Consider the following 1,153,433-nt stretch of genomic DNA (forward strand, 5'->3'; position numbering starts at 1 on the left):
TTGTGCTCTCAGGGGCCCAGGAAGCCCCTTGCCCCCACAGGCTTGAAAGTGCCTGCTCCTGCTGTCTGGCCTCTCCCTGCTTCTGGGGCAGAGCAAAATTGTGGCCAAGCTCAGATGCTGTCACAATCTGGCAGGTGCATGCATGCTTGGGGCAACATTGACATGCTAGCCCGCTGCCACCTCAGCCCCCTCTGGACTTTGGATGCTGATGAGCATGGGAGGAGAAACTGAGGGGGTACTGAGGGCAGCTCAGTGTGGGCCTGCAGACTCCCCTTGGCCCAAACAGCCTGGGTTCCATGGACAGTGACATGAGGTAGACAGACTCCTGGGCAAAAAGGGGTGGGTCCTCAGTGAAACCCTACCTTTACGTAACTGACAGTCTGAAGCTTGGGGACTGGGCTGCCAGGTCCTCAGACTGGAGTGAGAACTTATGGTGCTTTTTCTGCTGCCCATGGACCAATCAGCAAGCACTTCCTCCCTTTTGAGCCCATAAATACCCTAGGCTCACCCAGCCAGACTCAAGAAACATGGGGACAATCTGCCTGCATGTAGGAGCTGCCCACTCCAGGTCTCCTCTCCGCTGAGGGCTGAGCAGACATCCTGACCACCTGCCTGCAGAAAGCAGCCACCCACTGTGGGTCTCCTCTCAGCTGAGAGCTGGTCAGACATCCGGACAACCTGCCTGCAGAAAGGAGCTACCCACTTAGAGTTTCCTGAGAGCTGCACTGTCACTCAATAAAGCACCTCTTCACCCCTACTCACCCTTCAGTTGTCTGCATACCTCATTATTCCTGGATGTGGGACAAGAACTCGGGACCTGCCAAATGGCAGGACTGAAAGAGCTGCAACACAAACAGGGCTGAAATACCCCCTCACTCCCCGTGTTGCAAGCGATGAGAAGCAGAAAAGAGAGAAGGACAGAAAAGCTGTGACACTTCCGGGAGCCCAGACCTAAGAGCTCCCTGAGCCAGGACTGTAACACCCTCTTTGGAGCTCTGCATTTCCTGGCATCTCAAAGCTTCCAGGTGCCACCACGTTCCCTGGTACCAGCAGTGGAAGTCGCTTGTGGTACTCCGGGTCCAGCCACAGCTTTGCAGGAGCCGGCACCCATGCTGGCACCTGTAGCCACCCACCCCGCCACAGCTGGTGTGCCTGGCTGTGCACAGCGGCCACACCTCATGCTCACTTGCTCACACACCCCTCACCACTCTGTCTGGCTCGTCCTTGGCAGGCATGGGATCTGGGCCAGTAGCGTGAGCCGAGTGCAGCCTGCAAGGTCAAATGGGCAGAACAAACCCAGTGGGCCTGAGCAAAACTCAGGCAAAGGAGCCACTGGTCACAGAGGTTTCTGGCTGGAAAAGCAACACTCCAAGGATATAGGGAACTATATGTGACTATATGAGGAAAGGAGCAAGAGATTAAGAGTTTTTTGGCATATGCTGTTCAATTTTTTCAGGTTTATTTGTTGAAAAGATTATCTTTTCCCCCATTGAATTGCCTCAGCGTATTTGTCGAAAATCAACTGACAACATGTATATAGATACATCTCTGGGTTCTCTATACTGTTCCATTACTCTATCTATTTTCATACCTATACTATACTGTGTTGATTAGCTCTTATTATAATGTCTTGAGATCAGGTAGTGTAAGTTCCAAAACTTTGTTTTTCTTGATGAGATGAAAGTCTTGACTATCCTAGGTCCTTTGCATTTCCACAAAAATTTTGGAATTAGTTTGGTCATTTCCATCAAAAAGAAATCTGCTAGAATTTTTATTGAAATTTCATTAAATCTGTAGGTCAATTTAGGCAGAAATGATATCTTAGAAATTCTCAGTCTTCTGATTCATTAACATAATGTATCTCTATTTAGGTCTTCTTTAATTTCTTTTAACAATGTTTTTTATTTTATTTTATTTTATTTTATTTTAGATTCAGGGGGTACATGTGTGGGTTGGTCACTTGGGTATATTGAATGATGCTGCGGTTTAGGCTTCTAATGATACAGGTCACCCAAGTGGTGAACGTAGTACCCAATAGTAGTTTTTTCAACCATTTTGGAATCCCCAGTGTTTATTGTTCCCATATTTGTGCCTGTGTACTCAATGTTTTGCTCCTACTTATAAGTGAGAACATACGGTATTTGGTTTCCCGTTTCTGTATTATTTTGCTTAGGACAATGGCCTCCAGCTGTATTCATGTTGCTGCAAAAGATATGACCTAGTCCTTTTTGTGGTTGTATAGTATTCCATGGTATATATGTACCACATTTTCTTTATCCAATCCACTATTGATAAGCACCTAGGTTGATTCCATTTCTGTGCTATTCTATAATATTTTATAGTTTTCAGTATATATGTCTTTCACATCTTTGGTCAAATTTGTCCCTAAATTTGCTACTTTTTTTTTTTTTTTTTTTGCTGATGAGATATTTTAAAATTTTCCATTTCTAGTTGTTCATGGCTAGTATATAGAAATACAACTGATTTTTGTGTATTTGATTTTGTATCTTGCAACTTTTGTAAACTCACTTTTTAGTTCTAATAGCTTTTTTTGTAGTATTCTACAATTTTCTTATGCAATTAAATGCAGTGCTACAACTTCATTTCCAGCTTGGATGCCTTTTATGTATTTGTCTTGTTTTATTTCATTGACCAGAACTTCCAATATAATGTTTAATTGAAGGCAATTTTTATAGAGTGATATTTCTAACTCCCAGGCCCGGATTAGGCTGCACTATGGAATCTTGTATTTGATATCTTTTGGAATTTAGTAAATCATTATTTATACTTCATTTTTAAGCTTTTCCCTTTTCCACTGTTCAAATATTCATCACGTGTTGAAATATTGAACCACCACTATGCTGGCTGTCAGGGAAATAATGGTGCGCAAACAGGCATGAACCTAGCCCTAATAAAGTCTTACCATACTATGGAGGCAGTTTGAAAGAGGAATTAAAAACACAGGTTCAGGGTTCTGTCTGCTTGGGTTTGAATCTGGCTCTGCTCCTTAATGGTTGTTTGACCTTGGAAAAGTTAATAGACTTTTCTAAGCCTGTGTCTTAGTGAAGGTATTAATAACACCTACTCACAGGATTGCTGTGAGGATTAAACGAATTAACACCTTTAAAGTCCTTAAAATAGGGTTTATATAGTAAATGGTCAACGAATATTATTATAAGAGGGAAGAATTAGCTCTTCACAGGGTAAATCTACAAGTGACTGGTGAAGGAGGGGTGTCTAAATATTAAGAAGCATAAGAAGCCGTTTAACTACTAAGCATAGAGGCAGCAGTGTCAGCTGTACCTGGATTAAAATCCTTGCTCTGCTGTTTATTGTCTAGGCAACTTTGAGCAAACGACTTAAACAAGAGCAATGTCTGTAAAGTGCCTAGTGCAGTATTTGGCACACAACAGATGCTTAACAGACAGCAATTATTGATTCAGACGTCCCGAAGAGCAGCAATATCATTAATATGTGTTCATCATCATATCTATCATTTATCAAAGCTCAGGATTTTGAACTTTGTAATTACTTTTCATACATTCTCTTATGCTTAACAACTCGGCTAGGTGAACACAATCCATCTCCTGATAAAGAAACAAGATGATCTTTGTGTATCTATGATCAGTGGAGAGGCTAGAGGTCTGGGAAGTGGTATCTTGGAGCCCAAACCAGGGCTCTCAGTGCGGCCTTGGTCGCCAGCGGGGCGCTCGACTTTCCGCTCCGGAGATGGCACCAGGAGAGATGAGAGCCGACCAGGCCGTTTCCAAGGCCACCTCGTGAAGCCCCTGCTCCGGGAGCCTGACAGGCTAGACTGTCCTTCGCCGCCCCCTCTCCTCTCAGATGGCCATCTGGGCTCGGAAGCCCTCAGGAGCTGCAGAGCGCGGGTCGGTAAGGGCGCTGGAGAGGAAGGTTGGGCGCCGTCTCCAGGCAACGCGCTGGGGGCGGGGCTTTGCGTCACAGAGGTGCGACCGAGTCCCGGGCTGAGTCGCCACCACCGGCAGGTCTGAGCTGCGGGCCGAGGCGGCGCCGCCGCTGCCGCAGGGTGCGCGATGCCTTGAACCTGGGGTGAGCTCCGCGGCGCTGTCCTTTCGTGTTTCCCTTGCTAGCTGCTCCAGGACCCTGGGGCTGGGAAGAGAAGCCCCAGCTGGCCCTCCGCTGCCGAGCCAGACTTCCCCGGGGAGATAGGCCCGGCCCCGCCGCCCTCCCCGGGCCTCGGATTGGGGCGTGGGGCAGGCTGGGGAGGCCCTTCTGTGGCGCCCATCTTCTGCCCGGCGGGTTCCGGTTGCCCGGGGTGGCGGTGGTTGTCCCGCTGGGGGTGGTTCTGAGGGACCCGAAGAGAGTTTTTTCTCCTCTGTCCCAGAATGGTGGTTTGAATATTGCCGCCGGCTCAGTCATTCGGCCACCGGACTTAGCTGTTGGTTAAATGTCCAGGTGCGCTTGAGGAGGGGCTGAGGCGGCGTAGCAAGAGCCAGCGCTAGGGTGGCCCGCAGGCTTGGTCCCCGCCGGGCTGGATACTCCAAATAAGAAACCTTTTGCCTGGGAAGATAGCTCAGAAATAGCCACGTCGATCTACTTAGCCTATCTACCCCACACTTCTGAACTGACTTAGGCTGCTACCCCTCCCAGAGATCTTTCCTCGTTAGACTTGCTGCTACCTTGAGACCCGTCTAAGAAAAGAACGTTTTCTTGCTAATAATAAGGTAGTGATTACACAGCAGGAGCATAAGGCTTCTGTGTTCGCTTTTGAAATTATTCCTTCAGTTATTTGTCTCGGGTTACAAAATGTGGATTTACGATTGTTATTGAAATCGATCCCTATGCCCCTTATTAAAGGTAGTGTACCCTTCTGTATTCTGACACTGCTCTATTTAGCGGTGCCAGATAATACAGTTCTTGCCTCTGGCATATATGTAAAGCTGCTGGAACACTTCCAGTTGTTTATAATTCTTACATCTTCAGCACGAATTTATTCGTTTTCGCTCCCTTCCACCCTGTTCTTCTTGATATAAAATAACCTCTATCCATCCAGAATTTTGTCTGGAGACATGAGCTGCCACCGGCCGACGATCCTAAATTAGTCACCTCTGTGTCGAAGTCACCCATCTGAGAAGTGATGCTTTCTGAATTCAGAGCTCAAAAGTAGTATGGATTTTTCTCCTTTTCTTTCACATTGCCTGACTTCAGTTTCTAAAACTTTTTCTCAAGAATACGACTGTATGTTTCAAAAATTAATATTTGTCATTTGGTGTAAATGAACTTCATATTTGATGTGTGTAGCCTGATCCTTCTTGGTTCCCGTCTAAATACAAACACACTTTCCTTCCCCTTCCCTTCCCAAACTGGCAAGGAAGGTCCAGAGAGAATTCTTACAACTCTAGCGTGCTTTTTCCAATATGAAATGCATTTAGTAAACACACTGGTACTGTTAGAAATCCATATTCTTAATCTCCTAGTACAGCACTCTATCCTTTTGTAGTTTCTCCCTCTCTCTCTCATATATATATATCTTTTTCTGGTCAAGATCTTTGATCCTGGAACAGGCATACCAGACTCTGTAGTGACTCTGGTCTAATTATTTCGTTATGTATCTATGTTAACTTGTCTTGAAAAAAAAAGTTGATATCTGTTTACAGATCTGCAGTTCGAGTAAACAATGAGTAATAAAGTAAATAGTATCCTTAGGGACCCAGTACTTGGTATTTATTACTGATGTTAAAGTTGACTTGACAATGAAAATCATTGATGTTTATTTCAATTAAATCTTTTTAAATGAGGTTGATACAAAATTTGATGGAGAACTGGTTTCAGAGAAGTTTTTAAAATACTACAGTACAGTACTTGTCATTTAGTCATTTTGGTGCATTTTCAGCCTTTTCCATTTTGCTTTAGTTATTTTATGAATGAATTATGGTTTAAATTTTTAGGAGTTTTTGAGCAGTTTTTTCGTTTTTGCTTGGCCAATTACCCATGATGTAATTTTTATATTTTTATAAAGAATATTTGAACTACCACAATTCATTTGTTAGAAAAATAAGTGATTCTCTGTATGTACCACCCACTAGAGAATGTGGCATTTTTGGAATCCTTGATCTTGTGCATTTCAAAATAACAGTTCTTTATTTAGAAAATCCTTCAAATGCTTTTTGAAAGCATGTTTTTATCTTGCAAAAAATGACTGTGTTATAGGTGGCACAATAATATGAGAGCTGCTAGTTCTTTGAGAAACCTTAACTGGAAATTTGTCTTTTGTTGAATTCTATGCCAGTGGTCTGCAAATTATGTTCCTATGCAATACCACTGTTGCATGATCTAGGGGGAGGTATTTTGTTAATATCAAATAGTGAATGTTTCTCAGTTTACATAGCATTAATTTAATGATAAATTTTCACAGTTTTACATTTTCTTTCATATGTATTTTTAACTTCCGCTTCTGCCAACCTAGTGCTAATAGATGGCTGACCAAATTAACAAAAGTCAAAAGAATGCTAAGTGTATAATAAAAAAACAAAAACTGCCAATGGTATTTACTGCATTTATTCAGTAAACATCTATTGAGTGCTTTTGTATCTGCCAGAAGAGAGACCATGGCTGCTCTCCTCAAGAAGCTCACTAAAGGGAAATGGCTGCTCTTCTCAAGAAGCTCACTAGAGGGAAATGGCCAAGTGACTTAATGAATGTCGTAGTATGATAGAAATATGTGCAGTCACCAAAGAGGGACAGTGAAAAGCTGTGGTGGGTGACTGACTAGAGGATGGCTTCAACAGATTGTCTTTGTGAACATGTACTCTGTGTTGTGGTTTTATATTGTATGTAGATCACAGAGTCATATCTTATTTTCACACCCATATAGTGATAGATGTTAATAGTTATCAATATTTTATAGTTTTCAAAATAAACTAAATTTCAGGCCCTCTTTCTTGAACCAGGTTGAGAACCACTTTTGCAGGCTCTCTCAGTCTCTAGATAGTGTTGCATTTTAATCCAAGGAGTTAGTGATGAAGTTTCCCAGATACCAAGTACGGTTACAAGATAACAAGTTAATATGCTGCCTCAAATTATAAACCTTACTCAAAGTTAGGGCAGCAGATGAAAACAATGCTGAAACAAAGAGGATCATTTTCTATTAATAACTCAATAAATAAGCAACTAACTCTTCTTTTCAAATATGGTTTTGGTGGGTAATGTAGGGTAGCAAAATACGCCACTTTGGCATAAGGATTATTTTGAGTAAAGGCACATTGAAAAGCAACAGATGTAAGAAGGGCCCTCTGACCCTCCTTATTCTTCCGGAAGGCTGGAGATAAAACAGCCATGTGAAAGATGTCCTCCCTATGCCAGGAGGAAGACATTATCATTACTAGAGGTGGGCAATCAAAGCTGAGAGAAATCTGTTCAAACAAGCCTTCTTAAAGTAACCCTTATCTTCCTAGTCACTTTTCTACAATTAACTGCCCCAACCCAAACCCTTATGTCTTGTCATGTTTTCACAGTTTACTTCTCCTTCGTCCAATCTACTATGTAAGCTTTTGGCCTTAATTAGTTTTTTTAGTCCTTATTTTTCTTGAGGGCTCCTATGTATAAAAATTACTAAATAAAATCTGTATGTTTTTCTCCTGCTAATCTATCTTAGGTTAGTTTAATTCTTGGGCCCAGCTGAGACCTTAAGAGAGCAGAGGGAGAGAAATTCTATCTCCCCTATACCACATTGGTTAAATTATCATAGGTATTTATATTAAATATTGAGACTATATATTTCAAAAGTTCAGTTTTTTCTTTGTTAAGTAATGTAGATATTATTTAAAGTTTCAACCTGGTTGATTAGAATCTTTTTTTTTTGTGAGACGGAGTCTTGCTCTGTTGCCCAGGCTGGAGTGCAGTGGCACAATCTCGGATCACTGCAAGCTCCTCCTCCCGGGTTCACACCATTCTCCTGCCTCAGCCTCCTAAGTAGCTGGGACTACAGGCACCTGCCACCACGCCCGGCTAATTTTTTGATTAGAATCTTGATTACATTTTCATTGAATTGGTACAGGAATGTTAGAGGAAGGTTAAGTTTCATTCTGGGAATAAAATGTTAGGTTAGAGGTCACCTACTCCACTTCCCACCCAGGTAAAAATCCCTGTAACGCTTATTAGATGTACTTCTAATCTTTACCTAAACACTTCCATACTTCCAATGAGAGAGGCTCACATGTAGCAGCCATTTCCACTTCTGGATGCTGGGACATGCTTATAATCAACTGAAATCTGCCTTTCTAATTTATACTTACTAATTTATACTTATTGGCCATCCTGTTCTCTATAAATGAATCTTGTTTTTCCACATGACAGCTCCTCAAATATTTAAACAAACTTATGTTGCTTCATTGTTACCAAACTATGACTGTCTAGAATAAACCTCTTTTTTTTTTTTTCTAGGCCCATGAATATGTTCTAATTTATTAGTATCCTTTAAAGCCAACTGTTTAGAGCTGAATACAGACTTTTCAGTGTGGCCTGACCATTGCAGAGCATAATGGACTAGTAGGCTGCTTGCTCAACACATCTATTTCTAGCAAGAGTTTAGGATTATTTTAGCATACTTGTTGCCCCTGTTATACTGTTGACTTATTTTGATTAAAAACCCCAGATTTGGCCGGGTGCGGCAGCTCATGCCTGTAATCCCAGTGCTCTGGGAGGCCGAGGCGGGAGGATTGCTTGAGCCCAGGAGTTTGTTACCAGACTGGGCAACATAGAGAGACTCCATTTCTTTAAAAAACACAAAAACAAAAACCCAGACCTTTTATATTTTGACTGTTTTTGAGCACATCTTACATACATGTTTTTGTGCAGTTGACTCTTCAGGATTTAACTTTTAGTCATATTAAATATAATTCATTTAAGCATGTAAGTATCTGTTTTAGTCTTGATCCTATTATTCACTGGATATTATTCATTTATTCCAGTTTTGGTCATCTGCAGATTGGACAGGCATACAGTCTTCAGGTCATCAACAAAAATGTTAAACAGCCCAACTCTTGGTGCCAGTTTCCCTCTCCCTTTGCCTCTCTGCTTTAGTCATTGTGGCCTTTTTAAAAATTACCTCAAAGTCACCATGCTGCTTCCTATCTCAGGCACTTTTCATAACCTCTGCCTGGAGTGTCCTCCTTTTGCCATGTCCCTAACCTGTTTTTTAATCCCTGACTCTGACCGTTCTGACCTCAAGTAAAATGTTGTTCGCCCAGGCACTTCTTCCCTGATACAAAACTAGGTCAAGTCCCTCTTTTATGGGCTTTCATAGCACCTGTACTTGTTCACCTAGCACTTCTCATTTTGTAATTACACATTTATTTGTATGGTTACTGTCTCTTCTCCACTGTATTGGATGCTCTAAAGTGTTTCTTTTGTTCACTGTTGTAGCTCCAGAACATAAGCACTAGGCATGTGCTACTTGTTGAGTTTAATTTTTAAAAAGTCCTGTAACACAGTGGCTCCCTAATACCCGTCTGCAACCCTTGACTCCTGATGATTTTTCACAAGTTTGGATTCAGTCAAGAAAAATAAGGACAATGTATAGTATACCTGGTAAATACATGGTATACCTCATTGTGAAGTTACTGCCCTTCTTGGGAAAGATTTTTTTCTAATATTATATCCTACTTTTCAGGTTATAAGTTCTTTTTAAGATTTTGTTAAGTTTTGGGGAATTTTTGTTTATTTTTGGAAACTGTGCTTACTTAGAATTAAAAGAAGTATCCAACACCATGGTGCTTTGCGATTTTACTAGTCTTTGAAATTCAGCAATCACTGATGTTGAGTGCCCTAGAGACCTCTTCTAAGCTAAGATATTTAATTGTTTCTTCTTGGATACAGTTGCTGTAAATCCACTTGGCAATATTTACATATAATTTGACTTCGGGGATTTTTTTGGTTTTTTTTTTGGCCTGGATCTTCCTCATCAGCTTCCTTATCTCTATAGTGTGATATTTACTATTACCAGGTAGGCTCAGATTCAAAATTGTAATTGTTGTTTTTTTTTTTAATTACAATTGTCCTTTTCCTATTTTAGGTAACTAAAGGAATAAACTTCAAATATAGTACATTAAATTTTAATACCTAAAGAAAATTTTACATATTTTTGGGTTAATAACTTCATAAAGTTATATATTTTATATTTTACATTTGTAACTTTATTTTTTGATTAATGATAAAGCAATCTTCCTACAAAAACTTTTTCCATAAGAGTATTACTGTTTCACCTGCTTTATGTGATGTGAGTATTAATTTGGATGAAATAAAATGATAGTCTTTGATGGATAAATAAAATAGAATTTCTTGGGGGGGCATCTGATTTTGGGGGCATTTAAAAAATTGATAATTAGATATATATTTTGGGGGTACCTAAAAGACTTAATGAACAAAAGAGCTATCTTTTTCCAAGCAGAAAATGTGAGGTGGTTAAAATATCTAACATTTTAATTTTCTTAGGTTTTTCAAGCCACAAGTCTGTTTATATATTTTTAAAAATTAAAACTAAGGTACATGTCTATAAATCAAGTAATTCAACAGCAGAATTATTTAGCTGATGTAAGTATATTGTAAGTCAGTATGTCATAGTGGATAAGAATGTAAGTACTAGAATCTGAAAAACAAATTCAAAGTTCACTTTCACCACTTACAACTGTGTAACTTTAGTCACCTAGCTCAGTTTCCCTGTCTATGGGAAATAGGTAGGGGTATAATATTGTCTGTCTCAGGATTGTTGTAAGAAGTAATTGACACAATATATGGAAAACAGTTTGGAGCCTGACATGTGATAAGCAGTCAGGAAATGTTCTTAGGAAAATTATAGAAGATAGACAAACTTCCTCTTAAATACAATTACTTGAATATGTGTGTGTGTGTGTGTGTGTGTGTGCAAGTGCACACGTGCTTTAGTGGTTTTCGACGTGATAAAATTATAAGAATTAGAGGTTCATCACCCTCCCAATAATATATAAGTGAATCCTGTTTTCTCATTTGGCTATGTGAATCTGAAAACAGAGTCATTTAAATTCTACCTTAGACTCATGTAGGTCTACTCAACTCTCACTTAAAGGTATTCCTAGTTTTTCTTTATTTTTTTGAAAAATGAGTATGTTGCCATTTTTGTATTATATGTAAAAGTAACTTTTCTGTATATTTGACAGAAACTATGTGAAGCAACACTCTTTCTGGATTTTGAAAGACATCATTTCATCATGGGACAGCAAATTTCGGATCAGACACAGTTGGTTATTAACAAGTTACCAGAAAAAGTAGCAAAACATGTTACATTGGTTCGAGAAAGTGGCTCCTTAACTTATGAAGAATTTCTTGGGAGAGTAGCTGAGCTTAATGATGTGTAAGGCTTGCTCTTTTTGTTTTTCCCTTTGTTGTATGTATGCCCCATATGTCATGGCTGTGTAAGATATAACCAGAGGTATTGATTGGTAAGACTTAATGTTTTCAGTTAGCATTAACAAATACTGTTGAGTATTTATTATAAGTTGACTTTCTATGTAGCTTTTTAAAAGTATATAATGGGGACAGAAGAGATGGAAAGAACTTAAAATGGAATCTGGAACACAGCACAGGCAGATTGAAGCAATTCTAGGATACAGTAGTAAAACCCAGCATCTCAATTTTATACCAATAGACACTTGTTTGAAGGCACTAAAGGGGTGCATAACAATGGAATATGAGAATTAGCCACTTGAGAGAAAGACTCCTAGAATAGTCAAAGGTAACACAGAAGGTTTCTGTACATGAAGCAATTCATTCGTGTGTGTGTGTGTATGTACACACATACATACATATATACTGTTTTTTTAATGAGTCATTATTTTGTCAGAGGAATACATATGTAGTAATAGCTTATTTTCATCACTGAGAAATAATATATTTCATTTATTAATATTTTCTAATTAGCTAACATCTTTAAATTTCTACTTAACACTGACTAAATTTCTAAAATGAAATATAAAATTCTCTGCCTTCTTAAAGAGCACACCTAATACAACTTAGTCTTTTATTTGTTAATTTATTTATCAATTTTGGTATTGATCTATGTAGGAGCTATAAAAATATATAGGGCTCTTTGTCTCTGAATGCCCCCAGACCACTGTGCTTTTAAAATATGACTTTTTTGCTGTTTGTTTTCTCCCTTGGTGACAATTGGTCAGATGTCATGTCTTTCTTTTAAACGTGCCTCTGGCAACATCCACATCTACCTTTATTTATATATCTCTTCTAACCCCTGGGAGTATAATTAGAACCTATGGAGTCACCTCTTAAATGAGATCTTAAAGGTTCTCTGTTTAGTCTCTTCAACTTAGCTAACATTCACTGAGCACGTAGTATGTGCAGGCACTCTACTAAGGATTGGACCTTTGAGGGCTAAGTCGATTACCCAGGTATTAATGGCATGTCCACCTCTCTGAATCTCAGTTTTCCTGTTATCCCACATTACCTTTTCTTAAACCTTAAAAAGGCTGAATGAAATCGACTAGCAGTTCAGGACCCCTTAATATATAGACTTACAATACTGTAGTCACTAATAATAGTTTAAGGTAAGATATATGAACCCACTCCCTAGGCATTATAACCATGGTGTTAGGTGATAAGAGACATACCTGGCAATCTGGAACACATTAGATAAGCTTGATATACTGTCTTTATGTGAAGACCTACTGTCTTTATTGGGAAGAATAAAGACTGTCTTAAAAGTTATCTTAGAAGATGGTTTCTTTTAAGAAGACTGGATTTCATTCATTAAAACAAAACTAAACAAAACAAAAACCTGTATATAGATGTAGGGTGTGTGTGTGTGTGTGTGTAGAAAACGAACTAAACTATTCCCAGTGCTTGTCTCTTGGTTGGGAGATGGTGGGAAAAGAGGGCAGAGAGGGAGATTTTACATTTTACTGTGTGTATTTATGTATTATTTTTTATGATAAAAATATAGTTGGTCTTAAAAACTCTAGCATTTTACTTATTTTTTAAAATTATCCAAAGGGTAGTGTGCGAAGCATTACTTCTGGGACCATATTCTTAAAGAATTTTAAAAATAGGATTCTGAATTTAGTAATATAAGAGTGGAATGCTTTTTTATGTTTATGTTTTCAACTCTTATGAGCAGTAATCAATGACATTTACCATTCCTTTAGAGTCTTGAAATGTATATTCATAAACCCAGTCTATTATATAAAATTTTGCCCTTTCGCCTAAAGATACAGGTATTAGATAAAATGTACCCTATAAAACCATCCACAAACTAAGCTTACCGTGTGATACAGATGTCTTCCTTTTAATTATTTAGCACAGGACATTTCTGACTGGATTTGATTCTTAAAACCAATTCCCATGAGTCAGAGTTGGCATTTCAGACATGCAATGATCTCCGAGAACTGTAGAATTAAACCTATACAGGACGAAGCTTGGCAGCTAGAAAACAGAGCTGGAAACTGGCACTGCTGAATTATTTTCACCGAAGACTTTGTTTCCTAAGCCTAGTTGCTTAACTTTCAGTGGCCTCATTTTATTTAGCTGTTAGTTGAGTGTGATATCCCCAGTGGTGCTCAGAGAGAGTTGTTAGTAATGATAAAAGGAAACTGCAATACTTAAGCATGTCTTTGAACTAATTTAAATTAATGTTGATCGCATGATATTGAATTATCTTCTCAAAGTGATATATTTTTATGTTAAAATCCTGTAGCTCTCTAAATTAGGGGAGGATGGTAGAGCTATATAAAAAGTGTCTCAAATCATTTGTTTTACTTGATCCAGCCCCAAATTATCTGAACAAAAATTTTCAAGAGGTTTGTTAATATCATTGTTTAAACAAGGACTGATCCAAGAGCAAGATATTTTTCATGCTTTATATACATCCGAGGCAACAGTCAAAAAATTTTGATAAATGACACTAGCTAACCTTTTTTTTTTTCTTTTGAGACGGAGTCTCTGTCGCCCAGGCTGGAGTGCAATGGCGTGTTCTTGGCTCACTACAACCTCCGCCTCCTGGGTTCAAGCAATTCTCCTGCCTCAGCCTCCTGAGTAGCTGGGGTTACAGGTGTGCACCAAGCTACTTTTTGTATTTTTAGTAGAGATGGGGTTTCACCATGTTGGTCAGGCTGGACTCGAACTCCTGACCTCGTGATCCGTCTGTCTTGGCCTCCCAAAGTGCTGGGATTATAGACTTGAGCCACTGCCCTCGCCAACCTTTTATTTAATTCCCTGATTTCTCAGACTTGTTTTTCCTAAATGTCTTTGTTAGAAATTTAAAGACCATTGAGATATAGATGTGACAAAGAGAGATTTATAAATATCATCTCACCAAGCTGTTGACTTTAAAAACCTTAGAAATTAAGTTGCATGTTTATGTTCAAAATATTCTCTATCCCTGTTTTAAGAATCCAGTTATAATTATTATTTGTCTTTTTGTGTTTCTTTGTATTTCCTTCTCTGAAAGTGTTTTTTGAATCTAGTTTCATGGCTGTATTATTTTATTAATATATGATTTTTCATAAAATTAACATGTTCTTGTGTCTTTTCAGAACTGCTAAAGTGGCTTCTGGCCAGGAAAAACATCTTCTCTTTGAGGTACAACCTGGGTCTGATTCCTCTGCTTTTTGGAAAGTGGTTGTACGGGTGGTCTGTACCAAGGTGAGACTGATGGACGCTCTTCTGCCTCTGAGCTTAAGCTATTTTGGTGGCTAGAACCATATTTAATAGTGTAAGATAATATAATGCATATAAATTTTAATAACTTGGTGGTTTTGTAAAACATAGTTTTGATACTGTTATTGCCTTCTAGCTAGCTGTTTGAATCTTAGAGTTGTCTAATTGCTATACAGCAGGGGTTTTTATAATCAAATTCTTTTTTGCCTCAATATCTGTGACCATTACATCATACTAATCTTCTATCTCTGTTTTTGGATTTTTAGCTGGCTGTGGAGTGCTAAGGTGACATCCTATTTAGCTCTAGGATGATACCTTAAAAATTAATGTTATCTCAAGATCTTTTCTTTTGAGAATACATTCATTCATTAAAAAGAAAAAAGATAAAGGGTTTTTTTGTTGTTTAGTAATTTTTAATTATGGGATAGATTTTTTGCCAGCTGTCATTGAGTATTAAAAAGCCTCAACCACCACTGAGTGGATTCAGATAGAAAGTTCTTAACCGTTTTGGGGCCACAAACTTTTGATTAAATGAAGGCATGAATTTTATTAGGCCACCTCCTGTCCCCATCCTGCCTCTAAAACAAAGAACAAAATCATCCATATGCATATAAACCATAAATTCGGCATTCATGAGTGCTCTGAAGTTCATTCCTGACCAACCCATAAAGACTCCTTGGGTTAGGAGATTTTTCCTTTGAGTCACGGACCCTGGAGGTTACCCAAATAATATGCGTTATTTCCTCAGTAGATTGTCAGTTTTACCCATACTATGTTTCTCTTCCAGTTTATTCAAATAAACATTTGAGCACAGGTGTGAGAGGCACTAGGAATATATGATAAATAAGACAGATTTCATGCTCTCAAGCAGACTGATCTCTCTCTTCTGATCCAGATTACCACAGATTTTGTATGAATCTCTATACTTCCAGACTCTTCTCCAAATTCTAATTTATGCTGCTGTGAGATTAACCTTTCTAAAGCACAACTTTCATCAGATTACTGCCTTGCTTAAAATTCCTCAGTAATTCCTTCTTGCCCACCAAATAGTCCCAACTCCTACGATATAACTCTAAACTATCTTTTCTGCATTAGTCACAATTACCTTCTTTTGCTCTGCATTCTTATCAGGCTTAACTAACTTAAGACTGTATCATTGTTACTTTTCTTTTCCAGTTCATTGCTTCTGCTTATTGTGTTTTCTCAACTAGGATGTCCATTCCTTCCATTAGGAAGTCACGGAAAATTCCTGTTAAACCAGTTTAAACAAAAACAATACTTATTTTCTCACTTATCGAGAAATCCTAGCTCCATAGACTAACTGCAGGATTGGTTAAATTAAAGACCCAGCAGATGTTGCTTCTGAACTCACTGATCAGTATTGGGTCATATCCCTTTCATACACCTACACTGACAGAGGGAATATAATTAGCCTGATTGGTTTAGATTAGACTAACCAGGATTGACTCCTGAGTCATTTCAGGGAATGATGGACACGAAAACAAAATCAGGTTCTGCTGGCAAGGAAAAGAAGGAACAGTATTTGGATAATCAGCCAACAGTTTCTGCCACACCTTTTATTTCTGCATATCTAAACCTGATGTCTCTTTAAAGGCCCACCTCAAATACCATCTCATCCATTAAGTCTTCCTGAATAGGAGTTCTCTTGTCTCTTCCAGATTCCAACAGCACATTATTTATACTTTATAATTCTACGATACGAAAAAAGTTTTTTAGGTTCTTAGCTCCCCTATAGAGAGTAAGCTCCTGAGGGCAGAAACTATGTCCAGATTAATTATTGTATCTCTTATAGCCTGTAATGCAGTGCTTTGCACATAGTAGGAACTCAGTATATATTAAGTGAACAAAAAAAATCTGTTGAAATAATACTCTCTTTTTAAATGACTGGGATAGGTTGAAGCTTGTTTATTGATGCAGTATATTATCTAAATTACACTTACTGTGTGTTTGTATTTCATAAAGTACTCAGCTTACATTGAAGAGGCCAATATAAATTGTAGAAAGCTAAGGGAATATGAATATGTCAAGCTTTTCATTCCTTAGTTTTTTGTTGCTCTTCTTTGACAAACACAGACTTAAGGTTTAATTTTATTAGTAGTCAAATTCCTTTTCACCTCAATATTTTTAACATCTGTATGTGATTAGTTTAAACATCTTCCTTAAAATAAGATTCTAAGTAGAGAAACAAAAGTACTAAAGGCAGAGGCAATTAGATAATTTTTTTGTGTGATTTTTCTTGATTTTAGAGCTACTCTAAAGAAATTTTTTTATTTGCATTCCTTAGGTTCTTTCTGAAAGAATCTGAGAGGTCAGTGTTTATATTAGAAAGAGGTCAAGTCTACCATGAAAAACTGATAGGAGACTGAGAGTTTCACATTTCTTAATGTTAAACAACTTTTAAAAAAATTGTACTTTAACCCTGTATATTTACATTCAGTCTTTATCTTGACTCTGCCATCTGCTATGATGATCCTTAAATAATATTTAATCCACTATAAAAAATGATCTAATATGTTTAAGTGGAATATTTTATGGAAATAATATTAGAAAAATAAGAGATTAATTAAAAATTAGGTACTAAGGTGACTGTTAAGAACTGCATGAATTATATTATTTCATCCTTCTTTTTTCTTAGACCAACTTCTTAGAGTCATTCTGGGCTTTTCTTTGTCTCTCATACCTCACAATCAATCCGTAAGTGAGTCCTGTCACATCAAAACGTATTCAGAATCTGGCTAGTTATCACCATCTATGCTACTACCACCCTATTCCTAGTGACCATCCTCTCTCATCAGGATTATTCCAGTAGCCTCCTAACTGATCTCCCTCTTCTCTTGCCCTGCTTCTGTCTGTTCTCAGCACAACAAGAGGTCTATTCCAAGCACAACAACCAGCCTATTCCACATCACAATTTGAAATGTAAATTAGATCATATTACTCCTTGGCTCAAAACCCCCTAGTGACTTCTCATGCACTTAGAATCAAAGCTACAGTTATTACTGAGATCAGCAGAGTCCTATATATTCTGTTCCCACCTCACCCTCTATCTACCACTCCTTCCTCTGTCCCTCTGTCACTCTGTTCCAAACATTCTGGGCTTCTTGTGAGACTCTTTGTGCTCCTTGCCAGGTACACGTCTATTAAACAGCCTTTGCATTTCCTGTTGTCTCAGCCTGGAATGATCTTCCCCCTAGACATCTATATGACTCATTTCTGCACCTTTCAGTTTTTAAATGTCAGCTTCTCTGTAAGGCCTTCCCTATAACCCCTCAGCATTCCTTCTCCCCTGTTTCATCATCTCCATTACACTTATTTTCATCTAACCTAATCTGTATCTGTATTTTATTTGCCTGTCTCTCCTACCTATCATGTAACTTGCTTGAGGGCAGGGATTTTGTTTTATACACACTGTGGCTAGTGCCTAGAGTAGTACACATAATACCAATAACATCCACATAATGGTACTCAATAAATACTTGTTTCAGGAATCCTGTGATGAGAATAGTTACAGTGTGATACACTTTGCTATTTCTGTACTAACCTTATATGGATTATTCCATAATTTCTTCTGTACTCTGCAGTTCCAAAGGACTACCCCAATTTCCTCAGCTCTGAAGATCTATTTTGTAAGCCTCTTAAATTCCTGTTACTTTTTAATTCTGTTTTTTCTGTAACTCATGTACAGTCTCTTATTTCAAAGAACCTTTTATATTTGCATCTCCAGATAGATTTTACCTTCCCAAAATTTAATCAACTTTCTGATTATTAGAGATGGTTCTAAAATTTCTTAATATGGTATATGATGACTCATTCTGTTTTTTTTTTTTTTTTTTTTTTTTGAGACCCAGTCTTGCTCTGTCACCCAGGCTGTAGTGCAGTGGCGCAATCTCGACTCACTGCAACCTCCACCTCCTGGTTCAAGTGATTCTCCTGCCTCAGCCTCCCAAGTAGCTGGAACTGCAGGCATGTGCCATCATGCCCAGCTAATTTTTTGTACTTTTAGTAGAGATGGGGTTTCACCGTGTTAGCCAGGATGGTCTCGATCACCTGACCCCGTGATCTCCCCACCTCAGCCTCCCAAAGTGCTGGGATTACAAGCATGAGCGACCGCGCCCGGCCCTATGACTCATTCTTGTGTCTCAGTATTTTTTTCACTGCCTTTTCAAATAGTAAGCAATTAATAAATGTGTTACAACTATTATTTTCATTCAAAATATTCATATGTATAATAATATTTTTCAATATTTTCACTTTCTGATATTCTTAGTTCCATCAATGCATTCCAGAATCTAACTTAAGTCACAATTTTATGGCCCTGTATCTTTGTCTGTCTCCTATATTCTTCATTTCTTTCTAAATATTTTCTGATTTTGCTTGTTCCACTTACTCTTATATGCACTTAATAGATTTCATGGCTTACTTCTTCTTCCCCAGTCTTCCATCCTATGTCTTGTGCTGAAAGGAAGTCTTTCATATCTCTAATCTTTCTCTGATTACAAGTTCTTCATCCATGAACATTATACCTTCACCTTACTGGCCTCGGTCATTTCATTATGCCTCACTCCATGGCTCCCCAAAGCTCATGAAAGCAGTCCCCTCTACTTGCCCCAAATATCTTCTACATTAGATTGTAAACTGGATGGGGGAGAGGTGCAACCTGTAAAGGTACAACCTTTGGGCCACTGGTTTCACTTCGTATTAAATGAGTTTTTTGGTAAAGCTCAAAATGGCCTTCTGGGAAAAGTCCAACCACCTTTTGTTAGGATTTATTTTAAAGTAATTTTCTTGCTTTAGTTTAGAAGTTTTGCTACAAAATAGAACTTAAAGATATTTAAGAAAGTACTTGTTTGAGCTGTAGAATCTCATGCGGTTGTTGGATTCAAATGAATCCTTTGGTTAAGAAATTCTTTAAGAAATTAAAGTGAAAGAATTGTTAATACTGATCTCTAAAATTTATTTCTTAACTCTGAGAAAGTCACTTTACCCATCAATAGGATAATGCCTAATTAATCTTAAAGGGTTATTTTGAGTATTAGATAAATTTGTATAAGAACTTTGAACCCCACAAAGGTAGGGGACATGGTATTATTTATTCAGACTCTTGCTTTCTTATGTAATTTGCAAATCCTGAAAACTCATATTTCCTAGGATGTTTGACTAAATATTTGTTCCTGCTTTTTGGGAAAAATTGGTCAGAGAAATTATCAACTTTTCTCTTTTTCATGTGCTTTGTATCTTTAGATTAACAAAAGCAGTGGCATTGTGGAGGCATCACGGATCATGAATTTATACCAGTTTATTCAACTTTATAAAGATATCACAAGTCAAGCAGCAGGAGTGTTGGCACAGAGCTCCACCTCTGAAGAACCCGATGAAAACTCATCCTCTGTAACATCTTGTCAGGCTAGTCTTTGGATGGGAAGGTATATAATGCATAAGTACTGTATTTCACCTATTTTCTAATATGAAAACAACTAAAATCTTATTAATATTTTTGTTGGTGTTCATTGTAGCATCTTAAATCTTTTTTTTTTCTCAGTTGGTATTGTATCTGAGATCAGTTTTGGGGTTATTTTGTGCTTCGGATGTTGTTACAGTGCTAAATTAAAGTGGCTCGGTGGGGCCACTTTAATGTTACTGTTTCTGTCACACTGGTCTCCAGGAATCCACTCTATATGCATGCATTTGTTGACAAAGGAGATAGTTAACACCTTCCTTATAATAGGTATTTAGGTTCTTAAACAGTCAAAGCTTTTTAGGGAATTAGGTCCAAGAATTTGGCAAAATTATCCGAATTTTTCTTAAAAATGTCTAATTGAAGCATTAAAATTTTAAATATTGGCTTCAGGACTTGGCAGTCCATTCAGGAACGAACTGAATGCATATACTGAGTTACCAGAAGGAAATGAAGTCAGCCAGAGTTTTCTCTGATGATGCCTGTTTACCCAGGCCTAATACATTATTGTTCTCTCTAAACTCTTTTCCTTCTCTGTTATGCTTTTGGCACATGAAAGCTCCTACCTCTTGACATTTGACAATCATGATCATAATTTAAATTTGTAAATGTCTCATTGGAAAAAGATTTACGTAGGTCCAAACATGTTGACCTCCTGTCTTACTGTCATACTGGGTAGATAGCAGAAATCTATGTTCACCGTGTCCTTTACCTTAAAGTTAAGAATGTATGTAACAGTGATTTCTTTTCTTTTTTTTTTTTTTTTTTTTTTTTTTTTTTTTTTTGGTTGAGACAGTCTTGCTCTGTCACCCAGGCTGGAGTGCAGTGGTGCGATCTTGGCTCATTGCCAACTCCACCTCCCGTGTTCACGCCATTCTCCTCCTGCCTCAGCCTCCCCAGTAGCTGGGACTACAGGCGCCTGCCACCATGCTCAGCTGATTTTTTGTATTTTTAGTAGAGACGGGGTTTCACCGTGTTAACCAGGATAATTTCAGTCTCCCAACCTCATGATCCTGCCCTCCTGGGCCTCCCAGAGTGCTGAGATTACAGGCATGAGCCACCACGCCCAGCCAGTGATTTCTTTTTTTGTTTTTTACTGCTCTATTTACAGTTGCAATTTCTGGTTCATTCTTAACCAACTGGGTTTCAAGTACTATGTTACAGTTAAACTGTATTTTCTATTTTTTATTTCCTGATTATCTTTAATAGAATTACTTGGTTTTCTAGGTTTGGTCTATACAAGTGTTACTGATATGCCAAGTGACTTTTAGAACATGGTAGGCAGTGTTTAGGCTTGTCTTTCCTGTATTCTGTAATCTTTCAAAGATGGATCTGATTTTTCTGCTTTTCCTCTCCCTCTTCAGAATGGTGGTGGTGGTTTTGTTTAATTGTTTTAAAAGCTGAGGATGGTGTTTGCCAGTGTATTCAAGCTATATGGTTGCACATGAAAAGGAAGTATTGTTTTTTCTTGTTGCAATCTTCCTAATGAAGAAGGTAAAGGTGTTATCCATTTTCATGTGCCCTCAAAACTGGAAATTCAGTTCCTGGTTAGTTTGTTAGGAGTGCTTCTTGTTTTTGTGTATTTTTCAGTTTATAATAATACCCTTATACACTAGTTCATAGAAGGAGTCTTTCTAAATTGAAGGAGGTCTTAAGGGATATTTATGTAGTTCAACTTTACATCTGATGCATAATTCCATTGATGGTTTACATGTATTGATTACTTACAGGGTGTAGAATTGTGATGAGTGTTGTATAAGTATAAACTCATTAAATTCTCACAACCCCATATGGGAGTACAATTATCGGCCCATTTCAGCCAAAGAATTTGAGATTTAGCTAAGTAAGTGTCATGATTAGAAATTGTCCTAGCCAAGACTCACATTCAGACCTGTCTGGCAATACAGCTGTGCTAACCTCTGCATTATTATTACTTTATGGTGCATAAAGATCTTGCTCACAGAGCTTCTCAAACTTTAATACTCAGTGGTTTTGAGGAGGAGCCTGAGAGTCTGTTAAGTTCCCAGGTGGGGCCAATGCTGCTGATCCTCAGTTAACACTTTGAATAGCAAGACTCTGCTTACCCACATTTTGCCAAGTCTGACTTGCAAGTACGAGTAACACTTGCAGTTATGTGAGACTCACTGCCTCAAAAAACCAAGCCTTTTCATACTCAGATGGCTGTAATCACTATGAAGTTTTTCCTATTGCTTCATTTTCCTCAGAGTATCCAAAATCTTTCTTAAGGCAGCACAGCACAGACTCTCGCAGCAAATTGCCTGTGTTTAAATCCTGGCTCTACTGTGTGATTTTTTTGACAAATCAGACTTTGTCTTCAGTTTCCTCATCTTCTAACAGAGGTTGATAACTATAGTGTATGCTTTATAGGATTTTTGAGAGAATTAAAAGACATGAGATGCTTAGAACAGTGCTTGGCACATAATAATTTGTCTATAAGAGTTAACTGTCATTATTATTGTTACTATATTGTATTTATTGTTTTCAATGGCTGTGCCCTCTGGAATTCTTCCAAACAAATCTGTTCTCTCTTCCAGCCTTTCAAATATTTGAAAACAGTCATCAGATTCTCACTGAGACTTCTGTTCTCAAGGATAAACACCCCCAGTTCCTTTGGCCTTTGTTTATGTGGGTCTTGTCTACATACTGGAGACTTTCCCAGATGATCTTTTCTCTGTCAGTATGTGTGCCTTTCAGAGTATGAGGCATAGAACCAAATACTCCAATCTACAAGTGATCTAACAGGAACAAACAGCACAAGACTCTCCTTCCTTCTGGTCACTGTGCTGCTAAGAAGGTAGCAAAAAATTAAGAGAACTTTGTACTGGTTCCGCTGGCTATTTCTGTGTCTCCCATTCTTTTATCTCTCTTCACAATGCTCTTCTTGGTAGTCCGCTGCTTCTCACTTTTAAACTCCAGCCTTCAGAATATTCTGTCACTCTGTACGGATTCAGTTATATTCTCTGCTACTGAGAAACTCAGGTACATTAGACCCATATCCATCTAGGTTTCTATTCAGTTTTCCCATTCCAATTCAGTGGCTTCCCTCTTTTCCCTGTTACTAAAGCATAACACTTAATCTATTACCACATAAAAGATTTGTCTTTTATAATGCTTCTTAGACGTAATTATCTCTCAGAAATTACTGAAATAAGGTCCTAACCAGTTTTCCTCTCTCTAGACTGTCCCTCATACTGCACTCCCAATTAATCTTCCTAAAGTACTATATCAGTGGGAGTTCACTTCCCCTTGATTATACCTGATTGTAGGTTGCTTGTCAGAACACATTCAAACTTAATATTTTGACATTTAAGCATGAGATTATCTCCACTTTCATCAATTTTTTCCCTCAGTTTTCCATACCAAAGCATCATGCCAGCTTCCTGGTTGCATATACACAGACATAAACACACATGCTTTTGCTTTTTACCTCTACAACTTTGTTTATGCATCTAGAATGTCCTCTATTAAAATCCTATTATTTTTCTTTCTAATCTTTTCAACAAGTTTGAGATATATTCATCTCTTCCTTCTTTACTTAGCACTTACTATATTTAATATACATTTGACATTTTTATGTTCAAATCAAAATTTTAAGTACTATCTCAGTATCTTATATACAGTGCTAAAAACACAGCAGGGAATGGAAAACATAGTAGTGATAGCTCCTATCCTTAAGAAGTGTATAGTCTAGTGGCTGTACTTTGGAACATTCTGTTTTTATATGATTACAAAAGTAATACATGTCTGATGAAGAAAACCTTAAAAATTATAAAAAAGCACAAAGGTTAAAAGAAATTAAAATCACTTCAAGAAGTATTTATTGAGAATCTAAGACAAACGTCCTGTATTCAAAGAGTTTACAGTTTATGGAAAGGCCAGCCAATCGATATGCAGTATTTAAATCCTTTCATTGAGGCAAATGTTGATTTTGAGAGATGATGATGTTTTGAGCTGAGTTACCAAGGTTGGAGCTTACTAAACTCACAAGGGCAGTTTCAGGAAAGGAAAATACCATATGCAAAGGCATATGGCTCATTCAGGGGCTCTCTGAATTGTGACCGGAGCAAAAGGTTTGAAATCTTTTTTCTTCCCAAGAAGATAAAAGAGCTCCTGGAGGACAGAAACTGCTTTTTATTCCCTTTATGTCTCTCATAGCACCTGATACTTAAGACCAAACTCTTTCACTTATATGCACATTATCAATGTCAGCATTGTAAGGCCCTGATGGCAGGATCCGTATTTTGGGGAGCTTTGTGTTACACATAGTGAATAAATTATATAGCCATGCATCACCTAACAATGTTTTGGTTAATGACAGACTGCATATGTGATGGTGGTCCCGTAAGATTATAATGGAGCTAAAAAAATTCCTGTTGCCTATGGACATCATAGCCATCCTAATGTTGTAATGCAATGCATTACTCAAATGTTCGTGGTGATGCTGGTGTAAACAAACCTACTGTGCTGCTCATAGCATAAAAGTATAGCACTTACAATTATGTACAGTAATATTCGACAATTATGTTACTGGTTTATGCATTTATTATACTATACTTTTAAATCATTATTTTAGAGTATACTCCTTCTACTTATTAAAAAAAAGGTAGCTGTAAAACAGCCTCAGGCAGGCCCTTCAGCAAGTATTCCAGAAGAAGGCATTGTTATCAAAGGAGATGACAGCTCCGTGCATGTTACTGCCCCTGAAGACCTTCCAGTGGGACAAGAGGTAGAGGTGGAAGACAGTGATGGTGATGATCCTGACCCTGTTTAGGCCTAGGCTAATGTGTGTGTTTATGTTTTAGTTTTTAAGAAAAAAGTTTAGAAAGTAAAAAAGTAAATAAAACTTAAAAATAGAAAAAAGCTTATAAAATATTTCAATACAGCTGTACAATGTGTGTTTTAAGGTAAGTGTTATTACAAAAAGAGTCAAAAGTTAAAAAAGTAAAAAGTTTGTAAAGTTAAAAAATCTATAGTAAGTTAAGATTAATTTATCATTGAAGAAAGAAATATATTTTTATAAGTTTAGTGTAGCCTAAATGTACAGTGTTCATAAACTCTGTACACTACTGTGCAAGTGCTATATAGTAATGTCCTAGGCCAAGCTTGTTCAACTCACGGCCCACGGGCTGCATGCAGTCCAGGATTGCTTTAATGTGGCCCAACACAAAATCATAAACCTTAAAACATGAGATTTTTTTTTTTGCATTTTTTTTTTTAGCTCATCAGATATTGTTAGTGTTAGTGTATGTTATATGTGGCCCAAGAAAGACAATTCTTCCAATGTGGCCCAGGGAAGCCAAAAGATTGGACACTCCTGTCCTAGGCCTTCACATCCACTCACCACTACTCACTCACTGACTCACCTAGAGCAACTTCCAGGCCTGCATGCTCCATTTGGTAAGTGCCCTATACAGGTGTACCATTTTAAATCTTGTATACCATATTTACACAGTACCTTCTCTGTGTTCAGATATATTTAGACACACAGGTACCTACCATTGTGTTACTGTTGCCTACAGTGTTCCATACAGTAACATGCTGTATGTTACTGTAGCCTAGGAGCAACAGGCTATGCCATATAGCCTAGGTATGTAGTAGGCTAAAGCGTCTAGGTTTGTATAAGTACACTATGATATTTACACAGCAGTGAAATCACGTAACAATGAGTTTCTCAGACCGTATCCCTGTCTTTCAGTAATGCAATAACTATATCGGTTAAATTTGTTTATATAAGTCCAATATGATTAAAATGGGCTAAGTTATTTCCAGAAAGATTTGACTATTTACACTTTTGCCTGTTTTATCACAAAATGTATCTTTTATCTAGTCTTTCTTTATGAAATGTACCCCTCTTAATACTTTTTCCCTAATATATTTGCTATTCCTAAAAGATAATGTTAACTTTAGTCTGATTTTGCACATGAGTCATACTGTGCTTTATACTGTGGGCATATAGATGTTTAATAATGCTTTTTAAAGCAACAAAAACAAAGTATAAAGCATAATGACAGAGAATATAATTGTTTCAGTTCAGTTTTCACATTGCAGGGTGAAGCAGCTGACCGATGAGGAGGAGTGTTGTATCTGCATGGACGGGCGGGCTGACCTCATCCTGCCTTGTGCTCACAGCTTTTGTCAGAAGTGTATTGATAAATGGTAAGTCACCTACTGCATTCATGGGCTAGGCCAAGGTCAGTTGGGATAGTGTACATGAATAAACTTTGAAAAGTGCAAAAATACTGTGGTTAAGTATGAGAGAGATTTTATTCTCTAGTACTTTGAATTTTATGGCATGTCTTCTGCTGGTTAAAACTATTTTTATTTTTACACCTAACATTTATTAAATGTGGGGGTGTACCTTAGTTTTGACACTTTTCTTTTGCTGTATGAAAATTTGTGCCTGACTTAAGTCTAAAACATTTCCCTTTTTCCTCCTTTTTTCTCCTCATTTCTACATTTATTCTGTATATGTGTTTAGAAGGAATACATTCTGGAATACTGGACCTGAGGGGACTTTAGAGATCAACTAGTCAAGTTCATTATTTTACAAAATAAGACTTGAGCATTTAGGAGAATTTATAAAATACATGCAATAAACTACATGTGTTTAATATACAATTTAATATGTTTCAACATATATACACACCCATAAAAATTATGAATTTTTATAAATGGAATCATATGTGCTTTTTTGTCTGGCTTCTTTCAGTCTAATTGTCTTGGTATTTATCCATGTTGTAGCATGTATCAATAGTTCATGCCTTTTTATTGCTGAGTAATGTCTGTTATGTGGATACCATAGCTTGTTTATCCATTCACCTATTGAGGGAAATTAGATTGTTTTCCATTTTTAGCTATTACAAAATCAAAGTACTAGATACATTCATGGACAAGTCATTTTATGGATGTATTTTGGTTTTTGGTTTTTTTCTTGGGTGAATACCTAGATGTAGAATGGCTAGATCATATGGTAGGTGTGTGTTTAACTTTTTAAAAAGCTGCGAGCTATTTTCCCAAGCAGTCTTGTGCCATTTTACACCCCCACTAGCAGCATATGAGATTACATTGAATAAATATATCAATTTAGGGAGAGTGAATTTCTTACTAATAGTCTTCCCATCCACATACACCGTATATTTCTCCATTTATTTAGGCCTTAATTTCTCTCACCAATTTCTGTAGTTTTCAATGTTGGGTTTTTTGTTTTGTTTTGTTTTGTTTTGTTTTTTTGTTTGTTTGTTTGTTTTGAGACAGAGTCTCGCTCTGTTGCTCAGGCTGGAGTGCAGTGGCCCAATCTCGGCTCACTGCAACTCCACCTCCCAGATTCAAGCAATTCTCCTGCCTCAGCCTCCCGAGTAGCTGGGATTACAGGCACCCGCCACCAGGCCTGGTTAATTTTTGTGTTTTTAGTAGAAATGGGGTTTCACTATGTTGGTCAGGCTGGTCTCAAACTCCTGACTTTGTGATCCACCCACCTCGGCCTCCCAAAGTGCTGGGATTACAGGCGTGAGCCACCGCACCCGGCCAGTTTTCAATGTTGCATATCTTTGACATCTATCCCCAAATATTTCATATTTTTATGCTATTTTAAACGGTATTTAAATTTTCAATTTATGATTGATACTAGTGTATGGAAATACAATAGATGTTTGTATATCAACCTTGTATCCTGCACCTTTATTAAAATCATGTATCAGTTCTGGTAGTATTTTTGTAGATTCCATAGGCTCTTCTTGAATGTCTGAATATCATTTTTCAAAGACTTTTTTTCTGATTCAGAATTCTAGACTTGAGAGTATTTTTTCTTTCAGTATGTTAATAATGTTGCTTCACACTCATCTTGCTTGCATTGTTTTTAATGAGAACTCTGTCATCCTTTTTTCCTCTGTAGATAATGTGCCATTTTTTCCCTTTGTTTTTAAGGTTATTTTCTTTTCGTTGGTTTTGAGCACTTTGATTATGATGTGCCTTAGAGTAGTTTTTTCATGTTTCTTGTGCTTGGGGTTTATTGAGCTTCTTGGATTTGTAGATTTATAGTGTCATCAAATTTGGAAATTTTTCAGCCATTTTTTTCATATATTTTTCTATCTTCTCTCCCATCTCCTGTGATTCCAATTACCATATATTAGCCCACTTGAAGTAGTCCCACAGCTCACTGATGCTACTTTTTTTCTCTCTTTTTTGAGTCTTTTTCTGGGTTTCATCTTGGATAGTTACTATTGCTATCTCTTTTCATATTCACCAGTCTTTTTTTTCTTTAGTGTCTAACTTGCCATTAATTCTATCCGGTGTATTTTTTTAACCTCAGATAATTTTCATTTCTAGAAGTTTGATTTGAGTTTTTATTATCTTTCATGTCTCTTCTTAGTATCTTTGAGCTTTCCTCTAGTTTTTTAACTATATAGAATATAGCTATAATCACTTTCCATTTTGCCTGCTGATTCTAGTATCTGTGTTAGTTCTGGGTGGTTGTGATTGATTTTTCTCTTTATTAAAGGTTATATTTTTCTGCGGCTTTTTTGTATGTCTGGTAATTCTCAACTGGATGCCAGACTTTGTGAATTTTACCTTTTTGGGTATTGGATATTTTTGTATTCCTATGAATATTCTTGAGCTTATTTCTGGAATATAGTTAAGTGACTTGGGAACAGTTTGATTCTTTTGGATCTTGCTTTTGTGATTTGTTAGGCAGGACCAGAGCAGTATTTAGTTTAGAACTAATTATGTCCCACTAATAGCAAGACCCTTTAGAGAACTGTACTAATGCCCCAAGAGTTATGAGGCTTTCCAATCTGGCTGGTGAAACAGGCAGTTTCCCAGGCCCAGTGAGCTTTAAGGGACTATCCCCTCAAAGCCCTTTGATTGATTGTTGAGCCTCAGGTAGTGTCCTCACATGCACACACTGATCAGTACTCTGCTGAGTATTCTGGCGGGGACACTTGCGTGGACCTCTGGAATTTCCCCTCTGTGCAGCTTTCCATTACCCTGCCCTGTAAACCCTAGCTGTTTGGCCCCCCAAGATTCTCAGCTCTGTGTGTTCAGCTCAGGAAGTTTGTCATGTTCCATCAAGGTTCCCCCTTCTTGATCAGGGGCTAGAAACTCTCGAGGCTGTAAGCTGGGGCAAGTATAGGTCTCACCTTCTTTGACCCCCATGTCCCAGGGATCACTGTCCTTTGTTGTCTGATGGCCAGTGCTTTATTTGAAAGATTATATGAAACCATTGTTTTAGTAATTTTAGGTGGGAAGATAAATCTAGCCTCTGTTGGTTGGAAGCAGAAGTTGACTATTTTTAAATTGTGATGTTTTGTGCACAGAAGAGCATACATATAATTATCTTGTAAAATATCTCTGAGGAACCAGAAATCAACCTAAATAATATATGCCAGCTCTAGCTTTCACATTTAGTTTTTGGAACAGAGTTTGAAATTTTTGTGTAAAAGCCAAAGAGCAGTTGATATAAATAATTACTTTGGTCCCAGATTTCACTGAGAGATGAATAGAAAAACATTTTTCCCTGCATGATATGTTTCTGGCTCAAATATGGTATTTTTTAAATTACCAAAATAATGTTTGACAAGAAAAAAATCCTTTTTGAAAACATAATCTTAAAGTGATCATATATGAGTTCTTTCCCTGTCAGAAAAATTATTGTGCATGTAAAGTTTGTCTTTTATTTTAACTTTGTATGCTCCATTTTTATATAAGTCTTCCTGTTGCTTATGAGCCATAGGAATTTTTTCAGACCTTTAAGCAAGCAACAGGTACAAATAGTGTTGAAAGTCATGTAGATGTTATTTAGAAAAATAATTAATAATATTCTTTCCTCTTGTCATATTCCCCTGCCACTGCCAAGAAGTTATTCCTAGAGTAATGGCTTCCATTTAAATAATCACAAATAAACATTTATACTTCACACTTTGACCAAATCTTCCATTGGTAGGAGGGAATTTCCTCTTAGGACTCAGAAGGAATTTTTATTATAAAGGAAAACTTTACCTGTTTAGGTATGGGGATGTGAATTGCTGCATTGTTGGTAGCAACAAAAGATGGAAAAAAAAAACCTAAATGTCCTTCTGTGAGAGACTAGTTAAACAAATTATGGCATAGCGATACAGTGTATGTTAAAAAGAATAAACAGCTCTAACAGGTGCTGATACATAATAGTCTATAAGATATATTGACAAGTGGAGCAGTGATGTCTGTGCACATGCATGCTTGTGTGTACATATAAAGCTTAATCAAGCTTAGTCTATCTCTAGAGGAATATATAAGAAACTGGTAACTGTGGTTGCCCCTGGGAAAAAGAATTGAAGATTGAGATAGGAGGGAGAGATTTATTTTTCACTGTATACTTCTATGCTATTTCCTTTTTTAAAGCCATGTACATGTATTAGTTTAAATAAAATCCTTTTTTTAAAAGAGAAGAAAAAGCAAACTGTTCTTGTTTTGACTTCTCTAATAGGAGTGATCGACACAGGAATTGCCCTATTTGTCGCCTACAGATGACTGGAGCAAATGAATCTTGGGTGGTATCAGATGCACCTACTGAAGATGATATGGCTAACTATATTCTTAACATGGCTGATGAGGCAGGCCAGCCCCACAGGCCGTGACCTTGGAGTGAAAGTCTTCTGTTGCTATTGTGCGCTACAAATATTTGGTCATGGGGGAAGAATGCAGGGTTATGGCACAGACACAGAAAAATCCATTTTGCCCACTCTTTTATTTTTGCAATTCTGATCATTTGTGCCCCTTTTAAAAATAAACTTCCCATGTCTTCCATTTGTGGTACTAAAATTTGCTACTGTTTTAGACCATATTTTCCTGTTATTCATCTGTTCAAATTTGTATTATTACAACTAATAGCTCTTGAATTCTTTGCTAAAGGTAACAGCAGCACTTCCAGAGGCTTCTGAAACACTCCTGTTTTGCAGGGCAGGAGTATTCTGGAATCTTTTTACTTAGATATAAAATAAACCTCGAATATTAAAAAGTTGTAGCCATTGGAGAGAGGAAATTTTAAGTGACTGAAAATGTAGAATACTTCAAAGTGCATGTTACTACTTAAAACTCGTCTTTCTGCTGGAATCTAAGGAGTATATATGCCCCCTTGTGGTTAATTATTGCTCCTTTAATAATTTTTACTTGAAATGATCCACAATTATTTCATAACTTTAACAGTGTGTTTTGGAACTACTGTACTTAAAGATTTGTTTGTTTGTTTTTGCCATACTGTATAATTTGGGTGAGGTCTACAAAGTTGGGTGTGACTTTCCTTTGCAAATGGATTTCTCCTGGGAAATTTTCTTGGCTGTTCTAGAAGTGCTTTCCCACAGCTGGGTAACTGTTCTAAATGGCTTTGATAATGCTCACACATCTTGGAGTTTCAAAAGGAAATTCTTCTGCATCACAAATACTAAATTTTATATTTCTAAATTATTATAAGTCATTTAATATTTGTTTATGGTGCTTTTATTTCCTTAACTTGAAAACATCTTTCTGAGATTTCAGAGTCCTCAAATTTCTTAGATTAAGAGACAAGAGGCAAGTGCAGCGGTTCACACCTGTAATCCCAGCACTTTGGGAGGCCAAGGTGGGCGGATCATTTGAGGTTAGGAGTTTGAGACCAACCTGGCCAACATGGTGAAACCCTGTCTCTACTAAAATAACAAAAATTTAGCTCTACTAAAATACAAAAATCGTGGTGGCAGGCGCCTGTAATCTCAGCTACTCGGGACGCTGAGGCAGGAGAATCGCTTGAACCCAGGAGGTGGAGGTTGCAGTGAGCTGAGATCACACCACTGCACTCCAGCCTGGGAGACAGAATGAGACTCCGTCTCAAAAAAAAAAAAGACATGAAAATAGAGTGAGGCTTTTTTACCGTATATACATAAAATACTTATGAAAATTAGAAGATAATTTGGCATTCTTACTGTTTCACTGTACTTCCATTGAAATACTCTTTCCATTAAAATATTCTGAAAGAATATAGTAATAATGGAATTGTGATCTTCAGTCGCACCTCAACCATTTTTTTTGCTTATGAACTAAAATTTCTAAAATTAACATTTCAGCATGTAATAAAGCAAGGGCCTGTCTCCTTTAAAATTTAACATTCCATATAATTTTTTGACTTATTCGTAAGTTGCAAATATTACTATTTTCCTAAACCAGGGTACACAATTTAAGTTGCCACTTATTGATGACAGAATTTCTGGATAATAGGATTTTAATAGGCAAGCAAATAAAATTAATTTCAAGGAAAAACATCTGGCCAGAGGTAGCTTGATTTTGCCCCCCAAAATACTGAAGACTAATCCATTGACATTCATAATGGGACAGCTAAATACCAAATAGCTAACTACTCCCCGTGGAGGTTTATGCAAGCAGAGTACCAGGGGCTCCATCATATCAACCTGGCAATGCACTTGGTGGTTGTGCGACCTTGAGAAAGTCTCTTACTCTTGTTTGTAGGTTCCTACTTTAGAAACTGAGACTTTATTTGTGGTTTTCACACTATTTCAGCAGCAAAAACTTTTTCAAGGAAAATCTTACAGAACCCTTAAACACACGGGCATACACACATACCCTGCACCCCACTATATAAAAGTCAAATTAATATAAATTTCCTTATTTATTGTATAAACTTTATATACTATAAATGTGATTAAGTCAATGAATAAAAACATATTAATGCATTGGTGATATCCAGCATGTTTGAATTTGGTGAGTAACACATATAGTGGGAGTCGTTTTTTTAAAAAAAAATTTAATTAAATTCAAGTCAAATGTGCAGAACCCTGTATCTCCTCCATAGATTCTTAGTATTTCATGGAACGTATTTTGAAAACCTTGGGATAGATGATCCACTGAAACCTTTTCCAGCTCTAAGATTTTAAATTGTCCTTTTAGATTAGACTTGCTGAGTTTAATTCAGTTTGCCTAATTTTAAAATGTTTCTGGAAAGTGAACAAAGTTACCTTACAGAGTTTTGGATCTTTCCAGGGATAGCCAATGATTTTATCCCCCAGAATCCTTCACCTTTCAAGGAATTATTTAACATTGAGCCCAGGGACTCAATAGGGCCCAAACCTTTTTATTTTACAATGTGAGCTCCAAGACACTTACTGATCTACTGTGAATATAAAATGTTATTATAGCCTTAGCAAATAAATGAGCACAGCTCTTTGTTCGCTCTATTAAACTGGGTGATAATTATTTAGATGTGAATGTTAGGTCATTTCTACTGTAATAACTAATCGTAGAAGTTGTAAATTTGTTTAATGGATGAAATGTACACTTTTTGTATTCTGTACAGCTTTGTCTTTTTTAAATATGAAGTACTTAAATGTACTTACCATGATAGGAAATATAATGTGTGCCTTCTAGGATTTGTGAAGTGGTTTCATGAACTCAAGGAATTTGTTTTCCCTATCCTAACTCAATAACAGGGTTTACTCTGATTATGTATAGAACCTTAGTTTGAGAAAATGAATTTTACTATGTACTGAATTTAGAGGTTGAGAATAATAGTATCTGTGTTATTCTTAGTACCCACTGATAAATTGTGCAATAAATAATCTTTCGCAAGTAATTTTAGCTAATTGAAGAGATTCTTTTCTTACGTAATTTCACATTCTAATATACTAAATGTTTATATTCCGTAGAGAACTATTTTATATTGTGTGCTGGGGGCTTGTAATGTTTGTGTGCTGTTTTAAAATTCATTTCAAAATGGACTTGATTTCCTTATATCTAATATATATCTGGGAGAAAAGGCTGCTTGAAAATATCTTTTGATTTGGTGATTTTTAACATTGGGAAGTTGAGTTTATTAAAAGATAGCCTAAAGAATTTCCATTTTAACTGTTATTGTATGAAGTCAAGTCCAGGAATAAGAAGAAAACTACTTGGAGATTAGAGAAATCAACAGGTCGCTCACATTTATGCTGGGCCACGCAATGACAATATAATATAAACATAAGCAGCTGACAGCAGACTCAATCTTATGTCTTTTCACCCTCCCGTAGTGGTCCTCAACCTTTTTGGCCCCAGGGACTGCGTTCATGGAAGACCGTTTTTCCACAGACCAGGGGTGGGGTGGGAATAGTTTTGGGATGAAACTGTTCCACCTCAGATCATCAGGCATTAGTTAGAGTCTCATAAAGTGCATGCAACCTAGATCCCTTGTATGTGCAGTTCACAACAGAGTTCACGCTCCTTGAGAATCTGATAGTGCTGCTGATCTGGCAGCAGGTGGAGCTCAGGCAGTAATGCTCACTCGCCTGCGGCTCAACTCCTGCTGTGCAGCCTGGTTCCTAACAGGCAGCAGACCAGTACTGTCCACAGCCCAGGGGTTGTGAACCCCTACCCCAACAGACAGTAAAAATAAAATGCTCAACCCTATTGTAGTTTGTTTACCATGTAAAATTGTTAACAAAATATAAGAATGTAATTAGAGAAACATCGTAGAATCTCAGTGCTGAAAAGTGCAACGACATAAGAATGAGTGGCAGTTGGTAAATTGACTGTATCATCATACTATGGAGAAATGCACATTTTACTGTCAAAAGACATAAAAGCCTTTGCAGAGATAGGTTTTGACACTCTTGCAGCTCTGTCATCTTCTACCTTACTAATTGCAAAAATTTCCAAGGAACTATGTTTATCTGGTTAGTATTCCTTTTATTGGAATTAGTTACACTTGTTCTTTGTAACTGTCATAGTTTAGGCAGAGAGTATTTGGGTATATCACCTTCAGTCATGTCTCAAACCCGGGAAATTAAGAATGTTGTTTCACCAACACTCAGAAGTAAAGAGAAAGCAGGAGAAATGTGCTTTCAGCTCTTTTTTAATCCAAGAGGCCATGAGAAATATCAACCCAGGAACTGTGATTTGTTTCCATGAGGCAAAGAGCAATGATGGCAATCGTTTCAATGGTACAATTTGAAGTAACACATAAAGGGAACTTGAGCCCTTAAGGATAAGGAAGGGAAAACCGCCTCAAAAACTGTTCCTTTCGAAACCTGAGCCAGTATGCTATTAATTACCTTTTATTCCAATTGCAAACACAAAGGAAAGTAGGGATTTGTCCCCCAAAAGGCCAATTAAGTATAACAATGTAATAAAAGCACAAAGTGCTATAGAAAAGATGTCGGAAAAGCTTGCAGGACAGGTAAAATCCAACATGGTGTTAGCTGGACAGACTAAAATAATATCCCGGGAAACGGAAATGAACGTGTGTAGCTTTGCTCATGAACTATAACAGGGTAGAAGTTAGAGAAGATAACAAAAGATTTATCTTTCGGGTCTAGTGAGCTTCAGTTTGAAAATTTTGAGTTTTCCTAGTGAATGTCATTCATGTCTGAGTCTTAGTAAAAGATAAATTAGCTATTATTATTGATAGCTTTTCATGGTGCCCAATCTTAAGAGTAAAAAAACTTTAACATTTGCTTTAAATATGATTATCTTTAAGTAGTTTTAAATTATTGAGCCACAGTCCTAGCAGACTTTATTTAACAATTAAAAGAAAAGATACTTGATACAGATAAAACGACAATGAGAAACTACACAATACTTCCTATGTTAGGGCAAATGTATACAAATAGGAGCTTTTCACAACTAATCCCTAAGATAACAATGGATTTTCACTCAATTTCATAATTAGCTGCAAGATAGCATATATATCTGCCTAATAAAAAGACTGCATTTGTAGTTCCATATGCTGAATTGACCAGGCATTGTAAAGTCACAAGATGAGACAGTCTAAAGTCAGATAAGTTCACAGGCAGAAATCGGGTTCTTCTAAATATAATGATTCAAAAAGACCTCCTGTAGTCTGAATTTGACCACAGAAATAGATAGGAAGGTCCTTGAGCAGCCTCTTGAGTACTAAGAGCACATGTCCTTAAAAAGTTGCCAAAAGAAATTCACTTATTCAATATGCATTTATTGAGCACCTACTACATACCAGGCACTAGTAACACAGATGAAGAGCACATTGATAAAGCTTAATTCAGATTGGTCTTTAAAATGCTTTCTACCTGGCCCCTGGGACCATTGTATCTTCTGAAGTCATCATAGTAGGTAAGGGAGAAATTTTGCCTTAAAAAAATGCACCCGGTTACAGTGATTTAAAAAAAGCACACGCACACACACACAACTAACATTTGTGGGGTCTAATGGAATAGTGGGGAAAAGACAGGATTTGGAATAAGAAAATCCAGTTGTAGGCCTATTACTTAATAGCTGTGTGACCTTCAGTTAAATTTCACTTATCTGGCCTAACTCTTAACTGGTAAAGTGATAATTGGCCTACAGTTGTAGCATATTAGAGCCGAAAGGAACAGAGGTCATCCAGTCCTGTGCTTTTTGAAGTTCTTCATTCAGACAAAAGTATTATGTAGCAGTTCCGGTGTGAAACTGATGAACTAGAGTCAGTTTGACAGCCCCTGAGCATCACTCACTCCCTTCCGTCCCCCACCCTAAAGTATTCATGAGGGGATTCACAGAACACCCTGAAAGCCACTTGTCTAGTCCAAACCCTCACTTTCTAGGTGAAGAAACCAAGACTTAGAATAAGAGTGGCTGCTTTGGGAGGCCAAGGTGGGCAGATCATGAGGTCAGGAGATCGAGACCATCTTGGCTAACATGGTGAAACCCCATCTCTACTAAAAATACAAAAAATTAGCCAGGCGTGGTGGCGGGCGCCTGTAGTCCCAGCTACTCGGGAGGCTGAGGCAGGAGAATGGCGTGAACCCGGGAGGCGGAGCTTGCAGTGAGCCAAGACCACGCCACTGCACTCCAGCCTGGGCAACAGAGCGAGACTTCAACTCAAAAAAAAAAAAGAATAAGAGTGGCTGTTTTCATGAGTACATTTGGCTTCCAACTAGAAATAGGGGAAGAGGGCTAAATAAAACGGTTTAAGAAATTCACTAAAAACACAAATTATCAAGAAGGAAGTCTTCCATCTTAACTCCCTTAAAGTAGCCCTTTTATGAAATGGAGCTTTGAAACTGATTGTGTTTAAGGCAGCCAGCCATCCAGAGGCTGAAATGAACAACTACCAATAAGCCTACTTGGGCCAATGGAGAAAAGTATGGCAGAAAACCACACAGACCTCATGTTACTTGGCATCTGACCATGGAAAATCCTGGCCCCAACAGTTCAGGCACTGGCAGTTTCAAGAGAAATAATTGGAAAATTGGGAACAAGTATAGACAAGTGCTCAGCTCCCAGATCCCCAAGGAGAAGTCACCATCTTGTTACTCAGAAATACAAGTGAGCATGTTAAATCTTAAAGTGAGCAGTGCAACCAAAATCACCAGTTTAAAATTTCTTCAGAGGCATCCTCTCAACAGAGGAAAGTCCTAGTTTAGAATCTTGACCACTATTAGCCACAGCAGACTTGAAATTGAACCAAAAAGTTAAAATGCATGTCAAATGCTGGACCTATTTGGTCAAGGCAGTGATCTCTTCTGATTTCATAGCATCAGACAGGAAGCTGAGCTCATTGCATAAGGTCTCATATCGGAATGCCATCCGGATCTGAGCCACATTTGTCTTTCGAATATCATTCCCTTCAGGTCCTTCTTTATAATAATTTTGTCCCAGAAACTTTTGCTTTTCCTGTGGACCAAGAGAAATACAAATGAAACGATGTACTTTTGATTCACTTTCTATAGCCATGTAGGCAGCTTTGACATCAGTCACAGCAAATCAGACTAGTCCCCCTGAAGCAGATCTTTAGTCAGGACATCTTATCCCCACAGAACTCGTAAAATTCCTCCTGGCCTCTGTGTCCTCAAGGATGTCACCCTGACAACCTCAGTCATCCTCAGACAACCCTTCATTCCTGGATATGCTTTCCAGGAATGAGAGGAAAGATAAGGTCTTCAGCAGCTGCTGGGGATGGGAAAGGCAAGGGGAAGGAGGTAAGACTAATTAAGAAGTCCCTCCTGGCTGGACGTGGTGGCTCACACCTGTAATCCCAACACTTTGGGAGGCTGAGGCAGGCAGATCACGAGGTCGGGAGATTAAGACCATCCTGGCTAACGTGGTGAAACCCCATCTCTACTAAAAATACAAAAAATCATCTGAGCATGGTAGCAGGTGCCTGTAGTCCCAGCTACTCGGGAGGCTGAGGCCAAAGAATGGCGTGAACCTGGGAGGCGGAGCTTGCAGTGAGCCGAGATCTCACCACTGCACTCCAGCCTGGGCGACAGAGTGAGACTCCGTCTCAAAAAAAAAAAAGAAGTCCCTCCTGAGAGCTGACAAGGACAGACAATGTTTCTGGGGAGGGCCAATCCAAGGCACCATACTGCACATGAAAAGAATCTTAAGCCTTTAACTCTGCTGCATCATCATCTGACAAGCACAGGCCCTAATGCAACCTCTCCCTAACCAGTGACATCACCCAGGGAGGTGTCGGGGGACCTAAGATACATCAGAACATGGGTCTCAGTGCTAGCTCCACATCAGAATTACTTACGGGGCTTTTTTAAAAATGACGATGTCTAGGTCCCATAGTCTAGATTTTTATTCAGTCTAGATACTGTTCATCTATTCAAGAAATATTGAATGCCTGCTATGTGCCAGGGACTATCTAGGGCTCAGGGATATAATTCTGAACAAGCCTCTGCCCTCACAGAGCTTACATTCTAGAGGGAACGACAGAAAAACACATAACTAAATATCTGCAGGAATAAATGGTATGGAGAAAAACAGATTAAGGGGATAGAGAATAATAGCAAGTGTGTGACTACTTTAGAACGGGCAATCAGGGAAGGCCTCTCCAAGGAGGCATAGAGGTCTGAGAAGGGTGAGGAAGCAACTATGAAAACGCAGGAGGCTGCCACGTTTTCTCTCCCTGTGCCTGAGTGTCTCAGAGGCCCTGCCTGCTGTGTTCATCACAGATCCCCAGTGCCTGGAAGGCTCCTGGCACACAGCACGCAGCCTTCCCAGGAGGGACACAGGCAGCACCGTCACACTCCATACCTGATGCGAGAGGCCGCTCTGCAGCACGCTGTTCCTGGCAATCTCACACAGGTCGCAGGTGCTCAGCTTCCACACTTGAGCTGCAATGGCATATTCTTCCATAAGTGCTTCCTAGACCCCCCAACAAAGCATGTGGATTAGACAGGAGGATTTCCATGTCAATCGTTCACACATGTCCAAAGCTAACAACATCAGACACTGCAGGTTTAACTTTTCCTCACTGAGTGACACCTGGATCATCAAACATCACACCTTCAACACCTAAGATCTTTTCTTCCGTGAAATCATGGGTTGTCAAAGAGAAATCTGAACTCACGCCTCCACATTTGTTCACTGACCAGCACTGAGAGCTCATGTTGAAGCCCTGTGCCAGTCATCAGGGATGGCAGTCTCTGCTGTCCTGTGACAAGCCTCTCGTCATACCACTTTTAGCACTTGCCCTCTAGCTTTTCTAACACACTATTTTCTTAAGTTCACCATAGATAGACAGACAGACAGACAGACAGACAGACAGATAGATAGATAGATAGATGAGTAAAGTACTAAAAGCAGAGATAGAACATCAAAAAAAAAAAAAAGAGAGAGAGAAGTGATCATAGGATAAGCGGTAAAATAGTGTAATCCCAGAAGGATCTGGGTTTGAGCTGTGGTTTTACTTCCCTTCCGGGATGTGAAGTGTCTATTCATCACAAACCCACTGTGACCCCTTCCCCGCCCCACTGCCGCTGTAGCCTACAGCAATGGTTCTCAAGCACAGGTCAAGGATCCCTGAGGGTCCTAAGACTTTTTGAAAGGTCTTCTCTTTTCCAATTATGTATTTTCATGAGGCAAGATTTCTATTTTTACATATTTTGATTAAAAACAAATTGAATGCAAAAGTGGCTAGGAGAGTCCTGCTGACTTCCATTAAGACATTAAAGAGGCTTAAAAATGCAACACAAAGGCAGGGGAAACTTACTTTTCAGGAAAAAAAAAGTTGTTATTATGTAACATTGCACTGGTTTATTGATGTGGTTTTTAAATGAGATAATAAATATTTTTAAATTTCTTATTCATTTCTAACATGGTAAATATCAGTAGATATAACCCACATAAACAACAGGTCTTTGAAAGCTTCAATTCTTAAGAGTATAACGGGGTCTAGAGACCAAGAGGTTGGAGAACCTCTGTCCTAAAAGACTCTGGTGCTTCTGTTTTTGTTAAGCAATGGCTGGTCTTGTCAACACTATCAAAACATGCTGGGTGCACTTGCGGCTGGTACCCATGCATGACACCACTTTTACCTTCCTCTTTTCTTTTCCCAGAGACCCAGTGTAGAAATTATAATAGCATTGACTTAAAAGGTAGCAACTATTTTGAATATATGCAAACACTATATTAAATCCTTTGATTCATTATCTTCATGAATCCTCACAGGGTAGGGATAGAGACAATTTTATCTCCATTTTACAGATGAAGAGAAACTTGATCCAGAGGTCTAATAACTTTACCAAGGTCACAGAGCTCACAAATGTCAAAGAAAGGAAAAATAGAGGAAGGCAAAGATACTAAATTGTGCCTTTGAGGGTTCAAGAACCCCAAAGAAAGGGCTCCTGGAAGGCAAAATTTTCCCCCAACAGTGGCTTCCTTTTTGCCTTCACTGGGCCACCAACCCCACCCCAAAAGCAGAACTGAGCCAAGGGCTCGGGTCCCTAAAATGGGAAGACAGGCTAGGACTGGTGCCTACTGAGGCACTACTGTCCTCACCCCAAAGTCCTCACCTTTGTGTAGTGGAACTGCATAGGGTCATCGGTGGAAAGAGAAACGTGCAGTCCCTTGTGCAGGAATTCCCTCAGAGGGTTCTTGGAATATTCGAGGAACAAACTGTTATTGCTAAGAGGAGACATAGCAATGGGGATCTGAGCAAGGTAGTAGAGATACTGCAATACCGGACTCTGCAAAAGAACCACCAAACTCATGTGACAAGTGCCAGAGAGGGGAGAAGGGAAAAGAGAAGGGAGAAAGGGAGGGAAGAAGCATTCACCAGTGGAAACCAGGGGTCTGAACAGTGTCTGCCCAAGTCCTCAACCCGAGTTCCTGGAAGCAAGGACACTCAGACCCACTCTCCCTCTTCCCCACTGTTCATCTCGTTCCTGCATTGCATGCCAGCCCTCCCTGGTGCCTCTACCTATTTTTGGAAGCGCTCACTCTTGCTCCAAACTGGAGGCAAGGCTCAGGGCAGGAAGGGCAGCCCACTCCAGCCTATACCTTCAGCTCCTTGCCTCTAGGCATGGACCTAGTCTAGAAGATGCCCCACTTTAGTTGTTTTGTTGCTTTGACTGCAAACAGCCAGGTTGAGACTATAAACACTCCAGCTCCCGGGAGATGATCCCTGGAGGGATGGGAAGGGCGGACCTGCCCAGGATAGAGTGGTTTTCTACTGTAGCACCCACCCTACCCAGAAACGTGACCCATGGTTACACCTCACCAGGATCAGGGAAAGGGAGCATTTTGATCAAACATCGTGCCAGTGGAAAGTGATCCAAAATATGGAGAAGAATGCATGCACAGAGCTCAAGGGTACACCAGTGAAAAGGTGGATGGACTCTGTGTCCAACTAGTGTGGACTGGCTGAGTCAATTACAGATAAAGTGGCAGACCCTTCATCCTACAACAGCCTTTGGAAGGAAAAGCATAGACATTATGTTGCAGCGTCAAAAAATGCTTGTCATACAACAGTAAGGGACAAGGCAGGAACCAAATTCTGTGTTCATTATGATAATAAACACATTAAAAATATGCTGTGGATAAAAGATGGAAATTAGATATACTAAAAAGCTAATAATGGCTATTCCTATTAAAGTAATAGCAATAAGGGCTGGCTTTTTTTCATTTCTCCAGTTTTTGGAAAATCGAAATTTCGATGAGTTTGATTACATTACTTTCATAATTAAAAATAAAACCAAGATAAGGACAGACATCCCAGCCCAGAAGAGGGCCCAGCCTTCTGGCCTCACTGGCTGAGCCTCCCAGAAGCCCAAGGCAGGGCAGTCACTCAGGGCAGGCTCCCGAAAGTGGCCTGTTTACCTTCTTAAGGAGCAGCCCATGGGAAATGTTGTCAGCAGTGAGGAAGGCAGACACCAGGTGGGTGATGGAGCCGGCCTCCCCACAGTGCGGCCGGAACAGGAACGTGCTCAGGCCGCGCTCCCTGTAAGAGAAGGGGCCCCGAATCAGGAAGGCCCCCCCAGTTGGCTCTGCCTGGGGCCTGCAGCCTCAGCTCAGGGTCAGCTCCAGGGGGAATGACCACCTACAGTCAGCTGTGCTGACCCAGTGCACCCTGGAAACTACCTCTCCTAAAATGCAGAGGCCCAGGCCCCAGGACCCCTTAGAACCAAGAAGCATCACCTCTACTGGACCCTGCTGTGCCCTCCAGCCACTCTCCTGTCTTCCTCTCCTGGCCTTGTGTCCCGCATTCGCAGAACTCCAGGGCAGGGAAGGCCATGAGAAACCATGGAGTCTGACCTCTGTGTTATGGAAATGAGCAAACCAAGGCGCGGAGAGTGAAGTCTATGTTCCATGCCACTGAACAGGTCAGTGGCAAAGCCAGAACCAGAGCCCCCATCTCCAAAAGCTCAGCCCAGGACGGCCTCCACCCTGCCAGGCCATTTCTTTCAGTCAGGACCCCATTCAGAACCTCCACACCCACCAACTAGCACCAGTGTAGGCTGAGCTAGAAGAGGCCCCAGGGCCCAGCAGGGGAACGTGGGATGCAAGACTTGTAGGGAAGGGAATGGCTTGGTGTCCTGCTGCCCTAGGTAGCTAACTCCTGGCCACATGTGCCTCGTCTGTGTGCATATTGGTGGGAGCCTCTGCCTGTAAGGACGTGCATGGATTTAGTCTGTTTTTTTCCCTGTTATTTGTCCAGTGCCCAGGGTAGTGCCTATCGCATGCCAGTGATTTGCTGAACAAAAATATGCACATGGGGATATTGTTGGTGTGGCAGTAAGTGAACGTGCATGTGTGTGATAGCATGTCCTATGCTGCTGTTATCTCAGGGATGTACAGGTACACATGGAGTGTGCACTGGTGTGTGTACATATAAACGTGTAGACACGTGTGGACTGTGGCTGCACTGCATACTGTACATGACATATGTCTGTGCTGGTATGTGTGTTATGGTGGGCATGTCTGCATGTGTGTGAGCGTGTGGAGACACGCCTCAGAGCAGGCTGGAAAGTGCTGTGTGTTTTGAGGTATGTGGGCACATGGACATGCGTGTTGGTTCAGGTGCACATGGACACAAGGATCACATGCATGAGTGTGTGCATGTGTGCACATGCTAACACATGAACCCAAGCGTGTGCGAGGGCAGGCCTCACGCACCTGCGGAGGTTGTTGAGCACCATGATGTTGGCATACATGTAGTACAGGTAGTAGCTGTAGGGTGGGTTCTGCTCGCTGGTCCAGACATCCGGACTCGGGCTCTTGTCAGAAAACATGTGATCACTGTGCTTGGACTCATCATCCACGCTGTCGAACCCCGTCACCTGGGCAGGAGGAGAGGTCCTGAGCACCAAGGACTCAGTCTTGGCTCAGCTTCCCGGGGCTCATAACTGCCAGAGGCCTGGGGGTCTGGGCCCCTCAGGTTCACACCTCAGCTGGGGACCCCTTAGCCTAGCTGAGGCCACATTCTTCCCAGGGATGAAAAGTGAGTGCAACACCAAGTTCTGCCCCTTCGGAGCATCCATAGGTACTCTGGAGGTGAGACAGGAGAGTGCCAAGCCCCTGTGTGGTGGTGGTGACAGTGGGGGAAACTGCCAAGCCAGGTGAAGGGTGAGCCAGCCATGCCCACCACCTGCCCCTCTGCTGTGCCGAGGTCAGCCTGCAGGGAGCAGCAGTCACTGCCATCAGCAGCAGCGACAAGCTGTGAGGGGGAAGGGTCCTAGTACACACCACACATCAGGCCCTGCTCGAAGCACTTCACTCACATCAGTTAATTCATACTCAGAGCAACCGGGGAGGGAGGGCTTGGCTGCCAGCCCCATTTTACAGTTGAGCAAACCAGGGCCAAGGCAAGTAAGAAAGTCGCTCAAGAAACCAGGTTCAGCCAGGCACGGTGGCTCACACCTGTAATCCCAGCACTTTGGGAGGCTGAGGCAGGCAGATCACAAGGTCAGCAGTTCAAGGCCAGCCTGCCCAACATGGTGAAACCCAGTCTCTACTAAAAAAAAACACAAAAATTAGCCAGGCATGGTGGCACACATCTGTAATCCCAGCTACTAGGAGGCTGAGGCAGAAGAATTGCTTGAACCCAGGAGGTGGAGGTTGCAGTGAGCCGAGATTGCACCACTGCATTCCAGACTGGGTGACAGAGCAAGACTCCGTCTGAAAAAAAAAAAATTGGTTCTGGTCTCTGGGTCTGCACTCTTTGGGGCTGTAGTTGGAGGATACCCTAGGGCATGTCCAGGTGAACCCAGGAGAAACCACCCAGCTGCCTCACAGACAGAGAAGAGGGTCCTTGCTGGGCTAAGCCGTGGCTCCTGGGAGGCAGCTCTGCTCTCCGATCCCCACTGGGAGCTGCCCTCTGAGATGGGTCTGAGTAGCCTCAGGAAACCCCCACCCTTCCACTGCAGTTCTACCTTAGCTGAGACCCCTGGGGGCCCCTCCCGAGTCACTGGAGCCTTCTGGCTGATCCCAGAGGTCATCCCCCACCAAGACCACATGCATGGAGCGTGCGGGCTCTCAGTGCAGAGGGGAGGCTTGCTACCAGGCCACGGCAGTGCTTTGCAAAGGGGCCTCTGAATAGCAGAAGGGAGAAAGAGACTGTCCCCCTTAATCCACAACTGGCCCAAACTGGGGGGCTCCCAGCCCAGGCCCCAGGCCCCAGCCAGGTCTGCCGGCTTCTCCTGTTCCTACTGGGGGCAGCAAGGGCCTAGAGGAGCAAGGCAGCATGAGGGTCTTGGCCAGAATCTTCCATGTCACAGAGCCCTGTGTGTCAAAGGAAATGACAGGGTCCCTGCTATGACCCTAAGCACACCCTAGATGGGTTTGGGGGGCCAGGGAGGACCGTGAGCTCTGCTCTATGCTTACTAGCCCCATACTTTACCCAAACTTTCTGGGGCCTGACATGGGGATAACTTTAGCCTCTCTTCTGAGCTCTATCCAGCTGAAGCAGGGCCTCACCACTGCATCTCCCACAGCCTCCGGCGCAAAATACGTTGTCTCCTCCTCCTGCTCCTCCTCCTCCCCACACCTGCTCTTCTTCCACTGCTGGCAGCAACCTTTGAACAGTGTGCCAGCCATGCTCCTGCAAAGCCAGGCACCTGGGAGGCATCCTAGACTCCCCCCAATGCCTCCTTCAGTCTCTGTCCAGGTCCTGCCAGGTCTACACCCACCCCTTCTCACCAAACCCCACACTCTGTGCAGAGTCCCTGCACTGCCACACCTCAGAGACACAAGCTGGTAGCTGCTGTGCACCTCACTGTTCTCACTTGGGAGGCAACATAGAATAGGGGTTCGGGGCACATCGCTGGAGTCAGCCTGCCTGGACACGCATTCCAGCTCTGCCACTTTTAGCTTTATGATCTGGTTTAATTTCCTTGTGTGTCAATTGGAGCTAGCAACTTCATAGGGCTTTGGCGAGGATTAAATGAGATAATCCAGGGAGAGCACTTAACACCATGTCCAACACACACCAAGCACATAATAATTCTGCTTATTGTTAACAACAAAATGGTGATAGTAATGGGGTAATTGTGAGGCTTAGGTGAGATCACATCGTGGCGTCTGACCAGGCCAGGCAGCACACACGCATGTGAGCTGTTTCCAGTGGGTCAAGCTCCCCTCCTGTCCCCAGGCAGGCCCCTGACTCTCACCCTTGCCCCCACCTCCAGCTACCTTCTCTTCTGGGCCATCTCCACACAACAGCCAGAATATGTTTGTCTAAAACATAAATTCGATGATGTCCCTCAGCTTGTCCAATCACTTTCTGGGCACACAGACTCAATCCTTCCCCTGTGCCCCAGCCCTCGGGCTCCCCCCTGCACCTCTCCCTGTAGAAAGTCATCCATCACCGGGCACTGGCCTGTATCACCATCTGATAACCCCTGGATGCCAGGCATCAGAGGGAGGGACTGGCTCCCGCCCCCTCTCCCTCCCTCCCTGGTTAAGTCTCTCCCAGACTGCTCCTCTCCTTCTCCTACAACTAACTGAATCTGGAAAGCAAATACATTTTGGGGGTTTGTACTGAATCACACATGGTGTGAGGACCTTTGTTGCTGGTAAAGCAGGTGAATTAAAGTGATTGCATTTCTAAAAAACAAACAAAAAAAAACAAACAAAAAAAAAACAAAACCTGAGGCTGCTGCTTGGTGCTGTCGGGGGCTAGATCCAGCCTTTCCAGCCCCACCTGGCAGGAACCGAGTTCCCAGTCTTTGTCCACTGTTGCCTTCCTCTCTGGAAAGGCCTGCCCCAAGACCCCCCCACCCCGCCACTCACGACTCCCAGAGCTGCCCCTGAGGGGAAGGGGACTTTTTAGAAATCCAGCTTCTTGGGGCTGGTGACCCCATGCCTGGATCACAGGTGGCAGGACCTGAGATACCTCGGTGAAGGGCGGGAGCAAACCTGACCAGCTCACAGCAAATCCATTCCTGCCTCTGCCACTATGAGCCCTGCCTGGGGCACCATCCACACTTACATATTTAAGGAAGAGGTGAAGCTCTCGATGATCTTGGGGGTTGATCGTAGCCTCGAAAAGGGGCAGGAAGATGTTCTCCAGCATCTTCCCAAAGTTTGGCAGCAGCTTCTTTGACCTAAATATGTCACTGGGGGACAGCAAAGACTCGCTTATCAGGTGGATCCAACAGCCCGCTGCCCTGTCAGAGAACAGCCCCAGTCACTTCCTCAGGCACCCTGTGTCCCCATCAAACACCCAGAGTCAAGTCAGATGTGGCCTGAACACAGATCCCTCCTCTCTCCTCTCCCAGCAATGTCTGCAATACTCTGCCTTGGTTTGCAAGCTCCACACCTACCCACGCCCATCAGAGCACTTTCTCAAGCCAGAAGCCACTGGGAGTGGGATGGTGGCATTCTGGCTGACCAACAGGCTGAGATATGAGTCCTCAAACTCCCAGTGACCCAAACATTCTGTTACTCAGCTCTGTTTCCCTAAGCCACATACCCCAGTCCATCCTGGAGCCATGGGCTCCACCCTGGCCAGCCACCTGGAGAGGACAGCAGTCATCTGAGTGACATCCAGGGAGAGGGCCAGCAATGTAGACCACTACCAGCTCTCCCCATACTCCAGGTCTCACCAAAAGGACAATTCATCCTCAACCCACAATGAGAAGAACGTGAGGATGGTTGTTCCCCCAAGGCTTTTGCACTGCTATATTTTTCAAAGATCAAGAGTTCTAGTGTCGGCTGGATGCGGTGGCTCACACCTGTAATCCCAGCATTTTGGGAAGCTGAAGCAGGTGGATCACGAGATCAGGAGTTCAAGACCAGCCTGGCCAAGATGGTGAAACCCCATCTCTACTAAAAATACAAAAATTAGCCAGACGCAGTGGCGGGTGTCTGTAACCCCTGCTACTTGGGAGGCTGAGGCAAAGAATTGCTTGAACCAGGGAGGTGGAGGTTGCAGTGAGCCAAGATCACACCACTACACTCAGAGCCTGGGTGACAGAGTGAGACTCTGCTTCAAAAAAAAAAAAAAAAAAAAGAGTTCTAGTATCATGCAGACATCTTTGCTTATCACTCCTTCTATGGAAAAATCCCTGGAAAGGACAAGCCTAAGCTGGCACCAGAACAGGCCCTACCCCTCAGGAGTGCAGATTCAGCAGCCCACGAGGGACAGACTATCACCTCCGTAGGGCACAGGGCAGACAGCGGGGCCACCTGACTTACTAGATCCGGGGCACCTGGATGATCCAGCGCATGTTGGGAGAGTAGACCTTGTGCTGGATGAACCAGCGGGCCAGGTTGGGCCACTCCTCGGGACTGCGGCCGTAGATGGAGAGCCGTGGCTCTGAGTACTGGTACTTGCTCTCCTCCAGCTCCCGGGCAACCTCCTGGCATAAGAAGAGCTTGGGTCAGCCCCAGTGCATCCCAGCTACATAGGAGACCCTCACTCTCCATCACCAGCAGGGTCCTGTGGCTCCCCCAGCCACCTTGTTCCCAGTCTGGAAGCACTGATCTAAATCCCCAGGGCTGCCTGCTCCTGTAAGCTCTTGTTCCACTTTAGCAGAAGCTCCCTCTCGGGAGGAAGGCCTTGGGTCTGCAGAACCAGGCCACAGCAGAAGCATCTCCACACGGAGCTCATCTGCACCCAGCCGGGTTCATGCTGCAGAGATAGGAAAACCAGGCCAGGTGCTGTGAGCTCGTCCAAGGTGGATACCCTTCCCTCCTCTTCCCTGCAGTTGGCACATGCAGCACTGCCTGGAGCAGACAGCCAGGCCACAGCACTGGGCACCTGGGCACCTCACCCTTGCCCGAGTTGATGGTGGACAGAGGGAGGCGAAGGGGCCAGGGGCACACAGGGCCCCCACACTCTGAAGGCCACAGCACTGGGCACCTGGGCACCTCACCCTTCCCTGAGCTGATGGTGAACAAAGGGAGGGAAAGGAGCCAGGGGCACACAGGGCCCCCACTCTCTGAAGGCAGATGTTGGCAGGCACCTGAGAGGCCTTAGAGAGACTGAGGGTTCACTTACCTTGACCATCCGAGCAAAGTACTCTCCTCCCAGATAGTTTTCAGTTTTCAAATACAGGTCACGCAGCTCACTGGCCCCCACAGGGTTGTATTTGGAGTTGAACTTGTCAAAGCGGTGGAATGTCTGCCGGCCCTGCGGGAGGAGACCACACCAACAGACGCATCATTCTGCAGCCACCACGCACATTCCCCTCTCTAGACCTTTACGAGACGGCCTTCTGTATGGCCACATCGAAAGACATCTTCTATGTCAATTCTTGCATGAAACCTTAGAAACTCCTGGGAACCAGGACCATGGATCCTTACTCGGTCAGCTTGGGATCCTTTGGCAAGGCCCCCTGTGAAGGAACAGCAGGGGCCCCATCTGCAAGTCACCACAGCTCAGCTTGGGACACGGCTGGCTTAGTGAGCAGAGAGGCTGGACCACTGAATAATAGAGCATTCCCTATCACTGCTCACATTTTGTAAAGCACTTTCTCCATATTATATCATTCAATGTTCTGTTTAACAAAGGTATTTTTTTGTTCTAATAAAGCATGCACAACACAACATTTACCATTTCAACCATTTTTAACTGTACAGTTCCAGTGGCTTTAAGTACATTGACACTGGTGTGCAACCATCACCACTAACCATTTCCAGAACTTTTTTATCATCCCAAAGTCTATACCCACTAAACTAACTCCCCATGCCTTCCTCTCACCTGCCCCTGGTAACTTCTATTCTCCTTTCTATTTCAATGAATTTGCCTATTCTAGGTACCTTATATCAGTGGAATCACAGGATATTTGTCCTTTTGAGTCTGGCTTCGATTTAGTGTAATCTTTTGAAAAGTTCATTGATGGTTGTTGCATGTATCAGTACTTTACTCCTTCTTATGGCTGAATGATATTCCATGGTATGGATATACCACATTTTGTTTACCCATTCATCTGTTGATGAACACGGGCTGTTTCTATCTGTTGGCTGCTATGAATAATACTGCTATGAACATTGGTATGTGAGTATCTGTTCAAGTTCCTGCTTTCAGTTCTTTGGGTATATACCTAGAAATGAATTGCGGAGGCATAGGTAATTCTATACATAACTTTCTTAGGAACTACCATACTGTTTTCCATAGCAGTTACACTATCATTTAGTGTTTCAATATTTTTTTTTTAAGTTAATAAGGCACATGGCTGTCACCATTTTATAGGCAAGGAAATAAAAGCTTCTGTGAGTTGCCTAAGGGCACAAAACTCCTAAGTGGCAGGAGTGGGATTAGTGCTTAGACCTGTCAGACCCCAAGCCACACACCCTCTCTCCCTGCCCTATGGCTGCCCCAGACCTGTTATTCTCTGAGGCCACATGATCTCTTAGTCAGATAGAAGAGAAAGAGTTGCTTCCATAGCGCCTCCCCACAAGCACAATCACGGTGGCTTTCCAGGGGGCTGAGTCCCCAGCCAGGGCTGCTGTCTGCTGGCCGCACTGGAGCGGAAGCTCACTCACCGCGTGGACATCCAGCGAGTCCACAGTGAGGTCGTAGGGGTCCATGTGCAGGCTGTCAAACACCTGCCGCAGGGTGATCTTCTGGCCCCACTTCTCCGCCACAGTCCTGTCAGGCTCCGTCTGGTACGTGTGCTTGATGAAGCGCAGCAGATGCTTTTGGTTCATGCAGGCAGCCGCATGGATGTGCGTGTCCACCTGGAACACAGCACCCACCAGGCCCTGAGTCAGGCCACCTCCCCCAGCAACAAGAGTTAAGACATCCAACCCTTAATGTGCACAGAACCCCAGCACCTCATGGGCCATCGGGGCGGCCCCACCAATGCCTGGATCCCACTCCGCATTTCTCCTCAGACTTCCAAACCGGCATCCCTCCCTTTCAGCCTTGCTGCCCATTCCACCTCCTTACAGCACCAGGAAATCTTTTTAAAATGCAGATTGGATCAGGCCATTCCCCAGTCAACAAACGACCTGTGGGCCCATCAGCCTCAAGATACAGCCCAAGTGCCTTGGCCTGGGATTCAAGGCTTATTTCAAGCCTTAACTCTCGCCTTGCCACTGCCCCATTCTGTGCTACAGCCGTGACAAACCACTTACGGGCACACAAGACACCGAGTACAGTACACTGTATCACTTTGCCTATGTGTTTCTTCAGTCTGGAATGCCCTACTTTCTCTCCACCATCTCATCCACCTAGAAATTTCCCACAACCTCCTCCATTTGGGAGCCAACCTTGTTCCTCCAAGCACAACTGAATGTTCTTTCGCTTGCCCAACCTCAAAACCTGGCACAGGCATCCCATTGCTGTGCAGACCCTCCTGATCACTCTAATGTCTGTGTGTCTACTCTTTCACTAGACTGGGAGCTCCTCAAGGACAAAGGCCATGTTTGATGCCTCTAAGTCTTCAGCACCTACCCGAGAGCCTAGTACAAAGTCGAACCAATGGATGAATGAATGAACAAATTAAGAGGTGTGGCAGGTTCTCATGGTTTCAGTGATAACTCTGAGGGCCCATCAAATCCCACTCTTCCCATTGATCCCTCTCAGAACCCTCAGAGCATTCCCAAAGCAAACCTCCAAGTAGGAAAGAATGAGAACAGATACTAGAGGCCAACCCCCGAAACATACCCTTCCTTGACTAGTTACACCTCACCCAAACTCCAGGGCATCCAAGTCCCAAGAAGAAGCCACTCTACTGGAAGCCACTCTAGTGACCCTAAGCCAACATATGGACTCAAGCCATGGGGCCCAAGGCCAAAGATCTTAGAGTAAATCCTAAAAAATGGAAATGAACAGTCAGCTTAGACTTCTCCCCACATTGCAGGGAAAGGCAGTTTTTTGCAGAAGGCACCTTTGCGGAAGGAGCCCAGCAAGATCTCGAAATATGTCCTCTATATCGTGCTAAGTCCTGTGATACCAGACTGACCCCTTGCATCTCTGTCCTCTCCTTTTCAGCCTCCTTAGTCAGCTCATCCTCACTACCAGACCTCTTAATAATGGAATTTCTTGATGCCTGGTCCTGGGCTCTCTTGTCCTCTCACTATAAACTCTCTCCAAAGGTGATCTGTTCCATTTCTGTGTATTTAATTATTTTACTTATACCAGTTCCCAAATTTATGTCACCAGCCAAAAGCTCCAGAACTGTACATACTACTGCCTACTTGACACCTCTATCTGGATAATCCAAAGGCAGTTCAAACTTAATATATCCAAAAGTGGACTCTTCATCTCTGACCCCAGCCCAAGCCTGATGATTATCTCCCAGATTTTGGAATCCTAGGAAATGGAGTGTCCTGAATCCAGTTGGTCACGCTGAAAAACTGGGAGTCATCCTTGGCTTTCCTACTACTCCCTTCCCTCAGTGAGTCTCATCAATTCTGCCTTCCAAATGGATGTCAAATCCATACAATATTCTCCAACCCCACTGCCACCACGGGAGTTCAAGCCTGCATGTTCTCAGGCCTGAATTCACAGTGACCTCCTAACTGGTCTTGTTCCTTTTTCTTGTGCTCTGGTTCAATTCATTCTCCATACACAGAAGCTAGAAGGGATTTTTTAAATGTAATTTGTTTCTGTTACTGAACCCTCTTCATTAATCTTAGGATGAGGGCTCTGCTAATATTACCTGGATCCTACCCATCTCCCCATCCCTCATCCCCACTCGCCCTTTTCACTGTGCTTCACTCACAGGACAGCCATAAGCCCTGAGAAATGAAGCCCCAGCTAAGTTGAGGGATGGCCTGAAGTCACTGTGGGCAAACTGGCTCCCCCTCCCTGAGCCCAAGGGACCTACAGGAGCTCCCGGGGAGGATGACAGCAGCCTCACAGGCCAGGCTGCTGACAGCCATTAGACCACACTCTGGAGCTACTGTTGCGGCCGACTGGGCGCTCAGCCTGGGCTGGGGTGAGGAGGCGGCTGACCTCAGGGCAGGGAATGCTGTCCATGGCTGGCTGAGCATCTCCAAGTCATGCCAAATCAGATATTTGATCCACTGGACCTCTGTGAGCATTATGCCAGCCAGCCCATGTCATTAGCCACAGCCCTCATTCATCAGGGTCCTTCCTGCCATTAATCTTGCCATTCTTACCAGAAAGACAGACCACTGGACATTGGGGAAACAAAACAAAGCAGAAAACTAAAACATCCCCAAAATCCAGGCTCCTCAGAGATGAGGCTGGGCTCACGTGGGATGCACAAGAGAAGGTCAGCCTGGCTCAGCTCAGCTGGACACAGCTTGGTGCAACGAACTCAGCATGACTCAGCGGATTCTGGGCTTTCTGATCCTGTTCTCTAGTTTACCAATGACACACCACAGGAGGGTCAGCCTATGCTTACCCCCATGAGTCACAAGATAAATGAGGAAAACAACTGGACAATCCAGGAAGCACCCCATCCAAACTTCAGAATCTCAAGGGTGATTATTTTAGGAACAAAATAATTGAAGGTCATTGGAGGTCAGTGTTTTCAATTCACCAGAGGATCTAAGTGCATTCCCCATGTTCACCTAAGATTCAGATGTAAACAAAGAGCAGAGTTTCCAAACCTAGGATCTAAGCCAACACTGACCATTTCCATACCCATGGCAGGCACTGATAATCGAGGACAGCACTCTTTTCACTAAGCTTTAGGAGTGGCCTCTGGTAACTACCCCTAATTGGTCAGATTTAGTAAAGAAGATAAAACCTATTTGCTATTCTTAATATGACACTTAAACCACAGTAGACATCACCTATTTCTACCCAATTCCCAAGCAGCAAACACACTCAGCCCTTCTATCTTGCTTCCGCATAGAAAACAAGTGTCTCAGTCACACAGTCCTGCTGGCTGGGCCTCGGGGTATCTCAGCCCTTCACCTGCTGCAATGTGACGGGTCCCTCCACAGACACCACCCACACAGATCCATGGCCACGTCACAGCTCCTGCCTCAGACCACAGCCCTGTTCTGCCCCTGGGACACCAACAGCACTTTAGACAGATGGAGGCCACCATCCAGCCCATTCTGGATTTTAGAAAGCAGCTCTCCTCCCCATAGTAGAGGCTATGAGAGTGCTATCAAGGCCAAGTGTGGTGGCTCATGCCTGTAATCTCAGCACTTTGGGAGGCCAAGGCAGGCAGATCACCTGAGGCTAGGAGTTCGGGACCAGCCTGGGCAATATGGCAAAACCCCATTTCTACTAAAAATACAAAAATTAGCCAGGCGTGGTGCCAGGCACCTATAATCCCAGCTACTTGGGAGGCTGAGGCAGGAGAATCGCTTGAACCCAGGAGGCGGAGGTTGCAGTGAGCCGAGATTGCACCACTGCACTCCAGCGACAAGAGCAAAACTTCATCTCAAAAAAACCAAAAAAAGAGAGTGCTATCAGGTAGGCAGTACCCAGGGGCGGGCACAGGCCTGGCTCATAGCAGCCCTGCACCCATGTTTATGGACTGACAGTGTGCCTAAGAACAGGCCACTGTGTCATAGGTATCAAGGTTGTCTCTGTCCAGAGAAAACATTAACCCCAAGACTGCAGGAGAACCCTGGGGATAGGCTCTGATTTGTTACCCTAGCCCCACGCCAGGACTCTTTCTCATGTTGTGACCAGAGAGCAGTTGGTAGACCCAGGAACACCCACGGGGGCCCCACCTTAGAAGCAAACAGTGTCAGTGCCAGCACAGTCAGTAAGGACACCTTGGCCCCAGGCAGCAGGAAGCAGGTAAGCCCAGGGCATTCACGTATGCGCGGGACAGGACTGCAACGGACTGGGAGAGGCGTTTCTTTGGACATGGGCCTGGGCATGTGCTAGGCATGTGAAGTTCTTTGGGCAGGGCTGAGAGGCGTTCACATAGTGATAGAGACATCCACCTGTCTGAACACCTAAGGCTCACAGAGAAGGAACAAATGGTGCTTGAAGGTAAAAATGCCAGGGTGCCCACGTAAGTGGTGTCTAAAACACCTTTCACTTCTGCCTGGAAATCGCCAAGACACTTCCGTAAGCCTCTCAGGGCACATGAGCTGAAGCCAAACACTTCTTAAAGCTCTTGATCCCATCCAAGTGGGAGTCTGTGTTGGACCCCCTGACGTGTAACAGAAGTGGGCTTAGGGCCTCCAGATATAGTCTTCCATCTGCATTGCTGAGTGCTCCCAGTCAGGAGGTCAGGGAGCCTAGAGCTGGGCTTTCCCAGAGGAGCCACATCCTCCCCTGGCCTATCTTCCCTTATCAAAGCTGACCCCAAAAAGAGGAAGTCCCCAGGAGGTCCCAGCTGGGACAGAGCTCCTGTGGAGATGACAACCCCACTGTGACTCCATTCAGCTTTGGCCATCCCTCCTCCAAGCAAAGCCTGATCCCCACTCTTCCCCAAGGAGCTTCTCTCCCAGCTCACCACACACCCCAGCCCACCTCCCTGCCTTCTGTGGGAACCCCATAGCCCCTGCATGATCCAGGACCTCCCCACATATCTGCAGCCTTACTCTCCCCACAACCCACGGCTCCCTGCTCCCGATGACTGCGCTCCAGCCACACTGCACTGCTTGCAGTTACGTCAATGCGCTGTTTTGACTCTCTCATATCATCCCTCCCTCCTGACATTTGCACATCACGTGCCTCTACCTGGAATGCCACCACTTCCATTCCCCTACCACACCCTCTGCCTGGCAAGCTCCTACTCACTCTAAGCCAGCTCAGTTCTGGCCTCTCCCTCAAACCACCTGGTTGACAGGAAGTGACTCTTGCTCACCATCAAACGCCCCCTGCCTAGCACTGACCCTGTGCCTCACTGCACAGCACTCCAGCAGAAGAGAATAGAAAGGCTGGGGCCACGATCATTTAACCTTCACTCCTACCACAGCTGCAGCCCCTGCAGGCGAAGACTGCCAGGAGCCCCAGGCAAGGCTGCCATCCCCTCGGTGGGAGAAGAGAGGCAGAGATCTGAGCATATCAGAGACTTTTCTTTAAATCCACATGATCCTGAAGGATGCAAAACCACAAACTCCCAATTCCAGAGACATTTTTTTTTCAGGGAATTTAAATTTTATTTTATTAACCTATTTATTTTACTTTAAGTTCCAGGATACATGTGCAGAACGTGCCAGTTTGTTACATAGGTAAATGTGTGCCATGGTAGTTTGTTGCACCTATCAACCCATCACCTAGGTATTAAGCCCAGCTGGAAGCCATCATCCTCAGCAAACTAACACAGGAACAGAGAAATCAAACACTGCATGTTCTCACTCATAAGGGAGCTGAACAATGAGAACACGTGGACACAAGGAGGGGACCAAAGAGATCTTTACAGCTGTGTCTTTCCTTGATGACTCTCATACATCCCCTACCTTAAAAGTAGGCTGTGCTCAACTTTTATGACCAATTAATAGGCTGTGCCCTATTTTCCAAGGAAGAGGGCACATCCCAACAGATATACAATGAGGACAAAGGTTTCCACCTAGAGTGATTCAAGTGCTGTCTGAGACCCAGCCTGACACAAACATAGCTCACCCATCTTCCTTCTGCATGTATGCTTCATACCCCTCTGGCCACGAAGGCGGCCCTCAGCCAGGAGCCCTGACATTCTCACAGGGGACAAACCTCAGCCTGGCTCAGGGCATCCCATGGGCTGGGAGGGGGACCGGGAGGGGCAGCTGTGAACACTGGCCCCTAACGCACCTTTCTCACGTTATAGAAGTCCCGGTGGGGGTTACTCTTCAACTCTTTGAACTCAGACATTTCGTTTAACATCTCATGAAGGCTGAACTTGGATTCCAGAAAGTTCAGTCGTCGGTGACAATAGGTTTTCCTGCAAGTTGGAGATGGGGAGAGACCATAGTTGAGCAGAAGTCACATCGAGCTCTCCAGTTTGGAGGCCCCCAGCATCTGCAGGGGCCAACCCTGGCTGGAAGGGTCAGGATGGACCAGGGTAGAATGAGGAGGTTCCGGCTTTCTGCACACCCTGCTGAACTGTTGAGTCACACAACAGACTCTATAAAGTCAGTGGAGAGTCAGGAGATGGGGCAATAGCAGGCCAGCTCTGGGACCTCATACAGGTGTTTTGACTTCTAGTTTACGTGTTTAGGGAATTAACCGCAAGCCTCCATTTCCCATGAGTAAATATCAGGTGGTAACACCCAAGGCTGAAGTAAGGGTTAAACTGGTTTACGCCTGGGAAAGGGCCTGGCTTCAAGCACAGTGGATACTCAGTGGAGGTCTCCCTCCTTCATCCCCTCCTTTCCTTCCTCTTTTCTATCCTCAGCCACTTGTCATTCCTTGAAAAAGGAATTTGTTGCCCGGAGGACTGATAACACAGTCAAACTCCAAGGCATGACCTGCCCACCTTGGGTTGCAGAGGAACCAGCCCCCCAACCTAATGGCCATGGCCCAAGGACCTCTCAACTCTGAGGCTTCACGACAAGAGGAGGATGTTTTGCATCATGGGCAGGTTGGGACTGTAGGGATATTTGTTACCAAGACAGAAATCTCTGTAAGGACTGATGCACCCAGATTCCCACCAACTCAGAGAAGGGGTTTTTTATGATTTATCAGCCAGTAAAGGCCGCTGGGGATGGGGATGCTCACTGCTGTGGCCAACCACCAGCCCACACCCAGCCCAGGTGCCTAGCCACACACCTGCATCCACAGCCACACAGAACCTTTGACCACAATTCATGCTACCCTGCTTCCTTGTGCCACCAGAACAAACAGCAGCTTCCTTGGCATCTAATCACGTAGACTTCCATAAGAGCATCTGTCAGCGCTGCAACAGCACAGTCATCCATCTGCCCAGACAAGCCCCAGAGTGGACGGAGCACAGGACAGCCTCAGAGTCGGAAGGGAGTTTAAACGCCACCTCACTCAGTCTCTCTCCCCAGGCAGGATCCTCACAACCTCCCAGATGGGACAGCCACTGCCTGCACACCCGGCTGAGGACAGCCTCCAAGGAACCGCCCCTGCCCTTCCCATGCCTTAGTTCTGCCCTCAGATCAGGGAGGACTAAGAGTCATGCTGCCCATCAACCTTGGGCTCACTATGCCACTTTGGAGACTGGCATCACAGGATTCCCAGAAAACCAGAGAGAAGGTCCTCAGGAGTGACCAGCACCTCCCCTCACCCAGACTCCCACTCCCAGCACAGCCACTCTGAGGCTCACAGGGTCCGGGCTTTACTGATCAGCCTAAGTGCCCACCAAGAAGTGAGGGGGCCAAATTCAGAAAGATGGCTGCCCACCAGGTTAGCTGGAGCCAAACCCACAGGCACCATGGGGCATCATGCCCATGCGCAAAGTTCCCCAGGCTCGCTGCATGCTCCTCTCCAGAAACCCAGAAAATCCAAGGCCTGAAGCAATGTTTTCATCACTCCTCACCAAATACACTTATGCTCTGGGCTGGTAACTCTCTACAAGGCTGCTGTCCTGCCTGGGGAGAGGAATGACAGCCATTCAGAGGCGCCCGGGTGGCCACCAGCAAGCAGAGGCTCCACATTATGCATGCAGAAGGGACAAGGAGGCCGGGCATGGTGGCTTACATCCGTAATCCCAGCACTTTGGGAGGCTGAGTTGGGTATATTACCTGAGCTCTGGAGTTTGAGACCAGCCTAGGCAACATGGCGAAACTCCTGTCTCTACTAAAAATATAAAAATTAGCCATGGTGGCATATGCCTGTAGTCCCAGCTACTCGGGAGGCTGAGGCAAGAGAATCACTTCAACCCAGGAGGCAGAGGCTGCAGTGAGCCAAGATCATACCACTGCACCCCAGCCTGGGCAATAGAGCAAGATGCTGTCTCAAAAAGAAAAGGAGGTGGGGACAGGGAGTACCAAGTCTAAGGCTATGCCAGCCTATGAAGGAAAACTGTTGCAGAAACCCACAAAGCACTGAGGAAAGGAGAAACCGCACTCTTTCTGGGATGCTTTAAGTACAGAGGATCCCAGGGCAGAGGGGTAAGGCCTTTCTTATCTCCTTCCTACAGAACAGCACCTGTGCAAAGAAAGGCAGCTGCAGAGAAGCTGGCTTACGTGGGGCCATCGGTGATGAGAGCCAGGATGTGGCTCATGTCCACTGTGTACGTCTCCAGGTCAGGGTAGGGTAGGCTGTGCGGCTCCTGGCGCTCCAGCATCTTCTTGTTATCATACACGAAGAGAATGCCCCCCTGCATGTGGACCAAGTAATCCAGGTTGGGGGGTGCATCATCCAGGCAGTAGGGGTCTTCCTGGGGCAGTGGAGGAGGGTGGAAGTCTGCAAAACAGGATTGAGGGATGGCAAAGTGCCCCCCATGGACTCAAAAGACACGGAGGCCTGCCCTGGTCTTCCCGCCCAAAATCCAACCCCACACCGGCCCCGCATCTGATGGGCTCTTCCCTGCTTCCTTCCCAGCACTTACGACCATGTCAAACCATGTCACTTCTTTATCTCAGATGTGACGTCTTCTCCACTCCAATAGAAACTCCATGCAGGCAGAGACTAATTTGTGCTGTTTACTGCTACGTGTCTAGAACAGTCCCTGGCACATGGCTAGCACTTCAACAATTTTTTAAAATTTAACTGAAATGGGCTTCATTTTCCTCAGCACTTCAGAGATCCCAGGAATATTAAGAAGGGCAGCAGTGTCTTCTCCCAGGAAGAGAACAGATTGCACCTGGACTGCCCAGTGGGAATAACTGTCCTGGGCCCAGGCCAGCTGAGGGGCTAAAGAAGCTACTCCCTCCCCAAAGGAGCAAAGGATAGGGAACTTGTCTCCCTCAGAGCGGGGAATGCCAATGATAAAGCCTTCTGCTCCCCACCACTATAGGTTAAGGTTAGAATTAGCCAACAGGAGGCAGAAAACTCCTCTATGCAATTTCCCTGCTGTGAGACTTTCAGCAAACTCCTTTACCTCTCTGAGCCTATCTCCCCATCTGAAGATAACACCCCTTGCCTTAACAGGCTGCTGTGAGGGTTGCAATAGTGTGTATAGAAAATTCTTCATAAAGAGTAATGTACTACGAATAATGAATTATAGGATATTATTCTTATTATTCTCATAATTAGTTTTCCTGACTCTTGATAAACTCTGTCCCTAAGGAATGTATTGATGCTAAATATCAGTAGAGCTGGAGGCTTCAACTCCATGCAGCTCAGTCGGCACCATCCAGGATCAGCTGCTCAGCTGCCGGCATAGGCAGGAGCAAACCTCAAGATCTGCATCAAAGGAAGTTGCCAAGGCAGAGTGACCTGCCTGGGCCTCCTCCATCCATGCTTGGAAGGAACAGACCATCCCTAGAGCACATGTAAGGAGCCACAAAGGGGCTGATGCAGGCAGAGGTGGAGAGGGACGTGCCCCATCAGCTATGGTCACAGGCCAGCTCAGGAGGCCCTAATGCGTGTAGCGGTCTGCGAGATGCAGGCAGTTCAAGCTCCAGGTAAAGCTACAGCCTGCATACTCGGAAGTTGCTCCTCTTCCCCATACTCATGCCCAGAACACGGGGGTCCTCTGTCCACGTAAAGTACACATTTGACAGTCATTTCTGTCTGTCTTTGCCAAAACCGAGATGGTAGGATCCACTTCCCTCAGATAGGGAAATGGACCCAAAGGGCTGAAATTTACCTCAGGCCCCAGATGTTCAAAATACAGGACTTGAAATTCAAGGAAGCCAGAGACTGGGGCAACTTGGCACCACCAGCTACCCCCAGAGGCAGCCGGGGTCCCAGGCACTGATGGAGACCACCAGGGCCCTTATGTGTCCCCCCACCACCAACTTTCAGGAGTGGGGTTTCCTATTGTCCTCATTACCGCCCCTGCTGCTGTTAGGTCCTTCACGGCGAGGCTTCATGAGGAAACCACCCAGCCCTCTCCGATCTCCCGTTCCCTGAACTCAGCAGCATAAACGCAGCTACCACTTCCTGAACACTCACTAGATGCCAGAACTGAACTAAGTACTTGACATGCATTCTCTTGTTTAATCCTCACGACAGCTCTTGGAGATAGATATTATTTGCATTTCCATTTTATAGATTACATTTTACAAAGTGAGGCTTGGAGAAATATCTTTCCCCAAATCCCAAGAAATTGATGGAGGCCAGATACAAATGCAGCTGTGTTTGACACCAGAGCCTACATCATCTTCCCAGGAAACATGCCCTCTGTTCCTACTCCCTCCCCAATCCACCCTACCACCAATTTGGCATTTACTGTGTGATTGTGTTCTTTTAAATATGCCACATGAGGCCGGGCACAGTGGCTCACATCTATAATCCCAGCACTTTGGGAGGCCAGGGCAGGAGGATCACTTGAGTCCAGGAGTTTGAGAACAGCCTGGGCAACATGGTAAGGCGCCCATCTCTACAAAACATAATAATATTTTTTTTAATTAGCTGGGTGTGGTAGTGTGTGCCTTTGGATACCAGCTACTCGAGAGGCTGAGGTGGTAGGATTGCTTGATCCCAGGAGATTAAGACTGCAGTGAACAGTGATTGCACCACTGCATGCCAGCCTGAGCAACAGAGCAAGACCCTATCTCAAAAAAAAAAAAAAAAAAAAAAAATCCCACATAAGACTGCCTGTCTCCCTGATGGACTCCCAAGAACAAGGACTATCTTTTACTTCTCTCTCTTAACTTCAACAGTTCAGCTCTGCACAGGTGAGGCATACAGTACACATACAATCAATCCTTGGGGGAACCATCAAACATCAGTGTGGGAGAAGTCAATGCAAGAACACTGTCCTCTTAAAATACCATCAGGGGAAATAGATCAAGCCAGCAAAACGCCCTGAGTAGCTCTCGGTCCACCCACACTTGGGACCCAACCTCCAGCCAGAGCTCTGTACCTGGAAGGCCCTCTTCCGGAGGTGCAGTATCTGCCCGCGGATGACCCAGGTACTGGGATGTGATCCGCGGGAAGCGGTGGTAGGCGAGCCTTGCATACTTCTCCCGGATCATTAGGGCCTTGGCCAGGCTCTTGGCTGCCTGCTCGTAGTCTTCCAAAGTGATCTGCAGAAGGGAGGCAGGCAGGAAAGGGTTCACGCAGCAGGCCTGAGACTGCCATCCTTGGAAAGACGTGCTTGTAAGACTGGCCCTTGCCTGGTATCTGGGAACCTGGATTTCAGGAGGGTTCTCACCACTCCTTGACCAGTAGGAGTGGTTCACTGCACCTAAACTGTTTGTGCAAACAATATGGTTCATGTTGGACACCTGCTTTCCTTCTGGGAGCCTGGAATTTGAGATCTGCTATGCAGATGTATGACCAGCCTCAGTGAAAACCCTGGGCACGGAATCTCTAATGAGCTTCCCTGGTAAACAGCACTTCCCACGTGTGCTGTCACAATGTGATGCTGAAGGTATTCGGTATGTTCTGATGACTCCGCTGGGAGAGGACCTTCGGAAGCTTGCACCTCGTATCTTCCAAGTATCTCTCCCTTTGCTGATTTGCTCTGTATCCTTTACTGTAATAAATTAAAGCTGTAAGTACAGCTATATGCAGAGTCCTGTGAGTCCTCCTGGTGAATCATCCAACCTGGGAATGGTCTTGGAGACCCCCAACACAGGAGACACGGGAGGAGTGAGGGTCATTGGAAGAGAGACAAGTGCTCCAGCCTGCACACCCAGAAGCTGGCTTCACATTCAGCTAATTAAGCCAAAAGTCTGTTTTTGCACCAGGCCCAAGAAGGGACAAAGCCTGAGTCCTACCCTTGAAGGCGATGAGCGCCATCATTTTCAGTTGATAAAATTCATGTGTCCTTCATATGTCAAAACAAAACAAAAAGCAAAAGCAAATTCTGCATGCTCAGCCTGCTTCTTTGCCAACCCCACACTTCTGATTAAATCTGTTAATCACCCAACTCATCCAGGCCACAAGACCCATTGTCATGTGTTATGTGCCAGACCTTTCCATAGATTTCATTTTGCTCCTTACTGCAACCCATTTTGCAAATGGGAAAACTGAGGCCCAGGGAGGATAAATCACTTGTGAAGCTACAAAGTCAAATTTCAGACTCTAACCTGATTGAGTCCCAAAGTCTAAGGATGTTCTGCTTTACCAGAGCAGCCTCATATTCAAAGATGAAGGAGATAAATTCCCACCTTCCAATGGGCTCATTAATCTTAATCTGTTTGGGAAGGATGAGAATCACAGAAAAATGCTTGGGGAGACAAGTGGCCAAAAAGACATAATGCGGGGTAAGGGGTGCAGCAGAGGGAAGCACCACATGCTGGCATAGCCCAGAGTGGGGAGGGCTGGGGCCTGAAAGTGTTCCCCTCTGCTTTAATAAAATCATCATTTTAAATTTTGCAATATTTTAAACATACACACAGGCACCAAAGATAATATAATCTACCTTCTAGAGCTGACAATATTAATATTTAGCATAATTCTTTCAAATTTCTCACAAGTTTAAAGAAATCAATCATCACAGATACAGCTAAAACTCTACCCTCCTCCCTACCCCATCCTCAGAGGGAAGAAGTCTGAATATATTTTTCCTATGCATGTTTTTATACTTTTACTAAATACTACTTCTTGCTTTTTGTTACGGTGGTAGATTCTCCTTTCCTGCCTCTAAATGTCCCCATAGGGTATGTTAATTCCTTTTATACCTTCCAGTGAATGGCTTCTGAGAGCAGCAGGAATAGGTGAGTAGACACAGATATCTTAGACAAAAATACGTCCCAGCCAACAACAAAGCCAAACACTTTCTCTGGGCAACCAATGGACTCAGCATGACAGGGGCTCAGGCCATGGCTAAGGACATCAGAGAGGATGCTCAGGACCCCTGTGGACTAGTGGCCACCAGCCAAACTTATAGGCATCACAGGACCCATGGCTGGCAGCAGACCTACTGCTGCCAGGAGATCTGCAAGATCAGCCTGCCTCTCATGGACACTTAGCTTTCTGAGGACCAATTGCCCAGTTCAGGTGCTCCATGTACTACTCTGTGCCAGCCAGGAGACTAGGAGAAAGAAGCTAGTACATGTTAGTACATGGTACGGGCTGATGTCCTCCCATTCAGCTGGTGGTCGGCCCACCTTGACTCTTGCTTTCCAATGCTCTGCCCACCTGCCTGAGGCTGGGTGAACACCAAAGACTCATGGTCAAGATGCTAATCTCCAGACAAGGCCTGCATTTTTCTCAATCCAATCTAAACTCCCAACCACGGGAACTTAATTAAAATAAACTATGATACATCCTCACAAAGGAATACTATGTACATATTTTTTAAAAGGACAAAGAGGTTATGTATATATTGATATGGCATTATCTTTAAGATGTATTGTTAAGTGGAAAACGCAAGATGCAGTACAATGTATATTGTAAACTACGATTTTTGTAAAAACAAGTAAAATAAACTATGTATGCATAAATAATTGTAGGTACATGTGAGAATACATAAGAAACCAAAACTAATGGTTGCCTCTGAGGAGGAGAATGGGTGAATTGATACCATTTTTGTATCTTTTAAATTTTGTACCATATGCAAGTGTTCTCCATTACATATAACCAAAAAACTTCTGAAAGCTAGGGGAAATTTTATAGGAAGAGCAATAAGCTGCATTGCTGTCTCAGATTCACCATATTTTCTCAGCTACTGTTAAAAAGAGAGACTAATGAAGCCAACTGAGGCGTAAGTAGTGAGTTGGGGCCAGGGCACTGGAGCCAAACTTAACCCTGGCACTAACTCAGTGATATTTCTCTCCAAGAAGTAGGCATGCATAAAAAATGCATCATCCAATCAGGTGAAATTAGCACATTTTCAGTGACTGCATTAACTCAGTTAGTGTAAACCAATTTGCTCAATTTCTAAACAAGATTCTCTCTTCCCAGCTGAGGGGATCTAGCCTATGTTTAAGGGTACTGAACCTACATGTAAGAAGAGATGATTTAGCAACAACTAATTTCACACAAACCATTCAGTACCATGACTTTGAATCTACTAAACATTTGGCAACACCGAAAGGCCCAAGCTGCCACCTTTCTCATCGGGCTACAGGGACCAATTCCAGCTTTCTAGACTTAGAGAACATGTGGAAGTTACAAGCCACAGACACAGTGTGCCAGCCTGCACCCTGGGGCCCTCCTCACAGGGAACAGGCAGCCACTGAGACACCACACCCACACCCCACAACCTCTGCTAGGACCCTCCTTGCCTCCTGTGCCTCCTCTTTACCTTCTCCCAGACACCCACGGACAGGACCAGGCTCCAGAGGTGGGCACGACCCTGTGGCCCATGGGGGCCCTGGCCTCTGCACGCAAGGCACATTCAACACTCCCACCGACGCCTTACCCCGGCACAGTAATCTCCGCTGATGGTGACCCGCTGGAACTCAGGCATGGCATAGGGTGCTGGCGTGGGCTGGGAAGTGGCTCCAGTGACCACAGGGGTTGTGGGAGACATGACCGGACTGGCTGCCGGGGGGCCCTTCCAATCTTGCTGTGTCGGCATTTGCAGAGACAGGGACTGGGACCGAATCATCTTGAAACTTTTCTTTCTAAGAGCCAAGGACAAGGAAAAGTGGGAGACATCAGCAGCTAATTGGGGCGAGTGATAAAGACTCTTTGCTATGTGTGTGGCAGGAGAATTTTGCTATGATTAATCACTGGTGCTGGCCCTAACATTAAGAAGTTTCTAATTATTCATGCCTTCCTCTTACACATGTCTGCATGAGACAGAACACAGCCCTCCAGACACCCCTACCTGTGGTCACCATGCACCACTCAGGGCTGTTTGCACAGCCCACAGAAGATTAAAGCAGGCAAATGCCCCAGGAGACAGACAGACAAATGGCAGACCACACTGCATGGGCTCTAAAACCACAGGGCACTAGAGGGGAGGACAATAGCAAATCATGTGGGCTTTCCCCACAGTGTGGACAGCATGCTAGCTTCAGATAACACAAACTCTCAGTCCCAACATATGAACAGTCTCAGAAAGGACCAGGAATAGGGTCACAGAGAGACAAGCACACTGCATTTCACACAGTTAGACATTTGGGGCATTGGAGCCAGAAGAGACAGGGATGCTCAATGAGTCCAATCTCCTTGTTTTACGAAGAAGGTGTAGAGAGAGTGCTCAGGACCCCCGTGGACTAGCGACCGCCATCCAAGCTTACAGGCATCATAGGCCCCATGGCGGGCAGCAGACCTACTGGGTGCCAAGGAGATCTACAAGATCAGCCTGCTTCTCACAGACACTTTCCCAGAGATAGGAAAGGGCTGGCACAAAGTCACACGGCACAGTGGCTGCTTCATCCAGCCTCCACCCCTGCTGCTCCCTCCTCTAGCCTGCCATGTGCCATCCTGGTTGCCGTTGCTGGAGCAAGCACAGATATGTACCTCTGTTTGGGGAGAGGGATTGATCAGCACCAAATGCAGGTCCCTCTGGACCTGTTGCCTTGGCACCAAAAGATGAGTACACTGGCTCTTGGGCCCAAGGTTGGTTTAAAATGCCACAAGCCCATGCTTATTTGCAAGGCTGATTTGTGATGACTCCACCTTCCTCATTCATGAAATAGACATCACATGATGTCACCGCAAGTCTCTTCTGCAGGAAGAGAATTACCCAGCATTAAGATGAGGCCATCAGTACTCTTCTCCCACCTCGTGTTTCTTTCTGCCTCCAGTGGAACCCGGCCTCCCCACAGTGCCAGCCCACAGTGCCCAATGCCAGAAACCAGTTAACTACCTGCCCTACCTTGTGCCATGGGCCCAGTAGCTTCCTAAGTGCTTATTCTACCACAACCACAGCCACTAGCAAGGACTCAGTAACAACTGTGACCCACCAGAGCCCTTCTCCTCCCCAGGTACTAGTGTGATACCTACAGGCCTGGAGAAATCGGTTGATCCCCAAATAGGTTTCAGGACTCACCTGGAAGCAGCTCTCCTCCTCTTGGCCTGTGGCCAGGTCTCCTCACTGACGAGTTTTCAAGAACCACAGTTTTCCTCCTGTGTTTACACACCCAGTGCTTGCCATGGTCCTCTGGTTCTCACCTGCCTACACCGTGTTATCACATCTTTGGGACAAGGCTATTTTAACCTGAAAGACAGAGGTGGCTCCTTTTCAGGAATTTACCTTCCCCTTGCCTCTGGTCTTGCTAAGAGATGCACTGGGCTGCTTCGGGAAACTTAACCTGAGCCCTGGGAGCCCCCAGCCTCAGCTTTCCCTGGTCTGTCCTCCATCAAATGGAGCTCAGTCAAGCATCCTGCCCCAGGGATGCCACCTTGTCAGTCACTCCTCACAGGCGGATTCACCTTGAGGATGAGGTTCTCCCTTTGGCATCTTTTGGATGTTCACACCCAGAGGAAGAGCCATTACTTCGGGCTTCCCAACACATTCTGACCTCAGCTGAGACGCATGAGATTCTGGTTTCTGTGTCACTCAAATGCCTGCCAGATCACTGTTTTTATTTCCATGCAACCTCACCCCCAAATGCCTTAGCCAAGGCTGCCTGAGGTCTGGCCCTACCAACAAGAAGCAACAGGTGACATCTAAGGTGAGCAACAGCTAAGAAAGGTTAAAACACACACACACAAACACTACAACCCAAACGCTGGGAGGCTGCCTAAGCCAACGGCCTGCCAGGCTTATCCTGGGAATGTTCTTCTGCCCCAGTGAGGAAGTTAGGCCCCACAAACTGGTGCCCAAAGAATTCTCCTTCCTGGGGATATCCATTATGGCGACAACCTTGGTCTTCAGATGAGCTCCAGATTGTCACGTATGAGCATCTGCAGGCCGGGAGCTCAGACTTTGCAGGCACGAGGGATAGGTTTAGCCACAGATGGGCTAACTCCTCAGGGCTCACTCCCCTTGGGCTTGGAAGAACCGGAAGTTAACCACAGCTTGTATCTCAGAAAATTGGAAAAGCTGTGTGGAGCCCAAGGATGACCCTGGATTTGTTTTCTATTGCTGCAGAACAAATTGCCACAAACTTGATGGCTTAAAACAACAGCTACTTATTAGCTCACAGTTCTATAGGTGAGAAGTCTAGGTGGGCTTGGCTGGGCTCTATGCTCAGGGTATCAAAAGGCCAAAATCAAGATGTTAGCCACACTGTGCTCTTGTCTGGAGGTTCTGGGAAAGAATTCACTTCCAAGTTCATTCCAGTTGTTGGCAGAATTCAGGTCTAGTGGCCATAAGGCTGAAGTCCCAGGCTGCTTGCTGGCTTTGACCAGGGGTCGCTCTCAACTCCTACTGACCTCACGCCAATCCCTGCACATAGCCCCCTTCATCTCCAAAGCCAAGAGTGGTCATTGTGCTGTTGCTTTGACTCTCTCTGCCCTCCCCTCCTACTCTCAGAAAGCTCTCTATTTTTAAGCGCTCATGGGATTAAATCAGGCCTACCAACAAACCCCCATCTTAAGGTCAGTTGTGCCATGTTCCATAACATCATCACAGGAGTGATGATATTCACTCATCTTATTCACCACATCTGGAGATTAAGGAGGGACATCTGTGTGGGCCGTTTTAGAAATTCTACCTCCCCTAGGCCCAAATCTAGCATCCATTCTATACAACCAAGGCCCAGCCAGTAAAGGCAGAGGGTTGGAGCTGAGTGACTGGGTGTGTGGGTGTAAGCGTCAGAGGGTGCGTGCGTGACATGGTTTGCATCCGTGTCTCTGCCCAAATCTCATGTGCAATTGTAATCCCCAGTGTTGGAGGTGGGGCCTGGTGGGAGGTGATTGGATCATGGGGGTGGATCCTTCATGAATGGTTTAGCACCATCTCCTTGGTGCTGTTCTAGTGATAGAGTTTTCATGAGATCTGGGCATTTAAAAGTGTGCAGCAGCTTCCCCTACCCACCCTTGCTGCCTCTTCCTCCTGCTCCCACCATGTAAGACAGCTGCTTCTAGTTTGCCTTCACCATGAGTCAAAGTTCCCCGAGGCTTTCTCAGAAGCAGATGCTGCCATGCTTCCTGTACGGCCTGCAGAACTATGAGCCAATTATACCTCATTTCTTTATAAATTACCAGTCTCAAGTATTTGTATAGAAGTGCAAACTAATACAGTGAGTGAGTGTGTCTATGAGTGTATGTGTGAACAAAACTGATCTGGTGCCCCTGTTAGAAAGTACTTCCTTCTGATGGGCCAAGGTCTGTCTGTCCACTGTCTCACCTGCTGCACCTTGCACTAGCCCCTGGGGCACCAGCATTTGCTGGGCCACAGCTGGCACACCCCTCCTTCCCCCACCCACATTTGCACCTGGCAGAAGCACACTCCTGCCAAGGAGCCGGCAGAGTGTGGGGCTGTGAGGACACCAGCTCCAGGCCAAGCCTGAGGGCTCAAAGGGCCAGAAGCAGTTTTGTCATCCCTGAAATAGATGGTCCTCCTGACACACAAGCACATTCTTGCTAACCAGGTCCACAAGACAAAGAGTTGATCAGGTCACCTGGGCTGTTGTTACAGCATCTCGCCTCCCAGCACCTGTCTGGTGCTCCACCTGCTCTATGGCCCTTGGTTGCCCCTGATAGTCACTAAGTCCCCTCCCTTACTCTGCTCGACTCCCCAGACCTCCTCCACTCTGGGTAATCAGGCTCCCAGGGTCTTCCCTATATAGCACTCATATGCTAAAGTGAGGAGTCTTTCTGGCCCTCCTTGCTCTCCTAGAGAATATCCAGCATCTTCCCAGGGGCCATCTGAAGCCCACTGCCCTGTGTGGTCTGTCCAGATGACTAACAGGCAGGGAGGGGCACTGAAGCCAACCTTTCACCAGGCTCTCATATGTGCACTATGAGCCGGGGGCCACACCTGGACCCCACTTCATTCAATAAACTACTGTGTGCCAGTCCCTGGGGGTAGAGGAGTAGATAAAATATAACTCCTGTCTCCAGGGGCTGACTGATGGCCAAGATGAACCCAGACCCTTCCACAGATTATCATACAATGTGGTTGGGGTAATGAGATGACCTGGATATTTTGGGACCCCAGAGGAGGCACTTAATCCAGACTGGGGTGGGAGCAGTGGAGCAACGGGGTCAGAGGGGGGACATTTCAGAACATGGAGGCTGGTTTGAACTCCTCCCCCACGCACACTCAGCCCATTCTGGCAGCCCCTCCACATGAGAATTGTTACACTAAAGGTTGGAATCAGGAGTCACAAACCAGCACAGGGTTTTGCGAATACTGGGAATCTGAATGCCATTAGGTGGGACAGGCATCCTCCACTTCCACAGGCTCACACTGCTACTGCTGTCCCTGCATGGGCTCACTTGGAATTGGGACCCCCATCTAAGGAGGGAACTAAGAGGAGGTGGCACCTCCTCTGTACTTGAGACCAGAGGTCCCAGCCTATCTGGAGAATATGCTGCACAATGGGTACTATAAGAGGGGTCCCTACAGAGAGAGCAGAGGCCCACAGGGACCCCTCACTCTGCATGTGCAGCCAGATGACCAGCATCCTGGCCAGGTGGGTGTAACTTTGATTTTCACACTTTGCAGCCAGTCAGGTGTGGAAACCCACAGCCCCACCCTGTCTCTCTCCCTGAGCAACCCTCTGGAAACCTACCCCGTCCTTCTCCATCCTCCCTTCCCCCCAACCCCTCCTGGCCTACTATAATCTCCACTCATCTTCTGCCACTCACCTTTGCTTCTCCCTTCCTCAATCCTTCCCAGCTGCCCTTCCTCCCTAAAGACACGGAGATCAAAATGAAGTATAATCTGTACTATCTGTTAACTTAAGTGTTACAATCTCTCTCCCCAACTTTATTTTTATTTTTACTTTTTTTTTGACACAGGGTCTGGCTCTGTCACCCAAGCTGGAATGGAGTGGTATGATCTCAGCTCACTGCAACCTCCACCTCCTGGGTTCAAGCAATTCTCGTGCCTCAGCCTACCAAAAAGCTGGACCATAGGCGCACATCACCACGCCTAGCTAATTTTTGTATTTTTTGTACAGACGGGGTTTTGCCATGTTGGCCAGGCTGGTCTCAAACTCCTGGCCTCAAGTGATCCACCCACCTTGGCTTCCCAATCTCCCTAACTGTTTTTTGTTGTTGTTGTTGTTGTTGTTTGTTTCTTTTTTTTGTTTGTTTTTTGAGACCGAGTCTCCCTCCCTCAGCCAGGCTGGAGTGCAGTGGGGTGATCCTGGCTCACAGAAACCTTTGCCTCTCAGGTTCAAGCGATTCTCCTGCCTCAACCTCCCGAGTTACTGGAATTACAGACGTGTGTCACCACACCCAGCTAACTTTTATATTTTCAGTAGAGACAGGGTTTCTCCATGTTGGCCAGGCTGGTCTCCAACTCCTGACCTCAGGTGATCCACCTGCCTCGGCCTCCCAAGGTGCTGGGATTACAGGCGTGAGCCACTGCGCCCAGCCCAATCTCTCCCTAACTTTAAAAGGGGATAAACTGACTATTTCAAATGAAGCTCCTTTGTCAATGACCCTGAATTTTTAAAAAGTTCCCCATTCTTATTTTCACAAGTTTCATAAAATGAAGTGACTTAGCAACGCTTTAGCTGTGCTATGCTCAGTTCATAATGCACATATGTTTCTCAACTTCACTCAAAACATTCTAGGGAAGTGGCTGTCCTAGATAGCCAAATTTTTCAATGATGTTTGTTCCCTCTATATCCTAATTTTTTTCTTTTTTTTAAATTACACTTTAAGTTCTGGGGTACATGTAAAGAACGTGCAGGTTTGTTACACATGCCATGGTGGTTTGCTGCCTCCCATCAACCCATCACCTACATAGGTATTTCTCCTAATGCTATTCCTCCCCTAGCCCTCCACCCCTAAACAGGCCCCAGTGTGTGATGTTTCCCTCCCTGGGTATATGTGTTCTCATTGTTCAACTCCCACTTATGAGTGAGAACATGCAGTGTTTGGTTTTCTCTTCTTGTGTTAGTTTGCTGAGAATGATGGTTTCCAGCTTCATCCATGTCCCTATAAAGGACATGAACCCATCCTTTTTTATGGCTGCATAGTATTCCATGGTGTGTATGTGCCATATTTTCTTTATCCAGTCTATCATTGATGGACATTTGGGTGGGTTCCAAGTCTTTGCTATTGTGGATAGTGCTGCAATAAACACACGTGTGCATGTGTCTTTATAGAATGATTTATAATCCTTTGGGTATATACCCAGTAATGGGATTGCTGGGTCAAATGGTATTTCTAGTTCTAGATCCTTGAGGAATTGCCACACTGCCTTCCACAATGGTTGAACTAATTTACACTCCAACCAACAGTGTAAAAGCGTTCCTATTTCTCCACATCCTCTCCAGCATCTGTTGTTTCCTGACTTTTTAATAATTGCCATTCTAACTGGCATGAGATGGTATCTCATTGTGGTTTTGATTTGCATTTCTCTAATGACCAGTGATGATGAGCTTTTTTTCATATGTTTGTTGGCTGCATAAATGTTTTCTTTCAAGAAGTGTCTGTTCATATCCTTTGCCCACTTTTTGATGGGGTTGTTTTTTTCTTGTAAATTTGTTTAAGTTCTTTGTAGATTCTGGACATTAGCCCTTTGTCAGATGGATAGATTGCAAAGATTTTCTCCCATTCTGTAGGTTGCCTATTCACTCTGATGATAGTTTATTTTGCTGTGCAGACGCTCTTTAGTTTAATTAGATCCCATTTGTCAATTTTGGCTTTTGTTGCCATGGCTTTTGATGTTTTATACATGAAGTTCTTTGCCCATGCCTATGTCCTGAATGTCCTAGGTTTTCTTCTAGGGTTTTTATGGTTTTAGGTCTTATGTTTAAGTCTTTAATCCATCTTGAGTTAATTTTTGTATAAGGTGTAAGGAAGGAGTCCAGTTTCAGTTTTTTACATATGGCTAGCCAGTTTTCCCAACACCATTTATTAAATAGGAAATCCTTTCCCCATTGCTTGTTTGTGCCAGGTTTGTCAAAGATCAGATGATTGTAGATGTGTGGTGTTATTTCTGAGGCCTCTGTTCTGTTCCATTGGTCTATATATCTGTTTTGATACCAGTACCATGCTTTTTTGGTTACTGTAGCCTTGTAGTATAGTTTGAATTCAGGTAGCGTGATGCCTCCAGCATTGTTCTTTTTGCTTAGAATTGTCTTGGCTATACGGGCTCTTTTTTGGTTTCATATGAAATTTAAAGTAGTTTTTTTTCGAATTCTGTGAGGAAAGTCAATGGTAGCTTGATGGGGATAGCATTGAACCTATAAATTACTTTGGGCTGTATAGCCATTTTCATGATATTGATTCTTACTATCCATGAGCATGGAATGTTTTTCCATTTGCTTTTGTCCTCTCTTATTTCCTTGAGCAGTGGTTTGTAGTTCTCCTTGAAAAGGTCCTTCACATCCCTTGTAAGTTGGATTCCTAGCTATTTTACTCTCTTAGTAGCAGTTGTGAATGGGAGTTCACTCATGATTTGGTTCTCTGTTTGTTCATTATTTGTATACAGGAATGCTTGTGATTTTTGCACATTGATTTTGTCTCCTGAGACTTTGCTGAAGTTGCTTATTAGCATAAGGAAATTTGGGGCTGATATGGTGGGGTTTTCTAAATATACAATCATGTCATCTGCAAACAGAGACAATTTGCTTTCCTCTTTTCCTGTTTGAATAGACTTTATTTCTTTCTCTTGCCTGATTGCCCTAGCCTGAAATTCCAATACTATGTTGAATAGGAGTGGTGAGAGAGGGCATCCTTGTCTTGTGCTGGTTTTCAAGGGGAATGCTTCCAGTTTTTGCCCATTCAGTATGATATTACCTGTGGGTTTGTCATAAATAGCTCTTTTTATTTTGAGATATTTCCATCAATACCTAGTTTATTAAGAGTTTTTAGCATGAAGGGGTGTTGAATTTTATCGAAGACCTTCTCTGCATCTATTGAGATAATCATGTGGTTTTTGTCATTGGTTCTGTTTATGTGATGGATCACGTTGATTGATTTGCATATGTTGAACCAGCCTTGCATCTCAGATATGAAGCTGAATTGATCGTGGTGGATAAGCTTTTTGATGTGCTGCTGGATCTGGTTTGCCAGTATTTTACTGAGGATTTTTACATCAATGTTCATCAGGGATATTGGCCTGAAATTTTCTTTTTCTGTTGTGTCTCTGCCATGTTTTGGTATCAGGATGATGCTGGCCTCATAAAATGAGTTAGGGAGGAGTCCCTCTTCTTCTATTGTTTGGAATAATTTTAGAAGGAATGGTAGCAGCTCTTCTTTGTATCTCTGGTAGAATTCGGCTGTGAATCCTTCTGGGCCTGGACTCCTTTTGGTTGGTAGGCTATTCGTTACTTCCTCAATTTCAGAACTTGTTATTGGTCTATTCAGGGATTCAACTTCTTCCTGGTTTAGACTTGGGAGAGTGCATGTGTCCAGGAATTTATCCATTTCTTCTAGATTTTCTAGTTTATTTGCATAGAGGTGTTTATAGTATTCTCTGATGGTAGTCTGTATTTCTGTGGGATCAGCAGTGATACCCCGTTTATTATTTTTGATTGTGTCTATTTGATTCTCCTCTCTTTGTCTCTCTTTATTAGTCTTGCTAGCAGTCTATTTATTTTGTTGATCTTTTCAAAAAAAAACCCAGCTCCTGGATTCATTGATTTTTTGAAGAGTTTTTCGTGCCTCTATCTCCTTCAGTTCTGCTCTGATCTTAGTTATTCCTTGTCTTCTGCTAGCTTTTGAATTTGTTTGATCCTGCTTCTCTAGCTCTTTTAATTGTGATGTTAGGGTGTCAATTTTAGATCTTTCCTGCTTTCTCTTGTGGGCATTTAGTGCTATAAATTTCCCTCTACACACTGCTTTAAATGTGTCCCACAGATTCTGGTATGTTGTGTCTTTGTTCTCACTGGTTTCAAAGAACATCTTTATTTCTGCCTTCATTTCATTATTTACCCAGTAGTCATTCAGGAGCAGAGTGTCAGTTTCCACGTAGATGTGTGGTTTTGAGGGAGTTTCTTAATCCTGAGTTCTAATTTGATTGCACTGTGGTCTGACAGACTGTTTATTATGATTTCCATTCTTTTGCATTTGCTGAGGAGTGTTTTACTTCCAATTATGTGGTTAATTTTAGAGTAAGTGCAATGAGGTGCTGAGAAGAATGTATATTCTGTTAATTTGGGTTGGAGCTTGGTCCAGAGCTGAGTTCAAGTCCTGAATATCCTTGTTAATTTTCTGTCTTGTTGATCTGTCTAATATTGACAATGGGGTGTTAAAGTCTCCCACTATTGTTGTGTGGGAGCCTAAGTCTCTTTGTAGGTCTCTAAGACTTGCTTTATGAATCTGGGTGCTCCTGTGTTGGGTGCATATGTATATTTAGGACAGTTAGCTCTTATTGTTGCATTGATCCCTTTACCATTATGTAATGCCCTTCCTGGTCTCTTTTGATCTTTGTTGGTTTAAAGTCTGTTTTATCGGAGGTTAAAATTGTAACTTCTGCCTTTTTTTTCTTTCCATTTGCTTGGTGGATATTCCTCCATCCCTTTATTTTGAGCCTATGTGTGCCTTTGCACGTGAGATGAGTCTCCTGAATACAGCACACTGATGGGTCTTGACTCTTCATCAAATTTGCCAGTCTGTGTGCTTTAATTGGGGCATTTAGCCCATTTACATTTAAGGCTAATATGGTTATGTGTGAATTTGATCCTGTCATTATGATGCTAGCTGGTTATTTTGCCCATTATGCAAAATGCAGTTTCCTACTTATTGATGCAGTTTCTCATAGTGTTGATAGTCTTTACAATTTGGTATGTTTTTGCAGTAGCTGGTACCAGCTGTTCCTTTCCATATTTAGGGCTTCCTTCAGGAGCTCTTGTAAGGCAGGCCTGGTGGTGACAAAATCTCTCAGCATTTGCTTGTCTGTAAAGAATTTTATTTCTCCTTCACTTATGAATTTTAGTTTGGCTGGATATGAAATTCTGGGTTGAAAATTCTGTTGAGAATGCTGAATATTGTCCCCCACTCTCTTCTGGCTTGTAGGATTTCTGCAGAGAGATCCACTGTTAGTCCAATGGGCTTCTCTTTGTGGGTAACCTGACCTTTCTCTCTGGCTGCCCTTAACATTTTTTCCATCATTTCAACCTTGGTGAATCTGATGATTATGTGTCTTGGGGTTGCTCTTCTCAAGGAATATCTTTGTGGTGTTCTCTGTATTTCCTGAATTTGAATGTTGGCTTATCTTGCTAGGTTGGAGAAGTTTTCTGGATAATATCCTGAAGAGTGTTTTCCAGCTTGGTTCCATTCTCCCTATCATTTTCAGGTACACCAATCAAACGTAGGTTTGGTCTTTGCACATAGCCCCATATTTCTTGGAGGCTTTGTTCATTCCTTTTCATTCTTTTTCCTCTAATCTTGTCTTCTCATTTTACTTCATTAAGTTGATCTTCAATCTCTGATATCCTTTCTTCCATTTGATCGATTCAGCTATTCATACTTGTGTATGCTTCATGAAGTTCTCATGCTATGTTTTTCAGCTCCATCAAGTCATTTATGTTCTTCTCTAAACTGGTTTTTCTAGTTAGCAATTCATCTATCCTTTTTTCAAGGTTCTTATCTTCCTTGCATTGGGCTAGAACATGTTTCTTTAACTCAGAGGAGTTTGTTATTATCCACCTTCTGAAGCCTGCTTCTGTAAATTGGTCAAACTCATTCTCTGTCCAGTTTTGTTCCCTTGCTTGCAAGGCGTTATATCATTTGGAGGAGAAGAGGCATTCTGGTTTTTGGAATTTTCAGCCTTTTTGCACTGGTTTACCTCCCCATCTTCGTGGATTTATCTATCTTTGGTCTCTGATGCTGGTGACCTTCAGATGTGGTCTCTGATTGGACTGCTATTCCTTTCTGTTTGTTAGATTTCCTAACAGTCAGGCCCCTATGCTAGAGTTTGCTGGAGGTCCACTCCAGACCCTGTTTGGCTGGGTATCACTAGCAGAGGCTGCAGAACAGCAAAGACTGCCGCCTGTTCTTTCCTCTGGAAGCTTCATCCCAGAGGGGCACTTGCCTGATGAAAGCCAGAGCTCTCCTGTATGAGGTGCCTGTCAGCCCCTACAGGGAGGTGTCTCTCAGTCAGGAATACACAGGGATTAGGGACCCACTTGAGGAGGCAGTCTGACACTTAGCAGAGCTTGAACGCTGTGCTGGGAGGACTGCTGGTCTCTTCAGAGCCTTCAGGCAGGAACGTTTAAGTCTGCTGAAGCTGTGCCCACAGCTGCCCTTTCCCCTGGGTGCTCTGTCCCAGGGAGATGGGGGTTTTATCTATAAGTCCCTGATTGGGGCTGCTGCCTTTTTTTTCAGAGATGCCCTGCCCAGAGAGAAGAAATCTGGAAAGGCAGTCTGCCCACAGCGGCCTTGCTGAGCTGCTGTGAGCTCCACGCAGTTTGAACTTCCTGGTGGCTTTGTTTACACTGTGAAGGCAAAACCTCCTACTCAAGCCTCGGCAATGGCTGACGCCCCTCCCCACACCAAGCTCGAGTGTCCCAGGTTGATCTCAGACTGCTGCTGTGCTGGCAGTGAGAATTTCAAGCCAGTGGATCTTTTTTTTTGAGATTTGTTTTGCTCCTGTTACCCAGGCTCAGTGCAATGGTGCAATCTCAGCTCACTGCAACCTCCTTCTCCTGGGTTCAAGCGATTCTCCTGCCTCAGCCTCCTGAGTAACTGGGATTACAGGCATCTGTCACCACACCCAGCTAATTTTTGTATTTTTAGTAGAGACAGGGTTTCACCATGTTGGCCAGGCTGATCTCAAACTCTTGACATCAGGTGATCCACTCGCCTCGGCCTCCCTAAGTGCTGGGATTACAGGCATGAGCCACCACATCTGGCCACCAGTGGATCTTAGTTTGCTGGGCTCCATGGGGGTGGGACCTGCTGAGCCAGACCACTTGGCTCCCTGGCTTCAGCCCCCTTTCCAGGGGAGTGAATGATTGTATCTCACTCATGTTCCAGGCACCACCGGAGTACAGGAAAAAAAAAAAAAACAAACAAACAACTCCTGCACCTAGTTCGGTGTTTGCCCAAACAGCTGCCCTGTTTTGTGCTTGAAACCCAGGGCCCTGATGGTGTAGGCACTGGAGGGAATCTCCTGGTCTGCAGGTTGCAAGGACCGTGGGAAAAGCACAGTATCTGGGCCAGAGTGCACAGTTCCTCAGGCTCAGTCCCTCATGACTTCCCTTGGGTAAGGAAGAAAATTCCTCCATCCCTTGTGCTTCCCAGGTGAGGCAATGCCTCACCTTGCTTTGACTCACCCTCCATGGGCTGCACCCACTGTCCAACTAGTCCCAGTGAGATGAACCTGTACCTCAGTTGGAAATGCAGAAATCATCCACCTTCTGCATTGATATCGCTGGGAGCTGCAGACCAGAGCTGTTCCTATCTGGCCATCTTGCCAGCCTTAACTATATCCTAATTTTTTTAAAATCAATTTTGGTCTGGCTTCTTAAAAAAATACATAATTCCTGCATTCTTCCTCAAAGCATGCTGAACATAATTTAAAGTTTTCTCAATGACTCAGGATCATCACTGTATTATCCAGTTATGATCTCAGAGGTGTGTTATCCCTAAACTACTGTGCTTCAAATTCTTGTGTCTGCTTTTTGTAATTGTTTCCTCTCTCACTGTTGACTGTCAAATAACAACAATAACAAAACAGGAACATTAATGGTGCTCCAAGCACTGTGCTAAGGATTTTTTGTGTATTAGCTCATTTAATTCTCACAAGGTACGTCTTTTTATTATTCCAATTTTGCAGTTTAGGAAACCAGCTCAGGCAGTCAAGAGCTTTGACCAAGGCCATTTGTAGTAAGTGACAGGGCTGCCACTTGAATCCAATAAGTCTGACCCCAAAGCCCAGGCTTATAATCACCACACATCATCTCTGTGACCCTGCCTATAGGAGTCTCTCTCTCTACTTCTAATTTGCTTCTTTAAATCTGTCACAGGATAAGAAACAAGATAGCCAGATTTACAGAACTCTGTGTAAAGTAAGAATAAATAGGAGATGGGATGGGAGGTGCCATGGACGGAGAGGGAGCTGGGGAGAGGGTGTCCTCCATGAAAATGTTAACTTTTGAACATTTACATATAAAGGCACCTCTAGTGAGAAGAGAAACTAAAAGACAAAATTGGGTGTGCATGGACTCCAGAAGAGGATGCTGGGGCGTCTGACAGTCCAGGCACCAGGCTTTCTTTCAGGAAAGAAGCTAATGGACAGAGCAGAAGCTTTGGCCAGTTTCCCTCCATTTCATTTAGAAGCAACAACTACTTTCTAGGGAGCAGCACCTAGTGTCATTCCAGGGTCTACAGACCAGGGAACCGAAGACTCTACCCCTGCCTGAAGAGGGGATAGCCTTGTGGTTGAAGTATAGGGTCTAGATTCAAAAGATGTGGGCTCTAGTTCTTGCTCTGTCATTTACTCACTATGTGTCTTTGTGAAAGTAAATTCAACTTCTCTGAGCCTTCATTTCCTAATCTGCAAAATCAGAATACTAAGAATATCCACTTGATAAGCTTGATATGAGAATTAAGGAATGAATCCAACCTACACAGGCCAGTACTTAGTCCACAGTAAGTATTCAATGGCAGGAGTTGCTATTGCTCCCTGTCTCAGCAGCAGGAACTCAGAGAAATCACTTACATTTACTCGGGATGGACTGTAACCAGACACCATCCTAAGCCTTTTACCTGTGGATTCCCTCATTCCTCACAACACCCCATAAAGTGGACAGCTGTTAGCATCTCCACTTTATAGATGAGGACGAGGCCGAGGCCCAGAGAGGTTTCCTAATTTGCCCAAGACCACAGGGCATGCCAGTGAGTGGCAGAACACAGAGGTCCAAGAAATTGCAGCCACTCTGATGTAGTGTCTGTGGTGGCAATGAGGAGGCAGGATGTCTTCCTCTGCTGGATATCCACTGCCCACCAACAACTAAGTTCCACACTGGATCTAGTCCTCAAGAAGCTTCTAGTCAAATGGGGCAGACAGATACAAACTAAGACAGCATAGCCTAGGCAAGGACAGAACAAAGTTTTTGGAGAGAAGTTTGCAGGGGACTTTCTGGAAACCACAGAGCACCATTCGGACTTAGAATAAGAAAGCTTTCATTTCGTCCTGAGTCTGGGCATTGAAAGAGCATGGTCTCTTCAGCAGATGTCAGGCCCAGTGTCGCTCTGTAGTGGAAACTGGTCCTAGAAACTTCCTGTTCCTGGAAATAAAAAATGCCAGGATTCCTTTTCCTCTCATTGTTAAGGGTCTGAAATGCTCAATTCGTAACACACAGAAGGCCCTGCAGACCATCCAGTTGATGAAGTCAGCCCTTCTGTTCCACCCATGGAGTGTGAATGAGAGTCTCTACAGTCATACTCTTCTTGACCCTCCAGGGATGAGCACACTGCTGGGGCCGGGGCCACCCCACCCTCTCCAACACAAGACTGGCACTCAGAGGTTGACCAATGGCACCAATGACTCCTGCCTTTATGGGCTCACCGTCCTTTCAAGGAAGGAAAGCACTGGTCTTATGAGTGGTGAAGCTCTGTTCTTGGCTTTACACCAGTAGTCAGCTTTTTACTTCTTTCCAAACGAGTTAAGGAAATGCTGAGCTTCTACATAACCAAGACAGGAAAAGACTTGCCTTTAAAACTGAGGCAGTATCTACTGTGATCACGGACTAGGTCCGAGAGGGTTCAAAGGTCTACCATGTCAACTATTGATGTTTGCAGGGTGGAAGACCAGGCGGAAACTTAGATAAAGCCCGGGGTGAGATAAACTGTGAAAGGATGAGGGCTTCTCATTACACTTAGACTCCAATCCAAACTTCTTATCAGGGAGCACAAGGCCAGTCTGATCTGGGCCCCACAAGTCCTCCAACCCTGGTCGCAGCACTTCTTCCTTTAACAGACCTCTAACCACATGAGCCTCCTCGAAGAAACTGGGGGGCCTTTGCCCTAGCTGGTTCTTCTACCTGGAAGCCCACAAAGCTAGCTCCTTTATACCCTGAAGCATCCGCTAAGATGTCACCTCCTTGGAGAGACCTTCCCTGACTTTCCAGTCTAAAAAAGGATTTTCTCTCTCTCTTTCCCCACCTTTCTCTCCCCCAACCCCTTTTCCTCCTTATTCATCCCTTTCATAGCACTTGTACTGCTCCTGGGCCTGTATGCCCTCAGATCCATTCCTTATCCTCTCCTGTGTTTCCCAAGGGTGCCAGCAGGATTCTGGCTAGGTTTGGCCCATGGCAGCCACTGGGAGAACCTCGAACGTGCAGGAAGGGTCAGGCTAGGTATTGCCTGCCTCCATCTCTGCCTTGAGAGGCATCTCTGCAGCTGCCACCTCTGCCCCTTGGCTCCAGTTTCCACTGGAAAGGCCACCACAGTTCTACCTTCCCCAGTGCGATCCCACCTTGCCACCAGCAACACTACTGCTTTCCTTGTCACTCCTGTCCGGGGTAGTAGCTGCTCCTTACTGTGTCTAATCTCTGAGCTGCCTCTCTCTCCCCTGTTTGGTTTCTCAGCTCTCTATCACCTGTGTAACCAATTCCCTGCATTAAAATTCTAATACTTCATTGGTTTCTGATCTTCTGATTGGACCCTGACTGATACAGCACTTATCATCACTTGTAATTTTTAAGTTAATTTGTCCAGTTACTTAATTATTGTCTAGACCCAGGGACTTTATCTATCTTGTTCATTATAACATCTCCAGTCCCAGCACAGCACCCGGCAAATAGTAAGCTGCGTTCATTAGTAATGCAAAATGCTTGTCAAGTGATGAGAAGAAGTACAATTGCTGTCTCCTAAGAAATCCTCAAATTTCCAAAAAGGAAAGAGAAATGCCATTTGGAAATGGCGTGTATTTTTACACATCAGCAGCAAAGTGGGTTTTGATCTTTTCAGTGTAACAGAGGCACCGAGACATCCCTCAATAAATAAGAGGTGAGTTAAGTGGTCTTGGTTAAGAAACCAACACAGCTCCAGGGACATCCCAGTCTCCAGGAGGTGCCTCATGTCAGGACACACACCCACCGCCTGCCTGGGTCTGCATGACTCTCTATGTACACAAAAACCAAGCCTTGGGAACAAACCTTTTTGCGGTCTCCACAGACTTCTGCTCCGCCAGCTCCTTCTGCAGCTCCCTCTCCTTGGCTTCCTTTTGCCCGATGGGGCAGTCCTCTGGGACAGTGAACAGGGACAGTGCATCTTTGCTGTCCTCTTCTCGGAGCACTTTAGCAAACACCTTCTCCGCCAGGAGCCGGACTTGCTCATCCACTTCAGAGATGTTCAGCTTGGGAAACTGCCGCGGCATCTCGGCTAGCAAAGAAAGAACAAGCATTAACTTAATGAATAGCGGGATGCCCTGAGTCAACAGCACCGGGGAGGAGAAGGCACTGAAGTTAGGGCCAGGCCTACCTGGTACTTGGGGTCAACTGTCTACTTAGGAATTCCCCAGACCAAACCCAGCATGCCAGTTTCAAAATTAGCTCAATAAGTAACTGGATGTGAAGCATGTAGGGCCACTTACGCGTCAGGAGACAGCAAGTGTTCAAAATTCAAAGAATGAACAGTTCAACTAGGTGGGCTTCCATTTTCCCAAACTCAGGGAACCTGCAGCACCTGGCAGCCCTGCCCTCCTGACTCTGTTCCCATGTTTGAGAAGGGACAAGAGAGTGTTCAGCTCTCCCTCCTCCAGACTATGAGGATACTGTTATAGCTGCAACAATAATCAAACCTCACTCCCCAACTTCACAGAGGGGAAGTCCACAGGCTTTAATAGCTAAGGTCCTACAAGATTACAGCAGAGCCCTGGGAAATCCAAAGCTGCATTCTTCATTACATAAAACAAGGCCTTTTGCTGAAGAGAAAGAATCTGCTGTTGCAGTTTCAAACCCTCTGGAACCCCCTAACGAGACACAGCAAATAAAGGTTTTAGGACAGGAACACTCTTTACCCAGCTGAAAACTCACTCTCTCAAAGGAGCTTTCTCTATCTACCTCCTCGCATACTGATTCCCTACTAACAGTCACTGGCCTTAATCACCTGCTTGGTTGGTTGGGTTTCATTCTTGCTTGCTTGCTTTCTTCATTTCCTTATTTCTTTTCTTTATTGCAATTACTTATATAGCAGTTAATATGTACACTCTGGCCAGGCACAGTGGCTCACGCCTGTAATCCCAGCATTTTGGGAGACCGAGGCGGGCAGATCACCTGAGGTCAGGAGTTTGAGACCATCCTGGCCAACCCTGTCTCTACTAAAAATACAAAAAAATTAGCTGGGCGTGGTGGTGGGCACCTGTAATACCAGCTGTTTGGGAGGTTGAGGCAAGAGAATCACTTGAACCCGGGAGGTGGTAGTTGTAATGAGCCAAGATTGAGCCACTTCACTCCAGCCTGGGTAACAGAGTGGGACTCTGTCTCAAAAAGAAAAAAAAAAAAAAGTACACTCTGGGGCCAGGTGTGGTGGCTCATGCCTGTAATCCCAGCACTTTGGGAGGTCAAGGCGAGAGGACTTCTTGAGCCTAGAAGTTTGAGACCAGCCTGGAAAACATGGCAAAACCTCATCTCTAAAAAAAATTTTAAAAATTAGCCAAGTATGGTGATGCATGCCTGTAATCCCAGCTGCTAGGGAGGCTGAGGCAGGAGGATCTCTTGAGCCAGGGAGGTTGAGGCTGCAGTGAGTTATGATCATACTACTGCACTCCAGCCTGGGAGACAGGGTGAGACTTCATCTCAATTTTAAAAATAATATATATATATGTGTGTATACTCTGCAAAGAACTTCATACTTAATAACTCAGTTAATCTTATTATTCCCACTTGACAGATGAGAAAATGAAGGCATAGAGAGCTAACACACCCACAGTCACACTTTTAATAAGTTAGCAGAGATTTGTGCTGTTCTCAGCCTTCCTTCCTCATCCCTTTCCTCTCCGATCCTCAGCTCAGGGATCTGAACCCAGGCATCTGGTTCCCACCTCTGTGCCCTCACCCACCATGCTGTGCTGCTTCTTTTTGTCCATGTACGTGTCCGGGCAGGGGCTCCTCACAGTCCCTGGCATAACACTCGTGGAATGGATTAATACTGCACACTTTTCGACAAGCCACCTCGCTGGAAGCAGCTCTGGAAGAGGAGTTTCCCATCTACCTATGACCACAGTTTCTTTAAGGTTGATTTAAAGAGAGAAGTGGTTTTGTGGACCAGACAGACAAGGATGAAGGTGAGACAGATCTCCGCTGCCGTCTGGCAGGGAGAAGTGCAACTACAGGGGAGAGGAACATACTAGGCCATCTTGGGGCATTCTCCGGCCTCACAATGTTCTCATCTGTGAGATAAAGGGATTGAGCTAAGTGGTCTCTAAGGCCCTCTCAGCTCTAAGTGGCATAATTCTAGGTACCAGAGAGATTTCCAGTGCCTGAAGAGGGCTTGCTGCTCTGAGTCTGAGTGGCTTGTGGGACTAAGTCATGACACAGACAGGAAGGAGGAAAGCAGGCTAGTAACAGGCAATCAGAGCGAGGTCTGTGGCTCCCTTAACTCTGAGACCCAAGGACCTGCCACTCCCTGATGAGGGGAGTGGGAGGGAGCTGGTGGGGAAGAACCTCTCAGCACACAACTGTCTGGGGAGCAGACACCAAGACAGTGAGGCCTGGCCTCTGCAAAGAGGAAGAGGAACAGAGCTGACTGTGGAGATTTTCATGTCTTGATAGCAGAGAGTGGGGAAGTTGGAGGCCATCAAAGGAGGTGACAGGGGACAGAAAGTCTGGAACAGCACAAAGAACCAGACCCAGGAGGCTCCATCAGGCTGAAACGAAGCTGGATCCTCACCTCCCCCTCTTATGCCAAGGCCACAAGTCAAGAGCATTGTCCCAAAACCTCACATTGCATCTCAGAAGAAGACATCCAACAGGCCCAGGCAAAAGGCCGCAAATGCCACAAAGCACCACACGATTTGACTAAGCAACTCCACTTCTAGAAATTTCTTTTAAAAAAAGAACCCTAGGAATGAAAAGCACAAGGATATTTACCTGCATTCTTTACATAAATAGCTTTAAAATGCCCAAATTAGAGCATACTCACTTGAAAAAGATGTTAAGTAATGAGAATTATAATTATGAGGATGGTGCAATCACATAAAAAAACATAAAAATACAGTAAATGAAAAAATTAATACATAGAACTGTACCCATACTTTATTTATAGTGATAGGAAAATGCATCCCTTTATGGGCAAGACCTGCAAGAGATTCACGCACTCAAAATGACCAGGTGGCAGGGCTGCCTGTGTGTGAGAGGATATTTTATTTTCACGATGAGTGCTATTATAATGCCATTTTTAACAAACACAAAGAGAATAGAAAGAAAATGAGTAGACTTAAGACTCTATGAAATGAGAGAAAAATAGGAAAGCAAATCAAACTTCTTTTTCTGGCAGGTTTTGGCAATTAGGGCTCCCTCCTTAATTGCCAGAGGGAGGGAGGGAGCATCACCATACCTGGCTAATTTTTTTTTTTTTTTTAAGAGATGAGGTTTTGCCATGTTATCCAGGCAATTTGGGAGGCCAAGGAGGAAGGATCACCTGAGGCCAGGAGTTCAAGATCAGCCTAACCCACACTATTGAGAGACCAGGCCAAAGAGAGTTTAACCATTGTGACCTATCTCTGCGTTAGCTCCTACCCTGGACAGAAGCCGTCCACCACCACCAGCACCTTCCTACCTCCTCCATGCCCTCAGACACACACAGGCCTGACTCAGACACCCCAATCAGGGTCCCTTGGCAATGGGTATTTGGAGGGGGAAGGAAGTCCTTGATGTCTGAGGGCTCTTATGCCAGATCTTGCCATGTTTGTTCACGACGCATTTATCTATTATTTATTTATTTAGAGACAGGGTCTCTGTTGCCCAGGCTAGAGTGCAGTGGCACAATCCCAGCTTACTGCAGCCTGGACCTCATGGGCTCAGCTACCTCAGCCTCCTGAGTAGCTGGGACCACAGGCACACACCATCCCGCCCGGCTAATTTTTGTATTTTTAGTAGAGATGGGGTTTTACCATGTCAGCCAGACTGGTCTTGAACTTCTGGTCTCAAGTGATCTGCCCGCCTTGGCCTCCCAAAAGTCTAGGATTATAGGTGGGAGCCATCACATCGGTGCACAAAGCATTTCTAGCTTGCTCCAATCAACTAAACATACTTTTCAGGACACAGCTTTCTATAAAAGATCTTCCTTTCTCTTTAGCTTAAATCAACCTTTCCCAAACTGGATGCCATAAGAAATTGATACCTGTTGCTGATAAAACAGGTCCTGTAGTCAGTTATTGGGAGATGCTGCATTCCACAGCCCCTCAACTCACATTCACAAAGCTCATTAAAAATCAAGGATCAGAGAGTAGTGTTACCATACAGAACGCTTTTTGTTTTACGGAACCCTTTTTGTTTTACAGAACCCGTAAAAGTCTTCTGCAGAACTACGACCAGTGTCTTAAATAGTTGGTAGATAATTCATTCCAAGGCCGGGCACAGTGGCTCATGCCTATAATCCAAGCAATTTGGGAGGCCGAAGAGGATCGCTTGAGGCCAGGAGTTCGAGATCAGCCTGGGCAACATGTTGGAACCTCGTCTCTACAAAAAGTAGAAAAGAAAAAAATAGCCAGGTGTGGTGGTATGCACCTGTAGTCTCAGCTCTCTGGAAGGCTGAGTTGGGAGGATTGCTCGAGCCCTGGAGATGGAGGCTGCAGTGAACCATGATGGCACCGCTGTACTCCAGCCTGGGTGACAGAGCAAGACCTTTTCTCAAAAAAGCAAAACAAAGCAAAAAACAACGGCAACAACAACAGAAGAATTAATTCCATATCTTAGCATGGACCAAGTAATCCCCTTGGGGTGCTGCAGGCCTTAGCAGCTGCCCGCATATCTGCTGCCTTCTGGATGTCCTTGGCAGACAGGTACCACCTGCCAACCTGTCCCTCCAGAGTATCTCTCCTCTCAGACCCTCCAGACACCTGCCAGGCCAGGCATGACAAGGAAAGCCCACTCTGCAGATGCCAAGCAGAGCTTCAGCTCCAGCTGCCTGTTCGCGCCTGGCTTCTAACCATTTGTCAGCTAAAGCCAGCAGGCTTGGGAGGCTCAGCTGTGAATTCACCAGCATCAGTCAGCCAGTGATACAGCTTATCTCACTGTTACATGCAACACGTTCCGATGAACTTGAAGAAGAGTCCCAAAGTTAGAAAGTTCTAAAACACTGCCAGTTTCAACAAACAGTAACTTTTCATGGTGCCACACTCCCTCCAGAAAGGAAACCCAGTGCCACTGAAATTCCCTCCTTATACAAAGGAAGCTGGTTGCTACTCTTGCCAGACTCCCCTCGCAGAAGCCCCGACACAGACCTGAGCCTGGCTCCATGACTGGTCCTGAAGATGCCACTCAAGCGATGCACCCGGGCCAGGTGCTGCCTGCCGCCCAGGAGGCTCAGCTGAGTCAGTGCGTGCGTGCAGCTGGCTAGGTCCTGTCTGCCGGCTGGAGTGGGAGGTCTCTGTTTTGCATATCTGTGAGCAGCAGTGAGCCAGAGCAGGAAAAGCCTGGGCTGGAAATTCTTTCGTGAAAATGGAATATGAGTGGAAAATTTCCAAGACCCCTGAAGTCCCCAGGTAATGCCAGTTATCTAAGGCAAAATGGCTGTGGTATCCCGAATGTGGTGTTCTGGCCCTCTTCACAGCCCTCATAAGAAGAAACTAAAGCGGCGGCTTCCTCATTACAACAGTAAACTCAGCCGTCCTGCCCAGCTGCAGGAGATAAGCCACAGCCTCCCTCTAACGCCCGGCCTCCTCCTGAAAGCTGAGTAGCAACGAGCGATATCATCACCTTTGCTGCTTCCGTTCTGAACGTGCTTCAGGCCTTGCCAAACAACTGGGTCCATTTTATCAAGGGGATTTGTCTCAGAAAAAAACAGCCCGCCTTGCCTCTTCTCAGAAAGCCCCCCCAAAAGCAACCCTCCCGAGGGCACCCCAGAACTGGCAGGGGGAGCTTCAATCCCAGTTGCTAATACAATTTTCTCCATCCCCTCCTCCTCTGGAAGGGAAAGACCATGAACTGCTTCCACCTTTCCCAGGAAAGCACTGCAGGGAGACTCAGGGAGCGGGAACTGCCTCCGCAGAGAGGCCGACAGCGGACAGGGGCAGGCTAGGATGAAAAGCTGACAGCCCCATCCCACCCCTTCCTTTCTTCCCAGAAGGAAGCCCACATCACAGGTGACTGCGAAGCCTGACAAGCTTTACCAGAACCCCCACCCCCATCCACACACACAGAAAAGGAGTACACCCCAACTGACCCACCGGAACCCACCCCAAACCCTCCCCTGCTTACAGCTACTCACGGCTCCCACATGGGCCTCCAGCTCGGAGTGCTGGCTGGACTCTGCCACTCCTCCTAGAGAAGGTGGAGCCTGCCTCAAGTGACCCACAGGAGTAGTCCTCTAAAACCAAGCAGGGTTAATTAGAATGGCATCACAGGGTGCAAAGCTCTGATCTTCATCTGCCCTTTAGAAGAGTGAGAAGGCTCAGAACAGACACACAGCCTCCCAGTGACTTAGGCAAATCGCGTGGGTCTGGGAAATAACCATGAGCAAAATGGCTATTTCTGTGGTGCTGTTGAAATCCTGGGGAGAAGAGCCCAGGAAGGATGGGTCAGTTGTTTACCGGGAGGCTAGCTGTAACCCTGACTTAGGCCTGAGTCACCTCTGCATGTCCAATCGTGAGGCTGTGTCTTACTGAGCTCACATCATAATTCCTTGGTGCACAGAGCAGTATTACAGGGTTGACACATGATCCTCGGGCTGCTGCTGGGCTTTAGCTACCCAGAGATTATGACCCACCTGTCCTCACAGCTGTTTCATAAACAGTGCAATCAGCAGGCTACAAGCAACCTAGAGGGAAGGTAATGTTTATTCATTAAACAATTAAATGAACTTACAGTATGAGAAAAAAATTCAAGCCCTTAGTACTATTCTGCCAGAAGGAGGAGGGGCAGATGATTTTTTTCTGCTCGTGTTTTGGGGAAGGGGGAGGTAGAGTGGGGACTGCAATGGAAGGATTCCAGCCCAAGGATTTAAGTCCAACACATTCAGGGAATTTTATTCTGCACCTTTAACCAGATCCCAACTAGCCTTAGTCTAAACAAGCATTTTTCAAAGTGCAGTCTGCAGAACATGAAAGGTCAGAAGACTTCGAAAATACTGCACCCCTTAGTCCCTTATGGGTATTCATGCACAATTTCTACTAGCAGGTTCAACACCTGAGAATTTCTGCAGTAAAGAAAGCTGCTTAACTTTGTTTAACCCGACCCACTTATTAGACCATCCTAGAACTGCTATCGTAGGAAAGAAACACCTATTAATATCTTGTGGCATGGGCTTTGGGAAACACCCTCCACCTTGAGTCTTCATTTTCCAACTTAGAGAAAGCTGCCTTCCTGGAGCCAGTTTACAGATATGAGACCCATTGCATCAGGTTCAGACAGAAACCAGCAGCAGCTCCACTAAGATGACACAGGTTGTAACAATGGCCAAGGGTCCTGCAGAAGCCAAAAGGAGGGAAGACTCTCCAGAACATGAGCAGTTTAGAAGAAAAATACAGTTCTGTCCCGGAAGAGCAAGCTCTTCTCAGGACCTCACAATTCCACCTTGCGCGTAACTTGTTGCTGCTCCTTGCAGCCAAGATGTCTCTGTGGACTGAAGACCACTGATCCCAAGCTAAAGCCTTATTTCCATTTCGAACAAACACCAAGACAATTTATGATAACCAGACACAGGGCCTGCTTCTCCTGCCCGAGAGACTAGATTGCATCCCCTTTTATCACTTAAGCACCCCTTACAAACTCTAAAAGACAGAGAGGATGGAATCAAATTGTGTCTCATCAAGAAAGATAATGGCTGGGCTATGGTGGCTCATGCCTGTAATCCCAGCACTTTGGGAGGCCGAGGCAAGGGGATCACGAGGTCAGGAGATTGAGACCATCCTGACCAACATGGGGAAACCCCATCTCTACTAAAAACACAAAAATTAGCCCGGCGTGGCAGTGGGTGCCTATAATCCCAGCTACTTGGGAAGCTGAGGCAGGAGAATCGCTTGAACCCAGGCGGTGGAGGTTGCAGTGAGCTGAGATTGTGCCACTGCACTCCAGCCTGGGTGACAGAGTGAGACGCCATCTCAAACAAATAAACTCCAGCTAGACTCCCTGCATTTGAATCCTGTTCCACCACTTAGTTGCATGACCTTGGGCAAGTTAAATAACTTTTCTGTGTCTCAGTTTTATTCCCTATAAAGTGGGGATAATAAAAAGCCAATCTCATAGGTTACCATGACAACAAGCATACGTAAAGTGTTTAGACTGGTACCTGGCATAGAGTATGTGTTTTATAAGCATTATCTGCCAACATCATTGTCATTATCATTATATCAGATACGAGAGAGATAACTAGGAAAATGAACATGAAGTTTTATCTAGACACTGAATCCTTTTATTCAACCTTATTTATTGAGCACCACCATGTGCCTGGCACTCTCCATTTCTATTACCTGGGTGCAGGAAGAAGGAAAACATATTTAAATGTGAAGCCAGATCAGCAGAAGGAACATCCTTCTCCCCTATGAATGGTACTTCTCAGTGACTATACACAGCCAGGACTCCAGCATGAGCTCATCTTCCCATGCCCCAGTCAGTTCCTTACAAATCAAAAGCCCAAAGCAATTGTCTGTTGTCCTAGATATGCAACCAGCATACAGAAGAACTAAGAGATTATTATACTTGGTGGAAGAATCATGGAGGCCAATGGGCAGCTTTAGGGGAGAAAGGGTATCTCCCTGTTAACCTGAAGGCTACATATTATCTGCCCACGACATTTTCAACACCTGAGACAGATTTTGAGGTCATTTGAAGAGTGATCCAGTCAGTGTAGAGGCAAAAAACTAAAAAATAAAAAATTTTAAAAAGCCTTATCTCTCAAAGAGCTTCTCGACCTAGCTGAGAGCTAGGAGAACCTTAGAAGACTGAGGCTGAGCTAAGGATGGGGCTGAGAGGTGAAAGAGTCTCCCAGCCACCACCTATGCAAGAGTCATCATTCCTAGAGAGGGCAGTCCCATACCATCATCTTCAGAGCAAGCCAGGCCCCATGGAGCTGCAGCCAGGCCAGGTCAACTACCCCCAGACCTGCTGTCAACAGTCCCAGAGGTGTGAAGTGACAGAGGCTCTGTCTGCCTGGCTCAACGGCTCCACTAACACTCGGCCTTAATGCTGCACAGCCAAGAAAAGAATTTCTCCTCTGCAGGTTCCAGCTGCAGGCAGCTTTTCCATGACGATGGCCAAATGTTGGTCACCACATCCAGAGGAAAACCAGCAAGGGCTCAAGACCATGCTAAAATCCCTCCTTGTTCTGCCTGCTTTGGCCCCGCTCCTTTTTTGATGTGTCGACATCAAGCTGTCAGCCACATACAGTTTGAGGAAATGATACTCTAGTTAGCAAGCCTCTCCTACTCCAAGGCCTCTCAAAACTCTCCCCAACGACCTCTGCCAGCCTAGACCAGCCATTAGCAGCTCTGCTGGCAAAGCAGCTACCAGAAGATCAAGGGCAGAAAGCAGACTGCCAGAGCCCAAGGCTGTACACCTCCCTTGCCAGGAGACAGCCAAAGAGGTAAGGATGAAGGCCTCAAATGACCTCATCACCCTATCATCCAGTCTATCCTCCGCCTCCAGGTAGAAGTCCACCTCAGCTGTCCACATCCAGCCAGCCCTCAAGCACCTAGAAACTTGTCCAGGCGCTTAAGGGGCGGCAAGTCCCAGGTCCCTTTATTTCTCTAAACCTTGCGATTCCATTCTAGGCCGCCAGGGAATCGGGATGCTGCCGGCTCACCTGAGGCTGCTGGGGCTCCGGTCACCGCAGAGGCAGGGGCAGGGACAGGGACAGGAATAGGGGACAGGGCAAAGGATGAGACCGGGGTCGGCGCCACCGCCTCTGCGAGCAGGGAAGGCGGAAGCCGCGGTTCAGACCCCAGGGTGCTGCCGATTCCCGCCTGGGCCGCAGGGTCCGCGGGGCTGGCCCAAGGTCAGCAGCGCAGCCGCGGGCGCACTCACCGGGTTCTGAAGACAGGGCCATGCCGCGGGCCGAAGGGGACGGCCGCAGGGCTGGAGCAAAGGGGATGCGCTGGGCAGGACGGAGCGGGGCTGCCGGGCACTGAGGCCAGCTAGGGCCGGGGCCGGACCAGGCCGCGCTCCGCAGCAGGCGCGGGGGCCGGGCGTTCAGAGGGTGCAGCGCTGCGGATCCCCGGCCGGGCGGGCCACGCGGGAGCCGGGAGGGCCGCCTCCGCAGGGAGGAAGCCGGCCGGCCGCGTGTAGCCCCCGTCGGTGCCCTACCTGGGCGCGGAGCAGAGCAGAGAGAGCCGAGGGGCTACCTGAAGCGCCCGGGCCGCGCGGCCAACTGGAAACTTGAGAGCAGCAGGGGCGCGGCGGCCGCCAGGGCCCTTGGCCGGAAGCACCCGCCGTCTCCTGGGCTCCGCCGGGCCGCGCCGCAGCCCGGGGCAGATGCCAGCCGGGCTCCCAGACCTCAACTGCGCTGGGCTCCCACACAGCTCCGCGTGCCGCCCGGGCTTGCCCGACGTCCTCCCCTCCCCACACAACTTTTCCCGGGGCGAGACTCTGGGGGTCTCGGCCCCACACAGGTGACTTACTCCCTGTAGCTGCAGCAACCCGCAAGCATCGGTTTCTTCCAGGCGTTCTTCTGGTCACTTAGACACACACACACACGCACACGCACACGCTCCCTCTCCAACCCTCCGCGCTCTGCCTTCACCCGCCCCTCAAAGTCTGAATGACCTCCTAGTTGCCAAAGTCACTGGGTGCCGTGCAGCCTCCCTTGCTCACCTCTTCCTGGCATCTGAGCCTGCTGACCACGTTTTCCTTCCTGAAACTCTTGGAGTGCAGTTTCCAGAGTTGGCACCCGCGGTCCCCACCTCCGAATTTTTCACATACCTGGGTACCTACAGCTTCTCCACCTCCGCGGTCTGGCTTTTCTTTGTGGTCCCACCCCAGGGTCCCACTGTGCCAGCCCCCTCTCCCACTCGGAGGCCCACTCTGGGCATCTCAGCCACTCCCATGGTTTTAACAACCTCCTGCCTGATGATGACTCTTGAACTTCATCTGCAGTCCAGAATGCCCCCGAGCTGCTGAAGATGGTGAATCTAACTGTCTAGGGAACATCTCTAGCGCTTCCTAGCCCCGAGGAAGCTGTCCAGACCCAAACTCCTAATTGCTTCCCAGGAAAACGCCAGAGCCTGCTTCTGTGTTTCCAATCTTAGTCCAATCGGCTTCTGTGTTTCCAGTCGGCACCACCGCGGGGCCACAGTTGGGAGCCATTCTTGACTCGGTCTCCCTTTCCTCTCTCACCAAGAAAGTCACCAAGCTCGGAGAGGAAACTTCATTAGTGAGCCCCGACTGTGTGTCCTCACTGTGTCAACCACTTTCACAGAGTTGTCTCATGTAAGCACCAAGTTTTATTCTTTCTACCCCATAGTCTGATTAGTCTGGTATTCACAATTCATGTATTCATAAACGTTTTGCACATAAGACTGCATTAATGAGTTACATATTATAAAGAACACTAAAAAAATTAAAGGTTGTGGTAAAGATGAAACAATTTTAAATTACTTCATTTTTATGAATGGTACAATATACCTTTTTCCTTTCACTTTGAAGTTATTAGCAATAATCTGTTTAGTGAGAGTAACATGGTTAAAAATGATTTAAATAAATCTTAGTTTAATACTTTATGAGACCAGAAAGTGTGCTTGTAAGTTCAGTTAATGGTAGTACTTGGTCCTAATGGCTATTCTTTAAATAAATATATACATATATATATATATATATCACAAAGATTAAATAAGATTAAATAGGCCTGAATAGGAGAACTGTATCTTTGCACTTATTAAATCAAAATTCTTACTGTTTAAATTTGATCTATCAATTTTGCAAATGTGAAAACTCTTCTTTGTCCATGAAAACAACATTCTCAATGTGTTTTCCTCAGCTGTTATTGCAAATCGTTTTAACAAATGGGACTTTTAAAACACTTGAAATTCTGCATTTGGAATATTGTAAAATGGATTTAGAAGTATGCTTCTACATTTTGCAGATTGTGACCGTGAGAGTATAGGTGACACTGGGGCATGCTTCATTTTGGCATTAAAATCACATGATAATGGAAACAGTTCCAAATGTCAATTTTCAAAGTGCCTTCCCTGTAACACAATTCTTCTAAAGCACATTTGTTATATCAGTTCATTGCTGAAATATCACATTTACCCAAAAGGGCACTGTGTGTATGTGTGTGTATATACGTGTGTGTGTGTTTCTTTCTGCTATGTATCACACTTGTGACAATCGCAGGCCAGCACATCGGAGGTCAGCAAATTTGGAGCACTTGTTCTTTGTTAAAGAAACTCATCTTTAAATTCACAACGTTCAAGTTGTTTGCCTTGAGATAATCAGTAAACCTTTGAATCATAAGAAAGATTTTTAGTCTCATTCCACGTCTCAATACAAGGTGCTATGAAGATTCTGCTATATTTTAATTTTTAATTAACCATATTATTGACATCCTATAGTATTTTGTGCTCTTCTTGCTTCAACTTCTTGTTGTACTTTGTAAATGAATAATGTAATTGCTGAATTTCACATGTAGTCCCCATGGACCAGAACATGAACCACTCCCCAGTTTTGGAGGAGACATTGGTGGTGCTGCTACTGCTTGGGGTTGGATGAGGGTGACAGCGGCAGTGAGAGATGGAGGGGGTGAGGGATAGAGGAGGTGGTTGTACTGGCAGAAGACTAGTTAGGTGGTATTCATGTTGAACTGAGGCAATGAAAGGGTTACATTAAATCAGTAGTCTTCAAAGTAGAATGTGTAGAATGATCCACTGAAATGTAAAAGAAAAATTTAGCCGGGTGTGGTGGCTCAAGCCTGTAATCCCAGCACTTTGGGAGGCCGAGACGGGCGGATCACGAGGTCAGGAGATCGAGACCATACTGGCTAACACAGTGAATCTCCGTCTCTACTAAAAATACAAAAAATTAGCCGGGCGAGGTGGCGGGTGCCCGTAGTCCCAGCTACTTGGGAGGCTGAGGCAGGAGAATGGCGGGAACCCAGGAGGCAGAGCTTGCAGTGAGCCAAGATCGCGCCACTGCACTCCAGCCTGGGTGACAGAGCAACACTCCGTCTCAAAAAAGAAAAAAAAAGAAAAATTTAAACTTTTATTTCTACTTATTTTTTAGTCTAAAAATAGAAAAAAACAATTAACATTCACCAATGTTAACTACGTGGAACTCTTACTCAACTCATGCGTCAGGTGACCATGCCATGTGTCATATCAGAGGCATAGTCAGGGACGAGAGGAGGTTGTGCAACATGGGGGACAGAGAATGGTACCATGACACCCTTGCCTTCAAAGTCTATTACTAGGCCTTATGAACTATTTGTATCCTGGACAGTAGATAGACAGATTATGTTATCTGGTTTTCACTAAACTCTTCTCACAAAAGAGACAAGTGGTAGAACAAAACATTTACATGTCTTGCTGAGTTTATAGCATTTACATGTCTTGCTGGTCATACAAAACATGAACCACCCCTCGCTTTGTATTCCAGAGAGGGCAGCCACTCCCTCAGTGGTTTACTTTTACCCATAAAACCACAGCATGTTCTACTAAGTTGTTCACTGTTATGAACATATCTATCTTTCCTTTAGTAGGTCACAGAAAATATTTCTTTATGCATGTCATTATCAAAAAGCATAGCAAAGACTCAAGGTGAAACATGTTAGCAACTTGCATCCAACCATATAGCCAACCTCCACAACACACCATGTGTTCTAAAACCTATTTTTCAAACTTAAAGTCTGTGTGTCTTCCAACAGAATACTTTTTTATGTATTGCCATCTGCTCTCTGTATTAACTCAGTCACTTTAACCACAGCAAATGCGACAGCTGTTTTTTCCAGTGATATTGACTGATATTTTGTCTTTTACTGTTAAGTAAGAAGCCTCAAAAGAGATTTCTGAGCATTTTTATGCACTCAGTAATAGTTCACAAAAGCATGCAACTAAGTATTCAGGCGCAGTGAAGTGTGACTACACTCCCAGCTATTTGGGAGGCTGAGGCAGAACCTAGGAGTTCAAGTCCAGCCTGGGCAAATGACATATTTAAAATAATTTTTTTTGAGACAGAGTCTCGCTCTGTCACCCAGGCTGGAGTGCAGTGGCGTGATCTCAGCTCACTGCAATCTCCGCTTCCTGGGTTCAAGTGAGTCTCCTGCCTCAGCCTCCCAAGTAGCTGAGATTACAGGCATGTGCCACTATGCCCGGCTAATTTTTTTGTATTTTTAGTAGGGACAGAGTTTCACCATGTTGGCCAGGCTGGTCTCCAACTCCTGACCTCACGTGATCTGCCCACCTCCGCCTCCCAAAGTGCTGGGATTATAGGCATGAGCCACCACGCCTGGCCAAAAAATAATTTTTAAAAAGTACACAACTAAGTATTGCACGACTTGGAATATCCCTGAAAAAAAAATTGTAGAGGTTTGTCTTCTTGCCCTGAGTTTAGAGCATTTACATGTCTTGCTGATCATGATGTCATATTTATATTATTATTAGCTAATACCTCAAGGGCCAATATATGGTGGTGTAAATCCATATTTCAAGTAGTCTTTTTTATAAAGGTGAACTTCTTAGTTGTCAGAGCTGACTACTACTGAGCTGACTAATCACAATGGATATCATATTAGTAGTACGAAATTGTCAGCTTTGCCATTTTCTGAGTTTGCTTTTGCTTGCCTTATTCATATTATTTTCAGTCTATGGGTTCCTTTGAGGAATGTCTTCAAACCACTTGTCTCTCTTGTGAGAAGAGTTTAGTGAAAACCAGATAATATGTCTATCTACTGCCCAGGACGCAAATAGTTCTTAAGAACTAGCAATACATTTTGAAGGCAGCTGGGCTGGGGAGGGTGCCATGGTCCCCTTCTCCATCCCCCGTGTTGTAGAACCTCCTCTCTTCCCTGACTTGCCTCTGATACGATGCATGACATGGACACCCGATGCATGAGTTGAGTGAGGGTAAAATGTATAGTAGTAAACATTGGTGAAGGTTAATTTTTTTATTTTTAGACTAAAAAATAAGTAAAAATAAAAGTTTTAATTTTTCTTTTACATTTTAATGGATCATTTTACACCTCCTGTGAAGACCACTGATTTACTGTAACCCTTCCATTGCCTCAGTTCAACATGAATACCACCTAACTAGTCTGCCGATACAACCACCTCCCCAACCCCTCACCCCCTCCAGCCCTCACTCCCACTGTCACCCTCACCTCACCCCAAGGAGTACCACCAGTCTCTCCTCCAGCTTCACACCAGGGACAGACATTCTGTGCCATCGGCTCCTCTCCTCCAATCGGCTTGATGCTCCACTCATTCACACCTTTGAACACCTAGGAAAGCACTTGGACCAGAGCTTCAGGTTACCTCCAACAATACTCTGACTTCTAATGCACTGGGGGATGCATTTTTGGAAGCCAATATCCGTTTGGGGTCTCTGTTCCCATGCCCTGACTTATGCTCCCTTCTGAATAATGGTTGCACAATGCACACATATATACAAGATGGGCATGGCAGCCTCCGAAAACCCAGTTTCTCTATCACCTTTACAGTGTTCTCTGCTACAGAGGTCCAAATCTCCCCCCAGGAGGCAACAAGAGAAGGACTCTGCTTCTGAGAGTGCTTAGCAAAGCCTCATCAGATATAGCCAGTTTTCAAACCAAAGTGCCCTGGGGCCTTCTGCTAATTGAGTGGACAGAAATCATGGCATATGGCCTGACACTAGGATAGAAATAGGTCACCACTATCTTGTTTCCATGTTTGTGTATCTTTCATAGTCTCCAAAATGCCACCAGCAACCTCAACATTACATTATTCTGGTGAGACTCTGCAGCTGAACATCCATAGGTGAGAGTCACAGCTTCAAACAGAATTTCCCAAACTCTCTGCCCTCAATCTGCTTCAACTCTTTTGCCTTATCATCTGAAATTCAGGCTTCAAATTCTAGCCTGACCATAGCTGTCTAACATTTTTGGGAGCAGGGAGGGGGAGGTGAGTAGAGTGGAACTCAGGTGAAGCTATGACCTCTGTCTCCCAGAGATGCAGTCTTCCCCATTGCCGCCCACCTGCCCACCACACACACTTTCCCCTTAGGCCATACTCTTTCCCAAGAGTGCTCCCTGACTGTAGTTTCCAGTTTTCCTAGTCTCAAGCTACCTTCCTCCCGGTGCCTTGTTCAGAACTGCTCACCCAACCATTCAATGGGCAACAGGGTCAAAAGCTGAATCTGAAGTGAGGGTCTGTAGACTTCTTGTCCCATGGTGTTTTCTTCCCAGTTGAATGTCAGACTCCAGGGGCTGGCCACCATCAGCCTTCCACAGTACCATCAACACTCAATACATCCACAACTCTGTGCATTCTACCACGGACATCTGGAGGAAGGGGTGGCTTAAATTATACCAGAGAAAAGCATGGGGATTTTTCAAGTTCCTGAATTCCTGTTATTTAAAAAGGAGCCTAACTATGACCTCACTGGGGCTACTACATCTCTGGGTCAGGAAAGAGGACTCTACTTAAGAATTTAATTTGGTAGAAGCCTAAACCTCAGCATTACACAATGTGCCGATGTAACACACCTGCACATGTACCCCCTGAATCTAAAATAAACTAAAATAACACAAATTTTTTTAAATGTTTAAATATTTTTTAAAGAATTTAATTTGAGAAATCAAAAAATTGTGATGATTGTATGACATTGTGAATGCAATTAATGCTGCTGAATTGAAAATGGTTAAAATGGTAACTTTTATATTTATATATATTTTGACTACAGTAAAAAATTATCAAAAGAACAACAAAATTAAAAATTGAATTTTTTTTAGAAACTGTTATTTCAGAACTCTACTATTTCTTTGGAACATTAAGTATGAACAGGGCAGGGCATGTGGGTCTCTATCCACCATCCAGTGTTCCCAAGCCTTCAGGCAAAGCAATTTAGCTGTGTTCTAGGGGAACACAGAAGAAAGAGCCATGTTGCACACTCGCAAGGCTCAGAAGAGGAAAGGAGGGCAGCAGCCAGAGAAAGAGTATAAACACCAAACAAGGACTGAGGCTCCATAGTCAGAATGAGGACTCTGACACAGAAGCTCCAGCCAGGTCCTCAGAACTCTTGAGAAGAACACAAGCCCCAAACAACTCAGGGTGAGCAATCGCTTCCATAGCTCACAATTCATCCAAACGATGAATCTTTAAGAAAGAGGAATAAATCAGCTAGAAATCATCGGTATCTATCACCTGTCAACTGCTCCCAAAAGGTAAGCCCCCGTCACTGGCCCATCTGCACATTTCATGTCTCGATCACATTCCAGACAATCCCCACTGAAGCCAGATCACTACCAGTCACCTATGGCAAAATTCAGATCCCTATCTAAATGAACATGGTGAAAGCTTATGATGCACCAGTAATTTAGTATTCACAAATATATTCACGGGAATTAAGTTCAGCTGATAGTCACAGAGACCCACAATAAACAAGAGAAAAGTTTCTTTCTCATTTCCTTTCCCTAAATATTGCAGAGTTGGACATTACAGGCTGTTCCACAAAATCCCCACACTTCTTCCAGCCATCACTCTACCATCCCTCGAGTGTGGCCCTCATGCTCTGTGGTGGGGGGTGGTGGGGAATTAGCTCTTCCTTTGTTATGAAGAGGCGGAGGCTAGAGCTTCAGCCATTACACCCATGTGTCATGGAGCAGAAAGGAGGAAGTGATGAAGAATAACAGGCAGAGGGCACAGGCCAGAGGCCTTTTAATTAAGCCACCATATCACACCTCCCACTGGCCTTACTAAGCTGCTCTCTAACATCACTGACCAGTGACATCAGTATTTTTTGTATCTCACATATAATTTCACCAGGGCATAGTCGTCCTTTCCAAATATAACCGCCATTGGTTTTTGTGGTTAACTTGAGTATACCAGGCCTAGAAGCTTGCATCAAAGAGAGCAGATAAAAATATCAACACAGCACAGTTTAGATATCCTCATAACCTCAGAATCTCCAGCTTGGTCTTGGTGCGCCACGATATTTGCATAGTTGTAGCAGCCACTGAAAGGTCCAAAGACCTATGAGTTCAGCAAGCACCTTTTGGCAGTTTCAGGGAGATCAAAGAGAAGTATGCCTCTCCTGCTGTAAAGGTAAGATTTTATCTGATTAAAATTTTCACCCCCCTTCCTCATGAATTCCTGACATCAGCAGGACTCCCTCCTGGTAACGTGTCAGAAAAAGGTCTTTACCCAGAGAAATGGAGGCAACATAGGCCTGAGGTTACCAGGATTATATTAATATAGTATGTGTCACCTTCTCTAATTTGGGAAGCTAGTCTCAACTTGACATGCTTTAAAAGTCCTTCATGCAGTCATCCATGAAAGATCTATTGGGCATCTAGGTGTCAGCCACTGGGTCCTAGAGCAAGAATGGTGAGCAGAGCACCATTCTTGTCTTCATGGAGGTCATCAGCTAATGGGTCACATGGGACATTAATCAAATGACTTCCAACTATGATAGAACTGTGAAGAAAAAATACGAGAACCATACCAGAGCATAACAAGAAAACTCAAACTTCTTCAGGATATGAGGAAGGAGACATTGGGAATGGCATGTGCAAAGGCCCTGGGAGAATTGAGGGGAATAATACCTGAGTCATTTCTTCCCCTACTTTACTTCTATCACATACTTGTGATTGGACATTCTGTTAAGTTTACACATTAAAGTTTGGTTTTCAATGTGTATAAATTCCTTATTTTACCAAAGGGAAGTACCAGATGGCCTGGGTAAATAAAACCAGATTCAGTGCTCCAGGGTGGTGCTGTTTTTCTGTTAACTTTTCCAAATCCTGTCACTTTTCCAGCATTTATTAAATATATAACAAACCTATTTTAAGATTCCTCAGGCCAAAGCCCTTGTGTTTGCTCAACATTTCCAGCTGTGTGTCTCATGCATTCCTTCCACGTGAGTATGTTCTGAACGTCAGAGGGGAAGAAAGTCCATCTCCCCACAGCTACTCTGTAAGCACCTTGCCTCCTTCCATCAAAGTTGCAGAGGTGCCCACTCATGCCACTCCCTGTGCAGACACTCTAGTGCCAGGTCCCACTCATTGCACCCCACCCCTTCTTCAGGGGACACTTCAACTTTAATGCCTCTCTTCCAGGGTCTGGCCTTCTGTTCAGCTCCTCTCCATAGAGCAAGAGTGATGATCATGGCCCTGGGCTGAGGTCTGACTGTAGCTTTCCTGTCCCCTAATGCCACCACCCCATTCCTGCCTCAAATCAGATCTCTTTAATCTCTACTCATCCTGATGAGTTAGGCTGCCATGTATTACCAAATTTCTACCAGGGATCTCTGAATTATGTCAATGGAGTCAGTCACAATCTGTATCCTTAGTTTTATGTGATATAAGGGGTCCACCATTTAAACTCCAGTCCCTGTCTTTTATCTCCAGAGCTGGTTACTGAGAGCCAGCGTTCCAGAGGGTCTCTCTGGAGCCATCAACAGAATGGCTTCTGCGTCAGTAGAGTCCCAGCAGCAGGCAGATGGTGCATTCATATTAGGCTAATTGATTTAACAGGTCATTTAATAGAAGGACTATTTTCAAAGGTGTGGCAAGTGTGTAGGGAAACAATGAGAGTCTGTGCAAGATTCAAGAGCTAATATCAGGGCTGTTACTTTCTGGGCCTAAAGGGCCAAGGTGAGAGAGAAGCTACAGTGATTATGCAGCAAGCTTCCAATGAAGCCAGATTCCAAGTTATTTATTTGTATCATGTTCCCTGGCTAACTCCTGTGGTCCTGATAGGCCTTTTTAATCACTACCCTATCCTGTATCTTCAGATCCCTTGCAAGATCTCACAAGGCCCCTCTCCAAGTTTTACTCTTCAGCACAGGATCTTCCTGCCACTGACCTGACCTCAAGGCCTCCTGTGAACCTAATGGCTACAAGTACCTGGCCAAGCCCACCTGTCCCTCTAGCTTTTCTTTCCTCCTCAGTGAGGATCTGTAAACAGTGCTAAGGGTCACAACGTTTGCCCCCTGACCTTTCTTGCCTTTTTTGTAGCTGGTGACTTGCACTCAGTCAGGCCATATGGCTTATGGCCTTAAGGCTCAGCAGTTGTGTCCCAGGGTTTTCACCATGAAGGGGAGAGATCCCTACCACTATCACCTCCCTGTCGCCTGTGAATCACTATTACTGAGAACACAAAACACGGTGACCCTGTACTCTCACAGCAATTTCAGTGAACTGCCCTGTTTTTATTCACCTTCTACTACGGCCCCTCCCTCTGAGGCTGGGCCAGAGTGAACAACATTCACAGGCTAGACTCTTTCCCAAGAGGTTTCCAGATCCTCTGCAAATAGACTTCTGTCACCACAATTGCTCTGGACCATCCAAATGCACGTGAATCCAACAGCCCTGGTGCTCAGAACACTAGGCTGTCCCACTAAGACCATGCCTCTGGCATAGTCTTGCAAGGGACAGCTCTGTCCAAGCAGTCTCTCCACAGACATATTTAGAAATATTCTTTCTGTCTAGCTGTCAGCAGCCGAAATCATGCAGCCCAATTTGTTAAATGTTTCTGCCCAGGGGGTAGGATTTTGGGGAGTTGCATGTTCTTCTCATATCCTTTAGGACTGAAAATTATATTTTTAAATAGGAAAAAATGTGAATATAAAACAGATGTTTCCCAATATTAGTCAGTAATATGGTAAATGCTTATGATAGAACATTAAGTTAGAAAAGCAGGCCACAAGAACATGATTTCAACTATGTAAAAAATAAAGCAAATGAAATAAAATCAATAAAAACCTGAGCATAGAAATAAGTAAGTAGCAGTACAATAAAGAAAAATACCACTCTAGATTCTGGGGGAAAACCCTCTCAGCTCAGGAGGGCCTGCCCTGTTTCTCCAACAGTCTTCCCACTGCTCCATTGCTGCCTCACAGACATCTGAGTATGCATTGGTCAGCAGAAAAGAGACCTTGAGTAAGAATCTAATTTGATCCAAGGTAAAGAAAAGCTATAACGGCAAAGCTGGAGAGCTTTGGGTTGCTTTGGAATAGGACAGATGGGAAGAAGCGAGAATATGGAATGTGAGGAAAGAATTTAAATAGAGAAGGAGACCTTAAAACTTGACAATAGGTCAGGGCCAAACCTGAAAGACAGGCAATGAAAAATTCCCTGGGAGAAGGAGGGGAATGTATATTAAATTAAAATTGTTTTGTCTCATACACAATGCTGTAATACCCCTCTGTTAACTCCACATCTTCAGGAAAAACACTTACAACAACAATCTCCTAATATTGATGTTTGGGGAATCAATGGGCAGTCTTGGCAAACTGCAATATGGACAGATAAAAGAGCTGATGTAAAACAAGCCCTCTTGGCCTATCCTATCCTAGCAAGCCTCTTAAGAAAGAAACAAAGCAGTTCAACACATCAAAGTTATGTTTCTTGCACATATTACAAGCCAGTGCATGTGAGGCAACTCTCCTGCACGGCTGTCCTCCAGACAGTGACTCAGAGATTCATGCAGATTCATTCTGCATTTCCATCATATCCAGAAGTCTTTCACTACTGGATATGAGTGGAAAAGAGAAGTAATGTGGTCAGTAACACTACTAAAGCAGTGTCTAGAAGGAAATATGTATCACTAAGTCCATATATTAAAAAATAAGAAAGGTTAAAAACCAATGATCAGGCCGGGCGTGGTGGCTCATGCCTGTAATCCCAGCACTTTGGGAGGCTGAGGCCGGCAGATCATCTGCAGTAGGGAGTTTGAGACCAGCCTGGCCAAAATGTTGAAACCCCATCTCTACCAAAACTACAAAAATTAGCCGGGCATGGTAGTGGGTGCCTGTAATCACAGGTACTTGGGAGGCTAAGGCAGGAGAACTGCTTGAATCCAGGAAGTGGAGGTTGCAGTGAGCCGAGATCGTGCCACTGCACTCCAGCCTGGGCAACAGAGCAAAACTCTATCTCAAAACAAACAAACAAGCCAACAAACAAAAAACAACCAATCATCTAAGTTCTCAAATTAAAAAGCTAGAAAAGTTGTCAGGCATGGTGGTTCACACTTGCAATCCCAGCACTTTGGGAAGCCAAAGCTGGAGGATTGCTTAAGCCCAGGAGTTTGAGACAAGTCTGGGCAACACAGTGAGACCCTGTCTCTATGTAAGAAAAATCTTTCTTAAAAATATATTTTAAAATAATAGGAAAAGTGCTATAAATAAATAAATAAAAACAGAAAATTAACCCCCTCAAAAAGTAGAAGAGAGGAATACAGAGCAGGATCAATGAAACAGAAAACAGACATTTAATAGAGAAAATCAACAAAGTCAAAAGTTTATTCTTTGAATAGATTAGTACACTTAATAAACTCCTAGCAAGACCATTCAAGAAAAGAGAGAGCAAGAGAAAGAAAAAAACGTAAATACAAAAACCAGACTTGAAAAAGAGAGTATCACTACCAGCCTTACAGACATTAAAAAGATAATGAGAGGATGTTAGAAAACACTTTATGCCAATAGATCTAGGCATTCTATACACCAATATTTATGCCAGTAAATTAGAAAATCTAAGTGAAACATATGTTTCTTAAAATACAATTTGCCAAAATTGCCACAAGAAGAAATTTTAAAATACCAATAGCCCTATATCTACCAAAGAAATCAAATCTGAAGTTAACACTGTTTCCAAAAAAAAAACTATATGCCCAGATGACGTCACAAAAATTTAGGGGATAATTAATACTGGCATGCAGAGGTGTGTCCAGAAAATAGAAGAAGGGAAACATTCAAACTCATTTTATAAGGCCCACAAAACACTGATACCAAAAGCTCAGAAAGATATTACAAGAAAGGAAAGTTACTGGACAACATCTTATACTGGGAAATTCAGAGAAGCACATGGTGAGTCAACTTGGTGAGCAACAACAGTCTCCACTGCGGTTCACTCTTCTGGCCATGAAATATCCCTTTGTTCCCTTCTTCCTGAAGGTAGAGCATCTTCCACCACCCCTCACGGAAGACAATTCAAAGTCCAATCTATTATAGCATTGCATTTCTTAGTCCTCTCTATCAGGAAAACACATGGCTTCTCTTACATCTGTGAACTGAAAAGGCAAGATGTCTGGCTTATATCCATGTGATATGGTTTGGCTGTGTTCCCACCCAAATCTCATCTTGAATTATAGCTCCCGTAATTCCCACGTGTCATGGGAGGGGCTTGGTGAGATCTAATTGAATCATGGGGTTGGGTCTTTTCTCAGGCTGTTCTCATAATAGTGAATAAGTCTCACAAGATCTGATGGTTTTATAAAGAGGAATTCCCCTGCACAAGCTCTCTTGCCTGCTGACATGTAAGATGTCAGTTTGCTCTTCCTCTGTCTTCCGCCATGATTGTGAGGCCTCCCCAGCCATGTGGAACTGTGAGTCCATTAAGCCTCTTTTCTTGTAAATTACCCAGTCTCTGGTATGTCTTTATTAGCAGCATGAGAACAGACTAACACACCATGCCAGCATACAAATATGCGATAATAGAACAAGAATAGGGTAACAGGAACAGGAACAGGATAACTCCCATTCAGAAAGGGGAAGACTGTGAGACCCACAGTAGTCACTGCCTGTGACAGTGCTGAAATACCAATGGGCAGATGTTATAAAGACTACCTACCCTAGAGCAGGAACTCCCTCCTCCACTATTGTTTGTGATCCTTGGCACCACACTCTAAGGTGCTTCCTCCTGGACCCTGATTCTGCTTGACCACATGTAAAGAGGGAGTTAGGGAGAATACTCTCTTTAGGGGATGTGCAACTTCCTACCAGAGGTTGCTTTAAGGCTTAGCTAACGGACTGGTGCTTTTTATACAGCCTTGTGGTTTCTTTAACAATACTGTTTCCTCAAAAATTTGGTAAGTATCTGATCTATTTGCCAATATCCACATCATTCAAGATTGCTTTTGTAAGATACAGTTTTTTGGCACGTATCTGATCTATTTGCGAATATCCACATTCAAGACTGCTTTTTGTAAGATACAGTTGCTTTATCTTTCACCTTCTTGTCCCCCTGCTCACTCTCTCTTTCAATGTGATAGAGTCTAGAAGCTAGCTAGAACAAAGGAATGCACCTTTAATCAGATATTTTCTTTTTTCTTTTTCTTTTTCTTTCTGAGACTGGATCTCCTCTGTCGTCCAGGGTGGAGTGCAGTGGCACGATCATGGCTCACTGCAATTTCAACTTCCCGGGCTCAAACAATCTTCCCACCTACACCTCCCAAGTAGCTGAGACTACAGATGTGTACCACCTTGCCCAGCTAGTTTTTAAATTTTTTTGTAGAGACGGGGTTTCACTATATTGCCCAGGCTGGTCTTGAACTCCTGGACTCAAAGAATCCTCCCACTTCAGCCTCCCAAAGTTCTGGGATTATAGGCATGAGCTGGGATTTTAATCAACTGAGGCATTTTCTTGGGCCTTATTATGCAAAGCCTTTTAAATTTCCATCTCTTACTATCTGGAAACTAGAAACAGTCAACTTTTTCAATTCTACAGGTTATATTCTGGATTTTCTCTATTTTAGTTAATTTCTACTGGCAAAACAGGCAACTCTTTTTTAATTTTTAAAAATTTACACATAATTCACATACCATGATATTCACTGTTTTTGAAGTGTACAACTCAGTGGTATTTACTATATTCACAAAGTTGTGCAACCATCACCACTATCTAATTTCAGAATATTATCACCAGCCCCAAAAGAAACCTTAGAACCATTAACAGTCACTCTCTATTTACCACTTCTCCTGTCTCCTAAAAACCATTAATCTACTATCTGTAGATCTGGATATGGATTTGCACATCCTAGACATTTCAGATAAATGAGATAATATAATACACAGCCTTTTGTGTCCAATTTCTTTCAGTTAATGTTTTCAAGCTTCAGCCATGTTGTAATGAGGATTAGTACTTTATTTCTTTATATGAATGAATCATATTCCATTGTATAGATATACTATTTTTTTATCTGTTCATCTGTGGATGGACATGGGGATTGTTTCCACTTTTGAGCTATTATAAATAATTGTGCCATGAAAAATTATATACAGATTTTTATGGGGATGTGTTGTTTTATTGCTCTTAGTTAGATATCTAAGAGTGGAATTGATGGGTCATATAGAAATTCTGTGTTTAACATTTTGAGGAACTTTCAAACTGTTTTCCAAACTGACAACACCATATGACTTCCCACCAGCAGTGTATAAGGGTTCCAATTTCTCCACATCCTCACCAGCACTTGTCATTGTCTCTATTTAATTACAGTCATGTTAGTGATCAGGAAGTGGTATCTCATTTTAGGTTTAATTTGCATTTCCCTAATGACTAATGATTTTGAGCATCTTTTCATGTGGTTCTTGTCTATTTGTATATCTTATTTGGAAAAAACATCTGCCAAATCCTTTGTGCCTTTAAAAATTAGGTTATTTCTTTTTATTATTGAGTTACATAGTTCTTTTTATATTCTGGATACTAGATGTTTATCAGATATACATGACTTGCAAATATTTTCTCATGTTCTGAGTTGTCTTTTCACTTTCTTTATAGTGTTCTTTGAAACACTGAATGGTGTCCTCTAATTTTGATGAAGTCTACTTTTTCTTTTGTTGCTTGTGCTTTTGGTATCATATGTAAGAAATCATTGCATAATCCAAGGCCAGGTATACCTAAGATTTCTTCTAAGAGTATTATAGTTTTAGCTCTTAAGTTTAAATCTTCGGTAAATTTTGAGTTAATTTTTGTGTACAGTGTGAGTAGTAGTCCAACTTCATTCTTTTGCATGGATATCCAGTTTTCTCAGCTCCATTTGTTGAAGAGACTATTCACTCCCTATTGAATGGTCTTGGCACCTTTGTTGAAAATCAATTGACTATAAATATGTGGGCTAATTTCTGGACTCTCTGTTGATTGATGTATGTATCTATCCTTATGCTAGTACCACACTATCTTTATTATTACACTTTGTAGTAAGTTTTGAATCTGAAAGTGTGAATGCCCCAACTTTGTTCTTCTTTCACAAGATGATTTTGGCTATTCTGGATCCCTTGCATTGCCACATGAATTTTATTATCAGCTTGTCAATTTCTGCAAAAACCTGGCTGGGATTTTCTAATTTCATTCTGTTATGGTGAGGGAACATACTTTATATTATTCAAAACTATACATCAGTTTGGGGAGTACTGCCATCTTACAATATTGAGTCTTCAAATTTGTGAATATGAGATGTCTTTTCGTTTATTTAGGTCTTCTTTAAATTCCTTTACCAGTGTTTCATCTTTTTTTAGTGTACAAATGTTGCAATTCTTTTGTTAAGTTTGTCTCTACATGTATGATTCTTTTTGATGCTACTGTAAATGGAATTATTTTCTTAATTTCATTTTTGGATTGTTCATTATTAGTGTACAGAAATACAACCAATTTCTGTATATTAACCTTATATCCTGCAGCCTTGCTGAACTCATTGTTAGCTCTAAGAGCTTTTTTGTGGATTCCCTTGATATTCTATATTCAATAAGATGTTATCTGCAAGTAAAGATCATTCTACTTCTTCCTTTCAAACATGGATGCCAATTTTTTTCTTGATTAAGTTCCCTAACTAGAACCTCCAGTGCAATGTTGAATAGAAGTAACAAGAGTGGACATCCTTGTTTTGTTCCTATCTTAGGGGGAAAGCTTTTATTCTTTCACCTTTAGGTATGATATTAGCTGTGAGGTTTTCATATATGCTTTTTAGAAGATTGAGAAAGTTTCCTTCTAATTCCTACTTTATTGTGTGTTTTGACCATGAAAAGGTGCTGGTTTTTGTCAAATGCTTTTTCGTCATCTATTGAGATGATAATGTGGTTTTTGTCGCTTATACTATTAATATAGCATATTACATTTATTTTTTTTATGTTGAATCAATCTTGCATTCCTGCCATAAGTCCTACTTTGTCATGGTATAAAATACTTTTTGTATGTTGCCGATTCAGTTTCCTGATATTTTTATGAAGATTTTGCATCTATATTTATAAGGAGTATTGGTTTCTGCTTGTGATATTTTGTTCTGCCCTTGGTATCAAAGTAATACTGCCTCATAGAATGACTTGGAAAATGTTCTCTCCTCTTATAATTTTTGGAAGTATTTGTGAAGTATTGGGCTTAACTCTTCAAATACTAGGTATTATAAAATTCCCCAGTGAGGCCATTTGTCATCTACTTTTCTTTGTGGCAAGTATTTTTAATCACTAATTCAATCTCTTTACTTGTTACAGGTCTGTTCCAATTTTCTATTTCTTCTTGAGTCAACTTTATCTAGATTATCTAACTCATTAACACACAAACGTTCATAATATTTCCTTATATTCCTTTCTATTTTTGCAAAGTCGGTAGCAACATCGCCTCTTTCATTCTTGATTTTAGTAATTTGATTCTCTTCTCTCTCTCTCTCTCTCTCTCTCTCTCTCTCTCTCTCTCTCTCTCTCTCCATCAGTCAAGGTAAAGGTCTGTTAATTTTGTTGAACTTTTCAAAGAACCAACTTTTGGTTTTGTTGATTTTCCCTATTCTTTTCTATTTACATTTGATTTCTTTCTGCTTTAATCTTTATTAGTTTCCTCCTTCTGCTTGTTCTGCGTTTAGTTTTTCTAGTTCCTTAAAGTAGAAGTTTAGATTACTAATTTGAGGTCTTTGTCCTTTTTTTCAATTTGGGTGTTTATAGCTATAATATTCTCTAAGCACTGCTTTGGTTGCATCCCATAAGTTTTGGTATGTTATGTTTTCATTTTTATTCATCTCAAGGTATTTTCTAGTTTTGTTTGTGATTTCTTCTTTGACTCATTGATTATTCAGAAATCTTGTTTAATTTCCATATATTTGTGAATTTACCTCTGTTATTGATTTCTAATTTCATTCTTTGTGGTTAGGAAACATACTTTATATTATTTCAAAACTTTTAGATTTATTGAAACTTGTTTAATGACGTGACATACAGTCTAAACTAGAGAATGCTCCTTGTGCACTTAAGAAGAATGTATATTCTGCTGTTTTTGAGTGAAGGGTTCTATTGCTATTAGGTCTAGTATGTTTATATTGTTATTTAGTCTCTATTCCCATACTGATTTTCTGTCTAGTTGCTCTATCCATTATTGAAAGTGGAGTATTGGAGTCTTCAACTATTGTCATATCAATTCTGTCAGTTTTTGCTTCATGTGTTTTGGGTCTCTGTTATTAGGTGCATATATGTTTATAATTTTTATATCTTCTTGACAAATTAATTTATTTATAATTATAAAACTGTTATTTGTCTCTGATAACAATTTTTGCCTTAAAGTCTATTTTGTCTGATATTAGTATAGCCACTCCAGCTTTCTTTTGGTTACTGTTTGCCTGATATATCTTTTTCCATTCTTTTACCTTGAACCTATTTCTGTTTTCAAATCAAACATATGTCTCTTATACGTAACATATAGTTGGATCATGTATTATCCATTCTGCAAGTCTATGGCCAGTCCTATTCTGAGGTTTTCTTTTAATACTTGCCAAATGCAGAAATAGTAGCCAACACATCTACTAATGTTCTGTTTTTCAGTCTTTTTTCCTAGAGATGCCATATAAGTAAACACGAAGCTTGCCTCCCAAGTTAGATTGCTTAATAATATTTTGGCACAACATAACATACATTGACATATTTCTGGTCTCCAACATCAGTCTTCCTCTCAGCACACCATCAGCTATTATAGCAGTGCCTTATTTCAATGTACCTATATCTGTCTTAGTATGATATTTATATTAGTCATAGTATGATAAACTATACCCTAGTAATAAATTAACTCAAAAATCTTAGTGTCTATTCACAATAGCCAAGATTTGGAAACAACCTAAGTGTCCATCAATAGACAAAGGGATAAAGAAAATGTAATACATATACACAATGGAGTACCATTCAGCCATAAAAAAGATTAGATCCTGTCATTTGCAAAGATGTGGATAGAACTGGAGGTCATTATGTTAAGGGAAATAAGCCAGACACAGTTAGACGAATTTCACATGCTCTCACTTATTTGTGCGAGTTAAAAACTAAAACAATTGAATTCATGGAGATAGCAGAATAATGGTTACTGAAGGCTGGGAAGGGTAGTTGGTGGGGTGAGGGGGAAGAGAGATTGATCAGTGGGCACAAAAAAATAGAAAGAAATAAGATCTAGTATCTGACAGTAGAACAGCGTGGCTATCATTAATGATAATTTAATTATATAGTTTAAGTTACCTAAACTGTATAATTGAATTGTTTGTAACATAAAGAAAGAATAAATGCTTGAGGTGATGATACTCCATTTACCCTGATGTGACTATTATACATGGTATGCACATATCAAAAGACTCTATATATCCCATAAACACATACACCTACTATACAGTCATGAAAATTAAACATTAAAAAAAAATTTTAAGTTTAAATATTAGCAGTCTAACACAACAAAGGTTCATTTCTCACTCATGTCACCATTCAAGGCAGGTCAGGTAACTCTTGTGTGGCTTTCTCCAAGCAGTAAAGGATGCTCACATCTGGCAATTTAGGCATTTCAGAGCTCTTCATTTCTGGAGCCATAGAAAGGAGTGAAGAGGAGTGGTTGATAATGCGGCGGGGCCAGGGGTCGGGGGTGTTATTTCCAGGATAGAAAATGGCACAAATTTTTCTGCTCACTTCTGATGCGCTACACATAATCACATAACTCCAAATCAACTGCAACAGAAATAGGACTTTATAGGAACACATTGGTATTTGGTGATCACTAGTAGTCTCCACCACACCTCTATTCCATAAACAAATCAAAATTTCGCCTTTGAAAGGGGAGAAGACTGTCTAGAGTCAACTATTTTATGAATACAGGCCATGTAGGGTTCTAAGAAGCATCATGATTAAGTGGTATTAGCTCTAGAGCCAGTCCATCTCGGTTCAAATCTTGGATCTGCTGTCTATTAATTATGTCACCTTAGGCATTCTTAAGCCCTATAAGCTTCAGTTTCTTCATCTGTAAAGTGGGGATTAAATATTACCTACCTCCTAGGTTTATTGTCAACATGAAATGAGACATTCCAGTGCAGTACCTAGCACACATTAAATGTATAACAGATATACCTATTATTAGCTAAAGAGCTAGAAAATAATGGGACATGAAATAAAACCATACAGATAATATTATAATTGTTAATGATATTTCCCTCTGCATGCCTGATTGGAAGTGCTCTTGTCTGGGGGCTCTAAGCAGTGGCAGGAAACAGGAGGCAAGACAGATGAGGCGCTAATAGGCCTACTTATATGAGATGAACAGGCATCTGATAACGGTATTAGCTCTCAGAAGTGCATTAGTCCAGGCCTGAGAATGCCCCCCTGAGGACTAAGAGAGGAGAGACTTAATTGAAGTTCAATTTAAATCTCAATCACATCCCTCCTCACAGGAGAGTAGAGCTGCCTGTCTGGTGGCGAGAAGCTTGGACTCTACTTGGGCTGCCTCTGATATTTCTAACCACTCTGTAGATCTGTGAATCCCAGTGGGAGAGCCTAGAGGGAAAACGGCAAGTGTGAATTTTGCAGCACCATTCTGGGCAGCAGGACTAGGAGCTCTTGTTGCTCCCACAGCTAAGAGGTGATACTATAGGGGGATCTGTGAGATAACATAATTCATCTGAGCTGTGCACAGTCAATCTGCTGTCTGATTTCAGGGTCTCCACCTGAGAGGTGATAGAGCCTGGTGGTTAAGAACACAGGTTCCAGAGTCAGACTTACTGACTTCAAGTCCTAGCTCTTCCCTTGAGTTGACTCTGTGAATCTAAAGAAGTCACTAAGTCCTTCGAGCCTTAGATTATTCATCTGTAAACTGGGATTTGCATTATTGTCTCGGTTGTCTTCTATGTGCCCTTCCATATGTGCTCTCATCCCTCTCTACCCTGACCTGTGTCCCAGGAGGCTGACTTATATGAACCATATCCAGTGACTCCTTTGCTCTCTGGCTTCCAGTTGCACCCATGAAACGGGAGGGTGGGAGGAGAGTGACATCTTGGTGCTTATTCCCCTGGTACCCACACCACTGGGTTGCTTGAGGGTTGCTTATGACTCTCTCCCAAAGACTGAAGCTACTTTCAGGCAGCCTTTTGACAGCTCTTTCCATAGGTTCCAGAAGCCACTACCTCCTCTTTCCCCTTCAGGCCTGGGATGGTAACAGCTCCCACACTCACTAGCCCCAAGATACTTCAACATCCTTTGTTGCTTTCCCTAAACTCTTCTTACTTAATCCCCTTATTAAATGCTCTTCAATTACCCACTTTTGAGTGTGCCAAAACCCTGACTGATACAACTATGTGCTTGTAGTTATCACTCTTTGAGTGACCAATCAGCTCACAGGGATTCCATTTCTCTGAGCACAGCTCCTATATAAAGCTGAGAGCGCCTGGTGGCCATGCCTATGCTACAGAGTCCTTCAACCTGGTTGGTCCAGGAATATATACCTGACCCAAGATAGGCCAATCAGATTCTCCCATCCCGAAATGTGGTATTTGTAACAGAGCGATAATAGGGACTAGGAGCCAGTAGTGCTGCACCAGGTTTATTCCCAAATCCACCTTCTAAGGGGACAAGATCAGGAAAGAATGGGTTCTTGTCCTTCCAAGTTTTGATTGTTCAATCCTTCCTCTGACAGGGTATCCATTAGATACTCTATCATCCTTTCAATTCATTTCTTCTTTTCCTAGCTAGACTTGGTTTCTGTTGCTTACAATCTAAAGAACCTCAACAGACTCAGCACCTCATGAAATTTTTATTAGATATGTGTAGGGCAAAGTGTTTAGTTTATGGCAAGCTCTCATTAATGTTTTGCATTTATTATCTGTAGAAGTAGAGCTAATAATTGCCTTACAGGTTTTGTGAAAATTAAGTGAGTCTGTACAGTCTCTACTAAAACCTGATGGGCACCCACAGAACTCAGGTCTGGAAAATTAAGTAGAGGTTCTGAACGAATCTCAATTGGTTCTAACGTTCTTCAAGAGTAATAATATTAACAATGCCTCAGACTGATACAGCCTTGGAATGGACATGTTATTTGGTCTGCTTGTGTTTCTTCATTTAGAAACTGTTCTGTCCCTGCTTCCAAGGGAGACTTGTGGGACTACCACTCAAGTAATAGGGAGGAAGAGGGGCAAATATGATAAGCTGGCCAGACAGAAAACCCATCCCCTGGACACAGGGATGCCCAAGACACCCAAGCAAGGAGCAGTTGGAGTCCTCTGAGGAACAGGCTGGGTCTCTAGGAGGAGTCTCTTCTTCTGAGGTCACAAGCTTAAGGATTCTGAAAACCTGGAGTCTTTGAGATTCTTTCAACATGTGGGAAAAGTGTGCTAGGGAAGAAATTCATCATAGAGAGAAGCAGGCCCACAAGACAGGAAAAGAGAGAAACAGATTCCTGGCAAAATTTTTGGGTTTCCTGAGCCAGCTACACTTAAAGCTGAAAACTAGAGTTTTCAGTTATGACCGCCAATATATTTCCTTTCTTTCTATGTTGATTTAGATGGATACCTGTTAGGTGCAATTGAAATAGTCCTATTATATAAGCCTGTCTTCTGAAAAGTTTAGACACTGTCAGAGTTATTTCCTTTGTCTTAACAAAAGCCCTGGGAAATGAACAGGTACAGAAATTTTTCTTCTCATTTTTCTGGCAGAAAAAAAACTCTTATGTTAAGAAATGTATCCAAATTTACACAGCAAGTCCATGCACCAAAATGACCAATGAGTCAGGGTCCTATCAGGGCCACATTATTTATGGCTTTCATGAGCCCCCAATACTTTTGTCTTCCTGAGGTCCTTCCTCCATAAAATAATACTTAAAATTATATTTTATGAGTTCATGAGTATAAAGACACATATAATCCAGTTTGCGTTCATTGTTACATATTTTATATTCATTTTTCTATATTTAAAAGAAATTAAAATTAATACTTTTGTATAGGTCTTGGTCCCTAATGTGCCTAATGGATAAGCTTTCAGTCTTCTTTGCAAAAGAAATTAGAAGAGAATATGGGGAAGTGGTGTTTTGGAGGGAATCAGGGGCAAGCCCAACTGCAGTTCCACTGGAGAGACATGAGGCTTGCAGTCCTGGGCCTGGCCAGGTTGCAGCGGCTGAGCTGGAGGTTAAGGATGCATTCCAGGAGAGTTCCATAAAAATATATCATCAGCTCCAACCTGATGTTTGACCAAACCGTGGAAAACCTCATTGGCTCCTTACTAGATCAAAGCATAGCTGGCACTCTTAAAAACTCTTCCCATGAAAAAGTATCAGGAATGAAAACTTAAGATACATTCCTACCACTTCAAGATGTTCTTATACAAGTCAACAGTCTAGCAGATCAGCTAGTCTCTTTCATCAAGCTGACATACTCGAGGCACCAACACAGCAAAGGGCACAATATGTCTCTCTGTGAGTATTTTTTATACTATGTGTATGACCCATTAGTGAGGCATGAAATCAATTCTGTGAGTCACAATAAACTTTTTAAAAAAAAAACATGTAGGTGGCTGGCAAGATGGTTGACGGTTGAATAGGAACAGCTCCAGGCTGCAGCTCCCAGCTAGATCAACACAGAAGGCAGGTGATTCCTCCATTTCCAACTGAGGTATCCAGCTCATCTCATTGGGACTGGTTATACAGTTGGTGCAGCCCACAGAGGGTGAGTTGAAGCAGGGTGGGGTGTCGCCTCACCTGGGAAGCACAAGGGGTCAGGAAACTCCTTCCCCTAGTCAAGATAAGCCATGAGGGACTATGCCATGAGGAATGGTACACTCCAGCCCAGATACTACACTTTTCCCACAGTCTTCGCAACCCAGGTGAGATTCCTTCAGGTGCCTACACCACCAGGGCCCTGGGATTCAAGCACAAAAGTGGGCAGCCATTTGGGAAGACACCGAGCTAGCTGCAGGAGTTTTTTTCTATCCCAGTGGCACCTGGAATGCCAGTGAGACAGAACCGTTCACTCCCCTGGAAAGGGGGCTGAAGCCAGGGGGCCAAGTTATCTAGCTTAGCAGATCCCACCTCCTTGGAGCCCAGCAAGCTAAGATCCACTGCCTTGAAATTCTCGCTGCCAGCCCAGCAGTCTGAAGTCCACCTGGGATGCTTGAGCTTGGTGTGGGGAGGGGCATCCACCATTACAGAAGCTTGAGTAGGCAGTTTTCCCCTCACCATGTGTACAAAGCCACAGGGAAGTTCAAACTGGATAGAGCCCACCACAGCTCGGCAAAGCTGCTGTAGCCAGATTGTCTCTCTAGATTCCTCCTCTCTGGGCAGGGCATCTCTGAAAGAAAGACAGCAGAACCAGTCAAAGGCTTATAGATAAAACTCCCATCTCCCTGGTACAGAGCATCTGGGGGAAGGGGCAGCTGTGGGCGCAGCTTCAGCAGACTTAAACGTTCCTGCCTGCCAGCTCTGAAGAGAGCAGCAGATCTCCCAGCCCAGCACTTGAGCTCTGCTAAGGGACAGACTGCCTCCTCACGTGGGTCCCTGACCCCTGTGCCTCCTGACTGGGAGACACCTCCTAGCAGGATGGACAGAGACTTCCTACAGGAGAGCTCCAGCTGACATTTGGCAGGTGCCCCTCTGGCACAAAGCTCCCAGAGGAAGAAACAGGCAGCAATCTTTCTTGTGCTGCAGCCTCCATTGGTGATAACCAGGCAAACAGGGTCTGGAGTGGACCTCCGGCAAATTGCAGCAGATTTGCAGCAGAGGGGCCTGACCGTTACAAGGAAAAGTAACAAACAGAAAGGAATACCATCAACATAAAAAAAGGACATCCACACCAAAACCCCATCCGAAGGTCACCAACATCAAAGACTAAAGGTAGATAAACCCACAAAGATGAAGAAAAATCAGTGCAAAAAGGCTGAAAATTCCAAAAACTAGAATGCCTCTTCTCCTCCAAAAGATCACAACTTCTCGCCAGCAAGCGAATAAAACTGGATGGAGAATGAGTTCGACCAATTGACAGAAGTAGGCTTCAGAAGGTATGCAATAAAAAACTCCTCTGAGCTAAAGGAGCATGTTCTAACCCAATGCAAGGAAGCTAAGAATCTTGAAGAAAGGTTAGACGAATTGCTAACTATAGCAATCAGTTTAGAGAAGAACATAAATGACCTGATGGAGTTGAAAACACAGCACAAGAACTTCGTGAAGCATATACAAGTAACAATACCAGAATCAATCAAGCAGAAGAAAGGATATCAGTGATTGAAGATCAAATGAATGAAATGAAGTCTGAAAATAAGATTAGAGAAAAAAAGAATGAAAAGGAAAGAACAAAGCCTCCAAGAAATATGGGACTATGTGAAAAGACCAAACCTATGTTTGATTGATGTACCTGAAAATGATGGGGAGAATGGAACCAAGTTGGAAAATACTTATCAGGATATTATACAGGAGAACTTCCCCAACCTAGCAAGACAGGCCAACATTCAAATTCAGGAAATACGGAGAACACCACAAAGATATTCCTCGAGAAGAGCAACCCCAAGACACATAATCGTCAGATTCACCAAGGTTGAAATGAAGGAAAAAATGTTAAGGGCAGCCAGAGAGAAAGGTCAGGTTACCCACAAAGAGAAGCCCATCAGACTAACAGCAGATCTATCTGCAGAAACCCTACAAGCCAGAAGAGAGAGGGGGCAATATTCAACCTTCTTAAATAAAAGAATTTTCAACCCAGAATTTCATATCCAGCCAAACTAAACTTTATAAACAAAGGAGAAACAAAATCCTTTACAGACATGCAAATGCTGAGAGATTTTGTCACCACCAGGCCTGTCTTACCAGAGCTCCTGAAAGAAGTAGTAAATATGGAGAGGAACAACCAATACCAGCCACTGCAAACATACCAAATTGTAAAGACCATTGACACTATGAAGAAACTGCATCAAGTGATAGGCAAAATAACCAGCTAGCATCATAATGACAGGATCAAATTCACACATAACAATATTAACCTTAAATGTAAACAGGCTAAATGCCCCAATTAAAAGACACAGACTGGCAAATTGGATGAAGAGTCAAGACCCATCAGTGTGCTGTATTCAGGAGACCCATCTCACTTGCAAAGACACACATAGGCTCAAAATAAAGAGATGGAGGAATATTTACCAAGAAAATGGAAAGCAAAAAAAGCAGGGGTTGTAATCCTAGTCTCTGATAAAACAGGCTTTAAACCAAAAAAGATCAAAAGAGATAAAGAAGGGCATTACATAATGTTAAAGGTATCAACGCAACAATAAGAGCTAACTATCCTAAATATATATGCACCCAATACAGGAGCACCCAGATTCATAAAGTTCTTAGAGACCTACAAAGAAACTTAGACTCCCACACAATAATAATGGGAGATTTTAACACCCCACTGTCAGTATTAGATCAACAGATCAACAAGACAGAAAATTAACAAGGATATTCAGGACTTGAACTTAGCTCTGGACCAAGCAGACCTAACAGACATCTACAGAATTCTCCACCCCAAATCAATAGAATATACATTCTTCTCAGCACCACATCACACTTATTCTAAAATAGACCACATAATTGGAAGTAAAACACTCCTTAGCAAATGCAAAAGAATAGAAATCATAGCAAACAGTCTCTCAGACCACAGTGCAATCAAATTAGAACTCAGGATTAAGAAACTCATTCAAAACCACACAACTACATGGAAACTGAACAACCTGCTCCTGAATGACTACTGGGTAAATAACAAAATTAAGGTGGAAATAAATAAGTTCTTTGAAACCAATGAGAACAGACACACAACATACCAGAATCTCTGGGACACAGCTCAGGCAGTGTTTACAGGGAAATTTATAGCACTTAATGGCCACAGGAGAAAGCAGGAAAGATCTAAAATTGACACCCTAACATCACAATTTAAAGAACTAGTGAAGCAAGAGCAACAAATTCAAAAGCTAGCAGAAGACAAGAAATAACTAAGATCAGAGCAGAAATGAAGGAGATAGAGACACGAAAACCCATTCAAAAAAATCAGTGTATCTAGGAGCTGTGTTTTTTTAAAGATCAACAAAATAGACCACTAGCCAGACTAATAAAGAAGAAAAGACAGAAGAATCAAATAGACACAATAAAAAATGATAAAGAGGATATCACCATTAATCCCACAGAAATATAAACTACCATCAGAGAATACTATAAACACCTCTACGCAAATACACTAGACAATCTAGAAGAAATGGATACATTCCTGGACACATACACCCTCCCAAGACTAAACCAGGAAAAAATCAAATCCCTGAATAGACCAATAACAAGTTCTGAAATTGAGGCAGTAATGAATAGCCTATCAACCAAAAAAAGGCCAGAAACAGACAGATTCACAGCCGAATTCTACCAGAGGTACAAAGAGGAGCTGGTATCATTCCTTCTGAAACTATTCCAAACAATACAAGAAGAGGGACTCCTCCCTAACTCATTTTATGAGGCCAGCATCATCCTGATGCCAAAACATGGCAGAGACACAACAGAAAAAGAAAATTTCAGGCCAATATCCCTGATGAACATTGATGTGAAAATCCTCAATAAAATACTGGCAAACCAAATTCAGCAGCACATCAAAAAGCTTATTCACCACGATCAAGTCAGCTTCATCCCTGGGATGCAAGGCTGGTTCAACATATGCAAATCAATAAATGTAATCCATCACATAAACAGAACCAATGACAAAAACCACATGATTATTTCAATAGATGCAGAAAAGGCCTTTGACAAGATTCAACACCACTTCATGCTAACAACTCTCAATAAACTAGGTATTGATGGAACGTATCTCAACATAATAAGAGCTATTTATGACAAACCTACAGGCAATATCATACTGAATGGGCAAAAGCTGGAAGCACTCCCTTTGAAAACCGGCACAAGACAAGGATGTCCTCTCTCACCACTCCTATTCAACATAGTATTGGAAGTTCTAGTCAGGGCAATCAGGCAAGAGGAAAAAATAAAGGGTATTCAAATAACAAGAGAGGAAGTCAAATTGTCTCTCTTTGCAGATGACATGATTGTATATTTAGAAAACCCCATCATCTCAGCGCAAAATCTTCTTAACTGATAAGGAACTTCAGCAAAGTCTCAGGATACAAAATCAGTGTGCAAAAATCACAAACAAATAGAAAAACATTCCATGCTCATGAATAGGAAGAATCAATACCATGAAAATGGCCATACTGCCCAAAGTAATTTATAAGTTCAATGCTATCCCCATCAAGTTACCACTGACTTTCTTCACAGAATTAGAAAAAACTACTTTAAATTTCATATGGAACCAAAAAAGGGCCCATATAGCCAAGACAATCCTAACCAAAAAGAACAAAGCTGGAGGCATCATGCTACCTGACTTCAAACTATACTACAAAGCTACAGTAATCAAAACAGCATGGTACTGGTACCAAAACAGACATATAGACCAATCGAACAGAACAGAGGCCTCAGAAATAGTGCCACACATCTACAGGCATCTGCTTTTTGACAAACTTGACAAAAGCAAGCAATGGGGAAAGGATTCCCTATTTAATAAATGGTGTTGGGAAAACTGGCTAGCCATATGCAGAAAACTGAAACTGGGCCCCTTCCTTACAGCTTATACAAAAATTAACTCAAGATGGATTAAAGACTTAAATGTAAGACCTAAAACCATAAAAACCCTAGAAGAAAACCTAGGCAATACCATTCAAGACATAGGCATGGGCGAAGACTTCACGTCTAAAACACCAAAAGCAATGGCAACAAAAGTCAAAATTGACAAATGGGATCTAATTAAACTAAAGAGCTTCTGCACAGCAAAAAAAAAAAAAAATCCTATCATCAGAGTGAACAGGCAACCTACAGAATGGGAGAAAATTTTTGCAATCTATCCATTTGACAAAGGGTTAATATCCAGAATCTACAAAGAACTTAAACAAATTTACAAGAAAAAAACAAACAACCCCATCAAAAAGTCAGCAAAGGATATAAACAGACACGTCTCAATAGAAAACATTTATGTGGCCAATAAACATATGAAAAAAATGCTCATCATCACTGGTCATTAGAGAAATGCAAATCAAAACCACAATGAGATACCATCTCTCACCAGTTACAATGGTGATCATTAAAAAGTCAGGAAACAACAGATGCTGGAGAGGATGTGGAGAAATAGGAATGCTTTTACACTGTTGGTGGGAGTGTAAATTAATTCAACCATTATGGAAGACAGTGTGGCAATTCTTTAAGGATCTAGAACTAGAAATACCATTTGACCCAGCAATCCCATTACTGGGTATATACCCAAAGGATTATAAATCATTCTACTATAAAGACACTTGCACACATACGTTTATTGCTGCACTGTTCACAATAGCAAAGACTTGGAACCAATCCAAATTCCCATCAATAATGGACTGCATAAAGAAAATGTGGTACATATATACCATGGAATACTATGCAACCATAAAAAAGCTTGAGTTTATGTCCTTTGCAGGAACATGGATGAAGCTGGAAACCATCATTCTCAGCAAACTAACACAAGAACTGAAAACCAAACACCACAGGTTCTCACTCATAAGTGGGAGTTGAACAATGAGAACACATGGACATAGGGAGGGGAACATCACACACTGGGGCCTGTTGGGAGGTGGGGGGCTGGGGCAGGGATAGCATTAGGAGAAATACCTAATGTAGACGATGGGTTGGTGGGTGCAGCAAACTACCATGGCACGTGTATACCTATGTAACAAACCTGCATGTTTTGCACATGTATCCCAGAACTTAAAGTATAATTTTAAAAATGTAAAATATCAATGTGCTTTGCATGGATCCTTTGTCTGAATTGTGAATGTTGCAAGGAATACTGAGGTCAATTTCAATATGTGAGAAAGGTATTTGATGGAGGGGATATGATGAATAGAATGTATACTGGCTAAGAAGTGGTTTTCAGTCATTTGCTCTTGGATGTCTTGCTTGGTTTTCATATTAGCAAAGTTAATGTTGTGCAGTCAAGTTTTATATTACAATGACTTGAAACTAGAGATATTCAGCTGAGATTCAATTGCAAACTTGGAGTGTAGTTTTTGAAAAGATGTCATTTAAGCTATATATATGTGTGTGTATGTGTATTTTTTCTTCTTTTTTGAGTTAGTACCAATTATACCATTTTAATCAAACTGGAACAAATTGCTATTAAAATGCATAATTTCTTTGTTAAAAGAAAGAGGAATCATGAAATGAAATATACAGAAGTATGTTCAAGTTCATCCGTTGTATTTGGAAGTGTGAGTAGTGACAATACAGAGAAAAACACAGACTCTAATCTGCAAACTTAAACTTCATTTGAGCCTCATTTCAAAAAGAAAAACTTAAGTGCAAGACACTATTATGAAGATTACTTAAAGTATGGCTTTATCAAATGTGAAAAACCCATTGAAAACGACAGACCTCAGTGTGTTATTTGTGATAATATTCTTGCAAATGAAATCTTAAAACCTAAATTTAAAAGGCACTTAGAAATTCAGCATGCTAAACTTATTGATAAGTAATATTTTCAAAGAAATAAAAAAGACATAAAATTATCAACACAATTTCTTAGTTGCTCTACTACTGTTAGTGAGAAAGTCTTATCATCATATCTAGTTGCATATCATGTGGCAAAAAGAACATAGCTAACACAGCTGCTGAAATAATTATTCTTCCAGCATGTTTGGATACGATGCATACAATTTTTGATGAGAAATCAGTTGATAAATTAAAAACTATACCTAATGATAACACAATTATCTCTTTGGGTTTGTACTACTGCAGAGCATTTAGAAACAATGCTTATTACTCGGTAACAGTCTGGTATAGATTTTGCAATCCAGTGTGATGAAAGCACTGATGATATTGGGAGCTGCACAAGACATTCAGTTTATGTCAGATATGTGTGGAAAGATGATTTTATGAAGGGTCTTTTGTGTTTTTTAAATTTAACCTCACATCCAAGTAGATTAGATCTTTTTACAGGATTAGAAAGGCACATAGTTGGTCAATATAAATTAAACTGGAAAAACTGTAAAGGAATTGCAGGTGACAGCACAGCAAACGGAACTGGAAAACATAGCAGAGTAATTTAAAAATTACTAGAAGTGACTAATAGTTGTACTGTGTGGAATCATTGTTTTCTACATCATGAAGATTTAGCATCCAGAGAAATTCCACAGAATCTCATGGAAGTATTGAAAAATGTAGTGAAAGTTGTCAGTTTTATTAAAGGAAACTCACTGAACAACCAGCTTCTTGAAACATTTTGTTCAGAGATTGGAACTAATTGTACCCACTTTCTGTGTCATACCAAAGTTCATTGGTTGTCTCAACGGAAAATACTAAGCAGGGTTTATGAGCTCAGAAATCAGATTTACTTTTTTTCTCATTGAAAAAATATCTCATTTGACAAATATTTTTGAAGATGACATTTGGATTAAAGAATTGGCATATTTAACTGATATTTTTGGTATTCTTAATGAACTGAGTTTAAAACCACAGGGAAAAAATGTATTGTGTTCCCCTGTGATGTATTCCAACATGTCAAACATATCCAGGGATTTTGAAAGACATCATTGTTATGGCAAGCAAGACTTAAAAGTAACTGTCCTAGCTACTACATGTTTCCAAGATTTTTGCAACATATTGAAGAGAATATTATTAATGAAAACATTTGAAAGAAATAAAATTAGAGAATCTAATTTTAGTTGAATCTAATTTAGTGAGATTCTAGTTGAATCTCACTTCTCTATCTCAAACTTTTAAACATTTCTTTCCAGAAGAAAAATTTGAAACATTAAGGGAAAATGGTTGGGTAAAAGATTCACTTGTGGCAAGATGTGGTGGCTCACGCCTGTAATCCCACCGCTTTGGGAGGCTGAGGCGGGCAGATCACGAGGTCAGGAGATCAAGACAATCCTGACCAACAAGGTGAAACCCCGTCTCTACTAAAAATACAAAAATTAGCTGGGCTTATGGTGCACGCCTCTAGTCCCAGCTACTCGGAAAGCTGAGGCAGGCGAATTGCTTGAACCTGGGAGGAGGAGGTTGCAGTGAGCCGATATTGTGCCACTGCACCCCAGCCTGGTGACCGTCTCAAAAAAAAAAAAAAAAAAAAAATTCACTTGCTTTTTGAAACCCGGAATCAATAATTGGGCTTAATTAATAACTGGTGCCTGAAGAAGAGAATGAATTATCTCAGCTTAGTCATTCATATACATTGAAGAATGATTATGAGACCTTAAGTTTATCAGCATTTTGGATTAAGGTAAAGGAAGACTTTGCTTTGTTAAGTAGAAAGAGTGTCCTACTATTACTACCATTCACAACTAGTTTGTGTGAACTAGGGTGTTCTATGTTAACTCAGTTAAAAGCAACAGAAAGAAATGTGTCGAATGGTGCAGCAGCTGTGTGGGTAGCGTTACCTTCCTGTGTCCAGGCTGGAAGGAACTTATGAACAGGCAAGCACACCCATCATAATTAATAAAATCTTATCTAGGTTTTGGCCAGACAGATCTAGGCCAAGGGAGAGCTTTAGAAACAAGGCTGGAAATAGAGTTTTTATTCCAGTTGCCATAAGTGGAATAGAACCAGCAGCATGGATCAAATGTCAGGTGCAAAAGACAAGGTGAAGCCAAACATGGAACAGTGCCAGGTCAGGAACGGGCAGGATTAGGAACAAGCCAGAACACAGTGTGTGGAGCTGTCAGGTGAGGTTCAGGTCCAAAGCTATCAAGCAAAGAATATTGAGACCCATGTTAGTGTCATGCTGGCTTTGTGACCCAAAGGCAGTCCCTGGTATCTTAAGGAACCCATGCAGAGCCAAACATACTGGATAAAAGTAAACTTCCTCAAAAACATGACTACTGGGCCTGGAGCAGTGGCTCACGCCTATAATCCCAGCAACTTAGGAGGCTAAGATGGAGGGATTGCTCGAGGCCAGGAGTTTGAGACCAGCCTTGGCCGGGCACGGTGGCTCAAGCCTGTAATCCCAGCACTTTGGGAGGCTGAGACGGGCGGATCACAAGGTCAGGAGATCGAGACCATCCTGGCTAACACAGTGAAACCCCGTCTCTACTAAGAAATACAAAAAAATAGCCGGGCGAGGTGGCGGGCGCCTGTAGTCCCAGCAACTTGGGAGGCTGAGGCAGGAGAATGGCGAAAACGCGGGAGGCAGAGCTTGCAGTGAGCTGAGATCCAGCCACTGCACTCCAGCCTGGGCGACAGAGCGAGACTCCATCTCAAAAAAAAGAAAAAAAAAAAAGAGACCAGCCTGAGCAACATAGCGAGATGTCTATAAAATATTAAAAATTACCTGGGTGTGGTGGCACACACCTGTAGTCCTAGCTACTTGGGAGGCTGACACGGGAAGATCACTTGACCCAGGGAGGTCGAAGCTGCAGTGAGCCATGATCACCACACTACTGCATCTGCCCTGGGTGACAGAAAAAGACCCCCTCTCTTTAAAAAAAAAAAAATAGCTATTGAAGATTTTCTCCTTTACTGTGAGCTTTCAGCACCTGCTGATGGAGAGACTGAGAATTCCCTACTATTGATATTAAGACCCTTTTTATTTGAGATGGAGTCTCACTCTCTCTTGCCCAGGCTGAAGTGCAGTGGCACAACCTCGGCTTACTGCAACCTCTGTATCCCGGGTTCAAGCAATTCTCCTGTCTCAGCTGGGATTATAGGCATGTGCCACCACACATGGCTAATTTTGTATTTTTAGTAGAGATGAGATTTCACCATGTTGACCAGGCTGGTGTCGAACTCTTGACCTCAGGAGTCCTTGGCCTCTCGAAGTGCTGGGATTACAGGCATGAGCCACTGCGCCTGGCCAAGACCCATTTTAAGAAAGCAAATCATTTCAATGCAGACAGTATGGCATGCAGACAGCTTGAGATGCAGAAAAGGACTTAGAAGCAAAATCAGACAATAAATGAAGAGGATGCTGACAGAATCAGGACAGAGATAATCTCCTGGCCACATCTGGCTACAGCTGTCACAGTCCCCTAGAGAAGAGGGACTGGCATCAATAACTGAACAGCACTTCACCCTTTTTGTGATGATTTTGTGTCTATACATTTGCTTAATTCCGCTTGTATAGTTCTCATCTCCTAGTGCCAGTATAGTCATTCTGGACTGACCTCTGTGTTGCCGTTGTCTTTACAGAGTTCAGGAGAAAACAAAACTCCTCTCTGCGTATGGTAATAAAAAATACTTGTTGTTATTTAAAAAAAAAAAAAAAGATCCCTAGGCCAGGTGGATTCCAACAGGTAGTCACTGTTTAGGTCCTGCTGCCCGAATGGAGCCAACCAGATAACTGCTGTCCTTGCCCCCTTAGCAAATGTGGGACAAGCCAGAACATTAAAAAACATAGCCTAAACATGCCTCATGGCTATGTGGGTGTGCCACATATTACACAAGGACATAAATTAATTAAGAAGCAAGGAAGGGACTAAGGACTGGGTAAGACATGAAGGAGTCCAAGAAACAGCAAGAACTCCAATCACTGAGAACATGACCTGGGAACCTGCCAGCCAACTGTGCCATCAAGTTAATAAGAACGTGCCAGGCGCGGTGGCTCACACCTGTAATCCCAGTACTTTGGGAGGCCGAGGTGGGTCGATTACAAGGTCAAGAGAAAGAGGCCATTCTGGCCAACATGGTGAAACCCCGTCTCTACCAAAACTACAAAAATTGGGTGGGTATGGTGGTGTGCGCCTGTAGTCCCAGCTACTCTGGAGGCTGAGGCAGCAGAATCGCTTGAACCCAGGAGGCAGAGGTTGCAGTGAACTGAGATGGCGCCACTGCACTCCAGCCTGGCAGCAGAAGGAGACCCCGTCTCAAAGGAAAAAAAAAAGAGAGAGAGAGAGAGAACGTGTCGCTGAGAGATGCCAAGTCTCTGCAAGATGAGTGAGCGTTTTTCTCATGCCGCCTCTTTTCTAAGAAGCTAAAGAAGAGGCGATCACAGCTCCAGGACTGCAGGCACATCAGGAAGGAGGTGGGAGGTCCTGGGGAAGCTGCCGCCAGGGCTCGGTCGGCTCATGCTCTTCTCAGGGCAGCAGGAGTTGAGGTTTAGCATGCTGAGGTTTCAAAAGTTTGGCTGACTCCAGTCTTCCTTAGTTCTGTAAAAATTCCACAGGAGTGCTGTGATCCCCCTGGAGCCTCCAGTCACTCCTAAAGGAAATATTTTCAGGTACCTGACTCCCCTCTTTCCTCTCTTCCAGATTTTAAGTTTTAGCTCTCTTCTTTGTTCATAAATATGTTGCTATTTTTGTTTTTGTTGTTTTTCCCCAAGCCAAAAACTTCAATAACACAAAGGAAAGGAAACTGTGATAAATAGCCATTGCCCACACTCCAGTCCAAACTCTTAGGGAGAGTGTGCTCTTAACATCTGCTCTGAGCTATAAACCACAGATATTAGTTTTAACATGGAGGAAAAATATGCTTCTTTAAAAAGAGCCACAAAGGAACATCCTGTATGTCACAGTCTAGGAGCCTCCTACACAAAGGGGAGCTGGGAGTCAGTGCCGGGTGCAAATGACACACGTCTTCCCTGTCTGATGGTCTTGGGGCCTCCCAGCCATTGTGAGTCCCACTCCTCACCATTGCACTTGATGGAGCTGGCTGACCACGTGGAAAATTACCCAAAGGCTGTAAAAAAACAATTCACAGAAAGTTACAGAATGTCACAATGAAAATGCTGTGCCGCTTGGGACAAAAGAATGGAAAAAAATCTTTGCAGAGCAACACCTACTGCACCTTCACTGAGCCGTGCCACGCTCCCCACACCCACTGCCCCTGCCCTCACCTTTCCCTTCAATTTGTGCTTGCTGATCCTTTATAAAATTAGAAGACTTTGTGTCATATTCTGGCCTAGAATGAAGCAAAAGTTCAAGAGACACACTGTGGAATGCCTGTTCTACCCACATCCCCCTCTCCAGGGACTGTCTTTGCTCCTAGTCCCTTTAGCTTAACTGGTCATTCATTCATTTAGAGTACAGGTATGTACTGAGCACCTATTGTATTCCGAGCACTGTGGTAGATAAAGATATGAAAAATGAGCAATACAGACAAGGACCCTTTCTCACAGAGTCCATTTTTTAATGGGGAGAGTTAGCTGGTATGCAAGTAAACAAATAAACAAAATAATTTTGGATAATGATACCTACTATGAATTTTTTAAGACAAGCAAAACAAAGTGATGTTCTAGAGCACAGATCCCCAGGGCTATGAACCAGTACCTGTCCATGGCCTGTTAGGAACTGGGCTGCACAGCGGAGGTGAGCCGTGGGCCAGCAAGCAAGTGAAGCTTCATCTGTATTTACAGCCTCTCCTCATTGCTCACATTAGCACCAGAGCTCCACCTCCTGTCGGATCAGTGGTGGCATTAGATTCTCATAGGAGTGCGAACCCTATTGTGAACTGCACATGGAGGAATCTGGGTTGTACGCTCCTTATGAGAATCTAATCCCTGATGATCTGAGGTGGAACAGTTTCATCCCAAAACCATTCCTGGAAAAATTGTCTTCCATGAAACCAGTCTCTGGTGCCAAAAAGGTTGGGGACCACTGTTCTAGCAAATGATTTGGGAGAAGGGGTTCCTACTTTAGATAAAATAGACTAAGAGAGCCTCTCTGAGAATGTATGAGCTTGCACCTGAGTGATGAGGAGTTGTGGCTGCAGTGAGAGTCAAGATTGTGGCTGCAGTCTTCCTTCTTGAACAGAAGGAAGAACAAGTATAAAGGTCCTGGGGTAGGAATCGGAAAGGACCAGAAAGGCCAGAGTGGCTTAAGCCTGTAAAAAAAAAAAAAAAAAAAAAAAAATTTAGGCTGGGCACAGTGGCTCACACCCATAATCCCAGTACTTTGGGAGGCCAGGAGTTCAAGACCAGCCTGGGCAACATAGTAAGACCCAATCTCTTTTTTTAAAATTAGCCAGGTAAGCTGGTGTACGCCTGTTGTCTTAGTTACTTGGGAAGCTGAGACAGGAGGATCACTTGGGCCTGGGAGTTTGAGGCTGCAGTGAAACATGATGAAGCTGCTGCACCCCAGCCTGGGCAATAGTAAGACCTCATCTCTAAAAAGAAAAGAGAATGAGTTTGCAGAGTAGCAGAGGCCTTGGCAAGAAGTGTGAAATTTATTTTAAGGGCAACAGGAAATCACTGGAAATTTTTAAACAAAGGAGTGGCATAACCTGATAGACATGTTCAATGGAATCATTTGGGTACTATGTGGAAGGTGGATCCTTGGAGGGCCATAGTGGAAGCCAGGAAACCACTCAAGAGTCAATTGCAATAGCCCAGGCAAGACATGATGGTGGCTTTGACAGGAGCAGTCAGTCAGCAGTGACAATGGAGAAGTAGACTCACTAATCATATATCATGGAGGCACTGACAGGGCTTGCTGATACAGTAAATGGGAAAGGAGAAGGGAAGAGCTGAGTGAAGCATGATCCTGAGTTTTGGCCTTCAGCCACTCAGTGTATGAGCATGACTTTGATGGAAAATACTAAGAAGGAACTGGTTTGGAGGTGAAAATCAAGAGTTCAAGTTTACCCAGTTAAGTTTAAGATTAGGCATCCAAATGGAGATATCTGGGAGGAGCAGGTAGTTGAGATTCAGGGAAGCTATCAAGGCTGCAGATAAATATGTGGGAGTCATTGGTATATAGAAGGTGTTTAAAGCCCTAGGACTAGATGAGATCAACTAGGGAAAGTGTATAGATAGAGAAAAGAAGAGGACCAAAGAAAGAGTCCATGGGAATTCCCAAAAGAGGGTGAAGCATGCCCAAAGGATGTAGCAGACAAATCAGAAGCATGTGTTATCATGAAGGTCAAAAGAAGCAAGTTTTTCAAGAACGGGGTGGTCAAGTGTGTGGAATGCTGCTGAGAGACTGAGTATTATGAAGACAGACAGCAAAGTGACCATGAGATTTGGCAACATGGAAATGATGGTTTCCTTGACAAGAATAGCTTCAAAGGACTGATGGAGCCGAGAGAATGTATTGAACAGTGACTAGAACTTCTAATGAAACATAGGGGTGTAAACATATGTGGTATGTCCATTCCATCCTGACACCCATTAAAGTAAAAGTAATGAAAGTTTGTTAAAAAGAAAAAGAGCGAGCCCACAAGAGCAAAGAGAATGGCATGAACATGACAGAGGACAAGAGAAGTCAATAATTATTGGAAGAGGTAAGAAGCTAGATGATAACCAACTTAGCAAAGCAGAGAGAGCTGAAACCAAGGTGAATGCAAAGAAAAATGTTAGCAAGAAGCAAGCAAGCTCCAACCACCAACCCCACAAAGCCTCATACATTGGAGCCAGGGTGAGAAATGGGGCTGAAAACAGGTGGATAGGGCAGAAGTGTTTATAAGAAAGTGTTCCTACCCCAGTCCTCCTCCCAACCCTACACGGCCTGGAAACTACCCTGGTAGGCTATAGATGATTTCATCTCCAGATAAATTGATCTAGAGAGACTCAAGGATAAGCAATACCTGGCAAAGAGGAAGTTAAAGAAGCACTTTCCTGAAAGCAGGGAGATTAAGTGAAATCTACATATGGGATGGTAAGACCCTCCCATCTTCCCCAGTTCAGCAGCCAGCCCTGTTGACAGTCCTCTCTGGAGGGGACTGAGGGGCTGTGGGTTACTCCCACTCTAGCTGGTAGCCAAGTTGTCCATGTACAGGCAGAGGAAGCCAATCAAGATGAGAGGAGAGAGAAAGCAGTAAAGAAGAAAGATGCTGCTGTCCCTGGGAGATGTGGACAGCTTTGGGTGCTGGCCTCAGGCCAGGAGCAGATAGCTCTTCCAATCTCATGACCTGGTGCATGCTCACAACACCTTTTCCTTGAGCCGCTTGAGTAGCTTCCAACCTCCTAGGCAGATGATCTATAGCAAAGGCTGGAAGCATCCAGAAGAAGGCTGATTTTCCAGACCTTGTCCAAGCTCCACTTGCAGTGCTCTCGGTATTTGTTATGCAGAGGTGGCCAACTGAGCTGCAGACTTCCCTTTCCCCCAGGGACTCCAGAATGTCCAAGAAGAGCCCATCTACAGGTCTGAAGGTTCTAGAAAGGCAAGCAGTGGTCCCACATCATAGAAGGCCAGGCTGTTAGGCAATATCTTGTGTAGCTACCACATGTTACAGATAGGGAAGGTAAACCCAGAGGCATTAAGCCATTTGTCTAAAGTCACAGAGCTTTATTATCCAAAGAACTGGTTAAAGGTAAATTCCAGTCTCTTGACTTTCAGCCCCTAACTCTTTCCACTACCCCATATTGCCTCCCACTAGACTTGATTAATTTGAAACATGGGCTGTGCCCAAAGACTACTTGGACAGTTGAGATTTGCTTATTTCCATGGCACTACTGATGTCAAAATACTAAAGCATGAAGCTCTAGATTCACTATTGTGTAGCAGGTAACATGCTGAATGCAGAGCCCAGCAATGTGGGTTCCGGTCTTACCCTTACCTCATTGTTCTGTGTTATCACACAGGCAAGTTGCTGACGCACCCCTCCAGACCTTGTTTTTCTCATTCGTAAAATATAGACATAGTGACAGTGCTAAGGAAAGAGGAAAGAACATGAATTCCAAGGGTCTGAGAGCATCGCCTAAATATGCCTCTAAAACTCGAAATTTCTCTCCAGGCTCCCTATTTCCTTAAATATATATCTATGCAAATTCAGTATTTTTGTTTTATGTATATTTTTTGTGTATTTTGTTTTATGTATATTTAGTATATTTGTTTTAATATAAACATAGGTGGGGGTGCTATTCCCCTCCAATGTTCACATCAAATTGATGCTCCAGGAAGATGACCCATATTTGTCCGAACTTTGCTTGTCCTTCATATAACCTGATGCTAAAAGGCCTCCTTTTAATGTCCTTTGTGAAGAAAAGAATAAACATGTTAAAGACTCAAGCAGCAGTGTCAGCTCAGGCCAGGGCCACGCTGTTATGGTCCAGTCGACCATTTCTCCAAGGCTTCAGGGGTGCCTCATACTATCCACAAAACAATGGGGCCCAGAGAGATCCCCTTCCTTCCACCTAAAATTGTCCTTTCCCACAGCAGGTATCCTCTGGCACCCACAGCAGACAAAATCTGAGAGGTGAAATCCCCTCTTATAAGAACCCAGGAGAGTTGTGAGTTTGAGTCTCCAGTGCTCAGTGATCAGTCCCCAGGGATGCCAAGGAAGCTCTCACATGCCTGTAAGGCATAGCTCTCCCTGCGAGGCATGGGAGGCATCCAGCTTCTCTCTATCCTTCCCAGGAAGGGAAGGCCCCACAGGAAACCCACATCTCACTCCCCCTGCCCTCTGCTTCCTGCTGTCTCTGCCCCTGCCCTATGTCAATGCTCCTACCAAAGTCCCTTTCTGTAACTTGACCTTGTCCCCAAGTCCATCTCCATCCCTCTCTGCCCTGTGGTGTTACAGGACTCCCTCCTTGGTCCCCATCCCACTCCACCCCTCAGATTCCTTGTTAGTAAACATGACAAAATGTTCTGCAGTGTAGCAACAGGCAGGCATTCTCGGTGGCTGAGGGCCCCTGAGGACAGGGCAGGAGGGACTGGCTACAGCTCCCAGTTTCTAGCCAGGCCTGGGCAGATTCCACTAGTGAGCTGCTGATTCAATTCCAGACAACAAATGTTATCAAGGCCCACTCTGGGCCCAGCCCTGCACTGGGTTCAAGAGGGGCAGCTATGAAGCACACACAGCATGGCACAGCCTCTGGGTTGGGGTGCAGGCTTGAGAACCCATAATTACAATCTGTGGGTTACACAGACAAGATGCCTGCTGAATGGAGAAGGGCAGAGCGGGTGAGGGAAGGGAGCAGAGAAGAAATCAGGGAGGCCAGCCCTCCCATAGCCACAGCACACCAGCAGCAGGACTCTGATGGCCAGCTCCCAAGAGGCCACTGTAACACACAGACCAGCAGTCAGGGCTGCCTGGGCTGGGGCAGGGGAGGACGTGAAAGGAACCAGGGCTGTTATCCAGCTTAGCTAGTCCTGGTTTTGTTTTTTGTTTTTTGTTTTTTCTTTTTTGTTTGTTTGTTTGTTTTTTGAGACAGAGTCTCACTCTGTCACCCAGGCTGGAGTACAGTGGAGCAATCTGGGCTCACTGCAACCTCCGCCTCTGCCTCCCAGGTTCAAGCAATTCTCATGCCTCAGCCTCCCGAGTAGCTGGGGTTACAGGTGTGAGCCACCACACCTGACTAATTTTTGTATTTTTAATAGAGGCAGGGTTTCACCATGTTGGCCAGTCTGGTCTAGAACTCCTGACTGTGACTCAGCCTCCCAAAGTGCTGGGATTATAGGCATGAGCCACTACACCCAGCCAGCTTACTATTCCTGAGCCAAACTGCCATTTTCCCTCACTCAATTCACAAACATTGGGCTCAGGAGAGCCCCACCAAGTGACCAGAGTGGGAGGGCTGGGAGCTGTCCAACAGCACCACCCTGAGGTACCAACTCCTGATTTCAGCAAAAGCTTCCAAGATCAAGACCAAAAAGACAGTGTGTGTTGTAACAAGGAGGAGGAAAAGGGAATTATAGAAGGAAGGATCCAGGGATGCAGAATGAGAGTGAGACGTGGGACTCAGGAGGGAGAAGACAGCAAGCAAAAAGCAGAGTTGGCCATGGATAGCCACAAGTGCGGTCAGAGCTAAAGCACACCTGCTGAAGGTGTGCAGGTGTTCAGCATCACACAAGGCCGGAGAGAGGCCCAATCCCACTCCTTCCCACAGGGCGTGCCTGCCCCGGTACCAGAGGAAGTAACTGCAATGCACCCTTGTTCCACTGTCAAATTAGCTACTGATAGTGGTATCTCGAGGGGCTCCCATCCTGGACTTTATCCAGGTAGTCACCCCACACACATCTTTTTTTTTAAGCTCTCAAAAACACAGAATTTGACTATTCATAACCATTAATTCCAGGCATTCCATTGTATGACCCTCTTTTATTATTTCACTTATGTCATGCCTAATGATTTCTGAAAACTTCTTTGAAGGTCAAATTCAAATGACTGAAGGTCAAAAAATACATCTGTATTATGGATGGGAGTTTTATAACTGAAATATATTAGTGCCTCCAGGGGCTAAGAGAACTTCTGGGTTCCATACAAAACACACAGGAACTGAAAACATCCTAGAAAAGCTAAATGTGATTGCTTCTTTAGCAATGCTGACACTCAGAATTCCAAGAGCCACACCTTTCCCTAAGTCCTCCACCCTCAGGACCCCCCACACTAAATACACAACTCTAAACCAGGAGTTGGCAAGTGATGCCCCAACAGCCAAATTAGGCCCACCACCCGCTTTATGTGCATGATGAGCTAAGAATTATCTTTACATTTTTTATGCCGGGTGCAGTGGCTCCCAGTCTAAAAACCCCGTCTCTACTAAAAATACAAAAATTAGCCAGGTGTGGCGGTGTGTGCCTGTAATCCCAACTACTCAGGAGGCTGAGGCAGGAGAATTGCTTGAACCTGGGAGGCGGAGGTTGCTTGCCACTGTGCTCCAGCCTGGGCAACAGAGCAAAACTCTGTCTCAAAAAAAAAAAAAAAAAAAAATTATCTTTACATTTTTAATTGTTGAGAAAAAAAATCTAAAGAAGAGTATTTTGTGACACATGAAAATTACATGAATTCCAATTTCACCATCCATAAATAAAGTTTTCTTGGAACATGACCACATTTATTCATTTACCCATTGTCTTTGGCTGCTTTTCCACTGCAATGGCAGAGTTGAGTAGTTGTGACAGACACTATACGAACCCACGAGCCTCTACAGGAAAGTTTGCCAACACTTGCTCTAGACCAAAGCCCAGAAAGAGAATTTAAGACCCATCTGGCTGACCACTCTCACTTCTCTTCCCCTCCCACTGCAATTCTCCTTGCATTGCCCCTGCCACCGCCCTCCACTCTCCACCATCTCCCGTCCTCCCTCCTTCTTCCTCCCACAATTCCCTGGGACCAAGAAATGGGTGCTTATTTACTTCCTTTATGTCAGATCCTCCCCCTTTCTACTCTAACCTCACAAGTAAGCCTTAGGGACAGGCACAGGTACCTTCCCTAGGCCAGAGCTTCCCCATGGAAGTGCTTCAGATGGGCCACAGGTGTGCAGCACAATGGTGATGCCTTGGGTCCTCAGGTGAGAGAGCAGCCGGAGTGCACAGGTTGGGTATCTCTAGGGAGAACCTCACCTACAGCTCTTTGGAGGGCAGCCAAGAGTGGGCCCCATCAAACAGCAAGGACAGTGATCTCATCCCAAGCGGCGAGGGAGGCAGCCCCACCGGGACACGTCCTTTGGCAGCTTACTGCATAGTGTGCCACCCCCACATGGACAGGGCCAGAAACCCACTGGAGGAGTGTGTGTCCCTTGTGTCGAGTGAGCACAGAGCACAGGCCAGGAGGGATGGGGCCGGGGGCAAGGAGAGAAGGAGGGAGCTCCTGACGGCCACAGTAGCAATGGCAGGCCTGAATCCGTCTTCATGCATATGTACAGAAACCATATCATTCATGGTCCAAAATAGTACAGTTTCTTTTTTCAAATTGACTTTAATGAAGTATAATTTACATACAATAAAATGCATCTAGTTTAACTATATATTGGTATGAGTTTCTGCAAATGTATACAAGGGTGATCCACCAGTGTCACCACTCCATGATCAAGATACACAATGTTGTCACTACCCCCCAAAAGCCCCATGTTCCCCACTGCGGTCACTCACCCCCACCACTGCCTGAGATGACTACTCATCTGTCTTCCATCACTACAAATTAGTTTTGCCTGTTCTGGAATTTCAAATAAATGGAATCATACAGCATGTACTGTTTTGTGTCTGGCTTCTTTCATTTGGGGCAATGTTTTGAGATTCATCCACACTGTGTATCGACACCAAGCTGGCGTACTTCTTGTTTGTTTTTGAGCAAAAGGAAGTGCTCTGAATAGTCATGTCATGTCAGAAGAATGAATCAGAGCCCTTCGGGACAAATCAGGACAACAGTCACTAGATGTATATGGGCTATTCCTGTCTTTCTCGGCAGGTGAGCCTCTTTAGTCACATCCACACTGGCTGCAGGATATCTGATGAAAAGCGCATGTGTATTCTGCAGATTAGGGCTTCACCACTACCCAAGTGCACTTGAATCCAAAAGGTTTGAAGGGTGCTAAATCCAATGCGCATCGCAAGAAAGTTCAACACCACATTTGTTGTTGAAAAAAAAGAAAATGCCGTTACAGTCTTTATATAGTGTCAACTGGTATATATTTTTTAGTAGGTGCAAAATTGTTTTTTTAATCACCAATCTGTACAAACAAAATTTCCTGTTAATGATGATTATGGGTACAATGTACACTATTCACGTGATAGTTACAGGAAAAGCCCAGAGTTCACCACTTTGCAATATATCCATGTAACAAAATGGCACTTGTACCCACTAAATCTATAAACATTTAAAAATTAGAAACAAATAAAATTTGAAACAAGAATTTGAAGAAACCCTTAAAAATCTTGATCAGAAATTCCATGTAGCCATTTCAAGCCTAAAACTACATTAAAAAAAGCATATGCTAATTTGAAGCAAGCTCATGTTTAACAATACAATATTTAAATGATTTTATTTAGAATGTTATATAAATTCAATATATAATAATTTGTTTCGTATATTATTGTAATAATATAACATGAAGAAAATGTGAATCTTTTTCACTAGCTCCCATGTAGGTGTTCCCAAATGCCCTTTAGCTAACCCCAGTGTGCCACACGCATATTCTCACTTTCTAAGTGTGTTGTGAACAGGGAAGCACTAGTCAGCACTGCCCCCACACTACGGGAGAAGCCAGTACCCTGGGCTAGGACACATGTTTTCTTGCTAAAGAGACCTCTCCTGCCCTCTAGTGATAATTTTTGTAACTGGGTCTCAGAGGGAAAACAGTGATGTATTGAGTAATTAAACATACCTGCTTTATATTTGCAAAACTGCCATCCCTGTCACATGCATTATACCTATCTTGGGTCCTGACAGATAAAAGCTTTCACAAGCATCCTTCTGTTGCTCCATGGGGCCTGAGAGGTCGAGCCTGTGGCTTCTCTTCCATGATTCCACCACTTCTCTCTGCCCTCCTCTTCTCCACTCCTGTGACATGGCAAAGCCTCCACCATCCCCAGCCAGTGACACCACCCTTGCCATCACCTAGGACCATTGGCCCCTGAACCCCCTTCCCACCCTTACCAGATGCAAGGACTGTAGTGGTGGAGAGGGGAGCATGGGCCTGGGAAGCAAACACCCAATTGTTCATTGTACAACAATTTGTTATCAACAGACAACTCCAGGCATTCAGAGAATTTGGGATTCTCTTGGCACACAGAGGAAAGGGGGGCAGCTCTACCGTAAATGCTTCCCATACCCCCTTGTCTCTGTAGAAACCCAGCCTTTTATCCCCAAGCAGCAGCACGTAGCAAGTGGCCACACAAGAGTGAAGGCAAAATCACCATCCGTCAACTAAAGGATGAAGTATCTGTTTGAGTTATCAGTATATAGTTACAGAAGTGAAAAATATATGAATGAAAATTATGTGAAAATTGGAACATATCAAAGTTGAGGATCACCTGTGCAAACAACAAAAAAAGTTGTTGAGAACAGCTGAATTTCCATCTGAAATGAGAACTATAGAATATTTTGTACTGAGGTAATTTCTGTTCTGTTGAGTAGAAATCCAGCAAACAACAATTTTTTTTTTTTTTTTTTTTTTTTTTTTTTTTTTTTTTTTTTTGAGATGGAGTTTCTCTCTCGTTGCCCAGGCTGAAGTGCAATGGTGAGATCTCGGCTCACTGCAACCTCCGCTTCCCAGGTTCAAGCGATTCTCCTGCCTCAGCCTCCCAAGCAGCTGGGATTACAGGTGCCTGCCACCATGCCCAGTTAATTTTTGTATTTTTCATAGAGACAAAGTTTCACCATGTTGATCAGGCTGGTCCCGAACTCCTGACCTTAGGTGATCCATCCACCTTGGCTTCCCAAAGTGCTGAGATTACAGGCATGAGCCACTGCGCCCGGCCACAAACTACAATTCTATATCTACTTGGCCCTCCATATCCAAGAGTTCCATAGCCATGGATTCAACCAAATGTGGATGGGAAATGTTCAGAAAAAAAGTGGCATCCATCCTAAACATATACAGACTTTTATTCTCTTCATTATTTCCAAGAAATAGAGTATAACAACTATTTACATAGTATCTACATTTTATTAGCTATTATCAGTACATTAACAACAGGGATATGGTCTGAGAGATGTGTCATTAGGTGATTTTGTTGTGCAAACATCACAGAGTGTACTTCCATAAACCTAGATTGTATAGCCTACCACATACCTAGGCTATATGGGGTAGCCTGTGGCTCCCAGGCTGCAAACCTCTACAGCATGTTCTGTACTGAATACTGTAGGCAACTATAACACAATAATAAGGATTTGTGTATTTAAACATATGTAAACCAAGAAAAGATACAGTAAAAATACAGTATAAAATATTTAAAAATGAACAAATGGAGCTTGCAGGACTGGAAGTTGCTCTGGGTGAGTCAGTGAGTGATCGGTGAGTGAACGTGAAGGCCTAGGACATCACTGCACACTATTGTAGACTTCACAAACGCTGTAAAATTAGGCCACACTAAATTTATTTTAAAAGTTTTATCTTTCTTCAATAATAGATTAATCTTAACTTACTGCAACTTTTTTACTTTGTAAACTTGTTAATTTTTGCAAATTGTGACTCTTTTGTAATAACATTTAGCTTGAAACACATAGTATAACTGTACAAAAATTCTTTATATCCTTATTCTATGAGCTTTCATCTATTTTTTATAAACTTTTTTTTTTTTTACTCTCTAAAACTTTAAACTTTTTTGTTAAAAACAAAGACACAAACACACACATTAGCCTAGGCCTGCACAGGGTCAGGATCATCCATATCACTGTTTTCCACCTCCACATCTTGTCCCACTTGAAGGTCTTCAGGGGCAGTAACATGCATGGAGCTGTCATCTCCTATCCTAACAGTGTCTTCTTCTGGAATACCTTCTGGAGGACCTCCTGAGGCTATTTTACAGTTAACAATTTTTTATAATTAGAAGGAGTACACTCTAATGATAAAATGTATAGTATAATATAGTAAACACATAAACCAGTAACATAATCATTTATTATCTTATCAAGTATTATGCACTGCACATAATTGTATGTGCTATACTTTTATGCAACTGGCAGTGCAGTAGGTTTGTTTACACCAGAAACAATGTGAATGGTTGTTTATCATCACAACACATAAATGATGCATTGCACTATGACTTTATGAGGGCTACGATGTCACTAGGCAATAATAATTTTTCAGTTCCATTTTAATCTTATGGGACCCATTGTATATGTAGCCCATCGTTGACTTAATCATCATTGTGTGGCACATGACTGTAATCAAGAGATGATTAAAGTATACAGAGGATGTGCATAGCTTATAGGCAAATACTGTGCCATTTTATACCAGGGACTTGAGCATCCTCAGATTTTGGTATCTGTGGGAGGTCCTGGAACCAATCCCCCATGGAAATCAAGGGACAATTGTAGTATGTTCCAGTGTTCAGTTCCATCTAATCTTCATTCTGCTCTGCTACATTTTCAACCTCTGCAGGCCAAAAGCCCTGAATTCTCTGCCTAGCCCTCTTTTGTCCAGGTAGAGACCCAGAAGCCCATTTGGGGAAGAGCTGTCAGAAGGGTAAGTCATAGACAGGAGTGGCAGCTTGTATGACTATGATGGACATCAGAGGGACACAGGATTTCTCTCCTAGCCTTTATTTCTAAGTAGACCCCTTTCAGAAGCACCCTCCACCCCAGATGGGTTTGCCAAGTCCTAGTCCTGATGTCTAACTAATCCCTTTCCCTGGACTATGTGAGCCTACTGGGCTATAGAGCTAGGCAGTAACCAGCCAAATCTCTTCTTAGTTACAGATACATGTGGCACAACAAGGCAGGTGCCTCGGTATCCAGGTGGACAGATTGTGATCATACTCATTTGGAATCAAAGAGCAGCTGTATTGGGCCCCCAGACTGTTGGTCTCTAGATCAGTGGGGCCCCCATTAGATCCCACACAAGATGGCAGTCATCAACAATTGAGCTCCACCAAGTCCCTGTGGGACTGAGGTCTGACGATCTCTTGAGGACTCTTCCCCTATCACACTGATCTTTCTGAAGACAAATTTTATCATCGGATATGTGTCAGGTAGGACTCTTCTGGTTGCAAGTGAATTTTTTAAAATTCTAATTGGCTTAAGCAAAAAAGAGCATATGAAACTAAAAAGGACCAGGGTCAGCTGGCTTCAGGCAAAACTTCACACTAGGTTCAAAGAATGGCATCGCCCAGTTTAGCTGTGCCTCTGCTCTGCTGTCTCTGTTGGTTTCAATCTCAGACTTCACATCTATGGAAAAATGGCTACCAGCAATTCCAAGCTTCATCTTCCCAGATACACGTCCAATGAGAAAAGAACAAGTCTCTTCCCCAGTGCTCAGGATCAATTCCTGGAATTCACTCAGAAAGAGCACTCTTGGGCCATGCACCTGTCCCTGAACTAATCTCTACAGTCATAGCGATGGAACAGGACACAGTCCCAACACATCCAAGCTGTGCTCTCCTCTAAAGTCTGGTCACCAAGGCAGCAGCAACCTCAAGTCCCAATTTCTCAGTCAAACCAATCTGCCCATGTCCACTTCCAGCTCTCAGCTTCTACAGAACTCTTTGTCCTCCCATCTTTTTTTTCCCCTGGGCTGTCCACCCAGAGGCTACCTCACTGAGCCTGTTGGCCAGCTGGCCCTCCCTGGTTCTTGATATAGCCTACTCCTCGGTGCCCTCTCTTCCACCTCCAAGTTTAAGCCTGAACTCAGGAACTGGAAAATCGTCTTTCAAAACCCTAAATCTGTTAGCACCAGGCAGCCAGAGTTCCTAGAGAAAGACAGAGCTTCCCTGTGCTCAGGTGCCCAGAGTGTGCCCCTGCCCGGTTGCCTGGCACAGGAGACCAGCTGTGGTTCCAGATGAGGCGTGTGAAGAACTGGTAAGACAGAGGGCAGAACAAGAGCCATTCAGGAAACAAAACCTCTAATCCAGCTTCCTCCTAGATGGTACAGACTGTGAAGGGCCTTAAATGCTGTGTCAAGGAGCTGAGACTTGATCCAACAGGAGGTGAAGAGTAGTCAAAAGGCTTGCTGGATGGGTGAATGGGTGGATGAACACACAAACAAGTAACCTTAGCTCAGAGATGGAAAGCGACTTGCCCCATATCACATAGGAAGCAAGTGGCAGAAACAGGACCAAACTCCAAGCCTACCTGTGCCCATCCTAGGGCTCTAGTATCAGCCCAGGCTGCTTCCATCTCAACAGGGCAGCCTGGGAAACTTGGAGATTGTCAGGCACTTCTCAGAGGCACCAGACCTGGGCTTCTGAGCTTGGAGCAAAAACAGAGGCCTGGGCATTAGAAATGTGGACACTGGGAAATTTCAGGAAGGCTTGAGCTGGTGCCTGAAGTTGAGGCTGGGGAATTTGAGTAAGACTGAATTCTCTAAGAGTGAGGTAGAAGAGGGGCAGGGGAGCCTGCCTGAAGCTCTGCTATGCTTTGCTCTGGGAGAGTCTGGCCAGATCCCCAGAGGGCAGCCCATCCCTGACGAAGCCCAGAACTCAGCAGGAGGGGACCACGACTCCTGGGGAAGAGTTGGGTGGAGATGAGGGGTGTTATCTTTGGCTTCCAAAGGCCTTGCCAGTGTTCCTGCTAAGCCTGGCACTTTGCCCCAGGGCACAGAGCTGTAATTTAGAGACAGCAGGGACTGGGATCCAGGGCAGAGGGGAGGAAACCTTCTGGCCCTTGGTTTAGGGGAGGCTAAAACTAGTTTAGGACAGGATACGTCAGGATATCAGAGGTGAAGAAAGATCCAGGATTTTCATGAGAGCAAGAACTTTGCTGTCTGGCTCACCATTGTATCTCCAGAGCCTGGAACAAACCCTGACACATAATAGGTCCTCAATAAATATTTGTCGAATTAATATTTTTCACTCCCTTTTGCTGCCCACAATTTCCTCTCTACTGGATCTCCAGCATATAATAAAAAGTCTGCATAGAGTCAAGTCAGCACATTTACAGTGGTTGGCTGATGACTTTCTGTGCCCAGAGTGGCTGCACATCCCAACTAGAACGGTTTGCCCTTAGCTCCATCAAACATATTTGATGGATACAAAAAGTATGAGGCTGGAAATCAAGAAATTTAGGTCCTAGGTACAGCCCACTGTTTATCAATGACAGATGTGAAAAAACTTTCAGAACATCTTCACAATTAATTCTCCTCTTGTTATGCCCATTTCATAGATGTGAAAACTAAGTTGAGGCTGGCACTAGATCACACAGCCTTGGAGTGGCAGAGCAAGCCTGACATCCCAGGAACTTGCTGTGCAACTATCAGTAGCTTCTTTCCCCTCTCTGTGCCTGTTTTCTCACCTGCATTATTGAGGTTTCCAAAGACAGTCCCAGATCTCCTACGGTAAAGGCAGGAGGCAACTGTCCGAGTACCCCGCCACCCCTGCTAAAGGCTGGTCCAGCTTAAATGTACTGCAGAGAGGGGTCCACAGGGCAAGATCAGGCCACAGTGGATGTCTGGGGCTGCTTGGGCCCAGCATGTCTGAGGCCATCTTTCGTTTGGATCTTTCTATTACCTCTTCCTAGAACAGAGTAGAAGACCGGAAAGGACTTTTCAGGAGAAGTGAGAGGTGAGGTTAGAAAGGCAGGAAAGAAAGAAAAGGGAAAACAAAAGTAAAGAAAGATACACTAGTGCCCAACAGGTAAAATAAAAGATAAATCAAAACCACAATGCAAATCAAAACCACAGTGAGTGATCACCTCACACCTGTTAGGCTGACTATTATCAAAAAGACAAGAGATGACAAGGGTTGGCAAAGATGTAGATAAAAGGTAACCCTTGTATACTGTTGATGAGAATGTAAATTGGTACAACCATTATGGAAAACAGTATGGAGGTTCCTCAAAAAGTTACAACGATCTGGTAATCCTACTATTGGGCATATACCCTAAAGGAAATGAAATCACCACCTTGGAAAGATAGCTGCACTCCCATGTTCATTGCAGCATTATTCAAAACCACCAAGATATGAAAATGACCAAAGTGTCCATCAAGAGATAAATGGTAAAGAAATCATGATATATATGTATAAAGATATGTGTGTATATATATTTCTTTGTGTATATATAAACATATATATGTGTTACATATATTTATATATAAATGTAAACACACACAAAGAAATATTATTCAGCCTTGAAAAGAAAGTTATCCTGCCATTTGTAACAACGTAGATGAACCTAAAGGACATTATGCTAAGTAAAATAAACCAGACACAGGAAGAAAGAAAAATACTGCATGATTTCACTTATACATGAATCTAAAAAAAATTGAATACATAAAAACAGAAGAATGATGATTGATGGGAGGGACTGGACAGATGTAGGTCAAAGGGTTGAAAGGTGTAGTTGTATAGGATGAATAAGACTAGAGATTAAATGGACAGCATGAGGACTATAGTTAATAACATTGTATTGCATACTGGAAATTTGCTAAGAGGGTGGATTTTAAGTTCTCTCACCAAAAAAAGAAAGAAAGGTAACTATGTGAGATAATGGAAATGTCAATTTCCTCGGCCATAGTAACTGCTTCGGCTACTGATAGAAAGAAGCTACTGATAGTTGCACAGCAAGTTCCTGCCTATGTATATTATGCATACAAATGTACATTAAAACATCATGTTGCATGTTTTAAGAAAGGAAGGAAAGTCAGCACTCCTCTTGACAATGACAGAAAAGGCCCTGCAGCCTGACAACATGCATACAGTTAAGGTATCGCCACCTACTTCAAGGCATCAACTACTTCCACTAACCATCCTTTTTAAAACGCAAAAGGTTTGCTTTGGGGGAGCTTCCTGGTAGCTGAACACCTGGAGGCTCCTGGAAGGTGGTGCATCCAGAGAGGGCATGGAGCCCCTCGCCTCTTCGCACATCTCTTGCCCTAGGCATCTATTCCATCCATCTGGCTGTTGTTCATCTGCATTCTTTGTAATATCCTTTATAATAAATTGGTACACTTTTTTTAAAATTATGTCCTTCACTGGCTCCTTTGTAAACCCACTGGCAGGAGTATCCCACTCAGAACCTAACAGTTCAACCTCCATAGCAAGGCTGCAATCAGCTGTACCATGCTCAGGGGACCCATGGATGAGAGACAAGCCTGTCCCCCAGGAAGTCCAGTCTCTGGTTGGGGGTGGGGGTAGCAAGCACACACAATCACCAGCAATCCAGCCTGCAAAGTGCTTTGAGGAGGCAAGCCCCGGGGCTGTGAGAGCAGGGAGGAGGAAGTGACTGGTTCTGCTCTGGAGGTCACAGAAGGACAACAGCCTGGGGCATGACGCCAAGCACGTGTATGAAGGAAGATGGAGTGTTCTAGCCCCAGGGAAGAACATAAACAGAGGCACTGGGCATGGTCACCGTGAGGAAGCAACTGTTCCTATGGAATCCCCCTTAGTGATCACAGCCTCCGTCCTTCCCCTGATTTCCCTGCTTTGGCTTAGCCTACCCTTGACACTCGGCAAGCCCTCAACCTCTGACCTCTCCCAGTTCTCCTCCTGCAGTGGAGACTTTCAGTCCCCTCTTCCCTGATCCCAAACCATTTGCCCACGAGGACTTCAGGAGAGTATCTTCCAAGAGAAACCTGGCCCCACTGCAGAGTCAGGCTGTCCATCTTCCAGGGAGTCTTCCTGCAGACCCTCATTCAACATAGGTGTCTCCCCAATTCTCTGGCCAACAAGCTACCCTTCTTTTCTCCCCTCAGACCCCAAAGCCTCTTTTGCCAAGCTCAGCATTTGCAGAATAGCCTCCCCCTGTAGCAACAGGCAGTGGTCATTTAGCTGCCACTCCCTCCATTTCTCTTCTTTCCACTCCAAATCCACACTCTCTCATCTCCCATTCTTTCCTCCTGACTCCCCCTCTCCAGCCTTACCCATCTCCTGTCCATGCTCCACCTAACTATCTGATATACAAAGATGACTATCTGATATACAAAGTTGTCCATGTCACCCATGCTTAAAATGTTTTCTAACTCCCTATCATTCGCAGGAGTAAATCCAGACTCCTCAGTTGGCATTTGAAGCCCCCCACACTCTCTCCAGGTGAATTCTGTACCGGTCCCTCGCATACCCTAAGATCCAGCTTCTTGGCCTATCCCGACCTGCCCTGCATTTTATCATACCTGTCACATCCTGAAGAAGCTGCAAGGTTGGGAAAGGCTGGGTGCTGGTGGTAACTCAAGACTGGAGGGAGAGGGATTAAGCATTGGGCACCTCACCCACAGAATAGCGGTCTTGGCATTTTGGGGGTCACCTACCTTTTTTTAGTGTCTCTTAGAAGCCATAGGTCCCCTTCCTACAAAAATTAATATATAATGTACCTAAACACAAATTGTATACCACATGTCTGGGAAGTTACAGACCTTTCCCTTACAGTCTGATATGGTTTGACTGTGTTCTCCCCATCAAATCTCATCTTGAATTATAGATCCCATAATCCCCACGTGTCATGAGAGGGACCAGGTGGAGATAATTGAATCATGGGGGCAGTTCCCCCTTACTGTTCTTGTGATAATGAGTGAGTTCTCATGAGATCTGATGGTTTTATAGACAGCTTTTACCCCTTTTGCTCGGCACTTCTCCTTGTTACTGCCATGTGAAGAAGGATGTGTTTGCTTCCCTTTCTGCCATAACTGTAAGTTTCCTGAGGCCTCCCCAGCCCTGCAGAACTATGAGTCAATTAAACCTCTTTTCTTTATAAATTACCCAGTCTCGGGTACGCCCTTATAGTGGCGTGAGAACGGACTAATATGCAGTCCATCCACGAACCCAGGTTTTAAAAGTCCTGCTACAGAGAGCAGGCAGGAACTGTGAAAGCTGACCTAGCCATGCCTTGCAGGTCCTTGTGCCACCAACATCCAGCAAGGATCTGAAACTGAGTTGGTGTCCATAAGAACTTGTGGAACTATGCTGAATTCAACAGAAGGCAGGAGCTGCCTCAGAGAGAGAGAAGGCTGGGGCTCAAGATACAAGGAGAGCTGAGAGGCTCAGGTAGAACTTCCCACAGGTATAGCTCATGGGGTTACCAACCCATCGGTGGACTTGCTGATAAAGGAAAGCAGGTGAATTCCAGGCAGCCACTGGGAAAAAGTTGCCCTGTCCAGGTTTCAGCTCAGGTCTGCCTCTTTGAAGCTGGCACCAGATAGGTGACCAGGCCTGACCACATCCCTGCATACCTAAGAGGCATTACAAACCTGATTGCCCACCTTTACCCTCCACCAGCCATTGCTTCTCCCATGTCAGTTAACGAAAGCACCATTCAACAAATTGCCTAGACAAAAACCCAGGAATCTTCCTTCATTCCTCTTTCCTTCATCTGCCACATCCAATTCATCAAAACTGCCTGTCATTTTAACCTCCAAAAATGCACCAAATTTACCTTTTCTTCATCTGCACTGTTGTCACACCGCTCCAAGCCACCATCATCTCTGGCTTAGGTGACATCTCCAACAAGGCATCCTGCTTCCACTCTTGCCCTGTGTGGTCCATTCTCTACACAGCAGCCAGAGCGACCTTTTATAAAATGTGAGATTATAGCATTCTACCACTACAGACTTTCTAGCAGCTTCCTTGAAATTAGAATTAAGTCCCAGGATCCTAACCATGACCTGCAAGACCCCCATGACCTGGCCGTTCTTTCTCTCTGACCTCACCTCGTGCGACTCTCTCTTTCATCATGCACCTAGCAAACGGCCTTCTTTCTGGTCCCCAAGAAGCCTCAGGCTCAGGGCCTTTGCACTTCCTGACCCCCCTGCTCCCCAGATCTGGGCATGACAGACTCCCACACATCCCTCACTCTCAGTTCAAATGGCACCTCCTCAGAAAGGTGAGACCCCATCACTACCAATCCCATTGTCCTGTCTTATTTTCTTCATAGTATTTATCACGGGCTGAAATATTTTTGTTTATTTCTTCATGTTATTGACTGATTTCCAACTAGAATGTAAGCTCCACGTGAATAGGGACTGATTTCTCTCTTTTTAGTCCTGGAGCTCAGAATAAATGAAGTGACAAAAGGGAAAAACGAGGTAATGACTCAGGGCCCCCAGGGATATGGGTTTGAGGTAAGGGTCAGGCCAGAGGAGGGCCAGAACAAGGCAGAATAAGGGGCTTGAGCACCCCCTCCCAGTCCTTCCTGATGGGGCCCCACAGCTCACTAGTGTGACTTGCTGCAGGAGGACTCCACCAGAGGCATGAATGAGACAAGGCACCTTGGCAGCTCCTCCTAATTCTAAGAAACTGTAGCTAGTGGACTGTTCACCAGCATGTGTACTGCTGCCACCGTGAGTCCCTGGGATAGTTAATTCTCTGCACTAGGCTATGGTGGCCAGTTGTTTGATCAAACACCAGTTTAGACATTGCTGTGAAGGTGTTTTTGGCATGTAATTAACATTTAAATCAGTAGACTTTGAGTAAAGCAGATTACACTCCATACTGTGATGGGCCTTAGCTTATAGGTTTAAGGCCTTAAGAGCAAAGACTGAGAGTTCTTGAAACAGAAGGAATTCAGCCTCAAGACTGCAATATAGAAATTTCCTGAGTTTCCAGCTTGCCAGCTTGCCCTACAAATTTCAGACTAGCCAGCCCCGCAATCATGTGAGCCAGTTCCCTAAAACCCACCTCTCTTTCTCTCTCCTTCCCTCTCTCTTCCTCCCTTCCTCCCTCCCCCTCTCTTCCTCCCATATGTATGTATGCATCTATATATTCGACAGGATATATACCCAATAGGGTGGATGGGTAGATATCTTACTGGTTCTGTTTCCCTAGAGAGCCCTGACTAATAATACACTCCTTTCCCCTACTTCATCCGCAGAGAGGGAAGTAGCCTCCGTCCCCGTCTCTTCCTCCCAGATGTATGTGTGTATCTATATACTCGATAGGATATACATCCAAGAGGGCAAACGGGTAGATATCTTACTGGTTCTATTTCTCTTGAGAGCCCTGACTAATAATACACTCCTTTCCTCTACTTCATCCTCAGAGAGGAAGTAGCCAGGGAAAATCAAGTAAGAGTGAGGTCACTGTGGAAGTCCCAGAAGTGCCGTGGTTCTCTTCTCAAACATGAAGGGCCCCAGGGTACCAGCCTGTGCATCACCCTGCGAGCCTGTCCTGCAATCCTTCCAGGAACAGCCTGGTTTGTGGCCTAATGCTCAGGCGGTCCCCTGTACTAATGAGATAATACGATCAGAAAATGAATCTAGTTTTAAAAGAATGTTGATAAATGCGGCAAACACGCGCTCAACAGATTACATATCAATGTTAAAGAGTCACCAAAGCCTCTCTTCTCGTCAGATGTAGTCATTCATTCACTCACTCAACAAATATTTATTGAAAGCCTGCATGTGCCAGACATTCTTCTAGGCATCAGGAATGCAGCAGCAAACAAAACAGTGACATTCAGGCAGAGAGAGATGGATAGTAAAGAGATTGATACAGAATACGTTATGTGGTGATGATAAAGAGCTACAAAGAAAAATGAATCATGGTAAGGGGAGTGGGGGTGTGAGTGAAGAAAGTGTCTAATTGATGTGGGGTGTGTAGAGAAAGCCTCTTTGTTAAGGGATCCTCTGAACGGAGGCCTAAAAGGAGTGAGGGAGTGAGCCAGGCAGCACTGTGCGAGAAGAGCATCCCAACAGAGGGCCCAGCAGATGTGAAGCCCCGAGGCTTGGCATGCTGGCATCTTCCAGGAACAAGGAGGCCAGTACGACCAGAATAGAGTACACAAAAGAGAGTCCAGGAGAAGGGGTTGGAGGCCAAGTCATAGAGGGTCTTAAGTCCATGAGAAGAACTTTCGATCTTACTGAGGAAGTCAGAAGGCCTTTGGAGTTTTTGTTCAGAGGAGGGGTACTAACTCCATAAAACTCATAAGAGGTAGAGAGAAAAGAAAGGGGCAGGGGTGGTTTTACTTCCAGCACTTCTGTGCCAGTCACTCCTGGGCCACATATGCCCCAGAGAAGCCTCCACGATTGAATTTTCAACAGCTACTGCCTTGCCTCCCATTTATGTTGCCTCATCCAAACAGGACCAGTTTTAACTTCAGGGTGACACACCTGGAAGAAGGGCGGTGGAGGGAGGAGGACCATTGGAGCCACACTAACCCCATCTCCACAAGTTTGTGCTGCTGCTTTCAATGCTGCTTTGTCTAATCTTTTTTCATCATCATCTTAACAACTGTCGTGCCACTATACCACCTTGAAAACTGTCTTCCAGAAATAATCCCGTGGAGACAGTGGCTCTCTCTTTCCTAGCCCTCTGGAGTGTTGATCCTCACCCCAGCCCTCCTCTTTCATGCTCAAGACCACAGCCTGGTGGCTCCAAGAAGGACCTTCTGGGTCTAGCCTTTCCTAGGATTGTTTTAAATTCCATTGATTATTCTTTGCTTTGCTCTGGAAACAACTTCTAAGTGCACAGAGCACTTAGAAGCACCTCTGCCCCTTCCTCACTTACTTCCTGTTAATCTGTCAGCATTCTGCAGCTCTGGCCAACGCCATCAGCCTCTACTCAATACGGTGCTTCATTCCACTGTGGGAGGGAAAGTGAGGAAATAAAAATATGACAAAGGAAAAGAGAGCTGAGAGAGAAGGCCAGAGGAGAGGAGAGCCACGATCAGGAAGGAACTGCTAAGACACTTCATCTCTGAAGGAGCTCAGGGATCACTGCATCTGGTGAGCAGGGACAAGGAGCTCATCAGAAAAGACTCTGCTTCCTCAAGTGTGTCCTCTAAAGCCAAGAAGAGTGACAGCAGGAATCTCCATGGTGGGGGGAAGGAGGCGCCTGCGGTCAAGTCGGGGACCTTTTTTTTTTTTTTTGACATGCAGAAGGGTTCAGCAGGTAAAGGGAAAACTGCACCTAAAGAAGTCCTATCCTTTTCACAAGTACCAGCTCAGATGCCCCAAGAAAACAGCCCACATCTCCAAGTGGGAATGAACATCTCCCTCCCTCTCTACCCCAGAGAGCTCAGCCATAGGGAATCCAGAACCCTAGGCAGGAAACATTCTTCCTGGAAGCCAGAGAAGCATGTCGTGTTCTCATGCCACACCAAAGTGACATTTTCTCCTCTCTTTCCAATTCTACCCTTCCTGCCTTGAATATTAGACTGACTGAGTGCCCCTCTCCCTCCACATCATGTGATGCTCTGCGTGAGTTTCTCAGGGGTGAAGGGGTGACTCAGCCTGGCTGCCTGAACCTACTTTCCAGCTCTCTGGCCCACGGCACATCCTCAGCACGGCCTCCACACCGCAGAGCAAGATGTGCCCTCTCTGCCTTCACTGCATTCAAATCCAAAAGAATTTTTCCATGATTTGTCACTTTCAGAGAGGGCTTACATAAAGAGTAGTTGTTTCCAGAGCAAAGCAAAGAATAATCAATGGAATTTAAAACAATCCTAGGAAAGGCTAGTCCCAGTGGAGCCCAGAAAGTTCTCCTGCCCCAGTTGAATCACTATTATGCACAGTTCTGGCCCTGCAGGAACCCAAGAGCTCTCATATTGGAAGGGTATTCCAGGTCCCCTGCGCCCGACATATTTACTCAAGGCTGTTTGAAAGACCTTAGCTTTAGTGCAAGGCTCCCAGGGAAACAGATAAGAGGGTGTCCCTCCTACCTTACCTATTCTCCATATGCTGACAATTCAGCTTTCGCTCTAGCCCAAGCCTCTTCTGAGCTCCTGTCTTATTTATTCAAGTGCCTACTTGATCTTTGCAGATGTCTAATGGAGATCTCAAACTTAACACGCTCAAATCTGAACTCTGGATTTCCTCCCTAAACTCGGAAGCTTCTCTGCTTGTGATCTTCATATCTCAGTTGAAGATGCCACTATTAACTCAGTTTCTCCAGCCAGAAATGTGGCAAAAGTACATGAATCTCCCTTGTCCACCACATCCTACTCTACACCCCAAACACGTCTCCAGTGCCGTCCCATCAGATTAAGACACCGTTATCCCTTGGCTAAAAGACCAGCAGTTCCCTGCTTCCATGTGACCCCCTCTCCAATCTATTTTCCACGTAGCAGCTAGAGCAATTTTTAAAATCAGATCACATCAATTCCTGCTTTAGTCATTTCCTTTTATAACTTCCTCACCGAGGCCAAAAAGCTGGGCATGAATATGTTTCCTGCCTTCTTCCCTGGTCTCATTTTATGCCACTTTCTCACTTGCTGTACTTCAGCCACATCAAGCTTCTTTCCAGTTCTGAAACATGTTTTCTTCTCCACCTCAGGGCCTTAGCACTTGTTTTCCGTTCTCTGCACATTTTTTCCCCTACGACATCCTTCAGATCTTACTTAGCTTAGTCACTTCCTCAGAAAGCCTACTCCTAATACCCTTCCTAAGTAGGTGCCCCCATAATTTGTTGTCATTTTCTTTTGCAGTCTCATTTATTCTTTATATAACATTTAGCCAATTAGCAGTTGACAATTAACTATATGTTTACATGTTTATTGCCAGTCTCCCTGCCATTGTCTGCTATCCCCGTAAGAATGAGCCTAGACTGAAGGCATGTTAGTGAGTCCAGCTGAAGACAGTCCAGGTCCCACCAGAGAGAGGCAGGGTTTGAGGCCTGAGGCAGACACAAGGCTCCTTGCAGGAAGAAACCATGCCTGAGTTGTTTACACAGGACTTGGCAGATACATTGATTGGATGACTGGATGGATGGATGGATGGATGGATGGATGGATGGATGGGTGGATGGATGGATGGATGGATGGATGGATGGATGGGGGAATTTCAGCTGTGGGCAAAAGGCAGTAGAAACCATGTCTGAGGAATGGGAGTTGACTGAACAGAACGGACCCTGCACTGGCAGGAATTCTATAGACCCAAGTTCAGAGACAATGCCATTTTAGCACCTGGATGACAAAGAGACTAGGACAAGTCAGCCTTGCATGTGCTCAGGTAATACCTGCCTGCATCATGAGAGGGAGAATTAAAACCAAAAGAATAAAGAATATATATAGTCTGACTTTCTCCTTCTTCACTTTGGCCAGAGTTGCCTTGACTCAGGTTAATCACATGGGTTGATGAGCTGATGTGGGATGACCCATAATACTCTGGGAGATGTCTATATGAAGAATTTGACTTTGGAGTCAGTAACCCTTACTGGTACATGAGGAGATCTACTCACTGGGGGAAGGGCTGCTGTCCATGGACTCCTAATGACCTTTGCAACCAACAGAAGGGAGACAAATGGAAAGGAGAGAAGACTCCTGGGAGAGAAGACTCTCAGTGGAACAGGAAGCATAGCCCATGCCAAGTGTCATTAGAATGGGCTTACAGAGAAAGTATGTAGGGCCAAGGAGAGGAACAAAGAAAATGGAGAAAGCCTCCTCACTAACCCTGAGCCACGGGTTCCAGCCCAGCTGCAAAATGGGCTGGTAAACTCTTCAGAGGTCATCCCTAGTTAACATCAGTATTAAAGATAGCCAGGCCAGTTGGCAGAGATGATAGAGATGGGAGGTAACATAGAGCCAGGTGAAGGTTCATCACCATGCCCAGGGCTCCCTTCATCAGTGGCTGGAGTAATGGGCCAAAGTTTATAAGCAGGTATAGAGCCCCAGGAAGGCTTAGAACCTGAGTATAGACCCACAGGAAGGGTTCAAGGAAGTATAACCAAGTGAACTAGGACGAAAGGACTAAGGCAGGACCCCAGTCCTGTGGATATACCAACACAGCAAAGCAGGAAGCCCAGCCTGGTGCTACCAGCAGGAAGATGATTCCAAGCCCCATGGAATGGGATTGCGGCTGTTGTCAGGATTGGCTCAGGTTCCCAGATGGGCTCAGGCCTGGAAGTAGGAACATCAGTGACTCCAGCCATGAGGTGCTGGAGAGACAGACGCAGGGATAGCAAGGTGCACATAAAACTGACAGCATCTGGAAAAACATGAGTATCCTTTCCCACACCAAGACAGTGGAATGAGGGAAAGTGTCATTGCTCTGCAGGATTACAGATGACTAAGGAGACACCAAATGTCCTGCCCCTTGTAGTCCTTTAGGAGCTGGCTCTCTGGCCTGCCTTGGGGACCCTTCTCTCCAGCTTCAGAGAAAGGCCTTTTCCCCCAACACCATTTTATGCCTCAGTGTGATTCCTTAGTGTGAGGTGGGACTCAGGAGAGAGAGGCTCTTCCTCCCTGCCTTGCCTGGGCCTTCCCTACATTCTGTCTAGGAAGCAACCTCAGGGTAAAGAAGACCATCCTTGGTAAGGGCCTATCCTTCCCCCAGGATTCTGAACCCTGTGAGAGGTCACCCGGTCTGGGATCTATGACATGCTCCTTCTGATAACCTCCCCAAGGGTTGCAGCTAGCCATACCACTGGTGTTTGGCTCCCGGCTCGTTCCAAGGCCCGCCAACAAAATCCTATTTAATCAACACTGCTCGTTCTGCAGCTGCTCCCAAGGGGAAACCACATAGGCACAGTCCATTTCACAACTGTTGGCTCCACATCAGGACCAGTGGAACAGAGTGTAGTGGAAAGAGCACTGGGCTGGGAGTCAGGAGCCCTAGGTCCAGCCTTACTCTCACACTAATGCCTGGCCGCCATTTCCCTGTCCTGTCTCCCTCCCAAGGGTGGAGTTGCATCAAAGGAGAAGCTGTCTGTGACTTATAGTTCACTACTAAGCACTTTCTATAAACAAGAACCCCCAGGCATGGGACCTCAGGGTGGGCTCCTCTTAGCCATACTCATACATGTGACTCTGAACCCCTAGCCATCGCTGCTTTTACCAATAGTGAGCCTGTCACCCACCAAGGCTAATTAGCACCTTTCCCCCAAGGAACTTGGAGTGGGGGAAGAGAGACAGAGAAAGAGGCTCATGTGGACTCAGGAGCTGTGGGGCAATTGCATTTTCCGCCACGCTGTCAGGAGATCAGAAAAACCTGTTCTGCAAGGAGAGAGAAACATGAAACAAATACGCAAGACTTGCAGACAGAGGTGCAAAGAGAGCCAGTGGATTTTAGTTCTGGTTTCCAGGTCTCCCTGAAACCTGCCTGCACCTTTTTTTCAAGCTGGCTTTTAAAAACGAGTCTCTCTCGGATCCCAAGTCTCCAGACAGCTTCAAAGTGGTGAGCCCTGACAAGCTATCAGGGTCCCGCTCAGCAGTCCACCTGTGTAATGCCTGTCTGTTCGGGCATCTCTCCTCGGCTGCACTGTGCTCCGGCAAGCTGGGCTCAGGCGCTGGTCCACACCTGTGCTTCACCCCTGCCCCATGACACAGCCCAGTGTTTTGGCCAAAGTAGGTGCTCACTCAACTGGTGTCAGGTTAAGACAGAAAATCCAAAGACATCATTCCTCTGTGAGGCGTGTTCCTCAGAGCCACGCCAGGCAGCAACTCCCTCCCTGCACAAGGTTGTCCACAATAAATCCATGACCTGCTCAAGACCTTCCGGTTCTGCAATCCATGGCCCTGCATGAGCCCAGAATTCAACTCCTGATGCAGCCAGCCCACAACTTCCCAAGTTTTATTTTCATTAACCCAACTGGAAAATTGGACCTCACTCAGGATTGTGCTGAAAACCAGATGCTGGAGCTGGGCTCTGGTTTCCTAGATAAACACATTGCAATAATATGCATCTACCCGTGAGATGCTCTGTGTGGCGACACGTGGCAGCACTCCAGAAGAAAGAAAAACAATGTCAAAGCTTCATTTGAGGCTTCTCACTCCCCTTCCTGGCCAGCGGCTGGGAAAATAGCCACATTTTTTGTTGGCCCCATTGCAGGCCAGCTCTCTCTCTCTGCTGGCTACCCTCACCCTGTCCCTACCTCTGGCCCAGAACTTTACAGCTTCTAGAAAGAACTTCAAGCTTTTCCCAAGTGCCCTGTCTGGATCCAGCCCTTTTCCTCTGTGTTCCCACCATGCCCTGTGTCGACCCCATCCTAGCAGTGGAAGACAGTGTTGCGATTGTTGGGGTTGTCTGGCCCCTCTAGAGGGCTCCAGCACAGTCAGTGAACATAGTTCTTAATGTTGTTAAACGAATGAATGAAAATGAGTCATGCCAGTGGCAGTGGGTGGGGGACAAAGTGGGTTGCACATGTGGAGGAGGCATGGGCTTCAGGGATGTCATTGAGGGCTGATTTTCTACAGCCCGAGTATTTTCACTCACTCATCTAAGGTTCACTGAGCTTTCCCCTTGCAACAGACCCTGTGCTCAGTGTGGGGGACAGGCGGGATTCTGACACATTCCTGCCCTCAAGGGGCCTGCCACTTGGGAGAGGAGCGGTGGTAGCAGGATGAGGTTTCCTATTCCCCTTGCCCACTTCTTCCCAACACATAACCCCACCACCCTTGTAGAGAAGGCTTGTCTCTAGATAGTCACCATAGAGTGGCGTGGCAGAAACTCTGTTAGCATTAAAACCCCAAGCGATGGAAGGCAATCAATATTAGAAAGAGAATGACTTGGGTTTTGGGGCACGGGAATTTGAGACAAAGTCTCGCTCTGTCACCCATGCTGGAGTACAGTGGTGCTGTCACAACTCACTGCAACCTCAACCTCTTGGGCTCAAGCCATCCTCCTACCTCAGCCTCCTGAATAGCTAGGAACACAGGCAAATGCCATCACACCCAGATAATTTTTTACATTTTTTTAAGAGACGAGGTCTCCTTATGTTGCCCAGACTAGTCTTGAACTCCTGGGCTCAAGCGATCCTCCCTCCTTGGCCTCCCAAAGTGCTGGGATTGAGAAAGACTTGTTTATGATGCTCCTCTGACTATTTTGAAAGACATTAAGACCTGAAGACCTCAGGATATGATGCTATCACTCTATAATGGAGTAGGAATCCTAGGGGAGGCCAAGGAGTGCAAAAAAGAAACAGGGGGTCATAAGGGAGGCAAAGAGAGCAAAGAGAACACCCATTTGCCTATCTAAGGCTGCTTCTATATGAACCAGTGGATGATTCGCTGAGAAAATTAAATGCTTTGCTGTACCCTTTAGTCTTCACAGGTGTACAGGAATCCCTGACAATCAGAGGTGTTAGAGCTGTGTACAAGAATAGTTAAAGAATTACAAGATACTTCCAATGGGGCATAATTGGGAATGGTACAAGAGCCTGTGTAGCATAAAGGAAGGGAGGGTTTTTTAGGGAACCCATGCCCTCATTCAGGCATGTACGCTATGTGCCATTTGGCTTCGAATCCTGCTGTTGTCCTTCTCATTTATTTCCTTGGCCTCTCTGGACCTCAACTGCTCCAGGTGGATAGTAAAAATCCCATCGTGCAAGGAGGAGAGGCTCATGTCAGGAAAGATGAGCACACGGATTCACAGAGCTGCCAGGGGAATCACAATCACAAACCCAGCTGTTGTTGTCAGGGACATCTCTCTGACGAACTCACAACTCACAGAACTGTGGTTCTGCTCCAGTCCACGTGGTGTTTCTCTCTTCTGAGGCCAGTCAGATCCCAGAGAGGAATTCAGTTGCTGCCCCCTTTCCTGGCCCTTGGCCCCGTCGGGTACTGAAGGGTGGTATATCCTTAGGGTAATCCAGGGAAGAAGTCACATCTCCTTTGAGGAGAGTAGGGAGGGCAGAGCAAATTTCCTAACAACTTCAAAGCCTGACGTAAAAGCAAACAAATACCAAAAAAGGTTTAGTTTAGACAATAACATGTAATCTACATAAATGCAAATTGGGCCACTCTTCTATGTGGAAGAGGATTAAGTCCTTAAATTTTAAAAACTAAAGAAAAGTCAAGGTTTTAATTTAAATTAAATTTTAAAAACTTAGGAAATTGACACAAGCATTATAATGAAACTGTGAAGACTATTTTTAATTATAATTACAAAAATGTGTTGGGAGGCCGAGGTGGGCGGATCACCTGAGGTCAGGAGTTCGAACCCAGCCTGACCAACATGGAGAAACCCCGTCTCTACTAAAAATACAAAACTAGCCAGGCATGGTGGCAGGTGCCTGTAATCCCAGCTACTCAAGAGGCTGAGACAGGAGAATCACTTGAACCTGTGAGACAGAGGTTGCGATGACCCGAGATTGTGCCATTGCAGTCCAGCCTGGACAACAAGAGCGAAATTCTGTCTCAAAAAAAAAAAAAAAAAAGTGAAGACCACTTAATTATAAAGACATTTTTGTGTATTTCAGACTTCTCTGTGACTTCTCTCATACGAAAGGCAGGATATACCTTTTTTTTTTTTTTTTTTTTTTCGAGACAGAGTCTTGCTCTGTTGCCCAGGCTGCAGTGCAGTGGTGCAATTTCGGCTCACTGCAACTTTGCCTCCCAGGTTCAAGTGATGCTCCTGCTTCAGCCTCCTGAGTAGATGGGATTACAGGCGTGCGCCACCACGCCCGGCTAATTTTTGTATTTTTAGTAGAGATGGGGTTTCACCATATTGGCCAGGCTGGTCTCGAACTCCTGACCTCAAGTGATCCACCCACCTCGGCCTCCCAAAGTGCTGGGATTACAGGCGTGAGCCACCGCGCCTGGCCAGTTGTGCCTTTTTGATGGATTTACACTTGCTATATATTTTTTATGAATCTTGATATTTTGTTCTATATACATTGCAAATCTTTCCCATGCTGTTTTTTTTTTCTTCTTTTTCTTTTTCTTTATTGCTTCCTATGAATGAAACTCATCATTTGTCTGTCCAGGACTCGTCTACTTTTCTTGAGGAAACAGATTGTGAGACAACCCAAGAGAAGAGGGAGGAGACAAGATAGCGAAGAAAACCAAAGAGGGAGGATGAGAGATTCAGAGCTAGGAGCTGAAACTCAGGAAGGAAGGAGCCAAAACAGGGAAGGAGGAACAGTCTCTGAGAGGGAGGAGCTGAGACTCAGAGAAGGAGGAGCCCAGACTCAAAGGGGGAGGGGCTGAGACCCAGAGTGGGAGGGGCCAAGTCTAAGTGGGAGAAGCCGAGACTCTGACAGGCTGACAGGGACTGGGGAGAGGCCAGACTTGGAAAGATAGACACCAGAGAGAGGGGACAGAGATGCAGAAAAAGTTTCTTTTGTGTTCTTAATGCTTTTATGGTGTCTTAACTTGCAAAAAAGTTTTCGAGTTTATGTAGTCAAATCTACCAGCCCCTTCTTATTAAGACTTCTCAAGTTTAGAATCTCAGAAAGGTCTTTCCCACTCCAAGATTGAAAAACTGCTCTCAAATGTTGTGTTCTAAAACATTTTAGTTTTGTTCTTTAGTGTTACTTCCGTAATCCATTTGAAAATGTATTTTCATTCGTGTATGTGTGAGATAGGAATTCTAATCTAATTATTTTCCAGATAGATATCTAATAACATCATCTGTTATAATATTCACCCTTATTCCCCTCTTTCTGCCCTGTCATTTCAAATACCGTGTTCATTACTTCTCAGTCTTTTGGCTAAGATCAAGTGTGAAATACCATATTCATCATATACTAAACTTCTACATGTTGGTGAATCTGTTTCTGGAGTCTCTATTCTGTTCCACTGAATTATTTGTCTATAGTGCCAATCCCACAATGTTTTAACCACTATAGTTTTATGGTATATTTTGATATCTAATAGGGAAAATTCTTCACTATTGTTCTTTTTCAAAATGTTCTTGGCTAGACTTCTGCATTTTTTCTTCCAGATGAACTTAAGAATTTGTGGTCAATTTGCAGAAAAAGTTCAGAACCCACCAAATACTTTGTTTCTAAATGTTACTCCTTTTCTAGTTACTGATCTATTTCTCCTTCTTCCCATCCCACCTCCTTTAAGCAGTACATATGGTCGTCAGCAAGGCACTCCCAAAATTCTAAGAAGTAAAAATTTTAAACCCCCACATTATAAATAAAACTAGAACATGCAGAAAGCAATAATCATAGACTATTCTGGGGTCAGGAGTAGTAAGCACAGAACCTAACTGATTCCATTTAACAAACTTACTTTAAAGAATAAAAAATAAAGAGGCTGGGCACAGTGGCTCACACCTGTAATCCCAGCACTTTGGGAGGCTGAGGTAGGAGGATCACTTGAACCCAGTAGTTAAAGACCAGCCTGGGCCACATAGAGACCCATCTCTACAAAAAAAATAAAAATAAAAAAACTACCCAGGCGTGGGGGCACACAACTATAGTCTCAGCAACTTGGGAGACTGAGGTGGGAGGATTGCTTGAGCGCAGGTGGTTGAGACTGCAGTGAGCCATGATCACACCACTGTGCTCCAGCCTCGGTGACAGAGTGAGAACTTGTCTCAAAAAAAAAAATATACACACACACACACACACACACACACACACACACACACACATATAAATAAAAAGAATTGCCCAATCATAAAGGGTCAATGATACAAGTATAGAAAAAAAAAAAAGCGATGAGCTTTTTTAAGCAAAGTCAGTTCATGACTGCCTACAATACAGGGATGGGCAAATATGCGACTTGTGCCCTTCTTATATCCCCTCAGCACTATCCATTTCAGACCCACCAGCACAACTTCTAACCACCACATCTGTTTCTCTTGACCTAAGGACTCTCTGGCCACCAAAGCTCGTTCTTCCCATGTACACAGTAGGAAAGATGTGTTGACAAATTAGCCACCCAATCCGCTCCCTGGTCAGGAGTATCACTCAGTCAACGACTTATGAGAGTTGGTGCATAAAGACCCAGATCTTTGGCTGGGAACAGTGGCTCGTGCCTGTAATCCCAGCACATTGGGAGGCCAAGGTGGGCAGATCATCTGAGGTCAGGAGTTCAAGACCAGCCTGGCCAAAATGGTGAAACCCCATCTCTATTAAAAATACAAAAAGTAGCTTGGTGTGGTGGTGCATGCCTGTAATCCCAGCTACTCGGGAGGCTGAGGCAGGAGAATCACTTGAACCCGGGAGGCAGAGGTTGCAGTGAGCTGAGATCACCCCACTGGACTCCAGCCTGGGCAACAGAGTGAGACTCTGTTTCAAATTTAAAAAAATAAAAAGACCCAGATCTCTGGCCTCTAGGTTGGATTAACATGGGGATGCATATTGTACACTGTCTCCCAGAGTCTCCAGTGAGGCCAAGCTTCAGTTACCCACAGTGGTATCTTGTTTGATAACATACCTGTATTGGTTTCCTTCCTTTCCCTGTTTCATTTCACTCTGCTACCACTGTTTCCGGGAACCACTTCCCAATTAAACTGTTTATACTCAAATCCTTGTTTCAGGGTCTGCTTCTGGAGGAACCCAAACAAAGAGGGGCAGTCCCCTGACCCAAGGCCTTAACCTACCCAGCTTCAAAGGTCAGCCTTCCCCCATCCCAGGCATGGGGGAACAGTTGATTAGAACCTGTTGCCATCAAACCCCACCATCAAAACTGTCACCCCTAAATCTGATTCCAAGCTCACCAAGCAATCTTCTGATGGTGACGTGGTTTCCCAGATGGTTTTCCATTAAAAAAGAGGAGATGCTGACAAGAGGCAGCAAATGCCCAGTCCCCAAGTGGTTTTGCTTCTCATCGCCAACAAATACTTAGCAAGTAGTTTACACAATAAGCACTTGCAAGCTCAGACAATGAAACCCTATTCTGAGTGATATACAGCCACTCTCAGTGTTGACAAACGTGTGTTTCCAAGCCTACCAAGATGAGAACCAGGCTCTGGGCCAAGGAGACTTTCCAACCTAAAAGCTGATTCATAAAGAGCCTAATGGAAGTCAACCAGCCTCTCCTGTCAGCACCTGACCTGGCCACATACCTCCTTACAGGCTCTGGTAGCAGTGTTCCACCTCTGTTAAGGGAAGCAATAACAGATGGCTTCACAATTTTTCAAACCTCTATGCTCCCTCTTTTATGCTTCCTCCTTTTACTAGAGGAAAATCTGTGCACCCTCTAGTACCTTAGTTCCCAGGGCATTCACAATGCCAGGACCTCTGTTTCCTGTTAGACTTCTCTCTTCTACCTGAGTCATTCTAGACTGCTGGTTATGAGCAAGATAAGCATAACTCTGGATTTTCTGGGACAACCCAGATTCCAAATATGCTGAACTTTAGCCTTAAACCATTAAAATATCCATGGAATTCTAAGATTTCTGTGTCCAACTAACCTCTCCCATATTGCATTAATACTGGGAAATAGCCCAAAACAATTTTTGTAAGACAATGTGTTCTCGATGTTGATTTGGTTCTGAAAATCCTGTTATAAAAGATTCCTGAGCTGTGATACACACCCATCCTTGAGCTGTTTCTAATTCAATTACTCAGGCTCTTATATTTAGCCAAAGGTCCTTTATTTGGACCAACTCATTCCTTTATATACATTGGGTATCTTAAAGAATGAAATCTCTTAAATTGGAGCTTCTTACACCACAGTGAATTTTTTAAGAAAGAAAGAAGAACAAAAGAAAGACAAGCCAGTGTTCCCAGAACACCAGTGGCCCAGGGGCCCCACTGAGATGGGGGAGATTCTGGTGGCTGATGGGGAGCTGTCCACTAGGGAGGTGCTGACAATTTCCTGGCGTTTAGATGGGGACCGTCCTCAAGAGTTGTGAAAGAGTCCACTCCATACACCTACTACCACCACATTCCCCAGAAAAAAAAAAAAAAAAATTGTAAAATATTGTGAGGGTTTATGTAAACATAGGCCATGCCCCCAAGTTGGAGTGGGAAAGACAAGAATTGGCCCCGAGAGTTTTCTGAATCTTCTCCACTTTGCTCAAATCCAGATACAATATCTGCCAGGACTCCTTTACTCTGATTCTAAACATTCTGTGTGATGGATGCTATAGATGCCTCCAGGGAGGTCTTGAAGTCCCTACAGATGCTAATTATGGCAGATCCAATAGGAAAAACAAGACTAGCTGCTGAAGAGGGGGAGGTTGCAGTCCCAATCCCCCTCCCATGCCCTAACATTGCCTTTCTTGTCTCTTTCTGTGCTGAGAATAAGGAGCTGAAGCCCTACCACCTTTCCTTACTCATAGGACTTGAGGGAAAATACTGAATGCCTTTGAAGGGACAACTGATTGCCTTTGCTGTGTGTGGCAGGCTGGCTGACTCTGAACAAGCCACTCTTCCCCTCTAGGCTTGCTCTCCTCCTATGTAAGATGAGAAATGCCTGGATTCACAACCCTTTTGCTGTCTCACTGTCCTCTGGCTGTCTTTCCTCCTCTCCTCAGCTGTATGTTTCCCTGCCAGGGTATCCACAGCCTCCTTGCAAAGAATTTCCACCACTCAAGTTCCCCAGCACTAAGGACCCCCGAGCTCTGGAAGCAAAAGCCTCTGGAACAATCATGGGTATTGGGATATCAGATGAACCTGAAAGCCTTGGTTCTGGAGTATATAGGGTGAGGGAGAGTAGGAAAAGCAAGGAAATCCCCAATTGTTTGGGGGAAATTCAGGAGCACTGTCTCCCTCTGTTTTTTTAAGATAATACTTTATTTTTATAAACATGATACATGCTTATTACAAAAAAATCAAACAATATTGTAGAACACAAAGAAAATATTTAAAAATCTTCAATATCCCACCACCACCAAATAATCATGGCTGACACAAGTGAGCATTGTTGCAGATGTCACTCTCCTTATGTGTACAGAGAGAAGGATGGATAGGCAACTAAGAAGGAAGAGTGAATGGATGTATGGATAGTTGAATATAAAAAGTGGTTTAGAAAGAGATCATACCGGCCGGGCGTGGTGGCTCAAGCCTGTAATCTCAGCACTTTGGGAGGCCAAGAAGGGCGGATCACGAGGTCAGGAGATCGAGATCATCCTGGCTAACACGGTGAAACACCGTCTCTACTAAAAAATACAAAAAACTAGCCAGGCAAGGTGGCGGGCGCCTGTAGTCCCAGCTACTCGGGAGGCTGAGGCAGGAGAATGGCGTAAACCCGAGAGGCGGAGCTTGCAGTGAGCTGAGATCCAGCCACTGCACTCCAGCTCGAGCAACAGAGCAAGACTCTGTCTCAAAAAAAAAAAAAAGAGAGAGATCATACCTTACATGATATTTAATAAAAGATATAAAATTTAATTTTCCTTGAATTTAAGAGAAGACAAAGATGTTAATAGAGGTAATGGAATTGCTTAACTTGGTGTATACTCCACAAGAGATATTTTTATTTTTATTTTTTTGAGACAGGATCTCACTCTGCCACCCAGGCTGGTGTGCTGTGGTGCAATTACAGCTCACTGCAGCCTCGACTTCCCTGGCTCCAACAATCCTCCCACCTCAGCCTCCCAAATTAGTGGGGACCACAGACATGTGCCACCACACCTGGCTAATTTTTGTATTTTTGGTAGAGACTGGGTTTTGCCATGTTGTCCAGGCTGGTGTCAAACTAGTGAGTTCAAGCAATCCGCCTGCCTTGGCATCCCAAAGTGCTGGAATTACAGACGTGAGCCATTGCACCTGGCCTAAAGGAGATAGTATTTCTCAAGGATGTTGTACCTCTAAGGTTAAGAAAATACGTTATGAAAAATATTCAGAGACTGGAATAAACTTTTTTACATGCTTCAATTTTAGGCAATATCAATTGACTGACTGCTACAAAAGTTAAGGAAATTACCATTCTTACACTTCCCCTTCCTCCCTTCCCCCACTTCCCAAATATTATGAGTAATACTGTTCTTTCTTTCTGTTTTTACCTCTTAATATGAGTCATTGTCAGTGCATGTGATCAAGATGAAATGGTGAATGTCATGGAGAAATGTGATAACATAGATGTCTATATTTATAGACATGAAGTAATATCAAAAAAATAATAAAAATTTTATTTGGCTACATAATTATAATAATGTCAATGATTTATGTGGACCACTGACCTTATGCACCTAATTACTATGCATCTAATAATTGTGTGTGATTATCTTCAAAGGTCAGATCAGAAAAATAATAATAAAATCAAATGAGCAGACAAACTGGATTATCACTGAGGCTTTTGTAATGCTATGACTTTTGAAATCTATCTTCTTAGAGATCCCCTGGAGGGATCTTTATATGAGCTCTGTGGAAGCTTTTCCTGTCACACAGCAGAGACAGACTTGATAATAATAGCAACAATTGGCCAGGCGCTGTGGCTCAGGCCTGTAATCCCAGCACTTTGGGAGGCCAAGGTCAGGAGTTTGAAACAAGCCTGGCCAACATAGTGAAACCCCGTCTCTACTAAAAATACAAAAATTAGCCGGGCGTGGTGGCATGCACCTGTAGTCTCAGCTACTCAGGAGACTGAAGCAAGAGAATTGCTTAAACCCGGGAAGCGGAGGTTGCAGTGAGCCAAGATCGCGCCACTGCACTCCAGCCTGGGGGACAAAGTGAGACTTTGTCACCAAAAATAATAATAACAATAATAATAGCAACAATTTCTAACATTGCCACTCACTGCCTGCCAGGCACAGGCTTAACTACTTTACATATATTGGCTTATTTAATCTCCCAACATCTCAATAAAGATGTACTATATTCTTAATTTAAAAGTGAGGAAACTGAGGCAAAGTGATTAAGTTACATTTGAGGTCCCACACTAGTGAGTTATAAACCTCAAATAGTCACAGTAAGTAGCAGAGGTGGAATTTGAACACTGTTTCCTTGACCTCAATAACTCACCAAGCCATGTGCCCTTGGGTTAATCACTCATTCTCTCTGGTGCATCCTGTCTTCCATAAGTTAGGTACTAATAAGGACTTCCCTGCCTGTCACCCAGGGCTTCACTGAGGATCAAGTAAGCAGTGCTTGGGAAAGGGCTTTGAAAAGCAGCATTATTATCTTCTTCTCCTCCAGTCCTCACTACGGCATGTGACCAGTGGCCTTGGTCAGGGCTCAGGCAGGAATTAGCCTCTGCTGATGAGAAAAACATTACCATGAGACCACAAAAACAAAACAGTCCTCCTGCCAGAAGACAGTGAGATGGGGTGGGCAGGGAATTCCGATGGCCACGAACACTTAACCAAGTTCGTGTTCAGGGTGAGTTACAGCGAGACACTTCATTTATAAGGTTTGTTGTCAAACGACGATTTCACAGTAGAAGTCATTGCATGGAGAGAATATCAAGAGAGCCATTGGCTATTGTCTCCACTCTTTGGGCCAGCTCTCTTTTCTCAGGTTCTCAACACTTTTTCTCCCCTGAAGCAGACACCCTTTGGCTGGCTGAGCTACCAACCTGCCTCTCTGGATGCGATACCTGAAAAGTGAGGGCCAGAAAAAATGCCTTTTTAAAACTTAGCCAGTGTAAAGAAGAACACCAGGCCAGGATTAGGAGCCCTGGGGGCTCTGGGAGACAGAAAATCTGATTTCTGGCCCTGACTCAAAACCATGACCTCGGGCAAGTCCCTTTTCTTCTCAGGGGTTTTGTTTTCCCATCTGTAATACAAGGGCTTCCTGGATGCTCTCTCAAGGCCCTTCTACCTCTGCCCTCATGCTGACTATTCCAGGGAGAGGTGCAGTGCGGATATGACTGGCTGTGACTTATCTGGGAGATTTCCAGAAAGAGAGCAATCAAGCAAGAATCCAGAGACCACAGAATAAGACCAACTGCAGTTTCAGAACCCACAGCCAACAATGCAAAGTTTCAAAGCCACAGCAGTCGGTTTGTAGGGCAAAAAGGAGAAGATAGTACTGTCTAGAGGAGCATCTGGGGATGGGTTTTTTAACAGACATTGCTGGGATCCTCTATTGTATGCAAGGCACGGGGAGAAGGGGAGGGAAAGAGAAGCTATGGAAGCTCCCAAGACGAGTAAGACATGGTGTCAGCCCTCATAGACTATAAACTAGGGTAAAAGACTGTTGTATACTAAGCTAAGAGGAATGAAAAGGGTATAGGATAGGGCTGTCTGCACTCGCCGTGGGATGCAACAGGAGCCACTTTTAAGTCCTGTGCTAGGTATGGCAGGGTCAAAGGTCAAAGAGAGGGTCCTCTCCAGTCTAGAAGTAGGAAAGCTGGCTAGGCTGAAGGGATACTCTTAAATACTATCCCAGAACCTTGAAAAAGAGGAGAGAGCTCTAAAGGTCTGGGAATCAGTTGTCACTCCAGTTTCATACCTTTAAGTCAAGCCCTGTTTCTCTAAAGGTCTTCCATTTCTCCATGAGCAAATACAAGAGCCACAGCTTCCCTCCCCACCACCCCACTCCCAGCATCTGAGGCCTCATTCCTTTCAAAAGAAGCCAAGATTTCCAAACTTGTTCCCAGACCTGTCACCTTGTCACTGGCAGGGCTTTTCTCTGAGAGATGGGTCAGGGTCCTGTCTCCCAGCGAGCCTGCAGCTAAGTCTGGTCAAGAGAAGAGAGGCTGGATCTTCCCATTAGATAATCAGAATCATGGTGCTGTTTCTGCCTTGCTGGCTTTCTGTGTGCTGCTTCTGGTCTAACATGTAGCCCAAACAGATAGGCACAGAAGACAGCTCATCTGGGACATACACTCAGTCCAGGAATGATGACTACAATGCCAGCAGGTCCATTCATTCAGACCTCCCTCCTGAACAAAAGCTTCTATGATTCAGGACTTTGTAAAGATGACAAAAGGATCATTTGAATGACTTAAATCTCCCTATGATATTAACCATGTAATACGGTTTGTGAATTATACATACATATAGATACACATGCATGCATGCATAAACATACATATACATACACATCCATGCATACATGTATATATACATGTATATACATTTATATGCGTTATGTATACATGTGTGTATGTATATACATGTACATACACATATATACAGATGTGTGTATATATAGCCTATACATATATACACATATGTGTGTGTGAGTACGTATGCACGTATACACATATACAGTGACTTCGAATAAAGTACAGTCATGGCCTAGGGGCCTGGGGTTAACTGCCAATCCCCCTCACCAGAATGAAACTGGCTACAGGTAGAGTTTCTGTGATGGCCTTTTATGGTCTACCTCTGCCTGATCTGATTGTACATCTGCTCCCCCATTTCTCCATCTTGATGATCTATGTCCCACACAAACCCACACTTCCTTGACAGGTCCCATTTACCAACTGATAAATATGGAAAATTATCAGTAATTGATCTGATCTATATCTGTGCAGGCTATAGATCATCACTCCTGCCACAATTAAAAATAAAAATAAAAAGGGAGATGGTCTCCTTTTTTATTTTTATTTTTAATTGTGGCAAAAAAACACAAGCACAATGGAAAATTTACTATGTTAACCATTCTTAAGTGTACAGTTTAATAGTGTTAAGTATGTTCACATTGTTGTTCTCCATCTCCCCTTTAGCACTTACCTAAAAGCCTTGAAGCAACACAGTCTTCGTTTTTATGGTTAGATTGCTTCCAGAAATTTGACTCCTCTTTGCTCCTGCACAGATCTGTGTAGAGCTGAAGTTCAGGAAGTTCATACTTGACCTCAAATGCACTCTGCTAATGGCTATTATAAATTATCTTCACATTTTGCTGACTCTGTGGATAAAAGCAGGTCAGCTTTCTGCAGCCAAGAGTCTTGGGCCAGGCAGTGGCATGGGATCCCTTCCAGGGAATCAGTCTCAAAGAGGAGTGGATCTACTTGTGTTCACAACACAAGAACTGGACTCTTTGCATCAGATGGGGACATCAGAGGACTGTCCCTTTCAGGGTGGTAGGCACCCACCTGTGTGGCCCCAGCTTTGACCTTTGGAGGAGGCACTTGGAAGAAGCAAGTTATGTAATGTCAGGTTCCTCATCTGAAAAATGGGAATAATATTCACCTTATAGATTATTTCAAAGCTTGAAAAAGATGATGCTCAAGATGATTTTCAAGTAGCAAATAGTTTAAAATAGTCATATGGTAAGTGCTTTTTTCCCCAAGTTTAATTTTTCAAATTCATTTCTATCTTGTAGTACACTGTACTTCATAATATGTCCACTCTTTGAACTTCTAGTTACTTAATTGACAAATAAAAGTGTATATATTTGTGTAACATGTACAACATGATGGTTGATAATGAATACACTGTGGAATGACTAAAAATTAACATAACCATTATCTCACATACAAAGAGACTTCAAAAAGTTTATGAAAAATGTGTCTTATGAAAAAACTACGCATGGATTTAAATTTTTTTCTGCACCAACATAAACTCACACTAACTTGTTATAATATGTATGAACAGAATCTAGTTTGAGGCACTAAGGAGGATAAGACATGAGTTTGAAAAGAGCCTCTATCAGAGCAACATGAATTCTGCTAAAATTGAAGAACAAACATTAAACTTATGGTGAAGCTTGGGTGGAAGAATGATAAAATCACTGATGCTTTATGAAAGTTGATAGGGACAATACTCAAAAGAAATCAGCAGTTTGCAAACAGATGCCTCATTTTAAGAAAGGATGAGACAATGTTGAAGACGAAGCCTGCAGTGACAGACCATCCACATCAATTTGTGAGGAAAAAAATCATCCCAATTGTGCCCTAATTGAAGAGGACTGACAACTACCAGCACAAAAAAATAACCAACACCATAGACATCTCAATTGGTTCTGCTTACACAATTCTGGCAAAAAAATTAAAGTTGAGAAAACTTTCCACTCAGTGGATGCCAAAACTATTGCACCCAGATCAGCTGCAGACAAGAGCAGAGCTTTCCATTGAAAGTTTAAATAAGTAGGATCAAGGCCCTAAAACATTTCTTTGAAGAATCGTAATGGGAGATGAGGGGTGGCTTTACCAGTACGATCCTAAAGACAAAGCACAATCAAAGCAATGGCTACCAAGGGGTGGCAATGGTCTACTCACAGCAAAAGCAGACAGGTCAAAAGCAAAGGTCGCGGCAACAATTTTTTGGGCAGCTCAAGGCATTTTGCTTGTTGACATTCTGGAGGGCCAAAGAATGATAACATCTGCTAAGTATGAAAGTGTTTTGAGAAAGTTAGTCAAAACTTTAGTGGAAAAATGTCCGGGAAATCTTCAACATAGAGTCCTTCTCCACCATGACAATGCTCCTACTCATTCTTCTCATCAAACAAGGGCAATTTTGACAGTGTTTTGGTGGGAAATCATTAGGCATCCATCTTACACTCCTGATTTGGCTCCTTCTGACTTCTTTTTTGTTTCCTACTCTTAAAAGCTCTTTAAAAGGTACCCATTTTTCTTCAAATAATAATGTAAAAAAGACTGAATTGTCATGGGTAAGTTCCCAGGACCCCTTGGTTCTTTAGGAATGGACTAAGTGGTTGCTATCATCAGTTACAACAGGGTCTTGATCTTGATGGAACTTATAGTGAGAAATCACGTTTATATTTTGTGTTTTAATTTTTTAATTCCGTTTTTCCATGAACTTTTTGAAGTCTCATACTTATCATTTTTTTCTTGTGAGAACGTTTAAAATCTACTCTCTTAGCAATTTTCAAGTATGTAATACATCGTCATTAACTACAGTCACAAGGTTGATATTGAATTTGTTCTCTGTGTCTAATCTTAAATCCTTTGAACAACATCTCCCAATCTCCCTACCCCAATGGTAAGTGCTTAATAAGTAGATAAATAATATTTGTTGTTATTATTGGACCCCAAATTTTCCCAATCCCTGCAAGCCTGCAAGCATGAGTGAAGATGCTTTAACAGTAATAGATCTGATTTCACCAATGAATGCTCCCCTTTAATAACTTAGGCTTTCACTTTTGTGGAGTGTGTCTCACAGAAGTTATTTTTGCCCATGAGCAAATCTCTCTCTGGGACATCTGCTGTCCCACAGGTTCCTAGTTTTAGATACTGCTCTTTGCACTCAGCACCACCAGAGATGTGTGGAACCTTCTTGGTGTCATGTAGGCTCTCTCCCTGTGTGTCACACCCAGGAAACGTATCCTAAAGAACTGTGGAAGGTGCACCAGTGTTTTGCATTATTTGTAAAATGGCTTGAGTTTTTACTTGGAACTCCCTGTTTAGCACAAGACAGGCCTGTGTGAGTCTTTTGAGTCGGGATCAAGAGAGATTTCTAAGGGATAGACAACAATCTGTATTAGTATTTCTCACCCCCTCCTCCCCTGGGTTGGAGTGCTCTCAGCAACCATACACAAAGACATATGCGAAGCCTGACCCTTCAGGTCACCAGCCATGGTGGCCAAATCTGTCCCAGATCAAGGGACACAACCTATCCTAAGCAGAGATCTAGCATTGTTATTCTACTGGGTTTTGACATCCCAAACGCAATCTCCCAAACACCTGCCCCCTATTAGTTATTTATTGCTGCATAATAAATGACTCCACACTTCGTAGCTTTTGTTATGAGGTCAGGAACCTGGGAGTGGCTTAGCAGGATGGTTCTAGTTCAGGGCTTCTCCCAGGGTTGCCATCAAGGAGTCAGCCACGGCTGCAGGCATCTGAAGCTCAATTGGCCGGCGGCTTTAGTTCTTTGCCACATGAGCCTCTCCACAGCTTATGACATGGCTTCCCCAGAGCAAATTATCCAAGACAGGGTGACTGAGACAGAAACTACAATCATTTATAACCTAATCTGGGAAGTCACATACTATCACTTTGCCATAGTCTACTGATCACACAGACTTACACTGGTACCAGGTGGGAGGGGACTACCCAAAAGTGTGAATATCATGAGGTGGAGATCACTGGGAGCTGCCTTGGTAGCTGCCACCATACGCCCTCTGCCCTCTCCAGCTCCAGCCTCTACAATCTTGCCTGAAAGGAGCCCATCTTTCTTCAAAGTCAAAGAGGGGAGTTTAGAGGCCCTGAGGATAGAACTAAGCAATGGCAAAGTAGCACTGGGACCCAGGGATATGTGTGTAAAAGATAAAAACCAGGAAAAGAAAGAGCAGGACGTAAGAGGACAGAAGTAAATCAAAGGGCACAGAGCTTTGAAGGAAAAAAAAGAAAAAAAAAAAAGCAATACTATGGGACAGTAAAAGCTGAAAATAGACAGAAGACCTCGATCCTCAGGGAGGTATATTGACAGAGATCAGTGCTTTATAACAGCAGAGGTGCTTTCCCTCTTGAGCTACCTGTCCATGGTTGGGACTTCACTCTGCACCTCACTTGGGAGCCCAGGCTGATAAAACAACCATCATTTGAACATCACTGCATGTGAGTGGAAAGAGCACTCTGGAGGGTCTTGTATTGGCAATGAAATATGCTCTGGCCCAGAAATGATTCACGCCCCTTCCATTCACAACCCTTTGGCCACAGAGGGTCACCAAGGAGCCAAAAAGTGCAATCCTATCATGTTCCTGGAAGAGGGGAAAACTGGAAATATTTGGCAACAGCACTCATGACTCCTCCGGGTCTAAGAGAAGAACCAACTTTTCAGAGAGAAAGGTGCGGAAGGGACTACTGGGGACTAGACTAGAGTCTTGCAAATGAGGCTTTTCCAGAGCTGTGCTCTACAAGGTCCTCTGCCTGTGATCCCACCCCCACCTTGGGCTCAGCTCATCCTTTGCTGCCTCACACAGCAGGCCAAAGGAGCAAGCATCTTTTGAGGCCTCTGTCTCAGGCCTGGGTCATTCCCTGACCTTCGCCTTACACTGTTTTCCTCCCTCACCCAGCCCATTGATCCAGGGCAGGATGCCCAGACACCAGGTCACATGTTGCAAAGCAAGACCCAAGCCATGGAATCCGTGGGGGCAGCCCTCAACTCACTTCCCAGAGATGCGTATACCTCTAGCCCTAATCTGACCACCTGACCATGGTTCTTGGTAGATAGAGCTGGGCCAAGCTCCCATCAACCTGAGAGGTCCCTGGAGAAGTAAAGCCCTTTCTTGCCTAAACCCATTCTCTCTCTTTTGACCAGAAGCCCAACTCCTAAGAATCTCAAGTTCTCACCCATACTAGCTGGCCCAGCCTACCCAACCAGGCCAAATATCTCATCTCCCTAACAGGCTTTTCAGAGAAAGATCTGGAGGTGGCTATAAGACAACACATGGTAGCAGTCTGGCTTGTCTCTCTGCAGACTCCATGTGACCTCACACTTTTGTTCATAGTCTTACATCCAACAACTGCTTAGGTTAGTGCTAATTTAGTTATTGGCCATTCTTAAGGACTCCATTGGCTCACTCACAGATCAGGAATATCCATGGTTCATCAGCAGGGCCAATGCCACCTGACCCAAACCTCTTACCCCCATCCCCTAAGCCATCCCTAAAAAGTATGCAGTGTAAGTGAAATCAGCAGGTTTTCCATACAAAATAAGACTTCTAGCTTCCCCTTCCACTGCAATGCCTCCTAACCCCTCCAACATAGAAATGCTGGAGCTGGCAGGGTGTGGTGGCTCACACCTATAATCCCAACATTTTGGGAGGCCGAGGCGGGTGGATCACCTGAGGTCAGGAGTTCAAGACCAGCCTGGCCAACATGGTGAAACTCCATCTCTACTAAAAATACAAAAATTAGCCAGGCATGGTAGCATGTGTCTGTAATCCCAGCCACTCAGGAGGCTGAAACAGGAGAATCACTTGAACTCAGGAAGCAGAGGTTGCAGTGAGCAGAGATCATGCCACTGCACTCCAGTCTGGGCAACAGAGCAAGACACGGTCTTAAGAAAATAACATAAAAATAAAAGAAATGCTGGCGCCAATAGCACCTCTCAGGCTCAGGCACTCAGAGATCAACTCTTGGGGTGGGTTTGGGGAGATGTCCACCAAAACTTAGGACATTCATCACACAAACTTTGACATTAAATTCATTCTCAGGGACCAATCTCATCCAGTTCTTGACTGAAAATAGTTACCATGGCTGTGCTGTTACAGGAGGCAGAGAAAAACCTCTGAAGGGGCAGCCAGGAACTCTTCACGGAGTAGGTCATACTTTAACTTGGGCCTTGACAGTTGGGAAGATTCTCAGTCAAGGATGCTGAGGAGGTTAGTCTGAGTGCAGAGGGAACAGCATATACAAAGAGGTGAAAATTTAGCTGACTAATACTGTATGTGTAACAGAGTAGTGGAGATAAGGCTGGAAAGACAGTTCATAAACTGACCCCAACCTCAAGAGAGCCTTGAATATCAGTGAAGTTACCCTGATTCTCAAGAGAGACACAGAACAATCAGGATAAAGAATAATCTTAACTAATGTATTAGTCCATTTTCATACTGCTATGAAGAAGTACCTGAGACTGGGTAATTTATAAAGAAAAAGAGATTTAATGGACTCACAGTTCCACATGGCAGGGAAGGACTCACAATCACGGCAAAAGGTGAAGGAGGAGCAAAGGCACGTCTTACATGGTGGCAGGCAAGAGAGCGTGTGCAGGGGAACCACTCTTTATAAAACCATCAGATCTCGTGAGACTTATTCACTATCATGAGAACGGCACAGAAAAAACCTGTCCCTGTGATTCAAGTACCTCCCACCAGGTTCCTCCCACAACACATGGGGATTATGGGAACTACAATTCAAGATGAGATTTGGGTGGGGACACAGCCAAACCATATCAACTAACATCTATAGAATATTTACTAGGTTGAGCATTAGGCCAAGTGCTTTATATGCATTATTATCTCACAACAGCTTAACAAGTATATCTATTATTTTTCTGTTTTAAAGATGATAAAACTTGGCTCAGAGATGCTGAGTTACTTGCCTGAAATCACAGAGCTAGTAAGTGGCACGCCCAGAATTCAAACCCAAATCTGCCTGATTCTAGAACCACTAGGTGATATTAAATAGTGATGAACAGCATACTTACAAAAGTGCCTCTCCATGGCCTTGGTCTTAGATGGCATCAGGGGGATGGCAAGGAAGGTGTCAGCCTAAAGCCAGACAATTCTATGCACAGCTCAAGCGTCCCTATCTGGTGTCATTCACAGTTGACAGCTGAACAGAAAGGCTGGACATATACATTGTCTCAGTTAGCAGGGAAGGACAGGAAAGAAGCACACTGGGCAAAGGTCCAGACTGAATGTGATCCCTTCCCCACTCCAGACTTTGCAGAGCTGTCCTGCCCGGCTGTACCAAGCCTTCTCAGAGTTGTCCTTTGGCAGAAATGTAATTCGTGTTCCCCACTGAGGGCAGAGTCCAGGCTTTGGGTCTATTCTGGCACCCCTTTTCTTCAGAGGCAGCCAAAACAACCCATTGCCTCATTGCAGCACCCCCTTCAAACCAGTCACTTTGGAGAACTTCCAAGGGCTTCGAGACATCTGTGAACACTGGATCTGTTGAACAGAGTTCCATTCTCAATGCTTCTGCCTGCGGGAAGTCACGACAAGGACAGATGTTGTGGCTAGAGGGCAGCAGAGAGCTAGAGGCAGAAGCCCAAGGAGGAGCTAAAGATCACAGCTGGGAGAGCTCTTGGAGGAAGTAGGGGGATGGGGGGCACATGGAGAACCTCCATCTGCCAAGGAAATCCCCTCCCTTGAGTTCACACAGAGGCCAGTTCAGGTTGAGCCATAGATGCTAGGGGATCACATTGGGAAGCCAGACCAGAGGAGAAACAGAGAGATGCCAGAGACAATACCACCAAGAGTCAAGAAGAGAGCTGGGAACAAGCTAGAGGTCACCAGAGGTCCTGGAGCAGGTCTGAACACAGGCCAGCCTTGTTCTCCCCAGGCCAGGAGAGCGGAGAAGAATTTGGGCAAAAAAGCAAAGAAGAAAAGCTGCCCAGTTCATTTTACGAGGTTATCATAACCCTGATAGCAAAACCTGTCAAGAACAGCACATACACACACATAAAGAAAAAACAGACCAGTCTCACTTTTGAATGGGGACAGAAAAACATCTGGAAAAAAATTAGCAAACTGAATTAAATCTCATAAAAAAATCATCCATGATAGTCAAGGAGGGTTTAACAACGTTAAGGATGGTTTGACATTAGGAAATGTATTAAAATTATACAGTTCATCCTTAAGAAAATAAATCACCCAAACCTATATTCTGAAAAGCACTTGATAAAGTTCCACATCCATTTCTGGTGGGTTTTATTTTTAACTTTTAAATTCCTAGGAAGAGCAGAAAAATCCCTCAACATAATGAGTGGTGGCAATATCTTACTTAAAATTGAAATACTACAGATTGTTCCATTAAAATCAGTAACCAAAAAAGAATCATCAATGTTATTATTATATTTAATATTGTCCTAGCAGTTAAGGTCAATGCAATAAAGGAAGGACTAAAACAAAAACCAGATGTGGCAAGAAGACAAAATTATCATTACTTATCAGTGCTATACCTTGGTTATAAAAGCTATATTTTAAAATTCCAAGACAACTTCTGGAAATAAAATAATAGTAAACAAGAACTTAAAAATCACTAATAAAAGTAATGTGAATAAAACAATAGGCAATGTAAGTTGTTTACCACGTAGAATGTTAATGGTCAAAAAGTTTGAAAACAATGTTGATAAGGGTTTGGGTAAACAGGCACCCTCAAACGTTGCTGATGGTATTTTGTATAGGGGGACAAAAACGTTTCTTCTCTATACTCTCATAATGTTTCTGGCCACTAAATGTGTGTGAGCTTTTCCCATACCAACCAATTCTCCAATTCTCTGTAGGCACCAACTGCGTATCCTACAATTTAACTCAATTCTGACACTAACTTTCCCGAGTTACTGCAGACCCCACAGGTTAAGGGCTCAGTGCCATAGGACTGCCCCCAACTTCAGACACCAAGTAGGTCCCCAGGTTACCAAATTGAGGGTTGTCACAACCCCCTCCCCAGGTTTGATAATTTGCTACGATGACTCAGAACTTATGGAAACACTTACGTTTACCAGTTTATTATATAATAAAGGATCTGATAAGGATACAGACGGACAGCCAGAGGAAGAGGTACATAGGGCAAGGTCCAAAAGCAGGACAGGCATAGGAGCTTCTGTCCCTATGGAGTTGGGGTGAACCACCCTCCCATCACGCGGATGTGTTCACCCACCCAGAAGTTCTCCAAACCCTGTACTTCAGGGACTTTTATGGAGGCTTCATCACGTAGGCATGATTCATTATTAACTCAATCTCCAGCCCCTCTCCCCTTCCCTGAGGATGGGGTGGGGTGGGGCTGAAAGTTCCAAGCTTCTAATCGTGGCTTGGTCTTCCTCGAGAACAGCCCCCACCTAGGAGCCCACTAAGAGTCATTTTATTAGAACAAAGATGCTCCTGGTACCCTTTCACTTCAGAAATTACAAGGGTTTTAGGAGCTCTGTGTCAGGAACCAGGATCAGAGACCAATAAAAACATATATGTATTTCTTATTGTTTCACAGTATTATATATTGGTACAGCCTCTATGGAGAGCAATTTGGCAATATTTAAAAATTATAAATGCACTTGCTTTTTAGACTAGCAGTTCCTCTTTAGGAATTAATCTGACAGATATTCCTGTATCTATGTTAAAAAGTGTATGTACAAAATTATTTTTTATTTATTGTCATGACATAAGAAAATGGAAATGACCTAAATAACCATCAACAGAAAATTGTTCAATAAATTGTGGTATTCATTCATTGGTATACTATGCGGTTGTAAAAAAGAATGAGGAAGATTTTTATATATTAAAATGGAATGAGCTCTAAGATATAAAGTTAAGTGAAAAAGCAACATACATAAGACCATGCACAGTTTGCTAGCATTTGTATATATACATTTGAAATACAGGAAAAATCATATTTACTAGTTTATGTATAAAATATCTGTGGATGGATATACAAGAAACTAGTAACGTTTATTCAATATGTATACCGTATTCTATAATTTGAGTTTAAAACTAAGTATATATATTACCTGTTATTAAATATATTTAATTTTAAGAAAGAACGGGGGAAAACGTTCACAAAAGTATGGGACATCCTTTGCTTTGCCAGACAGAAAATATATTTTAAAACTACTATTATTAAACACTATGCAACTATAATACTGGCAGAAGTACTGACACAACATGTAAATTAGTAACTTAAAAGACAAAGGAAAAATGAGAAATTAATGGAGAAATATCAAGTTATTCACTCACCAAGTGATATTGTAAAAAACACCACTTTCGCAAAAAATTATATTCCTACCCTAGCCCCATACACCCAAATTAATTTCAGATTATTTAAAATCTTAAATGTACAAAATAGAACTATATAAAAACTAGGTGAAATATATGTAAGTAGTTAACTGATCTTTAGATGTTGATGATTTTCTGTTTCAAATGTTAAGTCTGCCTTCCATTCCTGGAATAAACCCCACCAGGTCATGATATATTTTCTTTTTCAAATATTATTGGTTTTAATTTGCCAAAGTATTACCATTGGTTTTAATCTGCTACCTCTATTAATGAGAGATGTTGGTCTTCAGTTTTGTTTGTGGTATCAAGATAATGCTAATCTCCTAAAACAAGTTGGGTGGTGTTTCTCCTCTACTTTTTAAGTGAGTTTGTATAGAATTGGTGTTATTCCATTCTAATGTATAATAGAATTTACCCGTTAAACATAAAGTTGTTCATAATATTCCTTTCTTTTTTAAATATCTATAGAATCTATAATAACGTCCCCTCTTTCATTCTTTCATTCTTAATGCTGGTAATTTCTCTCTTCTCTTCTCTCTCTCTCTCTCTTTCTCTCTGTTACCCTGGTAAGAGATTTATTATTGACTTTTTTTTTTTTTTTCAAAGAACAGCTTTTGGTTTTATTTACTTTTTCTATTATTTTTCTGTATTCTATTTCATTGATTTTCACCCATTTCCTTACATTCTTAATGTTTTTTACATCGACTTATTTTGTGTTCAATTGCTCTTTTTCAAGTTTTTGTTTTAAGGTGGAAGATTAGATCATTGATTTTTTTTTTTAGACCTTTTTTTCTCTAATACAAACATTTAATGCTCAGATTTATCTGAAAGTACTGCTTCAGCTTCATACCACCAATTCTGTGTGTGGTGGGTGAGGGCGGTTGTTGTTTTGTTTTGTTTTGTTTTAGACAGAGTCTCGCTCTGTCATCCAGGCTGGAGTCCAGTGGCATGATCTTGGCTCACTGCAACCTCCGCCTCCCGGGTTCAAACAATTCTCATGCCTCAGCCTCCCTAGTAGCTGGGATTACAGGCATGGGCCACCACACCCAGCTAATTTTTGTATTTTTAGCAGAGACGTGGTTTACTATGTTGACTGGTCTGGTCTGGAGCTCCTGGCCTCAAGTGATCCACCCACCTCAGCCTCCCAAAGTGCTGGGATTATAGGCGAGAGCCACTGTGCTTGGCCCATACCACCAATTCTAATTTGTTGTGTTTTCATTTTCATTCACTCCAAAATATAATTTCCCTTCTTTGACCTATGAGTTATTTAGAAGAATGTCATTTAATTTCCAAATATTTGTGAATTTTCCAGTTATGTTTTTGTTGTTGATTTCTAATGTAATTTTATTTTTAAACAGAGAACCTACTCAGCTTAATTTCAGTTCTTTTCATTTTACTGAGACTTGTTTTATGGCCCAGAATGTGTTTTATCTTGTTCAATGTTCCACATGCACTTGAAAAGAATGTGTGTTCTGTCGTCACTGGTTGTTAACATTCTACCTACCAATTAGATCAGTGGGTAGATAATGTTCTAGCCTTCTTTATTCTTTTTTTTTTTTTTTTTTTTTTTTTTGAGACGGAGTCTCGCTCAGTCGCCAGGCTGGAGTGCAGTGGCGCAATCTCGGCTCACTGCAAGCTCCGCCTCCCAGGTTCACGCCATTCTCCTGCCTCAGCCTCCCAAGTAGCTGGGACTACAGGCGCCCGCCACCACGCCCGGCTAATGTTTTGTATTTTTAGTAGAGATGGGGTTTCACCGTGTTAGCCAGGATGGTCTCGATCTCCTGACCTCGTGATCCACCTGCCTCGGCCTCCCAAAATGCTGGGATTACAGGCGTGAGCCACCGCGCCCGGCCTCCTTCTTTATTCTTACTGATTATCTGTCTCTTTTACCAGTTACTAAGAATGCAGTGCTCATATCTCCAACCATAAATGTGAATTATTTCCATTTCTCCTTTCATTTTTGTTAGTTTTTATTCATTTTTTTCTTTTTTCTTTAGTTTTGTCTAATTGCAATTCATATATTTTGAAGCTCTGTTATTGGGTATATATATATATACACTTAAAATCTTCTGATTAATTGATATTTTCATCATTAGAAAATGTCCTTCATTATCCTTGGTAATATTTCTTGTCCTGAAGTCTACTTTGTTTAATATTAATATAGCCACTGCACTTTTTTGATAAGTGTTTGTGATGTCTATCTTTTTCTATCCTTGTTTTTTTATTATTATAAATAAATGAGACAGGGTCTCACTCTGTCACCCAGGCTGGAGTGCAGTGATGTGATCATTGCTTACTGCAGCCTCAACCTCCTGGGCTCAGGTGATCCTCCCACCTCAGCCTCCTCATTCGCTGGGACTACAGGTGTGTGCCACTATGTCCAGCTAATTTTTGTAGATACGGGGTTTTGCCACGTTGCCCAGGCTGGTCTCAAACTCCTGGGCTCAAGTGATCTTCTCACTTCAGCCTCCCAAAGTGCTAGGATTACAGGTGTGAGTCACCATGCCCAGCTACTATCCTTTTAATTTTAAACTGTCTGTGTCTCTGTATTTAAAGTGGGTTTCCATAGATAGCACAAAGCTAATCTCTGTTTTTACTGGACTGTCTGGACCATTTATGCTTAATGCAATTATGTATATGGTTAGATTAAGTTTATCATCTTGCTGTTTGTTTTCTACGTGTCCCATTTTTTCTTTTTTTCTCTTTTCCTTTTTTTTTTTTTTTTTTTTTTTTTTTACTTTTTTTTCCCTTATTTTATTTTACTTTTTTGAGATGGAGTCTCACTCTGTTACCCAGGCTGGAGTGCAGTGGTGTGATCTTGGCTCACTGCAACCTCTGCCTCCAAGGTTCAAGTGATTCTCCTGACTCTGCCTCCTGAGTAGCTGGGACTACAGGCACACACCACCATGACTGGCTAATTTTTTTTTGTATTTTTAGTAAAGATGGGTTTTGCCATATTGGTCAGGCTGGTCTTGAACTCCTGACCTCATGATCTGCCCACCTCAGCCTTCCAAAGTGCTGGGATTACAGGTGTGAGCCACCACATCTGGCCTTTTTTCTTTCTTTCTTTCTTTCTTTTTTTTTTTTTTTTTTTTGAGATGGGGTTTCACCATGTTGGCCAGGCTGGTCTCGAACTCCTGACCTCAGGTAATCCACCCGCCTCAGCCTCCCATAGTGCTGGGATTACAGGTGTGAGCCGCTGATGCCCAGCCTCCATTTTTTCTTTTTTGTTGTTGTTCTTTCTGGTTCCTTTTTTTTCTTTTTCCTGACTTCTTTTGAACTATTTGATTGCTTTTTCAGTATTCCATTTTACTTCCTATTTGAGGTTTTTTAGCTGCACTTATTTGGACATGTTTTGTTCTGTTGCTTCTTGTTTTGCATACGCATATTTACCCTACCACAGCCTACATTCAGACAATATTACACCACTTCATGTATAAGATCTTACAACAACATGCTTCTATTTACCCTTCCATCTTTTGTGCTGTTGTGGTCATAATGTTATAAGCATCAGGAAAAGTTGTTATCTTTAAATAGTGAATTATCTTTTAATGAAAGGTTTAAACTAAAAAAATTGCATAAATATATTTATCATTTCCTCCACTCTGCTTTCCTTTATGTAGCTCCAAGTTCCTATGTAGTACCATATTTCTATAGTCTCAAGAATTTCATGGCCAGGTGTGATGGCTCATGCCTGTAATGCCAGAGCTTTGGGGAGTGCCAAGGTGGGAGGACTGTTGAAGGCCAGGAGTTCAGGACCAGACTGGGCAACATAGAGAGACTGTCTCTACAAAATGTTTTTACAAAAATAAGCAAGAGCATATCTGGAAAAAAAAAAAAAAAAAAGATTTCCTTTCACATTTTTGTATCCAGGTGATAGTCACAAATTCTCGGCTTCTATCTGTCAAAAAAAGTCTTTATTTTACCATCATTTTTAAAGGATATTTTTCCTGGGTAGAGAACTCTAGGTTGGCATATTTTTTTGTTTTAATATGTACTTTGAAGGTGTTGTTAGAAACAAGGGCTTATTTTTGCATTCATTCTTATCTGTGTGCCCCTATAAGTATCTCTTTTTCTCTGGCTGAGTTTCAGATTTTTCTCTTTGTCATTGGCTTTCAGCAATTTGATTATGTTTACTTTGGTTTGACTTACTTTGTACTTATCTTGCTTGGGGTTTATTGAACTTCTTAGGTCTGTGGATTTATAGTTTTTGTCAAATATGATAACTTTTTCTGCCATTATTCCATCTGCCCCTTGCCTTTAGGACTCCAGTTATACGCCTGTTATACTTCTTGTTGTTGTCCAGTAAGTTACAGAGGCTCTGAACATCTTTTTCAGTCTTTTCCCGTGCTCTGCATTTTAGTTGGGATAGTCTATTGCTCTGTTTTCAAGTTCACTGATCTTTTCTGCAGTGTCCAATGCATTATTAGGCCCATCAGTGAATTTTTCATTTTATGTATTCTATTTGTCAGCTCTGGAATTTCCATTTCATTCTTTTTGATATCTATCGTTTCCTTCCTTATTATGTTCATGTTACTCTTTAAATACTTAAGCATATTTATAATAACTGTTTTAAAGTTATTTTCTGCTAGTTCCATTAGTTATTTAATATCTACATCTGTTTCTGTTTACTGATTCTTCCCCTGCTTGTGGGTCACACTTTCTTGCTTCTTCTCATAACTAGTGATTTTTTGGATGCTGAGCATTGTAAACATTGTGTTGTTACATGGCTGTAAATTGTTGTCTTCTAATGTAAGTAAATTTATATCCTCAAACAGAAAAGAGACATTAGAGAAAAAAATGGTGAAATACAGAGTCTGTAGTTTAGTTTATAACATTGTACAATGTTAATTTCTTAGTTTGACAAAAACACCATAGCCATGTTTACAATAAGGTAAGCTAGGTGCAGGTCATACAAAAATTATCTGAAATATATTTGCAACTTTTCTGTAAATCTAAAATTATTCCCAAATTAAAAGGTTATTTTGTTCAATTTCTCCTTTTTTCCTTCTATTTATCTTAAGGCATTATTTGTTTTGTCTTCCCCTTCCATTGTCTTCTAATTTAGTCTTCAGTTCTAAAACAATTTTTTCCCGTGGTTTCAAATTCTTTTGTTCTATCATCTCATTTCCAAGTTTTCTGATTCTAATTTACTTTGCTCTCAAATCTTTTGTTTGAAATAGAATGTTATATTTTGATCTCCTTTTTCAGTATGTCTCTCTGACATACATGCTTTTGTTATCTGTAGGTATAATATTGCTTATTCCTTTTCCTCATAGAATTTTTCTCCTTTTTTTTTTTTTTTTGAGATGGAGTCTTGCTCTGTCTCCCAGGCTGGAGTCCAGTGGTGCAGTCTTAGCTCAGTGCAACATCTGCCTCCCAGGTTCAAGGAATTCTCCTGCGTCAGCCTTCCAAGTAGCTGGGATTACAGGCACGTACCATTATACCTGGCTAATTTTTGTATTTTTAGTAGAGATGGTGTTTCACCATGTTGGCCAGGCTGGTCGAAAACTCCTGACCTCAGAGAAGCCCACCTCCGCTTCCCAAAGTGCTAGGATTACAGATGTGAGCCACCATGCCCGGCCTCTTCATAAAATTTTTGACCTTGATACTTTTCTGTGGGTTATGTTGCTATGAGTTTCATTTTTTATTTTTATTTTTTGAGACAGAGTCTCACTGTAGCCCAGGCTGGAGTGGAGTAGCTTGATTTTAGCTCACAGCCTTTACCTCCTAGGCTCAAGTGATCCTCCCACCTCAGCCTCCCAAGTAGCTGGGACTACAGGCACACTCCTTTTGGGATTTTATCATAAGAAAATAATTCAGCAACAACAAAAGGCCAAGCACATAAAGGTATTTATGACAGCATCATCTCAGGCAGCAGAAAAATGGAAACAGCTCATGTGTCCACCAAGGGACAGGCTGAGTAAATTTTGGTATGGAATATTCTGTAACCATAAAAATGATCACTATGAAGATTATGTACCAAAGGTTTGCTCCTCAAGACTACAGGCACACTCCTCAGCTAAGTGTGTGTGTGTGTGTGTGTGTGTGTGTGTGTGTGTGTGTGTGTGTGTGTTTCCTGTAGAGACAGGGTCTCTCTATGTTACCCAGGCTGGTCTCAAACTCCTGGGCTCAAGCAATCTGCCCACACTGGCCTCCCAAAGTGCTGGGATTACAGGAGTGAGTCACTACACCCAGGCTTGAGTTTCATTTTTTTAAGTTTTGTTCAGATAGCCTTCAAAATCTCACAGAGTTCCCTCTTCTGTTGTTTTCATGTAATGTCAAGAAATAGCAGTCTATATTCTAAAATTAAAACGTTTATTTTCAAAAGTTTTCTTTTGAGATTTCCTAGTTCTTTTCTTCTTCTCCACTTTTTTTTTTTTTTTTTGAGACAAGAGTCTTGCTCTGTCGCCCAGGCTGGAGTGCAGTGGCACCGTCTCAGCTCACTGCAACCTCCGCCTCCCAGGTTCAAGTGATTCTCCTGCCTCAGCCTCCCGAGCAGCTGGGACTACAGGCGTGTGCCACCATGCCTAGCTAATTTTTTTTTATTTTTAGTAGAGATGGGGTTTCACTGTGTTAGCCAGGATGGTCTCCATCTCCTGACCTTGTGATCCACCTACGTTTGCCTCCCAAAATGCTGGGATTACAGATATGAGCCACTGCACCCAGCCCTTCTCCACTTTTATCTAAACCTTCTTTCTTTAGTTTCTTCTTTACTTATCTTATTCAATTTTGATTCCCCTCCTAGAAGTTTCCTTAGATGGGAGCCTGTCTTTAAATGGCATACCACAGGCTACTCAGTTTCAAGAGTTCATGTTCAAACAGTTCCCCAGTCTCTTCAGGCCTTACCTTAGCCCTTTGTTCTCCTCCATTATTGAAGTGGACAAACTTCTTTCCAGTTTTAGCTGCTGCTCTCAAATTGACTCTCTGTGCTTCTCATCGTGTCTGATGTTTTCTCGTAATTTCTCAGGTCCATTGGATGTCCTATTGCTTCCCACTGCTTTCTCCCCCTCAGATGCCAATATGTCTGTGGTTGTTGGTGACTGCATTTTGTCACCTAGCTTTATTATAAAAGTTGTCCCCAGGTCTTTAGTTTTGTTAGCTAATTGCTCTGTTTTTTAATGTGGTGATTCAAGAAGATTCATAAACCATGCTGCTCTGCTCCTGCCATCTTCCCAGAATCCCAATACTATCTATGATTTTTTAGATTGGAGCAGGGTGGGGAACATTAGATATTTTGAAGTAAGCTGGGTGCTATGGCTTACACCTGTAATCTCAGCATTTGGGGAGACCAAGGCAGTAGGATTGCTTGAGCGTAGGAGTTCGAGACCAGCCTAGGCAACATAGTGAGATCCCATCTCTACAAAACAATTTTACATTAGCCAGGCATGGTGTTGCATACCTGTAGTCCCAGCTACTTGGGAGGCTGAGGTGAGAGGATCGCTTGAGCCCAGGAGGTGGAGGCTGTAGTGAGCCATGATCATGCAACTGCACTTCAGCATGGGTGATAGAGTGAGACTGTATTAAAAAAAAAAAAAAAGATATTTTGAAGTAACTTTTGTATTATTTTTGGGATTTAACTACAGTGATAGGAACTTGGAAAAAATTATTTGCTTGAGACAAAGAAGAAACATGCAACACATTTGCACTAATAACATATATAGCATTTGGCATACTTCTTTTGACCAAATTATTTATTCTGTGCTTTCTGTATTTAGTACCTAATCTTCACAGTGATCATTTTTAAGGTTACAGAATATCCATACCAAAAATTAGTCAGCCTGTCCCTTATGGGTGGACACGTGAGCTGTTTCCATATTTCTGCTGCCTCACATGATGCTGTCATAAATACCTTTACGCACTTGGCTTTTTGTTGTTGCTGAATTATTTTCTTATGATAAAATCCCAAGAGTAGGATTATTGGGTCAAGAGTAGGAACATCTCTCCAGTTCTGGCAATCTATAATCTGAAAATATTTTTTGAGAATTATTTTTCTTATTATAGGGGAAAGGTTGAAGCTCACTTGGTGGTGGTAAGGATCACATGAGGAAAACGGCCCGTTTCCCTGATCCCGTTAGCCCAGGATCACTGCTAATCTATCTTTTTCCAGCCATCAGCCTTTTCTATTTATTTTATTCAATTTTCATCATTCATTTAACCAATCTTTATTAGGAGCCTACTATGTATCAGGCACTATGATTTCTCTCTGCCACACTGCAGTGAATCCCAGAAGTGAATCTAATACACAGAATGTAAAGAGACCCAATCCAGATGTGCCCTGGCCTATCCTCTCTGAGGACTATGAAAGGTATTGGAGCTTGTCCTCGCCAGGGTTCCTGCACCCCTTCTAACATATCTGAGATTGTTCATGGAACCCTGGAATCTCTTGCCTGGACAGATCTGGCATTAGCAATCTAGCCCATTCCATAGACAGGCTTGGTACCATGGTAGGGCAGGCCTGAGCAGGAAAGGGAGAGCCTAAGCAACCTCAACTGCACCAGCTGATCCAGTTGCCCTGATATCATCTTGATACTTCCGTCCCCAGAACTGGTAAGCTAGAAGTAACCCCAGGGTCACCTAGCCACAGCCTAGCAGCTGTATTGATTCAGTCCATATGCTTGGCTTTCAGCCTCAGTTTCCCTCAGTCTGTCTTTTCAGTGCCCCCCTACCACGAAAACTGAGACTTGTCCTGAACCCAGGTCCTCTTGGCTTGGGTTCTGGTTGTGATTCTGAGTCCCTGCCTTCCCTGGCCAGCATCCTTTCATGTCGGGGCTGACCTTGCTCCACTGGTTGAGTCTGTGTGTTTGAAGTGGACAAACTCCTTCCAGTTTTAGCTGCTGTTCTCAAGCAGCAGATTAGTTGACTCATGGGACTAGTCCATGACCAGCTGACTTGTGGGACTAGTCCATGGTGCTGAGAACCCTATATAACTTGTGTCTAAGCCTGCTAAGTTATTAATAATAATCACAATGTTCTAAATGTGAGGACCCCAAGGGCTATAGAGTAAATGTGACTTTGTGAAAGTCAAATAGCAAGTTTGTACCATATTAGGCCTAGAGCTCAAGGTTTTTGCAATCTAGTCCCCTCCATAGGCAGACTTAGCCCCATTCTAGGGTAAACTGCTCTCCTCCTAGTTTATGCCTAGAAATTTAGGAAAATATTCCAAAGCAGAGGCCCAATTACAAGGCCTGAGACCCACAGGGTGGAGGAGAGAAGACCCCAGGATTTGAGAATAAAATAAGTTCTACTTTTCAAAAGAGGGGCATGAATCAGGAAAGTCCTGAGCAGCAAGACTGATTTTATGTGGAGCCCTAGACTATCAGGCTGGATCTAGTCATCTTAAGATGCTTCTTACATCTCAAGAATGTACCAGGAACCTGGAGCAGTGCTGGGCTCATAGGTGAGAAGAGACAGGGTAGAAAATTGAGGAAGGATATGGGGGCGAGAAACCTGGCTGGACCTGACACAGAGATGCTCAAGTAGCCCACATGTCAGTTGAGACCTCTCTGCTCCATAAGTCTTAGGTAACAATTGGCTTAAAATACACATCCCCATGGCCTTTGGAAGTCTACAGCTTTCTCCAAAATTTCTGTAAATACCCAGGACACATACATTCTCCTGTCCTAGTCTCTCAGGGATAATGTTCTTTGAGTAGTCTCTGCTCTCTGTACTACATCAATCAAAGCACAAATTTAGCTCTTTAACAGAAAAAAATCTTAATATACCATATATGAATTTAAAAGACTTTGCTGGAAATGTTGGGAGGGGTTTCACCGAAAGGGAGTCCTCTCATTCACTGTCCCCTGGACAACCTAAAAGTCTCATTCCTCATTGCACATTCTTGCTCTCTGCAGTCCTGGTCAGCCACCCACTTAAGATGGTTTTCTCTATTGGCTTCAACACTATACCCACCCTCAACTCACTGCACCCACCCTTGCACGCTCCTCTGGTTCTTCTGTCTTCCTTCTCTTTCCTCTTTCCTCTGTTCTTTCTTCTCCACCCAATCTCTCCAAAGTCAGACATAAATTCCTTTCCTTATCTCATGCAGAGAGGCTCTAGTGGGGGAAAGAGAAATTATACCTCTATTGCTTCATTATTAAACACTTTTTTTCAAACAAAAACACTTCCTTCCCATCAAGAATTCTAGTGCCAGATGTTAATTAAGGTAATTCAAAAAATTACTCAATACACAAGTGTAAACAAAAAGTATGTAGAGTTATTCTGATGGATAGTTCATGCCAGACCAAGCACTATGATAGTCCTATTCAAAAAGGACTAATGAGAATGTTTAGAACATCCTATTTGATTTAGGAGTATGCCCTTGACCATAAAAGCTCAGTTGAATCCCAGAATTGATCCTGGGAAAACTTGATTTGTCTCGTGCCCTTTGAAAGTATTTTACAAACTGCTGCTACAGGCAAGACACCCAAAATGGGGTGCTGCTTTTATTAGATAAGACAAAAAGGTACCTATAGTAGCCAGAAAGTTACGAGATTTTTCAGAGCTATGTGGACTCTTAAGGTATTTTCAGCTTGCAGACTTTGAGCTGAACTACGATATCAATCCAGTTGCAAAAATTGGCATGGGCAAAAATGCAATGGTCGTTTCATGTGGTCAAATCAGGTGACAAGCTGAACAATGAAACTTCAAGATATGTGGCTTGTTCCAGTTGCTACCTAATGGTGTAAAACAACAACAGTTTATTATTCTCAAGGATTATATGGGTCAGGAGTTTGGGAAGGACATGACAAGGACAGCTTGTATTTGCTCTACAACATTTAGAGCCTCAGCTGGAAAGTCTCAAGGCTGAGGGTTACTGAATAGCTGGGAGCTGGAATTATCTGAAGGCTCTTTCACTCATGTGTCTTGGTGTTTGAGGTCAGAAAGTCTTCATATGACCTCCTCATCTGGACTTTCTCATAGTGTGCTAGTTAAGTTCTATGGTAAGAAGCCTCTAAAATGGTCCCCAGTGATTTCCACCTGCTGGTATTCACAGCCTTGTGTAATCTCATCCCCTTGATTAACTTGCTTCTAACCCATAGAACATGGCAACATTGAAGGAATATTTCTGCTATCATTAGGTCACAAAATAATCTCTCTCTCTGGCTTTGATGAAGGAAACTGCCACACTGAAGAAGCTCACATGGTAAGGAATTGAGTGTTACCCTGGCCAATAGCTATACAAAACTAATGGTCTTCAGTCCAACAATCCCTAAAGAAGTGAATCCTGCCAAAAACCACAAATAAACCACATAAGTGACTTTGGAAGTAGATTCTTCTCCATTCAGACCTTCAGATGAGACCCCAGCCCTGATCAAAATCTTGATTATAGCCTCGTGAAAGGTTCTGAAGCAGAAGACACAGTTAAACTGTGGTTGAATTCCTAACTCGGAAACACTGTGGGATGGATAATAAATGTGTATTGTCTTAAACTGCTAGGTTTTGGGGTTATTTGTTACATAGCAATAGATATCTACTACAGGTTCCAAGAGCAAGTATCTCACAAGAACCAGGCAGAAACCATAGCTTTTTATGACCAAGGCTCAGTAATTGCATAGCATCATTTCCCCCAAATTCACATGCCTGCACAGATTCAAGCAGATGGAATATAGACCCCATGTCTCACAAGGAGGGGTGTACAAGTGCCAACATGTCATCATAGGAAGAACATGTGGGAGGAGAGATGCTGCTGTGGCCATTTTTAGGGAACACAATCTGCCTCGTGGCTATTTGGCCTTGACATGTAGCATGGCATGCTCTGCTCATGTGAAAATTTCAAGAAAGATTTATGTTGTTTTGCTATTTTGAAATTGAGGTTTTGTTTGTGTTCCTCCTGACATGTCTCCTCTGCTTTTAAGAAATTCTCAAGCAATTCATCAGCATGTCACAAGATTAATGGGAGTTTCCCCTCCTGCAACCAAGGAGACCTCAGAGCGATAATTTCCAAGAATGTGAATGACTATCTGAAGAACAAGATCCTCTCCACTTAAGAGTGACTGCTAATAAATTACAACATTGCTCTGGCTACATGTTCTGAAACATTCCTGTATTGCCCCACATTCCATGCCAGTTGAGGGGAAAGAAGACAGTGAAGGAGGAGGATGTGGTTGGGGGACCTAATGGACACTCAGGCCGGGCTGACTCCAGTGGTATTTCCAGTACCCCATAAACTCACAGAACTTCTGAACATGAAGGCATCTCAAAGATTGATCAATTCAATTTATACTGGAAATGATCGTAGCTACATTTAGTGAGATCTGACTATAATAGTATGTCCTTTATAGCTGAATGAAGTAGATATTAGTGTCTAATAGAACTCAAGTATGTCAGACTTCACCAGTTTGTAAACTCATCCTTCTATGTAATGCACCATTATTGTAGCTTGAGCCTCATCCTACTTGACTTGATGAAATCAGGACTGTTTTTCTTTTCTTTTCTTTTCTTTTTTTTTCTTGAGATGGAGTCTTGCTCTGTCTCCAGGCTGGAGTGCAGTGGCACAATCTCGGCTCACTGCAACCTCTGCCTCCCAGGTTCAAGTGATTCTCCTGCCTCAGCCTCCTAAGTAGCTGGGACTACAGGCCCATGCCACCATGCCCAGCTAATTTTTGTATTTTTAGTAGAGACGGGGTTTCACCATGTTGGCCAGGATGGTCTTGATCTCTTAACCTTGTGATCCACCCGCCTCAGGCTCCCAGTGAAATCAGGATTTTATCCAGTTCTGCTGGGGAACACTTACATGGTCCACTCATTTCCTCTGTACTTTTCATCTCTGCCAGCTGCCTGGCCCCACATGGGGGACTCCTATGTCTGAACACCTGCTTCCTTCAGGGTACAACTTTCCTAACCCCCTGTTGTGCCCCAAAGTGGGCTGTACAGACTCCTCCACCATTTCCCCGTTGTGATAAAGCAGCCTAGGCTGGAACTTTTAACAAGACATTACTAAAGGCTTGGAGAGAAAAGAGAATTGCAACAGAGAGAAATTTGAAACTCAGTACCTTTGCCCAGATTCCCCAGTCTCTGGGTTTGACTTCTACATTGCTCTCTACTGCTGCCATGGAGGAAGGGCCAGCCTGCCTCCCCGCGGTGGGAAGATACTTCATTCTACAAATCTTTGAGGTTCAGATCAAGGAGGCAGTTATCTCCCCCACACTTCAACCTAAGCCCCATGTCCTTAGTCTTTATTTTCTGCCTTAGGATTGATCATGTTCCAGGAGGTCTGAGAATTAACGTGTCTATTTCGTGGAAAACTCCAAATTCTAAACAATAACAGAACAAACATTCTAACCATGGAACACTGTGTGTGATAATAACAGCCCAGTCAATGCTGAGTCCCATAAAGCCCAATTAAGTTATTTTCCTCATTCTCTCCTCTAGCATGATCATGGTTATACAGTTGCCTAGCCATCTTCAGTCTCTCAGCTCTTGAGTTTCTGTGATTGTCTAGTTGGAAAATGGCTTGTTTGGCCTGGCATGGTGGCTCACACCTTTAATCCCAGCACTTTGGGAGGCGAAAGTGGGCCAATTGCTTGAGCCCAGGGGTTCAAGACCAGCCTGGGCAACAGGGCAAAACCTCATCTCTACAAAAAATACAAAAATTAGCTGGGCATGGTGCCCCTATAGTCCCAGCTACTCAGGAAGCTGAGGTGAGAGGATCGCTTGAGCCCAGGAGACTGAGGCTGCAGTAAGCAGAGATCATGCCATTGCACTCCAGCCAGGGCAACAGAACAAGACTCTGTCTCAAAAAAAAAAGAAAAAGAAAAATGGCTTATCCGTTAGAAATGTTCAAGAGCAAGCAATAATAAAGCAACAAATGGCAGTGTAAATACACAGGAAATTTTAGGCTGGGCATGGTGGCTTTCACCTATAATCCCAGCACTTTGGGAGGCCAAGGTGGGAGGATCATTTGAGCACAGGAGTTTGAGACCAACATTGTGAGACTCCATCTCTACAAAAAAATAAAAATAAAAAAAATTAGCCAGGTGTGGTGGCACATAACTATACACCTAGCTACTCGGGAGACTGAGATGGGAGGACTGCTTGAGCCCAGGAGGTCAAGGCTGCAGTGAGCCATGACTGTGTCACTGCACTCCAGCCTGGGTGACCGAGCTGGACCCTGTCTAAAAAGAAAAGAAAAGAAAAGAAAAAAAGAAAAGAAAAGGAGGGAAGGCAGGGAAGGGAAGGAGAGACAAAGAAAGAGAGAAAGAAAGAGAGAAGGAAAGATAAAATGCTCCAAATAAAACCTTTTGAAGAGATCAATTCTGCCTAATATGTTGACAGTTTACACAATTTTGCCAAACATTTTAGTTCTTGGAATCATAGTAGCAGAACTTCCCCATTCCAAGGTAAGATTTTTTTCTTTGTATTTGCGTACAGCTTATAAAAAGCATTTTGTGAGACATTTCCTCTTTTTAGAGACACAAAAATGTGTACGGATTACAAATGACAGTTCTTTTTCAGTCTCTACTTCTCAAGTGATCCAAAAATATTTGGGTCTAATCTCAGCCAAGTTCACCTTGTTATAGCCACCTTATGGACAAAGGAAGCTGAGGTTCTGTGAAATCCAATTTACTGAATTACACAATTAGAAAATGGGGCTGGAAATGGTGGCTCATGCCTTTGGGAGGCCCAGGAGGGAGAATCACTTGAGCCCAGGAGTTAGAGATCAGCCTGGGTAACATAGGGAAACCCCGTCTCTATAAAATATAATAATAATAATTTTTTAAAATAAAACAATAGAAAATGGGAAGGCTGAAATTCAGAACACCAGCTGCCCTGGACGCTCTGGCCCTTGCAACTATACCAGGCCACACTTGATCTAAAAGGAAATGTTACGTATCACAAAAACACGCTTTGTGAAGACTAGCCAAGCATACAACAAATCAGTCTCATTCAGTTTGGGATTACAAGCCGGATGAACAATAGAGCAGGCTTCAAAATAAACTTCCGTTTCCAGGATGAGAAGGAAACATAGGGACATAAGCTCTTAGGAGACACCTGCAGTCAGCAGGGACCCGCGCCAGAGAAAGGGTATAAAGCAGAGCCTGAAAAGAGGGGACTCCGAGGAGGACACCGTGTTCATTCTTCCATCTCACAAACTTTTGCCAAGTGCGTCCTTTGGGCCCGGCTTTGTGCTTGGCTTTGTGCTATGCAGCAGGCACATGCTGTTGAATCAGGTAGAGGCGCCTGCCCCCTCGGGCCTCACAGTCTGATAGAAGGGACAAACAAGTAAACAGAACTTGCATTCCTCTCATTCAAGTGAAAAGGACATCCTGATTAAACTATCGATGGCAGCTCTGAGAACATTTGTGCCCAGTCACAGTAAGGGCCTGAACTGATGGTCATTTCCTTTGTTTAACCAATTCTCTTACACCTGGAGCAGAATCCCTGGGGCCAGCCTGGCTGAGTACCCAACGTGATCCCTCTAGATCTCTGAAGCAGCTTGTCTTCCTCATAATCATTTTACCCTGGGATGTTTCAGCCTTTGAGGTACAATGTGTGACTAAGGCCATGGTCAACAGGCAACGACACAAAGCATCTGTCGTCTGGCAAAGACCAGCTGAGCAAATGCTTAACTCAGAAGGCTGTTACAGTTTTTGTGAAAACAAATTACATCAGCGCCTAACCCAGGAGTCTCCCAACCAGGCTAAAGGGTGTTTTCTTTGGTGAGTATGTGTGCTCCTACCTCACACAGCATGAAGGAACTGTGCATAGAGTGAAGTGGCACAAAGTCTCCATATCTCAGAGCTTGGTGATGCCATCAAGAAGATTCCTTGCAAAATCGGCTTAGTAGGGAGGCAGACATTCTGAGACTTCTTGGCATGCAAAGAACCCTGTGCTGTGGGAAGGGACACACAGGAGGTCAGCCAAGGTCATGGGCTCCCAAGGAAATATTTACTGATTAGCTTCCGTGAGCCAGGTGCTGGGTGGAGATTTAACTTACCTTATCTCATTTAATTATACCCCACGTATGCTCAGCCCCATGGCATTACTGTGGACCTGCCTTAAGGCCAGCACTTCACAAAGATACCTTTAAAGCAATAGTGAATAATGCAGATTCTACCACTAATTCCATGGGGGCATAGAAGGGACATTTATATTGCAGACCACAGGGAAATATTAATCTTCAAGAGATCTATTGTACAACACGGTGTCTATAGTTAATAACAATGTCTTGCATTCTTGAATATTGCTGAGAGGAGATTTCAAGTGTTCCCACCACAAAAAAAAAGTACATGAGGTAATGCATGTGTTAATTAGCTCTATTTAGCCACTCCACAACTTATACAAATTTCAAAAATCATGTTGTACACAATAAATACATACAATTTTATTTGTCAATTAAATACATAAATAGATAAATTTGAAAAAAATACTTAATTTAACGCCTCCATTGTCTTCTCCCTTCTTTCCCTTTCCGTTCTCTCTAATTTCTCTGTGACAGTTTCCTCTCTCTCTTTTTCTCTCTCTCCCCGTTTCTCTCTCTGCCTCCCCATATACACAGCTTCTTCAAAATCCCCTCCACATCTTCCCCGGTCACTTGCCTAACCCCACACACAAAAGCCTAATAATAGCCAAAAGGCAAGAATATCCAATTACTCTTTAAGCAAAATCCTTGTGAGCCTCAGTTTGTCTGAGCCTCAGTTTGTCTCATGCATTCATTTAACAAATCGTTGTCAAGTGTCCGGCCCTGTTTTGGGTACAGGAGATTAGCAGTGAATATGAATATCTGCCCTCATCTAGCCTCCATAATCCTTATAGCAATCCATTTTTATGTATAAAAAAACAGAAGTTTGGACTTAATTTATCCAACCGAATCAGACACTTGGGGCCCAGAGGCAAGTTCCAGCCCAGAGAAAGCATCTGGCAGGACCCAATGAGGGCTTCAGGGACCCAGTCAGCACTCTGGAGTCTGGTGGTAAGACTAGGTGCCTAGAGCCTGGAGAATGAGGGGAAGGGACTCAAGTGTCATGTTACAAGGACAGTCCTTGGAAACAAATACATTGGGTTCAAGTTCAAGCTCAGCTATTTACTTGGACTAGTTACTTAATTCTCTCTAAGTTTTAGTTTTCTCATCTATAAAATAGGGACAAAAATTAAACTTACCTTAAAGACTGTTATTACATGTACACACACTGTGTATACACACACAGACACAATCATTAAATTCTCAGAACCCTATGTTGTGCTAAACATCATATATCTTTCTGTGGTCTCACAGAGTAAATGCTGTAAATATTAGTTACCACTTATTTATTTATATTTGTAATTATTATTAGGTATAAAAATGGGTCTACTTAGTAACAGAGCCCCATAATTTGTCAGCCCAACTCCGTTCTTTTTCTGGGAACAGACTTTCTCACAATCACCTCCCCGCCCATCCTCAACCTCCTGATCAACCAACTCTATCCAGGAGGTTTCCATGGAAGCCACATGTTGGTAAAATATGACCTCTCCCCCAGGCACTTGAACCAAGTTTGGCATATCAGAGTCCTTTCCCAGAATGCTTGCCACTGGAATAGGAAAGAAATTAGTCTTCAGGTAGCTAAAGCTGTTATTACTAGCAGCCATGTTTTCAGCCACGTGAACTGAGGACAGAAATCAGTCTGCAATAAGAACAAAGAATGAAATTGGTGTGCAAATAGATAGAAGTGGAGATAGGATATGGGGAGCTGTACCAGCATCTGAGGGCTTGTTCCACTTCATTGAGTTCCAAGAGACAATTCTGTAAGCAAATACCTCATTTTTCCAAACTGGTTTGATTTAGGACATTATGCCTTGCCATTAATGAGTCTTAACTAACTACAGGTCTAATCCAGCAGACTTGGCCTTGATATATGAGTCACACCAGTCTCTAAGAGAACTTCTCTGAAGAGAAATTCAATTTCTCCTTAATAGTCAGGATTAGTTATCCCAAGCCAGTTTAGTAGCCCTCTCCTTTTCCTGTTGATTCACTGGCATGATGAGCCCAATGTGGCCAGGTGGTCATCTTCACTTCCAGGTTAATGATACAATTGCTGTGCTCCCTGGAGGAAATATTCTTCCCCTGAAAAACAAGACTTCTAAACCAGCAGAGCCTAAAGTTGTAGATAGGAAGATAAAATTTCATAGTGGATGACTGAATGTAATAATAAGAAGAAACTCTCTCATTTCCACTCCTTGATTCCTGAACCCAGAAAAATTGGCTATGGGAAAACAGCAATATATGTTGGTCACTAATTTAGGATGTATGCTACATCCTGAAGGACACTGCCCCAGCTCTACAAGGTGTTTCCACGCAGCTGGCACTGTAACTATGCCTTCAAAAGGTCATTCTACCACTTTATCAGGACAGCCGCTTCGAGGTAATGGGGAATTTTGCAAGACTAGTGAATTCCATGAGCATAAGCCCATTGCCACACTTCATTTGCTGTGAGCTCCCTGGTCAAAAGCACGTGCTCTGTGAAATACCATGTGAATAACACATTCTGTAAATCCCTGGATGGTGGTTTTGGAAGAAGCATTGTGAGCAGGAAAAACAAATCTTTATCCAGTGTAAGTGTCTATTCATTCCAGTGAGAACAATGTTCTGTCCCTTCCATGATGAAAGTGATCCTTTATAATCAATTTTTCACAAGGTGGCTAAACTGGTACTCCCAGGGAATGCTGCCAAATAAATGCTATGTTAATCTCTGCTGTTGGCAGGTTGGACACTCAGCAGTGGTGATTCGAAGTCCATGTTGCTGAGCCCCCAAATAGCCCTATGGACCATTTTATGTGGCTTCCATAGAACAAAAAAAGGGAACCTAGGGAAAGAGGGTAATAAATGTTCACAAAACTGGCAATCTCATCCCCCTACTTATTAAGATCTTCTTCTGATAAGATTGCTGTTTGGTGAGCATTCACACAGGATATACTATCTTCCCATTCTGTGCAAATTCATAACATTCTACCTACAAACCTCTTTCTCAGCTCTCCCTGCCACCAGTTTTTAAATCATGATCCTTCTAAGGTTTGACCACCCAGCCAAACCATTAGCACTATCCTAAGTCAATATAGACTCATACTGTCCACTGGGAAGATTTTCCTTCACCCCGTCTTTCAAGGCCATGCTGTGGTGGAACTGCAATGGTACAACCACCTACTTTTGGGTAGTGCCAGCATATTGGACAGAACCATCTTAAAACAAGGCCTGGAATTTTTCCTCTTCAGCCAACTTGTTATAGGGATCTACCAAAAAAGACACAGATGCAGGTTGAGAGGGAAGAGAAATTAATTAACATAGATTTCAAATTAATACAGATAATCATAACAGATAACATTTACTTAATACGTGATGTGTACCAGACACAGTTCTAGATGCTTTACATGTATTATCTCCTTAATTCTCACAATAATATTCCCATTTTATAGATGAGAAAAGTGAGGCACACAGATTTAGTAACCCGCTCCAAATCACATAGCCATTAGGTGGCAGAGTTGGGATCAGAACCCATGCCTTCTCATTCTAAAACCTGTCATGCAATTCTGCCTCCCAAGGTAAAACAAATTCACGTATGTTTTTGCAAGTTACATTGTAAACTCCCAAAATTAATACTTTGATTGCCATAGGAATCCTAACCCTGGAACTGTGTGTTTTCAACAGAGGGTTATTTTAATATACATTTTTATATATGATAACAAGTGCAATAGGGCTGCTGGAAATGTTATTATGTGCCAATTTCAACTGCTCTTAGATCTCAATGCGATTTTCAACTTAAAATGAAACAATACAGGACAAAAAATATGATGCTTGTTATTCAAAGATAATGTCTCTTCAACAGAACCTACCTTCAAACAACTGAAACTTAACGCAGGAACTCAAAGAAGAGAACTTTACTACAAAAAAAATTGAGTTTCCATATGTTGAAGCCCAGAAACATCATTTTCAACATTCTCTGTCTCTCACAGTTAAATAATCATAGACAAAAAGTTGTATACAAGGTTTAAAACATCTGAAGTGGAAAATTAAACTGTATCAATGAAATATGATTATTCTGATATTTCAGACTACAAAAGACAGGCTAGAAGTTATAGTTTGGATGCTAAAATATTGATATTTTCCAGATATTCTGGTGGTTTATGGAGATAGAAAACTTGAAGTCAGCACTGTCCTGGTTTTTCTGAGTTATACAGCAATGTCACTTCTCTGGTTTCACTTGAATAGTCCCTGCAAGGATTTTTGTAATAGAAAACTAATGTGCATTTGTAGATGCAGAGAGGAGATTTTGAAGAAAGAGGTTTAGCATTCTGAGGATTATGATTCTGCTAGGGATGGGAGTAGAGATGGAGCTGGTTGGAAATGAGAGAACCTATATGCTTCAATTTTTTGAATATAGCTTCAAAACATGTATTAATTACAAATGTATCCAGCTGGAAATAACAAAAAATAATAACAACCAAAAAAGGTGTTTCAAACCACTGGTTCTTAATCTAGGCTACATATTGGAATCTGCTGGAGAGTTTTTTAAATTACTGAGGCTAGGTCTGGGTGCAGTGGCTCACACCTGTAATCCCAGCACTTTGGGAGGCAGCAGAATCGTTTGAGGCCAGGAGTTCGAGGCTGTAATGAGCTATGGTTGTGCCACTGCCCTCTGGCTGGGAGACAGAATGAAATCCTGCCTCTGAGGCTTACGTCCTACCACCAAAAATTCCTATTCATTCGGGGGTATATAGGTAGATCTTAAAACTGAGAACCCTAAGACTCCACAGGTGATTTTAATGGGTAGCTAAGTTTGAGGGCCACTTTACTAACTAGTTGAAAAAAGTAAAGGCTTAGCCAGGTGTGGTGACATGCACCTGTGGCCCCAGCTGCTCAGGAGGCTGAGCGGGGAGGATCGCTTGAGCCCAGGAAGTTGAGGCTGCAGTGAACAGTGATTGCACTACTGCACTCCCACCTGGGTGACAGAGGAAGACCCTGAATCAAAAAACAAAACAAAAAGTAAAGGCTGTTTTTTTTTTTTTTTTTTTTTTTTTGAGACGGAGTCTCGCTCTGTCGCCCAGGCTGGAGTGCAGTGGCCAGATCTCGGCTCACTGCAAGCTCCGCCTCCTGGGTTTACGCCATTCTCCTGCCTCAGCCTCCCGAGTAGCTGGGACTACAGGTGCCCATCACCTCACCCGGCTAGTTTTTTGTATTTTTTAGTAGAGATGGGGTTTCACCGGGTTAGCCAGGATGGTCTCGATCTCCTGACCTCGTGATCCGCCCGTCTCAGCCTCCCAAAGTGCTGGGATTACAGGCTTGAGCCACCGCGCCTGGCCCAGTAAAGGCTTTTTTAAAACATAACACAAAATCCAGAAGTGGGTGGACCAAAACCAGCATAATTGCTAAAGGTTGTCACCAAGGAATCAGGATCTTTCCATCCTACTGCTCCACCACACTTAGCTCTCAGCTTTCATTGTCTTGGTAACTAAATGGCTGCTGCTACCGCATTGGATCAAAACTCCAGACAGGGAGAGGGCAGAATGGCAAAAACTCATTTTTACCTTTTTTTTTTTTAAATTTCAACCCTCTGAAGTAACTAATTTTTTTTGGTTGATACTATTTTCCTAATTTTATTTTTTTAATTTCTATTTTTTATTATACTTTAAGTTCTAGGGTACATGTGCACAACATGCAGGTTTGTTACATATGTATATATGTGCCATGATGATTTGCTGCACCCAAACCCATCATCTACATTAGGTATTTCTCCTAATGCTATCCCTCTCCTAGCCCCCCACCCTCTGACAGGCCCAGGTATGTGATGTTCCCCACCCTGTGCCCATGTGTTCTCATTGTTCAATTCCCACCTGTGAGTGAGAACATGCAGTATTTGGTTTTCTGTCCTTGTGACAGTTTGCTGAGAATAATGGTTTCCAGCTTCATCCATGTCCCTGCAAAGGACATGAACTCATCATTTTTTATGGCTGCATAGTATTCCATGGTGTATATGTGCCACATTTTCTTTATCCAGTCTATTATTGATGGACAATTAGATTGGTTCCAAGTCTTTGCTATTGTGAATAGTGCTGCAATAAACATACATGTGCATGTGTCTTTATAGTAGAATGATTTATAATCATTTGGGTATATACCCAGTAATTGGATGGCTGGGTCAAATGGTATTTCTAGTTCTAGGTCCTTGAAGAATCGCCACACTGTATTCCACAATGGTTGAGCTAATTTACACTCCCACCAACAGTGTAAAAGCATTCCTATTTCTCCACATCCTCTCCAGCATCTGTTGTTTCCTGACTTTTTAATGATCACCATTCTAACTGGCATGAGATGGTATCTCATCATGGTTTTGATTTGCATTTCTCTGATGACCAGTGAGGATGAGCATTTTTTTATGTGTCTGTTGGCTGCACAAATGTCTTCTTTTGAGAAGTGTCTGTTCATATCCTATGCACACTTTTCGATGGGGTTGTTTCTTTTTTCTTGTAAATTCGTTTAAGTTCTTTGTAGATTCTGGATATTACCCTTTGTCAGATGGGTAGATTGCAAAATTTTTCTCCCATTCTGTAGGTTGCCTATTTACCCTGATGGTAGTTTCTTTTGCTGTGCAGAAGCTCTTTAGTTTAATTAGATCCCATTTGTCTATTTTGGCTTCTGTTGCCATTGCTTTTGGTGTTTCAGTCATGAAGTCTTTGCCCATGCCTATGTCCTGAATGGTATTGCCTAGGTTTTCTTCTAGGGCTTTTATGGTTTTAGGTGTTACATTTAAGTATTCAATTCATCTTGAGTTAATTTTTGTGTAAGCTGAAAGGAAGGGATCAAGTTTCAGCTTTCTACATATGGCTAGCCAGTTTTCCCAGCACCATTTATTAAATAGGGAATCCTTTCCCCATTTCTGGCTTTTGTCAGGTTTGTCAAACATCAGTTGGTTGTAGATGTGTGGTGTTATTTCTAAGGCCTCTGTTCTGTTCCATTGTTTTTTTATATATATATATATATATATATATATATGTTTTGGTACCAGTACCATGCTGTTTTGGTTACTGTATGTACTATACTGTAGTATAGTTTGAAGTCAGATAGTGTGATGCCTCCAACTTTGTTCCTTTTGCTTAGGATTCTCTTGGCAATGTGGGTTCTTTTTTGGTTCCATATGAACTTTAAAGTAGTTTTTTCCAATTCGGTGAAGAAAGTCATTGGTAGCTTGATGGGGATGGCATTGAATCTATAAATTACCTTGGGCAGCATGGCCATTTTCACGATATTGATTCTTCCTATCCATAAGCATGGAATATTCTTCCATTTGTGTGTGTCCTCTTTTATCTCGTTGAGCAGTGGTTTGTAGTTCTCCTTGAAGAGGTCCTTCACATCCCTTGTAAGTTGGATTCCTAGGTATTTTATTCTCTTTGTAGCAATTATGAATGGGAGTTCACTCATGATATGGCTCTCTGTTTGTGGTGTATAAGAATGCTTGTGATTTCTGCACAATGATTTTGTATCCTGAGACTTTGCTGAAGTTGCTGATCAGCTTAAGGAGATTTTGGGCTGAGACGATGGGGTTTTCTAAATAAACAATCATGTCATCTGCAAACAGGGACAATTTTTTTTTTTAATTTATTTATTATTATTATACTTTAAGTTGTAGGGTACATGTGCATAACGTGCAGGTTTGTTACATATGTATACTTGTGCCATGTTGGTGTGCTGCACCCATCAACTCGTCATTTACATCAGGTATAACTCCCAGTGCAATCCCTCCCCCCTCCCCCCTCCCCATGATAGGCCCCGGTGTGTGATGTTCCCCTTCCCGAGTCCAAGTGATCTCATTGTTCAGTTCCCACATATGAGTGAGAACATGCGGTGTTTGGTTTTCTGTTCTTGCGATAGTTTGCTAAGAATGATGGTTTCCAGCTGCATCCATGTCCCTACAAAGGACACAAACTCATCCTTTTTTATGGCTGCATAGTATTCCATGGTGTATATGTGCCACATTTTCTTAATCCAATCTGTCACTGATGGACATTTGGGTTGATTCCAAGTCTTTGCTATTGTGAATAGTGCTGCAATAAACATACGTGTGCATGTGTCTTTATAGCAGCATAATTTATAATCCTTTGGGTATATACCCAGTAATGGGATGGCTGGGTCATATGGTACATCTAGTTCTAGATCCTTGAGGAATCGCCATACTGTTTTCCATAATGGTTGAACTAGTTTACAATCCCACCAACAGTGTAAAAGTGTTCCTATTTCTCCACATCCTCTCCAGCACCTGTTGTTTCCTGACTTTTGAATGATCGCCATTCTAACTGGTGTCAGATGGTATCTCATTGTGGTTTTGATTTGCATTTCTCTGATGGCCAGTGATGATGAGCATTTTTTCATGTGTCTGTTGGCTGTATGAATGTCTTCTTTTGAGAAATGTCTGTTCATATCCTTTGCCCACTTTTTGATGGGGTTGTTTGTTTTTTTCTTGTAAATTTGTTTGAGTTCTTTGTAGGTTCTAGATATTAGCCCTTTGTCAGATGAGTAGATTGCAAAACTTTTCTCCCATTCTGTAGGTTGCCTGTTCACTCTGATGGTAGTTTCTTTTGCTGTGCAGAAGCTCTTTCGTTTAATGAGATCCCATTTGTCAATTTTGGCTTTTGCTGCTGTTGCTTTTGGTGTTTTAGACATGAAGTCTTTGACCATGCCTATGTCCTGAATGGTACTACCTAGGTTTTCCTCTAGGATTTTTATGGTATTAGGTCTAACATTTAAGTCTCTAATCCATCTTGAATTAATTTTCGTATAAGGAGTAAGGAAAGGATCCAGTTTCAGCTTTCTACTTATGGCTAGCCAATTTTCCCAGCACCATTTATTAAATAGGGAATCCTTTCCCCATTTCTTGTTTCTCTCAGGTTTGTCAAAGATCAGATGGCTGTAGATGTGTGGTATTATTTCTGAGGACTCTGTTCTGTTCCATTGGTCTATATCTCTGTTTTGGTACCAGTACCATGCTGTTTTGGTTACTGTGGCCTTGTAGTATAGTTTGAAGTCAGGTAGCGTGATGCCTCCAGCTTTGTTCTTTTGACTTAGGATTGTCTTGGAGATGCGGGCTCTTTTTTGGTTCCATATGAACTTTAAAGCAGTTTTTTCCAATTCTGTGAAGAAAGTCATTGGTAGCTTGATGGGGATGGCATTGAATCTATAAATGACCTTGGGCAGTATGGCCATTTTCACGATATTGATTCTTCCTATCCATGAGCATGGTATGTTCTTCCATTTGTTTGTGTCCTCTTTTATTTCACTGAGCAGTGGTTTGTAGTTCTCCTTGAAGAGGTCCTTTACATCCCTTGTAAGTTGGATTCCTAGGTATTTTATTCTCTTTGAAGCAATTGTGAATGGAAGTTCATTCCTGATTTGGCTCTCTGTTTGTCTGTTATTGGTGTATAAGAATGCTTGTGATTTTTGCACATTAATTTTGTATCCTGAGACTTTGCTGAAGTTGCTTATCAGCTTAAGGAGATTTTGGGCTGAGACAATGGGGTTTTCTAAATATACAATCATGTCATCTGCAAACAGGGACAATTTGACTTCTTCTTTTCCTAACTGAATCCCCTTGATTTCTTTCTCTTGCCTGATTGCCCTAGCCAGAACTTCCAACACTATGTTGAATAGGAGTGGTGAGAGAGGGCATCAAACAGGGACAATTTGACTTCCTCTTTTCCTGACTGAACACCTTGTATTTCTTTCTATTGCCTGATTGCCCTGGCCAGAACTCTAACACTATGTTAAGTAGGAGTGGTGAGAGAGGGCATTGTTGTCTTGTGCTGGTTTTCAAAGGGAATGCTTCCAGTTTTCGCCCATTCAGTGTTATATTGTCTGTGGGTTTGTCATAAATAGCTCTTATTATTTTGAGATACATTCCATCAATGCTTAGTTTATTGAGAGTTTTTAGCATGAAGAGCTGTTGAATTTTGTCAAAAGCCTTTTCTGCATCTATTGAGATAATCATGTGGTTTTTGTCATTGGTTCTGTTTATGTGATGGATTACGTTTATTGATTTGCATATGTTGAACCAGCCTTGCATCCCAGGGATGAAGCCAATTTGATTGTGGTGGATAAGCTTTTTGATGTGCTGCTGGATTCGGTTTGCCAGTATTTTATTGAGGATTTTCACATTGATGTTAATCAGGGATATTGGCCTGAAATTTTCTTTTTCTGTTGTGTCTCTGCCATGTTTTGGTATCAGGATGATGCTGGCCTCATAAAATGAGCTAGGGAGGATTCCTTCTTTTTCTGTTGATTGAAGTAGTTTCAGAAGAAACGGCATCAGCTCCTCTTTGTACATCTGGTACAACTCGGCTGTGAATCCTTCTGGTCCTGGACTTTTTCTGGTTGGTAGGCTATTAATTACTGTCTCAGTTTCAGAACCTGTTATTGGTCTATTCAGAGATTCAACTTCTTCCTGGTTTAGTTTTGGGAGGGTGTATGTGTCCAGGGATTTATACATTTCTTCTAGATTTTCTAGTTTATTTGCATAGAGGTGTTTATAGCATTCTCTGATGGTAGTTTGTGTTTCTGTGGGATTGGTGGTGATATCCCCTTTATCATTTTTTATCTCATCTATTTGATTCTTCTCTCTTTTCTTCTTTATTAGTCTTGCTAGCAGTCTATCTGTTTTGTTGATCTTTTCAAAAAACCAGCCCCTGGATTGATTTTTTGAAGGGATTTTGTGTCTCTATCTCCTTCAGTTCTATTTTGATCTGAGTTATCTCTTGCCTTCTGCTAGCTTTTGAATTTGTTTGCTCTTGCTTCTCTAGTTATTTTAATTGTGATGTTAGAGTGTCAATTTTAGATCTTTCCTGCTTTATCTTGTGGGCATTTAGTGCTATAAGTTTCCCTCTACACACTGCTTTAAATGTATCTGAGAGATTCTGGTTCGTTGTGTCTTTGTTCTCATTGGTTTCAAAAAACATCTTTATCTCTGCCTTCATTTCGTTACTTTCCCAGTAGTCATTCAGGAGCAGATTGTTCAGTTTCCATGTAGTTGTGTGGTTTTGAGTGAGTTTCTTAATCCTGAGTTCTAATTTGATTGCACTGTGGTCTGAAAGACAGTTTGTTGTGATTTCTGTTCTTTTACATTTGGTGAGGAGTGCTTTACTTCCAACTGTGTAGTCAATTTTAGAATAAGTGCGATGTAGTGCTGAGTATATTCTGTTGATTTGGGATGGAGAGTTCTGTAGATGTCTATTAGGTCTGCTTGGTCCAGAGCTGAGTTCAAGTCCTGGATACTCTTGTTAACCTTCTGTCTCGTTGATCTGTCTAATATTGACAGTGGGATGTTAAAGTGTCCCATTATTATTGTATGGGAGTCTAAGTCTCTTTGTAGGGGCTGCTCCTGTATTGGGTGCATGTATATTTAGGATAGTTAACTCTTCTTATTGAATTTTTTACCATTATGTAATGGCCTTCTTTGTCTCTTTTGATCTTTGTGGGTTTAAAGTCTGTTTTATCAGAGACTAGGATTGCAACCCCTGCTTTTGTTTTGTTTTGTTTGTTTTGTTTTGTTTTTTGCTTTCCATTTGCTTGGTAGATCTTCCTCCATCTCTTTATTTTGAGCCTATGTGTGTCTCCACATGTGAGATGGGTCTCCTGAATAGAGCACGCTGATGGGTCATGACTCTTTATCGAATTTCCCTGTCTGTGTCTTTTAATTGGGGCATTTAGCCCATTTACATTTAATTTATATTTAATTTATATTGTTTAAATTACATTTTTAAATTTATATTGTTTAAATTACATTTACATTTAAGTTATATTGTTATGTGTGAATGTGATCCTGTCATTATGATGCTAGCTGGTGATTTTGCCCATTAATTGACGCAGTTTCTTTACAGCATTGATGGTCTTCACAATTTGGCATGTTTTTGCAGTGGCTGGTACTGGTTGTTCTTTTCCATGTTTAGTGCTCCTTTCAGGAACTCTTGTAAGGCAGGCCTCGTAGCAACAAAATCTCTCAGCATTTGCTTGTCTATTAAGGGTTTTATTTCTCCTTCACTTATGAAGTTTAGTTTGGTTGGATATGAAATTCTGGGTTGAAAATTCTTTGCTTTAAGAAGGTTGAGTATTTCCCCCTCTCTCTTCTGGCTTGTAGTGTTTCTGCTGTTAGTCTGATGGGTTTCCCTTTGTGGGTAACCCGACCTTTCTCTCTGGCTGCCCTTAACATTTTTTCCTTCATTTCAGCCTTGATGAATCTGATGATTGTGTGTCTTGGGGTTGCTCTTCTCAAGGAGTCTCTTTGTGGTGTTCTCTGTATTTCCTGAATTTGAATGTTGGCCTGTCTTGCTAGATTGGGGAAGTTCTCCTGGATAATGTCTTGAAGAGTGTTTTCTAACTTCGCTCCATTCTCCCCATCACTTTCAGGTACACCAATCAAACGTAGATTTGGTCTTTTCATCTAGTTCCATATTTCTTGGTGGCTTTGTTCATTTCTTTCTACTCTTTTTTCTCTAATCTTGTCTTCTTGCTTTATTTCATTAATTTGATCTTCAATCACTGATATCCTTTCTTCCACTTGATCGAATCAGCTATTAAAGCTTGTGCATGCATCACAAAGTTCTCGTTCTGTGGTTTTCAGCTCCATCAGGTCATTTAAGGTCTTCTCTACACTGTTTATTCTGGTTAGTCATTCGTCTAACCTTTTTTCAAGGTTTTTAGATTCCTTGCGATGGGTTAGAACATGCTTCTTTAGCTCAGAGAGGTTTGTTATTACCAACCTTCTAAAGCCTACTTCTGTCAACTTGTCAAAGTCATTCTCCATCCAGTTTTGTTATGTTGCTGGTGAGGAGCTGCAATCCTTTGGAGGAGAAGAGGCACTCTAGTTTTTGGAATTTTCAGCTTTTCTGCTCTTGTTTACTCCCCATCTTTGTGGTTTTATCTACCCTTGGTTTTTGATGTTGGTGACCTACAGATGGGGTTTTGCTAAAGATGTCCTTTTTGTTGATGTTGATGCTACTCCTTTCTGTTTGTTAGTTTTCCTTCTAACAGCCAGGACCCTCAGCTGCAGGTATGTTGGAGTTTGCTGGAGGTCCACTCCAGACCCTGTTTGCCTGAGTATCACCAGTGGAGGCTGCAGAACAGCAAATATTGCTGCCTGATTCTTCCTCTGGAAGCTTCATCCCAGACAAGCACCCACCTGCATAAGGTGTCTGTCAGCCGCTACTGGGAGGTCAGGCTACATGGGGGTCAGGGACCCACGTGAGGAAACAGTCTGTCTGTTCTCAGAGCTCAAACGCCATGCCGGGAGAACCACTGCTCTCTTCAGAGCTGTCAGACAGAGATGTTTAAGTCTGCAGAAGTTGTCTGCTGCCTTTTGTTCAGCTATGCCCTGCCCACAGAGGTGGAGTCTATAGAGGCAGTAGGCCTTGTTGAGCTGCAGTGGGCTCCACCCAGTTCAAGCTTGCCGGCTGCTTTGTTTACCTACTCAAGCCTCAGCAATGGTATCCCCGCCAGGCTTCAGTCTTGCAGGTCGACCTCAGACTGCTGCACTAGCAGTGAGCAAGGCTCTGTGGGCATGGGACCCACCAAGCGAGGAACAGGAGGGAATCTCCTGGTCTGCCAGTTGCTAAGACCATGGGAAAAGCGCAGTATTTGGGCAAAGTGTACCAGTTTTCCAGGTATAGTCTGTCACTGCTTCCCTTGGCTAGGAAAGGGAAATCTCCTGACCCCTTGTGCTTCCTGGGTGAGGCAATGCCCTGCCCTGCTTTGGCTCGCCCTCCATGGGCTGCACCCACTGTCTAACCAGTCCCAATGAAATTAACCAGTTGCCTCAGTTGGAAATGCAGAAATCACCCGTCTTCTGCATCAATCTTGCTGGGAGCTGCAGACTGGAGCTGTTCCTATTCAGCCATCTTGGAAGTGACCCCAAGTCTTTGCCTTTTTATTCAGAAATGGAAGCCCACCTCAGGGACATGTGCTTACTTACCACACTATATTACACAGCTGTCTTAGATTGTGATGAAGTCTGGGAATTTGTGTGTGTTGTTTGTAGCCTCTATAATAGAAAAAGTCAACAGAGAAAGCAGTTGGGATGGTTATTGAGTGATCCAGTCCACAGCATCTGCCAACCATGAATATACTACTTTTGTCAGTTTTTAAATGTAAATACAGGCTGGATGCAGTGGCTCACACCTATAATCTCAGCACTTTTGGAGGCCAAGGCAGGTGGATTGGTTGAGCCCAGGAGTTTGAAACCAGCCTGGGCAACATAGTAAGACCCCTTTTCCACAAAAAAATAAAAGAACTAGTTAGGTGTAGTGGTGCACACCTGTAGTTCTAGCTACACAGGAGGCTGAGGTGGAAGGATCACTTAAGCCTGGGAGGTAGAGGTTGCAGTGAGCTGAGATAGCACCAGCACCACTGCACTCCAGCCTGGGTGACAGACCTTGTCTCAAAAAAAAACACAAAAATGTAAATATAGTGACGTAAGGACTATAGGGATACTGCCCAAGCATGGTGGCTCATGCCTATAATCCCATCACTTTGGGAAGCTGAGGCAGGATTGCTTGAGCCCAGGAGTTTGAGGCTGCAGTGAGCTATGATTGTACAACTGCACTGAAGCCTGGGCAACAGAGTAAGACCCTGTCTTTAAAAAAGAAAAGAAAAGGCCCTAGGGAAACAACATACCTGGGAGTAATTTCATCATAACCTGGTCTATCTAACACTCCATTTTCTGCTTATGTCATTCTGCCCAAGCCCCAAATCTCTCTGTTACTTTTTCTGAGGCTATGCTAATTGGTTAATACAGCAGCCTTTTTAAGTCTCAGAGTTTCATTCTAGTAGAAAAGAAGCAGCATTTAGTTTAAGCCTGGAGAGTAGAAAGACCACAAAATCCTCCCCAAAGTCCTGGCCTCCTCTTGCCTGATAGTCTCCAAAATAAATTTAATTTCTCTGCTGACCTGAAGTTCACATTCAACTGTTTACTGCCAAGGGTTTGAATTACTGCAAATATGGCCCTTGGGTTTATCCCAGTTGAATTAATAATCACAGCCCCTGCCACAATCTCGTTTGCCAATTACACTTATTCCAACATCCCTCCTGAACTTAAGACTCATGATTTCCAACTTCCTGCTGGACAAGAACACCTCAATACCCCACAGATAAATTAAACTCAGTATGTCAGGGTGATCTCATGATGCTCCCCCTCCAAACTCCTGTATTCCCCATCTCAGTAAATGGCACGACTATTGATCAAGTAATTTGAACTACAAATCTCAGAACTGTGCTCAAATTCTCTCTCTTTTTAATATCATAGATCCAATCAGCAAAATCCTGTCAATTCTACCACATATATATTTTCTAATCTGTTCCTCCTCCTCTAACCCAATTATCTTCTACCTGGACTATTAGCACCTTCAAGAAACGGAAACTGAAGGCTGGATGCCATGGTCACTGTAATCCTAGCACTTTGGGAGGCAAAGGCAGGATAATCTTTTGTTTTGTTTTGTTTCATTTTTGTTTTTGAGACAGGGTCTCACTCCATCATCCAGGCTGGAATGCAGTGACCAGATCATAGCTCACGGCAGCCTCGGCCTCCTGGGCTCAGGTGATTCTTCCATCTCAGCCTCCCAAGTGGCTGGAAATAAAGGCCATCAGACCTGGCTAATTAAAAAAAAAAAAAAAATTTTATAGACATGGTTTCACCATGTTGCTCAGGCTGGTCTCGAATCCTGAGCTCAAGTGATCCACCTGCCTCAGTCTCCCAAAATGCTGAGATTATAGGCATGAGGCACCACACTTGGCCAGGAGAATTACTTGAGGCCAGATGTTGAAGACCAGCCTGGGCAACATAGCAAGACTCCCTATCTCAACAAAAAAAAAAAAGTTTTTTTAATATTAGCTGGACATGGTGTGCATCTGTGGTCCCAGCTACCCAGTTACTCAGGAAGCTGAGGCAGGAGGATTGCCTGAAACCAGGAGTTCAAGGTTGCTATGAGCTACAGTCATGCCACTGCACTCCAGCCTGGGAGACAGGGATGAGACTTCATCTCTTAACAAAAAAAAAAAGAAAAGAAACAGAAGCTCATGGGCTTGGCATAAAGAACAGGGAAAAGAGTGTCAGCAGATGAAGTCAGAGAGGCAGACTGGGTCCAGATCCTGGAAAGCTGTGTGAGCCACATTAAGGAGTGAGTTATTTTGTTTTGTTTCTCTAATAATGGTGAAGGTAAGACACTGCAGGGCTTGAAAATGAAAGGGTACTGACTTAATAAATTTGAACTAGTTCACCTTCCACATTGGCCCCATATCACTTTTGTAAAACACAGATCAAATGGTCTTTAAAACCCATAGTACCCACAACCCCAATCTTGTCATGTGAAAAACATCAGAAAAATTCCAATAAAGGGGCATCCTACAAAATGCCTGGCCAGTACTTCTCAAAACTTTCAAGTTTATCAAAAAAAGAAAAAAAAGTCTGAGAAACTGTCACAGCCAAGAGAAGCCAAAGGAGACGCGAAAAAAGTAGGGTCCAGATAGGGTTCTGAAACAGAAAAAGAACATTAGGCAAAAACGAAGGAAATAATAAATGACAGACTTTAGTTAATAATAGTATATCAATATAAGGCCAGACACAGTGGCTTATGCCTATAATTCCAACACTTTGGGAGGCCGAGGCAGGAGAATCACTTAAGCCCAGGAGTTCAAGACCAGCCTGGGCAACATAGTAAGACCCAGTCTCTATAAAAAATTTGAAAATTAGCTGGGTTTGGTAGTGCATAACTGTGGTCCCAGCTACTCAGGAGGCTGAGGTGGGAGGATTGCTTGGGCCAGAGAGGTCAAGGCTGCAGTGAACCATGATCGTGCCACTGTGCTCCAGCCTACATGACAGAGTGGGACTCTGTCTTAAAAAACAACAACAACAAAAAGTGTATCAATATAGATTCATTAATTGTAACAAATGGATCATGCTAATGTAAGATATTAATAATAGGGGAAACTAGGAGGCTATGTGGGAACTCTCTATATTATTTGCTTAGTTTTTCTATATTTCCAAAACTACTCTAAAAAATAAAGTATATTAATTTTTTAAAACTCTACAGTAATCCCCTAGTTCCCAAAGGACAAAGGACAAACAGCATTTGCTTAGGACATTTTCCCAAGTGAATTTCTTACTCTCTTCATGCTTCCAAATTACACCTCAGTCACACTAAACATTTTACTTTTCCTTGGACATTTTAGACCCTTTTGTGCCTCTGAGCCTTTGCATATGCTGGTCCCTCTACCTGGAACGCCATACTTTGCCCTTCTCAGCTTAGCTAACATTTCAATTATTCAACTCAGTGCTTCCCCACCTCTCCCAGTTGACTTCCCCTTTGTCATCCTATAGCTCTTAAACATTCACACACTCTCTGCTCACAACAAACTCTAGAAGAGCAAGCTGCCCAGGTCAACCATCTCCCCTTTATTCCCAAGGTTCAAGCATCTAGTCAAACCATCCCCATCTTTTAAATTTTCCAGGCAGAAGCCAGATGAAAGTCCAGTATGGACCCTCCCGCCCCACAATGGCAGGAGATATACAACAAGTTCTCAGGGTGGTTCTGTTTAATCCCTTCTCTCTTGACCTGAGGTGATAGGAAAAGCAGTCAGCCTTATTCCTCGGGGGTTGATGGAAATACAACTCACTGCACAACTTTTCCAAAGAAATCCTCTTTACAAATCCTCTCCTTTTTAATGCATTTGATACCTTTGATATAGGAGGGAAGTTTAATGAATTATGTTGTCAGTTTCAGGTGTCTACTCTGAGTACCTACAGATTGGGGACTTGCTTTCATCTGATATCTAGCATACTGTGCTGGATATGTCTGCATGCTTCAGTGTCCTTTCCTGCTCCTTTCTTTGTGTCTTCCTGTGCTACAGAGGCGGAAGGTTAAAAACTTCAGATTCCATGCAGCTAGGATACTAGATTCAATTAAGTGCCCTCACGTGAGATTTGGAAGGTATAACTGGGATGGAGGCCATCACCCTGCTGCCATTTCCTCCTGGCGGTTGAGATCATGGGCACCTGAGATGGGCAGTTGACCTCAGCTTTTCACTGACTCAATTGTGAAGAGGCAGCTATGATGGCCATGGCAGAGCCAACAGAAGAGACATCAGTTTCACAGTCCCCAGACCACAGGCAGTGCATTCTTAAACACATTAGTTCTAGTGGCAGCCCCAACTCCAGCTACTCCAGCTCTTCCAAAGATTTTGAAAGCACCTAACTTCCTATATTAAATCTTTCTCTCCTTAAAATATCTACAGTAGTTTTTTATATTTGTGTTAGTTTGCTAGAGATGCCATAACAAAATTCCACAGGCTGGGTGGCTAAAACATCAGAAATTTATTTTCTCATAGTTCTGGAGGCTAGAAGTCCAAGAATAAGGTGTCAGCAGATTTGGTTTTCCTGAGACCTCTCTCCTTGGCTTGCAGATGGTTGCCTTTTGGCTGTCCTCACATGACCTTTCCCTGTGTGGGTGCATTCTCGTCAACTCTCTGTATATCCTAATCTCCTCTTCTTATAAGGATCCCAGTCACATTGGATTAGGGCCTATCCTAATGACCTCATTTTAACTAAATTTCCTCTTTAAAGGCCTATCAAGATTTTTGTTTTTGTTTGTTTGTTTGTTTAGAGATAGGATCTCACTCTGTCGCCTCAGCTAGAATGCAGTAGCATGATCATAGCTCACTGCAGCCTCCAGCTCATGGACTTGAGTGATCCTCCCACCTCAGCCTCTGTATTAGTCCATTTTGACACTGCTATAAAGAACTGCCTGGGCCAGGTAAGGTGGCTCATGCCTGTAATAGCAGCACTTTGGGAGGCCAAGGCAGGCAGATCACGAGGTCAGGAGATCGAGACCATCCTGGCTAACATGCTGAAACCCCATTTATACTAAAAATACAAAAAAAATTAACTGGCCAGGTGCGGTGACTCACGCCTGTAATCCCAGCACTTTGGGAGGCCGAGGCAGCCGGATCATGAGGTCAGGAGATCAAGACCATCCTGGCTAACATGGTGAAAGCCTGTCTCTACTAAATATACAAAAAAAAAAAAAAAAAAATTAGCCGGGCGAGGTGGTGGGTGCCTGTAGTCCCAGCAACTCGGGAGGCTGAGGCAGGAGAATGGCATGAACCCAGGAGGCAGAGTTTGCAGTGAGCCAAGATGGCGCCACTGCACTCCAGTTGGGGCAACAGAGCAAGACTCCATCTGAAAAAAAACAAAACAAAACAAAAAACAACTGCAACTGCTTGAGACAGGGTAATTTATAAACAAAGGAGGTTTAATTGAATCACAGTTCCACATGGCTGGGGAGGCTTTAGGAAACTTGTAATCATGGTGGGAGGAGAAGCAAGCATGTCTTACATGCCAGCAGGCGAGAGAGAGCATGTGTCAGTGCAGGAAAAGCTACCATTTATAAAACTATCAGATCTCATGAGAATTCACTCACTACCATGAGACCAGCATGGAGGAAACTGTCCCCATAATCCAATCACTTCCCACCAGGTCTCTCCCTAAACACCTGAGGATTACAATTCAAGATGAAATCTGAGTGGGGACACAAAGCCTAACCATATCAGCCTCCCAAGTAGCTGGGGCTTTAGGCATATGCCACCACACCCACTAAGGGCCCTATCACATTCTAAGATGTTGGGAGTTAAGGTTTCAACATACGAATTTGGGGATTGATATGGTTTGGCTCTGTATCCGTACCCAAATCTCATCTCAAATTGTAACCCCCACGTGTTGGGGCAGGGACCTGGTAGGAGTGATTGGATCATGGGGGCAGTTTCTCCCATGCTGTTCTTGTGATAGTGAATTCTCATAAGGTCTGGTGGTTTAAAAGTGTTTGTCAATTTCCCCCACCCTCCATCTAATGCCACCATGTAAGATGTGCCTGCTTCCCTTTCCTCTATGACTGTAAGTTTCCTGAGGCCTCCCCAGTCATACAGAACTGTGAGTCAATTAAACCTTCTTTTGTTTATAAATTACCTAGTCTCGGATAGTTCTTTATAGCAGTGTGAAAATGGACTAATACAGGGAGACACAATTCAGTCCATGCCAATAGCTTTTCCTGAAGGCTGACTGATACACGTATCTCTACTTTAACATCTTTAACAAATGAATGAATGAATGAATGAATGAATGAACACATGTGGTAGAGCTTCACAGCAAAAGTCCTTTCCCTAGTCACTTTCTTCTCTTCATAGAGGTTGCTGGAGTTCCCTTTCAATCTCCCTTCCCTACGATCATTTTTTTTTCTCCTGCAGTTCTTATGGAAGGTAAAAGAGATTAACTATTAGGATATTAATTAACTATTGCTGCTTAGCCATATTACCACAAGTTTAACTGCTTAAAAGAGCCCAAATTTATTATCTCGGTTTCTGTGGTTCAGGAATACAGGTTTGACTTAGCTGGATTTTCTGCTTAGGGTCTCACAGGGTTGTAATCAAGGTGTCAGCCAAGGCTATGATCTCATCTGAGGTTGGTCTAGGGAAACATCTGCTCCAAACTCACTCAGAATTCAATTGGCAGAATTCTGTTTCCTGTGGTTGCATTAATAAGACTCAGGGCTTCAGTCTCATGGTGCTTGTCAACCAGTGGCCACCTTCAACTCTTAGAGGCTGCCCACAGTTCTTTGGCATGTGGGGCTCCCAACATAGCCATCTGCTTCCTCCAAGCCGAGACAGCAGTTCAGTAAGACAGCACTAATATTCATATCATATGCAACATAATCAACAATCACATGTAATTCATCACCTTTACTATATTCTGCTAGGTAGAAAAGGTACAGGCCACATCCACACTCAAGGAGAGGGGATTATACCAAGGTATGAATTCCAGAGGTGAGGTTTCATGAAGGTCACCTTAAGAGTCTTTCTGCTTCTTCATGCTTCCTGTTTTTTGGCCTTTTCCTCTTTCTCCCTCTGTCAGGGTCCCTGTGGTCAGGACCATATGGCCTACCTGATGGCCATGGAAAAAAGGAAGGGGAAGCGGACCCTCACCGAAAGTAAGTGCCTCTTCTATCACACACTGCCCAAGCAGGAGCTGCCTAAAGGCAGAGGGCCCATCAATTTTCCTATCCTAGGTCCAAGAGTGGCAGAAGAACTTTGGTTGTGATGAGAGCCTCAGCTGCCTGAACATCTCTTGGCTACTGCTCCAAGTTCCAGCGAGCCCCACAGGAGAGAAAATTATAGTTCTTTGTATTTAATCAAGGCCCCAGAGCACATGGCATACTCCCCTGTAGTAGACCCTAACACAGAGAGCTTTGTTCCAACACTATAAATGTGCTTATTTTGTGACCTATATCAGATTCCAAGTCTCTGGAGGGCCAGGCCCTTGCCAGTTTTTCTTTTTAATTCCTCAATGTTCTGACACAAGGTCTGACATATGGTGGGTGTTTAATATACATTAGGAAGAATGGATTAGGCTGGGCATGATAGCTCATACCTATAATCCCAGCACTTTGGGAGGCCAAGGTGGGAGGATTGCTTGAGCTCAGGAGTTTGAGATCAGCCTGAGCAATGTAGTAAGACACTATTTCTACAAAAAGTACAAAAATTAGATGGCTGTAGTGGCACCCACTGGAGTCCCAGCTACTCGAGAGGCTGAAGCGGGAAGATCACTTGAGTCCAGGAGGTCAAGGCTGCAGTGAGTCATGTTAGCACGACTGCACTCCAGCCAGGCAACATAGCAAGACCCTATCTAGAAAAAAAAAAAAAAAAGGAAGAATAGATTAACTCCATAATTTGAAAATAAATGATTCTTATGTCAGAATCTAATGAATGTAAACAGATAATGTGTTAAACACTTAGAAGAGACTAAGGTTCATGCAATAAAATTCTACTGAACAATAGGAAGGTAGCCAAAATAGATGAAGTCAAAAAATGAAAAAAATAGATTAAATTTTTAAAATGCACATGATTATGTTTTTTGTAAAAAACAAATTATAATTTTGGGTATTGATAATGATGATAGTTGGTATACTGTATATTATCAATCATAGTTGACATTTTATTTTCCTGTAATGTGTGACATTTTCACTTAAAACAATAAAAATGAATATAAAGAGCACTGAGAGCCCAAGTGGTTCATCAGTGAATCATGCGTCATTTCCTTCTTTTAAATATGTGTTTATTATGCTGATGATTCACAGAATTCAGTTTAATTCCACAAACTTTTATTGAGAGCCTATTACGTGCAAGATACTGGGCCAGGGCCAGGCCGCCAGGGTAGAAATGCTAGAGTCAGTGTAACTTGATTTCATAAAGAAAATACACAATGCATCTCATGATCCAATGATGGATAAGGTGGAGAGGGAAAGTGGTATAAAAGTACCATGAGACCAGGCATGGTGGCTTACATCTGTAATCCCAGCACTTTGGGAGGTCAAGGCAGGTGGTTCACTTGAACCCAGGAGTTCAAGACCAGCCTGGACGATATGGTGAAACCCCATCTCTACTAAAAGTACAAAAATTATCCAGGCATGGTAGAGTGTGTCTGTAGTCCTAGCTACTCAGGAAGCTGAGGTGGGAGGATCACCTGAGCCCTGAAAGTTGACGCTACAGTAAGCCAAGGTCACACCACTGCACTCCAACCTCGGCAACAGAGTGAGACCCTGCCTCAAAAAAAATAAAAATAAAAATAAATATAAATATATATATGTGTGTGTGTGTGTGTGTGTGTGTGTATATACTGTGAGATGGTTTGGCCACTGACCAAATAGCTATACACACACTCACTCCATCCTCACTCCATCACCCAGGCTGGAACAAGGGCAGTGGAGTGATCATGGCTCACTGTAGCCTCAAGCTCCTGGGCTCAAGCAATCCTCCTACCTCAGCCTCCCAAGTAGCTGGGACTACAAGCACATATCACCAGACCCAACTGATTTTATTTTTAATTTTTTGTAGAGATGGGGGTCTCACTTTGTTTCCCAGGCTGGTCTTAAACTCCTGGCTTCAAGTACTGGGGTTACAGGCATGAACCACTGCACCTGGCCCTAGTCAATATTTTTATACATGTCTTAAATGATGAAGAAGGTAAGCATAAAGTTTAGAGTAATAGCTAATAGACAAAATAAGCGAGATGCAAAATATCTGACCAGCATGACTTTCAAGAAGAATCATTGTAAAGTTCTGTATTTGGTTCAAAGAAAATCAACAACACAAATTCATAGGGATTCCTGACTTGGCAGCAGTTCATGTAAAAAACAACTGGGCTTTTAATTGACCATGGATTCATTATGAGGCATTATTGGAATGTGACTGATAAAAACAAGACTAGGGCAATTCTTTACCACAGCCATAAATCTAGTGTCCCGATAAGAGGGTGGCAGCTCAATCCTGTTCTGGTCAGACCACACTGGAGTTCTATTTTCATTTCTAAGCATCCATTTCACAGTTGGAACATGGCACCCTTGACCCACTTTTGTGAAGTAATGTTTTCTCACACTCCTTTTCCATCCTGTGTTCTAGCATACTCTGAAGCGCAGTATGCTAAACTAGGAAAAATGAGCTCTACCCTTGTAATATAGCACAATTGCAAAGCAGTAATGTCATGTGAATCAAGTTCCTTCAGATTTCAGTCATGTCAGCTTTTTGTTAACTTTTTCTTTTATTGCAATCTCCTCTCCCTGGTGACTTGGGCTAAATCTGGGGATAATGAAATGACCGAAATCTGACTTACAGCCACTATGTGTACTCCAAATGATTCCTCCTTTCTATTAGTCATAACATAACCCTTCGTCCTTGAACCAGGCTGCTCTGCCTAGTTTCCTGTTCTTCATGTAAAAACTCCAAGAAACCAGTTTTGCCAACCTCCGATAGGAGTCTAAAGCTACCATTTAGTCTGAAAACTTAGATCTGTTCTACACTTGGATGCAAAGTCATCAGAATTAGCTTACACAAGTTCCCCTTTCTCCCTCTGGCATATACTTTCATTCCTTTGCCATCCCAGCTTTGACTTCCCTTTTGTCTTCAGCCCTAATGAGAACTGGGAGTGAGAAAAAATGTAAGGAAGAGAGAAGGAAAAAGAAGAAAGAGAGGAGAAATTAATCTCAATCCCAAAGATAGGTAGGACCTTTTGTTATTGCACCAGCAAATCATGGCTCTCTCCTTTCTTCCCTCTTTGTCTCCCAACCCTCTTCAACATGTATACTTGCCAAGGGCTAGGGAAACCCCAGGTTATGAGATCTACTCCCTCTAAAGGGACTGATCTTAAAATTAAAGCCAGTCCAGAGGGTCCACCTTTCCAGCCTAGGGAAGATATTTAAGCCTCAAACCAGGTTAAGGTCTTGCTGGAGTCTACACATGCCGTCTTCTTCCCTGTCCAACAAAGGCCTGAGAAATGATGGTCTCCTCCATTAATGCCGTTGGATTGGACGGGCAGGGGTTATATATAAATTCTGTGCTAAATACTACGATTTTTTTTTTCTTCTTTCAGCATGAGACAGATACTGTGAATGCTATATCTCATTTAATACCCATAGTAAATGCTGTGCTATAATGTATTAATTAAGATGACTTCCATTAAAAGGAGCAGAAAGCTCAACTCACTATGGGATACTAAGTGAAGGGGATGACTGGTTTACACAATAGAAGTATAACAGGATTGAGGATGGGTCCGTTTAGGAGTTCAACAACTTTGTCAGGGAGTTCTATTTTCCATCACTCCACTCTGCCATCCACAGTGAGAGCTTCCATCTAGGGCTTGCCCCTGTTTTAGTCTCAGAGTGGCTTTCTATTGCTACTGAGACTGCATATGTCGTGCATTCTTATCTAGCAGGAGAAAGGGAACTTGTTTTTCTGGAAATAAGCCAGTGAACTTATGCAAACTCATCTGCCTGAATTGCTAGTGAGACCACATATGTCTCCCATTCTTATCTAGCAGGAAAAAGGAAACTAGTTTTTCTGGAAATAAGCCAGTAAACTTATGCAAGCTCACTGGCCTGAATTAGGCCAGCACCCATCACTGGATCCTATAATAGTGGCCTTAACATGGAATTGCGCTAGGCCCGAGTCTTCAGGAGTGGAATGGTCTATTGGGGGAGATGTGGATACCCTAACAAAAGTCCTGGTAGTTACCAAGAGAAGAATAAGTGCTGGGGAGGCAACTCCAAGGCTCTCTTAGCTACATATTATCCCATTTTTCAGAGGAGAAACTGAAGCTTGGAGATGCTGCTCTGTGTAATGATAGAGCCAAGATTCTCAACCTTCCCTACACCAGGATATCTTGAAGAAACAAACAAAAGAAAAGCTGGAATGGTCAACCTTCGCTTTCAGCCTAAAACATGTAGATAGGAAAGAGATGCAGGGATTTCATGAGGCTGGAAAAATCTCAGCCACTGTGCACCCAGGAGCCACTGAATCTACCTATTCCACAAAGCTGCAGTAGCTTTGAACCTTCACATCACCTGGGACCATGCCTAGCTCAGCAATTATTTGTAAACTGAAGAGCAGAGACTACAAATGTATTGCCCATAATGATGAGTTCTAGAGCACTGCTTTCCAAGCCCATTCTGGGTTAAATCAGAGGTGTGGGCTAGCCTGGGAACCTTGCCACAGTGCATAACATTGCTCCTCCTGGGGAATGTCTTCCAAGTTCCAAAGGACAGATTTGCAAATAGACTTCTGGAGTACAGCCCCATCCACTGCTGGGAACTGCCTTTGTTTGACTTGTTTATTCAGGAGAGCCGCTCTGGACTTTCACCCAGCCGCTGCCTGGCAGGAGGTGACCTGGCTTTAGCCAACAGTGGGTGGGGACAGCAGGAGAGCAGCTTCTGCTCAGTGCTAACTGGACAGGAAGTTATACCATAGGAAGGGGGAAGGGCAGAGTATTCAAAGGCCGTAAGACAGCTGGTCTTTGACAAGGGACCTCATTTAAGGAGCATGAGTCTCCCTGTCTCACTTCTACCTGATGGAAGAGGGAGACAAAATTAGCTCACATGACTTGAAAGGCTTTTGCAATTTTTGAGGGCCACTGAGTATAAATTTTTCAAAAAGCAACTGTTGGAGTTGGTTCCTGCTGAGGTCTCTCACAAGGCAGCATCAGGTTTGAGTGTCATGGTCTGCCATGGCCACACTGGCCTTGAGGGGTTTCTGTGGCCTATTTTGAGTGATTTTACTGTTCATGGTCCTGGCAAACATATCCATTTTTCTGACAATATTTATAGTCTGATGTAAGTGTGAACCAGATAATGACCTTTCAAGTCATGGCACAATGTTCTGTTTAAAGTTTTCATTTTTTGCTCAGAACATCTGCAAGATCCTTTGACCCTTCTGCATGGCCTCTTGGAGATTTTCCTAACTTTCTGACCACTTGTGGGGATAGAGGGTTGAATGATGGGCAGCATTTTCACGTGTCTTGGGTAATGTAAGCATCTGAGCCTACAGAGAACACTCCTTTTGCTTCTGAAGCTCTTGCAGCCTGTTCTGAGATATGTAATGCTGACCAGCTCATCTCAGGCATTTCTTTCTCTCTGGACATTATAGGATCATCCTCAAAACACGTGTGAGGGCACATACATCATCAGCTTCCCCCAATGAATAGTTACTAGGACTTGGATAACATTTCAAGCTTGACACGGCTAAAACAATACCATATCTGCAGTTAACTTTAGGTGACTCACCAGAAGAGCTATTTTAAACAGAATTTGTAGCGACTAACATTACGTTTGTTCTAGAGAAAACAGACTGAAAGGACAAAAGGCTAATGCAATATTTTTGAAATGCTCTTTTTAAGCTCAATGAAGTCCTGCTGTATTTTCTTGATGGCATCCTAGTTACCAGGCATAACAGGAGGGGCAATAACTGGTATCTAAAATACTCAAGAAACAAGCATGTCTTGACACCATCCAGCAGGAGTATATGTTCATCAGAAGACAGGTTTGTAGAAATAGTAATGGCCATGTTCATGTAGTCATCAGGGATTCTAATATATTCCCCTGCAAAATAATATTGGTCAGGCGAGAGCTCTGGTAGCCTTGTGAAGGGTACGGTTTACCAGTCACCTGGCCTGCCTTAAGGTCATCTTCAGTTCTCCTGGCAATTACTGTACTCTCTTCTCTACCCTGGAGTGCAGACAAAGTTCTGTATTTAGTTCAAAGAAAATCAACAACACAAATTCATAGGGATTCCTGACAGAGCCAGAAGGTCAGAGCTAGAAGCAGACTGGGGCTTCTAGCTCTGACCTTTCTGTCAGGCCTGTAAGCCCAAGCTAAGCCATCATATCCCCAGTAACCCGCACGTATACATCCAGATGGCCTGAAGCAACTGAAGATCCATAGAAGTGAAAATAGCTTAGCTTGATGACATTCCACCATTGTGATTTGTTTCTGCCCCACCCTAACTAATCAACATTCTTTATAATCTCCCCCACCCTTAAGAGGTTTCTTTGTAATTCTCCCCACCCTTGAGAATGTACTTTGTGAGATCAACCCCCTACCCCCAAAATATTGCTCTTAACTCCACCACCTATCCCAAAACCTGTAAGAACTCATGATAATCCCATCATCTTTGCTGACTCCTTTTTCGGGCTCAGCCCACCTGCACCCAGGTGAAATAAACAGCCAAGTTGCTCACACAAAGCCTGTTTGGTGATCTCTTCATATAGATGCATGAAACACTTTCAGCTGAGACAAGATTTCCAAAGGGAGAAGAATGAACAGATGCAAGGAATGGGGTGCTCTCATGCTACTCAAATGAAGCACAGAGGTAAACACCAACCTCATTATTCTCCTGAGAAGTTGCTTCTTTACCTGGGGCGGGCGGCCCGGGGGCAGGCAGAACCTTCAAGGCCTGAGAACTATCAAGAGACTCTCTAGGAGGCAAGGAGAAGCTGAAACCACTATCCCAACCCAGTTCTCCTGAGTTTTCCTTCCTGCTTCGGGTTTCCCACTTCATTTCCCATTGTCGTGGCATCATGTTAGCCCCTACCTCTGAGGAGACACTGATGTTTCTTTAGTGTTACACAAACTCCTTCTCTGAACTCTTATTCACATAGCTGAGATAGGCTGGAACTTTTCCAAAGCCTTTACAAAATTCTAAGGGAGAACAACGGGGACATAAACAAGAAAATACTTGAAGCATAAACATGGTCAAGCTTGTGTAATACATTAACAATCATAATATTTAGAGAATGAGACAAGGAAGGGAGAAATGTTGTACATAATAACCTTGTTTGATAATTTTTAGGAACTGTATATACTTTATAAGTAACACACATATATTTTGACATATACAGTATTAATTTTGGTCCTACCATAGCATTCTAGCTCCTGTGGTTCACTCCACTTACAGATTTTCCACCTGATTAACTCTGAGACTCTTCCTTCTGTTCCTGTCTATCTCCATCCCTCCCCAACAGGTCTCACGAACCTTCTGGGAAGAACAACGGGTGATAAGTTCGATCATTCAGCCAATAAATGTGCCAGCTATAATGCCGGACACAGTGATAAGCCATCACTTACCTTCAATGCTTACGGGTAACACTCAAATGCCTTTTCTCTTTGATAGGAGAAAAGACCAAGGGTCATTTCCTTTAACACTTCTTTCTGTGTCCATCTAAAAAGTCACTTAGAATTACATGAAAACACACTTAATAGACTCAGTAATCTCTGCCAAGAAAAAGATCTTGGTTGAAAGAATTCTCAGCTACAACAATGACCACAATCAAAAGGAACTCATTTACATACAAATGGATCTTCCCAAAGAAGGCAAAAAGGAAAATCCCACTTTCTGATTTGGAGCAGCAACGAGCTACTAATACAGTCAAGGCAAGGCAGCCTCTGTCCTCTGGATGCCTCCAATAAGATGACTAAGGGCTTTATCAAGCCCATCTAAGCTTATAACTATATTAACTCTCCAGTGCTCTTTATTTGAGCTCCGAGAAGCCACTGTTTTTCCTCATCCCTCTCATCATCTAACCTGAGTTCAAGTATTCTCACGTGGGTGTGACTCAAATGGAGCTAGCCTTTACTCTCCTGGGGACCCCTCTTCCTTAATCTGCCTCAGTTTCCTCAAGGAAGACAAAGATGAAACATTTGGAGACACTACAAATGAACCTCATCACAAATGAACCTCAAGCTGAGGAGAGCACTTCTGAGAGGCACTTCCAATACCACCCACTGACACCCAGTGGAGAACAGTCTGTGCTTGGGGAATTTACCTGCTGTTACAGTTTTCAGACATCATTGGCCCATAAGGAAAAGACACTCAAACCTATAAGCCTCCTGGGCTTTGCTCTGGAGCCTCACTGGTCAGAGCCCTGCGTGAACTCCCTTGGAAAGTTGTCTGGGATCAAGGAGTCTGCCCTTGAGTCTCAGCAAGGGATGGGGCAGGCAGGACTTAGTGGAATGAAAGACAGAAGCCACCCATGTGGCCCAACAGTTCATCCTAGGAAATGACAGTCCAGTTGGTACACAACGATATAAACACATATTCCAAAATCCCCCAAATTCACCACTAAGGCACTTGGCTAAGATAAACCGATATACAATCAACCTAGAATCGGTTCAAAAATTTATTCCTAAAGAAACAGCAGGTGGCAGCAAAGTTTTATATTTTTTTTACCCTTTCGTCTGGAATGAAAACAAAGTGTCAAGCAATAATCTCCTCATCTCTGAGTCAGCCAATTGGCCCAGAAACGGGCATATTGCCATCTTGTAACGTGAAGAGTATAGCATCTTCTTGAGTGGGCTCTGTGCATTTTGACAAGAGAATACAATATCACCCGCCACCCCCAGGCCAGAGGCCTGCCTGGTTCTGTAGGCCAAGTAGGAAAGTGACTGCCCCAGAATGACCAGATCACAGAGGCTGTGGCCCTGAGTTTCATATTCATTTTCCCAATATCAAGGTGTTGCTCATTTACAGTGTGGAAGCCCTCTAAGAAAACCGAGTATGATTAAGTGGAAGTATGCCTAGGAACTGAATATACACCTCACAGCATTTTCACCATCTATTATGATACAATCTATGGCAGAAATGTGGGGGCAAAAAAAAGTGGATGAGAAAAGGGGAGTTAATAAAATCTGGTTTCTGGTGTACTTAGGGATTTAGAGATCTCTGAAAACTGCATCGCCACCCCACAGCTGCTGCAGCTTGGGCTCAGCAGCAGGCCGTGCCAAGACCACTGTCTGCTTTGGCCTCAAATACCTTCCTTGACTTAGTATTGTGCTTGGCTCCCAGATTCCAAGTTGTAGCTGGAAAGTTTCCATTGTCACAGTGCAGCACCGGAGTTTGGAACCCAAGTTTTTGCTGAATTGTTTTGCAGAGCAAATCCAGTTTTGCCTTTAAGAAGCAACTGGTCAGCCGGGCGCCGTGGCTCACGCCTGTAATCCCAGCACTTTGGGAGGCCGAGGCAGGTAGATCACAAGGTCAGGAGATTGAGACCATCCTGGCTAACATGGTGAAATCCTGTCTCTACTAAAAATACAAAAAATTAGCTGGGTGTGGTGGCGGGCGCCTGTAGTCCCACCTACTTGGGAGGCTGAGGCAGGAGAATGGTGTGAACCCGGGAAGCGGAGCTTGCAGTGAGCTGAGATTGCGCCACTGCACTCCAGCCTGGGCGACAGAGCAAGACTCCATCTCAAAAAAAAAAAAAAAAAAAAAGAAGAAGTGACTGGTCAGTTTGTTCTATCCCAAAATGGTGATTCAGAACTCTCTCAGACATACCTTAGACTGAGATACTTATTTCTTTTTTCCCTTAGATTAGAGAAGGGGGATTTCCTTATGTTGTCTAGGCTGGTCTTGAACCCCTGACCTCAAGCAAGGCTCCTGCCTCTGCCTCCCAAAATACTGGGATTACAGGCGTGAGCCACCTCACCCACACTGAGATGCTTAATTCCCATCCAAGAGGAAACTTTCTTATCATTTAAAGTAGAAATGGAAGGATGGAGGAAGGTGGGGGTAGGGCTGGAGGATTTTTAATTGTTGCTATTTTTTTAAAATATAAAACTTGTTCAGGAAAAAGATAAAGCTAAGGACCTTGTTTCCAGGATCCCAAACAGACTTTGCAAACATATATTTGTGGGTTTTCTTTTTGGAAGTAGAGATGACAGAAAGTGAGTAGCTTTAACTCTGTAGCAGCACAACTCCCGGTGACCAAAGAGAACATTCCTGAAAGATCCGGTGGAGGTAGAAGACGTTCATTTATTTACATGACATGCAGCCTCAGCCCCAAACATGTTTTTTGTTTTCTTTTTCTGCAGAAAATAAGATTTTGTTTTGACAACTTAAGGACAAACTTCACAGCTTTCAGCCCAGAAAGGGTCATTTAAGATTATCTAATAAGAAAAACATTGTATAATTCCTTTGAATGTAATAAACATCTTTTGGGGCAACTTGCAGCAAATGTTCCAAATTTCACATCAATATTTAATTCCCCCTCTGTGTGTATGTTCTACACTCCACAAAAATGATGTTAAAACATTTAATGCAGAGAATTGACAGCACCAGGAAAATATTTGGGCTGTCTGGAGTTGCCATTATTGGCTTTAATTATGACCTACTGGCTCTTGGGTCCTAAAGCAGCCAGAAAATGAGATATGTGTGCCAAAATATTCATTAGAATTCCCTTCTCAGTCATTGTACAGAAAGAACAAGTTTCCTTCTGGCTCCCATCTTCAGTATTTTAAGTGGAGTTATTAATATGCCAGATTTTTTAAAGGATCAGTCAGTAAACAAAATTATGTGCATACCTTGTATTTTGCATTTTAAAAATCTTGAAAAGGTCAAATGTCCCCTTTGCTCTCATTGTATTACTGCGAAGAAAGAATTGTTTTTGCAGCCATGGAGTTAACCGGTACTCTCCACCCAGGCCTCCTTGTCCAAGCCGTGCTCTGGTGAACTGACTTGATCCTATACACTTTGGAACTGAAAGTACTGATGAAACACAACTTGAGTCTCCCAAGGAACTAGTCAGAAAGATGGTTTTATTTCTCCCGCTTTTCGGTGTCCATTTCTCCGTGAATGTAAGACCTCAGAAGGCTGGAGTCATAGAGGAGGAATCTTGGAGATCCTCGATGCCAGGTCCTCATTTTAGAGATGATTAATCTAAGCAGAAATGGTATATTCACTGCTTTACCTTTGTGTTCTGGCATTGAGAAAGAGCAGGTGCTTTTTTCTCTTTTTCTTTTTTTTTAAACCACAGCATCCTTAGTCATTACTCTTAAACAGAGTTGCCATTTAATGAGCTTATACTACACTGCCAGGCAGGGGTTGTTGCTTTCATCCATGTTATATCATTCATCCTCACAGCAAGCCTATAAGGTAAATATTATTATCCCCATTTTATAGCTAATGAAACTAAGACTTGGGTTAAGAGATAATTACAGGGCTAGGAGGAGGGAGAGTCTGTGTAAACTCAAGGTTGTCTAACTTCAAAGCCTACGTCCTCTACTATACCATTTCCCTGCCCCCATCCTGCCTGCCAAATGAAACAAGGCCAGACTAGAAATCAGTTGGCATATCTTGGGCTCTCACATTGCTTTAATTTTTCAATTAGTGAGGTGAAGAAAGAGTCCTCCATAGTGATAAAGTGGAGAGAGATGCCTGTGCCCAAGCAGTCTTCACTTACCAGAATGTGCAAAGAGATAAACAGGGACCATATAGATGCAACTCTCACCTATTATCTACTTGTCAGGTTTAACATGAGAGTTCACCCTGAAAGCTTTTGCAAGATTTCCCAGTTTTCAATAAAAGTTGGCTGATTTGGTCCTGACAATTTGTCTTTCATTTAATAGAAAATTGGAAGGGCAATTTGGGTCAGATGCTTATTTTGGGAAAAAATAAATTGGAGTTTTGTTTTCTCTCTGTGTGTGTGTGTGTGTGTGCGTGTGTGTGTGCTCAAGGTCATACAGGGCTAAGAGAGCAGATGTGGTACGAATTAAGGAAGTTTATCTGATGGTTGTCTACAGTGGCACAGATGATAGGGATATTGCCTGGAAATGCTTGTGTTTTCCATGGAAACATGGTTTGGGAAAGAAACTCTGATGTTTTAGAAAAACTAACAAAGTTAAGATAAAGTTGAAATGTTATGTGTTAAATTTAAGAGCATGAGATGAAGACATCTGGGCAAACATCTAAGTTTGCTAACCTAGGTGCCAGTGAAAACTGTAAACTGAAAATTTCTTTCTCTCAAAGAGAAAATTCATATACCTGGGTTAGTTATAAATAACCTGCCTGGTCTCTGCTCCCACAGTTCCCTCTCTGAAAATGAAGTTACTGGAACGCTTTGCAAATAGGTACTTGCCTGATCAGTAAGACTTAAAGGACATCACCTCCACAGTGGGTTGTTTGAGTGTCAAATCACCCTAGCCACTGATATCCTCCTAATCTAAATGAACATCATTTTTTATCTGGACCACTGCAATGGCAGGCTACTCAGTGTCTAGAACAGGGCCCTGCATGGAGCAGATTGTTGATCTAAAACATCATTGACTGAATGAATAAATGAAATCCTGTTTGCCCTAACTCAGTTACCCTGTCCTGATTCCCTAACTCTTGTTGCGTGTCTGGTGCTGAAATCCAGCCACAATACCATGTTTCTAGGCCTGTCGCCCTGTGCTGTTCTCACCAATCCCTTCCACAGACGTACATTCATTTGTAAGGACCGTCATAACAAAATACCACAGACTATGTGGCTTAAACAGCAGAAATTTATTTTCCCACACTTCTGGAAGCTGGAAATCCTTTTCTGCCTATTAAAGTCACGTGGGAGAAGCTTTAAAAAAAAAAACCGATACCGAGCCTTATCCCTAACCAATTGAACTGGATTGTCTGTAGGTGGGGCCTAATGTCATTGTGTGATTGTGAGTAACATTTTATCTTTGTGAAGCCACTAACTTTGTTCAGCCTACACATTGTCCCCATACAGCTATTTCAAAAATGCACCCTGGTGGTGCTAACAGACTGAGAACAAGAGTTTATTTATTTACTTGTTTGTTCTAGATTGAGGGTTGTATCTAGTCAAACATTCAGAAATAGAAGGGTTAACTGCAGCCAGCGGGGCAGGTGTTTGGAGAGAAGACAAGCTGCAGGTGATGGGGTCAAGGAGTCAGCAGGTTTGGTTTCTTTGGGAACCTCTCTAGTTGGCTGGCATGTAGCTGCCTTCTCTGTCCTCCTGTAGTCTTCTTATAAAAACACAAGTCATATTAGATTGAGGACCACACATATGACCTTATTTTTCCTTAATGTCCTCTTTAAAGGCCCTATCTCCAAATACAGTCACATTCTGAGGTACAGAGGGTTAGGAGTTTAGCATATGAATTTGGCGTATGGGGGTGGGGAACACAATCGAGCCCATCATAAGGAATAATTCCAGTCCTGTCTGCTGCCTCTGGCTGGACCTCTCTGGGGCCTGCCTATAGTTTGCTCCTAAAATGCATGCTGCTGTTCTCCCTGACATGCCTGATGCCCTGTCATTTCCTGCTGTTCCTCCTTGATGCCAACACCCTGCAGCACAACCACCTGTTGTCTGTTACCCTGCCCTTGGCTGGGGCTGGCCTCCTTCCCATCACCTGCAGCTTGTCTTCTCTCCAAACACCTGCCCCGCTGGCTGCAGTTAACCCTTCTATTTCTGGCTGTTTGACTAGATACAACCCTCAATCTAGAACAAACAAATAAATAAATAAACTCTTGTTCTCAGTCTGTTAGCACCACCAGGGTGCATTTTTGAAAGAGCTGTATGGGGACAATGTGTGGGCCGAACAAAGTTAAGTGGCTTCACAAAGATACAATGTCACTCACAATCACACAATGACCTTAGGCCCCACCCACAGACAATCCAGTTCAATTGGTTAGGGATAAGGCTCGGTATCGGTTTTTTTTTAAAGCTTCTCCCACGTGACTTTAATAGGCAGAAAAGGTTAAGGATCACTGCTTTATCTGGTGGAACAAACCTATTAAATTGAGACAAAAGGTTACCAACTAGCTGAACATAGGAGCAAAACACGGCTGGGGGATCCCCTTCCATCTGTGACTTGTGAATGTAGTAGAGTATGCCTCCCCAGAGTCCATTCCCCACCAAACACAGGGGTGGGTGACTCTTCCTTCAGCTCTAGCACCCCTTTGGTGTTAAGTGCTCTGCCCTTTGGTCTCAGAAGTTGGGGGTGGCTTATTAGTGTCCTCTGCCATGTAGGGCAATGTGGGTAAGGTTCAGCAATGACTCTAGACATAGGCAGGTATCACGTCTGCTGGACCATCTGATCATGACTTGCAGGCTGTTACTGATGAAAGATCTCCAGCAGTAGTAAAAAGAGCAGCTAACATGGCTCTTTGGCTCAGGCAACAGTAGGACTCACTTGGATGGCAGGGGATGAGCTCCAGGCATTTAATTGGCCTCCACAGGTTTGCTGGGACTGATCTGCAGTCTCTCCATGCTGATGTCCTCCTCTCTGTGGGGCTCTTTCCCAAGGCCTCCCTGCAACCTCATAGGTCCCTGCTCTCCCCCAACCCTGGATGAAAGCGGCTTAGTCCAGCTCTCCCTCCAGTCTCTTTCCAGTGTGGGTAAAGCCCAATCCCTGATGCTTCCGGGCCTTCCCTTTTGATTCTCAAGAGGCTTTTCTTCTCTCAACAAAACCTGGTTCTCTGCAAACAAAACGCTTTGGCTTTCAAAACTATTGTTTTTGATGTGGGCTTCAAGAGGCTATTTTAAAGTCAGAAAACGGAACATTTACTGTTTTATTCTGTTTCTTTCTGTTAGCATTCCGGTTGTACCAATCCTAATTCTCCTCAAGGCAATGCCTCTGATTTACTAGGGAAAAGGTCAAGTGGAAAAAGTGTAGCAAAGAAAAGCATGAACAATAACATTTCAAGATACCCTTTCTCTATGTAAGAAATACTGCAACACTGGCCACGCCACACCTCCCCTCAGGCAAGCCCCAACAAGTGAGCAGGCCAGGATGTTCTGGCTGAGTCCACACAGGCAGAGTGAAGAGGAGAATCAAGATTTTTCTTGACAATAAAAGTTCTAAATCACAATTATTAAATCATTGTTTTCTTTAACAAGCCAATGGCTAAAAACAAAAGGTGGGAGGAGCTTACCCTAGATTAAAGAAACACTAGAGATAGAACAATTTTGTCCGGATTCTACTGTGAACAAACCATTGTCAAAAGACATTTTTGAGGCAATCGGGCAAAGTTGATTATGGCATGGGTATGAGATGATACCACAGAATTATTTTTAATGTTAAGTGTGACAATGGCATTTTGGCTACGTAAGAAAATATTATTTTCATTTTTTTAAAACAGATGCATACTGAAGTATGTGTGGGTGATATGATGGGATGACTGGACAAAAGAAAATTGAAGAAAACAAAAAAGTTATTAGGAAAAGAAAGAGGAAGAAAGACGACAAAAGAGAAGGATAGGCAGGAAAGAAAAGAAAAAAACATACTTTGGCAAAAAAATTGTTTAAAAACAAAAAAGAAAAAGGATAGATGAATCAAATGTGGCAACATCATGATAATTATTGAATTTTAATGATAAGTATATGGGGGTTCATTATATTATTATTTCTCTGTTGTTGTGTGTTTGAAAGCTTTCATAATTTTTTAAGTTGTAAAACTGGTGCAGAAAAAGACACACTGAGCAATGGAAGAGATTAAAAGGGCCAGAAACAAATTTAAATATTTACTATTTAAGAATTATTATATTACTGATTTGCAGGAAGATGAATTCTTTGTTCAAACAAAATCTTCAAATAAAATCTGACAAGGAGCTCCAACAAAAAGGAATAAAACAAAAAAGGGATAGAGATGTTCCACTAGAAGCTGGAGAAAGAGACTAGCATTTTTTTCTTCCCCCTTTTCTCCCCAGGAAACTTCAGAAGTAACTCAGGAAAACTCTGTGTCTCTGTGGAACACAGTTTAAAAACCTCTAGTGCATATGATGAAGGAAGATCCTCAGGTCCTACAGAAAATATGCATTACTCAGTATAAATACTGGACAATTGGCTAACAATTTAGGGGAAAATAAAAGTTAAATCCCTACCTCATCAGATGCCAAAATAAATTCCATTTGCTTTAAAATATTTAGCCTGGGTAATATGGTGAAACCCCAACTCTACAAAAAATTTAAAAATTAGTCAGGCGTGGTGGTGTGCACCTGTAGTGCCAGTTACTAGGGAGGCTGAGATGAGAAGATCACCTGAGCCCAGGAGGTCAAGGCTACAGTGAGCCATGATCACCCCACTGCACTCCAGCCTGGGCAACAGGCTCAAAATAGTCTCAGTATGGAGTGAGGCCACTGGTATAAGTTGAACACCTCAAAAACCATTTTTGTCTCAAAAAAATAAATAAAATAAAATGTTTAAAGTACAAAACAAAATTATAAAAATATTAGAAAAAAGAGATGGCTATTCTAAAATATTGAAGTAGAGAAAGACTTTGTAAGCAAGCCAGTAAAGACAGAAATTATAAAGGAAAAGATTGATATATTTGATTATATAAATATTTATAAGTTTTATATGGCAAAAAATAAGACACACTCTACAAAAAGAAAAAAGGTGTGTCACTATGTGACAAAACTTTAGTATTCTTAATCAATAAGAATATTAAAGTATTTCAGATCAACAGAAAAAAAAATATTCCAACAGAATGAATGAATTAAGAACTCAAAAAAAAATGGCAGGGTGTGGTGGCTCGTTTATAGTCCTATAATTACAATCCTATAATTCCAGCACTTCGGAAGGTCAAGGCAGGAGAAACACTCGAGCCCAGGAGTTCAAGACCAGCCTGGGCAACATAGTGAGACCTCCTCTCTACAAAACATTTAAACATTAACCAGGGTGGCACACGCCTGTAGACACAGCTACTCAGGAGGCTGAGGCAGGAGGATGGCTTGAACCCAGAAGCTGGAGGCTGCAATGAGCTATGAGTTATGATCATGCCACTGCATTCTAGCCTGGGTGACAAAGCCAGACCCTGTCTGTTACTAATAAATAAAATAAATAAGTAAATAAATAAACAATAACAATATATGTAAGGGGAAATATAAATGATCATGAGTACATGAAAAATACTCAAGCTACACTAATAATCAAGGAAATAAGTTAAAGTAGTGAGAAGAGTTGATGTTGTTAAATTAAATTTAGCCTAAATCTGCTTCCTTACATATTTTAAGTTTAGCCAAAAGCTTTTTGCATACGTAGTGAACGGTAACCTAACAATGTGAAAACACACTGTAACCTACTCTTGTAATAAGTAGCCAAGTCTCAGCCAATCACAGAAGCCATACTTCGACTACTCACAGGTGGCTAAGTGTTCAAACCTTGTTTTTAAAAGGCAGACACAGAATTGTAATCAGTCTGGCTGTTTCTGTACGTCACTTCCATTTTCTCAATGTCACTTTTGTTTTTCTGTCCATAAATCCTCTCCAACCACATGGCAGCACCAGAGATGCTCTGAGCTTACTCTGGCTCTCCGGGGCTGCCTGATCGTGAATCCTTCTTTACTCAGTTAAACTATGTTAAATTTAATTTGTCTAAAGTTTTGCTTTTTAAACAATGCCGATTCCTCTTTCTGGTGATATAGCAGACCAAGTTGAAAATCCTGCTACTATAAAACATCTAGAAATGTTAAGTAAAATACACTTAATATCCCTTTAAATGCATAGCTGAACCCCATGAAAATACAGCAAATCCACAGAAAACTAAACCAAGGTAACTAAAAACCAGAGTAGAAAACTTGAGCTGAAAAGCAGTTGCCTGGGTTTTGGGGAAGGAGTTTCCTCCTTTTGGTAACAGAAATTTGTTTAGGGACAGAAGAAAAGGAACTGAGATACTCACATAAATCCAAGGATTCTCAAAATGCTACACCCCACATCGCCAGCACAGATGCACTTTTGCATGGTTCATAAACATAACATTAAGAAATTAATATAAAGAATGGTCTCAGATAGGTAATAACCTTGGGACAATTGGCAGAAGCAAACATAAATCTCTCTGAAGGGACTCAACCCAGTTCACACAGAATTACCATCAACTAAGCTTTAAAAAGATGAGCTCGAAACCCCAAATTACAGGAAATAGGAGGAAATACATCACAATGAACAAGAGTCAGCTGATAAAGGTAACAGAGTTATTAGAATGAAACTATAAACTAAATGTTTTAAATTATTAAGGATATAAAATGCAGTCTCAAAAACATGAGAAAAGAATAAAACTTTTTAAAGAACAATAGGAAACACCATGTTTACCTATTAGATGACACAATATTATTAATTGAAAAGAAGAATAATGTTCAGTGTTTCAAAGGAAATAGGAAATTGACTTTTTTTTTTTTTTTTTTGAGACAGAGTTTCACTCTTGTCACTCAGGCTGGAGTGCAATGGTGCAATCTTGGCTCACTGCAACCTCCGCCTCCCAGGTTCAAGAGATTCTCCTGCCTCAGCCTCCTGAGTAGTTGAGATTACAGGCACCTGCCACCACGCCTGGCTAATTTTTTGTATTTTTAGTAGAGATGGGGTTTCACCATGTTGGTCGGGCTGGTCTCGAACTCTGAACCTCAGGTGATCCACCCATCTTGGCCTCCCAAAGTGCTGGGATTACAGGCATGAGCCACCGCACCTGGCCAGAAATAGACTTTTTAATACTGTTAGTAGAAGTAAAAATTGATCTTTCCAGAGGGCAATCTGGCTCAAATGCTTGAACAAAAAAGAAGAAGACCCAATGACCCAATAATTTTACTTGTAATAATTTATCCTAAAAAATAGTCATGAAAGTACTCAAAGATGAAGTGAATGCACATAAAAATGTTCACTGAAGGCTTTAAAAAAATTATTTAGTGATGGGATCCCCCTATGTTGCCCAAGCTGGTCTCGAACTCCCAGTTTCAAGTGATCCTCCCATGGTGGTCTCCTCGTAGCTGGGATTATAAGTACAAGCCACAGCACCCAGCTATACTAGGGGCATTTATTTTATTTTATTTTTAATAAAAACACAGAGGGAAAACCTTGACATTCAGCCAGGCATAGTGGCTCATGCCTGTAATCCCAACACTTTGGGAGGCCAAGACAGGAGGATCACTTGAGGCCAGGAGTTCAAGACCAGCCTGGGCAACACAGTGAGACCCCAGTCTACAAAATATTTTTTAAATTAGTTGTGCATGGTAGTGCAACCTATAGTCCCAGCTACTCAAGAGGCTGAGTCAGAAGGATTGGTTGGGCTCAGGTATTTAGGTTGCAGTAAGCTATGATTGTGCCACTGCACTCCAGCCTGGGACAGAGTAAGAAACACACACACACACGCACACACACACACACACCAAAACCAAAATAACCTTAACATCCAACAGCAGAGAATGGTTAAACAAATTATGATTTGTTTCATAATTTGTTTCATTTCATTTTAATAAAATGAAATAATGTGCAGGAAATTAAAATGATGTTGCATAGATATATTTATTGGTATCAAAAATGCCCAAATATACTGAGAAGTGAAAAAAAAAAGCAGATCAGCAGATCATGGACAAATATGATCTCACTTCTTTTTAATTGTGTAACCCATTAGGAAAAGTTCAAATGATCAATAAATAAATGAAGATATGTCAACATTCACCAGCAACCAGTAATGGAAAGTAAAACAATATTACTTTTATACTCATCAGCATGGCAAACATCAGAATAGGATCCATGCTATATTTCTCACGGTTCTCTAGAGAAACACAATCAGTAGGATATGTATAGATTTGTTGATTTGTTTCCTATGGGAACTGGCTCATGCAATTATGGATGCGGTAAGTCTCAAGATAGGCTGTCTGCAAGCTGGAGAACCCAGAAAGCTGGGGGTGTAATTCAGTCCAAGTCCAAGGGACTGAAAACCGGGGGAACTGATGGTATAACTACCAGTCTCAGTATGGAGTGAGGCCACTGGTGTCAGTTGGAAACCTCAAGAACCAAGAGGTCTGATGTCCAAGGGCAGGACAAGATGGATGTCCGAGCACAAGAAAACAGAGGGGAGAATTTGCCCTTTCTCTGCCTTTTTTGTTCTATTCCAGGTCTCAACAGATTAGATAATGCCTGTCCACATTGGTGAGAGAGCTTCTTTACTCAGTCTACTGGTTCCAATGGTAATCTCCTCTGGAGACATCCTCACAGACATATCCAGAAATATTTTTTTACCAGCTATCTGGGCATCCCTTAGCCCAGTCAAGTTGACACATGAAATTAATCAACATACATATAAATATTGCAAAGACATGGGGAGGTGAGAACTCTCAGGTACTGCTCGTATAAATGCATACTGGTACAGGCATTTTGGAAAGCAAGCTCATACAATTTAGCATAATCTATATGTAGAAGGCTTTTAAGTAAATGATGCCATTTCTGGGTATATATCTTGAAAAAATTTTCATTTAGACCCATAAGAGGACATGAAATGGAATGTTAATTTACATAATGTTTGTGGCAGAGGGGTACTAGGGGCAACCCAAGTGTCCCTCATTAAAATACAAGAAAAGTAAAACGTGGCAGATCCATAAAATAGTGTAATATTCAGCAGTAAGAGGAAACAATCTACCTGGGTAATTTTTTTAAAGTGTTGAGTGAGATTAGGAAACAATAAATATTTTAACACAATGTGTTTGCAGGTTAAAAACATGCAGTTGTGAAATAACAGCAGATTTTACAAGATTGTATACTATAATAAGCACAGATATCAAACACATTAAAGAGGGTTCCTATAAAGGAGATGTGAAGGGATATGGAAATTAAAGAAGAAAAAATAAAATAATTTTAAAAAGAGAGAAGCCTTGCACAGATTGGTAATGACAATTTGTCTTAAACTGAGTAGGTTTAATTCAACTATCTCCACTGAATTCAATTTTTTAAAGTGTGTATATGTATAATATATAAAAATGTCTAAAAGGAAGTTAGCCAGGCATCATGCCTATAGTCCCCCCTACTCAGGAGGCTGAGGCAGGAGGATTGCTTGGGCCTGGGAGTTTGAGGCAGTGAGCTTGATCAAACCACTGCACTCCAGCCTGGGAACTGAGCGAAACCCTGTCTCTAAATAAATAAATAAAAGATTAAAATGTCTAAAATATTAATAGTGGTTATATCTGAAAGTAGTATTACAGGTGAATCTTTTTCTTCTACACTGAATAAATATTGTAAATAAGTAAAATACCTTTTTATGCTTTAAAATTGTATCTTAATACTCAAAACTACTTTCCTAATGTTGGATAAATGTACAAAAACCTACTAAATTCGGCTGCCTGTGTGGCCATAGTCATTTTTATTGTTTTTCCAGAATGTTCCAAATAGCTCTGGAATAAGAACAGTGGGACCACCAGATAGCTATTCTAGCCTCACCCTTCTTCTCATGCACGTGAAGACCAAGCCTCCAGCCTGGCTTTGGCAGAAACCTCTGTGGGACTCAGGATAACAAGGCCTTCTCCTTCTCAGCTGGGGAAAGGAGGAGCCTTATGTTATAGCTCTCTCTCACTCTCTGAGAGTCAGCTCAGAACATCCTCTGAAAAGCTGCTTTAAGCAGCAGTTGCCAAGACAAAAGGTCCCACCTCAAGGGTGGAAACTCTATTTGCAGTTTTGTAGACACAGGTGTTCTTCCAGGCGACTTAAGATCTACAGTGTGGGACTGTATTTGGCCAGGAATAGCTCAGAAGGCCTTCCCCGCTGAAACCAGCTCTTGAAGCTTCAGTGTATATTTTAACTATATTTGGCAATTCAAACCAAAGAGGTCAGTGGCTTAGCTCAGGAGAGGAAAAAGGTTGATTTATAATCCCTTCTTCAAACCAAGACTAAGAATTTAAAACTCAGTTCATTTATTTATTTTGCACTCATTGAGCTTACTGCTGAAGCAGCTCTCCTTCCCTATTCTACCAGCCCTCATGTAAATCTTTCAGAACCACAGGTGTAAATCACCTATACAAGCTATCCCTGTTTTAGAGGACATTTGGGGACATTTGGCTGGAGAATCTAAAAGTTAAAATTATCCCACTTTACTCCGTATGTCTTTAGAGCATCAAAATAGCCTGTAGCACTTGGGTGCAAATCCAGGCTCCAGCGCTTATTACTCACTGTGTAACCTTGCCTGAGTTACTTTATGTCTCTGAGGTTGTTTCCTTATCTATAAACAGATAACACCCACTTCACAAGGCTGTTATAAGAATTAAATGAGATAAGGTATATAAAGTGGCAAAGAGAATATCTGACACCAAGCAAGTGCTAAAAAAAGAATCTGTCTCCATTCCTCCCCATCACTCCGCTTCACCCTTAGCTGTTCAGCCAAGGTGTTTGCTTTTCAAGAAATTGCCTGATACCCTGTGTTTGATTACACTTGGATGGTACCATTCCCATAGCAAGCAACAGTAGCTAAAGATAAAAGCTGTGACTACTCCTCAGCTGTGGACAGGTCGAATCAGCTCACAAATGACTCATCACTGTTGATAAACGATGTGTTCTTGGCATCAGGAGTCCCTATCCTGATAAGCTTCAGCACCTCAAAGAGAAGGGCCCAGGGTTTGATGGTGACCTTCGGTTAATCCTGAACTCATACCAAACTGGTCCTAGGAGGGTCTCTGTCTCCTTGCACATGTCTCCAGTCACAGGATTCTCAGCGGGAAAGACTCCAGCTGAGCAGCTGCCTCTTTCATCTCAGAGCTGAACCATCTTCTTCACTTGCCTTGAATTCCCTGAAGTCATAAGACTTCCTCAGCACAAGGCTAGACGCCTGTTCCCTGCTCATAACCGCCCTAAGCTTGTGCCCAACCTGCCTTTGGCAGCTTTGTTTGCTGGCTGACGCTGTGCCAGGGTGAGGTTTGGCTGGAGTGCTTTGTGGCTACAGGACAAACCTTGGCTCAAGGAAAGGAGTGAGTGTCTAATCTTGAGCCACCGTCTGTAAGGCTGAAGTGTTTGCTGCTCTCTGCAGTTTCTGTAGCCCCTTCAGACCACCCAGAACCCACTCACTGGCACAGAAATTCCATGACAGGAATCTTTAGTCACTTTTTCATTCATACATGCCTGGTACATTTTCGGTGCCCGGCACAGAATTCCCACAAAGTGAATCTTTTTCTGAAAGGCCCTTGAGGACAAGAATGGTCTGTAGCTGCATTTCTAATCCCCTCAATTCTGGCAAACCTCACACAATTATTAAGATCAAGCAGGACAATAAACTATATGAGATTGGCACTGTCAACAGCCAGGTGCCCAAACTGAGGCTTTGTATGGTCTTAAGGAAATTCTGCGTGCTTGAGTTTACTTTCTTCTAAATTGAAACTGCTTTGAAATGAGGTATCTCTGGACCCCAGACTAGGACCCCTCTCTCTCAGTGGGTATGCAGTCCACTCTTCTGCAAGAAACTAAACAACCTAGTCCCTCGGAGGGGGCCTTGTAATGTGCAAAAGCCCTAGAAGGCCGTAGGCCACCCTGGAAACATTTCCATTCTCCAAACTCACCTTCAGGTTTTCTTCACCAGGAAGGTTTCTGAGATCACCTACAAGCACTGACATTGAGGCCAGGGAAGCTTTTTGGAAAGGACAAGTAGCTGATCTCCATCTTGGGTCCTTAGGATATTGGATGAGACAAACGGGGCACCCTGAAATCAAAATCAGGGTTCCTTCTCTTTACTCTCCCCTTACGTCCTAACTATTCCCATGTCCCCTGCCTTTCTAGTCACTCAAGGAGGGCTTAGTGTCTGTCTATCGCCGGAACTGAGATCAACCTTCTTAGAAGATAAGGCATATAAAGAAAGTAAGGAGGAAGGAAGGAAAGAGAGAGAGGAAGGCTGGAGAGAAGTGAAGAAAAAAAATGAAAAACGACTTGGGAAGGAGGAAGGAAGAGGTGAGCGGCTAGGGGAGGCGGAACAATGAAGGTCTCAGGCTGTCGGAGGCTCACGGTTCCGGCGGCACGTCCGTCCCGCCAGCCTCCAGCCGGCAGCTGCACACAGCGCAGCGTGTGGGCGCTGAGTCACTGTCCCAGAACAGGGAGCCACGGTGCAGGTCTGGGGGGTGTAGGGGGACGGCCCTGGCTGGCATCTGCAAACTGTTTCTTTTTTTCTTTTTTTTTTCTTTCTTTCATTAAGGCTATGTGCTGACTCCCACGTAGCAGAACTTATTAAACCGCACGTACTGCTTGGCGGCGCTAGGCCTGTCTCAGCTGCCTGCAGGGGGCGCCACAGCCTCGCCCATGAGCCCGCGGTTCGCGGGCGCTCAGGCCCGGGCAGACCCGGGGTTACTGGGGGTTACTGGCGGTTACTGGGTTTTCCGGAGGTGTCCCAACGCATTGCTGGGGCGCCTTGGAACTTTAACAACCGCGGCAGGCAGGGGAAGCCTCTCTTAGAAGGCCTCAGAGACCACCCCAACTTTTCGAAGCGCGCTTTCGCGCAGGGTTCTGTGAGCAACCCTATAAATCTAGGACTCCGTTGCGCAACCCGAGAGTCCAGGCTTGCCAACCCACTAGGGCTCCCCCTACCCGCGCCCGGCCTGGCCGCCACGCCAGGCGGTGACCTCCGGCGTCTCCGCGAAGCCCTGGTTCGCACCCAGGACACGTGCTCTGCGCGCCCCACACAGAGAACAGAGCTCGTGACAGCTCAGCCCGCTCCGAGTAGAGCCAGCACCTGCGCGCGCTGCCGTCCCACGTTCCTAAGCCCGGCGGGGGGACCCCAAGGCTCCTGGGCGGGCCGGTACCAGGGCACACTCCCTCCCTAGACGCGAGAGCCGAGCCGAGAGAATGAATCAGCATTGAGACAGTTTATTGGTTTGCTGTTCGCATATCACCCATTTCATGTAAATAGATTATACAGAGACTTGGTGTTTCCTTCTTCCAAACAGTAGGTAATCAGTCTTTCTCTTTCATGCACACAAACACAAACACACTCACATTCCACGCAGAGAGCAACTTTACACCTCACTGAGACATTCACGTCTTAAAATAGGGGGAGGAGGACAATATAATTGCTTTTAAAATGCCCTTAATACAATATATAACGTACAAAAATATCTCTATATTTGAAGTTACAAAAAAACTCTTGACAGCAACAAACTTAAATATTGATAGTTACCTCTATATGTATAACACGCATTGCACTTTTCCTCTCTAGGTTTTGGAAAGTTCAAGTAATAGTGAGGCTTGCGCCCTGGTGGGGTGACACGCCGTGAGAAATCAATTTGTGGGCGAACACGGCTGTGGCTCAGACCCCTGCCCCGGGGGTCTCAGCATTCATTTCTCAGTTTCTCCTCTCCTTAAGCCTGGCAAACACTCACTCGGATTCTGCTGCATCCCGCCCCCACGGGGCACCCGCACCTGAGCAAGGCTAAGTAAGCGATGCCCCCAGAAGGAGGGGCCCTTGCAAAGCCAGAGAGCGCCGCTGGACGGTGCTTCCCGGATTCAGGGTCTCTGCAGGGCTGTCACAGCCCGGTACCCACACCGCTCGGGAAGTCCTTCGTCCCGGGAGGCACCAGCGGGATGCTTGCGCGACTGTTCGTTGTGCCATGGGCACCCGAATCCTAAAGAAAGTGGGGAGCACTTCCACTCGGGGGGGGTGGAGCCCCAGGTGCTTGTGGCTTAGAAGACATCAGAGTCCGACCCAGGCCGGCCTCGGGCAGGGAGCGCCGGCGCCGGCGGCCATAGCCCTGGGGGCTGATCTTGCTCCTGGGGGCGACGTTGTCCTTGTCCTTATCTGTGAACTGGTAGATCTGGTGTGCCAGCTTCTGCACCGTGCATGTCCCGAAGCGGCAGCCAAAGCTCCGGAGGCCCTGGAAGTTGTTCAAGCTCTGGCGGTAGCGCTTGACTCGGATGCGGGCGGCATCCGGACTGCTTCGGGGGAGGGAGAGAGAAAGGCAACTTGAGGCCCCATCAAGCAGAGCTTTGGCCCCAACACCGGGAACGGGAGCCATTCTAGGGCCAGTGGGAGCTGGAAACTGCTCGCGCCATCTGAGCTGAGTCCAGCCCCGACGATCCCCCGGGCCGGGGGAGTAGAGACGGAGAGCTCCTCCCGCACACCTTCCTTCCCTCCCGTCCCTGGACAGCACAGGGCGTAGTTACCTGTCTTCGGGGCTTTGAGAGGCACCCTTCATGTCCTGGGGCTGAATAAGAGTCTGGGCAGGCCCGGCCTTCACGTCAGCGAGCCCAGTGGGGTAGCTGCTGGACATCCGCAGTTCCCTCTTCCCACGACTCAGAGCCCACTTATTCCACCTGGAAAACACAAGCAGACCGAGTCGCGTGCGTTCAGGCGATGTCCTGGCCTGTCCCTGCTCCCATTCACTTCTAGACCTTCGGGACCAACGGTCAGTTCCCCTTGCCTGCCAGGTACCAGGACCGGGGACGGGGCTGCCGGGACTCACTTCTTTCGAAACTGCGATGCGACATCCAACCGAGCGGTGTCAGCGCCTAGGAAGGCGAGCGAACCCAGGTACATCAGGGCGACAGAAACCAGCTTCATCCTCGCTGCGAAGCGCAGACCCTGGAGAAGAAGAAAGAGTCGAGCGTGAGCACCCGGGCCAGCTGCACCACCCGGGCGGGGCACGAAGGGCGTGCAGGGGCCCCGGCGAGGCGGGTTTAGCCCGCGCTTTCCCCGGCGCTTATCTCCCTTGGCGCAGAGAGGCGCCAGAGGCGTTTGCACGCGCCGGCCGGGTGACAGGCCCCGCAAGGGAGGCCGCTGCACCCCGCCAGGCTCCCAGAGGGTCTCTGCTCAACTTCTTGGAACTTGGCTGACGGAGCCTAGGGGACTGGGTCTCTGGATCTCCAGCTGTGTGCACGAGCTGGGCCCAGGTTATGGGGTGTATCCCTCAGAGAACCCCCCAAAGTGGGTTGTTCCCCTCACCCAGATATCCCAGTTTAGGGCCTTGGCAAGCACTGCCCCCACTCCACCTCTTAACCCGCAGCGTCTGCGGCACCTACCTGCTAAGAGAGGGATCTGCCAAGTACTTGGAGGAGAAAGTCTCAGACGTCCCACTGGCAATGGCAAAACCCCGAAGTCCAAGCCCAGCTGCAGTGAGAAGCCCGAAGTGGCAAGGCTCGAGCTCTTCTATCTAGTGTCACCAAGAAACCACTGAGTGGCCAGCTCTGGTTCCTGTGCTTTATAAGCGCACGGGTGGGGGAGCGGCGGGGCGGGGCCTGTGCTGCCCAGTTGCCTTCCCTTTCTTTCCTAAGCCACGCGCGCTCCTGCTCTCGGACGCGCGCATTGCTTCCTTTGGGGCTGGGGTTGGGACGGGGGGAGGGGGAGTTGGGGGGAGAGGAGGTCCCTCGTGCCCAGAGGGCTTAGGTATGGGCTCCGGGCGGTTGGTGCAGGAACTGCCACAGCCCTAACTCTTTGGGCACAGGGTTCAGACAGTACGCCGGGGCGAAGGGGCGCCACTACAACCTCTTGAGGTCCTTATCCAGGACCTATGAAGCCCGGAGTGCAAAGCCTCCTGGCGAAAAATAGCAAGAGCCCGCCGGAGGGACCGCGCGGATGGCCTGAGCCCCGGACCTGGGGAGCTGTGGACTCAAGTGGACCGCGCCCCCTGCCGGCTTGGCGCCTGATCTGGCCGCGACCCCAGACTCCCGCGGAGGGTCCGGGCAGGGACCGAGCAGAGCCGAGAGGAGCAGGACTCACTAGTACCCCAGAGGACTGAGACCCCGGGGTTTCGGGATGGGCCAGTAAGATTTCACAGTAGGGACAAAGCTCAGAAAAGCTAAACTGAGAATTGGGATTTGGAGGGGGGAATTATCTGAAATTTCAGAATTTACATTTCTATTTGGAAACATAGGAATAACCAAAATTAGGAGGAAATATACTGTTTCATTTTGCCTCGTTGTAATCCTATTATGCCTTATAAGGTCATAACCTGAGAGTGCGCCTGGCTGCCTTCATTCATCCATCGTAAACGTGAGGACTGACTGCCAGGGAGCACACTAACGCTTCACGTATGCTAATCATTTTACAGTTTACCAAGCACGGCCACATCCCAGTCTGCTTTGAGCTTCACACCCACCCTTGAGTCAGGCAAGGAAGGTAACATTACTTTTCCCATTTCAGCAGGTAGAAAATTCAAGCTCAGAGAGGGGAAGTATCTGCAGAGGGGGGAAGTCACCTTGCAGGTAGGAAGCAGCAGAGTCCCTACTCGGCCCGACACGCAAGCACAGCCGACTGGGGCGCGGTGTGGATTCCTCTAGGCTGGGGTCACCGTCTTCTCAAGGGGGAAAGGAGAGTCCTAGCCCCCGCCCAAACAGTGCCTGTTCATGATGAATCACGCTAAACACGTTTGTCACCCGTTTGTGCTCTTCCATCACAGCTTCTGCTCTTTCTTACTTCTCTCCTGGGGGCCAAATTGGGAAGGAAAGGCTAAGCCACGGGGCTTCCTGCTTCTTGCTTGTGGGTTTCTGGGGTCCTACAAACCACTCCTTTACTCGAATGTCCTGAAGCCCAGCGACTCGACGGAGAGGCCAAGGGTGCAAGACCACTAGCCAAAGAGGCTTCTAGTCCTCACCTCCCGGCAATTCGCTGTGTGAAGGTGGGCGAGTCACGTCCCATCTCTCGTGTCCCCATCTTAGAGCTGGTCCTCAGCAGACCTTTAAGCTTCTTTCCTACTCTGCCATATGGCTCTGAGCTCCGGTGCAAAGGCGGCTGGGCGGTGGGTCTCGCGGACCTTGCCCAGAGTGGTCTGTCTGGGCCGCGCACCGCTGGCTCAGCCGCCTTTTCACTCTCGGGACTCTACAGTGGACATTGCACCTGGGGAAGAAATGGCCGCGCCGAGGTTGTTTATTTTAAGGACTCTTCCTGGAAGAAGCCACCTGAGCGGACCTGAATTCCATCTGAAGACGGAGGACAGATTCCGGGCCCTAACCCTGGCCCTAGTAAGGGGTTAGGACGCAGGGGGTTCGAGGAGTGCAGCACGGAGCACTGGTCGGGATCCGACCGCCTGGCTGGGCGCAGGGCAGTCACCGCAGCGGCCTGGCCGGGCGGCTAGTCCGTCTGCACCGCAGACAGCAGCTATTACTGCACGCCTGCTGGATGACCAGGAGCCTCCCCAGCCTAACTATTGTTCTTCTTCCTTGTCTCCCATTTCCTTTTCCTTTCACTTTATCCTCTGCGAGTCAAGCTCTTCCCACCGATCCAGGACTGGCTATCAGTCTCTCTGAGGATGCGACCTACTTGTCGCCACTTTCCACTTGGGTCCGCGCCAGGACAGGTTTTACTTTCATTTCTCCCGCGCGTGCCTCTGACTGCTGGGGAGGTCAAGGACAGCTAGGCGTCCTTCCCAAGACCAGCCAGGGAAGGTCCCGTGGTCTGGACTCGTTCCTTCCAGTCTCCACCAGTCCTGGGGGGGTGGGGCGGGGCAGGGGTGTTTGTTCTCCAGAGAACTCTGCGACTGTACCTCCCTGCCCTTTAGAAAAGCCCGTGATTCCGTAGGGGAAACTGAGTTGTCGCTCTGCCAGGAGGATCTCGAAGCGAGTGCTTTTGGTTCAAACACCTCTTTGAGCTGCAGGCTTCAAAAAGGAAAGCAAGCCCAGGAGTGGAGGGAGACTCAGAGGCTAGGCTCTGCCAGCCTCGGGTGCCTAGGCCAGCAACGTTGTGGCTGTGCCAAGAATTCCCGCCTGAGAGTCTTTGCACGCACCTTATCAGCCTGGTGCACTTTGTCGCTCTGGCACTTAGAGATCTGTCACTTGAGAACCAAGTCAATTCTTTCTTTAAGTAAAATCTTGGATTGGCAGCTCAAAGGATTTTGCTAGAAAGCCCCTATCTTGGAGGGTGTGTGTGTGTGTGTGTGTGTGTGTGTGTGTGTGCGCGCGCGCTCCCTACTTGCAGGGGCCAGAGTACTCCCCAAAGCGTCGTGGGTTTAAGTCGAAAAAAGATAAGGAATTTGTTAAATCTGGGCATCTATGTTTTTTCTCGTGAAATCTCAAATTTGCTGAATTAATCATCGCTAACGACAAAAAAAATCACTAGAATGCATTTCTGATTCAATGGTTCTATGGGGAAGGAAATGCTGCAGTGGGAGTTCTGATCCTGGGGATTTGTTAACATAAGTTGCATTCATTCAAGTGGCAGTGATTGTAGATTCACATTGAGCAAGGACAGTACAAGGAAGGAAGGAAGTGGAGGAAGAAACATCTTTAAAGTTTCTGGCAAGAAAAGAGAAAGAAAAAGAAAAAAAAAAACCCTTAATGAAGATCTACTTTTTTTGTGCTCCAGAATTTTAAAAGGTCAGATTACAAATAAACCTCCAAAGCACTGTAATAAATGTGTACATCCTGACATTAGAGCAACATACATACACATATGCTAAAGGGTTTTTGCATAATGGTGTTTCAACTTCTTCACATTCCAATTGAATGATTTTTAGGCCCTACATCCAAGCCTGATTCTTAGAAATGTTTGGAGTTTTTAAAAAAAAGTGTGGTAGTGGTTTATCAGCCAGCACTGTGGACACAGTTCCTAAAGCCAGAGTGGCCATACTCAGGTCTTTCAGGGAAGCAATGAAAAATAATAAATATCAATGATATTAATAAGAATAACTAAAATGTAAGTAGCTAAGTGCATTGCATAATTATCTCAGATGCCTCCTTTATCAAACAGGAAATTTTATGATGCATTTATTATTAATATAGTTCAAAATGTCTATTAAGCTGAGGACTTGTTTACAAAGTTCAAGATGCATCCTGAAGTCATAACACAAAGTGATTTAGAGAAAGGACACAATCGGCCTTGTGGATTCGATCACTTACAGGGAGAAGTAAAGCAGGATACAAAGCCCAGGGCACTTTTTTGGGATCTCAGACTTCTCTAACGACCTAATAAAAATATAGATCCTTTCCAGAAAAATGAACATGTACATAAACTAATTAAAGTATAAAATAGGCATACAGTTCTGGGAGGTTGACCAAGTTTAAAACCCTGACACAGAATAAAAAGCATTGTTTCCATATTTTAAATTTCTGTCTGGTTTGCAGTGGTAAGGGCAAGGAGGACAGTTAACCTCCCTCTTTAGGGCATAATATTTTCCAGAGCATCAGCATAAAGAAAAGCAATGCTTTTGCTGCCCCATTTTTGTGCTCCTGTACAAAACAGGCAGAGAGTAACAGTCAGTTCTTGTACCTGATAAAGCCAGAAGGCAAACCTCCCTGAAGCTTAAATAAGGTAAATCGCTGCAGAACAAATAAAAGAGAAGAGATGATCCAGTATAGTGGCTCATGCCTGTAATCCCAGCACTTTGGGAGTCCGAGGCAAGTGGATCCCTTGAACTCAGGAGTTCAAGACCAGCCTGGCAACATGGCAAAAATCCATCCCTAAAAAGAAAAAAAAAAACGAGAGAGAGAAGAGAAAGTAGTAAACCTAAAGAAGCTTGTTACAGTAACACCTGTAACAAGACAAAATGAAATTACTTCAAGAGAAATTTGCTACAGAGGTCACAATAAATGGCATTAATGAATGGATGATAAAAGAGATGATGATTAGGCTATTTGAATCATCCATAGCCAAAGAGAATGGTGTTAATGAGAGCAACCATCATGTAGGGATCTTGTGGTATCAGATTAGAAGCACCTGGAAAGAAGCAATTATTTTATATATGTATATACATTTATATTTTTTCTTTTTTCTTTTTATAGAGATGTGGTTTTATCATGTTGCCCAGGCTGGTCTTGAACTCCTGAGCTCAAGAGATCCACTCGCCTCAGCCTCCCAAAGTGCTAGGATTATAGGTATGAGCCACTGTGCTCAGCCAAGAAGCAATTCTGATGTATAAGCCTGAATGAATTGATAGTGGATTCATTCTTTCAACAGATATTTACTGATTATGTATTATGTACCTAGCACTGTGCTAAGTTCTCAACATACAGTAATCACCAATGCAGTCATCAACAAACTTACCCTCAATGAGCTTACAGCCTAGTGACGTAGCCAGATATAAACAAATCCTTATTGGAATTACATATTTACATGATTATAAACTGTATTAAGTATTCTGAAGGACAAAGCAAGACTGGGGGATCTAACATTCCAAACCGAGGAAACAGCATGTGCAAACACTCATAGATGGGAAAGAACTTGGTACATTAGAAAAAATGAAAGGAGTCCTGTTTGATTAGAATGCATTGAATGATGGAAAAAAGAGGCCTGAAATGAGATTAAAGAGGTCATCAGGGTCAGAGTAAATAGGATGCTTTCAGACATGAAGATTTTGCGCTTTATTTAAGGTGACATGGAAAACTATTGACAGGTTTGAAGACAAGAGAGACATGATCTGATATACATTTATTTAAACGATCGTTTTGGCAATCTGATATACATTTATTTATTTAAACGATCGTTTTGGCAATCTGATATACATTTATTTATTTAAACGATCGTTTTGGCAATCTGATATACATTATTTAAACGATCGTTTAAATACATTTATTTAAACAATCGTTTTGAATGTGGTAGATAGTCAAGAAAGGAGCAAGAAAGGAAGCAGTGCAGTGGTGGTACTCTGGAGAGACTGGAGAGGGTCTAGTCCCCCCATAACGTTGTTTATTATACTCCCTCCCCCGCATACACATACTCATTCCACCCTGAAGTTTACCAGCTTCACTGACGTGCATTCTGTTCAGTAGCACACGGCCTGCTGTCAGAAGAGCCCACACTTGGTGGAATGCTCTGCTAAAGCTGTTTTGAAATTCTCCAACACTTCTGAACAGGCAGTCCTACATTTCATTTTGCACTGGACTCCACATATTATGTAGCCAGTCCTGCTCATCAAACATGCGATCTAAGTAAAAGCAGCCTATAAACTCTTACAGTACCTACCTATACTGTAGTTGCTAATGTCAGGGATACTTCAAATGAATGTTAAGATTCAACCATTCATCTCATCACACATGTGACCTCAACTGCAGGACACTTTCTCTTTTTTTTTGAGATGGAGTCTCACTCTGTCGCCCAGGCTGGAGTGCAGTAGCACGATCTTGGCTCACTGCAAGCTCCACCTCCTGGATTCACGCCATTCCCCAGCCTTAGCCTCCTGAGTAGCTGGGCCCACAGGTGCCTGCCACCACGCCCGGCTAATTTTTTGTATTTTTAGTAGAGACGGGGTTTCACCGTGTTAGCCAGGATGGTCTCCATCTGCTGACCTCATGATCCGCCCGACTTGGCCTCCCAAAGTGCTGGGATTACAGGCATGAGCCACCGTGTCCGGCCAGGACACTTTCTGTGTCATCTATGAAGCTTCTTCTTTGTACCCCAAACACACTCAAGGTAGAAATGGTGTGTTTGCTATACAAATTTAATTTTGAGACAGGTTCAATAACTTGCTTACTGTCCTTAACTTTTACCTATATAGAAAGTTTGGAACCAGCAGTGAAGCTAGGAAAATAGTTAAGAACCTATTGCAATAATGAAGGTAGAAGGTGATAATGGCTCAGACTAGTGGGGTGGCAGTGAGAGTGGAGAGAAGTGGACATATTTGGGAAGTAGGAACAATAGGACTGAGTGATAAATGTGGGGCTGAGAGACAGCTGTCAAAGGTAATATTCATTAAATTTCTTGCTTAGGAACTAAATGGTTGAAAATATAGCAATGGATCAGGGAATTTTCCAACACAGCTGCATAGTCTCCTTTGTTATGCTTTGGTAGAGATGCTCTGAAGAGGCCCCAGCCCTGCTTGCTGACATTTGCTCAAGTCTAACTCTCATACTGCCTCCTTGAACTACTGTGGCTAACCACAGCAAGCACTTGAAATGACTGTACAGATCAAACCACTTACTCCGCAATAGCCCACTAGGAGCAATGGGCTGATACGCCTCGCTCACTGATAATCAGCTCTATTTTGTCTTTTTGTTTTGTTTTGTAGTTTTTTTGAGCTGGAGTTTTACTCTTGTGGCCCAGGCTGGAGTGCAATGGCGCAATCTCTGCTCACTGCAACCTCCGCCTCCCGTGTTCAAGCAATTCTCTTGCCTCAGCCTCCTGAGTAGCTGGGATTACAGGCACCTGCCACCATGCCCAGCTAAGTTTTGTGTTTTTAGTAGAGTCATGGTTTCACCATGTTGGGCAGGCTGGTCTCGAACTGCTGACCTTAGGTGATCCACCTGCCTCGGCCTCCTAAACTGCTGGGATTACAGGCGTGAGCCGCCACGCTCCGCCTATTTCGTCTTCTAAAGCAAAAAAGAAAGGCATCTGCCAGGTACACATCATGAGAGTGTTACATATCCTTCCTCCCTTCCTGCTCCCACCAGCCTTCAGGAAAACAAATCTGGGCTTGCTTTACTCTCTCTCTCTCTTTGGTGAAAGGTGATGGTGGTTATCGTAGGGGATGGTCTGGCTTTCCGCCAACCTCAGTAATCAGGCTGCCTTGTCAGGGCTTATCAGTTTCAGCAGCCTGGCAGCTGTTGGCTGAGAAGCAAAGCATAGCTTTAGTGTATACAAAATATGTTCACATGTATATACAAACATACAGTGCCTTTCTACGTATACCTAGGATATGTTAAAATCTCTATGTGACAAAATGGGCATTTACAAATGGACTGGAAGTCTATTTATGACAGTAACAGATGAAATATGCCTAAAAGCAGATAGCATTTGATTCTAGGCTTAAAAATAACTAAACTTTAATTTTAAAAAATTAAAATAATTTAAATGAGTACTTGCAAATGAAATAAAAGCCAAGACATTTAAAAGGTAAAATAAGACCCCTTACCACTACAAAATTAACTCAAAATGGGTCAAAGTACTAAATAGAAGAACTAAAACTATGAAGGAAACAAGAGTAAATCTTCATCTCACCTTTAATATGGCAATACATTTTTAGATATAACACTAAAAGCATAGAAACAAACTAAAAAATTTGACTTCATCAAAATTAAAAACTGTTTTGCGCCAAAGGACATTATCAAGAAAATGAAGTCTGGGTGTGGAAGCTCATGCCTCTAATCCTACCTAGTACCTTGGGAGGGCTAGATGGGAGGATTGCCTGAGGACAGGAGTTTAAGACCAGCCTGGGCAACATCATGATACATCATCTCTACATAAAAATAAAATGAAAAATAAAATAAAATAGGAAATATCTGGGGGGGAATATGGCATAAAATTTTTAAAAAGAAAATTAAAACACAACGTACACAATGGGAAAATATCTGCAACTCATATATCTGACAAGGACTAGTATCCAGAATATATAAAGAATTCTTACAACTCAATCTCAAAAAGACAAAGAATCAATTTTAAAATGGGCAAAGGACTTGAATAGACATTTCTCCAAAGAAGATTTAGCAATGGCCAATAAACACATGAAAAGATCCTCAACATCATTAGTCTTTAGGGAAAGGCAAAACAGGACCACAATGAGATATCACTTCACACTAAGATAGCTATAACAAAACATAAACAACAGGAAAACAAGAGTTGACAAAGATGCAGAGAAATTAGAACCCTAGTACATTGCTGGTGAAAATGTAAAATGATGCAGCCACTGTGGGAAACAGTAGTAACAGAATTGCTACTTAATCCAGTAATTCCAATCCCAAGAATATATCCCCTAAAATTGAAAACAGGTACTCAAATACATGTACATGCATGTTTGCAGCAGCACTATTTACAATGCCAAAAGGTGGAAACAACCCATATGTCTATATGGGTTGTTACAGATAAACAAAATATGGTATATACATATGATATGGTTTGGCTGTGTCCTCACCCAAATTTCATCTTGAATTGTACTCCATAATTCCCACCTGTCATGGGAGGGATCCGGTGGAAGGTAATTGAATCATGAGGGGCAGGTCTTTCTCGCGCTGTTCTCGTGATAGTGAATAAGTTTCACGAGATTTGTTGGTTTTATAAAGGAGAGTTCTCCTGCATAAGCTCTCTTGCCTGCTGCCTTGCTCCTCCTTGCCTTCCACCATGTGCAACTGTGAGTCAATTAAACCTCTTTTTATAAACTACCCTGTCTTTATTAGCAGCGTGAGAACAGTCTAATACAACATACAATGGAATATTATTGAGTCATAAAAAATAATGAAGTGTTGATACTTCGATGTGATGCTACAACCTTGTACTGCATCTGCCCGTATACAAGCTGAGAACAATATACTAAATGAGAAAACCCAGACACAAAAAGTCACATATTGTAAATATAAACATGAAATATTCATAATAGATAAATCCATAGAGACAAACCACATTGGCGACTGCCAGGGGCTGTGGGATGGGGGAACGAGAATGACTGCTTAATGGTTGTGAGGTTTTCTTTTGGGTGATGAAAATGTTTTGCAACTAGATAGACACGGTAGTTGTACAGCATTGGGAATGTACTTAATTCCACTGAATTCTACATTTTAAAATGGCTAATTTTACGATACGTGAATTTTACCCTATTTTTAGAAAAGTCGGGAAGGAATATGATAGCTGCCTTAAAATTTAATCTATCATATGAAGATAGATTTTATTTTTTTTCTGGATAGTTCCAGAGAGCAGAATCAGGGGAAATTACAGTACGACAACTCTAAAATAATAAGGAAGAACTTTCTAACAAGAGGGCTGTTAAACGGTGAAATGGGCTGCCTCCCAAGGAAGTAAGACTATTCTTTGCTGAAAGTGATCAAGTTGGATGATGAGCTCTCAGGGAAGTTACAGAGAGGATTGCTATATGGTATGGGGTATGACTGAGGTTTTTTATTTTATTTTATTTTTTTTTTTGGTTTAATCTCAGGATCAAGCTATCTTCCCTCCACGTTTGCAAATTCAGCTGATTCAGTTTTACCATTTGCAATTGACATACAGCTCCTGGAGTTAAAGTATTCCTTCAGTTTCAGTTCTAGTGCAACCCAACCCTCCCAATTTGTAGATGAAACAAGTGTGGCAGAGGAAGGGGAAATAGTAAATTACAGCAGAGTAAATCTGCAGGAGCTGAGATGTCAACTCTCTCAGTTCAGAGTTGGAACCACTGCGGCTTCCTGCTGGTCGTTGGGGAAAATCGCACTTTTACTCATTAAAAATATTTGGTAGGCACTTACTACATACTAGACACTTTGCCAAGAGGCCTTGTCTTATATGTAAATATGAAGGATCAAACCCTCAATTAATAGTGAACAGTGATAAGCAACCACAAAGACAACTTCTAAACCAGAGATTTCCAAAACTTTGGTCTACCACTTGTTCAAATTCTCCTACCAAAACTTCGTGAGAGATTAACAAATGACAAAATAAGTTCACCTGAATGTCGCACCACCCAAATTCGAAATGGTCAACATGAGGTTCAACAAAAAAGCATGCGACTTGGATAATCCCCAGACGGAAGGACGGGACCATTTATTCATTTTTGTGCGTGTTTGAGCAGGGAAGTTGGAAGTCACCACCTGTACGGGCTGCGAGAGCCCTGGGACCGCTGCGAGGGAAGCAAGCCGAGGCGGGCGGGGCTCCCCAGGGAGAGGCCAGCCCAGTTCGGGAGGATCCCGGGGATGCCGCGTTCCTCGGTGGAATCTGGCTCCCCGGGGCGCTCCGGAGGAAGCCCAGGCCGACCGCCCCCGGCCCACCCGGCATTGAAACCCGAGGCGCCTTGGAGAATTGCGCAAAAGCCTCTCCCTCCCCCGTCTGCTCGGTGGCATGTTTCTAAAATTCCCATCTACACAACATAAACAGGAAACATGCAACAAAAGCCCTGTCGGTGCAAATTCCTTGCTTCCAACCGAGGGCGGGAGAATTTCATCTTTGGTGGTGGTGGGGAGCAGAGGAAGCAGCCAGCTTTCCAAGTGACCCCTCAACTCTCCACGTCCCTTCTTCCAAATCCAAACAGAATAGAGAAGGCGGAAGGAAGGACCCCCTGCTTTAGGAAAAACAACGAGGGGGAGGGGGCCGTGAAGCAACATCCAGGCCTCAAACCACCTCCAGGGGCCGCATTGGCAGCGCGTGGCGGGAACGCGCCTGGCCGCCCACTCCCCAAGTGCAGCAGTCAGCGAGGCCAGCCGAGGGTTGGGGTGGGCTCGCCGCCCGGGCTTGGGGCAGCCGAGCCAGCGCGGGTGGGGGAGGGGTAGAAGCGGGCAAGAGGCGCCGCGCAAGCGCAGAGCGCGCCTCGGTTGTCAAACATGGCTGAAGCGCTGCCGCTGCCGCTACTGCCGCTGCAGGGAAAATGCTGAGCCCTCTCGGGCCGGGTGGGCGGCGGCGGCGAGGGCGGCGACGGGGACCCGCTTCCCGAGCGCGGCGGCGGCCATGGCCCGGCTGGCTGACTACTTCATCGTGGTAGGATATGACCACGAGAAGCCAGGTAAGGGTGTGGGGCGGCGCCGCCCCCGGGCCTCCCCGCCCCCCGGCCGCTGTCCAGTGGGCTCCGCGGGGCCGGGCATCGGGCCGGGCGTCGGGGAGGGCCAGGCCGAGTCTCGGAGGAGCGGGCGGTCGGCGTCCGGCCTTCTCGGCTGGGCCGAGCCTGGCGGTGGGCGTGGGGGCCGGCATGACGGTAATGGGAGGGAAGACGCCGCGTCTGCCCAGCCCCGGGCGCACCCGCTGGGCCGGCCGGAGGCAAGTTGGGGTCTCGCGACCCTCCCGCTAGAGGCTGCCCGGTACCCGGGGCAGAGCCCTGGGATTGGGCCCAGGACCGCAAGGCTGGGAGGGCAGGAGCCAACTGTGCTAAGTTCCTCAGGGATAAACTTCTGCCCTGCATCCTGAATGAGTAACCAGTGACGCAGGGGGTTGTCCTCTCTGAAAGGAAGTGCTGAGAGTCCAGTGCTACCTCACCCCTGTGCTGTTGGGGGCCTAGTGACCGTCCTAAGGAACGCGTAGTACCAGGGAAGGGGAAAGGATTCTTTGCACTTTTACACCTTTCTAGGAAATGCTCCCTATTCTTTCAGGACAAATGTGACAGTCACTTAACAATGACATGACTTGTCTTTTAACTAGGGACAGCCAGCTGACCGCTGAAGGTGATCTTGTTTCACTCTAATGTGTTTTCATTGTTCTTTTGTCACAGAATTTTCTTAGGAACAATTGGGCAAATGCATTGTATTTTACACTTTAATTGATGGACTTCCACAACTTAAGAGAATTCGGGGTTCATGCACGTTTATTTCTGTATTTGTATTCTTTTGTATTCCTGTGTAGCTAAGCATAATGTAATAACAAATTGAACTGGGGAACCACTTCTATTTCAGGGCAATTCTAGTCCCACATTTGCAAGGAATTTTAGATATCAGCTCTACAGCCCCTTCATTTTTCAGAGATGCTGAGATTGTGTTTTCCTGATGGTTATAGCCATTGGTAGCCTAGAATGCCATTGTTCTACCCACTCGTGGTCCACTGTCTCTTTTATTATTCCTCTCCTAAGAACTTCCTCTCCTTTAGTGGGAACCTTTCATGTTCTTTTGTCTCTCACCAGTCATGACCTGATTGAGGTCAGTTGTTAAAGAGAAGTATTAAATTTTTAAACTTCTGGCTCCAAAATTTTATTTCCTAGTAATTTTGCATAGTCTGATGTTTCTTTTCTATCAAGATTAAGTGTGGGAAATCAGTTTTTTAACCTTGTTTAGTTTGTAGTGACATTGTGCCGCCCCCCCCACTTTTAAACAATTTTTTTTTTTTTTTGAGACGGAGTCTTGCTCTGTTGCCCAGGCTGGAGAGCAGTGGTGCCATCTCAGTTCACTGCAGCCTCTGCCTCCCAGAGAACAACCCCAGCAGTTCTCTGCCTCAGCCTCTGGAGTAACTGGGATTACAGTTGCCTGTCAACACGCCAGCTAATTTTTGTATTTGTAGTAGAGACGGGGTTTCACCATCCTGGCCAGGCTGGTCTTGAACTCTTGACCCTGTCATCCACCTGCCTCGGCCTCACAGAGTGCTGGGATTACAGACTTGAGCCACCACGCCCGGCCAACAATGTCGAAACAATAACAGACTTGCAAAAAAGTTGCAAGAATGGTAGAAAAAATTCTCCCCCACCCCCAACAATTTGAGAGGAAGCTGTTGACCTGATGCCCTGTCATCCCAGAATACTTTAATGTGCATTTTCTGCAAACAAGAATGTTCTCCTACATGATCACAGTGCAATAACCAAAACAGGAAATGAATAGTGATACAGTACTCCATCTAGTTCTCAGACTGGTTCAAGTTCTGTTGATTGTGCTGTTAATCTGTTTACTGGCAAAAGGATCCAGTTTAGCAATATGTGTTGCATTGATGTTATGTCTCTTTTGTCTCCCTCAATATGGAACATTTCCTTTATCTTCTCCTAACTTTCGTGACCTTGACATTTAACAATTACAGGTCAGTTACTTTGGAGACTGCCCCTCAATTTGGGATTGTCTGTTCCTTCATGATTAGATACATACGAATATGTGCTCGGGAAGGATATCACAGAAGTGATACTGCATCCTGTCAGGTGGTGCGCAATTTCACTTTGTTTCATTGTTATTTTTACTTTGATTACTTGATATAAGTAATATTTGTCAGTTTTCTCCACTATAAAGTTAATAGTTAATTGTTTTTGTCATGTACTTTGAAACTATGTAAATATCTTGTTCCTCACTAAACTCTTAATCATTTATTGACATCTACATGGAGTCGTGGTTTTGTGTGTGTGTGTGTGTGTGTGTGTGTATGTGTTTAGTGGATTATATTCTGTTACTATTTGCCTTAGTCCATTCGGGCTGTTATAACAAAAATACCTCAAACTGGGTGGCTTACAAACAATAGAAATTTATTTTTCACAGTCTAGAGGCAGAGAAATCCAAGATTAAGACTCTGACAGGTTCAGTGTCTGGTCAGAGGACCTGCTTCCTCATAGCCATGTTCTCAATTTAACCTCATAAGGCTTAAGGGTCACATGAGCTCTCTGGGGTCTCTTTAAAAAGGGAACTAATCCCATTCACAAGGGCTCCACCCCCATGACCTGATCATTTCCCAAAGTCCTCACCTCATAATACCATTACCTTGGGTGTTAGGATTTTAACATATGAATTTTGGGAGAGTACATAAACATTCAGACTATAGCATTATTTATTTTGATGTTCAAATTGTTCTTTATTTGGCCAATGAGAGCTGTTGAAGCTGGCTTCTGTGTTCTTATGGTACATCCCCATCACTCTTTGAGAACATCTTTTTACTTTTTGGTACAAGAACCTGTACCTGGCTCATCTTGTACCTTCCCTGCCTTAATTCTGGAATCAGCCATTTAGGGATCCCTGGTTCCTTTTAGTGGAGAATGACATTTAGAAACTAAGATCTCAATCAAGGCTAGTATGTTTATTGCTGTTGGGTTGTTACTGCTTTCAGGTCCTGTTAATGGTCAGGGCTGGTAAGTATAGGTATGTATGCATAAACATACATATGCATTTATATCTACATTTATTATCTCTGTATTTTGAAAACTATGAATTCATACTGATACCTCCAATTTCAATAAAATATTCCAGGATCTATTCTAGTTTTCTCCTTTTTCATATTGTAATGTTCTTCTCTGACAGTGAGAAATCTGGCTTCCATTATCCTTAATGTATATACTTATTGTTCAGTCTCCCATCTTCACTACCATCCATTCCTCTCACTGCTGGGACTTGGATTCTTCATTACATCTCCTCCGTCCCCCTACCCCATTCTGGATCTAAGAGTCCATACCAGCATGCTTCAATACAGGGACACCCTCCCCAGCGCTCTGGCTATGACTCCTCATGTTGGTCTCTCCACTGTTGGTGGACACACTTCTTACCCCACTCAGACTCTGACACCCCACGGTGAGCTGCTTCCATTGGAAGACATCCTTCTCACTCTGTTGTACCCCATTGCCCTTTGCCAGTTTCCCCCTCCTGCCTTAATGCTTGGGCTCTGAAGCAAAATGTTTGGCTCTTCCCCTACCACACATTCTCCCTCCTTAGCTCTCTTCGTCTATGACAATATGACAAGCTCCACCCCAGGGATCCACCTTCACCCCAGGGGTACCATGACAACTGCTCTTCTCACAGCAGGAAAAGGGAAGGAGAAGGAAGATTAATTTTTTAAGTAACACAATCCAGAAGCTTGTATAAATTGTAGAATGTCAATAGTGAAATGTGTAACTTTTTAACTTGGGATAATTCTTCTTTAGTCATGGGGAGGTGCGGGCTGTGGTGTCAGGAGCAGCTGTGGGAGCAGCAGTGATGCTGGTGGGTCCCCTGTGCCCTGTGTCCCTGAGATAGCCGACTGTACCGCCCCCGCCCTTGTGCCTCTGGCAGGACCTGCCCTCAGGGCCAGAGCCTCCCGGGCTCCTGACCCTGTGTCACCACTCTTGCCCACCAATGCTGCGGGGAGGGTGTGAGTAGGAGGCGGAGCTGGAGGTGCAGTTTGGGGGTCTGGGGCGGGAAGTGGGAGCAGTGCCTGCTTCAGGGACCTGGCCAGCAGCATGGTCACTGCACCCACCCTGCCGAGGGCACCAGGTTCCTGTGCCTCACAGTGAGGCTCTGAGCAGGGCCGCCCAGGGCCGCATCCCTGGGTTCCACCCTGCATCAGGGTGATTGCCAGGCCTGACACTGCCAAGGGCCGGGCCCAGGACCCACAGTCTGCTCCTGGAGGCATCTCCCTAGGCAGGGCCACAAGCTGGGTGAGGGGGAGCTAGTAGAGATGTTGCCTCTGCCCTGGATACCGGCCTGGGCCCAGCGAGAACCTGGAGCCCCTGCTCCAGGCTACAAGGGGGCACACTCCACAGACCTGACGAAAGCCAGGAGCAGGCAGCAGCCCCGCCCTCCTCGGTGTGCTGCAGCCACCCAAGTCAGAGCTGTGGACCCAGTCCTCCCTGTGTTGTTGGGGGCCATGAGTAGGAGCCCCCCACCCCACACAGCTGCAGCTGCCCAAGTTGGGGCTGTGGACCCAGGCCTCTTTGCACTCTTAGGGGCCAGGGAAGGCATCCCTCCTGCCCTTGTAGGCTTGGAGGTGCCTGCTCCAATCTCAGAGCGGGGTTGGGGCCAAACCAGGGTGCTGTCACAGCCGAGCCAGATGTGTACACACTTAGGTCAGCGCTGACACACTAGGCCCCTGCCTCCTTGGCCCCCTCTGGACTTTGGGCCCTGACAAGCACCGTGGGAGGGGTTTGAGGGCAGCTTGGTGCAGGCCTGCAGGTACCCCTTGACGCAAGCAGCCTGGGCTTCATGGATGGCGGCAGGAAGCAGACAGGCTCCTGGGCGGAAGTGGGCAGTTCTCTGGTGAGGCCCCACCTTCAGGCTGGGGAAGGCTTGAAGGCTGGGGGCCAGGCTGCCAGTCCTATGGACTAGAGTGAGGACTTGTACCTTTTCTGGGCCCACCAATAGACAATCGATGTGCTCTTTTCCCCCTCTGAGGCCCATAAAAGTTGCAGGCTCAGCCCAGAGCAGAGCAGAGAATGGAGAGATGATGAGACAACCAGTTACAGAGAGGAGTTACCCTCTCTGCTGAGAGCTGAAGAGATGATGGGACAATCTGCCTGCAGAGAGGAGCCACCCACTCTAGTCTGGGACCTCTCTGCTGAGAGCTGCAGACAGCAGGACAACCAGCTGCGGAGAGAAGTTGCTCTCTCTGCTGATAGCTGAACACCTATTGGGATGACCAGCTGCAGAGAGGAGCCACTCTCACTGCTGAGAAAATACTTGCTGGGGTGACCTGCCTGCATAAAGGAGCTGCCCTCTCTGCTAGGAGCTGAACACTCATCAGGATACGCTACTACAGAGTAGAGCTGCCCACTGTGGGTCTTTGAGCTGTTCTATTGCTCAATAAAGTTCCTCTTTGTCTTGCTCACCTTCCACTTGTTACCGAGGACCTCATTCTTCCTGGTCACAGGACAAGAACTTGGGACCCTTGAATGGCGAGGGTAAAAGAGCTGTAACACAAGCAGAACTGAAGCATGCCCATTGCTCACCATGTTGCAGGTGAAGGAAGGGGGAGAAGAGCTGTGGCCCTTCTGGGAGCCCAGACCTGTGTATTTTTTTGTAAAGCCCCAAGCTAGGGCTGTGACTCCATCTTTGGGGCCCTATGGTTCCTGGCATCTTCAAGCTTCTGAGTTTCACTACATTCCCCGGTGCCGGCCAGGGAAGCTGCTTGTGGTGCACCTGGTCCAGCCACAGCCTTGCAGAGAGCTGGCACTCATGCCAGTACCTGGAGCTGCCCACCCTGTGGCAGCAGCTGGCATGTCTAACTGCGCAGTGGCCAGACTGTATGCTCGCTTACATACCCCTCACCGCTCCACGCCTGACTCCAGTCTTTCTTGGAGGCATGGGGTCCAGGCTGGTAGCGTGAGGTGAGTGTAGCCTACCAGGCCGAGTGGGCACAACAAGCCTAGCGGATCTGAGCAAAACTCGGGCAGAGGCGCCACCGGCCACAGGTTTCTGGCCAGAAAAGTGACACCCTAAAGATCCCATAACAATGTCTAATAAAGTATAAATTACGTGCAATAAAATTTACTCTTTTAAGTGAACATTTCAGTGAGTTTTGATAAATATATACATTAGTGTAGCCACTACTGCAATCAAGGTATAGATATAGGGCTGGCTGCTGTGACTCATACCTATAATGGCAGTGCTTTGGGAGGCTGAGGCTGGAGGATGGCTTTAGGCCAGGAGTTTGAGACCAGCCTGTGCCACATGGTGAGCCCCATCTTTGAAAAAAAAAAAAAAGTAGCCTGGTGTGGTGGCACATGTCTGTAGTTCCATCTACTTGGGATGCTAAGATGGGAGGATTGCTTGAACCTAGGAGTTTGAACCTGCGGTAAGTCATGATCACTCCACTGTATTCCAGCCTGAGTGACAGATTGAGACTCCGTTTCTAAAAATAGGTAGGTAGGTAGATAGATAGGGAACATTTTCATGCTTCTAAAAAGTCCTCTCATGCCTCTTTGTAGTCAGTTCCCTTTCTAGCATCTGGCAGTCACTGATCTGTTTTCTGTCTGTATGTTTTTGTCTTTTCTAGAATGTCATATAAATAGTATACAGTTTTTTGTGTCTGGCTTTTCACTTAGGATCATACAGTTGAGATTTATCTACGTTGTATTTACTGACAGTTGTTGCTTTTTATTGCTGAATATGATATGATTTATCCTTTCACCAGTTGAAGGACACTTGAATTTCTAGTTTTGGGCTATGGTGAACATAATTGTTCTGAACATTTGCATACAGATCTTTGAATGTTTATATGTTCCTGTTTTCATTTCTCTTGGGTAAATATGTAGGAGAAGAATTGCTAGGTTGTAAGTGTCTTGTTTGTATGAGACTGACAAACTTTCCTAATTGGCCGTTCCATTTTACATTTTCACTAGCAATGTATGAGAATTCTAGTTATTTTTAAATTTAATCTATTACTTAAAAATATTTTTGGCTGCTCTGCCTGTGGAGTAGCCATTTTTTTTTTGTTAACTTCTCTAATAAACTTGCTTTCACTAAAAACAAAAACAAAAACAAAACAAAACAGGCTGGGCACAGTGGTTCACGCTGGTAATCCCAGCACTTTGGAAGGCCGAGGTGGGTGGATCACGAGGTCAGAAGAACGAGACCATCCTGGCCAACATGGTGATACCCCGTCTCTACTAAAAATACAAAAATTAGCTGGGGGTGGTGGCGGGCGCCTGTAATCCCAGCTACTTGGGAGGCTGAGGCAGGAGAATGGCTTGAACTCGGGAGGCGGAGATTGCAGTGAGCAGAGATTGTGCCACTGCACTACAGCCTGGCGACAGAGCAAGACTCTGTCTTAAAAAAAAAAAAAAAAAACTTCCCCTAGCTTTATTGAGGTGTAATTTACAAATAAAAATCATATATATTTATGGTGGACAGTGTGATGTTTCATGTATACATTGTGAAATGATTACCACAGTCAAGGTAATTAACATATCCATCACTTCACATAGTTACCCTGTGTGTGTGTGTATGTGTGTTTATGGTGAAGAAATTTAAAATCTCTCTTGGTAGGGTGCAGTAGCTCACGCCTGTAATCCCAGCACTTTGGGAGGCTGAGGTGGGTGGATTGCTTGAATCCAGGATTTTGAGACCAGCGTGGGCAACAGGCTTTTTTCCTCCAAAAAAGAGATCTACTCTCTTAACATACCTCATTTGTGGTTTTAGTTTGTGTTTTCTTGGTGACTAATGATGTTGAACACCTTTTCAAGTGCTTGTTGCCATTTATGTATTTTTTTGTAAAGTGTCTGATCAAATTTGTGCTCTTTTTATTGGGTTGTTTGACTTCTTACTGTTACTGGTGGAGGGTGTCCAGGTTCTTGGTGTTTTGAAAAAAGAATTGGACAAAATGCACAAACAAAGCAATGACAGAAAAGCCACAGATTTATTGAAATGAAAGTACACTCCATAGGGTGGGAATGGGCTTGAGCAAGCAGCTTGAGAGTGCTAGTTACGGAATTTTCTGGGATTTAAATACCCTGTAGAGGTTTCTCATTGGTTATGCTGTGTACGCCTTATGTAAATGAAGAGGATGAAGTGAAGTTACAAAGTTATTTACTTGGTGTACACCCTATGCAAATAAAGAAGATGTTTCCTGACATAGCTGAAGTGAAGTTACACAATTATTTACTTGGATGTAGAAAGTTGGGGTTTTTCTGTTTGATTTAGTTCTACAAAGTCCTTAGGTTCCCTGCCACCAGACCCTATTCTCCTGCCTCAGTATTATTGGGATTTTTTTTTTTCTAATTCTAGATACAAGTCTGTCCCTCCCTCCCTTTTTCCTCCCCTCTCCCCTCTCTTCCTTGCCTTGCCTTCCCTTTCCGTTTTCCTTTCATTGCACTCTGTTGCCCAGGCAGGAAGGCAGTGGCACAATCACAATTTACTGAAGCCTTTATCTCCCGGGCTCAATTCATCCTCCCACCTCAGCCTGCTGAGTAGCTGGGACTACAGGTGCACGCCACCATGCCCGGCTAATTTTTGTATTTTTTGTAGAGATGGGGTTTCACCATGTTACCCAGGCTGGTCTTGAACTCCTGGCCTCAAGCAGTCCTTTTGCCTAAACTTCCCAAAGCACTGGGATTACAGCCATGAGCCACCTCACTGGCCAAATGATACACTCTTTTTTTTTGTTCCTAAAGTGTCTTTGCAATTAACAATACTTGCAGTTGAATTTTTAAATATTTATATTTTATAATTGGATTAAAAAAAAAAAAGCCAAACTCAGCTGGGTGCAGTTGGCTCACACCTGTAATTGGAAGGCTGTGCCCAGGAATTTGAGACCAGCCTGGGCAACATAGTGAGACCTCGTCTCTACTAAAAATTAAAAAAACGTAAAAATGAATTAGCCAGGTGTGGTGATGGATGCCTGTAGTCCCAGCTGCTTGGGAGGTTGAGGTGGAAGCATTACTTGAGCCCAGGAGGGTGAGGCTGCAGTGAGCTGTGTTTGTGCCATTGTACTCCAGCCTGGGTAAAGGAACAAACTCCAGCCTGGGTGAAAGAACAAGATTCCGTCTCAAAAACAAAAGCAAAAACCCCTTGTCTTTTGAAAAATTTCTTTTACAAACTGGAAAAAAGAGGTAATGCATGCTATTTGAATTATATAGAAAGAAGGGTGCCTGGTACATCATAGGTAGTTAACAAAGATACACAGAATGAACACACAGTTGTTGAAAATATGGGGAAAAAAGCTATAAAAAAAGGAGGTTGGTAGGTGGATGTGGTTATAAAAGGGTAATTGGGAGGAATTTTTGTGGTGATAAAACTGTTTTATATTTTGACTGGGTGGTGGATACATATATCTACATGTATGATAAAATTGCATAGAACTAAATACACACTTAAAACCACAAATGAGCATAGGTAAAACTGAGGAAATGTGAATGAGATTGGTGGATTCTATTTTATCCTGGTGGTGATTTTGTAATTTAATTTTGCAAGATGTCACCAATGGGGGGAACTGGGTAAAAGGTACATGGTTTCTGTATTAATTCTTACAATTATGTGTAAATCTGCAACTATCTCAAAATTAAAAGTTCAATTAAAAAAGCTATAAGAAAGATAGAAAGATACCCTTACTATCTTTTTAAAAACTATTAATGACATAAGGAAAATTTATTTTATAAAATTTTAGAAAAACATAATGTCCAGTGGCTGTATTATTATATAATTTGAGTGTATCATTTTAACTTAGTCACTTTACTATTGGACCTTGTTTCCAGTTTTGTGTTCTTATAATGCTGTTATGCTGAGGAGAACATAGCTTGAAAACCACTGATTTTTTATGACAGTTTGATTTTGATAATTTGAAATTAAGACTTTGTTTTTCTGACTCTGCCTGTGTACTATGACAGAATAATTAGGAAATATCATTAGCTTCTAATATGTGGTTATTTAGCCAATCATATTTTTCTTATTGTTTTTACTTTCTTTTACTGAGATTTGTCCAGAAAAATTGATAATGACTACCTGGGTTAATTATTTTATATGCCTTTACTTTTTTAAATTTTTGCTGTCCATTAATACATTTATAATTCATTTATCTTGGTGGTATTTCATCTGGAGTCAATTATGTTAATCATTTGAAGTTCTTGTATTTTTTTCATATCAATCTGCTTAAGTATATTAGAGAATGTTTGACATGTTTCTTAGGCATTTAATCAGTATTTAAGCAGTATTTATCTAAGCAGTGTAAGTGAGATAAGCTAGAATGTAAATTTATGTATAACACCTGAAATACATTTTGAGACATTGTAAAAATTGATAATTGATTGTTATTAAACCATTGTAATACATAGCTTGAGTTTTTTCCCCTGAAGTAGTTGGTATTTTCTAGTTGCTGTTTGTTGCCACCTGTCAAGAACCATTTGGGATTCACCGATTTAACAGTTATTTATTGCCTTCCAGGCATTGTGCTAAGTGCTAGGCTAGATACAAATGAGTAAAGATTAAAACTCTATCCTTAACCTAGTCATTAGTGGACAGAATCTTGAAACAAGTAATGATAAATTATTTCAGGAGGATGGACCCACTTTACTGAGGGAAAAAGAGAATACTTCTTATGAGAGGTGATGTTTAAACCAAGTTGTATAGTTTGCATAAACATTTGCTATGTGGAAAAGAGGACAGAGGAGATTATAGGCATAGAGGAAAAATGTGTGTGTATGAATGTCTTGTTACAGGAATGGAGAAGTGAATGTAGATGGAAACTGAGATAGGCTTTGATGCCTGAGTGGGTTGACAATTGGGAAAAGCTCTGTACATCAGGCTATAGAATTTAGCCTTTAATCTATAGATGGTAGGGTCTGTTGAAAAACGGTAGCTCTTGAAAAGCAATAAACAACAGAAATGTGACTCAAATGGCAATGAACTGAAGGGAGAAAGACCAGTATGAGAAAGCTCAAGCGTTTTTATGGTGGAAATGGCAAGGAAGGTGTGGATGCTAGAGAAATTTGAAAGTTGAGGTTAGTAAAACTTAGTAATGAATGAATGTGAGGGGTAAAGTAGAAAGAGTGGATGAGGCTAACAAAGTTTGTAGCTTGGGTAATATGTGTCGTGATGCTATGGATACAAATAGGGAATTCAGGAGAAGAAATGAATTTGGATGAGGGAAGGAAATGCTGAGTGAAAGGTGACAGTCTATAATCAAGGTAGAGATGTCATTTAGGTGTTTAAACATGTGAGTCAGGAGGTAAGGAGAAAAGTGAAGATAGAGATTTAACTTGGCAACTGTCGGTAGCCAGCTGATTGTCAAATATGAAGAAAAACGTGAGATTGCATAGGAAATGTGCATAGAGTGAAAAGAAGAGTGGCCTCAGAATTGTACTCAGAGAAAAATCAATATTCAAAAGGTAGATAAAGCAGTGGCAGCCTGGAAACTAAATAGAAGTAGTCAGAGGTATTGCAAAAGAATCAATATAGCATGATATGGTCTCATGGAAACCCTGGGTATAGAGAATTTTGAGGAGGAGGAAATAGCGAATGTCAAATGTGCTGAAAATGTCATGTATAATAAGGACTAAAAATAGGCTTATGGATTTAATAATTAGGATAACTTTAGAACATTATAGTAGAGTTGTGGGGGCCATAGTCATTTTAATGAATGCATGCCCCAAGTCATATGCTATATAAAACTCCTGTAGTCTAGTTTGTTTCATTTCTTTTTAGAAGTTTAATATGACCTGCAACTCATGGCTTGTTGAAAATGGAAAGAGGAGTCAGAGGCAACTTCAAAATTGCAGATCTGGGGATCTGGGGTACTTGTGATGTTGTGACTTAAATTGGAAGAATGAGAATGTTTTTCTTTTAAAATTACTTATTTGTGTTTGTGCACTTGACATAGAATGGTGTTTATTTTGTAGCTATCCAAGTGGAGACTTCAAAAGATGGGACAGGTAAGGACTGGGTGCAAAGACTTGAGAGTCATTAGGGTATATAGAGTTATGAAATTGTGTAGGTGTCCCCAAGAAGTTGGCATAGAGACAGAAGAATAGAGTACCAAGAACCAAGCTTTGGAAACACGATTGATAAGAGGATGTAAAAGAAAAGGAACCACAGAAGGGTTTGGAGAGAGTGGAAGAGACATTTGGTTCTCCATGGCGATTCTTCTCCTTGATGGTTTTGACTAATCATGTGGACATGCCGAAGAGAGACTGTTTTCAAGTTTCTGACAGCTATAAGCAGTGAATAAGTTCTGGTCAGTTGGATGTAAGTGGAAATGATGAATGTAGTATCCTATAAGTGTTCTTAAAGGGTGAGGGTATGCCTTCCTAGCTTTTCTTTTTCCTAAGACTGGCATTCTGATGTGAAGGCTGCAGCCCAGCAGCCATCTTGGGCCAAGAGGGTAAGGCCCAAACCCTAGGTATATCAGAGCAAAGAGCTAGAAAGAACCTGAGTCCCTAATGACTTATAGTGGGATTGTCATAGCAGACCTGGATAGCTACCCTCTGGATTTATTTTATTATTTTAATATGAATTTTAAAATTATTTATTTATTTTGACATGAAAGGCTATAATCTTGTATATTTAAACCACTATAAATTTGAGTTTATTGCTTCATGTGGCTAATCTAAATCCAGATACACAGAAGAAGGCGAGATCAGAAAAGTCATAGAAAGTGAAGGAATATTTCTTAGTGTCAGGTGTGGCAGATAGTGATCAGTGAGATAAGGAGTTAATGAAAAGCTTTGCATTTCACAAAACTTTAGGGCTGAAAGTTAACTGTACACATACTCTATTTCTGTCCAATTTTTGGGTAAGGAGAAACCAGTGAAGGCTGCCCGCCTCCCCCACCCCCAATCCCCAGTTGTTACCTGTGGGTAGTTACACAGCTATTGAGTGGTAAATCCTGTCCTAGAAGTTTTCTCATGCCCATACTCCAGTACACCATGCTGTATCAAGGGTAGTTTTACCCCTAAATTGTTTCAGCTGGAATGTTGTGTTGTAAACCATATTGCAGAATTTTAGCAGGATGAAGAATAGGAAGTAGAGGCAGCATATTAAGATGATTTGTTTCAGTAATCTGATTTTGAGAGGTAAGAGTATCTGGTTGGAAAACTTTGCATGCTTATTCTTCAGGGTAAAAAGACAATTTTTTGTATCCCAGAGTTACCTGGCTTATTATTGCTCTCAGTAACATGTTCGTTGAATTAAATTTCAGACTTAATAAGATCCAATGAGAGTTTTAAAAAATGTGTGGAATAGATGTGACCATTTTAAAGGCAGAAGAGTGGAAATCAATGGAATGAGAACAGTTGATGCTGGAGAAAGTGGGGATAGTATGTATAGGAATAAAGTTCCTTAGGATGTGAGGGTCTCAAGCACATGTATTGGGAATACAAATATATCAGTCCAGCTCTTAGTCATCCCCTCTAGAGTGTGTACTTTGGAAAATAAAATTGTCATTTCATTAATCTTGGAGATACAGGTTGAGTATCCCTAATCTGAAAATCTGAAATACTCTGAAATCTGAAACTTTTTGAGCACTGACATGACACTCAAAGGAAATGCTCATTGGAGCATTTTGGATTTCGGATTTTTGGATTAGAGATACTCAACTGGTAAGTATAATGCAAATATTTAAAAATCCAAAGGAATCCTGAAACACTTCTGATGCCAAACATTTCAGATAAATGATACTGAACACTGTATAATGATGTACATTAAAACATATCACTGATCAGCTGGGCGTGGTAGCTCAGGCCTGTAATCCCAGCAGTTTGGGAGGCCAAGGCAGGCGGATCATGAGGTCAGGAGTTCGAGACCAGCCTGACAAACATGGTGAAACCCCCGTCTCTACTAAAAATACCAAAATTAGGCGGGTGTGGTGGCGTGCACCTATAATTCCAGCTACTCAGGAGGCTGAGGCAGTAGAATCACTTGAACCCAGGAGGTGGAGGTTGTAGTGAGCTGAAATCGCACCATTGCACCCCAGCCTGGGCGACAGAGGGAGACTCTGTCTCAAAAACAAACCAAAAAAACATATCACTGATCAGGTGTAAGGACACTGTGGGAGGTGACAAGTCACATAGGCATATAATAAAACTGGAAATCTACAGGTAAACTTAGCGCTAACGGACAGGGAGGTATTGGGAAGATAGTGGTGATGTGTGCCAAGAAGTTTCAGGGTAAGCTTTTAAATTTCAGGTACTAGTATCTAAATAATGAATTCCAAAAGACTTAACCTCTTGAAATAACTTTTTTTTTTTGAGATGGAGTCTCGCTCTTGTTGCCCAGGCTAGAATGCAATGGTGTGACCTCAGCTCACTACAGCCTCTGCCTCCCAGGTTCAAGCAATTCTCCTGCCTCAGCCTCCTGAGTAGCTGGGATTACAGGCACCTGCCACCACACCCGGCTAAGTTTTTATATTTTTATTAGAGATAGGGTTTCACCATGTTGGCCAGGTTGGTCTTAAACTCCTGACATCAGGTGATCCACCCACCTCAGCCCCGAAAAGTGCTGAGATTACAGGCATGAGCCACCACGGCCGGCTTTTTTTTTTTTTTTTTTTTTTTAATAAGAGACGGGGTCTTGTTCTGTTGCCCAGGCTGGAATGCCTGCAGAAGTGCAATTATAGCTCACTGCAGCCTCAAACTCATGGCCTCAGCCATTCTTTCACCTTGGCTACCCAAAGTGCTGAGATTACAAGAGTGTGCCAGAGCCACTGCACCTAGCCTTGAAATAACTTTTTGAGTAGTTTTATTCCCAATTGTAGGTTAATTTGTAGATTATAGGTTGTTATGCCCAATATGATAAAGATCATTTTTATTAAAAACTGTTAGGAAAGTGAAGGCATTGATTAAATCATTGTGTTGCTGGAATTGTATTTCTTTTTTTTTTTTTTTTTTGAGATGGAGTTTTGTTCTTGTTGCCCAGGCTGGAGTGCAGTGGGGTGCAGTCTCGGTTCGCTGCAACCTCTGCCTCCCTGATTGCAAGCTGTTCTCCAGCCTCAGCCTCCCAAGTAGCTGGGACAGGCGCCTGCCACCACGCCCGGCTAATATTTTTGTATTTTTAGTAGAGACAGGGTTTCACCATGTTGGCCGGACTGGTCTCAAACTCCTGATCTCAGGTAATCCGCCCGCCTCGGCCTCCCCAAAGTGCTGGAATTACAGGCGTGAGCCACCGCGCCCAGCCAAAAATGTTTTAACAGTAGTACTTAGTTAAGCTCCAACACTGTGCTAGTTTCTTGGGGTTGACGTAACAAATTACTACTAACTTGTGGTTTAAAACAAACACCATTCTTTCACAATTCTGGAGACTAGAAGTCTGAAATTAAGGTGACAGGTGGGCCTCAGTCTCTTTGAAGGATTTAGGGGAGGATCCTTCCTTTCCCTCTTCCAGCATCTGGTGGCCCCAGGTGTTCCTTGATTTGTGGTAGCATAACTCTAATCGCTTTCTCTCTCATCACGTGGCCACCTTCTCTGTTACTGTGTCTAAATCTCCCTTTCCTTTCTTTTATAAAGATGCTAATCATTGGATTTAGGGCTCACCCTAAATCCATGATAATTTTCATCAGAAGATCCTTAACTAATTATATCCGCAAAGACCCTATTTCCAAATCAAGTCACGTTATGAGATTCTGATGGACGTGAATTTTTGGAAAACGCTGTTCAACTCACCACAAACACAATGGTTCATGCGGTTTTTATAATGATAGTAGTTTGTAAATATTAGGAAATTTATCTGGATAGAACAGTGCTAAATAGGCTTAATTTTTTATTTTGCAACAAACAAAATTATTCAAAAAGCCGAATATATGAAATAGAAATCATTCTCACAACATTATAAGTTAAATCAGCATCCACTCTAAATACTTCATTGAAAAATATGCTGTAGAAAGTTCATAATTCCTTGGAAGACAGATACATAGCTTTGCATGATTTTTGTTTGTTCGTTTGCTTGTTTAGAGACAGAGTCTTTGTGATGCCCAGGCTGGTCTCAAACTCCTGGGCTCAAGCGATCTGCCCGCCTCGGCCTCCTAAAGTGCTGGGATTACAGTATTGTTTTTGTTGTTGTTGTTGTTGTTGTTTTTGAGACAGGGTCTCACTCGGTTGCCCAGGCAGGAGTGCAGTGGCACTGTCTTTTTAAATGTTTTTGTAGAGATGGGATCTTCCTATGTTACCAGGCTGACCTTGAATCCCTGGCCTCAAGGGATCCTCCTGCCTTGGCCTCCCAAAGTGCTGGTATCACAGGCATGAGCCATTGTGCCAAGCCTGCTTTACACAGTTTTAAGAAAGGCTTAAATTTGTGTTGTGTTCTTTGTTCTAACTTTAAATTACTAGTGCCACCTGTTTTCTCTGTATTATTATATTGATAACCAGTAGATACTTTCTTTGGATCTAGTGTCACAGCCTACATTTATTTCTCTATACACTTGCTTTACAAGCAGAGACTATCAGATTGAATATTCATTCGTTAAAAAAAGTTGAGTGTGTTCACATTATTGCATCGACTCTTCATGATTACACTGAGTTATCCTTGAAGGTGCATAAAGGTTAAATAATTTGCCCATGTTCATACTGATCATGAATGGAATTAAAAGGGATTAAATGAAACTTGAACACAGTTTCTGGCTTTAAATCAAAACTTTTGTCTATAAATACATTGTGGGGACTGGGAGGTTAAGATGAGTAGTGGCAAAGGCACTGAATTGATAAACAATGAGTAGATTCTCAATTTGCCTGGAATATTGGGACCATAAGAGGAAAACTAATAAGTAATAAATGAAGATTATATTAGAGCAGCCAAAACAGGTTTTTTCCCAACTGTTTTACCAGGCCAACCACTTTACATTGTGTTTCGTCTGTCCTTCATCTCTGGGGTTGAAATTCTTGATATTTTGGCAGCCACACATGATAAAATTGATACAAATAAATAAAAGAAAATTTAAAACTTGTTACACAGGAAGGTTTAAAAGTGTTTTCACTTTTGGTAGTGGAAACTTTGGTAGTCAGGAAGATTGAAAATGCTTTTGCAAATTTTTTTTTGTTGCAAAGTATGGTTGCTGTTTTTGGCATAACAGGTAAGTCCAGATTCCTAATTATGGTAGAAAATAATTTTTCCCCTTATCAGTAAAGTATTTTTGTGGAAAGTAAAAAACTATGCAAATTGACTACTGTTAGAAGATCATTCTCAGAAAACATTGTTTCTTTTGAAGCTTCTTGAATTTAATGCTTTGCTTTTAACTATGGTTACAACTCTAGAGAATTTTCAAATGTTGAAACCTGTATAGCATGTTGTAATCTGTAGTGTAGTATTACAACTCTAGAAAATTTTCAATGTTGAAACCTGTATAGTGTGTTGTAATCTGTAGTGTTATGAATACCACATAAATTTAGAGACAGCAATGAAACATCACATTTTTTCCTCACTTTTAAATGTTGTCTTAAGAAGTCACCTAGTAGGCTCCCACTGATATGTATGATTAAAAATGGATAGAGCCTATAGAATTTTATGTTAAAATATTTATTTTGAAATAATGAATAGTTCCCTAAGAAGCAATTTTTGTTTTACCCCTTCTAGTGTATTGGATTTTTTGTTTTGTTTTAAGATTGTGTTGCAGCCTTGGAAATGAGGAGGATTGGGATACTTTTTTTTTTTTTAAATTAATGATAGAATGTTAAACCATAGAATACAAGTTAATGACAAGTCATGTAAGTAAAAAGTAATTTTAGTTTTGTAAGGTATACATGTGTTTTACTGTAGAAACCGAGAACATGAATAGTAAAACAATATTCAGTACATCCTACAAATAACTTAAAATATTTTAGTTTTATCTTGTGTAAGTAGGAAATCATGCAGAGATGAGTGTCATACCCATCAAGATGCTCCAACAGAGAATAAAATATACTTTGGTCTTAGAATTTAGAGTTTTGTCACTAAAGACCTTTAAAGCCATATTGTGCTTTTATAGTTACAAGCACAAATGGGGGCAACACCTTGGGAAAAGTACTGGCTTTCAAAGGAACCAGGTTAATTGCCTTTGCTTTCAGATTGATTGTCTGGTGTTCTTTCTCTTTTTTTTTTTCTCTTCTCTCTCTTTTCTTGGTCTCCTTTCTCTACAAACTGTGTATTTTGTTTTAGTCACATTTGACTTTACCTCCTTATAGACTTAGTTTCTGACTGATTCTTTCTCCCTGGCTATTGAGTTCACGTGTCCATGTGATTTGGAAACTGCTGCTCATCTATTTTTCTACCCAATTTTTACTTATAATTCGTAACCAGGATGGTGGTGGTTCTGCTGCACATTTCTGGTGCATGCTCCTGCATATTCATTTGCATATTGCTTCCACTGACGTGTCTATGCTGAACTGTTTTACTTACTGTAGTAATACATACTTGTTAAAAATTTTAAGCATTACAGAAACTCGCTGACTCTTGAATGTAGTACATATCTCTGCAGATCTTGTCACAATGGATTTGTTTCTAGGTACTTGAACAGAAACTTTCTAATTGTTTTTTTTTTTTTGAGATGGAGTCTTGTTCTGTCACACAGGCTGGAGTGCAGTGGCACGATCTCGGATCGCTGCAACCTCCACTTCCTAGGTTCAAGCGATTCTCCTGCCTCAGCCTCCTGAGTGGCTGAGATTACAGGTGCCCACCACCACTCCCAGCTCATTTTTGTATTGTTAGTAGAGACAGGGTTTCACTGTGTTGGCCAGGCTGGTCTCGAACTCCTGACCTCAGGTGATCTGCCTGCCTCGGCCTCCCAAAGTGCTGGGATTACAGGTGTGAGCCACTACTCCGGCTGAAACTTTCTAATTCTCTTAATAAAATGAAACTTTCTAATTATCTTAATAAAATGAAACCCTTAATAAAATGAAACCCTGTAATTTTAAACACTACAGAAACCTGCTGACTCTTGAATGTAGTCCATGTCTCTTCAGATTTTGTCACAATGAATTTGTTTCTAGGTACCTGAACAGAAACTTTTAAATTCTCTTAATAAAAGGAAACCCTAGTCCTCCAAGGTTGGCAGGGGAAGGAGCACCTGCCTCCGCATGGGAAGGATTGGCTTGAACTCAAAGCTCTAATTCTTCTATTTCTCCAGTGATCTCATGGAGTGCCACTTTTTCCTAACCTTCTGGCCTAACTCCCACTGCCAAATCATTCATCCCTTTATTTGCTGAGGCACAGCTGCAGCAGTGAAATAAAACTTTTCTAAAGGTTAAAAATAAGATAATGAAACCAGAGGATAACTTTTAAGTCAGTTGTCTGGTTTGCAAGGTATAGTTTCCTCCTTTTCAGTCTGTAGTGTCCTAAAGGGATTCCACCCTGCCTAGTTTGTGGTCTGCCGTCATATGATGAAGGTCATCTTGCCTGTCAACATGTTTCCTTAAGTCTAGGCCCTAGATAGTGGCCAGACAGACAGCCCATTCCTGTCAGGTCTATCTAATGAGGTCCATTTTCCTGGTTCTAGTTTTCCATTCAAATGTCTGTTTCTTTTCTGTATGATTGATACCAGGACTATGCTTCAGGAGATATTCCATTTCTTACCCAAGGCCTTAAACTACAGCACTAACTGGTCTGCTACATTATAATTTAGCACAAGAAGAAGAGGTACACACATCCAGCAGTGTGGGAAGGGACATCTTTGTTTTTGTACCTGTTTGCCACCCATGGTCCTAGCATTGACAAAACTTTGATGTTACCTAGAAACGTGGTCATAACATTCATGTACAAATCAAAGCACAGCTAAATAAGCTTTATATTTTCTGTTTCTTTTACAAGAAAAATAAGTTCTCTAGAAGTACGTGGTCATATTTATTTTTAACTGAGTCATTGCAGTCTTTCCTGTTTGATTTTAATCTGAACAAATAATGATACCATTTTTATTACGTAGTAAGCATGAATGTTGAAGCAGTTTTTTAAAAAACAGTAGTTCGAGTTCAAAAACATCTAGATCCTGGACTGATTTAACTTGTGCAATTAAGTTGAAGTAATGATTTCTGAAAGTTGTCCTATCCCTTTCATTTGACTCCGCTTTGTATAATGGGTCTGTTCTTTCTACTAATAATTAAACAGAATAATTAGTTATCAAATAATCTAATTCAAAAACTAAAACAAAACAGTCTTTTATTTACATGTTACATAAAGGCTCACTCCAGGGATTTATTTAGTTATTTTATTATTATTATTATTATTTTTTTTGGAGACGAAGTCTCACTCTGTTACCCAAGCTGAGGTGCAGTGGCGCAATCTTGGCTCACTGCAACCTCTGCCTCCCAGGTTCAAGCGATTCTCCTGCCTCAGCCTCCACAGTAGCTAGGATTACAGGCATGGGCCACCATTCCTGGCTAATTTTTGTATTAGTAGAGATGAGGTTTTACCATGTTGGCCAGGCTGTCTTGAACTCTTGACCTCAAGTGATCCATCTACCTCGGCCTCCCAAAGTGCTGGGATTACAGGCATGAGCCACCGTGCCTGGCCTGTTGTTACTATTATTATTGTTGTTATTTTAAGACAAGGTCTGGCTCTGTTGCCTAGGCTGGAGTACAGTGGTGTCATCTGCAGAGCCCACTGCAGCCTCTGCCTCCCAGGCTCAAGCCAACCTCAGCCTTCCAAGTAGCTGGGACTACAGGTGCATGCCACCATGCCTGGGTAATTTTTGTATTTTTAGTAGAGACAGGTTTTTGCCATGTTGCCCTGGCTGGTCTTGAACTTGTGAGTGCGCACTTTGGTAGTGCTGGGATTACAGGTGTGAACTAGTGTGCCTGGCCTGGTATTTTTTGTTTTTAATGAATAATTTTAAAGAAATGGTGTGGTGAAATCACCGTGTTTGCCCAGGGTTGTTTGTACTTGTGGCTCATGAGGTTTGAAGTTATTGAAGACATTGTTGCAAGACTGAAGGAAATTGTGTGAGTAGCAAGTAACTAGTAAATAAGTAAGCCTTAGCTATAGTGAACTACTTGTCATTCTCCTAAAGAATCAAGATTGCTGTCGTTGATTTTGCAATTGCTACTCCCTTGTTATTCTGTCTTTTTGATCATAACCACTCCAGTGGGTAAGAAGTGGCATACTGCTGACATTTTCACATATGTATTTCCAGAGATTTTTGTGTGCATCCATATACATATATATGTATCTTTAATTTTACTACTTCTTTTTTTCTTTTTCTTTTTTTTTTTTTCGAGATGGAGTCTCGGTTTGTCGCCCAGGCTGGAGTGCAGTGGCACAATTTTGGCTCACTGCAGGCTCTGCTTCCCCGGTTCATGCTGTTCTCCTTCCTCAGCCTCTTGAGTAGCTGGGACTACAGGCACCTGCCACCATGCTCGGCTAATTTTTTTCTGTTTTAGTAGAGACGGGTTTCACCATGTTAGCCATGATGGTCTCGATCTCCTGACCTCATGATCCACCTGCCTCAGCCTCCCAAAGTGCTGGGATTACAGGTGTGAGCCACCCTGCCCAGCCTAATTTTACTTCTTAAATACATATTTATAGCATCTATCCATTTATATAAGCTGTGTTTTTAAAACTTAACTGCATGTTATTGGAAGCTTTCCATATTCTGTATACAGTTGACCCTTCAACAACATGGATTTGAACTGCGTGGGTCCACTTATACACATCTTTTTCTGCCTCTGCTACCCTCGAGACAGCAAGAACAACCCTTTCTCTTCGTCCTTCTCAGCCTACTCAACATGAAGACAATAAGGATGAAGACCTTTGTGCTCATCTACTTCCACTTAATGAATAGTAAATGTGTTTTCTTCTTATGATTTTATTAATAATATTTTCATTTCTCTAATCTGCTTTATTGTGGAATACATTATTTAATACATATAAACATTAACAATATGTATTAATCTACTGTTTATATTATCTGTAAGGCTTCTGGTCAAGAGTAGGCTATTAGTAAAGTTTTTTGGGGAGTCAAAAGTTATATGTAGATTTTCGAATGCACAGGGATTGGTGCATCTAACCCTTGAGTTGTTCCAGGGACAACTTTGTGTATATAAAACATAACAACATTAATTTTTATTAACTGCGAAATGTTTTTATCATTTTAATATATAATTTAAAGTAAATTAGTTTATCAATTAATCTCATGATTAGACAATTTTATTTTCAAATATTTGCTATTATAAATAGTGCTGTGATGAATTGTTCTAGCCAGATTTTTGCATTGATTTTTAATTTCTCAGGATCAGTAGAGAGGCAGTAAAGTTTAGTAGTAGAAAAGTTAGAAGTGTGGGGTGAACTAGATGCGGTGGCTCACTCCTGTAATCCCAGCAAGTTGGGAGGTTGAAGTGGGAGGATCATTTCAAACCAGGAATTTGAGGTTCCAGTGAGCCGTGATTGCACTACTGTACTCTAGCCTAGGTGACAGAGTGGGACCCCGTGTCTACAAAAATAGATAAAGTGTGGGATGGAGCCACATAGTCTGGGCTTGATTCTTGGTTTTGCCTCTTAGTAGTTCTGGCTTTAGACAAGTTACTTAATTTTTCTGTCTCAGTTTCTGCATTCATGAAATTGGATAATAGTAAATAGTAGTATCTACCTCATAGAGATATTGTGAAGATTAAATGAGTTATTTCATGTAAAGTCAAACAGTGTCTGGTACACAATAATAGTGCTACATTTTCATCATAGAAATGGAACTGCTGGGTCAAGGATATGTATGTTTATGTGGACGTATGTGAATGTTCTTCCTGGCATCCCTTCCTTTGGGTACCATGCCTTCTTTTCCCTATGGTTCCAGGGAAAGTTTCAGTCCTAGTTACCCTACCCTCTACTTTAAGGTGGGCCAATTAGAGCTTGGGTGTTTTCTTTTGGAACAAACTGGCACACCTGTCTTTTCCCACTAGGATGACTAAGGTAAGATACTGTGATTAAGTTGAGGCTGCCAGTGTGTGTTTTCCTTATTGTGTTTAGAGAGTCTCTGAGTATTCAACACAAGCTGAGGCAGGGATAGTCAAAAAGTGAAAAGACACATAGCTTTGGAAACACTGTCTAAACTTCTGGTTTCAGCTGTTTCTACATTTTGAATAGTTTTGAGGTATATTGCTAAAATGCCTTTCAGAAAGATGTGTCAGTTTATACTCTCAGTAGTAGTATAGAAGTATACCCACTTCCTTCAGGGAGATTTTAATTAGGAAAAAAAAATCACTTAATGAGGTATTGCTTAAGAAACAACAGAGGAAACTGCATAGCTTCATGGAGATGAAAATGCTAAGGGGCTGGTTCAGAGAGATCAGACCTTCAGATTACATCTCTGAAACATTTTGCTGCTTGTCTTCGGTCTTTATTGTGTCCTAAGAATGTTCGAAACAAGGAATTGGAGTCCTGAAAATTTCAAGGTCTTTCCTTTTATATTTGTCTAATTTTTTTAGACTGAAAAAGAGTTCCTTGAGAGTATGGCCCAAATATATCCCAGTATGTTATCAGTAGAGAAACTTTTGAAACTGGAAAAAAAGTCCTTTCAACAGAGATACTACTATTATTTCAGCAGAATGCTTTACATATTGGGAAGTAAACAATTATTTACTGATTGTTTATTGAGTAGACAGTTGAAGGGATTTTGGCAATTTTCCTAAAGACTGAGTTAGGAGAAAGAATTCGTATTGTTTCTGGAAAGGCCTATTTTCCACTGATGAGACCATTCTATAAATGTCATCTTTTTCCTTGATCCATTGTAGCTTTTTGTGTACTGTATTAATAATTTACAAGATTCACTAATACCATGATTTGAAGAAAACAAATTGTTTGGGAACTTGACATCTCTCTTGTTTTTTCTTCAAGCAAACATTCTATCCTTATAGTAATTTAAAATATAGGTTTAAGAACTTTAAATGGAAGATTCTTGTTTAAAGAAAATAACTGGTTTTGCAGCAAGTTTTTAAGTGGAAAAAAAAATCTGTATAGTTAATGACATCAGCTTGTAGGTAAAACTATGTCCTTTGTTTTTCCTAGCTTAAGTTAATTCTAGTAACATTCACAGAGAGAAATCAAGTGTCAGAACAAACTTGGACAATAATAGTATTAAAATTAATTCACAGTGCAAAGTAGCAGTTGGGACTGGAGTGAATTTTATAAATGCTTCATATACTTGTCCTACATGGTCTTCTAGGGAGTTTGAAAAGAATGTTACTTGTTTTTCTTTGGAGACAGATGTTTTACCAAATCTTAGCCTCAGTAAACTCAAATCCACATGAGATTGGAGTTAATAAAACTCATTTTTTTTTAACAGGAGGAAAGAAATGAGAGGGAACAACAGAATAAATATTCATTTAAGATAGTGAAACACTGAAGATTTTTGAAAATATAAATTACTATATTACCAAAAAACCGTATTACTCCCTTCTCCCTCACCCCGACCTTAAACTCCCTTTCATTGCTACTGTTCAGATTGTGTGTTGGGGGAATTTAGTTGTAGAAGAATAAAGAAAATTCTAAGAGTATAGCACCTGATAAAGTTATCGCAATATGAATTAGAAGAGGATTATATGGTGACAGTCTTTGGCCTTTTTTTAATTGTACGAATGATGGAACACGTAATTCCTACTGTATGCCAGAATTTATCTAATTGTGTTAATTTCTCACAACAAGCTGGTAAGATGGGTGAAGTTATTGTGATTTGGAGACATTAAGTAATTTGCTGAAGGTTATACAGCTGGTACTGGTGATATTGGTAACTGAGTTAAGTCTTTTTTTCTTTTTCTTTTTTTCAGTCCCAGACCCATGCTCTTAATACCATGCACAAAACCTCTGTTGACCTTGGGGGAATCCCCAAATATTATTTAGTTATTTGTTTATTTGAGAAATGTTTATTGACCATTATGTGCATGGCATGATGCCACTAAAATAAAGCAAGTCAGATACTGAATGTGCCTGCTTGCAGATTGGAGTAAGTAGAACTAGCTCATTTAGGAAAAAGTGAGGCTTTTCTCCTTTAAGGAAGAGTTAGCAGCCTTTCGTAAGTGGAGTGCTAAATGACATCCTTTTAGCCATTCAGTCAAATATCTATCGAGTGATGGGGTATTGGCTTTTTTCCTAAGGAATTTATCCAGTTTTGCTAGGTTTAATCAACTTTATTAGCAGAGGAATGAAAAATTCTTCTTTTAAAAGGCTCATATCGGCTGGTTGTAGTGGCCCACACCTGTAATCCCAATACTTTGGGAGGCTGAGGTGGGCAGATCACTTGAGCTCAGAAGTTCAAGACCAGCCTAGGCAACATGGCGAAACTCCATCTCTACAAAAATACACAAAAATTAGCCAGGTGTGGTGGTGTGCACTGGTAGTCTCAGTTACTCAGAAGGCTGGGGTAGGAGGATGGCTTGAGCCTGGGAGGCAGAGATTATGAGATTGTGCCACTGCATTGGAGCCTGGGCAACAGAGTGAGACCCTGTCTCAAAAACAAAACAAAAAAACAAAAAAAAGCTCACATCCATATTATTAATAGTATTAAATCTGCTAAATTTGTAACAATCAGGTGGTTGTGGATAGCTGTGAGGCATCAGGAGGAACTAGCATGGATGTGTAGGTAGGGAATAGGACGTGGAACTACTTACAGAAAAAAAATTCACCTAGATGTTTCATAAGAATGGAAAATTCAGGCTGGGCACAGTGGCTTGTGCCTGTAATTCCAGCACTTTGGGAGGCTGAAGTGGGAGGATTACTTGAGGCTAGGAGTTCAAGACCAGCCTGGACAACATAGGGAGACCCCATCCCTAGAAAAATAAATAAATAAATAAATTAGCCCGGTGTGGTGGTACGCACTTGTAGTCCCAGCTACTTGGGTGGCTGAGGCAGGAGAATTGCTTGAGCCCAGGAGTTCAAGGCTGCAGTGAGCCATGATCACACCACTGCATTCCAGCCTGTGTGACAGAGTAAGACCCTGTCTCAAAAAAAAAAAAAAAAAAGAAAAGAAAAGAAAGAAAAAGAAAAAAGAAAATTCAGCACATTCAAGTATATCTGGCTCATTCAAACCTCTTCCCTTTGGCCATTCGCTCAAGTCAGAAACTTGCCACACTCTTTCCTTTCTCTCTCACCTTCACTTCAAAGTGTTGTTTTTTTTTTCCCCCTCAAAATTTTCTCACATTTCTTTTTTTCTCTCTGTTTTCACAGTCACTGCCATAGTTTAGGCCCTTATCAGTTCTTACTCGGATTACTATAAAGTACACTCTGTTAGGATAGAGGTTTGGCTACCAGTAATAGGGACTTAAGTGTCTTAAACAATATAGAAACTTATTTCTTTAAAAGTTAAAGTCTGGGTGTAGACAGTTTTGGGTTTGTATAGCCATCTGGACCAGGCTGCTTCTAGCTTTGTACTTAGCATCTCGGCTCCATCCCATCTATATTCCAAGTAGGAGGATGGGGGAAGTGGGGAAGAAGAGATAGACCCCTTCCCTTTTTTATGTTATGTTATGTTATGTTATGTTATGTTATGTTATGTTATGTTATGTTGTTTATTTTTGTGATGGAGTCTCACTGTCACCCAGGCTGGAGTGCAGTGGCACGATCTCGACCCACTGCAACTTCATCCTCCCAGGTTCAAGTGATTGTCCTGCCTCAGCCTTCTGAGTAGCTGGGATTAAAGGTATGTGCCACTACACTTGGCTAATTATTGTATTATATTTTCAGTAGAGATGGGGTTTCACTATGTTGGCCAGGCTGGTCTCAAACTCCTGACCTCAAATCATCTGCCAGCCTCAGCTTCCCAAAGTGCTGGGATTACAGGCGTGAGCCACCATGCCCGGACCCTCTTCCCTTTAAAGGCCCAAATCAACTACGTTTCTTTGGCCAAAACTTATCCTGGGAAATGTGGTCCATATCTCTCATGTTAAAATTGGAGCTTCTGTTATCACTGTCATCATCATTGTCATCATCATCATAGCTGTTAGGAAATAACTAATCAGGTGTAGACATCTCTTTCTTTCCTTGCTTTCAGTTAAATTCTTCTCTAGCTAGTTCCATGTTGCCACCAGAGTAATTTTTTTAAAAAAGAATGTTTACGTCACTTTGTATTTAATCTTTTAGTAGTTTGCTACTAGCTTCAAATTCATACTCAGAATGTCTCACAGTATCTAAACAGTGTCAGTAGCAGAGGAAATCTGTATTTACCTGTATCTAGACTGGGTCCTGTTGTCCTGCGTGCAGGGATATCCCCTCCTTCCCACAGTGATCAGTGTCTTCTCGTCCTTTACAGTCTCAGTGCCCTGTCCTTGGCCGAGAGGTCTTTAATTGCACAAATAGTGTCCTGTCCTCTGTAATTCTGCCGTGAAGGTCTGTATGAGGTAGCATGGCGGATTGATTGGTCGCAAGTAGCATAAGTTCTAGCATCAAACAACCTGAGTTTGTGCTTAGCCACCCATTGGAGTGTGGCTGTGGACAAATCACTTAACTACAGAGCTGAGTTTATCCTTTGTAAATCTGGGATAAAAGTACCAATAGTAGCTGCCTCATACGATTGTTATGAGGATTAAATGAACCGATAAGCAAGATCTTCTGCCTAGCAGAAAAAGTACTAAAAAAATGGCAGGTTGGGCTGCCAGGCATGATGGCTCATGCCTGTAATCCCAGCGCTTTGGGAGACTGAGGTGAGAGGACCACTTGAGGCCAGAAGTTCTAAACCAGCCTGGGCAACAAAGTGAGACTCCCATCTCTAAAACACTCCCCCCCGCCAACCCCACACACACAATTAGCCTGGCCTGGTGGTGTGCACCTTTGATCCCATCTACTTGGGAGGCTGGGACAAGAGGGAAGAGTGCTTGAGCCTGGGAGGTTGAGGCTGCAGTGAGCCATGATTGCACCACTTGTACTCCAACTCAGGTAACAGAGTGACACCCTGTCTCAAAAAGAAGGCAACTGTTATTATTTACATATATGCATATATGTTCTTCACGTAAGTCCATAATATTTAGGCATGTTTCACAGAGTTTAAGCTGTGTGTGGTTTTCATTGAGTTCTCTAGATGTTTTTATATTGACTGTATGTTTGTATATTCATTGACATATTTTAAAAAGATAACCTGTGTTGATCACCCCACCCCTACCTCCCCCCCCGATTTCTGCACTTGACTGTGAGTTTTTAAAGATAGGAACTGTTAAATTTACAAGAAAAAAACAACCGCATCAAAAAGTGGGCAAAGAATATGAACAGATTCTTCTCAAAAGAAGACATTTATGCAGCCAACAGACATGTGAAAAAATGCTCATCATCACTGGTCATGAGAGAAATGGAAATCAAAACCACAATGAGATACCGTGTCACACCAGTTAGAATGGCAGTCATTAAAAAGGAAACAACAGAATACTGGAGAGTATGTGGAGAAATAGGAATGCTTTTACACTGTTGGTGGGAGTGTAAATTAGTTCAACCATTGTGGAAGACAGTGTGGCGATTCCTCAAGGATCTAGAACTAGAAATACCATTTGACCCAGCAATCCCATTACTGAGTATGTACCCAAAGGATTATAAATCATTCTGTTATAAAGACACATGCACGCTTATGTTTACTGCGGCACTATTCACAATAGCAAAGACTTGGAACCAATCTAATTGTCCATCAATAATAGACTGGATAAAGAAAATGTGGCACATATACACCATGGAATACTGTGCAGCCATCAAAAAGGATGGGTTCATGTCCTTTGCAGGGACATGGATGAAGCTGGAAACCATTCTCAGCAAACTGTCATAAGAACAGAAAACCAAACACCGCATGTTCTCACTCATAAGTGGGAGTTGAACAATGAGAACACATGGACATAGGGAGGGGAGCGTCACACCCCAGGACCTGTTGGGGAGTGGGGGGCTAGGGGAGGGATAGTATTAGAAATACCTAATGTAGGTGACGAGTTGATGGGTGCAGCAAACCATCATGGCATGTGTATACCTATGTAACAAAACTGCACGTTCTGCACATGTACCACAGAACTTAAAGTATAATGAAAATTAAAAAAATTAACAAAAATAAAAAAAATAAAGTAGGAACTGTTTTCTGCTCATTTTTTTCTGGTACCTGGTACATGGAAGACTCTTGGTAAATACATATTGAATTAATATTGAATGAACAATTTACTAAGATGGATTGGCAGCCTAGATGCTGTCCTTCTGCTCCCATTTTCTTTTCAAGCATGCATCTTCCTATATCATCTTCCCTAAAAGAATTTTTAGTGTACATGGGTGAGATCTTTATTACAACTCTGTCAGTTATTCTCAACATTTTTTCTAACGAGAAGCTGAGCTTAATTTCCCTAAAGTATTGTGATTATTAGGATTAGAGAAGAAGGTGACCAAGTATCACTGTACCAGTTACTGGTAGGAGTGAGAGGAAGATTATGGTTGCTGGGCATTCCTTCCCCATTATAAGGAATACTCAAGAACTATAAAGAGGGCAGTTTAGCAGTAAAACCATCTTGGAATTTGACGACGTAAAGCTTGAAGATGTCCAAGCTGCCTGCTGTTGACAAATATTCCTTAGTAAGCTTTACCTAAGATGGAAGCACATTCACATAAGCACCTAGGATTATCTTGTAGTTCTTATTTTTTAATATTGACTTTATAAATCATGAATATTTTTGTAGTTACCAGGTTATCGTTAAGACCCGTTTGGATAATTTTCCTCAGATAATGCTTGAATTATACGGGTTTTGGATATTGTCATTTTTTTTCGTTAAAAACTTAAAAATGGGTAATTTAGACTGTTCAAGTGTTTCCTTACCTTTCCCATAAGGATTTTCAAATGTGTTTAATATGTTCCAGAGAGTTTAATTTCAGCCAGGATAAAGTTTTCATTTGATATGGTATAGTCTTCGATGTCATTTTCCCAGGTGAATGGAGTTGAGTATTCTCTAATATAGCCAAAGGCTTCTGTTCTTAAGTACAACAGAGATTTTATACAAACCCTTCACTTTGTAAATGAGGAACCTAATGTTTAATTAGGTACTTACTAGGTTTACATGGCAAATTAGTAAGAGTCTCTCACTTATTTAAAGGTCAGAGTTTATTCTAGTAGAAGTTACTGCATGTCTCTTGGTACTAGTAATTAACCTATTGTAGCTTGAATTAACCATAGTTATTATTAAAGTTTTAAGAAGACTATAATTCATTCTCTTGGTCATTCCTACATGGAAGTCAGGGCAACCCCTCTAAATAGAAAGTAGAGTGTAGTTTCTTCCAGCATTATGTCATTATAATTCACATAAATTAAAAAAAAAACTTGGAAAACTATATCTGATAAAAACTGTATCTGATACTTCCAGCTTCATAATTTTTCTTTGGGGGATAAAAATGTGTAATTATTATTAAAATGTAAAATATGAATAATGTGCTTATTTTCTTTTGTCCTTAAATGTTGATTTATTATGCTGATTATTTTTATTTAAAAGGATAACAGAAGATTATTGAATGGTTTATTAATTGGCCTTCAATAGGTATAGAAAGAAGGTATCTATAAGGAGGAGGTTTTAAGATTCTAAATGTATGTAATATTTGAAACAGGGAAGTAGTACAATTTCTTTAGGATTAAATGTATTGAACACTGATAAAATATTTATTAGTTTTAAAGAATGTCATTACTTGTTATGCAAGGTTTTTTTTTTTTTTTTTTTCCCGTCTTATATGGTAGTAAAATTATAGACTCCCTGAGGATCCTTTTATCCTCAGATAAAGAATCTGAGACCTCTGGTGTCACAGCTCTTTGCAGAACATTTAGAGAAAGCATCAACCAATTCTTTTTGCATAGATGAACTATTAAGTTGAATTCAGTAGGTATAGGATATTTCATTAATCAAGGACTCAAAAAAATCAAGGATACTTGGTTAAAAGTTTTTAGCTTTCAATGTGTGTGTGTAGTGTATGCATATACCTCCATGTGTTTACATTTTAGTTGACTGACAGTTGTCTTTTGGAAGTTATGGTTTATAAAATAATTTATATGTACATAGAAAGCATGATAAACAGATCACTAAACTCTTTTCTACCCTCCCATCAGAGAGCAGGCCCTAAGAGGCTTATAGTCTATTTTATAAGGATGAGATGTATATGGAAAGATAATTATCATATTGCCAGATGAGTGCTCTAGGCACTAAGACTAGGGTTCAGAAGGCTGAGGGTGATAGGAAAGGGCTTATGGAAATAGTTGATTTTGAGTTGTACTTTGAAGGATTGGGTGAGGCTTTTTTTCCTCTACAACATTTGATTATGAAAAATTTCAAATACGACAAAGTTGAAAGAATTTATACTGAACACCTGTATACATGCTACCTACACTTTCTACAATTAACATTTTATTATACCTGTTTTATCATATCTTACTCCATCTATTGATTCCTGTATCATCCACTAATCTATCTTTTTTTTTGGATGCATTTCACAGTAGATAATTGATACCAGTGTCTTCTCCCAAACTAGTTTGGCATGCATATAATTAACCATAATGCAATTTTGGGGACTTTTTTATTCTTTTATTCTTTTTTATTCTTTTATAATGAAATCTTAAATTTTCATTCCTGGAATTTTGCACATCTTTGTAAAATAAGCATTTATTAAGATACAATACATTATGTCCCTTCTGAGTCACTTCCTGCCCTGTCTTCCCAGAGGCAGTCACTGCTCTGATTTTTTTGTCTGCCATAGGTTAATTTTTCCTATTCTAGAACATCACAGAAATGGAATCATATGGCATATATTTCTTTATGTAAGGCTTCCTTCACTCAGCATGTTTTTGAAGTATATCCACATTATTATGTCTGTCAGAAGTTTGTTCCCTTTTTTTGCTGAATGATACTCCATTATGTGCATCAACAAGTTTGCATATCCATTCTATTGATGAATACCTGGACTGTTTCCAGTGTTTGGCAATAATGAATAGACTGCTGTGAATATTCTTGTAAGTCTTTTTGTGAGTGTAGTTTTTAATTTCTTTTGGGTAAATACCTAGCAGTTGGATTTTTGGGTTATAGATAGGTGTATGCTTAGTTTTGTAAGAAATGACCACATCTTTTCCCAAAGTGGTATACCATCTTATGTCCCCACTGACAATGGATGAGAATTGCAGTTGTCTGGGCACAGTGACTCACGCCTGTAATCTCAGCACTTTGGGAGGCCAAAGTGGGCAGATCACCTGAGCTTAGGAGTTTCAGACCAGACCAAAAAATACAAAAATAAGTTGGGCATGGTGGCATGTGCCTGTAGTCCCTACTACCTGGTAAGTTGAGATGGGGAGGATTGCTTGAGCCCAGGAGGTGGAGGTTGCAGTGAGCAAAGATGGTCCCACTGAACTCCAGTCTGGGTGACAGAGTGAGACACTGTTGCAAAATCAAAACAGCTACAGCAAAAAGAGAATTTCAATTACTCTATAGTCTCATCAGTATTTGGCATTGTCAGTCTTTTTCATTTTAGTCATTCTGAGATACATGTACTAGTATCTCATTGTGATTTTAATTTCTAGATTTCTCTACTGATTAATGATGTTGATCAGTTTTTTCTTGTGCTCTTTGATGAAGGGTCTGTTCAGATCATTTGCCTATTTTATAATTGGATGGCCATTTTATTACAGAGTTGTTACTGTATGTGTAGTGGTGCTTAAATATTGGCTATTTTTTTCTTTTCTCCCTCCCTCTCTCTCTCCCTCCCTCCTCTTCTTTCTTTTTTGAGACAGGGTCTCTCTGTTGCCTAGGCTGGAGTGCAGTGGCACAATCACAGCTACTGCAACGTCATACTCCTGGGCTCAAGCAATCCTCCTGTCTTAACCTCCTGAGTAGATGGGACTATGGGTACACACCACCCCGCCCATCTAATTTTTGATTTTTTTTTTCAGATGGAGTCTCGCTCTGTTGCCCAGGCTGGAGTGCAGTGGCATGATCTCAGCTCACTGCAAGCTCCGCCTCCTGGGTTCACGCCATTCTCCTGCCTCAGCCTTCCGAGTAGCTGGGACTACAGGTGCCCGCCACCACGCCTGGCTAATTTTTTGTATTTTTTTTTTGTATTTTTTTTTTGAGACGGAGTCTCGCTCTGTCACCCAGGCTGGAGTGCAGTGGCATGATCTCGGGTCACTGCAAGCTCCACCTCCCGGGTTCACGCCATTCTCCTGCCTCAGCCTCCTGAGTAGCTGGGACTACAGGCGCCCGCCACTGCGCCCGGCTAATTTTTTGTATTTTTAGTAGAGACGGGGTTTCACTGTGGTCTCCATCTCCTGACCTTGTGATCCGCCCTCCTTGGCCTCCCAAAGTGCTGGGATTACAGGCGTGAGCCACCGCGCCCGGCTTAATTTTTTGTATTTTTAGTAGAGATGGGGTTTCACCATGTTAGCCAGGATGGTCTCAATCTCCTGACCTCGTGATCTGCCCACCTCGGCCTCCCAAAGTGCTGGGATTACAGGCGTGAGCCACCGCGCCCAGCCTCTAAATTTTTTTTGTAGGGATGGGGTCTTACAATGTTGCCCAGGCTGGTCTTGAACTCCTGGTCTCAAGTGATCCTCCTGCCTTGGCTTCCCAGAGTGCTAAGATTACAGGTGTGTGGCATTGTGCTCTGCAGATATTGGCTCTTCTTTGCATATGCCAAAATATGCCCTTAGTGAATATAATTACTTATGAAAGATGAGTAATAGTCTTACTGAAATAAAAGTAATGCAGACTTCTAATTTTATTAACACATTGTGGGTTGTGGGGCAAATAAGAAAACTATTGTGGCCTTTTAAGTTTTTTTATATTATTTCTAAAGCTGATCTGAATAACTATTTTGCTGTCAGGCAGGAGAACCCAAACTATCCAAATCAGAGGAGAATGATGTAGATAAATTTCTTAAGATAACTGTAAATTGTTCCTAGTAAGTAAATAACTATTTGAATATATGGAGTGAAATTAACACGAATCAGGCATTAGTTGTGTTAAAATCAGCTAATAAATGGTAATGAGATCACTTGTTTTTGGATTTGAAATTGTTTGTTGTTAAAAGACCTCAAGAGAAGCTACTATTTTTTTCTTTTTAATTTTTTGTTATTGTAGTAGGTCTGCATATTTATTCCAAATATAATAATCTTAGAATAAAAAATTATTTTTTATTTTATAAGGTAGACTTACTTTGTTGCCCTTTAAAATTTGTTATGTTTTAGAATCTTTAAAAATGTTGATGCTTTAGATAAGTTATATCTGGTGTTGACGTAACATTTTTATCCTGTTTTGGAAGAATTATTTTGTTATGATCAAACATATTTTCAGAGTATTTAATATTATTAGTTCTATAAAAACTACAAAGGGTGAGAGATTCCCTACGGCTAAGGCCTTGTGGCTACAGTGTACTAATAATTTTTTGAAAAACAATATTTATCAGATATTTACCTCCAGAAATAGGAGTTTTCTTTTTTCTTAGTTACGTTCTAAGGACAAGGTTTTCCCGTTGAGTGAGAGAAAAGAAAATCATGCAGATTAGTAGTGGTAATAGCTAACGTTTATTCAGTGCGTTCTATGTACAGAGCACTTTACAGACAGCTCATTTAATCTTTGCAGCCTTACTGAGGTGTAGATACTTTGATTTCTATTTTATACATGAGAATTGGAGGCTTTAGTTAACTTTCTGCAAATGTTGCATCTTAACAATAAAAGATGTGGGCTTAATTACAGGTATTCTAACTGTACAACCTGTGCTCTTAACACCTGACTGGTACTACTTCATTTCAGTGTAATTAAACTCTCGTTGTTTGAATTTAAATAGTGTTGGTTGCAAGGAAAAGACAACTTCTCAAGCTAGTTAAATCCAAAGGGGTACAATATTATAAGGGTACGACAAAGATCTCATAGAAGTCCAAGGACTAGGTTCCCAGGAGCTAGAACTAGCTCCAAATGTGAACACAGACTCCATCTCTTACTTTTCTCTATGCCTTCTCTGTTCTCTGCCCCTCCCTTTTTTCCGTTGGCCTTTGCTCTGTTCCTTTGCTTATTAGTAGTTTCTTACTCCTTTGTGATTTCCATGGACTGCCCTTTTGTCATGGTATGGCTCTTCGGAACCCTCTGCTGTATTGTTTGTTTCCCATTTTTAAAGGTAGATTATTTGCCCAACTAATCTTTTTGAGGCAGACTATGTAAGTGAATGGGCTATATCCCTTTGGTGACTATTCTGTCCAGTTATCTCAGAATAGGAGTAAAGTTACATGATCCAAAACATGGTCACTGGCCCTCCGCGTGGCCATGACATTTTCATCTAGAAGGGGTGTATGGATGAGCAGTAATCATAAGATTTACTGATTAGTAACTGACCTAGTTTAGTTGAAATTATCAAAGAAAAAGATGGTCATGTGAAATTTTTTTTTACTAGATAAGCATTTTCTAAGGTGCATTCCACAAAACATGAGTTCCAGGCAATGGCCTGTGAAGAGTGGTAACTTTGGCTAAATAATTATGAGAAACTCGGCTTAATATCTTTACTTATTTACTTTTTGGCTGGGCACAGTGGCTGATGCCTGTAAATCCCAGCACTTTGGGAAGCTGGAGGATTGTTTGAGACTGGGAGCTTCAGACCTACCTGGGCAACGTAGAGAGACCCTACCTTTAAAAAATAAAAATAAAAAATTAGCTAGATGTGGTGATGCATACCTGTAGTCCTAGCTACTCTGGAGGCTGAGGAAAGAGGATTGCTTAAGCCTAGGAGTTTGAGGAGACAATGAGGTTTGATCGCACCACTCACTCTAGCCCAGGTGACAGAGGGAGATCCTGTCTCAAAAAAAAAAAAAGTGTGTGTGTGTGTATTTATACCTCTTAGAGATTCATAGTTTGGATTGGCATATTAAAAATACTGATAGGGGGCCGGGTGCGGTGGCTCAAGCCTGTAATCCCAGCACTTTGGGAGGCCGAGACGGGCAGATCACGAGGTCAGGAGATCGAGACCATCCTGGCTAACACGGTGAAACCCTGTCTCTACTAAAAATACAAAAAACTAGCCGGGCGAGGTGGCGGGCGCCTGTAGTCCCAGCTACTCCGGAGGCTGAGGCAGGAGAATGGCGTAAACCCGGGAGGCGGAGCTTGCAGTGAGCTGAGATCCGGCCACTGCACTCCAGCCCCGGCTACAGAGCAAGACTCCATCTCAAACAAACAAACAAACAAACAAACAAAAAACTGATATGTCCTACAATATAGAAGTTTGAGCTCTTTAAAAATTTATTTTTACTTATTTTATTTTTTTGAGACAGTCTTGCTCTGTCACCCAGGCTGCAGTGCAGTGGCAGGATATCGGTTTACTACAACCTCTGCCTCCTGGGCTCAAGCAGTCCTCCTGCCTCTCCTGGCTAATTTTTCTAGTTTTTATAGAGACAGAGTTTCACCATGTTGCCCAGGTTGGTCTCGTATTCCTGGGCTCAAGTCATCCACCCGCCTTGGCCTCCTAAAGTGCTGGGATTATAGGCATGAGCCACTGTGCCTGGCCAAGCTCTTTTTAGAGTACAGTGATGCTATCATATTTCACTGCAGCCTCTACTTCCTGGGCTCAAGTGATCCTCTCACCTTAGCCTTCTGAGTAGCTGAGACTGGAGGCACACACAACCATGCCTATTTTTTTAATTTTAATTTTTAGTAGAGACAAGGTTTCTACTGATAATAGGTGATCCTGAATTTCTGAGCTCAAGTGGTCCTTCCACTTAGGCCTCTAGAAGTATTGGGATTGCAGGCGTGAGCCACTGAGCCTGGACTGTAACGTATCTTATGCCTATTAGGTCATAGAACTTTTTTATTGTATGATATCTCACTCTATAGTATTTTGGGAATCATTGCATTAGAGCATATTGGAGGATTTTTTTGTGGGGAAAGTGTTATAAGTATTATAAATGTTAACAACGTTATAAGTGTCATAAATGCTATACACAATTACCTGGTCCAGGTAATTGTTGCAAAGAAGAATGGCCTCAAGTCAATGTTATAAAATCCTATTGATGATTCTACTTTGCAGTAATTGACAGTATGGGATAATTGTTAAAAACATGAACTTGGGCATCACAGAGATAGAGTTTGAATTTCAGTTGTGCTATCTATTAGATGTGATCTTGGATAAGAACTTAACCTTTCTGGGCCTCAGTTTGCTAATGCGTGATGTTTCCTGTCAAGTGCTTAGCTCAGTGCCTGACATGGTAATAATTAATAAATGGTGATCAGTAAAATTTACCTGTGTTTTTACTAGGAAATGTTTGGATGTACCAATTAGTACAGTCATTCTTCTATAAGAAATAATTATCTTTCATCTGAATAGTTTTGCCTAGCATAATTCTTGTGTCAGATTTCATTGTAGGATAAATATGGAATAAATGCTGGGTCAAAGGGAAATTTCAATTTAGAGAAAAGATTTTGATGAGAGAGAGGCTATTACATTTTCCAGGTCGGGAGTAGAAATTATGGGGGCTGGTGTGAGATGAGATTGCTGTTTTGGATCTGCTGTGAAAGGAGTATTATGTATAGGGGTGACAGTATGAGACTATACCCTGGAGAGGGTAGGCCAGATTTTTAAGTCTAAATTTATCTAATGAGGTTTTGGTTTATAATCCAAATGTATATGGGCAAACAGTGCTCTTAGTGGGAGCTACAACCATAGCTCATTTCTGACTAATGCAGCTTCAAGGGCTTGTATCAGTTGTTATGTTTTGTTATGAGGCCATTCTTCTTTGCTCACAATTACCTGGACCAGGAGCTGGCATCAGTAATATATACATAGGCCAGTGACTTATAGCTTGGCCTAGCCCAAGGACTCTAACGGCTCTGTAAATGATGAATTAATTCAATCTTATCTTTCTTAGGGAATTTCAGTGTGAGATATCAGAGAATGCAGTAAGCAGAAGCTGCAGTACAGAAGAAATAATGTAGTAGAAAGAGAGTAGTCATCGCGGAGAGTAAAATAAAACGACAATCATAATGGCGGCAGAGTTGGGAAGCTAAAGTTTGACAGTAATCAACCAGAATTCCTTCCTATTGGGATACCAATTTTATTTTATTCTGACCAGTGCTCCAGTTGTCAGTGAAGCCTGATTGTGGAGATTTTTCTTATATTTTCATATTCCCCCACATTTTCTTGTACTAAATTTTCTTTATGAAGTAGCTCAAATAAGTCTGCCTATAGTTTGGCAGTTGGAAAGAGTCCATCTTGCGTAATACATCCTGTAAGTAAAGCACAATAATTTACTTAGTTGATGTGAATGGTGTTGACTGATTTGACAGGTGGGAGCCCTCAGTAATGGGGTAAAGAGACCTGGTTTTATGTCTCTGCCATGCATTAGCTATGTATGATCTTAGGTAACTCTTAATTTTATGGATGACCATTTTCTTTCTATAATTTGAATTAGTCAAACTGACTTTTTGATTCAGAAAAAATGCTTTTTTAGGTCATTGTTCATAAGTATTTAGAAATGGTCAGAGATAATAAATCTTAAAAAAGTTAGAAAAAGAGGAACTATTATGGTCAATCTAAGTAAACATTAAAATATTGATGCAGCTGCGCTAGGAAAGCCTAATAGAATTCAGTGTTACTCTACCACTTTTGTTTATGTAAAAGGAATATTTGGAGGATAATGTATCATCACAGAAGTGACAGTAACTTATTTGCTTTTGCTACCATGTGTTTTTGTTTTTTCTCCTTTATTTATATTTCAAATATTAATAACCATTTCCCCCAAAGAACTTGACAAACCAATATATTTGTTTTTTTGTTTAAAAATTTTTATTTTTAATTGACAAAAGTTATGGATATTTATCATGTATAACATAATGTTTTGAAATAATGTATACATTGAGAAATACCTAATCTAGCTGAATAACATATATATTAACTTACTGATTTTTTATACTGAGAACACTTAAAATCTTCTCTTTTAGTGCTTTTCAATACGGTGTATTATTTTTGACTATAGTCACCATGATGTACAATAGATCTCTTGAACTTTTTCTTTTGGCTAACTGAAGTTTTATGTCCTTTGACTATCTCCTCAATCCTCACTTCCTAGTCCCTGATAACCACCATTCTATCCTCTGCTTCTGTGAGTTCAACTTTTTAAGATTCCACATATAAGTGAGATCATTCTCTTCTTGGCTTATTTAATTTAATATAATGTCGTCTAGGTTCATTGATGTTTTTGAAGATAATAGGATTTTTTTTTCCTTTCTTTCTTTTTTTTTTTTTTTTTTTGTTTTTTGAGACAGAGTCTCACTCTGTCGCCCAGGCTGGGGTGCAATGGCACAATCTCAGCTCACTGTAGCCTCCGCCTTCTGGGTTCAAGCTATTCTGCTTCAGCCTCTCGAGTAGCTGGGACTACAGGCATGCACCACCATGCCCAGCTAACTTTTTAAATATTTTTAGTAGAGATGGGATTTCGTCATGCTGGTTAGGCTGGTCTTAAACTCCTGACCTCAAGTGACCCACCCGTCTCTGCCTCCCAAAGTGCTGGGATTACAGGTGTGAGCCATGGTGCCCATCTTTTTTTTTTTAAAGGCTGAATAATATTCAATTGCGTATGTATACCACATTTTCTTTATTCATTCATCTGTTGATAGATACTTAAGTTGATTCCATATCTTTGACTACTGTAAATAATGCTGCAATGAACATGTGAGCACATATATGGCTTTGAGATATTGATTCCCTTTTCTTTGGATATATACCTAGTAGTAGGATTGGTGGATCATACAGGTAGTTCTTTTTTTTTCTTTTGAGACAGGGTCTCTTTCTGTTGCCCAGGCTGGAGTGCACTGTCACTGCAGTCTCGACCTCCTGAGCTCAAGCAGTCCTACTACCTCAGCCTCTCGAGTAGCTGGGACCACAGGCACACAGCACCATGCCCAGCTAGTTTTAAAAATATTGTTATTTTTTGTAGAGATAGGAGTCTCACTATGTTGCTCAGGCTGGTCTTGAACTCCTGGGCTCAAGTGATCCTCCCTCCTGGGCCTCCCAAAGTGTGGGGATTACAGGCATGAGCCACTGTACCTGAGTATTTTTAATTGTTTGAGCAGCCTCCGTACTGTTTTCCATAATAACTGTACTAATTTACACTCCTTCCAACAGTGTGTAAGGGTTCCCTTTTCTCTACATCCTCATCAACACTTGCTATTTTTTATCTTTTTGATAATAACTATTTAACAGATGTGAGGTGACATTTCATTGTGGTTTTAATTTGCATTTCCCGTACTATTAGCGATGTTGAATTTTTTTCATGTATCTTTTGGCCAGATTTGTTTTTCACTCAGTGCTTACCTAGGCTTTTTATCTGGGATCAGCCTGATAAGGGGGCAGAAGACCAAAGAAGGCGTTTTTTTTTTGTTTTTTTTTTTTTTTTTTTTTTTTTTTTGAGATTTGGAGCTTCCTAATGTGTGAATTATGATAAATAACTGACAAACTAAATTATACTGTGATTCATTATAGTAATATCTCAGGGCAATTGTGATTTTTCCTTTATGAGAAAAAGTGCCCCTTTTAGCAAAAACTAATGCAGACTTCCCAAAAGTAATCATTATGGTTTTGTATTGGTAGAGTCTGTGATTTAGAGATTCTTTGCCGTAATATTCTGTTTCTCCACAGAATCAAGGATATATCTAGGAACAAAAAGAAATTAAGAAAAGCGTTTCCAAGCAGTTAAAATCACTGTCTTAAAGGTCATGTACTAATGTGCAGACAGGGTTTACTTTCGATTTTACATAGTTCTTACTTCTATCTCTTGCATCTCTTCCCAAAAAGAAAAAGACAGGCTTTCAGAAACAAGTTGTGGCTCATTTCTGCTTTCCTTTCTCTCATAACTCTTTTTATTTTCATTGTATTATATATGCGCATAGTTTAAAAAGTCAGATAGTTATGTAAAAGCATATTACAGAAACTAGTATTCCTTACCACCACGCTGTAATTCCTGCTATCATTTTCTTTTCTCCAGAGGCAAATTCTGGAAACTTCTAAAGCTGAATTTTTTTTTTTTTTTTTGGTATTTACCTCCTGTGTGGAGGTTGCTAGTTGCCAGTATGTTTTTCCCCTGTTAAAATAAAAACTTAAGCCAAATTAAATCTAAAGGAGTTTAATTGAGCAATGAACAATTCACTAATTGGGCAGTCCCTGGAATCACCGCAGATTCACAGAGACTCCAGTGCAGCCACATGGTGAAAGAAGATTTATAGACAAAAAATGGAAAATGACATAGAGAAATCGGAAGTGAGATACAGAACTGCTGGATTGGTTATAACTCAGCGTTTGCCTTATTTTCTTTTTTTTTATTTTTATTTTTTGAGATGGAGTCTTGCACTTTCGCCCAGGCTGGAGTGCAGTGGCGCGATCTCAGTTCACTGCAAGCTCCGCCTCCCGGGTTCACACCATTCTCCTGCCTCAACCTTCCGAGTAGCTGAAACTACAGGCACCCGCCACTACGCCCAGCTAATTTTTTGTATTTTTAGTAGAGATAGGGTTTCACTGTGTTAGCCAGGGTAGTCTCGATTTCCTGACCTTGTGAACCGTGATCCACCCGCCTTGGCCTCCCGAAGTGCTGGGATTACAGGTGAGAGCCACCACACCCGGCCAGTGTTTGCCTTATTTGAACACAGTTTTAACACTCAGCAGTGTATGAATGGTTGAAGTATGGCCGATGGGATTGGCCAAGACAGCTTATTCCTAAGTTAGGTTTTCAGTCTTGTCTGCATATTAAGCTAGGTTGCAGTTCGTCCACAAGGACTCAAATATGTAAGTACAGAGTCCTTCTCAGGCCATATTTAGTTTGCTTTAACAATTTACCACTTTTGGTCATTTTCTCAATTTTGCGAGATTGACCAAAACTTTAGTTACTGATGTCACTATCACCATTGTAAATGTAGTTATTTGGTCTTGAAACCCATTGGGAAACAGTAGAACAGTGAGTTTTGCAAAGGTAAGAACAAGGACTGAGTAGAGGGTACCTCCTTATGCTGGAACATCCTGTTTACAAGAGAAAAACAAAACCTGGTCTGTTCTAGGACCTAGGTGTTTCCTTGAAGTCTTAAGTTTGATTATGTCACATTTAGCATGATGACTCCATTTTAGTTTGGTTTGGCCTGGTGGGGCCTCTTGCATGAGCTTAGTCCAAAACAGTAGCCTCCCATAATTTTGCTTAAAAAAATTTCCCCATTTTGGTCAGCTTCTCACTTAGGTGAGAGAGTGACCAAAACTTAGGGCCTTAGTGCCACTCTCTGTTTCTATCATTTTGGGTTTCCGGTCTCAGCACATCATTCATAGGTTAAGGTGTCCTCACAATCGCATATTTCTTCCAGCTTTTGTCATTCCAGTTGAAGAAAGACCATTTGGCATTCTAGAGATGGCTGCATGCAAACATTTAAAACCTTTGAGAGAATTCAGCGCACCAGGGAGACTATTATCATGACTATTGGGAGGATAATACCAGGAGTTTGGAGTGTGCTCCTTACCCAGGGTCCCCATAAACCAAACCACCTAACATTAAATAGATTAAAGAAAGAGCTAGATGAACAAATCTACTCGCTTGACTAAGTAGTCTTTTCATTAATCCCCTACAACTGAAGTTTTATAATCTACACTTGGTGGATTTCTCCATAGGCCACAAGTGTCAGTGGCTGCATAGGTACTTTTCTGTTTAGCCAATTCTATTATTTAGCATGTCTTTCACAAGAGAATTTAAAGTCTCTTGTGTAACCATAGCCTTTACAGTAGAATCTGCTATAGAGCCTATTATGAGGGATACATTTTGATTATTGCCTCTTTTATTCTAAACCATGGAAAAAGGATCTAACAAATAATGTCCTTCTAGAAGAGTGAAGGCTTCCTGACGATATTCTCTCTAGCCCATGATGTGGCTTAAGAGGAGTTTTGACTGATTATGAGGCAACATATGTACCATTAAGGTTTCTCATCTACATTGGGCCTTCATCTTTTATCTACCAAAGTATAAGGTTATTCCTGTATAAGGCTGGCTGCAAAATCCTCTACAAATAAGTGCACATAATAGACCCCCTTTACATTTCTATAGTTCATGGAGGCATAAACAAGGAAAAAATATTCAAAGATAAGAGTCTAATGATAGTAGAAGTCTTGATCCATGATCCTGGGAAAAGCTGTTCACATTAAGGATGCCATTTTCTTCTGGGGAGAAACTTGCCTGGTTAGTTTTACCTTAAAGTTTCCAGTGGGTGTACAGTTTCCAAGAGTGTGGAGGGACCCTTCTTGGTTGTGAGACTAACCCAAGGTTCAGGCTTCCCAAGTTTTGTTGCAGTGAGAATGGCAAGGGCAGTCTTTCTCTGATGTTCTCAGAAGTTCTAGATTGTGAAGGGGTTGATTGTCCTTAGTGAACCATAAAAACTTTCTTTATCTGGTAAAAATACACTGTGGCATAATAATTAACTGTTATAACATGAAACATACATTGAAAATGACAATTGAATGAAATCCCTTTATAAATGTTTAAATGACCCATCAGGTAGCCAAATGTACCTGAAGGTTTGATTGTCTTCCCAGGAATATGGAACCGAACATTGGTTTTAAACTATTTACACAATTTATAAGTCACCACATCTACATATTCAATTTGGATCATTTTATCCTTTCCATGGTGAGTCATGGAATGCAGACCTTTTAATAACAAGAGCTTTAAGGACTCAGGAAGGACAAGGCAGCTGTCCTGGTTCTGAGTCCAGGCTTAACATTGGACTTATGTCCTCTTGAATACCACTTGTTTCTACAATTCAGGTGCATAGCACAGATAACTAATGGGTTATCATAGGTAGTTTAACTTAGACCATGGAGTTCAAATTGTGTATCTAAACAATTTTAGTATCAGCTAGTTTAACATGAAAATCTGGCAAAGTATTTTCTTGGTATTTAATTAATTTTTTGGTTCTGCTTGGATTAGCAGTTTTACACAAGGATATTTGGTTATTTCTGCGGTGTACAAAACAATAACCGTAATTATGATTGATAGCATATACTCAGACATATTAGAATTTTAGAAATCCCATACAATTTTGGAGCATACGTTAATATTCACTAAAATATAAAATATAAGATTAAACATTATTTTTATTTTGACAGTGCTTCCCATGTAACTTAACATGTTAAATAATTCTCTTTACCTCTCTTTTAGATGCTTCAGGGAGGGGCCCTGCATAGCATTCCAAAGTTAGAAGTCAGAAGAGACTATTTGGAAGCCAAAATTTGATTTGGGGAAGCTTATTAAGTATGTTAAAGCTTTAAAACACTTGATATTATGAACTAGAATTCCACGTTACTGTAAGTCATTCATTTAGCCAAAATAATGAGTCAAAAATTTTTAAAAAGGCAAAAATGTTTACTCATTGATAGAGGGAAGACTTAGCTTTTCAAGCATTCTTTGTCTTTCCCTTCTTTTTTTTTGTTGGTAGTGTATTTAAAAGGTAAATAAAATTTTCATTATCTTTTAATATTACATGAAAATCTTGTTCAAGAGAGAAGGCCATATTTCACTCTTGCATTAGTAGACTATTAATGTCAACCCCAATTTTTAATAAAATCTTATAGACAAATCTATCCAATCTTAATCAGTTTGACCATAAGGAGAGATTTTTATAAACCTTTTATAACCCTTTAATATTTTTTGTGTTAAAGAACAGATGAGTGATTTAAGAAAACTCTGTTGTGCTTTTATTTTGATGTTCAATTTACAGAAAAACTGGATAATACCCCTTTAAATTTAGTCCATATTTTCACACATAGAATTTCTTTTTTTTTTTTTGAGACGGAGTCTCGCTGTGTCGCCCAGGCAGGAGTGCAGTGGTGCGATCTCCGCTCACTGCAAGCTCTGCCTCCCGGGTTCACGCCATTCTCCTGCCTCAGCCTCCTGAGTAGCTGGGACTACAGGCTCCCGCCACCATGTCCAGCTAATTATTTTGTATTTTTAGTAGTGATAGGGTTTCACTGTATTAGCCTGGATGGTCTCAATCTCCTGACCTCGTGATCTGCCCACCTCGGCCTCCCAAAGTGCTAGGATTGCAGGCATAAGCCACCACTTCCGGCCTAGAATTTGTTTTACAGAGTTAATTTTTACAAACTTTCCACAAGTTGTTTAAACCTTTAAATTTTTCCTATTTCTCTTAAAATAATCTTTTAACTAAAGTTAGGCAAAAAATTCCCATTCCCATGACTTTTAATAATCTTTTACCAAAAACACATTTAACTTTCTTTACATACCTTGCATGTAAAACTGTTTTATCAGTAGTTTCAAATACACATTACACTGTTAACCCTTAGCATTTTTACTTTTGTTGAAAAATCTTGGTAAGTTCAGCATTTTATTTATGTACTAGGTATGGAGCCTAGGACCCAGACAGAAATGCAGGTAAGGTCTGACTCTTTCCAGCATCTCACTCCACAAGTCCCAAGCCTTACCTAACTGGAAAGCAGGCAAGTTGTACAGTTAAGAGTCATAGTGGCATTTTATGAAGAATTTAAGAGGCCTAATCACCTTTAAATTGTACAACATTTCTTACATAAATTCCCTTTCACCAATTATAACTTACACAGACCACCTACAACGTGCTTAGACTGACTTGTCCTAAACATCCCTCTTTTTAAATGACCAGTCATTTTACTTTAGCTTTAGGACAAATATTTACTATACAAGATCCTTTTTTATATAAAATCTCTTTTCTTTAATACCTTCTTTGCCTAGCTAGGGGGCATGGGTAATTTCACATATTGCCAGGCCTTATCTAGAATGTAATGCTCCAAAATAAATTGAACAATTTTTAAAAGTCAGAGAAGCAGCTTATGACCTTAAACTATTTAACAAACTTAATATCCGACCTGCATAATTTAGACCAAATGTTTATACTTTTGAAGACATTTTTATTTTACCAATAATCTTTAAAGCTGGGAAGTGGCAGTGTCAGCAATTCAAGATTGTTCATTCTACCCTCTTCAGTGCCTCTTTGAACAATATGAAGTTAAAACCAGGTACTGTGAGGGCTCACCTGATTTTTGTTTTTTAATGAAGGTGTTTTCTTCTGTGGATAGTTGTTCAATTTGGTGTTCCTATGAGGAGGATGATTGTTGTAGGCTTCTATGTAGCCATCTTACTCTGCCTCCTATTTTGATTGTTATTTTATTTTATTCATTTGTTTTTTCGCAATGGAGTCTTGCTCTGTCATCCAGGCCTGGAGTACAGTGGCACTATCTTGGCTCACTGCAACCTCTGCCTCCTGGGTTCAAGCAATTCTCCTGCCTCAGCCTCCCTGAGTAGCTGGGATTACAGGTGCCTGCCACCACACCTGGCTTTTTTTTTTTGTATTTTTAGTAGGGACGGGGTTTCACCATGTTGGCCAGGCTGATCTCAAACTCCTGACCTCAAGTGATCTTCCCACCTCGGCCTCCCAAAGTGTTGGGATTACAGGCGTGAGCCACTATGCCTGGCCTGATTGTTGTTTTACATTCTTAAATTGTAGTGAATGACAGAGACTGATTTTCAGATGTTAAGCCTATTTTACACTTTTGAAGTAAGTGCAACTTGCTTTGCTATATTATCCTTTGTGTAGTTTGCTTGATTTTGTTTGCTAATGTTTTAAGAGTTTTGTGTGTGTGTTTATGAGTCACGTTGTCTTGTAACTTTTCTTGTGTTTTCCATGTCATTTTTTGGTAATAATGTGCTGGCTGGGAAAGTGTTACATTCCACCCCATTTTTCTTTCATTGAAAGTTTATGTAAGATTGGTATGATTTCTGTCTTCTCTTTTTTAAAGACAGGGTCTTGTTATGTCACCTAGTACAGTAATGTAATCATAGCACACTTTTACTTCAAACATCTGGGCTTAAGTGATCTTCCTGGCCCAGCCTCCCAAGTAACTGAGACTATGGGTGTATACCCCATGCCCAGCACCATGCTGGGCTACTTTTGTAAATTTTTTGTAGAGACAGGATCTCACCATGGTGCCCAGGCTGGGCTTGAACTCCTGGACTCAAGCAGTTCTCCCCCTTTCACCTCCCAAAGTGGTGGGATTACAGGCATGACCCACCATGCAAGGCCAGTGTTATTTCTTTCTTAAATGTTATAATTCAGTGGTGAAGCCATCTGGATTTGGAGTTTTGTTTGTGGAAAGATATTAGATTCATTGTTTTTAATGGTTATAGTATTTTTCAGATTTTTAATTTCTTTATTGACATATGATTGTCTTTTTATCATATATCAATTGTCATGTGATTGTCTTTTTATTGACAGAAACCTGTGCATATCAGCCGGGTGTAGTGGCTCTTGCCTGTAATCCCAGCACTTTGGGAGGCTAAGGCAGGTGGATCACCTGAGGTCGGAGTTCAAGACCAGCCTGGCCAACATGGTGAAACCCTGTGTCTACTAAAAATACCAAAATTAGCTGGGCATGGTGGCACACGCTTGTAACCCTAGCTACTCAGGAGCCTGAGGCAGGAGAATTGCCTGAACGGGGAGGCAGAGGTTGCGGTGAGCTGAAATCGCGCCATTGCACTCCAGCCTGGGTAACAAGAGTGAAACTCAGTCTCAAGAAAAAAAAAAAAAAAAAGAAAAGAAAAGAAACTTGTGCCTTTTTTTTTTTTTTTTTTGAGACGGAGTCTCGCTTTGTCGCCCAGGCTGGAGTGCAGTGGCCGGATCTCAGCTCACTGCAAGCTCCGCCTCCCGGGTTTACGCCATTCTCCTGCCTCAGCCTCCCGAGTAGCTGGGACTACAGGCACCCGCCACCTCGCCCGGCTAGTTTTTTGTATTTTTTAGTGGAGACGGGGTTTCACCATGTTAGCCAGGATGGTCTCGATCTCCTGACCTCGTGATCCACCCGTCTCGGCCTCCCAAAGTGCTGGGATTACAGGCTTGAGCCACCGCGCCCGGCCTCCTGTGCATATTTAATGTATACAAATTGATGAGTTTGGCAATAAGTGACTTTTTAAAGCGTCACTACAGTGTATGCCATAAACATATCCAGGACCTTCAAAAGCTTCCCCCCATTCTTTCTTTTTTTGTGTGTGATAAGAACATAACAGAAGATCTAGTCTCTGTATAATTTTAAGTATACAGTAATGTTAACTATCGGCAGTATGTGGGACAATAGATCTCTAGGATTTATTCACGTGTATAACCGTAACTTTATGCCCTTTGACGAATACCTCCGCAGTTCTCCACCCCCAACTCATGGTAACCACCATTCTACTGTTCTTTTGTGAGTCTGACTATTATAGATTCCCCCTATAAGTGGTATTTGTCCTTCTGGGTCTGACTTATTTCACTTAGCATAGTGCCCTCCAGATAAAATGGCAAGATACCTTTCTTTTTGAGGACTAAATAACACTTCGTTGTATATATATCCCACATTTTTCTTATCCATTTATCTGTCAGTGGACATTTAGGTTGTTTCCATGTCTTGAGTATTGTGATTAATGCTGCAATGAGCATGGGAGTGCAGATATCTTTTTGATATCTTGATTTCTGTTCTTTTGGGTATATATCTGGAAGTGAGATTGCTAGCTCATATGGTTGTTCTATTTTTGATTTTTTGAGGTACCTTCATAATTTCTCTTATAGTGGCTGCACCAATTTATATTCCCACCAACAGTATACAAAGGGTCACTTTTCTCCACATCCTTGCCAAGATTACTTTTTTTTTTTTTTTAATAATAGCCATTCTAATGTAAGGTGATATCTAATTTTGTTTGTTTAAAAATTTTTATAGATAGTGTCCCGCTGTGTTGCCCAGGCTGGAGTGCAGTGGCTATTCAGTGGCAAAGTCATTGTACACTATAGTCTGGAACTCCTGGGATCAAGCAGCATTTTTCTGACTCAGGCTCCTGAGTAGATGGGATTACAGGCATGCACTCCTACACCAAGACTCCATGTGATTTTGATTTTGATGAGTAATGTTTTCCACCTTTTCATATACTTGTTGGTTATTTGTATTTCTTCTTTGGATAAATATCTAATTAGTTTGCCCATTTTAATTTTTTTTTTTTTTTTTTTTTGAGACAGGGTCTCACTCTGTTGCCCATGCTGGAGTACAGTGGTGTGATCTCAGCTCACTGTGGCCTTGACTTCCTGGCCGTAAGCAATCCTCACACCTCAGTCTCCTAAGTGGCCAGGACGACCCGCGTGTGCCACCACACCCAGCTAATTTTTTTTGTGTTTGTAGAGACAGAGTTTCACTGTGTTGTTCAGGCTTGTCTTGAACTTCTGAGCTCAAGTGATCCACCCACCTTGGCCTCCCAAACTGCTGGGATTACAGGCATGCACAACCGCCCCTGGCCTGCCCATTTTAAATTATGTTATTATTATTGTTTGCTATTGAGTTGTAGGAGTTCCTTGTGTATTTTAGATATTAATCTTTTATCAGTTATATAGTTTGCAAATATTTTCTCTCTTCCATAGGTTGCCTTTGTATTTTGTTTATTGTTTCCTTGGATGATCAGAAGCTTTTAGTTTTGGTGTAGTTCCTGTCAAAATCCCATTGGCATTTTTTACAGAAACAGGACAAACATGCCTAAAATTCGTATGGTACCAAAAAGGGCCCAAATACCCAAAGCAGTTTTGAGCAAGAACAACAAAGCTAGAAGCATCACGCTTCCTGATTTTAAAATATGTTACAAAGCTGCAGCAATCAAAACAGTACAGTACTGGTATCAAACAGACTTGTAGACTGATGGAGCAGAATAGAGTACCTAGAAACAAATCCGCGCATATAGTCAACTGATCTTTTACAAGGGTGCCAAGAATATACAATGAGGAAAGAACAATCCATTCACAGATGGTGTTGTGAAAACTGGATATCCATATGCAAAACAATCAATTTGGACCCTTACCTTACAGCATAAACAAAAATCAACTCAAAGACTTAAGACCTGAAATGATGAAACTCCTAGAAGAAAATGTAAGGAAGAAGCTTTTTGACCTTGGCAATGATTTGTTGGATATGACACTAAAATCACAGGCAAGAAAGACAAAAAATCACTTGTCTTGAGTTATGTATATTGGCCTATGCTTACGTCCCAGGAGGGAAGTCCCACTTGGTCATGGTTTATGATCTTCTTAACATGCTGTTGAATTTGGTTTGCTAATATTTTGTTGAGGATTTTTGCATCTGTTTTCAGGGATTTTGGCTTGTAGTTTTCTTTGTCTGGCTTTGATACCAGGTTGATGCTGTCCTTATAAAAGAAGATTAAAAATTTCCTTGTTTTCATTTTTCTGAAATAATTTAAGAACTGGTGATAATAATTCTTTAAATGTTTGGTAGAATTTATCCCTGAAGTCATCTGGTCTTGAGCTTTTCTTTGTTGGTTGGTTTTTGATTATAGATTAAATCTCCGTATTTGTTATTGGTCTTTTTGGCCTTTTCATTTCTTCTTAATTCAGTCTTGGTAGATTATACATTTCTAGGAATTTATCTGTTTACTCTAGGTTGTCCAGTTTGTTGGCATATAATTGTTCACAGTAGTCTTTTATCGTGTTTTTTTATTTAAGTGGCATCAATTGTAATGTCTCTTCTTCCATTTCTGATTCTGAGTCTTCTTTTGTCTTTTTCTCTTAGTCTAGCTAAGGGTTTTCCAATTTTATTTTTTCAAAAAACTCTTAATTTTGTCATTAAAAAATTTTTTTTCTCATCTCTTTTTCATTTATTTTGACTCTAATTTTTATTATTTGATTCCTTTTTTTAACTTTAGGCTTGGTGTGTTCTTTTTTTTCTAGACCCTTAAGGTATAATGTTAGGTTTTTATTTGAGATCTTTTTTTAATGTAGGCATTTATCATTATAAACTTCAATCTTAGTACTGCTTTTGCTGCATCCCATAAGTTTCGAGATATATTTTTGTTTTAGTTAGTCTCAAGGTATTTTCTAATTTCCCTTTTTGGCTGCTTCTTTGACCCATTAGTTGTTCCAGAATATATTGTTTAATTTCCATATATTTTTGAATTTTTTTCTTTTTGTTTTTGATTTAGTTTCATTCCATTATGACTGGAAAAGATATTTGGAATTATTTCAGACTTCTTATATTTGTTAAGATTTGTTTTCTGACCTAGCATGTGATCAACCCTGTAGAATGTTCTGTTTGTACTTGAGGACACTGTGTTCTGCTACTTTTGGGTGGAATGTTTTGTATCTGTCTGTTAGGTTTATTTGATATATATGGTGTTGTTCAAGTTTGGTATTTTCTTTTGATTTTCTGTCTGGATGATTTGTTCATTATTTTAAATGGTGATTGAAATATCCTAGTATTTTTCTATTGCTATCTATTTCTCCTGCAGATCTGTCAATCTTTATGTATTTAGCAGCTTTTCTGTTGCATGCATATATAATTGTTTTATTTTCCTGTATTCCATTTTCCCTTTTATTATGTAATGACCTTCTTTGTCTCTTGTTAACAGTTTTTGACATAAAATATATTTTGTCTGATATAACTACAGTCACCCTTGCTCTCTTTTGGTTACCATTTGTATGAAATACCCTTTTTCATCTCTTCTGTTTCAGCTTGTATGTGTTCTTAAATTTAAGGTGTATTTGTTGCAGACAGCATATAGTTGGATCTTGTTTTTTAATTCCTTTCACTACTTTACCTCCTTTGGTGAATTTTACATTTAACATGATTGATAGATAAGAACTAACTGTAGACATTATTAATTTTTTTCTGTTTTATATTTTTGTTCTCTATTGCTGTCTTCCTTTTGATTTGATGTTTTTTTGTAATAATATACTATTTTTTTCTTTTTACCTTTTTTTTCTACCTACTATGGGTGTTTTCCTCATGGTTATCATGAGGTTTGCATAAAATTTCTTAATAGTTATGACAGTCCGTTTGAAGCTGATACAGTCTTTAATTGCATATAAAAACTCTACACTTATATTGCCTTTGCCACACACTTTATGTTATTTATGTCAGAATGACTCTTTATGTTGTGTATCTATCAGCACATTTTTGTGGGTAGTTTTTATTTTTTTAATACTTTGGTGCTAGGATCAATCCTTGGACCTACTGCTGCCCGTAGACACCAGTGGACCTAACTTGCCCATAGACCCTAGGACCTAACACACCTGCCCTGGTGTCTGTGGGCAGGCGTGTTAGGTCCTAGGGTCTATGGGTAAGTGGGTCTGCAGGGAGTAGGGTCAGCCTGGTGGTGTGGTCTGTAGGTGGACAGGCCTGGTGCTAGGATTTGTGGTGAAGGTAGACACTCACCTTACTCTTTCTCCCATGGGAGAACTTGTGGGCCAAGGGAATCTGCTGGAGGCTGATTTCTGGAGTTCTCTTGAAGGTAATTTTGTATTTAGATGGTTGTTAATTTTGTGTTTCTATGGAGAGATGAATTTTGGAACCTCCTATTGTGCCGTTTTATAGATATCTGCTTCTCAGATTTTCAATTTCTTGAACCAGTTTCAAGAAGTTGTTTTCTAGGAATTTGTCCATTTGATCTAAATTTTCATATTTATTACCATAACATTGTTCATAATATACTTTTTTAAAAAATCTTTTTGATGTCAGTAGGATCCGTAGTGTTTCCTGATTTTGATTATTATTGCCTTCTTTTTTTGTTTTGTGTTGCTGGGAGCTTAACAACCAACTTTTAGCTTTGTCGTTCTTCTCTATTGTATAATTTTTTTCTATTAAAAATTCTGTTCTCATCTTTATTTACTTCCTTCATTGGATTTAATCTGCTGTCCATTTTCAAAGTTCCTTGGATGACTTTTTACATCATTGACTTTTAGCATTACTTACTTTCTTCTTTTTTGTGACAGTCTCGCTCTGTTACCCAGGCCAGAGTGCAGTGGCATGATCTCAGCTCACTGCAACCTCTGCCTCCTGGGTTCGAGTGATTCTCCTGCCTCAGCCCCCCAAGTAGCTGGAAGTACAGGCGCGTGCCACCACACCCAGCTAATTTTTTTGTATTTTTAGTAAAGATGGAGTTTCACCATGTTGGCCAGGGTGGTTTCAAACTTCTGACCTCAAGTGATTCCCCCCTCCTCTGCATCCCAAAGTGCTGGGATTACAGGTGTGAGCTACCGCGCCCGGCCTCTTTCTTTCTTGTATATGCATTTCAAGCTATACATTTTTTTAAGCACTCTAATCTGTGACACAAATTTGTTTAACCTATTAATATTAATTTCTCAAATTGGTATATCTTTAGATATTAGATAAATATTCTTATATTTCTTATGCAAATAATCAGACTTATTGATAACGCAATAAACATTCCCAGATATTTAAACACATATTGCAAACTTAAATACTTTTATTGATTGGAGTAATAAAATTTAATAATAAGTGTTTTTAAGTGATCTAAATACATTAAGAAGCAGGAAAAAAACACACCATATATCTAAATTATTACCCCAAACCAGTTACATCATTAAATACCATGAATTTAGTTTCTTATCCTGATCATAATATAATTCTACTGTTCTAATTTTTCTGTTTTTGTAGGTATAGGTAATTCAACCAGATGCAATTATATTTTGCTTTTATCTTCTCTGGGTTTTAGTCATATCACTAAACTCAAATATAAAGAGCATGTATTCTCAGACCAGCAAAGATACTGATTCTGTGTCACTGACAAGTTGATTTTTGTGTTGCACATGAAAACTGATTTCTTAGTCCATGATGATTCATATTTCAGTTATTGTTCTCTAGGCCAAGTCTACATTTAATCTGAGTTTTATGTGTTATATCATGGTACTTTTAAATTCCCATCTTTCCTATAAATTTATTTTGAAAATTTGTTACCTTTCACAGAAATAAGGAAGTCTTTACATTTTATTTGGCCAGACAAACTTAACAGGTAATCCTGTTTTTTTTTTCTTTATTCTTTTAATTGTATGCATATCTCCTAAAATGATCAGCAACTTATGCCTGCACTTCATTACTCATGTTCATCTCGGGTTTCATCTCCTGAGATAAGGTTTTAAGTCTATATAGTTAGTTTACTTCTGGGGACTTTTGTCTAATGTATTATTGGGACACATTGCAGAATCTTTTAATTGGTTTTTGGATATGACTGCCAATACTGATCAGCTGTGGGACTCACCTTATACTTCGTTACTAAAGGGCGCCTCCAGTGCTGATTGGGTCTTCTTGTTTGTAGCATAATTCCTTCTTTTGGCTAATACTGTTTGGCTCACTACTAATTTTATTCATGCTCTGCTTACAAAGATAAAAACAGACAAATTTATGTGTTTTGTAAATGAACACATAAAACATACTCAATTTTAGAACCCAAAATGTACATATATATCAATACTTTTCAATAAATTATAAAAACAAGCTACTATATTTACCATTAGGTTTACATAGTGTATTTTACGTTTTCTCTTGAGCATTGTTGTGACGTCATGGTCTTTTATAAAATAAAAAACTTAATGATCATTAGTTGGTATTTTTATTTTATGTGCAGTTTTTCAAAATGTAGTTAGTATAATCCCCTATTTACCTTTTCCTCCTTTTTTAGTGATGTCTATGTAAAATTGTTTTCCATTTACAACAGGATGTTATAGACATATCCATTTTTTTCTCCTACTCCATTATATTGTGGTTTGTTTACTGGTAGAGTATTAGGCACCAAAATATGAATGCTAAGTTTTGATATTGTATTTTTAATTGTTTTGTTTAACATATTTTCCAGTTTTTATTGAAATTTAGTTTTTAACCCATGGATTATTTAGGAGCGTATTTTAAAATTTCCAAGTATATGTCAATTTTCTATTTATTTTAGTCTTATTGGTATTAGGTTAATTGAGTTGGTTAGGGAAGAAACTCTATGATTTCAGTCCTTTTAAATCTGCTGAAACTTGCTTTATGTTGCAAACAAATTTAATTTTGGTAAAATTTTGTATGAACTTGAAAAGAATTTTTTTCTGTAGTTTGTGCAGTGTTTTATATATATTCACATACATGCACATATACATATACACACATATACACACGTTTGTTAATATACATACATATTTTATACATGTATATACACATAAACGTGTATTTGTGTATATATGTATAATTCAGGTCAGTTTTCCTGACTTTGTTTGTTTGCATGTTCTCATCAGTTGCTGCAAGAGTTATATTAAAATCTTCTACTGTTATTTATTTATCTTTTGTTTGTATTTTTGAGATGAAGTCTCACTCTGTCGCCCAGGCTAGCGTGCACTGTGGCAATCTTGGCTCACCGCAACCTCTGCCTCCCAAGTTCAAGCGATTCTCCTGCATCAGCCTCCTGTGTAGTTGGGATTACAGGTGCATGCCACCTGGCCAATTTTTGTATTTTTATTAGAGACAGGGCTTCACCATGTTGGCCAGCCTGGTCTCAAACTCCTGACCTCAGGTGATCCACCCACCTCAGCCTCCAAAAGTGCTAGGATTACAGGTGTAAACCACTGCATCCAACCATATTATTTTGGATTTGTCTTTTTATCTTTGTGTCGCTCAATTTTGCTTTATATCTTTTAAGGTTATACTATTAGATACTTAAGAATATGTTAATCTTCTTGTGGAATTCAAGCTTTTTTCAGTATGAAGTATTCCTAAAAGCCCACTTTGAAGTTAATGGAGCTACACCAGCCTTCTTTTGGTTAGTGTTTTCATGTTATTTTTATTTTTATTTTTGAGACAGGGCCTTATTCTGTTGCCCAGGCTGGAGTGCAGTGGTACGATCATGGCTTATCGCAGCCTGAGCTGTCCCAGGCTCAGGCAGTCCTCCCACCTCAGCCTCCTGAGTAGCTGGGATTGCAGGTGTGCACCACCACACCCAGCTGGTTTTTCTATTCTTTGTAGAGATAGGGTTTCAACATGTTGCCCAGGCTGATCTCGAGCTCCTGGACTCAAGCAATCTTCCCGCATCCATCCCCCAAAGTGCTGAGATAACAGGTATGAGCCACCTCACACCAGCCTCCATGTTATATTTTTGAATCCTTTTATCCTTTCTGTGTTCTTGTACTTTAGAATCTGATAGGAGTGTTATCAGAAACAGGCTTCAAAATATTCATACCTTATGTCCATATATAGACTTATATAAGGATGTTCCTAGTAGCTTTATTTGTAATAGCCAAAACTCAGAAACAGCCCAAATGTCTTTTAGTGGATTAATGGATCAACAACTTCAGGTCTACTTACACAATAGAAGTGACCCCCTCCCAAAGTACATACCATTTATTTACATGAAATTATAAACTAATTAAACAAACTAATCTATAGTGACAGAAGGTCCATCAGTGGTGGTTTAGGAATGTGGAGTACTAGGGTAGGAACAGGTAGAAGGCAAGGATTACAAAGGAGCACAAAGAATCTTTTGGGGGTATGGCTGTGTTAATTACATTGACTGTGATGATGGTTTCACCAGTGTATATACATGTCAAACCTCATTTAATTGTACATTTTAAATATGTGCAGTTTATTTAACATTATACCACAATAAACCTGAAGAAAATAACCCTGCTCAATAGATTCAAAGAAATAAAAGACAAGATAGGGGTATTAGTAATTCTGTATCACCTTAATCCAGTGTTAAGTACTGAGATGATTTGAGGCTAGGCAATATTCCCAGGGATAGTCAGTTTATTTTAGGTTTCCTAGGGTAGCCTTCAGTGTATGGTCTCCAAGCATCAGGTATTTAATAACACTCCTTTATTTGTCTCCAATTTTTTTTTTTTTTTTTTTTTTTTGAGACAGAGTCTCGCTCTGTTGCTCAGGCTGGAGTGCAGTGGCGCGATCTTGGCTCACTGCAACCTCCGCCTCCCAGGCTCAAGTGATTCTCATGCCTCAGCCTCCCAGATAGCTGGGATAACGGGTATATACCACCATACCCAGTTAATTTTTGTATTTTTAGTAGAGATGGGGTTTTGTCATGTTGGCCAGGCTGGTCTCAAACTCCTGGCCTCAGGTGATCTCCCTGCCACAGCCTCCCAAAGTGTGGCTCCAATTTTGTTCCACATTCTTTTATGCCTGTCAAAAGCCCTGCCTATCTTCTAAACCTTCATCTGGATTTCAGATGTGCAGATACCCTAGGGGAAAAGTGCCCCCAAATGCTGACTTAATCTCTGGGTTTTCTTTTTTTCTTTCCAGATCTGTGTCCTGTAATTTATTTTCTGTTTTCTTCACTCATTAATGCCTTTAATCAGATTTATCAAGCTTTTCTATTTGTTTGCATCAGAGAAGTTAGTCCAAATTACTGAATACACATTACTAGAAATGATGTAATTTGTTTACATTGAACGCTCTTTAAATTAAACATTTTAAGAGACTCTCGGCTGGGCACGGTGGCTCATGCCTGTAATCCCAGCACTTTGGGAGGCCTAGGCGGGTGGATCAAGAGGTCAAGAGCTCAAGACCATCCTGGCCAACCAACAGGGTGAAACCCTGTCTCTACTAAAAATACAAAAATTGGCGGGGTGTAGTGGCGCACGCCTGTAGTCCCAGCTACCTGGGAGGCTGAGGCAGGAGGATCGCTTGAACCCAGGAGGCGGAGGTAGCAGTGAGCCGAGATCACGCCACTGCACTGCAGCCTGGGCAACAGAGCAAAACTCTGTCTCAAAAAAATAAATAAATAAATAAATAAATAAAAATAAATAAATAAAAAGAGACGGACTCACTCTGTTGTCTAGGTTGGAGTACAGTGGTGCAATCATAGCTCACTGCAGGCTTGAACTCCTGGGGCAAAGTGGTTCTCCCACTGTCAATCTCTTGAGTAGCTGGGACTGCAGATGCATACTAGTATACCCAAATAATTTTTTTATTATAAAAAATTGTTAATAGAGAAGGGCTCTTCCTATGTTGCCCAGACGAGTCTCAAAATCTTGGCCTCAAGCAATCCTCCTGCTTGGGCCGCCCAATTTGCTGGGATTACAGGCATGAGCCACCACGCTGGACCTAAATTGAACATTGTTTCAGATGTTCTTTGTTCATTTTTATTCATTTGTACACTTTCTGGGTATATGAGGACTCCTTTTTTTTTTTTTTTTCTTTTTTGAGACAACGTCTCACTCTGTTGCCCAGGTTGGAGTGTGGTGGTAGGACCACGGCTCACTGCAGCCTTGACTTTCTGGACTCAAATGATCGTCCCACCTTAGCTTCCTGAGTAGCTGGGACCACAGCCACAAATCACCACACTTGGCTAATTGTTTCTATTATTTGTGGAGATGGGGGTCTAACTATGTTGCTTAGGCTGATATTGAACTCTTGGGCTCAGGTGATCCTCCGGCCTCATCCTGGACTACATTTTTAAAAAGCAAATTTGCTACCTATCTTGGATGATGGATATTTGGATGCAGCAATGATTCAATTTTCCTGTTACGGATTAATAAAGTTCGAGGACATTGTCAATGATAGTTCCTCGGATCTGGTCAGTGATAGTCATTGAGAAATTATAATATGAACTATAGAAATGTTCAAAGGGTTGTTGATGTGAAAGTATCTTCCAATTTTTCAAAAAAGGGAAATTTATGTAAATAGGCTTGCTGTTAGTGTTGGTCAAGGTTCTCAATTGAGGTTTTTTGTTTTATTTATTTTTTTTTGAGATGGAGTCTTGCTCTTGTTGCCCAGGCTGGAGTGCAGTGATGCAATCTTGGCTCACTGCAACCTCTGCCTCCCAGGTTCAAGCAATTCTCCTGCCTCAGCTTCCTCAAATAGCTAGGATTACAGGCATGCACTATCGGCTAATTTTGTGTTTTTAGTAGAGATTGGGTTTCTCCATGTTGGTCAGGCTGGTCTCGAACTCCTGACCTCAGGTGATCCGCCTGCCTTGGTCTCCCAAAGTGTTGGGATTACAGGCGTGAGCTGCCGTGCCCAGCCTCAATTAATTAATTTTAAAAAATACTTCACGTTCACTTAAAAGAGGAAGTATAATTAGATATATTCTTGAAAAACAATAAAATGTAAATTAGTTTTTGTTTATTAAATACTCCAAAATGTTGGCAATGAGCTATGAACTTGATATTATCTCATTTCAATCTTTGTAAGTACCATAAGGAAGGTATTTGTATTTGAGGCTACCAGTGCTTACTCATACCTGTTTCTCCTTCCTTGGCACAAACTCTATGTAGTTCTCTTTGTACATAGGAAGTGCCACGTAACTAATTTTAGGCAATGAAATTTTAACAAATTGTTGTGCCATGTCTGGGCTGAGCCATATAAGAGATACTGTACCGCCTGGCCACCTGTATCCCTTTTTTTACCAAGCTGTAACCATGCTGACTTTCTTTTTGTCTAGCCAACACACTAAGCTTGTTCCCCTTGTTCTTCCTATTTTGGATGCATGCATTCTTTTCATCATAGAAATGGAGGATTGTTCCTTTGAGAAGACGACATTTGTGACCTGAATTTGAAGATAATTTTGAAGTAGAGAATTTAAATCCGAATAATATTTGATCCTACCTTTGGATGGGGTAGATGTAACACAAATAAAAGCTGTTATAACAGCACATGGAAAATTTTGTTGTCGATTAAAATCTGATAGGAACACTATCATCTTGACAAAATTTAGATCTGTAAAATTTGACCTTGGAAAAATAGACTTGGTTAGAAAAAGGCAGAAATTGGGCCACTCTCCCAAATTTTACTGTGATACAAGCTAACATTAAAAAAAAAATTGATATGGTTATAAAACAAATTTGTTATAAAATCTACATGAATTGCTTTAGCAATTCAGTGAAATGAACATTTTTTAATAAAATAAATGGTCTGACTATGCTATAGAAAATCAAGATAGGATATTGGCTTAGTGAAATTGGCTCAGGAAAAAAAGATACATCCTTGATGTCAGGGTAAAAGCATTTACAAGATCAAAATGAAGAGTAAAAACAGCTGCCTCAACCAACATCTCAAATCCTCTGCATGCCTGTTTTTAACAGTTTAATATACCCGTATTTTAAAAATTTTATCTGATAATTATGGCAGAATGTAAGGGGGCATATAAATGAGATAAACAGATATTTGTACTAGAATTATAATTTTAAATCTGGATCTTTGTTGAATAATATTCATGTGTCAATATTAAAACATTCTGTCTATTGGGTCCTTTGGGAAGAAGATGCTGATGTGGAATTAGGAGTGCAAGAGGTTGATTGGGGAACTATGTCTGTGAAGGATTAATGAAAACAGCATAGGGCCAGGGGAGTCTCCTCACCATGATGCAGAGCTGACAGTCTCAGCCTGCCCAGTAGGGAGACCAAGAGTAAAGATTGCATATCGAAGGACTCCCATGTTAGGCAGAAGTGACTAGGGACGTCACTTTGTAAATGACTACTTTGTAAGGAAAAATTAAAGAATTCAATTTGTATATAAATATGAAACTTTCAAAGGGAAGACATGATAGAGTAAATGAAAAGATATGATAATTAGTACTAAAAATCTAAAAACAGGTCTTCGTATGTGGCTAATTAGCTTCTTTGGCTGAAAATATTTGCTTAAAAGGACGGTGTAGACCATTTATGTTTTCAGTGTTTTACATTATAGACTGCATTCGTGACCCCTGGCAACTGGGGTTATATAGATGGCAAATTTGTACTGTTGGTTTTCCTGAATGAAACAGCACAAATTCATCACTCCCTATCAGAGATAACAACTTCTCATTCTAGGTACAAAGTAGATGACTTGTCTGAAGGACTCCTTGTTGTTATAGAGGTAACAGAATTTGGTTTGCGGAAGCTTAAAAATTGGCTTGATATTTAGGAAATAAACTTTTCCCAAATGAAAGCATCTTTTCCCTTGTCATAGAAGTAGAAGATGCTCGTTTTAAAAGGTCTAAACTGGTCACAATTGTGTGTACCTGTAGTCCCAGCTGCTCAGGAGGCTGAGTCAGGAGGATTGGTTGAGCCCAGGAGTTCAAGACTGCAGTGAACTGTGATCTCACCAATGTACTCCAGCCTTGGTGACAGCAAGACCTTGTCCCTTACCAAAAAAAAAAAAAAAAAGGAAAACCCAAAAATTCAGACAAAATAAAAATATGAAAAAGAAATGCTACTATTTTGATGTAATTCTGCTAACATTTTGGTCTGTGTATTTCCTGACTTCTTAAAAATACATGTGTACCACATGCAAAAAAATATGTTGTTTCTTAAATATTACTTCATAGTATAATGCTGTTTTGTGACCCCTTTTTTTATTTCTAGTTTTTTTGGGACTTCTTTCTATGCTAATAAATAAAGATATATGCTATTTTTAATAGCTGTACACTGTCTTTTAAAAAATGAATAACCTTTATTGTGACTGGATTGTGACCATGAATATGCCATAATTTATATAAAAAATTGCCAGTGTTAAATATCCAAATGACACATAGGTCATTTAAATTTTTTCAGTGTTTTCAGTTTTATAGTAAACATGCTTATATGTGTCTTCTGGCTGCTTATTTGTGTTGGATACAATTTTAATAATGACAATCCTGGTTTAAAAGGCATGAATATTTTTTACGACTTTAAAAACATACTACCAATCGACTCCTGTACATTTTATTTCAAACAGTGGGGTATATGAGTGCTTTTTTCTTTTTTAAAAAGATCTCATCGGCTGTGGGCATTATCAGTCAATTTAACTTTTGCCAATATTACTACAAATGGTTGAGTCTGAAGTGATGAAATGTTCTTGGGAAGAAGTTGAAATAATTTCCCTTGAGATAGAAGTAAACTGCACAAAATGTTATTTTAAGAACTTTTATGACAGAATGGATGAATGCTTTTGATAGAATTAAATAAATGAAGGTAAAAAACTCAGCACTTTTTTCTTTTTAAAAATGATGCGTCATCTAGAATTTCTGTAAAGATAATACAAGACACAAAAATAGAACACTTATTAGGAAATAAATTTCTATTTATAATAGCACAAATATAACCTCTATGACTACTCTTTAGAGACAGAGAATACTCCTTGTCTGGGATTTAGATGTATACTATTTTCTTAAGAACATTCTTATACACACTTAGACAACTGTTTTTTTTGTTTGTTTGTTTCTTGATAGGAAATTGGGTTTTCAAAATTCTGTCTCTATTAAAAAGATCTTTTTCATTTATCTGGCATAATTTCATGTTCCATTTGTGTCTTTTTTTTTTTTTTTTTTACAGAAGAAGTGTTTCTGTTTGTTGAAACAGTGAAATATTATCAATAATATTCTCAAATTGGTATATTTTAAGATATGAGTTCATTTGAAAGATTGCCAGTGATTTGTTGAGTTTTTTAATTTATATAAGTTCAGTTGTTTTTTATCCTAATTCTGAGTAGCATAGATTATCAGGGACAACAAAGGGAATGTTTTTATGTTCACTTAATTTTTAATAAAAATACACCAAGAGCATTTATCAAATTAGTCTCCTCATACCTCTCTATCTCCAAGATGGCAAACCTATTTAAAATGAAACACTATTTGAAATTTGTGAAAATTTGAGTTTATCTTGAGCTTTCAGTTAATAAAATTTATAAGCACCATCGCTTACTCTTACTGTATTAGCCGTTGGGCATCTTGGTAGATCATGCAGGTGTGGTCCCTGTTTTCGTGGAGCTGTAGGCCTGTAGGGGTCTTAGACAATAAAAGCAAAACAAAACAACAACAAGGTAATTACAATTTGCAACAAGTACTATGAAGGGAAAATATAGTGTTAAGATAATAATGGGAAAATCTGTTTTCAACAGGTGGTCAGGATAGGTACTCTGAAGAGGTGACATACAAACTAACATGTGAAGGATTCGAAGGAACCAGCCATGTATGCAGAAGAGGGAGTAAACCAGTTTGAGGGGGCAGCCTATTAAAAAAACTTTAGGTATGAAAGAACTTGGTATGTTCAAGGAATTGAAAGGAGGCTTCTGTGGCTGGAATGTAGTGGGTGACATTGAGACTAGAACTGGATGAATGAGGTTGTGGATGGAGGTAGGGGCCAGATCATACAGATCTTGTAAGCTTAGTAAGGAGCTTAGATTTTATTAAAAGTGCAATGGGAAGCAAATGAAGTAAAGTGACATGATCTAATTTATTTTGGCTATTGTAAGGATTATGGATGGGGAGTGGGGAGACTAATAAGAAGTGATGGTGGCTGTATCTAGTGTAAAAGCAATAGAGATTGAGGGAAATATATGCATTCAAAATATAGTTGACCATTTAACAACATGAGCTTAGACAACATAGGTCTACTTATACCTGGATTTTTTTTCAATAAATATATTGGAAAATTATTTGGTGATGTGTGACAATTTGAAAAAACTTGCAGACAAACTGCAGAGCCTAGAAATATTGGAAAAATTAAGAAAAAGGTATGGCATGAATACATAAAATATAAGTAGATACTAGTCTATCTTACCATAAAATATACACAAATCTATTATAAAAAGTTAAAATTTATGAAAACTTATGCCACAAACACTGTAGACTATACATGATACCTTTCAGTTAAGAAATGTAAACAAGCCGGGCGCGGTGGCTCAAGCCTGTAATCCCAGCACTTTGGGAGGCCGAGACAGGCGGATCACGAGGTCGGGAGATCAAGACCATCCTGGCTAACACGGTGAAACCCCATCTCTACTAAAAAAAATACAAAAAAAACTAGCTGGGCGAGGTGGCGGGTGCCTGTAGTCCCAGCTACTCGGGAGGCTGAGGCAGGAGAATGGCGTAAACCCGGGAGGCGGAGCTTGCAGTGAGCCGAGATCCGGCCACTGCCCTGCAGCCTGGGCGACAGAGGGAGACTCCGTCCCAAAAAAAAAAAAAAAAAAAAGGAAATGTAAACAAATTAAAGATATAGTATTAAAACTGCATGAAGTGTACTGAAATATGTACTATAGTATTGTAATAATTTTGTAGCTGCCTCCTGTTGCTGTTGTGAGCTCAAATCTTGTATCTGCTTAAAATACCGTGTCATGCCAGTCATCTCCAAGTGAACAGTTTATCTCTCCAAGTAAGTTGCATACGGTAGTTAAAAATGATCTCTCTTGATTATTTTTCATCATGTTTAGTTGAATAACACTATGGGACTCATACACAGTGCCACTAGCGATGCTGGAAGTGTTCCTGAGAAACAGACAAAAGTCACGCCATTACAAGAAAAAGTTTAATTGCTTGATATGTAGTGTAGATTGAGGTCTGCAGCTTTAGTTGCCCACCATTTCAGAGATTCATTTATAAACAGATGACATAAACTTTCAGTATTGATAAATTCAGTGCAATACTATAAATGCATTTTCTCTCCCTTGTGATTTTAAAACATTTTCTTTTCTCTAGCTTACTTTATTGTAAGAATACAGTATATATACACATAACATGCAAAATATGTGTTGTTTATTGGTAAGGCTTCTGGTCAGTAGTAGGCTATCGGTAGATAAGTTGTTGAAGAGTTAAAAGTTATGTGCAGATTTTTGACTGCTGTAGGGGTTGGGGTTCCTAACCCCAAAGTTGTTCAAGGGTCATCTGTGTATTTAGAAGATAAAAATGACAGGACTCATTGAGGAATTGAATGTGGGACAGTAGGGAAACATAATTGATGTTAGTACTTCTAGTTTGTTAGATTTTATATAATCAGTGACTGCATAAAAGTATTTACTTAACAAATAATTTGTTTCTACTGAGTTACTTTTTATTTGTATTCTTGGTTTTATAAAATGAATATGACTTGCAAATACAGTTTGAGAGGTAAATGGTCTAAATATAGAGATCTACCAATAAAACGTCTCTGAAGATGTAGCATAAATTAATAAAAACGATTTATACATAAGGTTACTGAAACTGATTTATTGCCTAAAGGACATTATCTGTCCTGGGTAATTAACCCATTTATACCTAGTGTTCCATTACTGGAATGCTAAGCTTGTGGGAGTTATTTATATCCTACTGCTCAAGGTCTTTTTTCACAAAAGAAATTTGCAACCTCCAACATAAATGGGTTAATAAATATTTGTTGAATTAATGAGTGTATTTTAAGACAGATCTGATGCTTTCTTTCCTTCTGAAGACTTGAGTTTCCATCTAGCAACCTTCAGAAATCTTTTAGCGTTGTATGTGCAGACCAGTCATGAAGCTCTGTTCCTTTTCCTCCCCAATTCGCATTTTTGCAATTCTTCAAATTCAGTAATTTTATTGATCTGTTTTCACGTGTACCTTTTTCTCTGTCATCTACATTCTGCTGTTAAGCCATCAGTGAATGTTTTTATTTTAGATATTGTATTTTTCAGATCTAGAATTTCTACTTTGTTGTTTTTTAGGTTTCTATTGCTTTATTTTTTTTAACTTGTTATGATTGTATTTTTCTCTGCATCATTAAGCAGAATCATAATAGTTGCTTGAAAATCTATGCTGATTCCAACATCTGGATGATCCTGGAGTTAGTTTCTATTGGTTTTCTTTTCTCTTGCAAATTGGCTACTTTTTCCTGATTTTTTTATTAGTCAAGGAATTTTAGATTGTGTTTTGGATATTGTGAATATGAAGTTGTGGAGTCTCTGAATTCCATTATAATCCTCCAAAGAGTGTTGATGCTTTTGTTTAGCAGGCAGTTAACATGATTGGACACAAACTGCAAGCTCTGTCTCTTGAGCGGTAGTTCTTAGTTCAGTTCTTTTATCTCTACCTGGACTGCTTGCAATCCATCCTTTGCATGTTTGGTTCGGGGTCAGCCAGAAATTTGTACAGAGTTTGTACCTAGATTTTGTCTCTCTACCTTTCTGGGTCTCTTCTTTCTAGGGCGTGTTTCTCACTTTCCAGCCACTGTGGTCTTCCTGAACTCTCTCCTTTGATTCTTCAAGATAGTAAAACAGTGGGGTTTATCTTAGAGTTCTAGGCACTTGCTATGGTGCTGACTGGATTCGATCAAGTTTTGCCCTCAGGCCAAAAGTTGTAGATGGGAAATTCACCTAATACCATACTCTTCCAGGTATTGACTGCCCTCTAATATTTGCCTGCTTTTGGTCACTCTTCAGTGCCTTATTTTTATATTTTGATATATGCCTATTTATATATAGGTAGCTGATTTTTATATTTTGTTCAGAATTTGTAGTTGTTACCTGTGGGAAGGTTAATCTGGTAGGTGCTTACTCAGCCATAGCATAAGCAGAATTCTCTCTTGTTCCTTTTTGTGTGGGGAAATTCCCTTCAAGATTGTTCCCTCTAATGTAGATACTAGCTTTGTAGCTGTATGATGCATAAATTAGTTAAGAAATTGTCATTTTGAATATCACTATTGTAAAGTGCTTGACTTGTGAGAAAAGCCACAGCTCTTAAGAAGTAACAGTCTTGGTTGGGCACAGTGGCTCATGCCTGTAATCCCAGCACTTTAGGAGGCTGAGGTGGGCAGATCACTTAAGGTCAGGAGTTTGAGACTAGCCTGGCCAACATGGTGAAACATTGTAATTTTTGTAAAAATACAAAAATTAGCTGGGTATGGTGGCTCATTCTGTAATCCCAGCTACTTGAGAGGCTGAGACAGGAGAATCACTTGAACCCGGGAGGCAGAGGCTACAATGAGCTGATATTGTGCCATTGTACTCCAGCCTGGGCAACAGAGCGAGTCTCTGTCTCAATTGGGAAAAAAAAAAAAAAAAAAAAAAGGAAGTAACAGTCTAGTAAGGAAGGCAAATAGGTAAATAGAAAATAGTAATATAAGTGAAAGGAGCCATGACAAGAGGTATACAGGACACTATGAAGAACACAGAGGAATAGAAGCTTACCCCAATCTGACAGGAAAGAGAGGAGGTGAAAGAAGGCTTTCTAGAAGAGGTGATTCCTGTGTTTTATCTGTGAGAAATAGGATGTGCCAAGTGAGGAATTAAATAAAGGGCTTTCTAGGAAGAAGAGAGAGGAACACAAATATGTATGTGGGGGCCTAAGAATGAATGACCAGTTGAAAGAATTGCAAGTAGTTTTGGTGGGGCCACAGTATAGGGTATATATGGGGAGAGGGGGAAGTGTCAAACTATGAGGCCAGAGAAGTTAAACTGGAGCCAGATGATTAAAGACTTTGAATGTCATGTCAAGGGCTTTTAACTTTAAATTATAGATAGTGGGAAGCCATTGTTGCGTTTTAAATGTGAGTATGATTTCAAATTTGCATGTTAGAATGATTATTTTGGTAGCAATGTACAGGCTAAGAAACAGGAGGTAGGGATACCAAGTCAGGCAAGAAATTATGAAGGCCTAAGGGAGTGGTGGTGGAAAGAGGGATGAACTCACATGAGAATTTATCAATAGAAGCTATAGGTCTATTTAACAGATTTGTTGTATGTGCTGTGAATGTTAATGAACAAGAATCTAGAATGATTGGAGGTATCATTTGACTGTGTCTCCACCTAAATCTCATCTTGAATTGTAGCTCCCATAATTCCCATGTGTCATCAGAGGGACCCGGTGGGAGGTAATTGAATCATGGGCTGGCGGGGCAGGGATGGGTCTTTCCCATGCTGTTCTCATGATAGGGAATAAGTCTTATGAGATCTGATGGTTTTAGAAAGGGGAGTACCCCTGCACAAGCTCTCTTGCCTGCTGCCATGTAAGATGTTCCTTTGCATCTCCTTTGTCTTCTGCCATGATTGTGAGGCCTCTTCAGCCATATGGAACTGTGAGTCCGTTAAACTTCTTTCCTTTGTAAATTACCCAGTCTCTGGTATGTCTTTATTAGCAGCATCAGAACTGACTAAAACAGTAAAGTGGTACTGTGGTAGGGGGGCACTCTGTAAAGATACTTAAAAATGTGGGAGCATCTTTGGAACTGAGTAACAGGCAGTGGTTGGAACAGTTTAGAGGGCTCAGAAGAAGACAGGAAGAGATGGGAAAATCTGGAACTTCCTAGAGACTTGTTGAATGGCTTTGACCAAAATGCTGATAGTGATATGGACAATAAAGTCCAGGCTGAGGTGGTCTCAGATGGCAATGAGGAACTTGTTGGAAACTGGAGTAAAGGTCACCCTTGCTATGCAAAGAGACTGGTGGCATTTTGCCCCTGCCCTAGAGGTCTGTGGAACTTTGAACCAGAAAGAGATGATTAGGGTATTTGGTGGAAGAAATTTCTAAGCGGCAGAGAGTTCAAGAAAAAGCAGAGCATAGAAGTTTGGAAAATTTGCAGCCTGACAATGCAATAGAAAAGAAAACCCTATTTTCTGGAGAGAAATTCAAGCTGGCTGCATAAATTTGCATAAGTAACGAGGAGCCATATGTTAATCACCAAGACAATGGGGAAAATGTCTCCAGGGCATGTCAGAGACCTTTAAGGCAGTCCCTCCCATCACAGATCCAGAGGCCTAGGAGAAAAAAAATGGTTTCCTGGGCCAGGCCTGGGGCCCCCCTGCTGTATACAGCCTAGGGACTTAGTGTCCTGCATCCAACCACTCCAGCCACGGCTAAAAGGGGCCAAGGTACAGCTCAGGCCATGTCTTCAGAGGGTGCAAGCCCTGAGCCTTGGCAGCTTCCACATGGTGTTGAGCCTGTGGGTGCACAGAAATCAAGAATTGAGGTTTGTTGAACCTCTACCTAGATTTCAGAGGATGTGTGGAAACTCCTGGATGTCCAGGCAGAAGTTTGCTGCAGGGGTGGAGAACCTCTGCTAGGGCAGTGCACCAGGGAAATGTGAGGTCAGAGCCCCCACATAGAGTCCCCTCTGGGGCACTGCCTAATGGAGCTATGAGAAGAGGGCCACCATCCTCCAGACCCCAGAATGGTAGATCCACTGACAGCTTGCAACATGCACTTGGAAAAGCCACAGACACTCAACAGCAGCCCATGAAAGCAGCCAGGAGCAGGGCTATACCCTGCAAAGCCACAGGAATGGAGCTGCCTGGGACTGTGGGAGCCCAACTCTTGCATCAGCATGACCTGGATGTGAGACATGGTGTCAAAGGGGATCATTTTGGAACTTTAAGGTTTAATGACTGCCCTGGTGGATGTCAGACTTGCATGGGGCCTGTAACTCTTTTGTTTTGGCCAATTTCTCACATTTAGAATGATGTATTAACCCAATGCCTGTACCTCTGTTGTATCTAGATGAGATCGGGCACGTTCAGGGTGGTGTGGCTGTAGACTCTCCATTGTATCTAGGAAGTAACTAACTTGCTTTTGATTTCACAGACTCATAGGTGGAAGGGACTTGTCTCGGATGAGACTTCGGACTGTGGACCTTTGAGTTAATGCTGAAATGAGTTAAGACTTTGGGGGACTGTTGGGAAGGCATAATTGGTTGGGAAATATGAGGTCATGAGATTTGGGAGGGGCTGGGGTGGAAGGGTTTGGCTGTGTCCCCACTCAAATCTTAGCTTGAATTTTAGCTCCCATAATTCCCACGTGTCATGGGAGGGATCTAGTGGGAGGTAATTGAATCATGGTCGGGGGTGGGTCTTTCCCATGCTATTCTTGTGATAGTGAATAAGTCTCACGGGATCTGATGCTTTTATAAAGGGGAGTTCCCCTGCACACACTCGCTTGCCTGCTGCCATGTGAGATGTGACTGCAGCCGGGCACGGCGGCTCACGCCTGTAATCCCAGCACTTTGGGAAGCCAAGGCAGGTGGATCATATGAGGTCAGGAGTTTGAGACTAGCCTGGCCAATATGGTGAAACCCTGTCTCTACTAAAAATACAAAAATTAACCGGGCATGGTGGTACACGCCTGTAATCCCAGCTACTCAGGAGGCTGAGGCAGGAGAATTGCTTGAACCCGGGAGGCGGAGGTTGCAGTGAGCTGAGATTGTGTCACTGCACTCCAGCCTGGGTGACAGAGTGAGACTCTGTCTCAAAGGAAAAACAAAAAAAGATGTGACTTTACTCCTCATTTGCCTTCCACCATTATTGTGAGGCCTCCCCAGCCATGTGGAACTGTTAGTCCATTAAAGTTCTTTTTTTTTTTTTTTTTAATAAAGTAACCAGTCTTGGTTATGTCTTTATTAGCAGCATGAGAACAGACTAATACAGAGGTTATCCTTCCCTTCACTGATTTTTATAAAATAGAGTAATACCTCTCCAAGGCTTAGAGTTTTTTTCTCTCATAAAAATTATCAGGAAGTAGCAGCACATTTTGGCCTCTGATAGAGGCATCTCATCATCTCTGACTTGTAGCAGTGAACATTTTGTGATTTTATAGCAATGATACTTTAGAACTAATAGAAGAAACTACTTAAAGTTGTCAGGGGTTATTTGCTTTTTATTGTCTTAAGTATGTAATCACAGATTTTCTACTTATTTTCTACCATGTTATAGCATTAGTAACTGTTTTATTAAGCTACTTGTATGTGTGTGTTTTGTTTTTGTTTTTTGTAAACAAAACAGTCATTAAACAGGAAAACATAAAGTAAAAACTCTCCTTTCCAAGAAAAAAGAAATAATCTTCTTGCACACTCAGTCCTACAAAATAAGACTGACTTCTTTTCAGTCAGTTTTTGTTCTGTTGCTGGATGCTTTATGAGCAATGAATATATTGGACAACTTTAGACAGCATCTGTTAGTTCTCCAATATGAAGGATGGGGAATTTTGTATTTTTAATAGTAATCTTCTCCTTCTACCTCCTGGTATCTGTTTGCCATGTTAATATTTAATGTTGTCAGTCTAGAGAATACTTTATTACATTAAACCTCTATTTCTTGAATTATCAAATGTGTACTATCCATTGATTACCTACTATGAAAGACAAGGAAAGTGGTTTACTTTCTATTTTTAGCCCCTGTATTATTTGTTATGATTTTTAAAAATATTCATTTAGGCAATTATTTATATAAGTTAAATCTTTGCATTTTCCTGAGATGAGTTCCACTTTTTATCCCTTTCTACTTTTTTTTTTTTTGAGACAGATTCTCCCTTTGCCGCCTAGGCTGGTGTACAGTGGTGCAATCTCGGCTCACTGCACCCTCCGCCTCCTGGGGTCAAGCGATTCTCCTGCCTCAGCCTCATGAGTAGCTGGGGTTACCAGAGCCTGCCACCACACCCGGCTAGTTTTTGTATTTTTAGTAGAGACAGGGTTTCATCATGTTGGCCAGGCTGGTCTCGAACTCTTGACCTCAAGTGATCCACTCGCCTTGGCCTCCCAAAGTGCTGGGATTACAGGCGTGAGCCACTGCACACAGCCCTCTTTCTACTTTTTAATCCTTTTAGAAGTTCTTACTCTCAACTAATTCTTCTTCTACATTCTTTAAATTGTTTCACTTTAGTTGAACACTATTAAGGATTAGAGCAGTCTAAGATGGGAAAACTAGTTATGTTAGAGAGGATTGGTGAATCATGATTATGGCCTTCAAACAGCTGAGAAGCTATCACTATCATGTTAAAGAAGGAATAGATGCATTTTTTCTTATGTCAGGTAACATCAGTTGGTGAGAGTACTTCAAAAAGATTTTGACTCAGTGTAAGGAAAAAGAAAGTTTCTAAATGATTTAGATCTTTCAACAACAGAATGAAATAATCTCTCAGCCTTCTCTTAGAATCATTTTTATTTTTTTCTTTTATGTCTTAGAGTTAAGTTCTACTGAAGAAGATTACATAACTGTTTCCATTTCCTCCCTTAAGGATTTTGAGTAAGATATTATGGAAGCATAGGGAAGGACCACTCTTAGTCTAGGGGAATAAGGTGTCAGGAAACATTCCTAAAAAGAGATGACACTTTAAAATGTGTAAATGTTAACCTGGTAATGGGAGAAACGGAGGTGAGATTAAAGAGGAGAATGTCCACAGAAGGAACAGTATACTTAAAAGCAGATAAATGAGTTTGAATGGACCTGACTTATTTGGGGAGCTGTAAACAGGTTGTTGAAACTAGAGCACTCTTAAGGACATAGATGAGCATTTGGTAAGTCAGATGGAAATTCAGTTATTATTCTGAATGTGATGAGAAGTCAAGTGGAGTAACATGCTATATAAATTCTGGTACTTTCGGGAAAATGATTTGAAGTGGACAACAAGCGAAGTCAGGGAGAGCAGTTATGAAGGTATTGCAGTAGTCTGGGCAAGAAATGATAAGGATTCATTGTAGTAAGTGTGGGAAAGTGTTGCGGTTCAGAATCACAAGAGGTACATGGTTTTTTGTTTGTTTGTTTGAGTCAAGGTCTTGCTGTGTCACCCAGGCTGGAGTGCAGTGGAATGGTCATGGCTCACTGCAGCCTTGACCTCCTGGGCTCAAGTGATCCTCCCACCTTGGTTGTTATTGATGCAGAGGATTTTCCTTTATGGAAGTCCAGATGATTACACAAAGAGGTTGCTACAAGGTGACATTAACCTTAGTTTGGAATCTATATTCCAGTAATCCAGGCTCAGGAAACCGCATTATTGATAGGTTAAAAATGCAACAGTGCAATAATTGATAGGTTACATCTCTTGGAGAATACCAATTTTTAAGATGACAATGAAAAACATGAGAGTGCCTAATAGTGTTCTTGGCTAGTAAATTTTTTTTTTTTTTCCTGTAGGCTGCATTGTTTTCTGGACATGATTTAGGTTCTACCCTTCGGATGCACTTTGATTTGGAAGTGAACCACCTGGAGAGAGAGGAAGGCTGTGGGCTTAGATTATGAGAAAAGTAGAATGGTTCTGAGCTAGTAGTTTGTGGGGCAGCTTTCTCATTTAGCAGTGGCTTTCTAATTCTGCAGCTTCTACAGGAGCTTCCTGGCTTGCCAGCTTCCTACAATGATGGTACCAGCTTTTGTGATTATGGCTGAGGCAGAGTGGTTCTGTGGGCTAGGAGTTGTTTCTAGGAGTTCAGTCACTCTGAACTCTGCCTCTCTACTTTTTCCAATGATTTTGTGAGCATCTGATTCTTATCTTAAACCCCCTTTTTGCTTAAACTACCTGGAGTGGATTCTGATCCTGGACCATTAAATTGGTGTAAAACTGTTTTGGGCAACAAATCCTCAAGGAATCTAGAAGGGTCGCTGGTAACCAGTTCATGGCACCTACTGTTTTTGATCTGTGGTTACCTGGGATGAAGTACCTGTTGAAGGCAAAGCTTTGCTGAACTAATGGATGATCCATTTAGGAAAGTAAAGATATGAGAGGACTGGCTGTTTTTGTTTGTTTGTTTGTTTTTTGTTTTAGACGGAGTCTTGCTCTGTCGCCCAGGCTGGAGTGCAGTGGTGCTATCTCGGCTCACTGCAACCTCCACCTCCCAGGTTAAAGCGATTATCTTGCCTTAGCCTCCTGAGTAGCTGGGACTACAGGTGTGTGCCACCACGCTTGACTAATTTTTTGTATTTTTAGTAGAGACGGGGTTTCACCGTGTTAGCCAGGATGGTCTGGATCTTCTGACCTCATGATCCGCCTGCCTCGGACTCCCAAAGTGTTGGGATTACAGGTGTGAGCCACCGTACCTGGCCAATTGGCTGTTTTTAACTCCACTGTAGAGTTTAAAGCAGTGGTTCTCAACCTGGGGTGATTTTGCTCTCCAAGGCATATTTGGAAATGTCTGGTAGCATTTTTAGTTATCAGAACTGGGGGAGCAGGGTGCTACTGGTATCTAGTGAGTAGAGACCAAGAATGCTGCTGCACAGGATTGTCCCCTCCCCACCACGACAACAAAGAGTTACCTGGCCCAAAATGTCGATAGTGTTTAGTTTGAGAAATTCTGGTTTAAAGTAAATTTAAACCACAGGGCTAAATTTTTAAATCTTGGCTGAAGTTATGGTTAGAGTACTAAGGAATTTGGTGATTGGCTTAAAGGAGTCTTTTATGTCTTACGACTCCAGGACTGTTATAGTCTAAGGTACGGAGTCTGATCCAACAAGTTATTAAACTGTGTTCAGTGCAGAGTGAACTCAGAGCTTCATCAGATTTCATAGGTGTAAACTGGGTTATTGATTTGGAAAGAGCAAGATTCCAGGAATTGGAATCATGACATGGAACCATTTGAATGACTCCAGGTATTCTTAACCTGTGGTTTGTACTGAGCCTCCCTTGCCAGCAGAAGTAACCCCTCTTCCTTTGAGTGATCCTTAAAGATGCTGTAATTACTTCAGCTTGTTGAGTGATAGCTGTTGAGTGATAGCTCATTCCCACTACCTTCTGACCTGTAGACCAGTAGCTAGAGTCAGATTCCAGGAAGTTCAAGGGGCCAACTTTATGATGAAAGACAAGTTTTATGCATCAAAAGAATTGCAAGAATTTTACTAGTTTATGTTAGCAAAAACCTATGCAATTGATATGAAATCAAATTCAAAGAGATGCTGGACCAGGAAAGGAGGAACCTAATTTTAGTTTGGGCTGAATCTATTAATGTAGATTCATCTATGAGAGATTTTAGATTTGGTTCTTGCTCAAGCAGCTAGGACTGGTTCTAATTGTCTGCTTGTTTGTTTGACTGAAATGTGGATTCGGTGGTGACCTCCATTGGGTAAAGTTGAGATGGCAAACTTGGGGAGTTAGGAATGTTGAGGTGGACTTATTTTGTGCAGCTGGCTTCCTTACTCTGTAAGTACATCCCCCAAGATAGGTGTTCTCTACTACCTTTAAGAAAATACAACAGTGACAGAAACGCTGGCATCCTTAAAAAGTACTCTAGTGGCTGTCTTCTCTGGCCTTGGCATGAATGTAAGAGATGCTGCTACAAAATGAGCTTTCTTCTATAGTGGAATCCTGGAATGGCAGAGGCAAGTAACAGAACTTTTTTTTTTTTTGGAGACAAAGTCTCGCTCTGTTGCCAAGCTGAAGTGCAGTGATGGGATCTCAGCTCCCTGCAACCTCTGCCACCCAGGTTCAAGCAATTCTCCTGCTTCAGCATCCCGAATAGCTGGGACTACAGGCACATGCCACCACGCCCAGCTAATTTTTGTATTTTTAGTAGAGATGGGGTTTCACCATGTTGGCCAGGATGGTCTCGATCTGTTGACCTTGTGATCTGCCTGCCTTGGCATCCCAAAGTTCTGGGATTACAGGCGTGAGCCAGCGTGCCCGACCGCAAGTAACAGAACATAACCATCAGACACAAGATAGGCTTGCTTAATATAGTATGCAAATTGATTAAGGGGTTCCTAGGACTGATGTGGAAGAGTAGCTCACTAAGGTCTTGATCTAGATACTGGAACTAAACAAATGAAAACAGAACACTTTAGGTCTAATGAATGTAGGATTGATTTTAGGTCTCCATAATGTCTAATACCTATAGCTTTATTACTTTACAGATCTAGAACTCCTTGAAGAAAAAAGAGGCAGCATACCTTCCTTTATGGAAGGACCTTGTGATAATATCATGGGTAAGCACAATTAATTTTCTTCATAGCCTTCCCTAAAGAAAGGGGTCTTTTGTTATTTACAAGCATAACTGTTCATCAGAAGGCAAATACTCAAACCTTTCAGGAGTTATTGGAACCTGAGCTAATGATAATTCCCAGTGACTGAGGATACCATTGTGCTCCATGAGGCAGATGGGAGCTTATGGAAATCAGGCATGGAATGGAGCTTTGACTTGAAATTATTTCACAATCCACGAATTCGTACTGTGATTATATCTGGTTTCTTACTGCATGTTTGGAATAAATATGCTCAACAAATGGAAGAATCCCCAAATTAATTCCCATATCCATGAGTTAATGAACTTTATGGTAGGAAGAGCCAAGTGTAACCCCCCGAAGTTCTTTTTACCAAAGCAGTCTTACATCCTGAATCTGAGATTAGTGCCATATTAAAGACTTGAAAGGTTCAGCCTGCTGACTCTTGTTTTACCTATGCAGAAGATAGATACCTTTTGGAGAATGATGATGTATTATCATAAGCTTCTTCTACCCCTCCAGTTGTATCTTTTTTTCCACATGTTCTTTTCTAGAAACAGAACCTGGCACTTGGTAGTTAACTATTGATCTATCAACTGCCTTACTGAATCTAATTAACAGAGAACATCAGAAATACCCAGCAATGCAGTACACTGTCATCATATTGCCTCCATGGTTAGGTCAGCATTTTGGCTCTGTAGAGATTTTGTTCATCTCACTGTCTCACAGTACATCATCCTGGTCCCCTATAGTGATGACATCATGCTGATTGATAGGACATTATGATAGTGAACTAGCAGGCAGCTTAGATCCTTTGTTAAGATGCTAAAGACACAGCTGATGATGGGACATGAAGTCCATAAAAAATTGGAGGACTTGACACCTTAGTGAAGTTTCTGAGGTAACAGTATTTTGGGATATATTGGGATGTCCTTTCTGAAGTGGAAGATAAACTACTGCATCTTATATTCATTGCTACCAAAAAGAAGTACAGTAACTGGTGGGTCTCTCTGGGTTTGAAGTCAGGATATACTAAATTTTAAGTGTACTGCTCCAGCCTCTTGACTCAACAATCCATAAAGACTGCCATCTGGTTGCTATGTGGAATTTGTGGCAGGCTCTGACAGGAGGAGAATCACAGTGAAGGATCCTTCATTTTAGAGCTAACTGTATCTTCTCTGAAAAAGCTACTGGCTTTGTTGTTATATGTGATAGAGAACAAATTTCTAAATACTGGATACCAGTGACATGAGCATGCATAGCAGTATTACATCATCAAATAGAAGCCATATACCTGGGATTGGGCAAAATGGAAGTACTGAAAACACATGTACATTGAGCAAGCAAGAGGCTCTTTTTTTAAAATTTTTTTATTTTTTTATTTTTTAGAGTCAGAGTCTTGCTCTTGTCGCCCAGGCTGGAGGGCAGTAGTGCGATCTCAGCTCACTGCAACCTCTGCCTGCCAGGTTCAAACGATTCTCCTGCCTTAGCCTCCCAAGTAGCTGGGATTACAGGCACATGCCACCACATCCGGCTAATTTTTGTACTTTTAGCAGAGACGGGGTTTCACCATGTTGGCCAGGCTGGTTTCGAACTCCTGATCTCAGGTGATCCACCTCCCTTGGCCTCCCAAAGTGCTGAGATTACAGGTGTGAGCCACCGCGCCTGGCCACAAGAGGCTCTTTCTATACTGTGATTCCTTTCACAACCCCACATCCATGGTTTTATTCCTGGGCAGTCTGCTGTGTTCTTGGTTAACAGATGGTTCTACATGATGTGTTGGCACCTTATCAGACTAAGAGCAGACTCTGGTAGAAATGGCCAGTTGCCTCCTAATACTATTTTTTCTCCTTTAGAAATAAAACTCTTGTTTTTTAGCAGGGCAATTGTCTAAGAGACTGAGAGACTCCCTTGCTGTTGGGTGTAGTCATGTGACAAGGCTTTGGCAAGTGATATGTAAGTGAAATTGTTCTTCCAGAAATTCTCCTTAAAATATTCTATACCTTCCTCCTTCTTCTCTTCCTTCTTCTTCTCTCCCTCCTCCTTTCTTCTTCTTCTCCTCTTCTTCCTTTTCTTCTTTTTTTCTTGTGCAGGGAGCATAGGGTCTTGCTCTGTTGCCCAGGCTGGAGTGCAGCAGGGCAATTTTGGCTCACTGCAGCCTTGACCTTGTAGGCTCAAGCAATTCTGCCACCTCAGCCTCCTGAGTAGCTGGGACCACAGGTGTGTGCCACCACACCCAGCTAATTTTTGTAGAGATGGGGTTTTGCCATGTTGCCCAGGCTGGACTGGAACTCCTGGGTTCAAGTGATCCTCCTGCCTCAGCCTCCCAAAGTGCTTGGGATTACAGGCATGAGCGACTGTGCCCAGCTTCCTTCCTTCCTTCTTGATTTCTACTTGAAACAGGGATGTGATGTTTGGAGCTCCAGCAGACATATTAAACCATGAGAACAAGGGTCTAAACCTGTAGATGGTGGAGTGATGAACCTGAAGAAGCTGGATCTTTGAGACCTTAGATCTAACATTAATCCTGAATGTTGTCTTTGAGACATCTTTTATATGAAAGGAAATGCACTTTTATCTTGTTTAAGCTATTAATGTTTTAGGTTTTCTGTCATATGCAGAGGAACATATTCCTAATGGAGACACTGAATGCTTAGATGGATAACGTGCCATTCTCTGAGATACAGAATGGAGGGAGAGAAGATACAGATTTTGTAGAAATAATAGAAAAATCCCAATTTGGTCATGATTCATTTGCTGTGTTTATAGAAATGCTTAATAGGGGGTACAAACAGCATTGGGATTTTGAGAAATACTCTGTTTTATCTGTTAGGAGAAGGAAATGATTGTCTTCAGGAGATTGAAATGTTAAGGAAAACAGCTGGTAGTAAAGTATATTATAACCAGCCTCATAACTTGTTTGGACAGATAAACAACCTGTAATTCTTTTTGCAGGATAGGAAGTTTGCATTTGAGAAGAGTTGAGCAGAAAACACATGGCTTGGATTATCTGTGGTGTAGATGCTCCAAGGTGAACTTTGAGTTGCAGATCGGAAGTTAGAGATGGGAAAAAAACAGAAATTTGTGGAGAGGAGAGCATTGTACGCAGGGGACATGTTTAAACTGTATTTGGGAAGAAGAAATTTGTCACCTGTATTTCTGTAACGAGAAAGGCCTCATTGATTTTGAAGGCACAGGTTGCTGGAGAACTAAGGATTTTTGTATCTTCTCGTTTATTGACTTAGGGTTAGGGAATACATTGATAGGGACACATTGAATGAGTTTTAATGAGAAATTTATGTGTATCATGTCCATTATGCAACAGATACGAATTTCTTGTTTAAGGAAGATTAACATAATAACCTTTGCTGTTTTTCTTTTCTTTTTTTTTTTTTTTTTGAGACAGAGTCTCACTCTGTTGCCCAGGCTGGAGTGCAGTGGCCGGATCTCGGCTCACTGCAAGCCCCGCCTCCCGGGTTTACGCCATTCTCCCGCCTCAGCCTCCCGAGTACCTGGGACTACAGGCGCCCGCCACCTCGCCTGGCTAGTTTTTTTGGTATTTTTTTAGTAGAGACGGGGTTTCACCGTGTTAGCCAGGATGGTCTTGATCTCCTGACCTAGTGAGCCGCCCATCTCGGCCTCCTAAAGTGCTGGGATTACAGGCTTGAGCCACCGCGCCCGGCCTTGTTTTTCAATCAATAACTTTCCTCCCTAGTTTAAAAAGGTTGTATTTAAAAAATCTATGCTAAAACTAAGCACTTGCTATATACTAGTCTTATCTTCAATTGGAAGAAAATGTAAATATAACTTAAACATAGTGAAAGTGATAGTTAAGTCATAGTAGAGAATTGCGTTTTAAATTTTCAGTTGTCTTTTTATTCTGAAAGGATCAATGTGTTATAGATACTACCAATATATTAATGTTTTTAAAGCTGGTTCCAAGAAATTTGTCTGAAATTTTAATGTGGCAGTGTTTTCTCTGCTGAATTATCAAGGGAGACTAAATATTCTGTGGTACAATGGTAATACATTTTTATAATACATTGATAGGCGTAGATAATACTGCAGAAATTGCCAAAAAACAGCTTCTTTTTTTTTCTCCCTTCTGTCCCTCCACCTATGTTCTTTCCTGCCCCACGTCTCTGCCACCTCCTTCAACCCCTCATTTGTTGTAAACTTACTTTCTCAGAATTACATAATAAGCATGTCTTTGTAAATTTTCAGTTTGTTTCATGATAACTGTAACTAGTTCAGAAAGAGGTTTCTCATTCTACATCATACAAAATAAAAGTGTTTATGAAGTAGCCGGGAGTTCTTTGCCAGCAGACAAGTTATTGAGGCTTAGTTTAAATTGGCATAATTTAAACTGGTGTAGTTTTCTTAACAAGGTAATCTATCTTGGAGGAGATTTTGGTCTGCTTTTCAGATCAGCAGTATTAGTGTTATGCCATCTAGTGGCAGATGTATGTATTTCACTTTTTTTGTTGGTTTACCATGCCTAGAAGTTTAGAGCCAGGAGGGACCTAAGATTACTTTACAGGTGGGAGACCAAGGCTCAGAGAAGTTAGAGGATTTGCTTAAGGTCACCACTTAGTGACAGAGCTAAGATAAGCCTCAGGTCTCCTGATTACCAATGTAGTATTCTTTTCAAAACATGGCAGTGTTTTTTTTGAGGACTCTGTTAGATTAGTTTGAGGATATCAACCATGGGAAGGTATTTATATTTTAGGTTTTTTTTGTTTATTCATAATTACTGTTGATAGCTTTAATGTAGTGGTGTTTTAATAGGCCCTTGTACTCAGAAGATAAGGGAAATGGATATCATATTCACCTTTGATAAAACACAGTTTTCTTTAAGTAGTTAAATAACTGCTTGTGAGAGAGGGTTGAGCTTGTTTTCGATTTGTTACAGTGAGAACAATATTAATTATTGTGTCTTTGGGCTTGCCCTTGTGTGATGTATTTTTTTCTCATAGAAAAGGAAATACTAGGAGAGAGGGCCCTAGGACTCAACTTCTCTGTTAGGGTCATACTCAGATTAAGTTTTGTGTTGAAAAAAGAGTCAATTCTGACAGTGCCTTCTGGTCCCTCCTCACCCTATCCTGGCAACTAAAGGTTGCAGATCAGGCAAGCAGTAAGCTTCAAGGACAGAGAATTTTTAAGCAATCTTAAAGACTGTTGGAATAAGGGTGAAGAATATTGCCCTGGGAAGAGGTTTAGAGCCAATTGACATCAGGACACCAGCTACTGGACTGGAGAAGTGTTTGAGTAGTAGACTGAGGATGACTTGGATTTGCATTTTTGTTTTGCCTCTGATGCTCCAGTGTTGCTTCTTTTATAATTTCTTTTCTGTTTAAACAGCTTTCTTCAGCCAATCTTCATTTGAATTGATGTTTTCCTGTAGGTAAAATGTTTCTCTCTGGCTTCTTTCAAGACTTCTTTGTTTTTAATTTTCAGATGTTTAATTATAATGTATCTTAATGTAAATTTCTTTGAGTTTAGTCAGTATGAGATTCACTCAACTTTTTGAATATGTTTGGTGCTTCACCAAATTTGGGGGTGTTTTAGCCATTATTTCTTTGAATATTCTTTCAGTTCCCCTCTTCCTCTTCTCTTTTCTGGGACTCCAGTGATATGAATAGTGAATCTTTTGTTATGGTCTATGGATCTCCTGTGGGTCCCCAATGTTCTTTTCTTTATATTTTATTTTCTCTCTGTTGTTCAGATTGGGTAAATTCGACTGATTTCACCTCAAGTTCACTGATTCTATGCTATATGCCATTTTCACTCTACTGTTGAAACCATCCTGTGAGATTTTAATTTTGGATATTTTATTTTTTAGTTTTATAATTTCTGTTTGATTTATAACATATTTCTGTGCTGATATTTCTATTTTTCATTTGTTTCAAGATAATTTATGATTTGATGTATTTTTAAGGTAGCTGCTTTAAAATCTTTACAGATAATTCTGACATCTGATTCATGTCTGTGTTGGCATCAGTTAATTGTCTTTTTGTCATTCAAGTTGTGATCTTTTCTGGTTCTTGGTGTGATGGGTGCCTTTTTACTATATCCTGGACATTTTGGCTGTTATGTTAGTTTTTGTGTTTAGAGTTAGTGTGTAGACCATAGTCTAATTTTGTAGGCTGTTGTTCCAGTGGCAGTTTAATTTTCAGAGCCTTTCCAGTGTTATTTTGATTTTCTTGGTTATTTGGTTTTGTTTGTTTATTTAATGCTGGGGCCATTAAATAAAACCTTTCTGTCACCTCAGGCAGCACTAGAGCTCCCACTGGTGCTGCCTGAGGTGGCCGAAAGCATTCCCCAGGCTGAGCTGTGTGATGTCTCTTGGTGGGGGAGGGTACTCTCAGGCTACAGGAACAAAGAGGTTTTGCTGGACCAGGCTACTTTTTGTGGCACGATGTTCGCTATTGGTGCCATTTCACTGCCCTCATGTCACTGGGGAGTACATGAGAGATTCTGACTCATGAGGACGAAGAGGCTCCCTGGGCCAGACTGCTTGTTATGGTTGAGTCCCTCTTACTGGTGTCCACTGACTACCCCAGTGTTTCTGGATTGGGGAGGGAATTCTTAAGCCCATAGAAACAAAATGTCTGCCGAGGTCACTTGATACAGCGAGCTGCCTCTTGCTGGTACTGGCTGGACACCTCAATATCTCTTGGTTGTATAGGAGAGCCTCAGGCCTGTGGGGACAAAGGCTTCCCAGGCCAGCCTGCTTATTGTGATGGGGTCTCTCTTGCTGGTGATGCCTACTTACCAGTATCTCTCTTTAGGGGAAGGGAGTCAGGGCCAGGAGTGAAGGAAAGTGCTTTCCCTGACTGCTTATTATCATTGTGGCTATCTATCCCCTGCTCATGGTTCTGGGCTTTCCCTGTGTTGTTAGTGAAACTTCTGTTTGATCTGGGAGATGAGAGAGCCTACCTTGGCTGCCTTCTGTTGTTAGCTTGGGGACTGGGACATGCTAGGCCTGGGTTGGCTTCTTCTGTTTGGTAGAGATACGTAAGATGTCCTGCCATTGTGTTGTTCCTCCAATCCTAGGGTTACAAAACAGTTTACTTTCCTCTTATCACCTTTCAGAGTTCTCCTTTGGTTGCCTCATGTATTATTGATAGGCTTATACTTAGTCGGGAAGAGCAAGAAGAAAGGAGTCTATACCATTGTGTCTGATCAGAGATTCATTAAAGAAAATCCTTTATTGAGATATAATTTACATACCATAAAGTTCATCCTTTTAAAATGTAAAATGCAGTGGTTTTAGTATATTCAAAGAGTTGTGCAACCATTACCACTATTTATTTATTTGTTTATTTATTTTAAACTTTTTAAGTTCTGGGATACATGTGCAGGACGCGCAGGTTTGTTACATAGGTAAACATGTGCCCTGGTGATTTGCTGCACCTATCATCCTATCACCTACATATTAAACCCCACATGCATTAGCTATTTATCCTATTAATCTCCCTCCCCGCTCCCACCTCCCCGCAACAGGCCCTAGTGTGTGTTGTTCCCCTCCCTATGTCCATGTGTTCTCATTGTTCAGCTTCCACATGGAAGTGGGAACATGCGACATCACCACTATTTACTTAAAATATTTCATCACCCCAACGAAACCCTATATCCATTAGCAGTCACTCCCTTTACCCCCTTAAGCCCTTGTTAGCCATGAATTTACTTTCTGTCTCTTTGAATTTGACTTTTCTGGGCATTTCCTATAAATGGACTCATACAATATGTAGCCTTTTGTGTTTGGTTTCTTTCAATTAGCATACGTTTTCAAGAATTATCCATGATATGTAGCATGTATCAGTACCTCATTCTTTTTTTTGCTTTGCTTTTTTTTTTTTTTTTGAGATGGAGTCTTGCTCTGTTTCCCAGGCTGGAGTGTAGTAGTGTGATCGTGGCTCACTGCAACCTCCGCCTCCTGGGTTCAAGCGATTCTCCTGCCTCAGCCCCCTGAGTAGCTGGGACTACAGGCACATGCCACCACACCCAGCTAATTTTTGTGTTTTTAGTGGAGATAGGGTTTTACCATGTTGCCCACGATGGTCTCGATCTCTTGACCTCATGATCCACCTGCCTCGGCCTCCCAAAGTGTTGGGATTACAGGCATGAGCCACTGCAGCCAACTTTCATTGCTTTTTATGTTCAAACAATATTCGATTATATAGCTATACTCAGCTTTTTTTTTTTGAAGGATATTTTCTCTGGGTATAAAATGTTGGGTTGATTTTTTTTTTTTTCCTTTCAGTATTTTAAAGATGTGGCTCCACTGTATTCTAGCTTGTACTGTTTATAATGAGAAGTCTGCTGTCCTTCTTATATTTGTTACTCCGCACAATGTATCTTTTTTCTCCAGCTGTTTTTAGATATTTATCTGCATATCTAAGTAATTTATTTTGATATGCCTTTGTGAGTTCTGTGTGTTCTTCATGTCTGGGATTTGATGAGCTTCTATGATCAGTGTGTTTATAGTTTTCATCAAATTTGGAAAAGTCAAATTTCATTAAATTTGGCCATTATTACTTCAGATATATCTCCATCTCCTCCATTCCATTCTTGGACTCCTGACTCCTGTTACATGCATATTAGGCCACTAGAAGTTGTTCCACAGCTCTGTTTTTGTTTTTTTGTCTTTTTCCCAGTCTGTTTCACTGTTTCATTTTGGAAGTTTCTATCACTATAACTTCATTAACCTTTTTTTCCTTGTAGTGTCTAATTCATTAGCTATATCCAATATATTTTTTACATTTATATTCCTGAAAATATGCAACATAATGGTAATTTAGAATATGTTTACTAATTAATACCTGCATCATTTTGGAGTCTATTTCAGTTGATTGATTTTTTTCCCTCTTCGTGGCGTATACTTTTCTGCTTCTTTTCATGTCTAGTGATTTTTGTTTGCATGTTAGAGTTGTGAATTTTACTTTCTTGATTGCTGGCTATTTCTGTGTTCCTGTAAATATTCTTGAACTTCATTCTGAGATGTAATTAAGTCACCTGGAAATAGTTTGATCTTTTTGAGGCTCGTTTTCCAGCTTTGTTAGGTAGGTCTACAGCAGCATTTTATCTAGGGTTAATTTTTCACACTGAGGCAATACCCTCCGGGTTCTCTGCCTGATGCCTAGTGAATTATGCAAGTTTTTTTTCTTTTTTTTCCTTTTGGCTGTTGGGAACAAAAACAGTCCCTGGCCTTGTGTGATTTCTAGGGATTGTCCTTTCTGTTCCTTTCATGTGCTTCATTCAGCCTTCTGCAGGTCTCTGAAGTTCTTTCTCCCTCTTAATCTCTCTTCTCTTTGATACTCTGTGAACTCTAACTTCTTTGAGTTCCCTGGATTCCCAACTCAATTGCTTCAGTTTCACCAGGACTTCTGGATTTTCCTTGATTGGACTGCAGTCTAGAAACTGCACCCCTTTCCCACCCCCCACCCCAGCTAAGCATCTAGATCCTGCATGGAAACTCTTACCAAGAAGTAAGCTGGGGACTTTATAGGGCTCATATAATTTGTTTTCTTTCTCTCTGGGTTCATTGTCCTCTATTGCCTGATGTCAGGTGTCTGAAAACCATTGTTTTGTAGATTTTGGTTTTTTAATTGTTGTAGGTTGGAGGGTAAATTCAGACCTTGTTACTTTACCTCGGATGAGGTAGAAGTCCCTAAGGTGATGACTTTGGACAATTTTTTTATTTTTATTTTTTGAGACGGAGTCTCACTCTGTCGCCCAGGCTGGAGTGCAGTGGCACGATTGCGGCTCACTGCAAGCTCTACCTCCTGGGTTCACTCCATTCTCCTGCCTCAGCCTCCCGAGTAGCTGGGACTACAGGCACCTGCCACCACACCCAGCTAAATTTGTTTTTTTTTTTTTGTATTTTTAGTAGAGACTGGATTTCACTGTGTTAGCCAGGATGGTCTCAATCTCCTGACCTCGTGATCTGCCCGCCTCAGCCTCCCAAAGTGCTGGGATTACAGGCATGAGCCCCTGTGTCCGGCCAATTTTGGATTATTTTATTATGTAGCTAGTGGAAGAATTACTGAATTATTTTGATCAGAGAAGTTAGTGTGAGGAAATTCGGTTTTGCAGAGCTTATTTCTAGACTGCCGGAAACTTGAACATGACTATGAGTTGAAGTGAAATAGGAAGCAGGGAGATGATGAGGCTGCTGCTGTTATCCAGGTGAAGATAATGAGAGTTTGAACTACTAGAATGATTGTGAATGATGCTGGGTGTGGGAACACATTCGATGCATATTTGGAGAAGGGACTTGATAAGACTTTCTTTTCTTAAATGTTGATGTACAACCGTATAGTTTTTGCAGCATTCCAGACTGCCAACCATTCTTTCTTCATTGCTGTTAAAGAAGACATTTTATTTAATTCAGTAAAATGACACAGTCTGAAGAATTGCATCAAAATGCTAGATCATATGTTTAGTTTTAATTTCAGTTTGTATTCATTTCTCAGTTTTTCTTAATCTTGACAGTCTCTAAATTGCTGGATTTATACATTCTCAATGAACTGTGAATTTATAAGGATTAAAACTGTAGCGGCTGTTTATTTATTATTTTTAGTGACATACCTTGTTCATTATGTATTCTCGTCAACTTAAAAATGCATTTTTTTTTTTTTTTTTGAGACGAAGTCTCGTTCTAGCACCCAGTGATTGTATTTTTAGTAGAGACGGGGTTTCACCTTGTTGGCCAGGCTGGTCTCCAACTCCTGACCTCAAGTGATCCGCCTGCCTTGACCTCCCAAAGTGTTGGGATTACAGGCGTGAGTCAGTAAAAATGCATTCTTTTTCACTTCTGTAAAAGCCTATGAGCTCTGTGCTAAGTTTAAGTCTGGGAAAAATAGCTTGTGTGTTCCAAATAAACCTTTTGAATAATAGGAGATTGTACTGGACAATCAGAAACTCACATTACATTCCTACCTAAATTTTTAAATAACCACAAAAAAGGCTTGTATCAGTTGAAATAAACAGACTTCTCTCATTAAATGCTAAATGGATCAAATATGAAAGCCTTTTGTAGAATGATTTCCTGCATGCTTTTCAGTGAATGAACAGCTTTTATTTTCCTTTTGAAAGTTGGTCTATACTGGCACAATTAGATCTACTTATTTTGGTGAACTTTGATTTTCTGGCTGTCTTGGCATTATAACACAGGTCTTCTAGAGAACATGAAAATAATATTTTAAAAAAAAATCATTTGCTCAAAAGCAGATTTTCCAAATCACAAATGGGAAACTTGGGACTTGCAAGTTGAATATGGCTTTCATCTTAGTTCTGTCTTTGAACAAATTTCTTTAGATCAGCTTCTATTGTATTAAAATGAGTAAATCAATACATGTACCCGAAAGTCTGATTTTCTAGTGTTGTGCTTTTGCTTTTGCTTTATCCATTTCTTCTGAGATGATATTCTTTTTTTTTTTTGAGACAGAGTCTCGCTCTGTCGCCTGGGCTGGAGTGCAGTGGCCGGATCTCAGCTCACTGCAAGTTCTGCCTCCCGGGTTTATGCCATTCTCCTGCCTCAGCCTCCCGAGTAGCTGGGACTACAGGCGCCCGCCACCTCGCCCGACTAGTTTTTTTTTTTGTATTTTTTAGTAGAGACGGGATTTCACCGTGTTAGCCAGGATGGTCTCGATCTCCTGACCTCGTGATCCGCCCGTCTCGGCCTCCCGAAGTGCTGAGATTACAGGCTTGAGCCACCGCGCCCGGCCCTGAGATGATATTCTTAATGAAGGAGAGGGAAGAACAGGTACCAGGTTACAATGTTGAAGTTCCAAGCAGATTGTTCTGGGATAGAATGGAATAGAAGCACTGGTGCCAATGTCAGTAATGTGTATATAGCATGTTTTGACTAAGACATTTATCCTGAGGAAATTTTGATTATTATTGGGAAATTATAATTGGACTTAGGCCAGTATTGATGAATTCTTTGGGAAGATATTTTCTGGAGGAACTCCTTAAGCAGTATTTTAATATAGCATAATTAATTTCCATTTTCTCCATTTTTGTTTTTATTGTACTGCAATTGTTTTTATTGAGAATTTGTCAATATATATCAGACTGTTAATTTAAAATGGTTGCATTTTGTAGTATGTATCTCTAACTAAAAAAGAGTAAGTTAATTAAATAAAAAATGGATATAAATACACTGGGTAACTGTCATAGGATCCAAAAAAATGCATGTATTGAACTGACTAAAGAAATTTAACAGGGATAAAACTTGAGTCTGAAAAATCTTTTGTACAGGTACACAAAAGCATTAAACATGTTTTAAAAAGGGATTTACATGTTTCATTCAAAAATAACTCCAGTAAATCAAGAGTCCTGTGGCCACCAGGAGACCTTATGTAACACCATTCTTCATTGTTAATAACATAGTTGTCTAGAACAGTAATAGTTTTCTTCTCTACACTGTATTATTCAGACCAGCTCAGTGATCTCAACTATTATGTTCAGGTTGGAGTGCTATTCTGAGAAGCATGCACGTACTCATACTGGTATATATTTTACATGCACATTAACTTAAATTCTTCCTCACAAGAGCTCTAAGAGTTAGGTAATAGTATCTTCATTTTTTGTATAGGGAAAAATGAAGCACAGAGAAGTAATGTAATTTTCCCAGGGTAAAGAAAAGGTGAAACTGGACTAGAGTATAGGTAACGTGGATCCTGAGTCCATGTCCTTAACCCTGTTTCATATGTATATAAAACCTCACATGATAGGTCACAATCAAAACGCAGATAAATGTTAATTTCTCAGTTTTGACAACTCCTGGGCTCAAGCAGTCTTCCTGCCTCCGACTCCCAAATTGCTGGGATTACAATAGCATGCCCCTATGCCTGACCAACATCCTGCTTTTAATTCCTTTGGAAATATACCCAGAAGTGGGATTGTTGGAACATATGATAGTTCTATTTTTAATTTTTTGAGAAGCCTTCGTACTCCATACCTCCATATTCCATATTTTCCATAGTAGGCCCACCATTTGACATTCCTACCAACATTGCACGAGGGTTCCAATTGAGTCTCGAGTAGCTGAGACTACAGGTTTGTACCACCATTTGCAGCTAATTTTTGTAGAGATGGGGTCTCAATATGTTGCCCAGGTTGGTCTTAAACTTCTCACCTCCTCACTCCTGGGCCTCCTAAATCCCTGGGATTACAGGTGTGAGCCAGTGCACCTTGCTTTACTTTTTGATTAAAATTTTCTGACTAAAACTCCTTTTTATAGACAGACATACTTTGTTTTATTCTTTGCTTATTATTTATTATTACTTGTTTATTTTGCCTGACAGATATTGTGGGTGAGTTTTTTTTTTTTTTTTAAACAAATTGAAGATTTGTGGCAACCCAATGTTGAACAAGTCTGTCAGCTCCATTTTGCCAACAGCTTGGGCTCACTTTGTGTCTCTGTGTTGCATTTTGGTAATTCTCACCAGTTTTCAAGCTTTTCCATTATATGTATTTTGGTGATACGTGATCAGTGATCTTTGATATTAGTGTTTTGTTTTGGCATGTCACGAACTACCATGAAAGGTGGCAAATTTAATCCATAAATGAATTATGTATTCTGACTGTACCACTGGCCAGCCATTCCATCATCTCTCTTCCTCTCCTCAGGCCTCTCTATTCCCTGAGGCACACCAGTATTGAAATTAGGTTAGTTGATGACTTTACAATGGTCTTTAAGTGGTCAAGTGAAAGGAAGAGTTGCATGTCTCTCACTTCAAATCAAAATCTAGAAATGATTACATTTAGTGAGGAAGACATGTCAAAAGCCAAGATAAGCCAAAAGCTAGGCCTCTTGTACCAAACAGCCAAGTTGTGAATGCAAATGATAAGAAAATGAGACAGGATTATTACTGATGTGGAGTCTGAGTGGCTTGGATAGATGAAATTAGCCACAACATTTTCTTAAGACAAAGCCTAATCCTGAGCACAAGGCCCTAACTCTCTTCAATTCTGTGTGGGCTGAGAAAGTTGAGAAAGTTGCAAAAGAAGTTTGAAGCTGGAGGTTGGCTCATGAGGTTTAAGGAAAGAAGCTGTCTCTATAATGTGAAAGTGCAAGGTGAAGCAGCAAGTGCTTATGTAGAAGCTGCTGGAAGTTATGCAGAAGATCTAGCTAAGATGATGAGGGCAGCCACACTACAACCACAATGTAGACGAAACAGGCTCTATTGGAAGAAGATGCCATCTAGAATTTTCATAGCTGGAAAGCAGAAGTAAATGGTTGACTTCAAAACTTCAAAGAACAGGCTTACTGTCTTTTTAGCAGCTAATTCTGCTGGTGACTTCAAATTAAAACTATTTCTCATTTACCATTCTGAAAATTCCAGTGCCTTTAAGAATTATGCTAAATCTACTGTCTGCTCTGTAAATGGAACAACAATGCCTGGATGACAGCACATCTATTTATACCATGGTTTATTGAATATTTTAAGCACACTGTTGAGACCTACTGCTCATAAAAATATTTCCTCTCAAAATATTACTGCTCATTGACAGTGTACCTGGTAACATAAGAGCTCTGATGGACGTGTATAGGGAGATTAATGTTGTTTTCATGTCTGCTAACACAGCATCTATTCTGCAGCCCATGGATCAAGAGTAATTTTGACTTTCAAGTTTTACTATTTAAGAAATACATTTCATAAGCCTGTAACTGCCATAGATAGTGATTCCTCTGATTGAATCTGGGCAAAATAAATTGAAAGCCTTGTGGAAAGGATTCACCATTCTAGATGCCATTATAACATTCATAATTCATGGGAGGAGGTAAAAATATGAACCTGTTAACCAGGAGCTTAGAAGAAGTTGATTCCAACCCTTATGGATGACCTTGAGGGATTCAAGACTTTAGTGGGGAAAGGAACTGTAGATGTGGTAGAAATAGCAAAATAACTAGCATTAGAAGTGGAGCCTGAAGATGTGACTGAATTGCTACAATCTCACGATAAAACCTTTAACAGATGAAGATTTGCTTCTTATGGATAAGCAAAGAAAGTGATTTATTGAAATGGAATCTACTTTTGGAGAAGATGCTGTGAATTTTGTTGAAATGACAAAGGATTTAGGATATTACATCAATTTAGTTGATAAAGTAGCAGCAGGGTTTGAGAGGAATGATTTCAATTTTTGAGAGAAGTTGTGGTGTGGGTAAAATGCCATCAAACAGCATTGCATGCTATGGATAAATTTTTTGTGAAGGAAAGTGTCAATCGATATGGCAAACTTCACTGTTGTCTTATTTTCAGTAATTGCCGCAGCCATCACCCTGATCAGTTAGCAGCCATCAACATCGAAGCAAGACATTCTACCAGCAAAAGGATTACAACTTGCTAAAGCCTCAGATGATTGTTAGCAGTTTTTAGCAATAAAGCATTTTTAAATTAAATAAAGCATGTACATATTTTAGACATAATGCTGTTGCACACTTAATAGACTACAGTATAGTGTAAACATAACTTTTATATGCATTGAGAAACCAAAAGATTTGTGTGACTCACATTATTGCAATGTTCACTTTATTGCTGTGGACTGGAACCAAACCTGCAGTATCTCCCAAGTATGACTGTAATTGTTTCCAGATCCTCTACTACTTTGAAAGAACTCTATCAATCAAAGTGCCTCTTACAGTAGTGTGGTCTCATTTAGGTTCTTTTCTTACGAGGAATACACACCAATTCTAGCTTCATGTAAAAGGAAGAAGTATTGTCAGAATGCCTCAGACATTTGCTGACAGCTGCTACAGTGCTGCCACAGTTTACTAGAGGTAGAATCTGGAAAAGAGTATTTTTTCAGGAAAAGTGAGATGAGGATAAAGATTTGTAAATAAAGATGTTTATTGTAGTATTATTTATAATAGTGAGAAACTAGAAAATGTATATTCAACAACATCAAAGGCCCTTTGTAAAATATTAGGTAATAAGCCCGTATATAAAGTTAGGTTTAGTGTGGTATTCATTCTGTAGGAAAAAAATAGGTGTTTATGCAAGAAAACCTAGGAATAAATGGATAGTCCAAAATGTTGATAATAATTGTCTCCAGGTGTGGGGTTATGGGTGATTTCTTCTTTATATTTTTATGTATTTAAAATTCTTTCTGCACTTAACATTACTTTTATAATTAGTAAGAGTTAATGTGATTGGGCTGGGTGCGGTGGCTTACACTATAATCCTAGCACTTTGGGATTCTGAGGTGGGTGGATTGCTTGAGTCCAGAAGTTCAAGACCAACTTGGGCAATGTGGCGAAACCCTGTCTCTACAAAAAAATATGAAAATTAGCTGGTTGTGGTGGTCTGCACCTGTAGTCCCAGCTACTTGGAGGCTGAGGTAGGAGGATCGCTTGAGTCTGGGAAGTCAAGGCTGCAGTGAGCCATGATTTTGCCACTGTACTCCAGTCTGGGCAACAGAGTGAGACCCTGTCCAAAAAAAAAAAAATTAATATGATAAATATATCTTGAACCTACAATACATTAGGTATGGCCTTCAGAGCTGAATAAACAATATAGGGACATGGTTAAACATGATAGAATAAGTACATTAATTTATCTCTTTAAAAAGAAGGGAGGAATAAACTTAACAATTTCGGTCAGTACCAATGAATTTATTAAAGTAAACATTTTGCTCAGTATAGACTATATGCCAGGAATTCAGTATGCCAGGTGCTTGGGGAAACAAGTTCGTTACTGAAAGAAAGCAAGCTTGCTGTCATATCTTCCAGAAAGTTTTGTATGGTCTTTCTATCACTGATTGAGCTTACCATAACATAACTGAAATTATCGGTTCATTTGTTTGTTTCCCTGAATTGATTATGAGTTCCTTTAGGATAGGGACTATGTCTTTTTCATTTGTGTACCTCCAGCACCTAGCAATTTGTTTCATTAACTCTGCTTGGGATGTCGTAAGTGATGATGCTTGAGGTAGATTTTGAAGAATGAGTGCCTATGATAAAAAGTTGGTTTAGTCTTAACAAAATCCTTCATTCCCCTATAACAAGAGACAGATAAGTTACTGTACTGTAGCAATTATTAATTTTGCTTGAGAATATTTTTATTTTGTCTTTTTCAAATGGATTTTGGTTAGACCTCGTTTCAGAATACAGTTCTGAGTTGGTCAGTAAAGTGAATGTCACTTTCCATTTATATTTTAAACAGAAATTTGGCCGTAAATTGGTTGCAGTTTAGGTGAGGGGCAAGGGAGAAGCTGCATTCATAGAGATGAGGTTGAGAAATCATAGTGGATGATTTTTAAAGTATATTAACAAAATGAATTCGTTGTGCAGACTTCCTCAAGTTAGATATACAAAACAAATAATCAGAATATTATTGCCTTCATCTCATGTGAACTAGGACAACATGTGGAATATGCAAGCAACATGAAGATCTTAAAAAACTATAGCAAGAATTAGTTTAGATTTAACATGTACCTTCCATCCCCAGTTTACTCACAAATTACATCCCCAAAGTTCAATGATAAGTTGATTCCTTCTTCATTGTCACAGGATAATTTTATAACAATAGTGATAGACATCTGTGGTTTTCAACCTAGGGAACATTTGGTAACGTCTGGGCACATTTTTCGTTGTAACAACTTGCTGGTGGTAGGGGATGCTACTGGAATCTAGGAATTGAGACTAGGAATACTGCTAAACATCCTACAATGCACAGGACAATCCCCACCCCCGCAAAGAAGTATCCATCCCCAAATGTCAGTAGTGCTGATGTTGGGAAATCCTGCCTAAACAATGGTCAGGTTCCCAGGCCAGCCTCAAAAACTTTAACCAGTAGCAGTACTTACAGCCCATAACTGAAACTTAGTGCTAGTGGTGCCATTTCATTTGTTACTTAAAATTATTTCATCTCCATAGAAAAGTTCTTCTTAAATTTCAATTTGGGATTAATTTCCTTATTGAGGCACAAAGGGTGGTTACTCCCATAATGTGATAGAGACTCTAGATTTCAGTGCCTCTGGTTAGTGTTTTTTAGCTTTTCATATGTATCAGTCAATCTTACAGAACAGTAGCTGGGTTTGGTGGCTCACACCTGTAATCCCAGCACTTTCGGAGGCCAGGGCAGGTGGACCACTTGAGGTCAGGAGTTCAAGACCAGTCTGGCCAACATAGTGAAACCCCGTCACTACTAAAAATACAAAAATTAGCTGGGCATGGTGGTGGGTGCCTGTAATCCTAGCTACTCGGGAGGCTAAGCCAGGAGAATTGCTTGAACTCGGGAGGCGGAGGTTTCAGTGAGCCAAGATCATACGACTGCACTCCAGCCTAGGCAACAGAGCAAGACTCTGCCTCAAAAAAAAAAAAAAAAAAAAAAGGGGTTCATAGACTAGAGGTTGCCTGTTATTTCAGTACAGTTATCCCTGGGTATTTGCAGGGGATTTGTTCCAGAACCCTTATATAAAATGGTGTGGTATTTGCATATAACCTATGCATATTTTCCTATATACTCTAAATAATTTCTTGATTACTTATAATACCTAATACAATGAATATGGTGTGGAAATATTTGTTATACTGTATTTTTAAGATTTGGGTTTTTAAATTGTTGCATTGTTAATTTTACTTTATTTTATTATTTTTATTTATTTATTTATTTTTTTTTGAGGCGGAGTCTCGCTCTGTGGCCCAGGCTGGAGTGCAGTGGCCAGATCTCGGCTCACTGCAAGCTCCGCCTCCCGGATTTACTCCATTCTCCTGCCTCAGCCTCCCGAGTAGCTGGGACTACAGGCGCCCACCACCTCGCCCGGCTAGTTTTTTGTATTTTTTAGTAGAGACGGGGTTTCACTGTGTTAGCCAGGATGGTCTCGATCTCCTGACCTCGTGATCCGCCCGTCTCGGCCTCCCAAAGTGCTGGGATTACAGGCTTGAGCCACCGCGCCCGGCCAATTTTATTTTTTTTAATCCCAAATATTTTCATTTCATGGTTGGGTGTCTCCTGCAGATGCAAAACCCATGGATATGGAGGTCCAACTGTGTAATTTCTAGATGATGCATACTTACGTGTTTTTTAAAACTTGAAAATGTTTAATCAGTTTACCAAATATTCATTTAGAAATAAGTAAGAGTAGAATGAGTATTTGTATTTTTTAGTATCCCATAACTGATTCACTTTGGTTTTATTAACAGGGTCAGGAGAAGGTCTGGGGAAAATAATCCAGAGATTTCCACAGAAGGACTGGGATGATACACCTTTTCCACAGGGAATTGAGTTGGTAAGTGGTTGTTGTATTTTTGCATGTTTATAATGTTATTTTTCTTTTTTGTCACATTGATTTTTACATTTATGTTACATTTGCTGTTAAGTAATTTGATAATTTAATTGTAAGTATTACAGTACTAGAAATAATTATCTTCCCTCCTAGTCCCTCAAGTACAGTCATCTTTGAATATATTAATTCTTGAATGCCTATTTTGCTCTTCTTTTTCACATTTAAATTTGTAATATTAAAGATGAAATTGATGATTTTCATATACTCAGAAGCAGAAAAATTCCACTGATTCTTTAGTAAAAGTCTTAGCCCAGTAACTTCAGGGATACACATATATATTTTTTTTCCTGAAAATGTCCAGGTTATTGTCTTAGTAAAAATGAAACAAAAAAACACAGATAGATAAAATACCAGAAGTTTGTTTAATGTTAACCAGTCATGGTTTGAATTTGATCTTAAAATCACAAATTAGATTTCTTTTGTTTTTAGCTACAAGGTCTGAAGGTTATTTTATAATAGTGCAGTTCAACTCCTTTTGTTGTTGTTGTTGTGGTTAGCCATTTTAAAGGAATTTATTAATTGAACATAATTTATGCTGCCCAAGATATTCTATCTGGTGGTGGATCCATGGTAGTAAAATGAGGGACTAGAAAGGTGATTGCTAAAGTACTTTGCAATATATGTCTATGAAGTTTGGTTCTCCGAATTTACTGGGGGGTGTGTGTGTGTACTTATTTATATTGTGTTTATGGATACGCATACACATACACACATAGAAGCAGTGTCTTCAAGGCAGTCCTGTTGAGAGGCCATTTGGTATAATATGATACTTAAGAGTGCAGGCTGTGGAGCAGAGTGCCTAGGTTAAAATCTCAGCTGCATGGTATGACTTTTGACAAGTTACTCAACTACTTATCTATAAAATGAGAATAATTGTTATATCAATCTCATAGGTTGTTGTAAAGATAAAGTGGAAAAAATACACATAAAATGCTTAGAAGAATGTCTTCCATAAATGAGTTGTCCGGTTGTTTAATTAGTATTGTTGCTGTTTGTTCAGCATCTCTCAGCACCTTACCCACAGGAACAATTGTTCATTCTCTTGTTAGCATGGATCGGAAATATCTATTAGATATTTTGTATTGAAAATTTGAAATTTTCTCATCCTAGCTAATAACTGTCCAATTTTGCTTCACTGAAAATTAAAGATACGTTGCTAAGTCCTTAGTTTTGATTGTTACAACTCAGCCATGTAGAGAAAGCTGAGGGTTCTGTAGGCCTACAGAGGAGATAAATTTTGGCATTAAAAATGGAGAAGGAATGTGAGGATCCAAGGAAAATGGCTTTTTGGAGAGCCCTTTGTATTCCTTTCTCTTTTTCCCCATATGCCTGCAAATACCAGTACTTGGCCTTACAGTGCGAATAACCAGGCATTTGTTCTATAAAAGCTTTTAAACCCTGTTTCAATGTCCCTTTTAGTGTGATTGAGGGGAAATTTTTGGTGCTGGGAACCTGTTAGAACTTTTTGTGGGTTCCTACCTCTATTCACATCAAAGTGTGGAGAGATATAAACTATACCAATTTAACAGTATGAGCAGTGATTCACCTTCATAAGTTTCAAGAACAGCAGACATCATAGAGGGAGAGAGAAATCATGGATTGGCATAGCTATTTAGCTAGGACAGAGAAAGGATAATGTTTTGAAAGCCAAGAGAATAGATACCTATGATGCCTCTCTTGTTTCTCCAGTAGCAAGGGAGAGAAACATACTGGTTTTACTACTTAGTAAATGGATATTTTCTCTTTGTATGACAGACACTGCCGTGTTCAAGTGCTATAAATGTCTCTCCAATAAGTGGAGTCTTCTGCTGCTAGAATAGTGAAATGGAGGTGCTTAAGAGGTAGACAGAACTTTTCCTCCCCAAGATTTTCCTAGATGACATCTTGGCATATTCTTAACATTTCAAGATTCATTGGGCTAGATTAATATTTAAAGAGTAATCTGTTGGATTATGTCAGAAATTTTCTTTTTCCTTTTCCTTTTTCCATAATGGATCATAATTTCAATTCTTTAATGTCTATGATGTTGTCAAATACAAAATAAATTTATCTTTTTTTTTTTTTTTTTGAGACGGGAGTCTCGCTCTGTCACCCAGGCTGGAGTGCAGTGGCCGGATCTCAGCTCACTGCAAGCTCCGCCTCCTGGGTTTACGCCATTCTCCTGCCTCAGCCTCCCAAGTAGCTGGGACTACAGGCGCCCGCCACCTCACCCGGCTAATTTTTTGTATTTTTTAGTAGAGACGGGGTTTCACCGTGTTAGCCAGGATGGACTTGATCTCCTGACCTCGTGATTCGCCCCTCTCGGCCTCCCAAAGTGCTGGGATTACAGGCTTGAGCCACTGCGCCCAGCCATAAATTTATCTTATATCTATCAAAGTACATTTCTTTTCTGTCTCTCAACTTTTCCTATTTTTAATATCTCACAAAAATATACAATTATCAAGAACAGGAAATTAACACTAGTACAATATTACTAACTAGACTATCTACCTTACTCAAACTTTTTCTATCAAAGTACATTTTTAAAACAGAATAAATCACTATTAATTTTTTGTCTAGTCTTTATTGCCGTATTTTTGCATATGTTTAGAGAGTGTGAATAGTCTGTATATGAACAGCAATAACTTGAATAATTGTGATGCCTTATGTGATCTTGAGTAACCCTGTGGCTTCAAGACCAAAAATACATATACTACAATTTTAGTCTAATTGAAGGTGATCTGGCTTAATCCTTAAGTGGTTTGTTGTTTCTGGTGTAGTCATGACCCTTTTCTGATGATTTATGGGAAAAATTCTTACCCCTTCCACAATGGTGGAACAACGTTAGCATATAACATTCATGTTAATATCTGACAGTTGTATAGGGTTAATAAATTATGATGAACTCACGTACATAATGGTAGTAGTATATTAATTCACAAATAAGTAAACAGAGGCTTAGGAAGTTTAGATAACTTTACTGAGATCTAACAGCTAGGATACAGCAGAGCTAGGATTCAAACCCTGATCTTCTGACTCTTAGTGTCAGCCAAGATCTGAGAGATTTCTGGGAGTGACACTTTTAGCTATGGTTAGCATTTTAGTGTAAATGGTTAGTATTTTAGTATAAATGCAGAATCTGAAAACAGAATTCCATGATTTGGAAGAACTAAAGTTGAGAAATGTTAAGAGAAGGCTGTGTTATTGAATAGGGACCAGCTTTATTATTTATTTTATCTGAGAACACACATGGGTTCAGAATATAATATTATATTCAAATTATTTTCTATTGCCACTTCTCCTTCCCAGGGAGTTCTAAATGTATTAAAATTCTAAATGAAAAATAGATATGTTCAGCCTTACAACTGGTGGAAAAGGATTTTAGGCATTCATTCACTAGTTAATCAAATTCCAAATTTAATTTAGAAGATGCCGAATTTCTTTTTCCATTTTTACATAAAGAAATTGCCTTCTGTTTTTCTATTGAAAGATGGTGAACTTTAATTTTGATGGATTTTAAAAATAGAAATATGAAAGTAAGCTAAACTGAACATAATGACTACTTTTCTAGTTCTGGGATATTTTTCTTTCTCTTGTGCTTTTTAGGCATACATGAAAACCACAGACAGTCATATAAATAAAGTTGCAGTTAATTTTAGTAACAGCATTTCAAAGAAAATTAAATTGGTTTTCAGAGGCATTATATGGTTAACAATCTATTCCTGATTATAGGAACAATATTTTTATTGGCTAGATCAGAGACATTTAAACAGCTTAAAGAATTAAAGCAAAATAGTATTGTTTTGACCTTAGCTCCTTTTTTTTTTTTTTTTTTTTTAGACAGAGTTTCACTCTTGTTGCCCAGGCTGGAGTGCAGTGGCACAATCTTGGCTCACTGCAGCTTCCGCCTGCCAGGTTCAAGCAATTCTCCTGCCTTAGCCTCCCAAGTAGCTGAGATTACAGGCGTGTGCCACCACACCTGGCTAATTTTGTATTTTTAGTAGAGACACGGTTTCACCATGTTGGTCAGGCTGGTCTCGAACTCCTGACCTCAGGTGATCCCCCTGCCTTGGCCACCCAAAATGCTGGGATTAAGGGTATGAACCAACACACCCAGCCTACCTTAGCTCCTTTTTAAGATGCCTTGTCTTAGGAGTGAATCTTTTTATATCATGATTCAGAAAATATGCCACAATCTCAATAGGGCATGCCTGTACTAAGATTTTTGTTAGACGTGCCTGATTTTTTTAGAATACTAAAGTACTGTGATAAATAAATTTTGTGTGTTGAAAAAGAGAAGCATTCAGTTAGAATATCTAACTTTAATATTCTTAGGAAATTAGTTCTGTTATTTAAATTATACACTAGCGATTCGACTACCTGCAATGTGAATTAGGTCTTCTGTAAATGTAGATTGAGGAGAAGAGAGGAAAAAGAGCTTGTATTCCACATTGTGCAGGTGTAACATAGGAAAAGTGACTTTAATGTGAGATGTTATTTGAGGGCAGAGAGGTAAATATAAGTACCATGTAATGCTTTAATTCTTTAAGCTGTTTATAATGCAATACATGCAATAAATGGGTAACAATCATCCATTTGACATAGATATAAATGCTATGTCAAATGGTTAGGAAACTGAGTGTAGAAAAGATGGAAGAGACTTTTCCTTTTTGTAGAAGAATATGCTTGAAAGGAGAATGAGATGACAGAATCAGGGTTCACAAACATTTTAAAAGGCAGGAGTTATGGGATGTTTAAGAAAATGAAATATAATAAGTAAAACTTTAAGTTCTTGCATGTGAGTATATAAAGCTAGATTTATAGTAATCATATCCAGCTAGAGAGGCTTGAGAAATACAAGAAGACAGATTTTAAAAAGTTTATAAAAGGTATGTATGGTAGATACTATAGAAAGCATCTGAAGCCTCTGTGCTGAGGTAGGATGCAAGATAAAATACTCAGTTTTAAAGATGGTCCAAAGCTTGGTGTAAACGGTGTGTGGAAGGACTCTTGATTTAGCATAGAGTTGAGGCTGAAAAGAATACTGCTATGAAGTATGAAGACATGGCTTTTAAAACATACTAAGAACTATAAAAAGGATTTTAAAAGTTATGTTCACAACAAAGCAAGTGGATATAAATGGGGGTTAAGCCAGAAAATGGTGGTTTGAGCTCATATTTTTGGTACCCATTTCCAGACTGTTGTTTCTTTGAAGTAATAAAACCACAGGGCAGGGTACCTGATGAAGTCTGGAAGGTACATTTGAGGTAGTAGATTCTTTTATCATCTCTGAGGAAGAGATCAGTTAATCTTAGTGTTATGGTTCTAATACACTTCTCCATACTCACTACAATGGTTTGTTTATCCTGTACTAGAACTAGTGTCTCTCAATTCTGCTTATTTTGCCAGTGCATTGATACCCTCAGTTATGCTAGAAAATCTTTCCCCTACAGTCACATACTTCACTACTGCTCTCAGAACTACTTTAGACAAAATTTTCTTGTCATGCCAGGGTTCTGCTCTACCTGATGCTTTAAGACAAAAGAGAACTTCCTGAGGAAGATGTAGAGCTACATAGGCCTCATCCACTATGTCTGTGTATTGTTTGCAGACAGCCTGGATTTCATTACATGGTACCATACTGCTACTCATCTCTCATGTGCTTGTCTGTCATATCACCCTTATGGCTTATTCTGTACTTCTTAAGTTCCAGTTCCTTTTTGCTACTATTCTATTTCTATTCATCCTATTTCCATTGTACCTATAATTTTAGCGAAAAAAAAAAAAAATTTCTTGACTTTATGTTTTAGCTACTATCCTATTTCTTCTTTATTATAAAATGTTTTCAGTGACTCTTCATTTGCTGTCCCAGTTTCTCTAAGAGACTAATGTGGTTCAGTAGAAAGAATATGGGATTTAAAACTTAAAAGCCTTGAGTGAAGTTAATTTACTCTCTTTGATAATAGTATTTTTCCTACAGGATGTTATTAAGTGATCATCTGTTAATATTTTAATATTTGTAATGTGACAATTTCTTATTTACTCTCATTTCATACCTCTATCTCACCCACATTTCAGGGTGAGGTCAAGAGTTTGAGACCAGCTTGGCCAAAATGGCGAAACCCCATCTCTACTAAAAAATACAAAAATTAGCTGGGTGCAGTGGCAGGTGCCTGTAATCCCAGCTACTTGGGAGGCTGAGGCAGGAGAATCCCTTGAACCAGTGAGGTGGAGGTTGCAGTGAGCTGAGATGCACCATTGTGCTTCACCCTGGGAGACACATCAAGACTCCATCTCAAAAAAAAAAAAAAAAAAAAAAATTATCGAAACAAACAATAGTGAAAACACAGCATACCAAAATCTATGGGATATAGTGAAAATAGTATTAAGAGGGAAGTTTGTAGCTATAGGTGCCTACATCAAAAAAGAAGAAAAACTTCACATAAACAACCTAATGATGCATCTTAACTAGAAAGGCAAGAGCTAACCAAACCCAAGATTAGGAGAAGAAAAGAAACTAATAAAGGTCAGAGCAGAAATAAATTGAAATTAAGAAAACAATACAAAAGATCAACAAAGCAAAAAGTTGGTTTTTTGAAATGATAAACAAAATTGACAAACCTTTAGCCCGAGTAAGAAAAAAATAAAGACCCAAATAAATAAAAACAGAGATTAAAAATAAGATATTACAACCGATACTGCAGGTATTCAGAGGACCATTAGTGACTACTATAACCAACTATATGCCAATAAATTGGAAAACCTGGAAGAAATGGATGAATTCCCAGAGATTTACAACCTACCAAGATTGAGCAATGAAGAAATCCAAAACCTGAACAGACCAATAGCAAGTAACAAAATCAAAGCCATAATAAAAAGTCTCCCAGCAAAAGAAAGCCCAGGACCCAGTGGCTTGACTGCTGATTTCTATTAATATCAAGCTTTTAAAGAAGAACTAATTCAATTTCTACTCAAACTATTCCAAAAAAATGAGGAGAAGGGAATACTTCCAAACCTTATTCTATGAGACTAGTATTACTGTGATACCAAAACCAGGCAAAGACACAGCAAAAAAGAAAACCATAGGCCAACTTTGATGAACATTGATGCAGAAATCCTCTATAAAATTTTAGCAAACCAATTTTAACAACATGTTTAAAAGATCCTTCATCATGACCACATAGGATTTATCTCAGGGATGCAAGGATGGTTCAAGACACACACGCTAATCAACGTGATACATTTTATCAATAGAATGTACAAAAACCATGTGATCATTTTAATTGATGCTGAAAAAGCATCTGATAAAATTCAGCATCCCTTTATGATAAAAACCATTTAAAAACTGGGTATAGAAGGAACATACCTTAACGCAATAAAAGCTATATACAACAAAGTCACAGCTAATATCATTCTGAATGGGGAAAAACTGAAAGCCTTTCTTCCAGTATCTAGAAGATGACAAGGATGCCCACTTTTACCACTGTTATTCAACATAGTACTGGAAGTTCTGGCTAGAGCAACCAGATAAGAGAAAGAAGTCTGGGGCATCCACATTGGAAAGGAGGAAGTCAAATTATCCTTCTTTGCAGATGATGTGATCTTACATTTGGAAAAATCTAAAAAACTATTAGAACTGATAAACAAATTGAGTAAATCTGCAGGATACAAAATCAACATACAAAAATCAGTAGCATTTCTATATGCCAACAATGAACGATCTGAAAAAGAAATCAAGAAAGTAATCTCATTTACAGTAGCTACAGATAAAATATCAAGAAATTAACCAAAGAAGTGAAAGATCTCTACAATGAAAACTATAAATCATTGATGAAAAAAAAACTGAAGAGGACACAGAAAAAAGGAAAGATATTCCATGTTCATGGATTGGAAGAATCAATATTGTTAAAATGTTTATACACCTAAAGCAGTCTATAGATTCAATGCAGTCCTTGTCAAAATATCAATAACATTCTTTACAGAAATAGAGGAAACAATTCTAAAATTTACATGGAGGCAAAAAAGACCTAGAATAGCCAAAGCTATCCAGAGCTAAATAAATAAATAAAAATTAAAAACTGGAAGAATTACATTATCTGACTTCAAATAGTAACCAAAATAGCATGGTACTGGCATAAAACCAGACACACAAACCAATGGAACAGAATAGAGAATCCAGAGACAAATCTGTTTATCTACAGGGGACTCATTTCTGAAAAAGGTGCCAAGAACATACACTGGAGAAAAGACAGTCTCTTCAGTAAATGGTGCTGAAGAAACAGGATAGCCGTATGCAGAAGAAAGAAACTAGACTCCTCTTTCTCGCCTTAAAAAAATAAAATCAAATCAAAATTGATTAAATACTTAAATGTAAGACTTCAAACTATGAAATTACTACATGAAAACATGGGAAAAACTCTAGGACATTAGACTGGGCAAAGACTTCGTGAGTAATACCCCATAAACACAGACAACCAAAGCAGAAATGGGCAAATAGGATCACATTAACTTAAAAAACTTCTACACAGCAAAGGAAACAATCAGCATAAGTGAAGAGACAACCCACAGAATATATAAGGAGCTCAAACAACTGTGTAGTGAAAAAAATCTAATAATCTGATTAAAAGCTGAGCAAAAGATCTGAATAGACATTTCTGAAAGGAAGACATATGAATGTCTGTTAAGATCTGAATAGACATTTCTCAAAGGAAGATATATGAAAGGAAGACATATGAAATAGTTATATGAAAAGGTGCTCAGCATCACTGATCATCAGAGAAATGCAGATCAAAACTACAACAGGATATCATCTAACCCCAGTTAAAATGGCTTATATCCAAAAGACAGGTAATAACAAATGCTGGCAAGGATGTGGAGAAAAGGGAACCCTCACACAGTGTTAGTGGGAGTGTAAATTGGTAAAACCACTATAGAGAAGAGTTTGGAAGTTCCTCAAAAAACTGAAAATAGAGCTACCATATGATCTAGCAATCCCACTGCTAGTCATATACCCAGAAGAAAGGAAATCAGTTTATCGAAGAGATAATCTGCACTCCCATGTTTATTGCAACACTATTCACAATGGCCAAGATTTGGAAGCAACCTAAGTGTCCGTCAATAGACAAATGGATAAAAAAAAATGTGACAATACACAATGGAGTATTCTTTGGCCATAAGAAGAATGAGATTCTGTCATTTGCAACAACATGAAACTGGAAGTCATGTTGAATGAAATAAGCTAGGCACAGAAAGACAAACTTTACACATTCTCACTTATTTCTGGGAGCTAAGAATTAAAACAATTGATATCATGGAGATAGAGAAGAAGGATGGTTACTAGATGCTGGGAAGGGTAGTGTGGCAGGGGAGAGGAGGTAGTGGAGATGATTAATGGGCACAAAAATATAGTTAGGTAGAATGAATAAGATTTAGTATTTTATAGCACAACAGGGTGGCTACAGTGAACAATAATTTTTGTATATTTAAAAATAGCTAAAGGAGTATAATTGCATTTTTGTAACACAAAGGATAAATGATTGAGGTGATGGATACCCCATTTACTGATTGTTATGCATTGTATGCCATATCAAAATATTTCATGTACCTGATAAATATATACACATGTGTACCCATAAAAATTAAAAATTCAAAAAAGATTTCATTAAGAGTACTAACAGCTTCAGGATTTTTCTCCAATTAAATGCTCTTCAAAAGAAAGAAAAACAGTACAATATTATGTACTTACTTTGGAAAGAGGATTAAACTGCTTTAAAACTTGTGTGAGAAATGTGGTCAGTTGGTTAATTTATTGTGGTTTCCTTTGCTTGAAGTTCACTGTCTTTTCCCTTATGCAGTATAACTGCTTTTCCTGAGACTTCTGCACTTTGATAAAAAGATGAGGTGAAACCCTGGATTGTTTTAAATATTTTACTTTCTGACAAGCCAAAGAAGCAGAAGAAGAGACATGTCCTTAGTTAAGAAGTGGCACAGGAAGGCTACCTGCTCATAAATAATATCTTCCCCTCATTCTTTTAACTACAGATTCTTTTAGACTGATTCTAGCCTCTTTAAAATTTCTGGAAGATACATTTCAAATTCACATAAGTATTTACCTGGATTAATATTGTTCTACCTGGGTATTATCTGTAATTTCATCTCGCATAGCAACCTGTTTCCCATTGGTGACAGTGACATCTTTGAGTAGAATGACCATGTGATGCTGATATTAGTAAAAGGGAAGAATTGTTTCTTGAACATGAAACAGGGGTAAGGGTGGAGTCTAGAAACTAATAAGTTAGTTATAGATCACTCACAACTGGCTTCCAGGTACTTAGAGAAAAACAACCTTTTTTGGTCATTGCTCATTTATGCAGAATTTTGCTTTAAAATTTGTAGCCTTTTTGAATATTTAGCAATGATAGATTCTAGTCTATTCATTTAATGATATCTATTTGGTACTTACTATGTGCCAGCAACTGAGATCAGGGTTGAAGATATAACTGTAAACCAGATAAAAGCTATCTTCTCAGAACTTAAATTTCTAGTGGAGAGAGACCAGTATTAACCATAATAAGTTAGTAAATTATGTAGTATGTGATAATTGATAAGTACTCTAAAAAACAATAAAACAGTGATGGATGGAATGTGGCCTATTACTCTGTTTTTGTTTTTTGTTTTGATACAGAGTCTCACTCTGTTGCACAGGCTGGAGTGCAGTGGCAGAATCTCTGCTCATCACAGCCTCTGCCTCCAGGGCTCAAGTGATTCTCCTCCCTTAGCCTCCCAAGTAGCTGGGATTACAGGCATGTGCCACCATGTCCAGCTGATACTTGTAGTTTTAGTAGAGATGGGGTTTTGCCATGTTGGCCAGGCTGGTCTTGAACTCCTGACCTCAGATGATCTGCCTTTCTCAGCCTCTCAAAGTGCTGGGATTACAGGCATGAGCCACCGTGCTTGGCCATGGCCTATTACTCCGTAAATAACCAAGGCAACCAGTTTTCTGCTGCTTTTTGCCAAACAGAGTCTAAGGAAAGCAAATGGTCTAGGTAAAATAACTTTTAGCATTTTTCATATTTCCTATATTACCAAACAAATTGTAACTAGATTTTATTTATTTATTTGTTTGTTTATTTAGAAGACAGGGTGTGCCTCTGTTGCCCAGGCTGGAGTACAGTCTGTGGTCAGGGCTCACTGCAGCTTCGACCTCCTGAGCTCAAGTGATCCTCCCACCTCAGCCTTCCAAGTTGTTGGGCCTATAGGCATGATCCACCATGCCCAGCTAATTTTTTAATTTTTATTTTTGTAGAGACCAGGGTTCAGTATGTTGCTGAGGCTGGTCTGGAATTCCTGGGATTACAGACATGAGCCACTGCGCATGGCCTGTAACTAGACTTTTAATCTTAACAAATTACTGAAGAAAATATCTGTAATGTGAAGTATATTGTGGGAAGTTATGTGAAGTTCATTAATGGTGGACATTAGTTTCTTGCCTTAAATTAACCATTATTTAATGTGTGACCTATTTGTATTTAATACGAAAATTTCAAAAATATTTGTATTTTATAGAAAGGCAGAGAAAAGAGTAGGGAAATACAGAGTCAGATATTTGCAGCTTATTAAGTACAAGTATAAAAATCTTGTGTGTTTCTAAACTAATCCTGTAACTGAACAATTGCTTAACTGGTACTGAACTTTTCAATTAGTAACCTTTTTTTTTTTTTTTTTTTTTTTTTGAGACAGAGTCTTGCTCTGTTGCCCAGGCTGGAGTACAGTGGCATGATCTTGACTCACTGCAACCTCTGACTTGCGGGCTTAAGTGGTTCTCCTCCCTCAGCCTCCCGAGTGGCTGGGACTACAGGTGTGCGCCACCATACCCGGCTTATTTTTGTATTTTTAGTAGAGATGGGTTTTGTCATGTTGGCCAAGCTTGTCTTGAACTCCTGGCCTCAAGTGATCTTCCCCACCTCGGTCTTCGAAAGTGCTGGGATTACAGGAATGAGCCACTGTGCCCAGCTAATTTGCAGCTTTTAAGGAAAAAATAATTCTGTTACTTTCGATACCAGGGATTTTCCCCCTAATTATTAATACATCATTTTTGGATTTATTCTTTAAACACAATTCATAGACCTGTCATTTTTAGATTAACTTTTTTAGTGTCTAAATATAGAAGTATATAAACAAGGTTAATTTATCCTTTAAGATCACTAATGTTTTATGGTTTCTCTTGTGCTTCCTTCCCCCCCCCCCCCCCGCCCCGCACTTGACAGTTATTTGTATAAAAATCCTTACTGGTAGATTATAGTGCATCCTGTGGTTATTGATAGACATGTTTCTAGTAGTCCTTTCTATAATAGAGTATGACCTTCATTTAATACCTTCACTGGCATAGTGATGAAAATGTTATGAAATCTTGGGGTTTAGAAAGCACCTTAAAGATTTCCTGGTCAAATTCTAACCTTCCTTTTACTGATTAAATAAGTTTGTAAACAATACCCTTGTCAAGTGATCATCTAATTTTAGTTTATATTAAATATTTGCTATGATTCATTCAGCCTTATGTATTTTCTTAGTGCCTATTATGTGCTAGTCAAGGTGTTGGGTGCTGGGAATATAGTGGTAAATACAACCAATGTGGCAATGCCCTTGTGGACTTGGTATTGTATGGTTTTTGCAGTGATTGTGAATTTCCTCTTGTATATATACTCACCTTCATTGATCCACATTGTCTTCAAGAGTCTTGTTCTTTTCCGTGAGTTTATAGGATCATTAACTTGACATATGCGAAAAGTACAGTTACTATAATTGAAAATACTGTGAGATCTTTTTCTTCTCAGAAGCCTATTTGCTAAATTTGTATTAAAATACATACATATTCAAATTCCTTTTTCAAGAGTCGAAGGTCCTAATATGTATGGATGTGTCATTAAGTTATAAATATAGAACCCTTAACCTAACACAGATTTCTAGAACTTAGGGCAGAATGTGGAGTATTTCCATCTCATTTAAGTAGATTATACTAAGGGTGAGATTGTAGATACTATCTACTTGAAGTGACTGACATGGAGATTTGGTTCCGTTTAGTGCTGGTACAGTGTACAGTGCTACAATGTACTGGTAGAATCTTAATGAAGTTGTCCTCTGCATTTCAAAAAGAAATTCAACTTCGACAAATCTTTGGACATCATTTTTGGCTAATTTTGCAACAGATCATATTGGAAACTGGAAACTAGTGCCAACTATTGCTAATGGAGCCATGAGCTCTTGCTATTATTCTGGCAGTCATTTTTAGAGATGTTAGCTGTAGTGCTATTAGGGCATGAAAGCATGGCAAGGCATTGGATAATGTAAAGTTGATCTAATCCATATCACACTGGATTAATATCTGTGGCAAGCTTCAAATACTAATAGCAATGTATTTTATCTTATAATCTCACATCACCTTAGCGCTTTGGATCATGTAGCTGTCCCTTGTCTATGGAGGCAAGAGCTCACCTAAAGACTAAAATCATTTATATAGTAAGTTACCCAGGCTGCTAGAAGAGGTATTTCTCCAGATTAAAAATAGAAAATAGGAGGGCCCAAGGTATCGGTCAGAATTAGCCATTGTTTATTTCTTTCTGCCTCTCAAGAGAAAGTACAGAAGACAGCACTTTCTACATCCTGTTGTAAAGGGAGCTGGGAAGCAAGGAATCCATTTGAGGGACCTTCAGAGTTGTTCCAAGGTTTTGGATGACTATCTGGTTTGGAATAGATTAGGATTTATTAATGCTGAGAGCAAATAAATTGTGGTAGTTTAGTGTGAAACTTGATAAGAGATGCCCTGAGGCACTTGGCTCAGCCCTAAGTGTGTTGAGATATTGAGATCTCTGTGAGCAGTCTTGTGATTAGCCGTGGTATGGTGTATAGATAACATCCTCTATGTTGCATGAAGTGAAAAAGGTTGGAGAGCACTGTAATTTATTGTATTCTATGGACTGTTTTTAGCTATTTGGTTATTTCCATTTGGTAGTCTTTTTAGTCTTCAAACTGTCTCAGTGATACTCAGTGGAACCCAAGATAGATTAAAGGAAGCACCGTGCTCCTGTGACAGTTATATAAATAGGGATTTTGGTAATTGAACTAAGAGTGCCCCACTCCAAAGTGTAACTTATGTGTTAAAAAGTCACTTGATTCAGCTACTTTCCCTGCCTATAGATTCTATTAAATATTTCCAGTGCTAAAATCTTAAAGGCTGTGTGTTTCATTTGAATAGGAAATGCGATTGATTTCTTTTAGTTTGCTTTAAAGTTTTGCCTATCCAATTTGTGTTTGGTATATATCTGGAAGGGAGAGTTAATATGTAGGCTGGAATAATGGACTGAAATTAATAAAGTAAATTTTTATGAGGAAATGTAAAATATTTTATTATAATTATGTCCTATAAAATTATGATGTAAGACCTGCAGTTCATGTAAAAAAGACCTAGATGTTTATTAATAAGACTGGCATGAGCTGTTAGCTTATAGAAAAGCTGATGCAGTTTTTGGCTGTGGAATATCCAAGATCAATGACAATAGGAGTGGGAATGGAGTATTTAATTGACAGGGTTTGGTTGGATGACTAATTGAATATGGGATGCACTGAGGGACCAAAAGTTATCTCACTGATTCAAATTTGGATAACTGGGAGAGAAACAGTACCTTGATAGAGTAGTGAGAAGATAGAAATAATTGCAGCTTTGTCCAGCTTGACTCTCTAAATGAACTTAAGGTATAACACTGAGAAAGTAATTTGGTAAAGTGGTCAATATCATGGACTCTAGACCAGTCTTCTTGAGTTTTAGTTCTGGCTTCTCCACTTGGTAACACTGTGACCTTGGACAAATTATTTAAAGGCTCTGTACCTTTTTTTTATCAGTCTAATGGGGATAAACTTCATATACTAAATACCAGGAACCATTTTAAGCACTTTATGTATATTAAGTCATTTGATCCTTATGTATCTATTAAATGTTTGCAGTACTAAAATCTTAAAGGCTCTGCATTTCATTTGAATAGGAAATGTGATTGATTTCTTTTAAAGTGCTACTTACCAAATTTGTGTTTGGTATATATCTGGAAGGGAGACATGTGGATCAAATGACTTAAAACACATAAAGTGCTTAAAATGGTTCCTGGTATATAGTAAGCATAAAAGTGAAAGCTGTTGCTATTCTTATTGTCATTTTTAGGGTACGTTTTCAAAAATAATACTGTGGTTTCAGTATAAAATCTAATGTTACCGAAAGGATTTCTTTCATTAGGAGCAGTTCTAGGAAACTTCATTTTCTTTCCTTACTTGCCACCTCTGCCCTCTCAAACTTGTAGATCCAAGGTGTGGAAAATTAGTTGTGCAATTTTAATTCTTAAATCTTGTCATTATTGTGTATTTTAGAGATGTGAGAGAGTCTTTGAAAAATTTTTTTTTGGCTGTAATTACAATTCTTTTTGAATTTTAAAGAATCATATTGAAAATGTTTATTTCCCACTTTGTTATTCTCATCTGGACACTGTGTTTAGCTTCAGTTCAGAGTTGTGATTTCAGCTTTTTTTTTTTTTCTTACTAGACCTCACTTAATGACATTAGCTTTGTCCCTCAGTGAATTTGTCTAGTCCTTTGGACTTCATGTTTTATGCTGTCTTCGACCCTCATACGTTCCCTGATATTTTCATGAAACATACAGGAAGCAATTTGTATTCTTAGAGGAACTAAAACTAGTCTGAAGACTCAGCTGAAAACGCTGAGTTTTTGGGAAATTTCCAGATGAAAGGGACAGTATGTGGAATGCTGTCAGACTGGAAGAAGCCCCACATATAAACAGGGCTGTTCCTAGTTATTCATGGATCTATAAAGGTCATATAGTTTTGGATATTTCTTCTGATTTCCTTCTGTGTATCACTATTTAAATAAATTATGCATATCCATTTCTGTTCATTCAGTGTTTTAAATAGAGTCTGCCTATTTAACCGCATGTCAGATAAGGATGTTAGAATATGGAAGGGGGTGGAGTACTGGTAATTTGGTTCTGATAATTTGAATGTCAAAACTTGTGACTGTTTTATTAAAAATTTTAAAAAGAGTGCATTTAAGGGTATCTATAAAATAAAGTTGTTTTCACTTTTCTGCATTCTGGTCTTTCTGAATGGAAGAGAAACCAATGCTATTTTAGTTACTGCTCTGGCCTGCAGTGAAGCTCAGACAACATGAAACCCTGCATTCTTATTTCAAAGACATAATAAAAACTCTTTGGGTGCTCAGCATTAGAGTTTGTCTTTTCACTCTTGGCTATATTTATCATGCTCAATTATATTATTCCTTTGCCGCAAGGATAGAGATTTCAGTTAGTTCCACTAGTTATCCTCAGTCTCCACTGAGGCATGTATTCAACTAAATGCCTATAACAGAATACTCACACTATAGTGGAATAAATGAGGTAGGGATGTATTTTTCTGCCCTGTTGGAAAAAGAGACAAGGTAGATAACTTGGGGCTGTTATAGTAACTTTGTGATGTTGTCAAAGATTCATGCTCTGTCCAGCTTTTTATTCTTTCCTATATAGGATATCACTCTTATCTTCATGTTGTCATCCTACACAAAAGGAAGAGGAAAGGGAAACAGTGCTAAAAATGCAACTGAGTCTTTCTCCTATTTTTATTTATTTATTTTTTAGACAGGGTCTCACTCTGTTGCCCAGCCAAGAATGTAGTGGCACAATCACAGGTCACCACAGGCTTGAACTTCTGGGCTCAAGCAATCTTCCTGCTTCAGCCTCCTGAGTAGCTAGGACTAGAGATATGTGCCACCAGTCCTGGCAAATCCTTATTTTTAAATTTTTTCTTTGTAGAGAAGGGGGTCTTGCTATGTTTCCCGGGCTGGTCTTGAGCTCCTAGCCTCAAGCAATCCTCCTGCCTTGGTGTCCCAAAGTGTTGGGATTACTGGCATGAGCCACCACGCCCACCCTCTTCCTCCTTTTAAAAAGAATTTTCCTGAAAGTGTACCAAGTGACTTCCAGTGGTATCTCTTTGGCCAGAACTGATGTGTAACCATGTCTGACTACAAAGGAGGCAGAGAAATTTAATGTGTATTTGTTTGAGTTAGGCATATTGCCATATACAATATGGAAAAATGGATATTGGTGGACAGCCAGCAGTCTCTCCCATATTATCCAATATGGAGAGTTCTTAACAGTGCAGGCTTCAGCTAGTCATTCCTGTGCTAATCATTTGTAGTTAGGAAGTTAAAATTGGTTTCTCTTGTCATTCTTGGCTTTGTAAATTATAACAGACTGCTTTGGCTTGCTTTTAAAGATGAGGCAGTATAATTGGCAAACACTATGAGGCTTCATACCCTATTCATTAGGAGTAGAGTTATTTAGCTTGTTGTGGGAAGAATACATAACTTTCGATGTGTCCATGTTTGTGGCAGCCAGAAAAACAGGATTGAAAACTGCTATTTTCTTATGACCCCCCCCCCCCTTTTTTTTTTTTGAGACAGAGTCGTACTTTGTTGCCCAGGCTGGAGTGTAATTGTGCAATTTAGGCTCACTGCAAATTCTGTCTCCCAAGCTCAAGCAGTTCTCCTGCCTTAGCCTCCTGAGTAGCTGGGATTACAGGCATGTGCCACCACACCTAGCTAATTTTTGTATTTTTAGTAGAGATGGGGTTTCGCCATGTTGGCCAGGCATGTCTCGAACTCCTGGCCTCAAGTGGTCTGCCTACCTTGGCTTCCCAAAATGCCGGGATTACAGGCATGAGCCACTGAGCCTGGCCTCATGTGACCGAATCTTATTTCTATTTAGAATCTCTGATCTTTCTAAGCATGATAATGTATTTTGTTATATGTTTTAATAGAAATGTACTTTTTAACTTTAGAGGCAATTCTCTAGTGTTTGTTTAGTAGCTTTGAAAATTTAGGCCAGGCGCGGTGGCTCAAGCCTGTAATCCCAGCACTTTGGGAGGCCGAGACGGGCGGATCACGAGGTCAGGAGATCGAGACCATCCTGGCTAACACGGTGAAACCTCGTCTCTACTAAAAAATACAAAAAACTAGCCGGGCGAGGTGGCGGACGCCTGTAGTCCCAGCTACTCGGGAGGTTGAGGCGGGAGAATGGTGTAAACCCGGGAGGCGGAGCTTGCAGTGAGCTGAGATCCGGCCACTGCACTCCAGCCTGGGTGACAGAGCCAGACTCCGTCTCAAAAAAAAAAAAAAAAAAAGAAAGAAAATTTAATCAATATCTCTCCTCTCCTCTTCCTACCTTAAAGGTTAATGAGAGAAGAACCCTGTATTTTGTTACTCATCCTTGTATCCTAATGCCAGGCTTATGTGACATGTACTAAATACATGTTTGATGAATAAATGATTGACCAAAGGAACAAGAATGGTAGCATTCTGCCAGCTGCAGTGGCATGCACATGTCATCCTAGCTACTCAAGAGGCTGAGATGGGAGGATCGCTTGAGGCCAGAAGTTGGAGACAAGCTTGAGCAACATAGTGAGACCTTGTCTCTAAAAAGTTAAAAAAGTTAGCTGGACATGGTGGCACCCCCCTGTATTCCCAGCTACTCAGAAGGCTGAGAATTGCATGAGCCTAGGAGTTGAGGCTACAGCAAGCTATGGTTGCACCGTTGCACTCCAGACTGGTGACAGAGTGAGTCATCATCTCTTAAAAACAAAAAAAAAAGGTAGTGTTCTGTTTCATTTTGAACACTCCTGACTAATTGGGAATCTGTTATTTTAGGAAATTAGAGAGGCAAAACAATATGGTTCAAATAATGTTACTTTTGAGTCATTTGCATAACAAATGTTTTTTGATCCCCTACGATGTGTCAGGTACTGTGTTAGGTACTGGAGACAGGAAAACAAAATGTGTTTCCTTTTATCAAGGAAAGAAGAGGACTTTAATTATTGAAATTACTGTGATAAATGCTGTATGTGTACAGTGGGTCCTAAAGATGCACCTAAAAGGGCCATTTAAACAAGGTTTTGGAACAGTGAGTATGGAAACAGCAGGTTTGTGGTACAAGAAGATTTTATGGAGGAGTGGTACACGTGTAGTTTTGAAGGATGAATAGGAATTAGCCAGGTGCAGGTAAATGGGGATAATGTTCTAGGAAGAGATAGCTGCTTGTGCAGAGGTACAGATATGAAAAGATACAAGGGTATGGGGTGTGGCAGGAGATGTATGAACCAGATAATGAAGAGCTTAGAGTTCTTTTAGAATATCATTAAAGACATTTTCAAAACAACTTCTTTTCTCTCTCTGGTGAAAAAGGAAGCAGTTTTTAAGGACAATCTCAGAAATACAGAAAGGTGTATAAAGAAAAATATGAAGATGACTCATAATCTTTTCAACCAGAGATAACCACTGTTAACATTTTGGCATATGTACTGCCATAATTCCTCTATTTTTCCCCCTCTCTTTTTCCTCCTGTCTTTCCTTTTTTTCCTTCTTCCTTTTCTCCTCTCTTTCCCTCTTCTCTGGCCAGATCTTTTTGGCCCTTATGGCAAAAACTTGAAGCACTCACTGAAAATAGAGATTAGGGGTGGAAAGAGGCAGGGTTTTTATCTTAGAGTCATTTTCTGAAATAAATATTATAGAAAAAGATATAATGTTGGGAATGGAGAGTTTGAATTTGGTCATTAGACATGTTTTTATTTCACCAAAACTAATGTAGCATGTAATATGTGTCCACTTCTATTTTAAGAGCTTTAAAAATTACATATTTAAACCTTTTCATGATCATGCAAGGTAAGAGCAGGTTGAATATCCCTTATCTGAGACGCTTGGGAGCAGAAGTGTTTTGAAATTTGGATTTTTTCGGATTTTGGAATGTTTGCAGATACCATCCAGTTGAGCATCATTAATCCAAATATCCAAAGTCTGCAATGCTGCAATGAGTATTTCCTTTGAGTGTTATCTCGGTGCTCAAAAAGTTTCAGATTTTGGAGAATTACAGATTTTGGATATTGGATTTTCATATTAGGGATGTTTAAACTGTATTATTATTCCCATTTTATAGGTGAGGAAATTGAGACACAAAGAGATCTAGTAATTTGTTTAAAGTTAACAAAACAAGTAACTGAAATCCAGGCTCTAGATTTAAATCAGGGCAGTTCTGGCTCCAGAGATCATGCTCTTTACCACTATGCTATGCTACCTCTCAGAATGAGGCCAAAATATATATGAAATAGTCAAGTAAAGATATTCAATAGGCATGCGATTATCCATTGGAAACCCAGGAACAGGTTAGGTCTAGGGATATACATTTGGAAGTAATTTGTATTTTTTCTTTGGAAAAATGTCTATTCAGGTTTTTTTGTTTTATTTTTTGTTGTTGGTTTTTTTTTTTTTTTTTTGCCGTTGAGTCGTTTGAGTTACTTATACATTTTGGAGCTTAACCCCTTATCACATATATGGTTTGCAAGTATTTTCTCCCATTCTGTAGATTGCTTTTTTGTTTTGTTGGTTGTTTTCTTTGCTGTGCAGAAAAAGTTAAATTTGATATAATCTTATTTGTTTATATTTGCTTTTGTTGCTTATGCTTTTGGTGTCATATCTAAAAAATTGTTGCCAAGAACAATGTCAAGGAGCTTTTGCCCTCTATTTTTATCTAGGAGTTTTACAGTTTCAGGTCTTATGTTATATCAAACTTTAATCCAGTTTGAATTGATTTTTGTGTATGATGTAAGAAAAGGGTCAAATTTTACTCTTTTGCATGTGGATATTCAGTTTTCCCACCACCATTTATGGAAGAGACTGTCTTTTGCCCATTGTATATTCTTGGTAACTTTGTCAAAAATTAGCTGACTGTGTATGTGTGAGTTTATTTCTGGCTCCCTATTCCATTCTATTCGTATATGTGTTCATTTTTATTCTAGTACTGTGCTGTTTTGATTACTGTACCTTTGTAATACCATTTGAAATTAGGAAATGTGATGCCTCCAGCTTTGTTCTTCTTTCTCAAGATTGCTTTGGCTATTCAGGGTCTTGAGGTTTCATACAAATGTTAGAATTGTTTTTTCTACTTCTATGAAAACTGCCATTGAAATTTGCATAGGGATTGCAGTAAATCTGTAAATCATTTTGGGTAGTATGGACATTTCAATGATATTAATTTATTCAGGCTATGAGCATGATAAATATTCCATTTATTTGTATCTACTTCAGTTTCTTTCATTGATGTTTTATAGATTTCCAGGTACAGATCTTTCACCTCCTTGGTTATGTTCAATTTCTAAGTATTTTATTCTTTTTGATGCTATCATACATAGGATTGTTTTCTTAATTTACTTTTTTGGATAGTCCCTCGTTAATATGTAGAAACACAACTGATTTTTGTTTGTTTTGAGATGGAGTTTCGCTCTTGTTGCCCAGGCTGGAGTGCAATGGCATGATCTTGGCTCACTACAACCTCCGGCTCCCAGGTTCAAGCAATTCTCCTGCCTCAGCCTCCCAAGTAGCTGAGATGACAAGCACACACCACCACACCCAGCTAATTTTGTATTTTTGGTAGAGACAGGGTTTCACCATGTTGGTCAGGCTGGTCTCGAACTCCTGACGTCAGGCGATCGCCTGCCTTGGCCTCCCAGAGTGCTGGGATTACAGACATAAGCCACCACGCCTGGCCCACTACTGATTTTTATATGTGGATTTTGTATCTTACGACTTTATTGAACTTGTTTATTAGTTCTAACAGATTTTTGGCGGAGTACTTAGGGTTTTCTCTGTATGTATACATAATATTACGTCATCTGCAAAGACATTTTTTACTTCTTCTTTTACATTTTGAGTGTCTTTTATTTCCTTTTCATGTCTAATTGTAACTGCCCAAGGGGTTCACCTTGCCTGCTGCCTAGCCAGAGCCGATTCATCAAGACAGGGGAATTGCAGTAGAGAACGTGTAATTCACGCAGAGCCAGCTGTGTGGGAGACCGGAGTTTTATCATTACGCAAATCAGTCTCCCCAAGAGTTTTTAAGGGTAACTTGGGGGGAAGCCAGTGAGCCCACAGTGCTGATTGGTCAGTGATGAAATCATAGGCAGTCGAAGCTGTCTTCTTGTGCTGAGTCAGTTCCTGGGTGGGGGCCACAAGATCAGATGAACCAGTTTATTGATCTGGGTGGTGCCAGCTGATCCATCAAGTGCAGGGTCTGCAAAACATCTCAAGCACTGATCTTATGAACAATTTAGGGAGGGTCAGAATCTTGTAGCTTCCAGCTGTATGACTCCTAAACCATAATTTCTAATATTGTGGCTAATGTTAGTCCCACAAAGGCAATCTAGTCCCCAGGCCAGAAGGAGGTCTGCTTTGTGAAAGGGCTGTTACCATCTTCTTTTGAACGATAAACTACGTTTCTCCCAAAGTTAGTTCAACCTACGCCAAGAAACAAACAGGGACAGCTTGGAGGTTAGAAGCAAGATGAAGTCGGGTAAGTTAGATCTCTTTCACTGTCTCAGTCGTAATTTTGCAAAGGCGATTTCATAATTGCTTGTCTCTGATGTTAGAGGAAAAACTTTCAGAGGAAAAGCTTTTTGTCATTGAATATGATGTTATAGACTTTATTATTTTGGGGGTACATCCTTCTTACCTAATTTGTTGAGAGTTTTTATCATTAAAATATATTGAATTTTATCAAATGCTGTTTGTGATCTAATGAGATGATCGTGTGATATTAATAATTCTGTTAATGTGGTATACTAAATTTATGGATTTGCATATATTGAACCATTCTTGCACTCCAGGGATAAATCCTACTGGATCATGGTATAGGATGTTTGTAAGGTGCTGTTGAATTCCGTTTGTTTAATATTTTTGAGTCTGTATTCACCAGGGATGTTAGCTTGTACTTTTCTTTTTCTGTAGTCTTTATATGGCTTTTTATGATTTGTATGATTCAGTCTCCTTGCTAATTATTCATCTGCTCAGATTTCCTATTTTGTCATGATTTAGTGATAGTAGGTTTTATGTTTTTAGGAATTTATGCATTTCTTCTAGGTTATTCAGTTTGTTTGGATATGATTGTTCATAGTAATCTCTTATGGTTCTATTTCTGTGATATCAGTTGTTGTGTCTGCTGTTTTATTTCTGATTTTATTTATTTGAGTCTTCTCTTTTCCTAGTCTGGATAAAGGCTTGTCAGTTTTGCTTATCTTTTCAAAAAACCACCTCTTAGTTTTGTTGATTTTTTTCTTTTGCTTTCCTTGTTTATATTTCATTTATTTCTGCTCTAATCTTCATTATTTTCTTTTCTATTGCTGACTCGGACTTAGTTTGCTCTTCTTTTTCTAGTTCTTGAGGTATAAAGTGAAGGTGTTTATTTGAGATCTTTGATTTTTTCTTAATGTAGGCATTTAGTACTATAAACTTTCCTCTTAGAACTGCTTTTGCTGCATCCTATAAGTTTTGGTATGTTATTTTTTCATTCTCACTTTCTCAAGATATTTTTTGACTTCTCTTTTAGTTTATTCTTTGATCCATTAGTTGCTTAAGAGTGTGTTAATTTCCATAGATTTGTGAATTTTCCAGTTTTTCCTCCCATTATTGATTTCTAATTTCATACCAATTTGTTTAGAAAATATTCTCGGTATGATTTCAGTTTTCGTAAATTTATTAAGACTTGTTTTGTGACCTAACTTGATCTATCCTGGAGAATGTTTAATGTGTGCTTAGGAAAATGTTTATCCTTCTGTTGTTGGGTGGAATGTTCTGTATATGTCTGTTAGGTCCATTTGTTCCAGAGCAGTGGTCCCCAACCTTTTTGGCATCAGGGACCAGTTTCGTGGAAGACAGTTTTTTCCTGGATTCTGGGCAGGGGGATGGTTTTAGGATGATTTAAGTGCATTACATTTATTGTGCACTTTATTTCTATTATTATTACATTGTAATATATAATGAAACAATTATAAAACTCACCATAATGTAGAATCAGTGGGAGCCCTGAGCTTGTTTTCTTGCAACTAGAAGGTCCCGTCTTATTGTGGGGTTGTTTGTTTTATTCTTGTAGGTTTATGTTCCTTATAGATGCCGAATATTAGACCTTGTCAGATGCATAGTTTGTAAAAATTTCCTCCCATTTGGTAGGTTGTCTGTTTACTCTGTTGATAGTTTCTTTTGCTGTGCAGAAGCTCTTTGGTTTAATTAGATTCCATTTGTCAATTTTTGCTTTTGTTGCAATTGCTTTTGGCATCTTCGTCGTGAACTCTTTGCCAGCTCCTATGTTTAGAATGGTATTGCCTAGGTTGTCTTTCAGGGTTTTTATGGTTTTGGGTTTTGTATTTAACTCTTTAATCCATCTTGAGTTAATTTTTGTATATGGTGTAAGGAAGGGGTTCAGTTTTAATCATCTGCATGAGGCAAGCCAGTTATTCCAGTGCCACTTATTGAATAGAGAATCCTTTCCCCAGTACTTTTGTCATGTTTGTTGAAGATCAGATAGTTGTAGGTGTGCAGTCTTATTTCTGGGTTCCCTGTTCTGTTCCATTGATCTGTGTGTCTGATTTTGTGGCAGTCCCATGCTGTTTTGGTTACTGCAGCCCTATAGTATAGTTTGAAGTTGAGTAGCATGATGTCTCTCAGCTTTGTTCTTTTTGCTTAGGATTGCCTTAGCTATTTGGGCTCTTTTTTGGTTCCATATGAATTTTAAAATAGTTTTTTCTAGTTCCATGAAGCGTGTCAATGGTAGTTTAACAGGCATAGCCTTGAATCTATAAATTACTTTGAGCAGTATGGCCATTTTAACAATATTGATTCTTCCTCTGATAAGTATGGAATGTTTTTCCAGTTGTTTGTGTCATCTCTGATTTCTCTGAGCAGTGGTTTGCAGTTCTCCTTGTAGAGCTCCTTTACCTCGCTGGTTAGCTGTATTCTTTGGTATTTTATTCTTTTTGTGGCCTTTGTGAATGGGAGTTCATTCCTGATTTGGCTCTGCGTGCTGATTGATCCATGGGTAGCCACGGGCAGGCCTGGAAAAAGCATCATCTGATTGGCTGAACAGTCATCAATGAAGTTCTCACTCTGAGCCCCAGACTTCACCCAGAACTGGCACCCCGACTTCACCCAGAACTGGATGGCCTGGACCCCAGGCTTCAGGCTATCCTTGGCCTTAAGGTGGGGGTTTCACTGGGGACCCGCCCCTTCCTGCCTGGTAATCTATCTGCCTCCCACTGCCATCGACATGCTGTCCATGATGCCCAGGCTGTTCGCACAGAGGGTCAGCTGCAGGCCTGCACCCAGCTGTCTTCAGCACCACCCCAAAGCCTCCCTCCCGTACTCACCGGTTACCAAAGTCCAGAGGTGGGTGAGGCAGCAAGGGGCTGGCATGTCAGCACTGCCCTGAGTGCACATACCTGGCCAGGTGGCGACAGCACCCGGGCTTGGCCACAACTTTGCTCCGAAATCGGAGTGAGCACTGGGAGCGCGGAGAGGCCAGGGAACAGGAGCAGGCACTTCCAAGCCTGTGGGGGATAGGGGGCTTCCTGGGCTTCCAAGAGTGCAGGGATGCCTGGGTCCAGAGCTGCAGCTGGGCAGCTGCAGCTGTGCCTGGTAGCACAGGACTTGTTTGGTGGCGGGGCTCCCACCTGTTCCCCACCCCCACGGGCTCTGTGGAGTGCACAGCCCCAGCCCCACGTCCCCGACTGCAGCTGGCATCCCCACAGTGGCTCTTCCAAACTGACCACTGCCACCATCAATTTGTATTCATTCTTTCAGTAAAGTAAATGATCTGATAGCTTTGATAAGTTGTATCCTTGAAAAGATACAAATAGTATCAAGTGCATGGTAATTTTCCCCATTTGTAACTGTTTCAATAATGTGAAAACACCAGTAGGCATGGAAAAATAAAATTATGAAGACATTTAAAACGTTACTCGATTTTAGAATAAGGTAGAATTGAAAATTATCAGAAATACAAACGTTATTTCACTATTTAATCCTTTATATATGTAAAGTTTTAAAATATGTATGACCTTCCCCTCTGAAATGAGAATAAAATTGGTGGGAAATTTTAACAAAAGAACACATAAAATTCTGGACTATAAACATAAATATTATTGTTTGGCATTACCCCAAAGTTCCCCTTTAAAAAAAACAAATAAATGGAAATAATATATATTTGAGTGTTCTGTCTCTATGTTCTTTGAACCAAGCAGGCCTTATACTTTATGAATTTGTTCCACCCTCTTCTAATGTATCTATCAACAGAACATGGCAACAGTGTTACAAAATTTAATGTTTTAAAATTTTGAACAAATTAAAAACATTAAATTTCTATTTCTCTTACATTTTACTGTTCTCTAATGAGGGAAAATGATTTAAATTTTGGACTAAATGCAACCAGTGTATAAAATAATTCTCTTCTGAGTGATAGTGAAACAATTACTGAATTACAACTATATGCAGAAAGTATTGTTACCTAACGTGTTTTCTGTGTGACTAACATTATAGCTTACTGCAAATGGTTTGTTTTATAATTAATAAAGAAATCCAGTTGTAGTTTAACACAAAATCAAGATAGAGAGCATTTAATTTTTGGGAGAGCTTTCAGTACTAAAATAGGTAGTCAGAATTTTCTGACTTTAATGGAGTCATAAACTGGGTAGCTTTTATTCTTTTAACTTAAATCAGTTTCTGGATTTAGTTTGTCAAAATAGATTATATTGTATGTGTATTGGTGAACTAGAAATAGATAAGCTCTTACTGGGACTGAATCCTAACCTTGAATAATTTTAACTGATTGGATTAAGGCGATTTGTTATTTCTAGGGCCATTAGGCTAGCTGCCTGCTAAAAGAAAACATAAGTTTAATTTGGATGAAGGTAGCACCATTGAGAGTCTCAAGTTATGGCCACATAAAAAACATACAGCATTTAGCATTCAATCAAAAGTAGTCAGACATTCAAGGAGGTAAGACAATGTGATTAAGAAACTAAGAGAAATATTAGTAGAAACAGACTCACAGGGGATTTAGCTAATGACACTATCACACATGGCTGTGCTTAATATGTTTAAGGGGGAAAAAGACTTAGTATGTGGCAGAGAACTAGAAACTAGGAATTACATCAAATATGAGAACTGAAAAGGTATGATAACTGAAATTAGCAACTCAGAGGATTGACTTAGCACATTGGGCGTTGTTGAAGAAAATTAGTGAACTAAAATGTAGGCCAGAAGAAAATACTGAAATTATTTAATGGGGATTTTCTTTAAAAGATAAAAAATACAGAGAAGAGTTGATAAAATGATCCGGTATGTGGAATACTTTCCAGAATCTCTAAACACTACTAAAACTAATTAAGGAGTTCTTAGAAGTTGCAAAATAAAAGATCAATTTACAAAAGTTATTTTTGTATAGGATAACAATAATCTATTGAAATTCAAATTTGTATGTAAATGCAAAAGACCTAGACTAGGCAAAACAACTTTGAAAAGTAAGAATAAAGTTTGAGGACTTCCACTAATTAGCTTGAAGACACATTATAATGACAAAAATAGTTTAATACTATAGACGAGATAGACAATACACAATATTAATTTAATCAATAGTACTAAATAGAGAATACAAACATAGACCCACACATATATGGACAACCGATTTTTTTGAAAAATGTATAAAGATTATTCAGTGGAGAAAGGATAGTCTATTCAACAAATGGTGCAGAATAACTGAATAACCATATTAACAAATGATCTTCAATCCATATCTCACAGTATATTAAAAATGATCCAAATTAATTGTAGACCTAAATGTAAACTCTAAAATTATAAAACTTCCTTCTTTCTTTTTTCCCTGATCAATCTATAAGTTTTGTTGATCTTTTCAAAACCAGCTTTCATTTATTTTTTTCTGTTACTTTTGTTACCACTTTCATTGATTTCCATTCGCAACTATATTATTTTCCTCATTCTGCTTACTTTTGGGTTAATTTGCATTATATTTTCAAGTTTTTAGGGTAGAAGCTGAAGTCACTGATTGGAGACCTTTAGTCCTTTCTGGTAAAAGTGTTTAGTGCTATATATTAATCTTCAAGTACTGCTTTAACTGCATCTCACAAACTTTATTAAATTGTGTTTTATTTTATTCAGTTAAAATATTTTCAAATTTTTCTTTTGAATTATTCTTGACCCATGACTGATTTAGAATTGTGTTTGAGTAGTATTTCCTAATATTGTGAGATTTTGTAGATAAATTGGTTTTGAATTTAATTCCATGGTGGTCAGAAGATGTAGATTTGTATGATTGAAATTATTTTAAATTTTATGAATGCTAGTTTTGTGACCCCAAATTCGTCCATCTTGGCCTCTACTACTTAAATTTAGGGCTCTCATTATCTTTCTTCTTGGTAATCATAAACATTTCTTATCAAGTCTTCCTCTAGTTTATCTTGCTTACATTTCACTGTCACCAGAGTTATTATTCCTAAACAGTAATTTGATTTTGTCACTTTTATCTTACTCCAAAAGTGTCAGGGACATCCCACTATCTGTAGAATGAAATGAATCCTCTTTATCATTGTAGAAAATGCCTTTCATTAATTGCCTATAAGTTATTTTTCTATGAAAACCTCATCTGGTACTATCATCCTTTTCTGCTTCTTCCCAAACATTCTGTATGAGCCATGTTTTATTGTTTTTTTTTCCCCCAGAAAATGTATTATGGATTTTCAGACCTCTGTGCCTTCTATCAAGCTATTCCTTTCTCTTTGCATTCCCCTTTTCTCGCCTTCTTGCTTTCCATTTTATACCTATGGTTGATTCTGCAGCACATGTGGAACATTTTTGATTCCCTTAGTCAGAATCCTTCTTTATCTTTGGTTCATTGTTTGTATGTTTCTTATGGTATACTTTTGGGTGACACTATTTGTGTCATTGTTCTCACCTCTGAGTAAATGTTATTTTTCTACAAATCTTTTAACACCTGAAATACAGTGGGCATTCACTGTATCTCAGTTGTGAGGAAATTAGGACAATATATGGAGTATTTTCTTTTCTTTTCTTTTCTTTTTCTTTTTTTTTTTTGAGATAGAGTTTCACTCTTGTTGCCCAGGCTGGAGTGCAATGACACAATCTCAGCTCACTGCAACCTCCGCCCCCCAGGTTCAAGCCATTCTCCTGCCTCAGCCTCCCAAGTAGCTGGGATTACAGGCATGCACCACTACGCCCGGCTAATTTTGTATTTTTAGTAGAGAGGGGGTTTCTCCATGTTGGTCAGGCTGGTCTTGAACTCCTGACCTCAGGTGATCCACGCGCCTTGGCCTCCCACAGTGCTGGGATTACAGGTGTGAGCCACCGCTCCTGGCCTATTTGGGGTATTTTCTAATTAATAAATGTGCCTTCCTTAATTCAGCATATAGATCAAGGGGTTCTGGCATGAAGAAAATTTTTAAGTTATGTTTTAAGATAAATTGGATTCAAAATCATAGATTCTATACATCTTTTACAAGTCATCTGCATTATGGATAGTTTTTACAACAGAACAGAATTCCCAGTTCAGTTCCACAGGTACAGCAGAATTCCCAGCCTAATTTTTAGTAAATCTTAGAGAAAAACAAAAACTAATTTTGACAATGCTACAGAAAATAATGAATCACAAAAAGAACTAAAAATGTAGTTTATTGGCTGATAGCTATAAAAGTATGTGTTCCTGAAAGTTTAGTGAAGATGACAGTAATAGTTGATTAATGTTGACTATTCACTGGAAAATGAAATTATGGGTGATGTAGGAATCATACTCATAGTGACAGCAATAGACCTATTTAAATAAAAAGAGGAAGATGGCCAAAAATTACCTGCAAAGCTAGAAATTTCTTCTGTGCTAGCCAGAGATCCCCAGTCCATAATTTTATGTTATACTCAATAATTTAGTTTAATTTACGATAAAACAGTAGGAAAGTTATTCAGGAAATCATCACATTTCTTCTAAATCTAAAAGTGTTTTATTGTAGTAAAAGTTGTACATTTATGTTTTAAGCTAAAATGAACAGTCAGAGATGTTTATCATTTTTTCTGATTTCCTGCATTTATCAACTAGTTTAAGTAATCAGATTAACCTGCTGTATACTTCTTGATCTGTAAATAATTATATGAATGGGAGTTATTCTTATAACCAAGAAAATAAGCTCTGTGCAGTAGTAACATTTGAATACCACTTTTACCATTTTCAAAGATATTTTGGGTGTGCCATTTCTTTGACTTTCAACAACTTGGGGAGTAAAGAAATCCTAATTGAAGATATCAATGGATGTGTGGAACCTTGTGCTCTTCTTCCCTAATTCATGAAAAAAGATGGATCCAGATGGCTGAGCAAGCAAAGAGATGCCAAGGGATTTTCTGGTCAACATTATAGAAACTCTTTAGAACTGGATTACTGGATATTTTTAGAGGTATAAAGTATTGTGTATGTATGCATAGATGTTTTCAAATGTCATTGAGTCCCTGAAGGCTAGAGACTGTGTATTTTGGAATATAATATTTGATAACATATAGACATGTTCTCCAAGGGAAATACATGTCAACCTTTAGCATTGAAAGTTGGGAAGAACCTTTTACTTATCTAGGAGTCTTACAAGAAATGCTGACTAGTGTTTCTATAATGATTTCACCCCAGTTCCAGAAGGTTTAAGTCATATGTGATTAATAATTTAATATATTAAGTAATTGCTCCAGTTCTACCTTTATCCTTATTTGGTAATTTATCCTTCCATTTCATTCCTATTCTTGTTTTTACTTAGCAGTTGATCTTTTTATATAGACTTGAGGGAAAAAAACAACAACTAAATGCCTCCATTTATACTTAAAGTATGTTTTTCTTTGAAGCATTTAAGTCTTTACTGTTTTATCCAAGTACAACATGTGGGACATTTATGTTAAGGTAGAACTAAAACAGATGATCAGTTATTTCTTGATAAAGAGTTTTCAACTGAACAGGTTAAAAACTAGCTTTTGGAGTTGATTTCTAGTCAACAAAATATTTTTAATTGTTTAAACAAGACAGATTATTGTAACAAAACAATTTTTTTCTTTGAAATAGATTTTAAAACATTTTAGTCAACTTAAAGTAAATTTAAATATTAAATTATTATATTTCCATTTAAGTACCCCCTCTTCCATCAATAATCCCATTCTCCAGAAATAACAGATCTTGATTTGTTCATCATAATCTTTTATGTAGATATTTGGTCAGGAATGAAAATGGTGTTTTGCCCCTGAAAAAGTAATGAGTTTTCTGTCATAAATTTTATCCAATCATGATTAAGATAATCTATCTTTAAAAGAATGATGATAAAATATTTGATTTGGATTAAGTTCATATGGTTATGTCAGAATTATACTTTACAGTAACTAAATGAACCTATTGAATTCACTTATTTAGTATTCTTCGTCTGTGGGCTGAGAAGGATCTGCTTGAAATGATAGTCTTGGATTTTGGCATAGATAAGAGTATGCAATTTTTGTTCAAGGATAGAGATATGGCAGAGACTGGGTGCTTATTCTTTTATAACCATTTTCTCTCTTCTGTGGCATACTATTAGACTGTACTTCCTTTTGTATTAGGTGGGGCCATGATACTAGCTCTCGAAAGTGGAATGTAGGTGAAAATAATGAACATGACGTTTAGACCTAACCCTAAAGTTTCCTTCAAAACTTTCCATACTCTTCATTGAGGAATATTTAGTGGGAGTTTCCAAGGCCCTAGAATAGACACTAGTAGACAAAATGTCATTGAGTCACATAGTAAAAGATCATCTTTCCCTGTCCCAAATCGATTGTGACATAAGAGGGAGAACTTTTGTTGTGTAAGCCACTGAAGCTTTGGAGTTGGTTGTTACAGCAGAGAGAGTTACTTACCCTGATCAACACAGAAATTGACATTTTGAATTGGATTGCTGCTGTAACAACATCCCAAGGTATATGACATTGGCTTAAGGGTTGGGCAGTGGGGAACACATATAGCATACTGGGATGGCTAGATATCCATGTCATGTGATGAATATTTGCAAAACTCTTACCTTTGGCAACTTGGAGGCCATTCCATGTTTCTACCAAGATTGAAGATTTAAGAAAAGAAGTTGTTAGTAGTATGTGTTCATTGTAATTGCACTACCTTGCCAAATGTAGTCAAGGAGGAGAAGAGTTTAGGAAAGTATTGTTTGGTTTCCAGGAGTGAAAGAAAATAATAACCAGAAATTCAGAATTGGAAAAAAATGACTGTTTTTAAACTCTCAAAAATAAAAGATGGGTTTTAAGAAGGCTTTGAGCAAAAAAGACCCCATAAGACTTCTCAGTTGAGCCGAGTGGCTACACATTGATACAATGGTCAGATTAAGATGTGTGGCTTTCTTGAGCCTGAAAAGTCAAAGTAGCCACCAGTAAATTAACGGAGAGATGAGGCATTGGGAAAAGAAGCAAATAAATAAAGCAGATTTGAGAATGATAAAAAGTAATTTTGGGGTTTGTTATTAGCATTTGGATCTGACTGGAAGCTGCTATGATTCTGATGGAATTTTGTTGCTAGAGAAACTGTGAACTTGGCCTTAGAAGGCATGTGACTGTTCATTGAGTCCTAGCTATCCTCAAGTGGCATACTTCTCAGCACCAACTTCATTTGTGGCCACGAGAAATAACAGGCAAGGAAAACTCATAGAGGGTGAAACCAGGAGCCATGGAGAACAACAAAGGACTAGGGAGTTTCTCCTGGAGAACAAAATTAGGGCCTTAACAAGGAATTTCTTCCTTCACAATGTTCATACATCCAGTGGGATTTCAGAATGCTACAGATTAGCAACCACTAAATATTTTCCATTTTTTTGGCCTTTCTAAATGTGGTTATCCTTTCTTTGTTTTCCCATGGTATGTGTCTTGTACAGAGGGAGATGGGACAGAAAGCTTATCTTTAAGGCATATGTTGTAGGGACATGGAAAGCGACATCTACATCTGATGAAGAAGATTATATATGAACTGGAGATCCTAGATTTTGTCCTGGCTGGGATCTTTGGTAATCTTCCTAGTGGAGAGCTTGAGTGCATTCTGTATCTGGGAGGAAGAATTAAAAAAATAGGTATTTAGTGACTTAAATTAGGGATTGTGGCAGAAACTAATTAGATTCTGTCTTTGCTCTTCTGGGGCATACAGATAGACTCAGATAGCCCTCATGTATGAAGGCTGTGTGACTATTCCTTGTCAATGGAATATTAGCAGAAGTCATTTCAAGGCAAAGGTAGGGTTTGCTTTCTTTTCCCTTTCAATTATGTCCTCAAAAGTAGATCTCACAAGATTTTGGAACTTAGTTCCCTAAATGACCACGTACCAAGTATTCTCTCTCTACTGCGATACTCCTGCTCACCCTCACCCCCAAATTATTGTTTAATGAGTATTAGACTTTCATTGTGTTAAGACATTGAGATTTGGGTTATAGCAGTAAACTTACTCAGTATTATACAATAAAGAACACATATAAAAATATTTTACATTTATAATATTTTGGCGACATTTAGAAAATAACATTTCTTGATTATTTACAATGTTTTAGGTACCATGCCAAGCATTTAGCACATTGTCATCTTATTTGCTCTTTATTTATCACTTATCGGAAGTGAATGTTATTCCTGTTACAGAGATTTAGGAATCTAAAGCTGAGAACATTTATAAGTAACTTGGTCTAGTAGCTGCTATTTATTGGGCTTGTATTTTACCATCATTACTTATTTAATTTCATTCTGATGGACAATAGTGTTTTAAGAACCAGACATAAAGTCTGCCTTATTCACTGCTATTTATCACTAGTAGGTTATAGAATTTGTAGTAGTTGTGGAATAAAAATACACATTTTAACCTTTTGTTATAGTTCAGGGGTTCATGTGCAGATTTTTTATATAGGTAAATTTATGTCATGGGGGTTTGTTTGTACAGATTATTTCGTCACCCAGGTACTAAGCCTAGTACCTAGCAGTTATTTTCTCTGATTCTCTCCCTTCTTCTATCCTCCACCTTCAGGTAGGCCCCCGTGTTTGTTGTTGCCCTCTTTTTGTTCATAGGTTCTCATCATTTAGCTTCCTCTTAAAGTGAGAACATGCAGTATTGGGTTTTCAGTTTTTCTGTTAGTTTGCTGAGAATAATGGCCTCCAGCTCCATCCGTGTTCCTGCATAGGACATGATCTCATTCTTTTTTATGACTGCATAGTATTCCATGGTGTATTTGTACCACATTTTCTTTATCCAGTCTACCATTGATGGACATTTAGGTTGACTTCATCTCTTTGCTATTGTGAACAGTACTGCAGTAAACATATGGGTGCATGTGTCTTTATGATAGAATGAGTTATACTCCTTTGGGTATATACCCAGTAATGGGATCGCTGGGTCAAATGATAGTTCTGTTTTTAGCTCTTTGAAGAATTGCCACACTGCTTTCCACAATGGTTGAACTGATTTAGACTACCACCAAGAGTGTATAAGTGTTTCCTTTTCTCCGCAACCTTGCCAGCATCCTTTTTTTTTTTTTTTTTTACTTTTTCATAGTAGCCATTCTGACTGGTGTGAGATGGTATCTTATTGTAGTTTTGGTTTGCATTTCCCTAATGATCAGTCAAATTGAGCATTTTTCACATGCTCGTTGGCCACATGTGTGTCTTCTTTTGAAAAATATCTGTTTGTGTCCTTTGCCCACTTTTTAATGGGGTTTTTTTTTTTTCCACAAATTTAAGTTCCTTATAGTTGCTGGATATTAGATCTTTGTCGATACATAGGTTGCAAAAATTTTCTCCTGTTCTGTAGTTGTCATTTACTCTGTCGATAGTTTCTTTTGCTGTACAGAAGCTTTTTAGTTTTAATTAGATCCTACTTGTTAATTTTTCTTTTGTTGTAATTGCTTTTGGCATCTTTGTCATGAACTCTGCCAGTTCCTATATTTGGAATGGTATTGCCTAGGTTGTCTTCCGGGGATTTTATCGTTTTGGGTTTTACATTTAAGTTTTTATTCTATCTTGAGTTAATTTTTGTATATGATGTAAGGAAGGGGTCCAGTTTCAATGTTCTGCATATGGCTAGCCAGTTATTGCAGCACTGTTTGTTAAATAGGGAGTCCTTTCCCCAGTGCTTGTTTTTGTTGACTTTGTTCAAAATTAGATGGTTATATTTATGCAGCCTTACTTCTGGATTCTTTATTCTGTTCCATTGGTCTGTGTGTTTGATTTTGTGGCGGCCTGTGCTGTTTTGGTTACTGTAGCCCTGTAGTATAGTTTGAAATAGGGTAACATGATGCTTCTAGCCTTGTTCTTTTTGCTTAGATTTGCCTTAGTTATTCTGGCTCTTTTTTGGTTCCATATGAATTGAAAATTTTTTTTTCTAGTTTTTGAAGAATGTCATTGATAGTCTGCTAGGAATAGCCTTAAATCTATAAATTTCTTTGGGCATATGGCCATTTTAACAATATTGATTCTTCCTGTGATGAGCATGGAATGTTTTTTTCCATTTGTTTGTGTCATCTCTGATTTCTTTGAGCAGTGTTTTGTAATTCTCATTGTAGAGCTCTTTCACCTTCCTACTTAGCTGTATTCCTAGGTATTTCTTTCTTTTTTTGGCAATTGTGAATGGAACTGCATTCCTGATTTGGCTTTCAGCTTGGCTATTGTTGGTGTATAGGAATGCTAGTAGTTTTTGTACACTGATATTGTACCCTGAAACTTAGCTGAAGTTGTTTATCAACTGAAGGAACTTTTGGGCCAAGACTGTGACATTTTCTAGGTGTAGAATCATGTCATCTGCAAACAGGGATAGTTTGACTATAGAATAAATATTGAAAAAATGTATTTGTGACATTAGTATAGAGCACTATACCAGGTGCTGTAATGGGATATACAAATTATGAAGCCCATCTCTCGAGGAACTCCCAATTAAATGGGAGGTTATATTAAGTACCATGATGATAATAACTATAAAATACTAAGAGTATATTGGGAGAATTTAAGTTTGCCTAGGAAGAGTTTGTAAACATTTTCTTGGAGGTAAAAATTTTGCATGATTATAAAAGCTGTGGTAGTTTTTAAACACAGCCCTCAAGTTCTTTTATACCCCTCCCATCAAGATGTATACCTCTTTCTTCTTTCCTTAAATCTGGGTGGTCTCATAACTGATTGGAACAAAAGAATATGCATTTCTGAGGCTGGGTCATAAACGATGATCCGGGTGTATTTCTTTTTCTTGGAATACTTGCACTTAGATCCCTGAGCCTATAGTGTAAGAAGTCTGACTACTCTGAGGTCTGCATTCTTTGAAGAAATCAAGCCATTTGAAAAGGCCAAGGGTTGGTACTCTGTTTGGCAGTCGTAACCTTTGAGTCTCCTAGCCCAGGTACCAGGCGTATGAGGGGACAAGACTTCAGATGATTCCAGCCTCCAACTGTTGCATCATCTTCAGTCTCCAGGTTGTCCTAACTGAGGCCCCGGACATTGTAGAGCAAAGACAAGCCATTGCCTCTTTGTGCTATCTGAATTCCTAATCCCCAGACTCCTTTGACCATGTTAAGATGATCCTTAATTTAAGCTATGTTTGGGATTAATTTATTATGTAGCAACAGTAACTGGTAATTTATTATGTAGCAACAGTAACTGGTAATAAATTACTACATAATTTATTATGTAGTAACAGTAACATAGGTGGAACTCGAACACATGCTAAAGAGAAGAGGCATTTGTACTGCTTTAACAAAAGTCCTGAAGTAGTATGTTTAATTGCTTGACACTTAGTGTTTATTTTGGATTTGGAAGGATGTTAGGTTGTAATAGAAGAGAAGTCTGGAAAGTCATAGGGGCCAATTGTTTATGGCTCCTAATGTTTCATTAATAGGTCTAAACTTCTTCCCTTGTGCCATGAGACTATAAAGATTTTTTGAGCATAGAAGAACATGTAGAAAATGACTGTGGAACTTTCTCACTTTCTTTTACATCATCTCAACTTCCTGGAATGTGTTTGAAGTTTATACTTATATATGTTCACTCAGCAAACATTTCTCGAACATGTACATTCTGCCAGAAGCATAGTTCTTGTAAAGTGAAAATATTTATTTTTTTTCATGAAATTGTTTTGAGTAAGAAAGCCAGATATAATGTTTATTTTATTTTACTTTATGTTATGTTATGTTATGTTATTTGAGATAGGGTCTCACTCTGTCACCCAGGCTGGAGTGCAGTGGCACAGCCTCAGCTCACTGTAATCTCCACTTTTTGGGCTCAAGCAATCCTCCCACCTTAGCCTCCCAGGTAGCTGGGACCACAGGTGCACACCACCAGCTTGGCTAATTTTTGTGTTTTCTTGTAGAGACAGTGTTTTACTGTGCTGCTCAGGCTGGTCTCAAACTCCTGGGCACAAACCATCTGCCCACTTCGGCCTCCCAAAGTGCTGGGATTATAGGCATGAGCCACCACACCTGACCTATTATGTTATTTTTATTTCTAAATAGGGCACTAAAAATTATTTTGGCTATGTGCATATATTAAGTAATCATATTGAATATGTAAAGCATAAATGCAGTAGAAAAGGCTTGAAGGTTAAATGAAGATCAGGAAATATTATTTAGTGGGGATACATATCTCTGTGCTTTTGTCAAAACTCAGTTGTTAATATCTACAAAAATGTGTGCTATAAATTTGGTGAAGATTGCACTGAAATCTGTAGATCAATTTAGGGAGACATGACATCTTACTGATATTGATCTACCAATCTATGAACCCAGAATTTTTCTCCATTTACTGTTTTAGTGTAAGTATAGTAGTAATTAGTATTACTTTCATGTTGTTTCTCATGGGATTATATCACACAGAGCCAGGTGGTTTCTCCCTGCTATGCCTTTCTTTGATTTCATTTTATGGGCAAAAATTCATGGGAGGCCAAGGAGGGCAGATCACCTGAGGTTGGGAGTTCAAGACCAGCCTGACCAACATGGTGAAACCCCTTGTCTCTACTAAAAATACAAAATTAGCCAGGCATGGTGGCACACACCTGTAATTCCAGCTACTTGGGAGGCTGAGGTAAGAGAATCGCCTGAACCCAGGAGGCAGAGGTTGCGGCGAGCCAAGATTGTGCCATTACACTCCAGCCTGGGCAACAAGAGCAAAATTCTGTCTCAAAAAAAAAAAAAAAAAAATTTCATATAATTGACTAGAGCCTGCAATGTCAAATTAATGGGAAGAGTAAGAATGAGGGTCCACTGTGTCAGTATTTTATAGAGTAACCAAAGCAGGTAGAATTGGCAATAATTTAAGAAGAGGAATACTTTCACAAACCTGTTAGCTTTGTAGCAGAGATGTCTACTTAATAGTACCTACCCTTACAAGTTCAGGGGTTTGCAGAGTGATTCCCTAAGAGTGTTTGTATCAATTACATATGCTATCATTGCATTGCCAAGTTGTACCTTTCTTTAGACCATTCTCTTTGGAGACATCTCAAGTTACAAAGTCTTAAAACAGTCAAAATAAATTCCGAGTTTGAATACTTCCTCAAACAGAAGTGAAGTAGTTGTATTGGTTGATTAAAATCAGTCTACAAGTTTTATGTGATTTGTAGGGAAGTGCTAAGTATCAGTGGTTTTATAGAATTATAGCCTATCATTTATGATATTCACATACCAGAAGTCATTTTTGTAGAGAATGGTGACTTCACAAGTTTCTTGTGGTTTGTGGGGAAGTGCTAAGTATCAGTGTTTTATGGAATTATATGCTATCATTTGTTAAATTCACATATCAGAAACCATTTCTGTAGACAATGATGACTTCATGCTAGTTATATTATAAACTCTTCTTTGAGAAAAGTATAATGGGACTTCAGGAATTTGGGTAGAGAGAAGGGAAAAATGTTTTGTTCCAGTATAACTAATCTTGAAAAGCAAGGTTATTCTTACAACCTGTGGCTTTAATGGAAGAGGCTTTCTACAATGATCCCAATTTTTAAATTAGTTGTGAGAGTCAGACCTTGCGGTCCTTTCACATTGCAGGCGGACCTAACAACATAGTTCCCTTAAATATTGAAAAATACAGAGTCAAAATGTATTTCTGAGTCTCTAGCAAATAAGGAAATTAATTTACCTCTAAATGACAGATGCAAGATAAGAAATTATAAGCCTTTGTGCAGTATTTCAGGTTATAGAACTGGTTATCCCTATCCATGCTTCTTTGCTAAGAGAAATGTCTAAAACATTCAGAAGTGGTGCAGTTCATATCCATGACACAGTTTACTCCTCTGCTAATGATGATAACTTTAGTATTTGCTGCCTTCTCAGAACTGCAATATTAGCAGTGAGAAAAATCTAGGCTGAAATATTGGAGGAATGATGTTTCTAAGAAAAGGTGCAGAGCTCTAAGGTTAAGAGCTTAAAGAGGATGGATAACTTTTACTTCTGTTCTTCTATCCTGAATGTTACATCAAATGCTCTACGAAGTCACATTTGAACACATTTAAACTCAGAAATTTTATGACATAGTTTCTTGGTGAATGCAAGTTTTGTAATAAGTTTGATGGTGACTGCTTTTAAGATTATTTTTGAACTGATATATCAGCTGGGGAGTCTTGTTGGAGAACTGGATAGATGCTTCACTATGATTTACGTTCTGATAGGATTTCCAATCCTATACTTACTAGTATTTATGAGAGGGCTATGAAACTATGATATTTATCTGAGGACAAAAGATGTGTGGTAGTTTATCAAGCAACATCACCTTATTAAAAATTTGAGGGAAGCTATAATTTTGATGGTTTAGTTTGATGGATAATAAAAGTTTTAATGTCTTTTGAAAGAAATGATTTCTAGCATTCATACAGACTAGTATGCATATTACATTAGCTAAGGGAATCAAGCCCCATTCTTGTTCTAAAATAAATACATATTTACAGTCTTTTCCAGAGAGGGGGGAGATGGCCTCTGAAGGAATAAAAGAAGGTCAAAACCAGCAAGCACAGAAAGCACTGTTTGAAATGGAAAAATTAACTAATGGCTCCTTCTTTAAATTTGATATTTCTTTAGCTATTCCCATCAAGAGCACAGTTTACATTCAGCCGGAGATAATTGTGTACATAGTGACTTCTAATAATGTAGCTTTCTCTTCTTTCCTGGGTCCCAAGAAACACTGTTATAAACCTTTTCTGAATACAGAACATGATACTGTAGCTATTACATGGGTTCTATGCTTTTATTCACAGGTATAGATTTAAGTCTGTATTTTTGGTAAGAGGAGATCAAGCATTTTTATGTTTGCCACACAGTAAGGATATATGCATCTCTCTGGACTGAGTTGTTTTCATTTACTTATCTTTATTTTTCTTCCTTTTTTCTTTTTTTCTGGGCATATTTTACCACCAATCATCATTTGCTTGTCTTTGAAGAAAGTTATATGAATAAAAAAGGAAAAATAAACTGTTTTCCTATACTTAAAATATTTCTCTTCTGAAAACAGATGTCTGGGAATTTTTGCCACCTCAACCGATTTCCAAGTCTCTGACACCAACTGGGTGTATTACAGTTCAATGCAATTCTGATAGTATATACGTGGGGTTACTACAGACCCCACAAATTAAGGGCTCAGTCCCACAAGACTGCTCCCCACTTCAAATGCCACTCTCAAGTCCAAATTGTCACCTGTGCTTCTGACTGACTAGCTATAAATGGGAAGTTCTCATGACCCCTCCTTGGGCTTGAAAATTTTCTAGAACAGCTGACAAAACTCAGGGTAACACTTTACTTATGAGTGTCGGTTTATTATGAAGAATACAACTCAGGAACAACCAAATGCAAGACACACATAGGGCAATTAAGGGGGAGAGACACAGAGCTTCCATGCCCCAGTTAGGCATACCACCCCTCAGAACCTCCATGTGTTCACCAACCCAGAATCTCTTGAAACCGGGTCCTTTGGGGTTTTATAGAGGCCTCATTGTGTAGGCATGATTGATTAAAATCATTGGCCAATACTGATTAACTCAACCACCAGTCCCTCTTTGTAAGACATCAGGAGAGGAGAGCTGAAACTTCAATGCTCTAATCATATTGTTGGTTTCCCTGGAAGCCATTCTCCAACCTAAGCCTCTTCAGGAGCCTTTAGCCACCGGATATCTCATTAGCATACAAAAAGACACTTCTGAGATTCCAGAGATTTTAGGAGCTGTGTGTCTAGTCACAGACCAAATATTAGAACAAAAGTTGGTCCTGGCACTCCTGTCATTCAGGAAATTACAAGGGTTTTAGAAGCACTGTGCCGGGAACTGGTGGCAAAGACCAAATGTATATTTCTTACTGCAAATCACAATATCAAAGTGAAATACAAGTCTAATCTCCTATATTTACATGTCCAAAGGCCTTTTATTCATGGAAACCACACCTAAGGATTTCCCTTCTGAATCTCCGGATAGCATCTGCATCATAGTTGACTTATACTTCTGCTGATCCGCACCCAGTGGGTAGGAGCAGAAAGATCTAGCAAGTAGCTACACAGGAATGTAGATGGAAGGAGCTATGTAGAAGGCTGGCATTTTCTGTTGATTCTTCCTTGGCAGGGAAACTAATGAGGACAATAACTCTTACTTGGCCGAGATTAGTCATATTTTTGGAATGAAGGCAGGAAGACAATTACTTAACACTATCCATTTTATTGAACAAAAATTAAATAAAGCAAATAGCTAAGATTGGGCAGGAGCTTATATACAGGATCAATTTTAGCCCATGTGATAGAAAATGTAAAAGTAAAATCTGAAGCAGTCTAATGTAAAACTAGGTATCCCAGTCACTCCTGTCTTATTCGCTTTAAATTCAGACAAATCTTGCACAGCTTTAAACAAAGAAGGTGTAATAAATGCAAGGGGCCTGTATTATGTTCTCATGCTACGCCCTCTAATATGGTAGACACTAACCACATGTGATTATATAAATTAAAATTATAAAAATTTATTCTGAAGCATTAGCCACATTTTAAGCGCTCAGTAGCCTCATGATCTAGTGACTACAGTCTTTGAAATCACAGATGAAGAATAGTTCCATCATCACAGAAAATGCTTTTGGATGGCAGTGATCTAACACAAGGAAAAAACTGCTGGAGAGTCTATAAGATACCTGGTTTATGATTCCCTAGAAAGTCTGGACCAACCATAGTCCTTTGTATATGATAGAGTGCTTAGTAAATATTTGTTGATGGGCTAAATAAATGAAAATCTTAACATTTTCCCAAAAGTAAGTAATTTTTAATACTCATGTAAACTAAAAATAATACTCCTTCCCAAATGAAATTTAAATATGTAATTTTCTGGAGTTATTGTAGTAATAGTTTATGATATGAATAATCTCCCCTTCCATTAATACTTTCTTATTATATGGGTTAGTTTCTTACATGGTTTTCTATAGTCACATTTGTTAAAGAGTCCAGTTGATGGGCAAATTAGCAATCTTATCCTGGGATGCATGAACACTTTCCAAGGAAAACACAGACATGGAACATTCTATCCATGAATGTTTTAATTTAATTTAATTTAACTTAATTTAGGAGAGCTAAGTAATTAAACATGAGGCCAAAGTACGTAAGAAAGTGGCAGTCTTTTATTGCAAATATGCACACACTCTCGGGCGAGGTTCTCTGGTCCTCAGGTGTGGGGGGCCAGGGAAGTCGCGCCGGTGCTCTCGGGTGATGTTCTCCGTCTCCGGTCCACAAATGCGGGGCCGAAGAAGTCACACCAGCGCTTACCGGCAGTGGACTTTTATGCCTGAGAGCTGGACGGGGAGGAGTTTGGGGCGTGTGTGTAGGAGTGGCTTCTTGAATTTCGGTGTCCCCGGCTTGACGTCACTCTGCACATGCTCAGTTGATTTGGTTCTTTTCCCGGGCGCGGAAAAATCTGTGATGAAGAACCCGGAAACAACAGGGACTGCTCCATCTTGTTCACCTTCCTCCATCTTGTCCCTTCCCCCTCACCCAAACAATGAATAGCAGAATACACAGTGTTTTCAAATGTTCATGGAAAATATACCAAGACAGACCATAGTCTGAACCACTAAGAAATCTGAAAAATTTTTTAAAATTTGAAACATATAGAGTATGTTCTCTAACCACTATGGAATCAAACTAGATATCAATAATGGAAAGCAAATAGGAAAATCTCTGGACACTTGAAAAGTAAACAGTATGTTTCTAAATAGTTAATGGTTCAAAGAAATAAAAATACATTGAATGAAAGTATAACATATCAAAATTCTGAGATTCAGCTAAAGCATTATTCAGATGGAAGCTTACTGTACTACATACGTATACTGGAAAAGAGGAAAAGTCTAAAATTGATAATCTAAAATCCTGCCTCAAAAAAAAAAAAAAAAAAAAATAGAAAAGAAGCTCAAAATAGTTAAGCCAAGCAGTAAGGAGGAAACAATAAACATGAAAACAGAAATCAATGAAATTAAAACATAGAGAAAAATCAGTGAAACACACAGTTGGCCCTTTGAGGGAATGACACAATTGTTACACCCCTAGAACAAATGGACAAAATGATCAATATCAGAAATGAAATGAGATATCACTAGAGACCTTATAGTCAGCCATCAACAAGTTAATAAGAAACTACTGCAAATAACTCTATGCATGTAAATTTGAGTCACTTAGATGAAATGGACAAATGACTTGAAAAGCACAAACTGCTGTAACTCACCCAATATAAAATAGATAATTTGAATAACTCTATAACTATTAAGAAAGTTGAATTCATAATTTTAAAATTCTCAAAATAGAAATCTCCAAACCTAGATGATTTTACCAGGTAATTATAGTAAATGTTTAAAGACTAATTAACATTCATTCTATACAATTGGTTCCAAAAAAACAGAAGAGGGAAGAACACTTTATTTATTTATTTATGGAGATGGAGTCTCACCCTGTCTCCCAGGCTGGAGTGCAATGGCAGGATCTCGACTCACTGCAATCTCTGCCTCCTGGGTTCAAGTGATTCTCCTGCCTCAGCCTCCCGAGATTACAGGCGTCTGCCACCACACCCAGCTTATTTTTGTATTTTTAGTAGAGACGAGGTTTCACCATGTTGGCTAGACTGGTCTTGAACTCTGGACCACAGGTGATCCACCCACCTCGGCCTCCCAAAGTGCTGGGATTACAGACGTGAACCACCACGCCCGACCTCAATTTATTTTTTAAAGCCTGTGTTACTCTGATACCAAAAGCAAAGACAAAGACAAAAACAGAAAACTACAAAATGTATATAAATGTGGAAAAAGCATTTGACAAAATTCAACACCCATTTATGATTTTTAAAAAATCTTAGAAAGCTAGGAATAGAGGGAAACTGCTTCAACTTGATAAAGAACAGCTACAGAAAGCCAAAGGTAACATTATACTTACTGGTGAAAAATTGAATGCTTTCCGCCTAAGATTGAGAATAAGAAAGGATGTCTGCTCTCATTGCTGCTGCTATTCAATATGCTGTTGGAAGTTCTAGCCAGCTCAATACCACAAAACAAGGAAATAAAAGACATACAGATCAGAACAGAAGAAATAAATCTGTCCATGTTTGTAGTTGACATCATTATGTGTATAGACAATTCCAAAAAGTACACAAAAACACATCTAGAACTAATAAGTGAGTTATATAGATTCATAGGTTATGAGATCATACAGAAACTAATTGTATTTTTGTATATCCTATCAATGAAGATGTGAAAAAAAATTTAAAATACAGTGTAATTTATAGTTTCTAAAAGAAATGATGTATTTTAGGTGTAAATCCAACAAAACATATACGGGACTTATATGCCGAGACTACAAAATGTTGGGGAAAAAATTAAAAGATCTAAGTAAATGGAAATACTGTGTACGTAGATTGGAAGACTCAATACAATAAAGATGCTAATTCCACTCAAGTTGATATACAGGTTTAAAGCAATTCTTATCAAAGTCCCCAAATATTTTTTCAATACATGGACGAGATTATATATACGGAAAGATGAGGGAATTAGAATAGCTAAAACAATTTAGAAAAAGAAGAAAAAAGTGGAAGAATCATCCTATTGTATTGGCAGAAAGATAATGAAAGAAAAACCGTTTCTTTATTCACAACACTTCTTATATCAAACATATGGGTGTTCCACACCAAGCAGTTCCTTAGTTCTCTGTGGATACCAATAGAGTGTCCTATAGTTTAACTCAATTTTTGACATTAATTACCTAGAATTCCCACGAATTAAAGGCTCAGTCCCACAAGAGTACCGTACCTCCCATTTCAGGTGCTAGTTGCAAGCATGGAGTATCCACACTTTTGTCTGACTTGGCTATACAGCCCCCTCCTCAGGTTTGATAATTTGTTTGTTCTCCAAGCCCTGTAGTTTTGGAGGCTTCAGCAGATAGACTTTTTATGGAGGCTTCAGTGTGTACACATAATCAAATACTAACTCGATCTCCAGCCACTCCCTGGAGAATGCAGATGGGGCTAAAAGTCCCCAGCTTCAAATTATATCTTGGTCTTTTCGGTGATCAGCTCCCCATCCTGAAGCCATTCAGGAGCCCACCAAGAGTTTCCTCATTAGAGCAAAGATATGCCTGTCACCAAGGAAGCCTGATATGATTTGGCTGTGTCCCTATCCAAATCTCATCTTGATTTGTAGTTCTCATAATTCCCATGTGGTGTTGGGGGGGACCCTGTGGGAGAAGAGTCATGGAGGCAGGTCTTTCCTATGATATTCTCATGATAGTGAATAAGTCTCATGAGATCTGATGGTTTTATAAAGGGGAGTTTCCCTGCACAAGTTCTCTTGTCTGCCGCCATGTGAGACATGCCTTTCACCTTCTGCCATGATTGTGAGGCCTCCCCAGCCAAATGGAACTGTGAGTCTATTAAATGCCTTTCTTTTGTAAATTGCCCAGTATCAGGTATGTCTTTATGTTGCTGATAAAGCAACATAAAAATGGACTAATACAGTAAATTAGTACCAGGAGAGTGGGACGCTGCAGTAAAGATACCCCAAAAATGTGGAAGTGACTTTGGAACTGGGTAGTAGGCAGAGGCTGGAACAGTTGGGAGAGCTTAGCAGAAGACAGGAAAATGTGGGATGGTTTGGAACCTCCTAGACTTATTGAATGGCTTTGCCCAAAATGCTGATAGTGATATGGACGATGAAGTTCAGGCTGATGTGGCCTCAAATGGAAATAAGGAACTTATTGGAACTGGAGTAGAAGTGACTCTTATTATGTTTTAGCAAAGAGATTGGTGGCATTTTGCCCCTTCCCTAGAGATTTGTGGAACTTTGAACTTGAGAGAGTTGATTTAGGGTGTGGGAGAAGAAATTTATAAGCAGCAAAGCATTCAAGATGTGACTTGAGTGCTGTTAAAGGCATTTAATTGTGTAAGGGAAGCAGAGCATTAAACATTCAGATAATTTGCAGCCTGACAATGTGATAGAAAGGAAAATTCCATTTTCTAAAGAGAAATTCAAGCAGCTGTAGAAATTTGCATAAGTAATAAGAAGCCAAATGTTAATTTCCAAGGCAATGTGGAAAAGATCTCCAGGGTATGTCAGAGACCTTTGTGGTAGCCCCTTCCATCACAGACCCAGAGGCCTAAGAGGAAAAAATGGTTTACTGGGCCAGGCCCAGGGTCCCACTGCTGTGTGCAGTCTAGGGACTTGGCACCTTGCCTCCTAGCTGCTCTAGCAATGACTGAAAGGGGCCAAGGTACAGCATGGGTTGTGGCTTCAGAGGCAGCAAGCCCCAAGCCTTGGCAGCTTCCACATGGTGTTGAGCCTGTGGGTGCACACAAGTCAAGAACTGAGGTTTGGGAACCTCCGCCTAGATCTCAGAAGATACATGGAAATGCCTGGATGTCCAGGAACAAGGTTGCTGCTGGGGCGGGGTTCTCAGGAAGAACTTCTGCTAGGGCAGTGCAAAAGGGAAATGTGGGGTTGAAGCCCCCATACAGAGTCCCCACTGGGCTGCTGCCTAGTGGAGCTGTGAGAAGAGGGCCACCATCCTCCAGACCCTGTAATGGTAGATCCACCGACAGCTTGACTGTGTGCCTGGAAAAGACACAGACACTCAACAGCAGCCTGTGAAAGCAGTCAGGAGGGAGGCTGTACCCTGCAAAGCCACAGGGGCAGAGCTGCTCAAGACCATACAACTTACTTCTTGCATCCCTGTGACCTGGATGTGAGACCTGGAGTCAAAGGAGATCATTTTGGAGCTTTAACATTTGACTGCCCCGCTGGATTTTGGACTTGCATGGTGCCTGTAACCCCTTTGTTTTGGCCAATTTCTCACATTTGGAATGGCTGTATTTACCCAATGCCTGTATCCCCATTTTATCTAGGAAGTAATAAACTTGCTTTTGATTTTACAGGCTCATAGGCAGAAAGGACTTGCCTTGTCTTGGATGAGACTTTGGACTGTGGACTTCCGCATTAATGCTGACATGAGTTAAGACTTTGGGGGACTGTTGGGAAGGCATGACTGGTTTTGAAATGTGAGGACATGAGGTTTGGAGGGGGCCAGGGCAGAATGATATGGTTTGGCTGTGCCACATCCTAATTTCATCTTGAATTGTAGCTCTCACAATTGACATGTGTTGTCATGGGAGGGACCCAGTAGGAGGTAATTGAATCATGGGGGCAGGTCTTTCCTGTGCTGTTCTAGTGATAGTGAATAAGTCTCATGAGGTCTGATGGTTTTATAAAGGGGAGTTTCCCTGCACAAGTTCTCTTCTCTTGTCTGCCACCATGTGAGACATGCCTTTCACCTTCTACCATGATTGTGAGGCCTCCCCAGCCACGTGGAACTGTGAGTCTATTAAATGCCTTTCTTTTGTAAATTGCCCAGTCTTGGGTATCTCTTTATCAGCACCATAAAATCGGACTAATACTAAGTCTAAGGAATTTAGAAGCTTTATGTAAGATGCTCCTATCATTGCTATCAGTCAGGGGTTTTAGGAGTTCTGTGTCAGGAACCAAGGTCAAAGACCAAATATTAGAACAAAAGATGCTCTTAGGACCCCTGTCAGTCACGAAATTACCAGAGTTTTAGGAACTTTGTGTTAAAACCAGGGGCAGAAACCAAATATATTTGGTTTGTTCCATTGACCACTAGGTCAGTGGAACAGAACAGCAAACCCAGAAATAGCCTATCCAATTACAGCCACCTGGCTTTTGACAAAGGTACAAAAACAATTCAAAGGAAAAGAATAATATTCTTCAGAAGTGGGGCCAGTGCGATTGGATATCCATAGACAAAAACATAGACCAAAAAAAAAAAAAAAATCTTGACCTAAGACTCACAGTGGTACCAAAGTAACCCAAAATGGATAATAGATTGAAGTTCAAAATGTAAACTATAAAACTTTTAGGAGAAAACATAGAGCATCTTTGGGAACTAAAGCTTGGTGAAGAGTTCTTAGACATGACACAAAAAACATGATCTATAAAAAATTGCTAAATTGGAATGTATTAAGAACCTTTGCTGTGCTAAATACCCTGTAATGAGAATGAAAAGACTAGGATAAAATATTGGCAAACCACTATCTGACAAAAGACTTGTATATAGAATATATAAAGAACTCTCTAGACCGGGTGTGGTGGCTCATGCCTGTAATCCCAGCACTTTGGGAGGCCGAGGCAGGTGGATCACCTGAGGTCTGGAGTTTGAGACCAGTCTCCAGCCTGACCAACATGGAGAAACGCTGTCTTTACTAAAAATACAAAAATTAGCCAAATGTGGTGGTGCATACCTGTAGTCCCAGCTACTTGGGAGGCTGAGGCAGGAGAATCGCTTGAACCCAGGAGGTGGAGGTTGCGGTGAGCCAAGATCACGGCATTGCATTCCAGCCTGGGCAACAAGAGCAAAACTCCGTATCCAAAAAAAAAGGGGGGAAAAAAAAAATATATATATATATATATATATATATATATATAAAAAGAACTCTCAAATCACAATCTTTTTTAAAAACAACAGTAAACAACAGTTCATTTAGAAAATGGTCAAAAGACACAAAAAGGTATTTTGCAACAAAGGATTTAGGGTGGGAGGAATCTACTTAAGCCCGGGAGGTCAAAGCTGCAGTGAGCCCTGATCATGCCACTGTACCCCAGCCTGGGCGACAGAGCCAGACCCTATCTTAAAAAAAAAAAATTAGTGGCAATATTAAATGTTGGCAAGGAACAGCCACTGGAGTTGGCAAGGATATGGTAATACAGTCTCTCACATATTGCTGGTAGGAGTTGTAAAATAGTATAGTTGCTCTGGAAAATGGTTTAGCAATTTCTTAAAATGCTAACTATACACTTAACCATATGACTTAGCAGTTGTACTCTTGGGAGTTTCTCCTAGAGAAATTAAAATTTATTTCTGCACAGAAACCCATACATGGTTTTATTTTCAATGGACCAAAATTGGAAACAACTGAAATGTCCTACAATAGTAGGAATGATTAAACTGTGGTACATCTGTACTATGGTATATCTCTTAGCAATATAAAGTAATGAACTATTGATACCCTCAAAAATTTGGACAGATCTCAGTCAGGAGCATTATGTAAGTGAAAAAAATCAGTCTCAAAAGGACACATAGTGTATGATTCAATTTATATAGCATTCTCAAAACAACAAAATTGTAGAGGTCATCGACAAATTAATGGTAGTCATGGGATTTTTGTGGGGGCGGGGTTGGGTGAAACTATAAAAGGTGTGGCATGAGGAAACTCTTTATAGTGGTAGAATAGTTTTTATTGATTGTGATTGTGATTACACAAATCTATGCGTGTGATAAAATGGCATAGAACTATATACACATTGTACCAATGTGATTTTTCTGGTTTTGACATTTTATTATAGTTATATAAGAAATAACCATGAGGGGAATTGAGTAAAGAGTACAGGGGACCTCATTGTATTGCCTTGTAACTTGATGAATTTCTGTAATTTAAAGATAAAAACTAGAAAAATTGTTTAAGGGTGTATTGTTAAGAGTGTTAAGAGGTCTATTCTTTTTTTTTTTTTCTTTTGAAATGGTTTCTTGCTCTGTCGCCCAGGCTGGGGTACAGTGGTGCGATCTTGGCTCACTGCAACCTCTACCTCCTGCGTTCAAGTGATTCTCCTGCCTCAGCCTCCCAAGTAGCTGGGACTACAAGTATCCACCACCACACCCGGCTAATTTTTTGTATTTTTACTAGAGATGGGGTTTCACCATGGCAGCCAGGATAGTCTCAATCTCCTGATCTTGTGATCTGCCCGCCTCGGCCTCCCAAAGTGCTGGTATTACAGGCATGAGCCGCCGTGCCCAGTGAGATGTATTAAAATTTAAGACTACTTTAAGTTTTCCAGTCCCTTTTTGGTTTTTTCTTTTTTAATACTTTGAGATTGGGGTCACCTTCTTTCACTCAGACTGGAGTGCAGTGGCATGATCTTGGCTCACTGCAGTCTTGACCTCCTGGGCTCAAATGAGCTTCCCACCTCAGCTTCCCAAGTAGCTGAGATTACAGGTATGCACCACCATACCGCATTAATGTTTGTTTGTTTGTTTGTTTGTTTGTTTGTTTTTTAGAGATGGGGGTCTCGCAATGTTGCCCTGGCTGATCTTGAACTCCTGGCCTCAAGCAACCCTCCTGCCTGGGCCTCCCAAACTGCTGTGATTACTGCCTTTTTATTATATTTGATTAAAGATACTGTCTCTAGGTAAAAAATTTAGAGGCATAATTAATATTTATAAGATAGTTTTTGGGAAAACCATTTTGGTTTACTTCCCAGAAGATTAGAAACTGAATAATTCTTATGTCTGTGTACAAACCCTATTAGAAGTTAGATGATTCCCAACTAATTGCTTTCAACAAAAGTAAAGGAGGATCTAATTAGGTGTGAGCTGATATAAGAGAGCACCTGCCTTACTTATAATTTATTTTTTAGTTTTCTCACTTCTTAAGCCTTGATATATAGCTGTTGATTCTTTTGAAGAAAGGTGAGAAAAATGGCCGGGTGCAGTGGCTCATGCCTGTAATCCCAGCAGTCTGGGAGGCCGAGGTGGGCAGATCACCTGAGGTCAGGAGTTCGAGACCAGCCTGACCAACATGACGAAACCCCGACTCTACTAAAAATACAAAAATTAACTGGGTGTGGTGCTACATGCCATAATCCCAGCTACTTGGGAGGTTGAGGCAGGAGAATTGCTTGAACTTGGGAGGTCGAGGTTGCAATGAGCTAAGATTGCACCACTGCACTCCAGTCTGATGGAGCAAGACTCTGTCACAAAAAAAAAAAAGAAAAAAAAAAAAGGGGGAGAGAAAATTGCATGCAAATAACAAAACCATTTTTCTCAATGCTTCTTATCACCAAGAAAATAGTAACAAAGGAGTAAGAAATAGTATTTCATGGGAAACATGACTCTTTTAGCCTGTAGTCAACTTGTTTGGATACTATCTGCATTGGTGCAGGTGGAAAGGAATTCCTGTTTTGATAGCTGAATGGAACTAGGTAAGAAAACAAGCAGGAAAATAAACATGTATTCATATAAAATTATTAGCAAATGTAGTTTGAAAGAAAACAAACTTATTTCCCCTACATGTTTTAAACAGATGAAATGTTTACAGTTCTCTAAGTTCACTCTCTTTTATTTTGTTGAGCATTCTTTTTTCTACAAATTGAGTTTATAAATTAATAAAACTGCCAAAGTGTACTGTTTCTCATTTTCAGTCTAAACAGCAGTATTTTCTTTAGGACTTCGAAGTTAGTACTGTAGTTTCATCTAATGCCAGAGTCATCAGAGTTTTTAACCAGTGTGTAATGTACAACTACAGATTATTTTTCTTTATCTAGCGTATGTTCTTGGGATTAGACCATGTTGTAAAATAGGCAGGGACTGAAACAGATTGATATTCTATGGTTACCTTTGTAAAAAATGTAATTTCTGCTTTTGCTGTTCAAGAAGGCAGAATCATCTTTTCTTACAGGGAAAAGAGGAAGAGGAGTTGTTGTTAGTAATGTAAGCATCTGTGTTTGAATTTTACAAAATATTAGCTTTTTGATTAATTTATTCAGTAGTTATTTGAATGCCAAATTTGTGTGCAGTATATTTCTCCCAACTTCTGTGTTGGGTGCTGTCTATATGGTAATAGGTAAAACTGATAAAATGCCTGACTTCATGAAGGTAGTGTAGTTAGGAAGACGACTAAAGAACTGGCAAACAAACAAGTGTGTGTTTAATCATATTATTTTCTCAAGTTTGTCACCAGTGTGCTGTAGAGTCACCAAAATCGAGTTTCACTTCTCAGAAATTTGCTAAACATCATTTATGCTAAATAGTATCAGGCACTTCTAATAGTAATACTGAATGCTAACCTTTATTGAGTGCTTATGTTCTTTTAACATTCATTATTTTATGTAATGCTCGTGTAATGTTATAAAGTATAGATACTTTTATTCTTGCCATTTTGCAAGTGAGAAAAAAGAGACTCAGAGATCAAGTAACTTGCCTAACCTCATAACTTGCTTAGCCTCGTAATTTGCATAGCCTATTTAGTGGTAGAACTGGTTTTTGTATTGAGTTAGTAATAGCAGATCTTGAGCTCTTAACCACTGTGTATTCTGTTCTGTATTATTTAGCACTGTGTTAGGCCATGTAGTGATATAAAAGAAACATGACCAAAATCCCTATCTCTTAAGGTGCTTTCGGTCTTATTCCAGTAAAGACAATATATTTAACTGTTAGATGATGTTAATAGATAAAATTCTAAAAGTATAGTCAAGTGACATACTTTGACACAAAAGGATTTTTGGATAGAAAATAGAGATAGAGAACCATCAAGTAGAATTATTGGGAAAGACTCCATGGAGGAGAACTGACCCTTAGAAGATGGTTAAGATAACGATATAGATGGGGAGGTGGACTGCGGAGGCAATGGAGGGTTGTTGATGAGATAACAGCAATAGGAAAGGATGCATTGCAGGAATTAGCATAACTCTTTTAGAAGGTTGTGAGGATAAGACCAGCCTAACAGAGGAAACAGTTTTGCCCATTCATTCTTTAAACTTTGAGAGCCAGATACTTTGTCAGTAAATAGTAAAGCATAATATGTGAAAAACATTTCAAACTAATTATGTAGGATCTTCAATTCCAGGTAGTAAGGAATCTGTATTTATTTAATTTTTAAAATTATGATAAAATATGCATACACATAAAATTTACCATTTTAAGTGTTTTAAGTGTACCATTCAGAGGCATTAAGTGCATTCACATTGTTGTGCAGCTATTGTTGCTATTCATCTCCAGAACTTTTCCTTCATCTGAAACGGAAACACTGTATTCATTTTTTAAAATACTCTCAATTTCCCTTTGCCTCCAACTCCTGGTAATCTCTGTTCCCTTGTATGTCTCTATGATTTGCCTGTTTTAGGTACCCCTTATAAGTGGAATCATGCAATTATTTGACCTTTTGTGTCTTATTTCACTTAGTGTAATGACATCAAGGGTTATCCATGGTATAGCAAGTATCAGAATTTCTTTCCTTTTTAAACATGAATAATATCCTGATATATGATTATAGTACATTTTGTTTAACCTATTCATCCGTTGATAGACAGTTGGATTACTTTCACTTTTTGACTATTGTGAATAGTACGGCCATGAGCATGGATAGACAAGTATCTGTTTGAATTTCTGGTGTCAGTTCTTTTGGATATATACCCAGAAGTAAAATTGTTGGATTGTATGAAAATCCAACAATTTTTCAGTATCTATTTACTAAATACTAGTGTTTAATTTTTCAGTGTCTATTTACTAAATATAATATTTTATTCCCACTTGTTTAATGTTGCTTACATCTATTCTTTTTCATTCCTGCATGTATTATATATTATAGCTAGACCAGATTACAGATTATATGCTCCGTATTTTCCAGCCTTCTGTGGCTGTAGTCATCTGACTTGTTCCCTTTGCCTTCCTCTTTCCTTCTTGCTCTGTCTACATGTTGACCGTTTATCAAGATCTAAATACCATTCCTTTGATACATAATGGAATCAAATAGTGATAGTAAATTAGAAAACCAAAATATAATTTATAATGAAACTCAAAAGATGAACAAATTAGGTATACCCTAAAGAAGCCTAAGAAAAAAGAGAAAGAAAACAGTAATATACAACATTAGGGTTGAGAAAAGCAGTATAATCACAGATTTAGATAATACCAAAAATAATAAAACATTTTGTGCAGTTTTAAACATACATAGTTATTAATCTAGATGAGACAAATACATTTTAAAATAAAATATAAAGTATCAGAATGAAACTTAAGAAGAGAGAGAAAACCTGAACAAACTGATAACAATGGATGAAGTGAAAAGAACTGTTAATAACCAAGTAACCAAGACTCACATCACCAGTAAATAAGTCATGTGGATAGAATGTACCTCCTAATATGATGCAATGAGAAGATCACTTCACCTTTGTGGTATCCTTCCCTAAATCTGTAACACAGTCTAGGCATGAGAACACAGAAAATAAACCCAGATTTTGGAACATTCTGCAAAATTTCTGACTCATACTTTTTAAAATTGCCAAGTTTATGGGAAAAAAAGAAAAGGTTGAGAAATTATCACAGAGCAGAGGAGAATGATTAAAGAGTCACGGTGCTAAATGCAGTATGGTGTCCTGGAAGAGAAAAGGACATTAGTGGAAACACTGGGGAAATCTGGATAGAGTCTGTAGCTTAATTAATAGTGTTACACTAATGCTAACTTCTTAGTTCAAACAACTGTACCCTGTCTCTAAGATGTTAATATAGGGGGATGCTGGGTGAAGGGTATATAAGGACTCTATTCTATATTTACAGTTTTCTTTAAATCTCGAGTTGTTAAAGATCACACACACACACACACACACACACACACACACACAAGGCAGCAGGCTATGTAGTTTTATAGACTTACTGCCCTTTCTAGTGTCGTTCATTAACAAGTAACTGAAAATTCTTAAATTACTATTAAAACTATTTCAAAATATTAAAAATATAGAAAGCATTTCACTGTATTATATGAAGGTGGCATTACTTCAGTACAAAAAAAACTTAATGAAGATACCAAAAAAGAGAAAATATGGATGCAAAAATCCTAAGCAAAGTATTAGAAAATTGAATCTCGTAGTCTGTTGAGAGAGTAATATGCTGTGTAGTTTTCATTCGAGATGTACAGTATGTTTCATTGTAATGAAATGTGTCAATATAATTCATTACATATTGAAAGAGTAAAACTGCATAATCATACTATTCATGGTAAAATTCTAAGTAGAATTTTGTTTTTGTTTTTGTTTTTGAGACAGAGTCTTGCTCTTGTCGCCCAGGCTGGCTTGCAGTAGCAAGATCTTGGCTCACTGCAACCTCCACCTCCCGGGTTCAAGCAATTCTCCTCCTGCCTCAGCCTCCTGAGTAGCTGGGATTACAGGCGCCTGCCACCATGCCTGGCTAATTTTTGTACTTTTAGTAGAGATGAGGTTTCACCATGTTGGTCAGGCTGGTCTCCAACTCCTGACCTCAGGTAGTCCGTCCACCTCGGCCTCCCAAAGTGCTGGGATTATAGGTGTGAACCACCGCGCCCGGCCAGAAAATTTTTTTAATCTGTGGAAAATAGATGAGTGTGTGTGTGTGTGTGTGTGTATATATATATATTATTCACAGTGCAGAGATGGAGGTGACCTTCCTCAGTTAATGAGAAAGCCCAGGTAATTTAAAGGAATAACATTGGTAGATCTATCTACAAATAAATTAAATGTCAGGTAATTTTCATACATTAGAAAAATGACTCTCATGAAAATATAGAATGAACATGTGTCAAAAACTTAGGAACCAGTAAGATGATAAAACTTGATATTAGAGCATTTGAATAATAGAGACTTATATAGTCCACCTTTCCAGGACAATTGAAAAATGATGCCTTCAGAATAATAGTGATTAGATACAAATTTGGTTAATTTTCTAAAAAGTTATAAAACTGTAACCTTTGGATTTATGCTTTCTCTAGGACAGAAATGTACAAGTTACATGGAACTTCACCGTGTCTAGACTCTAATCAGATAGAGTAAGTAGGCAGGTTAACAGTTTTCTAGTATGCCACTGGAAGGATAAATTTTCTTAATATTAGTGTACTGTGGTAGACATTGTCAACCAAGTTAAAAGATAAAAAGGTTGATTACCTTGATCAAAAAGCACCTTAGAACTTAATAGTAAAACTAAACAACAACAACAAAAAAATACAAACTGTCAGTTCACTGAAGAAGTACCTATTACCAGAAACCATGAGAAGCTGCCTCCAATCTCAGTCATAATTTTTAAAAGGCAATCTAAAATAAAAGTGAATGAAGATTTTGGCTATCAGATTGGCCAAACTATAAAATGTTTCTATAACTATTAGTTAGGCTGTTCATATTCACACTTTAATAGTGAGGTTCTAATTTGTTATAAGCATATTCATTGGTGTTTCTTGGAATAGCAAAATACTGAAACCCTTCTCAGTAGTCTTGATGTTAGGTAAATACACCATGTTTTAGAAGTGTAGAAAAGAATGAGATTGTTAAGTGAGAAAAGCAAGATGTGGACAAATGTACATTTTTATTTTAAAAAGCTATTGCATGTGTATGTTTATACCCAGGTCTGAATAATATAGACAATAAAGCTTATTTATGTTAGTGGAAGTAAGGAAAATATTTTTTTTTTTTTTGTAAGGAAGACTTTATAGTCAAGACTGGGGGGAGAGAGATTAAACTTGACTCTGAATACAACAGGAACTAGTGGAGATCTATAACCATTAGGCACTGTTAGAAAGTAGATTTCTCTCACTTTTTTCAAGTAGGGATAAGTGATTTTAATTTTTGTATTTTTAGAAAGAGTTTAAAAAATATAAATACAAAAACTTAAATATCACATTCTCTTGGTAGATTTCTTATTGTTGGGATTTATAAAACTACCCAGATAACAGGGAAATCCTTCCGTTTTTCCTAGTAATTTTAAAGACAGATAAAGTAGAACAAGTGATTAGAGTATATAGTACCTCAAAGTGTCTGTCAGAAATAAACTACTTAGAGAGGAGGAATGAATATTTTGTACTCAAATAAATTGCAAGTATTTGTGAGCTGAACCCTATGTTTCCCTTCTTATTCCAGTTTCTGTTTGTCGAACTCTTCCTCCCTGACTTTCTCTTTCATAGATGAGCACATGGATTCATTTGGTTTTGTAGTGTTTTGTGACACTCTAACTAACCCTGATGTTTCCTTCAGTAGGGAAAATCAGAAGGGTTTTCTATAGTTGAGCCAGGTGATTGGAGTGATGAAACCAAGCAGGGAGAGGTAAAGCCAAAGTAAGAACTGCCTGTGTGGGTGACTCATGAATTGGTTGAGGTTTGAATAGCTTTTGGCAGAAAGCAGAAGAAAAACGGAGACAAGGTATGGGTGTGTATGTGTGTGTGTAACTACACGCTGTACAAGCTATACATATTTCTGAGAGCACATACTAACATAATTTAACCTTTGATGACTAAGGCTATTATATAGAGTTTCAATTCTTGTAATCTACTCTAGTAAATGATGCATACAAGTAATATGTAAGTGTGTAGTTATGAAGGGCTGACCTAGCCTACTGTGCGTGCTGAGACTCCCATGTCTCCATCTTCACCCCCAGTGTAAATGCATTTGTTATAAATTGCAAAATGACTTAGTTGAATTTGCTAGAATTATGGGTAAACTAATAGTATCTAATAACTGAGTGAGTGTCAAATGATTCTCCTATGAGGAAAATCAAGTACCTTTTAATAAAGATTTATGATATCTAATTTTAGTTTTTTATAGTTTGCTTGTTTGGCCTACTTTTAGGACCGTGGCTGTGTGCCACATAATTGAGGGTGTTGAACAAGTGAGATGTTGGAAAAGTCTCATAATTCAAATATTAAGCAAGTTTTTAGGGCCTGTTCTGAGTTCTAGCTGTACACTCTAAATACATAAATATACAGTAGTCCTCACTTATCTGAGGGGTATATATTCCACGACTCCCAGCCTGAAACTGTGGACAGTACCCACTTGATTGCCATCAGTTGGAATACATTTTTATTCCTGTCTTCCACCCACAAATTTAATGCCTTTTTCATCTTAACTAAACACTCACTATACACTGTAGCTGTAACTTTGGCAGCTTGAGATGTGATAGCAAAACTAGCAGGAATTTCTTTTTCCTTCTTCACAATGTCATGGGTAGATGATTTATTCTTACCATAGATCATAGCAGCCTAAGCATATGATTTTTTTCTTTCCTTATTCACTTGAGAATTCACTTTTACCCTTAAAGGAAGCACTTTATGGCTTCTCTTTGGCATATCTGAATTGCCAGCATCACTACTCTTGTACTTTGGGCCCATTATTAAGTAAAATAAGGGTTACTTGAACACAAACCCTGTAATACTTCAGCAGTCATCACAACCAAGGTGATACTGAGTAACAGGTGGGCAGATAGCATACACATTGTGGATTCACTGGACAAAGGAGTGATTTATGTCCAAAGCTGGATGGAGCGGTGGCAGATTTCATCACACTGTGCAGAATGGCATGAAATTTAAAACTTATGAATTATTTATTTCTAGAATTTTCCATTTAATATTTTCAGATCTGAAGGCACAGAAAATGAAACTGTGGGTAAAAGACGACAACTGTAATTTATTCTGCAGGTTCCCAAGTAAATGCTTGGCTTGTACAAAAGCATATTTTTATATTAATGTCGGTTGTTTTTGTTTCTAAAAATCGTCAGTCTTAGGTGAAATAGGGGATCAGCTACTAGTCATATTTAAAATTGGCTGTGAGAATACCAGCCCTGCATACCTCTACCTCGTAGCTAAATCTTAAGGCTTTATCCCATCCTCCTTACCATGTGGTGGTGGGAGGAGGATATATCTTTCCTTTAACAGTGTTAAGACTTTATACATAAATGTCCCTGGGAGAAATAAAAAATGTTCCTCAAGTTATATTAAATCCTTTGTTAAAAGCAGAATTGAATTGAAAGAATATAGAAAAAGGAGAGATTGGAGAGATTTCAAAGAGGGAAGCAGGCTGTCTTAGATGGAAGAAGCAAACCAGTCTTACTTGAAAGTTTTGTCTATCATCTAATTGTATTTCAACAATTACCTCTCTATGCATTATCTTCTGAGTGCTGATCCCATATTTCTGACTGGATATTATTATGTGGATGTTTCTTAACATCACTAATCATTAGAGAAATGCAAATTAAAACCACAATGAGATGCCACACCACACCCATTAGGTTGGATACTATTTAAAAAACAAGCAAACAACCAAAAAAAAAAAAAAAAAGCAGGCTGGGCGTGGTGGCTCAAGCTTGTAATCCCAGCACTTTGGGAGGCTGAGGCCAGGATCACCTGAGGTCAGGAGTTCGAGACCAACCTGACCAACATAGTGAAACCCCATCTGTGCCAAAAATATAAAAAATTAGCCGGGCATGGCCGGGCACAGTAGCTCACATCTGTAATCCCAGCACTTTGGGAGGCCAAGGCAGGTAGATCACAAGGTCAGGAGTTCGAGACCAGCCTGATCAACATGGTGAAACCCTGTCTCTACTAAAAATGCAAAAATTAACTGGGCATGGTGGTGCACGCCTGTAATCCCAGCTACTCAGGAGGCTGAAGCAGGAGATTCTCTTGAACCCAGGAGGCAGAGGTTGCAGTGAGCCGAGATCACGCCGCTGCACTCCAGCCTGGGTGACAGAGCAAGACTGTCTCAAAAAACAGAAAAAAAACCAAATAGAAAACAACAAGTGTTAATGAGGATGTGGATTAAATTAGACCCTTTTGCCCTATTAGCGGAAATGTAACATGTTACAGCCATTGTGGGAAACAGTATGAAGGGTCCTTAAAAAATTAAAAATAAAATTAGAAAAATATATTTACTATATGATCCAACAATTCCACTTTTGGGTGTACTTCCAGAAGAGCTTCAAGGAGAATTGCAAAGATATTTGCACACCCATATTCGTGGCAGCATTATTCACTGCAGCTAAGAAGTAGAAGCAACCCATATGTCTATCAGTGGTTGAATAAAGAAAATGTGGTGTATACATTCAATTGAATATTACCCAACCTTAAAAAAGAAGAAAATCCTATTACATAATATAACATAAATAAACCATAAGAACGTTATGCTGTGTGAAACAAGCCAGTCATGAAAAGACAGATACTTAATAATTTCATTTATAACAGGTCTCTGAAGTAGTCAAATTCATAGAATCAGGAAGTAGAATGGAATTGCCAGGGGCTAAGGGAAGGGAAAATGGGGAGTTGTTCAGTGGAGTTTCAGTTTTTCAGGATGAAAAAGTTCTAGAGATCTGTTGCACAACAACGTACATCTAGTTAACACTACTGAACTATACATTTACAAATGGATAAGATGGTAAATTTTATGTTTTTACCACAATTTAAAAATTTAAAATATTGATTCTAAGGCCTGACTGCCAAGGTATTCTGATTTATACAATTTGAGATGGAGTCTTGGTATTGCAAAATTTAAAAAGCCTCCCAGGTTGATTCCACAGCACAGAGTTGAGAAACACTGAAATAAACATAAAAACATAAGTAATTGTAACCACAAGGTACTAGGTAGGTGATTTTTTTTATGACCCTATAAGTAATTTTATTCCAGGAGATTAAACATTCTTTGGTTCACATACTGTCAGACTCCAATTTACTAAGCAATTATTAATTTAGCCATCAGAGTTTAAATCAGAGAATCATTTTAATAAATGAAGAAATATGTGGAAACAGATATGTCAGATTCTCTTATCAATGATTTTGACCAGTGTGTACAAGATAACAGCATTATCACTTGGTTAAGAACTTTTGGCCCGCTTTGCAGACGCTGCCGCTGAGGAAAGTCCTGTACTACTAGCCATGGTCAACCCTACCGTGTTCTTCGACATTGCCGTTGACGGCGAGCCCTTGGGCCGCGTCTCCTTCGAGCTGTTTGCAGACAAGGTTCCAAAGACAGCAGAAAATTTTCGTGCTCTGAGCACTGGAGAGAAAGGATCTGGTTATAAGGGTTCCTGCTTTCACAGAATTATTCCAGGGTTTATGTGTCAGGGTGGTGACTTCACACGCCATAATGGCACTGGTGGCAAGTCCATCTATGGGGAGAAATTTGAAGATGAGAGCTTCATCCTAAAGCATACAGGTCCTGGCATCCTGTCCATGGCAAATGCTGGACCCAACACAAATTGTTCCCAGTTTTTCATCTGCACTGCCAAGTCTGAGTGGTTGGATGGCAAGCATGTGGTCTTTGGCAAAGTGAAAGAAGGCATGAATATTGTGGAGGCCATGGAGCGCTTTGGGTCCAGGAATGGCAAGACCAGCAAGAAGATCACCATTGCTGACTGTGGACAACTCGAATAAGTTTGACTTGTGTTTTATCTTAACCACCAGACCATTCCTTCTGTAGCTCAGGAGAGCACCCCTCCACCCCATTTGGTCGCAGTATCCTAGAATCTTTGTGCTCTCGCTGCAGTTCCCTTTGGGTTCCATGTTTTCCTTGTTCTCTCCCATGCCTAGCTGGATTGCAGAGTTAAGTTTATGATTATGAAATAAAAACTAAGTAACAATTAAAAAAAAAAAACTTTTGAATCTATTTTTGACCTTGCAGTGACCTGTGTATAGTTAAACATTTATTTAACTTAAACTTTTGCTTTGGGAGATTAAGTACAGTTCAACTGGAATAGTGTTTGTTGCTTATGCCTTTATTGTTTTTATCTGTATATATCTTTAAATTTTTTCTGGATTTTTCCAGAAAAATTGTCTCTACTTTGTTCTTCATACTTGTATTTACTCATGAGAATCATAAATGGTAAATATAGTCCTTGGGAAAAACAAGCGGAACAGGGAGTACTGAGACAAGTTTTATCATATAAAGTTTTAGAAAACATGGTACAAATTGGACACTTAGACACTAAGTGGCAGACTTAGTAAAATATATTAATTAATAATATAACTACCATTTAAATATTCTGAGTATGGAATTTCCACCTTAAATATTTGATCCTATAAAACTATTTTTTTCAAACATTGTTCTATCCTGAGCGTTGCAAAATATCTACTGGCAGGATATGAACTTGGAACAGCAGATTGTTCTTTTTATAGTAGCCTTTTTCCTGCAGATGTGACTTTAACAGAGGAAGATGCTGAGTGTTTTTTTTTGTTGTTTGTTTGTTTGTTTAGTTTTGTTGGTTTTTTTTTTTTCTTCCTTCCGGTACTTCAGGTAATCAGCAGAAGTAAAGACAATAGTTATTTGCTAAATGAACCCTAGTTAATTTAGAGATAGAGGGTGTATACCATTTAAAAATGTTTGAGATTTTCTAAAGTTCTTTTTAAATTGCTTATTTTCTTTGAAATTCCTCTAGGGAAATTTTAGAAATTTTAACTCATTCAATTATGTCATCTCTGATTTTGGGGAGAGCAGGTACATTTAATCCATCTTCTAAAATTGGAGTTGGAAAATTGATGGTAGCAATTTTTACATCTGATTATCACATGACATTAGAAAGAGGATATATGGTACAACCAAATATTATTATAGAATTTAAATTCTTTGTAAATATTTTCTGCTTACATATGTTAGAAACGTGTACCTTCTGGCTATATTTTAAAATTTAATATTAAGCCAGGATTAAATTTCTTTGGGCGAAACTTGATAATATTCTTTGTAATTTTAAAATAAAGATTAATACCCTGGTGAATTTGACCCAGACTTACCTACATATGTGTATGCTTATGGATCTTATTCTGCCTGACACTTGACTTTTTGCATTTTTTCTTTGTTGTACTTTAGTCCCTGTTGTAATCTGGAATGCAAAAAGAACTTCCGGGAAGGATATAAGTATTACTTTAAAAATGTACAAATAGGAATCGAGTCATCAGTCAGTGACTAAGGATAGCTGAACTCAATTTGCTGATGTTTAAATTGTCTAATGTCCTGTCTTTCAGAGAGAACAACATTTGGCCTTCAATATCTGGGATTGTGGGTGAGGTGAAAGGAAAGGTGAATTCTAATAATGAATCAAGGCAGGAACTGAAGGAGGCTTTGTTTGTTTCTTTAACTTGTTTTGTAATAAGATCAGTTGTTTCAGTGAATAACCAAGTTGTAGTGACATGAAGAATTGCACGTTGCTTGTGAGATGCAGAATGACATAGAAACTGCCAAAATTCTTTTCATTTATCATGAATTCCAGAAAAAGAACTTTTGACCAGAAGTATCACATTCTTTGTTTTAACAAAAAACGAAACAGTATTAATTCTTTAGAGAATACAGCATTCCAATTTTACTTGAAATCCCAAATGGAGTCATATTGCATAAGTATAATCAGACCAAAAAAAACCCCAACAACATGGAAATAGCACCCAAGAGAGACTCTTAAGACTGCTTTCCCAAGTTCAAATATGTCTTGTGTCTCTAAGCAAATCCATAATTAATCCTCCCCATCTCCCCTGCTCTCAATCATCACACCTAATTTGTATTGATGTGAACTTACACTTGAAAGTTCATAAACTTTCAGTCTCATCAGGAAAGAGGAATGTCAGTGGATTAACATGCAATAAACAGAAATGTGTAATGGGCCCCATTTGTGATTTTAATTTTTATATTAAGCTAGCTGAAAAGCAAAATAGGACACAGGATTTGATACCTATCTTTTGTTTTGCTCCTTTCTTCATGTATCAGTACTATGGAAGTAAAAGGTCACTAACCTGGGTTTTTGACTAGCTTGAAATATTTAACTATTTGATCTGGGCACTTCACTTAATTTCTCTGAAATTTAGTTTTCTGTCTTTACAATCTCTTTTCTTTTTAATAGAATTTCCTCTAATGAAAAAGAGAAATGATCAATAATGTTTTCCATATTCAACATAAATTTGGAAAAAGTAATAGTTTTGAAACAAAGAATAGACAAATGCCATGGATAACTTACATCATAATGACTCTGACTATAAATAGGAGCTCAAAATGATGTAGATTAAGACTTGAATGGGCCTGAAGGCTGGGCAGGGTTTTTCCTGCTAGTAAGAGGATGACACAGGAAGTGAGGACCAAGGCAGAGTTGTAAGCAAGATGGGTACTTACTTAAAGAGACTGATCTGACTAAAGCGGAGAGCTCATGGAGAATTGTGGAGGAAAAAAAGACAATTAAAATTGCATAAATTGATGAAGCCAGGTAATAGAGGGCCTTGAAAGTTGTGTAGAGGTTTATATTTGAATTAGGAAGCAATTAGAAACCATTATAGATTCTTGAACAGGGAAATAATATGACAAATGCAATGTTTTAGAAAAATAATATATCAATTATTTTTGAAAAATTTAGAAGAGAATATCTTGATTTTTTTCTGATGCATAAATCCTCTCCTGGCATTGTAATTCAGCAACCAGTTCTTAAAGACTTCATGTTTTCCACTATATTTAATTAAATGCCTTACCTGGTATATGACAGTCAACTTTATATGTATAGTCTTACTTTCTGTTTCAGAACAGTATCACAGTATAATCTTTTTAGAAAATTAGACAACCAGGGATTAAATTAATTACAATTCAGTCACAATGACATACAAATGCAAGTACCTCAACCAAAGTATTCAGATAAACAAATATATATATTTTCTTTTTTTCTTTTTGAGAGGGGGTCTCACTCTGTCACCCAGGCAGGAGTGCAGTGGCTTGATTTCCGCTCGCTGCAAGCTCCCCCTCCCGGATTCACACCATTCTCCTGCCTCAGCCTCCTGAGTAGCTGGGATTTCAGGTGCCCACTATCACGCCTGGCTAATTTTTTTGGTATTTTTTTTTAGTAGAGATGGGGTTTCACCGTGTTAGCCAGGATGGTCTCAATCTCCTGACCTCATAATCCGCCCACCTCGGCCTCCCAAAGTACTGAGATTACAGGCCTGAGCCACCACCGCCTTCTGCCCAAATAAACAAGTATTTTATGTGCACAATTGTGTTTACAGTAGTATTATAACTTACTTTTCTACCTGATCATCAGAAAGTTTCCTTTGATATTAATTGAAAGAGATACATCCTGATTGTAGAAACATTAAAGTGTGAAAGGTATTTTTTAGGTTTGAGGTTATATAGTGTTTTCATGATGTCTATAGCATTATGTGTCTCGTAGATTAGGAGTGCTGATTAGTGTTATATGTTAATAATTGAAGAAGTAAAATAGGTGGAAAGAGTTGCAGGATTTAGTATCTAGAATTTAGCAGAAAACAAGAAAGAATAATTACCAATGTGAGAATATCAAATATGTGTACTCCAGATGAACAGTAAGTGGGAATGTAGTATATTTCTGTGTATGCACATGAGACAGTAGGTTTGGATCTCAGATCTTCATGTCTCAAATGGAATTAGTAAACCATGCCCTTTCTTCCCAAGATGGTTGCCAGGAATACATGGAATACACCATTTTTTGAATTTACTTAAAGGATTATATAAACTCTTAGCATACAACTTGAATGTATTTAATATCATTTTTATCACGATTACTTCTAAAAATACATAGCAATATATTGTAGTCCTTTATTAAAAAGATGATTTATAAAAAAGGTTAGAACTGCCAGTACTTGGGATAGTAGTATACATATCTGGTATGATTTGAATATATTGTTCAGAGAAAAACATCTAAAGGAACATTAAATTGTCCACCGAGGCCAGGAATTTCATTAACAATGATGAAGTCATTCATATCAAAATCAAAAATACTGTAAAATAAGCAAAAAATTATGCGTAAGTAAACAATTCCTACAAACTTGAGTTGCATATGAACGAACCTCTTTCCCATATCCCTGGTTGGAACTAATAAGAGCTGCTGGAGCCTGGCAGAAGCAAATGTCCAAATGCAACTGCCCTGTAGATGGGTTTCTGTAGCTCCAGGCACACCAGGCTCCCACAGAATAAACTGACCTTTGCTGACGGTTATAGAAATTATAAACCACAGGAGAAAACAAACCATCAGGTGAAAGAATGTGCAGACATAAGTAAGATAATAAACACAGCAAGAACCGGAGATAACCTCAAAGAGACTGTGAAACAAATTTGTTTGAAATGATTATAGACAAAAAGGACAATAGGATCATAATGGAAAACCTGTGCAATACAGAAAGAACAGGAAGATTTGAAAGAGGTCAAACAATACGTAGAAATGAAGGCATAACAGTAATTGAAATTAACTATTCACAATAGCAAAGACTTGGAATCAACCCAAATGTCCATCAGTGACAGACTGGATTAAGAAAATGTGGCACATATACACCATGGAATACTATGCAGCCATAAAAAAGGATGAGTTTGTGTCCTTTGTAGGGACATGGATGCAGCTGGAAACCATCATTCTTAGCAAACTATCACAAGAACAGAAAACCAAACACCGCATGTTCTCACTCATAGGTGGGAACTGAACAATGAGATCACTTGGACTCGGGAAGGGGAACATCACACACCGGGGCCTATCATGGGGAGGGGGGAGGGGGGAGGGATTGCATTGGGAGTTATACCTGATGTAAATGACGAGTTGATGGGTGCAGCACAGCAACATGGCACAAGTATACATATGTAACAAACCTGCACGTTATGCACATGTACCCTAGAACTTAAAGTATAATAAAAAAAAAAGTCATTGGTTTTCATTCAGCAAACTTTTGAGTTCTTTCTATGTGCCACTGTGTAGTTCCTAGTATAGTATTTTATGATCATGCAAAGACAGACTTACATAATCTGAAGGAAGATTTGAGGATGTCACCTAGAAAACAGCATGTAGATATAAAGAAAGAGGAAAGGAAGAGAAATGTTAAGAACATGGAAGACAGAATGAGAAGCTTCAACTTATGCCTAATAGGAGTTTTAGAACCCAAGAATAGAAAGAATAAGAAATGCCATCTGAAAGGAAGATAAAGCATATATATTTTCCAAAATTAAAGAAAAACATGAGTTCTCAGATTGAAGACAGATACTGAGTTCCAAATAAAGTATATACAAATAAATCTACACTTAAAAATAATACATAACATTTATTGAACACTTACTATGTTATATCCCAGGCATGTTCTAAATACATGCATTATCTAATTTAATGCTTTGGGAGAAAGTATTGTTTTTATTCCTTTTTTAAAATTGAGGAAACTGAGACCCAGAGAAGTAACCTACCTAAGGCCACACAAGTAGTAAATGGTGGAACCAGTGTTTGAAATTGTGCAATCTTCCTGACATTGATCAAGAAATAAGAGAAATACACAGTAACAATATTAGGAATGTGAAAGGCACTTGTTGAGATTTTAAAAATTATAATAGCAGCTTTGAACAAGTTTATTCTAAAATTATGAAAATTTTGAACAAAGAATTTCCAATTTTCTGGAGAAATGTAAAAGCAAATAGAAAATCTTAAAGAACTCTAACCTTTAAAGACATTGACTCATTTTTTTTAAAACTGCATGTAAGAGAAACACCAGTCTCATACATTTTATTTGTGAATTTTCCCAAAACTTCTATTAGTATTTCTAGAAAATGTAAAATTGAATAGTTTTTCTGAGTAGCATTTACCACACATCTCTACCTAATGTCTGTTTCACTGCCCCACTAAAAAGTAACCTTTATAAGGGCAAAAACCATGTTTTTCTTATTTGCCAGCTACATCTTTTGTCTTTATAGTGAAATACCTGGCATGTGTTACGGTCTCAATAAATATTTGCCTGAAAAATAAATATAGTAATATCTTAATGTTTTTAAAATATTTAGAAGTCTTTCATAATTATATTTGCTCTCAATATTTGAACTATCATAATTCCTATAGAAAAATATCAGATGAAACAAGTTTGTTTATATTTTTATATCTTATTATTTATTCTCTGCAAATATTTCAGGTTTAAATACTTAAGATTTTTAATGTGTGTCACTTTGAACATGTATGTTGTTGTTAGAAAATGGTTTCAGCCAGGCGTAGTGGCTTACGCCTGTAATCCCAGCACTTTGGGAGACTGAGGTGGGAGGACTGCTTGAACCCAGGGGCTTGAGATGAGCCTGGGCAACATAGTGAGACCTCATCTCTACAAAAAATAAAAAAATCAGCCAGATGTGGTGTGCACCTCTGGTCCCAGCTACTTGGGAGACTGATATGGGAGGATCGTGTAAGCCCAGGAGGCGGAGGTTGCAGTGAGCTGAGATTGATCCACTGCACTACAGCCTGGGCAACAGAGTGAGACCCTGTCTCAAAAACAACAACAACAGCAAATAAACAAAACGAGAGAATGCTCTCTATGAGATACAAGAGTGCTTTTTGTTTTATTACTTTTTAGAAATAATTCAGGAGAGATGATAGAAAAATTGTTTTCTGTTCTCCATCATAAGTACACATATTTGATGCACTTCTTTCCTATTTATTCTTCATTCTGTTTTCAGCATACTTCAGTAGGTTTTCCTTTTAATAAGGAACATTCTCATATTATTTTCTTTAATGTACTTCTTATTATTTAAAGAGCTGTGTCAGAGTCAGATTTACATGATTTTGCTTTCCCTGATCTTACCTCTTCTGTTTATTCATTTTACTTCTGTGTTCTGTTTCTTGAGCCTTACAAATTTTATTTTCCCCAAAGATATGTTTGCTAACTGACTTATTAAAGGTTGCATTATCCTTGTCTGGTAGTGTAATTGTCCATTTCACACTGCTGATAAAGACATACCTGAAACTGGGTAATTTATACGAGAAAGTTTAATGGACTTACAGTTTCACATGGCTGGGGAGGCCTCACAATCATGGCAGAAGGCAAGGAGGAGCAAGTCATGTCTTACATGGATGGTGGCAGGCAAAGAGGGAGCTTGTGCAGGGAAACTCCCATTTTAAAAATCATCAGATCTTGTGAGACTCAGTCACTATCACGAGAATGGCGCAGGAAAGACTCGCCCCCATAATTCAGTCACCTCTCACTGGGTTCCTTCCACAACACATGGAAATTGTGGGAGTTACAATTCAAGATGAGATTTAGATGGGGACACAGCCAAACCATATCAGGTGGTAAATGCCCTCTTTCCTCTCAGGTTTTTTTATTTTGCTTTCAAGAATTTAAATAAAGACCAGATGTGTTTTAGAAATCAAGGGTTCAAGCTTTATCATGTGTAGAATGTGGCATTTAGTTCATGGCTGGTCTTATTCATACTTTGATTCTTGAAATTAGAGACTACATCTTTCTGTGATTCAGAGTAACTTATGTCATTCAAATTTGATATCTAAATACAGCTTATAACTGGTTTCCTCTGAAATAGGAGATTTGCCCTTGTTAGAATTTGTTAAATCGTAAAACAAAACATCTCTAACAGAATTCTAAGGTTTTTTGTTTGTTTGTTTGTTGCTTCTTTTTGAGACTGGGTCTCACTCTGTCACCCAGGCTGGAGTGAAGTGGTGTGATCTCAGCTGACTGCAAACTCCGTCTTCCGGGTTCAAGAGATTCTCCTGTCTCAGCCTCCCGAGTAGCTGGGGTTACCGGCGTGCACTACCACGCACAGCTAATTTTTCATATTTATAGTAGAGATGCGGTTTCCCCATGTTGGCTAGGCTGGTCTTGAACTCCTGACCTCAAGTTATCTGCCCACCTCTGCCTCCCAAAGTGCTGGGATTAAAGGCATGAGCCACTGTGCCCAGTCAAGTAAAATTTTTGTTCTTAATTTATTTGTATTTAAAATCCAACTACAGTTACTTTTTTCTAGAGGGAAATTCTTAAAGCTCTAGAGTTATTGACACACACCAAAATTATGCATTAAATAAATATGTGTTTATGAAAATGATCTACTTCTGATTTTTTTATAGTATAAAATACTATGTAAATACTTTATAGAAACAAAATACTATTGCTATGATTTGAGTGATTGTACAACTTTACAGAAGCCTAAAACATACATTCTTTTAAAAAAACAAAAAACAAAACAAAACAAAAAACATACATTCTTGCCGACTACTTCGCATGTATTTCTGATGCATATGGGAAACCATCCCTCTTCCATAAATTAAAAAGTAATTATTTATAAAATATTTCTTAACTGGAAAAGTTTCTTCTTTTTGTTTAGAATTTTAATTTTTGGAATAAGCATGAAGTGTTTCTGTGAAATCATTTAAAATCATATTTTTATTAAATTAAAATGGGTTACTAAATTTAAAATATTCATTTTTATGCCAGCATATAATAATTTTAACATTCTTATTAAATCCTTGACAACCTAAGCTGTACAAAAGTTAATTCAGTTTAATGTGGTTGTATGTGTATATTTATATTCTTGTAATTTGCACTGATATATGACTAGCTACTGTGTCTTGGTAAATTAAACAATTTTCATATAAAATAAGTATCGTTATACCTGTTTACAACTATTATAACTAAATAGTATATGTGTACATTCTTTTCCTGGGTAGAATTAAACATTTCAACTAGATCATCCATTTTCCTGATTTGACTTTCTTTAACATTTAAAAAGAATTGTTAAGCGTTTGAAGGATCTCTGGTAGAGGGCAAAGGAAATATATGTGCCAACAGAACCATTTTTGTTTGTTTCTAGTTAGTTGAACTCTTAATATGATGGAGGTTGGTTTTGTGATATTAAATTTATAGCTTTTAAAACTCATGTTATTGGTATTTTAAAGTAATTTGAAATTTTGAGACCATGCAATTAGATCCAGGTGTATTACTAATTTTATTAAATTTTGTTGTGATCATTAATTTGCCAATGTAGATCCGTGTTTTCTCTGTGCATAGAAGTTTATTTTAGATCTTGAAGTCATGACATTTTAGTTAAAACTGAAGGAATAGGCCGGGCGCGGTGGCTCAAGCCTGTAATCCCAGCACTTTGGGAGGCCGAGGCGGGTGGATCACAAGGTCAGGAGATCGTGGTGAAACCCCGTCTCTACTAAAAAATAGAAAAAAAATTAGCCGGGCGCAGTGGCGGGCGCCTGTAGTCCCAGCTACTCGGGAGGCTGAGGTAGGAGAATGGCGTGAACCCGGGAGGCGGAGCTTGCAGTGAGCCGAGATTGCGCCACTGCACTCCAGCCTGGGCGACAGAACGAGACTCCGTCTCAAAAAAAAAAAAAAAAAAAAAACTGAAGGAATACTTTTTAATTTACAAATAATATGAAAGCAAAAATTGTTTTAAAAATTTCTGTTTTAATTAGTATGGCTACTGAATACCGAGAAAAATGGTGGATTATAAAAATGATGTTAAGTTGATTCTGATTTACTAGTAACTTTATTGTGCATTGATAATATGAAAACTACTCTATATGTAGTTTGGTTAATTTAGTAATAATTCAATAAATGATTCCTTCAGAACAGTGGAAGACTCAAGATTTGTAGGATTTCCTTTTTGCTATTTTTATCTAGTGTATTTTTAAGTGGCCTCAAATAAAGGCAGTGAAGAAATGTTTTATTTTTCCTCATACATGTGAAATACATCTGGAAGAATAAATCCACATCTGGTTCGTGGATTTCCTCCATGGAGATGATCCAAATTCAGTGTCAAGATTAGAGCTTGTACTCATGGGTTTGCAGAATCTTGTGAGGAATTTGAAATATTTTGTTTGGAAGTAGTTGGGGAAACAATTGATTCACATGTTTGTGTTAAGTTCTAATTTTAGATATAGTTCTCCCTCATGAAAAATAAAAATGTTTTGTGCTTCATAATATAATCAAGGTATGTGAAAACACGGTTTACATTTAACAAGATGTTTTAGGTGACCATTCTCAAACATTGTTTTATGAAAGGGTGATCAATTAAATTGTTAAACTTATTAGGTAATGATCATTGGTAACCATAACCCTTACTAGAAACATACTTCTAGTACATAATGTTATGTGGTCTGAATTATCCCATCTTATTTCATTGAGTCCATGTAGAAGCAACAACAGTCCTTTTTAAATTATTCTAAGTGTCTACCCAAATAAGATGATAAATTTGGATTTTCACAATATCATGTTGTGTGCACCGAGTGCCTCCCTCAGCCTCCCAGTCGCTAACAAATGTATTTGTATCTGAATGGAGTCCCTAGAGTAGCATAAAGCAGGAGCATTTGTGGGCTGAATCCAAGAAGCATGCGAGCTAAAAATAATATTGTCAAACTTTTGTGAATTATTTGTCTTATGCATTGAGACTGCCAAATCAAGCTGCTAGTCATGTGAATTAAATTCAGTACACTAGAACAAATGGTTACTGCTTAGTAAATCTCCCTCATTAAAGAAGATGTTTGATCTTTCTCCAGGATTATTTTTTGGTCCTTTAATGTGTAATATATTTTTCATATAATAACATTATAAAGTTTATTCACAGATAAATCTACAGCTATTTGCATATATATATATGACTTTGAACTTTCTGTGGAATAGAAAAAAATCCCTTTTGCATATGTATTGTATTTGGCGGTTTCTAAACAATATGGCCGGAATTTTTATGTTCAGCATATTTTCCAGCACATCACCAAATTGTAGGTATTATAAGAGGCTTAGAAGGGGCCAACCTTTGGAGGTTCCTACTCTTTTCGTCTTATTCTTTCTTCTAACTTTTCCTCCTTCTCTAGTCTGCACCATGTAAAATTTTTTTCTTGGCAAATGAGAGTTCAAGTGGAAACCTTAATTTATTTGATCTTATGTTTGCTAATGTTACTATAGAAATCTGGTTTGTCGTACTGGTACATACAGTCCGCTTAAGAAGGTAACTATTACTGTTTGTTTTTGCAGCCTTCTTTGAGGTTCTGTGTGCCTTACTTTGTCCCAACAAGCCCCCAAACTGCCCTGAATCTATAAATACTGCTTCCTAGTTAACACAGGGAACTCTGAATTAGTGTTTCATTGATCCATTGACTCACTCCAGCAAGATTTGTGTTAGGGTCTATATAGAAGACAATGCTTAGGGAACTAATTGTAAACTGTCTGATTTACCTGTCTTCCCTTTTGGGGTAGCAGAACTCGTTCTTCCTTAGTCTCTGTCATTTATTAATTTATAACTCAGTGGTCTGCTATCCTTTCTCAATTCCACATCTTTTTAAAACTATTTCTTCTATCGTGTTGGAATTTATGGTTACTTACTTAGGTTATATTTGATGGTTGTATTCAGAGACTCAGACGTGAGAAATTATGATATTCTTGTCACAAAGTATATACTTTGATAACTTTTAATATACATTTGTATCTACGAAGTCACTACCACAGTCATGATAGTGGATATATCTATCACCCTAGAAGTCTTCTCATGCCTCTTTGTAATTCTTTCCTCTAATCTCTCCCCATCTCCAGATAACCACTGATGTGCTTTCTGTCACTAGAGCTTTGTAGTGGGGTGAATGGTGCCCCCACCCCAAAAGATATGTCTATCCATAACCTGTGAATGGTACCTTATTTGGAAAAAAAATCTTTGCAAATGTAATTGAGGGTTTCAGATGGGATCATCCTGTATTAGGATGGGCCCTAAATCCAATGTCAAATATCCTTAGAAGAGAGAGGAGGAGACATAAAGAGGAGGTGATGTGATGGAGGTTGAGATTGGAATAATGCATTTAGAAGCAAAGGAACGCCAAGTATTGCTGGCAGCCACCAGAAGCTAGGCAAGAGGCACAGAATACATTATCCTTCAGAGCCTCCAGAATGAACCAATCCTGCCACCACTTTGAGTTTGGACCCTGGCCTTTAGAACTGCAACAGAATAAATCTCTGTTGTTTAAAACCACCAAGATTCTGGTAATTTGTCACAGCAGCCCTGTGAAACTAATACAAGATCAGTTTGTATTTTATAGAATTTTACCTAAATGGAGTCATACAATATTCTTTTTTATCTAGATTCTTTAACTTAGTGTAATTATTTTGAGATTTTTGTTATTGCATGGATTAATAATTCATCTTTTATTGCTGAATAGTATTCCATTTATATGTATATGCCACACTTTATCTGTTCACCTGTTGATGAATGTTCGGTTGTTTTAGTTTTTTGGCTATTATAAATTAAGTTACTATGAATATTTGTGTCAAGTGAACACATGATTTCATCTCCCTTGGGTAAATTTGTAGAAGTTGAATGGCCTGGACTTATTTAACTATATATATATGTATATAGTTAACTTTTGGAATAAACTGCCAAAGTATTTTTCAAATATATTGTACACCATTTTACATTTCTTCAAGTAGAGTGAGGTCCATTGGCTCCACATCCTGCTAACATCTAGGAAGGGACAATTGGTGTAATTTTAATCATTGGACTACAGTGTAGTGGCATCTCGTAGTTTTAATTTTCATTTATCTAATGAATTAGAATATTGAGCATTTTTATGAGCTCATTTTCCATCTGCATATCTTATTTGGTAAAGTACTTGTTCAACTCTTTGGCCCATTTTTTAAGTTGGATTTTTATTTTAAATTCGATTTTTCTTGGTTTAGAGATTTTTAAAAAGCTATCTGGATACAAGTCCTTCAGTTATATGATTTGTAAATGTTTTTCTTTCAATCTGTGGCTTTTTTATTACTTTATGTTTAAAAAATACTGAGGTTTAACAATTTCATCAATTTTTAAAATTGTGTGGATTTTTTTTTTTAATCGAGTTGGAGGCTCGCTCTGTCTCCCAGGCTGGAGTGCAGTGGTGCGATTTTGGCACACTGCAACCTCTGCTGCCCGGGTTCAAGCGATTCCCATGCCTCCAGGCACATGCCACCTGGGACTACAGGTTCACGCCACCATATCCAGCTAATTTTTTTGTATTTTTAGTAGAGACAGGGTTTCACTATGTTGACCAGGCTGTTCTCGAACTCCTGACCTCTGGTGATCTGCCTGCCTCTGCCTCCCAAAGTGCTGAGATTACAGGCATGAGCCACTGTGCCTGGCCAGATGTGTTTTTTGGTGTGTATCTAAAGGATTACTGCCTTACTCCTGGAACAAAGGCTTTTCCCTATCTTTTCTTTATTTTCTTTATTTCAAAAAGGTATTCAAAAAGATATAATTTACACACAGTGAACTACACATATTAAAAACTACAGAGGGAAGTGAGGAAGTGGGGTAAGGGTTCAAAAGCCACCTATTGGGTACTGTGTTCACTACTTGGAAGATGGAATCATTAGACGTTCAAACCTCAGCATCAAGCAATATACCCATGTAACAAACCTGGACATGTACCTCCTGAGTCTAAAATAATAATAAAAATAAAAAATAAAACTATACACATTTGAAAAGCTTTGGCATATCTAAACAGCTATGAAGTCACTTCTGAAGATAATGTCATATTCATCAACTCTAATAATTTCCTATTGCCTCTTGGTTATCTCCCGCCTGCTCTTCCCCATGTGCCTCCCTCTGTCAGCTATCACTGATATGCTTTCTGTCACTATGCATTAGATTGTATTTTTAGAGGCTGATATAGCTGTAGAAGCCAGAATGTGCTTTGAAAACTGGATTTGACTATTGCTTCCAGTTACCCATTCATGCTTCAGCTGATGGCTGATTGACATAGGTTAGGTCATGTGCCTTTCCCTGGCTGCAAAGAAGACTAAGAGAGCAAGTGTTTGACATTTACAGCATATGTTAGTGAAATGGCCTTATGTTGGATATTCTCTAAATATAAAAAAAGTGAGCTCTTACTTTTCACAGGCTAAAAGAATATCAAATGCCTTCTCTGTTATTCAAAAGTTACATAGCATGTAGTGATACCATGTTCACATTGTATAAGTGAAGCATGGTACAATCCATTTACTTAATCTATTTACTTTAGTAAGATTATAGCAGTGTGATTATTCTTCATGAAGTGATTGAAAGTTGGAGATATAAATTCCTTGTATGTTTCTATCATCATGTTTTAGTAGCTTATTACCAATGTACCAAAAGTTTCTGAGTTACAGCAAAGTAGGCTGCTTATTTCCTTGGTTTGTTTTAAAATTTCTCATATTTGTTCCCTTAGTTATGGTATTTCTTCACCCCTCCTAAGACTGGCTTTAGCAGGTCAGATTTCACCAACTGTATCAGTCCTCTCAAGACACAGTGTTTTCTTTTGAATCCCTACGGCGCTAATCTATCTGTAGCTGATCGTTCACAGAGTCTTTCAGTGAATAGAGGAGGAGGAATACTTTCCAACTAATTATGAGGCCAGCATTATTCTCACCTTAAAATCAGGCAAACACGTACAGGGGGTGAAAAAGGCCAGTGTTCCCATTGAAGACAATAAAAATATCCTTAACAAAATATTAACAAATTGAATCTAGCAATATATAAAATAGATCATATGCTGTGACCAAGTGGACTTTATCCCAGGAATGCAAGCCTTGTTTAATACTCTGTGAAGAAGAGAAAATAATATAGTCAAACATGACTTCTGAAATGATAGCGTGAGATGCTCAAGTATTTTAAGTCTCTGGAAATGGTCCTAAGGTCATGTAGCAAATAAAGGAAAATTTATTTAAGAAAATCTATTGGAGGATTATGGGAAGAGGCTGAGTAGGAAGCAGTGGGAATCTGTCTCCCCACCAAGACAACAGTTGCACTGGTAGAATCTAATGTGACTATTTTGGAACTCTGGAGACTGTTTAATGCTTACAGTTTCCAGGAAAAGGTTTAGACAATAAATGTAGTTAGTTTTGGTCAGTTTCAGCTCTTAGCACAGTACCAGCTCCCTATCTCTCACACCCAGCCTCATGATGGTCAGCCATGTACATATTCCTGGAGCAGTTTGCACCCACATTGCAGAAGAAATATTGGGGATCTGTCCTCTGATTGCTGATTGCTGCTTCTGATCACAGATTTCCAAAGAAGTGAGCAGCCATTGTTGTTATACCTTCCACCATTGTTTCAAACTGTTCATTGACAAGTGACCTCCAGGGGATTTAAAGGACTGGTACTGTTTCCTTTTTCTTTTTTCTTTTCAAATTCTTCTCAGTTATACATGGAACATTTCCCAGGATAGATCATGTTTTAGGACACAAATTTTTGCCTCAGATTTAAAAAGAGATATACAAAGTATCTTCTCTGACCATAACAGGATAAAGTTAGACTCACTAGCAGAAGTAAAATTGAAAAATTCTCACATTTATGGAAATAAAATGGCACTCTTTTTTTTTTGAGACAGGGTCTCACTCTCTTGCCCAAGATGGATGGAGTACAGTGGTGCAGTTTCAGCTCACTGCAGCCTCCCCCTCCTGGGCTCAAGTGATCCTTTCACCTAAGCCTCCTGAGTAGCGTGGACTCCAGGTGTGCACCACCATGCTTGACTAATTTTAAAAGCTTTTTGGAGTGATGAGGTCTGACTGTGTTGCCCAAGCTAGTCTCAGCTATTGTCTCGGCTCAAGAAGTCCTTTTGCCTTGGCCTCCCACAGTGCTGGGATTACAGGTGTGAGCCACCGCACCCTGCCAAATCATGAGGGAAATTAGAAAATACTTAGAAATGGATAAAAATGACAACAAAACATACCAAAATTTACAGGACGCAGTGAAAGCAGTGCTAAGGTGGAAATTTATAGCTATAGACACTTACCTTAAAAAACAGGAAAGGTCTCAAATCAACATTTTAACTTAACAATTTAAGGCACTATTGAAAAAAAACAAGACTAAACCAAAAGCTAGCGAAGGATGGAAATAATAAATACTGGAGCAGAGATAGTAAAAAAGATAATAGAAAAAATAAGAAAATCCAATAAACCAAAAGTTGGCTTTTAAAAACAAAATTGACAAAGTTTTAGTCAGATCGATTGATTAAGAAAAAAAGAGACAAGACTCAAATTGCTAAAATCAGAAATGAAAGTGGGAGCATTACTACTGATTCTGCAGAAGTAAAAAAGATCATACTGTGAGAATACTATGAACAGTTCTACACCAAGAAATTGGGTAACCCTAGATGAAATATACAAATTCCTAGAAACAAAATCTACCAAGACTAGGTCATGAAATAGAAAATTTGAAAAGACCTATAACTAGTAAGGGATTGTAATAAAAAAAATCTTGTGACAAAAGTCCTGAAGTTAAAGACTTAACTGATGAAATCTACCAAACATTTAAAGAAGACTTAATACCAATCTGTATAGCAAACTGTTTTCATGCTACTGATAAAGACATACCTGACACTGGCTAATTTACAAAGAAAAAGAGATTGAATGAATGGGCTCACAGTTCCACATGACTGGCAAGGTCTCACAATCACGGTGGAAGGTGAAAGGCTCATTCCACATGGCAGCAGGCAAAGAGGGAATGAGAGCCAAGTGAAAGAGGTTTTCTCTTATAAAATGATCAGATCTCATGAGACTTATTTACTACCATGAGAACAGTATGGGGGAACCACCACAGTGATTCAGTTATCTCCCACCAGGTCCTACTCACAACACGTGGGAATTATAGGAGCTACAATTCAAGATGAGATTCGGGTGGGGACACAGCCAAACCATATCACAATCCTTGTCACACTTTTTCAAAATATAGTAATGCACCACATAATGCCTTTCAGTCAATGATGGACCATTTATACGATGGTGGTCCCATAAGATAATACTGGAACTGAAAAATTCCTATTGCCTAGTGATGTCATAGCTGTCATAATGTTATAACGTAATACATTACCTTTAATATGTTTAGGTATGCTTTGATACACAAATACTTATCATTGCATTCAGTTGCATATAGTATTCAGTATAATATGCTATAGAGATTTATAGTCTAGGAGCGATAGGCTATATCACAGCCTTGGATTGTATAGTAGGCTCTGTCCTCTAGATTTGTGTAAGTATACCCTGTGATGTTTGCACAGTGATGAAATCATCTAACAATGCATTTCTCAGAATGTATCCCATTTGTTAAGTGAATCATGCCTATATTGAAGAGGAAGGAACACTTTCTCTTTCTGTGATGCCAACATTACCCTGATACCAATGCTAGACAGAGACACTATAGGATAAGAAAACTATATATCAATATCCTTTATGAACATGAATGTAAAAATACCCAAGAAGATACTAGCACATCAAATTTAGATGTATGTTAAAAGATTATATACCACAACCAAGTGGGATTTAGTCCTGTAATATAAGGATGGTTCAACATTAAACAAATTGATCATGTAATACACCATATTGAATGAGTAAAGGAAAAAAAAATCACATGATCACCCCAAGTAATACAGAAAAAGACTTTCACAAAACTCCACACCCTTTCATGATAAAAACACCCAACAAACCCTTGTGGTTAGAAAAGATACTTGATATGATTTCAGTCTTTTGGAATTTGTTAAGATTTATTTTTATGGGCCAACATATGATATATTCCAGAGAATGTTCTATGTATTCTTGAGAAGAATTTGTATTCTGGTGCTATTGGATAGAATATTCTATATGTATCCGTTGGGTCTATTTAGTCTAAAGTGTAGTTCAAGACCATTATTTGCCTGTTTATATTTTGTCTGGATGATATATTCATTGTTGAAAAAAGAGCTATTAGAGTCTCCTAATATTATAGTGTTGCCTTCTATTTCTTCTTTCAAATTTGTTAATATTTTCTTTATATTTAGGTCCTTCAGTGTTAGGTACATATATGTAAGTGTATATATATATTTTTTGTTTGTTGTTTTGTTTTTTTGTTTTTGGGACGGAGTCTCACTCTGTCACGCAGGCTGGAGTGCAGTGGCAGGATCTCGGCTCACTACAACCTCCATCTCCCAGGTTCAAGTAATTCTTCTGCCTCAGCCTCCCAAGTAACTGGGGTTACTGGTGCCAGATAACACACCCGGCTAATTTTAGTATTTTTAGTAGAGACAGTTTCTCCATGTTGCCCAGGCTGGTCCTGAACTCCTGACCTCGAGTGATTCACCCACCTCGGCCTCCTAAAGTGCTGGGATTACAGGCATGAGCCACTGCCTGACTACATATATTTGTTAAATTGTTATATTCTCTTGATGAATTGACCCCTTTATTATTATGTAACGAATCTCTTTTTCTGTTGTTAAAGTTTCTTACTTAATGTCTGTTTTGTCTGTTTTAAGTATTGCAACCTCCACTCTTAAGGACAACTTGGTGTGTTGGGGGAAGCCAGTGAGCCAGGAGTGCTGTTTGGTCAGGTCAGAGATGAAATTAGGGAGTTGAAGCTGTCTTCTTGCACTGAGTCAGTGCCTGGGTGGGGACCACAAGATCGGAGGAGCCAATTTATCTATTTGGGTGGTGCTAGCAGATCCATTGAGTGTAGGGTCTGCAGAATATCTCAAGCACTGGTCTTAGGTTTTACAATAGTGATTTTATCCCCAGGAGCAATTTGTCGAAGGTCACAATCTTGCAGCGTCCAGCTGCATGACTCTTAAACCATACTTTGTAATATTTTGACTAATTTGTTAGTCCTACAGAAGCAGTCTAGTCCCCTAGTAAAAAGGGATTTGTTTGGGGAAAGGGCCGTTTTTAACGTCTTTGTTTTAAACTATAAACTAAGTTTTAAACTAAGTTCCTCCCAAAGCTAGTTTAGCCTATGCGCAGGAATAAACAAGAACAGCTTAGAGGTTAGAAATAAGATGGAGTTGGTTAGGTCAGATCTCTTTCACTGTCTGTTATATTATTTTGCACTGGCAGTTTCAATTCCTACCTTTGGGTTTTGTTAACACCTTAAACTAAGGTGTTGGTTAATGAAAATGGGAAAAGGGTGAATACTGCTGTAATTTCTTCCTGCTGACCAGGGCATAATGGGGGTAGGTGTTACCCCAAGGCAAGAGTAGTGGAACTGCTTTGCAACTGTCTGAATGTACTCACGCAGGCCTGGCTGGGGTTCCAAGGCTTGCATGACAAAGGAGTTAGTATTGTCATATATAGTTTTAGTACTGCATTTAAGAGAACAGTGTACTATAAGGTAAATCATAAATATTAAGATTAAGGGGTGCAATTCTCAGTTTTAAAAGTAAAGATTTGAAAGCATTAGTATGGGGACTGGTGGCCTGCCAAGAATTTGGGATTTAGTCCAAACTGCAGGAAAAAAAAAAAAAAAAACCTTAAGAACAGCTAAAAACAGATGTACTATAGTTTTTGTAAAGCATAATTGTTCTCTTTCTAGTGCCCATTTTTATTAAACATAAATCATGATAGGACTGATTTATTTGCAAAACAAACTTTAGTCTTATTATACTTGGCCTGATTATTTGCATAAAATGCAGCAAGATTAATCGTTTTCCCCATAGGTTTTGATGGAACTCTGTTCCCTAAGGAATCTCAGATAAGACTTTTTAAAAGCCATGCCCAGCCATGGATTTGTACCCTCAAATACCTCTAAGTTGGGTAAATTCCTCTCCTCTTGAGGTCCGAAGATAACTTGGGGCTCCTGGGCCTGTCAGAAAGTGGCATTCTTTACTTACCACAGGTCAGGAACCCTGCACAGGGACTGTGTAGACAAGGTATGACACCAGTTTTCCCAAAGGGATTTGATTGGCGCTCTAAGTCAAGTTTGATTCCTTAAAGGAAAGCACTGCATTCCACTCAAAGCCTTGGTAAAATAACTAGTTTCTCTAGTTGTATCCTGTTAAGGAAAACAGATTCTTATTTTTTTATTTTTATTTTTTTTATTTTTTTTGAGACGGAGTCTCGCTCTGTCGCCCAGGCTGGAGTGCAGTGGCCGGATCTCAGCTCACTGCAAGCTCCGCCTCCCGGGTTTACACCATTCTCCTACCTCAGCCTCCCAAGTAGCTGGGACTACAGGCGCCCACCACCTCGCCCGGCTAGTTTTTTTTTTTTTTTTGTATTTTTTAGTATTTTTTAGTAGAGATGGGGTTTCACTGTGTTAGCCAGGATGGTCTCGATCTCCTGACCTCGTGATCCACCCGTCTCGGCCTCCCAGAGTGCGGGGATTACAGGCTTGAGCCACCGCGCCCGGCCGGAAAACATATTCTTATTGTACTTATGCAAATAACTATACTGCCATAAGTTGAGAAGACTCACAGTTTTTATATTCTAGAGAAATCAGGTAGAGAGAAGCAAATATGCTCCAAATTTTGTTAACAGGAGTATGTTTTACTCAATGGTTAAAAGTTGTAAATAGCTCAAAAGGAAAGTTCTTGGCTCTGAAAAACAAAAAGGATCAGCAACATTTTAGGAAAAAAGTAAAAAAAAAAAAAGTTTACTTCCATTTTCTTTCTTTCTTTCTTTCTTTTTTTGAGATGGAATTTTGCTTTTGTTGCCCAGGCTGGAGTGCAATGGTACGATCTCAGCTCACTGCAACCTCTGCCTCCCGGGTTCAAGTGATTCTCCTGCCTCAGCCTCCCAAGTAGCTTAGATCACAGGCATGCGTCACCACGCCCAACTAATTTTTGTATTTTTAGTAGAGACGGGTTTCTTGATACTGGTCAGGCTGGTCCTGAACTCCCAACCTCAGGTGATCCACTGCCTCGGCCTCCCAAAGTGCTGAGGTTACAGGCGTGAGCCACCACACCTGGCCTTCATTTTCTGTTAGTTCAGTGCCTTCAGTTAACTCCTGTTTTGCTTGATATTCATTAACATATCAGCTCTCCATGAGAGTCCTGAAAGTTATTTCCCTTCATTCTAATGTCACAATCTTCAAAGTTATCAGAAACCTGCATTTAAGAACATCTGTTAGAGTTTTACAGCTGATTATAAAATCACCATTTAAAGAGGATCAAAGCAAGACAATAATCGTCTGTGTATTACAAAAAGTCTTAGGTTAGCCACAGGTAAAGACAAAATTGACAAGGAAATTTGTTACTTTTGTGGCACACAATAATTTAACATAATTATTACTGGTACCATATACTAAGTTATATTAGAATTATGACTTTCATATAATTTTACAACATACACCAATAACACATTTACACAAATATAGCACAAAGAAAGCCAAACACTATTTCATATTTGAGTGTTTCTTTTATGATTTTTATACCAAATAAATCAAGTGTGTCATTTTTGGGCTTTAGAGGACATAATATCTAAAAGATTAATTAAGTCAGAAAAAGATATACTTCATAATTTGATTTTGGAAAGTTTGTTAAATATCAAAGGTTTAAAACACTGGATATCACAAAATAGAATTTCAGGTCACCATAAGTCATTCGTTTGGCCAAAATGATAACTCAAAATTTAAAAAAAAAAAAAAAAAAACCTTTACTCTGATAGGAGACTCAGCTTTCTAAACAATGTATTAGACCCAATGAAGACACCCTGAGGCCAGCTGAATCTGTTTCTTCTCTCTCCCCCCATTTTTTGTAGTTTATTTAAAAGGCAAGCAAAAATCTTTCATTGTCTCTCAATAGTACATAAAAATCTTTTTCAAAAGAGAAAAATTGTATGTTTTTATTAGTGTATCTTTAATGCTAAAGCTAGTTTTTAAATAAAATTTTATAAATCCATCCACTTTTTATTAGTTTTACCATAAGGTAAGATTTTTGTGAACTTTTTAGATCTCTTTATAATTTTCTGTTAAACAGCAGATAAATTTTCTAAGAAAACCCCGTTACTCGGACACATGGGCCCAGATTCTGGCCCCACATCAGTGTGCCTTTATTTTAGTGTTCAACCTACAGAAAAAACGAAATAATCCCCTTCAAACCTTAGCCAACTTGCTTGTACCCCCAGAACTTTTTTAGAGGATCAACCCTTCACACACCCTTTTCAACTTGCTTAAACTTTGTTTTGTCCCTTTACTCTTTTAGGTTAAGACAATCTTTAAAACCCTCTGAATTACACAAAATTACATTTTCTTTCACAAAACCATATCCCCATGCCTTCTTTTGATCTCCCACCAAAACTTTCCTACTATACCTTGCAACTTTGTATGTCAAGCTGTTTCTCCATAGTCTCAATTACATATTACCGTGTTTAACTCTTAGCAACTTTTATTTTTGGTGAAAAAGCTGATAAATGGGTGATTTTAATTATGTACTAGGTGTGGAGGCTAGGACATTAGTGCAGATGAGATGAGACAAAAGTGCAGATGGAGTCTTACTCTTTCCAGCATAGCTAGGGAACCAGGCTAAATCCACATGTTCCCATGCCTTATCTAGAATCTAATGCTCCAAAGTAGGTAAACTGAACAATTTTCAAAAGTCAGAGAAGCAGTTTAGGACCTTAAAGCATTTAGCAAATCTGATATCTGACGTTAATTTAGACCAAATGTCTAAATTTTGAGGCCTTTTAATTTTACCACTAATCTTTAAAACTGTCTTTATTCCCATAAGATTACTAAAGTCACATGTCTTCTGGATGGTAGAAACCAAGAGAAAGTATCACCACATGGTCACAAGGTTAAGCTCTTAAGGACATAAAATAAGACAAAGACATTTCATCCAGTATTGGTTTCAGGGACCCCTAGCAAAGTTTGCAACTGACCAGCCTGCCAGGCTGGCTTGAAAGGTAGGCTTATAGGGGTCCTAAACCCATGTTCTATCCTGTGATACCCCCCTCTCCATTACAGAATGACACTGAAAGAAAATTCTTAGCACAAAGTGCACCAGATTTGCTACAGCCTAAGACTAGTCTCACAAATCCTTTTTTCTATTAGCCAAACCCTTGCAGAGGAGATAAATACTGACATTTACCCCCCCCCCCCCCCAAACACACACAGTGAGAGATAGAGACACCAGAAACTTTTGACTGGCAAGAATTTCTTACCCTTTTTGCCGGCATACCAGGTTTCCAGGTTCCATTTCTCTGCAGCTTCCAGAAAAATGGAGCGGTTTTTGATGACACTGCTCACTGTGCCATAACTATGGGGTTCAAGCCACTTTACAAAAGGAAATCACCCTTTTCTGTTTTATGGAACTATTGGCAAAAGATTCCCAATTTTGCAAGATGCTGCCCAACAGACTGCATGGGGAACTGAGTTAACATTTTCCATCCCAACTGAAGCAAAATACATAGAACAAAACGGACACTAGTCAACTCATTCAGCACCCCATATTAAACTGACAAGGCTCAAACTTTCTCCTCTTGGTCCCTGTTGCCTTTGGTTCACTCCAGGTGGGGAGGGATGACCTCCAAATAGTAATTCATTGGGTAGTTGCTGGGTAAGACCAAGAATGGATAGTCTCCCCAGGTCAGGCCTGTTGAGATTTCTTAAGGGCTCACTGAATGTGACCAGACAAATAAGGAGGGTTCTCTGAGTTAGGCGTGCAGAACTTGTGTCAGCAATTACTCTAGAGATTCCCTTCACATAAACAAACATGCACACAAAGACACCACAGGCAGAGGGCCTTCCAAATCCAGATCCCTAACCAAGAACTCTAAGAGTATCTTTTCTAAACTATCCTATTTTGTATCTGAGAAATCTCCCTGACTGAGATGTCTGCTGAACCAAGACTCCTCCTACTAATTAGGGAGAGCCCACCAAGACCCCCAAAAGAGCTGGACCAAGATAACCAGCCTGCAGTGGAGCTACAGACACCCCCACACAAGGCTACAAAAAAACCAAGACCCCTGATGGAGCCTAACCAAGACAGACACCATGCAATGGGGCTACAGACAGACACTCCACCATGGGGCTACAGAAAAACCAACACCCCTGAAGGAGCCAAACTGATCTGGAGAAGGAAGGCGGCGTGGGCAGCACCTAGGATACTCACCAAACCAGATACCCCATAATGGGGCTACAGCTATGAGCACTCCATGACCAGGCTACAGACATACACCCTGCCATGGAGCTACAGACAGACACCCTGTGGTAGGGCTATAGTTACAGGGCGTCTCCCCAGTACTGTTTCTCTATTGCAGTTAAATCCATGCACATTGGATCAGCAGCAGCCTGCCAGTGGAGAGATTACCAGAATCAGCCCCCAGTCCAAGACAACTGTGACCGCTTGGGCTGGCCTTTGGATCTGTCACCAGAGAGGGGGCTACTGAACCACAGACAGGCAGCCACAAGGGCAAACCCAGACGAGCCCCCAAATTCGTAACTCTCCAACAGGTTCACCTTGCCCGCTGCCTAGACAGAGCCGATTTATCAAGACAGGTGAATTGCAGTAGAGAAAGAGTAATTAATGCAGAGCCAGTTGTGCAGGAGATTGGAGTTTTATAATTACTCAAATCTCTCTCCTTGGTTTCCATTTTCACGGAATGTCTTTTTCCAACCCCTTTTAGCCTATGTCTGTTTATAAAACTGAAATGAGTCTTTTGTTGGCAACATACAGTTGGGTCTTGTTTTGTTATTCATTCACCCACTCTTTTTATTGAAGAATTTAGTTTCATTTGCAATTTTAAGTAATTATTGATAGATAAGAACTTAGTATTGCCATTTTGTTAAGTTTTTTTCCTGCTGCTTTGTAGGTCCTGTGATTCTTTCTTCCTCTTTTGTGTTTTTCATTGTGACTTAATTTTTTTATAGTGGTATACTTTGATTTCTTTCTATTTTTTGTGTATCTATTAGAGGTGTGTGTGTGTGTGCAGTTTTTGTAAGACATATCAAAGATTTTATAGTTTTAACAGTCTTTTTTAAACTGATAACATCTTTTTTTTTTTTTTTTTTTTTTTTTTTGAGACGGAGTCTCGCTCTGTCGCCCAGGCTGGAGTGCAGTGGCCGGATCTCAGCTCACTGCAAGCTCCGCCTCCCGGGTTTACGCCATTCTCCTGCCTCAGCCTCCGGAGTAGCTGGGACTACAGGCGCCCGCCACCTCGCCCGGCTAGTTTTTTGTATTTTTAGTAGAGACGGGGTTTCACCGTGTTAGCCAGGATGGTCTCGATCTCCTGACCTCGTGATCCTCCCGTCTCGGCCTCCCACAGTGCTGGGATTTGATAACATCTTAAATTCACTCACATATAAAACCTCTGCACTTTTACTCCCCCCACTCCAACAGTTTGTTATTGATGTCACAATTTACAACTTTGTATCTTAATATACTTATTAACACATTATTATGGCTATAGTCATTTTAATAGTTTTGTCTTTTAGCCTTTATACCAGAGTTAAAAGTGGTTTGTGTATCATCATTATAGTATAATATTCTGACATTGACTGTCTACTTACCTTTACCAGTTAGTTTTATACCTTCATGTTCTCATGTTATTAATTAGAATAGTTTTGTTTCAGGTTAAAGAACCCCATTTAGCATTTCTTGTAAGGCAGGTTGACTGTTTTTGAATTCCCTTAGCTTTTGTTTGGGAAAGTTTTTAATCTTTCATTTCTGAAAAACATATTTGCTAGTTATAGTATTCTTGGTTCACATGGTTTTCTTCAGCACTTTGAACATATTATCCCTTTCTCTGGTCCATAACATTTTTAGGGAGAAACTAGTCTCATTGGTGTTTCTTTGTCTCTGATGAGTCAGTTTTCTCATGCTCCTTTCAAAGTCTTACTTTGTCTTTGACTTCTGGTCATTTGATTAACACATGTCTTAGTGTAATTTTCTTTGGGTTGGTCTTGATTTTAAGGATCTTTGAGCTTCATGAACATGAAATTCCATCTCTTTCTCAAAATTTGGATTGTTTTAAGCCATTATTTATATAAATAAGCCTTTTGCTCCTTTCTTTTTGTCTTCTTTTTCTGGGGCTTCTATCATGCATATATATATATATATGGTTCATTTTGTCCCATAAATCCTGCAGGCTTTCCTCACTCTTTTTCATTCTTTTTTTTCTTTTTCTCCTCTGACTGGAAATCAAATGACCTGTTTCTGAGTTTGCAGATTCTTTCTTTTCTTTATCAAGTCTGATATTGAAGTTGTCTGTTACATTTTTATTTCATTTATTGTGTTCTTCAGCTCCAGAATTTCTTGTGTGTGTGTGTGTGTGCGCGTGCATTTTTTATCTTTGTTGATTGTATTTTGTTGATATATTGTTTTTCTGGTTGCATTGAGTTGTCTGTATCCTCTTGTAGCTTGTTAAATAATTATTATGAGTTCTTTGTCAGACAATTCATAGATCTCAATTTCTTTGGTGTTAGTTACTAGAAATTTACTTTGTTTCTTTGGTGTTATCATGTTTCCATCTTTTTTTTTTTTTAAATTTTCCTTGAAGACTTGCCTTGCCATCTTCACATTAAAAAGTGATGTTATCTTCTTTGCTCTGTAGTGACTGGCTTCAGGAGAAAAGACCTTCACCAGTCAGCTGAGGTAGGGATTCTGGAGGTCTTTCAGACCTTTTCTGTGGATATAACCACTCTACTTCTTCCCTTTTTGGGGGGAGAAATCTTAGGTTTATGTTCCTTCTCTCAATTCTGCAAAGCTAGACCCATTGTTGAGAGCCTCCTTTAATTTTCCCTGTGGTAGTGTCTTGAAATGTTTAAAATCAAACCAAGTCTGTGGATGCTTGTATGTGTTGTCTGCAGGGGTACATGCAGGGTGCCATGTACAGGAGAGAGGGGCACATGGTGTGTTAGGGGAACATATAGCCTAGTTGGCAGATGGGACCACAGGTGAGATGTTCTTGGGAATACCTCTTGGTGGAGTGTGGGAAGCAATTAGCAGAAACCATGGTGCTTTGTTGAGTTCTGTGCCATAGTTGTTTTGAGTCCCAACCCTTTTCTCCTGTTTCTAGCTTCTCTCGTGAGTGTTCTGTGTGTTGTGGGTGGGGTTAGAAAGAAGTAGGCCTCTTAGGCAGTGACTCTTAGAGCTGTAGAAGATAGGAACTCACTATGCTTTTACTTTCCTTTCTGGGACAGATCCAAGGCTGATTGGATCTCTGTTGGCACTGGGCTGTGCTGCTTTAGGGGAGGGATGAAGAAATAGCTAAAGTGAACTTGTTCTTACGCTTTTCAATACATCTATTTATTTAAGTTTTTTTTTCTAATGGGTTGCTGGCCATATCTGCCTGACTTTTGGGCTCCCACAAAGCTACTCTCATCTGTGGGTGGTTGACAAAATTGTTTCTGCAGGAGGATGATGGCTGAAATTTCCTATTTCTACATCTCGATGCCAAATTTTTGAGAATTTTCTTTCTAACAACTTTTTTTAAAAAAGTGTTTTGGAATATTTTAAATTGTTTTGTTTTATTGTGTTTCATGGTCTCTGCCTGAATAAAGAGGCACTTGCCTGGAAAGTAATACCGTTTCACTGCCTCTTTTTTACCTGTTTACTCTAGAACCAAATTGGGTCAATGTGTCAGCCTGTTTGTGCTTTTATAACAAAATACTACAGACAATAATTTATAAAGAACAGATATTTATTTCTTCACAGTTCTCAAGGCTGCAAGTCCACACTTAAAGATTCCAGAAAGTTTGTTGTCTGGTGATGGCTTGTTCTCTGTTGTAAAGTCCTTGTTGCTGCATCCTCTGGAGGAGAGAATGCTGTGTTCTCAAATGGCGAAAGTGACAGACGGGGTGAACTCATTTCCTCAAGCTCCTTTTTAAAGGTTGCTAATTCCAATCATCAGGGTTGTATTTTCATGACTTAATCATCTACTAAAGGCCTCACCTCTTAACACTATCACACTGTTGATAAAATTTTAACACATGAATTTAGGGGCCTTTTAGACCATAGCAATCAGAATAGTAGGTTCTAGAGAGAGTCATAGTGACTGAATACTATAAATGTGTTGGTTTATTTCTTCTTTATTCATCCTTTATATACATGTCCAGTTTCCTTAATTTCTGTTGTTGCTGCCTGTCAGAAAAAAATGGATCATTTACACTATAATTTGGAAAGCAAATTATTTTGTACTTTATAAAAGAATTTTTTCCCTTAAGTTTTATGAGAAAAAGTAATGACTCATTGCAAGGTGATAAAAAAGTACATTATTATTGTCACACATGTACTATTGAGGTGCCTTTTGACATTAACAGAAAAGTAATATTTTTAAAAGACCTAAAGAGACTTGTATGAGATTTTGTGAATACTTTGTTCCAGATCTTGAGCAGTTCTGTTATTTTGTACTTGCATAATTACTTTATTCTAAGTCTCATAAGGCTTTTTAAAGTATTGTTATGATAACAATATTGTTAATGCCTTGTGTAATAGACAGCAAGGAATTTAGATTTAAATAACTAATTCCTGATAAAGTAATAGAGATAAGTAAGACCTTTTGCTCATTTCATTGCATTTTTTTTTTTTTTACAGAACTTTGACATATAAGGCTAATCTAATTAAGTTGTTAAAAAGATGTATTTGTAGGGAAATATTTCATTTTGTTATATACCAAATCTTACATATCAATCAAAGTAAAATCTTGATTCACCTGTATTGTTTATTAATGTATAGGTAGTTTTGATTTTAAATCTCTGCTTGTAAACTATACCTAAAACTTGATGATAAACTAACTGACATGTAGAAAAATACAATTATCTTGTTTTAGAAAACCTCTAGCATCTATTTAGCCAAATATTTTTAAAATATTAAGAGATTTGTTTATGAAGGTCTCCTTTGTGTTGAGTCAGTGTGGCATGGTTCATTTGTACTTATTAGATGTTAGGGCATTTTATGGCTCCTGGTTCAGTTTACTTTTGAAATAGTTCACTGGTTATGTCTCCTGATTCAGTTTACCTTTGAATAGTCACTTAGTTAAAGTAACTAAGCAATGGCAGGTTGAAATAAAAATAACATTTGTTTGTTTAGATATGTGCTTCTGATGTTAGCATACTTCTTTTTTTCCTCCGCTCTGAGACTCTATATGGCTGTTTTATTTGGGACATTTTGCTCAGCTGTGTAATAGAAGGTTATTTAAGTCTAGAAACAGGTAATATGTGATTAAAATCAGTATGTGTGGCCATTAGTTTGTTCTCTGAGACAAAAACTTGAATCCTTTTGTTATCCTCATGCAACTTTCTTTTAAACCTTTTAAAAATGGACTATTTTCTTTGGCACATGACTCATCAAATATACCATGTGCTTTCATTTTCTTATTCTATGCCATATTATTACATCTAGCAGCAGTTGATTTTTTAAAAACATAAGCTGGTGGAGTTCAGTGATACTCCTTTTTATTTGGGGAAGAAATGTATAATACCATCATAGCTGGCTGTTGAAAGTACTAACTTGTGGGTTTAAATCTGTTTCCATTAAACTATTTCTGTGTTGTGTATCTTAAGTTTGTGTGCAGGTGATATCTTGCATTCTCTGTACATGTTTAGCCCGCCAGTCTTACATCAGTTGTTGTCATTTTAGTGCTGATACAGACTAAATCCTATTACTTCATTGTTAATAGTATTTTCTTACCGTTTAAATGTTTACAGTAACTTGAAGGTGATATTGTACTACTTAAAAACCAGATATAGGCAGGACACTGTGGCTTATGTCTCTAATCCCAGCATTTTGGGATGCTGAGGTGTGAGGATTGCTTGAGGCCAGCAGCTTGAGATCAGCCTGGGCAGCATAGCAAGACCTTGTCTGTACCAAAAAAAAAAAAAAAAAAAAAAAAATTTAGCTTGGCATAGTGGTACATACGTGTATAGTCCCAGCTACTCAGAAAGCCAAGGTAGGAGTTTGAGGTTACAGTATGCTATAATTGATTGCATCACTGTCCTCCAGCCTAGGAGATAGAGCAAGTCCCTGTCTCTTAAAATGTGCTTGTGTATGTGTGTGTGTGTGTGTGTGTGTGTGTGTGTGTATTTAATGGCTTTGGTGGTTCCTTTTTTCTTTTTTTTCTCAGCTGGCCATAAGCTATGCTGTTTAAAAATGCGATTGTGTAGGATTCCTTTTTATTTTTTTTGTTATGGTTCATGAGTCTAAGAAGGCTTGTCAATGATACTTACTTCCCATTACCACCACCCAAACATCATATGATATTAATACACATATAATCTGTATGTATTTGGGCCAGGCACAGTGGTTCATGCTTACAATCCCAGCACTTTGGGGAGGCCGAGGCGGGTGGATCACCTGAGGTCGGGAGTTGAAGACCAGCCTGGCCAACATGGTGAAACCTCATCTCTACTAAAAGAACACAAAATCAGCCAGGTGTCATGGCGGGCGCCTGTAATCCTAGCTACTCGGGAGGCTGAGGCAGGAGAATCACTTGAACCCGGGAGGCAGAGGTTGCAGTGAGCCGAGATCACGCCATTGCACTCCAGCCTGGGCTACAAGAGTGAAACTCCATCTCAAAAAAAAAGAAAAAGAAAAAGAAAATCTGTATGTATTTGTAGTATGGAAAAAAAAATTTAAATGTATATAGTCACATACCCACAGACTCATATGCACAACCTTTATAGGCAGTTGGGTTTAATTGTTAAAATGCCTGTATGTTGAAAGTGATTCTAAATGAAAGTGAGAAATTCCAGGTCTTATTTTGAATAAAAAGTTTTTATATATACATATATATTTTTTTGAGATGGAGTTTCGCTCTTGTTGCCCAGGCTAGAGTGCAACGGTACCATCTCAGCTCACTGTAACCTCCGCCTCCTGGGTTCAAGCAATTCTCCTGCCTCAGCCTCCCAGGTAGCTGGGATTATAGGCATGTGCCACCATGCCTGGCTAATTTTGTATTTTTAGTAGAAACGGGGTTTCAGCATGTTGGTCAGGCTGGTCTCGAACTCCTGACCTTAGGTGATCTGCCCGCCTTGGCCTCCCAAAGTGCTGGAATTACAGGTGTGAGCCACCGTGCCCAGCCAGAAGTTAATATATTTATAGGAACTTTTAGGAAACTCTGAGAAGTACTTTCCAAATTTTATGCTTTACCAAATATCCTTGTTTGTACTTTTTAATGCTTTTTAATGTTTATGTCATCTTACCATTACTGAATGGGATTGTCTAAACTTTATTGTATCTATTTAACTACTGTATGTAGTTTGTGATTTATATGTGACAAGAATATTGGTATTATTTACTTTTCTTCCCATAGTTTTTCAAGATTTCACTCTACTACAAAATATCCAAAATTGGTGTTTACTGTACACAAAGGTATTTTGGGATAACCTTTCTCTATTTAGAAAAAGAGAACATACTTTAAAAGGTATTATTTTTGAAACAAACAATCACAATTTAGTGGGAGAATAGAAGTTACATATCTATTATTTATTGCTTTAAGAAATAAAACTAGATAGATATTTAGCGTATGTTAACTATCATGCATAGTTTTTAGTACATATGTGTACATCATATGTTATAACTGGGTTCTAAAGTTAACACATAAGGAAAAAAATCTTGTATTTCCAAGGTTGTCTTAAGAAAATGATAAATTATCTGTATAATTACAGAGTTAATATAAGGTTAAATCTTATATCTAAAGCAGCTTATTCTTTCAATATTGGAAGAAATGTTTTGTTTTGTTTTTTTTCCAACTGACTACTGGATGAAGCTGTTAGTATATTTGGAGTTTATGTTGATCAAAAATTATGAATTGTAGGCTGGGCACAGTGGCTCACACCTATAATCCCAGCACTTTGGGAGGCCAAGGCGGGTGGCTCACTTAAGTCCAGGAGTTTAAGACCAACCTGGTCAACATGGCAAAACCGTCTCTACTGAAAATGCAAAAATTAGCTAGGCATGGTGGCATGCACCTGCAGTCTCAGCTGCTTGGGAGGCTGAGGCAGGAGAATCGCTTGAACACAGGAGGAGGAAGTTGCAGTGATCAGGGATCATGCCACTGCCCTCTAGCCTGGGTAACAGAGCAAGACCCTGTCTCAAAAAAAAAAAAAAAAAAAAAAAGAAAAGAAAAAAGAAAGAAAAGAAAATGAGGAATTGTGTGACTTCAATACTTGAATCCACACAGTGTAAATGTATTCTTTTTTTTTTTTTCCTAAAAGGCATTCCTAAATTGAGGTACATTGTGGATAATGCGTTTTTGTTTTGAATCTTATGCTCATTCCAGGGTATAATCTTACTGAGAGGAATATCAAGTAAAATTGCCTACACTGCATTCATGATATTCTGTCTGTCTCACTTGGGTGTTGGTCAAGCTCCATTAGTTAACTCTTGAATTTAAATGCATATGTCTGTGTCATCCCTTTATTTTAGCATTAGTGGATGTTCTTTTTCTCTAAATCATACCCTCTTTCATTCCTATCACCAATAGAAATTACGGCTTCTGTGCAGATAGCAAGTTGACTCAGATCTGCCAGAATTAATTTCTAGTTCTAGAATATTAGAGAAAACAGATCTGTGATAAATAGTTTAGTGGAGCTGTATGATTGCATGGTAGCACAAATGATTAATGATACACTCCTTTCTGATAACAGTATGGGAAAATCAGATTCTGTCTTAGACAAGTCAAAGTTTTTCACTTGTGATTTCGTTCTTCAGCTAATTACAGTCATACATAAGCTGCAAAAATTACAACTTTGACCTTGTATTTACAGAGTCCTTCTTTTTAGAGTAAAATGTTTTAAATGTTTAAAACTAAATATAGGAATAAAAATTACATTTTCTAGGAAAAATTAAAATCATGTATATGTTATCTCCAAGAAAAAAATTAGGGTATTAGCAATCATTTTGATTGCCAAATGATGGATCTTTCTAGGGCCCTACACCCTTACTGTTCCCTTGGGACTTGTTTTAATTTCTATTTCTCCAAATTACTTACTTTGCTTTTGCTCTACTTTTATAAGTGATTGGAAGAGTTATTTTCTCTAAATATTGTCTTCATATCATATTTTGCATTATTTTTCCTCTGTATGGGGAATTTGATTATCTTTGGTAGTCTTGAAATGTTTAATTATTTTAAATTTCTTAAAAATCAGATTACAGTTATTACATTTTACAGTATAAATAAATTCAACTAAATTTTTACTTGACTAATCCAAATTGTACTGATATCTTCTGGACCTCTTCCAAGTAACAGAAATCAGGGAAGCAAAACCCAAAAACTCCCTAGAAATCTACCAAGAACTAACGTCTCATCATAACCAACAACTGTCTTGGTTTTAGATCATTTCATGCTTTCTTTATCTCCTTGTGCAGGAGACCACAAAAGTATGTACTGGGTCACCTAGAAAGTATAGAATTGTCCCAAAATAAAGGCAGCAAGTAGTTGTTGAATGACTGCCATATCCATAATGCTAATACTTTTTGGAGTGGGATAAATGATGAGATATAGTTCCTCCTCTATGCAGCCTCCCCACCCCCAGAATTATCTGTATAACAAACATTAGCTAGTAATTGTTTGCTTTATTATGTACACAGGCAGCATTCCTGAGTGCTTATAACGGAAGCATTCGTTTCAGTTCATTGGGTCTTTATGGAGCACTTTCTTTATGTACAGAATTATACTTAATAATGTACTTTATTTTAGCTCAGTTGTTATGGTGACAAGATGGCTTATAAGAAAATTGAATATAGATTACAGTGTAGAGTACAGCAAATGACATATAGAGGCTAGAATAATTAGGGAAGACTTCTGTGGAGAAGGACAGTAACTAAGTAGAGAATTGATAGTTCTTAAACTCTATAGGCAAGTTTATAGGAAAGTTTGTATCATGTCTGGAGGTTCCTTTCTTGTCTTAGCTCCTTTAAAATCTTTGTTTGTGCCACTCATTTTGAACCTTGTATATGTTGCTTTGTATTGTATATAGTTTTTAATGCTTACCTATCTAGTCCCAAACTGCATTGTATTCCCAGAGAGTAAGGATAGTATTATACTTCATTGTACTTAATTTGTTAGCATAGTATCTTGAGTATAGTAGGTATTCTGTGATGCTTAATAGCTGTATCAATCCCTAGAAGGTGTGCTGATGAGTTTTCAATAATTATTTCTCAGATACCATTTTCTTGGATTTTGGTGTGTAAGAATTGCATTATAAGTTAGGTTTTATAGTAGAAGCTCCTTGTTCATAGCCCCTGGAGCTGGAAATTGAAGAAGAAAAAAGGAATTGCATTTTATTTAGCATACTGGCCTCACACTTGGAACTTAGGAAGAGGGGAATTGTTTTTTTGATTGTTTAGTTGTACTAGGTTCTAAGAGGTTATTTTTTTTGTTTTTTTGTTTTGTTTTGTTTTGTTTTGAGATGGAGTCTTGCGCTGACTCCCAGGCTAGAGTGCTGTAGTGCAATCTTGGCTCACTGCAACCTCTGCCTCCCAGATTCAAGTGACTCTCCTGACTCAGCCTCCCAAGTAGCTGGAACTACAGGCGTGTGCCACCACACCCAGTTAATTTTTGTATTTTTAGTAGAGACGAGGTTTTACCATGTTGGCCAGGCTGGTCTCAAACTCCTGACCTCAAGTGATTCGCCCGCATCAGCCTCCCAAAGTGCTGGGATTATAGGCATAATCCACTGTGCCCCCAAGCCTCTAATAGTTTTATGTGGTTATTGCTTATTTTTCACAGTAAAGTTATATCTGTAAGGTGGGCATGGGTCGTCTGTACCTGGTCAATGTTTGGGTGAGACTTGTCAACTCTTCCTCCACTAAGTTTATATATATAACTGTGTTAAAATATATATAACATAAAATACGCAATTTTAACCATTTTAAAGTGTATAGTTCAGTGGCATTAAGTATATTCTCATTGTTATGCAACCAGCACTGCTATCCATCCCCAGAACTTTTTAATCAGCCCGTACAGATGCTGTGCCCATTAAACAATAACCCCATTTCCCCCATCATTCATCCTCTCGTAATCACCATTCTATTTTCTGTCTCTAGGAATTTGACCATTCTAAGTACCTTATATAAGTGGAATCACCCAATATGTATCGCTCTGTGTGGCTTATTTCACTTAGCGTAATGTCTTTCAGACTCATCCAGGTTGTGGCATGTATTAGAATTTCCGGCCATCTTAAGACTAAATAAATTTCATTGTGTGCTTGTGCCACATTTTGTTTATCCATTCATCTATTGATGGACATTTTGGTTGTTTCCACCTTTTGGCTATTGTGAATAATACTGCTGTGACTATTGGTATACTCACTGAGTTTTTATTGTTAAGTATTTGAATATTTCTCATTTCTCCCCACCTCCTTTCTACTTAATATAATTCTCTTCAGAATATATTTTTAAGTAAATGCCATTAGTTTTGTGTTGGTCTGGCTTGTGGACCAGAAATTTTTGAAAAGATGACACTTTATTGAAATATATGTTAATGTTTAAAATTTTATCTTGGAGAACAGCTTTATTTCTTTCATTTCCAAGCTTTTTTGGTATGTAACTGCCCTGTATACATGTAATATTTGTTTACAAGAGGTATTAAAGTACTCTGGGTATCCATGAATGTAACAAAGTTGTTTTAATTAAGGTAAATCAGGGAATAGAGAAAGTGAGATTGAGCCAACACTTGAACGATTTATACTATTTTGATGAATAGTTGGAAAGTGAGGGAGGCATTCAAGAAGAAACATTTTGAAAGACACAGAATCAAGAAACAGTGAAACTTTTATTGGCATATAGGTTGTTTAGGCCAAAGAAGTACAGTCATGCTCTGCATAATGACATTCCAGTCAACGACGGGCTGCGTATATGATGGTAATTTCATAAGATTAATGCCATATTTTTACTGTACCTCAAGGTGTATATACGGACATACAGTGTGGACTCATAGACGTTGGAGACTTGAAAGGTGGGAGGGGTTTAAAGGATGAGAAGTTACTTAATGGGTTCAATGTACACTACTTGGGTGATGTGTGTTACATTAAAAGTACAGACTTCACCACTATGCAGTGTATCCATGTATCAAAACTGCACTTGTACCCACTAAATTTATACAGTTTTTTAAAGACCATCTTTTGGAGGAGGGCAGGACCCAGATTCTATGTGTCAGTATTTACATAAGCAATGGGAATACTGATGATGATCCTGGGGCTGATGATAATTATTTCACTTAGTTTATGGAATAACCACTATATGCAAAGGCCTGTTTTAGGATCTGAGAATACAATGGGAAAGATAAAATCCTTGCCCTGTGGAAGTTTGCTTTTTGGTGTTTTTCATTATTCTGATTACCATAGTTTGGCTGTTTGTCCCACCCAAGCCTCGTGCTGAAATTTGATCCCAATGTTGAAGGTGAGGCCCTAATGGAAAGTGTTTGGATCATGGGGGTACAATCCCTCAAAAATAGATTAATGCCTGTCTGCAGGGGGATGAAGAGGTGAGTGAGTTCTCACACTATAAGTTCCAGTGAGAGCTGGTTGTTATAAAGAGCCAGGCACCTCCCCTTCAGTTTTTTGCTCTCTCTCTCATCATGTAGTCTCTGCACATGTTGGCTTCCCTTCCCCTACCTTGAGTAGAAGCAACCTGAGGCTCTCACCAGGTGGCTAATCTTGAAGAGTCCAGCCTGCAGAACCATGAGCTAAATAAACTTCTTTTCTTTATAAGTTGCCTACCCTCAGGTGTTCCTTTATAGCGATGATAAACAGATGAAGACACTGTGGATGTAGTGTATAGTAACTGTCTTTTCTGTGGAATGGCTACATCTCTTAGACTACAAGTTTGCAAAGGGCTGGGCATGGTAGCACACGACTGTAATCCCAGCACTTTGGGAGGCTTAGGTTGGTGAATTGCTCGAGTCCAGAAGTTTGAGACCAGCCTGAGCAACATGTCAAAACCTCGTCTTTTACTACAAACACAAAAAATTAGCCAGCCATGGTGGTGTGCACTTGTAGTCCCAGCTACTCAGGAGGCTGAGGTGGGAGGATCACCTACACCCAGGAAGTCAAGGCTGCAGTGAGTCAAGATCATGCCACTGCACTCCGGCCTAGGCAACAGAGTGAGAACTTGTCTCAAAAATAAAAAAATTAAAAAGGAATTTTAAAGCTTGCAAAGGAAATGACATGTTGACACTTCAGATTACAGTGATATCTGACAGAGAACCTACCACATATTAAGTACATAAATCTCAAAAAACACCTGTAACAAAATCATTCTTTGCCTGCCAGGAATCAAATGAAAATAAATTCCAAAATACCAGTTCAAATCATGGCTGAGATTTCAATGGCAGAAACAACCCAGATTTTACTGAAAATGCCGACTGATTGGAATACTCCACAGTCATTATTGTTCTTCAAAACATAGGATACAGTATAACTTGTGACTTGGAAATAAAAATATACATCTAAAGAAAACATGAAATATGACTGAAGCAGTTCAAAATTTGTTAGTTTTAGCCTTCATGAGCTTCATGAGCTTCATAAAAATATGTTTGGTATGAAATACTAACACTGTTTTTGATAAAAACCTGTCTAAACAAGATGAGTATTATTTACCGTAAAAGAAAAACAACGTTTTAGGCAGATATGGGCAGTTAGCTAACTAAATTTAACTTCTGTTATCGCAGTCATTGGGAATATTTACTGCTTGTTTACTTAATGCAACCTTTCTGAGAAAAGCACTTGCAGAATATTCACTGGCTGCTAAACATTATTGTTAGAATCAGCAACCAGAGATGGTTATCTGTTTAAGCTGTTTATCTTTGTCTCTTGAAAAAAAATTACAGCAAATGGAACACAATGTTCTACTGCAACGGCTCAGTCTAAATTGTATCTGGATAATAGCAAAATGGGTGTTTCCTTGGAACTTCAGATTGAAAAGCAGCCTGGAGGAGAAGATTTTCAATAATTACATTATCAAAAGTAAAACGTACAGTGACAAACTTTTCCCTTGAAAATACACATCAAAATTAGCCATCACAGATGAGAGAATGATTGACTGACAAGCACTAGGACCCAGAAGAAGGAAGATTTAAGTGCAAGGTCTGACCTACACACCAAACAACAAAAAAGACAAAATGGCTAAGTGGTCTCCAATTAGATTCACTCAGGAGAAAACTTTGGTATATAAAATAAAATAAAATAATAGCACATCTTACATTTACATAGCATCTTGGCATTTTCAAAGGACTTTAGATCAAAGATGGGTTACTAAGTGAAGTTTTTACTCACTTCCTCAAGTGTTAATTGCTCCTTTTGGAGGGTGGTCTTAATTCATTGTTTATACCTAATTTAGTGTTTACCACAGTCCACATTGCTTTGTTACAACTGATAATAAAACAGGCAATCTGGACCACAGTATTATAAATAACCAAAGGGCTATGCTTCAATTTTTATTTCCCTAGACCTAGCAATATATCTCTGTCCAAACAGAAGCTAAGTAAAACTTTGTTGAATTTCACTGTTTTCCCTGCAGTATCCTCAACAAGTCCATGCTAAAGTGAACATAGACATTATTATACCTGTTTTATAAAGGAGGAAATTGAAATACAAAAGTGCCCAAATTCACTCACCTAGGCTCCAGGACTTTAGACTTCTGGTTTAATTATTCTCCTCTGATTGTACCATAGAGCTTAGAAAACTTGGGGACAGGAATTCGTGGAGAACTTACAGAATTCAGAATGAAGCCAAGCAATTGCACATTATCAATAAGGAAACCAGTTATATATTATCTACTGCAGAGGACCAGCAAGTGAATTACATTAGATTTATCATCCTAACTTTTCCTTGCCTTTCCTTGTCCAGTTAAATCGGTAAGAGTTATGTCAGGTATATTCAAAAATCTACTAACTTAGGAACCTGTCTTCAAATCAGGATGGCATGATAGTGAACCATCAATCACTGATTGCACACAAAAAATATGGCCAGGACATATAAAACATACGAAAAGATAAAAGACAGAGCCAAGTTCAAAAGCAAGATAAACACTTCAATTGCCAATAATTAAACAGAAATTGTATAAAGTAGAAAAAGGAAGTAGCCTGTTGATGATAGAACTTAAACAGAAATGACAGTTTAGTAACACACCAGCACTTGTCTCTAAGAAGGCAGGTTAGAACACACACACACATGCATGCACACATGCACATGTGTGCCAACCTCTATTTACATTTTTTAACAAACTGCTTGCCTGAGTATACTTGGGGGGTTGGGGGGAAGGACAGCTGACATACCTATTAATCTATTAGAAACGGAACCAAAGTATCAAATGTGTCTATGAAAGAGTCTTCCATATGTACAATATAACTGGTGATAGAAGAAGAATTATTTTTGGCAGGGGACAGGAGGGTCAAGATGAAAGATAAGGACAGACAGGTATGAGCAGGGAGAAGGAAGTGAGAGAAAACAACCGCACAAAAACATCTTCCACTCAAAATGAGCCCGTAAAACAATATTCAAAATCATATGGAGAAATCTGCTGCTAAAAATTACAGCCAGAAGAAGAAAAGTCAGAACCTGAATTTGCTTAATATGAAATTAATTTTACAGAAATAAATAACCTTAAAAATATGTGCATACCAAATGTTCAAAAAGACAAATGCAGACAAAACAGATGAAAATGAACAGAAAATGATAAAAACAAAAGCAGGACAGAAATGTATGTATGAAGAGAATCCAATTAGAAACTTGAAAATGAAAAATACAGTCGTTGAAGTAAACATAAATCAGTACATTAAATAAAAGCTTCTCTAGATAGAGTTAAAGAGAGAATTCAGGTAGTCCTGATACATTTACCAGAAACTCAGTATAGGGTCAGAAAAAAGCAATTTAATTTACCACAACTAAAAGACATATAAGGTAGATTGAAAGACTCTAATATGAGTTTGAGAGAAAGGGATTAAAAGAAACAGTGAAGAAACAATAATTGCTAAAAGGTTTTGAGAACAAAAGAAAAATGAATCAAGAAACTAGATGTTTGAAGTCAGCATGAAAAGACGATATTTTTCAAATTGTTTCTTAATCTGTGAATTTCCCATAGATTTGTCTCTACCTCAACATCCTAGTCTTTTCTGTTTTGTTTTGTACTAATTCGTGGAATGCATATGCGATTTCATTATATGCATAGATTATGAAGTCATGTCAGGGCTTTTAGGGTATCCATCACCCAACTAATATATATTGCACCCATTAACCAATTTTTTACCATGCTACCCCCACCATAGCTCCTCACCTGAGTCTCCCTTATATATATAATTCCACTCTCTCCTCCATGTGAACACATTTTTAGCACCCATTTATAAATGAGAACATGTGGCATTTGACTCTGAGTTATTTCACTTAAGATAACAGCCTCCGGTTCCATCCATATTGCTGTAAAATACATGATTATATTCTTTTTTATGGCTGAATAGTATTCTATTGTATATACCTACCACATTTTCTTTATCCAGTCATCCATTCGTGGACACTTAGTTTGGTTTCATCTTTGCTATTGTGAATAGTGCTACAATAAAAATACACAAGTGTAGGCATCTTTTTGATGTCATAACTTATTTTCCTTTCAGTAGATACCCACTAGTGGAATTGCTGGATATAATGGTATACTTTTTAGTTCTTTGAGATGTCTTCATACTGCTTTCCACAGAGGCTGTGCTAATTTACATTCCCACCAACAATGTATATGCATTCTCTTTTCTTTGCATCCTCACTAACATCTGTTATTTTTTGACTTTTTAATAATAGTCATTCTGTCTGGTGTAAGATGATGCCTCATTGTGGTTTTAACTTGTATTTCTCTGATTATTACTGATTTTCAGCATTTTTTCCCATGCTTGTTGGTCATTTGTATGTCTTCTTCTGAATAGTGTCTGTTCTTGTCTTTTGCACACTTGTTTTTTTTTTTTTTTTTTCCCCAAAAGTTCCAGGGTACATGTGCAAGATGCGCAGGTTTGTTACATAGGCAAACATCTTTCCACACTTTTTAATGGGGTTAATTTTTTGTTTTGTCTTGTTCTTAGTTTGAATTCCTCATAGATTCTGAGTATTAGTCCCTTGCTGGATAGATACTTTGCAAATATTTTCTGCCATTTTGCAGATTGTTTGTTCACTCTGTTGATGATTTCTTTTGCTCTGCATAAGCTTTTTAGTTTAATTCACATTTGTTTATTTGTCTCTGTATGTTTTATAGAGATGTGGTCTCACGATGTTGCTTGGGCTAGTCTTAAACTTGTGGCCTCAAGCAGTCCTACTCTATTGACTTCAGAGATGCTGGGATTCCAGGTGTAAGCCACCATGGCCAGCCATTTTTACTTTTATTGCATTTGCTTTTGAGGTTTTATTCATGAATTCTTTGCTTAGGTCAATGTCCAGAAGAGTTTTCCTACGTTTTCTTCTGGTACTTTTTATGGTTTCAGGTTTCATATTTAAGTCCTTAATCCATCTTGAATTAATTTTTGTATATGGTGAGAGATATGGGTTCAATTTTATTCTTCTCCATATAGCACTCCAATTTTCCTAGCACCATTTATTGAATAAGGTGTCCTTTCCCCATTGTATGTTTTTGTTGACTTTGTCAGAAATCAATTGTCCGTAGGCATGTGGCTTTATTTAGTTCTCTGTTATGTTCCATTGATCTGTGTGTCTATTTTTATATTAGTACCATGCTGTTTTGGTTATTATAGCCTTGAGTAATTTGAAGCCAGGTACTGTGGGGCCTCCAGCTTTGTTCTTTTCGCTCAGGATTTCTTTGGCTATTTCAGCCCTCCCTTGATTCCATATGAATTTTAGGATTATTTTTTCTAATTCTGTGAAAAAATGATGTTCCTATTTGGATAGGGATTGCATTGAATCTGTAGACTGCTTTTGTCAGCATCATTGTTTTAATGATATTGATTCTTCCAATTCATGGTGTGGGATGTTTTTACATTTGTTTGTGTCATATTCAGTTTTTTTCATCAGTATCTTATAGTTGTCCTTGTAGAGATCTTTCACCTCCTTGATTAACTGTATTCCTAGGGTTGTGTTGTTGTTTTGGTTTTGGTAGCTGTTGTAAATGGGATTGACTTCTTGATTTGGTTCTCACCTTGGTAGTTATTGGTGTATAGAAATGGTACTGATTTTTGTATGTTGATTTGTATGCTGAAACTTTAATGAATTCATTTATCAAATACAGGAGTCTTTTGGAGGAGTCTTAGGGTTTTGTAGGTATAAGATCATATTGTCAACAGAGATCATTTGAATTCTTCTTTTCCAGTTTGGACACCTTTTATTTCTTTCTCTTGCCTGGTTGCTCTGGCTAGGACTTCCAGTACTATGTTGAATAAGAGTAGTGATAATGGATATCCTTATCTTGTCCCAGCTCTTAGGGGAAATATTTTCATCTTTTTCCCCCTTCAGTAGTGATGTTGACTATGGGTTTGTTTTATATGGCTTTTATTATATTGAGATATGTTCCTTCTGTACCTATTTTGTTGAAGGTTTTTATTATAAAGGAATGCTGAATTTTATCAAATTATTTTTTGTATATGTTGAGATGATCATATGGTTTTTGTTTTTTATTATGTTTATCTGGTGAATCACATTTATTGATTTGCATATGTTGAGCCATTCTTGCATCCTGGGAATAAAACCTACTTGATCATGGTGCATTATCCTTTTGACATGCTGTTGAATTCAGTTTTCAAGTATTCTGTCAAGGATTTTTGGGTCTATGTTCAACAGGAATATTGATATGTAGTTTTCTTTTTTTGTCATCATTGTTGTGTATTTGCTGTGCTTTGGTATCAGGGTAGTACTGGCATCACAGAATGAGTTAGGGAAGTTTCCCTTCACACTAATTTTTTGGAACAGTTTTAGTAGGACTGGTACCAGCTATTCTTTGTACATCTGGTAGAATTTGGCTGTGAATCCTCTGGTCCTGGACTTTTTTGTTGATGGATGAATTTTTATTACTAGTTCAATCTCACTATTAGTCTATTCATCATTTCTGTTTCTTTCTGGTTCAGTCTTGGGAGGTTGTGTGTTTCCAGGAACTTATACATTTCCTCATGGTTTTCTAGTTTGTGAATGAAGAGTTGCTCATCGTAGTCTCTGATGCTCTTTTGTATTTCTGTGGTATCAGTTGCAATGTCTCCTTTTTCTTTTCTGATTGTGTTTATTTGAATCTTCTTTTTTTTTTTTCTTGGTTAATCAAGTGTTCTATCAATTTTGTTTATATTTTATAAGTATCAACTTTTTTATTTTTGGTTGATCCTTTGTGATGTATTTTTTGGTCTCAATTTCTTTCTATTTGCTTGATTCTTTGTTATTTCTTTTGGCTTTGAGTTTGGTTTGTTCTTGGTTTCTAGTTCCTTGAGATACAATATTAGGTTGCTAATTTGCAATATTTCTTTTTTTTTCCTTTTTTTTTTTTTTTTTTTTGAGCTGAAGTCTCGCTCTGTCACCCAGGCTGGAGTGCAGCAGTGGCGTCATCTCGGCTCACTATAACCTCCGCCTTTCAGGTTCAAGCAGTTTTCCTGCCTCAGCCTCCCAAGTAGCTGGGACTATAGGCGCATGCCACCATGCCTGGCTAATTTTTTGTAATTTTAGTAGAGATGAGGGTTCACCATGTTAGCCAGGATGGTCTCAATCTCCTGACCTCAGATGATCAATCCGCCTCAGCCTCCCAAAGTGCTGGGATTACAGGTGTGAGCTACCGCTCCTGACCGTTTATTTAAATGGAGGTATTTAATGTTATAAATTTCCCTCTTAGCACTGCTTTTGCTATATCCCAGAGGTTTTTGGTATGTTGTGTCTCCATTTTCATTCTTTTCCATTTTTGTTGTAAATTTCTGCCTTAATTTCATTGTCAACCCATAGATCATTCAGGAGCATATTCTTTAATTTCCATGTGTTTGTATGGTTTTGAAAGTTCCTCTTGGAATTGATTTCTAGTTTTATTCCACTGTGTTCCAAGAAGATACTTAGTATGATTTTGATATTTTTAAAAAAATTTATTGAGACTTCTTTTGTGACCTAACATATGTACTGTCTTGAAGAATGTTCCATCTGTTGATATATTCCTTGTATAGAATGTTCTGTAAATGTTTGTTAGGTCCATTTGGTCTAAAGTCCACTTTAATTTTCTGTCATGATACTCTATGTAGTGCTGTCAGTGGGATGCTGACATCCCCCACTAGTATTGTATTGCTATCTATATTTTTCTCTTAAGTTTAGTAATACTTGTTTTATGAATCTGGGTGCTGCACTGTTGGATCCATATATATTTAGGATTGTTATATTTTCTTGGTGAATTGATTGCTTTATTATTACATAAAGACTTCTTTTTTTTTTTTTTTTTTACTGTTGTTGATGTAAAGTCTATATTATCTGATGTAAGTAAAGCTATTTCTGCTTGCTTTTGGTTTTCGTTTGCATGGAATATGTTTTTTTACCCCTTTACTTTCAGTCTATACCTGTCTTTATGAGTAAGGCACATTTCTCATAAACAGAATATAGTTGGATCTGTTTTTAAATTCATTCCATGAATCTGTATCTTTTAAGTGGAGCATTTAATCAATTTATGTTAAAGAGTAATACTGATATGTAAGGTTTTTGTTTCTATCATAATGTTAATTATTGTCTACTTGCCTTTGGGATTCTTTTTTTTTTTTTTTGTCTGTCTTTTTAGGTTTAGTAGGGTTTTGTCACATGGCCATATGATTTATTTGTCTTTCTCATATGTATAATTGTTTTATAAGACCTGTGAGTTTTATACTTTTGTATGTTGTTAGAATGGAGAGTGTCAACCTTTTGTTTCCATGTTAAAAACGTCATTGGGTTTTTTTAATAGGACTGGTCTAGTGGTGATGAATTCCATCAGCGTTTCCTTGTCTGGGAAAGACTTTATTACTCCCTTACTTACTCTAGCAGGATATAAAATTTGGGGTTGACTTTTTTTTGTTTTTTTGTTTTTTTTTGAGATGGAGTTTCACTCTTATTGTCCAGGCTGGAGTGCAGTGGTGTGATATCAGCTCAGTGCAACCTCCGCCTCCTGGGTTCAAGCAATTCTCCTGCCTCAGCCTCCAAGTAGCTGAGACTACAGGCACACACCACCAGGCCTGGCTAATTTTTGTATTTTTAGTAGAGGCGGGATTTTACCATGTTGGCCAGGCTGGTCTCAAACTCCTAACCTCAGGTGATCCACCTGCCTCAGACTCCCAAAATGCAGGGATAACAGGCATGAGCCACCACACCCAGCCCACATTTTTTTTTTCTTTAAGCACTTTGAAAATAGAATCTCAGTCTTTCTGGCTTGTAAGGTTTCTGCTGAGAAGTCTGCTGTTAGTCTGTTGGGGTTTCCTTGATAGGTCACTAGATGCTTTACTCTTGCTGATTTTCAGATTTTTTTCCCCCTCTTAATGTTAACCATAGGCATTCTGATGACTATGTCATGGTGAGTTTCTTCTTGCAACGTATTTTCTGGAGTTCATTGAGCCTCTTGTATTTGAATATCTAGATCTTTTGCTAGAATAAGGAAGTTTTCAATAATTATTTCCTCAAATCAGGTGTCCAAACTTTTTTCTTTTTCGGGAGTACCTATGATTTGTAGGTTCAGTCCTGTTTTCATAGTTCCATACTTGTCAAATGTTTTGTTCGTTTTTTAAATCCTTTTTTAAAAAACTTTTGTCTGGGTTGATTTGAAAGACTTGTCTTCAGTTTCTGAGATTCTTTCTTCCATTTGGTCTAGTCTGTTGTTGGAACTGTCAACTGTATTTTGGAATTTCTTCAATAAATTTTTCATTTCTAAAAGTTTGGTTTGGCTTTATAGATAAGATAGATGGATGTAGATATCTTTGGTGAATTTCTCAGTCGTATCCTGTAAATGTAGATACTGATGTAGTTGTATAATATATCTTTGCAGATTTCTCAATTATATCCTGAAATCATTTTCTAATTTATTTGCGTTGGTTTTCTGGTTTCTCCTATACATTGTTCAGAGATTTCTTTTTTGTTAGGCTCCATTGCTGTTAGAATTATGGTGTTTCTTTGAGGTGTCATAGCACCTTGTTTTTTTTTTTTTTTTTAATATTTCCAGTATTATTGCACTGATACATTTGCACATGGGGTGACAGTTGCTTCTTCTTATTTTTGAATTTACTTTTACTGAAAAGTAACTTTTTCCTTCTTCAGGATGCATCTATGATTATGTTGAGTAGGGTCCTCTGGCTTTGCTTCTGGGTGCATTTAGTGGCATAGACTATGTATGATTTCCTTGGTTAAAAATAACCTCAGTTTGGTGGATTTCTTAAATGCTAGTTGCAGTCATAATGTAAGGTTGAGCAAATGGGTTCAAGGTCTCCTGAGTAGCCAGGGTGTGATGTTGGTAGTAGAGGTCACACAAAACTTGTCTGTTTTTCAATTTTTTTAAATTTGTGTTTTATTATTATACTTTAAGTTCTGGGGTACATGTGCACAACCCACAGGTTTGTTACATGGGTATACATGTGCCGTGCTGGTTTGCTGCACCCATCAACTCGTCATTTACATTAGGTATTTCACCTAATACTATCCCTCCCCCAGCCCCCGAACCCCTGACAGGCACTGGTGTGTGATGTTTCCCTCCCTGTGTCCATGTGTTCTCATTGTTCAGCTCCCACTTGTGAATGAGAACATGTGGTGTTTGGTTTTCTGTCCTTGTGTTACTTTGCTGAGAATGATGGTTTCCAGTTTCATCCATGTCCCTGCAAGGGACATGAACTCGACCTTTTTTATGGCTGCATAGTATTCCATGGTGTATACGTGCCACAATTTCTTTATCCAGTCTATCATTGATGGACATTTGGGTGGGTTCCAAGTCTTTGCTATTGTGAACAGTGCCGCAGTAAACATACGTGTGCGTGTGTCTTTATAGTAGCATGATTAATAATCCTTTGGGTATATACCCAGTAATATGATGGCTGGGTCAAATGGTATTTCTAGTTCTAGATCCTTGAGGAATTGCCACGTCTTCCACAATGGTTGAACTAATTTACCCTCCCACCAATGGTGTAAAAGTGTTCCTGTTTCTTCACATCCTCTCCAGCATCTGTTGTTTCCTGACTTTTTAATGATCGCCATTCTAACTGGCATGAGATGGTATCTCATCATGGTTTTGATTTGCATTTCTCTGATGACCAGTGAGGGTAAGCATTTTTTTCATGTGTCTGTTGGCTGCACAAATGTCTTCTTTTGAGAAGTGTCTGTCCATATTCTTTGCCCACATGTTGGTGGGATTGGTTGTTTGTTTCTTGTAAATTTGTTTAAGTTCTTTGTAGATTCTGGATATTAGCCCTTTGTCAGATGGATAGTTTGCAAAATTTTTCTTCCATCCTGTAGGTTGCCCGTTCACTCTGCTGATAGTTTCTTTTGCTGTGCAGAAGCACTTTAGTTTAATTAGATCCCATTTGTCAATTTTGGCTTTGTTGCCATTGCTTTTGGTGTTTTAGTCACGGAGTCTTTGCCCATGCCTGTGTCCTGAATGGTATTGCCTAGGTTTTCTTCTGGTTTTTATGGTTTTAAGTCTAACAAATAAGTCTTTAATCCATCTTGAGTTAATTTTTGTATAAAGTATAAGGAAGGGGTCCAGTTTCAGTTTTCTGCATATGGCTAGCCAGTTTTCCCAACACATTTATTAAATAGGGAATCCTTTCCCCATTGCTTGTTTTTGTCAGGTTTGTCAAAAATCAGATGGTTGTAGATGTATGGTGTTATTTCAGAGGCTTCTGTTCTGTCCTATTGGTCTATATATCTGTTTTGGTGTCAGTACCATGCTGTTTTGGTTACTGTAGCCTTATAGTATAGTTTGAAGTCAGGTAGCATGATGCCTCCAGCTTTGTTCTTTTGGCTTAGGATTGTCTTGGCTATGTGGGCCCTTTTTTGGTTTCATATGAACTTTAAATTAGTTTTTTCCAATTCTGTGAAGAAAGTCATTTGTAGCTTGGTAGGGATGGCATTGAATCTATAAATTACTTTGGGCAGTATGGCCATTTTCATGGTATTGATTCTTCCTATCCATGAGCATGGAATGTTCTGCATTTGTTTGTGTCCTCTTATTTCCTTGAGCAGTGGTCAAACCCCATGCCATTGTATCAGCAGATAATGTAATAAGCTCTATGAGTTGACCTTGCAGCCAGTAGGTGGTGATAGCATGTGAGATCCAGCTGAGGTGGTGGCAGTATGCTTGACCTTTGTTAACCAGAAGTACTGTGGTGTCTTAGGTGATGGACCAGGCTGTGGAACTCCCAGGGGCCCTGTTCCCATGCTCTTCCTCAGATGCAGGTTGATGGGGGCAAGGCCAAGTGGGGCTAGACTGGACAGTCCCATGCTCTGGCATCCCCAGCACCAAGCACAAGTGCTGTCCCCAACAAGGATCAGAAAGCAGTTCTCAGGCCCCTAGGACAATGCTCTAGGGAGGAGCAGAGCAACTGTTGCTGTGTCAAAGAGCCAATACAGAGAAGGGTCGTTTGGTCTCCACATCCTAGCAGGCAGTAGTGAGACCTGCCTGACGTCCACACTTTCAGCCTGGCGGGCTCCCTCCCATAGCCTGCTGCCAGTAGTATGCTAATACAGCCAGCCAGGTTATCAGCAGTCCTTCTTTAGATTGTAAAGTCGACCCAGGTCTCAAAGCTCCCTGCCTGAGACCAAAAACATGACTCCCAGGCCACACCCCTCCTGGTCCTATCCTGCAAACAGGTAATGCCCAACTCCTGTACCCATAGCTGGAGCCCACATATACTCACCTCTCAGTTCTGACCATAGAGGCTTCTGTCCCACTAGAGACTTGATTGCAAATCCTGGTCTGAAGATTCTCCAAACCAGCATCTGCCACCTGTGCTGACTGGCTAGTTTTCATGCAGTCCCCTTAGGATCAAAAATGGTCTGTCAGTACTGGAAGATGGGAGTGCATGTGGAGCACTTTCCACCGCCATTCCTTCTCACAGTCTCCCTGTTGTTCTCCAAGTTAGATCTAGCTCTCAGTAGGGTCACGGAGCTCCCCAGTGGCCTGGATTGCCTTGTTCCTTAGTGGAAATATGTATTGTAAGATATTCTCTCCCTTGTCATACACTGGTGATTCACTCCCAGTTTTCCACCAGATCTACAGCGCAGCCTACTGCCCACTGTATTTTTCAAAGTATTCAATTATTCTCTTGCTTTTATGTTCAGTTCCCATTTTCCTTCTTGGCTAAAAGTTCACCATGTGAATCTGTACACACTTTTGCTATTTTTGAGTGGGCGAGTTATGGTAACAAAGCCTCTAATTTGCCATCTTGAAGAAGAAAAAAAAAAACTACCAGAAATGGTATTCTGTTTCCTCTACTATCCCATCCTTTATGTCTCGGGCTAGAGGTGTCCTCTGTTCCATTCATCAATTACTGTGTTAGTCTGTTCTCACACTGCTGTAAAGAACTACCCAAGACCAGTAGTTTATAAAGAAAAGAGGTTTAATTGACTCACAGTTCCACAGTCTGGCTGTACAGGAGGCATGGCAGAGAGGCCTCAGGAAACTTACAATCACGGCAGAAGGGCAAAGGGGAAGCAAGTATGTTTTCACATGGTGGCAGGAGAGACAGCAAATGAACGGGAAAGTGCTACACACTTTTAAACTACCAGATCTCGTGAGAACTCATTCACTATTATAAGAGCAACAAGGGGGAAATCTGCCCCCATGATCCAATCACCTTTCACCAGGCCCCACCTTCAACACTTGGGATCATGATTCAACATAAGATTTGGGTGGGGACACAGAACCAAACCATATCAACTACCTATTATTCTCTTATATAGCAATAGCAGTAGTAGTGAAGATGTTACTCATTACTTGAGTACTGATTGTGTGATTGGTCATAACTCTATAACAGTGTTTATTAATCACTGATGATGTCTGAGGCAGTATGCTAACCAATTTACATGCATGATATTATTTAATCTTGACAGTAATGATGTATTTTGTGTTCAAGGAAAACTGAGGTTTAGAGAAATTAGGTAACTTACCAAAATCATAACCTAAGTTAAGGGTCAGATCAAGATTCTTGTCTGTCTGGTGGCACAGGCCATGAGATTATCAAGTTTTAGCCTTCTCTGTGAGTCTCTTTTTCAGTATATTTGATAAATTGCCATCCAACTTCTGGTTTAATATGTGAAGTAAGGGATTCTCATTCTCTAGGACATAGTTTATTCCATTGTTTGACAACTTTAAATGTTAACAGGTTCTCCCTAATATTAAGGAAACATTAATATATTTTTCTGTAACTTTTAAACTATTATGTCTTAATAAACCCTTCCAGATATACAGAGGGTAAAATGAATCTATACTTATTAACATTGGCTGTATTTAGCAAATTGTGTTTAATATATGTATAAACAAAACTGGCCTGACTGTAAGCAAGAAATCTCTTTTCAGATGGATAAACTTGTATTTAAAATTGTATGTGTCTGATGTAAAAAGCAAAAACAAAATTACTCCGGGGAGCTTAATGTATACATTTTCAGTTTTCTCTATTCTCTCTAGTCTACACCTACATCTAAACTTCATAAACAGAGATAGGTAATGGAGTTCAGTGCAAATGTTTTTTAATCAGCCTAAGTAAAATAATATAAAACACTTACTTAAAATAAGGAAAAGAGGAATATATAGCTATCACAAACTCTGAGAGATAACTTTGAGAGATAATAAAATCTGCAGAATGAAAAGTCAGTCACATGTGAGAGTTTTATAAAATTCGAAGAACATTTTGTTTCTAATTTTTGTCTTTCCATTTGATCTTCCTTTGCCGGTCTGTGTTTTTGTGAATTCATCATTTCTTACAGATGGACCTTTCTAAGCATATTGATTTAAACATGTTCAACATATATGTTTTTGATATTTATTATTTATAAAATATAGTGCTAACAAGCATTAGGCAAGGCACAGTTGTATAAGGTAGGGTTCTCTTGGTTTTCTTGTTAAAAACATAGAAAAACTAAAACATAAAAATAGAGAACAATGAACTCCCATGTACTCACCATACACCTACCGTAATCGTTAACTCTGGGTCACTCTTTCTTTCCCCCTCTATTATACCTGTATACCTACTGACCTCAAACCCTTCTAATTGGATTATTGTGAAGCAAACTACAGATACTATATTAATTGAATCATATGAAATGGTCTACGTCCATTTATTTTAACCTATAAAATGATAATTACATATGATTCAACTTCATATCATTTTGTTCATAAATATTAGAGTACCTCTAAAAGATCTTTTTTCTTAACACAACCACAGTGTCATTTATCATACCTAAAAAATGATAATAATATCCCCAACCATCTGCAGTCTTTGTATTTCCCCACTTGTAGTATGTATGTGTGCATATTGCTCATTTACTATATTTTCACAGTTGGTTTGTTTGAATTCATATCCAAACAAGGTCTACATATGCATTTAGTTGCATAAATCTTTATCTTTTTTTGTTGTTGTTGTTTTGAGATGGAGCTGCACTCTGTCACCCAGGCTAGAGTGCAGTAGTGCGATCTCGCAATCTTGGCTCACTGCAGCCTCTGCCTCCCAGTTTCAAGCAATTCTCATGCCTCAGCCTCCTGAGTAGCTGGGACTACAGGTGCATACCACCACACCCAGCTAATTTTTGTATTTTTAGTAGAGACAGGGTTTCACCATGTAGGCCAGACTGGTCTCAAACTCCTGACCTCAAGTGATCTGCCCGCCTGGGCCTTCCAAAGTGCTGAGATTACAAGTGTAATCCACTGTGCTGGGCCACTTAAATCTTTATTAATCTATAATTTCTTCTTTGATTTTCTTCCATGTAATTTGTTAAGGAAATTGCTCTTCCTTAATTTCAATTTAATAAGGTATTTGAAAATTTTAATAATATTAAAATGAAAATAATTTTAATAATTTTTATTTCAACTTTACAAGGGATATAGAAAACACATAAATATAACTCATTGTAAGTAAAAGCTTACTTTATTTCTCTTCAGATAACCTTTATTAATTACTTACCTGCTGGGCACAATTCTAAGTACTTTCATATTCACAGCAACCCTGTAGACCCCATATTGCAATGCATCCCATTACTCAGATCACATTATATATCAGCCTTTTGAAGGAGTCAATTGAAAGCAAGATTCCCACTGGGTGTGGTGACTCACACCTGTAATCCCAGCACTTTGGGATGCCAAGGCAGGTGGATTGCTTGAGCCCAGGAGTTCAAAACCAGACTGGGCAAAATGGTGACACCTGTCTTTACCAAAAAAAAAAACAACAGCAAAAAAGAAATTAGCCACATGTGATGGCACGCATCTGTAGTCCCAGCTACTTGACAGGATCATGATTGCTTGACCTGGGAGGGTGAGGCTGCTGTGAGCTGAGATGGTGCCACAGCACTCAAGTCTGGGCAACAGAACAAGATGCCGTCTCCAAAAAAAAAAAAAAAAAAAAGATTCCACTGGGTCTTTTGTTTTTTGAGAACGTAGTAATGCAGCTATTAGTGGAAAAGCCCCAAATGATAGCATCCCTTCTATTTGTTGTCCAGGAAATTAGTAAAATTCCAACGTTTATAATTTACAAGAAAGGAAAAGGAATTGAAATGGAACTCACCTTATTTCCTCTATTTAAGTACTTTTAAACTTATTCTTAAAAATCAAAGAATTCTTATTACTGTTTGTCAATTTCAATTGAAAAAAAAAAAAGAAAGAAAAGTATATCTTCAACTGTTTCCTGAATCATTATACATAAGATTTCTGACTCTTAAAAGGTAGTGAGCTTCAAGAAGTGAGTAGGTTGTTGGGCCTGAGAGATTTTGAAATGTCAACACTTTGTGCTGACTAGAATCTTAAATTTCCCTTAAAATATATAAATCCTTGATGATATGAGTCATATTTTCTTAAACTGTTTGTAAACTTTTGGCTTTAGGAACTATAGTCTTAGTATCTACCTTAAAGGCTATATAAGATATAAAATATATTTTGGTTAAAAATCAAAATTAGGTATTTTTATGTCATGAATTATTGGCAGTTAGTGAATCTAGGTAAGGGTAAATGGGTTTCATTGTACTATTCAAATTATGCCTGAATATTTATATGCACACATACATGTGTATGTAAATGCATACAAAAATATTTGGAAGGAAACACATAAAGCAATTAATAATGATTCATATGACTGGAGGTGAAGGGTAGAGTGCCCCACATCATTGGGTTGGACAGCAAGAACTTGAATGGTTTCCCTACAAATTTCTGTACTGATGCGAAAATCCTCAATAAAATACTGGCAAACCGAATCCAGCAGCACATCAAAAAGCTTATCCACCATGATCAAGTCAGCTTCATTCCTGAGATGCAAGGCTGGTTCCACACATGTAAATCAATAAACATAATCCACCACATAAACAGATCCAACGACAAAAACCACATGATTATCTCGATAGATGCAAAAAAGGCCTTCAGCAAAATTCAATAGCCCTTCATGCTAAAAACTCTCAATAAACTAGGTATTGATGGAACGTATCTCAAAATAATAATATCTGTTTATGACAAACCCAAAGTCAATATCATACTGAATGGGCAAAAACTGGAAGCATTCCCTTTGAAAACTGGCACAATGACCAGGCACGGTGGCTCACACCTGTAATCCCAGCACTTTGGGAGGCCAAGGCAGGCGAATCGCGAGGTTAGGAGATCAAGACCATACTGGCTAACACAGTGAAACCCCGTCTGTACTAAAAATACAAAAATTAGTCGGGCGTGGTTGTGGGCACCTGTAGTCCCAGCTACTCGGGAAGCTGAGGCAGGAGAATGGTGTGAACCTGGGAGGCGGAGCTTGCAGTGGGCCGAGATCACACCACTACACTCCAGCCTGGGCGACAGAGTGAAACTTCCTCTCAAAGAAAAACAGAAAAGAAAACTAGCACAAAACAAGGATGCCCTCCCTCACCACTCCTATTCAACTTAGTGTTGGGAGTTTCACCCAGGGCAATCAGGCAATAGAAAGAAATAAAGGGTATTCACATCGGAAGAGAGGAAGTCGAATTGTCTCTGTTTGCAGATTACGTGATTGTATATTTAGAAAACCCCGTTGTCTCAGCCCAAAACCACCTTAAGCTGATAAGCAACTTCAGCAAAGTCTCAGGATACAAAATCAATGTGCAAAAATCACAAACATTCCTATACACCAATAACAGACAAACAGAGAGCGAAATCATGAGGGAAGCTCCATTCACAATTGCTACAAAGAGAATAAAATACCTAGGAATCCAGTTTACAAGGGATGTGAAGGACTTCTTCAAGGAGAACTACAAACCACTGCTCAACGAAATAAAAGAGGACACAAACAAATGGAAGAACATTCCATGCTCATGGATAGGAAGAATCAGTATCGTGAAAATGGCTATACTGCCGAAGGTAATTTATAGATTCAATGCCATCCCCACCAAGCTACCAATGACTTTCTTCACAGAATTGGAAAAAACTACTTTAAAGTTCATGTGGAACCAAAAAAGAGCCCACATTGCCAAGACAATTCTAAGCAAAATGAACAAAGTTGGAGGCATCATGGTACCTGACTTCAAACTATACTACAAGGCTACAGTAACCAAAACAGCATGGTACTGGTTTCAAGCCAGAGAGAGAGACCAATGGAACAGAACAGAGGCATCAGAAATAACACCACACATCTACAAACATCTGATCTTTGACAAACCTGACAGAAACAAGAAGAAAGGATTCCCTATTTAATAAATGGTGTTGGGAAAACTGGCTAGCCATATGTAGAAAGCTGAAACTGGATCCCTTCCTTACATCTTATACAAAAATTAATTCAAGATGGATTAAAGACTTAAATGTTAGGCCTAAAACCATAAAAAACAGAAGAAAACCTAGGCAATACCATTCAGGACATAGGCATGGGCAAGGACTTCATTACTAAAACACCAAAAGCAATGGCAACAAAAGCCAAAATAGACAAATGGGATCTAATTAAACTAAAGTGCTTCTGTCCAGCAAAAGAAACTATCAGCAGAGTGAACAGGCAACCTACAAAATGGGTGGAAATTTTTGCAATCTACCCATCTGACAAAGGACTAATATCCAGAATCTACAAAGAACTTAAACAAATTTACAAGACAAGAACAACCCCATCAACAAGTGGGTGAAGGATATGAACAGACACGTCTCAAAAGAAGACATTTATGCAGCCAACAGACCCATGAAAAAATGCTCATCATCATTGGTCATCAGAGAAATGCAAATCAAAACCACAATGAGATACCATCTCATGATAGTTAGAATGGCGATCATTAAAAAGTCAGGAAACAACAGATGCTGGAGAGGAAGTGGAGAAATAGGAACGCTTTTACACTGTTGGTGGGAGTGTAAACTAGTTCAGCCATTGTGGAAGACACTGTGGTGATTCCTCAAGGATCTAGAGCTAGAAATACCATTGGAGGCCGGGCGCGGTGGCTCACGCCTGTAATCCCAGCACTTCGGGAGGCCGAGGCGGGCGGATCACAAGGTCAGGAGATCAAGACAATCCTGGCTAACACGGTGAAACCCTGTCTCCACTAAAAAGTACAAAAAAATTAGGCGGGTGTGGTGGCGGATGCCTGTCGTCCCTACTTGGGAGGCTGAGGCAGGAGAATGGCATTAACCTGGGAGGCAGAGCTTGCAGTGAGCCAAGATCCCGCCACTGCACTCCAGCCTGGGCGACAGAGTGAGACTCCATCTCAAAAAAAAAAAAAAAAGAAAAAAAGAAATACCATTATACCATTTGACCCAGCCATCCCATTACTGGGTATATACCCAAAAGATTATTAATCATGCTTCTGTAAAGATGCATGCACATATATGTTTATTGTGGCACTATTCACAATAGAAAAGACTTGGAACCAACCCAAATGTCCATCAATGATAGACCAGATTAAGAAAATGTGGCACATACACACCATGGAATACTATGCAGCCATAAAAAAGGATGAGTTCATGTTCTTTGCAGGGACATAGATGAAGTTGGAAACCATCATTCTCAGCAAACTATCACAAGAACAGAAAACCAAACACCACATGTTCTCACTCATAGGTGGGAATTGAACAATGAGAACACTTGGAATAGGATGGGGAACATCACACACCAGGGCCTGTTGGGGGGTGGGGGGCTATGGGAGGGATAGCATTAGGAGAAATACCTAATATAAATGATGAGTTGATGGGTGCAGGAAACCAACATGACACATGTATACCTATGTAACAAACCTGCACATTGTGTACATGTACTGTAAAACTTAAAGTAGAATTAAAAAAAAATCAAAATTGGATATTTTTATGGGTGAATTATTGACAGTGAATCTAGGTAAGGGTAAATGGGTTTCATTGTACTATTCAAATTATGCCTGATTATTTATATGCACACATACATGTGTATGTAAATACATATAAAAATATTTGGAAGGAAACACATAAAGCAATTAATAATGATTCATATGGCTGGAGGTGATGCATAGAGTGCCCCACATCATTGGGTTGGGCAGCAAGAACTTGAATGGTTTCCCTACAAATTTCTGTATTTGGGTTTTTAACAATACAAATATATTCTTATTTTAATTGTTTAAAAAATTCAAAATAATCAGTATGTATTTTCATTTATCAGCTCCTTGAGGGCAACAATGCTGTGAATTAATTCAAGTTTTGAAGTAGAGAAGAATCAAGTTGAAATTATTTTGAAGGGAGTGACTGGGGGTGAGTCGGTAATAATATTAGTAATAATGATAATACAACAACTACTATTAAATATTTACTCTTTGCTAGGTACTGTGTTAAACATTTTAGGTGCATAGAATAGTTTTTTTATAAAGACTAGGTAAGGTATACCACAGTATTTTCATTAGGATTTTATTAATTAAAGAGTTGTGGGGAGCCCACACAGCTAAGTAAATAGCAATGCTGAAATTTGAATATGTCTTTTATTCTAGAATCCCAAGTCTTAAACCACAGTGCTAGAGTCTGAATAATGAGAATAGGGAAGAAATAGGAAAACAGTATTTCTAAAGTCATAGCTCTGAAAGTGGTTAAAATGGTCAGGTCAGTGGTATGTAGAACCCTTAGCCAGAGGGCTGGACCTTGGATTCAGACAGAAAAGGACCTTGTTTCTCAAACTGACCAAAATGAGGATTCAGGAAAGGGTGAATTGTGATCAGATCTCAATTGCCTATGATTTATTCTTAAAAATCACTTAAGGAAGCACTTAATACTGTATAAATACATGTAAAGTAAAATTTAATCATGTGGGTGCTATGCTGGGGTTGCAGTTGGCAGTTTGCAGGCAGCAATAGATCAGGTAATCCGATCTGCAGGGAGAATTTCTGCTGTCAAGGTACCTTCTCTATTAACACATTGCTTCATTTCATGATTTCATTAACCCCTGCTTTAAGAACACCTAACATTAGTTATACTTTTCTTGAGCAAGTGTTAAAGTTTCTCATTAATGTACAGGGATCAGTTGTCCTTGTATGTGTGGGTTTCTGTGTTTTGTTTTATTTGTCTGTTTGCATTTCTTTTTTTTGGGGGGGTGGGGGAGGGGTATCATTCTGTTGCCCAGGCTGGAGTGTAGTGGCATGATAATAGCTTACTGCACCCTCAACCTTTTGGGCTCAATTGATCTTCCCACCTCGGCCTCCTGAGCTGGATGCACAGGCAGCTAAGTTTTTGTTTTTTGGTTGTCGTTATTTTTTATAGAGACAGGGTCTCCCTGTGTTGCCCAGGCTGGTCTGAAACTGCTGGATTCAAGCAATCCTTCTGCCATGGCCTCCCATGGTGCTGAGATGACAGGTGTGAGCCACCACACCAGACCTTATTTGCATTTCTTTACTCCAGTAGTATGCTGGGCTTTTTTTTTTTTTTTTTTTTTTTTTGTTACTGTTGCTTTACCACAATTCGTGGAATCAGTAGTGTTACTTCTCCAATTTAGTGTTTTTCAGAGTTGTTTTGGCCTTCTAGGTTCTTTACATTTTCACTGGAATTTCAAACTCAGTTTTACAACTTCTACTGTCCTCACTTTCACCCTCCCCCTCAAAAAAACAAGCATACAACCAAAAAACCTGGTGACATTTAGATTGGGATTGCATCAAATCTGTAGATTTATTCAAACAGATTGACTTGTAGGAGAATTGACATCTTGACAATATCAAGTTGTCCAACCTTTGAACAACATACATCTTCCTATTTGTTTGGGTCTTATTTAGTTTTCCTCAGCAATGTTTTGTAATTTTCATTGTCCAGCTCTTTCACATCTTTTGACATATGTATCCTTAAGTAATTCATTTTTTAAAAAATAGAGACAGGGTCCCACTGTGTTGCCCAGGCTGGTCTCAAATTCGTGGCCTCAACCAATCCTTCCATCTCAGACTCCCAAAATGCTGGGATTACAGGTGTGAGCCACCATACTCAGACTAGTTCATATTCTTGATGCTATCATAAATGACATTTTTATTTAAATTTCTGGTTTGCTCATTGCTAGTAGGAAGAAAGGTAATTGATTTTTATATATATTGATCATGTGTTCTACTACCTGGCTGAACTTATTTGTTCTAGACCCTCTTTGTAGATTCCACTCTTTGTAGATTTTCTCTGTAGATTTTCAGCAATCAGTTTCCTTCCTTTTTTTTGCTTGATTGCACAGGCTAGAATCTGGAGCACAAAGCTGAATACAAGTGGTGATAGAGGACGTGCTATCTTGTTTCTGATCTTAGTGGAAAAGCATTCAGTTTTTCAACATTAAGTATGATGTTAGCTGTAGATTTCACATCAATGCTCTTTATTAGGTTAAGGAAATCTGGTTTTTCTCCCAGCGTACTCAGAGGTTTTAACAGAAGTGTATGCTCACTTTTGTCAAATGCGTTTTCTCTTTGTATTCAAATGATCATATCATTTTCTTAGTTTGTTTCTTTTTCATGTAAACATGTTAAAAAGAATTCTGTTGATTGCTTTTCAAATGTAAATCAACCCTGTATTCCTGTGTTAAACCCCACTTGGTCATGATATATTAGTCTTATTACATTGTTGGATTCTATTTGCTAAAATAAAACAAATTGTTTTTTAGTATTTTTACGACTGTGTTCATGAGGGATATTGAACTGTAGTGTTCTTGTAATGTCTTTATCAAGTTTTGGTATCAGGATAATGTCGACCTTATAGAATAGGTTGGAAAGTATTCTGTAGTTTTCCATTTTTTTAGAAGAGTTTGGGTAGAATCGCTATTTTTTTTAAGGAAAAAACCTTAAATGTTTAGTAAAATTTACCAGTGAAGCCATCTGTGGAAAGTTTTTTTTAACTATAGTTTTTTTTTTTTTTTAAATTTATTTATTGTTATTATACTTTAAGTTGTAGGGTACATGTGCATAACGTGCAGGTTTGTTACATATGTATACTTGTGCCATGTTGGTGTGCTGCACCCATCAACTCGTCATTTACATCAGGTATAACTCCCAATGCAATCCCTCCCCCCTCCCCCCTCCCCATGATAGGCCCCAGTGTGTGATGTTCCCCTTCCCGAGTCCAAGTGATCTCATTGTTCAGTTCCCACCTATGAGTGAGCACATGCGGTGTTTGGTTTTCTGTTCTTGTGATAGTTTGCTAAGAATGATGGTTTCCAGCTGCATCCATGTCCCTACAAAGGACACAAACTCATCCTTTTTTATGGCTGCATAGTATTCCATGGTGTATATGTGCCACATTTTCTTAATCCAATCTGTCACTGATGGACATTTGGGTTGATTCCAAGTCTTTGCTATTGTGAATAGTGCTGCAATAAACATACGTGTGCATGTGTCTTTATAGCAGCATAATTTATAATCCTTTGGGTATATACCCAGTAATGGGATGGCTGGGTCATATGGTACATCTAGTTCTAGATCCTTGAGGAATCGCCATACTGTTTTCCATAATGGTTGAACTAGTTTACAATCCCACCAACAGTGTAAAAGTGTTCCTATTTCTCCACATCCTCTCCAGCACCTGTTGTTTCCTGACTTTTGAATGATCGCCATTCTAACTGGTGTGAGATGGTATCTCATTGTGGTTTTGATTTGCATTTCTCTGATGGCCAGTGATGATGAGCATTTTTTCACGTGTCTGTTGGCTGTATGAATGTCTTCTTTTGAGAACTGTCTGTTCATATCCTTTGCCCACTTTTTGATGGGGTTGTTTGTTTTTTTCTTGTGAATTTGTTTGAGTTCTTTGTAGGTTCTGGATATTAGCCCTTTGTCAGATGAGTAGATTGCAAAAATTTTCTCCCATTCTGTAGGTTGCCTGTTCACTCTGATGGTAGTTTCTTTTGCTGTGCAGAAGCTCTTTAGTTTAATTTATTCTATGGATATAGGGTTATTCAGGTTATGTCTTCATGAGTGAGGTTTGGTAGTTTGGATTTGTTTGTTTGTTTGTTTGTTTGTTTTTTGAGAAGGAGTTTCGCTCTTCTTGCCCAGGCTGGAGTGCAGTGGCACGATCTTGGCTCACTGCAACTTCTGCCTCCTGGATTCAAGGATTTTCCTGCCTCAGTCTCCCAAGTAGCTGGGATTACAGACAGGCACCACCACGCCTGGCTAGTTTTTGTATTTTTAGTAGAGACGGGGTTTCACCATGTTAGGCTGCTCTCAAACTCCTGACATCAAGTGATCCACCCGCCTTGGCCTCCCAAAGTGCTGAGATTACAGGCGTGAGCCACCGCGCCTGGCAAGTAGTTTGTGTCCTTTAGAGAATTTCTTTATTTCATCTAAGTTGTCAAGTTTATTTATAGGATGTTTTTCATAATATTCCCTAATGTCCTTTTAATAGTTATAGAAGTTCTAGTAATATCATCTTACTCCAAATATTAGCATATTTTTTCTCTGTGTGTGATCAGTCTGGCTAGAGTTTTTTTTTTTCCATCTCAAAGAACAAACTTTTGCTTTAGTTGATTTTTTATTACTGTGTCTACTTTTTGTTTTATTGATTTCTGTATTTATCCCTATTATTTCTTTTCTTGTTTATTTACTTTGATTTAATTCCCTCTTCATCTAATTTCTTAAGGTGGAAGCTGAGTTCATTGATTGAAACTTTCTATAACATTTTAAGTGTTTAGTGCTATAAATTTCCCCTTACGTACTACTTTAGTAGCATCCTACAAATTTTTATAGGTTGTTTTCATTTTCATTTAGTTCTAAATAATTTCCAGTTTTTCTTTTGACTTCTTCTTTGGCTCATGAGTTATTTAGATACGTATTTAGTTTTTAAATTTATGAATTTTCAAGAGATGTTTCTGTTTTTCATTTCTAATTTAATTCCCTTTGACATAAAAACTTATTTTATGTTGTTTAAATCATTTTAATTGTATTGTGGCTTATTTAGTGGCCTAGTATATGGTCTGGTTTGGCAAATAATTCAGATGTACTTGAGAAGAATGCATATTCTGCTTCTGCTATATGGAGTATTCTCTAAACATCAAATAGGTGAAGTCGACTGATAGATTGTTCAGATCATCTGTATCCTTACTATTTTTCTATTTGTTCTATCAGTTATTGAGAGAGGGTTTCGAAATCTTTGACTGAAATAGAGGATATTTTCTCTTCCCTCTTGCTGTTCTATCAGATTTTTTCATATAGTTCAAAGATCTTTATTATGTACAAAAATGTTTAGGAGTTTATGTTCTCTAGATTAATTGGCCCATATATCATTATAAAATGTCTTCTTTGTTCCTGTTTTTAAAAGTTTCTGAAATCTACATTGATATTAATATAGCCACTCTAGCTTTATTTAATGGTAGCATAATATATCTGTTTCCCCTCCTTTTTCTTTTAACCTTTTCGAGTCTTTGTATTTAAAGTGTTTCTTGTACACAGTATGTAGTTGGGTCTTGGTTTTTTACGTGGTCTTAAAATCTATTTAATGTGATGATTAATATGGTTAGGCTGGAATCTATTATTTTACTGTTTTCTGTTCATTCCATTGGTCCTTTCTACCCTTTATTTTTCAGTCTTCTTTTAGGTTAGTCCTTTGTTGGTTTATTAGTTACAACTCATTGTTTTTTCATTTTAGTGGTTACTTTTGGGCTTCAGCAATAGTTGTATAACCTATGCAGTCTTTAATTTGAATATTCTACTTTCAAGTGATACTGTTTCACTTTTCCTATAGTATAAGAACTATACAGCAAGAGTACTCTTTCATTTCTCCCTTCCCAAATTTTGTGCTATTGTTGACATATATTGTAGTTTTATATATGCTATAAACCCCATGCTGCAGTGTTATTTTTATTTATATAGTCAATCATCTTTAAAAGAGATTTAAATAATAAGAAGGAAAAAGTCTTATGCATTTATCTGTGTAGTTACTCCTTCTGGTATTCTTCATTGTTTTATGTAGAGTCATATTTTAATCTGGTATTAGTTTTTGCCATTATTTCTTAAAATATTTTTGCTCCCCCTGACACCTTAATTCCTGTTACTTATATTTTAGGCCACTTGAAGTTCTCTTACAGCTCACTGATCCTCTTTTCATTTTCTGTCTCTCTCTCTCTCTCTCTCTCTGTATGTGTGTGTGTGTGTGTGTGTGATTTTAGATTATTTTTATTGGTGTAAACTCAAGTTTACTAATCTTTTCTTCCATAGCATCTAATCTGTTGTGAATATCATTTGATTTGTCTTTTATCTCAGACATTATGGTTTTAAACCTTAGAGGTTTGAGTTTTTTTATATTATCATTTCTGACTTTTAACAAATTTTTCACTGGGCACGGTGGCTCACGCCTGTAATCCTGACACTTTGGGAGGCCAAGGTGGGCGGATCACGAGGTCAGGAGATCGAGACCATCCTGGCTAACACGGTGAAACCCTGTCTCTACTAAAAATACAAAAAATTAGCTGGGCGTGGTGTTGGGTGCCTGTAGTCCCAGCTACTCAGGAGGCTGAGGCAGGAGAATGGTGTGAACCCAGGAGCTGGAGCTTGCAGTGAGCTGAGATTGCACCACTGCACTCCAGCCTGGGCAACAGAGCAAGACTCCGTCTCAAAAAAATATATGTATATATTTTTTTTGCTTTAGGTTAGACGGTACATGTGAAGGTTTGTTACATAGATAAACATGTGTCAGGGGGTTTGTCATACATATTACTACTTTACCAAGTTATTAAGCCCAGTATCCAATAGTTATCTTTTCTGTTCTTCTCCCTCCTTTCACCCTCCCTTGTCAAGTAGACCCCAGTGTCTGTTGTTTCCTTCTTTGTGTTCATATGTTCTTATAAGTGAGAACATGCAGTATTTGCCTTTCTGTTCCTGCATTAGTTTGTTAAGGATGATAGCCTGCAGCTCCATCCATGTTTCAGCAAAAGACATGATCTCATTCTTTTTTATGGCTGCATGATATTCCATGTGTATATGTACCAAATTTTCTTTATCAAGTCCATCATTAATGGGCATTTAGGTTGATTCCATGTATTTGCTATTGTGAACAGTGCTGCAGTGAACATTCATGTGCCTGGGTCTTTATGGTAGAATGCTTTATATTCCTTTGGGTATATACTCAGTAATGGGATTGCTGAGTTGAATGGTAGTTTTGCTTTTAGCTCTTTGAGGAATCACCATACTGCTTTCCACAATGGTTGAACTAATTTGCACTCCCACCAACAGTGTATAAGGGTTCTCTTTTCTCTACAACCTTGCCAGCATCTGTTATTTTTTGAATTTTTAATATAGCCTTTCTGACTGGTGTGAAATGGTATCTCATTGTGGTTTTGATTTGCCTTTTCTAATGATCAGTGATATTGAGCTTTTTTCCTTATACTTATTGGCTACATGTATGTCTTTTTTTTAAAAAAAAAAAAGATCTGTTCATGTCCTTTGCCCACTTTTTAATGAGGTTGTTTTTCCCTTATAATTTTAAGTTCCTTATAGATTCTGGATATTAGACCTTTGTCAGATGCATAGTTTGCAAAAATTTTCTCCCAGTTTGTAGGTTTCTGTTTACTCTGTTGATAGTTTCTTTTGCTGTGTGGAAACTCAAGTTAAATTAGACCCCATTTATCAATTTTTGGTTCTGTTACAATCGGTTTTGGTGACTTTGTCATGAAATCTTTGCCTGTTCCTAGATCCATGAGGGTATTACTTAGGTTGTCTTCCAGGGTATTTATAGTTTTGGGTTTTACATTTAAGCCTTTAGTCCATCTTGAGTTGATTTTTGTATATGGTGTGAGGAAGGGGTCCAGCTTCAGTATTCTGCATATGGCTAGCCAGTTATCCCAGTACCATTTAGGGAGTCTTTTCTCCATTGCTAGTTTTTTGTCAGCTTTGTCAAAGATCAGATGGTCATAGATGTGTGACTTTATTTCTGGGCTCTCTATTGGTCTCTTCCATTGGTCTGTGTGCCTGTGTTTGTGCCAGTACCATGCTATTTTTGGTTACTGTAACCTTGCACTATAGTTTGAAATCAGGAAACATGATTCCTCCAGCTTTGCTCTTTTTGCTGAGATTTGCCTTGGCTGTTCAGGCTCTTTTTTGGTTCCATATAAATTTTAAAATAATTTTTTCTAGTCCTGTGAAGAATGTTGTTGGTAGTTTGATAGGAATTGCATTGAATCTGTAAATTGCTTTGGACAAGGTAGCCATTTTAATGATATTGATTCTTCCTATACATGAGCATGGGATGTTTTTCCATTTGTTTGTGTCTACTCTGATTTCTTTGAGCAGTGTTTTGTAATTCTCATTGTAGAGGTCTTTCACCTTCTTGGTTAACTGTATTCCTATGTATTTTATTATTTTATGTGTGGGAATTGTGAATGGGTTGCCTTTCTGATTTGGCTCTTAGTTTGGTTGTTATTGGTGTAATAGGAATGCTAGTGGTTTTTGTACACTGATTTTTGTATCCTGCAACTTTGCTGAAGTTGTTTACCAGCTAAAGGAGCGTTTGGGCTGAGACTATGGGGTTTTCTAGATATAGAATCATGCCATCTGCAAACAGAGATAGTTTGACTTCCTCTCTTCCTATTTGGATGCCCTTTATTTCTTTCTCTTGCCTGATTGCTCGGGCTGGGAGTTCCAATACTAAGTGGTGAGAGAGGGCATCCTTGTCTTGTGCCAGTTTTCAAGGGGAATGCTTTCAGATTTTGCCTGTTCTGTATAATGTGGGTTGTGGGTTTGTCATAGATGGCTCTTATTATTTTGAGCTATGTTCCTTCAATATCTAATTTGTTAAGAGTTCTTAACATGAAGGGATGTTTTATTTTATCAAAGGCCCTTTCTGCATCTAGTGATATAATTATGTGGTTTTTGTCTTTAGTTCTGTTTATATGATGAATCACATTTACAGATTTTTATATGTTAAACCAACTTTGCATCCCAGGGATAAAGCTTACTTGGTCATAGTGGGTTAGCTTTTTGATGTGCTGCTGTATTCAGTTTGCAAGTATTTTGTTGAGGATTTTTGCATTAGTGTTCATCAAGGGTATGGGCCTGAGGTTTTCTTTTTCTGTTGTGTCTCTGCCAAGTTTAGGTATCAGGATGATGCTGGCCTCATAGAATGAGTTAGGAAGAAGTCCTTCCTCCTCAATTTTTGGGAATAGTTTATATAGGAACATTACCAGCTTTTCTTTGTACACCTGGTAGAATTCAGCTGTGAATCCATCAGTTCCTGGGCTTTTCTTTGGTTGGTAGGCTATTTATTACTGATTCAATTTCGGAGCTTGTTAATGGTCTGTTCAGAGATTCAGTTTTTCCCTGGCTTAGTCTTGGGAGGGTATATGTGTCCAGGAATTTATTCATTTCTTCAAGGTTTTCTAGTTCTTGTGTGCGTAGAGGTGTTCATAGTAGTTTCTGATGGTTATTTTTGTTTCTGTGGGTTCAGTAGGAACATTCCTGTTGCCATTTCTAATTGTGTTTATTTGGGTTTTCTCTCTTCTTAATTAGTCTAGCTATTGGCCTATTTTAATAATTTTTTTCAAAAAGCCAATTCCTGGATTATTGATCTTCTGAATGACTTTTTGTATCTCAATGTCCTTCAGTTTAGCTCTGATTTTTGTTATTTCTCATCTTCTGCTAGCTTTGGGGTTGATTTGTTCTTGCTTCTCTAATTCTTCTGTTTTGTGAAGTTAGGTTGTTAATTTGAGATATTCCTAACTTTTTGATGTGGGCATTTAGTGCTGTGTATTCTTCTCTTAACACTGCTTTTAGCTGTGTCCCAGAGATTCTGGTATGTTGTATCATTGTTATCATTATTTTTAAAGAACTTCTTTATTTCTACCTCAATTTCATTATTTACCCCAAAATCACTCAGGAGCATGTTGTTTATTTTCCAAATAATCATATGGTTTTGAGCAATTTTCATTGTGTTGACTTCTATTTTTATTGCACTGTGATCCAAGAGTGTGTTTGGTATGATGTCAGTTCTTTTACATTTGTTGGGGATTGTTTTATGTCCAATTATGTGGTCAATTTTAGAGCATGTGCCATATGGTGATGAGAAGAATGTATATTCTGTTGTTTGGGGGTGGAAACTTCTGTAAAGGTCTATGAGATCCATTTGGTCCAGTGCTGGGTTTAGGTCCTGAATATTTTGGTTAATTTTCTTATTTAATTTAGGATAGTTAGGTCTTCTTGTTGAATTGAACCCTTTATCATTATGTATTGCTATTTCTTGTCTTTATCTTTGTTGCTTTGAAATCTGTTCTGTCTCAAATTAGCATTGCAACTTCTGCTTTTTTCCGGTTTTCATTTGCTTGGTAGATCTTTCTCTATCCTTTTATTTTGAGCCTATAAGTGTAATTATACATGAGATGGATCTCTTGAAGACCACATATCATTGAGTCTTGTGTTTTTTTTTTTTTTTTTTTTTTTTTTTTTTTTTTTTGAGACAGAGTCTCGCTCTGTCGCCCAGGCTGGAGTGCAGTGGTCGGATCTCAGCTCACTGCAAGCTCCGCCTCCCGGGTTCACGCCATTCTCCGGCCTCAGCCTCCCGAGTAGCTGGGACTACAGGCGCCCTCCACCACGCCCAGCTAGTTTTTTGTATTTCTTAGTAGAGACGGGGTTTCACCGTGTTAGCCAGGATGGTCTCGATCTCCTGACCTCGTGATCCACCCGTCTCAGCCTCCCAAAGTGCTGGGATTACAGACTTGAGCCACCGCGCCCAGCCGAGTCTTGTTTTTTATCCAGCTTGCTACTTTGTGCCTTTTAAGTGGGTCATTTAGCCTGTTTACATTCAAGATTAATATTGATATGTGTGGATTTGATCCTGTCATTGTACTGTTAGCTGGTTATTATGTTGGCATGTTTGTGTGGTTGCTTTACAGTGACATTGGTCTGTGTGTTTGTTTTTGCATTAGCTGTTAGAAGTCTTTCCTTTCTATATTTAATGTTCTTTTCAAGATCTCTTGTAAGGCAGGTCTGATGGCAGTGAAGTCCCTCAGTATTTGCTTATCTGAAAAGGATCTTATTTCTCCATCACATAGGAAGCTTAGTTTGGCTGGATATGAAATTCTTGGTTGAAGGTTTTTTCCTTTATTAATGTTGAATATAGGCCCCCAATCTCTTCTGGCTTGTAGGGTTTCAGCTGAGTGGTCTACTGTCAGCCTGATGGAGTCCCCTTTGTAGGTGACCTGCCCTGTCGCTCTAGCTGCCTTTAACATTGTTTCTTTCATTTCAAAAATCTGATGATTACTTGTCTTGGGGATGATCTTCTTGTATAGAGTGTTGCAGGAGTTCTCTGTATTTCCTTAATTTGTTGCAGGAGTTAATGTATTTCCAACTGATTGGCCTCTCTAACAAGGTGGGGTAAGTTTTCATGGACAGTATCCTGAAATATATTTTCTAAGTTGTTTGCTTTCTCCCCCTCCATTTCAGAGATGCCAATGATTCATAGATTTGGTCTCTTTATGTAATCTCATACTTCTTGGAGGTTATGTTCATTCCTTTTTATTCTTTTTTCCTTATTTTTTTCTGACCATCTTATTTGAGAGAACCAGTCTTCAAGTTCTGAGATTCTTTCCTCAGCTTGATTTATTCTGCCCTTAATACTTGTGATTGCATTGTCAAATTATTGTATTGTGTTATTCAGCTCTATCAGACCCGTTAGGTTCTTTTTCATGTCAGCTATTTTGTCCTTTGGCTTCCATATCACTTTATTGTGATTCTTATTTTCCTTGGATTGGGTTTTGCCATCCTCCTGAATCTTAACAATCTTTGTTTCTATCCATATTCTGAATTCTATTCGTCAGTCCATCCAGTTTGGCCTGGTTAAGAACTCTTGCTGGAAAACTGGTGCAGTCATTTGGAGGACATATGGCACTCCCACCATTTGAGTTACCAGATTTCTTGCATTGGTTCTTTCTCATCTGTGTGTGTGGGTGTTTCTTTAATTGCAGTGTAGACTGAGTACACTCAATAGACTTCTTTTCTGGATGTTTTCACCAGGCCAAGACTTTGTGTAGGGTCTTTATTTGAAGCCTACTTCTTGTCTCTGGTTTTAGAAGGGGGGTATGTTAATGAGGTATTTTTGGTGTTGAAGCTTTGGGGTATGATCCAGCAGGTGACTCTTAGGCTTAATGGTCAGTTGGTTGATTCTTGCTTGGTTGTGTGTCTCCCCTATGTTTCCTCACAGTGTAGCCATGTTCCTTCTCAGTGCTGTGAAAGTATGGGTTCCTCTCCCACTTGAAAACTGGCTGTAGTTCATGACTTGGTACTCCTGGGCTGCCCACTGCAACTTTGGGGCAATCTCTGTGTTTATGTTCCTTCTTCAGCTTAGAGGCAGCAGAGGAAGAGATCTTAGTAGTGGTTGTGGCCAAGGGTCATTTGCTTGGCTCCTGGAGGCTCTACCCTAGAGAGATGCAAGTCAGCAATTGCTCAGTGCAGTCATCCCAGGATGGAGAGTTTGTGCTGTGGACCCAAGCCAGGGGTTCCCTTTCTGATGATAAGACATGGGGGGTTTGTGGGACCCGTGGGAGACAGACTAGTCTCCTCTCCTTGGGTCAACTGCCACTTGTTGGAGGTGTGGATAAGGTACTTAGAGTCAGTCTTTGCTCCTTCGTCAGTCCAAGAGTGACAAGGGCAGTTACATTGCAGAGATAGTGGCAGAGAGGCTGTGTCCAGGGTGTTGCTGAGTTGGTACTGGGTTAATAGTTCTGGCAGGGGGTGGCTGGAGGCTTAGGCCTAGAGGACCTGCCCAGTGAGGAGATATGGGAAAAGGCACCCATGTAACAGTCTGACCACTTTTCCATAGGGCTGCTATAGTATGCTTGGGGCCCACAGCAGTCTCTAGTCACCTCAGATTTTCCAGAACCTAGAAGTGTCACCAGCGTAGGCTGTGAAACAGCAAAGATGGGAGCCTATTTCTCCCTCTGGGAGCTTTGTCCCAGGGAGGTACCGATCTGTTGCAGACCCAAAGGCACCTGTAGGAAGTGACTGGAGAATCCTGTTTGGGAGTTCCCGCCCAGTGAGGAGGAATGGGATTGAGACTGCTTAAAAAAACAGTCTGACCACATTTTAGTAGAGCAGTTGTGCTGTGCTGGGGTCCAATTCAGCCCCCAGTTGCCTCAGACACTCCAAAGCCCAAAGGCTGGAACGGTTAAGTCACCCAAACAGCGAAGATGGTGGCCAGTCCCTCCCTCTGGAGCACCATCCCAGGGGAAATTCAGTTCTCTGTTGGCTGGAGACCTTAGGCGGGGGTGGCTGGAGGCCCTGGTTGGGAGGTCCTGCTTAGTGTTGAGGAACAGGATCACCTACCCATGTAAAGCAGCAGTGTGGCCACGTTTTGTTAGAAGTGCTTCTTCAGCTAATAAACAACTTCAGCAAAGTTGCAGGATACAAAATCAATATATAAAAATCACTAGCATTCTTATACACCAACAACAACCACAACTGAGAGCCAAATCAGAAAGGCAACCCCACTCACAACTGCCACACACAGAAATAATATACCTAGGAATACAGCTAACCAGGAAGGTGAAAGATCTCTACAATGAGAATTACAAAACACTGCTCAAAGAAATCAGAGAAGACACAAACAAATGGAAAGACATCCTATGTTCATGTATTGGAAGAATCAGTATCATTAAAATGGCTACACTGCCCAAAGCAATTTACAGATTCAATGCTATTCCTGTCAAACTACCGACGACATTCTTCCCAGGACTAGAAAAAATTGTTTTAAAATTTATATGGAACCAAAAAGGAACCTAAATAGACAAGGCAAGCCTCAGCAAAAAGAGCAAAGCTGGAGGAATCATGTTACTTGACTTCAAACTGTAGTACAAGGCTACAAGTGGCCAAAACAGCATGGCATTGGTACAGAAACTTTTCTTTTGTGATCTTCGTCGTCTTGGAATTATTTTAAACTTATAATTAGTTTGCAGGATATTTTATCTGTTTTGTTTTTTCAAAACTTGAATGTTCAAAGCTATTCCAAATGTTTGTTTTTCTCTTTAATTTTCTTCTTGAAATTTTTATATTCATTTTTAATTTTTTAATTTTTTTATTTCAATAGCTTTAGTGGGGCATAAGTGGTTTTTGGTTATATGGACAGATTATATCATGGTAAAGTCTGGGATTTTAGTATATCCTTTACCAAGATAGTGTACTATGTACCCAATAGGTAGTTTTTCATGTCTTACCCCATCTACCTTCCCCATTTCCCCACTTCTGGGACTCTGTTGTCCATTATACCACTGTAGGCCCTTGCATAATCATAGCTTAGCTCTCACTTAAAACTAAAAAATGTGGTATTTGATTTTCCATTCCTGAGTTGTTTTTCTTAGGTAATAACCCTCCAGTTTAATCCAGGTTGCTGCAAAAGACATGATTTTGTTCTTTTTCATGAGTTAGTAGTATTCCATGGTGTGTGTGTATGTGTGTGTGTGTGTGTGTATCATTTTCTTTATTCACTCATCTGTTGGTGGGCACTTAGGTTGATTCTTTATCTTTGCAGTTGTGAATTGTGCTGTGATAACCATAATTCATGCAGCTGTCTTTTTCATATAATGAATTCTTTTCCTTTTGGTAAGATACCCAGTAGTGGGATTGCTGGATCAAATGGTAGATCTACTTTTAGTTCTTAGAGAAATCTCTTTACTGTTTACATTCCCAGCAGCAGCATATAAGTGTTCCCTTTTCACCACATCCATGCCAACATCTTTTGTTTTTTTACTTTTTAATAATAGTCATTCTGGCCAGGCTTGGTGGCTCACACCTGTGATTCCAGCACTTGGGGAGGCCAAGGTGGGTGGATCACCTGAGGTCAGGAGTTCCAGACCAGCCTGGCCAACATGGTAAAATCCCATCTTTACTAAAAATATAAAAATTAGCCAAGCATGGTGACACGCACACTTGTAGTTCTGGGAGGCTGAGGCAGGAGAATTGCTTGAACCTGGGGGGTGGAGGTTGCAGTGAGCCGAGATCTCGCCACTGCACTCCAGCCTGGGTGACAGAGCAAGACTGTCTCAAAACAAACAAACCAAAAAAAAAAAAAAAGCAAACAAACAAAAATAACGGGCATTCTGGTTGCGGTAAGGTGGTATCTCATTGTGGTTTTAGTTTGCATTTTCCTAATGATTAGTGATGTTGAACATTTTTCATGTTTCCCGGCTATTTGTATATCTTCTTTCAAGAAATATCTGTTCATGTCATTTGCCCACTTTTTAATACGATTATTTGTTTTCTTCTTGCTAATTTAAATTTCTTATAGATTCTGGATATTAGTCCTTGTCAGATCTATAGTTTAAAAATATTTTTCTCCCATTCTGTAAGTTGTCTGTTCACTCTGTTGATTATTTCTTTTGCTTTGCAGAAGCTTTTTTAGTTCAATTAGGTCCCCTTCATTTATTTTTGTTTTTGTTGTATTTACTTTTGGGGCCTTAGTCATGAAATTTTTACATTTAAAGCCTTAATCTGTTCATGAGACTGATATACCCAAATATTCAAAACTTAGAAGTTATGTTAGCTTATCCTTTGTCTTTGAGAACATATTAAGATTACAAATAGGATCTTTTTTCTAATTGCTTATTGCCGGTGTCAAAGAAAACTTTTGATTTGTGTATGTTTGTATGTCTGCCTACCTAATTAAACTCTTACCAATTCAAACAGTGTTTAGTCAGTTTGTATGTATTCTCTAGGCAGACAATCATATTATCTTACACATAATGAAAGTTTTATTAGAGTGGTGAGGACAATGCAAATATTATATGGTAGTAATAAAATATCTGGACGTAAATTTTTGCCAAAAGCAATATAGGTCTCCCATTTCAGTTAAGCTTCCATTTTAAGCAAATAATTTTGGATAGTCCCTTTTAAGTATATACTTTATCAAAAGCTGCTTATTAAAATTGGGCATATATGTGACATGCAGTATTCTGTAAAAACAAAATATTTGAGATTTCACAAACTCTTAAATTGACTTCTCTTCCAAAGTCCTCTGCCCACTGTATTTTCTCTGAATTTTTTTTTTTTTGGTGGAAGAACAGACTGTCGCTCTGTCACCCAGGCTAAAGTGCAGTGGCGTGATCACAGCTCTCTGCACCTTCAACCTCCCAGGCTTAAGCAATCCTCCTACCCCAACCTTCTGAGTAGTTGGGACTACAGGTGCATGCCACTACCCTTGGTTATTTTATTTTATTTTATTTTATTTTTTCAAGACAAGGTCTCACTCTGTCACCAAGGCTGAAGTGTAGTGGTGCGATCTCAGCTCATTGCAGCCTCTTATGCCTAGGCTCAAGTGATCCTCTGGCATCAGCCTCCCAAATTGCTGGGATTACAGACATGAGCCACCACGCTGGGTCTTTTTTCAAACTTTTGAAGAATATCTATATAATGTTCAGAGCACACATCTGACTCTGCCCTGGCCTGGCTTCAGACTTCAGTCTCCTAAAGCTTCTATTACTTTATTCACAAATCAGTTATTCTTTGGTCAGAATATAGTTTATAATAACAGTTCTTTGTTATCACTTCTTTTCTATCCTCTTTAGAAATGTATTAGCAAAAACAAAACAATTTTGGGGTTACTTAACCTTTAAAAAGGAATTCAAGGACAATTAAACATTTTTGTGCTCAACTTGTGCATGCTCTAGAAAACCAGTTCTGTTTCCCTGAGAAAATAAAAAGACATGTCTGGAAATATTTATATACTACTATGCTTATTTCAGCATTAATTATAAAAAATAATAAACATCTTAACCAACAATAGGGAATTGGTTATATTTTATTTATATCTACATGATAGTATAATATTCATGATAAATATATAATATATAAATATTATTCATAATAATATTTATATAATGTTAAAAATATATAAATACATGGGAAAATACATGTTAGAGGAAGTGGAGAAAAACAGGATTCATAAACACACAAACACACGCATACCTTCAGAGATAAATGGTTGCTAGGAAATGTTACATGTTACAGAATTTATTTCACTTTCGTTTTATTTAAATTTTTCTGCCATGTATTTATATTAGTATAAAATAATATGCATAAGGTGATTTATGAAGATAATTTAGAAGTGAAAGAACATGGGTTCTAGAGATGCAGAGACTTGGATTCTAGTCCTGCCAGTGTCACAAACTCTTTATAACCTTAATGTCTAACAGTCTTGGTTTCATTGTTTGTAGAATGAGTCTTGTGAGATATGGTTATATATAAAGTATCTTACCAACCAGAGAGATTATTATATTAGCACGTACCTTTTATTTGCAGATGGATGGCCTAATTGCAGATTATCTACTTCATACATTTTGGCAATTAAACAAGCAAGTAAACGAAGCAGGTGTTTGTAATGCATTAACGTATAGACTTTAGCAATGTCTAACAATTCCAGCCTTGCAACCTTGAAGTGTAATTTGCTTATAGGCTATACTAAGTTCTTAAAGAAAAGTAGACATAAACAAAGACAGAACATCCTGAAAAGGATTCCCCCATTGCCTGTTCCCAGACATGTTGTAACATTTTTATGGGCATGGTATGTGTGAAATGGTGAGGTCAGGGTAGAAGGGAGTTGTCAAAAACATACGTCATTGCTCATACACTCATGCATGTATGAAAACAGTATTATTTGTCAGATTATGTGGTATGTTTTGTCACTTCAAATATATGTGTTTTCTCAGTGACTTGTAAAAAGGAGGGCGCAATGTTAAGTCAGTCTGTTATGAAGTCAGTTCTAAACATTTTGGGTTTTGCACCTGTGATAGCTTTTTTTTTTTTTTCTGTTTGCCTATAAAGACACTGGGGAGAGAAAAATCCTGATTTTTATCCTGTTTGTTTAATGCTTATCATCCTGCTTACTATCTTTTAGTGACTACTCTCCAGCTGTCTAAACATTTTCCTCACGTTCCTGTCGGAAGTGTGGAACCCAGGTTCAAGAATTGGGATGTCCACATCCTCATTGTTTATTTCTCTAACACATTTTTAGTTAAGAATGGAAAAGACTGAGCCAGCTAGCATTATTACATTTGAAATCCAAATTCTATGAGGAGTACTTCTCATTAAATTGTGGGTTTGTATTCTTATACTCCAGAATCTATTATCGCTTAATCTTATGATACAGTGAATTTGAAAAAGAGTCATTTAACTGCAGGTTAGGGTCATTTCTTTTCATCCTTTGAAAAAGAATATTTGTAAACTGAATTGTGTAAATTATTGTTATATTTCTGACTATGTCTGTTAGTGTTTTATTTTATTTGAGAATATAGAATTCAAAATATTCTGTAAAATATGATTCTAATGGTATTTTTTAATGCACAGTATATTTAATGTCATTTACATGTGAAATAGAGGATCTCATATGTAACCAGTGTCTAGTTAACTATCTTGACAACCTCTCTGTCAAAAATGTGGTAAAAAAACATCTGACCAGGCCAACCGTTAATTACTATACTATTTGAGCTGTGGTCACATTAAGCTGAGTTTTGAAGAAGTCTGTTGGATCTGAAAATTGATCCTTGGAATTTCCCTAAAGTTTTAAGGGTAATACTTTTTAATCGCAGAATTATCTTATAGTGTAAACTAACATATTTATGAGGCTATTTAAGTGACTAAGGTGGTCTTACTACCTAAACCCTCACATTCTTTTTTTGGATGTTATATGTTTATTATTTTCTATTAGAAGAAGGAATTTTCTTATAGGCTTTTTAAAAAGAGACACATTTAATTTAAAGGTTATACATTAAAACATGGCTCAATAGCAAAGGTCTTGGGAAATATTGAGAACCTAAAATATTTCATTTCAAGAGATCATTTAATTTAGTCACAATGCTATGGACATCTTTTGTTATTCTGTTATATTTTTCTTATATTGTCTGTGTGTGCAAAGCATTTGAGAAAAGTGGGCACATTAATAGTTATTTTTTCTAGTTTCAGGCAGCAAAATATCTGACTGCCCATTTAAGTAATAGATTTACTGTAGTTTCCCCCTTAATCCATGGTTTTGCTTTCTGTGGTTTTATTTACCCATGATCAACTGAGGTCCAAAAATATTAAATGGAAAATTCTAGAAATAATTCATTGGTTTTAAATTATGCACCATCTGAGTAGTATGATGAAATCTCACACTATCCCACCTGGGATATGCATCATCCCTTTGTCCAGCATATCCACACTGTATACACTATGCACCCATTAGTCAGTAACCGTCTTATCTGATTTACCATCAGAAGGTCAATAGTAGCCTATAGCTGTGTCACAGTGTTTATGTCATTCACCTTTCATCTCATCACAAAGGCATTAAATTATCTCACATCATCACAAGAAAGGTAAGTATAATACAATAATACATTTTGAGAGAGACCCCACTCATATAACTTTTATTATAGTCTAATATCATAATTGTTATATTTTATTATTATTGTTCATCTCTTACTATGTATACTTATAAACTAAACATTATCATTGTTATGTATGTATAGGAAAAAACATAGTACATATAGGGTTCCATATACATACATACATACATAGTACATATAGGGCTCAGTATTATCCACAGTTTCTGGTAACCACTGTGGGATCTTGAACATATCCTCCATAGGTAAGAGGGGACTTATATGCCTATATGTATATGGTTATAAAAAGTTGCATTATTATTTCTGTTAGGTAACTTCAATTTGAGAAGTCAAATATATTTGGTAGAATAAGAACTAAAATGAAGAGATTTTGCTTTTTCTTATTGAAAACCTGTAGTTCCTTTAAAAATGTGAAAATAAGCAGTCATCATTCTCTAGTGTATGTTTTTCGTACCATTTACCAAGCCTAGTGATTAGCTAATGATGATGAATGACAGACTTCTATGCAAATGGAATTATTTGCTGTTAATTCACAGAACTGATTCACTTTTAATCAGAGGGGCAGTTTGTGGTGGTGGTAGAACTGATGATGCAGGCTGTATCATTACATTATGTTCTAACCCAAGCTCACATACTTCTTTCCTGATTCTGAGGCTCATTTTAGAAAGTGATGTACCTTATTCACGAAAGAAGTTTGTTGAGAGAAAGTAAAAGGATTTTGAAAGATATTTTTGGCTTTTGTTGTAGCCTGATAAAACTTTTCAGTTCTACCAAGGATTATACCTTTCTATTACCCAAGCAGTTTAAGCCAAGGGTAGTTACATGTTAACACCCATTCTCATCAAAATAGCAGTTCCCATAATTTTAGTCTCAGTACCCTTTATACTGTCACAAATTATTGAGAACTCTAAAAAAATTTTGTTTATGTGGTTTTATCAGTTCATTTATATATTAGAAATTACAACTAATTTTTTTTTTTTTTTTTTTTTTTTTGAGATGGAGTCTCGCTCTTGTTGCCCAGGCTGGAGTTCAATCACGCGATCTTTGCTCACTGCAACCTCTGCCTCCCAGGTTCAAGCAATTCTCCTGTCTCAGCCTCCCAAGTAGCTGAGATTGCAGACATGTGCCACCACACCCAGCTAATTTTTATATTTTCATTAGAAGTGGGGTTTCACCATGTTGGCCAGGCTGATCTCAAACTCCTGACCTCAATTGATCCACCCACTTCGGCCTCCCAAAGTGCTGGGATTACAGGCGTGAGCCATCGCACCTGGCCACAACTAAAATAATTTTTTTAAAAAATTTTACCCACTTTTAAATAACAAAATCCCATTCCATGTTAACAAAAATACCATGTTTTTATGAAAAATAACTGTCTTTTCCAAAACAAAAAAAATACAGAAAAGAGTGATACTCTGTTACATTTTTGTAAATGTCTTTGATATTGGCTTCATAGAAGCAGCTGGATTCTCATACCTGCTTTTGCATTCAAGCTCTTGGATTTGATTTTTTTGGTTGAAGTATATGAAGCAAATCAAATCTCACAAATATGTCATTGGAAAAGTAAGGAGTATTTAGTAGCTTTTTCAGATAATTACGGATACTCTTCTTTATATACTGCTCCAATATCCAATGAATAGTAGTTTCTTAAAGGTTAGTTACTGTGGAATTTGTAACCACGTCTGTGAATTTTTTATATTGTTACATTAAAATCTGTTGGTGTACTGGGCACTTTGAATGGATCTTTCACGTGCATGATTTTATATCATGCACTGGTCATTTGGCAAATATGGGTTTAATGAGTTATATACAGCTTCCAAATATTGACACATGTCACTATATAATACTTAAAATATAACATTAACTAATAGTATAATATTTGTCATAGAAGTCTTAAAATATTGCAAAACTGTCAGGTACTTGAAAGCTCGTATTTTATCATTGATAACAAATTTTCTTAGATCTTTATCTTGAAGTGACAGGCCCAGATGATTCATGTTGAGAAAATATCTGCCAAATACATGTCTGCCAAAATATGTTTGGCATATATAATGCCAGTTATAATGAAATTAAAATGTTTATTGCCTCATCAAGGGCCTTTTCAATTAAGACTGACTTTTTTATTGCAAATGTGCAGCTATAAAGAATACAGCAATTACTAGTATGGTTTGGTGCCACTGCTTTGATTCCTATTAAGACACAAGCAGTTTTACTCACAGGAAAGAAACAACCAATATCTCAGTTTTATTATGAAAATAATTTTGACATTGGGGACTCTTGATAGCTGCTATTCTAGAATAAAATAGGCTTATTGCAGTCACAAATAAGCCTGAGATATAGGGTTATGGAATTTATTATAGATGGGTTGTTGAGAGAAAAATATATGGGTATCAAGGACAGTTTTTAATATCTGCAGGTTCCTAAGGGCTGACTGTGGGACTTCATTATCTGCAGATTTTGATATTAGTGAGGGGACCTGTAACCAATCCTCCACAGATACCAAGGGACACATAAAGACAATGATGTAGGTTTTTCTTTACCAGATTAGTATCAATAGATAAGAAGTTCTAGGGAAATACAGAGGAGAATAGGTTGTCATTATTATTGTTGTTGTTATTCATAATAAAGATGATTTTGGAGTATAGTAGAGGAACAGCCTGGCCTGATTCTTTGGTTTGGAGAGGGCTAGAGAAGCTAGGAAGTTTCAAAGAAGACTTCATAGAATAAATGATTCTTAAGTGATCAGTAATATTTTGAATAAATTGCTATTTTAAACTGAATATATAATAGAAATGTTTTTACTGATTTGCTAATTAAGGTACGGTTAAGCCTTTCTCTAGAGAAACTGTGAACATGATTAACATCCCTCTCCAAATGTAGGAAATCATGTCAATCTTATTTTCTGATGTCTCTAGACTCATACAAGGTAGGCAATGAGACAGTGAAAGCAGGAGCTAGTTTTGAAAAATGTCTGTGCAAAAGAGGAAAATGTCAAAGAGATGATGATAGAAACATGGGTTGGATTAAAGAGGGTCATGGTCATAATACCTAACATTTACATCCACTGGATTATATGCCAGGGGCTTCTCTGAGCACTTTGCCATGTGTATGTAAGATCAGTTGAATGTATTTATGTAAGTCTACTTCTGGGCTCTCTGTTCTGTTTCGTTGATCTGTTTGCCTATTCTTTTGCCAGTACCACACTGTCTTATTTACTACAGCTTCCTGATAGGTCTCAAAGTTTGGTAGTGTCAGTCCTCCAACTGTTTTTCCCCAATATTGTATTGGCTATCCTGGATCTTTTGCCTCTCTTTATAAACTTTAGGATCATTTTGTTAATATCCATAAAATAACTTGCTGGGATTGTTTTTGGAATTATGATGAATAGGTGGGTCAAAGTGGGATGAACTGACATTTTGTCAGTATTGAGTCTTCCTTTCCATGAACATGGAATCTCTCATTTAGTTCTTTGATTTCTTTCATCAGACTGTTATAGTTTTCCTCGTATAGATCTTTTGCATATTTTGTTAGATTTATACCTAATTATTTCATTTAGTGGAGTGCTAATGTAAATGGTATTATATTTTTGCCTCAAATTCCACTTATTTCTGACATAAAGGAAAAGTGGTTGATTTTTGTATATTAACTTTGTACCTTAGAACTTTTTTTTTTTTTTTTTTTTTTTTGAGACGGAGTCTCCCTCTGTAGCCCAGACTGGAGTGCAGTGGCCGGATCTCAGCTCACTGCAAGCTCCGCCTCCCGGGTTTACGCCATTCTCCTGCCTCAGCCTCCCGAGTAGCTGGGACTACAGGGGCCCGCCACCTCGCCCGGCTAGTGTTTTGTATTTTTTGGTAGAGACGGGGTTTCACCGGGTTAGCCAGGATGGTCTCGATCTTCTGACGTCGTGATCCGCCCGTCTCAGCCTCCCAAAGTGCTGGGATTACAGGCTTGAGCCACCGCGCCAGGCCTTAGAATTTGTTTTTAATTGTTTATTAGTTCCAGGGGGGGTTTTTGTTTGTTTGTTTGTTTTGTCCTTTCAGATTATCTGTTTACACAATCATGTCATCTGTGAACAAAAGCAGTTTTGTTCCTTTCCTCCCAATATATATGCTTTTTATTTCTTTTTCATTTTATTGCTTTAGCTAAGACTTCTAGGATAATATTAAGAAGCGTGGTGAGAGGGGCATCCTTAACTTTATTCCCCTGATCATTTGAGTTTTTCATCATTAAGTATGCTACTAGCCGTAGGAGTTTTTTTTTTTTTTTTTTAAAGATAGTCTTTATCAAGTTGAGGAAGCTTCCCTCTACTTCTAGTGTACTGAGGCTATTTATCATCAATAGGTATTGGATTTTGTCAAATGCATTTTCTGCATCTATTGGTATGATCACATGGTTATTCTTTAGCCTGTTGATATGATGTAATGGTTTAATTGATTTTTGAATGGTTAACCAGCCTTGCATGCCTGGGATGAATTCCACTTGGTTATGATATTCTTTTTATTCATTGTTGAATTCAACTTGCTAATATTTTTGCTTTTATGTTTACGAGCAATATTGGTCAATAATTTTTATTTCTGTAACTGTCTATATCTGGTTTTGGTATTAGTATAGTGCTGGCCTCATAGAATGAAGAAGGTATTCCCTTTGCTTCTGTTTTCTGAAAGAGTTTGCAGATAATTGGTGTACAGTTGTCCTTTGGAATCTGCAGGGGGATTGGTCCAAGAATCCCACACACATACCAAAATCCGAAGATGCTCAAATGTTTTATATTAAATGGTGTGGTATGTGCATATAACCCATGCATATTCTCCTTTATATTGTAAATCATCTCTAGATTACTTATACCTAAGACAATGTAAATGTTATGTAAATAGCTACTACCTGGATTTTTATATATACTATTTTTATTGTTGTATTGTTATTTTTCTTTTTTTTCCCAAATATTTTTGATCCATGGTTGATTGAATCCACAGATGTAGAACCCACAGATACAGAGGGCTGACTGTAACTTCTTCCTTAAATGTTTAAAAGAATCCACCAGTCAATCCATCTGGGCCTGGGGCTTTCTGTTTTGGAAAGTTATTAATTATTCAGTTTCTCTAACAATATAGGACTATTCTGATTGTCCATTTCTTGTGTGAGTTTTGGCAGATTGTGTCTTTCAAGAAATTGGTACATTTCATGTACATTGTCACAGCTGTGGGCATAGAGTTGTCTATAATATTCATTGATTATCTTTTAAAAGTTCATGGGAACTTTTGTGTGGAGGAAAAGTTAAATATTAAATTTGAACTCAACTGAACATGGACACAAACAATGGTCACCAAGTCCTGGAACAGGTTGTGTGAGCCTCTTGAGGCGTTCTTCCAGCACTGTTTCAGAGAAATCTCTATTTCAATCTATTCCTATACCTTGGTTATTGAAAAGCAATAGGCTAGGTGCAGTGGCTCACACCTGTAATCCCAGCACTTTGGGAGGCCAAGGCAGGTGGATCACTTGAAGTCAGGAGTTCAAGACCAGCCTGGCCAACATTGCAAAACCCCGTTGGTACTAAAAATACACGAATTAGCCGGGGACGATGGCGGGCACCTGTAATCCCAGCTACTCAGGAGGCTGAGGCAGGAGAATCACTTGAACCCAGGAGGCGGAGGTTGCTGTGAGCCAAGATCGTGTCACTGCGCTCCAGCCTGGGCGACAGAGCAGGACTCATCCCAAAAAAAAGAAAACCAATAGACAATCATAAAAACAAGTTGACTTTTTTGTGTTCCCTGAGCACAGTCACCAAGGGCCTTCGTGACTGGACCTCCTGCCAAACAACTCGTTACAAAAACAGCTAGGTTCCCACGCTGCACTGAAGCTTCATGAGACCTCTCCTTGTCTGTGTACAGACAAGTGGCTGACTATGGTGCCCAGGCTGTTGCTTCCCAGTCTGGTGGTTGTTAGAAACAAGTGCTCGGAGCCACAAAGTGAAACCAGCACTCAGGCAAAAAGCGTTCTCAGCAAGGCAATTTACTTCTGCCGAAGGGTGCTCCCTGCATCAGCCACGATTGCAAGAGCACACTGAACAAATAGGGTAGATGCGCGATTCACAAGGGAGTGGGTAGCAATTGTTCTTCTGCTGTGGCACAAGACGTGTCTGGACATGTCTGGGCAAGTTAGGGCACGGCAAGAGCAGGAGGGCTGCTTGCAGGCTAAAAACAAGAAAGTACAAGGAGATAGGGCCTTCGAACCAAGGACATTACACAATGAAACCCTTTGAAGAGGAATTCACCACCTCTGGCATGGTGAATCTTCCATAGTCTGGTGAGTGCGGTGTCCAGCTCTGGAGCCCAGGCTGTTGCTTCCCAGTTTGGTGGTGAATCCTCCATAGTCTGGTGGGTGTAAAGACATTTATCTCTTTTTCCCTTCTCCCCTTCGCAATGCAATTTGCTTATTATATCATTTGCTTATTATATCAATTTGCTTAATTTATTAGTTTGCTTATTGTATCATTTACCTGTTAAATCTACATATGGGATAAAGCTTGTTTACCTTTAAAAGTATTGTGTATGTGCCTTTTCTTCTCTCGCGGGTCTCCCGCCCAGAACAATCTGTACTGATATTCCCTCTTTCATTTCATTTGTTAGTAATTGGTGCCTTTTTTTTTCTTAAGTAGCCTAGCTAGAGGCTTATTGATCTTTTCAAAGAAGCAGCCTTTTATTTTATTGATTTTTCTCTACTGAGTTTCTGTTTTTAATATCATTGATTTCAATTTTAACTTTTATTTTCTTTATTTGCTTACTCTGGATGCAATTTGCTCTTCTTTTCTAGTTTCCAAAGGTCAAAGCTTAGATTACTGACTTTAGATCTTTCTTCTTTTCTAATATGTGCATTCAGTGATATAAATTTTTCTGTAAGCACTGCTTTCACCACATCCCACAAATTTTGATGTTGGATTTTCATTTTCAGTTAGCTCAAAATATATTTTAAATTTCTCTTGAGATTTCATCTTTGACTCATAATGTTATTTAAAAAGTATTATTTGGCTGGGTGCAGTAGCTCATGCCCATAATCCTGGCACTTTGGAAGACTGACGCAGGAGAATTGCTTGAGTCCGGGAGTTCGAGACCAGCCTGGACAACATGGAAAGACCCTTTCTCTACAAAATAAAAAATAAAAAATATTAGCCAGATATGCTGGTAGGTGCCTGTGGTTCCAGCTACTCAGGAGGCTGAGATGGGAGAATCGCTTGAGCCCAGGAGGTTGAGGTTAAAGTGAGCTGTGATCATGCCACTACACTCCATCCTGGGTAACAGAACAAGACCCTATATCAAAAAAAAAAAAAAAAAAAGTGTTGTTTAACCTCCAAGTATTTCTGGATTTTCCAGCTATCTGTCGGTTACTGATTTCTAGTTTAATTCTGTCATGGTCTAACAGCAGACATTGTATGATTTCTCTTCTTTAAATTTGTTAAAGTATGTTTTATGGACAAGAATATGGTCTGTCTTGCTGAACAAGATATCTCTTTTTTTGTAATGAATTGAAGACTCTCAGATTCATACGGAAATTTTAAAATAACTCTATTTTCTCTCAGTGATAAATATTTTGCACTTGATTTCCAATTTATTCCATGATTTGTTCTCGTAGTTAGGAGGGAGTCTTTCATTTTGATGTGGTGTTCCTACATATGCCAACCTAGGTCTCAGAAATGGCACCCAGAGTGGCATCTGTGGGAAATCTAGGCTGTCTTCATGAAATATATATGCACATTGGTGAAAGTTTTCAACATTATGAATCTGTACATGAACTTTTTAAAAAAAATATAGGCTTTAGAGTCATACCTCATCAGGTAGGAATTTGTTAAAATGGGCAAACATTTAAAATTTCTCAGAGATTAACTAATAATTAACTTCTATTATTTTTAAATGTTACTTTTTTTTTTTTCTATTTCATTTAGTTTTGTCAGCCTGGCGGGTGGCAACTGTCCAGAGAGAGGAAGCAGCCAACGTTCTTTGTGGTTGTCCTGACAGATATTGACTCAGATCGACATTACTGCTCATGCCTGACCTTCTATGAGGCAGAGATTAATCTTCAGGTACAAAACCCTTTACTAGCTAAAGTACAGTCGAAGGTACAACATTTAGGAATGTTTTTTATATGCCATATTTTTGTTAAAACTGCAAGTTTGAGTTTTATGGGCTAGCTTAAGAAGCATGAAGAAATTTTTATGTTTAAGGTTGGAGAGGAGAGCAACATGTTAAAATTACTTTCCAGATTTAATTGTCCTTTTTCGAAACATTGATCATAATCTGAACATTTCTAAAAATAGTGCATCCTTGAATTGGTTTATTAAGAATATTAATTTCTTCTCTTGGTGAACCTATGATTTTCCCTGCCAGCCCTTCTCCTGGGAGGTCTTTCATAGAATGTGGAACATTGACTCAAAATGTTTGCAAATCATAATTACAATGCCTGACATTATTGTTTAGGCATCCAAATGTTAACTCATTCTTCTTAGGGGTAATGTTATCAACATGATCAGGCAGAAATTCATAAGCTAGAACTATGAAGACTTAGAAAATAATTGCTCTTTCAGACTATTGGTTGAGGTTCTTAATTTCACACTACTGGCTCTACTTTCTCTAAGCAGAAAGGAGTTATAACAAAGTATTTGGCAGCTTATGAAATTTTAGGGGTGAGGGACAAGCAGGGAACCAATTCTGGGTACTAGGAACAGCCCAGCTTGGTGCTAGTCTCATAGAAACCATATTCCTTCCACCTTTTACCACTTGGCACTTATGATGCTGGGTATATATCAGACGTTATAACCTTCACCATAGTTGTGCTAGAATATCCATTCTCCTGCAGATATTCACACTGCTGACTTCTGCTTTAGTCTCACGCTGCTGACTTCTGCTTTTAAGTTTTACATGAGTTGTTTCTTTGGTGGAAGTAAGATTGCATACAGAGCCCATTTTGCCCCCAAAAATGAAGGGATTTTTTTTGTTGGTGCTGGTGGTGGTGGTTTTTCTTTCCAGGCTCTATAATACAAGAAGGAAACTGTAAAGGGGATTTGGAAGATATTGAGTAAGCCAGTTTGCATAATCTGCTGTAGTTTCTGCTACATATAGAGTATCACTACTGGGAGAAAAAGATTGGCCTGCTTTCTGAAATGGCTTAACAAAGGAGTGTTTGGTAGTTTTGATTATGTTTATTAAACTCTAAGATCTGAATTTTTTGGATGCAGAAATGTGATTTTTGAGTAAGAGGAGACAAATTACCTTTCATGATGCAGACTCATTATTCAGGTTCATTAGACTGATGTATTAAAACCAACATGCTAGATTACTAATTTATAGAGAATGTGAAAAGTGCTGAAAATGCATATAGAACAAAATATGCATCATCAGCACGTTGTCTTCCTGTCACCAGATCTTAGTAGAAAGCCATATCAAAGTATGGACTTTTGATTATGGAATCAAACTAAGGGATATTTGATGTTAAATACTTAAAGACTATCAGACTAACATAGCCTGTTGCTTCTATTTGAAATTAGAGATTATGTTATCAATGGGGACAGAAAACTTTAAGTGTGATTTAAAGTCTCCTCTCCCCTGGATAATGTGTGGATGTATGTTGCCAACAAATAGCTAATCAACTTCTCATTTTGATCAATTCAATCTGAATAAGTTAGAGAGTGTTCTCTACCCAAGAACCACTTTGTCTCTTTTATTGGCCTTTCATTTCTCTGTTGATCTTTAGCATTTAAGTTAATGCTGAGAATTCAACATTTTCTGTTATTTACATATTCTTGAGGGTATTGCTTCACAACTCCTTGGAATTATCTAATGAAACTAACTATAATTATTTAGATTCTCCCTCTTCACTATTCACCCCTCTTCTTCTAGACAAACTGTCAGAAAGGCAATATATTGACATTATATTAATAGCAGATGTTTATAAGTAGGTTCTAGGAATTCTTGGGTATTTTTCAAACTTTTAATTTGGAAATAATTTTAAACTTAAAGAAAAGTTGCAAGAATAATGCAAATATGTATATAGCCTTTACCCATATTCACCTGTTATTAGTATTTTGCCCCATTGATTTATTTGAGGTCTTTCTTCCCTACCCTTCCTTTCTCCCTTTATCCCTTTCTCCCTCTTCCCCTCCCTTCCCTCCCCTTCTCCCCCATACACACACACACAGTTTATTTTTTCTGAACCATTTGAAAGAAAGTTGCATGTATCATTTACCCTTACCCTAAATTCTTTAGTATATGCTTCAGAGGTACGTGAACAGTATGTAAACAGTACAGTTATCAACCTCAGGAAATTTAACATCAATATAATAAAACCTTCCATCCATGTTCCAGTTTTGTCATTTGACCTAATAATGTCCTTTATAGCACCCCCCATCCCTTTTTTCTTCCAGTACAGGATCTAGAACATACTACATATATCGCATTTAGTTGTCATTTCTCTTTTGTCTCTTTTCATGTGGAATAGTTGTGCAGCCTTTCTTTGTCTATAATGTGGACGTTTTTAAATAATGTAACTTTTCACCCCCATTTTTAATACAATGTTTCTTATTTTGCGTTTTGCAGTGTCTCTCATTGTTAGTTTCAGGCTCTGCACCAACAGTTGGAATATTACCTGTGTTCCTTCTAAGGGACTCTTTCTTTTTTTTTTTTTTTTTTGAGACGGAGTCTCGCTCTGTTGCCCAGGCTGGAGTGCAGTGGCCGGATCTCAGCTCACTGCAAGCTCCGCCTCCCGGGTTTACGCCATTCTTCTGCCTCAGCCTCCCGAGTAGCTGGGACTACGGGCGCCCGCCACCTCGCCCAGCTAGTTTTTTGTATTTTTTAATAGAGACGGGGTTTCACTGTGTTAGCCAAGATGGTCTCGATCTCCTGACCTCGTGATCCGTACACAATGCCTATCTGTCCTTCATTGATGATGTTAATTTTGGTAACTTGGTCAGATGATTGTCAGATTTCTCCACTTTATAGTGGCTATTTTTATGTTTGCAATTAATAATCAGTCTACTGGAAGGCACTCTAAGACTATGCAAATATCCTACTATTCATCAATCATGTTCCCCTAGATTCAGCATTTACTAATGATTCTTGCCTATAGCAATTTTGATTCTGATAACAAAAAATGATTATTTTCTAACTCCATACTCCCTCTATATTTAGCAGTCAGCAGTCGACCTTTTACTATAAGCTAGAACTCTCTCTTCCTGTCTATTTGAGCTATAGACTCGTGGATTCAGGTTTTTTCCCCCAATAATATATAAATCATTAATGCTTTTTATTATTTTAATGCACAAATTATCCCATATTTGACCAGCGTGCACCACTCAGACAGATTTCCATGTTCTTTTCACAGATCTCCTTTTAGGAAAAGTACTTTTTAACTTTTCATCATAACAAGTTGATCTAGGATCATTTTATTCCTTCCCTGCCTCTGCCTTGAAATCAGCCATTTCTTCAAGGAGTCTGGCTGTTTTGAGTAGGGAATAATATTAGAAGCTAAGATCTGGGTTCTTGTGTAGTTTGAATCTGTATGTCAAAAGTTATTTCTCTTTTTAGCTTAGATATTTTCCTACTTGCTATTTTCAGTGGACCCAGAAATCATAATTTATTTTTTACGATCACCTTACAGAAGGTTACAGTCTGCTTCATACCAGATTTTTCCAAGATTCTGAAAATGTAGACAGATTGTGAGAATTCTGGATTCTATATAATTGCACTTAAGTACTAGCCAGAATTGTAAGACCACTTTTCTGGAAACATAAGTTAATGTCTTTTGGGCTTGGTTGGAAAGAGGGTCAAACAATGAAGCAGAATTTGAAAAAAAAAATAGAACCCAGAAGATGTTTCTTTCTTGGTCATCAGTAAAGTTGTTTTCATTTTTGGCATGAACTGTTTACGTCCCTTTTAAAATGTGTTTTTCTTTTCTTTTTGGATCATATCATCAGTTCAAAATAGATCTTTTAATTCTTGTTTGGTGTGAGTTACTTCATACCAAATATACTATGACACATTATTTGGAATCCTAAAGAGGGGGAACTTAGGGACATACACCATCCAAAATATGATTGTGCAACTTTAAAAATGTTAGCTCTGTTATCTTTCCAAGATACAGTAACACTGTCAGTAATCATAAGCAAACCTTTGGCATTAAACTTTTGATAATATGTTCCCAAAATTACTCAACTAGGTAATGTGATCCTAAATTTTTTTAAGTAATCAGTAAAATATGATAGATTTACATTGACTTTTATGACTTAACTAAATAATAAGTTGATTATCTTAAAATATGTTAAGTATAAAATTTTAAATATCTAAAATTTAAATTTAGTTCTGTGTCTTTTTAAAGTTATTTCATATGTTTATATACTTGTCTCTGAATCAGTGGTAATTATGCAGTTCTCAGTGAGAACATTTGGTATGTCATCAAATTGTCATCAAAGAGAGAGGGAATGAATTTTGTAATTTCGAGAGATAAGATGAGGAAAAAAGAGGGAGAGACATAGAAAGCATGAGATATGTTTCTCCATCTCAGTGGGCTTCAAATCTAGCTTGGGAAGCAGAACCAAAACTTAAGTACAAAAACATTCCAAAGTACCATATGCTAAGTATCATTCAGTGAAATAGATAATAATTGCAGACCAAGCAACTGGAATAAATCATACGGAGTTTAAAAGACTCAGTGGACATTTTAATAAGAGCCAACACCTAGAGTAAGGGAAAGAAAAAGAACAATTCAAACAAAAAGCTTGTGAAAAGGAAAAAAGATTGTAGTGCTTATGCTAAATTAAAGTCTTAGGTTCTGGGCACTGTGCTAAAAGTTTCACAACACTTTATTTCATTCTGTTTTATTTAACTCACATATAGTTTATTCTCACAAAACAGCATTTGATAGGTTTTAACATTTCCATTTTACAGATGAGGCTTACTTAGGGACATTCAGTACCAAGTTGAAGTGCTTGACTGATTCTGTCTCCAAGGACCAGATAATAACCACATTTGCTACAAACCTGCGAAAATTGTATCAGTGTGCTATAGGTTCAAGAATTAAGTGTCAAGGATAAAAACAATTATGGGAACAAAAATGATACTCCAGGAGCAGACTCTATTGTGTATAGATCAGTATCCAACAATAGAAGCTTTATAAATCAATGGAATATGTGTATTTCGACAAATATTATTTAAACAGTTGATGAACTATTTGAGAAAACAAAATAAATTTAAACATAATATCATCCAATTAATTCCAAGTAGTTAAGTAATTACCTGGAAAATGGAGTCATAAAAAGGAATTTATAAATTCATCTCTAGGCCAGGCGCAGTGGCTCACACCTGTAATCCCAGCACTTTGGGAGGCCGAGGCGGGCGGATCACGAGGTCAGGAGATCGAGACTGCCCTGGCTAACATGGTGAAACCGTCTCTACTAAAGAAAAATACAAAAAATTAGCTGGGCGTAGTGACGGGTGCCTGTAGTCACAGCTACTCGGGAGGCTGAGGCAGGAGAATAGCATGAACCTGGGAGGTGGAGCTTGCAGTGAGCCAAGATCGCGCCACTGCACTCCAGTCGGGGCGACAGAGTGAGACTCCATCTAAAAAAAAAATTCATCTCTATATGTTATAAAACGGTGGAGAACACCACATACAAAACATTGTATAGATTTAGCTGAAGTACTACAACCCAATCATTTTTGGTACTCCCCCACCCCCACTGTCCCGCTGTTTATCATAGTAAACTATGCTCGTTGTAGAAAACATAGAACATGCAGGAAAAAATTTGGGAGAACAGAAAAAAATGGACATATTTTCTTCCAATAAAAAGGATTTTTTTTTTTTTTTACAAAAATTGCTATACACTAATTGACCATATGGGTAGGTTTAGTTAATCCCCTGATGGACATGTATTTCCTGTTTTGTCAGTATTATGAATAACTGTGATGAATATCTGGAAAAATCTTGATTCCTTCAAGAAGAACTTAGTCCAAGGTAATACAACTCTTTGAACTAAAAGTTAGAAATAGCGGCGTTTGGGAATTGGGCTTGCTGATATTGTAATCAACTTTACACTTGGTAGCATCCTAGAGACTAATTCTTAGGTCTTATTCAACAAGACTAGACTTTGTTAGAGTCTAGTGAAAACTAGCATGTGTAACATAATTCACACAGAGAAAAAATTGGGAGACTTGTATGTTCTGAGTTTATTCTATAGTTTGATAATTTACAACCTTTGCAAATATCCACATGGGATTCTCCTTAGAGTATAGATGGTGAAGATTATGTTTTTTACCAAAGCATCTGTCTTCTCCTCCCCCTTTTTGAAATGAGAATTGGCAAATGGACAGAATGCTGGATCTTAACAGTCACCTTGGTGTCCCTCACAGTTGTATTTTGTAGGAAAAAACTATCACTGAATTAACTATGATTAATTGGTACTACATGCTTAAAATGATGTAAGACATTAAAACAGCAGGAGAAACTTTTAGGAATAAGTTTCCAGAATCCTTCAACATCAAATACTTTTTCTTAAATTTTGACAACAATTTCAGGCTAGGAAGGGCTGCAGTGAGAATTGTGTATTGTTACTATTTCATTTTAAAACAAAGATTACTACATTCAAATGTAATTAAAGGAAAACAAATCTGAACATCTTTTCAGATTGGCAGTTTGGCTTCTCAGATGTTATCTTAAACAGCTTATTTGAACTAATATGTTATTTCTTACAAAGTTTACACAGAAGAGTATAAGATACTGAAAGGAGAAGTAGCTTAAGAGAAGACTTGGCTTGTTAATCCCAGTTATGCCTTTAATGATCAAATGACTTTGGCAAGTCATTTCATCTCTCTGGGCATGTGATTACTGATTTATAAAATGAAGCAGGTAGCATAGATTTTAAATATCTTCCACTACTGTATTATTTTTCTTATTCTGTCATTTTAACTATGTCTGATTTTAAAGATATATTTTAATATTGTTCATAGCAGATACACTTTAAATTATGTCCCACAGAACACTATTGCAAGTCATCTTCTGAATAAAGTGTACTTTTAAAAAAAAATATTATTATACTTTAAGTTCTGGGGTACGTGTGCATAACATGCAGTTTTGTTACATAGGTATACATGTGCCATGGTGGTTTGCTGCACCCATCAACCTGTCATCTATGTTAAATATTTCTCCTAATGCTATCCCTCCCCTAACCCCACTACCCACTGGCAGGCCCCAGTGTGTGATGTTCCCTGCCCTGTGTCCATGTGTTCTCATTGTCAACTCCCACTTATGAGTGAGAACATGCGGTGTTTGGTTTTCTGTTCTTGTGTTAGTTTGCTAAGAATGATGGTTTCCAGCTTCATCCATGTCCCTGCAAAGGACATGAACTCATCCTTTTTTATGGCTGCATAGTATTCCATGGTGTATATGTGCCACATTTTCTTAATCTGGTCTATCATTGATGGACATTTGGGTTGGTTCCAAGTCTTTGCTATTGTGAATAGTGCCGCAGTAAACATACGTGTGCATGTGTCTTTATACCAGCATGATTTATAATCCTTTGGGTGTGTACCCAGTAATGGGATGGCTGGATCAAATGATATTTCTAGTTCTAGATTCTTGAGAATCGCCACACTGTCTTCCACAATGGTTGAACTACTTTACACTCCCACCAGCAGTGTAAACGTGTTCCTATTTCTCCACATCCTCTCCAGCATCTGTTGTTTCCTGATTTTTTTAATGATCACCATTCTAACTAGCATGAGATGGTAACTGATTGTGGTTTTGATTTGCGTTTTTCTAATGACCAGTGATGATGAGCATTTTTTCATGTGTCTGTTGGCTGCATAAATGTCTTCTTTTGAGAAGTGTCTGTTCATATCCTTCACCCACTTATTGGTGGGGTTGTTTTTCTCTTGTCAATTTAAGTTCTTTGTAGATTCTGGATATTAGCCCTTTGTCAGATGGGTAGATTGCAAAAATTTTCTCCTATTCTGTAGGTTGCCTGTTCACTCTGATGATAGTTTCTTTTGCTGGGCAGAAACTCTTTAGTTTAATTAGATCCCATTTGTCAATTTTGGCTTTTGTTGTCGTTGCTTTTGGTGTTTTAGACATGAAGTCTTTGCCCATGCCTATGTCCTGAATGATATTGCCTAGGTTTTCTTCTAGGGGTTTTATGATTTTAGGTCTTATGTTTAAGACCTTAGGCTGGGCGCAGTGGCTCACACCTGTAATCCCAGCACTTTGGGAGGCCAAGGTGAGTGGATCACGAGGTCAGTAGATCGAGACCATCCTAACACAGTGAAACCCCATCTCTACTAAAAATACAAAAAAAAAAAAAAAGAAAAAAAAGAAATTAGCTGGGTGTGGTGGTGGGCACCTGTAGTCCCAGCTTCTCAGGAGGCTGAGGCAGGAGAATGGTGTGAACCTGGGAGGCGGAGCTAGCAGTGAGCCGAGGTTGCGCCACTGCCCTCCAGCCTCGGTGACAGAGCGAGACTCCATCTTAAAAAAAAGAATTTAATCCATCTTGAATTAATTTTTGTATAAGGTATAAGGAAGGGGTCCAGTTTCAGTTTTCTGCATATGGCTAGCCAGTTTTCCCAACACATTTATTAAATAGGGAATCCTTTCCCCATTGCTTGTTTTTGTCAGGTTTGTCAAAGATCAGATTGTTGTAGATGTGTGGTGATATTTCTGAGGCCTCTTTTCTGTCCCATTGGTCTATATATCTGTTTTGGTATCAATACCATGCTGTTTTGGTTACTGTAGTCTTGTAGTATAGTTTGAAGTCAGGTAGCATGATGCCCACAGCTTTGTTCTTTTGGCTTAGGCTTGTCTTGGCTATGTGGGCTCTTTTTTGGTTCCATATGAAGTTTTAAAGTAGTTTTTTCCAATTCTGTGAAGAAAGTCAGTAGTAGCTTCATGGGGATAGCATTGAATCTATAAATTACTTTGGGCAGTATAGCCATTTTCATGATATTGATTCTTCCTATCCATGAGTGTGGAATATTTTTCCATTTGTTTGTGTCCTCTCTTATTTCCTTGAGCAGTGGATTGTAGTTCTCCTTGAAGAGGTCCTTTTTAGATGAATGTGTGTTGTAGAATTTATTGCATGACACTTGTTTATAACCAAATGTCCTGTTTCTTCATGCAGTATGTTAATATGCCACGTTACATAGTCATTAAACAAGGTTTTGACATTTTGTATCATATAATACTTCATGACAGCATTTCCCAGTATGTGTTCCATAGAGCACCAGGTCTTCTAGATGTGCCATAATGTAGAGATCCAATAATTTTGACAAATACTGTGCTTTGAATTGAACAAACAATACTTTCATATCAAAATTTGAGAAATCCTGCAGTAAAGCAACCTTTTTAATGTATTGTTTCCAACATTATTTGATTAGGAGACCCTTTTGCTCAGTAATGTCTTTTAGGTTCCAGGAGAAAACACTTCCTATTTTAGTGCCACTAAAACCAGAATTCTTTTTTTTTTTTTTTTTTTTTTTTTTGAGACAGAGTCTCCCTCTCTTGCCCAGGCTGGAGTGTAGTGGTGCGATCTTGACTCACTACATGCTAAAACCGGAATTCTTTATGAGCAGCTATATAGTAGACATATAATAGAATTTGTCCTGTCTTCTGAATACTGTAGAGCCCCAGGGCTCTGCTATTGAAGGGGAAAATCTGCAGTATATTCTCTTTGCTAGAGGTAAACTTGATTCTGAACTGAAGACTGGTGGCCTAGATGGTTTGAAGGCTTGTTATCCTAAAATGTGTATTTCTTATGTATTCATTATTTTCCAGACCAATGAAAGGGCAAACCTGGTTTGATCATGTGGACATGTCAACATGATTAAAATATTATTTGGCAAGAAATGAAGGGTTTTGGGGAGAATTTTAGAACTTACAGAATTTTGCAACTACTTAGGCTCCATTATTTCCAATTCTGGAAAATTTTTAAGTTCTTAAATTGCTTTACTGAGACAATTCTATATAGTGGTACAATTGCTATATATTACATTTCAGAAAGGAAATTTAGGACTGAAAATATTTTACTTGTGGAATTAATTTTATCCTCTTTTGATAAGTGATTATTTAAGAAATGCTGTGGGAAGATTTTTACTGTGATACAGTATTGTTAAAAATGAACATAGCACAGAGATGTTGGATGCCACAGTTCCTTTAAGGATAGAAGGGTCAGGACTTGACAGTTATTTTGATATTAAAATTAAGCATCAAGATACAACAAAGATGAGGCTGAAGTGTTCAACCTGAATGGTAAGATAAACTTCCTTAAAGCTTGTGGTGATCTGCTACATCGAGTTATTGCATGCAATCAGCAATCTAGTACTTTCTGTCTCAGGATATGTTTTAAGAGCAGTAGTAGCACTTTTAGTCCAGATTGATATGGTGAGTACTAATTTATCCCATATTATTGAAGCACAGAGACTATGAACTACACATAATATAAGTTATACAGAAGCTGGGAATCACTGGCAAATGTAATCCATAGTAGTAATTGGTAGGCAAAGATATCTGCAAATGGGCAAGTTATGGCATGTGATTATGATATGTATTGACCTTGTAAGTCAATGTGAGATAATTGAGTAAACAGTGTTTAAGTTAAATTTGTATCTTTAATGAGACCTACTAAAAGCAAGGAATAATCTTTAAGTGGCCAATTTAATGAGAAGAAATAATCTTAAGTTGGCAAAGCCTTTAAAATATTGTTCAGCTGGATAAAATATGTGAAACTGTTTTATACTGAAAAATATTGAATTTAGAAGCATTATTAGAGTATCTCATATTCATAAACTATGTTTTGAATTTCCTGCTTATTTTTAAGTTTCTCACATCTTTTCAGTAGGTGAAATCTGTCATTGTAAAACACACACCAAATAAAACTAGTGTCATTATATAATTATTACACAGGATATATCTAGCAGCTGTGTAGAAGAGGGAGTATTCCTCTTACATAATAAATTATTTCTAGAAAAATTTTATCAAAAGTGTCACTTTACCATTCTATAACAAACTTTATTTTACCTAACAAATTTGGGGTTTATTTGGGGTGTGTGTGTGTGTGTGTGTGTGTTTAATCACAGCAGTACATTTTGCTTTAAAAGCAGAAATAAGAATTTTTGTCTAAACTTGGTACATTGCATTCCTAGAGATACTAAAATTAAGAACTAAGAATATTTTAGGATTTGTAGCACATTTACAAAGGAAAAGTCAACATCTATAATAAAAAGTGATATAAATAAAAATTATTTTTTACTTAATACTGATTTTCACTCTATTGGACCTTTTTCTTTCTTTCTTTCTTTTTTTTTTTTTTTTTTTGAGACGGAATCTCGCTCTGTCGCCCAGGCTGGAGTGCAGTGGTGCGATCTCGGCTCACTGCAAGCTCCGTCTCCCGGGTTCACGCCATTCTCCTGCCTCAGCCTCCTGAGTAGCTGGGACTGCAGGCGCCCGCTACCGCGCCCGGCTAATTTTTTGTATTTTAGTAGAGACGGAGTTTCACCGTGGTCTCAATCTCCTGACCTTGTGATCCGCCTGCCTCGGCCTCCCAAAGTGCTGGGATTACAGGCGTGAGCCACCGCACCCGGCCTTTCTTTCTTGTTAATAACTTTTTCTTTTGGTGAGTGTTTAATTGAAGAGCAACTTTAAGAAATGACCAATGGCATTCTATTTTGTGTTTTGGTCAAAGTAAATTAATGGTCATATATTTGAAATGGTTATCTACTTACTCTTGCTGGCTTCTAATGGTACTCTAGGGCATTTATCACAATCCCATAAAAATGTGGATAGCTTTATCTCTTCCAAGAATTTTAGTCATTCTTTTGTCATTTTGAATTTGTTGGTAATCCATGAAGAATATGATTCATTAAGTGTGGAAATCTTTGGTAAATTCATATTCATCACATTTTTATTATTTCTAAGGATTCCAGAAACCAACCAACCTAATTTTTGTTTTTGCTTTGTAATAAATGAAAATCTTTCAAGAGCATATGGCCTTTATCATACATACAAAAAGTAAACAGTTCCCTTTGGATGTGCGCATTCCACAGACATCTAATACTGTTATATTGCATTGTAATAGAAACTAAATGAGCTCTAAAGGAAATAGAGAATATAATTCTTGGCCTCTATGAATAGGGGGGAAAAGACTTCCCTTGATAAAATGCTCAAAAAACTATGCCAAGAAAATGTACTCATGCATGTATGCAATGAATAAATATTAAGTATCAACTATGGGCCCAGCCCTTAGTTTAGGAATTGGGAGATCACCATTGAACAAAACTGAAATCCTGGCCTTTATGGGAGCATGTGCTAATGTGGTTGACAGACAAACTAAAAAACAAGGTAAGTGAAATAGATATCCAATATATTGGATAGTAACAAGTGCCATGGAGAAAAATAAAACAGAGAAAGTGGGGAGAGAGTGTTAGGGCATTGCAGTTTTAAATAACGTTGTCAGCAAAAGCTTAGCAGAGCAGAAGATGCTTGAATGAAAACTTGAAAGTGATGAGGAACTGAGTCATTAAAATATCTGTGGAAAGAGTATTTAGGCAAAGGAATAACACAGAAGTGCGTAGATCAGTGGATGGGGGCATGCCCAGTGTATTTAAAGAGCAGCAAGGAAGCAAAGTGGGGCTAAAGAAGAATAAAGAAGATGAAGGGAGGCTGGTAGAGTAATCCACACAAGAGATTATAGTAGCTCACAGCATTATGGTAGTAATAGAGTAGGTAAGAAATCAGGATTTGTTGACAGTGGGATATAGGCTATTAAAAAGAGGGGAATCAGGATTTTTTTGTTTGTTAAGTGGGAGAATCATATTTTTCCAAGTTTATTAACCCGTGTTTAGTTATTAAAACTTATGTATTGTTTTAAGCCTTTTTTATTGTGGTAAAATATATATATATAAGATTTGCCATTTAGCTATTTTTAAGTATTCAGTTCAGTGGCATTAAATACATTTTGAAATTCAGTTTTGTATGTAAAAATGTTCTCTCAGCCAGGCATGATGGCTCACACCTATAATCCAGCACTTTGGAATGGTAAGGCAGGAGCATCACTTGAACTCAGGAGTTTGAAATCAGCTGGGCAACATAGGGAGACCCTGTCTCTACAAAAACTAAACAGTTAACCTGGCATGGTGGCATGTGCCTGTGATTCTAGCCACTCAGGAAGCTGAGGTGGGAGGATCCCTTATGCCCAGAAGGTTGAGGCTGCAGTGAGCTGTGGTTGTGCCACTGCCCTCCAGCCTGGGCAACAGAGCAAGACCTTGTTTCAAAAACAAAAACAAAGTTCACTTTTCTCAAAATATCAGCATTGTCGCTTATGAACAAAAACAATTTGGAGCCGATTGTGCTTTACTGCCAAGAGCATTGAGCACCAAGCATTCTGCAAGCCTTAGAATCCTTGTTTGAGAGATTGAGACAAGTAGAAAAACCAAAATGAAAATTAGCATCGTATTTCCAAAACAGATCTTCTTCTTTTGAAAACTGACTTTTCATTTAAATATCATTTTTTAACTTTTCATCTAAGTGAGTATAATTTTAAATTGTTTGGGTCACTATTTAAAATAATTTGAACATGTCTTATTTGCCTTTGATTCACTCAGAAAGGAAATGCTCAAATAATGTGTTACATTTCCAGAGCTTAAGGAGCTTTTCAAGAATGAAATAAGTATTCCCTGCTTCATAATTTGTCTACTTTACTTTTAGATTGCTCTTAAAGTCTATTCTTTATTTGTAGTTTGATTTTTTAAATCATATTTTATAATTAATTTTGAATTTGTATAAGTTATGTTTAAGGTGATGTTCATCTTTTGTGAATTATGAGTCTAGGAAATCCCTTCCGTTTGTTGATTTCAGTGTCTCTTTTTCTAGGGAACGAAGAAGGAAGAGATTGAAGGTGAAGCAGAAGTGTCTGGTTTAATTCAGCCTGCAGAAGTGTTTGCTCCCAAAAGCCTGGTGTTGGTATCCAGATTATATTATCCAGAAATTTTTAGGGTAAAGAACACATAGTTATTATTAATTTGTATTATTGTGTGTCTCTTGAGTGAACCATGGTACAAGTTGTTTAGATTGAAAATATTGTTAGATTGATTTAGGAATTCATCTATGAAATACAGTTAGCATGAACAGAAGAAATATTTTCATGTTGGATGAAATAAATACCTGAATAAGTTAATGTGACTACTAAAACTTCTAAGGATAGGTCCCACATTTATTAAATCCAGAATGTATACATCCTAAATAAATAATTTGATTACCTGTAGTAAATGTAAATGCATGAGTGATTTAACAACTTTATGTATGTTTATTCACCTTACGCGGAATCAGGTTTAAGTAAATAGGATGAATGTTTGAGATTTCAAATAATTCTGATCCTACTTCTGTCAAAATACCTTAAAATATTGCTTCCAGTTATTTTCTTGTTTTAGAAACACAGAATTTTCAAATATAAGAGGAAATTTTTATTCATTTGTAAATGTTTGTGCTAACATAAAATTTCTGTAAAACTTTTCCAGAAATTGAGATTATTTATGTTAAGAAAGAATTAATTTAGTGTCAAGATTTCAATGACAATGGGTAACTCCAAGCAAATACTAAGTTTTCAAAGTCACAAATTTCGCTATACTGAAAGAGATTCATAAAGATTGCATTGTGTCTGTTTTACCACCTACCTTCTTCTGAACTCATTGTTAATCTTGCAATCTTGTCTCTGTTTTGCAATCCTTTCTTACAATTCACATGTTACATTTTTCTGTAGAATAAGCATTCCAGATTTGTAAGAACCACCAAACAAGATAAAATTTCTAAGTTTCTATCTTGAGATTTGGAGTTTAACAAACTAAATTGAGGCAAAAACAATATTAGCCCTACAGATTTGCTAAAAGTAGTTATCAGAGCACAGACATCTGTTTTACAAATTGTGGATTTCTGCTTTCCATAAACTCATCTCAGAAGCTCATTTGGAGGTTCTGGTTCTAAGGAAAATTTAATAAACTTAATTTTTGCTGTTTAAAATGTATTCCATGTTCACTGTATAATATACTTTACTAGGTTCAAAGAGAAATTGTCCTAGAACAGATGTCATAACAATTTATTTTTAATGCTTTTTCCATGAAATAATTACATGTATCTATCTTTTTGCAGGCTTGCCTGGGTTTGATCTATACCGTGTATGTGGACAGCCTGAATGTCTCCTTGGAAAGTCTAATTGCTAACCTTTGTGCCTGCCTTGTCCCAGCGGCTGGAGGGTCTCAGGTAAATAGAATAGAAAGAGGGGTGGAGAAGGATTGTTTCTCTTCCCCTCTCCTCCAGTTAATTTAATTTATGGTGAAAGAAAGAATTTTTTAAATATTTTTGTTTTAGGGAAGATCCTAGTTTAGTTAAGCGTTGTCCCCATGGTCTGCCTTCTAGACACTCAAGATTCCGTTCTTTTCTTAGGTCATGAGGTTAATTTTAACACAGGGTTCGTCTTTCACATAGCATAATTAGAAGTCATATTTCGTGTAACTTGAACTGCAGTTTGTATTTTCTTGGAAATATATTAAGTTGAACTTTTAAATGTGCTCTTTTACCTTTCTTACTCCTGTATATAGTTACACCTCATTTTTATTAACCTAAATTGAAAAATGTTGGAGTGATAAAAATTAGAAGATAACGCTAAGAAAACTCTCAACACAGTTCTTTGTTACATTGTAACTACTTATTAATAGATTCATGTATTCTGTATGTCTTGAGATTTTCATATTTGTCTCTAAAGTAGAAAAATAATCTCTGCTGCTATGATTTATTTATTGTTTCTTGGTCAACCACACTTTTAATAGAATAGATTTTTTCCTTAAACCCTAAAAATGAATAGTTGATAATTTATTTTGCTTATTCTTATATAATATTGGGGAAGAGGACAGCCTTCTAAAAATCACATTGTCTTCAATCTGACAAAGATCCTGCTTATAGTGAGATTGGCATTTCTTTTTCTTGCCCTTTGCCTTTTTACTTCTCTTCTGTCTTTCTCATTGTCTTTTGTCTTAAATTTTTATCCTTTTTTTTTCTCTCTCTCTCTTGCTCTCTCCTCCTTCATTCTTCTACCTCTGCTCAAAGGGCAGAACATTAAATGTGAGTTTGATCACAGATGATTCTAAACTTGAATTGCTTTATGAGCGTTTATTAATGTTGTTGACTTTAACATTTCATTATTTTTTAGCCAGTTATGATTATCAATGATTTTTGTGTCTTATCTTTACTAGATTTGCAACTTTCAACCACTGAATTTTCTTATGCCACTTAAGTATACAAAGAACTTAAATGTTATGGGGTATCCATTGTTGCCCTTTGTATCTGTTAATTGGATCTTATATGGTTGTTTGCTCTAAAAATGAACATCAAAGATATTTTTATTTTTTAAAAAATGTCTGAAATCGTGTGTGCGTGTGTGTGTGTGTGTGTGTTTGTGTGTGTATGTTTCTCCCATTCTGCAGAAGCTGTTTTCTTTGGGTGCAGGAGATAGACAGCTGATCCAGACTCCTTTACATGATAGCCTTCCTGTCACGGGCACTAGTGTGGCTCTCCTGTTCCAGCAATTGGGTATGTCTTTTCTCCCATTTTCAATGTCGTCTTGTAGAAACCTGTGATTAAAGGATTTATTTTAAGTTGACATCACCTCACATGAATCAAGAAAATATTTTTTAAACCATTATAATATTTTATATATAGGATATATATATATAATTTTGTGGGTCCTGATATTACCTAGTGTTCATTCTTTTTAAAAATTTTAACCCAGACCCCTTTTTTTCTTAGGTCAGTTAGACTTTTAGAAAGTGGATGGGATGAGTGTGGTAGCTCATGCCTGTAATCACAGTACTTTGCAAGGCCGAGGCAGGAGGATTGTTTAAGCCCAGGAATTTGAAACCAACCTGGACAACATAGTGAGATCCCATATCTACAGAAAATTTTTAAAACATTAGCTGGGCATGTTGGTGCACACTGTAATCTCAGCTACTAGGGAGGCTGAGGCAGGTGTATCACTTGAGCCCAAGAATTCAAGACTGCAGTGAGCTGTGATGGTGCCTCTGTACTCTAACATAGAAAGAAGGAAAGTGGACACATTTTCTTTATGCTAAAAGATGAATAGATGATATATTTAGCATTTCCATAGATGAACTGCTTTTATAGAAACCTTGTCAGGTGGGACTATGAGTCTCATTCTTCTCATCCCACCATCTATATGAGGACTTTATCTCCAATTTTTCAGTAATGGCTAGGATGAAAGATTGGGAGGATTCTAGAAAGTGTCTACTGTACATTGGACAGCTTTTACATTATTTAAGAAAAATGTAACAAAAATGAGGATGTTTCAAACTGGGGCTGCCCAAAGATTCCCATTTACGTTACCTCTGACTTGTCCTTTATATATACCTGCCTATGAGTGTCCCACTCTCATTGTTCTCCATCTGTGTTTGTCTTTTCCTAGTTATGCTGAAATCTTCCCTTTCCCTAAGGTCCATACCCTGCCTTTTCATGAAATTCTTATTTTCTTGCACAGAAATTCTGCCCTCTTGCTTTCCTCTTGCCTCTTGTTGAATTTTGCTCTTAGTTTTGCTCTGTAACTTACCTCCCTTTTCATCAGTGTCCCTGTCCATATTCTTCTGCTTTAACTTCAATCAGTGAAAGTTAGAAAGCCTTAGAGGAAATTAGTATCAATATAAATAGAGTCTTCTAATATCTGAATTAAAATGAATGGTGATCTCAATTTCAAAGTAATTCTTTCCAGCTACATTTGCCTCTTCTTAGGCCAACTCTAAAATATTATAATATTTCCCTTTGGTCAAAGAATACAAAATTTCAATTAGGAGAAATATCAAGATATCTACTATGCAACATGGTGACTACAGTTAATAACAATGTATTATATACTTGAACATCATTAAGAGAGTGGATTTTAAGTGTTCTTACCACAAAAAAAAGTATGTGAAGTAATGCATATGTTAATTAGCTCAATTTAGCCTATCTGCAAAGTGTACGTATTTCAAAACATCACATTGTACACTGTAAATATATAGTTTTTTGTCAATTAGTGCAAGTTTTTACTCATTGAGCAATCATAGTTAAGCCTTAAGATATTTAAAGCTGTTTTCTTTAAATTCATTTCATATTAAATATTTAATGCATATCTATTTAATATGAAATCATAATCCCTTCCTGGTGGCGTATCTCCAAAGAACTCTTGTTGATTACATTCTCCCTCCACAAACTTTTGGAAATTAAAAAAAAAATTTTTTTTTGGAGACAGGCTCTTAGTCGTCACCCAGGCTGGAATGCAGTGGCATGAACACAGCTCACTACAGCCTCCAACACCCTGGGCTCAAGCAATCTTCCCTCCTTAGCCTCTTGAGTAGCTGGGATGATAGGCATATGCAATCATGCCCAGTTAATTTTTTTAATTTTTTATTTTATAGAGATAGGGTCTTGCTATGTTGCCCAGGCTGTTCTCAAACTCCTGGGCTCAAGCAGTCCTACTGCTTTGCACTCCCAAAGTGCTGGGATTATAGGCATGAGCCACTGCACCCAGCCTGGAAGTAAATTTAGTAGATTCATGGACTACCTGCATGCAGCTTGTCCGTGGTCCCTACTAACCATTGACTTAATTGATTTTAGCCAAGCACCATTCACTTGACGTTTTTACTTTAAAAAAAGGTTGCATACCTCTAAAGGGTCAAAGCAGAGATTTACTATGAACAGGAATAGAAGGATATGACACAAATATTTCACAAATGAAATTATTTCACATTTCCAAATGCTACCATTTTTCATGAACTTAATGAGTACCTTATAAACCTCTACGGTCTTAGTTTTACAATGAATTGTGAGTGGGGAGGAGAGGAGAAGGTTGTAACCAGCATTTAGCATCAAGGACCAGGGATATTAAGCATCCTGCAGTTTGTTTGATGTTTAGGTACCAGAAAAAATTTTACCCCCAATACTTTAAAAGAAAAAAAAACTGTAGATAAAGTATACATTTATAAAACCCAGACCTCTCTGCCAGTAATGGTGGCCTGTGTAATTCAGAATAATCCTCTTAACAATGTCAACTTGAAAAGATACACAAATATAAACAACATCTGCTAAACCAGGCACAGTGGCTCATGCCTGTAATCCCAGCACTTTGGGAGGCCAAGGCAGGTGGATCACTTGAGGGCAGGTGTTTGAGACCAGCCTGGCCAACGTGCTGACACCCCGTCTCTACTAAAAATAGAAAAAATTAGCGGAGCATGGTGGTAGGCGCCTATAGTTCCAGCTACTCAGGAGGCTGAGGCATGAGAATCGCTTGAACCCAGGAGGAGGAGGTTGCAGTGAGCCAAGATCATACCACTTCACTCCAGCCTGGGTGACAGAGTGAAACCCTGTCTCAAAATAAACAAATAAAAATAAGATCTGCTTGAAGGCATCAGACCCAGTAAATAATTGCCAAACCACAATCCAAGAGAAAATGAAGTGAGCCAAACATTTGGGACCATTTTTTCCTAAGGGCACATGTTGATTTTTGAAGAAATGGCTGAGAAGCTGATCAGTACTATTGATATCTTACGGGGAAGAGGGAAAATTGGAATTCAAGTTTTACCAAGGTGGATTTTTTTAATGAAGCTGTCATAATTTGAGTTGAGACCATAAAAGGCCACAGCCTAGGACTGGGTAAATCAGAAGTAGATTGGCTCCCTTGGGAACTACATTACAGCCTGAAATAATTTCAGTTTCTTGAGTTGGATTAAGGTAATCCTTGATGCTACTGTCTATCCATCTCATAGAAGTATGTCCTCTCTGAAACAAGATAACTACATTCTAGACCTCCAATTTGTCTTTAAATTTTTATATACCTGCCCTGTACTCAATCAAAAATAACCAGAAACGTGAGAATCAAAACTATATGAAAGAAATGTAAAAGAAACCATAGACAATGTGAAAGAACCACAGGGACTTTAGCAAATAGAGTTATCAGATGCAGTTATTAAAATAACTATATTTAAAATAGTGAAGGAAATAGTCAAGACTGAGAATTTGGGAGTGACATTAACCAGATAAAGGAATAGGAAATTCCAGTCCTCCCTCCCTGACAGAAACACTGATTTAACAAAGATTCACTGACAAAAATCCCTGCATGACAATTCCAGATTCTAGTTAAGAAATTACAGTACCTCAGACTTGCACAAAGCAGAGAATAGCAGCATTGAAATGTGTAAATAGAGCAATTTTATGTTACCTGTATCAGCCCCTTCCTCAACTCTCTAAGGCTTGGGGGTACAGGGAGGAGGGAAGAGTGGAGCTTGCATCCCAAATTCTGGCTGTTGAGCAAGCTGCCTAAGGGATTTGTTTCTGTGTTGCCTCATTGGAAGTACAAGCAGGAGCTGACATAGTTTGGATGTCTGGGGTGGCTGAGAACAAAGAACAAAGAAGGGGCTTGGGGAGACACTTGCTGTGACCTACACAGCTTGGTGTGATTGGAAGAAGGCATACAACTTGAGGCTTATCCCTTGGTGAGAAGGGGGAGGAGCGTTTTGTGTTGAGACTTCAGAGTGCTTCCCTGAGTACTGGTGAAGATGTGAATGAATTAGACCTCTTATTCATGGATAATAGGAATATAAAATGGTACCACTATCTTGGAACACAGTTTGACTTTTTTTTTTAAGTTTAAAAATGTTCATGAAAATATTTGTATGTGAATATTCATAGCCATTTTATTTATGGTAGTGAAAAACTGGAGACAAACTCAATGTCCACCAGTGGTAACGGATAATTGATTATGGAAATGGATAAAACATCTGTGGTATATTCATATGATGCAATACTACTAAGCTATATGAAAAATGAATGACTGATACACGCAACATAGATTAACCTGAAAATAATTATTTTGAATGAAAAATGTCAGAAAAATTATATATCGTATGATTCGGTTTCTCTAAAGTTCTAAAAAATGTAGTCTAATCTATGGTGATGGAAACCATAGATTTCCATGTCACTGGTTGTTTTGTGGATAGGAAGAGCAAGATTACAAAGGGACATGAGGAAATTTTCTGGGTGATATTTGTGTATACAGTCTTGATTGTGGTGATGGTTTTATAAGTATGTACATATGTCAAAACGTATCAGATTCTTAAAAAAAAGAAAAACATATATTCCCACCAAAACTTTTACATGAATGTTCATAGCAGCCTTATTTATAAGAGTCAAAAAGTGGAAGCAATCCAAATGTCTTTCAGCTGATGAATGGATAAACAAATTGTGATATATCTGCACAATGGAAAATTATTCAGCCACAAAATGGAATGAAGTATTGATATGTGCTGCAACCTGGGTGAATCTTGAAAACATGCTAAGTAAAAGAAACTAGGCACAAAAACCATATATTCTGTGATTCTGTTTATGTGGAATGTCCAGAATTAGGCAAACACATAGAGGCAAAGCAGATTAGTGATTATGAGGGGCTTGAGGGATGGGGCCATGAGAAATAACTGCCAATGGGTGTGGGGTTTCTTTTGAGGAATGAAATTCTTCTACAATAGGATACTAATGGTGCTTGTGCAGCCTTGTGACTACACTGAAAACCACTGAATTGTATACTTTAAAATGGTGAATTTATGGTATGAGAATTTAAAAAAAAATTACTGTTAGAGGCTTGTTAAAGGAACTCAGGAGCCATCTTGAAGAGGCTCACAACTGATCTAAGCTGATAGAATTTGAGCTTCAAAAATTACAATAATTGCAGTTGGTTGAAACCCAGCAAATATTTTAAGATCCATGAATTCATAATATTAAAAAGGAATTGTCGGGCCGGGCGCGGTGGCTCAAGCCTGTAATCCCAGCACTTTGGGAGGCCGAGACGGGCGGATCACGAGGTCAGGAGATCGAGACCATCCTGGCTAACACGGTGAAACCCCGTCTCTACTAAAAAATACAAAAAACTAGCCGGGCAAGGTGGCGGGCGCCTGTATTCCCAGCTACTCGGGAGGCTGAGGCAGGAGAATGGCGTGAACCCGGGAGGCGGAGCTTGCAGTGAGCTGAGATCCGGCCACTGCACTCCAGCCTGGGCAACAGAGGGAGACTCCGTCTCAAAAAAAAAATTTAATTTAATTTAAAAAAAAAGGAATTGTCACCTACCTCAGAATATGATAAAGAACAATTTATCTTGAAAACTTATCAGTAAAGAAAAAATCATGATAACCAATAGTAGTTGAGGGCAATTATCTGTTTTAGAAAGTCTTCTAATTAATAAACATAAAAGAAATGATAGAAAGAGTATCATTTTGCAATCCTCAGTGAACCAAGATCTAAGTATCAACAGCTGTTACCACAAAAAGAAAAACAAGCAAGTATTATGTGTCTACCCTTGCCAAACACTACTTATTGTTTTGCCAGAGGGATTAAACCTGAGTCTGATCACAGAAAATGTAGAAAATAGAGGAACAAGTTAAACTGCACCAAGAGAATGTAATTGCCAAAATCCAGGCTGTTGGAAACTCTCTTAGTCAAATGTCCCAGGTTCTTTAACAATCTAGAGGTTCCTCAACCTTGAGATTGAAAGAAATTTAAAAGACATCCAACTTTTTAATAGAGTGAGACTATAGTGTCTACAGATGTACTTTTGGATGATAAAAACTGCCTATAGAAAAAATCAGGAAAGTGGATAATATTAAATAAAAGCATGGTTACTCTTGGCAGTAGAAAGGAGCTTATGATTGGGGGGCACATAAAAGGGGCTTCCAGAGGCTTTTACAGTTGCTGGCAAAGTTCTCTTTCTTGATATGGGTGGTATATTTAAGATAATGTATTAAACCATACATTTGATTTGCGTGGTTTTCTATATATGTGTTTTATAATAAAAAGATTTTTTAAACTTGTAAAATTATTTATCTCCTTTATGTGCATACCTAATATTTTTTAAAAACCTTAAAAATATATATATTTAAGCAAAATACAGATTTTATCCTTCTCACATAACAAAAAGTCTGCTTACAGGTAGGCAGTCCAGGGCTGATGTATATCGGTTCTGGTATATCTTCAGGGATGTTACAGAAATTCTCTCCTATGCTTTTTTCCCCTGTTTGTTTATAAGAAGTTTTTCCTAAAACTTACATGTCTTATTATTGTGTACTCTATATCTGGCATAATGCCTCAGGTGCAAAAGGCATCAGTGTTTATTGAATAAATAAAAGAATGCACTAGCTATGCGGAAGTCATAATCATACTGTAGATTTTTCTGTGTACTGATGAAGTGTGCCAGAATACATAATAATTGCTCATTTGAAGATCAAATTTTGTTATTTTACTCTCTAGTATTTTCAGCTTCATTATCTTTTGCTTGCATGTTGTAAATTCACTTTTTTCTGGGAAAGAATAGGGAAAAGATAAGGAAGGAAAGCAGAAAGAAAGATGCAGTGCAGTGTGCAGAGTTGTTGTTTGCAAAGCATATGGTGGCGATAATTCTATGTAAAGGCATTCTGTTATCACCATTTCGTTTGGACTTTGTCAAAGGCCAATATTAGGCCATTATCAGAGTTCTCGAGCTGAGTTGGGGGTAGTGGTGGTAGCAGATTTTACAAAGCACAGACAGGAAGCAGATAAGACTATAAGATCCTTTTGTAGCCTTGACTAGTTTTCCTGTGAAAGGTCTAAATGTAATGATAGCATTTCCTTTGTTCTTCTCTCTAAGAATTGTTATCATAATGAATTTGTTTTTCACAGTTTAAAAGGTCTCTGTGTTTTTCTGAAATAATTATATGGACTCTGCCGTTCCAAGCTTCACTCCCTACAATTTCCTGTTAATCGCTTTCATCTCGTTTACTGTCTTTTTTGTTTATTTGGGGTTTTTTTTTTGGCAGCCTATGTGAACTATTTTTGTTTACCTGAGGATTAGTGTTTTAAGTGTACTAACAATGCTGGGATTTTTAATGTTAATAAGTTTGTATTCATAGGAACTGGTTTTTATAGACCCTGTGATGTTTTAATCTAATCCTTACCCTTTTAATCTTGGGTGCCCCTCCCTGCCCCAAATAATCTTGTAAAATGCTCTTGACATCTTTTGTCATGTCTGTTCACTTGTAATTTGGATTTTACTAGCACATGTACTAGTTTTAGAATATGTATCCCCCAGTTTTCACAGTGCACAGTATACTGTTTAACAGACATTTTTGAAAACTGACTAAAATGATCCTGGGCCATCAGCTATCAACTCTTTGTTTCTACAGTTAAACCACATTAATCTTGTGTCATTTGTGTTTGTACCTTTTTCTATGCATGCTTTCTTTTTACTTGTCCATGTTTAACTTTGGCCAGTTTTTTATTAGCTATTAATGGGTCAATATGTCTCTATTGATGATCTCTGATATTAAATATAGATTTTTTTAAAGTTCTTAAAGTTTTTGTTCAGTTTATCTTACAAATATTATTCTTACTTTGTACATGAAAGTTATTAAAATGTTGACTGTAGCCATTCCTTGCTATTGTACCTAAAAGTTATTAAAATATTGACTGTAGCTATTCTTTGCTATTCAGAAAGTTGTTTCAGTTTTAAAATGTTTTAATGGAAAACATTTGGTAGTCTCACTTTTGTCTTTCCCTGGAAAAACTTCTGTCTGTAACACTATGTGATTATTTTTGAAGTGATAACGTTACTGGCAGTGAACCCCTAGGGGTCTGCAGCAAAAATTCTCGCCTCCTTAGAAGACAGAATTCAGCCAAGGGGCCTAAGGCAGAGTGAAAGACCAAGGCAAGTTTTAAAGCAGGAGTGAAAGTTTATTAAAAAGCTTTAGAGCTAGAACAAAAGGAAGTAAAGTACACTTGGAATTGGGCCAAGTGGGCAACTTGAGAGCGCAAGTGCACGGTTTGACTTTTTGACTTGGGATTTTATAGGTTGGCATGCTTCTGGGTAGTTGCATTTCTCCTCCCCTGATTCTTCCCTTGAGTGGGCTATCTGCATACACAGTGGCCTGCTAGCACCTGGGAGGGGCTTCACATGCAGTGTGTTTACTGGAGTTGTACACATGCTCACTTGAGGCATTTTTTTCTTTACTAATCCAGTGTTCCTAGAGGAAGGTCATATAGCAGTTAAACTCTGCCATTTTGCCTCTTACTGCACCTGCGTGAGCCCACTCACCCAACTCCTGAGCTCTTATCAGGAAGCTGCTGATCACCAGTTTCAGGTATTTCTATCTATTGGGAAACTGCCCTTCTCTGGCATCACTGTGACCAATTATTATTTTAGAGAGACAGTTTAACAACTTTCCTGACCATCACCTGATGGTCGCCTGACATTGCTGGTTGGGGTTGGGCAGGGGGAGGAGGTTCTCCTGCTCTGCTTATGTCTGCCTGAATACCTACTATAACAATAGGAACATTTGTAGGAACCTTAAAAATAACTTACGTTCCCAAAACATCAAGATGAAAAGATGCCAGAGGTAAAAATGAAGCTTAGGATGTGTAAAAATGTTTTCTTTAAAAAGAAAATACTGATTGGTAAATTGCTGAACCACCCAATTCATGCATCAATTGTAGGATGATTTTTGTCCTTTTTACTTGAATGATCAACATCTAGGGCCTCAGATCATGGTTCTGTCTTCACTTAGTTTTCTCAGCTTATTACTTGTTTTAGTTGTATTCTCACTTATAAGGGGAAAAAATGAAGTAGTCTTTTTTTTTCAATGTTTGACTTTGAAGGAAGCTTGCTTATGTTTCTCATTAATCTGTCTTTTTTTCATAAGGGTCTGTCCCAACAACAAACTTATCAGGGTTAAAAAAATATTTAAAGAAAATATATTTCCTCTGCAATCATAAAAAGATAGTTTGCAAATTTGAGTACACAAGAGTTTAAACTATTACTAATAATGGCATCTTGTGCCCTATTTTACTATATCTATGATTACTTATTTTTTGACAGTTGAATGTCAGCTATGTTCTTTGGGATTTGAAGCAAATTAAATCTCCTTGCTAGTCCATTCTGGAGCACTTTTCTGAAGAAACTGCTTACCACGTATACCATGTGCTTACCTTTAGAGGCCTAAGGATCTCTAACGAAGACAGTTCTAATGTAATTTCTTCTAATAAATGGCATGGGAGTCTGTAATGAAGGCCCCCGTAATGCCCTCCTGCTTATATGATGGTAGAAATATGTTTTTTTCACCAAATGTTTACAAAGCCATTTTTATGTGCCAGCTCCTGAGTTAGTCACTGGGAATATAAAGATGAACAAATCACAGCCCTTATCCCAGATACACTTTTAGCCTAATGGTAAAACAGGTATCGTTTTAAAACTACAGTGCAATATAATTAGTGCAATAATAGAGATACCAAGAGCAAACTCTTACTTGCTAGAAAAGTGGAAGAAGGGCATTCTAGAAGGAAAAGCATATTTAGCAATATAGGAAGTTACAAAAGGCCTTCATGGAATAGTAAGATGTTTGGTGAAGCCTGATCACAGGGTTGTAGGAAGTAGTCAGAATGTTATTAAGAAACTGATTGCTTTAATTTCAAAATTAAAGATTAAATATTTATGCTAGTTCTATAAAGAAACCATTGTAAAAATATCAAAGACTGACAGTCATTGACCAATTGAGTCCATGTGAACTGGTGTACTATGCTTGCTCATATCACATGTGAAGAAAGTATGTAGTTGCTACATGATATAATCTGAGGAAAGTTCAGAAAGATCCTGGTTCAAAACTGTCCTGCCCATTGTCCTTTTATGGCACTTAGGTGCTAATATTAAATAGCTCTATCTTTGTATTGAATTATCTATAAAGAATGTAAATGCTCTAAGGCAAGAGAGTCATTAGGTGTTGTTCTTCCTTGTCACAAAGTTCTCTTGTCTAAAATTTCTGTTTGCTCTTTCAGCATTTTAGTCTTTAATATTTTTATAAAATATGGCTACTCCAGCATTTAAGTATATAGCTTCCAAATGGTGGCAGGATGAAGTACCTTTTTTTTCCTGTGCTCTGTAACATTTGGTACATAGCTCTATTCTTTTATGTTTTAACCGTTTATTTACCAGTCTTTCATCTTCACTGAACTGTGAGCTCCTAAGAGCCTGCCTCATATTTCTTTTCTTTTTTTTTCTTTCTTTTTTTTTTTTTTTCTTGAGACAGAGTCTCGCTCTGTCGCCCAGGCTGGAGTGCAGTGGCCGGATCTCAGCTCACTGCAAGCTCCGCCTCCCAGGTGTACGCCATTCTCCTGCCTCAGCCTCCCAAGTAGCTGGGACTACAGGTGCCCGCCACCTGGCCCGGCTAGTTTTTTGTATTTTTTAGTAGAGACGGGGTTTCACCGTGTTAGCCAGGATGGTCTCGATCTCCTGACCTCGTGATCCGCCCGTCTCGGCCTCCCAAAGTGCTGGGATTACAGGCTTGAGCCACCGCGCCCGGCCTGCCTCTTATTTCTATATATCCATCCCTAGAATTTTATGATTGCTAATATATCTCAGTAGTTCAGTAATAATGTAATACTGTCAGAAGGGAAGAAAGAGGAAAAGAAAGGAGGAAGTTTGAATTAAGAGTTGTTTCTGCCAGTACAATTCCCTCCTATTTGTTACTTGCATAATTCTCCAGTTATTCTCTATTCTTCTTCCCCACTGCTTGTGCTCTACTCACAAGGCTCCTTTTGCTTCCTAATTCTTAAATTTAAAATTGAAAGTAGATTAAAAACCAAGTCAATCAGAACAGACGTAGTCTAGGAATTTGGGTCATTGGAGGTTGGAAAAATCTGATGTTATTACCTTAGAGCTAGAAAAACAATTAGAATGTTCAAGAAGGAAAAAGGTATGCTGTACTTTTTTACACAGTTTTGGTTGAGTTGGCCTTTTACGTATTTGAATTATTTTTAGTCATATGTTTTTGGTAATTGACTTCTTATATTTAGTCTCCCGCATTGCTAAGCTCTATTTATGTGTGTAAAATATATTTAATTCATGTCATAGTCAGGAGGGTAAGCCTGTGTTCATAAGGACTAAACTACACCTCCTTTCAGATGCCCAATTGACCACACTTTTTACTTTTTTACTTAGAATATTTGCCATATCTACCATATGTGGAAATAATGCTAAATTTGTAACAGGTAGTAAACATTACCTCTCAGTGATAAATTTGAAACTTTATATAAAGTTTTAGTTAATCCATGAAGTTAGGGATATTGTCTTCATTCACTGCTATATTCTAGTGCCTGTAGTACACAATAAATGTTGGTTCAGTGAATGAGAAATCTCCTTTTTCATGATTTACATTAAGCTGTGACCAGTACTATACTGTTTTCCCCATTGTGGATTGACCAGAAAGAACTATAATAAATTGTGCAGGCCGGGTGCAGTGGCTCATGCCTGTAATCCCAGCACTTTGGGAGGCCGAGGTGGGTGGATCACGAGGTCAGGAGATCAAGACCATCCTGGCTAACACAGTGAAACCCCATCGCTACTAAAAATACAAAAAAATTAGCCAGGCGTGGTGGCGGGCACCTGTAGTCCCAGCTACTCGGGAGGCTGAGGCAGGAGAATGATGTGAACCCGGGAGGCAGAGCTTGCAGTGAGCCGAGATCACGCCACTGCACCCCAGCCTGGGTGACAGAGCAAGACTCCGTCTCAAAAAAAATACAATTAAATTAAATTTTAAAATGTGCAGGACTTTTTGAACTATATTCTGTTTTGAAACATGGTCTTCTGTTCCACCGTTTTACCCATTTGAAAGCTGACACATAGTCTTCTATTTTGTAACACATCATTATTATTAAAAGAATGGAGGAGTCTGGAGAAAGTTTTTTTTTTTCTTTCCCCCAAAAAGAAACAGATACATTTGTTAACATGTGGTGCAATGAATTTTTGAACTCTAATCTCTCAAGAAAATTGAGATCAGGAAGCCATCTTTCAGAATGTTATACTCTTTGAATAATCAACAGGATGTGTATGTACCATTGTAGTGAAATCACTAGTAATTATCACTGGAATGTCTGCTTTTCATATTTTCTTCTCCTGTGTTATTGTGCAGCTTTGAATGGATGTTGGGCTACAGAAGATGAGACAATTCAAAGTTATATAGAAAACTGATTTTGACTTAGAAAATTCAAAGAAACTGGATTTCTCAATAGCTATGTAACTGTGAATACAGCAACAAACACTGCTACATAGGAATAAAAATCATTAATGTAATTTAAAATATTTGAGATTATTAATTATGTAAAACTTGCTGGGCGCAGTGGCTCACACCTGTAATCCCAGCACTTTGGGAGGCCGAGGCAGGCAGATCACGAGGTCAGGAGATCGAGACCATCCTGGCTAACATGGTGAAACCCCGTCTCTACTAAAAATACAAAAAATTAGCTGGGCACGGTGGCGGGCACCTGTAGTCCCAGCTACTCGGGAGGCTGAGGCAGGAGAATGGTGTGAACCTGGGGGGCAGAGCTTGCAGTGAGCCGAGATCGCTCCACTGCACTCCAGACTGGGCAACAGAGTGAGACTCCATCTCAAAAAATAATAATAATAATTATTATTATTATGTAAAACTTAAGAAAGCATTGACATTTAAGAATAAAGAATGTAAGTGTACTTCAATTGGGCTTGGGTAAATTGTTTTGTATTATACTATTAATTTTCTGGATAATGAAAAACTTACCCTTTAAGCACTAGAATATTGTTCCTATCTCATTTCTACATTATGAGACATATGTCCTCTCAGTAAATATAGTATAATATTGCCTCCCTTGACAACATCAACTGATTGTTTTTACTAGTATGAGTAAGGTAAAGTTCCTCACAACTGCATGCCTCCATTCTTCACAATTTATCTGATACTAAATGGTACTGATTATGAATTTTATTTTCTGATGAACTACTTGTGAATTTTTGTGGGATAGGGCAGAGAGTTCAGATAAGAGCAAAGTGGGGGCCTGGCATGGTGGCTCATGCCTGTAATCCCAGCACTTTGGGAGGCCGAGGCGGGTCGATCGCCCGAGATCAGGAGTTCAAGACCAGCCTGGACAACAAGGTGGGACCCCATCTCTATGAAAAATACAAAAATTAGCTGGAGTGGTTGGGGGGGCACCTGAGGCAGGAGAATTGCTGAACCCAGGAGGCAGAGGTTGCAGTGAGCCAAGATCATGCCCCTGCACTCCAGCCTGGTGACAGAGTGAGACTCCGTCTCAAAAAAAGAAAGAGGGATAAGTTTTTCCCTAGAGTCTTCATTAAAAAGACTAGACTTGACATGACATACAGATTCTTCATAAATTTGTCTTTGGCCAAGTTACTTGTAGGTCTGTTAATGCCGTTTACTTCTTCACTCTTTTGTCAGCTTTGAATGCTATGCTTTTCTTTTCTCCTTAACTAATGCTTCTCTGTCAATATCTACTTCAAGGGTCAGTCCCTTTAGGAAGCTCCCACCCCAGATGGACCCACGATAATCTCACGAGTCATTAAAAGATGAAATAGGGTGGCAAAAGATTCACCTTCAGAGTAGTACAGTATGACTGGCCATTGTCAACTTTGAAGATGGAAGGAAACCACAAGACAAAGAATGTGAAAAGTCAACAGAAGCTGGAAAATTTGATCACAGGACTTCCACAACAGTGAAATAATAAATTTGTCTTGTTTTAAGTCACCAAATTTGCGGTAATTTGTTACAGCAACCATAAAAAACTAATACATGCACAGACTTTAAAAAATATCACTTTTTATTTTAAATAGTTTGACTCACAAGAAATAACTAAATTCATCTGGAGTCCGTATGTATCCATTACCCGCCTTCCTACAATAATATCTTACATAATCATAGTACATTATGGATATCAGGAACTGGCATTGATACAGTATTATCATTATTATTATTATTTTTGAGACAGGGTGTGTCTTGCTCTGTTGCCCAGGCTGGAGTGCAGTGATGCAAACTCAGCTCACCGCAGCCTCGACCTCCCAGGCTCAGGCAGTCCTCCTATGTCAGCCCCGACCCAAGTAGCCGAGACTATAGACACGCACCACCGTGCCTGGCTAATTTTTGAATTTTTTAGTAAAGATGGGATTTCACTGTGTTACCCAGGCTGGTCTTGAACTCCTGGGCTCAAGCGATCTATCTACCTCAGCCTCCCAAAGTGCTGGGATTACAGGCATGAGCCACTGCGCCTGGCCTGCTACAGTACTATTAACTGAGGGAGGGAATGACACTTCTCTAAGCGTGTCTTCCTGAATTATTTTGACTTGTGGCAGCATATTTGTGTCTTATATAAAAAAATTAGGATGAGAAGAAAGGAAAAGAAAGAAAATATTATCTTAAAAGTAAAAGCATATGTAAACAAACTCCACTGTCATTCAAATAATGTAACCACACTGAAGAGAGAAAACTAAGTTACTTTAGTAACTTACGAGTATTTGACTGTACAAACTCAGCTTTGGACAGTTTTGGGAACAGAATTGCAAACAAATAGTGAACTCCATTTTCTTTTTTTTTTTTTTTTTTTTTAGTTGAAATGGCTGAAACAATTCTGAAGCTCTTTTATGTGTAATATAGGATTTAGCAAATGAATAAGTATGTTGATGTTATTAGGACTCAGGATTCTCAGTGGAAGAAGGAACATACAAATATGAATTGGGATAGTGAGGGATACCCTGTGGGGATGGAATGGAATTGAAAGTAATGGCATAGACTCAGGATTTCTCAAATATATAGGCATGTATATGTTCTCATGTATGTATGTGTATGTATATATATATATGCATATATTTCCTAGCTCCATCTATAGGCAAAAGTGGCCTAGAAGCAAAGTCACCCCAGTAAAAATGATCTAACACATGCCCTAACACCTAAAATTTTGGTCTTTGATACCATTTCTCACCAAAGGGAACCAGGACTCTTAGGAGAAATGGCTGGATTGGGGCTAGGACAGGGTAGGTACAATATGAGCCTGGAAAAAGAAAAGAGCTCTGTCTCAAGGACGCAGGAACTAAGTTAAAGGGTTCCTACTGCATAAATCTAGGACATGTTTAGCACCAGAATAATTAAGGATAGTAATGACTTATAGACTGTTAGGAAAAAATAGGTATTCATGAGTCCACACTGCTAATGAATAAATGAATGAGCAAGTAAGTAGAGAAAAAGGGAGGGTTTTGCTATGTAGAATGCCAAGTGCTGACTGGTAAATACAGAGTGAGTGCTGGATTTGGAGAATAATTCTATAATCATTATAGTAAAGATCTATTCAGGCAGAAATTATCAATAGATGCTAAATCTAGCCAGGCATTTTGATGAGAGATGAGATATTTACGTGGTCTTAAAGTGCCTTGCTACAGATTGCTTTTTAGTTGCAGGAAAAATACTAAGTATTCATTGGAGAAATTGGACAGCATTGGACAAAATTTGGGAGAACAAAATTAACATCACCAAAGACAGTACAAAGAGTTTAGCAAATCCTTTCCCCCAAAGAACCAGTATAAAACTAGACAAAATTGTTGAATACAACTATTTCAGGGCTCTGGAAATTGACCAAAAGCAAATGACAAATTTAGAAACGTTTATTCATGCTAAAACTTTGTGTAAAAACAGCAGGAGTCTGCAGCATTCTTATCCGGTGGTTGCCCCCTCTCCCCTACATCCCATCTCTGCCAGTGAGAGTGGTAGTGCCAGAGTAGGGCTGGGTAGCAAACCAGCTTTGCTGCCAGATGGAGTGAAATTTATTTGAGGTAGAGGGCTAAAACCCATGGCATCATTATCAGTATAAGTATTGAACCCAGTAGAAGATGAAAGGAGAAAAACATCAGATGCCTGTCTGAATTACAGTCATAGTTGGGGCTAGTGACACATCAGCCAGAAATTTAACAGAGAAATAGTGGAGAGGAGAAAGTCTTAGAAGGACTAGACAGTGTCTCTGTACATCCCTGGCTGCCTGAGAAACTATGCACATGTGCAGGAAGACCCAATAAAACTCAGCTGGAACTGAAAGCATACTTAAAATCTGGATAAACTGTGAATGCACTTCAACCCATGCAAAATTGGTCAGCAGTACATAGAAGCTTTACTGGTTCAAGGTATTCGAGCACAACCTCTGCCCAAATTATGGACTGACCAAGTGGACCACGCAAACGCAGGGATAACCCCTAGGAAGCCAAGCTAAACAATAAAAATTTTTAAATGAGACATCAGCAGCCTAACATCACAGGCAGATTTTGCAGCTTAAAGCAGTGACCACCCTCCCCCACTCAAAAAAAAAAAAAAAAGCTTTCAGGAAAAAATAATTCAAATATAATGCAGTGTATTATTTATAATGTTCAATTTTTACCAAAAAGCAAGAGGCATTCAAAGAAACAGTAAAGTGTAACTCATACTCAGGGAAAAAAAAATAGTATTAACTGACTTTGAGTGAACACACATACTGGATTTAGCAGATAAGGACTTTAAATCAGCTATTATAAATATGCTAAAAGAATTAATGGTAGCCATATTGAAAGAATTAAGACAAAATATAATGAGAGTGGCTCAACACCTAGGCAATTTCAGTAGTGAAGTAAAAACTGAAAAAGAGCCAAATAGACATTATAGATTGAACAGTGTGATAACTGAAACAGGCCAGGCATTGTGGCTCCTACCTGTAATCCCAGTACTTTGGGAGGCTGAAGCAGGAGGATCTCTTAAGCCCAGGAGTTCAGGACCAGCCTGAGAAACATAGTGAGAACTCATGTCTACAAAGTAAAAAATTAGTCGGGTGTGGTGGTGCACCTCTTAGTCCCAGCTATGCAGGAAGCTGAGGTAGGAGGATCGCTTGAGCTCAGAAGGCTGGGGCTGCAGTGAGCTGTGATTATGCCACTGCACTCCAGCCTGAGCAACAGAGTAAGACCCTTTCTCAAAATAAATAACTAGAACAGAAATTCTCTAGCTGAGCTTAATAGCACATTTGAGATGTCAGAAATAAAAATAAAATTTGGTGAAAGACCAAGAGAAATGATCCAGTATAAAGAACATAGAGAAAAAGATTGAAATAAAATAACAGATTCTCAGAGACCTTTGAGACAATAATACCTTTTAGGTACAGAGCATCTCCACTGGATGGATATGGGGGTGATTAGAAAAGTGTATTTGAAGAAATAATCTCAAAAACTTTCCAAAATTTGTTGAATTTATTAACCTGTAGACCCAAGAAACACAATGAAGCCCAGATTAACAGTAAAAAAATCCCTATGTAGACACAGCATGATTGTGAAACTGGTGAAAGCAAACTCTTGAGAATAGCAAGATAAAATAATTCATCAATATGAATCAAAAGAACTAGAATATTATTACAGTGGGTCTCTCAACAGAAAGAATGGGAGACAGAAGGCATTGATGTGATGTATTAAAAGCACTGAAAGAAAAAAAATGTCAGACAAGAATTCTGTCACTGGCAAAACTATCTTTCAGAAAGATAAAATGAAGACATCTTCAAGTAAACAAAAACAGATTTGTTGCTAGTAGTAGACCTACTCTCTAAGAAATACAAAAGGAAGGCCAGATGTGGTGGCTCACACCTGTAATCCTAACACTTTGGGAGGCTGAGGTGGGTGGATCACTTGATCCCAGGAGTTCACAACCAACATGGTGAAACCCCATGTTTACAAAGAAATACAAAAATTATCCAGATGTGATAGCATACAGCTATGGTCCCAGCTACTTGAGAGGCTAAGTTGGAAGGGTCTTTTTTTTTTTTTTTTTTTTTTAATTTATTTATTATTATTAAACTTCAAGTTGTAGGGTACATGTGCACAACGTGCAGGTTTGCTACATATGTATACTTGTGCCATGTTGGTGTGCTGCACCCATCAACTCGTCATTTACATCAGGTATAACTCCCAATGCAATCCCTCCCCCCTCCCCCCTCCCCATGATAGGCCCCGGTGTGTGATGTTCCCCTTCCCGAGTCCAAGTGATCTCATTGTTCAGTTCCCACCTATGAGTGAGAACATGCGGTGTTTGGTTTTCTGTTCTTGTGATAGTTTGCTAAGAATGATGGTTTCCAGCTGCATCCATGTCCCTACAAAGGACACAAACTCATCCTTTTTTATGGCTGCATAGTATTCCATGGTATATATGTGCCACATTTTCTTAATCCAATCTGTCACTGATGGACATTTGGGTTGATTCCAAGCTGCTATAAAGACACATGCACACGTATGTTTATTGCAGCACTATTCACAATAGCAAAGACTTGGAAGGGTCTTTTAAACCTGGGAGGCAGAGGTTGCAGTGAGCCAAGATTGCACCACTACACTCCAGCCTGGGTGATCAAGTGAGACTGTGTCTCCAAAAAAACAAAAAATCAAAGGAAATCCTTAAGACTGCAGGAAAAAGAGACCAGTAACTTGATTTCACACGAAAAAACAACACTAGAAATGGCAAATCTGTGGGTAAATAGACTATATGTGTATTTTTTTATTTCTTCTCTTAGTTTTTAAAAAAGCTAAAGAAATCACAAGCATTCCTATACACCAATAATACACAAACAGCCAAATCATGAGTGAACTTCCATTCACAATTGTTACAAAGAGAATAAAATACCTAGGAATACAACTTATGAGGGATGTAAAGGACCTCTTCAAGGAGAACTACAAACCACTGCTCAAGGACATGAGAGGACACAAACAAATAGAAAAACATTCCATGTTCATGGATAGCAAGAATCAATATCATGAAAATGGCCATACTGCCCAAAGTAATTTATAGATTCAATGCTATCCCCATCAAGCTACCATTGACTTTTTTTCACAAAATTAGAAAAAACTACCTTAAATTTCATATGGCACCAAAAAAGAGCCCATATAGCTAAGGCAGTCCTAAGCAAAAAGAACAAAACTGGAGGCATCATGCTACCTGACTTCAAACTATACTGCAAGGCTACAGTAACCAAAATAGCATGGTACTGGTAGCAAAACAGATATATAGAACAATGGGACAGAACAGAGACCTCAGAAATAACACATCTACAACCATCTGATTTTTGACAAACCTGACAAAAGCAATGGGGAAGGGATTCCCTATTTAATAAATAGTGTTAGGAAAACTGGCTAGCCATATGCAGAAAAGTGAAACTGGACTCCTTTCTTACACCTTATGCAAAAATTAACTCGATGCATTAAAGACTTAAATGTAAGACTTAAAATTATTGAAAACTCTAGAAGAAAATCTAGGCAATACCATTCAGGACATAGGCATAGGCAAAGACTTCATGTCTAAAACACTGAAAGCAATGGCAACAAAAGCTGAAATAGACAAATGGGATCTAATTAAACTGAAGAGCTTCTGCACTGCAAAAGAAACTATCAGCAGAGTGACAGGCAACCTACAGAATGGGAGAAAATTTTTTCCATCTGTCCATCTAGCAAAGGGCTAATATTGAGAATTTACAAAGAACTCAAACAAATTTACAAGAAAAAAACAACCTCATCAAAAAGTGGGTGAAGGATATGAACAGACACTTGTTAAAAGAAGACATTTATGCATCCAAGAAACATGAATAAAAGCTCATCATCACTGGTCACTAGAGAAATGCAAATCGAAACCACAATGAGATACCATCTCATGCCAGCCATAATGGCAGTCATTAAAAAGGAAACAACAGATGCTGGAGAGGATGTGGAAAAATAGGAATTCTTTTACACTCTTGGTGGGAGTGTAAATTAGTTCAACCATTGTGGAAGACAGTGTGGCAATTCCTCAAGTTTCTAGAACCAGAAATACCATTTGTCCCAGCAATCGCATTACTGGGTGTATAGCCAAAGGATTATAAATCTACTATATTCTACTATAAAAACACATGCACACATATATTTATTGCAGCACTGTTCACAATAGCAAAGACTTGGAACCAATCCAAATGCCCATCAGTGATAGACTGGATAAAGAAATGTGGCACATATACACCATGGAATACTATACAGCCATAAAAAAGGTTGAGTTCATGTCCTTTGCAGGGACATGGATGAAGCTGGAAACCATCATTCTCAGCAAACTAACACAGGAACAGATAACCAAACACCGCATGTTCTCACTCTTAAGTGGGGGTTGAACAATGCGAGCACATGGACACAGAGAGGGGAACATCACACACCTGGGCCTGTCGGGGGATAGGGGAGGGATAGCATTACGAGAAATACCTAATGTAGATGACAGTTTGATGGGTGCAGCAAACCACCATGGCATATGCATACCTATTTGGCAAACCTGCACATTCTGCACATGTATCCTAGAACTTTAATAAATAAAAATATATAGAAAGTAATAATTTTAACTGTTTTACAGTTGTAACATTTTTAAATGTTATATATGACAGTAGGAACATATCCAGACCTCTGGATTAATGATACAGTCCATGGGCAGTTCATTCTTGTGTGTGGTTTCCTTGAGGCATAAGATTGCAGTTGGAAAAGGGATGTCTGCCCTGGAGGAAAGGTTAACTGAGCCCCTAGACTAAATAAAATATTTCTTCCCAAAAGGGGTATGGGACATTCTAGCATCACTAAAAACAAGTGAGAAAAGACAGTTCCCCCAGATAGGCAGCACAAAGGAGGAGTAAACCTCCTGGTTATGGGCACTACATTTATCCCCATTATCTGGCAGGATTTGGAGGATAATTGCCCAGGAAAAGACGTAAGCATTGAGTAGGCTGCTCCAGTGTCCAAAAGAAAACTTATAGTCCTACCTGCCACATCCAAAGCATTCCTTGGCTCTGTCCCTTCAATAGTGATGTTTGATCTGGGAGCCAGCTGGAGTGTAGGCCACTTCAGCTCAAGGTCAGGGATTCTCTGCCAGGAGCCCTCCAGCCCTCAGGGCAGTCCTATTCCCAGTTGCCAGGTTTGTGGTGGAGGGGGGCAAGCCATGCAAGGCTTTTTCCCATCTGTCCCATTGATGCAGTTGGCCTTCCAGTGGCCTGGCTTCTTACACCAATGGCGATTATTTGGGAAGATATTCCTAGGGCAAATTGGAGGGAGCTGGTGGACTTCTAAGACAGCCAATAGTTGGAGCTGCCACTTTTCCATTTGCCTCTCCTTTTCCTGAGCCCTTTCTTCTTCCTCCTGGTCCTTGTTGTAAAAGACCAAGGCAACTGTTTTGAGACTGTCGGGCATAGGGGTATTGGGGTCCAATGGTAGCTTTTGGAGTTTGCTCTGAATATCTGGGGTTGCCTGAGTTAGGAAATGGTCCTGTAGGACCAGTTGCCCTTCTGATGTCTCTGGGTCTAGGTTAGTATGTTTCACTAGGGCCTCTTGTAGCCTCTCTAGGAAAGTGATGGGGTTTTCAAGACGACCTTGATCTGTTAAGGCAAATGTATTATAGTTCACAGCCTTTGTTCTGCTAGCTTTTATCCCTTCTACCAGGCAGAGGAACATGTGGTTCCTTCCCCATATACCTCCCTGGGTATTGTAATCCCACTTGGAGTTAACCTGGGGAACTGTGATGGCTCCTACAGGGTAGCCACCAGGGTCAGTCATGCGCATTGGATTTGCAAATTGTTGGGCCACCTCCGTAATGGAATCACTTTCTCCCTTAGACAGAATTTGCCCTAGTATGACTGAGAAATCCCTCCAAGTGAGTTCAAATGTTAATCCCAGTTTACAGAACCCTTTGATGTATCTGTCAGGGTCTTCCATAAACTCCCCTAGTTCTACTATAATTTGGCTCAGGCCTTACATAGTGAATGGAGTCTGGGCCCTAGTGGGTACACTGGGGCTACTGGCCTCTTGAAGGGGGCATGACCTAAGAGGGTGGTATCCAGATGATAGCCCTGGATATGGAGGGGCTATGGGCCTGGGAGACTAGAATATAATGAGGTAGAAGGGGCAGTGGGGTTTGAGCTGTCATCTTTTGCCCTTCTGGGGCTTGAAACCAGGGTATACCCAATAAGGAGTGTCCCGAACCAACCAGAGGGGGCTGTCTGACTATGGCAGCTATCATCACTAGATCCATTTTACAAGCCCAACAAAGGTCAGGGTTGTTTTACAGGGCTATGAAGGCCTCTACATAGGGGATTTCTATCCATATTCCCTGCTGGTGGCAAAGTAAATCTAGTTGATAGATTATGTTAATATTTTGGTTTTCTGTCCAAGATTCCTGGTCTTGGAGCACAGTTGTATTCAACTCAGGCTGTGTTACAGAAAAACATTAGCCTTTTCCTTTATAGGGTTTTGGAGTCAAACTTTTCCCAGTTCTTGAGAATGCATCTGAGGGTTGTGTCCTGTGGTATGAAGATGGAATTACCCATCTGTAAAGAGAGAATAGACAAGAAAAAAAGTGTCTTCTCTTCCTATTATCCTGAATAGGACACCCCCCATTTGTCCTTAGGGTTCTGGAATGAGCTGATCTTACCATGTACCCTTAACTTCAGTACCCTCTTTTCACAGAAGAGATACCAGAGTGAACAGAGAGCCCTCTCCTGTTCATCCGTGGGGTTCCGGGAAGAACTGGTCTTACTATTTACCCCTAACCTTGCCTTCATCTCTGTTCTAATGATAATCTGTTAACTTGGGACCAGCCTCCGTCTCTGTCCTATGGGTCTCTTGTGCCGGCGGCCTTGCGCCATCCTATATTCTTGCCTCCATGACCTTACAGTGACTCTCACTTGGAGCATTCGAGCAACAAAATGATTATCCCTTTTCTCAGATTCCCATTTCCCTTGTTCTCTAACTAGACAAGAAACCTGTTTTTCAGCTAACTGCTGCAAGGGGGCTGAACTTCCCTCCCTTCAAATATGACCTTGAAGATCTTGATGAATATTGAGAAAGGCATGGAAGTGATTAGAGAAATGGAAGCTCCAGGAGGAAGTAGGAAAAAGCCAGAGGAATAATCATGGAAACCTTTCTTAGGCTTCCAAAAACAGCAATCCCTTGGATTTGAGAGGGCAACATTTATTTGTCTTCTTAACATAAAGTAGTAACCTCTGGAGGACTTAGGGCTTGATGTAAGAATTCACAAATGGCAAAGGAAGAATTTCCCCTCCTCCCGAAGGGGTGCTAACTCAAAAAAAGCAGGTAGATGGGGTCCTTAAAGGGCTAGAATGAGGCCCTATGCGGGCAGGAAACTACTTCAGAAGTCACCGGAAAATTCAGCCCTGGACCGTAACAGAAACGAAAAGCATATGGTAAGTCATAAGGAGCTGACTGGGGATCCAATTAGTGTCTGTCCTAGCAGTGTGCCAACAGACAGAGGAAGGATTAGAGGTCATCTGAGCTGGTAGGGTAAAAACTAGTATAAGTCTCGAGATATCCACAAGGGAGCCCATGTTTTTGCTGCTGCGCAAATTCCGCAAGAGCTGAGGGTGTACCAATAACAGTTACATGGCATGCAAAGTGAAAGCAAAAGAGGCTAACTTGCCTCGAGGTGGACAGTCCGAAGGGTGTACAAGGCCATTTCAGAATACACACAGAAAACGGGAGAATAGGTGGTGTGGGTTTTTGGGAAAGAGCCAATTTTAGTTGAAAAAGCAGAGGAAACCCCAGACATTGCACAGTTTTAGGCTTTAGCCTTACCACTCTCATGAGCCTCTTGTCTCGGAGAACCTTTGTGTCTCAGGTCAAGGATCTTACCTGTGAAGGACTCCAAGGTCCTTCCTACCCCTGTGAGCTACCCATCAGCAGGAGCTGAGAGATGAGCTTGGGGAACAGAGCCACTGTGGCCGAGAAGAATTGTTCTGGGGGGTGGTTAGTAAACCGGAGAATGAAAAGAGCAAACAAAACTGTGTACAAGGGTTAAACACCTCCAGCCAAAGAAGGTGAGGCATAGAGATGTCTTACCACTGCGGAAGCATATTCGAATCATGTGGCACCAAAGTATGTTAATATTAGGGAATGTATCCAAGCCACAGCACCAAAGTATGTTACCAGCAGCAAATCCATACAGGTCTGCAGCAACCTCAATTCTTGCTTCCTCAGAAGAAAGAATTCAACCAAGGAGCATAAGGCAGAGTGAGAGACCAAGACAAGTTTTAGAGCAGGAGTGAAAGTTTATTTAAAAGCATTAGAGCAGGAATGAAGGGAAGTAAAGTACACTTGGAAGAGGGCCAACCAGACGACTTGAGAGATTAAGTGCACTGTTAGAGCTTTGACTCGGGATTTTATATGTTGTCATGTGTTCAGGGTCTTGCATCTCTCCTCCTTGGATTCTTCCCTTGGGGTGGGCACTCCACATGCACAAAGACCTGTAAGCATTTGGTAGGGGTCACATGTGCCATGTGTTTACTGGAGTTGTACGCATGCTCACTGGAGGCATTCTTCCTTTACCAGTCCAAATGTTCCTAGAGGGTCATATACCAGTTAAACTCTGCCATTTTGCCTCTTAGTGCACAGGCATGAGCCCACTCTCCAACTCCTGAGATTTTATCAGGAAGCTGCTAATCACCAGTTTCAGATGTTTCTGCCTATTGGAAGATTGCCTTTCCCTGGCATCAGCTATGACCAATTATTATTTTAGAGAGACAGTTTAATAATCACCTGACCATCACCTGATGGTTGCCTGACATTCTTGGTGGTGGCGTGGGAGTGAGGGGGTCCTCTCCTTCCCTGCTCATGTCTGGCTAGCTACCTGCTGTAAAATGAGACATCAATCAATATGCATAAAATGTACATTGGTACGGTCTGGAAAGGCGGGACAACTCAAAGCAGAGGAGGGGGCTTCCAGGTCCTAGGTATATAAGAGACAAAAGGTTGCATTCTTTTGAGTCTCTGATTAGCCTTTTACTGAATACACAATTTACATGTGAGTGGCAGATAGAGGAATAGTCACTTAAGTCTTAGTCTGGCTTAGTGAAATAATAGGGCAGAGGAAGCAATCAGATACACATTTGTCTCGTAGGAGTACAGGGATGACTTTGAGTTTTGTCTGTCCTTTGTCCACAAGGAATTTCCTTGTGGGCAAATTGTGAGGGAGGTATGGGACGTATGTAGCTTTTTTTTTTTTTTTGAGACGGAGTCTTGCTCTGTTGCTCAGGCTGGAGTGCAATGGTGCAACCTCGGCTCACTGCAACCTCCGCCTCCCAGGTTCAAGCGATTCTCCTGCCCCCGCCTCCCGCGTACCTGAGGTTACAGGTGTCTGCTACCACACTGATTTTTATATTTTTAGTAGAGACAAGGTTTCACCATGTTGGCCAGGCAGGTCTTGAACGCCTTACCTCAAGTGATCCACCTGCCTCGGCCTCCCAAAATGCTGGGATTACAGGTGTGAGGCACCACATCCAGCCTTTTTTTTTTTTTTTTTTTTTTAATCTTTGTAGCTATCTTATTTAGGAATAAAATAGGAGGTAGATTTTCCTGGTGCAGTTTCTAGCTTGACTTCCCTTTGGCTTGGTGGTTTGGGGATCCTGAGATTTATTTTGTTTTCACAACTATATAATCATTGTGCGCCTTACTACCCTCACTCAGTATTATACTTGGGAGAGTTAGTCATGATGATACATATAATGCTAGCTCATTCATTTCCGCTGTTGTTCAAGTGTACCAAAACCTTAGTGGGTTTTTAAAATTCATGTGAAATCCACAAGAATGTATTTTGTGAAATTTGTAGCATTTATTCTTGTGGATTTAATATGAATTTTTAAAACCACTTGAAAATGTATTTAGATTTCTTTAGTCATTATTTCGTTTTTTTCCTTTATTCTAGAAACTATCTGGAGGGTAGCTTTGAAGGGAATAAGGACTGGATTAGGAAAATCACTTATGAAACTATTACATTAATCAAAATGAGCGAAGATTAAAATCTGAACTAAAGATTCTGATGTATCACATGGGATAAGTTGGAAATGATAAGAAGGAATAGCAATTAATAATAGACTGAGGAAATTTGCATGTCACATGAAGAAATAAGCTATGATAAAGGGACAATATAGTATTTTACCTTGAGAAAACAAATGGGGACTCTTGCTTTACTGGATCTGTATGATTAAAGTTGAAGTGATATAAAGAAAGATAATTTGGTTCAGTAATAAACAGGAGAAAATAAGAAATTATGTATTTATTTAACTTCAATGTCATAAGTATGTATGTTGTATTTTCTGGAGTTGCCACTAAAAAAATAGAAAAAGAGTTTATAAATACCATACTAACAGAGGGGATGAAAGAAGAGACAGGAGAAATTGAAAAGAAAGAAAAAAGAGAAGATAGAATAAAAAGCATAAAATAAGATACCACATATATCTCTATATATTAGTGTATATCTCAATAATTACAATAAGTGTAGATGGATTAAGTGAACTAGTTAAAAGACAAAGGTTGTCAGACTAAAATATTTCAGTTACAGACAGTCTCTGATTTATGTTCAATTTAAGATTTTTCAACTTTACAATGGGTTTATTAGGATGTAACCCCATCATTAAATTGCAGAGCATTTGTGTATGCTGTTTACAAGAAGGAGAGAAAGGTTGAAATTAAAAGATGGGAAAAGATATAGTAGGCAAATTTCAACAACAACAAAGCTGGTGTGGTATTAGTAACGTCAGACAAATAGATTCTGCAAGGGTTAGTTTTTAGAACAATGCTAGCATTCTAAAACAGGAACCTAAATACAGGCCTTAGAGATGAAATTGAAAAGAAGGCAATAGTGTATTTCCAAACAACTAATATGTTCAATGAGTATTACCTGATTTGAAGAATAGAGGCAAAACTGGAAGTTTGGGAAAACAAATACTCATAGATTACATGGAATTTACAGTTTAACCTAGTATTTTCCTTCAGAGTCCAAAATTACTGGCTTTTTCTTTCCGTGTATACTGTCTATGATTGTTGACATCACATATAAAATTAAATGCATTTGGTAAGTCCTTGCTCTTATGTTTTCAGGAATTCAAAATGTCCTCAGCCTCTTTTGTGCAGTCCTCACAGAAAATAAGGTTCTCTTCCATTCTGCAAGTTTCCAGAGACTTAGCGATGCTTGTAGAGCCCTGGAATCTTTAATGTTTCCTCTTAAATATAGGTGAGGTTTTCATTTGTTAATTTTATTTATTCCTAAACTACATATCACTTATTGTCGATAAGTCATAATGTTATGGCACAATGGTTTTGAACCACATAGGGGTATTTCACAAAGTTATGCTGTTACATGAGTCATAGTTTTGATAAAATCTAGTCTAGAATTTGAGACTTTCCAAGTTGTCCATTACTGAATGTTGATTAGTGTAAAAATATTTAATTTGAATAGTATTGTCAAAAACTTTTAATTGTCTTTTAACACATTTGGCATAAATGTCTAGTCAGTGCTATTTGATATTAAAGAATTATTAATTTTTAGAAGTTATAATGGTAGAGATTCTATTAATAAAAAGCTCTTATCTTTCTTAGATACCCACTGAAGTATTTATGGGTAAACAATGTGACATCTGGGATTTGCTCGAAAATAATACAGTAGAGAAGAGAAAAAAAGTGGGTAGAGATATATACGTAGCCATGCATTGGTAATTCTCAAAGTTGACAATTACTGCAGGGCTTCATTATAATTTTTTCCTCTGTTTTTTTATGGGATATGTTAAAAAAAATTTCCTAATAAAAACTCAAAAAACAAAACAAAACAGTGATGCCTAATAGTGCTATAACTAGAATAGCATACCTCTAATATACTGTGTAATCAACTGATAATCTAACATCTAGGAAATTAGTTCATATAAACTAGATAAAATTTTAGACTCCAGAATTTCTTTAAAAAATTTTTTTAAATTTAGGTACTTTTCTTAACTTTTTAGATAAGATAGAGAATTATTGGTCCTGGTTTTTTGTTTTTGTTTTTGTTTTTGCCATTCTTATTGAATGCAAAAATCGAGTATAGATAGTGGAATTTGAGTGCTTATTTTATATAGACAAATCATTGCCTCATATTGAGAGTGGAGGCCCTATCAGAGAGTCAGTGTTACTGTCTAATGTCGGGTTTCTATGTAAGGAAAAATGCTTTCAAACAATATTAGAAGACCTAAAGAGACTGCTTGCCTAGAAGAAACAAAGGTTAAGGAAGCAGGCTTGGATTCCATTCACTTTATGTCTTATATCTTATTGTATTTTTCACATGAAGATTTTTAAATCATTTTTTCCAAAATTTTAGTATTAAAAAGCATGAAAACATTATTGATAATTTCTAAACCTAAGTAATATGCAACTTATACAGCATAAAGATGAAAGAAAATATGTTTATGTTAAAGAAAAATATATTTGACACGTATTTTTATTCTTTCCAGTTATCCTTATATCCCTATTCTCCCGGCTCAGCTACTGGAAGTTCTGAGTTCCCCAACACCTTTCATTATTGGAGTACATTCTATCTTTAAAACTGATATCCACGAACTTGTAAGTATTCATCTTTAAAGTTTCCAGTTGAGTCCAGAAGTTTATCATATTACTTTGGGTCCTATAACATTTCAACTAATCACTATTTTCAGATCTGTAGCATTTCCAGTAGAAAAGATTGGATAGAAGAAAAATATCATTGAAAAGTCTGCATATTAATTTTGCCATATACAAGTATAGGAGGTTTTATAAAGGAATTTATTAATATTTTTAAATATCCCTCTTTTGGTGCATTATCTTTATTATTCATCTTACATATGACAAAAGATTAATCTACTAATATTCTATTTATACTTTTGATATTAGTGCATAATTGATTTATATTTTGAAGTGAGGCCTGTCTTGATACCAAATTGCTGATAACTAACAAAGCAGGAAGCATATGCAAAAGAGTGAAGAGTTTTAGTAGAACACAAGTTTGATATGAGCTTCCACCAAATTTTTGTATTCTTAATGCCATATGAATAGGAATACCGAAGAAGGAAAAGTATACTCTACATTCAAGCCAGTTCTGGAATAATTCACTTAGTTCTGTGTGTCACACTTCATGAGGGACTGTAACAAAATAAAGCTTATCAGAAAAGGACATCCAGGATTATCAAGTATTTAGAAACTATATTCTGTAAGGGCCTAAGGAAATTTTCTCAGGTAATAAGCTGATACTGTTTCACAGGTAAAGATAAGTATTTAAGTTACTGTCATAGAAGAAGGGTTGAGATTCATTTTTTGTAACTCTAAAAGGCTGAAATAGAATCAGCGGATAAAGTGGCTATAGAAACGGATTTCTGCCCATTAAAAGTATTTCCAACAATTAGAACTGCCCGGTTATAGAATGGATTTCCTTATGTGAGATGAGGAGTGTACTCTCAAGCACTGTGAGTAGAGTGTAAGGAAAAGATTATGTGACACTTTACAGGGAGTCTGAGAGAAATTCTTTACTGTAAAATTAGGCTGCATAACGTCTGTGTTCCACAGATCCCTAAGATTTTGTAATTTTGCTTCTGTTTTAGTTTTAAATTCCAGCAACTAAGTAATTACAGTTGTAACCAAATCAGAGGTGTCATTTAAAGTAACAAAATATTATTCAACATTATAAACAGGACTTTCATTCGTATAGTCATCATTCAGTTTCTAACTTTAGGTGTTGACACTTAGTTCCTATTTAATTTTGGTATCACCATATAAAAATATGTATAAATCAATAAACATTCAATAAAACCTAATTAATACTAATTAGAAGCATACCCACCTGGTTTGTAGGTAATTTTATTTCTTCTAAATGGAAACAGTCACTGGAGGCCGGGCACGGTGGCCCACACCTAAAATCCCAACTCTTTGGGAGGCCAAGGCAGGCAGATCACCTGAGGTCAGGAGTTTGAGACCACCCTGGCCAACATAAAGAAACCCCGCCTCTACTAAAACTACAAAAAATTAGCTGGGCTTGGTGACGCATGCCTCTAATCCCAGCTACTCAGGAGGCTAAGGCAGGAGAATCGCTTGAACCTGAGAGGTGGAGGTTGCAGTGAGTCAAGATTGCACCACTACACTCCAGCCTGGGCGAGAGTAAGACTCCGTCTCAAAAATACATACATACAAACATACATACATACACATATACATACGTACATACATACAGTTACTGGAGATAGGACAAACCAAGTGTTGCCAAATAAATAAATAAAAACAGTCGCTGGAGGTAGGACAAACCAAGTGTTGCCAAATGCAAATTTCTTAAAATCATAATAAATACATTAGAATGAATTATAATATTGTCAATATAACAGCTTCACTCATCTTGGCTGTTTTCTCTTACATTTTTATGTAAGTTATTTTTAAATAGACTTTTGTAAAATGCTAAAAATCAGATTTTTCTAAGTGGCTAAACAGCACCCTTTTGATGTATACTAATTGCTTTGTTAATTCTTGTAATAAATACTAATTTGTTTAGAATATTACTAAACTACTTGAATAAAGTGTCTGAAATGCAATCCTCTGTGCTTGCTGCAGCCGCATATATAGTAAAATCAGAACAAAATGCAATGGCTGAAACAAAATAGTGTCATTGAACACTCATGCAGCAGTCCATAGACATGTTCCATTTTGCCAGACCAATCTGCTCTATGAAGTTATTCAAGATCCAAGCTTCCATCCTTCTTGTTTCTCCAACAGAATCATCCCAGGCATTGTCATCATGTGTATGCTTGAAGGCTGGTTTGCTGTCAGTTAATAATTTTAGTCTAAGGGAAAAGGAAAGACAGCATAGGAGAGCTTTACATATCCCCTATCTTGAAGGACAGGAATATGTCACTTCTCATGTTTTATTGGCAGAATCTTAGCCACATGCCACATCTAATTTCAAAGGAAGCTGGGAAACACAGTGTTGCTGGGAACTTGTTAGCCCAGAATTGTACTACTATGGACAAACAAGTGTCTCTTCCACACGTGATTCTTCTCATTTTGAATTAGTCAAGGGAAAAATAATTTGCTTAACAACAAATGTATGTCCGTAATTATAGGTTAATTTTTTTTTATCTCTTTCAGTTAGATGTAATCATAGCAGATTTGGATGGAGGCACTATTAAAATTCCTGAATGTATTCACCTCTCTTCTCTCCCAGAACCACTTCTACATCAGACGCAATCAGCTCTTTCTTTGGTATGACATGTTTTTGTAATAGTAACTTTCTCTTTATTTAAATCTGAAGCTAAGATAGCTGAAATTGAAAATGTTTGTCAATACAGTTTGTTACTTTAAAGAGAGCTATATGTTGGAAACATGAACATATGCTCTTATAGTATTTAGAATTATTCATTTACTAGGTAGTTATCTAAAACATCTATTTTGGATCCTAACTGAATATTTGTTCTACATTGCTTCCTTCATTCAGCGTACAGGACCTAGTACTGTCCTAGGTATTGGAAATTCACCTGTGAAAACAAGGCTCTGCCTTGAAATCCCTGATTCCCCTAACATCCCCCATTAGGTGTTGGCTTCTCTTCTCTAGCCTCCCTATTGGCATCTCATTCCTCTTTGGTACCTACAAACACTGTAATATTGTCTTGCCAATACTTTCAGGTTATTACAGAAAGACGTGTCTTACTGATACATAAAATGTCCAACATTCCACTCTAAATGCCATATGAATAGAAATACCAAAGAAGGAGAAGTATACACTACATTCAAGCCAAGTAAAGCTTTAAAACATCTTGTGGGTTCAGTTTTTCTCATTGAAACAGATTGAATTTTTTTTGCAGTTATTTTATCTTAGCTGAATTTTGAAAACATGGTATTTTGTTTTACTGATAGCATTTTAGGTGCTTATCATCAGAAAATTGAAGTGTAGAAATTCTGCATTCCTTTTCAACACATTACTAGAACTAAGGCCTTCATATTCTACTTTAAGAATATTTTATTCTGGGCTATTTAAAACATTTTTTCCCTCTTAAATAGAAACTTAGAAGCCTAGGATAACCAGGAGGGATTTTATTCTCAGAAAACTTTCAACTTTGTGTTAGTCTTTTTTGTTGTCATAGTGGTATCTGTGAAATGGGAACAGTTAGAGAATCTACTAAAAATACAAAAATTAGCTGGGCATGGTGGCACGTGCCTGTAATCCCAGCTACTCAGGAGGCTGACGCAGGAGAATAGCGTGAACCTGGGAAGCAGAGGTTGCAGTGAGCCGAGATTGCGCCACTGCACTCCAGCCTGGGTAACAGAGCTAGACTCCATCTCAAAAACCAAAACAAGGCCGGGCACAATGGCTCATGCCTGTAATGCCAGCACTTTGGGAGGCTGAGGCGGGCAGATTACCTGTGGTCAGGAGTTCAGGATCAGCTTGGGCAACACTGTGAAACCCCATCTCCACTAAAAATACAAAATTAGCCAGGCGTGGTGACACATGCTTGTAATCCCAGCTACTCAGGAGGCTGAGGCAGGAGAACCGCTTGAACCTGGGAGGTGGAGGATGCAGTGAGCCGAGATCGCGCCATTGCCCTCCAGCCTGGGCAACAAGAGTAAATCTCCGTCTCACCAAAAAAAGAAAAAAGAAAAAAAAGAGTTGATTTAAAGACAATTTAAAGAAAAATCTTGACTATATAATTGCATAGATGGTATATGTATATATAGCAAAAGCTGAGAAGGTAGTATTTGAATGACTGAAGAAAGTTTAATGTTTCTAGAATTCCTATAGGGATTAAATCTTATGTGTGGTTACTTACTAGTGATATGAATAGTTATTTAGGGGTTAAGGACCAAAATTAACAGAGTAAGATTGTACTTCTTAAGCCAATGGCTCCTGGTAAGGGTTCTGCTGCATACTCGTATACCTAAACCTGCAACACCTGTGCCACCAAATTTGATCAATGTGTAAAATTCCTTTTTGGTAAAACTGAGTATACGTATTGTTATAGTTACTAAGCACAATGGTGGATTAGGTACTACTTACTGTTCCGTGAATAAGAAATAGGAGCATAGGGCCGGGTGTGGTGGCTCACACCTGTAATCCCAACACTTTGGAAGGCTGAGGTGGGTGGATCATCTGAGGTCAGGAGTTCGAGACCAACCTGACCAACATGGCAAAATCCCATCGCTACTGAAAAAAAAAGACAAAAAATTAGCCAGGTGTGGTGGTGCACACCTGTAATCCCAGCTGCTCAGGAGGCTGAGACAGGAGGCTCGCTTGAACCCAGGAGACGGAGGTTGCCGTGAGCCGAGATCATGCCATTGCACTCCAGCCTGGGCAACAAGAGCGAAACTCCGTCTCAAAAAAAAAAAAAAAAAAAGAAAAGAAATAGGAGCATAATGTATTGTCAAACTAGGACCAAAAAGAAACTAGATTTCATGGATGATTGGGAACATCAACACACAAGCATATAAGCTTTGTTGCATTAGTAAATAATTATAATCAAATGGCAACACTATACTTAAACTGTGTAATAACAATGGATTATTTTATAGACACCAAGATATTTTGTACTGTGCTTGTGATTCAATGACTTGAACTGCCAATATTTTAGTGTTGTCTTTAAGTGTTGTTTTGAGTCTTTTGGTCTGTTCTCAGCATACCATCAAAAATCTTAGCATTTGAAAATGATTCTGCAAGGAGAAAATTTGCTACATACTGATACAATTTCATCTTCTCTGTGTAAGTCCTACACAGGCCCTTCTTTCCCAGCTGCTCCCCAACCTGCTTTCCTTCAAAGCTTAACTCAAATGTTACTTTATTTTTTGTTTAGTTTTCCCTAAGTTGAATTAATTATGCTTTATATTTCACATATTGCACTTTATATATTTTAGCACTTTTGTGACATGGTTTTATACTTTTACCTGTTTAGACTGCAAAGTTCAAAATCTTATTTTCTTTCTCCTCAGTAATTTTTCTTTTTTTTTTTTTTTTGAGACAGAGTCTTGTTCTGTCGCCCAGGCTGGAGTGCAGTGGTGCGATCTCAGCTCACTGCAACCTCTGTCTCCCAGGTTCAAGCTATTCTGCTTCAGCCTCCCAAGTAGCTGGGACTACAGGCATGTGCCACCATGCTGAGCTAATTTTTGTATTTTCACTAGAGACAGGGTTTCACCATGTTGGCCTGGCTGGTCTCAAATTCCTAACCTCAAGTGATCCACCCACCTTGCCCTCCCAAAGTGCTGGGATTACAGGCATGAGCCACTGCACCTGGCCTCTCCTCAGTAATTTTTAATTACACTTAGAACATAAAAACAAGCAGCTGTTTTTAAAAATTCAGCTATATAGATTATTCCCTTACCAGAGATGACTACTATTTTATAGTTTAGTGTATTTTTTTTTCAGAACTTTTCATTCTCATTTCTCTCTCTCTCTCTCTCTCTCTCTCTCTATATATATATATATATATATACCTATGTAGATTTAGGGTTTGTTTTGTTTTATTTTCAAATAAATTAGACCATACTATGTGTATTTTTCTAGAACATGTTTCAACTGAATATTTTGTCTTGGAGATCTTTCTACAGTGGTACATATAGAACTACCCCAGCTAATTGAATTGTATTAATGGAGGGAATATATTATAATTCATATGCTGACATTTTCATCTTAATGTCCCAATAATAGATTTCATTGATACTAAGATATTTTACATAACAAAACTTTTTTGCTTTAGATTTTACACCCAGATTTGGAAGTAGCAGATCATGCTTTTCCTCCTCCACGAACAGCTTTATCCCACTCAAAAATGCTGGTAAGAAGTTTAATATTTAAATTTAATGCTGTTGAAGAGAGCTGTACTTTTATTTGTAGGGTTTTTAAAGAAGCTAAGTGAAGTTAGAGTTAGATGGACAGCAGAGTAAAAAGTGCCCAAAACTAGAAATTAAGAGACTTGCCGCTGACTGTCCTTAGGTCCTTCTCAAGGAGGAGGCACAGGGAAGCACACAGGGCAACAGGCCACTAGGGCTAAGACTGTTGCCCTGAGGAGGCATGAGTTAAGTGTAGGACAGAAAATCAGAGCCTAGATTATAGCCTGGAAAACTGTGCCAAGCATCACATTGAAACAGCCAGGCAAGGATTAAAAACAGAAGAGATGCTTACAAAAATGGATATAAAGAATGTTGGTTATAGGAGAGAATCAAGTTTGAAGAGTGTGTGGATGGAAATAGTTCCAATTAGAAGCCATAGAAGGTTATATATATAACAGAGGCCCCTTTTTTATTTTGCTCAGTGCATTTCTTAGCAGTGGGTTTTGTAACCAATAAGGAACCTCAGGGAGCTGAACACATATACTTAAGCATTCTTGACCTTCATTTCCTGATCAATTAAGTAAGGCATTGACTAACAGAATCTGTCAGTTTTCTTACAGTTCTAAACTGTGATTCCAATAAAAGCTGGATTAAATACAATCTTAAGAGTTTTTTCTTCTTATATTTGTCTTATATTTGGTTGTGACTGTAATTGTTTTGGTGCATATAAAAATCAAAGGACTTGGGATATATGCCAAAGGTCCTTGGGATATATGAAAAGGTCACCTTTTTGACTCGATATTTCATTTGTTTTTAAAAAGTTAAATTACTTAACCTTTCTTCTTGTATTTTTAGGATAAAGAGGTGCGAGCAGTTTTCCTTAGATTATTTGCACAACTCTTCCAAGGATATAGATCCTGCCTGCAACTTATAAGAATTCATGCAGAGCCAGTAATACATTTCCACAAAGTAAGATATAGAGTACTGTATTGTGTCTGTCCAAGAAGTATATTCTAATTTAATAAAACTACTTGATTTTTTTTTCCTAGCCATTTATTTTGACCTTGATTTATCAAATGTGATTATTTAAAATCTCTATGTGGTTAGATATCGGTTCTTAATAATAATATGGAATTCACATACTGTTTTAGAATGTGTTAACTTTAAATCAATTTTTCTTTTAAAATCGAATGTTAATTTCTGATTTCTTCTCCTAACATGGAGACAGATTCATTTTTATTCTTTACAATAAATTAGTATTTCAGAATAACTCTCTTTGAGAGAAATGTATTTTATGACAACACGTATTTATACATGAAGGGATTTATATAGGCCTTGCTCTTTTTATTGTATTTTTGTTTTGACCATTTGTCCATTACCAAGTGATAAATTATTATTTCACGTTTTGTTTTTTCACAGACAGCATTCTTGGGGCAGCGTGGTTTGGTCGAGAATGATTTCCTCACTAAAGTACTCAATGGAATGGCATTTGCAGGTTTTGTTTCAGAAAGAGGTCCTCCTTATAGATCTTGTGATCTCTTTGATGAGGTATAGTTCTTATTAAATGAAGGCATTATTTATAGACATAATTAGACTAGTAGTTAAAAGCAAAAAGTAACATTTTTCATATTTATACAATCATATATAAATTAGGTATTAATCCCAATGTTATTTATTATGCTTATCAAATCTCAATATTTTAATGTGGATTATAAAAATTACCAAAAAAATTATAAGATGCCTTGAAAGTACATATAATTTTTGAACAACTGAATTTTAAATAATTGAACAATGTACACTACTCAGGTGATGGGTGCACCAAAATCTCAGAATTCACCACCATATAATTCATCCATGTAACCGAAAACCACTCATACTCCAAAAACTATTCATATTTTAAACTATTATATTTTTAAAAATAGTTGATTAAAATCTTTTTGAAAAGGTAACAGTGATTGTATAAATAGAACTCTTATTTTTAAGGGCCCTAATACAGTAATTCTTTTGTCAGTGTTATAGGGAGAAAGCTCTAATTTGAAGCTAAGATAGCTGAAATTACTTCAAACTGGAGTTACATTTGGTCTATCAGAATCATAGAGCCATAGTTTAAGTTTGTGGCATTCTCACTAATCAATTTTCAACCCTTCTCTACCTGTCTTAGGAGACATTAAACATATGGAAAACAGATTTCTGTCTCTGTCTTCAAGGAATTAGCCATGTAAAGGGAGAAACAGGGCAGATGTGACTCAAAATAAGAATGCTATTTGCATTTATTGTGCTCTTTTTTAAAAGCACCTTTCCATTTATCATTTAACTCTATATTCACAGCAGCCCACTCTGGTGGGTAGAACAAGAATATTATTCTCATTTCAATTTTTGAAAGAGTACTATATTAGAACCAAAAATCTAAAAAGTTTCTTGATATCTATAAAAGAACCACATTCCTAGATCCCAAGATATTGGAGAATCGTGATAGTGGTCATGTTTTGCCTCTGGTGATTTTCTTTTATATAGGGAAGGTAGGAATGAAGGTCTTAAATATCTTTGGTTCAGAGGAGAAGGATCTTTTTTTTTTTTTAAAGATAGTGAAGTATTCACAGGTATGAATTTTTAAAGAAGAGGCACATGTTTTAGTTCTGTGTAGAATATGTTTACTGCATCAGATGCTTTAATTAATAACACAAAGCATACGAAGATTTAGGAAACATCCTGAGGTGGACAATTTTTTGTAATCAATTATTGGTCATTGATTCTCTAATACTACCATATAACATGATTGGTTATTGATTCTACTAACATATCAGCCTTTAGATTCTGTACTAAGTAATTCATAACATAGTATTTTATAGGTTTAAAATAGATGGTCTCCAAGGTCTTTTCTAGCACCTACATTTTGTTAGTCTTTGAAGCTTTATGAATAGTAACATTGGTTTATATACTCTCTCTTTTCTATTCAAATTTATCTTCCTCTGACAGCTTCATCACAACTAAAAAAGCAAGATTAGTTACTTACAGAAAACTTACTTGCCACAGCCTCTATTTTGTAGGTCTTTCCCGTGCTTGGAGTGCCCTCCTCTATTCTTCATGCTCTGCTCTTATCTCACCATCTCTTCCAAACTCTCCCAAAGTTGACTCTGAGAGCCACTCGACTGCGTTAGGCTTCATTTTATGTCTCTAACTTATGTGCTAACTTATTTTTTATTTATTTATTGTTTATACAAATATACTCTAGATTGGAAACAATGATAAGCCAAGGTTCCTATTGGGTCACCCATTAGTGTTCATCCAGTTCTCTGTTTGGCCTACAGTGGTGACTTTGGGTGTCTTACTTTTGTTACTTGACGGCCAGTGAATCGTATGTATATATCAGTCAAGAGCCTAAGAAAAATGAACCATCAGAACTAACTAAATTCTCATTCTACCCTCTTTGGCCATTTGCATGGGAATGCTTTGGTAGAAAAATAGCATTTGCTCCTGGGAAAGTGATCCTTGTTTTCACTTAGCCTAGGGCAGTCTACCACAATGGGGTATTACGGGGCTTTGAGAGGCAACTTGCATTGTGCATGGCCTTGTCCTCACACTCCCATCAGATAGATGTCTTAGAATGAAAAGAATGTTTGCCCTTGATCATCTTTCTGAATCCTAGCCTAGAATAGGTAAGCCATAGTTTTATATGCCTATGCAGCGAATCTATTAGTTCCTAGAAGAATCCTGTATTGTACCTTTTTATTTTTATTGTCCATCTATTTACCCTCCACAATTTTTTTTCCTGTCAGCCTTCTTTTCTTTACCCTAAGTATACAGACTCACACAGTTCTCCCAGTAAATTAGTTAATAAAGAGACAGTTTGAGACTAGAAGGAATCTAAAGGCCATTTTGTTCTTCCATCTTATTTTAGAGATGAGAAAACTGAAGCTCAGGAGTTTTTAAGTGCCTTGTCCCAGATCACACACTATCAGCAGAGCTAGGACTAAAGTCTGAGCATCCTGACTTGGACATTTGGTTCATGTTTTGTGAGTTAAGGAAGTGTTTAGACACTTTCTGACTGTCTAAATTTCTCTGACTGAGGCCTGTGGAATGACAGGGTCTCTCTGAGTTCCAGAAATGACTTTTCCCTAGAAGAAATAGGGCCCTAAATCCTCAGGGGGGGACCACTATACAATTCAAGGGTTTGATTGACCCTATAACCCCAGAATGGAGGTGAAACCCCAAAACCTAAAATATTTTGTTTTAAAAATAATGTATATGTTGGATTTTTTTGGCTTGCAAATTGTATGAAATTATCACAGTTTTTGAATTTGGCATATTTTGGAATTGATGTTTTGCCTTTTGATTCTTTTTCCTAGTTGGTAGCCTTTGAAGTAGAGAGAATTAAAGTTGAAGAAAATAGCCCAGTGAAGATGATAAAGCATGTCAGAGAACTTGCCGAGCAACTATTCAAAAATGTAAGTAAGTGTATTTATTTAGACAGTCATTAATTTTATTTATTTATTTTATTTTTCCATAAGTTATTGGGGTACAGGTGGTATGTGGTTACATGAGTGAGTTCTTTAGTGGTGATCTGTGAGATTTTGGTGCACTCATCACCCAAGCAGTATACACTGCACCATATTTGTAGTCTTTTATCCCTCGCCTCCCTCCCACTCTTCCCCCCAAGTCCCCAAAGTTTATTGTATCATTCTTATGCCTTTGTGTCCTCATAGCTTAGCTCCCATGTATCAGTGAGAACATATAATGTTTGGTTTTCCATCCCTGAGTTACATCACTTAGAATAATAGTCTCCTATCTCATCCAGGTTACTGTAAATGCTGTTAATTCATTCCTTTTCATGGCTGCACAATATGTGTATGCATATATATATATATATGGCACAGTTTCTTTATCCACTCATCGATGGGCATTTGGGTTGTTTCCATGGTTTTGCAATTGTGAATTGTGCTTCTGTAAACATGCATGTGCAAGTATCTTTTTCGAATAATGACTTCTTTTCCTCTGAGTAAAACCCCCTAGTGTGATTGCTCGATCAAATGGTAGTTCTACTTTTAGTTCTTTAAGGAATCTCCACACCATTTTCCATAGTAGCTGTACTAGTTTATGTTGACACCAGCAGTGTAGAAGTGTTCCTCGTTCACCACATCCACTCCAACATCAATTGTTTTTTGATCTTTTGATTATGGCCATTCTTGCAGGAGTAAGATGGTATCGCATTATGGCTTTGATTTGCATTTCCCTGATCATTAGTGATGTTGAGCATTTTTTCATATGTTTGTTGGCCATTTGTATATCTTCTTTTGAGAACTGTCTGTTCATGTCCTTAGCCCACTTTTGGATGGGATTGTTTTTTTCTTACTGATTTGTTTGAGTTTGTTATAGATTCTGCATAGTAGTCTTTTGTCAGATGTATAGATTGTGAAGATTTTCTCCCACACTGTGGGTTGTCTGTTTACTCTGCTGACTGTTCCTTTTGCTGTCCAAAAGCTGATTAATTAGGCCTCAGTTATTTATCTTTGTTTTTATTGCATTTGCTTTTGGGTTCTTGGTCATGAAATCCTTGCCTAAGCCAATGTCTAGAAGGGTTTTTCCAGTATTCTAGAATTTTTATAGTTTCAGGTCTTAGGTTTTAAGTCCTTAATCCATATTGAGTTGATTTTTGTATAAGGTGAGAGATGAGGATCCAGTTTCATTCTCCTACATGTGGCTAACCAATTATCCCAGCACCATTTGTTGAAAAAGATGTCCTTTCCCCACTTTATGTTTTTGTTTTCTTTATTGAAGATCAGTTGGCTGTAAGTGTTTGGGTTCTCTATGCTGTTCCATTGGTCTATGTGCCTGTTTTCATACCAGTACCATGCTGTTTTGGTGACTATGGCCTTATAGTATAGTTTGAAATCAGGTAGTGTGATGCCTCCAAATTTGTTCTTTTTGCTTAGTCTTGCTTTGGCTATGTGGGCTCTTTTTTGGTTCCATATGAATTTTAGAATTGTTTTTTCTAATTCTGTGAAGAATGATGATGGTATTCCGATGGGGATTGCATTGAATTTGTAGATTGCTTTTGGTGGTATGGTCATTTTCACAATATTGGTTCTACCCATCCATGAGCATGGGATGTGTTTCCATTTGTTTGCATTGTTTATTATTTTTTTCAGCCGTGTTTTGTAGTTTTCCATGTAGAGGTCTTTCGACTCCTTTGTTAGGTATATTACTAAGTATTTTAACTTTTTTGCAGCTACTGTAAAGGGGTTGAGTTCTTGATTTGGTTCTCTGCTTGGTCGCTGTTGGTTTATAGAAGAGCTTCTGATTTGTGTACATTAATCTCGTATCTGGAAACTTTGCTGAATTCTTTTATCAGTTCTAGGAGCTTTCTAGAGGAGTCCTTAGGGTTTTCAAGGTAAATGATTATACCATCAGCAAGCAGTGACAGTTTTAGTTCCTCCTTACCGATTTAGATGCCCTTTATTTCTTTCTCTTGTCTGATTGTTCTGGCTAGGACTTCCAGTACTGTGTTGAAAAGGAGTGGTGAGAGTGGTTATCCTTGTCTTGTTCCAGTTCTCAGAGGGAATGCTTTCAACTTTCCCCCATTCAATATTATATTGACTGTGGGTGTGTTATAGATGGCTTTTATGACATTAAGGTATGTCCCTCATATGCCAGTTTTGCTGAGAGTTTTAATCATAAAGGGATGCTAAATTTTGTCCAGTGCTTTGTATCTATTGAGATGATCATGTGATTTTTGTTTTTAATTCTGTTTATATGGTGTATCACATTTACTGACATGTATGTTAACCTATCCCTGCATCCCTGGTATGAAACCCACTTGATCATGGTGGATTATCTTTTTGATATGTTGTTGGATTTGGTTAGCTAGTATTTTGTTACGGATTTTAGCATCTGTGTTCATCAAGGATATCAGTCTGCAGTTTTCCTTTTTTGGTTATGTCCTTTCCTGGTTTGGGTATTAGGGTGATGCTGGCTTCATACAATAAATTAGGGATAGTTCCTTCTTTCTGTGTCTTGTGGAATAGTGTCAAAAGGATTGGTACCAATTTTTCATTGAATGTCTGATAGAATTCTGCTGTGAATCCATCTGGTCCTCGACTTTTTTTTGTTGGTAATTTTTAAATTACCATTTCAATCTTGCTGCTTGTTATTGGTTTGTTCAGGGTATCTAATTCTTTCTGATTTAAGCTAGGAAGGTTGTATTTTTCCAGGAATTTATTAGTCTCTTCTAGGTTTTCTAATTTATGTGTGTAAAGGTGTTGCCTTGAATGATCCTTTGTATTTCAGTGGTGTCAGGTGTAATATCTCCAGTTTCATTTCTTAGTGAGATTATTTGAACTTTCTGTCTTCTTTTCTTGGTTAATCTTGCTAATGGTCTATCAATTTTATTTATTTTTTCAAAGAACTAGCTTTTTGTTTCATTTATCTTTTGTAAATTTTTTGTTTCAATTTCATTTAGTTCTGCTCTGATCTTGGTTATTTCCTTTCTTCCGCTGGGTTTAAATTTGGTTTGTTCTGGCCGGGCGCGGTGGCTCAAGCCTGTAATCCTAGCACTTTGGGAGGCCGAGACGGGCGGATCACGAGGTCAGGAGATTGAGACCATCCTGGCTAACATGGTGAAACCCCGTCTCTACTAAAAAATACAAAAAAAAAAACTAGCCGGGCGCGGTGGCGGGCGCCTGTAGTCCCAGCTACTCGGGAGGCTGAGGCAGGAGAATGGCATGAACCCGGGAGGCGGAGCTTGCAGTGAGCTGAGATCCGGCCATTGCACTCCAGCCTGGGCGACAGAGCGAGACTCCGTCTCAAAAAAAAAAAAAAAAAAAAAAAAAAAAATTTGGTTTGTTCTTGTTTCTCTGGTTCCTTGAGGTGTGACCTTAGATTGTCTGTCTGTGCTCTTTCAGCCTTTTTGATGTAGGCATTTAGGGCTATGAACTTTCCTCTTAGCACCGCCTTTGCGGTATCCCAGAGGTTTTGATAGGTTGTGTCATTATTGTCATTCAGCTCAAAGAATTTTCTAATCTCCATCTTGATTTCGTTTTTGACTGAATGCTCATTCAGGAGCAGGTTATTTAAATTCCATGTATTTGCATGGTTTTGAAGTTCCTTTTGGAGTTGATTTCCAGTTTTATTCCACTGTGGTTTGAGAGAGTGCTGGATAAAATTTCAATTTTCTTAAGTTTATTGAGGCTTGTTTCATGGCCTATGATATGGTCTATCTTGGAGAAAGTTCCATGCACTGTTGAATAGAATGTGTATTCTGCGGTGGTTGGATGAAATGTTCTGTATATATCCGTTAAGTCTGTTTGTTCCAAGATATAGTTTAAATCCATTGTTTCTTTGTTGACTTTCTGTCTTGAGGACCTGTCTAATGCTGTCAGTAGAGTATTGAAGTCCCCCACTATTATTGTGTTGCTGTCTATCTCATTTCTTAAGTCTATTAGTAATTGTTTTATAAATTTGGAAGCTCCAGTGTTAGGTGCATATATGTTTAGGATTGTGATATTTTCCTGCTGGAGAAGGCCTTTTACCATTATTTACTGTGCCTCTTTGTCTTTTTTAACCACTGTTGCTTTACAGTTTGTTTTGTCTCATGTAAGAATAGCTTACCCAGCCAGGCATGGTGGCTCACGCTTGTAATCCCAGCACTTTGGGAAGCCGAGGCGGGAGGATCTCCTGAGGTCAGGAAATTGAGACCAGCCTTGCCAACATGGTGAAACCCCATCTCTACTAAAAATACAAAAATTAGCCAGGCATGGTGGCAGGCACCTATAATCCCAGCTATTTGGGAGGCTGAGGCAGGAAAATCACTTGAACCTGAGAGGCAGGGGTTGCAGTGAGCCAAGATTGCACCACTGTACTGCAGCCTGAGTGTCAGAGCAGATTCTATCTCAAACAAAACAAAACAAAACAAAAAAACCAACTAAAAAGAATAGCTACCCCTGCTTGCTTTTGGTGTCCATTTGCATGACATGCCTTTTTCTACTCCTTTACCTTAAGTTTATGTGAGTCCTTATGTGTTAGGTGAGTCTCCTGAAGGCAGCAGATAGTTGGTTGGTGAGGTCTTATCCATTCTTCAGTTCTGTATCTTTTAAATGGAGCATTCAGGTCGTTTACATTCAGTGTTAGTATTGAAATGTGAGGTACCATTGCTTTCATCATGCTCTTTGTTGCCTGTGTGCTTTGGTTTTGTTTTTTGTTTTTGCTTTTTAACTTGTGTTTTTGTTTTATAGGTCCTGTGTGATTTATGCTTTAAAGAGGTTCTGTTTTGATGTGTTTCCTGGATTTGTTTCAAGATTTAGAGCTCCTTTTAGCAGTTCTTGTAGTGGTGGTTTGGTAATGGTGAATTCTTTCAGCATTTGTTTGTCTGAAAAATGACTTTCTTTTGTATATGATGTTTAGTTTTGCTGGATACAAAATTCTTGGCTGATAGTTGTTTTGTTTGAGGAGGCTGAAGATAGGGCCCCAATCTCTTCTAGTTTGTAGGGTTTCTGCTGAGAAATCTGCTGTTAATCTGATAGGTTTTCCTTTATAGGTTACCTGTTGCTTCTGTCTCACAGCTCTTAAGATTCTTTCCTTCGTCTTAACTTTGAATAACCAGATGACAATGTGCCTAGGTGAAGATCTTTTTGTGATGAATTTCCAGGTGTTCTTTGTGCTGCTTGTATTTGGATGTCTGGGTCTCTTGCAAGGCCGGGGAAGTTTTCCTCGATTATTCCCCCAAATATGTTTTCCAGGCTTTTAGAATTCTCTTCTTCCTCAGATACAGTGATTATTCTTAGGTTTGGACGTTTAACATAATCCCAGACTTCTTGGAGGCTTTGTTCATATTTTCTTACTCTTTTTTCTTTGTCTTTGTTGGATTAGGTTAATTCGAAGACCTTGTCTTCCAACTCTGAATTTCTTTCTTCTACTTGTTCAATTCTATTGCTGAGAATTTCCAGAGCATTTCCCATTTCTAAAAGTGTGTCCAAAGTTTCCTGAATTTTTTATTGTTTTCTCTTTAAGCTGTCTATTTCTATGAATATTTCTTCCTTCACTTCTTGTATCATTTTTTGGATTTCCTTGCATTGGGCTTTGCCTTTCTCTGCTTCCTCCCTGATTAGCTTAATAACTAACCTCCTGAGTTCTTTTTCAGGTAATCGAGGATTTCTTCTTGGTTTGGGTCCATTACTAGTGAACTAGTGTGATTTTTTGGGGGATATAGAAGAGCCTTGTTTTATCATATTACCAGGGTTGGTTTTCTGATTCCTTCTCATTGGGGTAGACACTGTCAGAGGGAAGGAAGGTCTAGGGCTGAAGACTGTTGTTCAGATTATTTTGTCCCACAGGGTGTTCCCTTGATGTAGTACTCTCCCTCTTTTCCTATGGATGTGACTCCCTGTGAGCCGAACTGCAGTGATTGTTGTCTCTCTTCTGGGTCTAGCCACCCAGCGAGTCTACCCGGCTCCAGGCTGGTACTGGGGATTGTCTGTACAGAGTCCTGTGATGTGAACCGTCTATGTGTCTCTCAGCTGTGGATACCAATGCCTGTTCTGGTGGAGGTGGCAGAGGGTGCAGTGAACTCCCTGAGGGCCCTTAGCTTTGGTGGTTTAATGCTCTATTTTTGTTCTGATTGCCCTCCTGTCAGGAGTGGTGCCTTCCAGAAAGCATCAGCTGTACTAATGTGGAGAGGGACCAGCGGTGGGCAGGGCCCTTGAACTCCCAAGATTATATGCCCTTTGTCTTCTGCTATGAGGATGGATAGGGAAGGACCATCAGGTTGGGACGGAGCTATACCTGTCTGAGCTCAGGTTCTCTTTGGGCAGGTCTTGCTGTGGCTGCTGTGGGGAATGGGGGTGAGATTCCCAGGTCACTGGAGTTGCATACCTAGGGAGATTATGGCTGCCTCTGTTGAGTCATGCAGGTTGTCAGGAAAGTGGGGGAAAACCAGCAGGCACAAGCCTCACCCAGCTTCCACGCAAACAGAAGGGCCAGTTTCTCTCCCACTGTGCCTCCCAGTAGCCCTGAGTCTGTTTCCAGGCGGAGAGCAAGACGGGCTTGAAAACTTGTGTGAGGCTATCCGCCTCCCAGCTGTGAAAGAAAAGTGCTTCAGTTCTTCCCCTGCCTGTGAAGTCTGTAACCCGGATTTTCATCCCCCACAACCCCCGGGGCTTCTCACCCCATTCAAATAGTTACAGAGTTCAACCAAAGAATTCCTTCTCCCTGTGGAGTTTTACCCGCCACTCCTCTGGCCACCCTCCCGAGGGATCCCTGTGGTGCCAGGCAGGAATGGGCTGCTTTGGGACCCAGCGAGCTTCCAGGGCCTTTCTGCTGCTTTCTCTACCCTTGTATTTCGCTTGGCTCTCTAACTTGACTCAGCTTTAGGTAAACCGGAAACTTCTGTCACAAACAGACCTTCAGCTTCTCCACCGTGTGTTCAGGAGAGGAGGGTCTCCCTTTCCCACTTATGCAGTTGGGGCACTCACAGTATTTGGGGTGTCTCCCGAATCCCGCAGGAGCAGTCCACTTCCTTCCGAGGGTCTCTGGGTCCTCTCCGGATTGCTGGTTTGTTCTTGCAGTTGATCTGGAGCTAAAACTCACAATGCAAGCCTCCACATGCTGCTCTATCTGGAGCTGCAATCTAGTCCTACCTTTCATCTGCCATGATCCCCTCTCTTTAGACAGTCATTAATTTTTAAAATATACTGTTAAAGTATTTTGTTGACAGAACTAGAAAGCTTCCTCTTTCTGTGATAGATTTTTTGCTCTAGATTGTAAATTATGAGATATTACAGTTGGTACTGTATATCAAAATAGACCACATTTTTCAAAGTAATTTTCCTGTCAATCAGTGTGTTATGAAAACATGTTAGTCACAGTTTTTTCAGTTTGTCATTTGCCCTCATTATGGTTTTTATTTGGGTCTCTTGTAAGACATAAAGGTGAGACTCACTGGAGACCAGAACCACCTCAAACAGAACTGACCAGTGTGCTCTGCTTTGGCTTGGTACGGTGGTTGTCAGCTAGATCAGGAGTTGCATTGTTTTGAACAGAGAGGGAGTGAAAAGCTGAAAGAAAAATAGCAAATTGGTAAGTGACCACAGAAACACAAGGATGAAAATATTCCATGGATAGAGGAAATACAATAAGTTAAAAGGATTCGGATGTGGTAAAATATGAAATAACTATTTGAACACCAGGAAAGAAAAGAGCCTAAAATGACAGAGATTATATTCATATGGAAAAATGGATTTGGGCTCATGAGTGTTCCTTATTTCTCCTGCTGTGGAGCTTTCAGTCCTAAGAAAAGTAAAGTAAGTGGGAACTGTAGTCCTCCAGGGAAAAGTTGAGGGAAGATTTAATTTTTTTTCATTATGGTTAGATTCTGACTTTAATTTAGTAAACAAAAAAATATTCTGGAAGACAGAAATGTAACATTCTATACTGTTTCTAATCTAAACATTGTCAAAGTAGAAATTTTCTTTTAATTTGTGGTTCTAACATATACTTTATCTGTATAGCAAATAACTTCTGCAAAGACAACTCAACCAGTCTAAAATTAGAGCCATATCATTGATTTAAATAGAGTATTGGCATCCAAAGATTAAAATACAGTAATGGTTATACATTTTCTCATTAGTCTTTTCATAAGGGAAATATAGAATTGAACATTAAAATCTTACTAATAAGATGGTGGTTATTAACTGTATACCTCTTGAAAAAAATAAGAGAAATTATAAATCAAGTAAACTTTTATTTTTGCCTATTTCAAACATTTTTTAAATAATTTCAAGTTTTATTTTAGATTTAGGGGCCACATGTACAGATTTGTTAGCTGGGCTTAGTGTGTGATGCTGAGATTTAGGGTACGATTGATGCCATCACCCAGGTACTGAGCAGAGTACCCAGTAGTCACTTTTCACCCCCTTTCCCCACTCCTTTCCTCCCCTGTCTAGTAGTCCTCAGTGTCTATTGTTGCCAGCTTTAATGAGTACCACTTACTTAGCTTCTGGGGAAGATGTAATTTTAAGGAAATAGTGAAGAAGAATTCAGGGTCAGTATCTTGACCCGCAACAGGTGTTGTTTAATTTAGTGATTTGACTAGATGGACCTTTTTGGACACTGGATTATTAGTCAGTGCTTTGTCACATTCATTTGAAATTTGAGAACCAATTGGATACAAGCAGGGATATTTTTAAAAATGCCTTTTTAAATGTTATTCCATTATTTCTGAGTTTTAAGTTCTACATTTAGAATGTGATCTTTCTTTGAGGGAATATATACTTTTTTGAAAGAGAACAACATAAAGTTCAGAGGTTTCATATTAAAACAAAAAAATCCATCTTTTATTAATTATGCTTATCTAAATTTTGGTAAATAGAAAATTCTTAAGTTCTGTTTTATCAATTGCTAGTGGTTCATTATAAATTCTGGAAATAGATATAGTCTGCCTGTAATATTAAGGGAACAGTAATATTACTAACACATGCAGAAATCATTAACCATAACGTTTCTTGTGCCTGTTAAAAGATGAATTTAGGCTGAGTGTGGTGGCTCATGCCTGTGATCCCAGCACTTTGGGAGGCCAAGGTGGGCGCATTGCTTGAGGTCAGGAGTTCAAGACCAGCCTGGCCAACATGGTGAAATCCTGTCTTTACTAAAAATACAACAATTAGCCAGGCATGCTGGCACATGCCTATAATCCCAACCATTTGGGAGGCTGAGGCAGGAGAATTGCTTGAACCAGGAGGCAGAGGTTGCAGTGAGCCGAGATCACACCACCGCATCCAGCCTAGGTGACAGAGCAAGACTCTGTCTTGAAAAAAGAAAAAAAAATTACATGTGGTGATGGACACCTGTAGTCCTGCCTGTTCAGGAGACTGAGGTGGGAGGATTGCTTGAGCCCAGGAGTTCAGCCAAGGAGTTTGAGGCTGCAGAAAGCTATGATTGAGCCACCGTACTCCAGCCTGGGCAACAGAGCAACACCCTGTCTCCAAAAAAAAAAAAAAAAAAAAAGATGAATTTAATTTCAATTTTAAATTACTTAACACAGAAGTACTTTAATTGACTGTTACTTGTAGATTATTGGCTTCTTTACTATTTCATCTGATGTATTTCAGATTTCTAAATACATCACACGTTAAATCATAATATCGGTTTAGCAAAAGTATAAAGAAATTATTTTTCTGGCAACTTGCATGCCAAGATCTGTTACTTGAATTTATTGACTAATCACATTTTTTTTTTTGAGACAGTGTCTTGCTCTGTTGCCCAGGCTGGAGTGCAGTGGTGCAGTCTCGGCTCACTGCACTCCACCTCCCAGGTTCACGCCATTCTCCTGCCTCAGCCTCCCTAGTAGCTGGGACTACAGGCGCCCGCCACCACGCCCAGCTAATTTTTGTATTTTTAGTAGAGACGGGTTTTCACCGTGTTAGCCAGGGTGGTCTCCATCTCCTGACCTTGTGATCCACCCGCCTCAGCCTCCCAAAGTGCTGGGATTACAGGAGTGATCCACCGCGCCCGGCCGGACTGATCACATTTTTAGTTGTTTGTAACTATGCCCAATATAATAAATGTGTTTCCTGATTAGTATACTAAAACTTAAAAAAGAAATCTGGTAGAATTCTGTTAGAAGGAAAATTTGTGTTGTGTGCTGGTCTTTGCCACTTACGGTGGCTGTGTAGAAGTAATTACAGCATGATCATCTGAGAAATTTTTGTTGACCTATTATAATAATAATAAATACTGAGTTCATATATAAATATACTGCTTTTTTTTCCATGCCCAGCTGATAATGCAGGACTTGGCCCACTTTGGCTTTCAGAATCTTCAGTGTCTGCATGAGAGCACATTTAGCTACATTGTGTCAGGCATGGGATTAAGCACTTTACATACAATGATCTCTAATCCTCATGACAATGTAAGGCAAGTATCATTATCCCCATTTTAGTGGGGCTAATTGACTCAGAATCTTATGACTCTTAAGTGATGAAATCCAGATTTTAAATTAGGAATTTTCATCTATTCATTTCCTAAGCCTGTGTTCTTTCACTATAAGGCTGGATCATCTCCAATTGGAAAAAACAATGATGTTTGCAATAGTTGACTTTAGATGTTGTTCTTTTTGTTTGTTTGAGACAAGGTCTCACTCTGTTGCCCAGGCTGGAGTGCAGTGGCACAATCTCGGCTCACTGCAGCCTCGACCTCCTGGGCTCCAGCAATCCTCCAACCTCAGCCTCCTGAGTAGCTGGGACTACAGGCATATGCCACCATACCCGGCTAACTTTTTTTTATTTTTTGGTAGAGACGGAGTTTTACCTTGTTGCCCAGGCTGATCTGGAACTCCTGGGCTCAAGGGATTCACTTGCCTCAGCCCAGGAGGTCGAGGCTTGAGCCCAGAAGGTTGAGGCTGCGTTGAGCCGAAGTCCTGCCACCACACTCCAGCGTGGGTGATAAAGTGAGACCCTGTCTCGAAAACAAAAACAAACAAAAACACAGACTGTCCCTATCCTTTAAAACTGAGGCTTCAAAAGTGAGCATCATGAAGAATTATTAAGAGATTGTATTACTAGGTAAGAGCCCTTCAAATATCTTCTACATTTCATGGGCCTTACTGGAAATTTTTTTCACATCTAATTATATTTCATTTAATTTAATAAATTCTATTCCTTAAGTACTTATTAGTGCCAGGCATTTTCTAGATACATAATTCTCCTAATATCCTTCAGAAAAGGATACACAGACATGACAAGTAAGAATTTGTGACTATCCCAGTGGATTGTCATTAGATTGTCTGAGATTCATTCTAGTGCTAGATTCTGAAGTCCATGATAAAATCATCATTCATGAAGTAAACACTTCATAAAGTTAAAAAGCAGAACATGACAGTAAAGTTACTTTCATAGGTTATGCAGGAAATTGGGGAAGGGAGGCAGGATGGTGTCAATGCAAGGAAAATAATCCACATGGTTCTATTTTTAACTAGTCAGTCGTTTTGTTATTTTTTTTAATCACATTTCTAAAATTCCCTTTTGGTAAGCAAGAACCAACCATATAATTTGACTCTTTCCTTATTATTGGGTTGGAATTGAGACCTGGTGATTCCATTCAGATGTTTGTAAATACTTTATTGCACTGAAGTCTGGTATGTGTATCTAGGCCCTCTTTTCATTTCCCTTTGAAGCACCTCAAAAATGTACCTTCATTTTGCAGTCTCTTCTCACCACTCCTTTGTATTGCTTTTTAGTGAGATTTCAGGAATGTGAATAGGATGAATTGTAACTGAGCTTAGCTGCTCTTTTAGCTTTCTGGAGCTTCCCAAATAATTAAGAAAGGCATTTGGTGACTTTGGGGGAATGGTTTAGGTGGAAGGAAGGAGAAGGGAAGGACTAAATCCACTAGAGACAAACTTTGTAAGCATTGGCAGGGTTTATACCACAGAGATTATTGGCAACACATCTATGCAGCTTCTTTCCATTTCCAATTGATAATGTAGGGATTCACCTACATTTTTGGCTTTCAGAATCTTCAGTGTCTGCATGAGAACACATTTAACTACTTCCCTGCCCTATCCCTATGATTCTTTTTTTTTTTCTTAAAGAGACAGGGTCATGCCCTGTCACCCAGAAAGGAGTGCAGTGGCTTGATCATAGCTCATTACAACCTTGACCTCCTAGGTTCAAGCAATCCTTCTGCTTCAGCCTTCCTAGTAGCTGGGACTATAGGCACACACCACCATGCCTAGCTAACTTTTTGTAATATTTTTGTAGAGATAGGGATTAAGGGGTGAGCCAGTGCCCCTGACCGCTATGACTCTTGATATGCACATATAAAGAGCCACTAACAAATGTTCTCACAAAGTGAGAACATTAAGATAGGCCAAGATAAAAAGATAGGCCAAGACAATAACTTCATAAAACTTCTACTTCAGGGCATTAAGAAATCAGTTGGACGTGTTTTATTGTTTTACGTAGTACAGTTCTTCTAATTTGTTTTGCATCTGTGATAGTATAAAAATATTTTTTAGATACGTAATTTGACAATTTTTGTTTTGTTGTTTCTTGCTTTTTATTTTAGAGATGGTGTCTCACTTTGTTGCCCAGGCTGAAGTACAGTGGCTATTCACGGGCACAAACATAGTGCACTACGGCCTCAAACTTCTGGCCTCAAGCAATCCTGCCACCTCATGCTGCCAAGTAGCTGGGACTACAGACACTTACCACCATACCTGGCTTTATCTGACAGTTTTAGTAAAAGTTAAAGGAAATATTAAAGAACCTAGAACTCTTTGTAAAATAATATGAGATTTCTGGGCTGGGTGCGGTGGCTCACGCCTGTAATCCCAACACTTTGGGAAGCCAAGGCGGGCATATCGTGAGGTCAGGAGTTCGAGACCAGCCTGGCCAACATGGTGAAACATCGTCTCTTACTAAAGATACAAAAACTTAGCCGGGCATGGTGGCATGTGCCTGTAATCCCAGCTGCTTGGGAGGCTGAGGCAGGAGAATAGCTTGAACCTGGGAGGCAGAGGTTGCAATGAGCCAAGATCATGCCATTGCACTCCAGCCTGTGCAACAGGGCGAGACTTTGTCTCAAAAAAAAAAAAAGAGTAATAATAATAATACAAAATTTCTAATTGTGCCTTATGGATATTTCGTTGCCCAGCATTGAACCAAATAGGTGTTAGAAGTCCTAATGGGAGAAGAAAACTCAAATACAAGAAATAACTAGTGTAAATCAAATAAAATCTACACCCTTTACATTTCTGCAAAATGTTAATTTCACTACCAGGCAAATGCAATCTACACTGATAATATTTATACTGTTTGCCAACTGTGAATAAAGGAATTTTTAAATTATAGGATGGAAGTAAAATATTGTGATTACCTTTAGAGAGTCAAGACATGACATAAATGACTTATATAGATTATGATGATGAAATGAAGCCCTACCCCAAAGCATGGGCTTCAAATTGAACCCCCTGTCCCATCCTATCTGATTTCTTTGTTCACTTATAAGTCAGGTTTATCATGATCTAATTTTTATATACAGTAAAATGTATACCTTTTAATCTACAGTTATGAGTTTTGACAAATGCATGAAGTCATACAACCACTAGCACCACAATAAGACGTAGAGTATTTCTATCATCCCCCAAAGTTACCTAATTCTCCTTTATAGTCACATCTTCCCATCACCTCAAACACTTGGCAACCACTGATCTATTTTTTTGTCTCTGTAGTTTTGCCTTTTCCATAATGTCATTATGTAGTTTTTTGAGTTTAGCTTCATTCACTTAGCACAATGTATTTCAGATTCAATCATGTTGCTTCATACAATTATATATTCCTTTTTCTGAGTGGTAATCCACTTTATGGATGGACTAAAGTTTTATTTACCTGTTGACCAACTGAAAGACAATTTTAGCAGTAATGAATAGAACCACCCCAAACATTTGCATAAGTTTGTGTGTGAATATAAGTTTTCATTTCTACCTACCTAGGAGTGGGATGCTGGAATATATGGTAATATAATATTTAACTGTATAGGAAACTGCCCAACTGTTTCCTCAAGTGTCTATATTATTTTGCATTCTCACCAGCAGTATATTAGCATTTCATTTGCGCCACATCTTTACTCACACTTGGTATTGTCAGTTGTTTTCTTTTTTTTTTAGTCAGAGTTTCGCTGTTGTTGCCCAGGCTGGAGTGCAATGGCGTGATCTTGACTCACCACAACCTCTGCTTCCCAGGTTCAAGCGATTCTCCTGCCTCAGCCTCCCAAGTAGCTGGGATTACAGGGATGCACCACCACACCTGGCTAATTTTATATTTTTAGTAGAGGCGGGGATTTCTCCATGGTGGTCAGGCTGGTCTCGAACTCCCATGATCCACCCGCCGCGGCCTCCCAAAGTGCTGGGATTACAGGCATGAGCCACTGGGCCCGGCTGGTTTCCTTCTTTTCTTTTCTTTTCTTTTTTTTTTTTTTTTTGGTGGTTGGGGAGGGGGGTCTTGTTTTAGCCTTTCCAACAGTTATGTGGCGGTATCTCATTGTGATTCTACTTTGTATTTTAGCAGGTAAGTGAGAGTGTAGGACTCTTAGCTGGTCACTGTATGTTGCCTTCGTACTTGTGACAAGAGTACTTGTCTTAAAATAAGAAATCTCCATCTGGAGTCATGAATTAGAGCATTGGTTCTCAATAGGAGCAACCCTCCCACCCTACTTCATGAAACTCGTCTGGAGACATTTTTGGTGGTCACAGTTGGAGGGACTGTGCTACTGTCATCTAGTGGATAAAGGCCAAAGATACTTCTAAACATCTTACAATATACAAGACACCCACTCTTTATCCCAAATAATTATCAAGCCCAAATGTCAATTAGTGCATAGGTTGAGAAACCCTGAATTAGGGCAACCAGCATATCAGATATTAAAGTCATCCACCAAATGTATTTGTATTAAGGATAAGACATTCAGGCTGGGCGTGGTGGCTCACGCCTGTAATCCCAGCACTTTGGGAGGCTGAGGCGGGCGGATCACGAGGTCAGGCAATCGAGACCATCCTGTGAATGGTGAAACCCCGTCTCTACTAAAACTACAAAAAATTAGTGGGCACCTGTAGTCCCAGCTACTTGAGAGGCTGAGGTGGGAGAATGCCATGAACCTGGGAGGCGGAGCTTGCAGTGAGCCGAGACCGCCTCACTGCACTCCAGCCTGGGCGAAAGACCAAGATTCCGCCTCAAAAAAAATAAAAAAAAAAAAGGATAAGACATTCAATTGAATGTCTCAGTCATCTCACAAGGATGTGATCCTTGAAAGTCCTATAAAGTTGGAAAATTGAGGATGAGTCATTCCATCAGTGTCATGTACACTACCAGGCAACTCTAAAGAGTCCAGTTACATTTTGACAATGTTTAACAGTTTACTCCAGTGATAGTATTGCCATCAACTGTATTAGAAAAAAATTTGTGTAACTTGCTATCCCACATAGCTCTAAGTATAATTGGTGCACATTAAATAATTTCAAATACTTGAATTAATCTGGGAAGCTTGGTAAGCTCTAACAATATCATATTGATTTGTCATTCAGTGCTGAGACCAATGAGTAGGAAAAATTTTCTTTTTCCCATGGTGGCTGTTGCCTACTTTGAATTTCCATTGGGATTTGGGGCTTTTGTTGTGCCTTGCTTTGCTTTTATTTGAAATTAGTTTCAAGCCTTGTATTCTGTAACCCCTAGGCATATTCTCACTTAGTCTACCAAAGCTGGGAGGTTTGGGGGAGTGTTGCAGACTAGATGATATGTGTATATGTCATTTTTTCATGTCTGAAAAAAATCATTATACCTCAAATTACTAAAGTATACTCTTAAAGCAGGATTATAAAGACGATTCCTTGAAAATCGTCATCCAAATTCAAAATTTAAAAGACAGTGCATTCTGCCAAACTTTTTTCAGTAGTTTATTTTGGTTACTTTGGAAATAAATGTTGCCAGATTCACTGTAAGTGTTTGGTTGTCTAGCCCTTGTTTATTACTTTATATTTGCATTTCTCTGGAATCAGAGATGAAAATTTGGCTGCTGCTTTGTACTGTCAGAAAATAATGTATTTCCTTATTTCAACAAGGAGATTCAACCCAAAATTGGGCTGTAGTTTTTAATGAGCTTGGTGACCTTCAAGGGACCAGTCCAAACACGTTTTGTGTTACAAGTAAGAGCAGATGTTTTTAAGTATATGCAAAATACAGTGAGCCCTACCCTAAACCTCCTCTCATTGCTGTTGTCTTCTCAAGAGTCATTTTGTGACCAAATTAGGTTCGAGGTGGCAAATGTGGTCCTTTACATTTGTCATGCTGCCCGTTAGAGGGCAGCAGTATACAGACTCAGGAGCCAGAAAACCAAATACTATTAGATTCTGGGGCATGAGTCTTTTTTGAATCTTCTAAACACAGCTAAATATATCATAATTTAACAAAGTTAACCCCTAATCTGCATTTTGGTGTAAAATATCTATACAACTACAGATATTCAACTTTGAACTTTGTTTTAACATGATCTTTTAAATGCTTATAATTCTAAATTGTGTATGGATTTGGTTTACAATGTTTCTAATTGCTTCTGGGAAGACTATTAATAACTTATAGCAACATCTTTTTTACATAAATGTTTTCTATTTAAAACTTATTGGAGGGCTGGGTGTGGTGGCTCATTTCTGTAATCCCAACACTTTGGGAGGCCGAGGCGGGCGGATCACAAGGTCAGGAGTTCGAGACCAGCCTGACCGACATAGTGAAACCCCATCTCTACTAAAAATACAAAAGAGTTAGCTGGGCATGGTGATGCACACCTGTAATCCCAGCTACTTGGGAGGCTGAGGCAGAAGAATCACTTGAACCCAGGAGGCAGAGGTTGCAGTGAGCAGAGATCGCACCACTGCACCCCAGCCTGAACAACAAAGTGAAACTCTGTCTCAAAAACAAACAAAAAACATATCAGATACTACTACTATAATTACTCAAATATAAGTAGTTGGTAATATGATGGAAATCTTGGAAGAAAGAGATGGCTTTAGTTACAGAAGCATGGTACCATGCCATAGAATATACAGAGAATAAGAGAATAAATACTTTTAAAATGAATGTAGCCAAAATTTTTGGAAAACAGACTTTAAATTCATTCTGGGATGGTGTGTGTGTGTGTGTATGTGTGTGTGTGTGTTCTAACAGCTTTACTGTAACAACTCATTCAATACTCATAAGAACCTTATGAAGTAGGTACTATATTATTATCTTCATTACAGATATGAAAACTAAAACACAGGGTAAGTGAATTGACGCTGCACCAGGTCACAGTGCTAGTAAGTGGCCACGCTAGGGTTTGAAACCAGGCGTTCTGAAATCAGAGATTATGAACTAAAAATACTTTGTTAAACTACCTCTCTCATTGAATTATCTAACCTTTCCCCCTGAATTGTCATGCCACCTATCATATTTTCTCACATAGTCCTGTTTTGGGACTCTCTATTCTATTCCATTCATCCTTTTAACTCTTCACTAATAACAGTTGTTGTACTGTGTTAATTATTAAAGGTTTATATAAGTTTTGATACCTGGAAATCTTAACTCTCCCACTTAAGTCTTCTTCAGAATTTCCTTGACTATTTTTGGTCTTTGTATGCCCCTATAAAGTTTAGGATGAACTACCAAATTACAGGACCAACCCTTTAGAGATTTTGACTAAAAGTGATATGTGCATCCTTCTTTTCTTTTTTTTTTCCTTTTTTGAGATAAGGTCTCACTCTGTCACCCAGGCTATAGTGTGGTGGTGCAATCACAGCTCACCATAGCCTCCATCTCCCAGGCTTAAACTATCCTCTTCCCTTAGTCCCCTGAGTAGCTGGGACTACGGGCAGGCACCACCATGGCTGGCTAATTTTTTATTTTTTGTAGAAATGGGGTCTCACTATGTTGCCCAGGCTGGTCTTGAACTCCTGGACTAAAGTGATTTGCCCACTTCGAACTCCCAAAGTGCTGAGATTACATAAGCATGAGATACTGTGCCTGGCCAGTGCATCCTGCTTTTTCTAAACCACCGCAAGTCATTTTTGGAACAAGACAAGACAGATAATGTAGCGATAGAGAAAAAAAAAAATATATATATATATATATATATATATATATATATAAAACTAGAAAAAATACTGGTGTTACTAAGATTATTTCTACTTTTATTTTCTATGTTTTAAATTTTATTATAATATTTACTTCATGGGAAATATATTTAGAGTTTTAATTTTATTATAAAGAAAGTATAAATAGAAACCAAAGTAATGAATATACTTTAAATAATTAGACCTCAAGATCCACATGAATTACCTGACCTGCCTGGAAAAAAGGTATCTACCCAATATATTTTAGAGAATTGGTATTTATTATTTTTGAGAAGACAGTATGTGGGTAAGAGTCATGCCTAAAGAACAGAGAACAAAAATACTACTTTTTGAAAAGGGCAGTTTTAGACACTATAGGCCAGTGAATGTTAAATGTTGACTTGGTGTTAAATCTAGACAGAATTCTAAAACAGTTTTTCAACACTTGATTCTGAAAGAGTGATTACTAAGAGTTGGACTAAGGATTTACTTACTTATTTTTCCCTGTCTTTGCTAGATATGGGGGAGAAATACAGAGCATGTATGAGGGCTGCTTTGGCAAGAACAGATTTTAAATCTGATTTCACCTTCTGAGGAGCCTTATATAAGATAAGCTTAAGTATATAACTTAGGCAAAGTTGTTTGTCCTGCATCACATAATAAGGAGTAGAGCAAGAACTAGAACCCATGTGTTTTGACACTTAAAGCAGTGGGAGGAAACAGTGTGTTTCTGTTATATTGCTGAGACATACTAACTATATCATCTGCCTCAGCCCAACGTTTTCTTTATCCAGGTCTGGGCCATATAACCAAAAAGAATTGTGGGGAGCAGCCCTCAAAGGTGATGGCAGTTGGCCATTTTAACTATCAAGAGGATGTATGGGATAGTATTGAGTTTAATCTATGCATCAATAACATAGGTTCAGTGGGAATAAGGAATTTTCTTATTGCAAAGGGTAAGTGTTAGAATTGGTCAAGAATAGTTGTAAAGCAGCCTTCCCTAGAGAACTTTATAAAAGAATGGATTCCATTCTTCCTGGAGTGTTTGAGATCTAATCCTGCTTAACTAGATGACTAAAAAGTTCATGCCAACCCCAAGAGTCTATAAAAGTATTAGCTGACACATTTAATTCAATTCTTATAATTCTTATGTGTGTTCAACATTGTGTCCCCCTCATTAAGATGCAGTAGGAAGAGATTTAGAGTGCCTGCTATGTGCCAGGCAGTTTCTAGACGCAGTAGGTATACATCTACCCTCATAGAGCTTTATTTTTTGGAGAGAAGGATAGACAATAAACAAGTTAAATAAAATGTAAAGTATGTGAGACAGTGATAAGTGATATAGAGAAAAATGTAACAGGGATAGGGATTGTGTTGGGGGAGAGAGTATAATTTTAGATAAGGTGATCAGGAAAGGTGGCTTTTGAGCTAAGAAATGCAAGAAAGGAAGGAGGATGCTATACAGATTCATGGGGCACAGGCATTCCAGGCAGAGAGAGCAGTTAAGTGCAAAGGGTTTGAGGCAGGAACAAGAAGTTCTGTGTGTCTAGAGCAGAAAAAATGAAAGAAATCATGGCAGAACACATCATATAGAAAGGCCACATCTTGTAGGGCTTTGTAAGTTGTTTTAAGAACCTTGGGTTTTATTGTGAGTGAGATGACGAGCCATTGGAATGAATAGAATGGTTATGTGATGAATCGACATACTCTTAACTAGATCACGTAGTCTGCAATGTTGAATGAAGGAGTACAGGTGGAAGCAGGGGAACTAGGAGACTGTTGTAGTGCTGTAACATGAGGTGTTGACTTGAACCAAAGTGACTAGCCAAGTTGTAAACATTTTAAAGGTAAAGTCCGCAAGATCTGCAGAGGAACGGATAATTGGGTGTTAGAGAATGGCATTAAAGATAACTCTAAGCTTTTTGCCTAAGTGATTGGAAAAAATAAATGTGCCATATACTGATGTGAGGAAGACTAAACAAAGCAGGGATAGAGGTGGGTGAAGAGTAAGAGCTCCATTCTGGACAACATAGGTTTAGAATTTTTTTAAAAATCCAACTGAAAATATTGTATAGAGAGTTAAACATGTGGGTATGGGGTTTAGGAGAAAGCTTGTTTAAAGAAAAAAACTTGTGAATTGTTGGTGTTTTTATGGTAAAGATAGGAGACTGGAAGTGATCACCAAGGAAGGAGTGTTAACAGAAAAAAAGACCCAAGGACTGAGCCCTGAGGTATTCACATTGTTAAAGAGAGTAGGGAGATGAGAAATAGACAAAGATGTAGCAAGAAGACCTAGAAACCAAGTAAAGAAAGTGTTCATGGAAGAGGAAGACAGATGCCCAGCTGTATCAGATGCTGCTGATAGAGCATGTAAGAAGAAGTAAGATTTTGGTACTTCATGTTTTATGGTGTATGTATGAATGTATGTATAACCACCCAGCTCGTGTCTCTGTAAGCTCCCACTCCCTTCCTGGCGATCTGCCATTGTTAACTTGGAATAATTTTACCTATGTCTGATATTACAGGAGAATCCAAACCCTCATATGGCATTCCAGAAAGTTCCGCGGCCAACAGAAGGATCCCACTTGCGAGTTCATATTCTTCCTTTCCCAAAGATTAATGAAGCCCGGGTTCAGGAATTAATACAGGAAAACCTTGCTAAGAACCAGAATGCACCTCCTGCCACAAGAGTAGAAAAGAAATGTGTTGTGCCAGCTGGTCCACCTGTTGGTATGTATTTGTCTGTCTGTTTTAAGAGTAAACTTTTTATAAAGATGTAAGACCCAAAAAGGAAAAGTGTACAATTTGATGAATTTTCACAAAGTGAACAAACTCCTGTAGCTAGAATCAGAGCATTATCAATACTTAGAAACCCTGTTTCATTCACTGCCTCCCAAAAAGGGTAATCATAACCCAACCGCTGCCACTATAGAATCTTTTCTTTTTTTAATAACAGCTTTATTGAGATATAAGTTACATACCGTAAATTCACCAATGTAAAATGTGCAATTCCTTGATTCTTAGTATATTTACACACTCATTCAACCATTATCACTATTTAATTTGAGCATATATATAGAGAGAGAGATGGAGATTCACTCTTGTTGCCCAGGCTGGAGTGCAATGATGTGATCTTGGCTCACCGCAACCTCTGCCTCCTGGGTTCAAGCAATTCTCCTGTCTCAGCCTCCTGAGTAGCTGGGATTACAGGCATACGCCCCCTCACCCAGCTAATTTTGTATTTTTAGTAGAGACAGGGTTTCTCCATGTTGGTCAGGCTGGTCTCGAACTCCTGATCTCAGGTGATCTGCCCACCTTGGCCTCCCAAAGTGCTGGGATTACAGGCGTGAGCCACTGCACCTGGTGAGAATATTTTTATAACCTAAATAGAAACCTCACATCTATTAGCAGTCACTCCCCATTTCCTTCCCAAACCATCTCCTCCTCAGCATTATACTGTAATCTACTTTCTATTTTCATAGCTTTACCTATTCCGGACATTTTATATAAATAGAATTATACAATATGTAATCTTTTATGACTGGCTTCTTTCATTTAGCATAATATTTCAAAGGTACATCTATGTTGTAGCATGTGTCAGTATTTTGTTTCTTTTTTGTTGTTGTTGTTATTGTTGTTTCGAGATGGAGTGTCGCTCTGTCGCCCAGGCTGGAGTGCGGTGGCGCCGTCTTGGCTCACTGCAAGCTCTGCCTTCCAGGTTCACGCCATTCTGCTGCCTCAGCCTCCTGACTAGTTGGGACTACAGGCACCTGTCACGACGCCTGGCTAATTTTTTTGTATTTTTAGTAGAGACGGAGTTTCACCGCGTTAACCAGGATGGTCTCGGTCTCCTGACCTCGTGATCCGCCCGCTTCGGCCTCCCAAAGTGCTGGGATTACAGACATGAGCCACTGCACCTGGCCTCGTTTCTTTTTAAATGTCTGAATAATACTCCATTGTTTGGATATATATCACATTGGTTATTTATCCATCAGTTGATGGATATTTGAGTTGGTTCTACATTTTGACTATTATGAATAATGCTGCTGTGAACATTTATGTGCAAGATTTTGTGTAGATATGTTTTCAGTTCTCTTGGATGTATACTTAGGATTGGAATTGCTGGGTCATATGGTAATTCTATGTTTAATGTTTTAAGGAGCTGCCAAACCATTTTCCAAAGCGGTTGTGCCATTTTAGATTTCTGTCAGCAGTGTATAAGGGTTATAATTTCAGCCACTGATACTGAACATTTTTTCATGTACTATTGGCCATTTCACTGTCTCTTTGCCCATTTTGAAATTGGGCTATTTGCCTTTTTATTACTGAGTTGTAAGCATACTCTGTATATTCTACAGGTTAAGTCCCCTACCAGATATATTATTTGCAAATTTTTCCCCAATCTGTGAGTTGTCTTCCTTTACTAACTTTTATCCCTTTTTTTCAGCTATTGAGGAAGATATATTAAAATCTCCCATTATAATAGCAGAATTCCCTATTTCTCAGTTTTTCCTGTTTTTCTTGATATATTTTGAAGTTGGTTAATTAGGTGCATGTATAAAATGTGAATTAGTTGGATTCTCCAAAGGAAAAAAATTCCAGATAGTAAACATATTTATTATAAGAAAATATGTTTTCTGGCTGGGTGTGGTGGCTCACACCTGTAATCCCAGCACTTTGGGAAGCTAAGGTGGGCGGATCACTTGAGGTCAGGAGTTCAAGATCAGCCTGGCCAACATGGTGAAACTCCATCTCTACTAAAAATGCAAAAAATTAGCCAGGCGTGGTGGTATGCACCTATAGTCCCAGCTACTTGGGAGGCTAAGGCAGGAGGAGAATCACTTGAACCTAGGAGGCAGAGGTTGCAGTGAGCCAAGATCGTGCCACTGCACTCCAGCCTTGGTGACAGAGCAAGATTCTGTCTTACAAAAAAAAAAAAAAAAGGAAAAAAAAAAGAAAATATGTTTCCTAAAAACTCAGCCTAAAGAAAATTTAAAATACTGCTAAAGATATTTTAGAATTAAAAGTTTATAAACCTAAAGATGTTGCTCTCTCAATGAAGTATGTGTTATTGCAGATTGTAAGTTTTCTATTCTAATATGGATAGATTTTCAGTTTATGCCACCAACCTATGTGTGTGAGAAGCACCAGAGCCCACAATTATGAATGAGCATTTCAGAGAGAAAAGTCATGCGAAATAATCAGTTTAACCAGAAAATTAATGTTACATGATTAAAAATGATTTGAAGAAACTGGTAAAATTCAAGTAAGGGCTATAGTCTCATTCATTGTATTGTGCCAGTTGTTTTCCTGATTCTAAGAAAACATAATTATGAAAGATGTCACCATAGAGGGAAGCTGGGTGATGAGTACAAGGATCTTCTTTGTATTATGTTTGCACCTTATTGTAAACATATAATTATTTTTATAAAAATGTTTAAGGCTGGGTGCGGTGGCTCATGCCTGTAATCCCAGCACTTTGGGAGGCCAAGGTGGGCGTATCACCTGAGGTCGTGAGTTCAAGACTAGCCTGAACAATACGGAGAAACCCCGTCTCTACTAAAAATACAAAATTAGCCGGGTGTGGTGGTGCATGCCTGTAATCCCAGCTACTTAGTAGGCTGAGGAAGGAGAATTGCTTGAACCCGGGAGGCAGCCAAGATCGCGCCATTACACTCCAGCTTGGGCAACAAGAGCGAAACTCTGTCTCAAAAAAAAAAAAAAAGTTTAAAACATTATTTGAAGAATATAAGTTTGGTATTGATGAGATGAAAGGAATACTAATGAGTAAAATATGATAGTCTTTCTTCTTAGGTATGGGAGAAGGTAAAAGGATTGGGCCTTTAGAATCCAAAGAGTAGCCTTAAAGTATAAGTAGTCTTTTTGGCTTGAGAACCATTGATACTGTTCTCACTTATAAATGGGAGCTAAATAATCTGTACACATGGACATCAAGTGTGGAATAATAAGACACTGGAGACTCAGAAGGCTGGGAGGGTGGGAAGGGGTTGAGGGATGAGAAATTACTTAATGGCTACAATATACATTATTCTGGTTGATGGCTACACTAAAAGTCCAGACTTCACCACTATGCAGTACGTCCATGTGACAAGGCTGCACTTGTACCCCTTAAATTTATACAAAAAAAGAATTATTGATACTACCTCATTTAAACAAATGACATAGTGTAGTTCTTTGTGAAAGTATAAATTTTGTATAAATAGTACTTTGATTTATATCCTTCTAATATTATTTTAATAAGTTAAATTTATTTAGGTAACCAGCTTAGTAGCCTAGGTAATACCTTAGAATTTTCTAACCCTATGGTAAAAGGTGAAAGGTGCTAAGTTTACATGACTAAAAAGTGACTTTCCTAAGCCAGTATAGCAGTTCATTGATCATGATTATTTCTCTTTTTTGCACTACTTCTTTCCTTCAAGTCACCTCTACTCAAATATGTAATATCTAATATTTTGTGGAATGTAGTTTTTCTTTAGTAATATCTTAGAAATATTAACAATATTACTAGTTACAAAGTTTCAAATAGATGTTTGCCCTTGTTTAATATAACTTTACTTTGCAATGTGAATTAGTTCGCATAAAAGTTAAGTGTCTCATTAGAATCTATCCTGTGAAATTATTAATCGACTAGCCTGATACTTCAGCACTGCAACATGTAATCAAAATAATGATGTGGAATATTTTCAATGCTCTGTACTAAGGGAAAAAATAAAGTGTAGGTCATATCAATAGTTTTTGTTTGTTTGTTTTCTAATAAGAAATGTGGTCTCACTCTGTCACCCAGCTGCAGTATAGTAGTGCTGTCCTAGCTCCCTGCAGCCTTGGACTCCTGGGCTCAAGTGATCTTCCTACCTCAGCCTCCCGAGTCACTGGGATTACAGTGCAAGGCACCATGCCTGGCTAATTTTTGTATTTTTTGTAGAGAAGGGGCTTGCTATGTTGCCCAGGCTTGTCTCAAACCTCTGGGCTCAAGGGATCATCCCACCTCAGCCTCCCAAATTGCTGGAATTATGGGCGTGAGCCTCCACACTCAACCTACAGTCTTAAAGTAATAGTCTCTTTGCTTTTGTAATTACCAAAGGAGTTTAATTTATTTGTGCTTTCTTTATATTCTTTTACTAGTTTCGATAATGGACAAGGTGACGACAGTTTTCAACAGTGCACAGAGACTAGAAGTTGTCAGAAACTGCATCTCATTCATATTTGAAAATAAAATTTTGGAAACTGAAAAGGTAATGAAATATCATCTTTCCCAAGTAAGCGTTTATCATTTCCCTTTCAGATTTACATGCTGAAGTTACCAGCTTTCTCTTCTTTTCTTCAACGGAGTCTCCCTCTGTTGCCCGAGCTGGAGTGCAGTGGTGCAATCTTGGCTCACTGCAAGCTCCGCCTCCCGGGTTCATGCCATTCTCCTGCCTCAGCCTCCCCAGCAGCTGGGACTACAGGCACCCCCCACCACGCCTGGCTAATTTTTTTGTATATTTAGTAGAGACGGGATTTTACCATGTTAGCCAGGACAGTCTCGATCTCCTGACCTCATGATCTGCCCGCCTCAGCCTCCCAAAGTGCTGGGATTACAGGCGTGAGCCACCGCGCCCGGCCAGCTTCTCTTCTTTAATTCTGCCCCTTTTCCTAATAAAGTCTCCTCTCATTGTTTGGATCATTTTAAATGAATAGTGTCTAAGATATAAAGCTGTTGGGCCAAGCTTAATTATATGACCAGCAGAAAAATATTCATAGTAATTTTTTCTCTCAAACTTTTAAACATTGTTCACTAAACACTATTTTGGCATATTACTTAGAAACAACATTTTATTTATTTTAGTTTTTATTTTTGGAGACAGAGTCTTGCTGTGTCACCCAGGCTGGAGTACAGTAGCGTGATCTTGGCTCACTGCAGCCTCTACCTCCCGGATTCAAGCGATTCTCCTGCTTCAGCCTCCGGAGTAACTGGGACTACAGGCATGCACCACTGCACCCGGCTCATTTTTGTATTTTTAGTAGAGATGGGGTTTCATCATGTTGGCCAGACTGGTCTTGAACTCCTGGCCTCAAGTGATCCAGCCACCTTAGCCTCCCAAAGTGCTGGAATTACATGTATGAGCCAACACGCTTGGCCAAAACTTAACATTTTAATATAATTTTATGTATTGCAAAGAATCTAGTTAGAATATGTAATGGATTATAGGAACTGTAGTATTCAACTTAAATGTGCCTCTTTAGAGCATGTTTTCTTGCCTTGTTCAGTGAAACATGCTGAACATAATATAACCCTTTCTTACTGACTCATTGTCATAGTTCTGAATATCTATTTTCAGAGACTGGTAAAGCTTATAGAAATGTTTACCTTTACCCTAACTGACCCAGTGCCCTTTACATTTTGTGCTTTTTGGTTTCTGTGTTTTCTTATAGTTGGAGTCTTTCACTTCTCTTGCTTTCAACTTCCACATCCTATTTCTTATGCCTACCTTTAGTGATATCATGCCCTCCTACTTCCTTCTTATTTTCTCCTTTGTTCTGATTTTTTAGCTAAATAAGCTTATTATTATTATATGTGAAGTAAATTAACTAAATCCTACATGGTGAACTGAAGGAGGCATCTTTATGGATGTTCTTGTTGTAAAGTGAAAAGAGTTTTAACGCATACACCTAGAGATAATCTATTTTTGCAACTCCGAGTCCTTTTTCTTTCCTTTTTTATGATATTTAAATGAAAAGAGATTGTAGAACTTTACAGTCATAAATTAAAGCTGAATAGTGATTAAGCAGCCAACCAGTTTAAAAGTATGAAATCACTCGTATTTCTTATTGTTTTAATTTTTCTTTCTGTTCTTGCCATGGAAAATTGACTAGTTATAGAAAGATGTCTTACGTATCTGTGGCTTTGACTCATAATCTGAAGCAACAGTCAATTTGGTAACCAAAGTTTTATTAAGTTGAAGAAAAAAGTGAAATTAAATGTTTTTCAATTTATCACATAATTCTCTTATATTTCTTGCTGGTTTACGTATAAAAATAACTACAAATCTATTTTATCATTGGTCTTACTAATAAATCACCTCTTCCCTAGGAGTTTAATTTTATTAATAATTGTGTTAAATAAATTACAGGGTGCATTTGAATTTTCAAGATGATTGTTTGAAAGTTATTGTTTCCCCCAGTGGTACCATTTGGTCATTTGTACCTCTCTTGTCCTCAGACCCTTCCTGCTGCACTCAGAGCCCTTAAAGGAAAGGCAGCAAGACAGTGTCTCACTGATGAATTGGGTTTGCATGTCCAGCAAAACCGAGCAATATTAGACCATCAACAGTTTGACTACATAATAAGGATGATGAATTGTACTCTACAGGTAATTTGTAGTTCCTTCAGATTATTCCTCTCATTTGAGAATACTTTTCATTTTTCCAGAATATTTTGTAATTACCAGTATATCAGTTCTTGAACCTACCACAGCTAATAGGATGAAGCGTCAGTATCTATATCATTTCTGTCAAATACTTTTTATTACTTGGCATAAATATTAAGAGTTTTTTGTTCTTTCTTTGTTTTCTCTTTGAAAATGCTAGATTATTTTACTAGTTTTGTAATATAAGCAAGTTCTTTGAAAATGAGAAGTCGTCTTTAAAGCATTCAGTTGTATATTAATGTCTGTAATTACATCAGCCCTTTTCAGTCAGTTTTCAGTTGTACTGTTCAGGCAGAGGACAATGAATGGTGGATAATCCAAATGATAAATGAACTACTCAATTAAGTATTTAAGTACTTTGTTTGTAAAGCACAACAACAAAATTTCCACTTGGCTTCAAAATATGTATATGATCTTTCAGAAACAAACTTCCCACAAAACAGTGAAGACAATTTAGGAGAAGCTAATCTTGTTTCCTCATCCTGCCTCCCTTGTTAGATAGTCTTTAACATTGGCATTCTGCCAAGATGTAATGTCAAGTTCCTCTCTCAAACATTTTGCCCAAGATGGAAATGTAATTAAATATTAAAACTGTGGGATCATCTGTGGGACTCCAGAAAAAGTAAATAAATGCATGTTAAATATTGGTACATTGGAAAGCAAGAATTATAGGATATAATTAATCAAATTTATGAATGAAACAAGGCCTAAATAAATGAGATTTATAAATGTGCATGGAATGGAAGACTCAATATGTTAAAGATGTCAGTTCTCCCCAAAACAATCTACAGAGACAATGCAATTCCTATCAGAACCTTAAATAGAAGAATAAAAGCCTTAAAACTACCAACACACTCCTAAAGAAAAACAACAAAGTGTAGCAGTTTACCTTGTCAGGTATCAAAAATTTAGTTTAAGATTATATTACTTGGCCAAGTGCAGTGGCTCACGCCTGTAATCCCAGCACTTTGGGAGGCCGAGGTGGGCGGACCACAATGTCAGGAGTTTGAGACCAACCTGGCCAGCATGGTGAGACCCTGTCTCTACTAAAAATACAAAAATTAGCCAGGCGTGGTGTTGGGCGCCTGTAATCCCAGCTACTCCGGAACCTGAAGCAGGAGAATCGCTTGAAACCGGAAGGCGGAGGTTGCAGTAAGCCGAGATCACGCCACTGCACTACAGCCTGGGTGAAAGAGTGAAACTCCGTCTCAAAAAAAAATTGTAATTATTATTAATATTATATTATTTAAGACAGTGTAGAATTGGCACACTCATAAACAAATTGACCGACAGAATAAAATAGAAAGCCCAGAAACAAATGCACACATATATGGAAACATGATTTATGACAAAACTGGCACCGGCAGTGAAAAGATGAGCAGTTTAATTAATAGTGCTGGGACATGTACACATAATATACCATTGATACAGAAAATGCATACATACCTCCTACCACACACAAGAATCATTTCCACATGTATTAAAGACTTAAATATGGAGAGCCAAAAAAAGCTAATCTATAAGGCTTAAGAGTTTTCAAACATAATACAGGAAATATCCTTATGACTTTGGGATAGGGAAAGATTTGTTAAACTAGTCACGACTAGTGCCAGTGTTAAAAGAAAAGATTGATATATTTGACTACATTAAAATTAAGAACTTCTGTTCATTAAAAGATAACATAAAGAGAGTGAAAACATAAACCTCAGAGTGAGAGGTTAGTGCTCAGATTACAAGAACTGTAAGTCAGGCATAGTGGTGTGCGTCTATAGTCCCAGCTACTCAGGCAGCTGAGATAGGAGGATCGTGTGAGCCCAGGAGTTAGGCTGCAGTACACTATAATTGCATCTGTGAATTGCCACTGAACTCAAACTTAGACAACTTATCAAGACCCCATCTCTTTATAAAAGAAAAAAACCCTACAAATCAATATTTTTTCAAAAAGACAACCTAATTCGAAAATGAGCAAAAGATTTAAGTGTCTTAATTAAAAGGATACAAAGGTAGAGCTGAGAATGGGAGAAGAGCAGAGTTTCTGAGCAGCACAGCGGCCTCCCCTCCTCTCTCCTCACCCTACTCTCGCAGCCTACCTTTACCTACCTGCCTGCTCAGTGCCCAAAACACCTTCCACCATGACCACCTCAGCAAGCTCCCACTTAAACAGAGGCATCAAGCAGGTGTACATGTCCCTGCCTCAGTGTGAGAAAGTCCAGGCCATGTATATCTGAGTCGATGGTACTGAAGCAAGACTGTGCTGCAAGTCCCAGACCCTGGACAGTGAGCCCAAGAGTGTGGAAGAGTTACTTGAGTAGAATTTTGATGGCTCTAGTACTTTGAAGGTTCTAACAGTGACATGTATCTCATGCCTGCTGCCATGTTTTGGGAGCCCTTCCACAAGGACCTCTACAAGCTGGTATTCTGTGAAGTTTTCAAATGCAATTGAAAGCCTGCAGAGACCAATTTGAGGCACACCTATAAATGGATAATGGACATGGTGAGCAACCAGCACCCGTGGTTTGGCATGGAGCAGGAATATAACCTCATGGAGACAGATGGGCACCCCTTTGGTTGGCCTTCCAATGGACTCCCTGAGCCCCAGGGTCCGTATTACTGTGGTATGGGAGCAAAGTCTATGGCAAGGATATTGTGGAGGCTCATTACCGGACCTGCTTGTATGCTGGAGTCAAGATTGCAGAGACTAGTGCTGAGGTCATGCCTGCCCAGTGGGAATTCCACATTGGATGCTGTGAAGGAATCAGCATGGAAGATCATTTCTGGGTGACCTGTTTCATCTTGCATCATGTATGTGAAGACATCAGAGTGATAGCAACCTTTGATCCTAAGCCCATTCCTGGGACTGGAATGGCTCAGACTGCCATACCAACTTTAGCACCAAGGCCATGCGGGAGGAGAATGGTCTGAAGTACACTGAGGAGGCCATCAAGAAACTAAGCAAGTGACAGCAGTACCACATCCGCATTTTTGCCCGGCCTGGCACCTAATTGGATTCCATGAAACTTCCAACATCAGTGACTTTTCTGCTCTTATAGCCCATTATAGTGCCAGCATACACATTCCCCAGACTGTTGGCCAGGAGAAGAAGGGTTACTTTGAAGATCACTGCCTCTCTGCCAAATGCGACCCATTTTCGGCGACAGAAGCCCTCATCTGCCTGTGTCTTTTCAAACCGGAGTTGAGCCCTTCCACTACAAAAACTAAGTGGACTAGACCTCCAGCTGTCAAGCCCCTCCTAGTTCTTCCTCTCACTCCAACTCTTCCCCTCTCCCAGTTGTCCTAATTGTAACTCAAAGGATGGAATGCCAAGGTCTTTTTTTTAAATTCCTTGTGCCCAGTTAATCTTGCGTTATTTGTTTGGCTGGGATAGAGGGGTCACATAATTAATTAATTCACATCTTTACCCTCCTTTTTTTCCCTATCACTGACGCTTTTTAGTACATTAGTGGGGAGGTGGGTGGTAAAACATAACCACTGCTTCCATTTAATGGGGTGTGCCTGTTCAGTAAGCGTAGCTATCGGAACGGAGTGCATGTTTGCAGGATGGGAACTTTTTCTTTGAAGTACCTGAGAGGGGAAGACCTGACTTAACTCTGGTTAGGTTAGGACTTCCCTTTGTGGTGGAAATGTTTCTTAAGAGGTTATAACCAACTTTCTATTAAAATTAGGGATTAAGAGAGAAGGTAGGGATTGGGGATCAGGGAGGAGAATGGCCTTGGTCTCTTGCTTGTGTGGAACTAGCCTGGCTTGGGGTGAAATGCCCTCAGAACACAAAGCTCAGTATAAACTGATGGATATCCCTACCTTAAAAAAAGAAAAGGTTCTTTTTGCTTGGTCCTCTATTTATCACACAAAACAGAGCAGTATTTTTATATTTAAATGTAAAAACAAGGGTGGGGTGCGGTGGCTCACACCTGTAATCCCAGTACTTGGGAGGCCGAGGCAGGTGGATCACGAGGTCAGGAGATTGAGACCATCCTGGCCAACATGGCGAAACCCTGACTCTATTAAAAATACAAAAACTTAGCCAGGCATGGTGGCAGGCATCTGTAGTCCCAGCTGCTCAGGAGGCTGAGGCAGGACAATCGCTTGAACCTGGGAGGCGGAGGTTGCAGTGAGCTGAGATCATGCCACTGCACTCCAGCCTGGGCGACAGAGCAAGATTCTGTCTCCAAAAAAAAAAAAAAAAAAATGTAAAAACAAAAAATTTATATATATAGTTGCGTGTCTTATGTGTATTTTGCTGAAGGAAAACAACATACAGGTCACGGGGTACCAAATTCGAGGCAAATAGTCTAGATCGAAATCAAGTAGCCCCTTTTGAGTAAGGAATGAGGAACGTAGTGCTTGAAAAGTTGTTGATTTGCGGTTAGTCCCTCATGACCACTTTAGGGTTTCTGTGCCCTGCCCACCCTCTGGAGAAGATGAATACTGGTCAGTTAACAGATGACATGTTACTAGCAGTCACTTGATCCCCATGGCTTTGGTTTAAAAGACATATACTTGTCCACATGAGTTTACAGGTAAGAGTTAGCTGGTCAACTTGAGCATGTTACTGATAGAGGGGATATTGGGGTTATTTTCTGGTGGGAATAACATGTCACTAAAGCAGGCCTTTTGATATATTAAATTTTTAAAAAACAAAATAGAAGTTAAATTTTAAAATCTAAATCTGTAGGGTTTCTAAGTAATTTTTACAGAATTGCTTGTTTGCTTTAACTGTCTCCTCCCTCTGCTCTTGAAGGATATGGGGACAGGGCTAGAGTCAAAACACTTGAAATTTTGTATCCCAATGTCTTTTCTCCCAGTGTGAAATATTCCATTCTTTTGTTAAGACTACTGAGGAGTTATTTTTTTCTTTTGTAATAAGAAACAAACCCCACCTTTATCTCTACTTTTCCCCTACCATTCTCTGGTTTTTGTGTTTGCTGCAGGGGGCCAGCTGTGGTTTTCTCTTGCCATGATGACTTCTAATCGCCATGTGCAGTATGCTCAAAGTCAGACAACTCCTTACTGTAAACAAATTGTGTAACTGCCCAGAACAGCACTTATAAATCAGCCTAACATAAGATCTCCAAAAAAAAAATATATATATATATAAGGAAACCCACTTGGATAATAATTGAAGAAATACAAATTAAAATTATAAGGAGAGCCTTTTACACTCACTATTTGGCAAGAATTAAAAAGTCTGATAATATCAAACAAATGTTTGGAACAAATAGAGTGTATAAACTCTGCTAGTGAGTGTGTAAGTTGGTATAGCTACTTTAGCAAATTTAATAAGATATGAGAAATAAGATTATTTGTCATTATCTTATCAAGTTGCATATGAAGCATACTGTATCACCTAGTGATTTCATTCCTAGAGGAGCTCTTGCCCACATACCTCAGGAGACATGTACAAAAATGATAGTGGCAAGATTGTTCAAAATAGCAGAAAACTTGAAATGACTCATATGCCAACCAGCACTAGAATGGATAATTTATAATATCTTCTTACACTAGAATATTTTTTATCAGAGAAAATAAATGAACTGCAGTTACAAGGGATAATGTAGATGAATCTTAAAGGAGATAATTCTGTACAAAAATTTAAAAAATATTTTAAAAAATATTTTAAAAGGAAAAAAGAAAAAAAAGGACAATTCAACTATAATATGGTTCCACTTTACACAATTCAAATGCATGTTATATACTATCTAAGGATATTTAATGATACAAACATATGTGGCAAAAATATTTTTTAAAAGCTAAGGTAATAAGAAAATATTTAAGAAAATTACCTCTGTTCGACACAGAGGAAGAGCAGTGAACATGGGGATCTTCCAATGTGATGGTAATATTCTATTTAGGTACATGGGTGTTCATTGTATCATTCTTGATAACCTTGTAGCTTATGCATATTTTATGTCTTAAAGTACTGACTGCTATTAGATTTTTTACAGGACATATTTATCTTCTCAAACTCACATCAAACAGTTTGTAGATTGTATAAGTTGATTGACAAGTTAGAGGATGAGTCACTTTTACTGGATTTCTTTAGAGTATGGATATTCTCTATTTCTTTAGAGTATGGATATTCTTTAGCATGTGAGACAATAGATATAATACTTTATAATGACAAAAATCGAAAACAACCTAAATGCCTACCACTTGGCTAGTGATTAAATATGGTGCAACTCTTCTTTAGAACACTGTTCAGCTACTAAATAGAAACAAGTAGATCTATACATGTACTGATATGGAAAAATTTCTACTATATATTGCTAGGTAGGCAAAAGGGAAGTTACATAAAGTAGATATGAATCTATTTTTGACCTAAAATTATATGTATGTATGTATGTGTGTGTGTATGTATGTATATGATAGTAAAAGTCTGGAAGGATATTTACACTAAACCCTGTTAAGATTATCCTGATAAGAGAGATACCAATGATTATCTCTGGGATATGGATTAGAAGAGTTTTGATTTCCATTTTAAACCATTCTCTACTTGAAACATACACATATAACTACATTACATAAGATATATAACAAGCGTATATTACTTTTATGATTCGAAAAAAGTCCTCAGTTTTTTAGAAAGGAAATTTTAACATCCTATGAGAAGAACTTGCCCTAAGAAAAGGCCCCGTCTTTTGTTACTTTATTACAGTTACTTTGTTACCATTGTTATAGAGAATAAAGCAATAGAATTAACAGATGAAGGTCTCTAGAAGTCCTAAAGTCAGGTGATTTCCTGATTCCCCAATAATTGGAATTAAAATTACAAAAACTATTTTGGAGCTTTTTGCTATTAGTGCTTTCTGTGCTGTTTATTAGCTGAAGAACTAACTTTTAAGACTTTCTCTAAACTTAATTTTAGCATTTACAATTATGGCATTTACAGAATAGCAGATACCCTTAGGCTACAAATATTTTTCATTTGACTAATCATATTTCTAGAAACAAAAAAGACATGGAGTTTTTTTTGCAGCTTTCAAATACAATTGATTTACTCAGGAGTTGTTTGAAAAAAACCAAGTACATTTGGATTGAGGGGCACTTAATATTTTATAATTCACTATTTCATATATACATAAAAAGAGATCCTGTGGTTCATTAAGCACATGCTGTTGTTGAATGTTATATAAAGGCCCTTCCCAGTTATGAATGGGCTTATATGTGATGTTCTTACTTTAATGTGTTATTTGTTTAATGTGTTACCCACTTGGGATTTGTTAGTATTTATATTCTTGATGCAACAACATGCTTATCAACAGGGATTTGACATGACGTTCTGAACATATTTTTACAAAAGCATAGAGTTTCAAGGCAAAGTGGCCAAACATCTGTGTTGATGTTTTAAGAAAGAAACATTAACTAAATGAACTGATTTTTAGGTAGTGATTCAAAAACTTTAGTAATTTTTGCTTTTCATGACCTAGAAGTTATTCTTGTGTCTTTCCTGTCCACAAGAGAAAATTAAATGGAACATGAGTACTGCCAAAAGGCTGTTTATCAGGTTATTTCAATGCCAGTGTAATTTTTTACAGCACTGTTTCATAGAGGTTATAGACTATTCCTATATATCATTTCATTTCAAAGAACTGATCATATTTTAGTATTTTTTGAAAATGAGATTACTAAAAATCTCTCCAAAAATATCATGGCCTTAACTTTTTACTTTGTCAAATATATAGTTAAAGCTTTTTATGTGTCTAGATCCTAGCTAAGATCTTTTGAGAATAAATTATAATTTGAAAACCCAGTGAAGTCTTCTATTTCCAGCATCATGTTAAATTGCATATACTATAAGGAATCCTCTCACTAACATAGAAATAGATCTCAGAAAATTACCATTATAAACCATTATTTTGTTACATTGCGTCTCCCAAGAAGAAAAGAAAATCTCTAATGTATACCTCCTTATACTCTGAAGAAAAGGACAAATAGAGAAAACCAAGCCCTGAGCAGTTAGCAGTTGGGGCAATCATATTTGTGAGTACACCCGTGGCCTCTATAAGTCTTGGCCATCTGGTTGAACCTGAAAGTTTTGCATCAAGCTGGAACACTGGAAAAAGAATATTAGAATAATAGTCTCCAATCTCATCCAGGTTGCTGTGAATGCCATTAATTCATTCCTTTTTATGGCTGAGTAGTATTCCATCATATATATAAGCCACGGTTTCTTTTTTTTTTTCTTTTTTCTTTTTTTTTTTTTTTTTTTTTTTTGAGACAGAATCTCGCTCTGTCACGCAGGCTGGAGTGCAGTGATGTGATCTCGGCTCACTACAACCTTTGCCTCCCAGGTTTAAGCAGTTCTCTGCCTCAGCCTCCCGAGTAGCTGGGATTACAGGCGCATGCCACCACATCCGGCTAATTTTTGTATTTTTAGTACAAATGGGGTTTCACCATCTTGGCCAGGCTGGTCTTGAACTCCTGACCTTGTGATCCACCTGCCTCGGCCTCCCAAAGTGCTGGGATTACAGGCATGAGCCACCGCGTCCAACCCAATATGCCACAGTTTCTTTATCCACTCATTGATTGATGGACATTTGGGATGGCTCTGCATTTTTGCAATTGCAAATTGTGCTGCTAAAAACATGCATGTGCAAGAATCTTTTTGGTATGACTTCTTTTCCTCTGGGTAGATACATTGCTGGATCAAATGGTAGTTCTACTTTTACTTCTCTAAGGAATCTCCACACTGTTTTCTATACTAGTTTACATTCCCACCAGCAGTGTAGAAGTGTTCCCTGTTCACCACATCCACACCAACATCTGTTATTTTTTTATTTTTTGATTATGGCCATTCTTGCAGGAATAGGGTGGTATCATATTGTGGTTTTGATATGCAGGAAAGAGCCTGTGTTTTGAAAACTGAAGAATATTTCCATATTAGTGAGTATGGTGTAGAAATGTGGTTGGAGAAGAGATGAGAACAGTAGATGGAGTAGCCTATGGTTAAAGTAAGCAGATTGTATATGTGCATTAATCTCTGCTACCACCCAAAACCCCATTATAACAAAAGTAAACCACTTTAAAAAAATACATAAACCCACAGGCAAAACAGGAGAGGAGACAACAGCAACATCTTAGAAACTAGAAAGCTGATAGATGAGTGATCTTTACTTAGCAGACCCAAGAAAGCCTTTTCCTAAGTAGCAGCGGGAAGAGCCTTGAAGTAGCCCAGTTTACAAAACCCCAAAAGGCTCAGGAATTAGTAGCATCATGTATCTCTTGGAGCAGAAGGACAAGGTGGGGCTAAAACATAAAAATAGAGGATTGGTTGAAAGCTGCTTAAGATTCTGTTGGATTCCCCCTCCCAGATCCTTTCTTAATTCAGTATAAACAGCCAGCTGCCTCTCCTTTACCATGGCAAAAGATTAGATGTTTGTTTGTTTGTTTGTGTATTTATTTTTATGAGAGAAAGGCTGTCATTGGCCCAGAAGATACTAGGTCTGGTTGAGGGAAATTCTGTCTTGCTGTAAACAAGGAGGTTATATGAGTGCCAAATACTGAGAATGCCAGTGGGCTTTCCACCTTCAGCTTCCAGAACTCTGGCAGCCCACCCTCAAGGCAAGAGATTGTAAACCTGTTCTCTGAGAAATGTGACCAGCCAAAGAGAAAAACACTTTATTAAAGATGTGGAGATTGATGTTTTTCAGTAGAACAGCTCTCCCAGGCCATACTATAATGAAGCTGTCACTCACAAGTTTCATCCATGTGGACATTATTTTCTTTTGTCATTCTTTGGTTTACTTCTCCTTTCAGGAAATAACCTAAACAGAAGGGACATCAAACAAAGTCAGTTGCTGTTCCACACCATTGTTCCCCCAAGTCTGCTTTCATTTTCCATTTTTCCTTGTAGAAGAACCATTCAGTCAGCATTTATAATTGTACTATCCTCTTCCTCTTGGGTGCCTGTATCACTCTGTACTGCCTCAGATAATCTCAGCTTTTATTTGTCCATGAAACTGGGTAAGCCACAATCATGGTAATAGACTTAAAGAAATTAAGTACATTTTTGAAATCACACAACTAGTAAATTAAAGCGATGAATTCTAAATGAAAATCTGGTATTTTCATTTGCCTCTTTAGATCTATCTTTAGATCTTCTCTCAGTCTAAAATTCTCCCTATACAATCTTACTCATCTGCATTACCGTCTCTTGCTTCTGCCTTCCAAATCTCAAGCCTAAATTCATCTCCTAAATTATTCTGCTACTGCACCAACTTCTTAACTGATCACCCTACCTCCATCCTGACCCATTTCTATAATATAATTGTTCTCCATTTCACCAAAGTGATACTCGTATATTTCAAGTTGTATCTCGTCACTTCACAATTTAAAATCCTTTGCCTTCAGAGCAAATTCTGATCTTATCTTGGCCCCTGCCTGTATCTATAGTCTCATCGTTCACTGCTGTCAGACCCCAGGCCTTACACATCTATTCCCTTTGTTTGGAACACTGTTTCTTCCCCCTCTCCTTTCTCCTCCCTGCTCCCTCAATCTTTCCTTTCCCTTGGCCTACTCCTCCTCATCCTTTAATTTCAACTTGGATGTCATTTCTTCCTATAAGCCTTCCTCAGCCCATGAAGCCTGGATTGGTAGCCACTCTGTGCCTCTACTTCTTCTTGTACTTCCCCTATACTATCCACCATGATCCTGCAGTAGCACTTACCACATATAATGGTATTGCCTGTTGACGTCTGTATTCCCGTTTTGTCTGGCATGGAGTAGTCTCTCACTAAAAATTTGATGAATTAATAAATGAATGTATTGTAAGTAGCTGCTTACCTCAGCTGGTTAGAATTTTAGTCCCTATACTGAGTTTCTATCCCTTCACAGGCCAGTAGCTTTTGCCCCTTTCTTGGCTATAATCTAATCATCAACCCAAGCCAAGCTCTATTCACCTTTGTGTCTTTGTGTAAAGTAATATCTAGGTTAGAGAATGTTGATGGATATGTTGATAATTCATGACCTAGCTTGAAAGTAAAACTTAAAGTTTGCATACAGCTGGTCAATATTGTGCCAGTGGACAGTAGTGTCATTGATATATTTAAAGTGCAAATGTTCATACTGCCAAGTTACAATTACCATAGCTAAAGCTTACACATCTGTATTTTTTTAATGTCCCACAAGTAAATTTGATATATACCTAGAGTTGAAATATCAGTGCCCTGTTATCTGGAGTAGTCATTTTTAAAACTTTTCATGTTCATTTCTGGGCCTCATCATCAGATGTTCTGATTTGGAAAGTTTGGGAAGGGGTAGATCAGAGCTAACATTTGAAACTTTTCAACAGTGAAATGAGCAGCTTTGTAGAAATGCAATCCCCATCTCATAGAGTGTGCCATCAAACGCTCTTATAGTCATTTGTCAGGAAAACTGTAAAGGATTTCTACATTGTCAGGGAGATTGGACTAAGTGCCCTCTAACTGTCTCCTCCTCTGAATTTCATGATCTCAGGACCCTTTTTTTTTTAATCCCTGCTTACGAGAAGCATTCCTGGTTCTCCAGTTCATAACACATTATCATCTTTGGTCCCTTCCTTCTTTTATTTATTTGTTTATTTTTATCAGCATGCTCCCAATCTCCCTCAAGTGTTTAAATGTGCTTTTTTAATTGACAGATAAAATTGTATATTTATCATGTGCAACATGATGTTTTGAAGTATGTATATATTGTGGATATTTTAATGTGTTCAATGTATTGTTTTCTATGCAGGTGTCCTTGAAAAATGTATGTTGTTTAGTACACATGTATTTTAATTTATGTAAATGGTGTGTTATATATTTCATTCTGTTTATGTCTTTTGTCAGTCAGTATTATGTTTTTAATAAAACGTGAATCTCGAGTAAATCTGATTCCAAAATCAGATCGATACAATATAAAGAAAGGCAAAAAAGCCCGTTTTTCTTACGAATGTAAATGCAGAACTCTTAAGAAAAATATTGGCTAATCTAATCTAGTAGTGCATTAAAAAAGTAAAATGCATAATATAGTGGAGTTTAACCTAGGATTCTTTCAGTGTAATGCACCCCATTAATAGATTAAAGGAAAAGAATTACGATTATCTCAGTCAGTTAAGAAAAGACATTTAATAAAGTTTAGTCCTATTTATTTTAAAGTTCTTAGAAGCTATTATTAGAAAAGAGCTTCCATGTTTGGTAAAACCTAACAGCAAGCCTTGTAGTTAATGAAGAAACTTTATATGCATTCCTTTAAAATCAGAGCAAGACAAAGATGCTTACTATTACACTATTCACAATATTATTAGTGTGTCAGTAGCTGTCATTATTTTTAGATAGAAAATCAGATTTCTGATCCTCTACCTAGAAAATGTATCAGATAGAACACAAACTATTTTTACTAATAAGATGATTTAGTTAGGTTTTCAAATATAAGGTTAGCCTATAAAAATCAATAGCATTTATTTTCATCAGCAAAAAACAACTAAAAAGTAAAATTTTTTAGAAATTGTGCTTTCTACCTTTCCTCTTCCCCCTCCCATTCTTTCTTTTCTCCCACCTTTCCTTTCTCCTTCCCTGCCTTCTTTCCTTCTTTCTTTCCTTGTCCAGGCACCATTCCACAGGCTCAGAGAGAGAAGTAATGGCAGCCAAATGGTAGCTGGGCCTTATACTTACAAACATTGAGTTTAAATGAGGTAGTATAAGTGGCCTAGTGAAGTCAGGGTATTGTTTATACTCAGAAGACAAAGCAAATACGTAAATCTACTGAGGATAATGGTAGCCAAGTTTTTCACACATAGATAAGTGAGTTCAAATATGGAAAAGGAGAAAGCTAGAATGAATCATACAGTTTTGGATGAATTTAAGCTAATGATGCTTACCTTTTAATAAATACTGAAATAAATACAGGTGGAAAATGTGGGTGTGTATCTATGTGTATATGAGGGGAGGAGTTAGGAATGCATATATGTATTTCCTGGCTCTGTTCTGAGAGTCTGGCAACAGACACCCTATGGCAATAAGCATATCTAGTGTCCAGATGTTGGTTTCTAAATATGAGTCTACTAAAAGGAACTAGGATTCCCTGAAGAAATGGCTAGCAGTAGGGGTGGGGCAAGGAAAATATAAGCAGGGCTTGAACATCTTTTTATTTCAAAAAGTACAGAAGTGCTTAAAGAATCAATGAACTCTAGTTGGATTTTTAAAAACTGTGGTTAAATGTATATAACATTAAACTTACTGTTTTAACCATTCTTAAGTATACAGCTTAGTGGCATTACATATATTTATATTGTTGTGCAAATGTCACCACCTTAAATCTCCAGAACTTTTTCCATCTTCCTGTCCCGTCCCGCGGGATCGTCAATGTGGACCCTAGAAGAGGGAGTGGGAACTCGCGGGGACAAGAGACACAAGAAATGGAGACAAGACAGTATCCTGATCAAGTCTCGTTTATTGGTGGCAGCGTAATGCCTTATATAGACCAGCAGGGGCGGAGGTTGGGCCAGGGCGATGACGGTGGCCCTGCGATGGGCGTGGCCAGGTAGATTTCGGTTTCTTCGGTCGGACGTCATGTTGCGCCTGCGCCTTCGGCTGGTAATTTTCCTGGGCGTGGGAAGATGGGTGGTGAAGAACCCGGAAGAGCGCCATTTTGTACTGGCGTATGAGACAGCAGAACAGGGAAGAAAGTAAATCTAGGGAGGAGGCATAAAGTGGAAATGTATAGAGCTCAGGCATCAGTCGTCAGTTATTATCGCTATGGCCGGGCCACACGGCTCCGGACATCTTCCCAAACTGAAACTTCCTATCTATTAAACGGTAACTCCCATTTCCTCCTGCCCCCAGATCCTGACAACCACCATGCTACTTTGTGTCTCTATGAATTTGGCTACCCTGAGTACTTAATGAAATCATACATTGTTCTTTTGTGACTGGCTGATTTAGCATAATATTGTAGCATGTATCAGAATTGCCTTCCTTTTTAAGGCTAAATAATATTCCATTGTATGTATATACCATGTTTTGTTTACCCATTCATCTGTCAGTGGACACTTTGGGTTGCTGTCACCTTTTGCTTATTGTAAATAATGCTGCTATGAACATGAGTATGCAAACATCTCTTCGAGCTCCTGCTTTCAGTTATTCTGAGTATATAGCCAAAAGTAGAATTACTGGATCTTATGGTAATTCTCCTTTTAATTTTTTGACTAACTGTCATACTGTTTTGCATAGTAACTGCATCATTTTACATTCCCACCAGCCCAGGGGTTTCAGTTTCTCCACATCCTCACCAACGCTTGATTGTTTTTTTTTTTTTTTCAGTAGTAGCCATCCTAATGTATGTGAACTGGGTATCACATTGTGGTTTTGATTTGCATCTCCCTAATGGGAGTGGTGTTGAGCATCTTTTTGATTAGTGACAGTATGAGCAAGCTGCAAGAGTACCTGACCCTACATTGACCTCTGAGCATAAGCGTAGATGCCGCTTCGCTTCCACCTTCCAATCACGAAGTGACACTAACAGCACCATACAGAGAAAGGAACTAGAGATAATGTAGTACCAGCTTAGTTAAATTGACAGTACATAGTCACCACACTCTTCTTCCCCGTCAGTATCGAATTTAACCTAAAAGACCTGTAAGGTTGTGAACTCAGTGTGTCTCAGCTGAGTCAGCTAAAAGATTAGACTTTGTATATTATATTTAGACATCTCAACACTGCAGCTTCTGTATCTTACTTGATTTATCTTTTAGAGCAGTCATAGACATTTCTCTGTTCCCTTACCTGAAACTTGTGATAGGAATCTAAAGCCTGAGCTCGTTGTGGTCTTTTTCAAAATTCTCTAGCACACTTTAAAACAATGGACTAACCCCATTGTTCTTATTTCAACTAAAATATTTTATGGCAGTAACTATTTGGTTATCTATAGGCACTTGATTATAGTTGTCCATAGGTGATCATTTATTTCATGAATTGTTTTGCCATTGCATACCATGGACTACCAGTTTCTCATTAACCGCTGGCAAAAAACTTATTAATGCTTTTGAATCTAATTAGATCAAATAACTAATTCTAGATTCCAATCCTTAAGTTTCATTTCTCCTAAAACAACTTCTGTTACAGGTTAGGAAATTCCTTAAGTAACACTCTTTATTTTCTGCAAGTCTTTATTATACTTATGCCAGTTATATCTGTCTAAGTGTATAGAAAAGACCCACAGTAATTTCCAAATATTCTGGATAATTGCTTTTGCAAGTGGAATTTAAAATAGTATCTTACCTAGTTATATCAAATTGTATTAAGTGTTTGTTATACAAGGGACATTTAATATAAATATAGGCTGGACACAGTGGCTCATGCCTGTAATCCCAGCGCTTTGGGAGGCCGAGGCGGGTGGATCACCTGAGGTCGGGAGTTCAAGACCAGCCTTACCAACATGGAGAAACTCCATCTCTACTAAAAATACAAAATTAGCCAGGCATGGTGGGTCATGCCTGTAATCCCAGCTCCTCGGGAGGCTGAAGCAAGAGAATCGCTTGAACCCAGGAGGCGGAGTTTGCCATGAGCCGAAATCGCACCACTGCACTTCAGCGCGGGCAACAAAAGTGAAACTCCGTCTCAAAAAAAAAAGAAATATAATAGCCTGTTAGCAGTTGTAGATTTGGCATTTTTTCCCCCAACTTTTATTTGAGGTTTAGGGAGTGCATGTGCAGACTTGTTACGTAGTTAACTTGTGTGTTGCTAGATTTTGTATAAAAGTGTTTTTGTCACCCAGGTAATCAGGATAGGACCTAATAGGTAGTTTTTCAGCTCTTACCCTCTCTTCTCAAGTAGGCCCCAGTGTCTGTTGTTCCCGTCTTTCTGTCCATGTGTACTCAACATTTAGCCACCACTTATAAGTGAGAACATGTGGTATTTGGCTTTCTGATCTTGCATTAATTTGCTTAGGATGGATAGTGGCCTCCATCTCCATCCATGTTGTCAATCATTGATGGGCATCTAGGTTGATTCCATGTCTTTGCTATTGTGAACAGTGCTGCAATGAACATACAGGCATACTTGTCTTTTTGGTAGAGCGATTTATATTCCTTTGGGTATATACCCAGAAATGGAATTGCTGGGTTGAATGGTGGTTCTGTTTTAAGTTCTTTGAGAAATCTCCATACTGCTTTCTACTGTGGCTGAGCTCATTTACATTCCCACCAGCAATGTATAAGCGTTCCCTTTTCTCCACAACCTCACCAACATCTGTTTTTGTTTGTTTGTTTGTTTTTTACTTTTTAATAATAGCCATTCTGATTCATGTGAGATGGTATCTCATTGTGGTTTTGATTTGCATTTCTCTAATGATTAGTGATGTTAAACATTTTTTATATATTTGTTGGCCATGTATATGTCTTCTTTTGAGAAGTGTCTGTTCATGTCCTTTGCCCATTTTTTAATGGAGTTATTTGGGTTTGCTTGTTGGTTTGTTTAAGTCTCTTTTAGATTCTGGATATTAAATCTTTGTCAGATGCATAGTTTGTAAATATTTCTTTTCCGTTCTTTAGGTTGTCTGTTTACTCTTTAGATAGTTTCTCTTGCTGTGCCAAAGCTCACTATTTAGATCCCACTTGTCTATTTTTTATTTTGTTGCAATTGCTTTTGGAGAATTCACCATGAAACTTCTGCCAAGGCTTGTGTCCAGAATGGTATTTCCTAGATTTTCTTCTAGAGTTTTTACAGTTTTAGGTCTGACATTTAAGTCACTAATCCATTTTGAGTTTATTTTTGCATACAGTGAAAGGAAGGGGTCCAGTTTCAATCTTCTGCAAATGGCTAACCAGTTATCCTAGCACCGTTTATTGAATAGGAAGTCCTTTCTTCATTGCTTGTTATTGTCGACTTTATTGAAGATCAGATGGTTGTAGATGTGTGGCTTTATTTATTTATTTATTTATTTCTCTAACCTGTCCCATTGGCCTGTGTGTCTGTTTTTGTACTAGTACCATCCTGGTTTTGGTTACCATAGCTTTGTGTTGGGTAGTGTGATGCCCCTGACTTTGTTTGCTTTGGCTGTTTGGGCTTTTTTTGGTCCCATATGAATTTTATTTTTTTGAGACAGAATCTTGGCACTGTCACTCAGGCTGGAGTGCAGTGGTGCAAGCATGGCCCACTGCATCCTCAACCTCCTGGGCTCAAGTGATCCTCCTGCTTCAGCCTCCCATGTAGCTGGAACCACAAGCATGTGCCACCACACTTGGCTAATTTTTTTTTTTTTTTTTTTTTGTAGAGACAGGGTCTCACTTTGTTGCCCAAGTTGGTCTCAAACTCCTGGCCTCAAGCATTCCTCCTGCATCAGCTTTCCAAAGTGGTGCGATTACAGGCATGAGCTCCCACTCCTGGCCCCACGTGAATTTTAGGATTTTTTCTAATTCTGTGAAAAATAACATTGGTAGTTTGATAGGAATAGCATTGAATCTATAAATTGCTTTGGGCAGTAAGGCCATTTTAATGATATCGATTCTTCTAATCCTTAAACATGGACTGTTTTTTCCATTTATTTCTGTCAGCTCTCTGATTTCTTTGAGCAGTATTTTATAATTCTCATTGCAGAGATTTTTTTCACCTCCCAGGTTATCTGTATTCCTAGGTATTTCACTCTTTTGTGAAAATTTAATATTCTATGTGTTTGGCTATTTGAGAATATCCATAATATGTAGTAATTTGTGTTTTTGCTGAAGCAGAAATTTGGGTTATACATGTAATGCCAGTATGTGCTAGTGAAACACTAGTGTGTAAACCTTGCTAATCACTACCCATTCTGCATCTCAACTTGGCATTGTTTTCTAGTAGTCATTGTATGACCTATGAAATGAAATACATAGTATTTATTAATATATGTTTTGTTTAAAGAATAATAACAAAATATATCTGTGTACCCAACACCCAGTTTAAGAAATAGAAGATGGGCATTGAAGTCCTCAAAGCTGCACTGCACCTGCCTTCATTCTTCCTCTCCTTTAGAACCACTGTCATGAATTTGGTTTAATCATTTCTTTGCTTTTTCCCACAGTTTCACCCAATAAGGATGTACTCTTAAAATATAATTCAGTTTAGTTTTGCCTGATTTTGACCTTCTTGTGATTGGAATCATCCTCTTTATTCACTGATAAAATAAGTGTTCATTGAGCAACTGCTTATAATATTCATACATGTTGATTCATGTAGTTATGGCTTATTTATTTGCTCTGATGTTTAAGTCCATTCTACTACTGTTATTGCATTGCCCTGGCAATGAAAACGGTGTTATAACTAAACACAGTGTTGTAATGACCATTCCTAATAGATGTCTCCTGATGCCCTTGTGCAAGAGGTTCTCTTGGATAACTACATAGGAATGAAATCAGAGTCAAGAGTATGTGCAACTTCAGCTGTGTTTGATTATAACAAATTATTTTCCAAAATGGTATTACAAATTTATACTCTGACAGCAATATATGAGAGTTGCTATTGCCTCACATCCTTGCCAACTTTTAGTGTTAAAAATTCTGGATTCTTAAATTCTACGAGTCTAGTGATTATAAAAGGACATATCATTGTGATTATCATTTGCATTTCCTTGATGACTAATAAATGGAACAATTTTTCATGTTCATTGGCTTTGCATGTTTTCTATGTAAGGAAATGCCTTTGCTGCTTTTGCCCTTTTTTCTTTTGCATTGTTTGTTTTTTTCTCATTGATTTATGGGAGTTTTAGTATGTTCTGAATACCAGTCCTTTGATACTTATATATGTAGCTGGTATTTCTTCCTGGTTTGTGGTTGTCTTTTCTCTTTCTGATGTCTTTTGGCAAATATGTTTGTAATTTTAATGTCATCAACTTCATTAATCATTTCCTCGATGTTTTGACACTTCTTGTGTCTTGTGTAAGAAATCCTTCACTATCATGAGGCCATAAAAATATTCTCATACTCTTTTAAAATGTTTAGTTATTTTACCTTTCCTATTTAAGTCCTTAATCTGTCTGAAATTGATTTTTGTGAATTGTGTAAGGTAGAGATCCAGTTAATTTTTTGCAAATGAATAACCAGTTGTCCCAGAACAATTTATTTCATACTGTGTCTTTTCACCACTGATTTGCAATGACCCCTTTTTTATACATCAGACTTCTATAAATGTGTGACTCAGTTCAGGATTTCTATTCAGTTCATTCATTTGCCTATTTATGTAAGAGCATCACAATCTTTTTCTTTTTCTTTCTTTCTTTCTTTCTTTCTTTCTTTCTTTCTTTCTTTCTTTCTTTCTTTCTTTCTTTCTTTCTTTTCTCTCTCTTTTTCTCTCTCTCTTTCTTTCTCTCTCTCTTTTCTTTCTTTCTTTCTTTCTTTCTTTCTTTCTTTCTTTCTTTCTGTCTTTCTGTCTTTCTGTCTTTCTGTCTTTCTCTCTTTCTGTCTTGACTTTCTTGACTTTCTTGACTTTCTTGTCTTTCTTTCTTTCCAGAGTCTTACTCTCTTACTCTGTCACCCAGGCTGGAGTGCAATGATGTGATCATGGCCAAATGTAGCCTCTGCCTCCTGGGCTCAGGTGATCCTCCCACATCAACCTCCCTGGTAGCTGGGTCTACAGGTGCACGCCACAATGCCTGGCTAATTTTTTGTATTTTTAGTACAGACAGGATTTCACCATGTTGCCCATCACATAGTCTTAATTAAAGTTTTATAATAAATTTTAATACCTGCCGGGGCAAGCCCCCATGCTGTATCTTCCTAAGAAATATCTTGCATATTCTTTCCCCTTGTGTTTCCATATCATTTTAGAATAACCTTAGTTACTTCCGTGAGAACCTCTATTAGAACTTGAATTAAAATTACGTTGAATCCATAGATTAATGTAGGAAGAATTGACATTTTTGCAAGTCTTCCTATCTCTAAACATGGTATTGTACATCTAGATCTTGAATGTCTTTCATAACATTGTATGGGCTGGGCACAGTGGCTGGGACCACAGGCATACGCCACCATGCACAGCTGAAATATTTTTTAATTTTTTTGTAGAGACAGGATCTCGCTTTGTTGTCCAGGCTGGTTTTGAATTCTCAAGCAGCCCTCCCACCTTGGCCTCCCAAAGTGCTGGGATTACAGGTATGAGCCACCACATCCAGCCTTTGGGAGAATATTTTTAATTTCTAATTATAGTCTATTCTGATTTTCAACTTTTCTTGAGTTCATTTGGTAATTATTTCCTAAGAACATTTCTATTGATTAGTGACTTTTTTCTTTGTTAAAATTAGTTTTGTCCATTTCATTAGTCTATAAACGCTTTGCCTTTGTATGTTTGCTTTCTGTCTAATTAATTTCTTTTCTATCTTTATTATTTCCATTCATCTAAGTTTTTCACTTGTTCTGTTATTTTTTACTTCTTTGGTTGCAGGTTTAAGAGGTTCCCAAATTTTCTGAGTTCACAATGAGTCCTTAGTATCTCAGCAGTATTTTCTTGGTGCTCCCTGGGCCAAACCGAATACATAACAGCTTCATTTAGTAAATCTTTCAGGCCAAGTAATATGTATTATATTCCTACAACTTAATAGCCATGTGGGAAAAAATATACACTTAAATTTTTTCAAAAATAGTAATATTTTTATTTCATTTAAAAATAACTACAATTGCTTACTAATGGTATATGTGCTCCTGTTGAGTACACACAGCTGCTCAGACTTTGGTATTAGACTGGCTGCACCACCAACATTTCTATCCTTTAGCATAGTATGCACTTTTTTTTTTTTTTTTGAGATGGAGTCTTGCTCTGTTGCCCATATATACAAACATCCTTGTACATATGTCTTTATTTACTGGTACCTGTAGTTAATAAGTATTGGCAGGTTGCTGTCCAGAAGGCTAGGTTTCATATCACCACCAGCAGTTTTTCAGAGTATCTCCTTTCCCACATCCTTACCAACAATCGGTTCAGTTGCTCTTGTAAATATTGTTTGCTATATAGGCAAAAAAGATGGTAGAAGTACATATAAAGAACTTGTTTGGTTTGCTTCTGATCCCCAGCACCTAAAATAGGGCCTAGCCCATGAAAAGTTTCAGTAAATATTTGTTGAGTGAATGGATGCAGGAATCAGTCAACTAACTTATGTTATTTTTACTTTGATTTGTAGTCCCTGGAGTATTAATTGAATTTGAGCATTATTTTAAATGCGTGTTTAGGCCGGGTGCAGTGGCTCACGCCTGTAATCCCAGCACTTTGGGAGGCCGAGGCGGGCGGATCACAAGGTCAGGAGTTCAAGACCAGCCTGGCCAAGATGGTGAAACCCTGTCTCCACTTAAAATATAAAAAAATTAGCCAGACATGGTGGTGGGCACCTATAATCCCAGCTACTTGGGAGGCTGAGGCAGGAGAGTTGCTTGAACTTAGGAGGCAGAGGTTGCAGTGAGCCGAGATCATGCCACTGCACTCCAGCCTGGGCGACAGTGCGAGACTCTGTCTCAAAAAGTAAAATAAAATAAAGTAAAATGAAATGAAATGAAGCGAAGAGTGCTTGTTTGGCCTTTCTATTTTTCTTTGACTTGCTTATGCATATTTTTTGCCTTTTTTTCTTTTGGGTTAACTTTTTCTTGCCATTTTATAAGAGCACTTTGTTTAGTTTAGATATTACCCTTTACAATTTTTTCCCAAATACATTATTTATCTATTGACTTTGTATTTTAACTTTTGCCATAGAAAAACTTTTAATTATACTTGCTCATTTTGGCTAGCCTTTTTTAAAATAGCCTCCATATTTTCAGTCTGTTTAGAACATTTTCTTCATCAAGATATATATGTTGTCTGAATTTCTTGCAAGGTTCTTATTGCAGCTGGAATTTATAACTGTATATTATATTAGAAATACCCAGTTTATTTTCTTCTGAAAGAATGGCCAGTTATTCTGGCAAAATTTATTAAATAATTTGACATTTTCCTACGGAATTGAACTATAATATTTGTCATATATTGGAGTTTTATACATACTGGGATTTATTTCTGGATTGTTATTCTAATCTATGGATATTTATTTCTAAACAAATACCATATTTATTTGATTCCAAAATAACATTATGTTCCAAAAGCAAATTATCCTACATTGATTTCTTTTGTACTTTTTAAGCCATTCCTGGGCATTGATTATTTAATGAAAACATTAAGACAATACTGTTCTGTTCCCTGAAAAAAAATCCACTGGAATTGAGAGTGCAAACCATTTGGAATTGCTTTCTATTTATATGTTAATTTTGAAAATGTAATATTTTCTTAAACTTGTAAGTCTTCCCATCTAATAACATCCAGTTTTCACTTTTTGTTTGTGCCTTTCAGTAAGCTTTTAAAGTTTTCTTACAAGTTTTTTGCTTTATTAGATGTATTCTTTAGCATGTTATAGTTTATACTGATGTTGTGAGTGAAGCATTTTTTAAATTTCCATTTTCAGTTGTTTTTTGCTATAGTAAATCAAATCTATTGCTTTTACATATTTATTATCTATCCATTTTACCAAATTTTCTTATTAATTTCAGTTTTCTATTAGAGTGTCTTGGGCTTTCTAGGCATGCAATAATACCAGTTCAAAAGAAAGTTTTGTGTCTTTTTTGCCCGTTTTTATACAATTTATTTATATCATTTTCTTGTCGTATTATATTTGCCAGAACCTCCACAACATAGTTAAATAAAAATCTGATAAAAATTATCACTCTCTTAATCCTAATCAAAATGGTGTTTTGTTATTTGGGATAATTATTTTTTATTTGGCTTTAGTAAATAATTATTATCTTGAACTAGTTTTCTTCTGTTCCCATTTTACTTGTTATTTGTATTGGTTGATAAATATTTTTCAGTTGCTTTTCAGCACTCATTATAATGTTTTCCTCTTCCTTAATGTCCTGATTTAATAGATGAAATTGATAAATTTTTTACACTGACCCATGATTGCATTCCTTTACGCTTCCCACAAAACTTTGTCTTTTCTCTGTGGAAGCCTGTAGGATCTTCCCTTTGACCCCAGTCTTCTGAATTGTTATAGTGATGTCTGCTGATGTCATTGGGGTATTTGCATATATTGTGCTGAATATGTGACAAGCCCTTTTAATCTGGAAGCTTTTGTCCTTAAATTCCGGGCAATTTCATCTTCCTTCTTTTTCTCATGTTGCTCTTCTGGGATTTATACTATTCAGATGTTGGCCCTTGCTAGACTTTGAGTGTGTTCCTCAGAATTCATGTGTTAGAAATTTGACCCCTGATGTGTTGGTGTTGTGAGGTGGGACCTTTAAGAGATGATTATTAGATCATTGACAGGAATTAATGCTACTCTTTTATAACTGAGTTAATCCTCAAGGGAGTAAAGGAGTTCTTGCTGTCTTGTGCCATGTTGGTTTGCTGCACCTCTCAACTCGTCATTTGCGTTAGGTATTTCTCCTAATGCTGTCCCTGCCCCAACCCCCCACTCCCCGACAGGCCCCATTGTGTGATGTTCCCCGCCCTGTGGCCAGGTGTTCTCATTGTTCAATTCCCACCTATGAGTGAGAACATGCAGTGTTTGGTTTTCTGTCTTTGTGATAGTTTGCTGAGAAGATGGTTTCCAGCCTCATCCATGTCCCTGCAAAGGACATTAACTCATCCTTTTTTATGACTGCATAGTATTCCATGGTGTATATGTGCCACATTTTCTTAATTCAGTCTATCATTGATGGACATTTAGGTTGATTCCAAGTCTTTGCTATTGTGAATAGTGCCGCAATAAACATATGTGTGCCTGTGTCTTTGTAGCAGCATGATTTGGAATCTTTTGGGTCATACCCAATAATGGGATTGCTGGGTCAAAGGGTGTTTCTAGTTCTAGATCCTTGAGGAATCGCCACACTATCTTCCACAATGGTTGAACTCATTTACACTCCCACCAACAGTGTAAAAGCATTCCTATTTCTCCACTTCCTCTCCAGCATCTGTTGTTTCCTGACTTTTTAATGATTGCCATTCTAACTGGTGTGAGATGGTATCTCATTGTGGTTTGGATTTGCATTTCTCTGAAGACCAATGATGATGAGCATTTTTTCATGTGTCTGTTGGCTGCATAAATGTCTTCTTTTCGGAAGTATCTATTCATATCCTTTGCCCACTTGTTGATGGGGTTATTTGGTTTTTTTCTTGTAAATTTGTTTAAGTTCTTTGTAGATTCTAGATACCAGCCCTTTGTTAGATGGGTAGATTGCAAAAATTTTCTCCCATTCTGTAGGTTGCCTGTTCACTCTGATGGTGGTTTCTTTTCCCATGCAGAAACTCTTTCATTTAATTAGATACCATTTGTCTATTTTGGCTTTTGTTACATTGCTTTTGGTGTTTTAGTCGTAAAGTCCTTACCAACGCCTATGTCCTGAATGGTATTGCCTAGGTTTTTTTCTAGGGTTTTTATGGTTTTAGGTCTAACATTTAAGTCTTTAGTCCACCTTGAATTAATTTCTAATAAGGTGTAAGGAAGGGGTCCAGTTTCAACTTTCTACATATGGCTAGCCAGTTTTCCCAGCACCATTTATTAAATAGGAAATCCTTTCCCCATTTCTTGTTTTTTTCAAGTTTGTCAAAGATCAGATGGTTGTAGATGTGTGGTGTTATTTCTGAGGCCTCTGTTCTGTTCTGTTGGTCTATATATTTGTTTTGATACCAGTACCATGCTGTTTTGGTTACTGTAGCCTTGTAGTATAATTTGAAGTCAGGTACCATGATGCCTCCAGCTTTCTTCTTTTTGCTTAGAATTGTCTTCACATTGCAGGCTCTTTTTTTGGTTCCATATGAACTTTAAAGTAGTTTTTTCCAATTCTGTGAAGAAAGTCATTGGTAGCTTGATGGGGATGGCATTGAATCTATAAATTATCTTGGTCAGTATGGCCATTTTCACAATATTGATTCTTCCTATCCATGAACATGGAATGCTTTTCCATTTGTTTGTGTCCTCTTTTATGTCGTCAAGCAGTGGTTTGTAGTTCTCCTTGAAGAGGTCCTTCACATCCCTTGTAAGTTGTATTCCTAGGTATTTTATTTTCTTTGTAGCAATTGTGAATGGGAGTTCACTCATGATTTGGCTCTCCGTTTGTCTGTTATTGGTGTATAGGAATGCTTGTGATTTTTGCACATTGATTTTGTATCCTAAGAATTTGCTGATGTTGCTTATCAGCTTAAGGAGATTTTGGGCTGAGAAGATGGGGTTTTCTAAATATATAATCATGTCATCTGCAAACAGGGACAATTTGACTTCCTCTTTTCCTAATTGAATACCCTTTATTTCTTTCTCTTGCCTGATTGCCCTGGCCAGAACTTCCAACACTAAGTTGAATAGGAGTGGTGAGAGAGGGCATCCTTGTCTTGTGCTAGTTTTCAAAGGGAATGCTTCCAGTTTTTGCTCATTCAGTATGATATTGGCTGTGGGTTTGTCATAAATAGCTCTTACTATTTTGAGGTACGTTCTATCAATACCTAGTTTATTGAGAGTTTTTAGCATGAAGGGCTGTTGAATTTTTTCAAAGTCCTTTTCTGCATCTATTGAGATAATCATGTGGTTTTTGTCATTTTATCAATTTTGTTGATCTTTTCAAAAAACCAGCCCCTGGATTCATTGATTTTTTTGAAAGGTTTTTTTGTGTCTCTGTCTCTTTCAGTTCTGCTCTGATCTTAGTTATTTCTTGCCTTCTGCTAGCTTTTGAATTTGTTTGCTCTTGCTTCTCTAGTTCTCTTAATTGTGATATTAGGGTGTTGATTTTAGATCTTTCCTGCTTTCTCTTGTGGGCATTTAGTGCTATAAATTTCCTTCTACACACTGCTTTAAATGTGTCCCAGAGATTCTGGTACATTGTGTCTTTTTGTTCTCATTGGTTTCATAGAACATCTTTATTTCTGCCTTCATTTCGTTATTTACCCAGTAGTCATTCAGGAGCAGGTTGTTCAGTTTCCATGTAGTTATATGGTTTTGAGTGAGTTTCTTAATCCTGAATTCTAATTTGATTGCACTGTGGTCTGAGAAACAGTTTGTTGTGATTTCTGTTCTTTTACATTTGCTGAGGCATGCTTTACTTCCAACTTTGTAGTCAATTTTAGAATAAGTGTGATGTGGTCCTGAGAAGAATGTATATTCTGTTGATTTGGGGTGGAGAGTTCTGCAGATGTCCATTAGGTCCACTTGGTCCAGAGCTGAGTTCAAGCCCTGGATATCCTTGTTAACCTTCTGTCTCATTGATCTGTCTAATATTGACAGTGGGGTTTTACAGTCTCCCATTGTTATTGTGTGGGAGTCTAAGTCTTTTTGTAGGTCTCTAAAGACTTGCTTTATGAATCTGGCTGCTTCTGTAATGAATGCATATATATTTAGGATAGTTAGCTCTTCTTGTTGAATTGATCCCTTTACCATTGTGTAATGGCCTTCTGTGTCTCTCTTGATCTTTGTGAGTTTAAAGTCTGTTTTATCAGAGACTAGGATTGCAACCCCTGCTTTTTTTTTTTTTTTCTTTCCATTTGCTTGGTAGATCTTCCTCCATCCCTTTATTTTGAGCCTTCATGTGAGATGGGTCTCCTGAATAGAGCACACTGATGGGTCTTGACTGTATTCAGTTTGCCAGTCTGTGTCTTTTAATTGGGGCATTTAGCCCGTTTACATTTAAGGTTAATATTGTTATGTGTGAATTTGATCCTGTCATGATACTAGCTGGTTATTTTGCTCGTTAGTTGATGCAGTTTCTTCATGGCATCGATGGTCTTTACAATTTGGCATGTTTTTGCAGTGGCTGATACTGGTTGTTTCTTTCCATGTTTAGTACTTCCATCAGGAGCTCTTGTAAGGCAAGCCTAGTGGTGACAAAATCTCTCAGCATTTGCTTGTCTGTAAAGGATTTTATTTCTCCTTCACTTATGAAGCTTAGTTTGGCTGGATATAAAATTCTGGGTTGAAAATTCTTTTCTTTAAGAATGTTGAATATTGGCCCCCACTCTCTTCTGGTTTGTAGGGTTTCTGCCAAGAGATCCACTGTTACTCTGATGGGCTTCCCTTTGTAGGTAACCCGACCTTTCTCTCTGGCTGCCCGTAACATTTTTTCCTTCATTTCAACCTCAGTGAATCTGACAATTATGTGTCTTGGGGTTGCTCTTCTCAAGGAGTATCTTTGTGGTGTTCTCTGTATTTCCTGAGTTTGAATGTTGGCCTGCCTTGCTATGTTAGGGAAGTTCTCCTGGATAATATCCTGAAGAGTGTTTTCTAACTTGGTTCCATTCTCCCCATCACTTTCAGGTACACCTGTCAAACGTAGATGTGTTCTTTTCACCTAGTCCCGTATTTCTTTGGAGGCTTTATTCATTTCTTTTTACTCTTTTTTCTCTAAGCTTGTCTTCTCGCTTCATTTCATTCATTTCATCTTCAATCACTGATACCCTTTCTTCCACTTGATCGAGTCAGCTATTGAAGCTTGTGCATGCGTTATGAAGTTCTTGTGCCATGGTTTTCAGCTCCATCAGGTCATTTAAGGTCTTCTCTATACTGTTCATTCTAGTTAGTCATTTGTCTAACCTTTTTTCAAGATTTTTAGCTTGAGTTTGAACATGCTTCTTTAGCTCGGAGGAGTTTATTACTGACCTTCTGAAGCCTACTTCTGTCAACTCGTCAAAGTCATTCTCCATCCAGCTTTGTTCCATTGCTGGCAAGGAGCTGTGATCGTTTGGAAGAGAAGAAGCACCCTGATTTTTAGAATTTTCAGCTTTTCTGCTGTGGTTTCTCCCCATCTTTGTGGTTTTATCTACCTTTTGTCTTCAGTGTTGGTGAACTCCAGGTGGGGTTTTGGTGTGAATGTCCTTTTTGTTGATGTTGGTGCTATTCCTTTCTGTTTGTTAGTTTTCCTTCTAACAGTCAGGTCCCTCAGCTGCAGTTGTGTTAGAGTTTGCTTGAGGTTCACTCCAGACCCTGTTGGCCTGGGTATCACCAGTGGAGGCTGCAGAACAGCAGATACTGCTGCCTGATCCTTCCTCTGAAAGCTTCATCCTAGAGGGGCACCCCCCTATATCAGGTGTCTGTTGATCCCTACTGGGAGGTATCTCCCAGTTAGACTACATGGGGGTCAGGGACCCACTTGAGAAGGTAGTCTGTCCATTCTCAGAGCTCAGCCGCCATTCTGGGAGAACCACTGCTCTCTTCAGAGCTGTCAAACAGGGACATTTAAGTCTGCAGAAGCTGTCTGTTGCCTTTTTTTCAGCTATGTCCTGCCCACAGAACTGGAGTCTGTAGAGCTCCACCTTGCTGAGCTGCGGTGGGCTCTGCCCAGTTCATGCTTCCTGGTCACTTTGTTTACCTACTCAAGCCTCAGCAGTGGTGGACGCCCCTCCCCCAGCCAGGCTGCCACCTCACAGTTCAATCTCAGACTGCTGCGCTAGCTTGCAGTGAGCAAGGCTCCATGGATGTGGGACCCTCCAAGCCAGGCATGGGAGAGAGTCTCCTTGTCTGCCAGTTGCTAAGACCTTGGAAAGAGCACAGTATTTGGGTGAGAGTGTCCTGTTTTTCCAGGTACAGTCTGTCACGTCTTTTCTTGGCTAGGAAAGGGAAATCCCCTGACCCCTTGCGCTTCCCAGATGAGGCAACGCCCCACCCTGCTTTGGCTCACCTTCCATGGGCTACACCCCCTGACGAACCAGTCCCAATGAGATGAACCAGGTACCTCAGTTGGAAATGCAGAAATCACCCGTCTTCTGTGTCGATCACCCTGGGAGCTGCAGACCAGAGCTGTTCCTATTCGGCCATCTTGGAACGAATCTCCCCAGGTTAATAACTTTTTAACATGTTATTTGAAACTATCACAACAGGCCAGGCACAGTGGCTCAAGCCTGTTATCCCAGACCTTTGGGAGGCCAAGGCGGGAGGATCACAAGGTCAGGAGATCAAGACCATCCTGGTTAACACACTGAAACCCCATCTCTACTTAAAATACAAAAGATTCACTCGGCCTGATGGTGGGCACCTGTAGTCCCAGCTATTCGGGAGGCTGAGGCAGGAGAACGGCGTGAACCCAGGAGGCGGAGCTTGCAGTGAGCTGAGATCGCACCACGGCACTCCAGCCTGGGCCACAGAGCAAGACTGCGTCTCAAAAAAAAAAAAAAAAAAAAAAAAAAAAAAAAAAAAAAAAAAGGAACTATCACAACAATCAACATAATGAACAAATTCATTATCCCCAAAAGTTTCTTGTACTCTCTTGCACAAGAAAAGGGACACAAAGGGTACTCTCTCCTCTTCTCAACACCCTGCCTCTATACCCATTCCCAGGTAACTGCTGATCTTTTCTCTGACACTATAAATTAGGTTGCATTTTCTAAATTTTATGTAATGGAATCAAATATGTAATTTTTTTGGTCTAGCTTCATTTACTCAATGTCATTGTTTTGATGTATGTAGTATGCATCAATAGTTCATTCCTTTTTAATGGTGAATAGTACTGTTATATATTGTATAAATATTAGGTTGGTACAAAAGTAAATGCAGTTTTGAACCATGAATTTTACATCATTATAGCTAGTCTCAAACACATTTTTTTCACCTGTTTTTACTTTTTTTGAAACTTTTTAAATTAATTTCTGGGGTACATGTACAGTATGTGCAGGTTTGTTACATAGGTAAATGTGTGCCATGGTGGTTTGCTGTGCCTATCAACCTATCACCTAGATACTAAGCCCAGCATGCATCAGCTCTTTTCCGTAATGCTCTCCCACCCCCACCATCCCCCAACAGGCCCCAGTAAGTGTTGTTCCCCTCCCTGTGTCCATGGGAGCTGAACAATGAAAACACATCTTTATTAATCACACTAGGAACCATTACAATCAACATATTTTTGCCAAAAGAAATAAGTTTCTTTATTCCTATAGTATAAATATCTGTGCTTCAAGATTCAGTGGTCTTTTGGAAAGCATTTTCTGCATGCTGCTGGTTGTGGAAGCATTTTCCCTGCAAAAAGTTGTTGAGATGCTTGAAGTGGTAGTCATTTGACAAGGGGTTAGGTGCATATGGTGGATGAGGCAGCACTTTGTAGCCCAATTTGTTCAACTTTTGAAGCATTGGTTGTGTGACATACATTGTCATGGAGAAGAATTGGGCCCTTTCTGTAGACCAGTGCCAGCTGCAGGCCTTGCAGTTTTCGGTTTATCTCATCGATTTGCCAACTATACTTCTGAGATATATTGCTTTCGCCAGGATTCAGAAAGCTGTGGTGGATCAGACTGACAGCAGAGCACCAAACAGTGACCATGACCTTTTTTTACTACAGGCTTGGCTTTGGGAAGCGCTTTGGAGCTGCTTCTCGGTCCAAGCACTGAGCTGGTCATCACTGGTTGTCATATAAAATCCACTTTTCGTGGTGCATCACAATCTGATTGAGAAATGTTTTCTTGTCGCATAGAGTAAGAGGAGATGACACTTCAAAACAATGAGGTTTTTTATTTGTTTGTTTTTGTTTTTGGCTCAGCTCATGAGGCATCCATTTATCTAGCTTTTTCACCTTTCCAGTTTGCTTCAAATGCCATATGACCATAGAATGGTCAATGGTGAGCTCTTCGGCAACTTCTCGTGTAGTTGTAAAAGATGAGCTTCAATGATTGTTCCCAATTGGTTGTTGTCAACTTCTGATGGCTCCTTTGCAAAACTTCTTGAGCCACCACTGCACTGTACATTCATTAGCAGTTCCTGGGCCAAATGCGTTGTTGATGTTGCAAATTATCTCCGCTGCTTTATGACCCATTTTGAACTCGAACAAGAAAATTGCTCCAATTTAATTTTTATCTAACATCATTTTCATAGTCTAAAGTAAACGTAAAATGAACACCAAGTAATAAGTCATTAACAAAAGAAAAATAAAGTGAGAAATGCCCATTAAAGAGATGTATAAAACATAACCACATTTATTTAAGAATGTATTCCAGTATCAAACGGCAGCTTGCAACAATGCAAATACCTCAGTTACTTTTGCTTATGCATTCTCATGTTAATGAATATTTGATTCATTTCCAGTTGGGGCCTGGTACAAGTAAAACTGCTGTGAACATTCATACATAAGTCTTTGATGGATATAATGTGTTCATTTATCTTGTTTAGAATCACAGGAGTGTATTGGCTGTACCCTATAGTATGTGTACTTTTAACTTTTTAAGAAATGTCTAAGCTGTGTTTCAAGCGGCTGTATCATTTTACATTCCCAAAATGAGTATATGAAAGTTCCAGTATTTCCACACCCTCTCCAACACTTCCTGTAGTCAGTCTTTTGATTTGAAGCCATCCTATAGTGGTGTCTTATGTGGTTTTAATTTGCACTTTCCTAATGACTGATATTGGACATCTTGATTTATACTTATTTACCATCTATATATCTTTGTTGATGTATCTGTTCAATTATTTTGCCCTTTTTAAGTTGGGTTTTTTGTTTTCTTATTACCGAGTTTGGAAAAATTTTTATTCTGAATACAAGTCCTTTCTCAAATATATCATTTTCAATTACTTTCGGATATTGTCTTATGTTTTTATTCTCTGAACAGTGTCTTTTAAAGATCAGAATCTTTTTATTTTGATAAAGTCCAGTTTATCAATTTTTTCTTTATGGATAGATATGCACTTGGTATCATATCTAAGAAGTCCTCTCTAAACCCAAAGTGACAAAAATTTTCTCCTATTTTCTTCTAAAAATGCTAAATGTTTAGGTGTCGTATTTAGGTCTCAGCTGTTTCTAGTTTATCTTTTTAATTTGGTACAAGGTGTAGGACCAAGTTCATTTCTTTTACAAACAGGTATATAGTTGTTGCATCATTTGTTTCCTCACCGAATTGGCTTTGCACTTTTGTGAAAAATAGTATAGATTTAAGTGCAGACACTAGCTGTAGAGTTTTTTGTAGATACTCTCTTAACTGTTTTTGGAAGTGTCCTTTGATTCCTAGGATATGGAGGAATCAAATAATTTTTATGGTATTTTGTCAGATTTTTTTTTCTGTATCTTTTAAGGTGATCAAATAGTTTTTCTCTTCAGTTTTTTAACAGAGTGAATTACATTGGTTGATTTTCTAATGTGAAACCATCTTTCCATTCCACTTGATCATGATGTATTTTTTATTTTTTTATTTAAGTTTTTATTTTATTAGAGACAGAGGACTTGCTATCTTGCCCAGACTGGCTCCAGTGATCCTCTTGCTTTGGCCTCCCAAATAGCTGGAACTATAGGCGTGTAATACTGCATCCAGTTTAACTTGTTGGATTTGATTTGCTAATTTCTGTGTCTAGTTTTGGTAGCAGGGTATTGCTGGCCTCGTAAAATGAATTGGGAAGTATATACTCCAGCTCGATTTTCCAGTAGAGTTTGTCTAGAATTGGTATTATTGCTTCCTTATTTGGCGGAATTCACAAATAAAGCCATCCAGGCCTAGATTTTTCTTTATGAGAAGATTTTTAACTTCAAGTTCAATTATTTTATAGTTGTAATGTATTAGGGTTATTTTGTAAGAGGTCTTTAGCAATTGGTATCTTAAAAGGAATTTGTTCATTTTGTCAAAATTGTCCAATGTATGGATATAACATGTTCATCCTAGTTCTTTATTGTCTTTTTTAATATCTATAGAAGCTAGAGTAATGTCATCTCTCACATTCCTCATGGCAATAATTTGTGGTCTCCCTTTTTTATCCTTTTCAGTCAAGCTAGAGAGTTATATGTTTTATTAAATTTCTCAGAGAACCAGTTTTGGGTTTCATCGATTTTCTCTCTGTTGTTTTTATGTTTTCTGTTATTGGTTTCTACACGAACTTTTATTTCCTTTCTTCTGCTTTATATTTAATTAGCTCTTTGTCCATTTTCTTAAAGTAGATGCTAAAGTGATTGATATGAAACTTTTCTTCTTTTCTAACACAAGTATTTAGTGCTATAAATTTCTCACTAAATACCGCCTTATTAGCAGCCAACAAATTTTTATATGATATATTTTCATTTTTATTCATTTTTAAATATTTTCTCATTTCCCTTTTGATTTCTTCTTTGAACCCTTAGGTTATTTAGAATTATGTTATCTAGTTTATATTATAATCTTTGTGTGGATCTTTCAGAGGTTTTTCTCTTAATGCTTGCTAACTTCTATCGTGATCAGATAACATGCTTTTAAATTCATTGGGAGATGTTTTATGGTCCAGTGTATGGTCTAAGAAAAGAATGTGTGTTCTAATATATGAATTTTGATAGGTGTAGCATTATGAAATTTCAAGTAGGGGCCATCCTTTTGTTTTTTCCCTACTTAAGATTTTCAGTCGTTCCAATGATAGTTTGTTAAAAGGAAAAAAAAAAAGACAATTTTTTTTTTATTCTTAAGGCTAAACTTCAATTTTGAATTGTCACCAGTGAGAAAAAGGTTTGCAAGTTTCTAATAGCTACAGGAAAATCAAATACAGTCTACCCCAAATATTTTTCTACTTATGCAGTGTGGAAATGACCAAAGTTCAATATGAAAAGGGAAAAAAACCAAGGAGACTAAAACACTTTTATAAGTACAACTTAAGCCAGAATACAGATAGTCTGCAATGGAGACAGCCCGGTTTCATAACAAAGTCAAAGAGGAAACATCCACATATCAGTCTTTGAGGCTGTCTGACTTTGATACCCTTTGAAGTTCAAACTGTTCTCTCTTTTTTCTATAACTAATTTCATGGAAAAGATGTTATTACATGGTTCCAAACCTCTTTTTTTTTTTAGCCTGGGGAGACTGACATTTTCTAGTTGCCCTATAACAAGTTCAGTGCCCTGATTTGATGTCCCCTGCCATAATTTTCTAAACAGTATTCCAAAAATAGCAGCCAAAAGCCTAAGGAAATGGCAGTTGTGGGAAGAAAAGAGATAGAAGATCACACTTTCTACAACTTCAGGACTATGAGACCTATATTTTAAGGGTATTGTAGTCTAATGTAGTCCAAAATCTTCATATGACACATGTGGAACTAGATTCGACTAGTGAAATGTGTCTAGTTCAAACTGAGATGTGCTGTTAGTGTGACATACACATTGGATTTTGAGGACTTAGTCTAGTAAAGGAGTATAAAATATCTGATTAGTGGCCGGGCGTGACGGCTCACGCCTGTAATCCCAGCACTTTGGGAGGCCCAGGCAGGCGGATCACCTGAGGTTGGAGTTTGAGACCAGCCTGACCAACATGGAGAAACTCCATCTCTACTAAAAGTACAAAATTAGCCGGGCTTGGTGGCACATGCCTGTAATCCCAGCTACTTGGGAGGCTGAGGCAGGAGAATCACTTGAACCCGGGAGGTGGAGGTCACGGTGAACCAAGATCGCGCCATTGCACTCCAGCCTGGGCAACTAGAGCAAAACTCCATCTAAAAAATATATATGTATCATTAGTGATTTTTATATTAATTTTAAGTTGAACTATCATATTTTAGATGTGTTTGATTAGATAAAATATATTATTCTATTTAATTTTACCTGTTTCCTTTTACTATTTTAAATTAGGCTACTAGAAGATATTAAATTACACATATAGCTCACATCACACAGATCCTGCTTGACTTAAAGTGGGATTACATTCCTGATAAACTCTTTGTAAGTTAAAAATATCCTAAGTTGAAAGTGCAGTTAGGCCGGGTGCAGTGACTCATACCTGTAATTCCAACACTTTGAGGGGCTGAGGAGGGAAGATTGCTTGAGCCCAGGAGTTCAAGACCAGCCTGGGCAACATAGTGAGACCTCATGTCTATGAAACATAAAAAAAACTAGCTGGACGTGATGGCCTACACCTGTGGTCCCAGCTACTTGGGAGGCTGAGGTGGGAGGATTGCCTGAGCCTGGAAGGTGGAGGCTGCAGTGAGCTGTGATCATGCCACTTCATTCCAGCATGAGTGACAGAGCAGGAGCCTGTCTCAATCAATAAATAAATAAAAATAAGAAAATGCATGTAATACACCTAGCCTACTGAACAACATAGCCTAGTATACTTTAAACATGCTCAGAACACTTACATTAGCCTACAGTTGGCCAGAATCATCTAATACAAAGCCTATTTTATAATAAAGTGTCAAATATCTCGTGTAATTTATTGAATACTATGCTAAAAGTGGAAAATAGAATCATTGTATGAGTACTCGAGGTATAGTCCCTACCGAATGCATATCACTTTCATATCATCTTTGTCATGCACGTCCATGTGAAGAGACCACAAAACAGGCTTTGCGTGAGCAATAAAGCTTTTTAATCACCTGGGTGCAGTCAGGCTGAGTCTGAGAGTCAGCAAGGGAGATAAGGGTGGGGCCTTTTTTAGGATTTGGGTAGGTAAAGGAAAATTACAGTCGAAGGGGGTTGTTCTCTGGCGGGCAGGAGTGGGGGAGTCACAAGGTGCTCTGTGGGGGAGCTTTTGAGCCAGGATGAGCTAGGAAAAGGAATTTCACAAGGTAATGTCATCACTTAAGGCAAGGACTGGCCATTTTCAATTCTTTTGTGATGGAATGTCATCAGTTAAGGCAGGGGTGGGGCATTTTCACTTCTTTTGTGATTCTTCAGTTACTTTAGGCCATCTGTGCGTATATGTGCAAGTCACAAGGGATGCGATGGCTTGGCTTGGGCTCAGAGGCCTGACAATCTTTTGTTTTTTTTTTTTTTTGAGACAGAGTCTCGCTCTGTCGCCCAGGCCTGACAATCTTAAACTCAAAAAATTGTAAGTTGAACCATCATAAGTCTAGGACTATCTGTATTTCAGTCAGACATCATTGCTCTAGAATCCCGTGCTCAAACTCAAGCTTAAGACACTAGTCTTGCTTTCCTTTTCCACCAGTCGTTTTCCTTTGATCCTGATGATAGAAGCCCCTGAAGTAGTGGTGGATGTAAGTGAGAACAATTGAGAGCATCAAAGCCCTTACAGAGATGTAGCAAAAATTGCTTTTTAGGTAATGGAACTAGCATGAAATTCAACCTAAGCTAATAAATCTGGTCTCTAATTCTCTGCCTCTTTCACTTTATACTTCAGTGAAATCCACTTAGTTTGGATTTTATTGCAATATTTGATTGAAGTTTAGGTGGCTGTTTGGGGCCTGGAACTAGAGATTCTTTTTTTAAAGGGTAAAGAAAATCAATTAGGTACAGATACTTTGCCAGTAAGAGGTTACATTCCAAAGTTTACTGCTAAACCCTTCCTCCTGCAATTCACAGCATGATCTGCATGTGCCAGGAGGAGCCTGCATAGAAAATGGTGAAGATCTACAACCATTTATTGTTTTAGAGTCAAGAAAATACGTCCCTTTGTAAATAGCTTTCCATTCTTTAAGGTTACTTACTCAAACAACTTTTGACAGATTCAAAATTTCATGACCATATGTAAACAGTGGCCATGATGTTTCTAAGAATTGCATTTAGGCTTGTTATACCCAGACCGTTTGTTCCCCAAAGAAGACCACCAGAGTCCAGAGTCAAAGCTGGAGAGGCTGGAATTGGTTCCTGAGAAACAGTAGGGAAACTTCTCCTGACTGGGGTTTAGGTATAGGGGCATGTTTAGGATAGGGGCATATGAGAGGTTTCGGAGGTTGTTAGCTTGGGCAGAGGTAGAGGATCCCCATGGCAGAGGGACAGCGGTTAGCGGTGGATGCCCTAGGGTGGCACACAGAAAGCAGCCAGACAGGCTGTGAAGTCCTGTAAAGTTAGCAAGCTCTAGTCCTTCTTGTAATAATTTTAACCAGGAGAAAGGACGTAAGTCTTGTGTTAGTCTGTTTTCCTGTCGTTGGATATTCCCGTGGACCAGGGGCAGTACTTGCACTAGGCCTCGCCACAGATAGAGGTGACTACTAGGCCATGTGGAGGAGGGGGAGTAGTATACAGCCCCATGTTGAGGCGTGGTCCAGCGGGAGTTCCAGGGGTCTCTAACTATCCATGTATATGAAAAGTCTCCATCCCGTCTACGATGGAAGGGCCACTTAGGGTCCAACTGTTCTTCCTCTCCCCAATAACAGGACCTATGGATGTTACAATAGTTATAAGGACAGCCGGCATTTTGGTGCCACCAATAGTGTTTACAATTGTATTCAGTCTGATCAAACTCAAAACATATTATTGGTGTCACTGGTTTGGCTATTTGAAAGCCAGTAAAATTTAGTAAGATTGGGCTATTGCACCCTGAGGAGGGGCAATCAGCACTGGCCAATAATTTCCCGGGCTTATGAGGTTGTCCAGGGTGGGTTCGATTTTCATAAAGCCAGAATCTCCAGACAAAGGGATTAGATGCTGGTTTGGTGTTTTCCCCAGCGGCCACTAGGGCGGCTAACGTTAGGGCTAGACTTCCTAACTGCATGTTTGCAGTGAGCTATGTTGCCGGCGCAAGGTGAGTTTTAAGGGGTTGTTCTTAGCTCTGTCCACAGTCCACATGGCCGGTGCTTCAGCCGCTGCCGTGATTGGTCCCAGAAGGTCGGAGGTTGGGTCCACTGGCTTGACGTGGGTGTAGTGGATCCACGACGCAATGCCTTCTACCTTTAGGGCGGTGGGTGTGGTCAGGAGTACCTGGAGTGGTCCCTTCCACCTGGGTTCTAGGGTCTCTTGTCGGTGTCGCTTAACCAGGACCCAGTCTCCCAGCTGGTACGGATGGGGTGTCGGTGGGGGACCGGTCCCTTCAGCTTGGGCCAGATTTCTTGATGAATTTTCTGCAAGGCTTGTAGGGAAAATAAGAATTCAGAGACATTTTCTGTTTCAGACTCAAGCAGATCATCTTTTAAGCTGGGAACCAGGGATGGAGGTCTGCCATACATGATTTCATAAGGGGTAAGGCCCAGTCTGTAAGGGGTATTATGGGCCCAGAACAGAGCGTAGGAGAGAAGGACCACCCAATTAGCGCCAGTCTCCATAGTCAATTTAGTTAAGGTCTCTTTTAAGGTCCGATTCATCCTCTCTACCTGTCCTGAACTCTGGGGCCTGTAAGCGCAATGTAGTTTCCAATTTGCCCCAAGGATGGAAGCCAAATCCTGACTTACCTTAGTGACGAAGGTGGGCCCATTATCTGACCCTATCTGGACGGGGAAGCCATACCTGGGAAGGATATCTTCCAGAATTTTCTTTGCTACGACCTGAGCAGTTTCTCTTTTGGTTGGGAATGCTTCAGTCCACCCTGAAAAAGCATCTACAAAGACAAGTAAGTACCGATACCCATACTTTCCTGGCTTTATTTCAGTAAAATCTACTTCCCAGTAGATACCGGACCTGGTTCCCCTGAGCCTTGTTCCCGCTGCAGTCTGGGATTGGGGGTAGGCGTTGTTAAGCTGGCAGACTTTGCAACTTGCCACGATGCTGCTGGCCTTCTCGGCTGTATGTCTGAATTTGAGCTTAGAGCGTCTGATCAGGTCTATCATCCGCCGAGCACCCAGGTGGGTGGTTCGGTGGATGTGTTCTAATACTTGTTGTCCTAATTTTTCTGGTAGGATGGTTTGGTCATTAGTATCAGTCCACCACCCATTCTGGATCTGTTTCAGGGGAAGTTTGTCAATCCACTGGAGATCTTGTTCTGAATATTCAGGGAAATATGGCAAGTCCCGGGGGCCCGGGTCAGGGAGCTGGAGTGCAAGGAGTTGGCTGGGAGCCTTTGCTACATTTCTTGCAGTTTGGTCTGCCAGAAAGTTGCCTTGAGCAGTTGGAGTGGTTGGTTTCTGATGCCCTGGGCAATGCACAATGGCTAACTTTTCTGGCTTCCATAGCGCTGTTAACAGGGCTAGGATCTCTTGCTTGTTTTTTATCTCTTTTCCTTCAGCCGTTAGTAACCCTCACTCCCTGTAAATGGCCCCATGTATGTGCGCCGTAGCAAAAGCATATCGGCTGTCTGTATATACTGTCAGCTTCTTCCCTGCCCCTAAGGTAAGAGCTTGGGTGAGCGCTATCAGTTCGGCCTTCTGGGCCGATGTCCCTGGGGGCAGGGGTTCCACCCAGATTACCTCAGTCTCTGAAGTCACTGCCGCTCCAGCGCACCTCTGGCCTTGATGCATGAAGCTGCTCCCATCAGTGAACCAGACGAGGTCAGCGTCAGGGAGTGGGCAGTCCTGCAGGTCCTCTCGAACTCCGTGCACCTGAGCTAGTATCTCGGTGTAATCATAGAGTGGCGCGTCCAGGTCCGGGTTGGGCAGCAGCGAGGCAGGGTTTAAGGTCGTTGGGGACAGGAAGGTTATCCTGATAGGATTTAGTAGTAGTCCTTGGTAGTGGGTGAGCCGGGCGTTACTTATCCATCGATTAGGTGGCTGTTTGAGTACACCTTCGATGGCATGTGGGATAACGACCCGCAGTTCTTGACCCATGACAAGTTTATCAGCATCTTGTACCATCAGAGCCGTGGCCCCAATCATTCTGAGACAAGGGGGCCACCCGGCAGCCACTGGGTCTAACTTCTTTGACAGGTAGGCAACCGGCCTCCGCCAGGGGCCTAAGTTCTGAGTTATTACTGCCTTGGCGACACCCTTACTCTCGTCCACGTATAAGTGGAAGGGCTTGGTGACATCAGGTAGTCCCAGTGCAGGCGCAGAGAGTAGGGCGGTTTTGATCTGTTGGAAAGCCGACTTGGCTTCGTCTGTCCAATTAAATGGCTGCTGCCCCCGTGTTGCCTGATACAAGGGTTTAGCCAGTTCTGAGAACCCAGGTATCCATAGTCTACAAAATCCCGCCGACCCCAGGAATTCCCTCACTTGTCGGGTGGATTGTGGCCTGGGGATCTGCAGAACAGTCTGCTTCCAGGCGTCTGTTAACCAGCGCTGCCCTCCTTTTAGCAGGTATCCCAGATATGTTACTTCTGGCTTACAGATTTGAGCTTTCTTTGCCGAGGCTCGGTAGCCTAGATTTCCCAGAGCTTGTAAGAGACTTTTGGTCCCTTGAATACAAGCTTCTTGGGTCTCAGCAGCAATCAGGTGGTCATCAACATACTGTAGTAAAGTTATTTCAGGGTGTTTACGTTGGTACTCACCCAGGTCTTCATGGAGGGCCTCATCGAACAGGGTAGGAGAGTTTTTGAATCCCTGCGGCAGCCTGGTCCATGTCAGTTGGCCACTTATGCCCCTTCCAGGGTCATTCCACTCGAAGGCAAAGAGCTTTTGGCTCTGAGGGGCTAAAAGGCAAACTGAAGAAAGCGTCTTTCAAATCTAAAACAGTGTCCTGATTTACGAAAGACATTACAACAGCTGCCTGACTTCCTGGAGCCTCTGGGTCTATGGGGGTGTACTGTCTAAAAGCTTCCATTAATCTTTCTAAGTAGGTAGCCGGGCTCTCTGTCTTTCCCTGCAGAACAGAGTATACTTTAGCCAAATTAGTGGGCTTGCGAGCAGCTGCCCGGAGACCCGCCATTAGAGTCTGGCGATAAAGGCGTAGCCGTCCCCTACCTTCTGCCGTGTTGTAGTCCCACGCTGGCCTGGTCAGAGGAAAAGTCGCATTTATGAGGTCGGGGTTGGCAGTCGGTTGACTGTCGTCCCCCGGGACCAGCTTTCTAGCTTCTACCTGTATTCTCTCTCGCTCCTCCGTTGTGAATAAGATTCGGAGGAGCTGCTGACAATCATCCCAAGTGGGCTGGTGGGTGAACATGACATTATCCAGTAAAGCCATTAAATCTTTGGAGTTGTCTGAAAACCGAGCACTCTGGGTCTTCCAGTTATACAGATCACTGGTAGAGAATGGCCAGTGCTGGAGCCTGGGGATTCCCATGTCATCTGGGGGTCCTATTTCCCGAAGGGGTAGAGCCACTGTAGAGTCAGGCGGCTGGGGGGGGCTAGCCCACGAAGTGCGCCCTCGCGTCCGCCCCACCGGCCCTTCAGAGTTACTTTCACTCTCAGCGGGTCCGTGTGTGCCGGCTGCCTCCCGTCCGCCTGCTCCCTCCCGCGGCTCAGCCTGGGGGGCGGGAGCCTGTGGCCCGGAGGGGTACGGAGGGGGTTCTGTGAACAGTGGGTCCCCGCTATCAGGTAAAACAGGATGGGGGGGCAATCGGCTGCTTGGATTTTAGCGGCCGAGCAACCAGTGCCTTACAAGGTTCAGGGGCTAATTGGAAAGGTGACAGCCAAGGAGGTGGGTTCTCAACTAGGTCCTGCCATATGAGGATATATGGGATTTGATCCAAGTGGCCCGCACGCCCAGGTAGGAAAATCTTGGACTTTACTCTAGTGATGACAGCAAGTCGGAACGTCCCTTCGGGTGGCCACCCCACATCAAAGGCAGGCCATTCAGAGCGGCACAGAGTAATTAGCTTTCCCTTCCTGATCTGTATACTAAGGTCATGGCCCCTCGCTCTTACTTCCTTGAAATTACTTGTAAGGAGAGATAGAGGAGTGCTCTGGGTATTACCCATCCTGTAATAATTTGTAGTCTCTTCCTGTAAAGGAAGGTCGGTTAGAATCCCTGTAAAGGAAATCTGACTTATTAATGATATCTAGTTGCAAGCGCGCTCAGGCAGCCCGGGTCAGAAACAGCTGCTGCCCAGATCGCAAACGCGCTCCGGCAGCTCAGATTGCGAGCGCACCCCGGCAGCCCGGGTCAGAAACAGCGGCTGCCCAGATCGCAAACGTGCCCCGGCAGCCCGGGTCAGAAACAGCTGCTGCCCAGATCGCAAACGCGCCCCGGCAGCCCGGGTCAGAAACAGCTGCTGCCCAGATCGCAACCGTGCTCCGGCAGCTCAGATCGCGAGTGCGCCCCAGCAGCCCGGGTCAGAAACAGCTGCTGCCCAGATCGCGACCGCGCTCCGGCAGCTCAGATCGCGAGCACGCCCGGCAGCCCGGGTCAGAAACAGCTGCTGCCCAGATCGCGACCGTGCTCCGGCAGCTCAGATCGCGAGCACGCCCGGCAGCCCGGGTCAGAAACAGCTGCTGCCCAGATCGCGACCGTGCTCCGGCAGCTCAGATCGCGAGCGCGCCCCGGCAGCCCGGGTCAGAAACAGCTGCTGCCCAGATCGCAACCGCGCTCCGGCAGCTCAGATCGCGAGCGCGCCCCGGCAGCCCGGGTCAGAAACAGCTGCTGCCCAGATGGCAACCGCGCTCCGGCAGCACAGATCACGAGCGCGCTCCGGCAGCCCGGGTCAGAGTCAGCTGCTTGGATCGCAACCGCGCTCCGGCAGCACAGATCGCAAGCGCGCTCCGGTAACTCGGGTCAGAGTCAGCTGCTCGGATCGCAACCGTGCTCCGGCAGCACAGATCGCAAGCGCGCTCTGGTAGCCTGGGTCAGAGTCAGCTGCTCGGATAAAAATCTAGATCAGACGAGAGCCAGGGGACATCTCCCACCGGTCTCTGCTGACTGTCCTATAGCGCGTCCGCCAGGACTGCGCCAGCTTCAGTTTCCAACCTCGCGAGTCACAGATTCAGGTTCAGAACAGACACAGACAGACAAACGGAGACGAGCCAGCTCACCTATCAGTAGATCGATCCTAGTAGATCCGTTGACTAGGGGTCTGGTGGGCTTGGGGAATCCCGGACGAGCCCCCAGATGTTATACCCAGACCGTTTGTTCCCCAAAGAAGACCACCAGAGTCCAGAGTCAAAGCCAAGCGGCAAGGATCTTTACTACAAGTTCGAACTTGGTCCCTCCATTCCACAGCATACAAGAGGGCTTCGAACAATGCGAGTGCTTGCTTTTTATAGCCCGATGTAAACAGGATATGTAAAGTTACAGGGGAACAAGGTAATTCTCTCAGTTACAGCATTACAATTGGTTAACATTATACATTTAGTATTCCTTATCAGAGATTTCCCAGGTGATGTTTTTCTGAAGTTTGAAAGAAATATGGAGGAATGTGTTTGTGCTGGGCTCAGGAAGTTGGGAGATATATGGGGGATGTGCCTCATTCCTTTCAGACTGAAACCATTCTAACCACATTTTTGGAGAGTCTCGTCTGTCCGTAAAGTTTGTCTCAGTGTAGCCAAAAATTCTGCCACTGGATTTAAATTGCTTAGTCTCTCCATTGTAGAACTCAGCATGCCTTGTCTGTGTTGTTGTTGTTGTTAACTCAGGTGTAACCAAAATGCAGGTTTAGTTGCTCGTCACTTGCAGAGTCCAATTAACGAGAGAGATCTAGTATAAAGAAAATGACTTTATTCCAAAGCTAGTTTAGGGGAAGAAGTACAGGCTTCCTGCCTTAAGGGTACTGCTTCGCTTTTGGAGCAGGAAGTGAGTGCTTTTAAAAGGGAGTTTGGCATGAATGGCATGCAGGGGAGGAAGGAAGAGGAGGGGATCCACATGCCTTGCTTCAATACCCTGTCTGCCCAGCATTTGAGCTGGCAAGCACTGGTGCCTTTGTAGGCAGAACTAGGTTGTAAAGGTAGCTGAAGCTCTCCAGGTAGGAGAAAGTTTCCTAGGGCATACTTTGGATTGTAGATTGACTGTTGTCTCTTTAGGTAACCTCCTGGTGGGTGCAAGTGAGTTCCACTCTGGAGCTTCTAAGCATGTAGTTAAATGAACTTGCTCTGTAGGGAGTGTCTGGTAACAGGGAGGTAAAAGGTTATAATTGCATTTCTAAAGGGCTAAGTAGGAAGTAGAAAGAGGGGGAAATGGAGAAAAGAGAAAAAAACGAGCTCATCCTCTCTCTCTTAGAAAAATGGGGGTGCTCAGTTACAAGGGTATGTTTCAAAGCAGGTCCTATGCTTTTTTCAGTTTACTACATATGGTCTTTAAATGATAATGGTGTTTGGTCTATAACCATAATAACATTTCTTTAAATTTGTGTGAAAGGAAAAAAAATTTTTTGAATTCACATAATGATAAACTACTTTCATTTTGTAAACTTCTATTTAGGCAAAACATAATGCTTAAAAATGGAAATCAGTAGACCCAATTTTTAGTGCAGATATGTGTAAAAACTTTATGTAAATTATAGGTATAGTGTAAACTATGTGCAAAATAACAGCCATTAACTACTGGGATATAAGAGAAAAAAATTAGAGGAAAATATGAAAGAAAAATGAGTCCAAATAGACTTCATCTTCCAGTCCAGCTAAAATATGTCTCACTTATGGAAGCTGGTTTTTTACTTTTTTCTTTTTTCGAGACAGTCTTGCTCTGTTTCCCAGGCTGGAGTACAGTGGCATGATCATGGCTCACTGCATTCAGCCTCCATCTCCTGGGCTCAACCAGTCCTCCCACTGCAGCCTCCTGAGTAGCTAGGACTATAGGTGCACACCACCATGCCAGTTAATTTTTAAGTTTTTTATATAATTGGAGTCCCACTATGTTGCCCAGGCTGGTCTTAAACCCCTGGACTCAAACAGTCCTCCCACCTTGGCCTCCTAAAGTACTAGGATTACAGACATAAGCCACCATGCCCAGCCCATGAAGGCTTTTCTGGTTGCTATTGGAATCACTCCCTCTTCTATAATCCCATAACATCTTTTTCTACTTCTGTTGTGGCAAGTTAAACACATGGATTTGTATTAGCTATAGGTAAGCCTGCTTATCTGTTAGTTCCACTAGCTTGAAAGCCCTTTGAAAACAGAATACCTCCAATTGTAAGAGACTGTATGCAGGTTTTTACTTTGTATACACTGGGCTCATACTTATTGGTGAAGAAATAAAGACATAAGTAGAAAGTAAGTAACACAAGCATATTTCTTTAAAACACTTAGATTTTAATTGTAAAAATGTGACAAGTTTAAGCAAATACAGAGTAATTTTAATCATGCAAAGAATTTCACACATTTGCTTGAATCTAAATCAAGTATAATTCTAGTTTTCTAGAATGTTTCAAGGCCATATCAGAAAGGATAATTTTAGTACACTATAAGGCAGTGATTCTCGAAGTTTAGCAAGTATTAAAATAACTAGAGAGCATGTTAAAACACAGGTCGCTAGGGCCACACCCAGAGTTTCTGATTAAGTAGGTCTAGGATGGAGCCCATGAATTTGCATATTTAACAAGTTCTGGCCAGAAGCAGTGGCTCAAGCCTATAATCCCAGCACTTTGGGAGGCCCAGGCGGGCAGATCACCTGAGGTCAGGAGTTGGAGACCAACCTGACCAACATGGAGAAACCCCATGTCTACTGAAAACACAAAATTAGCCAGGTATGGTGGCGCATGCCTGTAATCCCAGCTACTTGGGAGGCTGAGGCAGGAGAATCGCTTGAACCCTAGAGGCGGAAGTTGCGGTGAGCCGAGATCAAACCATTGTACTCCAGCCTGGGCAACAAGAACAAAACTCCATCTAAAAAAATAAAAAAAAAAAAAGTTTTCAGGTCATACTGATGCATATCATCCAGGGACCATATTTTGAAAACTATTACTATAGGCAGTAGGCTGAGAAGGGAAGAGAGGTAAACCAGAAAAGAGAAAGAAAGAAAAGTAGGGCAAAGGATGCAATGAATGGGAAAATTAAGGGTAGGAGGAGCACTTAAGGGTAGGTTGTGGAACCCTGACAGAACACCAGGGCATTAGAAAGACTTGGCCTCTCTCCATGGCATGCTTCCCTGACTAGGGTATCACTGTCCTCATGCCTGGACATTCTGAAATAAAGGTACAGGGCACAGTGTCCGCATTGCAATTTAATATCCGGTCACTTTTGTTTTGGGAAATTGGCCTCCTTCTGCAACTAGTCTTTTAAAACCAGTACTTTGAAGGGCTACTTTTCCACACAGCACTGAAATCTTAGAATAGATAAAATCATAAAGAAATTTTTTTAGATTAATGTCTCTTCTCATGTGTGAAAGAAGATACTTTATCATTCAATAAGCAGAGAGTCTAATGATCTGCAACCTAATTACAAAATTCCTTTAAATATATGTTCTGAAAGACAGACTAGGTTTTATGTAGGCATATGCTAAGGCATATATGTGGTAATTAATAGTACATAATTCTTGCACTGGTGCCTACAATGTCTAGATTAGGTCTTGTAAACTTCACACAAAGCTGGTAGCTTCTCTGTATCAGGAACTTGGCCTGACTCTTGCCTCCCTATCTCCCTGCCAAAGCTCAGTTACACAACTTGGAGTAAATTTTTCCCACTTCCCAATTCTGCCTGTTTTTCCATGCCAAAAATAAATAAATAAATGTACCTATATGTGTGTATATATATACACACAGTATTTGCAGTTTTGAGCCTTATGAGTTATATGTGGTTGCTATACTCTCCCAATATACTTGGCGACTTACTGAGTCTTATTTTCTATTTCTTTGGACTAGAGGTCTATATGAGATAAGAAATAAGTAAGTTGTTTTTTTTTTTTTTTTTTAAAAAGAAGAGGCCGGGCACGGTGGCTCATGCCTGTAATTCCAGCACTTTGGGAAGCCAAGGGCAGATCACCTGAGGTCAGGAGTTTGAGACTAGCCTGACCAACATGGAGAAACCCCTGTCTCTACTAAAAATACAAAATTAGCCGGGTGTGGTGGTGCATGACTGTAATCCCAGCTACTCGGGATGCTGCGGCAGGAGAACTGCTTGAACCCGGGAGGTAGAGGTTGTGATGAGCCAAGATCACGCCATTGCACTCCAGCCTGGGCAATAAGAGCGAAACTCTGTCTCAAAAAAAAAAAGAAGAAGAAGAAAGGAGAGGTTATTTCAAATCTTGGTGGAAAATCAGCTAGAGAATGTGAGAGAAAAGAGATTAAAATATTCTAACAATAGTGGTATAAAGAAGTTTCTAGGAATTATGAACTCAAGAATGACCTAATTCTGGGCTCCTGGTCATTTATCTCCATATTCCATTTACTTCTACTTTTTTCCTAAAAGTTGGATAGTAGAGGATTTAAAAAAAAAAAAAAAAAAGATGTAAATCCACAAGGAAAAGAAAATACAGAGGTATTCGCGACAAAATTTTAGCATATAGAAAGCAAAGGGGCCAGGCGTAGTGGCTCATGCCTGTAATCTCAGCACTTTGGGAGGCCAAGATGGTTGAATCACTTGAGCCCAGGAATTTGAGACCAGTCTGTGCAACATGGCAAAACCTTGTCTCTACAAAAAAATAAAATAAATAAAATACAAAGATACAAAAATTAGCCAGGCATGGTGGTGTGCACCTGTAGTTCCAGCTACTCAGGAAGCTGAGGTGGGACGATGGCTTCAGCCCAGGAGATAGAGGCTACAGTGAGCCATGATTGTGCCACAGCACTCCAGCGTGGATGACAAAGTGAGACCCTGTCTCCAAAAAAAAAAAAGAAAAATGGACAAGTAGACTTAGTAGACATGGGAAAGCTAAAAATAGGAGGAAGGGGGGAAAACAGAGAAGCAATCTGATTTGTACTACGAAGTTCCCCCAAAGGCTGTAAAATGGGTAGGAGTAAAGGTTATAGCCATGGTGAAAGTCTAAAAGTAGTAAGTTAATAAGAGGGAACCGATGACAAATGTGGTGAAGATAGAAATAACAGTACTTGATCAAGCTTCAAGAGGGCAATGATCATATAACTACTTAATTCATGGTCCCTAGATGCACCTATTTCAACTAAGCATATTGTCGGATGGCTAGGTAGAAAGAACATCACTTTGGAGGCATCAAGTTGACATCTGATGGAATCGCAGGGCATAATGTGATGGAAAAGTTTTCGGCGAGGTAACTGAGTAAATGCTGGTCCTGTTTACCAAGACAGTGTGGAAGAGGATCATGCTTAGGGGTGAGTGTCAGAGACCTGGGTGGAGATAATTGAGTTTAGAATATATCGAGTTTGGGGTTTTTAAAGACATGAAATTGGAGGTGTCCAGTCAGATGGAGCTGAGGAGGGTGGTCTTGGCTGGAGTACAGATTCCAGTGGTGCTTTATGTCACAAAAATTGTTGCCCTAACCTCAGGAAGGCAGGCACCATAAGAAGAGATCTGAAGATGAAAACACAAAGTGAGGAATACTAATATTAAGGGGGTAGACAGAATAATAAAAACTTATAATGGAACCTGAGACAAAAGAAGGTCACAGAGGCCAAGGAAGGAAATCAGTTCAAGAATAAAGTGGCTTTATAAAAGAGAAATTATATGAATAAATATGTAATCTGCAATTAGGAAGAAAATGAAGTATTGACACCAAAGAGTTACATTGATCATTCAAAGATGGCGGGATTTATCCACAAGATATTTTGCTTTCTTTTCTCTTACCTGTGTTTCCTACATCTTTTATATTGAAATGGAAGTTCGTGAGTTTTTTTTAAATGAAAATTTTAAAAAAAGAACACATGTTTAATCTTAAATGGTACAGACGTTAAATTAAATGTCTAAATATAATCCATTTGGTTGATGAGGGTGGGGGGTACAGAAGGCCCAAGCCAAACAGGAGGCTGTTGATCTTCTGACTAATACCCAACTTTATGTTGTCATTAAGAAACAAGTTCAGGGCCAGGCATGGTGAGTTGCTCCTGTACTCTTAGCACTTTGGGAGGCTGAGGCAGGAGGATCACTTGAGGCCAGAAGTTCAAGACCAGCCTGAGCAACACAGTGAGACCCCATCCCTACAAAAAGTTTAAAAATACCCAGATGTGTGTTGTCTCAACTACTTAGGAGGCTGAGCAGGAGGATCACTTGAGCCCAGTAGTTCAAGGTTGCAGTGAGCCATGACTGCACCACTGCACTCCAGCCTGGGCAACAGAGTAAGACCCTGTCTCAAAAAGAAAAAAAGAGGAAAAGAAAGAAAAAGGTGTAAGTTTGGGACTTGCACATTGTTTCTTAGTATTTCCAAGGCCGCTTTCATGTTACTATCCTGACTACCTATAACACTTCACATTTCACTGAGTGTGTTTGTCAGTGCATCCGAAAAAAAATATATTTAAGCACAGACAAATATGTGAAATATAAATATAAATATATTTCATTTATTGTATGGAACTGGATTGTGAATTTCAAAAACATTTTCATTAATAATGCTCAGCAGGAACAATTACATTCTTAAAATTTAAAATTTTTCTGCCAGTGTTTGTTTGTTTTTGACCATTTACAGTAGCATTCCAGAATATTTTTCTTGAAACTGAGAACTAGGTAAGCTTTTCTCTGATCTTCTGTTATCATCTTTTTATGATATGTCATAAAGAAAATTATCCCTAGTTATTTGTGATAGTTGATTACATAAGTATTTGATTAGTTTATCTTTGCTAATGTTATAAAGGCAATATTATGACAGCTCATAGATTTAAAATGCTAAAAATTACTATTTGGTTTTTTGTTTGTTTGTTTTTGGAGACGAAATCTCGCTCTGTCACCTGGGCTGGAGTACAGTAGCACAATCTTGGTTCACTGTAACCTCTGCCTCCTGGGTTCAAGCGATTCTCCTGTCTCAGCCTCCAGAGTAGCTGGGGTTACAGACACATGCCACCACACCTGGCTAATTTTTGTATTTTTAGTAGAGATGGGGTTTCACCATATTGGTCAGGCTGATCTCGAACTCTTGACCTTAGGTGATCCACCCACCTTGGCCTCCCAAAGTGCTGGGATTACAGGCATGAGCCACTGTGTCCGGCCTATTTGGTTTCTTATGACATTTTTTATATGCATGAAGCCTTTTCTAATGTACAGAATGGTTTTTTGTACATTTTATTTGTTTGGTCATCCTACTAACCCTTCTAAGTATGACAAATTTATAATTCAGTTTCCTTTGATCTCACAGAAACTTTAAGTCTAGTCTTTATTTTATTTTATTTTTTTCTGAAAGTAAAGCAAAAAAAATTACAGTAGCAACTTTGAAACTATGTAAACTGTACAAATTATTAATGTTGTCTCTTCATGGGTAAGTCTAGCTTTTCCTTGTTTTGTAGATAGAGGAAACAGATTATCAGCTAGAATTTCTTTTTCTTTTTTTTTCTTTTTTTTTCTTCTTTTCCTTTTTTTTTTTTAAAGACATACTCTTGCTCTGTTACCGGGCTGGAGTGCAGTGGCGTGATCTCAGCTCACTGCAATCTCCGCCTCCTGGGTTCAAGCAATTCTCCTGCCTCAGCCTCCTGAGTAGCTGGGATTTCAGGCGCGCTCCACTACCCCCAGCTAATTTTTGTATTTTTAGTAGAGATAGGGTTTCACCATGGTGGCCAAGATGGTCTCAATCTCTTGACCTCGTGATCTGCCCGCCTTGGCCTCCCCAAGTGCTGGGATTACAGGCGTGAGCCACTGCACCCGGCCTTCTTTTTCAAGTACTCTTTCCTTGGCTTCCATAATGAAACATTTCTAGCATATCCTTCTGTCTCCCTGGCCATTTCATCTCCATCTTCACAAGTTCATCCTTCTCCACTTGTCTTTTAATTTTTGAAGCCTTATATTCTTTTTCTCTTTAATAGACTTTATTTTTTAAAACAGCTTTTAGTTCACAGTAACAGTGAGCAAAAGGTACAGAGATTTTCTGTATACCACCTGCACCCCACACATCTATCGTCCCCTCCACTATAAATACCCTGTAATATAGTGGTATAATTGTTACAGTTGGTGAACCTACATTAACACATCATTGTGATCCAAAGTACACATTTTACATTAGGGTTCATTCTTGGTGTTGTACAGATTTATATTTTGCCAATATTTTCTCTTAATCTGTGGCTTATTTTTTCATTCTCTTGATGGTGTCTTTCGCAGAACAGAAAATTTTCATTTTTATGAAGCCTCATTTATCAGTTATTTCTTTCGTGGATCATGCTTTTGATAGTGTGTCCTAAAAGTTACTGCCAAGCCCAAGGTTATCTAGATTTTCTCCTATGTAGTCTTCTAGGAGTTTTATAGTTTCGCATTTTACACTAAGATATCTGGTCCATTTTGACGTATTTTTTGTGAAGTGTGTAAAGTCTCTGTCCAGGCTCAGTTTTTGCATGTGAATGTCCAGTTGTGCCAGCACCATTTGTTGAAAAGACTATTATGTTTCCATTCTATTGCCTTTGCTCCTTTGTCAAAGATCAGTTTACTATATCTATGCGGGTCTGTTTAGCGGCTCTCAGAGATTTTTTCCTCAGCCATGTCCGGTCTACCACTAAGCCCATCAAAGGCATTCTTTATTTCTGTTAACTGTGTTTTTGATCTCTAGCATTACTTTTTGGTTCTTTCTAGGAATTTCCATCTTTCTCTTTATATTGTCCATCTATTCTTGTGTGCTGTCTACTTTATCCAGTGGAGACCTTAGCACGTTAATCACAGTTGTTTTAAATTCCTGGTCTAATAATTCCAACATACCTCCATATCTAAGTCTGGTTCTGATACTTCCTGTCTCTTCAATCTGTGTTTTTTGCCTTTTAGTATGCCTTATAATTTTATCTTGATAGCCAAATGTGATATACTATGTAAAAGGAACTGCTGCAAGGCCTGGCGTGGTGGCTAATGCCTGTAATCCCAGGACTTTGGGAGGCCAGAGCAGGTGGATGGCTTGAGCCCACGAATTAGAAACCTGCCTGGGCAACATAGTGGGACCCTGTCTCTATTTAAACAACAACAACAGCCAAAGGGAGCTGCTGTAAGTAGGCCTTTACTAATGTATTGTGGTAAGGTGTCAGGGAAGAGAAGCGTTCTGTAGTTCTGTGATTTGGTCTTAGTCTTCTGGTGAGCCTGTACCTCTGGACTGTCACTCCTGCATTTTATTCATGTGGACTTTTTGTTTTTTTCCACATCTCAGCTATTTTAAACAACTCTGTTAAAAACATCATTGTCATACAATTCTAGTACACAGATACATAAGTGTTAGAATATATACCTAGGAATGGAATTGCTAGGTCATAGGATATGCGTATGTTCAACTGTATTAAATGAGGTCAAATTTTTTTTTCTAAGTAATTATACTAATCTCATTCCCACAAGAAACTCCATTATTGTTTCACATCCTCATCGACACTTGTTTTGTCAGACTTTTTTATTTTTCCCAATCTGGTGGCTGTGTAATGCTATCTCTTTGTGATTATAATTTGCATTACTACTGAAGTTGAGCAGTTTTTCATGTCTCTTGGCCATTCTGGTTTTCTCATTTTGTTTGTTTGTTTGAAACAGAGTCTCGCCCTGTCGCCCAGGCTGGAGTGCAGTGGCGCAATCTCAGCCCACTGCAACCTCCGCTCAAATGGTCCTCCCACCTCAACCTCCTGAATAGCTGGGACTACAGGCACATGCCACCACGCCTAGCTAATTTTTGTATTTTTTTGTAGAAACAGGGTTTCACCATGTTGCCCAGGCTGGTCTTGAACTCCTGGGCTCAAACCATCAACCCCTGTCAGCCTCCCAAAGTGCTGGGGTTACGGGTGTGAACCACTACATCCAGCACGATTTTCTCTTTTTCGAAATACCTGTTTACATTTTTACCCAACTTTTTCTGAGTTATCTCTTTTGTTCTTAATGTTTTATAGTAATTCTTTATATAGTCTGGATAACAGTTATATGTTTTACATATGTCTTCTTGTATGCAGTGACTTGTCATTTGACTCTTTATGGTGCCATTTTATAAATTTTTAAATTGACATTGGGGATACATGCTGAGAAATGTGTAGCTTGACAGTTTTGTTGTTGTACGCTTAGGCAAACTCATTTTTTTAAATAAGTAGGAGTGTGCTGTAGATGGTACCAGGAATGTCCAATCTTTTGGCTTCCCTGGGCCACATTGGAAGAAGAATTGTCTTGGGCCATACATAAAATACACTGAAAATAGCTGATAAGCTAAAAATAATTTTTTTTCTTTTTTCTTTTTTTTTTTTTTTTTGAGATGGAGTCTCACTCTGTTGCCCGGGCTGGAGTGCAGTGCAGTGATCTTGGCTCACTGCAACCTCCACATCTCTGGTTCAAGCTATTCTGCCTCAGCCTCCCGAGTAACTGAGATTATAGGCACCTGCCACTACACCTGGCTAATTTTTGTATTTTTGGTAGAGATGGGGTTTCACCATGTTGGCCAGGCTGGTCTTGAACTCCTGACCTTGTGATTCACCTGCCTCAGCCTCCAAAAGCGCTGGGATTATAGACGTGAGCCACCGTGCCCAGCTAAAAAAAAAATTTTTTTAAGAAATAACAAAAAAATTTATAGTGTTTTAAAAAAGTTTATGAATTGTGTTGGACCACATCCAAAGCTGTTCTGGGTTGCTTGCGACCTGTGGGCCGCGGATTGGACAAGCTTGGTTAGCCTATTCCACACCTAGGTTGTATGGTATAGCCTATCACTCCAAGGTTACAAATCTGTACAGCACATTACTATACTGAATACTGTAAGCAGTTGTAACATAATGGTAAGTATTTGTATATCTAAACATATCTATACATAGAGATGGTAAAGCAAAAATACAGTATAAAAGATTAAGAATGGTACACCTGTATAGGATAGTTACCATGAATGGAGCTTACAGGACTGAAAGTTGCTCTGGGTGGGTCAGTGAGTGAGTGGTGAGTGAATGTGAAGGTCCAGGACATCACTGTATGCTACCGTAGACTTTATAAACACTTTACATTTAGACTACACTGAATTTATTTTTTTAGTTTCTTCAAAAATACATTAATCTTAGCTTACTATAACTTTTTGCTTTACAAAATTTTTAGTTTTTTAAACTATTTGACTCTTTTGTAATAACACTTAGCTTAAAAGCCATGACATTGTATAGCCGTACACAAATATTTTCTTTCATTTTATCTTTATAAGTGTTTTCAATTTTTTTTTTTTTTCAAGACAGAGTCTCGTTCAGTCACCCAGGCTGGAGTGCAGTGGCACAATCTTGGATCACTGAAACCTCTACCTCCCAGGTTCAAGTAATTCTCTGCCTCAGCCTCCTGAGTAGCTGGGATTACAGGCACCCACCACCACACCTGACTGATTTTTTTGCCTTTTTTTTTTTTTTTTTTTTTTTTTTTTTTTGAGACTGAGTCTGGCTCTGTCGCCCAGGCTGGAGGGCAGTGGCCAGATCTCAGCTCACTGCAAGCTCCGCCTCCCGGGTTTATGCCATTCTCCTGCCTCAGCCTCCGGAGTAACTGGGACCACAGGCGCCCACCACCTCGCCCGGCTAGATTTTTATATTTTTTAGTAGAGACGGGGTTTCACCGTGTTAGCCAGGATGGTCTCGATCTCCTGACCTAGTGATCCGCCCGTCTCAGCCTCCCAAAGTTCTAGGATTACAGGCTTGAGCCATCGCGCCCGGCCTGCATTTTTAATAGAGACAGGGTTTCACCAATCTTGGCCAGGCTGGTCTTGAACTCCTGACCTCATGATCCACCCACCTCGGCCTCCCAAAGTGCTGGGATTACAGGCATGAGCCACCGTGTCCGGTTGTGGTTTTTTTTTTTTGAGACAGAAGCTAGTTCTGTCACCAGGCTGGAGTGCAGTAGGGCGATCTCAGCTCACTGCAACCTCTACCTCCCAGGTTCAAGCGATTCTCCTGCCTCAGCCTCCTGAGTAGCTGGGACTACAGGCGTGTACCACCACACCCGGCTGATTTTTTTTTTTTTTTTTTTAACAGAGACAAGGTTTCACCATGTTGGCCGGATGGTCTCAATCGCCTGACATCATGATCCACCCACTTCAGCCTCCCATAGTGCTGGGATTACAGGCATGAACCACTGTGTGCAGCCCCAGCTGTGTTTTCTATTTTTAATAGAAAAGTAGAAAAAAGTAAAATTTTTTTATTTTTTTTTACTTTTTAAACTTGTTTATTAAAAATGAAGATATAAATGCACACATTAGCCTAGGTCTACGCAGGGTCAGGTTCATCAATATCGCTGTCTTCCACCACGTCTTCTCCCACTAGAAGTTCTTCAGGGGCAGTAACGCACATGGAGCTGTCATCTCCTACAATAACAGTGCCTTCTAGAACACCTACTGCAGGACTTGCCTTGGGCTATTTTACCATTAGCTTTTTTTTTTTTTTTTTTTTTTTTTTTTTTTTTGAGACGGAGTCTTGCTCTGTCACCCAGGCTGGAGTGCGGTGGCCGGATCTCAGCTCACTGCAAGCTCCGCCTCCCGGGTTCACGCCATTCTCCTGCCTCAGCCTCCCGAGTAGCTGGGACTACAGGCGCCCACCACCTCGCCCGGCTAGATTTTTGTATTTTTTTAGTAGAGACGGGGTTTCACCGTGTTAGCCAGGATGGTCTCCATCTCCTGACCTCGTGATCCACCCGTCTCGGCCTCCCAAAGTGCTGGGATTACAGGCTTGAGCCACCGCGCCTGGCACAGCTATTTTTTTAATAAGTAGAAGTGCACTCTAAAATAATGATTAAAAGTATAGTATAGTAAATACATAAGCCAGTAACATACTTATTTATTATCCTTCAGTATTATGTACTGTACAAATTGTATGTGCTATATTTTTATGAGACTGGCAGCACAGTAGGTTTGTTTACACCAGCATCACCCCAGATGTCTGAGTAATGTGTTAAACTGTGATCTCTTGGGTGTTACAATGGCTACAATGTCACTAGACAATGAGAATTTTTCAGCTCCATTATAGTCATATGTGACCACCATCATATATGCAGTCCATCGTTGACCAAAACATCATTGTAAGGCCACGTGACTATGGTTGAATTTATTAGTCTTTTTCTTTGTGACTGTGCTTTTTTGTATCATGAGAAATGTTCCCCTAACCTGAAGTCATGAAGTCATTCTTTTATATTATCATCTAACCTTCACCCACCTGCAACTGATTTTTGCATGTAGTTTGAAGAGTCCAATTTTACTTTATTTTTCCATACGTCTGCCCAATAGCCTCAGCATCATATATTAAAATATATATCATTTCTTCTTTGATCTGCCATGCCACTTCTGTCAGGAATGGCAGTATTTTTTGATGGGAAGTCCTAAGCCTAGATACTATGCCAATAGTTAATGAAGATTCTGAGCTATACCTGTTAGTTAGTAGGGTAACTTCTGAAAATAAACCCACAGAGTACAGATGTTTACAACTTAACTTCTCAGTAAGATTTGAGTGTTTTTACCACAAAGGCCTCAGGGTATCTTCTATTGCGTAAGTCAGGGTTTTTTTGTTTGTTTGTTTGTTTTGCCTGCCTTCTAAGGTCAAAAGAAAAAAAAAAGAGAAAGTATGGGAGGAAATACAAAACCAACAGAACAGAAAACAAGAACTCTCCAAAATAAGTGGTTAGGCTAAAGCGAGTTCCTTAGAATAAAAGTGCACATTTGAGAAGTGATCTCTTTTTTTTTTTTTTTTTTTTTTTTGAGACGGAGTCTCACTCTGTCACCCAGGCTGAAGTGCAGTGGCATGATCTCGGTTCACTGCAAACTCCGCCTCCCACGTTCACTCCATTCTCCTGCCTCAGCCTCCCGAGTAGCTGGGACTACAGGTGCCCGCCACCATGCCCAGCTAATTTTTTGTATTTTTAGTAGAGACGGGGTTTCACTGTGTTAGCTAGGATGGTCTCGATCTCCTGACCTCGTGATCCACCTGCCTCGGCCTCCCAAAGCGCTGGGATTACCGGCGTGAGCCACCGCACCCGGCCCCGAGAAGTGATTTCATAAAAAGGAATCACTATACTAATACTTTATTTTCTCTTTTAGCTATATTTGTAAAATAGCTTTCTTTTCATTTTTAGAGTAATAGTTATTTTGTTTAGTAATATTTATTGAACATCTATTATGTTAACACAATCATTGCCCTCAAATGGCCTTATGACTAATTAGGGAGGATATACAATATATATAATTTTAATACAAACTAAAGAATAGGCTGAGCATGGTGGCTTACACCTGTAATCCTAGCACTTTAGAGGCCGAGGTGAGAGGCTCACTTGAGCTCAGGAGTTCAAGACCAGCCTGAACAACATGGCAAAACCCTATCTTTACAGAAAAAAAAAAAAAAAAAAAAAAAAACATGTACAGTGGCACATGCTTGTAGTCCCAGCTGCTTAGGAGACTGAAGTGGCAGGGTCACTTGAACCCGGGAGGTCGAGGCTACAGTGAGCCAAAATCACACTGCTGCACTTCAGGCTGGGGGACAGAGTGAGACCCTGCCCTTTCTAAAACAACAACAACAACAACAAAAGATTATGAACAGATGGCATTTGGGCCAAAAATTTAAATGTAAGATTTTAATATCTAAAGATTAAGGAGTACATTTCCAATATCTTTCTACTCTAATGTAAACTCTGTGATAAAAGGGACTTTGATTTGTTTACTGCTATATAACTGGCACCTAAAATAGCACTGGGCATGTAATGGGAGCTCAATGGTGGCTGAATGGTTGAATCTGTCCTCTACATGGCTCTTTCTCCACACTGTTGTCAGAGTGGTCATTCTAAAAAACAGATGTAATCCAGCTACATCCCAGCTTAATAACTTGCTTTCACCTACTGTCAAAACTAACAAGAAAATATTGATATGTAAATGTCTATAAAATTTTATCAATGGGTATGAATATTTACAAAAAGTTTAAAGTAGAAAACTACTTATTGAGAAACCCAGTCATCTTTGTATTCACAGATAGACATAAAAGATGTTCTGTTTTCAGTGATTTTGATGCACGTGTGTAGGACCTTTATTGCTACGCATACTTGAACTATGTAGAAATGTTAATTCAGGTTTCCAACAAGTCCTGAAATGGCACTGTATTTGGGCTCAGTTTCCGGAAATACTTCCACTGGTACTGTTTGCATGCTATTTAAGAAAAGACTTGATATCTTTGTGAAATCAGTTTGAACAGCATTTTTTGTAGTATGTTTTAGAAGTTACCAGGAAGTCATGATAATATATTTTTTTTGAGACCAGAATCAGCTCTTTCGAATCGTAAATTATTCTGTATATCTTATAAAGTGAAAATTAGTTTTATTTACTGCCCCCGATAATTTTAATAGATTACATAGATGAAACTGTGTCTAGTGAATATTTAAAAATGAATGTGATGTTGGTGAATTGTACCAAATATTTAAGAAAAAAATGAGGCTGGGCGCAGTGGCTCAAGCCTGTAATCCCAGCACTTTGGGAGGCCGAGACGGGTGGATCACGAGGTCAGGAGATCGAGACCATCCTGGCTAATACGGCGAAACCCCGTCTCTACTAAAAATACAAAAAACTAGCCGGGTGAGTTGGCGGGCGCCTGTAATCCCAGCTACTCGGGAGGCTGAGGCAGGAGAATGGCGTAAACCCAGGAGGCGGAGCTTGCAGTGAGCTGAGATCCGGCCATTGCACTCCAGCCTGGGCGACAGAGCGAGACTCCATCTCAAAAAAAAAAAAAAAGAAAAAAGAAAAAGAAAAAAATGATACATCGTGAACCAGTGGAATTTATCTCAGGATTGCAAGTTGGTTAAACAATTGAAAACAAGTTCACCATATTAACAGACCAAGAAGGAAAATTTATGTGATCATCTCAGTAGATGTCAGAAAAGTATGGACAAATTCATATCCCACTCATTACTAAAAAAAAGTTTCTTCACAGTAGAATTAGAAGGTAATTTTCTCAATCTAATAAATACACAAAAAACCTACAGCTAATACCAGATCGAATAGAAGAAGACTGAATGCTCTCCCTATAAATTTGAGAGGAAAAGTAAGGATGTCTGTCCTCACCATTCTACTCAACATTATAGTGGAGTTTGTTGGCAGTGAAATAAGGCAATACAAAGAAATAAAATGGATAAGTATTGGAAAGAAAGAAGTAAAACTGTCTTTATTCACATATGATATCATATATAGAAAAAATCTTCAGAAATCCAAACATACACAAAACACTTCTGGAACAAGTGAGTTTAACAAGGCTGCCAAGTACAAGGTAAATTTTTAAAAACCAATTGATTTCTATATAATAGTAACAATTAGAATTTTTAGAAATACTATTTACAATAGCACCAGTAAACATGAAATGCTTAGAGATAGATTTACACGCCAAGACTTATACAATGAACAGTACAAAATATTACTGAGACAAATTAAAGAAACTGAAATAAATGAAAAGATACCCCATAACACATGTTCATAGGTTAGAAGACCCAAAATTGTTAAGATGTCAATTCTCAAATTCATGTTTATTCAGTGCAGTTCTCATCAAAATCCTAGCAGTCTCTTTTGTAGAAATTAGCAAGCTGATTCTAAAATTTATATGGAGATGCAAAGGACCTAGTATAACCAAAACAATTATTAAGAATAAATTGGCCAGGCATGGTGGCTCACGCCTATAATCCCAGCACTTTGGGAGGCCGAGGCAGGCAAATTACCTGAGGTCAGGAGTTCAAGACCAGTCTAACCAACATAGTGAAACCTCGTCTCTACTAAAAATACAAAAATTAGCCGGGTGTGGTGGCATACACCTGTAATCCCAGCTACTCAGGAGGCTGAGGCAGGAGAATCACTTGAACCCAGGAGGCAGAGGTTGCAGTGAGCTGAGACTGTACCACTGCACATCAGCCTGGGTGACAGAGTGAGATTCCATATTTAAAAAAAAAAAGAAATTGAAAAACTGATTTCAAAACTTACATTAAAGCTATGGTAATCAAAGCTGTGTGGTACTGGTGTAAGAATAGCTAAATAGGCCAGGCACAGTGACTTCATGCCTGTAACTCCAGCACTTTGGGAGGCCAAGTAAGGCGGATCACTTGAGGTCATGAGTTCAAGACCAGCTTGGCCAACATGGTGAAACCCTGTCTTTACTGAAAATACAAAAATTTCCAGACGTGTTGGTGGGCACCTGTAATCCCAGCTACTCAGGAGGCTGAGGCAGGAGAATCACTTGAACCTGGGAGGCTGAGGTTGCAGTACACCGAGATGAAGCAACTGTACTCCAGCCTGGGTGACAGAGCAAAACAACATCTCAAAAACAAACAAAAACAAAATAAAACAAAAAAATAGCTATATAGATCCATAGAACAGAATGGAGAGGCCAGAAATAGACCTACACATATATAGATAATTTATTTTTGACAAAGGCGTGGTAATTCACGGGGAGAGGATAGTCTTTTCAACAGATGGTGCTGGAACAGGACATCCACATGGGAGAAGAAGTGAAATTCAACCCTTAGCTTATATCATTTATAAAAATTAAGTTGTAGACATAAATATAAGAGCTTATGCTATAAAACTTCAGAAGAAAACAGGGGAAATATTTGTGACCTTGGTGTAAAGCAAGGATTTCTTAGGACACAAAAAGCACAAACCATAAATGAAGAAAATGATAAATTGGATTTTATCAGAATTTAAAACTTTTTCTACAAAAAATACTGTTGAAAATTAAAATGCAAACCACACACTAGGAGGAAATATTGGCAAAACATATCTGACAAAGATCTTATATTTTTAAATATCTAAAGAATTCTTACAAAATGTTAAAACAAGCTGCTTGATTTGTATTAATGGATAAAAGAGTTGAGCAGACATTTTATCACAGAGGATATATAGATGGTAAATAAGCACATAAAAATCTATTCAATATCTTTAGCCATTAGGGAATGTAAATTCAACCTTAAAGAAATGCCACTGTACACATACTAGAATGGTTAAAATAAAAACACTGAAAATATCAAAGGCTGACAAGGATGCAGAGATAACAGAACTCTCAAATAAAATAGTGCAACCAGCCAGGCATGGTGGCTCATGTCTGTAAAGTCAGCACTTTGGGAGGCTGAGGTGGGCAGATCACGAGGTCAAGAGATCGAGACCATCCTGGCCAACATGGCAAAACCCCGTCTCTACCAAAAAATATGAAAATTAGCTGGACGTGGTGGCGCATGCCTGTAGTCCCAGCTACTCAAGAGGCTGAGGCAGGAGAATCACTTGAACCTGGGAGGCGGAGATTGCAGTGAGCCAAGGTCTCACCACTGTACTCCAGCCTGGTGACAGAGTGAGACTCCATCTCAAAATAAAAATAATAATAAAATAGTACAACCTATCTGGAAAACAGTTTGGCAGTTTATTATAAAGTTAAACATATACTTGCCATATGACTTAGCCATCTCATTCCTAGGGATTTACCCTGGAAAAAAAAAATCAGAACTTACATTAACACAAAAACCTGTACTTGAATATTAATAGCAGCTCTATTTGTAATTCCCAAAATCTGGAAACAACCCATATGTCCTTCAACAGATGAATGGATAAACACACTGGTACATGCATACAGTGGAATACTACTCAGCAATAAAAATGAACCGTTATATACAACAGTGTGGATGAATCTCAAAGATGTTTTCATGAGTGAAAGAAGCCACTCGCAAAAGGTTATAAATAGTACAGTTTCATTGGCATAACATTCTCAGAAAGACAAAACCATAGTGTCAAAAAGAAGAGACCAGTAATTACCAGGGTCTAGTAGTCATGCAGGACAGCATGACTATAAACAGATGGCAATGAGAAATGTGGAGAGTGATGGAACTGTTTTGTATTTTGAATCCGACTGTGGTTATACAATCTAATGTGGTTATGTACTAGAATCCATAGACCTGTATAGCCAGAAAACAAGTCTATTTTACTGTATATTATTTTTAAATATAAAATAAAATAGATGTTTAAGTATTTTTTCTCAGCACTCTGAAAACATTGCTGTTTGTGATTTTATTTCTTTTTCTAAGGAATTTCAACTTCTATTTTGGATTTGGGGGTACATGTGCAGGTTTGTTACACAAGTATATTGCATAATGCTGGGGTTTGGGATACAGATTCATCCCATCACCCAGGTAGTAAGCATAGTACCCAACTGTTTTTCAACTCTTGCCCCCGTCCTTCTCCACTGCCTCTAGTAGTGCCCAGTGTGATTTTCTATTATCTAACATTGTTGAACTTTTTTTCACCCCTAATTCTTGTTTCTTTGTAGATGAACTGCTTTTTTTTCTCTCTCTCTCTATAACAGCTTTTAGAGTTTTTTTTTAATCATTGGTGTAATGAAATTGTACCACAATATGTCTCAGTGTAATTCTCTTTGATTTGTCCTATGTGAACTGTCTGCATCTGAAGACTAAATTTTTAAAATTATTTCTTCTACATTATCCCATCTGCCTTCTCTATTCACAATTTCCGGTACTTCTGTTAGGTATATTTTAGAAGCTTTAATTTCATCCCCTATATTTTGTAATGTTTTTAAATTCCTAAATATAGAGATAAAATGAACACATAAAGAAAAAAAAAATTCTTCAAGCCCTTCCATTGCAGTTTAATTGTAACAATTATGTTTTTAATTGCTTTTTCATAGCTGTATGGTTTCAAACTCTCTTGAGGATATTATTTATAATTTACAAGAAAGTTTCTTTTTCATGAATTATGTTTCCACAGACTCCATTTTTATATTCAGTTCAATATCTTGCTTGAGAGGCAAGAGAACATTGAGGTTTCAAGCACAAATACTGGAGTAAGACTACCCAGGTTCAAATTCTGGCTCTGCCATTTGTGGCCATATAATCTCAGGCAAATAATTTAACCTCTGAGAGGCTCAGTTTCATTATCAACAAAAAGGACATAATTACAGTACCTATCTAATCAAGATGTTGTGAAGATTAAATGAAATAATATCTGTAAATTCATACTTCGAATATGTGTGATACTTAGTAAACACTTAATAAGTGCTAACTATTATTGCCATATGCCGGGTGCAGTGTTCTAGTTTCCAGGCATATAAAGTTGAAAGTGACTTGGTCCTTTCACTCAAATAACTTAAAATAAAGCTTAATATTATTTGTCAAGTCTAGCGTTCACCTTCTATCTCAATGGGAGTGATTGTACATATAAATAACAGTGGTATTCAAAACTCTGATACATCCTTTATGGTTTTATAGGTTTATTTAATATTAAAATATAACTTGAAGGCCAGACGCGGTGGCTCAAGCCTGTAATCCCAGCACTTTGGGAGGCCGAGACAGGCGGATCACGAGGTCAGGAGATCGAGACTATCCTGGCTAACACGGTGAAACCCCGTCTCTACTAAAAAAAAAATACAAAAAAAACTAGCCAGGCGAGGTGGCGGGCGCCTGTAGTCCCAGCTACTCGGGAGGCTGAGGCAGGAGAATGGCGTAAACCCGGGAGGCGGAGCTTGCAGTGAGCCGAGATCCGGCCACCGCACTCCAGCCTGGGTGACAGAGCGAGACTCTGTCTCAAAAATAAATAAATAAAATAAAATAAAATATAACTTGAAGCTGAAACTGTATTTAAAAAAATCCTTTTGCCTATTTTTTGCTTAATATTGTACTTGGAAAGAAGGGAGGAATATGGGGGCATGCATATGAAAATACCAAGGAGAAAGCATGTAAATGACAAACCAAAGCATGGATGGGCTTCTTCAGCCATATTAGGTATGGTAGGAATAAGTATGATGTGGAATAGAAGGTGATAATTAAAATAGGTTGACTAAAGCAGCAGCTTGTGACAGGGGCCCATATGGTCAGGTGGGTATAGAGGTGGGTCCGTACCGAGGAGGACTAATACGCCTGGCAGAAGAGTTTAGTCATTATTCTAAAAGGTCAGAAAATTGCTGAATTTTTGAATAGGAGAGTAATATGATACAAAGAGGAGTTTGTGTTTATAATTTTTGCCCTTATGTAGAAGATGCAAATGTTTTCAATGTTTTGGCAATTCAAAAAAACTTTTTTCTAAGCTGTGTCTAATCTAAACTCTAAAGGAAAGTCAGTTCTGTAACACACTGTTCCTTTCCATCTAGTTTTTTCTTTAATGTTTAAATATAACATTTTTTAGAGATTCCAGAGTTTAGGCCGGGCGCGGTGGCTCAAGCCTGTAATCCCAGCACTTTGGGAGGCCAAGACGGGAGGATCACAAGGTCAGGAAATCGAGACCATCCTGGTGAACACGGTGAAACCCCGTCTCTACTAAAAATACATTAAAAACTAGCCGGGCGAGGTGGCGGGCGCCTGTAGTCCCAGCTACTCGGGAAGCTGAGGCAGGAGAATGGCGTGAACCCGGGAGGCGGAGCTTGCAGTGAGCTGAGATCCCGCCACTGCACTCCAGCCTGGGCGACAGAGCGAGACTCCGTCTCAAAAAATAAAAAATTTTAAAAAAAATTCAAAAAAAAAGAGATTCCAGAGTTTTATCAAACTGGAATGTTGGCCACAACAGCTCAAAGGTATCTAGGTTAAAAGTATGAAGTAATTGAGGATAATGGGAAATTAAGATTGCAGGGCTCACTCTTCAATTGTATTAGGAAAATTAAAGGTAATTTACAAAGCAAAGTTCAGAATAAAACGTGTCAGTATTCAAGACCTTGCAAGTTTATAAAATGCTTGGTATGTTTATTACTATAATGCTATTATTTGGCCAAAGCACAGGGGACTTCAGATTGTGTATTTATGGACTGATTCCCCAACAGATAACTGCACAATTCTGGAATGCTGTTGCTGTGTCAACAGTTGTAGACTTATTGTTGCAAAATTGTTCCCTCTTTCAACCTAATTAACTTAGAATGTCTCTAACGTGATTTGCAAAGAATTTTTTATTTATATTTTGCAATCAGCATTTGACCAGCACACAGGTTTGAGACATGCACTACAATGTGTAAACATTTTGTAAGATAATAAATAGTGCCTACTAGTCTAAATGTTTTATGATTGCCTGTTCCCTGCTAATTGGTCATGGATTGAAATTCCCCATTGTTTAATTTTTTTAATTTGTGGAAAATTATTATAAATGAGTGTGTAGGGCTTCATATCACAGCTGTTGTCATTTAAAGTTTGGACAGTGTCATTACAAATGAAGCCCTGCTGTGAAATCAAAGTCAAAAGGCATCTTGGCATCCCAACCATTTCCTTGGGAGAAGATTACAGCTCAAGTCAGTTGAACTTTATTGCCTTGGGCCTCATGACAGTCTTCAGAAACATGCAAGGCATTTCTGTTAAAGAAATTCAGATGTGCTAGGACACAGATGACATTCTTGTGCATAGCAGTGTCCTAAGGGGGTGAGGAATAAGTCAGGAAGAAAAAGATGATTCATACTTTTTGCCGCATTCTGGGATTATTATATAAAATCCATGGAGAAGATGGAGACCTTGCAGTGATACCACATAGGAAAAAGGTGCGGTGTTTTCCTACATGACCTGACTGTATTCTAAAATAAAAACCTAAACATGACTCCAAGGTAATGACTGCCTTCAAAGTAATATTTCAGTTTATTTTAATATTCTCTTTGAAGGATGTTCCCATTGACTCATATTTCTTTTCTCCCTTTCCTTTCTCACACACATTCATTTCCAGAGGTTTGACTGAGGGAGAGATGCTACTCAGTTTTAACAGCCACTCTTTTTATGTGTAAAACTAATGTTCTTGAATTTAAAACAAAAGATTACTTGTTCTAACTTAAAAATCTGCCTAACCAATAACTGGGCTCCAACAAAGGTCCCCACAGAGACATCATGAAAGAACATCATTGTCCCTCTAATTTAAGGATGTATCTTATTCAGCCATGAATTTATCTCATCCCTTTAAAATGTGCTCTTATTTGTCATCCCTATTCCCTCTTGGGATAAAGAGATTCCTGAGTTCATTAGGACACATAGTAGATCCTCAATAAATATTTGTTGAATAAATGAAAATCGTTATTCAAAGGAAAATCCTGATTACGCTCAATGCTAATTCTGGAAATCTAAGACCTAGTAAGATAATTTATTCTACTGTTCTTTCAGCTTTGTATGACATTCAAAAAGGCACATCACTCATTCAACAACTTGCCATAAATATTGATAACTGCTTCTTACTCACTGCTATAAAAATGCCATTAAATTGCTTATAGTCTAGTAAAGAGACAAGTAAATAATCACAATAGAGTGTGATATGCTAAGCATTTCCTAGCCTCAGTGATAATAACATTTATTGAGTACTTACTATATACCAGGTACAATTTTAAGTATTTTACATGTATTAGTGATTTCTAACTTGATTGCATTGTGAGCTGACAACTCTATCTGTATGATTCAAAACATTTTGAAATTTACTGATAGTTTTTTGTTTTGTTTTGTTCTTGAGAGAGGGTCTTGCTTTGTCACCCAGGCTGGAGTGCAGTGATGCAATCATGGCTCACTGTAGCCTCAACCTGCTGGGCTCAAGTGATTCTCCCAACTCAGCCTCCCAAGTATCTGGGGGTACAGGCACATGCCACCACACCCAACTAATTTTTAATAATTTGTAGAAGAGCTCTTACCATCACTCAGGCTGGTCTTGAACTCCTGAGCTCAAGAGATCCTCTCACCTCGGCCTCCCAGAGTTCTGTGATTATAGGTGTAACCCACCATACCCAGCCCTGATACTTATTTTATGGACCAGTAGGAGGTCAATTTTTTTAAATCCATGTGAACAGTTCTGGGTATAATGTTAGAGTGCAGTGTCCATTAGAGCAAGCAAGTTTTTGTATACGGTGTTCTGTACATATCTATTAGCTCTAACTTTTGCAGTATTTCTTTAAATCTACTATACAATGACTGATTTTTCTACCTGCTTGACCTATCAGTTACTGAGAGAGGTATATTAAAATATTTTAGCATGATTGTAAATTTATCTATTTTATCTATTTTTCCTTTTACATCTGTTTTTGCTTTATATACTTTGAGGCTAAGTTACTAGGTTTGTACACATTTAAATTGTTATAGCTTTCTGGTAGATTGAGCTATTTATTATTATGTAATGCTTCATTTTATCCCTAGTAATGCATTTTGCTTTAAAGAGTATTTTATAGTCTGATTGTTAATGTAGCTACTCCAACTTCTTTTGGTACATATTTTTTTATCCTTTAAATTTTGTGTATCCTTAAATTATATATATATGTTGTTTATAAGCAACAAATATTTAGATTCTGGTTTTAGATTCAGTGTCAATCTTTGTTTTTTTAACCAGAATGTTTGGTCCATTTGTGCTATTGTTGTATTTGTTACAAGTAGTTAGACAGGCATGAGCGAGGCAGGAGAAAGCTGTCCCCCACCCACTAGGAATGTCAGGTGATGGTTGGGCAGCTATCACATTGCCTCTCTAAAAGTGATAAATTGGCAACTAGCACCAGGGACAGGCCATTTCCTGATTGTCCACACCTGGTACACTAAAGTGTTAATTGAATGCAGGCACCAGGGAGAAGCAACTTCCTGGGCATGAGCATTAAGAGACAAAATGGCAGAGTATGACCTTCCAGGGGCACACCACCCAAAAAGGGAAGAAAGCCACAGATGGGCATGCATACAACTTCCTAAACACACTGTGCATGCTCACCTCCCAAGTGTAAGGAGGGCACTGCACTTATGAGTAGTCCAGCCTACAGGAAGAATCATGGGAAAGGAGCCAGCATATAATATAAAGTCCTAGGATCAAGGTTAAAATGGCACTGGACCTTCACGTGCCCGCTTGGGTCTCTTCCAAGTGTTATTTCATTTCTTTCCTGTTCTAAAGCCTTTTAAAATAAACTTCTACTCCTGCTCTGAAACTTGCCTTGGTCTCTTTTTCTGCCTTATGCTCCTCAGTCCAGTTCTTTCTTCTGAGGCGGCAAGAAATAAGGTTGCTGCGGACCCATAGGGATTCACCATTGGTAATACCTTGGGTACCTTGACTGGCAACATATTTGGTGCTGTGATACTCAGATATTTGCCACCACTAACATATTTATTCGTACCATCTTATTTTTTTCTTTTTTTGATTGTTTCCCTTTTCTGAGTTTCTTTTTCCACTTTGTTTTTGTTTCCCTTGGGTTCAGGTTTGTTATGTTTTTTTTTATTTTCCTATTATTCCATTTTTTTCTCCACTAGTTTGGAAGTTGCAACCCACTCTATTTCTATTTCTTTGGTGATAATACAGACATTCTTAAATGCTTACTTAATTTATCAAAATCTATCAGATTTATCAAAGTCTAACTCCAATCCACTCCCTTACAAAGTCTGTGCTACCATGGTTGTATAGTTTAGTTGTATCTTAATTTTCTTTGCCATCAAAAGACAATATTGTCATTGTTTTATACAGTCAGTGTGTGTTTAGATTTATCTACATATTTATCTCTTTTTTGGCTCGGTTATCTTCTTCCATCTCAGACTTTCTATCTGGTGTCATAGGTGGCTTTAGAGATCCCAGGATTATTGTCATTCTTGTTAACTGAAAAACCAAATCTGTAAAATATTTTAAAGAGGCTTATTCTGAGCCAATAGGAGTGACCACAGCCCAGCAGTCAGGTTGCAGTTTAATTTTATATATTTTAGGGAGACAGAAATTGTAGGTAAAATCATAAATCAATACATGGAAGGTGTACCTTGGTTCATCCTAAAGAGGTGGGATATCTTGTGGGGTGGTGGCTTACAGGTCATAGGTGGATTCAAAGATTTTCTGATTGGCTACTGATTGAAAGAATTAAACTTTGTATAAATACTTGGTGTCAGTAGAAAGAAATGCTTGAGTCAAGATAAGGGGGTCGTGGAGGTCAAAGCCTTTATTATGTAGATGAAGCCTCATAGGTAGTAGCCCTCAGAGAGAATGGATGGTACACGTCTCTTTTTAGACCATAAAAGTGTCAGACTCCCAGTTAATCTCTCCCACAGCTGAGAAAGTCCTAGAAAGGGAAGGCCTGGCTGCATTAATGGAGAGTCTCTACAGATGCAAATTTCCCCCACAACAGATGACTTTGCAGGGCCATTTCAAAATATGTCAAAGAAAAATATTTTGATTTCCTTCAGGGTCTCCTATCTATCATGTGATGCTGTATCAGAGTCAGGTTGGAAAGGAAGCTGCTTTATGCTGGGATAATTTTAAAAACGTGTTTTCATGCCTATGATCCCAGCACTTTGGGAGGCCAAATGTGGGTGGATCACTTGAGTTCGGGAGTTTGATACCATCCTGGCCAATATGGTGAAACCCCATCTCTACAAAAAATACAAAAATTACCTGCGCTTGGTGGCACATGCCTGTTTTCCCAACTATTCAGGAGGCTGAGGTGGGAGGATCACCTGAGCCCATGAGGTCGCAGTTGCAGTGAGCGCAAACTACACCACAGCACTCCAGCCTCCAGAGCGAGATCCTGTCTCAAAATACAAAAATTAAAAAAAAAAAAAAAAAAAAAAAAAAACCCATTTAATGAGATTTTATGGTTTATAGGGTATGACTTAACCCCTGCCTTGCTTGGCCTTAGGTCGTGTTTATAATAGGTATCTTATTGCCACCAAGAGTCTGTTTTGTCAGATCTGTAATTTTACCTAAACACCAAAAGGGAGGGGGAGGGGGCTAATGAGGCATGTCCGACCTCCCTTCCTGTTATGGCCAGGAATTCAGTTTTTCACATTTCCTGGGATCACTTTGGCCAGGGGTCTATTCATTTGGTTGTGGGGTTCAGCATTTCATTTTTGGTTTATATTCTCCTAAATGACTTCCTCCCTTTAGCAAGTGCTAGTCTTTTTGTCCTATCCCTTGAGTCCCTTGAGTTCAAAACTAATACTAAAATTTGCTCACCACCAGTTCCTAAGTTAAAATTTAGCTTCAGTGCTCTGTTTATCTTTCCAAGTTTCTACTTATATTTTGGTCTGCATATTCCTTGCTTTCTTGCCAATTTATTGCATTGTATTAAAGATTTTAGAATATTTTATCTATCATTGAAAATTATTTTTAGAAAAATTGCCTATCAGATTAGGAAAACAACCATAAGTCAAGAAATAAAAATCTATAAGTAAATTTTAAAATGATCTTTTGGGCTGGGTGTCATGGCTTATGCCTGTAATCCCAGCATTTTGAGAGGTGGAGACAGAAGGACACAGTAGTCCAAGACCAGCTTAGACAACATAGTGAAACTCTGCCTCTACATAAAAAAAATAAAAAATTAGCTGGGTGCTGTGGTATGTGCCAGGTACTTGGAAGGCTGAGGTGGGAGGATCCCTTGAGCCCAGGAGTTCAAGGCTGCAGTAAACTATGATTGTGCCCCTGCACAGCCTAGGCGACAGAGCAGGATCCTGTCTCTAAGAAAAAAATTTTTTTTTAATTTTAAATTCTTTTTGTTATAAATAAGGTTTCGGTGCCGCAAAAGAAATAGCACTCAAATGTAAAATTGTCTTTTTAATTCTCAGCCAGGCAGGTTACTTCTATAGGAGTGTGCGCCCTTACAGATGGAGCAATGGTGAGCTCACGCTTGGACAAGGGAGGGGAAGGGGTTCTTATTCCTGACGCACGTGGCCCCTGCTGCTGCGTCGTTTCCCTATTGGCTAGGGTTAGACGGCACAGGTTAAACTAATTCCTATTGGCTAATTTAAAGAGAGTGACAGGGTGAGTGGTTTGGCGGCAAAAATGGTTATACAGGGTGGAGAATGAGTCAGGGCAGAGCAGGTAGCAGGTAATTGGAATGAGTCAGGGTGGAACAGTAATCGAGAAAGGTTGCTTTATGAGGAAGTTAAGTTTAAAAGTAGAAGGCAAAGAATTGAACATACTGACATATTGATTCTTTGAAACGAAATTTAGAACTCATTTAACATTTTGATTGGAATTCTATCATAGAATTTTTGATGATCTTAAATAATCATTTTCCAAAATGTATTTTACAACTGCCTTCTTTTAAAATACCCAGTGAAATTGGGTTTACAAATGCTGTATGCCGAATTCCCTTCATAGAGTCACAGTTTAAACTCCCGCAAAATCCTGGGGTTTTTTTGTTTGTTTGTTTTGTTTTGTTTTGTTTTTTCTTTTTTTAACAAAAAGAATGCCAGGCGCAGTGACTCACGTCTGTAATGCCGGCACTTTGGGAAGCCAATGTAGGCGGTTCACGAGGTCAGGAGATGGAGACCATCCTGGCTAACAGGGTGAAACCCGTCTCTACTAAAAATACAAAAAACTAGCCGGGCGTGGTGGCGGGCACCTGTAGTCCCAGCTACTCCAGAGGCTGAGGCAGGAGAATGGTGTGAACCCGGGAGGCGGAGCTTGCAGTGAGCCGAGATGGCGCCACTACACTCCAGCCTGGGTGACAGAGTGAGACTCCATCTCAAAAAAAAAAAGAAGAAAGAGAAGGAAAACCTTGTTTGATTTTGTTTACTCAGCATTTCCCCAATTCCCCCCAAGTAACAGCTATCAGTGCTCTACAGAACTAGTATTTGCAGAATAGTTTAAAGAGCTCTCCCCACTCATCCTTCCCCCCGCCATAAAAATAGGAAGTCCTGAGTCTTCCTTGCAGAACCAAGCTTCTTTTTCCTCATATGTTATATCTGATGATATCATCAGGAATCTTGCTGTTTAATATAAATTCTAGATATTTGCTTTTAATGATGTTTTCAGGGTCTAATCCTGCCTTAGAAATGGGGACCATATTGACTACCAGATGTATCTCAGAGTCCTCAGTCTATTAGTGATCTTTCTTTTTCCTCTCTCTCCTCCATTGGAGTTTCCCTTTTAGTGTACTTGGGGCCCTTCTAATTCTCAAGAATCAAAGGATTGGATAAAATCTCACCATTCATCTAGTTGAGCCCTATCGAGATTCATTAGACAATAAATTTAGATGTAATAACAAAGCTTTTTTTTTTTTTTTTTTTTTTTTTGGACAGTGTCTGTGTCACCCAGGCTGGGGTGTCATGGCGTGATTATAGTTTTGCCGCAACTGCAAACTCCCAAGCTCAAGCGATCCTCCCATCTCAGCCTCTCGAGTAGCTGGGACCTTCAGTACCCTGCCAATTTTTTATTTTTTAAATTTTTTTGTAGAAGCAGAGTCTCCCTATATAGCCCAGGCTGATCTTAAACTCCTGGGCTCAAGCAATCTGCCTGCCTTGGCTTCCCAAAGTACTCGGATTATAAGCATAAACCACCACACCCAGCCTAAGTGGCTATTTTATTGCTCTCCTTTTCAACCTTGAAGATTTATAGTCAGGGCCTTTTGTTTTATTCTACTCACCTGTTCCCTAATAATTTCAGGAAGCCACCAGTGACCTCTTATATTCATCAGTTTCTCTTTTTTTTTTTTAAATGTTTATTTTACTAAACTTTCTCTAAAGCATGTAACACTATTAGTGATTTCCTCTTAATATCTATGATCCATTCTCAACAGTTCTCCTTCCCCATCTTGATTTTCCTCACTCCCTTTATATAAATACACATCTTTCCCAAGTTTCTGTCCTTAGCTCCTTTTTCTCATTATTCTCCTTACGTTTATTCCTTTATTTCTTCACTTATTCATTTCTCCAATAAACATTTACTCAATAGGATGAATTAGTTAAAATATTATTTTTAGCATAATATAGGAAGCTTGAGCCTATCTTTTACTTTTTTATTTTTAATTGGGTCACAGAATGTGATCATATGAGAATGACTTTTTGCTGCTGAGATGTATCTTATAATCCTTTTTTTTTTTAAGACAGATCTCACTCTGTTGCCCAGGCTGGAGTGCAATGGCACCATCTCAGTTCATTGCAACCTCTGCCTCCCAGGTTCAAGTGATTCTCCTGCCTCAGCCTCCTGAGTAGCTGGGACTACAGGCACAGGCTACTGTGCCCAGCTAATTTTTGTATTTTTTTGTAAAGACAGGGTTTCACCATGTTGCCCAGGCTGGTCTTGAACTCCTGAGTTCAGGTGATCCACCCACCTCAGCCTCCCAAAGTGCTGGGATTACAGGTGTGAACCACTGTGCCCAGCCATTATTGTTTCAGTAGTCATTGCAATAGAACATGCAGTAGATTCTAAACTGTTTTTCGGAATTGACAATACATGAAATTCAATTGAAAACATTTTTAGCTGATCCTAGTACCAAAAGCACTCAGGCTAGAAAGACTGGCTTTAGACTAGATGGCCACTTCTAGGCTAATCTCTTGAAAGAAAGTTTCTTCCTTTTTCCTCAGGGCAGTACTACAAACTCCCCATCCACAGCAGTAGTTTGAAATAGGCAAAGATTATCTGTGATATATTCTCTTTCCCTTCTGACTCTTCCTCCTGTTTTCTAGAGTGCTTGTCCCGGGCATTAGTGCACTTAGGCAGCTCTAAGCTTTTTGCTGCTCTCCTGGTCAGGTCTGTTCTCACCACCCTCACACTCTAAAATTAGTGCTGGAAGTTCAGACAATCCGTATTTTCTACCTCACAAATTAAAGGAAAGCAAGTACAAAAGGCAGTGTCTGGAGGAAAAAACACCACACTGATAGGTAGATAAATCTAGATTCCAGTTGTGGTTCTGTGGCTGACATCTATGCCTCTTTTCTCTAATCTGGAAAGTGGAGGAATTGCACAGGAATAATTGATGTCTAAGGTCCCAGCTCTATGAGTTTAAAATAATTTCTTGCAAACATATAAAATAATGGATGGATGAGGACTTTTGATGGAGATAGCTACATTGTCTAAGGTCAGGGCTTTAATCACTATTCTTCAGCCACTAGGGAAATCAGTTGCCACATTTGCAGCCATTGTGGGCACTATTCTGGATTCTGGCCACGTTGGACCCCACTGCCAGATAGAGGAAGAACTGGTTAATATAACTGTATGAAAATATCTGCTGGGCATGGTGGCTCACGCCTGTCGTTCCAGCACTTTGGGAAGCTGAGGCAGGCAGATCACTTGAGGTCAGGAGTTTGAAACCAGCCTAGCCAACATGATGAAACCCTGTCTCTACTAAAAATATAAAAATTAGCCAAGTGTGGTGGCATGTGCCTATAATCCCAGCTACTCAGGAGGCTGAAGCACGAGAATCGCTTGAACCTGGGAGACGGAGGTTGCAGTAAGCTGAGATCATGCCACTGCACTCCATCCCTGGGTGACAGAGTGAGACTCTGTCTCAAAAAAAAAAAAAAAAGATTAGCATAATGATGTCCTCGAGGTTCATCCACGTGGTAGCATGTGTCAGAATTTCTTTTTAAGGCTGAATATTCCATACATCTATGTGTGTGTGCTTATATACCACATTGTGTGTTTTGTTTGTTTTGTTTTTTATACTTCTTAAAATTATTATACTTTAATTTCTAGGGTACATGTGCACAACGTGCAGGTTTGTTGCATATATATACATATGCCATGTTGGAGTGCTGCACCCGTTAACTCGTCATTTACATTAGGTGTATCTCCGAATGTTATACCTCCCACCTCCCTCCTCACCACGACAGGCCCCAGTGTGTGATGTTCCCCACCCTGTGTCCAAGTGTTCTCATAGTTCAGTTCTCACCTATGAGTGAGAACATGCGGTGTTTGGTTTCCTGTCCTTGCGATTGACTGCTCAGAATGATGGTTTCTGGCTTCAGCCATGTCCCTACAAAGGACAAGAACTCATCCTTTTTTGTGGCCGCATAGTATTCCATCATGTATATGTGTCACATTTTCTTAATCCAGTCTGTCATTGATGGACTTTTGGGTTGGTTCCAAATCTTTGCTACTGTGAATAGTGCCACTATAAACATATGTGTGCATGTGTCTTTGTAGTAGCATGATTTATAATCCTTTGGGTATATGCCCAATAATGGGATGGCTGGGTCAAATGGTATTTCTAGTTCTAGATCCTTGAGGAATCACCACACTGTCTTCCACAATGGTTGAACTAGTTTACAGTCCCACCAACAGTGTAAAGTGGGGTTTTACAGTTTCCCATTATTATTGTGTGGGAGTCTAAGTCTTTTTGTAGGTCTCTAAGGACTTGCTTTATGAATCTGGCTGCTTCTGTATTGGGTGCATCTATATTTAGGGTAGTTAGCTCTTCTTGTTGAATTGATCCCTTTACTATTGTGTAATGGCCTTCTGTGTCTCTTTTGATCTTTGTGGGTTTAAAGTCTGTTTTATCAGAGACTAGGATTGCAACCCCTGTTTTTTGGGTTTTTTTCTTTCCATTTGCTTGGTAGATCTTCCTCCATCCCTTTATTTTGAGCCTAATGTGTGTGTCTTCATGTGAGATGGCTCTCCTGAATACAGTACATTGATGGGTCTTGACTCTATCCAATTTGCCAGTCTGTGTCTTTTAATTGGAGCATTTAGCCCGTTTACATTTAAGGTTAATATTGTTATGTGTGAATTTGATCCTGTCATTATGATGTTAGCTGATTATTTTGCTCGTTAGTTGATGCAGTTTCTTCCTAGCATCGATGGTCTTTACAGTTTGGTATGTTTTTGCAGTGACTGGTACCGGTTGTTCCTTTCCACGTTTATTGCTTCCTTCGGAAGCTCTTGTAAGGCAGGCCTAGTGGTGACAAAATCTCTCAGCATTCGTTTGTTTGTAAAGGATTTTATTTCTCCTTCACTTATGAAGCTTAGTTTGGCTGGATATGAAATTCTGGGTTGAAAATTCTTTTCTTTCAGAATGTTGAATATTGGCCCCCACTCTCTTCTGGCTTGTAGTGTTTTTCTCGAGAGATCTGCTGTTAGTCTGATGGGTTTCCTTTTGTGGATAACCCGACCTTTCTCTCTGGCTGTCCTTAACATTTTTTTCCTTCGTTTCATCTTTGGTGAATCTGACAGTTATGTGTCTTGGAGTTGCTCTTCTCCAGGAGTATCTTTGTGGTGTTCTCTGTATTTCCTGAATTTGAATGTTGGCCTGCCTTGCTGGGTTGGGGAAGTTCTCCTGGATAATATCCGGAAGAGTATTTTCTAACTTGGTTTCATTCTCCCTATCACTTTCAAGTACACCAATCAGACATAGATTTGGTCTTTTCATATAGTCCCATATTTCTTGGAGGCTTTGTTCGTTTCTTTTAACTCTTTTTTCTCTAAACTTCTCACTTCATTTCATTCATTTGATCTTCAATCACTGATACCCTTTCTTCCACTAGATCAAATTGGCTACTGAAGCTTGTGCATGTGTCATGTAGTTCTCATGCCATGGTTTTCAACTCCATCAGGTCGTTTAAGGACTTCTGTAGACTGTTTATTCTAGTTAGCCATTCGTCTAATCTTTTTTCAAGGTTTTTAGCTTCTTCACAATGGGTTCAAACATCCTCCTTTAGCTCAGAAAAGTTTTTTACTGCCGATCGTCTTAAGCCTTCTTCTCTCATCTCATCAAAGTCATTCTCCATCCAGCTTTGTTCTGTTGCTGGCAAGGAGCTACATTCCTTTGAAGGAATAGAGGCGCTCTGATTTTTAGAATTTTTAACTTTTCTGCTCTGTTTTCTCCCCATCTTTGTGGTTTTATCTATCTTTTGTCTTTGATGGTGACATACAGATGGGGTTTTGGTATGGATGTCCTTTGTTTGTTAGTTTTCCTTCTAACAGTCAGGATCCTCAGCTGCAGGTCTGTTGGAGTTTGCTGGAGGTCAACTCCAGACCTTGTTTGCCTGAGTATCATCAGCAGAGGCTGCAGAACAGCAAATATTGCAGAACAGCAGATGTTGCTTTCTGATCCTTCCTCTGGAAGCTTCGTCTCAGAGGGGCACCCAGCTATATGAGGTGTCAGTTGGCCCCTCCTGGGACGTGCCTCCCAGTTAGGTTATTCATAGGTCAGGGACCCACTTGAGGAGGCAGTCTGTCTGTTCTCAGATCTTAAACTCCATGCTGGGAGAACCACTACTCTCTTCAAAGCTGTCAGACAGGGACGTTTAAGTCTGCAGAAGTTTCTGCTGCCTTTTGTTCAGCTATGCCCTGCCCCCAGAGGTGGAGTCTACATAGGAAGGCCTCCTTGAGCTGCAGTGGGGTCCACCCAGTTCAAGCTTCCTGGTGGCTTTGTTTACCTACTCTAACCTCAGCAATGGTGGACACCCCTCCCTCAGCCTCACTGCCACCTTGCAGTTCGATCTCAGACTGCTGTGCTAGCAGTGAGTGAGGCTCCGTGAGTGTGGGACCCTCTGAGCCAGGCACAGGATATAATCTCCCGGTGTGCCATCTGCTAAGGCCATTGGAAAAGCGCAGTATTAGGGTGGGAGTGTCCTGATTTTCCAGGTACCATCTGTCACAGCTTCCCTTTGCTAGGAAAGGGAATTCCCCAACCCCTTCTGCTTCCCAGGTGAGGCGATGCCCCGCCCTGCTCCATGGGCTGCACCTCCTGTCTGACAAGTCCTAGTGAGATGAACCCAGTACCTCAATTGGAAATGCAGAAATCACCCGTCTTCTGCCTCACTCACACTGGGAGCTGCAGACTGGAGCTGTTCCTATTCAGCCATCTTGGAACCTCTCTCCACCGCATTGTGTTTATTCACTTATTTGTCAACAGACACCTGAGTCACTTTTACCTTTTGCCTATTGTGAATAATGCTATTGTGAATATGAGTATACAGAAACCTGTTTGGGTTCTTGTTTTCTATTCTTTTGGGTATATGTCCAGAAGAATAACTGTAATATACAGTAATTATATATTTCTTTATTTTTTGTGTGTGTGGAATTGCTATACACAGTCACTGTGCCATTTTACATTCCCACTGAGATTTCCTGAACTTTCTATTCATCAGCATTTCACTCAATGGGTTTTAGAATCAGTGATATATCTTGTCTGATCAATAGCAAGATCCCCCACGCCACCCACCCCTCCTTTTTTTTTTTTTTTTGAGACAGCCTCACTCTGTCATCCAGGCTGGAGTGCAGTGGCAGGATCTTGGCTCACTGCAACCTCCGCCTCCTGGGTTCAAGCGATTCTCCTGCCTCAGCCTTCCAAGTAGCTGGGATTACAGGCGCCCGCCACCATGACTGGCTAATTTTTGTATTTTTAGTAGAGACAGGGTTTCACCGTGTTGACCAGGCTGGTCTCCAACTCCTGACCTCAGGCGATCCACCTGCCTCGGCCTCCCAAAGTGCTGGGATTACAGGCATGAGCCACCGCACCCGACCTGCAAGATAACCCTTTTTATATAACAGTGAGAGAGAAAAAAATACCTCCAGTCAATTATAAGATGATCCCAATCTCAGAAGTGTTAAAATGTGCAAAAAATGTATCTTAGTCTCAATGGAATATAGTTGGTAAACATACTAAAAACCCCTCCAAAAAAAATTTGTGTAAATTACACAACTTTTAACACAATCTTTGTAGAGCAGGAAAGTAAAAGTGGCTACTCAGCAATACTGTATGAAAATACCTTTCTCAAATGTACTTTTACATTATTTACGAAAGAATGTGGGCCAGGCACAGTGGCTCACGCCTGTAATCCCAACACTTTGGGAGGCCGAAGCAGGCGGATCACGAGGTCAGGTGATGAAGACCATCCTGGCTAACGTGGTGAAACCCCATCTCTACTAAAAGTAAAAAAAAATAGCTGGGTGTAGTGGCGGGCGCCTGTAGTCCCAGCTACTTGGGAGGCTGAGGCAGGAGAATGGTGTGAACCCAGGAGGCGCAGCTTGCAGTGAGCCAAGATCGCACTGCTGCACTCCAGCCTGGGCAACAGAGCAAGACTCCATCTCAAAAAAAAAAAAAAAGAATGTGCTTCACACACAGTTTTTTACCCCAAAACTTAGCTATGCCTTAATGGCAGTTTGGAATAAAAGTACAAACCCCTCTGTCAGGTCCTCTGCAAAATAAAAATAAAAAGGTAAAAACCCCATAGGACAGTAAACAGTGTATTCCAGATGTTAGTTCCCATATATTTGTGATTTCTGGTAAAAGTATCCTAATGCTCTTTTGTCTTCGTTTTGCTTAAAGGATTGTTCAAGTTTAGAAGAATATAACATTGCCGCAGCATTACTCCCTTTGACCAGTGCTTTCTATAGGGTAAGTTTCATTGGTCCATATATAAGCTTGTTACGATTTACATAAATGTATTCAGTTTGATTTATTATGGAACTACATGAGTCCTGTCCTCTTAGTAGTATGCCTAAGATGTATCTGTGGTTATATTTATTATAACATTTATTGCTATGTGTAGGAAATTTAATATAGAACACTAAATCATCTCCTAAAATAGCATCCACACCCATTACATCCTTTTCCTTAATTTTCTTTATAACACTTTAAAACATCTGAATTTATGTTACATATTGGTTTGTTTACATGTTTTTTCTCCATCATAGAAAGTAAATTCCATGAGGCTGGGATATTGTCTGTCTTCTTTACTGCTATGTCCCAGGGCCACTCAGTAAATATTTATTGAGTGAATGACATTGAAGCCAGAAATTAGAGTTTAACTTTACTGGTAATTTCTGTGAACCTTCTGAGAATTTTCCGGAATGTTCAAAGTGATTTTTTAAAATTCTGTCACATATTACAGTTATATCTATGCTTTTTCATAAATAGATTAATTCTTATGGCAGACAAAAATCAGCAAATTTCTTTTCCTGTGAAAGACTTGTAAAACATTAGATAACCACCCACACTTGGAACAATACATTTAATATGTCCTTTTGAAATATGCAATAATGCACAGTAATTCTGTGGTAGCAGCTCACTTACTATTCAGCCACATGCACAGTCAGCTGCAAGAAGCAATAAGGTAACAAGTTTGGTAACTGCCATACTGTTTCTCTCTGTTAGCAGAGTAATCATACATACTTAATGTTTTAGTGGTGGGCTTGGATTTGATTTTTTGTGGTTGGCATAGTTTGTTGTTGGATGAGTTTGTTTTGGATTGTTTTGGTTTAGGGATGAATCAGTCAAGGTCCAATCAGGAAGCAGAAACCACACCAGTAATTTGAACAGAGAAATTTTATTTTATTTTTATTTTTATTATTAATTTATTGAGATGGAGTTTTAGCTCTTGTTGCCCAGGCTAGAGTGCAATGGCGCAATCTCGGCTCACTGCAACCTCCTTCTCCCACATTCAAGCGGTTCTCCTCAGCTGCCCAAGTGGCTAGGATTATAGGCATACACCACCACACTTGGCTGATTTTTTGTATTTTTAGTAGAAATGAGGTTTCACCATGTTGGTCAGGCGGGTCTCGAACTCCTGACCTCAGGTGATCCACCCATCTCGGCCTCCCAAAGTGCTGGGATTGCAGGCATGAGCCACCGTGCCCAGCCTATTTTTATTTTTTTGAGACAGGGTTTCACTCTGTTGCCCAGGCTGTAGTGCAGTGGCACAATCTTAGCTCCCTACAACCTCTGTCTCCTAGGCTCAAGTGATCCTCCCGTCTCAGCCTCCCAAGTAGCTGAAACTACAGGCACATGCCACCACAACCATCTAATGTGGTTTTTTTTTTGTTTGTTTTTATTTTTTGAGATGGAGTCATGCTCTGTCACCCAGGCTGGAGTGCAGTGGTGCAATCTGAGCTCACTGCAACCTCCACCTCGCAGGTTCAAGCAATTCTCCTCCCTCAGCCTCCTGAGTAGGTGGGATTGCAGGTGCGTGCCACCACACCCAGCTAATTTTTGTATTTTTAGTAGAGACGAGGTTTCACCATGTTGGCCAGGGTGGTCTTGATCTCTTGACTTCATGATCCTCTTGTCTTGGCCTCCCAAAGTGCTGGGATTACAAGTGTGAGCCACCGCGTCTAGCAGATTTTTGTAATTTTTCATAGAGACAGAGTTTCACCATGTTGCCCAGTCTGGTCTCAAATTCCTAAACTCGAGCTATCTGCCCACCTTGGCCTCCCAAAGTGCTGGGATTACAGGGGTGAGCCACCACACCTGACCAGAAATTTTAATATAGGGAGTTATTAAGTAGTAATAGGGGATTAACTACTAAGAGGTAAAGAGAATTCTTAAGAGTACGGGAATAGAATATAGGGAGCAACTACTGCCTCTAGAGCTCAGGCATAGTACCCAACAAAGAAGCAGACTTGGAAGAAAGCCCCTCCCCAGATCTAGGCTGATTCAGATCATGTTGGAGAGGTGTTGTGGCCACTGGATGGCATAAAATTTCAACAGACCAGAACTGGCAAGCAGTAAACTGCCTGCTGGAGCGCTGGCAAGACTTGCTAGGAAGCCACCCATTAGGATGGCCCTGAAACTTCTAGGGTGCCAGTGAAACTTGATAGGAAGCTACCACCTCGGGTACCCCTGAAACTTTATAGATAGTGAGCACTGCCACTGTAGTCCCACACACCACCAGTAGGTGCCTACCACAGTAGCAAGAAGGAGAAAGTACACCAGAACTAGGAAGAGAATCCACTTCCTACTGCAGTGTTCCTTCAGCATCTTTACTGGCAAAGCTTAATATTCTGCATTTTGGCAAAGGAGAAATGTTTATAAGGGCTAGTTCCAGTATCACAAAGCAAGACAGAGAAGGATAGGTTTGGAAGAAAGAAGTACTGCAGTGATTACAGAGGGGTTAGGTAAGGTAGATCACACTGATTCTCGGATATTTTCTAAATCTGTACCTTTTGGAAAATTATTTCTAGTGCATATTAGATTTGTTGATTAAGGAAGTAGATATAAATTGCATTATCCTGGGCACAAATTGCAAATTAGCCATCCTCATACTGTCCAGCCAGTATAAACTCCTGGGTCTTGCTAGCATTGCTTCAGAGAATGGACTCAGCTGCTTGTCTTGTTTAAACTTACTTTTAAAATATTTTAAATAACATTATTAATTTTTTTCAATGGAACAAAAGTTTATTGGGTATCTCAATATAAAAAGCTACTATGACAGGCAACATCATGGGCAGCAACATTAATCAAACATTGACATGGTCCCTAGGAACTTATATTAATAGTCTAATATTGCAGATAATTTTTAAAAATCAAACTGATCCGCAATGCCACCAACCAGATGGACATTATCTTAAGTAAAAGTTATGTGTGTGTGTGTATATATATATACACGGGCCAGGTACGGTGGCTCACGCCTATAATCCCAACACTTTGGGAGGCCGAGGCGGGCGGATCACCTGAGATCGAGAGTCCAAGACCAGCCTGACCAACATGGAGAAACCCCATCTCTACTAAAAATACAAAATTAGCGGCGCATGGTGGCGCGTGCCTGTAATCCCAGCTATTTGAGAGACTGCAGCAGGAGAATCACTTGAACCTCGGAGGTGGAAGTTGCCATGAACTGAGATCACACCATTGCACTCCAGCCTAGGCAACAAGAGCAAAACTCCATCAAAAAAAAAAAAAAAAAAAAAAAAAAGAAATTTATATATATATATATATATATATATATATATATTCCAGATACTACAGAAAAGAACAAAATGCAAAGTAAAAGTTCCCTTTTCCACCTTCATCCCATTTCCTCTGAACCATTGGTTTCCTTCCTGGGGAAAAGGAGTGGGAGTAGGGGTGAGGGGCCAGGGAAGAGTCATGCATTACTGCCAGCATATGCAGATTAAAATTTTCTTTTTTTTTGGTGGTGGATCATTTGAAGTCAGGAGTTCGAGACCAGCCTGGCCAACATGGTGAAACCCCATCTCTACTAAAAATACAAAAATTAGCCAACCATGGTGGAGTGCACCTGTAATCCCAGCTACTCGGGAGGCTAAGGCAGGAGAACCGCTTGAACTCAGGAGGCAGAGGCTGCAGTGAGCCGAGATCATGCCACTGAACTCCAGCCTGGGTGACAAAGCGAGACTATGTCTCAAAATAAAAATAAAAAAATAATATTTAAAAAAAGTATCTTTTTAACAAAAAGAAACCATTTACACTATTTTCACACCTTGATTTTTTCACTTAGTAGTACATCTTGGTCATCCTCTCATAATAGCACATATACCTAATTATTTTTAATTACTCCATTTATATTTTTAATGAAAAGATGGCGTATATGTACCTACTAATCTCATATGAGCAGAATATTTCATTAGCCCAGATGAAAGGTTACGTTTATCTTTTAGAGTTTTATTTAGTGTCAAAGTGTTCAAGATTTCCCACTTGTAACATTTCCTGTCTTAGATCCTTTGGAATTTGTCATGCAACAGCCACCACAAATTACTTTGTCCCCTAGATTGTAAGCCTACAGTTCCTTCTTCCTTCTTTCCACTTTTACTAAGTTACATGTGATTCACTAACTCTTATGGAAGCCTTCTTTGAAGGTGGTACCTTAACAGCCAGGTTTAAATTCTCAGGATTACTTTTACTGTGAAAAATAATGTAATCTTTTATACTTATGTTTGTTGTTTATATGGTACTTTCAGTTTTGATTTCAATTTATTAGATATGGCAAGCCCTGTGCTTATATCTGTTTCAGAGTAATCACAGATTAGTAACACATAATCCTTACCCTCAGGACACATACTAATGGCCTTTCATATCCATTGGTCAGCTGTTGACAGTAGAGGAATCATTTCAAAGTTGATGAATAATAACATTGAGCTACTCGTTGATTTACTTATGCCCTTTTCATTTAAAGATTATGTTTATTAAATTCAGAGCCAGAGTGTATACGGAGAATATGTAAAGCAGGGGTTCATATCTAAAGGTTACTTTTTTCGAAGGAAAATAATAAAGTAAAACCCAATAGAGCAGAAATAGAACCACAATAGGATACTTTTGTATTATTCCTTCCCAGCAATAGCAGTGAGCAACAGTGAAAGTCATGGCCCCTTTACCACAAGCCACCGTTTAACTTTTTTTTTTTTCTTTTTTGAGACAGAGTTTCACTCTTTTCGCCCAGGGTGGAGTGCAATGGCGCAATCGCGGCTCACTGCAACCTCTGCCTCCTGGGTTCAAGCGATTCTCCCACCTCAGCCTCCCGAGTAGCTGGGATTACACGTGCCCATCACCATGCCTGGCTTATTTTTGTATTTTTACTGTAGAGATGGGGTTTCACCATGTTGGCCAGGCTGGTCTTGAACTCCTGACCTCAGGTGATCCACCTGTCTCAACCTCCCAAAGTGCCAGGATTCTAGGCATGAGCCACATACCCGGCTGCCACCTTTAACTTAATGCCTTCTCTCCAGTGAACCATGCACCTCAGGGTCACCCTGCTGTAGTTCTTAATAACCAGGGTATTCCGGAGGGTTTCCTGAAATCTGTCAAAATATGGCAAAGCCCTCCCATTACTTCTTTGAGGCACATCTGTTATTGATACTCAAAATGACTCCCAGGAGAGCTAACACTGTCTCCTTTGGTACCCATTATAGCCTTTGTTTACCCTGAGAGGGAAAATAAATACCCTATTCACCTTAAATGCAATCATCCTGACGTGAAGCCTTTCCAGATTCTAAAGATCCCCACATGTAGTTGGCATTTGAGGAAGTTTTATTGACTGAGTTAGGTCTTCAGAATAAGAGCATTATTCAGACACTCAGTCTCAGGAGAAACATATTTTTTCTTCAAAATTCTCCAACATGTAAAAAATTATTTTCTAGTATCTAGCCATTAAAAAGACTTACTTGTTTGAAGAAGATTGTTGAAGTATAATTTATATCTCATAAAATTCACCCATTTTAAGTATGTATTTTAGTAATTTCAGTGTTTTACAGAGTGGTAAAACCATCACCACAGTCTAATTTTAGAACATTTCTCAAAAACAAAAATATGTAAGTAAATAAATAAATAAATAGGCCAGAAGTGATGATTCATGACTGTAATCCCAGCACTTTGGGAGGCCGAGGCAGTTGGATCACCTGAGGTCAGGAGTTTAAGTCCAGCCTGGCCAACATGGTGAAACCCCTGTCTCTACTGAAAATACAAAAATTAGCTGGGTGTGGTGGCACACTCCTGTAATCCCAGCTGGTTGGGAGGCCGAGGCAGAAGAATCAATTGAACCTGGGAGGCAGTTTGCAGTGAGCCGAGATTACGCCATTGCACTCCAGCCTGGGCGACAAAGTGAGACTGTCTCAAAAATTAAAAATGGAAATAAATAAATAGAACATTTCTGTCACCCCAAAAAGAAACCTTATGCCCATTCACAGTCACTCCCCATCCCCATGCAACCACTAATCTGCTTTCTGTCTCTATAAATTTGTCTTTTCTAGGCATTTTATTTAAAGGGAATTATACAACGTATGTTCTTTTGTGTGTTGCTTCTCTCACTGAGCATGATGGTTTTGAGGTTCACCCATGTTGTTAGAAGATTTCTTTAAGACTGCTAATAAGAATTTTCCACACCTGGAGGGTTTAGGTAACCTGTATTATTTCAAAATGTGTCTAATTCAGTATATAATATATAATTAAACTAATTATCTTATAAATATATTAGGAAAAAATGTGAGATGTACAATATCACTCCTCAGTCTAAAGAAATATAAATTTACATTTCTACCTGATTTTATAGTTATTTAATTTCTTGATTGCTGAATTTCAGCTTTGGCTTATACATTCTACATAAAGACCCACTAGTTTATCTGGCTGTAAATAAAATTTTTAGACCTAGTTGTTATTTCCATTTCAAAATATGAAAGCCCATGGCAAGTAAATTCAGGGTAGGGTAATAGGAAAGTCTACCTGGAAAAAGTAATCTGTGTCATTTGTATGAATCTAACTTACCTAACCAGAGAAGCAGTTAGAAAAGTCACTTGTGTCATTTGTGTAAATCTAACTGACCTAATCAGTTAGTGACGTTAAAGTATAGAGAGTCACAGCATTTCCTGAGCTAGCTAAGTGGTGACTTTCCTGCCACCATCAGACTCTAGCACTAATTCTTCCCCCAGCCGATACTCCCTAACATGAGTAAAGTAAAATCTGTGTTTTTCATGTCAAAGCCTGGTGTTTCTTGTGTAAGTCCATTTACCTAACAGAACACGGTAAAAATGGCAGTCCAGAGGAAGATGATAGGAATAATAAAGAGAGCTAATATTTACTGAACTTTTACTACATACAAGATGCTACGTTTGACTTGCAGTACCTAATCTAACCCAATGAAATTTTATTGCATTTTAAGGTGAAGGAAATGTGGCTTGGAAAGAATCTATACTACCTAGCTAGTAAATGTCAGATCAGGACTCACTCAATTCTGTTTGATTTCAAAGCTCATGTTCTTTAACTATAATAGAGTTCTTCAAATGAGTTACAATTTATGAAGCATACCTCTAGAAACTTTTAAAAAATATTTTTGCTTAGAGATATTGAGTTGGCATCACTCCTACTCTCTAATTTCTTCAGCCATTTTCACACATATAACCAGCAAGGATACTTCATTAAGTTTTGGCTTAGAGGGGGCAAAGTCAAGATGTTATGGTTTAATTAATTGTTACATAGTATTATTTATAAGTTTCAAATATTCATATATTTCTCTTTTTTTTTTTTTTTTTTTTTTTTTTTTGAGACGGGTTTTTAGCTCTGTCACCCAAGCTGGAGTACAATGATGCCATCTTGGCTGACTGCAACCTCCGTCCCCTGGGCTTAGGCAATCCTCCCACCTCAGCCTCCTCAGTAGCAGGACTGCAAGCATGCACCACCACACACAGCTAATTTTTAAAAATTTTTTTGTTTTGTAGAGATGACATCTCACTCTATTGCCCAGGCTGGTCTCAAACTCCTGGGCTCAAGTGATTCTCCCGCTTGGCTTCCCAAAGTGTTGGGATTATAGGCATGAGCCACCATGCCTGGCCATTTTCACATATTTCTAATAGGAAACATAGTTTTCAAAATTACACTAACTACACTTTTGTATTTCACTGATAATTCAGAAGTTCCTTGAATACTGGCTTTGCCTTAGTAATTAATATGGATCCTGATTGTCCTACTATAGATATGAGAGTTTGTAGGTAATTCTGATGGAATACAAATATGCCCATTTTCATAGTATTGATATTGTGGCTAGAAGAAAAATCTTATAGAAATATAAAAAATAGATATTTCATAAGTCATCACTTTTAATTGGTAAATGATAAGAGGTTCTTAAAAATTTACAAAATAGGAAAAGAATTTTGTTTTTTTTTCAGACTTTATGATCTGGATACATTGCATTTCCTACAATAGGTCTCAAGGGATTATATTTTTGCCCCAAAAAAAAAAGAGATAGGGGAGTGAGTGGGTGAGGAAGGGTCTTTTTTCATCTTTTTTTCTGCTATAAACCAAATATTAAACTTAAAAACAAATTAGCAGAAAAATGTTTGAGAGTGAAGACAAGTATCAGTGCTGGCTGAATCCAAATTTGGCCTGGAAAAGATGTGAATGTGTTTATTGCAGCACATCTTTCCAGCACAGCAGAATTTTAGAATGGTCAGATAATTAGTGTATTGCTTTTATTTCCTCCCTTCATTTTCTTCTTGTTCTTTAAGACAGTTTAGCATTCCTCCTCCTCCTCTTCCCTTTCAGCACAACCTCTCCTTGCTTCTCCCACTTTTCCTTTCTAGTTGTGAGAGACTGTCACTCTATCCTACTGCTCCTGGAAAACTGCTTCTGAGAAACTGTGAATTATTATAATTAGTTTAGAACTAATGTTCTTTATTAAGATTAGTTTATATGTACTATTTAAACTAGTGATAGAAGGAAATTGGGGCAATTTACTCAGAAACTCTACAACAATTAAATTGTGTTTTTCAGTGAATAAACAGTATTTTTAATCTTATTAAATTTATTTTTATAATATTTATTAATTTTTAATTTATGAAATATTTTTCTGAACTTGTCAACTTTTTTTGTGTGATGATTAACTTTTTTCATGTGGACAGTTTTTTTTTATATGATGAAAAAAGGTTGGACCCTTTTGTTCATTCTTCAGAAGAATGAGGCAGCCTACTAAGACTGTTTCTTTCTCTACTCCAAAAGAAATATAGTACCATTCAGTTCAGAGACATTGAAGTCCTATACTACCACGTCCTGAGTATTAGGACTACAAAGTCCAACAAGTCAAAATCTCCACCCTTAAACACACGCATGTACAGAGAAGATAGATTAGTAAAACAAATTGTAGCATATGTATTCTAAAACAGATATAATCTAAGTACTGTAAGAATACATTAGTTCCTGGTGACCCAAGGAACACTCCCCAAAAATTGTGACATATATGCCCATGAATGGTAAATGAGCATTTGTTTTGCAGGTGGGAATGAGATAAACAGTGAGTGAAGTATGAGATGACATAAATATTACAGGCAAAAAAAAAAAAAAAAAAAAAAAAAAAAAACGTGAATCACTTACTGGGAATTGTGACTGGAAATGGAGGCAGAAGGAACGGGATGGTGCCACTGCACTCCAGAGTGAGACTCCGTCTCAAAAAAAAAAAAAAGGCAGAAATCCACTTTTTAAAGATTTCCTAATTAATTATTAATAATAAAACAGGCTACCCGTAGCTTGGACTTGTATGTGGATCTGTCCAGAAACACGGAAAATTGCAGAATTTTAACTTGAAATTTTAACTTGAAAGATAGGTCCAGCTAAAAATATAAATTCAAGAGACTTCTACAGAGAGATGATTACCAAATTCTGTTGGAAGAAGAGAAAAGAAAAAAGAATAGAGGTCAGAAACATGGAAGAAATATCTATGGAATAACAAAGTGAAGAAAAGCTAAAGAATGAGACAGCACAAGAGAATCATGTGAAGACCAGGTGAAGTTGCAGAATTCCTATTTTGGAATAGAAGTTAAAAGAAAGTTGCTAATTTGAGCAGTCTTTAGTAGGTTATGTAGTGCCATTAAAAATCAACTGATCATTTATTTTGCAAGAAAACAGTGAGAAAGGAAACGTAATTATGACTGAGCCAGGCTCTAATTTATTCTACAGTAGCATGGTATTTGATTATTCCTATTGGCCCCTCCAAGTACATTTTCTGTTTTAGAAGATCGTAACACTTCCCACAAACAGATAAAGGCAGCACGTGTTTGACAAAAGGAACAATGCCCTCTCTTCTAATTCTGAGACAGTAGGAGGTGAAGGCGAAGGTCGTACTGAAGGGAGGAGGCATCCCATCTCCTAGAAAGTCATGCTGTGGAAGATTGGGGGCAAGGCTACGGAGGTTGTCCTGTGTGAGTCTGTTTCAATTCTGATTCTGCCTTGGCCTTAGTTCGCCAATCATCCTGGACCCTATTACAGGAGGATTCCAGAACCATCAAATAATTCCTGATATACACATTTAAAAGTAAAATTTTTACAACAGAATAAATAATAAAAACATGAAAATTTTTATTGAAATTTTTCATCTTGCAGAAAAAATGGATTTCTTCCAGAAGTATACCTCTTCTTACTTTGCTATCACCATGTATAGAATATAATATAAAGTGTCTGTCCCCACTAAATTGAAAAAGGAACTAGCAAGCTTTAATGTCTACTGTGATTTTTCTCAGAACCAGTAAGATATCTGCTGTTTCTACCCACTGTCTTACGTCTTATAAAACTTGAAGAAAAAATGATTGTGAAGTATACAGACCTAGACTTGAAAGAGTTTTATTCGTGGGCAACATGAGGGTTGGAAGAAAATATTAGACAGCATAGATTTAAATTTTCAATATTTTTAAATGTTCAAATAATACAACGAAAAGTTCATCATGAACCACTCAAGAGTATTGGCATCATGTTCAGTAATGGGAAGTAATTACTCTGGTATTTTGTGTGTGTGTGTGTTTTTTTGTTGTTTTTTTTTTTTTTTTTTGAGACGGAGTCTCGCTCTGTCGCCCAAGCTGGAGTGCAGTGGCGCAATCTCAGCTCACTGCAACCTCCATCTCCCGGGTTCAAGTGATTCTCCTGCCTCAGCTTCCTGAGTAGCTGGGATTACAGGCACCTACCACCACACCCAGCTAATTTTTGTATTTTTAGTAGAGACGGGATTTTACCATGTTGGCCAGGCTAGTCTCAAACTCCTGACCTCAAGTGATCCGTCCATCTCAGCCTCCCAAAGTGCTGGGATTACAGGCGTGAGCCACCACCCCAGACCATAATTACACTATTTGAATGTCTAGGTCCCAAAAAACTTTCTTTGGTTTATGGATTTACTGCCTTAGATTGTTTCCATGAAATGTTGAGAATGTGTTTACATGATTGAATATTTAAGTTATTTTGTTAGGTTTTCCTTTCCCAGAATATTACTTGGAACAATTGGAGAAGAGTGGCTAATTTAGCCCAGAAAACACAGGGGAGAGTCTAAGCAGAAAGTCAGAAATGGCACAAACTACAGTGCCTCCCATAAGATGAGCAGATAGGGACTCTTCTGAGCCAAGGTTCCATTCAGCATGAGTATTTTATGCACCCACAGCTCTGTGGCAAATGCTTGACTTCTCTTCCGTTGTGCTCCAGGAAAACTGAAATTTGCAACCTTAGGATAAGGAGAAAGTACACCACCAAAACTATAGGAGGAAAATGCAGTTAGTCATCTTCCAGTTGAGAAAAGCAGGGGGAGGAGCTAATACAGTATAGTAGGAATTCCTAATGCCAGCCTACTTTCCTTTTGTTTCTTTTACTTATATTGAACTTATATGTAAGATTTCATTTTTAAAAGCTAAAACCACATTTTTTAAAAGTAGGAAACCCCCTCCCATCTCTAAATGATCAGACTCAAAAACTAAAGGTCCGGATTATTGGCTCCTCTTCTTCATGTTGGCTCCTCGTTCTTCATCTAACATAGAGCATTTCACAAAAACAGTTTCTCAAATTGAACTGATGATCTAATATTCAATACAAGAGCCCAGGTGTCCTGATTTCAGATCCGTTATTGCTCAATATGGGCTCTAATCCTTTGACCTGGACCGGTGACTCTTAACTCTGCTGCACATTAGAATCACTTGGAGTGCTTTTTTTTTTTTTTCTTTTTTTTTTTTTGAGACCGAGTCTCACTCTGTCGCCCAGGCTGGAGTGCAGTGGCATGGTCTCCACTCACTGCAAGCTCAGCCTCCCGTGTAGCTGGGACTACAGGCGCCCGCCACCGCGCCCAGCTAATTTTTGTATTTTTAGTAGAGACGGGGTTTCACTGTGTTAGCCAGGGTGGTCTCGATCTCCTGACCTTGTGATCCACCTGTCTCACCCTCCCAAAATGCTGGGATTACAGGCGTGAGCCACCGCGCCCGGCCCTGGAGTGCTTTTAAAGACAACAGATGGAAAGCCCCCATCAAAGGGTAGTTGAAAACAAAATCCTTGGCTGGGCGCGGTGGCTCAAGCCTGTAATCCCAGCACTTTGGGAGGCCGAGACGGGTGGATCACGAGGTCAGGAGATCGAGACCATCCTGGCTAACACAGTGAAACCCCGTCTCTACTAAAAAATACAAAAAAAAAAACTAGCCGGGTGAGTTGGCGGGCGCCTGTAGTCCCAGCTACTCGGGAGGCTGAGGCAGGAGAATGGCGTAAACCCGGGAGGTGGAGCTTGCAGTGAGCTGAGATCCGGCCACTGCCCTCCAGCCTGGGCGACAGAGCGAGACTCCGTCTCAAAAAAAAAAAAAAAAAAAAAAAAAAAGAAAACAAAATCCTTGAGGCTAAAGCCATCAGTGTCTTTAAAATTCCAGAAGTATTCAAGGATCTCAGAACCCTTAGAGTCTGTCATTCACTTCTATGTAAATGCTGATGATGTCTAGTACAGCTTAATGACGTACTTCACCAGTAGACACTGGTTATAAAGACAGTACTCTCCAGGCTAGCATGGCAGAGTACTTGGAGATTCTAGCCTCCAAAAAATAACTTAGGTCTGTAAGTTTCTGTAAGTTTAGGGTTCTAAAAGCTTAATGAAAAATGAGGGATACTTATTTTTTATTTATCACACCTGATGATTCAAATCAACAGTATTTATTCAGCTCTTGTGTTCAGAACTCTTTGGTAGTTAAAATGAGGAACCTCAACATAGAAGATCTAGCCTCTGCCTTTGAGGAACTTGTGATTTATTATCATTGAGTTGAGGAAAAAGAACTCATAAAATATAATAATAATGATACCTAGCATTGACTGAACACTTCCTAGGTACCAGATACTATACTGAGCACTTCACTAAGCACTTCGCATACACACATGTGAGGACTTAATCCTCACAATCATAACCTTGAGAGTTAGTCTGATTTCAGAACCTGTTCCCTTAACCATCAGTCAATCCATAGACTAGTGAGAGGTAACAAAATGGCTGTTTGCGGGGACAGAGCTGGAGTCCTCTGCTATGTCCTGGGTATAAAATTTTTACAATCAATTTAAAATAAAAAAACAAAGTGGTTGTTCTTAAGCCACTAAGTTTTGGCTGTTTTTTTTTTTTTTCCATACAGCAATAGATGGTAGAAATACTGGTACATAGTAAGTGCTATTGACATCTTAGCTAATATTGCTATTATTATGTAGATGTTTGATGCCAGGTTGTAAAATCCAGATATGTGATCAGTAGGGAACTTTTTCTTGTGTGTGTTTTTGTTTGTTTTTTTTGAGACGGAGTCTCGCTCTGTCGCCCAGACTGGAGTGCAGAGGCATGATCTCGGCTCACTGCAACCTCCGCCTCCCGAGTTCAAGCAATCCTCCCACCTCAGCTTCCCTAGTAGCTGGAATTATAAGAGTATGCCACCACAACTGGCTGATTTTTGAATTTTTGGTAAAGACAGGTTTCACCACGTTGCCCAGGCTAATAGGTAGCTATTTTAGATGCTTGGGCAAGAGAACAATGTGAATTAGACAATACTTTATTAAGTTTGTAATGAAGTATGGCTTAAAAGAAATATTGATTAGTACAAGAGAAGATATGTTTACGCACTGTATTAGAAGTTTCACAAAAACAGAACTGTATGGAAGTGCAAATCAGTGGTTCAACACAAAATTACATATTACAGATATCTGCTGAAGTTATACAATTGTATACCTTCTGTGATTTAGGATATTGTGTCGCCATTAACAATTATTCTTCCTCATAGTAACAATCAAAATTTTACTGGCTTCATCCTAATCTTGTGAATTTTATAGGAAACTTTCTAAAAACAACAAAAGTAAAATTCAAAGTTTTCAAGGTTAAAAAATTTTGAAGAGGTTTGTTTTCACCCAAGCAAGCCCTAGAATACTTTTTCTGAAATGTTGTCTGGCGACTGCTTGCATTTTTGCTGTCTTTTAAGCCAAGGTGGCATTTGTATTGGTCTGGAATTTTTGTCTCTTTACTAAGTAACTGGTTTCCGAATTGCATGTTTAATAACTTCTCATTATGTTGTGTAAAGATCTGTGGTGTTACAAGGAGAGCTGTGTGGAAAAACGACACATTTGTGCTTTATTATTTTTCTTTTTTTAAACACAAGATCTCACTCTGTCACCCAGGCTGAAGTGCAGTGGCACGATCATGGCTCACTGCAGCCTCAAACTTCTGGGCTCAAGGGATCCTCCCACCTCAGCCTCTTGAGTAGCTGGGACTACAGGTGTGCACCACCATGCCTAGCCTATTTCTTATTATCATTTTTTTTTTTTTTTTAGAGATGGGGTTTTGCCATGTTGCCCAGGCTTTTATTGTTTTCCTTACAAAATCAACTTTGTTTAATTGGGGGGATGGGGAGAGTTGTAGAGACTCTACTTGGCCACAGCTAAAATCTGTTCTGTTTTCCATCCAAGAGAGCTAACTGAAGCTGACATGACTTCTGGGAAGTGCCTTGCAGGTGACCTCTGGGCGTGCCCCATGCCAAAGTGTTATCATGAGAAATCAGTCCAACAGGAGTGAGATTTGAATCCTCTAGAAGGATTAAGGCAGGGGAAAAGTATCTGGACAGTATCCCCTTATTTGGAATTAATAAACTAAATTTTTACAGCATAACTCTCTCTGTAGTTATGAGAGATGAGATGCATGTAACAATTAAAAGTTACTCGTTCTTTCTAAAACAACTGTATTATCGGTTTCACTGGCTTCGTCCCTGTGTTTTGAACCTCATATGTGATAGTACATTTTAGAATCATCATCCCAGCCCCCAGCAGAGTGCTAAACACATCTTTGGAACTCTAAGCACTTCACATACACACATGTGAGGACTTAATCCTCACAAACATAACCTTGAGAATTAGTCTGATTTCAGAACCTATTCCCTTAACCATCAGTCAATCCACATAGACTAGTGAGAGGTAATAAAATGATTGTTTGGGGGAACAACCACTGGGGGATAATTTAGCCTTAGGTACTAGTGCCGTACCAAGAGCTTTCTGTCCAAATACAAATCATACCTTATTTAATCATTCATTTGGTTCATTTAAATATTTTATCTGTCATGCTATTTTTGTTGTTGGACTTGAAGAAATGAGATTCTATATCCAAAAATGCCTTTTTATGCTATAAAAAGGCAAAGGAGCACTAGTATCTCTGTGAGTGGCTTGTATATAATCTTAAAACCACCATTGACTCCAGATCTTTTTGTTAAGCACTTGCCAAAGTCTTCTGAGGGCAGTAAAAGGATTAAGGCACGCATTTCTGAGGCCGGATATAAATAAATTATAGGTTTCCTTTTCCTTCTTCTTAAATTTGAAAATCATATTTCTTGTAATCCAAGTCATTGATTAAAATGCTGACAGGGCAGAATTTTGTAGCAGGCTGCTAGACACCCCCTTCTAGGATAGCTGCAATCCATGCAGTCATTAGACAAGGAAAATATGACAGGAAAAGTAATTTGGAATCAAATCACAGAATGTCTAGAATGTCATGTTAAGGAGTTTAGACTAATATTATTCTCTGGTCACTAAGGAGTACAAAATACTCTTGAGTAGGGCAGTGACGTGATTGTTGCAGAAATAAACTAGAGCATTGTAGAAGATAGGAAGATGAGAGATTAGAGCAACAGAGGCCACTTAGTAGGCTAATATAACAGACAAGTACTGATGAGGGTACTTAGAGAGAGATCCACATAGAGGTAGCAACAGTTACAAACCAAATCTACAGGGGCCAAACAAATAAGACAAATGAGTTAGCAGGCCGCATGAAGAGCACATGTCCCATCTAAAGGGCAGCCTCTGCTCAGCTTCAGCAGTTGTTGCCATGCAGGGATGTAGGAACATTGCTATCACATTTTTAGGCTTTTCAAAAGAAGTGCGAAATTTAGATTGTATGTAAAACCTCTTCACTTTCAAATGTTGACTTCATTTTTCAAAAATCCTAGACAGCCGAAACAAAACACATATGCAGCCAGATATAGTTAATAGCATGCGAGCTTCACAACCTCTAGCTTTTAGCTTCTGCTGGTGAATTGTAGTTGTGTGGTATAGTAAGGAAAAGGCCTGAACTCTGGGGCCAGAAAGATCTGGATTTGAATCTTGGCTCATCCTGAGATTTTTTTTTTTTTTTTTTTGAGACGGAGTCTCACTCATTGTCCAGACTGGAGTGCAGTGGCACGATCTCAGCTCACTGCAACCTCCGCATCCCAGGTTCAAGCAATTCTCCTGCCTCAGCCTCCTGAGTAGCTGGAAATACCAGTGCACACCACTACACCCAGCCAATTTTTGTATTTTTAGTGAAGATGGAGTTTTGCCACTTTGGCCAGGCCAGTCTTGAGCTCCTGACCTCAAGTGATCCGCCTGCCTTGGCCTCCCAAAGTGCTGGGATTACAGACACTAACCACCACGCCTGGCCTCATCCAGGCGTGTTTAACTGTCTGAACTTTTATTAAACGAATGTTTAACTGTCCGAACTTTTATTTTTCTACTTTAAGATGGTGATAACTAAAGATGAAATTTTTTTCATTATTCACATAAAGCACCTAACATAGTGCCTGGCATATAGTAAGTGCACAGTGAATATTTGTTGAATGAAAGACAGGACATGAATTCAACTATAAATTGAATGTCTGCTTCACCAGTCACTGGATATATATTGACAAATAAAACAGACACAGTCCCTATGCTCAACAAGCTTAGCCCAGGTCCTCCAGGTGGCAAATGGCAAAACCCATGATGATGCATGTCAGCATCCTCCACCTTTGGGGTTGGAAGTCACAGGGCATACTTGATTATGTTGGTTTTTAGTAGACCCTAATATTTTCATTTAGGGCAAGGACTGGTAGCCTGAAGATAGGAATTAGAATACTTTTAGTGAGATACAGCCTAATAACATAATTGAGAAAAGAATGGAAAATGCAAAACTCATGACTTGTGAATAACAAAAGCAAAGATTTTAATAACTATGTATCCCTAAAAAGAACTTTATGAACAGATTATTATTCTAGTTTAATTTTGCTTCAGTGGCACTGTTTCCTTTGTATTAGCCAGCATTGTTAGCATTTTTGAGAAGTCATAGATTTGATGAGGATTTGTGGAGGAGCTGCTGAATTACAGAAGAAATTATTATGGCAGAAAATCAGTTATGTGTTGCTGTAAATACTTGACTCAGTAACTCAGCAAATTCCCTTTATGTCCAAAGTGCAAACATTTTGTACCTAACTCAAAAGGTCTGTTTTTAATGTCTGCAGCTTTGCAGTTGTTCCTCTTTGTCACTGATAGATTTTTACATGTTAAGAGAGACATAAAGATAAAGAGAGGTCACTTTCAGAGGGAGTTTTAAGTATTGGGGAGATGAAAGCATGGGATTAACCCTCAGTCACAGGCATGTTTCAGTATTGATAGCAGGAGATTACCTGGAAGAAGTCAGAGAACCATCTGGAATGACTGTGAAGTTAGCTGGTTTTATTATACTCTTGGGTAACATTTCCAGCTAATAAAATTAGAATTAAAATTATAATCTTAGAAGCAAGCCTCTGGGAAATATGTAATTAACCTTTTGGAATTTAACAAGCATTGTATGTACTTCCACTACCTATATTTAAGATGCTTTAACCTAGCATTTGAATGGATGCCAAGACGTGCAAGACATGGTCTCTGTCCTCAAAGGCTATTAAGAGAGAGACTATATGTACACAGATTTTTAAAAATTATTTAGGTTTAATTCATAAAAACCTTAGAAGAAAACCTAGGCAATACCATTCAGGCCATAGGCATGGGCAAGGACTTCATGACTAAAACACCAAAAGCAATGGCAACAAAAGCCAAAATAGACAAATGGGATCTAATTAAACTAAAAAGCTTCTGCACAGGAAAAGAAACCACCATCAGAGTGAACAGGCAACCTACAGAATGGGAGAAAATTTTTGTAATCTACCCATCTGAAAAAGGGCTAATATCCAGAACCTACAAAGAGCTTAAACAAATTTACAAGAAAAAAACAACCCCATCAAAAAGTGGGCAAAGGATATGAACAGACACTTCTTAAAAGAAGACATTTATGCAGCTAACAGATACATGAAAAATTGCTCATCATCACTGGTCATCAGAGAAATGCAAATCCAAACCACAATGAGATACTATCTCACGCCCGTTAGAATGGTGATCATTAAAAAGTCAGGAAACAACAGATGCTGAAGAGGATGTGGAGAAATAGGAACGCTTTTACACTGTTGGTGGGAATGTAAACTAGTTCAGCCATTGTGGAAGACAGTGTGGCGATTCCTCAAGGATCTAGAACTAGAAATACCACTTGACCCAGCCATCCCATTACTGGGTATATACCCAAAGGATTATAAATCATGCTGCTATAAAGACACATGCACACATATGTTTATTGTGGCACTATTCACAATAGAAAAGACTTGGAATCAACCCAACTGTCCATCAATAATAGATTGGATTAAGAAAATGTGGCACATATACATCATGGAATACTATGCAGCCTTAAAAAAGAATGAATTCATGTCCTTTGCAGGGACATGGATGAAGCTGGAAACCATCATTCTCAGCAAACTGTCACAAGGACAGAAACCAAACACCACATGTTCTTACTCATAAGTGGAAGTTGAACAATGAGAACACATGGACACAGGAAGGGGAACATCTCACACTGGGGCCTGTCATGGAGTGAAGGGCTGGGGGAGGGATAGCATTAGGAGAAATACCTAATGTAAATGATGAGTTGATGGGTGCAGCAAACCAACATGGCACATGTATACATATGTAACCTGCACATTGTGCACATGTACCCTAGAACTTAAAGTATAATTTTAAAAAAATTATTTAGGTTTAATTAATGGTTTAGTGTTTAGTTTTTAAAACCTAATTGTTGGCATTTTAAAAATATTATCTCTTAATGAGCATACAAAAATAGGAACAACATAGGAACTTACTTCATATAATACATTTCCTTATAAAACAGTAGAGTATTATTTATTTTTTAAAAACTCTACCTTGATCATCTTTGTTGTCGTATAAATACTAATACTTTATATTGTTATTATGGCTACTATTTTATCTTGTATCAAGCCTAAGAAAGGTTGTAGCATAGCATTTCGGCACATTTTAGAGCAAAAAATAGTCCTAAATGTAATAGAAAATAGAGTGAAATACTTGTTAAAGAAGTATAAACAAAGTTCCAGGCCAGCCATGGTGGCTCACGCCTGTAATCCCAGCACTTTGGGAGGCCGAGGTGGGTGGATTGCTTGAGGTCAGGAGTTTGAGACCAGCCTGGCCAACATGGTGAAACCCTGTCTCTACTAAAAATACAAAATTTAGCTGGGGATGGTGGTGGGCGCCTGTAATCCCAGCTACTTAGGAGGCTGAGGCAGGAGAATTGCTTGAACCAAGGAGACTGAGGTTGCAGTGAGCCGAGATCACCCCACTGCACTCCACCCTGGGTGACAGAGCAAGACTACCTCTCAAAACAACAACAACAACAACAACAAAGTTCTACATAAGATAGTGTCATAGTCTCCTCAGGCTGTCATATTGAAATACCACCGAGTAGGTGTTTTAACAACAGAAATTTATTTTCTCAAGATCAAGGTTCCAGCCAATTCACTTTCCGGGAATGGTTTTCTTTCTGGGTTGCAGATGGCTGCCTTATCACTATGTCATGTGGCCTTTCTTTTTTTTTTTTTTTTTTTTCTTTTGAGACGGAGTCTTGCTCTGTCGCCCAGGCTGGAGTGCAGCAGCGCCATCTCGGTTTACTGCAAGCTCCACCTCCCGGGTTCACACCATTCTCCTGCGTCAGCCTCCCGAGTAGCTGGGACTACAGGGGCCCACGACCATCTTCAGAATGTGGGGTGGCACGGGGAGAGAGAGAACGCGTGAGCGCGTGCAAGAACAAGCTCTCTATCTCAGGATACTAATCCTGTTGGATCAGGGCCTCACCCTTATGAGCTCATATAACCTTAATTACTTCCTTACTACAAATATGGCCACACTGGAGATAGGGTTTCAACATATGAATTTGAGAGAAACACAAACATTCAGTTTATAACACGTAGTAAATAAAGAGGGAGCAAACAGGGAGGGCATTTTGAAAGAAGTAGCATCTGAATAGGCCCTTGAAGAATGGATTTTAACCATTAGAGATTGGAAGGAGGGATTCCCAGTAGATGAAACAGCTTGACCAATGTCATGGCAGGGAGAAAGCAAAGAGTGCGCTTAGTACACAGAGCTTTCAGCTCGTTCACCTGTGGGATACACCTATAGAAGTAATAGTATTCAGAAAGTTGAGAAAGGGAGGATGTGACCAGATTGTTTAATACCTTATAAAACATCTGATGCTAGCTTCAGCACTGCTCTATATCTAGCTGTATGACCTTTGTTATGTTTCTTTACTTCTGTTTATCTCGGCGTTCCCATGTATTACTGAAAAAAAATCTCTGAGGTTTGTTCTAACTCAGTGAGTCTATACTGAATAACAAGTAAGTGATTCAAGTTTGAGTGTTATGTGTTTGGGTGTGCCTGCATACTTTCACGTTTGTGTCTCACACCAGCAGATGTGCACCTTCTGCAAATTTTTGATAATAGGCAGAAAAATCTATTTTGGCTTCCTAAGTTGAATTTCAATTCCCTCCCCCGCAACCCCTCCATGAATTGGGAAGCTTATTCAGCATATTTCAAGTACCCAAACTGGACCTCGCAGGGAGGATTGACCAGGCAAATAGAAAAGCTATATGGCTTCCCCTGCCTTGTTCCACACTCTTTTTTCCACTTCTCTGGCCCTGTTATTTTTTCCTGCTTTTGACTTCATTTCCCTCATAACTGGTCTTTCCCCCCTGTTATGGAAACTTAATCCCAAAGCCTTCTTTCATATTCAGTTATGGAAATTGGGTAAAGGTATCCTCAAGCCTATAGTAGCATTTGCTTTGTATTAGGAAGTAGGCCTTAAACTATGCAAATGAAACATAAATAGCAAACCTCTAGACATTAGTAAATAGAGGAGCTAGTGGGTAGGAGGAAGGTGGATTTTATGGTGTTCCTAGAAGACTTAGAAGTGAGAAATGATCCTCTGGAGCTTGAAGACCATCTTCAGTCCTAGAACAGTTTAATGTAACTTTATAGCTGTTTATTCTTAGCACTGGACCTGTCTTGGTTATTTTTAGCTATATAATTACTGCTGTTTACTCATTTTCTAGAATTCTAGGCATAATTATTGGCTTACCCATGCAAATACTTTGAGAACTTTGACCCAGTCTATATGATTTGATAGATAATTCTTCCTGGGAAATGGCCACTAGGTAAACAGCTTGTCTGTCATTCTAGAGGCTCAGTGTTAATGAATCTTTCCAAAATAAATACCGTCTAGAATTAAAGTTGAAGAGCTGTTTTCCTCAGAAACAGAGGCATATTTCTCTTCAATAAATAAATGTTCTTATAATCAGCTTACAATGCTAAGTTTTTCTTCCAGTAATAGGTTGGTCTCCTTCTTTCTCTTCATGTAATATTTTAAATTTTTGTACTATTGGCTCATCAAGGTTGATTGGTTAGTCTACTTTTAGCAGATGTACGTGCAAATCAAGAGGTGTTATTTTAATAATAAACTTAAGCTAGGAGCTTAGGTGACTCATCTGATAATATTCTGTAAGTCAGAGCCTCTTCAAGGCCCAACCCCATATTTACTGCTTTGTAGCCTCCACTTTGTGTAGACACGACCTCAGTGAATCACACTGGCTGGCTGTCACTCATTCGCAGAAGACCACAGCATCAAAATAAAACCCTTAGGAAGTATAAGCACTGAAGTAACAGTTACAGTTTAAATGCACCCATGGTTGACTGTATCATGGAGGCAACCTACAATTTGAGTCTTTGTTTGGTCATTGACAAGAGTCTTAAGTTTTTTTGTCAAAATGTCAGTGAAATTTGAAAAATTGAGCCCCTAAAAGATACTGATTTTCTTGTTTATAGGAAATGCTTTTTAAGACTTTGCTTTTTGTATCTCTGATAATTTTTTTAGGGGTCTCTGGAAAAGTTGAGTAGACAGAAACTAAGGAAAGAAGAGATGTAGTATAAAACTGTAATTCAATAGTACTGTGATTTCTGCCTTCGTCTAGTAAGTAGAAAATAGTATAAGGAATAAGTTTTTACTTAGATTCACTATTATGTACTTGGCAATAAAAATTCAAGTTAAAAATCACTTAGAATGAGAGCTTCCTAATTGTGTTTTTCTTCTAGATTCTCTTTGTCATTAGAGTAGTCTCTAAGATAGTAATAACATTATCTGGATATAATGAGAGGATTTAAACTCCAAAGTTCAGTCATACAAGGAAAAAAACATACTCTTTCAAGGGACTTACCTTTGTCTTTTCTTTAAATCCTAGTATAGTGCTGACCTACTAAATGAAAGATCTTTGGAGCTAAATGATAGCCAGCTTTCTAGGTATATGCCACCTCACTGCCCATGCAGATCCCTAAAACTGCTCACTGTTCCTCTACCTAGGCAGTTGCTTCTATTTTCCAGTTATCTATGACAGCCTATGTGAGTTTTCTGCTGTTGTACCATGACCTTGTGCAACTATGCTACTGCCCCCACTATCCCTTGAGCCCCTGGCTGCTGCTTCTGTTTTCTAAATACATATTAAGTGGATCTTCTTACGTTCATGTGGTAGAGCTGCCCTGAAATGAAGTTAGCACTATACACCATAATCTTTTTAGCTTTGTGTCCATGTTTCTTTTGCACTGTCAGACTGTGGTGAATGACTATAACCAACACTTGTTGTTGTGAACCAGTATTTTTACACTGCACTAATCCATATCACTTTAAACCTTTGTGACGAACTACATAGAGCATTTTTTAGTAATTTTTTTTTTGTTTTGAGATGGAGTCTCACTCTGTCACCCAGGCTGGAGTGCAGTGGTGCGATCTTGGCTCACTGCAACCTCCACCTCCGGGGTTCAAGCGATTCTCCTGCCTCAGCCTCCCGCCTAGCTGGGACTACAGGCGTGTGCCACCGTGCCCAGCTAATTTTTTGTATTTTTAGTAAAGATAGGGTTTCACCGTGTTAGCCAGGATGGTCTCGATCTCCTGACCTCATGATCTGTGGCATATATGCATACATTTCAGAAATATAAAGATTACAGTTTATTACAAAAACAGAGGTCCCTGTTCTTCTTGTATGATGTGCTTTTCAGACACAACTATGTTGAACTCTTCAGGGGTTTCTTTAGGTTATTTGGCTTAGCATTTATTATTATTTACTCGAACTCCTGATCTCAAGGGATCCACTTGCCTCAGCCTCCCAAAGTCCTGGGATTACAGGCGTGAGCCATCACACCCAGCCAAAAATACATTTTTTCCATAGTACTGCCATCTTATATTCTTTCCAGCAGTGTATGAGACTTCCAGTTGCTCCACATCCACATGTCAGTGTTTTTCAATTTAGCCATTCTTATAGATATGAAGCAGTAGGTTATTGTGATTTTCATTTCCCTAATTAATAATATTGAGTATCTTTGCATGTTCATATTTGCTATCAATATATCATCTCTGGTGAAATCTCTATTCACATATTTAGCCTTTTTAATTTTTACTTATTTTTTTCTTCAATCTTTTTTTTTTTTTTTAATTTTTTTTTTTTTTTTTTTGAGATGGAAGTCTCGCTCTTTCGCCCAAGCCAGACTGCAGTGGTGCTATCTTGGCTCACTGCAAGCTGCGCCGCCTGGGTTCACACCATTTTCCTGCCTCAGCCTCCCGAGTAGCTGGGACTGCAGGCGCCCGCCACCACACCTGGCTAATTTTTTTTATTTTTAGTAGAGACGGGATTTCACCGTGTTAGCCAGGATGGTCTCAATCTCCTGACCTCGTGATCTGCCCGCCTCGGCCTCCCAAAGTGCTGGGATTACAGGCGTGAAACACCACGCCCGGCCTCAACCTTTATTTTAAGTTCAGGGGTACACGCAGGATGTGCAGGTTTGTTACATACGTAAATGTGTGCCATGGTAGTTTGCTGCACAGATCATGCCACCACCTAGGTATTAAGCCCAGCATCCATCATTAGCTATTCCTGATGTTCTCCCTCCTCTCACCCACCTCTGACAGGCCCCAGTGTGTGTTGTTCTTCCCTATGTATCCATGTGTTCTCATCATTCAGCTCCTGCCTATAAGTAAGAACATGTAGTGTTAGGTTTACTGTTCCTGTGGTAGTTTGCTGAGGATAATAGCTTCCAGCTCCATCCATGTCCCTGCAAAGATTATCATCTCATTCCTTTTTATGTCTGCATAGTTTCCATGGTGTATATATATATACCACAATTACTTTATTGAGTCTGTCATTGATGAGTATTTGGGTTGATTCCATGTCTTTACTATTGTTAATAGTGCTGCAATGAACATATGCATGCATGTTTCTTTATAATATAATGATTTATAATGTAATGATTTACGTTCCTTTGGGTGTGTACCCAGTAATGGAATTGCTGGGACAAATGGTATTTCTGCCTTTAGATCTTTGAGGAATCACCACACTGTCTTCCATAAGGGTTGAACTAATTTACACTCCCCCCAACAGTGTAAAAGTGTTACTTTACTGTGCAACCTCACCAGCATCTGTTTTTTTACTTTAATAATTGTCACCCTGGCCAGGCGTGGTGGCTTACACCTGTAATCCCAGCACTCTGGGAGGCAAAGGCGGGCAGTTCACGAGGTCGGGAGATCAAGACCATCCTGGCTAACACGGTGAAACCCCATCTCTACTAAAAATACAAAAAATTAGCTGGGCGAGGTGGCGGGCACCTGTAGTCCCAGCTACTCGGGAGGCTGAGGCAGGAGAATGGCATGAACCCGGGAGGCAGAGTTTACAGTGAGCCGAGATCGCGCCAATGCACTCCAGCCTGGGCGACAGAGTGAGACTCCGTCTCAAAATCATCATCATCATCATCATCATGTTTGGTGTGAGGTGTTACCTGATTGTAGGTTTGATTATCATTTCTCTAATCAGTGATGATGAGCTTTTCTTTATATGTTTGTTGGCCACATGTATGTCTTATTTTGAGAAGTGTCTGTTCATGTCCTTTGCCTACTTTTTAATGTGGTCTTTTTTTCTTGTAAATTTACTTAAGTTCCCTGTAGACTCTGGATATTAGACCTTCATCAGATGGATAGATTGCAAAAATTTTCTCCCATTCTGTAGGTTGTCTATTCCCTCTGATGATAGTTTTTTGCTGTGCAGAAGCTCTTTAGTTTAATTAGATCCCATTTGTCAGTTTTTGCTTTTGTGGCAATTGCTTTTGGCGTTTTCATTATGAAATCTTTGCCCATGCCTATATCCTGAAAAGTATTGCCTAGATTTTCTTCTAGGGTTTTTGATAGTTTCGCATTTTACATTTAAGTCTTTTTTCCATCTTGAGTTTTTTTTTTTTTTTCTTTTTTTTTTGAGACAGAGTCTTGCTCTGTCGCCAGGCTGGAGTGCAGTGGCGCGATCTCAGCTCACTGCAAGCTCTGCCTCCCAGATTCACGCCATTCTCCTGCCTCAGCCTCCCAAGTAGCTGGGACTACAGACGTGCGTCACCATGCCCAGCTAGTTTTTGTATTTTTAGTAGAAATGGGGTTTCACCATGTTGGCCAGGGTAGTCTCGATCTCCTGACCTCGTGATCCCCCCGCCTCGGCCTCCCAAAGTGCTGGGATTACAGGCATGAGCCACTGTGCCTGGCCAGGTAAATTTTTGTATAAGGTGTAAGGAAGAGGTCCAGTTTCAATTTTCTTCAATATAGCTATCCAATTCTCCTAACACCATTTATTAATTGGGAATTCTTTCCCCATTGCTTGTTCTGTCATGTTTGTCAACAATCAGATGGTTGTAGGTGTGCGGTCTTATTTCTGAGTTCTGTATTCTCACTGGTCTTTGTATTTGTTTTTGTACCAATCCCATGCTGTTTGGGTTCCTGTAGTCTTCTAGTATAGTCTGAAGTCAGGTAGCATGATGCCTCCATCTTTGTTCTTTTTTGCTTAGTATTTTCTTGGCTATTCAGGCTCTTTTGGTTCCATGTGAATTTTAATACAGTTTTTTTTCTAAATCTGTGAAGAATGTCAATGGTAGTTTAATGGATATAACATTGAATCTATAAATTACTTTGGGCAGTATGGCAATTTTCAAAATATTGATTCTTCAAATACATGAGCATGGAATGTTTTTCCATTTGTTTGTGTCCTCTCTGATTTTTTTGAGCTGTGGTTTGTAGTTTTCTTTGAAGAGGTCCTTCACTTGCCTTGTTAGCTTTATTCCTAGGTGTTTTACTGTTTTTGTAGCAATTGTGAATGGGAGTTCATTCATGATTTGTCTCTCTGCTTGCCTGTTGTTGGTATATAAGAATGCTACTGATTTTTGCACATTGATTTTGTATGCTGAGACTTCACTGAAGTTGCTTATCAGCTTAAGAAGCTTTTGGGCTGAGACAGTGGGGTTTTCTAGATATAGGACCATGCCATTGGCAAACAAAGATAATTTGACTTCCTGTCTTTCTGTTTGAATACACTTTATTTCTTTCTCTTGCCTGGTTTCCCTGGGCCAGAACTTCCAATACTATGTTGAATAGGAGTTGTGAGAGAGGGCATCTTTGTCTTGTTCTGGTTTTCAAAGGGAATGCTTCCAGTTTTTGCCTATTCAGTATAATATTGGCTGTGGGTTTGTTATATATAGCTCTCATTATTATGAGGTATATTCTTTAAATACCTAGTTTATTGACAGTTTTTAACATGAAGGGATATTGAATTTTATCAAAGGCCTTTTCTGCATCTATTGAGATAATCTTGTGGTTTTTGTCTTTAGTTCTGTTTATGTGATAAATCAAATTTACTGATCTGCATATGTTGAACCATGACTAGCCTGGCCAACATGGCAAAACTCTGTCTCTACTAAAAATACAAAAATTAGCCAGGCATGGTGGCATGCACCCATAATCCCAGCCACTCAGGAGGCTGAGGCACAAGAACCACTTGAACCCAGGAAGCGGAGGTTGCAGTGAGCTGCCATCGCACCACTGCACTCCAGCCTGGGTAATTGAGCAAGACTGTCTCCAAAAACAAAAAACAAAAACAAAAACAGAACAAATTTTCAGTGAACGCTTATGGATAGATTTTTTGGGAGGGTTTGTTTCTAAACTTAGATTTAAGGATAATTTAATGGTGAACCAAATATGTTTTAAAATTTATGAGTTGATAAGATATTAATTTTTAAAAACCGAACTAATTGGTTACCTGTGGTAGACACTAGAAAAACAACTTACTATTTTTAAAATTGTTAAACAAAGGAATTGAATCAAATATTTATCCTGCTTTTCTAATACAGACTATGCCTGTGGTTCACCAACAGTTGATAAGGGAAAGTTTCTCTTTATGGAAGTACTCTAGGCCGGGCACGGTGGCTCATGTCTGTAATCCCAACACTTTGGGAGGCCAAGGTGGGCGGATCACAAGGTCAGGAGTTCAAGACTAGCCTGGCCAACATGGTGAAACCCCATCTCTACAAAAACTACCTAAAAGAATTAGCCGGGCGTGGTGGTGGGCACCTGTAATCTTAGCTACTTGGGAGGCTAAGGCAGAGAATTGCTTGAACCCAGGAGGTAGAGGTTGCAGTGAGCTGAGATCGTGCCATTGTACTCCAGTCTGGGCAACAGAGCAAGACTCCATCTCAAAAAAAAAAAAAAAAAAAAAAAGTACTCTAACTAATGAGTGAGGAAGTAATGCTAGAATTAGAATATCACAATTTTACCACTTCTAATTATTAACAAATCTGGGCATTGACAATCAACATCGTCTAACATAACAAAAGGAGAGACAAACAGATGTGCCCCGTGAGTGCTACCCTTCGGGGTAGTACTGTCTGAAGTATTCTTGCCAAAAAAGCCTGAATCTGATAAGCCTCTAGATTCAACTACTGATTTGTAGGAAAACAGAGGACAAAAGAAATGTGTCAGATGTCACCACTGGGATGCAGTCAGACTGATGGAAACTTTATGGGACAAATGATCCAGTTTTTTCAACAAATAAATTGCAAGTGGAAAAAGAAACTAGAATAAAATTGATGCTGGAAATATGCAGACTAATGGTAATATATAATTATTTGACCTTAATTCCTACTTGAGTTAAGCAAACTGATGGTAAAAATAGCAGAAAAACAAACTTTTTTACATTTAACAATTGTAAATTTGAACAATGACTAGATATTTGATATTAAAGAATTTTTATTAATACATAACTATACATTTTTATGAGGTACAAGTGATATTTCAATACATGTATACAGTGTGTAACGGTCTAATCAGGGTAATTAGAATATCCATCACCTCAAACGTTTGTCATTTCTTTGTGTTGGGAACATTTCAAATCTAGCTTTTCTGAAATATACAATAAATTATTGTTAACTGTAATCACCTACTGTGCTATCAAACACTAGAACTTATCCTTCTAAATGTATTTATTCCCCTTCCCCAGTAGCCCTTCCCAGCTTCTTGGAACCATCATCCTACTCTCTACTTCCATTAGATGAACGTTTTTTGCTCCCACATATGCATGAAAATGTGTTATTTATCCTGTGCCTGGCTTATTTCATTTAACATAATGACTTCCAGTTCCATCCATGTTGCTGCAAATGACAGGATTTCATTCTTTTTTATGGCTGAATATTATTCCACTATGTATATATACCATGTTTCCTTTATCCACTCCTCTGTTGTTGTACACTTAGGTTTATTCCATATCGTGGCCATTGTGAATAGTGCTATAATAAATGTAATCTCTTTGATATACTAGTTTTCTTCCTTTTGGATATATATACAGCAGTGGTATGATAGATCTACTGTTATTTTTTTTTTTCAGTTATTATTATTTTTTTTTTTGAAATGGAATCTTGCTCTGTCGCCCAGGCTGGAGTGCAGTGACGCGATCTGGGCTCACTGCAAGCTCCACCTCCTGGGTTCACGCCATTCTCCTGCCTCAGCCTCCCGAGTAGCTGGGACTACAGGCGCCCACCACCACACCCGGCTAATTTTTTGTATTTTTAGTAGAGATGGGGTTTCACTGTGTTAGCCAGGATGGTCTCGATCTCCTGACCTCGTGATCCACCCGTCTCAGCCTCCCAAAGTGCTGGGATTACAGGCGTGAGCCACAGCACCTGGCCTGATGGTGAGCATTTTTAAATATGCCTGTCGACCATTTTTATGTCTTCTTTTAAGAAATGTCTGCTCGGCCGGGCGCGGTGGCTCAAGCCTGTAATGCCAGCACTTTGGGAGGCCGAGGCGGGCGGATCACGAGGTCAGGAGATCGAGACCATCCTGGCTAAGACAGTGAAACCCCGTCTCTACTAAAAAATACAAAAAAACTAGCCGGGCGAGGTGACAGGCGCCTGTAGTCCCAGCTACTCGGGAGGCTGAGGCAGGAGAATGGCGTAAACCTGGGAGGCGGCGCTTGCAGTGAGCTGAGATCCGGCCACTGCACTCCAGCCTGGGCGACAGAGCCAGACTCCGTCTCAAAAAAAAAAAAAAAAAAGAAATGTCTGCTCAATAATTTGCCCATTTTTTTAGTCAGTTTTTTGCTTTTGAGTTGCTTGCATTCCTTATATACTTTGGTTATTAATCCCTTGTTGGATGGATAGTTTGTAAATATTTTCTCCCGTTTTGTACGTTGTTTCATTAGTTTGCTGATTGTTTCCTTTGCTGTGCAGAAACTTTTTAACTTGATATAATCCCATTTGTCTATTTTTGCTCTTTGTTGCCTGTGCTTTTGAGGTCTTGCCCAAGATATCTTTGCCCAGACCAATGTCCTGCAGCATTTCCCCAATATTTTCTTCCAGTAGTTTCATAGTTTCAGGTCTTACATTGAAGTCTTTAATTCATTTTGATTTGATTTTTGTATAAGGTGAGAGATGGAGGTCTAGTCTCATTTTCCTACGTATGGATATCCAGTTTTCCCAACACCATTTATTGAAGAGATTGTTATTTCCCCAGTATCTGTTCTTGGCACCCTTGTGGAAAATCAGTTGGCTATGCATACATAGATTTATTTATGGGTTCTCTATTCTGCTTTTTTAGTCAGTGAGTCTGTTTTTATAGCAGTACCATGCTGTTTTGGCTATAGCCTTATAGAATATTTTGAAGTCAGATAGTGGGATGCTTACAGCTTTGTTTTTGTTTTCCTCAGGATTGCTTTGGCTATTCTGGGTCTTTCTTATGTGATTCCATATGAATTTTAAGATTGTTTGGCTAGGACTTCCTGATATTAAAGAATTACTGTTAATTTTTTAAAATAGTGGATTTGCAAAATACCTACATGAAATAATTTCTTATTAGAAAGATAACCAATATGCAATAACCCCAAAATGCTTATTGGTATAGATAACAATGAGAATTACCACATTTACTGGGACCCGTGTCAAGTACTTCCAGGTGGCCCTACTAAATGGTGCTGAAACCAATAATCAATAGTTGGCAGTTGAAATATATGATGATATTTATGCATCATTGTTTATAATAGCAAACAGTTGGAAATAATACAACTGTCTATTAACAGAAACAAGACAACGCTGTATATTCATACCATGGAATTCCATACAATAGTTAAATTGTGCAGTAGTTGAAAAACAAGACTCTATAAGCCAAACTGGCTGGGTTCAAATCCCATCTCTGGCCTGTCACTCCCTATCAGTGTTCCCTTGAACAAGTCTTCTTTTTGCCTCAACCTCCCCCCCCCCTTTTTTGTTTTTTTTTTTTTTTGAAACAGTTTTGCTCTGTCATCCAGGCTGGAGTGCAATGGCACGACCTTGGCTCATTGCAACCTCTGCCTCCCAGGTTCAAGCAATTCTTCTGCCTCAGCCTCCCAAGTAGCTGGGATTACAGGCATGTGCCACCACGCCTAGCTAATTTTTGTATTTTTAGTGGAGATAGCGTTCACCATGGTGACTAGGCTGGTCTTGTACTCCTGACCTCAGGTGATCCGCGTGCCTCAGCCTTCCAAAGTGCTAGAATTACAGGCATGAGCCACCGAGCCTGGCTATTTCCTCTTTTTTTTTTTTGAGACGGAGACTCGCTCTGTGCCCCGGCTGGAGTGCAGTAGCCGGATCTCAGCTCACTGCAAGCTCCGCCTCCCGGGTTTACGCTGCCTCAGCCTCCGGAGTAGCTGGGACTACAGGCGCCCGCCTAATTTTTTGTATTTTTTTAGTAGAGACCGTGTTTCACCGTGTTAGCCAGGATGGTCTCGATCTCCTGACCTCGTGATCCGCCTGTCTCGGCCTCCCAAAGTGCTGGGATTACAGGCTTGAGCCACCGCGCCCGGCTATTTCCTCATTTTTAAACAGGGGAAATAATGGTACCTATCTCAGCAGGTCATAAGATTGTAGTGAGGATTAACTGAGTTGATAAATAGTTATACTGAAAATGTATTATACTCAGAATAGGTTGGTTATAATAATTTTTTCTTATTTTAAAGACTTTTTACAGAGATATTTCTAGTTGTCAGATAATTCTCATTACCTGAATAAATCTAACAATGTAATGCATGAAAAACCAAGTTGCAGAATGAAACACAACATTGTACTACTTGTATAAAATTGTCCAGCCTAGGCATCATAGTGAGACCCCCATCTCTGCAAAAATTTTGTTTAATAATTAGCCAGGCATGGTAATGCACACCTGTAGTCTCAGTTACTAAGGAGGGTGAGGTGGGAGGATCACTTGAGCCCCAAAGGTTCAGACTGCAGTGAACCAAGATCATGCCAACTGCACTGTAGTCTGGGCAACAGATGAGACCCTGTCTCAAAATAAATAAATAAATAAATAAATAAATAAATAAATAAATAAAACCGGCCAAAAATAAGAGGATTAGGAGAATTTAGATCATATCTTATATTTTTGAGACCACCAAACCCAGGCAAAGGACTTAACAACAGTCTTGCATTTGATGTCTACAAATTTCTGGACCACAAAGGAAAGAAATTGATTTATCCTCTGAACTCTTGATATTTACTAAACAACTTAAGACACAGAATCATTAGAAGGCTAAGTAGTTTAAAACTAGAGTTCAGCTGGGCCTGGTGGCTCATGGCTTTAATCCTAGAACTTTGGGTGGCCAAAGCGGGAGGATCACTTGAGCTCAGGGGTTTGATACCAGCCTAGGCAACAAAGTGAGACCCCATCTCTACAAATAATACAGAAATTAGCCAGGCATGGTGGTGTATGCCTGTGGTCCCAGTTACATGGGAGGCTGAGGCAAAAGGATTGCTTGAGCCCAGGAGGTTAAGACTGCAGTGAGCCTCGTTTATGCCACTGTACTCCAGCCTGGGTCACAAGACGAGACTATGTCTTGAAAAAAAAGGACTTTAATCCTATCATCCCAACTACTGACATTTATAGAACCTGGCACATCAAGTGAATACTGGACAATGCTGGTGGATGAATATGCCTCTCATGCAGAAATTGTATGCCTCGATCTTCGGAGCAATCCAGAACGGGTATAGACTATTCTGAGTTTAAGGATACTTGTACTGTTCAATCTCTGAGTATCAGGTAGTAAAACAGGAAAAAATGTGGAATACGCTTATAGTCACCCCATTTAACTAAATGGATTACTCACTATTCTGTAAATCCCACTAACTAATGAACATAATATTCTAAATACTCATTGCTTATAGGCCATTCTCTTTCTGCCCCTGCTGAGTTGTATGTTTACAAAAGCCAGTTGTGTTTTGTCCCAATTAATTATATAGTTTTGTTAGATATCACATAAATAGATGAAGTATGAGTTATATACATGAAAAGCATCAATAAGGGATAGAATAAAACCTGCAATATAACTGATATATTCTTTATGGACATACACAGGTAAAAAACAAAATGGGAATGATAATACCTAATTCGTGATAATGGTCACCTCTAGGATAGGAGAGAAATAGAATCAGGAGAGGTATACAGTGGACTTGTATGTATTGTATGTCCTTTCTTTAAAAAAAAAGGAGGGGGGGAGGGACAAAGCAAATATGTTTAGGATGTGATAAAGCCAGGTTTTGGATACATATTTTTCCTATTCCTATCTTCCTTTTGTTTGTCTCTCAAGACTAAGCAAAAGAAAGACTCCCAATTTCATCAGAAAATGCTCTAAAATTAATTATTAAAGTGATTTATTATCTGGACTTGGTGAGACCAGAGCAGAATCACAGGAGGACTTGCTAGCACCATCCTTGAATTGTGCGGTTAGTTAGGTACACTTATATTCCAGGGACCAGAACTAGATAGGAAATCACCAGCAATTTAGACAATGAATCTCTGCATTATTCTTTAAGACCATTACATGTTTTTGGGTAAGTCCTGCCAGCTAGCCTTCTTTCCTGAAATCTGGTTTTCCCTGAGATCCCAAACTAGAGCCTTGAGCTTGGGGAACAAACATATCTAGCCAGACAGGCCTTTGACAGGCCCCTCATGCTGATATCTTAACCTTTCCCTTGACCATCTCATCTCTCAGATGATTTACGTCCTTTATTTGGATTTGAAACTGGCCTGCTGGTTGGCGAGCCCCATGAGTTTATTCTTCATATCCTGTCCCATGCTGGGTTTCCTTTGAAAGCTTTGTGGAAAATGAATGGCATTGCTTAATCTGGTATCTTCAAGGGCTATTTTTTCTAGATAAAGAAGAAAGTCAACACATTCTTAAACATCTCATAAAACTGCATGGCACAATATCACTTGTTTCCTTAGGGCAGAATCATAAAAATTATTATGAAATATAAATATTGTTGCCAGAATTGAAGAGAAAGAGAGATGTGATTTGGCAAAAGCATTCGCAACCAGCACCACCGCTCTCACACCCTCAGTATGAGTTAAATCTCATCTTTGTGCAGTGTTAAAAGATTATGATGCTAGTGTACAGACCAATTTGTAAAACCATCTTGTCTTGGGAAAGTTTTTTCTTCAAACCAGGGAAATTATTAGAATAAAAAAATTAAACACAAAATAATAAAGAAAATTTTAAAAAATAAATTATTACAATCAGAAGATAGTTTTATCCGTAGATGCTTATTTTCTCTGTTTACTAAAACTACTGCTACTGTCCCAGGTTATACTGAATTTGAAACCCTAAAGTCTCATTACATCTTTTTCTACATAATTATATTACAGGTTTGTTTGTGAAATATCTTAATTTTATATCTTACAGAGACAACATAGAGTAATGGAAAGCTTTATTTCTGTTCCCGTTTGTTCTACTCATCTTGCCATATGACCCTGAACAGTTCTTTTTCTTTATAGATTCTCTCAAATGCACAGTGAACACCTGAAATATTTACCTTACCACCCACTTTCTATCCCAAGCTGACTGCAGAGTTCCATTTTTGCAATTTGTAGATCAAGCCATAATAGCGTCTAGGCAGAATAAAGTGATACTGCCCTCTGCTGGTCCTGAGAACACCCATCAGTGAAATGGCCCTGCCCATCCTCACTGAGGGACACAGGGCTCCTTGCTTGTGGTTGACCAGACAAAGCAAGAAACCACAAAGAAAGAAGGCAAATTGCATGTCTAGAAAAAGAATAATATTTTAAGTATTTGGAGGTTAATGATTTCTAACGCACATATCAGGAGATCGTTTTATCTACAGGCACTTATTTTCTCTATTTACTAAGACTACTGCCACTATCACAGATGCCATAGCCATTTGTGTCTGTCTTGCCACCAAGTGTTTGTACTATAGTCACTTTACCCTGCTGTAATTCTCACCTAGTAAGCAGGCTGTGGGCCCCTTTGGGCCACTGTCACTCTGTCTTGCACCATTTTTCTTCCTTGGGACATATATAGTCCCCCTTTTGTTCAAACTACTTAGATTAGTTTTTGCATATTCAACTTTTAGTTTGTGAATAAACATGAAGATACAGGTTGAGTATCTCTAATTCAAAAATTTGGGCCACACTTGGTGGCCTAATCCTATCCCAGCACTTTGGAAGGCCGAGGTGGGGGGATTGCATGAGGCCAGGAGTTCAAGACCAGCCTGGGCAACATAGTGAAAACCTGTCTCAAGAAACTTTTTCTTTTTTTTTTTTTTTTTTTTTGAGATGGAGTCTCGCTCTGTTGCCCAGGCTGGAGTACAGTGGCGCGATCTCAGCTCGCTGCAGCCTCCGCCTCCCAGATTCAAGTGTCTCTCCTGCCTCAGTCTCCCAAGTAGCTGGGATTACAGGTGCCCGCCACCACACCCAGCTAATTTTTATACTTTTAGTAGAGATGGGGTTTCACCGTATTGGCCAGGCTGGTCTCAAACTCCCAACCTTCAGTGATCTGCCTGTCTCAGCCTCCCAAAATGCTTGGATTACAGGCGTGAGCCACTGTGCCAGGCCTCAAAAAACATTTTTTAAAATTAGCCAGGCATGGCAGTACATGCCTGTAGTCCTAGCTACTGAGGAGGTTAAGGCGGGAGGATCCCTTGAGCCCAGCAGCTCTAGGCTGCAATGATCTATGATTGTCATCAGCCTGGGTGACAGAATGAGACCCTGTCTCCAAAAGGAAAAAAGAAAGTCCAAAATGCTCCAAAATTCTAAACTTCTAGCAGGCTGGCATGATACTTAGAAGAAATGTTCATTGGAGCATTTCAGATATGAGATTTTCAGATTTAGAATGTTCATCCAGTAAATATAATGCAGATATTCCAAAATCTGAAACACTTCTGGTCCCAAGTATTTCAGATAAGGGACACTCAACCTGTAATGTCAACTCACGTGTGCCAAGGAAAGCAAATATACACCATCAGTGAGAAAAATGCTGAAGAAAGGTGGGGCTTCATTATACACTCAGATTCCTGTATATCTCTGTTAAGTTTTAATAAAAGATGTTTAATTAATAACTTTTTTGGTGTGTTGATTATCCTAAAAGTGCTTTATGAGAATCTGATAAGGATTTGTTTAAAGCTCATTTTTTTGGAGCTTATCTATATTAATATAATTTCAAGACTTCAACATTTTTCGAGTCACCGTTGATTATGTTATGCTGCATTTGTAAGAAATGGTACTGCCCTTAGTATACTCATGGTAAAGGCAGTTGAGAATTACAGTTTTTTCTCATTTGAGTTTAATGCCTTTAAAATCTCTTTCAGGCTGGTCATGGTGGCTCACATCTATAATCCTAGCACTTTGGGAGCCCAAGGCAGGTAGATCACTTGAGCCCAGGAGTTCAAGACCAACCTGGGAAATATGATGAAACCGCATCTCTACAAAAACCCCATCTCAGCTCACTGCAACCTCCACCTCCCAGTTTCAGATTTTTCTACAAAAAACAGCTGGGTATAGTGGTGCACACCTGTAGTCCCAGCTACTACAGCTACTAGAGAGGCTGAGGTGGGAGGATCTTTTGAGCCTGGGAAGTTGAGGCTGCAGTAAGCCACGATCATGCCACTGCACTCCAGCCTGGGTGACAAAGCCAGACCCTGTCTAAAAAAAAAAAAAAACTGTTTCAAAATAGGCTTGTGGGCCGGGCGCAGTGGCTCCAGCCTGTAATCCCAGCACTTTGGGAGGCCGAGACGGGCGGATCACGAGGTCAGGAGATCGAGACCATCCTGGCTAACACAGTGAAACCCCGTCTCTACTAAAAAATACAAAAAACTAGCCAGGCGAGGTGGCGGGCGCCTGTAGTCCCAGCTACTCGGGAGGCTGAGGCAGGAGAATGGCATGAACCCGGGAGGCGGAGCTTGCAGTGAGCTGAGATCTGGCCACTGCACTCCAGCCTGGGCAAGAGAGCCAGACTCCGCCTCAAAAAAACAAAAAACCAAAAAAACAAAATAGGCTTGTGTACTGCTACTGAAATAATTGCTGGTCCTTACAGTAAAGGACTAAAAAATGAAGGAGGAAAAAGTGTGTAATCCATGTCCCAAATGTCTTCATGCAGAGTATATAAGGAGCTTGTGATTCAGTGTGTGTGGCTTCTGCTTACGCACTCACAAAACCACACACATTTTGTTCATGATTTCCCATAGGTAGACAGTAGCTGTTTGTTAAATGAGCAGATAGACATCATGAAATCCAACAGTGATCCCTGTGCACCCTCAAAGAACTCCTGATTTTTGCTTCATAGCCACAACTTACAGCCACTTAATAGGGAGAATTGAGGTTATAGCCAGTTACCTCAGCAGCAGTAACACAGTCCTATCTTGAAGAGGTCTTACACTTGGCATGTAGTACACAGAGACTCTTCAAGGCAGAATCACAACCACCTGGCTTCTGACTACACAGGCACTACGTTTTGTGGTATTCATGATACCTATTCCAGCTCTAGACTAAAAAGGAGATTAGCATATATTAAGCATATAATTTTTACCAGATGTCTTATATATCTGGTATACATTCCTAAGAAATAAACCAACTTTTGTTGTGTAACTGTTATATAACCTTAGTAATCATCTTCAGTGTCTAACATTTCAGAAGAGACTCGGCTTATTAAATTGCTTCAAAAGAAAACTTATCAGAAACTTTAGTTCTACTCACAGAAAATAGATGAACTCAATTCCAAAGAATAAAATGGGCCAAAAAATGTTTATTGAAAATGGTACCTACTTTTTCTTGGAAAATTATGAATTTTTTAAAATTTGAAACATCCTTAACTTTTAGAGGTGAGAGAAGTAGTTCTGGAAAGATGACTCAAGTCACTAACTGAAATTTGGCAGTGTAAATTATCTTTAAAATTTGAAAAGCAATGTTATATAAGTTTTTTTAGAGGTTTCAAGGCAGAATATTACTTTGGGAAACAAAATCATAAAGTGAGGGGAAAACAGAAGTGCTAATTGGCAGTTAATTTGGCATTTAATTTATTTTGATTTACTTTCAGTTCTTTTGAAAGACAATTTGATGTTGTAAAACGAGCAGGGGTTTTGGAACTAAACAAACTGAAATATATATGAAGTGCTTTCTAAATGCCTGCAGAGTTCATTTTCCTTCCCTCTGTTGTTAATCACCTCTTAAGTTTACTCTTACTCTGAAACCCAGCAGGAAGTCCCTGACAGGAAGGCGGTTTGATTTGTGTTTATCTTTCCCTGCACAAATTTGGTTACCAGAAAATGCCCTTGAAGCCCAGGACAGTCTTCTAGAGAGTATGTGAGCCAGGCAGCAGCTTTGGTGGGGAGGTAATGGGCTGGAATGAGCAGTAGGAAAAGTGCGGTTCTCCTGAGTCGCTAATTCATGCTATATCCTCATTCTGTGTGTAAGGCCAAGCTGTAGGTTCACTCACATATCAATTGCTGTCTCTTAAAAAGAGTACCCTAAAGCCAAGTAGAGGAAATGTTAAATTATCTGGAGTTTTATGTTTACATCGTGATGGATTTTATTAATTGTAGTAATATTCACTAAATCTACAGTGCCTCCTTTTCCTGTATTTTCCAATTGATATAATAACAGCTTTGATTTTTAGCTATTACTAAAATACCCATTTTGATAAAGTGACTGAGACTCTCAAGGATCCAACAGCAAGCCCACAGTTGCCAGTTAAAAAGGAGTAAGTTGCTGATTGCTAAGCCTGTACTACCATAAGATATTCTTTAGAGAAATCCTTTGATCACATCTATGATTAACTGTGGCCCCTGTGACCTTATGAACTGTTATAATTCTGCCAGCCCCATGGTGATATATTTTGTGTATTCTCACAGAAACTTGCCCCTGGAGTCAGCCAGTTTGCTTATACATGTGTACAAGACCACCCCATTTGGACAAATCAGCAGTTTTGGGAGACAACCTTTTACAATGCAGTGCAGGAACAGGTTCGCTCCCTTTATCTCTCAGCCAAGGAAGACAATCATGCCCCGCATCTGAAGCAAAAGGTAAGAGAGAAGAAAAGAACGCTAATTGTGTGGGGTTAGGATTCTGGCTTTAAGGAAAGCAGACCTTCCCAGGGCAAAAAAAAGCTCTAGCTACTTCCTACCAGTGTATTTGGGTTTTATTTAGGGAGCCCTGTGATATCTTTCTTCTGTTGTTTTCAGACATTATGTTTTTCCATAATAACTTCTTAATTCAGTTCTTCAGCACTAGGGTTGTTTTAATATACTTTAATAAATAAGAATTTCCTGGAAATGATTATAGGAAGTTGAATAGAAAGAACAAACCTAGGCCGGGCGCGGTGGCTCACTCCTGTAATCCCAGCACTTTGGGAGGCCGAGGTGGGTGGATCACGAGGTCAGGAGATCGAGACCATCCTGGCTAACACGGTGAAACTCCATCTCTACTAAAAATACAAAAAATTAGTTGGGCGTGGTGGCGGGCGCCTGTAGTCCCAGCTACTCCGGAGGCTGAGGCAGGAGAATGGCGTGAATCTGGGAGGTGGAACTTGCAGTGAGCCGAGATCATGCCACTGCACTCCAGTCTGGGAGACACAGCGAGACTCCGTCTCAAAAAAAAAAAAGAACAAACCTAAAATAACAGGCATACTTCTCTATGCAACTAACTTTCCTGGAGGAATGTCAAATTAAAGTTAATTGACTCCAAAATAAATGTAAAATTTAGTAGTTCTATTTTTAAAAAATGCCAGTAATAAATCGAGGTCTTCTTCTAGGAATATTCTATATGTTTCTCTCTGTTTCATCAGCATAAAATATTTTTATGAAAAATATCAGAAAATATTTTAAAATCAAGGAAATTGTTTTTAATTTGAAAGAGTAGTTTTAAATACTCTGAAAGTTTAAAATATCATTTACTAGCTCTCTGGTTTGGGTCAAGTCATGTTACTTCACTGTGCCTTATTTCCTCACTGGTAAAATGGATATGATTATTATGAGATTTTAGCGTCTAATATATAAAGTGCATTGAAGAGTACCTGGCATGCAGTAATAATAAGTGTTAGAAATTATCCTCATGAATTGAATTTAAAGCAGCCTTAAAGGTTGATTATCATTATACTTCAGAAATTTATTGGGCTTTGGGGGTGCTTTCGATAATTTTTTAAGCAGCTGTAATGTTAATATTGACACATCTCGAAAGAATTCATAGAGCAAACACATGTCACTGCTTCTTTGCCAGCCATTCTAAAGAAGTCTATGCCGGAGCCAGCCCTAGGTTAGGTATAAGCGAGACCATAGACATACCAGCTCTTCACAAGCTATAAGGTGCTTTGCTGCTGCTTCCTGAGGTTTGTCACATAGTTCCACTCAAGGCCTGTTGGATCTGGGAAAGAAGACTAGGTTTTGTTTTGTGGTTGTTATGTTTTGTTTATGTTTTCATTTTTGCTGATGTAAGCATTTAATAGAATAGTTATTTAAAACATCTATGTTTTTTAAGCTCACCTGAAATGATGGTTCTCTTTTGGATTGTGTTGCTTTATTTTTTAGGATAAGCTTCCTGATAACCAATATCAGGAGAAGACAGCAATGGACCTGGCAGCTGAGCAACTACGCCTTTGGCCTACCCTGAGCAAGTTAACTCAGCAAGAGCTAGTGCAACATGAGGAAAGCACTGTCTTTAGTCAGGCCATTCACTTTGCAAACCTCATGGTGAACCTGCTAGTTCCACTCGACACAAGTAAAAACAAGCTCCTAAGAACATCAGCACCAGGTGACTGGGAGAGCGGAAGCAACAGCATTGTCACAAACAGGTACCAAAATGTGAACACACAGACCCTCCTCCTACTCTTCTTGGGACCAGTCTTGGCTTGACAGATAATATTAAACATTTTGAGCAAATACTGCTGTACATATTTCAAAAGTTAACCATTTTTTCCTCACCTTTGGACTTTTTCAGCTTTTCTCTCTAAAAGATTCACTTCATCCTACTATCCTTAACCACTTCCCACACTCTCTTCTTTTTCATGACCTAATTTTTCCAAATGTCTCACCCATTACTGATCCAGCCCTTTAGTTACTGTCTGCCAAAGCAATTTACAGAAATCATTCCAGAGAAATTAGTGAGCACCTTCTTGCAAAAGTGACTGTTTGTTTCTCAGCCCTCCTTTTCCTCAACCTTATAGTCATATCCTCAACCATGCCTTCCATGTCTCTACCCTCCAGTGACTTCTCATACCACTGAAACTAAAACCCAAATGGGTTACAGTTTACTCAGAGAGTGATAAATCCTGGCAAGAGAAGGGTTCATAGGACAGTTTGGTCCTTACATACCGAAGAATATGCCTGTTGCTGAGAAAAATTCTCTCACTTTGCCTACCAGGAAACATGTTCCTCAGTTGCCAAATTGCCAAAGATAGCCATATTACTTGGTCTCTATGTAATAATGAACTTGGGAGGACAGGTTGCTTTAGAAGGCCCAGGTAGTCCATAATAAACAAGAGAATCCTCTTTTGCTTTATTTTCTGTGGTTCCTGGGTTCCTTTTGGGAGAGTGACAAAAAGTATTCCTTACAGAAACAAATCTGGGTCCAAAGGATAATGCCTGACAGTAGTTTCCAAATGTAGACAAGTAGAACATTGTGTTTTATCACCATGACTTACCAAGGAGCCATGGAGTTAAGTGAGCCTTCTACTTGAGTAGACATCTCTTTGATCATATTTCAATTGCTACGTAAATTGACTACTATATAGTAGTCATTTGTTGCATTTGAGTACTGACCATGATTTCTTTCCTTGACTGTCTTAGTATTGCAGGAAGTGTAGCTGAGAGCTATGATACAGAGAGTGGGTTTGAAGATTCAGAGAATAATGACATTGCCAATTCTGTTGTGCGATTCATTACCCGATTTATTGACAAAGTTTGTACAGAGAGTGGAGTTACTCAGGATCACATCAAGAGCCTTCATTGCATGATACCAGGTAATCACTTTGCAGCTATTAGAGAATCAGAATATTGGAGATTATTGAGTTTCAGCATAAAACCTGGCAATACGTGTCTTCCATGTAGTTCAGCCATGCTATTTATTTTCTGATTAGTTTTTTAAATGTTTTTAAATTGTTGTAAAATACGTATATAACATAAAACAATCTAAGTGTACAATTCAGTGGCATTAATTACATTTACAATGTTGTGCAGCCATCACTATTATCTATTTCTAAAACTTTTTTATTACCCCAAACACTCTACCCATTAAGCAATAACTCCTGTTTCCCCATCCTGCAGCCCCTGGTAGCTTCTAATGTATTTTCTGTCTCTATAAAGTGCCTGTTCTAGATATTTCACGTGAGTGGACTTAGATGCTATTTGTACTTTCGGGTTTGGTTTATTTCACTTAGCATAATGTTTTTAAGGTTCATATGTGTTGTGGCATGTATCAGAATTTCATTCCTTTTTATGGCTGAGTAATTTTCCATGTTATAGCTGTCCCACATTTTATCCATTCATCTGTTGATGGACATTTGAGTTGTTTCTCCCTCCCTTTTAGCTATTATAAATAATAATATATGAATATCCACATACAAGTATCTGTTTGAGTCCTTACTTTCATTTCTTTGGGGTATGTATGTAGAAGTGGAATTGCTGGGTCATAATGGTAATTCTCTTTAACTTTTTTGAGGAACCACTAAACTTTAATTAACTTTTAATTCTAAAATATCCAGAATTTGTTTTTATTCTGCTTGTCTGTGTTCTTTCATTTTGAATACTCTGACTCATCCTAGGAATTGTAGCTATGCACATTGAGACCCTGGAAGCAGTACATCGAGAAAGCAGAAGACTTCCGCCTATTCAGAAGGTAGTAATTCCAGACTACATGCTTTCAGGGTATAGCCTCTCTTCTTAAAAACAAACGATAGACTGCTGTGTGCCAGGAAAGTGTGTTCACCTAACCTTTTACAGACACTAGCTCCAGTTTTAATGATATGTTAAACTTTCAGAGGAGTTTGTCATATAGAACCTTATAAAAAGTATACTGAAATAGGAACAGAATCTTTTCTTGGATTCAACAAAGGAGTGATAATAACCTCTCATTGAGTCTACTTTTATAGGCAGGGCATAAATTAGGAACATTTCTAACCTCTAAGCCCAACCCAAGATTTTATTTTGTGCTTATTTTCTCCCCCTCCCCCACCCCTAAAAAATGATTTAAGGCAATTATCATAAAAAACCCAGGTTTCTGAATCTGACTATACATTCCAAACAGCTGGAAAGTCTATTAAAAATTCAGAGTCCTGGACCCAACCCCACCCTCCTGAATCGGAGTACCTCAGGACATGTCTGGGAATCTATATTTTAACAAGGCTCTCAGATGATTACTTTGTAGTCTGGTGCCAGTAGACTATGGTTCAGGACCCTGTTGCCTATATAACAGAACTTTATAATAGAACAAAAACAAATTGAGGCCAGGAGCCATGGCTCAAGCCTATAATCCCAACACTTTGGTAGTCCAAGGCAGGCAGATGACTTGAGCCAGGAGTTTGAGACCAGCCTGGGCAACATGATGAAACCCCATCTCTTCAAAAAATAATTTAAAAGTTAGCCAACTATGGTAGTGTTATCTGTAGTTCCAGATACTCAGGCGGCCGAGGTGGGAGGATCACTTGAGGCCAAGAGGTTGAGGCTGCAGTGAACTGAGATCATGTCATTGCACTGCAGTCTGGGTGACAGAGCAAGACCCAGTCTCATAAACAAATAAATAAATAAATAAGTAAATTCATTTCATTCATTCATTCATTCATTCATTCATAGGAGCGAGCAGAAGCCAGATAGGTAGGAATATAATTCTAACAGAAACCTGAGACATAGTGATTATTATACTTTGACTTTACATTTAGCTCTAAAGTCACTAGAGCCAACAAAAAGAATACTGCTGATTAGTTCTTATTGCTTAGTAAAAAATAAGCATATTAGACATTCAGGAGAGATTTTTTTTCCTAGCCCTAAACTCTTCAGAGGAATGTATTATGTGGTTACTGAGTCAGAATTTCCTGAGTTGTGTAAATGTTCATTACGTGGCCAAGAAGGACAGGTCTTGTTAAAAGCTCCTCCGTATTTTTTTTTTTTTCAAAAACAGAAATAATAATGTCCAAATAGACCGGGTGCGGTGGCTCACGCCTGTAATCCCAGCACTTTGGGAGGCTGAGACGGGCGGATCACGAGGTCAGGAGATCCAGACCATCCTGGCTAACATGGTGAAACCCCGTCTCTACTAAAAATACATTTTAAAAAATGAGCCGGGCGTGCTGGCGGGCGCCTGTAGTCCCAGCTATATGGGAGGCTGAGGCAGGAGAATGGTGTGAACCCGGGAAGCGGCACTTGCAGTGAGTGGAGGTCGTGCCACTGCACTCCAGCCTGGATGACAAAGCAAGACTCCGTCTCAAAAAAAAAAAAAAAAAATGTCCAAATAATTTCAAAAGTAATAATGTTCTTAGTATAAATTTGAGCATAAAAGAAATACACATTGTACAAAGTGAAAGTCCCTTGTAGTCCTCCCTATACTACCTCCACCTCCACCCTTAACTATGATACCATCGCCTTTAATAGTTTAGTTCATAGTCTTACAATTCCTTTTCTTTTTCCAGAAATGAGATTATAATGTACATACTGGTTTCTAACTTGCTTTTTTAACTTATCAGTGTATTCTGGATTTTTTTTTTTTTTTTTTTTTTTTCCCCGAGATGGAGTCTTGCTTTGTCACCCAGGCTGGAGTGCAGTGGCACAATCTTGGCTCACTGCAACCTCCCCCTCCCAGGTTCAAGCAATTCTCCTGCCTCAGCCTCATGAGTAGCTGGGATTACAGGCACCTGCCACCACACCCAGCTAATTTTTGTATTTTTAGTAGAGGCAGGGTTTTACCATGTTGGCCAGGCTGGTCTCGAACTCCTGATCTCAAGTGATCCACCTGCCTTGGCCTCCCAGAGTGCTGGGTTTACAGGCATGAGCCACCGCACCAGGCCTTCTGAATATTTTTCCATGTTAACACATATAGATCTATGTCATATTTTAAAGGTTACAGAATGTTTCATTGAATGAATATTTCAGATATTTGAGTTGTTTCCCACTGATTTTACTTTTAGACAGTTCTGCAAAGAATCCTCCCACATTTGGATGTATAAACTTCATTTCTGCCTCTTACCAAATCAACTTTCTCATGTGACTATCTGGGAAGTCTGGCTTAAGATTTTTAGGTCTATAATTGAAAAGATCACCATGGTCTGAGTATTAGAAACTCCACAAAAGTTGTGTTTACAATACTTTCTCTAGCCAGGTATGGTGGCTCATGCCTGTAATCCTAGCACTTTGGGAGGCTGGGGCAGGAGTATTGCTTGAGGCCAGGAGTTTGAGACCAGCCTGGGCAATGTAGCAGGATCCCGTCTGTACAAAAAACTTTAAAAATCAGCCAGGCATAGTGGTGCATGCCTGTAGTCTCAGCTACTCAGGAGGCTGAGGTCAGAGGATCTTTTGAGCCCAGGAGTTTGATGCTGCAGTGAACTATGATTGCACTACTGTATTCTAGGCTGTGCAAGAGAGCAAGACCCTGTCTCCAAAAATCAATCAATTTGTGAGTCAATCAATCTTTTTCTGTTGTAAGCCCAAGATTCTTAGACCTGCTCTGCTGCCAGGAGAAGAAATTGTCTGTGAGGGTCTTCGAGTCTTACTGGATCCTGATGGAAGAGAAGAAGCTACTGGAGGTCTTCTTGGAGGCCCTCAGCTCCTGCCAGCAGAAGGAGCCTTGTTCCTCACCACATACAGAATTCTCTTCAGAGGAACCCCCCATGATCAGTTAGGTATGACTCAATATGCCATCAGAACATGGATATCTGCGTGGTACATGAGGTTTCGATCCCATCTGTGCACAGTGATTTGCAGATCATTTTAAATCCAAAGTAAGCTTTTTGCCACACAGGTATTTTGGTGAAATACTTTAGATGAACAGAGCTAATGATAATTTGGGTCATAGTTTTTTACTTGAAGAACAAAGGGTTGTCTTCTAAACAATAAATCAAGGGTTCATTTGCTGAAATGATCATAATTTCATGGGGCAGAGTATTATAACCTAGAGATATTCACTCTAACTGCTGAATATATTCCTTGCTGGTTTGTCTCCGCTTTCTGAGTCCTACAGTTAACTGTAAAACTAAGGTCTTGCAGATACTTGAACCTTTTTGTGGAAGGATATGCTAACCATCACAAGGTTGTCCAGCACCAATCCCACTTCCCTCTTATTCCATTCCAATTAACCCCACTTCCCTTTTGGCAGACAACTTCTCTTCTACTTGCCAAACTCCTATAACTTCTATTTCTATTTTCTACTATTCAGTACAGCCTTCTATATTAGAAAGGAATAGCATGCCCTACCAGAAGTAATCTACATTATCTTCTTAAAGTCACTATAGTCTGTATGTAAAATGCTCTTGTTGATAGGAAAAGCACATAATTAAGACTTTTGGGCAAAACAATAGGACTCCAAGTCAGAGCTCAGTGACTTAAGTCACTTAACATTTCTGTACTTTATTTTCCTCTTTTATAAAATTGGGAGATTGGGCTTTCTTTGGTGATAATTCAGTGGTTCTTAACGTTGACTACATATTTGAATTATCTGGGAATCTTTAAAAAAAAATACCAGTTTCTGGGCCCAACCCTCAAACAATTGAATTAGAATCTGAAGCAGTAGAAATAGGGAGACCCAGGCATCTGTGTATTTCTTTAGCCCCACAAGTGATTGTGATTGAGAACCATTGGGCTAAATGGTCACTAAAGTGCCTTTCTCCTCTGAAATTATGTATTTAGTAGCATTTGATGAGTATGCACTATGTGCTACTCATTTGTTGGACAATTGAATTCAGATATATAAAATGTATTCTCTTTTAAATCTTAACAGTTGCATTATCCCTAGGTTGAATAGAATCAAGATGATTTAGTATATCAGTCATAAAAGACTGCTTACCATATAATGTGCAACAAGTTCGTAAAATTAAATAAGAAAAGATGAATTTGTAAGAATAGTTCTGCTTATTTTGAAAAAGTGAAAAGGAGAAAAAATGTCTTAGCCCACTCCTTCATATTGCTGTACACAAATTGTATTTGAAAGTAAATGTACTTTTAAAAGAAACCATACAGTACTTACAATTTTTTATAGTAGGACTTTTGTGAGATTAATGGCCATAAACATACATTTTGGACACATAAACATGTGATACTTATGTGGTCATTTAAATTGCTGTAATTTATTTTAAAGTCATGCTTAGTGTGAAATCTCATATTCTCTGGCTTTTTCCTTTCAAATTTTGGATTAATTTCACTTAGGAAAATTATTTTTGTCAAAGAAAATATTTTTATTTCCTTTTAAATTTCTAATTTAAAATTTCTCCTTTAATGACACATATAAATATTATAATTTTACATGTTATATAAATGTAGGTGTTAAATACATCCTAGAACTTAAATCCTATGTACATCCTGACTTTGCTTAGCCTCTGGATATGAGCTTGATATAAAAAGAGAGTCAGAATTTTTCTAGAGTACAGGTTGATAGATCCAGGGAATTAGGATTCTGATTATAATAAATGAAGAAATGTATGGGCTGTTAAACAAGATGAACCTAGTTCACATCACCCCACCTCCTCCCCACCCTGGCTTACTAGCTGGGAGGCCTTGTTCATTGCCACTCCTGTTATGTTCTTCTACCACTGCCTAAAATGCTCTTTCTTTCCCTTCTGCAAATCCAGATTCTACACTTCCTTTAAAGCTCAGCTTCTCCCTCACTTCTCCCAGAAATCATTTTCTATCCATCTAGCATGCAGAGATCCTTCTCTGAAATATTTAAATCCCTGTAGTCTGTTCCCTCAAACGTAAGAGCTAACCACATATTATTATATTCTGCATGTGACTCTCCTCCCACGGGAAATTGGAAGCTCTTCAAGGGAGGTCTTGAGTGTGCTACTTTTTTCTAGACTCTCATCTTCGTAACCTCAGGTACTTGATAAATAATTATTTATATTTTCCCATGTTTGCTTTAATAAACTCCTAAAAATCATGCGCCTAAGTCCAGGCTTGTTTTCCAAAGTCACACATATATAGTATAACACCTTTTACCATATATGGAAGCAAACTTTAAAAACCTGTTCTCTTTTGCTTCATCCTTACATTAAATATCTTGGATGTCTTTTCAATACTTGAGGAGTACTTTTTTTTTTTTGTACAAAACCTCCCTTCGTATAAAATTGCCTTGAACCAGGTGATCTTGTGTGGCACACAGTAGGTTGGGGAGATAGAAAGAATGAAGGCAGTCAGGCTGTGACAGTTTCTTCACTCCAGGAAAGGATTCTGTCTCAGGAGTGGCAAGTCACTTGTCTCTAACTTCTCAGATTTCCAAGAATTCCAGTTCTTGCTTCATTCCTTCTGGTCAAGGATCCCTTCTATTGCCTCCTATGCTAACTGTGTGAAATGTAAGTCACTTGCTGCTCCTGAGACATAATCCTTTCCAGGAGTGAAGGGCACTTTCTTTCACTGCATCCCTGGGCAGTGTCCTCTTCAAATACATTTCTCCAGCAGTGACTGATGAAGTGAGCAGTAGACACTCTAGAAGTGAGCTATAAAGTGTTGTTGCTAAAGCTGTGTCCCGTCTGTTTACAGTGGGTGAGCAGACAGTTGTGCGGAGCTTTCCCATTGCCTCCATCACCAAGGAGAAGAAGATTACAATGCAGAACCAGCTACAGCAGAACATGCAAGAAGGACTGCAGATCACATCAGCATCTTTTCAGGTATTAAAAAAGGAAGCCATTGTTTTACTATTCAAAAATTTTCAAAAGTCAAATGATATTGTGGCCATTTTCTGTGGTCATGTGCTCAGAAGTTACGAGGGTGAGAATGGGGAAGATCATAGGCTCTGAGAGGGTAATCATCAACTCAGTAAACTCATGAATGGTATTGGATTTAATCCTTGGAGCCCCTTAGTGAACTCAGAGTACCAACAGATACTCAATAATGAGTGATCTTAGAAACTTAGACACATACAATTTGTTCTTATTCTCTCCCAAGTTATACCTCAGTACCTGTTTGATGAAGCCTTTAGATAAAAAGCAGTTGTCTTGGCATCTGTTTTGAAGGAAACGCCCTGTGGCTGTTCTGTGGAGAGGTAAAAAGTATAGCTAGGGCTAAAGTTCTATTGGTACTAGTTGCATACCCCTGATAAAGCAAGAGGTTTCCCAGGAGTTTATGACTATGTCAGAACTTTGTAGAATTACTGATGCAAACCAGACCCTGGAAGAAGTGACCTTTTCTTAGTTTTTCCTTTTTTTAAATTCTCAGTTTGTAATATTTTGCTTTTCTTATTCTTCATCACTTTTCAGATTTCAGTTCTTGCCTCATACCTTCTAGTCAAGGATCTCTCCTATTGGCTTCTGTGCTAATTGTGTGAAATGTAAGGCTGCTGATCTTTAGGCTCCAGACCTCTCATCACCTGAAAACACTGGCTGCCTAAGGATTTCCTCACTGTTCCAACTTCCAAAGAACTCCACACTTGAATATTGCCTAGCTGTACTGATTAGGATTCTAGTCAAATGGATTTTTTTTCTTCCTACATTTGTTGTATCTGGGTAGGAAGAGTCCTTATTAGGCCAAACTCTCTATCTGCTACCAACCAGTTGAGAAATGAGAAGGGCATGTTTGCTAGTACAATTCCCTATCCCATTGTAGAAGAAATAATCTTAAAGAAACTGACTTGAAGATACATGATTTTCCTTGCCAACTAGCCATTTATGGCAAATAAACCTTTTTGAGCCTTTTATTTTTAAAAATTTAAAAATTGTGTGCATGTCATCCAAAGTCCCTTCAACCTCCAGTCTTGCCATTTTGTGTTATTATATTCTGTTGTTTGGGGGAAAGTTGCCTGGAAATCCTTAATGCTTCTTTTGTGTTTAATCTCTTTTGCTTCTAGTTGATTAAGGTAGCATTTGATGAAGAAGTCAGTCCAGAACTGGTAGAGATCTTTAAGAAACAGCTGATGAAGTTCCGTTATCCTCAGTCCATTTTCAGCACCTTTGCTTTTGCTGCTGGACAGACTACCCCACAAATAATTTTACCAAAACAGAAGGAAAAGAACACTTCTTTTCGGTAAGAAGAAAGACGAGTCTGTTAATTTCAGCCCTCCCATAATTGATTGCAAAAGGAGTGACCTATCCTTTGTGTCCAGGTGTAAGCAATTGCTCTTTTCATTCACTGTTCTGTTTCTGTCAAGCCCATGGGGCCAAGATCATAAAGTTATGGAACAGCAGCATTGATAAATGTAGCAAGTTTCAAACACTAAAAGCTATCAGAGGCTTTGACTGTCATGTCCATTGCTCACAATCCTTTTTTAGAATGTGAAATTCTATTTTCTCTTTTTTCCATATTGATCACTTTCTAAATGCTTTTGACCAGTTCCTTCAGCTTTTATTAATATCCAGGCCCAGTGGACAGATTTGCTTTTATCTAGAAACAGGAGGCTTTATTTTCTGTTTTACGTAACTCTTTTGAACATTCCAAACTTACAGAAAATTCATAACAGTAGTACAAAGAATTTCTGTATATATTTTACCCAGATTCACCAAGAGTTTCTACTTTGGTCCATTTGTTTATCATTCTCTCTCTTATATATACACATTTTTTTTTTTTGAGCCATTTGAGTTAGATATAAGATGTCCCTTTATCCTTAAGTACATCACATAAATACGTTAAGTAATGTATTTATCCTTAAATATATTTCCTAAGAACAAAGATATTACCTTTTATTTTTTTTATTTTTTAAATTTATTTATTATACTTTAAGTTCTGGAATATATGTGCAGAACGCACAGGTTTATTACATAGGTATACATGTGCCATGGTGGTTTGCTACACCCATCAACCTGTCATCTAGGTTTTAAGCCCCACATGCATTAGGTATTTGTCCTAATGCCCTCTATCCCCTTGCCCAACATTATCTTACATAAGCACAGTAATCAAAACCGGAAAATTTAATTAATATAAAACTTTTACCTAACCCAGAGTCTATATTCACATTGTGTTAATGATCCTTTTTTAGTTTAGTACCTAAACTTTTTTATTCCTGGTCCAGGATCTAATCCAGGATCAGGCATTGCATTTGGTTGTCATATTTCTTCAGTATGAACCCTTATTTTCTAGAAAGTTTTTAGAAATTTATGTTGAAAGTTTTAAACTTCAGTTATTACAAAATAACAGTTGTTTTAAGTTATCTTCCATCAGTGATAAAATATAAGGGCTAAAATTTCATTCATTGTTAACCATGTAGAATGTGGGCATCTGCCAATACAAATTATAATACTAGGGAGAGCTTTACAGACTTTGGAAAAGAGGCCATTCCTTTTGCCTGAAAGAAGGGTAGATTGGGGATTATAGAAGATTTGAGGTTTCAGACAGTATATTATTTCTCAGTTGCACAGCTAGCCACCTGTATTACCTGGTAAGCAAAGGAGACCAGAAATATCCAGGTATGGTATGCTGAAGCATGACCAAGTTCCTAGGGATTTACAGCAGTGGACCAAGCATCTTGTCTTAGCACCATAGGGTTGCAGAGGAGCCTATGATGTTTGTTATCTCAGCCTTCAATGGAAGAGACAAAGCTTTGTGTGATATTTTACATTTACAAACTATCAGAAACATGTATATTTATATTAGTTTCAGAAATATATACTTGTATCAAGCCTGTTGTATCAGCTGCAACAGAGATATAGCAATTTTAAGAGTTGCCTGGGTATATGAAACAAAAGATATAGCTTTAGCTGGGAAAAAAGTTCAGAACTCCCATAGAGTTTAAGTTATACCTGGTGTTACAGCTCTTTTGGAATTTGTCTAGCGGGCTTTCCATTTTTTGCCAGAAAGCCCACTAATAAAAATTAAAAAATAAAAATAAAAGTTATACAAGTGACTTACAATAGGTTTAATTTAGCAAATATCAGTATTCTATGCTTCCCAGCAGTTATCTCAAACTTGTTTCATAACCTTCAGGTTTACATTGCAAATAACTAAAGATGGAGTCTGGTGAAACTGTTTGACCATAAAAGAAGCCTTATCACTTTTTACTGAATGGCAGGAAAACACCAGAAGAGTTATTTGTGATAGAGAAGAATATAATCAATAATCAAGAACAGTCTTCAGAATCTTCACCTCCATCTGATTAGTCAGGAAATAGGTTCTCTGTTTAATTCTCTGGATTGCCTAGATTTTGTCAGCAAGAAGGGGTAAATTGTTTGAATAAATAAAGTACTTTTAGGTCCAAATGATTTACATCTTAATTTCCCTTTAATTAAAGCTGATTCTCAAAAGGATACTCAAGTTTCTGATTTATTTTTATCCTCTCAAAAAAGGGGAATTATATTATTTTTCTATGCTTCTTAAGGTTTACAGCTAATTAGAGTCAGGACATCACATATACACACTTAAAACAGTTAAGAAATAAGCAAATGTATTGCCAACTATGAAGGTCATATGATCTTAGAGAAAGTCTTGGGAGTTGGTAGAAAGAGAGTTTGAGTAAGTAGAGAAGCAGGCAGGCTAGCTTTCCATGTAGGAGGACTCCAACAAGCATGCTTTGTGGGAACTGTGATAGGGACAGTGGCATGGGGATAACCAGAGTGGGTTCAGGGCAGTCCTCCCCAAAAAGCCAAACCAAGGAGTTTAGATTTGGGGTGATAAGTAGTTTGCGTCTCACTTTACGTTTTCCTGCACGTTTTGCCTAAGACAGTGTCCTGATGACAATGATGTTTTATGGGAAATTAGTTTACTGCCATATTAAAAATAACCTAAAGAAGGAGAGGCTTAACAAAAGTCTGGACCAGTAGTGGCTGTGGGAAAGGAAAAGAAACAATTTGAGCTAAGTAGGTATCAACAATACAAGTAGTGCTTTTATATTAAGTTGACATTCTCTTTGGTTTTATGACTTGTAGTACCTTCTCAAAAACAATTGTGAAAGGTGCCAAAAGGGCAGGGAAAATGACAATTGGACGGCAATATTTACTGAAGAAGAAGACAGGGACAATTGTGGAAGAAAGAGTAAATCGTCCTGGATGGAATGAAGATGATGATGTATCTGGTATGTGAGAACTTGAATTTCCTTCATTATTCAACTTTCTTATATGAATAAGAGACTAAGATGTAGTTGCGCTTAAATTTTGATTCACGAAAACCTAGATCTCATGAGAAGATGGAAGCACTTACCAGCTTCTTAGAACTGGGGGAAAAATATTTTCCCAGTATTCCATTGTTCAGGTAATATTTTGTTAAATTATACTTCTTCTTTACTAAATCCATACAGCTAATTGGTCATTTTTATGTGGGTCTCATTAAAAGAAGAAAGAAGGAAACCTCACTGCATGGGAAATTTAGGTATAGGGTAGTCCCCTGTATCTTATTCTTCTAGAATAAGAATTTAAGGTAAGGACATTGAACATTTCAAGTTGAAGATTTCAGTTTTTGGTAAGAACATTGTTGGTGCTCTTAATCAAAATGGGGGACCTAAGATGAAGGAATACTTAGGTCATGAGAAAAAATACTTGCTAAATATTTGAAAGAACAGCTACAATACCTCTGAGTGGGAAAAATAGAGGCAGAAAGCTAGTAGCAAAATGTCTGAGTGACTGTTTCCCATTCTTAACCCAGTATCAAATATGCTATGGAATCAGCACTACAGAAAAGGTGATATAATGGGAGGCAGAATGCCATTACACCCTTTTTTTCCCCTTCAGGATCTTAGAATCAGTCACCAGTGGTTATGCAAGAACTACTACTACTAACAACAACATTTTTAAAAAGAAACCTCATCTTTAGAGAAAGCACTGGCTAACAGGTCTCCATTTTCAGTTGCTGGGATAAAGAACCTATGTGGGCTGGGCACAGTGGCTCATGCCTATAATCCCAGCACTCTGGGAGGCTAAGGCAGGCAGATCACTTGAGGCCAGGAGTTCGAGACCAGCCTGGCCAACATGGCGAAACCCTGTCTCTACTAAAAATACAAAATTTTAGCCAGGCATGGTGGCACGCACCTGTAGTCCCAACTGCTCAGGGGGCTGAGGCATGAGAATTGCTTGAACTTGGGAGGAGAAGGTTGCAGTGAGCCAAGATGGCACCACTGCACTCCAGCCTGGGTGGGACAGAGCAAGACTCTGCCTCAAAAAATAAAAATAAAAAAGAACCTATGTGGTTTTGTATGTATGTATGCATGCCCTAGGTGAGAATGTATACATACAAGCTTGCCTCTGGGGGCAGTGAAAATACCCACCATTACATTACTGAAATAACCATTTGTTGGAACCCTGATCTTTTCGCAGTCGTATGTCAAGCCATAAAAATATTATTGCTACCCATCACTATTGACTCTTCTAACTCAATTTTTTTATGTTTCATGGAACAAAACTTATTATTCTATGATAATTATTCTAAAAGACAAAATTATATAATGTTCTTTGCTCCTCTGAAAATAAAAGGCCAACACAGAATTGATACCTGATTATATTGCATTGTGAAGTTCACAAATTGAAACACGAATTGAAGTTCACAAATTGAAACACAGCTGTTGATTTTCTGCTTTTATAAAATATATTTTAATGAAAGAGGGCCATAGCTTTGCCTGCACATTAGTACTTTGAGTACATTTTCAAAAACTTTGAAAGCTTGATTTGATGTCTCTTACTTTCAAAATAAATAAGGAAGTAAATTAGGACAGTTTTTAACATGGAATTTGTTTTTTTTTTTTTTTTTTTTCCAGTTAGAACATGCAGTACCAATTAGGAATGTCCTTTTAAAAAAAAAAGCCTCCCTAAAATATTTGATTATTGAGTAAATTCTTCCACATCTAAAATCGTAAAGGATTCTGTAACCTGTGATTGTAAAACTGTGAGGGGGTTTCCCACGTACACCACATCCTCTAACAAAAATATTTCCAGGAAAAAAGTGTAACTTCTTTATACCTCTCTGAGGAAATACAGTTCTTTTTCCCTCTAATGAACTTCTGGTTAATCCAGAAATTTCTAGTAAAAGTTTATGGTCTGAAAAGTAAACCGAAATCTGGATGATGAGCTTGTATAGTGATTATACGAAAGATAAATTTTACTGATGGGTTAGCCTCTGACAAACTTTGGGTGTTTTTATAGAGTCCTAAATGGAAATCACTGCAATTTGACAATAAGCAAGCCTGCGTGAAACAGAACAGTGTAGGTAATAAATTCAAAATTATATTGTTTTTAGAAATTATTTAAAGGTATTATTTTCCTGACATTTTTTAGTTGAATTACTGATATTTTATTTCTTGACTATTCATTACACTTTTAATTTATGTTTATTTAAGTGTGATCCCTCACAGAAGTTATATGATTTAATTTGTGATATACATAATACTTGTCATCCTAATATAAACCTGTCTTGGTGTAAGGGTCTTCTTCAAAAGGAAGTGGGACTTTTTTGGGTTTTTTTGTTTGTTTGTTTGTTTGTTTTTGAGACAGAGTCTTGCTCGGTTGCCCAGGCTGCAGTGCTGTGGCACAGTCTCAGCTCACTGCAACCTCCGCCTCCCGGGTTCCAGTGATTCTCCTGCCTCAGCCTCCCAAGTAGCTGGGATTACAGGTGACTGCCACCACGCCAGGCCAATTTTTTGTAGTTTTAGTAGAGATGAGATTTTACCATGTTGGTCAGGCTGGTCTCGAACTCCTGACCTCGTGATCCGCCTGCCTCGGCCTCCCAAAGTGCTGGGATTACAGGTGTGAGCCACCATGCCCAGCCCAAAAGGAAGTTTTTAATCCTGTGCTTTGAGCTAATCATTTCTTCAATATCTGTCTCTACCGTCCCAGTTTCAGATGAGAGTGAGCTCCCCACAAGTACCACCCTGAAGGCCTCCGAGAAGTCTACAATGGAACAGTTGGTGGAAAAGGCTTGTTTCAGAGACTATCAGCGTTTAGGTTTAGGAACCATAAGTGGCAGCTCTTCCCGTTCAAGACCCGAGTATTTTCGAATTACTGCCTCCAACAGGATGTATTCACTCTGCCGGAGGTAAGTGTGTCAGTGGGCTCCAAAAAGAGGTCTTCTTTCCTTTCTTCTCATTTGAATCTTTAATAGGCTATTTGCATCCATAGCCCTGAGATAGATAAAAATGCCTGAAAATAAGAACCGGGTTTCCAGGATATGAGCAAGCATCTCATTGGCATTTTTGGAACAATTACCTTACTGAAAGTACCTCCAGTAGGTAAGAAGGTGAAAGGTAAACTACTCACCCCTCTATGAATTTCTCTTGTCTCTCTCTTCCCAGTTTGCTTCTTTTCTAGCATAACTAAAGATAACTTGAAGAACAGGATTTTCCCAGGCCAATAGAAGACATGAAAGTCATTTGTAGGCTGGGGAGCCACAAACTCTTTCTATAAAGGGTCAGTTGGTACATATTTTCAGTTTATGAGCCATAGAGTCTTTTGTTGCAACTATTCAACTGTGCCGCAAAAGCAGCCACAGAGAGTGAGGAAATGAGTGGGCATGGCCATTTGTGGCCCACAGGCTATAATTTGCTGACCCAGGTGTAGGCAAGGGTTTCTTACGCCGTCTAACTGGAATGTTTTCAAGGGAATATTACTTAAAGGATGTAAATAAAGAGACATTTTCTTTTTCCTGTTCTTGTCATCTCTCACTGGTTTTCGAATATTTTGAGCCTTATTCCATGCTTTACTATATGTAAATATATATTTTCTAAAATTACGTTTTCACCATTCACAAGTTTAGTCATTTTCATCTCTAGGTAAGTTGTTTTCTTTGCATTTATAAATTCCTGCTTAAACAGCTCTGAAAGCACTTTGTAAATTGTAAGCTTTGTACATATTTTAGAAAGTTGTCTTAATGTTACTGTTGGTTTCAACTCTGTTGCTCTTGAAGATAGATATGTCATTTTAAATGACAATTTAAGTTTACAAATATTAATATGAAACTTGAGAAACAAGTTGGGAATATAGTTTTGAGATTGTGGCCAAATAAATATTTTGAATGAAGTTCTGAAAAATTGGGACTCTCAGTATGCAGTAATTTTTCTGGAATTCTCTGTCATTCTAACTAAATTTTCTCTGAAGATAAGTCGTGTTGTTGGGGTATGATGTCCTGCTGTTTGGAAAGTTTGCTATCAAAATTATGCCAGCCATTGAGAAAACGGACTCATTTATCATTCCAATCTGTCAGAAGTAAAATAAAATTTTAGTAGATGACTTATTAGAACACTGTTTATAAAGCATTTATGGTGGTAAAAAGTAATATATATCCATTAAGTTTTAGCAGGAAGGAAATGGAATAAAAAATAATCCAAAAGAAGGCAAGAAAGGAAAAAAAAGGGGATATAGAACAAATGGAATAAATAACAAGTACTAAGATGGTAGATTTAAATTCAAATATATCCATAATTGCATTAATTATTAATTGACTAAATGTTCCAATTCAAAGAAAGAGATCAGGCTTTGCTTTAAAAAAAAAAAAAAAAAAAAAAAAAAGGTGGGCACAGTGGCTCATGCCTGTAATCCCAGCACTTTGGGAGGCCAAGATGGGTGGATCACGAGGTCAAGAGATGGAGACCATCCTGGCCAACATGTATCTACTAAAAATACAAAAATTAGCTGGGCATGGTGGTGCATACCTGTAGTCCCAGGTACTCGGGAGGCTGAGGCAGGAGAATCACTTGAACCTTGGAGGCGGAGGTTACAGTGAGCCGAGATCACACCACTGCACTCCAGCCTGGTGACAGAGCAACACTCTGTCTCAAAAGAAAAAAAAAAGCTTTCTGCTGCTTTTAAGGGACAAATCTAATATACAAATATGTAAAAAGGTAGAAAGTAAAAGGATAGAAAAAATATACCACACAAAACTAACTTTAAAAAAAGTTGTTGTCACTATATGAATATCAAAGTGACTTTAAAAGCAATAAGAAAGGATGGTTCATAATGACAAAAGGTTTATTTTACACACAGTAATTCATTAAGACCAAATGGAGTTTATTATAGGAATAGAGTACTGGTTTGACATCTGAAAATCAGTCAGTGTAATTTACCACATTAACAGAATTAAAAAGAAGTTTATTATATAAAGAAAAGCATTTTGGAAATGCAGAGTACACTTATGAGTTTTATTTATGTGAATTTATGTATGTAAATTCTATATTTTTTGTCACATTTATGACTTTTAGAAAAAAGCTCTCAGCAAAATAGAGTAACAATGAGCTCCCCATGAGTAGCACCCCGAAGGCCTCAGAGGCATCTGCAGTGGAACAGTGGGTAGCTCCTTAATCTTCCGTCTTAGAAATCCTACAAGGAAATTACTTATCTTAAAATTAAATAAAATATTAAAAGCTTTTTCTCTGAAATCCAGACAAGGATGCCCATTATCACCATTTCTATTCAGTGTTGTACTAGAGGTCTTAGGTAGTGCAGAGAGACAAGAAAAGTAATAAAAGGTATAAAGATTGAAAAGAAAGAAATAAAACTGCCATTACTCACAGATGACCAAAATGCACATGTAGAAAATCTGAAGGAATCTACCCATAAACTTTTAAAATTATTAAGTGGACTTAGTACAGGGTCACTGATAAGGTCACTAGTACAAGGTCATTTACAATAATTAGTCATATATATATTTAAAACATTATTACAAAATGAAATTTTCAAAAAGTGATGCTGTTTTGGTACTATTCCTACTATTTACAGTAGCACTAAAAAACATTACTTAGATGAATCTAATAACCTGTGCAAGACCTCTACATGGAATACTTAAAACAATATTGAAGATCATTGAAGAGCTAAATAAGTAGATATTTCAGGTTCTTAGATTAGAATATTCAATATTCTAAAACTGAATTTTCCTGAAATTGTTCTATAGAATCAACAGAGTCCCAATCTCAGCAAAGTGTTAATGGAAACTGAAAAGGTAATTCTAAGAGTTACATAAAAATGCAGAAGACAAAGAGTAGCCAAGTATTACAGAATAATACTATAGGATGTCAAGACTTTTTATAAAGCTACAGTAAATAAGACAGTATAGGATTGACACGAGAATGAACAAATTGACCAGTGGAGCAAAACAGGGAATATATTAAACAGAAACACCCCAACGTATGTGGATACTTGATTTAAGATAAAAATAACACAAGAGCAGTGGATAGAAGATGTTTTTTTCAATAAAGGATGCTGGGAAAAATTAATCTTGACCTCTACCTTATACCATTTACAAAAGTTAATTCCCATTGACATATAGATCTATATGTAAAAGGTTAAAACAATAAAACAATAGGTTTGTTATTAAGGTTAAAACAAACTTAAAACAATAAAGCTTCTAGAAGATAAGAGAATGTCTTCATGACCTTGAAGTATAGGGAAAGATTTCTTGGGATGGGAAAAACATTATCTATAAAGTAAAAAATTAATAAAGTTAGAACTTCTGTATATCAGGAGATATCAAGAGAGTAAAAAGGACTATAAATTGGTTAAATAACTTTGGAAAGTTGTCTAATGCTATCTAAACATTTAAACATCTACTGAACATATTCATAACCTGTTACCTAGAAATTCTCCTCTTAGGTAGAGTAGAATTTCTAACAGAAATATATACGTGCTCCCAAAAGACATCTACAAGAATGTTCATGGCAACATTCTTAATAATTAAAAAAACTAGAAACTACTCAAAATCAACAAGAGAGTAAATAAATGGTATTATACTCACACAGTGAAATACTATACAGTAATGAAAATGAACAAACTACACGTGAGTACAATAACACAAATGGAGCTCATAAACATAATATTGAGCAAAAGAAGCCAAACATGAAAGAATAAACTCTGTTGATTCCCTTTATCTAGAATTCAAAAAGAAGCGAAACTCATCCACATTGTTAGCATTCAGGACAGTAGTAATCTTTTTTTTTTTTTTTTTTTTTTGAGACACGGTCTTGCTCTGTCTCCCAGGCTGGAGTGCAGTGATGCGATTCCAATTCACTGCAGCCTCAACCTCCCTGGCTCAAGCGATCCTTCCATCTCAGCCTTCTGAGTAGCTGGTACTAGGCGCATCCCACCAAATCTGGCTAATTTTCTTTTTACTTTATTTATTTTTGTAGAGAAGAGGTCTCACTATGTTGCCCAGGCTGGTCTCGAGCTCCTAGGCTCAAGCAATCCTCCCAGCTCAGCCTCCCAAGTGCTGGGATTACAGGTGTAAGCCACCGTGCCAGGCAGGATAGTGGTAATCTTTAAGGAGGAGGAAGAAATAGTGACTGGGAGGAAATACTAGATCTTGGATGCTTGTAGTGGTCCATTTCTTGACCTAGGTGGTAGTGATATCACCTGGATTTTGAGCACTTGTATGTGAATTATGCTTGAATTAAAAAGTTTCCACAACAGCTTCTGAAGCCTAGTCTACCTCTTGAGAGTTAACTGTGGAGCCCAGAGCTGAAGGCTCTGAGTAGTGGGTTAGGATGGGAAATTGATATCTTTCATTATGAAATGAGACTGGTACTGAGAGTGGCTTCTATTGGTCTTTAGGCTTCACACTATTTGCCCCAGCACTAGGGGCTATCCAGCTGTCATGCAAGCCCGCGTCAGGAAGCAGGAGAGAGTCGTAGATCTTGTATGTAACAGAGCATGGTCTGTGTGTAGTGCTCATTCACAGTGCAAGGAGATGAAGGGCAGGGAGTGAAGGAGTGTGCTCCTTCTTTACCAGTTATTGAAGTAGCTCCTGGAGCCATTAAACATTACTTCCTTATCTAATACACACTGTATCTTGAAGCAAGTTGGGAAAAACTGATATTCAGGTGGAGATAGAGGGTCCTAATCATGGAACTGACTTTTCAGTCTTCATGAGTGACTATGTCTGTAGCTTGGTCTTTTCATCAGTTTGTGGTATTAGAAAAATTCAGGTCACAACTTCCTAGAGCACCAAAGCCCTAGGCTTTCCAAATGCTTCTAAGGTATCATTGGTTAGGTATGGAAAGTTAATTTGGCATTCAGTAAAGTAGTTGAAGGTTATGATTTATGTGACCATAAACTAGATTTCCTCTCCCTCCTCTCAGCACTGGTTCTTATCAAGATAAGGGATAAGAAGTTCTGGAAATGGATAGTGGTGGTAGTTGCACAACATTGGGAATGTACTAAATGCCACTGGTTTGTACACATAAAAAAGGATAGCATGAATCCCAGCACTTCGGGAGGCCAAGGTGGGCGGAGCACCTAAGGTTGGGAGTCCGAGACCAGCCTGACCAACATGGAGAAACCCCATCTCTACCAAAAATACAAAAATAGCCGGGTTTGGTGGCGCATGTCTGTAATCCCAGCTACTCGGAAGGCTGAGGCAGGAGAATTGCCTGAACCGGGAGGCGGAGGTTGTGGTGAGCCGAGATCGCACCACTGCACTCCAGCCTAGGCATAAACAGCGAAACTCTGTCTCAAAAAATAAATAAATAAATAAATAAATAAAATAAATAAGGATACCATGGGCCGGGCGCAGTGGCTCACGCCTGTAATCCCAGCACTTTAGGAGGGCGAGGCATGTGGATCACCTGAGGTTGGGAGTTCAAGACCAGCCTGACCAACATGGAGAAACGTCTCTGCTGAAAATACAAAATTAACCAGGCATGGTGGCACATGCCTGTAATCCCAGCTACTCGGGAGGCTGAGGCAGGAGAATTGCTTGAACCCTGGAGGCAGAGATTGTGGTAAGCCGAGATCACGCCATTGCACTCCAGCCTGGGCAACAGAGTGAAATTCTGTCTCAAAAAAAGGATAGCATGGTAAATTTTATGTTAGGTATATTTTACCAAAATTTAAAAATCGCCAGCCAGGCGTGGTGGCTCATGCCTGTAATCCCAGCACTTTGGGAGGCTGGGGCGGGCTGATCACGAGGTCAGGAGATCAAGACCATCCTAGTCAACACGGTGAAACCCCGTCTCTACTAAAAATAAAAAAAAAAATAGTCAGGCGTGGTGGCAGGTGCCTGTAGTCCCAGCTGTTCGGGAGGCTGAGGCAGGAGAATGGCGAACCCGGGAGGTGGAGCTTGTAGTGAGCCGAGATCATGCCAATGCACTCCAGCCTGGGTGACAGAGCAAGACTGCATCTAAAAAAAAAAAATCACCAAAAAAAAGATACAGGCTTAGTAGTTAGGAGGTTATAAATACAAAATCTGTTTAGTGTAATATTTCTAAGTAAACTAAAAAGGGAAATGACTCTGAAACCTGCCTATCTTCTTGCATTTATTAATCTGTATGTATTCTTAAATGTTATTTTCCCAGCATCATATCCTGTAACTTTATAAGCTAATATTTTGAAGTCAGTATCAACATGTAGTGTTATTAACTATTTAAACTCATTTGACATTTGAACATATTGTTCTCATGCCAAAAATAATTTGGTTTTGGTTTTTAGCCTTTCACCATCTCAGGCAGTCTAATATTGGCATGCTCTATTCTCTGATGTCACCTCAGTGATCTGTGAATTGTTGACAGTTTGACTTGTCATTCTCATGAGGTTGACATTAATCCGGTAATCTTACAATCTTTATTTCAAGTTGTGGAAAAGTAATGTATAAGGCAAGTTCAACAGAGGCCTTTTTAAAGAATTCTACATAATATTTTTATTTTCTAAACTTATTCAGCAGAAGTCTGCAATATCAGTGAAAGGGGCTTTTTCCAAAAAAGACTACAGATCAGTGGATGAGTTAGCTATTTTCACCATCTAGGGATTTTCTTCTCAATCCCTGAAGAATTCAGGAGTTGAAACTAAATTCCATATTTGAAATATGTTGACCAGGCACAATGGCTCATGCCCATAATCCCAGCACTTTGGGAGGCTGAGGAAGGAGGATCGCTTGAGCCCAAAAATTTGAGACCAGCCTGGACAACAAAGTGAGACCCTGTCTTTACAAAAATAAAAATTAAATTAAAAAAGAAAAGAAATATATCTTACCCTTCAACTAATATGTTTCTGAATCTTAGAAAATTACTATGATATTAATATTCAATTTCTTATATTCTCTCTCCCTCTTCTCTCATTTCTTTCCCCTTCTCTTCCCCTCTGCTCCTTCCCCCAATCATTCTCTTCTCCCTTCTATGTCTCTGAAGCTATCCTGGCCTTTTAGTTGTACCTCAAGCTGTACAGGACAGTAGTTTACCGAGAGTAGCTCGCTGCTATCGACACAATCGCCTGCCTGTTGTATGTTGGAAGAACTCAAGAAGTGGTACTCTGCTCCTCCGATCTGGAGGATTCCATGGGAAGGGAGTCGTTGGTCTTTTCAAATCTCAAAACTCCCCTCAGGCCGGTAAGCATCTCTCTATAACACAATTACCACCCGTTCACATAAGGGTATTACTAAAAATAAAGGAAGTAAAATCTGGGAATGGAACCATTTCATCAAGTCTTGTCTCACACATGAACTTTTCCATTTTGCTACATACAACATGTACAGCTTAAACAAGAACTGTACTTGGTAGTGTGAGGCTCCACATTGAATTTGACATCTTAATATGTCTGGTCTGTACTTGGATTTTAATAGAAATTAATATAATAAAGTCTTTGGTCCTAGGCAATTTTCATTCCAGCAAACCAGAGTATCCACAGATGGAAACTAGGTTATACCAATCTTTTTTCTTCTGGGAAGCATCCAAATACATTTAACAGCTTCAGAGGCAAGACGAGATTCTGTGCCATATGATATGAGATATCCATCCTCATTCTTACAAGTCATACGCACAAACTAATGACTGCAAATGCTGCTTCAGGGGCTTTCAAGCAAAGAGGTTTTTAGGAAGCTAGCGAAATAATACGTACAGCTGCCCCATATTCTGAGGCTACTTGTGAGTACCATGTCTGAGGTCTTGAAGTCAGGAGCTGTGTTTTGCTGACGTTTCTCATAGCTTCTGCCTCATAATAGATACTCAAAAAAAAATTGAAACACTGGGCCACTAAGATATCAGATCCAATTTAGGGATGGCTGCGTTCTTCCACCTTTGGAAATGAAGTAAACTCAGAATCTGATTCATCAGGTACAACTGTGTGCTTTTTGAAAGTCAGCCAATGTTTTGATCATTAGGTTGACTGAGGGCAGCCTTCCACCTGCCTTGGAGTCTCACTATTGGTGTAATGGAAGGCAATTGACTTTTTACTGTTTCTCCTGTGAAACACTGTGTGCTCCCAAGCCACCTGGTGGGTATATTAGAACATAAGAAGGGGCCAGGTGCAATGGCTCATGCCTGTAGTCCCAGCTACTTGGAAGGCCAAGGTGGGAGGATTGCTTGCGCCCAGGAGTTCAAGACCAGCCTGGGCAACATGGCAAAACCCCATATCTACAAAAAAGTACAAAAATTAGCCGGGCATGGTGGCATGCACCTGAGTCCCAGCTATTCCAGAGGCTGAGGTGGGAGAATCGTTAGAGCCCATGAGGTAAAGGCTATAGTGAGGCACAGTTGCGCCACTGCACTCCAGCCTGAAAGAATGAGACCCTGTCTCAAAAAAATGAAATAAAATAATAATAAAATAGAACACAAGTGTATATAAGTTATGTAAAATGAGCAAATGATGTTAGGAGCACCGATAAGTGTATCGCTAAGCTTTTAGTTGGAAAACAACTGAAACTTATTCCACTGATTGCTGATTTTTTAAAATTTAATTTAAATTTACTGTATTTCATATTCAACTCACACCTTTACTCACAACTAATATCTTTTTTTGTTTGTTTTTTGTTTTTTTGTTTTGTTTTGTTTTTGTTTTGAGACGGAGTCTCACTCTGTTGCCCAAGCTGGAGTGCAATGGCACGATCTTGGCTCACTGCAACCTCCGCCTCCCAGGTTAAAGCGATTCTCCCACCTCACCCTCCCAAGTAGCTGGGTTTACAGGCGCCCACCACTACGCCTGGCTAATTTTTGTATTTTTAGTAGAGACGGGGTTTCACCATGTTTGTCAGGCTGGTCTCGAACTCCTGACCTCAGGTGATCTGCCCGCCTTAGCCTCCCAAAGTGCTGGGATTACAGATGTGAGCCACCGCGCCCTGCCGACAACTAATATCTTTGAAATTGCAATGCATCTTACAGTTGATGTGATCAGAAAGAATAGTGTCATAGTTTAAATGGCAGTGTTTTTTATTGATAAGCAGTGTTTATTCTTAGACAATAAACTAACAGTGCATCTTAGAATTGATGACATATTAAAGTTGATAAAATACAATAATACTAATTATTTATTTTCTATTCAGATTGTAAGAAAATTTATGAATATCTATTGTCCTTGTAGTGAGTCCATCCCCTATTCCTCTTTTAAAATGTCTGGGCCGATTTCAGTGATTCTGTTTTGCTTTACCCAAACCAGGCTCATATGCCCATCAACCCAGAATTGCTCTCACAATTGTGTATACTTTTTGCTCCTCATTTAGACGGACCAGGGATTGGCAGTAGTTGCTCCTGTCTTCTCCCCATGTTCTTCCACTCTTCCCTCTACAAATCCTTATAGGCTCATGTCCCCTGGTGGGACTGTGTGGCAAATTATTGAAATAAAATTACTGATATTGGAAAGTTCTTAACTCTACCCATTCTGGGATGTCAAAGGAACCCACTCCCAAACAATAACCTGGTAAGGATGGTTGGGGGATATCATCAAGGAGTTGTTGTTTGTAAATATTCATTTTAAGTTGCTTGGATAATGAGAAGCTATGCCCTGTGCTTTCAAGCCCAATCTATGCTTGGAAGGATAGCCCTGTGCTGGTTTTCCAGACCTGGGCTCTTTCTGAAAGGATAATGAGGCAATCAAGAAGTAGGTATGGTAAAACCAGCATTAAAATGGAGGATTAGCCATTTAATATACTGGCAATCTAAGTGGGGCTGGTTTCTATATTTGGATGTGGTAACTTGTAGACTATATAGAGAAAAATAAGCATAGATAGATAGATAGATAGATAGATAGATAGATAGATAGATAACTTGTTTTGTTAATACAGAGACAGTTTATTTTATTCAATATATTTTCCTTTTATAGCTCCTACCTCCTCTTTAGAGTCTTCCAGTAGCATAGAACAAGAGAAATACTTGCAAGCCTTACTGAATGCTGTTTCTGTCCATCAGAAACTCAGAGGCAACAGCACTCTTACTGTCAGACCAGCCTTTGCTCTATCTCCAGGTAAGACTTGATAATCCTTTTCTTCTTGACAGCTTCTAATGAAAGGTCAATTCTGTTCCCAGGGTTATTTGTACTGTTATTTGTTATTTGTACTGTTCCTTCACCAAGACTTCTTAGAAGTTTTACCTGGAAGGATTATAAGTTTAACTCTTTTTACTTAAAAATCTACTACTATTAATGTCTAGTAAATAGTAACGAACTTTAGAGATTCAGTTTTTTCTTTCTTTTTTTTTTTTTTTAGAGATGGGGTCTCACTATGTTGCCCAGTCTGGCCTCTAACTCCTGGGCTCAAGCAGTCTTCCCGCCTCAACCTCCCAAAGTACTGGGATTACAGGTGTGAGCCACCACACCCAGCTCAGTTTTTCCCTTTTCAAAAGAGTAATTGGAGAGGAAGTGAGGAATATAAATAAAGTCACCCTTTATTCCCATATTTATCTTTCATAGACTTTAAAATATTATTATGACATGGAATATGTAAGTGGAACATGTTTATTAAATGCGTATTTATTTAAATCATCATTTATAAGTTTGAAATTCCCAAAATATCTGCAACCTTTATGATTTTCAGTACAGTTTGTTTTCACTGGATTTGGATGAAGCCATTAAGACTTGTACTAATATTCTGTTTCAGTTATCATGTGATGGAACCCCAAAGGGTTCATGTAGAGGTAACCCTAATGTGTTAGACACAGGAGCATGTGACTTGAGAAGTTGGTCTCTTTGGCTTAATCAGCTATTTGAATTAGCTCAACATAAGCAGAAAGTGGCTTTTCTTGTAAAGTAACACCATGCATGCCTTGCTCCATTTATCATTAAATTCTGTGATTGCACTTGCCAAACCTAACTCTCTATAATCTTGCATATGTGTGTTATCTCTGATTAATAATAACATTGCCTTGTTATCTCTAATAAAGCTTTGGGTACTTAAAAGTACAATGTTTGGCAGCAATTAAACATGCTACACATGAAGATAACTTTTTGTCATTTGAGTAATGTTAACCCAAACAACATGGTTTTTGTTCTTCTTTTTGGCTGACTTTAGGGACTGAAAGGAGGACTTCAAGAATGTCCACTGTGCTTAAGCAGGTAGTGCCAGGACATTTGGATGTAAACCCATCCAATAGCTTTGCTCGAGGAGGTTAGTAAGATTGATTTTATAACTGAGCACTGATGCAAGCTTAAAAGCAGAAAGCATTTTTCTAGATAGTTGATATTTTCAATCAACTAATTATGGTTCAAATTGTTCTTAATTACCCTCTTCTGAATGAATGGTCAAATTTATTACTAGCATGATGACAGATGAACTTAGCCTCGTGGGACAAGAAGTATAATAATTGCTGATGTCATATATATTGATAAGTTTGGGAGCATTAGGAGGTAAGGGGAGCATGTCTGAATGACGAGTCAGCCCTGGGAGTACTCCATGATACTCCAGATTTGCAGGGCAGAAAGACCAATCAATCACAGAAGTATAGATAGTTAAGGAGAAGTGATTCCAGATCCAAGGAACTCCAAGTTCTGTTATTTTTGCTCTTGTCCTCTGAAATACTGCTTTGGAGAATAAGACATCGTGATATCCAGGTAGCTGCTGGCATGAGGAAATAGAGAAAGGCTAAGTATTCGTTCTTTTAAGCTCCATAAGGTCATCCACTTTGTTCTCTGGAAGTTTATGTGAGATTCTTTCACTCTGCAGAGGAAATTCCAGACCAGAATTTTTTTTTTTTTTTTTTTTTTTTTTTTTAAGACAGGGTCTCACTTTGTTGCCCAGGCTGGAGTGCAGTGGAACTATCATAGCTAACTAACTGCAGCCTCCAACTCCTGGGCTTGAGCAATCCTCCTGCCTCAAGCTCCCAAGGAGCTAAGACTACAGGTGTGTGCCACCACTCCCAGCTCAATTTTTAAAATATTTTTTGGGACAGAGTCTTACTATGTTGCCCAGGCTAGCCTTGAACTCCTGGCCTGAAGCAGTCCTCCCACCTGGGCTTCCCAAAGTGCTGGGATTACAGGCATGGAAAAGCACCTGGCCCCAGATATCTCAACTGTGAAGTCCCACTGTCTCACAATAGAGTCACAGAATCTTAGACTTTTCCTCTCATCCCCATATAATGATGAATAGCCTTAAAAAGATACTAAGTAGGCCGGGCACGGTGGCTCACACCTATAATCTCAGCACTTTGGGAGGCTGAGGCAAGCAGATCACCTGAGGTCAGGAATTCCAGACCAGCTTGGCCAACATGGTGAAACCCTGTCTCTACTAAAAATACTAAAATTAGCCAGGCGTGGTGGTGCATGCCTGCAGTGCAGTCCCAGCTACTGAGGAGGCTGAGGCAGGAGAATCACTTGAACCCGGGAGGCAGAGGTTGCAGTGAGCTGAGATTGCAACATTGCTGGGCAGCAAGAGCAAAACAAGAGCCGAGATCACTCCAGCCTGGGCAACAAGAGCAAAATTCCATCTCAAAAAAATTACACACACACATATGTACACACTAAGCAAGTAATCTTGTTTCTGCTTGAACATCATCAGTAATGGGAAACTCATTTCTTCCCCCAAAATAATCCCTTACATTTGGGAGCAACTCTATATGTTGCTTTCTCATACTGACCACCACTTTGACTTATTGGCCCTAGCTCTATCCTCTGAGGTTAGAAAGTAAGTGTAATCTCCCACACCTAAAACCCTTCAGGAAAAACTCTTGTCAGGCTTGCTTTCTACAAAATTCACTCTTTAAAAAATTCACTTTTTTCCCTTTTGAAAACCATACACATCCCCAATATTGGCCCTTTGGATACTTTCTTTTCCTGCCTTTAGTTAACTCTTAATATCCCCAGTTCAAATGGTTGTAGTCCGCTCACCATCCTTATCACTGTGAACACTCCACAGAGTTGAACCCAGCACTCTAGGTGTTCTCACACCCTAAAACTGCATTCGGCTCCATCACTAGGTTAACCCATGTGGAGATTAATATCATTTGAAGTCCCTGTCTGCTTCATATGTGCTATTGTTCTTAAAAACATACTGGCCTTGATGGTTGCTTTTTGGACCCACTAGCAGTGTTATAACTAGGAAATTTCATGTTTTGGGATGTGGACTGGTATTTTAGACCTTTGGACCCTGATTCTGTCTAGCAGTGCATTTGCTGTTTTGCAAGCCTTTTGTCATCCATACATTTGATGATTGTTCTCATGTGATTCTTTGTTTAAAAAAGTGTTGAACAAGCCAGAGCTAAAGACAGAGACCTACAGCAAAATAACATAAACCTCTCTGAAGAAAAAGATCAATCTGTTCATCTATACTGGTTATGAGTCTTCCCACTAAAACTCACCAGGCCCATATTTCTAAATCTCTGTCAGTCATTTTAATCCACTATTTGCCAATCTTTCAAATAATTAACTGCATCACCAAGGGTTTTATAGTTACTTTGCTGTGACTTATTATAGGAATCAGTGCTTTTTTTTTTAAAAGTAATTATAAATAGTCCATTGATAATCCATTCCTAGAATTTGGTTCAGAATCAACATAAAGATTCTACTTTACAAAATTCACTTTTTTCCCTTTTGAAAACCGTACACATCTCCTAGTGGTCATACTGGTTTTTTGGATACTTTCTTTTCCTGCCTCGTCAGAACTTTCTGTAATTGCAAGATTTCCTAAGAGCTTTCAACCTTCTTGAGTCATCTTTCCAATTACTGTGTCAGGCCTTGAAGTCGTTGTATTAGTTTCCTAGGGCTGCCATAACAAAGTGCTACAAATTGGGTGGCTTAAACAACTATTGTCTCACAGTTCTGGAAGCTGGAAGTCCAAGATCAGGGTGTCAGGGGGGTTGGTTCCTTCTGAGGGCTGTGAGGAGGAATCTGTTCCATGCCTTTCTCCTAGCTTCTGGAGGTTTGCTGGCCATCTTTGGCATTGCTTGGCTTCTGGAAGCATTACCTAAATCTCTGCCCTCCTCTTCACATGGCATTCGCCCTCTGTGTCTAGCTCCAAATTTCTCCTTTTAGAAGTACACCAGTCATATTGAATTAGGGGCCCATTCTACTCCACTATGACCTCATCTTAACTAATTATATATATTCTGAGGCACTGGGGGTTAGGACTTAATATAAATTTTGGGAGGGGGACACATTTCAACCCATTACAGCCATATATTTCATTTTTCTGGATTTTTAGAGTACTACTATTTTAAAGTTTAAGATACAAACTTTGTTCTTCTCATCATTTCTTTCTCAGTGAATTTGAACTAAAAGATGGTACAGTGATTTTTCTCCTTAGGGTCCTGGTATTTCAGTTGCTAAGCACTCTTGTCAGAATTCGGTTTGAGATTGCATTTCCCCTTACTGCTTTATTTACCATATGAAAGTTTATATTGTCAGCAATTTTCCACTCAACTTTTAGAGAATGCAGCTTTCAGCAGATGTCTAGTTAATTGAAGCCCTCCCACCCACAACCTGATCTTGTATTTTGCCATTGTACACATCACCATGTTATCGATTCCAACATTTGGCCAGGTGGCCTATAATATAAATTGTGCTACACAGTTGTCTCTACTTTTATGTTGGTACCAAAGGTTCACGGATTTTCAACAATCTTTTTCTTTTTCTTTTTTTTTTGAGATGGAGTCTCGCTCTGTCACCAGGCTACAGTGCAGTGGTGCGATCTTGATCTTGGCTCACTGCGACCTCGGACACCTGGTTCAAGCAATTCTCCTGTCTCAGCCTCCGAGTAGTTGGGATTACAGTCATGTGCCACCATGCCCAACTAATTTTTGTATTTTTAGTAGAGATGGGGTTTCACCATGTTGGCCAGGATGATCTCAATCTCCTGACATCGTGATTCGCCCACTTCGGCCTCCCAAAGTGCTGGGATTACTGGCGTGAGCCACCCCACCCGGCCTTAACAATCTTTTTCAACTACATTGTATTCTTTTTTAACCCTGGCCTCCAGCTCTTGGCTTCTTTTATACAAGGGAATTCCCAGTAGTGGTTATATTCTTATGACTCCATTCTTTGCTAATCCTAAAGGCACCCAAAAGGTTGTATTTACCTTTTCAGATTAAAATCTCCTATTTAACTTATGACCTCTGTGTGCATATCTGAGGCTGTAATTATTATTTCTGACACCTTTCTCAAATACTTTCTGCTGAAAATTACTGTGAATTTGGCTTGTTTCCTTATGACAGTTTTGTACTCCTACCCAGGTGCCTATCATTCTGGTATCTTAAGCTAAAATCCAGAAACGAAAATCTCATTCTTTTTTACTCCATCTCTTAACTCTTCACTCCCAAAGCCTCCAAAACCTTCTAAAGCCCTGGTGATAAACTGGACAAAGAGATACTGCTGTTTCCTGACACCTTGAACATTCTCTGTGATCTCTAGAACTGTTTCTCTGTTTCTTCTGATAGTGTCATTCCTTCTCAAAGTAGGAGGAATGAACTGGGGCAGGCAAGTTAAGGATCTCAGAAGATTCTCTATTATGTGAACATGCCAGGCAGACACACATTTAGACTGGCAGGGCAAGACTAGGTTAGACATGCCCATGCCCTGCAAGGAATTCATTTCCTTGTATCAACTCACAGTACAGAGTCTCTTCATTCTTCCAGAGTTAGGTACCACTGTGGGAGGAGCCTCCTATCATCTAATTCTTCTTCTATTATTATTTTTTTTTACCCTAACCCCTAGTTCTTCCTAGCCTTTTTCTTTTTGCTCCCCTATTTTCACAATTTTTTTCATTCCTTTCATTTTCATACAGTCCTAGTTCCTACTTTTCTTTTTTTTTTTTTTTTTTTTTTTTAAGACGGAGTCTCGCTCTGTTGCCCAGGCTGGAGAGCAGTGGTGCGATCTCTCTCACTGCAAGCTCCGCCTCCCGGGTCATTCTCCTGTCTCAGCCTCCCGAGTAGCTGGGACTACAGGTGCCCGCCACCACGCCCAGCTAATTTTTTGTATGTTTAGTAGAGTCAGGGTTTCACCGTGTTAGCCAGGATGGTCTCGATCTCCTGACCTCATGATCCGCCCACCTTGGCCTCCCAAAGTGCTGGGATTACAGGCGTGAGCCACCGCGCCTAGCCTACTTTTCTTATGTTATTTCCACTGTGTCTCTCTCCTGGTCTGATGAGCCAGGGTTAAAATTGACCTTCACCTCTTTTTCAGTCAGGATGATCGCTTTGCATTCAGCATGCATGTTGGTGAGTTCCTAATACAAGGGATGCATCCTTTTTTACACAAGAATCACTTTAAAAGTAAGAAGTGAATAGATCACATTGTTTTTCATTTAAAATTAAAGTAACATTTAAGCCCAATGGGGGAAGCACCTATATTTACAACTTGGATAAATTTCTTTGTTGAGTAGAAAAATGCCTTGAGAAAATCAGTACTGCCTCTCAAATACCAAAATATAATAGCTGGGTATATTTGAGAAGTAGCCACTTGGAGGGAGCTTTTTAATTCTTCATCTTTTACATTTTAAGTTTTTCTCCATGTATTATTTTATCCTTGAAATAACCTCCAGGATAGGTATTTAAAGAGGCCCAGGGAGATTAAGTGACTTGGTCAAGGCCACACAGCAAGTATCAGTACAACTGGGACTAGAATTAGTTCAGTGTTGCATCATATCAGTGCAGATATATTTACTGAATATATCTTGTGTCTCATGCACTGGGCCAGTTATAAGATCAAAATGATAAATAAGGCACCACATGTGACCTAAGCATCTCTTTTCCTTTTCCCCTTTTGTCAGAACAGAGTAGAGGAAATAACACCAGTGCTTAGGAAACACTGGTTCTCTGAACAGTAATGCATTCCTATGGGGAGAATGAACTGTGTCTTATCTTCCCTGAAGCAGTCCCCTTAGCCAATCCTACTGATTGGTTCCAAGGTCACATGGTTCCTCAGGAAACAGTATATTAAGAGTTTAGTTACATTCTAATTCAAACCATAGTCCCACTACTTACTGTATGATTAAACAATTTAGGAAACCTCTTAATTCTCAGTGTCTTCATCTTTAAAATTAAGGTAATAAATAATACAGATTTTTAAGGTAGTTATGAGGTATAAATGAAATAATATATGTAAAACATTTAACTTAGTAACTAGCCCATAGTAGTATTTTAATAAATGTTAGTTGTCATTATTATTATTATAGTTACTGTTATCATTGCCATTGCCTAATACTCTGCTGAAATGGGAAGAAAGTTGACATTTGCATTTAAATTGCTTTGAGCCTTACTGATCTAAGGCAAGAGATAGAAGGCATATGCCCTAGGTCTAGCCAGTGACTTTCAAACTTGTTTGATCATGACTCACAGTAAGAAATGTATTTTATATTTATATGTATATATACCCATTCATTTTATATCACAATTCAGGTAGTACTAAGGCACATGCAAAATGTATAATATATACACTAAAACAAAAGTTTTGTGAAACAATATTCATCTGTACCACATGCAGTGCTCATTAGTATTTTCAACTGTAATGTTTAATTTTGAAAAAAATACTGATTTGACCTATTAGAGTGACTTCCCAAGCCACTAAGGATGATCCTGCAGTTTGGAAAAACACTGCCTGAGACCCTTTGCTAGTGTTAAATGCCCAGGACATCTAAAAATCATTCAGGAAATCTAAGTAGACCTCACCACCACCAACCAATGCGCTAGTCTAATTCCTTTGGTTAAAATGACTTCCAGATGGGATTAGAATTCTCAAAGCCCCCTGCTGGCCCCATATCAGTACTGGCCATTTTATCATTGCTGATTTTCTACTAATTGGCCAAAACTTGGCAGTTTTTCATTGATGAGCCCCTCTTTGGGGGAGTCCTTACTGTTTTTTGTTTAATACCCCTCTTTTCACTCTTTCAGTGCAAATAATTGGGTTGAAGATATAATAATGAGTCACAACAGCTTACAATGTATTGGTTTGCAAAAAGTAAATAACAAATTCTTTGAGTGCCTGTATTTCAGGCTCTCAGCATGGATACAAGAATAAACATGATTGGGTGCTTGCCCTCACTAGCACATGTAAACCAAAAAGTACCTGAAACAGGTCTCAATAAATTCAGAAGTTTATTTTGCCAAGGTTAAGGACTCACCCTTGAGACAGGTCTGTGCCTTTTCTCCAACAATGATTTTGAGGGCTTTAATATTTAAATGAGAAAGAGGGAGGGTATAGTAATCCACATGTTGCAAGAAAAAAGGAGCAGGTAGGAGAATGGTCAATTATGTATTTGTCTATAAGATAAAGTGAACATACCAGTAGCTCTCTGTGGATAAATTTAACCTTTTAACTGTAGCTGTTTGTTTAGGAACAAAAGGAAAAGCAGCTTCTTGTATGTCTCAGCTTTCAGCCTAATTTTTTCCTTTTGGCATAGTGAACTGGAGTCCTGAGTTTTTATTTTCCTTTTACACACACAATCTTGTAGAGTGAAAGAATATGCAAATAATCATGATGCAATGTGATCAAAGTTCAAATAGAGCTCCCCAGCTTGGGAGCAGTCAGGAATGCCTTGAAGAGGTACTAACATTGTACCTGGATCTTAAGGGTTACGTAGGAATGTGTCAGGTAAGGAAATGGGAGAAATCATTCCAGGCAATAAGACTAGCGTAAGAAAGTGTGATGTGTTAAGGAAGCTATATCTCAGAATCAGGAACTACTCAAGTATCACTATCATCATCTTAGTGTCCCATTTTCAATAGGAAAGTTCAAAATTTTGGCAGAGAGGAGAGCAGTCAGCCAACACAGAGGAGGCCACACAGTGTGCCTTGGCCATGTCGTCCCAAGCCTTTGTTCTGTCTTGCAGTCACATTCTCTGTCTGTCATCAGCCAGCACCTCTGCAGCCCTTACTTTCTGACTTCCTTTGGCCACCAGAGCCATCAGTGCCCTTCATTTTCTGCTTCTAAAGGAGTGAAGTGGGAATGAAAACTCACTTCGAATGATTTTTGTTATGTCATATGTTACACAATTTTGCACTGTATAACTTAATACTACTATTAAAGATTGCAATCCTGACTGAATAAATATAAAATCATTTCCTCTAATTGACTTGAGCAATTTGTTTGCTTGGAAAGTGCTAAAACTGCTCACAATTTTTGGTGTGCCATCATCATAAACTCCTTTCTTTCTGTCGGAAAAAATATATTACTCAAATTACAAAACTATTATCTCTAATACTGCCTATCATTTTGGTGAAAGTAGGGATTTTAAGAGAAGTCATTACTTCAGTCATCACAAGCTGTATTTTAGTGGTATTGGGTATTGTCACAGGATTATGAATTTTTGCTGCTCATAAGTATTTATGGAAAATAAATGTAATTTCCAAATGAAAAGAGAAGGAAGATAGTGTGGCAATGCTTAATGCTCTACTGCAAAAATATGCCCTTAGTTATTCCAAATGGTTGCTAGAGCTTCATTGTTTCCTGGTGTGATGACCTTGCTCAAAGAACAAATGTGTTGTACAACACACAGCATTCGCCAGTCTCCTTCAATATGAGGACCAGTGTATTCCTAACATTTACACATACACACCCCAAATTCCTTAATTTTATTATATAAATTTGTTTCTGACTGAATGATAATCTTTAAAAGCTTATTCCATTTGGTATAATTTTTTAGTGGCACCTTCTGCTGTGTGCTGTCCATTTCATTGTGCTTATAGTATTTATAAACAGGTGCTGAAATTTCATTTAACAGGTACTCAATGCATCTTTTTTATGTGACTGCAGCTTTTTATTTGTTAATTAAATCTTCTACTTTTATTATATTTACATTTTTCCCCTGTTAATTTTAAAAATTAAGTAGCCTATTCTTCTCACTCAATCTGCTCTGACATTTGCTACTATATACATTTTATTTCTCTTTCTGTCTTTAATCTTACCTACCAGTGCATGGGTACAGAGATAAATGTTTTACTCAGTCAAATCCCAAATCTTCAGCTAAGGGAAGAGTCCATAATCAAGGTACTGTATTATGTGTCCTGATATGTCACTCTTTTAAACCATCTTCATGTGAAACTACGTATGTTACAAGTAATTTTTTTGCATTTGTAAAATTATATCCTTTATTCTCATCTACATTCTGAATTTCCTCTGATTCCATTTACAAAAAAATTAATAATTGCCATAATGTCTAAGAAAAACTCATAAACTACATAGAAAGATTCATGCAGCCGGGCGCCGTGGCTCACGCCTGTTATCCCAGCACTTTGGGAGGCTGAGGCAGGCAATCACCTGAGGTCAGGAGTTCAAGACCAGCCTGACCAAGATGGTGAAACCCCATCTCTACTAAAAATACAAAAATTAGCTGGGCGTGGTGGGGCGCGCTTGTGATCCCAGCTACTCGGGAGGCCGAGGCAGGAGAATCACCTGAACCTGGGAGGCGGAGGCTGTGGTGAGCCAAGATCGTGCCATTGCACTGCAGCCTGGGCAACAAGAGTGAAACTCTGTCTCAAAGATTCATGCATGTGAAGCTGAAATGAGCAATAAAAACTTTTCTTGGGAACTGGTCTCTTGACCCCATAAATGCTTATAAAGAGAAAGAGAAGCAGAGGTGACATTATCATGGTGACTTCTGGTCACCTAGAAACATGACTTCAATTTAATACTGGGAAAAGACTAAAGCTTCTCAAACAGGCTTTCTAGATCTAAAGAAGAAAACCCACTTTAGGGAGGCAGTAGGAAAGTCCTGTATCCCTGTGACCCCATCACTGAGATAAACACCACAGTTCTACAGGCATTTATGAGGGCCTCTTGATTTGAAGGTGATACAGTGCTAGTCAAATGTGAGAATTAGTGTATGCCTTTGTGTCTGGATATTTGATATTTAATAGTCTCACGTGCATATAGAAATCCTTGATTTTTCTAATTAATATAACTAAGGTCAACTTATCTCACTGAGACTCTTCTAGCATTTTAGCTTGCCCTTTCTCTTAGAAGATATCTGCTTCTGGCTGGGTGTGGTGACTCACGCCTGTAATCCCAGCACTTTGGGAGGCATGAGGCGGGTGGATCACCTGAGGTTGGGAGTTCAAGACCAGCCTGACCAACATAAAGAAACCCTGTCTCTACTAAAATTACGAAATTAGCCGGGCATGGTGGTGCATGCCTATAATCCCAGCTACTCAGGAGGCTGAGGCAGGAGAATCTCTTGAACCCAGGAGGTGGAGGTTGTGATGTGCTGAGATCATGCCATTGCACTCTTGCCTAAGCAACAAGAGCGAAACTCCGTCTCAAAAAAAAATAAAATAAAGGTATCTGCTTCTGACTGTACATTTTATTCATTTATTTTATTTTATTTTATTTTAGAGACAGTGTCTCACTCTGTTGCCCAGTCTGTAGTGTAGTGGCGCTATCTTGGCTCACTGTAACCTCCACCTCCGGGGGTCAAGCGATCCTCGCATCTCAGCCTCCCAAGTAACTGGGACTATAGGCGTTTGTTTTCTGTTTTGTTTTGTTTTTGGTAGAGATGGGGTTTCACCATGTTGCCCAGGCTGGTTTCAAACTCCTGGGCTCAAGCAATCTGCCCACCTTGGCCTTCCAAAGTGCTAGTATTACAGGCATGAGGCACTGTGCCCATTACTAAATTTATAATTTCTCATTCTTCACGGATACTGAAAAAAAAACTATAATATAATCTTGTTTAGAATTACATCATTTTGGCATGATATACAAATATTAATTCCAAATCCAGCTTCAGATTTTAGTAGACTTATGAAGTTTCTATTTTATATCTTTAAATGTCATGTGAAATTGACCAAATAAGCAGAAGAATGTTCCTTACTTTTTTCATGAAGCCCTGAGAAATTGAGTAACTCAGCATTTGCCTTGCTAGACTTTATTAGTACCTCCTGCCAGCTTGTTTTGTTTTCAGTGTCAATGTACTGTTTCTACTTATGATCTTAGTATTTACTTTTAAATCCTGAATTTACATCAAAATATAAAATAAGATTGATTTGGGGGGTTTGGTAGGTTGTTCTGAGGCTAAGATTCTGTGATTTTGAAATGCTATATTGGATAATGCTTATGTTACAGAAGTAGCAAATGACCATATGACTTATGATTTTTAGATTAATCAACTTGCTATGACCTCTAAAATTGTAGCTCTAGAGCATGCACCTTTTTCCTTAGTCAGTGGTATTCCCACATTAGATTATCTCACTCCATGACTTTGGCTTTTGTGAAGGTGTGTGGGCAAGTCTTCGCTCTAGCACTCGCTTGATCAGCTCTCCAACATCCTTCATTGATGTTGGCGCCCGGCTGGCCGGCAAGGACCATTCGGCCTCCTTCAGTAACAGCACCTACCTACAAAACCAGCTCTTGAAACGGCAAGCAGCCCTTTACATATTTGGTGAAAAGTCGCAACTAAGGGTAAGATTTCTTTTTTCTCACTTAGAAACTTTGTGGATACACTAGGGCTGTTTATAAAACATGTATCACAGACCAGGTTTGCTAGAATTTTTTTTATAGCATGATTCTTAACCTGGAGTTAATAATCTCAAAAAATTTAGCTCTCCTTTTGAATTTATTTATATATATTAATTTTTATATAGATACATACACATATATACATATGCATATTTATTAGCCACGAAAATAAATATCTATTCATGACAGTAAAAAATCAACATAAACATCAGGAATACTAGGAAGTGTACATACAAAGAAAGAAATAAGGCTTCATCAGGCTGTGTTTTCAACAGCCTTGATTCAGTTTCCACAGGAATCTGCCCATGGCAAAACAGATAGTTTTGTTGTTGTAAACCTACTGATAAAAAAGGCTACAGAAAGACAGAAGAATGGAGAGAGGAAGACTGTGGTGCCACGTATGGAGGCAAGGCAAGGCCAAGTCTAGATTTTCTGAGTAACACTTGTTAAAACTTCTCAAGACTATACAGAAAGAGACACATGTCCTAAGACATGTCAGAAAATTCAAAATACTAGATGCTAATCAACTGTATTCTTACTGTTAAGTTGTTGTGCTAAAGAGCTTCACCATGCTGAGGGCCCATAAATTGTAAAGATGGTCTTTTCCTCCAAAAGCAATGATAATTCCTTGAATTTAATGTTTTGCAAGTCACGCATTGCAAAATAAATTTCATTACCACGAATAGGTGTATAGGACATGAAAGTTACCTGTTAACTCAGAAATCTCAATGTTTAGTCCAGTGCTCCAGTTGGCACTGGACAACCTAGACAGACCTCTGGCTGAACCATGGAGCAGAAACTGTGAGCAGGGTGCCATTAGCAAGATCCCACATGCTTGGCCCTTAAGACGCCAGTAACTGAGTCATCTCTTCTGGAGCAGGCTGGTGGCTTTGCTAGCTCTTCTCCCACTGCCTGGACTGCTGCAACCACTTAGTCATCAGCCTTTAGGGTAGAGGGCATAAAACTGCTGGGTAATGCTCAATTTTTAAATCTGCATATTTGTCTTCTGATACAGTAAATAATTTTATATCCAGAAAATAGAACACTTTTCTACAGCAATCCAGGGTTGCTGGTGCCAGTGTCTTTTCCAGAGCACAGACTTTCCATGCTTCAGCACAACACTTACTCGTGATCTGAATCACTCTCCGAGGTTTAGCTCCTTAGTACTCCCCTCTGCCATTCTCTTTACACATGATTTCTCAGATTAGCTGTGTGATCATACGTATTTGAGTAAGAAAGAGTTGGAATGCTGCCTTTTTCCTTCCCTCTCTTTTTTCTTTCTGTCTGTCCTTCCTCAGTAAAGTATCATTATTATATATTTTTTAATTTTTTGAGACGGAGTCTCACTCTGTCGCCAGGCTGGAATGCAGTAGCATGATCTCAGTTCACGGCAACCTCCACCTCCCAGGTTCAAGCGATTCTTCTGCCTCGGTCTCCCGAGTAGCTGGGACTACAGGCGCATGCCACCACGCCCAGCTTTTTTTTTTTTTTTTTTTTTTGTATTTTTGATGGAGACGAGGTTTCACCGTGTTGGCCAGGATAGTCTCCATCTCTTGACCTCGTCATCCACTTGGCCTCCCAAAGTGCTGGGATTACAGGCGTGAGCCACTACGCCCGGCCAAGTATTATTATTTTTTAAAATGTAATCCCACCATTCTGGCACAGTAGTTGTCAGCAATTTTATATATTCCATTCAGGTTTTATCTTTTATTTGATTTTGTGTGTAGAATACGGCTCTGTATCTGTCTGATATGTGCCACATTCTAGCTAGCACAATGCCATCCAGTTACAATTCCATACCTTTTTCTCCCAACAAAGAAGCATAAAGGAAAGTCAGTAAATTACAGTGACTTATTCTGAAAATAATCTTGAATTTGACCTTTACCTAGGTAAATTCACATACTTTAATACTTGATTATTGGGAACAAATTCCTTCCAACCTAATGGAGTGTCTCACTACTTTGGTTAGTAACTCCTGGCTTCTAAGATAGGCATACCTAGCTTATGTATAGTTGGGAAATAGGAATCTACCTTTCCTGAAAAGTAAACTATGTTTTGTCTATTATAAGTTTTTAAAAATAATAGAAAGGAACTCATGTATATCACTAGGTTCTTTATCTGAAGCCTTAACATCATGTTTCCATGTCGTATAGTAGTCTCCATAACTATTTTAGTCACTATTCAACCTGTATTGTTGGATGTTTAGGTTTCTTTATCTTCTGTATATAAAATTACAGTCACAATTCCAAGCAAATAGGTTTTTTTTTTTTTATTGAGATACCATTCCCAGAGGTTTTTTTCCTATTAGATTATTTCCTCAGAGTAGCTTCCTTAAAATGGAATTATTAAGACAAAGGAAAAATTATAAAATACACATAACAAGATTTACCATCTTAACCATTTCTAAATATATGACTCAGTATTATTAAGTACATTCACGTTGCTGTGCAACCAATCTCCAGAAAGCAGTTTTACTCTTAGAAAAGCAGATGGTCCAGTAGAGTAATTTGGGCAAAATGAAAAGAAAGTGGAAACATTTTGAGAAAATTAATTCATTCTTTGGCATGAAAAGTTAGAGGACTTTTAAATCTTCACAGCTAGGTTATTAAAATGAAATATACCAGTAGGCCATCAGTATAGCATTCTTTAATTACAAATGCAACACTCATACCACACACAAAATAAATTCCATATGGATTAAAGATGTAAATGAGAAAGTACTCAAATAAATATAGGTTGATACATATATAATATTAAGTGAAAAAATGTTATCCCAAAGATAGAAATGAACAAAGCCTTTCATGGTTTTTTTATGTATTTTTTTTTTTTTTTTTTTTTAGGTGGAGTCTCACTCTACTGCCCAGGCTGGAGTGCAGTGGTGTCATCTCAGTTCACTGCCACCTCTATCTCCGGGGTTCAAGTGATTCTCCTGCCTCAGCCTCCCGAGTAGCTGGGATTACAGGTGCCCGTCACCACACCTGGCTACTTTTTGTATTTTTAGTAGAGATGGGGTTTCACCATGTTGGCCAGGCTGGTCTTGAACTCCTGACCTCAGGTAATCTGCCTGCCTTGGCCTCCCAAACTGCTGGGATTACAGGCATGAGCCACCACGCCCAGCCAGGTAATTTTTTATTATTGACTTTTAAGAAGTAGGGCCAGGCACAGTAGCTCACACCTGTAATCTCAGCACTTTGGGAGGCCGAGGTGGGTGGATCACAAGGTCAAAAGATCAAGACCATCCTGGCCAACATGGTGAAAGCTCATCTCTACTAAAAATGCAAAAATTAGCTGGGCGTGGTAGTGTACGACTGTAGTCCCAGCTACTTGGGAGGCTGAGGCAGGAGAATCCCTTGAACCCAGGAAGCAGAGGTTGCAGTGAGTCGAGATTGTGCCACTGCACTCCAGCCTGGGTGACAGAGTGAGAGTCCATCTCAAACAAACAAAAAGTCACCACAATGTTGGTAGTCTTGGGGCAGCAAGAAAGTGATTTTTATTTCTTTCTCAATATTTATCTCTACCTTTTTTCATTTTTATTATGAATATGTTTTACTTGCATAATAAGAAACAAATATGTGCATATCTACAAACTTTAATACCTGTACAGTCTGGAACTCCAACAGTGTATTACCTATCCTTTACCATGTACATCTTGGGAAGACTTAGTTTACACTATTGGAGTAGTCATACTGTCCATGTATCGTTAGTTGCTCTTTAAACTTCCGGGTTCATGACCTTATAATTGACTTATATTTGGTATTATAAGCTCCATCAAGTTCCAGTCTACCAGTAGTCTCTTCCAGTTCTCAGAATGAGAGCACTCTTAGGCTAAGTAATCTACCTCTAGTAAGGACTAGATTTGCCATTCTAGGCAAACCACTAGACTGTACTGAATGGCTCTTCCCATCAACACTGACACATTGCCATACAAGATTGACTCTCTTGACCCATTGGCAGCCTCTGCAGCTATTTGGCCCCAACTAACTGTTTACCGTTATGCACTGCCCCATTGGAAACATCACTCTTTTACCTATAGCACTTCATCTGCCTGATTCTCTGAATCTTCATCCACAGAACTTCAAGGTAGAATTTGCTTTAAATTGTGAGTTTGTTCCTGTTGAATTTCATGAAATCCGGCAAGTGAAAGCCAGTTTTAAGAAGCTGATGAGGGCTTGTATCCCAAGCACCATCCCTACTGACTCAGAAGTGACCTTCCTGAAAGCGCTGGGAGATTCTGAGTGGCTCCCACAGGTAATGTCTGAAGCAGCTTCTTTCTTTATAACTCAGAGAAACAGAGGCCCAAGTAGATATACAGAACTGTATTTGAGAAAAAAAAATACTTGGTTCCCTCACTTGCCAACATTCTCCTCCTTCATTGCGTGCCATCAGTAAAGGCCTTTCAGTTTCAGGAAATCATCTGATATAGGAGGTGAGGGAGTAGAAGTCTTGATCGCTGGGTTTTTATCTCTGTGTAATTCAAAGTTTGGTGTCTATAGGACACTAAGGAGAAAATTATTTTTAGATGGAAATTTTTGATGTAGTAAATTTAATCAGCATGTATATACAGGGCTCCTGCTCTGTTATCAGTACAGTAAGGATCCAGGGCAGAGGACAACTTCTGCATGACTCCAAAAGCTCTCACCTTTCATTTGTCTGCCCGTCCCAGGTCTCTAGATTTTAGATTCACCCCAAACTACCCACCAAAGGCACAGTGGATGCCCCCAAGCCTACCTAAGGCTAGAGAAATAAAACACAGTGTCTGTCTTTCAGTTCAGTCAACTTTGGGATATTCTTAATGGAACTTTTATTGAGAAATTAAAGGGCCTTGTCTTTAAGCTCCTTTATTTCTTATATTGCCCAGGCTGGTCTTGAACTCCTGGCCTCAAGTAATCTTCCCATCTTGACCTCCCAAAGTGCTGTGATTACAGGCATGAGCTGCCATGCCTGGCCCCCATTATTTGTTATCACCTTGCAGAAATTCCCAGTCCCTTGCCTCCATCTACCTGCAAGCATCCTGCCTCTTGTTTCCCACAGCACATTGGACTAAAAAGCAAAAAAACAAAAACAAAAAAACAAAAAGGAATGATGTCAGTACCCAGGGCAGGGCAGTGACTGTTCTCAAGATACTTAAACCAAAGAGAAACGCTACCACGTATACATTTGGCTATAAATGTATCGTGCCGTGTTCATTATTATTAAGGCAATTTAGGGTGCTTTGCATACCCATGGAAGGAACTGATCAATACTCCCTTCTGTCCCCAGGCTATGCGCCCCAGCTCCAAACGGACCCCACCACCCAACTTATCTATCCATGTTTCTGATACATTCTGTGCTCTGCTCTTTGCTAGAAAGTAGACCTGTACCAAAAGTTAGGGACTAAAGACAGTGGAAATAATTGCCCACTTGGGATATTGACATCTTAAAAGTTAACTCTTAAAGCAAATTCTTTTTTTTGACTTTTATTTTATGTTCAGGGGCACATGTATAGGTTTGTTGTATAGGTCAATTGCATGTCTTGGGAGTTTGGTGTACAGATTATTTCATCACCCAGGTAATAAGCATAGTACCTGATAGGTAGCTTTTCTATCCTCATCTTCCTGTCACCTCCAACCTCAAGTAGGCCCCAGGCATCTATTCCCTTCCTTGTGTACATATGTACTCAATGTTTAGCTGCCACTTATAAGTGAGAATATGCAGTATTTGGTTTTCCATTCCTGTGTTAGTTTGCCTCAGCTGTGTTACTGCAAAGGACATAAGCTCATTCTTTTTATAGCTGTGTAGTATTCCATGGTGTATATGTACTGTATTTTCTTTATCCAGTCTACTGTTGATGGGCATATAGGTTGACTCCATGTCTTTGCTATTGTGAATAGTATAGCACTGAACATGTGTGTGCATGTGTCTTTATGGCAGAACAATTTATATTCCTTTGGGTATATACTCAGTAATGGGATTGCTAGGTCAAATGGTAATTCTTTTTTAAGTTATTTGAGAAATCACCAAACTACTTTCTACATGACTGAACTAATTTACATTCCCACCAGAGATGTATAAGCATTCCCTTTTCTCCACAGGCTCGCCAGCATCTGTTATTTTTTGATTTTTTAAATAATAGCCATTTCTTAGAATGAATTCTGAGCCCAAAAGAATTCAGGCCTGGTGATAGCTATGTTGTAGAAACAGTTACGTGAGGACCTTCTCATTACTGAGTAGGACATTTGCCTTATTCCTGTGTTTAAAGTAGCCTAGACCGGGCGCGGTGGCTCACAACTGTAATCCCAGCACTTTGGGAGGCTGAGGCAGGTGGATCACCTGAGGTTGGGAGTTCGAGACCAGCCTGACCAACATGAAGAAACCTCGTCTCTACTAAAAACACAAAATAAGCCAGGCATGGTAGCGCGTGCCTGTAGTCCCAGCTACTTGGGAGGCTGAGGGAGGAGAATCACTTGATCCTGGGAGGTGGAGGTTGTGGTGAGCCGAGACTGCGCCATTGCACTCCAGCCTGGGCAACAAGAGCAAAACTCCGTCTCAAAAAAAAAAATTTTTTTTTAATAAAATAAAATAAAGTACCTTAGCTCTGTTTAAGATATGGGTTTTTTCATTTTTGTTCTTGTTCAGAGTTGGATTCAAATTGCAAATTATGTCTGATGATCATTAAAATATTTTTTAAAACTAGAATGTTATATATTTGGTTTTAAAATCTATATATTGTTCTCACACTTTAATTGTTTATCAAGGACTTTGAGCCAATTGATGTGGCTTTAAAAACTTAACAAAAATATAAAAGTTCTTTTCTCATTTCGTACACAGCACAGACAAATTGGAGTTTTTTTTTTTTTTTTTTTTTTTTTTTGAGACAGAGTCTTGCTCTGTCACCCAGGCTAGAGTGCAGTGGCACGATCACAGCTCACTGTAGCCTATATCTCCCAGGTTCAAGCGATCCTCCCACCTCAGCCTCCTGAGTAGCTGGGACTACAGGCAGATGCCACCACGCCTGGCTGATTTTTGTATGTTTTGTAGAGATGGGGTTTTGCCATGTTGCCCAAGTGGTCTCAAACTCCTGAGCTCAAGCACTACTCTCGCCTCAGCCTCCCAAAGTGCTGGGATTACAGGCGTTGAGCCACCACGCCCAGCCAGGAGTATCTTTTTTAACATATAATTCATTTACCATAAAATTTATCCTTATGATAAAAGTGTACAACTCAATGCTTTTTGGTATATCCACAACGTTTTGTAACTATCACCACTATCTAATTCCCAAAAAATTAAGAATATCTGAAATAGAACTTACTACATCATGGAAAAACAAATTTTTTTTTTTGAAAAACAAATTTTAAATCCAATAAAATTCACGTGAATTTCCTTCCTTTGCTGGGAAGTCCACATAGAATATCTTTTGTACTCTGTGGAATTATAGCTCACCTACTTTTGGGGGAATCATGTAAGGTAATTTTATTTCATTATGTATTGTTCTAAAACGTGTCTACCTTTTTGAAGTGTCATGTTGTGGTTGTTTTTATTGAGATGGGGTCTCACTATGTTGCCCAGGCTGGTCTCGAACTCCTAACCTCAAATGACCTGCCCAGCTCAGCCTCCCAAAGCGCTGGGATTACGGGCATGAGTCACTACACCCAGACAAAAGTGTCATTGTTTAATCTTGGTTTGAAAGAACTTTAAGTATTTAAAACATTATGTGGTTCTTTTATCCAAGCGCTTTATCCCTAACTCGTTTGATTATCCAGGGAAAGCAACTCTTTCTGACTTCTGCACTCAGAAAGTGCTTGGTCTAATTGTGTTCTCCTTCCTATCTCTTAGCTTCACAGGATAATGCAGCTGGCTGTGGTTGTATCAGAAGTACTTGAAAATGGTTCCTCAGTTTTGGTCTGTTTGGAGGAAGGCTGGGACATCACTGCACAAGTAAACTATTAGACATATTTTTTGATACTTCATTTTATATTTATATTTCCATTTGGTGGTTTTTAAATTCTTCAGATGAATGTTTTGTATAATGACTAATGTGTTTATGGACAGAGAAAGCGCTGTGTTAAACACCACCTGTTATCCATCAGAAAACTCTGTACCATGAGCTCTTAGCCCCTACGCAGCCTGGAGCTCTGGCTCCAGGCATCAAGCTCTCCCACCCGCAGATTTACCATGCAGGCTTGCGGATGGAGCCCTTGACCAGCAGTGTGAGGCATGGACCATCCTTTCTGGGTTTTGTCAGTCCATCCCCTGGCTCTCTGTAAGCCCCACTTTAACCCACTCCAGAGTGAAAAGTGAATTCAGACTACATTAAGACATTAATCTGCATCTGCCAAAAAGTAGAACTGATTTTAACTGATCCTCTGGCCTCTGATTAACTTAGGAAAAGGTTGTTGTCAGCAAACTGGCCAGTTAAGGATTAAAGGCTTAATTCCCTGAAAGTAAACTTGTAGCCAAAATGAATTTGAGCTTTAGTTTTTACTGGAAAGCTTACAGAATTCATTTTATTGGCCATCCTGGAATGGTTAGTGAACAAATTTGCTGTCCAGCTAAATTTGTGAATTAGCTATTATCAGAAGGAAGTGCTTTTATCTTAGTAATAGGACTTTTTCAGAACTAAAATTAATAACAATCCATCCTGTTTGTGCCCTAGGTGACATCCCTGGTTCAGTTACTCAGTGATCCCTTTTATAGGACACTTGAAGGCTTCCGGATGTTGGTTGAAAAAGAGTGGCTCTCTTTTGGTCACAAATTCAGTCAGCGGAGCAGCTTGACCCTCAACTGTCAGGGGAGTGGTTTTGCTCCAGTCTTCTTACAGTTCTTAGACTGTGTACACCAGGTAAGTAGAGCAAGCTTGAGTTGACTTGATGTGAAGGAAACAACACAACGTACTAGCATTGATGGAGCACTGCGATGGTGTGCCAGGTACCTTCCTATCATAACTCTGATTAACTCAGCCATAGGACGTGCTGAAATCTTAGCAGTAGACTCCTAGAAATGGAAAAGAAAAAAAATTAGTTGGTTTCTGAAATGAGGACAGCTAAGCTGGCTCCTGGGCTTGCCCCAAGTGAAGTAGCCAGCACTCTAAATGACCATCTTCAAAGAAGAGGAGCAAACTTGGGCTTATTACCTAAGAACAAAATCTCTAGGTAATAGGGGTCCTGAAATCCAGCACATGGTCTACACAGTTCAGGAGGACCCCAGCTTGTGCCTAGGAACGTAAGAGGTAAAGCCTAACCCCTGGAGAAATAATCAGGGCCCAGCCAGACGGACATACAGGCTTGAGAACACTGGTCACTTCTACCACATTGAGAAACTGTGGTACATATACACCATAGAATACTATGCAGCCATAAAAAAGAATGAAATCATGTCTTTTGCAATGACATGGATGTAGCTAGAGGCCATTATCCTAAGCAAATTAATGCAGAAGTAGAAAATCAAATACCTCATGTTCTCACTTATAAGTGGGAGCCCAGGTATATCCATTCAAATGCAGTGAAGGTAGGGGAGATGTGAGTGCTCTAGGTGCCCTCCTGCCTTCATCGCAGGCACATCAGATACAGACCTCTGGATGGGACCTTGGTCAGGACTGGGTTTGAGAATTGGATGGCACCGAGCTTGCAAGTTGAAGACTGAATTGGCCTAGGAAAAGCAGACCTATTTCCAGCTTTCATTTGACCATAATCCCAGGGTTGGATGAATGAGTTCTGGCATGTCAAACCTATCTGTGGGAATGAACGGTGAGCCTCTTTGAAACACACTGGCCTCAAATATCGATTGGAAAGAAAAGTAGAACTATGTTTTCAGGAACCAGAGTTGAAACAAACTCTGATGACACCAAGTTAGTAAGTGGTTACGTTTTATTTTGTTTTTATTCTAGTAATCACTTGATCAGCTTTCCAAATCACTACATAATTTTTGTTAATAACAGCTTTATTGAACTATATATCATACAATTCACCTATTTAAAGTGTTGAGTAGTTTTGAATCCATTCACAAAGTTGTGTAACAATTACCACAGTCAATTTTAGAGCATTTTATCACTCCAAAAAGAAACTCCATACTCATGAGCAGTGACTTTCCAACCTTCCACTCCACACACAGGAAGCTATGTTTTTTTACTGCTCTAATTTACTTATTAACGAAAAGACCTATTGAAGAATTTCATTGATCTGTCCAAGCAGTAACTGGAGGAGCTTGTTACAAGGTTAAGCATGTACCTTTAAAGTCTTTGCAGCAAATAGTATACTATATTTGTTTTCTGTTTGAATATTGGCCCTTTTATTCATACTCCTTTTGGCAAATAGACAAGGGAGAAGTTTGGAGACCATTGTCTCTGAAACAGAAAGCTTACCTGAGGCCAAAGGAGAGGAGCAAGCATCTCTTCTCACTTCTAGGCAGGTGAAAGCATATGAGTTCTTCATGAAAGCACTTCTTATCTTATCTTTTTATTATGCTTATCAATTGGACTAGACTATTTCCTACCTCCATATACCACCATTACTAACAATTACTAATTTATGTCGACTGCTTACTATGTGCCAGGCACTGTTCTGAGCACTACACATGTTATTTTAGTTCATCATTCTTTGAATCTTTCGCTGACCCTCACCCTCCCACTTCATTTATATTTCTTATGAGTCAGATATAGACATCTTTGATAGCATCGATAGCACTAAAGTGTATTTATTTGTATGTAAGTATTGCCCTCTACTTAGTCTGAGAATTCCCGGGAACAAGGACTATGTCATACTAGTCTTCATATCCCTAGTATCTAACACAATTACAGTTTCAGTCTCTGGAATATAATAGACAATAAATAGATAATCTCAATGAATATATGAGAATTTGAAAGACCACAAGTCTTGTTCATGCTCTCACCACCCTCATCAAGACCATCTAGAACATCCTGGCCAGGCATGGTGGCTCATGCCTGTAATCGCAGCACTTTGGGAGGCCAAGGTGGGAGGCTCACGAGATCAAGAGGTCAAAACCATCCTGGCCAACATGGTGAAACCCCATCTCTACTAAAAATACAAAAAATTAACCAGATGTGGTGGCACGTATCTGTAGTCCCAGCTACTTGGGAGGTTGAGGCAAGAGAATCGCTTGAACCTGGGAGGTGGAGGTTGCAGTGAGCTGAGAATCCCCCACTGCACTCCAGTCTGGTGATAGAGTGAGACTGTGTCTCAAAACAAACAAACAAACAAAAAACCCATCTAGAATTCCTAAGTAGAATTGCTGGCATAATCTTCCAAAAACTCAGATACAATCCTTTTATTCCCCTCCACAAAAGTCTTCAAAGCAAACAAACAAAAACCTTCAGTGGCTCCACATTTCCAAAAGAATTACCCTTCCACATATCCAATTTGAATATAATTGGGGGGAACCAAAATGTGCTACAGTAGGTGAATGACTACACAAACTGGGATACATCCATACCGTGGACTACTACTCAGTAGTAGAAAGGAATTACTGGCACATGCAACACCGTAAAGGGATCTCAAGGACATTATATTGAAAGGGGAAAAAAAGGCAATCTCAGAGGGTCCAATTGGGTATGATTCCATGCATATAATTTTTTTTTTTTTTTGAGACAGAGTCTCACTCTGTCACCTAGGTTGGAGTATAGTGGTGTGATCTCAGCTCACTACAACCTCGGCCTCCCAGGCTCACGCAATCCTCCCACCTTGGCCTCCCAAGTAGCTGGGACCAGGGGTGCACACCACTATGCCTGGCTAACTGTTTGTGTTTCTGGTAGAGACAGGGTTTTGCTATGTTGTCCAGGCTAGTCTTGAACTCCTGAGCTCAGGCGATCCATCCACCTTGGCCTCCCAAAGTGCTGGGATTACAGGCGTGAGCCACGATGCCCAGCTAATATTTTCATAATGACAAGATCATAAATTATTGGTTGCCAGATTCAAGATAGTAGGGGAGAAGGAAATGAGTGTGACTATAAAGGGGTAGCATGAAAAACAAACCAAATGTCCATCAACCGATGAAGAGATGAATAAATTCTGGCATATTAATTCAGTGGAATACCACTCCACATACAAAGGGAATGAAATATTAATATTACAAAGACATGATCAATCTTGCGATCATTATGCTCAGTGAAAGAAGCCAGGCAGAAAAGACTATCTACTACATAAGTTTATTTATATGACATTCTAAAAAGGTCAAAACCATAGTGACTGAAAGCAGATCAGTGACTGCCTGGGACCAGTGACCAAGGGAGGGGATGAATCGTCACGCAAACGGCATAAGCAAACTTTTCAGCATCAGGAAACTGTTCTGTATCGTGATTGTGGTGATGGTTACACAGCTGTGTACAGTGACCAACACTAATAAAACTATACACTTAAAGTAGGGAAATTTTATATTTAAATAATACTTCAATAAATCTGGAGGAAAAAATAATAATCTATAATTAGTAAGTCCAACATCTCAGTAAACTAGAGTTCCAGAAAAAGAAAACAGCAGCTACCTTGTTTCTACAGAGAAGAATTTGTCTGGGGCCCCAGAAAGTACTTGCAGGTCTGCCTGCTTGCTTTCTGGAGACAGGGCAGGAAATAGGTCCAGGGAAATCCGCGTTCAGTATTAAGACTTTCGTTTTTTCCATGCTATTTTCAGTGTCTCCTAAGTCTCATCACTAACCCAGTTGTGTCTGGTGTTCCAAAGTCTAGAGCTTATCAGGTTTGTTTTTTTGTTTGTTTTTCAGAAAATAAACCTCTGATCTGTTGCTCTGAAAAGGGTAATCATATGACTACATGGAGTGGGAAAGGACCTGGGGTCTACGTACTGCCTCCATAGACTTCTAGCTAGTCCCATGATAGCCTCCATTTCACCCCTGCAGTACTCAATACTTGGGCCTCTGTGCCCTGAGCCTTTATGGGTTTACCTTAACAGCAAATTGTTACCTTCTCAAATCATTTTCCTCCTGGCAGGGATCCCAATATAGCTTCTCCTCTTCTATCATTTACTGCTATTCTTCCTTCTATTTTCCATCTTTCAAAAATTTGCTGAATTGCTTTGGCCCAATACTGTGTCTCCTCCCATTCTCCCCACTCCCTTTTGGGTTTTTTACCTCTTAAAAATTCCTTTAATGGGGGCGGATTCCAGGGGAATGAGCTTGTACAGCCAAATTTGGCTTAAGTTAAATGTACTACTTAATACGTTAAATCTCTATGTTCAACTTGCAGAATTCTGCACACCTAAACACTAGGGTCAGCAAAATAATCCACTCACAATCAGTAAGAGATAGGAGGTTCTCAGGTAAGACATACTATCCTCAAAGATGGGAGCATCATTATCTCCCAAGTACAATAATCCTTACTTGGAATGAAATTCTTCTATTTTATTATTGGGAATGGGGCTCAGGGCGGGAGGAGTGGGAGAGGTCTAGATGCTGGAAGGTAACCTATATTCTGTGAGTACCCCTTAAGCGGTATGATTAAAGCAATTTAACATACACTAAGATGTAGCATAACTTACATTCCCATTATCTTTAGAATACATTACAATAGATGCTAAAACTACAAAATGCTAAGTTAATTAAAACAATTTGGGGTATATGTTTAATTTCTGCTGTTTTGTTTTATTTACTAATCAGCTGAATTTAAGATTCTTCTGGGTTTCTTTTTCAAGTAAAGAGTTAAAATTCAAATGTTCTATATAAACCAGTTGATTGTGAAATCAAAAACAGAAGTTAACTTTTAATTAAAGTTCGATTATTTGTAGGTGAAAGCTTCACAAACTGTAAAAAGTAACATTGTTCAGGATCTAGAGACCCTATTAGTATGATTTCAAATCTGGCAGTGCCAAAGTAAAATTTTTAAAATTAAAACATAAATTTTTAAGAATTTGCCTTAATCCTCCTTTCACTTAATACCTCATACATAATAACCTAAGTGCAGACAAGTCATAGCAAAGCAAGCATATGACCTTAACTGCAGTAAGTAAAGCATGCTTGGCTACCAGAGGTATCAGCTTTGGTGATGCAAATTATTTTGTGCTGAAAAGGGATTGTTTATTCACTCAAAAACAGAGGAATCTAAGAAGACTATAGTTAACAAATAGTTTTTCTGACTCTTGCTGACTTAATTATAAGGTAGTGTTTCATCAACTTCGACATATGGTTTTAGGCATTAGAAAATGCTTTCTTTGAATGCCTTTCAAGTGAACACTAGTGCTTTACATGACTCTGGCTTTTATCAGATAATTCGAATTAGTGCGGCCCTCAGTCTCTCAGGGACACACAACCCGGCTAGGCCCAAGAACATCAAAAAAATAGGTTCAAAATTACACAGCAGCAAGCGAAGCTTTCCCAGATAGAATATGTTCCCTGCTTACTAACCATTTCTAACATTGAATGCCAAAAGGCAGTCCATGAACATATGCCTAGACTTGTCCATTAGTACTAATAAAGTTACAAGAAAACAGATGAAGCACTGATCTTAAATTAGAACTGCCTCATTGTATAAAAAGCCATTGTTTATGCCAGTATATCCAGGTGTCAAATGAATTATAAGTGCTAGCTCACTGTTTCATAATAGCAACATCTGGCAGATTTTTTGCTTCTAAAAGAAATTGGCTTAGTTCAAATGATATCATTACAGGACTTCCTTTTCTTAAAATAGTTGAGCCAAATTTTTTAAAAATCCAATATACAAGGATTAAATTTTTATGTAAAATTTCTTTTAAAAATATAATACCAAGAGAAAGCCATATGAATAGTATGAATAAAAACATGAAGAATGCATCCCCTTTATTCCGGCATTAGAGTAAATCTTTGAGGGCATCTTAGAACTTTTTCAGGATTTTTGACTTTGATTTCAAAGTTTATTCAAATTGTAAATTGATTCAGTCTGGTCTGGCTCTGTGTGATTCTCCTCATGGTTACCTTATGACAGCACTATGCTAGGTCCGACCCCAAAGAGAAAAGCTATTTGCCTTTTGAAGTTAGGAGCCTTCCTTGTGAGCACATATGTGAGCCGCTAAGCTGCCCGCACACAGGTTGGTTATTCTAAAATTTATCCATTAATACTGGCAAAATAGCTGTAGCTGATGGATTCTTGGTATATTCAAGAGTTTCTGCTGTCTGCTTCCTATTCTACTGCAAACTGGCAAAAATGAACATAATCCAATCTGTTTTATAACAAGGCAATTTTGCATCAAAGCTTAATATTTAAGGCCATATAATATGGAAGGATATAACACAAAGTACACAATTAATGTTTGTTAAATCTTAATCTGTGAATACAAAAATTAATATTAGCTACATACTGCTCTAGGGTCTGTTTAACCCTATCCACAGTTTTTCACGTGTTGATGTATAGTGTCTCTTATAGCTCAATATTTATAATTCTGAAAGCAGAATCCAGTTTTAATGTATTAAATTTTATTTCCAAAATGTTGATCTTTCCAGGGATTTGAGTCATAGCTTATTTTTATGGGCCTTTAAATTTTGCAAAGTACTTAATGGCACATGGGCAAAAAACAAGACCCTATAAATTCATGTTGCTCCAAATTCCATTTCAGATTCTCTTCGTATAAATAAGTGAAGTTGGCAAGTTTCACTCCATAACGGAAAAACAAAACTAAAATGCTTCATGCAGTTTAGTCTTTTAAATCTATCTACTTTTTAACCTGCAACAAAATAAATACAAAATTATTTTGAACAACAAAATCCAGATGATGCCTGTGAGAAGTCTAAAACTCTGTTCATCACCATACTTAGGGAAATGCTGACACAGAATTAATTTACTAGCTGAAATACCTATCATTCCCAATTCTATATAATATAATAAAGCTACATTTATTTGAAGCACATTGCCTTTAGGCCCCCAAAATCTTGTGGCCAACAATAAAGAAAACTAATGAAACCAAAGCTGTTCTTTGAGAATATTTATTGATATAAATATTTATTGATATAGCTAGAGATAAACCTCTAGCTAGACTGCTTGAGAAAAAAAAGACACAAATTACCAACACTGGAAATGAGAAAGATGACGTCACTACAGATTCTACAGATATTATAAGGCTGTTCCTTATTATAAGGCTGATCCTGGGTATGGTGGCTCACGCCTATAATCCCAGTATTTTGGGAGGCCAAGGTGGGATCAGTTTAGCCCAGGAGTTCAAGACCAGCCTGGGCAACACAGCAAGACCCCACCTCTTAAAAAAACGTAATAAATAATTTTTTTTTAAATCCCTGTTAAACAAATGAAAAGACAAATCACACAGTGGGAGAAAATATGTGTAAACCATATATTTGCTGAAGAATTTATCTAGAATACATAAAGAAACCTTAAAATTCAATAATAAGAAAACAACCTTTTTTAAATTTGAGATGGAGTCTTACTCTTTCCCCCAGGCTGGAGTGCAGTGGCAAAATGTTGGCTCACTGCAACCCCGCCTCCCAGGTTCAAGCAATCCTTTCACCTCAGCCTCCCAAATAGTTCGGATTACAAGTGTGCACCACTACGCCCGGCTAATTTTTGCATTTTTAGCAGAAATGGTGTTTTGCCATATTGGACAGGCTGGTCTCAAACTCCTGACCTCAAGTGATCCACCCACCTCAGTCTCCCAGAGTGCTAGAATTATAGGCATGAGCCACTGTGCCGGCCAACAACTTATTTTTTTTTAATGCGCAAAACATTTGTACTGATTTCACCAAAGATACAAATAAGCACATGAAAAGATACTTGACATCACTCTTCATTAGAAAATGCAAATTAAAATCACAAGAGTCTAGGTGAGTTCCATTGGCAAAGAGGAAAAGAAGCCAATGAAGTGGACAAACTGTGTCACTGGGGTGCAGGACTCAATGGAGAAAGTATGATTTTACTTGCTTCCTAGAAATCTAAGCACCAGTAAGAGTTCAGCCATCTCCTCATTTCTTCATACATGATGGAAGAAAGACATCTCAGAAAATTCCTTATTTTTCTTAATGTCAGATTCTAAACATAGTATCTAGGTACTAATCAACCCAGCCTTGAGGTCTGTCTGACTTTTCTTTTCCACCAAAGAAATGCTTACATGCTTGTTACTTTATTGCTGAAGAGTAAAAAAACAAATTGCTCGGCATCTTCTCTTCCACTTCCAGTAGACCTGATCATTAACCCCAGTTTGGGGGCAGATTGTTTTTCAACCCCAAACAGCAACTGGAGGTGCTTCTGTGGCACACAGGAGGACACAAGCATAGTGCCCCCAGGTGTATACACCTTGATGCTCTCCCCAAGCACCCATTTCTGTCCCAGTGGAGTGGGTGCAGAGGCCTTGGAAAATTGTCTAACCTTTCTAGCGTAATTGTAGAGGGCTTGTGGTGAGACCAATATACTGGGCTATGAAAGCATTTTTTGACTTGTAAAGAAATTTCACTTTTAATCTGAGTCTATGATCTCTCTGAAATGCCTGTAAGTTCAACTTAAGATCATATTTATTATCATTTCCATTCTACTTTTACCTCAGAAGTGGTTCTTTAAAATTGTATTCCTGAGTAGATTAAATATCAGAATAATCAAGAAAAGATACAAGTATGTATGAGGCATGTGGTTTCTGTGGAGAACAGTCATTGAGAGAAACGTTATTTTGAGGTTTTAATAAAGATTTTTTTTTTTTTTTTTTTTTTTTTTTTTTTTTTTTGAGACAGAGTCTCGCTTTGTCGCCCGGGCTGGAGTGTAGTGGCGAAATCTTGGCTCACTGCAAGCTCTGCCTCCCAGGTTGAAGCCATTCTCTTGCCTCAGCCTCCTGAGCAGCTGGGACCAGAGGCACCCCCTACCACACCCAGCTAGTTTTGGTTTTGTATTTTTAGTAGAGAGGGTTTCACCATGTTAGCCAGGATGGTCTCAATCTCCTGACCTCGTGATCCACCCGCCTCAGCCTCCCAAAGTGCTGGGATTACAGGCGTGAGCAACTGTGCCTGGCCCTTGAGGCTTTAATAAAGATTTTTAAAAGAGATTTTAGAACATATTGTAGACTGGATCAGTGGAAAGAACTCTTCCTTCCCTGGAAACAGTGAGCGAGGGGCTGACCTGTGACTACTGAAGATTTATTCCAAGGGCTGTTGGGGCAGTTGCCCTTGGAGCTCACCCTGCCTGAGCACACTGCAGATTTCTCCTCCCTGGACTGATGGTAGGGAACCAAGTTCCATCCTCAGTTTCCCTGTCCCCTTCTTCTGTACCAGCACCCACAATCTGAGTCACCCCCCTGTCCATCACTGGCCCCTTGGGGTGGGGCTGTTGATTCCAAAGCCACAGCTCAGTGGAGAGCTCTGTATGGCATTACAGGACAGGTTGAGGGGAAACTTGAGGTCTGAGCAATGCTTAAGGAAGGAGCCAGGAAGGCCAGAGAACCAGGCCCACTGGAGAGTCAAACCCAGGGCCTTCTTTGCTGTGCATAAGTATTAGTAGGGGCAAGCATTTGAATGAGAATTGCTGTATTAAGGGACATGGTTGACTACTGAGACACACATAGAAGGCTAACAAAACAAGGAAATAAAAGGTATTTTTTAATATTGATCCTTAATTATGTGTCAGATCTGCTTGTTTTATTGTAACTATAAACTATTCAAGTTTAGCCTTTATCATTTTTTCATTCATTCATTCAGAGACAGGGTCTCACTGTGTCACCCAGGCTGGAGTATAGTGGCACAATTACGGCTCCACTGCAGCTTCGAACTCCTGGACTCAAGCGATCCTCCTCCTCCGCCTCCTGAGTAGCTGGGGCTACAGGCACGTGCCACCACACCTGATTAATGGTTTTAATTTTTGTAGAGAAAAGGTCTCACTATGTTGCCCAAGTTGGTCTCAAACGCCTGGCCTCAAGAGATCCTTCCACCTTGGCCTCCCAAAGGTGGTGGGATTACAGGCGTGAGCCACCGTGCCCAGCCAGTTTTTATAATTAGTTGCTCATATTACATGATCATAGGAAACCCATGATTTCTTATCCCTTCATTTTCACTGAGGAGAAAACTCATACTTAATACAAATGCTTGCAGTTCTAAAAACCTGGAGTATGGCACACTACCTACCTATTCAGAACCATGTCCCATGGAAAGCTCTGCTGTCCTGTGGAGATCTGATGCAACAGGAAGGCATTGGCTCACATCAAGGAAGCAGTTTCATGGTTTGCAGGCCTACTGCATAGGAGTCAAACTTTTTTAATGCATCTTCCTAAAATCCATCTTATTTTGCATTACTTACAAGCTAAAATTTTAGTTCAATTAAAAAGCCAATAAGAAAATGTAGGAAAAAAAGCCCTTTAATCATCACAGAAAACCAGGTTCCTAACCAGATGATAAATTTTGATAAATCAATGTCCAGATCATAACTTTAAATTCCCATTGGTCCACTGGACAGTCAACATACTACACACATGCCTGCTCACTCTGGCTGACCCAGCTGACTGACTACAGGGCCGTATTGCCAAATTAAACTTGGAGGAGAACGCTGACTTTTAGACAGCTTGCCTTAGTGTTCATTTGAACCATGTTTTAAGCAAGTGCAGTTATGACTGGAACTTATTTCAACCAAACAAAATTTTCTAGCTGGTCATGAGAGATTGTTTGAGCAATATAGAGGTGAGATTGCGAGGCGGGCTGGGGAGTTTCACAGGATCATCAGCCTACCCTCTGCCAACGTGAGATGGCTCCACAGTCTGTATACGGTTTGCCTAAAGCATGCTATGGCTCAATGACCATTCTAAGCTTTGCCCAGCCTTCTACCTCCCGTGTCATTCACTCATTCCTTTTCCTGTGCCCAGCGACCTCACTGCCTAATTTACTGATGAAAAATTAGAGCTAAAAGGCATTAGCTCCTGCCTTTTCCCTGGGCACTTGAACTGTCTTTCTCTTGCCTACCTTTCAGCCCTCCCTGTTTCCAAAACTGTTCCCTAAATCTGGGCCCAAGCCTCATTCATTCTTGCTTTTCTAGGATCTTATTATCTTAGTTATTAGCTAACAAATTTTTCTAAAATGTGTTCTGTTGGCTCCTTCTGAATTGCCTTCAGACACACACACATTTCTTTTGACCAGAAAACATCTCTTGCTGTCCCCTTAAGCCACCACCTTCTCTTCTCAATCCTTTTCATTGCTAAACTTCTGTAAGAATAGTTTTTCTTGTTGTATGTCACACTATTACACCACAGTTACCTGGAAAGCAAGAACCATAACTTAATATATATCTATCACGTGCCAAGCACAGTATAAGGTAGTAAGTGGGGTAGAGACTTTGGAGCCTAATAAGCCAGGGTTGAATTTGGGCTCGCTAATTACTGTTTAATATCATCGGGTAAATGTCTTAATCTCGCTGATCCTTTGCTTTCTCAATTGTAAAGTGGAGATAATAATGCCTCTCTTGCTATACATAGAGATTAAATGAGATTATGTTTATTTAAAAAAAAAAAAAAAAAAAACCTCGTCTGGTGTCTGGCACATAGTAAGTGCTTGGAAAAGCTGGTTCCCTTCCCATCGCTACTCATGGTAGGGATTCAGGTATTTGTTGAGTGAATGACTGAATGGTCTCCTGCATGTTTCAGTTGAGCCTTCAGTGGCCTGGCATCCCTTTTTGTTCTGTTTGATTCTTACTCTATTCTTTGCCTTGTGTGTTTCAGGTTCACAACCAGTATCCAACTGAGTTTGAATTCAATCTCTATTACTTAAAGTTCTTGGCTTTCCACTATGTGTCTAATCGCTTTAAAACATTTCTCCTGGATTCAGACTATGAAAGATTAGAGCACGGTATGTGTTTGTATGCCCTTGTTTCATCTTTTTTGTTGGTTCTGCATGTTTTTAATGAAAATTCTAATAATGTAACTACTCCCAAGAGTGACAAGCTGAGTTAAGGTTTAACTCTGAACTATGAATGTAGAGTGGATAAGTGGCCAAATTCTGAAATTATGTACCATGTTAGCTCTTAGCAGGCGGTCATTCCTATAGCATCTTTGTAAAATTAAAATGTTTATTATTGTGATACCTCAAAGTGATCACACTGTTTGAGAAGGAACTTTGACTCATAGTTTTTCCAACCCTGATGCACTCTGATAGGAAGGGTGCCTGCCCTTGGAGACAGCTTGAATAGCAGCTAAGACCCTGTGGTCTGGACCAAACAGACCAGGGTAAAATCCCAGCACCAACTGAGTATTTTGGGGAGGGGTTAAATGCCTCTCTGAGCCTCAGTTTCCTCATCTTTAAAACGAGGACAGTGATACTATCCCACCTGTCAGGGCCATGGTGATCACATGAGAAAATAGTTGTAAACTTTTCACACAGTCACTTAGTCTCTTAGCACAGTCACTACCGCATAGTAAGCACTCAGTAAATTTTAGACATCGCTAGCATTATTAATGATAGTGATGAACTATTTTTTTAATAGCAGTGATAGTTGTAATGAGTAGATTCTGAAAGTCAGCCCTGGTAAAAACATTTCCCAAGGGGATTTTACATTCTTTTGTAACTGTTACAGGGGGAGAGGAAACACATGACTATTTTTGTTAAGACAAGCAAACAAAACTCAGCTCTGTTCAATATATTATATGCACTCAGTATCATAAAGAGGACTCTTAATTCCAAGAAAATATTTACTGATGTTCTCAGTTTGAAATCTGAAATCAGGAAATACTGCTTTCCAGGGCATCCTATTGAAATTGTCTAGTATGATATTTCATACTTTTGATAAGGTAAAGAGCACTGGTGAGACCATTTCCCATCCTATTTATACTTCCAGTCCTTTGTTAACTCATGGAATTGTTATTCTTCACATCACAATCAGAAACCTTAATTTCTTAAGCATCTGCATACTGCTTATTGGGAAGGTAGTAAGTATAGTTGGTTACAACTGCCCCAGGCCTGATCTTTTTTTTTTTCCTTTTTTATTGAGATTGAGTCTCACTTACTCTGTCTCCAAGGCTAGAGTGCATTGGTGCAATCTTGGCTCACTGCAACCTCTGTCTCCCAGGTTCAAGCAATTCTCCTGCCTCAGCCTCCCGAGTAGCTGGGATTACAGGCCCGTGCCACCATGCGCAGCTAATTTTTGTATTTTTAGTAGAGACAAGGTTTCACCATGTTGGCCAGGCTGGTCTTGAATTCCAGGCCTCAAGCAGTCTGCCTGCCTTAGCCGCCCAAAGTGCTGGATTACAGGCATGAGCCACCGTGCCTGGCCAGGTCTGGTCTTAAGTGGACCGACCTGTACCTACAGGGGTCACCATGTCACTCAGCTTTATCACTGAAAGGAACAACATGTACAAATATTGGTGGGAGTAAAACGCAGGTATTTGCCTCCCTGGAGTAGTTGTGTTTTTTGGGAGTTTGTTTTTTTGTTTTGTGGGGTGGGGGGGTTATTTTGTTTTGTTTTGTTTTTGAGGCAGGGTCTCGCTCTGTCTCCCAGGCTGGAGTGCAGTAGTGGCAGGATCTCGGCTCACTGCAGCCTCTGCCTCTGGAACTCAAGCCATCCTCCCACCTCAGCCTCCTGAGTAGCTGGGACCACAGGCACGTGCCCCCATGCTCACATAATTTTTTTATTTTTTGTAGACATGGGGTTCTGTCATGTTGCCCAGGCTAGGTTTTTGGTTTTTTAACAAAGCAGTTTGTTTTGCTGAATTAAGCTGATCAGCAAATTACCTTAGCAGCATGCAGATGTGGCCAAAGACCAAGGCTTCTCCTATAGCAGATGACTGTTCTCTTCATTAGAGAAGCAACAAGGTCTAGTGCAGTGGTTCTCAGGCTTGACTGAACATTAGAATCACCTGGGGAGCTTTTAAAACTTCTAAGGTCCAAGCAACATCCCCAACCACTGAAATCAGAATCTGTGATGGTAAGGCCCAGGCACCAATAGCTTTTAAAACTCCCCAGGTAAGGCCAGGCACGGTGGCTCACACCTGTAATCCCAGCACTCTGGGAGGCCAAGGTGGGTGAATTGCTTGAGGCCAGGAATTCCAGACCAGTCTGGCCAACATGGCAAAACCTCATCTCTACTAAAAATACAAAAATTAGCCAGGCGTGGTGGCATGTGCCTATAATCCCAGCTATTTGGGAGGCTGAAGCACAAGAATTTCTTGACCCCAGGAGGCAGAGGTTGCAGTGTCCAGCCTGGGTGACAGAGTGAGACCCTGTCTCAAAAATAAAGAATAAAAAATAAAAACTCCCCAGGTGAGCCCATTATGCTGCCAAGTCGGAGACCCACCACTGGTCCCACGGGTAGAGCCATAGATCAAGAGTCAGAAAATGTCAGTAACTTTGGGTAAATTACTTCATCTGTTTCCGCATCTGAAAAACTAAATAGCCCTACCTATCACACAGGGCTGTTGAAAAGATTAAATAAAATGATGCAGATAAAAGGATACGTTTGGTATATATTGGAAGATTATCATGATTATTGGAAAATATAAGCATTTCCATCCTATGAAACACGTTTCCTCTTAAAACTCAAAAACACAGGCTGGGTGCAATGGCTCACACCTATAATCCTAGCACTTTGAGAGGCTGAGGTGGGCAGATTGTTTGAGCCCCAGGGAATTCAAGACCAACCTGGGCAACATGGCGAAACCCCATCTCTTCAAAAAAAAGAAAAAGAAAAAGAAACACACACAAAAAATAGCTGGGTGTGGTGGCATACTCCTGTAGTCTCAGCTGTTCAGGAGGCTGCGGTGGGAGGATCACTTGAGCCCAGGAGGTCAAGTCTGCAGTGAGCCGAGATCACACCACCGCACTCCAGCCTGGGTGACAGGGTTGAAACCCTGTTTCAAAAACAATAACACATAAACATGCATTTCAAATCCTAGAATGTCATTGCCGAAGGCTCAGTAGAAATCATCTACCCAGCCTCCTCTCTGGATGTTAGGCCACCTATCTAAATCAGCATCAAAGAAGCCTGGATTTGTGTCCCTAGTCCAGGCTAGGTTGCCTACTTGAGGTCTGTTCCTTCTTGTGTGCTGGTAGATGCACTCGTTATCAAGTCTACAGTGAAACCTTGTTTAGGAACAGCTGTGGTAGCTACCCTCTATATGCCAAGATGATAAAGTAAGTAATCTCAACCACTGCTGGTAGAATTCATCAGTCATAATTTTTTTTTTTCCTTGAGATGGAGTCTCACATTGTTGCCAGGCTGGAGTGCAGTGGTACAATCTCAGCTCACTGCAGCCTCCACCTCCTGGGTTCAAGTGATTCTCCTGCCTCAGCCTCCCGAGTAGCTGGGATTACAGGTGCCCACCACCATGCCCGCCTGATTTTTGTATTTTTAGTAGAGAGAGATTTCACCATGTTGGCAGGCTGGTCTCAAACTCCTGACCTCAAGTGATCCACCTGCCTCAGCCTCCCAAAGTGCTGAGATTACAGGCGTGAGCCACCGTACCATGCTGAGTCATAATTTTTAAGATCTTTAGCAGACAAACTTAAACACAATGAATTATCCTGTGTCCTAAAAGTTTAATATGTTGATTATTACATACTGGATTATGGGGTTGCAATTTGATAGTATTTGGCACTAGCTGTCTGATTTGGACTGTGATAGTATTTGGCACTAGCTGTCTGATTTGGACTATTTTTAAGATGTTCCTTATATGTGTACATGTTGCCCTAAGCCAGCCATATGGATATTGTAAGAAAAGTCCACTGGACTTGGTTCCAATTACAAGGTGTTACAATAGCCCTGAGGAACAGAGGGCCAGGTATTGCATCTCCTCTTCTGGTTTCAGCTCATTCTGTTTCTGTCTACAAAGGTGCCTAGAGCCTATTTCAGCTGGGGCTGACTACCACACAGCCTTTCAGTCTAATCCATGCCTCAAGGCACCAAATGGAGCAATATACAAGGTGGCTGTCCAAATCTTACTGCGACCCCTAGAGCAGTCGCAACTTTGGACATTGGAGTCACTTGAACTTTTAAAATAACTAATATCTCGGGCCATCCCCAGAGGTTCCGATTTAATTGGTCTGAGGTGAGACCTGGGCATTGGGATTTTTTTAAAGCCCTTGGTTTTTCAAATGTACATCCAAGGTTGAGAACTACTGCACTGGATCCTGCAGTTAAAAGGTAGAGAAGAAACTGTTAATTAGTCTTAGGGGCCCCACATATTATGAATTTCATGCCATCTGGGGCTTGAGACATTTTTTTTTTATATATATAAACTGGTAAAATGCATGTTGATTTTGACTGAGTCACTTCATTCCAAGCAAGACACCACTGCTGAGACACCCTTCATGGCCTTTTAAAGAACTACTTTTTGCCTCACCCCAACACATTTTCCTCCCTATTAAAAACAAAGTGGGCTCATGTTAGTAATAGATTGACTATTTGAAAAAGGTATAAAAGTTCTGCTTTTATTTTTAAATCACCCAAGGACACAGACTACACCCTTCTGTCATCTAGAGTCTCAGTAACCATGATCTGTGGTATATATAAACTCCTAAACAAGAAAACACTTTAAATGGCTTCATAATAAACAGCCAACAACTTAAAAGAGAAACATAAAATTATGTTTTTTACTGAGCTTCATCGAATCAACTCTGAAGTCCTTCCATTTCCTCTTGAAAACTATAGACCGCCTCCTGCATGGACTTCTTTGAATCTAGATATAGATGCAGGAGGAGGGTTGGAAGAGTCATGATTGATAGACTGCTGGTTGCTGAGGCAAACTTCATCAGATGTTTCCTCCATCTGGATTTGTTTGCCTATAGCTATGAAATTCATTCCTGTCTTTAGCTTTGCAGTTATTTTCTAACGTTTTTGCACAAATGTTGCTGTTTTTAAAGCCATAAAAAAATTCCACTTTTTTATCTGCTACATGCATCATACTTTTTTTTGGCAAAGTGTTAAAATTTATTGAATTTTGTTTTGTTGGATTTTTTTTAACTTACAGGAACTTTATTTGATGATAAAGGAGAAAAGCATGCCAAAAAGGGAATCTGTATTTGGGAGTGTATTGACAGAATGCACAAGAGGAGTCCCATTTTCTTTAATTATTTATATTCACCATTGGAAATAGAGGTAGAGTAAGAAATCATTTATGTTTAATTTTCTGAAATTTTGTGTTAAGGTTTTCCTTAGTTTTAACATATATAAGCTGTTTAAGCTTTTTATAAACATTGGACTAGGTTTCATACCAAAAAGCTATGTCAAAGTTTAGACATTATAGGTTTGGGTTGTGACACAAATGAAGACTGTTGCCTAAATTCTTGCCACAAAAATTAAGAGCTGGCTCCCAAAACCTAGAAGGGAAAACTTCTAGAGAATCAAAGCAAGGCAACTTTCCCCAGAAAGAAAGAACTAACAGAATTTGAAATATCAACAGGTGGTCTAAGCTGAAAAACCTTAAAATACTTTAGAAAAAGTTTCTTTAAGTCTATCTGTACCAAAGCCATGGAAGGACCCCTATAGGAAGCAGAGATGTTTGGAGCTGAGACCAAGAAGGATAACATATCTCAAGGCAACTGTGCCCCACCATGCACATCTACATAACACACACCCTGGAATGGAACAGATTGGTCTGATAAGCAGTTCCACCATTACTTAGGGCCAAGAGAGGTCCCTCCCCTGGGCCCCAATCATAGAACCCTAGTCTGGCCTTCCTCCAGCTGCATCCTCCTCATGAGGTGAGGAGTACAAGAAACCAAAGGTACATGGTTAAATGCCCCTCCTTCATCTAACCATGCTCTGTCTGGGCACTTCAGAATTCTTTGCCCAAATTCAGGCTGCTCACCAGGCTACTTCTCCAAGTCAGTCTCCTATGTTAGTACATGGACCCCAAGGCCCAAAGAATGGCAAAAAGTAGCAGGTTTGACAGAGTGGACAGAGTTTGACTTTGTGGGCTGGGGTATACATAATCATTCATGTAAGACCCTTAGAATAAAGATAGGGGTGGGAGGAGAAGAGAGGCCCAGGACAGGGGGCTGGGGTGAGCTCTCCCAGTGCCACCACTTGTTAGTATAAAATTCTGAGGAATCCAAGAATTCTCTATTGAACTTGACCTTCTAGGTCATTAGGAAGTTACATTTCTCAATGTAGGAGGGAGGATTGGAAGATGTTTTATTTAATAATTTATCTTGATGTATGACTTTTAAATTAAGATTTAGACATATGGTATTTGAAGTCCACTCATACTCTTCCTCCTCTGGACTCTACAAATGTTAGGGGTTTGCCTGACAGTGAGCTTGGGGTACTTTGGGGTCAAGATGAAACTATATTTCTGTTTTAACAGGCTCTAAAGCCCAATGTAAATGTCTCCAGCCTCAAGAAGTGGGATTACTACATAGAAGAGACCCTGTCCACAGGCCCTTCCTATGACTGGATGATGCTAACCCCCAAGCATTTCCCCTCCGAAGACTCTGACCTGGCTGGAGAAGCTGGGCCGCGGAGCCAGAGGAGAACAGTGTGGCCGTGCTATGATGATGTCAGCTGTACTCAGCCCGATGCTCTCACCAGCCTTTTCAGTGTAAGTCAACCTGGGGCACCAGGGGCCCTGGAGGCACGAGGCCAAAGGAACCAGGCTAAGTTAAGAATGGTTTACAAACTTCTGAACATGGCTCTGCTGACTCTGGGCTAGGGTTATGGTAGCACCCTCCGTGTATGAAGAAACCAGATTTGCTCCCTATCATCAGTGGGGGACCAGGCTTCACTACTGGAAAAGAGTCTCAATAAAAGTGATTTTCCCCAGCACTTTGGGAGGCCGAGACGGGCGGATCACGAGGTCAGGAGATCGAGACCATCCTGGCTAACACGGTGAAACCCCGTCTCTACTTAAAAATACAAAAAACTAGCCGGGCGAGGTGGCGGGCGCCTGTAGTCCCAGCTACTCGGAAGGCTGAGGCAGGAGAATGGCGTGAACCTGGGAGGCGGAGCTTGCAGTGAGTGGAGATCCCGCCACTGCACCCCAGCCCGGCGACAGAGGGAGACTCCGTCTCAAAAGAAAAAAAGTGATTTTCCGGCCTGGCGCGGTGGCTCACGCCTGTAATCCCAGCACTTTGGGAGGCTGAGGTGGGCAGATCACGAGGTCAGGAGATCGAGACCATCCTGGCTAACACAGTAAAACTAAAGCTCATCTCTACTAAAATATAAAAATAAAATAAAATAAAATTAGCTGGGCGTGGTGGCGGGCGCCTACAGTCCCAGCTACTTGGGAGGCTGAGGCAGGAGAATGGCGTGAACCTGGGAGGCGGAGCTTGCAGTGAGTGGAGATCACAGCCGCTGCACTCCAGCCTGGGTGACAGAGCAAGACTCTCAGGGGAAAAAAAAAAGTGATTTTCCAGCATTACAAGGAAGCAATCAAGCAAATGGAGCAATTTACTCCTTCCGGCAGCTTCCCAGCTGTTTCAGTTGCCTGAGCAGCCTTAGTCAGGCCTTGGCTGTGGCTTTTGTGGGTGCTTTACTTCCTCTGGTCAGAAGTGTGGGTGGTCAGTGGCCTGATGGGAGTGCTGCCAACCATCTTCTGCAAGGAATGTTCCGGAACCAACCCCTCCTGGCAGTAGCCAGCCTGAGGAATAGCTTTGAGCCCTGATATAGGCCAGACACTTCCTAAAGAGTCTTCCCCATCTGGTTTCCTGACCAGGAAGAGTATGCTTCAGTAGTCATATTGTCACAGAGGCAGCTGCCCTGATCTCCAGCTTCTCTGTCAGAAGGTATATCTGTTTCCTTGGGTATTTCTTGGCTTATTCTTTCCACATCTGGTTTGAATCATCAGAGTTGAGGGGTTCCTCCTGTCAAGGACTGGCTTCTCATCTACCTCAGCTATTAGGGCTGGGCCATGGGCCAGTGCTTGACCTCTTGCTTTGGCTATCAGATTTCCCATGGGCTGCCCAAGGGTACAGATGTCTGCGATACAGATTTCACATTCTAGTAGGTAAGCTATCCTGTACAAAAAGGCCTAGTTATAGGTCCTAATAAACCATCTTCGCCACAGTGCGGCACACCAGCTAGAGCTCTCTCCACTGTTCCTGGCTGGGAGACCTCTCAGACCCATGTCCACCACTTAACTGCCCTCTGGCCATGCTGCTCACCTGGGCCTAGTACAGAAGCATTATGGCATTGGGGCACGTCCTGATTTCTATGAAATACTGATCAGAAAGCTTTTCATTTATTTGCAGGAAATTGAAAAATTGGAGCACAAATTGAACCAAGCCCCTGAGAAGTGGCAGCAGCTGTGGGAAAGAGTAACCGTGGACCTTAAAGAAGAACCAAGAACAGATCGCGTGAGTTGGCAATGCCCCTTAAGAGCTACTTCTGAGCTTTCTGAGGGTGCTAAGTCAGGTGGAGCCCACTGCCACAAGTGACAAGACCCAGCTGGGTTTATGGCCAGAAGGAAGGGTGGAAAGGGGAGGGGTCATGTCCTGGGGGTCCAGGGCAGAAAGTTCCAAATGACTGAATACTTCCTGAGTGTCTCACTTCACCACAGTGACATACTACTTATGTCTCAGCACCCCAAATCCAAGGGAAATTATTGGGTTCTTTCCTGTCTCACTGCCTGTGTGGTTTCAGCTGATCTTCTACCACATGAGGGAGGAGGGGAATGCCAAGACCATGTTTGCTCCACAGAAAGTATTTTAAAACAACAAAGTATGCCACTTTGTGTTGTTCACAATCCCTTTTCTGTTTCTGACTTAAGAAACATTTATCATAAAAATATTTTAACGATTGGGCAAGGTGGCTCACGCCTATAATCCCAGCACTTTGGGAGGCCGAGGCAGGCAGATCATGAGGTCAAGAGATCGAGACTATCCTGGCCAACATGGTGAAACCCCATCTCTACTAAAAATACAAAAAGTAGCTGGGCATCTGTAATCCTGGCTACTCAGGAGGCTGAGGCAGGAGAATCGCTTGAACTTGGGAGGCAGAGGTTGCAGTGAGTGAGCCGAGATTGCGCCACCACACTCCAGCCTGGTGACAGAACAAGATTCCATCTCAAAAAAAAAAATAATTTTATATATAAAACGAAATACTCTGTTTTCTGCTTCTCATACCCCATTTCCTATTTCTGATCTAATATGGTACACACCTTCGCATCCTATTTAATCCACTGTGAGGGAATGGTATTCCCTCTCCTATGTGAGGAACAGGCACAGAGATCATCCAGTGGCAACTGGTAGAGCCACCAATCGAACCCACATCAGACTGGCTCCATATGCAACAGAAGGGAAATTAGGATAGATGAGTGTTCTGAAGAACAGTTCAGGAAGAAGAGGCCAGCAGGTCATATGTTACAGAAAAGTCAAGAAGAATGGAAGGTAGAAGAAAACCTTTGTGGTAAAAAGAGACCATCTGGGGCTCTATCTCTTAACCTCAAATAGCAATTCAGGAGCTGTTATCAGACAGACAACAGGTGGGTGATGCCTTAATGCTTTTTTGTTAGAAAAATAATAGTTTATTGATTTTTTCTGATAATGAAAGTAATAATGTTCATTTTTTTGAAAGAACACACAAAGTTATAAAATAGAAGATGAGAATCACCCACAATTTATAGCCTAGAAGTAAACCACTGTGCTATCAAACTTGTTTTACCTTTACAAATTCACATATAAAAGAGATTTACTAGACATACTATTTTAAACCTGCTTTTTCGGCCGGCAGCGGTGGCTCAAGCCTGTAATCCCAGCACTTTGGGAGGCCGAGGCGGGCAGATCACTAAGTCAGGAGATCGAGACCATCCTGGCTAACATGGTGAAACCCCGTCTCTACTAAAAAATACAAAAAACTAGCCGGGCGTGGTGGCGGCGCCTGTGGTCCCAGCTACTCGGGAGGCTGAGTCAGGAGAATGGCGTAAACCCGGGAGGTGGAGCTTGCAGTGAGCTGAGATCCGGCCACTGCACTCCAGCCTGGGCGACAGAGCCAGACTCCGTCTCAAAAAAAAAAAAAAAAAAAAAAAAATACAAAAAATTAGCTGGGCATGGTGGTGTGCACCTGTAATCCCAGCTACTCGGGAGGCTGAACCCAGGAGGCAGAGGTTGTAGTAAACCAAGATCACACCACTGCACTCCAGCCTGGGCAATAGAGTGAGACCCTGTCTCAAAAAAAAAATCATCATCTTTATTTTTTTTGAGATAGGGTCTCACTCTGTCACCCAGGCTGGAGTGCAGTGGTGTGATCATGGCTCACTATAGCCTCAACCTCCCGGGTTCTGGTGATCATCCCAAGTCGCTGGGACTACAGGCACACATCACCATACTCGGCTCATTTTTAAAATGTTTTTTGTAGAAATGGGGCTTCATGTTGCCCGGGCTGGTCTCGAACTCCTGGACTCAAGTGATCCACTCACCTCGGCCTCCCAAAGTGCTGGGATTACATGTGTGAGCCACCACGCCTGGCCATAGCAACATCATTTTTTAATGGCTGTCTAGAATTCCACTGTATGGAAATGCCATAATTTGTTTAATGTCCCTAATAATGGACGGGTAGGTTGTTTCCACTTTTTACCAAGATAACTAACTCTGGGACTGATATTGTTGTACATTATCATTGCTTATTCGTCCAGTTTTTTCCCTGAGATAAATATTTGTAAATGAAATGTTCCAGTCAGTGGCTTAAGTGTCTGTAAAGATTTCCTAGCTCCTGTCCTGTCTTTTTCAGTCCCAAAGACACCTGTCGAGGTCCCCAGGAATTGTGTCTACCAACCTACCTTCCTATCAGAAGAGGTCTCTGCTACATCTCCCAGACAGCAGCATGGGGGAGGAACAGAATTCCAGCATCTCCCCATCCAATGGAGTGGAGCGAAGAGCAGCCACGCTCTATAGCCAGTATACATCCAAGAATGAGGAAAACAGGTGACATGCTGAATCCTGCTCGGTGTGCTGAAGACTTCCCCACACCACCTGAGGCTAAACCACAGGTCCCTCAATAAGCTAGGCCTGTGCACTACAGTCTTTTATAAACTTGAAATGGATTTGCTTTAACTTTTGTAATGCTTTAGATGTCTCTTTGAAAAGAAAAAAAAAAATTACAACTAAAAATAATGCCAAGAGGTTGTAGTTATTTGTAGTTGAGTCCTGATGGCTCTTTTCTCCTGTCTGCCAGAACGTTTGAGGGAATATGTGTTAGCCAGCACTTTGTCAGTGGCAAACATCAGAAATCCAGCTTATGCTAGCTGAAGCAAAAAGGAATTTACTCACATAAACTAGGACAGTCAAGGGTATGCTAGCTTCTCACACAGTATCTTCTATCCATTTCCCGGCTCTGCTTTGCCCTCTCTCTGTGTTATGTCAGTCCCAGCATGGCACAAAAGATGGCTACTGATCATTCCAAGCCTCACAGATGTGGTAATCCCAGTAGAAAGCAGCAGTCTTTCCCCAGAGGTCTAGTAGAAAAATTCCAGGGAGAACTCTCATTGGCCATTTTTGGATCATCTAGGGGAAATAGAGACTTGACAAAAACAACAGACATCCCCTCCCCTTTACAGCATTTCGTAAGTGTAAATCAAAATTAACTCTCCTGTCATCATTTCTTCTAGGTCCTTTGAGGGAACACTTTATAAAAGAGGGGCTTTGCTGAAAGGTTGGAAGCCCCGTTGGTTTGTTTTGGATGTAACAAAACATCAGGTAATACTCTTAAAGCCAAAAGAAATTATTTCTGTCTAGGCTAGTCCCAGTCCCTGGCTATTATGTGGCTCTAGCAGACAGATAGATTCCTCATGTACAGACTGCTTTTTTAGTGCCTCTCATATGCAGTCTGCAGGCTCCTCAAGGGCCCCAGATGTCCCTGAGTAAGGGCAATAGCCTTCCGAGGAAGTTTCCCAAGTAGCTTGGCCTGGTACTTGCAGGCTGAGGCAGCAACAGTCGAGCCCAGAGCATACAGCAATAGAACTCTTTTTTTTAATGCTCAGATATCTCTTGCTGCCTGATCTTAAAACCCAGGTGAGGGGATTCCTGAGGTTTTCAGCCTGTTGCATACATGCACATATAAGCCTGTGCCTGTGAACACTCCTCAGAATACAGGTTACCTTTGTCCTTGCAGCAGAAAGCATCCATTCAAAACGGAGGGCATTAATTTATTCTACAAACATTTATCGAACACCACCTCTGTGCCCATTGCTGTACTGGTTAGTAAAGAAGGCACTGTTAGGCCGGGCGCGGTGGCTCAAGCCTGTAATCCCAGCACTTTGGGAGGCCGAGACGGGCGGATCACGAGGTCAGGAGATCGAGACCATCCTGGCCTACACGGTGAAACCCCGTCTCTACTGAAAAATACAAAAAACTAGCCGGGCGATGTGGCGGACGCCTGTAGTCCCAGCTACTCGGGAGGCTGAGGCGGGAGAATGGCGTGAACCCGGGAGGCGGAGCTTGCAGTGAGCTGAGATCCGGCCACTGCACTCCAGCCTGGGCGACAGAGCGAGACTCCGTCTCAAAAAAAAAAAAAAAAAAAAAAAAAAAAAAAAAAAAAAAAAAAAAAAAAAAGAAGGCACTGTTACCCTTCAAAGATGGCAGCAACAGGGGAGCAAAGGGGCCCCAAAAGAGGCAGAAGGGGATGTGCCCACCCAAACTTGGAATTCATCATGGGCAAGTACTAGACTGGACCTTGCTGACTATGTCAAGAAATCTTTTGACTACTGTTAGGTTCTTAGCTATTCCTGTAGCAGCCTCTGCAATCCTTAGCATCATAGTCTTTACTCCAGTGATTTCAAGGGAGAAATCCTACCCAAACCTCCAGCAGCTCTGCACCCTGCATTACTGAGAGCTGCATGGTCTCCTGTGTTCTGACTGCAGGCCTTACTCTACCTTGGAATTGACCACTCAGCCTTGAGGCTGAGGGTTACACATTTTGATTATCAATGCATTTACTATAAAATGGAATCTGTTAGGAAAAACCTGAACTGTTACTCCTATAATACAGTGCTTTGGTTGGACCTGCATCTAGAAGACTCCTTCCAAATGAAGACTATATTTGGGGTCCAGCTTTTCCTCTACTTAAGGAATTTCATAATGATTACAGAGTCTTTGTGGGACAATATAGATAATTTATGTTCAAATATACAAATGGAAGCCCTGTTAGGGAGCTATACTCTGAAATCATAGAGCCTACACTGTGTAAAAAAGTTCCATTAAACTTCTAAATATAACATAGGAGAACGTCATAATTTTTCTATAATTTACAATTACATCAAATTATACTTACATTCTTACCAGTCTTCTGGACTTCTTTAACATGAAAGATACAGTTTTTCCACTTAGCCCTGCTTATACCATGCCTGAGAGGAGAGACAGAGAAAAGTCTCAGGCCAGAGCCACATTGTCAGAAGCACCACTTTCCTGCCATGTACACTAGAGAGTAAAATCCACAGATTATGGCCCAATAAGGCTTATTCCCTAGCAGTCTCTTTGACATTTTTCCTTTTTTTTTTGAGGCAGAGTCTCGCTTGTTGCCCAGGCTGGAGTGCAATGGTGCAGTCTCAGCTCACTGCAAGCTCCGCCTCCAGGGTTCTCGCCATTCTCCTGGCTCAGCCTCCCAAATAGCTGCGACTACAGGCGCCCGCTACCACACCCAGCTAATTTTTTGTATTTTTAGTAGAGACTGGGTACGGGGTTTCACTGTGTTAGCCAGGATGGTCTCGATCTCCTGACCTCGTGATCTGCCCGCCTTGGCCTCCCAAAGTGCTGGGATGATTTTTTTTTTCCTTTTTTTATTATTCCAAAAGGCAATATATGCTTATTATGCCACATTCAAACATTTCATACAGATCTCAAAATCCCCTGTGTAGTCAAACGCTAAGCTATTTATTGTGTTCTTTAAAAATCATTTTTTATCTACATGCTGTTGGCAACTTGATCTTTAAAATGTCTTGAACAGTTTTCCTATATGAGTTCTGTATGAACTCATATAGATCTTCCATATTGTTTTTGAAAAGCTCTATAGTATTCCATTTTATTGATGGATTGTCATTTAATGTATTCACTGCTGCACTGAAAGACAAATATGTCTTTTCCAATGTTTAGCTGATAAAGCTGAAGGAAACTTCTTCATACATCTTTCTTTGCATGCTTATAGGAGTATTTCTGTAGGACTACTTTATAAAGGTGGGAAAGGTGTTTCTTTTTTTTTTTTTTTTTTGAGATGGAGTTTCACTCTTGTCACCCAGGCTGGAGTGCAGTGGTGCATTCTCGGCTCACTGCAACCTCTGCCTCCTGGGTTCAAGCGATTCTCCTGCCTCAGCCTCCCCAGTAGCTGGGATTACTAGTGCCCACCATGCCCAGCTAATTTTTGTATTTTTAGTAGAGACGGGATTTCACCATATTGGTCAGGCTGGTCTCAAACTCCTGACCTCAAGTGATCCACCACCTCAGCCTCCCACAGTGTTGGGATTACAGGCGTGAGCCACTGCGCCCAGCCTGGAAAGATATTTCAATAGGCATAAGCATTCTAAATTTTAGTTGATATTGCCAATTTGTTCTCCAAAAAATTTCCAACAAATTATATTCACACTGGCAGTATTTGAGATGATCTAGTACCTTATTGGATATCATCAGCCATTTTTAATATTTCTCAATCCAAAAGTGGAATCTCATTGTCATTTACTTTTCTTTGATTAATGAAGTTGATCATCTTTTCAAATATTTATAAGTCATTTGTATTTCTCTGTGACTCGCCTGTTGAGATATTTTGAGCATTTTTCTACTAGATTGTTTATCTTTTTCTTATCAATTTCTGGGAATTCTGTATATTACTAAACATTAGCCCCCTTTTTATATGTTACATATACTTTTTACAGTTGTTACTTCACTTTTTTTTTTATTATTTTGTTTTTTGAGACAGGGTCTTACTCAGGCTGGAGTACAGTGGCAGGATCTCAGCTTACTGCAGCTTGACCTCACAGGCTCGAGCAATCCTCCCACCTCAGCCTCCTGAGTAGCTGGAACTACGGGCATGCACCACCACGACTGGCTAATTTTTGTATGTTTTTGTAGAGACAGGGTTTCACCACATTGCCCAGCCTGCTGTCGAACTCCTAGGCTTAAGTGATCCATCCATCTTGGCCTCCCAATGTACTGGGATTACAGGCATAAACCACCATGCCCAGCCTTAATTCTATTTTTTAAGATGTAATACATTTATTTGTTCAATTTTCAAACAGTACATAAGTCTTTCCCTCAGTGCTTTCTCCAAGCCACCTAGTTCTTCCTAAAAGCAACAAGTAACATTAATTTTTTGTGTATTCTTCCAGGCATAGTTTAGCATATATAACCAAGGTACAGAGGAAGGTATTCAAATACAGTTTGAAAAGCCATGCCATTTTCTCTTTCTGTGTCTCTTATATCTCACTTGTATCCTTTTGGTTCCAGCTGCGATACTATGACTCAGGTGAGGACATGAGCTGTAAAGGCCACATTGATCTGGCTGAAGTAGAAATGGTCATCCCTGCTGGCCCCAGCATGGGAGCCCCGAAGCACACAAGTGACAAGGCTTTCTTTGATGTAAGTTGATCTTACTTCTCTTTTCCTGGCTCTGTCTGCACATCATTCTATCTGTCTCCAAGAATGATGGAGCCCTCAGAGCAATTGGTGGTGACTACAGATGGATGACAGACCCCCTTGGCTATGGGAATTGTTCCAGAGCTTGAACTCAGCATTATTGACCCCAAGGCTGTCCTCTCTTCCTGTCTGTATGTCTCAGAAAAGCTGTATACTGCTTTATGCAAAAGGAGTCCAGCCGCACATGGAAACAGATGAACTCCTTGTTAAATGCTGTTAGTTCAGTTACTACCTACTTTCAAGAACAGATGCTATTTCCCTAGTATTCAGCGGTCTTCATGCTTGACAACCCACAAAAGACTGTCCTTAGGCACACATGAGAAGTATCTACCCTAACATCTTCAGCAGCCCTCACGTGGGCTATGGGGCACTTTATAGGCCACATAATAGAAGGGGACTTATGTAGTCCCTGGAGTCAAGCAGGGCTTCATAAAGAAGATAGGTCATCCTTTATTGCCCTGCTCAGGCCATGAGATCGTTTTCCTGACAGTGGGCTTCCAATATGGCTCCAACTGAAGAAAGGGGACACAAAGGTCAACTTTATGGTATGGATGAATCTCAGGCATCCCCCTGGAGCACAAGGAGCTCCCTCACCTTTAGTGCATTGGTGCAGTGCATGGGAGAGGTTAAAGGCACCATTCATTGCCGACCCTTCCTCCTTAGTCAAAGAAGACACTAAGAAAATGCAAAGTAAGGCGCTCTCAGTGTGTCTCCTTTTCCTGCCAGTACCCTTCTATCAACATCCCCTATGACTCTAAAGACCAGAAAAGTAAAGGCAGTAACAGTATGGTAGTTGAGGAGAAAAATTCATACAGAGGTTCTGGGGCAGTATGGAAAAGAAAGGTCACAGGGACTGATTTACCACTTACCCAAATCTATAAAACAGCCCTGCCCTTCATCTCTGGTTCTCTGTCATTTGGTTTTGTAGCTTAAGACCAGCAAACGTGTGTATAACTTCTGCGCCCAGGATGGACAGAGTGCCCAGCAATGGATGGACAGGATCCAGAGCTGTATCTCTGATGCCTGATGCCTATGGTCAACCTATGCCGAAGAAATAGAGGAACTCATGCTGCCAGATAGAAAAAAAAAAGCATGGATCCTTGAGGAGCTGACGACACGTTATCCCAGGGCCTGAGGTTCTCCTGCCCAGTCCCTTCTTGCAGGGGTTGCTATATCTACTTAACCTGAATAGATGTTTCACACAGGTCTGGTCAATAGCCCCATGCACTCCCTATATCTTGCACTACATTTTTCTAACAGGGTCTTAGTGGTTAATGATCAGAAGATGTCTCCTGAGCCAACTGTGAACCTCACCCAGGCAAAATGGCTACCACCTACTTGGGTCCTTCATGAAAGCTATAGATCCTTTTTTGTTCTCCAGGGTCATAATTTGCTTGGAGACCTGTTTAACAAGCAAAAATCAAAACCCTCCAAGATTGTCTCATATTCTACCTAGACTAGGTTTCCTATGAGAGGCATCTACTTGTACTGCCTGACCTTTGAGATGCTCAGTTCTCTGGTGCTGCCAAAAGGTGCTTCCATGGTCCCTTCTCTGCCATTGGGGTTCACAACAAGAGATGTCATTGTTCAGTAGCAGGCAAAGAGGGAGCACACAGCATTATTCTGATGGAAAAAGATTATCCAGGGAATGGTACAACAATGACCAGCCCAATGCAGGAAAACACTACTTCCAAAACATTAAATTCTCTATCCAAAACATTGAATTCTCTAGACCAGAGGTGCTCTGAGGATCCAGGGCCTTGTGTTCTTATGTATCTTCTGCTTCCTGACAGTTTCTTTTTCAAAATAACATGCAAAAAAAGCTGAATGCACTAACTCACAAAACAAACACTTGCACTGAACTCCCAATGAAGTGAAGATGTTGGAAAGACAGAGGCCAGCTATTTAGGACCACACACACCTGTGACAAGGGCTGTGTTGACCACAGTCACACTGTGGCATGACTGGATACCCAAACTACACTTCTCCACATGAAAAGTAAGAACTGTCTTTAGATTTTCTTTACTTTCATAACTTGTGTTTGTTTAGCTTAAGACCCAAGAAATGCTGTTTGCTCATGGTAAACAGAAACAGCATCTTTGCTACAGCCACTGACACCAGCTGGCGTCATAGGTAGCTAGATCATTGCATTTGTTTTGAAATGTTAATATGTTAAATACTAAACTAATATTTCAAAAATGTGTATATATGATTTCTATATCCTTGTTTTTCAGATAGCCTGCTTATAATTTAATATAAATTAACTGATGCATTCATAAGATTTCAATAATGAAATGGTTCCCTTTTTTAAAAATAAAAATACATTGTCTTTGTAGATTAAAAATAAGTCAGAATTTCAAATTTAAAATTGTCTACACACTAGGAAATAGAACTGTGTTAATATATAAGAAATTCGGGGATAATTAAGAATGAAAGACTTTTCTATCATTTCCATTTTATAAATTGCCACCTGTGAAAATGGTTTTTGCACATTATTTGTATTTTTCTTTGTATATGAAATAATTTTTTGTACTTTGTAAAATATGGAGCCCATTGTACCTTCAGCTATTTGAGACTATACACAGTGCTTCTTTTGTAACTGGACTATTTTAACTTTCATGAAGGCATTACATTGCCTCACATTCACTAACCACCTTGAATTAAATTTATTTCTTAAGAAAAAGCATCCTTCATTTACTGTGAACTGAAGTTCATTCTGTAGTGCACAGCACGCAGGAGGGTAACACTCAGGATTCATACATGGGACTAAAGGTTCAAGGATAAAACAAAGCATGGCCCACTTTGTGCCTTCATTCTCCTAATGTCATCACTGCCCTTTGCTCAAGAAGTAACCAGGGATACTGAACATGTTAGCATGAGCTTCTGGGTTCCAGACACACTTCTGCAGAGTTTAGGTAAGAGACTTGAGGCCAAGATTCTCACATGTGCTGCCACTCCTACCGCTGTCTAATAAGCTGTTTGTTTGAAATTGCTTAAGTCCCTTACCTATTCTGGGTCCATTCCACCACCTAGAGTATATAGTAATTTGTGAAAATTTTAGGCATGAGACATTGAAGTCTGAGCAGCAGATTTTTCTGCTTCAGGGAATTTTTTTTTTTTTTTTTTGAGACGGAGTCTCGCTTTGTTACCCAGGATCTGGAGTGCAGTGGCGCGATCTCAGCTCACTCCAAGCTCTGCCTCCCGGGTTCACACCATTCTGGCTCAGCCTCCCAAATAACTGGTACCATGCCCGGCTAATTTTTTGTATTTTTAGTAGAGACGGGGTTTCTCCGTGTTCGCCAGGATGGTCTCGATCTCCTGACCTCGTGATCTGCTCTCCTCGGCCTCCCAAACAGGGAATTGTTAAACAGCACAAATGATCAGTGATTTCAGTTCTAGACAGTACTTCTTTGGTTAAGCCCATGAGTTTACCTCATGTAGCCAACAGAGAATGCAAGTTTTCATCTCAGGCTGAGCCTTTAAGTCCTTTGACATCCAGAGTCCTCTGAGCCAAGCAAGAGGACCCCAAAGAGCCACTGAGGCTCAAGGTGAGACAGTGACATATTCCCTGAGCTTTCGGTTCTCCTCAGTCTCAAGAGCATGCTGATCTAAGCCAAGGGCCCTCAAGCCTTTCCTTGGTCCTGGGCCTCTCAACAGCTACCATTACGCATTGCTGTGTCCCTGAGATTCAGTCAGGCGGGAAACAACTGGGATTAGGGGTTGAGTAGAAGCTGTGTTCACAGTGTCAGTATCTGGATGCCCTTCATTCCTCAGGTCTTAACTGTAAAAGGGGAGAATACTGGGTTCTGTAAACCAAAAATAAAATTCTAAGACCCCCAGATAACTGAATGGATCCTTCTCAGCCAAGGGAGTTCCAAAGAAACCTGAAAAACGAGTTCTGGTCATGATGCTGGGGCAAGGAGGTGGACAGGCCTCATTACAGCCTCTCCCTTTTGGAGTTTAGACACAACAGACTAGCATTAACATTAAAACAGATCTTAAGACTGACAAAACAGACTGTCACAATAAAATACCAAATTCCAACCTGACTCTAGTATAGCATCACATAACAGATAGTAAGCCCTAAAGGAAATCAAAGCTTTTTTAATCCCAAAATACATTCCTTTTACATATTTTGAAATGGCCCTGCAAAGCTGTATCTTGGGGGTATTTACATTCTATAGAGGATCCCTTTCCCTTCCCAGGTCTTTTTCTGATCCTGAAGAGATTAGCTAAGAGTCTAGTGCCTTTTATTAAATGTCTGAATAGGAAATATTTGCTATCTGTTGCCTCTAAGGGCAGCCACCTATGAGACTTCGTCTACATAAGAAACTAGGTCTCTACAACCCCTTATCTTAACCTAAACTCTCAATTTCAGCCTTTTAGATAATAACTCCTTCAACCAATTGCCTATCAGAAATCTTTGAATCCACCTGTGACCTATAAGCTTCCGCCTTTCCAGGCCAGACCAATTTGTACTTCACATGCATTGGTTGATGTCTTATGTCTCCCTAAAACATATAAAAACAAGAACCTTTAACCCAACCACCTTGGGCTTGTATTCTCAGGACCTCCTGAGGCTGTGTCCTGGGTCACAATCCTTAACCTTGGAAAAATAAATCTCTAAATTGATTGAGACCCGTCTCTCGTACTTTTTTGCTTTACAGTTCCAAGGGAGAAAGACCAGGGCTTGGCTGCCTGCAAGAGCCTTAACAGGGCCCTTCCTTCTGTGGTCCCAGTGACAAAACCCTTCTAATATGGGCTCTTGAAAGATGCAAACTCAAAGGAGCACATAGCATAAAGTCACTTCCCAACCCCTTTGACCCAAATCCTTTATTCCCACCTCCCAAACCCCTTCACTCTACTGTCTCCACCCCAGAGCTAGAGCTTAAACTGCTAATAACATGGCAGATTTGCTTCTCAAGGGAAACTGACATTTTTAGGTATTTAATCAGGGATTCTTGTAAGAGTTGTTAAGTAGCCCTATCATCCCATAAAGAATTTCTGAAAGATCCCAAGTTGATAACAGGGAAGTGCCCTCAGCAATCCCAGCCAAAGCTATTAATTAAGCAGTGAATAAAACAGTGTTGATGAAGAGATAGGGTTTACAGCAGCACCATCAAGCATATATAATGCAAGCCACATAGGTATCTTTAAGTTTAAAAAAAAGATGACATTAATTTTAATATATTTGTTTTTACCATATATTTACTCCAATATATCAAAAATATTTTAATGCGTAAACAATACAAAAAAAACTAATGAAATATATTCCTTGTTCATACTAAATCCTCAAAATCTAGTGTGTATTTTATACTTACAGCACATCTGAGTTTGGACTAATATGTTTTTTTCAGAGGCCACTTCTGATAAAACAAATGCATATCATGTTTCTATACCAGTTCTCCAACATCAACTGGACATCCAACAATCCAGTTCAAGTCTGACACTAACTCCCCAGATTTAGCACAGACTCCACAAGTTCAGGTCTGTCTTTAAGACTGCCCCCACTTCAAACACTAGTTGCAAGTTCCAAGGGCCACCAGAACTTCTAACCAACCAGCTATAAATATGAAGGTTTCCACAACCCCCTTCTCAGGTTCAGTAATTTGCCAGAACAAATCACATAACTCAGAAAAACACTTTACTTACATTTACCAGCTTATTTCTAAGCGATAAACCTCAGGATCAGCCACAGGGAAGAGATGCACGGTATGGAGGGAGGCAGCACACCACCTGCCCAGCATCTGATGTGTTCACCAACCCAGAGGCACTCCTTATCTCATTATTCAAGAGGTTTTACAACCCAGTCTCCAGTTACCCTCCCTCCCCCGAGGTTGGGGTTGGCTGAAAGTTCCCACCCTCTATTCACTAGTCTGGTCTTTCAGACAACCAGCACGCATCCTTAACCTAGCTAGGGACCCCACCTGAATCACCTTGTTAGCATAAACTCAGGTGTTGCGAAGAGCAGTTATGAGTAACAAAAGATACTCTTAAAGGGTGGGGTGTGTTAGAAATAACTTTTAAAAGAAACTATCACTTAAGAAATTTCTAGGGTTTTAGACACTGTGTGCCAGGAACCCAGAACAAAGAACAAATATATTTTGTACTCTACCACAACTAGCCTTATTTCCACTGCTACCACGCTAAACAATACATATTTACAGCAAATAGCCTGCTCACAGCAGAGTGCTGGGTGGCAAGAGACCTGGCTTCTAGTGCTGGCTGTCTTCTAATCTCATCTATGACCTTGAACCAGTCCCTTAACTTTGCTGGGCTTTGACTTATAAAAAGCAGGACACAGATGATCTGTTACTTTGTGATTCCAAATATTTACCTTGGCAAAGACTTAGTTTCCAAACTGAGATTTAAAGGATTTGCTGAAAAATCCAAATCATCTAAATCAGTGCTTCTCAAATTATAATGCATATATGAATCATCTTGTTAAAATGAGATTCTGATTCAAGAGGTTTGGGGTGGGGCTTGACATTCTGCATTTCTAATGAGGCCAGTGCTGCTGGTCCAAGGACCACAGCACTGGTCCTTGGTAACAGAATTGTTCTTGGAGTAACAGAAATGTGTCTCAGTCCTCTGAGAAGCAGCTGCCTGACAGGCAGGAACTCATGGAAGGCTGGAAGAGCCAAGAGACCATGATGCTGGTATAATCCTTTTGAAAAAGAAAGGAAAGCAAAGTTGAGTGGAGAAGACTTGGATTGCAGTGCAGTTCTAAGGAAGTTCAGCAAGGCAGATAAGAAGTCCTTGAGCCATCAGGGGAATCCCACATACTCCAAGAATGGGCCTTCCTAGGATCTCTGCCATGCTCAATCATTGGCTAGGAGCAGTTCATGGGAAGCATGGTTTTGGTGGAAACACAGTAATAGATTTCAGAATATACCAGCTGAGGCCAACAGTCAATGACAGTCACTGCAGTCAGAAATCTTTCATGGTTGTCAATGTTAAAGTTGTCAGATCAAAATGGAGTCACTTATGTTTATAAAAAGCAAAACAAAACAAAAAAGCCTGATAAATTGAGCCAGGAAAAGCTGTGAAGAGAGAGTACTCATGCATAAATACCTGATTAACAAAAACTATCATAAAAAACTGCAAAACTTGCAACCTTGCACAAAGGCCATTGCAACCTTACACAAAAATTACTCCTTTGAAGGCATCTGTCCAGCAACTGCCTGTCCAGCCTTGGATTAGTGTCACCCTTGTTATTGATCCTTGTAGCCAGGATAATTATCTCAAAACAATTATGTGTTGATCCTCATTTTTCCTTTAAAAAACCTTTGTGGTCCTTTACCTCCCTGAATACACACATAGCTTACTATGGTGTTATATAGGTATTCCCATTGCAATGCCCTTGATATAGTTTGGATGTGTGTCCTCACCCAAATCTCATGTTGAAATGTAATCCCCAGTTGGAGGTGGGGCCTGGTGGGAGTTGATTGGATCATGGGAGTGGATTTCTCATGAACGGTTTAGTACCATCAACTTGGTACTATTTTCATGATGGTGAGTAAGTTCTCCTGAGGTTTAAAAGTGTGTAGCATCTTCCCCGTCTCTCTCTTGCTCCTGCTCTGGCCATGTGACATGCAAGTTCCCACTTGGTCTTCTACCGTGATTGTAAGATTCCAGAGGCCTCCCCAGAAGCGGATGCCACTGTGCTTCCTCTACGGCCTGTAAACCATGAACTAGTTCAACCGCTTATAGTTTGTTTGGTTTTTTTTTTTTTAGACAGGGTCTTGCTATGACACCCAGACTGTAGTGCAGTGGCGCAATGACAGCTCACTGCAGCCTTGACCTCCAGGACTCAAGCAATCCTCCCAGCTCAGCCTCCTGAGTAGCTGGGATTACAGGTGTGCTCCACCATGCCCAGCTAATTTTTTTATGGAGACACGGTCTCACTATATTGCCCAAGATGGTCTTGAACTCATGGGCTCAAACAATCCTCCCACCTTGGCCTCCCAAAGTGCTAGGATTCCAGGCATGAGCCACCGCACCTGGCATCAGGTATTTCTTTATAGCAATGCAAGAACAGACTAATACAGCCCTATTATATAAATATTATTTTCATTTAGAGAGCCTCTCTGTTATTTAAGGTGACATAAATGGTGTCCAGAAGCAGGACCTGAAAAAGAGTATCAGAAGGAATTCATGATTCTTGGAACTAGTGTGCAATACTCACCTGAGCCCTTTGAGCACTCTGTTTCTATGGCTCACATTTACTGCCCTGGTGGATTTCCTCTCAGGCCAAGCCTCCCCCTTTTTGGTAGAAGCTCTTGACTTTGAAGCGGAGTTGTTGTCTGGGGTAATACCCAAGGTTCATTGCCTCGTGCCAAGAAAATTAAGGACACAGACATACACAAGGAGTGAGTTTAAGAGCAGAGGTTTACTAGGCAAAAGAAAGAACAGCTAGCTCTGCCCTTCAAGAGAGCCTTGTCCACAGTGGAGTGCACTGGAATTTATAGACAGGCTTGAGGAGGTGATACCTGATTACACAGGGCCCAAAGATTGGTTGGACCAGGTGTGACATTACATACTGTCCAGGGAATCTGACCGCCCCACCCTAATCTTATTTTGCAAATGAGGTCTTTGCTTAACTGGCGCCATCTTGTCTGCTCCTTATGGTATGCGTGGCTGGCAAAGAGAAGGGAAGATGGAGCTGTCATGTTGGATATGCCTAGTCCCAGGTAGCCTTTTCCTATTGGCACAGCTGCTGGCATTCACCCGTGCAAACTTGCAGCTTGCTTGTCTATGTCTGCAGCTCAATTTTACAGGCTGCTCTTTGTTAGAAAATTATTTGGAAGTTTCTTTTCATTAAAAGGAAAACCTTACTAAGGACTTCCTTACCCTATGCCTAAATAATTTCTTCTTAACTCCTATATCAACTTTATTCAGGATTTGGTTTAGTGATAAAGCCGCCTTTAATAAAGGACTGTACGTCCTCCTGGAATGATAAAAGGGTTTTTATCTTTTGGTTGAAAGACAAGTGTCTTTCTGGATTGAGTACTCTGGTGTCTCCAGAATCCATGTTCTGTCTGCAAGACATGTCTTCTCTGGTAAATTTACTTTTGTTTCTTTCTGCGTTGTGGTGGTTAATACTGAGTGTCAGCCTGATTGGATTGAAGGATGCAAAGTATTGATCCTGGGTGTGCCTGTGAGGGTGCTGCCAAAGGAGATTCACATTTGAGTCAGCGGGCTGGGGAAGGCACACCCACCCTTAATCTGGGTGGGCACCATCTAATCAGCTGCCAGCACAGCTAGAATATAAAGCAGGCAGAAAAATGTGAAAAGAGAGACTGGCCTCGCCTCCCAGCCTACATCTTTCTCCCGTGCTGGATGCTTCCTGCCCTTCAACCTCAGACTCCAAGTTCTTCAGCTTTGGGACTCGGACTGGCTCTCCTTACTCCTCAGCTTGCAGACAGCCTGTTGTGGGACCTTGTGATCATGTGAGTTAATACTTACTAAACTGCCTTTTATATATATCTGTTCTATTCTGTTCCTCTAGAGAACCCTGACTAATATATGCATGCATAATTTAATTTTTTTCTACATTCCTGGGTTAACATTTTTGTGAACACCTTTATCTTGGTTTCATTTTGGTTTGGTTACATGAATCTGTAAATGATTTGGCTCCTTTCCCTTGCTTCTAAAACTCTTCTGAGAGCAAAAATAAATATTCTAAATGGCGGGTGCCGGATGGCTATTTAAAAACCACTAGGACAGTCACCACTATCTAAAACATGGGTCCAAACTCTTGACATTCTCTGACAGGATTTATAGGATTTTCTTTGCTCTCAAGAGATTAATAAGAAATGAAATGGGATTCTCAAATATTAAGGCATGCCAAGGTTTTCTGAGACTCCAGCCAGCTACATATTATGGTCTATCTCATGAATATATTTAAACTAATGGGCCAGGAGCAGTGGCTCACGCCTGTAATCCCAGCAATTTGGGAGGCCGAAGCAGATGGATCACTTGAGCCCAGAGATTCAAGACCAGCCTGGGCAACATGGCAAAGCGCCATCTCTACAAAAAATATAAAAATTAGGCAGGCATGGTGGCATGTACCTGTTGTCCCAGCTTCTTGGGAGGCTAAGGCCGGAGGATCAATTGAGCCCAGGAGGTTGAGGTCGCAATGAACCATGATCACACCACTGTATTCTAGCCTGGGCAACACAGCAAGACCCGGTCTCAAAAATAAAAACAACAACAACAAATACTAATGGACAAATCATATCAAGGAAAATTCAGAGTTCAAATGGTCTGGCATGGTGGCTTGTGCCTGTAATCCCAGCACTTTGGGAGGCCAAGGCAGGTGGATCACTTGAGGCCACAAGTTCGAAAAGAGCCTGGCCAATATGGTGAAACCCCATCTCTGCCAAAATTACAAAAATTAGCCAGGCGTGGTGGTGTATGCCTGTAGTCCCAGCTACTTGGGGGGGGTAAGGCACAAGAATCACTTGAACCCAGGAGGCAGAGTTTGTAATGAGCTGAGTTCATGCCACTGTACTCCAGCCTGGGTGACAGAGCAAGACTCTGTCTCAAAAAAATAAAAATAAAAAAATAAGAGTCATAATTTGAACTCTCTAAAATACACTACAACTATAGTGTTAACATCACAGTCTACCCCTTGTGCCACACAGATCTTTACTCTCCACCAGGTTCAGGGAGAAGTTCCTCCCCATTTCCCTTGGGCCTCTATTTCCAAGGGGAACTCAGAAGAATGCAGGAGGTCTGTGGGACTAACTATGGCCCCTACCAGTGAAGTTAATCTTGGAGCCATAACTGGCCTTCATTCTCTCCCTCTTCCACTGTCTATTCTGAATTCCCCCCACCCTCAACAACTTCCTCAGATGCTGGTGGTTTACCTGGTGCTGTGAGCCAAACCTTCATTCCGGGGGTGAGCGGAGGGGGAGGGAAGGCGATAAATGCTAAATAATCAAACCCTTCTCCGGGTTGCTGCACATCCTTTCACAATTACAGTGGGGCTACCTGGAGGTGCCCAGTGGGTCACATGGGCTCTACACACATTCCTCCTGCCCTCATTATGCAGGAGCAGCCTTGCCCCTTCCTGTTGATCAGGGTCAGTTATCCCTGCCAGTATGATCACTCTTCTTGTCTGCTGGTTTCTGAGCATGAAGAATCCCAAGTGCCCTGCAGCAGCCACAAACCATAGTTCAATAGGACCCTTGCCATCATAGTGTCCCCCAGTTAAGTGCTGTGCTGTGTGGAATTCCATGCCTTTGGATCAGGCATTCTGTATGTCCCTGGAAAGTGATGCTAAGTAAGGCTCTGTGGTGAGGAAAGGCACACCCATGCCCAGGATAAGTCTCTATCCCTGGAGAGATGAACCATTGGCCCTTCCAGAATGGAAAGGGCCTGATGCAGTTGACTTGCCCCAAATGATGTGTTGGTCTCAAGGAATAGTGCCATTTCAGAGGCTCAGCATTGGTCTCTGTTGCTGACACACTGGACATTCAAAGGCCCCTAGGCTCTTCTGCCATATCACATCACAGTGATCTCCAAAAGGCCTCTTTTTTTTTTTTTTTTTTGGAGATGGAGTCTCCCTCTGTCGCCCAGGCTGGAGTGCAGTAGCTGGATCTCAGCTTACTGCAAGCTCCGCCTCCTGGGTTTACGCCATTCTCCTGCCTCAGCCTCCCGAGTAGCTGGGACTACAGGCGCCCACTACCACGCCCGGCTAATTTTTTGTATTTTTTAGTAGAGACGGGGTTTCACCGTGTTAGCCAGGATGGTCTCGATCTCCTGACCTCATGATCCGCCCGTCTCGGCCTCCCAAAGTGCTGGCATTACAGGCTTGAGCCACTGCGCCCAGCCCAAAAGGCCTCTTAAAGGGGGGCCATGATGATGCTTTGAGCTCCAAGTGTTAATGTCAACTCAAACTCTGCATCTACTACCCAAAATATCTTGTTATCCCCATTTCTCTAGTGAATGATCACCTAAATGGCCATAGGTCTCTTTGGGGGGAAAAATGAAGAAATCATTGTGACAAACACTTGCTGCAATTCTGCAAAGTCCTTCCTCTTAGAGAGCTGGCCACCTCTTTTGTCAATAGTTCTCAAACCTAAGCTAATTTTCAGATATAGAACCATTCCTTTCTAAGGGAAGCACCTGTGAGGGACAATGGGCAGGGAGGCCAGAGAGGTTGGGGGCTATCAGACCATGATGGGGGTGGACCACTGTGAAAGAGAGAGGGAAGGAAGGAACAAATATGTTGAATAAATCATAAACATCTGGTGCATACTGGGCAATGAATGGCTCCCATGGAATCTCTGGATGAATACAGTACAGCTCAGCCCCCAAGAACTCACAACCTAAAGTAGACACAGACTATTTGTTGTAAGCAGAATAATCCCCACCCCCCTTCCCTGAAGATGTCCATGCTGTAATCCCTGGAACTTGTGAATATGTCATCTTACATGGCAAAAATTAAGGTTGCAGATGAAATTAAGATTGCTGACTGAGACATTATCCTGGATCAGTCCAATGTCATCACAAGGGTCCTTATAAGTAGAAGTGGGAGGCAGAAGCAAATGTCAGAGAAAGACCCAACAGGAAACTCAATAGGAGAAAGACTTAATGAGCCATTTCTGATTTTGAAGATGGAAGGAGAACAGACGTGAGCCAAGAATGTGGCAACCTCTGGAAGCTAGTAAAAGGAAGAAAATGGATTCTCCCTCAGAGTTCCAGAAATGAACATAGCCCTGCCAACACCTTGATTTTAGCCCAGTAACACCCATTCTGGACTTCTGGCCTCCAGAATACTAAGAATAAATCTGTATTGTTTTAAGCTGCTAAATTTGTAGTAATTATTACAATAGCAATAGGAAACTAATAGGGCTATATAATGAACCACAGTGATTCATGCAATTGCACTGTATTCATACAACAGCTGTGTACAGGGGGCAGGAGCTCAGAACAAGCAAACTGGATAAGGGATGGCCTAGGGAGAAATAAGAGTGAGACAGAGGGGCAGAGGTGCAATGTGATATGCAGAGGCAGCTGCTGCAAGGCCAAGAGGGACACTCACACATGCAAACATTTAATCCTGTGCACACACATGCAACACAAACAAGGGCATACATGTTCTCACGTATACACACCCTAGTGTTATTGGCACTTACACATGCAGACTCTTTCTGACACAGGCCCACCCACTGCCTGGATTCCACCCGTTTTTGGTGACCTCTCTTGTATTAGTCCATTCTCACGCTGCTAATAAAGATATACCCAAGGGTGGGTAATTTATAAAGGAAACAGGGTTAATTGACTCACAGTTCAGCATGGCTGGAGAGGCCTCAGGAAACTTACAATGATGGTGGAAGGGAAAGCAAACATGTCCTTCTTCACATGGCGGCAGCAAGAAGAAGTGCTGAGCAAAAGGGGGAAAAGCCCCTTGTAAAACCATCAGATCTCGTGAGAACTCACGATCCCAAGAACAGCATGAGGGTAACTGCCCCCATGATTCAATTACCTCTCACTGGGTCCCTCCCATGACATGTGGGCATTATGGGAACTACAATTCAAGATGAGATTTGGGTGGGGACACAGCCAAACCATATCAACTCTGTCATCTCTGAACACCATATTTCCTGAGGGCAGCTGAATTTAGCAGGTGGGGACAGGGCTTGTCTACCACGGCTCCATCACTAGCCTTCACCTGAACAGGAGGTACACTGGGAGGCTGAGACTCACCAGCTGGGGGGCAGCTGGAAATCATTTACCTGCCCAGCATTTTAGTTTGTACGGTGTCAGGGTAAGCCCTGACCTTGCACATGTTCTCCCAAATCTCGGTCTCTCCCCTCACAGCTGTATGATGGAACCTATTATGAATGAGCTGGTCACCCAGAACCAGTGTGTCCATCTTCCCATGCATTTGCTGTCGATTTTCATTCATTCAACATACATTTATTGATGCTTCTTCTGTGTTAATGCCTGCTCCTGGATACTTTGGACCCCAAGTAAAATAAGCTACTATCCAAGATATGATTTCTGGTGTAACCAGAGCTATGATAGGGTGAGAGCAAGTAGGTGCCTGCAGAAAGATAGGAGGAGCTCATAGCCCAGCCTTGGGGTAAGAGACAACTTCCTGAGTAAATGACATTTTGGCTGAGTATTAAAGAATAAGATCACTGGGCAAAGGTGAAATCAGGAGGAGCAAGGAAAAGAAGTTAAGTCAGGTTTGTGATATGTATTTTAGAAAGATCTCCCTGGTGAGGATGGCAAAGGGGGACTGGGAGGAAGGCAGGCCAGTGAGCAGCTGCTGTAATTATCCCAACCTGAGAAGGCAGTTGGGCTGGATAGACATGGGAGCTCCAGAGATATGCCTGAGGTGGTATCTGTAGGATGTAGGGCCTAACTGATGGGGACAGAGGGGATAAAGGGAGAGGGAGCAGTTAAAGACTGTCAGGTTGATGCCTGGGACATCTAAGAATGGCCCCAGTCTCAGAGTCAAGTGCCAGGAGTAAAGAAAGGATAACCAGGCTGGGGGCACCCAGGCCCTGGTGCTGACTTCAGCAGCAGGCATATGCTTCCTTGGGGAGGAGTCAGCTGGTAGAGAGGGTATGTGCAGCACTTCCTGGATCTGGGAGGGGTTCCCCAAGTCACACACACACACACACACACACACACACACACCAATCACACATCTTCTTGGCTTAGAGAAAAAAGTTAAGTAGCCCCTCCCCATTTTAACAGCTGAGGAGTCCATGATTTCAAGAGGTTAAATGACCTTCTCCAAGGCCACAGAGCAGTGCCTGATGGAACTGGGATTTGAACCCAGGCTTGTCTGACTACATCCTGTGCTCTTCTCCCCAGTCCCAACAGGTCAACCAGGCCAGTCTTGGCACCAGCAAATTAAGAATACAGGGGACCTCTGACCTCTACGTCACACCCAGCCTGGCCAGGCCACTTACAGGGCCATTCAAAGCCAGGACTGCCTCACCCTCTTAGACAATGGACCAGGACATAAAGTTCTCTTTGTGGGTAGAATGACCTTGGGCCCTCCAAGGAGAGGCAGAATGGCCCTACAGCTAACTTAGCCCTCTCATACCCACTCCACACCGTGGCCACCCACCCCACAGCTAGAGCACCTAAGAAGTGCATCTCCTAGTCTGCAGGTGAGCAGGAGGAGCCCAGGCCCAGCCCAGTTCAGCACGTCCCCACTGTCACACAGCTCAGCCATAGCTGGGCCTTCCAGGAAATCCAGACCAGGGCAATTAGAAACAGAGAGCTCAGGGCTTAGAACGAGATACTCTGCAGGATCCTGGTGAGGATCTGGCCCTGTCTGAGCCTATTTCCTCATCTGTAAAACGTGAAGTTAGGCTCATTTATCCCACAGCTCCCACAGCTGCAATGGTCTTTTTGCATCTCCTCTGCAGTCCCTGGCCTCATCCAAGCCTAAGAGTTCAACAACAGATGCCTGGTCCCTACGGAAAGCCCCCAACTCTGGCCTCAGCAGATCCACCTCCTCACTCCCCACAGGTCCCCCGAGGTTCAGTGTAGCCCCAGCCAGAAGAATGTGAACCATTCCCGGCATCTCCTCCCCTGTGGCCAGCCCAGAGAGGGGCTGGAGCCTCTGGGCCCTTCTGACAGGAAATTAGCTGGGCCTGGCCTTCCCCACTACCAGCTGCTCTGCTGACCCTGACCCTGTGTTTTCTGAAACTTGATACTGCAAATTTCAAAGCCTCTTCTCCATTCCCTGGAGGCCTGGCTGAGCTGTGTGTCCAGTGGGGCCTCCAGCCTACGTGTGGGCCTGCCTTCCTGTCCTGGAAAGGGCCCTGGCTAAGAGTGGGGCAGGGAAGCCTGAGGCCCAGCCCCTGCCATGACCCTGAGCAGGGCCTACCCCCAGGCGATTCATCTCCCCATCTCTGAGCTGTGAGAGGGAACCCACATGCAGAGTGGCTGCAACATGGAGAATGGGTTGGAGGGACACAGGAGGGGCAGTGGAGAGACCACCTCAGATGCAACTGTGATGTTTCAGGGAAGAGATGGTTTGGACTAGGATGGGATGGTGAAGATGACAAAAACTGTAGACTGGAGACATATTTAGGAAGTAAGATGGAGAGATACTGGTGATGGTCTGGCCATGAAGGCTGAGGGACACAGGTGTCAAAGGGCCTGCTAGGTTTCTGAGTTGCCCAGCTTTCCCTGAGATGGTGAACACCAAAGGATGACCAGGGTTGGGTTGAGGAGGGAAAATATCCTGTTTGGCCTTAGTTAGAGGCTGAGGCGCCTTTGAGCTGTCCCAGTGAAGAGGCTGAGCACTTGGATATCCAGAGAGGAATAAGCTGAAGATACTTATTTGGGAGGGAGAAAAGTAGATGGTAGGTAAGGACATGGATAAAACTGCCAAGAAGGAAGAGTATGAAGTAAGAAAAGAGCCCAGCCTGTGCCTTAAGGACACTAATGTTCAATGGCCAGGTAAGGGAGGAGAAACCTGGAATAGAGGGTGAACAGAGAAAGAGCAGCCGAAGATATAGGAAGAACCATAAGCATGTTGTGCCTTGCAATGAATGGAGAAGAGTGTTTCAAGAAGCAAGAGAATGTTCGGATGCTGCTGGAAAATCTAAAAAAAAGAGGAGAGTGTAAAATGCACTTTGGATTTAGTGTCCTGAAGGTCACCTCACCAGTGTTTTAGGGAGTGCTGTTTCGGTGAAGTGAAGCAGGTAGCGGCCAGACTGTCACGGACAGGAGGCACGTGAGGTGTGAGGAAAGAGACAGTGCTCTGGAGACGTTTGACTGTGGGTGAGAGGAGGGTGGGGCAGTAGCTGCAGTAAGACAAGGAGTCAAAGAAAGGGGCTTTTGTTGTTTTTTAAGGTAAGTGAGATTCAAACATGTTTAAATGTTGATAAGCAGAATCTTGTTCAGATGAGAGACTGACAATGCCTGAGAAAACAGGGACAACAAACATAAAAGTGTTTTTGACAAAGCAGGAGGGCTTGCCAGGGCCCCTCAGCAGGGTAGGGCTCAGAGGGAACATCTCCAATCCTTTGAAGCTGGCTCCTGGGCACTAGGCTGGCTGTGGCACTGCCTCTGAGTGCTCTATATGCCCCACAGCCAAGGCCAGCACCCTTGGATGGCCAAGTACATGTACCTTATGGACCCTATTCAACCCTAGTTGAGGACGGCAGGAGTTAGAGATGATCGGACAGACCGTGGTGGGCCATGATGTCCTAAACAAGGGTGCTACATCCCTGGGAGAAGAGCCATGGGCCTCTAGGCCTATTGTGGACATTGAGCCCATTGCCAGAGACAGGATGCCTGGAGCCCTGCTGGATGGTATCCCTAAGTCCAGGGTCCCCAGATGCCTCCATTCCAGCTTGGCAATACCATGTTGGCTCTACTGGCATGGGACACTCCCAGGCATACCACAGGGTAGTGGTTCTCAGAGGATGGCCTCTAGACTGGGAATATCAGCATTACCTAGAAACTAGTTGGAAATGCAAACTCTGAGGCCCCACCACAGATCTATCAAATCAAAAACTCTGGAGGTAGAGTCCAGCAGTGTGTGTATAACAAAGTTTCCAAGTGACTTTGAGGCACCACTTCTCTAAGGTATCAAGCCTTTCATCCCTCCATTTGCTGTCCGTCCAGTAACCTAAAATTCACACATCTACCAGTCTAAACAGCCATCATCCAACTGTCCATTTCTCAGTGCAATTCAACCATCTGTCTTAGTCAGTCTGAGCTGCTATAACAGGACAACCACAGATTGGGTGGCTTATAAGCAACAGAAAATGTATTTCTTGCCGTTCTGAAGGTTGGAAAGTTCAAGATCAAGGCACTAGCAGATCTGGTGTCTGGTGAGAGCCTGCTTCCTGGCTCACAGAGAACTAGCTATCAACAATCCACGTTCACATTCTGTCCAGCCACCTGTGCCTATCTATCTAATCTCATGTAATCTAGTCTATCATCAGCCTAAATAGTCATCATTCTAAATATTTCTTTATTTATGTTACAAACATCTACTCACTATCTTCACAACTCATTTATTACACAAAAGAATATCTAAGCTCTGGTACCCACCACACCCACCTCCCCTTTCTAAGGAAAATGGACATAAACATTTCTTTCTGCTTAAAGTTTCAGGATCATATCATGTGTATTAACTGAAATCAGTTCTATTTCTCTGGGCAGCAACCCTGACTGGACAAGGGGCAGGTTCTTGGGGTTCCTCAACTAAAGGCAACTGTGTTTGTATGTGTATAATCTTAATATATATATACACACACACACATATATATAGTAGCTTAAGTATTACATACAGATATGATATATTCTATAGATATAGATCTGTCACACATATGTGTACATATATAACTTCAATAGCTTGCCATAAAACTCTGCCCAAATGAGGTTGTCTGTACTGAATGGTGACAGACTTAGCCAGTCATAAACATTCTCTTCCTTCATTCTCTTCCTTGGAGAGTATGAATGCTTGGTATCACGGAGAAGTCAGGTCACTTCAAGCTCCAGTTCTATCCTAACAATGGTAAGCAGTTTTCAAGGAAGCCTGCTGAATATGTCTGCTTTGAAAGAGTGGGATTTAGAGTGACCTTATAGCTCAGACAGAAACAACTGTGCTGCGGGCGTGACTCTGCAACCCTGCATTTAGCCCTCATTATCCAAGACAAATGTCAAGCTGCCTCTGCTGGAGGGTGGAGCTAGATGACCACACTATACCACATATCCTCCTTGTCCACAGCTGATTGGAGCAGGGCCACCTCACCAGAGGGAGGTAGCACCCATATCCCATCCATCAGCAAATCCTGATTACCTTCAAAATCAATCCTAAACTGGACCACTTATCACTGCCCTCACCACTGCCACCCTGGTCCAAACTACCAACATCTCTCACCTGGATTTCTGCAGTCGCCTCCTAAGTGGTCTCCCTGTTTGCCTCCCTTTCCCACCTTGTCCCTTTCAGTCTATTCTCATCACAGTAGCCAGAGAGGTCCTTTTTAAAATCTAAGATCATGCCATTTCTCTGTTCAATATCCTCCAGTGCCTCCCCTCCTTCTTACAGTAAAAGTCTAAGTCCTCACAATGGCTTGTAACACACTTCATGATCGGTCCTGCTACCCGTCTGACCTCATCTTCCACCATCCTCCCCGTGTTCACACAACATCAGCCACACCAGCCTCACTGATGTTCCTCACACGGTGCCACAGAGTTCCCACCTCAGGACCACTGCACTTGCCATGCCCTCTTCCTAGAGCATTCTTCCCCCAGATATCTTCACGGCTCACCCCCTCAATTTCTTCAGATTTCTGCTCAAATATGACCATATCAGGGACACCCTCTCTGAGTATCCTACATGCAGCAGAAACCCAACCCCTCCCCAAACTGCTCCCTGCTTTATTTTTTCCATAGCATTTAACGTCAGCTCACATATAACTGCCTACTCTCTCTCTCTCCTCATTAGAAAGTATGCTTCATAAATGCAGCAACTTTGTTTTGCTTGCTGTCTATTTTTCAACACTTAGGAGCTTTGTTGAGGTACAAAGAGTCACATAAATAAGCACTTGGTAAAAACTTGTGGAAGGAATGAGTAAGAGTGGCTGAGAGTAGACCATGAGGAAGAAAATCGAGCAGAGGGAGCCTGCTGAGACAGGAACGAGTACAGAGAAATGTGGGAAAGAGAGGAACCTTGAGGTCCTCGGGAGATGGAGAGAAGAGCCACTGTTCCTGACTTTCCAGTTCCAATCTCACAAGGCCTAAATGTCAGTGCTCTCTGCAAGGTTGTCCATTGTATTCTCACAATTGTACCCCTCATTCTTAAAAACATTGGAGTTTTCTTTGTTCCTTGTAACAAAAACAACCTTGACTTGAGCAGTGTCCTTCCAACCATCCATCCACCCATCTCTCCATCCCCACATGCCCTCCTAATCATTTATACTTCATTTTTTTTCCCTTTTTTTTTTTGAGACAGAGTTTCACTCTTGTTGCCCAGGCTGGCATACAATGGCGCAATCTCAGCTCACTGCAACCTCCGCCTCCCGGGTTCAAGCGATTCTCCTGCCTCAGCCCCCTGAGTAAGTGGGATTATAGGCATGCACCACCATGCCTGGCTAACTTTGTATTTTTAGTAAAGACAGGGGGTTTCACCATGTTGATCAGGCTGGTCTCAAACTCCTGACCCCAGGTGATCCGCCTACCTCGGCCTCCCAAAGTGCTGGGATTACAGGTATGAGCCACCGTGCTTGGCTGATCACTTATACTTCTAATCATCTGTCTACAGATCAGTCCACTAGTCCGTTCATCCCTATAAGCGTCCATTAGCCTAGAGTCCACCCATCATCCATCAATCCATGTAACCAACAACTATCCATCCACACGTGGATGGATAACCTCCTTTCATAACCTCCAGGTACAGTGGAGTCAGGTCATGAAGGATCTCATCACAGGGCTGAGGCCATTCAACTTTAATGCTGAAAAGTGGGAAGCTATGGAAGGATTTTGAACAGGAAAGTTATATAGTTGGATCTGTATTTTAGAAAAATAACTCTGACAGCTATGAGCAAGATACTTACTGTCTAAAGGCAGGAAGACCAGTTGGGGTAATATTAAAATATTCCAGATGATGAATTAGGGCAGAGGCACAGGGGCTTCAGAAAAGAAGATTCAAGGGAGAGACAGGGAAGCAGGTCTAGGAACAAGCCCAGCCCAGAAGGGCAGGCCTAGACAAAAAACTGCCTAATAGGGGGCCTCAGTTTTGCAATCACCAGCTCAGCGCAGGCACTGTGTTTGCCCCAGATCTCAAGTGGGACCAGGCCTCTAGCACATTCTGCACATTTGGGGCAGAGTTCCCAAGAAGCCCAATCCAGAACCAGTCTTCTCTGGGCCCTCAGCAGAGCACTCTGTCCTACATCTCAAGTCTCTGAGTAAGTGATATTTCCAGAGTACACATTCCCCCACCAACTCATCTCACAGCTCAGCCCTGGCTACAGAAAGCAAGGGCCTCTTCTCTGTTAATTTTCTTCAACTCCTCAGAGGTTGGGCCTCTGGCCCAGTGAAGTCAGGGTCTGGGAGGCAGCCCTGGCTCCCTGCCAGCCCACAGAGACTATATTTGGAGCAAGACAACTCCCTCTGGACACAGAGCTTGGGACCCACCCTGCAGGGCTGCCCCAACCAATTTTACCCAGTATCCACGCAGTGTGATTGTCACTCACGTTTTCACTTGTTAGTTCATTCATTTGTTTACTCATTTATTCATTCCACAAACATTTATTGATCTGCTGGTATGATGCAGCAGGTACAACAGGATGTGCGGTGGGCACATATCTGTATATGTGTATATATGGTTCTCTCTAAGCAGGGATGGCAGAACATACTCTGGGTGTCCTCCCTCAGGGTTCAGTGGTGATGATGACTCACACTCAGGTGTATATGGCATCTTTGGGGACCTGTGTGCAAGTGCATGCAGGCACGTGCTCTCTGACGAGGTAGCTATGACTCAGTGGCACGTGGCATCTGTGGGTACCTGTGTGGATATGTGTCTGAGTGCAGGCATGAGCATAGGCGCTAGCTCCTCAGGGGGTGGGGGAAGTGGTTGTGACTCAGCTGCACATGGTGACTGGGAGCCTACAAGCCAGCTATGACTTTATGGCTTTGCTTATTTGCCAAGCCAAACAGTTAGTGCTGGGCACAAATATTCTATCAGAATGTGCATGGAATAAGTCCTGAGCTGGGGACCTCCAGCAGGCAGGAGAGACTCAGTAGTCTTGGCCCAGCAGCATGTGTCCTCCGCCTGCCCCCTCCACCGTAGGTATACAGGTCCTACCCTCCCCACTTCGCCCTCTCCACTCCTGCCTCCTGGAGACTGAGCGAGCGCGTCCCTCATTGACTCTACATCACCCCTCACCCACCGGTCCCAGGTGCACACACGAGACCAGGCCCAGAGGTACAGGGCTGTGGCCTTCAAGCTGCCAGCCCAATCCATTTTTCTACTATACCAAAAACCCCTTCTTTTCCAGACCCCATGAGGGCGTCTTACTCCAACATCCCAGCCCCGGTTGTAGGCTCGGCAAGCCCGCTCCAGGGCCCACTTCCCATCTCGGCGGCCGCAGACCCGCTGCCTCCCCATCGGCGCGGCCCCATCTTCACCTCTGAGCTCCTTGCCCCTCTCTCCCTGGCTGCCTCTGTCCTTATCTGTCCCGAGTCTATCTTTGTCTCTTCTCGAGCCGGGCTGTCTGCAGCAGAGGCTTCACCAGAGTGGAGGTGCTGACAGAGTGAGGGTGTGGGCAGGACACTCTGTGTCCCTTCTTGAGCCTTATCGGGAAAACTTAAGTCACTGCTCAGGGCTCAGACTGGAATTTCGCCCTAGATGACCTTGCTGGGTCTGCCGGGGGCCTCCGCGGGGACAGCCAGGGTCAAACGAGTCAGGAAACAGGCCCCTGCTTGTGGGCCGCCCGCCCGCCCTCATCCCAACTAGGCCGCCTGCAGCGCCCTCCGCGGGAGACGCCGGGGAGGGGAGAGAAGGGAGGAGACGGGAGGGGCGGCCCCGTCTTGGGCACTCGCAGGGACCAGCGGGAGGCCGTGTGGGGCTGGAGTCGTGACCACGGATGCCGCAAGGCCACAGGGCCCTCCTCGGGGTCCCGGCCGGAAATCCTCAGGGGCCCGAGGAGGAGCCCGGGCGGCCACCCGACCACCTCCCCGCAGGCCGCAGGCAGGCGGCGCGCCGTACCCGCGGGGAATGCGGGAAGAGGGCATCGCGTCTGGACACCTGGGCTTCGTCCCAGAGCCGTCACTGCTGTGTCCCCTTGAGCAACTGCCTAGCTCCCTAAGCCTCACTTTTCACACCTGGAACATAGGAAAATTGCGCCCACCTTCTGGGTCGTGGCAGATAAAATGAGTTCACATCAGGGCTGGCTCTCAGGAGGCGCTCAGTGCCCGTGGCTTTCCTCCCGGGTGGGCAGAACCCCGGGGCAGCTACCCGCGCCCTGGCACCCAGAGCGGAGCAGCCAGGAGCGGAGCCGCCACCGCACACCCCACCCGACCCGACCCTGGTCCGCCCTGAGCGCCCGGGTCGGGGCTGGAACCTGCGGGCGCGGCGCACGCCTGCCACCTGGCGGCGAAGCCACCTGACCGCCCGTCCCGCCCACGGCCGCGCGCGTGCGCAGGCCTGCACCACCCAGTCGCCCCCACCTCGCCGCGCCCCGCCTCCCTCGCCCAGGGACCCCCTAGGCCACGCCACGACCCTCCACCAGCCCAGCGAACCCCCTCGGCCGCGCAGACCTGCGCCACCAGGTCGTTTCCTCCCCTCCTTCCCTCAAAAACGTGTGCATTTCGTTACCCTTACACCTGGAACCGGGGTCATTTCAGGACCTCCCAAGGAGGGTCAGGATGGTGGGATTAGCCTTAAGGGGGGGCGGACGCAGTTTGGCGGTTAAACCGCGTGTTCCTGTTTCAAACAAACCTAAATGTAGGCCTGGAAGGCTGTGTACTGAAATCCTAGCACTAGGTTGGTGCAAAATTAATTGCGGTTTTTGCCATTGTCGGTTGTCTGCAGAGTGAGATTATGGCGAAGCATTTTATTCTTTTTACATACCTGCTTTTTCTCAATTTTCCACATTGGATATGTACTGGTGTTAAGGGAAAAAAAACAACAAAAGTTATTTTTTGAAAAAAAAAAATCACATGGAGAGGGGGACGAACTGGCCTATCAAGGGGATTTCCGGAAGTTAACTTTCTAGTATCTCTGTTTGCATGTAGACTCCCAGGGTCCCCTGGGGGAAATGGAGAAATGAAGCCCAGGACTTGAGGCATTGGGGTGGATGGTCCATCTTTCACATATGCTGGGATTAACTTCCTTTAAGATAAAAGAAAGGCAAGAGTTCCCAGCCTTATTAGGGTAACGTGGGGTAGAGCCTCCAAATAAACCAGAAACTCTTGAGAGTTGAGGTGGTCAGTCGCTGCTGTCTGGTTCAAGCTCTGATTGGACCCAAGGGGACCAGATCCAGGATATATTTGAGAACAAGGAATTTATTTCAGAAAGGGGCCACTCAAAAGCCAGCATTTACTAAGAACCTGCTTGGTACAGGATGCTGGAACTACCACAACAGGCTGCCCCTGCCCTTAAGGAGTTCTGGGCTGACTTTTGGGAAAGTTCATCAGAAGTGACAGGTAGTGAGTGAGGCAGATCAGCACGAACATTACAAGCCGCAGGAACCGTCATCGGCTGATACAGGCCCTGGGAGGTAGAGTGGAGAACAGCTCTGGCCCCCACAGCTAATGGCCACCAACAGAGTGACAGGACCCTTGAGGGGAGAGCAGAGGCTGGAGGTCCTTGGGGTCTACTGGGAGGTGACAGTCACAGGCTCTTGGGTCCTCTCCACAGCCTTGCTGGAACCTTCCAAAGAGCAGGTGTGACTGGGGAAGTGTGTTGCTGGGCTGTTGCCCTCACCTAGGACCTCATCTGTTCACTCATCCATTCACAGATTTGCCAGATACCTGCCTTTGCCGGACACCTCAAAAGTTACAGACCTGCCTGTGGACATGCATAGAGCACCTGAGGTATTTCCCAAACTCTCCAGTAGTAGCCTTGAATGGCTGACCTACCGCAGTCACCTGCCAGATCTTCTCAGAACTGGCCAGCCCACCAGCAACATGCCCATTAAGTGGCCTGGCCCAGCCCAGATGGAAAACCCCCCTCCACGTGACTTTCTAAAGAACATGCATGAAGACAAAACACCAGGTGCCTCAGGTGTGACACCGTGAGGACACATCACCTGTACAGTACCCTAACCCACCTGAGATGACACAGTAAGGTAAAACCACAGTAGAGCCCAGGCCTGTTTGACGCTGACATCCAGGCTCCTTTCCAACTTAGTGCCCTAAAGGCCTGATTGGGGTGGGGGTAGGGAGGAAGATTCAAGCACTGACTGCTTGTAGCCCAGGCTGGGAGGGCAACAGCTTTAGAAAAAAAAAAGCCATTCATTGCTTTAACCATCTTCCAGCTAACTGCAGTCAGATGTACAGGGCCATGGGGCTCTGGGATGAAGTCTTCCACCTCTACACCTTGTAAACAAGGATTCCAGACACACCCTCCAAATGGGAATGGAGACACATGTTTGGCAGAGTTGGACAGTGACGCTGGTCTCGTATCAGCCTGGACTTTGAGGGGAGTGGAAAACTGATGAGTGTGGAGGTGCAGCAGCCCTGTTATCCCCTGAAACTAGCCTGTGGGAGGACAGTCTTCCCAGGGTAGCTGCTCAGGAGGTCCTGGTCCATGCATCAGGAAGAAAACGGAACCTGAGAACAGAGGGAAAATGCAGAAAGTGGGGCAGGGAGGCTGCTCCCTGAAACCCCCATGGGTTGCTGGTTCAAGCAGAAAGTGTTGCTGAATGGGCAGAGGCAGGGTGAAATGGAATAGGAAACGAGGACTTCCGATGAGGAGGAGGGGGCAGTGGGCTGCGGGTCTTGGGAACTGAACAGAATGGGGTTTGCTAGACAGAGTTTTCTAGTCCTGCTGGACCTCAGCTGGCCCCTGTGAACTGCTGTTGAGGGGATTTAAACAAAGTCCTGCATTCCTGTGGGTGCATAACCCTAAGAGACCATGGACTGCGTCTGTGTGGTGGGAACAGGAAAAGGCGGCTGAGTGTAGCCCCGCTTGGAATTTAGTGTCCACCACAGATGTATCCACTACCCAGGACCAAAGACCCAGTAGCCTCAGAAGCCTCAATGGAAGCTGAGCACAGGACTAGAAAGGGTCAGGGCCCTCCTCTGCATGTAGGGGTGGCACATGGCAACTAGCTAGGTGATGGGGAACTGAGAAATTAAATGTTTGACATAAAAATGTAATCAGGACCTGAGAGGAGGTGGATGGTATAATGAACAGCATCCTAGAAGTCCGGTACAGATTTCGCATGTCCCCTTCTAGTTCCTTCTCTGCAAATTGAAACGTGAGGCCAGGTGCAGTGGCTCACGCCTATAATCCCAGCACTTTGGGAGGCCGAGGTGGGCGTATCAGGCTGGTCAGGTGTTCCGAGACCAGCCTGGCCAACATGGTGAAATCTGTCTACTAAAAATACAAAAATCAGCCGGGTGTGCTGGCACATGCCTGTCATCCCAGCTACTTGGGAGGCTGAGGCAGGAGAATCCCTTGAACCTGGGAGGCAGAGGCTGCAGTGAGCTGAGATCACACCACTGCACTCTAGCCTGAGCATCAGAGCGAGACTCCATCAGGAAAAAAAAAAAAAAATTTAAAGGTGAGCCAGTTCAGGCATTCTAGAGGCACTGCAGTTACAGACAGTAAACTGCACAAATCCTGGGTGTAAAGTTGATTTTTTTTTCCTATGTAACCACCATTTACAGCATCCCAGAAAGTTCGTCTCTTCCCAGTTTACAGCCACCCGCCTCTCACCCTCACTTCTAAATCCACTGATTAGCAGTGTCTTGGAAATTTATATGGAATCGTATAGTATGTGCTCTTTTGTATTTGGCTTCTCTGCTCAACATGATGTCCATGAGATTCAGCCATGTTGTTGCCTCTCTCTGTAATATGTTAATTTTATGTTAATTTAGGTGTAGTATCCTTTGTTTGGATATACAATTCGTCTCTTCTCTACTGGTGGATATTTGGGTGTCTCTGGTTTGGGGCCATTATAATAAAACTATTGTGAATCATCTTATACAAGTTTTTTGGTGGACACCAGCCTCATTTCTCTGAAATGAGTGAAAACTGCTGGGCCAGAGGGTAGCTGTTGTTTTTAGCTTTAGTGGATATTGCCAAGTAGGAAGTAGGGAGGTGATTATTACAGTCTCTAATATATAAAGAAAGGAGTAGAGGGGGAAAGAGAGGAAAGAAATAGAGATTCCATAAACTATTCCCAAGACTGATCCTTTAACAAATCTGGAGCACCTCCTCTGCACTGTAAAAGCTGAGGAGTGCCTCTTCCCACGCTTTCATTATGTCGTGACCTTATTCACCTGATCCTCACCCCGCTAGGGCAGCTGTGCCTTGCTGGAACTACCCAGAAGGTTGCAATTAAGGCTTGGCCAGTTAGAACAAGCACAAGCGCTGTGCAGGACACATCACCACCTGAGTGGCAAATGTGAACATTCATTCCTCACAAGCTGCTAAATGGTGCTGACAGACTCACCCTGTGTTTCAGCACCTGGAAAGAAATCAGGGTTAAGGCAGCTTTTACACTTCACGCTTCAGCAACTTGCATCATAGTCTTTAAAATATATCCAAAGCAACCCCCTCCAGAGGCTCTGGGTGTGTCAGAGGTCCCTGCCCTCTGCTGTCTGCCAGCTCACAGAGCAACAGGTATTCTCCCTTCCAGGTGCTCCTCATTTGCACCGAAGAGGTCAGTCAACTCCTAGGACATCTGAAAGGCAAGTGTTCTGGATAACAGAACTGGCCTTTCTGTGGAGCAGGTTTTCTCAATCTTGCCACTACTGACATTTTAGTTCAGATAATTCTGTTACTGGGGGCTGTCCTAGGCATTGTGAGATGTTTTGCAGCATCCCTGGCCTCTACCTACTCGATGCCAGCAACAGTCCCTCCAGTTGTGACAATGAAAAATGTCTCCAGACATTGCCAACCGTCCCCTGGAGGGCAAAATCACCACCAGTTGAGAACCACTGTGATAGAGAAAGAACAGTTTGTTTTTTTTATTTTTGAGATGGAGTCTCGCTCTGTTGCCCAGGCTGGAGTGCGGTGGCACGACCTCGGCTCACTGCAAGCTCCACCTCCTGGGTTAACACCATTCTCCTGTCTCAGCCTCCCGAGTGGCTGGGACTACAGGCGCCCGCCACCGCGCCTGGCTAATTTTTTTATATTTTTAGTAGAGACAGGATTTCACCGTGTTAGCCATGATGGTCTCGATCTCCTCACCTCGTGATCTGCCCGCCTCAGAAAGAACAGTTTTTAAACACACCAACCAGTGTCCTCTCCCTCCCTCCAAGAGGGAAAGATCAGTTTTCCAATATACACTCAAGCTGGACTGAGTGGGCCCACTTAGTCCACAATAGGCATTTTATCTTGGCAACAGTGTAAACCACAACAACAAACAAAAAGCCACATGGTTTACTCTGGTGAAAGAAAAACTGAAAGGCATAAAAAGAAAACTAAGGAAAACAGAAGTAAGAAAATTTGAAGGTAACGGCAACAATGAATGAGAAATCATCTTTGTAAGTTCCCGTTTGTGAGCTGACACATCAGCCATGGCTTTCCCACATTCGTGACTCAAACACCAAAGATGAGGCCATAGCTAACTTCTTGGGTTCTAAACTGCAAACCCAGTGTTTTCAGGAAGTGTCCCTCAACCGAAGTCCATCTCATTATATGAAAACACATACAGATACACCCAACTTTACCCCCACTGTTTTATTAAATCAGACAGTAAATGTATATTCTGGTATTTTTAATTTTCTTACTGGGTCCATTTTACTTAAAAAAAAATACAAAACATTTTTAATGTATTTTAGAAAAATCAGCAAAAAATTGAGAAAGTTGAGCATATTACATTGTACAATAGTTTCATACGAATGTTTTAAAATCATAAATATTTGGTTTCCTCTCAACATAGCACATCACAAAAATACATTTCAAAAACTTTTTTCATGTATAATTCCTGTAAATGATCATATCCCTACTTACTAAGGAAAACACCTGATGACAAGCACTCAAACACTCCTGAAATTTTCTGTACAGTAAGTACAAAAGTAAAACCAAGAGTTCTGTTGGCCCTTTGACAGGTGAAACCATTTTAAATATTAGGAAGAATTCACTTAGTATCAAAATATAATTCCAAATGGAATATACTTAGTTCATTTCTTTGCCATCTTTGATTCACAAGTATCTATCTTAGCCAAAGCACTGTTTAAAAGGATTTTGCCTTCTAGACATAGTGCCACTGAAAACCAAGATGTAATAACACTACGCATTAAACAGAAAGCTTTTGCGCAACCACATATATAACTACTTGGTCATGTCAAGGTCCACATGTGACCAGAAAGCATGCAGTTGTTAGGCGGATGACCAGGGGCCAGGCAGTGAGGTCTTCAAGAACCCAGGGCTAGAGCAGCTAAGCCCAGGTCATGTTATCGGCTCCAATTGTGGAATAAGCAAGGTTTAAGGAAGGACATTCTGCAAAAGTGCAGGGCCTATTTCACAACTTCTAGAAGTAGAAATTCACATATTCCATCATGACCCTCCCCACCATGCAGAGACTATTTGACTCCCAAGGCCACACTGTTTCCATCCCATAGATTTCACATAGGTGACTAGGTTCTTTGCAAAATACTTTTTCCTCATTCTGGAATGCCGGATACTGGAGTCTTCTGGTGTAATGTGCAATCAAACCACAGGAAAGGTTCCATTCCTTACCTAAGTCTCGTTGGTCTATACACCTGCCAGCTACTGAATAAAATGCTAATACTGATAAATGTCTGGGCAGAAATCAGCTGGCAAATTTCAAAGGCACATGATACAAAAATATTTTAGACAATAAACTTTATAAAGGCAACTATAAGAAATCATTAAATAAAGTTACATTTTTATTAAACAGCCCAAAATCTTAACACAAATACCTACAGAGCATTTCTTCATTGGCAAATATTTTCCAGTCGTAAAAGGTGATAATTTATGGGATTATATTCCAGTTTCCTCTCATGTAAATAAATACATACACTGAAACCTCTAATACCACTCTCTCTCGATGTATACATCTGTTTGGAATTGCTTTCTTAGTATGCACTCAGCAAGCACTGAGGTTGAACACCTGTGGTTCTCTGTCCTCATTTAATACTTATAGAGAGAAAAGGACTTTATTCTACTGAATTCTGCCCTTTTTTGCAACAACTGAATTATCCTCATATTTATTTACAATTTTAAGCTTGATTGCTGTCCATGGAGTTACTGTTGCTTCTCAATAATAACTAGTGTTAGAAGGCTTGATTTCATAAATGTTCTTTTTAATCTAAAGATAGATAGAAAACCTTCCTTAATACTCCTTTCAAATCAGATGCATATAAACTATGATCCCAATTTCCCTGTTACACTTATTTCTATTAGATATTTTCTCTGTTGTCACTATAGAGGAAGGGAAAAGGCAGAAAAGCTGCCCACCTAACAAAGGCTAACATTATGGCTGGGCTAATATATTGACATGCTATCATCTTTATGATGTTTTGAATCTAACTAGCAGACATACAGTCAACTTCCTGTTGGCCATGTGCCAAATCTCATCTGCTTTCTTTATGATCCAAATAATTTTTATTTCAAATTAGCTTCTTTCTACTACTCAGCATAATCCTCTCACAGCCTGGCATATACCTGGTAGCACATCATTCAATGAGAGAGGACGAAAGAAAATTAGGTTGACAATAGGGGGCAAAGGGGTAGCCTCCTTTAAGGTGAGGGGAAAGGAGATGGGAATGAAACATGCCAAATGTATGATGGTTAGGGAAAGAAATATCTTAGCAGAAGCTAGAAAACCTCTACTAACAGGATTACATTCCAAAAGGGCAACCAGGAAATGGCAGTGACTCCGTGACTTCTCTGTCAGAGCACCAATAGTCAAAGGCCAAGTGTCAGGGAATGGAAAGCAAACTGGCCAATCTAGTTTAACAGCACATACTCAGAGAAGGAAACAAAGGAAACACGCTGCCAAAGGAAAGAGCTAACATCCAGTCCACAGGGTTCTGAGTACCCAATGGCAGTGAGCCGCTCCAAACTCTGCAGAGCTGACTGTGCTGTCTGCACCCTGCCTCATTTGGGGAAGAATCTGAGAGAGCTAAAAGACAAATTTCAGAAGGTGATGTTTTCAAAGAAAGAGTAAATAAACAGCTTGACAATGTTGACTTTTTTTTTTCCTCTCTCTTTTCAGGTAGCCCTTGTTTGCAGGAAGATAAATAAGAAGGCTTCCTTAGGATATTGACCCACTTGGAGAGGCATGGAAGGAAGAACAGTTAAAAGCAGCAAAGCCGGTGTTTTTTTTTTTTTTTTTTTGAGATGGAGTCTCACTCTGTCACCCAGGCTGCAGTACAATGGCATGATCTCAGCTCACTGCAACCTGCGCCTCCCAGGTTCAAGTGATTCTCCTGCCTCAGCCTCCCAAGTAGCTGGGATTACAGGCGCCCACCACTACGCCCAGCTAATTTTTTTTTGTATTTTTAGTAGAGACGGGGTTTCACCAGGTTGGCCAGGCTGGTCTTGAACTCAGGTGATCCACCCACCTCGGCCTCCCAAAGTGCTGGGATTACAGGCGTGAGCCACCGCGCCCGGCCCCCAAAGCCATTTCTTTTGTCTTTAGCATAAAGCTCTCCTGCCATGCAGTATCTACATAACTGATGTGACTGCCAGCAAGCTCGGTCACTCCGTGGTCTTTTTCTCTTTCCAGTTCTTCTCTCTCTCTTCAAGTTCTGCCTCAGTGAAAGCTGCAGGTCCCCAGTTAGTGATCAGGTGAGGGTTCTTTGAACCTAAGAGACAAACATGCTTTAAATACAGGAAGTATTATATTCTTCAGGGTACCCCATCATTTTTCTACAGACAAAATAGTAACTTTCCTACTTTATTTCTTCTTTGAGAAACATCCATAAATGTCATACCAGCTAAAACAATTAGAAGATGTATACCGAGGGGATTAACTGGGTGCTCTTACCTGTTAGGGGATAAGGTTTTCAAGAGAAATTTACCCTAAACAGCTTGGTTTTTTTTTTTTACATTTGGGCTAAAAAAGTTTCTTTAGTACAATTCAAATACACAAGTGAAATAGAAAAATAAAATTAAAAATAAATATATGGGCTGGGCACAGTGGCTCACGCCTGTAATTCCAGCACTTTGGGAGGCTGAGGCAGGCAGATCACGAGGTCAGGAAATCGAGACCATCCTGATTAACACGATGAAACCCCGTCTCTACTAAAAATACAACAAATTAGCCAGGCGTGGTGGCGGGCACCTATAGTCCCAGCTACTCCAGAGGCCGAGGCAGGAGAATGGTGTGAACCCACGAGGCAAGCTTGCAGTGAGCCGATATCGTACCACTGCACTCCATCCAGCCTGGGTGACAGCAAGACTCTGTCTCAAAATAAATAAATAAATAAATAAATAAAAATAAAATAAAAATATGATTACTTCATAGAGTCTGTTGTTACCTGGTTCTATCAGTCGAATTAATCCTTCATGATGGGCCACTTTGTCCTTCCAGCTCTTGGTCTTATCAGTTGCCATCTCCAGCTTCTTTTTAACTTCCTGAAACAAAAGTGGATTTTGGACTATGCAGACACACAGGTAGTTTAAGAACCAAATCACAACTATTGGGCCCTTACTACATATTTGTGAATTATCTCATTAAATCCTCTCTCAGCCCATTCTAAGAAGCGGGAATTACTATTACCCCATTGTACAGAGTGAAAATGGTTTCAGAGAAGGTCAGTAACCTGCCTAGGGTCACACAACAGGAAATGGTAGAGCCAGAACTGGAACAAAGGCTGTCTGATTCCAAAGCCTATTCTTCTACCATCTGCACACTAATTATAATGGGTGTATGGCTCTGTGTGCCAGTTACAGTTTACTGCCTCTCCACTCCAAATCCACCCTGAACCATCCTGCTGGTGATACTAAAATAATTCTCCCTAACTAGCTGGCAGCATAAAGCTTTGTCACTAGAGGGTGCTGAAGGGACACGAGGAGGGAGGGACTTTTCTTCTAGGTTCCACTCAGTGGCTCCTGTGGCACTCAGAACACCCAAAGTGCTCACCACCAGTGAGTTTTTGTAGCACCTCCCTGTGGGCAGCTTTTGCCAGTGCCCCAAAAGGTGGCCTCCCACTGAATTTGCTGGCACAGCACCTCAACAAACTTTTCTGCCATCCAGGCACCCTCTCCACAGAGGTCTGGATCACAGCACTGGGGTTATGGGGCAAGGAGCAAAGAATCCTCTTCCAGATCCATTCCCTCCCTGGTGCTCTGCTTCAGTCTTCGAAGCAGTGGCTGCTCCCTACGTCTGCCATTCCTGCATTCTCAAAGCCTTCTTTACAACACAGTAGGTAATTCCCTGTTACAGTTAATAATGTTTTATATTAAACTTTCCCTGTTCAAATTACTGTACAGTTTCTATCTCTGACGGATGTATAATACATCTTATCTCCTGTAAAAACGCCTTTCTTCTTTCTTACAGCTAAGCAAGATTCTTACTGCAGCTTCATATTGGCAGCTAAATAAATAATTCTATTATTGAGAAATATTTTTCAAAAATTTAAATACAGAAGTTTGCAGGGCCAAGTCTCATCACCTCATACTGCTCAAGTGCTTGTTTCCGTTCTAACTCAAGCTGCTCCAGCTGCTCCATGGCCTCCTGCAGGGCCTGTTCCTTCAGGACACGCTGATTCTCCAACTCCTGCTTCTCCGCCTCAGTTGTCTGAATGGCCTGCTGCTGCTCCAAGTGCCACTTTTCTAGTTCAGCCCTCTTGGAAGACTCTTCCTCCAATAACCTACAATGTGGAAGAAAGCTCCAGATCAAATCCTGCCCAAGTCACCACCCTGACCCAGCAGATGAGGGAAGCATTTTAGACAAGAGAATATTTGAGGTCGTCTAATCCGCCTCTCATTCCATCAGGAGGAAAGCAGGAGCCAGAAAGGCTCATATTCACAAAGCTGGTAAAGCAGCCCATGTGTCCTGCTGTAAGCTCTCTCAGTTTCACCCTTTTGTGAAATAAAAAATAACATTTATCCAGAGTTTAATGTTTGCCAGGAACTGGCCTAAGAGGCAAGTGTATTTTCTCAATTAATCCTCACAGTTAATTTAGGTGCTGTTACTCGTATTTTAGAGATGATGCAAGTGAGACACGAAGGTTCAGGGGCCTTTCTTCTTATACTAAGATGAGCTCTCCCATCCACTACTCTAGTTCCACAAAGGAGGTATCTACTCCCTTTTCCCTGTGATAGCCCTTCAGCAACTGGAAGGCAGCTTTGTTGCCTGCTGAGAACATCCTTCTCTAAGAAGACCACCTCCAGCCTTAACTCCAGCTTCCAGACTCAATATCCTTCTTTGGAGACACTGAGGTCTCCTCGGATGTCTGTTGGAGTTTGATGTACACAACAGAACACAACACTACAGATGTGGTCTGACCAGTGCAGAGTTTATTCACTCAGGTGATGTGTATTTTCTGTGCCTTCAACATGCTTTTCTAGGCACTGAGGATGTGAGAATGAACAATACTGGATGGGTCTGTTTTTTCATTCTAGTGGTAAAAATATGGAGGGGCAATGGACATTTCCAGACACATGAAGGAGTTCAGAGGCTGGGCAGCCTAAGCACCTGGAAATTTAAATTCACAGGCCAGACCCCTGCCCTCCCACCCCTTGGCAGCTAGGGTATGGTGGAGGCATAAGCTGGGCTTAGCTAAGTAGATGCTCCTTCTGGAACTTTGACTCTGAAGCAACTGGCACAAAGAAGCAGAGCCAGTAGAGAATTCATCTTGCTGGTGGCAGTAACATCCAGTGTTGAGTGACAGTAGGCGCGATGGCACTGCTGATGCCTGGTACCAACATGGGCGCCAATGGCATCCTCACTGGACCCTTCCCATGGCCTGGCTTGGGCTGTAGTTGAGGCTACTCATCCCCCTGTGGTTCCTGCCTGTGTTCACGGCCTGGTCACCTGCCTTTCTGTGGAACTGGCAAATTATTTAAGAAACTTTCAACAAATTGTTTTATTGCTTTAGCTAATACAAGGTGGTTTCTGTGGTCTGGAAACAAGACTCCTGACTAAAGACTTTAGTGCCTCACTCTTTTTCTGTGTATCAGCTTCCTCATTTATCAAAAAAGGAATAGAAACTACACCTACCATCAAAGGTTTATTAATGTATTAAATGTGATAATGCACATAAGGTATTTACATGCCTACCACACAGCAAGGACTGGTAGCAAGGACAGCTCACATTATAGAGGGACAATTATCTCATTTGCTCTGGATACTTAACATTCATTAAGGCTGCCTAAGAGTGTATAGAGTTTTGACAACCACATTTCAGGGATATGAAACTGTAGAACTTTTCAAATGAATTTCTATAAAGCCGAGTCTCCTGGATCCTGTGCTTGTTCTTTTGATATGTTAAATTATCTTCTTGGTCTAAAACCATCATTCTAGCCTGTCAACATTTTTTTTTTGAATGCTTATTTTTACATTCTACACATTATATATCTTCGCTGTCTGCAAGTGAGATAAAGGAACAGAAAGCAACACACTCTGAGTGACTCCCAAATGCTAGGCATTACTCTAAAACACTCTGCATATATCATCTCATTTCATCTTCACAACAACTGTATAAAGTTGGTAATTCTCTCAAGTTACACGGCTAAAAGTACCAGAGCTAGGAATCAAACCGTGGCCTCACTCCAGAGCCCAGTCTCTAACCTTCACATATATGAAAAGTATAATATCAAATGGAAGAGGGACTGTTGTTTCATGTGGCCCCATTGGGTAGAACTTGGATCCATTCATTCATTCAAAAAATATTCCTTGGGTACTTACTGTGTGCTAGGTACAAGTTGCTGGGAATACAGACATGACTAAGGTGTACTCCTGGGTGTTACAGATCCAAAGTGGGTAAGAGTTATAATAGGACAGATTATGGCTCAGCTTCAAGAACTTTCCAATAACTTGATTTTTCTTATTTTTTTCTTTTTCATTTTTTTCTTTTTTGAGACAGGCTGGAGTGCAGTGGTACAATCTCAGCTTAATGCAACCTCTACCACCTGGGTTCAAGTGATTCTCATGCCTCAGCCTCCCGAGTAGCTGGGATTATAGGCATGCACCACCATGCCCAGCTAATTTTTGTATTTTTAGTAGACACAGGGTTTCACCATGTTGGCCAGGCTGGTCTCAAACTCCGAGCCTCAAGGGATCCACCTGTCTCAGCCTCCCAAAGTGCTGAGATTAGAGCATGAGTCACGGTGTCCGGTCAGTAACTTAAGTGTTCTAAATTTTAAATGAACAGTTTTCTTCTGAGTTCTCATTCAGAAGAGGCTACATCACCTTCAGGATTACACATAAAAAAAATAAACGTCATAGCACAAAGAGTGACTACAGTCAATCATAATTTAATTGTACATTTAGACTAACTAAAAGAGTATAATGGACTGTTTGTAAGACTAAGGATAAAAGCTTGAGGTGATGGATACCCCATTTACCCTGATGTGATTATTATACATTGTATGCCTGTATCAAAATATCTCATGTACCCCCACAAATATAAACACCTACTATGTACCCACAAAAATTAAAAGTTAAAAAAAAACTTCAATCATAATTTTAAAATTACAAGATCTAGATGTTTCAAGCTAAAGTTCTTGTCTTTTATTTAAACAATTGACTATAAAAAGTTTCTCTGGGTAAACTTAAGACACTGACAGAGAAAGAACCATCCATTACAAGAATAATGAGATTCCAAATATTCCACAAGTGATTAGCTGTTGCTTTAAGAAAGGAGTGAGAAGACTTAACTGAGCAGGCTTTTACACAGGCCCTTGGCGTAAGATTATGTTCATTTCATTAGTGCTGGTTTTCCAACCCAACTCCAGAATGACTTCCCTTGTTTTTTCTATCCAGAAAGGCCTATCCTGAGGAGCAAAGAACAAACCCTCCATGCCAATCTGACAGAAAGTCCCTCTGAATCAGGCACAGCCTTCAGTGACTTCAGGAAAGAGGAACACACTTCACTTGAAAATGACCACTAGGCCAGGCGCGGTGGCTCACGCCTGTAATCCCAGCACTTTGGGAGACCGAGGCAGGCAGATAATGAGGTCAGGAGATCGAGTCCATCCTGGCCAACATGGCGAAACTCCATCTCTACTAAAAATACAAAAATTAGCCAGGTGTGGTGGTGCACACCTGTAGTCCCAGCTACTGAGGAGGCTGAGGCAGGAGAGTCGCTTGAACCCAGGAGGCAGAGGTTGCAGTGAGCCAAGATCACACAACTGCACTCCAGCCTGGTAACAGAGCAAGACTCCGTCTCAGAAAAAAAAAAGGGGGGGCGGGGGTGGCAAATTTGTCCATTTCAGGTTCCAAAAACTAAGAGAAAAAAATAATTTGGAATAATAAAATAATTACATTCATAAAATGCCCTTTGCACATCAAGAAAAAGTTAAATTTGTGTGCAGTACTTTCAGCATATTAGATCAGAGCTGTATGTAGACGTTACATCTGGATTCAAAAGGTTGAAAGCATTTTGCTATTGCTTAAATCAGAGTGCAAAATAATTAGCTGGAGTTTTTTGTCGTCGTTGTTTTGTGTTTTTTTTTTTTGAGACAGGGTCTCATTCTGTCCCCCAGGCTGTAGTACAGTGGTGCAAACGCAGCTCACTATAGCCTCAACCTCCTGGACTCAAGTGATCCTCCTGCCTCAGCCTCCCAAGTAGCCTTTTTAAAAAAAAAAAAAAAAAAAGATGAGGTTTCACCATGTTGCCCAGGCTGGTCATAAACTCCTGGGTTCAAGTGATCCTCCTGTCTCGGCCTCCCAAAGTGCTGGGATTATAGGTGTGAGCCACCACACCTGGCCTAGCCAGAGCTTTTTAAATAACAACACTTGTGTCTGGCTCCTATCCACACATATTTTGATTCAGTAAATCTAGAGTGAGGCCCTACATGTGTATTTTTTAGAAGCTTTGTCAGGTGATTCTGATATATAACATTGGTTAAAAAACCACTGGCTTCAATTATCCAAAATTATCCCTTATTCAAAATATCACTCATCCTATAAACACTAAATAACAAAGACTAGAATTTCTAGAGTTATCCAGTTCCCTCTGTGATCTAGTCTCTGCTGTGTCATAATAAATTTCCCACAAAACTGCAGTAATACATATAGCATATTTTACCTGTGAATTCTCTGCACAAAAACAATCTATAAACTCTCAACACGGCTCAAATCATGAGGAGGCTCAAAAAATGTTGAGTGTCATGTAGAACGTCACTCTGGATGTCACACAGCACTCAAACATTCCCATAGAGTGAATCTTCTGCTAAAATCACTGCCCAGTGGCACTGGAAGGGAGTTCCAAGAACCTGGTTAACCTCACAGTGCAGTAAGTTTGTACTGGGGCCTATAAATGCCAGGCAATATGCTACATGCTTAATTTTCTATTTAGAAAATAAATTTTCCTTAAAAAAATTAGATTTAAAATCTAAATTTCCAAAATAATTTATTTATTTTTGAAGTCACTTTTGGCAAAATATAAACTAAAGATGGCTTCTTCTTTCTCTTCCTATCTGAAGACTAATGAAACATCTTTTGCTGCTCCACATGTAAAATGGCAGCCATGGAAAATCTACCCCAGCTCATCTTATAACTGCTCCCCAAAACAGGGGGTCAGAGATCAAAGACTCGACCATATGCTGCTACTGTAGTAAATACTTTTTAGTGTTGTCTCCCATCCCAGACATCTTAAAGAATGTAAATGGGGCAACAAAGTAGAAACTGGCAGAGGATATGCTCAATTTTTCCCTTTGAGAGTCTTCATTTTATTTTATCCTCCCTGCTGCTATGAAGACCCCAAATTGAGAATTTTCATCTGAGAACATGACTATCATAAATAAAGTTCTAAGGGGAAAAAAAAAATCTAGGTTTCAAATACTTTTAAAATTAGGATTTCAAGTAGTAATTACTGAAGGAATGTTACCAATCCTGAATGGCCAAATAGAAACTGCATATTTCCTTCTTATTCCCCAAAACCTGACAGCAACTTCGGCCTGAACAGGCCCCTGCCTGCATACCAACAGCCCTCTCTGGTCTGGAACATACTGAAGATGCCAAGCTCTCATCAGAGCTAATTCTGGGTTTGTGGATTTTCTCGAATATGACTAAGGGTATCCCATCAAACATACTTACCAGACTGCTCCAAAATAGGCCCTTATTTAGCCCCAGAAGCAAGGGTTTCCCAGAGCCCCAGAATGAAAAGAAACACCCCAGCCAGTCGAGTCTCCATGGTCTCCCTAATCTGGACAGCACCTCGAGCTCAGTCACAGCCAGAGCAGAGACACTTTTCCCTCTCCACCAGAGTGTTAGTCATTCCAAGAAACTGTATTAGCCCAGGCAAAGTACACAAAGGCAGTCTGCAAACCAATCTAGCACCTGGCCTGAAGCTTCCGCACCGTTTCTTCATCTTGCCGGGCCTGTCTCTCATCTTCGAGAGCCTCCTGCAGCTTTAGGTACATGTCTTCCAGCTCCCGTACTCGCTGTAAATACTGTTCCAGTTCAGAGGACTTTTGGGCAACCTGTTCTTCCATCTGCTGTCTGATCTGTTGGTATAGAAGGGTCTTGTTTAAGTGCAGGTTGACTTCTTTTTCAGGAAAGCCTCCCCTCCACCTGAGGGGTTGCCTACAGCTGCAGCCTCAGCCCATCAGGGTGGCAGGACCCTGTCCTTCAATCGTTGAAGGACTGAAGATGGAGAAGATGAGGGCACCACACCCAATCACAATAATGAAGGAGTCTGGGAAGAGCAAATTATAACCCAAATTATGTTCTGCCCTGCTGTATTTTCCATCCCTTCCACTCCACATTTTAAGACTCAAGTCAAGAAAAAAATGTTTCCCTGTATAATTTCTCTCTAAATTCCTTTCGGTCTTAAAGTCACAATCTTTTTACAATAGAGTCTTCTCTAAAAGGAACGAACCTTTTCCCAGTCAGAACAGTAGAGTGTTACACTAAAGAAGGAAAGATCAGCCAGCATGGGATTCCTCTGGCACTTCTCTGGCTGCCTCCACTCCCTGGGGCACCTCCAGCATTTCAGTTAGTCTGTGTAAGTTAATGGTTTTTCCCTTCTGGATTACAGAGTTTTGAATCCCTGCCTTAAAAATTACAAGAACATCCTAAATATAACAAACACATTAGCCTACTTCTCTGCAGTTGATAAAATATTTTCACTTGCATTAGCTCACTCTGTCCTCATAAGAGTCATGAGAGAGCATGTGATCATCCTGTACTTAAAGAAGAGAAAGCCAGTCCTCAATAAGAAGGACCAGAGAGGAAACAAGACCAGACCTTCCGGCTGTTTCTCTACGTCACATCTGCCTTCCTCTTTTCTCTCAAACCACAAACACATCTCTTTCAACTCTAAATAACAAAGAGTGACTAGAAGAAATGTCGCATGCATCTATTTAGGCACTGGACTCAGCACTCCCCGACAGAGTATCACTCAATGTAGGAAGACCTGTGTTCTAGCTAAACAGGTAACTACCTAAGACAACCTGGATCTTGCGTCTCTTGAAGATGGAAGCCTCTAGGATGAACCAGAGCTGCCAAGAGCAACAAATCAGAATCTAGATGTTCTCACAATTTCAGGATCTCACCCCTGCCATCCTTGCTTATTACAGAGGAGAAATGCCATGGAACCTATGCTTACTTTTTCCATAACTATTTATTTTCCAAATCAGAACTATTTTGAGAATTAAAAAGAATGTTATTAATAATTATACCAGAATGGCAGGGACTCTCCCAGGCAAACTAGGAAATATAGTCACCCTAACCAAGCATTTATCACATCATTCCACAAATTTCTTTCTTTTATTTTTATTTTTGGAGACAGGGCCTTGCTCTGTCACCCAGGCTGGAGTGCAGAGTGCAGTGACACAATCACAGCTCACAGTAGCCTCGAACTCCTGGGCTCAAGCAATCCTCCCACCTCAGCCTCCTGAGTAGCTGGAACTACAGGCATTTACCAACAGGCCTGACTAATCCTTTTTTTTTTTTTTTTTTTGGTAGATATTGCCCAGGCTGGTCTTGAACTCCTGGGCTCAAGCAATCCTCATGCCTTGGCCTCCCAAAGTGCTGGGATTACAGGAGTGGGCCACCGTGCCTGGCTCCATAAATTTCCACTTAGGAGTCTTGAAAACAAGGTTTATGTCTTTTGCCATTACATCTTTGGCACAGTGCCTGGCACATAGAAGGTGCTCAATAAACAGATAATGAATGAATGAACAAACCTGCAACTTCCCCTACAGCCCATTCCAGGTCAGTAGCAAAGCCAAGCTGACGACATGCCTCACTGTAGCCTCCAGCCCTTCCCCGTTCCCACGGACCCAGGCTGAGCTACTGCAGCTGCTTTCTCCAGCCACGTGACACTCACAAGCTTCTCTCTTTCCAGCTCTGTGCTGAACCTGGCCTGAAGTTCCACTTGAGTCTGAAGGCGTTTCTTTTCCTCTTCTGCTGCACGAGATGCTGCTTCCTCCAGTTTCTAGCCAATCAAAAACCCATCCACAGAAAAGCAGATGTTAGAGTAGAAGTACATTAGAGAGAGAGAGACAGTCACACTGAAGTACCGGAAAAGCCAAACATTCTTAACATTCAATAAAGATAATAGAATAAAAACTTTCAGCTCCATTAGAATTCCAGTCTAACAATCTGCTGAGTCAACATATAAATTAGGTAAATGAAAGACTATTGATAAGCCTGAACAACATTTTGCAAAGAAAGCTTTAGTATAGTCATTGAATTAAACTCACTTGCAATTGCACTCATGAGATTTTTATTCATTTATTTATTTTTTGAGACTGAGTCTTGCTCTGTCGCCAGGCTGGAGTGCAGTGGCACAATCTCAGCTCACTGCAACCTCCGCCTCCCGGGTTCAAGTGATTCTCCTGCCTCAGCCTCCCGAGTAGCAGGGACTACAGGTGCACACCACCACCACGTCCAGCTAATTTTTGTATTTTTAGTAGAGACAAGGTTTCATCATGTTGGCCAGGGTGGTCTCGATCTCTTGACCTCGTGATCTGCCCGCCTCAGCCTCCCAAAGTGCTGGGATTACAGGTGTAAGCCACCATGCCCAGCCACATTCATGAGATTCGAGAGCTGTTTCTTGAGCTCTTTCTGTACAGTTTTGTCATCTTATACATTATTCCTTATAACTTTTACCAGAACCAATTTCTAGAAGGGTGGCATGAGGAACTCCACAGACCCTCTCCCCAGTAAAACAACCATAACTGGTGAAAATTATTGTTAAAAAAACAAAACCTTTAAAAGTCTCTAGAAATTATGCTAAGGACATTCTAAAACAAAGAACATTTATCTAACAAAATCTAACTCTCAGTAAGAACAGTGAGGGTCTGTGGCATATGATGCACTCCCTCCCCTCCCCCACAGTGTCAGTGAGAAGGAACCTCTTCTCCTGGCAGATGGAACCCCAAACAAGGGTTCCCCTCCCCTCAGCTCAAGTCTAGGGCTATGATATCTTCCTGAGAGGGGCAGGCTGGCTGCCAGAATTTCTCTTTGTCCCCAGCTGCATGTTGCAGAAACTTTATTCCAGGCAAGAGTGGCTGAGAATTAAGAGGAGGCCAGTGGCTCCATGAGAACAATACGCTAACCCACAGACCAGCTAACAGTGTTGTTGGCTGGTTGGTTGGTTGACTGATATGAGGTCTTGCTATGTTGCCCAGGCTAGTCTCAAATTCCTGGCCTCAAGTGATCCTCCCACCCTGTCCTCCCAAAGCAATTAACAGGTGTGAGCCACTGCTCTTGCCAGACTAGCCAAACGTCTGACAGAGAGAACCAGAGAAAGAGACAGCCAAGAAGAGTTCTCATGTAGCAGGAACAAGTCTCAAAGACTGACCTTAAAGACTACATGTAGGCCTGAATTTAAATGATCTCAGACTGTGAGGCAATTCAGGTTTCAGGGTATTGTGGAGAACAACAGAACAAAATTAGTGAACTCTAACAGCTGTTGGTGTGGTACCAACAGAGGTGGAAAGCTTAAATGAGAGATCAGAGAAAGACACCCAAAGAGTGCCCTGCAAAAATCAGGGTCTTCACAGGGTGACTGTGCTCCTGTCCAAGCCTGCGCCTCTGAGAAGCAATAGTCAGAAGCTTCACACTGTGAGGAAAACAAACTTCACTGAAATAGTTCAGCCAAGTCACTAAACAAATAAAGGAACAAACCACAACAGGCCCTTGGGGAGAAGGGTAGAATCAGAATCCAGAGTTGCTACCACACATTATCTAAAATGTCTAGTTTTCTACAATAAATTATGAGACATGTAAAGAAAGAGGAAAGTATGGCCCACATACAGGGGAAAAAGTAGGCAATGGAAACTGCCTATGAAGAGGCCCAGATGGTGGATTTAGCACATGAAGACTTCAAAGCAGTTATAAAACATTGTATGCTCAAATAACTAAAGGAAACCATACTTACAGAAGTAATGGAAGGAATGATAATATCCCATCAAATAGAGAATAATAAAGAGATATAAATCACAGAAAGAACCAAATGGAAATTCTGGAAGTAAAAAGTCCCATAACTGAAACGAAAAATTCACTAGAGGGACTCAACAGTATATTTGCGCTACAAGAAAAATCTACTAAAGATAGATCTATGTAAGTTATGCAACTGGAAAACAGAAAGAAAAAAAAGAAGAAAAAAATGAACACAGCCTTAGAGAAATGTGGGACACCATTATGTTTACCAGCATTTGCATAATGGAAGTATCAGAAGAGGGAGAAAAAAGCAGAAAAAATATTTGTGGCTGAAAATTTATCCAGCTTAAGGCAAAACATTGATCTACATATTCAAGTTCAATACACTCTAAAGAGGATAAACACAAAGAGATCTACACCCACATACACCACAGTAAAACTGTTGAAAGACAAAGACCAAAAAATAATCTTAAAAGCAGAAAAAGAAAAATGATTTACCACACACAAGCGAACTCCTGCAAGCTTGACAGCTGACTTCTCATCAGAAAGTTCTGACTAGTTCTGACCAAAATGTTATAAATAGAAGTATAGTGTGACATTTCTGGGCTGGAGCACTGCACTGCCAAACCCTAGAACACTTTTTCTTCCAGCACAGTGAATAGCAACACTCAAGATGGTGGCTGGTCCATCAGCCTGGATTTCATAATTACACACTTTGACCCAGCATTCCCACTTCTGAGAATTCATTCCCCAGAGATATCAGAACATATGTGAACACATATACAATGACGCAGGTACAAGATAATTCCCTACAGCATTACCAATTAAAAGATTAAAACAACCCAAATGTTCACTAACAGGGAATGATTAAGTAATGACTGTGGTATAACAGAATACTCTACAGCCATAAAAAAAAATGAGGAAACTCTCTTTATACTGATATGGAAAGATCTAAAAAATAAATTAAGTGAAATAAACTAGAGGCAGAACGGTAATACTGGTATATACTTTTGTGTGTTTAAAAAATGGGAAAACAAGAATGTATATTCATATTTCCTAACCTTGGGCAAGGGGTGGAAATTCATAGGTGGGGGAGGGGGAGGAAATCTTTCACAGCTGCCTTTTTATATTTGTGTATTTTGAACTTACCCAAATGATTTTTTAAAAGAAACAAAAGTAGAAATAAAAATTTAAGTCAACCCTTTAAGTAAATCTATTAATTTATAAAAACTACCATGATCTCTTATTCCTTCTTCTAATTAAAATGAGGCCTGTCAAATTTTAAGAAACCCACAGATACGTAACCTAATTCCAGATGATTAAAAGGTTCAGCTGGGCATGGTGCCTCATTCCTGTAATACCAGCACTTTGGGAGGCTGAGGTGGGTGGATCACTTGAACCCAGAAGTTTAACACTAGCTTGGGCAACATGGCAAAACCCCATCTCTATTAAAAATACAAAAAATTATCCTGTAGTCCCAGCTACTTGGGATGTTGAGGCAAGAAGATCTCTTGAGCAGGGGAGTAAGCAACCATTGCACCACTGCACTCCAGCCTGAACAACAGAATGAGACCCTATCCCAAAATAAATAAATTTAATTAAATATTCATCTAAGCTGTGTTTTTCTAAGAATGCCTCCATGAAAAAATTGGAGAACTGTGTTAGCTGACAAGAAAATCAAAGATTATTAAGCTATCTATAAGAATTTTTCAGCACTTATCCAAGAATCCTAAATCAGTCATTTAAATAATTCTATAAACCTAGGTAGTGGGAAAGCTGTCTACATAGGTCTACAGCTTGCTAACACCAGGCATGCCTTCTTCACATTATACAGAGCAGAACACTACATGCTCCTGGATGGCAAAGTTTAAAAGTTAAAAAGGGCATCGATGTATGAATCTCAAATGTACAACGCTAAGTCAAAGAATCCAGTCTTAAAATGTACATTCTGTATGATTCCATTTATATGACAATTTGGAAAAGGCAAAAATACAGGAACAGAGAATTGATCAGTGGTTTCCAGGGGTTAGGGATGAGGAAAAGATTTGAATAAAGAATATAAAATGCTCCAAAATCCAAAACTTTTTGAGCTCTGACATAATGCTCAAAGGAAATGCTCGCTGAAGCATTTCAAATTGCAGACTTTTGGATTTGGGAGGCTGAGGCAAGAGGATCTCAACTGGTAAATACGGTATATAAAGTAAACATTCCAAAATCCAAAAACATCCCAAATCTGAAACACTTCGAGTCATAAGCATTTCGGATAAGGGATACCCAACCTGTACTGGCAATAATCTATCTTAACCTGGGTAGTATTTTCATGGGTATTCACTGTATGATTATTTGTATATACATATTTCATATTCTCCTCTGCAGGTACAAGCTACTTTATAATTTTAAAATTCTAAAAAAAGACACCAAGTTCTAGCTCCCCGCCATTCCCTCATAACACCCACTTTTGATGTGTGCACAGTGGAAGGAAGCAGCAGCAATCACATACTGCAGGTGCTCAGTGTAACCTTTAAAGGGAATTTTTACAGAAAATGTATTGCAGCAGAAAGAGGCAAGATGCAAGAGTGTTTCGGGGACGGGAGGCAGTCAGAAACGAGGAGCTGCTTTTACAAAGTTAAGTGTGTGATAGTAATAACTGTTTCTAAGATTATATATATGCCCATGCAACTCCTAAGATTATAAAAGCATTCTTTAAAATCTTCATGAGTCTACCCTACTCAGAGGAAGTTCAGCACACAATGTGGCATTTCTATGGGTTACCAAGGGAGAACCCCACTAGGAATGTGGAGTCATAGATTATGAGCGCCCGCATATCCCAGGGCAAAGTTTTTGCACAGATTTGCACGAAAGCGTCCTTGAGCTTGTGGTTAGCAGGTGCTCACTGATTCAAGGCAGACAGACTCAGCCCAAAAGTTCTCAAATAAAGACCATACCCATATACTGGGAACTCACTACCACCCCTGGGATCATGACATAACCGAGGAACTGTTCCCAGTGAACATCAACTATCTCATACAGCATATGGTACTTGACCTCCTAGCCTTGAGATGGAAGGAAAAGCTGACCCAGACTGTATCTTAACTCCAAATAGTACGTAAAACTAACAGTTAAGCGTCTTCCAAGGTACTCATGAGTGAAGATGGGAGCTAAGGAGAAAACTAAAAAGCAACACACCTTGCCCAGGTCACTAAAAACAGCCTTGACATCCTCAAGGGAATGAAATTTCCCATCTTCTTCTGACAAAATTCAACTGTGCTCATTATTATTAAAAATATTCCTTCCTAGCCAACGAAATGTTTTTGCTGCCGAGATCAACATAGTTTCAGGGCTAGGAAAACCAGTGTGTCTCAGTTGATGGTCTGGAAACACTTCTGAGAACAGTTCACCACAAGTATCTCCCTAAAACTGCACTACATTCGTCTTGGTAGAACCAACGCCCCTAAGCAAGGCACGATGGCTTCTGCAGGGGAATGAAAGGTCCACTCCCAGCCCAGCGCCCATTCCCACCTTCCGCACAACCTCCAGCTCCTGTTGCTTGCTTTCGTTGGCAACCTGGAGCTCCTTCATTTGTCGCTCCAGTTCCTCTTGTTCAGCCAGCTGCTTCTTCCGGAGTTCTTTCCGACGCTGGCGGGCTTCTTTGTGTGGTGGAGGGCTGCCCAGCTTCAACAGATGAATAGTAGAATGAATGGCTATAAAAGGTGTAGGAGAAAAAAAAATGGGGAAATAATAGTTATTCTTTGTAAGCCTACTATGCAAATGGCACAGTGGGAAGAAAACGAGACACAGGGCCAGAGGCCCAGTGTAGATTCTGATTTTGCCACTCCGTAGTGGGGTGACCCTGAGCAGCCACATAACCTCTTGGTTTTTTTCAGAGTTCCCCTCAAGAAATAACCTCTTGCAGCATCAGTTTCCTCACTCTAAAATGAGAGATGATCTATAAAGTCCTTTCTAGCTCCAAAATTCCGTAACTGTATCTGTGCTCAGAAGCACTCAATCTGGGAATATTGCACACATTTTTAAGAACTAATGACAATACTTTCAACTCCTTTCTCTATACTTCTCAAAAAGCCAAACAAGATTAAGACATAGTAAGGACAGAGATTCAAGTTTCTGATATCTAATTTGCAACCTACTGTGTTTAGTTGGCCTATCATCTATGCCTTATGCAACCCCTTCCTGAGATAACAGGTAACAGCAGCTGTCATTTATTTTAAAAATAAAATAAATATATCCTTTACATGCATTATCTAACTTTTATACAACATCTGATTTTTCTTTTGATAGTTTAAATTACTTAAATGTAATTTCTTGAATAGCTAATACTTTCACATAGTTCAAATTCAAAGACACACAGGAAAGTCTCCCTCCTACTCCTGTACCTCAAGTACTGGATTCCTCTCCCCACTAGTAACTAAAGGTAACAGTTTCTTATGCATCTTTCCTGAGATAGTATAAGCCTATACAAATAAATACGTATTTACGTCTTCCACCTTCTTTTCACACAATGATGGCACAACACACTCTTCTGACCCTCAGTTTTTTTCATTTAATCTATCTCACAGTTCCCAGTATCGATACATAAAGTACTATACATAAAGTACTGCATTGTACACACCATTGTGCAGCTAAACCATAACTTATTCAACTATTTCCCTACTAATAGCTAGCTAGATTGTTTGCAATCTATGTCATTTTGAAAAATGTGTCAGTATATTTGTCATTATCTATTTTCTAACCCTCACCACCACCCTGGGAAGAAGGTACTATTATTATCCCCACTCCACAGAAGAGAAAAGCAGTTACAGAATTTATAACTCAACCCAAGAGACCCAGGAAAGAGCATTCAAACCAGGTGCATTTGCCTCGAACTCTTAAACCACATCAAAAATTCTCCAATATAACATAATTTTATCTATGTCTAAGAATATAATATTCAGAATCTCCTTTCAGGATTTTTTTTTAAAAAGCCCTCTTATATTGCATTTTATTCTTTACTAATTTTGGAATAATGGAACACTTTAAAGTTATTCATTCACTACAGAGCCATAAAAAAGAACAAAATCATGTCTTTTGCAGCAACATGAATGCAGCTAGAGGCCACTATCCTAAGCAAATTAACACAGAACAAAAAACCAAATAATGAATGTTCTCCCTAATAAGTGGGAGCTAAAAACTGGGTACTCACGGACATAAAAGTGGCAACAACAGACACTAGGGACTACTGGGATGGGAGGTAGAGAGGGGGAAAGAGGTTGGAAAACTCTGTTGGGTACAATGCTCACTTCCCAGGTGATAGATTCAATCATACCCCAAACTTTGGCATTACACAATATACCCATGTAACAAACCTGCACATGTACCCCTGAATCTAAAAGTTGAAATTATTTTTTTAAAAGGTTATTAATTCAAAAGTTTGTGTTCTTGAGTTACCCAAAATTAGTAATTTCTCATGGAAGTAATGGATCTTGAAAATCACTTGAAGTATTAAAAAACTATTGCATAATTCCTCTTTTCTTTTATATATTACCTCAAGCTCAAGATGGCCACTTTAAAATTCTTAACAGTCCTTAAAGGGGAAAATTCTATACTCTTCAAATAGTAAGCAAAACCTAAAATCTCTAAGATATGGAATCAACCCACGTGGTCCACCAACAGTTGTAGTGTGTCCATATACACATATACCTTGGAATACTACTCAGTCATTAAAAAAAGAATGAAATAAATGTCTTTTGCAGCAATATGGATAGAACTAGAGGCTATTATCTTGAAGTATTTCTTGAAATAACCCATAAACAGAACATAAAATACCACATGTGCTTTTTTTTTTTTTTAAGTAGAGACAGGATTTCACCGTGTTAGCCAGGATGGTCTCGATCTCCCGACCTTGTGATCCACCCGCCTCGGTCTCCCAAAGAACTGGGATTACAGGCATGAGCCACCGTGCCGGGCCTACATGTTCTTATTTATAAGTGGGAGCTAAAATATGTGTACACGTGGACATAGAGCATGGAATACTAGACATTGGAGACTCAGAAATGTGGGAAGGCAGGAGGCTGGCAAGGGATGAGAAATTACCTAAAAGCTACTATTCGAGTGATGGTTACACTAAAAGCCCAGATTTCATCACTACACAATATATTACTGTAGCAAAACTTTACTTGCAACCCCAAAATCTATTTAAAAAGTAAATCTCCCATTTATAATTTACCCCAGGTTCATTATGCAAACAAAACTAATGAAAACTTTGAGAGCTCATCTTAATTTGTTTTTCTCTCAGCTACTGTATCACATGCAGAAACAACTACAGACAATGAGGAAATAATACCTTAGCATCCTTCATGAGATTCAAAACTAGAAAGTCAGAGGTCTCAGCTGGGCGTAGTGGCTCACACCTGTAACCCCAGCACTTTGGGAGGCCAAGGCAGGTGGATCACAAGGTCAGGAGATTGAGACCAATGTGACCAACATGGTGAAACCCCATCTCTACTAAAAACACAAGAACATTAGCTGGGCGTGCTGGCTATAGTCCCAGCTACTCTGGAGGCTGAGGCAGGATAATTGTTTGAACCCGCAGGTGGAGGTTGCAGTGAGCCAAGTTCACGCCACTGCACTACAGCCTGGGCGACAGAGCGAGACTCCATCTCAGAAAGAAAGAAAGAAAAGAAAGAAAAGAAAGAAAAGAAAAGAAAAGAAAAGAAAAGAAAAGAAAAGAAAAGAAAAGAAAAGAAAGAAAAAAGAAAGAGAAAGAAAGAAAGAAAGAAAGAAAGAAAGAAAGAAAGAAAGAAAGAAAGAAAGAAAGAAAGAAAGAAAGAAATTAACTCAGAGCTCTCAAGTTATATAATGGCAAATAATAAAAATCACCTTACCTTGAATCCACTCCTGTTTCTTCTTCTTATCTGAAGCACTGATTTCAAAAGTCTTATCAAAACATTTTACGAGAAAAAGGCATTTCTTTCCATCTTTGTCAGGCAAGGACTAAAACAGAAAGCAAAGTTAGTTCTTCAAAATTTTAAGTAAAAATCAGCTGAAACTTAATGTCAATGAAAAATACCTATAAATGCATATTACTTATTTACTAATGCTGTTCCCTAAGCACATTACTTATGGTAAAAATGACCCCATTGGTATACTACATCTAGATTGGGAAAACTATAAACACCTGATAGAATGCCATGCACTGTGATTTCCTGGGCATAGCAGCTCTTATCCTGAGCACCTCCCTTGCAGGAATCCTGGAAGGTACATCTGTGATGATGTTACAAGAGGTATTAACCCCTGTGGGATATGAAGCACCTAAGCTAGGGTGATTCCTACATCTGCATAATGTGGCTTTCTTTCCTTGCACTTGGAATGTTGTGGCTGGCAACCTGTGGTTTCTGTCCTATATGTTTATGAGTAAACTGGCCTTTGGTAGCCTTGTAGTTCTCTATGCTTAGTTAAATCTAAGCAGACTCCTTCACGGGCTTTACACATCTCAAGACATTATTATTCACTAAAATACATTATAGTTTATGCGTGAGATTTCAGGTATTTAAATGTTCTTCAACACATACAGACACGGGGACAATTCATATAAAAATTAAAAACTCAAAAATTTATGTTCTTGAGAATTTCACTTCTTTCAAGAATTAGTACCTATGAACAAAGTGTCCTGAAAGTCACCCAAAGGATTCAAAGACAATGCTTACATATTCTTTTATTTCTTGCACTCAAAATGTCCCAGATTTTCTGGCATATTTGTGATTCCAAATATTGTCTTACTGAACTTTTTTTTTACTTTATTATCTCTTTTATGACTCCATTTTATTCAATAAATGATTCCTTAAATGTTCCAATAAATGATTTAATCCTTATATTTTGTTCACAAGTATAAGGTTGAAAATAAATTCATATTAGAAAAAAATTTTGTCAGCTGTCTTTAATGTTTGGTTCAGAAACCATGGCAACTGTATGCCTATGTTATTTTGGAAATGTAAATTTGGGGATTGTTTTAAGGTTCTAGAGTCTAGGTGGAAGAAGGTGAGAAGTTACTTCAGCATCAGGGGGCAGCATGGGGTAATAATGCAAAGAAGTAACACTAGACTCACCTCTACACAGCAATTTTCATCTAAGAGAATGTCTCCTTTCTTATCTTTCAGATCCTCACTCACATAGTAAGAAATTATGTTCGGCTTTAGTACAAACCATCGTTCAGTCCAGTTTTTCCGTCTGTGGCCCTTTTTCATCATGTAACCCTGTGAAAGATAAAATGTGATATAAATTCTTGTCCTTTTACTTGTAAGAGCTGACATCTCTTCCTTGATATACTTGCCTACTCCATTATTTGATATATGATCCTGAAAACACGAACACCAATTGTTCTTGCACCCTCTGAGAATCTATGAAGGTGAGGGGCATTACACCCAGTCATGCAAGCATAACCAGACAAAAATTTGCATATAATTTCAGACACTTCAGAGACAACCCCTCCCCAAAATGATATGCAGATAACAGAATCCCCTTGATATTAAGTAGCATTTGACATTTTTTTAAAAATCATTATCTTTTAGAGATACCTATTGAAATGTTTATAAACAAAATAAAATACCTGAGATTTGCTTCAAAATAATACAGGAGAGGTTAAAGTAGGTGGGGTAGGATTAGCCATATGTTGGTGGTTACTGGAGTTGGCTGATGGGTATGTGGGAGTTCATTATACTGGTCTATTCCACTTAAAAAGAAAGAATGAATCCCTAACAAAGATTCTCTGTAAATTAAATCCTCAATTAGGCCTGATGCAGTGGCTCATGCCTGTAATCCCAGCACTTTGGGTGGCCAAGGCAGGAGGATCGCTTGAGGCCAAGAGTTCAAGATCACCGTGGGCAACACAGTGAGACCTCATCTCTACAAAAAAAATTTTTTTTTAGAAGGAGTAACACTCTGTCGCCCAGGCTGGAATGCAGTGGGTGCGATCTCGGCTCACTGCAATCTCTCTGCCTCCCAGGTTCAAGTGATTCTCCTGCCTCAGCCTCCCAAGTAGCTGGCAAGCCACGATGTCTGGCTAATTTTTGTATTTTTAATAAAGACGGGGTTTCAACATGTTGGCCAGGATGGTCTCTAGCTCCTGACCTCGTGTTCTGCCCGTCTCAGCCTCCCAAAGTGCTGGGATTACACGCGTGAGCCACTGCGCCCAGCCAAAATTTTTAAATAAAATAAGTAAAACCTAAATCAATGAAAATGCTAAAGCTTGGACACATATATCTTCTCAACAAATACTCAAGGACTTCCACCTCTAGTACCAACCTACCTTTCTGCCTGACCTGTCAGTATTCTGAAGGAGGAACTCTGCCCCAGACCAGCAGGAAAATACTGCACCAGGAGTTCGAATATTGGCTTCTAAATGTGGCTTCTAAGCTAACACTCACTAGCTCTGTATTTCCTTTCCACAGATTGGCCTCAAAGGTGTGTGACTCAAATGTTTACTTAAGCAAAATTATACATTATTATAGGCCAAAGCCCTTCAGGCTTGTTTAAGAATAGTTGCTATTTTTAGTATTAAATCTACAGGTGTGATAGCGCATGACAGAATATACGTATCATTAAATATATATGATATCGATTGAAGTTTCAGTTGGTTATTATACTAAGTTCTAATCACATTACATATTCAGTTTCCTAATCTTTGGACATTTAAGCAAAAGCTATCTCATACTGCAATTCTACTACAGTCATATCCTGCCATCCTAAGAGGCTGAGAATTCCACTTCAGATGGAGACCACGTCTCATACCTCTTTGTAGCACCAAAAACCTATACAAATTCAGCCTCAACGTTTATGATGTGCTCCATTAGGGAAAAAAAAAGAACAAAGACAACACTATTACCTATGGAAGAAAGAAAGGATCAAAGTAAGGGAATCCCAAATCAGTTATTATTCAATATAATAATGTAAGAAGTTTCAAAGAGTCACCAAAAAAATATAAATTGTATTTAACAAGCATCAAGCTTCATCTGCTATGCTGGGTGCTAAGAAAAAGATGACAGTCTAAGTAAGATAAAAGCAACTTTGTTACATAAAGGTATTTTTTTCCCCACAAACAGAGGCATTTTTCTGATTTTATAAAAATAATATAAAATCATATAGAAAGTCCAATAATACAGAAAAGAATAAAGAAGAAAAAAATTCACCAAAATCCCACCATCTAGAGGTGATCACTGTAAACATTTTGGCAAGCATCTTCCTGACAGCTCTACACACACACATTAACATTACCTGAAGGGGATGAAAAGGTATCTCCTGTTCAGCAATGTGGTTTTTTTTCCACTCAGCATTATGCCATGGAGATCTTTCTGGATAAATGGTAATGAATGCACACATGACAGGAAGATACTTTAAAAATATTTTGGAAAAGGGCTGGGTGCGGTGGCTCACACCTGTAATGCCAGCACTTTGGGAGGCCAAGGCTGGTGGATCACAAGGTCAAAAGATCGACACCATCCTGGCCAACATGGTGAAATCCCATCTCTATCAAAAATACAAAAATTAGTTGGGCATGGTGGCGCACGCCTATAGTCCCAGCTACTCAGAGGCTGAGGCAGGAGAATTGTTTGAACTTAGGAGGCGGAGGTTGCAGTGAGCCAAGATCATGCCACTGCACTCCAGCCTGGTGACAGAGTGAAATTCCGTCTCAAAAAAAAAAAAAAAAGTTAATATATAATAATATATGTATTCTTAACTGTACTTAAAATTCTTAACTGTACTTTAAAATTGCACCAATAATTTTTTTAAATGAAAAGCCTAATACAAGACTGGAAAAATAAGAAATTTTATTCCTATTCAAAATCAGGCCAGGCCCAGTGGCTCACACCTGTAATCCCAGCGCTTTGGGAGGCCGAGGTGGGTAGATTACTTGAGGTCAGGCATTCAAGACCAGCCTGGCCAACACGGTAAAACCCCATCTCTACTAAATATACAAAAATTAGCTGGGCATGGGAGTGCATGCCTTCAAGGCACGAGAATCCCTTGAACCCAGGAGATGGAGGTTGCAGTGAGCCAAGATCATGTCACTGTACTCCAGACTGGGCGACAGAGCAAGACTGCCTCAAAACAAAAAACAAAAAACAAAAAACAAAAAAAAAAACGAAATCAGTGTAAGAAAATAAGTGACTTATACTCATCTTTGTGATAAAAATATTAATTTTAAAATGTCAAATTCTAAAGATGAGAAAAAAATACAGTAACAGAATTCTTACCTGTTTTAACACATCTAATATAAGTTCATTAAAGACTTCATTAATTGCCATAGACACAGTCTGCCGATCCATGCCTTTGCTAAACTGTCCATTTCCAATAAGCTCAATAAGTTCCCACGCAGAAAGGCCATTTTTACTGTCATCAAAGTTGATTTTATAATGTTCAAATTGTTCTTGCTGCCAGCCTCCTCCCATAGCTTCTGTAAGCTTCTTAAGCAGGTATTCAATCTATATAAAGAAAGTGAAAGGAACAATTATTTCCTAGTTAAAAAAAACTTTTTAACATAGTTATGTATTTATGTTATAAACACTGATATGTTCAACTTAGGAAATACTCTTTACCATTCCAGAAATGCCTATCTTTAAAGAGTCTCCTAAAATACAGGGAGAAGAGTATAAATAAATGCCACTGGTCTGTATTAGTGCAGAATAAGTAAAGGAATCAAAAACTGATAACTCTCTAATATGCAGTATATTTGTATGCAGAGCTAAAACAAACTGAACATATATGAGAATATACAAATGAATTAATGTGATCCAATTACTCTGTTAAATATTTCAATATATCAGAACATTAGTCTTACTGAACATATGTGCTAAATTAAACATATCAAAGTAATACGTACAAGTTATTGATCAATTTACAAACTTTCCACATAAGCCAATTATTCAAAATTCATGCTGCTTCCTCCCACTGGAACACTATATTGTTGTAAATAATGGTGGAATACCTAGCCTGAGCAGCAAAAGCTTACTAAATCCTAAAACATCATACTTTGTGTAGAAAATACTGCTATTGAAATAACAGCAGTTAGGCCAGGAGTGGTGGCTCACGCCTATAATCCCAACTCTTTGGGAGGCCAAAGCAGGAGGATCACTTCAAGAATGGAGTTCAAGACCAGCCTGGTCAACATGGTGAAACCCCATCTCTACTAAAAATACAAAAAAGTTAGCCAGGCATGTGGCACACACCTGTAATCCCAGCTACTCAGGTGGCTGACGCATGAGAAACGCTTGAACCTAAGGCAGAGGTTGCAGTGAGCAGAGATCGTGCCACTGCACTCCAGCAAGACTCTTGTTTCAAAAAAAAAAAAAAAAATAGTAAAGAAAGAAATAACAGCAGTTAAACAAAACAATAAGGCAGTAAAACTGAATGAGAATTGATACCTCTTATCTTCTGGAAAGTCCAAATATCCTATAGTGCTCTCAAACTCAACATACGTACAAAAATGAATGAATCTTCTCTACCTTCCAAATGGCTTCCCCCCTCTATTATTGATTTCCATTAGGAAATAACACCATTCACACATCCATGTCGGGATTCTTGCTCCCCACCCTCCACATCAAACCAATGACAAAATCCTGCTGTTTTATTTCCCTAAATGAGCTCCCTAATAAGTTTGAAAACTGTGGGTTACGGCCCACTATGAAGTCAACTTAGTGAGTAGCAACAGCATTTTTTTTTTAATGGAATGAAAAACATGTGAGTTCATCCACAACAAAGAAACAGTGTTTTGTGATAAGTTTTGCTTTGAGTGTGTATGCATGCTGGGTCATGATATAAAATGTTTATCTTCCTATGGGTTGCAGTGATGATAAAATTTAAAACTTTGTCCCAGGCAGCTCTGAACTCTGTCACTCCTACACAATCTGCTTTTGGTCAGGCCTCCTGGTTGGGATCCTTACCTCCAGGTCGCCCCCTTTTATATATATTCTGCCAGAGGGATTTTTCTAAAACACAAGCCAGAGCCTGACACTCCCCTCTTTATGCCCTGCCCTGGCTCCCGATCACCTCAAAGACAGAGGCCAAGCTCCTCTGCATCCCTTGGTGATCATCCCCCAGCCTACTTTCTCAAACATGTCCCACCTCAGACTTTACACTCCACCAATACCACAGATCAGGGGGCACAAACTTTTACTGTAAAGGGTTGACCAGTAAAGATTTAAGCTTTGTGCCTCCCTATCACGTGTTTTTCCTTGATTTTGTTTTTTTACAACCCTTTAGAAATATAAAAACTATTCTTAGCACACGTGCCATGCAAATACAGGCTGTGGGCTGGATTTAGCCAGCAAGCTAGTTTGCCACCACTTGCCATAGATTGTAAGTAGTTTACCCTCTTACCGTACTTTCCTTATGCTTTATGTCATTCCCCACTCTGTCTTCTCTGTCTAGAATACCTTTTCCCACCTCTCGACCCAGTTAATTGGTATTTATTCAAGTCCTACATCCTCTAGAATATTCCTACTCAAAATGAAGTATGCGGGCCAGCGACATCAGCACCAACTGGAAGCTTGTTAGAAATGAAGACTGTCAGACCAGCCAAAGGACCAAAAATGAGAATCCATGTTTTAACAAACACCCCTAGTACTTCCATATGCACACTGAAGTTTTGAGAAGTACTGCTGCTTTAGCAAACCTGATCTGACCAACCCTAGCCCAGGTCACATGTTCCTTTTCTAGGTCACTGCACTTAGCGTATTTACACTCATTTGTTTTTCTACCATTTTCTGCATTCCTTGTAGGAGGAACGATGTCCCACTCATCTTTAATCCCCAAAACTCAGCGTGGTACCTCAGAGCTCAACTAGTGTTTGCTAAACTGAAATTAACTAAGCTAAGCCTCAATTTTCTCTTCTATGAAATGGGCATAATAATACTTACAGAAATGCTGTGGGGTAAAATGAGGCAAATATGGAGCAATTTGCACAATGCCCATCACATAGCAGGTACTCCACTAATGTTGCTTCCCTTCTACACTGAGTGAAATACTATCCAACCGTTCAAAATTACATTTAAAGAAAGCATTTATGAAACAAAAGAAAGTGAAGAATGCAAAACTAAATTTACCTATGATTTCTACTGCACAAAGATTATGTAATTATTCTGACAAATATTTGTCAAAATATTTTAATATATAATAATATATTAATACATTAAAAATATTATAATATAATAAAATATAATAATAAACCAGAAATAGTAGGTTTAATTTGTTACTATAGGATCATGAGTTATTTTTTTTTCTTTTTCTTCTTTGCATTTCCAATAATTTGGTTATAATGTTTTTTGTAAAATAACATATTTTAACAGAAAAATAGACATGCATGTTTGCAAGGGCATACATATTCACAAAATATCCCAAGTTCAAAAAATACCAAGAGAAGCCAGGTGTGGTGGCTCACGCCTGTAATCTCTTTGGGAAGCGGAGACAGGAGGATCACTTGAGGCCAGGAATTCAAGATCAGCCTAGGCAATATGGCAAGATCTCATCTCTAGAGAAAAATTTAAAAGTTAGCCAGGTGTGGTGGTACATGCCTGTAGTCTCAGCTACTCAGGAGGCTAAAAAGGGAAGATCGCTTGAGCCAAGGAATTTGAGGTTACAGTGAGCTATGATCACAACACTGCACTTGAGCTTGGGCAACAGGGCAAGGCCCTATCTCATTAAAAAAGTACATACATACATACATATATATATATGTCTACTGATTTAATTTGGTGAGATGCTGTAAGCTCTTTTAGGACAAAGATTTATCTTACACCCTAAAAACAGCACATGGTAAGTGTTCACCAAAATTTACTTGTTGGAGAAAAACACACTTAGATCTTTCCTTTCTCTTGTTGGAGATATGTCATCTACTGTTAAACTTATCAGATATTATCAGGTTTTCCTTGGCTCTTTAAAGAGAAGTAACAGGGATAGGCAGAGGAAGAGAAGAAAATGTTCAGAAAAAGAGGGAAAAGGGAAGAGGGAAGGAGAAAAGGGGACAGAAAAGAGAAGGTATAAAAAGATTAAGAGATTGAAGGCCAGGCGTGGTGGTTCATGCCTGTCATCCCAGCACTTTGGAAGGCTGAGGTGGGCAGATCACCTGAGGCCAGGAGTTCCAGACCAGCCTGGCCAACATGGCAAAACCCCATCTCTACTAAAAATACAAAAATTAGCTGGGTGTGGTGGCACACACCTGTAATCCCAGCTCCTCGGGAGGCTGAGGTAGGAGAATTGCTTGAACTCGGGAGGCATAGATTGCAGTGAGCCAAGATCGTGCCACTACACTCCAGCCTGGGAGACAGAGCTAGACTCCATCTTTTAAAAATAAATAAATAAATAAGAAAAGATTGAAGAGATAAAAGCAAGAAAAAGAGAGTCAAAAAGGACATTAAGGTAAACAATGGCTCAAGGTAAACTAATCAGTAGCATTAACAGGTACAGAAATTCAATCTCCCTAAGGCAGCAAAAAGAAGGGCTCAGGCTGGCAGATTACAACTTAGGGTAAAAGGAGTACAGGCACAAGTCGAAGTTTCAGCAGCAAGGCAAAGGAAGTACATGTGTATAGCCACATGTGTGTGCAGGATGACTACACGTGGGTGAGACAAGATGGTGGAGCCGACTGACCATGTCCTGGCAGAAGTCAAGAATCAGTCTTAGCTCTTCCTCACCTACCTCTTACCGAGCCCAAGCCATTCACACTCCAAGCTTCAGTTTCCTCTTCAAAATCAGATGACTTTTTATGTTTGTAATTCAGAAAGCACCTATTAGCAGCAAACTCAGCTCTAGAAGTAGCTTGCCAGGTTCATCCTGATCCTTTCTGAAGGTGCCCTCCCAAGCTTTATGAAGTTGTCATTAGTACCCAGCTTCGATATGCTCAGCATTCCCAGTGTCTGTGCCAGACAACTAATCTAGATTCGTTTCCTGCTGACTTTCAACACAATCATATACTTACCATAACCAAATAACTTAAGGGCCTTTTGATTCATTATATCGGGCCAAGGAGAGACAAACATTACCATTCTCCACTATTCAATTATACTAAATAATAAATCACGTGTTGCCGTTTTAGTCTCTAGTGGCCTGCATCAATTCTAAGAGCTCATTCAGTTTCAGGAAGCAGCTGACTTCCTCCTTCCAAGCAAGTTTCACCAAAAATAACAAAGAATAAACTTTCAAGATACATGTGATTTTTGAGGCCTTCAGTTCCAAAATTTATTTTATTAAAAATTCTTTATAATCATTAATAAGGGGCATTTTATTGGCTTAATAGGTTTTATTTTATTTAGGGTCTCTTAAAACTATTTCAGGTTCAATTTTTAACTGCATCAAGGCAATTCTTCCAAATAAGTACACAAGAGACACATCCTGTTTTGTTCCTGGTTCTGTGAGAAACGAATACTAAATAAAAACTATACTTTGCAGGCACATATTTTCAGGAATATATTCTTACAAAAATTATGGAACCAACTCAAATGGGGACACACTATTTCTTACATCTGTGTGACAGAAACATCTTAACTTCACTATGTAAGTCACTTAAATATTTATTTAACAGACTTGACACTACTTTCTGGGTAACGGGAAACTGAATCAAAAGCAAACATTAACTCTTTTTTTTTTTTTGAGATAGAGTCTCGCTCTGTTGCCCAGTGGCACGATCTTGGCTCACTGCAACCTCCACCTCCTGGGTTCAAGCAATTCTCCTGCCTCAACCTTCCAAATAGCTGGGATTACAGGCATGAGCCACCATACTTGGCTAACTGCCATGGTTCTATCTTTTTTTTTTTTTTTTTTTGAGACAGGGTCTCATTCTGTCACCCAGGCTGGAGGCAGTGGTGTGATCTTGGCTCACTGCAGCCTTGACCTCCCAGGCGAAAGCGATCCTCCCACTTCAGCATCCCTGCCTGGCTAGTTTTTTATATTTTTTGCAGAGACGGGGTTTCACCATGTTGCCCAGGCTGGTCTCGAATTCCTGAGCTCAAGTGATCAGCCTGCCTCGGCCTCCCAAAGTTCTGGGATTACAGGTGTGCGCCACTGCATCTAGCTGACAATTGTTACCTTTTTTTTTTTTTTTTTTTTTTTTGGATTCAGTGTCTCGCTCTGTCCCCCATGCTGGAGTGCTGGAGTGCAGGAGTGCAGTGGCATGATCACAGCTCACTACAATGTCCGCCTCCTGGGTGATCCTCCTACCTCAGCCTCCCAAGTAGCTAAGACTTCAGGCATGTGCCACTATGCTGAGATAATTTTTGTATTTTTTGTAGAGACGAGGTTTCACCATGTTGCCCAGGCTGGTCTCAAACTTCCGAGCTCAAGCAATCCTCCCGCCTCAGCCTCCCAAAGATTGCAGGCATGAGCCACTGAGCCAGGCTGGTTATATCCTACATTGTATTAATTAGGGCTTAAAAAAAAATCTTTCTTAAAAAACACTCTAGACTTAAACAAAATGCAAATGATCATTACGGTAAGTGGATTATTGGAAACAAATATTACTTTAAATTTATAAGCCTAAAAACTATTGATAAGATAACAAGTTAAACCCAGCTATATGTTCATGAAAAATTAAGACATTATACTATAGAATTTATTTTTTAAATATATCTGTTTTCACATTAAATTTTATTAAAATCTGTAAGTCTACAATCAGTCCAAATATAGTTTTTGAAGTGTTATTATTCAGAAAGGAAGCAAAAGCTAACAGAGAATGTATTTTTCATAATATAGCATGACCTTGAGTTTGCAATGCTTGGTCAAAGGCCAGGTGATAGGCTAAAAGCTCCATAAATACAAATCCATGTGTTTAACCTCAGGAGGGTAGTTCAGCAGCTAGACAAAGCAATCTCACATAAATCTACTCCAATGATCCCTTCTTTCCCCACACAAGCACTCCTGGCCCCAGAGGAAAATCTGTAAAACTAACTCAAATTCTACTTCTAACAAGAAGAAATGCTGAGAGAGTAAAAGCTGTCAAAGCACAGAGTGAGTCCAAACAGTAACACGACAAGGTATGCTGCCTGGCTATTCTAATAAATCAAAGAAAGTCTGTTCATTTCTCAAAAGAAATTAACTTGATTTGAAAGAGAATCAAGACATTTCTGTTAGCCTGCAAAGGCGAAGATAAACATGCCAGGAGCCTTGGCTAGGCTCTGGCCTACAGAAACGCACATCAAGGTCCATGTGGGTCCCAATTCTTCGGGACACCTGCAGCACAAATCTTTCAAGTTTCTTAGGCAGAGTAGTCAGAAAACTGATGCTGACTGGCTCCCTTCACAGCCTGGGGCTCAATGGTGATTTAAAGCCATTGATATGTCATCCACATTAAGCAAGTGCCACCTAAGGCAATAAAAATACTCATTAATTTCTAATTCTGAAATCAGGACAAGGTCACTTTCAAGTCCACCAAATATTTTAGTGATGGAAAAAAAACAAAACATCAAGGGTAAAAGACCCACCCCACATTCAGTTTTTCGAAGAAAACACAATTAATTGTGGAACACAGTATAACTACAAAATGTTTTAAAATACTATAAATTTTTTTCTTTTTGAGACAAGGTCTGGCTCTATCTCCCAGGCTACAGTGCAGTGGCATGATGTCTGCTCACTGCAAGCTCCACCTCCCAGGCTCAAACCACCCTTTCAGACTCAAGCCATCCTCCCACCTAAGCCTCCCAAGTGGCTGGGACAACAGGTGCACACCACCATGCCCAGCTAATTTTTGTATTTTTTTGTAGACACGGGGTTTTACCAGTTTTACCATGTTGCCCAGGCTAGTCTTGAACTCATGAGCTCAAGCAATCTGCTCGCCTCAGTCTCCCAAAGTGCTGGGATTATAGGCTTCAGCTAATGTACCTAGTCTAAAATACTGTGAATTTTATTTGCACAGTTCTTTCAAGCAGCAGCTAGGTTTTAAAATCACCACTGGTATATCTTTTCTACAGACATTCCCTCTATACACCTCTGTATTAAGCTAGACAATTTCCTTGGACAAAAATTTCATAGCATGTTTTATTTTTCATTTCCTTTTTAACATACATACACGATTACATCATTATTGTTATTAAGCACTAAGAAACTGTTCCCACCACTACAGTGAAACCAATGAGCACCTAACTGTTAAATGCAAGGGCAACTTCTCACTTACCATTGTCTAATTTTTGCATAGCATCTAATGCCAGTAACTACTTTTGTGCTTCTTAAAACTTTGTGTTTCTTAGACATCTATGACTCACCACTCTCCCAGTTCTCCTACCTCACAGCCTGTTCAATTCAGCTTCCTTTGCCAAACTACTTCCTCTTTCTGCTACAGAAATGGTCCCAAGGTTCCATCCTTGGCACTCACGTCTCCAACTACAGTCTTCCTCCCTGATCTAACCTACTCCTGTGGTTTTCCCATCTCTGTCTCCAGTCCTGGCCTCTCACAAGTTCTAGATAAACACTTCTAGTGCACAGCTCCACACGAGTGTTCCACCTAAAATCCCAAATGTACCAAACCCACCATCATGCAATATGTCCCAAATTTGTTCATCATCCTACCATTCATTCACATACACCCCTTTTAGTGAGCAGCTACCATAGGTCCAGGTACTTTATTTAATGTTTCACATACATCAATTTTTTCAATCCTCACAGAGTCCAATGAAGAAAGTAGTTATCCCCATTTTACAGATGGGGAACTCCAAACAGAGAGAGCGTGAGTAATTTGTCACACAGCTAATAAGTGGTAGAGCTGGGTTTCAAACCAGTCAGTCTGATTTCAGAGACCATGCTTTAAACAAATACACTACATTACTCCCCAGTTGCCCAGGCCTGAAACTTCTCTCTACTTCCCCACAGCCAGGCACTATATGCTTGGTCCTGTGACCTCTAGGTTCTTCCCATCTGGCCTTCTTTTCCATTCTCACTATATATATATATATATATTTTTTTTTTTTTTTTTGAGATGGAGTCTTGCTCTGTCGCCCAGGGTGGAGTGCAGTGGGCGGATCTCAGCTCACTGCAAGCTCCACCTCCCGGGTTCACGCCACTCTCCTGCCTCAGCCTCCCGAGTAGCTGGGACTACAGGCGCCCGCCACCTCGCCCGGCTAGTTTTTTTTGTATTTTTTTAGTAGAGACGGGGTTTCACCAGGTTAGCCAGGATGGTCTTGATCTCCTGACCTCGTGATCCGCCCGTCTCGGCCTCCCAAAGTGCTGGGATTACAGGCTTGAGCCACCACGCCCGGCCTCTCGCTGTATTTTAGTCCTCAATGCCACTTAGCTTCTTCTCACTGCCCATGTCTCCATATTTCATCTATTCACCTATCACTCTCTTCCTCAAAAATCATCAGCGGCTCATCTTTTCACACTGCCTATGGGATAAAGTCAAAACTCTCCAGCTTCATTCACCACCTGTCTTCTTCACAGTCATCATGTTCCAGTGAGAAAGGACATGTATCATTCTTTTTTGACTGCCCAGCATTTAACCCTTTTCTTATGTCTGGGGAAATCCCTACCTGCCAATGTAGAAACTGAAAATGCAAATGTATCCTTTCCAAGACTCCTTTGCAGCTAGTGCAAGGTGCCTGACCTAGGCCATGCCAATTAGATACATCATACCCTGATGATAATTGGGAAGTGGGCACTATGGAGAACTCTCCCTTGTAGGAAGAACAGTTGCAAGAAGACTTGAGTTCTGGGGCAGTGATATGGTTTGGCTGTGTCCCTACCCAAATCTCACCTTGAATTCCCAGGTGTTGTGAGAGGGACCCGGTGGGAGGTAATTGAATCATGGGGGCAAGTCTTTCCTGCGCTGTTCTCGTAAGAGCGAATAAGTCTCATGAGATCTGATGGTTTTATAAAGGAGAGTTTCCCTGCACAAGCTCTCTTCTCTCATCTGCCACCATGTGGGACATGCTTTCACCTTCTGCCATGATTGTGAACCCTCCCCAGCCACGTGGAACTGTGTGTTCATTAAACCTCTTTCTTACATAAATTGCCCAGTCTTGGATATGTCTTTATCCGCAGCATGAAAATGGACTAACACAGGCAGCAATCAGCGTCCAGGACCAGATGTATTCCATGGTATAAGTGCAACACCCATCCTCTGGTGGCAGTAGCATTTTCCTTGTGGTTCCTCACTGAAGTGGCCAGTACAGTAAATAGAACAGACCAAATGGCATAGCCTCCACACCTGTTGTTTAAGCCATCATGATGATCCTGTAAGCTATCCAGCATCCCTTTTAAAAATTCCCTTTTAGGCCCTGCACAGTAGCTCATGCCTGTAATCCCAGCACTTTGGGAGGCTGAGGTAAAGGGATCACTTGAGGCCAGGAGTTTGATACCAGGCTGGGCAACATGGCAAGACCCCATCACTACAAAAAAAATTTTTTTTAATTAGCTGAATGTGGTGATGTATGCCTATAGTCCCGGCTATTCAGTAGGCCGAGACAGGAGGATCCCGTGAGCCCAAGAGGTTGAGAAAGCAGTGAGTCATTATTGCACCACTGCACTCCAGCCAGGGCAACAGAGTAAGACCCCGTCTCTTTAAAAAAAAAAAAAAAAAAAAGGCCAGATGTGGTGGCAGGCACCTGTAATCACAGCTACTTGGAGGGGTGGAGAATCATTTGAACCCAGGAAGTGGAGGTTGCAGTAAGCCAAGATTGCGCCATTGCACTCCAGCCTGGGCAGTAAGAGCGAAACCCTGTCTCAAAAAAAAAAAAAAATTCCCCTTTTGGCTTGAATCAGCCAGTGTGGCTGTTTCTAAGTAAGCATCCTGACTGGCAACTCAGTCAAGCTGGATACCTCCCCCTCAGTCCTTTTAGAACATGCCCTTTGCTTCCCTGACTCATAAAACACTGCCCACTGTTGCTTCCATCCAGAATTCTCCTCTGCCTTCACTATTGGTCAAAATCTTTCCCACCCTTTAAGGCCTTGGTACGGCCTTTCTGAAGGGCAACTTTGCCTTGTTCATCTAATACCCTGAAAGTGTGCATTTCTTAGGACTCAAAATTCCACTGCTGGAAGTTTATCCAAAGAAAATAAGCAGACTAGTATGCAAAAATGCATGTAATAAGAGTAGTCATAAGAGTTACTGAGTACATATTAAGTGCCAGGCATTAAGCTAAATCCTTTAAATGCAGAACTTCACAACCCTTAGAGTAAACATTGTAATTAGCTTTATTTCACAGATGAGAAAATGAAGACTTGCAGGTTAAATCATTTGTCCAAGGTTAAGGGATTATAGATGACTTCTTTTTAAGTGTGGGGACTACAGCAGATTTTAATTGTGCATATTAATCTTTTCTAAATTTTTTACTATAATAACCATGTATTAACATGTGTCACTTTTTAGGACAGTAAGATAACACAGAAGACTTACTCCTATAATTTTTTTCCTTTGGAAGCGTAGGGAAAATAACAAAACAAGCATTCTGTTTATTTTACTTTGAAAGGTATGGAAAGTCATCACCCTGGACTTTGAAACAAGAATAGTATTTGCTCACACAAAACAGCCCTGAAAACAACATTCTGGATCTTATGTGTTTCCCGTGTACCAGCACTCAGTCAGTTACATTTTGTCAATATGCAAGTAGTATTAAAATTATGTCGTGACTTGTAGAGAATACTCTTTGAACATGAGGATAGATTCACTTATCATCACAGTCATTTAGAGAGGAAGAGACCCACTTTCCCTGCAAACCTCCAGGGGTATTACATGCCCCAAATTACTACATTTGGAAGGCTTTTCTATATTCAAGTTGCTTTGCCTCTGATCCAAAAACACTAGTCAAGGATCTCCTTCCATATCTATGCTGAATTAACAGAAAAAATACCAAACCAGGTCTATTAAATGCTAAAATGACCAAGTAAAAACTCCCCAAGCCACACCCCTTACCTCTTCTGACACAATAATTAGTGGATACTTGTCCTCAGATAAAAAGTTGAAAATAACCCATACTTTAAATGCATCTTCTTCTGTAATGAGCAGGGGATTCTTTGTGAGGTTTTTTTTGACACATAGGGTCCAACACATCCTATTGAATTCAATCTTGTCAAAGTTGTCTTGGACCTAAAAAGGAATAAGGAAAAACTCCAACAAATCAGTCCAATATAAGCAGTATATAAGGCAAGTAAAATAGAAAGACAAAGCCTCCTTTGGCTCCCATTTTAATCACTCCAATTAACCAACAGCCATATCCTACATATTTGCTTTAGGTATTACACTTCCAGTGGCTCAATTAAGATGTTACATTTAGCATGACACTGAACCAACATCTGTCCATATCACTCCTTTGGCACATAAAATACTGACCTCTCAAATAGTTACTGTTTCATGTGTATACACTATCTTCCTATTAATAAATAGACTACCAATCCTGGCACTGACCTCTCAAATAGTTACTGTTTCATGTGTATACACTATCTTCCTATTAATAAATAGACTACCAATCCTGGCACTGACCTCTCAAATAGTTACTGTTTCATGTGTATACACTATCTTCCTATTAATAAACTACCAATCCTAGCACATAGAAGAAACTGAGAATGTCAATTACTCAGTATGAGCCAAGTACAGGTACCTTATCTTTACATATACAGTCAAAGAAGAGGCTGGGCACGGTGGCTCATGCCCGTAATCCCAGCACTTTGGGAGGCCGAGGCAGGCGGATCACCTGAGGTCAGGAGTTTGAGACCAACCTGACAAACATGGAGAAACCCCATCTCTAGTGAAAATACAAAAATTAGCCGGGCATGGTGGCGCATGCCTGAACCTGGGAGGCGGAGGTTGCAGTGAGCTGAGATAGCGCCATTGCACTCCAGCCTGGGCAACAAGAGCGAAACTCCATCTCAAAAAAAAAAAAAAAGAAGAAGAAGATACCTTCTTTCGGGGAAAATTATTTAACTGAAATTCTAAAACAGCAATCCTGCAATTCATTCATTTGTTCATGTATCCAGTGTTCCCTCAGCATCTACTACGAGCCAAGTACTATGCTATAAACTAAGGATACAAAGATGAAGAACTAGGTCTGTGCTCTTAAAATGTTCACAGTTTATTAGGGAAAACAGATATGTAAATAAATTTTAATGTAATTGTGTATAATTTAACAGTGTATAATTCAACAGAATTGTTCACTCATTTGACAAATAAAATTTAGATCCTAATTATTATTTGCCAAAGACAGTACAAAAATACTCAACATAATACTGGCCTGTTCCCAAGGAATGTAAAGACAATTACAGCAGAGTGTGACAAGTACTGCAATAGAGATAAGCAGAGGATTTTTGTGGGAGCACTGAGGAGCTAACACAATCTTGAGATCTGGGGAAAGATTCACAGAAAGAGTGCCAGGACAACAGAGCTGAGTTCTCAAGGAGCATCAAGAGTCAAACAGATCAAGAATGGGATAAAGAGTATTCCAGGTGGAAGAGAATATGAGAAAGCCCCGAAGTGGAGGCAAGCATAGTCAGTTTGGAAGAACTGTGAGTATTTAATGAGGCACCTGGTGCTGGAGGGTGGATTAATCAAGGCTCTTCATAAGTGCAAGTAACAGAAACCACCTAGGGTGGAATTTATTGGAAAAACAATGGGTAACCTCACAGATCTAATGCAAGGGCTAGAAAAATCTAGGCTCTGAAATTAGGCTGGTATCAAGGTACGGTAGGCAGCCAGAACTGCAGCTGAACCACTCATGGGAACAGTCCGGTGGAGACACCACTACCTGTATAACATGAGAGCACTCTCACTATTACCACTGCTACCACTGCCCCGTCCATGATCTTCTGTGTCACTCACTGCAGATTCGAAGTTCTATTGGCTGAGCCTGGGTCACATTCCTGTGCTCTAGCTGCCAAGGAGCAGGGAAAAAATCAGTACCTGAACTTTCCAGATGTTGAGGTGTGAGACAGGTCCTGTTCCCCACCACAACTCTGTAGAATTTCCCAAATGTAAGAAAAAAGTTCAGATGCTAAACAGACAGACAGACAGACAGACAGACAGACACACACACACACACACACACACACACACACACACACACAAAAGGTAAATTTCCACTACATGGGACACAGTGAAAGACGAGCCAGTGAGGTAGGTGAAGACCAGATCATTAAGAGATGTATCATTCATGTTAAGGAGCTAGGCCTTTATCTGGACTGAAAGAATTGAAGGTAGTAACAGATACGCTCTTCATTTTAAAAGCCACATTCTGTACCAGTGCAGTGCCTCACTCCTGTAGTCCCAGCACTAGGGGAGGCTGATGCAAGAGAATTGCTTAAGGCTAGAAGTTTGAGACCAGCCTGGGCAATATAGCAAGACCTCATCTCTATTTATTTTTTAAATTAATATAAACAATGTTAAAAAAATAAAAATAAAAAATAGGCCAGGCACAGTGGCTCATGCCTATGTAATCTCAGCACTTTGGGAGGCCAAAGCATGAAGACTGCTTGAGCCCAGGAGTTTGAGACCAGCCTGGGCAACATAGAGAGACCCCGTATCTACAAATAATAATTTAAAAAATTAGCTGAGCACGACAGTGCATGCCTGTGGTCCCAGCTACTCAGGAAGCTGAGGCAGGAGGATTGCTTGTACCCAGGAGGTCAAGACTGCAGTGAGCCATGATCATGCCACTGCACTCCAGCGTTGGAGACAGGGCAAGACACTTTCTCAAAAAAAAAAAAAAAAAAGCCATATTCTGGAATAGCACTGAAGATATACTAGAGGAGGCAGGCATGGGCAGCAGAATAATATCACCAAAGCATTTATTTTTAGAAAGATATGAACAAAGCATTTTGTTTACTATATGAAAGAAGTCACCAACTATCTGCAGGCAGAAGTTTCACCTGATCTCTAACTTTATTTTGTAGTTGGCAAACCAGTCCTCCAGGAGTAGAAAGAGCTCCTCTGTGTTCTGCCTTTAGCACTTTGCCTCAGTCTAACACCATTTCCCATGGCCCCATCAAAAACAATTGATCCCATCGAGGGAAAGCAGCAGCAGCAGCAGAACCAGCAATTGCTGCTGCTTTTCTTTTTTGGCTTATCACTATCACCTTGAAGACTTACTATATGCTAGGCATTTTATATGTGATTTCTCACTTAAATTTTGTATTAGTCCTATAAGGTTAATTACTGTCCCTATTTTACAGCTCAGAAAATAAAGGTTCCAAAACACTGAGCATCCTTGAACAACATAGGTTTGAACTTCGAGGGTCCACTTAAATGTGGATTGGATTTTCTTCTGCCTTTGCCACCACTGAGACAGCAAGACCAACAACTTCTGCCTCTTCCTCAGCCTACTCAATAAGAAGACAATGAGGATAAAGACCTTTATGATGATCTACTTCCACTGAATGAATAGTAGATATATTTGCTCTTCCTTATGAACTTCTTAATAACATTTTTTCTTTAGCCTACTTTATCATAAGAATAACTGTACATAATACATTTTACATTAAAATATGTACTAATCAACTGTTTATGTTATTGGTAAGCCTTCCAGTCAACAGTAGGCTATAAGAAGATAAGTTCTGGGGGAGTCAAAAGCTATCCTTCAAGGCCAGGCACAGTGGCTCATGCCTGTAATTCCAGCAGTTTGGGAGGCCAAGGCGGGTGAATCGCTTGAGTTCAGGAGTTTGAGATCAGCCTGAGCAACATGGTGAAAGCCCGTCTCTATCAAAAATTCAAAAAATCAGCCAGGAGGCTGAGGGTGGGGGGAGATCGCACCACTACACTCCAGCCTAGGTGACAAAGTGAGAGACTCTGTCTCAAAAAAAAGTTATACTTGGATTTTCAACTGTGTGAGTTCAAGGGTCAACTGTACATTTACAAACTTCACATGGCTAGTAAATATCAAAACCCAAGTTTAAACTCAAGCTCAGCAGGGTGTGGTGGCTCACAGCTATAATTCCAATGCTTTGGGAGGCTAAGGTAGGAAGACTGCTTGAGACCGGGAGCTCGAGACCAATATGGGCAATATAGTGACATCTTATTTCTACAAAAAAAGTTTTTTTTTAAAATTAGTTGAGCATGTTAGTTGAGCATGTTGGCACGTGCCTGTAGCCCCAGCTACTCAGGAGACTGAGGCAGGAGGATCACTTGAGCCTGGGAGGTGGAGGCTGCAATAAAGGCAAGACTGTGCTGCTGCACTCCAGCCTGGGCGACAGAGTGAGACTCTGTCTGAGGAAGAAAAAAAAATTCAGCCTGGGCAACATAGTGAGACTTCTGTCTCTAAAGAAAAACATTTTTTAATTAGTAGGGTATGGTGGTTTGTGCCTATAGTCCTAGCTTGTCAGGAGGCTGAGGTGGGAGTATCGTTTGAGCCCAGAAATTCATGGCTGTAGTGAGCTGTCATCGTGCCACTGTACAAATCCACACTCTAGTCTGGGTGACAAAGCACAACTCTGTCTCAAATGCCAGCTCTTCCCACCATCCCAAATTGCTTGTAGAACTCAGTAGGTGGAGGTCATCTATGGGATGAACGCCATCTACGCAGAACATTTCCAAGGCCACTACCACCAACTCTTATCTATCCACACCCCACAAAACACTAAGTGGAAGATATGCCACACAGGGGAAATGACATGTGCACAAAAGCTGATAGCCTTGCTCTGAGAACAAGAAGTGATTCTATGTGGATTATGTGGTGAATCATAGGGTTCCTGAGGGGAAGTGGCTAGATATACAGCTGGAAAAGCAAACGTAAGACCAAATCACAAAGGGCTTCATAATTTTAAGAAATAGCCTGTAGGAAAACAGTTCAAGGATTTTAGAACAAAATACATAAAGAACTCCTACAATTCAATAACAGAAAAACAAATAAGCGAATTTTAAAATGGACAAAGAAATTATTCAACACGTCTCCAAAGATATACAAACGACCAACAAGCATACGCGAAGATGCTCAACATCACTTATGATCAGGGAAATGCAAATCAAAACACAATGTGGTATCACCTCACACCTGTTAGAATGGTCACTATCAAAAAAACAGAAAATAACAAGTGTTATTAGGATGTGGAGAAATCTGAACCCTTGCACACTGTTGGTGGGATTGTAACATGGTGCAGCTGCTATGGAAAACAGTGTGGAAGTTCCTCAAAAAGTTAAAAATAGAATGACCATATGATCTAGCAACCCCACTTCTGGGTATATATCCAAAAGAACTGAAAACAGGACCTTAATGAGACATTTGCACACCTATACCCACTACAGCATAATTCACAATAGCCAAGATGTGGAAGCAAACTAAATATCCATCCAAGGATGAATGGATAAAGAAAATGTGATATACACTGGGTGCAGTGTACACTTCTTGGGAGACAGGTGCACCAAAATCTCAGAAGTTACCACTAAATAGCTTATCTATATAACAACAAAACCACCTGTTCCCCCAAAACTATTAAAAGTTTTAAAAAGTAAAAAGAAAAAAAATTTTTTTTAAAGAAAATGAGGGCCAGGCCCAGTGGCTCACGCCTGTAATCCCAACACTTTGGGAGGCCAAGACGGGTGGATCACTTGAAGTCAGGAGTTTGAGACCAGCCTGGCCAACATGGTGAAACCTCGTCTCTACAAAAAACACAAAAATTAGCCAGGCATGGTGGCAGGCACCTGTAATCCCAGCTACTCGAGAGGCTGAGTCACTTGAACCCCAGGGGCAGAGGCTACAGTGAGCCAAGATTGCACTACTACACTCCAGCCTGGACAACAGGGCAAGACTCTGCCTCAAAAAAAAAAAAAAAAAAAAAAAGAAGAAGAAAAAGAAAATGTGTTATATATATACAATGGAGTATTATTCAGCCTTAAAAAAAAAAGGAAATCCTGTCATACATTACAATAGGGAAGAACCCTGAGGACACCATGTTAAGTGAAATAAGCCAATCAAAAAAAAGACAAATACAGCATGATTCTACTTATAATAAAGTAATCAAACACACTTTAAAAAGACAGTAGAATGGTGATTGCCAGGACCAGGGGGGGAAGGAAAAAAATGTGTTGTTCAAAAGGTATAGAGTTTCAGTTATGCAAGATAAAAAAAGTTCTAAAGATCTGTTGTATAACAATGTGCATACAATTAAAAATACTGTACTATACCCTTAAAACTGTTAAGAGGATAAATTTACATTATATATTTTTACCAGTTTTTTAAGTACAAAATCCATAGTTTTCATAGAAAATAGTGCATAAAGCATTAGTATTCAAGTGTTTTCACACAAGGTATAATGTCAAACAAAATAAGGAAATTCAATCTTGGATTTCCAGAATTTCATATATCATAAATTATACCAAATGGTTTTCAAGGTTCTAAGAACAAGAATAAAGAAATATATGTGAAAGAATCTTGCTAAAGAAGAAAAACGAGCCAGGCGCGGTGGCTCAAGCCTGTAATCCCAGCACTTTGGGAGGCCGAGACGGGTGGATCACGAGGTCAGGAGATCGAGACCATCCTGGCTAACCCGGTGAAACCCCGTCTCTACTAAAAAATACAAAAAAACTAGCCGGGCGAGGTGGCGGGTGCCTGTAGTCCCAGCTACTCGGGAGGCTGAGGCAGGAGAATGGCGTCAACCCGGGAGGCGGAGCTTGCAGTGAGCTGAGATCCGGCCACTGCACTCTAGCCCGGGCGACAGAGCGAGACTCCGTCTCAAAAAAAAAAAAAAAAAAAAAAGAAGAAAAACGCTTCCTTCCTGTAGGAGATAGGTAAAAATAAAGAAAAAAAAGGAAAAAAAATGCTGCAAAGTATTTATTATTAAATTTTATGATGTACTGACCATATACACAGCTGTAACAACAAAAAAACGAGTTCTTTATGTGTTAATGTGAAACAATCACCAAGATATGACATGAAGGTGCACAACACGAAGAATTATACAATGTCCAGTGAAAAACGCAAGTCACAAAATACTATATAGAACATGATCCTATTTTTATGTCTCCGGAGTAAAAATTAATCATGCATTAAGATATACATATATGACAAAACTTTTTTCTAATGTGAGAGGAAAATGCACATAAAATTCAGGATGGTGGCTTCCTTTTGGGAGGAGGCAGGGAAATGAAAAAAGAGAAGAGCAAAGAGGTTGAGGCAACAACATTAGTGATGTGTTTCCCAAAATGAGTAGTAGGTTCACAGATGTTCACTTTATTATGCTTTAAAATTTTCATATATCCTACAAATATTCTTTTGTATATATCATATTATAAAATAAATAAAAAGACAAAATGGGGGAAAAAAAAACAAGTGCTGATCAATGTATACAGATCACCAAGTGTACACAGATCACCAGTGTATACAGATCACCAAGTGTATACAGATCAACCATTTGTGTACAAAGGGGAAAGAACAGATCATCTTTGCTGTTTGTATAAAGTGTAGCAATGTCTGCATCAATATGTCTTTGAGCTGAACTGCAGCTCAAAACTCTTATTCTAGATCCTGTCTTTTACTGTGTATCTATGGATATGCAAATATGTGTTACCTGTCTACTATAGGTCAGTCAGCATCTGGTATGGGAAGAGTCCCACATAAAATAAAACATATGTACTCTCTAAGGAGCTTCTAGTGCAGGGAGGAAGACAGACTAACAGTTATGTGCAAATGCTCCAATAAAGAGGAATACAGGGAACTCTAGCATCTAATTCAGCAGGGCACAGTGGTTCATGCCTGTAATCTCAGCGCTTTGGGAGGCCAAGGCAGGCAGATGACTTGAGGCCAGGAGTTCGAGACCAGCCTGGCCAACATGGTAAAACCCCGTCTCTACTAAAAATACAAATTACCCAGGCGTGGTAGCTCGCACCTGTAATCTCAGCTACTCGGGAGGCTGAGGCACGAGAATCACTTGAACCCGGGAAGTGGAGGTTGCAGTGAGCTGAGATCATACCACTGCACTCCAGCCTGGGCAACACAGAAAGACTGTCTCAAAAAAAAAAAAGAGAGAGAAGATGGAGGTTCTCTTTCCTTGCCTAATGCAGCCATGGCTCGTGGTCCCAAGAAGCATATGAAGCAGGTAGCAGCTCCAAAGCATTGGATGCTGGATAAATTGACCAGTGTGTTTGCACAGTGAGGCCATATATACACACCGTAAGGCCATAAATATATATATGGTCTCTCTATATATCAGTAAACAGAATTATGCCTGTTATTAAAATATTATAGAACATACTGGGAAATAAACAGAAATCCAGAATTTGGATAGGGATGATGGCCACACAACATAATAAATACATTCACAACCATTTTACTGTACACTTTAAAATGGTAAGTTTTATGTTATGTGAATTGTATCTCAATGGTTTTATACTTTCATAAGACCATTTAAACCAGAGCAAAAGTCCAAGAGCCAAGAAAATGGAGAAAGTAAAATGGTAGGCTCTTCTCATATAACTACATATACATTTCTAACCTCAAACTCTTTCCTGAGTCCCAGTTCTATATTTTATTACAACTCACATGAAATCATGAATTATTTGAAATCAAAGGCCGTATTTTATTCAGCTTTGTATCCCCTCTGCCTGGTTTGCAGTATTAATTTGCTCATTCATTCATTCAAATCATTGTGTGTGTTTACGAGGTATCAGTTACTCTGCTAAGAGCTGGATAACAGTGAACCAGTTCTTGCTGTCACAGAACTTATACTCTGGAGAGGGAATCAGATACCAAACAATACAGCAACAACCCAACCACTAGTAAGTGCTATAGAGGAAAAGCACAGGCTGCTGTGGGAAACACATTACAGGAGAGCTGGTTAGCTCTGGGAAGGGTGGGTGCTACCAGGAGAAACCTCCCTGAGGAAATGACAATCAAGTCCAGAGCTAAAGGATGAACAAAAATTCTCTGCATTTGATGGGCGCAGTTGGCCTTACAACACAGGAAGCAACATGTCTGAAGGTTCTGAGGCAGGAAGGGTCTTGGTAACCTGAGGTACAGAGAAAAGGCCAACATGGTTGCACTAAAGTGAACAACCCACATGTCCAACAACTGATGAACTGAATATGTAAACATGTAATATGTAAACAACCCACATGTCCAACAACTGATGAACTGAATATAAAAAGCATGGTACATCCATAACAGAATGTTATTCAGCCATAAAAAGGAACGAAGTATTGTTACAGGATACAACATGGATGAACCTTGAAAACACTACGCTAAGTGAAAGAAGCCAGATACAAAAGGCTGCCTATTGTATGATTCTACTAATATTGTATGTCCAGAATAGGCAAATACATATAGACAGAAAGTAGATTTGCACTTGCGTAGAGCTATAGGGGAAAGGGGGTGATTGCTAAGTGGGTATGAGATTTTGGGGGCAGCAGTGAGATGAAAATATTCTAAAATCAATTGTGGTAATGATTATAGTGAATGAACAAAAAAACCACTAACTGGTACATGTTAAATAGACTAATTGTATGGTATGTGATTTATATCTCAATAAAACTGCTATTTTAAAAAACAATATATCTTTACAGCACATGACTCATATTGTTGGCCAAAGTATTCATCAGCATAAAGTCATTCATGTTTCTTAGCATGAAACCCCTTTATTTCCTCAAAAGTTTATAGTCCTCTATAGTTTCACAAATGTAATGAAAATGTAGAGTCCAACTTGGTCATTGTACCAAATTAAAACTATGTAACTTTCAGTCAGGTGCAGTGGCTCACACCCATAATCCCAGCACTCCGGGAGGACAAGGCAAGAGGATCACTTGAGCCCAGGAGTTCAAGACCAGCCTGGACAACATAGTGAGATCTCTACAAAAAAAAAAGTTAAAAATTAGCCAGGCATGGTGGTGCACACCTGTAATTCCAGCTACTCCCCAAGCTACTTGGGAGGCTAAGGTGGGAGGATCTCTTGAGACCAGCAGGGCAAGGTTGCAGTGAGCCACGATCATGTTGCTGTACTCCAGCCTGGGCAACAGAGCAAGACCTTATCTCAGAAAACAAAAAAACAAAACAAAACAAAGAAAATGCACACTATGTAACTATGTAACTTTCAAACAACAATGAACGAAAAAATAACAGGCTAAAGGGCAATAAAAAAGAACCACACCGAAGCACAGGTTTGAGTGTTTAAGAACAGTACCACTTACGATTAAATGACGTTGTTAGGCACACATTTGAAGTGCTTTCAGCGCTGACAGGATAGTCATTTAATTAACAGAAGAAACTTGAAACAACACTTTATACAAGAATAAGTGACATATGAACAATAAGAAAGTACACCAAGGGGAAAAGCATAAATGTTAGACTAGAGAAACACAATGCAGAGGCAGCTAGGCTCTAGAGGATAGACATACTGAACTGAAATGTTTCTCTGTTTTTCTTTTGTGTATGTTTCCAAAAAAACAAAAACAAAAAGGCTTCTGTTGGAAAGCACCAGATTCCCCAACTGGAACTTGGCACACTGCCAATGTATTAATGATTTTAATTGTATAGCCCAAACCAAGCCTTAATATGAGAATCAGAGAAAATAACTGATAAGATTTGGACTAGCAAGCCTAATCAGCCATTAAATCTCATGGAAGAATTAGACTGCCTTAAAAATATGCTGAAGGAAAACTAGTTTTTTACATACTTTATTGTTACTAACTAGAAGGTAGTAATATACCACTTTCTTCAATTATTCACTGTCAGATAATTCAGCAATAGTGTCTCTCTGCCCAAAAAAAAAAAAAAAAAAAATACCCACAAGTTTCTTTCTAGATGTTTAAAGAACATTACTAAAAAAGGATTTGTTTGTTTGTTTGTTTGTTTTTACAGACAAGGTCTTACTTTGTTGTTCAGGCTGCTCTAGAACTCCTGGGCTCAGGTGATCCTCCTGCCTCAGCTTCCCAAAGTGCTGAGATTATGGGCATAACCTACGACACCCAGCCAAGAAGGAATTTAAAAATTTAACATTTGGGGCCAGGCGTGGTGGCTCATGCCTATAATCCCAGCACTTTGGGAGGCTGAGGTGGGCGGATCACCTGAGGTCAGGAGTTCGAGACCAGCCTGGCCAACATAGTGAAACCCCCGTCTCTACTAAAAATACAAAAATAAGCTGGACGTGGTGGCATGCACCCGTAATCCCAGCTACTCAGGAGGCTAAGGCAGGAAAATTGCTTGAACTCAGGAGGCAGAGGTTGCAGCGAGCCAAGATCACGCCATCGCACTCCAGCCTGGGGAACAAGAGTGAGACTTCGTCTAAAAACAAAAGTTAACATTTGGAAGGATAAAATACTTGGTAAAGGAATAACAGGTTAATCATTTGAGGTCTCAGGAAAGCTGCAAATTAATTCTATCGATGTAAAAGAACAAAGTAATACAAAAACCAACCATAAAAATTACTTTTTGGGAAGTTTCAATATAATTTAACTCTTGGTACCAACCTCCTCAGAATAATTCTCCCAGGCAAAGGCAGAAAGCCCCTAAAACAATCTGGGAAAAAAAAAAAAAAAACGAAAAAACTGACCAAAATGAATACTAAGGAACACCACACACTAACTAAGACAAGAGAATCACCTTAAAACAACTTGAGACAGAACGGAAGAAAACTGGATGAAAGCTGAGCTACTTTGAGGTAATCAAAATGGCTTTTAAACAACTTTACCCCTTCCTGCCCTCGACCAAGATCTCCCCTATGTATCCAAATATTAGACACTCGAAAAAAACTTAATTCCTAAAGGGAGTAATTAATCCTTCAATAGTAGTTAAAGAAACATTGGTGGTGAAGTTAAATAGCTTAGGTTCAAAAATCTACCTACCCCTTATTAGCTAGGCCACCTTAAGCCATTTCCTCCTTAGGTAATGGGGGATAATTCCAGTTCTGCCTCACAGAATTAACATGAGGATCAAATGAGACAGTACATATACATGACAGTATACCCTGTGACTGTTTAATAACTATTTCATATTTTCTCTGCATAACTGATTATAATCTCTAAGTTTTATGTTAACATTCTTCAATCACTGTTAGCATTTCTTTTTTCAACCAAGTTTCAAACAAGGCACTAATCTTTGCTCAATTTAAACTCAAACCATGGAAACCTTGGCTGCTTTACTTGAATTGCAGGACTGGCAAAATTCCACTCCAGGTGGCTAAGCAATAATAAACAAGGGCTCACTGTTTCATCACATCCTCATTCCCTCCGTGAATAAGTTTCTCTCCAAATTTAGTGGCTCATTTTGGACTTTCAAAATACTACTACATTTCCTCCCCCAGTTATAAAACTTTTAAAACATTGAAATACTAAAACAAAGAACATTTTAAAACTAAATAAAATTCAGTAAGTTTAAAGAATGTCACACCAAGAAAAACAAAATGCAGTAGTAGGGTACACCACTTCAAGATATTAAACCATGTTTCTCTATTCACTAGCCCAGCACACACAAATTCTAGCACTGAAATAAGAAAAACAAATTCAGGTTTCTAAGAATTTCCCAGTATGTTCTATAATATTTTAATAACAGACACAATTCTATTTACTGTCTATATCTAGAGACTATATATATATATATTTGGCCTCACTGTGTCACCCAGGCTGCAGTGCAGTGGCACCATCACAGCTCACTGTAACCTCAAACTCCTAGGCTCAACTGATTCTCCCACCTCAGTCTCTCGAGTAGTTAGGACTGCAGGCATGTGCCACCAAGCCTGGCTAATTTTTAAGTTTTTTAATAGAGAGAGGATCTCACTATGTCACCCAGGATGGTCTTGAACTTCTGGGTTCACATGATGCTCCTACCTCAGCCGCCCAAAGCACTGGGATTACAGGCATGAGGCACTGTGCCCAACCAGTGTCTATCATTAAACACACATACACACAGCAGATCATCAAACACTTGTGTTCTATAGCTTTATTATAAGTATATATGAAATATATTCAGCAAATATTTGACATATTAGACATACTTACATATAATAAAACTATAGAACACAAATAAGCTACCTGCACAATAAACAGAACAGCAACACAAAAAAGCATTATACTATAAAGTGCTGAGACTTTACACGTCAATTTTGGTACAATTTAATTATTTTTTATTAAGATATAATTCACATACCATAAAATTCACCCTTTTAACGTATACAATTCAGTGGTTTTCAATATATTCATTTTTACCACTGGTTAATTCTAGAATATTTTCATCATCCCAAAAAGAAACCCAAGACCATTAATAATCACTCACCATTCCTACCTCCCCCTCACCCCAAGAAACCTCTAATCTACTTTGTATCTCTATTTACTTGCCTATTTTGGACATTTCATATAAATAGAATCATACCATATGATGCTTTTGTGGATTTAATGAAATCTTACCTTTCATTATCATGTGCTTTTTCTTCCTTTTTTCCTAATTAAAGCATGATCATGTACCACATGATAACTATAGTTAATAACAATGTATTAAACACCTAAAAATTGCTGAGAGTAGATTTTATTCTCACCACAAATAAGGATGTGAAGTAATGCACATTACCTAGTTTCACTTTACCATTCCACAATGTATACACATTGCAAAGCATCATGTTGTATCCCATAAATATATTTTTTTGGTCAATTAAAAAAATAAACACGAAGAAGAGAAAAAAGCACGATCAGGGCAATGTTATCATCTCTGCAAGGGAAATTCTTCAAAAACATGCATTGAAGTTGGGCACAATGGCTCACATCTGTAATCCCAACACTTTGGCATGCTGAAGCAGGCAGATCACCTGAGGTCAGGAGTTGGAGGCTAGCCTGGCCAACATGGTGAAACTCCATCTTTACTAAAAATACAAAAATTAGCCAGGTGTGGTGGCACATGCCTGTAGTCCCAGCTACTCAGGAGGCTGAGGAAGGAGTATGGCTTGAGACCGGGAGGCAGAGGACACAGTGAGCCAAGATTATGCCAGTGCACTCCACACTGCAGCCTGGGGGACAAAGAGAGACTCCGTCTCAAAAAACAAACAAACAAACAAAAAAACAAAAAAACAGGGCAGGCACAGTAGTTCACGCCTGTAATCCCAGAACTTTGGGAGGCCAGTGCGGGCAGATCACCTGAGGTCAGGAGTTTAAGACCAGCCTGGCCAACGTGGTAAAACCCCATCTCTACAAAAAAAAGCAAAACTTAGCCGGGCGTGGTGGCAGACACCTATAATCCCAGCTACTGGGGAGGCTGCGGCAAGAGAATCACTTGAACCCAGGAGGCGGAGGATGCAGTGAGCTGAGATCATGCCACTGTACTCCAGCCTGGGTGACAGAGTGAGACCTGGTCTCAAAAACAAACAAACAAAAAACATGTATTGGCCAGGCATGATGGCTCACATCTGTAATCCTAGTACTGTGGTCAGCCCAGGTGGGAGGACTGCATGAGGGCAGGAGTTCAGACCAGTCTGGGCAACATAGTGAGATCCCGTCTCTATAAAAAATGTTAAAACTTAGCCAGGTGTGGTGGCACGCAGCTGTAGTCCTTACTACTCAAGAGGCTGAGGTAAGAGGACTACTTTATTTAGCACAGGAGTTCAAGGTTGCAGGGAGCTGTGATGGCATTACTGCACTCCAGCCCACCCGACAGAGCAAGACACTGTCTCAAAAAACCAAAAAACATGTATAACACATGAAATACACACACACATATACACAGGCATGCATACACATAAAGAAAGATCAGGAAATTGTATTGAGGCTGATATGGAATAACAGATATAGATACAAAGATTACCACACAGATGAACATTGTAATTTTTAGAATCTTTACTGCAAAATTCTTGAAAAATAATTGTTGGTTTCTAAAAAGAATCCTGGCTGGGCACAGTGGCTCATGCCTGTAATCCCAGCACTTTGGGAGGCTGAGGTGGGAGGAACACCTGAGGTCAGGAGTTCAAGACTAATCTGGTCAACATGATGAAACCCCGTCTCTACTAAAAACACAAAAAATACATGGGCGTGGTGGTGTATACCTGTAATCCCAGCTATTCAGGAGGCTAAGGCAGGAGAATTGCTTCAGCCCGGGAGGCAGAGGCTGCAGTGAGCCGAGATCGTGGCACTGCACTCCAGCCGGGGCAACAAGAGCGAAAAAGAGAAAAAAAAAGAATCCTGACCAACATTTTGGCATTTTCCAAACTATTAAATTATTATTATAAATGTTAATTACTATACTTTACTATTATAAAAAGACATTAAACTATTTTAAAATTATATAAAAATAATAAAAAATCTGAAGCCACAGAAAAAACATGTATATAGTTGTGTATTTAGGTTTGACGCAAAAACGGAGTTTTTAAAAATTTTTAAATGTTTTATTTATATTTTTACTATGTTGCTCAGGCTAGTCTTGAACTCCTGACCTCAAACAATCCTCCCATCTCAGCCTCCCAAAACGCTGGTATTACAGATGTAAGCCACTGTACCCAGCTGCAAGTATTTTACTTTTAATTCGAAAGTATTATCATTATCATTTTTTGAAAGGCATTACTGAAATATACTTGTTACAGAGAATGGTCTGAGCAAAAAATAAAAAAAATAATAAGAATTTAAAAATTAGAAGTATATAAAGACCCCTCAAAAAAAAAAAAAAAAATTGCCAGTACATACGAAACCAGATTGTTTTCTTTTTAAAAAAAAAAAAAAAAAAAAAAAACTGATACATGTGCAGTACGTGCAGGTTTGTTACATAGGTATATATGTGCCATGGTGGTTTGCTGCACCTATTGACCTATCCTCTAAGTTCCCTCCCCTTGTCCCCCAAACCTCAACAGGTCCTGGTGTGTGTTGTTCTCCTCTCTGTATCCATATGTTCTCATTGTTCACCTCCCACTTATGAGTGAGAACACTTGGTGTTTGGTTTTCTGTTACTGGGTTACTTTGCTAAGGATGATGGATGGCTTCCAGCTTCATCCATGTCCCTGCAATGGACATGATCTCATTCTTCTTTATGGCAGCATAGTATTCCGTGGCATATATGTACCACATTTTCTTTATCCAGGCTATCATTGATGGGCATTTGGGTTGGTTCCACGTCTTTGCTATTGTAAATAATGCTGCAATAAACATACGTGTGCATGTATCTTTTTTTTTTTTCTGAGACGGAGTTTCGCTCTTGTTGTCCAGGCTGGAATGCAATGGCGTGATCTCGACTTCACTGCAACCTCCACCTCCCAGGTTCAAGCGATTCTCCTGTCTCAGCCTCCCAAGTAGCTGGGATTACAGGAGCATGCCACCACACCTGGGTAATTTTTGTATTTTTAGTAGAGACGGGGTTGCATCATATTGGTCAGGTTGGTCTTGAACTCCTGACCTCTGGTGATCCGCCCACCTCAGCCTCCCAAAGTGCTGGGATTACAGGTGTGAGCCACCCTGCCCAGCCATGAATGTATCTTTATAGTAGAATGATTTCTATTCCTTTGGGTATATACCCAGTAATGCGATTGCTGGGTCAAATGGTATTTCTGGTTCTAGATACTTGAGGAATTGCCACACTGCCTTCCACAATGGTTGAACTAATCTACACACCCACCCACAGTGTAAAAGCATTCCTATTTCTCCACAGCCTCACCAGTATCTATTGTTTCCTGGCTTTCTAATAATCACATTCTGACTGGCATGAGATGGTAACTCATTGTGGTTTTGATTTGTTTTTCTCTGATGATCAGTGATGTTGAGCTTTTTTTTCATACGTTTGTTGGCTGTGTAAATGTCTTCTTTTGAGAAGTGTCTGTTCATATCCTTTGCCCACTTTTTGATAGAGTTTTCTCTTGTAAATTTGTTTAAGTTCCTTGCAAATTCTGGATATTAGACCTGATTTTTTTAAAGCGCCCTGAGAGAGAACAGGTACAGATTAACACAAAACACAGTTCTTAATTTCAAAGAATGAACCAAGTTGGAAAAACATCAAACCAAGTTTAGAAGACAGTGGAGGAGAGGGAAGAATAAGAAGCACTGTCAGTCTCTCATTCTTTCTTCCTTTCTGATTTATCTAGTGATTCTTTGTACCTCAACTCCTTAGTGCTAACGCACCAGCAGGGGGCTTTGGGGCCCACTTGAAACATGCAAACCAAACAATGCCGCACCCAAAAAAATGTTAGAATCATACCTTTTCCAAAATGAACCTGTTTAAATAAGGCATGTAGCCCTGGTTGGACACTGGCCCCTCATCATCATCCCTGAAGTGCTCTTCAAGGGCAACCGGGTCATGAGGAACCTTCAGCACCGTGCACAAGTTATGGGAAAGGACCTGCAAGGGAAAAGAAAATCGTTTAAAGACTCCCACTAACCAGCACATGACACCTTCACCGTGAACACAACACGCTGCTCCCTGTCCTGGGTAGAGAAAGATGGAAAATAAACTAGCAAAAACAGGGTGAGGGCTGCTCAGCTGCCAGCTCCTACTTGTCACCTGTTACTCTTTCTCATTCCTTCCCAGGTTTGGTTCACTTAGAACTAGTCTCTCCTATATGCCCACTATGAGTCACGCTCCATGCGAGATCTGTGAATATAATACTCCTGTGGTCTTTTACTAATTTATCCACATCAGAAAGAAAAGCGGGGGGAGAAGTGTAAGAGAATGCGTTCAAAATTAAACTTTTTGCCAAGTAGAACACAGTCAGCCAATTAGAGCTGTTCCGAGAAAGAACCTGGTATTGGGACGGCAGCCAGGGGTTCTGGACAAGGAGGCTGACCTAGGCAAGTCACAACCTCTCCAGGCTTTAGTTTTCTCATTTATTCAATAGAAAGGGGTCAAATTAATATACCAAATATTAATTAGGAATCTGTAAGTATCTAAATATTTCTAAAATTCTATGACTAGGCTAAGTTTCAGCATGAGTGTAAAAGAATATAAATATAAAAAGAGAAAGAAATCCAGGGCCTGGATTAAAAATAAGAAAAAATTAAATAGCAAAAATTGGAGTCACCAACATGGTTAAAAATACTTTATAGAAAACTTGCATTCCATAGCCTAAATACATATAAAGGGCTACTGGTCTTGCAATAACCTAAGTTCACACTTCAATGTCCAGATACAGTAGTTAAATTAGCAGTCTGGGCTACCTTAGTATTAATCTTGTTTTACATTAAATGAAAATTTTAAAATAGAACTTAAGTCCCTTCCATTTCATTTGTGCTTTCTGAACAGGTCAAATTATATGGCTAAGGCTGTACTTTCTTCAACAGAGAATCTTCCTAGTTGAACCCCAGATAAAAACATTCCTTATTTTTCTCAGCCCTAAACATTTAACCTTAAGAAGCCACATTCATATCAATAAATACTTTTATTTGCATTAAGCGAGTCCCTTTTTCTGCATACACATATTTCAGTTAGGAGTTTTTTTAAGATTAAAAATTTTTAATCTATAAAATAATTTGCATATCTTCTTTCTAAATTTGTTTTGTTTCTCAAAGCTTCATTTATGTGGAGATCCTTTTCTACACGCTCTACTGGTTTTAAGGAAGTAAGTTAAGGAAGTAAATTCACAAATGATTATAAATGCAGTAATGAAGACTTTTATGAGCCTCTACAAAGCAGCCTGTGTTTCTCAAGCAAACCCTGTGTTTGCCAGTAACGCACATGAAAAGACTATGGTGGAGCTTTTATTGGAGAATCTTGCACCACAGTCAGCAAAATTTTAAATAGATATTTAATTTCTACTAGCCTAGTAAATCCTACATACTAAAGATCAATTTCAAGAAAATAAAGTGCTTAAAAACTGTAAAATGCTATAGAAACACAAGTATTAAAGAAATGAAATGCACATTACTCAGATCAGGTTCAAATGTGATTCAAATTTTAAAATCATTTGGAACTCTACCCAAGTTAACAATTCCCAACTACTGGTTAAATTACGGTATATCCATAAAACATAAAAACCATGAGAAAGCTTGCTATGTACTGATATGAAAAGATCTCCAACATAAATTAAGTGAAAAAAACAAGGTACCTAAGAATATGTATGCCATCTTTTGTATGAAAGAAAAGGGAGGAAGAAAAGAAATTCTGGAGAGATATATAAGAAATTAGTAACTGTGAAGGGAAGACAGGTTTGATGAGACCAAGGTTAGAAAAAGACTTCACTGCACCTCTTCTTTGTATTAAGTTTTTTTAAAAAATTAACCTACTCAAAAATGTACTACATATTTTAAAAATTAAATATACATATATATATAAATAAAGTGGCCAGCATAAGATCACAAAGATCAATCTATTTATCTTCATAGCCTATACTTTTTCTTCTACATTAACCTGCTGACTAGAGATGAGGTGTAAAAGGAAGACATATTCCACAGCAATATACCATGACTAATGGATGAGTGAGCTGTAATGGCAACAAACGAGCTCAGAAAAGGAGAAATAGTATGTGTTACAATGACTTCACAGAGGAATTGAAATGTAACTTATTGCTTACAGGATAAATAAGGATAGTTTTAGGATAGGAATAGAGGCAAATAGAAAAATTTCCAGATAGGGGAATAACATGATAAAAGTAGTTGATTAATCCAAAGCACTCAGGAAACAAAAAACACCATCTCCTCCATACCCAGCCTGTTCTCTACCTTTGGGTTTCACAGATCGTCTAACTAAAGTCCTGGCAGAGGCCTTGGATGTCATATTGTCATCCTCATCTTATAAATGGTGACTACAGACTCACAGATATTAAATTTGTTTTTCTTGACTAAAGTTACCGAGAACTGAGACTAGAACTCAGGTTTTGTAATCTCTGGTCCAGCACTCTCCAGTAATAAGAAACATTATGTCTTCAGTTCTCTAAAGTCAACAGTGCTCTATGTACATATAGACGCTTAGTTTGATTAAGTGATCCCACTGAAGAAGATACAGATTTGAACTCGAGATTTCAGCCCTGGACAATTAAACAGCACTCCTGTTAAACACAGGGATGGCTAAATTCAGTGATAATTTTCTTAACTATATTTACTTAGTTAAGCAAACTGTGAGGAAGGCAGCACATTATACAAGGCACCTAGAAGGGACCTGAACTCCAATGTCTCTGCATCCTCACTATCAAATGAGGAGCTGGACTTGTTTGTAAAACCCTTAACTATCAACCCAAACTCATTTCATAATTTAGATAAGAAGTCCAGCTTTGTGACAGCTTTTTCACCATCAGTAAGGTCTATAAAAGGGAAGTCTTCTTCAAAAAACATAACAACAGGCTGGGCATGGTGGCTCACGCCAATAATCCTAGCCCTTTGAGGGGCTGAAACAAATGGATAGCTAGAGCCCAGAAGTTCAATACCAACCTGGACGACATGGCAAAATCCCATCTCCATAAAAAGTACAAAAGCTAGCTGGATGTGGTGGCACGTGCCTGTAGTCCCAGCCACCTGGGAGGCTGAGATGGGAGGCTGAGGTGGGAGGATCACCTGAGCCTAGGGAGGTCGAGGCTGCATTGAGCTGTGATCATGCCACTGCACTCCAGCCTCGGTGACAGAGGGGGTCCCATCTCGAAAATTAATTAATTATAATACATATGTATATATAAAACAACCAACTGAATAAAGCAACAATGAAACAGTATTTCTAAAAGAGGAAAAACTTGTGTACTATCTTTAAAACATTTCATCAGCAACCTTTCTTTAAAGCTTAGACAGTATCTCAAGTAATTTTTTCTTTTTTAAGATTTTTATTTTTAAAAAATAGAGATGGGGTCTCACGATGTGTGCCCAGGCTGGTCTCAAACTCCTAGGCTCAAGTGATCCTCCCACCTCAGCCTCCCGAAGTGCCAGGATTATACACATGAGCCACCATGCCCAGTCTCAACAAGGTTTTTTGTTTGTTTCTTGTTTTGAGGCAGAGTCTCGCTCTGTCGCCCAGACTGGAGTGCAATGGCATGATCTCAGCAACCTCTGCCTCCCAGGTTCAAGCAATCTTCCCACCTCAGTCACCCAAGTAGTGGAATTACAAGCACCTGCCGCCACACCCAGCTAATTTTTGTATTTTTAGTAGAGACAAAGTTTCACCATGTTGGCCAGACTGGTCTCAAACTCCTGACCTCAAGTGATCCACCCACCTTGGCCTGACAAAGTGCTGGGATTACAGGCGTGAACCAGTATACCTGGCCAAGGTTTTCTTTTTATAAAAATAAAATATACAAGAAATAAAATTTTTGATGGCTGAAATATAAACTAGTAAAAAGAAGTAAAAGCTCCTCCATAAACTTATACAGCAATTTATGCTTTTTCAAGTAGACTCATACCATCTATTAATCTGTTTTAGCCTCTCCACAGGGAGAGTAGATATTATTGCTATTTTACAGATGAAGAGGCTGAGTCAGAGATTAGGAGATGTGTCCCAAATCACAGAGTTTTATGTGTAGTGAAACTGGGATTAGACCCAAGTCTCCCACTCTGGTGTCTTTTCCATGCTTTGCCACCTTCCCTCTGTTTCTGGAAAAACAGATAGCCCCGCCAATACAAAGATGAACATGCCTGCGAGTTGTTTCCAAATTTCAGTGATGTGCTGGTGCTACCCTAGCCCCACCCCATCAGCTCCACAGGACCCAACAGAGATGACTGGCACTATTCAGCATGGCCAAGTCAGTGCCAGTGGCAAGGAAGTACATGGACCTAGAAGTCTGGGACCATTCTCTCTCTGGGAGCCCTCATCTCCCAGTACCCTATCCCTCTGGGGGAAACCGCATTAAGAGGCACTAACCCCTTCCCCAGATGAGAAAGTTGAAAAGCAAATTAAGACAAAAGAATCAGAAAGAGGACTACGAGTTCTTGATTTGTAAAAGGACTGCCCCAGATCACTCTAATCAGGGTGTTTGCAAGTTTCTTGAAAAAGTTGAATTTATCCCACTTCAAATGCCTGCTCCTCCAAAGGCCATTCTTTCAGCACGCACATAATTGCTAAGCAGCTTTGCTCTCATTCTGCTAATTTGAAGAATAAACTATTGTTACCACAATAACAGATCGGTATCCATGCCAGAAACTCATCCTCCAGTTCCCTCATAGCTGTCTGCAGTTGCCTCTGCAGGGCCTCTGCTGACAAGATGACTAATTAACTGCATGAACCCTGCTCATGTAGTCTGTTCCTGTTCAGTGGTTTGCTTGCCATTTACCCTTTTTAAGCATTTTGCTCCAGCCATCATGAAAATAAAATCAAGGATGGTGAACAGTGTTTTAACACATGAGTAAGTAGTGTTCACCATCCTTTCTCCAAAGACGTAGAGATTCTAAAAAGTTATTTAAAATGTGCCACCCAGTAACACAGTTTCCCTTTACAGGATGTGCGTAATGGGCAAGATTCAACACTGAAAAAAACGGGAGGGGGTGGATTTCTATTCCAAAAGACTTATCTGAACTGACACAATTATAGACTTATAACTCATAATGGGTAATCTTTTTTTAAAACATTAAAATTCCTGTCTGATTTATAAAATTTCAAGCTAATGGCAAATTACCAGAAAATTCTTCCTAACAATGGACCAGCATGACCAATTTCCTACCACAGCTATGCCCTGCCTTAAGAGCATTGTCTACTCTAAGTCCGGCCCATTACCGCATGGACTCATTTTCCGCTTCCAAACATCTTTTCATCCTGCTTGTCACTGTTTAAGTCTTGCTTGTTTTCTCTTATCTTTAATCTATTCAGCCTCAAAAATCTCAGCCACTGTTCACATTGCTCTCGATACCTAAGTGCAATCAATTACCATCCTAGATACTTACACCAAATCTTCAAGTACCACTAACATCACGTTTTCCCCTGCCTAAAAATCATCAGAAGACTACAGAAGTAAAAGCTAAGGAAATATGTGAGTTCTATATTTAAGTCACTCCACAAGCCAGCCCACTTCACCTTCCTTATTTCTTCCCACCCCTCTGCACCAACCATACAAATACAGCCAAATAAGCTTACTAACTGCATCCCAGGCAAACCCTGTACCACACCCCTTTCTCCCCTGGGCCCTGCTCAATTTACCCCCGCCTCCTTTCCTACCTAACAAAAATGCCATCTCTTTCTGAAGCCTTCATCACCCAAACCAAGATGATCTCTCTTCACTCTGTTTCCCAAGCAGTACCTCTTGTGCTAACTACCACACATGATTTTTCTCTCCTATAAGACTGTACATTTCTGAAAGGCCCATATCTTACACAACATTGCATGCCCACAGCACCTAGCATGCTGCCCAGAATCCAGAAGACTTTCAATAACTGCTAAGTGAATTCTTTCTAAAAATTATCTTAACATTAAAGCCATGAGACTTTACTAATAATCTTTTTTTTTTTTTTTTTTTTGACACGGAGTCTCGCTCTTTCGCCCAAGCTGGAGTGCAGTGGCACTATCTAGGCTCACTGCAAGCTCTGCCTCCTGGGTTCACGCCATTCTCCTGCCTCAGCCTCCTGAGTAGCTGGGACTACAGGCACCCGCCACTGCACACGGCTAATTTTTGTATTTTTAGTAGAGACGGGGTTTCACCATGTTAGCCAGGATGGTCTCGATCTCCCGACCTCATGATCCACCCGCGTCAGCCTCCCAAAGCGCTGGAATTACAGGTGTTAGCCACTGCACCCGGCCAACAATAATCTTAGAAAATATACTATCTCTATCTCCTCATTTCACAGATAAAAAGACTGTGGCCTGAGACTTGGCCTAAGTCACACAATAATTAGCAACAAAGTAGGGACTAGAACTCCAATCTCTTAACTATCTATCCCACAGTGATGCCCTGTGCTGGAAACGTTTCCCTTCTGCCTAGTCACATCCTTCAAGATTGGATCATTCATAAACTCTAGGAAATGTTCATGGATTACCACTTTGCCCCATGAACTCCTATTCAGCATTTAACTATGTTCTGTTTCAGATACTAATGGTATCTCATCTAACTGTAGATCAATAAGGGAGGAAACAAATATTTTCCTTCTACATCCTTCAGTGACTAGCATAGGGCTAAGGCGAGATTCAGTAAGAGCAGAACACTTACAGATAGATTAAGGAAAAGTAACTCAAAGTCATCTGTTGGAATGCTGTCCACAGAATACATGCCACTGATGTCATACAGTAGCACTGGATTATACTCTAACTGAACTGAATCACCTTTTTAAATTTATTTTGGATAACTTACCAACTTACCCCTCTTCAGAAATGAAACAGAAAATACCGGTAAATTTGACCACATAAAAATGCTTACATTTTCTTTTAAAAAGAAAGAAACCATAAACAAACAAATAAGGTAAATAGCTCCAATATTCAAATCATTCTTGTGGGCATGAATAGAAAATTCACAAAAGAAACTAATCACTAATAAAAGAGGATACCTTTCAAGTTGGGGTGGAACTCCGGGGACCTTTAACTTCTAGACTGAATGGCTAAGGCGGTGTAATGCTGTTCGCTGTGTATTATATTTGGTATAACTTTTCTTACTGTTTCTCTACTAAGAACTCCTTTAAATGTGGTTTGTTATTGTGATACTTTTTACAAGGAAACTATACTTGAACAGTTCCAAACTGTACATACTGTATGAAGCTTGTCCTCTGAATGGGTTCCTTGTTTCTACATGGAATTTCGTAGCTTGCAGTATCATATAACTAAAGATTAAACCCCACCTTTTACTTCAAAAATAGGTAAATAAAATATAGGAAAAGATGCTTTATCTTGCTAGTAATCAAAAGAATGCACATTAAAAGAGCTATTACTTTTTGCCTAAGTAATAATACCTGGTGTTTGATGAGCTATAAGGGAGTAAAGACTACCAATATCCAACACTGCAGAAGGTACAGGGCAGGTTTTCTCAACCTCAGTACTACTAACATTTTGGGCTGAATAATTATTTTTTGGGGGGACAGGGCAGGTAACCTACTCATTGTACAATGTATAGCAATATCCTGGGTTAAAAACATTTAAAACATCTCCAATACCTGTGAACAGGAAATGGTTAAAGAATGATGCATCAACACAATGAAATAGTTCACAGTCATTATAAAGGATGGTGTCTGTTATCTATATGCATTGATACAGAAAGATGACCCTAACACAATGCTTAAGAAAAGAGACTACAGGCTCGGCACTGTGTGGCTCACACCTGTAAACCCAGCACTTACGGAGGTCAAGGGAGGAGGATCACTTGAGCCCAGGAGTTCAAGACCAGCCTGGGCAACAAAGTAAGACCCTGTCTCTACAAAAAATACAAAAGTTAGCTGAAGGGGGTAGTGTGCGCCTGTGGTCCTAGCTACTAGGGAGGCTGAGGTAGGAGAATCAAATGAGGCCAGGAGGTTGAGGCTGCAGTGAGCCGTGATAGCACCACTGTACTCCAGCCCTGGCAACCGAGCGAGAACCTGTCTCCCAAAAAAATATAAATAAATAAATAAGAAAGAAAAGAGGATATGAAAGGACACAGAATATGACCCTATTTACACAAAAGGACATATATGTCTGTGTATTTACACATGTGTATATGCATGTGTGTGCATGACAGGGAAAGGGAGAAAGAGATATATAAGAAAGATATTCACTGAAAAATTAATTGCAACTTCCTCTAGTGGTAGAATTTGAGTGGTTTACCTTGGACTCTGTACTTTAATACATTGAGTATTCTATGTATTACCTTTTAATCAGAAAATGAAGCTTTTATATTTTATATATTTTATATATTTTAAATACAAAATTTAAAAATTAAGTAGGGCTGAGGGCTTGCTATGGTCTGAATGTGTCCCCTAAAATTCATATGTTGAAACATAATCTCCAATGTGTCAGTATTAAGAGGTGAGGCCTCGCCGGGAGCGGTGGCTCATGCCTGTAATCCCAGCACTTTGGGAGGCCAAGGTGGGCGGATCACAAGGTCAGGAGATCAAGGCCATCCTGGCCAACATGGTGAAACCCCATCTCTACTAAAAATACAAAACTTAGCCAGGCGTGGTAGTGTGTGCTTGCAGTCCCAGCTACTTGGGAGGCTGAGACAGGAGAATCGCTTGAACCAGGGAGTCGGAGGTTGCAGTGAGCCGAGATCACGCCACTGCACTCCAGCCTGGTGACAGAGCGAGACTCCATCTCAAAATAAAAAAGAGGTGAAGCCTTTATGTGCTGATTAAGTCAAGAGAGCAGAACTCTTGCAAATGGGATCAATGACCTTATAAAAGAGGTTGAAGGGAGGGAGTTCCCTAGTCTCTTTTGCCCTTCTGCCACATGAGGATACAGCAACAAAGAACCATCTTGGAAGCAGACAGCAAGCCATCACCAGACACACTCAATCTGCCAGCATCTTGATCCTGGTCTTTCTAGTATCCAGAACTGTGATAAATAAATTTATATTATTTATAAATTACCTAGTCTGTGGTATTTTGCTGCAGCATCAGGAATAAGCGAAAACAGGGCTCCTGCCAGAAAACACCAGTAAAATTAGAAAATGAAAAGATCATTGCAGAACTATGAAGTTGATAAAATTAACTCATGTGAGTCATCCACAAAGCATGCTTTCCCATGCCCCTTTAAAAAGCCACCCTATGGAGGTTGCAGCAGGCCAAGATGGTGCTACTGCACTCCAGCCTGGGCACAGTGCGAGACTCCATCCCAAAAAAAAAAGTCACCCTAATGGGCAACAAAGTCCCCCAATTTGGGACAGCCTCCTGAGAGTCCAGCCCCTTAATAAAATATTGCACAAATGTCTTTTAAGAAGGTAAACCATTTGTGAGAAGATTTAACTCCAGCAAGCTTCTTTATCTTTCTCACTACTCTGTAAGTTCCTTAAAGAGAGGGTCTATATTTTAGCTATCTGTGCAACATGTATTTTAGCCATCTGTGCAATACCAAAACCTAATGAAGTACCTAATGAGAGAGCTGTTCAACAAATGTTTGCTAAATTAGTCCCATTTAAGAATTTCCAAGATTTTTTTTCTTTTTTTAAATTTCATTTTGCTACTCTACCATCTTCATCTAGATCTGGGTCTCTGCATTTATTTTACTATACTACCATGTTTCTAGAAGAATTTTTAATTGGAATCTCTAGATCAGATCACTTTCAGAGTGAAAAACAATGCCTCCATTAGTTCTTAACACCACCAGAACTAGTCAAGTGTAACTCATCTGGCCTGAGATCTAGTAGAGAAGTCCAGTTCTTTAAAATTCAAGTACAGACTTCTGAGAAAAGGACACAATAAGAATTAACAAGCATGTGTGAGAGAAGGCTCTATAACAGAAGAGGGGGCTCTGAGTTGTGACTCCTTGACTATCACCTTCCTTGGAAGTTTAATTTAGTACATTCATCTCCAAGAGAAAATGTGACGTCACAGTGTGCACTCAGGTGGTGAAAAAGATCACAAATCTGGCTGGATGCAGTGGCTCATGCCCGTAATCTCAACACTGGGAGGCTGAGGCAGGAGGATCACTTGAGGTCAGGAGTTTGCAACCAGCCCGGGCAACATAACAAGACCCTGTCTCTATGAAAAATACAAAACTTAGCAAGGCATGGTGGTGCACACCTGTAATCCCAACTGCTCAGCAGGTTGAGGTGGGAGGACCACTTGAGCCTAGGAGTTCAAGGTTGCAGTGAACCATGATGCACTCCAGCCTGGGTGACAGTGCAAGACCCTGTCTCAAAAAGAAAAATTTTTTAATTTAAGAAAGATCACAAATCTGAAGTCATTAAAATATATAGAAATCGAAAATATGTAAAATAAAATTAAAAATAAAAGAATGAAAAAAAATCACAAATGTGAGGTTTCCCTCAGCTGCCCCACCTTCTCACCTACCTGACCCCGCATGGTCCTCATAATATGACTTCTATCCCTATCAATCGCTTGAAATTGCTTTTCTAAATGGATTCTGAAGTAGACACAGAGATGCACCACTCAGATGTCCCCTCAAGAAGGTAACTGCTACCCAGCTACAAGGACTGTGTTAAGCTGACAGCCTCCAGCTACTTTCAGGGTCCCAGTGACAGAGTGGGGCGGTAGGATCACTTTTCCTCAATGTGGGAGTCCCATAAGGGGTAATCTTTGCTTCAGAGCTCCCGGTTTTGCCAAATCCATATGATGGTTTGACAGTTCCTTTGCCCAATTTCATTTTCTCTCTCCCACCCCACAGAGGAATAATACTTTTGTATTCCTAACACTGTCTTAGCATTGGCTTCCTGGAGAACCCATGCTGGGACAGGTACCTTCTGGCCAAGTCACTCTCCCAAAGGTCTGGCAGTTGGCAGTCTGAATCACCCCCCCTCCTCTTAGACGTTTTTGGTCCCTGACATACCATTTTCTTTTCTTTCTTTCTTTTTTTTTTTTTTTTTTTTTGAGACAGGGTCTTGCTCTGTTACTCAGGCTGGAGTGCAGTAGCTTGATCCAGGCTCACCACAGCCTCAACCTCCTGGGCTCAAGCAATTCTCCCACCTCAGCCACCATCCCCCACCCCTCACCCCCAGCAGCTGGGACTACAGGCACCTGCCATGACACCCAGCTAATTTTTCTGTTTTTTGTAGAAACAGGTTTCATCATGTTGTCCAGGCTGGTCTCAAACTCCTGAGCTCAAGCCATCCACCTGTCTCAGTCTCCCAAGTGCTGGAATTACAGGCATGCGCCAGCACGCCCAACCCAGACAGAATAGTTTCTAAGTTCTTCAAAGGTGCCTTTATGCAGTCACATCCATCATCCCTCATTCTCCCAATCTGGTCATTTCCCAAAGGTCAATTTTCAACGCTGAGTTCTTCTTTAATTTCTTCTTGGAAAGTGCTGTTGGCCAGGTACAGTGGCTCACACTTGTAATCCCAGCACTTTGGGAGGCCAAGGCAGGTGATCACTTGAGGCCAGGAGTTCAAGACCAGCCTGCCAACATGGCAAAACCTCGTATCTACTAAAAACATAAAAATTAGCTAGGTGGGGTGGCACACACCTGTAATCCCAGCTACTTGGGAGGCTGGGGCACAAGAATCACTTGAACCCGGGAGGCGGAGGTTGCAGTGAGCCGAGAATTGTGTCACTGCACTGGGCAACAGAGGAAGATCCTGTCTCATAAATAAATAAATAAATAAATAAATAAATAAATAAATAAAAAGACAATTCTGTATTTATGAATCAAAAGACTTAATTAAATTTTTTTAAATTTTATATTTTATAAATTTAAAAAATGTATAAAAAGAAAAAAGGAAAATGCTTTCATTCTGACAACCTTAAGTCATCTCTATCCAAATGATTCACAGATCTCTTTCTGCTCTTGACCTCTCCAATAAGCTCTGGTTTATATCACTAAACAATACTAGAGATTTCTATTCTAAATCTGCCTCTCGTCCAAAAGATCCAAATGAGATCTCATCACCTTTCTCCCCAAAATAGGTTTGCCACCCTGATTCTGACTTTGGTATCACCATTGCCTTAATAAAACTATGGTCTCTTCTTAAATCTCTTTTTCATACAGTTTGTCCACCTTCTGGATCTAATTCAGCCCCAGCCAATGCCAACTCCTGTCTCTACTGCATGAGCGGCTCTGTCACCTTCAGGCTAACCAAGCAGAGAATGTGAGGCTGGGGAAACAAGGCTCCTCCCCTCACCTCCCAGTACAAGGTCCCATTCTCCCCTCTCAGGCCCTGACAAAGAGCAACCACTCCTCAGGATATAACCATGGTAAACACATCAAGCTACAAGGTTTAGTTAGAAGGCTAAACCTCAAAGAGTGTGTCTGCTACCCTACATTTTACAAATGAGAAAACTAAAGCTCAGCAAAGAGAGGTGACTTCCCATGATCACACAAGTAATGGAGTACAGGTAACTCTCCTTACTCCGCAACTGCATTCTCTCTTAACACTTTTCATGTTCCTCTAAAGGTTTTACTTTCTGAATCTTTCATCATAGTATTCTTACAGAGGAATTTCACACATCCTTTTCAAGTTAGTGACAAATGTCTCCTCCTCTAGGAAGCATTCTCTGAGCTAACTCCTCATGTCCTTACCCCAAGCTAAACAGGTTCCCTTCCTCTGCATTCTGCCTTCTGTATCTCACTGTATTTGAGTTGCCAGTTTGCTCATCTGTATCACTCACAAGATTTTAAGCTCTATAAGGGGAGGGTACATATCTGTTTTAATTTCCATAGCCACCACTCCTGTCCCATACTCACCAACTTACCCAGACTTCATAACACCCCACTAACAAGTCCCCCAATCTCCAGCCTCTCATCTTTAATCATCACACCCACATCATCAGAATAATTTTAAAACCGTATCTCTGCCATTTATCTACCTAAAAACTTTAAATGACTTACCCTCTTTACAGGGTCAATTCTGAACTAATTCTAACACAGACTGTCACTCAATAAACATACATTAGCCATCTATTCTGTGCAAAAACATTCAATGACATCTAAAATGTAGCCCCATCTCTCTTTAAATCCTAATTCTCCACTATGCATCAAAACAAACCTTCCACTCCACTCACAGTATTTCCTTTCTGCTCAAATACTCCAAGTTGAGGCTCTTGCTCTTAATTTACAGTGCTACCACCATATTTGTCACCTTTCTGCAATTATACTGGACAAGATTTGCTCCATTCTCTCAAGACCTTGAGAGTTTGTCTGGAGGTTCTAGCAGGGGAGCACAGCTACTCATATACCCTTGACCAAAGACCGGTCCTCCTCTATCAAGGATGGTCATTCTCTTTGACTGAGCACACAGCACTGGGAGGGATGCGCATGGAGTGATGAGGGAGGAAGGGGACAACCACCTAGCCAGTCAGATCAGTGAAATCAACCCTGGTGATCAATGGGGTGACAGATGTCACAGCCAGATCACCCTCAACATTCACCATTCCCTCAAGAAATAGCTGAAGTTCTATCTCCTTCATGAAACTGTCTGCAACTGTCTATATCCTTTTCTCTATTTGCCCTGAACTTCTACAGCAGTTCTGGCCAATGGAAATATACTGCAAACCACATATGAAGTTTAGGATGTTTAAAGCCACATTTTAAAAAAAGTAAAAGGGAATAGGCAATATTAACTTAAATACTATATCCAAAATATTGTAATTTAAACATGTAATCAGTATTTTTAAAAATCATGCCTGCAATCCCAGCACTTCGGGAGGCCAAGGCGGGTGGATCACCTGAAGTCAGGGTTCGAGACCAGCCTGGCCAACATGGTGAAACCCTGTCTCTACTGAAAACACAAAAATTATCCAGGCATGGTGGCGGGCACGTGTAATCCCAGTTATTCTGGAGGCTGAGGCAGGAGAATCACTTGAACTCAGGAGGCGGAGGTTGAAGTGATCCAAGATCGTGCCATTGCACTCCAGCCTGGGCAACAACAGCAAAACTCCATCTCAAATAAATAAATAAATAACAAGATGTTACTCTTGTTCTGGTACTAAGTCTTTGAAATCCAATGTATATTTTATACTTAAAGTACATTTCAACTCAGGCTCACGACTTGTCAAGCAATCAACAGCCAAACGTGGCTATTGGCTAACAATGGATGACACAGCTTACAGTGGTCATCTTCTACACTCTCTAGAATTTGCTTATATATTGCATCATTGTGGTCATTTCACGTATTGTCTTCTTGACTACATCACACAACCCTGAACATAAGGGACAAGGCTGCATGTTTTTTTCTTCCCCAGGGTGCCTAACAAAAAGTGTTCAGTAGACTGAAACCTTCAAACTCATGTAATGTTTTATACATTAATTTTCTTCAACATCAGTGTTTGGTAGAAAATAAGACAGAATTTCTGCTGTCACATATAAAGGTTGTGAGCTCTATTATAATCTTAAAATATAAAAAGCAGGCCAGGTGCAGTGGCGCACGCCTGTAATCCCAGCACTTTGGGAGGCCAAGGAGAGCGGATCACGAGGTCAGGAGATCAAGACCATCCTGGCTAACATGGTGAAACCCCATCTCTACTAAAAATACAAAGAAATTAGCCGTGCGTGGTGGCAGCCACCTACGTCCCAGCCACTCGGGAGGCTGAGGCAGAAGAATGGCGTGAACCTGGGAGGCAGAGCTTTCAGTGAGCCAAGATCGCGCCACTGCACTCCAGCCTGGGCAACAGAGCAAGACTCCGTCTCAAAAATAAATAAATAAAAATAAAAACAATAAAAAGCAAAGTAAGCTTCCCAAAGTCACGCAGGTAAAGGACCTCAGAATTCCAATGTAGTCTGATCTACTAATCGTCTGGTGTCCTATTACCTAACACTGTTTCTCAAATCATCACTGAAGACGATCACTGAGACTGGAGTCAGTTGCTCATCAAGCTACAAGATTCAGTTAGAAGGCTAAATTTCAGGGTAACAGCCAGCTAGCTGAGTATCCATTACCCTAGGAACTGAAAGAATTGATGGGGATGTGCTGCCTGCCAAGGCAGACAGTGCCCCATCCTCCCACAGCTGTCTATCCAGTGGAAAGTAATACCTTCCAACACTGTCCATACGACCAGAACAACTTTCATCCTAACTAGTGTCACTTCCAGCTGATACACCATGCCCACATAATACCATTCTCCTCCTTCAAAACAAATGTTGTAAAGCTAATTATTCCTTTACAGGTATAGGGAGAAGCAAAAGGTATACAAAACAGAAGAGTCTTAAGATCAAAAACTTAGTTTTTCTAATATTGCAGAAATCTCTCCTTAACCGCAAGATCTCCTTATATGAAATTCAAGTATACATACAGATTTCCATTTAAATATCTCTCCCTCAACTGCTGAAAACTACAGTTTTTGACACAGATTTTGAGTTTAAAAAAAAGGAACACGAAGGTGGGATGAGAAGAAGGAAATAAAGCAGAAGGGAGAGCAGGAAAAATAGTTTTATGAAATGCAGCCTTGGGGAAGAAAAAGGAAGCTGAGACAAGGATCTACCTTAGGCTTGCGTTGTGGGAGGGGAACAAGGACATGCCTAAAAGGGACTAAGGAAGCGAGTGAGAGTGCTAATGTGCTAATAATCAATAATCACCACTGACAGGACTAAGGTTCTATAACCCTCATGGTGGGAAAGAATGAGAAATATCTATTGAGTGATGGCATGCTGAGTACATGGGAGAAGGTTGCCCAAAGCCTCTTCTGTCTCTAGCTTTGTTACTATGTACCTCTGGGACCGTGATGAGACCCCAAAGGAAATACAAAATGGGGATCAGAGAGGTTTAGAACTCTGAGTCATAAGATCAGAAATGTACTGACTATTAATATTAAGATGGAAGGTCAAATACCAAAAAAAAAAGCACCTCACCGTTTACATGCTATTTTCAATAAAAGTACATGTATTTCAAAAAAAGAAAAAAAAAAACACAAAAATGTCCAAGTTATCTCACTGAAAAGTTTCTAACAAGTAAGGAATAGAAACTAGAAATAATCCAACATTCATTATCCTATTTTAAGATTTCTAAATGTCTAATTTTCTCTTTATTTAGAGTCGTCTTTACTATTTTATTTTGGTGATAGCTACACAAAAAATATTTACGAAGACTAGGCTGGGTGCAGTGGCTCACTCCTGTAATCCCAGCACTTTAATAGGCTCACTCAAGACTCTGATCCCCAACCCCATTTTAAAAATTGATTGTTTTTGTTCCTCAAGAGAACCTTTTACCATAGAGATTAACAGAAACATAATACAAAAGATTAGGGAGGGAATATTATACATGCCAAGTTCACAAAAGAATTAACTACATTTGTATATTGTGTTCCACAAATAAAAACCCTGTCTCATAATTTGCTTCCTTTATATTTTCAACTTACCAATGGCCTGGCTGAATTACCTTTGTAACTAGCAAGGTTAAAATTTTTTGAGGCTAAATGTCTACATGGGAACAGAAAATATGGTATGATTCATAAGATATCTAAACCAACTGTGAGGCAAAATATTAAAAAAAACTAAAAAAGAGATTTTAGTTGAAAATCTATCACTGAGAAAATAATAAAGATTTAAACTACCCATGTTGTTCGTCAAAATTCTTTTCATTTAGATCTACACCAGAGTTGTAAATTATTTTATTTCAAAAAGCTACAATAAATTTTTTAAAAGCTCTATTTCTAAAAACAACAGGATAAAAATTCACAGCCAATGAGTTCATTTCGAGACATTTCCAGCACTGACATGTAATTCACCCTGCAACCATAATTGCAAAGTAAAGCTATAACAGAGGTTGCAAAAAATATCACTAGATTCTGCTATATTTAAGAGGAAAACATTTACTAAATAAGGATATTAATTTTAAGCTTCATTTTGATCTCGGAACAGAAGAAGTTAGAAATAATGGTTACCTCCAGAACAGGGGACTAATGTGGGCCGAGGGTTAAGGAAAACTTACTTTTCACTTTTGTAAATACCCTTTAGAATTTTATAACTTTTATATGTGTCTATATGAGATATTCAAAAAGTTTCTTTTTAATATACATGTTTAAATAATAACCTTTCTTATTTTATTAGAATTACATGTACTGTATTTCTAAGTAACACTGGAGATTTAGCATCTTTCAGCAAGACCACTGAAATTTCTAAAAAAGTTTTTAAAAAATTTTTAGCACCAGTAGAGGAGAAACAATTATTGCTTCTACTTCAAATAAGATGCCCTATTCCTATTTCCATTATGACTTCTGAAAATTTATACCATAATTTAAAAGTAACAATCTCTGTTTCAGGTGCCACATTAAAAAGGTTTATTATTATCAGAGAGTATAGAATCCATATACGAATAGCTCTCATTAAAAAAAAGAAGAAGAAGAAATACAGTTGGCCCTCCGTATTCCTGGGTTCTGCATCTGTGGATTCAAGCAAGTGTGGACTGAAAACATTCCCCTTAAAAACTGCATCTGTACTTAACATGGGCAAACTTTTCTTCCTGTTTTTATTCCATAAACAATGTAACTTAACAACTATTTACATAGCATTTATATTGCATTAGGTATTATAAGTAATCTAGAGATAATTAAAAATATAAAGAAAGATGTACATAGGTTATATGCAAATACTATGCCATTTTATATAAGAGTCTTCAGCGTCCTAGGATTTTGGTATCTGCAGGGAGTCCTGGAACCAGTCCCCCAAGGATACCAAGGGACAGCCTGTACAAACAAAAGAAGAGCACCAAAACCAAACCAAGGGGAAAAAATGGTGGAAAAAAAAGTCTAACATTCAATTCAACTACATTTACTCAGCTACCTATATGCACCTTCCTATAGATATAAAGAAAAGTTTCCTTCTCTCTCAATACAGTTTTCATTCTCCCATCAGTTATCACAGAATATACTAAAATTGCAATCAAAACAAATAATATAGTCTTAAACTATACAGTTTGTTCTAAGAAAGGACTATTCATGAATACAAGTTTAAAAGCAAGTAGAAAATGTGTTTCTGGAATACTGTTTCCCCACTATTAGCTTATTGCTATCTACTTCAGCTGCTGAAAAGCAAGTAAATCTTTGCTTAAGAAAAAGCTCAAAACAATCACTTAGTGTTGCTCGGTAGTTCCGCCTGAAAAACAAAGTAATACCAAATCAACATGACAATCAGTTGTCTTTTAACAATCCAATTGCGAATTAAGTTAACAGAGCTGATGACTTCTATGACGGTGCACAGAATGAGTGTGCGGAAGAAGGCCTGCGTACCCTCAACTCACGGGGGAGCCAGAAAACTTAACAACTGGAGCCAGAGAGACAGAGCTCCCCTGTAGAAGGTGCACAGATTGCCAGGAAGATACCCAATGAGATTACAGGGAATGTGGGAGAAGGAAGGAGAAAAAAAATCAAGGTAAGTAAAGGGAAGCAGACAGAAGTGGTTTCCTTTTTGGGGAGGAGGGTGGTGTGCGGAGGAGGGCTTAAAGATTTGAGAAAACCTACTGACCTGCAATGACCTTATTTATGGCTATAAATATATGTAAAATATATAAAATATAAAAGTTGTTTTAACAAGAAAACATTACTGTGACTAGACAACCAGCAAACATCTGTTTCTATTGTAGTTTATGTAAGTCATAAGAGGTCTTTCTTTCTCCCTTTCCCTCCCTCCCTCTTCTCCCTCCCTCCCTCCCTGTCTCTCTCTCTCTCTCTCTCTCTCTCTCTCTCTCTCTTTTTCTTTGGATACAGAGTCTCACTCTGTTTTCCAGGCTGGAGTGCAGTGGCACGATCAGAGCTCACTCCAGCCTCCATCTCCTGAGCTCAGGCCATCTCCTGTCTCAGCTACAGAAGGAGCTTGGACTACAGGCATGTGCCACCATACCTCTCTAACTCTATTAATTTATTGTAGAGATAGGGTCTTACTATGTTGCACAGGCTGATCTCAAACTCCTGGGCTCAAGTGATCCACTCGCCTCAACCTCCAAAAGTGCTAGTATTACAGGCATGAGCCACTGCACCCGGACTAGGAATGGCTTCTATTTTTTTTAATTTCAATTTTTTTTTTTTTTTTTGAGACGGAATCTTGCTCTGTTGCCCAGGCTGGAGTGCAGTGGCAGTATCTCGGCTCACTGCAAGCTCCGCCTCCCAGGTTCATGCCATTCTCCTGCCTCGGCCTCCTGAGTAGCTGGGACTACATGCGCCCGCCACAACACCCAGCTAATTTCTTTTTTTTATTTTTGGTATAGACGGGGTTTCACTGTGTTAGCCAAGATGGTCTTGATCTCCTGACCTCATGATCTGCCCGCCTCGGCCTCCCAAAGTGCTGGGATTACAGGTGTGAGCCACCGCGCCTGACCTATTTATTTATTTTTGAGACAAAGTCTTGCTCTGTCACCCAGGCTGCAATACAGTGGCACTATCTCAGCTCACTGAAACCTCCTCTTCCCGAGTAGCTGGGACCACAAGTGCCCACCACCATGTCCAGCTAGTTTTTTAATTTTTTGTAGAGACAAAGTCTCACTATATTTTCCAGGTGGTTTCCAAACTCCTGGCTTCAAGTAATCCTCCTGCCTCTGCTTCCCAAAGTTCTGGGATTATAGTCATGAGCCACTGCACCCAGCTTCCCAAGGGTTTAAATCTGTGTTCTATAGTTCAATTTTATTGATAAGTCTGACAAAAGTCTGTTTGCAACATGTGATATTATGAGACAAGAGATATATAGAGAGAAATATACATAGGTTTTCATCCATGGTCCCTGGGTCATAATGCCATAGCCCTTGTTATAATGTTGGGGTACTTTAGGCCTCAGAAGCAGGTCTCAGAAAACAGAATCTCAGCCGGGTGTGGTGGCTCACACCTGTAATCCCAGCACTTTGGGAGGCCAAGGCGGGCGGATCACTTGAGGTCAGGAGTTTGAGACCAGCCTGGCCAATGTGGCGAAACTCGGTCTCTACTAAAAAATACAAAACTTAGCTGGATATGGTGGCGTACACCTGTAATCCCAGCTACTTGGGAGGCTGAGGTAGGAGAATCGGAGGGAGGGAGGGAGGGAGGGAGGGAGGAAGGGAGGGAGGAAGGAAGGAAGAAAAAAAAAAAATAGATCTCTCTCTCTCTCTCTAACCTTCTGTCCTTTCTTCGCCTGCTCCTTTTTCTCCCCAAGGCAGGCCGTAGAAACTAAAAATATAATCTCATCTCCCCCAACCCTTCTATCTTGGAGCTGGTCATAAAGAAAGTCTCTGACCTTCCTTGTCTAATTGTAGGCCACAAGACCTTCATTTCAGAAGGGGTCCTCCCCCACACCCTTGTGGAAGGAAGGCTGCACAGAGAGACCAAGAAGAATCTGAACAGACAATCCTTGCTGGACTTTCCCACTCAGTCTATTAATATTAGATCATACCCTTTTTGTCTAATCACATTCCTACATGGTTGTCTGTACTTTAATCACGACTATCCAATAAAGTCTCCATAAGAGACCCAAGAGGACAGGGTCTGAGGAGCTCCCAGAGAGCTGAACATGTGGAGACTTAAAGGAAGGTTAATGAGAACTCATTCATGTACCAGGAAGGCAGTGCACCCAAACTCCATGAGAAGTTCCTCACCCTGTGTCTCTCTTCATCTGTCTATTTGTATCCTTTAAAATATCTTCTGTAATAAATCAATAAACATGTCGCCCTGAGTTCTATGAGCCACTCTAGCAAAGTAACTGAACCCAAAGACAGGGTCACGAAGACCCCAACTCGAAGCTGGTCCATCAGAAGTTCCAGAAGCCCAGATTTGCAACTGGTAGGAAGGAAGGGGACGGTCTTGTGGGACTGAGCCCTCAATCTGTGGGATCTGACACTCTGTGGTATCTGACACTGTCTCCAGCTAGATAGTGTTGGAACTGAACTGGAGGATACCCAACTGGTGTCCACTGCAGAACTGATTGTTTACTTGGTGTGTGGGGAGAAACCTCCACACATTTGGTCACCAGAAATCTTCTGTGTTGATTGTTATTGTGGTGTGAGAGCAGAGAAAAAAACAGTTTGCGTGTTGTTTCCACTGACATAATATTAAAATGATATCTAATTACACTGTTAATTTTTCTACAGATTTTGTTTCAAATTTTATTTGGATAATTTTTCTTTTACTTAATAATATGCTATTTGTTAAAAATTCAGTATATAAATAAGCTTTGTCTGTACTACACCGGAGGCCCTCAAGGCCAATATTTACCAATTATAGCATTGACTCAAGCACATTTATCTAAATGAATACCATTCTACAAAGTAATATTCTTAAAAAAGAAAAATACAGGCTGGATGTGGGGGCTCATATCTGTAATCCTAACACTTATAGGTGAATGGACGGATTGCTCGAGTCCAGGAGTTTAAGACCAGTCTAAGCAGCAAAGTGAGACCCTGTCTCTACAAAAAACAAAACAAACAAACAAAAAAAATTCGCCAGGTGTGGTGGCATACACCTGTAATCCCAGCTACTCAGGAAGCTGAGGTGGGAGGATCGCTTCAGCATGGAGGTCATGGGTATGGTGAGCTATGATCATGCCATTGCACTCCAGCCTGAGTGACAGAGTGTAACCCTGTCTCAAAATAAATAAATAATTTTAAAATAAGTAAAAAATATATGTATTCCAAAGATGATGTCAATATTCCAAGCTTTTCATAACTTCTCTTTAGAGAAGAAATATGAAGTTTATGACACATGGAAAGGAAGAACCAACCTGATTACTTTACAGTCTCCTATATATATGTGTGTATATATATATAAAACAAAATTAACTTTCAAAGGTATGAGACCATGTTTTCCTTAAAACTCTTCTTCCTCAGCTCCAACATTGCCCCAAAGGGGTTCTTATCTCTGATTTCCGGTCCTCTGGTTTTCTTGTTCCTTTCACCATCTACTATAGCCATTCCCCAAGACTGTCGATGGTTCTCTTCTCCTCTTTTTCCAAGCTTCAACTACCAAATTCCTTACTGACAACCCCACACTTCCCAGGAGTATCATCTCCAGCTGAACATACACCCATCAAGGACCTCAAAAAAACAAATAAATAAACAAAAGTTTTCATGTTCAAAACTGTATCATTGCACAAACAGTTCCTTCTCATGGCTTTTCCATTTCTATTAAAACACACTTCTCTTAAAAACCATTATTAAAAAAAATAAAAACCACTACTATATATTTGGTCAACTGCAGTTGACATTTGAGACATTTCTGAATCTGTCCTTTCCCGTCCTCCTCCCACCCAATCATGGGATCATGGGTCAAGGCTCATACCTTGACCCACCATTTCCCTCTTGTCCACCTTCATTGTCTCTAGTCCCTATTACCTCTTATTGGGGCTATTGCAATGGTTTCTCTTATCTTCCCAATTCACTCTAGCCAGCACTTCTGCTATGTCACCCAAGCTGGAGTACAGTGGTGCAATATCGGCTCACTGCAACCTCTGCCTCCCAGGTTCAAGCGATTCTCCTGCCTCAGCTCCCAAGTAGCTGGGACTACAGGTGCATGCTACCACACCCAGCTAATTTTTATATTTTTAGTAGAGACAGGGTTTCGCCACACTGGCCACACTGGTCTTGAAACTCCTGACCTCAGGTGATCCACTCACCTCAGCCTCCAAAAGTGCTGGGATTACAGGTGTGAGCCATCGCGCCTGGCAAGTAACTTTCTAAAGTGCAATTCTGATCACAACTCCTCATCCTCTGAAAACCTGGGGGGCCCCTGGCATCTACCTAATTTGTCTGGCAATCAAAGCTTTCTATGCATTAACCCCAATCTATTTCTATAGCTTTATCACCAGCAATAATTCTCTCTCATACACACACAGGAACACACATGTGTATGTTCTACACTACAATCAAAATAAGTTACACAGAAGTCCCCTTAAAGACCTGATTCATTCCTGTCTCTTGCAGTAGTTCAGTGTCCCCTAGGGATAACAGCAATCAATAAATATCCATTAAATAAATAAATTAGGCCAGGCGTGGTCACTCATGCCTGTAATCCCAGCACTTTGGGAGACCGAGGCAGGTGGATCACTTGAGGTCAGGAGTTTGAGACCAGCCTGGCCAACATGGTGAAACTCTGTCTCCACTAAAAATACAAAAATTAGCTAGACATGGTGGTGCACACCTGTAGTCCAAGCTACTCGGGAAGCTGAAGCAGAAGAATCGCTTGAACCAGGGAGATGGAGGTTGCCACTGTACTCCACCCTGGTCAACAGAGCAAGACTCCATCTCAAAAAACTAAGTAATTAATTAATTAATAGAACGGGCTTAATCTTCCCCATTCCTACATAATCACATCCTAACTTCCTTCAGAGTTCATTTCAAAGAAGCTTTTTTCATAAAGCAATCGCACCAGTGAGAAGAAATCGCCTCTTCCTTTAAAATCTCATGGCCCCATATCTTCTGTCACACTCAGTATCTTCTACCCAATATTTCTGTTTCTTTTCTTTACCACCAGACTTTATGTTTTTTAAGGATCAGTAATTGTCTGAGTAATACAATCTCCATCTGGGGAGAGAGAGAGTGCTTTCTTTAATGGTCGTTTAGTCTTTTAATTTACCTACCAAAATTTAAACTCTTTGAAGGCAAAGACTCATATTTCTTTTTTCTCTGCCTTTCACCACCATATCCCTTATCTCGTGAATATATCCATTCTCTGTCTCAAAAGTTGTGAAGATAACTCAAAAGGGCAAGTATCAAAAATATTTTTTAGAATACCCACATAGCTTTCCAAAGCAATACATTTTAACCATCATTTTGGATACATAATTATTAGTCTGCTGCTTAATAAATCAATTATTTGACATTTCCTCCAAGGAGATAATCTTAAGAGCCTAAAAATACTAACCTTATTATTAAATGAGCATGGTACCTTACACACAGTAGACTTACAGAAGGTTACTGTATGAATGAATCAATCAATCAACAAATAAAGGCAAAAACTCTACTCCCAGCCAACAGAACACAGAACTAGGGTCAAACACAAAAGGAGACCTAAATAAAAATGTTTACATATTTTCAATTCTACAAACACTGGCAAGATGAACAGAACTGAACCAATCCCAAAGTCTCACACAGACAAGAGAGACACAAAATACAACTGCGCAGTTGCATTACCAACGTACTGTGGGTGAAACCTATGAACTGGTATTTATCACTTTCTGCCAAGACGCTTTTCCTATAAGCAGCCATAAAGACAATTGTGAATAAAGTATAATCAAAGTAATCCAAAAAAATCTCATTTATGCCATCAACTGGAAGAGAAGAAAATGACAAAACCATTGGCTTTGAAGTGTGAAAATAGGCCAGGCATGGTGGCTCACGCCTGTAATCCCAACACTTTTGAGAGGCCGAGGCGGGTGGATCACCTGAGGTCAGTAGTTCAAGATCAGCCCAGTCAACATGGTGAAACCCCATCTCTCCTAAAAATGCAAAAATTAGCCAGGCTTGGTGGCATGTGCCTGTAGTCCCAGCTACTCGGGAGGCTGAGGCAGGAGAATCGCCTGAACCCGGGAGGCAGAGGTTGCAGTGAGCTGAGATCACACCACTGCACTCTAGCCTGGGTGACAGAGTGCGACTCCCGCACAGAAAAAAAAAAAAAAAAAATTAAGAGGTTATTTGGGAATATCTGGAAAAAAAGAACAAACTTTTCTTCTCCTAAGATCTTTAAAAGAGAAATGATGGTTGAAAGCAAAAAATTTAATATTTTCTGATGGGGATTTCAATGTATGTAGATTAATAAATATGACAATTACAACATAAAGAAGTGAGGGTAAAGGGACCTATATGGTGATAAGTTTTCTACATTCTCCTTAAAGTGGCAAAATATTAACTCTAAGTACACTATGAAAAGTTAGGGATGGATATTCTAACTCCTAGAGCAAGTACTAAAAAAACCTACACAAAGAAATATAGTAAAAAACTCACTATTAAAATGGAATATTGGCCAGGCACAGTCAGTCACACTTGTAATCCCAGCACTTTATGAAACCAAGGGGGGCAGAACTCCTTGAGCTCAGGAGTTCAAGACTAGCCTGGCTAACATGGTGAAACCCCGTTTCTACTAAAAATATAAAAATTAGCTAGGCGTGGTGACGCACACCTGTAATCCCAGCTACTTGGTAGGCTGAGGCACCAGAATCTCTGGAACCTAGGAGGCAGAGGTTGCAGTGAGCTGAGATCACACCACTGCACTCCAGCCTGGGAAACAGAGCCAGACTGTGTCTCCAAAAGAGAAAAAAAAAAAAAAATGAAGCATATTCAAATAATCCCAAAGATGGAAGAAAAGTAGAGGAAAAAAAAAGAAACAGAAATCAAATTATAATAAAATGGTAGCCCTAAATCAAACCATATCAATAATTACGTTAAATGTAAATGGCCTAAAGATGCCAATTAAAAGAGAGATTGTCAGAAAGAATAAAAAAAAAGACACAGCTACATCTATTTATTAAAAACTTACTTTAAATAAAATGGCATAGGTAAGTTAAAAGTAAAAATAAAAGTAAAGTAAAATGTAGACCTACTCATAACTCCCCTAAACTGTGAAATTACACAAATTCTCAAGGATGCATGGCTAAAAACTACCATACATCCATGCAATAGAATATTACTTAGCAATTTAAAAAATTATTGGTACACACAACAAAATGGATTAATCTCTAAGGCATTATGCTGGGTAAAAGAAATCAGTTTCAACAGTTACAAACTATACGACTCCATTTACAAGGCACTTCGGAAAAGGTAAAACTATAGCAATTAGAAAAGATCAATGGCTGCCAACAGCTGAGATGGAGGTAGGGCAACATCACGGAGTTTTTTAGGATGATGGAACTGTGGAAGCCATGGTTGTGGTGATAGTTATATGAATCTATACATATGTTGAAATTCATAGAACTGTACACCAAAAGTCAATTTTACTGTATGTTAATTTTTTTAAGTAAAATAAAAATTACGTGGATGATCTCCATGGACCCTTCCAGACTATGATTCTATCAGTGAGAAAAAGAGAGGAGAGGCAAAAGGAAGACAAGGAGAATGCTAATCCTACTGGCATAAAAGCCACTACTCACAAGAACTTGATTACTGTACAAAAATATACAAAACAAACCCAATCTTCAGAATTTATTCCCAGAAGGGGCTAAGAAAACCGGACATTCAGATCTAAAATGTGTATATTTTTAAATGCCTATGAATAACTCTTCTTGTCCGTTTCTATATTTTATACTTTGAAGAAGCTGCCAATTTCTCCCGGCTGAGTGCCAATTTCCCTGCTTGGGGTTACTCAATTTACAAGCATCCCTTTATTTATGCCCTATACTCTGGGGTCTCTGGCAGTCACAATAACGACTCTGAAAAAGCAGTCGCTTTTGCAGGGTGCCAGAAAGATCAGCCCTCCTCACCCGGAACTAAGGTCCCTGTGGGACACAGCACACCCGGTCCACTAGTTCCAAACCTAAAGACGCTGGGCGGGAGGTCTTCTCAAGTCAAAAAGTCTCCCAAAGGAGGAAGACACTGGAGGCCGGTCTTCGGGGCATTTCTGCCGTCTCCGGACTGCCTGGGAGCCTCCGGGGCAGCTAGCCGTTTAGAGGACAGTGCTGGTGTGAGGCTGTGGGCTGCAGAAGGTTCTGCCCAGCGACCCTGGGCAAGTCCCTTCCTCTCCTGGAGTAAGAGGAAAATTCTGGGAAGGTTGTGTAAGCTGGCTCAGACGCCTCAGAATCCACTTTCTGCCCCTCGCTCTCCAACGCCAAGAAGGAACCACACTTGCCCCTCACAGACTTCAACCCAGCCTTATGCCCTCCACCTTTCCCAGTCCCTGGGAGACCCGCGGAAACTAACACACCCAGCCAAGGGCAAGGCCCGAAGGCAAGGGGTAGGCAGTAAACACCAAATCCGGGTCTCAGACCCACTCCGCCCCAAGCGGGCCTACCGGGCGCATTCCGGCCCGCCCCGCCCTGTGGTCACAGCCCGCCAGGTCCCGCTTCCACCCAAAGGAAGTACAGAGCGCGCCGGGGAGAGTCGGGTCGGGGGCCGGGTCAGGAGGCGCCCACCTTGAGCTGGGACTTGGAGACCTTGCCGCTATGGTCCTGGTCGAGTGCGGTGAAGGCGTGCCATATGGCTTTGAGCAGCTCGTCCTTCAAGCTCCCCATGGCCGCGACCCTGCTGCCCCACCAACCCCTCGGGCCCAGCCAGCCCCTCGGCGCCTCGAACGCCCCTCAGCCTCCGCGTCCGCCACCCGCCGCGCAGTCACCTGACCCCCCAGGCCCCGCCCCCGCCAGACCCCGCCCTGCTGCCGGCGCCGGTCCGGTGCCGCGCCCACAGCCGCCAGAACTTGGGTTCTGCGGGTCAAGCCGCCCGTGGTTTCTGGAATGCCTGGCCTTCTTTGTCAGCCAGGACGGTAAACACATCTCCCTAATGTTTCCCAGACCAGTTCGGGCCTTTGTGGGTGCTCGAGTACAACGCCTCACACAAATGACCCCGTCTTGAGGAAAAACCCGAGAGATTAGGTGAGCAGCCTACCCGCCTCTTCCCAGCGCCCCGCAGTGAAAAAGGGAGCCCTGGTCCTGTCTTGGGAACGGAGTCACTGTCTGAGGAGGCCGAAGAAGACCCCGAAAAGTCCCCAGACAGGGACTCAAATGATAGCGCAGTCCCAAGTCGGGGAGGGCGCTGGGGAGACAGGGAAGGACCTCGAGGGAAGTTTGTTCGTTCATTTCGCAAAAGTTTATTCGTGCATACTCTATCTTGGGTTCTAGGGACACAGAGACGAGGTTTAAGGGGAGTTTAGAAGTCAAGGTCAGGCAGCATTTTCTTCCTAACGCCTAACTGTTGTTCAATTCACATCTTAGGAAGGGTTTGACCTGGTTAATGCCTCTCTCTAGTGTTTCTGTGCTTGCAAAATAGGAGATCTGCGCCAACTTCAAATCACTCCACCCATTTTACTAATCAGAACAGATGGACTATTTAAAAGAACGTATTTGGCCAGGCGTGGTAACTCAAGCCTGTAATCCCAGCACTTTGGGAGGCCAAGGTGGGCGGATCACCTGAGGTCAGGAGTTCAAGATCAGCCTGGCCAACATGGTGAAACCCCATCTCTACTAAAAATACAAAATTGGTCGGGTGTGGTGGCACATGCCTGTAATCCCAGCTACTTGGGAGGCTGAGGCAGGAGAATCACTTGAACCCGGTAGGCGGAGGTTGGGGTGAGCCAATATCGGGCTGTTGCACTCCAGCCTGGGCAACAAGAGTGAAACTCCGTCTCAAGCAAAAAAAGTATCCGATTGCAGCCGTTGAATTAATATCTGTTCACAATGGTCACAATGGTCACTTGATCTCTTTGGGCTTCAAATTTATCCTGTATAAAAAGAGCAGGGTTGCACCAGATGTTCTGGAAGGGTTCTTGCAGTACTAGCATCCTAGGATAATAACTATTGCCGGTTAACTAAGGTCTGATTAAGTCACCAAGCTCAGTACCTCTCCTCTCCAATCCTAGACCAACTGGAGAGAACAATAAACACCAAGAGTTTTTTAAATGAGGTGGTTCTCAGATGAAGTTTGATTTTGTTTTGCTTTTTTAAGTTCCTTAATGCACATGTTTGCCTTATTAAGAAAGGAAAAGATCTTCATAAGAAAGGGATATTTGGAAAGATCAGAACAAAGAGGAGCTTCTTCAGTGAGTTTGAGATCAAAACGGAACTGGTGGGGAGGAGGAGAGGATGGCCCCACTGACGAAAGAAAGAGCGGGAGCAAAAGGGTGGCCAGCCCCTCACTGTGACTGTCCTGAAGGTTCTACCCCATTTCATCACCATTTGTCAGGACTTTTCTTGCCCTACCAGAATCCAATTTCTATCATTTATCTTCCCCATTTCCAGCCCAAGTCTGCCAGTCAGCAAAAATACATGGTTTAACCTCTAATTTATTCATGCGAACTCAGCTTGCCCTGAGTGGCAAAAAAAAAAATAAAAGAAGAAGAAGAAAAAAGAAACGAAAAAAACCTCCTAATTCTCAAGGTTCAGTTTAACCACTATGTGACACTCCTTCTCTCTCAGTATCTGGAAGCACCAAACATATTTCAAAACCTTTTTTTAAGGACAAGACCAGGACATTGTGGACTTCCAAAGTCCTACTTCTCCCATAATCTTCATTCATACAATCTAAATGAATTTTTTTCTTTTTTTTTTGTTTTTTTGTTTGTTTGTTTGTTTGTTTGTTTTGAGACAGAGTCTCACTCTGTTGCCCAGGCTGGAGTACAATGGTACGATCTCAGCTCACTGCAACCTTCACCTCCTGGGTTCAAGCGATTCTCCTGCTTCAGCCTCCTGAGTCCTGGGATTACAGGTGCCAGCCACCACGCCCAGCTAACTTTTTTATTTTTAGTGGAGACTGGGTTTCACCATGTTGGCCAGGTTGGTCTCAAATTCCTGGCCTCAAGTGATCTGCCGCCTTGGCTTCCCAAACTGCTGGCGCCCTTCCTATCCAAACAAATTTTAAAGTAGCGTAATGTCACAGAAAGCGCTGTGCTTTTCCTGGGTGTAGTGGCTCCTGCCTGTAATCCCAACAATTTGAGAGACTGGGATGGGAGGATTGCTTGAGGCCAGGAGTTTAAGACCAGCCTGGGCAAGGTAGCAAAACTCCATCTCCACAAAAAATTGAAAATAAGAAAGAAAGAAAAATAAAGAGTTGTGCTTCAGAATCTAACAGATTATATTAATCTAATGCTGTGTAACCAATTAACCCCAAATTTAGCAACTTAAAACTGTAATAAACATTATTTCGTATTTTCTGTAAGTCAGGAATTTAGAAGCCACTTAGCTCTATAGTTCTGGCTTGAAGTGTCTCAGGAGGTTGCAGTAAAATATGGGGCTGTAGTCATTTGAAAGCTATGCTGGTGCTGGAAAATCTACTTCACATGGATAGGTCGTTTACAGAAGGCCTCAGTTCCTCTCTATATGGGCCTGTCCTCAGGCTGCTTGAGTATCCTTACAACACATCAGCTGGCTTTCAATTGATTCAAGAAAGAGAAAGATGGAAGCTGCAATGTCTTTTATGATCCACCATCAAAAATCATTCACCATCATTTCTGCAATGCTCTACTGATTGCTCAGGTCAAATCAGTTTGATTTGGGAGGGAAACTACAAAAGGGTATGAGTACCAATGGGCAAGAATCATGGGGGTCATCTTGGAAGATGGCTACCCCACAGATGTCGGGAAGAATCTGGGCTTCCCCACTGACTCATCTATGAATAAACATGAGGCTTCATTTCCTCATATGTAAAATGGGAATGCTAATATTTCTTTTGCAAGACTTTCCTTTTTTTTTTTTTTTTGAGACAAAGTCTTGCTCTGTCTCCCAGGCTGGAGTGCAGTGGCTTGATCTTGGCTCACTGCAACCTCTGGCACCTGGGTTTAAGCAATTCTCCTGCCTCAGCCTCTGAAGTAGCTGGGATTACAGGCGTGTGCCACCACGCCCAGCTAATTTTTGTGTATTTAGTAGAGATGGGGTTTCAGCATCTTGGCCAGGCTGGTCTTGAACTCCTGACCTCATGATCCACCCCCCTCAGCCTCCCAAAGTGCTGGGATTACAGGCGTGAGCCACTGTGCCTGGCCTCTTTTTTTAATTTTTATTTTTTTATGAGATCTTTACAGATGAGGTCTATTTTGCAAGACTGATACGAAGTTTAAATGAGAGGCTAGTGTGTATAAGACATAGCTTCGGCATCATGGTATCTGACAGTCACTGGTGTTTGTACTGTGTCAATTAGGTAAGTTGAAATCTAGTTCCTCAAATGTCCCTTCCCAATATGGTTCCAGGATAGGATTGTCCACAAAAGCATTTCATGTAAGTTTGGAAGGATCAAGTAAGATTTGTATAAGATTTGGAAGTAGCAGCCCTTGTGTTCTGAAGGTTGATGGAAATATCACATGCTATGCAGATCAAAGAGTTGTTGCTGATCTGCTAATATACTTTGTTAGTACAGAGCATTGACCGGCCCACAGCTCTTTCAACTTCCACCAGATTTTCTATTTCAGTGTCTCCAAGCCTTGGGGCAAGGCACATGTGTAGTTCCGTGGTAAGGGCATTAGCTTATGCTACATATCACATGCTCATCAATGTGAAAGATAGCTGTGAGTTCCATTTTGTCTTCGTGGGTTCCAGTTTGTCCTGTGGATTCTAGTTTGTCCTCACTCTCCCTCAATGCAATCCAAGTTTTCTTCCTGATTGCTATCCCTGATGACCTATCATAAACTTCAGGCCCATTGCTGGATGCAGAGGGAACAGCCTTCCATGGACTCATTCGTCAGCTTTCCTTTGTGATCTCTGCTGAGTGACTTTTCTGATTGTCCAGCCATCTCCTTTCAGACCTTTTTTTTCTTCCCTAGCTTCTCCTGCAGTTGTATTGTATCCAATTCTTTTTTTTTTTTTTTTTTTTTTTTGAGACGGAGTCTCCCTCTGTCGCCCGGACTGGAGTGCAGTGGCCGGATCTCAGCTCACTGCAAGCTCTACCTCCCAGGTTCACGCCATTCTCCTGCCTCAGCCTCCCGAGTAGCTGGGACTACAGGCGCCTGCCACCTCACCTGGCTAGTTTTTTGTATTTTTTAGTAGAAACGGGGTTTCACCGGGTTAGCCAGGATGGTCTCAATCTCCTGACCTCATGATCCGCCCATCTCGGCCTCCCAAAGTGCTGGGATTACAGGCTTGAGCCACTGCGCCCAGCCCCAACTCTTAGAATAAAGCTTAATTCCATAGTGGTGGCCACTTTCCTGATCAGCCCATAACTGATAATGAAACTGATGAAGTTAGATACTGCAACAATGAAAAATGTGTCAGCCAGGCGCGGTGGCTCAGGCCTGTAATCCCAGCACTTTGGGAGGCCGAGGCAGGTGGATCACAAGGTCAGGAGATCAAGACCATCCTGGCTAACATGGTGAAACCCCGTCTCTACTAAATATACAAAAAATTAGCCAGATGTGGTGACGGGTGCCTGTAGTCCCAGCTACTCAGGAGGCCAAGGCAGGAGAATAGCGTGAACCCAGGAGGCAGAGCTTGCAGTGAGTGGAGATCACACCACTGCACTCCAGCCTGGGTGACAAAGCGAGACTCCGTCTCAAAAACAAAAGGAAAGAAAAACATGTGTCATTGGCTTTGGACAGGGGTGGGCGGAAGCCAAAAGGACCTCAAGTGAAGTCTTGAAGGACAGTGAGGGAATTGTTATTGAAGGTCGGTGCTTTGAGTTGACTTGTGTCCCCACCAAAATTCATATTGAAATTCTAACTCCCAGTACCTCAGAATGTGATCTTATTTGCTCTTTTTTTGGGGATTTTTTAGCGACAGGGTCTCACTCTGTCACCTAGGCTGGGATAGAATGGTGTAACCTTGAACTCCTGTGCTCAAGTGATCCTCCTGCCTCCACCTCCCAAGTAGATAGGATTATAGGTGCATACCACCATGCCCAGCTGATTTTTTTACTTTTTTTGTAGAGACGGGTTCTTGCTATGTTGTCCACACTGGTCTAAACTTCTGGCCTCAAAGGATCCTCCCACTTCAGCCTCCCCAAGCACTGCGATTACAGGCATGAGCCACTGCACCCTGCCAGAATGTAATCATATTTGAAGATAGGGTCTTTACAGAGGTAATTCACTTAAAATGATGTCATTAGAATAGGTTCTAATCCATTATGACTGGCGTCCAAATTTTGGACCCAAACATGCACACAGAAAGAACACCATGCCAGCCTGAAGCCAGAGATCAGAATGATGGATCTACAAGCCAAAGAATGCCAAACATTGCTGCCAGCAAGCAAACCACGAGAATCTAGGAGAGAAACATGGGACAGATTATTGTTCACAACTCTTAGGCAGGATCAACCCAACCAACACCTTGATCTTGGACGTCTAGCCTCCAGAACTGTGAGGCTGCCAGGAGCAGTGGCTCATGCCTATAATCCCAGCACTTTGGGAGGCTGAGGCAGGTGGGTCACTTGAGGCCAGGAGTTCAAGACCAGCCTGGCCAAGATGGCAAAACCCTGTCTCTACTAAAATACAAAAAATTAGCTGGGCATGGTGGCACATGCCTGTAATCCCAGCTACTTGGGACGAGAATCGCTTGAACCTGGCAGGCAGAGGTTGCAGTGAACTGAGATTGAGCCACTGCACTCCAGCCTGGGTGACAGAGTGAGACTCTGTCTCAAACAAACAAACACAAAAAAAAAACAGAACTGTGAGATGATAAATTTATGTAGTCTAAGCCACCGATTCTGTTGTTTAAACCACCCTGTTTGTGGTTGTTATGGCACCCTTAGCAAACTGATACAGTTGGATAAAAGGCGACTCCTGTCGTATAGTGGCAGAAAGTTTGGCAGCACTGTTGTCTAAGGTAATGTAAAAAGCAGAAAGAGTAGCGAGTATGTGGTGTGTACCTATAGACCCGGCTACTCAGGAGGCTGAGGCAGAAGGATCATATGAGCCCAGGAGTTCAAGGCCAGCCTGCGTCACATAGTGAGACACATCTCAACAAAAAAAAAGAAAGGAAAGAAAGGGTATCTCATGAAAATTAGAAAGCGCAGTTAATGATCTTGTATCTCATGGGTTTGGCTGGGGAAGTTTCCAGTCAGAGTGTTGAAACTGCCAAGTGGAGTCTTCTATTTGTCTAAGACAAAATACAAGAAAATTGAACTAAGGAATTATTTAATTTTCAAGCAGCACTTAGAATATTAAAAAGTCAAGACTTGCTAGGTCAAAAATAAACCTGTTTCTAACCTCTAGTATCTCCCAACAAAAAGACTTTCACAGCAGGAGATGACCTAATAGTAAAGATTAAATTCAATACACTTTAAGTAAAGTATGGCCTCTGGGTAAGAATAACCTCAGGGAGGCCGGGCACAGTGGCTCATGCCTGTAATCCCAGAACTTTGGGAGGCTGAGGCGGGTGGATCACAAGGTCAGGAAATTGAGACCATCCTGGCTAACACGGTGAAACCCCATCTCTACTAAAAAATACAAAAAATTAGCCAGGCATGGTGGCGGGCACCTGTAATCCCAGCTTCTTGGGAGGCTGAGGCAGGAGAATGGTGTGAACCCAGGAACCAGAGCTTGCAGTGAGCCGAGATTGCGCCACAGCACTCCAGCCTGGGCAACAGAGTAAGACTCCATATCAAAAAAATTAAAAATAAAAAATAAAAATAAAAAAATAACCTTGGGAGGCCAGGCATGGTGGCTCACACCTGTAATCCTAGCACTTTGGGAGGCCAAGCCAGGAGAACCACTTGAGGACAGGAGTTCAAGACCAGCCTGGGCAACATAGTGAGACCTGGCCACTATAAAAATAAAAATAAACAATAATAATCTTAAGGGCTTTTTTCAGCTCAGGAAACATCTGTGAGATTGAAGGGCATGCTTCATAGACATTCCCAATTAGACAAAAAGGCTTCAGGAATTTTAAGAGCATTATCTCAGAGTACATTGATTCTAAGTCCAAGGAAGAGAGAAAATAGCTTTTAAAGACTTTAGGGGACCAGACATAGTGGCTCAGGCCTATAATCCCAACACTTTCGAAGGCCAAGGTAGATGGATCACTTGAGTCCAGGAGTTTAAGACCAGCCTGGCCAACATAGTGAGATCCCCCAGTTCTACAAAAGAAATTTTTCTTATTAGCTGGGCATGGTTGCATGCACCTGTAGTCCCAGCTACTCTGGAGGCTGAGGTGGGGAAGATTGTTTGAGCCTGGGAGGTCAAGGCTGCAGTCAGCTAGATCGTGCCACTACACTCCAGCCTGGGTGACAGAGCAAGACCCTGTCTCTTAAAAGACTTTAGAGTGTGGCTTTTGTCTAATAGAATGAACCTCAATACTGTTAATAGAAAACTCAAAATGTTTTTAAGAGAATTATATTGGTAGAAGCACCATGAACTTGAACTGAAAAGAACAGATAATTCAAAATGAAAAGAGACCTCAGGGCACCCAACTTTATATAGAGAGGAAGCAGACTGAAAAGGCAACTTATTTGCAAACACAGGTTATTTTTTATGGAAAAGGAAGCAAAGATAAATGCAGAGCCAAGAGTCCAAAGGGAAGAGCCAAGGGTCCAAAGGGAAGAGCCAAGAATCACAGAGAAAAACTCCCTTGGAGCAGGACTAGGCCTTAGTCAAGGAACTAGAAATATGTGCCTGGATGGATTTCAGAATTGCTATGAGCCAGTAACTGCTATGTGGCTCTCATTCTTCCTCCCTCCACCTTTTCCTTATTCTTTTTTTTTTTTTTTTTTCAGACAGCGTCTCACTTCATGCCCCCAGGCTGGAGTGCAGTGGCATGATCTTGGCTCATTGCAACCTCCACCTCCCGGGTTCAAACGATTCTCCTCCCTCAGCCACCCAAATAGCTGGGACTACAGGCACATGCCACCATGCCCAGCTAATTTCTTTGTATTTTTAGTAGAAACGGGGTTTCACCATGTTGCCCAGGCTGGTCTTGAAAGCCTGAGATTGAGCAATCCACCCACCTCAGCCTCCCAAAGTACAAGGATTACAGGCATAAGCTATCATGCCTGGCCCCTCCACCTTCTTCTTTTTTCTTTCTTTCTTTCTTTTTTTTTTTTTTTTTTGAGATGGAGTCTCACTCTGTCATCTAGGCTGGAGTGCAATGGCACAATCTCAGCTTACTGGAACCTCTGCCTCCCAGGTTCAAGAGATTCTCCTGTCTTAGCCTCCCAAGTAGCTGGGATTACAGGCACACGCCACCACGCCCGGCTTAATTTTTGGTATTTTAGTAGATACAGGGTTTCACCGTGTTGCCTAGGCTGGTCTTGAACTCCTCACCTCAGGCAATCCACCCTCCTTGACCTCCCAAAGTGCTAGGATTACAGGCGTGAGCCACTGAACCTGGCCCTTCCTCCACCTTTTTCAATGGGAGTATTTGCTATAATTTTGCTGTACTTATATCACCGTTACATGTTGGCCAGTGTGCAAAATAGAGTTAACCATAGCAGGCCCCTCTACTTATCCCTCTACTTATCCTTAGGCCAGGCATGGTGTTTCATGACTGTAACCCCAGCACTTTGAGAGGCCAGGGCAGAAGATCACTTGAGCCCAAGAGCTTGAGACCACCTGGGCAACATAATGAGACCTCATCTCTACAAATAAAAAAAAAAATTAGCTGAGCATGGTGGTGCATACCTATGGTCCCAGCTACTCAGGAGGCTGAGATGGGAGAATCATATGAGCCCAGGAGGTCAAGGCTCCAGTGAGCTGTGATTGCACCACTGCATTCCAGCCTGAGTGAAATGAGACCCTACCTCAAAAAAATAAAAGTAAAAAGCTAGACAGGCATGGTGGTGCATGCCTGTAGCCCCAGCTAATTAAGAGGCTGAGGCAGGGGGATCACTTGAGCCCAGAAGTTTGAGGCTACAGTGAGCCATGATTGCACCACTGCACTCCAGCCTGAGCAATAAAGCAAGAACCAGTCTCTAAAAAAGATAAAAGGCAGAAAGGTCTGCTTCCAAGGTTAGCCTTTGTTTTGTTTTGTTTTTTGAGATGGAGTCTCGCTCTGTTGCCCAGGCTGGAGTGCCGTGGTGCGATCTCGACTTACTGCAAGCTCCACCTCCTGTGTTCAAGCGATTCTCCCACTTCAGCCTCCCGAGTAGCTGGGACTACAGGCTCATACCACCATGCCCAGTTAATTTTCACATTTTTTGTAGAGACAGGGTTTTGCCATGTTGCCTAGGCTGGTCTTGAACTCCTGAACTCAAGTGATCCACCCACGTCGACCTCCCAAAGAGCTGCAATTACAGGCGAGAGCCACCACGCCTGGCCACTTTGCCCTGTACCTTCTTGTAGTAAATCTTAGCCATGAATATGACTATTTGCTGAGTCCTGTGAGTCTTTGTAGTGAATCATTCAACCGCGGGTGGGGGACCCCTAACACAGGCAAGAGACACAAATAATTTGTCTCTAGTTTGTGGCTCTTCTGATCCAGAGGAGATTGCAATCAAGGAGCCTCATTCACACCTGAACCTAATTTATATGCGAGCCTGGACTTCAAGCCAATACCATGAAAGGGACATGAATCGTGGTAGCCTGTGCTGTTCATTCTATTGCTTCCTATAGACACACATCAAGGAAGTCTAATTCCCCTCCTCTGGAATATGGGCTAAACTTCGTGACTTGTTTGAGCAATAGAGTGTGGCAGAACAGGGACTTCTAAAACTAGGTTGTAAACTTTTCACCTGGATTTCTTGGAATTTTCACTCTTGGGTTGCTCCCTCTTGGAAACTTCCTTCCATCCTCTAAGAAGCTAAAGCCACATGGAAAGGCTGCATGGAGAGAGAGAATAATGCTGGCCAACCCCTAGCTGTTTCAACCACACAGCCCATAAATAAGATATGTTAGGAAAGGAGGAAAGGAGCTACCTGGGACACTCTAGACCCAGTAGACGCTACATGGAGCAAAACTGAAGCCCCAGACATATGACTCTGGTCAAGCTGTTCTTGCCATCTCCAGCCATTTGAGCCAACCCAGCTGAGACCTCTAATGCTGGGAAGCAAAGACAAGCCATTCCTGCTTTGCCTTGCCCAAACTCCAACCCACTGATCATGAGTATAATAAAATAGTAGGGCCGGGCGCTGTGGCTCACGCCTGTAATCCCAACACTTTGGGAGGCCAAGGCAGGTGGATCACAAGGTCAGGAGTTCAAGACCAGCCTGGCCAAGATGGTGAAACCTTGTCTCTACTAAAAATACAAAAATTAGCTGGGAGTGGTGGCAGGTGCCTGTAATCCCAGCTACTTGGGAGGCTGAGGCAGAGAATTGCTTGAACCTGGGAGGTGAAGATTGCAGTGACCCAAGATTATGCACTCCACCCTGGGAGACAGAGTGAGACTCCATTTCAAAAAAACAAACAAACAAAAAAAACACAGTAGTTGTTTTATGCCACTAAGTTTTGGAAAGGATGGTTATGTAGCATTAGATAACCAAGCAGCAGTAACATGATAGTGTCCCCAAGAAGATGTTACCTTCTCCTGCCCACCAGAGAAGATTCTGTCTTGGCCTACTCAGATTCTTCCCCTCCCCTGCCTTCCAAGGAGGGTCCTACCTTCCCAGACCAGTTGTTTTGTTTTGTTTTGTTTCAGTGGAGAATTAAGAAGAAAGGAAGAAGGAAAGAGGACCACAATGCAGTTTTTTGGAGGGAAGGGGCAGTCGTTGGAAAAAAAAAAGAAAGAGCAGCTACAGTATGTGAAAACATTGGATGGGAAAGGGATGAAGAGGGAATTCTAAGAAGTCTCATGGGAAGCTAAATGTTTCTATAGTGTTCAAAATGTACAAATAAAGTATACGGAATATTTTTAAATTTGTTCTGGCTGCGTGGACTGTGTTCTTACATTTAGGGCTAGCTCAGTCATGGCTGACGCTTAGTCATTGCTTTCTAAGAGTTATCCTGCTAAGTGCTACAAAGAAAATGTAGGGGTTGATATGATAGTATACACTGGTGAACTTGCTGGTCTGTTGGGATCAGGGAAGGCTTCAAATGAGAAATTGACAATGAGTCTGGATCCTGAAGGATGAGTTGCAGTTAACTGGGCAAAAAAATGGGGGAAGATTCTTCCAGACAGAAAGATCAGCCTGAAAGGAGAATGGTTTAGTAAAGAAACCCAAATGAAGGCCAGCAGGTCTAGAGTGTGGTGAACACTGCGAAGAGTGCTGAGATGAGAGAAGGGAATTGGTTGGTATCTGAGTCTATTAAGCCAGGAGCACCAGGCCTGTCAGTTACTTCAGTAGAGCTCTTATCTTCCCCCAAATACCCTGTAATCAGTGGACACAATCTGGCAACAGGAAGCAGAAATGTTGAATGTCTGTGACTAAAGTTGGCAGATGTGATAGTGGTATCCAGCCCCTGGCCACTGGGTCCCCCTGGCCACTGGGTTCAGCAGTAGCTGATAGCATCTTCATTACTGCCATTTCCTGAGGAGGAAAGAGGTCACTTCTGGTTCCATGGTAAGTTTCATAAGCTGGTCCAGGATTTAACCAGAGCCTTAGAAAGTTAGGCCTGTCTCATGTCTTCAGAGTGAGGTGAGATTGCAGGCTCCTCAAATGGCAAAAACAACACCCCTCTCTGCCTCACAGAGTTATTATGAAGAATGAATAAAATAATAACAGCTGTGAAAGCATGGCATAATCACGATAGCCTATCCAAATGGGAGGGTGAGAGTGACAAACAGGAAAAAGGAGAATAATAATAATAGAGTTCTGATGCCAAAGAGGACAAAGGCCTCTGATGCCTTGGGGTTGGGTGTTTTGGTCAAGGTACAAAAGCAGCAAAATACCATCTTTTAATGATAAGACCTGGGTGACAGGACTAACTTTGAAAGACTTCTCAGACATTACAAACGAGTTCCGGCTGAGACCAGCATTCCATGAAAAACCCCAATTTAGTGATAATTCCGCTGCGACGAAGTCCAGATCTACTGCCACATTGAATGCATGAAAATCCATGTCAGCCTGACCCACTGAGGACAGGGCTAGGAGTACAATTAGGAGAAGCTTACTACATGTAGCATTTGAGACTTGAGAATTAAAGTTCATAGATAGCTATAGAGGGGAAGGAATGACATTCCAAAAACAGGTAGCTGCATGTGCAGACATATGGGAGCAAAAACAAAACAAAACAGGCCAGGTGCGGTGGCTCACTCCTGTAATCCCAGCATTTTGGGAGGCCAAGGCAGGGGGATCATGAGGTCAGGAGTTCGAAACCAGCCTGACCAATATAGTGAAACCCAGTCTCTAATAAAAATTAAAAAATTATCCAGGCACGGTGGCACACACCTGTAATCCCAGTTACTCAAGAGGTTGAGGCAGCAGAATTTCTTGAACCTGGGAGGTGGAGGTTGCAGGGAGCCAAGATCACGCCACTGCACTCCAGCCTGGGCAATAGAGGGAGACTCTGTCTCAAAAAACAAACAAAAACAACAACAACAAAAAAAAATGTGTGTGAGAGATGAAGGAGAAAAAGGACTGCGGAATGTTGTAGAATGGTATTTTGGCCAAGATTCTTTAGTCTTTGCGGTCAGAAAGGTGGCACAAGACAGGATTTTTTAAGGAGAAAAAAATATACTCAATAGTCTAAAACTATAAGACTATTTAGACTATACTCAATAGTCTATAAGTTTTTCCTCTAGGATCAGAAACAAGGTAAGGATGCATACTCCCACCACTTTTATTCAACATAGTACTGGAAGTCCTAGCCAGAGCAATTAGGCAAGGAAAAAAAAAGAAAAGAAAGAAAACATTCTGATTGGAAAGGACAAAATAAAATTATCTCTGTTCACAGATGATATGATCTTATATGTAGAAAACCCCAAGATTCCACCTCTCAAAATGTTTAGAACTAGTGAGTGAATTCAGCAAAGTTGCAGGATACAAAATCAACACTCAAAAATCAGCTGTATCAGTGTATTTCTATACACTAACAATGAACAATCCAAAAAGGAAATTACAAAAACAATTTCATTTATAGTAGCATCAAAAAGAATAAAATGGCTAGGCACAGTAATCTCAACACTTTGGGCAACTGAGGCAGGAGGATCACTTGAGGTCAGGGTTGAAGACTAGCCTGAGCAACACAGTAAGACCCCATCTCAAAAAAAAAAAGTATAAAATGTTAAGATGTATATTTTAAAAAGAGTAAAATACTTAATAAGTAACTTAACCAGGAAGGTAAAAGACTTGTACAATGAAAACTACAAAACGTTGCTGAAGGAAATTAAAGAAAACACAAATAGGCCAGTCACAGTGACTCACACCTGTAATCCCAACACTTTGGGAGGCAGAGGCAGGTAGATCACCTGGGGTCGGGAGTTCAAAACCAGCATAACCAACATGGAGAAACCCCATCTCTACTAAAAATACAAAATTAGCTGGGTACGGTGGTGCATGCCTGTAATCCCAGCTACTCAAGAGGCTGAGACAGGAGAATCACTTGAACCCAGGAGGCGGAGGTTGCAGTGAGCCAAGATTGTGCCATTGCACTCCAGCCTGGGCAACAAGAGCGAAACTCTGTCTCAAAAAAAAAAAAAGAAAAGAAAAGAAAAGAAAAAAGAAAACACAAATAAGTGGAAAGTTATCCTATGTTCATTGATTAGAAGACTTAATTTTGTTAAGATGTCAATACTACCCAAAGCAATCCACAGATTCAGTGCAATCTCTATCAAAATCCCAATGACATTTTTTGCAGAAATAGAAAAAAATAAAAATCCTACTCCAGGCATGGTGACTCATACCTGTAATTCTAGCACTTTGGGAGGCGGAGGTGGGAGGATCACCTGAGGTCAGGAGTTCAAGACCAGCCTGACCAATGTGATGAAACACCATCTCTACTAAAAATACAAAAATTAGCTGGGTGCGGTGGCAAGTACCTGTAATCCCAGCTACTCAGGAAGCCGAGGCGGGAGAACTGCTTGAACCTGGGAGATGTTCAAGCCGAGATCACACCCTTGCACTCCAGCCTGGGTGACAAGAGCAAAACTCCCTCTCAAAAAAATAAAGAAAAAAAAATCCTAAAATTCATATGGAATCTCAAGGGACCCCAAATAGCCAAAACAATCTTGTAAAAGAAGAATAAGCTGGAGGCCTCACACTTCCTGATTTCAAAACTACTACAAAATTACAGTAACCAAAACAGTTTGTACTGGCATAAAGACACGCATATAGACCAATGGAATAGAATAAAGAGCCAAGAAAGAAACCTTTGCATACATCATCAAGTGGCATTTGACAAAGGTGCTAAGCCCCTTCAAAGGGGAAAGGACAATCTTTTCAACAAATAATATTGAAAAAACTGGATATCGTCCACAGGCAAAATAATGAAGTTGGATTCTTGCCTAACATGATATACAAAACTTAACTTAAAATAGATCAAAGACCCAAAGGTAAGACCTAAAACTCTTAGCAGAAAACATAGGACAAATTTTCACTACATTAGATTTGGCAATGAGTTCTTGGCTTTGATGCCAAAGACATAGGCAACAAAAGAAAAAATAGACAAATTGGACTTCATGGAAATTTTTAAATTTTGTGCATCAAAAGACAATCTCAACAGGGCAAAAAGACAACCCACAGAATGGGCAAAAATATTTGCAAGGCATATATCGCATAAGAGTTTAATATTTAGAATATATAAAGAACTCCTCAATCTCAACAACAAAAAAAAACCCTCAAATTTTAAGTGGGCAAAGGACTTGAATATTCAAAGAAGGTATGCAAAAACACTAATGCTCAACATTACTAATGTTGATTAGATGCTCAACCTTATTAATCATTAGGGAAATGAAAATCAAACTACAATGAGCTATCACTTCACACCCATTAGGATACCTACTATCAAAAAAAGGAAAGAGTGAGTGTTGGCAAGGATGTGGAGAAATTGGAAACCTTGTGCACGGACAGTAGGAATGTAAAATGATATAGTCATTGTGGAAAACAATATGATGGTTCCTCAAAATGTTAAAAATAGGATTACCACATGATCCTGCAATTCCACTTCTTGGTATTACCCAAAAGAATTGAAAATGGGGTCTCAAAGAGTTATTTGTGTATCTATTTCATAACAGCATTATTCATAATAGCTGAAAGGAAAAGCAACCTATGTCCATGGAGGGATGAATAAGCAAAATGTGGCATATGCATACAATGGAATATTCTTCAGCTTTAAAAAGGAAGGAAATAGTGATACATGCTGCATGGATGAAGGCTGAGGACATTATGCTAAATGAAATAAGCCAGTTGCAAAAAGACCAACATTATATGATTCCACTTATATGAGGTACTTACAGACTAATCTAAATCATAGACACAGAAGTAAAATGGTGGTTGCCAGGATTGTGGGGAGAGGAGAATGGGGAGCTGTTGTTTAGTAGGTGTAGATTTAGTTTTACAAGATGAAAAGAGTTACGAATGGTGATGATGGTTGTACAATGTTATGAATATAGTTAATATTACCGATTGTATACCTAAAAATAGTTAAGACGGTAAATTTTATGTTATGTGTACTTTACCACAATAAAAAAATTAGAAAAAAAAGCCAAGCCGAGTAGTAAAATCTCTGGACAAGACAAAGAGGAGGGGAATCTGGTATAAAACCAGAGGTGGAGAAATCAGGAAGAACAGGCCAAGTCAAGGATCCAAACCCAAGGGCAAGGGGCAAAGCCTGAAGAAATGACTGAGATTTTCTCATGGTCCCTATGGGTGGTCCGAGGAATTGTGGGTAATTCCCAGCTCAGGTGTAACATACATGTACAGTTGATGCTTGAACAACACAGGTTTAAACTGTGTGGGTCCACTTACATGCAGTTTTTCTTCTGCTCTGCCACTCAGAGACAGTAGGATTAATCCCTCATCTTCCCCCTCAGCCTACTCATCATGAAGAAGTTTATGATGATCCACTTCCACCTAATAAATGTTAATGTATTTTCTCTTCCTTATGATTTTCTTAATAATATTTTATTTCTATAGCTTTATTGTAAGAATTCAGTATATAATAAATATAACATACAAAATATGTGTTAATCAACTGTTTATGTTTATTGACTGTTATTCTATTCCATTAGTCTGTATGTCTGTCTTTACACCAGTGCCATACTGTTTTGATTACTATAGCATTGTAGTACTTTTAAAACCAGGAAGTGTGAGGCTTCCAGCTTTTTTCTTCCTTTTCTGGTCAACAGGAGGCTATTAGTAATCAATTCTGGGGAAGTCAAAAGTTATATGAGAATTTTCAACTGCATTGGGTGGGGATAGAGGTCAGCTTATTAAGCTGTGGCTTAAATTAAGGAGTGGCTTATAGAGGAGCCCATGAAAAAGACTAAGACTAAGACAGTACAGCCACAGCAGTGTGCAGTGACTCATGCTTGTAATGCCAACACTTGTGGAGGCCAAGGCAGGAGGATTGCTTGAGGCCAGGAGTTTGAGACCAGCCTGTACAACAGGGTGAGACTCCATCTCTACAAAATTAGTTTAAAAATTAGCCAGGTGTGGTAGCACTTGCCTGTAGTCCTAGCTACTTAGGAGGTCAAGGTGGAAGGATCTTTTGAGCCCAAGAGTTCAAGGTTGTAGTAAGCTGTGATTGTACTACCACACTCCAGCCTAGGTGACAGAGCAAGACCCTGTCTCAAAAAAAAAAGAAACAAAGAGAAAGAGAGAGAAGGGGAAGGAGGGAGGGAGGGAGGGAGGGAGGAAGGAAGGAAGGAAGGAAGGAAGGAAGGAAGGAAGGAAGGAAGGAAGGAAGGAAGGAAGGAAGGAAGGAAGAAAGGAGGGAGGGAGGGAGGAAGGGAGGGAGGAAGGAAGGAAGGGAGGGAGGATGCAAGGAAGGAGTGCCACTAGAGGGGTCCAAAGTCTCCCTTTCACCCTCTCCATCAAAATCTTCTCGTAAGTGTGGGAAACCAATCTAAATTAAAGCAATTTATATTCAGGTGTGAATGACCAATGCTTCAGCCATCATGGGTATTAACCTACAAGTGTAAATTAATCTCCACTGGATGAAATTTTAGCCTACTTGACCTGAGAGTGGCAAAGAATGCTTCAATTATGGCTACTGTAGCCATTGACTTCAGCTTATGGGAGAGAAGCAGAGGAGACAGTTGGAAGCAGCTCTGAAGCCCATCTGAAGTCCTAATTCTGGGATACTTATGTGTTTCCTCTTTCCCAACATCTTCTAATGAGGACGTCTATGGTTTGAATCCGATGCAAACCTCTAACTGACAGCCACGTATCCATAGAGTTTCTAGGCAAATATTGGCATCCAAGTGGGACAGGGCAAATACTGGTTTCCAAGGTCCAGTTCAGCCTCAGGCTGAATATCCACCTGTCCTCTGCCCCATTATTGACTCAATAAGGACAGAACAACTCAGGCCTCTGACTCCACACAAGAAACTAACGGCAGAGAGTAGTAGAGAAGAGGTCATCACTCTCCACTCATCCTCTCCCTCTGGGAAAGCATCGAACATCTTTTCCTCCATTCTTCACTCCCTTTCTTTTTTTCTCCATGCCTTCCTTTCCTCTTTCCTTTCTTCCTTCCACAAATATGTATTGAGCATCTTCTCTGTATCAGGTATTGTGCCAGGCACTGGAGATCCAATAGTGGACATGCATGCACGGTCCTTTCCCTCATGAACTCATGGTTTGGTGCAGTCCTGCCCCTTCTGCAGATGACTTGAGGAGGCCATGCCATGTGGGTGCTGCTGAGTTACCACTCAGAACCATACAGCAGGCCCTCAGAGTGGCTTCCTCCTCCTTCCCATGTTTCCAGTCCTCCATTATCTAATCTTTATTAATAGTGTCTTTCAAAGGTTTTACCAGCCAGGAAAGAAAGGATTGAGTCTGCAGAGTCAGCTTTTTTTTTTTTTTTTTTTTTAATGGCATCTGATTTACACACCATTTTGTAACACATTATCAGACTCTCTTTTTATCTGGTTATTAAGTGACCATGAAGGTTATTCAGTTTTTCCTGTTCTTGGTATAATTGCTGCTTTTTTACAATACTCTTTGGCTTACTCACAAGTTCCCTGAATACACTCTTCCCCCATTACCAGAGAGAAATATATTTTTACACAAAATGAACTTAACAGAAGAAATACAATAGGCCAGGCTCAGTGACTCAAGCCTGTAATCCTAGCACTTTGGGAGGCTGAGGCGAGCAGATCACTTGAGGCCAGAGTTTGAGACCAGCCTGGCCAACATGGCACAACCACGTCTCCACCAAAAATACAAAAAAAAAAAAAAAAAAAAAAGATTAGCCAGGTGTGGCGGTGCACACCTGTAATCGCTGCTATTCAGGAGGCTGAGGCATGAGAATCGCTTGAACCCAGGAGGCAGAGGTGGCAGTGAGCCAAGTTCGCACCACTGCACTCCAGCTTGGGTGACAGAGCAAGACTCTGTCTAAAAAACACACAAAAAAACAACAAAAAAAACAAGAAATGAAACAGTTTGATAATGAGTTAGAGGGACATTGTTTCCAGGGGATACAACTGAAGAATATTTTTCTTTTTAAGACCATCAGTTTTTATTAAAATGTTTGATTTTTTATCCAACTCTATCTTATTCTAAAATAGAAATTTCAGTAATGTTCTCTACCACATACTTCCTTAATTTTTAACCTGTCTCCAAATTTATTATTATAACCTCTTCTTTTTTATAATCTTTATTTGAATAATATATTACCATTCAGAACTCTTCATTGTTGCAAATTTGTTTGCATTCATTTTTAGTCTAAAATAAATTTAGTGCTCAACTGTAAGATTTTCCAGTTAGCTCTGCACATCTATACTTTGGCTATTTATAAATAACCTGTGCTATGCTTCCAATTTAATCTTTTTATGGAAGAATCTAAATATGAGATAAACGAACAGTTTAGTATTTTAATCAAATAAAACTTGATAACAAAGCAAATCTGACATATATTTATGAGTTGTTATTCTGTTACATATGTACAGAAAAGTCTGCATACATATGTAATTACACATCTGAAGATAGTATGTCAAGGGTTAGATGGCTGAAGAGATGAGGAAAGACTGGAAACATGGGAAGGAGGAGGAAGTTGCTCTAAGGGCCTGCTGTATCGTTCTGAGTGGTAACTCAGCAGCACCCATATGGCATGGCCTCCTCCAGTCATCAGCAGAAGGGACAGGACTACACCAAACCATGAGTCCACGAGCGAAAGGGCCATGCATGCATGTTCACTTGTTGGATCTCCAGTGCCTGCCACTCCAATACCTGATACAGAGAAGATGCTCAATACATAGTTGTGGAAGGAAGAAAGGAAAGGGGAATGGAAGGCAGACATGAATGAAGTAAGGAAGGGTGTGAATGTCTAATATATAAGGCATGTGAATATTTCCAATCATTCCAAACATCTGGGTCAATATATAACAAAGACACTATAATCAATTATATAATACTAACCAAGCAAAATTTTAAAAATACAGAGACTAGGTGCTGTGGCTCATACTTGTAAGCCCAGCACTTTGGGAGGCCTAGGCAGAAGGATCACTTGAGGCTAGGAGTTCGAGACCAGCTTGGACAACATAGAGAGACCCTGTCTCTACCAAATATTAAAATAAAAATATTAGCCAGGCATGGTGGTGTTTGCTTATAGTCCCAGCTACTGGGGAGGCTGAGGTGGGAGGAGTTCTTGAGCCCAGGAGTTCCAGGCTACAGTGGGCTATGATCACACCACTGCACTCCAGCCTGGCCAACAGAGCAAGATCTTGTCTCTAAAAAAAAAAATTTGAATACATAATTTCAGAAAATCCCCTGGGAAGAGTATAGACATGGCAAGTGCCACTGATAGAGCAAGCAAAGTTTAATGATTAAAAGGTGCCCAGCCTCCACAGAGTGTATGATTCTATTCACATGAACTGTCCAGAAAAGGCAAATTCAAAGGGACAGAAAGGAGACTGGTGGTTGCCCAGGGCCAGGAGGAGCGGGGAATTGGAGCATGACTGTTTAAGCAGTTTCTTATTGGTGTGATGGAAATGTTCTAAAACTGATTGTGGTGATGGTTGCATAACTCTGAGTATACTAAAAATCATTGAATTTTAAACTTTAAACAGGTGAATTGTATGGTATGTAAATTTATTTATACAATCCTGTTATTAAAAGAATGTAAGAGGCACCCTAATGCATGCTGACTAAGGTTTAGAAGATGCCACCAAGTCCCCTGCTCCAGCCAAGAATCAATCTCAAACAAATAACATAAACAACCTACAACCTTCGCCAGTATGAAGTAGTCTTACTTGAATTTGGGGTTTAGTAATATTACTGTAACCCCAGAAAAATGTCAAAATAAATATTACTTATAAGAATAAGTGTAGAGGCAATAAAAATAAATTAAATCCATGATTTTAATGTTTTAAAATTAGATTTAAGTATAATTTTAGCCTTCGTGATCATTCTATTTTCATGTTTCTGTCCGTTATTTGATGTGTTAGGATGTTCGCAGGTTTAAGAGATCAGTCTTATTGAATTTATTATTGTAATTTAGATTCTTTAAGGGAATTTAATTTAAGTTTATGTAATGATCCTTATGATAGACTCCCAACATTCATTCCACTCTGAGATGATTAGTAAAAGCCAACTGGCAGTCCCATTCTCGCCAGTGGTTCATTTAGGAACAGGTGTGTTACACAATTCTGGCCAATGAGGTTTCAGGAAAAGTCCACTGTGAGGCTTCTAGGAGAGGTTTCCACAGTCCCCCCAAAAAGGAAATAGTAAGAATCCCACTTCCTGCTCCAAACTGTGCCTGGATATGACATTGTCACTGTACCAGTCACATTGCTAGCTGAGAATGATACAAATACACTGAGAAGGGCAGCAATGAAAGAATCACAAGAAATGGAGCCCAAGCCCAGACATACTGTGCCCGAAGTCCACCCTACCTCCTGGTTTCATGTTATGGGAGATAATAAATTTCCTTTCAACCTGGGCAACAAATTGAGATCCCCATCTCTACAAAAAAAAAAAAAAATCAAAAATTTAGCCAGGCATGGTGACACGAACCTGTGGTCCCAGCTACATGGAAGGCTGAGGCAGGAGGATCACTTGAGCCCAGGAGGTTGAGGCTGCACTGAGCCTTGATCATACCGCCGCACTCCAACCTGAGTGACACAGTGAGACTCCATCTCAAAAAAAAAAAAGAAAAAATCCTTATTGCTTAGGACATTTTGAGTCAAGCTTTTCTATTATTTTCACCCAAAAGAAATATAGTTTGTAATCAGGATTTAAATGCAAAAATGTGGCTTAGAAATTTTTACTTCTGGCCAGGCTCTGTGGCTCACGCCTGTAAGGCAGGCAGATCACCTGAGGTCAGGAGTTCAAAACCAGCCTGGCCGACATGGTGAAACTCCACCTCTACTAAAAATATAAAAATTAGCAGGGCATGGTAGCATGTGCCTGTAATCTCAGCTACTCAGGAGGCTGAGGCAGGAGAATCACTTGAACCCAGAAGGCAAAGGTTGCAGTGAGCAGAGACTATGCCACTGTACTCCAGCCTGGGTGACAGAGCAAGACTCTGTCTCAAAAGAAAAAGGAAAGAAAGAAATTTTTATTTCCTGATTTTGTTCTCTAGGAATATAAATTTGATAAAGTGAGCATCAATTATACTGGAAGTTGTAAAGGGTATTCCGTTGCCCACACAGAAGCCCCTTGGACTATAAAGAACCTAGAAACAGTGCAAAGAGACAAATTTCAAAAACGGATTCATCAGGCCAGTCATGGCAGCTCACACCTGTAATCCCAGTACTTTGGAAGGCCAAGAAGGGTGAATCACCTGAGGTCAGGAGTTCAAGACCAGCCTGGCCAACATGGTGAAACCGCATCTCTACTAAAAATACAAAAATTAACTGGGCATGGTGGTACACGCCTATAATCCCAGCTACTCAGGAGGCTGAGATGGGAGAATCCCTGGAACCCAGGACAGGGAGGTTGCAGTGAGCCAAGATTGTGCCATTGTACTCCAGCCCAGGCAACAGAGTGAGACTTCAGCTCAAAAAAAAAACAGGGGGTGGGGATTCATCCCCTCACTCCTCATATGAGGACTAAGAGGTAATATGAGAAATGTTTTCAACTGTAGTGAAATATCTTTAACAGTGGACATTAAATGTAAACTTGGGGAAGATATGATTCTGCAGGAATCACGAACACTGATCTGCTAGTATCATTTCTCATAGAGGGGGAGAGAGCAGAGAACACAAAGAAACAGATCACTTGCAGCTGTGCTCTCTATCAATGACCAAAGAGGACTTCACAGGCCAAGAGTCCACAATTCAAATGCCTTCAGAGCCCAGGCAAGTTCCATAGATGAATGAAACTGACCAGAGTGAGGCAGTAGGAAATGGTGGCCCCACCTAGCGACAGCATCTTCACTCAGATCTAGGTGATGTTACTATGAGGAAATGGAGCTTCAGTATCTCCAGAGCTTCCATTTTTCAAGAAAAGCCAGAAACCGGCCGGGCGCGGTGGCTCAAGCCTATAATCCCAGCACTTTGGGAGGCTGAGACAGGTGGATCACCAGGTAAGGAGATCGAGACCATCCTGGCTAACGCAGTGAAACCCCGTCTCTACTAAAAAAAAATACAAAAAAATAGCCGGGCGAGGTGGCGAGCGCCTGTAGTCCCAGCTACTCGGGAGGCTGAGGCAGGAGAATGGCGTGAACCTGGGAGGCGGAGCTTGCAGTGAGCTGAGATCCGGCCACTGCACTCCAGCCTGGGCAACAGAGCGAGACTCCGTCTCAAAAAAAAAAAAGAGAAAAGTCAGAAACCTGGATCATGTGAATCTATCAGTTTTTAGATTTTTGGCAAACAATTCAACTTAAAAAACAAAAGTAAAACACCATTGGACCAAACAAAACACATCTATAGGCTGTCTGTGGTCCACAGGGTATCCTCTCAGCCCGCAGGGAGGGTCAGAGTGGACATGTATGAAGTTGAGAGGTCTGCCCTTGCTTTCAGGCAGGGCAAACATTTCCCTCAACAGGAGCTTCTTAGACACTTGGATTCTGGACCACATAAGCTGAAAAGATACGGTTCATTCTAACAGCCCACCAAGAAGGATTAGCTGCAAGACGCACCTGAGTAGCTGAATGAAATAACCTGTTTCCTGGGGCCACTTAGTGTCATCTGCTTAAATGTTGAAGATTGACCCACAATTTTCATTTCAATCCTTGCCAGAGCCAAGCTATACATCCAGTCGTTGATTAGCTACCAATGTGATCAGTCCCACTAAACTCCTTTGCTGTGTTTATAGAATGTGTAAACTGACACAGTCATTCACCTGCAATTGAAAACTAAAGAGAGAAGAAGGACTAAGATTCCTAGAGCTGGAGTCTTGTCACACCTCTTTGGAGTCCCCCAGCACAGCCTAGCATAGTCCCTGCCTGCAGTAGCCACACTACAAATATTTACTGGTTTCTTGAAGATAAGAGCAAACCCAAGGCAGGTGAATGCCTGACTCATAGAAAAATCTGCTCATTTTCATGGGCCTGTGTGTGTGTGTGTGTGTGTGTGTGTGTGTGTGTGTGTGTGTGTGGTTTGCTGTTTGTTTGTTTGTTTGTTTGTTTTGAGACAGAGTCTTGCTCTGTCGCCCAGGCTGGAGTGTAATGGCACAATCTTGGCTCACTGCAACCTCCGCTTCCTGGGTTCAAGGGATTCTTCTGCCTCAGTCTCCCAAGTAGCTGGGATTACAGGAGCACACCACTACACCCAGCTAATTTTTTTTTTTTTTTTTTTTTTTTTGTATTTTTAGTAGAGACAGGGTTTCACTATGTTGGCCAGGTTGGTCTTGAACTCCTGACCTCAAATGATCTGCCCACCTCAGCCTCCCAAAGTGCTGGGATTACAGGTGTGAGCCACCGTGCCTGGCCTGTGTGTTATTTTAAAAATAAGTGTGCTATGACATACTGTAGCAGGAGGAACTTAGGTTAGATATTAAGAACTATTTCCTAACTACACAGATTGTGAAATATCAGAGCAGGCTACAAATGAGGAAGTGGCAGCTCCATTTATGCAGGACTTTTCCACATAGGGTAAATGCCTGGTATCTTGGTCAGATGTTATCACTGTTGAGGCGAGAAGGTGGCATTTATGCAATGTGTGTGCTCCTGTCTGTCTTCACTTTTAGTAAGAGCCACCATTTACAAAGGGTCAACCTGCTCAGTGTCCTACATCCCTTATCTCACCAAGCCCCCACAGAAATCCAGTAAGATAAAGTATTCCCATTTTACAGTTGAACAAATGGAATAATTTGCTCAAGTTCACCCTGTTAACAAATGGAAGAGCCAGGATTAGGACACACATCTGTTTGGCTTCAGGCTGGGCATGGTGGTTCATGCCTATAATACCAGCACTTTGGAAGGCCAATGTGGGGGGATCACTTGAGGCTAAGAGTTTGAGACCAGCCTGGCCAACATGACAAAACCCCATCTCTACTAAAAATACAAAAATCAGCAGGGCATGGTGACACTTGTCTGTAATCCCAGCTACTCTGGAGGCTGAGGCATGAGAATTGCTTGAACCCAGGAGGTAGAGGTTGCAGTGAGCTGAGATTGTGCCACTGCGCTCCAGCCTAGGTGACAGAGCAAGACTGTCTCAAAAAACAAAACGAAACAGAAACACACATAGCTGTTTGGCTTCAAAATCCAGGCTCCTTCCATCAGGCCATGCTGCCTAAGGTCCCTGGGAAGAGCACCTGTGATTGCATGTGGGGAAGAGAGACCAAAAGGCAGTTAGGCAAGGGGAGCATTACCTAAAGAAGTTGTCAGAGCATTGTTGAGGACCAGACAGGAAGCCAGGGTCAGGAAGAGAGATAAGATGTCAGTTGGGGAGGAGACAGAGGCAACAAGAGGAAGCAAGGTCAGAACCTGGAAGTCAAGGGACATCCTTCCAGAAGTGAGTTGGGAGTGACTTGGACCATCCAGGAAGGGAAGATGTGGTACAGGGAGTTCCTTTTAAGCAATATCCAGCTCATGCTGCAGAGCCTGCCAAGCACTGGCCGAGTGCTGCTGACCCGCCCAGCTCAGAGTTTCCTTTGGTGATCCTTGGCCTGCCAACAATATCCTTGGACTGTTCTCATTCCCACTCCCTACCCATCAGCAATTGTCTTTGGTCTACAAGAGCTGAAATCCTGTTTCTAACAAAGACTGTAATTTAATTATGTGCGTATGAACTTCCTCAGATACCTGCAATAATAGAACTTTCCTTCTCTAAGGCATGGCCCTGTTGTTTCTGCCCTGGTAAGGCCCAGGTTCCTAGAATAGCATCATTGCTGCAACATAAGATGAGGCAGGTTGAAAACTAGTGGGTCAGTATGTTATAAGTTAAGCCACATTACCTTTTCAACTTAATGCTTGTGGCTGAAAAAAGTTAATGTCTCCATTGCAAAATCAGCCAAAAAGTAGCTCCAGCCAATTCTGGGACTGGGGCCACATGTAGACTATTTCAATAGGTGATCTGGGTCCTTCATTCCCTCTTTTAAAAGTTTGGTTTTCCAGCCAGGCATGGTGGCTCACACCTGTAATTCCAGCACTTTGGGAGGCTGAGGTGGGTGGATCACCTGAGGTCAGGAGTTCGAGACCAGCCTGACCAACATGGTGAAACCCTGTCTGTACTAAAAATACAAAAATTAGCTGGGTGTGGCGGTGGGCACCTGTAATCCCAGCTACTTGGGAGGCTGAGGCAGGAGAATCACATGAACCCAGGAGACGGAGGTTGCAGTGAGCTAAGATCCTACCATTGCACTCCAGCCTGAGCGACAGAGTGAGACTCTGTCTCAGAAAAAAAAAAAAGAAAGAAAAAAGTTTTTTTTTGTTTTCCAAACTCCTGTGATCCTTAGGAGCTCCAGACTCTCTGTTCAGACAGGAAATCTAAGGACATGAATACAACACAGATATGAGGGCGAACATCGGGGCTGGGCTCCCAGATGTTTGACTAGAACTGACCACCAATTTCCTTCATTAAACTCAAAACTTCCGGAAGTTTAAGTTTGGACCAGGAGGGAGCTCCAAATCTGCCCTGCAGGTCAGGGCCTTCGGGAAGTTACTTCATTCAGTCTGCACTTTCCTGAAGCCTACACCCTTTAATGAGGGCAGTCAGAGCAAAATAAACCAGAAATTTAATAAATAAACAGAAAATAAACAAACCAAGACTTTTCTTTCTCTGGGTGGCCTTAGGTTGGCCAGGTGAACAAATCAATGCAAGGACACATCTTCCCGAAATTACTTATCTCACCCCACCCACTATGAAAAAGGTCAGAGCTTATTTAGCTATGATTCCAGGGAAAGGTTCAAGTTCTCAAAAGCCTTTTGAGATTTTGGCCTAGGAATTAACAGAATTTTGGGGGGAGCCCCTCTTTTCCTTTCTCCGCCATCGTGGTGTGTTCTTTCCTCCACTTCTCGCCATGTCTTCTCACAAGACTTTCAGGATTAAGCGATTCCTGGCCAAGAAACAAAAGCAAAATCGCCCCATTCCCCAGTGGATTCGGATGAAAACTGGAAATAAAATAAGGTACAGCTCCAAAAGGAGACATTGGAGAAGAACCAAGCTGGGTCTATAAGGAATTGCACATGAGATGGCACATATATTTGTGCTGTCTGAAGGTCACGATCACATTACCATATCAAACTGAAAATGTCACCACTCTCTGGAGAGTTCGACGTATTTTCCTCTCTGAATCTATTATGAATGCGTTGGTTGGCTGGGTTCAGTAATAAATATGTGAGGCCTTTCATTTCAAAAAAAAAAAAAAAAAAGAATTCTGGGGGGAATGCTTTGGATTTCAGATTAATCAAGTTATTCCACAATCATCTATTGGGTACCTTATATTTTCTGGGTGCTGAGTTGAAATGGTAGAATCCTCTAGAGATTACTAGAACACAGACTGTGCTCTCCAGATGCTCAGGGTGGAGTAGGGAAGATAAACCATGAAGTGGATGACTCTGGAGAGAAGGAAAAAAGTGCTAAGTGCCACAGAGAAACATAACCAAATAATAATAATCATTTATGTTTGAACAGGACTTCTTTTTTGTTTTTTTGAGATAGGGTCTCTCTCTGTCACCCAGGCTGGAGTGCAATGGCACGATCATAGCTCACTGCAACCTCGAACTCCTGGGCTCAAGCAATCCTCCCACCTCAGCCTCCCGAGTAGCTAGGACTATAGGCACATGTATGTATAACCACACCTGGCTAATTTGTTTTTGTTTTTGTTTGTTTTTTTTCTGGTAGAGACAGGGTCTTAACATGTTGCCCAGGCTGGTCTCGAACTCCTGGCCTCAAGCAATCTCCCTGCCTTGACCTCCCAAAGTGCTGGGATAACTGCACCCAGCCTGTCAGGACTTTTGAAGTCAGTTTCCTCATATTGTCTCATTTGATCCCCAGAATATCTGTGGTGAACCTCTGCAGTTATTCTCATCCAGCATCCTTTCACCATGCTGGAAATGCACCCTAACTTCTCATTGCAGAACCTCCACCCACTCACACTCATCCCATGTGTTGCTGCCAGGGATGTACCCCAGGGTCTGAGGTAGAACAAGTCCCCTGGGCCTTAGGCAATCCAAGAATCAAATTATCCTGGCCATAGTGACCACCTCAGGGATGGGCAGATGACCCAATAAGAGCCCATGATAATTTTGTTGTGACTTGAGAAAGATGTTCTCAAGCTAGTCAGCTGGACTTGAAGCAGAAAGATTGGGTTCTGGGAGTGCTGCCAGCCATCAGGCTACTCTTTGAACCTGGGCATAAAGGTGACAGAGCAAAAGGCAGCTCTGAGAGAAGACAGAGTCAGACTCCTGCTGATAGCATTTGAGCTTTGAGTCCACCCCATGCCTGAAGTCATCTCTACCCCTGAACTTTTCACCTGTGTAAACCAATCTATACTCTTTTCATGTTAGGTTTTCCTTCACTCAAAATCAAAGTGGTCATAAAAGTGACTTTAATTCTGTGAGGGAAATATTTCCATCTGTTTTAGATAATAATTGAAGTTGAGATAGATAAAAAGAGGCAGCTAAGGAGTAACAGAGCCAGGTCCTGAGCCCCTAAGTCCTGGTATCAATTCACAGGTTCAGTCCTTTACACTGCAGTGGACTTCTTCAATTGCAGAAATACAGAGGAAGTACACAAAACTTTAAGCTGAGAAGATTAGTCAGGCTTCATAGCAGCACCCATTAAGCTAGACTTTGAAAGATCAGTTGGATTTGGCCTGCAATAATGCCAAAAGTGTATGGTTAGTTCATCAGGAGGCTGAGGCAGGAGGATTGTGTGAGCCCAGGAGTTTGAGGCTGCAGTGAGTTAGGATCATGCCACTGCACTCCCGACTGGGCGACAGAACAAGACCCAGTCACCTGGGGAAAAAAAAGTACCTGGGTAAAGAGCGCATCATACGTAAGGACATGGGGCCAGGCGTGGTGGCTCACGCCTGTAATCTCAGCACTTTGGGAGGCCGAGGCGGGCAGATCACGAGGTCAGGAGATTGAGACCGTCCTGGAAAATGTGGTGAAACCTTGTCTCTACTAAAAAAATACAAAAAATTAGCCGGGCGTGGTGGCACACGCCTATAGTCCCAGCTACTTGGGAGGCTGAGGCAGAAGAATCGCTTGAACCTGGAAGGCAGAGATTGCAGTGAGCCGGGATCACACCACTGTGCTCTAGCCTGGGCAAAAGAGTGAGACTCTGTCTCAAAACAAACAAACAAACAAAAAAGAGCGCATTACATACAAGGACATGGATATAAGAAAGCTCAGAGGTACACTGAGGAAAATAACAAACACCTTTGGTTTCTCTAAAGCGTTGGGTGGATAAGAGAGGAGAGTAGGAAAGTGAGTTAGAAACATACTTGGGGCAGAAAGTTTGGAGGATTGAACTTTATCCTGAAGGCCAGAAATTCTCAGACCCCACTGTATTACAGATTGGCTGCAAGTGACTGACACTCAATTTTGGCTAGCTTTGTTGCCCTGTATCTTGGGGATGAGGCTATTGACCCAGGAAAGAGAACTCAAAAGAACCCAGTCAGGAAAAAAAGTCAAATTCTTGGTTCTGAGTTCCAAAATAGTGTCTTTTTTTCTTTTTCTTTTCTTTTTTTAACACACAGTCTTGCTCTGTCACCCAGGCTGGAGTACAGTGACATGATTACAGCTCACTACAGCGTCTACCTCCAGGGCTCAAGTGATCTTCCCACCTCAGCCTCCTGAGTAGCTGGGACTACAGGTACATGCCACCACGTCCAACTTTTGTATTTTCTTGGTGGAGACAGGGTTTCGACATGTTGCGCAGGCTAGTCTTGAACTCCTGGGCTCAAGCAATCTACCCACCTCGGACTCCCAAAGTGCTGGGATTACAGGCATGAGTCACCACTCCCAGCCCAAAATAGTATCTCAAAATCAGACAAGCTGACTGAATTGAAGCAGGAATCACCTCACCTCTCACATAAACAGAAATGCTGAGTAATTTTTAGAGACATATATGATAGCCAAACTAAGAAAAAAAGAGAGAAGGCCCAGGTGCAGTGGCTCATGCCTATAAGCCCAATACTTTGGGAGGCTAAGGTGGGCAGATTACTCGAGACCAGGAGTTCAAGACCACCCTGGGCAAAACGGCGAAACTTGGTCTCTACAAAAAAATACAAAAATTAGCTAGGAGTGGTGGCACATACCTGTAATCCCAGCTAACCAGAGGCTGATGTAGGATAATTGCTTGGGCCCAGGAGATCAAGGCTGCAGTGAGCTGAGATTGCACCACTGCACTCCAGCTGGGCAACCAAGCGAAACACTATCTCAAAATAGAACAGAGAAAGAGGGTGAGAGAGAGAAGATCCAAATAAATAGAATCAGAAATGAAAAAGGAGACACTACAACTGATATTGCAGAAATTTGGAGGATCATTGATGGCTACTATGAACAGCTATATGCCAGTAAATTGGAAAATCTAGGAGAAATGGAAAAATTCCTAGACACATACAACCTACCAAGATTGAACCAGGAAGAAATCCAAACCCTGAACAGAACAATAACAAGTAACAAGATCAAAGCCGTAATGAAAAATCTTCCAGTAAAGGAAGGCCTGGGACCCAATGGCTTCACTGCTGAATTCTACCAAACATTTAAAGAACTAATACCAATCCTACTCAATCTATTCTGAAAAAATAGAGGAGGAGAGAATACTTTCAAACTCATTCTACAATGCCAGTATCACCCTGATACCAAACCCAGACAAAGGCACATTAAAAAAAGAAAATTACAGGCCAATATCTCTGATGAATATTAATGCAAAAATCCTCAACAAAATCCTAGCAAACCGAATTCAACAATAGATTAGAAAGATCATTCATCATGACCAAGTGGGATTTATCCATGGGATGCAAAGATGGTTCAACATGTGCAAATCAAACAATGTGACACATCATATCAACAGAATGAAGGATTCAAACCATATGATCATTTTAACCAATACTGAAAAAACAGTTGATAAAATTCAACATCCCTTCATGATAAAATCCCTAAAGATATATCTGAGATTGAAAGTAAGAAAGAGACATTCCCAGGTGCCACAAATCAAAAGGGTACCCAAAGCTACCACAGTAAAGAGAATCTGAAGCTAAGACAGAATAGGTCTTGGCATGGCAGCAGGAAATGAGGCCTTGAGCCCTGACAAGATCTGAAGTTGGAATAAAGGTTTTATTTGCTCCCCACAGGAGAAAAGAAAAACTCTACTTACCAGTTTGGGGAAGGAACAAGAAGACTTACCATTGGCCTGGACCACAGGGAGGAAAAGAATCAGCTACAAAAAATAGGAACCTCAAGTCTGTTTCTGCAACAATGGAACATGAGCCCACATAATCTATCAGGTGCAGGCCATAGACACTGAGTAAAATAAATCCACGTCCAGCCAGTGTGATAGCTTTGGAAAACATCAAACATAAGAACCCCAAATCTTAAAAATAACTAGTAGAAAAAGACAGACTACTTACAAAAGAATAACAAACCACTGCAAGCTACTCTTCAACAACAGATGCCCAAAGACAAAGAATAGCTTTTAAATTACTGATGGAAAATAATTGTCAAACTCAAATTCTATCGAGCTAAACTAGCATTAAAGAAGGAGAGGCAAATACCGAGTAAAAAAGATGACCACCCAGTTTCTTCCTGAAATAATGATTAAAAATATTTGTCAGCACAGAGAAAATTGAACCCCAAATACCTGAAGTAATAACAACAAATAGGCATTCAAACGGATAAGTCTAAGCAAGTATTGGCTTTTTTAAAAAAGAAGACCAACTCAAAGCAGTTGGTTAAAAATAAGATAGACCTGGAAAACCCAAAATAATCAAATAGATAGTTATTATGAATAATAAGAAAAATAGATGAGAAACTTGAATAAAAATAACTGTAGGGAAATTATTAGTCCCCAAATATATCAAAAATAAGCAGCTGAAAGATAAAATGGAAGCAAACACCATTTACAATAGCAACAAAGACAATGAAATACCTGAGTATAAACATAGCAAAAATGTGCAAAGAAAGAAAACTTTATAAAGAAAACTTTCCATTTCTACTTGAGGACATGAAAGAGTAACTGAATAATTAGAAAGGCACACCATGTTCTTAATAGGAATACACACTTCATAAAGACTGATCAATCTGGCCAATTTAGTCCATCAAATAAACATCACCCTATTAAAAACACCAGTACATTTTTTAAGGCAGATAAGCTGATTTTAAAGTTCATATGAAAGAAATAAACAAGCAGAAATAGACAGAAAATTTCTGATGAGGAAGAAAAAAAAAAAAAAGAGAAACAAGCCCTACCAAAGAACAAAATATAGAGCTATAATTATTTTAAAAAGAGAGTATTGGTGCATTAATAAACATATCAGTGAACAGAATAAAAAGTCTAGAAAAAAAACTCAAGTACATACAGGAATTTAATATGTGCTAATTGTGGCATTTCAAAACAGGATATGATTGATTGTTCAATAAGTAATTTTGGATAACTGAGTAGTGATCTGAAACATAATAAAGTTGGATTTCAGTCCAACTTATTCCAATCCATATCTTATATCAAGTTAGTACTATAATTGAGCAAAAAATTTAATGAAAAAAATGGCCCATAGAAGTACTAAAAGAAAACATGGAAAAAATATTTTAAATAATTTTAGAGTTTCAGAGTAGTTTCTTCTAAGCATAACACAAAACTCAGAAGATATTTTAAAAATCGGATACATTTAATCACATGAAAATAAAAGCATTTCTACATGGCAATTAAAAAAACTATAGGCTGGGCACGGTGGCTCATGCCTGTAATTCCAGCACTTTGGAAGACCAAAATAAGAGGATTGCTTGAGCCCAGGAGTTCAAGACCAACCAGGGCAACATAGCAAGACCCCATCTCTATTTTTTTAATTTAAAAATTTAAATAAAAGAAAAAAATTTAAAACCTGTAAGACAGAGTTTAATAATTGGGGAAATTATTTGCAAATCACGTAATAGATAAAGACCTCTTTTTTTATATGTAAAATGCTCTTGCAAATAAGTAGAAAAATACCGGCCCAGGGACAGTGGCTCATGCCTGTAATCCCAGCACTTTGGGAGGCCGAGGCAGGCAGATCATTTGAGGTCAGAAGTTTGTGACCACCCTGGCCAACATGGTGAAAACCCATCTCTACTAAAAATACAAAAATTAACTGGGTGTGGTGGCGGGCACCTGTAGTCCCAGCTACTCAGGTGTCTGAGGCAGGAGAATCCCTTGAACCCAGGAGGCAGAGGTTGCAGTGAGCCAAGACTGCGCCACTGCACTCCAGCCTGGGTGACAGAGCAAGACTCAGTCTCAAAAAGAAAAAACAGAACAAACAGACAACAACAACAACAATAAAATCAGAAAGAAAAAGAAAAGAAAAATACCAACAGTTAAAAACAACAAAAAAAGACAAAGCTGTAGACAGATCATAAAAAGGAAATACAGGCCAGGTGCAGTGCTCATACCTATAATCCCAGCACTTTGGAAGGCTGAGGCGGGTTCATCACCTGAGGTCAGGAGTTCAAGACCAGCCTGGCCAACATAGTGAAACCCCGTCTCTACTAAAAATACAAAATTAATTGGGTATGGTGGCATGTGCCTGTAATCCCAGCTACTCAGGAGGCTGAGGCAGGGGAATTGCTTAAATCCAGGAGGTGAAGGCTGCAGTGAGCCAAGATCACACCACCACACTCTGGCTTGGGCAACAAAGTGAGACTCTGTCTCAAAGAAAAAAAAAGGAAATACAACTGGATCCTAAAAACAAAAAATATAATTACCCTAAGACGTGTCTTACCCCTAGTCAGAACATCAAGCTCGTGGTTCTGCTTTTCAATTCTGACTCCAACCCTGACAAGGCCAAACAAGTTGAACTGATGAGAGACTATTGCATTAAGTATCCTAAGGCTGACATGCAGATTTTGCCTGTGTCTGAAGAGCTTTCAAGCGCTCCAGCCCTGGAAGTAGGATCTTCCCAGTTTAATAATGAATCTTTGCTTTTATTCTGCGATGTCCTCGTGTTTACTACAGAATTCCTTCAGTGATGTCAAGCAAATACAGTTCTGGGCCAACAAATACATTTTCCAATCATCTTCAGCCAGTGTGACCCAAAGATTGTTTATAATGGGAAAGTTCCAAAAGCAAAAACAAAACAGTTTTTTTTTTTCCGAGACAGAGTCTCGCTCTTGTCACCCAGGCTGGAGTGCAGTGGCGTGATCTCAGCTCACTGCAACCTCTGCCTGCCGGGTTTAAGCTATTCTCCTACCTCAGCCTCCGGAGCAGCTGGGATTACAGGCGCACACCCCCACACCCAGCTAATTTTTGTATTTTTAGTAGAGACAGGGTTTCACTATGTTGGCTAGGCTGGTCTTGAACTCCTGACTTCGTGATCCACCCGCCTCGGCCTCCCAAAGTGCTGGGATTACAGGTGTGAGCCACCACGCCCAGCCAAAAACTATATACACACACACACACACACACACACACATATATGTGTGTGTGTGTATTTATTTATTTATTTTTTGAGATGGAGTCTCGTCCTGTTGCCCAGGCTGGAGTGCAGTGGCAGGATCTCGGCTCACTGCAAGCTCCGCCTCACAGGTTCATGCCATTCTCCCGCCTCAGCCTCCCGAGTAGATGGGACTACAGGCGCCCACCACCACGCCTGGCTAATTTTTTTGTATTTTTAGTAGAGACAGGGTTTCACCATGTTAACCAGGATGGCCTTTATCTTGTGACCTCATGATCCGCCCATCTCAGCCTCCCAAAGTGCTGGGATTACAGGCATGGCATGAGCCACTGCGCCTGGCCTACAATTTTTTAAAAAGCCATTTCATATTCCAGTTGTAAGATAAGGAAATGTGATAATAGCTGTCTCTTCACTGTCTTCAGGAGAGCTTTCCAACGTTGATCATTTCCCTGAACTTTACTCTGGTCATCATTGTCACGTAGATTTATAAAGCAAGGAGTGTGAGGACAGCACAGAGAGATATGTGGCTGTTCTTGTGGTAGTTCATTTGGTCTAAATGGACCTAGCATTAAATTTCAAGGAAGATTTGGCATTTTCTCTTCCTGACTCTTCCCTTTAAAGGGTAAAATATTAATGTTTAGAATGACAAAGATAATTAATTGTAATAAATCTGATGTATACAAGCTAAAAAACACACACACCCTAATAACAACATTAGGGAAAAATGTATTTGGTTTTGTTCCCTTCATCCTGTCTGTGTTATTTGGGTGGAGATGGTTTTCATTCTTTCATGACTGTTTTGTCTTTTCCTTTGTTTCTGAAATACCTTTAATTTATTTAACATCCATTGTTCAGAGGTCTGCCATTTCTTTTTTTTTTTTTTTTTTTTTTTGAGATGGAGCTTTGCTCTGTCTCCCAGGCTGGAGTGCAATGATGCTATCTCAACTCACTGCAACCTCTACCTCCTGGGTTCAAGCGATTCTCCTGCCTCAGCCTCCCAAGTAGCTGGTATTACAGGTGCACGGCACCACGTCTGGCTAATTTTTTGTATTTTTAGTAGAGATGGGGTTTCACCATGCTGGCCAAGCTGGTCTTGAACTCGTGACCTCAGGTGATCCGCCCACCTTGGCCTCCCAAAGTGCTGGGATTACAGGCGTGAGCCACCGCGTGCAGCAAGGTCTGCCATTTCTTGAGTACCTGTTAGTTATTATTCATGTGTATCAGGAGTATGTTTAGTATGTTTTATTTGCAGTAAACCGATCTCCAAAGATTTCCTTTTGAAAATGCTTTTCCCCCTCCTTAATTTTTACATTCCTTACTGTTTTACTAAATATTAAGAGTTCTTTGACAATTTTGGTGCTCATGTTTTGGAGACAAAAGTGAAATGAATCTGTCATTATACCAGAAAGCTTGTTTGTTGTCTCAGATCAAATGTGCCTGAATAATTTTTTTCATTTAGATTTCAAACAATGATAGACTTGCATTTGAATACACATCATTGGAGATCTGCTTATTTATAAATAGCCTGTTGCTCATTTGGAAAAATAAACCAGTGAACGATATATTCCTATTGTACTTTTCAGAACCATTTTGTGCCGTTATTCCTGTTATAGCTGAACAATTGTATTACATTTGGAGAGTAAAAGACTTAAACACGAAAAAATAATAATAATGGCTCTCAGTTTGTAAATGATATTGCCATGTGTTGGGAAAGACTGGAAGAGGAGGAAGTTTGCAGGAAGAAATCAAGAGTTTTATTTTGAATATGTTAAACTTAAGATATTTATTAAACATGCAACTGTAATTGTGAAGTTTGTATGTAGCCTGTCTGGAACTCAGATAGGACATTTAATCTGAGAATAAAAATTTGGGAGTTATCAGACTATAAATGATATTTAAAACTATGGAACTGAGGATGTCTTCAAGGGAAGTGTGTAGATAGAGAAAAAAGCCTCAGGCCCAGAGGTGTAGAATTTCCATATTAGTTTTTCAGTTTGCTTTTATTTTTTATTTTTAAAAGCTTTTTGTAGAGACAGGGCCTCACTATGTTGCCTGGTCTGGTCTTGAATTCCTGGCCTTAAGTGATCCTCCTGCCTTGGCCTGTAGAGGTGCTGGGATTAGAAGTGTGAGCCACTGCGCTGGCCAGAACTTCTATATGTGGAATTCAAGGAGAGGAAAAGGAGCTGTAAAGGACGACGAGAATGAGTTTCAGGAGAGTGTGTGGTCAAGCAGAGAGTGATGTTTTAAGAACAGTGTGGTCGGGCGGAGCAAGATGGCCGAATAGGAACAGCTCCAGTCTCCAACTCCCAGCGCGAGCGACACAGAAGACCGGCGATTTCTGCATTTTCAACTGAGGTACTGGGTTCATCTCACTGGGGAGTGCCAGACGATCGGTGCTGGTCAGCTGCTGCAGCCCGACCAGCGAGAGCTGAAGCAGGGCGAGGCATTGCCTCACCTGGAAAGCGCAAGGGGGAAGGGAATCCCTTTTCCTAGCCAGGGGAACTGAGACACACAACACCTGGAAAATCGGGTAACTCCCACCCCAATACTGCGCTTTAAGCAGACAGGCACACCAGGAGATCATATCCCACACCTGGCCGGGAGTGTCCCACACCCACGGAGCCTCCCTCATTGCTAGCACAGCAGTCTGTGATCTACCAGCAAGGCAGCAGCGAGGCTGGGGGAGGGGCGCCCGCCATTGCTGAGGCTTAAGTAGGTAAACAAAGCTGCTGGGAAGCTCGAACTGGGTGGAGCTCACAGCAGCTCAAGGAAACCTGCCTGTCTCTGTAGACTCCACCTCTGGGGACAGGGCACAGTAAATAATAACAAACGCAGCAGCTCTGCAGACGCAAACGACTCTGTCTGACAGCTTTGAAGAGAGCAGTGGATCTCCCAACACGGAGGTTGAGATCTGAGAAGGGACAGACTCCCTGCTCAAGTGGGTCCCTGACCCCTGAGTAGCCTAACTGGGAGACATCCCCCACTAGGGGCAGTCTGACACACCACACCTCACAGGGTGGAGTACACCCCTGAGAGGAAGATTCCAAAGCAAGAATCAGACAGGTACACTCACTGTTCAGAAATATTCTATCTTCTGCAGCCTCTGCTGCTGATACCCAGGCAAACAGGGTCTGGAGTGGACCTCAAGCAATCTCCTACAGCTACAACCTACAGCTGAGGATCCTGACTGTTAGAAGGAAAGCTATCAAACAGGAAGGACACCTACACCAAAACCCCATCAGTACATCACCATCATCAAAGACCAGAGGCAGATAAAACCACAAAGATGGGGAAAAAGCAGGGCAGAAAAGCTGGAAATTCAAAAAATAAGAGTGCATCTCCCCCAGCAAAGGAGCGCAGCTCATCGCCAGCAACGGATCAAAGCTGGACGGAGAATGACTTCGACGAGATGAGAGAAGAAGGCTTCAGTCCATCAAATTTCTCAGAGCTAAAGGAGGAATTACGTACCCAGCGCAAAGAAACTAAAAATCTTGAAAAAAAAGTGGAAGAATTGATGGCTAGAGTAATTAATGCAGAGAAGCTCACAAACGAAATGAAAGAGACGAAAACCATGGCACGAGAAATACGTGACAAATGCACAAGCTTCAGTAACCGTCTCGATCAACTGGAAGAAAGAATGTCAGCGATGGAGGATCAAATGAATGAAATGAAGCGAGAAGAGAAACCAAAAGAAAAAAGAAGAAAAAGAAATGAACAAAGCCTGCAAGAAGTATGGGATTATGTAAAAAGACCAAATCTACGTCTGATTGGGGTGCCTGAAAGTGAGGGGGAAAATGGAACCAAGTTGGAAAACACTCTTCAGGATATCATCCAGGAGAACTTCCCCAACCTAGTAGGGCAGGCCAACATTCAAATCCAGGAAATACAGAGAACGCCACAAAGATACTCCTCGAGAAGAGCAACTCCAAGACACATAATTGCCAGATTCACCAAAGTTGAAATGAAGGAAAAAATCTTAAGGGCAGCCAGAGAGAAAGGTCGGGTTACCCACAAAGGGAAGCCCATCAGACTAACAGCAGATCTCTCGGCAGAAACTCTTCAAGCCAGAAGAGAGTGGGGGCCAATATTCAACATTCTTAAAGAAAAGAATTTTAAACCCAGAATTTTATATCCAGCCAAACTAAGTTTCATAAGTGAAGGAGAAATAAAATCCTTTACAGATAAGCAAATGCTTAGAGATTTTGTCACCACTAGGCCTGCCTTACAAGAGACCCTGAAGGAAGCACTAAACATGGAAAGGAACAACTGGTACCAGCCATTGCAAAAACATGCCAAAATGTAAAGACCATCAAGGCTAGGAAGAAACTGCATCAACTAACGAGCAAAATAACCAGTTAATATCATAATGGCAGGATCAAGTTCACACATAACAATCTTAACCTTAAATGTAAATGGACTAAATGCCCCAATTAAAAGACACAGACTGGCAAACTGGATAAAGAGTCAAGATCCATCAGTCTGCTGTATTCAGGAGACCCATCTCACATGCAGAGACATACATAGGCTCAAAATAAAGGGATGGAGGAAGATTTACCAAGCAAATGGAGAACACAAAAAAGCGGGGGTTGCAATACTAGTCTCTGATAAAACAGACTTTAAACCATCAAAGATCAAAAGAGACAAAGAAGGCCATTACATAATGGTAAAGGGATCAATTCAACAGGAAGAGCTAACTATCCTAAATATATATGCACCCAATACAGGAGCACCCAGATTCATAAAGCAAGTCCTTAGAGACTTACAAAGAGACTTAGACTCCCATACAATAATAATGGGAGACTTCAACACTCCACTGTCAACATTAGACAGATCAACGAGACAGAAAGTTAACAAGGATATCCAGGAATTGAACTCATCTCTGCAGCAAGCAGACCTAATAGACATCTATAGAACTCTCCACCCCAAATCAACAGAATATACATTCTTCTCAGCACCACATCGTACTTACTCCAAAATTGACCACGTAATTGGAAGTAAAGCACTCCTCAGCAAATGTACAAGAACAGAAATTATAACAAACTGTCTCTCAGACCACAGTGCAATCAAATTAGAACTCAGGACTAAGAAACTCAATCAAAACCGCTCAACTACATGGAAACTGAACAACCTGCTCCTGAATGACTACTGGGTACATAACGAAATGAAGGCAGAAATAAAGATGTTCTTTGAAACCAATGAGAACAAAGATACAACATACCAGAATCTCTGGGACACATTTAAAGCAGTGTGTAGAGGGAAATTGATAGCACTAAATGCCCACAAAAGAAAGCAGGAAAGATCTAAAATTGACACTCTAACATCGCAATTAAAAGAACTAGAGAAGCAAGAGCAAACACATTCGAAAGCTAGCAGAAGGCAAGAAATAACTAAGATCAGAGCAGAACTGAAGGAGATAGAGACACAAAAAACCCTCCAAAAAATCAATGAATCCAGGAGTTGGTTTTTTGAAAAGATCAACAAAATTGACAGACCACTAGCAAGACTAATAAAGAAGAAAAGAGAGAAGAATCAAATCGACGCAATTAAAAATGATAAAGGGGATATCACCACCGACCCCACAGAAATACAAACTACCATCAGAGAATACTATAAACACCTCTACACAAATAAACTGGAAAATCTAGAAGAAATGGATAATTTCCTGGACACTTACACTCTTCCAAGACTAAACCAGGAAGAAGTTGAATCCCTGAATAGACCAATAGTAGGCTCTGAAATTGAGGCAATAATTAATAGCCTACCAACCAAAAAAAGTCCAGGACCAGATGGATTCACAGCTGAATTCTACCAGAGGTACAAGGAGGAGCTGGTACCATTCCTTCTGAAACTATTCCAATCAATAGAAAAAGAGGGAATCCTCCCTAACTCATTTTATGAGGCCAACATCATCCTGATACCAAAGCCTGGCAGAGACACAACAAAAAAAGAGAATTTTAGACCAATATCCCTGATGAACATCGATGCAAAAATCCTCAATAAAATACTGGCAAACCGGATTCAGCAGCACATCAAAAAGCTTATCCACCATGATCAAGTGGGCTTCATCCCTGGGATGCAAGGCTGGTTCAACATTCGCAAATCAATAAACATAATCCAGCATATAAACAGAACCAAAGACAAGAACCACATCATTATCTCAATAGATGCAGAAAAGGCTTTTGACAAAATTCAACAGCCCTTCATGCTAAAAACGCTCAATAAATTCGGTATTGATGGAACGTACCTCAAAATAATAAGAGCTATTTATGACAAACCCACAGCCAATATCATACTGAATGGGCAAAAACTGGAAAAATTCCCTTTGAAAACTGGCACAAGACAGGGATGCCCTCTCTCACCACTCCTATTCAACATAGTGTTGGAAGTTCTGGCTAGGGCAATCAGGCAAGAGAAAGAAATCAAGGGGATTCAGTTAGGAAAAGAAGAAGTCAAATTGTCCCTGTTTGCAGACGACATGATTGTATATTTAGAAAACCCCATTGTCTCAGCCCAAAATCTCCTTAAGCTGATCAGCAACTTCAGCAAAGTCTCAGGATACAAAATTAATGTGCAAAAATCACAAGCATTCTTATACACCAGTGACAGTCAAACAGAGAGCCAAATCAGGAATGAACTTCCATTCACAATTGCTTCAAAGAGAATAAAATACCTAGGAATCCAACTTACAAGGGATGTAAAGGACCTCTTCAAGGAGAACTACAAACCACTGCTCAGTGAAATCAAAGAGGACACAAACAAATGGAAGAACATACCATGCTCATGGATAGGAAGAATCAATATTGTGAAAATGGCCATACTGCCCAAGGTAATTTATAGATTCAATGCCATCCCCATCAAGCTACCAATGAGCTTCTTCACAGAATTGGAAAAAACTGCTTTAAAGTTCATATGGAACCAAAAAAGAGCCCGCATCTCCAAGACAATCCTAAGTCAAAAGAACAAAGCTGGAGGCATCACGCTACCTGACTTCAAACTATACTACAAGGCTACAGTAACCAAAACAGCATGGTACTGGTACCAAAACAGAGATATAGACCAATGGAACAGAACAGAGTCCTCAGAAATAATACCACACATCTACAGCCATCTGATCTTTGACAAACCTGAGAGAAACAAGAAATGGGGAAAGGATTCCCTATTTAATAAATGGTGCTGGGAAAACTGGCTAGCCATAAGTAGAAAGCTGAAACTGGATCCTTTCCTTACTCCTTATACGAAAATTAATTCAAGATGGATTAGAGACTTAAATGTTAGACCTAATACCATAAAAATCCTAGAGGAAAACCTAGGTAGTACCATTCAGGACATAGGCATGGGCAAAGACTTCATGTCTAAAACACCAAAAGCAATGGCAACAAAAGCCAAAATTGACAAATGGGATCTCATCAAACTAAAGAGCTTCTGCACAGCAAAAGAAACTACCATCAGAGTGAGCAGGCAACCTACAGAATGGGAGAAAATTTTTGCAATCTACTCATCTGACAAAGGGCTAATATCCAGAACCTACAAAGAACTCAAACAAATTTACAAGAAAAAAACAAACAACCCCATCAAAAAGTGGGCAAAGGATATGAACAGACATTTCTCAAAAGAAGACATTCATACAGCCAACAGACACATGAAAAAATGCTCATCATCACTGGCCATCAGAGAAATGGAAATCAAAACCACAATGAGATACCATCTCACACCAGTTAGAATGGCGATCATTCAAAAGTCAGGAAACAACAGGTGCTGGAGAGGATGTGGAGAAATAGGAACACTTTTACACTGTTGGTGGGATTGTAAACTAGTTCAACCATTATGGAAAACAGTATGGCGATTCCTCAAGGATCTAGAACTAGATGTACCATATGACCCAGCCATCCCATTACTGGGTATATACCCAAAGGATTATAAATTATGCTGCTATAAGGACACATGCACACGTATGTTTATTGCAGCACTATTCACAATAGCAAAGACTTGGAATCAACCCAAATGTCCATCAGTGACAGATTGGATTAAGAAAATGTGGCACATATACACCATGGAATACTATGCAGCCATAAAAAAGGATGAGTTTGTGTCCTTTGTAGGGACATGGATGCAGCTGGAAACCATCATTCTTAGTAAACTATCACAAGAACAGAAAACCAAACACCGCATGTTCTCACTCGTAGGTGGGAACTGAACAATGAGATCACTTGGACTCGGGAAGGGGAACATCACACACCGGGGCCTATCATGGGGAGGGGGGAGGGGGGAGGGATTGCATTGGGAGTTATACCTGATGTAAATGACGAGTTGATGGGTGCAGCACACCAACATGGCACAAGTATACATATGTAGCAAACCTGCACGTTGTGCACATGTACCCTACAACTTGAAGTTTAATAATAATAAATAAATTTAAAAAAAAAAAAAAAAAAAAAAAAAAAGAACAGTGTGGTCAGTTATGTCAAAAGCTGATCATATGCCAAGTAAGATTAAGACAAAGAAACGTCCATTGGATCTGGCATCCTAAAGATCACCAGTGACCTTAACCGTGGTGGTTTCAGTAGAGGGGTAGGGGACAGAAACCAGATATGAGGAGGTTGAAGTCAACACAAGGAAGTGAGCTTGTCTCCAAAACCCCCTTTGCTTCAAACACCCAGGTATGACATTTAAAATATAAAAATGATTTTTTCAAAAAAGACACAGTTGCACTCTTATATATCTCCATGAACCAGAAATAGAATGGAAACACGTTAAGCTAAGTGGGGCTGAAGTCTCAAGCTTGTGGGGCTCTAAGTCTGGAAGTTGAACACTGGCAGCTGGATGAGGGTTTAGCAGGGGGGTGGGGCTAAAGCACTCCCCACAGGGTGGGAGACAGAAGCTTCCAGCTTGATATCAGAGGCTGAAGTGAGCTCCACCGCCAGTGACAAGAAGATGAAGACAATAGCTGTTAATCTATGAACTGAGACTTTATTACAGCCTAGGGAGATGAGGAGCAAAGAGAACACCTCGTTACCAGAAATTGTCAAGCTGTCTGCTGGACCCATAACTAGACCTACCACATCCCTAATATCTAAGGCTAGAAAAACCATAATCCTAAGCTTTGACTCTAGTTTGAGGCCCAGAGGGCCAGCTAGAGCCATCCTGGAAAGGAATGAGGAGAGAGTGAGAAAGAGAGAAACCAAACAAAAATGAATACTTTCTCACACTAAAAGAGCTTTCAACCACAATTGCAAAACAGAAAGATAGCCTTCGAAATTAACAATCGAGACCAGAACTTTTCTCAGATTTCCTTTAGATTTTAAAAATGTTCAGGGATGAATGCATAACTTTCATTTCCAAATGAAATTATTCAGCAAAAATAGGCAGAAATGAAACAGTATGAGACAACCAACTGGAAATCCTTGAAATAAAAAAAAAATACACTAATTGAAATTTTAAAGGTCATAAGTGGGAGAAACTCTAGATTAAACACACTCCAACCGTAAATTAGAGAATTGGAAGACAAAACTGAGGACTCATCCAGAATATAGCACAAGATAAACAAAAAACAGCAGCTAAAAACATGGAGAACAGATTACAAGATTCAAACACTTATAAAATAATAGGAGTTCCAGAGAAAGATAATTAGATGGAAAAAGCAGTATTTGATGAGAAAATTACTGAGTTTTTTCCCCTAGAATTGAAGAAAATGCCCTATAAATGAAATAAATGTATACTCAGCTAAATTATCATTCAAGAGTGTTGGGGGGAGGAAAAAAAGATTCAGCATATAAAAACTAAAAGATTCTTAACACTTACAGGCACCTTATGAAATAAACTACATATATATCACTCGCACACATGCGCGCACGCACACACACGCACGCGCGCGCGCGCACACACACACACACACACACATATATATATATATATATATATATTTTTTTTTTTTGAGACAGGGTTTTGCTCTGTCTCCCAGGCTGGAGCGCAGTGGTGTGACCCCAGCTCACTGCAACCTCCGCCTCCTGGGCTCAAGCGATTCTCATGCTTCAGCCTCCCAAGTAGCTGGGATTATAAGCGGGCGCCACTGCCTCCGGCTAATTTTTGTGTTTTTAGTAGCGACAGGTTTCACCATGTTGGCCAGGTTTCCCAACATATATTTAAAGGCTGGGCGCAGTGGCTCATGTCTATAATCCCAGCACTTTGGGTGGCTGAGGCAGGAGGATCATTTGAGCCCAAGAGTTCGAGATCAGCCTGGGCAACATAATGAGACCCTGCATCACTACAAAAAATATCAAAATCAGCCGGGCATGGTGGTGCGTGCCTGTGGTTAAAAAAAGCAAACAAACGAAACTGAAAGATCCTCTTAAAATGTAAGAGAGGGCCTAATACTCCTTTGCTCAGAATCCTCTAGTGCTTCTCATGTGACTCCGAGTAAACGCTAAAATCTTTAGGACAGCCTACAAGGTCCCAAGGGGGCGGCAAACTGAGGCCGGCCAGCATAATCCTTGCATGGCCAGAGGGAAGAGAGGGCTTTCACACTTTTTTCAAAAAGAGAAAGAACATTCACACAGACCACATGTGGCTTGCAAAGCTAAAAATATTTACTATCTAGCACTTTACAGAAAAACTTGCTGACCTCTGCCCCACACAACTTGGCCCCTTTGTGATGCAGAGTTCATCCCCTAGCCTGACTCTTTCTGCTCACAGAGCTCCAGGCAGACTGGCCTCCTTGTCATTCCTTGCAGTTTCTTGCAGTTTTTCCAACTAGCCAGGCATGCTTCCGCCCGGAAAGCATGGAGGACAGGAAAAGCATGAGGAAAAGGAGGAAGGAAAGGCATGAGGGGGCTGTTCAATAGTGATGAAGTCGTGGGTCAATGTCTTGAAAGGTAATAAGGTCAAATAATTGTAGCATGGTGATTCGTTTTCTTTTTCTTTTTACTTTCTTTCTTTTTTTTGTTTTTGAGACGGAATCTCGCTCGTCACCCAGGCTGGAGTGCAGTGGCGCGATCTCAGCTCACTGCAAGCCCCGCCTCCCAGGTTCACGCCATTCTCCTGCCTCAGCCTCCCGAGTAGCCGGGACTACAGGCGCCCACCACCTCGCCCAGCTAATTTTTTGTATTTTTAGTGGAGACAGGGTTTCACCGTGTTAGCCAGGATGGTCTCGATCTCCTGACCTCGTGATCCGCCCGCCTCGGCCTCCCAAAGTGCTGGGATTACAGGCGTGAGTCACCGCGCCCAGCTGCTGATTCATTTTCTATTGCTGCCAGTTTCTTGCGGTTATTCCAAACAGCCAGGCACGCTTCTGCCCTGCCATTTTCTGCCATTTTCTCTGCCAGGAATGTTCTCCCCCAAGATAGCTGCACAGTTAACTCCTTCTCCCTTGGGTCCTCACTTAAAAGCACCATCTCAATGAAACCTTACCTGACCACGCTAATTAAGGATAATTATCCCTCTGCCTACACTCCTCACTCACTCTGCTTTCTTTGTTTCATGTATCACTAACATACATGTTTTACTTTTTATTGCTGGGTGTTTTTTTTTCCTATATTTTCCTACTAGAATATAAACGGTTCCTGGCGCATAGTGGCTGCTCAATATGTATTTCTTGAATGCCCTTATGGGTCGTGAAAGCCATCACATCCCTCTGTGTTCTACACGGCACTTGTCACTAACTGTAAATGCCATATTTAGGGATTTTGTCCACAAACTTCATAAGAGGGGGATCGCAGGATGACACTCAACAAATATCAGGTATCCAATGTAATATTTATTCAATGACTACACATTCCATATATCTTTTAAAAGGGTGAATGGGAAGAGAGGAGATAGACACACAGTGAGCCAACAACTTTTTCAATAATTTTTGCTGTGAATGGGGGCAAAGAAATTGGATGGTGGCTGGAAGAGGACATGGGGCCAAGGAGGGGCTGAAGATGGGGATCCAGCAAGTAATTCTGATGGACACATACGCTAATATCATAGGAAAGAGGAGGCAATTAAAGAAGCAGGGTTCTTGGAGAGGTAAGAGCAATGAGGTGCAGAGACAGGAGGAGAGAGTGGCCGATAGTGGGCAGAGATCTGTCCTTCCACTGTAACAAGAGGGAAGAAGGAACAGTCTCAGGCAGGGTTGCAGCCTCGTGGGAGGGAAGATAAGGGAATTCCCATCTTCTGGCCTCTGGTTCCTCACTGAAGTGTGGAAGATGAGATTATCTGCTGAAACTGAGGAGTGGGAGTACACGGGAGGTTTGAGAAGAGAGGACAGTGTACGAGAAAGACAAAGGGACTTTATTAGGGAAATGGGAAAGGACAGGCAGCTTGGCAGTTATTGAGGGTTATTTAGGGGCTGTAACATGAATTTAAATGAAAGCAGTAGGCCCAGTTTGGTGATTTTTTTTCTTGAGCAACCCCAGACTCCTTGGTTGCAGGTGTGAAGAAGACTGTCAAGTGCAATCAGGGTGACTGTAGCAAAGCAGTGGTTCTCATTGTGTGGTCCCTGGACCAGCAGTATCAAAATCATTGAAAACTGGTGAAAAATGCGCATTCTCAGACCCCACCCCAAACTCCTGCATCAGTAACTCTGGAGGCTGGGCCCAGTAGAGGGTGCTTCAACAAACCCTCCAGGCAATTCTGATGGTGTGCCAAGTCTGAGCAGCACAGTAATAAAGGGAGAGAAGAACAAGAGAGCTGAGGATGCTTATGTAAGATGATTAAAATGGCAGGCTACGGATTCCAAATTGGAAAAGGAAGACAGGAAAGGTATGAGGGGGCTGTTCAATAGTGATAAAGTCATGAGTCAATGTCTTGGAATGTAATAAGCTCAAATAATTGTAGCATGGTGTATTCATTTTCTATTGCAGCCAGAATAAAATACTACAGACTTAGTGGCTAAAACAATAGCCATTTATTATCCCACAGTTTTGGAGGTAAGAAGTCCAGGTACAGCATGTCTCAGCTGGCTCCTCTGTTTAGAGTCTCATAAAGGCTCAAATTAATGTGTTGGTGGAACTGCATTCTTCTGGATATTCTAGGGATAAATCTGCTTCCAAGGTCATTCTGGTTATTGGCTGAATTCAGTTTCGTGTGGCTGTAGAAATGAGGTTACCATTTTGTTTCTGGGTGTCCGTCAGGAGCTTCCATCGGCTTCTTCAAACCACCTGCATCCCTTGTCAAGTTGCCTCCTCCATGTTTCAACCAGCAACATCACTGGAGTCCTTCTTTTTTATTTTTATTTTATTTTATTTTTGTAGAGATGGGGCCTTGCGATGATGCCCAGGCTGGTCTCAAGCTCCTGGCCCTGAGTTATCCTCCCACCTCAGCCTCCCAAAGTGCAGGGATTCCAGGCAGGCATGAACCACTGCACCCAGCCTGGAGTCCTTCTTTCACCTCAGGTCTCTCTGACTTCCCTTCCAGCGACATCTCTTCTGCTTTTCTCTTTTGTTGCATCTGTCTGACTCCAGCCAGAGAAAGTTCTCAGCTTTTAAGAACTCAGGTGATTAGACTGGGCACACTTAGATAAGCTAGGCTAATCTACCTATTTTAAGGTCTATAACCTTAATTATATCTACAAAGTTCATTTTGCCACGCAAGGTTACATGTTCACAGGTTCCTGGGATTAACATGTGAACATCTTGGAAGACCTTTATCCTGCCTCCCACAACATGAAGTGACTAGAACAAGTGAGCTAAAGAAACAGAAGGTGCAGAATTTAGAAGTGGGAAGATTCTGGCGGTAAGGTTCAGGGTGTATCCGCAGGAGTGAGAGGAGTACAGGCAATGTCATTGGTGGCTAGAAGGGCAAAGAATTGAGAGGCCTGGGCATTGGGAGGTCACTCACCTGGATGTTGGAGTCATCAACAATAATTACGCAGCAGGGGTGGAGGGAAAGGCTATGAAGCAGGAGTTCGAGTTCTCATCAAAAGGCTTTAATCTCACCGACCATCAGAATTACTTGAGAACTTCATAAACATGCATGTTTTGGAGCCCCACTCCAGCAATCCTGAATCATAATCATGATTATGATTAGTCTGAATCATCATGTTTCTGATGATAATCAGATAGGAGCTACAACTGCAGGCAAGCAGAAGCTGCTGAAGCCTTTGGTTGGGAAGTTACTGATTATAACTATGCTTTGAGATATTGGTCTCTGGGATATCAAGGGTTATGCAAGAATGAACAGTTTAAGGGGAACTTTGACTTCCACAGATACTTTTCTTAATTTTAAAAAAATTGTTTTAAATTTTTAATAAAAATTATATTTAGTAGAAACCAGGTCTTGCTATGTTACCCAGGCTGGTCTTGAACTCTTGGGCTCAAGAAATCCTCCTGCCTCAGCCTCCCAAAGTGTTAGGATTTCATGCATGAGCCACCATGCCAACCCATAGGTACTTTTGCATAAAATTGACCTAAGGATGCCTTCAGTGTCTACCACCATGCCTGTTGTCCTTTCCCATCTCCCCTTTCACAATCTCCCTTTCTCTTTGCAAAAGAAAGGTACATTTCTTACCCATCTTGAATCTTACATTGTAAATTGGCCCAGGATATTAAAAATTCATCTCTTTTAACAGGACACCTATAGGAGGCTTCATGTCTTTCCCTGTCTTATACATATTTCTGTTAAGTTTGAAGCACCACAGTGGAAACAGTGTAACTTGGCACATGTTGAGATGTTAGAGATATTGACCAAGGAATAATAACAGGCTTTACTCCTTCTCCTATCTCTCCACTGCTGTGAAAGAATGCACTGCTTCCAAGACAGAATCCTATGAGGGCAAAACAAATAGAAGTTCAGTAGGAAATACCAAGCGTGGCAGCACCTTCTGTCATCCCGGCACAAACTCAGGGCCTTACTCTCTGCCTTGGATAGTTATTCAGTTTAGAACTAGAATTCAGACAAGAGATAGGGAAACACACATTTTATCAAAATTGAAAACTGAAGCCTCATTGGCTATTAATTTGATAATAAGACTGGTTTTGTCAATTTGGTTATATGACAGATATTTTCCTAAGTTGAATTAGTTGCTTCTGTAGCTCCAAGATTCCGACAAACTATAAAGCCCATAGTAAGATAAAGCACTTTATTTTTAAATAATTATATTCGGGCTGGGCACGGCGGCTTGCACCTATAATCCTAGCACTTTGGGAGGCTGAGACGAATGGATTGCTTAAGTCCAGGAGTTTGAGATCAGCCTGGACAACATGGCAAAACTTTGTCTCTAAAACAAACAAACAAACAAAAAATTATATTGGCAAGACATACTAAAATTAATATTTTTATGTTTCCAATTCTTTCTGAGCATATTGGGCTACATAAGGTGCCTCTACATGAAAGAATAAAACATATAAATAACTTTTTTTTTTTTTTTTGAGACGGAGTCTTGCTTTGTCACCCAGGCTGGAGGGCAGTGGCGTGATCTCCACTCACTGCAAGCTCCGCTTCCCGGGTTCACACCATTCTCCTGCCTCAGCCTCCCATGTAGCTGGGACTACAGGCGCCCGCCACCACGCCCGGCTCATTTTTTTAAATGTATTTTTAGTAGAGACGGGGTTTCACCGTGTTAGCCAGGATGGTCTCGATCTCCTGACCTTGTGATCCGCCCGTCTCGGCCTCCCAAAGTGCTGGGATTACAGGTGTGAGCCACTGCACCCGGTCAACTTTTTTTTTTTTTGAGATGGAATCTCACTCTGTCATCCAGGCTGGAATGCAGTGGCATGATCTCGGCTCACTGCAACCTCTGCCTCCAGGGTTCAAGCGATTCTCCCGCCTCAGCCTCCCAAGCAGCTAGGACTATAGGCACCTGCCACTATGCCTAGCTAATTTTTTGTATTTTTAGTAGAGATGGAGTTTCACCGTGTTAGCCAGGATAGTCTCGATCTCCTGACCTCATGATCCGCCCGCCTCAGCCTCCCAAAGTGCTGGGATTACAGATGTGAGCCACCGCGCCTAGCCAAGTAATATTAATTTGTCAAGTTTTGGTAAGAATTTTCTTGGAGCCAGGCGTAGTGACTCATGCCTGTAATCCCAGCACTTGGGAAGCCAAAGCAGGAGGATTTCTTGTGCTGATGAGTTTGAGGGGCAACATGGCAAAACTCCATCTTTACAAAAAATACAAAAATGAGCCAGGCGTGTTGGCATGTAACTATAGTCCCAGCTTATTGGGAGGCTGAGGCGGGAGGATCACCTGAGCCAGGGGAAGTTGAGGCTGCATCAAGCCATGATTGTACCACTGCACTCTAGCCTGGGCAACAAAGTGAGACCCCATCTCAAATAATAAAATAAAATAACAAAAATAGCCCCTGCTCGTTTTAAGAACTCATATAACACCAAAATAAATAAAGTGAAAAATTAACCCCTTTGTCCCACCCATGTCATTTTCTTAAAGCTATCACAGTTACAAAATGGGATGATTTCTATAATACCAGACCTCAGGTGGAAAAAAAAACATAGACTAGCTAGAGAGGAGAGGAGTCAAAAGGTGAGGAAGCCTAACTCCTGCGTCACCCTGGGTCTAGATCTGGATGCGTGCCTGCCCTGAAGACCTAACTCAATGTGCTCAACTGTGGGTACACTCACACCCTGAGGGTAGTAAGGAATGACACTGCCATACTCTTTGTGTTTCCAGATGCCTCTGAGACTCAGGGCCCAGAGAACTTCTTCTGTGCATAGACCCTGCAGGCAGATTCCCCTTCTGGGGCTCTACTAACTCTGGTACCCATATATTTCAGTCCTTTCAGGGACTTGCATGTTTAAAAAACCTGCTGGTTAACCTGGGTGAATCTATAATTGGTCTAACTGGTAGCTCTTCCCCATATTCCTTCCACCCACCAGCATGTCCTACCCCAGGACTTAACTGGCCTCAGAGAGTTCACAGGGGATGAGGAAGGGAAGGTGGAGTGTGGTCTCAGCTGCACAGCTGCCCCACACAGCTGCTTGGGAAGCTTTGATGCTCTGATCCCGCTTTTGTGCCCTTCTTGACCCAAGGCAGGTCCAGAGCCCCTGGGCAATAAAAGGACAGCATTTACTGGAGGAGCACCAGCCAATTCACTTCCCTCGTCCCACCTCTGAGATGTTTGGCTATTCCTGCAACATATTGGTAGCTCTGTGAGAGTGAGACAAATGTGCTGCTCAAAGATTATATCACTTGTGTGCTTCACCCTTTTATTTTTATTTATTTATTTTTGGTCTCGCTCTGTTGCCCAGGATCTTGGCTCACTGCAGCCTCTGCCTCCTGAGTTCAAGCAATTCTTCTGTCTCAGCCTCCTAAGTAGCCGGGATTACAGTTTCACACCACCATGCCTGGCTAATTTTTGTATTTTAGTAGAGATGGGGTTTCCTTATGTTGGCCAGACTGGTCTCAAACTCCTAAACTCAGGTGATCCACCTGCATCAGCCTCCCAAAGTGCTGAGATTACAGGTGTGAGCCACTGCACCTGCCTGAGTGCTTCACCTTTTGAGTTAAGGATCTGTCTGGACACAGTACTGATATTCTCAGTGTCTTCCATGTTGAAAGTGCAGAAAAGGCATTTGATGAATGATTAACTGAATGAATGAATGAACAAATGACTACATGGTTTCTCTAACTTCCTGTTTTTTAAGACTGTCACTGCAGTATGTTTTAAAATATGTTTTCATTCCCTGCCTTGGTCCAGGCCCTTGTAATTTTTTGCCTGTGCCCTTCACCCAGTCCAGAAGAAGTCTCAGCAAAATCTTAGGAAGGTAATGAATGAGACAAGGGGGCTAGCGGAGAGAACAGCATTATAAGCAGAGGAAACTGAGGCAGGAGTGTGTCTGGCATGGTTGAGGAACAACATAGTTGAGGAACAAAGCTATGTTGCTGGGGCCAATTGAGTGATGGAGAGAACAGTAGGATGTAGGGTCATAGGTAGAAGTTCTGGGTAGGTCATCATAAGTCATTTGTCTCTTTTTTTTTTGAGATGGAGTCTCACTCTGTTGCTAGACTGGAGTGCAGCGGTGCGATCTCAGCTCACTGCAATCTCCACCTCCCAGGTTGAAGCAATTTCCCTGCCTCAGCCTCCCAAGTAGCTGGGACTACAGGTGCGCACCACCACGCCTGGCTAATTTTTTGTATTTTAGTAGAGACGGAGTTTCACCATGTTGCAGGATAGTCTCGATCTCCTGATCTTATGATCTGCCCACCTTGGCCTCCCAAAGTGCTGGGATTACAGGCATGAGCCACCACTCCCGGCCCAGGACATTGTCTTTTACTCTGAAACAGCAAGCTGTTTGGAGGGTTTTGAGCAGAGAAGGGACGTGATCTGACAGGTTTTTGTAAAATCCCTCTGTTGAGAACAGAGTGGTCGGGGATGGGGAAGGCCAGTTGCAGAAGCAGAGGAATTGTTAGGAGTAAGCTAGGCAAAAAACAACTAATGGCACTCTGATCCAATGAATGGTAGCAATGAAGGTGGTAAGAAGTGTTTGGATTCTGGATATATTTTCAAGGCAGAGCCAAGAGAACCTCCTAACCAATTAAATGTGGGAGATGAGAGAAAAAGTAAAGTCACTCCAGGATTTTGCCTGAGCAATGAGAGAGAGAGAGAGAGAAAGCCCTTTTCCCAGATTTACAAAAAGGTTACTTCTTCATTTCCTTCATGTCTCTGCTCAAATGTCACCTTATCAAGAAGTTCTGCTTATCATGTAAATCTACTTGACCTTAACTTGGCTGTAAAATGAAACCAACTATGCCCTTGGAATTTTTCTGGGGTCTCAGGGAGGGACAGTCTATAAGCAGGGAAAGTCAAGTCCTGGCTCTACTCCAAAGTACATCAGATCTCCCTTACCTTGCTTCATCTCTCTCTGTTACACTTACCATTGCCTGACTATATATATATGTACACACACACACACATATATATATACTATAGATATCTACTATATAGTGTATATAGTATATACGTATATACTATATATAGTGTATACATAGTGTATATAGTGTATATATAGTGTATATCTATATATGTATATATAGTGTATATCTAATATATAGATATATATAGTATATATATAGTGTATATCTATAGTATATATATGTATATACTGGCTAGGAACTGGCTAGGGAAAAGAAGAAACTGGCTAGGGAAAAGAAGAGACCTCAGTATGAGCACCACTACCACACATACACACACACACACACATATTAAATAACCTGGAACCGATGCAAATGTACAACAAAGGGAAATGATAAAGTGTGCTTGTGGGGTAGAAAAGTATATAGTGACTGGCTGGGTGCAGTGGCTCATGCCTGTAATCCCAGCACTTTGGGAGGCCAAGGTGGGCAGATCACCTGAGGTCAGGAGTTTGAGACCAGCCTGGCCAACATGGTGAAACCCCATCTCTACTAAAAATACAAAAATTACCCGGATGTGGTGGCACATGCCTGTAGTCCTGGCAACTCGGGGGGCTGAGGCAGGAGAATCTCTTGAAGGCAGAGGTTGCAGTGAGCTGAGATCACACTACTGCACTCCAGCCTGGGCAACAGAGTGAGACTTCGTCTCAAAAAAAAAAAAAAGAAAAGAAAAGAGAAATACACAGTAATTAAAAACACTAATTACAGAGACAGTAAAATTCCTACAGTATGTTATGGAAAAGTAATACAATCAATTGTAAAACAGACTGGCTCTTAATATATAATTACATACAGTACTGCTGTAATCACAACAATGCAAAATACATACACATAGGAAAGCTGAGATTTAAAACAAAATTAGTTATTGTGTTAGGCCTATTAAGGGGATTATGGGTAGTTTTGTAATCTTTTATTCTTCACAGGTAAAAAAAAAAAAAAATAGTATACTCTTTTTTCCCATAAAAGGAACACGTTTTAACTCCCTGGGCACATTGGTTGAGGAAAATCCCAGCCCAATGAAGTCAGTACCCAAGTTCCCCAGAGACTCCCATGTGTGGGTGGCAGAAGGGTCCTGGGCCAGGTCTGTGCAGAAGGACTGTCCCAGAGGTTGAAACGAGTGGTAAGTGAAGCATAGGCATTTGCATGACTAACCCAGGGGAAAATACCCACCAGAGAGTTATTTCTATTTAAAACAGAGAAATGCAGAAGTAAATCTACTTGAACCTAATATGGCTTTAAAACGAAAACAACTGTGCCCCTTGGAGTTTTGGGGGGCCTTCCTATAAGGAGAGAAAATCAAGTCCAGGCTCTAGTGACCTTCACTGGAGAACCAAACTCTCCTGCAAGGGTCCAGATCGGGGGCTTCAGGCCCTCAAGGGGGCCTCAGTGCTAGTACAACGAGTTCTGAATCCATAAACCGGCTGAGCATTGACTTTAGACCAGCATTTCTTAACCAAACTAAGGTTATGAACCCTGGTAATCATAAATACAACAGAACTTCTTCCCAGAAAAACTGCACATTTGCCCTAAAATATGAAACAGTATCAGGAGTTTCATAGGTTCCCTGAATCCTATCCACTCCGAGTTGTTCCCGTACCCCAGATTAAGAACCTCTGATGGACCTGAATTAATACAATGTCCTACATACAATGTAGAGACAATGTGTATGCTGCTTTTTAAGTCTATTGATAGAAATGTGATTAATAAATACAACTTCATTTAAAAGAAATACTGAATTTAGAGACTTCTTGTTACGTGTGATCTCCAGAGGACCAGTGAACGCCTGTGCAAGCCAAGGAACATGTTAAAAGAATCCCCTATCCCTGCAACAAAGCCGTCTTCCAAACGCCCGAAAGGGATCCAATTGGAACAGTTGCTCTGTCCCAGGGCTCAGGCATTGGAGAGAGCCTGGCTCCAGAGACTCTGTGGCCCCGCCAGAGCCGGCGCTGGCTTTTCGGGGTTTTCTCACGCAAATGTTCAGCTGTTGGTGGGTTCACGTGTATTTAAGTTCTATTCTCCAGTTAGGACCGGGTTTTCCAGATGTGGGTTGTCAGCGCGTGCCCAGTAACCGGCGTGCGCCCAGGCGCGAAACGCAGTCATTGGGTAGCTCCGGGTGTGTGCCCTTGGTGGAGCCCCGGGAGGGACGTGGGTGGCCGTCCTGCTGCACAGGTACCCGCGGAATGCCCTGCCCGCGTGCTCCCTCTGCTGGGCGCGCCTCGGCGCCTTCCGGGTGCACGGCCCTGGAGAGGCGCGTGGGGCCCCGGGCTTACGGATGAATGGGGAGACAGCGAGGGGAGGGGCGCACAGCACAGCCCTTTCCCCATTACTCGCGCCTCCAGAACTGTCCTCCCGCTAGCCCCAACACCTCCTTCTATGCCCTCTACCCCCTCTCCCCAGACGCTCTTAACCTGATTGAGACTTTGGCACGTAAACCCGGTTCTAGGAGCCCGGGCTGGCTCGGTGCACGACTTAACAGACACTTATCAGTATCTAACACACAACAGATTCATGCACACTGTTGAATAAAGAGGAGTTTGTTTTTCGTGTTTGAACCCTGTCTGCTTTAATAACGCTTCCAGCAGTGGTCCTTCTTAGGAGGGATACAGTGAGTGGTATACGGAGAGGGAAGCAGGACAAGGAGGCAAAGTGAAGGGAAACAGGAGGGCCCAGAGAGCAGCTTCCGAGTGAGCTGGAAAATCAGCGCCCAGAACTCATCTAGACACAGAGGCTCGGTGCGGTGGCATTCCGTGCTGACTGCCAGAACCGCAGACCGCGGGGCCAGCGCTGTGCCAGCAACATGGTGGGGCGGGTGCCCTGGGGTCGGAGAGGTGGAAAGGCCTGAAAGGAAGAGCCCAGAAGGGGACAGTACCCACGCGACGGCAGGGTAAAGGCCCGTCTCTACTGGTTACTAGAGACCTGGAACCCAGGAAGCTCGAGGCCCCGGGAAATTGGTATAGAAAGAGGCCTGTCAAAGGGGCCCCGAATCCTCCCGCAGGAGGGACAGAGTAACACGTCCACCCGAGCTCGGAGGACTGACACCAGGAGTCCCCTGAGGCCCTGTCCCAGGCTTCCCAGGTTGTGGGGGACACCAGCTGCCTGCAGGGGGCGAGATGTTCCTTTGGCGCTGCTGGGCTGTGACTAAGAGCAGACACAAAAATAGAAGCGGAGATCAATGGAAAGGAATGAGACTGAACAAACACACGTATTAATCCTGATGGGACACATAGTAAAATAACATTCCCAAACACGGCAGTAAGAAACGATGAACTATGTAAAGAATGCGCAGATAAATGAATGAAAATTTGGAGGACAAAAATGTAAGTTTCACATCGTATATCAAAATAAACACCAAGTGGATTAAAGTGTTAAATATTTTAAAGAACAGCCATAGAAACTATATATTTAATAGGATAAGGCAGTTATATTTATGGATAAATGTCAGCATTCTCAAAACTTTGAAACAGAAGAAACAACAAAGGAAGACTAATGTTCAAAAATATAAAAACTGGACATAATTTTAAAAAGACAACTTGAGAAAAATGTCTGCACCAAGTGACAAGCAAATACTACCTGAAATGTATAAAAACTTGCTTATAGGTCAGGTGCAGTGGCTTACGCCTGTAATCCCAGCACTTTAGGAGGCCAAGGCAGGTGGATCAACCGAGGTCAGGAGTTCGAGACCAGCCTGGCCAACGTGGTGAAACCTCCGTCTCTACTAAAAATACAAAAATTAGCTGGGCGTGGTGGCATGTGCCTGTAGTCCCAGCTACTTGGGAGGCTGAAGCAGGAGAATCGCTTGAACCTGGGAGGCGGAGGTTGCAGTGAGCTGAGATGGTGCCACTGCACTCCACCCTGAGTGACAGAGCAAGATGCCATCCACCCCACCCCCCCCCAAAAAAAGCTTGTCTGTATATATAAAAACAATCAAGGTAGCAATTGCTAAATAGACAAAGAAGGTAAACATGCACTGTAATTCACAATAAGAAATAAAAGTCATACCCAAGTGCATGGGGAAATGTTCATTGATAATCAGAAATTTTAAACTTAAAACAGTCATGACATAACACCTTACATCTATTAAAGTAGCAAAAATGTTTTATAATTATAATGCAGGATGGATGCAGTGGCTAGTGCCTGTAATATCAGTCCACTGGGAGGCCGAGGCAGGAGGTTCCCTTGAGGCCAGGAGTTGGAGACCAGCCTGGGCAACATAATGAGACCCTGTCACTACAAAAAATTTAAAAATTAGTCCAGCACGGTGCTGTGCTCTAGTAGTCTTAGCTACTCGGGAGGCTGAGGTGGGAGGATCCCTTCAGCCTGAGAGTTACAGTGAGCTATGATCACATAAGTGCACTCCAGCCTGGGCAATAGTGAGACCCTGTTTCTATAAAAATAAGTAAAATAAAATAATAATGCATAATGTTAGCAACATGGTAAAATAATAGTCACCATTGCTTCATACAACTCTTTCTGGTTTTTTTGAGATGGAGTCTTGCTCTGTTGCACTGGCTGGAGTGCAGTGTTGCCTCACTGCAACCTCTGCCTCCCAGGTTCAAGTAATTCTCCTGTGTCAGCCTCCTGAGTAGCTGGGACTACAGGCACACGTCACCACACCCTGCTAACTTTTGTATTTTTAGTAGAGATGGGGTTTCACCATATTGGTCAGGCTGGTCTCAAACTCCACTGCTCTGCTGCCCAGGCTGGAATGCAGTGGTGCGACCTTGGCTCACTGCAACCTCCACCTCCCAGGATCAAGCGATTCTCCTGCCTCAGCTGCCCAAGTAGCTGGGACTACAGGCGTGTGCCACCACACCCAGCTGATTTTTGTATTTTTAGTAGAGACAGGGTCTTGCCATGTGATTCACCCACCTTGACCTCCCAAAGTGCTGGGATTACAGGCGTGAGCCACCACGCCCGGCCCATACAACTCTTTTGAATAGCAATATAGTGATCTTCATTTATTCAACAAACCACTATTAGGGAGTTCCTATTGCAGGTTAAACACTACTCTAAGATCTCACTATAATGGAGGGAAGAGAGAATAAAGAAACAAACATACATGATGCAAGGTGGTGGTAGTGGTAGGAAGAAAAATAGAACCATGAACAATAAGATATGCTAATTGCATTCGGCTTGGTTAGTCAAGGTAAACCTCCCTGATAAGATGACATTTGAACAGAGCAACATGAATGAAGTGAGGGAGCAAACCTCATTCACACCTGTGGGAAGAGTGTTCCAGGCAAAGGGAACAGAAAGTACAGTGACCCTGAGGCAAGATCATACTGTGGTAGAACATCAACTGATTGCCTTTTAACCATGCACACAGTAACACTGAAGAAATGTTTAAATTAACTTACTTTATATACATACCATAATAAATGTATTAAGCAGAAGCAATATAGTCAAATATCTGTTTTTTATCTTAACTAAACCAAAACTTAACCTTGGTGGAAGGTGATATTGCCAAAAGTTTGCTTCACCCCATCCTCTTCTCAAAGCTAGAGTCTGCCAGACATGAAATGTTATGTCTTCATTTGCAGCATGCTCAGTCCTTTTCTAAATAATATCTAAACACGTGAATTAAAGTACTGTCACAGTTCAGAAAAAGGGTCATCACAATAAAGACAGAAAGTCTTGAGTGGGATGATCCAGTTTTGTAGTTTTTTGTTTTTTGTTTTTTTTTTTTTTCTGAGACAGAGTCGTGCTCTGTTGCCCAGGCTGGAGTGCAGTGGCTTGATCTCGGCTCACTGAAACCTCCGCCTCCTGGATTCAAGCGATTCTGCCTCCCGAGTAGCTGAGATTACAGGCGCCTGCCACCATGCCTGGCTAATTTTTGTATTTTTAGTAGAGACAGGGTTTCACCATGTTGGCCAGGCTGGTCTCGAACTCCTGACCTCAAATGATCCACCCACCTCAGCCTCCCAAAGTGCTGGGATTCCAAGCGTGAGCCACTGCACCTGGCCAGTTCTGTAGTTTCAATTACCATCACTTTTCTAGTGAGTCTCAAATAAATCCCTAACCTGAACCTTAACCCTGAACTCCAGACTCAAATATACACCTGTCTACTTGACCGCTCCACTTAGATGTCTGGTAGGCACTGCAAATTTAAATATCCAGGCTGGGCACCATGGCTCACACCTGTAATCTCATCACTGTGGGAGGCAGAGGCGAGCAGATCACTTGAGTTTAGGAGTTAAAGACCAGTCTGGGCAACACAGCAAGATCCTGTCTCTATAAAAAATTTTTTTAATTAGCCAGGTGTGTTGGGACATGCCTGTAAGTTCTAGCTACTAAGGAGGATAAGGCAGGAGGATCACATCAGCCAGGAAGGTTGAGGCTGCAGTGAGCCATGATTACACCTCTGCACACCAGCCTGGGCAACAGAGCAAGACCCTGTCTCAAAAAAAAAATTAAATGCCCAAAACTGACCACTGATTTTCCATCTGCCCTCCCCACACACACGCATAGTTTCTCTAACAACTAATAGCAAGGCAATTCTTTTTTTTTTTTTTTTTTTTTTTTTTTTTTTTTTGAGATAGAGTCTCACTCTGTCACTCAGACTGGAGTACAGTGGTGCCATCTCAGCTCTCGGCAACATCCGCCTCCCGGGTTCAAGCAATTTTTCTGCCTCAGCCTCCCAAGTAGCTGGGATTACAGGCATGTGCCACCATACCTGGCTAATTTTTGTATTTTTAGTAGAGACAGGGTTTCACCATGTTGCCAATACTGGTCTCGAACTCCTGGCCTCAAGTGATCCCCCGGCCTCAGCCCCCCAAAGTGCTGGGTTTACAGGTGTGAGCCACCACACCCAGCCAACTAATAGCAAGTCACAAGGCCCCATGTGACCAGCTTCATCACCTCTGTGACCTCCTACTCTACCCTTCCATCACCCCTCTGGGTCGAATTGGCCCCCTTGCTATTCCTCAAACACACCAGACATGTGCCCACCTCAAGGCCCTGGACTTGTTCCCTCTACTGAGAGTGATCTTCCCCTCCATTCTCATCCGTGGTCCCTGTCTCAGTTCGATGAGGTCTTTACACAAAAGACAAAGCAACTTTCTGAGTGAGGCCTTCCCTATACAACCTATCTAAAATAAACACACAAACAACTCCCTGATTTGAATTTTCCACTTTAGCATTTTATTGCCTTTTTCAAGACAGGGTCTTGCTCTATCACCCAGGCTGGAGTACTGTGGTATGATCATAGCTCACCACAGCCTTGAACTCTTGGGTTCATGCAATCCTCCTGCCCCATCCTCCCAGGGCCACAGGCATGTGCCACCATGCCTGGCTAATTTTTTATTTTTATTTTTTGTAGAGACAGGGCTCTCACTGTGTTCCCCAAGATGGTCTCAAACTCTGAGCCTCAAGCAATCCTACGCCTCAGCCTCCTAAAGCACTAGGATTACAGGAGTGAGCCACCATGCCTGGCCCATTTTATCACTGTTTAAAGTTATATATTTTTTACTTGTTTATTTTGTTTATTGTCTGTATCTCCCTATTAGAATGTAATCCTATAAGCCCCAAGGGCAGAGATTGTTGTCTATTTTGTTCACTGATGTATCCCCAGTGCCCAGAATGGTGCCTGCCACCTGGTAGACACTTGACAAACATTCACTGACTAAATAAGAGTGGGAAGGAAAAGCACATAATAACCATGTGGTGTGGATCAGAGACAACAGGAAACATTCTTATTAGCAGAAAACTAATTTAGGGAGATTACTAAGAAAGTCAGGTGTGGTCATGCAAAAGATTCTACAAAATATAACTAAATGTCTCAGTCACAAAGATAGGGGCTGGGGGTCAAATAGTCTCTGACAGAGAAAACTGACTCCCTCCCTGACTCACAGTTTACATCCAGCTCCGTCTTCAGAATCACAGTCCCCTGAGGGCTGAGAACTCCAGAATCTACACATGCCCAGCCCCCATACATACCTGGGTCCCAGAAGATGGGTGGGAGCTAATGGGGCAAAGGGATGTCTAAGGTATGTTTATTTCAGCTGGGATACTCTCAGGGAAGGCATGGTAACAGAAAATCCAGTTCAAACTGGTGTCAATAATAAAGAACATTTGGGAGGCTGAGGTGGGAGGATCACTTGAGCCTAGGAGTTCAAGATCAGCCTGAGAAACCAAGCAAGACCCTGTATCTTGCTTACAAAAACTAAAAATTAATAATAACAAAAAAATTAGCCAGGTGGCTGGGCACAGTGGCTCACACCTGTAATCCCAGCACTTTGGGAGGCCAAGGCAGGCAGATGACCTGAGGTCGGGAGTTCAGGACCAGCCTGACCAACATGGAGAAACCCTGTCTCTATTAAAAACACAAAATTAGCTGGGCATGGTGGCGCATGCCTGTAATCCCAGCTACTAGGGAGGCTGAGACAGGAGAATCGCTTCAACCTGGGAGGCAAATGTTGCGATAAGCCTAGATTGCACCACTGCACTCCAGCCTGGGCAACAGGAGCAAAACTCCACCTCAAAAAAAAACAAAAACAAAAACAAAAACAGAATGGACTCAGACAAGGCTGTTTCTCCTTATAGGGGTAGAAATGGCTGCAGTTTTTTCAAGATTTTACATATTTGCACTAGACTTCAATCTATCACTTCGAATGACTGGGCTTCAATCTGTTTGGGTCGTTTGTCATAGATTCATTCTAAAGCAATTCCTGTGACCAGAGAAAAGTCAACACACAAAGGAGGGTAGAGCTGGCTTGGGCCATTCCCTGATCCAAACACTGGGCCCGGGGATGGGATTTTTCTAACTGATTTAGGACACGCCACTGAGGCTGGAAGTGAAGCCAATCCTACCTAAATAGCTCCTTCATAGGGAACAGTGTGTGAATGGATGGGGGACCAACTACAGAATCCATGACAAAGACACATCCACCCAGGGGGGTCCAGGAGACCACTGTCTACTTCTATTCTGACTTGGGTCTAGTTATCCCTCTCCTCACCAGGGCCAGGCACTGCAGAGGCTCACCAAATATCTGTTGGGAACCTGGTGCATACCAGGCTGTAGGCATCACCTAGGACCTTGGTCTGCACAGCGTGGAAGCCGAGTCAATCATGGTCTCTTTTAGTGCCTCTTCAATCAGCCCCATGATGCCCCCAACTCTTCCTGTCATCCTAATGCAAGTGAATCCAGAGAGTGGGCCTCTCCTGTACTCTTAGGATGCTGCTGCCCTCTGTGTTTCCTGCTACTACTACAGCGTCGTGAGCCTGTATCACCTGGAACCTTGGTTCACTTATAGATGGGAGCTCCCTCCACCTTCTGCTTTAACTGAAACCTGGCTGAGGACATGGCATGAGGCCTTGCTAACTTCATCAAGATAGCCCACCTACCATGTGACAAGGAGGAAGGTGGTCCGCATCCCCTGCCCTCACTGCCTCTTTCAGATCACCACTGTTCTTTGGGCTCCCTTCCTCGGCACTTCCCCTATGTTCACTGAGGACTTTGGCCCCTGACTCATAGACTACCCAGGAGAAATACTGCCATCATCCTGGGTGATTTAGTATCCCTGTGGATAACACCTATATCTTAATCTTAAAGTCTCTAGCCCCCCTGTCTTCAGTGACCTTAGCCCTTCTTACTGCTCAGGCCACTCATCCCCTTGGTCACACTCTGAGCCTTGTCATCACCTAAAAGTAATACTCTGACAAAATCCGATTATCCAAACATAAGCACCTGTTCTTATAGCTCCCCCTTCCTTATCTGATTACATCTGTGTCCCCTTAACCTTCCATCTTCTTGTCTTCACGTAGTGCTGAGCAGTGTAGGGAAAGCTCCATTCCCCTGTGGACTGGTGCCAGGGTCTTCAACCCCCTGACATCTGGATTCTCTCTCTACTACACCACTGAAGCCACTAACGTCGCCAGGGACTTCCTTGTTGCTAAACTAGAGGGATCTCTTATCTTCTTAGTCCTCTAGGTCCTTATCTTTTTAGTCCTCTTCTCTGTGTTGACCACTTCTTCATTCTTGAAATCCTCTTCTGCGGCCACTAAATTGCCGGTCACCTGTCATTTTCTTCTATCTCCTCAAATGTGCTTTCTCCTTCTTCTTCACTAATTCCTTTTCTTCCCATCAGCCCCATAAATGTTGCTGTTCCTAGAGCTCTGTCTTGGTTTACTTCTCCTTTCATTTTACAAATTCTTCTTGTATTATCTCACTCATACCCAAGGTTTCAACAACCACCTAAATGCCAATGATATCCAAACCTAAATTTGGGGCCTTGATTGCTTATTGGGTATTGCCACTAGCATGCCCTGTAGGGACCTTAATTTCAGCATTTCCCAAATTGAACTTTCTATTCTGTACCCTACACTCGGTGGGACATGACAGAACGTATGGCCGGGTGCGGTGGCTCATGCCTGTAATGCCAGCACTTTGGGAGGCTGAGGCAGGTGGATCACTTGAGGTCAGGAGTTCAAGACCATCCTAGCCAACAAGGTGAAATCCCGTCTCTACTAAAAATACAAAAATTAACTGGGCGTGGTGACACGCACCCATAATCCCAGCTACTCAGGAGGCTGAGGCAGGAGAATTGCTTGAACCCGGGAGGCAGAGGTTGCAGTGAGCTAAGATCGCACCACTAAACTCCAGCCTGGGTGACAGAGCCAGACTCCATCTCAACCAAAAAAAAAAAGAAAGAAAGAAAAAAAAAAAGCTGAGTCATGTGTAAAGCTGAAAAGAGATGAGACCCCAGCATGTCCTCTGAGGACACTCCAGGAGGGTCTCATATCACCTTTTGAACTGTGGGCTCTTACTAGGCAGTTCCAGGTCTTATGTAAATGGACTGAGAATTTTCTAGAAAGGGAGGCACCAGCTCTGGTAATGGAGCTTCCAAAACTGCCTAGGGGAAAAGCAGTCCCTATTGAAACAGCGCCTCCTGGGTGCCACTGTGATTGAGGGATGCAGAGTAATCTGAGGTCTCAGGATGAACAAAGTTTTGGATGACATTAATTTAACCTACTCAGTTTGTCATCTGTTTTCTTGGTCTGTGGTGCAAGAAACAAAAAACCTAACCAACTACTTTAAGAAGGAAAAGCAGGGGTTGAAGCTTGCTGGAAGGATAATTGAGTGTTTCAAGTAGCAACTAAACCAGAAGAATAAAAGAGAAACTGATTTGGGGCCTTGGTCAGATATGAATGGAACCAAGGATTCAATGTCTAGTTCTCTGGTTTCCTCTGCACGCTGCCTTCAACTTTCCCCACCACTGCCTGAACTCCTCAGTGTGACTGAGTGCCGTTAGCTCCCTGGCCTCATTCACATCCCACCTGCCACTGGCAGAGAGGTACTGGTCTATTCTCACTCTGCTCTGCAAAGGGACTCTGGCCTGGCTTGGCTTGGAGGGAGACCCCCAAACTATTGGTGGTTGAGCTGTGAAGAGATCTGATGAGACCTCTTGATTCAAGTCTGCCACTGGATCAATTAGCTATATGCCATGGGGACAGAGTTGCATAGTACAGACCTGGTCATTGGGCACTCACCCTGTGTAACAAGGACAATTTCCAGGGTAGAAGGATGTGTAAGAATATTAGAATTTGGGGCCGGTGGGGTGGCTCACACCTGTAATCCCAGCACTTTAGGAGGCTGAGGCGGGTGGATCACCTGAGGTCAGGAGTTCGAGACCAGCCTGGCCAACATAGTGAAACCCCGTCTCTACTAAAAAATACAAAAAATTAGCTGGGCGTGGTGGCGGACACCTATAATCCCAGCTACTCAGGAAGCTGAGGCAGGAGAATCGCTTGAACCTGGGAGCCAGAGGTTGCAGTGAGCTGAGATTCCGCCATAGAGCTCCAGGGCAACAAGAGCTAAACTCTGTCTCAAAAAAAAGAAAAGGAAAAAGAGTATTAGAATTTGGACTGCAATTACAATATTAGAATTAGAATATGGGCAGCCACCCTAGTGGGATTACTACATCATTGCTAAGTAATTTTTTTTTCTTTTTTTTTCTTGAGACAGAATCTCACTCTATCACCCAGGCTGGAGTGCAGTGGCACAACGTTGGCTCACTGCAACCTCCATACTCTGGATTCAAGCGATTCTCCTGCCTCACTAAATACAGAAATACAGAAATACAATAATTTCTGTATTTTTAGTAGAAAAGGGGTTTGGCCATGTTTCCCAGGCTGGTCTCAAACCCCTGGGCTCAAGCCATCTCCCCGCCTTGGCCTCCCAAAGTGCTGGGATTACAGGGGTGAGCCATCGCGCCCGGCCGCTAAGTGCTTTTTAATTCTTTCCCACAACACAGTCAAATAGCCTTAGCACGTTGCCCATGATAATAAGGTCATGTGCCAAAGCACATAAGAACATGGCTGAACCCTCTCTCCTTGCTCTGTCAGTCCCTCAGGCCCTTGGGCTGTGCCCCCTCTCCTGGCTTCCAAGGCCTCAGCCCCTTTCCCAGGCTGCTTGCAAAAGTGTCTACACAAACCCTGCCCTCTGTGTTCCCTCCCTCTGAGGTGATCTCGTTTCTTGTTATGCCCAAAGGGAGAGCCTTGAAGTCTCCTGGAAGGGAAACATCTACAGATATAAATCTGGCGGTTGAGGAAGAGTTTCCTTCTAAGATCTGGTGCAGCCGGGTACGGTGGCTCACGCCTGTAATCCCAGCACTTTGGGAGGCCAAGGCAGGCGGATCTCTTGAGCCCAGGAGTTCAAGATCAGCCTGGCCAACATGGCAAACTCTCGTCTCTACAAAAATTCTAAAGTTAGCCGGGCACAGTAGCTCCGGTAATCCCAGCTATTCAGGAGGCTGAGGCAGGAGAATAGCTTGAACCCAGGAGGCAGACGTTGCAGTGAGTCAAGACCGCACCGCTGCACTCCAGCCTGGGTGACCAGAGTAAAACCCTGTCTCAAAAAAAAACCCAAAAAACCAAAACCAAACAAACAAAAAAATCTGATGCAGAAGAATAGGTGAGGGGAATGGGGCATTTGTGTTGCAGACTCCCCAAATAGGTCTGGGTCCCTCCCCGAGTGAGGGGATTTTTTGCCCCCCTAGATGTGTGAGCCAGTGTGTGTGTGTGCGTGTGTGTGTGTGCTCATGCATAAGCCTGTGTGATAGACCAACTGCATACAACTGACAAGTGTGTAGCTGAGAGTGGGCGGTGATTGTCCCAGGCCCTTCCCACTCACTCCAGGTGCAAGCTGGGATCCAAGACTTCTGCCTCTGGCTTGCAATTGAATTTGACGTCTGCACTGGCCCTTGCTGCTCCCTAAGGTCTGAGCTCTTATTCACCTTCTGGCCACTTTGGTTAGCATCTCCTCCTCTAGTTTCAGCTTTCACATTAAACCCCAAACCCAGCCTGTGGGAAAGTCCTCCAGTCAACCTCACACCAGCAACAGTCTTGGGGCTCAGCAGCAAATATGCATACTACTTCCGGTGGGGGAGGGAGCTAGATTCTTCCTGGTCCTGTCTGGGCACCAAGGAGTAAGAAAGATAGAGAAGCAGCTGCCCTGCCAAAGGGGAAGAAATGCTCAACTCCGAAGTACAGCTCTGCCCTCCACCACCAACCTCCAGCTCTGTCTCTACTGGGGCCGCTCAGCATTTGGGGACCAGGAGATAGGAAGGGACCTAAGGGGACCTGTGGGTGGTGATGCTCAAGACGCAGGCACAAGGACCTGGGCACAGAGGAGGCAGCACCAGGAACACTGGGAACAGGAGGATGGTGTAGGGGGCATGAGGGACAGTGCCTAGATCTAGCCTGCTGAAGGAGCAGACAGCAGAGCTGGTGTTACAGCAAGAGTAGCTGCTCTGGGCCCTTGCCAGAAGATGGGGCTCCAAAGAGGACAACATTGCAATGGTAACACAAGTCCTTCTCTTCTTTTCTTCCCAGGGTTGTTGTGACTCCTTCCTTGGTGGAAAAAGCCTAGGCTCTCTTACATACATTCCTTTCATTTGCTCATTCATCAATATTTTCAGCTCTTGTCTGAACAAGAATAAACAGAAATTCATATTTTTCAGAAGTTTGCTTATTGAATTGAAACCCAGCAATGGAAAACATGAACCTGGCAGTGAAACTGGCTTCACTGCAGTGAAACACACTATGCTCTTGCCACCTTAATAACCTGCACAGTTGCATTCCTGTGGGCCTTGTTCATGATGATGGATCCCACTACCCAGGAAACCCTTCTGCCTCATCCACTTGGCAAACTCTTACCCATCTTTCAAGCCCTAGTTGAGGTGTCGCCTCTCCTGGGAACAGCAATACCCACCTCTTTATCCCATGGATTAATTGCTTATCATTTGATCCCCATAGTGACCTGTGCTTGCCACAAAAGAACATTATTTTATTGTATATAGTTAGTTGTTTCTGCCTAGTACTGCCACTAAACTATGTACAATGGAGAAGGAGGAAGGATTATCTTGTTTGTATTTGTATCTGTATCTGTGTCTAGCACTAGCTAGTAACTGCTCAGCATTCAGGTACCAGGAGAAAGAAGGGGACCTGGGGTTGACATTGCTCAAGTCTCAGGCACAGAGGCCTGGGCACAGAGGAGACAGCACCAGAACACTGGGAGCAGGAGGATGACGCAGGAGACACGAGGATGCAAGGACTAGCACAGTGCAAGTCCTTAAAGTAAATGTTACTGCACATGGTGGCTCACACCTGCAATCCTAGCACTTTGGGAGGCCAAGGTGGGCAGATGGCTTGAGTTCAGGGCTTTGAGACCAGCCTGGACAACATGGCAAAATCCCATTTCTACAAACAAACAAAAATTAGCTAAGCATGGTGACAGGAGCCTGTAGTCCCAGCTACTTGGGAGGCTGAGGTGCGAAGATGGCTTGAGCCTGACAGATTGAGACTGCAGTGAGCCAAGATCATGCCACTGCACTCCAGCCTGGGCAACAGAGTGAGACTGTCTCAAAAAATAAAAATAAAATTTAAAAAAATGTTTATTGAAAAAAATGAACCAAAAAATTGAATCAACAAAGTAAACCTAAGTGCCATTTTCCTGTATGCCCTGGTCCCTTCAGTGTCGGAGCCAGGAATCTAATTGGGAAGCACGTGGTGGAGCCAGGTCCTCTGTCTTCCCTAGCTTCAGTATTTTGCTCAATCTTTTACCAAGGAAGCTTAAGGCTGGGGTTGGTGGCTCATGCCTGTAATCCCTGCACTTTGGGAGGCCAAGGCAGGAGGATTGTTTGAGGCTAGGAGTTTGAGGCCAGCCTGGACAACACACCAAGACCCCATATCTACAAAAAAAATTTTTTAATTAGCTAGATATGGTGGTGCATGCCTGTAGTCCTAGCTACTCTGGGGTCTGAGGCAGGAGGATAACTTGAGCCTAGGAGTTCAAGGTTGCAGTGAGCCATGATTATGCCACTGCACTCCAGTCTGAGTGACAGAGTAAGGCCCTATCTCCAAATAATAATAATAATAAAGAATGAGGAGCCTTGAAGTACAACCTTTTCCCAATTTCAAATACAAATTTAAGACTCCTCATGGGCTTTTTTTTTTTTTTTAGATGGAGTCTCACTCTGTCACCTAGGCTGGAGTGCAGTGGTGTGATCTCGGCTTACTGCAACCTCCAACTCCCAGGTTAAAGTGATGCTCACTCCTGCCTTAGCCTCCTGAGTAGCTAGGATTACAGGTGTGCACCATCACACCCGGCTAATTTTTGCATTTTTAGTAGAGATGGGGTTTCACTATGTTGGTCAGGCTGGTCTCAAACTCCTGACCTCGTGATCCGCCCACCTTGGCCTCCCAAAGTGCTGTGATTACAGGCATGAGCCACCGTGCCTGGCCTGCCTCAGGAGCTTTTATCTCCATTTTCATTCCCCAGGAATATGTTGTTCAATACTTGTAGCAATAGTGTGTGACAGGAAAACAAACCGCACATTTTATTGTCCAAATCACCTGGCTGCATAGGTCTCTTTAATTATTAATGGAACTATGGGATGTCTAATCTTGTTCAACAGAAGTCAAGGTCTAGCAGTAAAATTCTTTCTGGAACTGCTGTGTCTGGTGCTTTGCACCAAGTAGCCACTAGAAAGTTAATGCTATAAGTACATGTAACCAGGAAAGTGAGGCAGGCCAGGAGGAGATGCTGTGGGGTCTGCTGCTATCACATACCATTCTTGGCATAGCAGAAACCTCAGCCAAGGAATGAACCCAGGCACCCTCATATCTTTGGCATGCAATTCTCTGCCATGCTGTTAGGGACGAGAGTCAGAGAGACATCATTTTAAAATCAATTCCATCTTTTTTTTTTTTTTTTTTTTTTTTTTTTTTTTTTTTTTTCAGACACAGTCTCACTCTGTCACCCAGAGTACAGTGGCACAATCTGGAGTGCAGTGGCATAATCTTGGCTCAATGCAAACTGCGCCTCCCGGGTTCAAGTGATTCTCCTGCTTCAGCCTCCTGAGTAGCTGGGATTACAGGTGTATGCCACCACGCCTGGCTAATTTTTGTATTTTTAGTAGCGACGGGATTTCACCATGTTGGCCAGGCTGGTCTTGAACTCCTGACCTGAAGTGATCCACCTACCTCAGCCTCCCAAAATGCTAGAATTACAGGCATGAGCCACCATGCCTGGCCTAAACTCCATCTTAAAACTAGCCAAGGCACATTCCTTGCCACTCATGACTCATGATCACAAGCTGTTTACAGTTGAGGAAACAGCTTAAAGATACTTGCAAGGACATACTCCTACAGCAACTAAAAGTCCAGATGTCCCAATACCCATAACAATATATGCTTTCAAGATAATTATAATGGCCAGATGCAGTGGCTCATGCCTGTAATCCCAGCATTTTGGGAGGCCAAGGAGGAAGGATTCCTTGAGCCCAGGAGTTTGAGACCAACCAGGGCAACATAGCCAGACCCCATCTCTACAAAAGTAAAAAAAAAATTAGCCAGGCATGGTGGTGTGCACCTGTGGTCCCAGCTATTCAGGAGGCTGAGGTGAGAGGATCACTTGAGCCTGGGAGGTGAAGGTTGCAGTGAGCTGAGATTGTGCCACTGCATTCTAGCCTGGGTGAGAGAGTGAGACTCTGTCCCAAAAAAAAAAAAAAAAAAAAAAAACCCAAAATATAACTATAGTTACACTTTGAGGTACTGACACACTAGAATGTCAAGGATAGCTTTCTTTAAATCAACAGAACAATAAATTTTGTGATGCTGTCAACCTACTCTCATGTAGACACATCTTAGCCTAGTTTTTATGTAGATAAGACCTCTATATAAGAAAAACTTAAAGATGAGGTGTTCCTCCTCTTGCCTTCTGAGAGTGTTCTACTCTGTAACAGTAGCCTGCCTTTCTTTCTTTCTCTCTTTCTCTCTCTCTCTCTTTCTTTCTTTCTTTCTCTCTTTCTTTCTTACATGGAGTCTTCGCTCTGTCACCCAGGCTGGAGTGCAATGGCACAATCTCAGCTCACTTCAACCTCCGCCCCCTGGGTTCAACCAATTCTCCTGTCTCACCCTCCTCCTGGGACTACAGGCGCCTGCCACCACGCCCAGCTAATTTTTATATTTTTGGTAGAGACAGGGTTTCACCATATTGGTCAGGCCGGTCTCAAACTCCTGACCTCAGATGATCCACCCGCCTCAGCCTCCCAAAGTGCTGGGATTACAGGCATGAGCCACCGCCCCCGGCTGACAGTAGCTTTCAATAAACTCTCTTCTCACTGCACTCTGTGACTCACTTTGAATTCCTTCCTATACAAGACCCAAGAACCCTCTCTTGGGGTCTGGATCAAAACCCATTTTTCTGGCAACAATACAGTATCTAGATGATTTAACTCATGGCTACAAGTTTAGAGAAATATGTTGCATTAGGCAAGCTCTTTTCATTTCAAGCAACTGACTCACCTTAAAATAGCTTAAGCCAAAAGAGGAATATGTATAGGCTCACGGAACCAAACTAAGATTGGCGTCAGGGACTCAGACGTTCTCAGATCTTGCCCTCCTCATTTCTCAATTCTGCTTCTGTGTCGGTTCATTCACTTCACCTGCAAATCAGCTTTTGCTAAGCAGCTTGGCTTCCTTATCTTTGCCAGCAACTGGAGCATCTGCAAGGTTCCAGGAGAAACTCCATTTGGTTCAGCCCAGATCATATAGGTGCCCCTGTATTCAAGGGAGTGGTGCCCATTATCAAAAATTTGTAGGGGGAGTAGAGGATGATTATTGGACAAATCTTTGCAAGCCAGGTGACTTGCTCAATTTCTATTGACTGCATATGCTAATAATTTTTTTTTTTTTTTTTCTGAGACAGGGTCTCACTCTGACATCCAGGCTGGAGTGCAGATCTTGACTCACTGCAACCACTGCCTTCTAGGCTCAGGTGATCCTCCCACCTCAGCCTCCCAAGTAGCTGAGACTACAGGTACACACCATCATACCTGGCTAATTTTTGTATTTTTAGTAGAGCTGGGGATTCACAAGTTGCCCAAGCTAGTCTCGAACTCTTGAGCTCAAGCAATTCCCAAAATGCTAGAGTTACGGGTGTGAGCCACCATGTCTCAAATATACATACATATATATATATATATATAGTTTGTTTGTTTGTTTTGTTTTTTTGAGATGGAGTTTTGCTCTTATTGTCCAGGCTGAAGTGCAATGGCACGATCTCAGCTCACCACAAACTCTGCCTCCTGGGTTCAAGCGATTCTCCTGCCTCAGTCTCCAGAGTAGCTGGGATTACAGGCATGCGCCGCCACACCCAGCTAATTTTGTATTTTTAGTGGAGACAGGGGTTTCTCCATGTTGGGCAGGCTGGTCTCCAACTCCTGACCTCATGTGATCCGCCCACCTTGGCCTCCCAAAGTGCTGGTATTACAGGCGTGAGCCACCGCACACGGCCCCGGCCTCAAATATTTTTTAAAAGGCAAAGGAGTGGGAAAGCTTCGGTAATCCCACCACTCACATAAATGACAGCTGTTGTTGGCCTTTATTCTTTTAGTGCTTTAACAACAATCCCATGTGTACAATTTTGTTTGCTGATTTTTCTTTTTAATTTATTATAACACATACATTTCTCTAATCATAAAAACTTCTTGAAACGCTGCTTTAAATAGCTATGTAGTATACTTTAAAGACTCACCTAGGCTGGAGTGCAGTGGCACATTCTCAGCTCACCGAAACCTCCAGCTCCCGGGTTCAGGTGATTCTTCTGCCTCAGCCTCCCAAGTAGCTGGGATTACAGCACCTGCCACCACACCTGGCTAATTTTTGTATTTTTAGTAGAGATGGGGTTTCACCATGTTGGCCAGCCTGATCTTGAACTCCTGACCTCAAATGATCCACCCATCTTGGCCTCCCAAAGTGCTGGAATTACAGGCGTGAGCCACCACTCCCAGCCTTCTGAAGACTTTTAACCACTTCATCCAGAAGGAAAGAAGTCAGCGGCAGCTGAGTGAGGAGGCATTCCTTCTGTGCATGTGCCTCTGTCCTCAGTCTCCGGAGGCACTTTAAGTTCCTGGGACACAATTCCGACTTCAGAGCAGAGGGCATTACACTAGAATTCCCCCTCCCCATTTCCTGCACTTCCCAAAACTTGTCTCATTCACACTTATTCTTCCTCTGCTCCAGGCTCAGAGAACTTGCTACAAATTTGGCTAGTGGTTCAGCCAAACACCTTTAGGTTTGAATCCTGACGCTGTAGCTTTGTAATTGAGGAAACATTTTACCTCTCTAAAAACCATTTGTAAAATGGGGATTTTGTCACAGAGTTCTTATGAGGATTAAATGTCATTATGTATATAAAACACTTAGCATGTAGATGATAAATAATAGCAAAATAAGCAAAACCCAGGCCAGGTGCGGTGGCTCACACCTGTAATCCCAGCACTTTGGGAGGTCTAGTCAGACAGATCACTTGAGCCCAGGAGTTTGAGACCAGCCTGGGCAACATGGCAAAACCCTGTTTCTACCAAAAATACACAAATTAGCCAGGCATGGTGGTGCACACTTGTGTCACCAGCTACTTGAAAGACTGAGGCAGGAGGATCATTTGAGCCCAGGAGGTCAAGCCTGTGGTGAGCCGAGATTGGGCCACTGTACTCCAGCCTGGGCTATAAAGTGAGACCCTATCTCAGCAAAACAAAACAAAACAAAACACCCCAGCAAAACCTGAAGAAGATTCCCCTCTAATTATAGCCCTCTCCTCCCTTCCCCTTCTCTTTCAGTCATGCTTCTTGCAAGTGATCTGTGCTTGCTATATCTATTTCCTCATCTCCCATTTACATCTCAACCCATTGTAATCTGGCTGTTTCCCCTGCTCACCAAATATCTTCTAATGCACTCTAGATATCTTCACAGAGCATTGTTCAATCTTTTCTGTATTAGTCACAGTTAATCAATTTCTCCTTCAAAATTCTCTTGTTCTTTATCAGATTCCATCTAGTTTTCCTAATTCTCAGCCTGCACCTTCTTAACTCTCCTTTGCTTCCTCAACTCTCTTTCAAGTCAGGGGTCCTCAACCCCTGAATTAAGGTGAAAACCCCACGGTACCAGTTCGTAGCCTGTTAGGAACTGGCCTGCACAGCAGGAGATGAGCAGCAGGCAAGTCAGAGAAGCTTCATCTGTATTTACAGCTGCTCCCGATTGCTTGCATTACCACCTGAGCTCCACCTCCCATCAGATCAGCCATGGCATTGGATTCTCATAGGAGCACGAACTCTATTGTGAACTGCACATGCGAGGGATCTGGGTTGCATGCTTCTTATAAGAACGTAATCCCTGATGATGTGTCACTATCTCTCATCACCCCAAGACGGGACCATCCAGTTGCAGGAAAACAAGGTCAGGGCTCCCACTGATTTACATTATGGTGAGTTGTATAATTATTTCATTATATATTACAATGTAATAATAATAGAAATAAAGTGCACAATAAATGTAAGGTGCTTGAATCATCTTGAAACCATTCCCCTGCAACCCCTCAATCCCGGTGAAAAAATTGTCTTCCACAAAACCAGTCCCTGGTGCCCAAAAGGTTGGGGATCACCTCTTTAATTAGTATTTGTCTTCAACTTTCATATGTCTAGAAAAAGCATAATTTTTTTTTTTTTTTTTGAGGCGGAGCCTGGCTCTCTTGCCCAGGCTGGAGTGCAGTGGCCAGATCTCAGCTCACTGCAAGCTCCGCCTCCTGGGTTCACACCATTCTCCTGCCTCAGCCTCCCAAGTAGCTGGGACTACAGGCGCCCGCCACCTCGCCCGGCTAGTTTTTTGTATTTTTTAGTAGAGACAGGGTTTCACTGTGTTAGCCAGGATGGTCTCGATCTCCTGACCTCGTGATCCGCCCGCCTCGGCCTCCCAAAGTGCTGGGATTACAGGCTTGAGCCACCGCGCCCGGCCAAAAGCATGATTCTTTACTATGAGATCTGAGTTGGAATTCTGACTCTGCTACCTACTAAATTGATTTCCTAAATTATTTTACTCCCTTGAGCCTTCATACTTTCACCTGCAAGAAAGTTCCTCCTCTCCTGGATAGTCATCCTAAATTGAATTGTATACCAAACCTATATTTCCAGGCCGGGTGCGGTGGCTCACGCCTGTAATCCCAGTACTTTGGGAGGCTGAGGCAGTCAGATCACAAGGCCAGGAGTTCTAGACCAACATAGTGAAACCCTGTCTCTACTAAAAATACAAAAAATTAGCCAGGCATGGTGGTGGGTGCCTGTAGTCCCAGCTACTTGGGAGGCTGAGGCAGGAGAATCACTTGAACCTGGCAGGCAGAGGTTGTGGTGAGCCAAGATCGTGCCACTGCACTGCAGCCTGGGCAACAGAGTGAGACTCCGTCTCAAAAACAAAACAAACAAACAAAAAAACTGTATTTCCCATTGGCATAATGAATTAGTAAGCATAAATTGGAATTCCAGACCTGGAAACCTATTTCATACCATAACTATGTCAAAAATCAGAACAAATATATGCTCTTCAAAATGTTTATTAACCATATAAAACTAAACAATGTGAACTGTGATGTAAATGTTCCTTTGAGGTATTTTTCTTCATGGACTGGACTGGCTGAAGTTTCTTTGACTCTTAGTTTCATGAAGTTTGGACACAACATGCCATCTTTTCCTGGTGAATCTTCCTAGGGCATACATAGATATTTTTCCTTACTTCAGAGACCTTTGAATTTGCATTGAAAATTAGGGTCATCTGCCACAAAGAAAAAAGAAAGTTCAGTGATGTTCAGATGAATGCCTCTCAAAAGTTTCTGAATGCTAAATGTTGGGAGAGGGACAGTTTCAATGATGTCTTATTCTTCCATTTTTATAAACATCTACTTTGCTGAGCTTCCAAGAAATGTCCAGCAATATTATCAGTTTGCAAGAGAAATTTCTAGATTCACTTACTCTGCAGTGTCAGTTTCAGTGATGCTTTTTACAGTTATACAAATACCTTCAAAAATACTGAATGAGGCAGTTTCCTCCAAATTCCTAGTTCCAGGCTTCACTTAAGATTTACATGATATCCAAAACACTTACAAAATTCTTTTTTGGTCTATCCTCCTTGTATTAAGGCTTTAATTGGCCTTTGCAAATTTCACAAATAAAGATACCTTAAGAATGCAACAAATTCTGTAGCAAGCCAACTTAGAAAAAAAAAATGCAACAGCTTATTTGCTCTGTTGGTCAAAGTCAGTGAGATGCTTTGTAAAGATTGGGGAAGAAGGAAAACTACTCTATTGTCAGGATGCTGCTGCTTAAGAATTGGGAGACAGCCTGGAGCATCCCAGGACAGTTAGCATTAAATCTAGCTGTTATGAACTTTTTAAAAAATGCCATAGTTTATTTTCTTGAGACAGAGTTTCACTCTCGTTGCCCAGGCTGGAGTGCAATGGCGCAATCTCAGCTCACCGCAACCTCCCCGTCCTGGGTTCAAGCAATTCTCCTGCCTCAGTCTCCCGAGTAGCTGGGATTAGGGGCATAGGTCACCATGCCCGGCTAATTTTGTATTTTTAGTAGAGACAGGGTTTCTCCATGTGGGTCAGGCTGGTCTCAAACTCCTGAACTCAGGTAATCCGCCCACCTCGGCCTCCCAAAGTGCTGGGATTACAGGCATGAGCCACCATGCCCCACTTTTTTTTTTTTTTTTGTGAGGAGTCGTCTCACTCTGTTGGCCAGGCTGGAGTGCAGTGGCATGATCTTGGCTCACTGCAACCTCCACCTCCTGGGTTCAAGCAATTCTCTGCCTCAGCCTCCCAAGTAGCTGGGATTACAGGCAGGTGCCACCACACCCGGCTAATTTTAGTAGTTTTAGTAGAGATGGAGTTTCACCATCTTGGCCAGGCTGGTCTTGAACTCCTGACCTCATGATCCACCCACGTTGGCCTCCCAAAGTGCTGGGATTACAGGCTTGAGCCACTGTGCCTGGCCTCAAAAAAATACCATAGTTTCTTGACTTCCGGAACAAAGTGGAGTGAAAATCAAAGCTTAATAATGGACTCTTCAAAATACATTAGCTCATTAATTAAAGCCTACTGCTCTTGTATTCTTGGCAGGATAAAGTTAAGGCAACAGTTTCAATTTGCAAGTCAATCACAATATGTAATACCTCCTACCCAACTGCATAGTCAATACTTAAAAATTTTCTACCTTACCAAAGTCAGCTTTCCAAAAAAGAAAAGTTTTATCGATGGCGAATAACTGTCTCAAACAGTAACATACCCCTGCATTTTAGTTAAGTGTTCTGAAAAAACCTTCAATGCTTCAATCTTAGCAACAAACAAAAACTGTTCAAAGTTTCAAACTGTTCAAAGAAAATCCCTATCCACTTATTTTCTATCCACAGCAAGGTCCTAGTTCAGGCCCTCCTTTCTTGTATGGTCATTACTATACAATAATCTTGAAACTAGTCTGAACATAATTCCCTGGATCTATTCTCCAATCTACCACCAGTATCTTCATAAGATATGTATAGTCTTTCGAACCTTCATTCTACCTTGCACAATCCCTCCAGCATTAGCATTTATTACATTTTATTGTCATTATACATTTACGAAAGTCTCCTCTATTTTATCCTGATTTCCTAGTGGGCAAAAACTAATTCTTACTGGTCCTTGGTCTACTATATAGTCAGCACATAGCACTCAACAAAAGTACCTTTAGGTTAAATATGAGTCTAACTCTCATATCAGCTTTTAGATGGCCTAAGCATTCCCTCTTTGAACACCAAATATCAGTTTTCCTTTTTAATCCAATATTCTTATGTGAAAATTTTACTGCAAATATTGATGAAAAACACCTGAATGTTTCTTTGAAGCTAGTGCACTGGAAAAATACACCTTAGTGACTTAAAACGATCATAAATTAACACCAATTATATATATTTTAGGACACAGCCTCTCACTCTGTAACCCAGGCTGGAATGCAATGGCAGCATCGTAGCTTATTTTATAGGTGCAAGCCACAGCACCCAGCCCAATTATCATGATCTTTTTATAGCTTTGTCATCAGTAGCTACTAAAAGGTGTGAGTTGCATGCTCCAGTTCCTGTAGCTTTTTAGGTCTTAACACACATACTCACCAGCTTTTATATCTAATTCTTCTGTCTGCACCAATTCATCTCACACCTCTAAATTTTAAGATACCATAAACTAGAAAGCTAATATAATCAAGTTTGTTAGAAGTATTTATGGCAGAGGTTGGGCATGATTACACACACTCATAGTCCCAGTTACTCCAGAGGCAGGAGGATCTCTTGGGCTCGGGGGCTCAAGACCAGCCTAAGCAACAATGAGTCCCCATCTCTGATTCTAATCAACATCAGAAAAAGATACCATAGAAATAACACTATCACTTCAATTTGCACTCAATTATTTTGTTTTTTGTAGAGATAGGGTCTCACTGTGTTGCCCAGGTTGGTCTCGAACTCCTGGCCCCAAGCAATCCTCCTGCCTTGGCCTCCCAAAGTGGTGGGTATTACAGGCATGAGCCAAGACGCCTCGCCTCAAATCTTAAAACCCAGCCTAGTTTAGTGAGAATTAAAACCCTCCCCACTTTAGGGGCCAGGCACCTGTAATCCCAGCACTTTGGGAGGCCAAAGCAGGCAGATAACCTGAGGTCAGGAGTTCGAGAACAGCCTGGCCAACATGGTGAAACTCCGTCTCTACTAAAAATACAAAAAAATTAGCTGGGTGTGGTGGTGCGTGCCTGTAGTCCCAGCTACTCGGGAGGCTGAGGCAGGAGAATCGCTTGATCCCAGGAGGTGGAGGTTGCAGTGAGCAGAGATCATGCCACTGCACTCCAGCCTAGGGAATACAGTGAGACTCTGTCTCAAAAACAAAAACAAAACCTCCCCAAAGTTTTCTGTGAATCGTATTACTTAATAATCTGAAGATATTTTAAATTACATCATGCTACATTTCTAGCAAGTCACATGCATAACATGCAATGTGATATAAAAATACTAAACATTTATGACAAAATATATTCAAAGTTGATGGGTAAATTTTTCTTCAATGGCAAAATGTAGCTTTGTTCTAAAGCCCACCATGAAATTCCATATTCAATCAAAATGTGCCCTCTGCTTTTATAATAGTACATTATACACACTATACATTTTATAGTATAGTGATAATAGAGATAAAATATTAGAAAACAGGCATCACAAGGATTTAGACAATTAAGGTAAGCTCAGAGTGACTTTTAATATGCCAATCAATGTTAATAAAACACAAGTCAAAGACAAGTGCAAACATGTTTTAGACCAAAATTAATGAGAAAACAAACAATAGACAATTTTTTTCAACATCTGTTAGCCAGTATTATTAGTCAAATGGCTAATCACAGATAAAATATATTTTGTGAAAAACTTGGAATGTCAGAAGTCATTCTGGCATTTCAAACAGCTATATACAATATCACGAAGATCAGTTTATATACACAAATATTGAAGAGAAACCGGGCAAAACATTTAAAAACAGACTAATAATACAATCAAGTACAAAACTTGAGGGGAGACATTTTAAAAGAGTCAGGGAAGGACATTACCAGAACAAGTTACAAAACCAGTAATTATTATACTACATTAATACAGCATTCCAAAGGGGGGAAAGGGTGCATTTTTCCAATGCACTAGCTTCAAAGTTCAAAGGAAAAAAAAAAAGGCAAATAGCTGCTTTTCATCAAAAGCAGCTATACATTTCACATAATTGTTTCAAAAAGAAGACCTATTAACAACAATGATTGTTTAATGCTACAAGTTTACAGCAAAGACAAAACTAAAATAGCAGCAAATTCACAAGGCAATACTTCCACAGAATCATCATCCCATGGTTCATGCAATGCCTACAAAGTGCTCCCAGTGGGATATACAAGTCTAATTCACAATTTAAAAAAATACAAGATGGACACAAAGGTACATTGAAGGCTGAGTAGTAACGAGTCTTTTAGCATGTCCCTTTTCAAAGGGAGAGTATGTCTGTAACAAAGCCCTTGAGTACTTTTTACAGGTCACTACAGGGAAAGACACCTTTTATTACAATGCAACAGCAAACTATAAGCAGCACACCACCACAGTGGTTAACCCTGGAAAGGCTGGTGTAACATCCAACAGTGACACATCCTACAGAAGACAGACTGGTAAGATTAGATGAAAGCCTGACATAGCAATGGTCAAAATACAGCTTTCAACTGTAATTCACAATAAAAGTCCTAATCAGTAAAACTACTGACACCAATCAAGAAAGTAATTGCAAACTGGATTCTATCAGTGATTTCAACCTAGCTTCCTCTTGTCACAGTGTTCAGGGGGAGGTGGGAAATGAGTAGCTCAGTATATAGTAAGGCTGACAGAGCGGTTCATTTTCTTTCCAATAAGTCGAGATGTTCTATTACTCTGGGTGGTGGACCTAGTGGCCATCCGGTCAGTGAAGAGTGCTCTTTCCTCAGCTGCAGCTTTTGCCATCTGTGCTTTCTTGAGTTCTCTGACATAAAAATAGAAAACAAGGTATTACTCTTAGGAAGAGACCCTAAAAAATTAAACACAAACTATATTGTCAATTGGGAGATATTTGCATGCCATCATTATTCTAAGACATAATTGAAAAATAAAACATGAAACTGAAGCTTCTATCAAAACAACTTAAATTTCTGAAATTATTTAGTACTTTTTGAATTAAAATATCACATATACTTGAAAACAAGTAGTAAAGATGCTAGTAATGACTTTGGTTCTTATAAAATAATTTGAGCTGGATGTGGTGACTCACGCCTGTAGTCTCAGCTACTCGGGAAGCTGAGGTTGGAAGACTGCTTGAGCCCAGGAGTTTGAGGCTGCAGTGAGCTATGACAGCGCCACTGCACTCCAGCCTGGGTGACAGAGCGAGACCCCATCTTTTTAAATAAATAATAATACATAATTTCCAGACAAACCTATCCCCAGTAAAAAAAAAATTAAAAATAAGTAATAATTTCAAAAACTCCAATTTATATTGCGAATCTATCCTTACATAACAGAGATAAAAGGAACACTTTATTTCCTATTTGTATGAACTATGATGGATATCAAACTAGTGGCAAGTAAACCTCTTAATATACACTTTTTGAATTTTTTTTTTTTTTTTGAGATGGAGACTTGCTCTGTCGCCCGGGCTGGAGTGCAGTGGCCGGATCTCAGCTCACTGCAAGCTCCGCCTCCCAGGTTTACGCCATTCTCCTGCCTCAGCCTCCAGAGTAGCTGGGACTACAGGTGCCCGCCTAATTTTTGATATTTTTAAAATTTAAATATTAGGCCGGGCACGGTGGCTCAAGCCTGTAATCCCAGCACTTTGGGAGGCCAAGACGGGCGGATCACGAGGTCAGGAGATCGAGACCATCCTGGCTAACACGGTGAAACCCCGTCTCTACTAAAAATACAAAAAACTAGCCGGGCGAGGTGGCGGGCGCCTGTAGTCCCAGCTACTCAGGAGGCTGAGGCAGGAGAATGGCGTAAACCCGGGAGGCGGAGCTTGCAGTGAGCTGAGATAGGGCCACTGCAGTCCAGCCCGGGCTACAGAGCAAGACTCCGTCTCAAAAAAAAAAAAAAAAATTTAAATATTAAATCTTAATACTTAACATAACCTTTTCAAGTCAGTTTTATTAGGTTAAAAGCAAAATGGTTGCAATAAATCAAAAAATTAGAAATGTGATCTGTGGTAACTTAATATTCTCTAATATTCTCTTTTTAATAACCTTTACCATTGCAACCAGTTTTTCGAAAATATCCAGTCATGAAGTCAAATATGAGAATCTTCATTCAGGATAAAAAGATTTAGCCAGAAATTAAAAACATATGTATAAGAATCATATACTAACCAAACTGACATTAATTTCATCCTTTCATAAAATAATAGAATGTTTCAAGGACAATATTAATTTTTGGTGACAATCTGGGAAGAAAACATTGGTATAGGCTCACTTAGCTTTTACTACCATTTATGGCTTGGGGACTATCACCACTTGCAACTATATGTTAGTCTCAACATTTTTAAAGTTCATAATTTTAAAGTTTAGAAACAACACAAATTTAATAGGTCAAATACTAATTTATGGCAGAAGTCCCCAAGCTTTCACTGTATAACAACATATAGAACTACTGGAGCCGGGTGAGGTGGCTCACTCCTATAATCTCAGCACTTTGGGAGGCCAAGGCAGGTGGATGGCTTGAGCCCAAGGAGTTCAAGACCAGCCTGGGCAACATGGCAAAACCCCATCTCTATAAAAATATAAAAATTAGCTGGGTGTTGTGGCACGCATCTGTGGCTCAGCTACTCAGGAGGCTGAGATAGGAAGATAGCTTGAGCCCAGGACGTGGAGGCTGCAATGAGTCATGATAGCACCAGTGCACTTCAGCCTGGCAAAGTGAGATCCTGTCTCAAAAAACAAAAAACACAAAAAACCACCACACCCTTGGTTGACAGAAAGCTTAAATCATCTCATTAAAATCTGAGAATCAAAGTGAATGAAAAAGTAAAAAGAAAACATAAAACCCTCACTTACTTTTGTAAAAGTGAGTTTTTGAATTTTTCGGCATTCAATTCTATTCGTAATTGTTCTGCACTCTTTCTAGAAGCGGACAGTAATACTGAATGCTTTACTAGTGCCATTGCTGAAGGTCTTCTCTCTGGGTCTGGATGAATCATAACCTTAAAAAGAAAAGTAAAATTAACGTACAGACATGCATTTAATAAAACATAGAACCATGTCAATAAAGGGCCTCATATAATGCTCACTTTTAGCAACTCTGTAAATTCTTGGGAAAGCACTTGCGGTATCCGAGGTAATCTACCCTGTCTGATTTCATGCCATTGATCTCCATTTCTAGGAAGAGGTTCAGCACCAGCAGCACATACCACTGTGAGGGCAAGCGCAAAAATATCTGCTTTTGGTAGATGGGTGTAATTCTGTAAAATTAAAACAATTTTTTTAAGGAATGTAAACACGGTCAAAATAAAACAAGATTACACCTCAAAGATGACTTAGGTGAAAAATAAGACTTAATCAAAATGTCTAATATCACATTTAAGTTTGGGACCTATTCAGAGAATAAACTGCTTCTATTTTTGGGAGGTTTATTTTTTAAATTACAAAGTAATATACACTCTTAGGGGGAAAATGCACACACATATATAAAGTAAATGCCTCTTCTTTATCAACAGCTCAATTCAACTCTCAAAAGAAACCCCTCTACCTCTAGGGATTCATATGCAAACACAAAACACGTAGAAACACACTGACAAGTTACAAATACACATATACGTGATAAATCAAACATATATACACACACATATTTACAAAGAACAATGGGATCAATTACACTTTAAATTTTTCTACTTATTCTATTTTCATTCAAAATTTTTATCAAGAAATACTGTCACACTCTTTTGAAACTATATGCCATACTAAAAACTATGTACCATAATTTACTTAATCATTCTCTTATTGGTAAACACTTATTTACATTGTTCTCAACTTGTGTTTGTATATGAATATGTCCATAGGAAAAACTCCTAGAAGTAAAAATTATGAGTCAATGGGTACATGATTTTTAAATATTAATGCAATACTTATACTCTGACTTTCAAAAAGGATATGCCATTTTAAGGTTCCACCAGTGGTGTATGAGAACATATTTTTTACCACAACTCCATTATAAATCTTTGCCTTCATGACTTTTTGCTAATTAAATGCCCTCAGATGATGGTTTAGATTGTATTTCCCTTCTATTAGTTAAACTTAAAAGTTTAATATATCTGATTTTATATTATTCTATCAACTGCTAAGTGTTACAAAGCAAACTATGATTAAGGGAGAAGAAAAATTACCTCCTGTAAAACTTCATTTGCAAGAAAACGACTATCACCCTCTTCAACTTGTGGACTGGAGATCCTTGTTACATGTCCAAGATCACCTGGAAGTATTGAAAAAAATACAGTGAAGAGCAAAAACAAAACAGCCTTCTCTTTATTTTAAGGTAATAATCTGGTTACCTTTCTTACCTATTTTAAATATAACTTTGTTGGATGCCCAATCATCTTCGTCTCCTTCTTCAGAGGCAGCATTTGGGATTGAGGTTCGAGATATGAAAATATTACCTGTCAAACAGTTAATTATATAAGCCAAACTAACAATTAATAATAAAGCCAGAGTTCATAAACAAGATCATATTCCAAAATCATCCAGAATGCTCTTTAAAATGCCAATTCTCAAGTTCTAGCCCAAACCCATGGAATAAGCATCTCAGGGGATAGAGACCAGGATTATATTTGCTGGGATTTTTTTTTTTTTTTTTTTGAGACAGTCTTGCTCTGTTGCCCATGCTGGAGTGCAGTGGCATGATCTTGGCTCACTGCAACAAGGTTCAAGCGATTCTCATGCTTCAACCTCCTGAGTAGCTGGGACCACAGGCACATGCCACCACATCTAGCTAACTTTGATATTTTTAGTAGAGATGGGGTTTCGCTATGTTGGCCAGGCTGATCAAACTCCTGGCCTCAAGTGATCCTCCAGCCTCAGCCTCCCAAAGTGCTGGGATTACAGGCATGAGCCACCACTCTGGGCCTCTGGGAATATATTTTCCAGCCTATCACTGATCCTAAACACTTTAAACTGGATGAGGCCCTTGTCTTCTGCACATTACTCTTCAGCAAAAAAGGTAATATCAGTAATTTGTGAAATTCTGTGAAAGCCCAAATTTTAATGTAGTGCTATAAGGCTGGTGTGAGCAGAATGAGTCATTTAGCCAGTGAGTCTGGCTGACCATACAGCATCTACCTTGCAATATGGCTTTGTGATTCACTATTTCCTACTGTATACACATTACCTTTTTCTTCAAATTCAGGTAAGATCATGACTAACATGAGCTTTTAGTGGCAGATTTTAATAGTTTTATCAGTATAGTATTGGCCAGGTATGGTGGCTCAAGACTGTAATCCCAGTGCTTTGAGAGGCTGAGGCAGAAGGATTGCCTAAGACTTAGAATTTGAGACCAGCCTGGGCAAGATAGTGAGACCGTGTCTCTAAGAAAAGAAAAAGAAAAAATAAAAACAGCTGGGAATGGTGGTGCACGCCTGTAGTCCCAACTACTTGTGAGTCTGAGGCAGGAAGTTCATTTGAGCCAAGGAATTCAAAGCTGCAGTGAGCTATAATTGCACCACTGCATTCTAGCCTGGGCAACAGAGTGAGACTATCTTTGAAAAATAAGGCCGGGAGTGGTGGCTCACACCTGTAATCCCAGCACTTTGGGAGGCCAAGGTGGGTGGATCACTTGAGGTCAGAAGTTCAAGACTAGCATGGACAGCATGACAAAACCCCATCTCTATTAAAAATACAAAAATTAGCTGGGCATGGTGGTGCACGCCTATAATCCCAGCTACTAGGGAGGCTGAGGCAGAAGAATTGCTTGAACCTGGGAGGCGGAGGTTGCAGTGAGCCGAGATCACACCACTGCATTCCAGCCTGGGCGACAGAGCGAGACTCTGTCTAAAAAAAAAAGAAAAGGAAAAAAAAAAAAAAAAAATATATATATATATATATACACACACACACACACACGCACACATACACAAAAATATATAGTATTAAATTTATGTTACATTTACTGGAGTCATCTATACAGTTTTACTTTCTTCATAGGACAACTTATGATGGTATTTGTAAATTTGAAGTTTTTCTTTTTTTCTTTTTCTTTGAGACAGTCTCGCTCTGTCACCCAGGCTGGAGTGCAGTGGTGTGATCTTAGCTCACTGCAACTTCTGCCTTCCGGGTTCAAGCAATTCTCCTGCCTTAGCCTCTAGAGTAGCTGGGACTACAGGCACCTGCCACCATGCCCAGCTAATTTTTTGTATTTTAGTAGAGATGGGGTTTCACTGCGTTGTCCACGCTGGTGGCGAACTCCTGAGCTTAGGCAATCCGCCTGCCTCAGCCTTTCCAAAGTGCTGGGATTACAGGTGTGAGCCACCATGCAGGCCAATTTTTTTTTTTGAGACAGTCTCACTTTGTCGCCTAGGCTGGAGTTCAATGGCGCGATCTCTGCTCAATGTAACCTCCGCCTCCTGGGTTCAAGCGATTCTTCTGCCTCAGCCTCTCGAGTAACTGGGACTATAGGCACATACCACCACACCTGGCTAATTTTTGTAATTTTAGTAGAGACGGGGTTTCACCACATTGTCCAGGCTGGTCTCGAACTCCCGCCTCGTGATCCACCTACCTCGGCCTCCCAGAGTGCTGGGATTACAGGTGTCAGTCACTGCGCCTGGCCTAAATCTGAAGATTTTTAAACTTCACATCCCTTCATATTTTCAACTTTTATACCGTATAAGGGTCTATTTTATTTATCTAACACTTTATATGAATACAGCTATTCCTTAAGAATTCACATTTACTGCCTTAAGTCCAAAGATATTTTTCTCTTTTGAAAATAAAACACATGCCAGGCACAGTGGCTTACGCCTGTAATCTTAGCACTTTGGGAGGCCCCGGTGGGCAAATCACGAGGTCAGGAGTTTGAGACCAGCCTAGCCAACATGGTGAAACCCCGTCTCTACTAAAAATACAAAAAATTAGCTGGGCATGGTGGCACATGCCTGTAGCACGGCTACTCGGAAGACTGAGGTGGGATGACTGCTTGAGCATGGGATGGGGAGGTTGCAGTGAGTGGAGATGGTGCCACTGCATTCTGGCCTGGAGGCCAAAAAAGTTTATCATCTCAAATTTTGGGGGTTAACAAGGGAAGAGATAAACAGAAATCATAAAACAATATTGGTAAGTGGATCCAAGGCCTTTTAAAACTAACAATGAGAAAACATAAGATACATATTTTTTCAATGTTGTCATAATGAAGTAATTTATTCTCTATAACCCCAAAGAACACAGGTCAGAAGATCTGCAATACTTACTAGGTTTTATATCCATGTGAACCAAAGACATTGAATGAATATACCTCAAGCCTCGGCCAACTTGTAAAAGGAGATCCTTCAACTCTGCTTCTTTAAAGTAACTCATGATTCTGTAGTTTTCACTTATAGCATCAGCTAAACTTCCACCTGACAAAAATAGAAAATATTAGCATTTTCTTCTTTCTGAAATATTTTCTTTCTTCCATCTTTACTGAATGAGTCTCAACCAACCAATCTCAACCAAGAAAGTGTTATTTTATAGGACCTTCTCCCTTCAACCTGCTTGTGAAATCAAAATTTTATTTTTTCAATAGGTAATACATCTGCATGGGTACAAAATAAAATGTAAAGTCTCTCTCTCAATCATACACCTCAGCAACCCACCTGTTTCCTTCCCAGAGTAAACCAGTATTATCAGGGTTTTTTGTTTTTTTGTTTGTTTGTTTTAATTTATAAGAGACAGAGTCTATTTATGGTGCCCAGCTGGAATGCGTGGCTATTCACAGGCTTGATCCCACTACTTATCAGCACAGGAGTTTTGACTTGTGCTGTTTCCGACCTAAGCCAGTTTACTCCTCTTTAGGCAACCTGGTGGTGACCCACTCCAGAGGCCACCATACTGATGCTCAACTTAGATCGGCATAGCGCACCACAGCCTATAATTCCCAAACCCAAATTCAAATTCCCTGCTTCAGACTCCCAAGCAGCTGGGACTACAGGCATTGCCACCACACCCAGCTCAGGTCTATGTATTCTTTTCAACTTTTTGCATAAATAACGGCATATGTTTATTATCTTAAAGATCATTCTATACCAACATACAAAGACAACCGATTTCTTCTTGTCTCTATAGAATTCCATTGTATAATTGAATAGAAATGCATTTATCAGCTGGGCACGGTGGCTCACACCTGTAATCCCAGCACTCTGTGAGGCTGAGGCGGGCGGATCACGAGGTCAGGAGTTCGATCACAAGTCATGATCAAGAGGTCATGACCATCCACACCAACATGGCAAAACCCTGTCTCTACTAAAAATACAAAAATTAGCCGGGTGCAGTGGCGCGCACCTGTAATCCCAGCTACTCAGAAGGCTAAGGTAGGAGAAATGCTTGAACCTGGGAGGCGGAGGTTGCAGTGAGCTGCTATCAGGCCACTGCACTCCAGCATGGGTGACAGAGAGAGACTCAGTCTCAAAAAAAAAAAAAAAAGAAATGCATTTATCAGTCCCCCATTTGATGGACATTTTAAAATTATTTCCAAGTCTTTGCTATTACATACTATGGCCTAATAAATAACCTTGTACAATGGTCATTTCACATACATTTAGTATATCACCTAGAAGCCAAATTGCTGGGTTAAAGGGTATGCACGTTTGTAATATATGGAGATTGTGTGTTTTACACATACACATTTCTCCATCGAGAAGGCTGTACCAATATATATGCCCATTGTCGATGCATGAGAATACCTGTTTCCACATACCCTTGACAAGTCTATAAATGTTATAGGTAAAAAGTATTTTAGTATAGTTTTAATTTATTAATTTATACTACTCTTACTGTGAATAAGACCATAACCTGCTTTTATAGAATTAGTTAAATCAGTCAGTTAATTTGTTTATATTTTTTCAAACTTTTAAAGTTTATATTTTATCTCAAAGGCAATGAGGAATTGTTTTAAACATCTACTGTTTAAGTCTTAGGAATAAAAAAATCAGATCTGGGTAATAAAATTAGGAAGGTCAATGATGTATTAGTCAGAAAAGGAGGTCCTACAATTTAAATAAGACTGAATAATATAATGTCAAACGTGTTTTTAAAATAAAAATAAATTACCATCTCGGTATCTTAGTCTTGAGTATGTTCTCCTTACTTGTACAAATCTTGAACTGAGTGGGGGGAAAAGAGTGCTCTAGAAGAGAGCAAACCAATAACACTGTCAGCCAAGACAGGCAAAGTCCTAGATCAAATTTGCTAGAAAGAATATGGCTAATTCTTTTTTTAGCAGATTCAGCAACCTTAGCTGTGCCAATTTCTTCTTTTATTGCTAGAAGGGCAAGAAAGGTGACGAGAGTAAAACAGGTTCTGACATTTCAGGTTCTCTTTCCCTATCCATCAACATTTTTCTACACTTGTTTATACAGGTTAATTCCAATCTATCACCAAACCAAGATAAAAGGCTTATAATGTAAGTGAATAAGATAATAAGGAAATTAAATCGCAATAAAGGGAATCAGTTACTCATGTACAAATAACAGAATCATTTTCCTGTGAAACTGTGGAAAAGATGTGAAGATGAGCCCTATTAGTATATTCAAAGCTTTATGTGGAAAGAGGAATGGTGGACACAGGAAACAAAAGGAAGAGATCACAAATGCATCCAGATAGTCTTATTTTCTTTTATCTAAGTAGGACAAACAGCCACACAAAGAGGCAGTCGTGTTTCATGCAGGACTACTTATTTTCTTCAAGAGTCTTATATTGCTTTAAGAGGCTGAGGCAGGCGGATCACGAGGTCAGGGTTCAAGACTAGCCTGATCAACATGTTGAAACCCGGTCTCTACTAAAAATACAAAGATTAGCTGGGCATGGTGGCACGTGTCTGTAATCCCAGCTACTCGGGAGGCTGAGACAGGAGAATCACTTGAACCCCAGAGGTGAGGTTGCAGTGAGCAGAGATTGCTCTGCACTCCAGCCTAGGTTACAGAGCAAGGCTCTGTCTCAAAACAAAATAATAAATTAAATAAAAACTTATTTTAAATAGATTATTTATAATCTAACATTATTACAGGTCAAGGTTTTTGTAATCTGAGAGGATAGCAAGACTAGTCACTCTTCCCTATCTCCCAGGCTCAAGTAAGTTTTCTCAAAATCATCTGATTTACGCAACCATGTACTAGTAGGTTGCTACATATTTGCCATTCCTGGACTACTAATGAACTATTCTGTTAAGAGAACTATTCACATCAACAAGATGAGAAAGAGAAAAAAGGAAACTGAAAAGAGATGGTGTCTAGCAAATATGGAATGGACATGACATTATGGTCAAGTTGTTCTAGGTCAAATGCAATACCTGAAAAATAAAGGTTAAGAAATAGAATAATCCATAAGGTTGTGATAGTTACATAAATATTTTAATGGTATGAATAGAAACATCTCAAGAGCTGTGTGAAAAAAACTAGCAGCAATGCTGTATACTAGACACTCAAGTTCTTTCAAGTGTGGAGAACTTTATTAAATAACTTAACGAGGAATCAGGTTTGAAAAATGGATCTTGGCCGGGCGCGGTGGCTCAAGCCTGTAATCCCAGCACTTTGGGAGGCCGAGACGGGCGGATCACGAGGTCAGGAGATCGAGACCATCCTGGCTAACACGGTGAAACCCCGTCTCTACTAAAAAATACAAAAAACTAGCCGGGCGTGGTGGCGGCGCCTGTAGTCCCAGCTACTCGGGAGGCTGAGGCAGGAGAATGGCGTAAACCCGGGAGGCGGAGCTTGCAGTGAGCTGAGATCCGGCCACTGCACTCCAGCCTGGGCGACAGAGCCAGACTCCGTCTCAAAAAAAAAAAAAAAAAGAAAAATGGATCTTTTACTTCTGTCTTGTTCACTGTTTTTAAATATGGGGGACCTGAATCCATACCTACACCACTTATTTATTTACAAGTTATGAGATAACTGGTCTTGTTTATTTAAGGAATAAAAAGAATCAACAAAAATAAATCTTTGTTATCTCCTCTCAACTGTTCACTAAACTCTAAATTCTCTATATTCACAAAAGATATACAGAAACAGAAACAATCTATAGATATTTTTCATTTCAGACTGGTAATGTGCTGATGTTGTAACAAGCTTAGAGGGAGGCACATTTCACACTTCAGTATGAAAACCCAATCATCATGCTTATAACTACAAAAATGTTGAGAAATAATCTATAAAAGATTTGGTGTATAATAATGACAGACGTCCATAAGAACCAGAATTCTGACCAAGATTTTGGTAAAGGTTTTTAATAGAAAAGGACAGACGTAAGTCAGCCCTTGAAGGACTTACTGAAACTGAAAGCTATACAGAGACATCCAGAGTTGAATCCATACATGCCTGTTTGTTTCATCCTTGGGGGAGAGAAGGCAGAGAAGACAAGCTAGAGAACTAAAATAATGTAACATAATAAAAGTGTTAGTGGATTCTAGTGGTAGACTAGGTTGGACACATGGGAGTAGGGCAGGACTACAGAACGCTTAAAGAAACAGCTGAATTTAGATCAATGGAGACTCACTGACTAACAAACCTCAGTTTTAGCACCACACCACATGAAAAGGAAATAAAAGACTAGACACAGAAGAATCTATTCAACATAACATTTCATAATACTACATGCTCCACACACTATGCTAGGTACTAAGGACACCAAAGTATATGTGGCGAGGCCATTGTCTTCTCGAAAAGTTCAGTTGGAGTGATAAGCACATAAATAGTACCCAAAGTTCTACTACTGGGTATGTACTAGGTGCTTCAGAAGGGAGAAGGTTTTTAATCTTGTACTTGAAATTTGTTAGGCCTCTGATCTTTAAATTTATAAAAGATAAAAGTGACAGAAATAGAGCAAGATTTTAGATAACCATAAATACTTCCTCGGTGTTCATTTTCTCAAGCTCACAAGAAAACCATTACATCACTCACCATTACAATATTCATTCTGTATAAGCATGTGATCATCTTCTGCCCACGCAGAGAAATATCGAACTACATGAGAATGCTGTCCAAGCACTGCATGAGCATATACTTCTCTCAAAGCATTCTGCCTAGGAGAATTTGAGATTAATAGAATGGTAAATAATTTTCACTCAAGCTTAAACTGAATTAATTTATCTGAAACTTCATACAATAAACTTTTGTATCTATTGTTATGCTAAAAAGCAACTTGCTTAAGAGAGAAGGGGTTTAGACTTGTAAGAGATTTTTCCAAAGGCAGATTCCACTAAAGATTTATCAGAAAGAAGAAATGTTGCTTGCCCTAGGACTCAGGTAAGAATAAATTTCATTTTACTGTGAATTCATGGATGCTGACTAGAAATAAGAAATTTAAGTTAGGTTCCAAATCAGACTACTCATATTATTCAACAAGTCCAATAAGAACTGATGGTACTAAGTGAAAAAGACCTGATTAAATCATTACAACTTCTCAAAGTTAGAGATGGAATTCAGTGTTTGATCAGCTGAAACCTTAATGTTAGTAACACCATAGGGGACAAAAGAGCAAAAGACAAAATGTTTAATACATACTCATCAACAGAGCCGGCCAATGGCTTTTTTGATCGCTTAATGGCATAAATGCATCCATCCAGCCTCTTCACACACTTAAATACAGAACCAAATTCTCCAGAGCCAATTTTCTCTAGCTCATGAAATTCTGTTGTATACCGGGACTTCATATTGCTTTCAGTAATTGTAATTCTCTGTAATAAAAAGTGTTTCCATATATGTAATACAAATATACGAAAACAATTATTTTTTGCTATGGTGATAGGGCTATGTGTGAAATTTAAAAACCATTCTACCTTATGTATAAATGCTTATTTAACATATTCATAGCATACTTTAAGTGGTAGAAAGGTAAATTTCAAAAAAAAATAAAAAGCTATTTACCTTAGCAGGTCTTGTTTCATCTTCAAGCTCATAATCACTGGCTTCCATGTCTTCACCAAAGGAACTGAAAAAATATGTATTTTTCTATCAATATATCTGACAGATACATCCACGCCATTTAACAGAAACTAAATTTTGATAAGTATACCAAACCAATCTTAGGTTATTTGGATAACCAAATTGTTAAATAAACGACTTACTCATTCCAATATGTTCTCTTTCTACGACGACACTGTCCTGAGGAATGAAGCAACAAAGAATCCGGAGTAAAAGGATTAATATTCACTTGAGGAGTCTGTCGCACATCAAATTCCCTTTTTCCTGATTTTTCTGTATCCATGAAGAGAGAACTACCCCGGAGCTTCACAGAGCTGGAATCAATTCCTCGAGCTTTGGAGAGCAAACTCTAGGGAAGGAAAAATACAAATACAATTTTTAGGATCCAAGTCCTATCCTCAGCCTTCTCAACCTAACCTTCAACGAGCCTTATTCATATGGCTGAATGCGTAGGTCAAAGCGACACACAAGCCTTTGTTAGAGTTCGAGCAAAATAAATTGTGGCTAATTTAGGAAGACTGAAACTGGGTATTAACTACCTTTTCTGGAAAAAAATAGCCAAGTAAAATCTGCCTCTAACCCTAAAAAGAATATGAATGCTGCCTAAAACTAAGTTCATTCTAGTGGCTAAAAGTTAACAAATTATTTCAACCCATCCAAAAATAGAAAGCAGTCCGAGAGCCCCATAAAAGCTCCCCTCCCCCATCTAAATAGGGCTTGGATAGCCACCTTCACTGGACTCCTCCCCTCACTTCCAGTGGGATTTTGCCTTGAGCAAGTCGGCCAATAAACCGTAAAGCTCAAAAGCACACATATTCCTGAGGCTGATGACAAACGGTACACTGAAAACAAAACAAACTCACTTTAAAAGGTGCATTTTCCATATTAATCTTACAAATGCGAGGCTTGTCTTAATCTCTGGAAGTATCAGCTTTAAAATCCGCAGTTTTAAAAGTGGTAATCTGCAGAGTACTGGAAGGCCATTCAAAACACAGGTGCTGAACACCTCCTTCTTTAAGATACCTTATCAACAGTAGGATGTTCCTAATCGCACGGAGGCCGGCCAAACTCTGGGCACTACAAACCCAACGATATAAACAAACGCTAGGCCAAGACCTTGTCCAGAAAGAGGCTTCAGCGCTACCTGGACTTACGGATAAGGATGAGTTTCTAGGACTGCAAATGCTTGGAAGGCCAGCCTTTACTCCCAAGTCCAAGCGCAGTGTCCCTGCATGCCCCAGACTTTCCCCCCATCAACGCCACACGACACGACACGACACGATCAGCGCAGGACAATTTTTTTTTTTAACTCCTTCTGCCTGCGCCGCCCAAATTACAGGCCCGATCACCGCGTTTAAAAGGCACCATATGGCTCGGGAGGTGTCAGGTGGCCGAGCCAGTACCCTCCAGCATCCTCGCAAACCGCGTTATCGGTGCCGCACTCGAGGCTGACGCTCGGGGCGGCCCGGAGTCAACAGGCGGCAAATCCTCGGCCACCTGGACGGGCCGATCCGCCCCTTTGTAAGATGAAAAAGTTCCAGACGAGGCCCATTGTTCAGTTACATAATCTCAACGGACAACCTCGGGACAGGGCCAAAAACAAGGGCTGCCAACTTTGGGGGGCGGCGCAGGAAAGCGAGCGGGGGTGCAGCCGGCCGGTTATGTAACCGAACCCAGGCAGCGGCGCTGGGCTCCGGCGCCGCGGCCTTTTTAAAAGGCTGGGTCGGCGCGGGCCCGGGGTCCCGGCCGCCGGGTGCCCGCGCCCGCCGCTCTCACCTTGGGCGTGTGCGGGGTGTCGAAGAGCCGCAGCTTGCGGAAGGTCTTGTGCGGCGGGGTGCCCGGGTGGTCCGGCCGCGGCGAGCAGCGGCCTTCGCCCGCCCGGCGCGCCCCGCAGCCCCGCGGCGACGCATCCCCCGGGCCGCCGCAGCGCACCGGCGAGAAGGAGCTGCCCAGAAAGTAGGGGGCCGCCGGCGACTTGACCGGCGACGAGGAGCCGAAGCCCTCCTCCTCCCACGAGTCGCCCTCCGCCCCGCCGCCCGCCTCGTCCGCGCCCGGGCAGGCGCCGGGCAGCAACAGGTCCTCCTCCAGCTCGCCGGGGCTCTCGGGGGCCTGCCCGGGCGAGCGGCGGCGCTCGGGCCCAGGCTCCGTGGGGCTCCGCGCGGGCGGCAGCGGCGAGTCGGGCTCTTGAAAGGCCGAGTCCTCCCCGGTGCTGTGGCCGCTGCCCTCCTCCTCCTCTTCTTCCTCTTCCTCCTCACAGTCGCTGCAGGGCGAGAAGATCAGCTTCTGCCGCAAGGTGCAGGCCGCCCCGGCGCGACGGGGCGGCGGCGGCTGCTGCCGGCTCAGGAAGCTCATCGCGGCCCGGGGAACCCGGCCGAGGACCGGAGAGCGGAGACCCACGGGGTCCAGGACACTGCAGACCAGGGGGCGGGTCCGCCACGTGCGGCTGGGCGCGCCTAGTCGCAGTCGCGGCGTCTCTGAGCGGCGGCGGCCTGCGGCTCCGGGGCGCTCGAGCTGCGGACGGTGGCGGCAGCGGCGGCGCGGACTGTCCGGCAGAGGCGGGGCGGCCCGAGCACCGAGGCTGAGGTCTCCTCAGGTCCAGTCTCAGGTTCGGGCTCCGCGGCTTCCCGCGACCGTTAACCACGTGAGTGCCCAGTCCACCAATCCCCGTCCAGCTCCGGGTTTGAAAAAAAAAGGAGGGCGCGACGTAGCCCGCGGGGGAAGGACCAGCTACGCGATTTTGGCGGGAACCCGCTGGCTCCGCCCCCGGCTCGGCGCCAGCCAAATCTGGGCTGGCTGTGGTGTTCCGGGCCTATGAGCTAGCCCGGAGTGGCTGGAACACCGCCCGGACGGGGCTGGGCCCGGGACCCGAGGCGGCCTTCTGGGAGGGGCAAAAGAGAGCTGGACTCGCCGAAGCCGACCCGAAAGCCGGCCTGGACGCAGCCTGGTCGCTGCTCCTCCCGCGCTGGGGGATCTGAAGAGGGGCAGGCGGCCGAGCAGCACCTCTCGGTCTCTTCGAGCTGAGAAGAGCCAGGGACCGAATGGCCTTCGGCCGCTGTCCCTGGAGGCCGCTTCTTGCCGCTTGTCGCTTGGGGCAAGCCACTGAGGCGTAGTGGGCGTGGCAGTGGGTATCCGCTTTTCGGGTGGAGGTCTGAGCCGGAAATGGTGACTCAGGCCTCAGGACCTTTCTGAACTGCGGGAGCCGATGTGCTTAGGCTGGACACTGGCTGGGAGGAGGCCTCCGAGCCCCATTATTTCCCCGGGTGGGTGGCTGTTAGGGGCGGGTGTCTGCACAGCGAGAAGAGCTCTCCCAAGCAGAGGTCCACCTCTGCAGCTGACCTTGTCCGCGGCCAAAAGGAACAGCAGCACAGTCGCCCACCATGAAACCAAGTGCCCAGCACACGATCTCCGTGTTTACATTTGTTCGCCAGCACGTGGGCATGCGTTGGCAAAACCGATTGGCCCGGCTCGCTGCAAACTGAAACGCAATTAAAAAAAAATCTTCCTAGTGCTTCGTTAAACTGATTTAATCCGTCCCTTAATGCACTTACACGTTTCTTCCAGTTTTTTTTTCTGAGACATGGTCTTGCTCTGTCACCCAGGCTGGAGTGCAGTGGCACGATCTCAGCTCACTGCAACCTGCAACCTCGCCTTTAGGGTTCAAGCGATTCTCATGCCTCAGCCACCCGAGTAGCTGGGATTACAGGCGGCTGCCACCACACCTGGCTAATTTTTGTATTTTTAGTAGAGACGAACTTCCCAATGTTGGCCAGGCAGGTCTCCAACTCCTGATCTCAAGTGATCCGCCCGCCTCAGCCTCCCAAAATGCTGGGATTACAGACGTGAGCCACCCCTCCCGGCCTCTTCCAGTTTTCTGTTGTAAATAACCCCGTGGTGTATATTCTTCCTTCTCCATGTTTTTTGTTTGTTTGTTTATTTTCCAACACAAAGTCTCGCTCTGTCGCCCAGGCTGGAGTGCAGTGGCGCGATCTCGACTCACTGCAGCCCCCACCTCCCGGGTTCCCGGGTTCCAGCGATTCTCCTGCCTCAGTCTCCCGGGTAGCTGGTATTACAAGCACACAGCAGGCCCGGCTAATTTTTGTATTTTTAGTAGAGACGGGGTTTCACCATGTTGGCAGAGTGCTCTCAAACTCCTGACCTCAGGTGATCCCACCACCCCCCCCACCTCCCCCCACCCCGGCCTCGGCCTCCCACAGTGCTGGGATTACAGGCGTGAGCCACTGCGCCTGGCCTTTTTAAAATATTCTTTTGGCTACCTCCCTGGAGTGAGAATTCCTCAGTCAAAGGATATAAACTGGCAAACTGCCCTCCAGAAACACAATACATTCTCACCAGCAGTGGATTAGAGCACACTGTGAATTCTGGACATCAGTGGATATTTAATGTTCGCTGATGTGGTTTTATTGTTTTGATTCATATTGTTGAACAGTTGTCATGGATTTAATGATAATTTACATTTATTTCTATTGCCTATTTTTCTTATTGTTAGCCCTTTATGGATTTTTTTTTTTTTTTTTTTGGTACAGAATCTCGCTGTGTTGCCCAGGCTGGAGTGCAATGGCGCAATCTCGGCTCACTGCAAGCTCCGCCTCCCGGGTTCACGCCATTCTCCTGCCTCAGCCTCGGAGTAGCTGAACTACAGGAGCGCACCACCACGCCCTGCTAATTTTTTGCATTTTTAGTAGAGACGGGGTTTCACCGTGTTAGCCAGGATGGTCTCTATCTCCTGACCTCGTGATCCGCCCGCCTCGGCCTCCCAAAGCGCTGGGATTACAGGCGCCCGGCCCCTTTATGGATATTAACACTTTGTCATATATGTTGTTCTAATGCTTTTCAAAGGCTAAATAAACTCAAGCTGAATTTTTCATGAAACACACGGTAGTACTTAACACGTCAAATCGGGAATTTCCTGAGATCACACAACTGAAGACACAGTAAAGGATCAATAGCTGTCTTTTCTCCCAACATTTGCTAACCGGTATATAAATGTGTTTTTTATATGGTCATGCAAACTTAATTTTAAGCTCTTGGAGGACAAGAACTCTCGACTTGTATAAGGAGAGTTAATCTCTGATCCACAGTGGCCAAAGCCAAGGAGTGATTTTCAGAACCCTCCCTCCAACACTTCTCCTCCTGCCACTCCTTTTTTAAAAATTTTTATTTTTTGAGACAGGATCTCACTCTGCCTACCCTGTCTCAAAGTGGAGTACAGTGGTGCAATCATGGCTCTGCAGCCTCGACCTGCCCAGGCTCAAGAGATCCTCCTACCTCACCCTCCCAAATAGCTGGGACTAATGATGTATGCTACCACGCCCAGCTAATTTTTGCATTTTTAGTAGAGACTGTATTTCACTATGTTGCCCAGGCTGGTCTAGACGGGCTCAAGCAATCCACCCGTCTCTGTCTCCCAAAGTGCTGGGATTACAGGCATGAGCTACCATGTTGCCCAGGCTGTGGGCCCCCTCCTGCCACTCCTGATGACAAATATAATTATTTGATATAATTGACATTTTCTCTATTTAAGATGAAGCATAAATAAAAATAGAGAACCACTACTTTTATCGATCTGTAACGTAAACTGCATGTGAAAATAGTGTGCTTCTAAGTAAATGGGACTTTAAAGCCCCTTAGATACCTCTCCACAACTAGATTGATGCTCCTGAACTCCTATGTAAGAATTCTGTATCTCTGTTCCCACATCCCCTCCTTCACCCTTTGCTCTTTCACAACATCCGGCTTTATTTCCTTAGTAGGCTTATTTCTATCTCAAAGTATGTTGTTAGTTTATTGCTATCTCCTTCTAGAAAAATAAGGTCCCCTAGGGTAGGGACCTTCTGTTCCTTGTTTATTGCAGTATTCTAATGTGGATTAGGTGCTCACTCACTTGTGAGTGATAAAAGAGCCCTTATTTAAATAATTGTTGGTTTATTCGCTTCCTAAATTGGCACATTTGCAGATAAGTTTGCCTATTTAAGATTTTGAACTGGGCGTGGTAGTTCACACCGCAATCCCAATACTTTGGAAGGTCAAGACAGGAGGATCACTTGAGGCCAGGAGTTCAAGACCAGCCTAGGCAACACAATGAGATCTCACCTCTACTAAAACTTTAAAAATTAGCTGGGTGTGGTGGCATATGCCTGTAGTCCCAGCTACTCAGGAGGCTGAAGTGGGAGGATCGCTTGAGCCTGAGAGACAAAGGCTGCAGTGAGCCGTGATTATGCCACTGCACTCCAGCCTAGGCAGCCAAGAGAGAACTATCTCAGGAAAAAAAAAAAAAATTGAACAGAGATCACCACTCTATTACTCTATTTAATGCAAGATTGTACAGGTAGCAGCCATCACACTTTATATTTTTCCCCATGGTTTTTCCCCACTCCAATAACAAAAATTTAAATGGTACAAAATTCTCCCACCTATCCCTTCAATTCCCAGCCCAGTTCCCCTTCCTGAAGGTAAACACTCTTAACAATGTTTTGTTTTGTTTTGTTTTGTCAACTCCTACTTTGCCACCTGTCTGCTTCCCTAAACTGGGAGGTCTTTGAAGTAGGCTAAGGCAGAAGGGCTTGGGTTGTGGATGGGAAGGGAAGAGTTCTTGGTCCACAGACCCAGGACTTTGAAGTCCTCACACAAAATTGAAGAAGTAAGCTCACAATGAATGTGTAGAATGACTAGGGGTAAGGAATTTTTTTTTTTTTTTTTTTTTTTTTTTTTTTTTTTTTTTTTTTTTTTTTTTTTTCCCTGAAGACAAGGGTTTGCTCTGTTGCCCAGGCTGGAGTGCAGTGGTGCTTTCATGGCTCACTGCAACTGCCCCTTCTGGGCTCAAGCAATTCTCCCACCTCAGCCTCTTAAGTAGCCAAGACTACAGGCAAGTGCCACTACTCCTGGTGAATTTTTGTATTTTTTGTAGAGACCAGGTCTCACCATGTTGCCCAGGCTGGTCTTGAACTCCTGAGCTCAAGTGATCCACATACCTCAGCCTCCCAAAGTGTTGGGATTACAGTGTGAGCCACTGCACCTGGCTGAAGGATTTTTTTTTTTTAATTGAAAACAAGACTCAGTGCTAGAGCCGTTTCCTCTATGAAGCCTTTCCTGACTCTCCATTCCCTACTCCAGACTTTCCACCGCACCCAGCACAGACTATGTAACACTCTTACTTTGTTACTTGTCTGGTTTTCATACTGCCCAGGGCTGGGTCCAAACTGTATTTGTCTTCAGAGCTCCAGCAACCAGCACTGTGCCTTGGCCCCTGAGAAAGTGCTTAATAAATGTTTCTGGAATAATTTAATGAAAATCCAGTGATCTTTAAAACAAAAGTGCCAAAATATGTGAAAAACCCAGGCCCTGCCTCTTCAAGCTGAGAATATGGCACAATATTATGGTTTAACTGTAGCAACATCCTAACTGAAATTTTAAGTGACTGTTCTGATTTTTAAAATTTCACGCTCCTCTGAGTACAGCACACACTGTACTGGAGAGATGGGTTACACCCGCCTGCCCCAGGCCATATCTAATTCAAATTTCCAGTTCCTTTCTCCAACCAATGTTGTTTCCAACTAATGTTGCTAGGCAACTTTTGCAGAATCCACATGCTTGTGGTAATGTTGTAAGAACTGAGTAAAAATCTTGCCTCTAGCTTCTGGGATAACAAACCTAACCCGTTTATCCTCCTTAGACTCATGACTTAGCACATAAAGGGCTTTAAAACTATTTTCAACCGGTTCACCTTCCTTAGCAACAAAACAAGCAAGATTCTTGCCCTGAAGATTTAAAACTGAGATTTCTAAATCACCTTCTCAAGTATTTTTAACACATATAGCACATGAATATGCATGCATATTCCTATTAACATGAGTCTTGCACTTTGAATGAAATCCTTCAGAACTAGGAACGAACTTTTCTCAGTGATACAAAAGCTTTCAGGAATGTTTCTTAAGACTAGTCAGCCATTACCGAAAGCTGAATCTTTTCTATTAATATGCTCTGTGTTCTGGAGAAGTAATCAGTTTCTCTAAAGACCCTACTCTGATAGATTTCTAACTTTAAAAAAAGACACATTAGTCAAAGGTCAGTTTTTCACTTAAAAGACAAATAATATGCTTAAAGAGTTCAACTTTATTCATCTTCCTTGTTACCTTTACCTTTCCCTTTCTGCTTGTTCTCGCAGTAAGTCTCACTTTATTTCAACCCAGCTCTGTTACCAGCTGCCTATTGGCCTCAGGAATACAAATCTCAGGCTAGAATGCGGGAACTCCTAGACTGCTCCTGTTTGACTTCCCAGGTATAAATTAGATTTCTCTACTTTGTCACTTGCCTTAATAACCTCTGATGGATGTGATTATTTGACCATTTCACCGCATGTTCATCAGCACACCCTGAGAGTACAGTGCAGTCAAAGTCAATTCTTCCGTAATTATTCAGTTTTTTTGTTTGTTTGTTTTGTTTTTTGTTTTTCTGAGACGGAGTCTCGCTCTGTCGCCCAGGCTGGAGTGCAGTGGTGTGATCTCGGCTCCCTGCAAGCACTGCCTCCCGGGTTCACACCATTCTCCTGCCTCGGCCTCCCGAGTAGCTGGGACTACAGGTGCCCGCCATCATGCCTGGCTAATTTTTTGTATTTTTAGTAGAGACAGGGTTTCACTGTGTTAGCCAGGATGGTCTCGATTTCCTGACCTCATGATCCACCCGCCTTGGCCTCCCAAAGTGCTGGGATTACAGGCGTGAGCCACCGTGCCCAGCCAATTGTTCAGTTTATTAAATGTGAGACTAGCATTCTCTCTTGCGAATAGTGTTCAATAAATATAAGTGTGCTTTCTGGTTTGGCATGGTGGCTCACTCCTGTAATCTCAGCACTTTGGGAGGCCAAGATAGGAGGATTCCTTGAGCCCAGGAGTTGCAGACCAGCCTGGGGCAACATAGGGAGACGCCCTCTCTACAAAAAATTTAAAAAATTAGCCGGGCATGGTGGCGTGTGCCTGTGGTCCCAGCTATTCTAGAGGCTGAGGTGGGAGGATTGCTTGGGCTGGGAGGTAGAGGTTGCAGTGAACCGTGATCACATCACTGCATTCTAGCCTAGGCAACAAAGCAACACCCTGTCGGGGGAAAAAAAAAGTTACAAGTGTACTTTCACTTATAGCAATGTTGTTTGAGAAAAACTCATAGTTGTTAATGGCTTTATAGTCAGTAATTGCAATATGTGACTCCTGATGTCCCCAAAATAAGTTTACTTAATATGGATGGGCTTGAGTTTATGCACAACCAGCTAGGAAGAGCAAATCAGAATAGAGTATCTTTGTAATAAGAACTTGACAAGCATAACCCAGGAAAAACAACCAATTAAGAGCTTGTATTTTAATAAAATAAACATTTCTTGTCATGCTGAATTAATCTTTAAGGACTACTAACATGCAATTTCCATGCATCGTTCTGATATTTATTTAAGATAGATCAAGGACAGATCATTGTATCCTTTGGATATGGGCATATCAATTGTATGGATTCTATACAAAATGTCTGAAGATCTGAGATTTTCATTCAGGTTTTGCTTGGGGTCTTCAGCTAGGAGAGACCATGCTAGGGTACTTAAAGGTTGTGTCCGTTCATATATGAAACAGCTGTAACCAGCCTTATTTGTGAAAGGAGCCCTTAGGCCTACTCCTAGTTATTTCAGCAGTTCTCAGTCTTACACAGGGCCCCTAATCTTGAAACACTTCATAGTCGACTACAATAGGTCAGGCAGTGGTACTAATGCAAGATTTTTCCCAAGAGAAAATACCAATGAGCATTTCATTCCTAGATAAGGGAGTAGTTCTCAACCAAGGTATTTTAAAATTGTAGCTCTCTGAAGCATTTAGCTAAAACATTAGCAAATAACCCCTTCCTATTTGCTATTTTGTAATTCTTTTCTATTGCAATGGAACTGAATAGCCCCATTTTCTCCAATATTCCTTTTTTTATTTCCTTTACAGAGGCACAAATGTTGCTGTTCTCTATATTTTTAATGAGTTTCAATAACTGAAAAGTTCACTTCACAGAAATGTCATAAACAGAGGGAACTGTGAGTGCCCAACAGAGTACGGGCACTCATTAAATATTCAGGTAATTGATTAATTGCCTCTCCTTTTGGGTTAGTGACATACACAGGAAATGACCTGAATTACCACAAGGACTGCCAGTTGTTTGCTGGCCACATTGTGATTATTTAAACTGGCTTTGTTCAGATTACTGCAGCACAAAAGATGTGATGACTCTTCTCCAGTGAGTCAAGGGGCCCTGTCTCATTAGGGGAGGGAAAGGAGGTAAGACAGACATCCCATGCTGGTCTTTTGTTAGCAACAGGAGTGTGTTTAGGTATTGCTGTGTTTTGATGACTCAGTGGTGAGTCAACTTTAAAGTTCTATAAAAGGCCTTGTTCAGCTCAGACAGGATTGAGAGGTGACCTCATCCAGTATCTAGTTGGGTAGAGAGTAACCAGTTGTGTGTGACATGATAAGCCGATAAGCCGATTGGGAGTGTATACAAGAAAAAAAAGTACTGATGAGGATGAACTAGTTTCTAACTACAGAAGTCAACTCTGCTTGGCAGTCCTCTATTGAGTGTCTACTATGTTCAAGCATCTATCCTACCAACTGCACATTTGCTTAATACAGGTCAGAATATGAGAAATGCCCTAAGTGCTACAAAGAGTACCTCTGCAGGACCTGGGAGAGGGAAGAACATTTTGGTGCCAACTATATGATAGGCACTGAACCAGATGCTTTACATACTTATTTAATCTTTACAGGAACTCTGTAAGAGAGTTATTTTTATTCACATTTTACAGATGAAAATGAAACACAGGTTAAAAAATGCCTTCATCATACAATCATAGAACTAGTATTACTGAGACTGTATTTCTGAAACTTTATTTTTAATTTCAAAATTTAAAAAATTTTTAAATTTATCCATCCAATGACTTATCAATATTTTTATTTTAGTTTTTTTTTTTTTTTTTTTTTTGAGATAGGGTCTCCATCACCCAGGCTGGAGTGCAGTGGCACGATCATGGCTTACTGCAGCCTCAATCTCCTGGAACCAAGCAATCCTCCCACCTCAGCCTCCTGAGTAGCTGGGACTACAGGCACATGCCACTATACCTGGCTAATTAAAAAAAAAAAATTTTTTTTTGTAGAGACGTGGTCTCACTATGTTGCCCAGACCAGTCTCTCACACTCCAAGGGATGCTCCCACCTCAGCCTCTCAAAGTGTGAGGATTGCAGGTATGAGCCACCATGCCCAGCCTTCTGAGACTTTATTACTGCTGACTTAAAGCCTATTTCTTCCTACCCCAGTAAGAAGGGGGTAAGGTGAAGGGCGAAGCAGGGAGATTTGATGAAGGCAGGGTCACACTGGACCCAGCTGGTAGGCCAGGCTAGTGGAGCAGTGTGATGTCTAGAGTCATCCTTCCAGGTAGCCCAGCACACAACTTGATGGTGTGAATGTGGACAATGGGATCCAGAGGGAGTCAGACTTGTATCTTATTTTTTTGTTTCATCATAAAACTCAAATGTATTTTAAACTCTAAAATCGAGAGGAAAGATTACAAAGATTGATATCAGAAAGTAAAGTAAGGGATAAAGAAGTGGTAGAGGGTTGGAGGGAAGTGCTAGTTTAAATAGTGAAATCAAAGAATGCTTTTCTGAGGAAGTGGCATTTGCGCAGGAACCTGAATGGAGTGAGAAAATCAGCCACATGGAGATCTGGGAGAAAGTTTACAAAACCAAAAATTGGCATTGTTTATTATACTCCATATTGGAAACCACCCAAATTTCCATTAAATACTAAGTAACTATAGTTTGCAAAATAATGAGCTGGAACTATATGTACAAAATGAAAAGATGTCTATAAGATCATGGAGAAAAGGGCCAGTTGCGGTGGCTCACGCCTGTAATCCCAGCACCTTGGGAGGCCAAGGCACATGGATCACTTTAGGTCAGGAGTTCTAGACCAGCCTGATCAACATGGTAAAACCCAGACCATACTAAAATTACAAAAATTAGCCAGGTGTGGTGGTGCATGCCTGTAATCCCAGCTACTCAGGAGGCTGAGGTGAGAGAATCACTTGAACCCTGGAGGCGGAGGTTGCAGTGAGCTGAGATTGTACCACTGCACTCCAGCCTGGGTGACAGAGTGAGACTGTGTCTCAAAAAACAAACAAACAAAAACATATAATGGAGAAAAGTTGCAAAACTGTATAATGATTCCATTAAAACAAACAAATGAGAAAATTAACCTAAAGCAAACATATTTATCACAGGGAGAACATCTGAAGAAATACAAAAAATTGAAAATTGGGCTGGGCAAGGTGGCTCACATCTGTAATGCCAGCACTTTGGGAGGCCGAGGCGGGTGGATCACTTGAGGTCAGGAGTTCCAGACCAGCCTGGCCAACATGGTGAAACCCCGTCTGTACCAAAAATACAAAAATTAGCTGAGTGTGATGGTACATGCCTGTAATTCCAGCTAGCTACTGGAGAAGGTGAGGTACAAAAATCGCTTGAATCTGGGAGGTACAGGTTGACGTGAGCCAAGATCATGCCACCGCACTCCAGCCTGGGTGACAGAGCGAGACTGTCTAAAAACAAAACAAAACAAAAATTGAAAATTGGATGGTTGGAAGCAAGATGGCTGAATAGAAGCCTCCATCAATCATCCTCCCCACAGGAACACCAAACTGAATAATTATCTACACAAAAAAGCACCATCATAAGAACCAAAAATCAGGTGAGCGATCATAGTACCTGGTTTTAACTTCATGTCACTGAAAGAGCCACTGAAGAGGGTAAGAAATACAGTCTTGAATTGTACAGTCTTGACAGGACCCTTCCCCCACTCCCCAGCAGCTGCTGCACGGCACAGAGAGACAATCTGTGTGCTTCAGGGAGGGCGAGTGCAGCAATTGTGGGATTTTGCATTGGAACACAGTGCTACTAACACTGGGCAGGACTCCACCAGTGCCCATAGAGGCAGCATTAGGCCAGCCTTACCCAGAGGGGAATCACTCATCCTAGGGGTCAGGACTTGAGTTTTGCCAAGCCTTGCCACCACAGGCTAATGTTCTCTGGGGTCCTAAATAAAATTGGAAGGCTGTCTAGGCCACAAGGACTGCAAATCTTAGGCAAGGCTTAGTCCTGTGTTGGTCTCAGAGCCAGTGGATTTGGGAGCCATACAATTTAGTAAGACACCAACTGGGGCAGTCAAGGGAGTACTTGTGCCACCCCTCCTTCAAGTTCAGGCAACACAGTTTGCAAATCCAAAAGAGACCCCTTCCTTCCACTTGAGGAGAGAGAAGAGTAAAGAAAACTTTGTCTTGCAACTTGGATGCCAGCTCAACCACATTAGGAAAGGGCGCTGGGCAGAGTTGTGAGGCCCCCATTCTAGGACCTAGCTCCTAGATGTCATTTCTAGACACAACCTGGGCTAGAAGGGAACCTGCTGCCTTGAAGGGAAGGACCCAGTCCTGGCAAGATTTGTCACCAGCTAACTTAAGAACCCTATATAAGCAGCAGTGGTAACCAAGTAGTACATGCTGTGAGCCTTCAGTGAGACTGAGATGTGCCAGCTTCAGGTCTGACCCAGCACAGGAGTAGGGGTGGTGGCCACAGGGGTGCTTGTTTAACCTCTCCACCATCTAGGCAGCTCAGCACAGAGAGAGAGAGAGAGATACTGTTTGTTTGGGAGAAAGTATGGGGTCAGGTGCAGTGGCTCATGCCTGTAATCTCAGCATTTCGAGAGGCTGAGGCAGGTGGATCAGTTAAGGCTAGGAGTTCAAGACCAGCCTGGGCAACATAGCAAAAACCTGTCTCTACTAAAAATACAAATATTAGCTGGGCATGGTGGCGCATGCCTATAATCCCAGCTACTCGGGAAGCTGAGGCATAAGAATTGCTTGAACCCAGGAGGTGCAGGTTGCAGTGAGCCCGGATTGCACCACTGTATTCCACCCTGGGTGACAGAGTGAGACCCTGTGAGAAAAGAAAGAAAGAGAGAAGAGAGAAAGAGAGGAAGGGAGGAAGGGAGGAAGGGGAGGAAAAAAGGAAAAGAAAAGAAGGAATATAATGTATGAGCAAAGAACAAGAGTCTCTGCCTGATAATCCAAAGACTTCTTCCAGGCCTTATTCAAGGTAACCAAGGTGGTACCTCTATGAGTCTGCAAGAACTATGGTGTTACTGGGTTACATTGTGGGTTACCCACTAACGGCCCACTAATGACCAAAAACTTAAGTCACAACACTCAAGTCTCTTCAAATACCTGGAAAGCCTTCCCAAAAAGGACAGGTACAAACAAGCCCAGATTATGAAGGATACAATAAATACCTAGCTCTTCAATGTCCAGACACTGACAAACCTCTGCAGGAATCAAGACCATCCAGGGAAATCGACATCAGGGCCTAATCCCAGAGAGAGAGAAGGAATTCAGAATCCATTAGATAAATTTAACAAACAAATAGAAATAATTAAAAAGAATTGAGCAGAAATCCTAAAGTCAAAAAAATGCATTTGGCATACTGAAAAACTTATCAGAGTACTTTAATAGCAGAATTGATCAAGCAGAAGAATTAGTGAACTTGAAGATAGGCTGTTCGAAAATACACAGTCAAAAAGGTCCTGCAGAGCTGAGCAGTCAAGATGTGTGACTTCACCGAAGACCAGACCACAGAGTTCAAGGAGACCTTCCAGCTGTTTGACCGAACAGGTGATGGCAAGATCCTGTACAGCCAGTGTGGGGAGGTGATGAGGGCCCTGGGCCAGAACCCTACCAACACCGAGGTGCTCAAGGTCCTGGGGAACCCCAAGAGTGATGAGATGAATGTGAAGGTGCTGGACTTGAGCACTTTCTGCCCATGCTGCAGGCAGTGGCCAAGAACAAGGACCAGGGCACCTATGAGGATTATGTTGAAGGACTTTGGGTGTCTGACAAGGAAGGAAATGGCACTGTCATGGGTGCTGAAATCCGGCATGTTCTTGTCACACTGGGTGAGAAGATGACAGAGGAAGAAGTAGAGACGCTGGTGGCAGGGCATGAGGACAGCAATGGTTGTATCAACTATGAAGAGCTCGTCCACATGGTGCTGAATGGTTGAGGACCTTCCCAGTCTCACCAGAGTCTGTGCCTTTCCCTGTGTGAATTTTGTATCTGCCCTGAAGTTTCCCTAGGCTCTCTTGTCTCAGCACCTTTCCCATCTTGTCTCCCTTGGATGATGTTTGCCATCAGCATTCACCAAATAAACTTGCTTTCTGGGCCCTCAAAAAGAAAAAAAGAAAAGAAAAAAGAAAGGCCGGGCGCGGTGGCTCAAGCCTGTAATCCCAGCACTTTGGGAGGCCGAGACGGGCGGATCACGAGGTCAGGAGATCGAGACCATCCTGGCTAACACGGTGAAACCCCGTCTCTACTAAAAAATACAAAAAACTAGCCGGGCGAGGTGGCGGGCGCCTGTAGTCCCGGCTACTCGGGAGGCTGAGGCAGGAGAATGGCGTAAACCCGGGAGGCGGAGCTTGCAGTGAGCCGAGATCTGGCCACTGCACTCCAGCCTGGGTGATAGAGCGAGACTCCGTCTCCAAAAAAAAAAAAAAAAAAAAAAAAAAAAAAAAAAAAAAAAAGAAAAGAAAAAAGAAAATACACAGTCAGGGGAGACAAAAGAAAAAAAATTAAAAAGAATGACACATGCCTACAAGAGCTAGAAAATAGCCTCAAAAGGGCAAATCTAAGAGTTATTGGCTTTAAAGAGGGGTGGAGAGAGAGGTGGGGTTCATTCAAAGGAATAATAATAGAGAACTTTCCAAACCTAGAGAAAGATATCAATATTCAAGTATAAGAAGGTTATAGAATACCAAGCAGGTTTAACTCAAAGAAGACTACCTCAAGGCATTTAATATTCAGACTCCCAAAGGTCAAGGATAAAGAAAGGATTCTAAAACCAGCAAGAGAAAATAAACAACATACGATGGAGCTCCAAGAGGTCTGGCTGCAGACTTTTCGATGGAAATCTTACAGGTCAGGAGAGAGTGGCATGACAATATTTAAAATGCTGAAGGAAAAAAAACTTTTACCCTAGAATAGTATTACTTTATCTGATGAAAATATCCTTCATATATGAAGGAGAGGTAAAGACTTTCCTGGACAAGCAAAAGCTGAAGGATTTCATCAACACAAGACCTATCCTACAAGAAATGCTAAAAAGAGTTCTTCAATCTGAAAGAAAATGATGTTAATGAGCAATAAGAAATCATCCAGGCCAGGGTGGGAGAATTGCTTGAATCCAAGAGTTTGAGATCAGCCTGGGCAATGCAGTGAGACTCCATCACTACAAAAAAAAAAAAAAAATTGTTTTAATTGGCTGGGTATAGTGGCTCATGCCTGTAATCCCAGCACTTTGGGAGGCTGAGGCAGGAGGATCACTTGAGTCTAGGAGGCTACAGTGAGCTATAATCAAGCAACTGGACTGTAGCGTGGGCGATAAAGTGAGACCTTGTCAAAAAAATAAAAAATAATAATAAATAAATAAATAATCTGAAGGTACAAAACTTACTGGTAACAATAAGTACTACACAGAAAAACACAGAATATAATAACACTGTCGTTGTGGTATGTAAACTACTCATATTTTAAGTAGAAAAACAAAAAGACGAACCAATCAAAAATAATAATTACGGGCTGGGTGCGGTGACTCACACCTGTAATCCCAGCACTTTAGGAGGCCAAGGCGGGTGGATCACGAGGTCAGGAGATGGAGACAAACCTGGTTAACACGGTGAAACCCCATCTCTACTAAAAATACAAAAATTAGCTGGGCATAGTGGCACATGCCTATAATCCCAGCTACTCGGGAGGCTGAAGCAGGAGAATCACTTGAACCCAGGAGGCAGAGGTTGCAGTGAGCTGAGATCATGCCACTGCACTTCAGCCTGGGCAACAGAGTGAGATTCCATCTCAAAATAATAATAATAATAATAATAATAATAATAATAACAACAACAACAACAACAATTTTTCAAGACATAGACAGCACAATAAGATATAAATGGAAACAACAAAAAGTTAATATGTGGGGAGACAAAGTTAAAGTTTGTATTAGTTTTTATTAGTTTCCTTTTTGTTTATTAGTTTACACAATTAGTGTTAAATTGTCATCAGTTTAAAATAATGGGTTATAAGATATTTGTAAGCCTCATGGTAACCTGAAATCTAAAAGCATACAATGGATACACAAAAAATAACAAACAAGAAATTAAAACATACCACCAGAGAAAATCACCTTCTCTAAAAGGAAGACAGGAAGGAAGGAAAGAAGGAAGAGAAGACCACAAAACAACCAGAAGACAAATAACAAAATGGCAGGAGTAAGTCCTTACTTATCAATAATTGCATTGAATGTAAATGGACTAAGCTCTCCAATCAAAAGATGCAGAATGGCTGAATGGATTTAAAAAGATAAAAAGACTCAATGATCTGTTGCCTACAAGAAACACACTTCACCTATAAAGACACACATAAACTGAAAATAAAGGGATGGAAAAAGATGTTTTATGCAGATGGAAACTAAAAAAAGCAGAAATAGCTATACTTATAACAGACAAAACAGATTTCAAGACAAAATCTAGGCTGGGTGTGGTGGCTCACACCTGTAATCTGAGCACTTTGGGAGGCTGAGGCAGACAGATCACCTGAGGTCAGGAGTTCAAGACCAGCGTGGCCAACATAGTGAAACCCCATCTCTACTAAAAATACAAAAATTAGCCTGGCATGGTGGCACACACCTGTAATCCCAGCTACTCAGGAGGCTGAGGCAGGAAAATTGCTTGAACCCAGGAGGTGGAGGTTGAAGTGAACTGAGATTGCACCACTGCACTCCAGCCTGGGCAACAGAGTGAGACTCTGTCTCAAAAGAAAAAAGACAGAAACTATAAAAAGAGACAAAGAAGGTCATTATATAATGATAAAGGGGTCAATTCAGCAAGAGAATATAACAATTTTAAATATACATGCACCCAATACTGGAGCACCCAGATATATAAAGCAAATATTATTAGAGCTAAAGAGAGAGACAGACTCCACTACAATAATAGCACAAGATTTCAACACCCCACTTTCAGCATTGGACAGATCATCCAGACAGAAAATCAACAAAGAAACATCAGACTTAATCTGCACTATGTATCAAATGGACCTAATAGATATTTAGAACATTTCACACAATGGTTACAGAATACACATTCTTCTCCTCAGCACATGGATAATTCCCAAGGATAGCTCCTGTTAGGTCACAAAACAAGTCTTAAAGCATTAAAACAATTGAAATAATATCAAGGATCTTCTCTGACCACAATGAAATAAAACTAGAAATCAATAACAAGAGGAATTTTCGAAACTATACAAACACATGAAAATTAAACAATATGCCCCTGAATAAACCAGTGGGTCAACTAAGAAATTAATAAGAAAATTAAAAAATTTATTGAAACAATAATGGAAACACAACATATCAAAATCTGTGGGATACAGTGAAAGCAGTACTAAGAGGGAAGTTTATGGCTGTAAGTGCCTAAATCAAAAAAGATAAAAAGGCTGGGTGCAGTGGCTCATGCCTGTAATTCCAGCACTTTGGGAGGCTGAGATGGGTGGATTGCTTGAGCTCAGGAGTTTGAGACCAGCCTGGGCAACATGGGAAAACCCCATCTCTACTAAAAATACCAAAAATATTATCCAGGCATGGTGGCACATGTCTGTAGTCCCAGCTACTTGGGCAGCTGAGGCATGTGAATTTCTTGGACCTGGGAGGCGGAGGTTGCAGTGAGCCAAAATTGGCCACTGCGCTCCAGCCTGGGTGACTGAGTGAGACTCTGTCTCAAACAAACAAATGAACAAACATACAAACTTCAAGCAAACGACCTAATGATGCCTCTTAAAGAACTAGAAAAGCAGGAGCAAACCAAACCCAAAGTTAGTAGAAGAAAATAAATAATAAAGACCAGAGCAGAAATAAATGAAATTGAAACAAATAAAACAATACAGAGGATAAAGACAAAAAGTTCATTTTTTGGAAAGATAAACAAAATGACAAACCTTTAGCCAGACTAAGAAAAAAAGAGAGAAGACTGAAATAAAATAAAATGAGAGATGAAAAAGGAGATGTTACACATGATACCAAGAAATTCAAAGGATCCCAGGTACTACTATGAGTAAGTATATGCCAATAAATTGGAAAACCTAGAAAAAAAGATAAATTTCTAGATACATGCAACCTACTGAGTTGAACCATGAATAAATTCAAAACTTTAACAGACCAATAATAAGTAACAAGTTCAAAGCCAAAATAAAAAGTCTGCCAGCAAAGAATAGCCTGGGACTCAATAGCTTCACTGATGAATTTTACCCAAGATTTAAATAACTAATATCAATCCTACTCAAACTATTTTAAAAATTTGAGGAGGAGGGAATACTTTCAAACTCATTCCATGAGGCCATTATTACCCTGATAGCAAAACCAGACAAAGACACATAAAAAAAAAGAAAGAAAGAGAGAAAGAGAAAGAAAGAAAGAAAGAAAGAAAGAAAGAAAGAAAGAAAGAAAGAAAGAAAGAAAGAAAGAAAGAAAGAAAGAAAGAAAGAAAGAAAGAAAGAAAAAGAAAGGAGGGAGGGAGGGAGGGAGGGAAGGAAGAAAGAAAACAACAGGCCAATATCCCTGATGAACATTGATGCAAAAATCTTCAACCAAATACTATTAGGTTGGTGCAAAAGTAACTGTGGTTTCAGATTGTGAATTTTAAATCATTATAACTAGGCTCAAACACATCTTTATTAATCAAAACAGGAACCGTTACAATCAACACATTTTTTGCCAATGAGAAATGTTTGTTTATTCCTATATTGTAAAAATCCATGTTTCAGGATTCAATAAACTCTTGGAAATCATTTTCTGCATCCTACTGGTTGTGGGAGTGTTTTCCCTACAAAAAGTTGTTAAGATGCTTGAAGAAGTGGTAGTCAGTTGATGAGAGGTCAGGTGAGTATGGCAGATAAGGCAAAACTTCATAGCCCAATTCACTCAACTTTTGAAGTGTTGGTTGTGTGACGTGTGTTCGGGTGTTGTCGTGGAGAAGAGTTGGGCCCTTTCTGTTGAGCAATGCTGCCTGCAGTTGTTGCAGTTTTTGGTGCATCTCGTCTGTTTGCTGAGCATACTTCTCAGATGTAATGGTTTTGCCGGGATTCAGAAAGCTATAGTGGATCAGACCAGCAGCAGACCACCAAACAGTGGCCGTGACCTTTTTTGGTGCAAATTTGGCTTTGGGAAGTGCTTCGGAGCTTCTTCTCAGTCCAACCACTAAGCTGGTCATCGCCAGTTGTATAAAATCCACTTTTTGTCACATGTCACAATCCGATCAAGAAATGGTTCACTGTTATTGCATAGAATAAGAGAAAACAACATTTCAAAACAACATTTAAAAAATTTTTTGCTCAGCTCATGAAGGACCCACTTATCAAGACCCCTTTTTTTTTCACCTTTCCAATTTGCTTCAAATGCCAAATGACCATAGAATGGTCGACGTTGAGTTCTTTGGCAACTTCTTGTGTAGTTGTAAGAGGATCAGCTTTGATGACTGCTGTCAATTGGTCGTTGTCAACTTCTGATGGCTGGCCGCTACACTCCTCATCTTCAAGGCTCTTGTCTCCTTTGCAAAACTTCTTGAACCACGACTGTACTGTACATTCATTAGCAGTTCCTGGGCCAAATGCCTTATTGATATTATGAGTTTTCTTGCTGCTTTATGACCCATTTTGAACCCAAATAAGAAAATTGCTCGAATTTGCTTTTTGTCTAACATCATTTCCATAGTCTAAAATAAACATAAAATAAACAGCAAATAATAAGTCATTAGCAAGAAAACATAAAGCGAGAAATGTCCATTAAAATGATGTATAACATAACCACATTTATTGAAGAATGTATTCCAGTATCAAATGGCAAATTCCAACAATGCAAAAACTGCAATACTTTTGCACTCACCTTAATAGCAAACTGAATTCAACAACACATTAAAAAGATCATTCATCATGACCAAGTGAGATTTATCCCAGGGATGCAAGGATGGTTTGTCATATGCAAATCAATCAATGTGATACATCATATCTACAGAATGAGGGACAAAACTATACTATCATTTCAATTCACACTGAAAATGCATTTGATAAAATTCAACATCCTTTCATGATAACAGCCCTAAAAAACCTGGGTATAGAAGGAACATACTTAGGCTGGGCACCGTGGCTCACGCCTGAAATCCCAGCACTTTGGGAGGCCAAGGTAGGTGGATCCCTTGAGGTCAGGAATTCGAGACTGGCCTGACCAACATGGTGAAACCAGTAGAGATTTTAGAAATCTTACTAAAAATACAAAAAAATTAGCCAAGCATGGTGGTGTACACCTGTGATCCCAGCTACTCAGGAGGCTGAGGCAGGAGAATCACTTGAACCCAGGAGGCAGAGGTTGCAGTGAGCTGAGATTGCACAATTACACTCCAGCCTGGGCCACAAGAGTGAAATTCTGTCTTAAAAAAAAAAAAAAAAAAAAAAGAACATACTTCAACATAGTCCTACATGACAGACCCACAGCTAGTATCATACTCAATGGTGAAAAACTGAAAGTCTTTCTTCTAAGATCTGGAGCACAACAAGGATGCCCACTTTCATCACTGTTACTCAACACAGCACTGGAAGTCCTAGCTAGAGCAATCAGACAAGAGAAAGAAAGAAAGGGCATCCAAATTGGAAAGGAAGAAATCAAATTATCTTTGTTTGCAGATGATAGGATCTTCTATTTAGTAAAACCTAGAGACACCACTAAAAAATTATCAGAACAGATATACAAATTCAGTAAACTTGGCAGGAAATAAAACAATATACAAAAGTCAACATGCAAAATCAACATATATCAGTACACACAGCTATTATTAGGTTAAAAAAAAAAGAGAACATGACATATAAAAATCATTTCTAGGCCAGGCATGGTGGCTCAAACCTGTAATCGCAGCACTTTGGGAGGCAGAGGTTGGTGGATCACGAGGTCAGGCGTTCAAGACCAGCCTTGCCAACATGGTGAAACCCTGTGTCTACTAAATATACAAAAATTAGCCGGGCATGGTGGTGTGCACCTATAGTCCAAGCTGCTGGGGAGGCTGAGGCAAGAGAATCACTTGAACCTGGGGGGCAAAGATTGCAGTGAGCTGAGATCGCACCACTGCACTCCAGCCTAGGCAACAGAGTGAAATTTCATCTCAAATAAATAAATAAATAAATAAAATTAAAATAAATTTAAAAATCGGCCAGGCGCAGTGGCTCACACCCTGTAATCCCGGCACTTTGGGAGGCTGAGGTGGGTGGATCACGAGGTCAGGAGATCAAGACCATCCTGGCCAATGTGGTGAAATGCCATCTCTACTAAAAATACAAAAATTAGCTGGGGATGGCGGCATGTGCCTGTAATCCCAGCTACTTGGGAGGCTGAGGCAGAAGAATTGCTTGAACCCAGGAAGTGGAGGTTGCAGTGAGCCAAGATTGTGCCACTGCACTCCAGCCTGAGTGACATCTCTTAAAAAAAAAAAAAAAAAAAAAAAAAAAAAACCTAAAAGAGTATAGTTGGATTGTTTATAACACAAAGGATAAAGGATAAATGCTTGAGGGGATGGATGCCTCATTTCCGCTGATGTGATTATTACACATTGTTTGGCTAAACACATATACCTACTATATACCCTCAAAAATTAAAAATAAAATTTTTATAAGTAAATTTTAAGCGTTGTCAAAAAATCTGACTTCTAAGAGTTGTTGCATGGATTGAACGAGAGAACAATGAGTCAAAGTGCTTAGGTGCATACTAAAGAGAGAGCCAGGAGGAAGGCCTTATCATCTCTGAGGCAGGATAGGGCAGACAGAATTATGACATGAGTCCTGAAGATGCATCCCCTTGCCTTTTCTAATATACTTAGAGCTCTCCTCTCTTTTAAGCCACGTATTCCTGACCCTTCCTCATTTCCTCACATGGCTTTGTCCCTCCTCTAGCTTTGCTCTTGGGAAAGGAGCTTGTACTTCTGTTTTTTAATCTGGTTCCTTCATCTGGAATGACTTTCCTGCCACCCTCAGACAAACAGCTTTGTGCTCTGGCTGCAGTCCGTGGAGAGGTGCTGATAAGGAAGAGGGTTTCCTGGATCCCTCTGGTTCATTGTAGCCTCACTTCAATGTGGTACAGTGCAATGTCAAGAGCAGTGTCAAAGGCTCTGTTGTGTCTCCCCCACCAACCCCATTCTAGCCTCAGAACATTAGGATTGCTCACACACACTCCGGCTGATGTTGACTGCATCACCTGCCTTCCCTTTAAGGTTTGTGTTTTATTTTGTTTTTCTGAGACAGGGTCTTGCTCTGTCCCCCAGGCTGGAGTGCAGTGGAGCGATCTTGGCTCACTGCAGCCTTCACCTCCCAGGTTCAAGTGATTCTCGTGCCTCGGCCTCCCAAGTAGCTGGGATTACAGGCACAGTCACCACACCCAGCTAGTTTTTGTATTTTTAGTAGAAATGGGGGTTCACCATGTCGGCCAGGCTGGTCTCGAACTCCTGGCCTCAAGTGATCTGCCCATCTCAGTCTCCCAAAGTGCTGGGATTACAGGTGTGAGCCACTGCACCCAGTCCTATTTAAGGTTTTTGAGGGATTCAAGCTGTAACTGTTTCTGCCCATCCCATCCCCACTCTCAGTCTCCACTACCAAGCTCTGCTGACTTTCAGGGTCTTGTGTGCTTGAAACCAACTGGTAGAAACAGTTGGCTCTGTCAGTATGCTTGTCAGCCAGTTGTTAGAAACAACACAGCACAGAAAAATCACAAGTATAAAATAAGTGCAAATAAAATAAATATAGAAAGAATATTCTGTGCTCTTGTATTATTTCTAGCAACTATTCATTTGATCATTTTGGATTTCTAGGCTGACCAATCAGGTAATTGATAATAATTCTCTCATCCACTTTAGTATTTTGACTTTTATTCTATTGTCTAATTGCATTAACTAGCACTTCCAGAACAACATTAAATAACAGAGGTGGTGAGAATCCTTGTCTAGCTTCTGACTTTAATGGAATATTAATAATAATATTGATTGGGCCAGGCACAGTGGCTCATGCCTGTAATCCCAGCACTTTGGGAAGCCGAGGCGGGTGGATCACCTGAGGTCAGAAGTTCGAGACAACCTGGTCAACATGGTGAAACCCCCATCTCTACAAAAATACAAAAATTAGCCAGGCGTGGTGGCGGGCACCTGTAATTCCAGCTACTGGGGAGGCTGAGGTGAGAGAATCACTTGAACCCTGGAGGCGGAGATTGCAGTAAGCCGAGATCACACCATTGCACTCCAGCCTGGGCAACAGAGGGAGACTTCCTCTAAAAAAAAAAAAAAAAAGGGAGAGAGTTAGGGCCTTGCATTGGCCTAAGGGAATGTTGTGACAGGTTTGATCTATCCAGGCCATTGAAACATCCTCCATATCAGCAATAAGGCTGTTCTGCTTTCTTATCTCATTTCCATATTCACTGGAGTAGCACTTTTAATCTCCTTCAGCAACTTTTCCCTTGTATTTACAACTTAGCTAACTATTTGGTGCAAGAGGCCTAACTTTCAGCCTGTCCCAGCTTTCAACATGCCTTCCTAACTAAGCTTAATTATTTCTAGTTTTTGAGAATGAGAGATGTGTGACTCTTTCTTTCATTTGAACACTTAGAGGCCACTGTAGGGTTCCAACTGGCCTAATTTTAGTATTTTTGTGTCTCAGGAAATGAGGAGGTTCCAAGAGAGGGAGACACACAGGGGAACACCCAGTCCATTCAGTAGTCAGAGCACACACAACATTTATAGATTAAATTCACTGTCTTGTATGGGCATGGTTTATGGCACCCCGAAACAATTACAGTTGTAACATCAGAGATCAGAGATCAACATAATGGATACAATAATAATGACAAAGTTTGAAATATTGCAAACATTACTAAAATGTGACAAAGAAACACAAAATGCGCACATGCTGTTGGAGAAATGTCCTGATAGACTTGCTAAATATAGGGTTGCCACAAACCTTCAATTTGTAAAAATGCAGTATTTGGCTGGGCACAATGGCTCATGCTTGTAATCCCAGCATTTTGGGAAGCTGAGGCAAGTGGATCACTTGAGGCCAAGAGTTCGAGATCACCCTGGGCAACATGGCAAAAAACCGTACCTACTAAAAATACAAAAAATTGGCGGGATGTGGTGATACACACCTGTAATCCCAGCTACTCAGGAGGCTGAGGCAGAAGAATCACTTGAACCTGGGAAGTAGAGGCTGCAGTGAGCTAAGATCACTCCACTGCACTCCAGCCTGAGCAACAGAGCGAGACTCCATCTCAAAAAACAAAAAAATAATAAAGAAAATAATAAAAGAAGATGTCCAAGCACACGGGGCCCCATTTTATAACAAAACCAGTCCCTGCTTATCTGCGGTTTCACTTTCTGCAGTTTCAGTTACCTGAGGTCTGAAAAATATTTTTTTAAATGAAGTATTCGCAAAGCCTAATAAAGCAGAGCAATAAAATGAGATATGCCTGAGTTTTAAATTTTGTTTTTCCTTTTTAATTTTTTAATTTTAATTTTAATTTTTTGATTTTTTTTTATTAAAACAAATTTTTTTTGATACAGAGTCTTGCTCTATTGCCCAGGTTGGAGTGCAGGGCACCATCTCAGCTCACTGCAACCTTCACCTCCCAGGTTCAAGCGATTCTCCTGCCTCAGTCTCCCCAGTAGCTGGGATTACAGGCACACACCACCACACCTGGCTAATTTTTGTATTTTTAGTAGAGACGGGTTTCACCGTGTTGGCCAAGCTGGTCTCAAGCTCCTGATCTCAGGTGATCTGCCTGCCTCAGCCTCCCAAAGTGCTAGGATTACAAGCGTGAGCCACTGCGCCCATCCTTAATTTTTAATTATACTTTTCTATTTCACAATCGAGTCCCAAGATGTGCCTGTGTTTTTTAAGGTGTTCTACATCTACATTTATACATGAGATTGGTTCATAGTTTTTCTGCTGTATGATGTAAAATTTTGGCTTTATGAAACACTGGGATGTTTATCCTTTGGAATATGAGTATGATTGATTGCCTGAATGTTTGAAAGAAGTTGCTCATTAACCTATCTAGTTTCAGCTTTTGTCCTTGAGTATATCTTTTGGCAGCTTTTATTCATGATTATTTATCTGTTTAGATTTTTGAGTCCCAATTGGTAATTTATATTTCCTCAAATATTATCTATTTCATTCAGGTTTTATATTGTGTTAGTATTGGGTTGGGCAAGGTATTCCCTTGTAATTCTCATTTCCTCTGTACTGATGGCTATAAACCCTTTCTCATTCCTGATGTGTATATTTATGTCATTTCTTTTTTTGTTTGTTTTGTTAGCTAGTGGTTTATCAAATTTGTTGCCTGCTTCTTGCCAAAGAACCAGATCTTAGAGTTATTCATCAACTATATTGTCTTACTTTTTTGTTTTGTTTTGTTTTGTTTTTTTTGAGATGGAGTTTCCCTCTTGTCACCTAGGCTGGAGTGCAATGGCACAATCTCGGCTCGCAGCAACGTCCACCTCCTGGGTTCAAGTGATTCTCCTGCTTCAGCCTCCCAAGTAGTTGGGATTACAGTTGCCTGCAACCGTGCCTGACTAATTTTTGTATTTTTAGTACAGACAGGGTTTCACCATGTTGGCAAGACTGGTCTCAAACTCCTGACCTCGTGATCCTCCCACCTCGGCCTCCGAAAGTGCTGGGATTACAGGCATGAGCCACCGCGCCTGGCCCCCAAAATTTTTTTTAGAGAGACAGGCTGTCTCTTTCCCTGTCGCCCAGGCTGGAGTGCAGTGATGTGATCATAGCTGACTATAACCTCCAGTTCCTGGGCTCAAGTGATCTTCCTGCCTCAGCTTCTGAGTAGCTGGAACTATAGGCATGCGCCACCATGGCTGGCTAGTTTTGTTGTCGTTGTTGTAGAGACAAGGTCTTGCTATGTTACCTGGGCCAGTCTTGAACTACTGGCCTCAAATGATCCTCCTCCCTTAGCCTCCCAAAGCATTGGGATTACATGCATGAGCCACCACACCTGGCCAATTATATTGTTTTTCTGGTTTTGAAATAATTCTGTTTGCTTTTATCCTTAATCTTTTCCTTTTGCTTTCTTTAGATTTTGCCTTACTGTGACATTTTCCCCTTTTAATTTCCTGCATTGTCTGCTTTTATTTTTAAAATAATGAACTTTTATTCTCACTAAGCAATAAAAGTGTTTACGGCCATGCATTTTCTTGTGAAAACTACTTTGGCTGCATTATATAAATAGTGTTTCATGAGTTATTTTTAGAATAGTCTATAGTTCTGTTTTAAGCTTTGTATTAAAGTATGATACACATACAGAAAAGCAAACATATCAAAATACGTACAGTTTGGTGAATATTCACAAATTCAACACCCAGATTGAGAAACAGAACATCACCAGTACCAATCATATAATTTGCAGGACCCAGTGCAAAATGAAAATGCTCAGCCCTTTATTCAAATATTATTAACAACTTTGGGTGGGGCACAGTGGCTCAGGCCTGTAATCCCAGCACTTTGGGAGGCCAAGCACCTGAGGTCAGGAGTTTGAGACCAGCCTGGCCAACATGGTGAAACTCCATCTCTACTAAAAATACAAAAATTAGGCCGGGCATGGTGGCTCACGCCTGTAATCCCAGCACTTCGGGAGGCTGAGGCAGGCGGATCACGAGGTCAGGAGTTCGAGACCAGCCTGGCCAACATTGTGAAACCCCTGTCTCTACTAAAAATACAAAAAAATTAGCCAGGCGTGGTGGCAGGCGCCTGTAGTCCCAGCTTCTTGGGAGACTGAGGCAGGAGAATGGCGTAAACCCGGGAGGCGACGGAGCTTGCTGTGAGCTGAGATCGCACCACTGCACTCCAGCCTGGGCGACAGAATGAGACTCCATCTCAAAAAAAAAAAAAAAAAAAAAAAACACACAAAAATTAGCCTGGCATGGTGGTGCACACAGCACCTAACAGGTAGGTACATAACTCTGATATTAGAACTGAAGAGAAAAAAAGGCCTGAGAAAAACAAAAAGTATCCTAATTTTGGAAGAACAATATCAGAGAAAATAATTTTTACTTACCCTGTATATTTTAGTGTGATATTTCCTGTTCTGGAGTAATAACTATGGACAACCTTATATGTGAGGCAAAAAAGTAGTGAGTAGAACTGAGAGCCCGTTCAAAGAAAAGCAAAAAACACAGCAATGGATGATCTTAACATACTTTCACATTCTAGACCATGTGATGACACTGCTACCACCTATTCTTCTCCTGGTGCCCCCTGTTCCATTGCAGGTATGTTCGCTGGCCATGGGCTATGGTAGAAGGAGTCACACATAGTCTCTCATTAGCCTTGGGGATAATCTGCTAAATGAAGGGTAAGAGTTATGTACCTACCTGTAGTCCCAGCTAGTTGTGAGGCTGAGGCGTGAGAATTGCTTGAACCCGGGAGGTGGAGGGTGCAGTGAGCTGGGATCCCACCATTGCACTCCACCCTGGGCAACAGGGCAAGACTCCATCTCAAAAGAAAAAAAAAAATCTGTAATCCAGTTTTGGTTTGTCACTGATTAAAGAATTGTTTAGGCCGGGCGCGGTGACTCACACCTGTAATCTCAGCACTTTGGGAGGCCGAGGTGGGCGGATCACGAGGTCAGGAGATTGGGACCATCCTGGCGAACACTGTGAAAGCCCGTCTCTACTAAAAATACAAAAAAATTAGCCAGGTGTGGTGGCATGCGCCTGTAGTCCTAGCTACTCGGGAGGCTGAGGCAGGAGAATGGCGTGAACAGTGAGCCGAGATCGCGCCACTGCACTCCAGCCTGGGCCACTGAACAAGACTCCCTCTCAAAAAAAAAAAAAAAAAAAAAAAAAAGGTTGTTTAAAAGAACTTTAAAATTTCTCCAAGAGGTTGACTTCATCAGGCTAAGGACCAAGTTCCTGGTTTCAGGGGTGGAGCTATTCTTTGAATGAGTGGGTCTTTACTCATAGAATATACAATATGGGTAAGAAACTAGCAAGCTTTATTTTCTCCTCCTGATCTTCTGATACTTAATGAGGAAGAAAAGAGCCAGTGAGAATAGTTAAGGGTAACAGGTTTTTCCTCTCCAGGCAAAGTATAATAGCACACACTGACTGTGGACACAGGGACTGAAGTTGTCTTGTCAGCTGTGAATTCTCAAGGAAACTGGGAAGAAATTGGCTCCTTCTTTATCAAGTCAAGGGAGGCACAGCACTTCTGTCATGGATCTGTTGCCTCACTGTCCTGGAGAAGCAGCCAGGGGGTCCTTTCTATTTATGGGTACAGTTGGGTGCAGTCCTGACATTGAGAATAGTTGGATATTCAGAGGATAGAGATAAGTAACCCAAACAAGTAGTCCATCCATCCTTAAAAAAAATATTGCTACAGAGTGAGACTCCATCTCAAAAAAAAAAAAGAATATGTTGCTAAAAACCAATCATACTTTTCCACTTCAAACCTAACATTGGAGCCTAAATTCAAACTACTTTATTATAATCAACTTATATGAGCCTTATATTTAAGACCTGTAGTTCAAATTTGATGACCAAAGATAGAAAATCTTTTTCAAAGTGTTATTTGCTTGAGGTGGAAGGCCTGTCATTTTGTTTGTTTCTTTAAAACAAGTAATAATTTTGTTTATTCAAAAACAGATCAGGCCAGGCACAGTGGCTTACCCCTGTAATCCCAATATTTTGGAAGGCTAAGGTGGGAGGATCATTTGGGCCCAGGAGTTCGAGACCAGCCTGAGCAACATGGTGAGACCTCATCTCTAAAAATTTTTAAAAATGAGCTTGGCATGGTGGCATGCACCTGTGATCCCAGCTATTCAGAAGGCTGGGGGAAGATCACTTGAGCCCAGGATGTCGAGGCTGCAGTCAGCCGTGTTTGTGCCACTGCACTTCAGCCTGGGTGACAGAGTGAGACCCTGTGTCAAAAAAATAAAAATAAAAAATAAAATAGACCATAAAAAGCTTATAACACAGAATTCAAAAGGCATAAAAAAGTCCACAGTGAAAAGTAAGTCTTCCTCTCACTCCTAACTCCCACCTATTCCCCAGAGGCAACCCCAGGTTTCTTGTATATCCTATCAGAAATAATCTATGTAAATATATATAATCCTTCAAATGTTTTTATAAGAAAGTATACTATATTATGCATACTGTTCTGCTTCCTTATTTTTCACTTAATATTTACTGGAGATTGTTTCATATTAATGCATATAGAACTGTCTCATTCTTTTTTGTTTGTTTGTTTTTGAGACAGAGTCTCGCTCTGTCACCCAGGCTGGAGTGCAGGGGTGCGATCTCGGCTCACTGCAAGCTCCACCTCCCGGGTTCACACCATTCTCCTGCCTCAGCCTCCCGAGTAGCTGGGACTACAGGTGCTCGCCACCACACCTGGCTAATTTTTTGTATTTTTAGTAGAGAGGGGGTTTCACCGTGTTAGCCACGATGGAAGCTGCCTCATTCTTTTGAAAGGCTGCATAATATTCATTGTCTGGATGATGAGCCATACTTTTTTAAAAAAGGTTTTTCTTTTTTTAACAGCTTTTTTAAAGGTAAATTTACACACCATAAAATTCACCTACTGCAAGTATACAGTTCAGTGATTTTTAGTGAATTCATAGTTATGCAGCCATCACCACAATGAAGTTTTAGAACACTGCTCTCACCCCAGTTTTCTTCTTCCCATAATTTATCTTTTAATCACTTAATCAAACTGTTTTTCCTTTCCAGTAATTTGTTTTAACCTTTCCTGAGGTTGTGATTCTTTGTTTTGTAACACTGGGTAGGTTTTGGAGTGGCAGAGATGCGTCAGGAGAGCACCTCGAACCTCATACAGTGCTGGTACTCTCTATTCAACAATAACTATCGTTCTTTTCATTCAGTTGAAAAAATTGCTGTGAATTTACAGATTGAGGTATAGCATATCCTGAACATTCTGCCAGGGAGCTGTTTGCTCTCCCTCTTTCTTTCGCTCTGCATACTATGATAATGAAAATGAGTAGAGTTTTAAAGATGATAGACAGGTTGGAGAAGATGGATGAGCATCTATCTGCTCTCTCCTTCCAGAAGATGGCTGATTGTGATAACCATTAGCTAAGTTACAGTGGTTACAGACTGCTCTGGGAGACGTGAGACGCAGAGGCAAGTGACCTCCCCAAATTTGCTAGCACCCCATCTTGGACAGGCGCTTACCCTTCATTTAGCAGATTATCCCCAAGGCTAATGAGAGACTATGTGTGACTCCTTCTACCATGGCCCATGGCCAGCGAACATACCTGCAATGGAACAGGGGGCACCAGGAGGAGAATAGGTGGTAGCGGTGTCATCACATGGTCTAGAATGTGAAAGTATGTTAAGATCATCCATTGCTGTGGTTTTTGCTTTTCTTTGAATGGGCTCTCAGTTCTACTCACTACTTTTTTGCCTCACATATAAGGTTGTCCATAGTTAGTACTCCAGAACAGGAAATATCACACTAAAATATACAGGGTAAGTAAAAATTATTTTCTCTGATATTATTCTTCCAAAATTAGGATACTTTTTGTTTTTCTCAGGCCTTTTTTTCTCTTCAGTTCTAATATCAGAGTTATGTACCTACCTGTTAGGGACATAACTATAGCTGCATGGTGGTGCGTGCCTATAGTTATTCCCTAATGTTCATCTACAGCCTTCTTTATGTTTTATTTTCTTCTTTCTTTCTTTTTTTTTTTTATTTTTTTTATTTTTTTTGAGATGGAGTCTCGCTCTGTCGCCCAGGCTGGAGTGCTGTGGCCGGATCTCAGCTCACTGCAAGCTCCGCCTCCTGGGTTTTACGCTATTCTCCTGCCTCAGCCTCCCGAGTAGCTAGGACTACAGGCGACCGCCACCTCGCCCGGCTAATTTTTTGTATTTTTTAGTAGAGACGGGGTTTCACCGTGTTAGCCAGGATGGTCTCGATCTCCTGACCTCGTGATCCACCCGTCTCGGCCTCCCAAAGTGCTGGGATTACAGGCTTGAGCCACCGCGCCCGGCCTTTTCTTCTTTCTTTCTATTTATTTATTTGAGATGGAGTCTCACATTGTTGCCCAGGCTGGAGTGCAGTGGCATGATCTGGACTCTGCAACCTCCGCCTCCCAGGTTCAAGTGATTCTCCTGCCTCAGCCTCTGGAGTAGCTGGAATTACAGGCGCTTGCCACCACGCCCAGCTAATTTTTCGTATTTTGGTAGAGATGGGGTTTCCCCATGTTGGCCAGGCTGGTCTCGAACTCCTGACCTCGTGATCCACCCATCTCAGCCTCCCCAAGTGCTGGGATTACAGGCGTGAGCCGCTGTGCCCGGCCCCTTTATTTTTATTTTTTAAAAGTATGGAAGGCTTCATGAATTTACATGTCATCCTTGCACAGGGGCCATGCTAATCTTCTCTATATCATTCCAATTTTTACTGTATGTGCTGCTGAGGTGAGCACATTTTTACCTTCCAAATGAGTAATTCTCCAATCCAAATTTAAGTAGATGAATCCTGTTCTCTTCTATCTCAACAGGAAAGAGAGGAGAGCAGATTGCATGATCAAAACAGGGCCCTAGGGGAGAATGGAGGAAGGGCTTACGTGCTTTCCCTGGTCCTGGCTCCTAGCAGTGGTATCAGACACACCCAGGTTGTTCAGGGGAAAAATGTATCTGCACAAGGAAGTCACTGCCTGGTCAACCTGGGTTCTCCCTGAGGTGATGCTTCCCTCCTGCTGGGAAGCACTCTTGTGACTCAACTTGCAGAGAGGAGATGACTGTCTAGCTAACACATCTATGCGCTCAGAAATTTAAACTTAGGGGCCAGAAAAAAGAGGAGCCAGGGGAAATCTCTGTGGAAGGTTGAAATGTCAATGGGCCATTGGATACAGATGCCCTTGCTAGAGCTGCCTTGTGAAGGGAGGCCTCTGGGTGTCTTTCCATGAACTCATATCTGAGAAGAGCCTGACCACTGTTTCCCAGGGGCCTGTATGTCTGTGATGTGACTTTTCTGCAGTTTCCCCTTCTCTTGAAGATCAAACTCTAACACCAGTGAATGTATGGGGGTGTGGAGAGCCAGAACAGAGACTGGATTTCCCTTTCAGAAGGACTTCCTTGTCCCTGGGCCAGCCTGGGCTAGGCCAGCGACCCTGAACTCTCAAGGCTGGGATGTCTGTGCCTTAGTTTCCTATTGCTGTTGCAAAAAAACCACCACAAATTTGTGGTTTAAAACAACAAAAAATTATTACAGTTCTGGAGGTCCGAAAGCGGAAATGAGTTGCACTGGATTAAAGTCAAGGTGTTAGCTGGGCATAGGAGCACATCCCTATAGTCCTAGCTACTTGGGAAGCTGAGACAGGAGTTATCACTGGAGCCCAGGAGTTGGAGTCCGGCCTGGGCAACATACTGACATGTCCCATCTCTTAAAAAAAAAAGTCAAGGTGTTGGTTCCTTCTGGAGGCTCTGAGGGGAGGATCTGTTTCATTGCCTTTTTCAGTTCCTACTGGCCTCCTCTATTCCTTAGCTTGTGGCCCCTTCCTCTGTCTTCAAGGCACATCACTCCAACCTCTGCTGTGTCACTGAACAATTGTCTCGTTGTCTCCTACTGCCTCCTTCTTATACAGCCATCATGATTACATTGGTCCCACCCAAATGATTCAGGATAGTCTCCCCATCTCAAGAGGCTTAATCAACATCTGCAAAGTCCCTTTTGCCATATAAAGTAAGATTCAGCTGGGTGCAGTAGCTCATGCTTGTAATCCCAGCACTTTGGGAGGCTGAGATGGAAGGATCCCTTGAAGACCAGGAGCTTGAGATCAGCCTGGGCATCGTAGTGAGACCCTGTCTCTACAAAAGCTTTTTAAAGAAATTAGTTGGAGGCTGGACACAGTGGCTTACACCTGTAATCCCAGCACTTTGGGAGACTGAGGCAGGTGGATCACTTGAGGCCAGGAGTTTGAGACCAGCCTGGCGAACGTGGCGAAAACCCATCTCTATTAAAAATACAAAAATTAGTCAGGTGTGGTGGCGGGTGCCTGTAGTTCCAGCTACTCCAGAGGCTGAGGCAGGAGAACCGCTTGAACCTGGGAGGTGGAGGTTGTAGTGAGCCGAGATCATGCCACTGCACTCCAGCCTGGGCAACAGAGCAAGACTCTGTCTTAAAAACAAACAAACAAAGAAAAAATTAGCTGGGCATGTTGGTGTGCACCTATAGTCCCAGCTTCTTAGGTGGCTGAGGCAGGAGGATTGCTTGAGCCTGTGAGGTCAAGGCTGCAGTGAGCTATGATCATGCCACTGCACTCCAGCCTGGGTTATAGAGCAAGAAGACACTGTCTCTAATCAAAAATAAAAATAAAATAAGATTCACAGCTTCTGGGGATTAGAATATGGACATATTTGGTGGGGGCATTTTTCAGCCTACGACACCTCACACCCAAGAGCAACCTACCCAGCAGCTTCCCACACAGTGCTGAGGCCGGGAAGAGCCTGGGGGCAGCATGATTTTTCCCATGATTTATCTAAACAGCTCTCCATTAGGCTGTTTTCAAACTTTTGCTATTAGGAGCAATGCTGCTCATATATCCTTAGGATACACTATTTGAAGAAGAATTGCCAAATAAAAGGATATATGCACTTTAAATCTATTTTTGGCTGGGTGCAGTGGCTCACATCTATAATCCCAGCACTTTGGGAGACTGAGACGGGAGAATCAATTGAGCCCAGGAGGTTTTGAGATCAGCTTGACCAACATGGTGAAACGCCGTCTCTACCTAATATACAATGACAACAAAAAAAAAATTAGCAGAGCGTGGTGGCACGTGCTGGTAGTCCCAGCTACTCAGGAGGCTGAGATGGTAGGATGGTTTGAGCACAGGAGGCAGAGTTTGCAGTGAGCCCAGATCACGCCATTACACTGCAGCCTGGGAGACAGAGCCTGACCCTGTCTCAAACAAAACAATCATTTTCCTGGTCAGGCACTGTGGCTCAAACCTGTGATCCCAGCGCTTTGGGAAGCTGAGGCAGGAGGATAGCTTGAGCCCAGGAGTTCGAGACCAAATACAAAAATTAGCTGGGTGTGATGGCAAATGCCTGTAATCCCATCTACTTGGGAGGCTGAGGCAGGAGAATCGCTTGAACCTGGGAGGGGAGGTTGCAGTGAGTGGGGATTGCGCCACTGCACTCCAGCCTGGGCAACAGAGTGAGATTCCGTCTCAAAAAAAAAAAAGAAAGAAAGAAAGAAAGAAATTTTAAAAATTAGCTGGGTGTGGTTGTTTGCGTCTATAGTCCCAGCCACTCAGGAAGATGAGATGGGGAAATCATTTAAACTTGGGAGGTTGAGGCTTCAGGGAGCTGTGATCGCACCAGTGCACCCCAACCTGGGCAATAGACTGTCTCAAAACAAAACAAAACAAAACAAAAACCTATTTTCCTGCATCTCTGCCAACATTATCAACTTTTTAAATATTTACCAATTTTATAGGTGAAAAATGGGATTTCAGTATAGTAGGTTTTTTCTTTTCTTTTTTTTTTTTTTTGAGACGGAGTCTCACTCTGTCGCCCAGGCTGGAGTGCAGTGGCGCGATCTCAGCTCACTGCAAGCTCTGCCTCCTGGGTTCACAGCATTCTCCTGCCTCAGCCTCTCGAGTAGCTGGGACTACAGGTGACTGCCACCACGCCCAGCTAATTTTTTTGTATTTTTAGTAGAGACATCGTTTTACCATGTTAGCCAGGATGGTCTTGATCTCCTGACCTAGTGATCTGCCAGCCTCAGCCTCCCAAAGTGCTGGGATTACAGGCATGAGCCACTGCGCCCAGCCCAGTATAGGTTTTTTAAACTTTGAAAATCTTTTTGAAATAATTTTGGTATTGTTTTAATATTAATTTATCTTATTATAAGTGAGGTTATACATTTTTTCATAAGTTGAAACTGCCATTTCTCTATCTTTTCTGTGATTTATTGGTCCCTCATGCAACACTGTATCTGAAGGCATAGTCAACAGTGGTAGGCCGGGCGCAGTGGCTCACACCTGTAATCCCAACACTTTGAGAGGTCGAGGCTGGCAGATCACTTGAGGCCAGGAGTTTGAGACCGGTCTGGCCAACACGGCAAAACCTCGTCTCTACTGAAAATACAAAAATTAGCCGGGCATGGTGGTGCACGCCTGTAGTTCCAGCTACTCGGGAGGTTGAGGCATGATAATCACTTGAACCCAGGAGGCAAATGTTGCAGTGAGCAGAGATTGCACCACTGCACCCCAGCCTGTCTCAAATAAAAATAAACAGTGGCAATCGGGCGAAAAAGTAGTGTCATAGGATTAAAATAAAATAAAATAAAATAAAACAAAGTAAAGCTCCTCTGAAGGGTACAGAATTCAGGGGCAGGAGAAGAGAGGAGTTATGGTAGGAATAAGACCCCATGAATAAGACCCCTTGTTACCAGGCTGGATTTCAATAACTCTGAGTCCTCTGGAGTTTTGCTGGGATAAATATGGCCACAGTTGAGCAAGTCTGGGGGCCAGGAGAGGTAATCAAGGCAGAGTCAATCCTCAAGAACAATATCAGAGCCCACTTCTTAGACTTGGGTCCAAGGGCAGGGCAGCAATGGGGCTTCTATCCCAAGTTCTTGGACAGGAATTTGGCATTTATCCCATAAGTTTGGCATTTATTCCAAAATTTCTTGTCTAAGAACTTGGGATAGAAGCTATCGATAGCAGCCGGGCGTGGTGGCTCACACCTGTAATCCCAGCACTTTGGGAGACCCGAGGCGGAGGGATCACGAGGTCAGGGGATCGAGGCCATCCTGGCTAACACGGTGAAACCCCGTCTACTAAAAAATACAAAACACTAGCCGGGCGAGGTGGCGGGCGCCTTTAGTCCCAGCTACTCGGGAGCCTGAGGCAGGAGAATGGCGTAACCCCGGGAGGCGGAGCTTGCAGTGAGCTGAGATCAGGCCACTGCACTCCAGCCTGGGCAACAGAGCGACTCTGTCTCAAAAAAAAAAAAAAAAAAAGAAGCTATTGATAGCATGTTGTCTCCAGTCATGGTTGACACTGGAGCCCTGGACAGGGCTCTGCCTGTGGATGAGCAAGTGACTTTCCCTGTGGGGATGAAGGAGGGTGACCCTATAGACCTTCTCCTAAGACTGTAGAAGGCATGCCAAATGGCAAATACTACAGCAACCTGGCCTCCCCTTAGGACTGGATTTAAGAGTGTGGAATGGGCTGGATGCAGTGGCTCACGCCTATAATCCCAGCACTTTGGGAGGCCAAGGCAGGTGGATCACCTGAGGTCAGGAGTTCAAGACAGCTTAACCAACATGGTGAAACACTGTCTCTACTAAAAATACAAAAAATTAGCTGGTTGTGGTGGCGGGCGCCTGTAGTCCTAGCTACTCAGGAGGCTGAGGCAGGAGAATCGCTTGAACCCAGGAGGCGGAGGTTGCAGTGAACCGAGATCGTGCCACTGTACTCCAGCCTGGGCAACAGGAGCGAAACTCTGTTTCAAAAACAAACAAACAAACAAACAAACAGACCAGGCCTGGTGGCTCATGTTCTGTAATCCCAGCACTTTGGGAGGCTGAGCTGGGTGGATCACCCAAGGTCAGGAGTTCAAGACCAGCCTGGCCAATATGGTGAAGCCCCATCTCTATGAATAATACAAAAATTAGCCGGGCATGGTGGCTCACGCCTGTATTCCCAGCTACTTGGGAGGCTGAGGCAGGAGAATTGCTGGAACCTGGGAGGCGGAGGTTACAGTGAACCGAGATCGCACCACTTGCCTGGGTGACACAGCAAGACTCCGTCTCAAAAACAAAACAAAGAGTGTGGAATATTGCTAGGAATGAATGACTGGGGCCAGAGATTCCTTAGGCCTGGCAGAGATTTGCCCTAGAAGTGCCTGTGTGAGAATGATATTTAATTCTTAGCACCTTCTTTTCACAGGATTGCAACTAGCGTCTCAGGAAGCCAAATCTGAGCTACTCCTGGAAGTATCATCTTGGTCAACACTGGCTATAAAACCAAAAGTGGCTGCCAGATTGTGCAAGGAGGCAAAACTAGTCTTCCAGGTCTGGTGAGGGCATGTCGTCTTCAGTGACGTCCCAATGACCTGAGGCTGTCAGGGTTCTTCTCATCACTTGCCTTGTTTTGACTGCCCCTATCAAGGCACAGCTGGCTCATTTGTCCCAGAAGGAAATGATGAAGCAAGCAGATGGATTGCTCCCTGAGCCTCCACAGCGCCTCCTGCTGGTGGTCGACCCCAAGGCGCACCATCCTGCCTTTAATTTATTAACCGGCTCCTTTCTTTTTGGCTTTGAAACACCCAGAGGTTCCACCAGCTTTCCAATAGTGAAGTCCACCTTTGTAGAGAAAAAAAAAAAAAAAAAAAACGCTTCCATTTTTCTGTCGCCCCTGCTTCTTCAGTTGAAAGAACATGAAGCGATTTCAGGATATTAGAAAAGTCCTAAGGCGTGAGGAAACTTGCCTAATCAGTTTTATCTGAATAAAACATCAGGTGAGTGTGGGAGTTGCCCTCAAGCAGGACCTACTGTCCTCCCAGGGCCCTCATCAGCACAAAAGCCCTGTCACTGGCTTGGAGTAAAGGTTTCCTATTTAACAAGATAAGCCAAACCCCTTGGGGCAGCAGAGATTTTTTTACTGCTTTGGGTTTTCTTTAGAATTTGCAGAATTTGTGTGAAGGGTATTGGCACTGAGTCTGCAGCCCAGATGAGAGCTGTTTCCCACATCCCTTTCCTAGGCTGGGGGGCTTTGGGGCAGATTCATGCTTAGGCTTGTGGGGGGCTTTTGTGTGCTGTGACCTGTGCGTGCCAGGGAACCCCTGCAGCAGTGAGGCAAAGTAGGAAGAAGTCTGGAATTGACATTAGAGCTGGAATCTCATTTTCTTTCATCTTGTAAACCAAAACATGACCATGGCAGATCTCAATTGATTAGAGGTTTATTTTGCCAAGTCTGAGGACTTGCCTGGGAAAAAGAAACCCAAGTCACAATAGGATCTGTGACCCATGCTTTTTCCAAAGAGGATTTGGGGAACTTCAATATTTCAAGAAGTGTAAACCAAAAAGTATGTGAGATAGGTAACAATTAATTTAGAAATTTACATTACCATCATTAAGGACGTGCACTTGGGAGAGAGGTCTGTGCCTTTCTCCAAAGATGTTTTTGAGGGCTTCAATATTTCAAAGCAGGAAAAGCAGGCTGGAGGGGAAAGACGGAGGGTATGGTCACATGACTGAATTCACATGTTGCAAGAGAAAAGGAGCAGGTAGGGGATAGTCAATTATATATTCATCTTTACAGAAGCTAAGGTGAACATAGAGTAGCTCTGTGGAGATAAATTTTTTCCCGTAGCTACCTGCTTAGGAACAAAAGGAAAAGTAGCTTCTTGGATAATTCAGCTTTCAGCTTAATATTTTTCTTTTGGCATAGTGAAATTAGCATCCCAAGTTTTTATTTTCCTTTCACAGAGGAAAGGGCAAGCAGGAGGGGAAGGAAAAATAAAAGGAGGGTGGGTAGACAATGAGGCAAGTGGTTACATTCTTGTGAGGCTCTGGTTAGAGTTCAGTGAGTCTACGTTTTACATGTGAAAAGAAAAGGGTAGAGGAAAAGTCAATTATGCATTAGTCTCATGCTCAGTCGATCTACATTTTTTATAAGATAAGGTAAGCATGTGAAATTACAGCTGTTTGGGAACAAAAGAAAGGCTGTTTTTGTTTTGTTTTTGCTTTTTTGTTTGCATGACTCAGTTCCCAAGCTTAACTTTCCCTTTGGCATAGTGAATTTGAGGTCCCGAGATTCTATTTTTCTTTCACAATCTGAATGCAGAAAAGTGAGCCGAAAAAGCTTTTGCCAGGCAGTTTTAACTATTCATGCAATTATCCTGAATTTTGAGCATTCTTCATTCTCAGCAAGATTTTCTGTCCTTCCAGTTTAGCCGTGCTCTAGAAGCAAAACGAAACTCTTGCATGGAGAATTGAGGAATCTCTCTGTACATCTCAAGCCCCATGAGTTTGGAACTGGAGGGAACAGCTAGAGGTGCCCTACTACTCTGCAAGGCCTTCAGGAGTTACTGGGAAATTTAAATCCCCAGCTGTCTTAAAGGAGCCCATAATCTAACAAGAGATAATATATTCCCAAAACACAGGTCACATATCTGCAGCAAAAACGGCAGGGCTAGTAGAAGCGCACGCCTCAGCAGGACAGGCTACATAATCTGTGGGGCTCTGTGCAAAAATGAAAATGCGCAACCTCTTGATCAAAAGACAGGAAAAATGTGCTTTTAAAGGTACACATAAAACCAGCCACAAAAAGACAAATATAATCTGAGGTGCCTACAATAGTCAAATTTATAGAGACAGAAAATAGAATGGTGGCTAGTATCATATTACTTATGATACCCAATACAGTGCCTACACATCAGTCTTATGAATTCATCATGCCTGTAATCCTAGCACTTTGAGAGGCTGAGGCGGGCAGATCACTTGAGGTGAGGAGTTCGAGACCAGCCTGGCCAACATGACAAAAACCCACCTCTATTAAAAATACAAAAATTAGCCAGGCATGGTGGCACATGCCTGTAGTCCCAGCTACTTGGGAAGCTGAGACAGGAGAATCGCATGAACCCAGGAGGGGGAGGTTGCAGTGAGTCAAGATCGTGACACTATACTCCAGCCTGGGTGACAGAGCAAGACCCTGTCTGAAAAAGTCGAAAGAAAAGAAAATGGTGGTCGTCAGGAACTGGACGAGGAAGGATGTGGAACTGTTTTTCAGTGGGAGGGATGTGGAGCTGTTGTTCAGTGGGAGGGATGTGGAGCTGTTGTTCAGTGGGAGGGATGTGGAGCTGTTGTTCAGTGGGAGGGATGTGGAATTGTTGTTCAGTGGGAGGGATGTGGAATTGTTGTTCAGTGGGAGGGATGTGGAGCTGTTGTTCAGTGGGAGGGATGTGGAGCTGTTGTTCAGTGGGAGGGATGTGGAACTGTTGTTCAGTGGGAGGGATGTGGAGCTGTTGTTCAGTGGGAGGGATGTGGAGCTGTTGTTCAGTGGGAGGGATGTGGAGCTGTTGTTCAGTGGGAGGGATGTGGAGCTGTTGTTCAGTGGGAGGGATGTGGAATTGTTGTTCAGTGGGGACAGTTTCAGTCTGGGGAGATGGAAAAGTTCTGGAGCTGGATGGTGGTGATGGTTGCACAACAGTGTGAATGTACAGTTGCCCTTCGGTATTGGAGGGGGATTCGTTCTAGGATTCATCAAGGACACCAAAATCCATGGATTCTCAAGTCCCTGGTAATAAATGGCATAGTATTTGCACATAACCTACGCACATCCTCCTGTATACTTTAATTCATCTCTAGATTACTTATGATACCCAATACAATGCCTACACATCACTCTTATGAATTCAACATTGTCCTCGGTACCTTGCAAATTCAAGACTTGCTTTTTGGAACTTAGTCTTTTTTTTCCCCTGAATATATTTTTTCTTTTTTTTGGTTGAGACAGTGTCTCACTATGTTGCCCAGGCTGGTCTTGAACTCCTGGCCTCAAGTGATCCTCCTGCCTAGGTCTCCCAAACTGCTGGGATTACAGGTGTGAGCCACCACACCAGCCTTTTCCCTGAATATTTAGATCCATGGTTGGTTGACTCCATGGATGTGGAACCCAGGGATGTGGAACTGAAGGATACAGAGAGTTGGCTAAGTACCACAGCACACCCAAAAATAGTTAAAATGGTAAATTTTATGTATATTTTATTACACACACAAAATGGTAGACATAAGCTTTTTCCTTCTTTTGTAGTCTTTCTCTTGACTTGTCATGGTGCTTATTTGCTACTTAATGTCATTCTAAGAAAAACTACAGGCGGGGCTCAGTGGCTCACACATGTAATCCCAGCACTTTGGGAAGCTGAGGCAGGTGGATCACCTGAGGTCAGGAGTTCGAGACCAGCCTGGCCAACATGATGAAACCCTGTCTCTACAAAAATACAAAAAAAATTAGCCGGGCATGATGGCTGGTACCTGTAATCCCAGTTACTCGGGAGGCTGAGGCAGAAGAATCACTTGAACCCGGGAGGTGGAGATTACAGTGAGCCGAGATCGCGCCATTGCATTCCAGCCTGAGCAACAGAGCTGCTCTGTCTCAAAAAAAAGCAAGAAAAACTACAAATTAAAAAGTTTGGCATGCATTTTACCCTCCAGTTTTGTATTATACAATGCCAATTTTAAATGTAAATATCAGACTATTTATCTCATATTTGGAATCACTGAAATTACACAATTTGAATTTTGTGGTTCATCCCAGAAGGTTTATCTCCTGCTGGTTTGAAGGCACAGCAAACACAAGCCAGGCTCTGGAAAGCTGAAAGGAGAAAGTGGATTCCTCTAGGCACAGAGCCTGTTAAGAAAGCCCTCGAGGGCAAGGGACTTCACAGATACCTGTGGGCAGGTGCTCTCTTGGGTCTGACAGGGTCCAAGTTCCCTTTCCTCCAGGTGTCTCCCCTTCCCACATGCCTGCCACTCCAGCCTACAGCAAATGGGCTACCAGTGTCTTTAAAACTCAGAGCTGGGACACTGTCAGTAAAGGGCTGGGCAAGAGGCTTGCGCCTTTCAAGGCTCAGCTAAGGCTGGTTGTCCACCAGGAGCACTGTGGTGCTGCCAGCCTGGAGTGGGGATGGCCATCACCTCGCCCCAACCCTCCCTGTATTGGGATCAGACTCCTGCCAAGGGTAGAGGGTGGCAGCAGTTGCAGGGTGAAGGCAAGGAGGGAGAGGCCAGGTGGGGCAGTGGTGGTGAGAGCCCTTCCAGGGAGGCAGCAGCGGGTGGAGCTGTGTGTAAGCTCAGCCGCTAAGCCCCCAGCACATGCTTTGTTGAGGCATGGGACTTCACTTATAAAACACAAAGATAGATATCAAGACCGCAGCTGGGCGCGGTGGTTCATGCCTGCAATTCCGGTATTTTGGGAGGCCAAGGCGGATGGATCACTTGAGCTCAAGAGTTTGAGAACAGCTTGGTCAGCATGGTGAAACCCTATCTCTACCAAAAATACAAACATTAGCTGGGCATGGTGGTGAGCACCTGTGGTCCCAGCTACTTGGGAGGCTGAGGTGGGAGGATCGCTGGAGCCCAGGAGGAGGTTGCAGTGAGCCCTGATCGTGCCACTGCACTCAAGCTTAGGTGACACAGCAAGACCCTATCTTAAAAATAAACAAAAATAATTTCAAGACTGCAACCATAGTGCATTAAACCCCAAATCCAGGGCCCTTCTGAGTGGAGTTTCTTGTTCAAACTGTACTGGTCACATGCCCATGCAGGCATGTCCTGTCCCTCAGGCAGAAGAAGAGAGATTATTTGGCTGAAGTATTCCTTGAGAGCATCCTCATCCCCAAAGGAAACCTAGGTACAGAAAGTGCTTATCATGGAGGAGGCTGAGGCAGCTTTTCTCCCCTTCCCAACATGCTCCCTTTTCCTCTTCGACACCAGACTTCAGCTCTGCCCCCTTCCTTTTCACATCCCACTCCCCACTCGCTGCTGAGGTCTACCAGTAGTTAACTAGTCTATAATCTTATCTGAGCCAGGAAATACTGGACGGTAAACTCCTTGGGTTAATAAATGCAGTCCAGTCAGTTTCAGCACTGAGTCCACGGTTTCCCAAGTTGCTTACCTAGCCCCAGGGCTGTCACTCGGGAAGGCAGGCAGCAAGCAAGGGACACTGTAGAGTTAGTTTGCCCCTGAAGACCTGGGGTTGGGTAGGAGGGGAAGGAGAGATCTGGCTCTCTGGGCAGCTGCCACCTGTAGAGAATTGAGACAGCCTCGTCCCTCCCTTAACTCTAAGTTCTTACAAAGAGTTCAGACTGCCAGCAAGGCACATTTTCTTTGTAGTGGCCTCAAGCTGTGTCTAGGGCAAAGCAGGGATTTTTTTGGACGGACAGGTTTTCCTTGAGCATTGTCTGGATCAAATTCCAGAGGGTTATGCCCCACTTGGTTCTGTTTGCTAGCGTTTACTCTTATTTCTTTTTTCTCTTTTTTTCTTTTTTTTTTTTTTGAGACAGTCTCTCACTCTGTCGCCCAGGCTGGAGTACAGTGGCCGGATCTCGGCTCACTGCAAGCTCCGCCTCCCGGGTTTACGCCATTCTCCTGCCTCAGCCTCACAAGTAGCTGGGACTACAGGCGCCCGCCACCTCGCCCGGCTAGTTTTTTGTATTTTTTAGTAGAGACGGGGTTTCACCGTGTTAGCCAGGATGGTCTGGATCTCCTGACCTCGTGATCCGCCCGTCTCGGCCTCCCAAAGTGCTGGGATTACAGGCTTGAGCCACCGCGCCTGGCCGCATTTACTCTTATTTCAAGTGTCTTTTTGGGATTTTTCAACCTTGGACGTTTCCGTGTCCTGCACTGCGAAGAGAACCCCCCCAAAGCAGCTTTCCTAGCAATTGTCAGCACAGCAACTGCACCCTTCCCCTGGAGGAAACAAGCCACCTCGCTAGGCTTCTGAGGCCCCATTCCCAAGACAGCAGGTCAGGGAAAACTAGCAGTGACCCTAGTCCTTTTCTCTGGGTGCCAGTAGGAAGTCATTTGCTTTTGAGCTGAGGGATAATCAGGTTAACCAAAACAGTCCAGGTTAAGCCCTGCCCAATTCAACTGGCAAAGGTGGTGGGAGTAAAGAGAAACACTCTGAAATTTGAGCAAAGTCAGATCTAAGGGGCCATGGGAGGCTGACAGCTTGGTTTTGGTCCTGGGAAGCACAGCGCCTGGCTGGGCCCAGTGGGGAGGAGCTCCCGGCCAGCAGCCAGGAGCCAGGACCAGCACTAGGAGGCTGGGCGCCACCCTGCCTGCGATTTCACAGATTCTGGTCTTCTATCAGCCGACAGCCCCTTTCTGAGCCTCAGTGGGCTTCAGCGGAGAGTTGTGTGGGTCTGTGTCTCTCTCAAGAATGAAGACTGGATCTGTGGTTGACTAGGGCTTTTGCTAATGTTATATATCTATAAAGGGTTCCTATTTCAAATAAGTCACCATCCTTTTTAGCAAGAGTTCATAGAACCTGACCAAAGATAACATTTATGTAAAATAAAATAGCACAATGGTTTCCCCTTTCTACTGTAAAGCTTGAAATGAAAAAGCCACATTTCAGCTCTCTGCAAACAAAGCTCGCTGAATGACAGTGCAGGAGGGCTGCTGCAGAACACACCTTCATCTGTTTTTCTTTTTTTGACCTTTGTGAATGCTGAATTTTCCACATTAGAAAATGGTTTTTCCATGGCTCAATTCATTAGGCAATCAGGTATCACCAAAGTTCATTTTGATAATCTCTGCCACAAGTGAGCATTTGAGGAGGTAACTGTGGTGCAGTGCCAGAAAGTCTGGGTTCCCATCTTGGTCCTGCCTCTCCGTAGCTGTGAGGGCCGGTAAGACAGTCAGCCTCCCTGGACTCTTGGTTTCCTCATATGTAAAATGGAGGCAGTAAATCCCCTATGTTTCACAAAATTGTTGTGAATATATAAAAATATATGGAAAAGCACTTATTCCGTACTTGATACACAACATCCTTTCAATGTGTGTATTAAGTTACACTTCATTTGTGATATTTTCTGCACCATTCCCCCATCCCCCCAATTTGATAAATAAAAAAAATATAAAAGTAACATTTTAAAAATTGCTGTATTCAAAATTAATAATAAACTTTGGGGAAAATAAGCTTTAAAACAAAAGTACATAAGCAAAAATAAATAATTTACACCAACCCACTAACCTAATTTTCAGAGTAAAGCCATTTCCAATTATAGTACTGTTATCTCGGGAACCAACCTGTGGTTAAACTTTGATAATTCATTATTTTTAAAAAACAGTAATAAAAACTGAATACTAAGCAAAATCTTTAACAAAACCACTAGATTTAACTTTTTAATTTTAAATAAATTTTATAATTTTGTACATAATTCAACGTAATGCCAATATAATTAGCATTTCAGCTTGAAGAGCTGGTTTTTAACAGGGATGGGAAACTATAAATTATTCGAATAGTCTGCAAACCATGAGATACAAATAAAAATGGACAAACATATAGTAGAACAAAAACCGCAGACACTCTACTAACTGGGGAAATATCTGAAGGCTTTACATCCTTTATTATCCATAATGGCTTTTGGAATTACGATTGTGTGACATATAGAACCTTTGATATTTTAGATACAGCCTTTATTTTTTTTTTTTCATGGGAAGTTAAAAATCCATCATAAGACTCCATAAGACTCTACTAGTCTTGCATGTAGACTCTAGGAGTTTGTGATCTGATAAAAGAGTAACATGAAAATTTACTGTATTGCCCTAATTTCATACTTCCTTGTACACAATGAATCACTCTGAGAATCTATTCCAAGGGTTATACACACAAAAGTGTCAAGAATAAAATGTTCTCCACTCTCGCATAAAAATGTGTACAGTGTATCAGGAATGGAAAACTTCTAATTTTCCTGGGCCCGGGCTTCATGGATTTCTGCTGCCAGAAGATGAAAGACTCCTGCTTTATTGCTCCATTGTTCTGAGGATTAATCATCCAACCCTGGTGTTTCTCCCTGTTGGATTCTAGATGCTATTCTGATGGCTTCTTCCAGAGATGGCTGTTCTCCAAGCTGAAAAAGGAACACACACATCAAATGCTAACAATTCAAAAGCCACAGTCAAGAAAATGCCAAAGAAATGTTATATGCTAGAAGGAAAACTTTCCTCTATAATTCTGACACTTGGTATTGTTAAGATACTACTGCTAAAATCATTAAGAGAACAAAACAGTCTTCTGCAGGGGAGGATAATGCAATGCAATTTCTTTTTCTTTTTTGAATTTAGAATCCTAGGTGCAGCCAGGCCTGGTGATATGATGAGGTCTCAGCGGGGTACGGTGGCCTATGCCTGTAATCCCAACACTTTGGGAGGTGGAGGCAGGCAGACTGCTTGAGCCCAGGAGTTCAAGACCAGCCTGAGCAACATGGCAAAACCCCATCTCTACTTAAAAAATATAAAAATTGGCCGGGCGTGGTGGCTCAAGCCTGTAATCCCAGCACTTTGGGAGGCCGAGACGGGCGGATCACGAGGTCAGGAGATCGAGACCATCCTGGCTAACATGGTGAAACTCCGTCTCTACTAAAAAATACGAAAAACTAGCCGGGCGAGGCAGTGGGCGCCTGTAGTCCCAGCTACTCGGGAGGCTGAGGCAGGAGAATGGCGTAAACCCGGGAGGCGGAGCTTGCAGTGAGCCGAGATCCGGCCACTGCACTCCAGCCTGGGTGACAGAGCAAGACTCCGTCTCAAAAAAAAAAAAAAAAAAAAAAACCACCCTGGCTAACACAGTGAAACCCCATATCTACTAAAAAATACAAAAAAATTAGCTGGGTGTGGTGGCGGGCACCTGTAGTCCCAGCTACTCAGGAGGCTGAGGGAGGAGAATGGCGTGAACCCGGGAGGTGGAGCTTGCAGTGAGCCGAGATCTCGCCACTGCACTCCAGCCTGGGCAACAGAGCAAGACTCTGTCTCAAAAACCAAAAATTAGCTGGGCATGGCAGCATGCACCTGGAGTCCCAGCTGCTGGGGAGGCTGAGGCTCCCACCTCAGAGGAAGAGGCTGAGGGGCAGACTCTTCTGCTTCCTTGGTTCAGCCACCCTATCCTGTCTCAGCCTCCCCTCCCCTCCCCTCTCCCCTCCCTCCCTCCCTCCTTTCTTTCTTTTTCTTTCTTTCTTTCTTTTTCTTTCTTTCTGCCGTGCCTGGCCTGCAATTTATTTGGGATTCTGATAAAATCTTCATACAGTCCGGCCATGATGGCTCATGACTACATTCCTAGCACTTTGGGAGGCTGCAGGAGGATCACTTGAGCCCAGAAGTTCAAGACCAGCCTGAGCAACATAGTGAGACCCCATCTCTATTTTTAAATGAATAAAAACTTAAAAAAAAAAAAAATCTTCATACATGCAAGAGACAAAAGATGCTTACCTCAGCCAACAAAAGAGAGCTTCTTGAGCCTTTGGCTTCTATACCCACAAACTACATAAAACCAACAGCTGACATTTCCTCTAGTGTGTTCTAACTCTTTATCAAGTAAACACATGGGGGGAAAAAATCTCCCTAAGGACAAGTAATCTGCACCTAGCCCCTAGGATTCTATATTACTTTACATTCTTTTTTTTTTTTTTTTTGAGACAGGGTCTCGCTCTGTCACCCAGGCTGGAGGACAGTGGTGCGATCTTGGCTCACTGCAGCCTCAACCTCCCTGGCTCAAGTGATCCTTCCACCTCAGCCACCAGAGTAGCTGGGATTACAGGTGCACACCACCACACCCAGCTAACTTTTGTATTTTTGTAGAGATAGGGTTTCATCATGTTGCCCAGGCTGGTCTCTTTTATTTTGGGGTCTCATTTGTTACCCAGGCGGGAGTGCAGTGGCACAGTCTTGGCTCACTGCAGCCTCAAATACCCTGGGTACAAGTAATCCTTCTACCTCAGCCCCCCGCCAAATAGCTGGGCACTACAGGCACCCACCACCACACCCGGCTAATTTTGTGCTTTTTGTAGTGACGGGTTTTCACGATGTTGCCCAGGCTGGTCTCTAACTCCTGAGCTCAAGCTACCTGCGTGCCTCAGCTTCCCAGAGTGCTGGGTTATAGGGATGAGCCACCGTGCCCGGCTGCACCTAAGATTCTAAATTCTCTGCTTCCCAGAGAATGATTCCTTCTAACTCTTCTGACATTCCCCTCTTTAAAATGGGGCTATGCACAGATTCTCAGAGGACTTATTTAGGATTTGTGTTTCCACTAGGTTTCACTCTAAGGAGTAGCTCTTAAGTGCTTTATAGACCCCTGCCTAATTTGAAGATGCCTGGGTGGGTGCACACAGGGATGTACACCTGAAGGTTTTTTTTTCTTGCTATAAATTCCCCTAGAATATGAAAAGATGGGTAGAGAACAAAGTGCTGGTCTCTTTGAGTCCACCTCAAACACTGCAATTTCCTTAAAGTAGGCTAGGTGATAGAGATTATTCTGTACCTTGCCTCCTGTAAAGGTTATACACAAAGCACAGTGTACAAAGTTGAGAGCTATGAGCAGCACTGCTGTCAACTGAGGACAGCCTGCCTTGGTACTCACCTGAACTGCAATCTGGGTGCCATTGGATGTTGCTACTAAGGTCAGAGGTCTGGTTTCTGTGGTTACTAAGTGATGGCTATGCTGCTGGTGCCCCATTTCTGATGAGGCAGTATGGAAGGCTGCCAAGTCTTGAGCTACAATTGCAACCTAACAAAACAAATCACACACATGAAGAATTAAATCTGAGATTTAAATAGGTTAAAGTCCACTTAATACAATGGACTGTCTTCAAATTGAAAAAGAAAAACTCCTCTGACCATAGACTTGTCAAAGCCTATATTGGAAGGAGTTTTATTTGAGGAAGCTGAGGCTCATTATTTAAGGTTATGAAGTAAGCCAACGGCAAAACAGGGTAGAGGACACTGGAGAAATGGATCTGCTATGCCAGGCCCCATTAGCCAGGGAGATGTGGCTGTACCTAGGTTCAATTACCCCTAAGGGGTTGCTTGGGAAGTTATGCATGTGGACTAATTTGTACCTCAAAAGTCCATTTTTTTCCCTGAGATTGGATCATAGGAGAAAATAAATGATTATTTTCCTGTTTACTTGTCGTATTTAAAATTAGATTTCCATTTAACTAGGAAAACTGAAAGGTCCAGTGGTATTACTGACAGACAACATCTCATCTCACACTCATTTCCCATTTTAGACTGTATGGAATCTCCCCATACTCCTCTTGCAGCATCTAGCCAGGAGGATTAAACGTGCTTTTGTGGCTCTTATACCACAAATACAATGTTTTTTAAAAGGCAGATAACATGGAAAATGGCAATTAACTATTTCTGTTAGATGATATTCTAAAATTTTACTCAGCCACATTCAGAGAAAGAATAGATTAAAAATGAAAACTGCTGTTTTACTTGGCTATTCACCCACTAAAAATGCTACATTTTAAGCTAACAGATATTTAGCTTGGATCAATCCCAGTAATATTCCCTAATTCTATAAGAATAACAGATTTCATTCCAGCAATGACTAAGTAGCTTATATTGGGCTAACCTTCCTGCAGATAACAATTACAAACCCTTGACAAAAATATGAAAAAGCAACTATTTGAAGGCTTTGAGCAGCAATGAAAAGCTGGAAGAAACTAGAGGGGATTCTGGAAAGAAGGGAGTCACACTGTGTTACATTTGTGTTTACAGATTTCACACTGAGGGCACTACCCAGTTTGAGCAGCATGGGGCAACTTAACATTAAAGATAATGGAGTCCAGGGCTGCCAGAATAGCAGTACAGAGAATAGCCCAGAAAGCAAAGAATCTGAGCAGGGAGCCCCCAAATCTTTGTATAAACTGTCCTCAAATCCTTAAGATCCCTGAACACAAATATTTCCAGTTTCCAATAACGTTCCAACAAGATTGGCAAAGCAGCATCTAGAAGGCTGAGAAGTTAAGGAGAGCTTTCAGTGCAACTCACCAAAAAGAGATGGAATTTGAAGTTTCAATCTTACCAAGTTATGAGGTAAGATTACATCCCAGGATTAAATATTCACCCTAAGACATAATGGCAACACTGAAACAGATCTGCCTTAACAAAGTACAAAACCCAGCCTCAACACATAATTTAACTAGTTAATAGAAAAAAAACAATCAATATTCTCCACAGAAAGATAACAAAATTCATAATCTCTATAATGTGTCATCCACAAGGTCCAGAATGCAATTTTAAAATTACAATTGCTTAGCCAGGCATGGTGGCTCACGTTGTAATCCTAGCACTTTGGGAGGCTGAGACAGGTGGATCACCTGAGGTCAGGAGTTTGAGATCAGCCTGGTCAACATGGTGAAACCCCATCTCCACTAAAAAAAACAAAAACAAAAACAATACAAAAATTAGCTGGGCGTGGTGGCAGGTGCCTGTAGTCCCAGCTACTCAGGAGGCGGAGGGAGGAGAACAAGGTCAAAGACAAATTAATATACATTCTCCATCTGAAGAACCTGGAGAAAGATTGATAAAAACCCCAAATAGGCTAGGTGTGGTGGCTCACACCTGTAATCCCAACACTTTGAGAGGCCGAGGCGGGTGGATCACCTGAGCTCAGGAGTTTGAGATCAGCCTGACCAACATGGTGAAACCCCATCTCTACTAAAATTACAAAAACTAGCTAGGCGTGGTGGCCAGTGCTTGTAATCCCAGCTACTCGGCAGGCTGAGGCAGGAGAATCGCTTGAACACGGGAGGTGGAGGTTGCAGCGAGATGAGATCGTGCCATTTGCACTCTGGCCCGGGCAACAAGAGCGAAAACTCTGTTTCAAAAAAGCAAAAAAACCAAATAGATCCCCAGCAACTTGTAAGACAACACCAAGTTAATATACATATAATTAGAGTTCCAGAAGGCAGTAGACAAAGAATTTAATTAATTAATTTTTTTTTTTTTTTTTTGCCAGAAGCAGTGGCTTCCACCTGCAGTCCTAGGTACTTGGGAGGCTGAGGCTGAGGGACCCCTGAAGCCCAGGAGTTTGAGGCCAGCCTGGGTCACAGCTACTTGGGACCGCTTGCCTTAGCCTCCCAAAGTGCTGAGATTACAGGCATGAGCCACTGTGCCCAGTCCTTATTTCCTTCCATTTACTTTTTAATTTTTCTTAAGGTAGAAACTAAGATCATTGCATTTAAAACTTTTTTCCCCAATACAAACATTTAAAACAAAATTTCCCCTAAGAATTGCTTTAGCTTCCACTGCCTGTTCTTTTCTTTTTTGGGGGGGGACAGGGCCTCCCTCTGTCGCCCAGGCTGGAGTGTAGTGGTGCTATCTCAGTTCACTGCAACCTCTGCCTCTTGGGCTCAAGTGATCCTCCCACCTCAGCCTCCTGAGTAGCTGGGACTACTGGCGTGCACCACCACACCTGGTTAATTTTGTATTTTTAGTAGAGATGGGGTTTCACCATGTTGCCCTGGATTGGTCTTGAACTCCTGACCTCAGATGATCCACCCACCTCAGCCTCCCAAAGTGCTGGAATTACAGGCATGAGCCACAGCGCCTGGTCCCCAGATCCTATGTATATTAAAGGGATAATAAGGAAATAGTATGAACAACTTTATATCAATAAATATGAAAACTTAGATGAAACAAACTTATAAAAACAAACTTAGCAAAATGGAAACAAAAAAACGTAGATAACTTGAATAGTATAGATCTACTTAAAAACTTGAATCCATGGAAAAAAAAAAACAAAACCTCCCAAAAAAGAAAACTCTAGACCTAGATGATGGTGTCCTGATTAATTCTATCAAGCTTTTATGGAGAAATAATACCAATCTCACACAACTATCAGAAAATACCACAGAAGAGAACACTTCCCAACTTGTTTTATGAGGCAAGCCTAACCTCGATATTGAAACAGGAGATTAAACTTTTTCTTATAATTTCATAATAAATTATAGATCAAGGCCGGGCGCGGTGGTTCACACCTGTACTTTGGGAGGCCTAGGTGGACGGATCACGAGGTCAGGAGATCGAGACCATCCTGGCTAACACGGTGAAACCCCGTCTCTACTAAAAACACAAAAAATTAGCCGGGAGTGGTCGCGGGCGCCTGTAGTCCCAGCTACTCAGGAGGCTGAGGCAGGAGAATGACATGAACCCGGGAGGTAGAGCTTGCAGTGAGCCAAGATCGTGCCACTGCACTCCAGCCTGGGCGACAGAGTGAAACTCCGTCTCAAAAAAAAAAAAAAAAAAAATTATAGATCAATATGGTTCATATATATTGACACCAAAATCTTTAACAAGATACTAGCAAACTGTCACAGAGGATCTTAAGGGCAGTAAAAATACTCTGATGGAGTATGATCCTCTACTGATAGATGTATGTCATTATACGTTTGTCCAAACCCATAGAATATATAACACTAACAGTGAATCCGGATGTAAATGATGGACTCTGAGTGACTATGATGTGTACAGTGTAGGTTTCAACAACGGTAACAAACGTGCTCCTCTGGTGGGGGTGTTGATTATACAGGAGGCTATGCATGTGTGGGGCCAGGGAGTATAAGGAAAGTCTCTGTACTTACCTCTCAATTTTGTGGTGAACCTATAACTGCTCTAAAAAAAATCATCTTTAAAAAATATATTAGTGAACTCAATCCAGCAAAATATGAAAAAGTAAACACATCATAATCAAGTGATATATTAGCTTTTTTATATGCAAATTAAAAACACAATGATAGACCCTTTCACATCCAGTAGAATGGCTAAAACTTTAAAACAACTCCAAATGTTGGTGATAATATGAAACAAACAGAACTCTTCTTTTTCATTTTTTTGAGACAGAGTCTCGCTGTCACTCAGGCTGGAGTACAATGGTGCAATCTCGGCTCACTGCAACCTCCGCCTACCAGGTTCAAGCAATTCTCCTGCCTCAGCCTCCCGAGTAGCTGGGACTAAAGGTGCGCACCACACTATGCCCAGCTAATTTTTTTTGTATTTTTAGTAGAGACAGGGTTTCACCATGCTGGCCAGGCTGGTCTTGAACTCCTGACCTCATGATCCACCTGCCTCAGCCTCCCAAATTCCTGGGATTACAGGCGTGAGCCACTGTGCCTGGCCTCTTTTTAATTTTTTTAGAAGACAGGGTTTTGCTCTGTCACCCAGGTTGTAGTACAATGAACATGGCTCACCAAAGCCTCAACCTCCTGGGCTCAAGTGATCCTCCCACCTCAGCTTCAAGAGTAGCTGGGACTACAGGCACACGCTGCCATGCTTGGCTAATTTAAAAAAAAAAAAAAAATTGGCCAGGCACGGTGGCTCACACCTGTAATCCCAGCACTTTGGGAGGCCGAGGGGGGTGGATCACCTGAGGTCAGGAGTTGGAGACCAGCCTGACCAACATGGTAAAACCCCGTCTCTACCAAAAATACAAAAATTAGCCGGGCATGGTGGCGGGCGCCTGTAGTCCCAGCTACTCGGGAGGCTGAGGCAGGAGAATGGCATGAACCCAGAGGCGAAGCTTGCAGTGAGCCGGGACTGTGCCACTGCACTCCAGCCTGGGTGATAGAGCAAGACTCTGTCTCAAAAAACAAACAAACAAACACAAATGTGGTGGAGACAGGGTCTTGCTACATCGCTCAGGTTGGTTTTAAAATCCTGGGCTCAAGCAATCCTCCCACCTTGGCCTCCCAAAGTGCTGGGATTACAGGTGTGAGCCACCGCACCCAGCCTATTTTTAAAAAATTTTTTAACCACAAGAAGCAGCACTGAACAAATGAAACTCTTATACATTGCTAGTGGGAGTGTATGACGGCCCAACCACTTTGGAGAACTGTTTGGTACTATCATAGAAAGGTAAATATGCCTCCATTCTATGACCCAGCAATGCCACAAATAGGTATTTATCCAAGACAAATGAGAGTATACGTCTACAAACGTATTTTTACTAGAATTTTTATTCATTTTATTCATAATAGTCAAAAATTGGAAGCATTTCAAATGTTCACCAAGGGGAGAATATATCAACAAATTGTGGTATATTGTTACAACAGAATACTGCTCAGCAATAAAAAAAGAATGAACTGTTATTATATGCCAACAATGTGAGTAAATATTCAAAATGTTAAGTAGAAAAACCCAGACACAAAAAAGTTCATACTGTGGTTCCATTTATGTAATGTTCAAGAATAGGCAAAACTAAGCTGGGCGCAGTGGCTCACGCTGTAATCCTAGCACTTTGGGAGGCCGAGGCGGGCAGATCACTTGAGGTCAGAAGTTGGAGACCAGCATGGCCAACATGGTAAAACTCCATCTCTACTAAAAATACAAAAAAATTAGCCAGGCGCGGGAGGTTGCAGTGAGCTGAGAACGTGTCACTGCACTCCAGCCAGGGTGACAGGGTGAGGCTCTGTCCAAAAAAAAATAATAATAATAAGCAAAACTAATTCTATCACAACAGTTTCTGCCTAAGGAGGGTGAGTACTGGCTACAAAGGAATCACAAGGGAACTTTCTGGCATGATAGAAATGTTCTACATTTTGTTTAGGATGTTAGTTATATGGGTGCATATTTAACATAACTCATTGAATTGTAAATTTAAGATCTATGCATTTCATTGTTACGTAAATTTTACCTCAATTAAGAAAAAAACAGATTGCAGGCAAATATGAAAAACAGGTTTAACTTCACTAGTGGTCAAATGAAAATAAACAGAATTTAACTTTTGCTTGTTAATTCTGTAAATATGAAAAAAAAAACCCTCAATGCTAGCAAGAGTACAGTGAAAAAGAAACCTTTTAGATCCATGACATGATTATTAAACCTTTCTGAAAAATAATTTGGCAATACGTAACAAGCAGTTTAAAATAGCTTAAACTGTTAATACAAAAATTTGTTTCCTATGAAAATAACCAGAAGCCCTTTTTTTTTTTTTTCTTTAAGATGGAGTCTCACTCTTTTTGCCCAGGCTGGAGTGCAGTGGTGCAATCTTGGCTCACTGCAACCTCTGCCTCCCGGGTTCAAGTGGTTCTCCTGCCTCAGCCTCCTGAGTAGCTGGGATTACAAGTGCCACACCACCACGCCTGGCTAACACTTTTGTAATTTTAGTAGAGATGGAGTTTCACCATGTTTGGCCAGGCTGGTCTTGAACTCCTGACCTCAGGTGATCCACCTGCCTCAGTCTCCCAAAGTGCTGGGATTACGGGAGTGAGCCACCGCACCCAGCCTGCATTTTCTTAATGACTAATGATGTTGAACATCTTTTTATGTGCTTATCGGCTACGTACATCATTTTACACTCCCACTAGCAGTACATGAATGTTCTAGTTGCTCCGCATCTTTGCCAACATTTGGAGGTGGTGGTGGTGGTTGTTTCCTCACTAGTTTCTTAGGAGAAATCAACATTTGGTTTTTTATTTTAGCCATCTTCTTGGGTTTGAAATGCTCTCTCATTGTGATATTAATTTGCATTTCTCTGATGATAAAAGATGTGCACTTTTTGTGTTATGTATCTTTTGTGGGAGGTCTGTTCAATGAGCAACTGAATGATTTGTACATTTAAAACTTTTTTTGGCTCATTTTTAATGGTTGTTCATCTTTTCACTGTTGATTTGTAGAAGTTTCTTACACATTCTCAATATAAGTCCGTTTTTAGACTTGTATTGTGTGAATATAGTGTGTGTATATGGTGTGAATATCTTTTCCTCAGTCTGGGAGTTGTCTGATCTTTTTCTTAACAGTGTCTTTTGGTGAGCAGAATTAATTTTGATTAAGTCCAATTTATCAGTTTTTTTTCTTTCATTATTACTATAGTTTGAATACAGTCCAAGAAATCTTTAAGGTTGCAAAACTATTTGCCTCTCTTTTCTTCTAGAAGCTTTATGATTCTGAGTTTTGCATTCAGGGTGTTATGAGACCACTAACTTCATTCTTTTTTCAAGAGTGAGACTCAACATTGCCTTTAGTATAGTACAAGAACAGTTTTTAAATATATTATGTTATTTAAGTGAAATGAAAATTAAAACTACAAAAAAATACATCAGATTGGCAAAAATCCAAAAGTTTGATACTACCATGGTGACTATGCTGAAGGAGAAGAGGCACTATCAAACCCTGCAAGTGAGAATGGAGACTGGCATAACCTTAGAAGGGAAGTTTGGCAACAATGATCACAATTACGAATGCATGTATCTTTGTACCAGCAATCCTGCTCTAGGAATTTATCTAGCATATATACTCACACTTATATAAGTAAAATCACAAGTGCACAAGGTTATGTGTTGTTTGAAATAGCAAAAGACTTTAATTACGGCACATCTGTAAGTGGAATACAATACAGCTTAAAAAAAAAAAAGGATGAGGAATCTCTCCATATAATGAAATAGAAAGATTTTGAAGATGTATTGTTAAGTCTAAAAGACAACATACAAGATGCAGAACAGACTAGTTTACTATCAATAAAAAAAAAATGGAGGCTGGGCATGGTGGCTCATGCTTGTAATCCCAGCACTTTGGGGGGCCAAGGCCTGGGCAACATAGTGAGACCCTGTCTCTACAGTAAAAAAAAAAAAAAAAAAGAAAAGAAAAAGACAGAAAAATTAGCCAGGCATGGTGGTGCATACCACCATGTCTCAGCTACTCAGGAGGCTGAGGTGGGAGGATTGTTTGAACCTGAGAGGTGGAGGCTGCAATGAACCGTGATCGTGCCACTGCACTCCAGTCTGTCTCAAAAACCAAAAGAGAGCTATTATGTTAGCTGTGGGCTAACTAACAAAAAAGGAAGGGGGAGATGACTTTTTACTTATTTGCATTTGTTTGTATATGCTTAATGATTGGAAGAATACACAAAAAATTGATAAAAGTTGATTATCTGTGGAGGCAAGAATTGAGTTCATGAAGGCAGGGGTGGGATGAAGACTTTTCATTACACACCTGTATATATTTTTTGAGTTTTAAACCATATGAATATATGACATATTCAAAAAATTAAATAGTAAATTTTGCAATTATTTCCTAAGTATCTGATAATGATGATAATAGGAATAACTACCACTACTGAACACTTAATATATATGTAGGCTGAGTATCTTATATACATTATCTCATTCAATCCTTACATCAATCTTATGGGGTAGATGCCACTAGCACCCTACTTTACAGATGAGGAAAAACAGGCTCTGAGGGTTAAGTAGCTAAGAAGTTGCAAAATATTATTCACTCCAAAGTTTGTGTGCTTAACTGTTGTACCACATTGTACATCTATGTAACAGTTTTGGTACTGATATATGTATTGATTGATATAACAGAAAAAAGTAATTACCTGTTGCCCTTCCGTACCCTCAGCAGTAACCATAGCAACAGAATGTGTTCCTGCTGACGAGATGACTGCATCATGGGCGGGAACTGTGATGGGTGTGCCATCCTGCGTTACCATTGTGATGGTGTTGCCAATGGCCTGCATGTCAGCTTGAGATATGTTGACCTGCAATACAGTGAATTTTACAAAGCAGTCAATGTTTCCTGTTACAGCTGACAATCTGACATAAGGACTGGGACTAATCCTTGTGTAAGTTTGCTCTGTGAATGTAAATAAGTCTTTTAGAATGAAATAAACTCATTCAGTCATCAGAAAAAAATGAATACAATATTTCTTTTAAAAATTCTTATTTTATTATTTTATTATTATTTTTGGAGACAAGGCCTTGCTCTGTTGCCCAGGCTGGAGTGCAGTGATGCAATCATAGCTCACTGCAGTCTACAACTCCTGGGTTCAAGTGATCCTCTAGCTTCATCCTCTTAAGTAGCTGTGACTACAGGCGTGACCCATTGCTCCTGACTAATTATTTGTATTTTTTTTTTGTAGAGATGGGGTCTCACCATGTTTCCCAGACTGGTCTCAGACTCCTGGCCTCAAGTGATCCTCCCACCTCAGCCTCCCAAAAGTGCTGGGATTACAGGTGTGAGCCACTGTTCACACAATACAGGCAACACAGTATTTCTTTCTTTCTTTTTTCTTTTTTTTCTGAGACAGAGTCTTGCTTGTTGCCCAGGCTGGTGTGCAGTGGTGCGATCTCTGCTCACTGGAAGCTCCGCCTCCCGGGTTCACGCCATTCTCCTGCCTCAGCCTTCCAAGTAGTTGGGACTACAGTACAGATGCCCGCCACCACACCCAGCTAATTTTTTTTTTTTTTTTTTTTTTTTGTATTTTTAGTAGAGACAAGGTTTTACTGTATTAGCCAGGACGGTCTTGATCTCCTGACCTTGTGATTTGCCTGCCTCGGCCTCCCAAAGTGCTGGGATTACAGGTGTGAGCCACTATGCCCGGCAATACAGTATTTCTTAATTGCATTTCCTCCTCTCCATTCCTGTCGCTAATTTAGACCCTTATTTTTCTCCCATCTGAATTTCTATGAGAATCCAACTTCTCTCCAGGTATCCAGTCTAACCCTTCCCTAACCATCCTCCATGTTGACATCTTTCTAAAACAAAACGAAACAAAATCTTATTATGCTCTCTGCTGCTGAAATCCCCTGTGACTGCCCATCACCTATAGTTGAGACTTTTTTTTTTGAGAAGGAGTTTCACTCTTGTTGCTCTGGCTGGAATGCAAAGGCATGATCTCGACTCACCACAACCTCCACTTCCCGGATTCAAGCGATTCTCCTGCCTCAGCCTCCCGAGTAGCTGGAATTACAGGCATGCGCCAACACACCTGGCTAATTTTGTATTTTTAGTAGAGATGGGGTTTCTCCATGTTGGTCAGGCTGGTCTCAAACTCCTGACATCAGGTGATCTGCCTGCCTTGGTCTCTCAAAGTGCTGGGGTTACGGTGTGGGCCACCGTGCCCAGCCCAGACTTCTTACACAGCATTCTTGACCTTTCATGACCTGGCCTTTACCAACTTCCCCAGACTCATCTTCCACTACTTTTAAACTAGCAACTGGCCGGGCGCGGTGGCTCACACCTGTAATCCCAGCACTTTGGGAGGCCGAGGCGGGCGGATCACAAGGTCAGGAGATCGAGACCATCCTGGCTAACACCGTGAAACCCCGTCTCTACTAAAAATACAAAAAATTAGCCGGGCGCAGTGGCGGGCGCCTGTAGTCCCAGCTGCTCCGGAGGCTGAGGCAGGAGAATGACGTGAACCTGGGAGGCGGAGCTTGCAGTGAGCCGAGATCGCGCCACCGCACTCCAGCCTGGGCGACAGAGACTCCGTCTCAACAACAACAACAACAACAACAACAAAACAAGCAACTGACACTCCAGCCACAACTAGTCATTTGTAGTCCTAGAAAATATCATATTCTCTTCCCTTCACTCTCTGTTTGGTGAGTTCATGAAAATCCTTCAAGACCCAACTGAACACCCATTCTCTATGAGGATCTGCAAGATTACTTTAGGAAGAAAAATTTACTCTCTCCTCCAGGGTGCCACAGCACTTTCTATATCCCTCAATTATATACCCCTCATTATGAAAAATTATTCATTCTAAAAGGGTCTCTCTCCTACTAGACTGTGATACTGCCCTTCCTGTGATTCCAACACTAAGTCCACTGACCAAAATGTCTGGCATGGGGTAGATGCTCAATAAATGTCTATCGTTTGACTGATTAAAGGAATGGAATGGAAATCTAATTCCTGAAGGAAATGAGAAGGTTAAGTGTAGAGAAAGTACAACATTGGGAAGGGAAAGATAGTTGTTTTGGAATATATGAAGAAGGATTAGACTTATTCAGTATGGTCGAAGAGGAGCCATGACTGGATGATACAGGGGTGGGTTCTGGTCTGATAAATACTAGAATTACGGTGGCTCATGCCTGAAATCCCAGTGCTCTGGGATGCGGAGGCAGGAGGATCACCTGAGGCCAGGAGTTCAAGACCAGCCTGGATAACACAGTGAGCCCTCACTTCTGAAAAAAACATGTTTCTTTAATTAGCCAGGTGTGGTGGTACACGCCTGTAGTCCTTTGAACTATGGTTGTGCCACTGCACTTTGGCCTGGGCAACAGAGTGGGACCATCTCTAAAATCACACAAACAAACAAACACTAGAATTATTCAACAATGGAACAGATTGCCTCTTTTTAAAATGTACTTATTTATTTATTTAGAGACGGAGTCTCACTCTATTGTCCAGGCTGGAGTGCAGTGGCACAATGTTGTCTTACCCTGCCTCCTGGGTTCAAGTGATCCTCCTGCCTCAACCTACCTAGTAGGTAGAACTACAGGAGTGTGCCACCACACCAGCCAATTTCAGTATTTTTAGTAGAGACGGGGTTTCACCACTTTGGCCAGGCTGGTCTCAAACTCCTGATCTCAAGTGATCCACTCGCTTTGGCCTCTGTGATTATAGGTGTGAACCACTGCACCCAGCCCAACATTGCCTAAGACAGAAATTGCCTAATCACTGGGGGTTTCTCAGTAGTGGCTATTTCAGACCTGCTATAGTGGGAATTTTTCCTGTATAGGGAAGAGGGAGGTTATATAAAACAACCTCCAGAGGACCTCTGTATGTGATGATCTAATTCAAGAAAAAGTGTTAAGGCTGATGCAGAATTAAAACTTGGTTAATAATCTTGCATACCAGTCAGAGGACAAAGAGTATAGTGTGAAATTAGTGACGTCAAAATGAGGAAGGAGATAAATGAGATGGTGTAAGAGCTTTGTACTTTTGAATCCTGAGTATCAAAACAGGGCAGATTAATCATTAAACCCTAAGAGAGATGGGTAAGGAGAGCATTCTCATGAAAGAGGCAGACACAGAAGGGTAAAAGAAGCATATTGTGCATATTTCCACCAGGTATTGAGACGGCCTTTGCTAGAGCTTAAAAATGGAATTAAGGTGGAATTATTTTAGGCTAGTAACATCTAGAAAATAATAACAAGTTTGACTATCAGAGAACCATTACACTGCGCTTTTTCTGGGGGAAATCAACATACCTATTCTATCGACTCTGTGAAGCTAGTTGAGTGAACTCTCATGATTCCTGATCTCTTAATGGTGCCATCATATGCTGATCACCTCAGCCAAATCTCTGTTTTTTCAATCTCACCTCCTGGACCTAATCAGCCACCAAATCCTATCCCTTTTCTGAGCTGTGTTTCACATGGATCCAGTACTTTTCAAGACCTCAGCCTCTCTGTGGCTGACCTTTATCATCTCACCTTTGAGCTACACCAAGAATACCATTTGGATTCTGCAGTCACAAACATTCTTTCTCCTCATCTCTCTGCACATAGTCTCTTTAAGCAGACTACTGAAAAACCTCAGGGTTTCCAAACTTTGTGCCCTGATATTTCAAAGTTTTCCTCAATGGGGAGCCAGCCTGCCTTTCAAGCCCAGGTTCACGGAAAGATTTAATTTGTTTGGCTTTTGATGGATACTTACATGCTGAGTTCCATCTTGGGATATGAGTGTAACTTGTTGACTCAACCCAGATTGGGTTACTGTGGCTACTTGTGTAGAAACAACGTCGTCCCCTTCTACACCTGTGACATACGTAATCTGGGACCCTTTAAGAACATCTTCACCTTGACCTGTTTAAAACAAATCAATCATTTATTTGACCAACCAACCAATTTGTTTAGAAAATAGGATATTTTAAGTATTAAAGAGAAAATTATATAAATTAAAATATCCATATATCATATTCTAAATCATAAAAATGGCTTCCAGGACCTCCTTCCAATTCCTCCACCTCCACTTTTGCAAAGGCAAACCACATCAAAGCAGACCAAACAAAAAACTTTTCTGTATCATATTTAAATGTTCTGATTTTTAGGGACCTGTTTTATTCTCTTAGTTGGAGTAACTACTTGATACTGCATGTGTATTATGGGCAGGGAGGGGAGGAACTGTACAGGAAGATTAGCAAATAACCCTTCAAATACAGCAAGTATGCACTAAGTTCTCGCATTCACTTAAGAAGCTGCTAAAGGCCAGGCACGGTGGCTCACACCTGTAATCCCAGCACTTTGGGAGGCCACGGCGGGCAGATTACCTGAGGTTGGGAGTTCGAGACCAGTCTGACCAACATGGAGAAACCACGTCTCTATTAAAAATACAAAATTAAGGCCGGGCAGGGTGGCTCACGCCTGTAATCCCAGCACTTTGGGAGGCCAAGGTGGGTGGATCATGAGGTCAGGAGATCGAGACCATCCTGGCTAACACAGTGAAACCCCATCTCTAGTAAAAATACAAAAAAAATTAGCCGGGCGTGGTGGCAGGTGCCTGTAGTCTCAGCTACTCAGGAGGCCGAGGCAGGAGAATGGTGTGAACCTAGGAGGCAGAGCTTGCAGTGAGCCGAGATCGCGCCACTGCACTCCAGCCTGAGCAACAGAGCGAGACTCTGTCTCAAAAACAAAAACAAACAAACAAAAATACAAAATGACCCAGACCTGGTGGCATATGCCTGTAATCCCAGCAACTCGGGTGGCTGAGGCAGGAGAATCACTTGAACCCAGGAGGCAGAGGTTGTGGTGAGATGAGATTGTACCATTGCACTCCAGCCTGGGCAACAAGAGCGAAACTCCGTCTCAAAAAAAAAAAAAAGAAGCTGTTAAAAGTGGTTAAGACTATTTTCATTTTCATAAACATTAACCACAAAGCCAGAATGGTTTGTAAACACACTCACTGATACTAAACTTGGTCTTTAGCACAAGTGATTGATTGCAAGGCATCAGTACACAATGACCTCACTGTGTAAAGACAATGTATGGCATATTATCTGAGGTATGGTTAATAATTTAGTGACAAAAAAGGAAACTCCATCACTTCTTTATTTCATAAAGAACCCGCAAGTAAACAGCAATTTCAACAGTCCATTACTGCTATAACTGTCAACCAGGAAGATTCCTGGTCCCTCTGTCTTTCATCATTTTCCACCTCCCATGAAGTCAGAAAGAGAGCAAAAAAAATGTTTCCCCCTCAAAGGACTTAATATGCTAATCTAAGAGGACTTCTCAAGTCAATGGTTAATCCATGCACTCATAAGGCTACAGTCATCAGTGTCTTCCATGACAGACATTACTTCATTTCTTTTTGTTCTGTTTCACAGCTATTTATATACCATTATTCCAATAGGTTACAAAACCCAGGGAACCATGTGAGAGAAAACAGAAATCCATCCCTATACTTTGAAAAGCAATCTTAGGTTTTTTTTTTTTTTTTTGAAAACAAAATGTATATTATTATATTATAGACTATTTTCTAGAATATAGGAACTTCCAGGTCAGGCGTGGTGGCTCACGCCTATAATCCCAGCACTTTGGGAGGGCGAGGTGGGCGGATCATGAGGTCAGGAGATCGAGAACATCCTGGCTAACATGGTGAAACGCTGTCTCTACTAAAAATACAAAAAATGAGCCAGGCGTGGTGGCGGGCGCCTGTAGTCCCAGCTGCTTGGGAGGGTGAGGCAGGAGAATGGCATGAACCTGGGAGGTGAAGCTTGCAGTGAGCCGGGATTGTCCCACTGCACTCCAGCCTGGGCAACAGAGCGAGACTCTGTCTCAAAAAAAAAAAAAAAAAAAGAATATAGGAACTTCTGATAATCTGAAATATCAACGTTTAAGGGAGAGACTTGAGGAAGGTTAAAAAATAAAAAAAGAGTCTTGCAAACTTAAGTCTGATATCATTAAAGCCTGCTTTCTAACTGAAAAGATTCAGCAGTTGCTGTAGTATCTTATTTACTTCCTTTCTCTTAGCAATTGTCAAATATACGGTACATTATTATTAACTTGTAGTCACACGCTGTGCAGATCTATGGTACTTATCCCTACTAACTGAAACTCTGTACTCTTTGACCAGTATCTCCCCAATTGATGTAATATCTAACCATGCACACTTACAGTGTTTTGGCTAGAAAATAATCACCATGAAGACTGATGGAATTGCTATTCTCCTACTATCACCTAACAAATACCTGAAAAGACAAATCAGGACTACAAGGAATCATCTGAGCAGATGACCTGTTCTTTCCCTTATTCTTCAACAAACTTTTTCCACCTAAATGTTTTTCAATGCTTCAATATCAGTTGTTAAAAATGAGAAAAGATGCCATCTCTTAATTTTCATATTTACTTCATTTTAGAGGTACTCAGTAAAACTGTAAGACAACTTGCTTTGTGTTTTAGAAGAACCTACTTCCTTTTACCTACTTACCTATGCTTATTTACCTGAAATAATTCAATGTAATTCTCTAAAATATTTTTCCAAGAGTTTACTGAAACAAATAATTTTGTCTCTTACAATATCATACTTAATAGCACCTGAATCAATGAAGAGTTATTTGGGAATACTTCTCTACTGTTACGATTAAGACCAACATCCTTAATGGACCCAAACAGTCTGGCTGTCCCTGCCTCACTCTCCAGTCTTGTTTCACCACCTTCCCAGGCAGTACTGCCCTACTGGCCAGGCTTCATCCAGTATCTCCAATTTACTTTGGTCTCTCCAACCTCCTGGTTCTCTGCATGTGCCATTCTCTCTATTTGGAACATTCTCTTGCCTTTGCTTCCTGCTTCCCTTCCCAGCAACCTCTGCTTCTTCACCCAGTTAAACCCTATTCAACCTCCAGATCTCTCTAAAAATTCCTTCCTTGACCTCCCAGACTAACATTCCCTTCTATACATCCCAGAGCACCACATACTTTTCTTCAATAGCACTTACTGCAGCTGTGAATTGTGTTTGTGCGATTATATGACTGACACATTATGATTTGAGAAAATGCTATGAATCATAAATTATGTTCATAACTGTTGATTCTCAAACTCAGAAACAAAATATAACAGACAAAACTCTCACCTGGGGGTGGCTCAAAGAAGGCTTCCTGCTCCTCCTCGATGGGCTCAGTGTCGTTGTGGGCTGTCCGTTTGTGCATGGCCAGCGTGGAGATCTGCTTGTATGTCTTCCCACAGTGATTACAGTTGTAAGGTTTGGAATGAGTGTGGACAACATGATGTTTGTACAAACTGGAATATTCTGTAAACCTTTTGTCACACCCAGGAACTGTACAAACATATGGCTTTTCCCCTAAAGAACAGCACCAACAAAAAGTTCAACTTTTACATATGTAGGCATAATCATTCCATACTTCATCCCCAGGGAGTAAAATACCTCTAAAAATAAATAATTGCCAAATCCCTCCTCATCCCACCATGAGGCAGCACACAAGAAAAGATTCCCTAACTATGGTTTTGACTTAACTCAAAAGGTAGTATGCATCCTTAGTGCTGTCTCCATGCATCAACACCAGGTTCCCTTTAATCTCAAGGAATGAGAAAAGGATGGAGATGTTGCCCAGTTTAACTTTAATGAAACTGTAATTTATTGTTTCCCATAATTAGATAACCTAGATACTGTTAGTGATACTCTATTAATAATGACAATAATAAATGCTATTATTACTGTAACTTATGCAGCTTCCTAAGAATTTTATAAAGATAGTAAAAAAGGATTTTATTTAAAAGTCTATTAAACCTAGTTAGATATGTCAATACATCTGAAAGGACATACATGTTTCATTTAACTTAACCTGACTTCTTGCATCCAATCAAAAGCTACTGAGTATTTACTAAGAGCAAGCAGGCAATACATAGGGAGGTAAATACTTAAATTTTTGTCCCATGAAACAGCTTGAGAACATTATAGGCAGTACATATATTTTTAGGACTTTTTATTACAGAAAATTTCAAATATACACAGAAGTACAGAGAAATAGTACCCCGTATACCAATCATCCAGCTTCAACTATCAATTCATGACCAATATTGTTTCTTATATTTACTACCCATTTCCCCCTTCTTCCTGACCAGGATTATTCTGAAACAGTTCCAGGTTCTTTTTCTTTCAGACTGTATACCTAAAAGATGTGTTCCTGCTTAAAAAATATGTAAACAAAATTAATATTACTTAATATCACAAAATACCTAGACAGTGCTAACATGTGGTGGTATACGGACCTAAAACTGAAAGCAAACTGGAACAAATTAACCTAATTGTTGAAATGAATACTTTTAACTACACTGAAGGGGTTGGGGTGGGGGAACAAATAAATTAATTAAAGTAGCTCATTTACACAGTATTTGACTTATGCCCTCAGTCTTGGGCTCAGTGGTGAGGGTGAGGGGAAGAATTGCAAACAAATATTCAGCTTGTCTGCAGTAGGCTTGTTTACTGTAGTGGTATGGGTGAGGGGTAGAATTGCAAACAAATATTCAGCTCGTTTGTAGTAGGCTTGTTTACTGTAGTGGTATGAGTGAAGAGATTCTGAAACTATTTTAGTTGGAATAAAACACTGAGCAAATGAGTAAATATTTCAAATGCTGCTGGAAGTAAGGGCTCTAGCTGTGGAAAAGGGAGAATACAAATATGGAATGGGGGAAGAAAAAAAAAGAAAAACCCTGTGGTGAAATGGAATTGGAGGTATTGGTGTGAATTCAGATTTTAAAATGTACATATGAAAGTGTGTATACATATACATGTCCTGATTTATTCTCATTTGACACATTCCTTGGGTAACTGCACCTTTCCCAGTGGTTCTAAACACACTAAACCCACCCAAAATAATAAGATATTACACTAATGTACTGGAAAATAAGTCTTATACATAACGTAATTGGCGATTGCTTCCTGTCCTCTGCCCAGTTCCCGTTCTCAAAGCAGGCAGGTTAATGTTCTTATTTTGGTGGATGGTTGTTGAGATGTGGTGAGGGCAAGAGAAAGGGCAGCCAATCTCAACTTGGAAAAATCAGCCCAATTGATATTTAGGCTGGAGCAGAAACTGCCACTAGGTGGCACCAAACCACAGCCAAGAGGCGAAAGGATCTGGATTGAGCTTTTGAGCTCCCTTACTGACTAGTTGCATAGCCTGCCTCAACTGGGTCATCTGACTAGCCTTGCGGGGGGGCGGGGCGCGGAAGGACTGCATTTCTCAGGGCTGAATCTTTACACTCTACTAGATATTGTGACCAGTTATTGTAGCAGTTACTTGATCATTAGCCAATCTTTTCTTCCAGCCCACAACTACCTCTTAGGTCAGACCAACATTTATAACTGCATACTGACTGTCTCTACTCCCAATTATTCTCAAACAGTCTACTAAAAGACCTGGGGAGCTTTTAATACATCCTGATGCCTGGGCCTCACCCCAGTCCAATTATGTCAGAATCTTTGCAGACAGGATCTGGAAAATCAGTCTATTTTAAAGAGATACATCCAATATGCAGCCTCATTTGAGAGCACTGCTCTACCTAAATGTTCCAAAGATATTGGTATGGCCAAACTTAACATAGGCATCTCTCTTATTGAATGCTAATTTGCCCATAAAATGTGTTGAATGGCTAGCTTTCAGATAATTAGTCTGTATTCCATTACTTTTTCCTTTTCTTTTTGAGACAGAGTCTCGCTCTGTCACCTAGGCTGGAGTGCAATGGTGTCAGCCACCACGCCTGGCCATAATTATTTAACAGTAAGTGAACTCATTTGTAGGTACATGTTTATGTATAGCACACAAAAATTGAGTATCAGGGCTGGGAGTGGTGGTTCATGCCTATAATCCCAGCACTTTGGGAGGCCAAGGCGGGTGGATCACCTGAGGTCAGGAGTTCAAGATCAGCCTGGCCAACATGGTGAAACCCTGCCTCTACTAAAAATACAAAAATTAGCCAGGTGTGGGGGGCAGGGGCCTGTAATCCGAGCTACTTGGGAGGCTGAGGCAGGGGAATTGCTTGAACCCAGGAGGCAGAGGATGCAGTGAGCTGAGGTCACGACACTGCACTTCAGCCTGAGTGACAGAGCGAGACGCCGTCTCAAAAAAAAAAAAAAAAAAAAAATTTTGGCCGGGCACAGTGGCTCACACCTGTAATCCTAGTGCTTTGGGAGGATAAGGTGGGCGGATCACAATGTCAGGAGATGGAGACCATCCTGGCCAACATGGTGAAACCCCGACTCTACTAAAAATACAAAAATTAGCTGGGTGTGGTGGTGTGCGCCTGTAGTCCCAGCTACTCGGGAGGCTGAGGCAGGAGAATCGCTTGAACCCAGGAGGCAGAGGTTGCAGTGAGCCTAGATCATGCCATTGCACTCCACATTGGGTGACAGGGCGAGACTCCATCTTAAAAAAAAAAGTATTTTAATTTTGAATTAACAAAAGTTTACTCTTAATACTGGTAATAAAACAATAATTAAAATTTTTCTTATAAAACTAATGCATATCCTGCCTTACTCTCACATTTGCCATTCCATTCTCACCCACCAAAACTACATCCACAAAATGGAGGATTAAAATTAAAAGCTTCTATACTGCAAACGATATCAAGAGAAAAAAAAAACCAGCCACAGAATGAAAGAAAATATCTGTAACTCATATCTAATAAGAGACTTAGATCCAGAATTAAAGTTATACAACTCAGTAATAAAGACACAACCCAATTTTAAAAATAGCAAAGGATTTGAATAGACATTTCTCCAAAGAAGACATACACGACTAATAAATACATATAAAGATGCTTTGGCCAGGTGTGGTGGCTCACACCTGTAATCCCAGCACTTTGGGAGGCCGAGATGGGAGGATCACAAGGTCAGGAGTTTGAGACCAGCCTAACATGGAGAAACCCCGTCTCTACTAAAAATACAAAATTAGCCGGGCGTGTGGCACATGCCTGTAATCCCAGCTACTAGGGAGGCTGAGGCAGGAGAATCACTTGAACCTGGGAGGCGGAGGTTGCAGTGAGCCGAGATTGCGCCATTGCACTCCAGCCTGGGCAACAAGAGCGAAACTCCACCTCAAAAAAAAAAAGGTTTAAGAAGTACCTTAACTGTGACAGCACAATACGCAAGGCCTCTGGCTACCTCTCAGAACTCACCTTGTACAAATCTTCTACATGGACTTGATGCTCCTGTCATATGGAACCACTAAGTATCATGCTTTTTCATACCTTTGTGCCTTTCCCCATGACACTTCCCCTGCCAGGAATACCCTTCTCTCCTATGTGGTAAACTTCAGGATTGAGTCTGTATGCCGAATTTCCCCCAGAAAGCCTTCCCAAAATGCTTCTCCCATTCCTGCAGAAGTGACTGCCCCCCTCTCTGCTCCCACAGCATCTTGTCCATATAATGGGAGACACTGCAGCAACTGTATGTCTACTATCTCTTCCCAAGTAGCCTGCCCTTGGCAATGTCTTCTCTCTCTCTCTCTGTTTGATGGCTGGCAGGAGATACTCAATAACTGTTTGTTGGATAAATGAATGTATGAATGTTAAGGTGAAACTTTTTTAAGTTGCTTAATCTCCTTCCACCATGCCAAGTGATAGAAAGGAAGGAAGAGATTAGTTGGAAATGGTTTCTGGAAGAGGCAGGAGTTACACTGAGCCTTGAATGATAAAAGACCAAAAGATCAGAGATTGTTACCTGTGTGTATCCTCACGTGGTTTTTATAATTTGTTGCACTGGCAAATGCCCTCCCACATCCTGGCTCTGTGCAGTAATAAGGTCTTTCTCCTGTGTGTGTCCTAACATGCACTTTTCTGATATTTGATGTTGTAAAGGACCGACCGCAGCCTTCGAAGGGACACTTAAAGGGCCTTTCTCCTGCAAATATAAAGGGTAATACATTAAATGGTACAAAAATATATAGAAGATTGAAATGTCTTATCCTTCAATCCTGCCTAGGATCATGCTCAAGACTCTAGCTTTCTGGTGCTGAACTTCCCTTTCGGCATTTTTTTTTGGCGAGGGGTTGGGGAAACAGCATCTTCCACTCCAAACTTAAATTTACCTAAGAAACTGGGAATGGTATTCAAAACTAATGACTGATTACATAGCTCTCCAAGATGGAATCATCCAGGTAGGTAAAAAATGAGCTGAGAAAAGCAGAGAGAAAAACATAAGAAATATAAAAGTACAGTCAGGAACATGAATTAAATTAGAACAAACCCAGAATTTCCTAAAAGCTTGTATCCTATTTGATTTATTCTACAATATCTTGCAGGAAAAAAAATTTTGCTCTTTAAAAATATGGTGTTTTGACCAGCCTGGTCAACATGGTGAAACCCTGTCTCTACTAAAAATATAAAAAATTAGTTGGGCGTGGTGGTGGGTGCCTATAATCCCAGTTACTCGGGAGGCTGAGGCAGGAGAATTGCTTGAACTCAAGAGGCGGAGGTTGCAGTCAGCCAAGATAGTGCCATTGCACTCCAGCCTGGGTGACAGAGCAAGACTCTGTCTCGAGAGAAAAAAAACAAAAAGGTGTTTTAACTAATGTTCAACAAGATAATGCCTAATATTAACTGTGTCAGGAAATAGTAGGTATTCAATAAACACTTGTGTTAATGAACCAGAAAAAAAAAAAAAAGAAAAGAAAATCTAGCGCCTAGCACATATGTCAAAAACACCTGCTGGACATACTACTACTACTCTCATTATCTAAGTTTATAAAAAGTCTGGCCAGGCACAGTAGTGCATGCCTGCAATCCCAGCACTTTGAGAGGCTAAGGCAAGCTGATCACTTGAGCTCAGGAGTTCAAGACCAGCCTGAGCAACATGGCGAAACCCCATCTCTACAAAAAAAATACAAAAATTTAGCTGGGTGTGGTGGTGCACACTGGTAGTCCCAGCTACTCGGGAGGGTGAGACGGGGGATCACCTGAGCACGAGAAGTCAAGGCTGTAGTGAGCTGTGACTGTGCCACTGCACACCAGCCTAGGCACTGAAGTGAGACACTGTCTCAAAAAAAAAAAAAATCTGCTTTACCAATTATGTTTCTTTCCTTCATATTTGCTTTATACAATCTTGAAACACAAAAGGCCTTTAAACTGTCAAGCAAGAAGTAGCCTTTGCTTTTGATTCCCATGTACCCTTTTCTAGGATGAGCTCAAATTAGGCAAACAACTTCTGGGGAAGGGAAAAAAATATCTCTTTATGTAGACAGATACAGATATTTATCTATATATAGTAAGGATGTTAAATTTTTTTAACAGACGGAGTCTCACTGCGTTGCTCAGGCTGGAATGGAGTGGCTCTTCACAGACACGACGGTTGCACACTGCAGCCTCGAACTCCTACCCTCAAGCAATCCTCACACCTCAGCCTCCCAGGTAGCTGAGACCACAGGCACATGCCACCATGCCTGGCTAGTTTGTTGTTTTTCTTTTGGTCAAATGAAATTATGATTTCCCTATTGGTGCAAACCATTCCAAAAGATTTCTCCCCTTAAGTATGAAATCATTTTAAAAGGAGCAGGAATCTCTGATCCTATCTTTAGTAAGTTTTATTCACTATGTCGGCCTAAGGAAAACAAAGAGTTTATCTTAGGCAAGTCTTTTTCTCTTGGATCTAGATGACCTCTAAAGTATTCCCAGCTCTGACATGCTAATGATAGGGAATCAACTGTTCTAGAATAATTTTCACTGTATTACTACTCTGATTCTGTAACATCCTGCTTTGTTTTTGCACTGAAATCTTCTGTATTTGTTACAGAAGTCCTTATGCCCCTTACTCAATCCCACACTATACCAATGAAAACATCATGATTTTAAAGCTGTTATATGAATATGTGGTTTGACAAATGAATTCAATGAAATAAATCACAATTCTGACGTTTTTAAATCAATATTTATAGAACTAGATGATTGGTTTGATATAGCTTTTATATAACAAGTTGGTTTTATTTGCAAATTCAAGTAGAATTTATGGGAGCTTGGAAATACTCACCTCTGATACAATAAATAAAAAGTGCATGAATGAGATGGAAGCAGGGACCTACAGTTCTGTTCCTCAATGTTGTAAAGTAAAGCCAATTTGGGGTCACACTTGAGTTGCAGGTTAAACATTAATAGCTGCAAGAATCCTACATGGAAATTAGCTAAACTATTTCATATATTTCCACATATGGGGACACAGCTATCATACCATGTTTAAAACATCTATACTAAAATCCCAAACTAAATTATCTTAATGCTGTATTATTTAGTCAACAGCCTATAATAGCATCTCTTATCAATAGCTGCTGAACTTTTTTTACCTCCAATCCAAAGCAAATATTTACCTTATTAATACCAACTCCACAAGTAATCAAGTATAAGGAGGAGAGGAGATGGTTGGGGAGATAAGAATAAAGTACTATTTAGGAAAAGAAGATAAAATTTAAAGAGAAATGATCACAAAAAGTAATGAGTCTTTCTTTCTGTGGGGCTGTTGGGGTTCAGACACTTTCTTTAGCAGCTGCTTAATGCAGGAGAAACAACTGGGTGCCTTAGGTTCTGTCTCAGCTCGGCTGCTAATTAGATGTGTAATCCTAGGTAAATAAACTTGTTGCCCAGACAACTCCTAAAACCTGAGAGAGTTCATGGTCTAGGGACACTGTTAATCCTTTCTGGGACATAGACCCTTCTGAGAATCTAACAGAGTTATAGGACCTCATCCTGAAAAGCAGCAGACATGCACAAACAGCAAGTCATATGGAATTTCAGGGTTTTAGGAGAAGTCCTTGATACTGACTTCCTGAAACTCTTCCAGAGACTCCTTCCTCAAGTCCCCTCCCTGCAGATTAAGAAATCCTGGCCTAATATGACACTCTGTTTCCACTAGTACCTGTATGAGTTCTGATGTGTTTCTGTAGATCTCCTGAAGTTTTGAAAGATTTAGTACAATTATCTTCTGAACACCGATATGGCTTTTCTCCTGTATGAGTTCTGACGTGACTTTTTAATCCATAACCTTTAACAAAAAATTAAAAGAAATGTCATTACACAATATTCCTCTAAACGTGCACACTGAGATTAAGTCACTGAACAATAATATAGTCAATACCAAGTATAAAATATTAGGCAAATACACTAAATAACTATTTAAAATGTACAAAAGGGCCAGGCACGGTGGCTAACACCTGTACCCCCAGCACTTTAGGAGACCAAGGCGGGTGGATCACCTGAAGTCAGGAGTTCCAGCCCAGCCTGGCCAACATGGTGAAACTCCGTCTCTACTAAAAATACAAAAAATTATCCGGGTGTGCTGGTGCATGCCTGTAGTCCCGGCTACTTGGGAGGCTGAGATAGGAGAATCGCTTGAACCCAGGAGCGGAGGTTGCGGTGAGCCGAGATCACGCCACTGCACTCCAGCAACAGAGTGAGATTCCATCTCAAAAACAAACAAACAAAAAAATGTACAAAAGTATCACAGCTCAGGACTGCCATCCTAAAAATTCAATAGTTTCATTTCTGTCTAGAAAAGGCTGTGTGTTTCTTTTCTAAAGTGCTTCAGTTTTATCAGATGTTCTCATACTCCAAAAGCTCAAAGTGGAATCAAGACATGGAATGAAGAATGGAAGTCAGGAGGCCTGGTGCCAGTCCCGGCCCTGCTGGATGCAGAGGTCTCATCCCATTGCTAAGGCCTGTCCTGATGTTGGAGTCTATGGCAGCCTTTAAAGCTTGGCTTTTATTTTCCTGCTAAAATAAACAGAATGTGGAGGAGTGAAAAGTATCAAGCACAGCAGGCAGGCCGGGTGCAGTGGCTCACACCTGTAATCCCAACACTTTGGGAGGCCAAGACGGATGGAATACTTGAGACCAGGAGTTTGAGAGCAGCCTGGCCAACATAGTGAAACCCCATCTCTACTAAAAACACAAAACATTAGCCAGGCATGGTGTCGCGCGCCTGTAATCCCAGCTACTTGGGAGACTGAGGCACCAGAATTGCTTGAACCTGGGAGGCAGAGGTTGCAGTGAGCCAAGATCCTGCCACTGCACTCCAACCTGAGTGAGTGACAGAGTGAAACTGTGGGAAGGGAGAGAGGGAGGGAGGGAGGGAGGGAGGGAGGAAGGAAGGAAGGAAGGAAGGAAGGAAGGAAGGAAGGAAGGAAGGAAGGAAAGAAGAAAAAACACAGCAGGCAGAGACAGGTCAGTGAAGAAAAGAACAGAGAGGGGTCTAGAGCAAGCAGGACAAAAGGCAGTTATGAGAGAGACTGAAGAACTGATGATGTGCTTCTGCAGATTCAGACACAGCCAAGGGGTCAGTTCCTTCCACTAGCCTGTCTCTACTTGACCCCTAATTAGAACCAAGAAAAAAACAAAATTCATACTTTTACCTGTTGCAAATGCCTTCCCACAGCCTGCATGCTCACACTGATAAGGCCGATCTCCTGTGTGTGACCTCTCATGGACCTGTGATTAAAATGCAGGCATGATTCTATTTCCTTTACCTATTCCTCAGGAATATGGTTGCAACACAGACCTACTTTTTCCCACACTGCTAAATGATTTTGTTGTATGCTTTTTTTTCCTTATAAAAAAGATAACTTCACAAAAATGATAGCCCAATAGTTCTCAATATAGACCTAAATGTTAAATATTAAGAGGTACCTACTAATAATATTTTAAGTAGGGAACAGGAATGTTTGAGGCGTGAGCTTTCTCGAGTGGTCAAAGGTGTTTGCATGAAACATACACATGATGAGAAACTAGAAGCAGGGGGCTGGGAGAGGCTACCCAATGTAAGGTTAACAGTGTGGAGGCTGCTGCTAGTGGGGCCTGGATCTAAGGCAAGGATCCACCACTGCCCAGTGGTGTGGACATGGGCACTTGCCTTCTCTAAGCCTCAAAGGCCTCTCTGAAAAGTAGGGACACAATAGTATCTACCATAGAGGGATGCTGTGACAAATGAGTAACAATGACAATGGCTAACATTTACTGAACATTTACCACATCAGGCCACTCTTTTTAGTACTTTAAGTGTATGGTATTAATTTATTTAATTTTTACAACCACTCTGAGAGGGAGACAACTCTTAGGATCCAATTCTATAGATGAGGAAAATGAGGTACTAAGAGGTCAACTAACACGCTAAGGTTACTGATAAATAGTGAAGATGGGCCCTAGGGTCACTATTCCAGATATGCTAAGTGCACACTTCGTGACACACTGAAGTTCTTTAACAAATCTTAGCTATTATTGAGTCATGGTATATTCTGTTACGTATAGCAACAAGTGAAATAATAATACTTAGCCCAAATATTTATGTATTTATTATTATTTTTTTGAGATAGAGTTTCGCTTTTTGCTGCCCAGGATGGAGTGCAGTGGCGCAATCTTGGTTCACTGCAACCTCTGCCTCCCGGGTTCAAGCAATTCTCCTGTCTCAGCCTCCCGAGTAGCTGGGATTACAGGCGCCTGCCACCGCGCCCAGCTAATTTTGTATTTTTAGTAGAGACAGGGTTTCACCATGTGGCCAGGCTGGTCTCGAACTCCTGACCTCAGGTGATCCACCCACCTCGGCCTCCCAAAGTATTGGGATTACAGGCGTGAGCCACTGCACCCGGCCTTAGCCCAAATATTTAAAAAACAAATTAACACCAACTTTTGCTAGATTTCAGTGAATTAACAGAGATGTGTGACTACACACATATCTCTCATATAATTATATGGATTTCATACTTGACAACATATATTCAAATACATAGAGTACCTACCATGTGCCAGGTAGTATCCTGGACACCAGGAATACAGAGATGAAAAAAACACAGTCCAAGCCCTCAAAAAATTAACAGTCTCTAAAGTCTGCATAGGTTTTTACATGTCTGTGTATGAGTGTGACCAAGTCCCAGTATCTTGATAACTGGGACAAAACAGTGGCATCTGAATTACACAAAAATATGATCTTAGTATTTAATATCCTAGGTATTCTCATAACCAGATAGAACATTTCTTTTATATATACCTTGAGATGATGAGCTGTTGTATATAATTTTCCACATCCATCATATTCACATCGAAATGCCTTCTCTCCACTCTGCTGAGATTTAGCAGTTACTCTTGCAGCATGTCCTTGTAAAACAATCTAAATAAAACAAATAGTATCATTTAAATTACTTAAGCCAGGCACAGTGGCTCATGCCAGTAATCCTAGCACATGGGGAGGCAGCGGTAGGCGGATCATTTGAGCCCAGGAGTTCAAGACCAGCCTGGGCAACACGGCAAAACCCTGTCTCTATATAAAAAAAAATTTAAAAGTTATCCAGGTGTAGTGGTGCATCTGTGGTTTCCAGGTACTTGGGAAGCTGAGGTGGGAGGATCACCTGAGCCCAGGGAGGTCAAGGCTGCAGTGCGCTGTGATTGTACCATTGCACTCCAGCCTGGGTGACAGAGTGAGACCTGTCTCAATCAATCCATCAATAATACGGAAATAAAATAGATAAATTATGATTTTCAGAATAAAAAAGATAAAACTGTTACGTGGGTTTCCAATCTCAGGTCATCACTTTATTAGGATTCTCACCCTAAGTCAGTCACATTAATTCCATTGCATGGCTGAAGTCAGTGACTCTGAAAGTACAGCAGTCAAAAGGAGAGTCACAGAAATACAGAGCTGGAGCTCACAGATTATTCCCACTCTAGAAAATCAACCTAAGTAGCATCTTCATTGGATGCAGGTATTCCTTGATATACTCAAGTGATCCGTCCACCCGCTTTTTTTAGAACCTATGTCCTAAAAACAATGTCAGAAGTGTTTTCAATTTCAAAAGCAATGAGAAAGGGGGGAATTAGATCATCTGAGTCACCTATAGGAAACATTACAATCCATACAAAAAAATTACTACTCTGCACTTATATTCATTAGAAGATCATTTTTCTGGGATGTAATACCATAAAAATCCAAACACTGATTTTTAAAGGCTTTTTAAAATAGAAATTAAGGTATCATAAAAATTGAAGAATGACTTTCTACTCTGTGGGCCATGTGGTGATAGTGTTGCAACATCCTATCTCTGCAGACTGTCACACATGGCACATAATTCTGGGTAATGACCTACTACAATTACACACATCCCAGAAAGGTAAGGGGAGAGAAAGGAGGAGTTACAGAGGCTAGAATAACAGTGGGGGAATTGAGAAATACCCTGCATTAGGTGACAAGAATATAGAAAGACTTTGACTTTTCCTTGTAATATAAATCAACTAAATAACAAGCAGGAGAGATCTCAGTGTAATTGTTAAATTACAAGCCATTTATTTTGTCATCCCCATACTGTGGTATGTCTATTAAACGTTGCAGACCATAATTTTCTGAACGAAGGTAGATCTGTTGATAAAATATTTGTATAAAAGTATGCATAGGCCAGGTGCAGTGGCTCATGCCTGTAATCCCAACACTTTGTGAGGCCAAGGTGGGCGTGTCACAAGGTCAAGAGATCGAGACCATCCTGGCCAACATGGTGAAACCCCGTCTCTACTAAAAATACAAAAATTAGCTGGGCGTGGAGGTGCACAGGCCTATAGTCCAGGCTACTTGGGAGGCTGAGGCAGAAGAATCGCTTGAACCCAGGAGGCGGAGGTTGCAGAGAGCCGAGATCACGCCACTGCACTCCAGCCTGGAGACGGCGTGAGATTCCGTCTCAAAAAAAAAAAAAAAAGTATGCATAACTCCCAGTGGGCAAAAGGGAAATGTTCATTATAGACTGAAAAGTGCCTATACAAAGAATAATGTAATTCTACATCTTTTCTGTCTAGAAAATTCCATCTCCCTACTTCCATGAGGCCTGTTCTCATCATTCCAAACACAGATGATTCTTCACTTCCTCAGCAAACCTGTGATATTTAGCTTATATCACTGGTATGAAACTTGACTTTCACACTGTCTTGTTGTAAAGATATTTATATTTCCTTCTCTTCCCTATTAGTCTATCAGTTACTTGAAGTCAAGAACTGTGTCTTATATGCCTTCATAACTCACAGTGCTAGGTTCACCCTGAAAATGTCGTAAGATTTATAAAAGGATTCATACCACTAAAATATATGAACAGAATTACAATAAATTTTTCTTTTTAGGGGTATTTTTAAAGTTCTAAAATTAAGATTGTGGTAACTGTTCAATTTTTTGAATTTACTAAAAACCACTAAGCTGTATACTTTAAATGGGTAAATTTAAGTATGTAGGCTGTGCCAGGCACGGTGGCTCAGGCCTGTAATCTCAACACTTTGGGATGCCAAGGTGGGTGGATCACCTGAGGTCGAGTTCGAGACCAGTCTGACAAACACAGTGAAACCCTGTCTCTACTAAAAATACAAAATTAGGGCTGGGTGCAGTGGCTCACAACTGTAATCCCAGCACTCTGGGAGGCCAAGGTAAGCGAATTCACCTGAGGTTGGGAGTTCCAGACCAGCCTAGCCAACACAGTGAAACCCTGTCTCTACTAAAAATTACAAAAAACAGGCGGGCGTTGCGGCATGTGCTTATAATTCCAGCTACCAGGGAGACAGCGGCAGGAGACTCGCTTGAACCTGGGAGGCAGAAGATGCAGTGAGCCGAGATCAAGCCACTGCACTCCAGTCTGGGAAACGAGCAAGCCTCCGTTTCAAAAAAAAAAAAATTAGCTAGGTGTGGTGGCGAATGCCTGTAATCTCAGCCACTTGGAAGGCTGAGGCAGGAGAATCACTTGAACCCAGGAGGTAGAGGTTGCACTGAGCTAAGATCATGCTATTGCACTCCAGCCTGGGCAATAAGAGCAAAACTCCATCTCAAACAAAAATAAATAAATAAATAAATAAATAGTATGTAGGCTGGGCACAGTGGCTCAAGCCTATAATCCCAGCACTTTTGGAGGCCAAGAAAGGCAGATCATTTGAGATCAGGAGCTCGAGACTATCCTGGGCAAATGGTGAAACCCCATTTCTACAAAAAATGCAAAAACATCAGCTGTGCATGGTGGCACCTGCCTATAATTCCAGCTACTCAGGATTGAGGTGAGAGGATTGTTCAAGTCCAGGAGGTTAGGCTGCAGCAAGCTGTGTTTGTGCCACTGCATTCCATCCTGGGTGACAGAGTGAGACACCTGTCTTTCTTTTTTTTGAGACGGAGTCTTGCTCTGTCGCCCAGGCTGGAGTGTAGTGGCACAATCTCGGCTCACTGCAAGCTCCGCCTCCCGGGTTCATGTCATTCTCCTGCCTTAGCCTCCCAAGTAGCTGGGACTACAGGCGCCCGCCACCATGCCCAGATAATTTTTTTTGTATTTTTAGTAGAGACGGGGTTTCACCGTGTTAGCCAGGATGGTCTTGATCTCCTGACCTTGTGATCTGCCTGCCTTGGCCTCCCAAAGTGCTGGGATTACGGGTGTGAGCCACCATGCCCAGCTGACACCTGTCTTAATAAACAAAAAAGTAATACAGAAATAAAATAGATAAAATTACAGTGACAAAGCGAGACCCTGTCTCAAAAATTAAAAAAAAAAAAAGTATGTAAAATATATATTTTACTTGTTTTAAGAAATTGGAGTCTTGCTATGTTGTCCACACTAGACTCAAGTTCTTGGGTTCAAGGAATCCTCCTGTCTCAGCTTCCTGAATAGCTGGAACTACAGGCATGTAACACTGTGCCCAGCTAGTATGTGAAATATATCTTAATAAAACTATAAGAAATGGAAATCAAATATTATTAGAACAAAAAAGTTTCTTAGGCCAAATGCAGTGGTTCATGCCTATAATTCCAATACTTTAGGAGGCCAAGGTGGGAGGATCGTTTGAACCCAGGAGTTTGAGACCGGCATGGGAAACATGGGGGAACCCCCATCTCTGCAAAAGATAAAAAACTAGCTGGGTGTGGTGGTGTGTACCTGTGGTCCCAGCTACTTGGGAGGCTGAGGTGGGAGGATCACCTGAGCCTTGGGAGATCAAGGCTGCAGTAAGCTATGATCGCCCCACTGCACTCCAGCTTGGGTGTCAGAATGAGATCCTGTCTCAAAAAAATCAGTTTCTGTTTACTTCTCATGAAAACAGAAAAGCCTCTATGAACCCTTTAAAAATTAGCTATTATTTTAATAACTTCATTATAATTTTTTTCATGTATTGTAACAGCAACACATATACTCTGGAGGAATCTGGATACCATAGTGAAGAACAAAAAGTTCAACCAGGCACGGTAGCTCACATCTGTAATCCCAGCACTTTTGAGAGATTGAGGCAGGTGGATCACTTGAGCCCAGGAGTTGGAGACCAGTCTGGGCAACATGGCAAAACCCCATTTCTACAAAAAAATACAAAAATTAGCTGGGCATAGTGGTGTGTGCCTGTCATCCCAGCTACATGAGGGGCTGAGGCAGGAGGATTACTTGAACCCAGGAGGTTGAGGCTACAGTGAGCCAAGATTGTGCCACTGCCCTCTAGCCTGGGTAATAAATGAGACCCTGTCTCAAAAAAAAAAAAAAAAGAAAAAAGAAAAAAAAAAAAGCTCAAGCGTGTTATAATTCCACCATCCAGGGAAAACCATCGTCAACTTCTTGGTCTATTTCCATTCAGTATTTTTTATTTATTTATTTTAGAGATGGGGTCTCACTCTGTCACTCAGGCTAGAGTACAGTGGCACAATCACAGCTCACTGCACCCTCCAACTCCTGGGCTCAAGTGATCCTCTTGCCTAGCCTCCCATGTAGTTAGGACAACAGGTGTGTACCACCATGCTCAGTTTGTTTTCAAAAAAAAAAAAAAATTGTACAGATGGAGTCTTGTCATGTTGTCTAGGCTGGTCTTGAACTCCTGGCCTCAAGCAATCCTCCTGCCTCAGCCTCCCAAAATGTTTGGATTACAGATGTGGGCCACATGCCCAGCCCAGTGTTTTTTAAATACACATATAAGTGTAGAGCTTTATTTTAGTAGAATTGGCATCAGGCTTTATATGATTTGTAAAGGCAGATTTCAACTGACGAAAGACTCCAAATTAAGAGAAAAGGACTCTTCTTCCTGTTCTCTTCCCCTCCTCTCTAAGAGCACTATGAAATGAAAGTGCTTACCACCTTTCCACATCTGTCAAACTAAGCCCAGCTGCTCACACCTTCAGACTAGGTAGCAGCAGCAAATAATCCCTGAGAGACTCATATTTGAATCTTTTCTGTTCTTCTCTTGCTTCCTCCTAAGACAATTTATCAGGAGCTTCATTTCTGGTATGAAACATATACCAGGAATTTGGCATCTAATTTAGTTAAGCCAAGGAAACAATGTTGAATTCCTAACCAATGATGAGTATTGGAAATTTTTTCCAAAAATGTACTTGTTTTTGCTCCTATTCTTAATGTCTATAGTGGAGACTTTTTAAGAACTTACAGTAGTAAAATAAGGGTCAGAAAATTCAGTTTAGGGAGAACTACTGAGGTTTCTGAATGTGTGCCTTTGGGGTGGGGACATGGGTGATAACAGCAAGGTTTCGTATTTCTAAGCCAGCTGAAGTCACTAGCATTTGGCATGCTATGAGAATTATCAGTAAGGGCAGTGTCCAACAGAATTATTTCCACTACTATCTAATTACCCAAAACAGACCTCTCTTAAAGGCGTTCTCACAAAGTGCAGTAGGATGAATACCTGTACAAACACCCAACAAACAAAAGGAACCTCTGGAAAGAAAACTACAAAAATAGCAATGACCTACAGTATACAGTAGTTGGAAAAATAAAAGGCCAGGAAGACACAGTCAAAAAGTCATTCTGGCTTTTATCTCAATGCATAGAGTATTTGGGTGTGATAGGATTCCCTCTCTTTTTATTGGAAATGTTTCCTTGCAAAGCTCTTTATCTCCAATCTAGGCTAATATTTACCTTCTCAATTCTCAAATAAATTTTTTTTTCTATTTGGAACCTGCTTTGTATCTATACCTTATTCTATTTCCAATAAACTACCCTTTATACCTATCCCTCCATCACAACTCCCTACCACTTCCTATCACAACATTGTAAAATAATAAATGTTTAATAAATGATTGGCTAAATACCTACTTCTTAAAATGATAAATAAAATACTGTTCCTGCCTTTGTAGGGCTCTCAGTCTAGCTAGTAAAACTGTGCTATTAATGAAGGATTATAACAGAACATAATAATTGCTATCACAGGAGTCTATGAAAAGATCTAAAAGGGCAAAATGCAAAAGTAGGGAGATGTAGGTTAGGGCAAGCTGTCTAGGGGTGAAATTTGAAGGCTGAAGAAGACGACTGGGGAGTGCTGTCCAGGCAGAAGGAACAGTATGATCAAAGGTTTACAGTGTATCTAGAAGAAGTGGAAACAACATGAGAGTATTATGCTTACATAATAGAATGAGTTTCATGAAAATGAAAGTTTAGGACCAAGTTTGTGAAAAGCAATAGATGCTACCCCGAACAGTAAGCCTAGACAATGAAAGCCAAAGGAAGGTGTTAAAAATTTTTAAGTAAGGGACAAGCCAAGATCAGCTCTGTGTTTTAATTAATTAATTAATTATTATTATTATTATTATTTTTGAGACAGGGTCTCGTTCTGTTGCCCACACTGGAGTGCAGTGGTGCAATCTCAGGTCACTGCAACCTCCGCCTCACAGGTTGAAGCAATTCTTGTGTCTCAGCCTCCTGAACAGCTGGGACTACAGGGGAGCGCCACCATGCCTGGCTATCTACATTTTAGAAAGAGAACTACAGTAATGGCGGGGAACAGATTGAAAAGACAAATAAGGTAGGGAAACCAAAAGAAGTTTGTATAATCATAAATATGCAGGAAAGAAGTGATAAAAACAAACCTAGGATAATGACTGTGGAATAGAAAGCAATAGCTGATTCTACAGATGTTTTAGGGGCAAAAATGGACAGAATCCATAACTCAAAAGCTCAATTAAAAGACCAAAACTATAATAGGTACTTCAGGGTTATGTAGCATGAGATATGTGCAGTCTCTGTCAAAGAAACAGCAATCTGATATATCATCATAAGGGAAAACTCTCAAGGGCAATTTTGAAGCTAACACCAATGAAATATTAATCAGCTTCCAAGAACCATGTACAGAAAATGACTTAACTGGTATTTAATGTATGTTCTGAGAATTAAGACATAACCTTAGCTCTGCCATAAATTCATCATGTAACATTGTGCAAGATACATAGGGCGTATCTGCCTGTCTATAAAGAACATATTGTGGCCAGGTGCGGTGGCTCAAGCCTGTAATCCCAGCACTTTGGGAGGCCAAGGCAGGCAGATCACCTGAGGTCAGGAGTTTGAGACCAGCCTGGCCAACATGGTGAAATCCCATCTCTACTAAAAATACAAAAATTAGCCGGGCGTGGTGGCGGGCACCTGTAATCCCAGCTACTCGGGAGGCTAAGGCAGGAGAATTGCTTGAACCTGGGAGTCGGAGGTTGCAGTGAGCCAAGATTGCGCCATTGCACTCCAGCCTGGGTGACAAGAGTGAAACTCCATCTCAAAAAAAAAAAAAAAAAAAAAAAACCCCGAGTGCAGTGGCTCACACCTGTAATCCCAGAACTTTGGGAGGCTGAGGCAGGCGGATCACGAGACCATCCTGGCTAACACAGTGAAACCCTGTCTCTATTAAAAATACAAAAAATTAGCCAGGCGCGGAGGCGGGCGCCTGTAGTCCCAGCTACTCGGGAGGCTGAGGCAGGAGAATTGCTTGAACCCAGGAGGCAAAGGCTGCAGTGAGCCGAGATTGTGCAACTGTACTCCAGCCTGGGTGACAGATGAGACTGTCTCAAAAAAAAAAAAAAAAAAAAAAAACACATACATTGTTCTAAGTCAGTAATGTTTTTTCTTTTTTGAAAGAGTCAAACACCTTTGGCAGATAAAATCTTACACAGCATTCTACTGTGTAAAACAGACAAAGGAACTGGAGCTGCTGGCCTTGGCAGATGAGGGTAGATCAGAGATCTGCGAGTCCCTGACAGGACTACTGAAACCTCAAAAAACAGGGCTTGAAAAGCCCATACTAGACAGATAACCTAAGTCCTTTTAGGCTTAAACAATCTAGGAGGTGCTAGTTATACCACTATATTCTAAAGAAGTGCAAATTCCAGAGGTAGATACATGACTGGAGCTAAGATTTAATTCCAAAGTGACCTCAATAATAAAGAGGCTAACTGGCATTTACTGAGCAGTTGCATTTATGTTATGCACTGCGGTGGCTGCTTTACACATACTGTCTAACTGGCCCCCCCTGGCTACCCAATGAATTCAATATTATCTATGATTTACAAATAGAAAAAATGAGACTCAGAGGGGTTAAGTAATGTAACTTGCCCATGGCCAAAATCTAGGAAGTGAGATCTGAAGGAGTTTGGCTCTAGAGCTCAAGCTATCAATCTACCAGGTTTCAGGATGCTGTAGTCTAGTGGCACCTAACTAGCAGAGCTTCTGTAATTATAGAGTGAGAGACTCAGTAGGGCTGAGGATAAATATTGCATTATATTGTCTGGTTTAGTACTTATAATCCCATTTACTGTAATGGCCTAATGCACATGGGAGATATAACTTACAATCTGGTGTTTGTTAACTTGTATGATGTAAATAATCTATATTCTTGGGGGAGGATAAAATAAAAACAACTTGAATTTTAAAAAACGTGTTCTCCTTGAAGAAAGGAAACAATCCTAGAAGTGTGGCACCAGAGGAACTTCTAAGGAACCATGAGATACATCAGCACTGCCAGGAAGATTAAAAAACAAAAACAAGGCGGGGCACGGTGGCTCCTGCCTATAATCCTTGGGAGGCCGAGCCAGGTGGATCACGTGAGGGTAGGAGTTCAGACTAGCCTGGCCAACATGGCAAAACCTTGTTTCTACTAAAAATACAAAAATTAGCTGGGCATGGTGGTGTGAGCCTGTAATTCCTGCTACTTGGGAAGCTCAGGCATGAGAATCACTTGAACCCAGGAGGCAGAGGTTGCAGTGAGCCGAGATTGTGCCACTCTACTCCAGCCTGGGTGATAGAGCGAGACTCTTCTCATAAAAAAAAAAAAAAAAAAAAAAGGAAAGAGAGAGAAAACAAAAACAAAGTCGATTTCTAACAATAATTATTATCAGGCAGTAAATCTCTCACTTTTTATTTTTTACTAATCTATACTATTTGGATTTTCTAAACATAAACATGATTACTTTTATCTTTAAAAATATGTAAAATAGATATGTGTAGAGTAAGATTATGGGTCATTTTGGGTTTTCTTCTTTGTACTTTCTCTGAATTTAAAAAAAACTAAAAAATCTTTGGCCAGGTGCGGTGGCTCATGCCCGTAATCCTAGTGCTTTGGGAGGCTGAGGTGGGCAGATCACTGGAGGTCAGGAGTTCAACCAGGAGGCAGAGGCTACAGTGAGCCGAGATCAGGCCGTTGCACTCCAGCCTGGGCAACAGAGTGAGATTCCAGCTCAAAAAAAAAAAAACAAAAAAAAACTTGCCCCTAAGACAGTCATGGATCTAATTAATAGCTTTCTTTTAGAGGTGGAAAGATAGAGACTTAGAAAAGCAGGGTTTAGGCTGGGCATGGTGACTCATGCCTGTAATCCCAACACTTTGGGAGGCAGAGGCAGGTGGATCACTTGAGGTCAGGAGTTTGTGATCAGCCTGGCCAACATGGTGAAATACAAAAAAATTTTTTCATATTTCTTTAACAAAAATATAAAAAATTAGCCAGGCATGGTAGCATGTGCCTGTGATCCCAGCTACTCAGGAGGCTGAGGCAGGAGAATCGGTTAAACCCAGGAGGCAGAGGTTGCAGTGAGCCGAGATCAGGCCACTGCACTCCAGCCTGGGCAACAAAGCAACACCCTGTCTCAAAAAACAAAAACCACAAAAAACCAAGTACTAGGTTCTCAACCTTAAATATGGTAATTAATTGTTTTAGAGAATGGTGAAGTCATGAACTTCCGATCCAGCACGAACGAAGAGAAATATGAGTCACAAGTGCAAGTCACATATGTAATTAAAAATTTTCTGAGCCGGGCATGGTGGCTCACACCTGTAATCCCAGCACTTTGGGAGGCTGAGGCGGCCGGATCACAAGGTCAAGAGATCGAGACCATCCTGGCCAACATGGTGAAACCCTGCATCTACTGAAAATACAAATATTAGCTATGTGTGGTGGCATGTGCCTGTAGTCCCAGCTACTTAGGAGGTTGAGGCAGGAGAATCGCTTGAACCCGGGAGGCAGAGGTTGCAGTGAGCTGAGATCACGCCACTGCACTCCAGCCTGGTGACAGAGTGAGACGCCATCTCAAAAAAAAAAAAACTCTGGCCATGTAAATTGGTTCACACCTATAATCCCAGGACTTTGGGACGTCAAGGCAGGAGGCTCACTTGAGCCAACACTGCACTACTACACTCCAGCCTGAGCGACAGAGCAAGACTGTCTCAAAAAATAAAAAAATAAATAAAATAGGGGTCAGGCATGGTGGCTCACGCCTGTGGTCCCAGCACTTTGGGAGGCCGAATGGGCGGATCACAAGGTCAGCAGTTCGAGACCAGCCTGGCCAGCATGGTGAAATCCCATCTCTACTAAATATACAAAAAATTAGCCAGGCATGGTGGTGCATGCCTGTAGTCCCAGCTACTCGGGAGGCTGAGGCAGGAGAACTGCTTGAACTGAGCAGGCTTGAACAGAGGTTGCAGTGAGCTAAGATCGCGCCACTGCACTCCAGTCTGACAGAGCAAGACTCTGTTTCAAGAAAAAAAAAATACCAGGCATGTTGGCTCACACCTGTAATGCCAGCATTTTGGGAGGCTGAGGTGGGTTGATTGCTGGAGGTAAGGAGTTCAAGACCAGACTGGTCAACAGGAGGAAACCCCGTCTCTATTAAAAATACAAAAATTGGCCGTGCGCGGTGGCTCAAGCCTGTAATCCCAGCACTTTGGGAGGCCGAGACGGGCGGATCACGAGGTCAGGAGATCGAGACCATCCTGGCTAACACGGTGAAACCCCGCCTCTACTAAAAAAAAATACAAAAAACTAGCCGGGCGAGGTGGCGGGCGCCTGTAGTCCCAGCTACTCGGGAGGCTGAGGCAGGAGAATGGCGTAAATCTGGGAGGCGGAGCTTGCAGTGAGCTGAGATCCAGCCACCGCACTCCAGTCTGGGCGACAGAGCGAGACTCCGTCTCAAAAAAAAAAAAAAAAAAAAAAAGAAAAAAAAAAATTACAAAAATTAGCTGAGTGTGGTGGTGCATGCCTGTAATCCCAGCTACTCGGGAGGCTGAGGCAGAAGAAACATCTGAACCCGGGAGGTGGAGGTTGCAATGAGCCAAGATCACACCACTGCACTCCACCCTGGGCAAGAGAGTAAGACTCCATCTCAAAATACATAAATAAATATAATAAAATAATAAAATAAAATAAAAAATTTCTAGTAACCAACTGAAAAAAATTAAAAGAAACAGGTGAAATTAATAGTAATTATTTTGTTTAACCCAGTAAGTTCAAATTATCATTTCAATGTTATCAATATAAGAAATTATTGATATTTTACATTCTTTTTATCATACTACGTCTCCAAAATCTACTTACAGCACATCTCAATTTGGACTAGACACATTTCAAGTGCCACATATGGCTAGTGGCAACCGTACTGGACATTGCAGATCTAGTCTGTAAGGAAGAGGTATAAAAGGCAAAGGAGAAAGAGCTACAGTAAAAAAAAAAAAAAAAAAAAAAGAATCCTGGCCGGGCGCGGTGGCTCAAGCCTGTAATCCCAGCACTTTGGGAGGCCGAGACGGGCGGATCACGAGGTCAGGAGATCGAGACCATCCTGGCTAACACGGTGAAACCCCGTCTCTACTAAAAATTACAAAAAAAAAAACCTAGCCGGGCGAGGTGGCGGGTGCCTGTAGTCCCAGCTACTCGGGAGGCTGAGGCAGGAGAATGGTGTGAACCCAGGAGGCGGAGCTTGCAGTGAGCTGAGATCCGGCCACTGCACTCCAGCCTGGGCGACAGAGCAAGACTCCGTCTCAAAAAAAAAAAAAAAAAAAAAAAAAAAAAAAGAATCCTATTCAACAGTGGTCTATTTGTCTACTGGTACCCATACCAAATGGTAATATGTCTACAGATAAAGAGTAATGGGGCTTTTTATGACATTTTGCCTCAGCAGTTCTGAATTCCTAGTTACGTTTCTGAGTTCAGAAAATTTTTTTTTTTTTTTTCCAGACAGTCTCGCTCTGTTGCCCAGGCTGGGGTGCAGTGGTGCAATCTTGGCTCAATGCAACCCCCACTTCCCAGGTTCAAGCGATTCTCCTGCCTCAGCTTCCCGAGTAGCTGGGATTATAGGCACACACCACCACACCCAACTAATTTTTGTATTTTTAGTAGAGATGGGGTTTCACCATGTTGGCCAGGCTGGTCTCAGACCCCTGACCTCAGGTGATCCACCCACCTTGGCCTCCCAAAGTGCTAGGATTACTGCGTGAGTCACTGCACCCAGCCTTTTCTTTAAAATATTCTATTTTTTAAAAAATGTAGTTGTCTGTCAGTCACCAATAAGACAGATAACTTATTGGGCCACTCCAATACTCCAAGCCACTGACCTATAACTCCCGCATATATTTACCCTGTGTTTGCATCTTTTTTTTTTTTTTTTTTTTTTTTTTTTTTTTTTTTTTTTGAGACGGAGTCTTGCTCTGTAGTCCGGGCTGGACTGCAGTGGCCGGATCTCAGCTCACTGCAAGCTCTGCCTCCCGGGTTTATGCCATTCTCCTGCCTCAGCCTCCGGAGTAGCTGGGACTACAGGCGCCCGCCACCTCGCCCGGCTAGTTTTTTGTATTTTTAGTAGAGACGGGGTTTCACCGTGTTAGCCAGGATGGTCTCGATCTCCTGACCTCGTGATCCGTCCGTCTCAGCCTCCCAAAGTGCTGGGATTACAGGCTTGAGCCACCGCACCCGGCCCTTTTTTTTTTTTTTTTTTTTTTTTTTGAGACAGAGTCTCGCTCTGCTGCCCAGGCTGGAGTGCAGTGGCCAGACCTCAGCTCACTGCCAGCTCCGCCTCCCGGGTTTACGCCATTCTCCTGCCTCAGCCTCCCGAGTAGCTAGGACTACAGGCGCCTGCCACCTCGCCCGGCTAGTTTTTTGTATTTTTTAGTAGAGACGGGGTTTCACTGTGTTAGCCAGGATGGTCTCGATCTCCTCACCTTGTGATCCGCCCGCCTCGGCCTCCCAAAGTGCTGGGATTACAGGCTTGAGCCACCGCACCCAGCCCTGTGTTTGCATCTTAATAGAGGTTGACTTAGGTGGATTTGACACAGAACTGTACAAAAAACATTGAAGTCTCATTTTTTGGGGGGTGGAGGAGAACAGGGTCTTGCTCTGTTGCCCAGGCTGGAGTGCAGTGGCACAATCAACTCACTATAACTTCAAACCACGGGCTCAAGGGATCCTCCTGCCCTAGCCTCCCAAATAGTTGTGACTACAAATGTGTGCCACCAAGTCTTGCTAATTTTTAAATTTTTTGTACAGACGGAGTCTTACTTTGTTGCCCAGGCTGGTCTCAAACTTCTGGGTTCAAGCAATCTTCCCACCTCAGCCTCTCAAAGTATTCAGATTACAGGTGTGAGCCACCACACCCACCTTAAAGTCTCATTTCATTCACAAAATATGAATATGAATTGAGACCTGAACATTTTGCTAAGAATCACACAGCATCAAAGTTGATGGGCTTAGTGAACTGAAAACTGTATTTATACTATTGCCACTTTGTGGCACCACTTCAGCTGGTAAACAGAAATACTGGCTATTCAGCAATGTGTAGAAGCATCATATTTCTTTTTTTTTTTTTTTTTGGGGGACAGTTCCGTTCTTGCTGCCCAGGCTGGAGTGCAATAGTGCGATCTGGGCTTACTGCAACCTCCGTCTCCTGGGTTCAAGCGATTCTCCTGCCTCAGCCTCCTGAGTAGCTTGGATTATAGGCACTAGCCACCATGCCTGGCTAATTTTTTGTATTTTTAGTAGAGGCAGGGTTTCACCATGTTGGCCAAGTTGGTCTCGAACTCCCGACCTCAACTCATCCATATACCTCAGCCTTCCCAAAGTGCTGGGATTACAGGCATGAGCCACCATGCCTGGCCAGAAGCATATTTCTACAAGTGATTTCAGTGATTCCTGTTATTTTATCACTTACTATTAGCATAAATGTAAAATCTTCTTGACAATCCCTAACAGTATCACTCAATGTCATAAGTGGTCATGTTAATGCTCAAGGTTATAAATGTGACCCTGAGTAGCAATTTAAGGAGTTAAATATAATAAAACTCTGAAGAATGAAATAAAAAAAAACTACTATAAAGGAACAGTCAACAAAATATTAGAGATAATTGCTGAGAAAATAAAGAGCAGCATTAAAGCAGGAATGTACTACAATGATTGTATAAGCTCCAAGCATACCCTCCACACAAACATCTCCCCCAAACACAAAAACAATTCTTGAATAACATAAGTTTTCAATTTTTGATTGTAGGAGATACCCAAGAATGTACCTGTGACTACTTTGTACATACTACAAAACTTTGAGAAGCACTGGTGCTCTAGGCTGTTACTTAGGTAAGGGGCAGCCAATGACTGGACCCAGGGTGAACATTTTAACCATGGGAAACCAGCCCATAGGCCACCTGCAGACCAGGAAGCAGTCTGGTAGAAAAAGTATAAACAGCTTTGTCCAAGATTAGCTAGGCTGGACTCTCCCTTCAGAAGTTGAAAAGGAAAATATGGAGGGAATCAGTTGGAAGGAGAAGAAATTTAAAAATACAAAAAGCAAAGCAGAGAGGATTATTTAGAAAGAATCATGATGGCGTCCCAGAAAAAGTATCCACAAATTGCCATGCCATGGGTGGGGGCAGTCAGAAAATCACCTCGTCTCCACAACTGCCTTGTCCAGAAAACTGCCTTAGAATTCAGCACACAAGCTTCAACTGGATTTCTGTGATATTTCCATTTCTTTAGTGTCATTTTTGCATCCACCAATGAACACTGGGACCTCAGGCAGTTTGAGAAAGCTGCTGCCTAATACATACACTGTTTTTCTGAATTGGTGAGATTTTCCTAGAGGTAGTGAGTTACCTATTCTTGCTTTCATCCACAGAAGGGCACAGAAATGCTAAGACAGATTTTTATATTAAAAATTAGTTTTACATACCTGCATTTTTTTCTCTTGCTCATTTTCTCCAATCATTCCAGTACCTGTTACACTTTCACTTCCATCAATGGACACCTACATGAATAAAATAAAGCTTTAAAACATTTTCCATTTTGATAATGCTTTAGCCTGGTTAAGTACATGGTTCAGGGAGAAGCTTGCAAAAACAACAAAAGAAAAAAAAAGTACATGGTGCTTCATTATCATTTATTTTTGTGTATATTTGAAAATTTCCATAATAGGTTGGGCATGGTGGCTCACGCCAGTAATCCCAGCACTTTGGGAGGCTGAGGCAGGAGGATCATTTGAGCCCAGGAGTTCAAAACCAGCCTGGGCAAAAGAGCAAGACTCTGTCTCTATTTATTTTGTTTGTAAAGGAAAAAAAAGAAAATTTCCCTAATAAAAGTGAAAAAAAAAAAAAAAAAACCTTTTAAGTTATATGAGAGACACATGTTCAACGCAGGGGAAAAAAAATCAGCCCTTTTGATATAAAACTTGAGACTTTCCTTTACTTTTTCTCATCTATAGTTACTACTTCTTAATTCATAAGCAGTTCCATTTATACTTTCTTTTATAGCTCTTCATCCTTGTATATCTTTTGGTGAATTACCTGCCACTCATTTCTCTTCTATAAGCCTTTACCCTATTCCCTTATTTTTTTTTTTCCAGTCTTTCTACACTTCACTTAAGATAAATGCTGATCTCTTTGATACTGACTGATTTTGACTTTGAATTGCTAGTGTCTTTTTCTTTTTTTAATTTCTGAATTTGAGACAGGGATCTGTGCTCAAACAATCCTCCCATCTTGGCATCCCAAAGTGCTAGGATTATAGGTGTGATATCACGCCATGCCTGGCCAAAACTGGCCAGTTTTTTTTGATGAGGTGTACTTTTTTGTTTTCTTTTCTTTTCATGAAAAATAAAGAAGTTATATATTGGACATTCTTGACATTGTGAAATGCTGTACCTTTGCTGCATACTGTTCCAAAGCACTGATGGTGTCGGGGTCAATTGTGGCATCCCCAGTGTGCAGACCTGCCACTGTCCCATCAGCCTGAATTGCCAAGATGGTGTCAGACTGCGGGACTTGCACTGCGTGGTGGATATAAGCTGTGGTGCCATCTTCCAGCTGAACCGCCTGTAATGCACTCTGGTCATAACTATCTGAGAGAGTGGAAGAGAATGGCATTAAATTAAAGGTAAAATCTGACAAATATTTACATATTGAAAGGAAGAGAGAAATGAGCTTTTATTGAGTAGTTTACTCTGAGTACTGGACCATGTACTTTATATGTGTTATTTCATTTAATCCTCACAGTAATTCTGCAAGGCAGGTATATTTACCGCCTTCATTGTATAAATGGGAACTCAGGTTTGGAGAAGTAACATCACTTTCCTTAGGAATCAGAAAATTTAAAAAACACTAACAGGCCGGGTGCAGTGGCTCGAGCCTATAATCCCAGCACTCTGAGAGGCCGAGACGGGCAGATCACAAGGTCAGGAGATTGAGACCATCCTGGCTAACACGGTGAAACACCCGCTGTACTAAAAATAGAAAAAAAATCAGCCGGGCATGGTGGCACACGCCTGTATTCCCAGCTCCTGGGGAGGCTAAGGCAGGAGAATCTCTTGAACCTGGGAAGCAGAGGTTGCAGTGAGCCAAGATTACGCCACTGCACTCCAGCCTGGGCAACAGAGCGAGAGTCCTTCTCAAAAAACAAACAAAAAAAACCACACTAACAATTAACAGTCAAAATCAATATGTAGAAAAATCAGAATTTGAACTCATGTCAGTATGACTCCACAGTCCCTCCCTGGTGTTTTTCTTTTTACCCTCTAAATGTCCACACTAAGATATATCTATATCTATAATGGTATCGATATGAAATTGTGATTTTATATCGATATATATATATATGGAGTGAAATAATAAATCTAGCCAGTTACAATTAACTTATGACTAAAACTTATTGATAAAGAAAAAAGTGTGCCCATGCGCAGTGGCTCACGCCTATGATCCCAGCACTTTGGGAGGCGCCAAGCCGGGCAGATCACAAAGTTAAGAGATCGAGACCATCCTGGTCAACATGGTGAAATCTCATCTCTACTAAAAATACAAAAAAAATAGTTGGGCATGGTGGCGCGCACCTATAGTCCCAGCTGCTCAGGAGGCTGAAGCAGGAGAATCACTTGAACCTGAGAAGTGGAGGTTGCAGTGAGCCGAGACCGTGCCACTGCACTCCAGCCTGGTGACAGAGCAAGACTCTGTCGAAAGAGAGAAAGAAAGAGAAGAGAGGAAGGAGGGAGGGAGGGAGGGAAGGAGGGAAGGAAGGAAGGAAGGAAGGAAGGAAGGAAGGAAGGAAGGAAGGAAGGAAGGGAGGGAGGGAGGGAGGGAGGGAGGGGTGTAGACTTTACTTTTTTCCAACTGTAATTAAATTTATTTATAAATTTAAGTGTTTTAATTTTTTTAAAGATTCCTCCCTTTGGCTTCACAACAAAACAGTCTTTCTAAAATGTGTTATGTCATTCTGTAATAAAATATTCTGTAGCTGGGCGCGGTGGCTCACTCCTGTAATCCCAGCACTTTGGGAGGCCGAGGTGGGTGGATCACCTGAGGTCAGGAGTTCGAAACCAGCCTGACCAACATGGTGACACCCCATCTCTACTAAAATGCAAAAATTAGCCGGGCGTAGTGGCCGGTGCCTGTAATCTCAGCTACTTGGGAGGCTGAGGCCAGAGAATCACTTGAAACCAGGAGGCGGAGGTTGCAGTGAGCCGAGATTGCGCCTCTGCACTCCAGCCTGGCAACAGAGCGAGACTCTCTTGAAAAAATAAATAAAATAAAATAAAATATTCTCTAAAGTAGTAACAATAGGTAACATTTGTTGAGCATTTAGTATGTGACAAACACAGTTCTAAGTGCTTTACATGCTTGTGCATTCTGCCCTCACAACAACCCTACATATGATATGGACACGTACTATAATCCTCATTTTACAGATGATGAAACTAAAGAACAGAGAAGTAATCTGCTTAACGTCACACAACTAAAAAAAACAAAACAGTAGTTTTGAATCTACATAGTCTGGCTGCAGAGCTGTACTCATCATTCCTACACATTCCACCTCAAAACTCTGAACTTCCCTTAAACAAATGTAATAAGCATTAACGTTTTGTTATATTTGCTTCAAATATTTTTGAAACTGTATACTTAGTTTCAATTAAACACAGTAGGCAAAGGACCTTGCTTTTAAAATTTTATATATATGTGTGCGTATATATATATGGTTTTTTTTTTTGTTTTTATTTTTGAGACAGAGTCTCACTTTGTTGCACAGGCTGGAGTGCAGTGGCACGATTTCGACTACACTGCAACCTCCTTCTGGGTACAAGCGATTCTCCTGCCACAGCCTCCTGAGTAGCCAGAATTTAAGGCAAGCGCCACCACACCTGGCTAATGTTTGTATTTTTAGTAGAGACAGGGTTTTGCCATGTTGGCCAGGCTAGTCTCAAACCACTGACCTCAGGTGATCTGCCTGCATCGGCCTCCCAAAGTGCTAGGATTATAGGCATGAGCTACCATGTCCAGCCAAAAAATTCTACTTAAGAGGAAGAAACAGGTTAGGCAAAGTGGTTCATGTCTGTGACCCCAGTGCTTTAGGAAGTTGGAGCAGGAGGACTTCTTGAGGCCAGGAGTTCAAGACTAGCTTGAAGCCACAGAGCAAGACCCTATATTTAACAAAAAAAAATTTAATCAGAAAATAAAAATTAAAATATTAGCTGGCTGTGGTGACACACACGTATAGTCCTAGATGCTCACGAGGCTGAGGCAGGAAAGTCCCTTCAGCCCAGGAATTCAAGGCTGTAGTGAGCTATGATTGTGCCACTGCTCTCTAGCCTAACAGAGTAAGATCTTATCTCTAAAATACAGAAATAAATAAAATATGAAGTTAACCATTTCAATGTTACATCGTGATTTTATTTCTTAGTCTTTTTAAAAAGTAGCCAAGGCTGCATTTAAAATATGAAATTAAGGCTGAGTGCAGTAGCTAACGCCTATAATCCCAGCACTTTGGGAGGCTGGCTTGAGGTCAGGAATTTGAGATTAGCCTGGCAACACAGTAAGACCCTATCTCTACAAAAAATGAAAAAATTAGCTGGGAGTGGCGGCGTGCACCTGTAGTCCCAGCTATTCAGGAGGCTGAGGTGGGAGGATCCCTGAGCCTAGGAGTTTGAGCCTGCAGTGAGCTGTGCTTGCGCCACCACACTCCAGCCTGGCAACAGAGTGAGACCTTGTCTCTTAAAAAAAAAGCCAACCAAAAAACCAAAATGTGGCCTCTACTTTAAGTATTCCAGGGACCAATCATTTGGTTTGCTGTTCCAACTTATCACTAGACATCTCAAATTGTAGGAAAATTTTTCCTTAAATCATGCCACCTTGTACTTTAATGAAGAAATACAATTCTTTCCTATGACAACACTTCAGAAGCTAAACGCAGGTCTTCTTTCCCCCTACACTCTCACTTCTCCCTTATTTTATTAGTACTTTCAAAGTTATTTTACCTTTGGAGGTGTGGTGAATAAATGCTGTGGTACCATCTTCTAACTGCACTGCTTGACCATCCTCTAGACGCAAACTGTCCCCTGCTCAAGAACAATGCTTACATTTAGATCTCATGTTTTCTAGCACATTCCAATTAACTCACTTAGCAACAAGAGTCAATAAACCATTAACACATTATAACAATCTATATTTGCTTCATGAGTCTTTGAACATTTAAGTAAGTTCAGCAAAGCTTCTCTGAGTCAGTGTTTAAAGGTAAAAAGATATTAGAATATTGGTTTTAGGAATATATACCAGTATTAAAGAGAGTTGAAAGAAGGGGAAAAATGAAGAAAATGAGAGACATGTACGATTCAACTCAAAAAACAGAAACATTCACTTAGGACTGTTACTCAATCTCCACAGTGCAGTCCAGCAACTTCCTTTCCATTATCTTTAAGAGAAAGCCTTGGTTAAGATCCACTCTGTGGCATCTATAATCTCCCTTTACAGAAGGAGGACTTGAGATCAAGCCCAAGTTTAGGTAGTAAGAGGGAGCTGCAGACAGCAAATACTAAAAGCTGAGAATTAAAATGGTTTCCTGTGCTGTTATCTTAAATACTTACTACTTTTAGGTATGGGTACATGTTGAACATAGGCAGCAGAACCATCTTCCAACTGAATGACCTGTCCATCTATGAGTTTTCCATCTAGAACAAAAGATTCAAGACAATAAATTGGCACAAACAAAAATTTTAAACTTTATACAATTTCAAAATGATATCAACTATAAAAACATACACAACTTAAGCTCGTGTTCATCTTGATTCTTCCCTCAACGTTCTGAGGCAATTCAATAACACATCCAGTGATCCTACAGAAAGCAGAAAATCCTCCCTCAGCCATCCTTCCTCCCCTGCACTTTTCAATTAGATGAGGTCAAGAGGAAGAGTGGCTCATCACAGCAGGCTACATGAGTTCGACTGCTATATAGGTATTTTCAGAGTCACTTAGAATCAGTGACCATGACCAGGGGGGAGCTGAAGCTGGGAAGACAGACAGATATGTCAGTGTCTGTGAGGTCAGTTGTCATTCTCATCCCTGAGGGCTAAAAGACCCTTGTTTATGTATGCATGTGTTCAGTAGGTTTCCATAAAAACAAAGAGTTTTTGAGGACTTGGCTGTTTCCTGGAGCAAAGCAAACACTAATTCAGAGACAATGTTAGATAAGCAAGACCAAATGTCTTTTTTTTTTGAGACAGAGTTTTGCTCTTGTTGCCCAGTTCAGAGTGCAATGGTATGATCTCGGCTCACTGCAACCTCTGCCTCCTGGGTTCAAGCGACTCTCCTGCCTCAGCCTCCTGAGTAGCTGGGATTACAGGCATGCACCACCATGCCCAGCTAATTTTGTATTTTTAGTAGAGACAGGGTTTCTCCATGTTGGTCAGGCTGGTCTCAAACTTCCGACCTCAGGTGATCTGCCCGCCTCGGCCTCCCAAAGTGTTGGGATTACAGGCATGAGCCACCGTGCCCAGCCCCAAATGTCTTTACTCTTACACATATTTGGTAAAAATATGAAATAATGACTTGAAGTAGAGAAGCAAGAAAGGTCTTACTAGAAAATAGTCCAGACATACTCCTTGCTCTCCTCTCCCCCACTAATTTTGATATCCCAGGGTATCTTCCAAGTATCTCAAGGGATGACCCCAAATTATATTAAAAAAAAAAAAAGGAATTAAACTGAAATGACTTAAAATTATCATGTGCAATACAGCATCTTTAGGAGAGATAGGAAAGGTGGGATAGCTTCTAGGTGCTCCAACTCACAGGTCATAAATCACTGGTGTTAACCATTCAGCCATATGTGAGGCACATACCTTTAGAATTGTGTTGTATGTAAGCAGTAGAACCATCTGCAAGTGTTACTGCTTGCAAGCTCACGCCTTCCATATTTTCTAAGTTGTCACCATCTATTACAAAAAAAATCAGTATTTTCTTTAGACAGCTAGCATATGGACACGTTAATTTTTTTAAAAAATAAAGATCAGAAAAAAGGTAGATTGCTTAACTCAGACTCAAAATGATATTTAGTGGCCAGCTGTGGTGGCTCACGCCTGTAATCACAGCACTTTGGAGAGACAGGTGGATCACAAGGTCAGAAGTTTGGGACCAGCCTGGCCAATGTGGTGAAACCCTGTCTCTACTAAAAATACAAAAATTAGCCGGGTACGGTGGTGCGTGCCTGTAGTCCCAGCTACTTGGGAGGCTGAGGCAGAAGAATTGCTTGAACCCAGGAGGCAGATGTTGCAGTGAGCCGAGATTGTGCCACTGCATTCCAGTCTGGGCGACAGAGCCAGACTTCGCCTCAAAAAAAAAAAAAAAAAAAAAAAGTGAGATTTAGTACTTACCAAAAAAATAGGCTGGGAACAAAAGGCTCATGCCTGTAATCCCAGTACTTTTGGAGGCTGAGGTGGGTGGATGGCTTGAGTCCAGGAGTTCGAGACTAGCCTGCGTAACATGGTGAAACCATGTCTCTACTAAAAATAAAATAATTAGCTGGGCACGCTAGTGCGTGCCTGTAGTCTCAGCTACTTGGGGGGCTGAGGTGACAGGATGTCTTAAGCCCAGGAGGCAGAGGTTGCAGTGAGCCAAGATTGTGCCACAAAGCGGCACAAAGCGCTGGGCGACAAAGCGAGACCTTGTCTCAAAAAAAAAAAAAAGAAAAAGAAAAAAAAAATTACGTGCCCTACTGTACCCACACCAAGGTAAAAAATACACATAGAGGCCGGGCGCAGTGGCTCATGCCTATAATCCCAGCACTTTGGGAGGCCGAGGCAGGTTGATTACCTGAGGTCAGGAGTTTGAGAACAGCCTGGCCAACGTGGTGAAACCCTGTCTCTACTAAAAATACAAAAATTAGCTGGCGTATGGTGCGTGCCTATAATCCCAGCTACTCAGGAGGCTGAGGCAGGAGAATCGCTTGAACTTGGGAGGCAAAGGTTGCAGTGAGCCGAGATCGCGCCATTGCACTGCAGCCTGGGCAACAAGAGTAAAACTCTGTCCCGTTTCAAAAAAAAAAAAAAACCCTCATAGAAAGACCTAGGTTTATATATATTGTTTTCTGCTAAATCAGGAACTAGAAAGTTGTAAATTTTCATTTTCTTTTAAGATAAATGATATTTTCAAACTCATCCCTTCAAACACAACTGCTCACCTGCCACTGTGACTGCCTCTGTCAAGCACAGGGTAACATGCTGAGCCTCCATCCCTCCTCCAGGAAACTCTGTCATTCCCTGAGAATCTCGATTTATTTGGGCTAACAACATCTTCTACCTTGAAGAAAAATAAAGACACTTGGGAACAAAGAATGATACATATGAAATGAAAGTTACAAAGAATATTTGTGAATCACAAAAAACTGCTGAGGATGTAATGGTGTTGGAAATAAGATAAAATTTCACTCAATATGTAGGGTAAGAGTATTAGCCCGAAGTCCAAGGCATGCATCTCATAATTCAACAATTCAAACTGATGGGCACAATCTTTTATCAGTGTGCTCAGCAACTTAGAAGCGCACTGACAAATTGTACCCATCAGTTTTGTATGATCTCTAAAATTCCCATAATTTGACTCCTTTGGGTTTAGCATTGTTGAAGATTCCCACTTACAATGTGTCAGCATATTTTGTTGACTTAATCTTCAGAAATCTACCTACCCCGAATCTGGCTACCTCTCACAACCTTCACCATTACTTCCCTGATCCAAGCCACAACCAGTCTCTCATCTGCATTACTCTAACAGCATCCTAACTTATGTCCCCGCTTCTCCATTAGCCTCCTACACTCTTCTTTTGACACAGCAGTCAGTGTCCTTTGAAGGGAAAAGTGAGCTCATGTCCCTCTTCTCCTCAAAACCTTCCGAGGACTCCTCATCAGAGTAAAATCCCCAAATCCTTACACTGACCAATGAGGCTAATGATCTTGCCCCTCATTTCCTACTACTCACCATCTCATTCATTCCACTTCAGCTACAGTGGCATCCCTGCTTTTCCTCAAGCATACCGGATGTTTTGCTGCCTTAAGACGTGTTCATTTGAGCTTCCTTCTGCCTGAAACATTTTCCCCAGTATCTTCATTATTCATTCCCTCACCTCTTCAAGTCTTTGCTCAAATGGAATGAGAGGTTCTCTGTCCATCCCATTTCAAACTGTACCTCCCAACTGCTCAATCATGGTAAACCCCATCCTTTTTTCCCCCTCCATATTTCTGCACAGTACTTATTATTTGACAAATTACATGTATTTACTTATTTAGTTTATCTATTTCCCCTTCCATGAGAATGGACAGAGATTTTTGTTTGCTCTAGTGCCTAAAAAGTGCTTGGCCCATAGTAGAAGTACAATAAGTATTGAATAAGTGGATGAATGGGCAACTCTTCTACCAATCACCAACACAACCTCCTTCTTCCCTTCTACCTCCAGGTCTCCTTACCTCTGTATACCTTGATTTACCTCAAACAGTAGCTAGGATAATTTAGCTGCCTTGGGCCAGGGAACTGAACCAGATGTCTTGAGGATGACCTTTCCAGGTCCAAAGATCTGACTCAGCATCAATATTTTAAAAAGCAGGATGGGCGTGGTGGCTCACGCCTGTAACCCCAGCACTTTGGGAGGCCCAGGTGGGTGGATCGCCTGAGGTCAGGAGTTCAAGGCTAGCCTGGCCAACATGGTGAAACCCTGTCTCTACTAAAACTACAAAAAAAATTAGCTGAGCATGGTGGTGCAAGCCTGTAATCCTAAGCTACTCAGGAGGCTGAGGCAGGAGAATCACTTGAACCCAGGAGGCGGAGGTTGCAGTGAGCTGAGATCGTGCCATTGCACTCCAGTCTGGGCTACAAGAGTGAAACTCCTTCTCAAAAAATAAATAAGTAAATAAATAAATAAATAAAAGAGCAATACACAGATAGTAGTAATAATATGTAATTCATTTTACGTTTAGGATTGTTTGAAGAAATTTGTCTTGGAAATACTATGAACTGTACCCTCATTAGACCAAAAGTGGGAACTACTGTTCAGATACACAAAAAGGTATCAGTGCTATGATAAAAGTCAGTCAAGGCTGGGCGCAGTGGCTCACACCTGAATTCACAGCACTTTGAAAGGCCAAGGCAGATGGATCACCTGAGGTCAGGAGTTTGAGACTAGCCTGGCCAACATGGTGAAACCCTGTCTCTACTAATACAAAAAAATTAGTTGGATGTGGTGGCACGCACATTTAAAGAAAAAAAATAAAACGTTAAGGGGTGACCTTTTAGGTACAAAAGGATCCATAATCTATAACTGTTCACAGAACAAGCTGAAACGTCATTTCCTTGGCACCTCCAAAGGCTGACAGAGAAAACTCAAAGTAACACCAGTACCCTACTGTTAAGACTCGTGGGCTGCGTGCAGCGGCTCGCACCTGTAATCCCAGCACTTTGGGAGGCCAGGGTGGATGGATCACCTGAGGTCAGGAGTTCAATACCAGCCTGATCAACAAGGTGAAACCCCGTCACTATCAAAAATACAAAAATTAGCCGGGCGTGGTAGTGCACGCCTGTAATCCCAGCTACTTGGGAGGCTGAGGCAGGAGAACTGCCTGAACCCGGGAGGCAGAGGCTGCAGTGAGCCGAGATCACAACACTGCACTCCAGGCTGGGCAACAAGAGCGAAACTCCGTCTCGGGGCGTGGGGGAGGTAAAAAAGAAAAAGACCCCTGCTGAGTATAAAATTAGCATAGGCTAATTTTCAGTCACAAAAAGACAAATACTGCATTACTCCACCTTTTTTTTTTTTTTTTTTTTGAGACAGTGTCTCACTGTAGCCAAGGCTAGAACGCAATGGCGTGATCTCAGCTCACTGCAACCTCCACCTCCCAGGTTCAAGAGATTCTCATGCCTCAGCCTCTCAAGTAGCTAGGATTACAGGTGTGTGCCACCACACCTGGCTCGTTTTTGTATTTTTAGTAGAGGTGGGGTTTCACCATATTGGCCAGGCTGGTGTCAAACTTCTGACCTCAAGTGATCTGCATGCCTTAGCCTCCCAAAGTACTGGGATTACAAGGGTGAGCCACTGCACCCAGAATATATATGATATATATTTGAGAGTCGAGTCTCACTGTGTCCCCCACGCTGGACTGCAGTGGCAGGACCCTGCAACCTCAAATTCTTGGGCTCATGTGATTCTCTTGCCTCAGCCTCCTGAGTAGCTGGGATTATAGAAATAAGTCACACCCAGTGTTGAGTTATATTTAAATATAGCCAGAGTCTAAGCATGTTCCATTAAATAAACATCATTTAGTGAAGTAAAAAGTAATTAGAATGTGCTGGCAAATAAGACAAAGTTCTCACAGACTCCATAAGATGCTAAGGGTTAAAGTATGGGGAAAGAGTTTATACTGCCAATTTTAACTGGGGCAGTAGAATATCCTACTGGATGGGTGAAATGTTGAAACTTGAAGGCTTTATGCAGTTCCAGGACTATTCCAAAACTGAATATATGAAACTGACTGGCAGGTAGGTACAGCCTGATACCTTTGAAGTGACAACAGAGATAGGGCCTGCTAGGCTTAAAGCTAAAAATACCTGACAGAAAAGAGCTGAGAGCAGTGACAAGAATTTAGAAATGAACATCTAGGTCTAGTCATTAGCTATGCCCAGTTTGGTGATGGTTTGATCTTAACTGAAACATTGATGTGCAAAAGAACAAAAAACACTTCTCTTAAACTTCGTAAACTGGTGTTACAGGCGCACACCACCATGCCCAGCTAATTTTTTGTATTTTTAGTAGAGAAGGGTTTTCACCATGCTGGCCAGGCTGGTCTTGAACTCCTGACCTCACGATCCACCCACCTTAGCTTCCCAAAGTGCATGAGCCATTGCACCAGCCAACCATGAGTTTTACTCTTCAAAATTTTTGTTGTCGGGCATGGTGGCTCACACCTATAATTCCAGCACTTTGGGAGGGTGAGGCTGGTGGATCACCTGAAGTCAGGAGTTTGAGAACGGCCTGGCCAACATGGCAAAACCCTGTCTCTACTAAAAATACAAGAAAATCAGCCGGGTATGGTGATGGGTGCCTATAATCCCAGCTACTCTGGGGGCTGAGGCAGGAGAATCACTTGAACCCGGGGGGTGGAGGCAGCAGTGAGCCAAGATCGTGCCACTGCACTCCAGTCTGAGCAACAGAGTGAAACTCTATCTCAAAAAAAAAAAAAAAAAAACTTCTTTTTCATCCTCTCACTTAAGAGTATTACCCTATTGTAATATTTAAAAGTATTACAGTAATCTGTCTGCGCCATGTTCTCATCGTTTCAGTCTAGTAACACTGTCAGCTATTTTACCGTGTTTTGTAGACCACTAAAATTTTCCTTGCAGGCTGGGCATGGTGGCTCACACCTGTAATTGCAGCACCTGGGAAGGCCAAGGAGGGAAGACGGCTTGAGGCCAGGAGTTCAAGACCAGCCCGGGCAACACAGTGAAACCCTGTCTCTACTGAAAAAAGAAAAAAATTATGCTGGGCATAGTGGCTCACATCTGTAATCCCAGTACTTTGGGAGGCCGTGGTGGGTGGATCACCTAAGGTCAGGAGTTTGAGACCACCCTGGCCAACGTGGTGAAACCCAGTCACTACTAAAAATACAAAAATTAGCCGGGCGTGGTGACAGATGACTGCAATCCCAGCTACTTGGGAGGCTGAGGCAGGAGAATCACTTGAATCCGGAAGACGTAGGTTGCAGTGAGCCGAGATTGTGTCACTGCACTCCAGCCTAGGCAACAAGAGCAAGACTCCGTCTCAAAAAAAAAAAAAAGAAAAAAATTAGGCCAAGCCTGGTAGCTCACGTCTGTAATCCCAGCACTTTGGGAGGCTGAGGTGGGTGGATCACCTGAGGTCAGGAGTTCGAGACCAGCCTGGCTAACTAGGTGAAACCCTGTCTCTACTAAAAATACAAAAATTAGCCAAGTGTGGTGGCGGGTGCCTGTAATCCCAGCTACTCAGGAGGCTAAGGAAGGAGAATCACTTGAACCTGGGAGTTGCAGGATGCAGTGAGCCGAGATCTACCACTGCACTCCAGCCTGGGCGAACTCCATCTCAAAAAAAAAAAAAAAAAAAAAATTAACCAGACATAGTGGCTTGGACCTGTAATACCAAGCTACTTGGCAGGCTGAGGAGGAAAGAGGATCACTTGGGCCTGGGAGGTACAGGTTGCACTGAGCTGTGATTGTGCCACTGCACTCCTGCCTGGGAAACAGAGAGAAATCCTCCCAAAAGCAAAAAAACAAAAAACAAAAAACAAAACTTTTCCTTGCACACAATATTGTAATATAAATTTAAAACTTAATAAGTCCTTTGGGAGGCCAAGACGGGCAGATCACGAGGTCAGGAGATCAAGACCATCCTGGCTAACACGGTGAAACCCTGTCTCTAAAAAAATTACAAAAAAAAAAAAAAAAAAATTAGCCAGGTGTGGTGGCAGGCACCTGTAGTCTCAGCTACTCAGGAGGCTGAGACAGGAGAATGATGTGAACCTGGGAGGGGGAGCTCGCAGTAAGCCGAGATCATGCCACTGCACTCCAGCCCGGGCGACAGAGTGAGACTCCATCTCAGAAAAAATAAATAAATAAATAAAGATAAGTCCCAGCCAGGCACAGTGGCTCACAAGGTCAGGACTTCAAGACCAGCCTGGCCAACATGCTGAAACCCTGTCTCTACTAAAATTTTAAAAAATTAGCTGGGCGTGCTGGTGCACGTCTGTAATCCCAGCTACTTGGGAGGCTGAGGTAGGGGAATCATTTGAACCCGGGAGGTGGAGGTTGCAGTGAGCTGAGATCATACCACTGAACCCCAGCCTGGGTGACAGAGTAAGATCCCATCTCAAAACAAATAAAATAAATAAAATAATAAGTCCCAATAGCTTAACAAATCAAACATTTTCAATTTTCCTGGTTTTATTCTCTAGCCTTGCTAGCCACACACATACATAATTTTTACAGCATAATTATCATACAGATAACATTTTGTATTCAGCTTTTTTCATTTCTATAAATTTTCCTAAGTTGTCAAAAATTGATCACTTTTAACTCACATTTAACAAATTAGTTACCCTTACAGGCCATTTAGTATTTTTTTTTTTTTTTTTGAGACGGAGTCTCCCAGTATTTTTTTTTTTTTTTTTGAGACGGAGTCTCCCTCTGTCCCCCAGGCTGGAGCACAGCGACGTGATCTTGTCTAACTGCAACCTCAGCCTCCCGGGTTCAAGCAATTCCCCTGCCTCAGCCTCCTGAGTGGCTGGGATTACAGGTGACCACCACCACACCCAGCTAATTTTTTGTATTTTTTTAGTAGAGATGAGATTTCACCATGTTGGTCAGGCCGGTCTTGAACTCCCAACCTTGTGATCCACCCGCCTCAGCCTCCCAAAGTCCTGGGATTACAGGCATGAGCATTATTCTTATTATGTAATTAACAGGCACCATTGATTGATTGATTGATGGCTTGACTGATTGAGACAGATCTTGCTCTGTCCCCCAGGCTGGAGTGCAGTAGTGCAATCTCAGCTCACTGCAACCTCCGCCTCCTGGGTTCAAGCGATTCTTCTGCTTCAGCCTCCGAGTAGCTGGGATTACAGGCATGGACCACCATGCTCGGCTAAGTTTTATATTTTTAGTAGAGACACGGTTTTGCCATGTTGGCCAGGTTGGTATCAAATTCCTGACCTCAGGTGATCCACCCGTCTCAGCCTCCCAAAGTACTGGGATTATAGGCGTGAGCCACCGCGCCCGGCCTACAAACATTTTTTTAAAAATTAGCTGGGCATGGTGGTGTGCACTTGTAGTCCTAGCTACTCAGGAGTCTGAGGTGGGACGATGGCTTGTGCCAGGGAGGTTGAGGCTACAGTGAGCTGAGATCATGCCACTGCACTCCAGTCTGGGTGAGAGTGAGACCCTGTCTCTTAAAAAAAATTGATTTTTAAAAAAATATCTATACACAAATACACACACACACACACACACACACACACACACACGGCATCCCTAAACGAAACATGTAGGCATTTAAAAGAATGAGATCTATCTATCTGAAACAGTGAGAAATATGTCCAAGACACATGGTAAGTGGGAAAAAGCAAGTTGCAGAAGAGCAGATACCATATGATTGCATTCATGTTTTTAAAAATGTATATAGATATCTGTATATGCTTGCATGAACATTTAAAAATTCAGTGCTTACCTTCCAGAAATGGAACCATGCTATGAGGGTGGAGTGGTTTTTTATTTTAAAAATAAAACCATGTAGTAGAGGCACAGTTCAATACAGTCATGCTATATTTCCGTGAAGAACACAATGAGCCCTTACTTCACAGCAACATCCCAAACACACAGGAAAGGACTATGGACATTTTGCAAACCATGTATCTGATAAGGGATTTCTATCTGGAGCATATAAAGTACTCTCACAACCCAGTCATAATAAGATGAATAATTCAACTTTAAAATCGGTAAAGGATCCAAACAGATATTTCTCCAATGATTATAAATGATCACTAGGCATAGAAAAAATGCTCAACATTATTAACCGTCAGGGAAATGCAAATCAAACCTACAAGAGACACCATTTCATTCACACTAGAAAAACTATAATCAAAAAGACTGATGATGACAAGTGTTAGTAAGGATGTGGAGAAACTGGAACCTTTATACATTGCTGGTAGGAATGTAAAGGTGGTGCAGCCACACTGAAAAAGTTTTAGAGTACCTCAAGAAGTTTAACGGAGTTACTATATGACCCAGCAATTCTATTCCTAGGTATTCTACTCTCAAGAGAAATGAAAACCTATGTCCACACGAAAACTTTTGTACAAATGTTCATAGCATTATGAATAATAGCCAAAGGGCGGAAACAACCCAAATGTCCATCAACAGCGAATGGATAAGTAAAATGTACTATGTTCACACAATGAAATATCATTTGGCAATAAAAAGAAAGTATTGATACATTATAACATAAATGACCCTAGACAAGACTACATACTACATGATTCCATTTATGTGAAATATCCAGAACAGGCAAATATGCAAACTAGTAGTGGGGTGGGAGAATGAGAGGAAATGCGGAGTAACTGCTAACGGGTATAGCTTCTTTTGGGGGTGATGAATATGTTGTAAAATTGATCGTAGTGATCGTTGCGCAACTCTGAATATGTTAAAATTCAACTTTATCTTTGAGATGGAGTTTCACTCTTGTTGTCCACGCTGGATTGCAATAGTGCAACCTCGGCTCACTGCAACCTCCGCCTCCTGGGTTCAAGCGATTCTCCTGCCTCAGTCTCCCGAGCAGCTGGGATTATAGGCACCTGCCACCGCACCCAGCTAATTTTTGTATTTTTCGTAGAGAAGGGGGTTTCACCACGTTGGCCAGGCTGGTCTCAAACTCCTCACCTCAGGTGATCCACCCGCCTCGGCCTCCCAAAGTGCTGGGATTACAGGTGTGAGCCCCCACGCCCAGGCTAAAATTAAACTAATTATAACTTTTTTTTTTTCCTTTTTGAGACAGGTTTCTCTGTCACCCAGACAGGAGTACAGTGGCACAATCATGGCTCACTGTAGCCTGGAACTCCTGGGTTCAAGTGATCCTCTCACCTCTGCCTCCAAGAACCTGGGACTACAGGCACACGCTGATCTGACTTAAAAAAAAATGTTTTTTTTGTAGAAACGGGGGAGGGCCGTTTCCCTATGCTGCCCAGGCCTAATTACACATTTTAAATGGGTGAACTGCAAGGTATGTGAATTACATCAATAAAGCTATTTTAAAAAAATAAAGGGGGGGCTTCTGTAAAGGAAAAAAAAGACACTCAAATATCTGTAGAGAGCTGACTGCTCACAGAAATTTCCAAACAGTGGACATTGACAAAAAAAAATTTCCAAACAGTCAAAATACGCAGGATAAAATTAGCGACGCATGTTATGGGTGCTTTTGAGTGATCTCCTTGTCACATATTTTCTTACTAAATGTAAATTTGATCTACATACTCAGCAAGAAAAAACATTAAATACTGCACCGTTTTCTGTCAACTACAGGAAAACATAAGTATCTTCTGATAAGATTCAGGACAAAGCCGACCACAATCTCGAACCTACAATTTCTCCCCACATCCTCACTTGATTATACCAGCTGATTTAGACACTTCCAAGGCAAAGGCTGACGTTGATTTTAAACAAATAAATGGGCAGGCGATGGTATTCTTCTTTCCTCTTTTTAACTTCGTTATTATGTGTGGAAAAAAATGTCAAAAGCAAAAGGGGAAGGAATCAAAACTGGTTCACGTTCCACAATAATGTTTCAAAGCGACTTATAAGGATTTGCTCACTCTTTTGGCCAAAACTGGAGAAAAGGACGATAAAATTGTAAATTTCTAATATTCGATGTTAGACCTCAGTAACCTATTTTTTTTTTTTTTTTTTAAATAAAAGAAAGGGTGTCGGGGAAACAATCTGCCCACGATACGGATGGGAGGGAACCGCTACGTGCGATCGGCAGGCGGGGTGCTGGGAGGGCCTGGGCCAGACTTGTCCTCGGCGCCCCCGCTGCGGCCTGGTGCCGCCCGTGGGCCCGGCGTCCCAGGCGGCGGAACTCTGCCTTCGCGGCGCCTGGGGACTCGCTCCGCGCGGAGGTCAGGCCGAGAAATGCGGCCAAGGATCCCGAGGGCTCCACCCTCCCCTCTTTCACTCCCTCCCCTTGGCGGTCCCCTGAGGGAAACAGGCGGGGCGTATCGCTCAGAGATGATTTGGGGGGGGTTGAGTCCTCAGCGAGAAAAGCTCCGCCGCCTAGAGTGGCGGCCGCGGGTTATTAATAAACTCCGCTTCTGCCCAGACGCCGCTACTGCGGCCGGCCCATAGAATCGGCAAGGCCTGCGGCGGAGGCTGAGCAACGGGAGCCGGAGCCCGGGCCCAAGCGGGCCCGCGCCGCCGCGCTGAGGGCGGCGGCCGGGCGGAGAATAATGCACACTGGGTAAAAACACATTTATATACGAACCTCCGAGAAAATTTTCCAACAATTCCTTCGTCCGACCACCATGCACCAGGACAGGAAACAGCCGTCCGGCCCCCAGGCCCCGCAACCCGCATAGTGTGTCTGAGGCCCGCCCCCAGCTTCCATTGGGCTGTCATTACATCACTCACAGGACGCTTCCGGTTTTCCATTGGCCCACGTTTAGTCGACGCAAAAGAAAACCGCCCTAGCCGCACCCCCTCATCTGACGTCAGCCAAGCCTGACTTTACAACCCGCCCCTGAGTGGCTCGCGCAAAGTGCAGAGTCAAAACTCCTGTGTCTGACTGGTTGACAGAACCGCTCATCCCAGACGGACACCGCCTCACTGACTAGTGAGTTACACCGATTCTGGGGCCCCAGCGGGAGGCGCCATTTTGTAGCGAGGGAGGGAGGCTGGTCCTTGTGATTACCCGGGAGGGAGAAGGGGTGACGAGCGCCATTTTCCCCACAGGGGCGAGGAGTCGGCCTTGGTTCTCCCGGTGGGCTTGCCGGAGTGCGTTCTGCAGACCAGAAGGGCTTTGCCTAGCGATTGCTGAATGCTGAATAGCAGCCCGCTGGGAGGGAAGTCGAAGGGTGGAACAGGACAGAATGAGAGACCTGACCTTTCCCTGGAGGCTCTCAGTGCCGGCCGAGGCCCTTGGTCTTGGTCTAGGGCTCTGCATTCCCGAGAGCTGCTGTATGCCGGAGATTGGCTTCCAAGCCTGTCTGAGCTTCTCCAGTCGCCGGGGTATCGCCATGCGGTGGGAGGGTGAGCCTTCCTCTCCTGCTGAAATTCTGGCGGCTTGGCAACCGGCTGGGGGGTCTTGGATTCCGCTGGGAGACACCACGGATGCTTTGTGCTTTCACGTAGTTTCGGTTCAAAATTTGAAGGCATCAGAAATGGTGTCGCTACGGTCTTTTGTATGTACTTGTGTCGCGAACTAATAAAGGAAATTCAAAAGGATGGGAAAAGCATTCAGTCTGGTTCCCTAAAGTTACTAAGAATGGGTACAACTTAGTTGTGTCCGTTGTGGTAATGCTTCTTGTAGCTCTCAACCCAGCCCTTTCTAAACCGTTGGATATACTTACTAGTCAGTTCCGAAGGTACTCAGTACAAATTTGCTTTGGCGCACCCGGCCGACTAAAGATGAGGTGGGTGTATTAGACTCAAAATGTCTTAAGTTGGCCAGGCCAGGGTTAGAATTGAGCTACCAAGAGAATGAGAGGCTACCCTGTTGTGAAAGATTTGGATCCCGCTTAGAAAAACAGAAATCTGGATGATGTTCAACTTAATGTCTTGCATTTCAGACGGTTATCGAATGGACGGGGATAAATAAAAAAGATGTTAAAGATAGCCCTCTAAGTGTGGATAGTAAATGTTTTGATTTACAATTAAGTCTACTTTGAGGTGCGGACCCTAACCAACGGATAGTTGAGTAATGGCGGCCTAGACGCCATTCTAAAGAAAATAGGACTTTAAGCTTTGTTAGAACACATATTCTGTTAATAAAGAAGTTTAAATCCGTCCGGATTACTTTTTTTTTTTTTTTTTTTTGAGATGGAGTCTCGCCCTGTCGCCCAGACTGGAATGCAGTGGCATCCCGCCCGGCCTGGATTGCTTTTTAAGCCCTTAAAATAAAAGTGTCACATATACAAAATGGATTAGGTGGCCGGGCGCGGAGGCTCACGCCTGTAATCCCAGCACTTTGGGAGGCCGAGGCAGACGGATCACAAGGTCGGGAGATCAAGACCATCCTGGATAACGCAGTGAAACCCTGTCTCTACTAAAAATACAAAAAACTAGCCGGGCGTGGTGGCGGGCGCCTGTAATCCCCGCTACTCGGGAGACTGAGGCGTGAACCCAGGAGGCGGAGCTTGCAGTGAGCTGAGATTGCGTCACTGCACTCCATCGTGGGCAACAGAGCAAGACTTCGTCTCAAAAAAAAAAAAAAAAAAGGATTAGGTTACTTTTAACGGGAGGATTTTGCTCAGTTAAATCAGTCTCCTACCCAGTGGATACATTCTCTGTTACAGAGAAGTACAGCGTTCACCTGAAAAACAAACGGTTTTAATTTATACTTTCGATTCCTTCCACATGTTTCTGTGTTTTCTAATCAGAAGGGTTTTTTAACCAATCAGAATATTTTTATGCAGTTCCACTAAGTCCCATGCCTGTAGGCTACTCATTCAAGCACTGTAATACAGAATCTCAAGAATTTTTAAATCGCCCTCTTATTGTAGATAACAGTTACAGGACATCTTTGTGTCCCTGGAAATTACTGAGTGGTTGTAAAAATTGAATCGCGGTGATGGTGGTGGTGGATAGGATGCTGTAATTCTAACTGGATTCAGAGAGAAACCTAATTCTGATTTGTCACAGGTAATGGAACCTTGTATTAATAGTATTTACCAGTGACTATAGAACAGAGTTCAAATGTACATAGTATTCAAAGAGCCATTCATAAGCTTAAAATGTTCTCCAATTCATCTCCCTTCCTTTATATCATGTTACATGCAGTCAAATTAATGGCTTGAAAATGTTTCCCTGTCAATCAGTATTAGTCCAGGCTCTTAAATACAGAAATTAAATAATTTCCCCAACTTCCTAAATAAGAGGTAACTTATTTCTAGCCCCCTTCAAAAAGTCTTAAGATCATATTTTCTAAAACACTTCTTTCAGTAACTCAAAACTTACTGGAGAGTTGGTTGGTTTGGCATATTTATACCATGCTATAAGCATTAAAGTAGTATATATGTTTACTATACATATATAGAAATTATATATATTTCCTATATATATAGAAAAAAGATAAACGATGAGTTAAGCTTAAAAGCAATTATTTCAGGCTGGATACGGTGGCTCACACCTGTAATCCCAGCACTTTGGGAAGCCGAGGCGGGCTGATCACAAGGTCGGGAGTTTGAGACCAGCGTGATCAACGTGGTGGAACCCTGTCTCTACTAAAAGTACAAAAATTAGCCAGGCGTGGTGGTGGACGCCTGTAATCCCAGCTACTCAGCAGGCTGAGGCAGGAGAATGGCTTGAACCTCGGAGGCGGAGGTTGCAGTGAGCCAAGATAGCACCACTGCACTCCAGCCTGGGTGACACAGTGAGAATCCATCTAAAAAAAAAAAAAGGCCGGGTGCGGTGGTTCACGCCTGTAATCCCAGCATTTTGGGAGGCCAAGGAGGGTAGATCACCTGAGGTCAGAAGTTCATGACCAGCCTGGTCAACATGGTGAAACCCCATCTCTACTAAATATACAAAAATTAGCCGGGCGTGGTAGCAGGTGCCCGACCAAGTTATTTCTAATATATTTGAATGTTTTTATCGTGTACTTACTTTATTATTTTAGTAAACTTCCCTAAGGGTGGAGAGTAGATTTTTTAAACATAAAATAATTTAAATCCAAACCAGTGGCTTGTTCTGCATTGGAAGTTGTGGCTGTAGATTTGTCAGTTATCTCAGAACCTGTTGCCTCATCTGTAAGGCAAAACCACCCATTACACAATATGATAAGGAGGATATATGATAACATAGAGATGCTTTTAAAGTGCTTAAATGTTAGCCCATCTACATTCCCACTTTATGATTCAGAGTCATACCTAAGTACTTCAACAACTCCTTTCAGATTCTGATAAGAGCTATGAAAAATATACTAAAAAGTTTGCAGTTTGGGCCAGGCACAGTGGCTCATGCCTGTAATCCCAGCACTTTGGGAGACCGAGGCAGGTGGACCACCTGAGGTCAGGAGTTCAAGACCAACCAGGCTAACATGGCGAAACTCCATCTCTACTAAAAGCACAAAAATTAGGCTGGGCATGGTGGCTTACACCTGTAATCCCACCACTTTGGGAGGACGAGGTGGGCAGCAGGGTCAAGAGATCCAGACCATCCTGGCTAACATGGTGAAACCCCATCTTTACTAAAAATTAAAAAAAAAAATTAGCCGGGGGTGGTGGTGGGCGCTTGTAGTCCCAGCTACTTGGAAGGCTGACACAGGAGAATGACGTGAACCCGGGAGGAGCTTGCAGTGAGCCGAGATCACGCCACTGCACTCCAGCCTGGGTGACAGAGCGAGACTCTGTCTCAAAAAAAATAAAAATAAAAATAAATAAATAATAATAATAAAATAAACCTGTGAAAATTTTTTGATCTAATTTATCATAAAATTCACCATTTTATACACTTGAGTAGTTTCTAGTATATCCACAAGGTTGTGCACACACCACTATCTAATCCAAAATATTTTATTTCCCCTGTAAGAAACCCCATACTCATTAGCAGTCACTTCCATTCCTTCTTTCCCCCAGCTCCTGGCAACCATGAATCTAACTTTCTGCCCTTTTGGACTTGCCTATTCTGGGCATTACATATTAATGGAACCTTTTTTGTCTGACTTCATTTAGCACAATGTTTTCAAGCCTCATCCAGGGTGTAGGGTGTTAACAGTACTTAATTCCTTTTTATTGCCAGGTATTTGGTTGTGTATATGCCCGATTTGTTTATCAATTGATAGATATTTGGGTTATTTCCACCTTTTGGCTATTATCAATAACACTACTATGCACATTTGTGTGCAAGTTTTTTTTGCAGACCTTGTGTTTCATTTCTTTTGGTATATATACCTAGGAATAGAATTGCTGGGTCATGTCTACATAAAACAATCTTTTCTTTCTTTTTTTTTTTTTTTTTTGAGACGTAGTCTTGCTCTGTCACCAAAGCTGGAGTGCAGTGGGGTAATCTCGGCTCACTGCAAGCTCCACCTCCCGGGTTCACGCCATTCTCTCTCCTCAGCCTCCCAAGTAGCTGGGACTACAGGTGCACGCCACAACGCCCTGCTAATTTTTTGTATTTTTAGTAGAGTCGAGGTTTCACCATGTTAGTCAGGATGGTCTCGATCTCCTGACCTCGTGATCCGCCCGTCTGGGCCTCCCAAAGTGCTGGGAATGCAGGCGTGAGCCACCGCGCCCGGCCTCACAAAATAGTATTTTCAACCTTTTGAGAAACTGCCAAACTTCCACAGCAAATAAGCATTTTACATCCCATCAGCCATGTATGAGGGTTTCAATTTCTCCTTTTTTTTTTTTTTTTTTTTTGAGACGGAGTCTTGCTCTGTCTCCCAGGCCAGAGTGCAGTGGCGCGATGTCGGCTCACTGCAAGCTCCGCCTCCCGGGTTCACGCCATTCTCCTGCCTGAGCCTCCAGAATAGCTGGGACTACAGGCGCCCGCCACCACGCCCGGCTAATTTTTTGTAATTTTAGTAGAGACGTTTTCACCGTGTTAGCCAGGATGTTCTCTATCTCTTGATCTCGTGATTCGCCCACCGCGGCCTCCCAAAGTGCTGCGATTACAGGCGAATTTCTCCATACTTACCAATACTTCCAGTTGTCCATCTTTTTTTTTTTTGGATGGAGTCTCACACTGTCGCCCAGGCTGACGTGCAGTGGCGTGATCTCGGCTTCAAGTGATTCACCTGCCTCAGCCTCCCGTGTACCGGGATTACAGGCTGGTACCACCATGCTCGGCACGTTTTTTGTATTTTTAGTAGAGACAGGTTTCACTATGTTGGCCAGGATGGTCTCAAACTCTTGACCTCAAGTGATCCACCTGCCTGGGCTTGGGGAAGTGCTGGGATAACAGGCGTGAGCCACTGCGCCCAACCCATCTTTTCTTTATTGTAGTCACACTAGTAGGTGTGAAGTGGCATCTCATTGTTTCTGATTTGCAGTTTCCTAATGACTGATGATGTCGATCATCTTTTTCTGTGATACTGGCCATTTGTATGTATTCGTCAGATAAATGTCTACTCAGATTCCTTGCCCATTTTTTAACTGGGTTGTCTCTGTTGAGTTGTAAACGTTATTCACATATATATATTCAGTTATATACTTTGCAAACATTTTCTCCCTTTCTCTGGCTTGTCTTCACTTTCTTGAAAGTGTCTTTTGGGCACAGTGGCTCAAGCCTGTAATCCCAGCACTTTGGGAGGCTGAGGCAGGTGGATCACCTGAGGTCAGGAGTTCAAGACCAGCCAGGTCAACATGGTTAAACCCCCATCTCTGTTAAAAATACAAAAAAATTGGCCAGGCATAGTGGCTCACACCTGTAATCCCAGCACTTTGGGAGGTCGAGATGGGGAGATCACCTGAAGTCAGGAGTTCGAGACCACCCTGGTCAACATGGCAAAACCCCATCTCTAATAAAAATATAAAAATTAGCTGGGCATAGTGGTGGGCCCCTGTAATCCCAGCTACTCTGGAGGCTGCGGCAGGAGAATCACTTGAACCTGGGAGGCGGAGGTTGCAGTGAGCCGAGATCATGCCATTGCACTCCAGCCTGGGCAACAGAGTGAAACTCCGTCTTACAAAAAAAAAAAAAAAAAAAAAATACAAAAAGTTAGCTGGGCTTGGTTGTGGGTGCCTGTAGTTCCAGCTATTTGGGAGGCTGAGGCAAGAGAATTGCTTGAACCCAGGAGGCAAAGGCTGCAGTAAGCCGAGATTGCACCATTGCATCTGAGCTTGGGCAGCAGAGTGAAACTCTGTCTCAGGGAAAAAAAAAAAAGCCAGGCGCAGTGGCTCACACTTGTAATCCCAGCACTGTGGGAGGCCCGGCCCAGGCTGGTGGGTCATGAGGTCAGGAGATTGAGACCATCCTGGCCAACATAGTGAAACACCGTCGCTACTAAAAATACAAAAATTAAAGCTGGGCGCAGTGGCTCATACCTTTAATCTCAGCACTTTGGGAGGCCGAGGCAGCAGGATTACTTGAGGTCGGGAGTTCAAGACCACCCTGACCAACATGCAGAAACCCCATCTCTACTAAAAATACAAAATTACCCAGGTGTGCTGGCGCATGCCTGTAATCCCAGCTACTCGGGAGGCTGAGAGAATCCTTTGAACCTGGGAGGTGGAGGTTGCAGTGAGCTGAGATCGTGCCATTGCACTCCAGCCTGGGCAACAAGAGTAAAACTCTGTCTCAAAAAAAAAAAAAAAAAAATAGGCCTGTAGTTCCTAGTTCCAGCTACTCTGGAGGCTGAGGCAGGAGAACTGCTTGAACTCGGGAGGCAGAGGCTGCAGTGAGCCGTGATTGCGCCACTGTACTCCAGGCTGGCAAGAGCGAGACGAGACTCCGTGTAAAAAAAAAAAAAAAAGTGTCCTTGAAGCACAAAATTTGTAACTATGATGAAGTCCAATTTGATTTTTTCTTTCTTTGCTTGCATTGTGTTGTATTAAGAACCCAGTCCCTCATCCAAAGTCATGAAAATTTATGCCTATGTTTTTTTTTGAGACAAGCGTCTCACTCTGTCACCCAGGCTGGAGTGCAATGGTGTGATCACAGCTCACTGCAGCCTCAATCTCCCTGGGCGCAGGTGATCCTCCCACCTCAGCCTCCCGAGTAGCTGGGATTACAGTTGTGTGCCACCATGCCTGGCTAATTTTTGTGTTTATTTGTAGAGATAGGGTTTTGCCATGTTGCCCAGGCTGGCCACATACTCCTCGGCTCAAGGAATCCACCCACCTTCGAAAGTGCTAGGATTACAGACATGAGCCACCATGCCCAGCCCTATTCCTGTTTTTCTCCTAATTTTATAGTTTGAGGTCTTACATTTAGACCTTTAATATACTTAATTTTTATGTGTAATGTGAAGAGACCTTCATGTTTTGGATGTACAGTTTTAATTTCCTTTCCAATCTGCATGTCTTCTATTTCTTCTTTCCTAATTTCCCTGACTAGGACTTCCTGTACCATGTTGAATAGAAGTGGCAGAAGGGAGCATCCTTGTTTTCATCTCTGGCATTTTGTCTTTCACTATCAAGTCTATTAGCTTTATAGTTTTGTTAGATGCCTTTTATCAGGTTAAGTAAGTTCCTTTTTCTAGTTTCTTGGGTTTATTTAAAGAAAAGATTCAGAAAGAAACCTTAAATGCTGTGGTAGACTGGGCGCGGTGGGACACGCCTGTAATCCCAACATTTTGGGAGGCTGAGGCAGGCGGATCACCTGAGGTTGGGAGTTTGAGACCAGCCTGACCAACATAGAGAAACCCCATCTCTACTAAAAATACAAAAATTAGTCGGGCATGGTGGCACATGTCTGTAATACCAGCCACTGGGGAGGCTGAGGCAGGAGAGTCTCTTGAACCCAGGAGGCAGAGGTTGAGGTGAGCCGAGATCATGCCATTGCACTCCCGCCTGGGCATCAAGAGCGAGACTCCAAAAAAAAAAAAAAAAAAAGGCTCTGGTACTTATAGAGCTCAAATATTGTATGTAATCGACAAATTCCAACTTATATATGAAAGCAGAATCTATTATTATCATTATTTTTTTCTGAGACGGGTCTTACTCTGTCGCCCAGGCTGGACTGCAGTGGTGTGATCTTGGCTCACTGCAACCTCCATCTCCCAGGGTGAAGCAATTCTACTGCCTCAGTCTCCCGAGTAGCTGGGATTACAGGCACGTGCCACCATACCTGGCTAATTTTTGTATTTTTAGTAGAGACAGGGTTTCACCACGTTGGCCAGGCTGGTCTTGAACTCCTGGCCTCAGGTAATCCGTCCACCTCAGCCTCCCAAAGTGCTGGGATTACAGGCATGAGTCATCGACCATGCCCAGCCTATTATTTTTTAAGACAGGGTCTTGCTGTATTGCCTAGGCTAGTCCTGAACTCCTGGGCTCAAGCGATCCTCCCACCTTTGCCTTCCAAAGTGCTTAGATTGCAGGCATAAGCCACCGTGCCTGGGCCAGCATCTATAAATATATAAAGGTGAATTCTCACCTGTGCCTTAAAAACACCTGGAGGGGGGATGACTACCTCACACATACAGACACATACATACGCAAAAACTTGATATTTATTTCTACTATGGTGCTAAAACCAAAGATTTTGCCTAACTCTCCTTTTTAAGAACCACATTGTCCAGCTTCTTTTGATATGCATGGTCATAAGAATATGTTTTGACCCTTTATATAAGGGGCAACAATGAGTATAGCTTGCTGTATTGGTTCCTAAACGAAAGGGATATATCTGTCCCCATTGCTTGTTTTTATTCAGTCGTAATACTACATACAAAGGATGAAGGGCCTAGAACAGTACTGGATAACTTTAGTTAGCTGAGTTACAGCCTGGGTCTAGAAGACCTTTGGAGAAGCATACTGCTTCTGCTAATGCTAGTTTTTGGATTGCCAGGTCAACTTAAAATGTAACTGTTTATGTTAAAGAATCTATTAGCCTAGCCTTCTCTAATCTGGAAGTCTGATTTAGGTAATTCCCCCAAATGAGAGATGACAGTACTATTTCCAAGAGCACTTTCCAGGTAACCTTTGTTTACCATGAGCCAAAGTGTGAAGTGGCTATTGCAAGAATGGCCAACTCACCAAAGATAAAAGCCAGAATTCGGTAGGCACTGATAAATGGTCACAGAAAATCTTTACCAAATTTTAAATTACAAAGAACAGAACTGACAGTTTTATAACTGATGTTTTAAATTTGTCATTTATTTTAGAGACTACCTATTATACTTAAGACATTGTGTTAGATCTTTGCCAAAGACATTAGTCATATTAATGTAATTCATTTTTTTAATTTTCCATATTAATTCAATTTTTAATTCATTTTTCTTTATGCTTGCTTCAGGGGCTACATCTGGGACTGAATAGCAGCATATGGGCCAAGGGCTGTGGTTTTGCCACTCATGCTCTATACTCTAGTCTCTTCCAGAGTTGAATATAGCAGTCATTATCTTTTTTTTTTTGAGACAGAGTCTCGCTCTGTCTCCCAGGCTGGAGTGCAGTGGCACGATCTTGGCTCACTGCAAGCTCCGCTTCCCGGGTTCATGCCATTATCCTGCCTCAGCTTGGGTCAGTAGCTGGGACCACAGGCGCCCACCCCCACGCCCAGCTATTTTTTGTATTTTCAGTAAAGACAGGGTTTCACCGTGTTAGCCAGGATGGTCTCAATCTCCTGACCTTTTGATCCACCCGCCTCGGCCTCCCAAAGTGCTGGGATTACAGGTGTGAGCCACCACGCCCGGCCAGCAGTCACTATCTTAATACAATGTGTCACTATTTTATTACCTGCAGAGAAACAGATTAACTTCCTTTATTTAATACTGATAAACAGAAAGCCTTTTTCAAGAAAAAAAAAAAAAGATAGCTTACATTTACAAAAGTGATTTATGCTAGTATCTGCCATTAACAAAGACAAATACTGAAATCCACACAAAATCAGAATTAACTTCTACAACTAAAAAAAAAAATTATAGGGTAATAAAACTAGGAAAAGCTGTATATAAAAAGAAAAAAAGACAAGTCCCTATGCAGCTAATTACAAGATAATATTGTAAATACATTCAAAAAATTTTCCAAATATCCTGCAACCTCATCTAGAAACTGATACATGTTGAGATTCTTGATCTATACCAAACTATAATGTTAAAGGAAATCATGAAAACTGAGGTATATATATGATGCATTAGAAACTATCATTTGAACACTATTTAAATAGCTTAATAAGGTCCAATTTCAAGTTGAAGTCTGTAAATGGAGATTAGTTTGGATTATATGACACAGGAGACAATAAAACATGTTCTCAAATACATTTTCTGGAAACAAAACCTCAGCAAACGAGAATTTTCATACTGTGCATGGGAATAACTAAAACCTTTATTAGATATGATTTTCCATTAACAATAATGTGAAAATTAGAATTATGAATTCAAAAAGCAGTGAAGTCTGAAAATTTAAAAAGTAGACTAGGTATTAGGGGATTAAAGGTAAAGGAAGACGAGAATGTTTCTTTAATACTATTCATTATTTCCCCTCTGTACACAATGTTGCATATATACAACTACTTCATTTTTATTGACTTTATATAATAGTGAAATCCCTTTAAGCAACCTAGGGTATACAGTTGGTGTCCAACTTTCAGGGGGCGGCGGTGGGGGAGTAGAAACACACTTGATTAACAGTTTTCACCCACACATTTTAGACAATTTTTTTCTTTTTTTGCCAAGATTTTAGTAGTAAATTCATAAATATAGGAAATACTTTCACTCCTTCAGTGTTAAAATAGAAAACCAAACAGTGCCAACAGTAATGGCTTAATTATTGGTATACAAGAAAAACACAACACCAATGGGTTTTCTTAATTACGCATTTTAAATATCAATATGTGCATTTGTTTTTACAGTTATAAATTTTTTTATCATCTGTTTTAGACAACAGCTTGTAATAGTTTTGAATCCATTAAGATGTTGCTTTCAATTTGAAATATTCTGTGTATACATGTATATAAAAAATAACCCAATGTATGACTCATCTGACAGATGTTTAAGATCAATAACGGCTTATTTTTCAACATGCAGTTAGGAAGAGAGGGAAGCAAGCCAACCTCTCTACACTATCTTTTTGCTGGCTTGTTTTTGCAGTGGTATCAATAGTGGTTTTTGGAGGGAACCATGTGCCTTCAGCCTATCTAGTCAAGATCAGATACCACAATCAACAAGAGGGGTAGAAGAGTTGGGGAAGGGGGAGTGGGTAAGTGTTAAATATCAATTTTTTCAAGTGCGCATTTTGTACTCTTTCTAGGCACAGGATTAAAAACAGGCCAATGAGGAAAAATTTGTTATAATTAGGAAAAAACTGCAATCAAATCAAGACATAATAGCCGAATTAAGTTATTTTAATAGATTGCATATATAGATGTTTAGCCATACTCTTAGATCAACTCTTTAAGAGAAGAACTTTATATCCAATTTACATGCTCTAGATACCACCTTTCTTATTTTTTACAGTAAGGTCTGGTATTCAAATACCCACTTGTACACTGACAGCTTTAAGAAAAACAGGACACAGAGGGAGTTGTCATTTTTAGCAGCAATGAAATACCATTAACCCTTTTTACATACCGAATTCAAGTCACTATCAGAGGTGAGTGCACCACAAAGTCACCAGGTACAAAATTGCTAGTTCATTTTTAAATTAATAACTTGAAATTACCCCTACCCCCCACCCCATTACATCTTTTTATAAACAGCAAACATTTTGCTATTTTATACATAGGCTAGCAGGCTTGTTTCAATATGAAAGTGCTAATTCATTTACAGATTTTTATAATCAGTTATGTAGTGCTACAATAAATGTCCAATAATCTACATAGGAACAATGATGAATGAAAATGATGAAGACTGAATAAGGCTATCAGATGACCTTATCTTATTTACATATAAAGAATAGATACCCAATGGTGAGGAAGAGACAGAAATTGGACAAATACTCATAGGTGTAAAAATTACATCTACCTTTGAGTTTTATACTGTAAATGAGACATTTTAAATAGTCCTGTAGCCCATGCCTATTTTTTCCTCAGAAAAAGAAAAGCTGCCTTCATGACATCCCCTCTTGTTTCAGATTTCCACAGTGTCACTTTGAAGCTTCAGAGTCAGGATCTTACTTTCTTCAAAAAATACACCCCCTAAGGTACCTCCCAACCCCCCCACCCCCAAAATCCTGCTGATTTCTTTTCCAGTGCCAGGTTGCATGATCAGGTCCCATCTCCTGGGGTTGTTGTTTCTTTTGTCCATCTATTGATCATTAGTTTAGAATAGATAACATGAACCAGTTCTGGAACCACTACTAGGAGGAACACAAGCTCTTCACTACAATCACACAGCAGGAAAGAAAGAGATAACTCAATTCATCCCTGGTGCTGGGCCTCCAAAATTGAAAGAACTTGGCACAACTGGAGCACTGAATTTGTATCCTCCATGCTTCTCAATCATTTTGGATTCTAGAAAACAAAATTTTAATAGGGCATTCAATCATCTACTAACTTGGGGAGAAACTGACAAAACATTAAACAAGCCAGTAGCTTAACCATCATAAGTGGCCAGGAAGTTCCAAAGTTCATGTTTTCTCCAATGTATAGGGGCAAGGGAGCATGCATTATGTAGAGAATAAAATCTCTTTTATTGTATGCTGTAGACTTCTTAGCCAATTTTCATTTCCCATTGTTAAGAAAAAAAAAATCTTTTTTTTTTTTTTTTTTTTTTTTTTTTGAGGCGAAGTCTGGCTCTGTTGCCCAGACTGGAGTGCAGTGGCACAATCTTGGTTCACTTTAACCTCTACCTCCCAGGTGCAAGCCATCACGCCCAGGTAATTTTTTGTATTTTTAGTAGAGGCAGGGTTTCACCACGTTGGCCAGGTTGATCTAGAACTCCTAACCTCAAGTGAGTGATCCATCCGCCTCAGGAGTCAGGAGTTTTCGAGACCAGCCTGGCCAACATAGTAAAACCTCGTCTCTACTAAAAATACAAAAATTAGTTGGGTGTGGTGGTGTGCACCTGTAATCTCAGCTACTCAGAAAGCTGAGGCACGAGAATCACTTGAAATCGGGAGATGGAGGTGGCAGTGAGCCGAGATTGCACCACTGCACTCCAGCCTGGGTGACGGCGTGAACTCTGTCTCAAAAAAAATAAATTAACAAAATAATTTTTTTAATTTATAAAAAAATAACGTCTATAGATAATTGTTGTGCATTAACAGTGGTGTATAACCTAAAATGTACTCTTATTTTTGTTTTTATTTTTTTAGAGACAGAGTCTCGCTCTGTCTCCCAGGCTGGAGTGCAGTGGCACGATGTTGGCTCACTGCAACCTCTGCCTCCCAGGTTCGAGCAATTCTCCTGCCTCAGCTTCCCAAGTAGCTGGGACTACAGGTGCGTACCACCACGTTCAGCTAATTTTTGTGTTTTTTAGTACAGATGGGGTTTCACTATATGTTGGCCAGGCTGGTCTCGAACTCCTGACCTCAAGTGATCCGCCAGCCTCAGCCTCCCAAAGTGCTGGGATTATAGGCATGAGCCACTGCGCCTGGCCTAAAATGTACTTTTAAAAATTTCACACCACACAGAAACATCTGAAGATGAAAAGACATGTCTGGGAGCTATTTAACTTCCTAAGTTTTTACGTTTTTGCAGACGCGGTCTCACTCTGGCACCCAGGCTAGAGTACAGTGGCACAATAATGGCTCATTGTAACGTACACCTCCCAGGTTCAAGTGCTCCTCCAGCCTCAGCCTCCCAAGTAGCTGGGACTACAGGCATGCACCACCATGCCTGGCTAATTTTGTTTATTTTTTGTAGAGATGATGATGACTCACTATGTTGCCCAGGCTGAACTTCAACTTCCAAACTCAAGCGACCCTCCTCCCTTGGCCTCCCAAAGTGCTGGTATTACAGGCATGAGCCACCATGCCTGGCCAAGTATTTCCTTTTTTTTTTTTTTTTTTTTTTTTGAGAGGGAGTCTCGCTCTGCCGCCCAGGCTGGAGTGCAGTGGCTGGATCTCAGCTCACTGCAAGCTCCACCTCCCGGGTTTACGCCATTCTCCTGCCTCAGCCTCCCGAGTAGCTGGGACTACAGATACCCGCCACCATGCCCGGCTAGTTTTTTGTATTTTTTTAGTAGAGACGGGGTTTCACCTTGTTAGCCAGGATGGTCTCGATCTCCTGACCTCGTGATCCGCCTGTCTCAGCCTCCCAAAGTGCTGGGATTACAGGCTTGAGTCACCGCGCCCGGCCAACTTTTTTTTTTTTTTTTTTTGAGATGGAGTTTCCCTCTTGTTGCCCAGGCTGGAGTGCAATGGCGTGATCTCGGCTCACCGCAACCGCCACCTCCTGGGTTCAAGCGATCCTCCTGCCGCAGCCTCCCAAGTAGCTGGGATTACAGGCATGTGCCACCATGCCCGGCTAATTTTGTATTTTCAGTAGAGACAGGGTTTCTCCACATTGGTCAGGCTAGTCTTGAACTCTCAACCTCAGGTGATCCACCCACCTCAGCCTCCCAAAAGTGCTGGGATTACAGGTTTCAGCCACTGCGCTCGGCTTAGGTATTTACATTTTTAACAGAATTTTCTATTATCTAACCATCACCATGAGCTAAAGTTATTGCATACTGAAAGTACTTTTTTTTTTTTTTTTTTTTGAGACTGAGTTTTGCTCTTGTCACCCAGGCTGGAGTGCAATGGTGTGATCTCGGCTCACTGCAATCTCTGCCTCCTGGATTCAAGGACTTGCCTGCCCCAGCCTCCCAAGTAGCTGGGATTACAAGCATGCGCCACCACGTCTGGCTGCGTTCTCTAGTTTTATTTTTGTTTTTGTTTTTTTGGAGATGGAGTCTCACTCTGTTACCCAGAATGGAGTACAGTGGTGCAATCTCAACTCACTGCAACCTCCACCTCCTAGGTTCAAGCAATTCTCCTGCCTCAGGCTCCTAAGTAGCTGGGAATATAGGCATGTGCCACCATGCCCGGCGAATTTTTTTTTTTTTTTTTTGAGACGGAGTCTCGCTATGTCGCCCAGGCTGGAGTGCAGTGGCCGGATCTCAGCTCACTGCAAGCTCCGCCTCCCGGGTTTACGCCATTCTCCTGCCTCAGCCTCCCGAGTAGCTGGGACTACAGGCGCCCGCCACCTCGCCCGGCTAGTTTTTTGTATTTTTTGGTAGAGACGGGGTTTCACCGAGTTAGCCAGGATGGTCTCGATCTCCTGACCTCGTGATCCGCCCGTCTCGGCCTCCCAAAGTGCTGGGATTACAGGCTTGAGCCACCGCGCCCGGCGGCGAATTTTTTGTATTTTAGTAGAGACAGAGTTTTTTCATGTTGCCCAGCCTGGTCTCAAACTCCTGAGCTCAGGCAGTCCACCCACCGTGGCCTCCCAAAGTGCTGGAATTACAGGCATGAGCCACCACACCTGGGCCAACCATACTTAAAAATAAGCAAACTGGGGCTGGGCGTGGTGGCTCACACCTGCAATCTCAGCACTTTGGGAGGCCAAGGCGGGCGGATCACAAGGTCAGGGAATCAGTATCATATAGCTAACAGGGCAAAACCCCGTCTCTACTAAAAATACAAAAAATTAGCTGGGTATAGTGGCGGGTGCCTGTAGTCCCAGCTACTTGGGAGGCTGAGGCAGGAGAATGGCGTGAACCCAGGAGGCGGAGGTTGCAGTGAGCTGACACTGCACTCCAGCCTGGGCGACAGAGCAAAGTGCCATCTTAAAAACAAAAAAAAAACAAAAAACCAAAAAAAAAAAAAAAACAAAAAAAGCAAACTGTAGCCAAAGCCAAAATTAAGTTATCAGTTATCCTATATTAAATCCCTTAGATTAAATTCCTATCACCTGCAACAACTATACCTTTTATATCATCTTAAATGATATAAAATTTAAAACCTGTAAAATTTTAAAGCTATAAAAGTCACTAATTAAAGAGAAGTTACGGTTAATTAACATACCATGGGCTGCTCTTCTTTGATCAGCCAGAGTTGCTATGTCCTGTAACTGTTTTCTTTGTTCTTCATTAAGACCGTGAGTCAGTGCCTGATACCACACAGGATTACGATTTTGAATAGCTATCAAAAAACAAAAACAAGGGAAAAACAACATGAATAAGAGAGGTTTGGTAGCTCTGTTCTATTCTACTCCTCCTACTCCATCCCGAGCCAATACTGAAATTCTGATCTATTTTATATTCTCCCAATAATTTTTAAAATTACTGTATTTGTGAAACAATAGATATAGGAATAAAAATTAATTACAGCTTATCTTTATGCCTCCAAAAACTCTAATCATTCTTACGATCCATCTCTCTAGCAAATAAGGATTCAGAGCCTAACTAGTTCTTATATAGTTAAGTAACAAACTAGGGAGACTTCAGGAATAAAGCTAACCCAACCATCTTAAAAGATTCAGAGCTAAAGCAACTTGAAAATCATCAAGGCTACTCTGGTACATGGGCCCTGTGTTAGGAACCATCCTTTAGCGAAAAATATATGGTGTTTGTCTACCAAGTACAAGGCACAGACACAAGTTAGGCACCTCAATCAGTTCTTGTTGCCATGTAGCTCAGAAACCAGCACTTTGTGCTTCTGCAACCTTGCATCAAAACTGCCTTGTCATGGGCTTAGAAGACTCAAATCCTTGGTTATCAGATAATGTATTATATCAAAGAATATATTCATCAGTTCCCAATGCATAGGAAATGATTTATAACAGCAATTAACTCTGAGAGGAAAGGATGTTTCAAATACAGGGGAAATTTAATTTCTTAACGTGGATGGTAAAACATAGATGCTATGCCTTGTTGAAATCCAAGTAAATGATGGTAAAAACCAACTGGAACCTAGCATTCTGAAGCCACATACACTGACACATTACAGGAATAGTGGACTTTTCCTGGAATATTTAACAGTGTATATGGCTCCAGAATCCTAGGCATATACAATTCAAAAACCTCAAGGTTAAACAAGTTGTTTAAAGCTAAAAATTTGATTATGCCAAAGGTGTTAATTTAGTAATAATAGATTATATTAGTTAACATATCATAGAATATAGGAAAAAAAGAATTAAAAGATCAGATGCCATAAATGTATAACAGGTTTGTGGGCAGGGAAAAAAGATACACACAAATAATAACATACAACAAACAGGTATACATGTAAGAGTGGTTGCTTCTGAGGAAAGCTGGGAGACTGGGAATCAGAAGTAGCAAAGAGGCACTGTCACTGTATACTTTTTTGAACTACATTATTTTCCTATAATCTTTCAAAATTACAATCTAAATGTAAAATAACAGGATGAATAAAGAATACTCAGAAACTATGGCAACCTTAGAAATAATTTTGGTTACTTTGCCTTACAAGCCTTTTCTAGTCTGGGTGTGACATCCTCCAAACTCTTCCTTTAAAGGGCAGAAACTACAACAGATTTGTTCAGTGAAATGGATCCACATGTAATAAGTTGACTAACTTTGAAAGATAGCTTTAAATATCTGATACTCATCAACAGGGTTATCTTCATCATCAATGATTGTGGAATAGCCTTCCAGAGCAGTCTCTTCAGCATCATCTTCTTCCCAATCTTCATCATCTCCATCCTCACCAGCCTGCTTAGCCAGAATCTCCAAATATTCTTGCCCATCTTCATCAATATCATCTTCATCACTCCCCAGTTCCTCTGCCAAGTCATAATATAAGTACTTTCATAACAATGAGATATTTCGTTACTCAGCAAATTGACAATCATCTCAATCACTGTCAGTAAATTACAAGTCACAACTGACAAGAGAAAGCTCCAGGAATTGGGGTTTAAATACATGTTCAACAATGAACAGAAATGAAAATTCCCATAGGAGTCCAAGAAAACCAACCTTGATTTAATGTATTCTTGATACTAGACATCTGAAAAAGGACTGCATATTATGAACACACGACCATTACACCCACCAAACCTTTTATAAGATTTTTTAAAAAGGCTAAGTTAGTAAATGATAAAAGACAAAAACGGCAATAGCTTATGTTGAAACGCTTACAATAATTTAATATTTTATTGATTTATACACTGATAGTGTACTGTCTTATAGATAAAATGTATTTATCAACATTTAATTAACATAGAGTGATAATCTCTCACTCTTAAAACATACTCGTAAAATAGGTATGCTTAGGTTTTAGAATTAATAGACGATAGGATGGATGTCTCCAATAAATTTAGTCAACATTAAGACCATAAATCCTTAGTAGCTTAAAAATAAAATGAAAACCCCATAAATCTTGTAATAGTAAATATAATGATGTGTGTACCTTTGTTAATACTGTTAATTCAGTGCCATCTGCTAAGCCCTATGTTAAGTGTCAAGGATTCCCTCATGTAATCCCCACAACTTTTTTAAAGAAATGGGGTTTCGGCCGGGTGCGGTGGCTCAAGCCTGTAATCCCAGCACTTTGGGAGGCCCAGGAGGGTGAATCATCTGAGGCCAGGAGTTCGAGACCAGCCTGGCTAACACGGTGAAACCCCGTCTCTACTAAAAATACAAAAAACTAGCCGGGCGAGGTGGCGGGCGCCTGTAGTCCCAGCTACTCAGGAGGCTGAGGCAGGAGAATGGCATAAACCCCGGAGGTGGAGCTTGCAGTGAGCTGAGATCCGGCCACTGCACTCCAGCCTGGGCGACAGAGCAAGACTCTGTCTCAAAAAAAAAAAAAAAAAAAAAAAAGAAATGGGGTTTCACAGCAGGGTGCAGTGGCTCACGCCTATAATCCCAGCACTTTGGGAGGCCCAGGAGGGTGAATCATCTGAGGCCAGGAGTTCGAGACCAGCCTGGCCAACATAGTGAAATCCCGTCTCTACTAAAAATACAAAAATAAGACTAGCATGGTGGCACGCACCTATAATCCCAGGTATTTGGGGGGCTGAGGCAGGAGAATCGCTTGAACCCAGGAGGCAGAGGTTGCAGTGAGCCAAGATCGTGCCATTGCACTCCAGCCTGGGCAACAGGAGCAAAACTCTGTCTCAAAAACAAAACAAAACAAAACAAAAAGAAATGGGGTTTCACTATGTTGCCCAGGCTGGAATCAAACTCCTGGGCTCAAGCGAATCTGATACCTCAGAGTCCCAAGTAACTAGGACTACAGACTCATGCCACCTTACAAAAACTTACAAAAAAGGCTCATGTCACTTTATAAAAAAGGGAGCTATAATCTCTCGCTCTTAAGTGGACTCAGCACTTTTGTGAGAACTCTATTATTATATACAGAATTATTTGGCTTTGTAATACTTTCCCACAGTCGGATAGAAAACTTTTGAAGAACCGCATGACATCTCATTCATCTTTGTATCTACAGTGCTGAGAATGTATAAAATTAACAAATCTTTGTCGATTGCATACTATAATGATTTGAACTGCTCTACATGTTGGTGATACAGCTGAAGTTCCTGATTACATCACTCTAGTTAGAAGATAGGAAGTCTTTTCTGTGAATGAAAGCATTTGGGTATGATCCCACGTACATACTTGGGAGAAGGGCTAGTGATGTTTCTTTTTTTCTTTTTCTTTTTTTTTTTTTAAATCTGAGACGGAGTCTCACTCTGTTGCCCAGGCCGGAGTGCAGTGATGCATGCAATCTTGGCTCACTGCAACCTCTGCCTCATGGGTTCAAGTGATTCTCCTGCCTCAGCCTCCCAAGTAGCTGGGACTACAAGTGCCCACCACTACACCCAGCTAATTTTTGTATTTTTAGTAGAGGCGGGGTTTCACCATACTGGCCAGGCTGGTCTCCAACTCCTGACCTTGTAATCCACCTGCCTTGGCCTCCCAAAATGCTGGGATTACAGGCATAAGCCACTGCGCCTGGCCCAGTCCGGTTATATTTCTGAGTAGATACGTTTCGTCTTCTTCCACTGAAAATCCCTTACCGGTTTCATCATCATCTTCAGCTTCATCATCATCATCACTGTCATTCTCGTGTTCTGCATGGCAAGCATATGCTCTTTTCAATCCATTAAATAAAAGGATAAAAGCTGGCAAAATCTGTCCAGAAACCTGATTTAAAACCTGAGGTATCTGTTCCATATCAATAAGAGCACAGAGTCCGAGAACACACATCTTTCTGTCATGAAGCCTTAAAAAAAAAAAAAAAAAGAAAGAAAGAAAAAATTCTGTTTTCTTTTCTTAAATAAGCAGAGTTCCTCGCAAAGCAAATGTAATAAAATTGCAATATGTGTCACTTACCCCAAGAAACAGTCAACATCATTAAGCCACTGTGTAATAAAATGATTTGTAACTGGTTCAACATTATTAGGGAAACGAAGATTTTCTAAGGTATTGAGTAGTAGGTGTGGATTATAATATAAAGCTGCAATTGCAACTTGCAGACACATAGTTCGAAGTTCACTTGTCTTAACCTCTCTTGTCAGTCTTTCTAAGGCTGCTTCCACGAATAAGGGAATGCACTACAAAAAAAGATAGCAAGATATTCTAAGACTATAATTAATAGCATGCAAACTATCCTAAAAATATTAACTTCTTTGTTGCCTCAATTAACCCTATTGTAGCATTACATGACCAATATTTATTGCTGAGGCACTGTACTGAGAAATCTAATTTTAGAGAAAGCCTAGTAGTCTTCATGGAGCTATTAAAAGCTCACGACGGGCCGAGCGCCTGTAATCCCACTACTTTGGGAGGCTAAGGCGGGCGGATCACAAGGTCAGGAGATGGAGACCATCCTGGCTAATATGGTGAAACCCCATCTCTACTGAAAATACAAAAAATTAGTTGGGCGCGATGGTGGGCGACTGTAGTCCCGGCTACTTGGGAGGCTGAGGAAGGAGAATGCGTGAACCTGGGGAGTGGAGCTTGCAGTGAGCCAAGATCATGCCACTGCACTCCAGCCTGGGCGACAGAGAGAGAATCCATCTCAAAAAAATATATAAAATAAATAAATAAATTTTAAAAAGCTCACGACAATATCAATCATGCCTTCACAATGTTCCTATTAAAACTGACCATGGGCCGGGTGATGTGGCTCACGCCTGTAATCCCAGCACTTTGGGAGTCTGGGGCAGGCAGAACACTTGAGGTCAGGAGTTTGAGACTAGCCTGGTCAAAATGGCGAAACCCCATCTCTACTAAAAATATAAAAAATTAGCCAGGCATGGTGGCAGGCGCCTGTAATCCCAGCTACTCTGGAGGCTGAGGCAGAGAACTGCTTGAACCCAGAGGCAGAGGTTGCAGTGAGCTGATATTGCGCCACTGCACTCCAGCCTGGGCGACACAGCGAGAGGTCTCAAAAAAAAAAAAAAAAAAACTGACCATGGAAATTTAATTACTAAAGCTATCCAAAAAATCTTAAGCCAAAATTTATTTTTCATAACAAAGTAGCCATAAAACTTAGTCTAATTCCTATGTATTAAACATATGATCATTGTTATATATTAAATTTTAAACTAAAAATATTGTCTAGATGTCTCAATAAACAAAAACATACAGAATATGCAACAAACGCCAAAAAATGAAGAAAGTGAAAGGAAAAGATTACCCCTCTGAACTACAAATCATTATTAGCCTCACTGACCTGGTCAATGCCACGCCCTTTGCACTGCAGAATGATGACCTCTAACAATTTTGCTGCATGACACTCTGCATCTTCTCCTGCAACTCCTGTAAGAACCTGATCAACACAGAATATAAACTGCAGTAAGGCTTTATCCTTTAAATCAGATATCTAAATCAAGGAAACAATTTCCTACCCTGTGTACAGGCTCTGAGTATTACCTGAAGTATCCTAATTAATACGAATAACTGCAATGTTCATTGCACAGATGAAAGTCTAAAGGATCTGGATAGCTGTGAGGATCTGGAGCTGTCTGCCTCCTATCTTTCATAGTCTAGCCCCCTCTGGCCCTTTGTTTTTGTGATTAAAGTACCTATCCTGTAGTGCCATTCCGGATTACAGCAAGTTGACAACCACTAACTTCTCATACACAGGTGGTAGCTAAAACACCTAACCTTTCTCCTGTAAAGAACTACTTTCTAGGAGTAGTTTCTAGGAAACTCTTTTCTCTTTGAAAAAGAAAACAACAATAACAATAACAAAAAAAAAACCAGTAGGGCAGGAAGGAATGGAGGGAGGAAGAGGCAGCCTTTTGAGGGCAAACGTGGCCCTACGAACTCCAGATAAGAAACAAACATGGACTTAAAAGCTAGTGAAAACTAGATGACTATAAACATTATGAATAAGTGTTCAGGAATAGAAATGTAGATAGTATAGGTATATCTCTATTCCCAGAATATTAATATTAATAATATAATTGGCAGTAAACAACGACTAACATAACTAGATGATTATGTGTGACTTTGTGGTCAGACGGGAAAGAGATGAAAGAAATCTAGAAACTTCATGGAGCAAATCATTTTCTAACGACCTACAACAGACATTGCTAGAAATTAAAATACTACCAATTACACTGACTTTGATGCTGATGGACTGCAGTTTATTTGTTTCCCCAACCAGACTGAAGGGGGACATTCATTCCCTATTGCTTGTTGTAAACCTACAGCTGCTAACCTTTTCCTTTATAAAACATCTCTATCCATTCCTAATCCTTTCAAAAATCTCTCAAATTCTTGACTCTTTCCTTCTTTTGATTCCATAAGACTATGTTAGTTAAACTCCAGGCACTCTAAAATTCAAAAACAAATTCCAAGTGTCAGAGGGCACACAAAAGACATATATTTATCAAAGCTGTGGCATCTAGGGACCAATGACTTTTAACTTTTAAAGCCCTTAATTCTGTTAGATCTATGTTTACATGTTTATTACTACAATGTGGTATCACATGAGTCCTCACAATTTCATACATTTTATAGCAGAAGCCTCATGAAATCTGATATATAAAAATGACCTACCTTTTTGCACATACTGTATATCATTTCAAGATACTTGGTGTCAGACAGAAGTGTGTCTGTATCAACTGTTACATAATTATGAAGGAGGGGCATCATATCTGTATTAATGAAAAACATCAGTTATACATCTTTAGTAACACAAATGCTTTATCTTTGTTTTGGAAAAATTTCCAAATCTATGAGATCATTTTGTCTCTAACATTCACCTTTTTTTGGGGGGAGGGGTGGACACTCTCACTCTGTTGCCCAGGATGGAGTGCAGTGGTGTGATTAAAACTCACTGTAACTCCAAACCCTGGACTCAGGTGATCCTCCCACCTTAGCCTCCCAGGTAGCTAGGACTACAGGCACACTCCATCTCGCCTGATTAATTTAAAAGCGTTTTTAGAGACAGGGTCTAACAGCCCAGGCTGGTTGAGAACTTCTGGAATGAAGTGCTTTCCTGCCTTCCCAAAGTGCTGGGATTACAGGCGTGATCCACTAAGCCTGGGCTTAACATTCAGTTTTAATTAAAATATATTCATTTATAATTAAATGCAGAAATGATCCTATTATGAAAGTGATTTTCTTTGTACTTAAACATAAAAATTATAGACACATTTTTACATTTATATGGAGAAGATTATGAGGGGGTATGTGGATATGTATGTGTATTAACAAAGAATAAACCTATAATAACTAAATTATATAGCAGAAATCAATACCATGCGTCACCACTGAGCGTTAACTTCTATTGATAACTCTTCCGAACAGTGAAGCAGTCTGAACACTCAAAAGTGTACGTTCAGGCTAGGCACAGTGGCTCAAGCCTTTAATCCCAGCACTTCGGGAGGCTGAGGCAGGACGATCACCTCAGGTCGGGAGTTTGAGATCAGCCTGACCAATATGGAGAAACTCCGTCTCTACTAAAAATACAAAATTAGCCGGGCATGGTGGTACATGCCTGTAATCCCAGCTACTTGGAGGCTGAGGCAGGAGAATCACTTGAACCCAGGAGGCATAGGTTGCAGTGAGCCGAGATCGCGCCATTGCACTCCAGCCTTGGCAACAAGAGCGAAACACCGTCTCCAAAAAAAAAAAAAAAAGTGTACGTTCAAATGATAAGCTACAAATAAATCAAAGCAGGGAAACCCCTCAGTATTTCCATGCTGATTTGACTCACCTGTAAAGTAATCAAAGCCATCTTGCTGAAAGACTTCAAATACAAGGGGTAGCAGCTGCCACATCTGTGGAGACACTTGTTGACATGTCAAACTGTGCGCCAAAGAGAAGATCTCCTCATAGAATTCTAAAAGAGAATACTGAGTCATTAGGCAAATGCTTGCTCATGTGAAACAGCACTAAATTCTTAGCACAATCAGAGGTATAATACCTAAGACATGCTGTTGTAAAACAGTACCAATGACCTGCAAGCAGATTCCCTCAAGCTGTTGGGTTATCTAAAAGAGAAGAAAAAAAAATCATATGCAGTTACAGCCCACTAAATGGCTTAGTAAGATAACGTATACTATAATTCAGTACACTTAAATGTAAAGTCAATATTGTGAAAAAATTAAGTCTTTGTTTTAAAATGACTTACACATTATGAAATTGTGATCTCAGATAAAAATGGAATGAAATACCATTACATTCAGAAAAACACAAGGAATGGCCAGTTTAAATTTACCTAAAAAGGAAAAAACAACATTCTCGAAAAATGCAAACAACTATGAAAATAAAGGAGTTGGCTGGGTGCAGTGGCTTAAGCCTGTAATCCCAGCAGTTTGGGAAGCCAAGGCAGGTGAATCACCTGAGGTCAGGAGTTTGTGACCAGCCTGGCCAGCATGGTAAAACCCCGTCTCTACTAAAAATACAAAAAATTAGCCAGGCATGGTGGTGGGTGCCTGTAATCCCAGCTACTTGGGAGGCTTAGGTAGGAGAATCTCTTGAACCCGGGAGGCAGAGGTTGTAGTGAGTCGAGTGCCATTGCACTCCAGCCTGGGCAACAAGAGCAAAACTCCATTTCAAAAAAAAAAAAAAAGGAAGGAGTTACAACCATTCTGAAGATAGCACATCTGTTATGTGCAAATAGAGATTAATCAAGCTCAATGTATGAAAAGTCACTGTCAATGACTTACAGAGAAATTATCTGAAGGAAGGCATTATTGCTACGAATCTCAATAATCCTTAAGTCACCTTAGTTTTTCAAAGTGTATTAGATACAGTGAACCATGGAATCTGAACTCAGCCCCCAACTCAAGACTGATAGAAAATACAAATTCCTCTATAATTGTCAATATAGTCCTAAATTAGACCCCAAATCCCCGAGGGCCATAAGAATGTTAAGGAGAGGAAGGGTAAAATAATATCCACTAATCAGATATAAAAGCAAGACATCCATTTCAAATACACAGAACTTAACACATTTACAACTCCTTAAATAGAATTAACAATTCATCTGTTAAAACATAAAGCACATATAGGATTGGTCATGGCTTCTGCTTATATCCAATTATAATGCAGAATACAAAAACAGTTTACGTGGCTGGCGTGGTGGCTCATGCCTGTAATCTCTGCACTTTGGGAGGCCAAGAGAGGTGGATCACTTGAGGCCACGAGTTCCAGACCTGCCTGCCAAAATGGTGAAACCCTGTCTCTACTAAAAATAGAAAAATTAGCTGGGCGTGGTGGTGCATGCCTGTAGTCCCAGTTACTCAGGAGGCTGAGGCAGGAGAATCACTTGAACCTGGGAGGCAGAGATTGCAGTGAGCCAAGATGGTGCCACTGTACTCCTGCCTAGGCAACAAAGGGAGACTCCGTCTCAAAAAAACAAGCTTAGTGAAAAACCTCATGCTGTAAAAGGCAACGTGCAGATAATCTGAAAACATGTTATTTATGGATAAAAGATATATTACATTACAAGCATCTGCACTGCAATTATAAACACCAATTAATGACTGTTACTTCTATAGGAAGAAAGGAAGCAGGGAAAAGGGGTTAGGAAGTGGTCCCCTGAGGGCTTTCAACTGCATCAATCTGAAATTGTTTTTCTCTTCTCTTTTCTCCTTCCTTTCCCTTTCTCTTCCTTTGTTTCTTTTCTGACGTAGTGTCTCGCTCTGTTGCCCAGGCTGGAGTGCAGTGGCGTGATCTTGGCTCGCTGCAGCCTCTGCCTCTCAGGTTCAAGTGATTCTCCTGCCTCAGCCTGCCAAGTAGTTGGGATTATAGGTGCCTGCCACCACGCCCAGCTAATTTTTTGTATTTTTAGTAGAGACAGGGGTTTCACCATGTTGGCTAGGATGGTCTCAAACTCCTGACCTCAGGTGATCTGCCCACCTCGGCCTCTCAAAGTGCTGGGATTACAGGCATGAGCCACTGCGCCCGGCCGCCCAATAATGGATTTTTTAAAAAATGGAATTATTTAAAACATACAGAAAAGAGTAAATAAGAAGAAAACTATAACCAAAACTTCTTAATCAACTAAACTTTATTTTATTACATTTTTAACACTTAAAATATTTCCTTTATGTTAAGAAAAACAATTTCAGGGCCAGGTGCAGCGACCATTGCAATCCAGCCTGGGCAACAGAGCAAGACTCTGTCTCCAAAAAAAAAAAAAAAAAAATCCATTATTACAATTCTTACTTTTCCAAAAGACAACTGGAAAAGAAGAAAACTAAGAAGATGGTAGTAATGGTTGCGTAACAACATGAATATACTTAAAAATGGTTAGGATTGTAAATTTTATGCTATGCGTATGTCACCAAAATTTTTCAAAGAAAAAGAAAACTAAGAAAAATATTTTTTTTCCCCTGGGAACCACCATATTTCCGGATCTGAGAAACCATGAGGAGCCAAAATCCTGAGGCCTAAGATGGCAAAACAAATACTTGCTTCCTATTCCTTCTACTAATACTTTAGAACTTAAAATATAATGTACCAATCTTATCTTTAAAAGGGAAAATGGCAAAAACACGGTACATGAGATGCCAGAGAGATATCAGAGCCCTCTAAAAAGCATAAAATGGCTTGAAAAACTGCAACACTGGATCATCTTCTTACCTCTTTATGATCTTCAACTACACTAAGAAGTGTATCAATTGTATTCAGAATTCCCATAGCAGTAACTGCTTTGTCATCACTACCTTCTTCATCTGGCCCCGTCTGGATTACTTGGTTAAATGTCATTGCCTAGATTCAAGAGAATATAACTCAAGTTTGTCACTGAGGCATTATAAACATGTTTTTGTCTAAGACTTTTAATTATTAGAACGTTCTCATTGGGATACCACAACAAATCAATGTCTCCAAATTGATTAATGATCATAAAGAGCTTAAGCTCTATAATCAAATAGTCTACTCATTGGTTGACGTTAAACAAGCTACTTGACTTCTCTTGACCTTTTCTGCATGCCACTTTGGGGATTTTATAGACACCGTATGAGGACTAAATGAGGCAAGGTATAAAAAGTACTTAATATTATGAATAGTTGTCATTAATATTACTGGTTAAGACTTGACAATGTCCAAATAAAAGCATATTTAATCATCAAGGGGGTCACTGATTTATCTTCTGTAAAATTCAATCAATTATTTTGAGCATTCCAGGCCACTACACAGATAGTCATGCTGCAGCCTGAGGTAGTAGTTAAGAACAAGTACTGTGAAGGCCCATCCATAAATCCTAACACCACCCTGCCTAGCTTAGGCAATTAACCATTTTATACCTCACATTTTCTCTGTAAAACAGGAATAATTCTGAAACACAACTGTGTTAGAATTAAATAACTTAAGTGTCTCTCAAGGGCTTTATGTGCTACACAGTAATGTCGGTGAAGTATCTGCTATAAAGCAAGGGTCCCCAATCTCCAGGCTGTGGAGTGGTACCAGTCCATGGCCTGTTAGGACCAGTAGATAAGTGGTGGGTGACTGAGCATTACTCCCAGAAATTCTCATAGGAGTGCAAACCCTACTGTGAAATGTGCATTCAAGGATCTAGGTTGCACACTCCTTATGAGAAACCATTGCCTGCCTGATGATAAGAGGTGGAACAGTTTCATCCCAAAGCCATCTCCCCCAGACCATCTGTGGAAAAATTATCTTCCACGAAACCAATCCCAAGTGCCAAGAATGTTGGCTGCTATAAGGTAAGGCAAGTCACTTGTGACATAACCTGGAACATACTGAGAGCTACATTAAAATGCTTGCAAAAATGATAGGTTCAAACAACATACCAAATGTTGTGTCATTTCTACTGCAATAGGAGTAACTTCTTCACTATATTCACAGATCATTTTCTGAATTACATTAGTAAGGTCATCATTTTCTGTTTCTCTTATAATATGAAGAAGAGCCTGCATTACAGGTCTGATGAATGGCGTGATATATTCTTTAGCTGTAAGAGAAAGAGTAAAAAACTTGCATAAAACACCTAAAACTTAGGCCGGGCGCGGTGGCTCAAGCCTGTAATCCCAGCACTTTGGGAGGCCGAGACGGGCGGATCAGGAGGTCAGGAGATCAAGACCATCCTGGCTAACACGGTGAAACCCCGTCTCTACTAAAAAATACAAAAAACTAGCTGGGCGAGGGGGCGGGCGCCTGTAGTCCCAGCTACTTGGGAGGCTGAGGCAGGAGAATGGCATAAACCCCAGAGGCGGAGCTTGCAGTGAGCTGAGATCCGGCCACTGCACTCCAGCCTGGGCAACAGAGCGAGACTCCGTCTCAAACAAAAAAAAAACACCTAAAACTTCTTAAAACCTGGTATAACAAATATCAATGAGTTTTTTTAAAAAGTACTTTCTCATAAAAAGCAAGTACGCCAAGTTTCTAGGATTATGACTTTTTACAATTACTACATATATAGTTATATATATATAGTAACTATATATATAACATATATAACTATATATTATATGTAACTATATATATAACTATATTGTGTGTGTGTGTGTGTGTATATATATTTTTTTTTATAAGAGGCAGGGTTTTGCTCTGTTGCCCAGGCTGGAGGACAGTGGCAATCACAGCACACTGCAGCCTCAAACTGCTGGGCCTGAGTGATCCTGCTGCCTCAGATTCCCAAGTAGCTGGCACTACAGGTACATGCCACTATGTTCAGTTAATTTTTTAAAAATTTTTTTATAGAGATGTTACCCAGGCTGGTCTTGAACACCTGGCTTCAAGCGCTCTTCCCACCTAAGCCTACCAAAGTGCTAAGATTACAGGTGTGACCCACCGCACCTGGCCAACATTCACTTTTCTTGACATACACAAATCCTTTACCTTTTTCTTGATTGCTGATCAATACTTGAAGAGCAATGGCAGCTTCCACTTTCACAGGCATTTCTCTATCATCAATCAGACATCTTCTTGTTAGCTCCAAGGCTGTTTGAAGGTTCTGATCACTTTTGAACTTCACTTCACAAAAATAGTGAAGTACCCAGCAAGCCTTTTGTAAAAACACAGTGAGTTAGTGTAGATACCTTACCTTAAATTCCCCCAAGCTAATCTCTATTCCCTGAGTTCTGTGTGTGGGAATTTGGAGGCTGGTCAGTGGTAGATGTGTCCAGAGACAACACTAGACCAGTACTATGATCCCAAGTTACTCTTTGGCTGCATGACGTTTGTGTGGATAGCAAGATCTGAATGCAAAACACAGACAGACACTGCTACCAGACACAGATGAAACCTATGCACACATTACAGCAGCCATGTAAAGATTTACATTAAACAGAAACCTAAAATAAAACACAGCCTTCAAAGTGAACATTTCAAAGTTTCAATATAAAAGTCCACAGAATCATTCATTACAAGACAAAAGTATATAAATAATGCAGCTTTAAAACATACCCTTGCTCTCATGTAGCCTAGTTCACTGCTGAAGAGAGGGAATACATGATTCTGCAACATGTATTCCATCTGATCTTTATAGATCTTTTTCTGTAAATATAAACAACAGTTACTTTGATACAGTTCCAAATATAATCATCTCAATTTCCAAACAGATATAACACTGTTAAAAATGACTATTAATGTTACATATATTTATGCTCATTCTTTGAACCCCAGAATCCACAACCAATTTTCTTATTCCAGAACTTCACCACCAAAAACCACTAAACACATTTTTACATGCTTTTATATTCCTTGATTAGAAAGCCATTATGCCAAATCTTACCAGCAATAGTGTTTGAGTGTTGTAAGTTTGGTTAATTTTATTTGTTACTATGAAACTTTTATAATTAAAAAACTTCTCTGATAAAGTTTCTGGTTGAAAATAACATAACCTGAGAAAAATCCTGCTTTCAAACTAATAAACTGGCTATCTAAAAAGGCAGACTTTTTTTTTTTTTGAGACGGAGTCTCACTCTGTCGCCCAGGCTGGAGTCCAGTGGCACAATTTTGGCTCACTGCAACCTCCACCTCCCGGGTTCAAGTGATTCTCTAAAAAGGCACTCTCAATATTCAAGGTGAGTATTTTCTAAGTGCAAAGAAGCTTTTTACAAAAGTTCCTTAAACTGCACATTAAATCAACATTAAAAATGTAAGACACTTATATATCGACACTTACATAATCAAACATGACAACTTAATGCAATGTGAGACCCTGGACTGGGTCATGGAACAGAAAAAAAGACACAGTGGGAAATCTTATGAAATTTTAAAAAGGTCCATAGATTAGTTGATAGTATCAACTCAAAATCAACTTCATGTTTTTGATAACTGTGCCTCTACCTATGTAAGGTATTACCCCTAAGTGAAGCTGAGTGAAAGGTAAGAATAAACTTGAACGTGCCAAGAGAACTCACTTAATTCTCAGCCTTCTATACCACAAATGATTAGAATGTCTTTAATATATACTTTATAAACAAAGAGAAGGATGGGTGAACACGTATAGAAAAGATGAAAGACGGCCAGGTGCAGTGGCTCACGCCTGGAATCCCAGCATTTTGAGAAGCCGAGACGGGTGGATCACCTGAGGTCAGGAGTTCGAGACCACCTGGCCAACATGGTGAAACCCCGTCTCTACCGAAAATACAAAAATTAGCTGGTGTGTTGTGGCAGATGTCTGCAGTCCCAGCTACTTGGGAGGCTGAGGCAGGAGAATCTCTTGAACTCAGGAGGTGAAGACTGTAGTGAGCAGAGATCACACCACTGCACTCCAGCCTGTGTGACAGAGTGAGGCTCCATTTCCAAAAAACGAAAAGATAAAAGATACAATGACTAAATATTCTATGAATATTTAGTGCCTGGCTTTAGAATGTAAAGATTTCTAACAACTCAATTATAAAAGACAAATAACCCGATTAAAAATGGGCAAGGCTCAGGCACGGGGGCTCACGCCTTTAATCCTGGCACCTTGGGAGGCTGAGGCGGGCGGATCACCTGAAGCCAGGAGTTCCGAGACCAGCCTGGCCAACATGGCAAAACCCCATCTCTACTAAAAATACAAAAATTTGGCTGGTGGTGGGCACCTGAGGCATGAGTATCCTCATGGTTGCAGTGAGTCGAGACTGTGCCACTGCACTCCAGCATATAGGGAGGTGGGGCTGGAAAGCTCAGCTTCTGGGGAGGCTAAGGCAGGAGAATCACTTGAACCCGGGAAACTGCTGGCTGCGAGCCGAGATCTCACCACTGCACTCCAGCCTAGGTGACAGAGCAAGACTCCATCTCAAAAAAAAGACCAAACAAACAAAAACAAAGGCAAGCAATGTTTTTGGAGCAAGCAATTTGAATAGATATTCTCTAAAGAAAATATACAAATGGACAATAAGCACATGAAAAGTTTCAAAGCCACAAAGAGATACTACTTCACATTCACTAAGATGGCTATAATCAAAATATACTGCTGGTAGAAATATAAAATGGTATAGCTATGTTGGAAAATGGTCCTGCAGTGTCTCAGATTATGACCAGCAATTCATAATCCTAGGTACACACCCATGAAAAATGAAAACATTATGTCCACATAAAAACTTAAACATGAATGTTCACAGCAACATTTGTAGTAGCCAGAAAGTAGAAACAATTAATGAATGAGTAAATAAAATGAGGTATATTAATATAATGAAATATAATTTGGCAACAAAAAGGAAAAAGTACTGAAACATGCTACAACACGGATAATACTTGAAAACATTACACCAAATTAAGTCACCCAAAAAGGGCTACATATTATATGATTCCATTTATATAAAATACCCAGAATAAACAAATCCATAGAAAAAATGTGGACTATAGGTAGCCTAGGGCTGGGAGATTTGGGGTGAAATATGGAGTGACTGCTAATGTATACAGAGTTCCTTCTGGGGGTGATAGTTATACAACTGTGAATAAACCATTGAGCTGTACACTCTATAAGGCTGCTATTTTTTATTTTTATTTTTTGAGACGGAGTCTCTGTCACCTGGACTGGAGCGTAGAGTGCAGTGGCATGATCTCGGTTCACTGCAGCCTCCGCCTCCTGAGTTCAAGTGATTCTCCTGCCTCAGCCTCCCAAGTAGCTGGGATTACAGGTGCCCACCACCATGCCCGGCTGATTTTTGTATTTTTAGTAAAGACGGGGTTTCACCATGTTGGCCAGGCTGATCTCCAACTCCTGACCTCAGGTGATCCCCCCTCCTTGGCCTCCCAAAGAGCTGGGATTACAGGCGTGAGCAACCACACCTGGCCTATTTTTTATTTTTATAGAGATGGGGTCGCACTATGTTGCCCAGACTGGTCTCCTGGGCTCAGGCAATCTGCCTGCCTCAGCATCCCAAAGTGCTGGGATTATAGAAGTGAGCCACTGTGCCTGGCTGGCTGTTTATTTTTAAAAACTACTTGCATACTCATGCACATACAAACACACTAAAGAATACCTTCAGAAGTATTTCAGCTAAAGAGCCAATCATATGCAGGGCTCCATCTTTTTTTCGAGGGTCAGCATTTGGTTCTGTAAGAATCTGGTAACAAAATCCCATAGTCTTTTGCAGTACCTAGATTAAAAGAGAAAAGTACTGTTATTGAATAGGCCAACAGTCCTTAAAAAACATACTAACAAAATGACTCACATGACTAACATGTAAAACTGAGTGTATAGTTGAATAAATGTTAAATAATACAGCAAAAGTTATCTAAACATTAAATAAGCCTACCTCTTTCCTCTTACTACAGGCTGTAAACAAAAGTGTCTGGGCAGCAGTGGTAGGAGAAATGAAATCTTCAAATACATCTAGAGAACAAGTTTAAAATTAAGACAATAAATATTAATTTCTTCACCAAAGCATTAAAAAAATCGCTTAATATTTACATATGGTACGAAAATGATCCCAGATCCCCTTATAATTTTGCAAAAGCAGAATTCAATGTCTTTTCTGTACAAATTAAATGTTTTTATTTGCTTGTTTTGAGATGGAGTCTCGTTCTGTCACTCAGGCTGGAGTGCAGTAGGGCGATCTCGGCTCATTGCAACCTCCAACTCCCAGGTTCAAGCAATTCTCCTGCCTCAGCCTCCCAAGTAGCTGGTTTACAGGTGCCTGCCACCATGCCCGGCTAATTTTTGTGTTTTTAGTAGAGATGGGTTTTCACTATATTGGCCAGGCTGGTCTCAAACTCCTGACCTCAAACGATCTTCCCACCTAGGCCTCCCAACATGTTGGGATTTACAGGCCTTAGTCAACGCACCTGGCCTATGCATATTAAATGTTAATCCATTAATTCCTCCTAATAGTTTTTGTTTTTGTTAACTCAGAACTTAGCAGTTTAAATCATATATATGAAACACTACTGATGTTAGAATTTTCACAACAGGGTCACAAAAGTACAAGCTGCGAAAAGCACAGATGACTTGGTAAGAAGGACCAATACTCAACATTATTAGCCAAATTACAATTCTTTAGTTCTGTACAAGGACTTCATGTGACTCCAACTTCCAAGATGTGTTTTCTCATTTCCCACTCATATGATAGCTAACATAAGATCCAAAAGTATAGTTGAGACATTTAGTGTTGAGGTGTAATCTTAAATATCTAACAGTTTTGGCATTCAGTAATGAAAACTTAACAGTACTGAATTTGTGTCTGCTAAAAATAAGATTATCATTATCAAATATCATAATTAATAAATAGCCCCAAAAACGACTACACAAGGGATGAATTAAAACACCAAAGAAGAAATATAATACCCCCTAGGTTGGCTACACACAATCACTGTAATCTTAATTACTGACATTTTTTGTTTCTAAAACTGTGAAAATTCCTCACCAAACTTCATGCGTATATATTCATAAGGGTCTTCTTGCCAAAGTTCCTCATCAGCATCTGTGTAGCACATCAATGGAAAAATAACATCTTGGATAATGCCCTGCAATTTAAAAGTTAAGAAAACAATAGCCATCAATTTTCAAATTTAAACCTTCAAATTTCCTTTAAGTATTAAAACCAAAGTAACACTATATGTATTTTAAAGCTTAATATCAAACGTTAGTAATGCATTTAATGTGTTCTAAGATCAACTACCAAACTTCCCCTCTCTGTAATAAGTAATTATAAGATATACATGTACATAGGTTGCAATTAAGTATTCTAAATATATATAATTTAGTCTATAAAATTCTATAGCTCTAAATAAAGCACATAAATTATTCACAGAAATAGCAGGTAAGTCACATCCTAGAAACGCATCTGGTGAAATAAATTTCCTTGGCTACTCCAAATTACATGATAAAATATAATCATAGTCCAATAGTAAGAACTTAAATTACAAGTTTGAAGAAAACAGTTTTGGATTTTAAAAGATAAGTTGGATATTCACAAAATAACTCTCATAACTTTATGTCAGAGTGTTTTCTCTCCTTTTTCTGCTATACTCTCAAAACAATCACCAGAAGTAGACTAAGTAACATAACTCAACAAACATGCAATTTTTCAACCTTTATGACAATTGATGTTATTTCTATTATATTTGCTATAAAAACATTTCAGATAAAAATTATTACTTGTATATGGGGCTTCAGATTCTTCCAGGTGAGAGCATGAGAAACTCCTTGATTAATATAATTTAATGTCTGTTGTAAAACTCGAGGAGCCATATATTGCTTCTCCTTGTACTGATACAACACCTTCAATAAAACCTTGGGAAAAAATTTTCGATCAAAAATCAATGTTCAAATAGAAATTTCAACCACTTACAAGCCAGTAAAAACAGTTAACACATATCTTAATATCCAGCTCATCATCAAGAAAAACAACTGTATACTTTGAAAAATAATTTAACTCATTTCTGATTAAGAAAAGAGAAAACTATATGCTATCTTCGTTTTTCTGGTGTTTTTGTTGTTGTTGTTAGAGACAGTGTCTCACTACGGTGTCCCGGCTGGTCTCTAACTCCTGGCCTCAAGCGATTCTCCCATCTCAGCCTCCCAAAGTGCTGGGATTACAGGTGTAAGCCACCACACCTAACCCATATGCTACCTACTGAAAAATCACAGTATTGGGAGAAAATCCTATCTTGTTAAAGCCATCTTCTGGGAAAACCTTACCCGAAGCAGTCAACTGCCTATTTAGCATCTGTCAATAGTTCTCACTCTACTTCATGTTTCAGAACATCGATAATGCAAAATGTGGTCCACAACCTCTAGTGGTCCCCAAGACTATTTCAGAGGATCTACTAGTTTAAAGCTACTTTCGTAATAATGTTATCTTTTTCCTTTTTTAAAAAACTGTGTTTTGAGTAAATCAGTATTTGCATCGATGGTACAAAACCATGGTGTTAAATGTTCTGTTGCTTTATTTGAATCAAGAGAGTATGATATTAAAATCACTGTATTTTTATTTACTTATTTATTTATTTGAGATGGAGTTTTGCTCTTGTTGCCCAGGCTGGAATGCAATGGCACGATCTTGGCCCACCGCAATCTCTGCCTCCCAGGTTTAAGTGATTCTCCTGCCTCAGCCTCCTGAGTAGATGGGATTACAGGCATTCGCCATCATGCCCGGCTAATTTTGTATTTTTAGTAGAGATAGGATTTCTCCATGTTGGTCAGGCTGGTCTTGAACTCCTGACCTCAGGTAATCTGCCTTCCACAGCCTCCCAAAGTGCTAAGATAACAGGCGTGAGCCACCACTCCCGGCCAAGTCACTGTATTCTTTACAGCCATATTCTTATAGAACAAGTTTTTCCTTTTTTTTTTTTTTTTTTTTAAGACAGAGTTTTGCTGTGTCTCCCAGGCTGGAGTGCAGTGGCGTGATCTCAGCCCACTGCAACCTCTGCCTCCTGGGTTCAAGCCATTCTCCTGCCTCAGCCTCCCCAGTAGCTGGGATTACAGGCACACACCACCACACCCAGCTAATTTTTGTATTTTTAGTAGAGACAGTGTTTCACCATGTTGGCCAGGCTGGTCTTGAACTCCTGACCTCATCATCTGCCCACCTTGGCCACCCAAAGTGCTGGGATTACAGGTGTGAGCTACTGCACCCAGCCAAGAATATATGTAATGACAAGAAAAATTATGATTACTCAATGAGAAGTATACATACAGCCATTCTACTACATACCAAAGTACAATGGTTATAACACTTGGGAGATTGAGTTGCAAGCTGAAATAGTCTCTTATTCCACGAAACACTACATTACGCTTGAAAGAACAACTGATAGACAACAGTTATTGAGACTATGAATACGGCAGATTTTTCTCAAAAACGAATAAAATGATTACATCATTTCAAGGAAAATTGCTGACAATATGTTACTGGTGTTAAAATTTGAGGTTTCAAGCAAAAATTAGAATTATGGGCCAGGCGCGGTGGCTCATGCCTGTAATCCCAGCAGTTTGGGAGGCCGAGGCACGTGTTCACCTGAGGTCAGGAGTTCAAAACCAGCCTGACCAATATGGAGAAAACCCATCTCCACTAAAAATTCAAAATTAGCCGGGTGTGGTGGTGCATGCCTATAATCCCAGCTACTCGGGAGACTGATGAGGCAGGAGAATCGCTTGAACCTGGGAGGCAGAGGTTGCAGTGAGCCAAGATTGTGCCACTGCACTCCAACCTGGGCAACAAGAGAAAAAGAAAAAAAAAATTATTTCCGTTAACATGTAACAGGCCTGTTATTATTTTTTAAATGAACTGCTTACTCTTATTTTAATTTCTAAATGATAAATATCACTAGGTCTAACTCACATAAATGAGAACTCAATGGTATCATAAGTAATTTGAACATAAAGAGATCCTGAGACCAAAAATGTTTGAGACCTGGTACAGGGTCCAAACATGCACTCTTTAGAAGTCAAAGAAACTAGAAATAAGCAATATATAAATTAACTTAAAGATACCATGTTTTCACTTAGAAAACTAAAAACAGACTTACTTGCTGGACACCAACAGCAAATGCCTTCAGAAATACTTCAGCAAATTCATTATACTCCTTGGAAACATTGCCAGGGCTTCCATATCTAAAAGAACATCAAAATGCCCATTGTTTCTTTATAATGCTTTATGCCAGCACTTTAAAGCAAAACCTTAATAAATTAATTTAAATCACCATATATGGATGAGATTACCTTTCAAAAAGTCTTGCTAAAATATGTAAGGCCCACTTCTTGCATTTCCACCACGGTAACTCAGGTCGATCATCTTCTTCAACTTGAAGTGTTTCCTTTAAAGAGACACTTATTTAATGATAGAGATAACACAATATAGGAGGAACAGAATGAGATGAGAACAGATTGACAAAAATGTGAATGTTTCTCTAATGTTGGCCTTTTTTTTTTTTCTTTGTGAGACAGAGTCTTGCTCTGTCACCCAGGCTGGAGTGCAGTGGTGCCATTTCAGCTCACTGCAAGCTCTGTCTCCCGGGTTCAAGCCATTCTCCCGCCTCAGCCTCCCAAGTAGCTGGGACTACAGGCATCCCCCCCACCACGCCCAACTAATTTTTTGTACTTTTAGTAGAGATGGGACTTCACCGTGTTAGCCAGGATGGTCTCGATCTTCTGACCTCATGATCTGCCCGCCTCAGCCTCCCAAAGTGCTGGGATTACAGGCGTGAGCCACCGCACCTGGCCTGATGTTGGCCTTTCATAGTAGAAGGTTAGACTTGGAAAAGTATTAACCCTATTTAAATCCAAGAGGCATCCTCACTGCTTCACTAGTTGGTTATAAAAGACATGCTTTTTAAAATTCTTCTACAAGCTTAAAACCAAACATTTTAGTCAAGATCTAAATAGTATAGTCAAGGCCACGACAATTGTAGCTTAATCAAAATCAGTATATTTCATAATGGAAAGGGCATGAGAAACTCCATTTCGGAAATCTAGTTTCAGGTATATAAGTATAAATGTGCAAGGATTTGTGTACAACAATACTAATTCTAATACTATTTGTAATGAAAAAAATTGCCAAGAACCTGAACATTCATTAATAAGGGAATGTTTAATTATGGAAGATCCATAAAAGATTATTACACAATCGGCCGGGCGCGGTGGCTCAAGCCTGTAATCCCAGCACTTTGGGAAGCCGAGACGGGCGGATCACAAGGTCAGGAGATCGAGACCATCCTGGCTAACACGGTGAAACCCTGTCTCTAATAAAAAATACAAAAAACTAGCCGGGCAAGGTGGTGGGTGCCTGTAGTCCCAGCTACTCGGGAGGCTGAGGTGGGAGAATGGCGTAAACCCGGGAGGCGGAGCTTGCAGTGAGCTGAGATCTGGCCACTGCACTCCAGTCCAGGCAACAGAGCGAGACTCCGTCTCAAAAAAAAAAAAAAAAAAAAAAAGATTATTACACAATCACTGAAAGAAGGAACTGGATCATTATATATTAACCTAAGACATCCATAACATATATATATATTTTTTTTGAGACAGAGTCTTGCTCTGTCGCCAGGCTGGAGTGCAGTGGCACAATTTCGGCTCACTGCAAACTCCGCCTCCCTGGTTCAAGTGATTCTCCTGCCTCAGCCTCCCCAGTAGCTGGGATGACAGGTGCGTGCCACCACGCCCAGCTAATTTTTGTATTTTTAGTAGAGACGTGGTTTCACCATGTTGGCCAGGATGGTCTCGATCTCCTAATCTCATGATCCGCCCGCCTCAGCCTCCTAAAGTGCTGTGATTACAGGCATGAGCCACTGCGCCCAGCCTATCCATAACATATTTTTCAAGTAGGATAAGGAAGTGAATATACAGAGCAAGTGAACACTCTCATACATTGCTAGTGAGAGCAATGCTACAGCCACTTTGGAAGCTACTTACAAAGTAAAACATACACCTACCCTATGACCCAATTCCTTTCTTTGATATTTATGCAAGAGTGTGAAAAACATTTGACCACAAAAAGACACATAAGAATGTTCATAGCTTTACCTTTAATACTGAAAAAGTAAAACTACCCAGATGGCCATCAACATACATAAATTGTGATATATCTATACAATGGGATACCACTTAGCAATAAAATATAATAAATACCACTACACAACATGAAAGAATATTATAAATATATTAAGTGAAAGAAGCCAGGAACAAAAGATTACTTAATAAGTTCTAAAACAGATGAAATCTATTGTGCAGGAAATGAGATAATGGCAGAGATGACTAGAACCAGCCATGAGCAAACATTCTGAGGTGATGGTTAGATGGGTACGTATAATTGTGTTAACTCACTGAATTGTTTATTTATAATCGGTGCACAGATTATAAATTATACCATAAAAAGGCACACAATATGTATATGAGACCTTTAAAAGTTATATTTTATATCTATTAAATGTGCACAGAAAAATATACACCAAACTAGTTTCCTATGGAGTGTGTAGAGATGTTGTTTCTTATGCATTGTTTGTAACTCTTTTTGAAACAAATCTTAAAAAAAAAAAATTAGCCAGGCGCGGTGGCTCACGCCTGTAATCCCAGCATTTTGGGAGGCCGAGGCAGGTGGATCACGAGGTCAGGAGATCGAGACCATCCTGGCTAACATGGTGAAACCCTGTCTCTATTGAAAATACAAAAAATTAGCCGGGCGTGGTAGCGGGCGCCTGTAGTCCCAGCTACATGGGAGGCTGAGGTAGGAGAATGGCGTGAACTCGGGAGGCAGAGCTTGCAGTGAGCTGAGATCCGGCCACTGTACTCCAGCCTGGGCGACAGAGCGAGACTTCTTCTCAAAAAAAAAAAAAAAGAAAAAAGAAAAAAAAAATTAAACTACAAAATAGGACTTTGGTCTCACTTATGCGATTAACAATATTATATTAGATAAATTACATAACCCTCCCATGTCTAAGTTTAAAATAAAAGTCAGAAGGAATTTTGAGGGTTAAATGAGTATATATTAATAACAGTACATAAAACACACTAGGTAGGCTGGGCGCGGTGGCTCACGCCTGTAATCCCAGCGCTTTGGGAGGCTGAGGCAGGTGGATCACAAGGTCAGGAGTTCAACACCAGCCTGGCCAAGATGGTGAAACCCTGTCTCCACGAAAAATAAAAAAATTAGCCAGGCATGGTGATGGGCACCTGTAATCCCAGCTACTTGGGAGGCTAAGGCAGGGAATTGCTTGAACCTGGGAGGCAGAGGTTGCAGTGAGCTGAGATCACACCACCGCACTCCAGCCTGGGTGACAGAGTAAGACTCTGTATCAAAAAACAAAACAAAACACAACAAACAGGGTATTCAGTAATCTGTAAATTCCCCTATATCTCTAGAAAACTAGACTATAGGCTGGGCATGGTGGCTTATGCCTGTAATCACAGCACTTTGGTAGGCTAAGGTGGGCAGATCACCTGAGGTCAGAAGTTTGAGACCAGTCTAGCCAACATGGTGAAACTCCATCTCTCTAAAAATACAAAAATTAGCCCGACTTGGTGGCACACATCTGTAGTCCCAGCTACTTGGGAAGCTGAAGCATGAGAATCGCCTAAACCCAGTAGGCAGAGGTTGCAGTGAGCCGAGATTGCACCACTCTGCACTCCAGCCTGGGCAACAAGAGTGAAACTTCATCTTGGAAAAAAATTAAAAAAAAAAGAAAACTAGACTATAAAGAAAAATTGTAGTAATTTTAAAAATTTTGATTATAAAAATAACACAACTAGAAAACTCTGAATGTACTAAAAACTACCAAGTTGTACTTTAAAAGAATAAATTTCATGGTATGTGAGTTATTTCTCAATAAAGTTATTATGAGAAAATAACATAACTACAAAGTTTGGCCAATTTGTAAAGCAAGTTCTTCCTCTGTACGTGGGCATCTGACAAATTAACTAGGCTAAGAGCCAGCTATGAGCTCTTAATTAAAGAACTCAGAAGAAACAGAAGATTTAGGATGAAACAAAAGGATAACAGAAGCACTTAACCAATAATATATTTTTAAAAACACCTTTTACAACTCTTTACACTGAGTAAATGTACATATATAATGCATATGTAAACAAATGAAAAGGTACCTCTAATCTAGAGAAAAACACATCACATATTATAAAAGTTCATAAAGAATGTTACAGGAAACACCAGTTAGAGTCTTCAAAAGACCATTAAATATTTGTATTTAGTAATATAAGAGAACATATAGAAACTTACATTAGGTACATCCCTGTTCACAACAGTCTTTAAAATTTCTATCCATTCTGTCAGGTTCTGTTGGTTTATCAGTTCCAGTGGTAGTGTATACTAAATAAAAGTCAAGAATTAATATTTCAAAATCCTTGCTAAAGAAAATCCCACTTCTTTTTACTCTTCACAATGCCTACCAAAAGCATTTCATTCAATCCACATTTCCTACTTTTAGTACATAGGCAAATTCCTTTGCTTGTTATCTATAATGGTAAACAGTGAGTGGGCATCCTTGCCATATTCCCATTTTACCGGGGTATCTTATTTTCACCATAAGGTGTGATATTTATTGTAGACTTTTAATGAACAACTTTCATCAAGTTAAGAAAGATTCTATTTTAGGATTCTAACAGTTGTTTATTTTTTTCAAAGCAGACATAGTTATTTAATTTTATGAAAAGCTTTATCTGACATCCATAAAGATGGTTACAGGTCTCTATTTTAATGTGATGTAAGGGTTAATTTAAAAATTAATTTCTTACTGTCGATCCATTCTTGTATGCCTGGGATAAATCCTATCTCTCAGTAGGCCAATAAAATAGATATCCAATTTGGGATTTTAGGACATCTATTTTCACAAGTGAGATGGGGCTATATTTTTACAACAGGGTATGCTAGTCTCAAAGAATGAGTTGAGAAACTACTTTGTCCTATTCCCTATGCCCTATGATAGTTTTCAAAAAGACCTATTATTTAATCCAAAAGTTATGATCCTCAGAGTTAGAAAAAATATTGAAAAGACTAGTGTTTATTCAAATTACTTAACAAAAGAATCATGTAAGAGTCCAACAGAACGGCATTAAGGTGCCCTTAGATTCATAGTGGCAGATATCTGAATGTCTTTAAAGATCTAGCAAAGACATACAAAATCCAACGAAAGAATAGAGTTAGGCAAGTACAATCTTAGTGGAGGTGAAGTCATAGATCTTTCTTCCTTTTTTTTTAAGAGACTAGGTCTCGCTCTGTGAGGATGGAGTGCAGCCTTGAACTCCTGGTTTCAAGCAATCCTCCCACCTCAGCCTCCAGAATAACTGGGATTACAGGCTTATAGGTGCAAGCCACTGTGCCTGGCTCTGATCTATTTAAATGAGAGTTTTTAATGTAATGGTATGACTTGAGATAAACCCTTCTATGGTACACGGTACAACAAAAAGAACCAGAATTTTCCTGGTTTTTAAAAATCTGTTTTACAAGTAATTACATTTCACTGCGAATACTGACCCAACCATTTCTTTAGTGGGTATCTTTTATCCTAGAAAAATTTAGAACAACATACAGAAATAATAAAAGCCATTACTGTGTACCAGTAAAGCCCACTGATTTAGTATTTTTGTGACAAGTTTAGGAATAGATTTTGTATTGAGACAATCTATGTATATTTTGCATATTAAGTATGTGTTAGATTTCAACTGTAATCAAGTAACTGGTTTTCAGATTCATTAACTTTTTTTTTTTTTGAGACGGGTTTTTGTTCTTGTTGCCCATGCTGGAGTACAGTGGCATGATCTTGGCTCACTGCAACCTCCACCTCGCACGTTCAAGCTTTTCTCCTGCCTCAGCTTCCCGAGTAGCCGAGATTACAGGCATGCACCACCACACCCGGCTAATTTTTTTGTGTTTTTAGTAGAGACGGGGTTTCTCCATGTTGGGTCAGGCTGGTCTCGAACTCCCCTCCTCAGGTGATCCGCCCACCTCGGCCTCCCAAAGTGCTGGGATTTACAGGTGTGAGCCACCGCGCCTGGCCCAGATTCATTGATTCTTAAGGTGAAAGACAGTTTCTAAACTGACTAATTTGGTTGCAGTGGATGGTTTAAGAGAATTAGACATTGCCCATTTGCAATTTAAGATTTATCAGGGGCCTGGCACAGTGGCTCATGCCTGTAATCCCAGCACCCTGGGAGGCCAAGGTAGGCGATCATGAGGTCAGGAGTTCGAGACCAGCCTGACCAACATGGTGAAACCCTGTCTCCACTAAAAATACAAAAATTGGCCAGGCATGGTGGCACGTGCCTGTAACCCCAGCTACTCAGGAGGCTGAGGCAGGAGTATTGCTTGAATCCGGGAGGAGGAGGTTGCAGTGAGCCGAGATCACGCCACTGCACTCCAGCCTGGGCGACAGAGCGAGACAGTCTCAAAAAAAAAAAGATTCATTAGGGTTGTTTATGTATTTGGGGAGGAAGTATGTTTGTTTGGACTTACAATTTTGGCAATTTATGTTTTGCTAGAAAACCATCCACTTAATGTAGATTTTCAAATTAACTATTATTCAGATGCTGAAATTCTTTGTTAATTCTTAATGTGGTAAATGACAGACTAACTTTTTATATATAAAAACTGCTTCATAGCTATTACCTGAACAAGAGCATAGAAGATCTTGAATATTTGTTTCTGGATGAGGACAGACTGATCAGACTGGTCAGAAAGAAGCTGGATAAAACGATCCTTTAGAACTGGCAGAAAATGCTGCATTGCTGCTACCAATGGACTCCGCTCCTCTGGTTTTTTATACCTTTGAGTAGGAATACAAACTAATTCTGTAAGAATTTATTTCCACAATTTTATATATATTTAAACTATGCATTTATTTCCACAAATATAATCAAATACTTCCTAACCAATTTAGAAAAAGAAAAATATCTAGAACAAAACCGTAAAAAGAAAGCATCTTGAATAAAACCCTGAGTAAAGATTATCCAGTATTTTCTGAATATGTATTATGAGGTCAATAATCTTCAAGGCGCACATGAATATCTTCACTTTTATAGTTGAGGAAACTGAGGCACAGACGTTAACTATCTTTCTCAGTATTACATAGTTAGGCATGAACCTAGGCAACTGGAATAGGTTATTAACCTCATAATAAATGTTCAGAAAATACTAGATAATCTTTACTCAAGGTTCAAGATGCTTTCTTTTTACGGTTTTGTTCTAGATATTTTTCTTTTTCTAAATTGGTTAGGAAGTATTCGATTGCATTTGTCTAAATAGTAGCAGCTGATAAATAAAACTGATTACATATTACCATCCTTAAGTAATTTACATACCAACAGCATTAAGGCAGAAGTGGTATACATAAAGCAGAAAATATTTTATTTCTAAAAACATCATAAACCAGAAGTTCTTCCATTAACCCAAAGGGCAACAAAATGTGACCAACAGGCTATCAACTATGAGCCAAGATCGTGCCACTGCACTACAGCCTGGGTGACAGAGAGACTTGATCTCAAAAAATATATGTATTGTTAAAAAGCCTGTTGAGGGTTGGGCACGGTGGCTCACGCCTCTAATCCTAGCATTTTGGGAGGCCGAGGCGGGCAGATCATGAGGTCAGGAGACCAAGACTATCCTGGCCAACACGGTGAAAACTCGTCTCTACTAAAACACAAAAAATTGGCCGGGCGTGGTGGTGGGCACCTGTAGTCCCAGCTACTCGGGAGGCTGAGGCAGGAGAATGGCACGAACCCAGGAGGCGGAGCTTGCAGGGAGCCACTGCACTCCAGCCTGGGCAACAGAAAGAGACTTCGCCTCAAAAAACAAAAAACCAAACAATCAAATTTATAACTATACAAAAGCAATTCCAGTATCCTCTTTCTTTTATTTATTATTTTTGGAGAAAATGCCTCACTGTCACCCAGGCTGGAGTGCAGTGGTGATCATGGCTCACTGAAGCCTCAACCTTCCAGGTTCAAGCTATCCTCCCACCTTAGCCTCTTGAGTAGCTGGGACTACAGGCATGTGCCACCACACCCGGCTGATTACTTTCTTTTTTTTTTCTGCAGAGAAAGGGATAGAGACGGGTTCTACTATGTTGCCCAAACCGGTCTCAAACTCCTGGGCTCAAGTGATTTGCCTGCCTCAGCTTCCCAAAGTGTTGGGATTACAGGATGAGCCACTGCTCCCAGCCCCAGCTTCCATTATTAAGGAGTCAATAGGCAGACTAAATTTGTAAAATACAGATTACTGATTATAGAAATCATTATTCTAAGAGCCACAGCTTATCTTTCTGGAATAGATACTATCAAAACAGCTTTAACTTGGTTTTCCATAGCACATCCCAGTTGTATTTATTGGTACCCCTCTTCCTTAAGAGAGAAAATATAAAGAATTGAGTGAGTACATTTTAAAATGATAATGGGAGACTCTTTTTAAAAACTAGATTTTTTTTCCTACCAGTTGAAATGAGTAACAAAGTAAATCACCAGGAATAAAAAATACAAAAAGGAATGTTCACATTAACAATGACTGCTAAAGCTATTAACACAATCTACTGACAAATTATTTCAAATATTACTTTAATGTGCTAAGAAATTATACCTAGCATATATTTTTAAAGTTTATCTATACCTTCGAGTTGATAAAATAACAATTCACGAAAGAAAGCCATTTGTACTCTCCAATCTGATTATACAAACTACAAGTATACACAAAATTCCCTTTAAACACTAACTAATATGATGTAGCTCTCTCTATTTATGCATCACAGGTCCATCACCCACCCTAAGAGACTTTAAATACTTGTTCTGCATCAGATATTCTCTCCTACCTCCCTCAATACCCTGAATAGTGGACTGGGAGTTGAGTGGTACTAGTTGTCAATCTAAGCTAATGAGTAAAAAATTACGGTACCAAACTTATTACTACCCTGTAAGACCTGAACATTCCTGAAAGTATGAAAATATGACACTAATAAAATTCTACTACCACAAGGCTGTGATGTGTCAAACTGGAGAACCATACTCACAGAAAATCCTTAAATACTAGTCTCATCACTATTCTGTTAAAAGAAATTTTTCAGTGGTTCTTAGTATCTAAAAGATCACATCCAAATTTCCCATTCTAGCACTCAAAACCCTCTTTAACATGGTCCCAATTTACCAGTCCAAAATTATTCCCAACCTCTCACTAGGAATTATCAATACCATTAAGCAGTCTCCTCACTACCCACTAAAGACAGGTTCTCACATTTCCGTCTCTTTCTTTGTTCATACCACTCCATATGGTGTGACACGCCTTCCTCTTCATGTTCTTTGTGTTCCTTCAACTGACAAGCATTTCCTGAGATCTATGCTCCTGAGGACCACCACAAATTCCAATTTTTCCATAAATTTTCTTAGAACTGCTTCAGTCCACACAGATTCCTTGTGAACACCTTGTGCTTCACAACGAAACACTGGCTGAAAATGAACTGAATTCCAATGATGTAGCAGCCTCCTGTATCTCCCATTTAAAAATCCCTGTCATATTCCCTCCTGCTAAGATTATGGGACAGGACGGACTTGAACCTCCTCAATGATATTGACAGCTTATTGGTTTTATTTTCTCCAATTTTAGTCACTCAGACTAAACTGTAACAGAACTGTAACAGCTGGAACATTCCTTAGCAGGAAGATGGGTATCTGGTGGGAACACAAGAAAACACCAGTACCAATGCTGTAAATGGTATTGTTTCTCTCCTGCTCAGAGAACAAAAGCAGCAGTTCATCAGCCACTTTGAGATGGGACCCAAAGACAGTATCGGAGGCTGACGGTATAAAACTCTTCCTTATGCCTTCCTCATAATATCCCATCAAACCTTTTCAAGTGCCTATCAACTACAGACTTAAAAAACTCCTTCAACATGTGGCCTACCATTCTCAGTGCTATACTTCAACTTTCCAGGTTAGATCTTTTTTTCCTGATCCCTAAAACAAGATCTAAAATAATCACTTGGCCTAAAATCTTTTTTCCTAATACTAATGACATATATGAACTATAATCTGCTTAAATATGCCAACAATGAAATAGGTGAGTGTGAATCCCCCAAAACACACTGATTAAAGAAGATCACATGAAATTCCAATGAATTCTTAAAGAATCAGAGGGAGGTTCCTAAACTGAGATAAAAACTCAAAGAAAAAAAGCCACAAGTAATAAAGAGCTTTAATCCTCAATGTATTCTGATCACCTTCACATTTTAGAAAACTTATCGGAAGGACTTTTATCAGCACGTATTGAGGAGCCCAGCTTTAGAGATAACTTAGTTTTTGAATAGGTAAAGAGACAACGATTAAGAAAAAAGGGCACAAGGAGTTTCTTAATAGAATAAAGAAACTGCAGAGTTAGAATGCTACTTCAAAAAGAAAAGAATAAATTGAAATTACCATATAATTCACTAATTTTATTATCTATAATTTTATATGTTCAAACTGGCTTAAATTTTCCCAACTTTTCCTACTTCTCAAAGCTCTACAGGAATTGAAAGAAACACTTACTCATAATTTTTCACAAGCTGATAAAGGCAAAGAAGAATTCCTAGCCAACAAGCACTGTTATCGGACTGAAGATAAAAGCCAATTTTGTCCACAATGGCAGTCCAGCGGCTTGGATAATCATGTTTGATGATGTGATGAATGCATGTAGTAAGCTGTACCCTGAAAGCCAAAAATAAACAGTAAGGAAAAAATCCTAACTAGGTAAGATTTTGCTAACTCATAGAAAGGAAAATAGAGTTTAGACAAAATCTGATTTCAAAATAACCCATGTGATGTTAGATGTACACAGAATATATTTGATTCAGAATAAGTCACTGAGCAAAATGAAACCCAACAAATGTTACAAATACAGGTGTTTTATTTTTCATTCCTATCATCAATAAACAAGTTTCATTTAAGAACATCAATTAGGCTGGGTGCGCTGGCTCAAGCCTGTAATCCCAGCACTTTGGGAGGCCCAGGCGGCAGATTACAAGGTCAAGGGATCAAGACCATCCTGGCCAACATGGTGAAACCCCATCTCTACCAAAAACACAAAAACTAGCTGGGCCTGGTGGTGCACGCCTGTAATCCCAGTTACTCAGGGGGCTGAGGTCACTCTGCCCGGCCCACAAGTTTTATATGAGGTTTTTGGTTTCATCAATGTGAAATCAAACCATAGTAAGAAAATAAATTACAGGCCAGGCATGGTGGCTCACATCTGTAATCCCAGCACTTTGGGAGGCCTAGGCAGGTGGATCATTTGAAGTCAGGAGTTCCAGACCAGCGTGGCCAACATGGTAAAACCTTGTCTCTACTAAAAATACAAAAATTAGCCAGGGATGCTGGTGCACGCCTGTAATTCCAGCTACTCGGGAGACTGAGGCAGGAGGATTGCTTAATCCCGGGAGACAGAGGTTGCAGTGAGCCAAGATTTCACTACCTCACTCCAGCCTGGGCGACAGAGCAAGATTCAATCTCAAAAAAAAAAAAAGGCTAAGGCATTCTCCTGTAATAGCATTTGTTGCGTAAGTTTTCTGCTACAAAAAAACACAGGGTTATATGTTCTGTAAAGACCTCAAAAGCCCCCCAGAAAAACAAAACACAGGCCAGGTGCGGTGGCTCACTCCTGTAATGCCAGCACTTTGTGAGGCCGAGGCAGTTGGATCACGAGGTCAGGAGATCGAGACCATCCTCGGCAACATGGTGAAACCCCGTCTCTACTAAAAATACAAAAATTAGCTGGGCGTGGTGCTGTGTGCCTGTAATCCCAGCTACTCGGGGAGCTGAGAGGCAGGAAAATCGCTTGAACCCAGGAGGCAGAGGTTACAGTGAGCAAGGATCGCACCACTGCACTCCAGCCTGGCCACAGAGAGGGAGTCCACTTCAAAAAAACAAAAACAAACAAAAAACAAAAAAACCTGAAAGTTACATCCCTGCAGAAATGGGTAAATTTTAAAAACACATACCTGATGAGCTCAGGAGAATGGATAATGGCTTCTACAATATTTTCTCGAATACAATGGCGATCTTCTTCTGGAATAGTATAAGGGGATATATCCCCTGGTGCTGTTTCTCGATCAGGCCAATACTGTGTTATCATATTTTTCAAATAGATAACACCTAAAATACAGATCAGTTTGACAAAAGAATGTTTACTGTGAAAGTACTGTGAAAATCTCTTAAATGTTCATACCTCAAGTATTTCTTTCAGACCACTGTTTGTAAAGCTATGCTTTCATTAACGAAATACTACATTAAATTATTTTTAAAGTTGATAATGCACAAATTGAACACTTAGTTACAGCAATCATGCACAAAGTTATTACTAATCACATAGCGTAAGAAAACTCTGCAAATAACCCGAGAAAACTGGTTTTTTTAACGTCACAACACTTTTTACCCTGTTTTCTATAGGAGAGTTAAATTAAATCAAATCAGTTTTCTAAATGAAGCCTCTCAAGACAAAACCATCATACACACCCCAACATAGCTTCTACAACTCATCACACAAAGGTAATTAAAAAAAACAATTCTTATCACAGAAAAATCATAGCATATAAAGGTTCTTAATCTATAAATTTAAGTATTTCAATCCCATACCACTTCAAATTCAAATTATGTTATGGGAGAATTTACTGTGTTCAGAAATTACAGATTACTATTTTTCCGTCAGTTATCATACTGCTACCTTCGCACATTGCTATTTGACAAGTTAACAAACTGATGAAGTGGCAAAATCTAGGTTGCTAGCAATGCTTTTTACCCAGCACTTTCAGAGAGAGGGGGACAACAGAATCACAAATGTGTAAGATGTACTGTAAAGGGAAACTGTCCAAAATTAATTCTTAAATTCTGCAAAACACTGGATCATCTCTAATTAGCAATTCTTATCTCGAGTCCTGTACTTTTTTTTTTTTTTTTTGCGACAAGAGTCTCGCTCTGCTGCCCAGGCTGGAGTGCAGTGGCGAGATCTCAGCTCACTGCAAGCTCCACCTCCCTGGTTCACGCCATTCTCCTGCCTCAGCCTCTGGAGTAGCTGGGACTACAGGCGCCCACCACCACACCCGGCTAATTTTTTGTATTTTTTTAGTAGAGACGGGGTTTCACCATGTTAGTCAGGATGGTCTCCATCTCCTGACCTCGTGATCCGCCTGCCTCGGCCTTCCAAAGTGCTGGGATTACAGGTGTGAGCCACCACGCCCGGCCTCGAGTCCTGTACTTATTTGAACAAGGATAACCGACAGAACTGGGATTTTTATATTCTAGTTTGCTTTAATTTAGGAATTAAATATTCGATCTTAGAGTATTTCAAATAGATTAAGCTATATATTAAAATACCCCTCAACAAGGTATTTTTTTTTTTTTTTTTTTTGAGACAGAGTGTCGCTCTGTCGCCCAGGCTGGAGTGCAGTGACCGGATCTCAGCTCACTGCAAGCTCTGCCTCCCGGGTTTATGCCATTCCCCTGCCTCAGCCTCCCGAGTAGCTGGGACTACAGGCGCCCGCCACCATGCCCAGCTAGTTTTTTGTATTTTTTTTAGTAGAGACAGGGTTTCACCGTGTTAGCCAGGATGGTATCGATCTTCTGACCTCGTGATCCGCCCGTCTCGGCCTCCCAAAGTGCTGGGATTACAGGCTTGAGCCACCGCGCCCGGCCTCAACAAGGTATTTTTATGAGATAGAGTCTCGCTCTGTCTCCAGGCTGGAGTGCAGTAGTGCGATCTTGGTTCACTGCAACCTCTGACTCCCTGGTTCAAGCGATTCTCCTTGCCTCAGCCTCCCGAGTAGCTGGGATAACAGGCATGCACCACCATGCCCAGGTAATTTTTGTATTTTTAGTAGAGACGGGTTTTCACCTTTTGGCCAGGATGGTGTCGATCTCCTGACCTTGTGATCCGCCCGCTTTGGCCTCCCAAAGTGCTGGGATTTATAGGTGTGAGCCAACGTTTTAAGATAAACTACACCTACGATAAAGAGTCAAATAGGACCAACAAAATCCAGGTTATTACTACTACAGAATTTTGGTTATTTTTCTCCAAAACAGAACAGAGACCAACATTAAGACCACACAACAGTCCTAATGTCTCTGGATGCAATCTCTGAATATTTCCATATGCTTATGTGATTTGGAATGATAAACATTTTTTGCCCCATCAAAACAGATCCTTGGTACTGCACTGTAAGGATCTCATGATTCAGTCTACTCTAGCCAGAATAGATACTCTAGCAAAGACAGAATGAACTAATCATTCGAAATCTAGCAGATGAAACCACCATATGCCATGCACTACAGAATCTCATTCCAAGAACATAATTTTTTTTTCTTTTTTGAAAGAGGGTCTCAAGTCTGTTGCCCAGACTGGAGTACAATGGCATAATCTCGGCTCAGCACAACCTCCATCTCCCAGGTTTAAGCGATTCTTCTGCCTCTGCCTCCCGAGTAGCTGGGATTACAGGTGCATGCCACTACCACCCGGCTAATTTTTTTGTATTTTTAGTAGAGACAGAGTTTCACCATGTTGACCAGGCTGGTCTTGAACTCCTTACTTCAAATGATCCACCTTCCTTGGCCTTCCGAAGTGCTGGGATTATAGGTGTGAGCCACCGTGGCCGGCCCCAAGTATATAATTTTTAAATTAGTGATATTTTAAATTTTTTGACCAATTCCATAGTTTAACTGCTTCCAATTGTGTACACACTAAAACAATTTCCTAGTGTAATTTATTTTTCTAGTACACATAACCAAGTCTCTAGAATTTATTAATATCACTCCTAAAGGCCAAACACTTAACTGTATAGTAAAATTTTGGATTTAAAGGCAGATTCTTATCTAAAAATGGGAAAATGTAAACTTTACTAGTAAAAGATAAATGAGACTTGAATATATATAAAAAAGAAACGGCCGGGCGCAGTGGCTCAAGCCTGTAATCCCAGCACTTTGGGAGGCCGAGACGGGCGGATCACGAGGTCAGAAGATCGAGACCATCCTGGCTAACACGGTGAAACCCCGTCTCTACTAAAACTACAAAAAAACTAGCCGGGCGAGGTGGCGGGCGCCTGTAGTCCCAGCTACTCGGGAGGCTGAGGCAGGAGAATGGCGTGAACCCGGCAGGCGGAGCTTGCAGTGAGCTGAGATCCGGCCACTGCACTCCAGCCTGGGCGACAGAGCAAGACTCCGTCTCAAAAAAAAAAAAAAAAAAAAAAAAAAAGAAACAAGGCCAGGCACAGTGGCTCATGTCTTTGATCCCAGCACTTTGGGGGGCTCAGGCAAGAGGATCACTTGAGGCCAGGAATTCAAGACCAGCCCAGCTAGGCGTGGCAACTAAAGCCTGTAAATCTCAATACTTTGGAAGCCGAAACCAGCCTGGGCAAGACAGTGAGACCCCATCTCTACCAAAAAAAAAAAAAAGACCAGCCTCAGCAACATACTGAGACTCCATCTCTAAAAAATAAAATAATTAAGATGGGTGTAGTGACACATGCTTGTAGCCCCAGATGTTTGGGAGGCTAAAGCAGAAAGATTACTTGAGCCCAGGAGTTTGGAGATTCAGTGAGCTATAACTGAGTCACTGCACCCCAGCCTGGGCAAGGATCAAGACCCTGAGGAAGAAAGGAAAGGGAAGAAGGGAAGGAGGGAAGGGAAGGAGGGAAGGGAGGAAGGGAAGGAGGAAGGGAAGGAGGGAAGGGAAGGAGGGAAGGGAGGAAGGGAAGGAGGAAGGGAAGGAGGAAGGGAAGGGAAGGGAAGGGAGACAATAAAAATTATTACTCTTTTCTATTAAATTTAGAAATATTTTCAAAAAGATTTACTGCTGACCCGGGAGTTCAGTCATTTACATAAAATTGTTTGCTTTTAAAAAATCATGGCCAGGCATGGTGGCTCACGCCCATAAACCTAGCACTTTGGAAGGCCCAGGCAGGCAGATCGCTTGAGCTCACAAGTTTGAGACCAGCCTGGACAATAGGGCAGGACCCCATCTCTACAAAAAATACAGTTAGTGGGGCATGGTGGTGCTGCCTATAGTCCCAGCTACTCAGGAGGCTGACATGGGAGGATGGCTTGAGCCTGGGAGGCAGAGATTGCAGTGAGTCAAGATGGAGCTACTAAATTCTAGCCTGGGCATTATAACCAGTTTGTCTTTAAAAAAAAAAAAAAAAAAAGTCCTATCTGCCTAGCAGAGTCCAGGATATTTAATTAATTAATTTACAGTGATAAAAAATTTAAATTCATTTATTTCCTGAGTACCTACACTGTACTAGGCAACATTTTAGGCACTGAAAATGAAAATAAACTGTTAACAAAACAGACCTGAGACTAAATTCTATTTCTAAAAATTGAAACAGTTTACTGCACATGGCATATTATGGCTAATTATTTAGCCATTAAAATATGAATCTGAAGGCCGGGAGCCGTGGCTCACGCCTGTAATCCCAGCACTTTGGGAGGCCGAGGCGGGCGGATCATGAGGTCAGGAAATCAAGACCATCCTGGCAAACACGGTGAAACCCCGTCTCTACTAAAAAATACAAAAAATTAGCCAGGCGTGGTGGCGGTCACCTGTAGTCCCGGCTACTTGGGAGGCTAAGGCAGGAGAATGGTGTGAACCTGGGAGGCGGAGCTTGCAGTGGGCGGAGACCTCGCCACTGCACTCCAGCCTGGGCGACAGAGCGAGACTCCGTCTCAAAAAAAACAATCTGAAGACCGGAACCACATAAAGAAAAGGGAAATGCTTAGTATACAACATTAAGTGAAACAAGGAAAACATTTTTTTTTTTTTGAGGCGGAGTCTCACTCTGTCGCCCAAGCTGGAATGCAATGGCGCGATCTCAGCTCACTGCAAGCTCCGCCTCCCAGGTTCATGCCATTCTCCTCCCTCAGCCTCCCAAGTAGCTGGGACTACAGGTGCCCGCTAATTTTTTGTATTTTTAGTGGAGACGGGGTTTCAGCGTGTCAGCCAGGATGGTCACTATCTCCTGACCTCGTGATCCGCCTGCCTCGGCCTCCCAAAGTGGTGGGATTACAGACTGCGCCACCACACCCGGCCCCAACAAAATTTTTAACAAAATAGGTACAGGGGAAAAGAACAGCAAGAAATAATGCAAAAATGTAATATGTTTTTCTAGAATGATGAAATTATTGGTACTTTATATTTCCCATAACAAAATTATTACATCTGCAAATAAATTAAGAAGAAATGAAAAGGCTGGGCGTGGTGGCTCACGCCTGTAATCCCAGCTACTCCGGAGGCTAAGGCAGAAGAATGGCTTGAACCTGGGAGGCAGAAGTTGCAGTGAGCCGAATTTGCACTGCTGACTCCAGCCTGGACGACAGAGTGAGACTATCTCAAAAAAAAAAAAAATTAAAAATGTAAACTCCATTATTTTTTACAGATTAACATAATATTTGGAAAAGTATGCCACATTTTCAGACTATTTGATACTAAGGGAAGTGGCTCAATATGTTGAACAGGAACTAAAAATAGTATAATACTTTTTTTTTTAAACTGTTAAAATGCAAAAAGGTGTTAAGAGATGACTATATAAACAAACAGGTTTGAGTCTTGTTTGAATCACTCATCAGGGAAGGACTCTAAAAATACATAGAACCTTTTAATAAACCCCATCAATTTCTATTTGAAGCTTCCTTTTTAATTCAACTAAATATAAAATTATTCCTTTAAACTCTGCCACCAGATATCAAGGTACCTGATGTTAGCTGTAAACACCGAAGGTAAATTACCCGGGGGGAAAAATTGCCAAAGGGCCATCCCAAGATACTTCTGCTGTTTGATTATGAACCTTTTAAACAATAGATTACATACACTCAAAATAATTTAGGAAACTTGCCTGCCTGTCTCACAGGTAAATCCAGCTGTTCCGACATAGTAATCTGGAGCAGTGTTGAGACAAAATTCAGAGACTTGTGTGCCTACAAAGAAAAAAAGTCCATTTTAAATTTCTGCAAAGAAGTGTACTTTAAAATAACAGATCAAAGAGGCTTCAATACTTTTCCATTGCTTGGCTCACACAAAAGGCTCTTCATAACCGGTTCCAGCCTTATTTCTCATCACTCCCTTATACTGAACTTTAAGGAATTTAATGACTTAAATCCTAAAACTTTTTGGATGTCTGCATTTGCCTGTATACCACTGCACTTCCCATTTATCCCAACTAGCATTCTTTTCTCTTTAATTTTTGAGACGGAGTCTGACTCTGTCGCCCAGGTTGGAGTGCAGTGACGCAATCTCGGCTCACTGCAACCTTTGCCTCCCAGGTTCAAGCAATTCTCCTGTCTTAGCCTCCAGAGTAGCTGAGACTACAGGTGCGCACGACCACACCTGGCTAATTTTTGTTTGTTTGTTTTATGAGACAGAGTCTCCCTCTGCCGCCCCCAAGGCCAGAGTGGAGTGGCGCAATCTCAGCTCGCTGCAACCTCCACCTCCTGGGTTCAAGCGATTCTCCTGCCTCAGCCTCCTGAGTAGCTGGGACTAGTGCCACCATACCCAGCTATTTTTTTGTATTTTTTTTAGTAGAGATGGGGTTTCACTGTATTGGCCAGGCTGGTCTCGAATTCCTGACCTTGTGATCTGCCTGCCTTGGCCTCCCAAAGTGCAGGGATTACAGGTGTGAGCCACTATGCCCGGCCCTAATTTTTTATATTTTTAGTAGAGTTGGAGTTTCACCATATTGGCCAGGCTGGTCTCGAACTCCTGACCTCGTGATCCACCCTCCTCGACCTCCAAAAGTACTGGGGTTACAGGTGTGAGTCACTGCGTCTGACCCCCAGCGAGCATTCTTTTTTTTTTTTTTTTGAGACAGAGTCTCGCTCTGTTGCCGTGGCTGGAGTGCAGTAGCATGATCTCAGCTTACTGCAACCTCCGCCTCCTGGGTTCAAGCGATTCTTCTGCCTCAGCCTCCCAAGTGGATGGGGCTACAGGTGTGCACCACTATGCTTGGCTAATTTTTGTATTTTTAATAGAGACAGGGTTTCACCATATTGGCCAGGCTGGTCTCGAACTCCTGACTGTGTGATCTGCCGCCCTGGCCTCCCAAAGTGTTGGGATTACAGGCATGAGCCACCATGCCAGGCCCTCCAACTAGCATTCTTAGCCTACGCTGGTGACAGCAGCTCAGTAACAATATCCTCTGTGATACCTGTTTCCTCTTTCAAGTAATTTCTCCATAGAAACATTTCATTAAATGGCCAGACACATATGAAATCAATAAAAATGAACAGTTTGGTCCAGGCATGGTGGCTCTGGGAGGCTGCGGCGGGCAGATTGCCATGAATAGTCTGGGGGTAGTTTCCAAGGTGGTGATAGTGTTATTTCTTGATATGACTGCTGTTTTATACAAGTGTGCTCAGTTTGTGAAAACTGACTGTACCTTTATGACCACCTTTGTGTATACATGTTACATTTCAAAAGAAAGTTAAAAATCAATAGCTTTGAACATACAATAAAAGAATACAGATTATATAATCATAATGTAATAAATACATTTATATGAATATGCAATAGATTTCGCGCATTTTAAATTTTTCAAATTTTCCACATTTTACATTATAGACATGGATCACTCTCACTAACAGTACAAAAAGGTTACATATTCCTAAATTTGTCATATTTGCTTCTGATTTTTTTTTTTTTAATTTTTTGTTTGCTTTGTTGTTGTTAGAGATCAGGTCTCGCTATGTTGCCCAGGCTGGTCCTAAACTGTTGGGCTAGGCTCAAGAGCTCCTGCCTTAGTCTTCTAAAGTGCTGGGATCACAGGCGTGAGTGCTGGGATTACAAGCATGAATGAGCCACCCGTTCCCAGCTATTTTAGTATCTTCTTACAGACTTTACCCCATTCTGCAAACACATTCTTATAGAGAATTTTCCAGCTGGGTGCAGTGGCTCATGCCTGTAATCCCAGCACTTTGGGAGGCTGAGGCGGGCAGATCACTTGAGTCCAGAAGTTCGAGACCAGCCTGACCAAAATGGTGAAACCCCATCTCTACCAAAAATATAAAAATTAGCCAGGCGCATGCCTGTAACCCCAGCTACATGGGAGGTTGAAGTATGAGAATGGCTTGAACCCCAGAGGCAGAGGTTGCATCGAGCCAAGATAAGGCCACTGTACTCTATCCAGCCTGGGTGACAGAGGCTCTGTCTCAAGAAAAAAAGGAAAAAAAACAAACAAAAAAACCACACAAAGACTGGGTGCAGTGGCTCACGTCTGAAATCCCAGCACTTTGGAAGGCTGATGTGGCTGGATCACTTGAGGCCAGGAGTTCAAGACCAGCCTAGCCAACAAGGTGAAACACCATCTCTACTAAAAATACAAAAATCAGGCCGGGTGCGGAGGATCATGCCTGTAATCCCAGCACTTTGGGAAGCCACGGTGGGCGGATCACTTGAGTTCAAGCCTAGCCTGGCCAGCATGGTGGAACACTGTCTCTAATAAAAATACAAAAATTAGCCGAGTGTGGTGGTGCATGCCTGTAATCCCAGCTACTCAGGAGGCTGAGGCAGGAGAATCACCTGAACCCGGGATGCAGAGGTTGCAGTGAGCTGAGATCCCGCTATTGTACTCCAGCCTGGGCAATAGAGTGAGACTGTGTCTCGGAAAAAAAAAAAAAAAAAGCCGGGCATGGTGGCTCATGCCTGTAATTCTAACACTTTGGGAGGCCAAGGCAGGTGGATCACCTGAGGTCAGGAGTTCGAGACCAGCCTGACCAACATGGCAAAACCCTGTCTCTATTAAAAATACAAAAATTAGCCAGGCTTGGTGGCGGGCACCTGTAATCCCAGCTACTCAGGAAGCTGAGGCACAAGAATGGCTTGAACCCGGGGGGTGGAGGTTGCGGTAAGTCGAGATAGCGCCACTTCACTCCAGCCTAGGCAAAAGAGCAAGACTCTGTCTTAAAAAAAAAAAAATTTTCCTTTGAATGTAAAAAATGGTTTCACATTAGAATCTAGACTTTATTCTTTCAATCACTCCAAAAATTACTTATTTAGGTGTTTGTGGTATAAGACATTATGCCAGGAGCTGAGACTACAGGGTTGAATATGACAACCAGGCTCTATGACTTCATAGCAACTTACAGTGTTGTCAAGAAATACAAGATAATCAAACAGATAATTGCAATAAAGTACAATCGGATATAATTGCAATAAAATACAGTCGGCGCCCCCATACCTGTGGGTTCCAAATCCATGAATTCAACCAACCACAGATGAAAAATATTTGGGGGAAAAATTTTTAAATAACAATACAATAAAAATAATACAAACTTAATAATACAAGTACAGCAACTATTTACATAGCATTTACATTGCATTGGGTATTAAAAGCAATCTAGAAATGATTTAAAGTGTTCACGGGGATGTGCACAGGTTATAAGCAAATACTACACCATATAAGGGACTTCAGCATCCATGAATTTTGGTATCCGTGGGGGTCCTGGAACCAATCCCTCATAGTTACCAAAGGAAAAGTGTGTAATGGAAGAAGTAGCAGTATGGAACAATCAAAAGGAGGATCTCCTAATACAGAAGACCTGAACAGAAGGAGTTAGGTGGATGAAAGGGAGGTATTGACCCTTTTAACTACCCTAGATGTGAAGACTACCAACACTATCACTTTACTTAAACACCCTTCCACCTATGCCATTCAGCATACCATTTTTTCTGGTCTCTTTCTCAGGCTCCTTTACTGATTTCTCATCCTGTTTAATCTATAAATGCTAGAATTCACTAGGACTTGGTCATAGGCCATCTTTCTTCTTCCCAAATGATCTCATCCAATCACTACCTTTACAAAGCATAATTTTCCCCTCAAAATTATTACTCTACTTCCCTGTACCACTTCTTCCAACCTCTCATCACTATCCTCACAGTAATCCTTACCACTTTCCTCTTCATCAACCCAATTTAATATATCAAGTCCTGTCAATTCTATATCCAAAATCCTTCTTTAAAATGTATCCATTTTCTTCATTCCCATGAACACCAACCTAGTCCAAGTGACTATCATTCCTCTTAACTATTTGTGCCCCCAATCATTCTCTATTTAGCAGCCAAAGATCTTTTAAAATTATAAATCAATCCCCTTTAAACAAACCTTTTAACAAGCCTGCTTTCTACTGCACCTTCCAAGGTCCTACATGAAGACATCTTGTCCCTGCCATTTTCTTCAGCCTCATTTTTTTTTTTTTTTTTTTTTTTTTTTTTTTTTTTTTTTTTTTTTTTGAGACAGAGTCTCGCTCTGTCGCCCAGGCTGGAGTGCAGTGGCCGGATCTCAGCTCACTGTAAGCTCCGCCTCCTGAGTTCATGCCATTCTCCTGCCTCAGCCTCCCGAGTAGCTGGGACTACAGGCGCCTGCCACCTCGCCTGGCTAGTTTTTTTGTATTTTTAGTAGAGACGGGGTTTCACCATGTTAGCCAGGATGGTCTCGATCTCCTGACCTCGTGATCCGCCCGTCTCAGCCTCCCAAAGTGCTGGGATTACAGGCTTGAGCCACCGCGCCCGGCCTTCAGCCTCATTTTTAAAAACTTTCTCAACATGCTCTCCTCACTGCCCCACCTACCAGCCTTTGGGTTCTTTCACCAAGAAAGAAACATATTTAACAGGTACAAAATCACAACTAGATAGAACTAGTAGGTTCTAGTGTTCTATAGCACTGTAGGGTAACCATACAACAATTTATTGTGTATTTTCAAATAGCTAGAAGAGCAGATTTCCAATATTCCTAGCCCAAAGAAATGATACACATTTGAGATGAATATGCTAATTACCCTGATTTGATCATTACATTGTTGTATACATGTACTGAAATACCACTGTACCCCATAGATATATATTATACAATTATCATGTATCAATTAAAAAATAATAAAAGCAAAAAGAAACACATTACTTCATTTCAGAGTCTTTGTGCATGCTGTGTATCCTTCTCTTGCACGCTCCACCAGTTAACTGGTTCACAGTTTCACACTGTTTGGGTCACTGCTTAAACATTATTTCCTTAGAGAAGCCTTTTCTGCCTGATCACTCAAGCTAAAGCAGGGATCCCTATTGCTCTCATAACCATTATTTTCCTTCATAACGCTTATTACATATTTGTGTACTATATTTGTAGATGGTTCTTATGCCTGTTTCTCCTATTAGACTCTAAGCCCCACTGAGTAAGGACTATACTGTTTATATCCCCAGTTCTTCATATGACACTTGGCATTTAAGCTATTCAAAAAATTCACTGAATGAATTGGAAGAGCCAAGAAATAAATGCCTTGGAATATGTGATTGCCTAGGGGCAGTATAGAGTGAGAAAGGTTTTTACATTTAAGGGACAGATGGATGAGCCCGAAGGACATTACTATCCACACTACTAGGGCACTTTTCAGACCATTTACATTACAGTATATATCTTATCTCCTGCATGGAATCATGAATTCCTGGAATGAACTGCTGCAATCAGATAGTCTTGGTTATAAATCGAGGTGATGGCACTTCCTAGAATGCTAAGCCTTCAACAAGTTGATGCAGTAAATCTAAGTCTCAATAACAAAATAAGAATAATAAAATCTACTTCACAGGATGGCTATAAGGAGTGTATAAAACAACACAGGTGCACGGTGGCTCATGCGGTCAGGAGTTCAAGACCAGCCCGACCAACATGGTGAAGCTCCATCTCTACTAAAAATATAAAAATTAGCCGGGTGTGGTGGCACACACCTGTAGTCCCAGCTACTTGGGAGGCTGAGGCAGGAGAATCGCTTGAACCCAGGAGGTGGAGGTTGCAGTGAGCCGAGATCGCGCCACTGCACTCCAGCCTGGGTGACAGAGCAAGACTCTGTCTCAAAAAACAAACAAACAAACACACAGAACACAGAAAATATCTTAGCAAATATCAAGACATAACAAATATGTCTTGATATGGATATATCCTTTATATGTCCATATTCAATAGAATCTCACCTTCCTCAGAATACGCTCTAACATCAGGAAGGTGTAAATCGATATATAGGCAAGTTACCCTTTAGTTCCTTAAATTGTCCATAAAGCACACATACATGGTTTTGTGTATACAACCTCTCTTTAGCTCCCAACATTGAAGTTTTTCCTTAATTTGAAACAGGCTACTTTATATGATTAGAACCCCAGATTAAACTGTTGGTTTATGTTTGGGAGCTATGTTGGAACAACAAAAACTGCCCAGCACAGTGGCTCACACCTGTAATCCCAGTGCTTTGGGAGGCTGATGCAGGAGGATCACCCAACGTCATGAGTTCAAGACCAGCCTGAGCAACACAGCAAGACACTACCTCTATAGAAAATTTTCAAAAAAAAAAAAATTTTTTTTTTGAGACAGAGTCTCACTCTGTCACCCAGGTTGGAGTGCAGTGGCTCAATCTCGGCTCCCTGCAACTTCTACCCTCCAAGTTCAAGTGATTCTCCTGCCTCAGCCTCCCGAGTAGCTGGGATTACAGGCACCTGCCACCATGCCCGGCTAATTTTTTTTTTGTATTTTTAGAGACAGGGTTTCACCATCTTGGCCAGGCTGGTCTTGAACTTCTGACCTCATGATCCACCACGCCCAGCCTAAAAATTATAATAGCTGGGAGTGGAAGCATGCATTTGTAGTTCGAGGCTACAGTAAGCTATGATCACAACACTCCACTCCACCCTGGGCAACAAAGCAAGACCTCAACTCTAAACAACAACAAAAACCACCACTGTTTTTGTTGGCTGGACAGATGTACAGCTACATTATGTGCATTAAGGCAGGCAAATCTAACCTATAGTAATAGAAGTCACAAAAATAATAACTTGGAGGAGGAACAGTATTGAATAGGAAGAGTATCAAGGAAACTTTCTAGGCCAATGAAAATGTTGTATGTGTCTTGGTCTGGGTGCTGGTTACCCAGATTTAACTTAAAAAAACAAAATCAAGACTATTTTTACCCCAACTTTCACAGCAGCATTACTCATAATACTCTAAAAGTGGAAACAACCTGTATGCCCATCAACAAATGAAAGTAAAATGTCTTATTGATACGTACAATAGAATGCTATTTGGCAATTTAAAAAAATGAAGTACTGATACACGCTACAACAATGCATGAACTTTGAAAACATAATGCTACATGAAAGAAGCCAGTCACAAAAGACTACATATTGTATGATTCAAATACATGAAATGTCTGGAATACACAAATCTATATAGACAGAAAATAGGATTGTTGCCTAGGGCTAGGATGGGGGTCAGAGATGGAATAGGGAGTGACTGGTAAGATAATGAATTTTCTTTGTCGGGTCATGGAAATGTTTTAAAGACTGGGTGATGGCTGTACAACTGTGAACATACTAAAAGCCACCATATTGCATACTTTAAATGTGTGAATAGTTAAATCGACAACACTGAACTATGAAAATAAGCACTTGTCATTTTTTTTTTTTGAGATGGAGTCTTGCTTTGTCTCCCAGGCTGGAGTGCAGTGGCACAATCTTAGCTCACAGCAACCTCCGCCTCCCAGGTTGAAATGACTCTCCTGCCTCAGTTTCCTGAGTAGTTGAGATTACAGGGACATGTGCTGCTACACCCAGCTAATTTTTGTATTTTTAGTAGAGATGGATTTTCGCCATGTTGGCCAGGCTGGTCTCCAACTCCTGACCTCAAGTGGTCCGCCCAGCTCAGCCTCCCAAAGTTCTGGGATTATAGGGGTGAGCCACCACACCCGGCCCAATACTCATCACTTTATTAACCTTATTAATTACCTTCGAAAACATGTTAAGTATAAATTTTAAAAGTGCAATTGATTTAAAAAAGCATAACTTTCAGCCAGGCGTGGTGTCTCACGCCTGTAATCCCAGTACTTTGGGAGGCTGAGACGGGTGAATCACCTGAGGTCAGGAATTCAAGACCAGCCTGACCAACATCGTAAAACCCCATCTTTATTTAAAAAAAAAAAATACAAAAATTAGCCAGACATAGTGGTGGCTGCCTGTAATCCTAGCTATTTGGGAGGCTGAGGCAGGAGAATCACTAGAACCTGGAAGGCAGAGGTTGCAGTGAACCAAGATTGCGCCATTGCACTTCAGTCTGGGGAAGAGAGTGAGACTCCATCTCAAAAAAAACCAACCAACCAAACAAACAAAAAAACACCCTCCAGAATGTCGTGCGCAACATGCTGGATGGAGAGCTGCTCAACCGCTACCTGTACCTGAGCACCATTGAGCACAGCGAGCTGGCGAAGAAGATTGGCACCACGCCCAACATAATCCTGGACGACTTGCTGGAGACAGACCATATCACCGCCCACTTCTAGCCCCGTGGATGCCGTTGCCACCAGCACCACTGCACTACCTCCCACCCCCATTTTTGTACAAAACACAAGGAAAAACATTTTTGTTTAAAAAAAAAAAAGTAACTTTATAACTTTCATACAACTAAGCTAGAGTAAGAATAAGAAAGAAAGGATATTTCTGCTAGCGGGGATATATAGCACAAGCAATCTGAACCAGGAACATCTATCTAGCTGCCCCATACACATTTCTACCCACCTGAAATTCCTAAGACAGGAAGACTTGTATTCTCCCAAAGATAACAAATGAGGGCCAGATGTGGTGGCTCACACCTGTAATCCCTGTACTTTGGGAGGCCGAGGTGGACAGACAACAAAGTCAGGAGTTCGAGACCAGCCTGGCCAACATGGTGAAACCCCATCTCCACCAAACATAATTAGCTGGGCGTGGTGGGGGGGGCACCTGTAATCCCAGAGGCTGAGGCTGGAGAATGGCTTGAACCTGGGAGGCGAAGGTTGCAGTGAGTCAAGATCGCACCACTGCACCCTAGCCTGGGTGAAAGAGTGAAACTCCATCTCAAAAAATAAAAATAAGCTAAATTAAAAGTATCACTAGCATCAATCTTTATCACAAAAACCCTCTAAAATTTGGGCAATTATGATATTATTGTCAACAATTTGGCAAACATCAATACAAGCCTCAGAAGATGCTACAATAGATCTTTTATATGAGTCAAAATATAAATGTAACTTCTGGATGTTGCCCTAATTATATGCCCAGTAGTCCACTTCTCAAGCTCCTGGATTCTAACATAGAACTGAAGCACCAAATGAGTCATTATACATCATTAATTAGGGCTAAACCTCCTAATATTCTACTTTTAAAAGCTCCTAACCATAACAGAAAACCACCTTCCTACACATCTTTGAACCTTCTCATTATCTGTCATCAACTCAGATAATTTCAATAGTCACCTTTAATTCATCTCATCAAAATTCTTCAACAAACCCAACTCCATTCTTCTTACTAGTACTGACAATGCGCCAGACATTATGGAGAAAAAAGATCAGTATGAAGTTATGTTGGGAGTTTAATTCCAATTGGACTAATAAGTAAAATTTCAAGTTAAAACCTAAGGGACGTAAACTCAGAAATCGGAGAAAAGACTTTGAACAGTGAAAGATAAAAATGAATTGGTAGGGCCGGGTGCGGTGGCTCATGCCTGTAATCCCAGCACTTTGGGAGGCCGAGGCGGGCGGATCACAAGGTCAAGAGATGGAGACCATCCTGGCCAATATGGTGGAACCCGTCTCTAAAAATACAAAATTAGCTGGGCATGGTGGCGTATGCTCGTAGTCCCAGTTACTTGGGAGGCTGAGGAAGGAGAATTGCTTGAACCTGGGAAGCAGAGGTTGCAGTGAGCCGAGATCACGCCACTGCACTACAGCTGGGAGACAGAGAGAGATTGTCTCAAAAAAAAAGAAAAAAATTAGAAATTGCTTTTCAAAGGTTACCGATAGTTGAAGGCATTTTCCCAGAAAGTCTTCAGTTTGTTTAACCTCTCTCATTTAGAAGTATCAACATCCCTTTCTTTTTTCTAAAATTTTTTTACTCATTTTCAAAAGTAATTCATGCTCATTGGTAGATAATTTGTTCAATCTATGTAAAAAAAAGGAAATGAGGCCTGTTGTGGTGGCTCGCACCTGTAATCCCAGCACTTTGGGAGGCCGAGGAGGGCAGATCACCTGAGGTCAGGAGTTTGAGACCAGCCTGGCCAATGTGATGAAACCCCATCTCTACCAAAAATATAAAAAAATTAGCCGGACGTGGTGTTGGTTGCCTGTTATCCCAGCTACTCTGGAGCCAAGGCAGGAGAACCCCTTGAACCCAGGAGATGGAGGTTGCAGTGAGCTGACACGGTGTCACTGCACTCGTTTGGGAAACAGTGAGACTCCATCTCAAGAAAAATAAAAGAGAAAAAGGAAACTAACCACTAACCACAATAACCTTCTTAAAATTATCTTTCTTGGCTTCTCTCTTACTTTTATGCACAAAATCCCAGTTTGCTTTTTCAGATGTTTCTCAAAGTACTCAAAATAGGCATGGTTGAAAGTTTAGCCCTCTAGTCCATCTCATACCTTTTGATCATACTACTGTAATTACCTGCCTGCAGAAGAATATAACTTTTCCATTGCTGCTTTCTCTCTTAAGCTTCAGCTCTACATTCCAATGGCCTGCTAGACTTTTTCTACTTGATGTTTACCAGCTCCTCAAACTAGACACCCTGTATGTAATGCATGTCTTCAAAATCAGTTTTCCCTCTGGACCCACATTTTCCAAAGTAATCACTAATGTCAGTATCTTTTAAAACTTACTCTTCAAACCTGTAACTTTTTTTTTTTTTTTTTTTGGAGACAAGAGTCTTGCTCTGTCGCCCAGGCTGGAGTGCAGTGGAGCAATCTCGGCTCACTTCAGCTACTGCCTCCCAGGTTCAAGCGGTTCTCGTGCCTCAGCCTCCTGAGTAGCTGGGATTATAGGCATGCAACGCCACGCCCAGGTAATTTTTGTATTTTGAGTAGAGACAGGGTTTTGCCATGTTGGCCAGGCAACCCTCAGGTGATCCTGAGATCCACCCACCCTGGCCTCCCAAAGTGCTGGGATTACAGGCCTGAGCCACCACACCTGGCCAAAACTGTAATTTTGTATTATTTCTCTCCACTGAAATATAACCAAGGAGACTTTCAATTAGCTACTACACTTCAGACCATTTTTAAGGAACGTAGGAGGTGGAAGAATGCTGTGATATCAGATTTTTACATAAAATACAACCAGGTAATTTCAAGAACCAAGGAACTTCTAACCTTTGTTGTTACTAAAGCATTTGACAAGCTGGGCACAGTGGCTCACACCTGTAATCCCAGCAATTTGGGAGGCCGAGGTGGGCAGATCACCTGAGGTTGGGAGTTCGAGACCAGCCTACCAACATGGAGAAACCCCGTCTGCTAAAAATACAAAATTAGCCAGACGTGGTGGTGCATATCTGTAATCCCAGCTACTCAAGAGGCTGAGGCAGAAGAATCACCTGAATCCGGGAGGCGGAGGTTGTGGTGAGCTGAGATCGCGCCATTGCACTCCAGTCTGGGCAACAAGAGCGAAACTCCGTCTCAGAAAAAAAAAAAAAAAAAGAATTTGACAAAGGCAAATATGACATCTACTTTGGCTACATGAAATATGAGGCAGAGTGAGGTTAAGTCATTATAGTCGTAGACTCAGGACAGGGCTAAGGCTCTTCACTGTGTCCCCCTGCCTTTGTTAAAAAACAGTAATAAGTCAGGTGCAGTGGCTCACACCTGTAATTCTAGCACTTTGGGAGACAAGGCTGGGCAACAAAGAGAGACTTCATCTCTACAAAAAATCAAAAACTTAGCCAGGCATGGTGGTGCGCGCCTGTAGTCCCAGCTAGTTGGGAGGCTGAGGCAGGAGGATAGCTTGATCCCAGGAGAGTAAAGGCCGCTGTGAGCCATGTTCATACTACTGCACTCCAGCCTGGGTAACAGTGTGAAATCCTGTCACAAAAAAAAAATTATTATTATTATTATATTATTTTACAATATTATTTTTATGCTTTCCAAATAGGAAGTTTTATGTTATTTATTTTTTTAAGATGGAGTCCCACTGTGTTGCCAGGCTGGAGTGCAGTGGCATGATCTCTGCTCACTGCAAGCTCTGCCTCCCAGGTTCATGCTATTCTCCTGCCTCAGCCTCCTGAGTAGCCGGAACTACAGGCGCCCACCACCATGCCCAGCTAATTTTCTGTATTTTTAGTAGAATTGGGGTTTCACCATGTTCGCCACGATGGTCTTGATCCTGACCTCGTGATCCACCCGCCTCAGCCTCCCAAAGTGCTGGGATACAGGTGTGAGCCACCACACCCAGCCGGAACTTTAATTTTATTTTTCATTTTTTGAGACAGAGTCTCGCGCTATTGCCTGGGCTGGAATGTAATGACAGGATCTTGGCTTACTGCACCTCCGCCTCCCAGGTTCAAGCGATTCTCCTGCCTCGGTCTCCCAAGTAGCTGGGATTATAGGCACCCACCACCACGCCCGGCTAATTTTTCGTATTTTTAGAGACGGGGTTTCACTATGTTGACCAGGCTTGTCTCGAACTCCTGACTTCATGATCCGCCCACTTCGGCCTCCCAAAGTGCTGGATTACAGGCGTGAGCCACCGCACCTGGTCCCCAACTAGGAACTTGAAAAAAAAAAAAACTTTTTTATTAGAAATTGTTTAGCAGCCGGGTGCCATGGCTCATGTCACTACAAGAATTTTTTCGTAGTGACAGGGTCTCCCTATGTTGCCCAGGCTGGTCTTAAACTCCTGAACTCGAGTGATCTTCTCCCTGCTTTTACCTTCCAAAGTGTTGGGATTACAGGCGTGAGCCACTGCGCCCAGCCTCTTTCAGATCTTTAACAAGCTACATCACTGAATAACTTGCTACCTAAGAGCCAAAGTATCCAGGGACTTTCCTTCTCCGGAATTCAGAACAGTAACTTTAAAATATTCCTGGTGAAGGAATGTTATCTAAACTACAGGCTACTCTGGTCTTCTTTTATTGCTTTATTTCTAAACATTCCAAATTATCCTACAAATACGCCATTATTTTACACTTTTCCAGACCTAAGATTTTCATTAATTAAATACTTTTAATAAAATGAAATCAAATGAACCATTTATAAGTAAGGTATATCACATACAGCAGTAATAGTTAACCGTCTGTGACAATCCCAAAAGTGAGCCAGGGTAGTGTGAGTTTAAAAAAAAGCAAACCCAAAATATCAAGAAACTTATCAAAAGCAAGTTCACTTTTTCATATAAAGCATGTGAGAAAGTAGCACTGCTGCCTATATACATAAAACCATTAGGACGAGCATGGTGGCTCAGGTCTGTAATCCCAGCACTTTGGGAGGCCAAGACAGATGGACCATCTGAGGTCAGGAGTTCGAGACCAACTGGGCCAACATGGTGAAACCCCATTTCTACTAAAAATACAAAATTAGGCCAGGCACAGTGACTCACGCCTGTAATTCCAGCACTTTGGGAGGCCGAGGCGGGTAAATCACCTGCAGTGAGGAGTTCAAGACCAGCCTGGCCAACATGGTGAAATCCCATCTCCGCTAAAAACACAAAAATTAGCTGGGTGTGGTGGTATATGCCTTTAATCCCAGCTACTCAGGAGGCTGAGGCAGGAGAATTGGTTGAACCCGGGAGCAGAGGTTGCAGTGAGCCGGATGGCGCCAATGCACGCCAGCCTGGGCAAAAAGAGCAAAACTCCACTAAAAGAAAAAAAGGTATATATATATATATAACCATTATATAAAATATTGAGCTTAGGAACCAAGAGTTTAAATGTCTTCTGGGTAAACCCTCTAATTCTACTTACAGCATTTTTCTTGGTTGCAAATACAACAGGGGAGAGAGTATTGATGCCGAGATCATATCTACCTTAGCCAAAATCAGATCCAATAGTTTCCTTATCCAAAATTTACATATAGTTTTATTATAGTACTGACCACATGTATTGTAAGGGCCAGTGACATAGTGATTATGGAGCTCTAGAAAGCAAGTGATCATGAATTTCTCTGCATCTAACTACTTAGCTCAGTGCCTAGCACACAGACATTTGCTGTTACATGAACCAGACTGGGAATTATCCTTCGGAATGAGTATTTCATAAGTATCTTCCTGGCATTATATTTAAAAATGCCGGCTGGTGCAGTGGCTCATGCCTGTAATCTCAGCACTCTGGGAGGTCAAGGTGGGTGGATCACTTGAGGTCAGGAGTTTGAGACCGGCCTGGACAATGTGGCGAAACTCCGTCTCTACTAAAAATACTAAAATTAGCCAGGTATGGTGGTACGCACCTTAAGTTTCAGCTACTCAAGGGGCTGAGGCCTGAAAATCGCTTGAACCTGGGCCTGGAGGCTGCAGTGAGCCAAGATCGTGCCACTGCACTCTAGCCTAGGCAACAGAGTGAGACCCTGCCACAAAAATAATAGTAAATTTTTAAAAATAAATAAAAGAGCTAAAGCCCATATTGCTATTTACTAATATTATAACAGTAAGTCATAAAGCCTATTACTGGTAAATTAAGGAATAACAATAACAAAAAACAATAATTCATGACCTCATGAAACTTAAAATTATAGTGGAGAGAACAAAAGTAAAATTAGGCCAGGTGTGGTAGCACGGGTCTGCAGTCCCACCCACATGGGAGGCTCAGGAAGGAGGAGGCTGCTTGAGGCGAAGAGTTCTAAGCTGTAGTGTACTATGTAGTGCAGCAGAGCCCACTGCACTCCAGCCTGGGCAATACAGCAAGGCCTTGGCTCTGAAAAAATTAAAAACAAGCTTGGGCAACACAGTGAAACCGTGTCTCTACAAAAAATACAATAGTTGGGCATAGTGGCACATCCCTACAGTCTCAGCTACTTGAGAGGCTGAAGTGGGAGTGTTGCTTGAGCCCGGGAGGGAGAGGCTGCCGTGAGCCATGATGGTGCTACTGCACTGCAGCCTGGGTGACAGAGCAAGATCCTGTCTCAAAAAATAAATATAAATAAATAGGCTGGGCATGGTGGCTCATGCCTGTGATCCCAGCACTTTGGGAGGCCAAGGCGGGCAGATCACGAGGTCAGGAGTTCGAGATCAGCCTGGCCAACATGGTGAAACCCCGTCTCTACTAAAAATACAACATTAGCTAGGTGTGGCGGCAGGTACCTAATCCCAGCTACTCGGGAGCCTGAGGCAGGAGAATCGCTTGAACCCAGGAGGCAGAAGTTGCGGTGGGCTGAGATTGCGCCACTGCACTCCAGCCTGGGTAACAAGAACAAGACTCCATTTCAAAAAAAAAAAAAAAAAAAGGCCAAGCATGGTGGCTCACGCCTGTAATCCCAGCACTTTGGGAGGCCGAGACAGGTGGATCACAAGGTCAAGAGATCAAGACCATCCTGGCTAACACAGTGAAATCCCGTCTTTACTAAAAATACAAACAATTAGCCAGACGTGGTGGCAGGCACCTGTAGTCCCGGCTATTCAGGAGGCTGAGGCAGGAGAATGGTGTGAACCCGGGAGGCAGAGGTTGCAGTGAGTTGAGATCGCGCCATTGCACTCCAGTCTGGGTGACAGAGTAAGGCTCTGTCTCATAAAAAAAAAGTTTGTTTATTCTTATTTTTATTTTTTCAGATGGAGTTTCACTCTCGTTGCCCAGGCTGGAGTGCAATGGCATGATCTCGGCTCACCGCAACCTCTGCCTCCTAGGTTCAAGCGATTCTCCTGCCTCAGCCTCCCTAGTAGCTGAGATTACCGGCGTGTGCCACCACACACAGCTAATTTTGTATTTTAGTAGAGACGGAGTTTCTCCATGTTGGTCAGTCTGGTCTCGAATTCCCGACCTCAGGTGATCCGCCCGGCCCGCCGCGGTCTCCCAAAGTGCTGGGAGTCACTGTGCCCAGCCAATTTTTTAAATTTAATTAATTAATTTATTTTTTTGAGATGGAGTCTCACTCTGTTGCCCAGGCTGGAGTGCAGTGGTGCAATCTCAGCTCACCGCAACCTCCGCCTCCCAGGTTCAAGTGATTCTCCTGCCTCAGCCTCCCGAGTAGCTAGGATTACAAGCATGTGCCATCGCACCTGGCTAATTTTGTATTTTCAGTAGAGACGGGGTTTCTCCATGTTGGTCAGGCTGGTCTCAAACTCCCAACCTCAAGTGATCAGTCCGCCTCGGCCTCCCAAAAGGCTGGGATTACAGGCGTGAAACACCGCGCCCGGCCAAATAAAATTAATTTTAAAAATAAGCCAAATGTGTATGACAAATCAGTGCTATAGAGGAAAACAAGTGAAAGGAGATAGGGAGTATGATGGTTAAGGAACTCCTCAGTGGTAAGGAAATATTTGAACAGGGATGGAAGGAAATGAGAGAACAAGTTAGGGGGTTAACTATGAAAGGAGTTCCAAGGAGTTAAGTGCAAAGACTCTGAGGCAGAAGCCCTATTTTATTTTGACACTATCTACACTATAAACACTTTAATAACATTTACAAATTTTACATTGAGTCAGTGATTATTTCACTTAGTGAAGAGATTCATTCAAATGTCAATGATCTTTTTCTTTGGTTCTAAATGAACCAAAACACAGCTTCAGTGGAATGAGAGACATCATAGAATAATTCCTCCTTCTATCTTCTCCAAAGCAAGAGCCTTTCAGAAATGTTACTTCCTCATTCTTACTATATTCAAGACTTATCTGAGATCTGTCTCCCAAATCAATGTTCTGCCACAAGAAAGTCAAAGCAAAAAATATTTAAATGGAAGAAGGGAGAGGGAGAAGCAGTGTATTAAAATGGAATGAAAGTAAATATACTAATAGAAAATTGACCTTAGGAAGAATATTTAAAAATCTAAGTGTTATAATTGAAAGAAATGTATGAAATGTAAATAGCTAAGGATTATAAAAGTAAAGGCCATGTAATAAATTTTCTTTGACAGATTAGCGGTGTTCACTGTTTGACAGTATTCCAAAACAGTAGTTTAATGGTTAAGTAAAAAAGGCTTTGAACGTTATTTTGATCATTTGTTTATTTTCCAAAAACTAGCTTGTGAAATACCCTAGGTCTCTATTACAAGATGTTAGTGCATATACTAGACATGCAATGTCTATCTGAGGAATAAATGAATTTCAGATTTTCAGGAAGTATTATTTCCCCAATTTTTGTAGAAGCGAACCAACTCTTTCAAGTACTCACTTTTAAAATTAATAATTACACACAAGTATAATTAGTCAAAATAATATGCGATTACAGCAAAGTCATGATAGAAATGACCGTGACTAAACTTTCAGCTTTTCTAGACTTGTAACTGCATTATTATTTAACAAGCAAAATAATGTTCACCCTAACCCATGTCTATCACAAAGCAAATCAAAACAAAAAGTGATCCGTTGCTCCTTCCATAGCTGTATAATGGTTCAAAATAGTAATACGGTTCAACTCACTATTTTATATCCAAAAAAACTAAGCTCCTCCCAAGGTGACTCTGAGTGTAAAAATTTGAACACATAATCATCACTTCGTGTGGTATAATGACCTCATTTACATACAAAATAGAT

The 1,153,433-nt window shown here is 40.8% G+C and overlaps 9 protein-coding genes, 4 long non-coding RNA genes, 5 other non-coding genes and 4 pseudogenes across 46 annotated transcripts in view; 11 read left to right on the plus strand and 11 right to left on the minus strand.

Moving 5' to 3' along the window:
• Nucleotides 1-3,946: 3,946 nt before the first annotated feature.
• Nucleotides 3,947-33,770, plus strand: RNF141 (ring finger protein 141). Of its 2 annotated transcripts, XR_012093770.1 has the most exons (7): nucleotides 3,947-4,068; nucleotides 11,172-11,365; nucleotides 14,556-14,664; nucleotides 19,942-20,123; nucleotides 25,395-25,573; nucleotides 26,225-26,332; nucleotides 30,639-33,770. XR_012093770.1 is itself a non-coding variant. In XM_008006927.3 (6 exons), the coding sequence occupies exons 2-6, from the start codon at nucleotides 11,223-11,225 to the stop codon at nucleotides 30,787-30,789; spliced, it is 693 nt and encodes a 230-aa protein (XP_008005118.1). In that variant the 5' UTR covers nucleotides 3,948-4,068; nucleotides 11,172-11,222; the 3' UTR covers nucleotides 30,790-33,770. The 2 variants fall into 2 exon arrangements, 1 of the variants encoding a protein (XP_008005118.1); XM_008006927.3 differs by lacking the exon at nucleotides 25,395-25,573 and having other exon boundaries at nucleotides 3,948-4,068.
• Nucleotides 33,771-35,213: 1,443 nt separating this feature from the next.
• AMPD3 (adenosine monophosphate deaminase 3) lies at nucleotides 35,214-92,897 on the minus strand. 11 transcript variants are annotated; one of them, XM_073018350.1, is made up of 15 exons: nucleotides 92,591-92,897; nucleotides 81,779-82,004; nucleotides 65,068-65,272; nucleotides 61,618-61,780; nucleotides 58,829-59,048; nucleotides 56,490-56,619; nucleotides 50,348-50,542; nucleotides 48,861-48,992; nucleotides 48,056-48,219; nucleotides 46,848-46,974; nucleotides 43,535-43,698; nucleotides 42,239-42,359; nucleotides 40,933-41,106; nucleotides 39,173-39,283; nucleotides 35,214-37,804 (listed from the first exon to the last, which is right to left on the minus strand). In XM_073018350.1, exons 1-15 carry the CDS (start codon nucleotides 92,601-92,603, stop codon nucleotides 37,628-37,630), a joined length of 2,322 nt encoding a protein of 773 aa, XP_072874451.1. In that variant the 5' UTR covers nucleotides 92,604-92,897; the 3' UTR covers nucleotides 35,214-37,627. The 11 variants fall into 11 exon arrangements, with proteins under 11 accessions (XP_072874451.1, XP_008005166.3, XP_072874457.1 ...); XM_008006975.3 differs by lacking the exon at nucleotides 92,591-92,897 and adding an exon at nucleotides 92,398-92,531; XM_073018356.1 differs by lacking the exon at nucleotides 92,591-92,897 and adding an exon at nucleotides 92,084-92,264.
• A 50,929-nt stretch (nucleotides 92,898-143,826) lies between these two features.
• On the plus strand, nucleotides 143,827-143,951 carry LOC119624640 (U6atac minor spliceosomal RNA). Its single transcript, XR_005240793.2, has one exon. It is a non-coding gene; the product is annotated as a U6atac minor spliceosomal RNA (small nuclear RNA).
• A 94,688-nt stretch (nucleotides 143,952-238,639) lies between these two features.
• ADM (adrenomedullin) lies at nucleotides 238,640-240,976 on the minus strand. Of its 2 annotated transcripts, none has more exons than XM_008007100.3 (4): nucleotides 240,804-240,976; nucleotides 240,248-240,366; nucleotides 239,949-240,098; nucleotides 238,640-239,717 (listed from the first exon to the last, which is right to left on the minus strand). In XM_008007100.3, the coding sequence occupies exons 2-4, from the start codon at nucleotides 240,343-240,345 to the stop codon at nucleotides 239,411-239,413; spliced, it is 555 nt and encodes a 184-aa protein (XP_008005291.1). In that variant the 5' UTR covers nucleotides 240,346-240,366; nucleotides 240,804-240,976; the 3' UTR covers nucleotides 238,640-239,410. The 2 variants fall into 2 exon arrangements, with proteins under 2 accessions (XP_008005291.1, XP_008005285.1); XM_008007094.3 differs by having other exon boundaries at nucleotides 238,640-239,720; nucleotides 240,804-240,975.
• Nucleotides 240,977-251,917: 10,941 nt separating this feature from the next.
• Nucleotides 251,918-771,222, plus strand: SBF2 (SET binding factor 2). Of its 9 annotated transcripts, none has more exons than XM_073018389.1 (42): nucleotides 251,918-252,121; nucleotides 346,405-346,490; nucleotides 491,699-491,836; nucleotides 505,657-505,779; nucleotides 506,929-507,039; nucleotides 508,260-508,365; nucleotides 535,580-535,712; nucleotides 536,962-537,070; nucleotides 539,612-539,725; nucleotides 543,205-543,282; nucleotides 544,133-544,246; nucleotides 544,697-544,825; nucleotides 547,624-547,722; nucleotides 568,424-568,628; nucleotides 573,042-573,151; nucleotides 575,119-575,268; nucleotides 595,334-595,420; nucleotides 653,541-653,609; nucleotides 692,388-692,558; nucleotides 694,059-694,321; nucleotides 695,316-695,488; nucleotides 696,290-696,363; nucleotides 699,160-699,355; nucleotides 702,204-702,331; nucleotides 703,507-703,682; nucleotides 706,514-706,659; nucleotides 709,406-709,604; nucleotides 716,674-716,870; nucleotides 719,576-719,716; nucleotides 720,759-720,854; nucleotides 731,880-732,064; nucleotides 736,193-736,369; nucleotides 739,934-740,035; nucleotides 740,754-740,939; nucleotides 752,717-752,843; nucleotides 757,955-758,082; nucleotides 759,293-759,526; nucleotides 761,175-761,279; nucleotides 763,651-763,844; nucleotides 764,528-764,615; nucleotides 768,351-768,482; nucleotides 769,468-771,222. In XM_073018389.1, exons 1-42 carry the CDS (start codon nucleotides 252,067-252,069, stop codon nucleotides 769,564-769,566), a joined length of 5,733 nt encoding a protein of 1,910 aa, XP_072874490.1. In that variant the 5' UTR covers nucleotides 251,918-252,066; the 3' UTR covers nucleotides 769,567-771,222. The 9 variants fall into 9 exon arrangements, with proteins under 9 accessions (XP_072874490.1, XP_072874511.1, XP_008005348.2 ...); XM_073018425.1 differs by lacking the exon at nucleotides 251,918-252,121 and adding an exon at nucleotides 339,002-339,015; XM_073018410.1 differs by lacking the exon at nucleotides 720,759-720,854.
• Nucleotides 407,443-408,168, plus strand: LOC103240409 (peptidyl-prolyl cis-trans isomerase A pseudogene; annotated as a pseudogene).
• On the plus strand, nucleotides 575,364-580,215 carry LOC103240398 (glutamine synthetase pseudogene; annotated as a pseudogene).
• LOC119624593 (U7 small nuclear RNA) lies at nucleotides 705,393-705,454 on the plus strand. Its single transcript, XR_005240752.1, has one exon. It is a non-coding gene; the product is annotated as a U7 small nuclear RNA (small nuclear RNA).
• LOC119624217 (uncharacterized) lies at nucleotides 740,560-791,630 on the minus strand. Of its 2 annotated transcripts, XR_012093785.1 has the most exons (4): nucleotides 791,393-791,630; nucleotides 766,189-766,261; nucleotides 764,190-764,374; nucleotides 740,560-741,091 (listed from the first exon to the last, which is right to left on the minus strand). It is a non-coding gene; the product is annotated as an uncharacterized lncRNA (long non-coding RNA). The 2 variants fall into 2 exon arrangements; XR_012093786.1 differs by lacking the exons at nucleotides 764,190-764,374; nucleotides 766,189-766,261 and having other exon boundaries at nucleotides 791,393-791,612.
• Nucleotides 791,631-791,718: 88 nt separating this feature from the next.
• Nucleotides 791,719-795,846, plus strand: LOC140712252 (uncharacterized). The gene is made up of 2 exons (XR_012093788.1): nucleotides 791,719-791,813; nucleotides 793,004-795,846. It is a non-coding gene; the product is annotated as an uncharacterized lncRNA (long non-coding RNA).
• A 2,212-nt stretch (nucleotides 795,847-798,058) lies between these two features.
• On the minus strand, nucleotides 798,059-879,136 carry SWAP70 (switching B cell complex subunit SWAP70). Of its 2 annotated transcripts, XM_008007177.3 has the most exons (12): nucleotides 878,935-879,136; nucleotides 851,719-851,859; nucleotides 834,570-834,743; nucleotides 822,937-823,164; nucleotides 819,793-819,939; nucleotides 818,572-818,680; nucleotides 815,213-815,394; nucleotides 809,634-809,741; nucleotides 807,641-807,807; nucleotides 801,806-802,004; nucleotides 800,670-800,766; nucleotides 798,059-799,994 (listed from the first exon to the last, which is right to left on the minus strand). In XM_008007177.3, exons 1-12 carry the CDS (start codon nucleotides 879,031-879,033, stop codon nucleotides 799,888-799,890), a joined length of 1,758 nt encoding a protein of 585 aa, XP_008005368.3. In that variant the 5' UTR covers nucleotides 879,034-879,136; the 3' UTR covers nucleotides 798,059-799,887. The 2 variants fall into 2 exon arrangements, with proteins under 2 accessions (XP_008005368.3, XP_008005374.3); XM_008007183.3 differs by lacking the exon at nucleotides 809,634-809,741 and having other exon boundaries at nucleotides 878,935-879,119.
• A 105-nt stretch (nucleotides 879,137-879,241) lies between these two features.
• LOC119624218 (uncharacterized) lies at nucleotides 879,242-890,086 on the plus strand. The gene is made up of 2 exons (XR_005240237.2): nucleotides 879,242-879,390; nucleotides 889,999-890,086. It is a non-coding gene; the product is annotated as an uncharacterized lncRNA (long non-coding RNA).
• Nucleotides 890,087-905,757: 15,671 nt separating this feature from the next.
• Nucleotides 905,758-906,171, plus strand: LOC119624497 (large ribosomal subunit protein eL39-like). Its single transcript, XM_037999721.2, has one exon. The coding sequence runs from the start codon at nucleotides 905,804-905,806 to the stop codon at nucleotides 905,957-905,959; it is 156 nt and encodes a 51-aa protein (XP_037855649.1). The 5' UTR covers nucleotides 905,758-905,803; the 3' UTR covers nucleotides 905,960-906,171.
• A 51,620-nt stretch (nucleotides 906,172-957,791) lies between these two features.
• On the minus strand, nucleotides 957,792-973,829 carry WEE1 (WEE1 G2 checkpoint kinase). 3 transcript variants are annotated; one of them, XM_037999722.2, is made up of 11 exons: nucleotides 973,018-973,829; nucleotides 971,385-971,590; nucleotides 971,185-971,248; nucleotides 970,822-970,994; nucleotides 970,219-970,340; nucleotides 965,539-965,685; nucleotides 962,641-962,736; nucleotides 962,467-962,552; nucleotides 961,375-961,545; nucleotides 961,142-961,287; nucleotides 957,792-959,088 (listed from the first exon to the last, which is right to left on the minus strand). In XM_037999722.2, the coding sequence occupies exons 1-11, from the start codon at nucleotides 973,591-973,593 to the stop codon at nucleotides 958,935-958,937; spliced, it is 1,941 nt and encodes a 646-aa protein (XP_037855650.1). In that variant the 5' UTR covers nucleotides 973,594-973,829; the 3' UTR covers nucleotides 957,792-958,934. The 3 variants fall into 3 exon arrangements, with proteins under 3 accessions (XP_037855650.1, XP_037855652.1, XP_037855651.1); XM_037999724.2 differs by lacking the exon at nucleotides 973,018-973,829 and adding an exon at nucleotides 972,396-972,494; XM_037999723.2 differs by lacking the exon at nucleotides 973,018-973,829 and adding an exon at nucleotides 972,105-972,217.
• On the minus strand, nucleotides 969,354-969,456 carry LOC119624648 (small nucleolar RNA U13). Its single transcript, XR_005240801.1, has one exon. It is a non-coding gene; the product is annotated as a small nucleolar RNA U13 (small nucleolar RNA).
• A 12,084-nt stretch (nucleotides 973,830-985,913) lies between the features above and the next one.
• Nucleotides 985,914-986,820, plus strand: LOC103240482 (myosin light polypeptide 6-like; annotated as a pseudogene).
• A 4,270-nt stretch (nucleotides 986,821-991,090) lies between these two features.
• Nucleotides 991,091-992,124, minus strand: LOC140713401 (histone-lysine N-methyltransferase SETMAR-like; annotated as a pseudogene).
• Nucleotides 992,125-1,003,781: 11,657 nt separating this feature from the next.
• Nucleotides 1,003,782-1,003,889, minus strand: LOC119624543 (U6 spliceosomal RNA). Its single transcript, XR_005240709.1, has one exon. It is a non-coding gene; the product is annotated as a U6 spliceosomal RNA (small nuclear RNA).
• Nucleotides 1,003,890-1,017,520: 13,631 nt separating this feature from the next.
• ZNF143 (zinc finger protein 143) lies at nucleotides 1,017,521-1,080,667 on the minus strand. Of its 4 annotated transcripts, none has more exons than XM_037999726.2 (16): nucleotides 1,080,475-1,080,667; nucleotides 1,070,620-1,070,734; nucleotides 1,069,283-1,069,375; nucleotides 1,068,032-1,068,115; nucleotides 1,067,426-1,067,506; nucleotides 1,063,830-1,064,026; nucleotides 1,062,863-1,062,937; nucleotides 1,047,689-1,047,808; nucleotides 1,046,061-1,046,136; nucleotides 1,044,569-1,044,694; nucleotides 1,041,389-1,041,568; nucleotides 1,036,784-1,037,011; nucleotides 1,033,370-1,033,518; nucleotides 1,029,303-1,029,464; nucleotides 1,020,558-1,020,704; nucleotides 1,017,521-1,018,059 (listed from the first exon to the last, which is right to left on the minus strand). In XM_037999726.2, the coding sequence occupies exons 1-16, from the start codon at nucleotides 1,080,595-1,080,597 to the stop codon at nucleotides 1,017,976-1,017,978; spliced, it is 2,040 nt and encodes a 679-aa protein (XP_037855654.1). In that variant the 5' UTR covers nucleotides 1,080,598-1,080,667; the 3' UTR covers nucleotides 1,017,521-1,017,975. The 4 variants fall into 4 exon arrangements, with proteins under 4 accessions (XP_037855654.1, XP_037855653.1, XP_037855656.1 ...); XM_037999725.2 differs by having other exon boundaries at nucleotides 1,067,426-1,067,509; nucleotides 1,080,475-1,080,666; XM_037999728.2 differs by having other exon boundaries at nucleotides 1,070,620-1,070,738; nucleotides 1,080,475-1,080,578.
• Nucleotides 1,080,668-1,080,729: 62 nt separating this feature from the next.
• Nucleotides 1,080,730-1,081,433, plus strand: LOC140712256 (uncharacterized). Its single transcript, XR_012093796.1, has 2 exons — nucleotides 1,080,730-1,080,822; nucleotides 1,080,942-1,081,433. It is a non-coding gene; the product is annotated as an uncharacterized lncRNA (long non-coding RNA).
• A 9,680-nt stretch (nucleotides 1,081,434-1,091,113) lies between these two features.
• IPO7 (importin 7) overlaps nucleotides 1,091,114-1,153,433 on the minus strand; it is a 63,873-nt gene continuing 1,553 nt past the window's right edge. Inside the window, exons 2-25 of one of the 2 annotated variants that reach the window (XM_008007250.3) lie at nucleotides 1,135,831-1,135,912; nucleotides 1,129,954-1,130,107; nucleotides 1,128,506-1,128,664; nucleotides 1,124,607-1,124,763; nucleotides 1,122,222-1,122,311; nucleotides 1,118,219-1,118,313; nucleotides 1,118,026-1,118,110; nucleotides 1,115,657-1,115,791; nucleotides 1,114,923-1,115,022; nucleotides 1,113,816-1,113,892; nucleotides 1,113,540-1,113,656; nucleotides 1,110,529-1,110,618; nucleotides 1,109,962-1,110,127; nucleotides 1,108,914-1,109,074; nucleotides 1,107,742-1,107,870; nucleotides 1,105,076-1,105,142; nucleotides 1,104,866-1,104,991; nucleotides 1,103,704-1,103,801; nucleotides 1,102,370-1,102,465; nucleotides 1,101,025-1,101,245; nucleotides 1,100,709-1,100,914; nucleotides 1,098,267-1,098,473; nucleotides 1,096,754-1,096,870; nucleotides 1,091,114-1,093,256 (exon numbers count right to left, since the gene is read on the minus strand). In XM_008007250.3, coding sequence (XP_008005441.1) covers nucleotides 1,093,159-1,093,256; nucleotides 1,096,754-1,096,870; nucleotides 1,098,267-1,098,473; nucleotides 1,100,709-1,100,914; nucleotides 1,101,025-1,101,245; nucleotides 1,102,370-1,102,465; nucleotides 1,103,704-1,103,801; nucleotides 1,104,866-1,104,991; nucleotides 1,105,076-1,105,142; nucleotides 1,107,742-1,107,870; nucleotides 1,108,914-1,109,074; nucleotides 1,109,962-1,110,127; nucleotides 1,110,529-1,110,618; nucleotides 1,113,540-1,113,656; nucleotides 1,113,816-1,113,892; nucleotides 1,114,923-1,115,022; nucleotides 1,115,657-1,115,791; nucleotides 1,118,026-1,118,110; nucleotides 1,118,219-1,118,313; nucleotides 1,122,222-1,122,311; nucleotides 1,124,607-1,124,763; nucleotides 1,128,506-1,128,664; nucleotides 1,129,954-1,130,107; nucleotides 1,135,831-1,135,912 — 3,033 coding nt within the window. In that variant the 3' untranslated portion in view covers nucleotides 1,091,114-1,093,158. The remainder of the gene's footprint in view (nucleotides 1,093,257-1,096,753; nucleotides 1,096,871-1,098,266; nucleotides 1,098,474-1,100,708; nucleotides 1,100,915-1,101,024; nucleotides 1,101,246-1,102,369; nucleotides 1,102,466-1,103,703; nucleotides 1,103,802-1,104,865; nucleotides 1,104,992-1,105,075; nucleotides 1,105,143-1,107,741; nucleotides 1,107,871-1,108,913; nucleotides 1,109,075-1,109,961; nucleotides 1,110,128-1,110,528; nucleotides 1,110,619-1,113,539; nucleotides 1,113,657-1,113,815; nucleotides 1,113,893-1,114,922; nucleotides 1,115,023-1,115,656; nucleotides 1,115,792-1,118,025; nucleotides 1,118,111-1,118,218; nucleotides 1,118,314-1,122,221; nucleotides 1,122,312-1,124,606; nucleotides 1,124,764-1,128,505; nucleotides 1,128,665-1,129,953; nucleotides 1,130,108-1,135,830; nucleotides 1,135,913-1,153,433) is intronic. The other variant, XM_008007255.3, reaches the window with a different exon arrangement.
• LOC119624614 (small nucleolar RNA SNORA23) lies at nucleotides 1,110,204-1,110,385 on the minus strand. The gene has a single exon (XR_005240770.1). It is a non-coding gene; the product is annotated as a small nucleolar RNA SNORA23 (small nucleolar RNA).

The sequence above is a fragment of the Chlorocebus sabaeus genome, chromosome 1, assembly GCF_047675955.1.
Source record: "Chlorocebus sabaeus isolate Y175 chromosome 1, mChlSab1.0.hap1, whole genome shotgun sequence".
Lineage (NCBI taxonomy): Eukaryota > Metazoa > Chordata > Mammalia > Primates > Cercopithecidae > Chlorocebus > Chlorocebus sabaeus.

Coding starts and splice junctions, on each gene's coding strand:
- RNF141 (XM_008006927.3), top strand. CDS start 11,223: ATGGGACAGCAAATTTCGGATCAGACACAGTTGGTTATTAACAAGTTA. Junction 11,366..14,555: donor GTAGCTGAGCTTAATGATGT/GTAAGGCTTGCT, acceptor GTGTCTTTTCAG/AACTGCTAAAGTGGCTTCTG. Junction 14,665..19,941: donor TACGGGTGGTCTGTACCAAG/GTGAGACTGATG, acceptor TTGTATCTTTAG/ATTAACAAAAGCAGTGGCAT.
- AMPD3 (XM_008006947.3), bottom strand. CDS start 91,826: ATGGCCCTGTCTTCAGAACCCG. Junction 43,699..46,847: donor TTCACCTCTTCCTTAAATAT/GTAAGTGTGGAT, acceptor CCTCCTGCCCAG/GTGACGGGGTTCGACAGCGT. Junction 41,107..42,238: donor ATGGGCTGCTCCTTAAGAAG/GTAAACAGGCCA, acceptor GTTCTTTTGCAG/AGTCCGGTATTGCAGTATCT.
- LOC119624497 (XM_037999721.2), top strand. CDS start 905,804: ATGTCTTCTCACAAGACTTTCAGGATTAAGCGATTCCTGGCCAAGAAA.
- ADM (XM_008007094.3), bottom strand. CDS start 240,345: ATGAAGCTGGTTTCTGTCGCCCTGATGTACCTGGGTTCGCTCGCCTTC. Junction 240,099..240,247: donor GCATCGCAGTTTCGAAAGAA/GTGAGTCCCGGC, acceptor TGTGTTTTCCAG/GTGGAATAAGTGGGCTCTGA. Junction 239,721..239,948: donor TCTCAAAGCCCCGAAGACAG/GTAACTACGCCC, acceptor CCTCCCCCGAAG/CAGTCCGGATGCCGCCCGCA.
- ZNF143 (XM_037999725.2), bottom strand. CDS start 1,080,597: ATGGAAGCTGGGGGCGGGCCTCAGACACACTATGCGGGTTGCGGGGCC. Junction 1,067,510..1,068,031: donor TGTACCCATACCTAAAAGTA/GTAAGTATTTAA, acceptor ATTGTTCTTGAG/CAGGGGACAGTTTGCGTCTA. Junction 1,033,519..1,036,783: donor CTTCTTTGAGCCACCCCCAG/GTGAGAGTTTTG, acceptor TGTTTTAAACAG/GTCAAGGTGAAGATGTTCTT.
- SBF2 (XM_073018389.1), top strand. CDS start 252,067: ATGGCCCGGCTGGCTGACTACTTCATCGTGGTAGGATATGACCACGAG. Junction 573,152..575,118: donor AAATTTTGGAAACTGAAAAG/GTAATGAAATAT, acceptor TCTTGTCCTCAG/ACCCTTCCTGCTGCACTCAG. Junction 732,065..736,192: donor GTGAAAAGTCGCAACTAAGG/GTAAGATTTCTT, acceptor CTTCATCCACAG/AACTTCAAGGTAGAATTTGC.
- WEE1 (XM_037999722.2), bottom strand. CDS start 973,593: ATGAGCTTCCTGAGCCGGCAGCAGCCGCCGCCGCCCCGTCGCGCCGGG. Junction 971,591..973,017: donor ACACCCCGCACACGCCCAAG/GTGAGAGCGGCG, acceptor TTCCTTCCCTAG/AGTTTGCTCTCCAAAGCTCG. Junction 971,249..971,384: donor AAGAGAACATATTGGAATGA/GTAAGTCGTTTA, acceptor ATATTTTTTCAG/TTCCTTTGGTGAAGACATGG.
- SWAP70 (XM_008007177.3), bottom strand. CDS start 879,033: ATGGGGAGCTTGAAGGACGAGCTGCTCAAAGCCATATGGCACGCCTTC. Junction 834,744..851,718: donor ACAGGTTCATTTTGGAAAAG/GTATGATTCTAA, acceptor ATTCCTTTTTAG/GTCCAAGACAACTTTGACAA. Junction 802,005..807,640: donor GTGCGGAAGCTTCAGGCCAG/GTGCTAGATTGG, acceptor TCCACATTGTAG/GTTATTGGAGGAAGAGTCTT.